General features: G+C 46.1%; 5 protein-coding genes and 1 long non-coding RNA gene across 31 annotated transcripts; 3 read left to right on the top strand and 3 right to left on the bottom strand.

Annotated features, from left to right (window-relative positions):
- Window positions 1–13,762: 13,762 nt before the first annotated feature.
- On the bottom strand, window positions 13,763–116,423 carry TANGO2 (transport and golgi organization 2 homolog). Of its 5 annotated transcripts, none has more exons than XM_028708991.2 (9): window positions 116,331–116,423; window positions 80,003–80,125; window positions 66,660–66,748; window positions 63,214–63,336; window positions 57,824–57,938; window positions 34,613–34,683; window positions 23,537–23,690; window positions 22,095–22,199; window positions 13,763–20,553 (listed from the first exon to the last, which is right to left on the bottom strand). In XM_028708991.2, the coding sequence occupies exons 1-9, from the start codon at window positions 116,420–116,422 to the stop codon at window positions 20,433–20,435; spliced, it is 993 nt and encodes a 330-aa protein (XP_028564824.2). In that variant the 5' UTR covers window position 116,423; the 3' UTR covers window positions 13,763–20,432. The 5 variants fall into 5 exon arrangements, with proteins under 5 accessions (XP_028564824.2, XP_028564825.2, XP_028564826.2 ...); XM_028708992.2 differs by having other exon boundaries at window positions 63,214–63,333; XM_028708993.2 differs by lacking the exon at window positions 116,331–116,423 and adding an exon at window positions 95,094–95,222.
- Window positions 44,418–54,580, bottom strand: LOC144325825 (uncharacterized). Its single transcript, XR_013391015.1, has 2 exons — window positions 54,516–54,580; window positions 44,418–53,884 (listed from the first exon to the last, which is right to left on the bottom strand). It is a non-coding gene; the product is annotated as an uncharacterized LOC144325825 (long non-coding RNA).
- A 10,640-nt stretch (window positions 116,424–127,063) lies between the features above and the next one.
- On the top strand, window positions 127,064–731,335 carry ARVCF (ARVCF delta catenin family member). Of its 13 annotated transcripts, XM_077920630.1 has the most exons (22): window positions 127,064–127,348; window positions 233,323–233,376; window positions 385,389–385,469; window positions 406,416–406,514; window positions 416,556–416,800; window positions 549,660–549,818; window positions 568,440–569,044; window positions 584,891–585,393; window positions 605,687–605,870; window positions 635,714–635,831; window positions 639,905–640,076; window positions 643,012–643,029; window positions 648,935–649,006; window positions 692,340–692,476; window positions 693,205–693,355; window positions 696,658–696,850; window positions 701,222–701,333; window positions 702,721–702,811; window positions 705,324–705,377; window positions 710,155–710,246; window positions 716,230–716,343; window positions 719,460–731,335. In XM_077920630.1, exons 5-21 carry the CDS (start codon window positions 416,585–416,587, stop codon window positions 716,329–716,331), a joined length of 2,979 nt encoding a protein of 992 aa, XP_077776756.1. In that variant the 5' UTR covers window positions 127,064–127,348; window positions 233,323–233,376; window positions 385,389–385,469; window positions 406,416–406,514; window positions 416,556–416,584; the 3' UTR covers window positions 716,332–716,343; window positions 719,460–731,335. The 13 variants fall into 13 exon arrangements, with proteins under 13 accessions (XP_077776756.1, XP_077776757.1, XP_077776762.1 ...); XM_077920631.1 differs by lacking the exon at window positions 406,416–406,514; XM_077920636.1 differs by lacking the exon at window positions 416,556–416,800 and having other exon boundaries at window positions 127,069–127,348.
- A 4,551-nt stretch (window positions 731,336–735,886) lies between these two features.
- COMT (catechol-O-methyltransferase) lies at window positions 735,887–782,073 on the bottom strand. 7 transcript variants are annotated; one of them, XM_077920673.1, is made up of 6 exons: window positions 781,884–782,073; window positions 749,584–749,636; window positions 747,459–747,747; window positions 742,866–743,059; window positions 738,579–738,710; window positions 735,887–737,379 (listed from the first exon to the last, which is right to left on the bottom strand). In XM_077920673.1, exons 3-6 carry the CDS (start codon window positions 747,745–747,747, stop codon window positions 737,200–737,202), a joined length of 795 nt encoding a protein of 264 aa, XP_077776799.1. In that variant the 5' UTR covers window positions 749,584–749,636; window positions 781,884–782,073; the 3' UTR covers window positions 735,887–737,199. The 7 variants fall into 7 exon arrangements, with proteins under 7 accessions (XP_077776799.1, XP_028565255.1, XP_028565256.1 ...); XM_028709422.2 differs by lacking the exon at window positions 781,884–782,073 and adding an exon at window positions 776,782–776,797; XM_028709423.2 differs by lacking the exon at window positions 781,884–782,073 and adding an exon at window positions 766,568–766,914.
- On the top strand, window positions 776,888–840,996 carry TXNRD2 (thioredoxin reductase 2). Its single transcript, XM_077920671.1, has 18 exons — window positions 776,888–777,022; window positions 784,012–784,077; window positions 787,275–787,331; window positions 788,748–788,892; window positions 792,480–792,554; window positions 792,779–792,854; window positions 793,026–793,088; window positions 793,910–793,980; window positions 804,723–804,742; window positions 805,889–805,980; window positions 808,107–808,281; window positions 817,513–817,649; window positions 821,071–821,166; window positions 823,223–823,315; window positions 824,005–824,076; window positions 827,727–827,824; window positions 833,229–833,447; window positions 840,565–840,996. The coding sequence occupies exons 1-17, from the start codon at window positions 776,944–776,946 to the stop codon at window positions 833,350–833,352; spliced, it is 1,539 nt and encodes a 512-aa protein (XP_077776797.1). The 5' UTR covers window positions 776,888–776,943; the 3' UTR covers window positions 833,353–833,447; window positions 840,565–840,996.
- A 43,781-nt stretch (window positions 840,997–884,777) lies between these two features.
- On the top strand, window positions 884,778–970,526 carry GNB1L (G protein subunit beta 1 like). 4 transcript variants are annotated; one of them, XM_028709882.2, is made up of 8 exons: window positions 884,778–884,889; window positions 887,141–887,220; window positions 934,323–934,463; window positions 936,134–936,262; window positions 941,227–941,389; window positions 949,797–949,895; window positions 957,833–958,048; window positions 969,717–970,526. In XM_028709882.2, the coding sequence occupies exons 3-8, from the start codon at window positions 934,348–934,350 to the stop codon at window positions 969,981–969,983; spliced, it is 990 nt and encodes a 329-aa protein (XP_028565715.2). In that variant the 5' UTR covers window positions 884,778–884,889; window positions 887,141–887,220; window positions 934,323–934,347; the 3' UTR covers window positions 969,984–970,526. The 4 variants fall into 4 exon arrangements, with proteins under 4 accessions (XP_028565715.2, XP_028565718.2, XP_028565717.2 ...); XM_028709883.2 differs by lacking the exon at window positions 884,778–884,889 and adding an exon at window positions 885,718–885,903; XM_028709885.2 differs by lacking the exon at window positions 949,797–949,895.
- Window positions 970,527–972,417: the final 1,891 nt, after the last annotated feature.

Below are 972,417 nucleotides of genomic sequence, written 5' to 3'. Positions count from 1 at the left end.
GCAGCAAACTCAGAAACTCAGAACCACCTAATCAGTTTGATTTTGAAGAGTAGCCAGTTTCCTCCAGAGGCAGTAGTTATTTTTCCTTCTTATTCTCAGAGCCTTTGCCCAAGCAGATTAATAACAGAGCCTAATACTCTGCTGTACTGGATGCAAAGGACACTAGATCCCATCATGTCCTATAGGCCAGCTGTATGTTGAACAGCAGTAAACAATCACTCGGTAGCAGCTATGTTCACAGGAGCAATCAGGCTTTGTAACTGCATTACAAAGCCAAGGGCAGGCTGTTTATTTTGTTGCATTAAAAAATGGCTCCGGCAATGGAAGGCCACATATAATGCCTCTCTGCAATGGTCTGTTTAGCACCCACTTAGGAATCAAAAACAGAGCCAAATAATCTCTAATTGTTAATAAGGTAGCAGAGGACAACATTCAGATTACAGGGGAAGAGGTAAGTAGCTCCTTAATAAAATCTACAAACCTACATAGTTCTGAAAATCTATAAAACTTGCAATGGGACAGTTTCTCCCCTTGAAGGGTGAAGTTCCCAGCATTTGTAGAACCAGAATGTAAGGATGATATTATTATTAATATTAACAATCATTATGAATCGCTTCCCATGAGGCTTCCTGAAGTAATTTCTAATACAATAGCATATATAAAACTGTCAAAACAAATCCATATTAAAAACGATTAGAAACATTATAAATATGAAACCAGTTTAAAAGAACAACAGGACCAACTGTACTAGATATTATAAGCAGCATCAACCGCCTTTAAGCAGTTGTGGCTTCCCCAAATAATCCTACGAACTGTAGTTTGTTAAAGGTGCCGAGAATTGTTAGAAGAGCCCTTTCCATCTTCACAGAGCTGCGGTTCTCAAAGTGGTTTAAAAATCAACCCTGCTATCCGGGGAGCTCTCAGAATTGTAGCTCTGTGAGAGGAGTAAAGGCCTCCAGTCCTAACAACTCTTAGCACCCTTAAACTATACCTCCTAGTATACACTGGGGGAAGCCACAATTCTTTAAAGTGGTATGATGCCACTTAAAATATATAGTGCAGACTGGGCCTAAGTAGCTGGGTCTCGTTCAGTCCATGACATAGCTGTCAACAATGAAATTTTGGAAGGGAAAAAGGCACCCGAATCGTGGAAAGAAGCTTTTATTTCACTTATACCGAAAACAGAGACTGAAAAGAACCAGGTTAAAAACTACCGCCCTATATCATTACTTAATGTGGATTACAAAATCTTTGCAGACATTTTAGCAAAAAGATTGAAGAGAGTGTTGGTAGAGGAGATTCACAAGGACCAAACAGGCTTTCTCCCAGGGAGACATATGTCGGACAATGTGAGGAACATTATAGACATTTTGGAGTTGTTGGAAGTGAACATTAATAGAAAGGTGGTGTTAATCTTTGTGGATGCGGAGAAAGCCTTTGATAACATTTGTTGGACCTTTATGAAGAAGAATCTTCAAGGGATGGGGGTAGGCCAAGGTTTTGAAAATGGTATAGGTGCTATATACTATAAGCAAAAAGCAAAGTTGATTGTGAACAATGTGGTTACGGAAGAAATACCTATAGAAAAAGGTACACGACAGGGATGCCCAATATCACCTTTACTTTTTATAACAGTCCTGGAGGTTTTGTTAAACATGATTAGAGGGGACCAATTGGTTAAAGGAGTTCAGGTCGGAGCCAGAAATTACAAACTAAGGGCATTTGCAGATGACCTAGTATTGACTTTGCAACAGCCAGATACTAGTACCAAAAGAGTATTAGAACTAATTGAGATATTTGGTCAAGTAGCAGGATTTAAACTGAACAAGCAAAAAACTAAAGTGTTGGAGAAAAATCTAACAATGGCAGAAAAAGAGAAGTTTCAGAGTGAAACAGGTTTAGTAATAACAAAAAAGGTGAAGTACCTGGGGGTGAACTTGACTTTTAAAAATGTGAATTTATTTAAAGACAATTATGACAAATGTTGGACAGAGGTGAAGAAAGATCTAGAAATATGGTCAAGGTTGAGACTTTCCTTGTTAGGCCGAATTGCTGTCATTAAGATGAATGTATTGCCTAGAATGTTGTTTTTATTCCAGACACTCCAGATCCTGGACAAAATGGACTGTTTCAAGAGGTGGCAAAAAGACATATCAAAATTTGTCTGGCAGGGCAAAAAGCCCAGAAAAAACTTTAAGATTTTAACTGATGCAAAAGACAGAGGGGGGTTTGCCCTGCCGGACCTGAGACTTTATTATGAATCGGCAGCGTTTTGCTGGCTCAAACAATGGCTGCTTCTTGAGAACACAGACATTTTGGATCTGGAAGGGTATGACAATAGATTTGGTTGGCATGCATATATATGGTATGACAAGGTAAAACTGCATAAAGGCTTTAAAAACCATATTGTTAGGAAAGCATTGTACAATGTTTGGATAAGATACAAGGATCTACTGGAAAGTAAAACTCCCAGGTGGCTATCACCAATGGAGGCTAAAGAGACAAAAAAACTTAATATGGAGTCCAAATGGCCAAAATATTGTGAAATTTTAGAACAAGATGGTGAAAGAGTTAAATTACAGAGTTATGACAAATTAAAGTCTAAAGTACGAGATTGGTTGCATTACCTTCAGATAAACGAGGTATTTAAACAGGACAGGAAAATAGGTTTTCAGATGGAGAGGTCGAAATTAGAAACAGAATTGTTAGAACCCAATACTAAGAACTTGTCAAGAATGTATAATTTGCTGCTGAAATGGAATACACAAGATGAAACAGTAAAATCAGCTATGATCAAATGGGCACAAGACATAGGTCATGACATTATGTTTGATGATTGGGAACAGTTATGGAACATAGGTGTTAAGTTTACGGCTTGTAATGCTTTGAGAGAAAACATAATGAAAATGATATATAGGTGGTACATGGCCCCAGTCAAACTTGCAAAAATTTATCATTTGCCCAATAATAAATGTTGGAAATGTAATGAGACTGAAGGTACCTTCTATCACCTTTGGTGGACCTGCCCGAGGATTAAGGCCTACTGGGAAATGATCTATAATGAAATTAAAAAGGTCCTCAAATGGACATTTCCTAAAAAACCAGAGGCTTTTCTCCTGGGCATGGTGGGCCAATTGGTGCCAAGGAAGGACAGAACTTTTTTCATGTATGCTACTACAGCGGCAAGAATTCTTCTGGCAAAGTATTGGAAGACGCAACAGCTACCCACTCTGGAAGAATGGCAAGTGAAGGTGATTGACTATATGGGAATGGCAGAGATGACCGGCAGAATCCGTGACCAGGGGAGTGAGACAGTGGAAGAAGATTGGAAGAAATTTAAAATATATCTTAAAAACTGTTGTAAAATTGATGAGTGCTGAGATGTTATGGTGTTAAGAAACAGAGAATTGCAGCTGTAAATCATAAGTTTAAGGAAATTATAACGAAAATGAGTTAATTAATTAAATGGAGGGTTGCTGAGAAAGGGTAAATATAAGGATGCAGAAAAAGGGAGGTATGGGGAAGTCCGGGAAGTAAGGTGAAAGAAAATAAGGTTAAGAAATTATATATGTTTATTTGTTTGTATGTTTTGTTTTGTTTTGTTTTATTGTTTGTTTTTATTATATGTTTGGAAAATTAATAAATTTTTTTGTTTTTTTTTTAAGACATAGCTGTCAACTTACAGATTTGGAAATAAGGGACCAGCAGCCTCGAAAATAAGGGCTCAGCAGCCAAAATAAGGGATTTTCGGAGCACAGGTATGTTCGACTTTTGAGCCCCTCCGAGCCAAAGGCAGAAAGCCCAGCCAGCAGCCAAACGAAGCCTCAAGCGGTGGTTCCCACAGCGCAGCAACCCGGCAAAGGGGATGCAGCAAGAAAACCACTATCACCTCTCCGCTGGGAAGCGCTGAGCAAAGGCGAGTCCCCAGGCAACGCGGCCGATTTGATCAGCACAAGGCATGCAAACTCCACCCCCCAGTCATTCTTAGACTCCTTATTGGGTGAGCAACACAGTCAGACAACACAGTTGGAGCCTCCCTCCTCCCTGGCTGGCAGAGAGGGAGGGAGGGAGAGGAGCTGCTTCCTTTGAAACCTGGGAAATTTAAGGGACATCATCACTAAGGGACAGCAGTGGGACAAGGCACTGAGTTAAGGGACTTTCCTGCCAAATAAGGGATGGTTGACAGCTATGGTCCATGATGGAGCTGTGCCTTTCCTTGCTCCTCTCCCCCTTTCATGCAGGCACCCTAAATGCTCAAAACATTTTGTTCCTTGTCCATAGATGCAGTTGCACTGGTGGGGGGGTTAATACATTAAAAAACAAAGAAAAATGAAGCTTCCTTAGTCACAGCAAGCATATCTCCACAGTGATGCAGCTGCCTGACATTGTAATCTGAACAGGTGCCAAGTTCAGGGTTATAAATTTCCCTGGAGCAGAGAATCCAAAGATTCTGTCAGTTCTGATTATTTCCCATTCCAGTCTAGCATCTCTCTCTGACACGAACGAGCCAACCTGAGCTCGCCCATGGAGTACCCTCGACGTCTTTCCACTGGGCATGGTGCTTTCATCCAGAAAGACCTCCTCGCTTCTCGAGGTCAGCTGAGGAGACAGTGCTTCAGGTGCCTTGTCACGGCTTTTTCTTTGAGAGAAAGATGATTTCAGCTTTGAAATTGCCCCATGCATTCTGTTGGCGTACGCATAAAACAGAACTGTACTTTTCTTGTGAGTTAATCTTTTACATGATTGGAGCAGCACCGTCATATTATGTGAGACAATGGAAGGTGCAGACATTTCCTCCGTTGTTTGAATGGAAAAGTGTTATAAGTATTATTATTATTAGCTTTTCTTATTGAATTTTCCACACAAAAAAAGAAACCATAAGAAATGCAGTCAAATGATAAAACTTAAATCATGAAAGATCAATGCAACATGTTCCATGTGCACAAGGGAGAGGGGGAAATTGTTGATTCCTTCTCCGTGATTGCAGTCATGGGATTGTTGTCTATCACATGACGGTGTATATTTTGACTCCACAGTGTGGGAAGTGATGGAGACAGGATGTTTGTGTTACTGTGTTCAGTGAAGTGGGACTATTGTCCTTTGTTCTTTATCTCTTTGCTGTCTGATGCTAGAGAGAGAGGGAGCCACGTTGCAGTGCTCCGTATGTGTTTATATGTAAATAAAGTAGATTAGCCAAAATGCTGAGTTGCTTAGGTCTGTCACGCACATGATGCGCAAGCTCTGCAGATCCCTAAGTGTGCCGGTTGGCATCGGTCGCTGTGATGTTCAGGCTGAAGAAAGCTTTTGAAGCTCCCAAACGGAAGACCAGGAGGGAGAGAACATGCCAGTCGGGCATGTGTCTCTGCCAGAGTCCTACTCGAGAGTTGGACGAGCTTGTGACAGAAATGGCTGCTCATCTGGACTAACCACTCCACTTTCATTAAGACACTGGAGGACCTTGAATGCTCAGGGAGGCTAACAAATCTGTTTGCACGCCTCTATCTGGTAACTGTACTGACCTTGAGCACTGGGATGGGGAGACACACACCAGCTGTTGTTTATTGCCCCCTCCTTTTTGTGTGCACCCATGTTTTTGCTCTGTGGCTACTGTGGTTAAGGAGTGGAAGTTCCTTGCTGTGGTGGGATGCTTGTGGGCAAAAATTCACTCCATGCAGAGTGATAGCCTGGATGCTTTGGAGAGCTGGGGTGCTGAAGGCTGTGAAGTTACTCAAAAGCCACAGAGTAGGGTCCTCTTTGTGTGAGAAGGGGAACTGTTGCGGTTGTTTAATCTGTTTCCATCTGCTTGACTGTTTTGCTGATTTTACACATGTATTTAGCTATTTAACTTTTGTTGATGTAGATTTGCTTGTATGTACCTTATGACTGAATTGTTAAGTTGCTGTCACAGAGCAAGTCAAATGACACCATTCAAAGTTGGAGCTCACTATTAGCAAAACCACAAGCTTCAGAGACTTGGCTGAGTGTCAGGCCTAATGAGCACAGCAGCTCATATCCTTAGTAGGTCTTGTCCCATGGATCAGTTGCCGAGACTGAAAGCCTCCCCACAGCCGTCTAAGTCCCCACCCTCTGCAAGGCTTTCTCCAAGCAATGAGAGATTACCCTGTCACTGCTGTTTCTTCCCTCTTCTGGGAGACAGGGGAGAGGGGAAACTTATCACAGCAGGAGGGGGGAGACATCTGCAACTCTTCACCAGCCTGACTCATCTTTGCCTTTTGGCTGCCCTCTTCCCATTCTCCTGCTTCAGCTTCTGAGTCTGAACTTCTCTCTGCCACAGACTCTCACAGCTCACCAAGCCCTGTTACCTCCTCAGCTTCTCCCGACACCTCCTCCTCCCTGTCTTCTCCCCCTTCTTCCTCTGATCTCTCATCGTCATCCCACCACCACTCCCCGGGCTCCGAGTCTTCTTTCCTTAGTGGCTCCCCAGCTGGTCCCTCTCACCATTCTGGATGCGGATGGCGCTGTGGTCTAAACCACTGAGTCTCTTAGGTTTGCTGATCGGAAGGTCAGCAGTTCATGCAGACAGTGGTGAGCTCCCATTGCTCTGTCCCAGTTTCTGCCAACCTAGCAGTTCGAAAGCACATCAGTGCAAGTAGACAAGTAGACAAATCCCGCTGTGGCGGAAGGTAAACGGCATTTCCGTGCGCTCTGGTTTCTGTAATGGTGTCCTGTTGAGCCAGAAGCGGTTTAGTCCTGCTGGCCACATGACCTGGAAAGCTGTCTGTGGACAAACGGTGTCCCCCTCGGCCTGAAAAGCAAGATGAGCGCTGCACCCCATAGTCGCCTTTGACTGGACTTAACTGTCCAGGGGTCCTTTACCTTACCCACCATTCCTCTGTGTCCAACGAGTCCACCACAGTTGCTAAATTGACCTGTAATTTCTGTGAATTCATTTTCCTCTGCTCATTTTTATTATTGTTCCCTGCTTTGGAATTTAACGCATTCAATGAATAGCTGGCTAGAAATTCTGTGCACCTGTAAATATTAAAGAAGCATCCTGAGGAAACACAACATGGTAGAATTTTTCATTTTCTTTTAGAGCCCATCTAGGAACTCCTGAAATTTGTCAGACGGGTAGCAGGGCTGGACTCTCTGCCCCTTGTTGGTGTCCAAACAATTGATCTTTCAGCACAAGAATGGCTTCCCCCAATTACTCCTTGGTTGTAGGATCTCTCTTGCCGCATATGAAAGAGCAGTTTTTGTTTGGTGGCACAAGGAAAAAATAATTCTGAGATCTGGGATTCCTGTTTAGAACTGTTCATGTGATCTGTTCACAACAGGGGTTTTGCCAGAGCCTCTTCCTTCCTTCTCCTTTCCCTTCCTGCTTCTCCTTCTAATTTTGTTCCTTATGTCTTTATTCCCCCCCGCCCAGCTTTGATTACATATGCCTGCTCTTCTTATTGGTGTTATGAACTGCCCCGCTGCTTTTAAAACATTATTGTATCTGTTCATTACTTACATTGTTACAAAAAAAAAACACCCCTATAAAAACCCACAATAAACTATGCATTAAAAAAAAGACCTATTGAGGAAGATGGCAAACATTTCCATCAACCTTCACAATGTGTGGCTGCCATTCCAGATTAAATGTGTCTCCTGCCCACAGCCTGTAATGCTCCTAGTAGCTGCTCACAACAGATATCACACCCTTGGCAATAATTTCAGACAGCATTGTAAACAGACAACAAATTCTAGCAGCAATAGCTAACCAGGGCACCATTACAACACACAGATGAAAAACACAACTTGCAGAAAAGGGAACTTTGCCTATCCGAGATGAACCAATGGTGGTGCTATTGCATAAGGAAGCTTCAGATGAAGTGGTCCAGACCATCACTGTTTTACCGTGAAACAGATTTTGATTCCAAGGTCCTGAAGGGAGGACGAAAGAAATCCAGGATATTATCCTACGAAAAATGGACAGATGCATAAAACTATTTTTATTTGGGGGTGGGGAGAGAAAACTCATGAATAAAGTACTGTAATATATATTTCAACCTTCCTTATTGGTAGATTCACACGTTCAGGCACTGTAACGCTCACACAACGCCTCTCACAATTTCCTAAGGATGATTTTGGAGCATCTGGATGACTCAAATGGGATCCAGGCCTGCACCCTCTCACACCACTTCTGGGACTAGCCATTTAGCAACTCCTCTCAATCAGCTGGCATCTATCAGGATGTCATTGGGACGAGGCTGTAGCTCAGTGGTAGAGCATCTGCCTTGCATGCAGAACACCCCATCTCTGGCATATCCAGGTAGGGCTGGAAGAGACAGCTGCCTAAAACCATGGAGAGCTGCTGCCAGTCACTGTAGACCAGTGATGGTGAACCTTTTAGAGACTGAGTGCCCAAGCTGCAACCCAAAACCCACTTAAAGGTAAAGGTAAAGGGACCTCTGACCGTTAGGTCCAGTCGTGGCCGACTCTGGGGTTGCGGCACTCATCTCACTTTACTGGCCGAGGGAGCCGCGTACAGCTTCTGGGTCACGTGGCCAGCATGACTAAGCCACTTCTGGTGAACCAGAGCAGCACACAGAAACACTGTTTACCTTCCTGCCAAAGTGGTACCTATTTATCTACTTGCACTTTGACGTGCTTTGGAACTGCTAGGTGGGCAGGAGCAGGGACCGAGCAACGGGAGCTCACACCGTCGCGGGGATTCGAACCGCCAACCTTCTGATCGGCAAGCCCTAGGTTCAGTGGTTTAACCCACAGCGCCACCCGCGTCCCCTCAAAACCCACTTATTTATCGCAAAGTGCCAACACGGCAATTTAACCCGAAGACTGAGGTTTTAGTTCAGAAAAAACAACTCGTACATTAACCTCTTTTGTCTTAAAAGAAAAACAGAATGCCAGAGCTTCAATGATACAAACAACTTTTTATTGAAAGGTAAAAGTTTGCATTAACTTTGTTTGGGAAATCATGAAAAGGGGAATTACTCCCAGACAACATGGCCGCTTTGATAATTTCCCTTCAAGGAGTTATTCTTTGGGAGATTTCAAAGCAGAAACTGAATGGCCATCTGCCATGGATGCTGTAGTTGAGATCCCTGCATCGCAGGGGGGTTCGACTTAGGTGACCCTCGGGTTCCCTTCCAACTCCCCACAATCCTATGGGGAAAACAAAAGAGTCTCCTTCGCCCTCTGCTGTGTGTCCCCTGGCAGGGAAGCTCGAAAGTTTGCTTCCTGGCCTGACCAAGCAGGTGAAAAGGAAAACCTGGAGTGAAGTCCAGATGCGCGCAGCGGTTCAGCGCTCCGCTGCAGTTGGTCGCAGCCTGGAAGGGAAGGAGCTCCAGCACAGAGTTCGTAGGGGCGCATGCGCAAGTAGCCCGTTTGCCGCCCATGAGCTACACCTGAAATGTGAACGTTCCATCCCACTGTCTTAAGGCACCTTGGTACAGAACTGCCAGTAAGCCCGGCGGCATTTTGCTCCCTTCCACAAGAGCAGGCTTTAGAAGTGCAGCCCGGCGGTCTAGCCATCAAATCATAGCATTGTGGGAAGGGGCGACAGCGTGCGTGCCCACAGAGAGGGCTCTGAGTTCCCCCTCTGGCACACGTGCCATAGGTTCGCCACCTCTGCTGTAGACAGACCATGGGTAGGCAAACTAAGGCCCGGGGGCTGGATCCGGCCCAATTGCCTACTTTTTTTTTGGGCAATTTTTTTTTTTTTTTGGAATTTCAACATAACAATTTATCAAAAACACATCATCCTCATCCCCCCCCCATTTTCCCCTCCCCAAGAAAGCCCCCCCCCCCGACTTCCCTCAGCTCCTCTCTCTGGTTTTTCAGCACGTTATTCTCTGCATATTATAAAATTGTAAAGATCCTTAATTTATCTATCTATAGGTTACCAATAAAAAAAATTATTCAAAACCTCAGAATGTTTGACCCCTCAGAATTACTCCTCCTCATAGAAATAAATGTTAAATTAACAAGTTACCTTTTTTTGTGTGTGTGTTCTTCACTCCCCTTCAAAACAGTGACCAGAGTACATGCCCCCTTTCAATGCAGTGACCAGCGTACATGCCCCTTACAATGTAGCGGGCGGGCGGGCGGGAAGGTGACGTCGGGATGGTGAGTGACTAACACACGCCCCCCCCCCCAATGCAGCGTCACAGCCAGTACAGCGCCCGCCACAGTGGGGAGTGTCCTCCTCCCCTCGCTAGTATTCGCCCCGGAGCCGCAGCAAAGGTGTAAAAGAGCCACATGCGGCTCCGGAGCCGCGGGTTGCAGACCCCTGGGCTAGATCATGGGTAGGCAAATTAAGGCCCAGGGGCCGGATGCAGTCCAATCGCCATCTAAATCCGGCCCACGAATGGTCCAGGAATCAGCGTGTTTTTCCTTGAGTAGAATGTGTGCTTTTATTTAAAATGCATCTCTGGGTTATTTGTGGGGCATAGGAATTCGTTCATTATTATTATTTTTCAAAATAGAGTCCAGCCCCCCACAAGGTCTGAGGGACAGTGGACCGGCCCCCTTCTGAAAAAGTTTGCTGACCCCTGGGCTAGATGCAGAGGAATGGTGGGAGCCACCGGTTGGGGAACCCCCAAAGAAAGATCAGAGCCCAGGGATAGGCGGTGTTATGACCATGAGCGGTTATAGCAAGCAGAGGGAGCAGACTGGGAGGACGTATCGGAAGCTGAAGAGGTACCAGGGTTGCTTTGGAATTTCTTTGTCGTGCAACATTAAAATTCACCAGTGCACCAGACTAGTGGATAGAGAATGCTGGATCTTCTAGTATTAATTTAAACCTGTTCCACCCCCTCATTCAATAGATGTTGATCTCTACCCTGGGCATTCCCTGCCCTGAATCCGCTCAGATGATGAGCTTTACGTTTTTTTAAAAAAAGGTTTTGCTGCCTTCCACTTGTGTGCCAACACTTCCCCCCTTGCTAATAGGGGTAAAAATCAATTATTAAATGCATCCAGCACAAACTGTGTGAAGCGAACTGGCACTGTAGGAATCTTCAGCTTTTAAATAAGGAGATGACACTGATCCCGGGCTAAGGCTGCAGAAGGCTGATTTTAATTTGATAAAAGTGGAAGTTGGTAAGGAATATAATAAAAAGAGGAAGACATGCATACCTCCTCCAGCGCGCAACTTCCATTAAAAAGAAGAAGAGGAAGAAAGATAGATCGCAGTATTTCACATTGGCTCCAACGGCAAGCCTTGCTTAATGGAATCCAGCTGCAGTCTCGCTCACTTTTTTGCAGTTTATGGGATGAAATGCTCTACATCATTGCCACTGGAGATAGAGGCCACTTCATGTTGAAATATTTTATTTATATGCTAGCTCCCAGACTATGCATTGCGAAGGACAAATGAACTACATATGCCTTCTTTGCAACTGTCAGGAGCCAAACTGAGCTGAGAAAGAACCAAACTGGGAATTCAGAAGCATCCAAGCACTCGGGCCACTTCAGTCTTATTTTTTGAGCTTGAGGCCGGAAATCTAAACTTATGCTGTGTACTGTCCCATCCTGCCAACCAATGCATCAACCATCGGTCAATACTACAAGTGTTAATTAATTTAGCAATGCTAAGATGTTATTTTATCACCATTTTTTGCTGTTGTAAATGGTCACTTGCAATGCAAATGGGGGCCATTATGATCTGGTGCTAGGGGCGATTGTTTTGATATATTGCTTCATTTATATCAGGGGTCAGCAAACTTTTTCAGTCCACTGTCCCTCAGACCTTGTGGGGGGCTGCACTATATTTTGAAGAAAAGAACAAATTCCTATACCCCACAAATAACCCTGAGATGCATTTTAAATAAAAGCAAACATTCTACTCATGTAAAAACACCAGGCAGCCACAAATAAACCCAGAGATGCATTTTAAATAAAAGGACACATTCTACTAGAGAGCCAGTGTGGTGTAGTGGTTAAGAGCGGTAGTCTTGTAATCTGGGGAACCGGGTTCGCGTCTCCGCTCCTCCACATGCAGCTGCTGGGTGACCTTGGGCTAGTCACACTTCTTTGAAGTCTCTCAGCCCCACTCACCTCACAGAGTGTTTGTTGTGGGGGAGGAAGGGAAAGGAGAATGTTAGCCGCTTTGAGACTCCTTAAAGGGAGTGAAAGGCGGGATATCAAATCCAAAACTCTCTTCTCTTCTACTCATGTAGATTCCCAGACCATCCGCGGGCCAGATTTAGAAGGCGATTGGGCCCGGGCCTTAGTTTGCCTACCCACGATTTATATCTTGGCTGTGTGTGAGTCCTGGAAGACCTTGCTCCCTGCCTTGCAGGAGTTTTCCCACTTGGCCTGGGAGGGCCATGACTGACTCCAGCTACAAAAGCTGAGGCTGCTGAACAGACTCTTGGGTTGGGGGAATTGTTTAGGGGGGAGATTGTTTGGGGAGGGGGCTGTTGCAGTCATGGATATTCATTTTTGTATCTTTATTTTAGATCTTGTTATGATTTATGTGGAAATTGATTTGGTTGTGTACTTTTTGATGTTTTATTTATTGCTTATGACTTTTGTTACGTTAGTAATTATGTATTTTTCATGTTCTAAGTTGCCTTGAGTGTGGTTTGAACTATGGAAAGGTGGTATACAAATAAAATTATGTATGTATGTATGTATGTATGTATGTATGTATGTAATGTTGACTCCAATCACAAGTTCCCAGGGCAGATTAGAGAGCAAAGAACAAAATACAGAATTAAAGTTCAATGTATTAATTAAAAGCATCAACAAAAAACCCCAATAAATCAAAGGATGAAAACTGCTTTTGTTAAGAGACAAGAGTACTTTTATCATGTATCAGTGTAACAAAACACAAGATAATGCTGAACCAGATATATGATTGGGAACGTGGTAAGAACATCATGCATAAATGTGCTTTTCTTTAATTCTAACATTCTGAACTTAAATAAGTTTGATATATATATTTTTTTATTGTGCAAATGCATTTTTAGATTGGCAATTTTTGTATTTAAACTAATAAACCATTTATGGCAGGAACAAATATAACACAGTAAACCATAAAATGCACCCTTAAACAATTAAAGCCCAGATTTCATTTTTTAAAAAATGCTAGCCATTTACCATATTTTTCGCTCTATTGGACGCAGTTTTTCCCCTCCAAAAATTGAGGGGAAATGTGTGTGCGTCCTATGGAGCGAATGCAGGCTTCTGCCATAGCTGCGCGCAACCCCTCCGGCAGGGAGAGGCTGCACAGGGCTATGGCTTCTTTAGCCCCATGCAGCCTCTCCCGGCAGGAAGAGGCTGCACGGGGCTAAAGAGGAAGCCAAAGCAGCGAACAGGATCCATCCCGCTCGCTACCTTGGCTTGTGCCATAGCCGTGCGCAACCCCTCCGGCAGGGAGAGGTTGTGTGCAGCCTGTACGCTGCTCTTTGGGGCTGGGGGGGCGGGAAAGATTTCCCCCCTTGATTCCCCCCCCCCCTAAAAACTGGGTGCGCCCTATGGTGCGAAAAATACGGTAAAAGGCCTGGGTAAACAGTAAGATCCTTTACCTGGTGTTGAAAAGACAATAAAGAACGTGTCTAGGGAAACTATTCCACAGCTGGGTGCCACCACCAAGAAGCCATGCACTCTACCTCTTAGAGGCCTTCTGTCACTTTTGAGCAAATTCCTTCTGACCCCATACATTCCTCACTACTCAATTTTATAACGTGCCAAATCAGCACAGGTCCACAAAGGATCGGGTCCTCATTAAGATCCACAGAATCCTGTTCTTTAAATGTCACACGGAGACAGTAATGCTACAACACAGTATTGGTCAAACAAGTTTATTGACTGCATTTGGACACAAGTGTAAGTGATAAAATATAAAACAATTTTTAAAAGAAAACAGAAATTATCTATTTATATTCTTTTCTTTTTTTAAAAAAAAAACCCACTCTACTTCAATGGACCAAACAACTTAATCACTTCAGCACACACAGAGTTATGGCTTTTACAAGATCATTCAAAGCCACACCAAACCGCAGCAAGCTTTATTCTTAAGTCTGCCTCTATTTATTTATTTTTAAATACATTACAAAAATAAAGAAATTATTTTTTCCTGCAAGTTTTGCCTTGTGACACATTTCTCATTTGCATTTTTTTTGGTGCACAGAAAGGAATAAAAATCTTGCATTGATCACACGTCACTTTGCCTCCATTTACTAGGCCCAAGTTCTAACTAAACCAGGTACAGCTGCAACTCCTGGTGGTGCAAACATCAAAGTTTTAATTGTGCCTCCTGCAAAAAAACTATTTGCACACTCAAAACCAGGTTTCCGGGGAAATATCCTTTGCTGCAGTCCTGTGTCTGGGCATCACATTTTGAGGGCATTATTAACAAGAATACACCCAGAGGAAGGCAACCTGGATGATGAGGTGGTCTGGAAACTAAGGTGATACCCGTAAGTGTCTGATACTCATAAGTGACCCACAGAAATCAATGCCAATAGCTACGAGGAATGGTCAAAAGAGCTGGGTATGTTCTGCCTGGTGAACCTTCACCAAGTTGAGGTGGGGGACACACAACAGCTGTCTTCAAATATCTGATGATTTGTCAAGAAGATGAAGCAGAGCTGAGTCCCATCTGTGTCGTATCATACCACTTTAAAGAGTCATGACTACCTCCCACAAATAATCATGGGAATTGTAGTTTGCCAGTGGCACTGAGAATTGTTAGGAGACCCTCCTATTCCCCTCACAGAGCTACAATTCCCAGTGTTTCCTGGGAAGTGGGTTAAACCACTCAAGACTGTAGCTCTGCTGGGGGGGGATAGAGGTCCCCTAACAACTCCCAGCGCCCTTAACAAACTACAGTTCCCAGGGTTCCTGATACAGGATTGCCTATACAGTGGTACCTCGGGTTAAGTACTTAATTCGTTCCGGAGGTCCGTTCTTAACCTGAAACTTTTCTTAACCTGAAGCACCACTTTAGCTAATGGGGCCTCATGCTGCTGCCGCGCCACCGCAGCATGATTTCTGTTCTCATCCTGAAGCAAAGTTCTTAACCTGAGGTAATATTTCTGGGTTAGCAGAGTCTGTAACCTGAAGCGTATGTAACCTGAAGCGTATGTAACCCGGGGTACCACTGTACAAGATTGCCTCCAGATGGCTTGGGGCGTCGTATAATTCCATACAGTGGTACCTCGGGTTCAGGTTACATATGCTTCAGGTTACAGACCCAGAAATAGTACCTCGGGTTAAGAACTTTGCTTCAGGATGAGAACAGAAATTGCGCGGCAGCGGGAGGCCCCATTAGCTAAAGTGGTGCTTCAGGTTAAGAACTGTTTCAGGTTAAGAACGGACCTCCGGAACGAATTAAGTACGTAACCAGAGGTACCACTTGTACCCTCCAACATCTCTCCAATGAAAATAGGGACGTCCTAAGGGAAAGCGGGACATTCCGGGATCATATCAGAAACCGGGATCTAAATCAGGGACGTCCCTGGAAAATAGGGACACTTGGAGGGTCTGTTATGGGATTATCCCAAATTACAAGAGGGGGAAGGAGAGGGGGAATCCTAGCCACACACTCCAAAACATGCCTATAAACCTCCATCATTAAGAACATGAGAAGAGCCTGCTGCTCTCAGTGGTCCATCTAGCCTAGTCCTGTTCTCACAGCGGCCAACCAGATCCCTGTGGGAGACCCACAAGCAAGACATAAGCACAGCAGCAGCATCCCTGCTTGCCATTTCCAGCAACTGGTACCCAGAAGCATTACTGCCCCTGATCTTGGAGGCATATAACAGCTGTCAGGGTTAGAAGCCATTGGCAGCCATCTCCTCCACGCTTTGGTCATGCCCCAGCCCAACGAAAAAGCCCCAAATTATTGAGCTGTACCTTCGCTAAATCTGTGTGTTCATCTGGAGTGCATTCAAGGCTCTATTCGTTCATGGTTTAAAAGCAGGTCACATCTCACGTCTTGCACACCTTCCTTCTCAGTACTGTGTGTTATCAGTAGGCCTCCTACCGACACTTAAGAAATAAAAAGAGCCAGCAGCGTCAAGTGCCAATACACAATATTGTACCAATACACCGAGTGATGTTTAAGGCGTGACGAAATACGGAGGTACTAAAGTGGAAACAGCAGCAGTAACTGACTGTGTCAGCATTTCCCATGCAACGGCAGGTGCATACCGGATTTAAAAATTCCAAAGTACATTCAGAAAGATAGCACATGCCTCACACATGGTATGTGTGTCCTTAAAACACACATACACACTGCATAACCAACAAGACCCACAAATTCACGAATAAGCTTAATATGTATTTAGTTCTTGTCTTTTCCTGGGAAGAAAAGGGGAACAGCCTGTTTGTGTCATAAAAAAATCCAATCTGCATTTGCAAGACTTTAGTCTCTTGACAAAAAGGAAATTGATCCATTAAATCAGTCCTTACCAACCAATGATGAACCAGAGGAACCACTTGGTTACACAAGAACGTTGTGAGAACCTTTCCCAAAGATGCCGTATTAATTGCGACGTATTTGAAAAATAATTAATAATCAAATTGGATCTGTAACTAGCTGTTTTATTATTATCATGTATTGTCCTGTTTGTAGTGTTTGTTAACTGAAGTATAAGACGTATAGCCATATATTTGTGGGTCTTCTTGTTTGGGCATGTTATATAGGGACTATTACTGCACACAGCACTGCATTTTTTAAACAAAAACACCACCGAGATGACCTCCATGTTGTGAAAAATGGGTTCACCGTCACTTTGCAAATGTGGAACTTTTTATTTCGGCAGAAGTAATGGCTTGTGAATGCTGGGCGTTTGCCACCCACTCTTCACACTGAGCCTGGATCCTGAAGGTCGGAGTTGCCAAACATCTGAAATCCCCTTATTAACAGTCGCGAGAAGGAAGCTGGAAAGTTAACACTTTTCCCCTAAAGTTCATGAAGATGCAAAGTCTCCAGGATCTGAAACACGCAAACTGTATGCATGATTATACACCTGAACTCTGTTTGGGGAGCACATTTGTGAGTCTACCTACACAATATGGCCCAGCTACAGACACCACTGAATATTCAGCATTCAACCCTTTTAACATTCCCAGATATTTAAGCAAAAGGGTTTGCTTTTATCTATCTATCTATCTATCTATCTATCTATCTATCTATCTATCTATCTATCTATCTATCTATCTCAGTTTGCTTTGCACATACCAGTACCCGCAAAGGAGGGAGACGCAACCCAAACCACATGCAAAGGCAACTGTAATGGAGGTGTAGATTTAGCAGGACAATGGGTCACAGCTCAGTGGTTCTGCTGTTTTGCATGCAGAAGGTCACGGGTTCAATCCCCCTCATCTCCAGACAGGGCTGGGAAATTCCTGCGTCTGAAACCCCTAAAGGGCCACTACTAATCACAGACATCACTGAGCTACTGGGAACAACGGTCTGACTCTGTATAAGGCAGCTTCCTATGTTTCGAACCCCCAGTCCATAAAGCTTGCTTGTTTCGAACCCCCAGTCCATAAAGCTTGCTTGCCAGTCCATAAAGCTTGCTGCAAGTCCAAAACTCCATGGCAGCTTCTTCTTCGCTTCCCCTGAAGTGCTTTTTGGGTTTGTAGGCCATCCAAGGCACACCGCTAGTGTTTGCCAAAGCGAGAATCTAACATACAGTCACCTCTGATGGGTGTGCGCATCTTTAAATGATAGTGTCCAGGCATCCCATGCTAGTATTTGAAGATGCAAGTGCGGTGGTCTTTAAGGATGTGCACACCCATGTGTGACATTCTCACATCACCTGTGCATTGTGGGAAATGATGGGGTAATATCAGTGTTCCCTATGGCAAGCTCCCTGCCTCCACCCCCAGACCAGCCCATCTCTTTTAGTCATCACCTTGCAACACAACCCATTCCCACGCATACTTCAGTGAGGATTCAGCTGCTGTAGCTCAGTGGAAGAGGATTTGCTTTGTATGTACGCATGCATGCAGAAGGCTCCAGGTTCAACCCATGGCATCTTCAGGCTGGGAATATCCCACGCCTGAAACCCTGAACAGCCACTGCTGGTCAGTATGGACAGAACTGAGTCCGATGGGCTGATGGTTTGCCTTGGGGTAAAGTCGCTTCCTGTGTTCCTATAACTGCTCCTGTCCCAATCTGGGAACTGCACCCTGCGATCCTGTCGCCATTCTCCTAACCACACATTTCCCAACGCATTACAGGCTATGCTGCAAGAAGCCTCACACCTGAAGTTGCTATTGAAGCCCTCGACACAGAGGCGAATCGGCTGATGAAATCTGCAGGACGTGTAAGAAAAGCTAAAACTTCAGTCCCTTATGCAGCTTGCGGAATACTAATGCAGAAATAATATGCTGTACAGAAGGGAAGAAGAAGAAGAAGAGTTTGGATTTGATATCCCGCTTTATCACTACCCTAAGGAGTTTCAAAGCGGCTCACATTCTCCTTTCCCTTCCTCCCCCACAACAAACACTCTGCGAGGTGAGTGAGGCTGAGAGACTTCAAAGAAGTGTGACTGGCCCAAGGTCACCCAGCAGCTGCATGTGGAGGAGCGGAGACACGAACCCGGTTCCCCAGATTGCAAGACTACCGCTCTTAACCACTACACCACACTGGCTCTCAGGGAGAAGGGGGGGGGGGGATGAATACAAATCCATTCTTACATATAATGCCTTGTCTGCTGATTTAAATGCAGAGAAAACTTAAGCGCAGACTTAAGACTCCTTCACTTAAGCGACTCCTCCAAACTCCCGGTACTGTCTAACTGAAAAGCAACCTAGCATTTGCTCTGGAGTTCAATGAGCTTCACTCCCTAGAAAGCTCACTCAGGATTGCAGTTTGCAGGATTACCATTGCCCATTGGGACTGGTAGGGTGGAAGGCAGGGAGGCTGACGGGAGGTGGACCCAAAAGCCAATGGCAGGTGCACCCAACTAATTCTGCTTTTGTCTCCATCGTAATTCTGGTATCGTCTCCATCCTTTCCCCTGCCGAGGTCTGCAAGGGGCAACACTGAGACTAAGGGGAGGAAGCTAACAGGTGGCGAGGGGGCTGGTTGTCAGCAGGAAGGCAGGCAGGTAGGGGCTGGCTGAGGTTGGTGGGGCATTGCCCCAGCCTCCCACTGAATCCTGTATACACTGACCAGTACTCCCAGTGCACATGATTGCACTGGAAAATATGCACAATTAACAGCACTTGAGTGTCTGCCTGGAGGAGACAAGGAGACTATGAAGTTGCAGAATTACGAATGGCAATCAAGAGTCCATTTTTTAAGGCCCTCCCCAGGACCCCGCAAAGCAGGCATTAGCAGTGCTGTGTATATGGCTCCATGGGGCTTGCTCCCAGCTAAATGGGTACACTAGAATTGCAGCCCAAGGCTCGACTTCCTGTGTTACATCACTCAGGTGTTAGATGCAAAGCAAAATTCACGTTAAAAAGAAAACCCAGTCTTAGCTTTGTTCTCTTGGAGAGCGTAAGATCGAGAGAGCAGTTGCCATTTTGCCTATAATCACACGTATTGCAACACTGAAACATACATATATTCAACACATCAAAGGCTGCAAAATTATACATTCAGTTATGATGAGAAAAGGGGATTCCAGTTCTCCCCACAACTCTTTTTTTTTTAATCTGCCTTAAAAAGCAGACAGGACAGAGCTTGGTTTCTTTTACAAAGACACGCTTAACTTAGAAGTGCTTGACAAAAGAGTTAAAATCAAAGTGTTTTGATTTTAACCTTTCTAGGCTAATTCATTGTAGCAGTCGGGGGGGGGGGGGCAGGGACTGGCTTACTGAAGAAGTTCCATCATGATGTCAACATATAGGTAGGGTTTGTGTGGGAGCAGAGACTATCCCATTCACTTCAATGTTAAGGCCAACTCTGAATGCCCAGTGGGAAAAGCACACACAGAATGAGAAAATGGGGAGTTCCTGCAAAAGTTGAGCTCTGCGTGGGCAGGAGTACTCCAGTGCCAGTGGACTGAAACTAGCAGGATATCACCAATTCTGAATTGTGCCCTTTTTTTCCTTTTACAGATTTGCATTTAAGTTTACCAACTCTGCCTCCCCCTTTGGCTGAGCAAACAGGAAATGCTGTCCATGATTATCCACAGTTCCTATTTATCCCCTTCCGCACACATGATTCTCAAGTTAAATACTTTCGCCACGTAACTGTGTTACCTAACAGCATCCCTTTCAAAAGTCAAACATGTACACTTGTGCAAAACGTGGTTTGCTTCTTAAATACAGCCCAGCTTTTCCTGTTCAGATTTTTCTGTTTTGGATTTTGTGCAAAATAAATAAATAAATGGTTTTGGTGGTCGCTAGGGCGTTCTACGCAGCATCAACAAGCCTTTGCTGTATGAAAGCTGCAGCCAAGGCCTTCCGCACCCCTACAGCTCAATAGACTGCACTTTGCCAACCTCCCCTTCTCCCCTTTTCGGTGTGACCCATTCACATGGAGAGCTGTCAAATCTGCAGTTTGAACTGGTAGGTGCTCGTTTTCCACTGGTTGACGTCCGCATTCAGCATGGTGCGCTCGGTGAAGGTGACGTGACCTGCCGCATCAATGAGAATAACTGTATTTGTCCTAAAGAGGAAGGAATAAGAACATCAAGAATGCTTCTAGGTAGATAGAGAAATAATACAATGTACTCTATAAAGAAGGCTGATCGCCGAAGAATTGATGCTTTTGAATTATGGTGCTGGAGAAGACTCTTGAGAGTCCCATGGACTGCAAGAAGATCAAACGCATCCATTCTTAAGGAAATCAGCCCTGAGTGCTCACTGGAAGGACAGATCGTGAAGCTGAGGCTCCAGTACTTTGGCCACCTCATGAGAAGAGAAGACTCCCTGGAGAAGACACTGATGCTGGGAAAGATGGAGGGCACAAGAAGGGGGCGACAGAGGACGAGATGGTTGGATAGTGTTTTCGAGGTAACCAGCATGAGTTTGACCAAACTGCGGGAGGTAGTGGAGGACAGAGGTGCCTGGCGTGCTCTGGTCCATGGGGTCAGGAAGAGTCGGACACGACTAAATGACTAAACAACAACAACAACAACACTCTATTAATTTTTATGTTTTTAGGTTTGATGTTACTGTATAAATATGTTATTAGTATTTTTTTTTCTTTTAGGAGGTAGCAAAGTGGGTGAAAGGTGAAACAAACCAGAAACAGAAGTTGGGGGAAGCCCAGGAGGGGAGGGAGGAAGGAATACATAGTAAATGTTATGGATATGAAATGTATGTAATGAATGAAAAAGAAAAATGAGTAACTTTTTTAAAAGAATGCTTCTAGGTAACCAGCTCCTGGGATTCTAATTCTTCGCTCTTGAAAAAATAAAAAAATCCCCACCTTGGACAGTAAACCAAGCAGCAAGTTGTTGGGGTCAAAAAGGAAGGAGCGAAACAAATTCAATTTTCTGTTGTCACATTGCTAAATTCAGGCTCTTTGCTTTTGCTGCACTGCTAAGCCCACCAATGGTAAAAGTAAAAGTAAATGACCCCTGGACGGTTAAGTCCAGTCAAAGGTGACAATGGGGTTGCGGCACTCGTTTCAGGCCAAGGGAGCCGTCGTTTGTCCACAGACAGCTTTCCAGGTCATGTGGCCAGCAGGACTAAACCGCTTCTGGCACAATGGAAAACCATGACGGAAACCAGAGCACATGGAAACACCATTTATCTTCCTGCTGGAGTGGTACCTATTTATCTACTTGCACTTTGACGTGCTTTCGAACTGCTAGGTTGGCAGAAGCTGGGACAGAGCAACGGGAGCTCACCCTGTCATGGGGATTCAAACCGCCGACCTTCCGATCGGCAAGCCCAAGAGGCTCAATGGTTTAGACCACAGCACCACCCATTCCCTGTAACACCTACCAATACAAAGTGATGGATAAGGAGAATATACCAACCCCCCCAAAACCCTAAAACAACTCCTTCCTCCCCCACCCCGTTTTGACATATTAAAGTTTGGGGCAGATTTGTATAAAAAGCGCCCCAAGTCTACAAATTCACTTGCTGTAGACTCAGTGACTCTATAGCACAACCAATTACTTCTAGAAGGAACCACTAAATCATTTAAACCAAATGTAACGGACGGCCACATTTTCTTGCGCAAGGGCTCTCCCTTACCTGGTTCCATAATCAGGGCAGCGGACGCATACAGCTGCATACTTGTTCAAGATGGGGAGGATGTAGTCCTTTCCTTGATCCTCAATTGCGGGATCTGGCAGCTGACTGGAGACAGAAAGCAAACCAAATGGAGGTGGCACAACTTCTGCTCCTTCCAGCACACGTTTCCCACCATAGATATCGAAACCTCGAGAGCACACAGTAACGTGATAAGCTGTCAAAATACCAGCAAGGACAGCCTTCCTGGGCTTGGTGCTCTACAGATGTTGATGGACTGCAACTCCCATCAGCTGCAAGCCATCATGGCCAATGGTCAGGGGTGATGAGCACCAAGTGGACAAAGGCCGGTCAAGGGCAAATTACAGGAGATGTCCACCAGGTTTACTGACTTTATTGCTTGACTTCTGTTTTATTTTGATGGTTCTCCAATATTAGATTTGTTGGTTCTTAATATATGAGGTTTTAACGGCTACCTAAGAGGTAGTCTTCTTCCCCTCTTACATACCCTACCAATCACTTTGTTCTGCAGGAGAGGGCATCCCGTCAGGAGGCCAGTTCTGCATGATGGACAGAATCAGGCCTTTAGTGTGGTAGCAACACTGATGCTTTAGAGCAGTGTTTCCCAACCTTGGGCCTCCAGTTGTTTTTGGACTCCCATCATCCCTAGCTAGCAAGACCAGTGGTCAGGGATGATGGATGGGAATTGTAGTTCAAAAACAGCTGGAGGCCCAAGGTTGGGAAACACTGCTTTAGAACTCCCACCCGTTACATATCAAAGAGGCACTTTTCCCATTTCCCCCCCTGCTTTTGCTAAAGACAACCCTCTTCCAACAAACCTTTATCCCAGCTAGTATCTATATTGAAGCTAAACTGATTTTATGCACGTGCTGCTGTTACTTTAAACTGTTTATCTCTCTCTCTCTCTCTATATATATATATAATGGTTTCAACTGCTTTTGTACATGTAATTGTTTTGTATATGTTTTTTCCTATACTATATATTGCTTTGGGATGCCTCATGGGAAGTAGATAATAAATTAAATAAATAAACGCATTGTGACTGCAACCTACTTTGGGAGTCTTTTCTGTAATGAAAAGCCGGCTGGAAATATTGCAAATAAATATTGCAAATAAATAAGTAAATATGCTTTTACACACACACAAAAAAACACCCATCCCTGGTGTGGAAGATAATGAGCCAGATGGAACAATTGCCTGGCACCATTCTCAGGAAGCTTCCTATTTTTCTCTCCGCTAATGCAAGCAACCGTGTACATAAGAAGGAATTTAGTTCAATACACTTAAGACTGAAAGCATTAAAAAGCACAAGACGAAAAACTGATCATTTTCCCACAAGCATTCTTATTTACAGGCAAAGCAAAGGCTTAGAGTTGCCGATCCCTAGGTAATGACTGTACGTTACAGCCAAGGCACAGACTTACGGGTCTTGGTTATTCATCACTTTAATGAGCTCCTGCACCAGATCTTCCTTCACAAGGTCCTGGCTGTGCCTGATGACATCCGTGAAAAGCTGCTTTCCATACTGAAGCTTCTTCCATGGTGTATCCAGCAAAGAATTGCTCAAGCCATATACCCCTGCATGGGAGGAAAGGTGATAAAAGCTTATGAAAGGTGAACTCTGTATTTGCAGTTGTAGCTCAGCAGTACAGCATCTGATCTAAGTGCAGGTGGTCCAGGTCTCGGGCATCTCCTGGTAGGGCAGAAAATGTCCCTTGTCTGAAATCCTGAGGAGCTGCTGCCAGTCACTGGGTTGATAAACCAAAGGTCTGACTTGGCATGTTCCATTTGACAATGAAATCAAGAGCTGACACACCATAGCAAACCACCCCAACTCTCATTGACAGTTATTATGCGAGCGGACTGTTCAAAACTTCTGCTTTTGATGACATGCTCTACACACGAAAGAAGGCCCACTCTTGAGCAGTACAGTGGTACCTTGGTTCTCAAACACCTTGGTATTCAAATGCCTAGGTTCCCAAATGCCGGAAACCCGGAAGTGTTCCAGTTTTTGAACGTTTTTAAGAAGCCGAACGTCCAATGCGGTTGTCTGCTATTGTTTCTGGGGCGCCTGCACCAATCAGAAGGTGCGCCTTGGTTTTCAAACATTTTGAAAGTCAAATGGACTTCTGGAATGGATTAAGTTCGGCGCTTTTGTTTTTGCTATTTATTTTGTATTTTTGTTTTTGAGGCTTTTTCAGTTAATTTGTTTTTGTGACTGTGTGGAACCCAGTTCAGCTACTGATTGATTGACTGATTGTGTGACTGTGGAAATGGATAAAAGCCCCCCATCCAAACAATGACTATCATCAGTGCAGGTAAGAAAATAATATTTTTTATCATCTGCAGTACTGTCTTTTTTATTTTATAGTACAGTACAGTGATTATTGCTTTCATTTTATGCATCAATGGTCTGGATAGATAGTAAAATTCATGTTAAATTGCTGTTTTAGGAGATGTTTTTAAAAGTTTGGAACAGATTAATTCACTTTGCATTACTTTCTATGGGAAAGCGCGCCTTGGTTCTGGAACACTTTGGTTTTGGAACGGACTTCCGAAACGGATTAAGTTTGAGAACCAAGGTACCACTGTGTGTCTGCATATATAAGGCCATCATGGAAGGACCGAGAGCATTGCACTTTTATGTTATACAGACAACTCCCCATTTATGCGCGTTCAAGGCATGCATGACCGTGCCATCAACCAGGAAGTGACACACAAAGGCGCCAAAACGGCCCTAAAAGAGCATGAAAACAGCCAAAATGGCACAAACACAACATCAAGCAACCCCACGAGACTTTGCAAGTGCAATCCCAGGAGTCTTGCACCAACCTTTGAGGCCTTTGGAGAGCCAGAGTTTGAGAAAGGAGGTTTGGAGAGAGCAACTGTGGTGGTTTGGTTAATTTGTTTTTTTTAAGGGTTTCCAGAGGTTTAGGAGGAGTTTAGAGGCGTTTTCAATGGTGTTCCCAATATTCACCTTGGGAACATAACCCCTGTGTAAATGGGGAGTTGCTTGTACTGCCCCTTATATGATGATTCCGGAGCTGGAGGCCTGTGGAAGTTCTTCAAGGAATTCCTCAATTTGGATTGTATCCAATGTTAGTTCAACTCAAGAGCAGACCCAATGAAGTTAACAGGCAAGGCTAACACAGGCGCCTTAGGTTCAGTGGGCTTATTCTGAGTAGATAGATTTTAGTTGGATACAACAGTTTGTTTAGATTTGCTTCCCTTTATAAAAATCAAGAGAGGTCCAGCACCTACAGAGTAGCTATATTTGCTATTATGGTTTGTAAGATCAAACCGGGACGCAGGTGGCGCTGTGGGTTAAACCACAGAGCCTAGGACTTGCTGATCAGAAAGTCGGCGGTTTGAATCCCCGCGACGGGGTGAGCTCCCATTGCTCGGTCCCTGCTCCTGCCAACCTAGCAGTTCAAAAGCACATCAAAAAGTGCAAGTAGATAAATAGGTACCGCTCCGGCGGGAAGGTAAACAGCATTTCCGTGTGCTGCTCTGGTTCGCCAGAAGCGGCTTAGTCATGCTGGTCACATGACTCGGAAGTTGTACGCCGGCTCCCTCCCTATAAAGCGAGATGAGCACAGCAACCCCAGTCGGTCACGACTGGACCTAATGGTCAGGGGTCCCTTTACCTTTAAGATCAAGCATAAGCTGGTGACAGCCAGTTGTCATCCAATCCAAATGTTATGCTTTAAACTAGTGAGTAGGAACATTTTGCTCCACCTCGTTCAGATTGTTCTAAATCATAATTTGTTTCATTGCACCTCTGTCCCACCTTTTTTTTTAAAAAAAAAAAACGTAGTGGCACTCAAATTGGTTCAAAGGTGGTCTCCCATCTAGGGAGACTGACCAGATCCAAACCTGCAAGGTCAGTGCATCACGTGCCATAGCAATGCAAGCAGCTTACTTGAACTTTGCAATGTGGTGTTCTTTTTCTCCTGTGTTATGACTTAAACAATAGAATTTGAACTCTGACCAAGTCAGTGTTTGCAACAGAATGCAAATCAAAACCAGGTTAATCTCAACCCAGAATTGTGTGATTACCTAGATTTGTTTTCTTTTAAATTTGCATTTCCCTGCCTTACAACCGTTGGCATTAAAGGGGAGGGGTAAAATTAACATATATATTAAATGTTTAATATACAAATATTAGCATATATACCCACCTGATAGCTCTCAGGGCTGTCTATATATGGCATAGGGCAGGTGGTTTTAAAATAGATTCTATATCTGGAAAATCTCATGTTTATTTCATTTGGCCTTTCCCTACCTCCAACCCAACAATGTAATTACCTATTTTATTTTAGCATTTGGAAGGGGTCCTTTTAAGACACTATGAGCCCACAAGGGAAAGAGGGAGATCCACCCTATCCCTCGACAGTAAAATAAATTGGAGCTGGGGAGGATAGGACGACTCGAGTGCATATTCTAGATACTTAGCACTGTATAACAAAAATCGTCACCATTTCTAAAAGCTCTGTATGTTTGAAACACTTGGTCGAACAAGGTGTGCATCAATACACAGCGTGCTTGCTAGACCAATAGACCTGCAGGCTTTTACCAGGGCACAATATTCCTATTTTATGGGCACATTTGTAGCTGCCTTACCAGGCACAGTATTCCTGAGCTGTGTTTTATTGGTTGTTTTCATAAAGGCTGCTGTGACGTGCCATGCCCTGAATCGATGGAAATACAGTGGGGTTGGAGAGCCATGTATTAAATAAAATGCAAACAAGAAAATGGACTTTGACCTGAAAGATGAAGGACCACCTCAGCCTCTACCATAGATGTATTCTTTTACACTGCTATGTAATGGTGAATGGGGCCCATTGGGTACTGGTCAGACAGAAGGCAGGCAGACCTATATTATTATTATTATTATTATTATTATTATTATTATTATTATTATTATTTGCATACCAGCCTATACCCATAGATCTAAGGGCAGTTCGCAATATAAAGTTACAATATAAAAAACACAAAGGTTGTTTTCTGCTGCTCCAGAGAAGCGGACACGGAGCAATGGATCCAAACTACAAGAAAGAAGATTCCACCTAAACATTAGGAAGAACTTCCTGACAGTAAGAGCTGTTCGACAGTGGAATTTGCTGCCAAGGAGTGTGGTGGAGTCTCCGTCTTTGGAGGTCTTTAAGCAGAGGCTTGACAACCATATGTCAGGAGTGCTCTGATAGTGTTTCCTGCTTGGCAGGGGGTTGGACTCGATGGCCCTTGTGGTCTCTTCCAACTCTATGATTCTATGGTAATAAAAACAAAGACAACCTGAAAATTGCCCCGTCCACAGCACATTTTAAAAGGGCATTAGATGTCATGTTAAAGAGGAATGTTTTTTCTTGGTGCTTAAAGGTGTATAATGAAGGTCCCAGATGAACCTCTCTGGGGAGAGCATTCCACAAAAAGGGAGCCACCGCAGAAAAGACAATGGCAGGTGGAGCCAAACCCAAGGACAGGTGGAACTTGAGCCAATGACAGGTGGATCCAATTACCTCTGATTTTGTCCCCATCCTCTCCCCTGCTGACCTCTACAAGGACAAAACAGAGAGTGAAGAGGAGGAAGCCGACAGGCAGCTGGTAATAAGTGAGACGGCAGGCAGGTGGGGGCTGGCTGGGGCACTGCCCCAGTTGCCTTAAGGCAGTGGTGGCCAAACTTGGCCCTCCAGCTGTTTTTGGTCTACAACTCCCATCATCCCTAGCCAACAGGACCAGTGGCCAGGAATGATGGGAACTGTAGTCCCAAAACAGCTGGAGGGCCAAGTTTAGCCACCACTGCCTTAATGGATCAGCCTCCACTGCTGATATGGCTCTGTGTATTTCTAGATATTAACCACACCTGGGCAGTTGTTGGGGATGGGGAATTAATATCGCAACTACCTCTCCACTGGCAAAACGAAAGCCCATTACAAGAGGGTCTTGCTGAAAGGGAGGGCAACAGTGTGCCAAGGGTCACTCTGTAAATTAGTTAAACCATGCCTAAAGAACACTCTAATGAAACTTGCAAAACACCCAACTGATTAGTCTCAATAACTGACTAAATAACTCATCACAGATCTTCTTTTCCTGCAGATTTCAACTGGATCAGTCCCTCGTGAGCCCTCTTCATTAATGAGTCCTCTTCAGTCATTATTAGCCTAAATCCTAAATCCGCAGACCCTTATTACCACCGTTCAATTAGCTAAAAGGCGATTTAAGCATCCTTTTATCTATGGGGAGATGTACATTAAACAGGATTCAAATGTCTCTTGCTCTGTAAAGAAGAATAAGAGGAGGGGGAGAAAAAAAGCCTTTCATAAGCTCGTCCTGGATTGTTCCACTGAATGACACCACAACTCTTAATTCTTCTTAGAGGGTCCTGAAGCCTTGGAATAGATCAAGGTTTCCCAAGCATGGGTCTCCAGCTATTTTTGGACTACAGCTCCCACCATCCATAGCTAGCAGGACCAGTGGTCAAGGATGATGGGAATTGTAGTCCACAAACATCTGGAGACCCATGCTTGGGAAACCCTGGTATAGACGGAGTAACCAAACCAATAAAGCTATTACTCCAGAACGTCCAATCATAGCTAGGAACTGGTTCAGATACTGGTAAAGAAGCAGCACCAAGAAACAGGAAATGTCCACGTGACGTCCAGAGGGTGGCAACACGAGAATGGGCCTTCTCTGAGGTTGGCTGGCAGCTTTGTTACATATCTTTAGGTGCCAGGCAAAACGTTCCTCTTCTGCCAGGCCTCTGGCTGATAAATATCCGATACACTTTTTAATGTGCTGTTGGGGGGGCATTGGTTTGTTTCTGTTTTTATTATGTATTTTGTGTTTTTAGTATATTGCGTTTTTATGTTGTGCAATGCCCAGGGTTCTACGGATGAAGGGTGGCATGCAAATTTACAGACAGTTGCCCATTTCTGCAGGGGGGTTACATTACGAGGAACTGCACGCATACGTGAAATCATGTATATTTGAAACACCATTTAAAAAGCCCCAAAACACCCTCTCCTGCCCCCGCCCCTTTTTATGGCATTTTTGGGTCACTTCCAGGTTTGGGCCAATGTGTGTATGCATGGTCACACACATATTGAACACGCGTAAATGGGGAGTTATCTGTAACAAATACCGTATTTTTCGCCCTATAGGACGCACTTTCCCCCCTCCAAAAATGAAGGGGAAATGTGTGTGCGTCCTATGGGGTGAATGCAGGCTTTCGCTGAAGCCTGGAGAGCAAGAGGGGTCGGTGCGCACTGACCCCTCTCGCTCTTCAGGCTTCAGGAAGCTATCTGCAAGCCTTCGGAACCCAGCGGGAGTTCCCGCTGGGCTCCCAAGGCTTGTGGACAGCAGCCTGCAGCCCGAAACCCAAAATAATAACAACAATAATCGTAAACTCCTCTGCAAGCTTTGCCATCGTGCCAAGTGAGCAAATTTAAGCTACACTCGCTCATTCTAAAATATCTCACAGGCCTGGCATGAAAAGTGGCTCGGGGGGAGGACAATCTATGTAGCCCTGAAGTGCGTACATGGAAGAACATTATATAATCAGCAGCATCGTAGTAATAATAAAGAGTATTATTTACAAGAAGAGTGAAGTGTATACATCTAGGGCATGGTAGTCAATGTGGTACCTTCCAGATGTTGTTGGATTCCAACTCCTACCCATCCCAGGCAGCAAGGCCAATAGTAGTCAAGGATGATAGGAATTGTGGTTCTGGAGGGCACCACGTTGGCTACCCTCAGTTTAGGGTAACATCAACGCTGTGGAAGGCGCAGGTTGGTTTTATGCCGCTGTAGTCATTCCCGTCAACATTTGTGGCAGTTTCTGCTCGTAACTTAAAGAAAAAAGCTTGCATCCAAAGCCAGTCCTACTCAAAGTAGACCCACAGAACCATAGAATTGTAGAGTTGGGACCACGATAGTCCAGCCCCCTGCAAAGCTGGAATCTTTTGCCCAGCTGAGATGAAGAGTCTCATGCTCCGCTGGAATTGATGGACATGGTTGATTTAGGTTCATTAATTTCAAAGGGCCTACTTTGAGCATAACTTGGTAGGATACAACTCCAAAGTTCCCTAACATTCTGGCTTCTCCCCAGGGATAGGATGCAGGACACCGGGAGAAAGCGGCATCTCAGTGGTAGATTGTGGATAGCAGAATGTCTCAGGTTCAATCTCTGGAGTCCTCCGGTAGGGCTTGGGAAGACTCCCTGTCCGAAACCATGGAAAGCCCCTGCTACTCAGTGTAATACAGAACTAGCAGACCTGTCAGTGTGACTTGGTTTAAGGCAGCTTCCTATGTTCTTACACAATGATGACAGCGGACTGGATCTCACTTTCTTCAGACGAAAGATTGCAAGGCATTGGCACGCCGAAAGAGCTGCCTATATGGCTTAATGAAAGGCACTTTATCCCCTTTTACACGCATACGGCACCTCTCTCAAATAGGGTCCTTAACGGTGCGCAGCAACACTGGCTGACAGCAGAGATCTCTCTCTCTCTCTCTGTCTCTCTCTCTCTAGAACTGCCCTACATTTGCTGGCCATAATCCAGAAGAATAAGCACTAGCTGTGTAATATAATGATCTATCCCGCAACCCTCCCACATCAGCTACTCTCCCCGTAGAGGCCACATTTAGCAGAGAATGAACTCGTCGTTGATGCAGAAAGATCAGGGATGTCAGCGGCAGTACCCAATTCTTGCATTACAGCTTTGTGGCACGGTGTGAATAAGTGATCACTGATCTCTTAATGTGGCATTAAGGCATGCAAAAACAAAGTCAGATGCGCTGAGAATTCTCAACATCCCCCTTTTAATTAAAGAGAAGAGACAGGGCTTGAATCCCCCTGCTCTCCCTGGATTTATTTTTAACTTGTGGACTTAAGTAGCCGCCTTGTACTGCGCCTCCTTCTCACACTGCTGGGGGCCCTCGCTGAGGTCTCAGGCTGATGCAGAGACTGAACCTGGGACCTTCCACATGAAAAGCACGTGCTCTGACACTGAGCTATGCGCAGCCTTTCAAGTCAACGACTAGGTTGCTTCCATTCTGAAAACTCATGCAGCAGCCTGGCTGGGAGGGGGTAGGGTTGGAACCACTGTACAACAGCTCCAAAATTAAGGTGGCTCTTCCTCTACCAAGAAAGTCACACAGTGGTCATGAATGTAGTTCTAAGTCAAAAATTACTACCTTAATAAGCCAGGATATGAGTGATGCCAGGGACACAGGTGGCGCTGTGGTCTAAACCACAGAGCCTAGGGCTTGCCAATCAGAAGGTCGGCAGTTCGAAACCCCGCGACGGGGTGAGCTCCTCTTGCTCGGTCCCTGCTCCTGCTAACCTAGCAGTTTGAAAACACGTCAAAGTGCAAGTAGATAAATAGGTACCACTCCGGCGGGAAGGTAAACAGTGTTTCTGTGTGGTGCTCTGGTTCGCCAGAAGCGGCTTAGTCATGCTGGCCACATGACCCAGAAGCTGTACACTGGCTCCCTCGGCTAGTAAAACGAGATGAGTGCCACAACCTCAGAGTCGGCTACGACTGGACCTAACGGTCAGGGGTCACTTTACCTTTACCTTAGGAGTGATGCCAGGTTCCTTTGTGATGCCAGGTACAGAGATGCCATGCCCCTTTGCAGCCTGTCCGTCCCTCCCTCCCTGTGATTATTGTTTTATTCTCAAATGGTGTATAAATGTAATGAAATAGTAAATGTCAAGCTTCAAAAGAAACCAGGATACAAAGCTATGCTTTGAAGCTGGCTTTACACTCTGGCTTGTTCCGAAGCCATTAACCATAGTTTCTGGACTTGCACGCAGTTAACTATGGTTAACTGCTGAGGAATGTGGCTGCAAATCAGCTGTGTGCCCCTGCATACAACTCATGAATATCCTGGCTTATTATGCCATGAATTTTTTTGGCTTTGCACTGCATGCAGGTGTGGCCAGTGTCCCCATTTTATTTGCCTACAAACTTTCTAATGCTCTGCTTATACTTTTATATCCCTGCCTGATCACTGAGGTCTTGGGGAGAGTCTCTCATAAGAGGTCCTTCATGGCACTGATGAACAGTTTGTATCCAGCAGGAGCTGTGCATTCAGTATTGTGAGCCCAAATTTGTGGAACTCTCTTCCTGATGAGGTCAAACAGCCCCATCCCTGTTGAACTTCTGCACCTACTGGAGGCTCCCCAATTCCAGCGGACATTTTCCATTCAAGTTTGGCTTTAATCCATTTTAACATTTTATGTATTACGTTTAGTTAAGTAGCATGCATTTTTATTTTTATTTTTTAAAAAACAGCTTTGTGCAATGCAAGTGAGGGATGGTGGGATATGAACATGCGGAACGAGCTTATAGGTTTGTTGCTTAGAAGATGGAGCAGACTTCATCTCTGTTGCTCCAGAGGGCAGGTCTAGAACCAAGGGGTGGAAATGGCAAGGAAGCAGATTCTGGCTGGGCAGGAGGAGAAATTTCCTAATAGTGAGAGCTGCTTGACAGATGGTCTTAAACCAGTGATGCCAAACTTGGCCCTCCACCTGTTTTGGGACCACAAGTCCCATCATCCCTAGCTAGCAGGACCAGTAGTCAGGGATGATGGGAACTGTAGTCCCAAAACAGCTGGAGGGCCAAGTTTGGCCATCACTGTCTTAAACGGTAGTTGGTACGCTTTTCTCTGGGGACCTTTAAACAAAGGCTGAATGGCCATCTGTCAGAGATGCTGGACTCTGCATCTTGCACTGTAGATTCTGCATGGAATGGGGTGGGGTATGGATGAGATCGTGTGGGATGCGGGTGGCGCTGTGGGTTAAACCTCAGCACCTAGGACTTGCCGATCGCATGGTCGGCGGTTCGAATCCCCGCGGCGGGGTGCGCTCCCGTTGCTCGGTCCCAGCGCCTGCCAACCTAGCAGTTCGAAAGCACCCCCGGGTGCAAGTAGATAAATAGGGACCACTTACTAGCGGGAAGGTAAACGGCGTTTCCGTGTGCGGCTCTGGCTCGCCAGAGTAGCTTCGTCACGCTGGCCACGTGACCTGGAAGTGTCTGCGGACAGCGCTGGCTCCCGGTCTCTAGAGTGAGATGAGCGCACAACCCCAGAGTCTGTCAAGACTGGCCCGTACGGGCAGGGGTACCTTTACCTTTTACCTTTATGGATGAGATCAGGGATGGGGAACCTTCTGGGCCAGATCTTTATCAGTTTCCACCCTGCAGGCCGGCCTTGACATGGTGACAAGAGTCAATCCCACCAGTCAACCAGACATAAAGCCCCAAGTCATGGATCATGGAATTGTAGAGTTGGAAGGGACCATGAGGATCATTTAGTCCAACCCCTGGCGATGCAGGAATATGCAGCTGTCCCATATGGGAATCGAGCTTGCAACCTTGGCATTATCGGCACCATGTTCCAACCAACTGAGCTATGGGAGGTCGATGCAAGGCAGTGAGGTTCTGCTTCACCAGCATGTTCCCTGCAAGGAATCAGCACCCAGCAGGACCAAACTCTCCAGCTCATCAGCTGATGGGAGGAAGGTTCAATCCTGCTCCCTGCAGCTTTGCCAGTGCCGAACCTGCCCCAGTGATGTTGCTGATTGACAGGTGGGTGTGGGTTTTTGCAGGCCAAACAGGTCCCCCCCCCCATCCTGAGCCAAGATTGGCCCATGGACTGGAGATTCCCCATCGCTTGACTAGATAAACGTCCAAGGTCCCTTCCAGCACTAAAAGTACAGTGGTGCCTCGCAAGACGAAAAGAATCCGTTCCGCGAGTCTCTTCGTCTTGCGTTTTTTTCGTCTTGCGAAGCAAGCCCATTAACGGCTTAGCGGATTAGCGCTATTAGTGGCTTAGCGGATCAGCTGATAAGCGGCTTAGCGGATCAGCTGTTAAGCGGCTTAGCGATCAGCTGTTAAGCGGCTTAGCGGCTTGGGAAAAGGGGGGGGGGGAAGCCCTGCAGGAACTCGCAAGACATTTTCGTCTTGCAAAGCAAGCCCATAGGAAATTCGTTTTGCGAAGCACCTCCAAAACGGAAAACCCTTTCGTCTAGCGGGTTTTCCGTCTTGCGAGGCATTCGTCTTGCGGGGCACCACTGTATCTAGTTCTAAGTTATGTTGAAAGAAGATCCTCCAAAATGATATACTACATCAGCAGTATGCCTCAGCACTGCCTGACTCCCGAATTCCCCTGCAAGCTGCTGTAGGCAAAGTAATTATTAGAACAAGCCCTCAGGCTACAGCCTTCCATGTTTTAGTTAAGCACCCTACTCATCGGTATTTAAAAAAAAAATATTATTTGAGATATTTATAAAGCCAGTTTACTCCACATGTAGCCAATGCACCTCCAAACAGAAATGCACAGTTGAATGAGGCTCCTCTTACAAAGATCCAGTAGCTCTCTTTCATGGGATTCCGCTTTTCAGGACAAAGACTGTGCAAGCACACACACAACACACATGAACACATCCCACTGCTATAACATAAACCAATATTCCAACAGTTTTTGATATAACCCACCGGGATTTAAGAAGACAGGTTCTGGGCCGCCTTTGTTTCCGTAATACCAAATTACATCTCCTTTGGTGGTGCTAAAAGATAAAAATAGGGTGGGGGGAAAGAGTTTTCCTTGCAAAATGGCAACTCATATCTTTGATTAAGTTTAAATTCCGTGCAACCCTCCCCACAGTGAGACATCCCTCCCCCCGCCCACCCTCAGTTCAGGGATCAGTCAGTTACTTATTTAAAATAACAATAATCAAGTCACTATTTAGAAGGCTGTTTAAAGAGGAAAATAAAAAGGAACACCCCCCACACACAAACTACAAAAAAGAAAAGAAAGGAATTTTTTTACAAGGTTAATAGGAGCTACAAAAGGAAAAAGGAAACAAAGGTATGTATCCAACAGGAGTTTTCATACTTCGCAACAGAGGAATGCAATGCAGCAGTTGCACTAGCAGAAACCCATTGCACAACCCATTGTGCATTCTATTGTGCAACAAAGTAACCAGCATGCTGCTTATGCATTCCCTTGCACATCAACAATCCGCTGGTGCAAAACACTTCACCAGCAGAACAAGCAACCTAGTAAGTTGCTTTTAATTGTCGCAACACTGGATACAACCCCTTGAGTTGTTCCAAAACAAAGCAAAAGCTTGTTATCTAAGGACGATACAGTGGTGCCCCGCAAGACGAATGCCTTGCAAGACGAAAAACCCGCTAGACGAAAGGGTTTTCTGTTTTTGAGTTGCTTCGCAAGATGATATTCCCTATGGGCTTGCTTTGCAAGACGAAAACGTCTTGCGATTTTTTTTCGCTCCCCCCCTTTTCTAACCGCTAAGCCGCTAATAGCCTTTTAGCCGCTAAGCCGCTAAGCCTTTAATAGCCGCTAAGCCGCTAAACCGCTAATAGCGCTAATCCGCTAATAGGGTTGCTTTGCAAGACGAAAAAACCGCTAGACAAAGAGACTCGCGGAAAGGATTATTTTCGTCTTGCGAGGCACCACTGTATTCAGAGAGCCACTGCTCATGTGTGGGGAGTGTGCCAATTTCTGCTGATTCTTTCCCCCAGAGGCATAAGGGGCTGCAGAACCAAGGCTGCAAGGAAGTCCTGCTATGTGCCTGCAAATTCTACTTGTGCTTCTGGATCCAAGTCTCCCTCTGTGTGTGTGCGTACACGCGTGCTTTCAAAAAAGGGAAATGCAATTGAGCTTTCCAGCACTTCCTCCCACATTTGATTCCATTCTGAACAACGCCACCCTGTCTTGGATGAGCACCTGGCGAGCTCAGATACGCACCTGAACCACAGCAGTCAGGACTTATGCTGACTCCACTCATGTCTGCCCTGATGAGTCAACAGCAATTTGAGATTGGTTTTCCCCTCTCTTTTTTTACTTCTTCATACACGTTTGTTTCAGCAACAAGCCACAGGACATTTCAAGAGTGAGCTCACATCTAGCCATCACAAAACCGCTCTCCCCGCACCCCACTTCATCTTAGTTATTTCCCATCCACACCATTGCTGCTTTTATTCTACCGGGAAAGTGGTACACAAAGCCAATTACGTTTTAAAAAATTTTCGCAGACGCTGAAAATATGAATCAAAGCGTGGAATGTAATGAAGCCCCCCAGGGTACAGCACAGTTCAGCATACACCTACGTGTTGAAGGCAAAACTCAATCTTCACGGCAACAGCACACCATCCAACACTACAATTGTGCATATGTACAAGTTCACAGCACAAAATATGCAACTTGTCGGTTCCCAATGAACAAAAGCTTAGTTCAGTTTGGGTTTTGTCCAACTTAAGTTCTGCCGTCGTGTTCTGGTCTGATGCAGAACCTGCCTGGAATGGGGCAAGATTGGAGGCATGGCTACTGGACCACTGATGGGTGCAAGTGAGCAACTTGCTCTGACAAAGACTGGGAGCAGCCTGGGCCTCTTGTGTCTGGAGACAGCCTCCTCTAGGCTCCATGCCCTTGAGTCCAAATAACTTCAGATTCTTAAAGAAGCAACCCTCTGGACTGAAGATGGACAAGTCTCCTTTGTTCCCATAGCCTCCCCTCCTGGTGGACTTCTAGCACTGCTGGGCCGGTGATGTGCAGTGAGAGACATTTGGTTCTTCAAGGGAAGTTGTTAATGAGGGTCCCGGGTCCCTATAAGGCCTTGATGGCCTGGGAGGTTCCTCTGGGAATTCTTGTCCAACTGTCTCAAGCCCAACAGCCTCCCTGTCTTCTGCAGTCAGCTCTGATACCTGACCCAGACTAGCTCCTCATCCAGTTCCCCTGCAGCCTTCAACTTTGTGTACAAATCACTCCTGGATCCAGGGGCCATGGCATTTACTCAGACTGTAATTAAAGGATCTAAGATAGTAATTTCCTTTCCTTTCAGTGCATCCACTCTGAAAATGACTAATGCTGTATACAACTCTAAATGTGCAGTACTTGGATATCAAAGAAAGCAGGCTATCAGTTTTCTAACACAAAAAGCCCAGTGTTGAGAAATCAAATTGCTCTCCAATATTTATTGAGCTCAATATGGTGGGGAAGACATGGACCCTACATCCCTCTAGATTTTGCCAGATAACAATTCACTGACCACTGGCGATGCTGGCTGGGACCGCAATGAGAAATGTTACACAACATGCAGGCCAGCAACCCCAAATAGCATTGACACACTGCTTGTTTCACCCTTTCCCCACCAGGAGGGGCAGGTGAACGCATGGCATGGCCTCATCTTGTGTTTCACTGCTGTATGTTATGAGCAGGGGACAGTAGAGAAGCCCCAAGCCAGGGCTACATCCTGTATCACGCAGGCACATCCCTGGTTAAAGGGGAAACAACAAGAGTTCTGCTCTTGCAAAAGAAAAAATGAAAAACAGTGCAAGAGTTAGAGGAGAGGAAAAGAACAGGAGAATGTTGGATTTTAAGCTGTCAATCCACAGCATGAACACTATGGGGAAATTGCAATATAGGTTAAGGACAGAAATGGGATGTAGCTTAGTAGGAGAGTTGATGCTTTGCATGCCAAAATCCATTAAGTTTTATTTATTTCCCAGGTAGGGCTGGGAAGAATTCTTGGGACCTGGAGACCCACTTCCTGTCAGATTAGACCACTCTTCCTCACCTGGTGCCTTTCATATGCTTTGGACTATAACTCCCATCAATTGCAGCCAGCATGACTATGTTGCCTGGTGCACATGGGAGTTGCAGTTGAAAACATCTGGAGGGCACCAGGCTTGAGGAAGGCTGGTGCAGACAAAACAGAGTGAGATGGACCAACTGGGGCTGAGACGGAGGAAGGCAGGGAGACCAAGCGCCAGAGCCAGAATGACCATTTGAATGCTTGTAATGAGGAAGGAGGGACGCGGGTGGTGCTGTGGGTTAAACCACAGAGCCTAGGGCTTGCCAGTCAGAAGGTCAGCGGTTCGAATCCCCGCGACGGGGTGAGCTCCCGTTGCTCAGTCTCTGCTCCTGCCAACCTAGCAGTTCGAAAGCACGTCAAAGTGCAAGTAGATAAATAGGTACCACTCCGGTGGAAAGGTAAACAGCATTTCTGTGCGCTGCTCTGATTCACCAGAAGCGGCTTAGTCATGCTGGCCACATGACCCGGAAGCTGTACGCCGGCCTCCTCGGCCAATAAAGCGAGATGAGCGCTGCAACCCCAGAGTTGGCCACGACTGGACCTAATGGTCAGGGGTCACTCTACCCTTTACCTTTAATGAGGAAAGAAGGAAGGGTTCAATGTTCCTAACTTTCTCCCAAATTTTATCCAAGACAATGGGACTGTGAAATTGACTCAACCAGATTACAAAGCAGCTGGCCTAAACAACTTTTCTCCCAAAAGTAGACTTGGCATAAGGCCAATAATGCCAAAAGGTGGATATACAGCAGGCATGAGTTAAACAAACAAACTAACCAACCAACCTACAAACCATTGAGGGAATGGGGCCAACTGAACTTAAGGTTGGGAAAATGAGAAACAAAGTTGACAAGATGCATCTATCTCTACCTCAAGGTCTGCGTGATTCACTTCCTTCAGCTGTTACCAGAATTGGTATGGGAGCAGCCACACCCTTGCTGCTAAGATATGAACTAACTTCCATGCAAGGTAGGCATTTATGGCATTTAGTTTCCTTTCTCGATGCGGAGTTTTAGAAATAAGTAGCAGAGATGCTGCTAGTAGCATGTCAAACTCGAGTGGACTGGGGAGGAAATTGGACAAGGCAACAGTTTTAAGGATGTCTCTCCCCCCCTCCACACCTTCCTCTTTTTCTTTTATGAAGTAGCAAAGGAAGAATTGCAGAGCTGCCATTAGATGGCTCACTCTCTACATCCTTCAGCCCTTCCTGCCAGCACAGAAAGGCAATTCCTCAAACTGCTCTGGGATTATTAGGCTGGACGTCAGGATGAGATCATATCAGGCAGTATTTCACTCAAGCGATTCACTTATTATTTACAATGGTGGTGGTGGAGAAGCAGTTCTCCAGCAACAAATGAAGTACATCTGTAGTCAAGATTTTAATTCTATCCAAGCTTTCAGAATTGTCTTGTCCCTTTTATGCAGGATTCTCTTCCCCCTGCTCTTTCCCATTTCAGATAAAAAATAACACACACACACACACACACACACACACACACACACACACACACTCAAGCACACAAATATATAATCATAGGATGGAGTGTTTGCACAGCAGATGAGCAACCATTTCCCAGCATTTCATTTTGTCCAAGAACAGGGGAGACACACCCACAGGCCCTTGCAAACCGAAAGCAGGCTGGGTACAACCTCATTAAAACTAAATGTAACACGTTGGGAATTTAAGCTGTCGGTGTATAAATTGGCATCTGGTACACAAAGTCTAACAAGCAGAAATTGTTCTTTATTCAGCTATTTATAACCTATCCTATACTTTGCAGCTATAACACAAACTGAGATGTGTTGCCCTCCCTTTTTAAAGCAGCCAAAGCTCTTAAAACACACTCGCACCCACCCCACAACAACAACAACTTTCTCCTTATGTAGGGCATCAACAACAGGGTGATTGAGATCAAAACAAGATAAAAAAAAGAAAATGAAAGAAACAGAAGCACTGGATTTACTCGACCTCTTGTGCTCTCCCTCTTTTCTACTTTCAAGGCATTCTTCAAAAGATGGCTCATGCTACACAGCTCATTGCTATTAGTTAAAAAGCTCCCCCGGAAAAGCAATTGTTAGCTTAGCTAATAGTAAAATGCTGCCTTGGCACAAGGGACAGATCCGATTCAGTTCATGCAATTTGTGCGTTCCAAAAACAGTGTGTGAACTGAAAAACAAGCTGCCACTTTAAAATTCGCACGGCTCCAAATTGTACGGTGCGGCTCTCTGGCACTCCCCTCAAAAACGTACAAAAATTGCTTGCGTTGAGGGAAACACCACAAAAATGAATGTGCTTGTGAAAGCAAATGAAAATGCAAAATATTTGGAGGAACTGCCTTGCAAAAAAAAAAAAAAAAAAAGTGTACATTAGGCAAAATTACATGCAAAAAATGTGTGCATGAGATTATTTATTTATTTCCCACCTTTCCTCCAGGGAGCTCTAGGTGATGTACATGGTTCTGGGGCTGACCTTGAGACTGACCCAGAAACTCCAGCGGGTGCAGAATGCCACGATGAGACTCCTTACGGGGTCCTCACTGCGGGATCACACTCACCCGGTGCTATACCAGCTGCACTGGCTCCCGGTAGAGTACAGGATCAGGTTTAAGGTGCTGGTTTTAACCTTTAAAGCCCTATACAGCCTAGGACCCTCGTACCTATAGGACTGCCTCTCCTGGTGTGCCCCACGGAGGACCTTACGGTCTTCAAACAAAAACATCTTGGAGGTCCCGGGCCACAGAGAGGTTAGGCTGGCCCTCAACCAGAGCCAGGGCTTTTTCGGCTGTGGCTCCAATCTGGTGGAACGCTCTGTCACAAGAGACTAGGGCCCTGCGGGACTTGACATTTTTCCACAGGGCCTGCAAGATAGAGCTGTTCCACCAGGCCTTTGGCCAGGGCACAGCCTGACCCCCTCCTCTGGCAATCCTCACAGAACTCTAGCCCAATGGTTGCCATAAATTTGATTTGAACTGATTTTATAATGAAATGATTTTAGAATGCTGTATCATTGTACTGTTGTTAGCCGCTCTGAGCCCGGCTTCGGCTGGGGAGGGCGGGATATAAATAAAATTTTATTATTATTATCTGTCATTTAATCCCCACAACAACCTTGTGAAGTAGGTTAGTGACCAGCCCAGTGAGCTTCGTGGCTGTGTGGGGATTTGAACCCTGCTCTTCTAAGTCCTAGTCCAACACTCTAACCACCACACTAAAAAAAATTATCATGAACTGATGTGGAAATATCCAAGGTGTTGTTTGGTTTGCCAATTGCATTCACTGTTGAGTATACATCTCTTCGTTGTCTCTCTTCCCTCGGCAATCACAGGAAAGCTTGGCCCACAGAGTGCATCTCCCATCCCACAATGGAGGAAAATCCACACTGTAAAATATCTGTGTTCAGTTATTTACAGCGCTTATATCGTAAGCTGGCAAACTTTGAGGCACAACCCATTCTTCACATTAGTGTTCTAATTTTATTTTCATTCACTCTTAGCCTTCACCACAAAGTAGACTGTAAATTCTAATCCACCTGAAAAATGCAACGAAGATTAACTGAATTCTCCGCATTTTCAACGTAGGTGCCGGCTGCCTCGTTGTCATTTTACCAGCGTTTCATATTAGTTATAACCACTACAGAGTTCAAGCCTCTGTGTTCCTAAGGTTCGGCACAATAATTACTCATGCTCTTGTCTTGGCTGATGTCTGTACTGCAAGAAAGCAAACGTATTTCTTCTCTCTCTGGCTATAGCGACCTTCCTTACCTCCTTATTTTGTTCAGGACCAAACTAATATGGCTCCCATCACAGGTTGAGCGTGAACCAGCTAGGCAGCCCAACTCCCTCATCTCAGAAGACTTCGGTGCAACCTGTTGCCTGGCAACTGCCAGCAAGGGAAGCCTTGCCTCCATCATGGACCACTGTGAAATCCAGTTGCTCAGCTTCACTCCCTTGGAATCAAGGATGGGAACATGAAACACTACCCTAATAAGCTTGATTCTACATGGACACCATGTCATTTCTGTTCCTCTCCCAGACCAGGGTCTGATCTTGGTTCGAGAACCTTTTGCACAACACTTTGAAGTTTTACATTTTTATTGTTTTTTAAAAATTGCACACTCTTTACATCAGAGGATTTTACAACCAAAATAAACCATAATACAAACAAGAACACGACTTTGCTTTTCATGTTAATCTCCTTCTTTTAACTCCTTGTTCTTAACCTCTTAAATCACATATATATCTAACAGTTTTCCAAATGGTGCCCTATACCTTCCTCCCCCTGTTCCCATTACTTCCCTTCACCCATGTGCAATCTTCTCAGCCTAATATGGTTTCTCGTTGTGTTAACAAAAGTTTGTATTTGTTGTTCCATATATGTATGTCATGATATCGTTTTGTACCCTTGCATTTTACCTATTCAGAGTCTCCTGTTGCTATAAAGCAGGACATAAATATTCTAAAACAAATAACTTAAAGAAAACAAAGTACATTGTATTAAATGCAGGGTCACATTTATGAGTGTGTGTTTCAAATAGTAGGCATGGGCTCCCCCAATCCAGACAGCAAGGGCTGGACTCGCCTGCCACAATCCTACTAAAATACCCACCCCAGGGCAAATAGCAGCTTGAGCTAGATTTTCAACCAGGCCCTGCGACACAGGGGGAAAGGGCATTACCCATTCTTTTCAATGGATCTACTCTGAGTAGAACTACTGTTGCATACAACCCTCTATACCAGGCATAGGCAAACTCCGACCCTCCAGATGTTTGGGACTACAATTCCCACCATCCCTGACCACTGGTCCTGTTAGCTAGGGATGATGGGAATTGTAGTCGCAAACATCTGGAGGGCCAGAGTTTGCCTATGCCTGCTCTATACTCTCCACTACTTCCCCCTAAAATAAGATTCATGCTACTAGTAACATTTGAGCCCTTCACTCGCCCATAAACTTTAAACACTTTCCCTGCTTTTAAAATCTGCTTATTTCTCATATACACAGCCTTTTTTAAAAGTCTTTTGAACAACAACAAAAAGAGGTTATCAGACAAGCGCAAGGCTGGCAAACAATGGAAGATAGAGAATGGGACTACATATCATAACCCCGTGGTTTTCAGTCTTCCTGCCTTTAGAGGGCCTTCCCACCTCCCCTTTGCCTAGGAATAAATGTGCATGCCAGAGGATTTCAGAGCATGTACTAGAGTATGCTCTCAGCTCAGAGGAGGCGACAGCCAACCCCCTTAGACGAAATAAATGTGCCCAACCATGCCTTGCAGCTGTGCATCGCAGGAAAAGATTGTCAACAAGGGATACCATCTGAGAAGAGAAGCTTGCCTTGCTGATCTTGCAGAGACACCTGATTCAACTGCGGAGGAGCTCCAGGATTTGGAAACCACTGTCTAAGGGTATCAGGGGGTTGCTCGAGAGCAATCAGGCAAATGCCTCCCTGGTCTGTTGTAAAGCCTTGTTATTGGTGCCAAAAAAACCTTCACCATGCAGAGTGCCACTATTCCGTGGCTGGCTCATTCACTGGCAGAATCTGAGAGTGGGCGGTCCTTAAACCTTCCCCAGCAGAATAGTTTCTTGACACCCAGCCTGTGCTTTCCCTCTCTGCGCGGAAGCCTACTGCGCAAGGAGGGTGTGGGTAACGGAGGACCTCTCTCCTCCCTGCTTTGCTCAGGCAAGGTGTCCTGGCACCGCCTCACCTCCCCCGAGCCCTGCAGCTCCTCTCCGCTGGAGGAGTGGTTACTCTCCTCTGCTGAGGAGGTGCTGCTTCCCATGATCTTTGGGGGCTCTCTGTAATTCATCCGGCTTTTCCCCTCTCGCCCCTGAGCCGATGGCAGTTTCCTGACACACTGCCTTAAGTCACCTTTCAAAAGGCAGCACCTGTTGAAACCAACTAGCTTCCTTTTGTGGAAACCTGTCTGGATGCTCAGATGACTCATCCCATGGGAGTCTGCCCCTGGCACTTCCGAGCTCTCTCCACTGCCAGCAATTAGGTGGGCGCTACTTTCTGTCATCACATAAAGAGTTTCGAAGCATGGTTGTCAACTGAATCGAGCGCACAAAAATATCTTCATCCGAATGTCATTCAAGTTTCAAAGTAACAGCTGGATGTGCAGTAAAGGGCCATCAATGAAAAGAAACCTCCAACATTTCCCTGTCAACAGAAGTTTGACCATCACAATCCCTATTAGTCGGAACACTGGGGCAGGCCTTCATTCTTTTCTCTCTTTATTAAACACAAAAATCAATTTTACACAGCAAATTAAACATGAATTAAACCACCGTCTGGTTTGAACGCAATGTTAAGCCATGCTAATTTTTAGCTTAATGCAAACAAGTGACGTATTGCTGTCCTTGCTTCGCTCTTGACTTTGTGTTACAATAGCAGACTAATATACTCCACCAGCTTTTTTACAACCTGGCACCATCCAGATGGATTGGGATGCAACTCCATCAGCCCCCCAATAGTCAGGGATGATCGTCAGTATGACCAACAACCAAAGATGATGAGAGCTGCAGTCCAATGCATCTGGGGTGGGGGGGCATACCAGGTTGCTGGAAGGCTGTACTAAGCACTGTGGGTTGTAACCAAAGCAGAACCAACAGAGTTTTACTTGCACAGCATCACATTTGTTTCCTCCACTGCCTCTTCGCACCCCCAAAGTCTTCTCGGGGGGGGGGGGGTCATCTTGACAAACTTGACATGAGCCAACAGTGTGATGCGGCAGCTAAAAAAGCCAATGCAATTCTGGGCTGCATCAATAGGAGTATAGCATCTAGATCAAGGGAAGTAATAGTGCCACTGTATTCTGCTCTGGTCAGACCTCACCTGGAGTACTGTGTCCAGTTCTGGGCACCACAGTTCAAGAAGGACACTGACAAACTGGAACGTGTCCAGAGGAGGGCAACCAAAATGGTCAAAGGCCTGGAAACGATGCCTTATGAGGAACGGCTAAGGGAGCTGGGCATGTTTAGCCTGGAGAAGAGGTGGTTAAGGGGTGATATGATAGCCATGTTCAAATATATAAAAGGATGTCATATAGAGGAGGGAGAAAGGTTGTTTTCTGCTGCTCCAGAGAAGCGGACACGGAGCAATGGATCCAAACTACAAGAAAGAAGATTCCACCTAAACATTAGGAAGAACTTCCTGACAGTAAGAGCTGTTCGACAGTGGAATTTGCTGCCAAGGAGTGTGGTGGAGTCTCCTTCTTTGGAGGTCTTTAAGCAGAGGCTTGACAACCATATGTCAGGAGTGCTCTGATGGTGTTTCCTGCTTGGCAGGGGGTTGGACTCGATGGTCCTTGTGGTCTATTCCAAATCTATGATTCTATGATTCTATCTGTGAACCTTCTGGAGCTGATTTTGAGGGTGCACAGGGGGCTGCAGGTGAGAGGAGAGGAGAGGAATGGCCTGTTCTGCTAGCGCAAGTCCCAATGGCTCTAATGCAGGGGTCAGCAAACATTTCAGCAGGGGGCTGGTCCACTGACCCTCAGACCTTGTGGAGGGCTGGACTATATGGGGGGGGGGATGAATGATTTTCACCCGCCCGCCAAGAGGCCTGAAGATGCTTCGCTTTACCTGTCCCTGTTGTCGTCCCATTAGCCGCAGTTGGGCTTCTCCAGCCAGCCAGGCGCCATGGCGGGGCAGGAGGCTGTGTTGGCCGGCGAAGACAGAAGCAGCAGCCCCGGCGGGGGAGCCGCGGACGGAGGTAGGGGAACTGGGGCTTCGCTGGAGCTTTAACCCACCACCTGCTGCTGCTGCTTCCTGAGAGGCACCACGGAGAAGAAGACAGAGCCACCCGCCAACCTGCAAGCTGCGGCCTCAGCTGCCGCAACCCGCCTGAACGCCATGGGAGAAATGAAGGAGGGAGGGAGGCAGGCAGTGAAGAAAGCATGCGAGGAACTGGCATGGAAAAGGGGTGTGGAGAAGGAAGGAAGGGGAGACTGAAAGAGGGAGGAGGCGCCGTAGGAAAACGCAGCAGCAGTCGGCAGCCAGCGTCACATGCCCACTTCACAGCGCCGCCCTGCTGAGGCGGGCAGGCGGGTGAGCCAACTCCCGCCGTCAACGGCAAGCGGCGTGGGACAAGATTGCTCTGTCCCTGAGGAGAAAAGTACTGCCGTGTGAGGGAGAGGGAGGGAGAGGGAAAGAACGTGTGTGCTGGCGATCCACGCAGCGATTCCTGGAACGTCCGCGTGCCAGATCTAGAAGGCAATTGGGCCTGATCTGGCCCACGGCCCTTAGTTTGCCGATCCATGCTCTAATGCCACACATGGAACAGGCAGTAAACAACTAAAGCAGCAGGGAATAGTTGTGCCAAACAAATCAACGTCTGTCATTAGAAATGAAGGATTTGCACACTTTTGCAACCATTTTGCGGCCCTCATAATTGCATGGCAAATATACACCTCTGATTTATCGCTTTATTTTCTAGGGAGGGAGCACCTTTACACTTGAAATATCTCCCCCTCCCACAAAAGAACCCCAAGTGGATGATGCATCGCCCATTAGTCATGTTGCTATGTTTCACCTTAGATCTTTATCCCCCACCCCTCTCAAAGACATACATTCCAGCAATTCCTTACAAAACCCAAGCTGGTCACGCATCGCTAAAAAGCCAAAGTTTTTTGTTTTAAGGAAAGAAAGCAAAATTCAGCAAAAAGAACGAACGTATCAGACTCGTTCCCAAGGCAAGTCAATCAGATGTTCTGCTCAATATAAATTCATCTCATGTACTATTCTACAACTCCTCCAGGATAAGAGTTTTGTAGTTTCTAGGCTTCTAGATTTTAACTATGTATTTTGCTGGTTTTTTTTAAAAGAGAGAGACGAGAGAGGAGAAATCTATTAATAAAGATTGTGGCAAGAACTTAACATATTTTCAAGCAACCAAGCAAGTTTCAAAGACTGCTATGGGCTTCCACAAATATTTCACGCATTTGCAGTAGTGCACAACAGTTTAATGGAATGTGTGCTAAAACACCAATGGTCATGTGCTTTCCATTTCACCCCCCCCCAAAAAAAGAAATAAAGCAAGAGTCATGTATGTAACACCCCAGATACTCATCACTGTCTGAATTGCCCTTGTAATTACTCATTGCTGAAGACTCTTCTAGGCTTTCTGCATGCTATGTTAATTTAATCTGCAACTGCCTTCCTTCCAAGCTATTATGGTGTTTGCTTTTTTCAGCTGAACACACTAGAAAACCACAACTACCTTACACAACTACCTCAACAATTCAAACTAAGCAGCAGCAGCAGCGGTATGTGAATGTGCAGGCTGTATAATGCAGTGTGTCACTGTGTCCATTCAAATGTGTTGACACTAGACACAATGCACCTACAACTTCAGCATTCTTCAACTCTGGTTCCCACACATTGCTGGACTGCAACTCCCATCAGCCCAAACCAGCTTAGCCAATGGTCAGGGATGATGGGAGTTGTGATCCCACAACATCTGGGGACCCAAAGCTGAAGAACACCAAGCTACTAGAGATCCCGGTAAGGCAGATGAACCCTAAAGAACAAGTCCTCTAGCAATTCACTTATGTTAAAATGTTTTTCAAGAATCCCCCCCAAAATGCAAAAATAAAGACCGTACCTGATTAGGCTCAGGTACCTGAAAACAAACAGGGATAGTTGCACGCTATACAAAATTCAGGATTTTTCTTAAGTGGAGATTTAGCTCCTTCTATTTTCAAGCTTCCCTAGGTGGATAATACCGTTGCAACAAGTGCACTGGATAGTTGGTTCCAGGACAGCGCTGGCTCTGGTTCCAGTACAGCATTCTAGCCACAAATAGCACCTGCCTAGGAAGTCTCTATAGAAAATGTCCCAACTTGACCATGTAGATCAACTCCTTGAAAGGCTATACACTCCTAAAGACATAAGCAAAAAGAGCTAAATATGTGGAAAACATCAAGCCTAGTTTGCTATCTGCAGAGTCAGACGTAATATAAACCAGCTTGCTTAAATTCAAACCCTCATTTTATAATCTGACTTCTGCCCCGTCGCAAACCAAAGTTTGTCAATTTAGAGTCATCAAACCACTTAGGCTCTGTAAACCATGATCTGACTGATGTTTGTGCCAAGCCTGTATGAAGTATATTAAAAAAGCTGTCTTTGTGTGAGTGAGGGGGCACCCCAGAAGCTAATCCTGAGCCAGTTCTTACATGTATCTATTAGCCAAGCATTGCTGAAAAAGACTATCTTGTGCTGATTTAAGTAGTCACCAGAGACTTCCCTTAGTAGCAGAACTTGAGTGTGAAAGCAACATTAATACTTCCCTTGAAGTTCTGGCTTGAGAATTTCAGCAGTTAAGATTCCTTGGAGTTTAGGGGTTTGGGGGCAGGACAATGGGAGATGGATCTGAAGCACAGCCTTGTTAATTCAGGACATCTGTAGCTTATTTCCCCAACATTCCACATTTTCCCAGAAGTACACTCTCTATTCCACATACCTCAAACCGTAACAGATTTGAATAGCAAATAGCTTCAGCAGCTAGAAAACACACACATATACAAGCTGGCACTCACACATTCCAGGAAGGGAATGTTATAACTAGCTCAGGAAAGAAGGGCCACATTCCGTCCTCTAAAACTGGGCTGGCAGGTCAGCTTTTTCCCAAAATACTGCCACCCGCTCTGATTTTTCATCGCTGTTGCCCATATTAGCAAGAGGGACGCGGGTGGCACTGTGGGTTAAACCACAGAGCCTAGGACTTGCCGATCAGAAGGTCAGTGGTTCGAATCCCCGTGACGGGGTGAGCTCCCGTTGCTCGGTCCCTGCTCCTGCCAACCTAGCAGTTTGAAAGCACTTCAAAGTGCAAGTAGATAAATAGATACCGCTCCAGTGGGAAGGTAAACGGCCTTTCTGTGCACTGCTCTGGTTCGCCAGAAGCGGCTTAGTCATGCTGGCCACATGACCCGGAAGTGGTACGCCGGCTCCCTTGGCCAATAAAGCGAGATGAGTGCCGCAACCCCAGAGTCGGTCACAACTAGACCTAATGGTCAGGGGTCCCTTTACCTTTACCGTATTAGCATGATCTTCAAAAATAAGATGCAGTGCCGGACTCAAACATGAGGAATGGGAGCTGCCACCCTCGTGACTGGAGGGGAGCATCCAAAGTTTGTTCTACTCAGAAAAGACCCATTAAAATCAATGGAGACTAATAATAATAATAATAATAATAATAATAATAATAATAATAATAATTTATTATTTATACCCTGCCCATCTGGCTGGGTTTCCCCAGCCACTCTGGGCAGCTCCCAACAGAATATTAAAAACATGATAAATTTGGCTCAATTGATTTCAGCTGGGTCTGCTCTTACCAAAAACAGTTGGACCCAACCCTATATTCCTGCAATAGCTATTATATTGTTGTTAGCTGCCTTGGATATCTTGCATGACAGAAAGGAAGGATATGCGTGCTTTTATTCATACGCATTTTATTTTAAAAGCAAGAGCTAGCACGAAAGACAAAGCATTTTTATTTATTTATTTAAGAGAGCTTTCCTTTCCTTTCCTTTCCTTTCCTTTCTTTTAATCCCGCCTTTTTAGAAGAATCTACTCTACTTGGATCCAGAGAGGCCCTTAGATGGAGAAGTTTTGGTGAGCAGCTACTGTTCCACTTTCTGCAAGGGGTAGTGTTGGCGGCAAGTTGTGTAATGCACAGGGGATTCTGCGATGCCTTGCACAAACAGAAGCCGACCTCTGGTTTCCCAGTCCTTTCTTTCTTGTGCAAGAATCTTGCGCTATGTCAGAAAGGGCCCTTCTGCTGCTCACGGGCAGCTCTGGATCCAGCCCAATATCAACCTGCAGAGAGCCTCTGAAAACAAGTGATGTTAACTTCGCCTCAGACAAACAGCAACATGAGCCAGCCACGGAAATTTATAGCTTCAGTGTAAACTGTTTGGAATTATGTTTCAAGATCAATCTTATTACCAAAGGGAATTCTGAGTGCCTTGTGGGCAACGTAGCCACTAGTATCAAAGCCTAAGGGCGAAATATCCACAAGACATCGCTGAAGGCTTTTGCAATTCAGAGATTATTGTATCCAATGTTGGCCGCAGTGAATACTGCATTTGGCATATAAGCCAACCACATTGCCTGGATTGTTTTACAGCCATCATAAAAAACACCCCCCCAAAAACACAAGGGCAATGGAAGGGAGCAGCGCTTTCAGAAGCTGCTCACATATTTCTACCCACTTTTGTCAAATGGTCACAAGCTAATCGGAACAGTCCCTTTACGTTGCGTTTTAAAAATATACCTACTTTGCTGTCTTTCCCTCTTCACAGAGCAGAGAAAACAGCTGGACATATAAGTGAAGCAAAGGAAAATCTGTGAGGACAGGGCCCATCTTGGGCTAGCTGAACCAAACTGGAGTTGGCACACTGCAGAATGGAAAAAGGTAAACTCAAGAAACCAGGAAAGCAAGACCTAACCATGTGCCTCCATGTAATGAGAACTCTACTTATCACTTGTTACAGTAGTGGGGGGAGAGAAAGTGCAGAATGGACTTCGGAACAGGAGCAAATTAAAAACAAGAAAGAAAAGAACATAAGCATTTGAAAGTGGGCAGAAATTTCCTATTTATGGGCGAACACAGATGTGGCTCAGCAGGAGAGCACATGGTTTGAATGAAGACTTCCCCAGGATTAATCCCCATCATCTTCCAGTTTGAAGGATGCCCATTGCCAGGGTGGAAGAAAGGTTTCTGCTCAAGGGAACTGTTGCCAGTTGGAGTAGACAGCATGGCGGGTAGATGGAGCAATGGTGTTGACTCCGCAAATGACAGTTTCAGGTACTCACTGATGTTGGGAAAGGCAGGGCGGTGGAAGGGAATTTTTAGAAGCTGTACTGTATTTTTTGAGGCTCTTTAAAAATGCTGCTCTGTTTTGCCATTCCTTTATAAGCCACCTCAAATATTCTTGAATCATAAAAAGGCAAGCTGTTAAAAAAAATCCAAAGAAAGAAAGAAGAAGAAGAAGAAAGAGGGACGAAGGAAGGCGAAAGAAAGAAAGAAAGAAAGAAAGAAAGAAAGAAAGAAAGAAAGAAAGAGGAAGGAAGGAAGGAAGGAAGGAAGGAAGGAAGGAAGGAAGGAAAGAGAAACAAAACTATTTATTACCCAGCCTTGTCCAACAGATTGTGCACAGAGCAGGTATTTGTGGCTTTGTCATTGAGAAGGGACGAGCAGGAGCTAATCGTACCAAGACCACAAAGATCTGGTCAGGGCTGGCTCTGAATTACTGCAACAGAGACAGGTCTAAACCGCCTGAACTTGTAGGGAGAGAAGGCTGCCCCCATTTGTGAACGGTGTCTGCCCTCCCTGCATGTCCTCCCCAGCCCCTGGTTCCAGGAGACTGTTCATCTTCATTACAGAGAGACCAAGGGCAAATTAGCAAATCACAAAGATGCCCTACAGTAGTTATGATTCCACTGGGATTTGAAGATCATCGCTCTAAGCAGGAGACACTAGGAAATGTTTTAAATGAAAGCTTCTGCCTGACCTACCACGACTTGCAGCAGTCTGCAGCTGAATTCTAATGGTCCACTTTACTTGGAGCAGGGAGGAAGATTCTACTACGGATTGTTCTGACCTTCAAGCTATGACATTTATAAAAAGCATTCTCTCAAACCCATGCTCATGATTAACATGGCTCCATCACAAGCCACAGGTCCAGACAACAGAGTAAGGTTGCCATACGGAAGAGATCGGCACTCCAGAACCAAGGGGGAGGGCATGCAGTGCTAGCCAAACAAACAAAGCCAAGTGCCTTCTGAATACAGTGGTACCTCGCAAGACGAATGCCTCGCAAGACGAAAAACGCGCAAGACGAAAGAGTTTTCCGTTTTTTGAGTCATTCCGCAAGACGAATTTCCCTATGGGCTTGCTTTGCAAGATGAAATGTCTTGCGAGTTCTTGCAAGTTTGTTTCCTTTTTCTTAAAGCCGCTAAGCCGTTAATAGCCGCTAAGCCGCTAAGCCGTTAATAGCCGCTAAGCCGCTAATAGCCGTGCTTCGCAAGAAGAAAAAACCACAAGACGAAGAGACTCGCAGAACGGATTAATTTCGTCTTGCGAGGCACCACTGTATCAAGCTACTACTGGGAAGATGAGGGAGAACAGGCACTCCCCACTCTGTCCAAAAGAATGAGTGACTGCTGCTTCCAAGGGGCAGAACCAGAGACCGTCCTTCTAAAGAAAAGAAAACGCACCTGAACTAAGCTACACTTCAAGCCAGGGCTGGCCAATGTGTTGCCATCTGAATGCTGTTGAACTACAGCTGCCACCTGTGATGAAAATGTTTTATAGATGGTATATTACACCCGTTAAACTTGCAGAAATGTATAAGGTAAGCAGTAAATGTTGGAAATGTAAAGAAAAAGAAGGAACATTTTACCATATGTGGTGGGAATGTAAAAAGGTTAAAAACTTCTGGGAAATGATATATAATGAAATGAGGAAAATGTTGAAATATACATTTATTTAAAAAACCAGAAGCATTTTTATTAGGCATTATAGGAACTGATATAAATAGAAGTGATTGTAAGTTGTTTTTGTATGCAATGACGGCAGCACGAACTTTATTGGCACAAAAATGGAAGCAAGAAGAATTACTGACGAAAGAAGAGTGGAGGATGAAATTGATGGACTATGCAGAACTGGACAAATTAACGGCAAGAATCCGAAACTGGAGGGACCAGAGATTCGCAGAAGATTGGCGTAAATTTACGGACTACATGAAAAGTAATTGTGATGATTCGATTACATTTGTAGGTTTGCAGGAAGTTTTGTAAGGGGAATAATTCGAATTATTGCCTTATTGAATGAAAGGGATGATATCGGTTATGAGGTTAAAGGTAATATAAATTTAAGAAATGCAGGAGAAATCTTAAAGATGGGAGATCATCAGAGGAGCTGACGGAAGTCCAAAAGATTGTATAAGAGCTGGAAATTTGTAAAATGTATGACAATATAAATGTGTTTAAAAAGAATAAAAAATTAAATATATATAAAAAAAGAACTACAGCTGCCACCAACTCCAGCCATCATGGCTAACAGTCAAGGATGATGGGAGTTGCAGTCCAAGAATGTCTGGTGCCACGTTGTCTAAGCCAAAGGTTCTCAAGCTGCGATGGTGCAAAAGCTCCATTATCTACAGTAAGGTTGTGGAGCAGTTAGAAATATCTGCACTTGGTCTTGCACTCAATTTATTTTTTCTGATGACAGAAATCAAAACCATTTTGAACAAGGGCCTGTGATTTTCACGCACTGGTGCAGTCTACTAATTTCCCCTTAAATGTTTAAAAAGGAGCCCTTCTCAGCAGCCTGGCCCAAGGCCCATGATTTTCATAATACAGTGATGATATTGATGTTGAAGAAAGAATAAGATCGTGGGTTTTTTGCCTTCTTCCATTGCATTATAAGGCACCTTGACGGCTATTCAAATATGAGTTACATATGTATTTTGATGTGTAGAATAAACAAACAAAAATGTTATTAAGTGGTCTGTCAAGACCCCCAGCATTTTTTAAGTTGTCCGGAGAAAACAAATTATTCTCCTTCCATTTATAAGCCTGGGATTCACTGGTCAGCTATCCCACGGCGGTTCACAACACATGCCCACCAACTAAATTTCACAAGTAACCTCTGTATAGTCAAAGCTCCGCTACACACAGGTGATGCTCAAATACCAACCTATTGATTACTAACAGCTGCAGTATGCATTTACAACACACTGGAACACAAATCATGTTTTATTCAAACATAGGCTCACCCTTGACTTGTGCATTGACTTGCTTTCACAAAACTAACACAGAGGTTAGACTATGCCTGGTCTTTACTATCTGTTCCAATTTGGTTGCGGGGCAGGGGTGTGTGTGTGTGTGTGTGTGTGTGTGTGTGTTATACGGTCATGAGCTCAGATCTTGATTTCATCCTGATTTGTTTGTACTGTTCATCGTTCATTCATCCAACACTTTTCAGAGGATTTTCCTAACCGCAAAACATCCATTAAAACACACACACAAAAAAGTGGGTTTGCCACACAAGGGCAACAGAACCTTTGAATCCACTGAAATTGCACAAGCCTGAAATTCTGGTATACACCTGAAATCCTACTGCAAAACACTGAGAGTCCAAAGGCTACCTATTTGAACAGCAGCAAGAATACTGATTGCAAAGTATTGGAAGACACAAGATTTACCCACACTGGAAGAGTGGCAGATGAAGGTGATGGATTGTATGGAATTGGCAGAAATGACTGGCAAAATCCGAGACCAGGGAGAAGAGTTGGTGGAAGAAGATTGGAAGAAATTTAAAGACTATTTGCAGAAATACTGTAAAATTAATGAATGTTAAAATGATGTTGGATTGAAAATAAGTGGTATTGGTAATAAGATTAACAAGAATATGCAAATACGGATCGATAATGGATGAAAATACATAGTTATAATAGGCTAAGATATAGAGTAAAGATAAATGAAAGAGGGTAAGGATTTGCTGAAATGATTTTCCAAACGGGAATACAAAAAGGGGAGGTGTGAGGAGGTCAAGGAAATAAGGAAACGAGCCTAAAGATATTGAAAAATGGATTTATTTTTAAATTTTTTCTTTTTAGCTATTAGTTTTTTCTTTGCATTTTGTATCTTTTTTCTTTTTCTTTCCTATGTGTGTTTTTTAGTTTGCTAATTTTTGTTTTAATTTCCTCTATTCTGTAAACCTATGTTTTTTGTAAAACCTTAATAAATATTTCATAAAAAACCAAAAACAAAGGCTACCTATTTGAGGGGAAGCACTCTTATAACTACTTCTGAGAAACCAGAGTGCTATTTTGGGGAGGGAGGACATGGTTTGTTTGGCATATTCTGAATACCCCCCTCTTTGGCTAGCAGCCATCCATCTTTGATACACTCTATTGAGCTGTCAAGAAATGGATATAGAAAGTAATTACTGCCCAGGGGAAGCTTCCTCTTCTTGTCAAAATACATATAGCGTATTTGAAGTAGTCGGCTATGCACTGTACACACATAAGAACGAACTGGCAAATGCACAACAGGGGAGCGACTTTTGGGGAGGGGGCGCGCATGCCAGCGGTGGGCAGGGCCAGAATCAAAAGCAAGCAGAGCAGCAAGCGGGACCTTTAACTTTGTACAGCGAAAGTTATACACCCATCACTCAATCAGCCATCCATGCAAGCAAGCCAGAGGCATTATCACAGTTCAAGAATGCATTCCTCGAATGCAAAAGCACTCAAGGAAGGTGAAAAGCAGGGGCAGGGTGTGGCCTGGGAAATGTCTTGAAGGCCAGACAGAAAGGCCTGGAGGGCTGCATTTGGGCCTTGGACTTGAGGTTCCTCATCCCAGATATACACCACAGAATCCTAACTATAGTGGTACCTTGGGTTACATACGCTTCAGCTTATATACGCTTCAGGTTACAGACTCCGCTAACCCAGAAATAGTGCTTCGGGTTAAGAACTTTGCTTCAGGATGAGAACAGAAATCGTGCAGCGGCGGCACAGCGGCAGCAGGAGGCCCCATTAGCTAAAGTGCCACTTCAGGTTAAGAAGAGTTTCAGGTTAAGAACGGACCTCCAGAACGGATTAAGTTCTTAACCTGAGGTACCACTGTATACCGTTAACAGACAATGCTTTGGTTCCTGAGGAGATCAGCATCTTTGGCATCTTGTTCAAGAAGCATTACAAAATACTGCAGAGGCCTACCTATCCTTCAATGGCATAAATGAATAAATAATAATAATAAATGAAATAAAGCCAGTTACTGCATTTGAAAGCTAATCAGAAGGCAGCTCGGCTGGGCTGAGGCAGCCCCAGTAGGCAACAGGAATGCTGAAAGCAGAGCTGAACTAAGGGTGGCTGAGCCCCAGAAATAATTGATTTACAGATCGGCAAAGGGCCAAAAGGATCGTCAAGTAGCACACACTTCAGCATCCACTCCCGTTTCTGTATTCCACCACAGGAAAACAAAATGATATGATTTATGTTGGCCTGCACTGTGGGGCAGGGTTGGCAAGCAAAATGAAAACAAAATTCACATAAATTTGAAGCTTGCAGCAGCGAAGTCTTAGCAACACCCTCCATTTGGTTCAGCGGCAGGTTAACCCAGTTAGCGGGGAATGACATTAATTATACCATTTTAGAGTTAGAATGAATCTTAGGGGCCGGATGTCAGGGAGCTGCCATCAGTGCCGGAGGGAGAGAGCAAGATCCAGAGGGATTCCAGAGAGCGTCCCGGGATTGGGAGAGGCAGCCCATCTTCTGGGGAAGAGAATCAGCGTAGCACCAGTGGAGAAGGGGGGCAGATGGGGGAAGCGGCGAGGAGGTCCCATGACTCCGTGCCGGGGACCAGCGGGGAGAGTAGGGGTCCTCCGCTGCCTATGCCCTCCTTGCGCAGAAGGCTTTCGCGCAGAGAGAGTAGGAGGAGACTAGGCGTCAAAGAGCTTCTTTGCTGGAAGAAATTTAAGAAACGCCCACTGACGGATTCTGCCAGCGATTGAGACAGCCACGGGTGAGTGGCTGTCCGGACAGAAAAGGTTCACTCAGGCAACCCAGCCAGGTGTTTGCACCGGCTTACGCACGAGCAACCCCTAGTGCTTGCTTCGGCAGCACATATACTAAAATTGGAACGATACAGAGAAGATTACGCACGAGCAACCCCTAGAACTATTACACCACCTAATGCAACCCCATCTGCTCAGTGCATGGTGCCGCCACAGCATCACTGATAGATGGTCATCCAGCCTCTGTTGACCCAAGATTTCTGCGCTCCAGCAAGGGATTCTTACATCCCTTTCAGGGCTACACAAACGCCTGGTGGATATCACAGTCCCACCACAACTCTGCACGATTAAGTGTGCCACAAAAGCGTACAGAACAAACAGGGTATATTGATAAGAGGTTTAAACACGTGCTTAGTTTGCTGGATCCAAAAAGCTAAGCAGCTGTACTGTTCGTAATATACATCCAAACAATGGGCGATTTCCTTCATTTCTATGATTTCACAGATTGGGGGGGACGGGGACGCTTTATGCCTCCTTCTAGAAAGGCTACTTCAAATCCAGGTTGAGGTCACCCTCTTGGGTTAATTAGAGCTCTGCCAGGTACTGCAGAGCTCACTAGCACTCTGCCTCTGCTTTCTCCCAGGACCGCATTCTATATTCATTAAGTGACTAATTCAGAAAGCCCCGCGAAGATCTACAGAACCATATGAAACGACACCTGAAGTGTGCTTGACTTCAGATCCACTCGGATTATTGGCAGGTCCCACTTGACACCTGGGATGTGCCATTTTACATTTCCAGGGAGCGACATCCTTGACTTCATCATTATCACCACATCTGTTTCTGCCTCTCGCTCCTTTCTCATTCAAGTTCTCCCTAGATGCCTGACCAGGTGAACAAAGCGAGCAGATTGCAGCCATTAGTTTGTAAAAACTGTGAGATGGCACCGCGCTTCCTTCCTTATCCATGTCTACTCCTTTTAGTCATCTATGCAGCTTGCCTGGCAATCCCATCTCCCTTCTCCACAACCGCACTGTAGCATGGCTAGGGAACCTCAAGCTCAGAGGGCAAATGTGGCCCTCCAGGCCTCCCTACCTGGCCCTCAGATCTCTCCCCAGGCCACACCTCCCACTGGCTCTGTTTCTAACCCCATAAGGTTTTTGCCTGGCTGGACTATGCCCTGATAATGCCTCTGGCTTGCCTGGATGAAGGTCAGAATGTGGTTTGTGAGGGCCTGTAGAAACTAGCCTACTGAATAGGGGTAAACTGTATATTCATTGCCCAGAGTAAACCCATTGAAAGCAAGACTGCCATGTCTACCAGTTTCAATGGGGCTGCTCTGAGTACAACTCAAGACTGCTACAACCCTAAATTCGTTCCTTAATAAAACAACCACAAGAACACCACAATTTCTTCATTAAAAAAAGGGGGGGGGGGACAGAATAGGCTTTGCTCTGACATATACCCATGCTACAAACATTTAGTGCTATCCATTATACGCACCCCATTGGCCCTTGCTTTTTCCTCCCCCTTTGCTGCCTTAGCTGTGAAGTTTTTATATACTTACTTCAAGTCTGCTGCTATTAAATTAAATCCATTGTAAAGGTGTCCTTCTAAGGCCACTTTCTTCAAGTAAGAGTAACTGTCCAGATCTGAAGTCAAAAAATTTGTCACGAGGGCACCTGAAAAGTGGGAGGAAAGGGGGGGGGGGTTTAGATGCTGGTAGAATGCTTTCCAGTGAGGAAAACGGACATTTCCCCCCTCACTGGGCTAGCTCAACCAAGTAGCAGAAATGAATAAGCTTTCTGACTCACTGCAGTCAAGGACATAGCATGGAAACGGATTAATGTACGTTTGATCAGTTGTGTACCAGGCTCACCGTTATTAAGCGACCTGTATATGATCAATTTTTTAAAAGGCTTTTCAAATGTTTTATGCCCCCCTCTGAGACAAATTTCACAAATAATACCAACCCCATCAAAGCATCCTTTTATTCTCCGCAAGTCAGTAATGCTACACAATTACGATCATTGCAAGTCTGCTGTAGCAGACCCACCACTTAATACCACCAATTAATAATGCGGTGGATCCTCTCCCGCTAACTGCCCTCAATTAAATATAGTGCACCCACCTCACAGTACACCAATTACATGAATTTCTACCATTTACCACAGATTATCTGGCGGGGGACTTGTGTGAGGGAAAACTTAATGATTTAGAGTCTGAGGCAGGAGCTGATCAAACAAACAAGAAACGTTTCATTAAACAACAACAACAACAACAACAATAATAATAATAATAATAATAATAATAATAATAATAATAATAATAATAATTTATTATTTGTACCCCGCCCATCTGGCTGGGTTTCCCCAGCCACTCTGGGCGGCTTCCATAAAAACCAAGATACAGTAAAATATCACAGATTAAAAACTTCCCTGAACACACAGGGAACACACAAAAAGAAGTTTATGAAACAAAGCGGGTCAGGAAACGTGTTCTTTCAGGTTGAAGTTAACTTATTTTATTTAATTCTGTCTCTGGCTTAATACTATAGGCACAACTCTTCTTCAGTTACTAAAAATGAGTTGTTACACTTCAGATGTTCAGGTTTCTAGAATAGAGGGTAAAATGCTCAACTCAGTTTCTCCCACTTAGATATTACAGTTAAATACTTTCAGCACCAAACAGATTCCTTCACAGCTTAATCCTTTGGTTCATGAGGTCTTCTAAATGGTATTACAGAGCCAGGGGATCCCCTCACCCCTTGTTACTGGTTTGGGAGTCTTCAGTACCTAGAAGAACTCTCCCCTCCTGACTCTACTGAGACCTAGGTAGCCCGTACAGTGGTACCTCGGGTTACATACGCTTCAGGTTACAGACTCTGCTAACCCAGAAATAGTACCTCGGGTTAAGAACTTTGCTTCAGGGTGAGAACAGAAATCGTACTCCGGCGGCACGGCAGCAGCGGGAGGCCCCATTAGCTAAAGTGGTGCTTCAGGTTAAGAACAGTTTCAGGTTAAGTACGGACCTCCGGAACGAATTAAGTACTTAACCTGAGGTACCACTGTATTCCCACAAGATCTACCTCTCCCGGCTCAGACTCAGCCCTCCCAGGACACTCCGGCCTATATACCTTCCCCAGACCCTCAACCCAGTCTCCCTATCCAAGCTGCAAGGCTCCATCCTCTTGCTATGGATAGTCCTCCTCAGTGTGAATGCTTAACTTCCCTCGGAACCAGTTCTCCTGAACTCACTCCCTAACTCCCAACTCCAACAAAGCCCTATTTCTTAACCTGAACCTTTGCCCCTTCTCAAAACCAAGCCCAGCCTCTCATCTTAAATCCAGCCTTGTCTACCCCTCTCCCTCAGAAACTGCTCCTTTTATATCCCCCCCCCAAAGTGCTGTTCCTCCCCACTCTGTGGCTAGCTGACTCCGTAGCCAAACAGAGAGAGGCTCCCGCCTACTCTGGAGGAAAGACTACATCACTAGACTGTGGTCTGGCTCTACTGTCCGTCAGACAGTATTTCAAGCAATGCTGGGAACGCATAGCTAAACCCAGCTCCCCAGGATGTGGGCAGGCATAATATATGCAGAAACGCTGAGAAACGCAATTTAGATATGCTCTATTCTCGGTACACATCACATTTTTAACGCGATCTTGCAAAAATTGCCACGGAGGACTGGTGGCTAGAGAAAAGACTTTCTCCCTTTCTCTTAAGAGTAGAACTGGGGGGCGTCTCATGGAGCTGGGTATTGGAAGATTCCGGACAACCAGGAGTGAGTACCCCTTTACACAGAGCATTGCTAAATGATTTAATTCTCTCCCACAAGATGTAGCGATGGCCACCAACATGGTTGGCTTTCAAAGATGGTTAGACACTGTCAGGGAACTGCCATCGGCTCAGAGGTAAGAGGTAGAGGGAAGTTGTGTTACAGGGAGCCACCGAAGATCTTGCGAAGCAGTTCCTCTTCCGGCGAGGAGGAAAGCCCCACCTCCAGTGGAGAAGAGGTGCAAGGACCAGAGGATGCTAGAGAGAGCCTTAACACCGCTCCTGGGCAAGCTGAACAGGAAGGAAACATGCCCTTGCCATCACCCATCCTGCGCAGTAGTAGAAGGTGCAAAGAGGGAAGGAGAAGGCTGGGGGTGACAAAACTTTTATGTTGGGGGAGGTACAAAAACAGACCACTCCTGGATTCTGCTAGCGATTGAGCCAGACATGAACTTATGAGGCTCTTCACTGTAAATAGTTTGCCCCAAAATAAAGCCTGTGAAAGACAGGTTGGAGTCCTGCCTGGTTACTCTCGAGCAACCGCAACAGCACCTGACAGACACATTCATGGAGGGCAAGCCTATCAGTTGCACTCAGGTCCTGCTTCCATTGGGGGCTGGTCACTGTGAGAACAGGTCAATGGACGAGATGGGCCTTTGGCCTGATCCAGCAGCCACTTCCGATGTTAGAAGCCAGAAGCCTTGGCATTCTCTAAGTCCTACCGCCATGGTTACATATGGCAGGAACATTGGAAGCCGGCTAATACTGATCAGTCTATGCGCCGAATTCAACTAAACAGTTGCACTAGTGGGAGCCAGCGCAACCAGACCCATTAATGCAATAGGGTTCCCTTCCCTCTTCCTCCTGAGCCGCCCCCCCCCCCAAATCAGTTTGGGTGTGTATATGTCAGAAGCACCCCCAGAACAGTGCTTGGAGAGAGGAGAGCGGAGATTGTTCCATCTAGGAAGCAGAAAGGTTTGCCCTGATGGAACCGTCACAGTCATGGGACATTGAATTCCATCCTGTCCAACTAAATCAGGGCAGCCTAACTTTTCATACCAAGCAACTTTGACACAGAATCTGTGGGCCATATACTGCCTTGTCACGTGGCGGAGTGAGGCCAAAATTTGGTCCACACCTTGTGCTGCCTTCCCAAAGCTGGCAAAGGGAGGCACCAGGCCTTGGGAAGGAGGCAAGAGGCTCTGGCCGGCTCCTGGAGCCTTGCCTCCACTTTCCTAAAGCTGGGAAACCACTAACCAGGCTTGGGAAAGGAGACAGAAGGGCTCTAGGACCCTGTCAAAGCTTCACACCTATTTCACAAAGTCCAGCACCTCGCTCACCCAGCTATGGGAAGGCAGAACAAGGGCTTGGAGGGGCGTCAAATGTTGTCGAGAGCTGCAAAAGAAGGTCTTGAGGGTTGCATGCAGTGCTTGGGGCATGCTTTGGACCACCCTGACCCAAATCCTACTATTCCCTATTTCTAACTGGCAGTGGTTCTCTAGGAGCTCAGGAAAATGCTTTCCCCCATTACCTGGTTTGTAACTGGAAATGCCAGATTCAGAACAGATTCAGTACCATTGAGTTATAGATCCTCCAGCAAAGAAGTGGTTTCTGCCTAGTTTCAAGACTTTTGAACAGGAAACAAAGGTGATGCCCACTATTCTACCTAAACTGAAGCTTCAATCCTGCTTAAGCTTTAGGTATCCAAACATAGGGATAACCCAGCTTTCCGGAGGCCACTGAATTATTCCAAAACAATGGGTTCCCAAGACAGTTAAATGCTATTAATTGTTCTACCAAAATCCTGGCTGGCTGGAACACTAGCATTATCATCAATAGAAGCAACCTAGCAATTACAAGCCCCATCACTTTAATATGTAACATAGCTAAGCATTTTCTGGCAACAGTTGGAAGCATAAGCCTATGGAAATAAAATTATTTTCAAAGTAGCAAGCAGGTTTTTAGAGCAGAATTTTTAAAGCAGTTGTGTGTTGTTGTTTTTGTTGTTGTTTTTAAGAGGAACAGCACCACTTTCAACTAACTTGATGTAACCTTGGGAGCTGATGCATGCCATTTCCAAACACTGCAAAGACTGAACAAAGGAAGATAGAATTAACTCTCCCAGCACACCAGGTCCGAGACAATAATGATTATGAAGGGCTACACATGTGAAATGGATTTTAAATTTTTAAGAAATAACCGAGGCACTGTTGGTAAGGAGGCAATGATGGTCGGCTGTAAGAATGGACAACAACAAGTGAAGGATGAAATAGATATTAATGAAGAGATGATGTGGCTACAGGAGGAAAAGATGGACATATGTTTGCAGAAGCGGAGAACCTGCTTTTTTTTTAAAAAAAAGAAATTGTATTAAATTAAAGTAATTCGGTTTGATTTGTAAAAAAAAATAGGGAAACTAATAAAAATAATTGGGGCGGGGGACAACCATAAAATGCAAGCTAAAAACGCATAAGAAAAACAACTTTTCACTGCCAGCTAGCCCATAATGCTTGTGGCAGCAATACTGCATGATTGCATCCCTATAATCAGTGATGGGAGTACCCCAAAAACAAGGGAAGATGGAGGGAAAGAAGAACTGAGTTTGAAGTGAGCATATGAACAGTGGTACAGAGCACATGGTCTGCATGCATCGGCTTCCAGGTGCAATTTCTGTCATCTGCAGTTAAGACACCCCTGGTAATGGAGACCTGGGAAAGATCTCCGCCCCAGACTCTGGAGAGTTGCTACCAACATTGACAGTGAGCAGGGCCAGCTAGACCAACAATCTGTCTCCATACAAAGAGATCTTCTGGATCTATACTGGAGGGGCAGGGGGTTGAAAGAGAAGATTCTGGTTTAGTAAGGGAGAGGGAACACAGGAAGCTGTCTTACACAGAATCCATTCAGCTCAATAGTGTGGACTCTGACTAGCAGCATCTCTCCAGGATTTCATTGGGGGCTCTCTCCCAGTCTAATCAGGAGATGCTGGGGATTGAACTTAGGACCTTCTGTGTGCAAAGCAGGTGTTCTACCACTAAGTCATGGCTGTTCTAGGTTTGGGAACACCGCAACAGAAGATATGACTGTAGTAAGGGCAGGATTTATAGCTGAAGAATCTGCATATTAAGGGAACTTCCAGGAATGTTCATGTAACCCAGTCCCCTCTCGTTTCCATATACATACCTCTTCCTTTTGCATTCTTGTCTATCTTTGGCTGCATGTAGTTCGTCAGGGCTGCCAATTTACCTTTCTTGCTGATTCCAAGCCACGTCCCGCCTTCTTTTCCTTCCTCCATATCCAAACCTGCTAAAAACATTTGTTTTGTTTAGACAAACCTACCCAAATACTTAGAATGGTTAATGTGTGTTTTAATCTGTTTTCAGTTTGCCGCTGGTTTTAATTTTTTGAATGCTTCAATTTACTGTTTTTCATTGCTTTTATTGAACATTTTATTGTTTCATCTTTTTTGTAGATCATATTGAGGTTTGCTTGTTTGTTTTCCATTCAAGCAGTGTGCAAATTTTATGAAATTTTAAAAATACACAGTAACAAAAGTAATAAAGTAAGCAGCATTTTTAAAATATCAAAAAGATGTCTTTGGTCTCTGTTCAAGAGCTTCATACTTTCATATCCTCCAACATTTCAGATGTGAAAACATGAGGGACATGCCCAGCTCCAGGGTTGAGAGTGTTCCTTGGAAGAATACTGCCTGATTTGGCTCTCAGTGGGTTTTAAAGTGTCCTGGGAGGTAGGTTAGGGCTGGAAGGTAGTGACTGGCCCAAGGTTACCTAGTGAAGAGTAATGGATGAGCAGAGATCTAAATTTGAGTTTTTGCCAGCCTTAGTCTGATACTCTAAGCCAGCCTTTCTCAACCTTGGATTCCCATATAGTGTTGGACTACAACTCCCTAGCTTCACTGCCCACTGGTTCTGCTAGCTACGGATGATGGGAGTTTTAGTCCAACAACATCTGGGGACCCAGGGTTGAGAAAGGCTGCTCTAATCCAAGGGTGAGGAACCCCAGGCCTGGGGGACAAATGCAGCCTTCAAGGCCTCTCTGTCTGGCCTTTGGAACCCTTCTTAGGCTACACCTCCCCCCCCCCAAGCTATACCCCTCACTGCGCCTGCTTTCAGCACTCCTTGAGTTCTGCCTTTTCGCAAGCATCTCCCATTATCCTAGACCATTGGTTATGCTGACTGGGGGTCAGGGGACACCAAGAGTTCTCTAGTCCAACCCCCTGCAATGCAGGAATCTCAACTAAAGCGTCAATGACAGATGGCCACCCAGCCTCTGATTAAAAACCTCCAATAAAAGAGAGCCCACCGCTTCTGGAAGGAGTTGGTTCCACTGTTGAACAGCTGTTATTGTCAGAAATTTCTTCCTGATGTTTAGTCGGAATCTCCTTTCTTGTAATTTGAATCCACTGGTTTGGGTCCTACCCTCTAGATATTTGAGAATAGCTATCGAAGGCTGATCACCGAAAAATTGATACTTTTGAATTATGGTGCTGGAGGAGACTCTTGAGAGTCCCATGGACTGCAAAAAGATCAAACCTATCTATTCTGAAGGAAATCAGCCCTGAGTGCTCACTGGAAGGACAGATCCTGAAGCTGAGGCTCCAATACTTTGGCCACCTCATGAGAAGAGAAGACTCCCTGGAAAAGACCCTGATGTTGGGAAAGATGGAGGGCACAAGGAGAAGGGGTCGACAGAGGACGAGATGGTTGGACAGTGTTCTCTAAGCTACCAGCATGAGTTTGACCAAGCTGCGGGAGGCGGTGGAGGACAGGAGTGCCTGGCGTGCTCTGGTCCATGGGGTCACAAAGAGTCACCACGACTAAACGACTAAACAACAACAACAAATCCTGTCTCCTCTCAGTCTCTTCTTTTCCAGGCTAAACATACCCCTGCTCCTTCAACCATTCCTCATAAGGTTTGATTTCCAGGCCCTTGATCATCTTAGCTGCCCTCCGCTGTACACATTCCAGATAGTCAATATCCATCTTAAACTGTTGCCCCCAGAAACAGCAACATCTGGACACCCAATGGTTTCCCATCCCAGTGGTAGAGGAAGGTCAGAATGATCTTCCCCTCTGCCCTCTACCAACCGGCTGCATTTCCATGCTGGTTGTGGAGGAAAGTGTGTTCCCCCATAGAATGATCCACTCTTCCTTCCTTCCTCTGCCAGCTCCGCTCATTCATCCGCATGGAGTTCCCTGTTGCCTATGGGCTACCAGGCAAGTAAATACAAGGCTGCATAAAGGCAAAAATGATGCAAAACCATTTTACTGCACTTATTTTTCACACCGGCCCCCCACCGGCCCAGTATGTCTGGTTTTATTTGAGACAAAAAAGGCAGGTGTTATTAATTCAAAGGGTGTTATTCACACAAGAAATGAAACCTAGACCACTAACACCCTTGAGAATATTTCAAGGCACTATTGCCTCAAAAATGAAGGAAAAAGAAAAATAGGCAGGGAAAAGCTTAAACAGGGACAACAACAACACATCAAAAAGTGGGTTCAGCACTTTGCTACAGCCTGGTGCCTGGTTAAAATTCAGATTTCAGCATCAAAGTGTACCACTCCACACACACACCCTTTGCATTTGTATAAAAACGGGGGTGGGGAAGTTTGCAGCATACCCTGCAAGAATTTGGAATGAGTGAGAGACTTTACGAAAGTAAAAGGAACTGCAGTGCAGAGAGAGTGATTTATCCGTACAATTCTTCCTGCCAATGACAACAACATCAAGCATAAGAGAAAAATCTTTGCACCGTCAAAAGATTTTAAAGCTATGCTTTTGCCTGCCTGTGTCTCATTTTTATTTATGTGCCTAGCGAGGCTTATGCTTCAGTCTGGCTAGGCAGAGAAAAGATGTTTTTGGTTTTCTTTCAAAGAGAGGCAGAGCATTAAGTGAACAAAAAGGTTGGTTAACTTTTTAAAAAGTCACCAGGTAGAAGGTTGGTAGAGTTGCTTTCAGTAAATTGCAAACTGACAAAAGGCAAAGAACAACACACTTTCTCTTTAACCCCAAGCTATTAAACTATTTTTGAAGACACTTGTCTCCTGGCCAAAACTGCAGGCTTGAAAAATGGGGTATCGGACCACATTTATGGGAGAGCAAAATGCATTTCTGTTACGATTTAACTATGGCTCAAATCACTCGATTTCAGGTGTCAAATTAAAACACTGCTGTGAAAGTTGCAAAAACAAAGACAAACCACCACAACCACCAGAAATAAAAGCAACATTTCAGAAGACCTCGCCTGTAATAAGAATGCAGGGGTCTTTGAGAGGCATCTGAAATATCACATCACAGCCCAACTTACAGATGACAGGTGCCCATTCCAAAACACACTTCACATAGATTTACAGTCAAAAGCAAAGAGAGAGAAAAATTAGCATCAGCATGGTTTAGGGATTAAAGTTTTGGACTAGAACCTGGGAGTCCTGGGTTCAAATCCCCCAGCTCAGCCTTGAAACTCACTGAGTGATCTTGGGACAGTCACCATCTCTTAGCTTTGCTTAGCCTATCTCACAGGGTTGCTGTGAGAATGAAAGGGGAGAGGGGAGACCATGTACATAAATGCAACATATGAATAATTACTCAAGGAGAGTGTTACGTACCGCTGAGGATCTCATTGCTGCCGTCCCAGAAGTCAGCTGATTTTGACGGTCTGTGATAAAATTCATCTCTGTTAGCTGCTAAGATAAGCCTGGAGGACAAGAACAGGAAAGCATGGTTGCCATGGATAATGTGAATAATGTTAGACATAGGAGCATTGTTGGCCCACCTAGAGGATCCTTCAACAATACAGTGGTACCTTGCTTCTCAAACGCCTTGGTACTCAAACAACCTGGACCCCAAACACTGCAAACCCAGAAGCAAGTGTTCCAGTTTGCGAACTTTCTTCGGAAGCCGAACATGGTCCGTTTTGAGTGTTACGCTTCCGATTTGAGTGTCACACTTCCGTTTTGAGTGTTATGCTGAGGTCTGTCTGTTTTCGCTATTTATTTTGCGTTTTTGTTTTTGCAGCTCTTTCTTTTGTTTTTGTGACTGTGTGGAACCCAGTTCAGCTACTGATTGATTGATTGTGGGACTGAAGTACATTGTTTATTGCTTTCGTTTTATGGATCCATGGTCTCGTTAGTAAAATTCATGTTGCACTGCTGTTTTAGGGGTTGTTTTTAAAAGTCTGGAACGGATTAATCCATTTTGCATTACCTTCTATGGGAAAACATGACTTGGTTTTGGAACGTCTTGGTTTTGGAACGGACTTCTGGAACTGATTAAGTTTGAGAACCAAGGTACCAATGTATGCAAAATAAACAACATTAAAACCCCACTGCATTTCCATCTAAAGACATTGCACATGGCAATGGTCCAACAGCTTCTTATAAGAGGGAAACACTGCTGACCCATAAAGTCAGTCTATTATGGAGGAAGGACAGGACAACATGGACTGCCTCACATGCAATGTTAACCATGGCTTTGTGCTATGCAGACAAGCCTTAGTGAGACCCAGCAAAGCAAACCGTAGGTTATGAAGCTGGCTTGCTCAATCAAACATGTTGTATGCCAGGATGCCTGGTTTGCACTAATGTTAAGCCCAGTTTCTTTGAAATGGCAAAGGAACTTGGTAGAAATTCTCCTCCTCCTGGGGAAGGGAGAGAACATACCTGATGCTTAGCTTGGGCTCAGTAAGGCTCATCCACAATACACTCAACTATGGCCTAGTGCTACATGTGAACTAGTCCTGTCCTTCCTGCTGGGTTCCTTAAGGTATGCTCACACAGTTTGCTCCATTGACAACTGGATGACCTGGATTGCAGGTAGTCTTTGCAAACAAAAGCCAAGCTATACTTGAACCCATGCAGCCTAGATGAAAGAGCTCTTACTGCTGCAAATCAACATTATCCAAAATCCTAAGAGTCATCAATCATGGACCACAGATATTTTGATGATGGAAACAGAGGCAACACTTGAGGAAGACGGCGTGGTGGGTGGGGAGAAGTTGCCCCTTGGCTTGTGTGTCAAGTTTCCAGGCAAAATACAAGTGGGTGTGTGCAGGGGGACGGAGCCAATTTTGCTTTGCACTTTACTGGTTTGATTATCAGATTTTGTTGTTGTTTAGTCGTTTCTTACTCTTTGTGACCCCCTGGACCAGAGCACGCCAGGCACTCCTGTCCTCCACTGCCTCCCGCAGTTTGGTCAAACTCATGCTGGTAGCTTCAAGAACACTGTCCAACCACCTCGTCCTCTGTCATCCCCTTCTCCTTGTGCCCTCCATCTTTCCCAACATCAGGGTCTTTTCCAGGGAGTCTTCTCTTCTCATGAGGCGGCCAAAGTATTGGAGCCTTAGCTTCAGGATCTGTCCTTCCAGTGAGCACTCATCAGATTTTACCACTTTTGAATTTTACAGGAAGAGCAATATACTATAAATAAGTTATTATTCTTTAGGAGCACCTTTATCATCCTCTGGTCCTACACAATGAATGATTATTCCTGTTAACAAATGAAATGGCCTGTGTTCAATGTGTAAGTACCAAAAGGCAGGTGCACACACACGCACACACAGAGACACAGACAGACAGACAGAGACAAGAGACAGACAGAGAAAAGATAGCATTTATTTGAAAGACAGGAATTCCAACTAGCTGCTTCAGGTGGGAAGAAGCAAAGCCATCTATTCAGCTGGGATCTGTTGCTATTTGGCTCCTCTCCTCCCAGAACAGCCACCTCCCCATGCTATTCTACTAGCTCATTATGGGCTTGTTCACACATTAACACGGAACACAGGGGCAAGCTCTCTCCACACATGTACACACGTGAAAGGTTGTGTGCACTGGTTGATTTGTACAAATGCTGAATGTTGCCTGTATACAGCCAAATGAGCATGCAGTTCAACTACCCACATACACAGATTGAACGCTTGCTGAATGTACCATATGAGCTCCCATTATGCAGTTTCCCTACAGAACAAGAAATGAAGCAAGAGAGGTATCGACAAGGGCAGTCTTCTCCAACATGGTGACCTCCAGATGTTCTTGGACTCCATCAGTCCTAGCCTGCATGACCACCCGGTGGTCCATGGATGATGGGAGCTCTGGCCCAACAGCATCTGGAGCACCATGGGTTCCCCATCTCTGCATTAGGGGATTGGAGGGTGTGACTTATAAGCAGGCACAACACTGCTCCTAAGCATTTGGTGAATAAAAGGAGGTCTTTTAATAGGAAGAGAGCCTGGGAGAGGTCGTGTGGCAATTCAATATGCAGCTGAACCCGTAAGACATCTAGAGTCAGGTAGCAGGGTCATTTCTCTTGAAGGCATACAGAAACACAATTTTTTGAATTCAGAAACCAAGGAAGAGGATAGCATAAGAGCAGTCGATATGGGCAGCAATCCTCCAAGGAGCACAGAATCCATATATTTCAGCTCTTTGAGCTCCAAGTTTCACTCAACTACTAAAGCAAAGAAGGATGCTTTGGGTATTTGCTTTTGGAGTTCATTCTAATGCCCACTGGAAGAGCAGTGAGCTTCTCACCGTTATTGATGGAGCAGATCTAAAAAGTTCAGGAAGCCACAAGCCACTCCTTTAAATAAAGGCACAAAACATAATAAAAAGTCCCTATAATCTCCTTTAAAGAGTTTTCAGAAGTCTCTCTCTCTCTCTCTCTCTCTCTGTGTGTGTGTGTGTGTGTGTTTGTGTTTGTGTAGTCTACCACCAAAATCTCAAAGCCCATCCACAGTGATTTTGCCTTGTATAAATATATACACATAAGCCTCAAGCATAATGGAAATATGTATCATGCTGCTCAATATTAGCAGTTAATCAGAACCAACCATCAAGGTCTTCTAAATATATTATGCACAAACAGATACAGCTTTGGCTTGTAGTTAGGGAACTGTTCTTAGCTATCAACATAATTCAGTGTGCCAGGAACGGCAGCAGCCTGATGACAGAAATAGTTTTCGTAATGTGCCATGAGGAGCATGTAGCTCATGGATTTACTTCCTGTGTATCATCTCCCAGTCTAGCCACAGCCATGCAAAGGCACCCATAGACCAGTCTTAGGAACACCCATGACCATAACTAGCAACACCACCTTCTGGTCTTTCTTCCCCAAATGGTCATTAGTCCTTGCTTGGAGCTGATGGCCAGGCCTATCAGAACCACAGAAGCTCCTACCAAGATGGAGGACTGGCCCTATCATTGGGCAAATTGGAACAGCCACCACATTCAACAGACGTGTGTGTTGGGTGGTGGTGGTGGCTGTACCAACAGCTCTCTCCCTCCTCCCCAAGGTCATTCTTTTTAAGTCTCCCCAACACAGACAGATCAGGCACCACAAGTACCGTATTTTTCGCACCATAGGACGCACTTTTTCCCTCCCAAAAAGCAAGGGAAAATGTGTGTGCGTCCTATGGAGCGAATGCAGGCTTTCGCTGAAGCCTGGAGAGTGAGAGGGGTCGGTGCGCACCGACCCCTCTCGCTCTCCAGGCTTCAGGAAGCTATCCGCTAGCCGTGGGAGACCCAGCTCTCCCACGGCTAGCGGACCGCTGCGCTAATCCAGAAGCTTGGGGCGTGCGGAGCACAGCGCGCCCCAAGCTTCTGGGTGCCGGCAAGGTCTCGCTAGCCCTGGGAGAGCCCCGCGACGTTGCGTGGCTCTCCCAGGGCTAGCGAAGCGCCGCGCTAATCCCGAAGCTTGGGGCGCGTGGAGCTCAGCGCGCCCCAAGCTTCTGGGTGCCGGCAAGGTCTCGCTAGCCCTGGGAGAGCCCCGCGACGTTGCGTGGCTCTCCCAGGGCTAGCGAAGCGCCGCGCTAATCCCGAAGCTTGGGGCGCGTGGAGCTCAGCGCGCCCCAAGCTTCTGGGTGCCGGCAAGGTCTCGCTAGCCCTGGGAGAGCCCCGCGACGTTGCGTGGCTCTCCCAGGGCTAGCGAAGCACCGCGCTAATCCCGGAGCTTGGGGCGCGTGGAGCTCAGCGCGCCCCAAGCTTCTGGGTGCCGGCAAGGTCTCGCTAGCCCTGGAAGAGCCCCGCGACGTTGCGTGGCTCTCCCAGGGCTAGCGAAGCGCCGCGCTAATCCCGAAGCTTGGGGCTTCGGGATTAGCGCTCCGCTCAGCCTGCTTCCCGGAGCGCCAGGCGCCCTGAAAGCAGAGCTCCAGGCGCTTCGGGAACACATCCGCAGCATGGGGAGCCTTGCAGGAATTCCCCACAGGGCTCCCCACGCTGCGGATAGCAGCCTGCTGCCTGGCGGGTGGGGCGCCCTGAAGCAGGGCGCCCCTCGCGCCAGGCATACATCCGCAGAGTGGGGAGCCTTGCAGGAGTTCCCGACAAGGCTCCCCACGCTGCGGATAGCAGCCTGCTGCCTGGCGGGTGGGGCGCCCTGAAGCAGAGCGCCCCTCGCGCCAGGCAGACATCCGCAGAGTGGGGAGGCTTGCAGGAGTTCCCGACAAGGCTCCCCACGCTGTGGATAGCAGCCTGCTGCCTGGCGGGTGGGGCGCCCTGAAGCAGAGCGCCCCTCGCGCCAGGCAGACATCCGCAGAGTGGGGAGGCTTGCAGGAGTTCCCGACAAGGCTCCCCACGCTGCGGATAGCAGCCTGCTGCCTGGCGGGTGGGGCGCCCTGAAGCAGAGCGCCCCTCGCGCCAGGCAGACATCCGCAGAGTGGGGAACCTTGCAGGAGTTCCTGACAAGGCTCCCCACGCTGCGGATAGCAGCCTGCTGCCTGGCAGGTGGGGCGCCCTGAAGCAGAGCGCCCCTCGCGCCAGGCAGACATCCGCAGAGTGGGGAGGCTTGCAGGAGTTCCCGACAAGACTCCCCACGCTGCGGATAGCAGCCTGCTGCCTGGCGGGTGGGGCGCCCTGAAGCAGAGCTCCCCGCCCACCAGACAGACATCGGCCAGCCCCACAAGCTTGGGGGACAGCAGGGAGGCGCAGCGCCACTATCCCGCTGTTCCTCGACCTGGTTCGGTTTCCCTGACCTGCTTTTGGGGGGGAAATAAAGGGGAAAATTTTTTCCTTTATTTCCCCCCCAAAAAACTAGGTGCGTCCTATGGTCCGGTGCGTCCAATCGTGCGAAAAATACGGTACTTACTCACAGGTAGATGCAGCCAAAAAAGCGGGGAAGAGTGGGTAAACCCAGAGGATGCACTATACCTTACAGGAAATAGTTATCTCTGCCCCGAGCTTGCGGGGCTGGCGGCGGGGAGAAGCAGGCTTCTCCCCGCCGCCAGCCTCCAAAGGACGTCGGGAGCTGGCGGCGGGGCTCTCCTTTTCAGCGAAAGCCTGCATTCGCCCCATAGGACGCACACACATTTCCCCTTCATTTTTGGAGGGGAAAAAGTGCATCCTATAGGGCGAAAAATACGGTATCTACTTGCACTGGCGTGCTTTCGAACTGCTAGGTTGGCAGGAGCTGGGACAGATCAACAGGAGCTCACACTGTCACGCAGATCAAACTGCTGAACCGCTTCTGATCGGCAAGCCCAAGAGGCTCAGTGGTTTAGACCACAGCACCACCCACGTCACGAGTCTGCTCCTTGGACAAGGCAGCATGGATTTTGCACTGCCAAAAACCAGAGGTGTAATGCAAGCACTGGGAACTGCATCTGACAACAAGAAGAAAAAAGTTCCTCACCCATCTTGCAAAGGTAACATAGTCTCTCATCCTCCCTAGGAAATTTACTTTAATTAGCGCCACCCATGTCCCAGTTTGTATCTAAGGTCCTTTGGGAAGAGAAGGCAGACTGCAAGGTAAGGAGGATTCTGTTTGCTCCATCTACTGATATGAAAATAAAAGCAGGGATAGGGAGCCTGCAGTCTTCCTGTTGGATTAGTTTTCATCTTTCCTCACTACTGACCATGCTGGCTGGGGCTGATGGAAGTTGGGAGTCCAACAGCCTCTGGTGGGTCTCAAGTTCCCCACTCCACCCCTTTTAAAGCCAATTCTGTGCATGTTCAGGGGGTACTATGCACCTTTTGCTGCTCTCCCTTAGGTAGCAAAGCATCTTGAGTCGGCCCTGTAAAGGTGGGAGGACTGCTTGGCTGAAAACCAGAGCACCATTCATGTAATTGGAGAAGTGGATAGCAGTTATTGCCCACTCCCAGTTTTACGACCAAGTGGTAACATTCATTTTTATTTTTTCAGTTAAATATGCAATATTTTATCCTGTGTAGGAAGGTTTCAGGATTGCAATTTTTCTGAAAGACACAGTAGGTTGTATCCAGATTACATTATCTGAAATGGATGGGACAAGTTAGGAATGACCGGGGCTTTCTCTGTGCCATGCATTTAAAACTCTACTATGCCACCAAAAATTGTTGCTTCCCTCCAAGTGTCCTGGGAACTTGTTTAGGGTCCTGTGAGTTGTTGGGAGACCCCCTATTCCCCTCACAGAGTGGTTAATCAAACAATCCCTCTTCCCACGGAACTATGGGAATTCTAGTTCCACAAGGGGAATAGGGGTGTCCTAACAACTCTCAGCATCTAAAGAGGATAAAATGGTATAGGTAAAGGGACCCCTGACCATTAGGTCCAGTCGTGGCCGACTCTGGGGTTGCGGCGCTCATCTCGCTTTATTGGCCGAGGGAGCCGGTGTACAGCTTCCGGGTCATGTGGCCAGCATGACTAAGCCGCTTCTGGCGAACCAGAGCAGTGCACGGAAACGCTGTTTACCTTCCCGTCGGAGTGGTACCTATTTATCTACTTGCACTTTGACGTGCTTTCGAACTGCTAGGTTGGCAGGAGCTGGGACAGAGCAACGGGAGCTCACCCCGTCATGGGGATTCGAACCGCCGACCTTCTGATCGGCAAGCCTTAGGCTCTGTGGTTTAACCCACAGTGCACCCGTATAGCGGTGCTTTAAATATATGGTGCGGATGTGGCCCAAGGGACTTCAATGGGGACTAACTTAAGTCTTTCTCCAATACGATGTTCCAAAGCAACACACCGGCTAGGTGCTAAATGAGAGGAAAGATCCTTCTTTCATCCACTTGAGCAATGAAGCATACATTAAAAAGGTATTCAGATTTAATGCAAGAAGTTAGTCAAGAAACACCAACATTTAAGGGTGACCTCTGAAGCAGTCTGCTTTCTTAAGCCAATTAGTTATAATATATTTGGTCATTATGAAGTAATTTTGATGATCTAGAAGGGACTATAAAAGCTGACATTAATTCATAGGAAGAGAGGGCTTTGGCTACAATGGCTACACACTTCTAATCAATGATCTAAACTAGTTTTACGTTCAGTGGAGTATCTTTAATCTCAATTACTGCTTGGTTTCATAATGCACACATCACAGACTCAAGGGCTACTGCAGTTTCGTATCCCCCAAGCATTACATCCAAAGGGAAATGTTTTTGGGGGGTTCTGACTGATGAGAGTTTGTCTTTCACTATGGAGAAAGGGAGAAACCTGCCCACAGGCACTGCTCACGAGCGGTCATTATAGAATTAGCAAGATTTGTCCACCTATGCTTTGGTGGAATGGAAAACTGCTTATGAAAGTGAAGCAAAATTCCAAGTACAGGCAACATGCACAAGATGTTTGCTGGTGCTTCAGACTGGCACTGAGATTTGCCAGTTTCATTACAACACTTCAATATACAGTTGTACCTTGGAAGCCGAATGCCTCGCCAGTTGAACGTTTTGGCTCCCAAACTCTGCAAACTCGGAAGTGAGTGTTCCGGTTTGCAAACGTTCTTTGAAACCTGAATGTTCGACGTGACTTCCACAGCTTCAGATTGGCTGCAGGACTTTCCTACAGCCAATCGGAAGTTGCGCCTTGGTTTCCAAATGTCTTGGAAGTCGAATGGACTTCCAGAATGGATTCCTTTTGACTTCTGAGATACTGCTGTACAAGGCCACACCTACCTTTGCATACTGGTGGGCGGACACCCTGCACTCTTTGGAATCACCTGAAATTCCACTTGTTTATTATATGTAATGGCACGGTTCAGGCATCAGGGCCAAGCCACGGTTTAGTTGCTATGAATAAGCTTTATGCTTGCATGTTCCTTCTCCTTCCTTCCCTCCTTTCATCCAGTTCACTCGCTTATTTCCTGGATTGAGCAAACCACAGTTTGTGGCAATGGCCAAATCGGACAAACTTTGGTTTGGGCAACCCTGAATTCGAATCCCATTTCAAACCGTGGCTTCCAATACTGGTTCAAAACCATACAGGACGTAAGTGAGCAAATTAAACTAGGCAAGGGAAGGGAACCCATGAGCCTGAAGCTCAAAGACCACAGTCAAAACAGGGCCGTTATATCTGCACTGGGACTGTGTTTAAGTCCTGAATGTCTGTTAGCCACAATGCAACCTAGAAACTAAACTTCTTAAACTGGGTGTGTGAATGCAAGGTTCTAAATTCATACTTTATTAGAATACCTTACTTCTTTCTTTCAAAGTCTCCATATTGGAGAACAGCAGCAGAAGTGCTCTTCTCCAAATAAATTATACAAGACCCTAAAAATAGCTACATAACCTCAACTGTGTTAAGATTTATGTAACTTCTTAATGTGGGGGCAGAGAGGGATGGAAGCATGAGAAATCATTCCATTGAAGCAATTTCCTGTGATATAATTCAGTTCCATAAAAAGATTATGAGATTATGGCTCTGAAAGCTAAAACCTGTATTTACAAAAGTAGCAATTTGTATCTCAAAAATGAGATTTATAAATCTTTATATGTATGTGAGAGTGAGAGAGAGAGATGTGTGTTTAAATGGAAAACATTTATACACAATACGGAAGAAGTATATTGGAAAAACCTGGTTTTGGAGGAATCTCATGCCTAAACCCTAGCTACAAGACATAGCCAGCTGTCCACTACCACAAACTCCAGCTATCTGCATGGTCACTCACTGCCCTGATTTTTGCCTTTTGGGTGGGGACTTCCTAATATTGCATTAGTATGAGATGCTGGCATGGTCATCGTAGAAACACAGGAGGTTATCATCAAAGAAACACAGGAAGTCAGACCACTGGTCTATGTAGCTCAGTAGCACCCCAGAGTTTCCAACAGGGGTCTTTTCCAGCCCTACCTGGTTTGCCAGAGACCAGAGACTTTTGGCATGCAAAGGTTATGTCCTACCACTGAGCCATATATATATACTGAGCCCTATGCCCAAATAAGATTCTGGCTCCAAAGGTTCAGTCTCACAGCAGGTTAGTACTTGCATCTGATTTCTATCACACGCAGCCTCTATAGATCCTGGCCGTAGTATACGGTCTTGCAAACCAGTTTGTTCTAAGATGATGTGCCAATACATTTTATCCCATAGGCTTGTTTTACAACTGAGCAGTAAGAGGAAGAAAAATTGTACTTTGTGCTCAGTGTCTATTTTTACAGGTGGTACACACTTTTTTGTGTGCAAGTTTTAGATCTAGTGAATATGATGATTAACCCAAGTAGAATAAAAAAACAAATAAATAAAGAGATGTTCACGTTACATGTTATTTTGCAAACTGTATTGTTCTGCCCCTTTGGTTTGTTCTCCCCCTGTGATTTACCATGCTGATGTAGCCTTGACCAAGTTTCTTTCTATTCTGCAAATTCAGGATTTGCTTGTACATTTGTCATTTTCCTTGCTGTCTCTGTTATTTAGTATTTATTATTCTCGTATGGTTCCCAAGTATTTCATCCTTCATTAATCTAACAAGTTTCGTTTACAATGCCAGTATCTTTTTTTTCCTTTCCTATGTGCATGACAAATTGATGAAGGATGCTGCTCAGTACTTTTATTTATTTATTTTAACAACAACAACAACAAAAATGCAGCTTAACATTAAAATACTAAGGCAGTGGGCAAAAAGGGGGTGGTGGAAATAATGTGGTTACTGGTGGGAGGTGGAGAGAATGGGGAGGACACTGTGGCTCAATGGGGCAGGGCATCTAGCTCCTCCTCCTTTGTGGGAAAGGAAGCCAACACAGGCTAATTTAATTTCATATATATGCTCACGGGGTTTGAACTGGTGGTGATGGACTAGGAACAAGACCTTGGCTTTGTAGCAGATGTTGACCCAGTGTGTTGAAGCAGTGGAAAAGGCAAAGTCCATGCTAGGGAGGATCATTAGGAAAGGAACCGGAAACGAAACTGCCAGTATCACAATGCTGTTATACAGATCTATGGTGCCAAAGCATCTAGGATACTGTTGACAGTCCTTGTCACGCTCACCTCAAAAAGAATATTGTAGAGTCAGGAAAGGGTTAAGAAAGGGGCAATGCTCAATGGGAAGGAGCAATTCCCCTATGAGGAAAGGTTGCAGTGTTTGGGACTTTTTCGTTTAGGGGAAAAATTCGGGTAAGAGGGGATGTGGAAATTTGTTGTTGTTTAGTCATTTAGTCGTGTCTGACTCTTCGTGACCCCCTGGACCAGAGCACGCCAGGCACTCCTGTCTTCCACTGCCTCCTGCAGTTTGGTCAGACTCATGTTTGTAGCTGTGAGAACACTGTCCAACCATCTTGTCCTCTGTCTTCCCCTTCTCCTTGTGCCCTCAATCTTTCCCAACATCAGGGTCTTTTCCAGGGAGTCTTCTCTTCTCATAAGGTGGCCAAAGTATTGGAGCCTCAGCTTCACAATGTGGAAATAGAGGGCTTTTAAAGAAGGTTGGACAAATTAATGGAAGGGAGGGTTCTATTGAAGGCTACTAGCCATGGGGGTGGCGCTGTGGGTTAAAGCATAGAGCCTAGGACTTGCCGATCAGAAGGTCAGCAGTTTGAATCCTCGTGACGGGGTGAGCTCCCGTTGCTCTGTCCCAGCTCCTGCCAACCTAGCAGTTTGAAAGCACATCAAAGTGCAAGTAGATAAATAGGTACCACTCCGGCGGGAAGGTAAACGGCATTTCCGTGTGCTGCTCTGGTTCGCCAGAAGTGGCTTAGTCATGCTGGCCACATGGCCCGGAAGTTGTATGCCGGCTCCCTCGGCCAGTAAAGTGAGATGAGCACCGCAACCCCAGAGTTGGCCATGACTGGACCTAATAATCAGGGGTCCCTTTACCTAGCCATGGGGGCTATGCTCTGCCTCCACCATTACAGGTAATAATGCTTCTGAATACCAGTTGCTGAAAAAACACAGGAAGAGTTTATTGGGTCCTGCTTGCGGGTTTCCCATAGGCATATGTTTGGCCACTATGAGAACAGGATGCTCGACTAGATGAGCCATTGGCCCAAACCAGCAGCTTTGCTTATGCAAGGAGGCAGCAGGATTGTGCCCACCCCCTCTAGGCCAGCTCCTCCTCTTGCATAAGGCTTACAGGGTACAGTACAACAGGCATGGCGCTGCGGGGGAAATGAGGATCGGATGGTGACAAACGATCCTATGACAGGAGCCCTAAATTCATTGGGCTTTGCAACCGCTACATGTGGCATTTGGCATGTGAAGGCTCAGGAGTAATCAGGCAGAGGTGGGTGGGTGCAATCCTGCTGACCCATGAAGCACTGAGCATATGCACGTTAAATTTGTGAAGAGGACTCAATCTCTACCTCCTAACTAGGTGTTAATGGAGAAATCCGAGGGCTCCCTTGGACAAAAAACAAGGACACCAGCCAGGAATATCAGAGCAAAACAGCAGCCAGTAGGCTTGGTCTTTATTGAAGACTGTCGCGACAGGACTCCCACCTGCCACAAGGTGAAACAAGATGGAAGCCCCGTACAAAAGAGAACCCAAACTTTTATTAGCTGCTAATCCCCATGTTACACCCCCCAAACTACATCACTAATACATCATGGTTACATCATGAAAGGAGAGGTCTGGTGGCATCCTGGACACTGCCCCATTCCTCCCCTTGCCCTCCAAAACACCCATCAAATGGAACAAAAGAGATATTTCCCTGTTTCCCAGCCAAGTTAATCACACACTTTTGTCTTCATCTGGGTTTGTTATTTCTGGAATGGCTACCTGTCTGGCACTCAGGTATCAGGAAGTCAGTGATTATTACTCAGGCAAAGGGGCTGCTGAGTAGCTGAGCTCACATGTCTATATGAATTTCTGAAGTTTTCCCAGTGAGCCAGTACATAGATACATTTATCAGTGAATTGTTACATTTGGTATTGTGCAGCAGAGGCCCTTTGAATACAGTCATAGCTTGGGTTACAGACACTTCGGGATGTGTGATTTCGGGTTGCGCACCGCGTCAAACCCAGAAGTACTGGAATGGGTTACTTCTGGGTTTCGGCACTTGTGCATGCACAGAAGTGCCGAATCGCGACCTGCACGTGCGCAGACGTGGCGCTGAGGGTTGCGGACGTGCTTCCCGCACGGATCATGTTCGCAACCTGAGCGTCCACTGTAGATAGGAAGAAACTGTGATGAAGTGTTTTGTGGGGACAAATCACAAAAGTCACAAAAGCGATTGTGTTGATTTTGGTAGTGGGATGCATGTGCATGATATCTGCTGGAGGGGCAAATACCCCAACCTATACAGTTGTACCTCGGGTTAAGTACTTAATTTGTTCCGGAGGTCCGTTCTTAACCTGAAACTGTTCTTAACCTGAAGCACCACTTTAGCTAATGGGGCCTCCTGCTGCTGTTGTGCCGCCGGAGCCCGATTTCTGTTCTTATCCTGAAGCAAAGTTCTTAACCTGAAGCACTATTTCTGGGTTAGCAGAGTGTGTAACCTGAAGCGTATGTAACCTGAAGCGTATGTAACTTGAGGTACCACTGTACATAAATTCCTGCAACAAAGGAAATATGTAAACAGGTGCAAACGACAATGCTCTGCCGATTCAATTCTACCTTTTCCTAGGCGCCAGAAAAAAAAGGGAGAGGGAGAGGTGGATGGAGGGGGTGTTTTCTTTACGGCATTGGTTTTCCATTTAGGAGACAAATAGGAGGTTAGATGAAGGTCACAAACAGCACAGCAAAGCCAGCACAGCGAGCAATCCCATGAATAGTGTTACATATCCCAGCAGCTATGGCAGCAAAACATTTAGATAAGAGACTAATATAACCAGAGTTGAAAATTACCTGTATGCATTTTTGGAAACAGGTCGCGGGTCAAACTTAAAGAACAGAATGCACATGAGTAACTGAAGGGGAGAAGTTGTGCTTCTTCCGGAGAGGGTCAGTGAAGGGTCATACTGCAGCAGCCTGCAAATGAAACATATGCAATGAAGGACCAATCCGACTTGGAAATTCACAAAGAGACAGTCCTCGGTTCTCAGCTGGAGTTCAGAGTTCCCACTGTTCTCATTAGCAGTGCTCCTTTCTGAAATTAAGAGGGCTGCGGAGGTGCGTATTTTCCCCCGTCTTGGTGACTCATGTATAAGCATGCCTCTGAAAAGACGGGTCTTTGGCACTGCCTAGGTTTTAAATGGGAATTTAAAGTTCAGAGGAGGAAAGCTTGCAGACGGTTACTATTTTGGGGTGGGATGCAATCGCAGACAGGCAAATTGCGGTCACACAATTGTAGTTGACTGGGAGGTCTGGTGCAGGGGTCTGCAACCCGTGGCTCCGGAGCCGCATGTGGCTCTTTTACACCTTTGCCGTGGCTCCGGGGCGGATAATAGAGAGGGGAGGAGGCGCATTGTGCACCCCGACACTCCCCACTGTGGTGGGCACTGTACTGGCTGTGACGTCGCATGGGGGCGGTGCGTGCGTTAGTCACGCACCGTCCCGACGTCACCTTCCCGCCTGCCCACCCGCTACATTGTAAGGGGCACGTACGCTGGTCACTGCATTGAAAGGGGGCATGTACGCTGGTTACTGCATTGTAAGGGGCATGTACGCTGGTCACTGCATTGAAAGGGGGCATGTACGCTGGTCACTGCATTGAAAGGGGGCATGTACGCTGGTTACTGCATTGTAAGGGGCATGTACGCTGGTCACTGCATTGAAAGGGGGCATGTACGCTGGTCACTGTTTTGAAGGGGAGTGAAGAACACACACACACACAAAAAAAGGTAACTTGTTAATTTAACGTTTATTTCTATGAGGAGGAGTAATTCTGAGGGGTCAAACAAAGAAATAATAAAAAAGTGACAAAAAAGTTATTTTTATAATGACGAGTTTTGCGGCTCCCAGTTTTTTTTCCTTCGGAAATGGGTCCAAGTGGCTCTTTTTGTCTTAAAGGTTGCAGACCCCTGGTCTGGTGCAACAAACCTCCTTCCCCCCCAAAATTGGGCTTTTTTAAATAAGTGAGGGCAGGGCAAAATGCACCCAGAAGTAAGGCTTGCTTTGGTGCGACACCATCTAACCTCCTCGCAAACCTATCAGAACAAATGCTCAATAGGCATCCGCAATGTACTGATACACCTAAAAGCAACTAGAGGCAAAGGCTTGGTTTAGACCAGATTTCTCTAACCTGGTGCCTTCTGGTTCTTTCCAAAAACAGTTCCCATCATTCCTGGCCGTTGGCCATGCTGGCCAGAGGCTGATGGGAGTCGCAAGTCCAAAGCACGGGGAAAGCACCAGAATTGTGGAAGGCTGGTTTAGTTAATCATCCAAGTCGTATTTTGGAACCTTGTGTTCACGCACTCTTTTGTCCACTGGCATGTTCCAAATCTCTCCCCCTTTTCTAATTTTGTTCAAGCCATAGTTTACTTCCAAACCAAAACGGAAAACTCAGATCAAGTCATGGTTTCCAATTCTGCCCTAGAGAAAAAGGACAGCCTGCCCGATTCAAGCGTCTTGACAAACTGTATCTCTTGAAACTATGAAGAATGGGAGCAAATCACCTTGTGCAAAGAGGAATGGGAGCCTGAGGTTCGTTCTGGCTCCTCCGAACCATGGAGGACCAGGCAGCTGTACCAGTTGGGTATGATGGGAGTTGTAGTCTAAAACCCCAGACTGTGGAATGCTCTCCCCCAGAGAGGCTTGTCTGGCACCATCACTACATGTTTTTAGACGCCAGGGTAAAACATTCCTCTACGACCTGTGAAAGTATGGGGGACTATTATGATGATGATTATTATTTTACTATTAGGCTGTCTGCCATTATGTTTTTTATTATGTTTCTCTCACTGATGTTCCGTAATGTGTTTTCTTAATGTTGTACAATGCCCAGGGATCTTCTGATAAAGAGTGGTATATAAATTGAATAAATAAACAAAACATGTGGATGACATCAGGTTGATGAAACATAGGGGTATGTGAGAGCACAAGAGGAGGAGGCCATAGCTCAGTGGTAAGGGACACGCTTTGCATACAGACAAACTATATAGGTTCAACACCTGGCATTTCCATTTTAAGAGGATAAGATATAAGACAGTGGTTGCCAATGTGCCATCTGGAGGCCCAATGATGCCCTTGAGGTCTTCCTCACCTGCGAAGCTTTTGTGCCCCTCCACCAACCTGTTACCTTTTTCTCCCTTGAGAAGCACACAGAATGACCCAGGACTAATAATAATAATAATAATAATAATAATAATAATAATAATATCTTTATTGTCATTGTACAACCTGTGTACAATGAAATTAAACGAGCCTCACTCCCCACCCCCAACACTCAATCTCTTATCAAACAACATACCACCTTGCAAGTCAATTTCGCTATGCTATTTTCCGTTCAACAGCCTAACAGCCCACGGACAGAAGCTATTTTTTAGCCTGTTGGTACAGCTGATTATACTTCTATATCTCCTGCCCGAGGGTAGAAGATTAAAGAGGTGATGGCCAGGGTGTGAGTCATCGCTGAGCATTTTTCTCACTCTCCTAAAGCAACAATCCCAAGGGACAGCCCATGATATCATGTGCTGTATTCACTACCCTCTGTAGAGACTTTCTGTCCATGGCTGTCAGGCCAGCATACCACACTGTGATACAATATGAAAGGACACTTTCTATTGTGGACTGGTAAAAGGTTGTTGTTTAACATTATTCTTTCGCAAGACCCTGAGGAAATGGAGTCTCTGTTGGGCCTTTCTGACCACCTGAGTTATGTGGAAAATGACTGTTGTTGGAAAAAAATTTCAAGATATGATATTGAGATGTACAAGTTTTGATGGACTTACTGAACGAAAGGTATTGTTCCTGTACTCAAGAGTCGATGCCAGGCCAAGACAGAAGGAAGAAGCCTCCGCCAAAGAAGAAGATTGGCAAAATAAACTTTTGAACTACACAGGATAAATTAGATAATTTGAAACCTAAGAAAGAAAGGACTTCGAATTTTAAAAAGGGGGTAAATTTTTAATGCATATCCTTTGAGCTTTGTGTACAGATTTTTACACTAGTATAACTTTTTAATGTCACTTGTATTAAGATGAAGAAGGTTTAAAATTGGATCATGAAGAATACGTATAAGGTTTTATGGACATGCATGAACAAGTATTAAACAATCAAACCAAGAGGGGGAGGGGAGGGAAGTCAAGCAAAATTTACTTATGATTTTTTCCCTGTTTTTTATTTTACTTCAATTTTTTATTTTTTATTCTTTTATGCAATTTTGGAAAATTAATAAATTGTTATCAAAAAAAGAAAAAGGAAAAAAAAGAAGCACACGGAATCAAAGGAGGAAGTTACAAGAGTGACACTCTTTCTCACTTCCTCTTTCAGCTCTATGTGCTTGTCAAGACTCAGATCCAATCTAACATTTACCCAGATCCCTTGGTGTGTGTGTGTGTGTGTGTGAGAGAGAGAGAGAGAGAGTATGTGTGCATGTGTGTTTCTGCACTCTTTCTCTCACTTTCTTGAGGGGAGGGGGCAGTTTGATGAAGAGGAGGAGGGAAGTGAGGTGGTGGTGTCCACAACGCTTGCTCAAAAATCCAGATGTGTCCATGGGTATAAAAAGCTTGCCGACCCCTGCAATAAGGTGACGGGGAAGATCATCTCCCCAAGACCATGAATAATAATAATAATAATAATAATAATAATAATAATTTATTATTTATACCCCGCCCATCTGGCTGAGTTTCCCCAGCCACTCTGGGCGGCTCCCAATCAGTGTTAAAAACAGTACAGCGTTACATATTAAAAACTTCCCTGAACAGGGCTGCCTTAAGATGTCTTCTGAATGTCAGGTAATTATTTATCTCTTTGACATCTGATGGGAGGGCGTTCCACAGGGCGGGCGCCACTACCGAGAAGGGCCTCTGCCTGGTTCCCTGTAACCTCACTTCCCGCAATGAGGGAACCGCCAGAAGGCCCTCGGTGTTGGATCTCAGTGTCCGGGCTGAACGATGGGGGTGGAGACGCTCCTTCAGGTATACAGGACCGAGGCCGTTTAGGGCTTTAAAGGTCAGCACCAACACTTTGAATCGTGCTCGGAAACGTACTGGGAGCCAATGCAGATCTCTCAGAACTGGTGTTATGTGGTCCTGGCGGCCACTCCCAGTCACCAGTCTAGCTGCCGCATTCTGGATTAATTGCAGTTTCCGGGTCACCTTCAAAGGTAGCCCCACGTAGAGCGTGTTGCAGTAGTCCAAGCGTGAGATAACTAGAGCATGCACCACTCTGGCGAGACAGTTCGCGGGCAGGTAGGGTCTTAGCCTGTGTACCAGGTGGAGCTGGTAGACAGCTGCCGTGCACACAGAGTTAACCTGCGCATCCATGGACAGCTGTGAGTCCAAAATGACTCCCAGGCTGCACACCTGGTCCTTCAGGGGCACAGTTACCCCATTCAAGACCAGGGAATCCCCCACACCAACCTGCTCCCTGTCCCCCAAAAACAGTACTTCTGTCTTGTCAGGATTCAACCTGCTGCAAGCAAGGGAAAGGAGACAAAGGGAAAAGAGACAGAAGAACTGCTGCTGCAAGGGAAAGGAGACAAAATATGGGGCTTAATGGACAAATCGTCTGACCTGGTTTAAGGCAGCATGGTACTTGCTTCGTGTGCATTTCCTAACACAAAATCCCTACATTTGCAGCCTGCTTAAAGATTTCAGTCACATTTGGATGGCTCGAAAAACATTCTTTTACCTTTTCAAATATTTTCTAGAAAGTCCCACTTTGGGGACCGTGTCTGGTAATGAAACCGCAATGTAGCCTTACTCCGTCCCCCCCACCCCGCACTGAAAACGGTGATTACAATGGCAGTAGCTGAACTCCCAAATGTTTCACTGCTACAGACAGCCTGCATGTATTAAGGGTTTTCCAGAATGTGGAGATGGCGGTACAGCAGAAAGGCAGATCAATACCTGAACTCTATAACGGCGCTGAATAATTAACTTAACCTTGCCCCAGTGAGTGATGACCAAGGGGTTTTTATTGAAAACAAATTAAATTATTTTTTATGAGCCCAGGAACATTGTTCAAGATAAAGTGATCTTTTCTCATTTCCACGCTACGCTCTGCTTCTAATTCAAGCCCTACATTTCACAGTACCTCGCCAAACCCTCCCACAATATCCCACATTCTTAATTCCAACAGAAGGAAGCCATTTTCTGCAGCATTTCACACTGGGTTTTTTCCTCCCTTCCTTTTTTGCTCTTTACCACTAAAAACAGAGTTGCATGTGCAGTGTTCATATGAAATCTTAAAACTAATTCAAGCCTGCCAAACCAGCCACAGATCAGCTCAATACTGACAGAAGTCCACTACCCACTGTCAAGGTTCCATAATGTTCAGTTGCCAAAAATTTGATTTTGTTCAACAATATTTAGGTAAAGGTAAAGGTACCCCTGCCCGTACGGGCCAGTCTTGACAGACTCTAGGGTTGTACGCCCATCTCACTCAAGAGGCCGGGGGCCAGCGCTGTCCGGAGACACTTGCGGGTCACGTGGCCAGCGTGACAACGCTGCTCTGGACAGCCAGAGCTGCACACGGAAACGCCGTTTACCTTCCCGCTAGTAAGCGGTCCCTATTTACCTACTTGCACCCGGGAGTACTTTCGAACTGCTAGGTTGGCAGGCGCTATGACCGAGCAACGGGAGCGCACCCCGCCGCGGGGATTCGAACCGCCGACCTTTTGATCAGCAAGCCCTAGGCGCTGAGGCTTTTACCCACAGCGCCACCCGCGTCCCCAACAATATTTACATACCGCTTAATCAAGAAAAACCTCTAAGGAGGTTTACATAAAACAAAACATTCGTTTGAAAAATGACAATACAGTCGTACCTTGAATCCTGAACGCCTTATGAGTTGAACATTTTGGCTCCCAAATGCTGCAAACCCGGAAGTGAGTGTTCCGGTTTGTGAATGTTCTTTGGAACCCGAACGGCCGACACAGCTTCTGATCGGCTGCAGGAGCTCCTGCAGCCAATTGTAAGCCACACCTTGGTTTCTGAACGTTTTGGAAGTCGAACGGACTTCCGGAACAGATTCCGTTCGACTTCCGAGTTACCACTGTACAGTGGTACCTCAGGTTACATACGCTTCAGGTTACAGACTCCGCTAACCCAGAAATAGTGCTTCAGGTTAAGAACTTTGCTTCAGGATGAGAACAGAAATCGGGCTGCGGCGGTGCGGCAGCAGCAGCAGCAGGAGGCCCCATTAGCTAAAGTGGTGCTTCAGGTTAAGAACAGTTTCAGGTTAAGTACGGACCTCTGGAACGAATTAAGTACTTAACCTGAGGTACCACTGTAAAACCAAACACTCAAAACAAAACATAAAAAATATATGCGGCGGCAGCAGGAGGCCCCATTAGCTAAAGTGGTGCTTCAGGTTAAGAACAGTTTCAGGTTAAGTACGGACCTCCGGAACGAATTAAGTACTTAACCTGAGGTACCACTGTAAAACCAAACACTGAAAACAAAACATAAAAAATATATGAAGTCAGCTGCCCTCTGCCATATTTCTAATTTAGTCATTATTGGGCCACCAAAATGATCAAGGGGATTGGAACAGCTCCTCTACGAGGAAAGGCTGCAACATTTGGGACTTTTAGGTTTACATAAAAGGTGAGCGAGAGGTGCTATGATGGAAGTTATAAAATTATGCACGGCGTGGGGGAAGAGAAAATATTTCTCCCTCTCTCATGAGACTGGTACTCAAGAAAAACATCCAATGGGGCTGAATGTTGGAAGATCCAGGACAGATAAAAGAAAGCACTTCTTCAGGCAGCAGATACTTAAAGTATGAAACTAAAGGACTGTAATGGCATCCAACTAGGATAGCTTTAGGGGAGGGTTAGACAAATTGATGAAGAATAAGGCTATCAAAAAATGAAGATCATGGCCACTGGTCCCATCACCTCCTGGCAAATAGAAGGGGAAGAAATGGAGGCAGTGAGAGATTTTACTTTCTTGGGCTCCATGATCACTGCAGATGGTGACAGCAGCCATGAAATTAAAAGACGCCTGCTTCTTGGGAGAAAAGCAATGACAAACCTAGACAGCATCTTAAAAAGCAGAGACATCACCTTGCCAACAAAGGTCCATATAGTTTAAGCTATGGTTTTCCCAGTTGTGATGTATGGAAGTGAGAGCTGGACCATAAAGAAGGCTGATTGCCAAAGAATTGGTGCTTTTGAATTATGGTGCTGGAGGAGACTCTTGAGAGTCCAATGGACTGCAAGAAGATCAACCCTATCCATTCTCAAGGAAATCAGCCCTGAGTGCTCACTGGAAGGACAGATCGTGAAGCTGAGGCTCCAATACTTTGGCCACCTCATGAGAAGAGAAGACTCCCTGGAAAAGACCCTGATGTTGGGAAAGATAGAGGGCACAAGAAGAAGGGGACGACAGAGGACGAGATGGTTGGACAGTGTTCTCGAAGCTACCAGCATGAGTTTGACCAAACTGCGGGAGGCAGTGGAAGACAGGAATGCCTGGCGTGCTCTGGTCCATGGGGTCACGAAGAGTCAGACACGACTAAACAACAACAACTCCCTGCTTCAGGTCCCAAGTTCTATCTATCCCCAGCAGCTCCAGGCATGGCTGGGAGATACCCTTGTCTGAAATCCTGGAAAGCAGCTGCCAGTCAGTGTAGACAATACTAGGTGGACCAACAGTCTGACTCTCTATAAGGCAGCTTTCAGTGCGGCTCGGCTACACCTTGAGATGCCATCATCCTTCCTTAATATTTAAGAGATGCTGCTATCTGTCCAAAGTAAAACATTTCATCGTACAAATCAAAAGTAACAAAGCAATCTTTTGGGGGGGAGGGCCTTCTTGGTAGTGGCGCCCGCCCTGTGGAACGCCCTCTCGTCAGATGTCAGGGAAATAAACAACTATCTGACTTTTAGAAGACATCTGAAGGCAGCCCTATTTTAGGGAAGTTTTTAATGTTTGAAGTTTTATTCTGATTTTAATGCTCTATTGAAAGCTGCCCAGAGTGGCTAGAGAAACCCAGCCAGATGGGCGGGGTATAAATAATAAACTATTTTTCTTCTTTGTCATCTTCTGTTGTGAACATTCTCCGCAGCACAACCTACCCAGGACTCATGGATGACAGTTCATGCATTTCTATTCTTCTGTTTAATCATCCAGTATATTGCTTCACTTTGCATTGCAACTTGTAAACAAATAATGAAATATTTTCTGCCATTAAAAATCATAAAACCATGAAGTCATTTGCTACAGAGGATGTGAGAAATCATTAATAATAATAATAATAATAATAATAATACAGTGGTGCCTCCCAAGACGAAATTAATTTGTTCCGCGAGTTTTTTCGTCTTGCGATTTTTTCGTCTTGCGAAGCACGGTTTCGGAAAAGTTTTGGAAAAGCTTCAAAAATCACCAAAGTCTTCAAAAACCTCAAAAAAGGCTACCACACCGCGTGCTATGAGTTGCTCCTCGAAGTCAAGTCGCAACTGTATTAACGGTTTTAAGAAAAAGGAAACAAACTTGCAAGACGTTTTCGTCTTGCGAAGCAACTCAAAAAACCAAAAACCCTTTTGTCTTGCGAGTTTTTTGTCTTGTGAGGCATTCGTCTTGCGAGGTACCACTGTAATAATAAACACAGGCTGGAAGTCTTGAGGCACTTTGCGAGAAAGTTCTCCTTTTTTGCCACTTTTAACAGCAAAAGGCACTTCTGGGCCTTGCTTCTGCCAAAATGCAGCAGATAACAAGCATCTGCAAACTACTGCCCTCTACTGTCAAGTGCCACAATTTCCTTTATCAAACGGCCTTTGAGAATACGCTGGGGAGCCATGAAGCAGAAATGCTCAACTGCTGGGTAAGGCGGTGTCAGTGTGAAAACTAAAGAGGACCTTGTTCTCTTGCTAATTGATATGTTCCAACGGAAGACAACAGTCAATGAAGCAGCCTGTTCTTTCCTACTAGAAACAAAAGAATCCTCATCAGAGGCGGATTTAGGGGAGAGCAACCAGTGTGGAGCTCTGGGGTGCCGAAAATATGATTTACAACGCAGCGTGAGAGGCGGAGGGGCACCGAATTTTGGCATCACACAGGGCACTGCTGAAATTTGAGCCCCCAATATCAGCCACTGTCCCCATTTACATGGGAGACTTGCTGGTCTCAAGGCAGAAACTGAGCCACATCATTGGTCCATTTAGTTCAGTATTTCTACACTGATTTGCAGCGGTTTTCCAGGATTTCGGGTAGGCAGCCTTTTCCAGCCCTACCTGGAAATATACTGGGAATTTAACCCAGGTATATCTAGATGAAAAGCAGGTGCTGTACCACTGAGCTATGGCCACATCAGACCTACAACTCAATGGCTGAAATGCTGGACCTGAAGCATTTACCCCCCCCCCCAAAGCACTTAACTTGATCTTAGCCAATAGCTATTATTTCACAAAAAGTATCAGCTGACTCTTTAATACAGTAGAGACTTGTACTAAAGTTGAACAGAAGCTCCTCGGGCAGTTCATAAAATCAGCATAAATATCACATCATAGTAATTGGATATAGCAAATTTAAAAAACAACTAAGGACAGACAGGTCAGGAACTGCTCAGCTACTGGTAAGTCTGAAATCTGAACATCAGCATTCTAATCGGCTGAAAGCCATCTTGGGGCAAGGGGGAAGGTATTTCTTTGCAAGTCTAAAAGCTGAGTTTCTTTGGGCAAGTGCCACTTGCGAGAAGGTGCTGGATCTCAGATTCACCTGCTGTGCCTTAAATGGAACAAGTTTCCCTTGAAAGATCTTAAGAGGCAAGAGAAGAGGCATTTTTTAAGTGAACACCAGAATCCTGAGGATGTTAGTTAGCGTTTTGCAAGTGACAGAGGCTGTGTACCCACAACCACTTAATCCGGCTTCATCATGCTCCCACCTCTGGTTTTAAGCTGAGGACACAACCCAGAGGAATCCTGTAGCTTCTTGAGAAATACTCCAGTCTGGTGCACTTTCCCTCAGATCAGCTTCCGTCTGATTTGAAAGAGCTGCAGTGAAGATGTGGCGTGTACACTGGACAGCCATTGGACATGCTCAGATGACAGCTTCGGTGAACTGGAGTTCGGCATGTGGAAACAAATCAGGTGATGGGCATTGTGTGAAGACATCTCTCTGGCCCCTCCCTGGTCCATGCAGCGATGGTAAGACTGCAATGTGCAACACAGCAGAGGGAAATGACCGTACAGTGGTACCCCACAAGACGAACGCCTCGCAAGACGGAAAACCCGCTAGACGAAAGGCAAAACGAATTTCCCTATGGGCTTGCTTCGCAAGACGAAAGCCCATAGGGAAATCTCCGGGACAGCGGGGAACTGCAGCGCGTCTTCCCCACTGTCCTCGGACCTCCTCCCGCCGCCCGGCTTTGGAACGAAGCTCCGAAGCCGGTTCGGAGCATCGTTCCGAAGCCGGGTGGGAACTCCTCCTCCCGCCGCCCGGCTTTGGAACGGGAACGCCTCCTCCCGCCGCCCGGCTTTGGAACGAAGTTCCGAAGCCGGGCGTCGGGGCGGGAACGCCTCCTCCCGCCGCCCGGCTTTGGAACGAAGCTATGAAGCCGGTTCGGAGCATCGTTCCGAAGCCGGGCGTCGGGGCGGGAACTCCTCCTCCCGCCACCCGGCTTTGGAACGATGCTCCGAAGCCGGGCGGCGGGCGGGGACACCTTCTCCCGCCGCCCGGCTTCGGATGGCTTTCCTGAAGACTTGGGGTGGGAGGAGGGTTTTCCTTCCCACCGCCAACATTCAGAATGCTGTTCTGAATGTTGGCGGTGGGGAGGAAAAACCCTCCTCCCACGCAAGCCCCGGGAACAGAGGGAAAGCGCTGCACGCCTTCCCCTCTGTTCACGTACCTGTCCTGAAGGCTTGCAGTGGGGAGAAAAGCCCTTCTCCGCACCGCCAGCCTGGCAAGCGGTTTCCCTAGGAACGCATTAATTGATTTTCAATGCATTCCTATGGGAAACCGTGCTTCGCAAGACGAAAAACTCGCAAGAAGAAAAAACTTGCGGAACGAATTAATTTCGTCTTGCGAGGCACCACTATATTTTTTGTTCTATAAGACTCACCTTTTCCCTCCTAAAAAGTAAGGGGAAATGTGTGTGCGTCTTATGGAGCGAATGCAGGCTGCGCGGCTATCCCAGAAGCCAGAACAGCAAGAGGGATTGCTGCTTTCACTGCTTTTGTTCTGGCTTTTGAGATTCAGAATATTTTTTTTCTTGTTTTCCTCCTCCAAAAACTAGGTGCGTCTTGTGGTCTGGTGCATCTTAATTAGCGAAAAATACGGTGCCTCGCCCTGTTTCAAGCCCCTAAATTGTAAATACTACACAAACAATACACACAGCACAGTATTAAATATCTGATGGTTTGCCGTGCTGAAAATGTGTTCATTGCATACCCCCAGCCGATGAATGACACAAGGCATGAAGCATTAAGAAAATATCTTAACAGAACGGCATTCTGCAATGTGAATACACATGGGTCTTGTTTTAGTGTTCCAAAATTAAGAACCATGGTTTCATCACTCTCACCCCTTGGAAGCCAGCCAAGGAAGCATCCATGACAAGTCATTCCCCCGCTTCTCTCCAAACTTCTATAAACATGCATCTCGAAAAGACATCAAAACAAAATTTACAATTCCAAAGCAAGTTACAGCCCTCTCTGGTTGAAGCATGGCATGCTGAGAGGTTAACATTTAACAGATTTCCAGAGAGATTAGCAACGTTGCAGCAAAAACAGCCAAAGAGTCTTGTGGCACCTTAAAGACAAATTTACTGTGGCACAAGTTTTTGCAGACTCAATTCCACTTAAAGAGACAAAATTTTCTTAATCATTCTACATATGTTAATTAGTTTACCAATGCCAGGCTACCTGTGATATCTATGACTGTTTCTTCAAAATGGTTCCTTGCCCCACTATAAATATTAGTAATACAATCATCTCAGCAATTATCACCCATCTGCTGATGTAAAGGTGGCTATTTAACACACATTTAAACTCTAATAATCACTGATTTCAGTATCTCCTGGCAATTCAACTTTCACCTTACAATTTTCTGCTGTGTATACCTGCCAACTAAGATTTGACCACATGCTTCTGTCAAAGGGGGGCTCGAGTCCACAAAAACTTACGCCACAACAAATTTGTTAGCCTACTTCCGTAAGACATCTTGATTAATTTTAGCAGGAAATTCCAGAGGCCTATATGGAACGCTCCCTCCCAACCCCAACCCCCCGCCCCAATCTCCCACCAAAGGAAGTGGATGTAACAAGTTTAAGGACAGATGTCAGATAACTATAAGCAGCAACAGCATTTCGTTGGGAACCCTGCCAGCAAATTAATTGGATTACTCAATCAAAAGAAACTGTTGACAGTTAATGGCTTGCAAAGACTCATGAGGGTTGCTTTACGGGAGATTTTCGTCTCCGTTTGCCGATTAAAATGCACTACTGAGTGGCGAAGTTTACTTCGGCAAGTAGAAGTTAATTTGGTTCCAGTATTAAAGCCAAAGCAGCTGTTTGCATCAAGCTGGTGCCTGCCGCAAGGCTCCGAGAAAAGCTGCTTGGCACAAACCGACCATCTCAAGAGCTCAAAACAAGAGCGAGACTCTTACTCCCTGCAAAGTTTGTACTGCTGGGATACCGGAGATTGCTTTTCAGCTTTTTGGTGCTGATGCTTTCATAACCACTGGTGGTGGATCATGCAAAAGATTCTCCTGGTGGGTGTTCTTAGACCTGGACAAACACCCTCCCCAACAACCGACGGCCCACTGGAGATCCTTTGGTGTTGGGGATCCTAGATAATTGCTAGCCAGGGTAAAAGCCAACCTTGTCAGGTAGCACTGTTTCCATCCCTACTATCCCCCAACCTGAGCTAGGGGAAAGTCAGATTGTTCTCTGGGTGTCCTTGGAGTTCACAAAGACAAGAGCCAAATAAACCACTCACTGTCTTTTGAGCCCCAAGTCGACGCTTTATTTGGCAGCACAGAACCAAGCAGCCAGGTATCAGATTCGGAGCCACACTTACTTCAAGAAGCCACACCAGGATAAATGCAACGCTTTAAGGAGGTTATAAATACAAGCATTTATAATAGAAGACAGTTAAGAAAAGGCTTAAAAGCATAGACATAGCTTTGGGAATTTGAGTGCGAAATAGAAAATAACAAAGCTAGCTTACCTCACCCTAATACAAACCATTAGAGTCGTGGACCCAGGGGCAGAGGCATCCTGTTTCACCACTCGAGGTGAAATAGGAAGTGCCATGCTGTCCTGCCGCTGCTTCTGCCACCACCGATCTGCTTCTGCCGCCACTGTGTGCCCTGCCATATCCACTGCTGGCAGAGAAGCTGTGCCACCCTTGGCGCCCATTTCAGGAAAGATTGTGCTGATTTGGGGGGGGGGAACTCTTGCACTCTGCAAAATCTGGTGCCAGCTTCTCTGTCAGAGGTGGCAGGGCATCCACGGGTGTGCCATCTGGGGCAGTGGCCTCACCCTGCCTAATGGCTGGATCAGCTCTGCACGGACCCCACCAACCCGCAAGCTACATACACCGGTGTATGTATACACCGGCTTTTTAAGTTTACCTTTTTTGCCCCCCCAAATCTTTCCCCCTTTCATTTAGTTAAATATTTGCACTGATTCAGTACTGTCCTGCCATATACAGACGCTGACCCCCCAGCAGCACGAAGGCTGCACCTGTGTGGTCCCGTTCACACACTATTCCATATCCTGACTAATACACACACACAAACACACACACAGCATATTCAAATAAGTCAGCAAAGCATCCAGCAGAAAATAGATCGCATGGTGTTTGGGCACTGGGGCATATAATGATGGTTTGGCACAGAGAATGATGAATGAGGCACAACCAGCAGCTAACCAGCACAGAAGAAAGCAGAGGAAAGCAGAGGGAAGGGGATGAAGTGGAGAGGTAGGTGAGAAATTGCTCTACCCAAAGGTGTGATTTGTAACTTTTATCAGGGTGATGCACTTGGAAAGAACAGGCAGATTTCAAGAGTGGTGTTGCACAAAGTGGAAGAAGAACCCAGAAGGGAAGATCAGGTTTGGGGTGGGGAACAGAATATAGGAAGTTATCTTATACCAAGTCAGACCATTTGGTCCATCTAACTCAGCATTGCCTACACATTTCCTGCCATACCTGGAGATGCTGGGGGTTGAAACCAGGCGCTCTGAGCACAAAGTGGATGCTCTAGCACTGAGCTACTTCTAATATGAAGCTGTCTTGCATCAAGCAACACCAACTTGCTTAGTAGTGCTGCTATGAGATGACCCTTCTGACTGCAGGTGCCAGGGATTGAACCTGGGGCCTTCTACGCACAAAGCAAATGATCAACCACTCACGGAGCTACAGCTATTCCGCCTCCACCTGCACAAGGCAACACAGTGCGGCAGGATCACCATAGGCTGATTACAAGAGCAGATGGTGAAAGGGTCACTGCAAGCACAACCAAGCTCATTTGCACTCCCACTACCGCTCTGTATCTTAATCTTAAATTTGTTCCATTCATGAAGTTGGTAGCTATAGGAAATCAAATGCAAAAATGCCTTGGTGCCTGAATGAAAACAACAACGACCCAAGTATATGGTGGATCTATAGGAAGAGGATGCAGCCCATAATTTTAGCTGCAGTTTTCAGCCAATCCACATCAAAGAGGAGGGGGAAAAACAGATTTCTGTTGCCTTTCACTACAGGACTTTTGATCTGGCAGTACTCTAGCCGTTGAAAACTCTGCCCGAAGGAATAGATGGTTTAAATATTTCAGATACGCAGATAGCAGTCCAACTGAGTTTTAATAGCTAGCGGGGACACATTTCACCACTTTTTTTTGTATGTATCCAAAATCATTCCAGCCACATCTCTCCTTTTTTCACTTACCAGTTGGGGATTCAGAAACCACAGGTCATTCGTACAGCCCTCAAGCAGTGACCCAGCCTGTTTGACTCCAAAGAGTGAAGAGAGACAGTTGCAGAGAGACAGTCAGACTCCTAGAAAGAGGAACCGGATGTCTTGTTCCCAAAGAAATCACAATTTTTGTTGACAAAAGAAAAAGCTGGCTCGAAGGATGGGGTGGGGAGAGAAAGGAAACTAGGTCAAAAGTACAAGCAGCTTTTTTACTTGTTTTGACGAATGCAGCTATTTTTTCATTCTTTATCTAAAGCAACGGAAGAAAGCATCAAAATACCAGTCTCTCTCTCTCTCTATGAAGGACCATGAACACAATGGCAGTTCATATGCTTCTTTATATGCAGAAGGATCCAACTTCAATCCCTGGTATTTTCAGGTAGGACTAGGAGGGTACCTCTGCCTGAGGCCCTGGAATGCTGCTGCGATTTAGGACAGGCGATACTAGGCTTAGATAGACCAATTGTCTTCTAGAGGGAAGATACAACAAAATACCAATCGAACAAAGATTATGTCCCTGTAACAGCAACGAAATCGAAACCATCGGGCATGTCATCTTATATTGCCCATTATATCGAGACTCAAGAAAAGAGCTGATCGAGCCGATTCTGAGGAAAATACCTCGTAGTACAGACGACACCTGTATCAGACACCTCTTAGCTGACAAAGAGCCCGAAATCAACAGGTCTGTGGCAAAGTACTGTTACATTGCAACAAGAATAAGACAAGCAATGATGTCAGCAACGGAGTTCAAATTGTAAACATCGAAGGAACGATAATAAACAGTAGTGACATTTGAATTGAATCCTTAAAACCTTAAAAGTCGAAACCTGGTCATAAACATAAGCACCAATTATGTGATTTGGCCATATTTCCACTGTTACCTCTAGCACAATATTACTTATAATGTCATATTTTATTTTATAAATTGCTTGCTGGTCATTGACCTTATTAAAGATATTTGATTTGACCAATTGTCTGGTTTGGTATAAGACAGCTTCCTATGTTCTTCTAACATCAAGCAGACTGGTGCCTGAGCAAAGGAAGTACAGGAGAATCTTAGGTCTACTGATAAACTGCACCACTCAACATAAGGAGGCCCTCTGCCTGGTTCCCTGTAGCTTCACTCCTTGCAGAGAGGGAACTGCCAGAAGGCCCTCAGCACTGGACCTCAGTGTCCGGGCTGAACGATGGGGGTGGAGACACTTTGAATTGTGCTCAGAAACCAACACTTTGAATTGTGCTCGGAAACGTACCAGGAGCCAACGTAGGTCTTTCAAGACTGGTGTGATAATGGTCCCTGCGGCTGCTCCCAGTCACCAGTCTAGCTGCCCCATTCTGGATTAGTAGTAGTTTCCGAGTCAACCTCATATGGGATGATGATAGTCGAAGTTCAAGATCACCTGGAGATCACCACGTTGATTACCCCTGCTCTAAAGCTTTGCATGAGAAAATGTGAAAATCCAGATGCAGTGTTCTGCTTGCAAGAGGGTGGGCATCCGAAGAGCACTACACAAAGTATCATGTTACTGCAAACAGCCCTTGCAGCTGTGATCCTTCTCTTCATGGTCCCTTGGACCCAATCCATAATTACAGTTATAAACTTGCAGCTTTCGAATTCTGGAGCTGCGGAGATGGCAATGGTGTACACAGTAACCATATTGCTCTCCAACATGTTTGCTCCCCAAGGAGCAAACGCGTTCTCCAGGGCGCAGTATTTTATGAAGGGCAAAAGCCAGGCCAGAAGCTCCACAATGGCTGGCACTTATATTCCACTGCGGTGCGCAAGGGTACCAGGCGGAATGATGGTAATAGGAAGCACTTGCCTTACAGCACTAAAATAATGGATTGAATTCTTCACAGGACAAATTGCAACTTATCAAGCCCAAGTCATTACACATTCCACCGCTTGTCTTCTTTAAGAATTCATGCTGCTTTATGCAAACATACATTTTTCATAAAGCCACCACCACAACTCGCACAAAGGAAGAAAACTGTAGTCTTTTCTCAACACCAAGAATCTGTGGTGAGTATCTTTTGTTAGTTAATAGTCTCAGCACAGGTCTTTAATGTGCTTTGAACAGAGAGAGCAGCAGCAGCCAAAGACTTAATGTTTAACCAATTAGGTTATTTGAAGGCTTTGTCATCACTGCAGGCAGGTCAAAAATGCACGCGCTAAGAAATAGAGCAGAATTCTGAGTAAAAACAGGCAGGCAAGAGTGAAAGCTGGCAGTCTATACAGTCGTACCTTGGAAGTTGAACGGAATCCATTCTGGAAGTCGTTCGACTTCCAAAACATTCGGAAACCAAGGCACATCTTCCAATTGGATGCAGGAAGCTCCTGGAGCCAATCAGAAGCCGTGGAACCCACGTCGGACGTTCCAGATCCAAAGAACGTTCGCAAACCGGAATACTCACTTCCGGGTTTGCGGCATTTGGGAGCCAAAACGTTTGACTCACAAGGTGTTCGACTTCTGAGGTACGGCTGCATATTTAAAAGTGAATTTTAAAACTCTTTTTTTTTTATAGTTTACATGTGCCATGTATAGGGATGGGTGTATCTGTCAAATCTGAGTTCTCTCAGTTTCTAGTTGTTCCTCTCTTAAATTCAGTTTCTGCATTAGCTTGTGAACTGTTTCCCCCCACCCTGTCCTCATAAAAATTCATCGGCATTTTAATCCGAATTTACCTTGATATACACAAGTTTATATGCAATTTTGCCTAATATACATTTCCCCGAATATAATGCATTTCTGTATATGACTTTCACTAATACATGCCTCTTCAAGTATACTTTACCTTAATATATGGATTTTTACACACATTACTTGGCTGGATGACTTCATTGCAAAATTTGGAGAAGTGCAAATTTCTAAAGATGCCAATGCCTATTGCTTCGGAAAGTGTGAAATAGGTATTTTCACCATTAAATGTGAGCTGAATATAATTTCTCCCCCCTCCCTAGTTATGTGTGTGCCATATTCAGCACACAGCAGCACACAAATGAGAAGGATGCAAACACATGGTCCTACTGTCACAGCTTATATCCAAAATGCACAGGCCCTGACAGGCCGTCAACAAGCTAGCCTTCAAGCAATTAGCTAAAGCCTTTTTGTGCATCTCCAACTGCAGCAGAGAAGCAAGCAATATCGATGCAGACTGACAACCTGTTACCAGGGTCAGGGGCCTGCAGTCCTGCAGGTGTCACTGGACTCCCATCACGTCAGGCAAGCATAGCCAACGGTCAGGGATGACTGGAGATGTAGTTCACAAACACCTGGAGGGCTCCGGGTTCCCCAACACTGTTCTATTAGTTTACCGGAGTGCCTAGATCCTGATCATTACTGCCTTTTACCCCCTTATAATTTGATATGGAACAGCATCATTTCACTCACCTCTGCAAGCCGCTGCAATTTGCTGAATATTACTACAAACCTCTAAAGTCATTATTAATGAAGCTCCCTCTACAGCAGTAGCTACAGAGAGACCAGAGTAGAATGAGATATAAATCATAAAGTGATGGGCACATTAAAGCTGACATTTCCAATATTTTGCCTGTCTCACATCGCTGCTTCTCGTTATCACCCTTTGTTCCATATTTTATTTATTCTATGTGATTAACTTTATATGGATCTGTTAAAAACATGACAGCTTAACATTGTTATAATAATTGAAATCTATTTCAGAGCCTTGATTTGCCAGTTTGTTGTTCAACAACAACAAATACTCACTTAGCGGCCTTTGAATAAAGAAGTGCATTGGTAAGCTTATGTAAAAGCAAAGAACAAGTTTGCATTTGATTTTTAAGATGCAACGAGAAAATAAAGGGGATGGGGAGGGATGCACACAACTGCGTTTTTACTAACACAACCAAAGGAAGGCAATGGAATATTTTTTAAAATATTTTGCTCCCCATACTTACTAAAATGAATACTTGAAACAAAGAAAACTACTTCAACTCTTTTGAGTATACCAGAGGGACATGGACCAAGGAGAGTTCATGTGATTAAAAGAACCATCCCACATAGCTCAGTTGTGCAAAATCAATATTGAAGAATCATTTATTGTTATGTGATGAATACAGTGGTACCTTGGGTTAAATACTTAATTCATTCCGGAGGTCCGTTCTTAACCTGAAACTGTTCTTAACCTGAAGCACCACTTTAGCTAATGGGGCCTCCTGCTGCTGCCGCACCGCCAGAGCACGATTTCTGTTCTCATCCTGAAGCAAAATTCTTAACCTGAGGTACTATTTCTGGCTTAGTGGAGTCTGTAACCTGAAGCGTATGTAACCTGAAGCGTTTGTAACCCGAGGTACCACTGTATGGTCAATTGAATGAGTTCCTACTTTAACAAGCACAGCTTGGATTTCCAGGTACCTTTGGGTTTTTACCTGAAACCTGTTTTCCCCATTCCTGGTAGTTTCTACTGCACAATTACAAAGATCAAATTTGTGTATACCTTTCCATGAACTGGTTTGTTGCAGTTCCTTATGTACATCCCAATAGAGAAATATGCTTTCTCCTTGAAAGAAATTATTTTCAATCATATTGAGGGCTGCAAAATTTGTTCTGGAAAGTAAGGAATTCTGATCTCAGCATTTAAGAGACACTGAGATGTTTTGATTTTGATAACTCACTTGATATGAAAAGCACAAGGCTGCAATCCTTAACCCCCACTTACCTGGGAGTAAGCTATACTGAATGCAGTAGGACTTACTTCTTAGTTGGTTTGCTCTGCCAGCAGTACACCTCAGTATGTCTATTTCTTGATTATTTGTGATCCCATCTTTTTTTTAGCCTGTAGGGTGGGTACTGTTGTGAATTGTTAAAACATGTTCCTATTTAAATAGTGCCATACTTATAGATTGTGGTGGCTTTTTATTATTATGCAATAACATACATATGTCTGCATTCTTGCACATAGTTCTGTAGTTTTACACCAGGGATGGCCCTTCAGATGCTGCTGTACTACAAAACCCATCACCCCTGACCATGCTATCTGGCATTGTTGGAAGCTGAGAGTCCAACAACTTCTGTAGGGCCAAATATGCAATGCAAGACCATGTTTCTGACTAATTTCCAGCATGCTGTGGGAGAAACTATCCCCAGTACATTACTACTGCTTCTAGAAATATCGTGCCTTGGTCCTCATCATTTCTTGACTTTATTTGATGTACATTCCTAAGAATTTGGGTTGGGGTCCAGGACAACTTTGTAAGCACATCAAGGGGTCAATGAACTTAAGAGGTTTGGGAAACTCTGCTTTAAATAGTTATTTCTGAACCTTATGTACACAACTGTGGCATGGAGCTCACACACTGGAGCACACAGGAATGCCTTTCACAAGCTATGATAAAGGGAGCTTGGGAAAAGAAGGCTATGGCAACAGTGAAATCTGTGGGATTGGGGAATCAAGGGCCATTTCCCTGTCTGTGGAGGTGGGTGGGTTGAGAGAGAAAGCGATGAATATATGGGCATGGAAAAAGAAAGTGTGCCAAAGACGGCCGAGAGACATACATTGAGGGAGATGTAATAGGGACAGGGGCTGAGGATCTTGGCAACACTTTTCATCCCCTTTGCCAGTCCCAAAAATTGGCTTCTAGTGTCATTCACGGCAATTAAAATGAGATACAAGGAACAATATAAAACACTGCTGGGGGGGTGGGGGTGGTTCTTGGCTATGTCCACACATGATGGAAGGGTGCCTGGACAAAGCCTCTGCTCCTTCTGACAGCCTCAGCGTCTGTGACAAACACTGCAGATGATCCAAAGAATACCACGAATTCTCAACATACCAATTGGTTCTGTGCAAACATTATAGGCAAGAAATTAAGATACAGCAAATCCAGAGCTGGGGAATCTAAGGGTCTCCAGCTGTCGCTGAACTACAACTCCCATCATCCATGACAACCGACTGTGCTGGTTAGGGCTGATGGGAGCTGGGAGCCTAACAATCTATGGAGGTGAGATACAACCTCATCCTTGCATTAAGCAAAGCAATAAGGTAAAGGTAAAGGTACCCCTGCCCGTACGGGCCAGTATTGACAGACTCTGGGGTTGTGCGCCCATCTCACTCTAGAGGCCGGGGGCCAGCACTGTCCGAAGACACTTCTGGGTCACGTGGCCAGCGTGACAAAGCTGCATCTGGCGAGCCAGCGCAGCACACGGAAACGCCGTTTACCTTCCCGCCAGTAAGCGGTCCCTATTTATCTACTTGCACCTGGGGGTGCTTTCGAACTGCTAGGTTGGCAGGCGCTGGGACAGAGCAACGGGAGCGCACCCCACCAATATCTAACTGCAAAACACGGTATGTATACAGCTATTAGGCATGGTCAGGATACGACATTTCTACACGATATGGAAGTGCTTGTGAACTCAATGCCACCACCCTCATCGTGGTGCTTCCCTTGCTGCCCTCTGCCTTGCTACATCCTCACCCCAGCACATGGCAGCAGTCCACCTAGTGCACTGTGACCGAGGTATGGACCTTCATAACATTGGTGTCCAACCCTCAGCCAAATCGTACAATACCCTATTGGTTAATTATTATTTTTTTAGAAGAGAAGGTGAAAAGGGGGAGAGCCCACAGCTTATTGGTAGAAGACATGCTCTGCGCGCAGAAATCCCAGGTTCACTTGGCATGTCCAGCTAAAAGCAGGGTTTCTCAAACTTGGGACTCCAGCTGTTTTTTTTGGCCTACAACTCCCATCATCCCTAGCTAGCAGGACCAGTGGTCAGGGATGATGGGGACTGTAGTCTAAAAACAGCTTGGGAGACAGGTTTGGGAAACCCTGAGCTAAAAGGATAGCATATGATGGAAACGACCTCTGCTCAAGACCCTGGAGAGCTACTGGCAGTCAGAGCAGACAATACTGAGCTTAGGTCCACCTTCCCAGCCTGGTATCTTCCAGATGTCTAGGTCTACTGCTCCCATCAACCCTGGTCAGCATGACTAATAGTCAGGGATGATAGGATGGGTAGTTGAAAACATCAGGAGGGCACCAGGTTGGGGAAGGCCATGCTTAAAGCAAAATTGGTCTAACTTGGTAGAAGGCAGCTTCCTGAGCTCTTATGCTTCTTATTAAACTGCAGGAAACACTTGGGAATGAATCTTTAATCTACTTCAGCATACAGTGGTACCTTGGGTTAAGTACTTAATTTGTTCTGGAGGTCTGTTCTTAACCTGAAACTGTTCTTAACCTGAAGCACCACTTTAGCTAATGGGGCCTCCTGCTGCTGCCGCACCGCCAGAGCACGATTTCTGTTCTCATCCTGAAGCAAAATTCTTAACCTGAGGTACTATTTCTGGCTTAGTGGAGTCTGTAACCTGAAGCATATGTAACCTGAAGCGTTTGTAACCCGAGGTACCACTGTATTCTCAAGACAGCAGTCCTCAAACTTGCAGTAAGACAGAAGTATTTGTAGAAGGGATCACAACTCAGCAGTGAGCACATGCTTCCCATACATTCGATGCCAGGATCAATCCCCGGTATTTCCAGTTGCAAGGACCCAAAGATTTCACCCCTCCCATATCCAAGAATCTGCTGATGAGTCTGGTGATTTTCCAGAGAGGAGGGGCGGTGTTCTGCTCTCTACTTATTCCACTCCAGCCGAACGTCAGTGTGTCGGAGAGAGAGAGACTGAGTGTTAGAGAGAGATCGTGTGTTTAGATAAGGTTGCTGATAAGACCAGCTGCAGACACTCAGTGCATGTCAGCATTCATTTTGCTTAGACCTCATATAGCTCTGTATATAGTTGTGTATTATAGTTGTAGATTGAATAAAGAAGATATTCTACAGAGCCGCTCTCCGAGTCGTTTATGCTCTGCTGTACTCTGCTGTGCGACGACTGTCTTCTTGTTGGAGTGAATCCGGTGCTCACAACTCTAAGCTGTGAGTCCACAGCACTTTGACCTGTTCCTGTGCAGAAGGTGGTCTCTGGAAGTGCTACCCAGCTCGCCTAGCCCAGTCGGGGCTGAAGTGGATGAGTCCAGTTGGTGACACTGGCTCAAGGGTGATGCTGACAGCAAGGACTCTACCGCTGAGCTGTGGTCCTTTCTTGGAAACGGGTCAAGTAGCTGCTGATAGTAAAGACCCCTACCTGAGACCCTGGTGAGGCAGTAGAAAATACAGAGGCAGAAGGGCAAATAGTCTGCTATAAGGGGGCTTCCTGTATCGCTAAGGAGACTGTAGGAATTAAGACCTTTTGTCTTTGAAAATAGTGGATCTCAATGTGACATGCTAGAATTGAAGACGGGCCCTATGTTTAATCAGGTTGAAGTCTACAGGTTTAAAGTATTCTATGCTACTCCAGAATTCAACTACAAATTAATTACAGTGGTACCTCGGGTTATGAACTTAAAGTCCGTTCTTAATCCGAAACCGTTCTTAACCTGAGGCGCGCTTTCACTAATGGCGCCTGCTGCTGCCGCCGCACCACCAGGCACGATTTTCGTTCTCATCCTGGGGCAAAGTTCTTAACCCGAGGTACTACTTCCAGGTTAGCGGAGTTTGTAACCCAAAGTGTTTGTAACCTGAGGTGTTTGTAACCCGAGGTACCACTGTACTACTGACAACTAGTCCTGCTTACATTTTAGTATATGGCATAACATTTCAATTCTCACCGAGTCATTAAAATGGTCAGCTTTTAAAGTGATTCTGAAAACACAAAAAATAGATATTTCAACAACAAAACTCAGTGGTGGTGTTTTTTGCACAATACCCCTGGTTGAGGAATGACCACATATGCTTTCTGTGTGGTATAAATATTGCACAATGGTTGGGGGGGGGGTGCTTAAGAGCAGCTTTATTATGCAATGCCAGAAACAGATGGCCAGAATAAGAGTTATGCCTGAGAATTGTGGAGGGGGTGGGGAATCATAGCAGCAGTCATGAGTATTTATCGCTTTTCACAGTTACCAGGTAAAACATTGATCAATTCTCTCAGCTGTTACCCAACAGCATTAATTTCTTGTTTCCCCCTCTTGCTTTTGTACTAAATAAGAAAGCCATTTATTAAGCCCTAAAGATGTGTAGCAATTCATTTACAACTCCAAATCCAGTCACACCTGTAAAGTACTGCTGCTTGGGAAACAAATTAAACTTTGGCACATACTTAAATTTTAACGTGCATTTGATTCACAACACTTGCTTGTTTTTATGGGCACACAACACGTGCACTTCCACTTGGCTTAAGCTTACCGCAAAATTCCTATCTTCTAAGTATACAACACATGGATTGAATAAATATAGGAGCCAGAGGAACTGGAATAATCTAATTTTGAATACTATCTGAGAAACACCTTGTCACAGTTCCCAGTCCAATTCACTGAAATAAACAGGGATTATGCCTTAGCCTAGTGCTGTTCTTTGACAATTCCCCTATATTTCAACTGAGATTAAAGATACTTCTGATGGGTTGTGCTATTTATGAAGGCTGGTGTGGTACAATACATTACACTGGGAACTACTATATTTAAACTACATCAACAAAATAAGTAATATAACATCTACAACAATGTAAGAGGATTCACTTATTTTTACTAGAATCCTAATACCATATAAAGCATATACATTCACTTCTAAAGTGATTTTCAATATCCACCCCGTTTCACTCAATGCCCAAGTGAGTTTACTTATAACAGATGTATCATGTAGTTTAATGTGCCATTTTCTTAATATACCGGTAGTCATTTGAAAATTCCTCAGGTATTGTTAAATCTTGGTGTTACAATGATGTAAAACATAATCCATTCTTTTACTTCCGGTACAGTCCATTTTAATATTTAAAATATTGAATACTTTTTAAGGTAGAAACTTAACTTTCCAAAAGCACATATTTGCCTTCAGAATCCTCTAGCACTGCCATAAGATCACAACAATGAACAAAGTCCCTTCCCTCTTGCCTACATTTCAGAAGTTTCCAATCATTTTTATATTATAATTAGCTCTTGATACCACTGCAATATCATTTTTTAAAATTATGTTCCTTTAATCATATTTGAGATTGTAATAGGGTAGCAATACCTTTGATATCATTTTAAAACTATTTTCATGTAATACAGAAGCTACTTTATTCATTTACTTCTTAATTACTGTGACATGTGTCATTACTACCAATTTTATTTATTACATTTATACCTCACCTCTTCTCCACAACAACCCTGTGTGGTAAAAGGTAAAGAACCTCTGGACGGCTAAGTCCAGTCAAAGGTAACTATGGGGTTGCAGCGCTCATCTTGCTTTCAGGCTGAGGGAGCCAGCGTTTGTCTGCAGACAGTTTTCTGGGTTATGTGGACTAAACCGCTTCTAGAGCAATGGAACACCATGACAGAAACCAGTGCACACAGAAATGCCGTATACCTTCCCACCACAGCGCTGCTTTCAAACTGCTAGATTGGCAGGAGCTAGGAAAGAGCAACGGGAGCTCACCCTGTCTCAGGGATTCGAACCGCCGGTTCTCATCAGCAAGCCCAAGAGTCTCAGTGGTTTAGACCACAGCGCCACCCGTATCCCGTGTGGTAGAGTAGCCTGAAAGACAGTGACTGACCCAAGGACCAAGTGGGGAACCCTGGTCTCCCAGGTCCCTACTCTGACACTTTTAACCACTACAGCACACTGGCTTTAAGGTGATTGTGATGGCACATGAAGTCCAATACAGCTTAGATCTCAGTTACTTAAAGGATCATCTGTCCCTTTATCAGCTTAAAGGTAAAGGGACCCCTGAACATTAGGTCCAGTCGTGGCCAACTCTGGGGTTGCGGCACTCATCTCGCTTTATTGGCCGAGGGAGCCAGCGTACAGCTTCCAGGTCATGTGGCCAGCATGGCGAACCAGAGCAGCACACAGAAACACCGTTTACCTTCCCGCCAGAGCAGTACCTATTTATCTACTTGCACTTTGACGTACTTTCGAACTGCTAGGTTGGCAGGAGCAGGGATCAAGCAACAGGAGCTCACCCCGTCACGGGGATTCGAACCACCAACATTCTGATTGGCAAGTCCTAGGCTCTGTGGTTTAATCCACAGCGCCACCCGCATCCCATACTTTATCAGCTTACCTGTCTGAAAACCCTTCTCTGCGCTACATGGCCTGGTGAGATTTGTTATGCTGAGACATGGGAGAGTGATTTCTCTGAGCTGGCACCCAATTTATGGAATGCCTTCCTCTCTATGATCTACCGGGAGCTGACTTTTTGCTTTCCAGTGGCAGCTAAAATCATGGTTGTTCACTCAGGTGTTGACAATGTGTTACTCCCTGGACTGGGTGCTAAAATGTAGTTGGCTGTGTCCTGTAGACCAGTGGTTCCCAATTGGTGCTCCGCGGACCCCTGGAGGTCCATGGCACCATTCATGTAACAAAAAACTACCATAGAGGTATCAAAAATTTCAAAAGTAGGGAGTCCATGACTTGGCTTTTGAAAAAGAGGGGGTCTGCAGTACTTAGTTAATTGGGAAACACGGGCTACAGACTGTTAAGAGGCTGATTTGCTTTATCTGTCCTCATTTTATTGTATAATTCTATATATTATTGTTGGTTGTGGGGGTTTTTTAATTGCTGATTGCATCCATCCCACCCACCCTGGGATGGATTACAATGAAAGGCATGTCACACATACTTTAAATAAATTAAAATATTATTGTCATTTAAGGGTCACAAACTCCACTTGGCCAAGAATACCGTATTTTTCGCCCTATAGGACGCACTTTTCGCCCTCCAAAAATGAAGGGGAAATGTGTGTGCGTCCTATGGGGCGAATGCAGGCTTTCGCGGGCTTGCAAGGCTTGTGGGCAGCAGCCTGCCGCCCCATAAGCTCGGGGCACAGCGGGGAGGCAGAGCGCCGCCATCCCGCTGTTCCCCGACCTGGTTTGGATTCCACTGGTTTTGGGGGGGGGGAATAAAGGGGGGGAATTTCCTTTATTTCCCCCACAAAAAACTAGGTGCGTCCTATGGGCCGGTGCACCCTATGGGACGAAAAATACGGTATACAAAGAGGCTGCAGCAAGAGTTAAACACTAGCCTCACAGTAAAGACTCTCCACTGGATGACACCAGCAGCTATTTGAATACACTTTACCAAGAATACCAGAAGGCTGGATGCTGCTGGAATATCTAGTCAGTTTTCACAACCAGCCAGCATCCGGGGGAGACCTCACCATAAAGTAGTGTGAAAATAGTTAGATGATAGATTCCAGATTTCCATGCCTCCGGTCTCCGTTTCCGTATGTCACAAAAAGGCTCGATGGGTCATTATTTTGCTTCAGAAGCAAAGTATCTCTTAAGGCCAGCTCTGACGGCATGTACAGTTGTATTGTCAGACGATGATCATCACAAGTACATCAGCAGAAAACCGCTACCTCTAAAGCTGTCGCACGCAGCACCCAAGGCTGACTGAAGACATTTATTCTTTAACTCTCACTGTAGTCAAAGGTTACTTCCAACCGGCAGATGGAAACTGACTTCAAAAGAGCTTTGAAGAATCAAGGTCAGAGAGAGCTAATGCCCTGAGGATTTATAGCAGTCACGAAAAGGCATTGGCACATACAACTAATTATACGTATTGGATGGTGGCTATTAGCTATGGCACCCATGTTCACATAGCCTAATATATAAAAAATATGTAGATACTTATTTATAAATGGCTAACAAAAAGTGGTATGCAACACGCTTAACAAAAAATGAAGGTCAAAATACAATCAATAGAGCAAAACAAGTAATAATCAAATATGTGCTGAGTAGCAAAAATGAGATACCAGGCCATATTGCTATTTCCCAAAGGTTTATTTAAAAATAAATGTTTCTAACATGTGTCAGAAACCACAGATAGACTCATGTTGAATGTCCACAGGGAGTGTGTTCCAGAGCGTAGGCACCATGATGGAAAATGATCTCTTCTGAGTAACTGCTCATGAACGTGCAACCGTACCAGGAGGGCCTCTTTGAATAACCATCATGACCAGGAACAATAAGGGAGAAGGTGGTCTCTCACATAAACATGTTCTATACTAAGGGAACTCTGGGAGAGGTGAGTGAGGGGAAGTTCTGTTGTGCAGCCAGCTAGGACTGCTCATGCTAGGAGAACTGTTTAGTTTCACATTGCCTGTTATTATTTTTGGAGAGGGTTGTTTGAGATAGTGTAGAATACTGCCTTCCAGTGTTTAAAAACTGTGCTCACAATGAGTTGCACTCAGCTAAGTCCTACTCATAAGGAAACCTATTAGCTTCAATGGGTCTACTCTGAGTAGGAGTAGCATACACTACCCATTAACAATATTTTATATGAAAAATAGTAAGAGAGGAACTAATATTGCAAACTAAGGGGGCAACTCTATATGCACTTATGTGGATAAACAACCACGTAGTAAATGAGATTTAACTTATTCTGAGTTGACATGCATAGGAATTAGATATGCACAGGAAGAAGTGGATAACTCAGTTGGTTAGAGCATAGTGCTGATATTGCCAAGGTTACAGGTTCAATCCCCAAACAGGACAGCTGCATATTCCTGCATTGCAGGCAGTTGGGTCCCGTCCAACTCTACAATTCTATGATGCTATGATTGACCTGTAGAACACTGGTGTCTGCTGTTAAAACCCTAACCAGGTTTTGAAGAGAAATTTCTTAACTTATCAGTGAAAAGGGAGGAGGGGGTCCAGGCAGATATGCCAAGGAAGAAGCTGCAAGGTTTTCTAATGAAGACTCTCTCACATATCCCAACCCACTTTTGCCTGAATAACTGTTAGAAGAGCATCTTCATCAGATCTTAGGGGACTGGCACTATGATACAAGATAGCCTGGACTTAAGGAATTTCGAGCTTTAAAGGTGACCACAAATATCTTGGATAGTGCCTGGAAACTAAACGGTAATGAACACTCCTGCAAGCATGGGAATCCACAGGAATGTTTTGGGGGAGGTGCTGAGAGGAGGTAACAGGTCAATTTCTTACAAAAAAGGAGTAGTATCTGTACATTTGGTCTCATATCCCAGGTTTTACAAATGGTAGAAATGCAATGTTCTTTTAATGAAAGCTGGGAATTATGGTTGGGGGAGGGCTTGCCCTACTGTGGACTCCCATGGCTGCAAGTATGCTTCCACCATGAACCTAGCTGCCACATTCTGGACCAACTACAGTTTCCAGAGACTTCTCAGAGGCTGCACCCATAACAGAGCATGTTACAAATCCAATCAAGGTAGGATTAGTCTAACCATTGCTAGAGGCATCCTGCTCAAAGATGCTAACTGGCTGTTATATCAATTAAGCTGGTACCTCTGTGAAATTCATCTGATTCCCCTTCTACCACTCACAAAACCAGATTACTCCAGTACCAGAAAAGAGAATTGTTGAAGGATTTTCAATTACCATCATTTACTTACAATGAAATAAAGCCATTTTGCATTTAGTAAATTAACATTTAAAAGCTTATTTCTGAATATAGTCAACACTGACCATTTTGCATTCACGGTAATGCTTTCCTCGGGAGTACTGTTGAGTATTGTACTTAACAGCTTTCAATTGCCTTCTGCAGGGTGAAATGGCCAGGTGCTAACATAGTTCTACACAGATTTAGCAAAAAGAAAACATTTTAGAATACCTGAACAGAAGTCCCCAAGGAAAAACACAAGCCTGTTCAAAAGAGTGCAGAATCTCCACTGGTTTGGTTTGCAGTACTAAAACACAACACCTTCAGTTAATTATATCCTAAAGGGCTGCTGATTTTGGCAAGAGCAGCAGGAAAGACAGCACTCTATCAATCACTGGTTTTGGAACAGACATGGTATCATAACCTATTCCACTACAATATTCTGAAATAGGGGAGAATGCAGGCAGCACAGATTTGCTCAAGGAACATGTGTGGAACCTGTGGCCCTCCAAATGTTGGATTACAGCTCCTATCATCCCTGACCATTGGCCATGATGGCTGGGGCTGATGGGAGTTGGAATCTAGCAACATCTGGAGGGCTACAGTTCCCCACCTCTGGCCTAAGGCATTTTAAAAATATGTGATAGTGTGTCAGAGCAATAAACTGAGCACTGTTTTCCTGCACAGACTTTTGAGGGAGATGCCACGCTAGAAACCTGGGTTCTAATACACTTGAATACCAAACTCTCATATGCACTTTTCAAAAGCAAGATACTTTTAGCATGTTATTGTAATGATTGTAATATTATAATACTGTAGGTTGATGACACAACATTTTACTATGGATACTTTGGAGCCACAGAATTTTTTCTACAAATAAACCTGATACTCTGGCCTTCGGAAAGAAGGGCCAAACATTTAATAGGGACCAAAGCAGCACAATGGTAGAGCACATACCTCACAGGTAGACTGCCACAGATTCATTTCCTGAAATCTACAATTAAAAGGATCAGACCTAAAGTGACTGAAAAGACTCCTCTATCCGAGATCCTGGAAAGCCACTGCCAATTGGAGGTGGTACGGAGCTAGATGGCCCAATGGCCTGATCAGGCACAAGGCAATTTCCTATGTTCCTATAAGCAATGATACTCTGCAATATGAAAGCCTCCTGTCATATAGGACAGTGACAACAGTATCAATGGACTTTAGTATACCTGTATTTACACAAACCAATGAAAAGTATGCTGAGCGATCCTGTAATAGTTAAGTTTCTATATGTGTTTGCACATACAGGAGCATGTACATTCACAAATGAATAGAGTGTAGTTTGATGCCTCATTTAACATCTTGGCAAATACCAAGATAAAGTAAGAGAAGGCTCAGCTGGCTTTGCAGCAGCCAGAGATACCAGTCCTTGGAGGTGTTATCAGATGATTAAAGGTAAAGGGACCCCTGACCGTTAAGTCCAGTTGCGGACGACTCTGGGGTTGTGGCACTCATCTCACTTTACTGGCCAAAGGACCTGGCGTTTGTCTGCAGACAGCTTCCAGGTCATGTTGCCAGCATGACTAAGCCACGTCTGGAGAACCAGAGCAGCACACGGAAACGCCATTTACCTTCCCGCCAGAGCGGTACCTATTTATCTACTTACACTTTGACATGCTTTCAAACTGCTAGGTTGGCAGGAGCTGGGACCAAGCAACGGGAGCTCACCCCGTCACGGGGATTCAAACTGCCAACCGTATGATTGGCAAGCCCTAGGCTCTGTAGTTTAGACCACAGCACCACCTGTGTCCCTATCAGCTGATTAGGCACTTCCAATTAAGGAGATCATGTCTGTAAGAGCAGCATTTCAGTGTCACTGCTGCAAAGCTTTCTAAGAGTAAGAAAAAAATTATTTTGGACCACAGAAGTGCAGAAATATTTTGAGGGGTGTGTATTAGCAACACAACGGGTAACAAAGGGGCATTCATCTATCCACCCTATGTTTGGTGGAAAGGGCAAGGGCAAATCATAATATAGAGCTTTCTCCTTTAAAAAAAATTGTCCTGGGGAAAATGAATTTTTTAAAAGGCAAGATAAAAAGGTATAACATACAAACAAATCAGTCCTTTGCTGACAGGTAGTCCCGAGTACAGAGCTTCCATCCACAGAGTTCCCACGCATATCATGAAAAGCTCACTCATTACAGAACTGTAAAGCGCTGGGGATAGTTTGGGGTTTTGGTGTGTAACACAACTTCATTTTCAGAACTTAAGTTTCTGAACCTCACAGTTGCAGAAAAATAAACACACAATGCTACAATGCACCGTGAAAAGTCATCTCACCAAATGTAAAAGAATAAAAAGGATTGCCGTTCCTTTCTTGCTTTTCTACACCAACCTTCCTCCTGTGAATTAATGTGCAGCTCAACATGGAAATAGTAGGTTAATCTTATACCAAAGTATAAGGTAAGCCCAATTGAACTAGGAGAGTATAAGGATTGTGATTAAGCTTCTCCCATTACTTTACCTCAAAGCAAGGAACAACTTCTCATGCCAGGCTTTGTCTTAAAGATGCAGGCCCAGTAAAGAATTAAAGAAAGGTTTGCAGCTGTGGTTGTGGTGGGGGTGGAGTGGGAATCCTAATCTCCTCTTCTCTTCTGCTTATTTGGTATGCAGAATCAGCAGGTGGACAGTTTCAAGGACTTGAAGACAAACACTATTACCTGATTGCTACTGACCAAATAGCTGCTAAAGGTGCTGCTATTCAAAATTCAAAAGTTGATTACACTCCTGACAGACTTAAAAGAAAATGTGTGGAGCTATCATCGTTCAAAGGTACTTGCCTGATCTCCAAGCCCACGTTGGAATCCACTCAGTTGTGCAAATTTAAGCACAGACTTTCCTTAGGGCCAACTGTATATTATGATGGAGATCCATGGTTACATTTTTAAAGAATAAATTGAAAGGGGTCTCCATAGAGGGGTTTCAGTTTGTCCACAATGGCAGCACTATTGTGGTGCTGTTTTGCTGATCAAAATTACTCCCCCAGCTGCTCTTTGCCCTGTGAAGGTCTTGAACTGAAATAAAGTGACAACTCCCTCCATCTTGCATTTTTCATTTTTCAAATAAATAAATAAACCACAAAATACAAGGACAGTTCTTCTACATCAGGCATCCCAAACTCAGCCCTCCAGCTGCTTTGGGACTACAATTCCCATCATCCCTGACCACTGGTCCTGTTAGCTAGAGATGATGGGAGTTGTAGTCCCAAAACAGCTGGAGGGCCAAGTTTGGGGATGCCTGTTCTACATAATGGCCCACACTAGTAGAGAAAGCCTAAGGTGTACTGCTTCAAGCTGAAGTCAAGAACTAAAAAAATATTTATGTAACGTCACTATCATATATTTCCCTACGGAATTCAAGGCAGCACACATGAAGCTCCCAGCAGAGGGTTATCATTAGCAAGGATCGCTGAACTTGTATCACTTTGTTACAACTGAAGTTCCCCCTTTCCTCCCAGGAAATCAAAGTTACATATGTGGCGTGTGGCCCTTCAGTTTTATCCTCACTACAACCCTGAGAGGTGGTTTGGGCTAAAAGACAGTGATTGGGCCAAAATTAGAGTGAACCGTACTAAGCAATGATTGACCCTGGTTCTTCCAAGTCATGTGACTTTCTAGCCCCAAAACAGAAAAACAGCATGACGTTTTTCCATACCTCAAGCAGCACTCCTGGGAATATACACCTGTGTTTCCAATGGTTGTTTTCAGAACTGTAGTTTACATTTTTTTTCTTCTTGCTTCCCCAACCCATATTTCTTGTTTGCCATGTCTTTTCAATTGTAAGGGTAAGAAATATCTTACTACAGGTTTTCATAAGCTGCTCTGAGCACCTTTTAACCAGCAGGGAACAAAAGTACTTCAAATCAATAAAACAATTTACGACTCTTTTTTTCAGTACAGAGAAAATACAAATTGAAGCAAGTCAATACACACAAGGGTGGGGGGAGAAGAACGCATGAGAGAGAGAGAGAGAAAGTACACAACTCTTTCCCCCAAAAAGGTTACTTTTCAACAGACAGGGGGATCTGTTACCTTTGTTTGATGCTGAACAAGACTCCCTCAGATGAGCCTCCATCTGCAATCTGTGAAGTCCAACACCTCACTGAGAACTAAGGATTGTTGTACACTATTCAACAAAGTGTAACATCCTTGCTATTTTGCTTTACTGTGTAAGTTGCTTTGAGGCACTTGAATGTAAAAATGAAACAAAAATAATAATAATTCTCAGAAAGGTGGTCTCATTGGCATAAATGGACCTAACCACCGGATAAGCTCAGTTGGTAGAGCATGAAATACTTGATCTCAGGGTTGGGCTAAAGTTTACTGCATTGTAGGAGGTTGGACTAAATGACCCTAGCGGTCCCATCCAGCTCTACAATCCTACAATTCCAATATAGTTGTGTCCATTCATTTCATTTTGCTCTGTAAGTTGCTTTGAGGCACTTGAGTGCAAGAGGGCACCTAACAAATAATGATGATATTCAAGAATTGGTCCCATTGGAATGGAGCAAGCTTGTTTTCTTCTGCTCCGGAGGGCAGGACTTCAACCAAGTTACAAGAACGGAGATTCTGACTGAACACATGGGGAAACCTTCTGATGTTAAGAGCTGTTCGGCAGTGGAACGGACTCCCTCAGGAAGTGGTGGACTCTCCTTCCTTGGAGGTTTTAAAGCAGAGGTTGGATGGCCATCTGTCAGTGGATGCTTTAGCTCCATGGTTCCCAGCGTGGGGCACATGCCCCACAGGGGGAGCAATTTGATTTTTAAGGGGGGCAATTTGAGAATGAGTTATTAACAGTTAATGGCCTTTTAGGCTTCCTCCACGGAGTTCACTTTCTGAATAATAAGAATTATATGTCACGTGGGGGGGGGGATCAGGATTTTAGAGATGCTTAGGTGGGGAAAGGGACGCGGGTGGCACTGTGGGTTAAACCACAGAGCCTAGGACTTGCCGATCAGAAGGTTGGCGGTTCAAATCCCCGTGGTGGGGTGAGCTCCCGTTGCTCGGTCTCTGCTCCTGTCAACCTAGCACAGTGGTGCCTCGCAAGACGAAATTAATCCGTTCTGCGAGTCTCTTCGTCTTGCGGTTTTTTCGTCTTGTGAAGCACGGCTATTAGCGGCTTAGTGGCTATTAACGGCTTAGCGGCTTTAAGAAAAAGGAAACAAACTCGCCTTGCGGAACGACTCAAAAAACGGAAAACCCTTTCGTCTAGCGAGGTTTTCGTCTTGCAAGGCACCACTGCAGTTCGAAAGCACATCAAAGTGCAAGTAGATACCTTCCGGCGTTTCCATGTGCTGCTCTGGTTCGCCAGAAGCAGCTTAGTCATGCTGGCTACATGATCCGGAAGCTGTACGCCGGCTCCCTCAGCCAGTAAAGCGAGATGAGCGCCGCAACCCCAGAGTCGGTCACGACTGGACCTAATGGTCAGGGGACCCTTTACCTTTAACCTTAGGTGGGCAAAAAAAGGGTTGGGAACCGCTGATCTTCAGCAAAAGGAAAGAGCCTCACAGCTTAGATAGGGAGACTGGGCTGAGGGTCTGCAGAAGGTACACAGGCAGGAATTAACTGGAAGCTTCGCCAAGGTGGGGAGGCAGTCGCTCCCTGCCCCCCCCAGCCAAGATTGGGGAACCACTGCTTTAGCCGAATATATCCTGCATTTCAGGGGGTTGGACTAGATGACCCTTTGTGCCCCTTCCAATCCTATGAATCTATATCTGAAGGAGCGTCTCCACTCCCATCGTTCTACCTGGACACTGAGGTCCAGCGCAGAGGGCGTCTAGCGGTTCCCTCACTGCGAGAAGCCAAGTTACAGGGAACCAGGCAGAGGGCCTTCTCAGTAGTGGTGCCCGCCCTGTGGAACGCCCTCCCATCAGATGTCAAAGAGAAAAACAACTACCAGACTTTTAGAAGACATTTGAAGGCAGCCCTGTTTAGGGAATCTTTTAATGTTTGATGCATTAAAGGTAAAGGGACCCCCAACTAGTTGATGGTGATGATGATCAGGGCTGGATTTAGGTTTGATGAGGCCCTAAGCTACTGAAGGTAAAGGGACCCCGAGTATTAGGTCCAGTCGTGGATGACTCTGGGGTTGTGGCGCTCATTTTGCTTTATTGGCCGAGGGAGCTGGTGTACAGCTTCCGGGTCATGTGGCCAGCATGACTAAGCCGCTTCTGGCAAACCAGAGCAGCGCATGGAAATGCCGTTCACCTTCCCGCCGGAGCAGTACCTATTTATCTACTTGCACTTTGACATGCTTTCAAACTGCTAGGTTGGCAGGAGCAGGAACCGAGCAACGGGAGCTCACCCCGTCGTGAGGATTTGAACCGCCAACCTTCTGATCAGCAAGTCCTTGGATCTGTGGTTTAACCCACTGAGCCACCCTTTTGTTTGATGCATTACTGTATTTTAGTATTTTGTTGGAAGCCGCCCAGAGTGGCTGGGGAAGCCCAGCCAAATGGACGGGGTATAAATAAATTATTGTTATTATTAATATTATTATGAATGAATGGACCCAGGTTTGTCACGCCCATTCATTCCAACGGGTCTGCTCCGAGTGCGGCCAACACTCCAAGGCAGCCCTAAGTCAAGAGCCCTCCATCCCTCCGCGGGGAAGGGAAGCCGCGCCCCACCCATCCAAACGTCAACAGCCGCTTCCCAGCTCTGGAAGCGGGAACTGAACGGAGGGAAGAGCCGCTTCTTTCCTCGCCCACAGCCGGCTCCTTGCGCCAGGGCGCCGCCCTCAGCCGCCCGGTTCCCCTCCCGGCGCCAACCCGCCCTCAGCCGCCTCTCCTCTCCCACTTACCCCCTCAGAAGGCTAAGCGCGCAAGAACCGCCGAGCTCCCTTCCACCCGCTTCCGGGAACACAGCCCACCTCGCAACAACGGCCGCGCTCATTCGCCTCTCGGGTCCGGCCACGCCCGCCACCCGCTCATTGGCCAGGTTTGAACGCACCTCGCGCCGGCCCCTCCCTCGCCCTCGCCCCCGCCTCCTCCTTCCTTTTTTGCTCCTCGCTGATTGGCTGGCTTCGCCAAGAGCAGCTGGAAGCCCCTCAGGCTTCAAGAAGAGGCGGGGCTTTTTCCTTTGGGCAACCTGCTTTAGGTAGGGAATGTTTTCCCTGGCTGTTCCCTCCTCCTGCTCGGCCCTCTCTCCCTTTCAAATAATTTTTATTTATTTATGCTTCTTTCTGTAAATGCCTTTTTTTTGGGGGGGGGGGAGAAAATATACACGGTATATATAAAGTTTTTGGTTTTACATGCACAGAAAATAGCGTTTTTGAAAAAAATATTATGCAAATATAAGAGGGAAATAAGTCATAAGTTTAATAGAAATAGATAAAAGCAGTACTTTTTTCTGGGGGGACTCAGGGGTATGCATACCCCTAAACATTTTGTGAATCTTTGTACTTTTGTCCATTTACTGTACGTATTTATTTTTCTCAATTTGAACTATAAAATGGTGATTTTCCTGAGTCAAAATGAGAGTACCCCTTAACATTATTTTTTTAGGGGGGAAAAGCTCTTGCCAAGCAGAAGGTCGCGGTTCGAATCTCCGCGACGGGGTGAGCTCCCGTTGCTTGGTCCCAGCTCCTGCCAACCTAGCAGTTCGAAAGCACGTCAAAGTGCAAGTAGATAAATAGGTACCACTGTGGCGGGAAGGTAAATGGCGTTTCCATGTGCTGCTCTGGTTCACCAGAAGTGGCTTTGTCATGCTGGCCACATGACCTGGAAGCTCCTCTACAGACAAACACCGGTTCCCTTGGCCAGTAAAGCAAGATGAGCGCCGCAACCCCAGAGTTATCCGTGACTGGACTTAATGGTCAGGGGTCCCTTTACCTTTATCTTTACAATAAGATAGGTAGTTGGTTGAAGACAATGGAATACAGAAGAGAATAAGAGGGAGGAGGAGACACACAACATAATTAGGTGTATATGATTGAATGCACCAAAATTCTGTTACATGCTGGATGCAGACTTAAGTTGTGTGCATATTTTATTTTTGCTTTTTATATCTTACCTTTCCTCCCAAGGCTCAGGCTGGTGCACAAAGCTCTTCCCTTCTCTATATTATTCACGTAACAACCTTGTGAAGTAGGTTAGGGCTGGGAGATGGTGACTTACGCAGTGAGCTTTGTGGTTTGCACTTTGGCATAGTGGGCAGTTTAGGTTTCTCTCCCTCTCTCTATTTTAAACCCAATACATTGTAGGTTTTTTTTTGGGGGGGAGCTGCTATTGCGACTCATGTATGTGAAATTGCATTTCAATAAATTCATGCATGCTATTACCGTTCACCAGTTGTGGATGCTGAGACAATGAAAATTAAGGCCCAGAAACAATTTTCTGGGGGTAAGCCCCACTGAATACAGTGGGACATACCTTCTGGGTATTACACACATATTTTTTAAGAATTATAAAGTCGTCGTCTCTCTCCCCCCCAAAAAAAGATCTAAATGCTTTACAGATATGAGGCTAGGTTTGCCATATTTCAAAAAGTAAAAACCAGGACACCCTGAAAGTTGTTGAGGGTTTTTTTCTGATTGACTTGCCTAAGATCCAGGGCAAAGTGCCACCTTTTGGAAATTTCTCCCTGAACATCAATTCCACCTTTGAAATCCCAATAATGTCTGCGGAAATCTGGACATATGGCAGTCCTATTGAGGCCATATCTCACAAAGAAAGCAGTGAGGCAAAGCTGGTCAAGGGACGCGGGTGGCGCTGTGGGTAAAAGCCTCAGTGCCTAGGGCTTGCCGATCGAAAGGTCGGCGGTTCGAATCCCCGCGGCAGGGTGCGCTCCCGTTGCTCGGTCCCAGCACCTGCCAACCTAGCAGTTCGAAAGCACCTCCGAGTGCAAGTAGATAAATAGGGACCGCTTACTAGCGGGAAGGTAAACGGCGTTTCCGTGTGCGGCTCTGGCTCGCCAGAGCAGCGATGTCACGCTGGCCACGTGACCCAGAAGTGTCTCCGGACAGCGCTGGCCCCCGACCTCTTGAGTGAGATGGGCGCACAACCCTAGAGTCTGTCAAGACTGGCCCGTACGGGCAGGGGTACCTTTACCTTTACCTTAAAGCTGGTCAAAGGTTGCAGACCATGGATAGCTCCAAGTGAACAACTTGTTCACATAAAGGTTGGGAGCATACTGAGGCCTTTGTTGGCTATATTCACACCATACTCTTAAAGCACCACTTTAAATGCTCATGGCTTCCTTCAATGAATTCTGGGAGCTGTAGTTTGTTAAATGTGCTGAGAGTCCTTAGGAGACCCTATTCCTCTCACAGAGCTACAGTTTCCTCATAAGAAGAACTGACCGTTAAACCACTCTGAGAATTGTAACTCTCTGAGGGTAATGAGGTGGGATGTCTCTCTCAGCACCCTTTACTAAAGGCTTACAAAATTATTTGGAGGTAGCCATGCCTGTTTAAAGTGGTATCTTAGTGCTTTAAATGATTTGTGCAAATGTGGTGTAACCCTTCATCTCCAGAATACCTCTCCAGGCTCCACCAGCTTGTAGAGACCTTCAGAATCTTAAAGGACCACTTCACTAGCTTAAATGCAGGACTGATGAATGCAGTGGTTCCTCAAGCTCAGTATAAGGCACCCATAAGGGTCCAGGCTCTGGTCCTGGCAGACTGTGAGGTTCTTGTCTAACAGCTTCAGTCACAATCAGTTCAAAGCCTTGAACTTGATCAGCCTCCTTAGCTGCTGCCTCAGATTCTGTGTCTGGTTTGCTTCTGCATTCAGGGGTCATGCCACAACCTGTGGTTCTCCAGATGTTGTGGAACTATGAGGTAAAGGTAAAGGGACCCCTGACCATTAGGTCCAGTCGTGACCGACTCTGGGGTTGCAGCGCTCATCTCGCTTTATTGGCCAAGGGAGCCGGCGTACAGCTTCCGGGTCATGTGGCCGCCATGACTAAGCCGCTTGTGGCGAACCAGAGCAGCGCAGGGAAACGCCGCTTACCTTCCCGCCAGAGTGGTACCTATTTATCTACTTGCACTTTGATGTGCTTTCGAACTGCTAGGTGGGCAGGAGCTGGGACCGAGCAACGGGAGCTCACCCCGCCACGGGGATTCGAACCGCCGACCTTCTGATTGGCAAGCCCTAGGCTCTGTGGTTTAACCCACAGCGCCACCCGCGTCCCTCTTGTGGAACTATAGCTCCCATTAAATAAAATTATCAAGTCTTTGAAGCTCTCCCAGAGGCATTGAATAGACTAAGTCTTCCATCATATTCCATGGAGAAAGAGGCAAGGCTCATTAGGAAATGCAGGACCATGGAGAGCTCCAAGTGAGCAACTTTCTCCACAAAGGTTTTCAGGCTCCACTGCACTCCTGTTTCAGAACCTCTCATTAGATGTGCTTCCTGCCCCACTGCATGCCTTCCATTCTATAGCCTCTCTCCTGGAGAGTTGCCTGTGCCCACGGGACTGGTGATTTGTGGGGGGAAGCATCTTGTTCCTCGGAGGAAGGCGCTTGAGAGAGTCTGGGTTCTGGCTCTACAGGCTCTGGTGGTCTAAGGGTTTCCTCTGGGAGCTTCTGTCCAACAGTCTTTGATGCAAGGACCTCCCTATCGTGGATTTTTTAAATAAAGGTGGTTTTTTGGGACTTTTGCAGAATCCTCTGATTCTGTGGATACCTCCCTCTTGTTCAAGTCAGTGCCATTTTGGGAACAAAACTGGGACATGTTATAGTGTATCTAAAGTCAGTATTGTTATTATTATTTAAGAAAATAAACTATTCACCAGCTATGGGTTCCCCCTCCTTAATGGGCTGACAGTTTGGCTAGCAAGATTAAATTAGTCTATTAAGCTCATGCAAATATTATGCAGATTGAGTGGGAAAATCCAAACCTGCTGGAGTTCTCCTTTGCATAATACATTCTAATTGTGACTGCAGAACAATTTACCTGCTCTGGGTTTTAAGGCTGTTTTGTTACTGTGGTTGGAAGAATTATATTGTTATGATGGCCTCTGTTGTACACATCACGCACCAATTGCAAAACAGTAGCCGGAATAAACACACAGGCAGCATTTCAGTGTGAAATTGGTTTCCAAGGTGCAACAGCTCTGATCAAGTCAAGCTGCAGTATCTATTAGTGCACACGGAGCTACAATTGATTATTTAATGTATGTGCAGTACTTTGAGGCAGAGAACACTCATCGTTTCCCAGGGATGACTCTGTAACTTACTATATTGAGACCAGCAGATAATTTTGATGTTAAGCAGAAGAGATTACGTTGGGAAGCAGTGCCTCAGAAAATGCTTTTGAATGGTTGATTAGAGTATAGCGAAACATGTCATAAGCTATCACTCAAGAGCCCAGCAAAATGAGGTTGTTTACTGCAGGTGGATTTGGATTAAAGGTGGTGTAGAATTGTTCTGAGATGGCTTAAGGTAGTCTCTTGGAATATTCAGATTTGCTTTACTGAGGCAGCCTTGGTGATAAATGCCAGTGAGTGGCGGGAGCAATTTGCTTAAAAAAATAATAATTCATGTTTTGCATCTGTCATCACAATTTTTGTTATGGGGAGGCGACTGCGCCTTTAATCAGAAAAAAATAGGAAAAAATAAGATGGTTTGCAACATAATCTGATTCATGTTTTTACTTGGAAAGTAAGCCTGGTTGTATTCAAGGAGATTACTCTCTGGTAAGAGAATACATAGAAGTGCAACCAGCTAACCTGTGCATGTTTACTTGGGACCCGGAAATTTGCAATGTTTATGGAAATTGTTTATGGTGGGATTCATATGTGGAGAGTGGAATCTTTCCAAAAACAGCCCAATGAGGACTGAGGATGCTTAGGAGCCACAATATACTGACAGACTGGACTGGAGTATCCTGGAGAAGGCACACCAGGGTGGAACAATGGACTCTGCACTGCAACTTTTTGTTGCAGGTCCTACTTGTAAGGACTGGATTATTGTGCTCCTAGCAGGAATTTAAAATAATATACTGTTTGTAGGATGTGTGTGTGCGCGCGCACGCACACACACACACAATTGTTATGTTGTGTTGTTGTTATTTGGATTTGATGCTAGTTTTATCTTGCCCAGGGCAACCCAATGTAATTTGCAAACGACCAAATGAACAGACAAAAACCCCACATAGATACATTAAAACGAAGAGGGAAAAGAAATACATTAAAAACATCCAAGTAATAGGCCACTAATAGTTACAACATCAAAGGTCTGGTTTTAGAAGAAAGTTTTGCCTGGCACCTTATGTATGCAAGGCCTTCTTTCTAGTGATGTCAGGAGAAAATTCAAGCACTTACTTGCCAAAATTATAATAACACAGGTATCTTCTTAGCATCAATTTGTCCAACTGACACACAATGAACATAATGGGAGCTTTTATTACCAAGGTTGAGGGCAAGTGAATGTGTTTTTATTGATAACCAAGGGTGTGGGGTGTGTCTATCTCCATGAGTGTGTGCTAATGTATGTGCATTTAGCTATTGAAAATGTATTAGCCAGAAAACACAGTTCACAACAGATCCATCAAAGTTTTGATTTGTTTCTTCACAAACTTTTAAGGCATTGGAGTTTAGTGCAGGAAACAGGGAGATGAGTTTACAACCCACATCAGCCATCAAAGTCTTATTTTATCTAGATGACTATGTGGAATCCATTACTTGATTTTAAACATGGTGAGTTGGTCCACCAGGAAAAAGGAGGGGTATGAATGAATGGAATCTTTATTGCTAAAAGCTATAAGCCGTCACAATTGGGAAAGGAGGGGTAGCATTTGTATATAGGTGATAACTCTGCTGGAATGGGATCGTGTCAGGTTTTGTTTTGCTGTCGAAGGAGGTACGAAGTCCACAGCCCACAAAGAACACAAATGGGTTCCTGAAGCGGTGTTGTTAGCAGAGGCAAAAGCCTCGCTGGCATTTGCAACTTTAGAAAAACAACTCAGTTTACTGTTGCCGCATGATTTGTGTTAACAGCAAGGATGCACCCATGACGTATGATGAAAGCTGTACTTTTTTAAAAAAAGTTACCTTAGCTATAATCATCCATCAGTGCTGGATTTTTGTATAAGCTAAACAAGCTATAGCTTAGGGCCCCACTCTCTTGGGGGCCCCCAGAAAATTTAAAGGAAAGAAACAACCTGGATGTACATTTCCAAAATATAAGATAAAAAAACAAATAAAATAAAACCTACATACAGCATCAGTGTTTTGTGTTTTGTAGGCTCCTATGTGGTAAGTAATGGGCCCTGCCTGCTAGCCTGCTCCCTAAAATATCACTGGTTTGCTCATTAATTGTATTTCAGTTCAACAATTACTTTGATAAAATACACATTTTGTTATGTGCAAATGGCTTTAGATACCTATTAGGTCCATAAATTACCATATAACATATATCCAACACAAAAAACAGTGACAATTTGTTGTTGTCAAAGGACAGCTGGACATATAAAGGGCCCCATATGAAGGGTGGTGCTGCGGGTTAAACCACAGAGCCTAGGGCTTGCCGATCAGAAGGTTGGCGGTTCAAATCCCCGCAACGGGGTGAGCTCCCGTTGCTTGGTCCCTGCTCCTGCCAGCCTAGCAGTTTGAAAGCACAAAGTGCAAGTAGATAGGTACCGCTCCGGCGGGAAGGTAAACGGCGTTTCTGTGCGCTGCTCTGGTTCGCCAGAAGCGGCTTAGTCATGCTGGCCACATGACCCGGAAGCTGTACGCCAGCTCCCTCAGCCAATAAAACAAGATGAGCGCCGCAACCCCAGAGTCGTCCGCGACTGGACCTAATGGTCGGGGTCCCTTTACCTTTAAGCATTTAGGTGAGGACTGTTTGTGCCGTGACAATTGCAGTGATCCCGACACATTTGTTGCCAGTATTGAAAATAACTTCTAGAAAGGGCTACATACATCGGATAGCCAGGCAGGCTTGAACAAATTGCACCATCAGCCTCGGTTGCTGAGCCGTACAATAGGAATAACGGTGCCCTCTCTCTCACAGTGTTGTTTTTGTGGCTGCCCCTTTTGAAAGCAGAGGGAGGGTGACAGCCCACATTACAAAGCTGTTTGAACCCACATCCTAGCTGAGTTTCTGATGCCATTCAAGGCATCACATGCCTACTCTGGATTTTTCCCTGGGAAGCCTGCAAATGTCAACAAACGGACTCTAGTACCTGCGAGGGTGAGAAGATTCATTGTTGTCTATTGAAATCCAATGACCCTTTCTGGAGAGGTTTAGTCAGGGGTTATTAGCTGTCCTTCCCATTTCCCATAATGGTGAGCTGTTCCAGTAGAGCTTCTGTAGCTGATGCGCAAACACAGGATAAAATGTGTCTGGGGAAGCCCATCCAGGGACCTAGAATACGGAGTTGTGGGGAGGAGATGGAGAGAAAGAATGAGCCACCGACTGACTGAAACTGCTTTGACAATCGGATTACCCAACACAAAGAGAGCAGAAGCCGCAAGGGTGTCCGGCAAGACAGATCCCACCAATCGGGTGGTGGTCGCTGGGTATCAGAGAACCAATCCATGGACACAGCTGTAAAAAGAGGATGGTGAGTGGGGAGTTTGTCTGCGGCTCCCTCTGCTTGAAGCCACTAATGCAAGTAAGAATAATTAAGAAGGAGCCCCATGGGGTTCAGTGGAGTGGGGGCTGTGAGCCTAACTTTTACTTAAAGTAAAGGTAAAGGGACCCCTGGAAGGGACACGGGTGGCGCTGTGGGTAAAAGCCTCAGCGCCTAGGGCTTGCCGATCGAAAGGTCAGCGGTTTGAATTCCCACGGCGGGGTGCGCTCCCGCTGCTCGGTCCCAGCGCCTGCCAACCTAGCAGTTCGAAAGCACCCCCGGGTGCAAGTAGATAAATAGGGACCGCTTACTAGCGGGAAGGTAAACAGTGTTCCATGTGCTGCGCTGGCTAGCCAGATGCAGCTTTGTCACGCTGGCCACATGACCCGGAAGTGTCTCCGGATAGCGCTGGCCCCCGGCCTCTTGAGTGAGATGGGCGCACAACCCTAGAGTCTGTCAAGACTGGCCCGTACGGGCAGGGGTACCTTTAAAGGGACCCCTGACCATTAGATCCAGTTGTGACCGACTCTGGGCTTGCGGCGCTCATCTCGCTTTATTGGCCTAGGGAGCCGGTGTACAGCTTCTGGGGCATGTGGCCAGCATGACTAAGCTGCTTCTGGCAAACCAGAGCAGCGTACGGAAATGCCGTTTACCTTCCTGCCGCAGTGGTACCTTTTTATCTACTTGCACTTTGACATGCTTTAGAACTGCTAGGTGGGCAGGAGCAGGGACCGAGCAACAGGAGCTCACCCCGTCATGGGGATTCGAACCGCCGACCTTCTGATCGGCAAGTCCTAGGCTCTGTGGTTTAACCCACAGAGCCACCTGTGTCCCAAAGAGTTTGGGCTCATACGGCATTTGAACCGGGACTTCTCGCACCCAAAGCGAGAATCATACCCCTAGATCAACGTAAACCCCCGTGGAATTCCATAGGACCAGGGCTGGATTTAGGTTTGATGAGGCCCTAAACTACTGAGGGTAATGGGGCCCTTTATATCTCCAGCTGTCCTTTGTCAACAACAAATTGTTGCTGTTTTTTTGTGTTGAATATATGCTCTATGGTAATTTATGGACCTAAAGGTAAAGGTAAAGGTACCCCTGCCCGTACGGGCCAGTCTTGCCAGACTCTAGGGTTGTGCGCTCATCTCACTCTATAGGCCGGGAGCCAGCGCTGTCCGCAGACACTTCTGGGTCACGTGGCCAGCGTGACGAAGCTAGTAAGCGGTCCCTATTTATCTACTTGCACCCGAGGGTGCTTTCGAACTGCTAGGTTGGCAGGCGCTAGGACCGAGCAACGGGAGCGCACCCCACCGCGGGGATTCGAACCGCCGACCATGCAATCGGCAAGTCCTAGGCGCTGAGGTTTTACCCACAGCGCCACCCGTGTCCTATTTATGGACCTAATAGGTATCTAAAGCCATTTGCACATGCAGAATGTAAAAAGCTAAAGGTAAAGGACCCCTGACAGTTAAGTCAGGTCACAAATGACTCTGGGGTTGCGGCGCTCATCTCACTTTACTGGCAGAGGGAGCCGATGTTTGTCCACAGACAGTTTTTCTGGGTCATGTGGCGAGCATGACTAAGCCGCTTCTGGCGAAACCAGATCAGTGTACGGAAACGCTGTTTACCTTCCCACCAGAGCGGTACCTATTTATCTACTTGCACTGGCGTGCTTTCAAACTGCTAGGTTGGCAGGGTTGGGACAGAGCAACAGGAGCTCACCCCGTCACGGGGATTCAAACTGCAGAGCTTCCGACTGGCAAGCCCTAGGCTCAGTGGTTTAGACCACTGTAGATAAATAGGTACTGCTCCGGCGGGAAGGTAAATGGCATTTCCATGCACTGATCTGGTTCTCCAGAAGTGGCTTAGTCATGCTGGCCACATGACCCAGAAGCTGTATGCCAGCTCCCTCATCCAATAAAGCGAGATGAGCGCCGCAACCAGAGTCGTCCGTGACTGGACCTTAACTTTAAGTCCATTGGAACAAATAGAAATTTGCTGGGATCAGACCGGGGCAGGGAACGAGGGAAGAAGGAAATGAAATAAAAAAGCATTGCTTGGCAGAATATTTATCTAGCTATAGCACGTTGACTCGTGCTCATTGGGGCTTACTCCCAGGTAAGCGTTCAGGGGATTGCAACTGGTTTAAAGCCAAACTAGTTTCAAATTGTACCCAGTTTGAAAACAAAGCCTTTTCGGTGTGGTGTTGCAGTCGTGGAGAGCCTGGCACCAGGGTTCAAATCGCCCCCTCCAAGCCACGAAGCTCATTGGGTGACCTTGGGCCGGGCAGTTTCTTAGCCTAACCAACCTCACAGGGTTGTTGTGTGAGGGTAAAATGAACAGGGGGGCGGGAGGAGAACCATGGACACCACCTCCAGCTCCTTCCTTGGAGGAAAGCCGGAATATCAACAAAATAATAATAATAATAATAATAATAATAATAATAATAATAATAATAATATAATGATGATGATGATGATGATAATAATAATAAAAAACCTTTTTATTGTGGGGAGGGGATCTTTTTGTTTGTGGCGAGTGGGGGAGGGGGGAGAAAAAAGTCGGGAGGACGAAAAGTAGGATCTGGTGCATCCCCGATCCTAAGCACGTGGCCTTGCAAGTAAGGCCCCGGCCACCTTCGCCCTAAAATGTACAGGGAATGGCAGTTCAGGCTTTTGGAAAAAAATAATAATTCAAACCTCCCCCCTTAATATAATGAAGATCTGTGCGTGGTGGCCTATTAAAATTATTTTTGGAGAAGAGATCCAGACTTTCCCTCCCTCTCCGCCCTGCTCGTGGGGTCGTCGGCGTGTTCCCATTTTGCTCCCTCTGCGGGCAGCGAGGCAATTGCGTGTGACTCCGATGCGCCCAGGCTGCTGGGCGAGACGAGGAAAGCTTTTGCAGGGCCGGGAGAGGGCAGCTGGGAACGGGAGGCAATTCGGCTCGTCCCTGATGCACCTCCTGCGCGTGTTGTGTGTCTGTTTTCTTCCTCCTCCTCCTCCTCTAAAGCCAGGCGAGAGAAATCTGCAAAGGGAGGAGGCACCTTTGCGGGCACGCTTGGCAGCTCCGGCAAGAGCGAGGGCGCAAAGCCGGAGAGCGAGATGCCGTGCGCGCGCGTGTGAAGCTTTGACCTTCTTGCTCTGCTGATCAATTGCTGAGTATTTGATTTGAAGGCGGCTCCTCCCCCTTCCTCCCTCCCAGCCCGCCTCCTCTGCGATCGTGTGAAGCGAGGAGGAATCTCTCCCATGACTATGATCATCCTCAAGCTGAAGGCGGAGACGCAGCAGAAGGCGGCGAGATGGTGAGCTGATCTGGGTCACTGGGGTGCTGATGGAGGGAGACCACGAGCACGCATCTTTTTGGGGGGTGGAGTGGGGGTGTGTGTGTATCCGATCTCGTGCAAAGAGAGAGCGCACCTTACAACCCCCCCCCCCGCCCTCCTTTCCACGCTAACCTTTGTTTTGCCCACAAAGGTTGCGGCTTCGTAGGCGCCTCCCCCTCCCCCATGTGGAAGGGTGGTTGGTTTTTTTTTTGGAGGGGGGGGGGAAAGAGAAGCTAATCATATTAAGGATAATCGCCCACGTTTCGTGTGCTCGCTCATTGTTTCGGAGCGGTGGGGGAGCAGCGCGTGTGCTGGATTGCTATGGGAATGGGTTAAAGGAAGAAAAAAACCGCATATGCAAAAAAGGCTAAACAAACCGGCATTGTGCCGTGTGGGAACGCTGCATTGCAAAAGGAAGCCTTTGCTCTGGTCAGGGTAGGAAATCGGCGCCTCCACCTCCCCCTTCTGCGTGGTTTGCATTGTGAACAGTCCATATCCAGGGCTTAAACCACGCTGCCCTTTCCCTCCCCAATAGGTAGATTGTGCACCCTATGTCCCCCCCCCCAAAAAAAAAACTAGCTTGCCCCTTAAACTTTCCTCTGTTGCCTGAAGAATTCTTTCCTGGGGCTGCAAAGAACTTGAGAGAACTCCTGCTTCTTCCTCCTCCTCCTCCTCCCTTTTCAAAATCAGTGCCACCATGGTGATGAAATTGGATAAATAGACTTGGCTGTCTGCAATGTGCTAATTCTCTGGGGAGAAAGCTGCAGCCCTGGGCAGGCTTCCCTGGGAGGAAGCCCCACCGAGCACAGTGGGGTTTACTTCTGAGTAAGCATGCCTACAGGAGTGCAGGGTTGCACATTCCTTTTAGCTGCTTTGGGTAGCATCGCAGTGGGTGCCACCCCCCCCTTTCCCCTTCACACTGCAGAGCCTCTCATAGTCTCTCCCCCCCCGTTGCCCCTCCCCCTGCTTTTGAGATATTTCCAGGCGCCACTTATATATGTCAAAGCAGCGACTTGCTTGCAGATAAATATGTATTTTCTTCCAGGGAGCGAGGATAAGGTTTATTGCTGTGCCGTTTTAAAGAGAGAGAGTTCTAGTCCCAAGTGACAGAATATTGACATCTGCTGATTGTATCTTAGCCAAGATGACATGCTGCAGTCTCGGCTTTAAGCGGGTTGCCAAGTTTGAGTTTCCAGAGAGATTGGAATGGATACTCCTAAAACTTACAAAATTGTAGGAACGGCGAAGCTGAGCGTTTGCTTTCCCACACAACCCTCAAGGGCACACAAATCAAGGGGGGAAGCAGTGTTGCTGTACCAAGCTCTTTGTGTGTGTGTGTGTGTGTGTGTGTGTGTGTGTGTGTGTGTGTGTATAAAAAGTATATCTAAAACAGCATATGGCAGGGTAGCAGGTACTTGCAAACTAGGAAGATTGGTTCCTTCTTAGATGAAAGCAGGTCTGTGCTGTGAGCCAGGGCATTGCTGGGTGTTTGTCCTCCACTCGCTGTTTCCGTAAATGTATGAAATGTTTAAATGATGTACTTCATTAGGCAAATTGTTTGCTTGTTTCTTCCTCAAACAAACTGGCTAAGTAAGGTTTAAGAATGCAAGAGAGTTCATGTTCTTTCAAGCATCCTGGCTTGGAAGATATTGGTGATTCCCCACCCCCCCTTTTGTTCTTTTCTTTGATTAAATTATTTTTTCATATGAAAAACACACACACACACACACACATAATCAACAGCATGGAAACCAAACCAATATAAATATACCAGCTGCTGTTTTTTGTTTTTTTAAAAATCTGTTTCCTATGTAATATATTTGGTTGGACAATTACTTGAGGCTAGTTACTAGGGATGGGTGAATCTGTCAGTTTCAGTTTCTCAGTTTTTGCCTCTTCAATTTAGTTCTCCATATTTCCATATAAGTTTGTGATTTATTTATTTTTAAATAAAGGGAAAGTCCTCATGAAAATTCACCCGCAGTTTGGTGCAAATTTCTCCTAATGCACACTTTTCTTTTCTTTCAAAGCAATTTCCTCATATTTAATGCACCTGTGCATGTTTCACAAAAGCATGCAATTTTATGCACATTAATGCACATTTTTGTGCCTATCGCTTGGCTTTGGAGAGCCGCCTTGCGAAACTGGCAGAAGTGTGGGTTTCTCAAAAGACTGCTTTGTTTCTGTTTGCTAATTGTTTCGGCAAGTGCGAATTAGGTGGGTTGGCCTTTAAATGCAAATTTAATCCTATTTCTCCCCCCTCCCTAATCTGAGTTCAAGGAAACATTCCAGCCAGGCAAAAGCAGTCAAGGGTAATGGAGCAGAGCTTGGGAGAGGAGATGTGGCCTGGGGAGAGTCCCAAGGGCTACAGTGAGAGGCCTGGAATACTGCATTTGGCCCACAAGGAGGTGTGATTTCCCAGCATGCCTCACTCCTCAGGCCAGCGCCCCTGTTCAGTGTCTTGAATTTAAGAATGGGCTGCCATATTGCACAGTTGGTCCCCAAGCCAGAGCTTTGCCGCCACTTGGCTCATGGAATCGGTTGACTGCTGAAGGTTACCTTGATAATGCAGGGGTTCCAAAATTGTGGTGGTCACCGGCATGCCCGTATTAAATATCCATAATTGGTTTCTTAATTGCATGTGTATTGCTTCTTCTGTTTCTGATGCATTGCAATCTGGAATCTACGGCGTTGCAATTTGCAATATACAATAAAATATAAGAAATAAAAACCGTGCAGCATCTAGCACAGTGCATTACAACTGCTACAACAGGCCATAAAAATTTTAAGTGGTTTGCCAAGACCATCAGCAATTTTCAAGTGGTTCATAGGGAGGGAAAGCTTAGGCTGTGTTTGCTTCGTGTATCATTTTGGAAGGTGTCAATTATAGTAGTACCTCTGGTTACAAACTTAATTTGTTCCGGAGCTCCGTTCTTAATCTGAAACCGCTCTTAACCCGAGGCACCACTTTAGCTAATGGGGCCTCCCGCTGCCGCTGTGCCGCCAGCGTGCAATTTCTGTTCTCATCCTGGGGCAAAGTTCTTAACCCGAGGTACTACTTCCGGGTTAGCGGAGTCTGTAACCTGAAGTGTTTGTAACCCAAGGTACTACTGTACTTAAGTTGATGGAATGTGAACTGAATCACTGAAAAGTGATCTGAGTCAGATTCCTCCCCCCAACCCTACTTGTTAACACCAATTCAAGACCCACCTGTTCCATGTCTTCAATAAATGCCTTGTCAAGTTGCCTGCCTTCTCTCACCTGTGCATTCTTAGTTGGCTTTACTATATGGGCTATCTCCCGGTCTGTTACTAGTCGATTAAAAATATATATACACAAGTTGCTATATAGGCAGTTGCCAGCAAGTATTTTACCAGTTTCATATCTACTGGTAAGGCGGACATATCCTTACATATGCAAAGAGTGGGACCAATGGATCTACAGTGGTACCTCAGGTTACATACGCTTCAGGTTATAGACGCTTCAGGTTACAGACTCTGCTAACCCAGAAATAGTACCTCGGGTTAAGAACATTGCTTCAGGATGAGAACAGAAATTGTGCTCCGGCGGCGTGGCAGCAGCAGGAGGCCCCATTAGCTAAAGTGGTGCTTCAGGTTAAGAACAGTTTCAGGTTAAGAACGGAAGTCTGGAACGAATTAAAGTACTTAACCCAAGGTACCACTGTATTAGCAAATCAATATCCTGTTGTTAGTTTTATCTCATTTTCCAAAATACTTCTATTTTGGGCCAGCACCAGAAAATAGCAAGCACAGCCGCATTTACTGGATACTGGTGAATTTATTATCAGTGTGTTCCTTTATCAAACAAAAAATTGGGTTTCTCTCCCAGTAAAAAAGGTAAAGGTACCCCTGCCCGTACGGGCCAGTCTTGACAGACTCTAGGGTTGTGCGCCCATCTCACTCAAGAGGCCGGGGGCCAGCGCTGTCCGGAGACACTTCCGGGTCACGTGGCCAGCGTGACAAAGCTGCATCTGGCGAGCCAGCGCAGCACACGGAAACGCCGTTTACCTTCCCACCAGTAAGCGGTCCCTATTTATCTACTTGCACCCGGGGGTGCTTTCGAACTGCTAGGTTGGCAGGCGCTGGGACCGAGCAACGGGAACGCACCCCGCTGCGGGGATTCGAACCGCCGACCTTTCGATCGGCAAGCCCTAGGCGCTGAGGCTTTTACCCACAGCACCACCCGCGTCCCTTTTCTCTCCCAGTAGTTGTTGGTAATATCAATAACTAGTTCTGTTATTGAGCCAAAAGTAGTGGCTGCTGTTGGCTTCCATTTGGTCGTTTGGGATTCCCTTGCAAAGGTTTCTAAAAATGCATTTGGCTCTTTGTTGGAAGGACTGGCACAAAGTTAGCAAAATGCGGTGCTGCTGTCTCTATGTCAGTGCACACACACAGAATAGCTTTGTATCAGCACCAGATTCTTCCCTTTTGCGTGTTGGTGAGAGCTACATACTCTGTCATAACTCTACTTAAAAAAACAATAATACACCTCTTGACATTTATCTAGGCCATCATGTGTATGCAGACATATCACAGTTATGGGAATCTGAGCTGGCGCATCTTATTTTCTTCAGTGCAATTTGCAAGAGCATTGCAAATGCCTCTGGAGGGTATATATAACTTCGGAAATGAGGGGAAAAAAATCTATCAGGAAACTCGTTAGAGCTGTTGTAACATCGGATCTATAATATGCTGCTCTTAATATTTTATTGTGTGGGTATAAATCATTGACATGGATGCTGTAAAGAAATCCCTTTTATAGCTATGGAGGGAAAAAAACCTGGGGTTTGTTTCTCCCTTTTGAACTGAAGTGTAGTGTGATAACACTTAGGCCATTGGTTATTGTAATCTCTTTTGCAATCAGTTACTGCCCCCCCCTCTGTCTAGTTTTCTATTTACTTGAGTCCCCCAGGTTGTTCCTTTCTGAGGCCCCTCCCACCAGCCATTTCTTTCTGTTGCCTCTTAGCCTTTACTAAGCTCCCTAATCTGGCTTGCTGCCTTGGGTGTTGTGCAGGATGCTGTTCCATTCACTAGTGTTGAAGTCAGATTCAGCTTCTACACATGGAATGAGGAGGGGCGCCATCTTGGTTCTTTGCCTTAAAAAAGGTAAAGGTACCCCTGCCTGTACGGGCCAGTCTTGACAGACTCTAGGGTTGTGCGCCCATCTCACTCAAGAGGCCGGGAGCCAGCGCTGTCCGCAGACACTTCCGGGTCACGTGGCCAGCGTGACAAAGCTGCATCTGGCAAGCCAGCGCAGCACACGGAAACGCCGTTTACCTTCCCACCAGAGCGGTCCCTATTTATCTACTTGCACCCGGGGGTGCTTTCGAACTGCTAGGTTGGCAGGCGCTGGGACCGAGCAACGGGAGCGCACCCCGCCGCGGGGATTCGAACCACCGACCTTTCGATCGGCAAGCCCTAGGCGCTGAGGCTTTTACCCACAGCGCCACCTGCGTCCCCTTAGGCACCAACATATCTTTGCCTTAGGCACCAACATATCTTGGGATAGCCCTGCATGAGCCCCAAATCCAGCAGCTGCTGATGATCATTGGGGCGGTTGGGGCAGTAGGCAGGGAGCCCAAAGAGCAGGTGGTGCTACACAGCCAGGTAAAAAGGTAACGGGACCCCTGACCATTAGGTCCAGTCGTGACCGACTCTGGGGTTGCGGCGCTCATCTCGCTTTATTGGCCGAGGGTGCCGGCGTACAGCTTCCGGGTCGTGTGGCCAGCATGACTAAGCCGCTTCTGGTGAACCAGAGCAGCGCACGGAAACGCCGTTTACCTTCCCGCCAGAGCGGTACCTATTTATCTACTTGTACTTCGACGTGCTTTCAAACTGCTACGTTGGCAGGAGTTGGGACAGAGCAACAGGAGCTCACCCCGTCACGGGGATTCGAAGCACTGACCTTCTGATCGGCAAGTCCTAGGCTCTGTGGTTTAATCCACAGCGCCACCCGGTCCCTTCAGAGCCACCTAATTCTGACCTTGTCCCCTTCTTCCTCTCTTCTGAGTCCTACAAGGGCAACACTAAGGCTAAGGAGAGGAAACTGATAGCCAGGACCAACTCTCTGGGATGGTTGTGAGTAAAAATGAGGCAAGTGGGGGCTGCTTGAGGACAGACTGAGGTTGGTAGGGCAGTGTCCGATTTGCCTTAATGCACCAGCTTCCACTACTCAGATGCCTGAGCTGTGTTTGGTTTGTGTATTGTTTCAGAAAGTGTGAATAGCTTAAGTTGACTGAATGTGAACCGAATCACTGAAAAGTTATTCAAATCAAATTTCTTCCCTGACGCCACTTACCGGTAACACAAATACATGACCCACCTGCTCCAGGTTTTCACTGAATGCACCCTCAAGTTGCCTGCTTTCGCTCGCCTGTGCATTATTAGTTAGTTTTACTATATGGGCTGTCTTCCAGGCTATCATTATCTGGTGTCCTGATGTGGAAGTGACCATTCCCATCCCCCAAAATTGCATATAACATGTCACATGGAGTGTAGGGTTTTATAAGAACCCAATAAGAGCTCTGCTGGATCATCATCATCATCATCATTTTATTTGTATATAGGTGTACCTTGGTTTTCGAACAGCTTAGTTCTCAAACGTTTTGGCTCCCAAACGCCGCAAACCTGGAGGTGAGTATTCTGGTTTGCGAACTATTTTTGGAAGCCAAACGTCTGACAGAGCTTCCTTGGCTTCTGATTGGCTGCAGGAGCTCCCTGCAGCCAATCAGAAGCCGCACTTTGGTTTCCGAATGTTTCGGAAGTCGAACGGACTTCCGGAACGGATTCCGTTCGACTTCTGAGGTATGACTGTGCTACCTTTCCAAGAAAAAGATTCCCTGCTCAAAGCGGCCTAGAACAACAACAGAAAAAAGGAGAACACCTCAAAACCTGTCGTTGCAAGGGCAATTTTGTAACAATGTGATGAACATAATATCAAATACAGCAATGAAAGAAAAAACAACATTTTGGTGCCATAAATATAACAAGGCTACATTATAGCATCACACCTCCTGGCAACAAGAGAAATAGCGAGGCAGCTGCATAATTTCACCTTGGCCCCAGGAACACCTGTCATGTAATGTTTGCTGACAGTCTCCTGCAGCAACTTGCAAGGCTTCCAAAGGCAGCGGGTGGGATCAGCCCCACGTCCCTTCTAGTCCAGCACCCTGTTTTCACAGTGGCCAACTGGAAGCATATGGGAATCTTGCAAGCAGGACCTGAATACAGTGGTACCTCAGGTTAAGTATTCAATTCATTCTGGAGGTCTGTTCTTAACGTGAAACTGTTCTTAACCTGAAGCACCACTTTAGCTAATGGGGCCTCCTGCTGCCGCCGTGCCGCTGGAGCACGATTTCTGTTCTCATCCTGAAGCAAAGTTCTTAAGCTGAAGCACTATTTCTGGGTTAGTGGAGTCTGTAACCTGAAGCGTATGTAACCTGAGGTATCACTGTATAACATCACTCTCCCCATTTGCAACGGGTATTCAGAGACTTCTTTGCCCCTAGGATTCAACAAAGCACTATCTTTTGCCTAATTTCTCTCTCACCTGCACTGTCAATTCTATTTCACCTATGCTTGACACCGACTGCTGAGAGTTATCAGTACCTGAAAAAAATATATAAACTTGCAAGTTTGCATTATTTATATTGCGCCCTGCTTTTCTTTCAAAACAGGAATTCAAAGTGGACCAAAGGATGGATAGATTAGTATCCATAGCAATTTCACAGATGCAGATGTCTGTTGAGCCTCATTAGCACATTAATCTGTGACTTTAAAAGCCAGTATGAAAAAATTGTTAGAATACGTATTTAAATATCCCGCTGTACATATTTCTAAAACATTTTATTCCTAAAATAATGTTTGTCGATGCATTGGGCTACAACGGCTTTTTTCTTTCCATGAGCCAAGGGCTGTGTCATGCAGAATTGGAAAGATAATTACATTCCAATTGTGAACTGGTCCAGGAGATGCGAATTAGATTAAAAAGTCTGCTTAAAAATGCAGACTTAACAAAAATCTTTTTCTGTCCTTGAGGACTAATTTATTCTTCTTTGCAAATTTAACCCTAGAGAGAAGGAAGCGATGCAAGGCCTGAACTTCGAGTAAAAATCGAAAGCCTCTGTTAGCTATGATTTTCAGTGAGGGCGGAGGTTTGTGGTTCTGGCCCCTGCATTTCTCTCATGAAAACTCTCTATACCTTGAATAGAAGTTAGAATGGGAGAACCAGTTCAGTTTTTTTAAAAAAATAATTTTTATTAACAAACCAATCAAATCACATTAGTACCAAATTACAAAACCGAATTTTAAATTTTTGTTGGGGGTACCCATGCTTCGAGCTCAGAAAGGGTCCAATCATCTCTTATTTCTGCTGCTTTGATGTTCACAGTTCTGTCCATTCATTTCTTTGTTGTTTTCCTTTACAAATCATCTTTCAATTTTCTTGTTATCGTATTTTTTTCCTTTCTTTTTAACCTCTGAAAGTCTCCACAAGTAAGTTGAAACGAACGTTGTTATAGTCCTGTGTGGATTTTCACATTAATCCAAAAGTCGTATTCAGACGGCAGACGCCATTTCGAAATTTCCATAAAATACAGTCTCAGCGTCTGCTCATTAGCTTTCTCAGCCCTGTTGCTCCGATATCAATCTTTTCAGGGGGTTCTGCCAGATCAAACGCGGAGTCAAATATGATAACAAAACCGTGGCTTCCTCCCCCTCTTGACCGTCAATCCTGCAACAGAGCCTGTCTTGACATGGCGGGAGAACCAGTTCAGTTTTAGGCTGGAAGTGCCAGTAAAGTCTCCAGCGGTGGATCTAGACTTTTTCTTTCTACGAAGATGAATGCCTTGTTCAAGTCTGCCTTCTACAAGGGGTGACCAGAAAGTTCGGTGAATGGTCACAGAAATCGGACAGCGAGAAATATTCGAACATACATACCTCACAGGCCTTCAAAGTAGGCCCCCTCTGATACAATCCACTATTGACAGTGTTCGTAGAACTGTTGGAAGCTTCTGGAGAAGTCCTCTTTTTGTACTGCTTTCAGTTCCCTCGTCACAGCAGCTTGGATGTGTGAAATGTTGGAAAATCTGTGCCCTTTCAGTGCAGAGTTCAGTTTTTGGGAGAAAAAAAGAAATCCAGTGGGGTCAGATTGGGAGAATATGGAGGGCAGGGCAGCTCAGTAACCTCAGAAAGTATTTCACATGGAATATCCAATTCTTCCGCCATCATTCAGATGGACAAATGCCGATCCCGCAGCAATAACTCACAAACTCTGTTGACGTTTGCCGCCGTTCTGCTCGTCAACGGTCTACCAGACGAGGGTCATCTTCGATGGTTTGCCATCCTTCACGGAAATGCTTAAACCACTCATACGCTGTCGTTTGAGTTACAGCTTCATCTCTGTACACAACTGTGAGCATTTCGTGGGTTTCTGATGCTGATTGTATGTCCAAATATTTATTGCTGTCCGATTTCTGTGACCATTCACCAAACTTTCCAGTCACACCTTGTATGTTTACCCTCTTTTGAATCTTACTTACTTTCCTTGTCACTTCCTACCTTTCTCTGTAGCTTTTTCAAATGTTCATTTCCTTCCGCATAAGCACCTCATCCATCTTTCTTTCTTTCTTTCTTTCTTTCTTTCTTTCTTTCTTTCTCCCCCCCCCCTCTGTGTGTGTGTGTGTGTGTGTAAACATTTTGTTTTTGCTATTGGGAACTGTGGCTGATGTGGGAGTGGTGGGCCTGCTGTAACAGGAGATAAATAAGAAATAGAAATATACCCACCATGTTATTGACTTGAGTACTTATTCGCTTCCAGGACTGAGCATGAGGTGAAATGGTTCTGCAGGTGATTGGCTATAATCCTCCCTTCTATGACATGCTACAAAGTGGGTTATGCTTTTAAATATGTAATAAAATGTAATATAAAAATAAGATGCCAAATGAGCAGATAAAACTCATGAACATTCATGCCGCAACTTTTTTAAAAAGCATAATCTTGTTGCTGTAATCCGCTCTGGGGATGAGGGAGGGCGGGCTGCAACTGTTGGCCAATCAGTGCTGTGTACAGGCAAAGCTGTAGCAAAACTTGTCAGAGGTTGCTCATTTCACCACACAAGCGGGGGGTTCGGGGAGAGAGATGAGGTCTAATATTTATGGAGGGACATGGGTGGCACTGTGGTCTAAACCACAGAGCCTAGGGCTTGCCGATCAGAAGGTTGGCGGTTCGAATCCCCGCGATGGGGTGAGCTCCCGTTGCTCGGTCCCTGCTCCTGCCAACCTAGCAGTTTGAAAGCACACCCAAAAGTGCAAGTAGTTAAATAGGTACCGCTCTGGCGGGAAGGCAAATGGTGTTTCCGTGTGCTGCTCTGGTTCGCCAGAAGTGGCTTAGTCATGCTGGCCACATGACCCGGAAGCTGTACGCCGGCTCCCTCGGCCAGTAAAGCGAGATGAGTGCCGCAACCCCAGAGTCGGCCACGACTGGACCTAATGGTCCCTTTACCTTTAATATTTACTGGTGCATAATGCAAGCATATTTGTACCAAGCTGATAATTAGTTAATTTGTACCAACTTGATAATTAAGGGGGAAACTGTTGTGTGCACATCCTTGGATATTGCAGCTCAGATCTACAATCATTGATTGCAAAACTTATGAGGCCTGGTTCAGTTGTAACAACCCTAGTTTATTAGAGAGAAAATAAGTGCTGTGAACATTATTTCCTGTTTCCTGCTTGGCAGGGGGTTGGACTCGATTGCCCTTGTGGTCTATTCCAACTCTATGATTCTATGAACATGGCAGCCTCCCTTCCCTTTAAGACTTCAGGGTTTTTGCTAAACCTTAGTTAAACCAAGAAACTCTGATTTGCTTTGCTTAGTAATGAAGATGTTGAACTAAGATCTGGCGGTGGTGTCATACCAGGTTTCTAGTGCTTTAAAAAACCTGGAAATAATTGAATTCCCACACAAAGAAGAGAGCAGAAATTGGAACAAGTGGGCACAACTCTTGGTTTATTTGGCTGACTGTTGTGTTTGAACTGAGCCAGAGAATAATCAGAAATAGTGACAATTAATACTACGGTATGCCAGGCAGTTATGGTGATGACTGAGTCTGGATGGGCAAGCTCTCAGCTCATCAGAAAAGGAAACAATGACAGGAAATACAATTTGGTATGTTCCATGCCTCTGAGAATAAATTATATTCCAACTCAGACTATGTTCATCCTTGGGAAGCGTGTCACAAGCATTCTCTGTTGCTGTCATGGGTAGCGGAGAACACCACGGTTTTCAGAAAATCAAAATACTTTTCGTGGGGGATTAAGGAAGTGATCTTGGAATGCTGGCTAACTGTTGAGAGGAAAGCCCTCCCCCTGGGAAAAAAAACTGGAGTGGAGGTGGGATGAAATAGAACGGGGGCCATGGCTGACTCCCGAAACAGCAGCACTCTATGCTGCAACATTTTGTTGCAGGCTCCACTAGAATGGGTTACAATTTCAAAATAAGAAGGCATCTTCGAGCCCTCTTAGTAATTAAATTATAATTATCTTGAGTTTTGGCAGTGGGGAAGTTGGTATGGAGAAAATGTAGTAATATAATCATACTGCTGTCATGGGGCGGGTACAAAACACCCCCAATCGCAATGGGCATGGTGAGGGGAGGAACTGTAGCTTAGTGATAGAGGCCATTTTTGTACGGAGAAGGTTGCAAGTTCAATCTCAGTACTGAGAACCAACTGGGTTGCCGGAGGCTAGGTGGGTGAAACAATCCGACCCAATATAAAACAGCTTTGTTTGCTGTTTTGAATGTTATTATTCTCATCCAGTGGTTGTTGCCCTCATGTGTGAGAGAAAACCAGTGGCTTTATGATTCTGTATGTTTATGTGTGTGGATCTCTTAAATCAGGCACGGGGAACCTGTGGTCTTCTAGATCTTGCTGAATCGTGATTCCAATGATCTCTAATTCTTGGCTATTCTTGCCTAGGCTGATGGCAGCTGCCATTCAGCAAAGTCAGGAGAGCCTAAGGCTCCTTAATTGAACCAAACATATGAGTACTACATATGCAGCTAGTATCCCCTCCTTCTTTAAAGGTCAGGACCTCAATACCTTAAGGACCGCCTCCAATCATACAAACCGACCTGGACCCTGCGTTTGTCATCCGAGGCCCTTCTCTGTGTCCCCTACCCCTGAGAGGTTTGGAGGGTGACAACAGGAGATTGGGCCTTTTCTGTGGTGGCTCCCTGTCTGTGGAATGCTCTCTCCAGAGAGACTCACCTGGTGCTTTCATTCTGTATCTTTAGGCACCAGGCAAAAACATTCCTCTGTACCTAGGCCTTTGGCCATTAAATAATATATGGCCTGTTAAAGCTGTGAGGGGCGGGAATGTTATTACAATTATTTTTTAAATTATGCTGATTATGATTATGCTTTTTATTATTTTTTTCCATAAAATGTGTTGTTCTTCCGGTATACAGTGGTGCCCCGCAAGACGAATGCCTCACAAGACGAAAAACTCGCTAGACGAAAGGGTTTTCCGTTTTTTGAGTCGTTCCGCAAGACGAATTTCCCTATGGGCTTGCTTCGCAAGACGAAATGTCTTGCGAGTTCTTGCGAGTTTGTTTCCTTTTTCTTAAAGCCGCTAAGCCATTAATAGCCGCTAAGCCGCTAAGCCGTTAATAGCCGCTAAGCCGTTAATAGCCGCTTAGCCGCTAAGCCGTTAATAGCCGCTAAGCCGCTAATAGCCGTGCTTCGCAAGACGAAAAAACTACAAGACGAAGAGACTCACGGAACGGATTAATTTCGTCTTGCGAGGCACCACTGTACCGCTCTGAGATCTTTTGATAATGGGTGGTATAATAATAATAATAATAATAATTAATAAGAATAATAAAGTTCAACAAGAGAATAATAAAATCTAGAATTGTAGCGTTGGAAGAGACTACAAGGGTCATCTAGCCCAACTTCCTACAATGCAGAAATGTTTTACCCAACATGGGGCTCGAACCTACAACCTTGAGATTAAGTGTCTCCTGCTTTACTGACTGAGCTATCTGTTCTTAGAATATTTCTGAGCAGTGGGGGACACAACCAGCCCCCCTATACTGTGCCTGAAGGCAAAGCCATTGATTTATGACACACATTTATATCCTTTCCTCCAAACAACCCAGGGTCCATGGCTCTCCCTCCCTTGCTTTTTCCTTGAAACAATCCTGTGAAGGGCTAAGATAGAGAGGGGTGACTCAAGGTTACCCTGGTGACCTTCATCATGGCAGAATGGGCATTTGAATCCTAGTCTCCGAGGTCCTGGTTCAGCAGCCTAGAACCACACCGCACCACACTTGCTTTCAAATGGTGTTTTCCCATCTACCTCTTTTAAAGGAAGAAATTTGGGGGGGGGGGGGTCTTATTCTTCTCTTGCAAACATCTTCGAATGCTCTTGGAGTATGGTAAGCGGAAAACACCGGAGAACCTGTTGCTCCCCAGATGTTGCTGAGCGCCAGCGCCCATCATTTCTTGCAGTGTGCTCCAAGGTCAGGAGTGATGGTGTTAACGGAAAAATCCGAGGGCTCCCTTGGACAAAAACAAAGACACCGACCAGGATTACTTGGAGCAAAACGGAAGCCTGTAGGCTTGGCCTTTATTGATCTGTTGCAACAGGGTGCTCCCCTCACCCGCAGGAGAGAGGAGGGACCCAGAAAAATGGCATGCAAGGCCTTATAAAGACTTTTGAAATTGCCACCCTGTAGATCAAGACCACCCCCAGAAACATCATACATACATCACAGGAGGGGTGTAACCTAAGACCACCCCTCAGATACATCACACCTACATCTGGTCTAAAACAGAAATTTGAATGTTGTTTTTCTCCTGTTGTTGTTTATCTCCTGTCTGGATTGCCTGGGGAGCCTGGCCATTCTTTTGTAGTGATAAATACTTAGTTCCTGGGCCAGGTCACAGGCTCACACCCTATTCAAATTACAGATAGGTAGCCGTGTTGGTCTGCCATAGTCAAAACAAAAAAAAATCCTTCCAGTAGCACCTTAAAGACCAACTAAGTTAGTTCTTGGTATGAGCTTTCGTGTGCATGCACACTTGTATCTGTGTATCTGAAGAAGTGTGCATGCACACGAAAGCTCATACCAAGAACTAACTTAGTTACCCTATTCAAACACAGACATATCCTTAAGACAGGATTTGTGAAGGAAAAGACAATGGGGAGGCTTTTCCAGTTTGACCTTGCGGAGAAAACATTTGCTCAGTTTAGGAATCAAAATGGTTCCAGGTTGGCCTTCCTATGCTGATCTATGTATGTGCTTGGTTGGTACACTTATGAACATTACCATATATCTAAGACCATAAAATTCCTATCACAATGGGAGGAGCCATGTACGGATGGCCACAGATTTCCTCTCCCTGCACCCATCAAGCTCACGCAAGCAGGTTTCGAAGATGATATTTCGCTATCCTTCCTCCGAACAACGGCCAGAGTTCCATTTGTAACTGTTGCAGCTTATGGCTTGTCAATGGACTTATCTCCGTGACTTTCCCCCCCTAATCCTTTTAAATAGAAAAGCTGTGTAAATGAAATCTGGCTTTCTCAATACTCCAGCAAAAAACTGTTTGTGTGCGGGTTGATTAGGGAGGCAGATGTTGTCCACACTTTAGCCTCTGAGCATTGCAAAAAAAGAGAAAAAGAAAAAAAGTTTTGTTTAAAAGAAGTGAGCATCTGTTAAGCTATTTTTAAGCATGAGGTTAATAGGGGGAAAAACTGATGCGGAGCGGTTGAGAGCGAGCTTGTAGTTCAAAGCGCGCACACACACTTCTGATCAAATCCATTGTGAGTCTCCTAATTGGACGGAGGCTCAGCTAGCCTTTCGGTTGTGGAAAGATCTCCCATGTTATATTCAGTTTTACCACAGCAGCGAATTAGGAGAGATTGAATGCCTTTTTTGAGAAAGGGGGAGAGGGGGAAAAAGGCCAGTATGAAGGATAATCCTTTGCCAAAAAGCAGCCCCGGGTTTAGTCTGGCAAAAGGGTAGTAAGGTCCTGGTGATTAATTTTGAAACCGTTTGATGAGGTTTACAGGGAGTACAAAAACACGTTCCTTCTTTCTCTCTTCACTATAAGGACACAATGAAAGCAGTTCTTTGTATGGGAAAGGGATGTGTGTGTGTGTGTGTGTGTGTGTGTGTGTGTGTGTGGAAAATGAAATATACATTCTCTTATCGCTGCAATAATACTGCTGTAATTTCATTTGTTTCGTTGTTGAACAAGTGAGCTAAACCCAGTGCCCCCCTGGCAAATCGCTGAATTATTTGTTTTAACACTTTGTTCGTCAGCTCTTATGCCAGTATAATTTTGGTCACACATGACTTGAGAGCATATCATTGTCACGCCTCCATTGCATTTTACTCATTATAGTTAAGCAAAACCTGTTTTCATCCAGGTTATGCAGTGATAAAGTGCCTGGCTCCCCCCGCGCACTGCCAATTTCTCCCCCCCCCCCGGCTTTCCATTTTATTTTGCTGTTTTGATCACTGAGGTTGGGTCCACGGAATTAATCTCATCCTAGACAGCACTAAAACAGCTCGTCTAGATTATAATTAGATTATCGTTATGGCGGGTGGACTTAAAACGCAGCGTGATTAAACAGCGGTGTCTGCTGCTGCCGGATAAATGGTGGCTTGTCACGCAGGTGAGCGTGTTCAGTTAGGGATGTTTTGAAAAGGCTCTTTGAGCATTCAGACTGATGGAACACTGGGTTGGAAGGGCTGGGAGAGTCGAGGAGCGGATTCGGTTTATCCTAGGCCAGTGGTGGCCAAACTTGGCCCTCCAGCTGTTTTGGGACTACAATTCCCATCATCCCTGACCACTGGTCCTGTTAGGTAAGGATGATGGGAGTTGTAGTCCCAAAACAGCTGGAGGGCCAAGTTTGGCCACCACTGCCCTAGGCTGTTTGGAGTCTACTAAGTTGACCTAGGGATGGTCAGTTCTGCCAATTTCAGTTTCTCTCTTTTTCTAGTCTTACGTTCAGTCTAGTTCAGTCTTATAGACAATGTCCACCTATATCATAATAAGATCTGAAAATAAAGATGCAAAAATCAATATCAACAACAATTCCCCCTAAGCGATTCCAACATCCTAAGCACACTAGAAGCCTTGCAGGTGAACCAAGCCGCTATATCAAGCAATGCTATAAAGTTCCATGAAGTCATCAAAGCCATACTGATGAATCTTGAATTTGGTTGCTTTTCCACACAGGGGAGCATGTTATTTTACGAAAGGTTGGGGGACCCGCAGTCCTCCAGATGCGCTGGGCTACACTTCCCACCATCTCATACCTGCCAAGTGTCCTGGGAAAAATGGAACATCTCATTTCTCTGTGCACGATCATGGCGGCCATCTTGGGTGCCATGTGACACCTCACCCTGGGTCACGTGACTCGTCTGGGAGCATGTCCTGAGTTTTGAAATGAAAAGGTTGGACAGTATGCCATCCTTTACTGTCGGCTGTGCTATCTGGGCCCAAAGTCCAGTTGTTGGCCACACTCGCTGTGCTTGGAGTGCAACAACATCTGGAGAACCGTAGATTCCCCATCCCTGAGTTACATCTGTGCTGTCCCATCAGCTGAGGACCAGAGGTCCAGATTCGCACTCTCAGCAGCTAGTTTGCCCATCTTACTGCTATGTATTGAGCCCAAATTTTTTTAGGCCTTGAAGGCGAAAGTGGGCTGACTCTACCCATCCTTGATATATTGTCATTGAATAGATTTGTTCTGTGCCACATTCTGCCGGTATGTCAGTAATATGCACACAGAGAGGTGTTAAAATAATTTTACTGTAGATAAGGGTCATAAATTTAAAAGCTTTCCGCTGTGTTTCAGTTGTAAGTCTTTCCCTCTGGCTGGATGAGTACAATATCTGACTTTATTTTCTCAGTGTAATGTCAAGTGGAGTATTGAAGATGAATCTTGCCTGAAACTGGCAGCGTTCTGCTTCCTGTCCTGTCATCGTGGCATAACTTCATTTTTTAGAAAAAACTCCTCTTCTACTTTAATACAGTGCGACAACACAAGAAGTGAGTTATTGACAGCGGCTGAGGTTGAGACTATTATAACCATAATCAATAACATGCCTGCCGGAATAATAACCACTACCAGGAATGCATTTTTTTTGGTGGTATTGATCTCAAAATTATGTCTCCTCTTCTCCCCCTCCCTCAAAAAAGATTGCTTTGTTACTTTTGATTTATACGATGAAATGTTTTACTTTGGACAGATAGCAGCGTCTCTTAAATATTAAGGAAGGATGATGGCATCTCAAGGTATAGCCGAGCCGCACTGAAAGCTGCCTTATAGAGAGTCAGACTGTTGGTCCACCTAGTATTGTCTACACTGACTGGCAGCTGCTTTCCAGGATTTCAGACAAGGGTATCTCCCAGCCTTGCCTGGAGCTGCTGGGGATAGATAGAACTTGGGACCTGAAGCAGGGAGTTGTTGTTGTTTAGTCGTTTAGTCGTGTCCGACTCTTCGTGACCCCATGGACCAGAGCACGCCAGGCACTCCTGTCTTCCACTGCCTCCCGCAGTTTGGTCAAACTCATGCTGGTAGCTTCAAGAACACTGTCCAACCATCTCGTCCTCTGTCGTCCCCTTCTCCTTGTGCCCTCCATCTTTCCCAACATCAGGGTCTTTTCCAGAGAGTCTTCTCTTCTCATGAGGTGGCCAAAGTATTGGAGCCTCAGCTTCAGGATCCGTCCTTCCAGTGAGCACTTGGCGCTGATTTCCTTAAGAATGGATCAGTTTGATCTTCTTGCAGTCCATGGGACTCTCAAGAGTCTTCTCCAGGACCATAATTCAAAAGCATCAATTCTTCGGCGATCAGCCGCCTTTATGGTCCAGCTCTCACTTCCATACATCACAACTGGGAAAACCATAGCTTTAACTATACGGACCTTTGTCGGCAAGGTGATGTCTCTGCTTTTTAAGATGCTGTCTAGGTTTGTCATTGCTTTTCTCCCAAGAAGCAGGCGTCTTTTAATTTCGTGGCTGCTGTCACCATCTGCAGTGATCATGGAGCCCAAGAAAGTAAAATCTCTCACTGCCTCCATTTCTTCCCCCTCTATTTGCCAGGAGGTGATGGGACCAGTGGCCATGATCTTCGTTTTTTTGATGTTGAGCTTCAGACCATATTTTGCGCTCTCCTCTTTCACCCTCATTAAAAGGTTCTTTAATTCCTCCTCACTATTGATGCCTTTTGTAAATCTAAATAAATTGAACACCCAGATCAAGGGAGGCATGGCGGTAGGAAGAGTCAGGGCGTTAAAATAAAATCTGATTTCCAAATTCTACTGTGTGTAGCCAGTGTATAATTTTAAGATTCTGTGTGCTGTCTACAGTTCTGGCTGCCTCACCTCGAAAAGGATATTGCAGAGTTAGAGAAGGTCAAGAAAAGGGCAACCGAAATTATCAAGGGGTTGGAGCAACTGCCCTATGAAAGAAGGTTGTAGTGTTTTGGACTTTTCAGCTTAGAAAAGCAGTGAGTTAGAGGTGCCAAGATAGTTTAGAAAATTCTGCATGGCATGAATAGAAAAGAAGTTTTTCTCCCTCTCTCATTGAAGTGGGTTCCCACGGGGCAAGACACAGCGATAACAGCAAGAACCTTTATTGAACTGACAGAACTGGACAACAGGGGCAAATCAACTACTTATATACATTTCTGAAGGCATGGGCCACTCCCACGCCCAACGTGATTGGCTGTCTAAACTCCCAAGCTGCGAATCATGACTCAGAGTTGAAGGGCCAGTGGCAGAGGCCCAAATCCTGAAATGTTCTGTGATTGGATATCATGTATTGAATGAATCAGAACACAGGGGCTTAGAATCCTTAGTCCAGACCAGGGGTAGGCAAACTAAGGCCCGGGGGCCAGATGCGGCCCAAACGCCTTCTCAATTCGGCCCACGGATGGTCCGGGAGTCAGCATGTTTTTACATGAGTAGAATGTGTCCTTTTATTTGAAATGCATCTCTGGGTTATTTGTAGGGCCTGCCTGGTGTTTTTACATGAGTGAATGTGTGCTTTTATTTAAAACGCATCTCTGGGTTATTTGTGGGGCATAGGAATTCATTCATTATTTTTCCTTTCAAAATATAGTCCGGCCCACCACATGGTCTGAGGGACGGTGGACCGGCCCACGGCTGAAAAAGGTTGCTGTCACCGGTCCAGACTCAAGCACAAGCAAACCCAGACCACTGAATACATAACACTTGAACTTGCAGACATGCAGTGAAGTTGAATGCTGGAATGCAGGCAAAAGGAAATAATTCTTCACACAGCGGATAGTTACATTATGGAACTTGCTTCTTCAGGAGGCGCCGATAGCCATCACCTTGGATGGCTCTAGAAGAGGATTAAACAAATTCACGGCAGGGAAGGCAACTGATGGCTGCTAGCTCTGATGGCTACGGTCTGCCTCTGCGCTTGGAGGCAGCAATGCTTTGCACAGGCATCTGGTTGGCCACTGTGAGAACAGGATGCTGGACTAGATGGGTCATTGGCCGGATCCAGCAAGCTCTTATGTACTACCTGAACACTGAAAATTCTCTTGTGAGTTGGTTTTTATAGTTCTCCCAGTAAATGCTGACAATTTCCCTTGTTTTCTTGGGTGGTGGGTGTTTTAAAAAAAATGCTCTATGTTGTATTTTATTGGTTTTCTAAAGACTGCTACATTAATATAATACAATCCAAATTTTGTTATATGGTCACAGACCCGTTAAGACTTCTGTATTAGGATGCACTTAGTTTGTGTGTTAGTACGCAGCCTTGAGCACTGATTTTTGGAAAGGCGGGACTGAAATACAGTGGTACCTCGCAAGACGAATGCCTCGCAAGACGGAAAACTCGCAAGACGAAAGGGTTTTTGGTTTTTTGAGTTGCTTCGCAAGACGTTTTTCCCTATGGGCTTGCTTCGCAAGACGGAAACGTCTTGCAAGTTCGTTTCCTTTTTCTTAAAACCGTTAATACAGTTGCGACTTGACTTCGAGGAGCAACTCATAGCATGCGGTGTGGTAGCCTTTTTTGAGGTTTTTGAAGACTTTGGTGATTTTTGAAGCTTTTCCAAAACTTTTCCGAAACCGTGCTTCGCAAGACGAAAAAATCGCAAGACGAAAAAACTCGCGGAACGAATTAATTTCGTCTTGCGAGGCACCACTGTATTATAAATCAATCAGTCAGTCAGTCAATCAGTCAATCAGTCAATCAATCAATCAATCAATCAATCAATCTCTATTAAAGGGAATCCCTGGTGCACCCATGTCCCAGGAAATATATTCTGGCTCAATTAGCTCTTTTGTAGCACCATTTAACTGGCATGGGGCTCAATGCAAGGTGTTATTTTTGACCTATAAAGCCTTAGGCAGCTCAGGACCCCAGTACCTCAAGGACCACCCCTCTCCTCATGAAATGACTTGAATCTGTGTGCCTCCTCCGTGGGAGGTTCAGAGGGTGGCAACGTGAAATCAGGAGATTTTCCAGTGTTATCCCCCTTTGTGGAATGATCTCCCTCGATGCCATTTTGATTTTTAATATTTTTTTCTTTATTTAGGATTTTGGCCCTTAGGTGACATTAGGTGACATTGGGCCTCCTCTTGGGAGGTGGGACCTGTAAATCCTGCTGTGCTTTTATATGTTTACTGGATATTCTTGAACGATTTTAACATAAGTCATTTTGGGTCCCGCTGTGAGAAAAGTTGTGAACAATAAAGAGAACAGTAATGTTCCTTTTGAACAGGGATGGGGAACCTCATGTCCAGGGGTCAATTGCAGCCTCTCTCTCAGGCACTCAGGACTCTCTTCAGGCCACGCCCCCTCTCCTCAGGCCACGCCCTTCGCTGGTCCTGGATTGGGGTGGGGGATTGCATACCCCAGAAGTGTCCTGGGCTGGGACATCCCATTTTTTTTATTGCGAGAGCATAACGGCCATTTTGGTTGTTGCCATGATCTCTTGCGATTTTGCGGTTCAATTCCCCTGCCCCCACAAAAGTGCTTTTTCGGGGCTTGATTTCGCGCAGTGCCTCTTCTGGGTGCTGTGTGTGAAAAAAAACAATTTTTGGGGGGAGGGGAGAAGCGCAGGGTGAAATTGCGTGTGATCACCAAAATGGCCGCCATGCTCTCATGACAAAAAACAGCTTGACAGAAAACATCCGGCAAGATGGCGCCCATGATTTTGGCTTCCAAGTATTGGAGGGTATGGGGGAGGGAGGGAGAGAGAGAGATTCAGGAAAATGGAAATACAGTGGTGCCTCGCAAGACGAAATTAATCCGTTCCGCAAGTCTCTTCGTCTTGCGGTTTTTTCGTCTTGCGAAGCACGGCTATTAGCGGCTTAGCGGCTATTAACGGCTTAGCGGCTTTAAGAAAAAGGAAACAAACTCGCAAGAACTCGCAAGACGTTTCGTCTTGCGAAGCAAGCCCATAGGGAAATTCGTCTTGCGGAATGACTCAAAAAACGGAAAACCCTTTCATCTAGCGAGTTTTTCGTCTTGCGAGGCATTCGTCTTGCGGGGCACCACTGTATAGGGCAAACTGTATTGAATCAATACAGGACGTAGCATTTTACACTGAAATATGGGACAATCCTGTGTTATACAGGACAGGTGGCAACCCTAGGCACAACCCACCACTGGCATCTGGTCCCTAGAAGGTTGTACAGTAGAGAATTTGGCCCTCAGCCTGAAAAAAATGCTTCCCATCCCCGCTTCAGAAGATAAACATAGTACAGCAAGCATCTTGGTTAAAGGCAGAGAATTTAAGTATAGGATTTACTGGAGTCTCTCCCTTTTCAGGCACTAATCTACCTGGTCAGGGAAGACCAGCCTTTCTTCCTAGTTGAAATTGAGGCTTTGGTCATGCTTCAAAGCAGAGGTTTATCCCTTTGGTGCTTCTCGTTGTCAGAGGCATGTTGCTTTGGTCTGAAATCTTATCCACCCTCACCTGGGAGTGCATCCCGATGGGCTCTGTAGGGCTTGTTTCTGAGCAGAAATGGATGGGCTTGCTCTGCAAATGTCATCAGATCGTCTAAAACAGCCTTTTCCACAGGTAGTACCCTCCAGATGTTTCAGACAATAACTTTAATCACCCTGATCACTGACCAAGCTGGCTGGGACCAATGGTGGTTAAACTGAAACTGAAATATTGAAATTGAAATACAGTGGTACCTCGGGTTACATACGCTTCAGGTTACAGACTCCACTAACCCAGAAATAGTATCTTGGGTTAAGAACTTTGCTTCAGGATGAGAACAGAAATTGTGCTCCGGCAGTGCGGCGGCAGCGGGACGCCCCATTAGCTAAAGTGGTGCTTCAGGTTCAGAACAGTTTCAGGTTAAGAACGGACCAATTAAGTTCTTAACCTGAGGTACCACTGTATACCATTGTCACTTGTACAACTTGTATACAGTGAGATTACACGAGAACCCCCCCACTCAGCTCTCTTAAGTCTTAATTCCCTATTAAATCCATAATTTTGTAATATTTTTATTTTATAATAATAATTTTATAATAATAAAAATAATTAAATTCCATAACATCTGGAGGGCACCAGGTTGGGGAAGACTGGTTCACTGAAATCCGGTGACAATGAAAACGGAAGCAAGAAAATATTGGAAAGGACAAAATTATGATTTGGAAAACTGGGGGAAGAGAGACTCGTTGAAAACAGTGAGAGGAACAGTGAGTATTGAAAGTGAAATTAGAGCTAGTTTATTTATTTTTTTAAACCAAACTTCCATAGCTCAGTTGGTTGGAGCGTGGTGCTGGCAACACCAAGGTTGCAAGTTTGATCCCCGTAAGGGACAGCTGCATATTGCTCCATTGCAGAGGGTTGGACTAGATGATCCTCAGGGTCCCTTCCAACTGTATTGATTCTTTGAGCACCAAAATATCTGGAGGACTGTCACATGGAAGAAGCAACAAGCTTGTTTTCCACTGGCTCCGAGGGTAGGACCCGAACCAGTGGATTCAAATTACAATAAAGGAGATTCCGACTAAACATTAGGAAGAGCTTTCCTGACAGTAAGAGTTGTTTGAAAGTGGAACAGACTAGATAAGCCTTTGGGTACCTTCCAAATACACAATCCCATGAACTCACAGCTGTACAGGGTGGATAAAAATCAATGATTTTTTAAAAATGATTAATTAATTAAATCAGATTTTTTTTATTTAAATCAGATTTTTTTTTTTATTTAAATGAATTTTTTTAAAAAATTTAAATTGGATGTTTTAAATAAAATGCTTTTGGAGGAAATAATCTTTCTAAATATAATTTTCTATTTAAGTTACGTTATAGTCCAAAGGCCATGAGGAAATAAGGATTTGTTTTAAGTTTTTCACTTGTGCTGAAACTCAGTCTTAGTTTTTTTTAAAAAATGTTTAATCACATCAGTTAACAAACATGGATACATATGCTATAATGTTACTGTTTTAGTTAAATAAATTGTTTAAATTGTTATTACGGAAATGATTATTTTTCTCATTCCAATAAAGGACAGCAGAAAAGTTGTCCAAATATAAACAGTTAACTTACAGTATTAAACCTCACAATAATTTAATAATTATCTGTCTATGTATTTCTAATAGTACAGTGGTACCTCGCTTTAAGAACAGTTCAGTTTACGAACGATTCGGTTTATGAAGTCCGCAAAACCGGAAGTTGTGTCCTGGTTTGCAAACTTTACCTTGGTCTAAGAATGGAAGTTGAACAGTGAAAGGGCACTGGTGGTGCGAGGCCTCATTAGGGAAAGCATGCCTCAGTTTAAGAACAGACTTCCGGAACGGATTAAGTTTGTAAACCGAGGTACCACTGTATAACCAAATCAGTAATTTCTGATATAACTGTAAAAACTACTCTGGAAATTTATTATTCCAAAAATGAAACCTTCAACTGGTTGTAAATATTAAGATTATACCAGCAGGAATACCTTTCTGTAAAAAAAAGAAGTTTTCAATCAAGCCTGAGTGACTAGTGATTTAAATCGATTTGATTTAAATCAAACCCACCCTGCAGCTGTAGGAATAGGGTGGGTTCCAAAACACACACGTTTCAGGTGTCAAAGGCCAGGCTAAACAGGTGCCTTTTCAGGAGGACCTGAAAGCTGTACAGGGAAGGTGCCAGGCACATCGCTATGGGGAGGGAATTCCATGGTTTAGGGGCTGACACAGGGAATGCCCACTCCTGGTCCAGCACCACTTGAATTTCTGGTGGCAGCAGACCTGCCAAGAAGGCTTCCACTGCTGATCTCAACACCCAAGAGGGTTTGCGGGGAAGGAGCTGGTCTCTTAGACATTTGGGGCCTAAGTCGTCCGCATGTCTTCCCATTAGTCATTTGTTCACCCCAGACATTTCAATGCATTTTGCTGTCACTTTCCAAAATGCAAAAAAAACCCACCATAGTTGTCAACTTACAGATTTGAAAATAAGGGACCAGCAGGCAAAATAAGGGACCTGCAGCCTCACCTGTTCCAGGCACTCCAGTCTTCCTGTAGTCTTGCAGTCTGGTCAAACTCATGCTGGTAGCTTCGAGAACACTGTCCAACCAACTTTGTAACCAGAGGTTCAACTGAATAGAATCTGAATCACATGCACCACAAGGCCTATGCAGCCTCAACTTAAGATGGCTCCCTGGCCTGGCTTTGCACTGCAAAGTTTGCAGCAGCACGTGCAACAAAATGGCGTCCAGCATTCAAAAACCCCCTCAGCTTGCATTAACTAGCCACACACAAGGCATGCAAGCTCCACCCCCCCACTCGTTCTTAGACTTCTTATTGGGTGAGCAACACAGCCAAGCAACACAGTTGGAGCCTCCCTCCTCCCTGGCCGGCAGGGAGGGAGGGAGAGGAGCTGCTTCCTTTGAAATTTAAGGGACATCCTTTAAGGGACATTTAAGGGACATCCATCAATAAGGGACAGCAGCGGGACATGGCGCTGGAATAAGGGACTGTCCCTTCAAATAAGGGACACTTGACAGGTATGACCCCCACCTTCATAGTGTGTTTGTGTGTTTTAAAAGTGTTGGTTTGTTGTGCTAGGGCGACAGAGCCCTTTAATCCACTTTAAATGTGCAGTTACGGCATGTGATTGAACGCAGACGGTTTGCAGGCGCCTGCAGCTTTTGGAAACTTTGAAAATGTGGTCCGTGGATGTTTCAGCAGCCGCTTAGTTGAAAGTTGTTTTCCGTTTAATAGATTTAACAATGCCGATGTCCCAGATAAAATGCTGTGCAAAGCTTTTTTTTATTTTTTTACACTATTTAATCCCTCCCTTTTGTCCTCGAAAGGCCTCTGCTTTTGTCAGTGTCAAATTAGTTTTTGTGGCCTCAGTATGGATAGGAAGTGGACTTGATGCTAACTGGGGCAGGAATCCTGACAAAATATTTTTTGTTTCTCTGGACTCTTTAAGTCTGTTTCTTTCTCTCTCTGTGACTGGTTTCTCAAAATCAAAGAATGCTTCCTTTCTGGGGGGTGGGGGTGGGTATGGGAGGCATTCAACCAGAAACTGGAAATGATCACACAATGATGAAGATTAGAAACACCTTCTTCTTCTTCTTCTTCTTCTTCTTCTTCTTCTTCTTCTTCTTCTCCTCCTTCTTCTTCTCCTCTCTCCTCCCCCTTCTCCTCCTCCATTGCTTATTATCAAAGTCTCCAAGAGATATACCTTTCAAAACATGAACATATTGCACCATTAAAATCCTTGTGAAGCATTAATGTTCTCATACAAACATACTGGGATACCTCAGTCAGTAGAGCAGGAGACTCTTAATCTCAGGGTTATGGGTTCGAGAGCGGCACATTGGGCAAAAGATTCCTACATTGCAGGGGGCTGGAGTAGATGACCCCAGTGGTGGTCCCTTCCAACTGTACAGTTCTATAAAACACCTTGAAATATACTCAGAGTCCTGTAGTGATTTCATGCTCTTTATTGCCGCTTGTAAAACAGTAATTGAATTGCCCCCCAAACCTCAGGTTTTTATATCCATTATTTACACAATGAGTCCCGTCTGATTGGCTGATTCTGCTTCCCTCCTGGAGCCTGATTGGTCTTTTCCTGCAAGCCAATCAATTGCTGCATTCTAGGTTCCTACCAGCCTAATAGGTTGATTAACTTCCTCCTGGAGCCTGATTAGTCTTTTCCTGCAAGCCAATCAGCTGTTGCACTCTAGGATCCTACTTGCCTATTGTTCTACGATCCAGGCTTAGTACGTAACACATCTACACATACAAATACACCCACATATCCCAGAGTGGTTCAGCAGTCGTTCCTCTCGACAGGGAACTCTGGAATTGTAGCTCTGTGAGGAAAATAGGGGTCTCCTAACAACCCTCCTAACAACAGCATCTTAAAAAGCAGAGACATCACCTTGCCAACAAAGGTCAGTATAATTAAAGTTATGGTTTTCCCTGTAGTGATGTGGAAGTGAGAGCTGGACCATAAAGAAGGCTGATGGCCGAAGAATTGATGCTTTTGAATTATGGTGCTGGAGGAGACTCTTGAGAGTCCCATGGACTGCAAGAAGATCAAACCTATCCATGCTGAAGGAAATCAGCCCTGAGTGCTCACTGGAAGGACAGATCCTGAAGCTGAGGCTCCAATACTCTGGCCACCTCATGAGAAGAGAAGACTCCCTGGAAAAGACCCTGATGTTGGGAAAGAGAGAGAAGGGGATGGCAGAGGATGAGATGGTTGGACAGGGTTCTCGAAGCTACCAGCATGAGTTTGACCAAACTGCGGGAGGCAGTGGAAGACAGGAGTGCCTGGCTTTCTCTGGTCCATGGTGTCACAAAGAGTCAGACACGACTAAATGACTAAACAACAACAACAACAACAACCCTCAACACCTTTAATTACAACTTCCAGAGTTCTTTGGGGGGAAGCCATTACAGTTTAAAGTGGTTTCATAGTGCTTTAAATGTATGGCACGGATATGGCCCACGTAGCTCAGTATGCTCCATACTGACTGGCAGTGGGTCTCCAGGGTTTTAGGCAGCCCCCAGCCCTGCCTGGAGATGCCAGTGATTGAACCTGGGACTTTGTGCATGCAAATAAATCTCCCACTTAATAATAATAATAATAATAATAATAATAATATCTTTATTGTCATTGCCCCCTCTCGGGGACAACGAAATTACTTGGCTGCTCCATCCACCCAGGTAGGGCACTCCACACAAAATCAAATCAACTATAAAAACACTAATTAAAACAATACAGTATAAAACAGCAAGGAAGATTAGATGACTTTCAAAGTCCAGGCTTCCCATTCAGGGCCGAGATCGCTCTGGAGAAGAAGCTGTTCTTAAGACGGCTTGTTCTTGTCTTCATCGTCCTGTATCTCCGTCCCGACGGCAGGAGCTCGAAGAGACAGTGACCAGGATGCGATGGATCTTTTACTATGTCCAGTGCCTTCCTATGGCACCTTGTGGCATAAATCTGCTCTAAGGTGGAGAGTGGGCAGCCAACAATGCTCTCTGCTGCCTTAACAACTCTGCACAACCCCAACCTGTCCCGGGTAGTACAGCTTCCATACCACACACATAAGCCGTAGGTGAGCACGCTCTCAATGGCACAGTGATAGAAGGCAAGCAGCAGTTTCTGCGGAAGATGGTTTTTCCTTAGAATTCTCAAAAAGTACAGTCTCTGCTGCGCCTTCTTCACAAGCCCCCTTGTGTTGACACTCCAGGACAGATCCTCTTGTAATTCAATGCCCAAAAATCTGAACGTTGTTACCCTCTCCACACAGACCCCATCAAGCAAAAGTGGCTGGACATTGCTCTTCTGTCTCCTGAAGTCCACCACAAGCTCCTTTGTCTTCCTTGTATTTATGAGCAAGTTGTTAGCTCTGCACCACTCTGTCAGCCGCTCCACCTCATCTCACTTCACCCCCTCCCTGGGCCAGATTTAGGTTTGAGGAGGCCCCTAAGCTACTGAAGGTAATGGGGCCCTTTATATGTCCAGCTTTCCTTTGTCAACAACAAATTGTCGCTGTTTTTTTGTGTTGAATATATGCTGTATGGTAATTTATGGACCTAATATCTAAAGCCATTTGCACGTAACAAAATATGTATTTTATCAAAGTGATTGATATAGAAATGAGCAAACCGGTGATATTTTAGGGAGGAGGCTAGCAGGCAGGGCCCAATACTTACATCATAGGAGACTACACATCACAAAACACTGATGCTGTATGTAGATGTTATTTTATTTGTTTTTTATCTTATATTTTGGAAATGTACATCCAGGTTTTTTCCCCTTCAATTTTTTGGGGGCCCCCATAAGAGAGTGGGGCCCTAAGCTATAGCTTGTTTAGCTTATACGTAAACCCAGCACTGCCCCCTCCTATAATGCAGCCCTCTGATTAATATGTTTCCACAGTGGTCCTCAAATCTGAATCATACGATTCCTCAATAACATGGTGACTTTCATAGATGCAGTTCCCTCCAATTTCCCTAAGCCTACATTATATTCCCCCCCCCCCTTTTAATTAGAAATCATCCTCCCCCTTTTAAGACCAGGTGCATTCTCTTTTATCCTCTTAGCTCAGATTAGGGGACGGACGGACATGCTCTTTGTTCTCTGGATTCCAGAAGGGCAATGCAGCTGTTTGAACGAAATATTCCACATCTTCTTGAACGGCGATGGTGAGTGATGGAAGCGATCAAACCTTCTGGGGTCAAGTTCAATTGATGTCACATACTTCCCATCATTCATATATACCAGACATATCCAACTCCCAAGAGACTGTGATATACTCCCAGTATAAAAAAAACAACAACTGGCAGTGATCTACCCAGAGCTGTTGAGCTTTTTGGGGGGAGCATTGCCAAGAGGAGTTGAGCTTTTTTTTTAGGGGGGAGTGCCAAGAGTTCTTTTTTTGGGGGGGATTGCAAAAAACCGCTCACCCAACTCATTCACTGCCCTCTGCCCCCAGCGGCGATGGGATCTAGCGCCAGGGGTGGCGACATTTCTTGCCCACTTTATTTAATCCCGCAATCAATTAGGATCACCCCGGCGATCTACCTGCCGATCGCGGTCAAACATGTCTGATACAGTCATACCTCGGGTTGAAGTCGCTTCAGGTTAAGCCTTTTTGGGTTGCACTCCGCGGCAACCCGGAGGTAATGGAGCGTGTTGCTTCCGGGTTTTGCCGCTTGCCCATGCGCAGACGCTCAAAATCACGTCACGCGCATGCACGGAAGCGGAGAATCGCGACCCGCGCATGCACAGTTGCATGGACGCGGGTTGCGTTCGCTTCAGGATGCAAACAGGGCTCCGGATCTGATCCCGTTCGCATCCAGAGGTACCACTGTATATACCTAGTGGATTCTTGTAAATAAAACAATTCTTAGAAGTCTGCGGAAAAGGTTCCTTAAAGGGCAACCAAGATGTTCAAGGGGCCAGAGCGATTCCCCGGTGTTGCAAACTTACAACATCAGGGGCCTTTTAAAATCAAGCAAGGGCCAGAGGGATGGACGGGACTTGATAGAGGTGTGTAAGATAATGCACGGGGTGGAGCAAGTGGATAGTAGAAGAAGAAGAGTTTGGATTTGATATCCCGCTTTATCACTACCCTAAGGAATCTGAAAGCGGCTAACAATCTCCTTTCCCTTCCTTCCCCACAACAAACACTCTTTGAGGTGAGTGAGGCTGAGAGACTTCAGAGAAGTGTGACTAGCCCAAGGTCACCCAGCAGCTGCATGTGGAGGAGCGGGGAAGCGAACCCGGTTCACCAGATTACGAGTCCACCACTCTTAACCACTACACTGCCTTCTCCCATAACAAAACTTGGGGGCGTCCAACAAAGCTGAATGTTGGCAGGTTCAGGACAAACAAACTGCACTGCTGTGGCTGAAATCCAGTGCAAGATGTTAGCAGGTTGATACAGCCACAGTCCCATAACACAGCAGTGTGAAAGGAACATTATAAAGCAGGGCAGAAGGATCCCGAATGCCTTTAGGGAGGTATTTTCATATGCAACGGCTGCAGCTCGGACTTTGGTGGCAAAGGGGTGGAAGGAAGAAGAAGTCCCGACAATAACGGTTTGGCATAACAAGCTACAAGAATTTGCTGAAATGGCGCAGTTGACAAATAGCCTGAGAGGCAATTCAAAACAAAAATTTATGGAAAAGTGGGATAGATATAAGATATATGTTCAAAAATACAGTAAAGGTTCGCTATCTATGCTAGCATTCGATTGACGTTGGAGAGAGGCTGAGTTGAGAAATAAGATCAACCGTACATATTGATATAGGAATGTATTAGATAAAATGTAAAGAAATATACAATAATAAGAGTACATTCATTTGTAAAAAAGGAATTTAGACAGGAAGTCCAAAGTGTTGGTACATATATGATTTTGGAATAGTTTTTTGTCCTTGTTTCCCCCCCCCCCCCTTTAGGTATATAAACTTTGTTTATAAACTTTGTATACATGCTGAAAATTATATTAGAATAAGCCTTGTGATGTAATATGATAATGGCTACCAATGTAACATAAGAACGTTAATAGCGTTTATTAATTTTCCAATAAAATCATCTAATTAACATATCAAATCAAATCCAATAAAAAAAACCCACTAAAATAAAAAAAGTCCAATTGTCTTCCAAATTGTAATAATTTTTGTTTTGGCTTCCCACGGTCTGAATTCCGAAGCACTTTCAACATCATAGCCCTGCCTCTCATCAGCATCAATGTTTTTCATAATTCCATATCCGATTTTTTCCCAGATTTGTCTGTATATTGTACTCTTTCAGCTGTTTTTGTTTTTTCATTGCACATAAGAACGTTAATAAATAAATAAAACTCAAAAAACAAAAAACAAACAAACACAAAAACAACCACCAGGGCAGAAGCATAACCAAGAAAGTTGGCAGGAGAATTGTAGAAACTGGGTGGGACCCTGTGGGGTCATCTAGCCCAACCCCCCCTGCAATGCAGGAATCTCAACTAAAGCATCCGTGTGCAGACAGCCGCCTGGGCTCTGCTTAAAAACCTCCGAGGAAGGGAGAGTCCACGACCTTCCAAGGTAGCGCGAAATTCTACTGTTGAACAGCTCTTACCGTCAGAAAGTTCTTCCTGAGGTTTAGTCGGAATCTGCTAATAATAATAATAATAATAATAATAATAATAATAATAATATATTTATACCCCGCCCATCTGGCTGAGTCTCCCCAGCCACTCTGGGTGGCTCCCAATCAAGTATTAAAAACAATACAGCGTTAAATATTAAAAGCTTCCCTGAACAGGGCTGCCTTTAGATGTCTTTTAAAGATACGATAGCTACTTATTTCCTTCACATCTGAAGGGAAGGTGTTCCACAGCGTGGGTGCCACTACCGAGAAAGCCCTCTGTCTGGTTCCCTGTAACCTCACTTCTTGCAATGAGGGAACCACCAGAAGGCCCTCGGAGCTGGATCTCAGTGTCCGGGCTGTAACTTGAAGCCATGTTTGAATGCACCGTCATTCTGTTTCTTGCAGAATTCCAAATAGCGGAAACGCTGCTATCCCTGCAGGAGGAGACCATGCCAGGCTTTTACCCTCTTTCTGCCACTTCCCAAGTTTGAATACTTAATTCAGTTCCGCCCCCTAGAAAAAAATTTAAGTGGCTTCCACAGGGGCTCAAAACGGCAGTGATTTCCCGCCTCTAAATACAATAATTGGCCAATTCGTCCCTTCCAATGAAATAATTCATTTCATGTCCATAAGAGAAGAAAGACCCATGTAATGTATGTATGTTCTTCTCCTCAGGAGGCTTTTGACATTTCCTTGCTTGTTACTTTTGCCCTTCTTGGAGCAAATGTCACTTGAGACCCTTTAACAACAGCCAAAAAGGAGAAAAAGAATTGTGTTTATTTTGGACCACTTGTGTCATTTCAGATGACATCAAGAGGCTGACTTACGGGAAGTCAAAATGTCATGTTCGTGGAGGCTCGCTTCTTCCCTTGTTATTATAACTTTCACGTTGTTCGTACAAGGAACCTCGGAGCCCAAAATCATATGTGGGGTTGCTTAAAAACGGTTGCATTAAAAAAACAAGAGGGAAAAGGTGCTGTCCTGTGAATGTCGTGACATAACCTGGCGTGGTCTGCAAGGTCCCAGCAGGAGTTCTACCACGGGGAATTCTACAGGAACGGAACGAGAGATAATTGTGTTGGTTTTCCTCATTATAATCCTAGCTCTTCGGTCCTGGTTTCTAACATTCCCTTGGCTTGTTGCGTTATGGAATTGTGGCTTTTTGATTGACATGCCGCCATGTTGCGCTGAATTTCATTCGTGCCGGTGTTTCTGGCTAGCTGGAACTTGTCCTTCAACTCTTACAATGCCTCTTCCTTTTCTGGAAGAAGGGTCAAGACTGTGTGTAGAAACTAGCCTTCTGTGGGAGGATAAAATTCACATACCGTATTTTCCCGTGTATAAGATGCCCCCTATTTTTGGGAACTCAAATTTAAGAAAATTGGGCGGAGATGGCCCAGAGTTGTTAAGTTTTTTGGGGGTAGGATTACCCAGAGGAGTTCTTTTTTTGTGGGAGGTGGATTGCCCAGGGTTGTTGAGCTTTTTTTGGGGGAGAATGCAGAAAATCACTAACCCGACTAACAAACGCTGACAATCTCTCCCTCCTGAGCTCTATCCTCCGTGTATAAGATGACCTGCCTTTTTAAACATTATTTTAAAGTAAAAAAAAAGCTCGTCTTATACACAGAAAAGTATGTGTGCTGGTCCCGGGGGAAGGTTACTGTTACCGTAGTCAAAGTTCAGTCCTGAGTCACTAGCCTGGAAATAGTTCACAAGGTGCGAGGCGAGGTCCGAAGCAGGGAGCCGGGCGGGGACAGGAACACTCGAAGATCAGAAGCAGGAAGCCAGGCGGGGAACAGGAACGCTGGAAGGTCAGAAGCAGGAAGCTGGGCGGGGAACAGGAACACTGGAGGAACAGGACTGGATGCTGGCCGAAACAGCTCTTCAATGACGACGTTGCTCCCGCAACCTGGGACCGGGCTGACTGGCCTTTATCTTCTCTGAGGCCAGGGGCGGTCCCGGCCCCCAGGAGCCCCGCCTCTCCTGGCCTTAAGGCGAGCACTCCTCCTGGGAGAAACCAGTTCCCTTCGCCTCTCTGCCCTAAGCCTCTGCAGTTCAGGAGAGGCTGAAGGGTTACTGGGCCCAGGGGGAGACTCACCTGTAGGCACTGAGTCTTCAACCACCTCTGGGGCCAGAATGGATTCACCTGGTGCCTGCTCCTGAGGATCCGGCACAGGTGCAGGCTCCTCAGAATCAAGGCCCTGCCCCAGTTCAGCCGGCCCTGGAGGCGGGGACTCCTGTGCAGGCTGGGATTCCTCCGATTCACTCTCTGAATCGGATTCCCAGGCCATCACAGTATGGCAAACTGTTCTGCCCACTGTTGCCTCTCGACCCGCCCACCACCGGCTTCCCACAAGTGGCCCTCTGGCTGGAAAAGTTTCACTTCCCCTGGGGCAGTATTATTATTTTTAAACCCCCATCAATTCATGGAGGTAATGGCTTTTTGCATGGCCACTACTAAGCATTAAGAAGAACTTTCTGATCGTAAGAGCTGCTTGATGGTGGAACGGACTACCTCAGAAATTGGTGGAGTCCCCTTCATTGGAGGATATTAAGCAGAGATTGGACGGCCTCTTTAGCTATAATAATAATAATAATAATAATAATAATAATAATAATAATAAATTATTATATATACCCCGCCCTTCTGGCTAGGCTTCCCCAGCCACTCTGGGCGGCTTCCAACAAAATATTAAAATACCATAATACATCAAACATTAAAAGCTTCCCTAAACAGGGCTGCCTTCAGATGTCTTCTAAAAGTCTGGTAGTTGTTCTTCTCTTTGACATCTGGTGGGAGGGTGTTCCACAGGGTGGGTGCCACCACCGAGAAGGCCCTCTGCCTGGTTCCCTGTAACTTGGCTTCTCGCAGTGAGGGAACCGCCAGAAGGCCCTTGGCGCTGGACCTCAGTGTCTGGGCTGAACGATGGGGGTGGAGACGCTCCTTCAGGTATACTGGACCGAGGCCGTTTAGAGCTTTAAAGGTCAGCACCAACACTTTGAATTGTGGTCGGAAACCTACTGGGAGCCAATGTAGGTCTTTCAAGACTGGTGTTATGTGGTCTCGGCAGCTGCTCCCAGTCACCAGCCTAGCTGCCGCATTCTGGATTGGTTGTAGTTTCTGGGTCACCTTCAAGGGTAGCCCCACATAGAGCGCATTGCAGTAGTCCAAGCGGGAGATAACCAGAGTATGCACCACTCTGGCGAGGCAGTCCACGGGTAGATAGGGTCTCAGCCTGCGTACCAGATGGAGCTGATAAACAGCTGCCCTGGACACAGCTATTATTGGTAAAACCTATTTGGAGTTTCGCAACCTTCTGACTAGTTGCAGGACCTTAGCCAGACCTAGCAGAGTACACGCAGAATCCACGGAAGCAATTGGCAACTTGGCTGCAGACAGGATAGACGAACCAGGAACCAGGAACTTGTTTATTATATGTGTTTATTATATACAGCAGACTATTTACAGGAACAGAACACGGATCTTTAGCTAGCTCTCTCTGACACGACTCACAACTCCTACACTGACACAGAACTCTGAACTCAAACACTGAACTAACACATTCCAGTTAGTAGGCCATTAATTACTACTCCTTTGAGAGAGCTTGACCAATCAGGGAGTGGTCTCCATGTCTCTGTCATCACCAGGCAGACTTACTCCTTCAGATTGCCTTCTGGCTGTCTGCCAAACCTTAATTGACTCTGTGTGAGTAGCTGCATGTACACAGTTTCCCAACAGCTATGATTCCTGCATTGCAGGGGGTTGGACCGAATGACCCTTGCGGGTACCTTCCAACCCTAAAATTGTTTTATTCTGCTAGCCAAAGTGGCTCTGCTCTGCTTCCATGGTTGCAGGCTGTATGCTTCTGAATACCCGTGGCTGGAAAATGCAGGAGGGGAGAGGGTTCTGGTACTCAGGCCCTGCTTGCAGCTTTTGTACAGGGTTTGGTTGACCACTGGTTGAGAGCAGGTTACTGGATTAGGTGGGCCATTGGCCTGATCCTGCAGGCTCTCCTTTTGTTCTTAAAGGTGTGCTTAGATTCTCTCCAAACATCACTAACGTTACATTTTGCTAATGAAACAACCTAGGTAAGCAATGTGCATCCTCATTTGGTATCTGCAGGAAGGAACTGCCCAATAATAATAATAATAATAATAAATATATATATATATATATATATATGTCAGGAAACTGACATCGGAACAGAGTGGAGAGGCTAGGCTCCCCAATGATGCCGGAGAGGGAACCAGTACAGGGGTAGAGAGGGCTTCCGCTGGGGAAGAAAGGCAAGGTGACACCAGGAAGAAGGAAGGGATTGAGAGCTCTTCGGAGGGAAGGCTCCGAGACTCTTCTAGTGAGGTCAGTGAGGAGAGTGGAGGACCACCGATAGGCACGCCCACTCTGCGCAGAAGGCTGCCGCACAGAGAGGCGAGAAGGAGGCTGTCCGTTAAGGAATTTTTATGTTGGAGGAAGTTTAGGAAACGCCCACTGACGGATTCTGCCAGCGACTGAAGCAGACGTGCCCAAGGGGGGCTGCTCAGCCGGGGAAAACGCAACCGCCTCACGCAGTTTGGAGCAGGTGGAAGTTACACACAAGCAACCCCAATTCCCATGATAATATATATAAAATACCCCGCCACCTCCGGCTAGAGCTGGGTTCAGGGCGGCTAAAACCAGTAAAATCACAATAAAAACATAATAGGGGAGGGGGAAAAAGAATTTAAAATACAGTGGTACCTCGGGTTAAGTACTTAATTCATTCCAGAGGTCCGTTCGTAACCTGAAACTGTTCTTAACCTGAAGCACCAGTTCAGCTAATGGGGCCTCATGCTGCTGCCGCGCCGCCAGAGCACGATTTCTGTTCGCATCCTGAAGCAAAGTTCTTAACCTGAAGCACTATTTCTGGGTTAGCAGAGTCTGTAACCTGAAGCGTCTGTAACCTGAAGCGTATGTAACCCGAGGTACCACTGTACAGGTTAAAATGCAATTTAAAACGCAGTGTCATTTTTAATAGTAACCCATAGATCAAAACCATAAGGGGAGGGAAACATAAGGGTCAGACTGAGTCCAAGGCCAGTCGGAAAAGCTCTGTCTTGCGGGCCCTGCAGAAAGACGTCAAGTCCCGCAGGGCCCTAGTCTCTTGTGACAGAGTGTTCCACCAAGTCGGGGCCAGTACTGAAAAGACCCTGGCCCTAGCTGAGACCAATCTAACCACCTTGTGACTTGGGACCTCCAACGTGTTGTCATTTGTGGACCTTAAGGTCCTCCGCAGGGCATAACAGGAGAGGCGGTCTCGTAGGTACGTGGGTCCTAGGCCGCACGAGTACCGATTAGATCTGTTGCCTCTGCACCAAACAGCTGCTTCCAGTCATGTCACTGGGTCCAGTCCTAATGGGAATCACAGAATGATAGAATTCTTGAGTTGGAAGGGACCATGGGGGTCATCTAGTCCAACCCCCTGGGATGCAGGAATCTTTTGCCCAACGTGGGGCTTGAACCCAAGATTATGAGATTAGGAATCTCATTCTACCGACTGAGCTACCTCAGGTGCAAGTTGTGCCTTTGTCATCCTACAGGGCTGCAGGGTGGAAGGAAAATTCCCCGCACTCTGCTGTTTTTTTTTTTTTTTTTTGGAGCTCTAAAAACAGAAAGAAAGGGAGGGCTTTTACTCTGGGGTGTGGTTGGAGGGGAGGGAGAAAGGTGTCACGGGAAACCCTTTTGCATATTTTAGAACTCATTAAGCAAATGCTCTCCGCTGCTCAAAGAATGTAACTCATTAGTCTGTGCTATAAATGCTGCGCTAGACATTTGTTAGAGCTTGTGATAGTCGATTAGATTAAGTGCTCTCCCCCCCATCATTAACGATGTTAAGCTATATTAGTTGTATATATGGCAAGTTAAAACTGCATTTCCCTTTTATGCTGCCGCTTGTAGTTTCTTGGGCATTGTACTTCGCTGGCCCTTTGGGAGCTAATGTTTGGCAGATGAAACATTCAGAGATAAAAATATGACATGCTGTGGCTCCCTCCCTTCGGCTGTGAGCATTATATATTTCCATAAACAAATTCTGATGCATGTGTTGGTTTTGATTTATTACATTTCTATCTCCCTGTTTCTATCTATGGGACGCGGGTGGCGCTGTGGGTTAAACCACAGAGACTAGGACTTGCCGATCAGAAGGTCGGCGGTTCAAATCCCCGCGACGGGGTGAGCTCCTGTTGCTCGGTCCCTGTTCCTGCCAGCCTAGCAGTTCGAAAGCACGCCTGTGCAAGTAGATAAATAGGTACCGCTCCGGCCGGAAGGTAAACGGAGTTTCTGTGTGCTGCTCTGGTTCGCCAGAAGCGGCTTAGTCATGCTGGCCACATGATACGGAAGCTGTACGCCGGCTCCCTCGGCCAATAAAGCGAGATGAGCGCTGCAACCCCAGAGTTGGCCATGACTGGACCTAATGGTCAGGGGTCCCTTTATCTTTTTATCTCCCTGTTCCTCCAAAGAGCCCAAGGGAGGAAACCTGGTTTTCCTCCTCCCTGTTTATATCTTCACAACAACCTCCAGAACGGACCTCCAGAATGAATTAAGTTCTTAACCCGAGGTACCACTGTATATATACACACACACATATATAATTTCCAAAAATCATATAACATATTTTCTTATCTTATACAATGTTTTGGACTTCCATCAACTACATCTGAAGATTTTTCAGTCTTTATCACTTAGTCCGCATTTCATTAATTCCACTATTACTTAATAGTTCTCCACTAATAATTCTCTTCATATTTTTTTTCTGCAACATTTCGCATAGTCCTCCTTACAAAACTTCTTGCAATCCTACTAGCGTAATCTGTTGATTACAATTGCTTTTCAGATAATTCACATATTTACTCCAGTCCTCTGAGAATCTCTGTTCCTGTCATCTTATCCAATTCTGCATAGTCATAGAATCATAGAATCATAGAGTTGGAATAGACCACAAGGGCCATCGAGTCCAACCCCCTGCCAAGCAGGAAACACCATCAGAGCACTCCTGACATATGGTTGTCAAGCCTCTGCTTAAAGGCCTCCAAAGACGGAGACTCCACCACACTCCTTGGCAGCAAATTCCACTGTCGAACAGCTCTTACTGTCAGGAAGTTCTTCCTAATGTTTAGTCCATTAATTTCATCTGCCTTTCTTCTTTCCTCAGTAGATCTTTTAGTTTCCATTTCTGTGCCAACAATACTCATGCTGCCATTGTTGCATATAAAAACAGTTTATTGTCCTGTCTATTAATACCCTCACCTACAATGCCAAGTAAAAATGCTTCTGGTTTTTTAAATAAATGTATATTTCAACATCTTTTTCATCTCATTATATATCACTTCCCAGAAGCTTTTCACTTTCTTGCATTCACACCACATCTGATAAAAAGAGCCTTCTTTTTCTTTACATTTCCAACATTTATTACTTGTTTTATACATTTTAGCTAATTGCACTGGTGTCATATACCATCTGTACATCATTTTCATCATATTTTCTTTCAGAGCATTGCATGATGTAAATTTTATTCCTTCTTTCCACAGTTTTTCGATCCTCAGGGTCCTTTCTAACTCTACAATTCTGTGATGCTGTGAAGTTACCTTGTTTAAAAAAATAGGAGACCAATATGTTTACTTTTATTATTAGGCTGATAAACTGTGACTGGCCCAGGGTCACCTAGTGAGCTTGATGACTGAGTGAGGATTTGAACCCTGGTCTCCCAGGCCCTAGTCCAACACTCTAACCACTACATTGGACTGTAATTTTTTTGCAATGTTTGGAATTACTTGCACAAGGACGTAACACATAGAAGCAGGTTTTGTCATTATCCGCAGATGTTCTAGAGTACATGCTTTGCAGGTATGATCTGTGGCATCTCTGTGTGGAGCTGGGAAAGATCCTAATGAGTCCCTGCCAATATTTGGTGCCCTCTAGGTGGTTTAATGTGATGTATGGAAGTGAGAGCTGGACCATAAGGAAGGCTGATGGCTGAAGAATGGATGCTTTTGAATTATGGTGCTGGAGGAGACTCTTGAGAGTCCCATGGACTGCAAGAAGATCAAACCTATCCATTCTGAAGGAAATCAGCTTAACAACTTTGCCTGGCAATGACAATGGGTAGATCACAGCAAGTATTTAAATACTGTGAGTAGATTGCAGTCTCTCTGGAGTTGGGCATGCCTGCGATATACTAATAAATCAAAATGTCTGAAATAAGGATGGAGCTATGTTGAGGCGTTGGCTGGCTGGCTTCACAGTTTCCCCCCACATTGTGATTTTTGCACCGCACACACACATATCATGATTCACAACACATTGCCAGGTCAAAAGCTATGAAACTGATACCACAATATGGTCTTCAAACCAGTTTTGGACGATATATCTTCCAGCCCTGGTCACCCCTGGCGGTGCACTCCATTTTCTCTTAAGACAGATGGATAAGAACTCCCAACTATACTTGGAAGACCATAGGTTTGCCCTACCTGCCTTAAGGCAAGTAAATCACATGGGTACCATGTTGTAACTGCCAACTTTTCACCTGGCAATTGATGGGCAGCCCAGCTGTTCACTATGCAAATTGGGCACAACAAGTGTGGCATCAGAGGGCTTATTGTGATGAGAACCTAATCGTGCTTCTATAGTTGTGTTTTGGTTTTTTGCTATTAAAACGCAATGAAGAAAGAGTATGCGGTGGAGAAAGATTGATGCCTAATTATTGTAATAGCCCCTCTATTATGTTACATGGCTGCTCCATTCTCCAGAGTGGAACAACGCTAACATGAATGATCTTTTCTGCAAAACAACTCGCCCCCTTATTCATTTTAAAGCATGCTTGCTGCTGGGTTGTTGTTTCTTTTTTTGCCAGTTCCAAAATTCCTGTCTCGCTCTCGAACGCGTATTTCTTGCAGCGGAAGGCAAGAAACACTGAGAAAACTCTGTCCTTAAGTGTGGGCAGAGCTCTTGAAATACGAATGGTCCGTAAAATACTGTGGATTGGAAGGAACCCTCATTGCAGGATAAGTCCTTCTTTGTATCCACCCACAGATTCTGTTCCAGGAGTCATCTCTTCTACGCAGAATGCTGCATAGAAGCTGACCTTTTGCGTTGAGCAGCTGACATTAACAAGTGTGATAATTAAACACTGCTACTGGCTTTATTATCTCTTGGCAACCTCAATACTGGGGGTGGGAGGTTTGATTCTGATGTAACCTACTTTCATCCATGGAATGCTTGCCCTTTCTTTTTTAAGTTATGCTGGAAAGGATAGGAGTCGATTGGATTTTGCTTGAAGAAAGAGTGGATGCAGATCTGGCCTCTGGCTTGTGAGTCTTTTCGGGAAAAGTGAACAAGACTTTGTATTCCAAATCTTAGGGTGCGCCCCAAAGTAGTGGAGGAGGAGGACAGGCCGAGGGATTTTGTGAGGACAGGTATGGGAGGTTTTATGGTTCCCTGGCCTATAGAGTGAGATGAGCGCACAACCCCAGAGTCGTTCGCGACTGGACTTAACGGTCAGGAGTCCCTTTACCTTTTACCCTTCTCAATGGGACGCGGGTGGCGCTGTGGTCTAAACCAGTAAGCCTCTTGGGCTTGCCGATCAGGAGGTCAGTGGTTCGAATACCCTCGATGGGGTGAGCTCCTGTTGCTCGGTCCCTGCTCCTGCCAACCTAGCAGTTTGAAAGCACACCAAAGAGTGCAAGTAGATAAATAGGTACCACTCTGGTGGGAAGGTAAACGGCGTTTCCGTGCGCTGCTCTGGTTCGCCAGAAGCGGCTTAGTCATGCTGGCCACATGACCCGGAAGCTGTACGCCGGCTCCCTCAGCCAATAAAGCAAGATGAGCGCCGCAACCCCAGGTCACGACTGGACCTAATGGTCAGGGGTCCCTTTACCTTTACCTTACAGAGCCCCAGACCTGGAGGACAAATGAAACAACTCAGTTGGTAGAGTGTAAGACTCTCTATCTTAGGGTCATGAGTTTGAGACCTGTGTTGGGCAAAAAGATTTCTGCATTTCAGGGGGTTGGCCTAGATGACCAGTCCCTTCCCACTTTACAATTCTATGATTTTATGTGGTTCTCCAGTCCTTATTATTATTACCATTATCCTCTGCATCATGGATTCAGCAATCACCTTCTAATCTCAAGGTGATTTATACCTAAAATAAAGATAACACACCAAATCCCTGGGCAGAGGGATTGAATTTTAAACCACTATGGAAATTGTAGCTCTGCGAGGGGAATAGGGGTCTATTTAACAATTCTTGGCACCCTTAAGAAATTACACTGCCCAGGATTCTTTGAGGGGACGTGGTTGTTTAAAGTGGCATGATACTGCTTTAAATATACACTCGTACCTTGGTTTTCAAACGGAATCCATTCCAGAAGTCCGTTCGACTTCCGAAAACGTTTGAAAACCAAAGCGTGGCCTCCGATTGGCTGCAGGAGCTTCCATTCGGCTTCCAAAAAAGTTTGCAAGCCGGAACACTTACAGTGGTGCCTCGCAAGACGAAATTAATTCGTTCCGCGAGTTTTGTCGTCTTGCGATTTTTTTCGTCTTGCGAAGCACGGTTTCGGAAAAACTTCAAAAATCACCAAAGTCTTCAAAAACCTCAAAAAAGGCTACCACACCGCGTGCTATGAGTTGCTCCTCGAAGTCAAGTCGCAACTGTATTAACGGTGTTAAGAAAAAGGAAACAAACTTGCAAGACGTTTCCGTCTTGCGAAGCAAGCCCATAGGGAAAATCGTCTTGCGAAGCAGCTCAAAAAACAAAAAACCCTTTCGTCTTGCGAGTTTTCCGTCTTGCGAGGCATTTGTCTTGCGAGGTACCACTGTACTTCCGGGTTCGCTGAGTTCAGGAGCCAAAATGCTCGAGTCACAAGGTGTTCGAGAACCGAGGTACGACTGTGCAGTGTAAATGGAGCCTTAGAAAAGTGAGTTTTCTGGAAAATGTTGAACTGTGGAATATTTTTTCCTGTGAATTAGGTTAATTTTGACACCCCCCCAATGTCCTAGAACAGAGGCAGGGTGCTTCTGTCTGGCTACTGAATGAGGCCAATCAGCTCTCCCCATTTATTCCACCCACCTGCTCTATACCGGATGCCAGGTAAGGGCAATTAGTATGGAGCCTGGCCAAAAGGGGATGATTGACAATGTCTGCAAAGACCCTTGTGCAGCCCTTCCCATGGCCTGATAATCAATTGTTTGTCAGACACTTTGGAAGCACTTTGCAAGTCCTTGGAACTCCCTCCTCCCAGCTCCATGGGCTAGCTTTGACAGCGTATTGATAACATCAGATGATTGACAGATATCACCTGTCAAAGTTGTCTCACAAGAGGGACTCTGCAAAAGATTCCCTTCTCCTCTCCTAGCAAACTTTTTCAGCAGGGGGCCAGTCCACTGTCCCTCAGACCTTGTGGGGGGTGGACTATATTTTGGGGGAAAAAATGAACGAATTATTATGCCCCATAAATAACCCAGAGGTGCACTTTGAATAAAAGCATACATTCTACTCATGTAAAAACTCCAGGCAGGTCCCACAAATAACCCAGAGGTGCATTTTAAATAAAAGGACACATTCTACTCATGTAAAAACATATTGGTACTGATTCCCGGACTGTCCGCGGGCAGGATTTAGAAGGCAGTTGGGACGGATCCGGACCCCAATGTTTGCCTACCCATGTTTTACGGGCATTAGGAAACAGAACTAAAAAAGAAAAAAAGAAGTATTTAGCCTGGAATATTTTAGAGGGGGAAATGAAACTGCACTTAATGCACTTTTAAACTTTATATTATTTAGGTATGTTTATTATGATATTATTATTATGGGTAAAACCTCAGCGCCTAGGACTTGCCGATCACATGGTCGGCGGTTCAAATCCCCGTGGCAGAGTGCGCTCCCGTCGTTCGGTCCCAGCGCCTGCCAACCTAGCAGTTCGAAAGCACCTCCGGGTGCAAGTAGATAAATAGGGACTGCTTACCAGCGGGAAGGTAAATGGCATTTCTGTGTGCGGCTCTGGCTCGCCAGAGCAGCTTTGTCACGCTGGCCACGTGACCCGGAAGTGTCTGCGGACAGCACTGGCTCCCGGCCTATAGAGTGAGATGAGCGCACAACCCTAGAGTCTGTCAAGACTGGCCCGTACGGGAAGGGGTACCTTTATTATGATCCTTGTAAACATTTATAGTTGTGTACTTCCTGTGCATTGTTTATTGTTTATTTTCTAAAAGCAGAGATGCTGGAAAGTGTTGACACGCTAATAGGTTTTAGCAGCCCAGTGAACTGTGCGTGATGCGCTGACTCACAGACTTCCTGGTGATAATCACCTGAAAGACATTAATTACAATGTTAAAACTGCCATGCTTGCCTAATACTGTATCCTTGCTACTAACGAACTTACGAAATTGCAACTTTTCTGTGGAAAACTAAAGCAGCAGAATTTTTTCCGTCCCACTTTCTGTTCACTCTGATTTTTAAGCCTTTTTTAAAATCGGTTCCTCCTGTTCTTGTTGTTTTTCTTCTCATTTTAATTGGTACTGATACTGTAAGACTGGTTTTTTGGCTGTATTATCATTGAATCCGTTTCCCTGTTTTTAGTGGTCTCAGTGGACCAGTTTAGAAAGACGGCTTGTAAATTTAAATAATAAATAATCTTGACAATGACCTTGTGAGGGAGGCTCAGTGAGGCATTACTGACTTGGGAGTGTGGTGTAGTGGTTAGAGTGTTAGGCTAGGTTGTGGGAAGCCGAGTTCAAATTCCCACACGGCCATGAAGGCTCACTGGGTGGTTTGGGGCACATTGCCTCTCTCAGCTTAGCCTATCTCACAGGCTTGTTATGAGGATAATACGGAGCAGGGAAGTTTTGGGAAATGATATACAATGAATTGAAAAAAATGTTTAATATGACATTTGTAAAAAAAAACCCAGAAGCATTTTTGTTAGGGATTCTAGGACAAGACCTGCCAAGAAAAACAAATAATCTATTTATGTATGTTACAACAGTGGCAAGAGTCTTGATAGCACAAGGATGGAAGAATGAAGAAATCCCAACAAAAGAACAGTGGCAAGAAAAATTGATGAGTTATGCAGAACTGGCTAAATTGACATACAAATTGCAGGACAAGGACAACTGTGACTTTAAGAATGGGAGCTTTTTACAAATTATCTAAAAAGACAACAAAGTGAACTGGACTCCTTGGCAGGTTTTTAATAAACATACACAAATTTATTGGTTGATAACATGATAGATAGACAATGCAAGGCTATGCATAATTTTATAACATGCAGAGAATTATATATGCAGAGAAATCAGAGAGAGGAGCTGAGGGAAGTCCCTGCTGGGTGGGGCGAGGGAGGGATGGAAGGGGGGGGGCGGAAAAAAAATAATGTATGTGATTTTATGATTTGATAATTTGTTATGTCAAAATTGCTTAATAAAAATATTTTTTAAAAAATATGGAGCAGGGAAGAATGATGTACACCACCTTAAGCTTCTTGGAGGAAAGGCGGGATATAAAATCATAGAATTGTAGAGTTGCAGAATTGTAGAGTTTGAAGAGACCACAAGGGTTATGTATTCAGTGGTCTATGTTTGCCTGAGCTTGAGGCTGGACTAAGGATTCTGAGCCTCTGTGTTCTAATTCAATACATGATATCCAATCACAGAACATTTCAGGATTTGGGCGTCTGCCATTGGCCCTTAAACTCTGAGTCATGATTTGCAGCTTGGGAGTTTAGACAGCCAATCACGTTGTTGGCCCAGAAATGGAAACAGGAAGAATTACCGATGAAAGAAGAATGGCAGAGGAAATTAATGGACTATGCAGAATTAGATAAGATGACAGGAAGGATTCGAAACCTGCGGGACCAGAGAGTCTCGGAAGACTGGAATAAATATGTGAACTATTTGAAAAGCCATTGTAATCAACAAATCACGCTAGTAGGACTAGAAGAAGTTTTGTAAGGAGGAATATATGAAATATTGCAAGGATGGTTATGAAGAGAGTTGTTAGTTAAGATAATTAAAAGTACAGTGGTACCTTGGGTTACAGACGCTTCAGGTTATAGACTTCGCTAACCCAGAAATAGTATCTCGGGTTAAGAACTTTGCTTCAGGATAAGAACAGAAATCGTGCGGCGGCAGCGGGAGGCCCCATTAGCTAAAGTGGTACCTCAGGTTAAGAACGGACCTCCAGAACAAATTAAGTTCTTAACCCGAGGTACCACTGTAATAGTGAAATTAAGAAATGTAAACTAAGTGAAAAAGATTAGAAAATTTTCAGATGTGATTGATGGAAGTCTAAAAATTGTATAAGATATGAAATTATGTTAAACAATTGTTGAAAATGATATGTTAAAAATTAATAATAAAAAAGGCAGCCAGTCACGTTGACAGTGGGAGTGGCCCAGTCCTTCAGAAATGTATATAAGTAGTTGCTTTGCCCCTGTTGTCCCGTTCTGTTAGTTCAGGCTTCCTCAACCTCGGCCCTCCAGATGTTTTGAAACTACAATTCCCATCATCCCTGACCACTGGTCCTGCTTGCTAGGGGTCATGGGAGTTGTAGGCCAAAAAACATCTGGAGGGCCGAGGTTGAGGAAGCCTGTGATAGTTCAATAAAGGTTCTTTGCTGTTATCTTTTTTAAAAAAAATATTTATTACTTTTCCAACAATTTAAACACTACAAAAAAGAAAAAACACACACAATACAATACAATACCAAAACACTACACAACACTTAACACATTAAACTAACAAATCAAAACAAAAAACACATCAAACAACATCGAACAACATCAAATCAACATCAAACAATTTCAATACCTTATCTTTCATTCACTTATTTCAACGACCTCCTCACGCCTCCCTTTTTGTATTCCACTTCTGTTAATTGTTTCAGCAATTCCTTTCCATCTTCCTCTGTTTTCTATCCTATAATTATCTTAACACATTCTAACCTTATTTTTTCCTTTAATACTCTATTAATTTTATACCTAGTTCCTTATAACATTTCTACTAAAGCCATATGACTTCATTCCAACATTCATTAATTTTACAATATTTCTGTAGATAGTCTTTAAACTTTTTCCAGTCTTCTTCCACCGACTCTTCTCCCTGGTCTCGGATTCTGCCAGTCATTTCCGCCAGTTCCATATAGTCCATCAGCTTCATCTGCCATTCTTCCCGGGTGGGTAATCTTGTGTCTTCCAATACTTCGCGATAAGTATTCTTGCTGCTGATGTTGCATACATAAAAAAAGTTCTATCCCTTTGCTGTTATCACTGTATCTTGCTTCATGGGAACCTACTCACACTTCAAGAGTCACCTAGTCCAACCCTCTGCCATGTGGGAATCTTTTGCCCAGCGTGGGCAAAATCAATCAATAATAGTGAATCAGTAGCAGTCACCCAGTGAGCTTTGTGGCTGATCAGGAATCTGAGCCCCAGTCCAATCCTTTGCATGCTGTACTGCAATCTCCGGATGAACGGTAGAATTTCTATGTTCCTATTACTGAGTTGGCTCCCTGTGATCTCGGGATACTATTTGCTCCTCTGTTAGACAGATTATGTGAGGCATGATAGTTTGCCTTAGTCCTATAAACTTTCCAACTCTACAATTATATGATTCTAAGAGTACAGTGGTAAATCAGGTTACATACGCTTCAGGTTACAGACTCCGCTAACCCAGAAATAGTGCTTCAGTGGCTGAAATGACTGGCAGAATCCGAGATTTGGGAGAGGAAACAATGGAAGAGGACTGGAAAAAATTTAAGGACTATTTGCAAAAACACTATAAGCTGTATGAATCTTAAGAATGTGCACGATTAGGAAACTTTAGCTTCAGCAACTTGATTTGGTGAACTGAAAATTAAGTTATAAAGAAAGACGAGGTGGAAACATGAAATAACTTTATTATGTTTATTTTAAGATATAAGCAACTGAGATACAGTACTTTGAATTTAGAAACATAATATTTGAAAGATACAGTAAGACATGAAACAAGGTAACAAATTGCTGACGTTTTTATTGCAAAGAACGCAGGGTTTGGAAGATGTGGGGAAGTCCAGTTGGATTGGTAAAAATATTTTGGGAAGTTGGTTTTTTTATATATTTCTCTTTTTCTCTTTGTTCTTTTCTTTTTTTCTTTATTCTGTATATTTCTGACTGTATGAAAGGAAACTTAATAAAAAATATTTATATATAAAAAAAAGAAATAGTGCTTCAGGTTAAGAACTTTGCTTCGGGATGAGAACAGAAATCGTGCGGCGGCAGCAGGAGGCCCCATTAGCTAAAGTGGTACCTCAGGTTAAGAACAATTTCAGGTTAAGAACAGACCTCCGGAACGAATTAAATACTTAACCCGAGGTACCACTGTATCTGTCATTACGATGGGGTTCTTCTCTGTTCCTTCTTCTAACAAAATGGAAGACGAAAATATTGCCATTACAGGCTCTTGACGTATGAGAGGCCTCATTAACATTGTCTCTCATAAAGCAATCATGTTCTAACATATGTGCTCCATTTCAGAGTAATTTAAACTACAGTGGTGCCTCGCAAGACGAAATTAATTCGTTCCCCGAGTTTTGTCGTCTTGCGATTTTTTTCGTCTTGCGAAGCACAGTGTCGGGAAAGCTTTGGAAAAGCTTCAAAAATCACCAGAGTCTTTAAAAACCTCAAAAAAGGCTACCATACCGCGTTCTATGAGTTGCTCCTCAAAGTCAAGTCACAACTGTATTAACGGTGTTAAGAAAAAGGAAACAAACTTGCAAGACGTTTCCGTCTTGCAAAGCAAGCCCATAGGGAAAATCGTCTTGCGAAGCAGCTCAAAAAACAAAAAACCCTTTCGTCTAGCGAGTTTTTTGTCTTGCGAGGCATTCGTCTTGCGAGGTACCACTGTATTGATCTTTCTTCCTACCCCTCCTTCCGTGCCCCTTCATTTCCCGTGAAGGAGGCAGTCTTGTTTTGAATTCTTCCTTGTCCCCTTTTATCTGACTGAGTTACTCATCTGCCCCCCCCCAAATTTGGGTTCCTGTAAGTGGTCTTTGCAACCACTTAGGAATCAAGAAGTCATTAAACGAAACAAACATCTGGTTTGGGAGTAACCTACCTTGTTCTGTAGAGAGCTTGAGTCTCAGGAGAAGTCCATCAGTGTCAATAGTCTTGAGTCAGGAATCCATGGCACCCGAAGCATTTTCAGGACCTTGGAGAGCTCCCAGAGTCCAGCTGAAGCAGTATTATAGACGGCTTTGCAAGCACCTGCCGTATTTTTTGCTCTATAAGACTCACTTTTCCCCTCCTAAAAAGTAAGGGGAAATGTGTGTGCATCTTATGGAGCGAATGCAGGCTGTGCAGCTATCCCAGAAGCCAGAACAGCAAGAGGGATTGCTGCTTTCACTGCGCAGTGATCCCTCTTGCTGTTCTGGCTTCTGAGATTCAGAATATTTTTTTTCTTGTTTTCCTCCTCCAAAAACTAGGTGCGTCTTGTGGTCTAGTGCGTCTTATAGAGCGAAAAACACGGTATCTCCAATTGAAGCCTTGTATCAAGGATGGGGGAGCTTATTTTAGCCAGTGGGCCAGATCTTTATCTCCCTAACCCCTAGAAGCCCAGATTTGAGAGCTGGGCCAAGTCACAATGATGCCAAGTGATGCTCCAACTCTTGGGACTTCAAAGCACAGTGAGGGGGCTTTTTTGAAAACGTTTGTGCAGAAAGCCCCAGGCTTATCTTTGCACCTCTGAAAACCAGAGAGGTAAAGAGCAGCATGGCGTTGTTTGCAAAAGGGCTTTCAAATAGCCCCACACTGTGCTGGGGGTTGAACCTGGAGTCTTCTGCATGCAGCGCAGGTGCTCTTCCACTGAGCTATGGCCCTTCCTTTTGGGAATTTGGCTTAGATCTTCGTATGTTATTGCTTGTATTTTTTTTAGAGATGTTTATGGGTTTATCTAGTTATGTGATGCCAACAGCAGATTTCTACCAGCTGGCCAACAGGGGGAAGAGTTGTTATTTCTTATCCACAAAGCAGGCAGACGTGAATTAGATGTGCAGACATGAATCCCGGACAGAGGTGCTGTCTTGCGCCCAAGATTGGAGGGGACAGACCCTGTTGCAGGCATGTGACATCATGCACCTGGCACTTGTTGCACATGTGTGACTGTGATGGCCTGGGATTCAGACTCGGAGGCTGAACCTGAGGAATCCCAGCCTGCACAGGAGTCCCTGCCTCCAGAACCAGCTGAGCCAGGGCTGGGGCTTGAGCCTGAAGGGTCCTTACCTGTGCTGGATCCTCAGGTGCAGGCACCAGCTGAGTCTGCTCTGGCTCCTGAGGAGATGGAGGACCCATTGCCTGCAGGTGCTCCACTCTCAGCCCCATCAGAGGAAGCTGAGGTTGCCTCTGGGTCCGGTAACTCTCCAGCCTCTCCTGAGCTGCAGAGGCTCAGGGCAGAGAGGCGGAGGGAACTAAGTTCCCGCAGGAGGAGTGCTCGCCTACCAGGCCAGGAGAGGCGAGTCACCTGTGGACTGGGGCTGCCCTATGCCTCAGGGCAGATAAAAGCCGGCCAGCCCCAGTCCCAAGTTGTGGGAGCAACGTTATTGGTACCCAGTTCCTGCTTGCACCTTGCCCTGCCGGATCTCCTGACCTCACCCGACTCCTTGCCTTAGACCCAGCTTCAGCTTTGACGGACGGCTTCAATACAGCACCCACGACCTCGGACTGGACTCGGACCTCGCCTCATGGTTAACCCACGGGACCAGCACAGTGACATCATGTGCATGCGATGTTGCATCATTTGGGAGGAGGCTGAGCATTGAGCTCAGTGCTGTGCATCTTCTTCTCTTGCTCTCAAGAGGAGCCAGCTACTGAACCACACCATGTTCGGCCTCCTCTGCCCCCTCAAGATTGTGGGGGGCCTGGCCCTGTGCCAGCAGATATTGAGAGGGCTGAATATACCTCCACCCCTAGGAGTTGGTGTGCCCGCTGCCTGAATGTAAAAGTTTCTATCGTAAGTCATTTAGAGCCTTCCTGACCTTTGCTGTTCCAAGATCTCTTAAAAGTTTCTTCTCCTTTTGACCAGAAGTTGTTCCCTGTTATACTGAGTTCAACTTTTGGAAATTACTTGTAGTGACCTTTTTTTGTCAAATAACAAGACAGATGAGTTTCAGTGGCAGGCTTGGAGTTCTGAACCAGCTTTCTGGGATTTAATCAAGAACACCGGAGAAAACAAATGCCTGGCTTGGAAAACTGTTGCTTGGGAGCTGTTTTCAGTTAAGTGTAGATTATTTATCTATTTTATTTGCATCCTCCCTCCCAAGAGGGTCAAGGAAGTGTGCACGGCCCTCTCGCCATTCATTTGCACAGCAACCCTGTGAGGTAGGCTAGGCTAGCAGCTGATGACAGGATCAAGGTTCATGGAAGATAAGTCTATCCTTGACTGCTGGGCCTGATGGTTATGTTCTGTGTCCCGTGTGAGAGGCAGTAATGCTGCTTTGGAAACCACAAGGAGGGGAGAGCGCTCCTGTGCTCAGGTCCTGTTTCTCAGTTTCCCAGAGGCATCTGGTTGGCCTCTCTGAGAATGGGATTCTCATCTAGATGGGACCGAATCCAGGAGGCCATTCTTGGCTTCTCATGGTATCTACCGAGCTTCATGGACAAGTGGGAATTTGAACCCAGGTTCAATACTCTAACCGCATTAGTCTGCTACTTTAGCCATTATATCACTGGGCTAGTAATTGAAATTGAAACTGAAATACTTTATTGTCACTTGTACAACTTGTATACAGCGAGATTACACAAGCACACCCCACTCAGCTCTCTTAGTCTTAATTCCCCTTGTTTACTGATGCACACCCACCAAACCCGAAAGTCAGTTGCCCTGTAGTTATCTTTTCATTCAGCAGCCTAACAGTCCACGGATAGAAGCTGTTCTTTACCCTGTTGGTGCAGACTAATCATGCTTCTATATCTTCTGCCTGAGGGCAGGAGATCAAGAAAGTGCCGGCCAGGGTGTGAACCACCCCTGAGAATTTTCCTCACTCTCCTGAGGCAACGTTCTTCCCCTATTTCATCCAGTGGATTCACGGGACAGCCCATAATATCTTGCGCTGTATTCACCCCCCTCTGTAGGCACTTCCTATCAGATGATGTCAAACCAGCATACCGCACCGTGATGCAGTATGAAAGGACACTTTCTATTGTGGACCGGTAGAAGGAGATAATCAAATGTTGATTGACATCGTTCTTCTGCAATACTCTGAGGAGATGGAGTCTCTGTTGGGCTTTCTTAACCACCTGGGTTGTATTTATTTTCCAAGTAAGGTCTTCACTGAGATAAACTCCTAGGAATTTAAAGGAAGAGACTCTCTCCACACAGCCCTCCCTGATGTAGTAGGGAGTAGGGAGGGAGCTGCCTTTGGTCTTTTTTCTTTTTAAACTAGAATCCCGATGTTACATCAAAGGTATTTGTAAGTCTTAAAGCAAGAAGATCTTTATAATGATCTTGGGAGAGTAGCTCAGTTGCACTGTAGATGCTTCAGTCAAATTGCTTCCCCTTACAGCTGCATGACCTCTGCTGGTCAATGGGGGATGCGGGTGGCGCTGTGGGTAAAAGCCTCAGCGCCTAGGGATTGCCGATCAAAAGGTCGGCGGTTCGAATCCCCGCGGCGGGGTGTGCTCCCGTCGTTCGGTCCCAGCGCCTGCCAACCTAGCAGTTCGAAAGCACCCCCGGTTGCTAGTAGATAAATAGGGACCGCTTACTAGCGGGAAGGTAAATGGCGTTTCCGTGTGCGGCTCTGGCTCGCCAGAGCAGCGATGTCACGCTGGCCACGTGACCCGGAAGTGTCTGCGGACAACGCTGGCCCCTGGCTTCTTAAGTGAGATGGGCGCACAACCCTAGAGTCTGTCAAGACTGGCCCGTACGGGCAGGGGTACCTTTACCTTTACCTACAGCTGCATGACCTCTGCTAGTCAATGTAGAGAGCACTGAGCTAAGTGCTTGGTGAGATAGACTTAAGTTGTGACCATAAGGGGCATTATAGGTAACCGTTTAGGGCATGATAAGCAGACTTGGGGATTACGGCGGGGTTTGTTTTTTGTTTTGCTCATGCTGGGAGTGCCTTTGGTCCCACGCATGGTGGTGGAGTCCAGGGTGTGCTTCTTTTCAGCTCCACCATTCTAGGGCACCTGTCAGTTGAAACAGAGTGTTCTTTCTGCCATGGCAGGAAGAAGCAAACGCCCTGCAGCAGCTTCTCCTTTGGCCAACGGGTGGAGCCAGCTTGATCTCCCCTCACCCCTGCCATGCTGTTTGCCCAAGGAGGCAGGCATGCGGTTCCTCCATGGCCATCTGAGTGCAGATCTCAAAAGAGGTTCCTACACAAGGAGGGAAATATTGAGTCGCGTTGGTCTTCAGGCAGTTGAGGGCTTTAAATGGCAAAGCCAACACCGAGGGTTGAGTCTGGAAATAAATTGGGAGCCAGTGTAGCTAGAATAGGAAAGATTCCATCAACGGTGTCTCCAAATTTTTTTACACATCACTTGGGAAGACAGACAAACTAATATCAGTGTACTGGAAGAAGCAAAGATGACCAGTAATGAAGCAATGATTCTTCAACATCAACTTCGTTGGACCGGTCATGTTGTGCGGATGCCTGATGATCGTCTTCCAAAGCAACTACTCTATTCCGAACTTAAAAATGGAAAGTGTAATGCTGGTGGTCAACAAAAGAGGTTTAAAGACTGTCTCAAGGCAAATCTTAAAAAATGTAGTATAAACACCGACAACTGGGAAACACTGGCCTGCGAGTGCTCCAATTGCAGAACAGCCCTTACCAAAGGTGTCATGGACTTTGAAGACGCTCAAACTCAGGACGCAAGGGAGAAATGTGCTAAGAGGAAGGCACGCCTGGCAAATCCACACCGTAATCAACTCCTGCCCGGAAACCAATGTCCCCACTGTGGAAGGACATGTGGATCCAGAAGAAGAAGAAGGCTGAAATGATCTGCCTGTCTTCAAGAATCTGAACTTTTTGGTCTTCTTGGACATTCCTTGAGGGCAGCCCTAGGTGGAGTGGGTTATAATAATCCAATGATTAAAACATGCCTATAAGTATTAGCACTACCTATTTGCAAGGCACAATATGTGATTTATATTTGTGAATATATGTGATTTATAATTTATATTTATAATTCACATATTCACAATATGTGAATTATATTATATTAGTATGAGATGCACCCCCCCAACGCACTGGATATATGAGGTGGGAGGGGCTTCAGCCCCCTTAATATTTTGAGGCGGGGAGCACTGCTGCCAACCAGTATTGAGGGGGCTGCCATCCCCCTCTACCCCAGGTGAGCGCTGGCACCCTTTGTGGCACCCACCGCAATCTCTTGAGTGCTAGGCTGGGCGGGAGACTTGGGAGATTTTCACTCCCTGCACTGCCCAGTGGGATCTCCAGAGTTCATCCCTGCAGGTGTAGCCAACATGGTGCCCTCAAGACGTTGTGGGACTCTTAACTCCCATCAGCTCCAGTCAGCATGGCCAGTGACCCGGGGTGATGGGAGTTGTAGTCCAGGAGCATGCCAGTCAGTAATTACACAGTTCAAGTTGGAGTTAACTCTTTATTAGCTAAAACATGATCTTCACAGACTTGGCTGAGTGTCAGGACTAATGAGCAGAGCAGTTCATTCCCGGTGGTCGTACCCCATGGAAAACAATTGCCAAGACTGAAAGTCTCCACATCCCCACAGCAGTCTAAGTCGCCTCCTTTCCAGGGCTTTCCCCAAGCAATCAGAGACTGTGCTTGCATGAAGCCTGCTGCAGCTCCACTCATTTCAGCCCTCTTCTGGTTCTGGGAGACGGGGAAAGAGGATCTTATTGCAGCAGGAGAGGGAGACACCTGTGACTCTTCTTTAGGCTGACTCATTTTTGCCTCTTGGCCTCCCTCCTCCCACTCTCCTGCTTCTGCCTCTGATTCTGGACTGATTCTGCCACAAGCTCTGTTACTTTTTCTGCTTCCAATACCTCTTCCCATTCTTCTCCTTCTGGCCACTCCTCCTTGTCCCACCACTTCCCCCCAGGTTTTGAACCTTCTTCCCTTGGTGATTCCCCAGCTGGTTCCTCACGCTATTCGTCTGTGTCCAACAAGTCCATGACATCCTGCAACACCTGGAGTCCGCTACCTTGGCTTCACCTGATTTATATGGTGCATTTAGGATCCAGTACAATACAGCTTTGAGAGTTGTCTTGAGTATGAGCAAAGAGTAGAACAAACACTTTGCCTGGGAGTGCTGATAAATAAATTCTTAATGTTCATTGTAATGTTTCTGAAGTGTTGTTGTCTTGGCAACAAGACCTCTCTCTTGTTAAAAAGAAATCTACCTCTTAGCCAGCTATATTTTCATTGCATTTTTAAACAACAAAGGTTCCAACTTATACGGATAAACTAATAACAATACAGCAAATTAGTGACACCGCAGGGTGTTCTACATTGCCATTAAACTTACTATCCCAGAACATTGCAAAAAATCCAGCCATCTCTCCATAAACGTGTTAGCTTGATTATTATCCTGTTTATCACCTGCTAATTGTACCTGGTTTTGGGTCACAGCTATCTTCTCAAGCTAGGACTTCAGATGATCTTTCGAGTATCTTTTGTGGATGATAAAAAGGTAAAGGGATCCCTGACCATTAGGTCCAGTCGTGGACGACTCTGGGGTTGCGGCGCTCATCTCGCTTTACTGGCCGAGGGAGCCGGCGTACAGCTTCCGGGTCATGTGGCCAGCATGACTAAGCTGCTTCTGGCAAACCAGAGCAGCGCACGGAAATGCCGTTTACCTTCCCGCCGGAGTGGTACCTATTTATCTACTTGCACTTTTTGGTGTGCTTTCAAACTGCTAGGTTGGCAGGAGCAGGGACCGAGCAACAGGAGCTCACCCCATCGAGGGGATTCGAACCACCGACCTTCTGATTGGCAAACCCTAGGTTAAACCACAGACCCACCTGCGTTCCTTTTGTGGATGGTACTCAGGTTTAATTTTTCATGCAGATAACCATGGTTTTAGAAGGCACATGCTAAAATGTGAATATGGAGCCGAGAATACCTCTTGTGAAAGAAGTGTGTTTGTGTGACTGGCTCCTTGAACCGTACAGTAGATGAGGCCAAGGAGTTATCATTTCCCCAAACTGGGTAATTGTTGCCCTCTGCAAAACAAAAGTTTTTGAATACTACTGAGATCTTGGGAGCAAGGCAGGAAGCTCAGCTGTTAGCAGTCTAAATTATAGGCTGCGGATGTGTTTGTGTCGCGAGACATCCTGTTATTGCTTTGCACTATCCCTCTGTACTTGGGGACTCGCTGGCTTTAATACACCGAAATAAAGAGCAGCGAAATTAGGATCATTACAAAATCTCTCCCCCAACCATCTCATATCCCAAGAGATTGCAGCTCGGGCTGTGTGATTTGCTTCTTTCAAGACTTAGATGTGCTCTATCCCTTTCTGCGAAATATGTGTCAGCTTTAATAAAGGCAGTGAAATGTTTTCTGAATGGCTGTGCTACCCGAGTTCATTGTGGGGCACTGCCTGCTGTGTTGGTGCCTCATCCATATTTTTTTTTTGCAAAATTTGGGCCTGGGTTGTGTTCCGGTCTAGAAAGAGCCTTTGTTTTAGAAAGGTGATTTTAAAGAGATTTGCTTTGCATTTCCCACAGGGGATTTGCCGGGTGGTGTGTGTGTGTGTGTGTGTGTGTGTGTTTGTGTGTGTTGTCTCTTTCTCTAGCAGCAGGTGGTAGAATTTGCATTGCATTGAGGTGGGTGTAGTAGCAAGGATTGCAAAAATAAAGATTGCATCTCTGCTTCTCAATAATATAACAAACAGTGCAATCCTACACACAAACACACACACACACACACACACACACACACACACACAGTTAGAAGCTCAGATATATAAGCTAAGCGCCAAATGGCTTCTTAAACCAAGGTTACAATTGCCAAAATTGAATGTCTAGTTGCCATTTGGAGTGAGATGGCTCTGAAGTCTTTGTTTTCAAATAATGGACTGACTGTTGGATTCACAGTTAAACATCTGGCTAGCTTTTTAAGGGACGCGGGTGGCGCTGTGGGTTAAACCACAGAGCCTAGGACTTGCCGATCAGAAGGTCGGTGGTTCGAATCCCCGCCATGGGGTAAGCTCCCGTTGCTCGGTCCCTGCTCCTGCCAGCCTAGCAGTTTGAAAGCACGTCAAAGTGCAAGTAGATAAATAGGTACCGCTCCGGCGGGAAGGTAAATGGCGTTTCCGTGCGCTGCTCTGGTTCTCCAGAAGCGGCTTAGTCATGCTGGCCACATGACCCGGAAGCTGTACGCTGGCTCCCTCGGCCAATAAAGCAAGATGAGCGCCGCAACCCCAGAGTCGTCCGCGACTGGACCGAATGGTCAGGGGTCTCTTTACCTTTAGTTCAGATGAAACTTTGAGCTCAGTTAAGAGTTTTGAGAACTTGAAGAAGAAAAGTCCCTTGATCCAGGGACCGTCCACATATATATTGGCCTCTTCCTACCTCCTTTTGTTAATGGTGAAACGTACCATTCGCAATGTAAGAATACTCTTCACAACTGTGAGCAGGGCAGTGGGGTGGGGTAAATGAAGACAAGCTACAACAATTAATTATAACATTGCTCACCGCTCCTGCTCAGGCTGCACAGAAGAAAAAAAAAATTGTTTCAGAAATTCATTCCAGTTGTTCAGATGAAATATAACTGATGGACGTCTACAAAATGCGGTAATAGTGTGTGAAAATGGTCCAGATCCAGAGATTCCCAGGCATGCACCTCCAGATGGTGGAGATGTCAGGTACCATCCTGGGGCCCAGACATCTTCACTTGGTCATAAGTGGTCGAAAGCAGACCCCCACCAGTCTTTCTTTGTTCATTGGGGCTTACTTCAAGCTCAGTATCTATAGGATTGCAGCCTAATAGTGCAAGTGCAGGCTCCCTGGGAGGGCATTCAGAGGGAAGAGCATGGATGGGGAACCTTATGCTCAGGGGCCAAATATGGCCCTCGAGACCTCTTTGACTGCATTTGGGACTCCCCCCAAGCCATACTCCCCCACAACCCCTCGATGGAGTAAAGGCAGTGGAGAGAGTGTACATAGTAACTGTAGGGACATGGGTGGCACTGTGGTCTAAACCACTGAGCCTCTTGGGCTTGCTGATCAGAAGGTCGGCGGTTCGAATCCCTGCGATGGGATGAGCTCCCATTGCTCTGTCCCAGCTCCAGCCAACCTAGTAGTTCAAAAGCACATCAAAGTGCAAGTAGATAAATAGGTACTGCTCCGACGGGAAGGTAAACAACATTTCCGTGTGCTGCTCTGGTTCACTAGAAGCGACTTAGTCATGCTGGCCACATGACCTGGAAGCTGTCTGCAGACAAACACCAGCTCCCTCAGCCTATAGAGCGAAATGAGCACGCAACCCCAGAGTTGTCTGTGAGTGGACCTAATGGTCAGGGGTCCTTTTACCTTTACCTTTACCTTTAGGCAAACTACAGCCCGGGGTCCGGATCCGGCCCAATCAGCTTCTAAATCCGGCCCATGGACGGTCCAGGAATTAGCATGTTTCTACATGAGTAGAATGTGTCCTTTTATTTAAAATGCATATCTCGGTTATTTGTGGGGTATAGGAATTCATTCAATTTTTTCCTTCAAAATATAGTCCGCCCCCCCACAAGGTCTGAGGGACAGTGGACCAGCCCCCTGATAGTGGCTGTTTTCTTTTCAATCCCTTTCTTAATAATCCATAACTTGGAATTCATTTTTTTCCACAGCCGGAAAATCCCCCCCCCCCCGCCAGTGTAGTGTTTTCAGCAGGCATAGGCAAACTCTGGCCCTCCAGATGTTTGGGACTACAATTCCCATCATCCCTAGCTAACAGTACCAGTGGTCAGGGATGATGGGAGTTGTAGTCCCAAACATCTGGAGGGCCAGAGTTTGCCTATGCCTGGTTTTGAGGAATCATTTATATTTTATACCAATTGGTTTAAGTTCTGGTTCACTTCTAACGAGGACCCCCTATATTGTTCATCTCTGATTTACTTTGCAAATGTGTGACTTGCAAATGTGTGAACATCTCTTTGTGTGAGTTTTACATCACTTTTAAACTTTAGGTGTGCGTTTTCAGATGGTGTTGGGTTCATTTTTCTGCCTTAGCTGTTTTAAGAGATATTCACATGTAGAAGAGAGTAAAAAGATATTTTAAAACACCATAAATAGTGGTGTGGGCAATTGTATGCGATAGGGCTTAGCCCAGGCTTCCTCAGACTCGGCCCTCCAGATGTTTTTGGCCTACAATTCCCATGATCCCTAGCTAGCAGGACCAGTGGTCAGGGGCGATGGGAATTGTAGTCTCAAAACATCTGGAGGGCTGAGTTTGAGGAAGCCTGACTTAGCCTCCTGAGAGTTTTGATATATGATCAGTGCTGGATTTATGTATAAGCTAAACAAGCTATAGCGTAGGGCCCCACTCTTGGGGGGGGGGGCAAAAATTTTCAAGGAAAAAAACCTGGATGTACATTTCCAAAATATAAGATAAAAAACCAATAAAATAAAACCTACATACAGCAACAGTGTTTTGTGTTGTGTTGGCTCCTGTGATGTAAGTAATGGGCCCCGCCTGCTAACCTGCTCTCTAAAATATCACTGGTTTGCTCATTTCTATATATAGGGTGCCCACATTCTGCATGGACTGGTTGCATGGGAACCTGTGCAAATGGCTTTAGATACCTATTGGGTCCATAAATTACCATATAGCATATATTCAACACAAAAAACAGCAACAATTTGTTCTTGGCAAAGGACAGCTGGACATATAAAGGGCCCCATTACCTTCAGTAGCTTAGGGCCTCATCAGACCTAAATCCCGCCCTGTATATGATATGCTTCCTGCCTCCTTTTGTCTCTGGCTGCACCCACCAATGTCATGTGGCCCCTGAAAGGTTGCGCAGACAGAAAAGTGGCCCCTGGGATGAAAAGCGTTCTCCAGGCCTAATCTATCAGAAGACGCAATGGAAATCAGAAGCAACAGAAATGCACAAAAAAGTTCTTTAATACTTAGACTTGTGTCGTGCTGGGATAAATATTTGCCCGGCTTTCTTTTTTCACCCCCTCCAGGAAGGAGCTGCTGGAGGGAAGACAGTTGGTCTGATGATTAATGTAAAAGTATGGAACTGTGAATGTCCACTCAACCGCTGTGTGTGTTGATAGGCGAGTGGAATATTCTTTTGGATTGAGAGCAGGGGGGACGTGATGGCGGGAGCAAAACCCAGGGAGTCTTGCCTCCCCTCTCTGAGGATTATTATCCTTGCAGTGTGCTGTATAATAATTTGTGCCAACATGGAGAGTGAAAGATTAGGGGGATTCTGCAAAGTGATTTGAATATTCTCCTAGTTTGAGAAGCCACTTTTCAACCTCAAAGTCCCTCAAAGTGCTGTAAAGGTAAAGGTAAAGGTACCCCTGCCCGTACGGGCCAGTCTTGCCAGACTCTAGGGTTGTGCGCCCATCTCACTCTATAGGCCGGGAGCCAGCGCTGTCCGCAGACACTTCCGGGTCACGTGGCCAGCGTGACAAGCTGCATCTGGCGAGCCAGCACAGCACACGGAACGCCGTTTACCTTCCCGCTAGTAAGCGGTCCCTATTTATCTGCTTGCACCCGGGGGTGCTTTCGAACTGCTAGGTTGGCAGGCGCTGGGACCGAGCGACGGGAGCGCACCCCGCCATGGGGATTCGAACCACCGACCTTCTGATCGGCAAGTCCTAGGCGCTGAGGCTTTTACCCACAGCGCCACCCACGTCCCCAAAGTGCTGTAAGTTAGGACAAATATGAAGGATAAGAAATGAGAAAGGCTTCTTTGTGTTGATGAGCAGGTGAGAGTTTGTTTGTCTCAAATCAGTCCTAATATAAATGCGCTCAAGCTCACACCTCTCATTGAGTCTGTATACGTTCTTAAGGTGCGTATGTAAGAGGTTCGTTTATAATTATATTTTGAGTATGATTCATGTTCTCATGTAGATGCATTGTTTTATACTTTCTGGGCTCTTTCCCTTGATCCTATTATAAAGTGGTTATGTTCTATGTTACTTTTCATTTCCCAGTGTATTTCTTATCAATAAAAAATTGGGCATGGCACGAGCAAGTTTTTAATTCTGAAAGTTTGAGAGCCACCGTTTAAATGTATAGTACTGGGGGAAGCCACGTGCTTTAATGGAAGAGGGTCCTCTACAGCTGTGAACTCTTAGGTGGAATCTACACACAAATAGAAAACCGTTCTGAAAATGCTGTTTTTAAAAAAGCATTTTTAAAAATACAGTGGTACCTCGGGTTACAGACGCTTCAGGTTACAGACGCTTCAGGTTACAGAAATTGTGCAGAAGCGGCGTGGCGGCAGTGGGAGGCCCCATTAGCTAAAGTGGTACCTCAGGTTAAGAATGGTTTCAGGTTAAGAACGAATTAAGTTTGGGTGATATGATAGCCATGTTCAAATATATAAAAGGATGTCACATAGAGGAGGGAGAAAGGTTGTTTTCTGCTGCTCCAGAGAAGCGGACACGGAGCAATGGATCCAAACTACAAGAAAGAAGATTCCACCCAAACATTAGGAAGAACTTCCTGACAGTAAGAGCTGTTCGACAGTGGAATTTGCTGCCAAGGAGTGTCGTGGAGTCTCCTTCTTTGGAGGTCTTTAAGCAGAGGCTTGACAACCATATGTCAGGAGTGCTCTGATGGTGTTTCCTGCTTGGCAGGGGGTTGGACTCGATGGCCCTTGTGGTCTATTCCAACTCTATGATTCTATGATTCTATGATTCTAAGTTCTTAACCCAAGGTACCACTGTACATTGAATTTTCCATAAGGCACACCATCTACTATCACATTGTATATTCCACTTGAAACATTTTATTTGCAGCTGTATAGCTGAGTCCTTAGAATCATAGAGTTGGAAGGGACTGTGAGGATCATCTAATCCAGGGCTTGGCAACTTAAGACCCATTTAACGAACCCATGGACCCCCATCGCCCACTTGGGGACCCCTGCCGCCCGCTTGGCTGGCTCCCAGCGCTGTGCTAAACTGGCGCAGAGCAGAGCAGGGACCGCCTTCCGTGATGCTTGCCAGCTTCCCATTGGCTGTAGGAAGCTCCTGCAGCCAATGGGAAGCTGCGCATGCCTCCTCTGCGCTGGAAGGAGAGCTGGAAATAGTTTTTGCACTGTGGCGTCTGCGGGACCGTGAACCGGCCCAAGCCACGGAAACTTTTCCAACCCTTGATCTAATCCAACCCCCCATACAATGTAGGAATATGCAGCTGTGCCATACAGAGATCAGACCTGCAACCTCGATGTTATCAGCAACATGCTATGGAACCTTTGCTCTGTTACTCCTCTAATGAATGACACCAGGGGAACAGTTCTCTTCAGTGGCAATGGCTTGCTTTTATGGGCAGACACCAAGGGACATGGGGGGCGCTGTGGTCTAAACCACAGAGCCTAGGGCTTGCCAATCAGACGGTCGGCGGCTCAAATTCCCGCCACGGGGTGAGCTCCGTTGCTCGGTCCCTGCTCCTGCCAACCTAGCAGTTCGAAAGCACGTCAAAGTGCAAGTAGATAAATATGTACCGCTCCAGCAGGAAGGTAAATGGCATTTCCGTGCGCTGCTCTGGTTCATCAGAAGCGGCTTAGTCATGCTGGCCACATGACCTGGAAGCTGTACGCCGGCTCCCTTGGCCAATAAAGCGAGATGAGCACTGCAACCCCAGAGTCGGTCACGACTGGACCTAATGGTCAGGACTTTCCTAAGGCTGCACACAGCTATGTTGCAATCAGCTGCGCCCCCAAGTCCAGGCTGCAGCAGAACTTAGTGTGTTTCCCAGAGACCAGCAAATGTGGCGGTCTTTCTCTCACGTCCGGTTTCTCAAGGGTTCTTGGGGAAATTGGTTGCTGCGTTCTCCCCCGTAGCTCTCCCTGACTCCCAGCGAGTTTCTCGAAAGGAGAGCCGGGCTTCATTAAGAACCTTGGCTCCACTGTTTCCTCTCCAGGGCGCGGGGGCTTTCAGCTGATTCTACAACATTGTTTTGGATGGCTGCCACCAACATTGGTATTGCTCAATTATTCATTTCCCGAGGATGCATTATTTATTGGCTCAAGCAGCGCCAGGGAGCCAGATCTGAAGCTCCGTTCGCCCTGTTAATGTTTTGGGGGGTCTACCTCACCAACGCTTGAGACAAAGGATGCTCTCACATGGTGAGGAAATCTGCCCAGCATCTTGAGACCATTTGTATAACTTGCAAAACAGTAGATAAATCTTAGATCAAAGCAGGGGCTTTATTCTGCCCCCCCCCCAATAACGATGCATAAGTGCTTTCCCTCTTGTGTTGTCAGTTTGTCCCCACTAGGGGGAGATGTGTGTGTCAACAGCTTGATTATACTCTTTTTTGAGGCAATGTGGTGTAGTGGTTAGAGCAGTGTTGTTCAAACTTGGGTCCCCCTGCTATTGTTGGACTACAACTCCCATCACCCCTAGCGAGCAGGACTGGTGGGTCAGGGATGATGGGAGTTATCATCATCATCATTTAGCAGACTCACCCCGCTAGGCTCTTTAAACAAATTTCTACAATTTACCACAGGCTATCAGGTGGGGGTCTTGTGCGAGGGAACAGTTAGTGATTTATTTATTTATTTTTTAATATTTATTAGTTTTTCCAGAAATTAATACAACACCAAAGTCACCCAATTACAAAAAAAAAAAAAATCCCCAACATGAGAAAAAGATACAAAAGAAAAAATAGGCAAACATACATACAAAAAGAAAAAAGACACAAAAACACATGTATAATTTCCTTCCCTTATGTTCGTAAAACTTACTTTCCCGACTTCCTCATACCTCCCCTAACTGCATTCTATTCTCTAATTCATCCTCTTCAACAAATCCTTCCCCCAATTCCTGTTTAAGTCTTTGTTTTTTCTTTTCATTTTTACATAATCATTACAGCAATCAACCACTTAATTTCAGAATCAAAATTGTCCTAACATTCCACAATTTTACAGTATTTCTTAAGATAGTCTTTAAATTTCTTCCAATCTTCTTCCGCTGTCTCTTTTCCCTGGTCTCGGATTCTGCCGGTCATTTCTGCCAATCCCATATAGTCTATCACTTTCATCTGCCATTCTTCCACGGTGGGTAGCTCTTCTGTCTTCCAATACTTCGCGATGGGTATTCTTGCTGCTGTTGTTGCATACATAAAAAAAGTTCTATCCTTCTTTCGCACCAATTGGCCGACTATACCCAGGAGAAAGGCCTCTGGTTTCTTCGAGAAGGTATATTTAAATACCTTTTTCATTTCATTATAAATCATCTCCCAGGGGGAGGGGAGGGGAGGGGAGAACAGTTAGTGATTTAAAGTCTCAGGCAGGAACTGATCAAACCAGACAAGCTTTATTTACAAAAGGAAAAAGTTTGTGAGACAAAGTTGGGTCAGGAAATGCGTTCTTTCAGGTAGAAGTTGACTTATTACTTAAACTTAATATAAAGATATCACAGTAGCATATGCACAACTTTCCTTAAACTTCACGTGCTAAAAATCAGTTGGTACACTTCAGGTGGATGTTAAGGTTTCTAGAATAGGTGGTAAAATGCTTTGCTCAGTTTCTGTTACTTCCCATTCATTCATTTGTTCCCTTACTTAGTTATTACAGTTAAATACTTTTAACACAGCACAGCTTCCTTCACTGTCTAATACAGAGGTGCCCAAACTTTTTTCAAAGAGGGCCGGATTTAATGAAGAGAACATGTGTGAGGGCCGACCAAAGTTGTTGACCTTTTTTTACAATTTTACCCAAAATTGTTGACCTTTTTAAAGATTTAAGTTGTTGAGCTTTTTGTACGATTTTGGACGCGGGTGGCTCTGTGGGTTAAACCACAGAGCCGAGGACTAGCTGATCAGAAGGTCGGTGGTTCAAATCCCCGTGACGGGGTGAGCTCCCGTTGTTCAGTCCCTGCTCCTGCCAACCTAGCAGTTCGAAAGCACATCAAAGTGCAAGTAGATAAATAGGTACCGCTCTGGCGGGAAGGTAAACGGTGTTTCCATGCACTGCTCTGGTTCGCCAGAAGCGGCTTAGTCATGCTGGCCACATGACCCGGAAGCTGTACGCCGGCTCCCTCGGCCAATAAGCGAGATGAGCGCCACAACCCCAGAGTCAGTCACAACTGGACCTAATGGTCAGGGATCCCTTTACCTTTACCTTTACCCCAGGAGATAGACTGCCACAGGTGCCAGATTAAGATTGGCGGGGCTGGATTAAGTCCCCAAAACGGATTTTGGACATGCCTGGTCTAACACTTTGGTTCATGAGCAAGGGGAACTTTTTGTCTGTTACCCATTCCCATAACAATCCCACTCCTGAGATATTCCGGTTAGTATAACAGACCCTCGCCCCTTGTTACTGGTTTAGGAGTCTTCTTCACTTAGAAGAGCTCTCCACTCCTGGCTAGAATGATTCCCAGGAAGTCTGTATTCCCACAGCTTCTTCCTCTCCTGGCTCAGACCCAGCCCTGGAGTTCATGGATGTAGCCAGGATTTTTTTTTGGTGGGGGGGGGGGCATCCAAATTTTTTTTTATAGGGGATCTGCCAGAATTGCTGAGCTTTTGGGGGGAGAGCATCACCTTAAGGTGTTGAGATTTTTTTTAAAAAAAATCATGGGTAAAAATACCCCCCCAGGACATTATGGGGGGGGAGGCTTTGGTTGGGGGGCAGGTTTCTGCTAGGTGGGGCAGAACCTCAGTTAATTGAATACTTTCAATGTTTTTCAATACTTGTTTTTGTTTTGTCTGAACCTTTGGGCCCCCTCAATGGAATATTTCTGGTCTTGGGCCTGTCTACCATTAGGCCATTGCTGCAGTTATCTCTATTATCTGCTATTTTATTGATTTAATGGTTATAGTTGTTTCTACTTTACATTATGGAAAGTTCTCTGTCTACTTGCCGTGCATTTGGTTACCTCTTAACCACGTTTTCCATGATGTTTCCTGAGATGAAGGAGCAGGTTTTTAATCAAGATATGGTGAGAGTTGGGTGCCATTTTGAATCAAGATGGCGGACTGAACCTTTTAAAACTGAACTGCTTTGAACCACTGATTTCAAAATTGCACTGATTTCTTTTTTGGGGTCTCTTCTAAAATTCCTGAGCAATACTTGGGTACGAGGCAGCGAGTGAATTTACTAAATACCTCTTAGAATGTTACCGGAAATAACAATTGCGGGTAAAATAAGAAGTTAGTTGGGTGGGGGGAGCAACAGCCTGCCTCTGAGGTAATAGCGACTACTATTGTGATGAACATTTGAACATTATGGTGTATGCCCTTCAGTTAAAGACTGGAATCTCAGTTAAGATAATTGAAATGCTTCCATTGTAGATTTATTTCTTAAGGGATACACACACACACAGGTCTTTTTCCTTCCTTTTATGGCTCGCAATAAAGAAAAAAACACCTCTAAGTTAATTACAGAATTGCTTCGAAAGGGTCAGCTCTTTTCCAGTAACATCTTTAATCAGTAAATTGTTAGGAAGAGTCAGGTTAAATGAGCTTGCCATTAATTCTTATTCTGCCCAGTGGAACTAGCTCTATTGTCTTTAATTTGGAGGAAGCGATAATCTTGAAATAGAATCCCTGCAGGTAAGGCTTGGACAGAGGAATATTGCAGCATTAATGACTATTGACACACATTCTCCCACTTTCCCAGTTGTAGTGGACAAGCTTGACTATTATCAAAGTGGGCCAACATTTAATGGTCAGAACCGCAGATGGCAATGGGAAGCTATGGTTGGCTCTCCTACTGGTAGCCTTTGGACATCACACTAAACCGTGGTTTATGGGGAATGAGCCTTGCCTTCTCTTGTCAGCGCACTTCTTTTCCTGTCTTAAAATAAAATATTGCATATATACACATCAAATATACAAAAAAAGAGAAAAAAGGAAACACGAACACATACATACATACCGAAAAAACAAAAACAAGAGAGAACCGGAAAAAAATATACAGTGAATAACCTTCAAGGCAAACATTTTCAAATACGCTTCTGCGTAGGGAGTACAAGCTGTCTTTTACAACTACTGGCTTGACTCCTTGATTTATAACATGGCTTCCCGCTACTCATGAACGTTACTTAATAATTCCTTTTTCTAAATATCTGTAATTGGTTGTTAAGTCTGTGGAGAAACAATCTAATTCTCCTTCTCCTGTCAGTGTGGCTGTGAGGAGCCATTTGTATGTTATTCATTTACCCTGGCTTATTGTGTTGTTTGAACAAGACAAACCACGGTTAATTGTTTGAAACAAGCCAACTTCAAGCAGTGGGTTGTGGGTTTGCACGTAACACCAAATTGTAGTGTAGAGAGCCAGTGTGGTGTAGTGGTTAAGAGCGGTAGACTTGTAATCTGGTGAACTGGGTTTGATTCCCTGCTCCTCCACATGCAGCTGCTGGGTGACCTTGGGCTAGTCACACTTCTCTGAAGTCTCTCAGCCCCACTCACCTCACAGAGTGTTTGTTGTGAGGGAGGAAGGGAAAGGAGAATGTTAGCTGCTTTGAGACTCCTTCGGGTAGTGATAAAGCGGGATATCAAATCCAAACTCTTCTTCTAGTTAATCTAAAGCAGAAGCTGCTTACCTTTTCTTCATGGTCAGGCAGGAGGAGGGGATAAGGGAAGCGTATCAGCTCAAGGACAGACTTAGTCCTGCTACATAAACCATGGCTAATTGTGATGTCTAAGTGAAATTTAAATGAAACTCAATAAAAAGAAATTTAAAAATAATAATAATAATTGTGATGTCTAAATGTAGCCAATCTCTTCTTTAAAAATTCCTCCACAATTTGGATAGGAACTTAATGTGGAGAGTTAATGCTTTCTCTCCCCTGCTCGAGATTATAAATACTTCAGTAAATAAATAACACATTTACTGTGGCATAAGGTTTCGTGAACTTGAATCCTTTTCATCAAGGGTTATCGTTAGTTGACTGATTTGTATGCAGTGGGTGTAAAGGAAATAAAAATGAAAGTGTTGTAAACAGGAGCTTTGGAATTATAGCAGTTAACCTTGATGAGTTGTATTCCTCTGAACATTCATAGAGGCTCCTTGCGTGCTCCTGCAATGTGGATGCAGGTCTCTGGATGTGATAAAGACACTTGAGACCTGAACAAAGAAACAATTCTTCACTATGGAAATGAGCCTGGGTTAGCCCAGCATTTACACACCTTCCTTTTCCTCCAGCATGACTGCAAGGAAGTGATTTGAAGATTTTATCCCCAATTTACTGCAGATACTTGTTTCTTCCAAACCATGAATCATAGTTAGTGTTGACTATGGTTTAGAGCAGGGTTCCCCAAACTTGGGCCTCTAGCTGTTTTTGGACTACAACTCCCATCAACTGTAGCTAGCAGGACCAGTGGTCAGGGATGATGGGAATTGTAGTCCGAAACCAGCTGGAGGCTGAAGTTTGGGAAACGCTGGCTTAGAGCTGTGATATGGACCTTGTGGCCCAACATATGTTGTGGGACTACAACTCCCATAATCCCTGACCATTGACCATGCTTGTGTGGCTGGTGGAAGTTGTAACCCAACAACATCTGGAAGTTGAAAGGTTCTCCATCCTTGGTTCAGGGAAACAAGCCACGGTTGTAGATCATGGTTTGAAGTTTGCTTGTTTCCCAAAACCAGCCTCTCACAACCTGGTATGCTCCAAATGTTGGATGTCAGCCCCCATTAGCCTGAGCCATTCTGCAGTCTGATGGTCAGGGATGATGAGAGCTGTAATCCAGCAACATCTGGAGGGCCACCAGCTCATTGTTGTTGTTGTTTAGTCGTTTAGTCGTGTTCGACTCTTCATGACCCCAGGGACCAGAGCATGCCAGGCACTCCTGTCTTCCACTGCCTCCCGCAGTTTGCTCAGACTCATGTTTGTAGCTTCAAGAACACTGTCCAACCATCTCGTCCTCTGTCGTCCCCTTCTCATTGTGCCCTCCATCTTTCCCAACATCAGGGTCTTTTCCAGGGAGTCTTCTCTTCTCATGAGGTGGCCAAAGTATTGGAGCCTCAGCTTCAGGATCTGTCCTTCCAGTGAGCACTCAGGGCTGATTTCCTGAAGAATGGAGAGGTTTGATCTTCTTGCAGTCCATGGGACTCTCAAGAGTCTCTTCCAGCACCATAATTCAAAAGCATCAATTCTTCGGCGATCAGCCTTCTTTATGGTCCAGCTCTCACTTCCATACATCACTACTGGGAAAACCATAGCTTTAACTATACGGACCTTTGTCGGCAAGGTGATGTCTCTGCTTTTTAAGATGCTGTCTAGGTTTGTCATTGCTTTCCTCCCTAGAAGCAGGCGTCTTTTAATTTTGTGGCTGCTGTCACCATCTGCAGTGATGCCCAAGAAAGTAAAATCTTTCACTGCCTCCATTTCTTCCCCTTCTATTTGCCAGGAGGTGATGGGACCAATGGCCATGATCTTCGTTTTTTTGATGTTGAGCTTCAGACCATATTTTGCTCTCTCCTCTTTCACCCTCAATAAAATGTTCTTTAATTCCTCCTCACTTTCTGCCATCAAGGTTGTGTCATCTGCATATCTGAGGTTGTTGATATTTCTTCCGGCAATCTTAATTCCTGCTAGGGATTCATCCAGCCCAGCCTTTCGCATGATGAATTCTGCATATAAGTTAAATAAGCAGGGATATATAAGTTAAACAACCAGCTCATTACCCCTGCACAAAACCACAGTTTACTGTTACATGTGAACCATGACCACTCTAGAACTGCAAGTCTTCTGAGCGGAGAGAGTGTTGCATCTGTGCTGCTGGTGCTAAAGCATGCAAGATGATGAAGAAGAAGAGAAGAAGAGTTTGGACTTGATATCCCGCCTTTCACTCCCCTTAAGGAGTCTCAAAGCGGATAATCTCCTTCCTCCCCCACAACAAACACTCTGTGAGGTGAGCGAGGCTGAGAAACTTCAGAGAAGTGGGACTAGCCCAAGGTCACCCACCAGCTGCATGTGGAGGAGTGGGGAAGCGAACCTGGTTCACCAGATTACGAGTCCACCGTTCTTAACCACTGCACCATGCTGGCTTAGCGCCATGGTGGTAAGGCAGGGGCAGCTTGAGAAGATATGTAGTAGGAAATCTGACTTCTCTGGCTATCTCAAATTTATTTCCCCACCATTTCAGCCAGTTGGATTCCGGCTTGCTCTACAAGGTTCGACTGCTGTGCCGCAATATGTAAGGCTCACGGTGGGGTGGAAAGCAGTAATTAACTCGCAGCAGGGCTGTGCGATGTTTTTGGGGAAGGAGGCAGTGAGTGCGTGCCAACTGGAAAGTGCAGCGAGAAAGCAATTTACCCGGAGTGGAATTTGTGAAACAATCCTTCTCTGGCAGGGCTCACCATTGGGATTATTGACGTTTACAAATGGTCATGAACTGCGATAGATGTTGGCAGACTAAGGCTTGTAGCATTTACTCTTGGGGTTAATGAGTTTCATGTAGAGCTGCAATTAATCGGTAGATGAATCAACCAAAGCTTGGGTTGATTACTTAGAGGAGGCTAATCGGAAGGTGGGTTTGATAGAAGGTCTGGTAAGGTAAATTTGTGAAATTGCAAACCATCTTGCACTTCCTTCTCTTCCTCAATAAGGCACCTACAGTATATTGAGGTTCTAGCAATAGCCACATTGATATGCTTGCTTTATAATTAGTGTGATTGCTTGCCTATGAACTTTGGAAGCTCTGCTTGGCTGTCAAATATTAGTTGCTGTGGCTTATGTAGCAAGAAGGTGACAGCAGCCACAAAATTAAAAGACGCCTGCTTCTTGGGAGAAAAGCAATGACAAACCTAGACAGCATCTTAAAAAGCAGAGACATCACCTTGCCAACAAAGGCCTGTATAGTAAAAGCTATGGGTTTCCCAGTAGTGATGTATGGAAGTGAGAGCTGGACCATAAAGAAGGCTGATCACCGAAGAATTGATGCTTTTGAATTATGGTGCTGGAGGAGACTCTTGAGAGTCCCATGGACTGCAAGAAGATCAAACCTAACCATTGTGAAGGAAATCGGCTGTGAGTGCTCACTGGAAGGACAGATCCTGAAGGTGAGGCTCCAATACTTTGGCCACCTCATGAGAAGAGAAGACTCCCTGGAAAAGACCCTGATGTCCTTTTCCAAGGAGAAGGGGACGACAGAGGACAAGATGGTTGGATCGTGTTCTTGAAGCTACCAGCATGAGTTTGACTAAACTGCGGGAGGCAATGGAAGACAGAAGTGCCTGGTGTGCTCTGGTCCATGGGATCACGAAGAGTCGGACACGACTAAACGACTAAACAACAACAACAAAATGTAGCAAGAAAAGGGCTATTGCCTTTGTGCCCCACTCAGGGGCTTTTCAGAGGCTTCTGAGTGGCCACACTGGAAATGGGTCGCTGGAATGGATGGACATTTAATACAGTTCAGACGTCCCCAACCTGCTGCCCTCCCAAACTGCGATAGGTAGGTGGAACCAGTCCTGAGGTTCTGTTGAATCCCGCCCATGGCCTATCATCCCAGCTGTGTTCATTGAAGCCAACAGGGCTACTCAGGAGCAAGCAGTTCACAGCTGGAAGGTCTGTCTGCACTGATAGGAACGTCTCGCTCTATAGGTGCAAGAAAGGATTTATCCCTCCCCCCCATTGTATGTGCCTCTTAAATGGAAGAAAGGTCATTTAAGGAAAGCAATTTTTAATGAGAATGAGCGAGGAAGCTGCTTGCTCCCTTCTTGTACTCCCTTTCTTCATGGATAACAATGTGCTCTGATTAATCCTCACCTTTATGTCCCAAAGCTAATCAAAATTTGTTATGTAAACACTCATGATTTCTGCATATTAGGCACTTTTGGGAACAGAAGAGGGTGGGGGAATCACGCCCCCCTTTGATGCTTCAAGGCGACGGGCATGTTGAGTTTGCCCTCCCTCCTTTAAATAGCTTTTTCAAGAAAGTTGCTCTGATATCGTGAATTTAAGGTTCAGCGGGATCAGAAGCTATCGGATAAAATGTGATAATGAAATATGATTGCAGCTTTTAGAGCTGCAAATAATTTTTTAAAAGTGTTTCAGTGTGATTTATTTTTTTTCAAAGAAGATGTACTATGCTTAAAGGCACACACTCAGCAATTATGTTTCTTTACCTTGTTCACTGAAGTTGGAAGCTTATTGGATTTTTTTATTAAAAAATGGGAGGGCAGTTATGTGTGTGATATATTTTTGCCTTCTGGTTTTTGCATCTGTCTGTGTGTTTGTGCACTGCTATGTTTTCAAAATACTTTGATTGGGTTCCTCAGAGAGGATAAATGTAAGGTTATCTTGTTAGACTAGAACAGTAGAATTTCATTGTCTTTGGTCTGTTCTAAACATGCAGAAGAAAAAAGGAGTCAGGAACCTTTTTCAGCTCAAAGGCACACCAGTCGCAAAAGTGGGCTACTGAACAAATGTGAATCTTCCCTGCGTATAGTAGGTTAAGTAAGTTTCTACACAAAGACACACACCCATCTCTATCCAGACAAACAAAGGGCGTTACCACCATTCAAGGACACATTCCAGCCAGGCAAAAACATTCAAGGTGTGATGAGGGGCCATTGTGAGGTATGGCTCCTGGAGAGTCCCAAGGATCAGATACAGAGACCTGGAGGGCCACATTTGGCCCCTGGGTTTGACATGCCTTAAAGGGACGCGGGTGGCGCTGTGGGTTAAACCACAGAGCCTAGGACTTGTCGATCAGAAGGTTGGCGGTTCGAATCAGAAGGTTGGCGGTTCGACACAGCAGCTAAAAAAGCCAATGCGGTTCTGGGCTGCATCAATAGGAGTATAGCATCTAGATCAAGGGAAGTAAAAGTGCCACTGTATTCTGCTCTGGTCAGACCTCACCTGGAGTACTGTGTCCAGTTCTGGGCACCACAGTTCAAGAAGGACACTGACAAACTGGAAAGTGTCCAGAGGAGGGCAACCAAAATGGTCAAAGGCCTGGAAATGATGCCTTATGAGGAACGGCTAAGGGAGCTGGGCATATTTAGCCTGGAGAAGAGGAGGTTAAGGGGTGATATGATAGCCATGTTCAAATATATAAAAGGATGTCACATAGAGGAGGGAGAAAGGTTGTTTTCTGCTGCTCCAGAGAAGCGGACACGGAGCAATGGATCCAAACTACAAGAAATAAGATTCCACCTAAACATTAGGAAGAACTTCCTGACAGTAAGAGCTGTTCGACAGTGGAATTTGCTGCCAAGGAGTGTGGTGGAGTCTCCTTCTTTGGAGGTCTTTAAGCAGAGGCTTGACAACCATATGTCAGGAGTGCTCTGATGGTGTTTCCTGCTTGGCAGGGGGTTGGACTCGATGGCCCTTGTGGTCTCTTCCAACTCTATGATTCTATGAATCCCCGTGACAGGGTGAGCTCCCGTTGCTCGGTCCCTGCTCCTGCCAACCTAGCAGTTTGAAAGCACGTCAAAGTGCAAGTAGATAAATAGGTACCACTCTGGAGGAAGGTAAACGGCGTTTCCATGCGCTGCTCTGGTTCGCCAGAAGTGGCTTAGTCATGCTGGCCACATGACCCGGAAGGTTTACGCCGGCTCCCTCGGCCAATAAAGCGAGATGAGCGCCGCAACCCCAGAGTCGGCCACAACTGGACCTAATGGTCAGGGGTCCCTTTACCTTTACCTTGCCCCTGCAGTAGAAAGAGTCAACAGAACAACCGATTCTAAATAAATTTGCTACAGGAAAGCTGACAGGAGCTGAGGAGCATCCAGTTTGAGACAAATACCCCCCCTGGCATGATTTATGGCTGTGGCGATCACACAGGGTCCCCGGACGTTTGACGGTCTATTGACCCCTGTGCCACCACTGCGATTGCTTCCTCGCTGCCACCAACCCGTTTCTCTCAGGTACACACGGAGTCCAGACAGTTGTTAACATTAATCCAAATAAACAAGTTTATTTGACAAGCTTTCACAAGTTTATGGTTTCAGATTATTTTTCTTGTCAGTTTCTTGATCTTAGTTTCTTTACCGGCCTATACCTTCCTAATAACGACTAACTGATTATCCCAACTGTCTATCTGACTCCTCTTAACAGACTCTCCCACTCTCTCACATCAAACTATACCAACCCACAGACTTATCCTCCCTCTCTCTTCTCTAACACCTGACTGACTCCCCAACAACTCCAACTCTAACTCCTCCCCTTGGGTTCCCACTGGCCAATCACTTCACACTCATTTAACCCTTTCCTTATGACCCAGCATGATGTCACCTAGGAGGGCAAACGCCACAATGGCCATCCAAATAGAGGAGGGGATAGAACTAAGGACCACATCCCGGCAGCAATGGAAAGTGGCCAAAGCACATCTGACATATTTGTAGAGAGATGCTGCTAGATGCTGCTGAGCCAAGATGGGCGAGCTGATGTTCTTGGTCTTAAAGGAAAGCACAGAAACAGTGGAGAAGAATGCAGAGCAGGTAGAATGGAGAGAACCAGTGGGATGCAGTTGCCTCTGGACACAAACTCTGTAACTCTAAGTCTGAAGCCAATACTGCTTGGGAACCCCACTGTTCAGTTGGTCCAAAGGCTCATCTCATCCAGCTTCCTATTTTCATGGTGGCCAACCAGATGCCCTTTATGGGAAGCTTCCAAGCGGGACCTGATGGCCACAGCAACTCTGCCCACTTGTAGTTTCCAGCAACTGGTATTCAGAAACATACTGCCTCTCACACTGGATGTAAAATAGGCAGCGTTTGAAATTCGCCAGGTGCAACCAAGTGAAGGTGGTTGGGTGCCAGGATGGCACCTGACATCTCCACCATCTGGAGGTGCATGCCTGGGAATCCTTGGATCTTGCCGTTTTCATTCTCTAACAGCACATCGAATTCTACCCATGATGTTTGATCTGCACGTTCAGAATGAATTTCAGGCTTAAGGGCTGCTGCACCATGTGACCTTCAAACCACATGACCTTCAAATTTATCAAAGTCGTGTGTGTGTAGGCGGTCCTATAGGAATCTGTGTGGGCTTGTTGTTTTCTGCAAAGTCATTTGCAAGGCTGAATCAATTTTCTTTTGGTTTTCTCTCTTCCCACACCCCAGGTTTGAAATATTAGAGATAGCCACAACCGTTAAAAACAAAGGGGGGGCGTGATTCATGGAGGACTTGCAATAGGAAGCAAGAGCTCTTGTTATCTTGGGAATCGATCTGGCTTTATTTGCTTGAATTTACAGCTTGGCTTGTCCCAAAGATGTGGAGCAAGGTTATTGATTAGAAAAAGAAGCCGCAAATATAAAATATCCCATTAAAATTCAATTAAAAGCTCATTAGGTTAAAAAAGTAACAGGTGCAGATTCGACTCCAGCGTCACCAGGATAAGGCACGCCTGCGTCAAAAATGGCAGCTTTTGGAGGGTTCCATTGAAGGACATCTAAATGATTGAGTAAACCCGTAGTCTTAAGCTTGCTTTGCTAGGAAGTAAGTCTCAATGAAGTCATTGTGATTTACTTCTGAAAAATTGCATGGGACAGGGATGCAAGCTGATTATATAGAGATGGTGGTGGGGAGAGGATTTTGTTCCTCAGGAGTGAAAAATATCTAGGCAAAATCCCAAAGTTTTTACTAGTTTAAACCACAGTAGACAAAAGTAGGTGGCACAATGGATGTGACTCTTTAATGATTTGGTTTTTTACATAATAAAGCTTATATACTGCTTGATTGTAAAACAAAACAACCACCATCAAAGCCCTTTACAGAACAATAAAATGAAGAAAAAAATTACAAAAATAGTTTTAAACTTGCAAAAGTTAAAATACTGAAACAGATTTAAATTACCTCGATTTTCTAAACATCTGTGTAAAGGTAAAGGTAAAGGTAAAGGGACCCCTGACCATTCGGTCCAGTCGTGACCGACTCTGGGGTTGCGGCGCTCATCTCGTTTTATTGGCCGAGGGAGCCGGCGTACAACTTCTGGGTCATTTGGCCAGCAGGACTAAGCCGCTTCTGGTGAACCAGAGCAGCGCACGGAAACGCCATTTACCTTCCTGCCAGAGCGGTACCTATTTATCTACTTGCACTTTGACATGCTTTCAAACTGCTAGGTGGGCAGGAGCAGGGACTGAGCAACGGGAGCTCACCCCGTCGCAGGGATTCGAACCACCGACCTTCTGATCAGCAAGTCCTAGGCCCTGTGGTTTAACCCACAGCGCCACCTGCATCCCTAAACATATGGGTAGGCTCGTCTAAACAAGAACGTTTTAAGCATGCACTGAAAGGAGTGCAGTGAAGGCGCCTCTTTGATCTTATTAGGCAGGGACTTCCAAATCGTAGGCATTGCCACACTAAATGATCAAGTTCTTCCAAATGCAGAACAGGTATTATGTGGTACCTATGGCAGTGCCAGCTCCATAAATCAAAGTGAAGTGGGCACATGCGTTTGTGCAGTAGGTGTATAATCCAGCCTTGCAAAAGTCAGGCGTTTCTTCCCAACCACCCCCTTCTCTCTGTCCTGGCAAGGGAGAGCCATTCTAGTAGTTCAAGGACATGTTCAAGCCAAGCTATAGCACCCAATGAGGGTACAGGATGGGCCCTGGGAAGAGTTTTGAGAGCCACACAGAGAGTCTTGGAGGAGCACAGTTGTTATTATTTTTCACACATTCGCTTTTTTACCAAGAATTGTGTTGAAGAAAGACACAAGGCTGTATTCTTATCCATGTATCAATCCAGAAGGTGTGAGTTAGGTGGACTGAACAATATTCTCTTCCATCCCGGGTTCTCCCCAGCAAGAATCGTTTTCCACTGTGGTGATTAGAGTAAGCCCTGTGAGGTCATTTTTTAACAGATTTGTGCAAGTTGGCTGCTGGTGGTTTACATTTTGAAATTTGCATCCATTTGCACGAATTGGCTCGTGGAAATGATAAGACTCCTATCATGTAAACTAGGGTTGTGGGCAATAAATATTTTGCAAACGCTGTGCTTGTCACTTAGTGGTTATGGAACTTGGGGTTGGCATTGAGGAACAGAGTTCAGAATCCAGTATAATCACCCCTTCATCCCCTCCTCATTACCATACAGTGATACGTGTTTAAAAACATATAAGAAAGACCCTACTGCTAATCTTCTTCCCCATGAATATCACTACAATGGGGAAATGCTGATGATCTCCTGTGACATATTTCATGCCCTGCTTTCCTTTCTCGCAAGGTTTAAAGAATTCTCCCCCTGCCAATCACCGTGGCCACATCTGCTCCAAACACTGAAAGTACAGTCGTACCTCGGAAGTCGAATGGAATCCGTTCTGGAAGTCTGTTCAACTTCCAAAACATTCAGAAAGCAAGGCGCAGCTTCCAATTAGCTGCAGGAAGCTCCTGCAGCCAATCAGAAGCTACGGAACGTGTGTCGGATGATCGGGTTCCAAAGAACGTTTGCAAACTGGAACATTCACTTCTGAGTTTGCAGCGTTTGGGAGCCAAAATGTTCGAGTCGCAAGGCGTTTGACTTCCAATGTACGACTGGACTGTGATACCTCTTTAAACAGCCTTGGCTTCTCCCCAAAGGATTCTGGGAACTGTAGTTTGTGAAGGGTGCCGAGAGTTGCTAGGAGACCCCTATTCCCTTCACAGAGTAGCAGTTCCCAGAGTGGTTTATCAATCAATCCCTCTTCCAAGTTAACTCTGGGTATTGTTGCTCTGTGAGTGGAATGGGTGGGGTCTCCTAACAATTCTCTCTCTTTTTAATATACATTTTATTATTTTCAACAATAAAAATAAAAATACAAGAAGCAAAAACATACATTCACAGAAATAAGAAAGATATTAAAAAACAAAATATATTTGTGGGATTCCTGAAATCCCTTGACTTCCCTCTAATCCCTTTCTTGGTTCTATTGTTTATCAACTTACTGCATGTCCATTGTTATATTTATATCATATTTGAATCACCTACTATCCATTCATGATAGAATTACAAGTAATCTTAAAAACCTACTAATGTATTAACCTGTGTACATTGCTTCTGTATGTATGCAATAAACATACAGTGGAAACTCTGGATATGAACTTAATTCTTTCTGGGGGTCCGTTCACACCTTGAAAATTATGTAAGTAGAGGTGCTTTTGTGCATGCAATTGAGCGCTTCTGCGCATGTGGATGCGGTGAAACCCGGAGGTTTACACTTCCGGGTTTGCCGTGGCCATAACCCAAAGATTCCATATCCAGAGGGATACGTAAGTAGAGGTACGACTGTATTCCATTCTTTCATGAATTCATTGTCGTCTCTCCCTCTCAGTTTCATCATCAGTTTTGCCATTTCAGCATATTCCATCAGTTTAACTTGCCAATCTTCTTTAGATGGGGCACCTTCTTCTTTCCAATGTTGTGCTAATAAAGTCCGCGTGGCCATTGTTGCAATTCTCAACACCCTTACGAAACCACTTTCCCCAGGATGCTCTGGGGGAAGCAATGGCTGTTAAGTGGTATCACAGTGCCATTCATGTTGGTCGCCATCACTGCCTCTTGTGGCCGTGAATGGTGCCCTGTTCAACTGATAAGAGTGTTTCCTTCTTTTTCTATCCCTGAATCTTCCAGCATTGGTTAGCTGCTGGACAACATAACACGGGCATGGCCAAACTTGGCCCTCCAGATGTTTTGGGACTACAACTCCCATCATCCCTAGCTAACAGGACCAGTGGTCAGGGATGATGGGAATTGTAATCCCAAGACATCTGGAGGGCCAAGTTTGACCATGCCTGACATAACTGAACAGGAGCCAAGGCCACCTGGTCCCCATTCCGGTAAGATGCAGTGGATTTCCGTTAACTTCTGTTAATTATTTCCATGTGTGCATCTATCGCCATAGAATATACACAGTCAAACACTTTTGTGCTTCTGTCGACAAACCTATCGAGCCAGGGAGCAGAGGGGTTGTGTGTGACGACTGTCGTTGAATGGTTGCTTTTCAAAATATTTCCACATACCTCTGAAGGTATAATTATAGCATTCGTTCTGCCGCAAGTGTAATTACTGCTCTCTGAATTGCACCCCACCCCCTCGAGTAATAAGAAGGAAGCAAAGGATTCATTTGCAACTGTTATACTGCCTTGTTTTGTGAAACGGTTGGCTGTTACAGTTCCTCTCTTTCTCTGGAGCAGCTTCCCTTTCGAAGGATAGAAACTCCCTATTTTATAAGCCACTGTGTAAGTTAGCTGACGCATGGCTTCTGGCAGGAGGACACAAGCGGTCAGATAATCTCCAATCAGCTGTTGCAATTATTTCCAAGCATCTGTAGTGTGTATTCTGTCCTGAGCCACTTAATGCTGGCTAGGCTCCATTATTCAGCAGCCTTGTCCAGAAACGCTGGCTTCTGGGACTGATTGCAGAGGAGAAAAATCAGGTGGCCATCGAAAATGGGGTTTTATGTTCCTGAAGATCTGGACCAGGGCTGCCTCTAGACCAGGCACAGGCAAACTCTGGCCCTCCAGATGTTTGGGACTACAATTCCCACCATCCCTGACCACTGGTCCTGTTAGCTAGGGATGATGGGAATTGTAGTCCCAAACATCTGGAGGGCTGGAGTTTGCCTATGCCTGCCCTAGACCTATAGGCCTCCAGCTGTTGCTGGATCGTGCCTCCCATCCAGTGTTCAAAATTCCCATTGTTCTAGGTGCATTTTGCGACGGGGAATTTCATTAATGCGAGCAGGTTCTGAGCTCTGGGATCAGTACTGCCCCTAAGATTTCAGATTAAAACTGCCACTGCTGGAACGAAATTTCACAAGTTTGTGAAAACAATGCGATTCAATATTTAGTATTTCTATGCATGCACGACCCTAGTACAGTGGTACCTCCAGTTGTGGATGGGATCCGTTCCGGAGCTCCGGTCGGATCCCGAGGTTTTCGCAACCAGAGGTGCCTGTTCTGCGCATGCGCACGTTGCGGTAGAGCACTCATGCACACAGCGCGGTAGAGGACTTCTGCGCATGCGTGCAGCGAAACCCAGAAAAATACTTCTGGGTTTGCTGCTTGTGTATCCCGAAGTATATGTAACCAGAGGTACCACTATATATGCGTTTTGTGCTTGCATTACTTGGCTAGACAACAGCATTGCATAATTTGGCAGAGTGTGAATTCCAAATGATAGCCGCCTTTTCTTTTTGCGTATTGATTCGGAAGGCGCACGGTTGGTGGCTCTCCTTTAAATGCGAACTGCATCGGATTTCCCCCCTCTGTCCTCGGATATGTGCAATGCTTTGCAACCTCGTCTCCTTTCCACAGCCTCCCCCCCTCCCGCCGTTCTTCTCTCTCCCACTCCTCTCTTCCTCTTCAGAAAAGGAACCAAAGATGCATTGGTGTGGCTGGCACACATCCTCCCGCTGCCTCCCCGTGTCCCCTGCAGTGCTGAGGATGCTTGTTTTTAATGCTGAGGACGAGGCAGCCCTGTTGCGCTCCATGCTCTGCAGCGGCACACTAGCTGCACACAGAACGAGGCAGAGCGGCAGGCTCTGGAGCTCCCGCGGGCATCTGTGCGCCGTTATTGGCTCCCTGCATGCTCCCGTCTGCCGAGAAGGAGGCTGAAGGGGAAGCAGGCAGAACGCATGCAGGGAACGGCAGTCTTGGGCCCACAGCTTTCCTCCCATTTCCCGCAGCGCCCGGCTGCTGTGAAAAGCCATCTTCCATCATCGTCAGCATTGATTAAATTTTGATCCATCCCGGGAGCGCTAGAGTCTCATTCGGCCGCATTGTCTCCGAGAGCCCAGCTCCTTGACCTGATTGCAGAGGAGAGAAACAGGGGGCAATTTCTGCAAATGGTTTCTTTGTACCGCTGGATCTGGAAAAACAAAGCCCTCCTCCCTCGGGTTGTGTGTGTGTGTGTTGGGTTGCGCTAGTGCAGCGTTGGGGTTCGTGAAATATTGCGCCCTTCTTCCTTTCTGCTATGGACTGGTTGGACACAGAGGAGTAAGATGGGAGAGTCTGGGGCAGAGAGAAGTCCAGAATCGGAGGTAGAAGCTGAAGCAGGCGAGTGAGATGAAGGAGGCAGAGATGAGATTGTTTAGTCGTATAGTCGTGTCCGACTCTTTGTGACCCCATGGACCAGCTGGTTCCCATTGAGATGGATGGGGCAGAAGGCAAGGGAGGCCAACAGTAGGGGGAGCTAGAACCAATGACAGAGCCGATGAATTCTAGTCTGGCCTACGTCCTCTTCCTCCCTGCTGAGTTGCATAAGGGCAACATCATGGAGATGAAAGAGGAAGCAGCAGACAGGCAGGGCTGCCCGTGGGCTGCTCGTAAGTAAGAAGACAGGCAGGTGGGAGATGGCTGAGGGCAGGTAGAGGTATGTGGAGCAGTGCCCCATTTGCCCTTCTGGAGCACCTTCCTGCCCACTGCGTCTTTCCACAGAGTTCCAGGCACACAGATTGCACAATAACCATCAGTTGCACAATTCCTTTCTTCCAGCAGTGGGTTGTTTTCTAAGAGAACACATGAGGGGGCTATCTCATTGTTGTTTAGTCGTTTAGTCGTGTCCGACTCTTCGTGACCCCCTGGACCAGAGCACGCCAGGCACTCCTGTCTTCCACTGCCTCCCGCAGTTTGGTCAAACTCATGCTGGTAGCTTCGACAACACTGTCCAACCATCTTGTCCTCTGTCGTCCCCTTCTCCTTGTGCCCCCCATCTTTCCCAACATCAGGGTCTTTTCCAGGGAGTCTTCTCTTCTCATGAGGTGGCCAAAGTATTGGAGCCTCAGCTACAGGATCTGTCCTTCCAGTGAGCACTCAGGGCTGATTTCCTTCAGAATGGAGAGGTTTGATCTTCTTGCAGTCCATGGGACTCTCAAGAGTCTCCTCCAGCACCATAATTCAAAAGCATCCATTCTTCGGCCATCAGCCTTCTTTATGGTCCAGCTCTCACTTCCATACATCAATACAACAACACTTCCATACATCAATACTGGGAAAACCATAGCTTTAACCATACGGACCTTTATTGGCAAGGTGATGTCTCTGATAGGCTGGTGCAAAGCCACGAGTGTCTCCCCCTCCTGCAACACACTTTCCTCTCCCCTGGTCTCCCAGAACCAGAAGAGGTATGAAGTGAGAGGAGCAAAGACAGGCACATAGTTGCAGTCTCTGATTGCTTGGGAAAAGCCCTTGAGAAAAGGAGATGTAGACGGCAGCAGTGGGGAGGCGGGGACCTTTAGTCTTGGCAACTGATCCACGAGGCAAGACAGGGTTGAGTTCCTGTGCTCATGAGGCCTGACACTCCATCAAGTATGTGCAGGTCATGTTCTTGCCAAGAAAGAGTTAACTTCGCCAAGACTCGGTATGGCAAAGGGACTAGATGGGGGAGGGGGAAAACTTTTCTTTCTTTCCTCTATGTGATTAAACAAGAACCCCCCCCCCTCACAAGTCAGAAATGCCGCTTTAATGACTTAAGCTGTGGATTTACGACTGTGTGGAGATAAAGTTTCTAACCAAAGCATGTTTTAAGAAGAGCGTGGAAAGTTTAAGAGCTCTGGAATGACGCAGTTAAAAATACCGTCGCCATATTGGAAAGCTCTGTCGGAGGACTTGAGTCTGGGAGGAGGAAAGAGCTGTTTTTATACTGTGGGTGAGACTCCTCAGTGGGACTTAAGAACGACAGACCCTGAGATTAATGATGGAAAGAGCGATGTTATTTATGAAAGTGATGATATATGGAAACCATCACGATATGAGGATTGGTCGAACGGAAAAATCCACACAGGATATAATTGGTGTTTATCTGCTTAAGGAGATTATCAGAAGAGAGCATAAAGGAAAAAGAAAAAATGTATGAACAAGATGAGATGTGGAAACAGCAAGATAAGACTGGATAGAATTATGAACTTTATCTGGACTGATTTGGATATGAACGCAGTAGCAAGAAGATGATCGGAATCCCCCTTCGAAACTTGAAATATGGGTCCCCTCAACAAAAATTTAATATTCGGCTTTGTAATTCGGAATTTATGTGATTTGATTTGATTTGATTCGTCGGTTAATAAAAATTATTTTTAAAAAAAGAGTTAACTTCAACGTGCACGGTGTGATTTACTGCTGGTTCGCTCCTGCAACTTTCTAACCCACTCCTCACTGCAAGATCTCCTTAGATCATCCTGTCACCCTTGGGGAAGGGCCGTAGCTCAGTGGTTAGAGCATTTGACCTGTGTGCTGAAGGTCTCAGGTTCCATCCTCAAAGATGTCTTCAGGTAGAGCTGAGAAAGAACTCAGGAGAGCTGCTGCCAGTCAGTGCAGGACTGAACTAGAGAGACGAATGGCTCTCCATGAAACACATTAACTCTTAAGTTTATCACTGTGTATGTAACTTTTAAGGGACGTGGGTGGTGCTGTGGGTTAAACCACAGAGCCTAGGACTTGCCGATCAGAAGGTCGGCGGTTCGAATCCCCGCGACGGGGTGAGCTCCCGTTGCTCAGTCCCAGCTCCTGCCCACCTAGCAGTTCGAAAGCACGTCAAAGTGCAAGTAGATAAATAGGTACCACTCTGGTGGGAAGGTAAACGGCGTTTCCGTGTGCTGCTCTGGTTTGCCAGAAGCGACTTAGTCATGCTGGCCACATGGCCCGGAAGCTGTACGCCAGCTCCCTCGGCCAGTAAAGCGAGATGAGCGCCGCAACCCCAGAGTTGGTTACGACTGGACCTAATGGTCAGGGGTCCCTTTATCTTTATGTAACTCTTAAATGCATTAATTTATTTATTTCATATAATTTATATACCGCTTGATTGTGAAAACAAAAACAAAAACCTGATAAAGCAGTAGAATTGGAAAAAAAATTACAACCCTACTGCAAAAGTTAAAATACTAAAACAGATTAAAATTGTAAGCATTTCTTTGGGTAGGCTTGTCTAAAGAAGAATGTGTTCAGCAGGCACCAAAAAGAGTACAGTGAAGGCACGTGCTTGAATTCAGCAGGCAAGGAGTTCCAAAGGTGCCGGTGCTGCCACACCAAACAATCAAGTTCTGGGATAAGGCTATCTTGTAGGTAAACTGGTCCCAAGTTGTTAAGGGCTTTTTATGCTGATAGTAACACCTTGAACTTGACCCGGTAACAAATTACCATGGCTGATCTCTGAACACAGGTGTTAATATGCTGACAAGGCTTCACTCCTGTCAGCAACCGTGCTGCAGCATAATAAAGAGGATTGACAAAAATCATCTCCCTTTTGTGTGTACGTCATGCCTTTGGCATGTCCCATGGACATGCAAGTCCCATGGACTGCAAGAAGATCAAACCTATCCATTCTTAAGGAAATCAGCCCTGAGTGCTCACTGGAAGGACAGATCCTGTAGCTGAGGCTCCAATACTTTGGCCACCTCATGAGAAGAGAAGACTCCCTGGAAAAGACCCTGATGTTGGGAAAGATGGGGGGCACAAGGAGAAGGGGACGACAGAGGACGAGATGGTTGGACAGTGTTCTCGAAGCTACCAGCATGAGTTTGACCAAACTGCGGGAGGCAGTGAAAGACAGGAGTGCCTGGCGTGCTCTGGTCCATGGGGTCACGAAGAGTTGGATACGACTAAATGACTAAACAACAACAACAACAACATGCTTTTGGGGACACCCCACCCCAGTTTAAGACACTGCACTGGTCGTTAGGACACCCCTTCATTTGCAGATTCTCTTATCAGGGTATTTTTCTTAACTAAGCCAGAAAGCCGTTTCCTACTCCCTGTGGTTTCCTCCTTCAGAGATGGTTCGGATGCTATTGCCTAGCAACCGCATCACTGCTTTCTGCCACATGCTAGATCCAAGATGGTCCTCCTCGGATGAAAAAATGCAAATGATCTTAAGAACTTGTGCGCACCTCCGGTTCAGAAAGGTCTGCTCTGATTCTGTACTGTTTGCGCTTCTTTTGTTCCTATTCGGTGGGCCCGATTTTCCTTTGCTCTCCTTTCCAGAGGAGGAATAGGTTGACTCCTTGTGAGTCAGCTAGCTCAATATACCATACTTTTCCATGTATAAGACTAGGGTTTGTTTGTTTTTTTACTTTAAAATAAGGTTAAAAATCTGGGGACGTCATACATGGATAGTGCATATGCCCATTTTCTAAATTTGGGGTCCCCAAAAGTAGGGAACGCCTTATACATGGGGGCGTCTTATACACAGGAAAATACAGGTAGTTAACCTTGTCTAGCAGCATCTCTGCAGGGATCCAAATCAAGTTTCTTTCCCAACTCTACCTGGAGATGCCGGCGATCAGATCTGAAACCTTCTGCATGTACCAGTGGTCTGGCTCTGCATAAAATAGCATTTCCTGTTCACTCGGGATCCTTGATTAGTTCTGGGGTTATGTAATTACACATTGTAGATCATCTTTATTGATGGAAATGTTATAGATTTGTTTCTTCGTTTTTATTATACGCGGCTGAATTTGTCCAATTATGTTCTTCAGAGGCCCTGCAGTGAATGCTGCTGTCATTTGGAATTTGCTGGGCTATTTTGGTTGTGCCCCCCCCCCCCCCGTATTTATAAATATTGTAAATGTATAGAGTCATAAGTTATAAATTTATATATTATATGCATGCGATATCATGCAAGCGTGCAATAACCCCGTGCAAATCAGGGGTTGCCTGTATACAGTGTGTATATTAAGAAGGCTTTGATCAAGATGTGACCCAGTTATTTATGGAATATCAGTTTTACATCTGAAGAAAACTGCTTTGCTGTTTTTAGAGTTCATTTGGATGCTTTTATTAGGGTTTCTGTTTTTTTTTTAAAGTGTGTGTTTTCCTTATTTATTTCACTTTTAGCATGTACAGTGGTACCTCGGGTTAAGTACTTAATTTGTTCCGGAGGTCCATTTTTAACCTGAAACTGTTCTTAACCTGAAGCACCACTTTAGCTAATGGGGCCTCCTTGCTGCCCCATTATGTGAAATGTGAGGAGGAGGAAGTTGTAAGTGGGATGCAGCCTAAGATGAATCAGTCTAAGCAACAAGGAGATACAGAAGTAAGCCAATAGGTTAAAAGTACAGTGGTACCTCGGGTTAAGTACTTAATTCGTTCCGGAGGTCCGTTCTTAACCTGAAACTGTTCTTAACCTGAAGCACCACTTTAGCTAATGGGGCCTCCTGCTGCCGCCATGCTGCCACTGCACGATTTCTGTTCTCATCCTGAAGCAGAGTTCTTAACCCGAGGTACTATTTCTGGGTTAGCGGAGTCTGTAACCTGAAGCGTATGTAACCCGAGGTACCACTGTATACTTTTCCCATGACTTTATGCTCCAAAGCAGTCTATAAATTTGAATAATAATAATAATTATTTATTTCATTTATTTCATAAAATTTATATAATACTTGATTGTAAAGAAACCCTCAAAATGGTTTACGAAAGGATAAAACAATAAAACTGAGACAAATTCACGACTGTACTTTAAAACATATAAAAGTTAAAATACTGAAACAGATTAAAAGAATAATGTAGCGCCATCTGTGTGCGTGGGGCTTTACAGTGTACAAGATGGCAGGCCCCTGCCCCAAAGAGTTTACAATCTGAAATTTAGCACAGAACAGACAACAGATGCAGGGGGGAGGCAGGAGGAAATAGCTGTATACCAATTGTTCTGGTATCTTTGCTTAGGTTGCATTCACACAGCAATTTATTCTATTTCAGCGATGTTTCCCTAACTGTTTATTTCTGCAATATATTTGAGCTTTCACCTAATGTGAAAGCCGCTTCCAAAAAAACCTAATGGAATATAGTGCATGTTCAGCGCTCATTTCCATGCTGTTCGATTCCAGAAAAAGATCCATTTGCAGTCCTCTTAACCTGGAAAACGGTCGGAGTCAAATGATGAAATTTGGAGTGTTGTCTACAACAGTGTTTCCCAACCTTTTTTTGGGCAAAGGCACACTTGTTTCATGAAAAAAATCTCGAGGCACACCACCATGCCAGATGGGGAAAGGTCACTTTTTACTTATGTAAAAAAAAAATAAAAAAATAGTAACAGCATAGAAGGTAATGGTTAGGTTAGCATCCCTCTTCCAAATATGCTAGGTTTTTATTTGCAGGGACTGTTCTACATGGGAAAGCATTCAGCACTGTCATTCTCCCATCTGCCATCTGAATTGGTACTATTCTGGGTCAACTTACTCTGCTGCATGTGTAGATGAAAATGGCACCAAGTGTGGGGGAGGGGGCAGAACAGGTTTCAGATACAGGATATTAAGCATACACGTACTTCAGATTGAACTGGTTGCTTGCTTTGCAAGTTTTCATTTCCCAAATGACTGCCTTGGCAAGCGCAATACCTACCAGGCTCAACGCCGGTCTCGCGCTGCCGCTTCCCGCGCTCTCAAGGACCCGGGAGGAGGAAGGCGTGAAGGGAATCCCGAAGGCGTGAAAACCTCGCGCATGCGCAGGCCTTCCGCCTGCGACAGCCCAGTAGGCTGGCCAAAGCGAGCGGCGATGGGATGTGGGAGGGAGCTTGCTCGCCGCCCCGCGTGTGCCTATGTGGGGCACGTTACAGCCCCGTGACGTCAGCGCCACGCAGGCAGCCAGGCAGGCAGACGGCGAGAGCCCCGCGCTGGGCGGCCTCTCCTCGCCGTCGCCGCCCCGCCTCTCGCCGCCCGACTTGCCCGCCTCCCTCCAGGCAACATCTCGCGGCACACCAGGCAACGTCTCGCGGCACACTAGTGTGCCGCGGAACACCAGTTGGGAAACACTGGTCTACAATTCCTTCCTGCTCTTTTCATGGGGATGTGCTGGGCCCGGAGGTAACCCATGAAACTCAGTCCAGGACCAGTCCAGAATCCAAAGGTTCCACTAGGATTCAGTCTGACAGGGCCAAGGCAGGAAACCAGGTAAGGCCAGGTACAGGATCTTAGGCAGGATCTAGCATATAGCAATGTTGCTCCCGCAACCTGGGGCGGGGTCTGACAGCCTTTTATCTTTGTCGGGGTAACGGCCGGTCCTGATCCCCCGGCGACTCACCTTCCTGTCTCGCCCGAAGGCAAGCACTCCTCCTGCGAGTACTCAGGTCTCTCCTCTCAGACCTTAGTCTCTGCAGCTCAGGAGAGGTTGGTGAGTTACTAGACCCAGGGGCCACCTCAGCCTCTCCTGATCCAACTGGTACTGGAGCAGCTGTAAGTGATGGCCCAGCTGAAGGCAATGAGGTAATCCCCGCATCTGGAGCCAGGGCAGGCTCAGGCCCCTGACTCGGCCCAGCTGGTGCTTGTTGCAGGGGAACCTGTGCAGACTGGGACTCTTCAGGATCAGGCCCCAAACTTGGTTCTGATGATGCCTGAGGCAAAGGATCCGGTGCAGACTGAGTCTCCTCTGGTTCCAGGTCCAAGCCCGAATCCCACGCCATCACAGGGGGGGACAGAAGCACACACGTGCAGAAAGGTTGGGGGAGCCGTGACGTTGCCCAGTAATGTTCACTGTTGTGTCACACCATTCCTGCTGGTGCGAATGAAATCAGCACAGTCAGTTTCCATAACACCACAGGAACAGCAGTGTGGAAGGAACACTGGAAAATGGGGTGGAAGCATAGCTCAGTTGGTTAGAGCATGGTGCTTGTAACACCAAGGTTGCAAGTTTGATCCCCGTATGGGATGGCTGCATAGTCTTGCATTGCTGGGGGCTGGACTAGATGACTCTTAGGGTCCCTTCCAACGCTACAATTCTATGCTTCCATCGGGAAAACTAGCACAGTATTCCCCTTGTCTGAATGCACCCTTAGTTATGGGCTGAATGACTATAGCCCAAGGATAGGACACCTCAGCCCCAGGAGCCAGATGTGGCCCTCTAGGGCTCTCTATCTGGCCCTTGGGTTATTCCCAGGCCACACCCCCTCACTGGCCCTTCATGCCCCCTCCCTGAGTGTTTTTGCCTTGCTGGCATGCAGCCTTGAACTCCAATAATGCCTCTTCCTTGCTTGGATGTGTGCACAGATTTTGTTGTTGTTGTTTAGTCGTTTAGTCATGTCTGACTCTTCGTGACCCCATGGACCAGAGCACGCCAGGCACTCCTGTCTTCCACTGCCTCCCACAGTTTGGTCAAACTCATGCTGGTAGCTTCGAGAACAGTGTCCAACCATCTCGTCCTCTGTCGTCCCCTTCTCCTTGTGCCCTCCATCTTTCCCAACATCAGGTTCTTTTCCAGGGAGTCTTCTCTTCTCATGAGGTGGCCAAAGTATTGGAGCCTCAGCTTCAGGATCTGTCCTTCCAGTGAGCACTCAGGGCTGATTTCCTTCAGAATGGATAGGTTTGATTTTCTTGCAGTCCATGGGACTCTCAAGAGTCTCCTCCAGCACCATAATTCAAAAGCAGCAATTCTTCGGCGATCAGCCTTCTTTATGGTCCAGCTCTCACTTCCATACATCAATACTGGGAAAACCATAGCTTTTACTATATGGACCTTTGTTGGCAAGGTGATGTCTCTGCTTTTTAATGGCATCCAGCCACTCACCTGCCTTTGCCTCTGGCCACACCCAACACTGGCATGTGGCCCTCAGAAGCTTGCCCAGAAGGGAATGTGGCCCTGGAGTCACAAAGCCTCCCTACCTATGAATTGGAAAATTGTAAAAAAATAAAATAAAGAATTGCAATGTGGGCAGAGCGCCTGGGAGCATTCCAGAGTTATGAAGTGCTTACAATTCTAGAATACACCTTTTGGGTTGGGATTTATCTCTAGCTTAATGGAGCTTATGCCCTTTACAGTTTTGTGCTAAGTCTTTTTATGTACTGAGGGGCTTTTTCTTTCTTTCTTTTTTCTTTTTCAAGAAAAAGAACCTGGCAGGTAGAGTGCTTTAAAATTATGAGGCTGGACTTTGAAGTGTACGGTTTCACATTACAGGTTTGATGTGCTCTGTGAGTCTTAAAACGTCTGCAAGGATGCCGCAGAGAATTGAGGAGGAAATGAATAGGGCATTTAAGGGAACCCTTTACCTGCCCAACCGGAATCTTGAGTTTTGCTTGACTGGTGGCTTGCCTTTTGCCTGGACGATCTGGATTTCATGCCAGAATGTCAACCGGAAATTTTTGTGCTTTCAGTCCCAAAGCAGCAGAATTCCGTCTCATTGGGTGGTTGCCTAATAAGCCTGGCAGAGACGACTTTTGAGTCTTTCCTTGCTGTGGATGCATGCAGTGGCGTAGCAAGGTCAGGTGGTACCCGGGGCAAAAAATTTCTTATCACCATCCCCATTGAAATTATTAAAAGAAGGAAAAATAAGATACAGTTGCAAGTGTTGTTTTCTGGTTTATTTACTTAACATTGTGGGCATAAGCACTTAAAACCTTCTTTTCATGATGGGAATTTCATAGGTGATACGTAAGTAAAACATCCTGTTTCCTCCTAGCTGGGACATACTTCCTTTGCTTGTGACTAAAGGTGGGCGTGACCTTACCTGTCCAGATAACAAAAAGTACAAGGCTCATAGCACCCTCAACTTCCTCCGTCGTTGGAGCAGCTTTTAGCTTTTAGCTTCCAGCCAACAGAGCACACTGGGATTATCCCCATATGGGATAGCTCCACTTGTATATACTTTGTAACTAAGTATGCCTTCAGGGATCCAACTGTGAACTGAATGTGAGTAAACTACTTTTATATACTTTACACAAGATTGTGGCGTGTCTTTTCTTTTAAGAGGGATATAAGGGAACTTAAAGGTAAAGGTAAAGGGACCTCTGACCATTAGGTCCAATCGCGGATGACTCTGGGGTTGCGGTGCTCATCTCGCTTTACTGGCCAAGGGAGATGGCATACAGCTTGACTAAGGCACTTCTGGTGAACCAGAGCAGCGCTCGGAAACACCGTTTACCTTCCCGCCGGAGCGGTACCTATTTAAGGGAACTTACCAGGAACCTAATAGTGAGACGCTTACACAAGCCTGCAAGCAGCTACCCACTGTGCGTTTTAAAGGGGAACGTGAAACTCTGCTAAGTAAAGGAACTTGCTAGCGCAAGTTAGGAAGGATATTACAGTCATACCTCATGTTACGTTTGCTTCAGGTTGTGCATTTTCAGGTTGTGTCCTGCAGCGACCCGGAAGTACCAGAAAGGGTTACTTCCGGGTTTTGCAGCTCACACATGCGCAGATGCGCAAAATGACATCACACGCATGTGCAGAAGCGGTGAATTGTGACCCGTGCGTGTGCAGACGTGCAGACGCAGGTTGCATTCTTTTCAGGTTGCGAATGGGCCTCCGGAATGGATCCTGTTCGCAACCAGTGGTACCACTGTAATAAACAATATATCCTCTCCTGCCTCCCTGAACATTCCCACATGTTTTACTTATGCGATTACAGCTTTGCGTGGGTGGGGAAAAATAAAGAAATGGCGAGTGGAGGAAAGCTATTCTACATTGATTTGTCCCCCCCTGACATCGGTGGAATGCTGTGATTGCTGACTTTATGCCTGTATGTGCTTACCTCTGCACGCCTGGAACCAAACCCTCATGTAAGCTGCAGGTTACCTGCAAGTGCTTTTTGAGAGGGGGAGTTTAAAAATGAGGTGCCAGTACTTCTGTCTTGCTAAAAGTGCTGTGGGTGCCAGCGCACAATGGATGCCATGGGCAATGAAAACAATGTGATGTTCCTCTGTACTACCGAAAGCTGTCACAAAAAGAAGCACTGATAATAATATATAAAAGGAGGTTCCAGTTGTGTTTCCCTCTGCTGCTACAGAGGTTTAGGTAGGGTGGCTTTGCATCCTGTTTTGCTGACAGTCAAACAGGGGACCTTTTATCTGAAGAGATGTCAGATTGACAGAAGGACTGTCTGGTCCAAATCCATTTTAAAGATGAAGAACCACAGAAAAGGGAGAGGAGGGGCACTGAAATTGTCCGTCAGCCATTAGCACCAGGTGAGGAGGTGCACAGGTGCTCTGTTCCCCACTGTGGCACGACACACTTGATTTCTATTTAAGTTCCAGCAGTTGCTACCGAATGTGTATACTAGGCACGTCCAACTCCCAAGAGACTGTGGTCTACTCCCAGTATAAAAAAACCTGGCAGTGATCTATCCATTGTCATTGGAGGGAGGAGGAGCGTGCATGGGGGGTGGGGGGGTGGAAGGAGAGGATTGCCCACAGTAGTTGAGCTCTTTTTGTGGGGGGGGGGAGTAGGCAAAAGTTGCCGAGCTTTTTTTTTAGGGTGCCGATTAGGATCCTGCAATTGACCGCAGTTACCCAGGGAACTACCTGTCAATCGCAGTCGACCGGTTGGACATCGCTGGTGTATACAAATTGGCGTATGCAAATCTGGGTAATCATTTGACCCCTTTTTTTGTTGATGATGAATTCCCTCCTTTTTGATGATTCGTAAGAGGCTACTCTAAGCCAGGGGTCAGCAAACTTTTTCAGCAGGGGGCCGGTCCACTGTCCCTCAGACTTTGTGGGGGGTGGACTATATTTTTTTTTGGGGGGGGGAATGAACGAATTCCTATGCCCCACAAATAACCCAGAGATGCATTTGAAATAAAAAGGACCCATTCTACTCATGTAAAAACACACTGATTTGCGGACCGTCTGCGGGCTGAAGGCGATTGGGCTGCATCCGGCACCCGGGCATTAGTTTGCCTACCGATGTTCTAGAAGCTTTCACAAGGCTGTCATTGCACCGCAGTTCACAGCGCCATCTGTTGGCAGCTGGCTGTACAAACTGCAGCGTGACGACAGCCTTAGGAAAATATACTATAGGAGAGAGGTAATTTATGTGGCTAGTAACCGTTGATTAGCTTATCTTCTGCAGATTTGTCCAATCCTCTCTTAAAGTAAGCAAACAACAACATTTTGGGGGCGGCGGTCTCAGGGCGGTCAACAACACGGTTCACAACACAAAGTTGCAACATAAATGCACAAGATACATAATAAAAATAATGAAAACAATTAACAATACTAATGTATAAAAACTAATAGAAAATACACTCCCCAGTAAAAGCCCCTAAACAACCCCCAGCCCACAAATCCAAATACAAAAATCCAAAGTAACAAATAGCATTTAAAAACAATTTATAACAACCCCACTCCTTAAATAAAACAGCACCCACCCAGGTTAAAACCCCATCCTTGTTAAAACAGTAATTTTATTTCCTGGGAATATTAGTCATTGCCACTGAAGTGACTTGCCTTAAAAATAGAAACATATTATGCCATAAAAGAAAGGCGAGAGGAGAAAAGTGATATGAAACTTGAATATTTTTTATAATTCAAAACAAACCTTCCTAACCTTGGAAGCATCTTGTAAAAAGCACAGATCAATTTATTGGTGGGACTCATCCTAAACAGCTTTTGTATATGATTAGAGAAAGGTGTTGCCCACAGTCATACCTCTGGTTACAGATGCTTTAGGTTGCGTTTTTTCAGGTTATGGACCGCTGAAACCTGGAAGTACTGGAATGGGTTACTTCTGGGTTTCGGCGGCTGCGCATGCTCAGAAGTGCTAAATTGCGCTTTGCGCATGCGCAGACGCGCTGAATTGCAACCCGCAAGTGCGCAGACGTGGGTTGTGAACGCTGCGGGTTGCGAATGTGCATCCCACACAGATCACATTTGCAACCTGAGCGTCCACTGTATTTCTGTTCATGTTATGACATGCAGCTTCCAGTGGGATTGGGAACCTCAAGCTGAGGGGCCAAATGTTGGCCTCCAGGCATCACCGACTGGCCCTCAGAACCCCTCCCTAGGGTGCAACTCACTTCCCAGGCCACACTCTTCATTGGTCCTGTTGTGTCTCCTCCTTGAGTGCTTTGCCTGGTCGGAAGCTATCCTTGAACTGAGATAATGCCTCTTACAAAACCTCTGGTTTTTGCATGGCTGGAATGTAGTCTACTATACAAAGCTCAGAGTTGCAGCTATTAACTTCGGCCCCTGACCCCATCCACCAATGGCATGTGGCCCTCACACTGCAAAAGGTTGGTGGCAGACAGGAGAGCCTCTCCTGATGTTGCTGGACTATAGCTCCCATCATCCCTGACCATTGACCATGCTCACTGGGGCTGATAGAATTGTAGTCCACCTGCAATATCTAGACCAGCATTTCCCAAACTTGGGTCTCCATCTGTTGTTGGACTACAACTCTTATCATCCCTAGCTAGCAGGACCAGTGGTCAGGGATGATGGGAATTGCAGTCCGAAAATAGCTGGAGACCCAAGTTTGGGAAACCCTAATCTATGAAGAAGAAGAAGAAGAAGAAGAAGAAGAAGAAGAAGAGGAAGAGTTTGGATTTGATATCCCGCTTTACCACTACCCGAAGGAGTCTCAAAGTGGCTCACAATCTTCTTTCCCTTCCTCCCCCGCAACAAACAGTCTGTGAGGTGAGTGGGGCTGAGAGACTTCAGAGAAGTGTGACTAGCCCAAGGTCACCCAGCAGCTGCATGTGGAGGAGCGGGGAATCAAACCCGGTTCCCCAGATTACAAGTCTACCACTCTTAACCACTACACCACACTGTCACAGTCCCCTGCTGCTGCAATCCACAAGGCCTAGCAACTTATGAGCTGGGCTTTTGGCATAGTCGCCGTGTGGCCGATGAATCTCAGGTGTGCTGATGTAGCACACCTGGTTGTTTTGGGAGGCCTACTGCCAGCAAAACAGAATCAGCAGAACGGGGTTATTTTTTTACGGAAATGCAGAGTCACCGTTTTATTAAGTAAAGAAATGCAAGATCGGAGGCACAAAAGTGCTGTCGCTGCAGCCATGCCTGTGAAGTTACAGCACACGCAGAAGGAGAGAAGCAAAACCTTGTTAGGTGTGCTTTCCTGGCCCAGTGTGGTCAGGAATTGCCCATTTTTAATTTAGAAACTTTTGGGTCTAAACCGACTGTAAGAGGTATAGGTTGGTTGCTCGAGAGCAATCAGGCGATATGCTTCAATAGTCTGTTTTAAAGCTTTCTTATCGGTGATAAAAACCTTTGGAATGCAGTGCGCCTCTATTCTGTGTCTTGCTCATTCACTGGCAGAATCTGAGGGTGGGCAGTCCTTAAACCTTCCCCAGCAGAGTAATTTCTTGACACCCAGTCTGCGCCTCCCCTCTCTACGCGGAAGCCTACTGCGCAAGGAAGGTGTGGGTAACGGAGGACCTCTCTCCTCCCTGCTTTGCTCAGGCAAGGTGTCCTGGCACCGCCTCGCCTCCTCTGAGCCCTGCATCTCCTCTCCACTAGAGGCGTGGCTACTCTCCTCCGCTGAGGAGGTGCTGCTTCCCATGATCTTTGGGGGCTCTCTGTAATCCATCCGGCTTTTCGCCTCTCGCCCCTGAGCCGATGGCTGTTCCCTGACACCGACAAATCATGAGAAAGGATAGTGTCTCATCCCTTATATACCCAATTGATCGCTGGGGTCTGCAGGAGAAGGCCTCCTGCAGGTACCATCTTCTCAGGAGGCCTGTTCCATACAGTATAGGAACTGAGCCTTTAGCTTGGCACCAGCCATCTTTTGGAATTCCCTCTCTTTACATCTTAGCCAGGTGCCATCTGTTGTCTTTTTGACACCTGGTGACAATCTCCTCCTCCTCCAGCAAGCTTTTTAAGCAGAGATTGTTCCCAGTCCGTGTCTGTGTTTTATCGTTTGTGTGTTTGACACCCCAGGCTCCTTTGGGAGGAGCAGCCTGACACAAATTCAATAATGGACTACCTCGGCAGGTTGTGAACTCTTGCTTCGCTGGAGGTTTTCAAGCAGAGGTTGGATGCAGTGTTTGAAATTCGCCAGGCACATTTTGCACCTGGCTATCAGCCACTTGTGACCAAGTGAAGATGCCCGGGTTCCAAGATGGTGCCTGACAGCTCCACCATCTGGAGGTACATGCATGGGGATCCTTGGATCTTGACTGTTTTCTCACATTGGCAACACATCCTATATTTCATCTGCACAATCCGAACGAATTTCAGGAACCAAGGAGTTGTATTGAAAATACAGTGGTACCTCAGGTAACATACGCTTCAGGTTACATACGCTTCAGGTTACAGACTCCACTAACCCAGAAATAGTGCTTCAGGTTAAGAACTTTGCTTCAGGATGAGAACTGAAATTGGGCTCTGGCGGCGCGGCGGCAGCAGGAAGCCCCATTAGCTAAAGTGGTGCTTCAGGTTAAGAACAGTTTCAGGTTAAGAACGGACCTCTGGAACGAATTAAGTACTTAACCCGAGGTATCACTGTATGGCTTTTGAGCAGTCTGGCCCCAAAATGGCCACTAGGCATTCCGTTTTGGCAACTGTAAACCCTGGTTTACCGTATTTTTCCATGTATAAGATTAGGTTTTTCCCCTAAAAAATAATGTCCAAAAATTGGGGGCATCTTATACACGGATAGATCTTCCCCCATTTTCTTAAATCAGAATCCCCCAAAATAGGGGGTGTCTTATAAATGGGGGGCATATTATAGATGGAAAAATACGGTAAGTAGCCATTTGATGCCTAGCTTATATATCTGAGTTTCTAACCCTGCTTGAATCGTCATCTGTCATGGATGCTTCTTTACTTGAGATTCCTGTATTGCTGGTGGGGTTGGACTAGATGACCCTCGGGGTCCCTTCCGACTCTACAGTTCTATGATTCTTTGAATAAAACGCACCCATCCATTTCTGTCCAACAAAAGAAGCTTTTCTCTCTCACACACAATACTTGAACCCAGTGAAGCTGAATCAGGACAGACAGAGGAAAGAGATCATCACACAGTCTGTTGTTCATTTGGTCCCACAAAATGTAGCATTGGCCACCAACTTAAGTGAGGATGAGAATGTCAGGAGTTCAGCCTACACTCGAGTAGGAATCTGGCAGAGACACATGCCCGACTGGCATGTTCTCTCCCTCCTGGTCTTCCGTTTGGGAGCTTCAAAAGCTTTCTTCAGCCTGAACATCACAGCGACTGATGCCAACCGACACCGGCACACTTAGGGATCCGCAGAGCTTGCGCATCATGTGCGTGACAGACCTCAGCAACTCAGCATTTTGGCTAATCTACTTTTTTTGCATATAAACACATACGGAGCACTGCAACATGGCTCCCTCTCTCTCTAGCATCAGACAGCAAAGAGAAAAAAACAAAGGACAATAGTCCCACTTAATGGAACACAGTAACACAAACATCCTGTCTCCGTCACTTCCCACTCTGTGGAGTCAAAACACACACCATCATGTGATAGACAACAATCCCATGACTGCAATCATGGAGCAGGAGTTCTAACAGAGAAAACCCTTATGGAGGACAAGGCTATCCATGGCTACTAGCAACAATGGCTGCGCCTCTAATGTCGGAGACCGTATGCTGGGAATCAGAAATGGGGAGAGTGTGGTTGCCCTCTCTGCTTTTTCCATACGGTGCATAATTTTATGTGCCTCCACCATCCCCTCCCCTCAGTTCCCACTTTTGTAAGCTGAAAAAGCTCCAAACGTACTCTTTCCACACATACCCCGATTCTCTTTAGCTACCCTTCCCCACCATACAGTCCATCCTTTGCAGTTCAGAACAACAAAGGCATTTAAGTACAGAATTCTGTATGATGTAGCTTGGCGCTGCTGTTTCTGCTGCATTAACTGCCCACCGGCTCCCTTATTCTTCCCATCTGCTGTTTGGGAGGAGGAGAAGAAGAAGAAGAAGAGTTTGGATTTGATATCCCGCCTTTCACTCCCTTTAAGGAGTCTCAAAACGGCTAACATTCTCCTTTCCCTTCCTCCCCCACAACAAACACTCTGTGAGGTGAGTGAGGCTGAGAGACTTCAAGGAAGCGTGACTGGCCCAAGGTCACCCAGCAGCTGCAAGTGGAGGAGCGGAGATGCGAACCCGGTTCCCCAGATTAGCAGACTACCGCTCTTAACCACTACACCACACTGGCTCTCTTCCTGCTTAGGTTGATAAGAGTCTCCTGTACATCTGTCGATGTCTGTTTCTGAAGGATAGCTCTAAGTGGCGGCCCCGATGACCACGTCTGGCAGCTCCGTCTTCAGGCCCTGATTATAAATACGTAAAGCTAATGTGAGAGTACATAAGTTCCATATTGCCAACATCAAGGGGGCAGGACTGTGTTTCCTCGCTTTGCTTGCAGAACGTGTCCAAGCGTCAGTTCCAAGGAGGAAGTGATGGAGAAAGCCTTGCTTGAGATGCTTTAGAGCAGGGTGTGATGGCCTGGGATTCGGACTCAGAGGCTGAACATGAGGAATCCCAGCCTGCACAGGATTCCCCGCCTCCAGAACCAGCTGAGCTGGGGCTGGGGCTTGAGCCTGAAGGGTCCTCACCTGTGCTGGATCTTCAGGTGCAGGCATCAGCTGAGTCTGCTCTGGCTCCTGAGGAGATGGAGGACCCATTGCCTGCAGGTGCTCCACTCTCAGCCCCGCTAGGGGAAGCTGAGGTTGCCTCTGGGTCTGGTAACCCTCCAGCCTCTCCTGAGCTGCAGAGGCTCAGGGCAAAGAGGCGGGGGGAACTAAGTTCCCGCAGGAGGAGTGCTTACCTCCAGGCCAGGAGAGGCGAGTCACCTGTGGACTGGGGCCGCCCTATGCCTCGGGGCAGATAAAAGCCAGCAAAGCCCCAGTCCCAAGCTGCGGGAGCAACGTTGTTGGTAGCCTGTTCCTGCCTGCCTCCTGTCCTGCCTCTCTGCCAGAGCTCCTGACCTCACCCAACTCCCTGCCTTGGACCCAGCTTCAGCATTGATGAACTGCCTCCCTACTGCACCCTCAATCTCGGACTAGACTCGGACCTCGCCTCATGGTTATCCCATGGGACCAGCACACAGGGTTTCCCAACTTGGGTCTCCAGCAGTTTTTGGACTACAACTCCCATCATCCCTAGCTAGCAAGACCAGTGGTCAGGGATGATGGGAACTGTAGTCCAAAAGCAGCTGGGGACCCAAGGCTGGGGAGAGCATCTGCTTTACTTGTAGAAGGTCCCAGGTCCAATATCTGGCATCTCCAGGTAGGGCTTGGAGAGGCCCCAGTCTGAACTTGTGGTACACCACAGCCAGTCAGTGTAGACAATTCCCAGTGCCAGATTTACGTATAAGCTAAACAAGCTGTAGCTTAGGGCCCCACTCTCTTGGGGCCCCCCAAAAAAAATTAAAGGAAAAAACCCCTGTATTTCCAAAATATAAGATAAAAAACAAATAAAATAAAGCCTACATACAGCAACTGTGTTTTGTGTTGTGTAGGCTCCTATGATGTAAGTAATGGGCCCTGCCTGCTAGCCTGCTCTCTAAAATATCACTGGTTTTGCTCATTTCTATTTATAGGGTCCCTTACATTCTGCACAGACTGGTTACAGTTCAACATGTGCAAATGGCTTTAGATACCTATTAGGTCTATAAATTACCATATAGAAGAAGAAGAGTTTGGATTTGATATCCCGCTTTATCACTACCCGAAGGAGTCTCAAAGCGGCTAACATTCTCCTTTCCCTTCCTCCCCCACAACAAACACTCTGTGAGGTGAGTGGGGCTGAGAGACTTCAGAGAAGTGTGACTGGCCCAAGGTCACCCAGCAGCTGCATGTGGAGGAGCGGGGAAGTGAAGCCGGTTCACCAGATTACGAGTCCACCGCTCTTAACCACTACACCACACTGGCTACAGCATATATTCAGCACAAAAAACAGTGGCCATTTGTTGTTGACAAAGGACAGCTGGACGTATAAAGGGCTCCATTGCCTTCAGTCGCTTAGGGCCTCATCAAACCTAAATCCAGCCCCGACAATGCCTGATCCAGTAGGGTTTTAAAAAAATGTTCTCAAGAGACCCTGGAGAGTAGCTGAAAATTTGGCTGGGTAGTCCAACTGGTCACCATCTCATATTGTGTTATGTCAGGCTTTCTGGTTTGCCGATCACAAAGATCTGGTTGGCCCCTGCTCCAGCTTTTTCTCCTTCCTTGTCACTGCATTGAATACAAACCAGGGGTTATGGTTTGTTTCTCCCCAACTAGCCATGGCTGCAAGGCAGCCTTGAAGCCATGGTTTGTGGTTGGCTACCTGATTGTGCTTTAAAAAGCAGAGACATCACCTTGCCAACAAAGGTCCGTATAGTTAAAGGCATGGTTTTCCCAGTAGTGATGCATGGAAGTGAGAGCTGGACCATAAAGAAGGCTGATCGCCGAAGAATTGATGCTTTTGAATTCTGGTGCTGGAGGAGACTCTTGAGAGTCCCATGGACTGCAAGAAGATCAAACCTCTCCATTCTTCAGGAAATCAGCCCTGAGTGCTCACTGGAAGGACAGATCGTGAAGCTGAGACTCCAATACTTTGGCCAGCTCATGGGAAGAGAAGACTCCCTGGAAAAGAGCCTGATGTTGGGAAAGATGGAGGGCACAAGGAGAAGGGGACAACAGAGGATGAGATGGTTGGACAGTGTTCTCGAAGCTACCAGCATGAGTTTGACCAAACTGTGGGAGGCAGTGGAAGACAGGAGTGCCTGGCGTGCTCTGGTCCAGGGGGTCATGAAGAGTCGGAAACGACTAAACAACAACAACAACCACCTGATTGTGGGTTTTAAAAAGCAACATGGTGCTTTAAATGTATGGCGTGAACATGGCTTGAGAGTCTGCAGAAGAGCACATGCTTTATCAGAATGAAAGGTCCTTCTGGTCCAGAATTCCATTCTCACTGCGGCCAACCAGATCCCCCTGGGAATCATCCAGACAGGCCGTGAGTGTAATGGGATGCTATCGCCAACCGCAGGAGATAATATTGGGCAAGACGGTGAAGCAGTCTGATCTCACATCTCATTGTTGCCATAGCTCTGAGCATCAAACATTACTTTAGCACTTAAGGGGGGGGGAGGGCAGGAAATAAGGCGCTCTCTGAAACTGTTCACGTTGTGCAAGAATGCTACACAGTAATTTGCAGCAACAGATAAAAAATAAAATAAAAGGGGGGGGTGGAGAGAGAAAGAAAAGGTAAACAAGCATTTTTAATCCTAAAATCCATGAAACGAACACATTAGGCATGTCGTTTTTTGTATACATAGATTTGTTTTGCTCTTGAACTGGTAAATGAGGGTTGTTTTGGTCCGAAGCCAAATAATATATTGAGGCAATTTCATGCCTCATGAATTATAGAAGAGAATGCTTGGTACGTGGAGCTCCAGTCTCGGCTCGGCTGGCTCTCCCCCCCGCCCCCCCGCATTTGGTTTAATCCCTTTGGGAATCTCGGTTTTGAACTGCCTTCCAGAGCCTGTGCGATGCTTCTGAAAGCCCGCAGACTGGTCCGACAGAATGGAAGGAATTCTAAATATGAGCCCCTTCCCCCCCCCCTTGACTGGAGCCTTCTCTCCCACCCCTTTTATTTTGCTAACTCCCAGATGGTAGCAAGAATGCTTTGATCTTATCATAATGGTCAGGGCTGCTTACAAAAGAAAAAACACTTTCCTGAACTCTGAGCTCTGATGCATTTTAAAATTCCTTCTGGGCTTTTTGGAAATAGAAAAAAATGTTGCTTGCATCTTCTTCTTTATTTTAAGCTGCACTTTGCTTTCTAGGAAGGAGGACTGAATTGTTTGGGCTTCCTCATTAAGGCGGAGCCGCTCACAATTTAGGCTCCTCTGTCTTGGAGTTGAGCAGTTTGCTCAGCGCCCAGAGCAGGAATAGATCACAGACCCCAGAGGGCTGCTCCTAATTTGCATTCGTTAGTTACAAGTCATTAACTGAACCCGCATGTTGTCTTTTTCCAGACTTGCTGGATGCGGAACACTGGCTGGTGGACGTGTTGCATGCATTTTGCAAATTTCTAAAGGAGCTGCTGTGTTAGGCTGTTGTGAGGGCAGTATGTGCCATGACAACATAGGGATTAATCAATTTCTAGTGGCATGCCATAGATCTGGAAGCAACCTCATTCTCTTGGGTATAACAGAGTGCATAACAGAACGTTAGATTTGTGCCATTGGGTTTGTGGCTGCTTGGGGCTGCCAACTTGTGACAGGGCCTTTTCCGTGGTGGCTCCCCAGTTGTGGAATGCCCTCCCTAGTGAAGCACACCTGTCTCCATCACTATTACCTTTCAGGAGGAATTGGAGTGGAAAATCCTATTTACCCAGGCATTTGGTAGCTGAAGAATATACTGTTCCTGGCAACCCCAAGAGCATTGGACGGAATAATGGTTTTAGCTGTAACTGGTTTTTGAAAACTTTTAAACTGTAACTGCTTTACAGTTTAAAACTGCTTTAAAACTGTAAATGTTTTAAACCGGCATTATTTTGTTTTTAAGTTGTAGGTCTGCTTACCACCCTGGGCTCCTTTGAGAGGAAAGGAGTGATATTAATTCAGTAAACAAATAGATAAATACAGTGGTACCCCGGGTTACAGACGCTTCAGGTTACAGACGCTTCAAGTTACATACTCTGCTAACCCAGAAATAGTACCTCAGTTAAGAACTTTGCTTCAGGATGAGAACAGAAATTGCGCCGAGGCAGCGGGAGGTCCCATTAGCTAAAGTGGTACCTCAGGTTAAGAACAGTTTCAGGTTAAGAACGGACCTCCATTTCTTAACCCGAGGTACCACTGTAGGTTAAAAGGCAAAGGACCCCTGGACGGTTAAGTTCAGGCAAAGGCAACTGTGGGCTTGAGGGGCTCATCTCGCTTTTCAGGCCGAGGGAGCCAGCCTTTGTCCACAGACATCTTTCCGGGTCGTGTGACCAGCATGACTAAACCGCTTCTGGTGCAACAGGACATCATAACGGAAACCAGAGCGCATGAAAATGCCATTTACCTTCCTGCCACAGTGGTACCTATTTATCTACTTGCACTGGCGTGCTTTCGAACTGCTAGGTTGACAGAAGTTGGGACTGAGCAACGGGAGCTCACTCCATCGCAGGGATTCGAACCGCCGACCTTCTGATCGGCAAGCCCAAGATGCTCAGTTGTTTATTTTTTTTTTAAATAATATTTATTAAAATTTTCAAAAGTACAGAAAGTAAAGATTAAAGTACATTCAAAGCCTTATTTTCATACATCTACTTTCCGGGACTCCCCCCTTCCCCCACCCCTACCATATTCCCCTTTCATATTGTTGGCTCCACAAGTTCTCAGTTCTAATTAAAACTTAATTTGTTTAAACCATTATTCAAATTCAAATTTAAATTTATACAATCCTCATATTGAAAGACAAAAGTTCTCTCCCCAAGGCCCACCCCATTTCCATTCCACAATTTCCCCCTTTTTTTTAATGATAAAAACACCCCACACGATAGAAATATAAGAAATAAGAAAATAAAAGGTATAGTAGATGAAAAGAAACCAATTCAGAAAAAAGTTGACAAGCCTTTGGATTCTAGTTCTCCCCCCGCTGTCCCCGATTTAATTTCCCTCTGATCACCAATCCATGTTATCTGCCTGGAATTGTTAAAATCCATAAATCCCATTTTTCCCCCAGCTCCTTGCTGGCTTTTCTTTTTATAATTATTCTTAAAGTTATTTTTAAACCATTTAGCTTCAAATCTTTAATAGGCCTCCCCCCATTGTTCTTTCCAAGTTGTAGTCCAGTTTCCTCTTGTTCTGCTTGTTTCCTCTTGTTCTGCTGCTAGTTTCCTCTTGTTCTGCTGCTAAAACGTTCTTGTTCAGAAATTTAGTAAGTCTGCAGGGATTATTGTTATTCAGGAACAAAAACTTGCGTTCAGTCCCTCTTCAATAGAAAGTTCTATTGTCCAAGATGCTCAGTTGTTTAGACCACAGTGCCACCCGCTTCTCTTAGTGAATAAATACAGTGGGTTTAAAGCACTCTGTCACCACAGTGCAACAAATCCACTTTTCAAAAAGAAGCAAACAAGTCCCAGACTTTTTACGGTTTGGAAAGTGATGGGGAAATACATTGAAATGTGTGGGGTGAATGGATGATTAATGGAAGGGGGTATAAACTCCCGAGGGATTACATAGAACCATAGGATGAATGTAGTTTGTATGCTTGCTGTTGCAGAACCTCCCCATCATTCAATAAATCAGAAGTCCGAACTTCTCAGTGAAGTCCAAACATAGTCCAACTACAGTGTAAGCTTTGTGCAAGCACATCGGGATGAATGATCAGTAAAACAGGACATCTGGAGGAGCCCTCAATCAAACTGGCATGTGTAGCTACACCTGTTGGATATGCACGACCCGATCAATGTCTCTGTGTTTTCTTTAAAGCAGCTGTGTGCATTGATGTAGGAATTTGACCAAAACCTGGTGAGGTCTGAGGCAACGAGTGTGGTTGAGGATGGGCAAGTACGGTAGTCAGGTTCTTGAGATGGGATAGGTAAAGGTAAAGGTACCCCTGCCCGTACGGGCCAGTCTTGACAGACTCTAGGGTTGTGTGCCCATCTCACTCAAGAGGCCGGGGGCCAGCGCTGTCCGGAGACACTTCCGGGTCACGTGGTCAGCGTGACAAAGCTGCATCTGGCGAGCCAGCGCAGCACACGGAAACGCCGTTTACCTTCCTGCCAGTAAGCGGTCCCTATTTATCTACTTGCACCCGGGGGTGCTTTCGAACTGCTAGGTTGGCAGGCGCTGGGACCGAGCAGCGGGAGCGCACCCCGCCGCGGGGATTCGAACCGCCGACCTTTCGATCGGCAAGCCCTAGGCACTGAGGCTTTTACCCACAGCGCCACCCGCGTCCCTGAGATGGGATACAAGGACCCAAAAGGCTGGAGGCCGATGGCATGGTCCAAGATGGGTCAGTGATCAAGTTCTAGGCAAGGCAAGGAAGGGGAGAGGGGCAAGGCGAGTCCATTCATCAGCTTCTCCCAAGAATGATACTAAAATCCGCAGTAGCACAATACCTTTATCAGGACCAACCAAAAAGTCACAAAATAGTGACCAAGTGCTTGAGTTTTCCAGAGCTCTTCTTCAGACTGGATGCTTAATTAAGCAATGCAGGAGAAAAGGGAATTTGAAAAATCCAGCTTGGTGTTAAAGCCAGGCAATATTTATTTTTATTTATTATTACATTTCTATCCTACTTTTTAGGATAGTGTGGTGTACATGGTTTTCCCTGTCTCCATTTAACCCTCACAAGAACCCTGTGAGGTAGGTTTGGCTAGAGATGATTGGTGACCCAAGGTCACTCAGTGAGCAGGGATTTGAACTTCGGTCTCCAAAGACCTGGCCTGACACTGTTCTCAATCCAAAAATGGAGACAAAGCCAACTTTTCTTCTTCCTCCACCTTAATTAACATCCAGTGTAATAAAAAAGACCTTTGGAGAACCCAAAAGCTTGCTTGCTGTTTTGTGTCAATTTTTGTTTGGTCGTTATAAAGGTATTGTACGTACTCTGGATTTTGGAAATTTTGTACTCTGGATTTTGGAATTTTTATTGGACAGGATGTTAATATCTGCCTTTTGCATTCTAAGGAAGAGCTGCTCAGGTAGAGGAACCAAACCTGGAGTAGCAGTTACACAGCGTCAGCCATGCCACCAGTCATTTCTTTAACAAACCTAGCCAGACTGGGCAGATAAGCTGCAGTACCCTTTTTGTCCATTTTTTAGCGTGGCACTGTGGTCCCCTGTCACATTGTAACTTCCCTGCATGTCACATTCCTCCACCCCCAACCCCCTTGCTGTTTAGCTCTGCAAAAAATAAAATATAATGCAGTTTAGTCATTGTAAAGATCATGTTTCTAAATCTTGCTTCCAGTCCCTGAGGACATTTCCTGGTACATTTTCAGATACTTTTTTTTGCATCCCTTGGGGACAAAAGCATGCTTGTTTTTTAAAAGTGAAATATTAGATTCTCTGAATTATAAGAAAAGCCTGCTTTGGTGTCACAAAAGTACTTTCATGGAAGTTATCAGTGTGGAACCTTTGACTCTCTAGACCAGCGGTTCTCAACCTGTGGGTCCCCAGATGTTGTTGGACTACAACTCCCATCATCCCTGAGCTCTGGCCTTGCTAGCTAGGGGTGATGGGAGTTGTAGTTCAACAACATCTGGGGACCCACAGGTTGAGAAAGGCTGCGCTAGACTTTGCTGAACTACAACTCCCTTCATTCCTAGCCATTGGCCATGCTCGCTGAGGCATATGGGAGTTGTAGTTCAGCAATACGGAGAGGGCCAAACATTTCCTACACCTGCTCTTCTGATTTTTCTTTAAAATTAAAAAAGAGAAAAGAAGAAGAGACTATAGTGTTAAAAAGTGACTCTCCTGCTCTAAAAAAACTGGATGAAGGAGATTTTAATTGTATTGATTGTGGAAGTAATTAAGGTACTGAAGTGTCCAGGCTAAGAGTGTGAACAAGGAAATCCCAGACTCAAAACTAACAGCAATCATGAACTTACCAGGTAGACAGATGCAGACTTCCTTTGATTTGCAATAATCAAAACAAAGCAAAAATGAGACTAAGTCATGCCAAAGTCACATTTTGTACCGTCATCAGTTCAAAATATTGGGAATTGTCATGCTGAGTTTGGTGATGTTCTGCTGAGAGGTGGCCAAATGTCTACCAAAAAATGAACCAAGTCTCGCCCACCATCTTGCTTCAAAATGGTGTCTGGTGTGGCATCCCAACATCAACAAAAACTGCTGCCCCCATATTTGGCATCCTTGTGCTGAGTTTAGCGATGATATCTCAGGAGGCATCCAAACCTCTTGGAGAACAAATGGATGAACCGCTTCCCAAAATTTACTGTAGATTGCTGTAACAGATTTCTTTTAACTCTGTCATTAGTTATATTGGCTGCCTATATTTTTCAAGAAGTGCAGGAGTGGGGGAAGAGACAAAGTGTGCCAAATTAAGGAATAATGATTGTGCTGCTGTGGTTTGAAACATAATGCATAAAATAGAAGAAAAAACCTGTTCGCTTTCTCTGTTTTAGGCTAATGGCGTTGGTTTTTTTTACCTTGTCATTCCAGAATTCTCCTCCTTCATCTCCTGTGGAGCCAGTCTCAAGTTAGAAATCTGATAAGGTAAGAACATTTAGTATGTTTCATTAACAGAAAGGGCCAGACAATGACTTTAAAGTGAATGGTGCCTTTGGGAGAGACCATAACTCAATGTCATGCTCTAAGAAGCGCCTTCATGGACTCAGTCCAAAGAAGGTAAAGTCTTTTACCAAAATACTTAGGCAAGAGTTGTGTAGTCTCAACAAGCCAAGGTCAAGCACAGAGAATCAATCTTGGTCCAAAACATAATCCAGAAGTTGAGGTCAAGAAACAGTTCAGCATCAATACCACAGGAAGAGCTCCTTGCCAGAAAAAGTGGTATATAAATGTAATATTAAAAGTAAAGGTACCCCTGCCCGTACGGGCCAGTCGTGACCGACTCTAGGGTTGCGCGCTCATCTCGCTCAAGAGGCCGGGAGCCGGCGCCGTCTGAAGACACTTCCGGGTCACGTGGCCAGCGTGACGAAGTTGCACTGGCGAGCCAGCACCAGTGCCGCACACGGAAACTCCGTTTACCTTCCCGCTATAAAGCGGTACCTATTTATCTACTTGCACTTAGGGGTGCTTTCGAACTGCTAGGTGGGCAGGAGCTGGGACCAAACGACGGGAGCTCACCCCGCCATGGGGATTCGAACCACCGACCTTACGGTCAGCAAGTCCTAGGCACTGAGGTTTTACCCACAGCGCCACCCGCGTCCCATATAAATGTAATAGCACAACACAAATAAATACAATAAAATAGTTTTTCAAGGACTCTGTGTCTGGAACCAAGTCAGGGCTAGTGTGATGCCCAACGCAGGGCATACATGTTGCCTTCAAAAGGATCATACGTTCATTCCCTGGTATTGGCAGTTAAAAGGATCAGGGAGTGTGTGATGGGAAACAACCTTTTACCTGCAGCCTTGGAGAGAGGTCGCCAGTTGCAGCAGATAATACTGAACTAGGCTGACTAGAGGGACACGGGTGGCGCTGTGGGTTAAACCACAGAGCCTAGGGCTTGCCGATCAGAAGGTTGGCGGTTCGAATCCCCGCGACGGGGTGAGCTCCCGTTGTTCAGTCCCTGCTCCTGCCCACCTAGCAGTTCGAAAACACATCAAAGTGCAAGTAGATAAATAGGTGGGAAGGTAAACGGCGTTTCCGTGCACTGCTCTGGTTTGCCAGAAGCGGCTTAGTCATGCTGGCCACATGACCTGGAAGCTGTACGCCGGCTCCCTCGGCCAATAAAGCGAGATGAGCGCCGCAACCCCAGAGTCGGCCACGACTGGACTTAATGGACCTTTACCTTTTAGGCTGACTAGAGTCCTGAGTTTAAGACAGTTTCTTATGAGTGGAGAAGGCCAGGCAGTGATGGGACATTTGTAGAGGAAGAGTCAGAGCTCAATGGCTGAAAACACACTTTGTATGTTGAGGGTCCCTGGGTCATTCCCCGTATCAGGTAGAAGATATTGACAATGGGCCAAGCAGAGCCACTATACTGTTTCAAAACGCCTGCTGGAAATGTTTCTGTTTTCACAAGCCTGCCCAGAAAACAATTTAGTTAACCTTTGTTTTAAATGTTCTATTGATTTTATCTTTGGGTTTAACGATGGGTTTATGTATATTTGGCTCGTATCTGATGCTTTTGTACTCGGAGGAGAAATTAATGCATCTAAGTTAATCAACCCTTTGCTTTTCATTGCTCTGTGCATTTTCGTTGTGTTTGATATATAATTGGACTTGTACACCGCTCAGAGATTTGTTTTGTGCAAATGGTTAATAAATGATATAAATGACTAATGTGAAAGACTTCCGCCTGCCAGTCAGATTAGACAAAGTGGGACTCGGTGGACCCAAGATCTCAGGGCAAGATGGCTGATTATGCTTCATCGGGGGTGAGCACTTTGCATCCGTGGAAGGACATTTGCTAGAGTTTATTACAAGGAAAGTTAAAACTACAGTGGTACCTTGGTTCTCAAACTTAATTCATTCCAGAAGTCCATTCCAAAACCAAAGCGTTCCAAAACCAAGGCTCGCTTTCCCATAGAAAGTAATGCAAAATGGATTAATCCCTCCCAGACTTTTAAAAATAACCCCTGAAACAGCAATTTAACATGAATTTTACTATCTTAACGAGACCATTGATCCATAAAATGAAAGCAATAATCAATGTACTGTACTATAAAATAAATAAGACAGTATTGTAGATGATAACTTTTTTTAAAAAATAAATAAATTCTTACCTGTACCAATGGTAGTTATTGTTTGGATGGGGGGCTTTTATCCATTTTTGCAGTCAATCAATCAGTCAGTCAGTCAGTCAGTCAGTCAGTCAGTCAATCAATCAATCAATCAATCAGTAGCTGAACTGGGTTCCACACAGTCACAAAACAAATTAACCAAAAAAGCCTCCAAAACAAAAGTGCAAAATAAATAAATAGCAATAACAAAAGCGCCAAACTTAATTTGTTCTGGAAGTCTATTTGACTTCTGAAATGTTCAAAAACCAAGGCGCAGCTTCTGAATGGTGCTGGTGCTCCAGAAACAATATCTGACAGCCACATTGGACGTTTGGCTTCCGAAAAGCGTTTGAAAACCAGAACGCTTACTTCTGGGTCTTTGGTGTTTCGGAACCAAGGCGTTTGAGAACCAAGGTACCACTGTATATCCAACAATGTTTTCCCACTGGCACACCAACTTATGCAAGTGGACATGCAATAATGGATATAGGGGTTGTAACCAATGTGGTGCTAAGTTGAAGTCCTTTAGTGGTATATTTGTTCCACTGGTGGAATGTTTCTATGCCAGGAGAGCATAGTTGCGCAGAGGAATGCATAAGCAGAATGCTGCTAAATTTGTTGCATAACAGATGGCACAGTCTGTTGAATGATGAGTTTCTGCTAGCACAACTATTGCGTTGGACTCCTCTGTTGTGCAGTATTACAGCTTGCCCACCTGATAGCGCAACAATCTTTGCGCCAGCAGACAAGAGAGTGTTGGATGCAGCCTGCAGAATCTACCTGTTACAAATAGTCAGAAATTGCCTGAGTCCTGTCCCTCAGTGTTCCAGCCAAAAAAAAAATAGGTTTGGAAATTCAAAGAGGGTAAAATGTGCTTGATTGTGTTTCAAGGCATAATTTAGCAGACGCAGAAGGAATTCAGCGTTGCAAAAGAAATAATGTAGACTTAAATAAGTTGTTGTTTAGTCGTTTAGTCGTGTCCGACTCTTTGTGACCCCATGGACCAGAGCACGCCAGGCACTCCTGTCTTCCACTGCCTCCCGCAGTTTGGTCAGACTCATGTTTGTAGCTTCGAGAACACTATTCACCCATCTCGTCCTCTGCGGTCCCCTTCTCCTTGTGCCCTCCATCTTTCCCAACATCCAGGGAGTCTTCTCTTCTCATGAGGTGGCCAAAGTCTTGGAGCCTCAGCTTCAGGATCTGTCCTTCCAGTGAGCACTCAGGGCAGATTTCCTTAAGAATAGATAGGTTTGATCTTCTTGCAGTCCATGGGACTCTCAAGAGTCTCCTCCAGCACCATAATTCAAAAGCATCCATTCTTTGGCGATCTGCCTTCTTTATGGTCCAGCTCTCACTTCCATACATCACTACTGGGAAAACCATGGCTTTAACTATATGGACCTTTGTCGGCAAGGTGATGTCTCTGCTTTTTAAGATGCTGTCTAGGTTTGCCATCGCCTTTCTCCCAAGGAGCAGGCATCTTTTAATTTTGTGACTGCTGTCACCATCTGCAGTGATCATGGAGCCCAAGAAAGTAAAAATAAGTAAAGAGCAAAAAAGAAAGTTAGCTGATGATAAAGTTCCAGGTGCTGAACTTGCTACATTCAAGGACTGGCTTCAGTGCAGTTCAGAAGGTAAGGGGTCTTCTCAGCAGGCTAGATGACTTACAGTTGGCTCTCTTGTCTCTCCTCCAGGGTTGGCAGCAATGCACCTTATGAATTGATGATATGTGTGCATGTTATGAATTGCTAATAAGCTGCATCTAACAGCTTGAGCCCTAAATGTATATTCCCACAAACTTGATGCAACTAGGGATGGAAGGATCTGTCAATTTTGGTTCTGGCTGTTTCTCATTTTGCAATTTCCACATTTTCTGTAGCAGTTTTCTTTAAAAATAAATCCTCATGGAAACCCTTCAGCATTTTAGTGCAAATTTCTCCCAATAATTTGTAGGCAGTTTTAACTAATGTAAACACCTTTCAGGCAATTTCTCCTGATATAATGCATATCTGTATGGCTGTTTTAACTAAACTGTTCATTTTTATCCACACTTTCCCCTAATAAGATGCATATTAGGACAGGTGTTGGGAGCAAGTCGGCAAGAACACACAATGTGTCAGTGAAGTTGACTCTTTATTCAAAGAAACCAAAGCAGTGCAGGCCTAGTGAGCACAGCAGCTCTTCCCAGTAGGTCTTGCCCCAATGAGGCAGTTGTGAGGACTGAAGGTCTCCGGCTTCCCACCACTCTCTAAGGCTCCTCTTCTCCTGATTCATTGCCAAGCAATCTGAGACTCTGATGCCTTGTCTGTCTCTGCTCATGCCTCTTCATGCCTCTTCTGGTTCTGGGAGACCAGGCTTGAGGGGAGCTGGTCACAGTAGGTGGGGGAGACCCCCCCCCGTCTTCTCAGCCGGCTTCCACTCTGCTTCTAGACCCCCCTCTGCTTCTGTCTTTGCTTCTGGGCTGCTCTCTGCCACAGCCTCTTCCTGCTCACTAAACCCTGTTCCCTCTTCAGCTTTTGACACCTCCTCCCCCTCCCAGTCTTCTCCGTCTTCTCCCTCTGATCACTCATCATCATCCCACCCATGGCCAGATTTAGGTTTGATGAGGCCCTAAGCTATTGAAGGTAATGGGGCCCTTTATATGTCCAGCTGTCCTTTGTCAACAACATATTTTCGCTGTTTTTGTGTGTTGAACATATGCTCTGTGGTAATTTATGGTCCTAATAGGTATCTAAAGCCATTTGCACATAACAAAATATGTATTTTATCAAAGTAAGTGTCGAACTGAAATACAATTAATGAGCAAACCAGTGATATTTTAGGGAGCAGGCTAGCAGGCGGGGCCCATTACTTACATCCTAGGAGCCTACACAACACAAAGCACTGTTACTGTATGTAGGTTTTACTTTACTTGTTTTTTTATCTCATATTTTGGAAATGTACATCCAGGTTTTTTCCCTTTAATTTTTTGGGGGTCCCCAAGAGAGTGGGGCCCTAAGCTATAGCTTGTTTGGTTTATACATAAATCCAGCACTGGTCCCACCACCACTCCCCTGGCTATGAGCTGTCTTCCCGGGGGGGGGGGGGTGGTGGCCCCTCCCACCACATTCAGCCAGTCCATGATAATGCATTTCTGTAAACATTGGTCGCAGAACCCTGATAAGGGCAGGTTTTGAAGGATGACTGTTTCTCACATTGTTTTTGGAAGGTGCAGACTTGGTTTTAAATAACATCCGAATCCAGTTTCTCCCAGGTCCCAAAACACAGCCTCTTTGTTTGCTTGGCCAGCGTGCAAAGTGGGGGCCCCTTCTCCGCCACAACGTAAAACTGTTGCAAACACACCACAGGCCAGTTGTTTCTTCTGACAGAAGCAATCCTTCAGCTGAGGTGGGCTGGGCTGCGGTTGCCTACATGTCTCCTTGCATCAACGACCCATCAGGAGAATTAAATCACTTTTATTGCTTTTATTGCATTATCTCAGGCCAGTATATGTCTTGCTAGCATTTATTGCCCTTAAAAGTGCAGCAGCTTCAAGGTATTTAGGTTAGGAGTCAGTCTGCCGGGGTTTCTTTGTTGCTAGGCTCAGTTGGAGGGATTCCATGTTAAATGGTAGCGATGGATTGTGAATTATGATTCATGGAGCAGCCTGTGACTTTATAGCTTTTAAGCTCGGAGCTCTTCTGTTGGTGATGGATTTGTTTGGGGCCTTTCCAGTCCCCGGTGTCATTTCAGCTCATCACATGCCTCCTATTTATTTTTTTAACCAAGGCTCCTTTCCTTGGCATATCAATTCCATTTGATTTCTGGTTTATCCACACTGCTTCTTTTGAAATCTGACTTCCTCTGCAATCTCCCCTTTGCCGTAAGAGCAGCCTCTGCCAGCCCTGATGCCTTCTAGTTGCTTTGGACAACCGCTTTGCCCGATATATGCACACTCGGCCACTTCGATCTGTGGAATCAGTGCTATTTTGGGTGCCACAGAACGCTCATTCTGCATTTGTAGGAAATTGTTCTTTAAGTGTGGCAGCACCTACACTTTGGAACTCCCTGCCTAGTGATGTCAGGCACGTCCCTTTGCTGTACTCTTTTCAATGCCTACTGTCAGGGAATTACCATCAGCTCAGAGGCGAGAGGAGGAAGGGCAGTTGGGTTACAGGGAGCCTCCAAAGATCATGAGAAGCAGCACTTCCTCCGCGGAGGAGGGAAGCCACGCCTCCAGTGGGGAAGGGGTGCAGGGCTCGGAAGATGCAAGGGAGAGCCAAGACACCATGCATGTGCAAAGCGGGGGGGAGGCAGGTCCCCCTTTGCCCACGCCCTCTCTGCACAGTCGGTTTACACGCAGAGAGGAGAGGCGTAGGATGGGGGTAAAAAGACTGCTGGGGAAAGTTTAAGGACCGCCCACTCCCAGATTCTGCTAGTGACTGAGCGAGACATGGAATTGAGACATCCTGCACTGTGAATGTTTTTGCACCGATAATAAAGCCTTGAAAAGTCAAGTGGGGGTCTTGCCTGCTGGCTCTTGTGCAACCACGCCGGCACACATAACACCTACTAAAAACATCTTTCTTTTAAGTTAGCCTTCCCAGATATGTAGAATGCCAATGTGTGTGTTTTCATATGATTTTTATCTCATCGTTGATTTTAATTATCTCTCTAATGCTTTAAAGAGTCGTTTTTACTGATAATGTCACCGTGCGTGTGTTTCTGGTAAATCCCTTCGAGTTCTTTTTAAAAACGATCAAGTCATATATAAATCTTGCGAAATGAACAACAGACTTGCAAAAGCTCTGGCATAACTCTAATCATGCCGTTTGGGGCCTGGGTCTGTAATCTCCAGTAATGGCAAAGAATTTCCCGTTCCTGCTGAAGCCAAGGGGCCCATGGCAGCCAGCGCCACAGAGATGGGCAGCTAGGGAGCAGGGATGGAAGGAGCTGTCAATTTCCTCTGATCCATAAAATGAGCTGTGCTGCTCTGATTGCTTCCGTGGATCTTAAAGCCAAGGCTGTCTCTGAAAGCGCCAGATGAGCAAGTTGCCGCCCTTTCCTCTTGATTGCGCATCATATAGCAGGCCACGGAGCATGTCCCATTGCACTCCGTTGCTTCTCCTCAAAAGGAGTACAGATGGGAACTGCTACATTCAGGCAATGAATTGACCAGATTATAATCGGTTTAAAGCAGTTTGAGCATATATTATTTTTTTTTTAGAAAATGTGCCCTGCATAATCAGGGATCATGGTTTCCAAATCAGTAATCTACCAGTAATCCAAACCCAGTAATCTGCTGGGATGTACATTTGTGTGCTGCCTTTCAATAGTTAAAATTAAATTAAAACAATCCCCACGTAAGTCATAACAAGTTATAACAATAAAGATGCAAAAACGTAATACCAATAACAGCAGAAGTTAAATATCACCAAAATTTAAAACTTCGCTCCGACAAGAAAGCTCCTAGGTGTCAGGATGCTGTCAGTGGCTCCCGGCTGGTTGCCCAGGAAAGTATAAAGACAAGGAAAAGTTTCTTATTGTCCTTTTTTTTATTTCAGTCTTTACAGAGAGAGAATATCCTTCTGGACCGTCTAGAGGGGCTGGGAGCTGGGGGCACTGTTATACAGTCGTTTCGCTCCTTCCTCCTGGACCGTGTTCAGAAAGTGGTGGTGGGGGATGAGTGTTCAGACCCCTGGGCCCTCACTTGTGGGGTGCCTCAGGGTTCTGTCCTCTCCCCCATGCTTTATAACATCTATATGAAGCTGCTGGGAGAGATCATCAGGGGGTTTGGACTGGGTGTCCATCAATATGCAGATGATACCCAGCTCTACCTCTCTTTTAAATCAGAACCAGTGAAGGCAGTGAAGGTCCTGTGTGAGTGCCTGGAGGCGGTTGGAGGATGGATGGCGGCTAATGGATTGAAGTTGAATCCTGACAAGACAGAAATACTGTTTTTGGGAGACAGGGGGCGGGCTCGTGTGGAGGACTCCCTGGTCCCGAATAGGGTAACTGTTCCCCTGAAGGACCAGGTGCGCAGCCTGGGAGTCATTTTGGACTCACAGCTGTCCATGGAGGTGCAGGTCAATTCTGTATCCAGGGCAGCTGTCTACCAACTCCACCTGGTATGCAGGCTGAGACCCTACCTGCCCGCGGACTGTCTCGCCAGAGTGGTGCATGCTCTAGTTATCTCCCGCTTGGACTACTGCAATGTGCTCTACGTGGGGCTACCTTTGATGGTGACTCGGAAACTACAACTAATCCAGAATGCGGCAGCTAGACTGGTGACTGGGGGCGGCCGCCGAGACCACATGACACCGGTCTTGAAAGACCTACATTGGCTCCCAGTACGTTTCCGAGCACAATTCAAAGTGCTGGTGTTGACCTTCAAAGCCCTAAACGGCCTTGGCCCAGTATACCTGAAGGAGCGTCTCCACCCCCATCGTTCTGCCCGGACGCTGAGGTCCAGCGCCGAGGGCCTTCTGGCGGTTCCCTCATTGCGAGAAGCAAAGCTACAGGGAACCAGGCAGAGGGCCTTCTCGGTAGTGGCGCCCGCCCTGTGGAACGCCCTCCCATCAGATGTCAAGGCGATGAATAACTACCTGACATTCAGAAGACATCTTAAGGCAGCCCTGTTCAGGGAAGTTTTTAATCTGTGATATTTTACTGTATCTTTGGTTTCTATGGAAGCCGCCCAGAGTGGCTGGGGAAACCCAGCCAGATGGGCGGGGTACAAATAATAAATAAATAAATAATTATTATTATTATTATTATTATTATTATTATTATTATTATTATTATTTATTATTAAACCTAGCCTCTTGGATAATGGCATCGTCCCGAGTGAATCTCCACCCCCCGTCTCTCCAACTTGCTCACTCATCTCCTCTACAGGTGCTGCTACCTGCCCTCTGTCTTTGAACTCTTTGCTCTCCTACTTTTCTCCCCCCAATTTTTTAATTCATTTTATAACACAAATAAACAACACAAACAGAAAAACAAACAATACAAACACATTCTTGTCTTATCGTTTTTTCTAAACATTGTTAGGTGAGCTTCCCCAAGTCCCCCCTATCTGATTTTCATTTTACCTCATCTTTAGCAGTTTACATATATCATAATTTCTAACCATTTTTAATCACACTTTTACCATAAAAATTCTCACGTTTTATCCCTTACAAATAATACTATTTTAAAATACGCTATCTTCTACTTCTAACCCTACAGCCTATATCCACTTCCAAAGCTATTCTAAGATTTAAATATTAACATATTTTTTCAAATAGTCTTTAAAGTTCTTCCAATCTTCTTCCACCGTCTCTTCTCTCTGGTCCTGGAGTCTCCAAGTCAACTCGGCAAGTTCCATCATCTTCATTAAACTCTTTGCTCTCCTACTTTTAAGGCTCGCCGGGTTCTGGGAGATGGAGGGTCTGGGATGCTTTCTAATGACAACATGTCAGCCAGGTGTTGCTCTGGCTCTCCCATAATTTCCCAGCTTTCCCCCTCATCTGCCTCTCATCTGCGACCTTCCTCAAACCCTTGTTGTAAATCTACACTGTCTTCTTCTTCTTCCTCCCTGGAAGGGTCAGGATTGGGGAGGCAGTCTCCACCATTCCCTCCTCCTCTGCTCAGTCCCTGACACTAGGCAATACCCCACGCCAAGAGCATCCTGAGCAGTAGGTTCCTGCAGGATTCACAGGTACAATGGTCTCTGGCCTCTTCATCAATGCTAGCAGATGCAGAGGGTGTCAGTCAGGACTCCACCTTCCCAGGACAGGTAGAAATAGGCTAGCAAAGCAGGTATGTGGACTTTTTAAACAACAACAAATTTATTATTCATATGCTACTCACTTGGTTGGGGTGTCCTAGTCACTCTGGGTGGCTCCCAACAAAGTATTAAAAATGCTATAAAGCATCAACCATTGAAAACTCCCCTGAACAGGGCTGCCTCCAAATGTCTTCTAAAAGTTAAATAGTTGTTTATCTCCTGATGGGAGGGCTTTTCACAGGCTGGGTGCCACTACCGAAAAGGCCCTATACCTGGTTCCCTATAGCTTCAAGTCTCACAGTGAGGAACCTCCAGAAGGCCCTCGGAGGTGGACCTCAGTGTTTATTATTAAAACGAGGATGTTGAAAGAATGGAGTGTGATCCTTGGGCCGAAAAAGCTTCCTCACCACTCCATTAGGGCAGCAGCCCTCTCCTGCTCCCGTTCCCTGTAGAGTTGCATTCAGAGGCATTACTGGTCTGATCCTGGAAGGCAGTGTTGCCATTCATAACTAGTAGCCATGGACAGCCTAGTCCTTTTAAGCCATCCAAGTTGGTGGCCCTCGCCACACCTCCTGGTAGCGATCCTTACATTTAAACTATGCACGGTGTGAAGAAGTACGGTATTTTTCGCTCTATAAGACGCACCAGACCACAAGACGCATCTAGTTTTTGGAGGAGGAAAACAAGGAAAAAAATATTCTGAATCTCAGAAGCCAGAACAGCAAGAGGGATCGCTGCGCAGTGAAAGCAGCAATCCCTCTTGCTGTTCTGGCTTCTGGGATAGCTGCGCAGCCTGCATTCGCTCCATAAGATGCACACAAATTTCCCCTTACTTTTTAGGAGGGAAAAAGTGAGTCTTATAGAGCAAAAAATACGGTATTTTGTCTCATCTGTTCCATTCAGCTTCATTTGGATGATCTGTAGATGAGAGTCCTTCAGACTCATGAACCTGGGTGTGTCCTCAGCCCCAAGCCCAAGACGGAGGCTGCAAGGTGGTCAGAACACCATTTGGATTCTCCCCACTCTGTCCCTAAAATGCTCGACATCTGGTACAAAGCGCCAGCACCACTTCCTTGCGAGGAAGGAATTATGGAGTGAGGTGGAATGGATAAAAGGCCACCTTCACCCAATCCTCAAGCCTGTTATATGTTCTCGATCAAGAGTCTGTGTTGCTTAACTACCCACTTTGCTGAATACTAATTTAGTTGTAGTGCCAAAAGTGAGTCGCCGGGCAGAGTAGAGCTGCTTTGCTAGCTCCCCAAAAGGTGGGTTGTGAAAGCAGCGGCAGTGTGGTGCAAAAGTAGCAGCAGAGCCAATCTGGTGTCCCCGCTGGTGCGTTTGCACCATGCCAGTCTCCCCTCTGCTCCCTCTGCCTCCTGAAAAGCCACAAGGTCCTGCCTGCTGGGCAGCTAGCACAGTAGTTCCACCCCAAAAGCCAGCATGCTACATCCAGCACGATATCTTCTGCCCATTGCCTTTGAAGACAGGGGACCCCTTCACATGGAATCTTGCCGTGTACACTGGGCTCAAGGAATTCTTTGTGTTAATTTTTCCCCCAAAGCAGACTTTTCATTCAGACTAATTTAGCATGACAGGACCAATCATTCCACACACACCCCTTTTAACCATACCTTCTCTTAATTAGCAAAAGAGACACATATATCAAGCTTTATATAGTACCCTGTGGTTCTTCTGCTAACTTTGATGATTTGGGAAAGTGCCTGGGTTTTTTTTTTTATCTTCTAATTGGGAAGCCACTGAATGTTGAAACTAGCCTATTATGCAGAGTACTAAATTTCTCAATGCTCTGAAATGTAAAATCGTTAAACGGACATTAAGAAGGGATGGGACAGAGGTCAGTTCCTCCCTTCCCTTTGACAAGGAGAGAGATTTAAGAGGGCTTCTCTAAACATTTTGCTCATAATGGCTAATAATGGTTCCCTCTAATAGCAAACTCAGGTGGCTGAGTGCCGACCAGTTTGGTGCCCACTCGCAAAGAAAGTAGTGGCACTTTGCATACTTAGGGTATATGCCCTTTGCATGCAGAACTAGCTAACTTTGTGAATTAAAAAGAGAGTTACATTTTAAAAACAACTGTCGACCAGAAACCTAATGATGTTAAGGGCAGTTTTTCTTGGCGCCTAAAGGTGGTGCTGTGGGTTAAATCACAGAGCCTAGGACTTGCTGATCGGAAGGTCGGCGGTTCGAATCCCCGTGACGGGGTGAGCTCCCATTGCTCAGTCCCTGCTCCTGCCAGCCTAGCAGTTCGAAAGCACGTCAAAGTGCAAGTAGATAAATAGGTACCGCTCTGGCGGGAAGGTAAACGGGATTTTCGTGCACTGCTCTGGTTCGCCAGAAGCAACTTAGTCATGCTAGCCACATGACCCGGAAGCTGTACGCCGGCTCCCTCGGCCAATAAAGTGAGATGAGCGCCACAACCCCAGAGTCGGCCACGACTGGACCTAATGGTCAGGGGTCCCTTTACCTTTTTAAAGGTGTATAATGAAGGTGTCAGGTGAACCACCCAGGGGAGAGCATTCCCCAAATGGGGAGCCGCTGCAGAAAAGTCCTGCTCTCGTGTTGCCACCTTCTGGAGAAGGAGGCATACAAAGAAGGATCTCAGAAGATGATCTCAGGATCTGGGTAGGTTCATGTGGAAAGAGGTGGTCTTCGACCAGGACCAGAGAGAGGACTGAGCTTCTTACCTTGTGGAACTCACTGCTGCTAGTGCACCGGCAACAACAAGTGTGCTCAGAACATTGCCATTACCTGCTTGCCACCACCTCTGCCTTTTGATTTGCTTAACACCTTTCTGTACAATGCTTCAATAAAAAGTGTCTGGGGCAGTTTACAGTAGCTCATAATAAGACACAATTAAAGCAGCAGCAACCAAGAAAATGGTTGGCTGCAGTAAAACCCAGTGCTGAGAACAACCACATAAGAAATAAGAATATACCAGAGGTTAGAAGCTTTGGAAAACCTCGGTCCAGTATACCTGAAGGAGCATCTCCACCTCCATCGTTCTGCCCGGATGCTGAGGTCCAGCTCCATCTGGTACACAGGCTGAGACCGTACCTGCCCACAGACTGTCTCGCCAGAGTGGTGCATACTCTAGTTATCTCCCGCTTGGACCACTGCAATGTGCTCTTTGTGGGGCTACCTTTGAAGGTGACCCGGAAACTACAACTAATCCAGAATGTGGCAGCTGGACTGGTGACTGGGGGCAGCCGCCGAGACCACACCAGTCTTAAAAGACCTACATTGGCTCCCAGTACGTTTCTGAGCACAATTCAAAGTGTTGACCTTTAAAGCCCTAAACGGCCTCGGCGCAGTATACCTGAAGGAGCGTCTCCACCTCCATTGTTCTGCCTGGACACTGAGGTCCAGCGCCGAGGGCCTTCTGGCAGTTCCCTCACTGTGAGAAGCAAAGTTACAGGGAACCAGGCAGAGGGCCTTCTTGGTAGTGGTGCCCGCCCTGTGGAACGTCCTCCCATCAGATGTCAAGGAAATAAACAACTACCTGACTTTTAGAAGACATCTGAAGGCAGCCCTGTTTAGGGAAGTTATTAATGTGTGATATTTTAATGTATTTAATAATAATAATAATAATAATTATATTGGGGGATGGATGTGGTCCTCTTAACCTCTCTGTTTGACTCCTGGGGAATCTCCCAAGGACATGCCCCCTCACCTGCTCTGCTCCAGGTCCTTAAAGGCTTTTGGCTGGCTGAACTTGCCTGATGGAAGATGGAGAGGTTGTGTGTGTATAGAATCTTTGGGCTTCTGCATTGCTGCAGTATAGACTCTCTCCCATTAACGCTCTACCTAATTTTGTCAGTGGCTCCATTTGCCTTTTTCTCTCTGACCTCACACATCGCTTTCATGTTGCCCCTGGAATGTGTCTGCCCCCCCCGAGTCTCCTGCAGGTTCCAGGGTCCTGTGAATCCTGCTTTTAAAACCCAAGAACCAATTTGCTGCATTGGAGGCTAATCAGCATTTAGCTTATAGTTATTAGGATAATTAGGCGGCTCCCCTCCGCCATGAAAATTTTTGGTTGTCAGTTTGGAACCAAGTGCTGATTAGTTTTATATTCTTTCCCCAGTGAAAGAATCCGGAGTAATGAATGGTTTATGAGGAAAGCATAAATTGTAAATGCTTGCGTCAGAATCATTTTACAACTTTGCTTCTCTTATTGCCGGCTGATGTAAACTCCATCCCCATCCCTTTGGATTACATTCCTTCCAGTCACCCCTGTTTTGGCCTAAAGTCCTCATTAGTTTAGTAGTCTTGCATCTCGGTATTTGCATAAAAGCAAACCATATAAATTGATGGGGGGGGGGGGAGAGGAGAGACAAATGTAGAAAATATCATGTTCTGAAATGAGCCCCTCCACAACCTTTGTAGCCTCCTACTGTTTGGAAATTAAAGTTGCAATTAAAGTGTCATATTTTTTCCCCAAGGGATCCTACTCCCAGTAATCTGTTTTGATTAATTTTTCAGCAAGGCCTTGCCTCTCCCTTTGCCCCCCCACCCCCCCACTCCTCCAAAAAGGCTCATTATATTCTGTAACTGACACAGGAATGTGATGCCTAAGAAAGGAGCTTTGCTCCTTTTTATTTGCAAAAAGTTGAGTAGTGCAATTTTCATATGCATCTGAAATACCACAAGTACATAAATTCAGCCAGGCGTTAGGCATAGCTTGACAATGATTTGTAGAAAGTAGCGTTTTGCAGAGAAGTACACAGGAACACGGGACGCGGATGGTGCTGTGGGTTAAACCACTTGCTGATCAGAAGGTCAGTTGTTCGAATCCCAGCGACAGGGTGAGCTCCCGTTGCTCGGTCCCTGCTCCTGCCAACCTAGCAGTTCAAAAGCACATCAAAGTGCAAGTAGATAAATAGGTACCGCTCTGGCGGGAAGGTAAACGGCGTATCTGTCCGCTGCATCCTGCACGGACCACGTTCGCAACCTGAGCGTTTACTGTATCTTGGTCAGCAAGGCAAGGCAGATCAGAACCCTGAACAGCTCCCATTGAGCCCTCCTGACCAAACCATCAAAGTTGTTGCTTCAATAGAGACCCAGAATCATATGAAGGTTGGGTTCCAGTGGGACTGCTTTCTGGGAGAGCTGTTTCCACAGCTGATTCTGAAGCCACGTGCTCCTGCATGGCTGTGGAGAAGGAGAAGCTACAGGGGAGTCAACCACAAGTCCAGGGATTATGGGAGAACCTTGGGCTGGGCCAGTGGGGCAGTGTAGAAGGGAATACTGAGGTTTCCACCTGAGTCAAATGACCTGTGAGTTGTCTGAATATGAGTCCTCCATGGAGTGACACTGGGGCCAGGATGCAAGCGTCACAACAGTTGCATCTTTGCCTTCTTGGTTGCCTGCAAGGTGAGAATTTCCACCTAAAACCTGAACGGATCTGGATTTTCTACCTTCGACGTTCTCCAAAGATCTTTTGACATTTGAAATATAAAGAGAGTATTATTCCAGAACTTTCTTCACTGCCCTGAAGCTTTGTTTATTTTTCAGGGGAAAGAAAAGGACCTTCTGTTTAAATCAAAATGTATGGAGATAAATACCTCTTCCAGAAAATGAAAGAGAACTGTTTTTATTTTTCCTTTTGCCTTGCTAGGAGTCAACAGCTCTATCTATATTATCTAGATTTACAGATCTTTGCCTGTTGCAAGCTGCTGAAAAAAAATAAAAAAAATTGGCTTGTTTGTCTTGGCTGATGATTTTCTAACCTTGTTGTGAAGGTCATACTGCAAGTTGGCAGGACAGTCTACCTGCAGTATTTAAGTTATGGCTCCAGCGTTTATTATATTACATGTTTTTGATGCATGATGGTATGATCGTCCACTAAGCTCACAAGGTGATTCATGGGACCAAATTTTATAGTGCTTGCACTGCTACCAGAGGCAGTATTATGGTCTTGGCATTATGTGTTATGACTCTACCTTAGAACACAATTCATTTTCATCTGAAACATCGTCGGGGTATCTCTCTGTCTGTGTAAGAAAAAGACTGGGCTTGGGTTTATGACAGAGCTATGCTTCAGCCTTCACTGATAGATTGGAAAAAGAAATGGAAAGGCAAGAAGCTTTCAGACCTGAGGAAAGATCTTAAGTTGCGTTATGAAGCTTCAGTATTCTTACATGTTACAACAGTACATTGCACAATCAATATCTGGGGAGTGAGGAGTCAGTTGTGACTGAAGGCTATGCCTTTCCAGGTCTGCTTATTTAGATCTGAGTCATGTGATCAGCTGTTGATCATGTGGTACAGCTGCTGTGGGCCCACCCTCCTTCTCAGTTCAGGTGGGTTCCTTTAGCTTGAGGAATTTCAAGAGCTGTCTGACAGTGGTTCGGAATGGACTATCTCAGAAGGTGGTGGAATCCCTTTCACTGAAGGTTTTTAAACAGAGGGTGGGTGGCCATCTGTCTGGGATTCTTCAGCTGTGATTCCTGCATTGCAGGAGGTTAGACTATATGATCCTTGGGGTACGGTCTAGGGCTGGGCGATATCTGGTTTTCAACATCGTGATATATCACCAGTTAAACATTGCAATGTACCAATTTATCACAATGTCTGAAATAAGGATGGAGTTATGTAGAGGCATTAGCTGGCTTCATGGTTTTCCCCACATTGTGATTTTTGTGTAGTGCGCACGCACGCACACATCATGTTTCACAATATATTACTAGGTAAAAAAATATGAAACTGATATCATGATATGAACTTCAATCTGGTTTGGGACTATCATGGGAATTGGGGTTGCTTGTGTGTAAACCTCCTCCTCCTGCAAACTGCTCGATGCGGTTGCTTTTCCCCCCGGCTGAGCAGCCCTCCCCCTGGGCACGTCTGCTTCAGTCGCTGGCAGAGTCCGTCAGTGGGCGTTTTCTAAATTTCCTCCAGCATAAAAATTCCTTAACGGACAGCCTCTTTCTAGCCTCTCTGCGCAGCAGCCTTCTGCGCAGAGTGGGCGTGCTTATCGGTGGTCCTCCACTCTCCTCACTCACCTCACTGGAAGAGTCTCGGAGCCTTCCCTCCGATAAGCTCTCCACCCCTTCTTTCTCCCTTGTGTCTCCTTGCTTTTCTTCCCCAGCGGACTTCCTCTCTATCCCTGTACTGGTTCCCTCTCCGGCATCATTTGGGAGCCTCGCCTCTCCACTCTGCTCCGATGTCAGTTTCCTGACAGAGACGATATATTGCCCAGACCTAACACACATCATGATTTGTGATATGTTGCCAGGTCAAAGATTATGAAACCGTTATCAGGATATGGTCTTCAAACCAGTTTTGAATAATATATCGATATATTGCCCAGCCCCAGTCCCTTCCAACCTGTTGCCAGTTCAAAGATTATGAAACTGTTATCAGGATATGGTCTTCAAACCAGTTTTGAATGATATATCGATATATTGCCCAGCCCCAGTCCCTTCCAACTCTACATTTCCGTCAGTACTTGTATGAAAGCTTTCTTTTGTGTAGGAAGCTAGCACGTCAGAATACCGTATTTTTCGCTCCATAAGATGCACCTAACCACAAGACTCACCTAGTTTTTAGAGGGGGAATGTAATATATATATATATATATATATATATTTAAGGGAGCACTGAGCAGAGCCTGTATGCATCCCAGGCTCTGCTCAGTGCTCCCTTTCATGAGCTGTGTGGAGCGTGTGTGCGGCGCTTGCAGGCTTTTCCCAAGGAGGGAGAAGAGATCCCAAGAGCCGCACACACGCTCCACGCGGCTCGTGAAAGGGAGTGCGGTTCTTGGGGGCTTTTGCGGGAGGTGGGGGAAGGGACTGAGGGGCTGCCCTCTTTCTCTTCCCCCACCTCCCGCAAAAGCCAGCAAGAGCCGCACACTCTTTAAAGGGAGCGTGGCTCTTGCGGGCTTTTTTACGAGGTGGGAAAACCCCCAAGAGCCGCGCGGAGTGTGTGCGCGGCTCTTGGGGGCTTTCCCCGCCTGCCTCCTGCCTGCATTCACTCCATAAGACGCACACACATTTCCCCTTACTTTTTAGGAGGGAAAAAGTATGTCTTATGGAGCGAAAAATACGATACCTTTTTTTAAACATTTGGCAGATCAAAATGGTTTCTGCAAGGTGAAAGCAATTCTACCCCAAAAATTCTCTGCAGGAGAGATAATTAGCAAGCTACATTTATACCAAGTAACCCCATTTCCCAGGTTGAAAGAAACAGCAAAGGAATCCAACACAATAGCTTCCCTAGCAGAAGCTTGCACAACAGCCGATTCTTCTTCTGTAATCAGTTGCACAGCTATCTTTGGTAATGGACTTGTGTTCCGCCAGTGCAAAAGGATATACTGCCAAGTGACGTTAACGTAGCGCTAAATTGGATATGACCTTATGGTTTTAAGTGTGTTTAGGGTTTCAGCTGCAGGCTATTGGAAGCCTGCCTCTGTTTTCATTCATGGAATGTTGCAGAGCATGGGACTGTTTTCATGAGGTCTAGTTGCATGTCCTACCAACATTTATTTGTTCGAGTTAGCTTCAAATTGTACAGGGAAATGCCTGGTAAATGCTGTGAGCCAAATCAGCTTACAATATAGCTTGGAAGGCTTCCATTGCACATAGCTCTGTGCAAGGGAGGTGCTTGTGTTTATATGAGGGCCCCAGACAATAGTTTGTATTGAATTCTCCAGCTCTTTCAATATGGTCTTGGCTTGCATGCATTTGTAATTTTTTTAAATATTTTTTTTTAATAGAAATTAGAAAGCTGTTCCTTGTTACCGCTGAAAACACTTAAACTGAGCGCATGGATTTGTGAAAAGCTGTGCTCCTCGCCCTTATGGTTCAGAATGTGGATTTAATTTGGAGCTGTGTTTGATTGCAGAACATCTTAATCTGTGAAAACAGGTAGAAGGCAGGAGTTGATGAGGCTTTGGCATCGGGTTCCGTTTGCCTGTCTAATGCAAACACGTCTGGCATCCTGTTAAGCTCTAATCCTTGGCCTGCTATTACTGGATGAGCTCCAGATCAGGAATTCCTCTGTAATCCCTTGTATTTAACTGCCACGCGCCATCGTGCGTGTGTAATATATGGCCTAATTATATGCTATTGGTCATTGTCTCGTGGTGCAAATTCAGTTTCCTATCCTGGTGATAATTAACGATCATAGGAAGATGCCTTATGCTGAATTAGACCATTGGTCCCACTGGCTCAGGACTCCCTCTGCACTGACTGACAATGGCTCTCCTCCCGGGTGTCAGACTGCAGATGTTTCCAGTCCTATCTGGAGATACTGGGGGTTGAACCCGTGACCTCCTGCATGCCAAACAGATAAGCAGATGCTCTACAGATGCAAATATAACATTTTAAGTGCATTATACAAATGTGACACTAGATGGCGATGGTGAGCTTATGGCAAATTCAATATATTTTTCAAAACACATTTTCACAGCGTTTTTTTTTTAAATATATATGTGTCTAGATTCCACCTTGGACTTGCATAAAAATTTACACACAGCAACAGAGGAGGAAGAAAAAACTAATGCTTCCAATGATTCCGTAGTCGGGGATGATGAGAGTTGTAGTCCAGCAATGTTTGGAAGACCACTGCTCTCCCCCCCCCCCAATTATAACACATAGAATATTGCAATGGAGCCCCCAGTATGCATTTTTGAAGTTAGTCTGGGAAGAGGAGCTGTCAGAAGCCGAAGAAGTAACAGGGCGTAGTGAGCTGGGAGAGTGTGTGGCAGAGAGGAGTCCAGAATCAGTAGCTGAAGCAGGCGAGTGGGAGGAGGGAGGCCAAGAGGCAGAGATGAGTCAGGCTGGGGCAGAGTGACAGGTGTCTCTCTTTCCTGCGCCGACAACATCTCTTCCCCCACCCGTCTCCCAGAACCCAAAGAGTGCTGAAACGGGCACAGCAGCCAAACTCGTATGGTTAAAGCAGTTTTGAAACATAAATCTAGGCTATTGCCTACTTTTGTCTCTAATTTCACCCACCACTGGCTGTCAGGAGCTTGGCCTACACTCGAGTAGGACCCTGGCAGAGACACATGCCCGACTGGCATGTTCCCTCCCTCCTGGTCAATCGTTCGGGAGCTTCAAAAGCTTTCTTCAGCCCGAACATCACAGCGACCGATGCCAACCGACACCGGCACACTTAGGGATCCACAGAGTTTGCGCGTCTTGCGTAACGGACCTCAGAAACTCAGCATTTTGGCTAATCTACTTTATTTACATATAAACACACTTGGAACACTGCAACATGGCTCCCTCTCTCTCTAGCATCAGATAGCAAAGAGAAAGAACAAGGACAATAGTCCCATTTCACGGAACACAGTGACACAAACATCCTGTCTCCGTCGCTTCCCATTCTGTGGAGTCAAAACATATACCATCATGCGATAGACAAAATTCCCATGACTACAATCAAGAAGCACTGGAGCAGGAATTCTAACACCGGCATGAGGGTGCTCGAAAGTTGTCCAAATGTGGTCCTCAGGCTGGAAAAAGGTTCCTCACCCTTGGTATGCATGAAATCTGTTTGCGTTTCAGTGGTGGTTTGGTGATGGGAATGGTTCGTTGGACTGGTCATGTCGTTCAGATGCCTGATTATCGTCTTCCAAAGCAACTACAGTGGTACCTCGGGATACAAACACCTCAGGTTACAAACCCTTCGGGTTACAAACTCCACTAACCTGGAAGTAGTACCTTGGGTTAAGAACTTTACCTCAGGATGAGAACAGAAATTGCGTGCTGGTGGCAGCGGGAGGCCTCATTAGCTAAAGTGGTACCTCAGGTTAAGAACGGTTTCAGGTTAAGAACGGACCTTCGGAACGAATTAACTTCATAACCCGAGGTACCACTGTACACTATTCCGAACTTAAAAATGGAAAGTGTAATGTTGGTGGTCAACAAAGACTCTCTCAAGGCAAATCTAAAAATATGTAGTATAAACACCGACAACTGGGAAACACTGGCCTGCGAGTGAGCGCTCCAATTGGAGATCAGCCTTTTCCTTTCTTTTTTCTTTTTTCTTTTTTTAGAAGAAGAGTTTGGATTTGATATCCTGCCTTTCACTCCCCTTCAGGAGTCTCAAAACGGGTTCCTCCCCCACAACAAACACTCTGAGAGTGTTCCCTTCCTCCCCCACAACAAACACTCTGAGAGGTGAGTGGGGCTGAGAGACTTCAGAGAAGTGTGACTGGCCCAAGGTCACCCAGCAGCTGCATGTGGAGGAGCGGAGACGCGAACCTGGTTCCCCAGATTACGAGACTACTGCTCTTAACCACTACACCACACTGGCTCTCGAGATCAGCCTTTCCCAAAGGTGTCGTGGACTTTGAAGACGCTTGAACTCAGGACGAAAGGGAGAAACGTGCTAAGAGGAAGGCACGCTTGGTAAACCCTCACCGTGATCAACTCCCGCCCAGAAACCTATGTCCCCACTGTGGAAGGACATGTGGATCCAGAATTGGCCTCCACACACACTTATGGACTCACTGTTTATGGAAGACAATCTTACTTCGCTACGAGTGATCGCCAAAGAAGAGGAAGGTGATAGGAATATCCTATTTGCAGATTGAGATGCATCACACCATCCTTTTTGTAAGAGTTGCATAAAAACACTGACAAATACCTGTGCTCCAAACTCACAATACTGATTGCATTCTGTTTATTTTTCTGTTTAACTATACATGGAGTGAAGAAGTTTCTTGGAATTTAATTTTCCCAGGAGCTGAGAATTACGTTTTCCTATGTGCCCTGAACTGAGTAGGGCATGTTGTTGTTTTTTTAAATAAAAAAGCTGTGATATGTTTTGTCAGAAAGCTTTTACATTTTAAAAATATATATTTTAAAAGCATGCTTCTTTTGCAAATGGTAGCAGGGGGATGCAACTGTGCAGATGAGTTTGCTTCTGTTACACACCTGGAGCTGCATTGACCTTACCTGTTTCTACCTAGAAAACTATCTTCAGCTGACAGCAGAGTTCAAGTTAGTTTTCATAATGGTGAACTGTTCAAAGCAATAATGCAGATAGGGAGGCTTTATGTGGAATGGATGCCTTTAGAAACAGAATTAAGGTAGCCGAGGAAGCTTGCTAGACTGTACATAGGGAAGGATTAAGACCGGAATTGGCAATGGGGAGTGGGGGGGCGAATAGGGACTCCATCTGGCCCATCTATTTATTTACCGGCTCACTTACTATATTGATATACACCACCTTTATGCCAAAGCAATTAAGAACATGAGAATATGGAACTGAGCCTTTCATTAAAGCAAAATGAAGTGCTTTAATGAAGAGGAAAGTTGGGTGCAGATTCTATACACCAATTTGTGTAACCCAGACTGGTCCATCTTCTGTGGGATATATCAGCAACTGTTTGCTGGACCAGGGGATCCTAGAAGATTAGAATTGTTTGATAAAGATAAGGAAAACAGGCCAATACAGCAGGAAGAGGAATATCGGATTCAGATGAAGCTCAACCGTTACTTAAGAAAATGTTCCTCTTCAACCAGGCCTTTGGCTGATTAACACCCTTTCCCCTTTTAAATTAGTTTGTGGGGGTGGGAGGGTTATTGTTTTGTTTTGCTTTATTATGCATTTGGTGTTTTTACCTTGTATTTGTATGCTGGGAGCTGCCCTGAGCTCTATGCATGAATGGCAGTGTACAAATGTGAATAATAATAATAATAATAATAATAATAATAATAATAATAATAATAGACTGCGCTTTGGGATAACGTCCATCATAGGAGCAGACTCCTAGGGGCTGTGGGGGCGCTTTGGCCCCCACAATAAAATGTGGCCCCCACAAAGTGGTTGGACATTCCCATTCAAATGGTGTATGCGCACTGCGTCAGCTTAATGCTCTGGCAATAACTCATACACAGATTCATACCCTATCAATTCCTACTAAGAATAAAGGTTCTACATAGGCTTACATGAGCCTGATATTTGCATATACTGCATATACAACTGCATGTACTGCATATACAATTGCATATACCATTCCTACTAACTCATACACAGACTCATACCCTATCAATTCCTACTAAGAATAAAGGTTCTACATAGGCTTACATGAGCCTGATATTTGCATATACTGATAGCACTGAGTGACCATGTGTCTCAATATTTGTGTAAAAGATAAAATCATGCCATATATGGGGGCGGGACCCCCAGTCATTCAGGGCCTGCCCTTTTGATACTTTCAGTTTGTGAAACATCTCCTCCTCCTTCTCTCTGCTGCATGTGAGTAAAGGGGCTCTTGTGTTAGTGCAAGCACGATTTGGGACCAAGAATCTATGGGCACCTTCAATCAGGGGCAGAAGAAGGGGGGTGCAGTGGGTGCGGACCACCCCGGGTGTGGTCCGCACCCACTGCGGGGTGACAAAATGCTGGGTGTCACTCACCACGGGGCCTGCAGCACACCAAAGCCACGTGTCTCTCCTGGGAGAGACACTGTGGCTTGGGCACATGCAGGCTCTGCGCTGCCCAAACGGTCTGTCTGCTGCCCCTCCCCAGTTGTAGGGTGGTTGAGTGTGAGGAGGCAGACAGACTCTGGAGGCCCTGTGGTGCACCCCACCCCTATGGGCAGCTCGCCCCGCCCCTGGGCACACCTTCCCAGGTGCCTGAGCGGCTTCCTCCGCCGCTGCCTTCAATCCCAACAAATCTATTGTTGCATAAGCTTTTCATAGGCACTGTAGCTTGTGCTACAGTAAACTTGCCAGTCTCCAGGAGGCCACCGGGCTCAGAGAACAGCGATGATAAAAAAAAGTTCTTATTGATTAGTATATTCTTGAGCAAGAGTCATGCATATTCCATGACGATTGGGCCATCCTTAAATTAAATCACAGTTGAAGAGTTCAGAAGCATCTTCCGCAACACTCCTAATTAGCTGCATCAATAGCAGCGGCTAAGTTCAGTGGTTGCCTAGGAAATGCCTCTGTTTCTTTCAACCAGCCGCTTCGGCACCTCTACCATAAGATAGGAGGTTTGCAGGAAGAGCTGGAATAATCACCCTTCGACAGAGAGCAAGATCTTGCCGACTGGATGCAGTATCCAATTTAAGCAAACTTTGATTGCAGCAGACAGTAGATCTTGGACCCTCGACAGAAGCTCCGAGCATCCTGCAAGCCTTTCTGCGAGTGAGGTCCCAAATGCCGTGCTGTAGGTCAGGCTGAAATCCGGAGGTCGCGGACCTTTAATATCAAACATAATATGAATATATGGCAAAGGCATATAAATCCAGTTTCGCCCTCCTCCACACTTCAGCTCTTGACCTAGAGAGATGCTTGGCAAACAGAACTGAACAGCTAAGAGGGATAACGAAACAACTGTGTGAAGGCTTCGTTTCCCTATTCAAAGGACAGGAGGAGAAGGAGAGGTGTTTCAAAAAGCCACTGGCCTGTCTTGAGGGATGATTGTGAGTGGCAGAGGTGTGGAGGTGCATAATAAGAAGAGGGCTTTGACAGATCTGTTGCTCTTTGGGGAGAGAAGTGGCTTAAAAGAGCTGTTTGCCTGGATTTAGGCTTGCGGAGCAGTGAAATCAGTTGAACAGAACTGCTGTTGCTGGACTCTTGTCTCTCATTCATTCATTCATTCATCCACTCATTGTTTCTCTCCAAGGTGATCAAGGTGGTGTACACCGTTCTCTCCCCTCCCCAATTTATTCCCACGCCAACCCTGCAATGTAGCTTAGGCTGAGGGGCAGTGACGGGCCCAAGGTCACCCAGTGAGTTTCATGGATGAGAAGGGTCCTGAACCCCGGTGACGTTTAAATTATATTTGGACCGGGCCAGGAGTGTGAAGGAGCAAAGCAGAGGAAGAAGATGAACGGCCGCTAATTAAATCTGGCAAGAGGCTGTGTTTGAGAAAATACTTTGTCTTTAGCTGTGTGCTGAGGAAGAACCCCAAAGTGGAATTTTAATGGCGCAGATTGGCCATGTTATCTGGGAGTTATTTATAGCCGCAGCCTGTACGTAAGGAAGGAATGGAATGCGAATTGACCTTGTAAACACTTCAGTGGACTGAACAAAGGAAGATAACTCTCCCAATACATCAGGTTTGAGAACACCATTTATGAAGGACTACACACGTGGAATGGATTTTATATTTATGAGAAATAACAGAGGTGCTGCATGGAAAGAACGAATAATGGCCAGCTGTGAGAATGGATTAACATCAAGTGAAGGATTAATTGGATATTAAAGAAGAGGTGAAGCGGCTACAGGAGGAACTGATGGACCTATGTTTGCAACAGGAGTGGGAAACCTGACTTTTTTAAAAAAAGAAACTGTATTAAATGAAAGTAATTTGGTCTGATCTGTACAGTGGTACCTCTGGTTGCGAACGGGATCCATTCTGGAGGCCCGTTTGTAACCTGAAAAGAACGCAACCCGCATCTGCACACACGTGGGTCACGATTTGCCGCTTCTGCGCATGCACGTGATGTCATTTGTGCGTCTGTGGCATGCGCGAGTGGTGAAACCCGGAAGTAGCTCATTCTGTTACTTCTGGGTTGCCGTGGGACGCAACCTAAAAACGTGCAACCTGAAGCAAACATAACATGAGGTAAGACTAATAATTTGGAAAACCAATAATATCTATATCTATATCTATATCTATATCTATATCTATATCTATATCTATATCATCTATATCATCTATATCATCTATATCTATATCTATCTATATCATCTATCTATCTGTCTGAACCCTGGTGACCTTCACAGCGAGTGAAGATTTGAACCTGGGTCTCCCTGGACCTTGCTTGAAATGACTGTATAGATATTAAATAGCACTGGAGGCAAGATGGTGCCTGGCAGTACCCCATAGCATAACCATAGCCAGGGGGTCAGGGAATATTCACCCAGTGCTAGCCTCTGGAACCAGTCCAGCTAATAGGAGCAGAACCACTGCAATAAGGTGCCCCCTACTCTGAACCCACCAAGTCGCTCCAGTAAGAGACTGTGGTTGATAGTGTCAAAAGCTGCTGAGACAGCGGGCAAGAGCAACCAGGGTCTCATGCCACAGATCCTTTTCTGGTTGAAGGAATGGGTTTCCCAAACCCAAAACTGACTGTGCAGGCAGTTTGAAACGGGCACCAAAATCCCTATTTTTCCTTCGCTAAAATCCATTAACTTGAGCTCTGAGTCAATGTATAAACAAAAACCCGGCTGTGCTCAAAGCTCTCTCCCTTATCAGTCCGTGACAGCAATGAGTGACCTTGCCAAGTTCCAGTAGAGCAGGGATGATGCGTCTGTGCCTTATCTTACGTCCTGACCACAAAAAACGCACAGACCCAATCTGGGAACAGCGCCAGAGGGTGTTCTTGGAGATGGTGACCTCTTGCTCCAAGATAAGAGTAGGAACAGGAAGAACCTTTTATGGTCAGTATGGGAAGGAAGGAATACCCTTTTATGGTTAAGAGTGCCAGAGCAGGAACATCTGTGATGTCAACCTGCGTGTATAAGCTGACGTGGCTGGATTCCTGGGGAAGGGGGAGAGGGTGCCTGGAGGATATATATACTGCATGAAATTTCTAATTTCTTTGGACTTGTTGTGGACTGACCACGCAAGTGTCTTCTGCTATCCAGAGAGCAGAATAAAAGAACTCTTTCTCTGAACCAACCCTCGGTGTCATTTGACTTCCTTCCTCCCGTCCGGGAGCAACGCAGAGCCCACCAATCGGTAAAGTCTAATAAGGCTACATGGTCACGATAATTTGTCAGGGTGACCAAGGCCAAACCAAGCCTAGAAGGTAATGCAGAAGCTTTCTGTGTAATATACAAGTTTCCTGCTGGCTTGCGGTCTCAGATCTTCCCTGAAGAAAATCTATAAATATATATATTCTGACCTAACATATTCCACATCTGTACCTCACCAGGGAGCATCCCAGGAGCCTCCTGTGGAGAGAACTGCTAATTTGGAAGAAGCTGTTTGCTTTCTTTCTGTTTTTGCCTCTCAAAAGGTTGTGTGTGTGTGTGTGTGTGTGTGTGTGTGTGTGTGTGTGTGTCTGCAGCTCATCATCTTGAGTATTCCTACGCAACAACAGTTGGTCCCATGGCAGGCATTGCGTCATCTCTCCTGCATTTCCATCTCCCAGGGTAATGGCATCCTGGAAACATCCCACCTTCACTGCAAACCGGCCCCCTCCCCCCCTCCCTGAGTTTATTAAAGAGCTTTTGATAAATCGCATTTGCATGAGCTGCCGCTCTTTGCATAGCGCCGGAGCTATTAATAGTTTATGTAGCATGAATAGGTAGAGAACAAAATATTATTACTAGAACAAAAATGTTTAGTGTGTTTATCATTTTGGCTTGATAGCTGACAGCCAACATAAATCAGAATAATTAAATAACACTTGGGAAGGAACGGCGGCTGCACTGACATTTCCTCCTGATTTGATTTGTGCCTTCTTGTAAGGAAGTGTGATAAAGAGTTTCAAACTGCTGCGCTGTAACCTTTCTGCAACTTTTATCTGCATCTCCTGATCCTGGAAAAGTAAATCCACTACCAATACCGCTAGCCTCCTTAATGGCGGTGGAACAATCTGATAGTGAAATCCAATACTGTTTTGCTGCACGGACTTGTGGGTGGCCAGCCCACACACACACACACACACACACACACACACACACACACAGAGATTGCTGCCACCGGTCTCCGTTTCAAGTGGTGTGGATGTTATACTGTGAGCTCAGCCAAATCTCCAAGAACTGGTTCTCCTCTTTAGCCCTCTGTTCTTTCTCCGAGGCGGTTCTCACTCAGTCAACCTACAGAATGACAGGTGTGCCCTGAGAAGTGGTTGTAGAGCAGGGGTAGGTGACCTAAGGCCCAGGGCCCGGATGCGGCCCAATTGCCTTCTCAATCCGGCCCACAGACGGCCCCGGAATCAGCGTGTTTTTACATGAGTAGAATGTGTCCTTTTATTTAAAATGCATCTCTGGGTTATTTGTGGGGCCTGCCTGGTGTTTTTGTTGTTTAGTCATTTAGTTGTGTCCGACTCTTCGTGACCCCCTGGACCAGAGCACGCCAGGCACTCCTGTCTTCCACTGCCTCCCGCAGTTTGGTCAAACTCATGCTGGTAGCTTCGAGAACACTGTCCAGCCATCTCGTCCTCTGTCGTCCCCTTCTCCTTGTGCCCTCAGTCTTTTCCAACATCAGGGTCTTTTCCAGGGAGTCTTCTCTTCTCATGAGGTAGTCAAATTATTGGAGCCTCAGCTTCACGATCTGTCCTTCCAGTGAGCACTCAGGGCTGATTTCCTTCAGAATGGATAGGTTTGATCTTCTTGCAGTCCATGGGACTCTGAAGAGTCTCCTTCAGCACCATAATTGAAAAGCATCAATTCTTTGGCAGTCAGCCTTCTTTATGGTCCAGCTCTCACTTCCATACATCACTACTTACATGAGTGGAATGTGTCCTTTTATTTAAAATGCATCTCTGGGTTATTTGTGGGGCATAGGAATTCATTCACCCCCCCAAAAAAGTATAGTCCAGGCCCCCACAAGGTCTGAGGGACAGTGGACTGGCCCCCTGCTGAAAAAGTTTGCTGACCTCTGGTTTAGCTGCCGCTAAAGAGATGTTGGCAGTACTCCAACGTATTATATGCCTGCATTGTGTTTTTACCTTTGCTTGATCACCTATGGCAGGCATGTCCAAAGTCCATTTCAGGGGTCCGCTGGTTGATTTAATCTGGCCCCTGTGGCAGTATATGTCCTGCAGTAAAATCCTAAAAAAAAGCTCAGCAACTGCAGTCCTAACGCATGTTCACTTCATCAAATCTGGCCCTCCTTGAAAAAGGTTTGGGTCCTATGGTGAGTAACAGTTGCCTCCAGGCAACCAGGCCTGTTATTGCTACTACAAGGATAGCAACCCCACACATGAAGCTATCACAGCACTGGCGCCGATCAACATAGGACTGTGCTATGGAGGCTAGGCATACATGGCTTGTTCACTATGGCTGGCTGAGGCTGATGGCAGTTGGAGTCCAGCAACATTTGGAGGGCTACCTGTTCCCTACCTCTGCACCAGAGCATCTGTTTCATAAGCTCAAAAGGAGGTTCAGCATCTGTCCTAGCACTGGCCTCTCTTTAACTTGCCAAGTTTAACTTGGCAGCGTTACAGATGCTGCATGCATGGCTGGCTCACGACGTGCTTACGGAACCAACACATACATAATGCACATCAGATGAGGGTGATTGTGTTTAATATTGTGTGTGTCTGTGTGACGGCTTTGCTTGCTCCTGTTTGTGTAAACATTTCGCCTCCTCAACGTGATATTAAATATGCCCGAGTCGATAGGGCTTGTTCATGAGCGTGTTTTAAGGACAGCGTTCTGGAAAGAGTCCCAGATGCTCAAGCTTTTACTCCATCCTCCTCCTTTTTTTGGAAGACACCTGTCCGGGTTAAACACTTCAAAAATTAAAACAAGGAAGTTCTGTAAAGAGGAAGAAGAAAAAACTTCATATTCTTGTGATGGTGGGGTTTTTTGGTTTTTTTTTAAGGCTCAACCTTCAAGTCAATATGAGTGGAACATAAAAGTGTGACTATTTAACATTTTAGATTTGATGTGACAGGTACCATATTTCAGGTACATATGTACAATGCCTTCAGAATCTAAAAGGTTTTATAAAAATGAAAAGGAACTATGATAGGAGGCAGACAGTATCTCCCTCCTGAGAGATTAAAGTCATTTAAATTGGATTATATTCCTCCACACGCCATCACTGACAAGGCAGCCCAATCCCCTTTGCTCCATTGTGTGCTGCAGAAACGCAAAAGAAGGTTGATGAAGTTTCACAAATATCGTTGAGCGAAGCTCCTAGCATACAAACTAGTATTTTCCACTTCCTCTCTCATTCAGGTTGACTGATGGTCCTGATCCGGAAAACATTAGCATCTCACACTTGAGTTATGAGTGGGAACCATGAGAGCATCACACTAATTTTATCTGGATTGGGACCATCAGCCAACCCACATGTGAAAGAAGGAGGTTGTCATACATATATTCACTAAGAATATAGCCTTATTCCCCATGAAGCCACACAAATTGGTGGCCATCACATCCTCATTTGAGGAAGAGGAATGGGACTCTGCAGAAACCTCCACCCTGACTGGGTGTGATGGCCTGGGATTCGGACTCGGATGCTGAACCTGAGGGATCTCAGCCTGCACAGGATTCTCCACCTCCAGAACCAGCTGAGCTGGGGCTGGGGCATGAGCCTGAAGGGTCCTCACCTGTGCTGGATCCTCAGGTGCAGGCATCAGCTGAGTCTTCTCTGGCTCCTGAGGTGTTAGAAGACGACGACGACGACGAAGAAGAAGAAGAAGAAGAAGAAGAAGAAGAAGAAGAGGAGGAGTTTGGATTTGATATCCTGCCTTCACTCCCCTTCAGGAGTCTCAAAGCGGCTAACAATCTCCTTTCCCTTCCTCCCCCACAACAAACACTCTGTGAGGTGAGTGGGGCTGAGAGACTTCAAAGAAGTGTGACTGGCCCAAGGTCACCCAGCAGCTGCATGTGGAGGAGCGGAGACGCGAACCCGGTTCCCCAGATTACGTGACTACCGCTCTTAACCACTACACCAGTGTTTCTCAACCGGTGTTCCGCGGCACACTAGTGTGCCGCGAGACGTTGCCTGGTGTGCCGCGAGATGTTGCCTGGAGGGAGGCGGGCGAGTCGGGCGGCGAGAGGCGGGGCGGCGGCGGCGAGGAGAGGCCGCCCAGCGTGGGGCTCTCGCCGTCTGCCTGCCTGGCTGCCTGCGTGGCGCTGACGTCACGGGGCTGTAACGTGCCCCACATAGGCACACGCGGGGCAGCGAGCGAGCTCCCTCCCACATCCCATCGCCGCTCGCTTCGGCCGGCCTACTGGGCTGTCGCAGGCGGAAGGCCTGCGCATGCGCGAGGTTTTCGCGCCTTCGGGATTCCCTTCACGCCTTCCTCCTCCCGGGTCCTTGAGAGCGCGGGAAGCGGCAGCGCGAGACCGGCATTGAGCCTGGTAGGTATTGCGCTTGCCAAGGCAGTCATTTGGGAAATGAAAACTTGCAAAGCAAGCAACCAGTTCAATCTGAAGTACGTGTATGCTTAATATCCTGTATCTGAAACCTGTTCTGCCCCCTCCCCCACACTTGGCGCCATTTTCATCTACACATGCAGCAGAGTAAGTTGACCCAGAATAGTACCAATTCAGATGGCAGATGGGAGAATGACAGTGCTGAATGCTTTCCCATGTAGAACAGTCCCTGCAAATAAAAACCTAGCATATTTGGAAGAGGGATGCTAGCCTAACCATTACCTTCTATGCTGTTACTATTTTTTTTTTTTTTTTTTTTTTTACATAAGTAAAAAGTGACCTTTCCCCATCTGGCATGGTGGTGTGCCTCAAGATTTTTTTCATGAAACAAGTGTGCCTTTGCCCAAAAAAGGTTGGGAAAGGGAAACACTGCACTACACCACACTGGCTCTCAGGCAATGGAGGACCCATTGCCTGCAGGTGCTCCACTCTCAGTCCCGGCAGAGGAAGCTGGGGTTGCCTCTGGGTCCAGTAACCCTCCAGCCTGAGCTGCAGAGGCTCAGGGCAGAGAGGCGGAGGGAACTAAGTTCCTGCAGGAGGAGTGCTCGCCTCCAGGCCAGGGGAGGTGAGTCACCAGAGGATCGGGGCTGCCCTATGCCTCGGGGCAGATAAAAGCCAGCCAGCCCCAGTCCTAAGTTGTGGGTTGCTAGTTCCTGCCTGAACCTTGTCCTGCTTTCCAGCCTGAGCTCCTGACCCGCCCTGGCTCCCTGCTTGCAAGCTTGTTCCTGACTTCACCCGGCTCCCTGCCCTGAACCCAGCTTCAGCTACTACGGACTGCCTCCACGTTGCACCTTTGACCACGGACCGGACTTGCCTCTCAGGTAACTCACGGGACCAGCACACTGGGTGACAGTCAAGCAACCCATGTTGCCCAGCCTCCCTCCCTTGATCCCGGACAGCACACCTGGATCCTCACTTTTGCACCAAACACTCTTCCTTCTCGCTCTCCCTGCCTATTGAGTTTCGGCACCAGTGAGTAGCCCAAAGCCAGCAGAGGAGCACTTGCTGAGAAGCCAGCAGGATTCACTACTCAGGAGGAGAGAGAAGCCAGAGAAGAACCAGATGTCCATTAGGACCCATTCCATTAGTGGTAGCCAACATGGTGCCCTCTAGGTGTTGTTGGTCTATAGCTTCTTCCATCCCAAAACAACCTGACCAATGGCGAAGAATGGTGGGATTGGCATTCCAGCACTGACTGAAGGGTCCCACATTGGCTACTCTTGCAGTAGATTATCTGGAAGGGGGAGAATCTGCCTGAGCTGATGTAACCTCTCATTCGGGTTCTTGTAGGCACCTTCAGTGCATCTGAGCTCCCAGCTCCAGGTCACCCCCTATCATGTATGGGGAAATACTGATGGGCAACAATACGGTCATACCTTGGATCCCGAACGCCCTGGAACTCGGACGTTTTGGCTCCTGAACACCACTAAACCGGAAGTGATTGTTCTGGTTTGTGAACGTTATTTTGGAATCCAAACATCTGGTGGGGCTTCCGCGGCTTCTGATTGGCTGCAGGAGCTTCCTGCAGCCAATCGGAAACCGTGATTTGGTTTTCAAACGTTTTGGAAGTTGAACGGATTTCCATAACGGATTCCATTCGACTTCCAAGACACGACTCTATATATCAACATTCACCCTCAGTCCCCGGATGGAGAACTAGGATATGTTGGCCAACTGCAAAGTTTTACTCTGTGCGCACACACAGACATTGCAGAAATGGATTTCACTGTTGTTGGATGTGGGTCAATGTTATCAGAGCCACAGAGGATCCAGAGCGAGAGACTAATTTGATCTGGCATGAATAGCCATCTGTCACAAGCTGGAACTTCATGCTTCAGTTAACAATCCTCCTTTAACGACTCCTGTAGCCAGAAAATAAACTGCATCAGTAGTGTGGTGTAGTGGCTAGAGCGTTTGGCTAGGACCTGGGAGACCGGGGCTCAAATCCTGACTTAGCTATGAAGCCCAGTGAGTGACCTTGAGCTTGTTGCTATCTCTGAGCCTAACCTGCCTCACAGGGTTATTGTGAAGATAAAATGGGGAGCGGCAGAGCCATGTACACCACCACCTTGAGCTTCTTGGAGGAAAGACTAGGATATCAATGCATGAGTAAAAAATAGACTTAGAAATGACTTCTGCGGACACGTGTGTGTGTGTGTGTGTGTGTGTGTGTGTGTGTGTGTGTAGCTTTCTGGTTCTTGTAATTGCAGAGATGACTTTGCAATTACAATATGTGTCAAACATTCAGCAGCGAGAGAATAACAGGGAATTCCATCTCGGCAGCTCTAAGAATAGCAATCCCGTGTGGCAGCTAATAGCCTTTTTAACAGCGAATCATGACATGTTTTGAGAACCTCAATCTCCATTTGATTTTATTGAAGAGCTGGAGGCTGTGTGGCTGCACTTTCCACAAGGAGGAAATCATTTTGAAAAATTTGGTGAAGGCTCTTGACGGTAGCCTACGTAGCATTAGAGTTGATCTACCCCTGTGCTGAGATGACAATGGGATGCACTGGTCCAGGCTGCGGATGGCATTGAATGCTGCTGTTCTGTAACTCCTTGCAAAAATGGCTGATGCAAGTGAAAAATAAGATGCTATAAATAGATCTGTATTTACCTGCTGGCAGCTGTGCTTACAACTAAGCCCCTTTTGCTCCGCGGGAAAATGAAGGCTGCCTCTTGGAATTGGGGCGGGGTGACGGGTGAGACTGAGGATTTGGCAGATCTCTTCTCCCCCTGGATTTCACCATTTTGCTCCTGTACGTGACAGGAGGCTCCAACTTATTATTCAAGCTTCAAGCTTAATGGCACCTTCAGTTAATGAAGCAAGACTGTTTTGACAGACTGCTCTGCCGAGTCAGCATCCCGGGTGTATTTGACCAGTCATTATGGGATAGATTAACTCTCCAGAGGGTAGTAAGATTGAATATTAAGCAGATGAAGTGACAATTAAAACTTTGGTGCCTAAAGCTGGAACGCTAGAAGGAGCTCACCTAGGTTTTTTTTTTTAAACTCTTCTTTGAGCTTGTTCAAATAAGGGGAGTGTGGCGGCTCTGACATCCACATCCCTGCTAGATTTTGAATCCATGAGAAATGGAATCCCTTCTATGCATCCATGTCCCAATTGTTCTTGTATCTTCCTGTCCCTTTGGCCTGTCTGCTTCTCTTCTCTTCTCATTAACAGTAAAAAGGTAAAGGGACCCCTGACCATTAGGTCCAGTCGTGACCAACTCTGGGCTTGCGGCGCTCATCTCGCTTTACTGGCCGAGGGAGCCGACGTACAGCTTCCGGATCATGTGGCCAGCATGACTAAGCCGCTTCTGGCGAACCAGAGCAGCGCACGGAAACGCCATTTACCTTCCTGCCGGAGCGGTATCTATTTATCTACTTGCACTTTGACGTGCTTCCGAACTGCTAGGTTGGCAGGAGTTGGGATCGAGCAACGGGAGATCACCCCGTTGCAGGGATTCAAACCACTGACCTTCTGATCAGCAAGTCCTAGGCTCTGTGGTTTAACCCACAGCGCCACCTGCGTCCCTTTTTCATTAACAGTAGACATCCCCTATTGCCCTTACCTCCTGCTTGAGGTGCCCCTCCAGCCTTTATCCTGTTCTGCTGGGTCTTGGGCAGGCTTCCTCAACCTCAGCCTTCCAGATGTTTTGAGACTACAATTCCCATCATCCCTGACCACTGGTCCTGCTAGCTAGGGATGATGGGAGTTGTAGGCCAAAACATCTGGAGGGCTGAGGTTGAGGAAGCCTGGTCTTAGGGCTTACAGGGGAAGTGGCAAAACAAAAAAAATTCCTTCCAGTAGCACCTTAAAGACCAACTAAGTTAGTTCTTGGTATGAGCTTTCGTGTGCATGCACACTTCTTCAGATACACTGAAACAGAAGTTGCCAGATCCTTCTATATAGTGAGAAGAGTCGTCAACAGGCTCATCACAGCTATCTGCCAATCACCCATTCCCACCACCCTTCTGAGTAATACCCCTCCCCACCTTCTCACTATATAGAAGGATCTGGCAACTTCTGTTTCAGTGTATCTGAAGAAGTGTGCATGCACACGAAAGTTCATACCAAGAACTAACTTAGTTGGTCTTTAAGGTGCTACTGGAAGGAATTTTTTTTGTTTTGACTATGGCAGACCAACACGGCTACCTATCTGTAAGGGGAAGTGGCAGTAATTTTCAGCATCTATTTCAGGACCCTGGACAGCTCCCAGTGGGCTTTCTGGTGGAGCAACGGAGGAGGTTGCCTCAGCAAAGGACTTAGACTTGGCCAAAGGCTCAAGAAGGCTGGCAGGGTCTTGTATTCCAGTGGCTCTGCGCCCCCCCCCCCCGGGGAGCTGCCTGTAGTTCTTAAAGGGACTGTTTTTGATTCTGCAGTTTCATGCTTCTGGATAGCTGTGGAGCAGGAGAAGTTACCAGGGAGTTGTTGTTTGAATCTCAGGATGATGGGAGACCATGCCTTCAGACCAGAACCGTGCAGAAAGTGGTGCCAAGGACTCCTTGAACCCCAAGCAAAATTTGTGTCCTCCTTGAGGAAACACTGGGACTCTGAAGCAGGAGACATGGCAGTCTTCTTTGTCCAACTTTTTTCTCCCTGCGCAGGTGTGGAGCCACAGAGCAACAGACATAGATGAGAGGAGGCTGATCAGGCACATGGTCAAGGTCGGGCAAATGGTGATGTTACAACAGGCAAAAGTACAAAGTATAGGCTCATGTATGACTACTGTAGGGATGAGCTGCTCAGACTGGGGAAGGAAGCCTGAAGCTACCGCTATTTAACCCTTGCTAGTCTTCTGTTGGCTCCCCAGATCACTTGGTTCTGTGGGGCTGATAACCTTGAAGCAGTCCCCAGGGACTAGAAGCGCAGACTTTTCTAACAAAAGTTTGGATTCCCAGAATGTCAACAAGATACTTTGGATTAAACCAGGGGTCCCCAGCCTGCGGCCCATGGGCCAGAAGCGTCCCACAGAGGCCATTTAACTGGCCCACGAGCCTCCCCTGAACTGAGCCAACCACTCAGCGAGTCCCCATGTGCCGTGCTAAACCAGCATAGCGTGGTGCGGGGACTCTCTTCCGTGGCTCCAGAAATTGCTTCTGCGCATGCCCAGATGCCGGAAATAGCGTCCATGAATGTCTGTGGTGCCGGAAATCACTTCTGTGCATCCCCAGATGCCGAAAATCACTTCTGCGCAGACACAATGCATAGATGCGATTTCCGGCATCACACTGTGCCGATCTGGCCCATGGGGGATCTCCGCGGGGGCCCATGTCTGGTAAGCCTTGCCAACCCCTGGATTGGACCAAAGGGGCTTGTGGTCATGTCTGTCTTGCCAAATCTGTGGAATGGCAGTGCTATGTTACTGTCAGCAATCACTAGGAATCTTTGCCTCTTCATGCAACTGTCATTTTGGAGCATCTTCTTGAGCAGTGAAGTATTTTTAGGTTCTAGAGCAGCCACACCCACTGAGGCTGGCCATTGTTTCCTTCCAAGCAGGAAGTGCTAGAAAGCACCCTTGCTGGGTTTCAAGGGACCTCCCAGGTAACAGTGTTACCATGGACGCAGACAGCAGCATCTTCCAAGACCAGTATGAGGTCCAATTCAGGCAAGCAGAGGTCCAAGGAAGGGCTCAGGCAGGAGGCAAGCTATGGGCGTTCTGGGGTCTAATTCCAGGCAAACAGAGAATCAGATGTAAGGCACAATGTTCATACAACGACATCGTTCCTGCCTGGTACTGACACTTTCGAGCTGAAGCGATGCCAGGGCTTCTGAGTCATCTTCTGATGAGGAATCCTCAGGATGAGACATTTCACAAAGGACTTCCTCTTTGGGCTGGGTCCTTTTCTGAGCAAACGTCTTTTCACCCCTATCTCTTCACCTTTGATTCGCTGTCAGGCCCCTGCCTCCTTCATGATAGTTACATAGCAAACTAGCAATGCAAAATTGTGCAAAAACAGTTTCTCAGATTGACTCATTAAGTTGGGGTGTGTGTGTGAAAGTTTGCCCTGCTCACATATTTGGTATTTCCCCCCTTTGCTACTGAAACTCTTATTAACAATGAAAGCCCGAAGCCTTAAATACAACCTTAGCATTGTCTGGGTAATAAGACGTATAAGTGCAGCCTCATAAAATGGAGTCGGCCTCGCAGCCATTACCACTGCGTGCATCTATTCTTGTGCCTCAGCAGATAATTTGCCTTTTAACTGGCTGTGAAGTGTATTTGCAAAGATTGCAAAGCTATAGGCCCTGATTATTTGGGTGAGTCTGTTGAGAGGAAGGGCAGATTTGGCAGACAAACAAGTTTTGAAGGGTCTGGCTGAAAACAGTCGCCTCTTATTTAATTACGTTGCACTAACATACCCAAGCAAAGCTGTAATATCAGAAATACCGGAGGGTGGGGAGGGGAGGTGGACTGTTTTGAAAATGACCACGGAGTGAGCTTTGCTGTATCATACGTTTCGTGAAAACTCTCTCAGTATTTTCTCCCTGTTAGCGACAGAACGTGCTATACAAAGTGTCTGGGGAGAGAAAAGTAAAGCCTGCCATTCTTGGACAGCTCTGGCTAAATACTGTGGTGAGAATAAAAGAGAGATGATCTTCAGGCTTGCAGGGGAAAGTATGTGATGGAGTTCTCTGGGACTGTACCACTTCGGAATGTGGAAGAGGGAGGGGTGCAGCTTTTGAAATATGTAGAGGTAGAAAACTGGAAGAGCAAGGAGTCTGGGCTAGGACTTTTCTCCCTAATGTAGACTTTTTTGTTTTGTTTTGTTTTTGTATACCTGAAGGAGCATCTCCACCCCCATCGTTCAGCCCGGACACTGAGATCCAGCACCAAGGCCCTTCTGGCGGTTCCCTCATTGCGAGAAGTGAGGTTACAGGGAACCAGGCAGAGGGCCTTCTCGGTAGTGGCACCCGCCTTATGGAAAACCCTCCCATCAGATGTCAAGGAAATTAGCAGCTATCCTATTTTTAAAAGACATCTGAAGGCAGCCCTGTTTAGAGAAGTTTTTACTATTTAATGCTGTATTGTTTTTAACACTCGATTGGGAGCCGCCCAGAGTGGCTGGGGGAAATTCAGCCAGATGGGCGGGGTATTATTATTATTAGGTTTGGGGTTTTTTTAGTTTTGTTTCGTTTGCTGGGAACCCTTTTTTCTGTTGAGGTCCATTCACCTTATTCCATTTATTTGTTTCCCAAAATGCATAACCCACTGATTGGGTACTGTGTGGCGGCTGTAACAGGTGCATGCAAATTTCACATTTGTGGCTGCTTCTGACATGTGGCACTCGGAAGGTTGACCAGAAGCAGGGGCATAGTGTGGAGAGGACCAGGTGGCCGTGGCTCTGGGAGCAGATTTTTGAAAGGGTATGAGGGGGCACAACCAGTGTGGCGTTTGCCCGTCTGTACAGGGAGAAAAGAAAGGGTTAAAAATGTAGACCAATAGGAAAGCTGGAGGCGGAGCCTCCATGTGTATAAAAGCTCGAGGTATGTTAGAGTTGTTGGTGGGTAAAGGTAAAGGTAAAGGGACCACTGACCATTAGGTCCAGTCGTGGCCGACTGGGGTTGTGGCGCTCATTTCGCTTTACTGGCCGAGGGAGCCGACGTACAGCTTCTGGGTCATGTGGCCAGCAGGACTAAGCTGCTTCTGGCGAACCAGAAGCATGGAAACACCGTTTACCTTCCCGCCGGAGCGGTACCTATTTATCTACTTGCACTTTGATGTGCTTTTAAACTGCTAGGTTGGCAGGAGCAGGGACCGAGCAATGGGAGCTCACCCTGTTGCGGGGAATCGAACCGCCGACCTTCTGATCGGTTTAACCCACAGCAGCACCCGCATCCCTTGTTGGTGGGTAGTTGGTTGGTTTTAGTGGGTTGGTTGGTTGGTTGGTTGGGAAAGGCAGTTGGAGAAGCAGTTGGCAGGCATTTGGAAACAGAGAGACAGTTAGGGCAGTGGGTTCTTGAGTGAGGGGATGTAGAAGAGTTAGAGAGAGGAAAATAAGACCAAGAAAGTAAAGAGTAACAACGTTTGGAATGCCGTAAAAGTTGGTTTGTGTCTGAAATAAAATACGCTCTTCTTTATTACCTTGAGAACCTGACTGAGACTGAAGTGATTTTACCGGAGAGGACCTGGTTGGTGGCAGCAGATTAGTGGTGTACGGGTCAATAGTCCGTGAGACGACCGGGGGCTCCATATGAACGCCACAACCAGGCACCCCCACAACAGGCTCACTCACTCACCAAGCCATGCCTGGGTTGGGCCTTCAGGGATGGGGCAACAGTGGTGTCTCCTTCTCCTGCTCATGCCCCGCCCCTGGGCAGGCTGAGAGGGAGGGAGAGGGCAAGAGGCTGTTGGCGCTACCTTCTCCTTTGCGAATGGGGCACCACAGCCTTCAGGTCTGCTCCTGGTGGCTTTGAGCCTCTTTCTCCCTTGCTTCATTCACTGCCAGCTCAGACTGCTGTGCCTGTGTTAGCGAGGAGGGCTTGGGCTGGCACGGCCACCCTCTGCTCCCTTCCCCCTGGCAGGCGCACCTGCGTCCCGGGCACCAAGAACCTGTGCTACGCCACTGCCCAGAAGGGCTGTAAAACCTTCCCAGCCCTGCCATACCTGGCAGTTTCAGCAAAGTGCTGCTGTTTTCAGAGGGTGCCTCTGGACGGCCACAGGTAGCATGTTGCTTAAAACGAAAATGGCAAATAGCCGAGTATGGCACGCAGATTTTCCACCTCGCCAGTGTGACGCTTATGCAGCGAGAAGCCGGCCTTATCAGTTTTAACAGATTGGACCATAGCCTCTGAGAGATGAGATTTTTATCTCAGGAATGAAAGGAAAGGGAGGTGGGAAGGATGAAAATGATGTGGATTTTCAGATCTAAAGCTGAGGGCAAACAATGTCTTTTCAGTTGCCAAAACAGTAACTACATGTTTTCCCCTTTACAAAGAGAGAGGAAGAAAATGTTAATTAGAAAAATGCACATTTCAAAGGAAGCCCTGTTGGTTTCATTATACAGCTCCCAATTTATTTTACTTCCCATTGATTTATAATTAGCTTGGGCCAGATTCTAGGCTACACTAATCAGTACTTCAGGAATCCTAAATTACTCATTTCTTTCTCTCAGTGGAAAGTTAATCACTGCTTCAGGTTCACTTTAACCGATTGCAAGGAACACCCGGTGTCAATTGCGAAAGTTTGAGACAATTCCCTGGTTCCCTATGGCCTTACGCCCCTCTTTGACCCCGATATGTCTGAATCCTCTTTTGCAGAAGTGCAGAAAGGTATGTGGCATTATGCCTGGAATAATTTTTGTGGGTCTCTTTTTGTTGGGAGGCGAGCACTGAACTTCATACATGCAAGGCAGGGTTAGTAAAAGAAAACAAGAAAACACCTCTTACTCATTGTAAGGATGAGCCTTTCAATGTGTTTGCGGGAGGGGGAAATTGGGTTTATTGTTGTTTTTGTTTTATTATGCATTTTCTGTCACCATTTCACATTTTTACATTGTTAACCGTCCTGTGATCTTGAGATAAAAGGGTAGTATATTTGTACCTTGGAAGCCGAACACCTTGCAAGTCAAACATTTTGGTTCCCAAGAACGTTTGGCGAACATTCTTTGGAAGTTGAACATCCGACACAGCTTCCACAGCTTCTGATTGGCTGCAGGAAGCTCCTGCAGCCAATCAGAAGCTGCGCCTTGGTTACTGAACGTTTTGGAAGTCGGATGGACTTCTGGAACTGTTTCCGTTCAGCTTCCAAGGTACGACTGTGTATCAATTTAATAAATGCTGATCCTGATGCTGATGTTGGGTGGTTTGGAGTGCTTCCCGTGCTCTGCCCTGGAAGGAAAGTTAAAAAGAAAAAGAAAAAGAAGAATTAAGTTCAGCAAAAGGGAGAGGGAGGATATAGGAGATTCAGAGGCTGGTGGAAAAGATCTGGGTTTCTACGTGCACACACAGAGAGACATACGCAGACACACCAGACCTCAGCAAGAGTCAAGCCCAGGTAGTCAGTTGAATGAAGTTCAAAAATCCAGAGATACTATACCAGAAAGTGAATTTTGGGGCAGAACTTTGAGTGATTTCTAGTACATCTTTGCGTGCACTAAAACCACCAACCCTGTTAGGAGGCCTGGATTCTTAGACCTCATTTCAAAAAAAGTAAGTCAAGCACTGGGAATATTAAATGGATTTCATCTTGGTGGTGGGGTGATTTCTTCCTTCCACATAGGGCCTCTATAGACAGGTGGTTGTGTGAACATATCTAGAGTTACTGGCTCATCTTAGCTTAGCTAAGAGAAATCAGGAATATTGTTATGAGGTGGCCCAAGTGTTCCAAGTCCAAGGGTTTTCCCACTAGGCCATGAATCCCCTCCCCTTCCTCCCCTTCAAAAACGTAAATTTTTTTTTTAAGCATTGCAACATTCCCTCTGAAAGTTGGCCTGAATTTGGAGCTATGCATATAAATGAGCTTCCGTAAATTTTATGCAAATCCAAAATATGGTCCTGCGTCCCGGATTTTTTTTAAATTAAAAAATAAATAAAAAATGGGTCTAGCAGCACCCCTAGGCAAAATAAACTGATGTTTGGGAAAGAGAAGGAGATGCGAACATCAGAAATCTATCTTGTAGGCTTAAGTTAGTTAGAGGGGACAGCAGGAAGGACAAGTTGCAGATATGTGGGGTGCTTTCTTGCATTATGTGGCTAGTCAGACAGGGGTATTAAAACCACTTTTTCAGAATTATATTTTTTTTTTGGTTCAATTTATTACTGAGATACCTCTGTTGCTATGCAATCCCTGATGGTCTTTGCTAAGTGAATGTATTCTGTTGCTTGTTCTCTTTTAACACATAGTAAACTGCCTTGTTGTTGCTATGGTTTTTGTTGCGATAATTTATTACCCACCTAAGGACCCAAGATGGGTTACCATATTAAAACACACACACAACATTAAAAACAGCTCAGAACAACTTACAACCACAGAAATAAGGTTTTGTAGAGTTCTTTTGTATAATTATGTACTGCATGGTGTTGTGATGTCATGGATTGGCAAAGAAATTTTTAAAAAGAAATTATCTAGGTTGTGCACATCGGTGGGAGTTGTGCAAAGGAAGTTCTGCTACTCAACAGACATTACAAAACTGGTTTGTTTGTTATGGATAAAATGAATAAATTCCTGATATATCAGTGGGAAATACTGTATTTTTCGCTCCATAAGACGCACCTAGTTTTTAGAGGAGGAAAACAAGGGAAAAAAAATATTCTGAACGAAACAGCGGATGTATGATTTTTCTGGTTCATGCTGTGGCCACAGACATGATATGTGATTTGACAGTGAGTTTGGGATAGCCCAATGCAAAAATTCTGAGAATCCATGTGGACCCGTGTTTTGTAATCATGTTTTTGCACCATTGCAGCCCCACAAAACAGTGGATGCGTGATTTTTTGGTGCAGGCTGTAGCCATGGACATGCTATGTGATCTGATGGTGAATTTGGCGTGACCCAATGCAAAAATCCTGAGGATCTATGTGCTTTTACCTCCCCGCTCCCAGGCAGCCTCCTTTATCGCTAGCGCCCCTTATCTCCCTCCCGATCGCTTGCCGATCATCTGCTCAGCAGCTTCGTTTCAACCCCCCTCCCTCTTTCTAAAAAAAATAAAATAAAATGATCTGCTTTTTGCCCCTGGGCAATTCGGTTTCAGGGACCACACATTCGTTCCATAAGGCGCACAGACATTTCCCCTTACTTTTTAGGAGGAAAAAAGTGCGTCTTATGGTGTGAAAAATACGGGTATCCCTTGTCATCCATAATCTATCATTGTCGTTTACACACAGAGGGAAAAGTAGCTCAGTGGTAGAGAATCTGCCTCACATACAGAAGGTCCCAAGTTCAATCCCTGGCATCTCCAGGTAGGGCTGGGAGAGAACCCTGTCTGGAACCCTGGAGAACCACCACCAGTCAGTGTAGACAGTGCTGAGCTAGGTGGACCAGTGATCTGACTCAGTATAAGGTAGCTGCCTATGTTCCTATTTTCAGGAGGAGCAGCTATAAAGAGGCTTAAAAAAAACAAAAGAGAGAGGAAAAGTCAATCGAACAGGCTGTTGGTTTGCACGAACCCTAATTGTGCCGCTCTCCTAGGTTTCATTATTCCTGAATGTCTTCAGTTCAGCGAATGACAAGAGGGCTGGGTGTGAAAGTGATGCCAGACCACATCCCTGATGAGGAGATTATTGCTGACACTAGCGATAGTTCATTGATTTTCGTGTAGGGGTAATGCGTAAACAAAAATGCATTCCATCAAGATTTAAGACTTTCTGTCGATACTTGTGAGATCCTAGTGAAGAAAATCTGCCTGGCTTTATTGTCTTCTCTATCATATTATCCTCTTCGGTGTTTGTGGGTTGTATCCAACTAAGTCCTACTTAGAGTAGGCCCACTCAAATTCATGGACCTTGGAGCAACCCCATAGTTTGTTTTAAAGCAATGTATACTATCGGGTGTTAGGCCTGGGTAAAGTTGGGATACATGCCATCTTGTAGCTACACCTGTGCTTCTCTGCTGGGTTCTGGGATCACATGGCTGAAAATTTAGGTAACCTTACATCAGGTATAGTCTCTTCTGGTAAGGTCATGTAGGCAAAATGTTAGTAAGGAAGGCCACACCACGTAAGGTCTCAGGAAGCTGGGTAAGGTAAGGTAACATCAGGTTCTGGATATGGTAGTATGATTGGGCCAGATATGTCTAGACTCAGGTAGTTCTTTCAAGTACCATGGACAGCTCATTGTGAGCTTTGCTGGTTGTAGTTGTCCCTTTGTTGTAGGTAATTGGGGGTGCTATCAAGGACCACAGAGAGCTGCCAGTGAGATCTGTGGGATGTGGCTCTCCCTCTGTTGTAGATAATGGAGGAAGTAATTACAGACCCTGCAGAGCTCCCAGTGAGCTTTGTGGGCTGCAGCTATCCCTCTATTGTAGCTAATGAGGGATGTTGTCTCAGTAAAGGCTGAGCCTTATGAAGGCTGCAGTTGGCCTCACATCATTGGGTGTCCTTATTAAAGGGCTCCTGTGCCACTCTGTAAGTGCTGGCTTTTACAAGGTGGAGCAGAGAGGGGGACTTTTCTTCAAAGTCTAAGAAAGGCAGAAGAGCCATGTTGCGGGAACATAGGAAACTGGCTGAGTCAGACGATGGGTCCACCTAGCTTAGTATTGTCCACACTTGCTGGCAATTGCTCTCCAGGGTCTGTGATGGCCTGGGATTCAGACTCGGAGGCTGAACCTGAGGAATCCCAGCCTGCACAGGAGTCCCCGCCTCCAGAAGCAGCTGAGCCGGGGCTTTGGGGTTTGAGCCTGAAGGGTCCTCACCTGTGCTGGATCCTCAGGTGCAGGCATCAGCTGAGCCTGCTCTGGCTCCTGAGGAGATGGAGGACCCATTGCCTGCAGGTGCTCCACTCCCAGCCCCGTCGGGGGAAGGTGAGGTGGCCTCTGGGTCCGGTAACCCTCCAGCCTCTCCTGAGCTGCAGAGGCTCAGGGCAGAGAGGTGGAGGGAACTAAGCTCCCGCAGGAGGAGTGCTCGCCTCCAGGACAGGAGAGGCAAGTCACCTGTGAACCGGGGCCACCCTATGCCTTGGGGCAGATAAAAGCCAGCCAGCCCAGTCGCAGGTTGCGGGAGCAACATTGTTGGAAGCCGGTTCCTGCCGGCACCCTGTCCTGCTCTTCTGCCAGAGTTCCTGACCTCACCCGACACCCTGCCTTGGACCTCGCTTCACCTTTGACGGACAGCCTCCATACCGCACCCTTGACCTTGGATTGGACTCGGACCTCGCCTTTCGGTTAGCCCCCGGGACCAGCACAGGGTCTCTTCCAGCCCTCCCTTGAGGGGCTGATGACTGACCCTTCTGCATGCAAAGCAGATGTGATAGCTCTATGCTACAACCCTCTCCCTTCCTTGGGTTCCTCCTCATTTTTCTTGGGGCGGTGCAGAGCACTGTAGCAGGATGGGTTCAGGTGTCATGAGAGTACCACAGTGGAGGTTGTAGTCGAGAGGAAGAATCAAGGGTGAACGGGACAAAGCAAGGCAGGGCAGAAAAGGCAATGAATGGCAGCAGGAGCATCCTGAAAGGAGAGGTGAAAATTAGGAAGTAAGGTCAGATCAGATTTCCTACCTTGTTGCCCAGGATGTAGGATTTGAGTTGTTGGAGAAGTGTAAGTTGCAACACCTGTAAGTATTGGCTGCCATGTGGTGCTGGTCACTCAGTACAAGTGGTGGTGCCCTGCTGGTAGAATGCCACTGCGGAGTGGTTGAGCACATGCTTTGAGTGCAGAAAGCCCCAGGTCCAATCCAGGGAAAAATTACTATTGACTTTTAACTATTTGTTAGTTAACTCTCTAGAGCAGACTTTCTCAGTCTTGGCTCTCCAGATGTTGTTGGACTAGGGATGATGGGGGCTGTAGTCCAACAGTATCTGGGGACCCAAGGTTGAGAAAGGCAACTCTAGGACCACCTCACTCGGAATGCCTTGCTCTGAGGGAGGACCCTCTTCCTTTGAGGGATTATCCCGTGAATCCGCTGGACGAAATAGCGGAAGAACGATGCCTCAGGAGAGTGAGGAAAATTCTCAGGGATGATTCACACCCTGGCCAGCACTTTCTTGATCTCCTGCCCTCAGGCAGAAGATACAGAAGCATGATTGGTCGCATCAACAGGGTAAAGAACAGCTTCTATCTGTGGGGTGTTAGGCTGCTGAAAGAAAAGATAACAACAGGGCAACTGACTTTCGGGTTTGGTGGGTGTGAGTCAGTAAACGAGGGAAATTAAGACTAAGAGAGCTGAGTGGGGGGGGGTGCTCGTGTAATCTCACTGTATACAAGTTGTACAAGTGACAATAAAGTATTTCAATTCAGTTTCAATTGCAAGAGAGCATTGGCACTGCTGATAAATCAACACCAGTAATTTTAAACCAGGGTAGCTGAGGAGAGGAAGACAAGAAGGAGTGGGGATACCAGCAGTGCTCCTCTTAGTTAGCACAGTGACCTGTTCTGGTCCTGTTCAGGGGGCCATGCTGATTAATCATGTGCTGGGGGCAGCCCTAGTGCTCCCCACCCCTGCCAAATGCTTCTGTAAGAAACACAATTCTCTCTGAATGTGTGGCATGACTCACAGGGGGTGTGGGTTTAGTTGCCCCAGATTGCCAACATACACTCCACCCCTGTGATTTTGCTACCCGTTTTGGTTCAGCCTGACCTTTACAATCAACTTTGAAGAGCTGCTGTCGATCAACCTAGACAAGGTGCAAGGAACCTAAACTGTGCAAGGACAGAGCCAAAAGTGTGTGCAGAACAACAGCTGTGATTCTTACCTTGACACCATAGGTCAGGGGTTGCCAACCTGTGGCGCATGGAGCACCAGTGTCCTGCAAGCATTCAGTAGCCATTGCGCTGAATAATAGTATTGATTTTTAATTGCATTTTTATTGCTGCTTTTATTTCTTACATTGCATTTTATCGTGTTACAGTTTGAATTCCGCGGAACACAATAAAATCCAACGTATAAAAATAAAATAAAAGAAGCAATAAAAATGCAATTAAAAATTATGCAGCATCTAGCACAGTGCGTTACAATTGCTGCGGTGGGCAGAAAAAATAACATTAAGCTGTCTGACTAGATCCTCAGCATTTTTCAGGCGGTCCGTGGGGGGGGGAGATGTTTGGGAAGTGCTGTTGTGGGTCACATTCTGGCTGTGCAAAAAAGCAGAGGCTTCTACACCCCCACAACACACTGAAATTTCACTATCCTCTATCGAGGCAACAAGAGGTACATTCCAGCCAAGCCAAGGCACTCAAGAGCAGACCCTGTGAGAGGCGTGTCCTGGCAGAGAGGAGGTGTGGCTTGTGGAGAGTCGAGAGTCCAGTGGGGGGGGGGGGAAGTGCAGGTTCCCCAACCCTAGTCTACTTCGTCTTGAGTTAGATGGGTCAGTGCTCTGACTCAGGCAGGATGTTCCTATGTAGCAAGAGCTCACTTGTAGGCATGTAGAGTTGATCGATATGCTATAGAGCAGTGGTTCTCAACCTGTGGGTCCCCAGATGCTGTTGGACTACAACTCCCATCACCCCTAGCTAGCAAGGCGAGAGCTCAGATGAGATAGCCCCCTCACGTGTTCTCTTAGAAAGGAACCCAACACAGCAGTTGTGCTGGAAGAAAGGAGTTGTGCAACCAATGGTTGTTGCACAATCTGTGCGTCTGGAACTCTATGGAAAGACGCAGTGGGCAGGAAGCTGGTCCAGAGGGGCAGATGGGGCACTGCTCCACATGCCTCCACCTGCCCTCAGCCATCTCCCACCTGCCTGTCTTCTTACTTACGAGTAGTCCAGGGGCAGCCCTGCCTGTCGGCTGCCTCCTTTTTTCATCTCCGTGTTGACCTTATGCAACTTAGCAGGGAGGAAGAGGATGTGGGCCAGACTAGAATTTGTCGGCTCTGTCATTGGTTTTGGCTCCCCCTACTGTTGGCCTCCCTTGCCTTCTGCCCCATCCATCTCAATGGGCACCAGCTGCCATTGGCACAATGGATGAATCTCTTGTCTAAACGTTTCCGCTTCAGCCGAAAAGCAGCACCCGCGAGTCAAAGGATTAAGCTTCGTTTCGCCACCGCTATCTGTAGAGTACAGCATTTGGGAAGCTTCAAAAGAAATGTGTCTGCGTTGCAAAGAATTAGATTTCAAATGGTGTGTTCTGCGCTCACCCCCCTTCAAAATAACCGCAGCAAACCCTGAGCGTCTGTAGTCTACAGTGAATTTTTGCATTCATTTTTAGTCAGGTTATCTCATTTGAACCGGTGGGGAGAATCTTTTCTCCTGAGAAGTTAAGCTCGTTGCTATAGCTACGGAGCTCTTTTCCCCTCCCAACTTTCGAACGTAAATGGTTAAATAGTACGGTTCTTATTGCCTGTAATATCTGGCATTGGGGCTACTTAGAGATGCTTCTCAGGTGCTAACGTGGGATTGCATGCATGTAGCCCATTTTACATTATCCACACAGGCGGGGCGGGCAACATTTAAATGCAAATTTGTAGATGAGCGAAAAACGCAAACTCTTAAACATGCATTAATTTTTTTAGAGGGCCATCGCAAAAAGCAGGCTTGGTCAAAGTCTAAACCAGGGGTCAGCAACCTTTTTCAGCAGGGGGCCGGTCCACTGTCCCTCAGACCTTGTGGGGGGCCGGAATATATTTTTTTGGGGGAAATGAATGAATCCCTATGCCCCACAAATAACCCAGAGATGCATTTTAAATAAAAGCATACATTCTGCTCATGTAAAAACATGCTCATTCATGGACCGTCTGAGGTCTGGATTGAGAAGGCAATTGGGCCGCATCCGGCCCCCGGGCCTTCGGTTGCCTACCCCTGGTCTAAACGGTTTCAGGATTTCTGCAGTGTGCAAGACTAGGTGGCGTTATTGGAGTATCAAAGGCCAGGTGTGAGTGTTACAACCCAGCAAGGGGCCAATTGCTGACCCTTTAGGATCCCTGGGTGCTGGCAGAAATGACTGGCAGAATCCGAGACCAGGGAAGAGAGACGGCGGAGGAAGATTGGAAGAAATTTAAGGACTATCTTAAGAAACATTGTAAAATTATTGAATGTTAGAACGATGTGGATTTAGAAATTAAGGGGTTTTCAGCTGTAATGATTATGAAATTAAGAAAAGGAGGGTCAAAAATTAAATAGAAATTAGGGGAGGGATTTGCTGAATTGAATTAATTTGAGATTGGAATACAGAAAGGGGAGGTACGAGGAGGTCGGGAAAGTAGGTTTTTACAAATATAAGGGTTTGAAATTATACATGTTGTTGTATGTGTTTTTTATGTTTGTATTTTTGCTTTTTTATGTTTTCTGTTTTTTCTATTTTATATAAATTCTTTAAAAAAACCTTAATAAATATCTTCTAAAAAATAAAATAAAATAGGATCCCTGTGTGCTGTGTACACTCTGAGCACAAAGACATTGGCAGGCAACAGCTATCAGGGGTTTAGGAAGGAGACTTTCACAGTCCTGCATGGAGATGTTGGGGATTCCACCAGAGACCTTCTGTATGCAAGGCAGTTGCTCTTCCGCTGAGCTATGGCCCTTACTACTGCTCCCCCTTCAACAGTAATAATCAATAATATTTATTTATGCCCCGCCCATCTGGCTGGGTTTCCCCAGCCACTCTGGGCGGCTCCCAACAGAATTAAAGCCACAATAAAACATCAAACATTAAAAACCTCCCTAAACAGGCCTGCCTTCCAATGTCTTCTAAACGTCAGATAGTTGATTATTCCTTGACATCTGATGGGAGGGTGTTCCACAGGGCAGGTGCCACCACCGAGAAGGCCCTCTGCCTGGTTCCCTGTAACCTCACTTCTCGCAGTGAGGGAACCACCAGAAGGCCCTCAGCGCTGGACCTCAGTGTCCGGGCTGAACGATGGGGGTGGAGACGCTCTTTCAGGTGTACTGGACCAAGGGGGTTGTTGCTTCAGTTCATTGTACACCACTTAGACATATTTTAAATATGTTAAGCGGTATAGAAATCAAATATATTTTAAAATATATTCATTAAAAATACTTGCAAAGTAACAAGAGCTGCTCTTCAGGGCCTCAGGTAGGGATGGGAGTGAAATTCATTTCCCTTTGCATTTCAAGGGAAACTTACCTAATTTAATAATAATAATAATAATAATAAATAAATTTTATTTATACCCCGCCCTCCCCAGCCAAGGCTGGGTTCAGGGCGGCTAACAAGCAATAATAAAAACAAGCTGAATGAATACATCTTAAAAACAAGTTTAAAATGCAACATTAAAACATTAATTTGCACTTTCTGGGAGGGAAACAAGCAAATAAAAAAATAGCCATCCTCGGAAGCGGTGTATACATTTTGTTACTAAATAAATACTGATCAAGATGGACAAATAGTCTGATCTGATAAGGCAGATTTCTCTATTCTGTTAGAAGTGTTCATCATGGCTGTTGCAGAGGCCACTCTGTGTCCAGACTGGTCTGGAATACTTTTATAGAGAGGGCTGTGTTAAAAGGACAAACAGTGATGTAGTAGTTTTGAAACTTTTTAAAGAAGCCTGCGTGTTACTTTATCAACAGCCCATATGTCTGGACAGATGGCTTCTGAGGAGAAGAAAGTAAGCAGTCTGGATCTTTTGGCCTTCATGTTTTTGACAAGAAATAACATGGGGGTCTTTTTTTTTTTAGACTTCACAAGCCATTAATCTTGTGGCTGTGCTGTTTCTTTCTCTCTCTCTTTTTGGAAACACAATCATTTTGTGTCATGAATATGATTTCAACGCTGTTCTGTTAAAAGACCATTGTGCAGTTCTGCAGCACATCTAAATGTGGTTCTCGGAGCCAAAAAAAAGTTTCTGTCAGAGCCTTCTGATAGACCTCTGCTCCCCAATTCAGACAGTGTGTCTAAATTCCTGCTCTGAAGCTTTGATTGGACAAACCACTAATCCTACAAATTATTTTTTAAAAGTTTTTTTTTGCCTAGGCCTTCTTGTATCTGGATTGTACTATTTCCATTTGCAGGCAGCGACTCGCATGACAGAATTCCTTTGCACTTAAAAAAAATAACCACCCTCCATGCACATAGAAAGTTAGCATGTCAGGGATAAGGTGAGGGCAGAACCTTTCCTCCTGATAGGCTGCTGTTCTGCATGCGTAGTATTTTAAGTAATTATATTTTAGTATTTTAAGTAGAGTATTATACAAGTTTTCCACCTCAGAACTTCATATCAGAATCCTATGTCTGCTTCAGAATATCTGGGCTAGGCGACTCTTGCCTTTACAGAGTAGGGCTGATTTCAAAATATGTTTTGGTCTTTAATGTGCATAATTGTCTTCATGTCTTAGAGACGTGGGTAGACTTTAAGCTTGTTGGATCTAGTTTGGGTTTTGTTTGTTTTTAACTAGAAATCAAAGCTCTACCAACCAGAGCCAAGCGCTAAGGGCATATAGTTTGAATTAGGCTGTGTACACATCATATGTTAAAAGTACATCGCTTCTCCCAAAGAGTCCTGGGAACTGTAGTTTGCCCCACACAGAGTTACAGTTCCTAGTGCCCTTAAAAAACTGCAGCACCCAGGATTCTTTGGGGGAAGTCATGTGATTTTGAAGTATGCTACATGAACAGCCTTAAAGAGTACATTGTGAGCCTAAGAATTGGTTTTCAGGACCAGAACTGCACAGAGCTCACTGTCTATTCACACAAAAGTCCACTCTTGGTTAACTTTCTTTATTTCAGCCACCCAGTTCTATAACAGTATAGGGGAAGAGGCATATAGTATAGTGGAACCCTGGTTTTCGAGCGTCTCGGAAGTCGAATGTTTGGAAGCCGAACGCCAAAAACCCGGAAGGAATTGCTTCCATTTTCAAGCGTGCCTCAGACATCGAATGGCTTCCACTGCATGTTTTTCTTTTTTTTCTCGACCGCTGACCGCCCATTGCTCCTCGGTTTTCGAATATTTCGGAAGTTGAATGGTCTTCCGGAATGGATTACGTTTGAAAACGAGGTTCCGCTGTATAGGACTAGGTTGTTGGCATCCGTCTGTCTCGAGAATCAATGGAGTGCGCCTCTCAGGGTGAAGTCAAACCGCTGTGTTAGCAGTGCTGAAGTGACCTCCTAAGGGTGCAAGCCTAGGCAGTGTGTATTGAGGTCCTGGGCTTCCCAAACAACAGCACCTCTCTCTTTGCCTTGCTGATGTGGTCCAAAGGAAAGCAAAACAGGAGTTGACAGAAGGAGTCATACAAGGGGCCATCCAACTGTTAGATTTCCTGCTCCATGACTGCAGTCATGGGATTGTTGTCTATCACATGACGGTGCATGTTTTGACTCCACAGAGTGGGAAGTGACGGAGACAGGATGTTACAGATAGGTAGCCGTGTTGGTCTGCCATAGTCAAAACAAAAAAAAAATCCTTCCAGTAGCACCTTAAAGACCAACTAAGTTAGTTCTTGGTATGAGCTTTCGTGTGCATGCACACTTCTTCAGATACGTATCTGAAGAAGTGTGCATGCACACGAAAGCTCATACCAAGAACTAACTTAGTTGGTCTTTAAGGTGCTACTGGAAGGATTTTTTTTGTGGAGACAGGATGTTTATGTTACTGTGTTCCGTGAAGTGGGACTATTGTCCTTTGTTCTTTTTCTCTTTGCTGTCTGATGCTAGAGAGAGAGGGAGCCATGTTGCAGTGCTCCGTGTGTGTTTATATGTAAATAAAGTAGATTAGCCAAAATGCTGAGTTGCTGAGGTCTGTCACGCGAAAGGTGCACAAACTCTGCGGATCCCTAAGTGTGCCGGTGTCGGATAGCATTGATCACTATGATGTTTGGGCTGAAGAAAGCTTTTGAAGCTCCCGAACGATCGACCAGGAGGAAGGGAACATGCCAGTTGGGCATGTGTCTCCGCCAGTGTCCTTTTCGAGTGTAGGCTGAACTCCTGACACCAACCGTCTTAGGGACTCCACTCTGAAATTGTGTAGGGTTTACTCCTTAGCGTTTTCTTCCTAGATGAGTCCTACCTTCCCTGGGCGACGAGCCCCATCTGCCCCTCGCTTCCCTCTATAGCATGTGCTTTCCTGAAGTCGCCAGTAATTTGCTAGCATTGATTTCAGGCCCCCCACTACTAACCCTTATCAATGTACGAAGCTGTCATTAACGTTCTTGTTCCGGCGCCAGGTTTTCACAACGAGCTCCACCCACGTGAAATGAGTTTCTTGGCTTGGATTGAGCTGGAGAGGGGAGGAAAGACCTTGGGAACTGATTGTAAAGCATGCTTAACAAGAGGATATTTTTACTGCTTAAGTTAATTGGTAGGAAACACACCCCAGAGGGAGTATGGTTCCACCTCCCTCCCCGGACGTGTCAGTGCTGAAATGACCCCCTATTGATTCCCTCTCTGCTTCATCTGGGAGACTTGTTGCAGCACAGGCTGAGCTATGGGAGGGGCAATTTAAAACAAAAACAGACAGGGACAAGGGTCTGGGTTTCACACTGTAGATTCATAAGATGTTTCTTTGCTAATCATAGAAAAGCTCTTCTTCTTAGATCTGACAGCCTGGCAGACTAGGATCGAGGCCAGTAGCAAAAATTATGTTTGACAAAATATGGAGAGGACAAACAATAGAAGTGTGGGTGGACAAGGCACGGAGATTTGCTTCAATGGCAAAAATCACTTTGTACTATAGAAGAATGAACTCAGGCTTGCTAGAGAGGTTAAAAGCAACAAAAAAGGTTTTTATGGGTATGTTCGTAGCAAAAGGAAGAACAAAGAAACCGTGGGGTCACTCAGAGGAGAAGATGGTGAAATGCAAACAGGGGACACAGAAAGGGCTGAACTCCTCAATGCCTTCTTTGCCTCAGTCTTCTCCGATAAAGAAAACAATGCCCGACCTGAAGAATTTGGAGCAAATGATTCAGCAGAGGAAACACAGCCCAGAATAACTAAGGAGATAGTACAAGAATACTTGGCTAGTCTAGATGTATTCAAGTCTCCAGGGCCAGATGAACTGCATCCAAGAGTATTAAAAGAACTGGCAGATGTGATTTCAGAACCACTGGCAGTCATCTTTGAGAATTCCTGGAGAACAGGCGAAGTCCCGGCAGACTGGAGGAGGGCAAATGTTGTCCCTATTTTCAAAAAGGGGAAAAGAGAGGACCCAAATAATTACCGCCCAGTCAGTCTGACATCAATACCAGGGAAGATTCTGGAGCAGATCATTAAGCAAACAGTCTGTGAGCACCTAGAAAGGAATGCTGTGATCACCAATAGTCAGCATGGATTTCTGAAAAATAAGTCATGTCAGACTAACCTGATCTCGTTTTTTGACAGAATTACAAGCCTGGTAGATGAAGGGAACGCAGTGGATGTAGTCTACCTTGATTTCAGCAAGGCATTTGACAAGGTGCCCCATGATATTCTTGTAAAGAAGCTGGTAAAATACGGTCTTGACTATGCTACCACTCAGTGGATTTGTAACTGGCTGACTGACCGAACCCAAAGGGTGCTCATCAATGGTTCCTCTTCATCCTGGAGAAGAGTGACTAGTGGGGTGCCACAGGGTTCTGTCTTGGGCCCGGTCTTATTCAACATCTTTATCAACGACTTGGATGATGGACTCAAGGGCATCCTGATCAAATTTGCAGATGACACCAAACTGGGAGGGGTGGCTAACACCCCAGAGGACAGGATCACACTTCAAAACGACCTTGACAGATTAGAGAACTGGGCCAAAACAAACAAGATGAATTTTAACAGGGAGAAATGTAAAGTATTGCACTTGGGCAAAAAAAATGAGAGGCACAAATACAAGATGGGTGACACCTGGCTTGAGAGCAGTACATGTGAAAAGGATCTAGGAGTCTTGGTTGACCACAAACTTGACATGAGCCAACAGTGTGACGCGGCAGCTAAAAAAGCCAATGCAATTCTGGGCCTCATCAATAGGAGTATAGCATCTAGATCAAGGGAAGTAATAGTGCCACTGTATTCTGCTCTGGTCAGACCTCACCTGGAGTACTGTGTCCAGTTCTGGGCACCACAGTTCAAGAAGGACACTGACAAACTGGAACGTGTCCAGAGGAGGGCAACCAAAATGGTCAAAGGCCTGGAAATGATGCCTTATGAGGAACGGCTAAGGGAGCTGGGCATGTTTAGCCTGGAGAAGAGGAGGTTAAGGGGTGATATGATAGCCATGTTCAAATATATAAAAGGATGTCACATAGAGGAGGGAGAAAGGCTGTTTTCTGCTGCTCCAGAGAAGCGAACACGGAGCAATGGATCCAAACTACAAGAAAGAAGATTCCACCTAAACATTAGGAAGAACTTCCTGACAGTAAGAGCTGTTCGACAGTGGAATTTGCTGCCAAGGAGTGTGGTGGAGTCTCCTTCTTTGGAGGTCTTTAAGCAGAGGCTTGACAACCATATGTCAGGAGTGCTCTGATGGTGTTTCCTGCTTGGCAGGGGGTTGGACTCGATGGCCCTTGTGGTCTCTTCCAACTCTATGATTCTATGATTCTATGATTCTATGATTCTAAGAAGAAGAATGACGCAACTTTATAATAAATTGAATTCTCTTTATTTGTTATTGCAGAAATAATTTGCTGCTTCCAAACCTCCCCTTTAAGAGAAAGTAGATTCTCAATCTTTTAAAATTCATTAATGGCTTGAGTTTGTTTTTCATTTCTTTTTTCTATTTGATAATGGTATATATTATTGTATTATTCACTGATATTAAGCTATTAACAGAGCTTATTTATTACACTGACTTGTTTTATTTCTACATGCAAATATTTATATTCCTTGCATGAAAGTGGCCTCCCAATTTTTCTCACAGGCCCATATAGGTTCAGCACAAACGGGCCTGGTGAGCATTTAAGGTCCCCAACCCTAATCTGTGTGTTGCCATCCGATTGGATTTTATTCTGATCCTGATCTGATTTGAGGATGTATTTTAATTGATTGTCTATTTTTATGTTAATGTATTATACATTTGATGTTAGCCGCTCTGAGCCCGGCTTTGGCTGGGGAGGGCGGGATATAAATAAAATTTATTATTATTATTATTATTATTATTATTATTATTATTATTCTCTTAGTTTTATTCATTTGCTAGCAGCCTCATACCTGCCGTTGCTCAGAAACTCTGAGAAACCGGTCCAGTTTTTATTATCAGCAGTTAAGATCAGTGAAGTTCTGAAAGGTTCAGTCTGCCATATTGATTTGAAATGGTGTCTAATTGTATCAAACATAGGTGAAAACAGAGGCTCCTTGATCTCAGGTACCATCATGCAAAAATTGGTTATTCTCTTTTAAGAGGTGTCTAAATGCATAGCAAACAAACGGATTTAGAAAGTATAGGGAAAATGGAAGTTGGTGGATTTGAACTCGGCACCAGACTCTTTTGTCTGGTCTGAAGAATATTGCTGTGTGGACAGGAAATTCTCCCAGAAGGCTGGTGGAAGGAAGGAATAGGACCCTGAATCTTCAGGACCAGCAGAGGGGATTTCTTCCTGTATGCATAAAAATGTAAGGTGTAGTCACGCTCTGTGGTGTGAGGTCAGGCAGCCCAGGTGAATTGTTTAATGGAGGAGGAGAGCTGGATTTAGGGCCAGGAAGGAATTTTATCCCACGGGGCTTTTGCCTCCATCAAAGCAATTGGCACCACTTTGTTGGTGGAAGAAGCACTGGGCTGGATCCTTAGCTCATTGGGAGCAGGCTTCCCTTAAGTGATTAGGAATGGCAGTGATTTCTGCCCAGAAGCGGCTACGCTGTGCATGGGCCCTTAGTTAGCACCACCAGGTAGAAACAACAACAAAACAACAACAACAACAACAACAACAACAACAACAACAACAACAACAACAACAACAACAACAACATATTTATACCCCTGCCCATCTGGCTGGGTTTCCCCAGCCACTCTGGGTGGCTTCCAACAAAAGATTAAAAATACATCAAAACATCAGTCATTAAAAACTTCCCTAAAGTTTTGCCTTCAGATGTCTTCTAAAAGTCAGATAGTTGTTTATTTCCTTGACATCTGATGGGAGGGCGTTCCACAGGGCGAGTGCCACTACTGAGAAGGCCCTCTGCCTGGTTCCCTGTAACCTCACTTCTCGCAGTGAGGGAACTGCCAGAAGGCCCTCGGAGCTGGACCTCAGTGTCCGGGCTGAACAAAGGGGGTGGAGACGCTCCTTCACGTTTACTGGGCCGAGGCCATTTAGGGCTTTAAAAGTCAGCACCAGCACTTTGAATTGTGCTCGGAAATGTACTGGGAGCCAATGTAGGTCTTTCAAGATCGGTGTTATGTTGTCTCGGCATCCACCCCCAGTCACCAGTCTAGCTGCCGCATTCTGGGTTAGTTGTAGTTTCTGGGTCACCTTCAAAGGTAGCCCCATATAGAGAGCATTGCAGTAGTCCAAGTGGGATCCTGACACAGCACAGCAGCACAGGAAGGGAGTGCCCTATTCCTTTTTGATAACTGCCTTCTCCCCTGGTTGAGTGCTGTTTTGATGCCTCTGCCATTCTTGGAGCTGTAGACTTTGAGTTTCGGGGACAGTTGACTTCCTCCAAAGGGACAGCTTAAATACCTCCATGTTCAAGGGAAAAGCTGTCCATGGGGACTCAGTTATTCCACCAAGTTTTTACGTTGCCCTGGGCCCTGAGTCCGTAGTGCAAACTTGATTCACCTTCCACGTCTCAGAGCTTCTTAAGTTTCCTTGTTTCGTTTAAGATACTCCTTAAATAGACTTAATAAGAGCTTCAGTTCCCATGACTGCCTCTTTGGCGATGTCGCCGAGTATCCCAGCTGTACGAGAAGTTCAGCGCAGCATTAATTATGCACTAAAAACATAACGAGAGCTCTTGACATTTTTCCCAGATCCGTATTGCATTGTCTTGTCGTGTTTTCGTTTCCATTGTCTCTATTGATTGGGGGGAGGGAGGGAGGGAGAGAGAATTTTGGAGCGCTACATTCTAATTTAATCCCAGGCTCGGGGTATTTCCCCTCCTCGGTACGATCTATTTTCTCATGTTCTGGCCCGTATGATACCATTGTTTAAATCAAGATCAGAGCGACCCAAACCCTGTGTGACTAATTATATATCTGGTAATTACTTATTTTGCCTCCCTATTGTCTTTGCCAATCTACAAGCTTGCAAATAACACATTTTTGTACCATTTAGGTTCGGTTTAGTTAATTGCTGATTGCGTCTGAGATGAGGCCAGTTAATTAATTAATTAATTAATTAATTAATTGTATTTAATAGAACCAGAGGGCTGAAAGGGACACTGAGGATCCTCAAGTCCAACCCCCCGCAATTCAGGGATATGCAGCTGTCCCTTACGGGGACCGAACCTGCAACCTTGGCGCTATCACCACCATTGTACAACACCACAATGTACAAAGGGTGCACGGGGCATTTTGATGGGTTATGAGAAAGGTCAATACGTTTTATTGCCTGATTCTGACACAGTGATTCTTACTAGGAATGTAGAAGGCACTGCATAACAAGAGAAGAAGAAGAAGAAGAAGAAGAAGAAGAAGAAGAAGAAGAAGAAGAAGAAGAAGAGTTTGGATTTGATATCCCGCCTTTCACTCCCTTTAAGGAGTCTCAAAGTGGCTAACATTCTCCTTTCCCTTCCTCCCCCACAACAAACACTCTGTGAGGTGAGTGGGGCTGAGAGACTTCAAAGAAGTGTGACTGGCCCAAGGTCACTCAGCAGCTGCATGTGGAGGAGCGGAGACGCGAACCCGGTTCCCCAGATTACGAGACTACCGCTCTTAACCACTACACCACACTGGCTCTAACTGTGGAGAGAGGTTCTCCACAGTTTCCCCATCAATGCCAACACAGATGTAGATTCTGACATTGAGAGTGACACTGAAAGCATCACTGAAAGTTCTAGTACAGATGACGCAGTCGTTGAGAGAAGTACAGAAGCAATGTCCAGGCCATCATCTGAGGCTGAACTGGAATTGCCAGAGCCACTGTTTACTGTCGGTCGTGGTTCTCCCAAAAGTCCCAAGGAAGAACCAGCCAGCAAAGAGGATCTGCACCTCATATGTAGATCTGAGAGAGTCACAAAAGGACTGCCACCCAAGAGGTGCTCTCAGGAGTTTGCTAACACGGCTGTTGCATGTATAGCTGTGGCTAGCGGCTCAAACCAGGTTTCAGACACTAAGGTCTTGAGTGAGGCACAAGGTTGGTCCACAGGAGGGACAAAGCCACACCTGAAGGTTGCAAGAGTCAGCACTGTTTCCTCAGACCAAGATAGAGGAAAAGCCCTAGTCCCATGGAAGACAGGTAACCAGAGGTTTGAACTGGTCAATCCAGTTGCAGGTAGTTCCAAAAGTGCAACTGGTACAGCAGGGGTATACTATGTGTATGACAACTGTTTGTTTATGTCTCTTGATGCTGCACTAGCTTTCGCAGCTAAAGGTAAAGGTAAAGGTAAAGGGAACCCTGACCGTTAGGTCCAGTCGTGGCCGACTCTGGGGTTGCGGCACTCACCTTGCTTTATTGGCTGAGGGAGCCGGCGTACAGCTTCCGGGTCATGTGGCCAGCATGACGAAGCCACTTTTGGCAAACCAGAGCAACGCACGGAAACGCCGTTTACCTTCCCGCTGGAGCGGTACCTATTTATCTACTTGCACTTTGACGTGCTTTTGAACTGCTAGGTTGGCAGGAGCAGGGACCGAGCACTGGGAGCTCACCCTGTCACGGGGATTCGAACCGCCGACCTTCTGATCGGCAAGTCCTAGGCTCTGTGGTTTAACTCACAGCACTACCTGCGTCCCATAGCTTTCGCAGCTAGGGTTACCTAAAAATGGGGGAGTGATGTTAGGATTTTTATTCACCCGTGCTGCTCAGCAAGTAGCGCTATGTTGTTTATATCATGTGAGTGTCTGAGAAACATGAGACAGGAAGTCTTAGCACTGTTGCAAGTTAGTTTCACTTCTGTGTGCTATGCTGTTCTGTTCTGATGCCGAGAGAGCACAGACATGGATTCTTTGTATATAGACTGTAAATAAAGTAGTTTTAGAGCTACTAATTGACTCTTTCTTCTGCTATGAGATGCCAGAAGACGAGCGTGCTCCTCTCAGGAGGGAAGGGTCGCTTATCACCGGCCTCTCTGGACTGAGGAAGATTTACAGCCAGAGAGTGACCACCGGAGAGACAAGCAGGTGTCTTGGCAGGTGTCCGGGCTTTTTTCCAACAGTTCTAACCAACTGAGCTACCCAGGCTGACGTGAGACCTCTTCATGGAACAAACTTTCTAGCTGTCATTCTGCGCTCCTCTCTCCTGTGCCTCCTTCTCCACCAAGTAAAAAGCAGAGAGTGTGTATTTTTGGTGTTATCATGTAGGCAAGAGCGAAGTATATTTGCTTTACGAGCTTTGGAGAGGGCAGGGGATGAGTGTCAATGCCCAGTGTGGTCAGAGGCAGCAACATCAGGGAAGGGCTGTAGCTCAGTGGTAGAGTGGTGGACACAGCGGCGGAGCAAGCCGATCGGGCGCCTGGTGCGGTGCTCTTGCCCTGCACCCAGGGGTGGGGCCAGCTGCCAGTGGGGCGGGGTGAGCCGGGGCAGGATGCTCCGCAGGGCCCAGAGGAGTCTGCCTACCTCCTCCCACTCAGCTGCCCTACAGCTGAAGGGGAGGTGGCGTGCGGACCATTTGGGGCAGTGTAGAGCTGGTGGGCACCCAAGGCACCGTGTCACTCCCAGGAGAGATGCTGTGCTGGTCCCGGGGGAAAGGTTACTGTTATCGTAGTCAAAGTACAGTCCTGAGTCACTAGCCTGGAAATAGTTCACAAGGTGCGAGGCGAGGTCCGAAGCAGGAAGCCGGGTTAGGACAGGAACACTCGAAGATCAGATGCAGGAGGCCGGGCGGGGAACAGGAACACTGGAAGATCAGGTCTGGGTCCGGGTAAGAACAGGTACTCCACAACGACGTTGCTCTCGCAACCTGGGACCGGGCTGCTTGGCCTTTATCTTCTCTAAGGCCAGGGGTGGCCCCGGCCCCCAGGAGCCCCGCCTCTCCTGGCCTTAAGGCGAGCACTCCTCCTGGGAGAAACCAGTTCCCTTCGCCTCTCTGCCCTGAGCCTCTGCAGTTCAGGAGAGGCAGAAGGGTTACTGGGCCCAGGGGGAGACTCACCTGTAGGCACTGAGTCCTCAACTACCTCTGGAGCCAGAATGGATTCACCTGGTGCCTGCTCCTGAGGATCCGGCACAGGTGCAGGCTCCTCAGAATCAAGGCCCTGCCCCAGTTCAGCCGGCACTGGAGGCGGGGACTCCTGTGCAGGCTGGGATTCCTCCGGTTCATCCTCTGAATCGGAATCCCAGGCCATCACAGATGCATGGCTTGGGCATGCAGGCCCTACGATGAGTGCTGCCTGCCATTTTGTCACCCCCCTCAGTGGTGACACCTGGGGCAGCCCGCCCCCCTTTCTCCACCCCTTGGTGGACTCTCCAATTTGGAGCACTGATTGGCTGAGGTTCGCCTCTTCTCCTCCAATTAAAAGAGTTGGATGGAACATGCTCTAGGAACCTGGAAAGTTCCCTTTACATCAGGAGTAGGCAACCTAAGGCCCGGGGGCCAGATGCGGCCCAATCGCCTTCTAAATGCGGCCCACGGACGGTCCGGGAATCAGCGTGTTTTTACATGAGTAGAATGTGTCCTTAATGCATCTCTGGGTTATTTGTGGGGCCTGCCTGGTGTTTTTACATGAGTAGAATGTGTGCTTTTATTTGAAATGCATCTCTGGGTTATTTGTGGGGCATAGGAATTCGTTCATCACCCCCCCCAAAATAAATATAGTCTGGCCCCCCACATGGTCTGAGGGACGGTGGACCAGCCCATGGTTAAAAAAGTTTGCTGATCCCTGTTATACATAGATAGCATTGGGCTAGAACAGTCTTTCTCAACCTGTGGGTCCCCAGATGTTGTTGAACTACAAGTCCCATCACCCCTAGCTAGCAAGGCCAGAGCTCAGGGATGATGGGAGTTGTAGTCCAACAACATCTGGGGACCCACAGGTTGAGAACCACTGGGCTAGGAGGACAATTTGTTGTACCTGCTATTGGTTGGCATTCTGTGCCCTCTTACAAATGTCACTTTCCTTCCTCCAACGTTTTATGAAGCCATCGTGCTTATATCACCAGCACCATTAATTGCCAATTAATTATTTGACAATTAATTGTGAAAGAAAGCTGGGAGGCGGATCAAATGCAAGTGGAGGGAATCCCAGTGGATTGGGACCCCCACCAGAGGCACAAGAGGAGAAGGAGGGAAATTTCAGCTGTGCAAGCAGAAATCCATGCACATACAAGCACAACCCTATTATCTATCTGTAGAAAAATAACAGCTCCCAACTCTTTTAGATAAGTTTCCTAAGCCAATCTTGATTTAAGCATGTGAAATTAGTGCTTTAAAGAGAAGCTTTTTCAGAAAGAAGAGGTGCAAATTAGGGCTCATGGGGGCTTTATGCCATTGCTACCTCTTATGAGGATTCATTATTTGTATTTATTTTGTAACAAAGAGCTTTGGAGTGGATAATTGGCCTCTAAAATGTTACTGCATTTGGGGACTAGCTGAACACTGCTAGGCGGCCAGCAATTGCCACTGTGATCATGCGGGATGTGAGAAAAAGGAAAAGTTGGCCGTGGGTAGGCGAAAACGCCAGGGATTGCATCCAGGCATGCTCATGCAAGCGTAATGCTCTCGCACATTGTTTTGAACTTCTCCATCTCGGATTCAATTCTGGCGCTCCAGGTAGCCAGGAGCTGAAAGAGAGACAGAACAGCAAGGGGCCCATGACATTGTTTGTCCCTGAAACAATTTTCCGATTTGCTAAAGAGAACCCTTAGCTGGCTCTGGTGGAATAACGTGCCCCTAATACGAGATGGGACGAGTCTCTTCAACCAAGCCTAGGCTTCCTTGAGCTTATGGGCCTCAGATCTGGGAGGACACGGGTGGCGCTGTGGGTTAAACCACAGACTTGCCGATCAGAGGGTCGGCGGTTCGAATCCCTGCGACAGGGTGAGCTCCCGTTGCTCGGTCCCTGCTCCTGCCAACCTAGCAGTTCGAAAGCACCTCAAAGTGCAAGTAGATAAATAGGTACCACTCTGGTGGGAAGGTAAACGGCGTTTCCGTGCCCTGCTCTGGTTCGCCAGAAGCAGCTTAGTCATGCTGGCCACATGACCCGGAAGCTGTACGCCGGCTCCCTCAGCCAATAAAGCGAGATGAGCGCCGCAACCCCAGAGTCGGTCACGACTGGACCTAATGGTCAGGGGTCGCTTTACCCTTTACCTTTAATACGGGATGGGACGAGTCTCTTCAACCAAGCCTAGGCTTCCTTGAGCTTATGGGCATCAGATCTCTTTTCAGGAGCCTCAAAGTTTGGGGCAGCCCTGGCTAGGAAAAGCTGCTTTCCTTGGAAGTCTGCATGAAGAGTTCAAGTCAGCGGGAACCAGAAACTAGGGAACAAGGACATTTCCCCCTCTTAAAGCTTCTGATATTCGCAGGTTTCCTTCCCAACCGTATGCAAGCGCTCTCTGGATCAGTGGTTCCCAAACTCCCACCCCTCCCCCCACGGACCGCTTGAAAATTGCTGAGCTTCTTGGCAGACCACTTAATATTTTCCCCAGCCTTTTGTAGTAATTGGAATGTGCTGTACTGGATGCTGTTTAATTTTTTAAAATTGCATTTTCATTTATTTCCCCCCCCCTCATATATTGAGATTTATTGTATTATAATAACAACAGCAGCAATTATTATTTGTACCCACCCATCTAGCTGGGTTGCCCCAGCTACTCTGGGCAGCTTCTAAGACGTGTAAAAATATCAAATATTAAAAACTTCCCCATAATTCTATGTATGCTATTATTATTATTATTTATTTACGATTTTCAATTTTATACATTTCAGTATTTTACAATCATTTTAACATTTCGAAACTCGACTTCCTTCCCCTTCTTTCTGTGGTTCCTTAAATATTTTTTTTAATATATATTTTCTGCATATTCCAAATTAACTTCACTTACTCATCTACTTTAAATATATAAAACTCTTATAAAACTGCAGGTTATTACAATAATCCTGCCAATGTTCTTATCTGTTTACAATTTATTTGTAAATATACAGTGACTACTTATGTTATTTAGTTTGTAAACCAATAAAGCATTTATAAAATAATAAAAAAACCCATTTCCATTCTTTTATTTGTTATCTTGATTTCTTATTTTCCCGGTAAGTTTCGCCATTTCTGCATATTCCGTAAGTTTTTGCATCCATTCTGTGTATTGGAATTTGCAACCCACCCAGTTCCAACTGTACTGCATTGCAACGTGAGAAATAAGAAGAATTTAAAACCAACACGAATGTTTAAGATGATGGATGCATAGTCTCCCTCCTTCAACTACAAATCTGCTGACCTGCTGCAGACCACCTGAATGACCCCTGGTGCTTTTGGAGCACAGTTTGGAAACCCCTGACCGAAAGGTTATTTTCAGAGATTTCATTTCTGTGTTGTGAAGGACTGCACCAAGCCTGGCTCTCTGGGAAAATGGAGGTCAGGATTTCCCCTTCCCTATTTGCCCAACGTAGGCCACGACGGGACATGGCAAAAACATTCCTCCCTCTCCCCACCTGCCCTGCAATTGGGAATTACTGGTAAATAGTGTGAGGTGCTACTGAAAACGTAGGTTATTGATCCTGATGTAATTCTTCTTGGCTCCCTCAAAGAAGCAGCCATATAGAAACACAAATACTTTTATTACTCATTTTCTGGCAGCAAAAAGAAAAAGAAAAAATATGAATTCTTGCCAGATATAGACAAGCTGCTGCTGTATCAAATGGCTTTAAAAGGCTTGCGACACCAGCCTCTGTGGGAACGCGGATAGCGATAAGACATGTAAGTGAGACTGGCAACAGAATTTGTTTATTTATTCATGGCATCTGTAAGTCACCCCATAATAAAAAGTTAACAGGGTGGCTTGCGGTCCATATAAAAGCACTTTTAATTTAAAGCGAAACCTAGAACCATGAGAATTTGCAGTGTGTGCTGGTCCCAAGGGTTAACTGTGAGGCGAGGTCCGAGTCCAGTCCGAGGTCGAGGGTGCGGTATGGAGGCAGTTCGTCAAAGCTGAAGCTGGGCCCAAGGCAGGGAGTCGGGTGAGGTCAGGAGCTCCGGCAGAGAGGCAGGACAGGGTGCAGGCAGGAACAGGCTACCAACAACGTTGCTCCCGCAACCTGGGTCTGGGCTGGCTGGCTTTTATCTGCCCTGAAGCATAGGGCGGCCCCAGTACACAGGTGACTCGCCTCTCCTGGCCTGGAGGCGAGCACTCCTCCTGCAGGAACTTAGTTCCCTCTGCCTCTCTGCCCTGAGCCGCTGCAGCTCAGGAGAGGCTGGAGGGTTACCAGACCCAGAGGCAACCTCAGCTTCACCTAGCGGGGCTGAGAGTGGAGCACCTGCAGGCAATGGGTCCTCCATCACCTCAGGAGCCAGAGCAGACTCAGCTGGTGCCTGCACCTGAGGATCCAGCACAGGTGAGGACCCTTCAGGCTCAAGCCCCAGCCCCGGCCCAGCTGGTTCTGGAGGTGGAGAATCCTGTGCAGGCTGGGATTCCTCAGGTTCAGCCTCCGAGTGCAAATCCCAGGCCATCACACAGTGTCTGCTGACCAGCCAGCCAGCCAGCCAGCCATAACCTCTTTCATTTTACTCCGGTCCAGTCACCTTCCCCGATTTTCCATTTAAGAGTATAAGAAGAATCCTCTGGGCAAGGCCAGTGGCTGATCTAGCCCAACATCCTGCTTTCATGAAAGCCTGAAAGCAGGGCCTGAGTGCAGCATCATCTCTCCACATTTGTAAATCTCAGCAATTCAGTATCCCAGAATACTGCCTCCAACATTTGAGGGCCCTAAGAGCCGCTGTGACTAGTTCTTTATATCAGGGTTGTCTTAAGCATATGCAGCTCCGGGGTGCAAAGATCCGCCCAGTGCCCCCCCAGATTGCCAACTCCCAGGCATGCAGGAAGGCGGAGCTGGCCGGCCGCCTCAGCGTCTCACTGGCTCGGTCGCCCCCAAACTCATGGCACAGAGCCACCTGCAGCAGAAGAGCCTGCTGCGGCGCTCCGACCGACGGGTGGGCTTTTCCCCGGACTCTCAGCCTGGCGCCCCTGAGTGCCCGGCACCCGGGTGCCCTGCACCCCTAGTGCCTATGGGTAAGACGGCCCTGCGTTATATATTGTTTCCCAAAATTCCCTGAATTTTTTGCAATTCCATGATCCACATTTGGATCACAGTGCCTTCCGCCTCCCTCCATCTCCAACAGATGTTTGATCTAGATTTGTACATTTTGGCCAGTTTTACAGGTGTTAAGTACCATCTGCAGAGCATTTTCATGAAATTCTCTTTCAGATTGGAGCACCCTACACAAATCCAGAGAGATGTCCCTAAGGTGGCTGGATGGCACCTTATACGCCTCCTTCCGGCAACTCCTGAATCCAAACTCGTGCCAAACGTATTGCTCTGCTTTACTTTGGTCCACATCAGCAAGGCTGTGTGTGTGTGTGTGTGTGTGTGTGTGTGTGTGTGTGTCTTGTCATCTCGGCAGCCCAGGAGCTCCATACACACTGCCCAGCCTTGCGCTTATGGAACTTGCTCATGTAACATTCAACTTTCATTTATAGATCCCTTTTCATAAACACACACAAAAGCAGTAATATAGTATTTACCTTGAGCTAGTTTTGCTTCAAGTTTCCCTTCAATACATATTGTTTCGTATTGAGCCATGCATATATATATATATATATATATATATATATATATCTATACACATTTTACTTTGGAAATTAGGTCAATGTTGCTAAGGCATATTTCCCAGGCACACACCCGAGCATGTTGCATTGTCCAATTTTCTGTACAAATCTGGGTGTAGGTCACATTTGCCTTGTCCCTTTTTTTCTGCATAAAGAGTTCGGTTGTCAGCCTGTGTATATTTATTATTTTGCTTGTTTATCAAATAGTTGCATACTGTCTTTCGCCCACAGAGCAGGAATCCAAGGCAGCTAACAGCATAACAATAAAACACCATGGAAACAGCAGCTAGAAAGAAAGAAAAATAACATGCAATTGTACAACTAACAGCAGTAGTTAATAAAGAAATAAAATTTATGCTCCCTCCTTGCTTTCCCAAGGGATTTAGATAAAAACTTGAGCCAGTAGAATTAATCTGAGCCTTGGAAAGCAAGTATAGTGAGGTAAAGGTAAAGGGACCCTTGACTGTCAGGTCCAGTCGCGGACGACTTTGGGGTTGCGGCGCTCTTCTTGCTTTACTGGCCGAGGGAGCCGGCGTACAGCTTCCGGGTCATGTGGCCAGCATGACTAAGCTGCTTCTAGCGAACCAGAGCAGTGCACGGAAACGCCGTTTACCTTCCCGCCAGAGCGGTACCTATTTATCTACTTGCACTTCGTGCTTTCGAACTGCTAGGTTGGAAGGAGCAGGGACCGAGCAACGGGAGCTCACCTCGTCGCAGGGATTCGAACCACCGATCTTCTGATGGGCAAGTACTAGGCTCTGTGGTTTAACCCACAGCGCCACCCGCGCTGAAAATGCCAATATATTTCAAATCTGGCAACCAAAGCATCCCTTTTATTTCAGATAGTACATGGGTAGATGAGTCTAAAAAGGCTGGAACACAAATTTTCATGACCCTCTGGCAGCTATGGCTGCTCAGTTACCAGAAGTCATGTATTTAGTGTTCAGTCTGGAAGTGTATGCTCAATTCTGACCAAGTTAAGCCTCCTAGAACAAAATATAGATAAGCTGTTTTAACATTCTATGGCCTTTCAAATGTGTCTGTGGGAGGGGCGTTATTGGTTCATTTTGCTTTTCTTTTATTATGTATTCTGCATTTTCATTTTTATGTTGTGAACCACCCTGTGATCTTCGGATGAGGGGTGGTATGCAGCTTTAATAAATAGTGTGTTGTGCTGCTTACTGTCTAATGAACAAAAGTAATGTGAGACCTGTTCTTGTTGCATCTCTTGGGAGCGCAGGGTGTCAGCCAGAGGGTGCATGGAGCAGTGGTGTCAGAAGTGGTGTAATGAGAGAAATGAGATACACGTGGTCAGTGGTTGCTAAGGAACTCCAGCCACAGACTGGAACTCAGTTAGGAACAGGGAGTTCCCTTTCGTCCTAGGTTAAGCTGTTTCTCTTGACCCCAGAAAAAAAATGCAGGGGGATGGAAGAGATGAGGTTGTGGGGATGTTGTTGTTGTTGTTGCTGTTGTTGTTGTTTAGTCGTGTCTGACTCTTCGTGACCCCATGGACCAGAGCACGGCAGGCACTCCTGTCTTCCACTGCCCCCCTCAGCTTGGTCAAACTCATGTTCGATAGCACTGTCCAGCCATCTCGTCCTCTGTCGTCTCCTTCTCCTTGTGCCCTCCATCTTTACCAACATCAGGGTCTTTTCCAGGGAGTCTTCTCTTCTCATGAGGTGGTCAAAGTGAAATCCTCAGCAGGCCCCACTCACTGAAATTGGCACTGCCCAGATATGAAATATGGGTTGTGAATCAGCTTTTTAGATGTTCAGAAGACATTTAGAGAACTGGACCATTTCCTTCACATTGTTGCTGGAGTAGATTTACAGGTTATCTTACCCATCTCTGCTTCTGAAATACTTGTGTGTTTGTGTGTGTGCATGTAAATGTTGAAAATATACTTAATTGTATTCAGAATTGCAGAACCTTAATAAAGATGCCTTTGAAAATACAGTTTCGGTGATAAGATATACCTAAAATTTATAGTTTCATGTATTATTTGTTGCTCCCCCCCCCCAGAAAGGCACCTTTAAAGTGGCTTAGAATATTGTTTCATAGTCCTAAACATCTGGAGGGCTCCAGATTAGAGAAGGCTATCCTGTTAAGCATTGTTATTGCCCTGTTGGAATTGGAAAAGAAATCCTTTCCAGTGTATTCCTTTTAGTTTAAAAAAACAAAATTGCAGCACTTTTAGCAAGACAAAATTATATTTTCTTCTTTAGAATCTTCTCAGGGCTGATGGCAGCCCACTAGAGAGTTCTCTGAACTTTCATGATTTTTAGCACCGTAATGCCCAAGAGGCCAAGTTTTCAAGTTTTACAGGCAACAATATTAGATTGCTGCTGTTGTTGTTTTTAGAAAAGCTCTGGAGAATAAGATAACCTCTCTGCATTACAGATTTAGGGAAGGGCCGTGGCTCAGTGGTAGAACATCTGCTCCGCATGCAGAAGGTTTCAGGTTCAATCCGCAGCATCTCCAGGTCAGGATGACGCAGGGGAGGAGGAAGTAAGTGAGACCCCGTGCTGCTGGAACAACAGCATCAGCGAGATGGATGGAGGAGGAAGAGGGTTACAGGCATTGCTATTTTTCTAGAAAAAGAGGTGACAGGACTCACCATCAACTCACTTTGTTGTCAGGCTTCGGGGAATTACCGTATTTTTTGCTCTATAAGACGCACTTTCCCCCCTCTTAAAAAGTAAGGGGAAATGTGTGTGCATCTTATGGAGCGAATGCAGGCTGCACAGCTTTCGCTGAAGCCAGGAGAGCGAGAGGGGTCGGTGCACACCGATCCCTCTTGCTCTCCTGGCTTCGCTTCGCTGGAGAGGCGCTTCGCTGGAGAGGGAAAGCTGCACAGCGCCCCTTCAGCGAAGCGGGAGGAGAAACGGACCCCCTTCCATTTCTCTTCCCGCTTTGATGGAGAGGCGCTGAGCAGAGAGGGAGAGAATATATTTTTTCTTGTTCTCCTCCTCTAAAACTAGGTGCGTCTTATGGTCAGGTGCGTCTTTTAGAGCGAAAAATACGGTAGATCCCTCCCACAGTGGCAGCCAAGAATAAGAGAAATGATAAACATTCTTATCAGGCAATTTATTCAGTAATTCACAGGCAAAGGAATGCAGCCTTCCCTAATAAAGGCAATGCTCCAAGTAAAGTCCCACTCCCTTTTCTCTCCCCTATTCTACGTCATTCCTGCGTCGACTAATATGAGGTTTCTCCCTCTGAGCTCTATGTTCTACTACCCTCAATGCCCGCCTGGTCCTGGGAGTGGGTGGCGGGTCAGGAATGCTTTCCAAGGTCACTGAGTCTGTCAGCTGTCTCTCCCCTCATGCTTTTTCTTCTTCCTGCTGTTCCTCTTCCAATATTTCCCAGCTTCTGCCCTCTGCAACCTCTGAACTGTGTCCTTCTGCAAACCACTGTTCTAAATCTATACTGTCCTCCTGTTCTTGGGAAGGTTCAGGAGAAGTGAGGGGCGGTGGTCTCCACCATTCCTCCTCAGTCCAGCCCCTGGCACTTGTTCCCTTAGAATGGCAATGGTGCCCACCTGAAAAAAAGCCCTGGTTATAGGCAGGACCAGCCCTAGACTTTTTGGCACCTGAGGCAAACTCCAAAATGGCACCTCCCTCCCCACCAGGAGAGAAGGGGTGAGTGAAGATCTATATAAGGGACAAGTGGGGGAGAAATATCAACCATCAGGGGTTCTGATGGCCCTGGGGATCCTGCCGCCTAAGGCAGTCACCTAGGGTCATGGGTGGGCCGGCCCTCATTATAGGTAAGCAGGTGTTCAGGAGGAGTCAGGCTCTTCCCTGCCTCAAATGAACATCTGAAGGAAAGAAGAACATGGGCTGATGAGTGGGTCTTAATTCTGATTGTATTTGAGGTGTGTATTTTGAGTCACTGAAGTTCACAGTTAGTTAGTTATTTTGTTTTTACATTTATATCCCACTATGCCTCCAAGGGGCATAGTCCCATCACCTCCTGGCAAATAGAAGGGGAAGAAATGGAGGCAGTGAGAGATTTTACTTTCTTGGGCTCCATGATCACTGCAGATGGTGACACAGTCACGAAATTAAAAGACGCCTGCTTCTTGGGAGAAAAGCAATGACCAACCTAGACAGCATCTTAAAAAGCAGAGTTACCACCTTGGCGACAAAGGTCCGTATAGTAAAAGCTATGGTTTTCCCAGTGGTGATGTATGGAAGTGAGAGCTGGACCATAAAGAAGGCTGATCGCTGAAGAATTGATGCTTTTGATGCTTTATGGTGCTGGAGGAGACTCTTGAGAGTCCCATGGACTGCAAGAAGATCAAATCTCTCCATTCTGAAGGAAATCAGCCCTGAGTGCTCACTGGAAGGACAGATCCTGAAGCTGAAGCTCCAATACTTTGGCCACCTCATGAGAAGAGAAGACTCCCTGGAAAAGACCCTGATGTTGGGAAAGATGGAGGGCACAAGGAGAAGGGGACGACAGAGGACGAGATGGTTGGACAGTGTTCTCGAAGCTACAAGCATGAGTTTGACCAAACTGCGGGAGGCAGTGGAAGACAGGAGTGCCTGGCGTGCTCTGGTCCATGGGGTCACGAAGAGTCGGACACGACTAAACGACTAAACAACAACATGCCTCCAAGGAGCTCAAGGTAGTACACTTAGTTCCCCATACTATCCCCTTCAACCCTGTGAGGTTGGTTAGGCTGAGAGCGAGTGACTGGCCCAAGGCCACCCAGCGAGCTCCATGGCTGAGTGGGCGTTTGTATCCTGATCTCCCAGGTCCTAGTCCAATATTCCAAGCACCACACCACACCCGCTTTCGACATTCTAAGTCCAATGGACCACAAAGTTTGGTGGAATCTCCTTATTTGCCACATTTGGATTTGATTTAATGGCCACCTCTCCCCTGTGCATTTTCTGTTTTGCTTGCCGTCTACCTTGTGCGAGCAAGATTGCACATCCTTTCCATGGAGAGCCCACTCTTTGAATTGAGTTTGTGCAACAATGCAAGAAAGGGAGTTAGTGTGTTAGACGGCGTTGATGACAGATGCTATTATTTATAAAAATATGATGTGTGAAAAGAGTGAGAGTGAGACAGAAACAGAAATAATTGGAGTTGAACAAGGGACCGTGGCTCAGTGCTAGAGTGCATCTTCTGCTCCAATTTAAGTATACAGCACCATTGAGCCTGTTACCTTTTCTCTAACTTAGGGGGTCAGTGGCAGACTCCCCCCCCCAAAAAAACCCACACCAAATATATCTCTTTTGGCAGCACAAATCATCTTGCAAAGGTGCAGGTGTGATATTTTGGTGCTTATTTTATTTACCTATAAAATATTTATATGCCTCTATATACTCGGATGAGATGAGTCATCTGTGCAAAACAAGTAAATGTCGGATTGATATTACCTTGATAAAAGTCTGTAAACAAGCATACGTTTGTAAGTGTCTCTGAGTCCTTTTGTTCGAGCAAAGTGATTAATAAAAATACTAAAGTGGCTTACAACAATGATATTTGCATACAGTGAAAAACCATGTGGAAAAAATTAAAACTGGAGATCATAAACTGTCACAGAAAGACATTTTCTTGATCGCCTGTATGAGTTTGGTGGCGTAGAAAAGTTTTCAGGAGGTGTTTAAAGGTGAAATAGAGAATTTGACAGGATGAGGCTGTTGATGTCAAATGGGTTCACCACTTTGGAGGGTGGCTGGCAATGCTCTTGCAGGTGATCTCAGTGATCGAGTTGGGATATAAGGGTTCAGGTGATCTTTAAGGTACTATGGTTACCAAAGGATAGGTGGGGCAAGAGCACGGATCACTTTAAAAGGGTTATAAGGGTTTGCTCATGCAGAAAGTTCTGTTGGGGAAGGGATTTAGCTGAGGGGGAGATCACCTGCCTTGCATGCAGAAGGTCTCAGGATCAATGGCAAGCAACTTCCAGCAGGCCTGGGATTGTGCTCTCTGTGAAATCCTGGAGAGCCACTGTCAGTGTAAACCAGGTATCTTCAATCTTTTCAAGCTGAGAACCCACTTTTAACCCAAACATACAATTGGGGAACCTTTTCTTTCAGACCCTCCAAGCGTCCCTATTTTCCAGGGAGAGCCCTGGATTTCTGACTTGACCTCAGAATGTCCCACTTTTCCTTAGGATGTCCCTATTTTTGTTGGAGAAATGTTGGATGGTATGGAGTCATGTGACTGCCCCCACCCCCCGGCCATGGAGATAAGTAGCTGTACAGCCTTTAGAAGACACCTGAAGGCAGCTCTGTATAGGGAAGTTGTTGTTCTTATAAAAAAAGTTTCATGTTTTACTATGTTTTTATATACGTTGGAAGCCACCCAGAGTGGGCCGAGTATACATAATAAAATTGCTGTTGTTATTATTATTATAGAATAGGATGTCCCTATTCTCATTGGAGAAATGTTCTTTGCGTGTTGCTGGTGTTCATATTTGCTACCCACCTTGGACCAGGCTGTGACCCACCAGTTGAAGGCTTGTGGTGTACAACATTGAGTTAGATGACTTCATGGTCTGACTTCCAGTGTTCCAGTTTCAATCCCTGATATCTCTAGGAAAACTCAAATGATCAGGCAGTATGTGGTGGATCAGGCCCTTCTCTCCTGAGAACCCAGAGAGCTGCTGCCTGTTCCAAGTAGACACCGAAGGAGCATCTCCACCTCCATTGCTCAGCCCCGACACTGAGGTCCTCCTCCAAGGGCCTTCTGGCGGTTCCCTCACTGTGAGAAGCCAAGTTACAGGGAACCAGGCAGAGGGCCTTCTCGGTAGTGGCACCCGCCCTGTGGAACGCCCCCCCCACTAGATGTCAAAGAGAAAAACAACTACCAGACTTTTAGAAGACATCCCTATTTAGGGAAGCTTTTAACGTTTAATAGACTACAGTAGTACCTTGGGTTACAGATGCTACAGGTTAGAGACACTTCAGACTTACACTTACAGACTCCACTAACCCAGAAATAGTACCTTGGGTTAAGAACTTTACCTCAGGATGAGAACAGAAATCGCACGCCGGTGGTGCGGTGGCAGCGGGAGGCCCCATTAGCTAAAGTGGTACCTCAGGTTAAGAACAGTTTCAGGTTAAGAATGGACCTCCAAAATGAATTAAGTTCTTAACCCAAGGTACCAATTTATTGTATTTTAAAATTCTGTTGGAAGCTGCCCAGAGTGGCTGGGGAAACCCAGCCAGATGGGCAGGGTATAAGTAAATAATAATAATAATAATAATAATAATAATAATAATAATAATAATAATAAATTATTATTATTATTATTATTATTATTATTATTATTATTATTATTATTATTATTATTATTATTGCTGCTGCTGCTGCTGCTGCTGCTGCTGGACCAGGTGGACCATTATTCTGTTCTGGTGTGAGGTGGCTTCCTTGCTTCCTACATTTCCCAACTCTGCTCCACCTGACGTCTGGCAAAATGTTCCTTCTTGCCAACTAAACACGTCCTCCTTCCTCGTAATCAGCTTGCTTACGGTGAGAATGAAGGGCACTCTTGCTGTAGCCCGGTGTTTCTGTGTCGCTCTTGTGAGGAATCAATCTCCCGCGCTCAATAGGTTGCCAGAAATAGATACAGTGCAGGGAGTTAGAGCAGCTGTGGGCTTATTTTTCTTCCACAAAGATATTGTTTCCTTTAACCTGGGCACGTCTTTAGTTGTGAATAATGAAGGGTTGGATAGCAGGGGGTTGTTTTGTTTTTGCAAAGGTGCTGGAGGCAAATTTAACGCAAAAGGCACCAGGACACGCCTGCGGTGTGTTTGGGTCAAAGTGAGAATCTTCCTTTCTTTTGCTGCTGTTTCACACAAATACCTGGCTGTTCTTTATTCAGCAGCAATACAGAAAAGTCTCTTGGCTACACTCGTACAGTTGTGTCTGTGATTTTGGGCGGCAAAGTGGACAGGAAGACATTTTTCTTTCTCGTAATGCAAGGACCTGGAACCACCTGAACGCTGCACAATTCAGGACAGACGAAATGAAGGCATTCTCCACACAGCACAACTATGACATTGGCTCCCACCAGATGTAGCGATAGCCACTGGTTGCATGGCTTTAAAAGAGAATTAGATGAATTAATGTAGGATAATGCTCAGTGGCTAATAGTCACAATGGCTATGCTTTCCCTTCACTATCAGAGGCAGTATGTCCTGAGTAGCTGTTGGGAATCACAGGTGGGCAGAATACATCTACATGTCAATTCTGTGTCTACCAGCTCCATCTGGTACGCTGGATGAGCCCCTATCTATCCACACACTGTCTTGCCAGAGTGGTACAATTCAGCATGTTGGTGCTGACCTTTAAAGCCCAGTAGACCTGAAGGAGCGTCTCCACCTTCATTGTTCAGCTCAGAAACTGAGGACCTCCTCCGAGGGCCTTTTGGTGGTTCCTTCACTGTGAGAAGTGAAGTTACAGGGAACCAGACAGAGGGCCTTCTCGGTAGTGGCACCCTTCCTGTGGAACGCCCTCCCTTCAGATGTCAAGGAGATAAAGAACCGCACAACTTTAGAAGATATCTGAAGGCAGCCCTGTTTAGGGAAGCTGTTAATGTCTGACGTTTTATGGATGCAGGTGGAGCTGTGGTGTAAACCACAGAGCCTAGGACTTGCCGATCAGAAGGTCGGCGGTTCAAATCCCTGCGATGGGGTGAGCTCCCGTTGCTCGGTCCCTGCACCTGCCAACCTAGCAGTTTGAAAGCATGTCAAAGTGCAAGTAGATAAATAGGTACCACTCTGGTGGGAAAGTAAACACCGTTTCCGTGCGCTGCTCTGGTTTCACCAGGCATCTGGTTGCCCACTGTGAGAACAGGATGCCGGACTATACAGGCCTTGGGCCTGATCCACCAGGGCTCTTATGTTTGGGTGTGTGAGGGGAGAAACTCCATCAGGCAAGGCCTCCTTCCACCTGCCTTGCTCCGTCCTCTAGTCTCTGCTTCTCAATTTGTATTTTTTGTACTCAATTTGTATTTTGTGTACTGTGGCTTGCCGTTGTTTTATTGTTTATAGTTTAGAAATTATTTATTGTAACTGTTGAGTGGATTTCTGTTTAACTTTTATATGTTATTATTATTCAATAATATCCTAATGATTGTTGAATGTTACTTTTTGATGTAGGTTGCCTATTTTAAAGTTATGTTTTATTATCACATTTTTGTATAAGATGTACATTTTTTGTTTCTTCAGCTTGTAAACCGCCTTGAGTATTGTCAGATAGAAAGACGGTATGCAAATTAAAAATGATGATGATTGTTAAGTTGTGGGTGAACATATCAAACGACACAGCGATTTTTCAAACAGCTCTTGCTTATTCACAGGCCAGAACAGAACTGAACTGAAGGGTTCAGTCAGCCTGCTTATATAGAGCTCCAGTACAACGTAACTGTAACAATTTTCTAAAACTATCCAATCACTGAACGTCACTTCCGATCCCTTATTTGCATAACTATCTACAGTATCCCCCTGCTGGCCCAGGGTGAGAACTTCAGTACATAACACCCCTCCCCACGGAGATAAGGCGTTAGTTGCAATCATAATGGTGATGATGATGATGATGATGATGATGATGATGATGTGTGTGTGTGTGTGTGAGAGAGAGAGAGAGAGAGAGAGAGAGAGAGATGCTGGAGGAGTCTTGAACAGGGGCTGCCAGCAGTCAAGCTCTGCCCCCTTTACCTCCATCATTGCCATTGCTCTTCCACAGCAACCCTCTCAGACCCAGGGAAGGCCATCATTCATTGCTCGAACACCTGCTTTGCATGCAGAAGGTTTCAGGTCCAACCCCTGGCCTCTCCAGATAGAGCTGAAAACACCCCCTGTCTCAGTATTGTTTACATTGACTGGAAGCAGCTCTTTGGGATTTCCGACAGGAGTCAATCCAAGCCCAGAGATGCAGGGGACTGAGCCTTGGGCCTTCCTTCTGCATGCCAAGCAGGTGCTCCACAGCCCTGAGCTTACAGCCCTTTGAGGTAAATGTTCGAAGCAGAAAACAGAGAGAAGGCTTTCTTCCTGCCGCAAGCTTTGCAGCCTGGGAATATCTAGACGCAGACGGGGTGAATGCGGGTTTCCACTTCCCACTGCTCAGCTCAGCTCCCCGCCCCCGTTGGTGCTTGACAGATGTAATGTAAGGATATGACTATTTCTCTGCCACTTTTCCAGCTCCGGTATCAACACTAAGGAATTAAAGGTGACAGGCGGAATTGGAAATATTCAAATAGAGTGGCACGTTTTTATTTTATTTTCCTGCAGTTCGTCTCTCTTTCTCTCCGTCTGGTATTATATAATGATGGTATAATGATGGAATTGATTTGTTTCTTGATCTCACCAATTGGTTCAGCCTAAATAACTTCTTCGCTCTCCTGTCTTTTCTTAGATTGCACCTGAGGGAATTTAAGCCGTGGGGTGTGTGTGTCAGGAAACCAAAGGTGGGATGCAAAGGCATTTGCTTCCTGGTGCTGTTTCTCAGTGTACATTCTCAGTGCAATCTCCTCCCTTCCGAAAGGAGTTAAGGCATGGGTAGGCAAACTAAGGCCTGGGGGCTGGATCCGGCCCAATCACCTTCTAAATGCGGCCCGCAGAATCAGTGTGTTTTTACATGAGTAGAATGTGTCCTTTTATTTAAAATGCATCTCTGGGTTTGGGGATGCGGGTGGCGCTGTGGGTTAAACCACAGAGCCTAGGACTTGCCGATCAGAAGGTTGGCGGTTCAAATCCCCACGACGGGGTGAGCTCCCGTTGCTCGGTCCCAGCTCCGGCCAACCTAGCAGTTCAAAAGCATGTCAAAGTGCAAGTAGATAAATAGGTACCACTCTGGCGGGAAGGTAAACGGCGTTTCCGTGCGCTGCTCTGGTTTGCCAGAAGTGGCTTAGTCATGCTGGCCACGTGACCCGGAAGCTGTACACCGGCTCCCTCAGCCAATAAAGCGAGATGAGCGCCGCAACCCCAGAGTCGTCCGCAACTGGACCTAATGGTCAGGGGTCCCTTTACCTTTACGTTATCTCTGGGTTATTTGTGGGGCCTGCCTGGTGTTTTTACCTGAGTAGAATGTGTGCTTTTATTTAAAATACATCTCTGGGTTATTTGTGGGGCATAGGAATTCGTTCATCTCCCCCCCCCCCCCATATAGTCCGGCTCCCCACAAGGTCTGAGGTACAGTGGACCTGCCCCCTGCTGAACAAGTTTGCTGACCCCTGAAAGGGTTCACAACAGTACAGGCAAGAGGGGCCTCTGTGTGGATTTCATCCCCTCCCCCTCCCGGTCATTCTTCCCTGTTCTCTGCTCTGAAATCCCACTGGGTTTGCCAGCTCAGCAGAGTTCCAACTCTTGAATATATAAACCACCAGGTGTGATGGGAACTGAATATTTTAAGCCAGGCAGAAAAAAAGAAGCGAGTGAGCAAATAAGGGAGAGAGAGAAAGAGAGATGATTGTGTCTCACAGATCTGTTAACCTGTGTGTGTGTGTGTGTGTGTGTGTGTACGCACAAGGTTGCACATTCAGCACACAAAACCCTGTTGCATTTTTTTTTTTGCGCAATAATTTGTTATTATATATTTGCGGTGTTTATATGTTGCGCTTTAGGGGGAAAATGGTTCTCAGAGCAGCTAACAAGAAAAAAATCTGTATTGAGTAGGTCTCTGCCTTCAGACTCGCAAACTTAAAAAGATACAACACACAAGTAACAACAACAATTATTTATTTGTACCCCACCCATCTGGTTGGGTTTCCCCAGCCACTCTGGGCGGCTCCCAACAGAATATTATAAACACAATAAAACATCAAACATTTAAAACTTCCCTAAACGGGACTGCCTTCAGATTTCTTCTAAAAGTTGTGTAGTTCTTTATCTTTTTGACATTTGGAGGGAGGGTGTTCCACAGGGCGGGTGCCACTACCGAGAAGGCCCTCTGCCTGGTTCCCTGTAACTTCGCTTCTCACAGTGAGGGAACCGGCCGAAGGCCCTTGGAGGAGGACCTCAGTGTTGGGGCTGAAGAATGGGGGTGGAGACACTCATTCAGGTATACAATGAAGAGGAAGGGAGAAAGCAAGTTCAAGCATAAGTTTGCAGTTTTAGCTGACTTCAGTGGTGGTTCTGGCTGCCTCGTCCTTGATGAAGGGCAGTCCCTTTCTTGAAAGGCTCTTCCACATAAACACACACACACACACAGTCAGATATCCAGGAGAAAAGCTGACATTGTCCAGGACAGGAGAAGAGGGCAGCTCCTGCCACAAAGTTCTTCTGTGTGCCTAAACCACTAACCTCTGTAGCATGTTGGGCATCTGTGTGTTTTGCTATGCTGTGGTTGAAGAATACAGTGGTACCTCGGGTTACATACACTTCAGGTTACATACGCTTCAGGTTACAGACTCCGCTATCCCAGAAATAGTACCTCGGGTTAAGAACTTTGCTTCAGGATGAGAACAGAAATCGTGCTCCAGCGGCGTGGCAGCAGCAGGAGTCCCCATTAGCTAAAGTGGTGCTTCAGGTTAAGAACAGTTTCAGGTTAAGAACGGACCTCCGGAACGAATTAAGTACTTAACCCGAGGTACCACTATATGGAAAAGTCTCCCTTGGAACATTTCTCCAGATTTGTTTACTAGAGTGATGAGCATTCATCCTGATTTACCGTATTTTTTGCTCTATAAGACTCACTTTTTCTCTCCTAAAAGGGGGAAATGTGTGTGCATCTTATGGAGCGAATGCAGGCTGCGCAGCTATCCCAGAAGCCAGAACAGCAAGAGGGGTTGCTGCTTTCACTGTGCAGCGATCCCTCTTGCTGTTCTGGCTCCTGAGATTCAGAATATTTTTTTTCTTGTTTTCCTCCTCCAAAAACTAGGTGCGTCTTGTGGTCTGGTGTGTCTTATAGAGCGAAAAATACGGTAGTTGCTCACTGGTTATGCATCTTCCCATTAACCATCCCATGCTTTGCAATGTCCACCCCCCCTTTTTATTTGCAAAAAGTCAGAGGTTTTTTTTTCTTTAAAAAAGAAGAAGTGGATTTGTTATGGCAGAGTGCTCTAACCCACTTGAATTGTGCAAGCCTACCTTTCCAGCATGGGCTTGAACCTGTCCCGCAAAATGACGAGGGTCTGAAGGTGGCCCAAGTCCAACTGTCCCGTTTGCAAAGCTGACCTCATCAATTAGGGTGAGATTGATTCATTTTTGGTTGGAGCCCAGTAATAGGAATGAGGACGGGGTAGTTTAATACAGTCGGCTGGTATGACGAATCCGTTAGATAAAGAATTCAGACTGCAGAATGGCTGAGCCTTCGTGCCTGATGGATGATCGCGGTAACCAAATGACTTATCACCCTTACTGGTAGCTTCCTCCACGCTACTAGAGGGAAGAGGTGTCCTGCCTTGTGCAATAGATTTACTTTGGACTGCACAGCGTTGGTCTCCCTTGCCTATCAGAAAAGGGAAAGAGAAATGAGGTCAAATTGGATGGTTCCCTGCATTCCTTCACAAAGGCGCTGCCCAGGGGTATGTGGATGAAGGCTTGTTTTTTGGTTTGTTCCTCCGTGCTTAGGGGAATGTAGAAGCTAATCTCCTAACAACCTCGGCCACCGAGTCTGTTTTGATAAATCAGCCAGAACAGAAGCAGAGTTAATAAATAGGGATGGTGGCACCTCTGTTCCAGACATCAGCGACACACTCGATCACTGAGCTGACGAATGGCACATAATGGAGCCATTAAGGACTGTGCTGAGCAATGGTGCAGAATTGCATCGTTGTAGGACAGTATAAGTCGGAACTGCAACAAAATGTTGCAGTCTGAAGTGCTGTTGTTGAGGACTCTGGCTACTCCATCCTTCCTCCTAGTCTCTCCTCCAAACCAAAATAATCAGTCAGTGTTCTATGGTCCCCGAGCATGCTCAGTCCTCATTGGGTTGGTTTTATTCTACCTTGAGTTATTTTCCTTTTGGTACTTTTTGTGGTTCTGTAAAACCTTGGGGTTTCCCAAATTCCCCGTTTTGCATGGGTGGTACCACATGAGTGATCACTTCTCCTACCTAGGCAGTTATCTTTCCACAAGGGTCAACATTGATGGCGGAATCCAGCACTGCCTGAGCTCTGCGAGTGCGGCTTTCTCCCAATTGAAGTGCAGAGTGTTTGGGGACCGGGACATTCGCAGGGAAACCAAAATGCTTGTTTACAAAGCTATTGTACTACCAACCTTACTGTATGCTTGTGAAACATGGGCCACTTACAAAGCCATCTCCAACTTCTCAAAAGATTCCATCGACGGGGTCTTCGAAAAATCTTACACATCACTTGGGAAGGCAGGTGAACTAATATCAGTGTACTGGATGAAGCAAAGATCACCAGTGTTGAAGCAATGATTCTTCAACATCAACTTCGTTGGACTGGTCATGTTCTGCGGATGCCTGATAGTCTTCCAAAGCAACTACTCTATTCCGAACTTAAAAATGGAAAGCGTAATGCTGGCGGTCAACAAAAGAGGTTTAAAGACTGTCTCAAGGCAAATCTTAAAAAATGTAGTATAAACACCGACAACTGGGAAACACTGGCCTGCGAGCGCTCCAATTGGAGAACAGCCTTTACCAAAGGTGTCATGGACTTTGAAGATGCTCAAACTCAGAATGCAAGGGAGAAACGTGCTAAGAGGAAGGCACACTTGGCAAATCCACACCGCGATCAAGTCCCACCCGGCAACCAATCTCCCCACTGTGGAAGGACGTGTGGATCCAGAATTGGACTCCACAGTCACTTATGAACTCACTGTTAAGACCATGTTCGTGGAAGACAATCTTACTTGGCTATGAGTGATCGCCAAAGAAGAAGAAGAAGAAGACCACATGAGCAATAGCACTCAGTTCTGGAACATTGGAAATTGAAGGTATGCAGCTGATAACATCTGAGCTGTGCTGTGGGAGTACATTGGAGTGTATTCATTTATTGATTGTTTACGTAAAATATGTTGGAAGTGCAACAGCAGGGATCATTCAGTTTGTAACTTAAGTTTTAATTCTGTTTTAAATAGGGTGGTAGTGGAGGAAGTGTTGCTTAGAAACCAGGCTGAGTGCCCTGGTGTTTACCTCTGTAGCGCTTGCTCTGATTGACTATGTAGTTGTGAGGGAGTTTTTCCTTTGTATGTTTAGTTGAATGTCTTTCTGCTGCATACATACAAAACTTGAAGTAACGAAGGCAGAAGCTCTCAAATTATACACTAGGTTTTCTCTCCAGATTTGCTCACTCTGGACTACATGTCTGCTATTTAAATGATTTTGATAATAATAATAATAATAATAATAATAATAATAATAATAATAATAATAATATTGTATTGTGCTGTTCAGCCCCTCGGGATCTTCAAGGTGCCAAAGAGCAATCCGAAACCACATCATAAAACAATTTTCACAACCATTTGCTCCTAAACTACTGTGGTACACTCCACAAGGAGAGATCCCATTTTCAAGTGGCCCTGGAGGAGGTTAAAAATTTAGAGCAATTGCCTGCCATCTTACAGAGCTTGGAAACCCTCCTATATGGAGCAGAGATTTTCAGCTTGCCTGGAGAATTGGGGCACCTCTAGATGACCTGTTCACTGAGCATTCATCCTGATTTGTTTGCACACAACGTGCGTGGAAGTTATGCTAAATCTCGTTTTTATTGGTCATCTGTTCTGATTTTTGTGTGTGGAGTGAGCAAAAACCACCCCACATTAATCTTTATTTGTTTGCAGATTGCGTGTCTTCTCGCTCGTCATTTGTTCACCCCACAATTTTCACTGCATTTCAACATCACTTTTCCAAATTGCAAAGAAGTCGATTTCATAGAATCATAGAATCATAGAATCATAGAGTTGGAAGAGACCACAAGGGCCATCGAGTCCAACCCCCTGCCAAGCAGGAAACACCATCAGAGCACTCCTGACATATGGTTGTCAAGCCTCTGCTTAAAGACCTCCAAAGAAGGAGACTCCACCACACTCCTTGGCAGCAAATTCCACTGTCGAACAGCTCTTACTGTCAGGAAGTTCTTCCTAATGATTTGCTGCACTGGAGTGCTCTGGAGGGTAAGACTCGAACCAATGGCTTCAAGCTTGCAAGAAATGAGATTCTGACCAAACCTATGGAAGAACTTTCTGACAATAAGAGCTGTTCAACAGTGGAAAAGTCTCCCTCCTTCCTTTGCAGTTTTTAACCAGAGATTGGATGGCCGTCTGTCATTGGATACTTTAGCTGAGTTTCCTGCATTGCAGGGGGTTGGACTAGATGACCCTTGGGTCCCAATTCTGCAATTCTATGATAGGAGCCTGGGTGCATCCACACCACAAACTTAAGAAACTTGTAAAGTACTTCTGCTCTCTTGGCTTGCCTTAAAGAACTTTGGGCATTGTTAAGTCCAGTCAAAGGCAACTATGGGGTTGCAGCGCTCATCTCGCTTTCAGGCTGAGGGAGCCGGCATTTGACCACAGGCAGCTTTCTGGGTTGTGTGGCCAGTATGACTAAACGCTTCTGGCACAATGGAACACTGTGACGGAAACCAGAGCGCACGGAAATGCTGTTTACCTTCCTGCCACAGCGGTACCTATTTATCTACTTGCACTTTTTGGCGTGCTTTCGAACTGCTAGGTTGGCAGGAGCTGGGACAGAGGAACAGGAGCTCATCCTGTCGCAGGGATTCAAACTGCCGACCTTCTGATCAGCAAGCCCAAGAGGCTCAGTGGTTTAGACCACAGTGCCACGTGCTCCGCCGATTAGGAAAGGAGCCCACCATGGCTGCTTTGAAGTGAGTGTCTAGGAGCTGAGAGATGAAACCCTAGATTTCCCTCATCATGTCTGTTTTGAGTTTACTTGCCTGCTTGCAGATAAAAGAAGTATGGAATTACAAAATTCACATGATGGAACATTTCCCCCATTGCACGATAACAAGTGATTGCTAGTCCAAGTATATGCATAGTGTATAGCAGGAAGGGAACCCAACCCCCCACCTTCCTCTCGTGGTTTCTCACCTCTAAATTATTCTTGTAGAGCTGGATCTGCTGGCATGTGTGTTGGAATGCGAATCTGCTCAGGGGTCTAGAAGCACACAAAGCACGCATGCATCTACTTGTGGAGGAAGTGTGACTGCAGAAGGATTGCAGCCTCGAGGCAATTTTTGTAGCAAATGCAGATTGGAAACTGACTCTCACTTTCTCCTTGCAGAGGCAGCATCTGCTGGAGAACTTGGAAGGCATTAAGAGCTGTGTGTATTGTGTCCATGATTGTGCATTTGGGTTGGGTAACTTCACCGGCTGTTTAACATTACCTATTAAGAGCAATAAAAGAGAAACCAATGTTGCAGCGAAGAGCACTTTCCAGGGGCTGCATTCCAGTGGTGGGCAGTGCCAAAGGCAAAAGTGGATGGAACAATGAATGTAGATTTGTCTTTGTCCAGTAGGCTAGTGTCTACACACATGCACCCATACAAGGACACATTCCAGCCAGGAAAAACACTTTGGGCCAGGGAGGAATGTCTAGCCTGGGGAAAACTCTGGGGGCCAGATAGAGAGGCAGGGAGGGCCACATTCTGCTCTCAGGACTTGCGGTTCCCCCTTCTGAGGTAGGTGGAGCATTGCACCATTTCACTCCCTGTTTAGAAGCAATTACCCGTTTCTTGCTTCCGTCTAGCATCTTGCAGTTTTGCAACTTAGGCATGTCTGGAAGACGGCTCTGAATGGTAAATTAGCTTAACCTGATACCTCTGTGATTGAGTTGGCCTTCTGGGGCTTATAGATCAAAACAATTGATATCTAGACTGTTTAAAGTTCAAGCACATCTGCGCTCTTGGCTCCGTTGAGCCGTCTCTGGCTGCGGAATTCTGCAGAAGCAGCAGGTAACAGATTTTCAACATGGCTGCCAGGATTGAAGAATCCCAGTGGCTTGGCAACGCAGTTTGGGCATTAGTCCGAGGGACAGAGATCACTTAAAATACAATATTAAGACAATGAAAGAGGTGAGGGGGAAATGCTTCCCAAGGTCACAAGCATTTAGTTAGACAGGAGAATCCTAACATGTAATAAAAAGTTAATAAGCCTGGGTTGGGAGTGGAACTCTATTTTGCTATTACAGTGGTACCTCGGGTTACATACGCTTCAGGTTACATACGCTTCAGGTTACAGACTCCGCTAACCCAGAAATAGTACCTCGGGTTAAGAACTTTGCTTCAGGATGAGAACAGAAATCATGCTCTGGCGGCATCTGCTTGAAGTCTGGGAAGGGTTAAGCACCAGTAGAGGGAGTCCTGCTGATGCACATCAACTAGGAACTTCCCCGGGGTCATCGCTCGGGGGCGTGCCTTGGGCCCTCACCTCCCTAGGCTTCGGACAGGGCCAGGCCCCGGAATCCTTTATCGAACTACCCTTCAATATGTGGGGCAGGTGATGGCGCTTCCTCCCCTCTTCCATCTACAAAACGATACCAATGCCTAACCGCCAATACCCAAGAAAGTTGTGACGATTTGCTACGAGGTAGGCGAAAACCAAGTGGCTGGTGCCAGTTTGCCAAGTGGAAAAATTCCTACCAGGCCCCTCAACGGCGACCAACCAAGGTCCATAGCAAGGTCAAGGAACGAAAACCTTTAAGGGTGGGAGGGTAGGAAACAGGAACAGCTGATATGCAGGAAAAGATGGAGATCCCTGGCCGCGCCTGCGTTTAAATCCGGCAGGCCACGCCCCCAAAGACAGCCGATTGGCTGGCCAGGGGGTGACACAGCAGGGGATTCCCCTAATCGTACAGGGGCTGGGGCCGTGACGCCTGCAATCCCACCTCCTCTGCAGGGTGGAAGTGGCTTTCACCCCTGGAGCACATTTCTTCGTTTCACGAGACAGACGGATGCCAACAGTTATCTGAAGCCTGTGCCGTGTGGTCTTTTTAATCCAGGATGGGGAAAACTCTGGCCTATGGGTTGGGAGAATCCCCAGAACAGCTTGGGGGGGATGGAGATGGAGTGGAGAGATTGATCCATCTGGCAAGCGGAAATGCTTGTGTTGATGGAGCGAAGGTCTTAGTGTTTATTTTATTGAGTTCATTTCTATACCGCTTTATATTTTTAAGAAAACCCTCCAAACGGTTTACACCATATTAAAACATCAACAAATCAATCAGGAATCAAACATTTCTGAAGGAAGTCCAATATAGTGTTTGCAGTCAAAGCAACATAATTAACAGAAAACTAAAATATTATCCTAAAGATTTCAATTGCAAAGGAGGTCAGCTACAGAATACATATTTAACATAAACAAAGTTAACGAAAAAAATCAAACATTTCAAAACAACAACAACCCCCCACCATTGCTAGGTGGAGTCAAATATAAAATGCACATTTAAAACAGCATAATTAACAAGAAAATAAAATAGGATAAACAAGACACGGCTGTTTGGCAGGTGCAAAAAGATGGGGCGAAAGAATCCAATAGTTAGGGTTTGTTGTCAGACATAGCGATGTCCCTCTGGTCTCACCAGGGGCCTCTTTGGTAGAGCTGGTGAGTGTGGGCCCCGCCACCTAGGCCAGGTGGAAAGGGCCTTGCAGGCAGCAGCGAAGCAAGCCAATTGGGTACCTGGGGCGGCGCACATGCCCTGTGCCCATGGGCGGGGCCAGCTGCCTGTGGGGTGGGGCCAGTCATCGTGGGGTGGGGCCAACTGGGTCAGGACGCTCCATGGGGCCTCCGAGGAGTCTGCATGCCTCCTCCCACTCAGCTACCCTACAGCTGAGGCATTTTGTCACCCCCCTCAGTGGTGACACCTGGGACGGCCCGCCCTCACGCACACCCTTCCTCCGCCCCTGCATACAGGGAGCAGCCTTCACGACTCTCAGCTGGGCGCTGGCATTTAATTCCACCCAAAGTGTCCTGTTCATTATAAATTACAAGGTAAATTACAATGTGGTATTTAAAATGTCTTGCCATGTACTTACTGTACCCCACCGTGGAATCCATTAGATGAAGGGTGGCTTGGAAATACTTTAAATAAAGTAATGCAATCAGTTCCTGTTGGTGGAGTAAGTGCTTGAGACCCAGTGGTTCTTTGGCCCAAGATGGTGTACAGTCATAACTTGGGTTGAAGTAGCTTCAGGTTAAGCATTTTCGGGTTGCGCTCCGCGGCAACCTGGAAGTAACAGAGTGCGTTACTTCCGAGTTTCGCCGCTCGCGCATGCGCAGACGCTCAAAATGATGTCATGCGCATGCGTGGTAGTGGCGAATCACGACCCATGCACGTGCAGACATGGGTTGCATTCGCTTCAGGATGCGAACGGGGCTCTGGAACGGATCCCGTTTGCATCCAGAGGTATACCACCGTATAACAATTTGTCATAATAACACTGCCTTACTACTTTTCACCTTCGTTGTTGGAGGACAGCAACATCCATTTGTATTCTATAACAAGGCCCAGAGGTTTCCCAAAGATTCATGATTTCCACCTTGCGCTTAACTTTCCGAAGTTCAAACACCCCCTTTGGAGATGGGGAATGCTAAGGGCACTGAAATGCCAGAGGCTGGCCTATGGGTAGAGTTTCAGTTTTGCAGCACACTTGGGGGTGGTGAAGGCACTTGGGGGGGGGGTGTCTATCCTTTGATGCTAGATGGCTCCGAGGAAAGGATCGGTCAAAATGGAACGACTAGGTCACGGATATTTAAGCTCCGTCCAGCATATGCTGTCGCTCCCAGATGGGCTTTATTGCTAAATGTCCACATCTGGCTAGTTTGAGAGGGTGCACACAGACCGGAATCTTATTACACTATTGCTGCAAATCTCAAACATGCTTATCAGATGGTAAATCCCATTGAACTTGACCCGTAACCAGACATTTTATGCTTGGGGTGCATAAGCGTTTGCTAGGTGTATGGGCATTCTATAAAAATTTAAATCGAAAGGAGACTTAATATACTGAGATGTGTTTAAATTATAAAATAATGGTTATATGATACTTTTAACGTGCGCGCGTGCATACACACACAGAATACTTTTATAGTTATAGTCTTTTTCTCAAGAAAGAGAAAGGAAAAGGGGAAAAATAAGAACAGGCTTAAACCATTATAAACCCATTACTTAGGATAGCCCTGCCAAACTTTTCAAGTTAAATATATAGCATTTTATTTGAATTGTTTCAAAACAAAATTACAGCTGCATTCACATGGCTCAGTCTTAAAAACCCCAAAGTGGTTTGCAGAATACTAAATATACATTAAGATTCTTGATTAAAACTCAGAGTTAAAAACAAGCTAACCTAAAAAAAAATCCAATGCAAATAAAACCAGCAGTTAGAAAATATAAAAATAAGATAAAACCACACATATAAAGCTGGCATGTGTTTTAATATCTGTAAACTTGCCTAAGCAGAAAAGATTTTATCATGCACCAAAAACAGCACAACTGCCTAATATCAATGGGCAGGAAGTTCCAGAGGGCAGGTTCTGCCATGCTAAAAGATTGATTCTTTACAAGTGCAGAATGAATTAATTATCTAAATAACTGTTTTGGGTCCACATTTATCAGGTGCCTAACCTGGGGATCATAGTCTAATCCTCCCCACATACCTATATATCAGGAGGGGGGAACCTTTATTCAGAGTGAGTGAGTGAGTAGCAGGTCAGCAAGAAAACACTTGGTGTCAGTGAAGTTATCTCTTTATTCAAAGAAACAAAAACAGCTCAGCCCTAGTGATCACGGTAGCTCTTCTCTTCCCAGTAGGTCTTGCCCCAACAAGGCAGTTGCAAGGACTGAAGGTCCCCAATTTCCCGTAGCTGACTAAGCCTCCCCCCCAACCCGGGTGTTTCCCAAGCAATCTGAGACTTCGTCTACATGTCTTTCTCTGCTCCCCCCTCTTCATGCCTCCATCAGGGATGCGGGTGGCACTGTGGTCTAAACCACTGAGCCTCTTGGGCTTGCCGATCAGAAGGTTGGTGGTTTGAATTCGCACAATGGGAAGAGCTCCCATTGCTCTGTCCCAGCTCCTACCAACCTAGCAGTTCGAAAGCACACCAGTGCAAGTAGATAAATAGGTGCCGCTGCGGCGGGAAGGTAAATGGCGTTTCCATGCGCTCTGGTTTCCGTCACAGTGTTCTGTTGTGCCAGAAGCAGTTTAGTCTGGCTGGCCACATGACCCAGAAAGCTGTCTTGAGGACAAACACCGGCTCCCTCGGCCTGAAAGCAAGATGAGTGCCACAACCCCATAGTCGCCTTTGACTGGGCTTAACCATCCAGGGGTCCTTTACCTTTACCTTTAACTCATGCCTCTAGCCTGCCTCACCTCTGTCTTCTGTCCCCCTCCTCTCTTGCCTCTGAATCTGTACCGCTTTCTGTACCACTTTCTGCCCTAGCCTCGTTCTGCTCACTGAACCCTGTTGCCTCTTCAGCTTTTGACACCTCTTCCTCCCATTCTGCACCTCCTTCTCCCTCTGACCACTCATCGTTGTCCCACCACCAATCCCCTGGGTCTGAGTCGTCTTCCCTTGGGGGCTCCCCAGCTGGTGGCCCCTCCCCCACACTTCTGCATCCAGCTAATCCATGACACTTGCCCAGCTGGATAAATGAATTTTTACCATGAGTATCCATTTTGTTAGGGTTTATTTTATTTTTTTTTAAAAAATATTTTATTAAGTTTTACATAACAAATTTAAATTCAAGCAAAACATCCACATCATTATTTAGGATTCCCCGACTCCTTCGACATCCCTCTGCCCTTCCATGGTTACCATTATCAATCTCTAACCCCCCTCACTTGCTTCCCTTATTTTTTCTATTTTTTAAGAAAAACAATCCATTTTTACTATAGTTTTTCGTACATTACAAGCATTACTCAAATCCTGCTGAAGTTTTAAGCTGTTTACAGTACAGTGTTCTCTTAAATGCATCATAAATTTTCCCCATTCCTTCTTAAAATTATTCTCTTCCTGGTTTCTGATTTTCCCAGTCAATTTTGCCATTTCGGTGTAGTCCATCATCTTCATCAGCCGTTCATCTCTGGTTGGAACTTTGTCTTCTTTCTATCTCAGGACCAGTAGTATCCGCATTGCTGTCTCAAATTTTGTTCTCGCCTTGTTTTAAATGTATTTGCTGCTTTCATGTTTTTAAATGTTTTTAATTGTCTAATGCCTCAAGATGGTTGTTTAGAAGGTGATCAATAAATCAAGGATGATTATGGTGATAATAATAATTATATTCTCAAAATTGCCATTAGGCAACTTACCTACAAACACACTTACACACATAACACCCCAACAGAGAAAGGATATGGATTGATTGAAAATGATCAATTTTTATCCAATTTACTAAATTCCAATTGATGCCAAACGAGATCCGTTTTCAGCCTGCTGTTGAATGTCTAGAATATTTTTAGCGATCCAGCCTCACCAGATTTTCTGTCTGGCAACCAGAAGAGCTGTCGGCCCCCAGTAATGGCCCTGGCCTGTCAGGCCCCTTATATAGTTAGCTGGAAGGCATCCAACTATAGCATTCAAAGGTTCAGAAAGACGAACTGTTCTCAAAATAAAATGGAAGTTTCTAGGCTCTGGTTGCCAAAATAGTTTCACTCCCACAACACATGAAGGAGAAACAAAATTTAGCATCCGACGGAGCTCAGCTGAATCCATCACATCCAACATCCTGTTTCTCACGGTCGTCATGCAGAGGCTCAGGGCTTGAGGGCAATCAGGGCCGGCCCACCCATGAGGCAAGGTGAGGAGTCTGCCCCAGGTGGCAGGATCCCCAGCGGCAGCATATTCGGTCCCCAACAAATGCATTGCCCACAAGAGTGGCTGTCTCTCCAATTTTGTGTTCTGCCCCTTCCCCCATGGCAGCTATTTTGTGACTGGTGCCCACAGCACACTCTCTAAATCAAAAACGTGCCTCCTGGTCTTATAAAGGTTATCGACCCCCCTGCTGGCAAGGTTGGAACCATGCTGTTTTTAAATTTTACCGGGATGTTCAGTGGAGCTTTTTTCTTTCCTCTGATAAAGCCGTACAGCATTTTGTATTATGCCATCACCTTTCCAATCTTCACCTCCTGCTCTCCTCCGTTAGCGTCTGCTCGTGCCGTCGCACTGAAAGCTGTAGAGCTGTCTTCAGATTGTCAGGGAGTGCCTTGGGCAATCTGCAAATTAGATGATGGAAAAGATGCCCTTACCGCGAAGAGGGAGAGATAGAGATGAACCCTATGGAACAGCTCCAGTGTTTAATTTGAAATATTAGAAACCAAGGCACTCACTTGTTATCTCCTGCGTCCTTGCTCCTCTGGTGGAGATGTAGCTAGTTCTGAATACCTGCAGAGACACCTAGCTTTCTCTGCTGGCTTATTTTCTTGGCTAGTGGTCTAGCATAGCTGTCAACTTACAGATTTGAAAATAAGGGACCAGCAGCCTCGAAAATAAGGGATCAGCAGCCAAAATAAGGGATTTTCCAAGCACAGGTATGTTCAACCTCTGAGCCCCTCCAAGCCAAAGGCAGAAAGCCCAGCCAGGAGCCAAACGAAGCCACAAGCGATGGTTCCCACAGCGCAGCAACCCGGCAAAGGGGATGCAGCAAGGAAAACCACCCTCACCTCTCCGCTAGGAAGCGCTGAGCAAAGGCGAGTCCCCAGAGAACACGGCTGATTTGATCAGCACAAGGCATGCAAGCTCCACCCCCCAGTCGTTCTTAAACTCCTTATTGGGTGAGCAACGCAGCCAAGCAACACAGTTGGAACCTCCCTCCTCCCTGGCCGGCAGGGAGGGAGGGAGGGAGAGGAGCTGCTTCCTTTGAAAGCCGGGAAATTTAAGGGACATCATCAATAAGGGACAGCAGCGGGAAACGGCACTGGGATAAGGGAGTTTCCCACCAAATAAGGGACGGTTGACAGCTATGGTGGTCTAGATCTGTTACAGTGACCTATCCCCATTTTTCTGGATTTTATTGCCTTTCTAGCATGCTACCGTTTGACCAGGATAATCAGTGTGGAGTCCACTAATACCTTCTGTGCCGTCAGCAAGAGGCTCAGTACAGGGATAGCCCATCCCGTTCCACACCTGAGATGAAATGTTAGTTTCTGTCTCCTCCCATGCCCCCCACGTCCACCCCACCCTACCCCACCCCAAGAACTCCTTGGCTCTCCACACCCGACAGCAGCTGGTGACCTTCCACAAATTGTTCCCTCTCAGTTTCTTCACCCCAGTAGCAGAGCCTCCTAGTGTCCTTGTTTTCCAGGGACAGTCCCGGATTTACAGTAGCCATCCCAGTTTCTGATTTGATCCCAGTATGCCCTGCTTTTCCTTAGGAAGCCCTATTTTCGTTGGAGAAACATTGGAAGGTATGGAGTTATCCAACCCCTGAGCAATTTGAAGGCAGCCCTATATATAGAAGGGTGGGTTTTTTTTTGTTTTTCAAAAAATGCTTAATGTTTTATTTTGTTTTTTATGTATGTTGGAAGTTGCCCAGAGTGGTTAAGAACGGACCTTCAGAACAAATTAAGTTTGTAACCTGAGGTACCACTGTATCTGATGTATGTCTCATGTGGGTGATGTTTGCCTCTGCATTCATTAGACTGAAGCAAGGCCAGGAATATGATATGACTCCAATGAAATATAGTGGTACCTCAAGTTACATATGCTTCAGGTTACAGACTCTGCTAACCCAGAAATAGTGCTTCAGGTTAAGAACTTTGCTTCAGGATGAGAACAGAAATCGTGCTCCAGCAGCACGGCGGCAGCAGGAGGCCCCATTAGCTAAAGTGGTGCTTCAGGTTAAGAACAGTTTCAGGTTAAGAACGGACCTCCAGAACGAATTAAGTACTTAACCTGAGGTACCACTGTAGCTCAGAGGGCTGTGGCCACGTTGACAAACAGAATGGCTACCGGATCAGTCAACTGCAATGGACGATCAACAACCTGTGGAAAGTAGGGAAACAAACAGAAACCTTTTGAGATAAGCTGCGAATGTTTTTTTCACTCCGCGTTGCGCTGGACACTTGCAGGTCTGTTTTGTGTAAGGTTAACAGCTCGGCGGGTCCACTGACATGAATAACTGATGCTTAATTGCGTGTTGTATTAAATTGCCAAAGTGGGAGGTAATAATAGGTCTCGACATTACCAATATTGTGCATCACATGGGGCAGGTAGCTTTAGTGAAGCGCCAGCGATGAAATGCCAATCTGTGTTGGTGGGTGTTGAGTAAGATTGACTATTTCCCCCACCCACTTGGTATAACCTGTAACTTGTTTTGACTGTTTGGACCCACTCACTGAAATGACATTAGGTTTGTGGGCAGAATAGTGGTGGCCGATTGTTGAGAGAAGGTAGCCAAGAAGGCTGCAGGGAGAAGAGTTTAATAATAATAATAATAATAATAATAATAATAATAATAATAATAATTGTACCCTGATCACCTGACTGGGTCGCCCCAGCAACATTAAACATTAACAGCTTCCCTAAACAGGGCTGTCTTCAGATGTCTTCTAATGGTCAGATAGTTGTTTACTTCCTTGACATCTGATGGGAGGGCGTTCCACAGGGCGGGCGCCACTACCAAGAAGGCTCTATGCCTGGTTCCCTGTAACATCACTTCTCGCAATGAGGGAACTGCCAGAAGGCCCTCAGTGCTGGACCTCAGTGTCCGGGCTGGATGATGGGGTGGAAACGCTCCTTCAGGACTAAGGACTAAGGAAATTGATGGAGTCCTGCAGTTAAAGCAGTGGCCAGCAAGTTTAAAAGGGGATGGGTCAACTTTACAGGGAAGAATCAGAGGCGGATTCCTTTGAATACCAGTTGCTGGAAAGCAACTACAAGAGAGCCAGCTATTGTTTCTGTGCCCACATTTATTTGTTTGTTTGTTTGCTTTAAAATTTACATCCCCCTCTTCCTCCCAAGGGGGATGCGGGTGGAACTGTGGGTTAAACCACAGAGCCTAGGACTTGCCGATCAGAAGGTCGGCGGTTCAAATCACCACGACAGAGTGAGCTCCCGTTGCTCGGTCCCTGTGCCTGCCAACCTAGCACGTCAAAGTGCAAGTAGATAAAATAGGTGCCACTCCAGCGGGAAGGTAAACGGCGTTTCCGTGCGCTGCTCTGGTTCGCAAGAAGCGGCTTAGTCATGCTGGCCACATGACCCGGAAGCTGTACTCCGGCTCCCTCAGCCAATAAAGCGAGATGAGCGCCGCAACCCTAGAGTCGGCCACGACTGGACCTAATGGTAAAGGGTCCCTTTACCTTTTACTTCCTCCCAAAGGAGCCCTTGGTGGGAAACATCTCAAGAATAAAATAATGGGTGGTTTCCAGCTAAGGTGTCCCGCCACTGCACGGATGTGCACTTCTGCAAACAGAGCTTCTACCCTTTTCTCGCACACCCTCTGCCCTCCCCAGAGGCTTAAGGGAACTCCTAGAACAGAGGGAGGGAGAGAGAGGAGGGAAACATCCATTTTACAAGCAGAAAACGTTGACCTGGTAAACACAATGTGTTTCAAAAGAATGGTGTGCAAATTGTGTATCCTGAAACTTCCAGGAAATCACGACTTGAGCCATTCTGAAATAAGATAGCGGAGCACTCCAAATTATTTGCCCATGTGGGTGCACAGAAAATACTAGATCTAGCATAAAGGCAGCACATCATTGCAAAGCATCCCTTGTTTTTATTACAGTGGTACCTCAGGTTAAGAACTTAATTCGTTCTGGAGGTCCATTCTTAACCTGAAACTCTTCTTAACCTGAAGCACCACTTTAGCTAATGGGGCCTCCCGCTGCCGCCACGCCGCCGGAGCACGATTTCTGTTCTCATCCTGAAGCAATGTTCTTAACCCAAGGTACTATTTCTGGGTTTGCGGAGTCTGTAACCTGAAGCGTCTGTAACCTGAAGCATCTGTAACCCGAGGTACCACTGTATTGTATAATTATATGACCATTATAATCTTAGAATGCTGCGTAATCTTAGAAGTGGGCATGACTGTCAATATCACAAAGGGACCCTGCACTTCTTGACTTGCCAGTACACAACTGCACCCAAGTAAATATCAAATTAGGAACACAGAAAGCTGCCTGATACTTCATCTGAGGCCATTGGTCCTTCTAGCACTATATTTGTCTGCACTGATTGGCAACAGCTCTCCAGGGTTTCATTCTGGGGATGTTCCCAGTCCTACGGGACCGCCTCTCCTGGTATGTCCCACGGAGGACCTTAAGGAGGTCTTCAAATAAAAACATCTTGGAGATCCTGGGCCACAGGGAGGTTAGGTTGGCCTCAACCAGAGCCAGGGCTTTTTCGGCTTTGGCCCCGATCTGGTGGAACGCTTTGTCACAAGAGACTAGGGCCCTGCGGGACTTGACATCTTTCCGCAGGGCCTGCAAGATGGAGCTGTTCCGCCAGGCCTTTCGCCAAGGCGCAGTCTGACCCCCTCATTCTGTAATCCTCATAGCACTCTAGCCCAATGGTTGCCATTAATTTGATTCTGAATTGATTTTAGAATGTATTTCAATGTGATTTTATGTAAATTGTGCTATTTTTACTGTTGTTAGCCACTCTGAGCCCAGCTTTGGCTGGGGAGGGAAGGATATAAAAATATTATTATTATTATTATTATTATTATTATTATTATTATTATTATTATTATTCCTGGAGATACTGGGGGAGCAAACTGTTAAGTTGTGGGTGAACATATCAGACGACACAGCGATTCTTCAAACAGCTCTTGTTTATTCACAGGCCAGAACAGAACTGAACTGAAGGGTTCAGTCAGCCTGCTTATATAGAGCTCCAGTACACATAATTGTAACAACTTTCTAAAACTATCCAATCACTGAATGTCACTTTCAATCCCTTATTTGCATAACTATCTACAGTATCCCCCTGCTGGCCCAGGGTGAGAACTTCAGTACATAACACAAACCTCGAGCATGGAAAGCAGCATCACTCAGTGACAGCCTTCCCAGTCCTTGCAGTTGGGACCGTGGTCTGCTAAGCGTTCATTGCTGCCATACTAAGGGAGCCCTCCTTTGCTTTCTGCTAGCTTGGCCCAAGATGCTAAGCCGTGTTCTCTGTTTACTGAAGTGTGGGGGACAGTTGGGTGATTAGTGAGTGACACGGTAGTGTATTCCTTGCGTTGCATCGGGGGGCTCTTTTCAGATTACGTTGTGGCTGTTCAGGGCTCTCCCTCCTCCTCCTTAAGCACCTGTGTTTCCTTTGCCTCATTACCTTTCAAGGTATGCTTAGAGAGCTGCAAGGGCCAATTTGTTTCCTGTGCTGGCCGATATCCAAAACACATTAATTTAAGTTGGTTCCAGGCAATCCATGCTTTGTCAAGAAAGCTCTCCTGAGTGTAAAAGAGGAAAGCCAACTGTTCTCGCAGATTGGAGGTACTGGGGGCATAGTAAAGCTCTGCTGTAAGTTCTCTTTAGGGTGCTGGAATGCCAACATGGGCACCTATGGGCACCGGCATGTCTGCCAGTACCTCTTACAGCACTTTGGAAAGGTTTCGATAGATAGTCCCTCAGAAATCCACAGTGCTCTTCCTGCTCCATTTTCCATTAAAATGGTTGCTCCCAGATCCCCCAATGGGGACTGCCATTTAAATTTCCCACAATGCTTCAGTGTAGTGCTATGTCAGAAGCATTGCGGGAAATCAAAAGGGAGCTGCCTTATAGTGAGTTAGTCCATTGGTCCATCTAGTTCAGTCATCTTCTTTGGTGATCACTTGTAGCCGAGTAAGATTGTCTTCCATGAACATGGTTTTAACTGTGAATCCGTAAGTGACTGTGGAGGCCAATTCTGGATCCACACATCCTTCCACAGTGGACATGGGTTTCCGGGCGGGAGTTGATCATGGTGAGGGTTTGCCAAGCGGGCCTTCACCTTAGCACCTTCCCTTTCGCCCTGAGTTCAAGTGTCTTCAAAACCCATAACACCTTTGGGAAAGGCTGTTCTCCAGTTGGAGTGCTCGCAGGCCAGTGTTTCCCAGTTGTCAGTGTTTATACTACATTTTAAAAGATTTGCCTTGAGATAGTCTTTAAGCCACTTTGGTTGACCACCAGCATTATGCTTTCCATTTTTAAAGTGGGAATTGAGTAGTTGCTTTGGAAGATGATAATCAGGCATCCACACAACATGACCAGTCCAACAAAGTTGATGTTTGACACTGGTGATGTTTGCTTCTTCCAGTACACTGGCATTAGTTCGCCTGTCTTCCCAAGTGATGTGTAATTTTTTTTTGGAGACACTGTTCATGGAAGCTTTCAAGAACCTTAAAGGGAACCCTGACCGTTAGGTCCAGTCGTGACCGACTCTGGGGTTGCGCGCTCATCTCGCTCTATAGGCTGAGGGAGCCGGCGTTTGTCCGCAGACAGCTTCTGGGTCATGTGGCCAGCATGACTAAGCCGCTTCTGGCGAACCAGAGCAGCGCATGGAAACGCCATTTACCTTCCCGCTGGTGTGGTACTTATTTATCTACTTGCACTTTGACGTGCTTTCGAACTGCTAGGTTGGCAGGAGCAGGGACCGAGCAATGGGAGCTCACCCCGTTTTGGGGATTCGAACCACTGACCTTCTGATCGGCAAGTCCTAGGTTCTGTGGTTTAACCCACAGCGCCACCCGCATCCCTCTTCAAGAACCTTACTACCTCATTATTGTCTACATTGACTAGCTCTCATGTTTCAGGCAAGGGTCTCCCCCAGCCCTACCTGGAGATGCTGGGGATTGAACCTAGCATTTTCTCCCCCCCCAATAATGTTTATTAGGTTTCTTACAAATATAACACATACTGAAAAACAAATAAAATAAAAATAAAAAGAGAAATAAAAGAAATAAAGCAAATAACAACAAACACATAAATACAATACAAATTAATAACTGATTAAACTTCCAACCTCATAAACATATTACTTGACTTCCTCTAGTCCCTCCCATCTGAATTTCCTTGTAACTAAGTGTAGCAGTTTTCCAATATCATTATTCAAAAACAATATTCCAATTATAGTCAAGTTTCTTAACTTTTCTTAACCTTCTAAATCTCATTTATTTAATTAAATCCTAATTCAATCCTAGGCCTAATTGATACTTTCAGGTAACTTCTAATTTTTAATGTTACAACATCTATTCAAATAGTCTTTAGATTTCTTCCAATCGTCTTGATATTCCTCTTCTTTCTGGTCGCGCATTCTTCCAGTGAGGTCAACTATGAACCAAGCACTTTCTGTGTGCTAGCAGATGCTCTACCACTGAGCTGCGGTCGTTCCCCATATCCCAGTGCTTAGCAATCACTAGAGTACAAGGGTAGGAAAGTGAGACAGAGCAGTAGTTTTATGATTTCTCCCAGTACTGTTGAGGGTGCATTTGACCCCACCTGTCCACAGTGGGTTAAACAGTGGGTTGTATCCAAAACTAGTCCTACTTGGAGTAGATCCATTGAAGTTAATGGAACTAAGTTAGTCCTGGTCCTTAATTTCAATGGGTCTACTCTGAATAGGACTAGCACTGGACACAACCTTGTACGAATCCACCATCCTACACTTTCGTTTCAGGAGGAAGACACTACCTGGTCCTACACATTTTTTTTCTCACTCTCACCTTTGGAATAAAATGTGTTTTGTGTGTGTGTGTGCCTAGTTATTAAAACTGTGATCTGCTACTCCAGTTAACACACATTTTGTGTCTTCCTTCTCTCTCTCTCCCCCCCCCCCCGGCTCTCTTGATTAGGAATGGTTTCCACAGTCTGATTTATTTGTTTATACACAGGGAGGGAAATCTAATTTCGGAAGAGAATCAGATTATGTGATTTTATTCATTTCTTTCGGTTTGAGAATCATACGAGCACACATATAAATCAGGAAATATATTTTATGCGCGCGGAGGAAATGGCTGAGTTGCACGGTATTCGGAAAATGGGACATCTCCGTCCTCGTGTAGTCCTTAAAATGCTAATGACTTTTAGCATTGCGCTGCAGCAAATTGAAAACACAGCGCACACATGTATATTTATCTGACAAAGTGTAGCACCCTGCTTGTGGTTAACGCTTAGCTGGAATGAAATATTCAACGCAGCAATAGAGAAATTAAAATAATTATTTATTTGTCAGACAAATAAATGAGAGGCACAGTGGTATATGGTTACCAAGCTCTGGCCTGGCCTCCTGCCATTATGGCCAGCACTTATATTCCCTTAATCCAGCCCCCTTTGCTCCTCCTTGGCTGCATCTGTCCAATCAGCCTGGTTGGATTTCCTATTGGCTGCCTGCTATATCCAATCACAAAAGATACACCCACATCCTCCTGTCCTTATATGGAGCACAAAGAGCTATATATTGTTACATCTATAAATGACAAATAAGTAGTAATATATCTTACATGTGTCTCAACAAGGAATATTAATTACCAGCTCACCTCTTGCCCTCTTCGCCCTATTGCCTTCTAAAACAAATGGTTAATCTTAAATTTTTATCTTAAACATATGTCAAGGATCTTGAGTTTCACATCAACATTGAAAGATCTCCTTCATTTTGAAGGTTTCTAAACAAATGTCTGACAACCATATATCAGGAGCGCCCAGATGGCGTCTTCCTGTCTAGCAGGGGGCTAGGCTGGTGACTGACTTAATTTCAGGATAAATACAACTCTTACAACTATATGAAATAAAAATCTAGCATTTCTTAAATCCTTTGCATAATTACATTTAAGCCAATATATTTAAGCTAATATATTTCATATATTATCATAGGTAACCTTTTAAAAGAATAAAGCTTCTCAAAATAGAAAGGAAGGAACTCAGTAAAAAAACAGGTTTTAAAAGGAACCCTTTCAGTTTACCCCCCCTTCAGCCATCTGCTCTCCTCTTTAGCTGTTCCCAATATTTATTGCTCTCTTAACTCTCTCAGTTTAAGAAAGAAACTGCCTTTAAAAAAGACTTCCCAGAAATGCTCTTTTTCTGCCAGCTAGATGCTTCTCCATTGCTCTTGGCCTTAGAAAATACAGCTCAAGGTTTAAGAGAGGCTCATGGTATCATTTTTACTCATTCCTAATTATGTTTATCTCTGCTTTTTTATCTTCTGTAACATGTAGGTCAATGTCCTGCTCTCAGTCTGTAATTCCAGCTTTTACGACTTTGAGAATTGTTTTCTGCTATCAATCAAGGGGCCCCTTGTCTAGGAAGAAAACACTGTCAGTGTTTTCTTAAGCAGCTAGCCTTCTTGCCTGGCGTGAAACTTTTAAAAATCTAAGCCCTCTTTAATATACAAGCCTTGATCAAACATTAATAAAATGCAGGCTTATGCCTGATGCCTCATTCCCCCCTTTCAAGCTCAAGGACCTTCGTCCCAAGTGTCCTTGATAGCTTGACCTTCATCATATTCCTGAGGTAAAGCTCTGTATAGGGCCATGATATGAGGTAGAGTTTCATTTGAAACCATCTTGCTAATTGTACTTCTAAAACATGAAATGATACATGGCATCATACATAAAACCATTACCACTACTGTCAAGAAAAACAAGCAAGACAATAGTATCCCTTTGAGTCCTGTGACATTAGGTAACCAATTGGTGAGCCATCCCATATCCCATCCTTCCCATGTTTGTACTGGGACATGTGCTATATTCTCCATCTTTGTAGCCAACACACGGATTGCCTCACCATTATCAGAAATGTTAAAGCAACAGGCATTCCCTGTCAAGTTCAAGACTCCACATAGGCCTCCCTGCTTGGCAAGTACATAATCCATTCCCATTTTCAGCTGCAAAATGGCGGCTCTACTTTCATCCAACTGTTGTGCAATAAGTCTCAAACTCTGGGCCGTTGCATTGGTTACAAGTTCCACTACTGCTTGCAATCGAATTATTCTGTTTAGATTATAGATAGGATCCCGTGCCCCTTGTATGAGCTCACCAGGATTCCAGGAGGCAGGATCATAATAGGCTATAATGCGCTCTGGTGGCCAATCATCAGTACCGCTCCAACTTTGGGTACTTCCTCCTGCTATATGAGAAATATCAGCGTTTCTTCGTGTACGCTTGGCCAAATTAGTAGGCATAATCCACATTGGTGGTAATACCCATCCCAGGAAACAAGTCCCACTCCATTTGGAAGGGAGTTTCTTGTATGCCCATTCTCCACATATCCACCACAACCATCGGGTCTGAGGTTTTTGGTACGTGGAGTACAGAAGGCGAAATATCAAAAGAGGTAGAGAGTTCACAGTGCAGTATGTTAGATTGCCTTTTTCTGTCACAGTTATGTTCCATACCACTTTCCATGCATGAATAAAAGGAGGTGCACAGGGCAAGGTATTCCGAGTTCGATAGGTAGTACCGTGTGCCCAGGTATGACTATTCTTAAAATAATCCCAAGTATAGTGACAATGAGAAGAGCCTATCATGATAGAATCAGCTGCATCTGATGATTTATGTACACAGAATTCCCCTTGTACAGGTATAACTCGTAATGGTTTAGTTGAGTTCCATCCGTGGAAATTCTGTAATTCTGTTTGGTGTGGTATTTCGCTTACCATACCAATGGCATCTAATGGTATCGGTAATAAGGGCATACCTCCCTCTGAATCATCTGGCCCAAGAGAGCAAACAAGGCAATTGGTCCTATTTGCAACATTGGCTACCATTTCAGCTAAGCCTACCCACATATTGTGGTCATGGCGGAATCCATATTTAGTCAATTTGGTCAGATTCAAGGACCCTTCCCCTTCCCAAGGGATCAGGATTAATAATAGAATCATGTTGATGTCTAGCATATGCATTCCTTCCACAGAAGAGTACCTTATTGTGATAGCAAATAAATATTAGTCCCAATATAATTCCCCCAGTGACAGGAATGGGGAACCACCAAGACCAAAACATATATCCCAAGGATCCCCAGTGAGTAATATCTCTGATAATTGTTCCACAAGGGGGGCAGTCAATCAATTGTATAAGAGAATCTTCCCGTTCACAGTCGCTGGTTCAGACGCTCCTCAAGCTTCAGGCGTGCGCAGGTCAGCCAGCTTCCAGGTTGTGGCTGCAGCAGGCCGGTCGTCTAATGTTGCCCGTGACCTAGCCCGTTCCCGGTAGGGCTAGATACAGGGGTTTTTGGAGAGAGTCAGTTTTAAAGGATTAGAGGGGTCACCTTTGCACGTCCAACTGCCTTCGGACTTCTTCAAACGAGAGTGATGAATCCAGGGGGTCACCTCAGCTACCTTCACCGCTGTTGGAGTAGAGAGCAAGACGGTGTAAGGTCCACGCCACTTAGGTGCGAGTGGATCACGTTTCCACTCTTTCACCCATACGCTATCGCCAGCCTGGAACTGATGAATCGGCTCGGCAATGCTGCACGGCGTGCGCTCGAGGACCCACCTGTTAAGAGAAACAAAAACACGGGAGAGAGATTGCACTTGTCCCTGTGTCACATAGTCTCCTATTTGTTTAAGATCAGCTGGAATATCCTGAACAAAGGAGGGCGGTCTCCCATACAGGAGCTCAAAAGGTGACAACTTAAGTCTTTTTGTGGGTGCACACCGAACACGAAACAGTGTTATGGGTAACACATCTACCCATCCCAATCCCGTTTCCTGGGTTAATTTTGCCAATTGGGTTTTCAGAGTCCGATTCATTCTTTCAGTTTTCCCTGAACTCTGAGGCCTATAGGCTGCATGCAGTCTCCATTTCACTTGTAGGACTCGACATACTTCTTGTACTACTTGATCAATGAACGCTGGCCCATTATCACTTCCAATGCATCTAGGTAATCCAAACCTCGGGATCAATTCAGTGAGGAGTCTCTTAGTTACCTCTCGTGCCTTTTCAGTTCGGGTGGGAAAGGCTTCAACCCATCCGGTAAGAGTGTCTACAAACACAAGGAGATACTTGAATCCCTTAGAAGGGACCAGCTCTGTGAAGTCCACAATTAGACTTTCCATGGGGACATATCCCACATGTTGGATTCCAGGAGGTTGTACCGGTCCCTGCCTGGGATTGTTTTTAGCACAAAGAACACATTTCTGTGAAATGCAAGTTGCTAATTGTGATAGGTTAATAATATACAACTTCCGACTGAGACTCTCTCTGGTTGCAGTACCGCCAAGGTGAGTAGATTCATGATAATTTCTTACAATTGTGCCTGCTAGATGATGAGGTACATAAATCCTATTGTCCGGCAGAATCATCCAACCGTCCTTCACAACTGCTCCTTCCTGTTCAGCCCACTTCCTCTCTTCTGGGGTATAGTGAGGTTTAACTTCTTCTGGAGCTACCTCTGGTATGAGGGCTGCTATAAATCCTCCCACAGGCTTTTGGGCTGCCTCTCGGGCTGCTTTGTCAGCCGCATGATTTCCTCTGGTTATTGGATCCCTTCCTCGTCCATGACCTTTGCAATGCATTACAGCAATCTGTTCTGGAGCCCATACTGCTTCTAACAGGATTTCTACTTCAGGTCCATATTTCAAGGCCTTCCCGTGGGCTCCTATTAGACCTCTTTCTTTCCATAGAGCTCCATGTGCATGCAGGGTTAAGAAGGCATATTTAGAATCAGTATAGATGTTTGCCTTACATCCGGCTGCCAATTGCAGAGCTCTAGTTAAACCTATAAGTTCAGCTTTTTGTGCTGAGGTGCCGGCAGGCAAAGCTTCAGCTTCCACAACTTCCTCATTGGTGACCACAGCATATCCTGCTCGTCTGGCACCTTCATGCAGGTAACTGCTACCATCAGTGTAATATACAACATCTGGATTTTTCAATGGTTCATCTTTCAGATCGGGTCTACTGGAATAAACTTCATCCATTACTTGGAGACAATCATGTGATTCCTCATCATCTACCTCTGGTAGGGGCAGCAAAGTCGCTGGATTGAGCATATTCACTACTCGTAGATGAATCCTGGGATTTTCACACAATAGGCCTTGGTACCTAGCCATCCTTGGGTTCGTTAGCCAATAACTACCCTTATATTCCATGAGTGTCAGAACAGCATGAGGTACATTCACATACATCGTCTGGCCGAAGGTAAATTTATCAGCTTCTTTGACAAGGCTTGCAGTGGCCGCTACTGCCCTTAGGCATGGAGGCCATCCTTTTGCTACTGAGTCCAATTGTTTTGACAAATAAGCTACTGGACGGTTCCAACTTCCTAATCTCTGGGTCAGGACTGCCGCTGCAATCCCATTCTGTTCATGTACATACAGCTGAAAGGGTTTTTCCGAATTAGGCAGTCCAAGGGCTGGGGCCTCCATAAGTCGTTGTTTGATAACTAAAAAGGCTTGTTGCTGCTCAGGTCCCCATACGAATGGGTCCTTCTCTGCACCTCGAGTGCTTTCATGTAAGGGCTTGGCCAGACTGCTGAAATCAGGTATCCATAGTCTACAAAACCCTGCTGTTCCCAGGAATCCTCTAAGTTGTTTCCTTGTGGTAGGTTCCTTGATAAGGCAAATAGCTTCTTTCCTCTCTGGTCTCAATGCTCGTTGTTGGTGTGAGATGTCAAAGCCCAAATATTTGACCTTTTCTAAACATAACTGTGCCTTTTTCTGGGAAACTCGGTAGCCAGCTTGCCAGAGCAAGTGGAGCAGTTCCTCTGTCCCTTTTTTACAGGTATCAAAATCCTTTGCTGCTAGTATAAGGTCATCTACATATTGCAGAACCACCTTTTCTCCAGGTATTGAGGGGTAACTTGTTAGATCCTTCGCCAAGGCAGTGCCAAACAAAGTTGGGGAATTTTTAAATCCCTGGGGCAATCTTGTCCAGGTTAGCTGGCCTTTTGTTCCTGTTAAAGGGTCTTCCCACTGGAAGGCAAATATAGGTTGGCTCTGTGGTGCCAGCCGGCAACAGAAGAATGCATCTTTCAAGTCCAATACAGTAAAAAATGTTGCTTCTGGTGGGATCAAACTCAGCAAGGTATATGGGTTTGGTACATTTGGGTGCAAGGTCTCGATAGCCTGGTTTACGAGCCTCAAGTCCTGCACTGGCCTGTATTCATCTGTCCCAGGTTTTCGAACAGGCAAAAGGGGTGTGTTCCATTCTGATTGGCAGGGCTTAAGCAGACCATATTTTAATAGGCGGTCCAAATGTTTCTGGATGCCCTCTGCTGCTCGCCGGGGTAAAGGATATTGCTTTACAGATACAGGGGTAGCCATAGGTTTTAAGGTTACTACAATTGGAGCTATATTCTTGGCCATTCCTGGTGGGCTATTTTCGGCCCATACTCCTGGTGGCACCTGTAGGGTTCGGAGGAGCTTGTTTAATTCTGTATCCAATGTGGGTTGGACTTGCAAGGCTGACATTAGGCGCCATGATTGTTCCTTAGGTACTGAAAGGGTAATTATTCCTGCTGCCTTTGATGGCAGTTTCATTTCTGGACCTCGAGGAGTGAAGGTGATTTGGGCCTGCAGTTTGGACAGCATATCTCTACCTAAGAGAGGTATTGGACACTCAGGTATATACAAAAACTGATGGGTTAAACGATGTCCCCCAATCTGGCATTCCAAAGGTTGGAGGAAAGACCTCTTAGCTGACTGACCAGTGGCACTTTTAATGACTACACTTTTGGATGCCTTTTTCTGCAATAGTTCTGGGAGTACTGAGTATTCAGCCCCAGTATCAATCATAAAGTCTATTAAATGGCTTCCTAATTGAATCGTGACCGTGGGCTCCTGGAAGCCTAACTTTATGGAGTCCGGTCGTTCCTAGTCTTGGGTAAAATCCTCCTCTGCCAGTCCAATGAAATTGTCTCTACTCTGTCCTTGTCCAGGTCTCTGATATCTTCCATTTCGGATCATTCCCCGTCCCCGTCCCTGGTTTCTTGGGCCGGAGCCTGGGCCTGGGCCTGGGCCTGGGCGTACTTCTTCCAACCTCAGGGGTTCAGGACACTCCCGCTTCCAATGACCCTCCTTCTTGCAATTCGCACATTGATTCCTTCCCAGTGGTGGATTCCTTCCCCGCCCTCTTCCTCCATTTAAGGGGCGGTAGTCTTGCTTCACTGCTGTGGCCAGCATTACCATCTTTTCCTTCTGCCACTTCTTCTTCTCTTGTTTCTCAGCCTCATCCCTATTCCGATAAACTCGGCGTGCAATGGCCATAATTTGGCTCATCAGCATCCCTTCCCATCCTTCTGATTTCTGAATTTTCTTACGAATGTCAGAAGCGCACTGGGCCACAAATGTAGCAGTAATCATTCTGCTGTTTTCAGGGGCTTCAGGGTCAAAAGGAGTCCATATACGATAGGCTTCTTGCAGCCTCTCTAAAAAGTCTCCTGGACTCTCATTTGGTTTCTGTTCTACTTCTGAGACTTTAGACATATTAGTTGGCTTCTGGCATGCCCTGCGGATACCTTGCACAAGCGTCTGGCGATAGGTGGTAAGCCTGGCCAGGTGAATTGCATTGTTTGGATCCCAATTAGGATCTTCCAAGGGAAAGTTGTCTTGGAGATGACGGTCAATATTAAAAATATTTCCCACTCTGGCCTGCTCACGCAAATATATCTGTGCCTTTTCAATTATGTCTCTTCTTTCCTCAGTGGTGAACAGAGTATTCAGAAGCTGGCGACAATCTGTCCAAGTAGGACTATGAGTATTTACTATTGAAGTCACCAAGTCCATCATAGCCTGAGGTTTTTCTGCAAAAGATGGGGTGTGTGTTTTCCAATTCATCAGATCCGTAGTTGTGAATGGAATGTACTGAAGGGTCGAAGTTCGAGGTGGCCTTGGTCCGAGTTGCCCGTTAACCAGCACAGGCTCCTCAAGTGCATCAAATACTCTTCTGAGAGGGGCTACTACGTGATCTTTCTCTTCGCTTTGCTCTAGGGGCCTCAAATCATAGGGGATGGTATTTGTCCCAAGGCGTTCTTTTAGCAGCTTAATACGCCTGGCTGTATTGCTTGCTGACCGATTAAGGTCTCCCTGTAACTTCTGTAATAATTCTCTAGGACTTGGATGTACAGGGGTTTGGGGTAGGCAATCAGTTGTTCCACTAAAAGAGACTGTAGATGGAGTTCTACTGGGACTCACAGATGGAATAACCACTTCTGCTTGGGCTTCATTATAGGACTCCAATGCCTCCTGAAGATATTTATCATAATCTATCAAGGAGTCAAGTTCTGTGTCTCTACCCCCATTATTCGTTCCACTTTCTTGCCTTGGGGTTACAACTGGTGGAGGGTTTGGATTATGCTCCCTTCGATGTGGAGCATAGGGTGGAGGTGGAAGCACCTCTTCCTCTGGTCCCTCAAAAATGGGTTTGAGTTTATTTGGCAAGATTCCTTTCCTAGCTTCGGCTTTTACAGCCAATAATTTGCATCGTTGGACTTTGCATTCCCTTATCCATGGAGGATTTTTATTTAATGTGCTCAGCCAGGAATCTATATATGAAAATTGTTCTGGGCACCCTCCAGTTTCTTTGGTGATGTTAGACCAAAGTTTGCTTACTAAATTTATATCAAAAGTTCCCTGAGATGGCCATCCAGTATTTTGTTTTGGCCATTCTAGTTCACATAACGTTCTCAAGCGCTCTGGCGTCATTTTGACTCCATATGCCCCTGAGAAGGCTTTCTTAAAATTATTTAACATACATTCAAGAGGTGTATTTCCCCCCTTTGAACCCCCAACTCCCATTGTATGGCCCTGTGAAGTATCCACTCAGTCACTCACACACACGCTTCGTGGGTTTCCTTGCCCAGATGGAGTCGCCTCACTGGGAACCGAAGTACTACCCACTCCACACTCAGGTCAGCTACAGATTGCTCTGTACTTTCTCACACATACAATGCGCAAGATACTTCACCACACTCTACCTCCCAACTTTCCTTTTCCCCCACCAGACCACCATCTGATATACCCAACCACCTAGCGTACTCAGTTCCCACTTACTGAGACGCAGAAGTTTGATCAAGACTTCTCTTCCTCCCAATTAATTGGAGGGCCAAAAATCCCTTTGTGCACTTACCCCTTGGTTGGTTCCGTTTCCCCCCGGTCCGTCGCTGCCAGTGAGCAGGGTATCAGACAGACGAGACTTCTGCGTTCCCCTGGAAAAATTTTTTCCATGCGCGCTGGGTAGGCAGTTTAGAGATCCTCTCTCTTGTACCCTGCTCAGTAGAGCGAAGGGGCTGCGTTCCAGCAGACCACTTATCCGAGTCACAGGAGCACCATAAAATGTAGCACCCTGCTTGTGGTTAACGCTTAGCTGGAATGAAATATTCAACGCAGCAATAGAGAAATTAAAATAATTATTTATTTGTCAGACAAATAAATGAGAGGCACAGTGGTATATGGTTACCAAGCTCTGGCCTGGCCTCCTGCCATTATGGCCAGCACTTATATTCCCTTAATCCAGCCCCCTTTGCTCCTCCTTGGCTGCATCTGTCCAATCAGCCTGGTTGGATTTCCTATTGGCTGCCTGCTATATCCAATCACAAAAGATACACCCACATCCTCCTGTCCTTATATGGAGCACAAAGAGCTATATATTGTTACATCTATAAATGACAAATAAGTAGTAATATATCTTACATGTGTCTCAACAAGGAATATTAATTACCAGCTCACCTCTTGCCCTCTTCGCCCTATTGCCTTCTAAAACAAATGGTTAATCTTAAATTTTTATCTTAAACATATGTCAAGGATCTTGAGTTTCACATCAACATTGAAAGATCTCCTTCATTTTGAAGGTTTCTAAACAAATGTCTGACAACCATATATCAGGAGCGCCCAGATGGCGTCTTCCTGTCTAGCAGGGGGCTAGGCTGGTGACTGACTTAATTTCAGGATAAATACAACTCTTACAACTATATGAAATAAAAATCTAGCATTTCTTAAATCCTTTGCATAATTACATTTAAGCCAATATATTTAAGCTAATATATTTCATATATTATCATAGGTAACCTTTTAAAAGAATAAAGCTTCTCAAAATAGAAAGGAAGGAACTCAGTAAAAAAACAGGTTTTAAAAGGAACCCTTTCAGTTTACCCCCCCTTCAGCCATCTGCTCTCCTCTTTAGCTGTTCCCAATATTTATTGCTCTCTTAACTCTCTCAGTTTAAGAAAGAAACTGCCTTTAAAAAAGACTTCCCAGAAATGCTCTTTTTCTGCCAGCTAGATGCTTCTCCATTGCTCTTGGCCTTAGAAAATACAGCTCAAGGTTTAAGAGAGGCTCATGGTATCATTTTTACTCATTCCTAATTATGTTTATCTCTGCTTTTTTATCTTCTGTAACATGTAGGTCAATGTCCTGCTCTCAGTCTGTAATTCCAGCTTTTACGACTTTGAGAATTGTTTTCTGCTATCAATCAAGGGGCCCCTTGTCTAGGAAGAAAACACTGTCAGTGTTTTCTTAAGCAGCTAGCCTTCTTGCCTGGCGTGAAACTTTTAAAAATCTAAGCCCTCTTTAATATACAAGCCTTGATCAAACATTAATAAAATGCAGGCTTATGCCTGATGCCTCAAAAGCTAATGCAAAATTATGCACTGCATAACTATTTTACTCGGATATAGTCGTAAAATTCAGGGAGATTGGCCGTTGCTTGTACCTCTTGAGTGCAGGCATATGGCGTACTCCATCAAAGATTAATCAGGCCTGGCTGCTGGGCCCAGGCTTTTCAGACGATCCTTTGAAATATCAACCAGAATCGCATGCCTGGGTTTTTTGGGTGGGTGTAAGAAGCCTTCATGGCTGATTCTATTTTGGCATGCACGCAACACTATCATTTATTAATTAAACAGCAAGCTTCAATATACATTTTGCTGATGCTTTCCCAACTCTTACTTTTGCACTAATATAAAGCATAGCTTTTAGGTGCTGGGCACTGCCAATATATGCCAGATTTCTTGGAAAGACTGGCAGTGATCCTTGCTTGTTGCAAATGGAGAAGCTGTTTAATGACCTACCCAGCAGTGGAAAGCAGAGTAGTGTGTGTGTGTGTGTGTGTGTGTGTGTGTGTAGATTACAGTGGTACCCCTGGTTACAAACTTAATTCATTCCAGAGGTCCGTTCTTAACCTGAAACCATTCTTAACCTGAGGTACTACTTTAGCTAATGAGGCCTCCCGTTGTCGCTGCTCGACTTCTGTTATCATCCTGAGGTAAAGTTCTTAACTCGAGGTACTACTTCCGGGTTAGCAGAATCTGTAACCCGAAGTGTTTGTAACCTGAGGTGTTTGTAACCTGAGGTAAAGGTAAAAGGTAAAGGGACCCCTGACCATTAGGTCCAGTCGTGACCGACTCTGGGGTTGCGGCGCTCATCTCGCTTTATTGACCGAGGGAGCCGGTGTACAGCTTCCGTTTCATGTGGCCAGCATGACTAAGCCACTTCTGGCGAACCAGAGCAGCACACGGAAACGCCGTTTACCTTCCCGCTGGAGCGGTACCTATTTATCTACTTGCACTTTGACGTGCTTTCAAACTGCTAGGTTGGCAGGAGCAGAGACTGAGCAACGGGAGCTCACCCTGTCGCGGGGATTCGAACCGCCAACCTTCTGATCGGCAAGCCCTAGGCTCTGTGGTTTAACCCATAGCGCCACCTGTGTCCCGAGGTACCACTGTATATTAATTTAGATTTCTTTGGTTGTATCTAGTCATTCACTTGTGACAGTCACAAATCAGCAGTTTAGCAGTATTCATTTTCTTATATCATTTATATCCCACCTATTTCTCCAAGGAGCTCAATGTAGGGTACATGGTTCCTTGCTCTGCATTAATCTTAACTACAGCCCTGTGAGGTAGGAAAAGCTCAAATCACCCGATGAGCTTCATGGCTGAGTGGGGATTTCAACTCTGGTCTCCCAAGTCCCAGTCCGACACTCTGACCACTACACCACACTGGCTCTGTGTGCAAGTAACATCAGTAGTTGCTAACTCAGACAGAAAGAAACTGCAACATAAACAAACTTAACATAGCAAATTTCCCTGGCACATCACAATACATCCCTTATATATATATATATATTAAAAAAGTGAACCACTGTTCCTCTTTTAACAAACACTAAAATGAAATATTGAAATAAAATAAGATGGGATGGGAGAAATTGAATTTATGCAAATCTGAATAAAATTATGTAAAACACACATGAATGAAAGCATAAAATAAATGTAAAATCCTGAACCTCATTGACAAGACTCTCCATTTTCTGTGTTGATAGGTGCCCGTTTATCTTGTCCTTCCAGTAGATAAATTATAGGCTCCCTGGTTGAACCTCCCCACCATCTCTCTCTAAAATTGTGTGTGTGTGTGTGTGTGTGTGTGTGTGTGTGTGTATGAGATAGATAGATAGATAGATAGATAGATAGATAGAGATTTGGCTGCTGCTGTTCTTTTTTAACCTCTTCTCCCATCAACAGACCCATGGTGTTCATATATTAATTCATTTCATTAACGCAACTCATGCATTTATATACTTCCTTCCTGCCCATTGCCGGCCCAGCAGGTTTTGCCGCTGCTTTTTAATTCCAAAAGTCTCCACACAGTATAGATTTAAAATATTTTAAAAGCAAGCAATGGATATAAGTGAATTAAGGTTAATTATAAAAACAGATATATGATATCAAGCAAAGTTCATTTGCTCTTCCCTTGTAATTTGGGGAAGTAGAGTAGAATATTCAAATGTGCCTAATTGGTATAACTCAGGTTGCAGAATGTGGATTCAGGTCTTGGATGAATCATACCCGAATTTGGCTTTCCATCTGGGGGCTATCCTTGATACCCTTTGGATCATAATTTGCTTATCCCTCAATCGGATGAATATTGTCCTGTGATGATGTCCGCACCAGGAGTGCCCTCAGTTTTCTGCCATGCAAGCAGATAACCCACTATGTGTGCATCCACAAAATGAATTTTCTGGCACTTCAAGGCTGATTGTTTAGCGTGAGCTGGAGGTCAGTCGTTAGATGCACGAAGCGTTATCATCTTCGCGGGGCAAATAGTCCTGTTCGGTGCCATAGAGAACCAAATTGTAAATGGTGGGAGGAAAAGGCGATGAAATGCAATAAGTACACTCCGAGTGACATTTTGTATGCAAAGCTGTAACGGACTAACACAGCTGTCTCTGTGGAATTTGTCATTGTATGGGAAGCGGCTTTGTGTTTTGAAAATGCTCTGAGATATGAACACCCCTTGCAGGAGTGATCGTGCGCTGGCTTGCAGTCTGCCAGTCAATTCACACCTAGGCCAAAAGCAGTTGGCTCTCCTAATGCCAATTGGCAACTTGCTAATGTTCCGAGCCTGACAACACGGAGGGGGTAATTAGCTGCCTGAGTTATTTGTCAGGCTCTCCCATCCAGCCCTGTGCAGGCGGCTGTCAGAAATCCAAGTGCTAAAAGGTGAATGCTGCCCTCTTTAATACAGTGGATGATACTGCTTTGTCACATGTTGGGTGTAGCAAATGTGCAGCCCTTGGTGAGAGATCTGTGCCATCTGCACTATATGTTTAAAGTGGTATCATGTAAAAAAGGTAAAGGACCTGTAATGGTTCAAGGGGTTGCTCGTGCGTAAGCCGGTGCCCACACCTGGCTGAGTTGCCTAAGTGAACCTTTTCTGTCCGGACAGCCACTCACCCGTGGCTGTCTCAATCGCTGGCAGAATCCGTCAGTGGGCGTTTCTTAAACTTCTTCCAGCAAAGAAGTTCTTTCACGCCCAGTCTCCTCCTACTTTCCCTGCGCGGAAGCCTTCTGCGCAAGGAAGGCGTAGGCAACAGAGGACCCTTCCTCCCCCCGCTGGTCCCCGGCAAGGAGTCATGTGACTCCCTCTCAGATTCCCCCATCTGCCCCCCTTCTCCACTGGAGCTGAGCTGATTCCCTTCCCCAGAAGATGGGCTGCCTCTCCCAATCCCGGGACGCTCTCCGGAATCCCTCTGGAGCCCTCTCTCTCTCCGGCACTGAGGGCAGTTCCCTGACAGGACCCCTGGACGGTTAAGTTCAGTCAAAGGCAACTGTGGGGTTGCGGCGCTCATTTTGCTTTCAGGCTGAGGGAGCTGGCGTTTGTCCACAGACGGCTTTCTGAGTCATGTGGCCAGCAGGACTAAACTGCTTCTAGCACAACGGGACACCATGATGGAAGCCAGAGCACGCAGAAACGACATTTACCTTCCTGCCGCAGTGGTACCTATTTATCTACTTGCACTGGCCTGCTTGGTTGGCAGGAGCTTGGACAGAGCAACAGGAGCTCACCCCACCACTTTAAACAGTCATGGCAACCCCGAAAGAATCCTGGGAATTGTCATTTGTTGCGGGTGCTGAAGTGTGTTAGGAGACCCCTTGCGGCAGAGCTACAATCCCCAGAGTTCCCTGGGTTGGTTGTTAAACCACTCTGGGAATTGTAGTTCCATGGGGGGGGGGGCTCTTCGCAAACTACAGTTCCCAGGATTCTTTAGAAGGAAGCCATGACTGTTTAATCGCACCATATCACAGTGCTCTAAATGTACAGTGTGGACGCAGCCAAATTTCTTTCTCTCTGTGTGTGCAAAAGCAAGGATGGTCTTTAGGGGTTAAATTTAAACTCTTGGCTAAGAAAAGGATCGAAACCTCCTCCAATTACTTGTTTGTATAGTGCTAAGGATAGCCCACTTGGCAAAGGCCGCTCATGCCACATCCTGGAGTATGTTTCTGTTTATTTTGTAATTTGGCTTGGAAGAGAAACTCTGCAGCAGATTGCACAGAGGGAGGCTTCCTAAAATAGCTAAGAGAAGATGGCTCCTCTTGCTGTTAGTGGAGGTGGAAAAGTTAGCCAGGGAAGAGATGATTCCTGAAGTAGGAGGTGTAGACAATCCTCACTGGAAGTGTGAGCTGTTCCTTGACCTCTCCTCCTGTGCATCACAGTCAGGCCACGATATCATCTTAGCCCTGCCTTTCTATCCCCTTGTCTTTCGGTAAAGGGTGGGGGTGATTCTCATTTTTCCAGGTGCAAGTTCGGTTCTCCACATTTCCACATCAGTCTGTGAATTTTTTTAAAGTCTTTGTGAAAATTCATCAACATTTTAGTGCAAATTTCTCCTAATAGGCACAATTCTTCTTAATGTGCACATTTTTGCAAAGCAGTTTTCCCATATATGATGAGTATTCTTACTTTCACACATATGTGCATTTTTATGCACACGTTACCTTAGTATATGTCCTTTTTTTTGATACACATTACTTGGCTGCAGAACTGCATTGCAAAAAGCAGAAAAGTGCAAATCTCGGAGGATGGCTCCATTTTTGTTCACATACTGTTTCAAGAAGGGAGAATTTGGTTAAGTTTGCCTTTAAATGTGAACTGAATTGAACCTCTCCTCCACCACTACTTCTGGGTCAGCAGGTTCTATGTTTCTTAAGGGACTGGGAAGCTTTTTTGAGTCTAAGAGTTGTGCAAAAGCAGGTGGAACAATGGATTCAACTCTTAGCCTTTTTACAGTAGCTTACATTCCAGCTACAGAGAGGTCAGAAGTTTCCTCCTCCTCCTCCTCCTCCTCCTCCTCCTCCTCCTTCTTCCTCCTCCTCCTTCTTCCTCCTCCTCCTCTTCCTCTTCCTCTTCTTCTCTCCCTCTCCATCCTCCACATGATCATAGTTCAAGAACGCATTCCAGCCTGGCAAAATCTCTCAAGGAAGTGTAGCTTGTGGGAGGATGTGTGGCCTGGAGAGAGTACTGAGGGCCACATAGAGAGGGCTGGAGGGACACATTTGGCCTCAGACCTGAGCTTCCCCATTCCCTGCCTAGTACTGAGTGCCAGGATATCTCTGGAGACTTTGAAGCAGGGGTGGTAAACTTCTGCTTCTCCAGATGCTACTGGACTACAATTCCTGTCTCCCCTTGCTTGTTGTTGTGTGTAAGTGCGTGTGCACATGTGATAATGGGAGTTGGAGTACAGGAATATTGGCCGGGCGTGGGCACAGGTTCCCCATCTCTGCCTGAAGCATCCTTTGTCTCCTAGTAAAGGTAAAGGTACCCCTGCCCATCAGGGCCAGTCGTGACCGACTCTAGGGTTGCGCGCTCATCTCGCTCAAGAGGCCGGGAGCCAGCGCTGTCCGAAGACACTTCCGGGTCACGTGGCCAGCATGACTAAGCTACATCTGGCGAGCCAGCACCAGCGCCGCACACAGAAACGCCGTTTACCTTCCCACTAGAAAGTGGTCCCTATTTATCTACTTGCACTTAGGGGTGCTTTCGAACTGCTAGGTAGGCAGGAGCTGGGACTGAACGACGGGAGCTCACCCCGCCGCGGGGATTCGAACCGCTGACCTTTCGATCGGCAGGTCCTAGGCTCTGTGGTTTAACCCACAGCACCACCCGCGTCCCCTAGTAGTCCCCTAGTCTACTAGTCTCCTAGTAGAGATGAGCAATTGCCTCCTTCTACCCTTGTGCTCCTGTCTAACACTTGACAAGTCTTAACGGGCTTCGCAGTTAACAGTATTTGTTCCAACTCTTGAAGATGCCCTGACAAACCAGCATTGCATAATATACCAACACTGGTCAGTGGAACAATTTACCATGGTCAACTGTTAAGGCCTCAAATGGATGTGGCCCTGTATACCTAAACTCCACCCGCCTTGTTTAGTCCAGACACTGAGGTCCAGCTTTTAAAAATTTTAAAAATGATTATTAGGACTGTGAAATCAAGAACAAGAATATAGGGCACAAAAATTTAAAAAAGGTAAGATTCAATTTTACTGTTTGCAAGTATAATGCAAATGCCCACTGTACATTTGCCCAGATGCTTCTAAAACACAACAGAGGCCATAATTACTGATTAATGGTTGCTCACTTGCCACCTTCAGCAAAGAGGGATGTCCAGTCTTCCAATCTTTGGGTGGAAGCGAGTCTTGGGCATTTTCTGGTTAGTCTGAGGCAGTGGCGAGGAATTGGATCTGGCTGCTGGGCTAGATTCGTAAATCCCCCACCACTTGCATCTCAGCTTTGGGCTAGCTTAGTGCAGATCCCTAAATGATCAGCAGTAGGCACAAGTGCATCTACCCATGAAATACCTGAATGATTCACCCACCTGAGAGAGGATGTATTTTGATAGCTGGCATTTGGGTTTCTGCAGACAGGATTCACTTTACTGCACTGGTAAAGTCAACAAAGACTGAATCATGAACCTCCAAAGTCTAGAATCACCTGGTTTCACTCATGGACAGCCAACGAACCTGAAAGTTAGAAAATTTAGGACAGGCAAAAGAAAGTTATTTTTTACATAGTGGATTGAAAACAATGGAATTCATTCCCAGAAGAGATAGCATACTGTTCAACTTTTCTCTGGTGCAAATAGGAATGTCCTATTCAATGATGATGATGATGATGATGAAGAAGATTTATACCCTACCCATCTGCCACCCTGGGCAGCTTCCAACATACAGTCATACCTTGGGTTACAGACACTTCAGGTTGGGTTTTTTCGGGTTACGGACTGCCGAAACCTGGAAGTACTGGAATGGATTACTTCCGGGTTTCGGAGGTCACGTATGTGCAGAAGCGCTAAATTGCACTTTGCGCATGCGCAGAAGTGCTGAATTGCAACCCGTGTGTGCGCAGATGTGCCGTTGCGGGTTGCGGATGCTGCGGGTTGCGAACATGCATCCCGCACGGATCACGTTCGCAGCCCAAGCGTCCACTGTATATAAAAACATAATAAAACGTTAAACGTTAAAAAAAACCTCCCCTATACAGGGCTGCCTTCAGATGTCTTCTAAAGGTTGTGCAGTTACTCAGGGGTTGGCTCAGGGGTTGCATAACTCCATACCCTCCAACATTTCTCTGATGAAAATAGGGGCATCCTAAGGAAAAGCGGGACATTCCGGGATCAATTCAGAAACCGGGATGACTTCTGTAAATCCGGGACTGGCTCTGGAATATAGAGACACTCGGAGCTTCTGAGATAGTGATGGCCACCAACTTGGATAACTTCAACAGAGGATTAGACAAAAACCATGGAGGATAAGGCTATCAGTGGCAAATGGTCAAAACGATTACAGTGGTACCTCGGGTTAAGTACTTAATTCATTCTGGAGGTCTGTTCTTAACCTGAAACTGTTCTTAACCTGAAGCACCACTTTAGCTAATGGGGCCTCCTGCTGCCGCCGCGCTGCCGAAGCACAATTTCTGTTCTCATCCTGAAGCAAAGTTCTTAACCTGAGGTAATATTTCTCGGTTAGCGGAGTCTGTAACCTGAAGCGTATGTAACCCGAGGTACCACTGTATGTCCTTCTTCCACTGTCAGAGGCAGTATGACTCTGAATGTTGGGAACTGCAAGAGGAGAAAGAGTTTATTCCCAAGTGTATCTGGCTGGCCTGTTGTCTTTGTCCATGGAGTTTTCTTGGCAGGGATACTGGAGTAGCTTGCCGGTTCCTGCTCCAGGTGGATCACATTTCATCAAAACTTTCCACTATGACCTGTCCATCTTCGGTGGCCATGCACGGCATAGCTCATAGCTTCTCTGAGTTATTCAAGCCCCTTTGCCACGGCAAGGCAGTGATCCATGAAAAATACCCTGATGCTGGGAAAGATGGAGGGCACAAGGAGAAGGGGACGACAGAGGACGAGATGGTTGGACAGTGTTGTCAAAGCTACCAACATGAGTTTGACCAAACTGCGGGAGGTCGTGGAAGACAGGAGTGCCTGGCGTGCTCTGGTCCATGGGGTCACGACTAAACGACTAAACAACAACATCTGTCTGGCCACTGTGAGATTGGGATGCTGGTCTTGATGGGTTTTGGCCTGAACCATCAGGCCTCTTATTATTAAACACCTGCCCTTCCCTTTTCTGCATTTTTCTCCCACTTTGTATTTTACACAGAACATTATTTTTGCTCTCATTTGGAATAAAAATATTATTGATCATTCTGACAAATGAGTCCCTATTGTGTAAATGCTCTCCATTTTTCGATAGCAATATTACTTCTCCTCCAGCGTGCGGCTTGTAGAAAATCCAATTAAATTTTGGAAGATGAATATTCATGCCCCTTTTTTCCGGGGTTCCTAGTTCTAAAGCATTGTGGTTGGGCCTGAAGAAGCCCTGCTGATGTTTCACATTTGCCCAGTGAAGTTCACGAGGTTTGTTATATCCCAGGGTAAAGATGGTCCTTTTGCACACACACAAAAATGACAACTCAAGATTGTCATGAAAATAGGGCACATCCTGCATCCTGCTAGCTAATGAAGAATGCTTATTCCTTTTTTTTAAAAGGAAGACTTTTCATATTTAAATCTTTTTTCCTCTTTTTTTTTTGAAGAAAATATCCTGGCAGAACACACTGCTTCAAGCAACAGGGCCATTAACTGTGATTTCATTCAGCTTAAATTATGCAAACTTGGCAGTTTTAATAAATTGCATGAGCTACGTTTGGTTTTCCTTCCCCGTAACCCCTTTTTGCAGCTGAAATCCTGAGTCGTTGGCATGATCCTGGGTTTCCATAGCAGCAGGGTTGGAACGGGATAGCAAGCAGAGATCTCCAGGACCCACTTGCTTTGCTTGCAGAAGGTTCCAGGTTCCCTCCGGGGAATTTTCAGTTAAAACAGGAAAAATTAGCAAGGGATGGGAAAGACCTTTCTGGGTTTGAGACCCGCAAAGGCTCTAGGGCCCATCCATGGAATCTCCTGATAGGGCTGAGAATGACCCACTTTCGGAAACTCAGTGTAGACTGCACTGTAGTTCAGTAGGTAGTTCTGAGCTAGATCTAGGTGAACTACAGTAGTACCTCTCGTTACAAACTTAATTCATTCTGGAGGTCCGTTCTTAACCTGAAACCGTTCTTAACCTGAGGTACCACTTTAGCTAATGGGGCCTCCCGCTGCCTCCATGCCGCCACCACACAATTTCTGTTCTCATCCTGAGGTAAAGTTCTTAACCTGCAGTACTACTTCCGGGTTAGCGGAGTAGTCCAGTCCATTAGGTCCAGTCATGGCTGACTCTGGGGTTGCGGCGCTCATCTCGCTTTATTGGCCCAGGGAGCCGGCGTAAAGCTTCCGGGTCATGTGGCCAGCATGACTAAGCCGCTTCTGGTGAACCAGAGCAGGACACGGAAACGGCATTTACCTTCCCGCTGGAGCGGTACCTATTTATCTACTTGCATTTTGACGTGCTTTCGAACTGCTAGGTGGGCAGGAGCAGGGACCGAGCAATGGGAGCTCACCCCGTCGCAGGGATTCAAACCACCGACCTTCTGATCGGCAAGTCCTAGGTTCTGTGGTTTAACCCACAGCGCCACCTGTGTCCCTCCTTCTTACTTACCTTTACTCTAAATTAAAAACTCTAATGGACTGACTTGGTGTACAGCAGCGCCCTATGTTTCTAGCCCAGTTCTTCCTATTTCCAGTTCAGCTATGTATTGGCTACATACATGCCCCGTCCCCCCGGACTCCATCCTTACATGCTGCCAAACCAAATTTCATTGTTTGCAAAGGAAGTGGATTGATTGCCAGAGAGAAGCTGAGAGCAAATAGTTTTATTCTGATAGCATGGGATTGTGTGTGTGTGTGTGTGTGTGTGTTTCTCTAAGCCACTCAAGCCCTGTCTGCCCACTCACGCAGGGGAGTGATTAACATTTATTTATTTATTTCGGAGGAGCAGGTTTTAAAACATAATTTGCAGGGATGATGGATGGCGAGTGCCCGCTGAGTAGATTTAGTGCTAGGGGAGCGGCTAAAGTTACCTGCCAACTTTTGCAAGCCTTTTCTTTCTTTGCAAACCTCATTAATGTGCCATGCTGATTGTAACGATATCCATTTCGCTCTGCGCTGTTTTATGCTGATAACAAGGGCAGCGAGCTCACTCTAGCCATCTGCAAATACTCCCTTTCCCCATTCCCTGTATGTTTTCTTTGTCGTTATTCATTCAAGAAGTGGTAGCACAGGCGATCCTGATACCACCCCACCCCTGGACTGAGGCGGTATCATCACCGTCAAGTTAAACTCATCCTGCTCTTCCTAAGCCCTATACGGCTTAAGTCCTCGAGAGCTCCAGAGGGTGGCAACACGAGAACAGGGCCTTCTCTGCAGTGGCTCCCTGCCTGTGGAATGATCTCCCCAGGGACGTTCGCCTGGCGCCTTCATTATACACCTTTAGGCACCAGGCAAAAACATTAACCAGGCCTTTGCCTGATCTGATTTACATCCTATGCCCTTTTAAAATGTTTTGTGTGTGTGTGGGAGCTATTGGCTTGTTGTTTTTGTTTTTATTATGTATTATGTAGTTTTATATCTTGATTTTATTCTGTGAACTGCCCCGAGACCCCCAGGTATAGTCCGGCATATAAATTCAATAAATAAATAATAATAATAAATAATAAGTCCAAGCTATCTAAAAGACCATATTCTCTCCTATGAGCCCGTATGGGTTTTGCTACCTTAAGGTGAGGCCCTTCTCTCAGTCCTGCCACCCTCATAGCCACACCTGGTGAGGATGCTGGACAGGGCCTTCTTGGTGGCTGCTCCTAGGTTCTGGAACTCCTTTCCTGGAGAAGCTAGGCTCCTTGTTGTCCTTCTGCCGGCAGGTGGAGACTTTCTTGTTCCAACTGGTTTTGGGGAACTAATGAAAGGGCTCATTCTGTTTTTATTCTAGTTACTTGTATGCTTTTTGTAGATTACAGGCAAGCCCCCATTTTCGTGACAGTTAGCTTCTGAGGCACCGCACGTGTGTGTCTGTTCAATTTTTAAAAAACGATTCTTTTCCCACCTATGTTTTTAGCTGTTCTTATTTATATTTGTAAGCTGCCTTGAATCCCTGTCAGAGACAAAGGCAGGAGATATATGGGCAATGCATTCCAAACAAGCGTGAGGTGGCACAAACAGAGATAGGTAAAGGTAAAGGGACCCCTGACTGTCAAGTCCAGTCGCAGACGACTCTGGGGTTGCGGCGCTCATCTCGCTTTACTGGCCAAGGCAGCCAGCATACAGCTTCCAGGTCATGTGGCCAGCATGACTAAGCCGCTTCTGGCGAACCAGAGCAGCGCACAAAAACGCTGTTTACCTTCCCACCAGAGCAGTACCTATTTATCAACTTGCACTTTGAGGTGCTTTTGAACTGGCAGGAGCAGGGACCGAGCAACGGGAGCTCGCCCTGTCGCTGGGATTTGAACCGCCGCCCTTCTGATCGGCAAGCCCTAGGCTCTGTGGTTTAGACCAGTGTTCCCCAACCTTGGGTCTCCAGCTGTTTTCGGACTACAATTCCCATCATCCTTGACCACTGGTCTTGCTAGTGAGGGATGATGGGAGTTGTAGTCCAAAAACAGCTGGAGACCCAAGGTTGGGGAACACTGGTTTAGACCACAGCGCCACCCGCGTCCCTACAAACAGAGATACAGAACAATAAAAATGGATTTAAAACAATTTTATTATCATTACCACCCAGTCACAAATACTCACTTTTTGGTTAAGTTGCTCATAGGGGGTGGGGCTCTTGCAGAAAACCTCTTATCTGGATCAGTTTCATTCTGGGTTTAGTCCCGGTGTTGGGGCTCACTCAGCCTCAGTTGGGTGATCTTTTATTGGAAGAAGAAATGGCTTCCCAGACTCTTCTCAGGTCGTCCCTTCACTGGCCTTCATTTTCCTCCTCCTTGAGCATTTTTGCCTGTCCTTGAGCTCTGACTGACAATGCCTCTTGCTTGTCTGAACTAGGGGCAGATGGGGCCGTGAAAAGGTGTGTAGAAACTAAGCGACAGTAGAAAGGTTTATATTTGTTGCTCTTCCCAGTTTTACCCTGGCCCTGCCCAGCTGCTGGCATGCGGCCCCCAGAACAATCGAATGTGGCCCTTGAGCTGAAAAAAACTTCCCCACCCTGGAAGCAAGAAGAATTACCGATGAAAGAAGAATGGCACATGAAATTAATGGACTATCCAGAATTAGATAAATTAACAGGAAGGATTCGAAACCTGCGGGATCAGAGGTTCTTAGAGGACTGGAGTAAATATTTGAATTATTTGAAAAGCAATTGTGATAAACAGATTACGCTAGTAGTTCTGTAAGGAGGACTTTGTGAAATATTGCAAGGGATACTTTGAAAAGAACGATTAGTTAAGGACAATTAAAAGTAATAGAATAATTAAGAAATGCAGAATAAGAGAATAAGTGATAAAGAACGGACAATCTTCAGAGGTTGTTGTCTAAAATATTGTAGAAGATAAGTTAAGTTAAATAATTGTTGGAACTTTTATGTCTCATATATATATATATATGAGACATGTAAGTTCCAACAATTATATATATATAAAATATATATAAAATTATATATATAAAATATATATAATTTTATATATATATATAAGTTTATTATATATATATAAAATTTTATATATATATATATATATATATATATATATATATATATATATATAATATATAAAATTGTTGGAACTTATATGTCTCATATATATAAAATATATATAAAAACTTCCCTACCCCCTCTCTCTTAGGTAGACTCTGGTATCTTGGTTCATGGGCCACCCTGGTATCCAAAGCAAGGTCCAAAGAGTGTTTTGTCCAGGGACTCCTAACTCCTGTATGGCTTTAGAACTTATTATCCTCTCCCTGCACGATTTCCTGTAACAGCTGCCTGAGACAGAGAAATGCCCTCGGAGGGATAAGAGCTGTGGTGAAATGATTCAGGGCCTTTTCTTGACACGGTTTCTGTTTTTAGCTCCAAATGCATGCTGGCACCTTCTTGCCTTGCCAGCTCTCACTTGGCACGGCTGCTTCTCCTTCAGAGTGAAAATGTGGGTCCCTTTAGGTTCGTTTCCTTGCCGGCTTTATTTTTGTTTTATTCGTTTTTATTTTGCTGCATCCTTCCTTCCTTCCTTCCTGCATTATGAATTTGTAGTCGACAGGTTTGAGGTGCACAGCCTTTTCTCGACTCCCCCCAAGTGCAGTGGTACCTCGGGTTACATACGCTTCAGGTTACAGACTCCACTAACCCAGAAATAGTACCTCGGGTTAAGAACTTTGCTTCAGGATGAGAACAGAAATCGCGCAGCGGGGGCACAGGTGCGGGAGGCCCCATTAGCTAAAGTGGTGCTTCAGGTTAAGAACAGTTTCAGGTTAAGAACAGACCTCCAGAACGAATTAAGTACTTAACCTGAGGTACCACTGTATCTCTTGTTTCTGCACAGAGCGGGTGCTAAGATGGCTGGGCCAGGAAAGTGTCATGACCCTGGGGTCAGATTTCCCCCTTTTTCAGAGAATGAGGTCAAAGACTGCAGAACTGAGCCCATCCTTCCTGAAGATGTCATCTTTCCTTCCTCGGATGCAGAGGACTCCACCGCAGAAGCCAAAGGACAACCAGAGTCCCCTTCAGGAGGGTCATGGATGATGGGAGTTGTAGTCTAGCAACACAAGAAAGTTGCATCCACCACCACTTGAACAGTATTGGCTCTCCCCCAAAATCCTGGGAACTATAGTTAATGGTGTGGCTGGTTATAGCTCTGTGAGGGTCTCCTAGCAAACTCTTTAACAGACTACAGTCCCCAGGAGGGAACCATGACCTTATATAAGAGTACTTTAAATGTACCGTATTTTTCGCCCTATAGGATGCACTTTCCCCCCTCCAAAAATGAAGGGGAAATGTGTGTGCATCCTATGGGGCGAATGCAGGCTTTCGCTGAAGCCTGGAGAGCGAGAGGGGTCGGTGCACACGGACCCCTCTCGCTCTCCAGGCTTCAGGAAGCTATCCGCAAGCATTGGGAGCCCGGTGCGACTTCCCGTCGGGCTCCCAAGGCTTGCGGATAGCAGCCTGCATCCCGAAGCCTGGGGAATGCTGCACAGCGTGCTCCGGGCTTCCTGCAGATATCGGGAAGCCCTACAAGCTCGGTGGACAGCGGGGAGGCGAAGCGCCGCCATCCCGTTATTCCCCGACCTGGTTTGGAGGCTGGTGGTGGGGAGAAGCGCGCTTCTCCCCACCGCCAGCCCCACAAGCTCGGGGGACAGCGGGGAGGCGGAGCGCCGCCATCCCGCTGTTCCCCGACCTGGTTTGCGGAGTTGCCTGCATCCTGAAGCGAGATGCCTGCATCCCGAAGCCTTCGGGCAGATATCCGGGCTCCCTAGGTTTGCGGATAGCAGCCTGTTCTGGGGGCTGGGGTCAGGGGAAGCTCGGGCTTTCCCCGCCCCAGCCCCACGCCTGGGGGGGGGGAATAATTTTTTTCTTTATTCCCCCCCCAAAAAACCTAGGTGTGCCCTATGGGCCGGTGCGCCCTATGGGACGAAAAATACGGTATAGGGTGGATGTGAACATAACTTCCTCATCCCCATAATAGACAGCAGAGATGCAGCTGTGAGGACAGGTGGTGCTTTGTCCTATTTTTCAGCAGTCTTTGTCACTTTTCTAGGGCTTATCCTGAGCATCTTTCAAGGTGAGAACTGCCCCCCACTACTGAACAGTCATACCTCGTGTTACATTTGCTTCATGTTACGTTCTTTCAGGTTATGTCCCACGGTGACCCGGAAGTACCGGAAAGGGTTCTTTCTGGGTTTTGCTGCTCGCGCCTGCGCAGAAGCACAAAAAGACGTCACGCGCATGCGCAGAAGCACCGAATTGCAACCCATGCGTGTGCAGGCATGCCACTCCGGGTTGCGCTCTTTTCATGTTGCTAAGGTGCCTCCAGAATGGATCCCGTTCACAACCAGAGGTACCACTGTACTGCTTACTACTTCCAAGGACACTCCATTGTTTATGATACTCTGCTGGGCTAAGGTAAACGTAAAGGGACCCCTGACCAGTAGGTCCAGTCGTGACCGACTCTGGGGTTGCAGCGCTCATCTCGCTTTATTGGCTGAGGGAGCCAGCGTACAGCTTCCAGGTCATGTGGCCAACATGACTAAGCCGCTTCTGGCGAACCAGAGCAGCGGAAGGAAACACTGTTTACCTTCCCACCTGAGTGGTACCTATTTATCTACTTGCCCTTTGACATGCTTTCAAACTGCTAGGTTGGCAGGAGCAGGGACTGAGCAACGGGAGCTCACCCTGTTGCAGGGATTCGAACCGGCGACCTTCTATTCGGCAAGCCCTAGGCTCTGTGGTTTAACCCACAGCGCCACCCACGTTCCTACTCTGCTGGGCTAGACATTCTTTTACAACTCTCATGGAAGTCACGGAAGTCTTCCTTATGGGGAGAGGGCTATTGTGTGCATACCCTGGTTGCAGGCTTTCCACAGACATCTAGTTAGCTACTGTGAGAACACAATGCTGGACTAGATGGGCCATTGGCCTGATTCAGCACACTTTTCTTAGCTCCTTAGCTATGCCCACTTAATCAACCTGAATCACTTAATCAACCCGAATCCCATTAACCCTAGCGCTTTGGTGGGCCAAGCCATTGTCTCAAGGTGGGAGCAAGATGACACCAGCCACCCTTGACTGACTTTGCTGCAGATTTTTCTCAAAATCTTATCCGTGCCGCAGAGCAGGGAACTTAGCGAGCGCTTCTGCTTTACAACTTAGTTTCCTGGGCCTCCCGATTCCTACTGTTTCTTCCCATATGGCGCAGAGCAACCCGTGGCTTTGATCTTTCAATTAGCAATTAGGGATTCTGTTTTTGTTTTTGGTGTTTAGAGGAAGCTGGCAACCTGACAGATGGGCTGCATTCTATAGCTAATGACCCTCCCAACCTGGAAATCTGTTTGGGGTTTTGCACAGCCTCTTTTCTCTGTCTATATCCTCCTTTCCTTTCCCCTTCTGCTAGCATGTAATATGGTTGTTCAATCGATATCAGATGATAGCGGGTGGTCTCAGGTGCAGTTATTTTCATGAGCTGGACATAACTGCATGCATTCAGGAGTTAATCGAATTTTGTTCTGCCACAGAGGTTATCATAGCTGTCAAGCGTCCCTTATTTGGCGGGACAGTCCCTTATCCCAGCGCCATGTCCTGCTGCTGTCCCTTATTGATGATGTCCCTTAAATTTCCTGGGTTTCAAAGGAAGCAGCTCCTCTCCCTCCCTCCCTGCCGGCCAGGGAGGAGGGAGGCTCCAACTGTGTTGCTTGGCTGTGTTGCTCACCCAATAAGAAGTCTAAGAACGACTGGGGGGTGGAGCTTGCATGCCTTGTGCGGATCAAATCGGCCGCGTTGCCTGGGGACTCGCCTTTGCTCAGCGCTTCCCAGCGGAGAGGTGAGGGTGGTTTTCCTTGCTGCATCCCCTTTGCTGGGTTGCTGCGCTATGGGAACCACCACTTGAGGCTTTGTTTGGCTGCTGGTTGACTAAAATCCCTTATTTTGGCTGCTGATCCCTTATTTTCGAGGCTGCTGGTCCCTTATTTTCAAATCTGTAAGTTGACAGCTATGGAGGTTATCCGTGCAGAGCTGGGTTTGCAACCAGGTTGTTTTGGGAACTGAGAGCCACTGAGAAGGTTTGTTCCTGGCAGTGGGTTCCTGGATGATGCAGATGTGTCTGGGATGTGGGTATTTCACTTTGCAATCCAGGGCTGTCCCAACCTTTAGACCAGGGATGGGGAACCGCTGACCTATGGGCCAAGTTGGCCTACCAGCCCTCCCCATTTGGTCATGAGGCCACTTTTATGAAACCACCCACACCTGCCTCATACATTGTGTCATATGTGTGGGATGTGATCCACGAGAGGCAGTCAAGTGCAACATTCCTTGTAATGCTAGAGAAGACATGCGAAGGGGATGTTTGGTCCAGCCAGCCGAAACTTCCTGTTCCTCCTGGCTGGAGCATCCTTCCTTTTGCATGTGATAGAAGGTGGGCGTGACCTAACCTAAGGTTAGCAGATTTTTTTAAATGAATCCGGGGACACTTTTGAACTTCCTACTATATAGATAGATTTTGTCAGGGGGCTGATTTGTAAATCCGGGGACTGTCCCCAGAAAATGGGGACTTCAGGTAACCTTAACCTAACCTAACCTGTCCAGGTAACAAAAAGATGAGTCACAGCACACTTCCCTCTTTTTGCCTTCCTTCTTTGTTTGACCAACGTTTAGCTAGGACTGCCCTTCTAGCTGTTAGGGAGCAGAGGCACTGGGATTATTCCCCCATATGGGGTAGATCCACATGTACAGATTTGTAACTAAGTCTGCCTTCAGGGACCCAACTGTGAACTGTTAGTAAGTAAACTTCTTTTATTGGCTTTGAATAAGACTGTGGCATCTTTATTCTTTTAAGAGGGACCCAAGGTTACTTATCACGAGCGTACAATTCAATCTTAACAGACTGAATTGTACAATAGTGAGAGGCTCACACGAGCCTGCAGCCAGCTATCTGCTGTGTATGTAAAAAGGGGAATGTAAAGTAAAGGAACTTGCTAGTGCAAGTTAGGAAGGATATTAATAAACAATATAACCTGTCCTGCCACCATTAACATTCCCACAATATTTGACTTCTGGTGTGGGACAGGTACAGTTGCAGCTGCAGAAATCAAGACTGAACCTTCACCCGGGCACCAGCTGATGCACAGGGAGTTCAGTTCTCCTCTGCTCAGGTACTCCAACCAGTTCATTCTGAGAATTGGCTGGCATGCCCTCACCCTGCACTAACCAGGAACGAACTCCCCTTATATCAGGTGTTCCACAGGCTGTTCGACCCTGTGCAGTAAGTATCTCCCCCTACCCCAGCAGACCAGGTTTGACAGAGCGGTGGGACAACCTATCTGTCAATCACCAGGTGTCAGTATTTATCCATTTTTAGGTATACATCTTAGGGTGATAGATATTTTTAGATATACATCTTGGGTGCTACAAGCATATGTGCATATATATTTATGCAGTTATGCATATTCATGCAGTTATGCAATTTTTATAGTCTACATTGGGACAAATGTCTCAATGCTTCGCGCACAGGAAACTTGTCAGTACCTCGGTTAATCCTAATTAAAGTCCAAATCTCAATAGTGCAACAAAGGAGAACCAGCAGAATCCGCTTGATTTGTTTCTCAGAGGCAAAAATGGAACAGCAGAATGTTTTACCTGTTTTACATATCCACAGAGGAACCTATATTGTGCGAAGAGAAATACGTTGTGAGTCAATGCAGTGTTATGGCTTGAGTGTTGAGATTTAGTGGATTTAGACAACTCCTTAGCCATGCAGCACAGGGGGTGATTTTAAGCAAATCTATTATTAACAAAGCCCACATAACAGGGCTGTTAGGAAGAACACACCAACCTGAGATCATTGGGGTAGAAGGACTGTTAGTCTTCAAGGTGCCTATATATATATATATATATATATGTAAAGGGACCCCTGACCATTAGGTCCAGTCGTGACTGACTCTGGGGTTGCGGTGCTCATCTCGCTTTATTGGCCGAGGGAGCCGGCATACAGCTTCCGGGTCATGTGGCCAGCATGACTAAGCCGCTTCTGGAGAACCAGAGCAGCGCACGGAAACGCCGTTTACCTTCCCGCCGGAGTGGTACCTATTTATCTACTTGTATTTTGACGTGCTTTCGAACTGCTAGGTGGGCAGGAGCAGGGACCGAGCAATGGGAGCTCACCCTGTCGTGGGGATTTGAACCGCCGACCTTCTGATCAGCAAGTCCTAGGCTCTGTGGTTTAACCCACAGCGCCACCCGCGCCTATATATATATATATATATATATATAATCTGGGTGCTTCCAGATGATCATTTGAGCATTCATCCTGATCAGTTTGCAGAGAGACTAGATGGCATCACCTATTTAATTCATTGATTCTGATTTGCTTGCAGGGAGATTGTGTCAATTCAAGTGTTTTCCTACTCTTTCCCAGTGCATTTCCCTTTCAGTCAACTATAATTGCAGAAACTGAATCTGCCGCTATGAGATCAAATCCCATCTGAAACTTTTGACGCTCTAAAAGGCCATTTCTTGTTTTTGGGAATGAGCGTGTGCCAATAATGGGCCAGATGAATCGCTTTTAAATAGTTATTACACCATCCTGAATGCAGATGCGATATTTAATGGTAATAACTGTTTCTTTCTGTCAGGGAAAATATCAGAGGCAAATGATGTATGATTGGGAAAGTCAGGCAATTTAAAATGTGTTCTTTGAATGAAAACACTGGTTCCGATTCCTGACTTGAGAACATTGGTGGCGGTTTTTTCATTGATCTTTATTGAAAGTTGCGTTGAACAGATTGTTTCACCGCTGAACCAAATGCACCGGACACTTTCTCAGGTGGCAACTCTGAGTTAATCCTAATTAAAAATCTATTATTATTGGTTGAATGCACTATGCTGCCTAACTGAGAACATGGAGAGTTAACAGGTAACTAATTAGTAGCAGTAGCCTAAATATACTTCCATTTTGAAGTGGGAGGCAGGAGGTGCAGAGCGACATGTCACAAAGAACACCTGATGAGCTATCCAACATCTGTTTTAAAAATCTCCAAGGAAGAAGAGTCCACCAGCTTCCCAGGCATACCATTCCACAGTTGAACAGCTCTTACCATTAGAAAGTTCTCCCTAATGTTTAGTTGGAACCTCTAGCCTTACAGTCTGAATCCATTGGTTTGGGGTCCTACCTTCTGGAGCAGCAGAAAACAAACTTGCTCCATTGTCCATGTAACAGCCCTTCAGATATTTGAAGTTCTCAAAGCCTGGGCAAGCTCTTTTAGGGAGATTTGGTCCTTCAGATAGCCTGGGCCCAAACCAAATAGGACTTCATAGGTCATAAACAGCACTATGAATTGTGCCCAGAAATGATCTGGCAGCCAGTGGATCTGTTGTAACAGGGAGTTTCTGTTCTCCCTGTGACCAGCAAAGGCAAGCCTTTTCTAGTATGAAAATCCAATTATGGGGAAAGTTTTACCTGTTGGCATACTGTTTGTCCACCCTCTAATTACTTGTGTGGGGACCCTGGTTTATTTTTGGACCTTATGCTTCAACGCAGCAACTTGCAATATTCCAAATGCTGTGAGATGGTGGGATGCAGAGGATAAACTTTTTTTCTTACAAACTAAATGATGATTCAAATGAATTTGGATTTTGAGAAAAGGGTGGACTCGAACTAGAGTTCCTTTTTTAAAATGAACTTTCCAAGCACTGTCTGTTCTCATAGGCAAGGGTTGTTCTCCTCATGTTGCAGATGTTGTGGGTGGTGAGGATGAGAGAGAGAGAGAGAGAGAGAGAGAGAGAGAGGATTGCCAAAAGGCCACCTGGAGAGTTCATAGCTGCTTCAGGGATCACATCGCATCTTTGCTAATGTCCTCCCATAAGCCATCATTTTGCTGAGTGTCCCTTTCTGTGCTTTCCCAATAAGGATTCCTAAATGTGGAGCGAACGCCGGTATAAATTATTAATTCTTTCTCACAAGTCTACCCAGTCAGCTTTCTCTCTCGTGTACCTGCAGGTTACAGCTTGGGTGATGCTATTTTTATCTCTCCCTCTCTCTTATCTCTGCAGTGATGCTCCTGCAACACCACCGCCCCAAGTCTGAACGCCACCACCTTTCGCCTTTAATTTTAACCTTTTCTCTCTTAGAGCATTTGTATTAAGCGATCTTAATCTATGCTAGTGCAATGCTGGTCTGCAGGTGTCTTAAGTGCGTGGCTGGGAGGGAGGAGCTCCTTATCTTCCGTCGTGTTTGAACTTCGCCGTTTGCTTTCACATCGATGCAGATAAATGCTGGTCTCTGGAATCCAGGTTATTTAGGGAGGTAGAGTTGACCCTGAGAAGCATTTTCTTTTCGCGGTGAATTCAGAGGCATCTTTGTGCCACACGCCATCTCCTTCCTTTTGCCTCTTCACATCTCTGCTAGGAATTCAAAAAGTCACGAAGAATATCATTCCTTCTAATATCGAGCTCAAGGGAAGCGGGTGGCTCTGTGGGTTAAACCACAGAGCCTAGGACTTGCCGATCAGAAGGTCGGTGGTTTGAATCCCCGCGACGGGGTGAGCTCCCGTTGCTCGGTCCCTGCTCCTGCCAACCTAGCAGTTCGAAAGCATGTCAAAGTACAAGTAGATAAATAGGTACCACTCTGGCAGGAAGGTAAATGGCGTTTCCGTGCGCTGCTCTGGTTTGCCAGAAGCGGCTTAGTCATGCTGGCCACATGACCCGGAAGCTGTACACCGGCTCCCTCGGCCAATAAAGCGAGATGAGCGCCGCAACCCCAGAGTCGGCCACGACTGGACCTAATAGTCAGGAGTCCCTTTACCTTTACCTTTAATATCGAGCTCAGGTGGACTGGAGCAAAAAAAGAAAGAAAGACAATTGAGATGCAATCAAGTTCCACCCACCAAGGCTTGTTTTCAGAAATCATCCATGTGGAAACTACATCTCGCAGCATCTCAGGCTGTGCTGCCCAAGGAGGATGGGAGTTGTAGTTCAGCAACAGCTGGAGGGTCAAAGAACCATTTTCTCTGCCCGCAGAAGAAACACACACACACACACACACACACACGGCCCTGGAATGCAACATATACATGGATTTTCTTTTAATCTGTGACATATTTTTAATCCTGAATTTTATTCTGTAAATCATGGATGAGGGACAGGTGTCTTTGCAGATGTTGTTGTGCTATGACTCCCATCATCCCTAGCCATTGACTGTGCCGGGTAAGAATGGTATCAGATGCTATCTCTGATTTAAATGGTTTCAGATAATAATTACAGCCCTAGAACAGCAGTTTTAAAATAGCTAAAATACAACATTATAAAATCAAGCTACGGTAATTATAAAAACAAACCAGAATAAGAGCAGGAAGACAAGTGTCTCTGACCGACAGGTTAAAACAACTAAAATATTAATTATTACTATTTCCTGTATGGTTGTGGTGAACAACTGAGAAAGAGGGAGAGAGAGAGATGAATAGTGGTATACACACATTTCTTTAGAAATAAAGGAAAGAAGAAATCCTCTAGATTGTGCACAAAGACCTTCATTTCTAACTGGGTCTCCTGGAAAACCCATTTCTCCAGAGAGCCTGCAGCTTTTTCCTGGGGGGGGGTCTTCCTCAAGGTCAGCAGATAGGCTAATAGCTGGGCAGTGTAGTGGTCAGAGGGTTGGACTAGGACCTGGAAGACCAGAGTTCAAATCCCTGCACAGCCATAGAACTCCCTGGGTCACCTTGGGTCGGTCACAGCCTCTCAGCCTCCCCTCCCTCACAGGTCCAAATGCAGATGAAGAGAACCATATACGCCACTGTGAGCTCCTTGCAGAGAAAAGTGGGGTATACAGTGGTACCTCGGGTTACAGGCGCTTCAGGTTACAGACACTTCAGGTTACAGACGTCGCTAACCCAGAAATAGTACCTCGGGTTAAGAACTTTGCTTCAGGATGAGACCAGAAATCGCACGCGGCGGTGCAGCAGCAGCGGGAGGCCCCATTAGCTAAAGTGGAACCTCAGGCTAAGAACGGACCTCCAGAATGAATTAAGTTCTTAACCCGAGGTACCACTGTAAATGCAATAAATAATAAGCTATCAGGCTCATTACATGGGGTATTGGCATCCAAAGTGCATTCTCAGAGCTTCCATTTAAAGAGACTCCAGAAGTCCTGTTCTAATCCGATGTTCCACCAGACCCCTTGGGGAGAAATCGCTCCTCTTAATTCTCTATATTCCTACAGACAGATCTTTTTGGTGAATTGCTTTTAATGGCCACTTGTTCTGTACTTTCTCAGTGTCCTTTGGGGGCACACCGATTCCTTAAACCCACAAAAGGGGGGCTTTTCATTGTACATATGTTAGGAAAGAAGCGATGCATTCAGCTCAATAACTAGTAGTTCCCTTCCTCTCCACCCCCCCCCCCGGCCTCTGTCTCTCTTGTTTTGTTTTTGGAGTTCGAGATCCTGCCAGCTTAATTGCTCAGCCGATGGATACTAGCTACTGGCAGCGTCCCATTGTCCTGCGTAATTAAAATTCGAGCAGAACGTCTGCTAAGCACGGAATCGTTTGACAGCGTCGGGTTGCAGAGTGCTTCTGGTTATTGCAATTATAACCAAATGGCTGCCGTTCTTGTTTGTGTGTGTTTTTATAGTGGTTAATCTCTGTGTTTGTAAGGAATACAATCGAGAATGTTTCTTGGGGGGGGGGGGAATAGCAGGCTCCTTTGTAAATTCACAAAGTGTTGGCGTTGGTTTGCTTTTTGGAGTTGTTGTGCCCCCCCCCCCCTTTTAAACTGCTAACAAAAGCAATTCAGATTGCTTTGAAGACTGCATGGCTGTGGCATAGGGCAAGTGTTGGATCCTTTGCCATTTTCTTCTTTGAAACCACTAAAGCATTGGGGAGGAGGAACGGGGGAACCAGTATATAATGGGATCAGCAACCAGTTCCTCTGGAGAGGTCCTGCTGAGCTCTGTTGAAAGGGAAGTGGCGGCTATAAGAGGCGACTTCCGGCCTTCCAGGATACGGATTGCTACTCGAGGCTTCAGGAGCACCCAAGTTTCAAGTCTCTCTGTATTCTCCTCCTGCTACCTGAGACCGAAAGCAAAGAAGGTTTCTGGAAACGCATTGCAGCAAGGACTCCTCCTTCAAGATATTTTCCTGGCACAGGCTAGCAGGCAGGCTGCTCAGGTTTATTGTGCAGTGTAAGGGAAATCAGCACTGCAGGTGGTGTAGCTTGGGCAGGTGCCTTCAAGATGTTACTGGACCTCCAACTCCCACCCAGCCAGCATGGCCAGTGTTCAGGGATGTGGTCCAACATCATTTAGAGGGTACCGTATTGGTTACCCCTGAGCTAGGGTGAGACCTTGTGCTGTTCCAAGCTTACTCCAACTGAGCTTTCATAAAGTATGAGCCAGCCTGGTCTTAGTATGGGAGGATGAGCTGTAGGCAGCTGTCAAGTGGGAGCCAGACTCGGGTCAGGGCAGAGGGGTTCAGTCCCAGGAACACACCAAGAGTTGGAAGAATCCAGAAAAGACGATTGTGGTGATCACACAGGGTCCCTGGACGTTTGATGGTCTATTGACCCTGTGCGACCACTGTAATTGCTTTCATCGCTGCCACCAACCCCTTTCTCATGGGTACACACGGAGTCCAGACAGTTGTTAACATTAACAAATAATCAAGTTTATTTTATAGGCACAAACAAGCTTATGGTTTCAGTTAATTTTTCTTGTCAGTTTCTTAATCTCAGTTCCTCTACTGTCCTATACGTTCCTAACAACTTCAAACTGATTATCCCAACTATTTGACTCCACCTAACAATTCCTCTCACAACATACTCAACCAACCCACAGACTTATCCTCCCTCTTTCTTATCCAACTCCCAACTCTCAACTGACTTTCCAACAACTCCAACTCTAACTCCTCCCCTTGGGTTCCCACTGGCCAATCACTTCACACTCATTTAACCCTTTCCTTATGACCCACCTAGGAGGCAAATGCCACAACGATCATTGCCAAAGTGAGATTCCAGTCCAAATCAGATAGAAGGGCCTTAGTTCAGCAATAGAACAGTGGGGTGTAGTGGTTAGAGCATTGGACCTGGGACACCAGGGTTCACATCCCCTCTCAGCCATGACGTTCAGAGATGCATTTTATACAAAAGCACACATTCTACTTATGTAAAAACACGCTGATTCCCGGACTGTCTGTGGGCCAGATTTAGAAGGCAATTGGGCCGGATCTGGCCCCCGGGCCTTAATTTGCCAACCCATGGACTAGAGCAGTAGGAGGCAACCTATGGCCAGATCCAGCCCAATCGCCTTCTCAATCCGGCCCATGGACAGTCTGGGAAGCAGCATGTTTTTACATGAGTAGAATGTGTCCTTTCATTTAAAATGCATCTCTGGGTTATTTGTGGGGCATAGGAATTCGTTCACCCTCCCAAAAAAATATAGTCAAGCCCATCACATGGTCTGAGGGACGGTGGACCGACCCACGGCTGAAAAAGGTTGCTGACCCCTGGGCTAGAGGAACAACTGCCATTTTGGCAAAGAGGAAAAAGAGGCTGCCACCGTCTGATGGCCTTCTAGGGAGCCGATTGTGCTATTCCTGGAAAAAACTAGAGTCTCTTAAACTTAATTCATAAGCTCTGTCCAATGTTTAATGTTGCGATGATATAAGGAGCAGGGTGGGTGTTAGGGTGAGGGATCCTGAAAACGAGATCTCCCTTCTCTCTGATTGCTCTGTAAAGAAAGGAAGAATTAAACTCTTGGCTTGGAGTCTGTTTAATGGACTGGGCAGCACAATTGGGTAATTCATCATCTAAAGGATATGAAACTCAATATTAGCATATAATGTAATAAACCCCTTTAAAAATTTGCATAAAAGGTGATTGCGTGTTGCATTTTAATTTAATTGGGTCCAATGAACCCTCGCACGTATTAGGTTTTTAAAAAATTAAATGATGGGATTTCGTATTGGTTTCATGGCAAAATAAATTCCAAGGAGAGGCTCTTCTGTTGGCAGACAGGAATTTTAGGTTTGCACATAATTATTTCTACCTGCCTATTAGCAAGTCGTTAATGTTCCATGGGCATAGTGCTTGTTTCCCTTCCACCCCCAGTTTCTACGTGTCTTTTATTTGTAATCGAAAAACGGTACAAAAGGTAATGATCTCAGCTTTTCCACAGCACCTTTGCACAAGAATTATGGTACATTAGCTTTAAGCAGTCAGCGATGTATAATTCATGGGGGCTCAGTGGGTTTTGCAAATCTCCCGGCTGTGTACAGCTGTTAATTTGCAGAGTTCGTTGGAAAACAAATTTCGGATGTGCTGCGGCTTGATGCCGAGTTTCCATTGTGATTGCAGCACAGTTGGAATTGAGAGATTTATTTAGTTTACATTTAAAGGTGAACTTACTTAATTTACACTTTTCGAAAAGCAACTCCGAAACACAGCCATCTTTCAAAATTTGCACTTCTCTGAATTTTGCAAGGACATTTTTTCCCCAGCCAAGTAACGTGTACCCAAAATGCATATGCTAGGGTAGTTTGCACAAAAGAACAAATATTAGTAAAACTAACACACATAAATGTATTGTATCAAATAGCTCTGTTTAGAGTAGGTAAAGTCTTGATAACATAAATGTTTTAAGTTTTTTGTATTAATCCAGTATATTTTCTTTTAATTTTTGAATGATTCTGTGTACATTGCGGCAGCCTTTGGCTATGTGCGATAAAACTGACTGACTGACTGTTACTGAAAAATGTTGACTTCGCAAAATGTTTCTATTAGGCAAAATCTCATACAATTGCATGTCTTAGGAGAAATTTGCACTAAAATGCTGATGAATTTTCGTGGGGATTTTTAAAGTATGAATCACAAACTTATGTGGGAAACTGAATGCTTTCTCTCTTGTTAACACCAGCTTTTCCTTCACTCCTCATAAGAAACCTTTTAAGTCTGAGCTAGTATCTGCCCTAGCTTTTCATAGATTCTACTTAAATAACCAACAAAAACCTCTGACAGTATCTTTGATATCCTGAATTAATTGAAATGATTACTTTCTGTTGAAATAAACTCAAAGCATGTGCCTCACATCTGCTGTGCAATAGCTTGAAGTAAGGTTCAAAAGTGTAGCCTTTTAATATATCTCTATATATCTCTATATAAAGAATAAGCGGGTGGGACTGTGGGTAAAAGCCTCAGCGCCTAGGACTTGCCGATCGAAAGGTCGGCAGTTCGAATCCCCGCGGCGGGCTGCGCTCCCATCGTTCGGTCCCAGTGCCTGCCAACCTAGCAGTTCGAAAGCACCTCTGGGTGCAAGTAGATAAATAGGGACCGCTTAGTAGTGGGAAGGTAAACGGCGTTCCGTGTGCTGCACTGGCTCACCAGATGCAGCTTGTCACGCTGGCCACGTGACCTGGAAGTGTCTGCGGACAGCGCTGGCCCCCGGCCTATAGAGTGAGATGAGCGCACAACCCTAGAGTCTGTCAAGACTGGCCCGTACGGGCAGGGGTACCTTTACCTTTTTAAAGAATAAGCAGTGTGCTAGCCACTGTCTTTATTTATTCTCTTTTATGTGAATTAATACTGGAGAACCTCTTGAGAATATCAGAAGCTGCTGGATCAAGCCAATGGCCCATCTAGTCCAGCATTTTGTACTCACGGGGACCAACCAAATACCTGCAGGAAACCCGCAAACAGAATTCGAACACAAGACCACTCTCCCCTCCCCAACCATGGTGGCAGTGCAGCTTCAATGGCTAGCGGCTGTTCCTTCTCCTCTTCCTTCTCCTGCCACCACAACCATCCAGGGCGCTGCTTTCCCCCTCCTTCCCCTCCGCGGTAGGAATTGGATGAGAACGAGCCAGCCACTGAAACTGTGCTTGGCCCTGATATTTTCAAATACTGGGGGGGGGGGGGCAAAAGGGTTGGGTCCCTAGTAGGCTGTGATAGTCCTCTCCTCCATATGGACCATTGGCCTGATCCAGTAGGCTCTTCTTATGCTCTTATTTATTTTTCTAAGGCTAGGGATGTCCCCTCCCTGATACCTGAGAGTGCAACATTTGCTTGTAGAGCCAAAAGTACCGTTACCGGGAAAGAGCGATATCTCAGTGCCTCCAGACGGCGCTGGGTTCAATGCCCACCATCTTCAAGTAAGGCAGGGGGAGATCCTTTCCTGAAACTTTGGAGAGTCATTGCCCATCAATGCAGATCATAGAGTTACCTGAATGCAACCGTCTGAAACCGTCAGGTAGTTTTCACTGTTCCTGTGTTCTACTTAGATGGAAATTACTACAGTTACACCTTGGATCTCAAACGCCTTGGCTCCCAAACAGATTGGCTCCTGAGCGATCGAAACCCGGAAGTGAGTGTTCCAGTTTTCAAATGTTTTTTGGAAGCTGAACGTCTGGCGGGCTTTGATTGACTCCCAAAGCCAATTGGAATCCATGCCTTGGTTTTTGAATGGTTATGGGAGTCGAACGGACTCCCGGAACACATTCTGTTCAAGAACCAATCACAACTGTAGATACACACACACACACACACACACACACACACACACACATATGTGTGTGTGTGTGTGTGTGTGTAGAGAGAGAGAGAGAAGATTTATACAGTGGTACCCCGCAAGACGAATGCCTCGCAAGACGGAAAACCCGCAAGACGAAAGGGTTTTCTGTTTCGGAGGTGCTTCGCAAGACGAATTTCCCTATGGGCTTGCTTCGCAAGACGAAAGCCCATAGGGAAATCTCCGGGGACCTGTTTTAAATTGCTGGTGGTCGGGAGCAAAGACTTTCGCCCACAGCCGGCCTTCAGAAGAGGTCCTGGACCTCTTCTGAAGGCCGGCGGGGGGCAAAAGTCTTTGCTCCCCCCCGCCTGCCTTCCCGGGACAGCGGAGACTTCTCCGCTGCCCCGGGCGATCTTAAAATGCGGGCGGGCGGGAGCGAAGCGTTTGCTGCCGACCCCCAGCATTTTAAAATCTCCCCGGGACAGCAGAGAAGTCCCGCCCCGCTCCAGATGGCCGCGCAAAGCTGCCTGCAGTCGCGGGACTGCAGGCAGATCTGCGCCACCATCCCGAGCGGGGCGCAAAGCTGCCTGCAGTCGCCGGACTGCAGGCAGATCTGCGCCACCATCCCGAGCGGGGTGCTAAGTCCCGCCCCGCTCGGGATGGCGGCGCAGAGCTGTCTGCCGTCCCGGGATCAGCGCAGCTCTGCGTGGCCATCGGGAGCCGGGGGCGAAGCCCGCCCCGCTCCAGATGGCCGCGCAAAGCTGCCTGCAGTCGCCGGACTGCAGGCAGATCTGCGCCACCATCCCGAGCGGGGCGCTAAGTCCCGCCACGCTCGGGATGGCGGCGCAGAGCTGTCTGCCGTCCCGGGATCAGCGCAGCTCTGCGCGGCCATCGGGAGCCGGGGGCGAAGCCCGCCCCGCTCCAGATGGCCGCGCAAAGCTGCCTGCAGTCGCCGGACTGCAGGCAGATCTGCGCCACCATCCCGAGCGGGGTGCTAAGTCCCGTCCCGCTCAGGATGGCGGCGCAGAGCTGTCTGCCGTCCCGGGATCAGCGCAGCTCTGCGCGGCCATCGGGAGCCGGGGGCGAAGCCCGCCCCGCTCCAGATGGCCGCGCAAAGCTGCCTGCAGTCGCCGGACTGCAGGCAGATCTGCGCCACCATCCCGAGCAGGGTGCTAAGTCCCGCCCCGCTCGGGATGGCGGCGCAGAGCTGTCTGCCGTCCCGGGATCAGCGCAGCTCTGCGCGGCCATCGGGAGCCGGGGGCGAAGCCCGCTCCGCTCCAGATGGCCGCGCAAAGCTGCCTGCAGTCCCGGGACTGCAGGCACATCTGCGCCGCCATCCCAAGCGGGGCGCTAAGTCCCGCCCCGCTCTGGATGCCAGCGCAGAGCTGTCTGCCGTCCCGGGACTGCAGGCAGATGTGTGCCGCCATCCCGAGTGGGGCGCTAAGTCCCGCCCCGCTCTGGATGCCAGCGCAGAGCTGTCTGCCGTCCCGGGACTGCAGGCAGATGTGTGCCGCCATCCCGAGCGGGGCGCTAAGTCCCGCCACGCTCGGGATGGCGGCGCAGAGCTGTCTGCCGTCCCGGGATCAGCGCAGCTCTGCGCGGCCATCGGGAGCCGGGGGCGAAGCCCGCCCCGCTCCAGATGGCCGCGCAAAGCTGCCTGCAGTCGCCGGACTGCAGGCAGATCTGCGCCACCATCCCGAGCGGGGTGCTAAGTCCCGTCCCGCTCAGGATGGCGGCGCAGAGCTGTCTGCCGTCCCGGGATCAGCGCAGCTCTGCGCGGCCATCGGGAGCCGGGGGCGAAGCCCGCCCCGCTCCAGATGGCCGCGCAAAGCTGCCTGCAGTCGCCGGACTGCAGGCAGATCTGCGCCACCATCCCGAGCAGGGTGCTAAGTCCCGCCCCGCTCGGGATGGCGGCGCAGAGCTGTCTGCCGTCCCGGGATCAGCGCAGCTCTGCGCGGCCATCGGGAGCCGGGGGCGAAGCCCGCTCCGCTCCAGATGGCCGCGCAAAGCTGCCTGCAGTCCCGGGACTGCAGGCACATCTGCGCCGCCATCCCAAGCGGGGCGCTAAGTCCCGCCCCGCTCTGGATGCCAGCGCAGAGCTGTCTGCCGTCCCGGGACTGCAGGCAGATGTGTGCCGCCATCCCGAGTGGGGCGCTAAGTCCCGCCCCGCTCTGGATGCCAGCGCAGAGCTGTCTGCCGTCCCGGGACTGCAGGCAGATGTGTGCCGCCATCCCGAGCGGGGCGCTAAGTCCCGCCCCGCTCTGGATGCCAGCGCAGAGCTGTCTGCCGTCCCGGGACTGCAGGCAGATGTGTGCCGCCATCCCGAGCGGGGCGCTAAGTCCCGCCCCGCTCTGGATGGCGGTGCAGATCTGCCTGCCGTCCCGGGATCAGCGAAGCGTTCGCTGCCGACCCCCAGCATTTTAAAATCTCCCCGTGTCCCGGTGAGATTTTAAAACGCTGGGGGTCGGCAGCGAAGCCCTTGTTCCCCCCCAGCCCCCCCAGCCTTCAGAAGCCCTTGTCCTCCCCCCCAGCCTTCAGAAGAGGTCGGGGGAGAGACTGTCCCCGGACCTGGTCTGAAGGCGGTTTCCCTTGGAACGCATTAATTGATTTTCAATGCATTCCTATGGGAAACCGTGCATCGCAAGACGAAAAACTCGCAAGAAGAAAAAACTTGCGGAACGAATTAATTTCGTCTTGCGAGGCACCACTGTATCCCACTTCATAATAGGAATAATACAAATCTATAGATAACAAAAATCCTTAGCATTTGCTTCTGAAGGAAACCAGCAAGCTCCCTTAGTCAGCGAATGAGTCACTGGCTTTCTGGTAATTTTTCTAGACTTTTTGCATCTACTGCATCTAATCGTTATTCTTTTTTTTAAGAAGCAAAATCATTTTTAATTTGCAGCAGTCTTCCCCCTCCCCAGTCACCATAGGGTGCTAAATGTACATTATCAGTTGCAAGCATACATTTATGGAAGGGGTTCAATTTAGAAAACGGTGCTTAATGTTTTGAAGCGATTCATTACGATCCAGTCTAAAATCCTGAGCAATAATTCACTCCTTAAGCACACAGCAAACCACTGGAGTTTGATGGATGGAAGTCAGTGGGGTGGCCATGCTCTGGGAATTGATCCAATGGGGGCAGAAGCGGCTGGCGACTTCTGAACAACCTCCGTTGGCATTGCTGCTGGAGGCAAATTCACAGTGTATGTGCTTTCAACTCCTGACATCTCCCTGGAGGCAGAACTATGAGGGGAGAGACTCCATCAGGCAAGGCCTTCTTCCACCTGCCTTGCCCCACCCTCCAGTCTCTGCTTCTCAATTTGTATTGTATTATTTCATGCACTGTGGCTTGCCGTTGTTTTATTGATTGTAGTTTCGAAATTATTTATTGTAATTGTTAAGAGTGGGTTCCTGTTTAATTTTTATATGCTGATATTATTCTATACTAGTCTAATGATTGTTGAATGTTACTTTATTTGATGTAGATTGCTTATTTTAAAGCTGTTTTATTATCACATTTTTGTATTGCATTAGATTGTTATGCAGAGATGCGGGTGGCGCTGTGGGTAAAAGCCTCAGTGCCTAGGGCTTGCCGATCGAAAGGTCGGTGGTTCGAATCCCCGCAGCGGGGTGCGCTCCCGTTGTTCGGTCCTAGCGCCTGCCAACCTAGCAGTTCGAAAGCACCCCTGGGTGAAAGTAGATAAATAGGGACTGCTTACTGGCGGGAAGGTAAACGGCGTTTCCGTGTGCGGCTCTGGCTTGCCAGAGCAGCGATGTCACGCTGGCCACGTGACCCGGAAGTGTCTCCAGACAGCGCTGGCCCCCGGCCTATAGAGTGAGATGGGCGCACAACCCTAGAGTCTGTCAAGACTGGCCCGTACGGGCAGGGGTACCTTTACCTTTACTAGATTGTTATAAGGTGTACATTCTTTGTTTCTTCAGCTTGTAAACAAAACCCAGCAGCGCAATGAGGTGGAAGCACTGCTGCGGCCGCATTTTGAGCGGCTAAACCCCGCCCCCAAGCATCACCCTGATTGGATGGCTGCCAGGGGATGAGATGCGGCAGGAGGGACAGCAGAGCAGGGGCCAGAACGACCCCTGCTAAAGGCGGGAAATGGCTCCCGCTCAGAACTCTTCCCCTCTGGGAGGAGGAGAGGCTTTGTAAAATAGAAAGGCAGTATACAAATTAAAAGTGATGATGATGATGATGAAGAAGGAGATACACTCGGGCAGCTGGCTCTACTCAGCCACAGAGGAGCAGCCATGAGAGGTTGGGGTGTCTCCTCAGCAACCATCCAGCTCCTTTGCTTCCCACTGCTTCTCGTCCTCCACTTCTGAGTTTGAAACGGTTTTGCAAGCGAGATGGACAGTGGTGGCGGCAGCAGAGCAGGATGGATGCTAAGGAGCTGCTCTGCCCTGGCTGTTCCTCCACAACTCCCCTGAGCTGTTGTTCATGAGCCCTGTTCAGTTGTCCTGGAAGGGATAGTCGGATCGGGAAGAAGGGGGAGAAGGTCCTGAAGAGCTAGACAGCAGAGATCTTGGGAAGGGTTTCAGCAGGTTCAGACAGGCTTCATCAGGTCCCTGAGATGTCTCAGTTTTGGCAGAGGGGGAGGTGGATCTGGATCCAGTGAAAAACTTCTGGGAAATGATATATAATGAGATGAAAAAGATGTTGAAATATACATTTATTAAGAAACCAGAAGCATTTTTACTTGGCATCGTAGGAGATGACATAAATAGACAGGACTGTAAGTTGTTCTTATATGCAATGACAGCAGCAGGAATATTATTGCCATAAAAATGGAAGCAAGAAGAATTACCGACGAAAGAAGAATGGAGGATGAAATTGATGGACTATGCAGAGTTAGATAAATTAACAGGAAGGATTCGAAACCTGCGGGACCAGAGATTCTCAGAAGACTGGAGTAAAATTATGAACTATTTGAAAAGCATTTGTGATGAACAGATTACGCTAGTAGGGTTGCAAGAAGTTTTGTAAGGTGAATTATTTGAAATATTGCAAGAAAGACTATGAGGAGAATTATTAGTTAAGGATAACTAAATGTAATATAGAAATTAAGAAATGCATAATAAGTGATAGAGAATGGAAAATCATCAGAGGTGTTGACGGAAGTCTAAAATATTGTATAAGATGAGAAGTTGTGTTGTGTGACTGTTGGAATTGATACGTTAAAAAATTAATAAAAATGTGTGTGTGTGTGTGTGTGTGTGTGTGTATAATCCTGGATCTGTATCCTGGGGAGGGGCTGTTAGAGAAATCAATGAAGTTTGGCTTCAGGATTAAGGATGACCGACTTTGCTCTGGTCAACAGTTGAAGTGTGGGTGTAACGAAGGATAGGGGGTGAGGGTGGCTCTAGTTTCATTCTGCTCTAGCTCCTGAAGATGTGCAAAGATGTTCTAACATGTTCAATAATCACAGGCTGTGAGCAGAGCAAAATCATTGCTAGACGAGCAGATTTTAAAAGGGCAAACCTATTTTAGTCAATTGTTGGAATCTTCTTGCAACTTTTGCCGTTTTTCACTTTTGCACATTCAAGGAAGCAGCTTGCGTGCTGGTTGTGTGTTGCCTGCCATGTAGACATTTTGCACTTTGTGCAATGTTCAGAGCCCCTCGTGGCACAGATGGGCAAGGTGACTTCTTCTGATGGGCATATCAGAAAAGGAAAGCTATGCTACTGGCCCTTGTTTCAGGTGATTATCTTGTAGTCTAAACATTGTGCCTGCCCCTCCTCAAGTGCAAGGTGTAGGGGAGGTGTCACTCATTGACTCAACATCTTAGCTTGCTTGGCCATTCACATGTACCATACTGACTTGAGCATTAAAGGTTGTGGCAGAAGCCGTAACTTGAGTCTGAGTTCTTCATCCCATGAGAGACCAGGGAAGCCACCCACTGCCTCCCACCTCTGCTGCTGCGATGGTCTAGAACAGGGGTCAGCAAACTTTTTCAGCAGGGGGCCGGTCCACTGCCCCTCAGACCTTGTGGGGGGCTGGACTATATTTTGAAATTAAAAATAAAAATGAATGAATTCCTATGCCCCACAAATAACCCAGAGATGCATTTTAAATAAAAGGACACATTCTACTCATGTAAAAACACACTGATTTCCGGACTGTCTGCGGGCCGGATTGAGAAGGTGATTGGGCTGGATCCGGCCCCCGGGCCTTAGTTTGCCTACCCATGGTCTAGAAGCTTTCACAAGGCTGTCATTGCACTGCAGTTCACAGTGCCATGCGTTGGCAGGTGGCTGTACAAACTGCAGCGTGACGACAGCCTTAGGAAAATATACTATAGGAGAGAGGTAATTTATGTGGCTAGTAACCGTTGATTAGCTTATCTTCTGCAGATTTGTCCAATCCTCTCTTAAAGTAAGCACAGTTTCGAGGCAGGAAATATAGATGTGGAATCTTCACTAGTATTTTTCAGTGGGTGTGAATAACTGATCTATGAAGAATGCAAGTGCCACTTATTCTGTATTCATTATAACACTCATTTAGTTCTTGGCTGCATTCCATTGTCCGGATAGTCTTTAGAATATGTTTCTATGCAATGTATTGTCCTGCGTGTGTGCATTTTCTGGATCAATAAAGTGTTTTTAGGGGATAGCTAATCTAATTCTGTGTGTGTGTGGCTCCGGCTTCTTACGAAGTAGGCCCAAAGCAAATAGACTTTTTCTTTTCTTTTTGTATTCGTAGTGCATTACATCTGCAATACATTGAAGAAAAATTGTACTTATGACAAACACTAAAAGCTCTATTTTAAAGATAAAAAGTACTTAGGATCATACTGATCTGGGAAATCACAGTACCAATAGCAAAGAAATTGTTTCCATGTCTTCTCAAGGACATTATGTATACCAGTAATTTCATACATTGCAATTTTTCCATTTAAAAATCTTCCTGTTAGGTTTTTAATATATAACAATATAGCCAACAATTACACAGCTCTCTCACTATCTCTCTAATGAAATCATATGTTTAATTTCACTGATGTCTTTTATGAATTGCAGTTTTCTGAGTTTCTGTAAACAGGGAAAAGTTGCAAAGGGAATGATTACATACTGTAGCTGTTACCTGGCAGAGGAAAACAAAATAATGGAAAACTACATACAGTATTCCAGTTTTCTATAGGCTTCTGATATTTATTGCAGCCTTTGATGGAGGCATTTAATGAGTGTTGAGAGATGTCTAGATGTGGGAGTCAGATGGGCAGGTGACCCTCTCGTTAACTTCTTCCTCCGAAGAAAAGTATTTTATTTTTAATTTCATTCATTGCCTCTTCTAAGGGGATACTCCTGATTTGTGTTTATGTGTGAGGGAGGAGATAATTAGCCAGTTGGGCTTGATTCAGAACTCTGCAGGAGTGAAGCATGCTATGACCCATATCCAGGTAGTTTTTGCATGGTAGTGAAATATGCTAGTTAAACTATTATAGTCTGTTCTCCATAAGTGCAGGAACAGCTCAAGGTAACTCCTTTGGATGGACATGCATAAGGAAAGGAAAATTGGGCATTTCCCATATCCCTATGAGCAGGAAACCAGCAAGGGTGGTGAACCTTTGGCCCTCCAGATGTTGCCAACTGCAACTCATATCATCCCTGTTGAGAGCCAGTGTGGTGTAGTGGTTGAGAGCGATGGACTCGTAATCTGGGGAACCGGGTTCGTGTCTCCGCTCCTCCACATGCAGCTGCTGGGTGACCTTGGGCTAGTCACACTTCTCTGAAGTCTCTCAGCCCCACTCACCTCGCAGAGTGTTTGTTGTGGGGGAGGAAGGGAAAGAAGAAGAAGAAGAAGAAGAAGAAGAAGAAGAAGAAGAGGAGGAGGAGGAGGAGGAGGAGGAGGAGGAGCTTGGATTTGATACCCCACTTTATCACTACCCAAAGGAGTAGCAAAGCGGCTAAAATTCTCCTTTCCCTTCGTCCCCCACAACAAACACTCTGTGAGGTGAGTGGGGCTGAGAGACTTCAGAGAAGTGTGACTGGCCCAAGGTCACCCAGCAGCTGCATGTGGAGGAGCGGAGACACGAACCCGGTCCCCCAGATTACGAGACTACCGCTCTTAACCACTACACCACACTGGCGTAGAATGGGAGGGTGTTCCACAGGGCGGGCGCCATTACCGAGAAGGCCCTCTGCCTGGTTCCCTGTAACTTGGCTTCTTGCAGCGAGGGAACCACCAGAAGGCCCTTGGCGCTGGACCTCATTCTGGATTAGTTGTAGTTTCCGGGTCACCTTCAAAGGTAGCCCCACGTAGAGCGCATTGCAGTAGTCCAAGCAGGAGATAACCAGAGCATGCACCCCTCTGGCGAGGCAGTCTAGACAACTGGCCTGATCCAGCAGGCTTTTCTTATGTTCTTGTTAGCTATGGTCTACATGACATATGTCATGTTCTGCACAAGATGGGGGCCTTCTTTTCTCATGAATTTTGGCTGTTTGAGTGATTTTGATCCAGTAAAATTTTATTGCCAGAAAATATTTCTTCACATTCGTTGCTAGAGATGGTTGTCACCAAGGATGGCTTAATTGTGCCTCTCCTTTTCATTTCTCTTAATCCTTGAAGGTATGCTTCAGTTGCCTGAGTGTTACAAAAGAAAGAGCCCCAGAAACTATACAGGAGTATGATTAGGGTAATTAGTTACAAGTGACAGAGAACAAGCAATTAGAAAAGCCATTACACTTCCCCCCCCAATCCTTTTTTCACATTCACCTTTTTCATCTGAGAGCTGTAAGATATTTGATTAAAACCCATGATAAAAATATATCATTGGAAAGTGAGCTATGTTTTACAATGAAGACATCACCTTGCCAACAAAGGTCCATATAGTTGAAGCCATGGTTTTCCCAGTAGTGATGTATGGAAGTGAGAGCTGGACCATAAAGAAGGCTGATTGCCGAAGAATTGATGCTTTTGAATTATGGTGCTGGAGGAGACTCTTGAGAGTCCCATGGACTGCAAGAACGATCAAACCTATCCATTCTTAAGGAAATCAGCCCTGAGTGCTCACTGGAAGGACAGATCGTGAAGCTGAGGCTTCAATACTTTGGCAGGACCTGGCGTGCTCTGGTCCATGGGGTCATGAAGAGTCGGACACGACTAAATGACTAAACAACAACAGTTTGGGTTTTATTACATGTTAGGCACACAGCATCTCCTCCCCTTTTCTATTTTGCTCTGGTTCAGGTCATCAAAATGGACAGCAGCCAGGAATGGAAAAAAAGGGCACAGTATAATCAGCTTCATGCAATGTGGGAATCTCAACCAAATCATACATGACAGATGGCCACCCAACTTCTGCTTAAAAACCTCCAAGGAAGGAGAGTCCGTCACTTCTCATTCGAGTTTGTTCCACTGCCAAACAGTAGATGTTCTTCCTGATGTTTACCCTGAATCTCCTTTCTTGAATCTATAGGTTTTGGAGGAGCAGAAAACAAACTTGCTCCATCTTCCTCGTGACAGCCCTTTAGATATTTGAAGACGGCTGGCCTCTCTCCTCTTAGTCTCCTCTTTTCCAGGCTAAACATACACAATTCCCTCAACCATTCCTCATAAGGTTTGGTTTCCAGATCCTTGTTCAACTTGGCTGCCCTCCTCTGCACACATTCCAGCTTGTCAATATCCTGCTTAAACTGTGACACCCAGACCTGGACACACTACTCTTGGTGTGGCCTGAGGAAGGCAGAATAGAGCAGTTCTATGACTTCCCTTGATTGGGACACTAGACTTCTGTTGATGCAGCCTATTATGGTGTAGTGGTTAAGAGCCAGTGTGGTGTAGTGGTTAAGAGCGGTAGTCTCATAATCTGGGGAACAGGGTTCGCGTCTTCGCTCCTCCACATGCAGCTGCTGGGTGACCTTGGGCCAGTCACACTTCTTTGAAGTCTCTCAGCCCCACTCACCTCACAGAGTGTTTGTTGTGGGGGAGGAAGGGAAAGGAGAATGTTAGCTGCTTTGAGACTCCTTAAAGGAAGTGAAAGGCGGGATATCAAATCCAAACTCCTCCTCCTCCTCTTCTTCTTCTTCTTCTTCTTCTTCTTCTTCTTCTTCTTCTTCTTCTAGCACTAGATTTTGATGCTGCATCACACTATTGACTCACTTACAGATAGGTAGCCGTGTTGGTCTGCCATAGTCAAAACAAAAAAAAAATTCCTTCCAGTAGCACCTTAAAGACCAACTAAGTTAGTTCTTGGTATGAGCTTTCGTGTGCATGCACACTTCTTCAGATACACTGAAACAGAAGTTGCCAGATCCTTCTATATAGTGAGAAGGTGGGGAGGGGTATTACTCAGAAGGGTGGTGGGAATGGGTGAATCGCAGATAGCTGTGATGAGCCTGTTGACGACTCTTAACGACTGCAATAGGTCTTACAGGAAAAAGCAAGGGGTCAGAAGGTGAAAAATTTTGACTCACGTTCAGCTCGTGGTCTACTAAGACCCCTAGATCCTTCTCACATGTACTACTGACAAGCCAGGTGTCCCCCAGCTTACATTTGTGCAGCTGGTTCTTCCTGTCTAAGTGTAGAACCTTACCTTTGACCCTGTTGAAATTCTTTTTGTTAGTTTTTGCCCAGTTCTCCAATCCCTTTAGGGTCATCTTGAATTTTGTCCTCAGCAGCATTGCCTGCCCCTCCCAGTTTGGCTAGCCTTCTCATTCGTGAATCTGTCTAATCCTCTCTTAAAGCCATTCAATTTGGTGAGCATCAGCACACCTTGCAGGGTGGTGAATTTTATAATTTAACTCTTACACCTTTTAACACTGTTGGAAATATCCTTTTTTGGGGGGGGGTCTGTCCTAAATCCCCCAACGTACAGCTTCATTGGATGTCACTGACTTCTTCTTATCCCCCCCCCCCATTTTAATATTCTTTATTGATTAAAAAGATTGCATGTCTATGCAAACATTATGTACTATCTCTTAACAGTTAGAAAAAAAATTATATAAAATAGAAAATTTATAAAGAAAGAAAAAAATAAAAAATAAAGAAGTAACAAAGAAATAAAAAAGACAAAGTTATTTACATAGTAAAAGTACTCATTGACACAATCCTTCCCATCCCCACTATACTGTTTGCTATAACATTCTTTTTTACACAGGTTTACATTATATATTGGGACGCGGGTGGCGCTGTGGGTAAAAGCCTCAGTGCCTAGGGCTTGCCGATTGAAAGGTTGGCGGTTCGAATCCCCGCGGTGGGGTGCGCTCCCGTCGTTCGGTCCCAGCGCCTGCCAACCTAGCAGTTCGAAAGCACTCCCAGGTGCAAGTAGATAAATAGGGACCGCTTACCAGCGGGAAGGTAAACGGCGTTTCCGTGTGCTGCGCTGGCTTGCCAGATGCAGCTTTGTCACGCTGGCCACGTGACCCGGAAGTGTCTGCGGACAGCGCTGGCCCCTGGCCTCTTGAGTGAGATGGGCGCACAACCCTAGAGTCTGTCAAGACTGGCCCGTACAGGCAGGGCTACCTTTACCTTACTTACATTATATATTATCATTTCTTTCTGCTTTGTATACATTCCTTTGATCTTTTTCTTTACAAATATCACTCAGTTTCTGCTAATATGGAGTTATTTGTACAATAACGTTTTACATAATTCTTCAATATTATCCATTCTCTAGTTGTTTTTTGTTTCGATATTCCTCTAGCTGATCCTGTCAGTTCTGCTAATTGTAGATATTCTAACATGAGTATCTGCCAATCTGTAATCTCTGAGAGCGTTTCATTTTTCCAATTCCTTGCTATAAGGGATGTCACTGACTTCTAATGTTAAGAGAGAAGACTATCAGTGTCTACTAGCGATGGTGGCCATGCTCTGCTTCCACAGTTGGAGGCAGTGATGCTTCTGAATATCAGTTGTTGGAAACCGCAGAAGGGGAAAGTGCTTCTTGTGCTCAGGTTCTGCTTGCATGTTTACCACAGGCATCTGGTGGGCAACTGTGAAAACAGAGGGTGCTGAAGTAGATGGGCCATTCTCAGCCTTCTCCTTTCCAGGCTAAACAAACCCAACTCCCTCCATCATCTCTAATACGGCTCGGTTTCCAAACACTTTAGCATCCCTTTATCTTTTCTTCTGCCATTTCAACCTTCTTTCTTTGGCGATCACTCATAGCCAAGTAATAATAATAATAATAATAATAATAATAATAATAATAATAATAATAATTTATTATTTATACCCCGCCCATCTGGCTGGGCCTCCCCAGCCACTCTGGGCAGCTTCCAACACAATATCAAATGCAGTAATGTATCAACCATTAAAAGCTTCCCTAAACAGGGCTGCCTTCAGATGTCTTCTAAAAATCTTTGACATCTGATGGGAGGGCGTTCCACAGGGCGGGCGTCACTACCGAGAAGACCCTCTGCCTGGTTCCCTGTAACCTCACTTCTCACAGTGAGGGAACCACCAGAAGGCCCGCGGTGCTGGACCTCAGTGTCCGGGTAGAACGATGGAGGTGGAGACGCTCCTTCAGGTATACTGCGCCGAGGCCGTTTAGGGCTTTAAAGGTCAACACTTTGAATTGTGCTCGGAAACGTACTGGGAGCCAATGTAGGTCTTTCAAGACCGGTGTTACATGGTCTCGGTGGCTGCTCCCAGTCACCAGTCTAGCTGCTGCATTCTGGATTAGTTGTAGTTTCCGGGTCACCTTCAAAGGTAGCCCCACATAGTAAGATCGTCTTCCATAAACACAGTTTTAACAGTGGGTCCGTAAGTGACTGTGGAGGCCATTCTGGATCCACACTTCCTTCCGAACTGAAAAATGGAAATGCTGGTGGTCGACAAAAGAGGTTTAAAGACTCTCTCAAGGCAAATCTTTACAAATGTAGTATAAACACTGACAACTGGGAAACAGTGGCCTGCGAGCACTCCAGTTGGCGAACAGCCTTTACCAAAGGTGTCATGGGCTTTGAAGATTCTTGAACTCAGGATGAAACGTGCTAAGAGGAAGGCACGCGTGGCAAACTCTCACTATGATCAACTCCCGCCTTGAAACCCATGTCCCCACTGTGCCATTTTGATTTCCCACCTTTGGCTGCAATGACATCATTACCACTTACAATTCCCTTTCTAGGGACCTTTTCGATAAACCTTTTGATATTGGTGAAACCACGAAGACTGCGGTTATAAAAAGCAAAGGTTGTGCGTATAGAAGGGAGAAGAGAGGGGAGAGGAAAGGAAGAATGCCCCCCATGATTCAGAGGCTGACTAGTGTATTAAACGTTGGTGTTTATATAGTGATTTTGAGAATACACACAGGCTGTTGCGATGGGTAGAAGGACCAGGAAGATGAACGGAATGAAAAGGAACATTAAGTGAATCTGAAGGCTAATGAGATTTCCCTCCAAACTTGTTCCAACATCAGAGAACTCCATTCTTTGCTGTAGAAGGAAATTATGCGGAGACATTTCAGAGAGGATCCTAGCAGAAGAGACAGTTTGATTGCTGGACATGTTCCTCAGCCAGGGCATCAAGATCGTTTAGCCTTTTCATTGGCAATATGTGTCAATTATACCTTTCCCTTAAATTCTGAGAAGGCTCTTTTTCACTTCGTTTGTCTGCTCCCCTCCGATGATGTGCTGGGAAGCTAGAGTAGTTCAGGGGGGAAGTTACACTCAGTGCTGACTGACAAAGGACTCATTACGGCTCTATTAGGCATTGCCCAAGGGTGGCTTGTGGCCTGGGCTTCTTCATTAAGAAACCGCCCCAGACTCTGCAACCTGAGCCAATGATGTAGACATGGCAAGGTGGATTGACTGAGCGAAGTGTTCTAACTTGAGATGGATTTGCAAGTGTTTTATGTTAGTTTTATTTTCCTGGATTTCCACCGGAATCAGCCTTGCCGAGGCCTGGCGATTATCGGTTTGCAGTGATGCGGAGGTAGGCTTTTTCACTGGTGTCGCTATTGTTATGGAAAGCTCTCCCTGCCGAAATACAAGAGAATGCACATCTGTATTGGCATTCTGCCAGCTTTTGAAAGCACACCTGCTTGTATGGGCATCCCCTTAATCTCTAGGCCTGAGCATCCTGTTTTAATTGCTGTGTTGTTCTAATTGACATGTTTCATTGCATTTTTTTTAAAAAAATTCTTTTTTATTAATTTTCGTTTAAATAACCAAAATTAAACAAATCAATAATACCATTTCATTGCATATTTCATTGCATATTTTAAATGACAGATGTTTACAGCCATACCTCAGAAGTCGAACAGAATCTGTTCCGGAAGTCCGTTTGACTTCCAAAACATTCGGAAACCAAGGCGCGGCTTCTGATTGGCTGCAGGAAGCTCCTGCAGCCAATAGGAAGCTGCGGAATCTGAGCCAGACATTTGGGTTCCAAAGAACGTTCACAAACTGGAACACTAACTTCCGGGTTTGTGGCTTTCAGGAGCCAAAACATTTGACTCATAAGGCATACCAGAACCAAGGTACGACTGTATTTTTTAATGCCTGTGTAACTGATTTTTATGGTTGTAAATAACTTAGAAGTCTATTTTGGAATTGGCCAGTATATATATATATATATATATATATATATATATATATATATATATATATATATATATGAAAGCAAATATATATATATAGAGAGAGAGAATGGCTAGTTTGTTTACATGCTCCACACACTCCTCTCCTGGGTAAGCAATGAACATTATCAGAAGGACACATTCTAGGCAGGCATAAATAGTCAAGGAACGTACCAAACAGGGCTGGTGAAAGGTGTGACCCCCGAGAGTCCAAAGGGTCAAATAGACAGACCTGGAGGGCAACATTTGGCCTCTGAGCCTGATTCTCCCTACCCTGGACCACATTGGTTCTTAACCTGTGAGAAATGTCCTCAGCATCCAGGCTGGGCACAATGAAAGAAATCCTTTGTTCTATCTCTCCCACGCAGCGTTGTGGTTTTGTTTTTCTGTGAAAGTTATGCTAAAAGCTTAGGATCTTCTATTGCGGAACTTTTGTAAACATATTCATTCCCTTTGCGTTGTTGCGTTATTGAAGGTGTCTTTCTTTTCCTTGACAGATTTCATCAAGCTAGGAATTCCCTGGGCGTAATATCAAGCAGGAGAATTCAGCTATAAGGAGCGGAGCCTTCAGAAAAGAGGTATTGAATTCCTGCACTTGATTCCATGCTCTGTTCCTCCTGTGATGCTCTGTTCCTTTGATATTACATAAAAAAACCTTTTTTTAATTCACAGACGTCCTTGCTGCTTCCTGTGTTCTGATTAATTCTTGCTGTAATTAATTGGATTCCCCATTTGCTGCTAATCATCAGCCTGAAGTGTGTGGTGTGTGTGGCTGCTGCTGATTCTCCATTGTGAATGGAAGGCTGGGATGGGCTGAGATGGGAGGGCAGAGCCTGAGAGCTTTGAGATATAATGTCAGAAACTTGACTTTTCCAGCAGGACTGGAAACTCGCTGCTAAGTCTGCTGGGTGGCTGTGAAATGGGAACAAGGCAAAACGAGCTTTTTGCTAGCAAAATTAGCATTCCAAAGTATTATTCCAGCTTCACTTTTCCGTGCCATTCGTGGGGAAGGGCTGTCTGTGGGGAAGGGCTGTGATAGAACGTCTACTGGAAACGCTGGAGAGTAATCATTTTCTCTCCTTGACTATCCCTCGTAGCTGAGTAAGATTGTCTTCCATAAACACAGTTTTTAAAGTAAGTCTGTAAGTGACTGTGGAGGCCAATTCTGGATCCACACGTCCTTCCACAGTGGGGACAGAGGTTTCCGGTTGGGAGTTGATCACAGTGAGGGTTTGCGAAGTGTGCCTTCCTCTTAGCACGTTTCTCCCTTGTGTCTTGAGTTCGAGTGTCTTCAAAGCCCATGACACCTTTGGTAAAGGCTTTTCTCCATTTGGAGCGCTCACAGGTCAGTGTTTCTCGGTTGTTGGTGTTTATACTACATTTTTAAAGATTTGCCTTGAGAGAGTCTTTGAACCTCTTTCATTGACCACCAGCATCGCGCTTTCCATTTTTAAGTTTAGAATAGTTGCTTTGGAAGATGATAATCAGGCATCTAACACTGGTGATCTTTGCTTCTTCTAGTACACTGGCATTAGTTCGCCTGTCTTCCCAGGTGATGTGTAATATTTTTCTGAGAAACCGTTGATGGAATCTTTCGAGGAGTTGGAGATGGCGTTTATAAGTGGTCCACGTTTCGCAAGCATACAATAGTACAATAGCTTTGTAGACAAGCATTTTGGTTTCCCTGCGAATGTCCCGGTCCTCAAACACTCAGACAATGTTGAGCTGGGTGGACCATTGATTTGACCCAGCGTAATGAAGCTTCCCATATGTTCACCTGTCTACACCATCCCTTGCAGGGCTGGCCCACTCATGAGGCCTCTCCCCATATGGATCAACCCAGACCCTGTGGTCATCCTCTAAGGCCCTTTGTTGTGTGCCCCTTCCACAAGAGGTCTGGATGGTGGCAACACGAGAACAGGCCTTTTCTGTGGTGGCTCCCTACTTGTAGAATGTTCTCTCCAGGGAGGCTTGCCTGGCGCCTTCATTACATATCTTCAGGCACCAGGCAAAAACATCCCGCTTCTTCCAGGCCTTTGGCTAATTAAACAATCTATGACCTGTGGGTTAAACCACAGAGCCTAAGACTTGCTGATCAGAAGGTCAGCAGTTCGAATCCCTGCGACGGGGTGAGCTCCCGTTGCTCGGTCCCTGCTCCTGCCAACTTAGCAGTTCGAAAGCACGTCAAAGTGCAAGTAGATAAATAGGTACCACTCCGGCAGGAAGGTAAACAGCGTTTCCGTGCACTGCTCTGGTTCACTAGAAGCGACTTAGTCATGCTGGCCACATGACCCGGAAGCTGTACGCCGGCTCCCTTGGCCAGTAAAGCCAGATGAGCGCCGCAACCCCAGAGTCGGCCACGACTGGACCTAATGGTCAGGGGTCCCTTTACCTTTATGACCTTTTAAGCTGCTTTTGGGGGAGGGGTTATTGTTTTCGTTTGTTATTATGGTATGCATTTTTGTGTTTTTTGTATTGTAAACCCCCCTGTGATCTGAAGGGCAGTATAAAAATTTAATAAATCATAATACTGAATTAAATGTGCTCAATCTGCTTTTGACAAGGGACACAGTGGCTGAATAGTGACTCTTTTTTTTAAAGCCCTTGCAGAGAATCTAATGCAAAGCTAGTTCTTATTTGTTTCCTTAAAAGAGAGAGAGAGAGAAAGAAAGAAAGAAAGAAAGAAAGAAAGAAAGAGAGAGAGTCTTGCTCTCTGCATCACATTTCGTGTGCAGGTGGATTTAGTCCTTATTTCAGCAGCTTTCAGTCATTTATTTCTGATTTCCGGAAATAGTTCCTTTTGCTTCTCAAAACAACCCAAATCAAATTTTGTACATCAGTGCTACTAAGCTCTTCCCATTGTTGCCACTGAATGTCTCCTATTTGGCACCAAAGTTGGCAAGGACCTGCCATCTACACAAATGTTTATTTTAAATTAGACTTTGCCTGTCCTCATCCTTGGAATTCTGCCTTGCAAAGTTTCTTCATATTTTGCCCCTTCCTACTCTCCTCCCTCTCCAATCCTTTAATCTCATTTCATTTCTTTGTTGCTTTGCTTTAATGGACAATTCTGTTCTGATAAATAGAAATGTTCAATGGTATTCTGCTGCAATTCAATACAGTTGTGTTTTTTGACTGGAGAGTTTTTTATCAAAAGGTTGGGTACTGCTTTATGCTGCTCCTGCATAGGATAAAGGGATGGAGTTCATTTTGTCCTCAGCGCTTTGATCCTGTTGTGTACAACTTTCTGGTTTATGTAGACTTCTGTTTAAAGAAAAAACAAGTTTTTCATTATGGCTAAAAGCTATTCATGTTTTGAACAGTCCGGGATCTGGGGTTTAAGAGTGAGAGATATTTATTTTTAAATGTTTTATGAGGTTAGATATTAAAAAAATACTATAAAATCTTGCTTTTCCTGTTTCTAAGCAATAAGCAACAACAGAGTAGTTGTCTCTGGTTAAAAAAAGAAAAGGGTAAAGGACCCCTGGACGATTAAGTCCAGTCAAAGGTGACTGTGGGGTTGTGGCACTGATCTTGCTTTCAGGCCAAGGGAGCCGGAGTTTGTCCACAGACAGCTTTCCAGGTCATGTGGCCAGCAGGACTAAACACCTTATGGTGTAACGGAACACCATGATGGAAACCAGAGCGCACGGAAACGCCGTTTACCTTCCTGCCACAGTGGTACCTATTTATCTACTTGCATTGGCGTGCTTTCGAACTGCTAGGTTGGCAGGAGCTGGGACAGAGCAACGGGAGCTCACTCTGTTACGGGGATTTGAACCGCTGACCTTCAGATCGGCAAGACCAAGAGGCTCAGTGGTTTAGACCACAGCACCACCTGCCTCCCAGTAGTTGTCTCTGGTAACAAAGGGGGGAATGTGGAAACCAGTCTTCCTAGACAATCTATAGTAGCTTTCATCAACCTGGTACCCTCTGGATGTTTAGGACTATAACATACCTGTCAAGTGCCCTGGGGAAAAACAGAACAACCCATTTTTTGTGTGAGAGTATAGCAGCCATTTTGGGTGCTTTCTTCTCTCGCGATTTTAGGCTGAGATCTCATACAAAAAGGTGTTTTTTCCAGGTCCACGATCTCACACAGTGCCCCAAAATGTGTGTTTTTGGGTGCCATAACCCCCAAGAAACATTTTTCCCAGATCTGTGATCTCATGTGGGTCACAGGACTCATGCAGGATTTCAGATCTAGAAGATGGTGTCTCAGATTTGGGCTGAATAATGTTGGAGGATATGCTACAACTGCCATTACACCCTGTCTGGAAAAGAAATAGCAAAAAAGGCATATGTATTTAGAGACAATATGCATAGTCCCTGGAGAATGTCCATATTGCCCAGAGAATGTACAAAATGCTATTAGGGCCTGTTGAGGATAATGCATATTGAGTGGGAAATGTGCACAGTTCCTTCTTCGTGGAAGGATAATGTGCACAGTTTCTATGCGGCCTGGTGAATGTGCATAATGACTTGTTATTATGCACATTAACCACTCAGCTTGCATGCCTTTCAAAGAGAAGTTGTGCAAACCTGTTTAGAAAGTAGCCTACAGTACAAAAGCAACGTTTGCATTGTGGTGCACACTGTTGCTTTTGGCCCTCCTAACCACTGGAATGTGGCCCCCGAATGGTTACCCAGAAGGAAATGCAGCCCCTGAGCTGGAAAAGTTTCCCAAAAATCTTGGACTAGAGAAAAGGTGGTGCTCTCTCGATATTGGCGGACTCCAGCTCCCACCAGCCCCAGTGAGCTTGGCCAATGGTCAGGGATGATGGGAGTTGTGGTCCAGCAGCCTTTGGCGGCACAGCCTATATCTTGTGCTCCCTGCTCACTTCCGGAGCTGCAGGTGAATGCTGACTGCACCAACCCCGAAATAGAGCTCGTTTGTATGCATGGAGCCTCATAAAGCCTTTTTCTGGCTGCACAAATGTCTCCGGCGTAACAGGCGTAGGCTGCAAAGCTATTTTGGGCTTCTCTTGAGCACCTGCTGTGCTTTGCTTCACGGCAGGTGTGGGGCATTTTCCTAGCCTGGGAGAGAGTCGTCATAGCCTGTTGTCTCAGTCAGCCTGGTTCTTTGGACCAGAATTGCAATGATCCGCTCTGAGTTCAGAGGTGTTTTCCATGTACCTTGGAAATGTAGGAAGCTGCGCCTTATATTGAGTCAGACCATTCAGGGTCAGAGGAAGAGGGGTGCAGTGGGTGCGGTCTGCCCTGGGTGTCACCGCTGAGTGGGGTGGGGTGACAAAATGCTGGGCGGTACTCACCTTAGGGCCTGCAGCGTGCCCGAGCCATGCGTCTCTCCTGGGAGAGACATGGTGGCTTGGACACACGTTGGCTCTGCGCTGCCCAAACAGTCCACCCACTGCCTCTCCCCCAGCTGTAGGGCAGCTGAGTGGGAGGAGGCAGGCAGACTCTGGAGGCCCCGTGGTGTGCCCACCCTATGGGCGGCTCGCCCCACCCCAGGCGCCCGAGCAGCTTCCTCTGCCACTGAGACTATGGGGCCCATCAAACTTAGTGTTTCCAATTCTGACATTCCCCAGTGAAAATAGGGACATCCTAGTCCATAATAGAGAGACATCACCTTGCCAGCAAAGGTCCGTATAGTTAAAGCTATGGTTTTCCCAGTAGTGATGTATGGAAGTGAGAGCTGGACCATAAAAAAGGCTGATTGCTGAAGAATTGATGCTTTTGAATTATGGTGCTGGAGGAGACTCTTGAGAGGCCCATGGACTGCAAGAAGATCAAACCTATCCATTCTGAAGGAAATCAGCCCTGAGTGCTCACTGGAAGGACAGATCCTGAAGCTGAGGCTCCAATACTTTGGCCACCTCATGAGAAGAGAAGACTCCTTGGAAAAGACCCTGATGTTGGGAAAGATTGAGGGCACAGGGAGAAGGGGACGACAGAGGACGAGATGGTTGGACAGTGTTCTCGAAGCTACCAGCATGAGTTTGACCAAACTGCGGGAGGCAGTGGAAGACAGGAGTGCCTGGCGTGCTCTGGTCCATGGGGTCACGAAGAGTCGGACACGACTAGACGACTAAACAACAACAACATTCAATAATAATAATAATAATAATAATAATAATAATAATAATAATAATAATACTGTTTATACCCCACCCATCTGGCTGGGTTGCCCCAGCCAGTCTGGGCGGCTTCCAACATATATAAAAACATAATAAAACATTAAACATTTTAAAAAACCTTCCCTATACAGGGCTACCTTCCGATGTCTTCTAAAGGTTGTATAATTACTTAACTAATTGGCTCGGGGGTCGCATAACTCCATACCCTCTGGCATTTCTCAGGTGAAAATTGGGCTGTCCTAAGGAAAAGTGGAACATTCTGGGATGAAACAGAAACTGCTATGGCTTCTGTAAATCTGGGACTAAAACAGGGACACTCAGAGGGTTTCAAGCAGGGAATCTCTCCCAGTCCTACCTGAAGATGCTGGGGATTGAACTTGGGCCCTTCTGCATACCAAGCAGATACCCTACCGCTGAGCTACTTCCCTCCCTCAGGGGCTGTAGCTTTGTTGTTGTTGTTTAGTCGTTTAGTCGTGTCCGGCTCTTCTGGACCCCCTGGACCAGAGCATGCCAGGCACTCCTGTCTTCCACTGCCTCCCGCAGTTTGGTCAGACTCATGTTTGTAGCTTCGAAAACACTGTCCAACCATCTTGTCCTCTGTCGCCCCCTTCTTCTTGTGCCCTCAATCTTCCCCAACATCAGGGTCTTTTCCAGGGAGTCTTCTCTTCACATGAGGTGGCCAAAGTATTGGAGCCTCAGCTTCAGGATCTGTCCTTCCAGTGAGCACTCAGGGCTGATTTCCTTGAGAATAGAGAGGTTTGATCTTCTTGCAGTCCATGGGACTCTCCAGAGTCTCCTCCAGCACCATAATTCAAAAGCATCCATTCTCCGGCGATCAGCCTTCTTTATGGTCCAGCTCTCACTTCCATACATCACTCCTGAGAAAACCATAGCTTTAACTATACGGACCTTTGTCACCAAGGTGATGTCTCTGCTTCTTAAGATGCTGTCTAGGTTTGCCATTGCTTTTCTCCCAAGAAGCAGGCATCTTTTCATTTCGTGGCTGCTGTCACGGCTGTAGCTTTAGCTTCACTTAAATACCTGCCCTGCCATAAGGAGGCAGCAGAATGCTGGGCTGGGCTTGGAAGAGCGCATGATGAGCCTAAGCCAAGACTGCTTGGTTTCTCCCACCCCAGAGTCGCGAAGTTAATTGGCGGCTCTCGAGATTCCGCTGCCGATGCTCCTAGTCAGGCGGCGACGCTCTGAAGCAGGAGGCAACAAAGACAGTTCTGTTTGGCAGCCTTGCCCGAGACATTTCCGTGCCAGAATCCATCACTTGGGACGATGGGCCTCTGTGAGAGTCGTCATTAAAATGTATCTGTTTTCCCTTGCCTTTGAATGAAGAGACTGATTATTCCCGACATCCAGCGAGACCCGGTGCATTTGCTTCTCGCAGATATTGCTTATTTGTGCTCTGAGATGGGTTGCCTTGCTTTTTCTTGCATTAGAGAGGACTTTTCCTCCGGAGGAGTTTCTCCCCGCTCCAAGGGCAGGAGACTGATATTCAAAGTCTGAGGCTAGAATTGATGGATTTCAGTCGATATGGAAGTGAACCTTCTTGAGCTTTGTGCATAATGTTTCCAGGTGGGAACAGGAAGGGGAGGAGGAAGAATAAAGTCCCATTTTCAATGGCTGCGTTTGGATTATCATATAATGCAGAGATGAGGAACCTCCAGTCAGGGGGTGGGGGACAAACACAGCACTCGAGACTGCTTTTTCTGGCCCTTGAGGCTCTCCTCAGGCCACACCCATCACTAGTCCTGTTTGATGGCCCACTTTGCTGTTTTTGCCTGGCTGGAATGTGCCGTTGAACTCTAATACAGTCATACCTCATGTTACGTCCGATTCATGTTATGTTCTTTCAGGTTACGTCCCACGGTGACCTGGAAGTACTGGAAAGGGTTACTTCCAGGTTTCACCGCATGCGCAGAAGTGCAAAATGACGTCACACGCATGCACAGAAGCAGCGAATCGCAACCCACGAGTGTGCAGGCGCACCACTGTGGGTTGCGCTCTTTTCATGTTGCGAACGGGCCTCCGGAACGGATCCCATTCACAACCAGAGGTACCATTGTAATGCCTCTTTCTTGCCTGAATGAAGGACAAAGGTTTGTGTTTGTGTTTATGTGTGTGGAAACTACCCTACTGAACAAATTGGGGGGGGGGGTTTGCTCTGTCCACATTTGCTGTTCTGTCCACTTTGGCCCCCTTTGGTATCTGGCCCCCAGAATTCTGCCTAGGAATTTATGTGGCCCTTGAGCTGGTTTCCTCACACCAATATATTGGTTTAATAAGCTGAGATACAAATGAGCCTTTCCTCTTGTGTGTGAACTGGGAAGCGTTGGATAATGACTGGACATCCATGGCTTCAAAATCTCACCTGGCTTGGTCCAATGGATCAGCCATTAAGGGAAACCATAGTGAACTGAAGACTTCCTGGCATGATCCTCTTCTGACAGCTGTACTTTCCTAGTTCAGACTCCACTGACCGTGGGTCATCTGGAAGGGAGATGAATGGGGCCCTTGGATTCAGGACACAGCATCTTCTGGAAGCTGTAGGGGGCCACAGTGTCTGTCCTCCAGCTCGCAAGGTACCATTTTAAATTCCACCAGTTTCCTCCATGCCTGAGGGCACTGTGGGAAATGATGGTTCGCAGCTGCCTGCCATCACTACCTGGTATGCCAGGGGACAAGTCCACCAATGTAGGAGGACTCCTGCTAGAATTAATTCTGCAAAGGGGCTCTTCAAACCTGGAGCCAATCCCTGCCTGGCCTGTTACCCAATATCTGATCCCGTTGCAATTTGGTGGGGAAAGTAGCTGTTCCTCAGGGTTGTAGGGCTCCAGAACAGGGTTTCCCAAACGGGTCTCCAGCTGACTGTTGGTCCTGCTAGCTAGGCATGATGGGAGTTGTAGTCCAACAACAGCTGGGGATCCAAGTTTGGGAAACTCTGATCTAGAAAGAAAGAACTGAATGTTGAAACTGGACATTGGGAAGATTCAGGATGGATGAAAGTGGGTCTTCTTCACACAGTGCATGGTTAACCTATGACATTTGCTGCTACAAGAAGTAGTGATGGCCGCCAGCTTGGATGACTTTAGAAGAGGATCAGATAGTGTATGGGTATCAGGGTTGCTGGAGAGCAATCAGGCAAATGCCTCCCTGGTCAGCTGTAAAGCCTTGTTATTGGTGCCAAAGAAACCTTCACCATGCACAGTGCCACTATTACGTGGCTCGCTCATTCACTGGCAGAATCTGAGAGTGGGCGGTCCTTAAACCTTCCCCAGCAGAGTAGTTTCTTGAAGCCCAGTCTGCGCTTCCCCTCTCTGCACGGAAGCCTACTGCACAAGGAGGGCATGGGTAACAGAGGACCTCTCTCCTCCCCTCTTTGCTCAGGCAAGGTGTCCTGGCACCGCCTCACCTCCCCCGAGCCCTGCAGCTCCTCTCCGCTGGAGGCATGGTTACTCTCCTCCGCTGAGGAGGTGCTGCTTCCCACAACCTTTGGGGGCTCTCTGTAATCCATCCGGCTTTTCCCCTCTCGCCCCGAGTCAATGGCAGTTCCCTGACAGATAGATTCATGGAGGACAAGGCTCTCAGTGGCTACTACCCTTGACAGCTGCCATTTATGATTACAGTCGTACTCAGAAGTCGAATGCCTTGCGAGTTGAACGTTTTGGCTCCCAAACGCTCCAAATCCGGAAGTGATTCTTCCGGTTTGTGAATGTTCTTTGGATGTACATCGTGGCTTCCGATTGGCTTCAGGAGCTTCCTTGGTTCCTGAATGCTTTGAAAGTTGAACGGACTTCCGGAATGGATTCCATTCGACTTCCGAAGTACGACTGTTTTTATTTCAACAATTTGCATCACGCTTAATCACAGCCATCTCTAAGTGGTGTGCATGCGACCCAATACAATAAGACTAAAAATGAGTTGAAATTATAAAATCAGAATTCAGTTAAGAAGCCTGTTGGAAGAAAAGTCTTCAGGAAATGTCAGACATTCAACAGCGAAGGGGCCTGTTTGGCTTCAACTGGGAGGAAGTTGCACAAACTGGATCCACAGGACTGCAAACACTTGGAATAGAAGCCGTGAATTCCAAGCCATGGGGGGGAGGGGACCACTAACAATGATTCCCCCAAAGACATCAGGGATCAGAATGTAAATAATCAAGCCATCCCTGAGTTATCCTGGACCCAAGCTGTGAAAGGCTTTGTAAATTAATACAGTGGTGCCTCGCAAGACGAAATTAATTCGTTCCGCGAGTTTTGTCGTCTTGCGATTTTTTTCGTCTTGCGAAGCACGGTGTCGGGAAAGTTTTGGAAAAGCTTCAAAAACCTCAAAAAGCTTTAAAAACCTCAAAAAAGGCTACCACACCGCATTCTATGAGTTGCTCCTCAAAGTCAAGTCGCAACTGTATTAACAATGTTAAGAAAAAGGAAACAAACTTGCAAGACGTTTTTGTCTTGTGAAGCAAGCCCATAGGGCAAATCGTCTTGCGAAGCAGCTCAAAAAACAACAAACCCTTTCGTCTAGCGAGTTTTTTGTCTTGCGAGGCATTCGTCTTGCGAGGTACCACTGTACAAGAATTTCGAACCTGGCCTGGTAGCATATGCACAGCCAGTGCAAGCATTTGAATAAATTCTACCTCCAGTCGTAGATGCAGGAAGCCTCTGAATACCAGTTGCTGTGAATCACCAGTGGGCAGATTGCTGTTGCACCCAGGTCCTGCTGGTGGGCTTTCAAGAAGCAACTTGTTGGCCACTGTAAGAACAGGATGTTGGACCAGATGGGCCACAGGCCTGATCCAGCAGGGTTCCTCTCTGGTTCTCATAAGAGCAGGCAGTTGGAGGATGGATGGCGGCTAACAGATTGAGGCTGAATCCTGACAAGACAGAAGTACTGTTTTGGGGGACAGGAGGCGGGCAGGTGTGGAGGATTCCCTGGTCCTGAATGGGGTAACTGTGCCCCTGAAGGACCAGGTATGCAGCCTGGGAGTCATTTTGGACTCACAGCTGTCCATGGAGGCTCAGGTCAAATCTGTGTCCAGGGCAGCTGTTTACCAGCTCCATCTGGTACGCAGGCTGAGACCCTACCTGCCTGTAGACTGTCTCGCCAGAGTGGTGCATGCTCTAGTTATCTCCCACTTGGACTACTGCAATGCGCTCTATGTGCTACCTTTGAAGGTGACCTGGAAACTACAACTAATCCAGAATGTGGCAGCTAGACTGGTGACTGGGAGCGGCCGCCGAGACCACATAACACCGGTCTTGAAAGACCTACATTAGCTCCCAGTACGTTTCCGAGCACAATTCAAAGTGTTGGTGCTGACCTTTAAAGCCCTAAACGGCCTCGGTTCAGTATATCTGAAAGAGCGCCTCCACCCCCATCGTTCTACCCGGACACTGAGGTCCAGCACCGAGGGCCTTCTGGCGGTACCCTCACTGCGAGAAGCCAAGTTACAGGGAACCAGGCAGAGGGCCTTCTCGGTAGTGGCGCCCTCCCTGTGGAATGCCCTCCCACCAGATGTCAAAGAGAACAAACAACTACCAGACTTTTAGAAGACATCTGAAGGCAGCCCTGTTTAGGGAAGCTTTTAATGTTTGATATATTACAGTATTTTAAATTTTTTTTTGGAAGCTGCCCAGAGTGGCTGGGGAAACCCAGCCAGATGGGCGGGGTTTAAATAAATTATTATTATTATTATTATTATTATTATTATTATTATTATTATTATTATTGGAGAGTTTGCAGAGATCAGGAACTGCATGAACAATGTGTGCATTTCTCTCCAAGCCCTTGAGAAATCCCATGCAATAAGCTTGTTTTGAACTCCATACAATACTTTATTCTTTCTCTCTCGCAGTAAGAATTTGTTCACAGCAGAAAGGGAGAAACACAACCCCAAACCAATAACCCACCACATGACAGATATTAATTGTTTGATTCAGGCATATCCATTTTGCTTTAATGCGTTTATTCGTGTTACTCCCTCAAAGCGGGAATGAACGTTGTTCTCATAAATCCAGAGAGACAGAAAGAGAAAAAAACATGCCCCGAAGCCGTACAAACATTTTTTGGGGTTGCAGAAATGGAGCTACACAGTGTTGTGTTTGCATGTGTCTATTATTTTTTTAAAAAAACCACCTGAAAATGAAATAAAGAGACCCGCAGAAGCTTTCTTCCACACTCCAATCTCTAGACCTAATTAGCTCTCTGCAATATGGCACCTTCTTCCCAAACATAAAGGCAGAGAATTCTCCCAATAGCCTGAAATCAAATTATTTGACTGGGCTAATTGACATGTAAAACAACCAATCCCTCTGCCTCTTTTTGCTCATCCAGCCAGCGGCAGATCTTCCCCATGAATTCAAATCCATGTCAGTGATTAATCACATGGCTAGACGGTGCGTTTTAGATCGGAGCATTAAGTCGCTCTGTGTTCTCAGTGTCTGTGCAATACTATTTATAGCATCAATTAACTCCTCATCTTTGGAATATGCCGTTTGACACATCTGTTACAGAGCCCACACAGATACTCGGCTGTGTGCACAAACTCCCTATTGTTCCCATCAGGGCTTTGTTACGGCCGGGACCCACCCAGCCATTGACACTGGGATTGTTTTCTTTCCTCTCATGAAGCCTCAGGGCTCAATTCTATAATCGGAGTACAAAGAATCAAGAAATCATTGCCATAGCCTTCTAACTTGCCATCAAGGCCCAAACCGATAATCTCCGAAGTTAATCCAAAATCACTCATTCATAACTACAGTGGTACCTCAGGTTACATACGCTTCAGGTTACAGACTCCGCTAACCCAGAAATAGTGCTTCAGGTTAAGAACTTTGCTTCAGGATAAGAACAGAAATCGGGCTTCGGTGGCGCGGCGGCAGCAGGAGGCCCCATGAGCTAAAGTGGTGTTTCAGGTTAAGAACAGTTTCAGGTTAAGAACGGACCTCCAGAACGAATTAAGTACTTAACCCGAGGTACCACTGTACATTGGATTGCTTTGCTTGGGCTCCTGGTTCTGGGTGTCACATTGAGGAAGGACTTTGGGGTTCTCCAGACAAGCATTTGTCTTCTTTTGCTTGCACGAGGCTTAAATTGAGGTTAGACTGTGTTGGGGGTATCACTGAGCACCTGTTTTGATTCGTTTGTGGAGTGGTTAGACGCCAATGAGCATTCATCCTGTACCCGTCCCTATTTGCTTGCACTGTGTTTCTTTGTTCTTCCACGAGTCATTTGTTCACCTCACACTTTTCACTGCATTTTGCTGTCACTTTCCAAACTGCGTTAAATAAATTGGAGTTCTTGTTATTAAATAAACCAAGAAAAATAGCACACCAAGAACTCAGGCCAATATAAGTTTCAGTAGTGGGAGTGGTCCCTACTGGCAAATCAATAGTCTATTGTAACAAAAACTAATCCATTCAAAAGAACTTACAGTGATACCTCGGTTTACATGCGCTTCAGGTTACATACGCTTCAGGTTGCATACGCTTCAGGTTACAGACTCCGCTAACCAAGAAATAGTACCTCGGGTTAAGAACTTTGCTTCAGGATGAGAACAGAAATCGTGCTCCGGCAGCACGGCGGCAGCAGGAGGCCCCATTAGCTAAAGTGGTGCTTCAGGTTAAGAACAGTTTCACGTTAAGAACGGACCTCTGGAACGAATTAAGTACTTAACCCGAGGTAACACTGTACTGATTTCTGATCCATAATTGGATATACATATCCTTATGAGTTTGAGTTTGTAATCTTTGTTTGAGTTTGTAATCTCTATTTGAGTCTGTTATCCTTGTCAGAATACATGCTTTTGAATGGATTAGTTTTTGTTACAATTGACTATTGATTTGCGAGTAGGGACCACTCCCACTTTCCAAACTGCGACATGTCTTCTTCTTTGTGGCTCTAGGGCAGGCATCCCCAAACTCGACCCTCCAGCTGTTTTGGGACTACAATTCCCATCATCCCTGACACCTGGTCCTGTTAGCTAGGGATGATGGGAGTTGTAGTCCCAAAACAGCTGGAGGGCCAGGTTTGGGGATGCCTGCTCTAGGGTCGCAAGAGCACTTTAATGCACTTTACTTGTGCAGGCCTAAATCTGCAGGTTGTGCTTGAATCGCTCCATCAAAAGAATGACAGCTCAGAGGCACCCGTTGACAAACTGCTGTCTGTCTATCGGAGAGCCATCTGGGTGGTGAGACGTCTGGATGCTATGAGCTATGGGGGATGGCTGGAAGAGTTGAGTATGCCTAACCTGGGGAAGAAAAGGTGAAAGGGAGACACAGCAGCTGCCTTCAGCTGTCTTTTGGGGACTTTAGTTTTAAGAAAAGTTGAGTAAGAGGCGACACGATGGAAGCTTATGAAATTATGCATTGCCTGGAGGAAGTAGATGGAGAAAAGTTTTTCTCCCTCTCTTATCTCACTAGAACTTGTGAACCTTCAATGAAGCTGAACGTTAGGAGATTTAGAGCAGGTGAAAGAAAGGACAATGGGATGATGGGAGCTGTAGTTGAACAACATAGAGAGATGCAAAGGTTCCCTAGCCCTGATCTAGACTGAGAGAAAGAGTTATGTATAACTCAACAGCTTCCACACTTACATTTTTAAAATAAAAATGGCCAAGCTAATAAAAGTGTGGTGTTATTGACCCTAAACGTTGTACCCTAAGACTGAAGAGGCAGGATCCAGTTTGGATGGACACTATAACCAAAGCATGCCTATTCTAAAATTCATGTTAGTTTGTGTGTGAAGAATCCGTATAACAAAGGGGGAACGATGCAATGTAGGAATCAACTTGCTAAATAAGAGCCGTGAGAGGTCAGAGTAAAAAAGTGAAGCCTGTTTCTGTATGGTTCTGTTTTGTGGAATACAGTCGTACCTTGGAAGTCGAACAGAATCTATTCTGGAAGTCCGTTTGACTTCCAAAATGTACGGAAACCGAAGCGCGCTTCTGATTGGCTGCAGGAAGCTTCTGTAGCCAATCAGAAGCCGCGCAAGCCCCGTTGGACATTCGGCTTCCAAAAAATATTTCACAAACCGGAACACTAACTTCCGGGTTTGTGGCGTCCGGGAGCCAAAACGTTCGAGAACTAAGCTGTTCGAAAACCAAGGTACTCTACTGCCCTCTTATAAATGTCTCTAGTTGGCTTAAAGGTTTCCTCACTTTGTTACAGTGGTACCTCAGGTTACATATGCATCAGGTTACATACGCTTCAGGTTACAGACTCCACTAACCCAGAAATAGTGCTTCAGGTTAAGAACTTTGCTTCAGGATGAGAACAGAAATTGTGCTCTGGCGGCGTGGCAGCAGCAGGAGGCCCCATTAGCTAAAGCAGTGCTTCAGGTTAAGAACAGTTTCAGGTTAAGTACGGACCTCCAGAACGAATTAAGTACTTAACCCGAGGTACCACTGTATTTAGTTTCAATATTAACAAAGTGGGCATATCTCCCGGTTCCAGTGAAGACATATTTTTTTGTTAGATGAGGAGGATATGATTTATATAATTGTTTTCGATTCTGATTCCAACTTTAAGTTATGCACCGATCTTCCGATCCAGTTATTTGTACTAATTTAGCTCTGTTTTCTTTTACAATATGCTTTGGGTTTATGTTGATTAATAAAATAAAACTTTTTTTAAAAAAAAAGGAATGCGCTTTCCCAGAAAATAATAGACCACTGAGCAGTAATAATAATGATGGTGACGAACAAACAGCACTGAATTAGCTTAATTGTGTTCTGTTTGCTTAATAGAGAATGACAAAATTAGGGAACAAATGCATTTTCGCAGATGTGGAGTGCCTTCAATTTTCAGCAGAGCCCTTGAAACGTTGTCTTCAGCCTTATTTCAAAATAAGAAGAAAAAATAATAATTACATTTGGATTAGGCGAGAGCCCCAGCACCCTGACTGAGAGAGCTGGTCTGGTGACTATGAAGCGAAGGATATTGGCATGTTGACAGCGCTGAGAGGATTAATGGGGAGCTGGGCCTGATTTATACTTATTTCATGCAGCTCAGAAATGGAGACAAGGAAAACTAGTGAATTTTTTTGGTCTTTTCTTTCGCTGGGGGCAGGAGGGAAAGTCTCTCAATGGTGTGGTGTTGTAAATACCAGTGACTTCAAAATACAGTGGTACCTCTGGTTACGAACTTAATTTGTTCTGGAGGTCCGTTCTTAACCCGAACCCGTTTTTAACCTGAGGTACCACTTTACCTAATGGGGCCTCCCACTGCTGCCGTGCCGCCGCTGTACGATTTCTGTTCTCATCCTGAGGTAAAGTTCTTAACCTGAGGTACTACTTTCGGGTTAGCAGAGTCTGTAACCTGAAGTGTTTGTAACCTGAGGTACCACTGTACGATGCTGGAGGTTACAGCCTTCTTAGAAAGTGGCCTTTGTTAGCCTCGTGGCGCCCCCCTCCCCACGTTTTGGCTGCAGATTTCATCAGTCTGAGGCAAAATGGGCACCAGGTTGGCAAAGGGGGGGAATTGGAGGGTTCCAAACCAGAAAGGGAAGGGTGTGCAGGATGAAACCCAGAAGTGTGGCTGCCCTAGAGGAACCTGTGGGGCCAATGTCACCTTGCCTGCGCACGTGCCCGCCCCCGCCAGATGATGTGGCAATGCTATCCTCAGACTCGGAGGACGCAGTGCGGCAAGAAACCCCCCTCACTTCATCTCAGCAGGAGACAAATCCTTTCCTCCTCAGCAGGAGGAAAGAATTGTCTATCCTCTGCTTGATGATATTCCTCATTTGCTGACTTCTTCTGTGCTAATCTGTCAAAATTTGTAAGCCTCCTTATCACTTCATTCACTTGCTAGAGCAAGGGGGGGTCCGTCAGTTCCTCAGAGCACCGTGACATCACTTCCGCCTGAAAAAGACAACCCTGGGCTTAGATTGTCTTTGTAAACCTCCACAACCCTGCTGGCTTTTCATACATGTATAAAACTGCGACACCCGTCAGATTTGTGGAAGAGATGCAAGCACATGCCTGAAATTTAGGTTTGCCGAACTGAAGTGAATCGAACCACTCTGCTTTGTTTGATTTGACTGGGAATCTGGTTTGATTTCCAATGCTGATGTTGCTGGTCTGCAAGTGCAGATAAGTATCTCAGGGCCCCCCTTAGGCTTAAATCAGATACAATTGATTTCTGTCAAGTGGGGGCAGGGCATAATGGTGTCTGGGTCCAGAAATGCTTGCGCACGCTGATTGGATGTATCTGTCTATTGTTGTTGTTGTTGTTTAGTCATTCAGTTGTGTCCGACTCTTTGTGACCCCATGGACCAGAGCACGCCAGGCACTCCTGTCTTCCACTGCCTCCCGCAGTTTGGTCAAACTCATGCTGGTAGCTTCGAGAACACTGTCCAACCATCTCGTCCTCTGTCATCCCCTTCTCCTTGTGCCCTCAATCTTTCCCAACACCAGGGTCTTTTCCAGGGAGTCTTCTCTTCCCATGAGGTGGCCAAAGTATTTGAGCCTCGGCTTCAGGATCTGCCCTTCCAGTGAGCATTCAGGGCTGATTTCCTTCAGAATGGAGAGGTTTGATCTTCTTGCAGTCCAGGGGACTCTCAAGAGTCTCCTCCAGCACCATAATTCAAAAGCATAATTCAAAATCTGTCTATATCTGCATGCAATTTAATGTGTAAATGTGCATGAAGTTCAGCGAGGGAGAGGAGTTTGTGGACAGTTCCTTGGACCTGAACAAAGAATCTAAAGAATGTGGGAGTTTTGGGGGTATATTTATATTGTGAACCGCCCCTGTGATCTTTGCATGACAGCCGATATAGACATTTAATAAATCATAATAATGGTGTCAGGCTTTCTCCTCATTTCTGCAGCAAGTCTGAGGAAGTTCCATATGCTTGTCAGTTTCACCCGCACAGTGAAGATGCTTCTCTTAGGAAAGAGGGTGTCAGTTTCACCACTGTTATTGGTAGCCATTGTGCAAGGAATAATAAATGATGCACAATCAGTGCAGAAAATGAGAGTGATACAGCAAGCTTCCAGCATTACTGTGCACGAAGTACATAGGATGACGGCAACATGGAGTTCTCTGGGTAGAGCAATTGATTGTTCAACCGCTCTGGGAATTGTAGCTCTGTGAGAGCGGTGGTGGTCTCCTAACAACTCTCAGCGCCCTTAACAAACTGCAGATCCTAGGTTTCTTTGGTGGAAGCTGTGACTATTCAAAGTAGGTAAGGTAAGGTAAAGGACTCCTGGACAGTTAAATCCAGTCAAAGGCGACTATGGGGTTGTGGTGTTCATCTCACTTTCAGGCCGAGGGAACCAACGTTTGTCCACAGACAGCTCTCCTGGTCATGTGGCCAGCATGACTAAACCGCTTCTGGCACAATGGGACACTGTGATGGAAACCAGAGCGCACAGAAAAGCTGTTTACCTTCCCGTCGCAGCAGTACCTATTTATCTACTTGCACTGGCGTGCTGTCAAACTGCTAGGTTGGCAGGAGCTGGGACAGAGGAATGGGAGCTCATCACGGGGATTTGAACCGCCAACCTTCTGATCAGCAAGCCCAAGAGGCTCAGTAGTTTAGACCACAGCGCCACCAGCGTCCTTATTCAAAGTAGGATCATAGCGCTATAAGTGTTGTGGCCAAAGAAATTTCCTTCTATTGGAGAATTCCCAACAACAATGGAACCATCCACACCTCCAGAAAGGGGGTGTTCCAAACTGGGACAGCACCATCACTATGCTAAAGCCCCTTGGGTCTTCCTTTTCTCCATCTTGGGCTCCCTAGATTGACACTCTGTTAAGGTTCTTTCCATCTCATAGTCAGATTGCTTACACTCAGCTGAAAGCCACAAGACAAGAGGTCTTGGACCCTTGCCAGGCACCAGATTAACTGTACCTGGGGAGGCAGGAGGGGAAACAGTGTGAAGAGGAAAGGAGCTAAGGCAGGGGACATTCTACTCCCTTGTAGGGTCTGGGTGGAGCTGGGATGAAGAGACTGGGGATGCTATATACTGTCTGGGGCTGAATGTTATGACACCAAACCACCTGCATCTTTTCTGGAGAATGTCTGAAGAATGCAGACTGGAAATGGGGGTGACTTAGTGGATATGTTGGAAGATTCAGCAGGGATGAAAGAAAGCAGCTTATAGATGAACGATGAAACTCGCTCCCACTTGCAGGCAGTGATTCCCACCAACCTAAAAAGGTAAAGGACCCCTGACAGTTAAGTCCAGTCGTGAACGACTCTGGGGTTGCAGCGCTCATTTTGCTTTACTGGCCGAGGGAGCCGATGTTTGTCCGCAGACAGTTTTTCCGGGTCATGTGGCCAGTATGACTAAGCTGCTTCTGGCGAAGCCAGAGCAGTGCACAGAAACACCGTTTACCTTCCCGCCGGAGTGGTACCTATTTATCTACTTGCACTTTGACGTGCTTTTGAACTGCTAGGTTGGCAGGAGCAGGGACCGAACAACGGGAGCGCACCCTGTCACGGGGATTTGAACCGCCAAACTTCCGATCGGCAAGCCCAAAGCTCAGTGGTTTAGACCACAGCGCCACCCGTGTCGCAGATGCCCACCAACCTAGATGGCTTTAAAAGAGGATCAGACAAATTCATGGAGGAGAATGGCTACTAGTCACAATGGCTATGCTCTGCCTTCACAGTTGAAAGCAGCAATGCTTCTGAATACCATTTGCCGGAAACTACAGGAGGGGAGAGTGCTCTAGTGCTCAAATCCCACTTGTGGGATTGCCACAAGCATCTGGTTGGGCATTGTGAGAAGGGGGTGTTGGTCGAGAGGGACCATTGGCCTGATTCAGTGGGTCTCCCCTTGTGTTCTGCATAAGAGAGGCATGCTTTGCACATCTCCATATTGCCAGTTTGTTTGGCATATGTGACTTTTTGTGAATTATCACTTTGCTATTTTGTTCTTGGAACGTGAGTTTTATTAAGCTAATTGTTAATTTAAAAACACTGTGGGACTCCCAGTTTTCTTAGCATTGTGAATATTAAATTCCAGCTCATGGAATCACCGAGGGCTTGGTCGAGGCTGCCTAATTTCTAAAATCAGCAGTTGTAATCTCACGTTGAAGTGTTATTCTTTCCTGTCCTTTTTTCTCCCCCTGCTGAGGCACAACTTTCATTGACCTACCCGTACAGTTGAAGCTTTAAATAATTCCAGAATTCCTTCTGAAAGGAATGTCTAGTTAGGGAGCTTTTCTTTTTCTGGATGGCATTTCCTTTTGCTCTCATTTCCTCCTTGGCTGAGCTCTTTGTTTCACAGGTTGCTTTTCTTTTTCTTTGTGCTGAACAAAACCTCCTAACCAGCCCTATTTTTGTTTCCTCTGACACCAGCACGCTGTGCCTGCCTCTCTTGTGCTTACATTGAAATCACCATCTTTGTGGGTTGCTTTTCGTTGGCATGGGATGGTGGACAATGAGCCAGATTGGAAGTTGGCCAACCAGAGCTTGGGTAGTTGTGTGGAGGAAGCATCCTGCTCGGGTGAAACGAGGCAAGGCAGATCTCAGGCAGGGTGTATGGTGGGCTGCCAGACTCAGAGCTCTGATGTTGCATCAGCAAGGAACAAACTGACTCTCAGTCCTGTATAGCAGCAGCAACATGTGCAACCTAATTGTCAGCTGAGAAAGGTCCCCCATGCCATGATCCACAGGGATGCCCACTATCAAAGAGAGAATTCACCCAAGGGGAGGGCAGAAGTTCCTGGTTCTCTAGGCAGGACAGCAAGGCACCGTCAGTCAAGACAAAAGTCAGCACTTTGGAGGAAATAATGGTGTGGTTTCAGGACCATGGACAGTGGTCCAGCAGTTGAGACTGAGCATTCAAGTTGTTTCAGCAAGGTCCAGGAGCACCTGGCTGAGTTTTATAGCAGAATTAGGTAGTTACTGACTGGAAGTATGTCTCTAGTCCACATAGTTGTAAGAAAAAAAACTTAGGTGTAGCTAGGGATGGATGAATCTGATAATCTTACTTTCTCTTGGTTTCTCATTTTTCCACTCTTTAAGTTCAGTTCTCCACATTTTCTTATCAGTTCATGATTATTTTTTAAAGTCCTCATAAAAACTCACAAGCATTTTAGTGTGAATTTCTCCTAATACACACATCTTTGTATGTAGTTGTGCCTAACATACACACTTTTGCAAAGCAGCTTTCGCTAATACTTTTTGGATCTTAATTTTCCTAATACATGCATTTTAATGTGTGCATTTTTGTATCATGCTATGTGGCTGGAGAACTGCATTGCAAAATTTTGGATCTGTGAATTTTGAAGGATAGTTTTGTGATGGTTCACGCATTTTGGAAAGTGCAAATCAGGTAGGTCCACCTTTTAAATACAATTGGATTTAATTTCTCCCCATCACTGTGTCTGTCAAAGGAGGATACTCCAGTTACTAACCCCTCTAGAACTAACTTTTCTTCTCTCCTCCTCTCTTCTCTTGCAGTTGATTCGGCTTGAGGCCTTCTATGGGTTTACTTTCCTCTAACTTTTAAAGTGCGATGCCCCAGCTTCATTGACACAGAGACGTTCCTAATCTTATTGGGTGTGTATTGCCTGGTTTTCAGTGCATGCCTTCCAAATCTGCATGAGAAATCACATGCCCTTGAATGACGTTTGATTACTGTGCCATCACATCTAACCTGCTCCATGAGCTGTCAATTTCATTGCAAAGAGGATACCGTTTTTGGTCCTGTCGTCTTCAAGACACTCTTCAAGTGCACAACTCTACACCCTGCAAAAATATTCTAGGGGTTATACTCAATGCTAGACCTTCTCAGAGTAGACCCATTGAAGTTAATCATCAATTTAAGAAGGGTATTGACAAGCTGGAAAGTGTACAGAGGAGGGCAGCCAAGATGAGAAAGGGCCTGGAAACCAAGCCTTGTGAGTAACAGTTGAAAGAATTGGGTATGTTTAGCCTGGAGAAGGGAGGACTGAGAGGTGATATGGGAATCACCTTCAAATATCTGAAGGGATGTCACATGGTGGGTGGAGCAAGCTTGTTTTCAGCTGCTCCACAGGGCAGGACCCTCAGCAATGGATTCAAATTAGAAGAAAGGAGATTCTGAATAAATGTTAGGAACACCGTTCTAATGGCAATAGCCTTCAACAGTGGAATGGGCTACCTGGGAAGGTAGAGGACATTCCTTCATTGGAAGTTTTTAAGCTGAGCTTCAATGATCATTTTTTTAGGGAATCTTTAGCTATGATTTCTGTATTGCAGGGAGTTGGACTAGTTGACTCTCGGGCTGTCTTTCAACTCAACAATTCTATGACTAACTCAGGCCCTTTAATTTCAGTGGGTATACTCTAAGTAGAACTTAGTTGGATACCACCGCCTGGTCTATTTTCTTGCATTTGTGCAAAGCACGGAATAATTGTTAATTTGCTATTCAAATTAAGTCTCTGGCCCTCGTTGTTGACTGACCAAAAGTGCTTCACTAAAATGCTCCTCTCCCAGAGGCTCTCAGGAGGGTTGCATCCTGTAGTGATGGGTAGGGAATAAAAATTATGCAAGATCTGGCTCGTGCATAATCTTTTGGCTTTCTGTGGCAAGTGTTCATCTGTCACCAGTTTTGTTTATGGGTGGTGTTTTCAATCCAGTTCCATTTTTACTGCAAACGATGGCAAATTTGAAATGGCATCTCATTTTAACTTCATGAATTGGCACTATAGCTGGATAAAAATTTGGAGATTCAGTTAACTGAGGCTGTAAGGAAGGAATAAGGAGCGCAGTTTGTCCTCGACCCCAACAATTTGTCTCCAACACACACTTTCGCTTTCTCTCACAACTGTCCAGCCCAGGACAACAGATGCTCTCACTTGAGAGTAATAAGGAAGAGATCTTTAATGAGACAGAGAAGACATACACGCACAACGACAGGTGATACACTCCAGCCAAGCGACAGAAAAGGCGAGACGAAGCAACAGTCCAAGTCTTAAGTAATCCAAGATCAGGGCAAGAAGATCAGAACTGCACAGAAGCAATGGAGTTGTCCCAGTTGGGGTGGCATGCCCACCTGGCAGGCTGTTAAAGACAGGGCTTCGGCAGTGGGTAAGGTGAAGCCGAGAGCAGACTCAAGCCTCTTCCCCTTCTCCCCCACGCGCACGACAGCTGCCGGGGGATGATCGGGGAAGAGTTATTCTCGCTCTGCTGGAACCTTAGGGTCCCCACTCTTCCATGGGGGCTTTTTTGGGGGTGCGCCAAGCCCTGGTGGCACCCTCAACCCTTAAATTGCCAGACTTGTGTCGTCTTTTACTCCAACGACACAAAGCCCGCCACCATAACCTCTGCAGCAGACCGGAAGTCTCCACTCGCAAGACTCTTGTGCCTTGCAAGACTGCTGAGCATGCAGACATTCACTGCATCTGTTCCCAGAGATGGGAGTGCTGCCAGTTCTTGGCCACCAGGCTGCACCCTCCACTTCTGACTCTGCTTCCTCCACCGCCAGTAATGGGCTGACACCCTCTTTTTCCTTTCCCCAGGAGGGAAGAAGGCAGAAGGGATTCCTTCATCCAGATCTCTGTTCCCCGGCTCCAGCCTAGCCCCAGGTCACCCACCTGTTTCCCCCTCTTTGATCACATGGAGCATGTTCACACATGTGACCACACTGGAAATGAGTGGGGTGTAGGTTTAGAGTGTTGGACTAGGACTTAGGAGACGAGGGTTCAAATACCCACTCAACCATGGAGCTCACAAGCTGACCTTGGGCCAGTCACTGCCTCTCAACCCAGCCTACCTTACAGAGTTGTTGTGGGGTTTAATTGAGTAGCGGGAGAAGCATGCATGTCACCTTGAGCTCCTGGGAGAGAAAAGGTGGGATATAAAAGCAATCAATCAATCAATCAATCAATCAATCAATCAATCAATGAATCAAATATCAAGTATCTTTGGAGCAAGTGGAAGGATGCTTCTGTGCTGCAAAGCAATGTGCCTTTTTTTGCAGAACATGGAGAGATAAGCTCCCCCCTCAGACAAACACATAAGGCCTCCCTCCTCCATGCTCATCTTGGCTAGGATTGAATGATGAGCAATCCAAGGGAAAGACCCCCGTTCCAGAATGGAATCCTACGACCCCCTTTTTTGTATTGCCCATCACGCTATTGTCTAGACACCCTAGCTTTAATCTCTGCTTTTTCAATCTCCTCTTAAGACTCGGGCATTGGACAGCACAAAAGACACAGCAACAAAACAAAAGGCCTTGCGGTGCTCCTTGAAAATGAGAATTCTTGGAGTTCCTTTAATGGGTGCCTTAATTTGCAAGGAACCGTAAGTGGCATCTGAAACAGGCCTCGGTGGTTCCTGAATTCTTCATGAGCACTTAAGGGGTCCTGAGTGGGGAGGTGGCTATTCCCCACCAACACCCGTCTCTGTTCTTAGCCCCTGCTTACAATTGGGAGCTGCCATAGTGCGTTTAATACGCTCGGATGCTCGAAGATAGTGGAGCCTGTGGGCTTAGCCTCCCATTGGCCCTGGAAGAAGCCTGGGGGTGGGGGTTGGTAGCAGAGAGAGAGACAGACAGGGAGAGAGAGAGAGAGAGAGAGACCCTGTACAGCTCCAGTCTTTTAAATGGGCAATGGAGCAGAAATATCCGGGATTCCTCCTGGATAGCCAGCCATAACCCAAGTCTCTCCATGCCTCACGGCTACAGAGCTATGCAGGCTTCAAAAAAGCACCCAGCAGTGTAGAATCTATAAAGCAGCATCAAGGGCCCTATTGTAAGATGCTGGAAAAGAGGGAGGGGAGCCACATAAGCTTATGTTGATGGGGAGTGGAAGGAGAGAGGTTTCCCTGCTCTGCCTCCAGTAGACAGAAGAGAGATTTCTGGAAGGGGAGGGGTGTCATTCCTCCCTAAAGACCTTTTCTGTCTGCATACTGCAAAAGGATCTGGGGTTGCTACTTAGTCGGCCAGCATTAGAGCCCGAAAGGTCTTCTCCTTTCTCCTTTTTGTGATGGAGGACAAAAGGAGCTGCAGGTCAAAGGCTCGGACAGGTAAGCATCCTCTGATTCCGATGCCAGCCTAGAAATAGAAGAGAGGTTGTTGTGGCTGTTCAAGTCAGCACCGAGACCCTGTGAGGACAGGTGGTAGGAAGTGAATGGAGCCCCTAGATAACACTAGATAGCAGCATTTTGAGCAGAGGTGTAACACTGGTGATAGATGCAGCACAAATGGGCTTTTGCCAGGTGTCTCTGCATCCTAATTCTAGTCTGTGGACCAGCAAAGCTGTAGCTCACTGGTGGAGCACATCCTTTGCTAGGAGATTTGCTGCCAGTCAGAGTAGGCATTGCTGGGCTTAGATCAGCCTTCTCCATCCTGGTTCCCTCTAGATGTCTTGGAGCTCAGAGCATCTGCTTTGCATGTAGAAGGTCCCGGGTTCAATCCCTGGCATTGGCTGGGTTACAGGAAGGGAGTCTTTCCCATCCCTACCTAGAGATGTTGGGGATTGAACCTATGACCTTCTGGATGTTAGGCCCATTGACCTCTGCTTAGCTTCAGGAGGGTAATTGAATTGCAGTGGGAATGTTGAAATTCTCCTCCACCCCACCAAGATCCCAATGCAGATAACATCCCCACCTTTTATTTTAAAAATATGTGCAAATCAGTAATTTGGTGCAGAAAGTCCATGGCCCTAAACCTGCAACTGTAATGTCCTTTTAACCTTCATCACAAAAAAATGCATGGAAGCAATAACAATTGAAAAAGCCCCCCCCCCCCCCCGTTTTGACTGGGCTCCCTTTAATCCACAAATGCAATTGTAACATTTCTGGCTGGGGATTGTGAGATGAGCAATGGGACACAACATGCAGGTGTTAAAAACAGGAGGGAAATCTAGAAGTTGTCTTAGTAGTGTTTCCTCTTCTTCATGCAACCACATGCACTAGAGACTTGATGGATTTTAAAGCAGAAGAGTACTGATAACGTAAAAGAACTCCCAAATCTTTTGTCATAAAAGAAGCTCCGGAATTTTTTGTCGATAGTTTTTGAGACTCCCAGAACATGAAGCTGTCAGGCATGCACAGAGCACGCAGGCCACAAAAGTGGTCCAACCACACCAGGAAGCCCAGTTCATCCCAGAAGTCATATACAAGATGCTCATGTTGCCTTTTCCTGTACAGTGGTACCTCAGGTTACATACGGTTCAAGTTATAGACGCTTCAGATTACAGATTCCGCTAATCCATAAATATTACCTCGGGTTAGGAACTTTGCTTCAGGATGAGAACAGAAGTTGCGTGGCGGTGGTGGGGCAGCAGCGGGACGCCCCATTACGTAAAGTGATGCTTCAGGTTAAAAACAGTTTCAGGTTAAGAACGGACCTCCAGAACGAATTACCGTATTTTTCGCTCTATAAGAAGCACCAGATCACAAGACACACCTAGTTTTTGGAGGAGGAAAACAAGAAAAAAATATTCTGAATCTCAGAAGCCAGAACAGCAAGAGGGATCGCTGCGCAGTGAAAGCAGCAATCCCTCTTGCTGTTCTGGCTTCTGGGATAGGTGCGCAGCCTGCATTCGCTCCATAACACACACACACATTTCCCCTTACTTTTTAGGAGAGAAAAAGTGAGTCTTATAGAGCAAAAAATAGGGTAAGTTCTTAACCAGAGGTACCACTGTACTCTGAGTGATGACTTTGCTCTGTTTGACTTTGCTGTCCGTATTCTGAGTGAAGCTCCGCACTCTTCAGTGGCGCTCCATATTCTTCCATGTGTGTGTGAAGCTCCCGTGTTTCTTCCGTGTATACCATCAACTTCTGCCAAAGCTACAGGATCCCATTCTCCCCCCCCCCCTTTTGCAACTTCAGAGAAAAGAGTCTCAGTTAAAGCGCCCGGCCATCTCTGCACAGAAATAGTACCATTTTGCAGGAGCCATTTCACTTTGCAGCAACCAAGCGCCCTTGCCAGGTCAACGCAAAGTTAATTTTCACCCTGTGCCTCTGCGCAGGTGAGGATTATGCACCAATCCTTTCTGTGGTTCCGCTGACATTCCTTTGAAGAGGGATCAGAAATATATTCCTTTGTGTGGCTCCTTGCTTTCTTCCAAATCATTTGATATACTCAGCAGCCCCTACACTTCCTTTGCGGGAGGCGATGGCCACAGTGTCCTCTGCTTAACCATGTTTCAAAGCACGCTGCTGCATGAATTGCCTCTTCCAGCTTGTGACAATCCTTGCTGATTAGCTTGTGCATGCAGACGATCTGCTAATGAGATGTGAAAGAGCGTGCCAAGATCCTGCCTGTCTCCAGCAAGCTTACCTTGTCATCCTGCTCCCCAGATTTCTCTCTGCCTTAAGGAAACCCACAAGAGGGTCACCACCGGAATTCACCTCCCTCTAATCATAAGAGACCGTTGCTGGGCTTTGTGACCTCCATGAAATATTCAGGCACACATCAATTTTGAGATTTTATGCTGCTGGGATGTGGAAAGGAGTTGAGGATTGGCTCTGAAGGCCATCCCTCTGGCAGCTGAAAATCTATTCAGCACTTCCTCTGCTTCTGAGATTTGCAGCAGGCATTGCATGCAACCATTTAAGCATTGTATGTGTGTGTTCATAATGGCTAGAATTTTTTTTTTTAAGCAGAAGCTGAGATTCTTCAGAAGGTGAATTGTATACCTTACATTTGTGCAGAATTTCAACTCCTGCACCCCATCCAAAAATAGTCTTGATGACTGGAATGGCCGTATCTTTCTCTTTTACTATCGCCTTTTGATGTCAGGGTTTGTGTGCATGTAAGCATGCTTAGCCTCTCTGCAATATGTCAATTGTCTTATTTACAACACCTGTCACACTTTGCAGTGTACATTGTGCTGTTACCCTCTCAATAAGGGCTAGTGAGCTAGTGGCTCCCCGTGTAAATGCTGTAGCATGTGAATATTTTCAAATGCATTTGTAGATTTTTTTGCTAAGAAAGAAAGAAAGAAAGAAAGAGAAAGAAAGAAAGAACGAGAAAGAAATAAAGAAAGTCAGTCTGCCATGCTACAAGACAAAACACCACACCTTGAATTTAGGAGGAACCCTACTTTGGGCTGCCTCAAACCTGGAGCTGGCCCCTACCAGGCAGACAGCACAAGAAGGAATTTATCAAAAATTTGGTCGACCACCACACATTGCTAGCAAGCTGCATTTGACCCTGTTCATGAGCATCTATCCCTCCTGGGTTATGTGAATGAGCAGATTTTACCTTTGGGCTCGCACACCCCCACCTTCCCTATTTTCTGCCATGACTTCAGGAAAGCTATCAGAAGCATCCTTTTGCCCCTTTTAGCTAACAGCAGCTTCTTGTTAAGTCTGAATTGGAGGAAACTCTGGTTTGTTGATGCTTTATTGAAGCGTGCCAGGATGAAGCTATGGCTAATCTAAAGAACTTAAGACGACCTCCATCTAGTGCTGCAGCCAGATGCCTAGGGGGAAGTTTAAACCATAGTTTAAACCAGGCACCCCCAAACTCGGCCCTCCAGATGTTTTGAGACTACAACTCCCATCATCCCTGACCACTGGTCCTGCTAGCTAGGGATCATGGGAGTTATAGGCCAAAAGCATCTGGAGGGCTGAGGTTGAGGAAGCCTGTAGCAGCCCATCAACCCTCTGCCAAAATAGGGCGCCTCTTCTTAGCTTGCAATAGCAGGTCTTCTCCCTCTGCTGTGTGACCATTTCCACAACGACTCGGAGAAGCAGAAATCAGGAAGGACAGTGGGGCCTGCCTTCCTGTTTCCTTCTTTTCTTTTTATTAATCTAGATTTCTGAACTCCTGAATTCCAAAGCTGTCTTGCAATAGCACCACACCAGACTGAGAAGAAGGAAGGGGAACGCTTTCTTTCCCATTGCAGTGCTGGGCTAGGCAGAGAGAAAAGTCTCCTCTCTTCCCAGTGCTGCACTGGGGGGGGGGGCAGGGCAAACACACCCCTCTGTTTATTGGCAGAAGAGTCTGTGTGGGGTTGCCTTGAATACGTGCGCATGTCTATACCCGCCTGTCAATCAGTTCAACTTAGTGTATACAGTGGTACCTCGGGTTGCAGACGCTTCAGGTTACAGATGCTTCAGGTTACAGACTCCGCTAACCCAGAAATTGTACCTCGGGTTAAGAACTTTGCTTCAGGTTGAGAACAGAAATCGTGCGGCGGCGGCAGCAGGAGGCCCCATTAGCTAAAGTGGTACCTCAGGTTAAGAACTGTTTCAGGTTAAGAATAGACCTCCAGAACGAATTAAATTCTTAACCCGAGGTACCACTGTATAGCCAAAGGCTTTCACAGAAAGCAAGACATTCCTCTAAAATCAAACAACACACAAGTCTGTAACTTACAGCATAAAAATTTAAAACCGCAACGCATCACCACAAGCTTCTTAGCTGCCAGAGAAAATTTGGCTACCAAATGTGTCATTTGTATTGGCTAAGAGTTCAGCTGTCACTTTCCTGGGAGAACCAATAGAAAATTGGAGATAATCTATTCTCCCCGTCCCCCTCGGGGCACTGTATATAAAGGGCAAACCTGCCTGTCGGTAGGTACACCTGCATGCCTGTGTTAGTGCCTCTTTGCATGTTCATTTGCCTGCCCAGGGCTGGCTTAGGATGTTTTGCCACTCCAGGCAAAACTGGGGGGGGGGGACTGGAAAAAGGCTGCCCACCCCCATAGCAACCCTAGCCTCCTCTTCCTCCTCTGCAAACCTCCAACAATTGGGAGAGGTGGCCCTGGCAGTGGGCTGATGAGGGACAACTGGCTGGCATCTGAGTGGGCAGGGACTGCAGCTGCACTGCCCCTCCTAGCTGTCCAGAGCCTACTGACCTGAGGCAACCTCCTCACCATGCCTTACGGATGTGCTGGCCCTTCCTGCCTGTGTCCTGTGCACACAAGGCAATGCTTATTGGTCACTTTGGCCACACCCACGTCCGTGGCCCTTGTAGGGTTGGCCAACCCTCAGGCCAGATCTCAAGACATATGGAGAGAAGATCCACTCCCAGTTTGGTGCAATGCCCAAGCCTTACATGCTTGTGCAAATATAACATGCACCGATCTGTAGGTGGACATGATGCTTTTTGGTTCTTTTTGCATGGGGAAGCTTCCGTTGAAAGAACCCCCATTGTAAACATATAGGGAAACATGTGTTAGAGCAGCTCAGCCTTGGGAACTCCTCTCCCATCTGTTTTGCGAAGTCACAGCAAGTCTCAGTCAACCTTGAAGTTTCATCTTGCCGCTAGCAGTCTTCTGGTGTGGTGCTTTTGCAGCTTAAAAGAGTTAATTCTGGTCCATCTATTAAAAGCAAAGGCATCAGATGTGAATGAAAGTTATAGAAATAATTGGTCGGTCGGGAGGTGGTGGTGGGGAAGGGGGAAAGAGAAGAAAATGGGAAGCTAATATATTCTTAAAAGTACATTATTGTTTGCATAGTGAAATTACTTTCATGAAAAGTGTGAGAATCGCTTGTCAGACAGAAAGCTTGGGGCGGGGGGCGGGGGGAACAGTGCCTGTTGAGATAAATCTAAATTCTGTTCAAGGTGTACACAGTCTTTAAAAATAAAAGATTTGGTGCAATGCCATTAAGTAAGTGTCTGGAAATTAAACCTTTTCTAAACGGTATGAACAAAACAACCACCACCTTGGGTTTGTATCCAGTGCTAATCAGAGAAGACACATCGAAATCATTGGACATGACTAAGGACCATGTTCACATCATATGTTTAAAGCATTATGATGCTACTTTAAACACTAGGTAACGTCTGGCCCCATGGTTCATTTTACATATCATAAATCCCTGCATATTTTACAGAAACTATACTGTTCAGTATTCCATTATTACATCTATCATAACTTTTTTACACTTTTGAATTTATCTTAATGCTGCCAGTGTTTTCAGCTGTACGCAATTATTTCCCACATATTCAGTAAACGTTTTCCAATCTTCTGTAAACGTATGTTCTTCTTGTTCTCTTATTCTATGTGTTAAGTCTGCAAGCTGCGCAGATTCCGTCAACTTAAGTTGCCATTCTTCTTTGGTTGAGACCTCGCTCGTTTTCCATTTTGGGGCTAACAAAACACGGGCCGCAGTAGTGGTGTACATAAATAACCTTTCCCGACACCTGGGAATTTCAGTCTGAATTATCCCCAACAGAAAGGACTGTGGTTTTTTTTTGGAAAGTACTTTTAAACATTTCCCCCCAATTCATTATGGATCATTTCCTAATACCCTTTTACAAGTCCGCCACATATGCAACTGAGAACTGTAGCTTGTCAAGGAAATCTGGGAATCACAGCTCCATGAAGTTAATAGGGGTCTCCTAGCAGCTCTCAACACCCTTAAGAAACTACAGCTCCCAGAATTCTCTGGGATATGCCATGGCAGTTTAAAGTGGTACTGCAGTGCTTTCAGCGTATGGTGTGAATGTTTCCTAAGCTAAGCCCATGAATTTCAACGCGTCTGTTCTGATTAGAACTTAGCTGGATCCAGCCCTTTTGCTTTTGAGCATAAACATGATGTCGTGGACTAATTAACCTGTGCCGTTTTCCTTTTCCTTTTCATTCCTGACCTCTGACCTGTGTCTCCTTTCCCCCCACCCTTTCCCTGACCTTTGTCATTGGCCCATATCAGTGAACAGGCAAGACAGTCTGAGCCCAGTCATGGAAGACTATGATATCAGGTCTGCTGCCAGCATTTTGGCATCCGTTAAGGAGCAAGAGGCTCGTTTTGAGCGCCTCACCCGGGCCCTTGAAGAGGAGCGGCGCAATGTCTCCTTGCAACTCGAACGCGCCAATCAGCCCTCCGACCGAGTGACCATGTGCAACATTGGCAGTGCTCAGCCCCTGGCAACCGCCTGGCAGCAGCTGGTCCTGCAGGTAAACTGCCTGCTCTTATTGCTTGTCCCCTCTGCGTTGTGCATCATCCCTACCCGTCTCCATCACCAACATCCATTTACCGTATTTTTCACTCTATAGGACGCACCTTTTCCCCTCCCAAAATTAAGGGGAAATGTGTGTGCATCCTATGGAGCGAATGCAGGCTCCTTGGCTTCAGCGATAGCAATGTGAAGCCTCCGAAGCACAAAGGGAGCGCTCCCTCCGTGCTCCGGAAGCTTCACGTTGCTTTCGCTGAAGCCTGGAGAGCGAGAGGGGTTGGTGCTCACTGACCCTTCTCGCTCTCCAGGCTTCAGGGATAGCCGCCTGAAGCCTTTGGAGCGCAGTGCGAGTTCCCGTTGCGCTCCGCAGGCTTCAGGTTTCTTTCGCTGAAGCCGGGATAGCAAGACTCTCCTGGCTTCAGCAGAGAGGGAGAGCTGCGCAGCGCCCCTTCAGCTAAGCGGGAGGAGAAATGGAAGGGGGTCCGTTTCTCCTGCCGCTTCGATGAAGGGGCACTGAGCAGAGAGGGGGAGAGTTTTTTTCTCTTGTTCCCCCCCTCTAAAACAAGGTGTGTCCTATAGAGCGAAAAATACGGTAAATATGAAAGACATTTATTCGTGGGTCATGTTTTGTATACCAGCCACCTTTTCCATTTTCCATTTTGTCGGGAGTTTCCCGAACCAGTGGGGGGCAGTAGATGGAAAGGCAACCTCTTCTTCCCTCGCCGATTCCTTCTTGATTAACTTCCTGTAGATGGTTCTCTCTCTCAGGCTTTATTCCTTCCTGCTGCTTCTTCGGTGTTAGTGTTGGACCTGCCTTTTTTCGTTAACCTCATTACTCCGTGGTGGCCAGGTGTAAGCCTGTACTCAAGATGGCTTTGTTTGCTAGGAGGAATAAACCTTAAGTTTCTCTGGAGCATGTTCAGTAAATGGTCAAACCACCTGCAATCTCAGGTAATGCAGTCTGTTCTGATACCTCTTATTGCTGCATGTATAGGCTACACCTTGGGGTAGCCTGGGCTTTTAGTCAGCCTTTTATTGTATAGCATGGTGGGTGTCCTCTGCACCTTGTTACCCAGGGTTCCTGGGCTCCTTCATACTCCAGCAGTACACTCCAGACCGACTCTTATATGCAGTACTATTGTAAATTGGAGCACTTCTTGGTGTTGAGATTTGGTTTTTCGTTTGCATTCTGTTCCCCGAGAACATAATTTGAGTAAAATCAACAAAATGGGAGTGGCGGATAGGTTTGTGTCAACTTCTCCAAGGTCCAGATTTTGTTTTGGGGGGCACCAAGTGCTCTGGGTACTGGCTGAATTGAAATGGGTGTCCAAGTCTTTTCCGCAGAGCAGAAATGAAGGCTTTGTTTCTCTTTGTGAATATCTTGTGTTGTGATATTTGCAATTGGCCTCATGTTGATTTGGGTACAGTGTTATGTTGGGGTCCAGTGCTGGAAGCCCATAGAGAAGGAGGCAAGGTTGCTGAGGGATTACAGGACCACGGATAGCTCCAAGCGAGAGACGGTTGAACCTCTGAAAAAGGGTGGTCCAACTTTTCATTCTAAGTGGGCCACAAAAGCATAGTACTTCAATATGGAACCTGTGGGGCACACACTGCCTTGCATGGGTGGGGGGAGCGAGGCCAAAATTTGACCCTCCCAGCCCTAACTGGTTACACCCTGTTTTACAATGTCCTCCTCCTGGTTCTATTTCGTACCTCAAGATTACATGTCCTCTTTATTTATCTTCTGATGGAGTAAAGGAGCAGGCATGGGTGCCTCATTTTTCTCTAGACAGACCAGAACTAGAAACTTTTCTACCCAGGCTATGTGTTTTCTACAACAACCAACTTCATTGTGTGTGGTTTTGCAAGTATTTTCAGACCTCTGTGTGGGGTTAACAATGTCAAGGGTTCCATCACGGGTGCAGAGAGAGTCACTTGGTCCTGCAGTAATCAAGTGCCAAGCATACATGTATGAACTAGGCTTTAGTTTCAAAGGCAGACCCAGAACTGCTACTGAGCGTGTGAAAAAGGCCCTGGTTGTGTTAGGTGACAGAAACTGGGGAAAAAAGCTACTTGGGTTTATCTACTTTGGGGATTAAGGAGTTTCTGAGAATTCTGCTTTGGGACTAGGACTGTTCCTGTTGGAGAACTTTATCCATTTTCTGCAACAGTAGTTCGGAAGGACCATAGCTCTGTCTGTCTCCAAATCAGTCTCTTAAGCATAAGCCAAGAAAGATTGAATACCAATACACATATCAAGACTTTGAGATTAGACAAATGAAGAAGCCCGGAAAACTATCTTGGGAGTGTCCTACCTGCCACAGTTAAAGGGCCTCATCAGGGGCGAACAGCGGCCTTTTGATTACTTGGACTGGCAGGGCGAAACAGGTGCAAAACGCCGGCACCCTGTTGTCTACAACTTCATTGTCTACAACTTTATTAACATCTATCTACAACTCTACTAGGGACGCAGGTGGCGCTGTGGGTTAAATGACAGAGCCTAGGACTTGCTGATCAGAAGGTCGGCGGTTCGAATCCCTGTGACGGGGTGAGCTCCCATTGCTCGGCCCCTGCTGCTGCCAACCTAGCAGTTCGAAAGCACATCAAAGTGCAAGTAGATAAATAGGTACCACTCTGGTGGGAAGGTAAACGGCGTTTCCATGTTCTGGTCCGCCAGAAGCGGCTTAGTCATGCTGGCCACATGACCCGGAAGCTGTACGCCGGCTCCCTCGGCCAATAAAGCGAGATGAGCGCCGCAACCCCAGAGTCGGTCACGACTGGACCTAATGGTCAGGGGTCCCTTTACCTTTACCTTTACAACTCTACTAGCATCTCTCGGTATTGTGAATATCACCAAACTTACCTTTTGTTGCTATCTTCATGAAGTTATCTAAAAGACTGAGTTAAACATTTGAAAAAAATCTATTGAAACCAGACATTGTAAGTTCATTTTAGGCTGGGTAGTTCGCAAGTCTTTGTGGCTTTGTATTTTTATCAGAAGGTTGATAAAGTATGTATAATTATTGTTCTGTGTATATTAATTGCCAGCGTGTTGCATGAGTAGCACTACTGTCTCCAGGTGGGGTTGGGAGAGCCAGCCTTGCCTGAAACCCTGGAGAGCGTCTGATAGAATCATCAGAATTGTGAAGCTGGAAAGGACCGTGAAGGTCATCTAGTTCAACCTCCTGTATTGCAGGAATCTTTTGCCCAGTGTGGGGCTCAAACCCATGGCTTTGAAGTTAAGAGTCTCATGTTCTATGGACTGAGCTATCCCAGCAACCAGTACGTAATGCGGAGCTAGGTAGGTCCAATGATCTGACTCAGTATATGGCTGTTCGTATGATCCTGCTGAAGCCAGCCCTTTGTTCAGAACCATGAGGACTATAATCCTACAATGTTTTAGAGCAGGGGCCGTAGTGTAGTGGTAGAGCAGACGTCCTGTGTGCTGAAGGTCCCAGGTTCAATCCCTGGTATCTCCAGGTAGATCTGGGAGAGACTTCTGTCAAAAATCTTGGACAGCTGGTGCTGGCCAGAGTAAACAGTGCTGAATTAGGCAGACCAAAGATCTGACTCAGGAGAAGGCAAGATTCCTATGTTATAAATTTATCTTTTCCGCTTTTTGTTTATACAAGGACCAACCTCCAAGGGAATCTGACCTTGCAACTCTTCCCCCCACCCCAAATTTCCCATTGCTTTTGGGGAATGGGGAATTAAATAATAAGTTTATTTCTGTTCCAGTGGCCAGTCTTTTCCCTAAGGAAACCCGTGACCTGAATATTTCAGCTGTGCTGGCTCCTTCCTTTGGCAAAATGTAGATTCTCCGTTTCTCACACCTAGCAGGTCAAAGGGGGTAGCGGCAGATCAATCAGTCTGCCGAGGTTCATGATCTTCTGTGGACTCCGTAGGTGTCAGTACTGTTATAATGATTTCCCTTTTCCTTTTGAGCTGTGAACCTCTTGCATTTGAGATCACACCCTGTGATAGACCTTGTTGTGATTCTTAGGAAGAGTTGCTGTGCCCTTTAAGATGAAAGGACCAGGCGATATGTCGAAGTGTCCTTGCAAACAAAAACAAATGATCTGCAATCCTCTGCACACTTTCCTGGAGCAAAGGCACATTGGACAGTTTGGTCTGAGTAGACCTGTGGATGATTAGACTCCACATTTGCTATGATAAAGCACCTCTAAGTGACTTCAAGGAGAATCACATCATATTCATAGACTTTATTAGGATTTTGGAAAGCATCGGGGTTGTGATAGAGCTTAAGTCAGAGAGACAGAGAGACAGAGAGAGAGAGAGAGAGAGAGAGAGAGAGAGAGGCACCCATCTGCACTAGACATTTCAAACAGTATCATATCCCTTTAAACCAGCGGTTCTCAACCTGTGGGTCCCCAGATGTTGTTGGACTACAACTCCCATCATCCCTGAGCTCTGGCCTTGCTAGCTAGGGATGATGGGAGTTGTAGTCCAACAACATCTGAGGACCAACAGGTTGAGAAAGGCTGCTTTAAACAGTTATGGGTGCTGGGAGTTGGTAGGAGACCTAAAGTTCTGAGTAGTTTAATAATCAATCCCTCTTCCCATGAAAATCTGGGAATTGTAGCTTTCTGAGGGGAATAGTGGAGTGGTCTCCTAACAACTCCCAGCACCCGTAACAAACTACAGCTCCCAGAATCCATGACTATTTAAAGTGGTATGATACTGTTAGATGTTCCGTGAATATGGGGCCAGTGAGAGAGAGAGAGAGAGAGAGAGAGAGGGTGATGTTACCTAGAGCAGTGGCTTCCAAACCCAACTGTACCACTATAAAATTTATAATGGTCTTGGAAGACCACTTGATTATTTTTCTACCTGTTGCCTATGGACCCAGGTGCAGTTGTGCAGTGGTTGTGCAGAGCAGGTGGCACATGAAGACCAGGAGGACCAATCACCAGATCACACCATAATTAGCAGCTGTTTGGAAGGTTGTATTGCACTACATGTGTGTGCATGGTGAAGGTTGTTAATGGTTCATGCGTGGCATATGTCCACAGCTTCTAGTAGTGATGGAAACCCTTGATTTTGAGCCATCTTTGCTGGACCACTGGAAAGCTTAAGACAGAGGATCTTGTTGTGGGTTTGTGGAGTGGAGTAGTTTACAGCAGTGTTCCCCAACCTTGGGCCTACAGCTGTTTTTGGACTACAACTCCCATCATCCCTCGCTAGCAAGACCAGTGGTCAAGGATGATGGGAATTGTAGTCCAAAAACAGCTGGAGGCCCAAGGTTGGGGAACACTGGTTTACAGGACAGGATGGCACTGGAGAGAGAGAGAGAGAGAGAGAGAGAGAGAGAGAGAGATTAAACAGGAAATCAGAAGCATTGCCTAATGGAGCGACAATAGATTGTTAAATGTTTTTCAAGGATGTGGGAGAAGCTATTTGTGACCGTCAAGTCAAGGGGCAAGGAGGCAGACAATTTATTGAGCCAGCTTGAGGGTGTGGGTTGGTGAATCCAGTGCTGGCAGGTAGGGTGGGGAAGAGATTAGACCTTTTATATTTTTTCATCTTGAATTTCTGAGAAAGGAAGAGCTAGTCCTCTCCTTTCCTTGTGCCAGCCTAATGTGAAGAGAAACGGGAGCTTCAAAAACATGGTCAGCGGTTGGGAAGGAAAAGCAGATCTAAAAAATGTAGCAAGATGTCTAGTACAGTAGTGTCTACATAGACTGGTAGCAGCTCTTGAGGGGCCTTTCTCAGCCTGATGTGGAGATGCAAAGGATTTAATTTGGAGCTTTTTGTGTTCTGTACCACCAAGCTATGGGCCATGTCCTTAAGAGTTGTATTGGTTGTTGCATTAAACTGACCTGGATCATAAGTCATAAGAAGGTAAGAAGAGAGTTGCTAGGTAAGATCAGTGGCCCATCTAGTCCATGGGTAGGCAAACTAAGGCCCGGGGGCTGGATCTGGTCCAATCACCTTCTAAATCCTGCCCGCAGATTTTTTAGATCTGCTTTTCCTTCCCAGCACTGACCATGTTTTTGAAGCTCCCGTTTCTCTTCACATTAGGCTGGCACAAGGAAAGGAGAGGACTAGCTCTTCCCTTCTCAGAAATTCAAGATGAAAAAATATATAATCAGCATGTTTTTACATGAGTAGAATGTGTCCTTTTTATTTAAAATGCCACTCTGGGTTATTTGTGGGGCATAGGAATTCATTCATATATATTTTTTTTCAAAATATAGTCCGACCCCCAGAAGGTCTGAGGGACAGTGGACCAGCCCCCTGCTGAAAAAGTTTGCTGACCCCTGTCCTAGATGTATTCACAGGGCCTTGCTAACACAAGAACGGACCTTCTTGGTGGTGGCTCCCCATTTGTAGAATGCTCTCCCCTGTGAGGCATGCCTAGTCCCATCCCTATCTGTTTTTAGACAACTGGCAACAGAATCTGAGTGCAAGAGCAATCACTCTACCTATCTGTCCGTGATTTTAGCCAAGTACGTTCCCAGCCTTACCTGAAGATGCTGGGGGGTCTTTTGGCATGTCAAATATGTTCCCCGCCACTGATCAGCAAGGGCCAGTCGTGAGTTAAGCACGAGCCCCATGGCTGCCTGGTCTTCATTTCCCCCGTGACACTTCCTTGCTCCCCTTCCTTCTGTGAATTTCTTCCCCTGCCTGTGTGAATTTATTCCCTTCGCTGTCTATTTTAAGATACCATTTGCGAATTCGTGTCTAGGTGGAAATGTCTCTTCTAGCTAAGCACCCATCATATTGCTACAGCTTGAAAAGAATATCTGAGCAGCTGAGATTTGTTTTATTTTCAATGAATTAAAAGCACAGGGTCTTTTCTGCAAGATGTTTGTAGTTGCAAACAGACTATTGTGGGATGGAGAGGGGGAGAATTGACACACACACACCCCGGTCTTTATTATGCTGCTTAGTTTTCTGGTGGTAGAACACAGAATAGTCCAGATGCAACCTCTGAGAGAGTTTTATTTGAAAGCGAGAAGTCGGGATGAATGGTCTGGAAATGCTTCCTTCCTCCCTGAGATTCTTGTCATTTGATTGATGCAACCAGCACGTGATTACTCCAAACAGTGGAAGCATTTTCTAGGAGAAGCTGAGGGTGGGGGGAGCATAGGAGATGCTGGAAATGGGAGGAGGCAGAGAAAGAGAGAGAGAAGGATGAAAGAAGGGAGCTTTGCAGTGTGAAAATGCCTTCTCTAAAAATAAACAGCAACCTATGTGACCTGACTTCCGGATTTGGCTTTTTCTGTTGTTGACGGCTGTGCATCTCTCTCCCGCTTGGCAAGGGAGAGTGTGGGCCTTTTGGACCCCTTAGCTAGGCTCACACAAGTCTTCAGGATTCAGGACATTTGCACCCCACTCTTCCTCTGAGGAGCATGCGTGGGATTGTTCCATTTTCTCCCAGCACCAGCCCCCATGAGGTAGATTAGACTGAGACTGTGTGACTTTTGACCCAAGCCAGCCCATGAGTGCTGTGGATGACAGGAGGGAGACCTGAGTTGGAACTCCCAAAATTCTGGCTTCCAGTTGGAGAAGGGGAGAAATTTGACTCAGTTCATGTTCAAAGGTAAACCTAATTCGCACTTTCTCAAACATTCTGAGAACTGAAAAGGAGCCATCCTTTAAAATCCTCCCTTCTCTGAATTTTGCAATGCAGCTTTTCAGCCACGTAATATAGAGACAAGTGGATATATTGGGCTACATCACATTCCACCTTAGTGGAAAAACACACATAGAGAGAAATGGATTCCTTTTGGGGAAATCGCTTTGCAGAAATGAGCATATTGGGTGAAATGGCATACAAATATGTGTTTATTTGTGGGCGGGGAATCACAACTATTTTAGGGCCTTGTGAATTTTCACAAGGCCCTAAAAGCATTACAGACAGATGCAGAAATGTACAAGACTAAACGTAAGATGGGGAATAATGAGAATTGAAATACTGAAATTGAAATACTTTATTGTCACTTGTACAACTTGTATACAGTGAGATTACACAAACACCCCCCACTCAGCTCTCTTAGTCTTAATTCCCCTCGTTTAAGTCTTAAGCTCTCTTAGTCTTAATTCCCCTTAAGTCAGTTGCCCTGTTGTTATATTTTCATTCAGCAGCCTAACAGCCCATGGATAGAAGCTGTTCTTTACCCTGTTGGTGCGACTAATCATGCTTCTATATCTTCTGCCTGAGGGCAGGAGATCAAGAAAGTGCCGGCCAGGGTGTGAATCACCCCTGAGAATTTTCCTCCCTCTCCTGAGGCAACGTTCAAAAAGAAAGGCCATTTGCCAAGTCTTCAAATATCAATAATCCCGATTATTGAGATCACAAGTCTTCAAAAACCTTTAAAAAAATAAATCAATATTTTATTAAAAGAGTTTCATTTATGAAAATAAAGTGGGAAGGGGGGAAAAAGAAAGAGAAAAAAATACAAGGGGTCAAGGTCTTCAAAAGCTTGACAATTATGGGGCAGGCCACTGTCAAACTAATCACACCCACACCCACACACCCCTTCTTGCATTTCTTCTTTCTGTACCTGCCTGTTGTTATTAAAACTCAATAAAAATATTTAGGGAAAATGTACTTTAAAAGCTTTAATCCAGAATGATTACATCTGAGGGCAGGGCCACCACACGAGGGCAGGAAGAGCCAACAGTCCACATCTCTTGCCTCAGTTCTTTGGACTCCCTGCCTGAGAAAGTTAATTTAGGCTTTATCTACTCTACATCTTCAGCTGGGAAGATGCAAATAATCCTCTTCTTTTCCTCCTTTAGCGCAATGTTGACTTCCTTGTTGTCCAAAGCTCCAACCGTCTCCTTAGCCAACTTCCTGCTTATAATGTATTTAAAGATTTTGTTTGTTCGTTTAAAGGTGAAAGGGTTATCTGAGCTGAAAGCAACCTAGAGCAGTGGTTCCCAATTAGCTACCGTATTTTTTGCTCTATAAGACTCATTTTTTCCCTCCTAAAAAGTAAGGGGAAATGTGTGTGCGTCTTATGGAGCGAATGCAGGCTGCGCAGCTATCCCAGAAGCCAGAACAGCAAGCTTTCACTGCGTAGCGATCCCTCTTGCTGTTCTGGCTTCTGAGATTCAGAATATTTTTTTTCTTGTTTTCCTCCTCCAAAAACTAGGTGTGTCTTGTGGTCTGGTGTGTCTTATAGAGCAAAAAATACGGCAATTGCTGATGACCCCCTATTTTTCAAAAGCCAAGCCATGGAACCCCTACTTTTGAAAATTTTGATAACTCTATTGTAGCTACGTACTTGTGCAAAGCATTTTTTTGGGAAGAAAATGTGGGATAACCCCTAATAAGCAAAGAATTTTAGGTATACTAAAAAACAGACCATAAAAGTTGTTACCACATATTGCCTATCCCCAGACAGTAGGAAAAACTTATCTTCATTGCTCTACTACAACTGAATAATAAACAAAGCAACTAATTGTGTCCCTAACTTGCGGGTGTTCTATATGCAGAAGATGTTTTCATATTCAAACATGCTATTCCTTACTTGTAATCTGAGATGGTACATTTTACCAAAACTTTGCAGCATATGGTTCTGCTGGCTGAGGGATCTCGCACCTTTCAAGACATAGGTGAAGGGCTTGATAAAGTATTGGTGAAGACTGAGTAGAAAACAGCTGTAATAGCAGCAGCAGCAGTAACAACAACAACAACAACAGCAAATTTAGTCCTCCTGTGTCCGTATCATCCCTGGTTTAAAGAGATTAATGAGTTAAATACAGTACTTATTTGGAGTGAGTTTTTTTTATTCTTGCTGATTACCCAGTAGGAACAACCAGCTTTTTAATTTAGTAGGATTCTGCTGTCCATCTCTTTTGAAATACTGCAATGATTGTGAAATTATTGAAATGTATAAAACTGAATATGGGGCATGGGTGGCGCTGTGGGTTAAACCACAGAGCCTAGGACTTGCTGATCGGAAGGTCAGCGGTTCAAATCCCCGCGACGGGGTGAGCTCCCGTTGCTCGGTCCCTGCTCCTGCCAACCTAGCAGTTCAAAAGCACGTCAAAGTGCAAGTAGATAAATAGGTACCACTCCAGCGGTAAGGTAAACGGTGTTTCCGTGCACTGCTCTGGTTCGCCAGAAGCGGCTTAGTCATGCTGGCCACATGACCCGGAAGCTGTACGCCGGCTCCCTCAGCCAGTAAAGCGAGATGAGCGCCGCAACCCCAGAGTCGGTCATGACTGGACCTAATGGTCAGGGGTCCCTTTACCTTTTTTATAAAACTGAAAATCATAAATCAGAATAAAAAGTAGAGAGCAAGAGGTAAGGATCCCTTACATTTTAAAAAAAATGATAAGCATTTCAACCTGCCTCATGGAGCAAGTTGTTTGCACTCCCCCCCGCCCCCTCCAACTGCAAGAGCCCTAAGAAACTGACAGAGGTTTGTGCCCAATCCCAACTCACTTGCCATCCAGCAACTCTTTCCTAAGTTTTCCCCTGCCAGCAAGAAGGCGCTGGTCGCGAGCAGAGGCTGGATGATCCATGGAAGGCTTTCACTGTGCAATTAACAAGTGAGTCTCTGGCAGGGGATGGTGCTGTGGACCCCCAGGGGTCTCCGGACCCCAAATTAGGAACCACTGATCTAGAGTATAAAGGAGCGTCTCCACCCCCATCGTTCTGCCCGGACACTGAGGTCCAGTGCCGAGTCTTTTTGGACTCACAGCTGTCCATGGAGGCACAGGTCAAATCCGTGTCCGGGGCAGCTGTTTACCAGCTCCATCTGGTACGCAGGCTGAGACCCTACCTCACCAGAGTGGTGCATGCTCTGGTTATCTCCCGCTTGGACTACTGCAATGCGCTCTACGTGGGGCTACCTTTGAAGGTGACCCAGAAACTACAACTAATCCAGAATGTGGCAGCCAGACTGGTGACTGGGAGCAGCCGCCGGGACCACATAACACCGGTCTTGAAAGACCTACATTGGCTCCAAGTATGTTTCTGAGCACAATTCAAAGTGTTGGTGCTGACCTTTAAAACCCTAAACGGCCTTGGTCCAGTATATCTGAAGGAGCGTCTCCACCCCCATCGTTCTACCCAGACACTGAGGTCCAGCACCGAGGGCCTTCTGGCGGTTCCCTCGCTGTGAGAAGCCAAGTTACAGGGAACCAGGTAGAGGGCCTTCTCGGTAGTGGCACCCGCCCTGTGGAACACCCTCCCACCAGATGTCAAAGAGAAAAACAACTACCAAACTTTTAGAAGACATCTGAAGGCAGCCCTGTTTAGGGAAGCTTTTCATGTTTAATAGGTTATTGTATTTTAGTGTTCTGTTGGAAGCCGCCCAGAGTGGCTGGGGAAACCCAGCCAGATGGGCGGGGTATAAATAACAAATTATTATATTATTATTATATATTTTATTGAGTCTTCATAATGCAATCCTGATTTCAGGACTCTTTGAACCTGAATTTTTTGGGATAGCTATCCTGCTTCTTTTCCAATTGCGTTGGTTGGCACTGATTCATGGCAGGGCCTCCTCAGTGGTGGTTCCCCATTTGCGGAATACCCTCCCTGGTGTGGTGCATCTGTCTCCCTCATTACTGACTGTCAGGAGGGATTTGAAAATGTTTCACTTTAGCCAGGCATTTGGTGGCTGACAGAAACTTTCCCCGGCAACCCTGGAATCATTGGCGGAGAGAACGTGACTATTTTTAGACGATATTGTTGTATGTCCTTGGCTCCTTTGAGCGAAAGAGTGATAAATAAATTGAATAAATAAATAAATGTTGTGCAGGAGCACCCTTCAAGGTGGCAATAACACCAAGGAAGCATCATAAAGTGGAATGATTTGTGGAAGGGACTGTAAAAATTTAGTGTTGTGACCCTATCAGTGCGCTCCTAGATTTCTCCCCCCCCCCACTTTTTTATCTGTTATTGTCTGCTTGCATTTCTTTAGAAGCCAAATGTTCATCGACACTTCCATCTCGGACACTTTAGCCACCCCACTGCATAGGTGTTCAGTATGAATTAGGAGAATTCTGAAGGCTGGCAAACAAATCTGAGCAAATATATTATGCAGTGGTACCTCGGTTCCCGAATGCCTGTGTTGTCGAACGTTTCAGTTCTCGAACGCCAAAAAAATGGAAGTTAATGCTTCTGTTTTTGAACATTTTTCAGAACTCAAACATGCGACGCAGCTTCCGCTGAGTGCAAGAAACTCTTGCAACCAATGGGAAGCCACGCCTTGGTTTTCGAATGTTTTGGAAGCCAAACAGTCTTCTGGAACAGATTACATTCGAGAACCGAGGTACCACTGTAACCTCATCCAGAAGTGGGTGGCTAGCAGATCCACCCTCTGGCACTCAGATCCTCTTTGACTGTGATGAGATTTTGTTTCATTTTGTTTACAGGGAGAGCATTTCCGTGTTTCAGGGGCGAGAGTTGCGTGCACTGCATGTGTGACATCGCATGATGTCACCGCACACACGCCGCATGTATTTTCCTGAAATACATGCAAGAAGACAGTGATAGATGCTCTTCATGGGTGACTTTGTAGGTGTACCCAGTACGGAAATTAACAGTCGAAGCTTTGGGTGTTGTTTGGAAGTCTCCGAAAGAGGATAAATGCGCCAGAAGAGGTCGCAGAGGAGGCAGGTGTGCGGCACCTGTTGCTGGTGTTGCACCCGGTGCTTCCCCTTGCCTTTCAAACCGGCATGTTCTCAACTCCTTTCAAAAGAGAGTGAAATTTGCTTGTTTGGCTTGGGTCGATGCTGTCAGTGGGGTCTGCTGTGTGAGCCGACCGTGCCTCTCTGGAGCGGCTGGCTGGCTGGCTGGGTGTGGCCAGAGGCTGCTGTAGTGGAGCTTCCAGCTGTGACTGTCAGTTTCCGCCCCCTGAAGCGGACGGGGAGAGTTTGCACAAGCCACAGCTTTGCTGTGAAGACCGGCACTCTCCAGGAGCAGCAGCACAGGAAGGACATCAGTTTGGGGCTTTTCGCCGCCCTCCCCTGCTCCCCCTCCTCCCCCAGGAATGGAGAAAGGCGGGAGGGAGTGAAATCAAAAGCATGTGAAGAAGACCTTCCCCCTCCTTCCTTTCATTCAGAGCAGGTTTGATTGGGGGGCCGGCCGTTTTCCTCCTTTCCCGATTGGTTCTGCTTCCCGTCTGGATCGATTTGAGGGACTCTCCAAATACTAGAGAGGGAGGGAGGGGGAGGAAAAGAGTCCATTGCCTGCCAGATTGTCAAGGCAGGAGGGACGGATCTCTTCCCTAAAACACCTCGCCTGCAAGCCGGATTGATTTGGGACTTCATGTATTTTTTTCCAATTATAAATATCTATTTTTTCAAAATATTTTTTGCCCGGTGGGAACTACAAAACTGATTCCTTGCATAAATGCCTGCAGAACTCAGACAGGTTAGTAGATTCACTTGACACCTGCTTTTCTTCTCTGCCTGCCTTTTCAGGTTCCTTGGGTGTGTGTGTGGAGAAGGTGTTTGATGTTGATGGCGCCTAATTTTATGTGTGTGCATGTAGTGTTTTCCTGTGTGAGAGAGGGAGAGAGCTGGAGAAAGGGCGAGCTGTTTTTCTTCTTCTCCACAGAGAGAGAGAGAGAGAAGCAAAGAAAGCAGTTTTAAGTCTCCTCACCTAAACCAGCTTTTCGGAGAGAGAGGGAGAGAGATTTTGCTTTTTGTCTTTTGCTGTGCTAGGGAGAAACCGGCTATTGTTTCCTTTGACCTTCCAGCTCTGCTCAGTAAATCCAGGGAAACTCTTTTGAGACCTGAAAAGCTGGGAATGAGGATCTGCCCTGCCAAGTTGGGGAGGGTGAGGAGAGGTCTGTTGGTCCTGCTGTTGCTGCTCTGGCTTTTGCTAGGATGTGTAGAAATGGAAAAATGTTGGAGGGGATGAAAGCAAAAGTTTTAGGCCAGGGGAGACCCCCTGCTCCTCCTTTGAGGAGGAGACGACCCTATTCAATATCATGAAACACTAGGTGCTATGGAGGTGCTGGAATACATTTCTGCCTTAACCTGGTAGTGAATTTATGCAGGTCCTGTTAAGAATAAATAAACGGAAAATTGTGCTCTTCTGCAATGAATGTTTGCTCACTTACCTTTGCAGATGGAAGAAACTCTGATGGAAAAGAACAGAATCTAGTCCGCTGTGAAATGTGAAACCCCTGTGTTTTTTCTTCTGTTTTTAAACCAGGCTGTGTGGCTTTCAATCTTTGCACCCCGAAAAGGGTAAATTCCAGTGCGGCAGGGGTAGTAAAAGTTACTTGCTGGTGCTTTGAGTTGTGCATGCATCTTTTAATTGGATGGTGGCGGGGAGAGGATTGCCTGCCTTGCTTTGATCTTTAAGGGCTCGCTGTATACCTTGGCAGCAAAAAGTTGAACAAGGCTTTGAGACCCGGGTCGCTTCGATCCGGTTTAAGAGACGGGGTGCCTTGAGTGTGGTTTCTGTTCCTTGAATCGGTTGGCCCCCTCCATAAACTGGGTCACGGGTGAGCTAAGATGTTAGGCATGGACGCTGATGCATGAAGGTCTTGTCTCGGGGGCCAAAGGAGTGATTGGGTGACCTTCAGCTCTGTTGCAAAGCTTGCCGTTCATCTGTTAGGAATGCACCCCTGTCTGCCACAATGCATGGTCTGTCTTTTGCGGGAATGATGAGTTGGGGTCCTTCCAGTGGGTTAGTAGAGTTCTTAAGCGGCGGCTTTGACCCTGACATCATATATGCATTCTTCTCCTCGCTAAGTGCTTTCTCGTGTTTGCATTCCTTGAGGAGTGTGTGTAACACCTGTGGATGTTGTAAGAAGTGAAAGTCTTTCTTATTGCCTATTGTGCCGCCTGACCCAAAACTATTGCAGCTGTCTCCTTCCATGCAGTCAGCTGCTGATGTACACAAAATTAGGAACAGAAATCTGTCTCTTTGAATATTTTCGACTGGGAAGGGAGAGGGGGGGAAAGGGGAGACCCCAGATACATGCAATAACCTTAGAGGTAAGGAGGAGAATGTTAACAAGGATTGCCAGGAGTAATGTTAACATTCTAAGGGGGGAGTCATTGACAAAGGAATGTGTGTGTATTCTGGAGAATGATTATTGTCTTAACAGTGTTGGAAATAAATTTCCCCATGCCACCCTTAATTTTTCAGGCTCAGGCAGAGAGAGAGCTAAGTGTTATGGTTTCGGTTTTCAATGGACTGTCAGGCATTTAGGAGAAGACAGATGTCTGTTTTGCTTCCTGTGCTCTTCTTGGGGGGGGGGGGCGATGGCACACGGGACTAGATTAATTGAGGCTATTTTTCTAAAGTCTGAATTCCTCATGTGTCCCTGGACTGTTGATGAGTGCAAGAGGGGCCTTCCTTATAAGGACAATGGTGGCTCCTCAACTCCATGCTGTCAAAGGAATTTATTTTACCGACAGCAGAAGTTTCACAGACTGGCGGGGGGGGGGGGGAGGGAGAACACTTGTAAATCTCCCCCCTTCCTCCAATCACCTCACAATGGCTGATAGCATAAAATTGGCAGAGAAGAAGGGACCCTTTGAAACATTAGCCATTTCGGTTGGACACCTCAAAACGTGAAGCCTGAAGGCCAAAATGGATATGGAGTGGGAGATTTTTGATTGGTTCTCCTGGAGGGGGTGTTTAACCCTTTCTTCTTGCACCATTTCCCTGATTGAAATCGCACCCCCTCCCCTTCCCGGAGCTGCTTTTAGTCTCGCCGAGGGTAATAGACAGAAGACAATAACGGAAGCATCAAGCAGGTCTGTGATGGGCACCATGCAGTCCTCAGCCTAATTTCATGGGGTGGGGGCAGGTTAAGAAGGGAAAGAACAGGGTTGAAATGGGGTCGTCGAAAGAGGGAGAGGAAAAAAGTCCCTCCCCATTCTGGGATCTGGTCCCATCTGCTGCTGGTTCTGCTCCTGCCAACCTCTTAGTGAATGTGCCCCCCCCCCATGGCTTAACGGTTCCTCAACCCTTGGGGTAGGTGGTTTCACTTTTGTTCAGGAAAAATTGTACAGGGAGGGAAGGCAGAACTATCTCTGGTGTCGCTGCCCTACTCAAAACTGAAAACTCCCCCCACAAGTAAATAAATAGAAAGGAGATCTAATCATGGACCTCCTGTGGTCACGCCTGTTAGAACTTCCAGGTTCTGAATGTTTAATTTGTTTCCATTTATTTATTAAAGACCTTCATGTCCTGGTTTTTATATGCCGTATTTTTCGCTCCATAAGATGCACCTGACCATAAGACGCACCTAGTTTTTAGAGGAGGAAAACAAGAAAAAAAAGTATTCTGAATGAAACAGTGGATGTATGATTTTTGTGGTTCATGCTGTGGCCACAGACATGTGATCTGACAGTGAGTTTGGAGTAGCCCAATGCAAAAATCCTGAGGATCCATGTGGATCCGTGCTTTGTAACCACGTTTTTCCACCATTGCGGCCCCACACAACAGTGGATGTGTGTGATTTTTGGTGCAGGCTGTAGCCATGGACATGCTATGTGATCTGATGGTGAATTTGGGGTATCCCAATGCAAAAATCCTGAGGATCCATGTGGATCTGTGCTTCGTAACCACATTTTTTGCGCCATTGCGGCCCCACACAACAGTGGATGTGTGATTATATGAAATAATCAAAGTACTATAAACTTCACTGTATTTATTTTTTATTGCATTTTTTACCCTGCTTTTCTTCCACCATGAAATACAAGGCAGTCTACACATCCTTTCATGCAGGCACTGACCAGACCTGTTTGCCTTCAGCAAGGGCTTCCTACCCAAAGTTCATTCAGACTATGCCCTGGGACCAACCCAAGCATTCAGTTGCCTTTCAGTTAAAATTCCCGTGAGCATGGATGGGGAACTAGTGGCCTAGATGTAGGTGGACTGCAACTCCCATCAGTCCCTGGCCATTGACCACACTGGCTGAGGCTGATGGGAGCTGAAGTCCGACAGCATTTAGGGAGAAGAAAACATTCCCCATCCCTGCCTTAGACAGAACCCTGCTGGATCAGCCCAATGGCTCATCTCTTCCAGTATCCTGTTCTCATAGTGGCCAACCCACCACTTAACCCACACCTTTTCTTTTTTACCATATATTTCTCACAGGCATTTGGTTGGCCACTGTGAGAACGGGTTGCTAGAACAGATGAGCCACTGGCCTGATCCCTGCAGGGCTCTTCTTATGCTACTGTTGTAAAGGTAAAAGGTAAGGGACCCCTGGACGGTTAAGTCCAGTCAAAGGCGACTATGGGGTTGCGGCGCTCATCTCGCTTTCAGGCCGAGGGAGCCGGCGTTTGTCCACAGACAGCTTTCCGGGTCATGTGGCCAGCAGGACTAAACCGCTTCTGGCACAACAGAACACTGACAGAAACCAGAGTGCATGGAAACGCCGTTTGCCTTCCCACCGGAGCGGTACCTATTTATCTACTTGCACTGGCATGCTTTCGAACTGCTAGGTTAGCAGGAGCTGGAACAGAGCAATGGGAGCTCACCCCGTTGTGGGGATTCGAACCACCACCTTCTGATCGGCAAGTCCAAGAGGCTCAATGGTTTAGACCACAGCACCATGCGTGTCGCTGCTGTTGTGACCCACCTTGGATCAGATTACAACTCGGTGGTAGATCCCAACCTACCAGTTAAATACCAGTGCCTTGCAGCATTTAAAGGGTCTTGATCTGTATTGTAAACAAAATCTTCCCTTCTTCCCTTATGGGGTATCCAAGAGCCCGTATAGAATCCTTACGTGGGTTCCCTTTTGGTAGGAGAAAATAACAGAGGCCAACCAGAGAATATTGAGAAGCAAAGCAGCTAGTAAGCCTGATCTTTATTAAAGCTGTTGCAACAGGGTGCTCCCCTCACACACAGCAGGAAAGAGGAGGACCCAGAACAAAGGTGTGCCTGCCCTTATATAGACATTTTAAATTCCCTGCCCTGGAGCTCAAGACCACCCCTCCATACATCATACATACATCACAGAAGGGGTGTAACCCAAGACCACCCCCTACAAACATCATACCTACATCACAGAAAAGGTGGTCTACAACAGAAATTTGAATGTTGTTGTTTTTCCTGTCTGCCAGGTTATCTGATATGCCCATTCCTTTGAAATGGTGGTTACCCAATTCCTGTAACAAGGAAGGTTTTTTCACCTCCTCCCTCCTTGCAGAGAAACATTTGGTCAGGCTGGGAGTCAAAATGGTTTCAGGTCAGTCTTCCTGTGCTGATCTATGTACGTGCTTGGTTGGTACATTTATGAACATTTGTCATATATGCATATGACCTTAAATTTTATTATTACACCTGGCTCCTCAATGGCACTGATTCTGTGCCTCATGAAAGCTTGCTGAGTTACCACCGGCCACCAGGTCACCATCAATGAGTCACCACAAAGGTCCTTCCTCCATCTGCCTCTCACCCAACCTCCCAAATAGAACTTGAAAATCCAGTACATTGCTATGGGAGAAGGGTTCCTTCAGATTCTGAGCTCCGCAAACACTTAAACTGTTATCCTTGAAGAGCTCTTCATTTCCTCCATGCCGTATCACTTCTGGCCTTGACACTGCTGCTTTCAGGTGGGTTCACAGCAGCAGCACTTTTGCAGCTCAGCCACTGTGGCTGTTCAACCTGGACTTGTCATCCTATTTTGGCTGATAGCAGCAACGCTCACAAAGCTCCTTTTGTGAGGACAGAACAACAGTCTTTTTGCTGGAGCCTGAGAATACAGTGGTGCCTCACAAGACGAAAAGAATCCGTTCCGCGATTCTCTTCATCTAGCGTTTTTTTCGTCTTGCGAAGCAAGCCTATTGACAGCTTAGTGGATTAGCGCTACAGCAGTCTAGCGGCTTTTCGCGATCAGCTGTTAAGCGGGTTATCAGCGGAACAGCTGATAGGCGGCTTAGCGGCTTAGGAAAAGGGGGGGAAAAGCGGGGGGGAAACCGCGGGGATGCGCAAGATTTTTTCGTCTTGCGAAGCAACCCCATAGGGAAATTCGTTTTGCGAAGCGCCTCCAAAACCGAAAACCCTTTCGTCTAGCGGGTTTTCCGTCTTGCGAGGCGTTCGTCTTGCGGGGCACCACTGTACGGGCCAGCAGAACATGGATGTGAGGTTGTGTGTGCATGTGTGCGTGTGTTTGTGTTTTAGGAGTCCAAACTTCAAATGAAGGAGAGCAGGACCAGGCAAGGGCCGGGGAAGCTTTTGCTACGGTTGTAATGAAACCCCACACCTTAGCAGCTTGTACGCTTCTCACCAAATCATGCCTGGCTTGTGGGGCTGAATCTCTTGTTCCAAAAGAATAAAGGCAGCTCTATAGAGTTCGCATGCAATTAGTGGTGGGTGTCTGTTCTTCCCTAAAAGGGTAAGGAAAGGTGCACCCACCTGGCTAATCTGTTTATTTGCAAGCATACCTGGATCAAAGAAAACGTTCTGTTTGCTTTTCATGGCCTTTTGTGTAAGCTGGTCTTTACAGTGGGTGCTGTAACTCAATACCCTGGGAAGTACATATTAAAGTCAGGTGATTCCTCAGGGCTTCATTCATACACACCTCCTTTAAAACATATAATATCACAGCTTTTTTATTGAGCTACTGCACTGGACAATTCTATTCAGGGAGGGCTGACTCATTAGGGCAAATAAAGGTAAAGGGACCCCGACCATTAGGTCCAGTCGTGACCGACTCTGGGATTGCGGCGCTCATCTCGCTTTATTGGACGAGGGAGCCGGCGTACAGCTTCCAGGTCATGTGGCCAGCATGACTAAGCCGCTTCTGGCGAACCAGAGCAGCGCACGGAAACGCCGTTTACCTTCCCGCCAGAGTGGTACCTATTTATCTACTTGCACTTTGACGTGATTTCGAACTGCTAGGTGGGCAGGAGCAGGGACCGAGCAATGGGAGCTCACCCCGTCACAGGGATTCGAACCGCGGGCCTTCTGATCAGCAAGTCCTAGGCTCAGTGGTTTAACCCACAGCGCCACCTGCGTCCTTATTAGGGCAAGTGGGGAACTGCTATTCTACCTGACCTGCCTGCCTTCATATTTAAAATCCAGGAGGTGGCCCTGGCTGGCAGCTCCCTCAGTGTTGCCCTACTAAAATTAGGGTTGGCTCTGGGTGTCACTGGCTCTGGCACCACCTACTGTTGGCTTCCCTGCTTTCTGCCCTACCAGTCCCAAGGGGACTCTGCGGCCACTGATTCTATCCCATGTCAGGTTTGTAATACAAGTTGCCCAACAGTCTGGTTTTTACCAAGTTTGTAAAATACACCCATGCATTTGATGTCTCCAAAAGCAAACAAGGTCTTTATGGCAGAAAAGCAGAATTCTTTGACGACCGTATTGAGAACAGCAGCGTGAAGCTGAATGTTGGAAGATTTGGGACCGAGAAAAGGAAGGACTTCCTCTTCTGGCATGTGCTTAAACTTATGGGATTTTCTCTCGGAAGAAGTAGTGATGGCCACCAACTTGGGATGGCTTTAAAAGAGGATTAGACAAACTTATGGAGGAGAAGGCTATCAGCCCCGACGGCTGGATTCAACTTCACTGTCAGAGGCAGTATGTCTCTGGGTACCAGTTGCTCAGAACCACAAGTGGACAGGTTGTCTTTGCTCTGTGGAATGCCCTCCCACCAGATGTCAAAGAGAAGAATAACTACCAGACTTTTAGAAGACATCTGAAGGCAACCCTGTTTAGGGAAGCTTTTAATGTTTAACAGACCACTGTATTTTAATACTTTGTTGGAAGCTGCCCAGAGTGGCTGGGGAAACCCAGCTAGATGGGCGAGGTATAAATAATAAATTATTATTATTATTATTATTATTATTATTATTAATCTTAGGTCATGCTTGCAGGCTTCCCATAGATGTCAGGGTACATACTTGACCATTGGACCCACTCTTGGTCTCGTCCACTCAGTCCTCCAGATCCTGTCTTCGCATGCAGGTGAACCAATTCGCCTTGGCTTATTAGAGAGAACCAAACCTTGACCTCTGGCTTGGATGTAGCACTGAGCTTGTTTGTTTGCCTGTTTGCAAAAGGCGAGGAGCAGAGATTTCAGGCTGTGTGCACCAGCAGGAGGCCTGTGCACAGTGTGGTTCGTCCAGCCAAAGATTCTTGGCTCACTGTTATGTGCGAACGTAGTCAATCAAACGGATTGACAGTGGATTCAGGAGGAACAAAAGAGAGCCTGCTTTCGCACAACGTGGAATTATTTTACAGAATTTGCTGTTGCAAGATTGATGAGGCTGTGAAGGGAGATTAGAAAAAATTGTGGAAGATAAATCTAATCAAAGGCTACTGGCCAAAACAACAGAATGGAACCTCTTGGGTTCAGAGGTATATAATTCTGAAGACCAGCTTCTGGGTGGGGTGGGAATAGCAGCCTCCGTTCCTTGATGTGGGGAGGAAGGGCTCTTCCCACTGTGCAAAACAGGAAGCTGAGCTTAATCGACCTTCATTTTGATGCAGCACTGCTCTCCTAGCACCAGTGCATCTCTTAGATACTACAAGGATACTACAAGATGCCATGATAGCAGTCTAGCAAAACAACAACAACCAAACTTATGGCCACGTAAAGTATACTCAATAAACACACGAGACATAACCGGCTGTGTTCTTAGATAAATAAGGTATACTATTCATAGTATCAAATTGTAAATTTCAATGGAAGTAACTCATAAAGTTCAACAAACGAACAAAGCAGAAGACCCAGTGGATCAGATCATTCTTTAGTCAGAATGATCTGTAGACCGTGGAACTCTCTCCCACAGGAGCCAGTGGTGGCCATGAACACTGCTTCTCACAACAGATCCTTATTTGAACACAGAAAGGATTAGTTCTCTGTGGGCTGCAGTGCTTTGAAAAGTAATTATAGTTCGGGTGTTGCAAGGGGTTGAACTTGATGACTTTTCCAACTCTGTCTCTCTCTCTCTCTATATATATATATATATGTATATGGCTTCAGCAGCCATCTGGCTACCACCTTCTGAAATTCCTTTGTTATAATTTTGATCTTGTATATTCTGTATTCCCTCAGCAGCCCTGCAAAAACCTGAGTGCAAGCTTCCGGTCGTGAGTGAGGGCTGCCTCAGCGGCCTTCCCATGGCTCCATAATCTCTTTATGAACAATGATTTGATTATCTCCCGACTTCCTTATTACATCAACCCTTTTGCAGATAACCCATGAATATCCTTACTACGAACACAGCATTTTTAATAAAGGGGTCGGGAAAGCAGTAAATATTCACCAGACTGGCCTTTTTGTCACCTAAATATTTCTGTGAAGAACGGGTTTCTGTGGGTGTATGAAAACACTCGTTGTTGATAAATCCAACCTTTTTGCCAAGTTTTAAACAAACTTAGATCTCTGTATTGTTATTTTTTTTAAAAAAAAACACCTGTAATATATTATGTCAGTCCATTGACTCATTTAGTTCAGTATGACCAGTGATTGGGGGGTGGGGTGGAGAATGGGGCTTGAAACTGGTCCTTGGAGATGGATCACAGTGCTGAGCCAGATTTGTATTCAAGGTAGGGATGAGGTGGGGGAGGGAATTGGGTTCATTTCCCACTATTATGTAGATGTACCTAGTTGCCAGGGATGCGGGTGGCGCTGTGGGTTAAACCACACAGAGCCTAGGACTTGCCGATCAAAAGGTTGGAGGGTTCGAATCCCCGCGATGGGGTGAGCTCCCGTTGCTTGGTCCCTGCTCCTGCCAACCTAGCAGTTCGAAAGCACGTCAAAGTGCAAGTAGATAAATAGGTACCGCTCTGGCAAGAAGGTAAACGACGTTTCCGTGCGCTGCTCTGGTTCGCCAGAAGTGGCTTAGTTATGCTGGCTACATGACCCAGAAGCTGTACGCCGGCTCTCTCGGCCAGTAAAGCGAGATGAGCGCCGCAACCCCAGAGCTGGCTTACCTAGTTGCCATTTGCCAGAAGAATATGTTTTTAGAAATGCAGCAATCTTCCAAAATTCACCCTCTGCTGAATTTTGCAACACAGTTTTCCAGCCAAGTATTGTGTGCAGAAATGCATGCATCAGGGTAAAGTGTGCATAAAACACATATATCTGTATGAAAATAGAAATAGACCTGTTAGGAATAAGCATGGACCAATGGTACCAAATAGTATGGGAAACAGACCTGCTAGAAAAATTAACCAATATACTGAAACTGACACGGGGACAAACAGAAGAAGACACCTTTACCCCGGTATGGCTCCCCTTTATCACATACACAGCCCAACAAGACAATGACAATAATCCACCAACAGCACACAAATCAATATGACTAACCTGATCCAAAACACCCACCCGCCCCACTCATACACGAAAACAAAGATCACCACAGCCAATCACAAACAAACAACCACGCCCTAGGCCAACCCCAACCTCTCTCCCCACCAAAGAAACACAAGTGAACAGCACAAGCAACGCTGACACCAAACCCTACATACATTAAGCATAATAGAAACATCGCCACCCGCCCCCCCATCTTCCCCCCTCTCCCCTTCCCCCCCATGTTTCAATAAATGAAACTGATTTATAAAAATGTTACATGGAAAAAATACGAGAGACATTACACATACTTCTGTAAAACAAGAAAATCTTTAATAAAAAAATAAAAATATCCGTATGAAAATAACATACAAAAATGCAACGCTTTTTTTTTGGGGGGGGGTGTATATTAGCCCATGCAGAAATGTGCATGTTGGATGAAATTCACAGTAAAATTGCTTACGAATTTTCACAAGGACTTTTTCCAAGCAAAATTTGCCAACAGGGGTGGGAATGCGGAGAACATGGGGAGCCCGGAAGCAGGACACAAGCACAACAGCTCTTGTGGTTTCCAGCAACTACTGACCATAGAGGCAGAACGTGGCCATCACGGCTAGTAGCCACAATTTGTCCATCTCTACACACATGCAATGGTTGTATTTGCTGGGGGAGAAGTATTGCCTCCCAGAAACTGAATTCAGTGACATGAGTACAGGTGAATGACAATTCCCTGACAATTCCTGCCCTAGCTGGGAGGCTCAGGGCACTTAGAAAAGGATAGTGTTTTTGAGGGGTCCACCCTAAAAGTTGGGTATAAAATAAAATCTTACATCACATTCACTGCATACATTTAAAGCACTATGATACCACTGTGTGTGTGTGTGTAGTGTGGTGTAGTGGTTAAGAGTGGTGGACTCGTAATCTGGGGAACCGGGTTCGCTTCCCCGCTCCTCCACATGCAGCTGTTGGGTGACCTTGGGCCAGTCACACTTCTCTGAAGTCTCTCAGCCTCACTCGCCTCACAAGAGTCTTTGTTGTGGGGGAGGAAGGGAAAGGAGATTGTTAGCCGGTTTGAGACTCCTTAGGGTAGTGATAAAGCGGGATATCAAATCCAAACTCTTCTTCTTCTACTACTTTAAATAGTCATGGATTCCCCCTAAGGATTCTGGGAGCTGTGATTTGTTTCGGGTGCTAAGAGTTATTATGAGGCCCCTATTCCCCTGTTTACATTCCTACAATTCCCAGAGTTCCCTGGGACAGACGGATTGACAGTTAAACCATTATGAGAATTGCAGCTCAGGTGGTGGAGGAAATCGTGGTCTCCTAAGAACTTTAAGCACCCTTAATGAATTACAACTCCCAGAATTATTTGGCTGCTTGAAGTCATATCATACTGCTTCTGTTTTTCATAATTCCTTAATAAAAAGACCATGTGATTGTGTTTCTTTTGGGGGATGGGTGGACTTTGGAAGAATGAATCACCTCTATTCTGTGTTGATTGGTTTGTGTCAAGACTTGGCTGTTTCCTTTCGAGTTGATAATATTCCACAATGCTGACATTCAGCCAAAGAAATACATTATCCGAGACTTGCTTATCACCTTCACTCCCCCCGCACCACACACCCTGCTTATTTTATTGCTGCCTCATTTTATACAGCAGCACTGTAAATCAGTCTTTGCGAAGAAAAGGCTTCTGTATCTCACAAAATTGTGTAGGGTCCAGAATATTAGTGGAAGAGAGAGAATTGGACTGAATGGGGAAGATAATATTTCTCCTTAACGTGTGCTAGCTTTTCAATAACCCGGCAAGGTAAACCGGACAGAGAACAATTGGCTCAATGTTATAAAGACCATAGTGTGGTCAGAGGCACTAGAACTGCTTGCAGGTGCAACTGAATGAAGATTATCACTAGCTATGAGACTGTGATATGCACAGTTTCATAGCTAGTGCCTGTAAATGAAATTTTGGGAAGAGGTCTGTTTTGCATGAGAGCACAGCACAAGAAGGAAATTGTTGAATCTTTTGTGGTAGATCTTGCAACACACCACTAGGCATGTTGGCAAAGAAGTAAATTAAGCTTACTCCCAAGTAAGGATGTTGGAGTATACTGAAATGGAAACAGGAGCAGAAATTGCTGGTATTCACTTATTTGTCCCATGTTGAGTGGATATCAGTCCAGTGATTACAATTTGAAATCCTTGTTGTTGTTGTTGTTGTTGTTGTTGTTGTTGTTGTTGTTTTCAGTCCGCAAATGGTAAGTAAGTGATAGATCATCCTCTCTGGTTTGCATTGCATCTCCTTTGTTTCGAAATGAATGGTGTGGATTAAATACATAAAGATCTGCCACATTGTGGAATAACATAGTTTTCGTTGGAAATCGATCTGCAGCAGAACAGAAACAGCACGGCATGGGTCAAAATGGAAACTGATGTCTCTCTACATCTCTGCTCCCGAGTAAGTGTGCATAGAATTGCAGCTAAACAGTGCTACTTAGCTGTAAGCCCTCCACTGTCCAGAGGCTTACGCCCTACAAAGTCTGTTGAGGATTGCAGCCTTAAGGCTATTAAAACAGATATGCAGTTTTATAAGACTCGCAGGCGCACTTATCAGGAATTAGCTGCAATTAGCTATCAGGGATTCAGAAGTTAAAATATACGGAATATTTCAATTTGAATGGCACAGGAAACAGTTGGAACAAATCTGCAAAAAGATACACAAATGATTATCTATGTTGAGGAAGCACAACAAAGATTGAGGCACTACCTTTTGGCAGACCTACCATATGTGTAACTCAACTTTGCAAAAGTTTGCAAGGCTGACCCCAGAAAGAAAAAATCTGCATGGTGCAAAAAAAAAACCCTAAAAACTAAAAGCAAACAAACTGGAAAAGTCTATGGCATCAGAGCAGGAGCCTTTTTCTTGAAAGTCTGTAAGCGGCATCAGTAGCTAGAGCAGGGTCAACCCATGGGGTGGGGAGAGACGACCTCCAGATGTTGTGGACTACAACTCCCATCACCCCTAGCCACTGACCACAGTGTCTGGGACTGATGGGAGTTGTAGTCCACAACATCTGGAGAGTACCTCATTGGCTACCCCAATCTAGAGGCTGGAAAATTGCTCTAAACTTAAACGGAACTGTGTTAAGATCTGCACGTGTGGCTGGATTTTAGCTATCATAGGATGGTGCACATTTGGGCAAGGAAATAAGTATGCAGCTGAGTGCCACATTTTGGAGGAAGAATGCAAAGAAGAAATGCAGATATTTTCTACTTGCTCTCCTGCTACCCACAACAAAATATTTTAGAAGAGCTATACTTCCTATGGCTTCGAGACATAATTAGGATTTATTTATTTTTGCTTAATGCTGTCTAATGTCATCACAGTGATTTTGCAAATTTAAATATAGTAGATGTTTTTTGGATGCACTTCAAAAGAGATCACATAAGCATATAAGAAAAAGCTTGTCTTGGGTTAGAAGCTTCCCCCCCTCCCTTTCTTCTGAAAAATTCAACACTCTTGCCAGGTAGCTTGGTGGATAGTTATTTGCAAGCAACATTGCATCTCAACCCATACTGTGAATCTTTTTAAATGTGTTCCTGTGCAGGAATGTAAGAGAAATCTCAGATGCAAAGTCAAAACAAAACAAAACAAAACCTTCCTGGACTAAAGGTCGATTTTCACAGCCATCCAAATGCCTTAGCATATATCCAAGGAACTCGCCTACCGTGTGCCTCCTTGTCTGTAAAGGAAATAAAATAATACAGTTTGGCAAAAAGGAAAGTCTTTTGTGGTCTGCCCTTTTCATTTGTGGTCATTCCCCACCCCCCACCCCCAGGAAAGGCTATTTGCCATACCCTTGAGGACCAGTGCACTGTATCAGTCTGATCTAATGTCTTCCAAGATGCCAGGATTCTTTGGCAGAAAACAGTATTATACCAGGAATGTTGTTGTTGTTTAGTCGTGTCCGACTCTTTGTGACCCCATGGACCAGAGCACGCCAGGCACTCCTGTCTTCCACTGCCTCCCGCAGTTTGGTCAAACTCATGCTGGTCGCTTCGAGAACACTGTCCAACCATCTCGTCCTCTGTCATCCCCTTCTCCTTGTGCCCTCCATCTTTCACAACATCAGGGTCTTTTCCAGGGAGTCTTCTCTTCTCATGAGGTGGCCAAAGTATTGGAGCCTCAGCTTCACAGTCTGTCCTTCCAGTGAGCACTCAAGGCTGATTTCCTTAAGAATGGATAGGTTTGATCTTCTTGCAGTCCATGGGACTCTCAAGAGTCTCCTCCAGCACCATAATTCAAAAGCATCCATTCTTTAGTGATCAGCCTTCTTTATGGTCCAGCTCTCACTTCCATACATCACTACTGGGAAAACCATAGCTTTAACTATTCGGACCTTTGTTGGCAAGGTGATGTCTCTGCTTTTTAAGATGCTGTCTTTTGTGGCAATGACAAACCTAGACAGAACCAGGAATGTTAAGATGGCATAATACAGTGTTAAATGTAAGGTGCAGAGACATATCTGAGGAGCCTGATTGCATCCACTTCTTGCCCTTAACAGTGTGATCTTATCACAGCCCCCACCTCGTTGGTCTCCTGCATTTATGATACATCCCACGAAACCAAGGTACCTATCGTGTGTTTTGCGATGTGATCTTGTCTCAGTGTTCTTTCCTGCTCAAATTTTCGTCCATCAATTACAAGTCCAAACACCAGCCAATGGCACACCAATGTTGAGGTTGTGTGTGAAGTGGAGCTTCTAGGCATTTATTTTATTTTTTTAAAGAATTGTGCCTTGTTTTCAAGGTACAACATTTTCCCCAGCAGGTTATTTCTGGAGGGGGGGGGAACCATTTGAAATCGCTCTGGAAGTGCTCAACACATCCATCATCTCCCTTCTCTGCTTCCTCCTCCGAAGGGGGAGCGTGTGGCTAAAAAGAGGCGTGCAGATGGCGCAGATGAAGAAAATAAGAGGTGACATTTGACAGTCCTCCTCTCTTTATTGTAAGATTAAAAGGAGGCAGAAGGCAATACAGTTTCTATTATTTATTAAGTGTCAGGAATGACCTTCACATCTGGAGTTGCAACATCCCTGGCGCAGAATCTCATTATTTTAATAGCCATCAACATTATTTACTGTGTTTCAGCACCTTGCTAAAACAGGAGGGTGATGTCTTACATCTGTGTTGGTCATCTCGTACCTGAAGACACCACAGTGCCTTTAGTAGGCAGTGACAGAAGTAGAATTATTTCCTTCTCCTCTCCCCCACCCAGCCTAGCCAGTTTCGTTGTATTCAGATGAGTTTGGGTTCTGCTGTCTTCAAATTACTCTCCTGGCTTTTAAAAAATGTCCGTATTCCATTTGGCTGTTATCCACCATGCAAACTGGAGAATTTGACACTGCTAACAATTTCCTCTTTCATAAGAATCCCATTCCTTGTAACTGGATTGAATGCATTTTAAAAATAGGGACGTCTTTGTTTCAGATGGAGAAAGAGGTTGGGTAACGTTATCTCTACCTCTCCTCAGCAATTCAGCGTCTCCCCTCCCCTCCCCACCATTCCATATTCCTTATGTAGTGGGGAAAGACTTTGTAAAGTGTTGCAGAAGAAGCTTTGTAGAAAATTTAAGGCAACCAGATTTCTGCGGCTGCTTCATTTTTGTGTGTGGAAGGCGCTTGGATCAACTGTTGGAGTTGCAACGGCAATTGGCAACTTAAGGGTTAATTCCATTGTCAGGTGCTGATGTGGTTGCTCGAGAGCAAACAGGCAAGACTCCAACCTGTCTTTTCCAGGCTTTATTATCTGTACAAACTATTTACAGTGCAGAGCGTTGCAAGTCCATGTCTGCTCAGTTGCTCGCAGAATCTGGGAGTGGGCGGTCTTTATACCTTTTCCAGCATAACAGTCGTGTGACCCCCATCCTTCTCCTCCTCTCTCTGCGCACAAACCTACTGTGCAACGTGGGCGCTGGCAAAGGGAGACTTGCCTCCCCTCCCCTTTGCTCAGGCTCGGTGTTGAGGCTCTCCTAGCATCTTCTGATCCCTGCGCCCCTTCCCCACTGGAGGCGGGGCTTCCCTCCTCGCCAGAGGAAGAACTGCTTCGCAAGATCTTCGGAGGCTCCCTGTAACACAACTGCCCTTCCACCTCTTGCCTCTGAGCTGATGGCAGTTCCCTAACATCTGTTGTCACTGTTTATGGGGTGTTAGGAGTGGGGGGTACCTCTGGTGGGAGATGCATCATGCTCCTCCTGGGGTAGTTGTCCTCATTTGGTCCTCACCCTGCACTTGGCTCTCAGCTGTGGCTCCTGGAAACTGTCATCATGTGACAGCAGCCACACTCTAGGAACAGCTTTGGCTGGCTGGGCTTAACCAGGTGAGGGTAACCGGCGCATCTCAAATCTTCAATGAGTTAGGGATTTCCCTGCCATGCAAAGACAGGCTCCAGCAGATTGAGTGGATAAGATCAATAGCAGATCCAACAGTCAAGAAGGTGGTTTCATGTGCTGTAGAAGGAAGTGAGGGGCAGACGGGGCTCGCCAACCTGGTAAGGTAGCCCGTCTTGAAGGAAAACTCTGTTCCTAAACCTCCACCACCTTTGGGAGGAAAAAAGGGCTACACAATTCCAGATTGGAGTCCCTGGCAATTGGTTTGTACCTTGCCTCCTTCCTCCTGCAGCCAAGCTGGTGGCAGACATATTGCTCTGCTTTCCTTTGGACCACATCAGCCAGGCCGAGAGGATGGTCTTGGCATCATAAACACTGCCCAAGCTTATGCCCCAGGGAGGTCACTTGAGTGCTGCAGCAATTTGACTTCACCCCTGGAGGCACACTCCATTGTCTCTCGAGACAGATGGATGCCGACAAATTAAAGTCAGCAATCCAGGGACGTGGTGGAGGTATTACTTGGCAACCAGCCATTGGCTGAGACAGGAAGTGCTCTGATTGGCTGTGCTGCTGTGAGGGAGTTTTCTGGTGAATGTTAAGTTGGACCTAACCCTGCCCCCGATGAGACCTGCCCCTCTCTGTTTCTTTATCCTCAAACTATACATTTTTGGGGGGTTCAGTTTCCTCTGTAAAATGTCATCAGGATTTCTTTTGTCTCCAGGCTCCTGTGTTATGTAAGTGACTTTGCTAACACCAACAACCGCAGTGTAGTCGTAGCAGAGTCACTTATTCCAGGTGAAACAGGGCAAGGATGAAGTGTAAACTCTTGGCTCCTATGTTTGTGTAACCCCGTGTACACATTCTGTAGATCTGTAGTCATATCCCATTTCTTTTTTATCTTAAAAACTGATAAACCACTTTTCAGATGCACATTTATGAATCTCAGAGTGGTTCATGATACACATAAAACATTCAGAACCATAAATAACAATAGTTTAAATGTCCAGATGGGACAGGCAGCCCTGTATCAGGAAGTTTTTAATGCTTGGTGTTTTATTATGTTTTTATATGTGCTCTAAGCCGCCCAGAGTGACTGGGGAAACCCAGCCAGATGGGCGGGGTATAAATAATAAAAATATTCTTATAATTATACACTTTCAGCAACTACAGCAGCCAGAACTACAATAAAAAGGAATCAGTTCAATAGTCAGGAAGTACCAGAGTAACTCCAGAGGTCTCTAACTGTCTGCAAAATAACCCCATCATCACTGATTGCCTTATTGTTTCACCTCTTATGTATTTGCCGCCTTGTTCTCCTTTGGGAGGAAGGTCGGGAGATGATTTTAATTAATAAACACACTTATTTCCTCTGCATAGTCTAATCTGAGTTTGGGCCTGGTAGTTGTCAGGAGCGAGCCAGCAGTAAATCACACGGAGTAGTTGACGTTAACTCTTTATTAGAAAACAGGATCTGCAAAGGAGTGCTAAGCCTACTGAGCACATAAACTCTTCTTCGGTAGAGACAATTGTGAAGACTGAAAGTCCCTGCCTTCCCACAGCTGCCTAAGGTTTTCTCCAAGCAATCTGAGACTGCTCCTGCCACTTCATGCCTTTTCTGGTTCTGGGAGAACATCAGGGAGGGGAGCTTGTCGCAGCAGGCAGGGGAGACACCTGGGACTCTGCACCAGCCCAACTCATCTCTGTCTCTTGGCCTTCCTCATCCCACTATCCTGTTTCAGCTTCTGCCTCTGAGTCTGGAATGCTCTCTGTCACAGACTCTCCCTCCTCACTAAGCCCTGTTATCTCTTTAGCTTCCGGCACCTCATCTTCCCAGACTTCTCCCTCTGACTACTCATTGTTGTCCCACCACCAAACTCCAGGCTCTAAGTCTTCTTCCCTTGGGGGTCCCCTAGTTGGTTCCTCCTACCATTCCCCTGCGTCCAACCAGTCTGTGACGGTAGTTGTGAATCATTTCACCTTTAATCAGGAGGGTGGACTAGGCAATCTTCGGTTGTTTCTATATCTTTCATTTTCTGCTACTCTGAAGAACTGGCTGCTTTAGAAATCTAGTCCTGAGCCACTTCAAAGGTGCTGATAAATGCCTTTGATCTGCCAGGTTGGGATTGGAGGATCCTAATCTCCCTAACCAACATGGTATTACTTATATTTTTCTTTTCTCCTGTGACTTCGCATTTTCTCCCTTGCTTGTTTAATATAGCCGAATTCAAAAAAAGGGGGAAGGGAAACCACCTTCGGTTAAAAGCCAAAAAAAGCCAAAGACCCAAAGAAAACTCTCCTTCAGTCTTTGCTCCCCGCCCCCCCATCAGTCTGTACCAGAAGCTGAGCAAATACCAAATTAACCCCCCTCCTCCAAGATACTGGCTGGTGCCCAAAACTCTTCCAGAAAAGGAAACATTGATAAAATCAGCATCTGCCTTGTACAACAAGATAGCTGAAGAAAGGCTTGTGCCTTTGGTGGTTTGGCTGTTTGAGTCTGTGTATAATCCATGTTGTATTTTGAGCTGCGGGTGCCTATCCACAATTACAGCTCTCTCGCTGCTCAAGAAACCTGGCCAAAGTACATTGTGCCGTGATCGTTTTTGCACAGCAAAGGATTCCTGCCAATGAAAAAAGTCTTTAACTTCTCTCTCTCCTTCCTGTTTTGATAAGAAAATAATATAACAAGAGTCGAGTTCCTTCTTTACAAGGATGAGAGCCAAGACTTTTTGTTGTTGATTTAAGGAAAAGGACTCAGCATTAGGTTTCCAGTGGGAATAAACAGCGTATAATTTGAGATCTGAACTGACTCCCTTGCTAAGATGTATTTTGGGACACGTGGAATAATAAAACTCGCCTCTTGTTCTATATTTGAACTTCAGTGGTATCCAAGGTTTTTGTTTCATCTCCAGGCCAAGTCCAGCTCTTTGGGGGCCTTTAGTCAGCTTGGCCGGGGTGGGGGTGATGGCTTGACATATCTGGGGGGTAGGGCTAAGTAGAGGCACAGCCTGGTGTAAGGAGGCAGTCGTTTCCATCCTGTCCTGTGTTCATGGCAATCAAAGCTGTTTCCGTTCTACTACAGTTCAGCTTCTGCTAAAACCTACCATGCTCTATCCTCTACAGCCATAATAGATGTGATTTACTACAGAAAAATCAGCAAGGCATTTAAATGGAAGGGAAATGTTAAGAAAATAATGTTATTATTTATGTAACATTCGTGGACACAAACATATTAGCCAATACCGCTCAAATTCGCTTGCATATTTGCACTTGGGCATCCTAGAATGTATTTTGTTAGACTGGTAAAGTTGTGATTCCTGCATTTTCGGGATTGGCCCTTCCAACTCTACAACTTGATGATTCTATAAGAAACCTTACTTTGCTCCTGAGAATTAGCCTGATGAAGCCAAGTGACTAATGCACATTGCAACAATGCAGCATGTACTGAGAACTGGTCATTTGAATTGAGACCATTATGCATGCGATATACCAATGGCAGAGGAACAAACAGGCTCTGACCAATACCAATGGAGGACATTGGTTACAGGATTGGTGTGGGGCTCTTTCTGCATTTCTTGATTGCTGAGCACCAGACCTCATGGCCAAGTGCCAGATCAGACCAAAAACCTATCAGCCTTGCCCAATCAGAAGGCTCTCAAATCAGCATGCTTTTTCCCATAGAGACGGACCATTGTGGCCATCTTTTCGTATATGTGAGTTTGAGTTAGTTAATTCAGATAAACTGCGTACCATAAAGGGTTCCTTTGCGCCAATTAAACTGTGAGAGAAGCAGTTGTGCACCAGAGGATTAATGGCGATCTCAGAATGAAGAAATACAGTAGTAGTAATGTTTGTGGTTGGCTGGGATCCTGAACAGGATCCCACCTTTTGTTGCAGATTTCGGTTGTCTCTCTAAATGCATCACTCTTATGTCTGAACTGTGAGCTTTCCAGAGGCATGCGGTTTCTTAAAAACAATTCACTGAAGTGGTTAGATGGAAAGGTCCATATAGTTTCCCAGTAGTGATGTATGGAAGTGAGAGCTGGACCATAAAGAAGGCTGATCGCTGAAGAATTGATGCTTTTGAATTATGGTGCTGGAGGAGACTCTTAAGAGTCCCATGGACTGCAAGAAGATCAAACCTATCCATTCTTAAGGAAATCGGCTGTGAGTGCTCACTGGAAGGACAGATCCTGAAGCTGAGGCTCCAATACTTTGGCTACCTCATGAGAAGAGAAGACTCCCTGGAAAAGACCCTGATGTTGGGAAAGATGGAGGGCACAAGGAGAAGGAGACGACAGAAGACGAGATGGTTGGACAGTGTTCTCGAAGCTACCAGCATGAGTTTGACCAAACTGCAGAAGGCAGTGGAAGACAGGAGTGCCTGGTGTGCTCTGGTCCATGGGGTCACGAAGAGTCGGACACGACTGAATGACTTGTTGTTGTTTAGTCGTTTAGTCGTGTCTGACTCTTCGTGACCCCATGGACCAGAGCACGCCAGGCACTTCTGTCTTTGACTGAACGACTAAACAACAACAACAACATGCAGATTCCAATCGCCTTCTCTCATCCCACCCCAGCTTTTTTTTACTCCTCTGAAAAAGCACTGGTCTGAGCTGCATGTGAGCAATTTCTGTGCAGTAAATCCACAGCCTGTCTTTGGGCTTCCAGAAGCATTAGTTGAATTGTTTGAATCAAGGGCACAGTGGAGACTGTTCCATTCAGTGCCCATGTGTTCATCCTGATAGCGCTTTGTTCCAAGAGTTGGAGGGCTGCAAATTTTTGCTGATGAAAGTGCAAAAACAGCTGGGGTTTTTTGTTTTTTTTAAGCAGCTCTCTAAGATCAAGCTACTGTTTGTAGACCTCGGCAGACAATTGGAATGCATCCTCTGTTCGCTGGTTTTCCACAATGCAAGCTTGTGACCTCTGCCTCTGGCTGCTGGGGATCTGAAAGCGTTGACGTAGAAGACTTGGGCCTGTGCAAAAGTTTAATTATGTTGAGTGGATGTGGATGACAGAACTGACCGAATGCTTCTCTGGAAATGCTTCCAGACATTTATCACAGAAGCTGTGGCATCCTAAATTGAGTTGTTCCAGATGGTCGCCATGTATTGTAAGCAGGGAGCTATGGGACAAAAAAAACAACAACCCCTGGTGTGCCAATTCTAGACCTTCACCATCCATGACCTACCAAATTGGTTGTGTTTAGGGCAACGTGCTTCCCAGTTTGTGTCTTCAAAAGTGTAACCGTTGCATTTATTTAATGGGAGCCCTTCTGAGATCGTATTGCAATCTCCCCCAATCCAGTTGCTATGCAGAAACCCTGTTCAGCAAACTGGTTAAAGTCTTTAGTATGCATAGAACAAGTTGTACATACCCTGAACAAGGGTCATTATTTTTTAAAAATCGTTCCGGAAGGGCATAACATCCACTTCATACTGTCCTGGCCCTCGGTGCCAGATCAAGAACTTGTTCTCCCAGTCCAGTTTCTGCCAAAGGCTTTAATGCAGAAATCAGATTGGAACATAGCCAAGGCATGGGTAACAAGGTGCAGCTGGCACAAAAGGGATGCATGACCATGTGGAAGCTAAGATATTGATCCAACACGCCCCGTACACTTTCCTTTTGAAGAGTGGGGCAGACACAGCCTTAGTGCAGTAAGCAGCCTGAGTTCTGGGACCAGGTAAGCATACAGGTGCTCCTTTGAGGTGCTTGGGTTTGTGAGGTCCGTTTGCTCCTGCGCTGGTGTCTCCATGTCCTTGGAGATGGGGGTGGTGTTGACACTGACTGGCATCTGATTTAGTCGCCTCTCCAAAAGAGAGAGGCTTTTCACTGATACAGCACAGCTCCACAGCAGGAGGTGGCTAAAGGTAAAGGGACCCCTGGCCATTAGGTCCAGTCGTGACCGACTCTGGGGTTGCGGCGCTCATCTCGCTTTATTGGCCGAGGGAGCCGGCGTACAGCTTCCGGGTCATGTGGCCAGCATGACTAAGCCGCTTCTGGCAAACCAGAGCAGCGCACGGAAACGCCATTTACCTTCCTGCCGGAGCAGTACCTATTTATCTACTTGCACTTTGATGTGCTTTTGAACTGCTAGGTTGGCAGGAGCAGGGACTGAGCAACAGGAGCTCACCCCGTCACGGAGATTCGAACCACTGACCTTCTGATTGGCAAGCCCTAGGCTCAGTGGTTTAACCCACAGCACCACCCGCGTCCCAGGAGGTGGCTAAGGGTGTTTGATATTCTAGGGGTGGAACAATCCTTTGCCAACCCACTTCAGCCCTCCATCCTCATGACTGATGGCCTCCCTGAACTCAGACACTTCTTGGGATCTTGGTTTCACCCCTCCCACCCTCCTAGGACCCTCCTAGGACGCTTCCCAAGGGCATAAAGGTAAAGGGACTCCTGACTGTTAGGTCCAGTCGCAGACGACTCTGGGGTTGCGGCGCTCATCTCACTTTAGTGGCCGAGGGAGCCGGCGTACAGCTTCCGGGTCATGTGGCCAGCATGACTAAGCCGCTTCTGGCGAACCAGAGCAGCGCACGGAAACGCCGTTTACCTTCCCGCCAGAGCAGTACCTATTTATCTACTTGGACGTGCTTTCAAACTGCTAGGTTGGCAGGAGCAGGGACCGAGCAACGGGAGCTCACCCCGTCACGGGGATTCAAACCGCCAACCTTCTGATTGGCAAGTCATAGGCTCTGTGGTTTAGACCACAGCGCCACCCGCGTCCCTCCCAAGGGCATACAACTCCCCAAGTTCCTCCCATTCCTCCTCAGGATTCGGACATCCCTTCCAAGACATCTCCATGGGGTTTATGGCACACACAGAGAGATTTCTGCATTCTGGGAGCTGCAAGCTATCTTGGTGATGTTCAATATTTTCCCGACACAGAGATACCCTTGTAATGTTGTTGCTTTTCTTAATTTTCATAGTTGAATATAGACAATTACCAGCTGAGATATCTGTGTAAGGTTGGTTGGTCTAATTGATTTTCCCCCACTCAGAGGCATCCATGCACACTATAGGTATTTGGTGCTCCGAATGCTGCATTAATGGGCATTTAATGTACATTGCAGCCGGGAGACTGACATTTAGGAATCAGGGAGGTAAAATACAGTTATCTCATTGTACTGTTGCCAAATCGCTCTTGAGGGAGAAACACAAATCTGTGTTATAAAAAAAGCTTCTTGAAAATACAGTGGTACCTCAGGTTACATATGCTTCAGGTTACATACGCTTCAGGTTACAGACTCTGCTAACCCAGAAATAGTGCTTCAGGTTAAGAACGTTGCTTCAGGATGAGAACAGAAATTGGGCTCCGGTGGCGTGGCAGCAGCAGGAGGCCCCATAGGCTAAAGTGGTGCTTCAGGTTAAGAACAGATTCAGGTTAAGTACGGACCTCCAGAACGAATTAAGTACTTAACCTGAGGTACCACTGTACTTGATTGTGCCTGTCCCTTGATAGTAGTCTGGGGTCTCTCAGGCTCTCTTTTTTTGGGGTGAGGCTACACACAGAGGTGTTGGAGAATTCTGACCGAATAAAATATGGCAATAGAAACTGCTGGTGTTCACGTATTTATCCCATGTCCAGAATGGAATCAATCCAGGGAATAAGAACAGTATTTGTTGTGGTTCCTTTCAGTCCGCAGATTATATGTTATTGATTTCATCCCGCTATTTGCCTTGTGTTTCCTTTGCATTGAAATAAACGGGTTTAGTAAAAACCATAATGACAATGCACTTTACGTAAGAATTGTGTGATTTATTTAACATCTAATTTCACCACAGAGGACAGTGAGAAAAATAGTGTCGTTTTTGGCAGAATCTGAACTGCAGCAGAACAGAAACGGTGCTGCGTGCGATGAATACAATGCGGAATAGGAGATGGGAAACATAACATTCTGGTGCCACATAGCTTAGTGAGAGCTAGCTTGGTCATAGACTGCTTTTTAAAGAGGTATTATCCATCCTATTCTTTTAAACAAATAGAACCGAGAAAGCAGGTCCTTCCTCTCTCTTTATATCCCTTTGGTTGCAGTTATGTATGTCTTACTCCAGATAGCAACTAGTTAAAAGTTTTCTTGAGATAATGTACAGTCTGCCAGAGAAGTGAGAAACTGAAATCTCAAGGCAAAAGCTGCTTCTCTTCCTCCTTCTTTTCTGCCTGGAGACAAAATCTTGAGGTCACTGTTTATTGGCCACGGTCATCAAAGTCTGCTTGGCCGGCTATAAATATGGGACGCTGAGGCAGAACAAGCTGTTCCATTAGTTAGTAGGCAATGACCTGCCACCGTCCAAATTAGGGGAATAATTCTATCTTTAGAGAGCTCAGCTAGATGAGGTGGCTACCCACCAATTACTTCACAGCCTTAGAACGTCCGATGTTGTGGTTTATTCATTTATCTCTGAGTATTCTAAGCACTGTTCTTATTCATGATTGTGTGCTATTAAAAGTTCTCTTTTTTATAAAGATTATTTATTACAATTTACAAAGAACATAAACACAACAAAAAACGACATAAACAGACCATAGACACTGACTAACAACACCTCATTTGACATTACATACCCTTTAACTTCCGATTCACCTCATGGTGGTTTTTATACCTTATTAGTTTATACGCATTTCATTTTTATTATTCTTTTCAGGTAATTATCGGGGGGGGGGGGAATTACTTTATAATTTCCTTAAACTTCAAGATTCAATCCAAATCTGTCAGGAGATTTGTGCTATTACAGTACTTTTTAAGATATTCTTTGAACATTGTCCAATCTTTACTAAATTTCTGGTTAGAATTTCCTCTTATTCTCCCAGTCATCCTTGCAAGTTCTGAATATTGTATCATCTTTGCTCGCCAATCAGTTTTTGTGGGGATTACATCACCTTTCCAGTTTTTTGCTATTAAAATCCTCGCTGCTGTGGTTGCATATGTGAAGAGGGTTCTGTGATTTTTTTTTTTGTATATCAATGGACATAATGCCTAACAAAAAGGATTCAGGTTTTTTTAACAAATGAGAATTTAAAGATATTTTTGAGTCCATTGTATATTATACCCCAAAATTCTCTTATCTTTGCACAGTCCCACCACATGTGCATAAAGGCACCAACCCCTTTTTTGCATCTAAAGCAGACGTCAGAGCTTTTCTTGTACATCTTGGCCAGTTTGGCTGGGGTCAGATACCAGCTATTAAAAGTTCTCTTAAGGCCGTATTCAGTGTTCTCCATCCATTAGCACAAGGGGTCTTGCGCTAAAGGATGGGTGAGTTTCAGTGTCGTGCAAGTGAGGAATCCAGCGCTACAGTTGTACAGGCGGAAATGTCTTGCACAACAGATTGCTCAATATGTTGTGGAACAAAATTAACAGAGGCTGCTTATGCATTGTCTTGCACAACAATGTCTCACTGGCACAAAACAGTTCACCGGGAGAACCATTATGCTGCTAATTGACTTTAACTTAGAGCCACATTGGCTAAAACCCTCAATCTGTAGCGACGACAGATACACTGCTGAATCTTACCTGTTATGATAGGAGGTACATGCTACCGTGCATAAAAGCAATAATCTGTTTGTGACCCCATTTTAAGATTCAGGCTTATGAGGTAATGTCTCAATCAGGCTCAGATCTCCAATCCCTGAAAGGGGGGCTTGCGGGAGATTGTCACCACAGTGTTGTACCTTTCCCCCTGTTAACCTTAGATGGCAATCCACACATATTATAAGCTGCCCAGCTCCCTGATGGAAAGAACTAATATCCTTGGATTTCTGGCACTTTGAAGCGGGAGGTTAAATATTTACCCAATTTGGTTATTTCAAGCAGGTCATTAAATGAAATCCAGGGTGGGGAGTAGAAAGCCTTGCATCTCTGGAGACAGGATTGATAAACAAAATAACATATTTAAACCCTCACATTTTACCTTTGTGTTGCTTAAAAATGGAGTCAACATTCAATTCATTTTGCCCATGTATTATTCTGAGATCACATGCAACCCAAGACACAGCCATCCTTCAGAATTCACATTTGTTTGAATATTGCAATGCAATTCTCCAGCCAAGTAATGTGTACAAAAATTAATATACTAGGCTGAAGTGTGCATATAAATGTATATGTTTGTGAAAATAACATCTGAAAATGCATTATATTTGGGAACATTGCTTTGCCCCAAAAATGTGTCCATTAGGTAAAATTGCATACAAAAATGTGTATATTAGGAAAAATTCACACTAGGTAAAATTGCATACAAAAATGTGTATATTAGGAAAAATTCACACTAAAATGCTGATGAATTCTGATGAGGACTTTATTTATTTATTTATTTATTTATTTATTTATTTATTTAAAAAACATTTTTGCAAACTGAGGTGGAAACATGGAGAATTAAATGGGGGCCATTAGTGGACTAATTGTTGAATTATCATTCTTATATGAAATCCTGTACAGGATTTGAGATACGAGCAATGGAAGAATGTAGCGAATGGCTATTTGGGGCTTAGAAAATAAATGTAGATGTGATTTAATGCAGCTGCTAAGGGGGAATAAAAAAACATCAGGGAAGGAGGGATGGGAAATCAAGAAGAAAATGTGTAAAAAAAAAAAGATACATATGATTGGAATATTTAATAAAAACCATTGTAAAGAAATAAATAAATGTGGAGAACCGTAATTAAGATTGTTTTTAAAAAACAAAATAACCAAACAAAACAAGAAACTGAAATGGTCAGATTCACATGTCAGTAGTTGTGGCTCAAGATTCCCCACCCCCCCACACACACACATAGAGAGACACATGAAGGACACTTACAAATTTTCACTTCAGTTTGTTGCAAATAAATTGGCTATCTTTACCTGCGCTCTCTGTTAAGGAGGAAAAAGCCTCTTCTTGAAGGAGGTTGTCAGTGAGAAAATAATAGAAGGTGAAGAGCCCTGAGGGAAAAGGGATCAGTTTGACAAAACTACTGAAGGGCAAGGTGCTTGTGTAAAAGGAGGATATGGCAAGCAAGTAACAGCTTGAGGAAGCGGTACATGGACTGCTTTTGGGTGGCACAAATTGCATCACAAATCTGAAGAAGAAGAAGAAGAAGAAGAAGAAGAAGAGGGGTTTGCAAAAGCTGAGGGTGAAAGAGCATCACCTCAGGCAGATGGGGGTCAAGAGTGAGGTGATAAAACGAAGAACTCAAACTGACTGATTCACAGAGGTGAACGACCGGGTCAAGGAGCTGAAGGCACAGAATTCTCATTTGGAGAAGGCACTGATGGCAAAAGGCAGCTCTGGGAAGAGCTTTAGCGCAGCTCAGGCGAGGGTGTCAAGGTGTGTGTGCAGGAGCCAGGCCCCGTGACCAATAGGACTCTGCAGGACTGGGGCCTTCCTAAGTTTGTTCTGAAGAGGCAAGGTGAGGCTGCACAGGTGAGGCTGATTGGTAACACACAGCACCTGGTGGCAAGAGCTGGGAAGGGATATAAGGTCAGCATTTTCCTTTCAGCTCTTTGCCACAGCAACACGTTCCCTGCCTTACTACCCTTGACTCCTTGATCCTCGGACCCCTGACTTCGTGACTCCTTGCTCCTTGATCCTCGGACCCCTGACTTCGTGACTCCTTGCTTCCTGGCCCCTGGGACCCTTGGATTCTTGACTCCCGGCTCTCTGACCCTCGGACTCTTGGCTTCCTGGCTTCCAGGCCCCCATTCCTGCTCCCACCCCGCCATTTTGACCCCGGTCCTGACATCCCCAGCCGGGACTTTGATTGCCCATGAACCAGACCGTGACAGAGGGAGGTGAAATGTGAGGTGTCTCAACAGCCCACACCCTGGCAGAAGAAGAACCCTGGGGATCAAACCAGAGGCCCATTCTCTTCTCACAAGGGCCTCTGGGAAGCCCACAAGAAGAACCCCAGTGCAAATTTATTTCCTTGCTTGGGATTCCCAGCAACTTGCATTCAGAGAAACACTTGCTTTTGACAAGAATGAGAGAGACAGGCTGAGGGGAAGAAAGGGAAGTAAAAGACTGCCCAGCCTCCAAGAAGCTACTCTGTCATTGGGGGAAAATTGCTTGGAGCCAAGGCCCAGAAGGATAAACAACAACAAAATGGCGTCAGCTGAAGGCATACCTGCCTGGTATCCATAGGTACTTCCACCCTGAAAAATCTATTCTTCCAAATGCAGAAGGGATATTATGTGGCAGTGTCAATCCCTCAGACTGAAGTGCTGGATTGGACCTGTGTGGGGTAAGGCAATCTTGCGAGTAAACTGTTCCCAAACTGTTAAAGGCTTTATGTACTAATAGTAACACCTTGAACACGAGTCATCAGTGAGTCTCGCCGTATTGACTTACGAATTGTGGTATAATGGCATGGTTGGAAAAGTGTGCTGGGGATATATATATATATATATATATATGCAGGTTTTGGTGTCCTCGGGTGTCTTCCCGTGTAAAAGTTGGGGTGTCTAGGCGACGTTTCGACGAGGTCTCACTCGTCATCTTCAGGCTGGTGCTTTCGGCTTCTTGTTACTGGAACAGAGCAGGATCTCAGTGTTTGAGTTCCTATAAATACTGTTGAGGGGTGTGGTGTATAGCCTCCAATGTTCTGGGCAGAGAGGAAGTTCCCAGGCTAGTGTGCCTTTTCTTCTTTTGTTCCTTAATTGCTTGAGGGATATCTTGAGTGATTTCTTGAGTGATATCCTGAGTACCACTTAGGTGGGTCATTAGGTATGTATTAGTTGCTAAAGCCTTTGTGTCTTGACCTCTTGAACTTTGTGAAGAGTTTTTCTGAGAAGATGGCTGTACTGCATTTAGTTGTGCTCTGGCTTGGCTTCGTGTATAGGGGCGAGCTGTGGTTTTGTGGCCTGTGCCAGCCAGATCTGTGTAGGGATTGCAGGGGGGTGCAGCATCCGGAGGTGCCACCATGGTTTGGCTACTGGATGGTGTCTGTAATTTATCTGTGGAGAGGGTCTGGGTTTGGGTCTGGTGTGGTTGATTGGTGATGGCGTTCTGTGTGCCTCTGGATCTGGTGTCAGTTTTTGTGGGGAGGGCTAATTTCCAGATGTCTGGCAAGCGGGATGTGTCGTCACGCTTGTTCATGTTGTGAGGGTGTTTCACAACATGAACAAGCGTGACGACACATCCCGCTTGCCAGACATCTGGAAATTAGCCCTCCCCACAAAAACTGACACCAGATCCAGAGGCACACAGAACGCCATCACCAATCAACCACACCAGACCCAAACCCAGACCCTCTCCACAGATAAATTACAGACACCATCCAGTAGCCAAACCATGGTGGCACCTCCGGATGCTGCACCCCCCTGCAATCCCTACACAGATCTGGCTGGCACAGGCCACAAAACCACAGCTCGCCCCTATACACGAAGCCAAGCCAGAGCACAACTAAATGCAGTACAGCCATCTTCTCAGAAAAACTCTTCACAAAGTTCAAGAGGTCAAGACACAAAGGCTTTAGCAACTAATACATACCTAATGACCCACCTAAGTGGTACTCAGGATATCACTCAAGAAATCACTCAAGATATCCCTCAAGCAATTAAGGAACAAAAGAAGAAAAGGCACACTAGCCTGGGAACTTCCTCTCTGCCCAGAACATTGGAGGCTATACACCACACCCCTCAACAGTATTTATAGGAACTCAAACACTGAGATCCTGCTCTGTTCCAGTAACAAGAAGCCGAAAGCACCAGCCTGAAGATGACGAGTGAGACCTCGTCGAAACGTCGCCTAGACACCCCAACTTTTACACGGGAAGACACCCGAGGACACCAAAACCTGCATTCCTATACCCGTGAAAATCTACGAAAGCATATATATATATATATATATATATATATATATATATATATATATCCAGGTTTAGTTTGCGGTTCCAAACAGAGTTTCTCGCTTTGGAGCCTTCGGTGCCTTACACTCTACTGGATCCTTTCTGTCATTTTGCATTGCCAGTTGCTGGTCCAAATACAGACACCAATCCTCTTCTAATCTTGTCCTCCACTCCCTGCTGTTACTCTTCTGAGCTGCTCCTGTTAAACCCTGGTGTGTTTCTTCTGACAGTACAATGGCTTCCTTTCCCACAGTGTCATAAATCTTACATTATAATCTTTATGATCTTTAATGATTGAATAATAACATTTCCTTGATGGTAACCTGCATCTCCTTTCTCTTTGATAACCAAAGCAACATGTGGTGTTTTTTTGTTTTGTTTTTAACTAACACTGCTTTAATGATAAAGAAGAATCACTTTCATCTTTAAATCACATCAATTTACTTGCCTGATAGTATAGCCCACGTATGCCTAATCCTCTCTCCCACCTCCCTTTAATCTTGGCCTGATTTACAATTTATCTTAGGCCTTTCGCTGTTTCGTGTAAAAACTCAATTGCTTCCTTTTAATCTTTTAGTAGATTATCTCATATTAGCAAAGGTATATTCTGGAATGAGTAAAAAACAACTCTTGGCATTAGATTAATTCATATTGTGTTTACTCATCCAATAGGAGGAGGCTTTGAGTTGAAATGAGACTTGTACATTTTTTGGTAACCTTTGAGAACCGCTTTGCCTTACAGAAGGTCTTGCGCAGGTATAAGGAACCTAAAGTCTTCCAGATCATGCTGCACTACAGTCTCCACGATTCCTGGCCATTGGCCAGGCTTGCTGGAACTGATGGGAACTGTAGTTGAGAATCACTTGGAGGTTCCTCACACCTGGTCTTGGATCTGTATCAACTGTGTGTGTGTGTGTGTGTGTGTGTGTGTGTGTGTGTGTAATTTTTACTATACCAATTGTGAGCCACTGCTCTTTATAAGGTAAAGGGTAAAGGGACCCCTGACCATTAGGTCCAGTCGTGGCTGACTCTGGGGTTGCGGCGCTCATCTCACTTTATTGACCTTCCAGAAATTGGTTTGGCCTTTTCTTTACATGTTGCTGTTAAATGTTGCCCAGGTCACAGCAGCGCCATGCATTTCTTCCTATACACATAGAAATGTAAGGCTGTCGTCACGCAGTCCCCATGGGAGGTTTGTAGTGCTGCACACCACAATCCCGGGTTTGTCCAGAGTCAGAGCGCAGCCCCCATTGGAGAATTCACAGTGCCCATTCAGAATCCTGTATTTGCATGAAGCCATAGCAGGAGAAGAGAGAGAAATGAATGCAGGTTTTAAAATGGCAGTTTTGCGTCTGCTGGATCAGGCCAAAGGTCCATCTAGACTGGTATCCTGTTATCACAGTGGCTGATCAGTTGCTTGTGAAAACTATCATCTGGGTTCTTTAGGAGAAATCATATTCTCTAAATGTGTTTTAAACATATGGGGCAGATGTGACCATTATTTTTCAGCACTGTTTTGCAGTTGTAATAGTTGGTACATTTCTAATGACCATTTGGCCTTATTTCGGTGTCGTGCTTGCAATGATAAGCTGCCCTGCAGCCTTTTTAAAATGGATAGATTTAAAATAAATAAATAGGTTTGGGGGATGTGAACTGCCTGTTCACCTTTTCTCCCGCTCACTGGTTTTCTTCTGCAAATCTCTCGCTGCCCCCCAGCTGTTTTTTAGCCTCTTTTTCCCTGGCCAGCCTGAAAGGCAAGGTTAACCTGGCTGAGGAAGAATGGCTTTTGGGATAAGGAGTTCATTTTACCTTGAGCAAATGGTGATTAATGAAGAAAACATTTGCTGAGGGAGCATGCAATTGTCAACACCTTGATTATTTCAGGTCCAGCAGAATTTTCTGACTTTCTTAAAAACAAAAACAGAACCCAAAATGTTTGCCAATTTAGGAATAAGTATTTGCTGAGGTGACGTCATAATTATCTCTCAGATTATTTCGGGCATAGCTGAAATGTATGACTTTGAAGCAAAAGAGAAAACTGCTTTTTATAAAACATTTTTATGTTGATTTAGGAATAGACATTTGCTGAGGAAACGCCTAACTGTTAGCTCCCTGGTTACTTCAGGGCTAGATGAATTTGTTTTTTAAAAACAAAAACAAAAGCAGTGCTTTAAATAAAACAAAATAAAACTATGTGGCTAATCATCTATGTATTTTAAATTATATATGTCAGTTATTAGGTAATAAAGATGGGGGTTGGGAATGAATTTTGAAAGGAAAAGGTGGTCCTTTGTTTACTCCTCAGTGTAATTCTTAAATTGAATGGTCCGGAAAGAATGTTTATTTTATTTATCTGTAGCCTATTGTTCAGGAATACCACAGTTAAAGTTAATGGAGAAAACACAAGTTTTCCTAAATTGTTTGTTCTGGCTAGCAGAGCAACGCTCCAAATCTCCCAGCACATGGAGCTAATTCATATACGTATCCAATTCCCAAGCTGCTGTTGCTACTGTTTATCTAAACAGGATGGACCAGCAACAAAATGTTGCAGCGTGAAGTGTTTCAACAAGTGACCTGGGGTCTATTTCCAGGATGCCCCATACCCCTGCTGCCCTGATTTTTGTCCAATAGGCCCCAAATCACTATAGTTTTAAGTCAGTATTATAGCACATTAAATGACAATGGCCTCTCCCAAAGAATCCTGGGAACTGTAGTATGTTAAGGGTGCTGAGAGTTGCTAGGAGACCATTATTCCCTTACCAGATCAGTTTAATAATCCCTCTTCCCTGAGAACTCTGGGAATTGTAGCTATGAGAAGGGGAAATGGGTCTCCTAAGAAGTCTCAGCCCCCTTAACAAACTACAGTTCCCAGGATTCCTTGGGGAAAGCCACAAGTGCTTAAAGTGGTATGATACTGCTTTAAATATATAGCACATATGGGGACTTAGCCACAGAATAGGCTTACTCATCACTGGGGATTTTGCCTCCTTATGTTCCACCCCTTCCAGGCCCCCCCCCCCCCAGCACACCTGCAAATATTTGAGTTTCCTGAAGCAGGCTGATATCTGGCTCCTTTCTGGGAGTGGTGGTGCCATTTTGGCTACTTAAGAATCCACAGATTGAGAGGTGAAAAAGTTTAAGTATCTCTTGGCCCGTCCACAGAATATGGGCTGGGCCATACACTTTGCTCTGGTGGGTCTCATGAAGTCTGTGTCACTACATTGGGTTGGCAGGGAAACCTACAGGATGAGAACATGTTGTGTTCTGATCCAGTGACAGATCCCACAGGAAAAGAAGTGAGGTTGCAGGACCACGGATAGCTCCGACCGAGACACTTGCTCTGACAAAGGTTGGGAGCAGCCAAGAAGCCATTTCAGTTTCTGTCTCCAGAACACCACCTCTAGGCTGCACCCCCTGGCACTCCTCTGTTCCATTGCCTCCCTCCTGGTGGGCTTTCTCTGCTGCTGGAACATTGATGTGTGTTGGGAGGCATCCGGTTCTTCAGGTTCAGGGAAAGGTATCCATGAGGTCCAGCCTCTGGCCCTACAAAACCCTGGTGGTCCAGGGTGTTCTTCTGGGGCTTCAGGTCTCTTCCAGCAGTCAGCTCAGAGCTATGAACTTGTTCTGGTAGCCATCTTCAAATATCTAAAGGGCGGCTCCAGAGAGTGTGACTTGAACCAATAGGTTCAAGAAACGAGATTCCAAATAAACATTAGGAAGAACTTTCTGAAGGTAAGAGCTGTTCAACAGTGGAACTGAGTACCTCAGTAAGTGGTGGACCTTCACTGGAGGTTTTTAAACCGAGTTTGGATGGCCATTCATCAGAGATTCTTTAGTTGTGATTCCTGCATTGCAGGGAGTTGGACTAGATGACCCTTGATGTCCATCTTAGCACTATAATTCAAGAATCCATAGCTCCTTAGTTGGTGCCTCTGCAACCTCCAGCTCTGGGTTGTTTTTTGGATTATGGGTCCTGACAGAAAGACCCAGTTCATTTGGCTACTAGGAACTGGATTAGAATTCCTTTGCAGTTGATTTTTATTGATGAAGGTCTCAGTGATACAAACAGAGAGCTATACAGACTCAATGTGGTTCCTGCTCTTTGTTTATTGGGTGATGATGAAGAGTACGGGTATCCCAGGAACATTGGGTAATATCAGAGGAGAATTAAGGTGAGGCTAGAATGACTCATTGGGACGCGGGTGGCGCTGTGGTCTAATCTAAACCACAGAGCCTAGGGCTTGCCGATCAGAAGGTCGGCGGTTCGAATCCCCGTGACAGGGTGAGCTCCTGTTGCTCGGTCCCTGCTCCTGCCAACCTAGCAGTTCGAAAGTGCATCAAAGTGCAAGTAGATAAATAGGTACCGCTCTGGCGGGAAGGTAAACGGTGTTTCTGTGCGCTGCTCTGGTTTTGCCAGAAGTGGCTTAGTCTTCTGGCCACATGACCTGGAAAAACTGTCTGCGGACAAACATCGGCTCCCTCGGCAGTAAAGCGAAATGAACGCCACAACCCCAGAGTCATTTGTGACTGGACTTAACTGTCAGGGGTCCTTTAGCTTTTTTACGAGTGACTCATTGTATTGAACATGCAGGCTTTGAGAATTGCTGCATATTATTTTGCATTATAGCAGCTTGGTCATATCTTGGCTGCGAAAGGTTCCAGTGTTGGCCATTGTGTGGCTATCACAGTCATTGCCTTTGCTATTTTATGCTCCCATTGTCCGCTTTATCTTTGATGTGTGATAAGGCTGATAGCCAAATTTCCAAGAAAAGAAACTGAACCGGATCTGCTGAAAGTTTTTGGCAAATGGAGTAGGCCGTTCCCACTTAGAAAACAGCAGAGCTGGCCTGGCCATGAGACAGGGAGAGGCGACCCACTTTAAGGAGCAGATTTTGGTGTATAATTAACACGGAGCAAATAGTCTATTGTTTAGTTTATTAGAATGCCTTTACCGCCATGTGGGTGCAATTTGGATTTTTCTCTTGCAAGAAGCAGAATGATATTGGACTGTAGCTGGGCAGCAAGCATGGCAGACGTGGCAGCACTATCAGCAATTGTACCCCTGTTCTCTCTTCTTTTTTGACATGATGACTGCTCTTACGACTGGCTGCTTGCCGTTCCCTGTCTCATTTCACGTTTTGACCATTTCCTGGTGAGCTATTGATCTGAAAGTATGAAGACGCTAAATGCATTTGGTACACACCTCTTTGTACCTGCTCCCTATATTAGTTGCTGATAATCCCAGCTGGGGGAGAGTTTCTGTTGAAGTCAGGTCTTACTGTAGGCATCTACAGTGGTACCTCGGGTTAAGTACTTAATTCGTTCCGGAGGTCCATTCTTAACCTGAAACTGTTCTTAACCTGAAGCACCACTTTAGCTAATGGGGCCTCCTGCTGCCGCCGTGCCACCGGAGCACAATTTCTGTTCTCATCCTGAAGCAAAGTTCTTAACCTGAAGCACTATTTCTGGGTTAATGGAGTGTGTAACCTGAAGCGTATGTAACCTGAAGTGTATGTAACCTGAGGTACCACTGTAGTTGGCTACTGGGAGAACAGGATACTGGACCAGTCTGATCTTTTCGTCTGATTCTAGAGAGTTCTTTTTATGTCCTCACATTTCCACAAATGTTAACCACGTAGCCTGAAGAATTTGAGCTATAGTAGGGGCTGCTACCTCTTGTTTGCTAACCCCATCTCTCCCTTTGCCAACCGGCCCTCCATTTACACCTCAACTTCACCCATCCCCACACAGCCCAGCCCACCTTTCCCCCCAAACAAGTGTGTAAACCTCAGCATGATGCCAGCCTTACATTTTTATGTATATAGGTAAAGGTAAAGGTACCCCTGCCCGTACAGGCCAGTCTTGCCAGACTCTAGGGTTGTGCGCCCATCTCACTCAAGAGGCCGGGGGCCAGTGCTGTCCGGAGACACTTCCGGGTCACGTGGCCAGCGTGACATCGCTGCTCTGGCGAGCCAGAGCCACACACGGAAATGCCGTTTACCTTCCCACTTGTAAGCGGTCCCTATTTATCTACTTGCACCCGGGGGTGCTTTCGAACTGCTAGGTTGGCAGGCGCTGGGACCAAGCAATGGGAACGCACCCCGCCGCGGGGATTCGAACCGCCGACCTTTCGTTCGGCAAGTCCTAGGCGCTGAGGCTTTAACCCACAGTGCCACCCGCGTCCCTTTTACGTATATAGAAAGAGATAAATTGAATTTCTGTAGGCATGTAAGGTTAAGGGTAAAGGGACCCCTGACCGTTAAGTCCAGTTGTGGACGACTCTGGGGTTGTGGCACTTATCTTGCTTTATTGGCCGAGGGAGCTGGCGTACAGCTTTTGGGTGATGTGGCCAGCATAACTAAGCCGCTTTTGGCGAAACCAGAGCAGTGCACGGAAACGCTGTTTACCTTCTCACTGGACGGTACCTATTTATCTACTTGCACTTTGACGTGCTTTCGAACTGCTAGGTTGGCAGGAGCAGGGACCGAGCAACGGGAGCTCACCCCATCACAGGGACAAGCCTTAGGCTCAGTGGTTTAACCCACAGCACCACCCATGTCCCTAATGGAGGCATGTAGTTGCACATATAAACTTTTATATAGCCATTTGCGGTCTGCTGAAAGGGCAATGCTCCCTTGGCCTTAACCTCTGAACATCTCTCTGGAAACAAATCAAATTAAAATCTCCTTTCAAGGTGCAACTTGGCTCTGTGCGCAGCGCCACACCCAGGCTCATTAGAGCTGATTAGTTCCTGAAAATTGCAGTGTGATATTCTAATCAACCAACTGCAGACTTTGACACAATTCTATGTCCAGCCAGGGTAGACGGAAGATATGTTTCTGCATCAATCTCCTCTTGTCCTTCCCCATTTAAAAATGTGTGTATTATCTTCGGTCAGTGCACATTCCTTTCAAGAACAGGCTTGTAAATAAGGTTGCTTTCCTTGGCGAAGAGAGAATGCTTTGAAGGCAACTCAAAGGAGTCCTTTGAGACTGGGAGGGTGAGGAGCTCTGGGTAAATTTCCTACTTCTGACCCCTTCTTGCTTCTTTTGTTTCGGAATATGTTTGCACTTTCTACCTCTCAGGGGGACCTTTGAAGCACTTACAAATGCAGGCAAAACACAACTCAAAAGAGGGAAGTGCCCAATACCTTATGAGGGAATTTGCTTTCTAGGGTTTCCTGTGTTTAGAACATGCTTGGCAGCCCATTCAATGTGGGGAGAGGGGCAGTATATTAGAATTATGGCCTGAGTCAGAAGGCAGTATGTGGATACTTGCAAGATGGGGCTGTGGGCAGCAGCAGGGGATTTCTGGTAACCCTGTCAGAAGGTAAAGGCAAATGTGAGGTGAGAGAATAGCCTACAAGCTGGGGATGGGGCAGGGGGATGGGAGGGAGAGGCACAACTCAGGAAAACAGGAGAAGCAGGTGGTTAGGAGGCAAACAGGCAAATTTGTCTTGAGTAGTTCAAAAGACTTACTGGCTTATCAGCCTGAAATTGCTAGAGTGCTCTTGCACTCAGGGCCTGCTTCCAGCTTCCAGTAAGCATCTGATTGACTACTGTAAGATAGGTAAAGGTAAAAGGTAAAGGACCCCTGGACAATTGTCCAGTCAAAGGCGACTATGGGGTTGCGGCGCTCATCTCGCTTTCAGGCCGAGGGAGCTGGCATTTGTCCACAGATAGCTTTCCGGGTCATGTGGCCAGCATGACTAAACTGCTTCTGGCACGACGGAACACCATGACTGAAACCAGAGCGCACGGAACCGCCATTTACCTTCCCGCTGGAGCAGTACCTATTTATCTACCTGCACTGGCGTGCTTTCGAACTGCTAGGTTGGCAGGAGCTGGAACAGAGCAACAGGAGCTCAGTCTGTCACGGGGATTCGAACTACCAACCTTCTGATCGGCAAGCCCAAGAGGCTCAGAGGTTTAGACCACAGTCCCCTGTACTGTGAGAACAGGATGCTAGACTAGGTGGGCCACTAACCTGATGCAGCAACTCTTCTTATGTACATATCTAGGTGGATGTTGAGGCTAACAAGATAATATGCGGAATGAAATTAAACCAGAGTTCCCTCTTTTTTCAAAAATGTTTTCTGTGCCCCTTGTCAAAGCAGTCAGGGCATGGAAAGGCATTTGTGGAACGTGTCATCTTCCTGTCTTTCCATCAAAGCCTGGGAGCAGTGGGTGGTGGAGGTTTTCTTAGGGCTGCTTGCTAATCTTGTTGATACTATTCTTGTCACCGGTGCAGATGAGCTTCTGAGGCTGAGGGAAAATATTTGAAAAATTCCTCCCCTTTCCCCATAGAGAACCACAGAAATTGACCCTTCCTGGGAGGTCTGGAGAAAGGACGGTGCACTTTCTGCCTCTCTTCTTTAGAGCTGTTTGTAGTAAAAGAGCCCCCCCTCCTTACTCATATATAACTCATACATTACTCACAGAGCTGTTCTTCCCAGGGAGACTGGAAAAGGAACAAGAACAATGCAATGGATGTGGGAGATTTCACATTCTGTTTGCATGACAGATAGCTTTTGCTTTGTGTGTGAATGCAGCCGGATGAGGGTAGGAAGTTACCTGCTGATAGGGATGGATTCAGTATGCATTTGAAGCCAAATCTTTCAAATAATGCACTTTCCAAAACAATACATGAACCAAAACATAGCTATCCATTGAAATTTGTGATGCAGGTCTACAACCAACCAGTGTTTCCCAAAATGCATAGATTAGGGAAATGTGTGCATAAGAAGGAAGCTGTACAAACTGAATCTAGTCCCTCACCATCCCTAATTGAGATATGGACGCTTCCTCCTTGCTAAGACGCCATCTGCACTAAACATTAAATCAGTATCATGCCACCCCTCTTCCCAGGGAATTCTGGGAATTGTAGCTCTGTGGCGCTGTGGTCTGAACCACTGAGCCTAGGGCTTGCCAATCAGAAGGTCGGTGGTTTGAATCCCCGCGACGGAGTGAGCTCCAGTTGTTCGGTCCCTGCTCCTGCCAACCTACCAGTTCGAAAGCACGTCAAAGTGCAAGTAGATAAATAGGTACCGCTCCGGCGGGAAGGTAAACGGCATTCCTGTGCGCTGCTCTGGTTCGCTAGAAGCAACTTAGTCATGCTGGCCACATGACCCGGAATCTGTCTGCGGACAAACGGCAGCTCCCTCGGCTAGTAAAGCGAGATGAGCGCCGCAACCCCAGAGTCGTCCGCAACTGGACTTAACTGTCAAGGTCCCTTTACCTTTAAACAACTCTCAGAGCCCTTAACAAGCGACGGTTCCCAAGATACTTTGGGGGAAACTATGATAATTTAACGTGGCAGGATACTGTTTTAAACGTATAATGCAGGTGGAGCCTAAGATGCATATTACAGTGGTGCCCCGCAAGACGAACGCCTCGCAAGACGGAAAACCCGCTAGACGAAAGGGTTTTCCGTTTTGGAGGCGCTTCGCAAAACGAATTTCCCTATGGGCTTGCTTCGCAAGACGACAGCCCATAGGGAAATCTCCGGGACAGCGGGGAAGCGCAGCGCGTCTTCCCCACTGTCCTCGGACCTCCTCTGAAGCCTGGCGGCAGGGTGGGAACACCTCCTCCCGCCGCCGCCGGGCTTCGGAAGGCTCCTCCGAAGCCGGGCGGTGGGGCGGGAACACCTCCACCCACCGCCGGGCTTCGGAAGGCTCCTCCGAAGCCGGGCGGCGGGGAGGGAACACCTCCCCCCACCGCCCGGCTTCGGAAGGCTCCTCAGCAGCGCGTTTCTCCGCTGTCCCGGACGGCTTTTGAAGGCAGGCGGGGGGGAGCAAAGACCTTCGCCCCCCGCCCGCCTTCAGAAGAGGTCCTGGACCTCTTCTGAAGGCGGGCAGGGGGCAAAAGTCTTTGTCCCCGCTGCCTGCCTTCCCAGGGGCTTTTAAATCGCCCCGGACAGCGGAGAAGTCCTCCGCTGTCCCGGGGCGATTTTAAAATGCCGCCCGCCAGCATTTTAAGATCGCCCCGGACAGCGGAGAAGTCCTCCGCTGTCCCGGGGTTTTTTAAAATGCTGGGGGTGGGAAGAAAAGCCCTTGTCCCCCCCCCAGCCTTCAGAAGAGGTCGGGGGACAGACTGTCCCCGGACCTGGTCTGAAGGCGGTTTCCATAGGAACGCATTAATTGATTTTCAATGCATTCCTATGGGAAACCGTGCATCGCAAGACGAAAAACTCGCAAGACGAAGAGACTTGCGGAACGAATTAATTTCGTCTTGCGAGGCACCACTGTATATTCCATAATACCCAATGAGCATAGAGTTGCAGGGAATTATGGGAAAAGAGCAAGACACTCTGCATTTCCTGTTGCGACTTCAGGTGCTTCACCAGATGTGCCCTGTGGCACTGAGAAACAGCTGGGAGTATTCCAGCCTTCTGTTCTGCTTGACGTTCTCACAATTAAAATCTGGTGCTTCAATTTTTTTGAAATTTTCCCATGCTCAGCTGGTGAGTCCCAAGTCCATCCAGTGGCACATTGGGCTGTGAATAGACTTGAACATGAGACAGTGCCCACATCCAGCGCGCCATCTATTGATCCTCACTGGCCAGATGCTTGTGTTGTGGTATAATTGGCACGATTTCAGAGCCCGTACAAAGGCTTATTTTTCCCGGTGTCCTAATGTGTCTCTTGCAGGAGAAGAGCCCACTGTTTAATGCACAGTTCTTTCCTTGAAGAGACTAAATGAAACAAGGCCAGTTTTCAAAGGGGGGGAAAGTGTATCAAGATTTATTGAGAGATGAAACAAGGATGCATGAAGTAGCTGAGATCTGAAGTAGCTGAAATTGGAGGAGGGGCGGCGGTTGCTTAGTATGAAATTGCAATTCACATATTTTTTACCTTTGCTAGGTTTGTTGGCTTTTTTTACAGATTATTTGGATACGCTTCTGTGAAGTGAGAACAAAGATATGGTTGAATTTTTAAAACACTCTTTTTTTATTTTACAATATTTATACCTTGCCTGATAACAAAGGTTCTTTGGGCAGCTAACAGCAAATAATCAAAATGTCATATTGCTAGATGAAAGTCAGCTCTGCAGAGACGAAAGGAAACTATATGTCCCCAGAGCTCAGTAACAAAGAAGCCTCGGTTGAGGTTTTTGAACTGTGGCTGGGGGCCAAACCTCACTTTGCAATCTGTGATGGGATCTTCCAATGTATTTCCCTTTGCTTTAAAGCAACTTCAGAGTAGGAGGGAGGCAGATAGGACTGTGGCAGGCATGTTAGAGGAAGATTCCCTGCCCATCAAAACATCATTTCCCTGGCACAATGTTCCTGATTAAAATAACCTCCTTCACCTGAACTGTTGGAGAGAGAGGTTTGAAAGAAAGATCCTTACTCTCTCATAGCAGAGTTACCACAGTGGTGATTGCTCCAAGCACATTAAACCTTGGTTAGATTTACATCTGCCTTAACCCACCTTTGAACAAATGTTCTCCACAAAAATACTTAGGCTAGAATAAATCACAGACACTTATCTTTGCAAATAAGTGGAGATTTTACTCAGTTACAGCAAACAGGTTTCCATCCATGGGCAGTAAAATAAAGAAGAAAAGGGTTCCAAACAACTTAATAAAGAAAATAATGTAGTTTCCTTAGAAAAGAATCATCCAATCTTCGCAATAGGAAAGAAGCAGGCTGTAAAAATCCCCTTTTGGAGAGATTAATTAACTTGCAGCCAGCTTCTTCAAGGAAGCAGAGCCTGCTGGGAGCCTGCTGAGCTCCTTCCACTGGTTACTTGAGCTCAGGGCTCAGATTAACCCTTTCATGCATGCAAATGTGAGTCAGTAACTATATATTACAACAATCCCTTCTGGGGGTGAGTGGAAGGGGACTGGTATCAGTAATGGGGGTAGATGAGGTATCATTTTATTCTTAGGATCACATCCACTGTGTGCATTTGAAGAAATCTTGTACCATTTTAGCTGTCATGGCCTCCTCCAAAGAAACCTGGGAATTGTCTTTTGTTAAGTGTGCTGGAAATGGGAGCTCTGTACAGGGGACGGGGTGTCTCCTAGTAACTTAAGATTCCTGTTATAGGAAAAATTTAATTGTATGGTGTAGATGTGACCAAAATATGTGTATTGAGTGGCTTGCTGAAATACGTGTGCACTTTTATTGTTTATTATAACTGCATTGCGCATTATTACATATGCTTTTTTGCAAGATTTTTGAGATATCATAAGCTCCCTTGGGAAAATAATTGCATTTTGTGTTGTATCTTGAAAGGCAGCCAACACATTTATTAAAGAAAAGCATTGACATTGTACCCTTCATTTTCCCTGCTGCTTTAGCATATTTGTGGAATTTGTTTTTTATTTATTTTTACAATTTATATGCTGCTTAATTACAGTCGCCTCTAAACAGTGTATAATAAGCTTAATAAATACAATACAATTGGTTGTAAGCTATGAGATCCGAAATGCTGAAATAAAAAAATATTCACTGGGTGCCCGAAGTTCAACAGGGAGGGTTGCCTAGTCTCAGCTAGAAGGGAGTTCCATTAAATTGGACCCACAATTCTGAGCGGCTGATGGAGATGAGCCATGCAGCTGAACCACAGGGAATCACTAACAGTGTGACTCCCCTGAATTTCAATTGGAAAACTCCTGGGAAAGAGTAAACATCATATCCACTCCAGCACATTTCAGCAATCAGATCAGCAGCCTTCAACGACTTCTTTGGTGTAAAGGAAAACATTGGGTACAGTTGCCAGGTCAGGGGCATCCCAGACCCTGGGATTTCAGGGCCCAAATCTGAGAAAACTGGGGCAGCCCCTGGTGGTATCATTTGGGGGGTGGGGGTGGGCTGGAGACGGAAGTTAATTGGGAGACAGGAGCAGAGAAGGACAGACCTCCCATCCCCCTGAGTGTCTATGTTCCTTCTGGGCTGAAACTTGCATGCACAATTGTATATATTACAGTGCTGTTTCTAGAAAAAGAGGTGCCAGAACTCTCCACGAACACCTCCCTTGTTCTCTTAGAAAATGGCAATGGTGCCTACCTGAGAGGTGCCAGAACTGAGTGTCAGCACATTCTGGCTGGAATAAAGTGGTGTGTGTGTGTGTGTGTGTGTGTGTGTGTGTGTGTGTGTGTATGTGGTGCTCTTCCCCACCTGGCGAGATTAACCCCTCCACCTCCCACCTAGAGGGGGGGGGGGTCCAGGCAGACCTGGAGACTTCAGGTCAGACCTGGAGATCTGGGAACCCCAACTTGGGCAGCTTCTATCATGCACATCTGAAACTGACCCTCAGCTTGTGACTTGCGGAGGGTCCACAGAGTGTTATGTCTTCTCGGTAGTGGCGCCCGCCCTGTGGAACACCCTCCCTTCAGATGTCAAAGAAATTAACAGCTATCTGACTTTTAGAGGACATCTCTAAAGGCAGCCCTGTTTAGCGAACCTTTTAATATCTCATGAATTATTGTATTTTAATATTTTGTTGGAAGCCGCCCTGAGTGGCTGGGGAAACCCGGCCTGATGGGCGGGGTATAAAAAATAAATTATCATCATCATCATCATCATCATCTAGCCTCTGATCTGCTTCTCTCTTTATTAACTCATCTGACCTTCCTGTGGGGGGGAAAAAGATACTGTTTTGGGATTTCATTTCAAACCTCACATCCTTTTAGTCATAGTTAAGTGCTTTACAATCATGGTTAAGTGCCAGAAACGGAGAGTTCAGAACCAGTGAAGATGTACCCCTTTCATACAATGTGTCTATCTTAAGAAACACACAGTTCCCTTTGAAATGACATCAGAATTGGCCCTTGAACTCAGCTTGATTCACGCCTACAACATTTTCAAGTGTTACTCACTGCTGTTTCCCACTGATCAATCTGTCTGACTAGCCCATTTACTGTTTTTCCATGGGACACTCTTTTTGTTCTTGAGCAGGAAAATGCAATCTGACTTAATTGGTACTAAGGCGGTAGCTAGGTTACTATTCCGTGTTTCTTTTCTTTCTGCATATACCCAGTTCGTTAATTTTTTAATTTCCTGAAGCAATGGGTAGGGATTCTGCTCGTGGCTGTTGGTTTGAAAATATCACGTGAAGTCCCATTAGTGCCCTGGGTTTCTCAAAGTGGTTTGGGGAAGCTGGCGGCGAGGGAGAAAAGCAAAAGATGTATGGAAAGAAAAGTATAGGAGGGTGTTATCCCCGGTGGTCAGAATAAGCTATTGCAGAATTGGGAAAATGCAGGTGTTATATTTTTCTGGATGTGAGTTTTATGGGTGTGTGAAATTGCTTTCTAGTCCAGCAGAGGAAGAAATGGACACTAATCATCTCAGAGCAGCGGCATTTTGGACTGACTTAGAAACATGTGTGAATGAATGAAAATGAAATATGTAGACATCCTACCATATTCTTCATGCTTTATCTAGAGTGGCAAATAAAATAGCTCCAATGACTTGATGAGGAGTCTGCTTTGTTGCTTACCTCATACCTTAATCATTTTAATCACCTGAATTCTCTTTTTCTCCCCCTCTCCTCTCCTCCTTTTTTCTTAAGTCAAAACTACTCACTGTTCTAACAGAAAGCAACAGTTGGGTGTCATTCTAGAGTGAATATTTGGAATACTTTATTTTATGTAACTGGCAGACAGAAGCTTGGAAGTCCTTTTTATTTTTCCTCTTTTCTCTCTCTTTTTGCGTATGTTTGTTTTCTTTTGGTGTTTTTTTTCTTTTTCTTTTTCTTTAGATAAGTTCCTTTTCCTTATTGTATTATGAATAAGCTTTAATAAAATCTTATTTATTTATTAAAAAACACACTATTCACTGTTCCTTTGGCAGTACCAAAAACTGTTTTCCTATTTTATTTTATTTTAGTACTTCTTGTGGAGATATTTGCTTTTTTATTTACACTGCCTTTTCTTGCCCTCGCTTGCTCCCTCCGCTGACTTCACTTGGCCTTGCTGATATTGTGGGTGATGATATACTGTACAGTAATGTTCTTGTTAAGTTCAGAATAATTCTAAAACATTTCCAAACAATGCAATCATAGGTAATTTACCAAGACTGCACAATCATAGAATTGGAAGGGATCCTGATGGTTCAACTAGTCCAAAATCTTGCAGTGAAGGGGTGTTTATTTTTTTTGGGGGGGGGATATTTATTTTTAGATTTCCACCCCACCTTTCTTCCAAGTAAAGGTCTATACATGGTCCTCTTCCTCGCAGTCACACTGTCAAGTAGATTAAGCTGAGATATAGTGACTGGCTTATTGTTGTCAATATCACCTGGTGAGCTTCTAGTGACCCAGGAGGGATTTGAACCCTGGGTCTCCAAGACTCTAACCACTACATCATGCTGGCTCTATGAGTCAGTAATTAAGGAAATGATAAGATAGTAGCTACATGTCTTTGCACATACAGAAGCACATTTTGCATCTGCTGTATTCAGGGAGAGAAAAGGCGATGGACTGGTTAATATGTTACACCAGATTATGGCCTGATTGTCTTTGCATTTCCATGCACCCACAACACGAAGGTGTCAGTGATTTTTGAGTCACATTTTGCATGTCAAGACCCTGTAACCAGCCCCTCGTTGATGAGTAAAACACCAGGACACAGATATTAGGTTAATGTAATTGGGCAAATTTTGGCCACAACTTTATTGGTTACAGAATGTGAGCAGTATTGGCTTAGGCATTGGATTGACCTGACTATATCTGACTCCTGCCTGTCATGCAGGGAGTCCGGTAAGGGTAAACCACTGGAAGGGGGAGCCCTGTCGATGCAAACCAACTTGAGCACCCCCCCTGGGTTCCCAGTGGGGTTGTGGCATGGCCCTAGCCCTGCCTCGGGCTTCGGACCAGATCCACACCCCCGGATTGCTTTAACGGAATACCCTTAAGCTTGGAGGGGCAGGTGATGGCCACACCTCCCCTCCCCCACCATAAGATCACCCAGTGCCTAACTGCAAAACCTTACAAGTTGTGACAATTGCTACAAGGTAGGTGAAAACCAAATGGCCCATGCCAATTTGCCGGGTGGAAAAATTCCTACCAGGCCCCTCAATAGCGACCAACCAAGGTCCATAGCAAGGCCAGGCGCCTCCATTTAAATGGGTCTTGGCCATGCCTCTCCAGCCAGCGGATTGGCTGGCTGGTCGATGACGTGGCCAGGATCCTCCAGGCAACACGGGACTCCACCCCCGGAGGGGAGTGTGTAGCCACATGGTCCACCACAACTCCTCCCCACATTTAAGTGGAGCAGATCTTTCAATCAATGATTTATGGATTGCCAGGAACAATATCTTTCAGGAATCAAATGCCTGAGTAAACAGGAATGTTTAGTTTTCAACTGAGGGCCAATAATGAGAAGACACACTTCGCCAGGAAGAGCATTCCACAAACGGGGAACCGCCACCGAGAAGGCCCTGTCATGGATCAACATATTAACCAGATACGTTGTCACAGGGTGGCTCCTTCTACAACAGTACACAATCGCGACAAGGCCTAAAATAAGAGGCTGTGGTGGTGGCGGCTAATCTTGCCATTATATTTCCAAGTGTATCTTCTTTCACACGGTGAAATCCAGAGAGTCAGTGGTGAAACTTAAGTTCTGAGCTGAATGCATCCATCATGGATCTGAATGGCACACAAGAACCATCAATGGAGTAAGCCACCAGTTAGTCAAATGCAGGCTGTGGGGTGCACATCCTTGTTTTATAGCCTGTAGCCTGCCTTGCTGCTTAAGCATTCCCTATATTTCACGAGCCATCAAATCGTGAGCTTTTAACAGCCACTCTTGAGCTGTTATGTCCCATAGGGTCACTGTGGATTCTTTCGATAGCGAGGTCAGTTGGAGTTCAGCCTTGAACTCCTCTACAAACCCGTAATTTGTCCTGAATTGCAGTGCTCTTCCCATCTTAATTCAATTTGAAATTCATAGAACTGAATTAACCAAGAGAAAGGATTGCTTCAGAACAGAAATGGGCTATCTAGAGTGATTTTTTAATTTTATTTTTTGTTACTCTGCTTCTTGTGTTATTCCTATTTTTTAAGGGCAGTGATGGTCAGTATCTGCCACATCTGGTTCCCCATGACCAGGTGTGTGTTTTATTTAAATTCAGTTATGGCAAACAGTTCACCCACAGTTTTACATGTTAGCAAAAAGACGCAGCGAATTTCTGTGTGTATATGACACAGAAATGTCATTGTATTGCTATCTTCTGCACATTCAGGAATAGCAAAGGGGTCACTTTCAAACTGCATTCTAAGGGGATCTTTCAAGGCAAATATTTATCTGCCTCCCACCTTATCAGATACAGACTCTCCTCCCTGCAAGAGAGGGGAGTGGTTGTGGCTGGGAGCCGGACTCCGCCTCAAGCAGGGGGCGTTTGCCCCCTGCCTCCCACTCACCTGGCTGGCGCCCACGCCCTCGGTCAGGCACCCAACCAGGTGCCTTCAAGGGGGCGTGTACAGCAGCCTGAATTGCTGCGGCGCCAGCCTCCAGCCCTCACTTTTGTCGTCCCGTCGCGAGTCACCCACCCTCCACTCCCTTAGAGCAGGGTTTCCAGTTTTCTTTTGGCCTTGCTATGGACCTTAGGTTGGTCGCCCTGGTTGTCCGGGGGGCCTGGTAGGAATTTTTCCATTTGGATTAGGCTTTTTGGTTTTTTCGCCTACCTCGTAGCAATCGTCACAACTTTCGTGGTATTGGTGGGTAGGTTAGGCATTGGAATAATGTGTTGTGGTGTCGAAGGGCTAGGTGTGGCCATCGCCTGCGCCTTCAATTTTTGGGTATTCCGTTAAAGGAATCCGGCGGTCGTGTATTCTGTCCGATGCCTGCGTGGCGGGAGGCCATGGCACGACCCTCAGTGACATCAGGGGAGAGCTTATAGTTGGATTAGCATCAACAGACTCCACCTACTGGTGAATAAACCCCCCTTGTTTTTTAGACTCACCCCTCTCCGAGTGGGTGGAGTCAGCTGACGTAATCCAATGCCTAAGCCAATACCTTTTCACTTGCTGTAATCAATAAAGTTGTGGCCTTTTCTTGCCCATTAACCTTATATCAGGTGTCCTTGTGTTTCATTCCACTGCGGGGGTACGGGTCCTCGAACCACAACTCACATTTGCCATGTGGATGGCTTCAAAGTTGTGAAGCACTTATGGCTAGGGGGTGATTTCAGTTGAAGTTGACTGCTAAGGAACTAAAGCCCCATCCGGACTTTACATTTAACACAGTATCATACTGTAGCTGTGGCTTCCCCCCAATGAATTCTGGGAAGTGCCATTTGTTATGGGTGCTGAGAGTTGTTAGAGACCCCTATTTCCCCTCCCAGGGCTACAATTTCCAGAGTGGTTTAACACTCAGCCCCCCTTTTCCAGGGAACTCTGGGGATTTTAGCTCTGTGAAGGTCTCCTAACATCTCTTGCCAGCCATAACAAATGGCACTTCCCAGGATTTTGGGGGGGTGGGAGTGGGGGGAAGTCATGACTGTTTAAAATTGAAGGACAATAAATATATAGTGGGATGCGGGTGGTGCTGTAGTCTAAACCACTGAGCTTGCCATCGGGCTTGCCGATCGGAAGGTTGGTGGTTCGAATCCCTGCGACGGGGTGAGCTCCTGTTGCTCAGTCCCTGCTCTTGCCCACCTAGCAGTTCGAAAGCATGTCAAAGTGCAAGTAGATAAATAGGTACCACTCTGGCGGGAAGGTAGATGGCATTTCTGTGCACTGCTCTGGTTCACCAGAAGCGGCTTAGTCATGCTGGCCACATGACCTGGAAAAACTGACTGTGGACAAACATTGGCTCTCTCGGCCAGTAAAGCGAGATGAGCACTGCAACCCCAGAGTCGTTCGTGACTGGACTTAACTGTCAGGGGTCCTTTACCTTTTTTTTTATTTTTTTATAATATTTTTTATTGGATTTTTTTGAGAAAAGAAAATAGCCAAACATATATCAAACACAACAGACATAACTAACAACTATATATAAAAAGAGAGAAGAAAAGATCACAATTTTTCATACATATTTTCCATAACCATCTGGACTTCCTCAGATTTCCCTTTCCTGCGTTTTCGATAGAAAAGTTATGTTCAGCAATTTATTACCTTCTTTCAGATCTTATGTTCTAATTCTGATATGTTATGCCTCTAGTTTTAAATGTTTCCATCGAATATCTAACTGCTTAATTTAGGCATAACTTTACTTCAAATCCCATCTTTATATTTCAACTTATTCTCATACATATCTCATCTAGGCTGCTGATACCATAATCTTTCCTTTCATGCACCTTCTTAACATTCATACAATTTATAAAATTTTTGTAAATAGTCTTTAAACTTCTTCCAGTCCTCTTCCACCTCCTCTTTTCCCAGGTCTCGAATTCTGCCAGTCATCTCGGCCAGCTCCATGTAGTCTATCAGTTGCGTTTGCCATTCTTCCAGTGTGGGCAAATCTTGTGTCTTCCAATGTTTTGCGATAAGTATTCTTGCTGCTGTTGTTGCATACATACCTTTTTTAAAATATATAGTGCAGATGGGATTGAACTGTAGCCTGCTAGCTGAGGGCAGCACAGTGTCCTGTGACTTTGCTTCCAGATACAGAAATTGGTTCTCTCTGGTTGAGCTTAGTCTGAATGGGCTGCAGCTCAAGATGTATATTAAAAGTCCCTGAAAAGTGATCTAATATGAAGCTTGTAAGTCGCTGCAGATATATTAAGTGTTTATAAGCACATCTATTCCTGCATTTAACAACAGCCCATTGGGCAATTTGCGTACATTTTAATATCTAGCAATCAGCAGGTCATCATTTTTATTTTATTTTTACTCTAATTGTTGCCTCCTCAGCAATTTTATCCTGACATTTTATTACTCAATTCTTGAAATAGCCCTGAATGGGCTATTAGATTCTCCTTGAGTTTGCGGTGGCAAAGGAGCGTCTAAGAAGTTTGTTAAATGTGCAAGGTTGGGTATTAGCTTCTGTGACCAGGCCTTCACTGAGTAAGGCTTCGGTGTGGGGGCAAGCAATATTGACTAAGGGTGCATTCAAATGTTCAAATTAGTTTTACTGATTTGGGAAAAGGCATGACTGTTAAAGTAGTATCTTTAACAGTTATGGCTTCGCCCAAAGAATCCCAGAATGGAATGTATTTTAAAATATGTATTCCACCACCTTTGGTTGAATGTATTTTAAAAGCAACTCTAGAGAGATTTTGAGGTTGAAAGCTGACAAAGAGTCAAAGCATGGATAATGTGTGTGTGTGTGTGTGTGTGTGTGTGTGTGTGTGTGTGTGTGTGTTTTCAACACATCCTCTGCCCTGAAAACAAACAGGTAGGAGAATGTTTATGAGCACACCTGAGAAATAGGGGTTAGGACAAAATGGCCTCTCTCATTCGCCTCCCCTCTCTGACAGAACAGAGAAGTTGGAAGTTTGAGCAGTGTTGGTTTGATACAGCAACATGCTCTGCAGAAGCAAAGGCAGGTGAGAATTGAGCTGTATGATTACAGGACTTTTAGGGTTGCCATATTTTGAAGAGCAAAAAAAGAGGACATTTCCTTTTAAAATGTTTTTTGGTATTGGGTTGCTGTTTTTATTTTCATTAGGTATTTTGTGGTTTTATATATTGATTTCATTCTGTGAATCGCCCTAAGACCCCCAGGTATAGGGCAGTACAGTGGTACCTCGGGTTAAGTACTTAATTCGTTCCGGAGGTCCGCACTTAACCTGAAACTGTTCTTAACCAGAAGCACCACTTTAGCTAATGGGGCCTCCCGCTGCCACCGTGGCGCCAAAGCCCGATTTCTGTTCTTATCCTGAAGCAAAGTTCTTAACCTGAAGCACTATTTCTGGGTTAGCGGAGTCTGTAACCTGAAGCGTATGTAACCCGAGGTACCACTGTATATAAATTCAATAAATAATAATGAAATAATAAATTTGCCAGCTACTACTTCTAACTATGGATCGCTATGACGACCCTACCCAGGAGGACATATGGCAACCCTAGCTGGGGTGCGTGGACCCCTGTTTTGATGTGCTGGGAGGCATGAGCTATTTCATGCTGTCAGGCCTGGTGTATCAAGAAAGCAGGGCAAGGGAATCTGCACAGAATCTGGCAAATGGGTTAGAAGCAAATGCATCTGCTGATCTCTGTATGCGTCCTTGCACCCTTCCTTCCCAGCACACCAGATTGAGTCTTGCAAAGTGTCCCCCAGCCCCTTAGAAATGATCCTCCTCTTGTCGTCCCTGTTGTAAACAAAAATGGCCCTTTTCCCTTATGGGGTATTCAAGAGCCCACATAGAGTCCTTACATAGATTCCCTATTGGTAGGAGAGAATAACAGAGGCCAACCAGAGAATATTGAGAAGCAAAGCAGCTAGTAAGCTTGATCTTTATTGATCTGTTGCAACAGGGTGCTCTCCTCACCCGCAGGAGAGTGGAGGGACCCAGAAAAATGGCATGCAAGGCCTTATAAAGACTTTTGAAATTCCCATCCTGTAGATCAAGACCACCCCAGAAACATCATACATACATCACAGAAGGGGTGTAACCTAAGACCACCCCTCAGATACATCACACCTACATCACAGAAAAGGCGGTCTAAAACAGAAATTTGAATATTGTTTTTTCTTCTGTTGTTGTTTATCTCCTGTCTGGCAGGTTATTTGATTGGATTGCCTGGGGGGCCTGGCCATTCTTTTGTAGTGATAAATACTTAGTTCCTGGGCCAGGTCACAGGCTCACACCCTATTCATATCTTAAATGTGTCCTTAAGACAGGATTTGTGAGGAAAGAGACAATGGGGAGGTTTCCCACTTTGACCTTGCAGAGAAAACATTTGCTCAGTTTAGGAATCAAAATGGTTCCAGGTTGGCCTTCCTGTGCTGATCTATGTATGTGCTTGGTTGGTACACTTATGAACATTACCCTAAATCTAAGACCCATAATATTCCTATCACATCCCCAAGTTAACAAAATGGCAAACACCACTCATCCATAGAGAACTTTCTGAGTCTTGTTTGTCTAGTTCTCCTTAGATCTTTTAGGATGAGCCATGGAACTCCCTCTGACATGAGTGGGAGACTTAAATTGATTTGTAATGTGCAAAATCAACTCTGAGCACTGTGTAATCTTGTTCCAGAGTCTCTTAATGCAGCTTGTGAAAGTGTTCCAGCTCTCTTGAGCTCTGCCAATGGATGAATGTGAAAGGGAGAAGAGAAAAGAGGCCTGTAAGATGTTTTGGAGAGGGAGTGGCTGGGTGGTAATTGCAGAACAAAGGCTTTTGATAGTTCAAGAGGGCGAGGGAGCACTTGCCAGCGTTTGAACTGTGGTGGGCAGATCCTGCTAATATTTCCAGATGCTCTGGGGATGGCCAGGGTAATTGTTAGGCCAAATTTAGAAGAATCGTGGTTGGAGGCGGAGTGTGTGTGTTTGGGGGGGAACAACTGCCCTTCCCCTCTAGATTTCTTAAATTGAAAAGAGCACCCTGAGACAGAGGCCTTTTCATGTGGAACATGCTGCCAAAATGCTCGTTTCTATTCCAGGGACTGATGTGAGTTTTCCATGGAACTGCCTTTGGAACAATACATATTCTGTGTGCTCCTTCTGATGATCTGTGCAGCTTCTGGTTCATAACCTATGATAGGTTCAGAGTTCCACATCCTGCCAGCTACATCCATCACCAGGATTCTCTAAGCTCCTGGGGGCTGAGTCAGGGCAATTCCATCTTCTTTATGTGCTCTCACAAGAGGTGGGCATTGTACAAATGGTGATCCACCACCGAAAAGGCCCTGTCATGGGTCAATGCCAATGTTCCCACACCCAACTGTGGCACCACCACCAAGGCCTCACTGACTGATGTAGGGTCCAAAATGGTTGATATTGGAGAAGACACTTTTTAAAGTCCTTGGGTTCTGAGCCATTTATGGCTTTATGTGCTCATACTAAGACCTTGATTTGGGTCCGGTAGCTCACTGGCGGCCAGTGCAGTGCTTTCAGGGATGGTGACACATGGTCCCATAATATAGTTCTACTTACTATCCTAGCAGCTACTTTCTGCCATACTTGTAGTCTCCAAACTGTTGTCAAGGGCAGCTCCACCTTACAGCACCTTACAGTAGTCCAGATGGGAGACCACCAGAGCATGAAAAACTGAGGTCTGGCTATCCCAGTCTTGGGATATCACAGAGCAAATGCTACCATTTGAAATTCATGAGCTTTTAGCCTCATTTTTTACATTTATTCCCCCCCCCCCCCGTGTGTGTGTGTGTTTATGTCAGTGTTTCCCAAATGTGGGTCCCAAGATGTTGTTGGACTACAACTCCCATCACCCTCTGAACACTGGTCCTGCTAGCTAAGAATGATGGAAGTTGTAGTCCAATGCTAGTTTATGTGACTCAGACACACACACTGATTTTCTAACTGAGCATAACACTTCGTGCATCTCATATCATAGCATCTAGCCCATTAAAACCTTTACCACAATAAATTCTAGGGGCTCTGAGACATCATTTCTTTGCACCAGCAAAACATGACTACAGTGGTAAGGGAAGGGAAAACCAAGCCTGAAGTGACTCACCGCTGAACTTTTCAAATGTCCTCCTTCCTCCCTTCTATTCTATTGTGCGGATTAGGATGAAAGCTAGTTTCTTTTTAATGGACTTCTGTCAGGGTTTGTCACTGGCTGAGACTTCATTCTGTGCTTTACAGTGAAAGAGGTGGAGAATCATTATTTCCGTCCTGGCGAGTGAAACCAAAGAGCACCTGAACCGAGAACCTTTCTCTTATTTGCCCTGCTGGGATGGAATGAGTTTGTAATGGCTCATCGTAACGGAGGATCAAACGATTGGGAAAGCGGGCCAGTGTGGGCAGAGCAAATGGTGCGTCCAAGCAACTTGGCATTGGGTCTGAAGGACTGTCAGATTTTCCACAGCTGTTCCCAAAGCTGCCAGGGGCATCAGATGCCCACAACATGCGAGGGAAGTTGTGGGCAGTAAAAAATCCAGTGACCCATCTAACTAAAGCAGGCTTCATGCAGTAAGCAAATTTCGCCCACAGGCTGCAGCTGTTGACAGGCTTAGAAGACATGGAGATTGTGCCACATCCATGAGTGGTGGGTGGCGTCAGCCTTTTTACACCTGAAATTAAAGAAAAGCAAAACAACAACTCCTTTCAGAGATTAAGGATACCGTATTTTTCGCTCCATAAGGCGCACCTACTTTTTTGGGGGGGGGGGGTTGAAGGAAAAAAACCATTATTTAAAGGGAGCTCTGAGCAGAGGAGGGAGAAGGGCAGCCTGGCAGCTTCTCCCTCCTTGGGGAAAAGCCCCCAAGAGCCACCGCACAGCTCTTTAAAGGGAGTGCGGCTCTTGGGGGCTTTTGCGGGAGGTGGGGGAAGTGGCAAAAGCCAGGGATAGCTGCATGAAGCCTCCCCAGGGCAGCGGGATGAATGCCTTCCTGCTGCTCCCAGAGCTTGTGGGGCTGGCTGTGGGGGAAGCCGGGCTCACCCCAGCCCCAGGGACCACACATTCGCTCCATAAGACGCACAGACATTTCCCCTTAGATTTTAAGAGGGAAAAAGTGCATCTTACAGAGCGAAAAATACGGTAATGCTGGACCAGATGTTGTGGGTGAACATTTTCTCTGCACAAACGAAGGCCTAAAGAAATGAAAAGGGAGGAAAAAACACATTTCAACCCATATCTTTTAAAAACTGATTATTATAATTTGTTTCCTTGTGCTTTTGGGTTTGTAAATATATTTGATTTAATTTCATAAAATGTATATACCAATTGAGTGGTTGTTTGTTTGTTTTTAAAGAAAACTCAGAGCTGTTTACAAAAAAACCCCCCACACACAGACACTGAAAAGTTGAGAAGTTAAATCGGTTGAAAGGAACACTTTCAAACCCCTGGAAAATAATGAAAATCAATGATAGGTGAAAAACCAGATTGAAATGTATGTCAACATCGTACATGTGTATTACGCTGCTTCTTAGCAGCTATGTGACCCAGCCAATCAGGGATCACGCAGCCACAACACCACCAGACTTGGCAGCATGACAATGCCAATTCAGTGTAAGGGACAATGTTTCCTGCCCTGGTTTGGAATGAATGGAACTGCTTCAGGTTCCTTTGCGATAAATCCAGCTATTGAATGTAAAAGGTATTCACGGTATTCCCTCCCTCCCCACAGTCTTCACTGCAAGCTGCAAAAACAAGGGATTCTCAGACTTCTGATAGACCACCTTTTTTTTTTTTAATGGGCTGCATGCCTAATTGTTCAGGGCTGGTACGGAGGTTTCCTGTTAACACAACATTACCTGCAGTGGATGACTAACTAGGGGAAATACTGTCATTCTGACTCATAATAAGGACCCTGCTAGAGAAGAACAAAGGTCCGTCTATTCCATCATTCCTGCTTTGTCCAGTGGCCAATCAGATGCCTCCAGGATGCACACAGTCAGCGCATGGGATGCAACAAACTTAGCTGGCTTTAAAAGGAAATCAGACAAATTCATGCAGGATTGCTAAGACTGCGTCTGTTTTATGTGCATTTGAAAGTGCATTCGAAGCTCATGTCTTCCCCCAAAGAATCCTGGGAGCTGTAGTTTGTTGGGGGTGAGGGGGAAACTGCAGTTCCCAGAAATCTTTGAAAGAAGCTGTGTGCTTTAACGTGTGTGGCGTGTGTGCAGGTCATAGCTATCCTGCTCAAATTTGCCTTTTCAGTTCGGCTAAGCCTTCACCACACCTAATGCCAGCAAATTCCATACCGGTGTTTCTATTCTGGTAGTGTTTTTAAGAAAGACGTATCCAAAATGTGTTAGGTCTTGCAACATGTACAACTTTTTGTACGTGTGAGAAACGTCTCGCTGGCACTGCCTAAGAGGTGTGTATAACAAAGCTCCTTTTGTGTCTGGCTCGTTCTCACACATTATCTGTGTGATTACAAATAATTTCTGTCTCTCGCATGTGCCTTGAAGCTTGATGCATGATTATCATGTTGTAGACCGGGCTTTTCTTTTCCCTTCCCAATGCTGGAAATTTGTGTGGGACTCAGCTGGCAGAAATGAGTTTGGGGTTTAAATAAATAGTGCAAGGGACCGCCAGATTCCCAAGCAATCCCTGCACCAGCTATTTATTTATCTATCTATTTCATGAAATTTATACCCTTCTTGAATGTTAAAAACAAAAACAGAAAACCCTCAAAGCAGTTTACAGAAGATAAAACAGTAAAATGAATTAAAAAATCACAACCATTGTTTAAAAACATACAAAAGTCGAACTTCTAAAACAGATTAAAAGTAACTCAACTTTCTAAGCATTTGGATGGCAGAGAGTACAGTCGTACATTGGACCTCGAACGCCTTGGCTACCGAACAAATCGGCTCCCGAACGATCTAAACCCAGAAATAAGTGTTCCGGTTTTTGAATGATTTTCGGAAGCCGAACATCTGGTGCAGCTTCTGCAGCTTCCGATTGGCTGCAGGAGTTTCCTGCAGCCAATCAGAAGCCGTACTTTGGTTTCTGAAGGTTTTGGAAGTTGAACGGACTTCTGGAACAGATTCTGTTCAACTTCCAAGGTACAATGAAGGCACCTGCTTGATCTTCATGGGCTGCTGACCTCCCCATCCTTTAAAGTTTGGACTGATGCAGCTTAGGTTGCATTTTGTTTACAGCTTCCATTTTCTCTGCACCTCGAGGCACAAGGTCATCTTGCGTGTATCTTCTGGAAACAAAGGGGCAAGCATGACTACTGCAATGCGCTCTATGTGGGGCTACCTTTGAAGGTGACTCGGAAACTGCAATTAATCCAGAATGCGGCAGCTAGACTGGTGACTGGAAGCAGCCGCTGAGACCATATAACACCGGTCCTGAAAGATCTTCATTGGCTCCCAGTATGTTTCCGAGCACACTTCAAAGTGTTGGTGCTGACCTTGAAAGCCCTATACAGCCTCGGTCCTGTATACCAGAAGGAGCGTCTCCACCCCCATCATTCAGCCCAGACACTGAGGTCCACCTCCAAGGGCTTTCTGGCGGTTCTCTCACTGTGAGAAGTGAGGTTACGGGGAACCAGGCAGAGGGTCTTCTCGGTAGTGGCGCCTGCCCTGTGGAACGCCCTCCCAGCAGATGTCAAGGCAATATACAACTATTTTACTTTTAAAAGGCAGCTCTGTTCAGGGATGTTTTTAATGTCTGATGCTGTATTGTTTTTAATATTTGGTTGGAAGCCACCCAGAGTAGCTGGGGAAACCCAGCCAGACGGTGGGGTATAAATAACAAATTATTATTATTATTATTATTATTATTATTATTATTATTATTATTTAGTTTCTTCAGGTAGTTAGTTAGTTAGGACTATAGGACTCCTTCCTATCAAGAATGCACTTCCCTTAATGAAGCTTTCTCAAGTCTCAGTCGGAACACCTTACAATTATGCTCCAAGCAGGGATTCAATTTGCTAAAGTTAATCTCCGCTGTTGCATATAAACTCTATATGTCATGCAAGCTCCAGCGATCTCCAGCACCCTTGGTTTTTTTTTCCAGCTTGGTGCAATTGTAACACTTCCTGTCAATTTCATGCCTGGCAGTCGGCAGGGAGCAGATAAGCTTGGGAGGGCGAGGACTGAATCTTTGCCTGCAAAATCTGGTAGGAGTCGATTCGTTCTCCCTCGGCGCTGCTGGGAAAGATCCCATCAACAGGCCTATCTGTGGCGAATGGAAAACATTGCTTACAAGCCCTTTCCTCCTTGTGGAGCCTTATTCGCTAACATGATGCTGAATGCCTAGTAACTTTCTGTTCCCACCCCAGACTTTCTCAGATGATAATTTCCTCCCAGTGCTCTCTGCCTTGATTAGGTTAGAAATGTGGCCTGCATATTGTGTGGCGGTGGTGTTTCCCTCCCGCCTCCGTGTAATAAACTTCATTGATTGTTTGAAATTGATTAGCCAGGGGTGCTATTCCCGTATAATAGAATTTGGCTTACTACACATTCTAGCGCTCTTGGCGGAGGCTGAATGGGAGTTACTCAGCTGTGAATTTCCCAATGACATACAGGATTGAGACCTGGCATTGTGTGTCTTGTTTGTTAGAATGAAGGGGATTTACTGGAATATGGCAAAGCGACAAACCTTCCTGGCAGAGGAAGGCGAGAGAGCTTTGATTCTTCCCCCATTCTCTCACACAGTGTTTTATTAATAGGAGGCATGCCTTTCCCATTAATAGACGCTTAGGTAAGCATTTTCAGATAGTTGTAGAATCGTGTTATCACCAATGAGCAACATGAGGGAGAAAAAGGTCATTTTAGGGAGTTAGCAGGCTGCCCTACATTGAGTCAGACAACCATTGATCCATCTAGCATTGTCTGCTAGGGATGAACAAGTCTGTCCATTTTTTATTTCCAAGTTTCTCTCTCTACCCGCCCCCTCCAATTTTCAGTTTCCTACATTTCTGCAAAACTTTTGTGATTCTTTTTTTTTAATGAAATATTTATTAAGGTTTTTTGAAAATTTATATAAAATAGAAAAAACAGAAAAAACAGAAAAAACAAAAATACATACAGACAAAATACATACTACAACAAGTATAATTTCCATCCCTTATATTCATAAAACCTATTTTCCCGACCTCCTCATACCTCCCCTTCCTATATTCTAATCTCTAATTAATTCAAATTAGCAAATCCCTCCCCTGTTTTCTATTTAATTTTTAACCTTTCTTTTCTTATTTATCTAATCGTTACAGCTGAAAACCACTTAATTTCTAAATCAACATCGTTCTAACATTCCATAATTTTACAATATTTCTTAAGATAGTCCTTAAATTTCTTCCAATCTTCTTCCGCCGTCTCTTTTCCCTGGTCTCGGATTCTGCCGGTCATTTCTGCCAGTCCCATATAGTCTATAACCTTCATTGAAGATGAAACTTTTGTGATTCTTCATGAAAATTCACATTGCATTTTTCATGCTAATATCTTGTAGTAAACCTATTTTTGTATGCAGTTTCGACGAATGTACACATTTTTTCCAGGAAGTCTCCTCTAATACAACACAGTTTTGTATGCTATTTTTACTAACATATACATTGTAATGCATAATTTACCCCAATATATTCATTGGCTCCCAGTATGTTTCTGAGCACAGTTCAAAGTGTTGGTGTTGACCTTTAAAGCCCTAAATGGCCTCAGCCCAGTATACCTGAAGGAGCGTCTCCACCCCCATCATTCTGCCCAGATATTAAAATACAATAATTAATCAAATATTGAAAGCTTCCCTAAACAGGGCTGCCTTCAGGTGTCTTCTAAAAGTCAGGTAGTTGTTTATTTCCTTGACATCTCGGAGGGCATTCCACAGGGCGGGTGCCACTACCGAGAAGGCCCTCTGCCTGGTTCCCTGTAATTTTGCTTCTTGCAGTGGGGGAACTGCCAAAAGGCCCTTGGCGCTGGACCTCAGTGTCCAGGCAGAACGATGGGGGTGGAGACGCTCCTTCAGGTATACTGAGCCAAGGCCGTGGATGATAGTCATGCAAGTCAGTATAAACTAGGGATGGGGAATGGCCCTCCAGATGTGGCTGGACTACAGTTCCCATCATCCCCACCCATTGGCCAGGCAAGCTGGGGCTGATGGGATTTGGAGTCCGACAACAGCCAGAGTACCATAGGCTGCCCACTCCAATTCAACTCGGTATGGTGCAGCTTCTTATGTGTGGCAGGGCTGAGAATCAGAGGCTCCTTCTTTTTCAGAAGAGGGTAGAAGCCCAACTTGGAGGGTTTTCAAAATAAAAAAATGGGGGGCCTAACCCAACCACACAATGTTGGCTGTGTGGTTTTTGTTGTTGTTTTTTGGCTTATTGCTGTTTAGGAGACTAATTTTCTGCTATGGCAGTGGACTTGCTGAACGTTTACCGCGTATCCCTTGGTCCACGAGTTTAAGACCTTGACATGAGCCAACAGTGTGATGCGGCAGCTAAAAAAGCCAATGCAATTCTGGGCTGCATCAATAGGAGTATAGCATCTAGATCAAGGGAAGTAATAGTGCCACTGTATTCTGCTCTGGTCAGACCTCACCTGGAGTACTGTGTCCAGTTCTGGGCACCACAGTTCAAGAAGGACACTGACAAACTGGAACGTGTCCAGAGGAGGGCAACCAAAATGGTCAAAGGTCTGGAAACGATGCCTTATGAGGAACGGCTAAGGGAGCTGGGCATGTTTAGCCTGGAGAAGAGGAGGTTAAGGGGTGATATGATAGCCATGTTCAAATATATAAAAGGATGCCACATAGAGGAGGGAGAAAGGTTGTTTTCTGCTGCTCCAGAGAAGCGGACACGGAGCAATGGATCCAAACTACAAGAAAGAAGATTCCACCTAAACATTAGGAAGAACTTCCTGACAGTAAGAGCTGTTCGACAGTGGAATTTGCTGCCAAGGAGTGTGGTGGAGTCTCCTTCTTTGGAGGTCTTTAGGCAGAGGCTTGACAACCATATGTCAGGAGTGCTCTGATGGTGTTTCCTGCTTGGCAGGGGGTTGGACTCGATGGCCCTTGTGGTCTCTTCCAACTCTATGATTCTAAGACCTCTAAGACTTGGGATGCGGGTGGCGCTGTGGGTTAAACCACAGAGCCTAGGACTTGCCGATCAGAAGGTCGGTGGTTCGAATCCCCGCGATGGGGTGAGCTCCCATTGCTCGGTCCCTGCTCCTGCCAACCTAGCAGTTCAAAAGCACGTCAAAGTGCAAGTAGATAAATAGGTACAATTCTGGTGGGAAGGTAAACAGCGTTTCCGTGCGCTGCTCTGGTTCGCCAGAAGCAGCTTAGTCATGACCTGGGAGCTGTACGCCGGCTCCCTCGGCCAATAAAGCGAGATGAGCGCCGCAACCCCAGAGTCGGTCACGACTGGACCTAATGGTCAGGGGTCCCTTTACCTTTTAGACTACATTGCATCCGCAGTTCCTTTGAACCGCATCCTGAACCTCTTCTCCCATTGGTCATTTCACCGTCTTTAAGCAACGAGACTGCTGCGCATCTTCTGCAACATGGAAGCTAATTCACCCAGTTTATTGGGTGACCTTGTTCTCCTAACATCTTAACCCATTTCTAAGGGAAGTGTGTCCTATTTTCAAAGTCTCTCTTCACCCACTTCTAAGTGGAGCTATTTATGTCTGGGAAAAGGGCCTTCATATGCAGCGTTCTGTTCCAAGACTCTTGATTAATAACTGATATAAATTTAGGAAAGGTTGTTGACCTTAGTGCAGATTACTTGGGCTTTGATGCGTTTTAGTTTGATACACCATTCTCTCTCTCTCTCCCCCCCCCCCCTTTTCCCTTAATGTTATTTTTCTTGCGTGGCTTAATTAGGTTAATTTCCAAGCTCCTTGACATGCTGATTTATGCCTTTTCCTTCTCCCACCCCTCAAAGCTCTGATTGCTGAGGGTTGGCATGAATGAGATCAGAGAATCCCCTGTGGTGTCTTGGCATTCTGCCAGCAAGATTCCTTTCTTGGATGAGGGTCTCTGTAAAATGGGGACTTCATAGATCTATTCAAATGCCGCTGCTGCTTTTTCTTTGGCAACATCCAAGTCCCAAGGCAGCTTGAATCTGGACTCTGGCTTGCAATTATTAAAACAATAATACTGGTTGTTGGTGCTTTCCCCCCCCCTTTTTTACCATGAATTTAAAAGTTAGGCATTGGGCTACTGTATTCCTTTGTGGCTGTCCACAAAACAGGCCAAACAAAAAGGAAGGAAATCCCAACAAGCCAAGAGAGGGGATTACAAATTCCTCTCTATCGGAGGGAAAAAATTCAGCTAGGGATATAATAACTTGATATTTTGGAGCAGCAGAACCCACACTTCGGAACTCCCTGCCTATTGATAGCAGGCAGGTGTAATGATCTCTGGCAGGCAAGCGAGCCCTGATAAGAAGTCATGACTCTCTGGCAGTTTTATGTACGTTTATTTTCAACAAAACACATCCAGAGCACGGCTTCTCGCCTGCTCGCATTGACGATAGTTGGTCAGTCTGAATCTTTGCCCCTCCCACAGCAGGAAGGAAGCCAAAGTTCCGCCTTTCCCCTCTTGCCCTTCCGTTGCCCTCTGATATTATCCAGTCTCCTAGAACGAGGACTGAGAGGCTGGCCTTCACCCTCCCCACTTCTACTTGATACAGTCTCAGACCTCTGCTTATCTGCTGATTGCCTAGCAACGCTCTGGCTACCATCCAACTCTTCCTCTTTTTGAGAGCTAACAGTGTATTCCTCGAGAGGGGGGGGGTCGAACTGCCCTTTCTCGACTCTTGTGAGCCAGTTCTCATCTGCAGAGTCGGTGCATCCTTCACTTACCTCAAATTCTGAGTCTGACTCTCCCCTGCGTTCTGGTGAGCCACGTTCCTGAAAGCAGGCCCCTTCCCTGTACTTTCTTCAGTCCCCGCTAAACACAGTTTTGTTTAGACAAGTTCAGAAGGTAGATGTGAGTTTTCATCTGTTTTTAGTCTATTGTTATTTTATGTTTTTGAAAGCTTGATAACGTTACGGTTTTATCAAATGGCTTATACATTTTTATTGAAATAAATAAATGAAATAAATGTCAAAGAATTCCAGCAGAAACGGACTGGGAATTGCTACAATTCACATGGTCTTCATCCAAGGTCAGGAACAGAAAGGATGCAAACGGCATTGGCTGTCTCTCCCCCCCCCCCCCTTTTTTCCCTTTTAGTCTATCCATATTTATGTTAGTTTCAGCCATCACAGATGGCGAGATGAATAATGTAAGCCATGGCAGAAACTGAACTGTAGCGGAATAGAAACATCACTGGTTGCAACCAACGAAGAACGGGGAAGAATTCATTGCCTGCTCGTGTCCCTTGTATCAACCTCATGGCTTTTTTCCAACTGTATTTTGAATGTTTCTGACTTATGGGTCTGTCATGGCGAGGGGCCTCCTCTAATGACTCACCATTTAGTAAGAATTAGCATTATTGTTTGGAAGCAGGGAACTGTCCGCCATATTGGGTATACTTCATTTTGTTTTATTGAGTCATGTTATGTTTTGTTGGTTTATAATTGTTTGATCATATAATTGTAGAGTTGGAAGGGACCCCAAGGGGTTTCTAGTCCAACCCCCTGCAATGCAGTAAACTCAACTAGATCATACGTGACAAATGCCCATCCAATCTCTGCTTCAAAACCTCCTTACTAATTTAGTTTGTAGGTGCAGGTCATGTTCTGTTCATAATCACCTTCCTTGGTGGTCATTCCACGTAAGTGGCAATGACAGTGTTTATCTGGAACTATCTCTTTGGATCTCCATCGTTCAGCCCGGACACTGAGGTCCAGCACCGAGGGCCTTCTGGCGGTTCCCTCGCTGCGAGAAGCCAAGTTACAGAGAACCAGGCAGAGGGCCTTCTCGGTAGTGGCACCCGCCCTGTGGAACGCCCTCCCACCGGATGTCAAAGAGAAAAACAACTACCAGACTTTTAGAAGACATCTGAAGACAGCCCTGTTTAGGGAAGCTTTTAATGTTTAATAGGTTATTGTATTTTGGTGTTCTGTTGGAAGTCGCCCAGAGTGGCTGGGGAAACCCAGCCAGATGGGCGGGGAAGGAAGGAAGGAAGGAAGGAAGGAAGGAAGGAAGGAAGGAAGGAATAAATAATCTTAAGAAGCTGCAGACCATTGGTTCATTTAGCTCATCATTCCCTACCCCGAATAGCAATGGCTTTCAAGAGTTTTAGAAGAAGAAGAAGAGTTTGGATTTGATATCCCGCCTTTCACTCCCTTTAAGGAGTCTCAAAGCGGCTAACAATCTCCTTTCCCTTCCTCCCCCACAACAAACACTCTGTGAGGTGAGTGGGGCTGAGAGACTTCAGAGAAGTGTGACTAGCCCAAGGTCACCCAGCAGCTGCATGTGGAGGAGCGGGGAAGCGAACCTGGTTCCCCAGATTACGAGTCTATCGCTCTTAACCACTACACCACAGTGGATACAGTAAGGGTCTCACCCTGTACTACTTGTAGATGCCAAAGATTGAAACTGGGACCTTCTGCATGCAAAGCGGATGCTCTAGCACTGAGCCACAGCCCTTCCTCTTAAGTAGCAGCTGGAAGTGATACCCAGGAGTTCTCAAGACAAGGCCATAGCTGCTGTTACCAAGTTCCATATAGCTCTGTGGCTTTAAAACATTTCTGTTCATTCTTTTGGCTTTCTCCCAGGGGGTGGTCGTGGTGCAACGTGAAACAACAGTAGCTTTTCAGAGAACGATTCAACTGTTTGCCTGTAGTAGCGGCAGACAGAGGACAACCCATCTAATAAATCAGCCGAAGCAAGAAAGCTCCATAAAAACGTTCAACTAACCTTTCTCTGAACCTGCCAGCTTCAATTCTTTCTCAGTTTTATTTTTTTCCCATTGATTTGCATATTTTCTCCGTTGTCTAGCTTGACAAAGAATCCTGAACCTGGTCTCCTAATCACAGGAACATCTCCTGCCTCAAAAGCAACTGTTGCTTCTAGGGAATGCTGGATACATTTTTGTCTGTTGGGGGGGGGGGGTAGGACCAGTTACTGGCTGCTGGTGCCCCTGCCTTGTTGTGTTGTATGTTTTCTGAATTCCCTTTGATGTTAACCTTGGGCTGTTGCTTGACTTTGGATCATGTTTGGATCTGGACTGCTTCTCCACGCTTGACCTTGGTTCATTTGGATTGTGCTGCATCTGCAACCCTGGGCTCCTTGTTGAGTTCTTTAGTGAAGGCCTGTATCTCCTGTAACTGGGAGCCTGGGGGGCATCCCCCAGAGTGGGACATACCGCTTGACAGTTGTCTGTATTGGGGAATGTACATAACAGGATGGAAACCCAAGACTCCAGGGCCAGTAACTGAAGGCAAAGCATAGAATCATAGAACGGTAGAGTTGGATGGGACCTCAAGAGTAATCTAGTCCAACCCCCTGCAATGCAGGAATCAAAGCTAGGTGGCCACCTGATCTGTTTAAGTCTCCAATGAAGGCAAGCACACCACCTTCTGAGATTCAGTTAGGACCTAGATCAGATTACAGAGATGCTTGGTCCTGAGCAGAAGACATCTTAGACCAGAGCTGGTGAAGAAGAGGAGGAGTTTGGATTTGATATCCCGCTTTATTACTACCCTGAGGAGTCTCAAAGTGGCTAACATTCTCCCGGGAAGCGAACCCAGTTCACCAGATTATGAGTCCACCGCTCTTAACCACTACATCATGCTGGCTCTTGTTTGGCTTTGGGAAGAAGACAGGAGGACTCTAGGACCCTGCCAGAGCCGTAACACCTCATTCCCAAAGCTGGTAAGCGCTTCCCGGGCTTTGAGAAAGGACCCTCCTTGGCTGCATGGCCAGTGTCCCTGCACAGCTGAGGTTGCCCTAAATCCCCCTCTGGTTGAAAGCAAGAAGGCAGGGAAGGCAAGGGCTGGTTGAAGTTGGTGGGACAGTTTCCCATTCACCCTAATGGAGCAGCCACAACTACATATATGGGTGGGTTTTTTAAAGTATATTGTACATGGCCAAGGGGCATATTGGCAACTCTTAGGAATACAGAGGTGAGGAGGGAGAGCTTTGCACGATGCTGGCTGGGGCAGATGGATGTTGGAGCTCAACAACATCTGAAGGGTCATTCACCAGTGTAGTGTAGTGGTTAGGAGCGGTGGACTCGTAATCTGGTGCACCGGGTTCGCGTCTCTGCTCCTCCACATGCAGCTGCTGGGTGACCTTGGGCTAGTCACACTTCTCTGAAATCTCAGCCTCACTCACCTCACAGAGTGTTTGTTGTGGGGGAGGAAGGGAAAGGAGAATGTTAGCCGCTTTGAGACGCCTGAGGGTAGTAATAGGACGTGGGTGGCGTTGTGGGTTAAATCACAGAGCCTAGGGCTTGCCGATCAAAAGGTCGGTGGTTCAAATCCCCGTCCCCGTCGGCGGTTCAAGTTCCCGTTGCTCAGTCCCTGCTCCTGCCAACCTAGCAGTTCGAAAGCACCTCAAAGTACAAGTAGATAAATAGGTACCACTCCGGCGGGAAGGTAAACAGTGTTTCCGTGTGCTGCTCTGGTTCGCCAGAAGAGACTTAGTCACGCTGGCCACATGACCCGGAAGCTGTGCTCCGGCTCCCTCGGCCAATAAAGCGAGATGAGCACCGCAACCCCAGAGTAGGCCATGACTGGACCTAATGGTCAGGGGTCCCTTTAGGGTAGTGATAAAGTGGGGTATCAAAACCAAACTCTTCTTCAGGAAGGAGCAGGAGGGTGCCCACTTCTCCAAACCTGGTGACTCACTTAGCTGGCTTTGGGAAGGCAGTGCAAGGACTGGGGGCGTCATATGTTGGCCTTGCACAGGGTGGCATATTACCAAGGTCAGCCCCTGTTACAACCAGTCAGGGGGGAGCTTTACCTGTCATTGGCTCTGACTCCACTTACTGCTGGTCTCCCAGCTTTCTGCCCTACCCGTCCCAATGTGCACCAGCCACCACGGCTGCATTCACCCCAGTTTCTTTGTCCCTTTGTATATAGGTTGGCTACTATAGGAAGCACCCCTGTGAATTGCATCAAGTGCCATGTTGAACCTGGAGGTTGGGGAAGACAGCTCCTCTTTCTGTACTGGTGAAAGCAGGAGACGGATTGCAGTCACGGGACTCTTCAGTACTCCACTTATTATCGGAAGGGATGAGGTTCCAGTGTTGGTAAAAGCAGGGGGTGGATTGCAGAAGCAGGATGCTAGCTTTCAGTTGCCAGGTCTGGAAGAGCTGAAGGCAAGGATGTTCTGGAAGCGCTTCAAGGGATAACAGCTGAAGCGGTGCTAAAATGGTAATATGTGATCACGTTGAGGATTTCAGGAACGAGAGATCAAGCTACAATCCAGGACAGCTTTTGCCTGCAGGAAAAGGATAGAGTAGGTGGGAAACGACAAGGAAAGGAGAAGAAAAACCCTGGGCAGGATTACCCTGCTGATAAACCAAGGAAAAGTTTTGGAAAGCAGGGCAGGGACCTAAGAGATGCTCTCGCTGCATATGGATATGTAGAAGAGCTGGTGGAACAGCGGCCATGTAAATCAAGGCTGGGTTTCCACCTCTTCTTCCTCTGCTAAAGGGAATTGTGGAGAGTGTTAATCAATTTTGCATGTAAATCCCTGCACATCTAATCCCTCCGATACGGAAAAAGCTGAGCAAAATGTTTGCATTTCAACAAAGGGCGTCTAAAAGTGATAGGCAACATCTGCATTCAGCATTTCTGAAATTGCTTACAAATGAGTTCCAGCGGGATGCTGCTCTAATTCTTTCCTCCTTCCCTGTTCTGGCATTTTCTTTATCTTTAAAAATTTCACAGGACACCAAATCCTGGCAACCCCGTTCCCCCACAAAAACTGTTCTTCCCCTGTCCCACTTTATAGCCATGGGGTTGTAGCCATGGTGTATCAGGGGCGGGTGACAGGAGCAAGTCATGAAAAACTCACATACATGTGAGTTCAAAATACACGTGGACTCAAAATTAAAGGTTAGTTGGCTCTGAGACAGAAACAAGGCGAACGAGGGAAACATTTTGGAATCGGTGCTGAGAGTTGTCAGGAGATTCCTGATCCCATCATCCCTTTCTGGCTAAGGAATAAAAGTATTTGAGAGTGGAACCAGCACCTGGCAAGGACCAGGTTGGCTACCTCTGCCCCAGGGTAGTTAGCAGAGCAGTGTTTCTCAAACTTGGGTCCTCAGCTGTTGTTGGACTACAACTCCCATTGTTCCTGACTACTGGTCCTGTCATCTCAGGATGATGGGAGTTGTAGTCCAACAACAGCTGGGGACCCAAGTTTACGAAACACTGCTGTAGAGTCATCCTCTGCATAACATACTTCCTTGGTATGAGTTGGTATATTCCACATCCTAAATACAATAATTTGAAGGGGTCTTACAGTACGCTTCATGTCAGGAGCTGGAAACCCGATTTCCTCATTGTGAACCTTTTGGGGGTCACACGCCAGTGGTGCATGGGGTCCGAGGCAAAAATTGGGGTAGCAATGGCCATGGTTATTGCCTGTGTAAGGTCCTTATAGTTAAAGCCATGGTTTCCCCAGTAGTGATGTATGGAAGTGAGAGCTGGACCATAAAGAAGCAATTGATGCTTTTGAATTATGGTGCTGGAGGAGACTCTTGAGAGTCCCATGGACTGCAAGAAGATCAAACCTATCCATTCTGAAGGAAATCAGCCCTGAGTGCTCACTGGAAGGACAGATCCTGAAGCTGAGGCTCCAATACTTTGGCCACCTCATGAGAAGAGAAGACTCCCTGGAAAAGACCCTGATGTTGGGAAAGATGGAGGGCACAAGGAGAAGGGGACAACAGAGGACGAGATGGTTGGACAGTGTTCTCGAAGCTACCAGCATGAGTTTGACCAAACTGCGGGAGGCAGTGGAAGACAGGAGTGCCTGGCGTGCTCTGGTCCCTGGGGTCACGAAGAGTAGGACACGACTAAACGACTAAACAACAACAATTGCCTGTGTCCCATAGGCCACGTTTAAAATGGAGGTGTCGATACACACCTCACATCTTTCCATGCTCCATCCGGCAGGATAGACCTACCCTCACATTTCCAGGGTTTATTCCAAATGAGTTAAAGTTCTCAGAGACGGTGGAGTGAAGGTGAAGCCTACGGTTCGCGCTTCCCTGTTACATAAGCTTTCTGCCGCTCCCACTCTTGCTTGCTCATTTGGTCCTCTCGCTGTGCTTTCCCAGCTTTACTGCTTCACATCTGACATTGTAGTTTATTTGGCGGGGGTGGGAGAGCTTATCTCAATTTCATTATGGATGCAGCATGAGAAGAGGGAGAAAGCGAGCTAAGCTTTCTCTCTCTCTCCCCCCCCTTTCTTTCCCTCCAGCGCTGTCACCTTTTTCCTGCAACAAATGGATCAGAGGATGAGATGGTGGGAAGCTCATGACTGTGAACTGCCCACACTATTGTTAGACATTCAAAATAGCCACGGGAGGGGGGCACAGACCAACTCTACCCCTGCAACCTAAATTGCCCCAAAGCTCCTGTTTCCTTTTCAGGGGGGTGGGTTGCATAAAGGAGTCCCACCGTCCTCATCTCTGCTGAAATATTCAGGATGGAGTATTTCTTCAAGCAGTGCATGGCCAAATTTTGGAATTTGCTTCCCCAGCAGGTGTCAGGATGCTGTCAGCGGCACCCAGCTGGTTGCCCAGGAAAGTATAAAGACAAGGGAAAGTTTCTTGCCGTCCTTTTTATTTCAATCTTTACAGAGAGAGGCTATAGAACCCAGCCTCTTGGCATTGTCCCGAGTGAATCTCCACCACCCGTCTCTCCCTCTTCCTCATTTGTCTCTTCTACAGGTGCTGCTACCTGCCCTCTGTCTTTGAGCTCTTTGCTCTCCTACTTTTAAGGCTCGCCGGGTTCTGGGAGATAGAGGGTCTGGAATGCTTTCTAATGACAACGTGTCAGCCGGGTGTTGTTCCGGCTGTCCTATGATTTCCCAACTTTCCCCCTCATCTGCCTCTCAGCTGGGACCTCCCTCAAACCCCTGTTGTAAATCTATACTGTCTTCCTCTTCCTCCTCCATGGAAGGGTCAGGATAGGGAGGCAGTCTCCACCATTCCTCCTCTGCCCAGTTCCTGACATCAGGCAGTGATGAGCACTGACTTGGATGACTTTGAAACAGGATTAGAAAAATTCATGGAGGAGAGGGCTATTGATGCCTACTAGCCAAGATGGCTATGCTCTGCCTCCACAGTTTGAGGCCTTTTCATTGGTGGCCCCCTAACCTCTCAAATGCTTCGTTCAGGAGGATGCACTTGGCACCTTCCTTGTCAGGGTTTAGGTACCAAGCTAATGTGTCCTTTGGCAATTAAGCCACCTCCTACAGCTCAGTTGGTAGAGCATGGGTAGGCAAACTAAGGCCCGGGGGCCGGATCCGGCCCAATCGCCTTCTAAATCCGGCCCGTGGACGGTCCGGGAATCAGCCTGTTTTTACATGAGTAGAATGTGTCCTTTTATTTAAAATGCATCTCTAGGTTATTTGTGGGGCATAGGAATTTGTTGATTTTCTCTCTCTTCAAAATATAGTCCAGCACCCCCACAAGGTCTGAGGGACAGTGGACCAGCCCCCTGCTGAAAAAGTTTGCTGACCCCTGTGGTAGAGCATGAGACTCTTAATCCTGCACTGCAAGGGGGTTGGACTAGATGGCCCTCGTGGTCCCTTCCAACTCTACAATTCTGTGATTTCTAATAATCATTCTATGGTGGCATTCATCTTTTTGTGGAGTGGGTAGAACTTGTCCTTTATTAATTTGTTGCTGGAGGAACATTTTTTTTGTATTGTCCGTTGGGTTAGGTTTTTGTTTTGTTTTGTTTTGGATTGCTTGTATCTGTTGCGTTTAATCTTGCCAAGTTGCTTTGAGACTTTTCCCTTTCTGTAAACTGACTGATAAACGTTGATGATGTTGATAACAATTGTTCTGGTTATGATGTAGCATATTAAGAGGTGGAGTTGGGGAAGGAAAGCTCAGTTCTCTCCCCCCCCCTCAAATCTTGCAATTCATAAGGCGGTTTCTTCCCCTGAGCTTGTTGACACAGCCATACCTGGGAGCCTTTATTGCCTGTCCGCAGCTATCTCTATCAACCACTCTGAGCTACTTGTTTCAGGATTGGTAGAGAGGCAACAGAACAAGCTGCCCCATGGGGTTGCCAGGTGAGGAACATCACAGGCCCTGAGAAAAACCCCACCCCACCCTCCCACTATATATAAGGGTCTGGTGACTTCTGTTTCAGTGTATGCTTATACCAAGAGCAATATATATCAACTGTGTCAGACCAACACGGCTACCTACCTGAATAGAAATTTAAGGTACTCTTGCCCACTTGGAGATTCAAGCCCTGCCACTGCCAGGCAAACCTGGAGATTTCAAGGCTGTCCTGGAGGCCTATATTGCCCAAGACTCTGTTGGGCCTCCAGAACAAGATTGCAGCTTCTGTGCCATTCAGATTCTTCTTGGTTACACAACTGTATGGCTACATAAGCTGCTTGCTGCAGAGCCACTACAGCAGTTTCCCTGAAGGCTGGTCATTGTTGCTTGCCAGGAGGGGGCAAGGAGGTTGGCACAATGCATGTTTCCCCAACAGGAGTGCCATATCAGCTGCACTGGGCCATTTACACCAGGTCACCTTCCCTACCAATATCCCCTCTTTCTCTCTTGGGGAGCAATCAGATGTTAGGAAAGTTGTGTTGGCTTTCATGGTTATAATGCTGGCGTTTCTGTCCTGCTTTCTAATGTTCCTTTCTAATGTTGAGAGCCAGTGTGGTGTAGTGGTTAAGAGCGGTAGACTCGTAGTCTGGTGAACTGGGTTCGATTCCCTGCTCCTCCACATGCAGCTGCTGGGTGACCTTGGGCTAGTCACACTTCTTTGAAGTCTCTCAGCCCCACTCACCTCACAGAGTGTTTGTTGTGAGGGAAAAAGGGAAAGGAGATTGTTAGCAGCTTTGAGACTCCTTTGGGTTGTGATAAAGCGGGATATCAAATCCAAACTCCTCTTCTTCTTTCACATTGCAGTACCTGTTGTGTTACAGAACTGTGGCTTTTTTGTTTTATTACCGAGACACCAGGGTGTCAGGCTAAATTCACTCACACCAGCGAATGCGGTGTTACTGGATAACATCTCTACACCCCGATGTTTCCTGCACACATGTGCTTCTGTTCCCCTGTGATTCTCCAATTTAGATACAAGGCAATAGCTGGATGATGCCAGTATACCGCTCCAAGTTTCATCACTTCACTCCCACGGTTTTCCAGATTAAGAGGGCTGCAAACGGATTGTTTCTGGAATCAAATAACGTGGAAATGAGCGCTGAACATACACTATAGCCCATTAGATTCCCAGAAGTGGTTTTTGCATCATATGAAAGCTCAGCTATAATGGGGAAATTACCCTTTTCGGAAAACATCAGAGCGATGGAATAAACCACCCTGTGAAACTGCATCCTTGCCTGTTGGCTTCCATCTTTCTCAGGAGACGGTGGAGGAGTGTGCCTTTGGGGGTGAAGTCAAACCATAGAGGGGAGGAGACTGATAGACATGTGTAATTGCAGCTGGGAGAGATGGGGGAGTCTGGTTTTGCTGCTACAAGGACACCATGGTGCTTCTTTCCCCTGTGCTCCTCCCAGCAGTTGCTGCTGTGGCTATGTGGCCTATCTGTCTCCAGGCACTGTGATTGTCTGCAAGGGATTTCCACACAGTGGACTTAATGTTGCCAGCCTTCAGGAAGCTGGTGCAAGAGCTCTGCTGCTACCCAGGAGGACTCCCCTGCTCAGCGCCTGAGGGCCCCAGTCCTACCACTCACCACCTGGCCTAGGGTGGGGCCTGACGGGCTCCATAAATGACTGCTGCCGCTGCTGCTGGGCAGAGAGGGCTCCATTTTTGTTTTCATTTTGTGTGTGTGTGTGTGTTAATTGCTATTGCTATTTATTTAAATGGTTATTTTTTTACCTATGTCATTTTAAACTGTGATATTAATGCTGTATTCTTAGTTTCAGATTTTGATTGATGTGGAAATTGTTTTCCATTTGGTTGTGTGTGTGTTTTGATGTGGTTTATTTATTGTTTAGGATGTTTGTGATTATGTAAGTCGTGTTATGTAGAAATTGCTGATCTCCGCCAGCAATTTCGAAATCAACTCTGCAACCCCAAATGTAAACCAGAGTTAGAGGTCATACATTCTCTATTACTGGGGAATGATCAGGAGCTCACCAAGTTTGTGGCTAAATATCTCTGTTTGGCTTTTTGCCGTCGAAATACACTGCAGACGCCTGATCTCCCTGGAGACCTAGAGATGTGACGATAGACTGCTCTGCCACCTTTCTTTTAGCAAATGTTTTGTGCCGCTGGGGAAGTGGTAATTCTGTATTGATTTGGTTTGGATGTGACGCCAATAAAAGGTTTGATGATGATGAGCATCAAGCCACCTTGAGCATTGTTTTTAACTGTGAAGTCGGCATATAAATAAAACAATGTTGTTGTTGTTGATGATGATAGTCAGCCACCTATAGTTTCTGGGCACTTTGGCATAGCCCTGCAAGTCTTGGGGTGGCTCCTTAATGACCTCTGTGCTGAGCGGTGGCTGCAAGTGCTGTAGGAAATTGCAACGGGTCCTATCTTGTCTCGGGTGGCAAAACGGCTTGGGCCTGCTCTTCAGATCAGCCTGCAACCAGGGCCCTAGGTAACAGGTGCTGCCTCAGGGAGAGTGTGGTTGAGCCAGGCTGGCTCCAGATGTACCGTATTTTTCGCTCTATAACACGCACCCGACCATAACACGCACGTAGTTTTTAGAGGAGGAAAATCCGTAGGCATGCCACCCGTAGGCATTCCCTCCATAACACACACAGACATTTCCCCTTACTTTCTAGGAGGAAAAAAGTGAGCGTTATGGTGCAAAAAATACGGTACTTAAAACCGAGGCTGCATATCATCAGCTGAACCTTTGATGAGAATCAAGCATTTTTCCACTTAAAAGGAAGAGGATTATATATTAAAGAGAAGCACTTCATAACGTAAACTCATCCAACCCAAGAAGCAGGGCCAAGCGTTTCCTCTTTGAAATGCGGAGCGTGACAGTGTCATAGCTTGGGGGTGTTTTAATATTCGAGGCAGTGTGTACTCGATAGCAAGGCTGAGCCGTGTGGTGGGTTTAAGCCAATCAAAAAAAAATTCTCCCTCCCCCACTCCTGATGAGTTTTTACCCCCACATTACCGAATTCTGTGATATGCCTCCAGGGTGAGCAAGCTTCTGTTGTTTTTCATACAGTTAGATTCTGGACTCTGAATTTTAGGAGGGGAAAAGTTTGCGTCACTTGCTAATGTCGGGCCGCAAAGTTCACATCTGGGCAAACTTGGGATCTGAGAATTTCTATACAGTGGTACCTCGGGTTACAAACGCTTTGGGTTACAAACTCCGCTAACCTGGAAGTAGTTGCTCTGGGTTGCGAACTTTGCCCCAGGATGAGAACGGAAATTGCGCGGCGGTGGCAGCGGGAGGCCCCATTAGCGAAGCGCACCTTGGGTTAAGAACGGTTTTGGGTTAAGAATGGACCTCTGGAACGAATTAAGTTCATAACCCGAAGTACACTGCACATCTTTACGGTCCCATCTACACTATACATCTAAAGCAATATCATAGGGCTTTTTTTTCAGCCGGAACTTGCCGGAACTCAGTTCTGGCACCTCTCAGGTGGGCGCCATTGCCATTCAAAGAGAATAGGGCATTCATAGCGCTGGTTATCCTACTTTAAGCAGTCATGGCTTCCCCAAAGAATCATGGGAAGCGCAGTTGGTTAAGGGTGCCCAAAGTTGTTAGGAGACCCCTCACAGAGCTACAATTCCCAGAATTCCCTGGGAAGAGGGATTGTTAAACCGCTGTGGGAATTGTCGCTCTCTGAGGGGAATAGCAGTTTCCTAACAGCTCTCAGCATTCTTAGGAAACTACTCTTCCAACCCAGAGTTGTAAAGAAGAACACTGGACAAGGCAGCTCCAACCACCACCTTCTTCCTTACCGCATGTTCATTTTTTCTGCTTTTTAAAAAAATCACTTGCTTTACAAAGAAGGAGTTGGATGAGGCAGCTATAGCTGCTGCTATTATCTTCCTTATTCCCAGTGGCTCTGGGCATCACCTAGTATGCATTGGGGAGTCCTGCCAGGGGGGTCTTGTGGAGCCCCCAGAGAGCATGTTATCCTGGGCCCCATCATACCTGGCATCAGTCTTTGGGGTACAGGATTAGGAGGGCCGGGCCTGTGCCATCAAATGACCTTCATGTAAATGACATGCATTGTCTGTTTCCAGGAGCCTGGAACTCATTCCCTGGCAAGGGAAGATGCTCGACCAAGATCTGTAACAGCTTGCCTCCATCTTTCTATGCTCCATGGAAGGTTTCTGGACCTTGGGGCAGGGAGTGATGGATTGCTTTGAGAAGCCCCTGCAAGGATTTGAATCAGATGTTTGGCTTAGCCCTCTTAGGGAGAGCAGTGGGATGCCTGAACACCTCAGTTGTCTTGCAGTTTTAGCCCTTTGATGGGTTTTGGATGGAATGGTAGTTTGATTTGTTGCAAAGTCAGCATGGACCTTGGGGAAAATTTGATTTAGCTACCTCCCAGAGATGATCCGAGGCCTCCTTGTATTTTGCTAAGAAACATAGTGCCCTTTTGTCTGATCTGAGGAAATTGTTAATGTGTTTGTGAAAGAGAGAAGAGGCAGTAGGAGGAAGAAGTCTCCTGGTGAATTTGTAGGGGACAGACAATTGCCACCATACGTTCTTTAAATCTCCCCTAAAATGTTGTTGTTCCTTTGCAAATACCTTCTCCAATAGCCAAGCAGGTCACTTAGCTGTTTCTTCCATTACAGTTATAGCTTCCCTTCTCCTTTCTCATAAATACTGGCATTAACATCCTTTGTGCCTGTAGGAGGTAACGATCCGCATCGTCTCAGGTGTTCGATAAAGTGCCAGGAGTAAATTGTTCTCCGTAGTAAATGTGGAGGATTTAAAGCAAACATCATTGCTCTCGTAATGTTGTAGTTGATTACGGAGAGAGGAAGCTTTTATTTATCCGATGTAAAGAAGGAAAAGTTACATGTGTTTTCCTTTATTGGTATTGGTAATTACATTGTTCTGGATGCAAATTTGCTAGATGCTCACTGCAGATCTCTCCTACATAGTCACTGGTTTGGTGACTGCTGCAGATGGAGGAGTGAATATCTTCCTACAATGTTTTAACTCTGCCGTAGTTCATTCCCAGTGCTGAAAAGCATAGCGAAACAGTTGAATCCTTTGTCTTCAGGAACGATTTTAACCAGGATGGGCAACAGTTTATCCTGAATTCAGCACTTCTCCATGACTATTGCTATTGCAAGCATAGTCGAATATTGCAACTGTCATGGATGCACTGTGGGAAATGGTTTGGTGAGAGTTAGGAGCCAGGATTGAAGAGTAGTCCAGGATCCCATAGCCAGGACCAAAGAACAAACCGAGAGTCTGGAAGAGGAGCAATGGGGATGCAGAACCGAAGCCAAGAGTCAGAATTGAGAGCCAAACTAGAAATGAAAGATTCGGTTAGGTAGACTTGCTTGCTGAAGTTAGGCACTCATCATGTGAAGCAGCGATCAGCTGTTCTTGAGTAGGGATGGGATGAGAACTATGTTTCAGTTTATATTTAAAGTTGGGCATCCTAATGTACACTGCCTGAAACAATACATGAAATGAAAGATTGTTTGTTGCTGTTTAGTCGTTTAGTCGTGTCTGACTCTTCGTGACCCCCTGGACCAGAGCACGCCAGGCACTCCTGTCTTCCACTGGTCAAACTCATGCTGGTAGCTTTGAGAACACCATCCAACCATCTCGTCCTCTGTCTTCCCCTTCTCCTTGTGCCCTCCATCTCCCCAACATCAGGGTCTTTTCCAGGGAGTCTTCTCTTCTCATGAGGTGGCCAAAGTATTGGAGTCTCAGCTTCAGGATCTGTCCTTCCAGTGAGCACTCAGGGCTGATTTCCTTCAGAATGGAGAGATTTGATCTTCTTGCAGTCCATGGGACTCTCAAGAGTCTCCTCCAGCACCATAATTCAAAATCATCAATTCTTCGGCGATCAGCCTTCTTTATGGTCCAGCTCTCACTTCCATACATCACTACTGGGAAAACCATAGCTTTAACAATACGGACCTTTGTTGGCAAGGTGATGTCTCTACTTTTTAAGATGCTGTCTAGGTTTGTCATTGCTTTTCTCCCAAGAAGCAGGCGTCTTCTAATTTCGTGGCTTACCTTTCTTCAAAATTCACAGTTCTCTGAGGTTTGTGATGCGGTCCTCCAGTCAGGTACAAAAATGCACATACCTGGGTAAATGTGTATAAAAAGCATATATTGGTGAAAGCAGCATATTTGGGTAAATCCCAGCACTATGGTTCCCAGATTTCCCCTAGAAGAGGGTTTGATAGTGGGGATTTTAATTCTGTGAGGGGAATGAGGGGGCGTCTCCTAACAGCTCTCAGCACCCTTAACTGGCTAAAGTTTTCAATATTCCATGACTAAACATGGTGCTTTCCATTCTGATGATTGCAGAGAGAGGTAAATAGAATGCTGTATTACGTGCTTAAAAAAAAAACACCAGAATATTTCAGAAGTGGTGCCGCATGTCTTCCAATTGTAGTTTGACATCTGTCGTGTTTAGAAAAATGATAGGCAATTGTGCTAATTACATGCAAATAGCAGCCGCTTTCTAGCTCACGGTAACCAATCTGAAGTAGCCCCCGCAGTGCTGAAGAAGCTTGCCTCCCCTGCTGAAAAATATGAGTGTACATTTCTCATCTAGGCAGCGCACTGAAAGTTGTTTTGAAAACAGTGAATGATCTTGGCTGCAAGAACAAATGGAAAGGAAGTGTGGTTCCCTTTGAAGAGCCCCAGTCTCCTAACATTGATTTTCATTACGGAGCTGATGAATGCATTCGTTAAAGGCAACTTCATCAAATGGCCAAGAACCCCTCTTCTCTTCCCCGCTCCCTCCACACTGAGGTTACCAGATGTCCCTGTTTCCCAGGGGACAGTCCCCGGATTTACAAATCAGTCCCCATAGAAAATCCACTGAAGTTGAAAAGTGTCCCCATATTCATTGAAAAAAATGTGGTAACCTTACTCCACACGGCTATGCTTGGCATGTTTTTGGTTCATTTTTCATATATTTAGATATGGTTCATATATTTAGATATTTAGATAGTGATGTATGGAAGTGAGAGCTGGGCCATAAAGAAGGCTGATCGCTGAAGAATTGATGCTTTTGAATTATGGTGCTGGAGAAGACTCTTGAGAGTCCCATGGACTGCAAGAAGATCAAACGCATCCATTCTGAAGGAAATCAGCCCTGAGTGCTCACTGGAAGGACAGATCCTGAAGCTGAGGCTCCAATACTTTGGCCACCTCATGAGAAGAGAAGACTCCCTGGAAAAGACCCTATGTTGGGAAAGATGGAGGGCACAAGGAGAAGGGGACGACAGAGGATGAGATGGTTTGATAGTGTTCTCGAAGCTACCAGCATGTGTTTGACCAAACTGCGGGAGGCAGTGGAAGACAGGAGTGCCTGGCGTGCTCTGGTCCAGGGGGTCACGAAGAGTCGGACACGACTAAACGACTAAACAACAACAACAACAATGTGTGCATTTATGAATATTTATTCTATATTTGAGACCTTAAAATTCTTATAACAGCAGCCAACATGGTGACCTCCAAGTGTTGTGAACTGCAACTGCCACCAGCTCCAGCCAGCATGCCCAATGGTCAGGGGCGATGGGAATTGTAGCCTACAGTTTCTGGAAGAAACCACATTAGCCATCCCTAGCTTACGTCATAAGAAACTGGGTAGTCTTTCGGTTGCCACAAACCTCTTGGTTGTTTTTTGTTTAAATAGATCTGATTACAGGCGGGGCAAGACAGGTTATTTCCCCCCATTGTTCTCTAAAAGGCGTCAAGGTTCAGGCTTGGAGCTGCAAAAGAATCTTTCACTTGTGAGTCTGATGAGGCATTTGCTATGTCTGTAAATCAAAACAATCCTTTGTGTTCTGCATTATAACCTTGGAGAGTCAAGAGATTGCGCTGGAAATGGAAATGAAAAATGCCCCGAGATTTTGCTCCCATGGTTCTAACTCTTCAGGTGAAATTAGAGTCCCTTCTGCATTTTCCTTGACTTTAATAAAAGAGGGTGGGGGGAGGATCCTTTGTAGGTGTTTGTGGCATCTGTGCATCCCTTTCTACAGATGAAACCATTATTGTTATTATATTTCAACCTGTATTCTACTTTGCCAAACCAATGAGCCACCCCAAACAGCTCAAAAACCCCACCATTAAAACTCCGACCAGTAATATAATATATAAATTAATACATTAGAATTAGAGTAAATTATAAACTTAAAAGGTTTATATTTTTTCTAATTTTCTAATTTAAGAAAAACCACAATAACCAGCCTAATATCACCAAGTCGCAAGAGCACTCCATTCCCTCCAGGGCGTCTGACCCTGAACACATCAATCTCCAGGCCTCCGGCCAAGTGTGCATTGCAGCTGTAAGCTCTAACATTGGCTTGCAGCGGCATTGAAAAGGTGTGACTTGTTGCAACAATCCTTCTGCTCAGTTTCCAGCGCTGGCATTCCCTCCTGCTGTTTCCACTAACAGAGCCATGGCTTGCCTTGAGACTGTCAGTGTTTCCTTGGACGGATGGCAGCGAATTCTGGAAATTTAGGTTTGCACGATTAAAGCCACTTCCACCACCCTGGTGTGCAGGCATAGGCAAACTCCGGCCCTCCAGATTTTTGGGACTACAATTCCCATCATCCCTAGCTAACAGGACCAGTGGTCAGGGATGGTGGGAATTGTAGTCTCAAACATCTGGAGGGTCGGAGTTTGCCTATGCCTGCCCTGGTGCAACAAATCCACTTTAAAAAAGCACAAAACTTCTGGACTTTTTGTGATTAGGAATGGGATTTTAGACCTGACCTGAAGAGTTGCACTTAGCTATCGACATGAGAGATTTGCTCCTCTTTGGCAAGACAAAATGCCAGGTTGGGTCAGTGGTGGACTTTGGGCTTTAAAAATTTCAGCGCCACCCTGTGCACCGCCAAAATTTGGTGCCCCCATCTTGCCTTCAGTTGTTTGCCATTGTTGCTGCACTCCCTGAGCTGCCCTCTCAGCTCAGCGCCCAGTGAGGGCCAACCAATCGCAATCCCCTAAATCTGCCTCTGATCAGGATTCATAAAGTAGTGAACTATTGAGAGCAAGTTAGGCTGAGAGACTGTGACTGGATAATAATAATAATAATAATAATAATAATAATAATAATAATAATAATAATTTATTTATACCCCGCCCATCTGGTGGCTTCCAACAAAACACTAAAATACAATAACCTATTAAACATTAAAAGCTTCCCTAAAGAGGGCTGCCTTCAGATGTCTTCTAAAAGTTTGGTAGTTATTTTTCTCTTTGATATCTGGCGGGAGGGTGTTCCACAGGGCGGGCGCCACTACCGAGAAGGCCCTCTGCCTAGTTCCCTGTAACATGGCTTCTCACAGCGAGGGAACTGCCAGAAGGCCCTTGGTGCTGGACCTCAGTGTCTGGGCACAACAATGGAGGTGGAGACGCTCTTTCAGATATACTGGACCGAGGCCGTTTAGGGCTTTTAAGATCAGCACCAACACTTTGAATTGTGCTCAGAAACGTACTGGGAGCCAGTGTAGGTCTTTCAAGACCGGTGTTATATGGTCTCGGCGGCCACTCCCAGTCACCAGTCTAGCTGCTGCATTCTGGATTAGTTGTAGTTTCCGGGTCACCTTCAAACCACATAGAGCGCATTGCAGTAGTCTACTGCAGTAGAGTAGCATTGCAAGTAGCGAGGTTGATCAAGGTTAAGTTTCACAGCTGTGCCAGGGATTTGAACCCCCTCTCTCCCAGCTTCTAGACCAGCCTTTCTCAACCTGTGAGTCCCCAGATGTTGTTGAACTACAACTCCCATCACCCCTAGCTAGCAAGGCCAGAGCTCAGGGATGATGGGAGTTGTAGTCCAACAACATCTGGGGACCCACAGGTTGAGAACTGCTGTTCTAGACCAACCCTCCAGCCGCTACACCACACTTCACTGGTACTCTTTGCAGGTGACGTGTTCTACAAATCTTTCCTTCTCACCCACACCCTGAGCCAAATGACTATCTTTCTTTTAAATTAAACCTGTTGTGCAGAAAGGAGCCATCGTGATTAGGTTAAAAAGAGAGAGAGTTTTGACTTGAAAATGCAAAATCGAGCCTCTTCTTTGACCTCCTTCATTTCTGGTGAGTCCGTGACCTGCTGTGCTTCTCTCGGTAGGGGAGCTTGTTTCAAGCACGTTACATAATACATACATTTATTTTTGGAGCACTTCAACCTGATCGCCTGCAGCAAAAACCCCTCTTGGAGGATCAGAGGCTTGAGGTGCATCTGATATGATGATCCTTCAAAGAGAGAGAGAGAGAGAGGTTTTGTTCCATTCAAATCCAAGAGCCTGGCTGATCTCGGTCCCACTGTCAAATTAAAAATAAAATAAAAATGCTGCAGTTTCTTGCTGAATCCATAAATATGAAAAGTTCAGAGGAGCACCTGGAAGAAGTTTCAGGGAGGTGGAGAGGTTCGTTGTTAAAAGAAAGCAAGGTGGCATTTTTTTGATGAATAGGAGAAAGATCAGGAGGACAAGCACCAGGAAACTGGGACGGCATTTGAGAAGTTGCCTTAGACCAGGGGTCTGCAACCTTTAAGACAAAAAGAGCCACTTGGACCCGTTTCCGAAGGGAAAAAAACTGGGAGCCGCAAAACCATTGCAACATTTAAAACAAATATAACATTGCATATATTGTTTCTTACCTTAATGTCCGATCTGACAGCGGGCGGGAAGGTGATGTTGGGACGGTGCGTGACTAACGCACGCACCGCCCCATGCGACGTCACAGCTAGTACAGCACCCGCCACAGTGGGGAGTGTCGGGGCACACAATGCGCCTCCACCCCTCGCTAGTATCCGCCCCGGAGCCGCGGCAAAGGTGTAAAAGAGCCACATGCGGCTCCGGAGCCACGGGTTGCAGACCCCTGCCTTAGACCAAGTAGCTCAGCATTGTCAGCACCATAAAGACATAAGAACAACCCCGCTGGATCAAGCCAATGGCCCATCTAGTCCAGCATCCTATTCTCACAGCTGCCTGTGGGACAAGAGCAGTCTCTCTTCCTGTGGTTTCCAGACCAGGGAGGAGGGGAGCTTGTTGCAGCAGGAGAAGGTACCTCTGACTCTTCACCAGTCTGGCCCATCTCTGCCTCTTGCCTCTCCCCTCCTCTCCTGCTCCAGCTTCTGGACTGCTCTCTGCCACTGACTCTCCCGGCTCACTAAGCCCTGTTACCTCTTCAGCTCCCAACACCACCTCCTCCCAGTCTGCTCCCGCTTCTCCTTCTGAACACTCGTCGTCCCACCACCACTCCCCGGGCTCCCTTGGTGGTTCCCCAGCTGGTTCCTCTGCATCCAACCAGTCCATGTACACTTCCACAGAGTAATGGTAGCACCTCTGGCTTTTGGCACTTGAGGTGCCTATTGTAAAGGCCCACCTCATTTTTGCAAATTGATGTGGTTTAAAACTGCTTTTAATATTGTGTTTTGAGATGAATGCTGTGTTTCAGTTGTTGTAATCTACCCTGTGCCCTTAGGGTCAAGGGCAGGAAATTACCGTATTTTTCACTCCATAAGGCACACATGACCATAAGACGCACCTAGTTTTTAGAGGAAGAAACGAGGAAAGCCCCGTTTTTTTTTGGGGGGGGGAATCAGCTCACAGTTTTGCAGCTTCTTTTGCAAAAGGGAAAAGCCCCCTTTTTTAGGATCAGCTCAAAGTTGTTGAGCTTACTTTGCAAAGGGAAAAAAGCCTGTTTTTATGGGGTTCAACTCACAGTTCTGCAGCTTCTTTAGGAAAGGAAAGGGAGCCGTTTCTACAGTTTCCAGACGGATAATCTAATCAGCCAGTCACATGTCGCTGGGGAAACAAACAGCCTCCGTCCTCAGAACATTCAACAATGGAAGCCTGCCACTTTCCACCACTGGGCCAGAAAGGGAGCCTGCGAACGACCACACATTCGCTTCATAAGACGCACAGACATTTCCCCTTACTTTTTATAATAATGACTGCTCTTTGTCCTGGACCTTAGAGAGGCCAATCGAAAAGTCGTGGTTTTTTGGCTCAGCAACTTTCAGGGTGTCCTGGTTTTTACTTTTTGAAATATGGTAACCAATAATAATAATGAGGAGGAGGCGGAGGAAGTGGCCGTGTTCAGTTTTAGAGCGTTTCCTTTGCTTTAGCAAAAGGTCCCAGGTTTCGAGTTGGACTTCTGCTGAGGTTGAAGGAGGGAGACAGTTGGAAATTTAAAGACTATTTACAGAAATATTGCAAAATTAATGAATGTTAGAATGATGTTGGATTGAAGTTAAGTGGTTTTCAGCAGTAATGTTATAAAGATGTGCAAAAATGGATTGTCAACAGGTGATAATTTAAAGTTATAATATATTAAGTTTAAAGATTAGAATAAAAACAAAGAGGGAAAGGATTTGCTGAACCAACTAATTGAACTGGATACAAAAAAGGGAGGTGTGAGGAGGTCTGGGGAACAGGCAAATGAAAGATAAGATACGGAAATATTGAATTGTTTTTAACTGTTTTTACTTTGTATTTTTTCTTTTTCTTTTTTCTTTTTGTAACATTTTGAAAACTTTAATAAAAATCTTTTTTTTAAAAAAAAAAAGAAGAAGGAGGGAGACAGTTGGGACCTCCCAACTTATATTTGACGGGATCTCTTCCTTTGCCAGCTTCTGCTATTTTTGCTCTTGCTGTTAGGAAGCAAAAGACCCCGCAGCCAGGGATGAGGCCAGGCGGATAAGAAATCATGTAGGTAGAAGAACCTCCAACTCGTCACAGATGAAAATAGGAACATGCTTGCAACGCTCTCCTCCTCATACCAAAGTCTACAGCCTCCCACCACTATGACTCTGCCTGCTGAATGCAACAATTATTTATTTAGAAAATGTTTGAACTGCTTGCTCAGAAAAAAAGAGAAACACACGAGCCAATTGAAAACAAATAGGCATAAGACCATAATTAAAAAGAAGCATAAAGCACTTAAGAGGAATGTAACTAAAGCATGTGTTTGGTTTTCAGCAGGCGTCTAAAACAGGACAACAAAGATGTCTGCCAATATCAATAGGCAAGGAGTTCCGCAGGATAGGTGTTAAACTACAATGTTAAACATGAAATTACAAGTATTATTCTAATCCTACTAATATTTTAATTGTTTACAATGATTTTGAGGTAACATATATATTTTCCCCATTCCTTATTAAAGTTTTGGTCTTTCTGATTTCTGATTCTTCCGGTCATTTTTGCCCTTTCGGCATAGTCCATCAACTTAATCTGCAATGCATCTCCGGGCTAGTAACATCCGAGCAGCAGTGGTCACGTAGATAAATAGTCTTTTCTAGAGTGATCTAACAATCAATACCTCTTTACAATACCAGGCAGAGAGCCTTCTCGGTAGTGGCACCCACCCTGTGGAACGCCCTCCCATCAGATGTCAAAGAAATAAACAACCATATGACATTTAGAAGACATCTGAAGGCAGCCCTGTTTACGAAAATTACTGATGTTTTAATGTATTTTTAATCTTTTGTTGGAAGCCGCCCAGAGTGGCTGGGGAAACCCAGCCAGACGGTCGGGGTAGAAATAATAAATTATTATTATTACTATTACTACTACTACTACTACTACTACTACTACTACAACAGGGAACTCTGGGAACTGTAGCTCTGGGAGGGGAATAGGTATCACCTAACAATTCTCAGCACCCTTCACAAACTGGAGCTCTCAGAATTTTGGTGTGGGCAGTAGCCATGACTGTTTACCGTATTTTTTGCTCTGTAAGACTCACTTTTTCCCTCCTAAAAAGTAAGGGGAAATGTGTGTGCGTCTTATGGAGCGAATGCAGGCTGCGCAGCTATCCCAGAAGCCAGAACAGCAAGAGGGATTGCTTGTTTTCACTGCGCAGCGATCCCTCTTGTTGTTCTGGCTTCTGAGATTCAGAATATTTTTTTTCTTGTTTTCCTCCTCCAAAAACTAGGTGCGTCTTGTGGTCTGGTGCGTCTTATAGAGCAAAAAATATGGTTGTTTGCATGAGTTTAACGTGGTGTGGTGTTTCAAATGTACTTTGTGAATGTGGCCTGACTTAGGGCTCTACAGTGGAGTCTTTTTCATACCCCTTGACCTTGATGTATGGGTGTAATAGCCTGCTTTCTTTAAAAACATCCTCCCACTGAAAATGCAATAAGAGGCGAGAACTGCATTCTGGGGTTGTTGGTTTTTTTGCTCCTCTCCTGCTCAAGCGCAGGCACATAGCCACCTTAGCAGTGGTCAAACATCTGCTCCTTGGCCAGAACAGCTTGCTTTTGACAGCATGTTATTACGCCAGTAAAAACGGTAGCAAAAAAAGCTTGGAAAGTGATATGCTTCCTTAGCGAGGGAATAATTCCCTGCCCCCTGGAATGCCAACATTAAAATAGATACGGGAGGAAATTAGAGGGGAGTTAGAGGGAGAGGCTGACCATCGTCCTCGTTTATGGAGACTGCGAAGTTTCAGACCTGCCAGCTCAGCCACTCTGGATTAGTGAAGCCTCAGTCAGACGGAGTGATTTGCACTTGTAGCCAAACGAGTCACATATCAAGAGATGCTGGAGCAAGAATCAGCAACCTCAGGCGTTGTGCAGAGCTTCACTGTGTGGTAAGCCACCAGTCGCACATGTTGGATCGTTTCCTAGTTTTCCCAGCTGCTGGAAGGGAGGGAAGCGTTCTGCTTGAGTCCTCCTTGCGGATTTCCAACAGCCTTCTGGTTGGCCACGGTGAGAAGAGACTGCTAGGCTGGATGGGCCATTGGCTTGGTCCAGCAGGCTTCCTTGTGTTCTCAAGTGCTCGTTGCTTCTGCCCACTTAATCAACCTGCATCACTTAATCAACCTGAATCCCAGGTCAGCTGAGCCCAGTGCCCCAAACTGGAAGCCAGGTGGCACCATCCCTCCTTGATGGACTTTGGTGCAGATTTCTCTCAAAGCCTCTCCTTATATTCCAGTTAAGGGTTTGTTTGTTTTAAAAAATAACAAGTTTAACAAGAAGAGAGGAAGAAAAACAAGGCAAAAATAAAAAAGTGAATATTGACTCACATTTAAAATACAACGACTAACAATATATCCATCTCAGTTTGAGCATAAAAGTCGATTTATGCCATCCACAGTCACTTTAGAATCATAAGAGCTGGAAGGGACCACAAGGGTCATCTAGTTCAATGTAGGAACCCATGACCCAGAGATGGGTTCGTGGCCATCTCTTTGTTTGAGGCAGTAGTGATTCTGAATATCGGTTGCTGGAAACTCTAGGAGGAGAGAGTGTTGTGGTTTTCCACAGGCATTTCGTTGGCCACTGTGAGAACAGGCTGCTAGACTAGACAGACCATTGCCCTAGTCCAGCAGGCTTCCTTATGTTCTTAAAGGCTCATTGTTCCTGATTTTATGCCCACTTAATCAACTTGCATCACTTGAATCCCATGTCTTACGTTTTTAAGGTATAAGAAGGTGCCAGCATATGCTCCAGCTGTGCCTAATTACCCCTCTTTCCAAACCTGCTGATGGCTGAATTTAGCCAGAGTTAACAACACGTTCTGCCCCTTCCACAGACAAGGTTGCTCTATCAAAGCAGGTACGACGAGATCCATGCAGCTCTAGGTCATAGAACTTAATTTAGTTAAGATCCCTAATTTCAAGCTTCCCGCACCCTGCGTCAGTCACACCCTTTCCTTTGGCGTGACAAAGAGGAGATAATTATGTCATGTTCCAGTTGGTGCCCTTGGCGGATAGGATCCCAATGCAGGGGTGCTGCATGAGTCCTACTCAAAACTCGCACCAATAAGGGCTGGGATGAAAGTGCAGGACTGTCCAAATCAAGCCAAGGCCAAGCACAGATAATCAGTCCAGGTGCCAAAACAATCCAGCCCTACCTTGAGATGCCAGGAATCAAAACTGGCACCTTCTGCCTGCAAAGCACATGTTCTACCACTGAGCTAAGGACTGATGGGAGCCGTACTCCAAAACTTCTAGAGAGCACTAGGATGGGGAATGCTGAACGAAGCACAATATTGTCGACTCTGACTGTCAGCGACTCTCCAGAGGGTCAGGTAGCAGGTCTCCTATCATCAGCAAACTGATTCTATTTTAACTAGAAATGCCAGGAATAATAACAACAGTATTCCAATTCATAATTCACCTTTCACCCCAAGGCCCCATTGAAGCACAACATTAAAAACAGTTTTAAACAACGTAATATTACAAAAACAAGGTGGGACCTAAAATTAGGTGGGACCTTGAGTGCCAAAAAGCCAGAGTGAAGATGTGCTTCTTCAGTATTTGCCCAAAAGCTGTATAATAAGGATGAAAGGTTCTTGTAGCCTTTCTACAAGCACAGCAGCTGTTCTGCTACTGAATTCCAGTGCCTCCCGAAATCACTGTTTCACAAATATCATCTGCATTAAACCGTTGCCAGAAAGGAGAGGAGAGGCAAAACTCTTATTTTTTTACAAAACAGAGCAATTGGCAGCCCTAGGACTCTTGCTGTTCCTTCGCACAACAGCAGCAACCCACGAAGTGTTGATCTGTTTGGATTTATCCTCGCATCTCTTCGCTCTTTGAGACAATCCTCGGAGCCACAGAGGAAGAATTAAAAAACCCAGAAAAGAAAGCTGAAACCTGCAGCCCAAGCAAAGTATTAGGCAAGACCCCCGAGCCCGCAGGCGGTAGATGAATCCCACCCATGTTTTATGTTTTTAATTTGCGAGCAACATTTCCAGGGAGTGAGGGGAGAGGGTGAGTGGTGGAAGTTAGCTCCAGCCAGTCAGCAATTCTCTCAGCCCCCCGCCTGGCCTGACGCAGCACGATCGATGAAGGGAAGCTCCTGCTTCGGGAAATGAAAGGAGCCTTGGAGGCTGCCAGCTGACGTGATGAATGTCTGGTGACTATAGAGGCATCCCCTGAATGAGATGGATGGTTCTGGAAGTGATGTCACAGGCTGTTCTGCTGCCACGTGCTACAGCAGACCAAAAATACTCCTTTTGGCTTACACACCAGCGACTGGGGAGGGTGGCTGGGAGTTTGAGAATGCATAGAATTCAGAGTTTAATAAGGTGCAAAGGGGGTGGGGGGGCTGAGGCAAAATGCTGCAGTGTTCAGGGTTCCTGTTTAGGATGCCAGCCAGCCATGCTCTTTTCCAGGATACTCCATTCCGTTCCTCTTTCCCAGTAGCCAAGTCAGCAGTAAAGGTAAAGTCAGGCCACATTCACAATGAACATTTGAAACACCACAACACCACTTTAAAGATAAAGGTAAAGGGACCCCTGACCATTAGGTCCAGTTGTGGCCGACTCTGGGGTTGCGGCACTCATCTTGCTTTATTGGCCGAGGGAGCCGGCGTGCAGCTTCCGGGTCATGTGGCCAGCATGACTAAGCTGCTTCTGGCGAACCAGAGCAGCGCACGGAAACACCGTTTACCTTCCCGCCAGAGTGGTACCTATTTATCTACTTGCACTTTGACATGCTTTTGAAGTGCTAGGTTGGCAGGAGCAGGGACCAAGCAACAGGAGCTCACCCCGTTGCGGGGATTTGAACCGCCGACCTTCTGATCGGCAAGTCCTAGGCTCTGTGGTTTAACCCACAGCGCCACCCGCATCCCTAAGTCAGCATTAGGGATGGGCTAATCTGTTGGTTCTCCACATTTCCACATGTGTCTGCGAGCTTTTTAAAAATGATTTTTTAAAGAGGCCCCGTGAAAATTCGCCAGCCTTTTAGTGTGGATCTCTGCATGTTTTGCACACAGGTTAGCCTAACGTACACACTTTTGCAATGCAGTTTCCCCTGAAATAAGGCTCTTTCTTTTTGCATGCATTTTTCATGCACACTTTACCCTAGTAAAATGCATGCTTGCTTGGGTGGAGAATTGCACTTCAAAGTTTGGAGAAGAGTGAATTTCAAGGATGGCTCTGTTTTGGTTCATGTATTGCTTTAGAAAGGGCAAATTGGGTAGGTTTGCTTTTAAATGCAAACTCAATAGAATCTCGGGGAAAGCGTATTCTTCCTTTACCTGCTATCAGATCCTTTCAACTGAGAATTAAACCTGGAACTTTCTGCATACCAGTCATGTAGACCACAGGAGTGTGATGAAGCAGCAACAAAAACTAATGCAATTCTGGGCTGCTTCAATAGAAGTATAGTGTTGATGAAGGGAAGTCATCGTCTTGCTCTATTCTGCACTGGTCAGACCACACCTGGAGTCCTGCGTCTAGTTCTGGGCACCACAATTTAAGAAGGATATTGACAAACTGGAACGTGTGCAGAGGAGGGCAACCAAGATGATCAAGGGTCTGGAAACCAAGCCTTATGAGGAACAGTTGAGGGAGTTGGGTATGTTTAGCTTGGAGAAGAGAAGCACTGATATGATAACCATCTTCAAATATCTGAAGGGCTGCCACATAGAAGATGGAGCCAGCTTCCAGAGGATAGGATCTGAATCAGTGGATTCAGATTACTAAAAAGGAGATTCCAGCTAAACATCAGGAGGAACTTTCTGATGGTAGGAGCTGTTCACCGGTGAAACAGACTTCTTCAGGAGTTGATCAACTCTCCTTCCTTGGAGGTTTTTAAGCAGAGGTTGGATGGCCACTTGCCATGTACACTTTAGTTAAGATTCCTGCATTGCAGAGTGTTGGACTAGATGTGTTAGAATTCCTGCTCCATGATTGCAGTCATTGGATTTTTGTCTATCACAGGACGGTATATGTTTTGACTCCACAGAGTGGGATGTGACAGAGACAGGATGTTTGTGTTACTGTGTTCCGTGAAGTGGGACTATTTTTCTTTCTTCTTTTTCTTTGCTGTCAGATGCTTGAAAGAGAGGGAGCCATGTTGCAGTGCTCCGTGTGTGTTTATATGTAAATAAAGTAGATTAGCCAAAATGCTGAGTTGCTGAGGTTTGTTATGCAAGCTGCAAAGACTCTGTGGATCCCTAAGTGTGCCGATGTCTGTTGGCATTGATCACTGTAATATTCAGGCTGAAGAAAGCTTTTGAAGCTCCTGAACAATCGACCAGGAGGGAGAGAACATGCCAGTCGGGCATGTGTCTCTGCCAGGGTCCTACTCGAGTGTAGGACGAGCTCCTTACAAGATGACCCTTGGGGACACTTCCAACTTGACAATTTTATGACCCTATTTCCTGTATCACCGAGCGGTGTCCCCTCCCTGTCAAAGAGGTGCCTGGTGTCAGTTCTTCTCTGTGCTTAATTCAGTTTCGGTGGTGCCATACATGAAAAAGTAGACAGCACCTAGGAGTAACAGCGAATTAATCACCATTTCAGTCGTTTCCGCTGCTGTCTCTCAGCAAGAAACTGATTCTGATGACAGGAAGGATAATCAACCTACTTCTGAATTCTGTTTTGCAGTGTTTGACAGTGCAGATCAGGGAAATGTTTTACCGCCTATTCTTCAAAGTTAATTGCTTTTTTCCTTGCTTAAAAAAAAAAGGTCTTCTCTGTAATAATCATACACAAGTGGATTATGAAGCCTATTTTGTAAATAGCCATTGGTGAATTTTTAACCCAATGGATTGGAACAGGAAAAAAAAGTCTAGGCTGTGTTCAATGCTTTTCAGTAAAACGAAAAAGAATTTGTGCAGCCCATTTGTGGTGGATTTCTGGGTTGCAGCCAAGTTTTCCCCCACCTGACACAAGACACACCAGCCACTATTGTAATATGCAAGCTCCTTGGTTCTTGTTTATCATATTTCCTGATGGGGCCAAGATAACAAGGCGAGTGTGGGAATGCTAATAGGCCTTGGTGTTGCGATATCACTTTCAGCCTATATTTGCATTTTTGCTCTCTTCCGTTCCCAAGGGGACTTGTCCCTCAGTACCACTACAGGCACAGCAGATTATGGATGGAAAGCAGATGAGATATCTCAAACATGGGCCATTAGAATATCTTGCCAAATTAAGCTTTGGATTTCAGTCGAGGGTCGTGGGATTCTCACACAAACAACATTATCACGAATAGGGTCCTCTTCAGGCGTCAGTTACTCAGAGCTGATCTAGATGGGCTGGTCTTGGTGGTGTCTCCAAGTTTAATGATTTTCAGAAGCCATGGAAAGGCACACCTTTTGGAAGTAACCTTATTGTTGTTCATCTGTTAATGGATTTATTGCTGTAATGTTGTTACAGTGATTCGTTTATTGAGCTATAACTCTCCGGGGCCTTTGCAGACCTTCCAAGTATCCCGCTTTTCCAGGGACAATACCGCATTCCTAGAACCTGTCCCTGTTTCTGATTTGATCCCAGAATGTCCCGCATTTCTTAAGGATGTTCCTATTTTCATGGGAGATATGTTGAAAGGTATATGACTCCAGAGCCATCTGAAGGCAGCCCTGTATAGGGAAGTGGGTTTTTTTTAATGCTTAATGTTTTATTATGTTTTTAAATATGTTGGAAGCTACTCAGAGTTGGCTGGGACAACTCAGTCAGATGGACAGGGGTATAAGTAGTCAAATTATTATTATGGGATTGTTGTTGTTTAATCATGTCTGACTCTTTGTGACCCCCCATGGACCAGGCACTCCTGTCTTCCACTGCCTCCCGCAGTTTGGTCAAACTCATGTTGGTAGCTTCAAGAACACTGTCCAACCAGCTCGTCCTCTGTCGTCCCCTTCTCCTTGTGCCCTCCATCTTTCCCAACATCAGGGTCTTTTCCAGGGAGTCTTCTCTTCTCATGAGGTGGCCAAAGTATTGGAGCCTCAGCTTTAGGATCTGTCCTTCCAGTGAGCACTCAGGGCTGATTTCCTTCAGAATGGATAGGTTTGATCTTCTTGCAGTCCATGGGACTCTCAAGAGTCTCCTCCAGCACCATAATTCAAAAGCATCAATTCTTTGGCAATCAGCTTTCTTTATGGTCCCGCTCTCACTTCCATACATCACTACTGGGAAAACCATAGGATGTCCATATTTTCATCAGAGAAATGTCGGAGGGTATGCCTTTGGTGAAGGGTAGGAAATGTATGTACCAAATAAATAAACAGCCTAGCGCAGGGGTGTGGGAACTTTCGACCTGGTTCCAGTGTGGCTCACAAGACTGTTTTCCCAAAACCATGTCCACCTGCCCCACAGCTGATGTCATACATGATGTGTGGCAGGTTGAGATGCCGCTGGATTGGCACATTGGGAAACTTGGCCACGCAGCTGAATCCTGAAGAAAATAGCTTTGCCACTCCTATGCTTGGGCAGTGGTGAAGCTCTTTTTTTTTATTATAAGATATTTATTAGAGTTTTCAATTTTATACAAACAAAAAGAAAAAAGAAAAAATATTAAAAACACATAAAGTTCACAACTTGTTTTTCAGTAACATATTTCCCTGACCTCCTCATACCTCCCCTTCTTGTATTCTAGTTCAAATTATTTGTTCAGCAAATCCTTTAGCTCTTGCCCTATGGTTCCGAAATGTTTGACAACTAGTTGGCTTTCCGGTGCTTGGGAAACACTGCACAAGGGATTTTGACAGGTGGTTGGGGCAGCCCACATGTCAGTCACTTGATGTCATAATGATGACAGGTGGGTTGTACCATCCACTAGTCAAAGTCTTCCCCTTTCCTAGCTTAGCAGTTTTTAAGCGTATTATAAGCACTGAGCTCAAGGTCCTGAATTCAAATGCTAGCTCACTCCAGAACCCACTAAATCACCACCCCAGTCTCCTTCCCACCCCCATCAGCAATATGAGATTTTCATATGAGCTTTGTAAAAAAAAATTACTGAGTGTTGAAACGTTTTGAGCCATCAGGGAAATGGCAATTGTTGTTTAGTCGTTTAGTCGTGTCCGACTCTTCGTGACCCCATGGACCAGAGCACGCCAGGCACCTCTGTCCTCCACTACTTCCCGCAGTTTGGTCAAACTCATGCTGGTAACCTCGAAAACACTATCCAACCATCTCGTCCTCTGTCGCCCCCTTCTCCTTGTGCCCTCCATCTTTCCCAGCATCAGTGTCTTCTCCAGGGAGTCTTCTCTTCTCATGAGGTGGCCAAAGTATTGGAGCCTCAGCTTCACGATCTGTCCTTCCAGTGAGCACTCAGGGCTGATTTCCTTAAGAATGGATACGTTTGATCTTCTTGCAGTCCATGGGACTCTCAAGAGTCTCCTCCAGCACCATAATTCAAAAGCATCAATTCTTCGGCGATCAGCCTTCTTTATGGTCCAGCTCTCACTTCCATACATCACTACTGGGAAAACCATGGCTTTAACTATACGGACCTTTGTTGGCAAGGTGACGTCTCTACTTCTCAAGATGCTGTCTAGGCCTGTCATTGCCCTTCTCCCAAGAAGGAGGCGTCTTTTAATTTCGTGGCTGCTGTCACCATCTGCAGTGATCATGGAGCCCAAGAAAGTAAAATCTCTCACTGCCTCCATTTCTTCCCCTTCTATTTGCCAGAAATGGCAATATATAAATATTTAACAGTTATTACTGTTATTGTTTCCCAGACAGTTCTGACACATTGCATGCATCCGTGCTTCTGTTACTGTAAGATCTCCTGTTTAACTGAAAAGATATTTACAAGCATTTATGTATTTAGAATGTTTCATATGCTGTTTTTCAACAAAAGTTTCTCAAAAGTAAGATGCAGGGTGGGGGAAAATGGGCTACCATTAAAACATTCTGGAAAAATACTAATCCTGGGTTGTATCCAGTAGAGTAGACCCACTGGAATTAATGAGTGTGCTTCACTTAGATCCATTCATTCCAGTGGGTCTACTCGGTGTGTAGAATTCAGGTGGCTACAACCCAATTTAGTATGCTCACATTGTAAAGATACCATTTCTTTTGTGTGTGATCTGTATGTGATATCCAATGGATATAATTCAGTGTCGATATCCAACGGACTTAATCTGTTGATTTCAATGGAATCCAGCTTCCCGCGGGCTATCACTCTTTCTCTGTGAAATCTGCATGCAGACTGTGCACTGAAATGTTTGCTAAGCTGCAGTTACAGGTTTATTATATCCCTACATCCGGGAGCACCTTAACTGTGGAAATTATTAGTTGCCCAACGATAGCTGTTGAAATGATTTCATAAAGTCAGCAAAAAGGGGCTTTTCGTCCAGCCAACAGACCAAGCAGGTTTAACGCACTTGGACAAACTGCAGCACTCTGCAAAATATTATGGATCCAGAGAGAGAAAGAGGGAGAGAATGTGTACAAATTAAATATGCCCATGAGGTTTGACGTGTCTTGAAAGATAATAACAGATAAAGAATGACAGTGCTAGATTGTGGAGAGCAGGTTTGCCCTGCTACAGCAGAAGCAGGTCTCTGTTTCTATAATGCTCACAATGGATCTGTTTCAAGGTTCTTGTTCGTAATCTTAAACAGAATGACCAGTTACCCTTTCGGATTTCCTTATGGGCTGCATAGTTTTGAGATGGGGGTTCTGTGCTCCCAAAGGATGCTTCCAAATAATCTGTGTATTCATCATTCGTCCAAATTTGCTTGCAAAGAGATCAGACGGCGTTGGCTATCCGTCGAGCACTCATCCTAATCTGTTTGCAGGGAGATTAGATGAGGTCGACTTGTTTACTGAGCACCCGCCCTAATTTGTTTGTAGGGATATTAGATGACGTTGGCTATTTTGGGAGCTTTCCTTCTTATTTCTTTGCAGGGAGGTCAGATGATGATGTGTCAAATTAAGCCTTATACCATACTTCCAGGGACACGGGTGGCGCTGTGTGTTAAAACACAGAGCCTAGGGCTTGCCGATCAGAAGGTTGGCGGTTTGAATCCCCGCCACAGGGTGAGTTCCCACTGCTCGGTCCCTGCTCCTGCCAACCTAGCAGTTCAAAAGCACGTCAAAGTGCAAGTAGATAAATAGGTACCACTCCAGTGAGAAGGTAAACGGTGTTTCCATGCGCTGCTCTGGTTCGCCAGAAGCGGCTTAGTCATGCTGGCCACATGACCTGGAAGCTGTACACTGGCTCCCTCGGCCAATAAAGCGAGATGAGTGCCACAACCCCAGAGTTGGCCACGACTGGACCTAATGGTCAGGGGTCCCTTTACCTTTACCTTTTTACCATATTTCCCACTGCATTTTCCAGTCACTTTCCATTGCAAAAAGTTCTCAATGTGGGTTTGTGTGTATACACAGGTTCAGGACCTTGCGATCAACTGCAATTGTTCCACCTGGATTTCCCAGTATGTGAATGAACCCCACCTGAAAACCATGGCAATCTGAAAGCCCTTTGAGTCTCATAGTCTTCCTCTGGCAACCCTACCAGGAAACACACGCATGTTTAACGTATTCTTTTCTCCTTTGCAGCCCCCCCCCCCGGCAATCCTGGCTTTTGTAATCCCATCCAACTCATATCTATGCAATTTTGTTTCACCTGGGAAAAAACCAAAACCCAAAAACCCACTGCTTGTTTTCTCTTCCTTGTTCTGTCCCAACCTGTTGATGATTCACCCCAACTTAAGGGGCTGCGTATCTGGGCTTGACTGCCGCTCTGCTTTGATAACCAGCCCCTTCTTAAAAGGAAAGGTGAAAGGCCACAGGCCCTTAGTGAAAGAATTTGAGCCCCAGATAACACGCTGCGATGCTAACTTACATGCTCGGTGAAGGAAGTTTACAGAAGCGGCAACGGAGGGTGTGTGTGTGTGGGGGGACATCTCAGAGAAGGTCAAGCTTGTTTATGTTGAAGCTCCCGTTCAGACAAGTCTAGCCTCAGGGAAGGAGATGTAGCTCAGTGGTAGAACATCAGCTTTGCATGCAGAGAGGGCCGGATTTAGGTTTGATGAGGCCCTAAGATACTGAAGGTAATGGGGCCCTTTATATGTCCAGCTGTCCTTTGTCAACAGCAAATTGTCGCTGTTTTTTGTGTCGAATAGATGCTCTATGGTAATTCATGGACCTAACAGGTATCTAAAGCCATTTTCATATGCAGAATGTAAAGGTAACGGTAAAAGGACCCCTGACCATTAGGTCCAGTCGTGGCCGACTCTGGGGTTGCGGCGCTCATCTCACTTTATTGGCCGAGGGAGCCGATGTACAGCTTCCGGGTCATGTGGCCAGCATGACTCAGCCGCTTCTGGCGAACCAGAGCAGCGCACGGAAATGCCGTTTACCTTCCTGCCGGAGCGGTACCTATTTATCTACTTGCACTTTGATGTGCTTTTGAACTGCTAGGTTGGCAGGAGCAGGGACCGAGCAATGGGAGCTCACCCTGGCGCGGGGATTCGAACCATCGACCTTCTGATCGGCAAGTCCTAGGCTCTGTGGTTTAACCCACAGCCCCACCCGTGTCCCATGCAGAATGTAGGCGCCCAATATATAGAAATGAGCAGACCAGTGATATTTTAGGGAGCAGGCTAGCAGGCAGGGCCCATTATTTACATCATAGGAACCTACACAACACAAAACACTGTTGCTGTATGTATGTTTTATTTTATTTGTTTTTTATCTTATATTTTGGAAATGTACATCCAGGTTTATTCCCCTTTACATTTTTGGGGGGTCCCCAAGAGAGTGGGGCCCTAAGCTATAACTTGTTTAGCTTATACGTAAATCTGGCACTGTATGCGGTGGGTGTCGGGATCAATATGTAGGGCTGGGAGGGAGCCTTGCTTGAAACGCTGGAGGGCTGCTGCCAATCAGTGTACTGCAAGATAGAGCCAGGTGGACCAAGCACCTCACATACTATAAAGCAGCATGTCAGTTCTAGCACAGGAAGTCTGGAATGCAAGTGTGAAAGAAGCGTGAACGGCTTGGGCTGTGCTGCCGTACTCCGAGCTAATGGTGGAAGTGATGGGGAAACTTTGGTTCAGCATGCATTTTTATGGAATCCTACCTAGTGTGTTCTTCCTGAAACGATGTCTGAATGGAAACGCAGCTGTCCTTCGAAATGCACACTCTTTCACATTTTTTACAACCCCAAAATGTGTGCATCTGGGGGAAGTGTGTGCAAAAATGGATATCTGTGGAAATAATCTTCAGAGTTGCATAGGAAAGGGTCGTGGCTGAGGGATAGATCATCTGAGGTCCAGCGCCGAGGGCCTTCTGGCAGTTTCCTCACTGCAAGAAGCCAAGTTACAGGGAACCAGGCAGAGGGCCTTCTCGGGCGCCCGCCCTGTGGAACACCCTCCCATCAGATGTGAAGGGAATAAACAACTATCCAACTTTTAGAAGACATCTGAAGGCAGCCCTGTTTAGGGAAGCTTTTAATATTTGATGAATTATTGTATTTTAATATTTTGCTGGAAGCCACATATTATTATGTGGGGCTGTAAGTGAGCCCTGCCTGAAACTTTGGAGAGTTGCTGCCAGTCAGTGAGATGCAATACTGAGCTAGATGGACCGTGGCTCTGACTCAGTATAAAGCAGCTTCTTCTGTTCCTATGTTAGCTAAAGTCTGGGCTTTTTCCCAGCAGGAACTCACTGGAACTCAGTTCTGGCACTGGAACTCAGGTGGGCACCATTGCTGTTCCAAGAGAATGAGGAGGGACATTCATGTTAAGTTCCAGCACCTCTTTCTCTAGAAATTTTTGTTGTCGTTTGTTGTGTCCGACTCTTCGTGACCCCATGGACCAGAGCATGCCAGGCACTCCTGTCTTCCACTGCTTCCCGCAGTTTGGTCAAAGTCATGTTGGTAGCTTCGAGAACACTGTCCAACCATCTTGTCCTCTGTTGTCCCCTTCTCCTTGTGCCCTCAATCTTTCCCAGCATCAGGGTCTTTTCCAGGGAGTCTTCTCTTCTCATGAGGTGGCCAAAGTATTGGAGCCTCAGCTTCAGGATCTGTCCTTCCAGTGAGCACTCAGGGCTGATTTCCTTCAGAATGGATAGGCTTGATCTTCTTGCAGTCCATGGGACTCTCAAGAGTCTCCTCCAGCGCCATAATTCAACAGCATCAATTCTTTGGCGATCAGCCTTCTTTATGGTCCAGCTCTCACTTCCATACATCACTACTGGGAAAACCATAGCTTTAACTTTAACTACACGAACCTTTGGAAAATCATACTTTTAACTGTACGGACCTTTGTCTAGAAAAATAGCACTGGCTAAAGTGAGTTGTGTATTTCCAACATTCAGGCTGCGAATGCTGTTGCTCGTTTAGTTGAAACTGCACCATCCACAGGAGGGAATTGTTGCCAGACTTGTGGGACGGGGTGGGGAGGGGAGAAAATTCATTTCAGTTTTTATAAGTGAACCTCCCCAATTCACACTTTCGGAAACAGGGTGCGAGCAGAAATGCAGCCGTCCTTTGACATTTACACTTCTCCGAATTTCACAGTGAGGTTCCCCAGCCAAGTAACATGCAGCGTTGCCTTATAGCAGGGTAAAGTGTGCATGCAAATCCATCTCACTAGGGGGAATTGCTTTGCAAAACTTGTGTATTGCACGCAAACGTGAATATCCTATGCTAAAGTTGCAGGTGAATTTTCGCGAGGATTTTATAAATGAATTGAATTGCTAACTGATGTGGAAATGTGGGGGGGTTAAACGTAAAGCTGGGGAAAATGAGAAACTAAGAGACACTGGAATTGGCAGATGTGCCTGTTATCTGTGGAGTGGAGTTTGAAGAAGTACAAAAGCACTTTAGAGAACGAAACTCTCGGAAGCACACACACCTCCCCATGGTTCAATGAAGACTTCACAGAGCATGCTTAGTGGGAATAGAATGCTTATTGTTGAGGGGGTGTAAAACTGGGGGGGTAGGAGAAGGGCCACATTCCCTTGTGGGCAACCTTGTGAAGGCCTCATGCCGTTGGTGGATGGAGCCATGAATGTAATTGCCGTATTTTTCGCTCTATAAGACGCACCAGACCACAAGACGCACCTAGTTTTTGGAGGAGGAAGCCAGAACAGCAAGAGGGATTGCTGCACAGTGAAAGCAGCAATCCCTCTTGCTGTTCTGGCTTCTGGGATAGTTGCGCAGCCTGCATTCGCTCCATAATAATAATAATAATAATAATAATAATAATAATAATAATAATAATTTTTATTTATACCCCGCCCTCCCCAGCCAAGGCCAGGCTCAGAGCGGCTTACAAGCAATAATAAAAACAAATTGAATGATTACAACTTAAAAACAAAATTAAAATACATTAAAATATTAAAATATTAAAATGTAGCCTCATCGCAGGAGGAGAAGGAAAGGAAAAAAGAAAGAGAGGGAGGGAATCAAACTGGCTCCAAGCCAAAGGCCAGGTGGAACAACTCTGTCTTACAGGCCCTGCGGAAAGAAATCAGATCCTGCAGGGCTCTGGTCTCATGAGGCAGAGCGTTCCACCAGGCCGGAGCCAGAGTTGAAAAGGCCCTGGCTCTGGTTGAAGCCAATCTAACTTCCTTAGGGCCCGGGACCACTAGGGTGTTGCTATTTATGGACCTTGAGGCTCTCCGTGGGGCATACCGGGAGAGGCGGTCCTGTAGGTACAAGGGTCCTAGGCCGTGAAGGGCTTTAAAGGTTAAAACCAGCACCTTAAATCTGACCCTGTACTCCACCGGGAGCCAGTGCAGCTTGAAAAGCACTGGGTGAATATACTCCCATGGCAGGGACCCCGTGAGGAGCCTCGCTGCAGCATTCTGTACCCGCTGGAGTTTCTGGGTCAGCTTCAAGGGCAGCCCCGCGTAGAGCGAATTGCAGTAGTCAAGCCTGGAGGTGACCGTCGCATGGATCACTGTGGCCAGGTCGGATTCAATCCCATAAGACGCACACACATTCCCCTTACTTTTTAGGAGGGAAAAAGTGAGTCTTATAGAGCAAAAAATACGGTATTTGCCTTTGTGGAGTCATCTAGCTTCAACACACCCCTCTCTGCCCTCCATCCAGGCAAGCGAGGGGCATGATCACAGTTAAGGACACATTCCAGGCTGGGGGGGCACTTGGGGTGTGGCCTAGGGATAATTTCAAGGGCCAGGTAGAGAGACCTGGGGGGCCACATCTATGATCTCCCCACCCCTCCAGCTCTGAGGTTTCTCACTCCATGATTTTAAAATTCCTGCAGTGCCTCTTTGATAAGACTTTAGTTTATTCTCGAATGAAAAGCATTCTTGCCTCGATCTGGCTTTCCAGCTTAGCTTGGAATACAACTGCATCTCTCTCTCTCTCTCTCTCACTCACACACACACACACACACACACACGGATGAAACAAACACTGATCCAATTGAGAGGAGCATGATTTCCACTCTAGCAACCTGAGCGAACACTTGGTGATGGATTTCTTGACTCCCAGCTCCTAATTTCCTCCTTTTCTAGGGAGGCTTGTTGCTGTTATCTTTTACTGTCCGGTTTAATACTGAAAGAACATATTGAGTGACCCAGCGCAGCTCTTGGAGACGAGAATTTAGATTGGTTCCTTAGGCACAAGCACAGGCCTGTTCTTAACCTTATCTGTCAAACTCTTGTTATCTGGGGCCAAAAACGTAACTTGAGCGCTGCAGAAGCAATGAAGTTCAGAACAAGCTACTCAGGGCTAAACTGCACACGAGGCAGGGGATCTGTGCTGGCTGGCTGAAAGCAAAAAGGCGGTTGGGTAGAGATTTAGATCAGAGGTAGGCTCCGGTGGATTGGGTGTCAATCCTACCCAACCCTGCTCCATCCCCCTGGTTTAAGAGGAGAGGAGGAAAAACCACACCCAGGACCCCGTATTGTGTCTCTTAGGCTTTCCTCTCTGCTGCTGATAGCAGCTGTGGTGGAGGGGCAAATTGAGCAGGAGGAACTGTGCAGGGGGAAAGCATACATTGGCTCCTGGTACATTTCCAAGCACCATTCAAAGTGTTGGTGATTACCTTTAAAGCCCTAAACAGCTTCAGCCCAGTATACCTGAAGGAGCGTCTCCACCCCTGTCATTCAGCCCGGACACTGAAGTCCAGCTCTGAGGTCCTTCTGGCAGTTCCCTCACTGCGAGAAGTGAGGTTGCAGGGAACCAGGCAGAGGGCCTTCTCAGTGTTGGCGCCCGCTCTGTGGAACGCCCACCCATCAGATGTCAAAGACATCAACAACTATCTGACTTTTAGAAGATATCTGAAAGCAGCCCTGTTTAGGGAAGTTTTAAATGTTTGATTCTATTTTTAATATTCCGTTGGGAGCTGCCCAGAGTGGCTGGGGAAACCCAGCAGGATGGGCGGGTATAATTTAATAATAATAATAATAATAATAATAATAATAATAATAATAATTACCCTGCATTCTGGAGGCCTCAGAATGTGGATTTCAGAATCTGCAAGAGTGTGTGCTGGACGCTGGGTCATAGAGCCACCCTCACATCGGCTTCACTTTGATTCCTAGACTAGACTGGGCAAAGGGTGAAACATGACTGACAAAGGAAAGAATTTGCAAACGATTCATTTGGTAGGGTGTGCTTTTTTTTGTTTTTTGTTTTTACACATGTCTGTTGGCAGGCATGATGTCAGCGGCAGGTGGAGAAAGGTAGGGGAAAATTCCCTGTTAGGAGATTGTAGTCGTCACCGGCATTTCGTAATCCCAACCAGTCTCTTGCGGCGTCTCTTGCTCATATGTTCCGAAGGTGCTTTGGGAAAAGCGAAAGCTCCTTGAGGTGTCTCTGGAATGCCACGAGCGGCAGGTAAGGAGGGTCTTAAATGCGTCTCAAATGCGAGGTGTGTTTTATTTCCAAAGTTTCTGTTGATCCAGAGAGACTCGGGGCATTTGCTCCAGCAATGCTGAGCACTGCATTTTGAATCTTATGTCATTAACGCAGGAAAGGAAGCAAAAAAAGGGAGTCTTGTTTTTCTTCCCGGATCAAGGTTGCATTCTAAATTATCATCAGCACAGCTCCTTAATTCAGCTTACAGATTTAGGAGGCAAGGTAGCAGTTAAGTCTGTATCCTTCTTCCCGCCCACCCCCCAGCTGCTGCCAAATGAGGGGTTTAAGTTCTAAGTAAACAATTTTTAAAAAATTAAATATTTTATTGATTTTGCCAAGAAGTGCAAGCACAACAAAAAGAGAGAAAACTACGGATAAAAAGAATGTAGAGTGTCACAGCCTGGAAGGATGAAAGTACAAAGGAGTGACTCCGCTCCAAAGGAATAATAAAGTATTGACTCATACAAATATTCCCTTTGCGAAATAACAAAGATATGTAGAAATGAAAGTCTTCTCCACCTGCGAGTTCCATCCATTATTGAGAATAAAGGTTCTGCAAAGTCTTAGATGAGCCAGGCATTTGCATATCCTGGTGGCGCTGAGCAACAGTGTGCCTCCATATTCATATAAGAAATAAAATCATGTCATATAGGGGAAAAATGTATATCTATCATTAGGGCTCTGTCCTTTAGATACTTCTAGCTTATGAGATCCGTGTTCCAGGAAGGCAATAACAAAACAAACTGCTGTGATAGGGGCTGTGCTTGTTTAGATCCTTAACCTAGCATAGACCAAGGGAAGGTACAATGGTACCTCGGGTTACAGACGCTTCAGGTTACAGACTCTGCTAACCCAGAAATAGTACCTTGGGTTAAGAACTTTGCTTCAGGATGAGAACAGAAATTGCGTGGCGGCGTTGCAGTGGCAGCGGGAAGCCCCATTAGCTAAAGTGGTACCTCAGGTTAATAGTTTCAGGTTAAGAACAGACGTCCAGAACGAATTTCTTAACCCGAGGTACCACAGTAAAAGCAGGGGTCAGCAAGGTTTATCTTTCCTGGGTGGGATCGGTCCTGCGTGTCTGTGCCCGAGATTTCCGGCACTGAGGAAGTGAATCCCTGCGCCAGTTTAGCGCATTGTGCGAGCGGGCAACTGAGTTCGGGGGCAGCTCGTGGGCCGGTCAAACTAACTCAGCAGGCTGCTTCTGGCCCATGGGCCTTAGGTTGCTGACCCCTGGTAAAAGGGATACGGGTGGCGCTATGGTTTAAACCACTGAGCCTCTTGGGCTTGTGAATCGGAAAGTCGGCGGTTTGAATCCCCACGACGGGGTGAACTCCTGTTGCTCTGTCCCAGCTCCTACCAACCTTGCACATCAAAGTGAAATTAAATAAATAGGTACCACTGCAGTGGGAAGGTAAACAACGTTTCTGTGCACTGTGGTTTCCGTCATGGTGTTTCGTTGCACCAGAAGTGGTTTATTCATGCTAGGCACATGACCTGGAAAGCTGTCTGTGGACAAACGCCGGCTCCCTCAGCCTGAAAGCAAGATGAGCGCTGCAACCCCATAGTCGCCTTTGACTGGACTTAACTATGTGTCCAGTTCTGGGCACCACAGTTCAAGAAGGACACTGACAAACTGGAACGTGTCCAGAGGAGGGCAACCAAAATGGTCAAAGGCCTGGAAACGATGCCTTATGAGGAACGGCTAAGGGAGCTGGGCATGTTTAGCTGGAGAAGAGGAGGTTAAGGGGTGATATGATAGCCATGTTCAAATATATAAAAGGATGTCACATAGAGGAGGGAGAAAGGTTGTTTTCTGCTGCTCCAGAGAAGCGGACATGGAGCAATGGATCCAAACTACAAGAAAGAAGATTCCACCTAAACATTAGGAAGAACTTCCTGACAGTAAGAGCTGTTCGACAGTGGAATTTGCTGCCAAGGAGTGTGGTGGAGTCTCCTTCTTTGGAGGTCTTTAAGCACAGGCTTGACAACCATATGTCAGGAGTGCTCTGATGGTGTTTCCTGCTTGGCAGGGGGTTGGACTCGATGGCCCTTGTGGTCTATTCCAACTCTATGATTCTATGATTCTATGATCCAGGGGTCCTTTACCTTTTTACCTAGACCAAGGGAGCAATCCTATGCCAAGAAACTGCCCTAAAGCAGGCCTGTGTAAATTAAACTGGTGTGAAGTGACGTTAGAGCCAGACCCCATCAAGCAGTGGTGTGCAGCTTTACCTAACCACAACAGAGGGGAAACGAGCCTGTAAAACAGTTGTGTTGCCAGGTCATGTGTCTGAGCTGAACTGACTTTAGATCTAGGCTAAGTCAGCCCTCACCATGCCTTCAAAATAGCCCTTTTGGGGGACTTATACTAACCCCAGCTTGCTGAGCATGTTGCAATGTGGTAGCTCCAGCTGAGCTGGGTTTGGAGACTTAATGCTAGTTGAGCCAGAGATCCGCTGCCCCTGAGCTGCTCATCCTGCTGCAGCTCATCACAGACTTGCCCCCTAAGTATATCCTCTTCAGAGATATAGAGTAGAATAAGTATGTTTCTCTTTATTTATTTCCTTGTTTGGTATTACCATTGGTAACAGAAGCACCACTAAGTTCTCGGGCTCGGCTCTTGTTTGCACGCTTCCCGTGGGAATCTGGTGATGATGATGATGATGATGATGATGATGATGATAATAATAATAATAATAATAATAATAATAATTTATTCATACCCCACCCATCTGGGCAGCTCCCAATCAAGTGTTAAAAACAATACAGCATTAAATATAAAAAACTTCCCTAAACAGGGCTGCCTTCAGATGTACAGTGGTACCTCGGGTTACATACGCTTCAGGTTACAGACTCCGCTAACCCAGAAATAGTGCTTCAGGTTAAAAACTTTGCTTCAGGATGAGAACAGAAATTGTGCTCCAGCAGCGCGACAGCAGCAGGAGGCCCCATTAGCTAAAGTGGTGCTTCAGGTTAAGAACAGTTTCAGGTTAAGTACGGACTTCTGAAATGAATTAAGTACTTAACCCGAGGTGCCACTGTATTTTAAAGATAAGATAGCTGCTTATTTCCTTCACATCTGAAGGTGCCACTACTGAGAAGGCCCTCTGCCTGGTTCCCTGTAACCTCACTTCTCGTGGTGAGGGAACTGCCAGAAGGCCCTCGGCGCTGGACCTCAGTGTCCGGGCTGAACGATGGGGGTGGAGACGCTCCTTCAGGTATACAGGACCGAGGCTGTTTAGGTCAGCACCAACACTTTGAACTGTGCTTGAAAACGTACTGGTTGGCCACTGTGGGAACAGGATGCTGGACTCGATGGGCCACTGGCCTGATCCTGCGGGCTCTGCTTGTATTCTTATCCCCCGAGATAAATGCATACATACTTTGCTTTGATGCTTCATTGTGATTGAGCGTTTGAGCTCATTCCTTTTGCACCCTGTCTGTCTAGCCAGAGCACAAGGAGAGAAAAACAAACTCTTAAGTGAGCCGAGGTGCTGAAGGAGCCCCGAGAGACATATTTCTTGTCAAAATGACAAACTGCTCTTTCCGATCCTCGGGGGCGGTTTGTGTGGCAAAAACGCGCAAGGCATTAGCCTTCCTGTAATGGAGAAGGAAAGAGGGAGCATCAGGTTATTTCCACCTCCTCCTTGATTATTATTTTCGTCATTTTTCTTAAAACTACCCTTCCTTTTCAAAAGCAGCTTTCCAAAAGGTGACACTCGACTCCTCCTTCACTTTCCCCCCGTTGCGTTCTCTGCTCTGTGCTGCAATTCCCAGAGAGGAACCTATGACCTCTTGCTGCCCTCTGGGTTTTGTGGGGAATGAGTTCAGCAGGTCGGCTGCATCCATCATTCCAGTCCATCAGAAACAGTTGAGCGCCAATTGCACCGCTCTTCCATTAGCGGAGACGCTGTAGATTGTTAAAATGGCGTAAAAGCCCTCTTCGCTGAATTGGTCAGTTGGTGTTGATTTCCGTGTTCTTGTGAGGGGTTAATACACGGCTGAACGCAGCCCTTGTGCTTCTCTCAGAGCAGCTTTGAGAAATATCCCCTTGGCCTTTCCTTCCTTCTAATAAATAGCCCTCGGATAGGGTTGCCTGACATCCTGCATAATACAGGATTGTCCCGTATTTCAGTGTAAAAATGCTACATATGCAAGTAGGACAGGTGTGGGGAATCTGTGGTTCCCCAGAAGTTGCTGAACTACAACTCCCACAATCCCCGGCCATTGATTATGTTTGCTGGGACTGATGGGAGCTGTTGCCGAGCAACATCTAGAGCAGGGGTCTGCAACCTAAGGCCCACGGGCCACAAGAGGTCCATGGGGGTCGTTTTACCGGCCCACAAGCCACTCCCAAACCAAGCCACCCACTCAGTGAGTTCCCGCTCGCTGCACTAAACTGGTGCAGCGTAGGGCGGGGACTCGCTTCGCGGCACTGAAAGTCGCATCTGCCGCCGGCGGAAATCGTGGGCACGCATGTTCACGCATGCCCGTGATCTGGCCCACAGAGGGGATTCCATGGCAGTGAACCCGCCCAGGCAAGGTAAGCCTTGCCGGCCCCTGATCTAGAGGGTTGAAAGTGAGTGGGGTTTCCCCCTTTTCCTGGTCTGTTTTTCCACAATTGACAACCCATTGCATACACACCGCTGATATTTCCTTTCTGCCCCCAGCAGGTGCCTAGGAGAAATATCCACCTAAGAACTTGTGTTGATTTAGCCGACTCTAATTTGACAATGTGTCTCCAATATCCCTGAGTTATTCCCCTGGGATCTCTCCTCCAATTTATCTCTGGACTAAAGATCCAGCTCCCGAGAGTCCCTGGGGGAATCTGAACATACAACACAGGAGGGTTATTCTCTCTCTCTCCTTCGTTATAGCTGCAAAGCATAAAAAAGAGCTGTGCTCAGGTACCAGCAAGAAAACAAACCTTTCCAGCTGTGCTTGTCTTTTAAAATGGATGGACAAGCCAAAGGCTATGAGAGCTGAATCCTGCCCATACTTCAACCAAAAATAAACAAGGGTGAGACCTGCAACAAAACGTTGCATGTGGAGTACGCCTGCTCAGATTGCCACCAAGCCAGCCATGCCCATTTCCGGACTACTCCATTCCAACCCCCTTCCTCCAGTTTCCCATTTTTTCTTATCTGTCCAGCACTCAGAAGGGACGTGGGTGATGCTGTGGGTTAAACCACAGAGCCTAGGACTTGCCGATCAGAAGGTCGGCAGTTTGAATCCCCATGACGGGGTGAGCTCCCGTTGCTCGGTCCCTGCTCCTGCCAACCTAGCAGTTGGAAAGCACGTCAAAGTGCAAGTAGATAAATAGGTACCGCTCCGGTGGGAAGGTAAACGGCGTTTCCGTGCACTGCTCTGGTTCGCCAGAAGTGGCTTAGTCATGCTGGTCACATGACCCGGAAGCTGTACGCCGGCTCCCTTGGCCAATAAAGCGAGATGAGTGCTGCAACCCCAGAGTCGGCCACGACTGGACCTAATGGTCAGGGGTCCCTTTACCTTTACTACCAGCACTCAAAATTCTGCAGCCACCAACCCTTGCTCAATGCTCATTGAGTTGTTTGCCACCCTTCTCCCGCCCCAAAGTTTTTCTGTAGTTCAGTGAACCTTGGTATTACCTTCCCACTGTGTTCACCCTTCCTGAAGCCTCTTTCATTTACATGGGCATTGCCATTTTAGATTTAAGTGTCGGCATGCAGGGAACTGAATTCATGATTGGTACATTCAGGGGAATGATTGTAATTTCACAAACCTAGAAGCGTAGTAAGAAGCAAAACATGGAAAATCAATTATCCCCCCCACACAGACACACTTTCAGTCCAACTTACTTACACCCTAGATGTTGACAAAGAGTAGCCTTCTGTACTTGAGGTTATAAATAATTTTCTGCTTTGAGGGTTTTTCCCTAGGTATCGGCTTCCACGGAGATTTTTCTAGGCAAAATACTGGGCTGGGTACGGGGAGAGCATTCCAATGTCTCACAAAAATTGAGAATACAGTGGTACCTCGGCTTACATATGCTTTAGGTTACATACACTTCAGGTTACAGACTCCGCTAACCCAGAAATAGTACCTCAGGTTAAGAACTTTGCTTCAGGATGAGAACAGAAATCACACGGCGGCAACAGCAGCGGCGGCAGCGGGAGGCCCCATTAGCTAATGTGGTGCTTCAGGTTAAGAACAGTTTCAGGTTAAGAACGGACCTCCGGAACAAATTAAGTACTTAACCCGAGGTACCACTGTAATAGTGTCTACATTTCCCTCATATCCCAAGTTCTACAAATGCAGCAAAGCAATAAAAACCTGTTTTAAAATGCTGGAAATTTACTATCACTCTCTCTCTTTTTGTAAAGGAAAGCTAGGGATTTTTGATTTCCCTAGACATCCAAATGCTTAGATTTGAGGTTGGGAACAGTTGAGCTATCTGTGTCCCACCACTGGAATTTATGGAATTCCAAAAATCCCCTCAGCCTGATATGTTCTCCCTGATCTCTCTCTCTTATCTTAACTCCATCTCTTTTACACTGGAGGTTTCCAGCAGATTCTGTCCCTGGCGATTCTAGACTTGGATAAGCCATAACTTACATGCCCTTGACAAGATAGGCATTTGGCCAAGTGACTGGCAAACAAAGAGTCTTTTCAGTCTACGCCCATGTCACTGAACTCTAACTTGGGAGACCAGCATTGTGTGGACTGGCTCCAGAACCAGGGCCAGATTTAGGTTTGATGAGGCCCTAAGCTACTGAAGGTAATGAAGCCCTTTGTATGTCCAGCTGTCCTTTGTCAACAACAAATTGTTGCTGTTTTTTGTGTTGTGTTGTGATACCATATGCTATATGGTAATTTATGGACCTAATAGGTATCTAAAGCCATAACAAAATATGTATTTTATCAAATACATTTTTGCACATAACAAATATTTTGCACATAACAAAATATGTATTTTATCAAAGTAACTGTTGAACTGAAATACAGTTAAGAAGAAGTATATTAATAGTGAAATACAATTAAGAGGAAGTATATTAATAGTGAAATAATTATTAAGCTCTCACTGTATGTAGGTTTTGTTTTATTTGGTTTTTTTATCTTATATTTTGGAAATGTACATCCAGTATTTTTTTCCTTTAAATTTTTTTGGGGCCCCCCAGAAGGTGGGGCCCTAAGCTATAGCTTGTTTAGCTTATACATGAATCCGGCACCGTCCAGAACATAAACAGAGCGCAGATGAAAACATTTACAAACAATACAGTCGTACCTTGGAAGTTGAACGGAATCCGTTCCGGATGTCCTTTCGACTTCCAAAACATTCGGAAACCAAAGCATGGCTTCTGATTGGCTGCAGGAAGCTCCTGAAGTGTTTCAATTAAACACATTATAAACACATACAGTGGTACCTCGAGTTACAAACACCTCGGTTACAAACATTTCAGGTTACAGACTCCGCTAACCCAGAAATAGTACCTCGAGTTAAGTACTTTACCTCAGGATGAGAACAGAAATCGTGTCAGCGGCAGCGGGAGGCCCCATTAGCTAAATTGGTACCTGAGGTTAAGAACGGTTTCAGGTTAAGAACGGACCTCTGGAATGAATTAAGTTTGTAACCAGAGGTACCACTGTACAGGGAAATCCGGTGGGGAAAGATGGGACTCCACAGCGCCACCTGGTGTCACAGTGTTATATCACACATATAAAACACTTCTTCTTTACCAATCTAGCTGAGTCCTGATTTTCTCATTTTCCCTGTTTTAAACTCAGTTCTGCAGATTTTCCACATCCATATGCAATTTTTAAAAAACTCCTCATGAAAACTAACCAGCCTTTCCATTTCTCCTAATTTTTCATATTATTATTATTATTATTAACCCACTCTTCTACCTAAAGTCCCACACAATATTAAACACAATATTTAAAATGGTTTAAAAGAATTTAAAATCACAGAAATAAAGTGGGTCCTAAAGATATACATTTCAAGTGTCAAAAGCAAGGGTATATAGGTGCTTTTACAGCATTTCACAAGAAAACACACATTTCTGCATGCAATTCTGCCTAATATGCACACTCTAATATTTACATTTTCCCTAATATATTGCATTTTTGTTTCCTATTCTTCCTAACATGTGCATTTTACATGGAATCATAAAATTGCAGAGTAGGAAGGTACCTGTGGGCTACCTAGTCCAATCCCCATTCAATGCAGGAATCTGCTCACAGCTCTCCCTGTTTGGGCTCGAACCACCAACCTTGTGGTTAACAGCCAGACACACTTACACATTGTGCAACTGTTGGCTAATCTACACTTTGCATTTCTTGCAAATTTATGTACACTTTTCTCACCCTGAATTGCAAGGTTTGCTAGACGTGTGAATTTGGAAGGATAGCTGTGTTTCGTTTCGTATATTGTTTTAAAAAGCATGAACGGGGTAGATTCACCTCTAAACATTGAACGGAATCCAATTTCTCCCCAGTCCCAAACTCCCTCACTGTTCTGTTCAAAACAAACAAACAAAACCCCATAAAGATCTTTTGCCACATCACAGTCCAAACTCAGCCATGAACAGACTCTTGAGTGGCAACAGTTCATTAATTAACACGTCCTGCGATTCAAATAACTGGGCTTGGCTCCTATTTTGGATACCAAAGCAGATCTCGTTGGAGTGACTCCTCTCCAACTTCCTGGGTAAGAAGCCAGTTGAACCTTGCAAGCGGAGAACATGTTGTGGAGTTTAAATCTAAGCCGCTCTGGTATCAGAGATGATTCCCCTGTCCCCAAATCCATCTTGTGCCACAATGAAATTCTCTGGCCAGCGAAAAATTATCTTTGTCCTTCAAATAAGAGGCAACTAAAGAGGAAGGGAGAAGAAACTGCTCTGCCGCCACATGCCTGCCGAAAAGAATTGCTCAAGAACAGCAAGCCTTGCAGGAGTTATGTGGTCATGTCAAGGCAGTAGCATAGTTGGGGTGGGGTGGGGCATGGCCCCGGGTGCAAATTTATGAGGGGGTGCAACCAGGTGCCCCCACAACAGGCCTCTTCATTGATGGTGGATATTCTATTCCAGGCACTTCCAGCTTCCAAGAGACTGCAATCTACTCCCACTATATAAAAACCTGGCAGTGATCTACCCCATTGGATTGACCAGAGTTGTTGAGCTTTCTGGGGGGAAGATTCATCAAATTTGTTGAGCTTTTTTTGGGGGGGGGGGTCAGGGCCCCACAATCAACCAGTAGATTGTGATCGACCTGTTGGACATCCCTGTTCTATTATCATTATCTATCATTATTTTATTTATACCCCACCCATCTAGCTAGGTTGCCCCAGCTACTCTGGGCAGCTTCCAACATATATTAAAACATTAAATATTAAAAACTTCCCTGTACAGGGCTGCTTTCACATGTCTTCTAAAGCTTGTATAGTTGCTTACTTCCTTGGCTCAGTGGGTCACATGACTCCATACCCTCCAACGCTTCTCCAATGAAAATCGGGACATCCTAAGGAAAAGTGGGACATTCCGGGATCAAATCGGAAACCGGGATGGCTTCTGTAAATCTGGGACTGTCCCTGGAAATTAGGGACACTTGGAGGGCCTGCAGTTTTCAGAGTCTTCAGGGAAGAGGGATTGATTGATTGTTGTTGTTGTTTAGTCATGTCTGACTCTTCGTGACCCCCTGGACCAGAGCACGCCAGGCACTCCTGTCTTCCACTGCCTCCCGCAGTTTGGTCAAACTCATGCTGGTACCTTCGAGAACACTGTCCAACCATCTCGTCCTCTGCCGTCCCCTTCTCCTTGTGCCCTCCATCTTTCCCAACATCAGGGTCTTTTCCAGGGAGTCTTCTCTTCTCATGAGGTGGCCAAAGTATTGGAGCCTCAGCTTCAGGATCTGTCCTTCCAGTGAGCACTTTGAAAGTTGTGTTTCTGCCAGGCAAACAGGGGTCTCCTAACAACTTCCATTGCACCTTAACAATCTACGGCTCCCGTCGCTGCTTGAAATCGTATGAAACTGATTCAAATGTATGGTGCAGATATGGCCTAAGGCAGGATATTCTGGTTACCTCAAATAGCAGTAAGATAGCAGTGCCATCCCAACTCCGCCTGGAAATTTGCTCTTGAAACTGACATCTGCATAGCGAGCCAAGCAGGAATTTAATCTTCCATTTTTTTATTTTTTTTGACGGGAGACCATCTCTTCCAACGGATAGTGAGCTACTTTAGGAATGCAGATCCGTCCCCAAAAAGCTCTCGGGACTCACATTTCCAAGGCAGTCGCTGGATAAAACACTAGCTCACCAGCGCTCATTTAAAACCAGCATGCTCCAGTTTTGCAGGATGCTTATGTCTAAGTGCCAGGCTTTAAAGATTTGCTTTGCCCACAGGCAAGCCTGAATACAAAGTGTGAATTTTATTTTCATTCTAAACACGGTGGATTTTCTTTTGGGGGTGGGGTGGGGAGTGGAGAGAGAGAGAGAGAGAGCCACAAAAAAGTGCATGAAAAGAGCAGAAAAATATTCCTTTCCCTCCTGTTATTCTCTCTGGGTTTATTGTCACAAAACAGTTTTACTGCAGAGGGATTTAGAGCAAAGGATGAAAAGATTCCCAGTCTAGTACGCCCCAGAATGGACCCTGATTTGGAAAACATTAGCATCTCTAATATAATGAGATACCCAGAGCGCTCGTATTCCAGAAAATTGGGAGGATGTCTCGTGGTGGTGTCAGCAAGACATGAAATTTTGGGACGTGAAATGCATTGGAGAGGCTGTGTGGTGTAATGGTTAAAGTGTTGGGCTAGGACCTGGGGGACCAGGGTTCAAATCCTCACTCGGCCATGACTGGGTGACCTTGGGCCAGTGACTATCTCTCAGCCTAACCTACCTCACAGGGTTGATGTGGGGATTAAAGGAGAACCAATGTATGCCACCCTGAGCTCCATGGCGGGAGGAAAATGGTGGAATATAAACGGAATAAGTAACTAAAAAATATAGTGGCCACTTTCAGATTGCTTGTTTCTTGGGCACTCGTCCTGATTTGTTTGCACAAAGTTTTGAAGGGAGGAAGATAGGAAAGCGTCCTTATAGAGCCATCTAGCTCAGCTCTGCTCACACAGTGTCATGAATGAGCCAGCTCCAAGAGAAGGTTTGCAGCCAACTGCAGAAAGCAGCCTCTCGTAACAGGGAGGCTTTGATGTTAGTCAGACAGGGGAAAGCTGGCAGCTGCAGACTGCAGCTCCTCCTGACCTTGATGGACTGGCTGATAAGGCTGTAGCTGAGAGCAGGCTTGAACACAGCCAAAGCTCACCGGAAGCACACACAGGAGCGAATAACAGCCTCTTGGAGCAGGAAGAGCTTGGGGCTGTCCCACTAAGTCTGAGGAGTCGGCGAATGGGAGGGCTGATAGATAGGAAGCAAAACCAGAGATATAAGGGTTGTAAGTTCAATTTCTTCTGTCGATGCTGGAAGGACTCTTAAGAAGGGTCATCTTGAGTAATGATGCTTTGTTAGCGCCGTCTGGAGCTATTTGGTTGTTTTTGCAATAAATCCTCCTTTTTAATTATCTACGCTTACTGTGTTATCAAGCTGGGAACTTGGACTCCTGACACACAAACTAGTAGCGGATCTCAGGATTTCAGACATTCCCAACTGTACCTGGAGATTCCAGGGATTGAAATTGGGACCTTCTCCATGAGGAGCACCTCCTCCTCCACTGAGCCACAGCCCTTCCAGAGATTAGAGGATGCCTGCAGGGACGTTTGCTGGGAAGTTAGGCACCATTGCATCAAGTGAATATTGAGAGTAGAACCCTATTCTCCACACAGAGCAACTGTCAAGTGTGTCTGCAGGAGCCAGGCCCTGTGACCAATAGAACTTTGCAGGACTAGGGACTTCCTAAGTTTGTTCTGGAGAGGCAAGGTGTGGCCGCACAGGTGAGGCCGATTGGTAACTCACAGCACCTGGTGGCAAGAGCTGGGAAGGGATATAAGGTCAGCATTTCCCTTCGGCTCTCTGCCACAACAACATGCTTCCTGCCTTGCTGTGTTTGGCTTCTTGTTTCCTGATCCTTGAACCTCGGCTTCTTGACTCCCTGCTTCTTGATCCTCCCTTGACTTCGTGATTCCTTGTTTCTTGATCCTCGGACCCTTGACTTTGTGACTCCCGGCTCTCTGACCCTCAGACTCTTGGTGTGCCGGTTCCGTGGGTTAACTGTGAGGCAAGGTCCGAGTCCAGCCCGAGGTCGAGGGCGCAGTATGGAGGCAGTCCATCAAAGCTGAAGCTGGGTGCAAGGCAGGGAGTCAGGTGAGGTCAGGAGCTCCAGCAGGAAAGCAGGACAGGGTGCAGGCAGGAACTGGCTACCAACAATGTTGCTCCTGCAACTTGGGACTGGGGCTGGCTGGCTTTTATCTGCCCCGAGGCATAGGGCGGCCCCGATCCTCAGGTGACTCGCCTCTTTTGGCCTGGAGGCGAGCACTCCTCCTGCGGGAACTTAGTTCCCTCCGCCTCTCTGCCCTGAGCCTCTGCAGCTCAGGAGAGGCTGGAGGGTTACCGGACCCAAAGGCAACCTCCTCTTCCCCTGACGGGGCTGAGAGTGGAGCACCTGCAGGCAATGGGTCCTCCATCACTTCAGGAGCCAGAGAAGACTCAGCTGGAGCCTACACCAGAGGATCCAGCACAGGTGAGGACCCTTCAGGCTCAAGCCCCAGCCCTGGCTCAGCTGGTTCTGGAGGCGGGGAATCCTGTGCAGGCTGGGATTCCTCAGGTTCAGCATCCGAGTCCAAATCCCAGGCCATCACACCTGGCTTCCTGACTCCTGGCTTCTGGACCCCCGTTCCTGCTCCCACCCCGCCATCTTGCCCCCGGTCCTGACATCCCCTGCCAGGACTTCGATCACCCGTGAACCAGACTGTGACAGCAACAATTCCCAGAATTTCCCCGGGGGAAGGGATTGGCCACTGAACCACTCTGGGTACTGTAGCTGGGTACAGTACTGTAAGGGGAATAATGGGGGTTCTATGAACAGCTCTCAGCATCCTTAACAAGCTATACATCCCAGGATTCTTTGCGGGCGAGCCAGGACTGTGCTTTAGGAAAGAAAGAGACCGGATGTGGGAGCTGGGGAGCAGTGGCGGAGCAAGCTGATTGGGCACCTGGGGCGGCAGGCGGGGCCAGCTGGCCACAGGGGCGGGGTGAGCTGGGGCAGGATTCTGCCGGGGCCTCTGAGGAGTCTGCCTGCCTCCTCCCTCTCAGGCGCCCTACAGCTGAGGGGGAGGCAGTGGACGGACTGTTTGGGGCAGCGTGGAGCCTTCAGGCACCCAAGCCACCACGTCACTCCCAGGAGAGACGCATGGCTCAGGCATGCTGCAGGCCCTGCGGTGAGTGCCAACTGACATTTTGTCACCCCCCTCAGTGGTGACACCTGCCCCACTGCACCCCCCTTCCTCCACCCCTGGTGGGGAGGCAGGAAATAATAAAAAATATGCAATAGTTGCTGTGCACGAAGAGAAACCTTTTTTTAAAAAAATTGTAAAGTGAGCACAACAGATACAAAGCAAATACGATTTTCAGAAATGAATTCTGAAAAGGAGTGCTGGGTTCAAATAACAAAAATGAACGGAGCAGTGAAATGGTTGTGGGGGCGAAATCCCATTTTTCAGTCAGAAAGAGTTGTGTGAGCAGCATAGCTGAACAAACAGGATCTTCTTCCTTTCCTGGTTGGAATCTGGAACTGACAGGTGTTCAGGTCCGTTCGTCCCCGTTCGCATTTGCGGATTCTTTTGGTGACATTTTTTAGGCGCCACTGTCTTCAGCTAAGACAGTGGCGTGCCAAGATTTGACGACGAAGAAGCCACATTTTAACGGATTGTTATTTTCCTTCCTGTCCAATTTCCGATTCCAGGGGGCGGGTAAGGAGACAGAACAGGCCTCATTAAAAGAAGGGATGACTTTGTGTGTGTCCCGGTTTAAACAGGGCAGCGCCTATTGAAGAAGGTTGGGAAGGCTTTGTGACTGGGCTTATTGTTTGAGCTGACTGGGAGCTAAAACTGCCTGCAGGGTTAAACTCCAAAGCCCTTAATTGCGACACTCAGTATTCTTCCAAAATGTCAGTCTGTAGCTGTAAATAAAACTGTCCAGAACAAGGGCACCTTAGCCGGTTTTGTCTCAAAGGAGTTTTGGAAAACCACGTGAGGATTAAGAAGAGCATTTTCTTCCCATGTGCTTTAACAAAGAGCATTCAAAGCTGTTCGGCTGCGCAAAAAGACAACTTTGTTGTTGTTGCTGCTGCACAACAATGGATAGGCCTTACCTCTTAACCCTGCAGGGCTGCAAAATGAGGGACGAGGTGGGGATCCGTCAGGGAATATAACGGCAAAGCACCGAGGAATGAAGGACGTTATCAAACACTCGTGAAGGTTATCAAGAAGACGATATCTAGTGAAGAGAACGTCTGCTTTGAATGCAGGACCCAGGTTCCCTTGCATCTCCAGAAAAACCTTCTCTGAAGTCATGGAGAGCTTCCTGTCAGTGTAGCCAATACTGGTCTAGATGAACGCGGGTGAAGCTCTGGTCTAAACCACTGAGCCTTGACTCATACAAAGATTCCCTTTGCGAAATAACAAAGATATGTAAAAATAAAAGTTTTCTCCACCTGCGAGTTCCATCCATTATTGAGAATAAAGGTTCTGCAAAGTCTTAGATGATCCAGGCTTTTGCATATTCTGGTGGCGCTGAGCAACCATGTGCCTCCATATTCATATAAGAAATAAAATCATGTCATATAGGGGGAAAATAGATATCTATCATTAGAGCGCTGTCCTTTAGATACTTTTAGCTTATGAGATACCTGTTCCAGGAAGGCAATAACACAACAAATTTCAGTGATAGGGTCTGTCCTTGTTTAGATCCTTAACCTAGCACAGGATAGACCAAGGGAAGGTAAAAGGGACGTGGGTGGCGCTGTGGTCTAAACCTCTGAGCTTGCCAATCAGAAGGTTGGTGGTTCGAGTCCCCATGAAGGAGTGAGTTTCCGTTGCTCTGTCCCAGCTCCTGCCAACCTAGCAGTTTGAAAGCACGCCAGTGCAAGTAGATCAGTAGGTACTGCTACAACGGGAAGGTAAATGGTGTTTCCGTGCGCTCTGGTTTCCATCACGGTTTTCCATTGCGCCAGAAGCGGTTTAGTCCTGCTGGCCACATGACCCGGAAAGCTTTCTGTGGACAAACGCTGGCTCCCTCAGCCTGAAAGCGAGATGGGCGCCGCAACCCCATACTTGTCTTTGACTGGATTCAACTGTCCAGGGGTCTTTTACTTTTAATTTACCTAGATGAACCAGTATAAGACAATGTGACCCTTCATTGTTTGGAGAAGGGCTGTAAGTCAGTACAGTGGTGCCTTGGGTTACGGACGCTTCAAGTTACAGACACTTCAGGTTACAGACTCCGCTAACCCAGAAATAGTACCTCGGGTTAAGAACTTTGCTTCAGGATGAGAACAGAAATCGTGCAATGGCGACGCGGCGGCAGCGGGAGGCCCCATTAGCTAAAGTGGTACCTCAGGTTAAGAACAGTTTCAGGTTAAGAACAGACCTCCAGAACGAATTAAGTTCTTAACCTGAGGTACCACTGTATTAGATCATCTGCCTTTTATGCAGAAGGTCCCAGATTCAATTTCTCACGTCTGGGAGTGACTCCTACCTCATACCCTAGAAAGACAATGCCAGTCGTAGACAATACTGAGAGAGACGGATCCAGTGTCCTGGCTTGGAGTTGACCGGCAGCTCTTTCCTCACTGAACCACTAGGACAGCTGAGCTAGTGGACTCTGGTGCCTTCATTTTTTTAAATGTAGCTTGCATTTTTGGCTGCAAAGCTTGGTTAGCCACATAGTAGCTCAGCGTATACCTGGACAAGCTCCTTCAGATCTCAATTTCTGCCCTTTGGGTTTGTCAAGGCACATCAGTTGTGGAGGACTGACCCCACCAAGCAACTTTCAAGGCAGCCCATTCCTTACTTACAGACGCTTTAAATAAGAACTGGTCGGCTTCTTGTGAGCAGCAAATAGCTTTTTAATATGTAGAAATGGCCTTTTGTAAATAGGTAATAAATGACACCTTTGAATGAACTCCACTTACCGGCGTTATTTAGAGCATCTGCCGGGTGGCCTCTGCAGGCAAGCTGACCCTCTTTTCTGTTCAGTTCAGTTCCTTTCCTCCCCACCGTCTTAACTATAATGTATAGTGATTTACATTTACAATCAAGTGCTACAAAAGAAAGTAAAGCTATTGCCATAATTAAGCGAACAAAATTAAACCAGCCCATTGCAATTAATTTTTAAGTGAATCGGAATTATGCCTAGTTTTTATTCTTCCTGCTCTGTGCATCTATGCGACCGATAGTGGAGTCAGTCTCCCTGTGATGTGTCTTTTCTGTAGATTTAAAAGCCATGTACCTGTAAGTCTGCTCATGTTTTCTGGTGGGCGCCGTTGCAACCGGGCATTGGGCCCTGCAGTAATCTGGCTGGGGGCGCAGATCGACCCCCGCCTCGCCACTGCCCAGCCGAGTCACTGGCACTGGTTGGGGCCCTGCCCAGGGGAGGCCCTGTGGTCCAATCAGCACTGATGGGAGCCATGGCCACTGGAAATTTAAACCATGGCATGGCCAGGGGCCATCCTCTCTCGTCCTTCGCCAGATCCTGTAGGTGCACCCCTGATTTAATTGTTGGGTTGTGATGGCACAAACTCCATACTGAAGATGCAGCACGAGTTTGCCTTGTGAGCAGAATGCCTTCCTTGCTAGGGGAGACACAACATGTCTAATTCTTTTTATATATATATGTATATAATTTTATTAGAAATTTAAACAAAACATATTATCTTAAAACATACCATCCTTAATCCCCCCCATTTTTCTCCCTCCCATAAAACAACCCCCTCCCCACCCCCCACCCCCGACTTCCCTCAGTTCCAATCTCTGCTGTTCTCTGCATGTTACAAAATTGTATAAATCCTTAATTTATCTAGCTGGTTATTATCAATAAAAAGTTTGTGAGTGTTTATTCAAAACCTGCCAAGGAGTCCAATTCACTTTGTTGTGTCTTTAAATACTTTGTAAAAGGTTCCCATTCATCTATAAAGTCAGTTATCCTTTTTCCCGTGGCTTATGTGTCAATTTTGCCAGTTCTGCATAGTCCATCAGTTTTTCTTGCCATAGTTCTTTAGTTGGGATTTCCTCAGTCTTCTATCTTTGTGCTATTAAGACTCTCGCAGCCATTGTCGCATACACAACATGCCTAATTCAATACAGGAGCTAAGGCCTGGTGATCGGATGCCTGGGATTGAGCATTTATCACTTCTCCTAATTGATCAGGAGGGTCCACAGAGGTTGGTGCTGAATCGGTGTGAACGTGGGGAGCACAAAAGGAGTCTTTGAAGGTCAAGGAGGCACCTGAGTCTTACCTGCATGTGGGTGGTGTTTCTGTGCAGTTGTGATATCCAGTTCTGTCCCAGCATTTTTTTAAAAAAAATATTTTTATTAATAATTTCAATATAACAAATTATAACATATCATCTTCATCATTCCCCCCCAATTTTCCCCCTCCCCCAAAAAGAACCCTCCTTCCCCCCCAAGACTTCCCTCAGTTCCTCTCTCTGATTTTTCAGCACATGTTGTTCTCTGCATATTGTCAAATTGTAAAGATCCTTAAATTGTCTATCTATTATATTGTCAATAAATTTGTGTATGTTTATTCAAAACCTGCCAAGGAGTCCAGTTCATTTTGTTGTTTTTTTAAGTAGTTTGTAAAAAGTTCCCATCCTTCTTTGAAGTCACAGTTGTCCTTGTCTCACAGTTTGTATGTCAATTTCGCCAGTTCTGCATAATCCATCAATTTCTCTTGCCATTGTTCTTTCGTCGGGGTTTCCTCATTCTTCCATCCTTGTGATATTAAGACTCTTGCCGCCGTTGTTGCATACATAAATAAATTCTTTATTTTCCTTGGCAGGTCTTTTCCTACAATCCCTAACAATCTGGTGGTTTTTTTACAAATGTTAATTCAAACATTTTCTTCAACTCATTATATATCATTTCCCAGATTTTTTTAATTTCTCCACATTCCCACCACATATGGTAAAATGACCCTTCTTTTTCTTTACACTTCCAACATAGATTTGACCCAGTTCTGTCCCAGCATTGACACAATCTGTCCTTTATTCTCTAGGAGCAAAGCCCCAGCAACCAGACGTCAATAGCAATGATGCAGGAGCCCCAGGAAATGGTAGAAGAGACTGTAACTGTGGAGGAAGACCCTGGAACCCCGACGTCCCACGTTTCCATTGTGACTTCAGAAGACGGGACCACGAGGAGAACCGAGACCAAGGTAGGAACCATCAGCTTTGGCCTTTTCTCTGCCAAGACCTCTCAACAGGATGTGGGGAGGTGAAAGGAGCGCAGTTTTATCTAGGGTTTATTGTGGTTTGATTTAAATACTTCATTGTCACTTGTACAACTTGCATACAGTGAGATTACATGAGCACCCCCACTCAGTTCTCTTAGTCTTAATCCCCCTCGTTTACTGACGCACACCCACCAAACCCAAAAGTCATTTGCCCTGTTGTTATCTTTTCATTCAGCAGCCTAACAGCCCACGGATAGAAGCTGTTCTTTACCCTGTTGGTGTGACTAATCATGCTTCTATATCTTCTGCCTGAGGCCAGGAGATCAAGAAAGTGCCGACCAGGGTGTTAATCATCCCTGAGAATTTTTCTCACTCTCCTAAGGCAACGTTCTTCTGCTATTTCATCCAGCGGATTCATGGGACAACCCATAATATCTTGTTCTGTATTCACCACCCTCTGTTGGCACTTCCTATCAGATGATGTCAACCCAGCGTACCACACCGTGATGCAGTATGAAAGGACACTTTCTATTGTTGACCGGTAGAAGGAGATCATCAGATGTTGATTGACATTGTTCTTCTGCAATACTCTGAGGAGATGGAGTCTCTGTTGGGTTTTCTTAACCACCTGGGTTGTATTGATTTTCCAAGTAAGGTCTTCACTGAGATAAACTCCTAGGAATTTAAAGGAAGAGTTCCTCTCCACACAGCCCTCCCCAATGTACAGTGGGGCTAGTTCCCATCTCTTCCTCCGAAAGTCCAACACCATCTCCTTTGTCTTGCGGATATTAAGGTGCAAATTGTTCCCTATGCACCTTGTAGATATATTGATCTGAAGCTTCCGGAATGTAGGCATTGAAGAGCTGCAGATCTGCATGGGGGGGGGGGGTAGGAGAAAATGCAGCCCTCCAGGTCTCTTCATCTGACCCTTGGAGCTCTCCCCAGGTGACACCCTTCCCCAGCACTCCTTGGCATTCTGAACATCTATGCCTGGCTGGAAGGTGTTGATGGACCCTGAGAACGCCTCCAGCTTCCCTAGTTGTGCAACAGAAAGGGGTGTTCTAGTTACAGGTAGGTAGCCGTATAGGTCTGCCGTAGTCAAAACAAAATAAAAAAAATCCTTCCAGTAGCACCTTAGAGACCAACTAAGCTTGTTATCTGAAGAAGTGTGCATGCACAGGAAAGCTCATACCAATAAGGTCTCCAAGGTGCTACTGGAAGGAATTTTTTTATTTTGTTTTGAGAGAGGATGTGCAAGGGTATGTAGAAGCTGGCCGGCTGTACGACGGTGAACTGCTACATGCATTCACCGCATGCTTTGGCCTCTGGCCCTGGCCGTCACTGGCGTGTGGCCCTGGGAAGGTTGCCCAGATGGGACTGCGGCCCTTGAGGTGGAGAAAAGGTTCCCTGCCCCTGGATTTAATAAGCCAAAAAAGGCAAAATGCAGACAGCTCAGGCAGGTGACCGGGGGGGGGGGGGGGCGGGACAGAAATGTTCCTGTTCTGAAAACAGAACAGAAACCTCCACATAACTAGGCTCTCCTTGCTCTCGAGCGCTTGAGAATTCACTTTTACTTGGGCATTTGTGACCCGCCTGCCTGGGATGCCACTGGGTGCTGGGCTGGTTCCCAGAGCCTGTCAAAAGCTGAAGGTAAATCATGTATATAATCACCAAGCGTCCATTGGATAGTTATCGGAGAAACTATAGTTTGGTGGAGTGCATAGGTTGCTGGTACAAGGGGCCCGGTTCCATCCTCTGCATCTGCCGTTAAAAGGAACAGGTAGCAGATGATCAGAGGAACCTACCCCTGCTGCCAGTCAGAGTAGACAGCACTAGACTAACTGAACTACCGTATTTTTCACTCTATAAGACGCACCAGAACACAAGACGCACCTAGTTTTTGGAGGAGGAAAACAAGAAAAAAAATATTCTGAATCTCAGAAGCCAGAACAGCAAGAGGGATGGCTGTGCAGTGAAAGCAGCAATCCCTCTTGCTGTTCTGGCTTCTGGGATAGGTGCGCAGCCTGCATTCGCTCCATAAGACGCACACACATTTCCCCTTACTTTTTAGGAAGGAAAAAGTGAGTCTTATAGAGCAAAAAATACAGTAATAACCTTGCCTAACTGAACTAATAACCTTGCACAGCTGTGGGTCTGACAAACCTTTTCTGACTATTTCAAACATACCATATTTTTCGCTCTATAAGACGCACCTTTTCCCTTCTAAAAAGTAAGGGGAAATGTGTGTGCATCTTATGGAGCGAATGCAGGCTGCGCAGTTAACCATGAAGCCAGAACAACAAGAGGGATTGGTGCGCAGCAATCCCTCTTGCTGTTCTGGCTTCAGGGATAGCCACGCAAAGCCTCTCCTACAGCATTTGATTCAGAATATTTTTTTCTTGTTTTCCTCCTCTAAAAACGAGGTGTGTCTTATGGTTGGGTGTGTCTTATAGAGCGAAAAATACGGTATTTTATTTTGCAGGGAGAGGGGGAATTAGATGTGTGAATCATAGCAGAGATTAGACTTGGTGAGGCAGACGGGGGGCAGCTGGTGCCCCATTGCAGCCCCAGTGGTAGGTGCTGCCAGAGCCAATGGCAGGCGAGCCACCTAACTGCTTTTGTCCCCATCCTCCTCCCTCTTGGGTTGTACAATGGCAACAAGGAGACTCAGGAGGAGGAAGCTGGCAGCCAGTGTAACCTCCTGGACTCCTTGCAGGTAGGAAAGCAGGCAGGTAGAGGTTGGCGGGGCAACACTCTATTTGCCCTAATGCATCAGCCCCCGCCAGCTCCTCCTTAGAAAGCGAAAAGGAGAGAGGGAGGCTCAGATCCGAGGTGCCGTGTTTGACGAGGCTGCAACATAAGCCTTGCAGGGAGATAAGATGGAGGATTGGACTTTAATGGGCATTGTGCTTCATGGAACTAGCAGGGGCCTCTGCCGCACGCTAACTGTTAGATAAAGAAAGACAGACACACGGATGACAGAGTTTGCCCAGAATAGTCATACCACTGATAAGAAACATATTTGCGGTTGGAAGCGAAATGTATATGATACCTGGTATCTTTTTCCCAGCAAGGGAGCAGAGAAATCATTTAAAACAAAGGCGAGCATCCTATTCTGGAGGGGTCCAGAGCTCAGTGGTGGAGCACACATGCATTGCAGGTTCAATCCTTGGCAAAGGAAGATGCCCAGTGGAGACTCTGCAGAGTTGCTGCCTCTGAGCGTAGGCCAAGGATGGGGAGCCTGTGACCCTCCAGTTTCCATCAGCTGCAGCCAGCCTGGCCCATTGGTTAGAGGCGAGGGGAGTTTTCGCCCAGAAACATCCTTGCATTAAAGGCTGCACACTCAACAGCCACATTGGACTGTTTTTCAAAGACTCCTGTTGGAGTTTATCTCCTCTTCCTACCTGCAGATGATGGGCGTTGAACCTGGGACCTTCTGCATGCACAAATTGGTTCTCTGTCGCTGAGAACTGGCCCTTCCCTTAAGACAGCCTTTCTCAACCTGTGAGTCCCCAGATGTTGTGGAACTACAACTCCCATCACCCCTAGCTAGCAAGGCCAGAGCTCAGGGATGATGGGAGTTGTAGTCCAACAACATCTGGGGACCCACAGGTTGAGAACCGCTGCCTTAAGACATAGGAAGCTGCCTTCTACTGAGTCAGACCATTGGTCCACCTAGTTCTGTATTGCCTTGCACTGACTGGCAGCAGCTCTTTAGGGTTTTGGGTAGGGGAACCTCTCCCAGCCCTTGCTGGAGGTGCTGGAGATTGAATTTGCGGGCATCTGCATGCGAGGTGAGTACCCTAACACTGAGCCATGCCCCTTTTGCAATGGGCACTATCCACCACTGCCTTAATCCTGTTTCGAAACCTGGCAAATGTCATTGAGTTGCAAGCACAGGCACACACACACACACACACACACGAGAGAGAGAGAGAGAGAGAGAGAGAGAGAGAGAGAGAGAGCGCTTCTGTGAATAATTGCTTTTCCAAGCTCCTGTTTTGCTCCTTTCATCTAACCTACCTCGCCAGCTAGGACCCTGCGTAAGTATCATTCAAAGCACAAAGGACTCTTTCAGAGGTACCACTCGCAAATCTTCGCAATCGCTCTTGAAAGCCAAACATTTTAGCATGTTAAAACAATGAAGGTCACCTTGGACAGGGAAGGCACAAACCGTTTACCTTCCCCGCCTCCCTTCCGCAGACTAATACTGTGGCTGATTAAAAGGAGCCCGTGGTTGGTTGGCTGGCTGGTTGTTTTTAAGGGCTGGGGAATCTCTGCATAAAAAGGTGTCTGATGAAATCTGCTCTTTCTGAAATATGTCTCTTACACTCTCTCACTCTTCTATATCTTTATCATGATCTGCCTTTGCTGCAGTGAACATAATTAATCTCTCCCCCTCCTGGGCCTGTTCTTTCTCAAATGCATGCAAGGTATTTGTGCTCAGCCTTTGGCCAGAGGTCTACTCAGAGGAGGAGCAAAGGAGTCAGGACCCTCGCCCCCCCCCATCTGATTTCTAGACTTCCAGTGGCTTCATAGTGCCGTTCAGTCTGGACAGGCTTGCCCTAAGACTGGGAATCCTTACCTGGGCTCATGGCTGGCTATCAGATCACACACCTCACCTCCTCCAGGGCCAGAGGAGCAAAGGATTCAGTGAGCCAGGCAAGAGCTTCAGGGCTACTGCAAAAGTGCACAGCTACCTGCATGTGAGGCAACTCAGGAGGAGAAGGAAGCACCTGGAAGCACCTGCCCCGGTCAGGTCGTGGCTGAGGTCACATCCATTTGAAGCACCTATTGATTCCCCCCAAAAATACTGTGAACAAGTCAGGTCTGCGAAGCAGATCTCAGAATGTGTGAGGGCTAATGGAGTGCAAGCAATCCCTTCAAATATACGGAGTCTTCCCTCAAGACTTGCACCGATCTGTCAGGTGTGCATGCAGGAGCCAGGCCCTGTGACCAATAGGACTCTGCAGGACTGGGGCCTTCCTAAGTTTGTTCTGAAGAGGCAAGGCGCAGCCATGCAGGTGAGGCCGATTGGTAACTCACAGCACCTGGTGGCAAGAGTTGGGAAGGGATATAAGGCGAGCATTTTCCCTTCAGCTCTTTGCCACAGCAACACGTTCCCTGCCTTGCTGCCCTTGACTCCTTGCTTCCTGACCCTCGGACCCCTGACTCCTTGACTCCTTGCTTCTTGATCCTCGGGCCCCTGACTTCGTGACTCCTTGCTTCCTGACTCTCGGACCCCTGACTCCTTGACTCCTTGCTTCTTGATCCTTGGACCCCTAACTTCGTGACTCCTTGCTTCCTGACCCTTGGACCCCTGACTTCGTGACTCCTTGCTTCCTGACCCTCGGACCCCTGACTTCCTGACTCCTTGCTTCTTGATCCTTGGACCCCTGACTTCGTGACTCCTTGCTTCCTGACCCTCAGACCCTTGGCTTCTTGACTCCCAGCTCTCTGACCCTCGGACTCTTGGCTTTCTGACTCCTGGCTTCTGGACTCCCGTTCCTGCTCCCACCCCGCCATCTTGCCCCTGGTCCTGACGTCCCGAGCCGGGACTTCGATCTCCCGTGAACCGGACCGCGACACAATCTTACACGGGGATTAGATTATCCCTGGTCTTTATCGAATCTTCATCTCAAATTTGCTTGCAGGCTGTTTACACACCTTCCGGTTAGTTCATCCAGCACTTTTTAGTCCAATTTCTGAACACTTTTCATTCTTCAAAGTGTATTAAAGTTGTTGGACAGCTTTATTTGCACAAAGCTATATTTCCGGTGGGACGCGGGTGGCGCTGTGGGTTAAACCACTGAGCCTAGGGCTTGCCGATCAGAAGGTCGGCGGTTCGAATCCCCGCCACGGGGTGAGCTCCCGTTGCTCGGTCCCTGCTCCGCCAACCTAGCAGTTCGAAAGCACGTCAAAGTGCAAGTAGATAAATAGGTACCGCTCTGGCGGGAAGGTAAACGGCGTTTCTGTGCACTGCTCTGGTTTGCCAGAAGCAGCTTAGTCATGCTGGCCACATGACCTGGAAGCTGTCTTGGCTCCCTTGGCCAGTAAAGCGAGATGAGCGCCGCAACCCCAGAGTCGGTCACGACTGGACCTAATGGTCAGGGGTCTCTTTACTTTTACCTTTACTATATTTCCGGTATGCTCCTGAATTCCACCTGCAAAATACTGGTGGTCTGGAGGAACCATGATTCATCCACCCACCTTCTGATCAGGCCACTAATCTTGGTGAAGGCAAGCAGTGGTGCTCGCCTCAAACCACAGTTGCCCACCTCATTCAGATTTCCGTGGGAAGCAGCCTTCCTTGGCCTCTCTCAGAAAAGCACCACCACTTTCAGCGTAAGAGGACATTTGGGAGAGAAGCTTGACCTCCCCATTTCATAGTCTTCTAAAGGGTATGTTCTTTCATAGCCTCCTGTTAACAAGGTAATGGCTTGTACCTTTTCGGCCTGGTAATTTTACAGTCTATATGTCAAAAGTAAGCTCTTGGAAATGTCAAAATGCTTTTATACTTGAGTGCTTTCTCCTTACTTATTTTCTGTTTTATGACACAATTTGGGGTGGAGAGAGAGAGAGAGAGAGAGAGAGAGAGAGAGAGAGAGAAACTTGTTCCAGTTTTGGAAGTTTCTATAAATTATTTAAGTCATCTCAAGATTTAAAAGGAGTGGGGGGGACGCCACCCGTCTTTCTTACCCAACCATACATCCTACTTAGAGTCTGATGGCTTCATTTGAGCAGAGAAGAAACTGGTTCAGTCTTGTTTGGCATTCATGTTTGTGTTCCATGCACTTGAAGAAATGAAGGTTGAGTAATAATAATCATAATAATAATAATAATAATAATAATAATAATTTATTATTTATACCCCGCCCATCTGGCTGGGTTTCCCCAGCCCCTCTGCGCTGCTCCCAAAAAAATTAAAACCACAATAAAGCATCAAAATTAAAAACCTCCCTAAACAGAGCTGCCTTCAGATGTCTTCTAAAAGTCAGATAGTTGTTTATTTCCTTGACATCTGATGGGAGGGCATTCCACAGGATGGGCACCACTACCAATAAGGCCCTCTGCCTGTTTCCCAGCAACCTCACTTGTCGCAGTGAAGGAACCACCAGAAGACCCTTGGAGCTGGACCTGAGCTGGAGCTGAGCCAGTGTGGTGTAGTGGTTAAGGGGTGGACTGGTGAGCCGGGTTCGCTTCCCCACTCCTCCACATGCAGCTTGGCCCTCCAGATGTTTTGAGACTACAATTCCCATCATCCCTGATCACTGGTTCTGCTAGCTAGGAATCAAGGGAGTTGTAGTCCGAAAACATCTGGAGGGCTTGGTTTATATTATCTGTTTATTGCAGGGGTGGGGAACCTTTTGCACCCCAAGAATCGCCTTCCCTTCTGGGTGCCAGATGCGAGGGGTTAGAGAGAGGCCCTGTCCATTTTGGCCTTCAAAACAGCTTTGAAGATGTTTCAAAAAGCTTTAATTGAGATTATCTTACAGAATATGTTTTCATTATGGTGGCTCGAACTGTATTTTTCAATGGTTTATTGTCAATTGGTTAGTTGTTGGTGACATTTCGAACGTTTTTAATTTGTGGTTTGAAACTGTGCTATATTATTCCGTTACTTCCGGGTCGCCGCGGAGCGCAACCCGAAAGCGCTCAACCTGAAGCAACTTCAACCCGAAGAATGACTGTACATGAAAGAATATTGTAAACATCTGAAAACGTTTGTAGCTTTGAGTTGAAATGTTTTGTAATGACAGTATAAGGAACTGATTATATTTAATAAGGGGAAATATAAAAATAAGAGAGAAGGTAAAAAAGTGGTTATAGAAATCCTAAGAATAAAGTAAATATGTATGGAAGTCAGGAGGAGGTTGATGCTCGGTTAGAGCGATGTTTGAGCTTATTGATTTATGTATGGATATTGTGATTACAAAAAATTGAAAATGTAATAAAAATTACTTTTTAAAAAACAACAAACACACAAACACACACACACCAGCATTTGGGGGCTGCAGCATTTTATAATCATCCCAAATATTTCAGTTGCTTGACCACACAGTTTGTTGCTGCGGTTGTTTGCCAAGCAAGCAAAAATATTAAAGCAAACCCTTTTTTAAAAAAATTATTAGATGAGTTTCATCCAGGAAAGTCCCCACAAAATGCACCTTGTGAGATTCCAGGGATGTTGTTGAAATGGATTTATTAACCAGCCCGGCATTTTGCAGAATATCATTGTGCAGGAGGGTTCTGTCTCCTAGGAAGGAGAAACAGCCTTTTCTTGCGAGGGAAAGTTAACAAAGCACTGGAGCCCCAATGAGGGATGGTTCTGGGATGCGATTTGACTGGTAGCAACTGTTTCCAGGGCATTTCATGGTGAACAGCTGGTGTGGGCACAGTCTGCCCGCTCCAGGAGGCCATCTGTATGCCGAGCAAATGATGAAAAGCCCGTCAAAGAACTGGACCGGTTACTCCTCTGCAATGGTAGAGCTCTCGCCCCCTTTGAGCTATTTTCCTGCGTTTGTTTCCTGCCTTTCCACCATCGTGGAACCTGAGATGAAGAGAATATGTAGTTCTGAATACCATACTTTTCGCTCTATAAAATGCACTTTCCCCCTCCTAAAAAGTAAGGGGAAATGTGTGTGTGTCTTATGGAGCAAATGCTGGCTGCACGGCTATCCCTGAAGCCTCTTCAGGGCAATGGGAGGAACACTCCCTCTGCCCTAAAGAGGCTTGGCATGGTGTGGTGTTTGCCTCCTAGGTGGGTCATAAGGAAAGGGTTAAATGAGTGTGATGTGATTGGCCAGTGGGAATGCAAGGGATGAGTAAAAGTTAGAGTGGGAGGTTTTGAAAGTCAGTTGAGGTTTGGGAATTGGAGAAGGAAGAGGGAGGAATAGGCAGTGGGTTGATCGAGTTGTATTGTGAGAGAGTGAAAGGAATTGTCAGGTGGAGTCAGATAGAAAGTTGGAATAATCAGTTTAAAGTTGTTAAGAACAGATAGGTCAGTAAGAAACTAAGATTAAGAAACTGTCAAGAAAAACTAACTGAAACCATAAGCTTGTTCCGGCATTTAAAAATAAACTTGATTATTTGTTAATGTTAACAACTGACTGGACTCCGTGTGTCCCTGTGAGATACGGGCTGGTGGCAGCGGAAAAAGCAATTGCAGTGGTGGCACAGGGTCAATAGACCGTCAAACGTTCAGGGGCCCTGTGTGATCGCCACACATGGCAACCCCAGAAGCCAGAACAGCAAGAGGGATCGCTGCTTTCACTGCGCAGCAATCCCTCTTGCTGTTCTGACTTTGCTTCGCTGGAGAGGCGTGGCGCAGAGAGGGAAAGCTGTGCAAGCGCCACTTCAGCGAAGCAGTAGGAGAAACAGAGCCCCTTCCATTTCTCCTCCCGCTTTGCTGGAGAGGCACTGTGCAGAGAGGGAGAGAATATTGTTTTTCTTGTTCTCCTCCTCTAAAACTAGGTGCGTCTTATGGTCGGGGCGTCTTATAGAGCGAAAAATATGGTATATCACTCATCTAAGCCCAGACCAGGAGCAGGGAGGAAGACGTGTTGCTTACTGGTTGGAGCATCCACTTTGCATGCAGAAGGTGCTAGCTGTCAATCCACAGCATCCCCAGACAGGGCTGGGGAAAATCTCCTTGTCTGAAACTCTTGAGCACTGCTGCCTTTCCACCCTTGTGCGCTTCTGCCCCTCCATGATTCACCCATGAAAACAGCAGGAGAGAATTATATGTCAATACACCTCCCCAGTTTTCGTTGTTTTACTCCTGCGATTTTCCAGGTCAAGGAGGCTGCAAACGGTTCTTTTCCTGGAATAAAAATCTATGTACTTATTTATTTAATTGCATAAAATTTATACGCCGCCTGGAAGAAAAACCCTCATAGTGGTTTGCAAAGAGAATAAAAACCATAAAATTATCAGCAACAAGAGTTGAAAACAGCTACAGTGGTACCTTGGCTTTCGAACAGAATGCGTTCCGGGAGTCCGTTCGACTCCCAGAACAGTACAGAAACCAAAGCACAGTACTACTACTCCCGCAGCCAAGTGGAAGCTGCACCAAACATTTGGCTTCCGAAAATTGTTCGAAAACCAGAACATTCACTTCTGGATTTCAATCATTTTGGAGCCAATTTGTTTGGGAGTGAAGGCGTTCAGCTTCCAAGGTACGACTGTATTTAAAACATTTTTTAAAACCTTAAAATCAGCGAGAAACTAAAAAAAAAGACATGTCCACATGCTACATATCTGGGTTGTCTCACCAAAAATGTTTTTTGAAGGCACCAAAAAGAGTACAGGGAAGGTACTCTTGCCTGATGGTCAATAGGCAGGGAGTTCCAAAGCGTAGACGCTACCACACTGAAAGATGGATTGGGTATTAAGTGGCGCTTGTAACTGAGCCAGTTTCACAGATCAAAGTGGTCGAGTGGGAATATATGGGATAAGGCGATTCAACAGGTAACAACGTGGAAATGAGTGCGAAACCTGTGCAGTATTCCGTTTGGTTTCTGGAAGTGTGCATCTTGTGAAAGCTCAACTACAATGCAGGAATTAACAGCCAGGGAAATGGAATGCAGAGGCCAGGGTTCCGCAAACATTTTCAGCAGGGGCCGGTCCACTGTCCCTCAGACCTTGTAGGCCGGACTATATTTTTTGGGAGGAAATGAACAAATTCATATGCCCCACAAATAACCCAGAGATGTGTTTTAAATAAAAGCACACATTCTACACATGTAAAAACACACTGGTTCCCAGACCGTCCGCGGGCCGGATTTAGAAGGCGATTGAGCCGGATCCGGCCGCTGGGCCTTAGTTTGCCTACCCATGTTGTTGTTGTTTAGTCGTTTAGTCGTGTCCGACTCTTCGTGACCCCATGGACCAGAGCACGCCAGGCACTCCTGTCTTCCACTGCCTCCCGCAGTTTGGTCAAACTCATGCTGGTAGCTTCGAGAACACTATCCAACCATCTCATCCTCTGTCGTCCCCTTCTCCTTGTGCCCTCCATCTTTCCCAACATCAGGGTCTTTTCCAGGGAGTCTTCTCTTCTCATGAGGTGGCCAAAGTATTGGAGCCTCAGCTTCAGGATCTGTCCTTCCAGTGAGCACTCAGGGCTGATTTCCTTCAGAATGGAGAGGTTTGATCTTCTTGCAGTCCATGGGACTCCCAAGAGTCTCCTCCAGCACCATAATTCAAAAGCATCAATTCTTCGGCGATCAGCCTTCTTTATGGTCCAGCTCTCACTTCCATACATCACTATTGGGAAAACCATAGCTTTAACTATATGGACCTTTGTCGGCAAGGTGATGTCTCTGCTTTTTAAGATGCTGTCTAGGTTTGTCATTGCTTTTCTCCCAAGAAGCAGGCGTCTTTTAATTTAGTGGCTGCTGTCACCCATGCCTACCCATGGCATAGGCCTTTCCTCCCAACCCACAACCTGTTCTCTTTCTTGACCTCATTGCTGACCTAAAAATGCTACGTTTGAAATGTGACCAACATTCCAGATCCGTGAATCTGCCACGGCTGTCCTAGGTGTGGCTCTCGCTCCTCGGTATAAACTATCCCGAAACAGTTAAAAGAAAAGGCAGACTGGCGCTGCCGAGGAAAGCATAATTGCTGACGAAACCCCCTTGGGGCACAGCGAGTCCTTTGTAGATCTTAGGGTAGTGGAGTCACTGTTGGTGCTGGTGCAACGAGAGCTTGGCTCACGGAGTGGCTTAATTATTCCTCCGGCGGGGGATCTTGACTTGCAGCTTTTTATGGACTTTGCGGGACCTCATTAGGCAGAAGTATCATTTGCTTGCACATGTCTCTTGGAAAAAGATGCTCGCTGCTTGGAGCGGCTTGTTCCTCTGTCAACACAATACGGGAGCCGAGGACATATGTTTTGTAGCTTGCTCTAAAAACAGCACGCTCTAATTATTTCATGTTTTTAATTTTTTTTTTCATTCGGCCGCGACTTGGCTAATCTGTTGCCTGATCGATATTTTTTTAATCAGTTGCTTTAGGTCACAAATGCCTCTCCCACCCTCCCCTTCGCTTTCAACTTCCGAACCACTGAGCACACCATGCGCAGATTTACCAGCTGAGCACTGATCTTAAGATGCGGACTGCAGATGGACCGACGCTCGTTGCGTTTTCAAATGCATGTTGATTTGTAAAGCTGTCGTTTGTCAAAGGGAGGGGGTGCAAGTTCATAAAAGAGCATTTAATCTCCTTTTTCAAGATTGTTGGCTTCTTCTCGGCTCGTGGAAGCTAGTATAATCCCTCGAATGGAGAAGAAATTAAAATAGCTGTGTTTTGCTCCTTTTATGGACAAACCTCCAGCATGGATAGTGGCTAAGTATTGTGCGGTAAAAAAATAAAAATAAAAAAGTATTTGTTATTGCTACTGTAAAGCCCTGCGGAATTTTCTACTCCCACCCTGGGTGGGACAATGAAACGTTTTGTAGTTGAGGAGTAAAAAAAGCTACTTTGAGACTCAAGCCAAGAAAACTGAATGTTGGACGCTTCGGGACATGCGAGAGAAATTGCTTCTTCACACAGCACATATTTGAACTATGGAATTTGCTCCCACGAGAAGTACTGGTGTCCACCAACTTGGACGAAATTGTGAAGGATTAGGTCATCCATGGCTACTAGCCATGATGGTTATTGAAATATACTCAGAGTCGAGTGTGGATTTCATGCTCTTTATTCAGCTCATAGTAGTGAGGAATGGGGGATACGGGTGGCGCTGTGGGTAAAACCTCAGCGCCTAGGGCTTGCCGATCAGAAGGTCGGTGGTTCGAATCCCCGTGGCGGGGTGAGCTCCCGTCTTTCGGTCCCAGCTCCTGCCCACCTAGCAGTTCGAAAGCACCCCTAAATGCAAGTAGATAAATAGGTACCGCTTTATAGCGGGAAGGTAAATGGCGTTTCCGTGTGCTGCGCTGGTGCTGGCTCGCCAGAGCAGCTTCGTCACGCTGGCCACGTGACCTGGAAGCTGTACGCTGGCTCCCTTGGCCAGTAAAGCGAGATAAGCGCCGCAACCCCAGAGTTGGCCACTGTTGCAGGAGATATGCTTCCAATTGCCACTTTCTAGGGATACCAAAAGGGACACGGGTGGAGCTGTGGGTTAAACCACAGAGCCTAGGACTTGCTGATCAGAAGGTCGGCGGTTCGAATCCCCGCGACGGGGTGAGCTCCCGTTGCTCGGTCCCTACTCCTTCCAACCTAGCAGTTCGAAAGCACATCAAGTGCAAGTAGATAAATAGGTACTGCTCCAGCGGGAAGTTAAACGGTGGTTCGCCAGAAGCGGCTTAGTCATGCTGGCCACATGACCCGGAAGCTGTACGCCGGCTCCCTCGGCCAATAAAGCGAGATAAGCGCCGCAACCCCAGAGTCGGTCACGACTGGACCTAATGGTCAGGGGTCCCTTTACCTTTACTTAGGGATACCAAATGGGGAGAATTCCTGTTGCTCTTAGACCCTGCTTGCAGCTTCTCATAGGTATCTGGTTGGTCACCATAAGATCAGGATCCTGGACTAGATGGACCATTGGCCTCATCCAGTAGGGTTTGTCTTGTGTTCTAAGCCAATCTCTACTGAAGACATGAAGGCAGGAGACACAAAAGATTGCCCTTGGGATAGATCAGCTTTTATAATTATGTCTGCTGCTGCTTGTCTCCAAACAGGTAGTCTCAATTGAGTCATAACTAGGGCTGGGGAAGAAAGTTGGTTCAGTTCACAATGAAGGGTTCCCTAAACAATACATGAACGGAGACACAGCCATCCTGTGAAATTTGCACTGCTCTGAATTTTGTAATGCGATTCTCCAGTCCAGTAACATGTGCTGAAAGAAATGTTTTGTTTGTTTGTTTGTTTGTTTGTTTGTTTATACATACCCCGCCTATCTGGCTGGGTTTCCCCAGCCACTCTGGGCAGCTTCCAACAGAATATTAAAGTACAATAATCTATTAAACATTAAAAGCTTCCCTAAACAGGGCTGCCTTCAGATGTCTTCTAAAAAGTCTGGTAGTTGTTTTTCTCTTTGACATCTGGCGGGAGGGCATTCCACAGGGTGGGTGCCACTACCGAGAAGGCCCTCTGCCTGGTTCCCTGTAACTTGACTTCTCACAGTGAGAAAAGAGCATACTAGGATGAATTGTGCATGAAATGCATGTCATTATTACCTTTAATTACTGAAAATAACCTGCATTGCATTAGAGGAATTTGCTTGCAAAAGTCGCATTATATTAGTGATGCAAGGAAGTGACGTAACATTGCTCTCCACCATCTGATAACCAATATGGACAAGGCACTGGGGATCTGGGATTGGCTCTCCCATTGCTTTGAACACCAGCCCAGAGAATGTGGCAGGGAGAGAAACCATTGCCTTGGGGCAGATGGCTGGCATCTACAGAAGGGTTGCAGCTCAATGGTAGAGTATCTACCTCGCATGCAAAAGTCCCAGGTTTGATTCCCAGTATCTCCAGGTAGGCTGGGAGAAAACCCAGTCTAAAAACCTGTATAACTGCTGCCAGTCAGTGTCAAGAAGGCAGAGGTAGGTGGAACAGTGGCCTGAATTTGTTGTGTTCTTACATTGTTGTTCCTTTAGGTGGGGGAGAATCTTTCTCCCTCCAGTTTTCTCCTTCTCCAGTTGCTCTTCGTTCCAGTAAGAAAAGCTTATCGTGCACCTTTAAGTTTATCCTTTGGAGAGTAACTCTCTCAATGGCCACCTGTCCTGGTGGTTATATGGTGCCTCCAGCTCCAGAGGTAGTTTGCGGGTGGCGCTGTTGTCTAAACCGCCAAGCCTCTTGGGCTTGCCGATCAGAAGGTTGGCGGTTCGAATCCCTGCAACAGAGTGAGCTCCCATTGCTGTGTCCCAGCTCCTGCCAACCTAGCAGTTCGAAAGCATGCCAGCACAAGTAGATAAATAAGTACCACTGTGGCAGGAAGGTAAACAGCGTTTCCGTGTGCTCTGTTTTCTGTCACGGTGTCCCGTTGTGCCAGAAGCGATTTAGTCCTACTGGCCATATGACCTGGAAAGCTGTCTGTGGACAAACGCTGGCTCCCTCAGCCTGAAAGCAAGATGAGCGCCGCAACCTCATAGTCGCCTTTGACTGGCCTTAACTGTCCAGGGGTCCTTTACCTTTTTTACCTGCTAGGCTGCTGCTTTCATTTTCTGTTTGTGGGTTTCCAAGTGGCTTCTATCTGGTGGGCGACTGTGGAATAATGGAAGCTGGATAGACCTTTGTCCATAGGGCCTGTATGTTCTTATAGACACAGGGAGCTGCTCTTTACCAAGTCAGACCATTACATCAAGCTCAGTACAGTGGTACCTCGGGTTACAGATGCTTCAGGTTACAGACTCCGCTAACCCAGAAATAGTACCTCGGGTTAAGAACTTTGCTTCAGGATGAGAACAGAAATCGCAGCGCCACAGCAGCGGGAGGCCCCTTTAGCTAAAGTGGTGCTTCTGGTTAAGAACAGTTTCAGGTTAAGAACGGACCTCCAGAACGAATTAAGTTCTTAACCCGAGGTACCACTGTATTGTCTACAACAGGCATAGGCAAACTCAGCCCTCCAGATGTTTTGGGACTACAACTCCCATGATCCCTAGCTAACAGGACCACTGATCAGGGATGATGGGAATTGTAGTCCCAAAAACATCTGGAGGGCCGAGTTTGCCTATGCCTGGTCTACAAGGACTGGCAGAGGCTCTCCAGGGTTCCTGGAAGGGGACATTCTCAGCTACACCTGGAGATGCCTTTGACTGAATGTGGGACCTTCTGCATGCAGACCTTCCAGGTGTCCCTATTTTCCAGGGATGTCCCTGTCTCTGTTTCTGATCCTGGAATGCCCCACTTTTCCTTAGGATTTCCCTGTTTTCATTGGAGAAATGTTGGAGGGTATGGAGTTATCTGACCCCCGAGCCGTCTGAAGGCAATCCTATACAGTGGTACCTTGTGTTACAGATGCTTCAGGTTACAGACTCTGCTAACCCAGAAATATTACCTTGGGTTGATAACGTTGCTTCAGGATGAGAACAGAAATTGTGCTCTGGCGGTGTGGCGGCAGCGGGAGGCCCCATTAGATAAAGTGGTGCTTCAGGTTAAGAACAGTTTCAGGTTAAGAACGGACCTCCGGAACGAATTAAGTTCTTAACCCGAGGTAGCACTGTACAGGCAAGGTTTTTTTTAAAAAAAAAATAAATGTTTTATTATGTTTTATATCTGTTGGAAGCTGCCCAGAGTGGCTGGGGCAACCCAGTCAGATGTGTGGGGTATAAACAGTAAAGTTATCGTTATGGAATGGGGCGTCCCCATTTTCATCGGTTAAATGTTTGAGGGTATGTTCATGCAAGGCAGATACTCTGCATGTATCTCTGCACCCGGCTGTTGTTTATGCATGCATGTTAGTCTCTGTTTGAGCAAAGGTCTCCAACCCCGACACAGAGACAGAACGATAGACTGCCATCTTCATTAGGTGACTGCCCATGTCATTGGTGTGCGTGGACTGTACCGAATATTCTGCTGTGAACCACCTTTGCCATCCTTGATAAATTTGCTAACAGGCCTGTTTAAAAATAAATAAAAGAGATGGGTCTTGAACTCCGGTGCATGAAATCAACAAATTTGACTCACGGCGACTACAGAAATTGCTTTTGGCAGTAAATAGGACGCGGCCGTGGCGTGCCCTGGAAGCAAATTATCTGCACCAATATTAAAGTCCGTTCCTCCCTGCCCTGCTATATTACACCACTGTGAAATGGTTGAGCCTTAAGGGGGCATTGGGTGAGTAATAGATGTCCACAGGAAAATGTTACATTATGTGATTCCTGGTGGCCTTCGCTTTTAGGTGCTCCGGTGATCTTAAAAAGTGGGGGGAGTTTTGTTGATGGCTTTGCTACGGTTTACTTAGATGTTGCTTTTCCACAATGAGCTGCTTAGAGCAAACATTCAAAACATCAGAATACAAATATAGCAATTTTCAGAGCGTGTCAGCAAATTCAACAAATTAACAAACGCAGAATAAATTCAACATTACAGACAAAAAACCATGACAATCTAGGTTTAAATGCATGAATACAAAGCAAAGTAAGAGTTAGGTTTCTGGCTGTCCTGCACCCAAAGGAGCCTGGCTTAAATACAGTTCAGAAAGGAAGGGTGCTGTCACCAGTATAGATGACATACAGCTGACTCCTTACTCCAGAGGAAAAGAAAGAATGTGAGTGTTCTAAATGGGAGGACCTAGGGGGCCTATGAATGGAGCAAAATGGTGATGCTCAGGGGGTTTCATTCACTTGAAACGAACTAGTTCAATGAAGACCACGGAATTCATTCTAAACCATTTGACCTACCCCTGAAAGTAATTCCCATAACAGCCAGGTGAACTTTGCATGAATTTATTTCATTTTGGGGCAAACTTTGAATGATTTCGAGTTCGTCTACAACAGGCTTCCTCAACCTCGTCCCTCCAGATGTTTTTGGCCTACAACTCCCATGATCCCTAGCTAGCAGGACCAGTGGTCAGGGATGATGGGAATTGTAGTCTCAAAACATTTGGAGGGCCGAGTCTGAGGAAGCCTGGTCTACAAGTTCATTCCCTTACATGTGGTGTGTGTTTCTTTTCATTTATTATTTAGACTCTCTGGGTGTTTAAGCTTAAGAATCATAATTTTCTGGGGGAAATCAAGAATTCACATTCCAGTATAAATGTGTTGGTGTTTTCTTAGTCTTCTTAAGTACTTTTTATACTTAAGTATATTTTATACAGGGACGCGGGTGGCGCTGTGGGTTAAACCACAGAGCCTAGGGCTTGCCGATCAGAAGGTCGGCGGTTCGAATCCCCGCGACGGGTTGAGCTCCTGTTGCTCTGTCCCAGCTCCTGCCAAACCTGCAGTTTAAAAGCACATCAAAGTGCAAGTAGATAAATAGGTACTGCTCAGGCGGGAAGGTAAATGGCGTTTCCGTGTGCTGCTCTGGTTCGCCAGAAGTGGCTTAGTCATGCTGGCCACATGACCCGGAAGCTGTACGCTGGCTCCCTCGGCCAATAAAGCAAGATGAGCGCCGCAACCCCAGAGTCGGTCACGACTGGACCTAATGGTCAGGGGTCCCTTTACCTTATATTTTATACTGGCACAGCAGCTTGTAACATTCTGGATGCTGGGTAGGGAATTGCTGAAGATCATTTGGATGAATTTAAATCAAACTGTGAACTGGACAAACTGGTTTTTGATGGGGATGTAGGAAGCTATCTTATACAGAGTCACACCATCTAGCTGAGGATCGTCTACACAGAATCATAAAATTGTAGAGTTGGAAGGGACCGTGTGGGCTATCTAGTCTAACCCCATTCATTGCAGGAATCTTTCCCCCAATGTGGGGCTCAAATTCACAACCCCGAGATAGAGGTGCAGCCTCGTGCTCTACCCACTGAGCTATATCTACCTCTGAGCTATGGCCCCTCCAATAAGATGGAGGGTTACCTGCAGCTGCCAGGTGGATGTGCTTTGTGTCATTTGATGCACTGTGAAAATGATTTCAAAAGTGGGCCCAATCGATGGTGTTCGGGAAAATGCTCATGGCTCTATTTTTCCTCTCTGTTTCTCAGGTGACGAAAATGGTCAAAACGGTCACAACCAGAACTGTCCGGCAGGTCCCTGTTGGGCCTGATGGGCTCCCCGTGATGGATGGATCATCTCCCATGGGCAGCTACACTGACTCCATAGACAGGAGACACATGAAGAATGGGGAGCGGTACATCACGCCGCAAGCTTCTTCCACCTTGACCCGCTCTTACAACAGCTATGACTCCTATCCCGATGGTCACGACAGCCAGTACCGCCCGTTCATGGGTCACGACGGTTATGGGGAGCTGCCTGATAACTACGGTAGCTTGTCCCGGGGCGTCAATTACCGCCCACGCTACGGCTACGTCCCCGGAAACAGTTATCGGCCGGAGGACGGTAGCTTCACATTGCCAAGCAGAAGGGATAACTACGGTCCACTACCCCAGCCCCAGGTCCCGACAGGGAGCAACGCAGACCTGAACCGCTCCCAGCCAGAACGATTCCAGCCGGAGCCATACGGGCTCGAGGATGATAACCGCAGCCTCGGGGTTGACGACGAGGGGTACGAGCTGGATCCGGAGTATTCGACGGTGAACCGTCGGACATCGGCCGGGATGCCTGAGAGAGGAAGACCTCACAAGACGAGGTAAAGGGATTGGGTTGCATATTTGCTTTTCCCTACCTATCTACTCTTACAGGTTGTGAAAACAGGTACCTACCGGGGCGGACTTTAGTTATATGAAGCCCTGAGCAAAGGTAAACTTTGGCACTCCCCTCCCAAAATATTTCTCATATATTTACTATTTATTCTTTTTTACTTTAATTCAATGTTACATATATATTTGTATGTGTGTGTGTTACAGTGAATTAAAGGGAAGAAGAAGAAGAAAAAGGGGGAAAATATAAAACATTTTTAAAAGTAGAGGAAAACAGAACAACCCTAAAATATTATTAAGTTTGCAAAACTATGTACAGTGGTACCTCTGGTTGCGAACGGGATCCGTTCCGGAGGCCCGTTCGCAACATGAATAGAACGCAACCCTCAGTGGCGAGTCTGCACACGCGCAGGTCACGATTCGCCGCTTCTGCGCATACGCATGACATAATTTTGCGTGTCTGCACATGCGCAAGTGGTGAAACCCAGAAGTAACCCTTTCCGGTACTTCCGGGTCGTCACGGGACGCAACCTGAAAAAAGTATCAACGTAACATGAGGTATGACTGTAGTATATATGCAAGTAGATAAACTTACTATTTCCCTCGAGTATACATTGGTTTGTGGGTCACTATGGTTTCGATAAATACGTCCCAAATATAATTAAATTCGTCCATCCATAATCTTCGCCTGTAAACAGTCCGTTCATGGGTTGCAAGAGTTGTCATATCATCCATCCATCTATCAAAGGGGGCCACGTTTTTGTCCTTCCAATGTATCAGTATCAATCAATTCCTGCAGATTTAAGGGCAAATGATTTTCACAAGATTGCCTTTTGGTACAGTCGCCATTTTATGGATCCTCTCAGGAGGTGCCCATATAAATATAGCTATTACCATTATTATTTTGCCCCCTCTGGCTCATCGCCCTGTGCAAGGGAACCGCCTACATTGTCCTAAATCAGGCACTGAACCCAGAGCAGGAGAGCAGTTCTGGCTTGCTGGCATCTGCTGAATGGCTGGCTATCCTGGAGGAATAGTATACATGCAGGGCTCCCAGTACACTGTACAGCTGCCAGCATCAGAGGAACTGTGCTTCTGGGCAGCAGATGATGGGGAGCCACTGCAGCAAAGGCCCTGCTTGTGGGTTTCCCAGAGGCATCTTGTTGGCCTCTTTGAGAACAGGTTGTTAGATTAGATGGGCTCCCCTCAGGTCCCCGGCTGATACTGCATCCTTGTAAGAAATGGATGGCAACTTTTCAGAATTACGTGACAATTAAACAACTTGAGTCTCCTAGTACCTATGCAATTGCATCTTTTAAGAATCGTAGGCATCTCTTTCTGGCCCATTATTCTTTCGCAACTTGCTCACGAGGGTTCCCCTCCCCCCCTACACACTTTGCATTTCTTCTGGTGGTTTTTTTCCATATTTAAATACGACCGAGGAACTTTTGACAAGCAATTTAATTTGACTGCAGCTTGTAGAAGCATAAAGAGGCACGTGCCAGGGCTCCTCTATAAGGCAGCGTTGCCTGTTGGCTTAAAAAAAGGAAAAAAATATTCAAAGCCATTTTTGCACAAATAAATTAGCCTTTGCCTTTCATTTCCCAGGAGCCTTTGACAATAAATAATGCCTTCTGTTTAATGATGAAACCCCACGGTAATTAGCCTTTGATTGTGGGCTGGCCTTTGTTTTGTTTCTGTTTCGCTCCTGAGCTTTTCTCCCTTAAAAACAGATTTGGCATTCAGTTAAAGGCAGTAGGTTTGATGACACTTGAAACCAATGGAAGAAATATGACTGTCGATACACTTCAGGTGTCTTACTCCATTGCAGCCTCCCCTTCCTCTTCTGCCAGTGGCAGATGCGCTCCTTTTCAGGATATGCCATTTGCCACTAAACTCCAGTTCAGAATGCTTCTCTGAGCTTTTGAATTGGTGTGATTCAGTAGTTAGAGCTACCTGCCCTTGGCTTAGTTCCTTGCAGGGGGGGGGGGGCACATGGAAAGAGAGGAAGATGGGAAATACAACAGCCTTTGGGAAAGGTTATTCATTTATGCATTTATTGAAATATTTGTAGACTGCAGTTTCATAGTAATACAGCAAGGCAGTTGGCAGTGTGCAAAATCGCAGTAAGATAAATAAAACATCAATCAATAAAGAAATTCACATTGCAAACTCCTTTCTGAGTAACAGAGCTCTTAAAGGTAAAGGTAAAGGGACCCCTGACCATTAGGTCCAGTCGTGGCCGACTCTGGGTTTGCGGCGCTCATCTCACTTTATTGGCTGAGGGAGCCTGCATACAGCTTCCGGGTCATGTGGCCAGCATGACTAAGCCGCTTCTGGCGAACCAGAGCAGCGCACGGAAACTCCGTTTACCTTCCCGCCGGAGCGGTACCAATTTATCTACTTGCACTTTGATGTGCTTTTGAACTGCTAGGTGGGCAGGAGCAGGGACCGAGCAACGGGAGCTCACCCGTCACGGGGATTCGAACCGCCGACCTTCTGATCGGCAAGTCCTAGGCTCTGTGGTTTAACCCACAGTGCCACCTGTGTCCCAACAGAGCTCTTAGGGGACAGCTAAAAGAAAGCAGGGATGATTCCTCCCAAAATTCTGCTAGCAGGGAGTTCCACCTGACAGCACCTGTCACACTAAATACTCAGTCCTTAGTAAAGATCAGCCAAACCTTAGGGGAACGAGTTAGGCTGAGAAGCCATAACTGGCCCCCAAATCACCTAGCAAGCTTAATGGCTGAGTGGACCCTTCGACTCTTAGACTTATTGACTAAATGCTAGCCCACACTTTCTCTCAGCTTCTAAATTTCTCAGAGTACAGTGACTCATTTGTTGTCCCTACATGAGATGGATGGCTTACGGATCCCAATGAGAAACGGGAGCCTGCGGCAGCTTTTGCAACTGATCACGATGAGAAATCTCATTGATAGCATATTCAAAAATTCAGTGCAGGGTCCCTTTATGATAGTTACAGCTGCGCCCCTTGTAAGATGATAAAACCTCCTAAGTTTAGTGTGCAGTAATCTTTTTTAAAAATACAAAAATGATTAGGAAAACGTGGAGATCTACTGTTTTCTGTGCACCTAACACGGGCAAATGATCTGGAGCACTCCTCCTTTCAGAGGGGCAAGTTCCTTGAAATTCCATTGTATGTAATAGAATTTGCACCCCATTCTCTTGAAACGGAAGCAGCCAATGTTTTCAGTGTTTCCCACTCCCAGTTTTCCATGATGCTTTTCCCAACAGGCATTCTATAATGTCTTCTTCTTCTTCTTCGATCACTCATAGCTGAGTAAGGTTGTCTTCCATGAACAGGGTCTTAACAGTGAGTCTGGGAGGCCAAGTCTGGATCCACACGTCCTTCCACAGTGAGGACATAACTTTCCGGGCAGGAGTTGAGGAGTTGATCACAGTGAGGGTTTCCCAAGTGTGCCTTCCTCTTAGCATGTTTCTCCCTTTCATTCTGAGTTTGAGTGTCTTCAAAGCCCATGACACCTTCAGTAAAGGCTGTTCTCCAACTGGGGTGCTCGCAGGCCATAATGTAATGTAACCACTCGTTATTATGAGAGCCAGTGTGGTGTAGTGGTTAAGAGCGGTGGACTCGTAATCTGGTGAACTGGGTTTGCTTCCCCGCTCCTCCCCATGCAGCTGCTGGGTGACCTTGGGCCAGTCACACTACTCTGAAGTCTGTCAGCCCCACTCACCTCACAGAGTGTTTGTTGTGGGGGAGGAAGGGAAAGGAGAATGTGAGCCGCTTTGAGACTCCTTTAGGTAGTGATAAAGCGGGATATCAAATCCAAACTCGTTGGCTGCTGAGGGACATCCCTCCCTTAGCAGGGATGGATTTCAGTCTTTGGCAAGGCCAACGTTCAGCATGCCCTGCCCCTCACCTTCTATCCTGTGCATGCACTATGGCAAAGCTGGGGCAACCCCCTTGGCCTGGTACCCAGTACAGTGGTACCTCGGGTTACAGACGCTTCAGGTTACAGACTCCGCTAACCCAGAAATAGTACCTCGGGTTAAGAACTTAGCTTCAGGATGAGAACTGAAAGGAGGCCCCATTAGCTAAAGTGGTGCTTCAGGTTAAGAACAGTTTCAGGTTAAGAATGGATCTCCAGAACGAATTAAGTACGTAACCAGAGGTACCACTGTATAACTTCCCCATTTCCGTTGGAGAAATGTTGGAGGGCATGATGTTAATAGTGGCTAGAGTGCTGAACTAGAATTTGGGAGCTTAAAGACCCTATCGGAAGATGGGAAACGTTGGATACAGCCCATTATATCTGTTCTGTATGACAACACTTGAATTCGGAACTTCATATAGAAGTTGGCATGGCAGCCGCACAGCGGCAGAGGCTGCCCAGGCCATTGTGAAATAACCGTGTCATGCAAGTGTGGCTAAAAGTCCAGTTCCTGCAGAGGAACACTCAGCAGCTTGGTTGGTTTCTGAAAGTGGCAATAATATCTGCTTTAGCCGCCTGTTGCCAGTTGCATTGTTTGTCCATTGGCCGAGTTTCATTTATCGCCAGAATTATTAACCTTTCAAGACTTATTGAAAATCGATTCCTGCACTCATTTCTAAGTGGGAAGGAAGCCGCCAGGCTCTCTTTTCATGTCCGATCTCTGAGGGATAGTTGTTTACACCAGGATGGGAGAGTGGGGGGGGGGGGGTTAGTGGGAAGCAACAATAAATCAGCGCAACATGTCACTAAGTGGAGAAATAGTTGGCCGGGGGGGGGGGCGCTGAGCTGCAGAAATGTGGCCAAGCAAGTGGTGTCTTAAGACCTGGAGCCTTTCTAAAGGGTACTTTCAAAAGTCAATGGAAAAGTAATAATCATCATTCCGGTTGGGTCCCAAGTTGCAGGTTGAGTTGAAAGATGAGTCTCAGGTTCGGTATACCCATCCCATAAATTTCCAGTGTTTGGATGTCGGTGCCATTAGTTTTGTAGTCAGAACAGAATCGCCCATGCACAAGGTGGAGGCATTGAGAGGGGCAGATTTTGGGAAAGTGACCAGTTCCCCTGTACAGTGGTACCTCGGGTTAAGAACTTAATTCGTTCCGGAGGTCCGTTCTTAACCTGAAACTGTTCTTAACCTGAAGCACCACTTTAGCTAATGGGGCCTCCGGCTGCCGCCGTGCCGCCAGAGCACGAATTCTGTTCTCATCCTGAAGCAAAGTTCTTAACCCGAGGTACCATTTCTGGGTTAGCGGAGTCTGTAACCTGAAGCGTATGTAACCTGAGGTACCACTGTATTACAGTCGTACCTCAGCTCCCGAAAGTCTTGGGAGACGAACGTTCTGGCTCCCGAACAATCAAAAATCAGAAGTGAGTGTTCCGGTTTCCGAACATTTTTTGGGAGACTGAACGTCCAATGTTGCTTCCGCTATTGTTTCTGGTGCGCCAGCGCAATCAGGAACCAAACAGAAGCCACGCCTTGGTTTCCGAACTTTTTGGAAGTCGAACAGACTTCCAAAACAGATTCCTTTTGACTTCCGAGGTACGTCTGTATTATTATATTCATTCATTCATTCATTTAAATGTATACCCTGCCCATCTGACTAGGTTGACACAGCCACTCTGGGTGGCTTCCAAAATGTATAAAAACATAATAAACTTTAAGCATTAAAAAGCTTCCCTATATAGGGCTGCCTTCAGATGTCTTCTAAAGGTTGTATAGTTACTTATTTCCTTGGCTCAGGGGTTGCATAACTCCATACCCTCCAACATTTCTCTGAAGAAAATAAGGATGTCCTAAGGAAAAGCAGCAGGGGGCGCGGGTGGCGCTGTGGGTTAAACCACAGAGCCTAGGACTTGCCGATCAGAAGGTCGGCGGTTCGAATCCCCGCGACGGGGTGAGCTCCCGTTGCTCTGTCCCTGCTCCTGCCAACCTAGCAGTTCGAAAGTACGTCAAAGTGCAAGTAGATAAATAGGTCCCGCTCCGGCGGGAAACAGCGTTTCCGTGCACTGCTCTGGTTCGCCATGACCCGGAAGCTGTACACTGGTTCCCTCGGCCAATAAAGCGAGATGAGTGCCGCAACCCCAGAGTCGGTCATGACTGGAACTGATGGTCAGGGGTCCCATGATCCACCTGGAGAAGGAACTGGCAAACCACTCCAGTATTTTGCCAAGAAAACTCCATGGACATAAAAAAGGAGAAGCTTTGAGAAGAAAGTGAGAGTTTCCAAGGCATGCTCTGGTTCATGGGATCACGGAAAGTCAAACACGACTAAGAGGACTAAACAACAAAGGAAAAGCGGACACTCTGGGATCAAATCAGAAACTGAACGGCTCCTGTAAACTCAGGACTGTCCCTGGAAAATAGGGACATTTGGGGGGGGGGGGTCTGTGGCATGTTCATGTTGACTTATAAGAGCTGTAACAACAAGTTTAGAAACCAGAGCTCAAAAAAGAGGAGGGAGGCTGATTTCCTGATGGCTCCTTGTAGCAATCGGCCTAGTGCCGCTTTTTCTCCGCGTACCTGCCGGCGATTCCAGCAGATGGGTTAAACCTGTAATCCCTTTGCTAATTGTCAGTTGCCTGGTTCCTTGCATATCTGATTGGACAGGTAGCTGGCTATTTGCTCCTCTCTCTCTCTCTCTCTCTCTCTCTCTCCCTCCCTCTCTCCTCTCACTGCTGACCCAATTTCAGAACACTCGCATTTGAATATAGATTGGAAAGCGGGGTGGCGGCGGAACGGAACGGCTTCTTCCGAGAGCGCCTTCAAATGCACAAGAAGCAGATTTTCCGTCTGTCTGCACACCAATGTGCGTCCATACGTCCTGTGCTAATTTTTGTCAAGCCGTAACAGCAGATGATGATAAGAGCCCTGCTCAGCCAGACGAAAGGCCTGCCGAGTCCGGTATCCTGTTTTTCCGGGGCACGGCATGGAGAAAGTGAATAGGGGGAGTCTTTCTCTCTCTCATAGCACTAGAACTTGTGGAAATCCAATGGCGCCGAATGTTGGAAGATGCAACACAGGCAAAAGGAAGCACTTCTTCAAGCAGAGTATTGTTAAACTATGGAACTCACTGCCACAGGATCATCGCAGGGATGGCCATCTACTGGGGTGGCGTCAAAAGAGGACTGGGCAAATTTGAGGGGGATAAGGCTATTGAACATCTTCCAAGACAACGACACACACTCACATTAATAATAATAATAATAATAATAATAATAATAATAATAATAATAATAATAAATTATTTGTATCCCGCCCTCCCCAGCCAAAGCCGGGCTCAGAGCAGCTAACATCATATAAATCAGACAATATGCATAATACAATATACAATATGCAAATAAAATAGCAGTCAACATTCATTAAAATAATATAGAATATTAAATATGGCAAGTCAAAATGGAGGATTTTGCAACACTGAACAAGATATATTTGATTTTATGGGTAAAGCAAGAAGAAAAAAGTTTTAAAGGTTTCGAGCAAGAATGAACTTCCTTTTTAAGAAAAGGAATGAAAAATAATGGGAGATCATTTATAATGTTAATCATTTTTGGGGTCTCTAAGAATTGTAATTTAGAAAAATAGCAAAAATAAATAAAATCATTCTGTCCCATGACAGTTCTCATCTTGTGAGTTCTTTTCCTTCTTTCTTTCTTTCTTTCTTTCTTTCTTTCTTTCTTTCTTTCTTTCTGTGTTTTAATCTTACAAAGAACTCATAAGCCACCTCGTCACGGGGATTCAAACCATTGACCTTCTGATCGGCAAGCCCTAGGCTCTGTGGTTTAGACCACAGCGCCACCCGCGTCCCTTCAGTTATGGACTAGGACATCCCTATTTTCATCCGAGAAATGTTGGAGGGTTTGCTATGTTGGTCTACCCACTTTGGCCTGTGGCGCCACCCATGACTGCCATGCGGCCCCTAGAAGGTTGTGCAGAAGAGAATGTGGCCCTGGGCTCATGTGGCCCCCCATCCCTGGACCAGGGAGGATGCCATCACCTTTCCCCCTAGACTTTGCACTTTCCTCTCCATGTTTTCTCCTGTTTCCTTCTCCATCAGTCAGCGACGCCTCTCCCTCCCTCCTGCCTTCTGTCAAACTCACTCTGCGCTTTTATAGGGATGTCTTTCCTGTGGTCATATTTCTTAGATCTTTCTGCTAGCTTTGCCAGGAATCCTTCATCCTCTCCCTCACTCCTACCTTCCCAAGAATGCCCATTTGTTCAGCCTTGTGACCCATCCATCTCGCTCTGAATATTCCTCATCTTCCACCCACAGAGCTAAAAATAAACAAGCCATCCCTCTTTTCATTTGTCTTGAGTGAATAGCTGCTGTTTGGGCTTCTCCCCACTCTGCCCTCCTCCTGTGGTGATATTTTCATTTGTTTCTTTTTTCGATTCCCATTCTCTCTCTCCTCCCACCCTCCATTTCCATCATTAATCTACCTTTCCTTCTAACAACGGCAAAGGCACTGAATCATCTTCATTTGTTTACTTCTGGAATTGCCCACCTGAGCCAACAAATTCAAGATATTTGTTCTGTGCCCCCTTCGTAACTTTGATCGCGGGAGCTTTCTCAATCTGCATTTTCATCAGGAATCCTGAAGGCCACCAATCACAGCAATTCCTCAGGATGCTCCAGAGACACATTAAACTGTATTCGATTTGGAGCTCCAAGCGCCATAACATTAGGCCTCCTTTATAGCATAAACCTACCTTCTTATATGGGTTATATATGGGTTATATGGGTTATGGGTTATAGCATAAACCCACTACGTGAGTGGCGCTGTGGTCTAAACCACAGAGCCTAGGGCTTGCCGATCAGAAGGTTGGCGGTTCGAATCCCTGCGACAGGGTGAGCTCCCGTTGCTCAGTCCCTGCTCCTGCCAACCTAGCAGTTCGAAAGCATGTAATGTGCAAGTAGATAAATAGGTACCGCTCCGGCGGGAAGGTAAACGGCGTTTCCGTGTGCTGCTCTGGTTCGCCAGAAGTGGCTTAGTCATGCTGGCCACATGACCCGGAAGTTGTCTGCAGACAAACGCTGGCTCCCTCAGCCTACAGAGTGAGATGAGCGCCGCAACCCCAGAGTCATCCGTAACTGAACTTAATGGTCAGGGGTCCCTTTACCTTTAGCACCAAAATTATGATGGATTTTCATGAGTACTTCTTTTTTCAAGGGCGAGTTGACAGGGAAATGGGTAACTGTGGGAAACTGAACTCATCCCTGAAAGATTCAAGCATCCCACCCCACCCCTGCCCCACTTGGATGCTACAGGAGCTCTGGGGATGCTGGAAAATATAGGCCTTAGCATGGACACCCTGGAAGCCACAAGGACTCCTTGCCACTCCAGGAGACTCTTGTCACTTTCTACGGAAATTGGGTGTGTGATAGGAATTTTGTTGTTTAGTCGTTTAGTCATGTCCACATGGACCAGAGCACGCCAGGCACTTAGTCTTAGATATATGGTAATGTTCATAAGTGTACCAACCATGCACATACATAGATCAGCACAGGAAGGCCAACCTGGAACCATTTTGATTCCTAAACTGAGCAAATGTTTTCTCTGCAAGGTCAAAGTGGGAAACCTCCCCATTGTCTCTCTCCTCACAAATCCTGTCTTAAGGGCACATTTAAGATATGAATAGGGTGTGAGCCTGTGACCTGGCCCAGGAACTAAGTATTTATCATTACAAAAGACTGGCCAGGCTCCCCAGGAAATCCAATCAAGTAACCTACTAAACAGGCAATAAACAACGACAGGAGAAAAACAACATTCAAATTTCTGTTTTAGACCGCCTTTTCTGTGATGTAGGTATGATGTATCTGAGGGGTGGTCTTAGGTTACACCCCTTCTGTGATGTATGTATGATGTTTCTGGGGGTGGTCTTGAACTACAGGGTGGCAATTTCAAAAGTCTTTATAAGGCCTTGCGCGCCATTGTTCTGGGTCCTCCTCCTTTCCTGCGTGTGAGGGGAGCACCTTGTTGCAACAGATCAATAAAGATCAAGCTTACTAGCTGCTTTGCTTCTCAATATTCTCTGGTTGGCCTCTGTTATTTTCTCCTACCAATAGGGAACCTATGTAAGGACTCTATATAGGCTCTTGGATACCCCATAAGGGAAAAGGGCAAGTTATGTTTACAACAGGTGCCTTGGGGGAATGCATTTCCTTGTGTCCCTGCAACCTAGGATTCTGCTGCTGTGGCCTTCGTGAGGCACCAAGCTAGAAAGGGGCTCTCAGGTGGAAAGATGCACACTTTGTAAAGCATGCAAGCATTATGCAAGCGGAAGGGAAGTTTGCATACTGAACCAGCATCATTGCTACTTAGATCAAACCAAAAGAAATGCAAGAAAGCGCTACCACAGGAAGCAGCGGGCGAGGGTTGTTGCCTGCTTATAACCCATCCATCTGTTACCCCTGATAAAGGTAAAGGTAAAGGTACCCCTGCCCGTACGGGCCAGTCTTGCCAGACTCTAGGGTTGCGTGCTCATCTCACTCTATAAGCCGGGAGCCAGTGCTGTCCGCAGACATTTCCGGGTCACGTGGCCAGCGTGACAAGCTGCATCTGGCGAGCCAGCGCAGCACACGGAACGCCGTTTACCTTCCCGCTGGAAAGCGGTCCCTATTTATCTACTTGCACCCGGGGGTGCTTTCGAACTGCTAGGTTGGCAGGCACTGGGACCGAACGACGGGAGCGCACCCCGCCGCGGGGATTCGAACTGCCAACCATGCGATCGGCAAGTCCTAGGCGCTGCGGTTTTACCCACAGCGCCACCCGCGTCCCGTTACCCCTGATAAATGCACATTAAAAGCATCTGGCCCCTTTCCATGTGGGCCACACTCTATTTGTGCACCTGGAAAGGGGAAGCTGTTCGAAGCAGAGAGCATCCTTATGGGTTGCTCCTTGTGTGCTGTAGCTTCCTGGGAAAGGCTTCCAAAGTGTTAATCTTGTTGTGAAGGCTAGTGGCTGTAAGAGCTAATGGGATGGCGGCAGGGTCTGTAATCCTGTTTGTTTTGCAATAATGGGCTCATTGACGGAGGCTTTGGTTGGAAAGGGACAAAGTCCGAACAAAGAAGGCCTTAGACACAGTTTAATAGTGGTGGGGTGAGTTATAGGAACTCCAAGCCAGTGTCCCTCTGACTCCAAAGACTATGGTTTCTCTTGTCAATATGCTGCTTCTCTTTTGACAATGACAACCAACCTGCGAGCTTATCGGATTCCTCCAGGCTGTGTCTGGATAGGCAAAAGAAGATATCGGTAGGTATAAAAACAGGGGTTAGAGAGAATGTGTGTGTGTGTGTGTGTGTGTTGTTTGTTTGTTTGTTTGTTTTCCATAGAACTGTAGAAAAGGCACTTCTACAAGTGCCACATAATGTTCCTTCTGCACTTGCAAGAAAGCGATCCTTTAGTATAAAAGCACCTATGTTTTGGAAATCTCTGCCCATTGATATTAGGCAGGTACCTATTGTTTTTAGCACCCTGCTTTAAAAAAAAAATTGTTTTGTTCTGGCAACCCTACCTAGGCATGTCATTTTAGCTTGTAGGGTTGTTGGTTTTTTTGACATCTGTCTTCAAATTACTGATTGTATTTTAACTTATTTTTATGTCACTTGTTTTTAGCGTTTTGGGTTTTTTATTTGCAGCTTTGATTAATCTTTTGGACTGGCTATTGCAAACTGCTTAGAGGTCTTTTGTTCTAGGGAGCAGCATATACATTTCGTAGAAGAAATGAAGTGGAATGGGAACTCCCACAGAGCCCCAGAATCATTCTCTGAACACCAAGGATTCTGAAAGATGTGAACAAATAGGCAGTGCCTCTGAGCATGTGAAGAGTGCCTTAACCTCAGCATTGAGTAATGTGCTGAACCTTGAATGTGACGTCTCATCAGACTTTAGTTTGGGTGCCTCCCAGGTTCAGAAGTTAACCAGAGGATGGGAAAGCAGTGTAGCTCATAGTTTGCATGTAGGGAAGTGAGAGAAATTTGATTTGGTTTGCACTGAAAGGCGAGTCTTACCCAGTTCCTTGAAACAATACACACAGACATCCTTCAAAATTCACATTTCTCCAAATTTTGCAACGCTGTTCTCCAGCCATTTAATGTGGACTGAAAGGCATACATTAGGGGGAATTGTGCAGATGTTCCCTGCCTGGAATGTCACAGCCAGAGCAGCCGTCTTGCATGGGGAAGTCTCCATGCTCATTCCCTGCAATCTCTATTTAGGGCTGCCCTGCAGATTCCCAACGCCTGAAACCCCGGAGAGCTATTTAGGTGCCCAGGCACCACAGAGCCCACCGCCCCGCACAGTATACGAGATCCAGGAACCACTCGCAATGAAATTATTTTGGTTCAAATTAAGCCACGACTTTATTGATTATAACCGTAAGGGGTTTGGGCTTAGGTCTTGGGCAGACAGTGGTACCTCGGGATGCCAACGGGATCCGTTCCAGAGCCCCGATCACATCCTGAAGCGAACGTAAGACGTGACTGTGCGTCTGCGCGGGTCGCGTTTTGCCACTTCCGCGCATGCGCGTGACATCATTTTGAGCGTCTGCGCATGCACGAGCGGCGAAACCCAAAAGTAACACGTTCCGTTACTTCCGGGTCGCTGCGGAGCGCAACCCAAAAATATTTAAGCTGAAGCGTATTCATCCCGAGGTATGACTGCAGCCTGCATTGGAGGGATGCGGGTGGTGCTGTGGTCTAAACCACTGAGCCTCTTGGGCTTGCTGATCAGAAGGTTGGCGGTTCAAATCCCCGCCGTTGCTCTGTCCCAGCTCCTGCCAACCTAGCACTTCAAAACCACGCCAGTATAAGTAGATGTGGCAGGAAGGTAAATCACGTTTTCATGCGCTCTGGCTTCCGTCACAGTGTCCCGTTGTCCCGTTGTGCCAGAAGTGGTTTAGTCCTGCTGGCCACATGACCTGGAAAGCTGTCTGTGAACAAATGCCGGCTCCCTCTGCCTGAAAGCGAGCTGAGCGCCGCAACCCCATAGTCGCCTTTGACAGGACTTAACCATCCAGGGGTCCTTTGCCTTTTTACCTTATAGCCTGCATCAAGTGGCCCGCCTGCTGGTTGATTCACTAAGGGGCTCAAACCAGTGGCATACCCTGCAAGTGTCCTGATTTTCCCGGGACAGTCCTGGAATTACAAAAGCCATCCTGGCATCTGAACTGATCCGGCAATGTCCCTATTTCCCCTACCAGTGCCGCTGCTGCTGAGCTCGGGGAGGAGAATGAGCCGGTGCTTCTCCCAAGTGACAGCGGCAGCTGCGAAGGAGCATCCTGTTGCCTCCCCATGGCCTCTCCCTGGCCACCGCTGCCAGCCTCCTCCCTTGGGCGGCTTGTAGCAAGTGCTGGAGTGCAGGCAAGGCCGAGGACTCAGATAGGGTGTCTGGAGAGCCACCTTTGAAAAAGAAAACAGGGGGCCTACAGGTCTCCATCCCAGTTTGGGGGGTCATCAGGACAGAAGCTCTGGCTGTTCTGGTTCCTTCTGCCTGGGGCAACAGCATCGGGAGCGAGTGCGAAACACCTGTTCGCACCATGCACAGAGAGGGTGAAGGGAAACCCCCGCACCTGTGAGTGGCGTTTAGGCGCTCATTATCCCTGCTTCTTACAAGGAAAAATATTGATGTGAATGTAACATTATTATCTTCCTTTATGCTGCAGAATGGAAACAGCTCTCCTGCATAAAAGCAGACATAATGGCTGTTGAGACAGTGTAAATTGCAGCCCTAAAAACTAATGAATTATACATATTCCATTAAGTGCGTCAATAAAAGGGCCTCTTGGTTTTTTTCCTCCCCCCTTTTTTTTCTTTTTTGGCTTTCCCATGCTTACCCAAATTCTTCAGGCTATTTCTGTTTATTGATTTCTCCAGCAGCTGAATATAATCGTACGGTGGAAGTGTTTGATAACACAAGCATTAATTGTGGCATCGAAAAAGGCTAATTTGGAGGATTAGTCACCCTGAGAGTCTAACCTCTTAATTTGGTTCAGTCCCTGATTGGATTATATGACCCAGGGGTTAATTAGGGGGTTAGGCCACCCAGGCGTTCTTGAACTACAAGTCCCATCATTCCTTACCATTCATCATGCTTGGTGGGGCTGATGGGACTTGTAGTTCAACAACACCCAGAAGTCCGCTGGAACAGGCCAATGGCCCATCTAGTCCAGCACCCTGTTCTCACAGTGACCCAACCAGATGCCCCAATGGGAGGCATGTAAGCAGGAAACAAACACAAGAGCCCTCTCCCCTCCCATGGTTTCCACCAATTCCGCCAATCTCCACTGTCAATAATTTACCGTATTTTTCGCTCCATAAGGCGCACCGGACCATAGGGCGCACCTAGTTTTTAGAGGGGGAAATCAAGAGAAAAAAATCTTATTTCCCCCCCAGCCCCGAAGAGCAATGTACAGGCTGCGCACAACCTCTCCCTGCCGGAGGGGTTGCGGGCGGCTATGGCACAAGCCAAGACAGCGAGCGGGATGGATCCCGCTCCCTGTCTTGGCTTGTGCCATAGCCGCCCGCAACCCCTCTGGCAGGGAGAGGCTGCATGGGGCTAAAGAAGCCATAGGGGGCTGCGCGCGGCTATCCCTGAAGCCTGGAGAGCAAGAGAGGTCGGTGCGCACCAGGCTTCAGCGAAAGCAAAGCGTAGCCTCCAGAGCGTGGAGGGAGCGCTCCTTCTGCACTTCGGAGGCTTCACGTTGCTATTGCTGAAGCCAAGGAGCCTGCATTCGCTCCATAGGACGCACACACATTTCCCCTTAATTTTTGGAGGGGGGAAAGTGTTTCCTATAGAGCGAAAAATACGGAAAAAATAACAAGAGAAATTAAACATAAACAACTAACACTTCCATGGCTGGCCTTGCTTCTCGTTGTTCACAGGCTTCAGCCTTCCTGTCCTGTAAAATATGAATATTAATGGGTCGTCTTTAAACAAGTCTTTGTTGAACTCTGCTGGCCAGTTTTAGAATGTTGTGCTTAAATCTCTGATCTGTAGTAACTCAGATGTAACAACAACAACAATTTATTATTTATACCCCACTCATCTGGCTGGGTTTCCCCAGTCACTCTGGGCGACTTCCAACAGAATATTAAAAACACGATAAAACATCAAACATTAAAAACTTCCCTAAATAGGCCTGCCTTCAGATGTTTATCTGTTTGACATCCGATGGGAGGGTGCCACTACTGAGAAGGCCCTCTGCCTGGTGCCTTGCAACCTCACTTCTCGCAGGGAGGGAAGAGCCAGAAGGCCCTCGGAGCTGGACCTCAGTGTCCGGGCAGAATGATGGGAGTGGAGACGCTCCTTGAGGGACACTGGGCCGAGGCCATTTAGTGATTTAAAGGTCAGCGCCAACACTTTGAATTGTGCTCGGAAACGTACTGGGAGCCAATGTAGGTCTTTCAGGACCGGTGTTATATGGTCTCGGCAGCCACTCCCAGTCACCAGTCTAGCTGCTGCATTCTGGATTAGTTGTAGTTTCTGGGTCACCTTCAAAGGTAGCCCCACGTAGAGCGTGTTGCAGTAGTCCATGCGGGAGATAACTAGAGCATGAGCCACTCTTGCAAGACAGTCTACGGTTAGGTAGGGTCTCTCTAATACAGTGGTTCTCAACCTATGGGTCCCCAGATGTTGTTGGACTACAACTCACATCATCCCTGAGCTCTGTCCTTGCTAGCTAGGGGTGATGGGAGTTGTAGTTCAACAGCATCTGGGGACCCACAGGTTGAGAGAGGCTGCTCTAATATATGGATGGGGTGGGGTCTAGCTTAGCATTCCTGGATGACGCGCCCAACATATCCTGTTTAAAGGCACGGTTCTTGTTTTAAAATCAGAACACCTTCTAATATCTCCCCCTCTTTCTCTTAGCAGGGGTTACGATGACCCGATTGAGACCGAGATGGTCGACGAGAGGATCCCGTATCTGCATGGCAGCTATGCGGCGCCCTTGGCGCAGCCCGAACGGGGGAGCATGGCCAGCATTGACCGCCTGGGCAAGCGCTCGCCTTCCATTGACAGCATCCGCAAAGACCCTCGCTGGCGGGACCCGGACCTCCCAGAAGTCATTGCGATGCTCAGCCACCCCATCGACCCGGTCAAGTCCAACGCGGCAGCGTATCTGCAGCACTTGTGCTACGAGAACGACAAAATCAAGAAGGACGTGAGGCACCTCAAAGGCATTCCCATTTTGGTGGGCCTCTTGGACCACCCCAAGCCCGAGGTGCACCGCAAAGCTTGTGGGGCGCTCAGAAACATATCCTACGGGAAGGATAATGAGAACAAGGTGGCGATAAAGAACTGCGATGGGATCCCGGCTTTGATCCGGTTGCTGCGGAAGACGAATGACATGGAAGTTCGGGAGCTCATTACAGGTCAGCACCTCTGTTTGTACCTATGGGGATATGTTTGTTTTTATGGAAAGCTTTTGCTTGCTTCAGCATCAGTCTGCAGAGTTTGCCGCGGAAGTAGGGGCCGTGATCTGCCAACAACTTGGTCTGAATTTATTCCTTGATTTATTAATCGTTTAGGTAAGGTAAAAAGGTAAAGGATCGCTGGGCGGTTAAGTCAAGTCAAAGGAGACTATGGGGTTGTGGCGCTCATCTCGCTTTCAGGCCTTTGTTTGCAGACAGTTTTCCAGGTCATGTGACCAGCAGGACTAAACCGCTTCTGGCGTAATGGAACACCGTGACAGAAACCAGAGCGCACGGAAACACCGTTTACCTTCCCACCACAGTGGTACCTATTTATCTTTTTTTTTTTAATTGATACAGCAAGAAAAGAAAAAAGAGAAAACACAAATACCAAATTACACACAGGAATAACCATAGACACATAATTTTCTTAACAAACGATAAAACATAAATTGGTCTTAACACTAAAGACCCAACCTCCCATCTATTCCATATTTTGATTTCATATTATTTATTGCCAATACACACTTTTATCGTAATTAAACTTTTTCTTAATATATCTTAATTCTTATATCTCTCTTGCAACTACTACTGAAGTTCCTCCAATGCTGCTTGAAAGAGTTTAAACTGCTATATTTATATTTCAAATATTCTTTGAAAACCTCCCATTTTGAAACAAATTCCTGTTTTGATTTATTCTTTATTTTTTCTGATGGTACCTACTTATCTACTTGCACTGGCGTGCTTTCGAACTGCTAGGTTGGCATATTTGCTTGTTGTTGTTGATGTTGGCATCCGTCTGTCTCAGGAAACAACAGAGGAGTGCGCCTTTGAGGCGTGAGATCAAGCTGTTGGGACACTCGCAGTGCCTGCGGTGGCTGTAGAGAGCGATGTGGGAGAGACATTGATGTATATCTCACCCTTCCACCCAAAGGAGCCTAAACACACACAGAGAGAGGGAGAGAGAGAGTGCAAAAAATATCTAAAAACTATCAGCAATGAAAACGCTTCCAGCACAGTTTTGGGCTGAGGCAAGGGTCTCTACTTAAAAAGCATGTTTATTTGTTCGTTTGCTATTACATTTCTATCCCACCTTTCTTCCAAGGAGCTCAAGATGGTCTCAGCTCTTGTTTGCAGGTTTCCCATAGGCATCGGGTTCATAGCTGTCAACTTTTCCCTTTTCTTGCGAGGAATCCTATTCGGAATAAGGGAATTTCCCTTTAAAAAAGGGAAAAGTTGACAGCTATGATCAGGTTGGTCCCTTTGAGAGCAGGGATGCTGGACTGAAGGGGTCGTTGGCCTGGATCCAGCCGGCTCTTTTTATATTTTATTTCACCAAATTTATATACCACTTTATGGTACAAAACGGGATGCGGGTGGCGCTGTGGGTAAAAGCCTCAGCGCCTAGAGCTTGCCGATCGAAAGGTCGGCGGTTCGAATCCCCGCGGCGGGGTGCGCTCCCGCTGCTCGGTCCCAGCGCCTGCCAACTTAGCAGTTCGAAAGCACCCCCGGGTGCAAGTAGATAAATAGGGACCGCTTACTGGCGGGCAGGTAAACGGCGTTTCCGTGTGCTGCGCTGGCTCGCCAGATGCAGCTTTGTCACGCTGGCCACATGACCCGGAAGTGTCTGCGGACAGCGCTGGCCCCCGGCCTCTTAAGTGAGATGGGCACACAACCCCAGAGTCTGTCAAGACTGGCCCGTACGGGCAGGGGTACCTTTACCTTTACCTTTACCTTTATGGTACAAAACAAAACAAACAAACCGTCATAGCAGTTTGCAAACTGTGTCTTAGGTTCTTAGCACTCCTTCTAAGGCAGCCAGACCCTCTCCTATGCCTCTTCCCTGCCTGCCCCCACATTATTCACCCAACATTTGACGGTCATTGGGCATGCTCAGTGCTTTTAGATTTCTGCTGCCCCCCCCCCAGTTCCATCCCCCCGCCCCAAGTTATTTTTGTTTCCCCAGGTGTGCTGGTGCCTCCCTCTTGGTGATATTTTGGCTGCATCAGGACCAGCGCTCAGAGGACTGAGTTTGCATTTAGTATATAAGATGTTCTTTTAACTTGAATGGATTGATTGCTTCAGGTCCTGGATTATTTTGCAGACTTTTCTTTAAAAAGGTTCATCCTTTTTTAAAAAAGAAGAAGAAGAAGAGTGAAATCCATTTATTTTTCAGTAGTAATTTGTCAGAGAAGCTAATTTCCCAGAAATATGCACATTTCCTTCCTCGCCCCCCTTTTTTTAAGATTCAGAAATGGAAAAGCTGGCCCATAATTTGACCTGCATGGATAATATTTTAATGTTAAATGGTTATCAGGCTGCTCTGCAGTGACAGAATCACGTCTGGGTTTGCCCTTTCCCCTGTTGAAAGGGGTGGCTGCAGCAGCTTTGAATCTTGATTAATGAATTCATTTTGTGCTCTGAACATGTTCTGTCGGGATTGGGGCCAAACGAACGAAGACACTAGACATGCTGTCAGGAAAGGCATTAATGGCTGCTTAAAAAGTAAACAGCAGATCTGGAGAAGGGTGCCATATTTTGCACCAAGCGCATAAGACCACATGAGCTGGATCAGGCCCATGGCCCATCAAGTCCATGATGGCTATTTGTGTGATTCATGCAGAGTGATACAGCTGTTTCACCCTCAAAGTAGACTCCATACACAAGACTTTGAAGATGACTCTTTACTTGCAGGGTGGCAACTATTAACCAGCAGTATTATCCTAGGTAAAGGTCAAGGGACCCCAGACCATTAGGTCCAGTCGTGGCCGACTCTGGGGTTGCGGCGCTCATCTCGCTTTATTGGCCGAGGGAGCCGGAGTACAGCTTCCGGGTCATGTGACCAGCATGACTAAGCCGCTTCTGGCGAACCAGAGCAGCGCACGGAAATGCTGTTTACCTTCCCACCGGAGCGGTACCTATTTATCTACTTGCACTTTGACGTGCTTTCAAACTGCTAGGTTGGCAGGAGCTGGGACCAAGCAATGGGAGCTCACCCCATCGCAGAGATTCAAACCGCTGACCTTCTGATCGGCAAGTCCTAGGCTCTGTGGTTTAACCCACAGCGCCACCTGCGTCCCCCATATCATCCTAAGAGCAGCGCAATTCATTTTACTCTCTTGAGCCCAAGAGAGGGTTCTTTTTCCTTCAAAAACTCCTTTGAAGCAGTCCCTAAATTATACCTTTGTCTGTCCACACCAACTCCTCCGGGTAGCGTGTTCTTGGAGCCTCCACGCTCAACAAAACAATGGCAAAACAACCATCCAAACACCAACCTCCACCCCTCCTTATCTAACACACACACACAAACACAAACACACACACACACACACACACACACACACACACACCTATTAACAGAGCAATGGTTCAGCATTTCTGTGACCTTAATTGGAGCCACAAAATTTTGCAGCTGTTGCATTACATTATGTTGGTTTTCTTTTCCCCAATGCACTTTATGCTTTGTAAAATGCATTTTCTAACAAATACAGTACGAATACTAACTGTTATGTACTGAGTTGAATAGGATCCAAAAAGCAGCAGTCTGATTGGTCCTAGAACAATAGGCTCCAGAATGCAGCAGTCTGATTGATCCACAGGAGCCACCCAATCCAGCTCCAGGTGGAAGCGAATCCACGACCTAATTGGCCTACAGGAGAATCCCAGAATTGGCCAATCACGTAGGGCCCATTGTATAAATAATGTATATAAAGCAGACATTCTGGGGGAACTTCCATTCCTCCTCACCACTATGAGCTGAATAAAGAGCATGAAATCCACTCTTGACTCCAAGTATATTTCACTAACAGTCCAGCATCCTCTTCTCACAGTGGCCAAGCAGAGCCTGAGCTCTTTCCCCTCCTGTGACCTCCAGCAACTGAAAGCCTTTCTGCCTCTGACCATGGAGGCAGAAGATTGCCATCATGGCTAGTAGCCATTGATAGCCCCATCCTCCATGAATTTGTCCAATCCTCTTTTAAAGCAATCCAAATTGGTGGCCATCACTGCCTTGTGGGAGTGAGTTCCGCAGTTGTTGTTGTTGTTGTTGTTTAGTCGTGTCCGACTCTCCGTGACCCCCTGGACCAGAGCACGCCAGGCACTCCTGTCTTCAACTGCCTCCCGCAGCTTGGTCAGACTCATGCTGGTACCTTCAAGAACATTGTCCAACCATATCGTCCTCTGTCGTCCCCTTCTCTTTGTGCCCTCCATCTTTCCCAGCATCAGGGTCTTTTGCAGGGAGTCTTCTCTTCTCATGAGGTGGCCAAAGTATTGGAGCCTCAGCCTCAGGATCTGTCCTTCCAGTGAGCACTCAGGGCTGATTTCCTTCAGAATGGATCGGTTTGATCTTCTTGCCGTCCATGGGACTCTCAAGAGTCTCCTCCAGCACCATAATTCAAAAGCATCAATTCTTCGGCGATCAGCCTTCTTTTATGGTCCAGCTCTCACTTCCATACATCACTACTGGGAAAACCATAGCTTTAACTATTCGGTCCGTTGTTGGCAAAGTTCCGCGGTATAACTGCATAAAGAACTTGCCCCGAATCTGCCCTAAATCTGGCAGCATTGAGCTTCATTGCTTTCTGCCCCCAAATCTAGAGTTGTTGTAGGAGCTGCCTTGGCTTTAGCAATCTCACAGTATTTATTTAGGCACATCTTGAAACTGAGCTGCAAGCAGCAGCAATCTGTTTTCTTCTTATTATTTTACTGTGCTTTCTCCCCTGCTCTCCCCGCCCCCCTCCCCAATACTGTGACTTGCATGTGATCTCTTGGGACTCGGGGGGGGGGCAACGTTATTTCAGCAGACCATTCTCTCATCCTCAGTGCGGAGAAGAATGAGGGCAGGTCTGATAAGGGAAGTAATACGTTGTGATTCGGCAAGGCAGCGAAAGGTCTTATTTTATCATGAGCGATAAGGCTGGGCGCAGAACGAATGTTCCCCATCAGAGATACAGGATGTGCGGCTTCTATTATGTGGCTCGGACAGGCAAGCCGAAGTTAGCGGCTTTTAACGAGCTTTTCCGTCATTGGGTACTTACCGCAATGTAATTTGTGTGGATTATTTGAAAATGCTGCAGTACTGTGGCCACGGGGTCTGGTATTCTCTGCCAGACAAATCCCTAATCCTGTAGGCCAGAAACTCCATTTCTGCAAAGAATTGATTCCAGCTCGCCTTACCTGCAGAGCAGGGTTTACACAGCATATATATATTTTTAACAACTGGGCTTTGTGTCTTTAGTTTCCAAAGAGGCTACTGTATTGGGAGCAGATTTCTTGCCTGACCTCTTGCAACTTGGGATGTGTGAGCTTCCACTGGAGGTGGTGAGGAAGATTCCTGTATTTTATATTTCCTCCCACCTCACCCCCAAGGAATGGCTGCATGACCAACTTGCTGTCAGAGTTAGGCAACATTCACACCATTCATTTAAAGCACTATGATACCACTCAGCTCTATCTCTCCTTTAAATCAGAACCAGTGAAGGTGGTGAAGGTCCTGTGTGAGTGCCTGGAAGCGGTTGGAGGATGGATGGCGGCCAACAGATTGAGGTTGAATCCTGACAAGACAGAAGTACTGTTTTGGGGGGACAGGGAGCGGGTGGGTGTGGGGGATTCCCTGGTCCTGAATGGGGTAACTGTGCCCCTGAAGGACCAGGTGCGCAGCCTGGGAGTTATTTTGGACTCACAGCTGTCCATGGAGGCGCAGGTTAACTCTGTGTCCAGGGCGGCTGTCTACCAGCTCCACCTGGTACGCAGGCTGAGACCCTACCGGCCCGCAGAGTGTCTCGCCAGAGTGATGCATGCTCTAGTTATCTCCTGCTTGGACTACTGCAACACACTCTACGTGGGGCTACCTTTGAAGGTGACCCGGAAACTGCAATTAATCCAGAATGCGGCAGCTAGACTGGTGACTGGGAGTGGCCGCCGGTACCACATAACACCGGTTCTGAGAGATCTGCATTGGCTCCCAGTACGTTTCTGAGCACAATTCAAAGTGTTGGTGCTGACCTTTAAAGCCCTAAACGGCCTCGGTCCTGTATATCTGAAGGAGCGTCTCCACCCCCATCCTTCAGCCCGGACACCGAGATCCAGCGCCAAGGGCTTTCTGGCGGTTCCCTCACTGCGAGAAGTGGGGCTACAGGGAACCAGGCAGAGGGCCTTCTCGGTAGTGGCGCCTGCCCTGTGTAACGCCCTCCCATCAGATGTCAAAGAGATAAACAACTACCTGATGTTCAGAAGACATCTTAAGGCAGCCCTGTTCAGGGAAGTTTTTAATATGTAACGCTGTACTGTTTTTAACACTTGATTGGGAGCAGCCCAGAGTGGCTGGGGAAACTCAGCCAGATGGACGGGGTACAAATAAATTATTATTATTATTATTATTATTATTATTATTATTATTACTACTACTACTACTCAGGGCCGGCTGGCCTATGAGGTGGACTGAGGAGGCTGCCTTGGGCTGCGAAATCTCATGAGGGTGGCACCCTTGAAGGTGCTTCACCCACCCTACTGCCACCAGAGAAGCGAGGAGAAGCGGTGGCTTCTGGTGAGATCTCACGAGAACTTGCAGAACTCTCGTGAGATCTCACAAAGATTGTGAGGTCTCACCACTGCCATCACTTCTCCTCACTTCTCCCGCCACTGCCGCCAGAGAAGCAAGGAAGAGAGGCTGTGGCTTCAGGCGAGATCTTGTGGACCTCTTGCAAGAACTCACCAGAACCTGGAAGCCACAGCTGCATGATCCCAGTTCATACCCTCCAACATTTCTCTAATGAAAACTGAGACATCCCATTCCATAATGATAAATTTTACTATTTGTATCCCATACATCTTGGTGGGTTGCCCCAGCAGTCTGGGCAGCTTCCAACAGTTATAACAGCGATCGGGAGGGAGATAAGGGACTCTAGAGATAAAGGAGGCTGCCTGGGAGGGTGGAGGTAATAGCACATGGATCCTCAGGATTTTTGCACTGGGTCACGCCAAATTCACCATCAGATCACATAGGTAAAGGTAAAGGGACCCCTGACCATTAGGTCCGGTCGTGGCCGACTCTGGGGTTGCGGTGCTCATCTCGCTTTATTGGCCGAGGGAGCCGGCGTACAGCTTCCGGGTCATGTGGCCAGCATGACTAAGTCGCTTCTGGTGAACCAGAGGAGCGCACAGAAACGCCGTTTAACCTCCTGCCGGAGTGGTACCTATTTATCTACTCGCACTTGGACATGCTTTCAAACTGCTAGGTTGGCAGGAGCAGGGACCGAGCAACGGGAACTCACCCCGTCACGGGGATTTGAACCGCCGACCTTCTGATCGGCAAGTTCTAGGCTCTGTGGTTTAACCGACAGCGCCACCCTCACATAGCATGCACCAAAAAACCACATGCATCCACTGTTTCGTGGGGCCACAATGGCACAAAAACATGGTTACAAAGCACGGATCCACATGGATCCTCAGGATTTTTGAATTGGGCATTTGCCTCCTCTAAAAACTAGGTGTGTCTTATGGTCAGGTGCGTCTTATGGAGCGAAAAATACGGCATGTAGAAACATAATAAAACATTAAATGGTTTTTTAAAAAACACCCTTCCCTACATAGGATTACCTTCAGATGGCTTGGGGGTTGGATCACTCCATACCCTCCAACATTTCTTCAGTGAAAATAGGGACCTCCTAAGGAAAAGTGGGACATTCCGGGATCAAATCAGAAATCTCTAAATCAAGGACATCCCTGGATAATAGGGACACTTGGGGGGTCTGCCAGTATGCATGACCTTGGTGGAGGGCTGGCGTTGGGGTGGCAAAAGCTTCCCCTTTTGCCTTAGTTGGCAAAAGAGGATAGGCCACCCCAGATAGCACCTTAACAGTCCTGACAGTCCTAGGAACAGTCATTTTTTAAGCTTGCTGAGAATTGTTAGGAGGCCCCTACAGTGGTACCTCGGGTTACAGACGCTTCAAGTTACAGACTCCGCTAACCCAGAAATAGTACCTCAGGTTAAGAACTTTGCTTCAGGATGAGAACAGAAATTGTGCTCTGGCGGCGCGGCGGCAGCAGGAGGCCCCATTAGCTAAAGTGGTACCTCAGGTTAAGAACAGTTTCAGGTTAAGTACAGACCTCCAGAACAAATTAAGTTCTTATCCCGAGGTACCACTGTATTCTCCTCCCAGACCTACAATTCTCAGAGTTCCATGTGAAGAGGAATCGACTGTTAAACCACTCTAGGAACTGTAGCTGTAGGAGAGGAACAAGTGTTCTCTTAACAACTCTCAGCACCCTTCACAAACTAGGTCCCCCTCCCCAAAGAAAATGGCAAAGGTTCTCCTGTATCCATTTCCACATAATACATTTAAAATACTATAATACCATTTTATAAGCAGCCATGGCTTCCCCAAAAGAATCCTGGGAGGTGTCAAGTTATCCTCCAGGGAGGGGAAATTAATCCAGGTTAGATTTCAAAAAATAAGTGGTTGTCATTGTTCTGAGCCCCCAGCCCATTTTTTTTATTTATTAAAAAAGCTCCAAACCTTGGAAATGAATTCTGCAAACAAGCCCCTGGCCACGGGGCCTGCAAATTTAATTGTTTGCACACAGAGAACTTAATACGGCGTCTCCTCCTTTCTCAACCATGCAGAGTAACCGTAATCTTCTTTGAAAAGAATAAACCTTATTACAGAAGCCAGTGTTTCATGTTTACAATAGCTGATTTGAAAATGTGTCGAGCTGGAAATCTTCTGCCAACTGGGACGGCAAGTTTGCGAAGAAATCAAAAGAAGATGTCCTGAATGGTGTGCAAAAAATAAAAAAAAGGAAAGTGTGTGTGAGGGGGAAAGCCCTTTGGCACATCTCTGCAAAAACTAATATGTACGATCAAGATAATGTTTAAGCAGGGTAGGAAAATGCCTCCTCTGCAAGGCACAGACAAGAGAACATTCCACCAGAAGAGCCCTCTTTTCTGTAGAGGGGAAATGTCGGTGGATGAAATTATTTCAGCAGGGATGTTGCATGGGGTTTGCTTTTAGGGTGCGTTGCAGGTTTTTTTGTTTTTGCAGCCCCCCCCCCCACCCCAGTGGCAAGGGGATGATGGAGCAACCCCCTCTATGAGGACAGGGTTTCAACATTTGTGACTTATTAGTTTAGTGCAGGGTTCCCCAAACCCCGGCCCTCCAGCTGCTTTGGGACTACAGTTCCCATCATCCCTGACCACTGGTCCTGCTAGCTAGGGATGATGGGAGTTGTAGTCCAAAAGCAGCTGGAGACCCAAGTTTGGGAAATCCTGGTTTAGAGAAAAGGAGAATAAGAGTTGACGTGGTAGAAGTATTTAAAATTATGCATGGCATGGAAAGTGAAAGTGAAAAGTTTGTCTCCCTCTCTCATAACACTAAAACCCATTCCTAACTGGTGAGATGGTATTTTTGTGAAGCATCCTAGAATCGCAAGCTTGTGTTTCATTCATCATCATCATCATCATCATCATCATCATCATCATCATCATTTTATTTGTATGCCGCCTCTCCACAGTTAAAAACACTGCTCAAGGCGGCTTACAACATGACAAGATTTGTGTTAAGTTGTGGGTGAACATATCAGCCGACACAGCGATTCTTCAAACAGCTCTTGTTTATTCACAGGCCAGAACAGAACTGAACTGAAGGGCTCAGCCAGCCTGCTTATATAGAGCTCCAGTACAATGTAACTGTAACAATTTTCAAAAAATATCCAATCACTGAACGTCACGTTCGATCCCTTATTTGCATAACTATCTACAGTATCCCCCTGCTGGCCCAGGGTGAGAACTTCGGTACATAACAATTTGCATAATTACAAAAGTCATAAACAATAAATAAACCATATCAAAACAACGCACAACCAAACGGAAAACAATTTCCACATAAATCGAAATCTAAAACTCAGAATACAGCATTAATATCACAATTTAAAACGACATACGTAAAAAATAACAGCAATTTTTTTGAATATATTTTTTATTGAACAATTTTAGCAAACAAATTATCAATCAACATAACCATTTACATTCCCCCCTTTTTTTTTCTTCCCTCCCTCCCTCTCCTCCCCCCCCCCGGACTTCCCTCAGCTCCCCTCCCTGGTTTCTTTGCACATATTATCCTCTGCATATTATAAGATTGTACATATCGTTGCCTTATCTATCATATATTCAACTGATAACTTTGTGGATGTTTATTCAAAACCTGCCAGGGAGTCCAAGTCGTTTTGTTGTCTTCTTAGATAATTTGTAAAAAGGTTCCGTTCTTCCTTGAAGTCACAACTGTCCTTATTATGCAATTTGTATGTCAACTTAGCCAATTCTGCTTAGCTCATCAATTTTCTTGCCTTTTGTTGGTTTGTTTTTTTAAAAAAATTCCTGTTCTTCTTAGAACTGAAAAATAACAGCATTTAAAAAAAACAAAAACAAACAAACACTCCAAAAAAGGAGCCCTCTCTGCCCAGCAGCAGCGGCAGCAGTCTTTTATGGAGCCCGTTAGGCCCCGCCCTGGTGGGAGAGGCTGAGATGGTGCAGAGGTCATTGTGGTGCAAGTGCCCTGGTTAGATCAGCTCCCCAAGTGTGTTTGCCCTGCCCTGCCCTCCCCAACGCTTCGCCCCTCTACCATGTGGCAAGTAACAGTGACCCATCTGCCAGGATGCTACCATAGCAGCTCCATCTCCACTGCTTATGTATGATGAGCTGCTTATTCACGCTGGTCCCTCCCCTCTCTTTAGCATAAAGGTAAAGGGACCCCTGACCGTTAGGTTCAGTCATGGACGACTCTGGGGTTGCGGCGCTCATCTTGCTTTATTGGCCGAGGGAGCCGGCATACAGCTTCCGGGTCATGTGGCCAGCATGACTAAGTCGCTTCTGGTGAACCAGAGCAGCGCATGGAAACGCCGTTTACCTTCCCGCCAGAGCGGTACCTATTTATCTACTTGCACTTTGACATGCTTTCGAACTGCTAGGTTGGCAGGAGCAGGGACCGAGCAACGGGAGCTCAACCCGTCACGGGGATTTGAACCGCCGACCTTCTGATCGTCAAGTCCTAGGCTCTGTGGTTTAATCCACAACGCCACCCGCGTCCCTCTGGAAGAAGGTACAGGGTTATAAAGACTAGGACTAGCCGCCTGAGAAACAGTTTTTATCCAAATGCGATTTTTGTTTTAAACGCAGTGCAAGGTAGTCTCTGTGGGAGCATATTGAATTTAATCATGGGGTATCAGAGTTTTTAGGGGGTTAACCAGGCTTGGATAGCAGGCTTGTTGGTTTTTGAATGTCTGACGTAGATTTTTTCAATTTCGTTTTTCTGTATGGGACAATGACAATAAAGATTATCGTATCATACAAAAAGCAGCCCATTGAGGACAGAGGGTGCTCAGCAGCTGCAGGATGTTGAATGTTGGCCGGGTTTGAGCCCCACGTTGGGCATTGCAGGGGGTTGAACTAGAAGGTTCCTTCCAACTCTACCATTCTATGATCCCATGAAAGGAAAACAGGCTGGGCTAGTGCAGGGATAGAGTACCTCTGGTCCGCAGGCCAAATTTGGACCAGCGCAGATCCCAATTTGGCCCATGACATGGTTTCACCCAAATGATACCTGCCCTGCACCGTATGTGATGTCAGCTGAGGGGCAGATAAAGGCGTGTCTGGATCAGCCGCATGACCGAGTTCCCTAGGGAGAGATCTCCCTTGTGCAGCTGATCCCTTTCGAAAGCAGGCTGGAAGTCACTGCTTATCAGCTGATGAGAGATAACTTCAGGCCTGCTGATCAGCGTGCTTCAAAGCAGCATGTTTCAGAACAGTGTTGGACTGCGATCACCTGCTGCATCAAACCCCCCAGGAAATACCGAGTGGGACAATGAATACCCCAGCAGAGAGTGTGGAATTAACCACTGCAGCATGCTGCCAAGGGACAAGTCACTCTACCTCACTTAAATCCTGACATCTCCATTCTGCAAAGGTGAAAAGGAAGGACCTTTAAGAGGGTCTGTGATACAGGCTACCCAGATAGGTATCAAGCAAGTCACAAGGGCAAGAGAGCACCTCGCCTTTGGCTTCATATCCTGGCTCTGAGAGCAGCTTATTCCTTTCCTTCTCTTCTCCTCTTCCTCCTCCCTCCCTTCCTCCTTCTTCTCTGAAGTCCTATTGTACATGGAAGCCAACCTTGCTTCCACAAAGAACAAAATTTACAAAGGACCAACCCCCCAACCCCACCTGCCTGTCCCGCACACCTTTCTCTGCTTGCTACCAGCTTAGCTATGGACTATTTTCCTAGCGAACTGCTTTTTAGATTCAGCACAGACCCGGGTGCCGCGCTCGCTCAGAGGCCTTAGGCTTGGCTCAGCAGGAGGAGACACTCTTTCGATGACTTGCTAAATGGCACTAACCTTTGAGCAAGACAAATGTGAAGTCTGTTGTGAATATTGTACATGCGAAAGGCCTCAGCATAGGCAAGGCCGTCTGCAAGTCGTGTGTGGTACTTTGAAGTCCTGATGGTATTACCTGAGGACGAGGGAAGATAGAGATCTGGCCAGATCAGTTTCCCTACTCCTGGAAACCCAACAGGAAGGATGCCCTGCAACATTTTATTGCAGACCCGCTTGTTCCTGGTGCTTGAGGGCCTTTGACAAGATTTCTCATGCTCAAACTCACAACTCCCTTGGCGGACAGATTGAGGATCTTCTAGTTTTAAAGGAATTGGCCTTACATTTTGTTTGGCCGCTATATAAATAAATGCTTCACAGCAAAAAATAGCACGTTCTGTGAAAATACCCAAAATATCGGCTCGTTGACTGGGATCGCTGTGCTTAGGGAAAAACAAAACAAAACCCTTCGGCTTGTAATGGATTCTGGATTAATTACTCATTTTCTTGTTCTCAATGGCTAGCCGTCAGGAGCTAATTTATTCCTTTTTATTTCTATTATATTAATTTGTTTAAATGCTAAAGTGACTTGCTTTTTTTTTAAAAAAATATCCATATTACTATAATTACTGCTGTGCCTTGTGTGGACATAAGCTGCAGTGTAGTGTGAAGTGATTCAAGGAAATAAATACAGTGATTAACGTCCCTGCTGGCAGTAAGTAGCAAAAGACTCTTGGCAGCAGGTTAAAGCAACGCAGAGGAAAAGGCAGGTTACAACTGATTATTGGAGTCAGGAAGTTTAGATTATTGGAGCCAGGAAGCAGGGTATTTGTGTGTCCCACTTGGCAAAAGGCTGCCCTCTATTTGCAACTTTTTAATTTAGAGGAAAAGCGACCGCGGCCACATTTGCACCATACATTTCAAGCATTATGGTATCACGTGAAGCAGCTTCCCCTCCAAGGAATTCTGGGAGTTGTAGTTTGTTACGGGTGGTGACAGTTGCTAGGAGAACCCTGTTCCTACCCACCCACCCAAAGCTACCCAGAGTGGTTTAACATTAAGTCCCTCTTCCCAGGAAACTCTACATGCCGTGAGCGGTGTGGTTACGGCTGCTGGCAAATTCACCCATTTGAACCCTTATGAATCCCACTGCCCCCCCAAATCGCCAAAATGCTCCCCTCAGATTCTCACCAGGGATCCAGTCGCATACTGGCAGATCCAGGTTCTGCGATTAAGGTTGATCTGGAAGTCTCGCTCAGCAAACCCATCTGTTGGATGCCATTGGAGCCAGTGTGGTGTAGTGGTTAAGAGTGGTAGACTCGTAATCTGGTGAACTGGGTTTGCTTCCCCGCTCCTCCACATGCAGCTGCTGGGTGACCTTGGGCTAGTCACACTTCTTTGAAGTCTCTCAGTCCCACTCACCTCACAGAGTGTTTGTTGTGGGGGAGGAAGAGAAGGGAGAATGTTAGCCGCTTTGAGACTCCTTTGGGTAGAGATATCAAATCCAAACTCCTCTTCTTCTTCTTCTTCTTCTTCTTCTTCTTCTTCTTCATCTGTTCAGCTGGGATTCCTATGGTTCCACAATTCCTACAATTCTATGATTCTGTGAACCCGCTTCCTCCAAATATTGGGCTCTTTGCAACAAGGAAAGTGATTGGGCAATACACTACAACGTGAGGGATAACTATTCCTTTGACATGTCGTCTAACCTCTCTTCAAATGTGTAAGAGCGAATGTTCATAAAATAGCCAGTGTCATTGAACCACCCTGCAGACAAATTGGAGTGAATGTTCAATAAACAGGGCATCTAGAACCACGTAAAGCCAGAGTAGGGAACGTTTGGGCCTCCAGGTGTTGCTGAACTAGAACTCCCATCATCCTTAGCAAGCATGGCTAATGGGCAGGAATGATGGGAGTTGTAGTTCAACAACCTCCAGAGGGCCATGGGTTCCCCACACCCGGACTATAATGTCCGGCTAAGGAGGAGGCAAGTTCAGCACCAATCCTGCTTATCCTTTTCCCACTAGCCACTCTCAGCCACCCTATGTGGCTTTCAAGATGTGCACTGAGCAGAGCTAATGTGCAGCAAACTGCCCCCCTGGAAATGTACACCTAGACACTGTAGCCTATACCCCAAAGCAGGTAAAGGGATGTGGGTGGCACTCTGGTCTAAACCACTGAGCCTCTGGGCTTGCTGATCAGAAGGTCGGCGGTTCAAATCCACGTGACAATGGTGAGCTCCTGTTGCTCTGTTCCAGCTCCTGCCAGCCTAGCAGTTTGAAAGCATACCTGTGCAAGTAGATAAATAGGTACCACTCTGGCGGGAAGGTAAACTGCATTTCCATGCACTCTGGTTTCCATCACGGTGTTCTGTTGTGCCAGAAGCAGTTTAGTCCTGCTGGCCACATGACTTGAAAAGCTGTCTGTGGACAAACGCCAGCTCCCTTGGTCTGAAGAGTGAGAAGAGCCCCGCAACCCCATAGTCGCATTTGACTTGACTTAACCATCCAGGGGTCCTTTACCTTTTTCTTACCCCAAAGCAGGGCGCAAGCAAAATCCCAACCTGGTTGCGCCAAAGTTGTTTGGTTCAGCTAAATTTAAAGGAGCCCCTTTCAGAGGTCACTTTGCAGTGAGGAGTGTTTTATATCACCAAAGATCTGTTAGTCATCTGGGTCTGTTAGGCTATAGCTGAAGTGCCACTTAAGCGCTGGGGAGCTGGGAGATAAAATTCCTGCTGGCACATGCTGCCTACCTAAGAATGGCCCTAAAAGGATTGCAGCCTAAAAGCAGATGCCCTTGGGACGTGTGTGAAGCCACAGACAAGTAGCGACAAGGGCACCGGCTATAGATTCCAGGGAACCTTTGGCCCAGCAAATGATGTTGGAGTCTCAGCTCCCATCGTCCCTGAATTGCTGGAGTCCAGCAACATCTGGAGGGCTGGAGGTCCCCGACCCTTGACATAAGTGTCAGCTTGTCCAACCAGTTTTCTTTCCCAACTGGTTCAGGCAGGTTGTAGGGTTGACTGGTTTCCTGGCATACCAATCCCAACATTGCATAATCTGTCGTAATTATTTCTGGTGTCCTCACAGAATATTGATCCTTAAAATAGGCCTGCCATATTCACATTGAGGCATAGAATCATAGAACTGTAGAATTGGAAGGGACCACAAGGCCAGGAAACTTTTGCCCCTGGTAGAGCTCAAACCCAAGACCCTGAGATTAAGAGTCTCATGGATTACAAGCAGCTAGCTATGGCGAAACCACTGAGCCTAGGGCTTGCTGATCAGAAGGTTGGCGGTTTGAATCCCCGTGACGGGGTGAGCTCCCCTTGCTCGGTCCCTGCTCCTGCCAACCTAGCAGTTCGAAAGCATGTCAAAGTGCAAGTAGATAAATAGGTACCGCTCTGGTGGGAAGGTAAATGGCATTTCTGTGTGCTGCTCTGGTTCACCAGAAGCGGCTTAGTCATGCTGGCCACATGATCCAGAAGCTGTACGCCGGCTCCCTTGGCCAATAAATAAGATGAGCGCCGCAACCCCAGAGTCGTCCGCAACTGGACTTAACGGTCAGGGGTCCCTTTACCTTTACCTTTGGCTATGGTGCATTTAATCGAAAGTGTCAGCACTCACGCACTGGAACTCCCTGCCTGTTGACATCAGGCAGGTGCTTTCTCTATAGACTTTTTTGGTGCCAGCTTAAAGCATTTGCCTTTAGGCAAGCCTATCCAAATATGTAGAATGCTGGCGTGTGTTTAGGTCTGCTTTTTCAACTGGCGACAACTATTATTATTTTGTGAAGGTTTTCAGTACAGTGGTACCTCAGTTTTCGATCGTAATCCGTTCCAGAAGACCATTTGAGTTCTGAAAAACTCGAAATCTGAGGCGGTCTGAAAATTCAGTAGAGAAAATTGAAAAAATAGCGGAAGCTATTCGACTTATGAGGCGCATTTGAAAATGGAAGCATTTACTTCCAGGTTTTTGGTGTTCGAAAACCGAAACATTTGGCTTCCGAGACATTCGAAAACCGAGGTACCACTGTAGTTGATTTTAACTGTAGTAGGCAAAAATCGTGAGAATTGCTATTTTGAAAATTGAAAATACCTGGCAAGTAATGACTTGATATTAGCTTTGGGGAAATGTGAGGCCTTTTGGAAAGGTTACTTTCTGCCTGGCCTGCCCCTAGGAAATTTTAAGCTGGCATCTTCGATTAAATTTCCAGTTGGCCATTTAGGTCTCAGGTACATAATTCTGCTGAGAGCTTGCTCACTTTTTTTGCAGGTTGTGGGTGTCCCTGCAGCATGCTAAGTAAAGAAAAGAGGGATTTCAAAATGGAGAGTTTTCACTTGGGATGCTCATGGGTCTTGCTTAGCATTTATATAGCAATTTTGTTGGAGGGGTGGCGTTATTACTTTGCCATCTCTCCCTCCTCCATCCTGACAGTAACTCTGGGAAGTAGATTATTATTATTGTGCTGTTTTACTGGGGTGGAACCAAGCCTGAGAGAGTGTGACTCTCGCAAGCATCTAATTCTCTTGCTTTCCCTCCCTACTCCAATCTCACTGGAGGCAGTGCGTTTAAAGCGTTTACATTTGCAATATCGATTCCAAGCAACAACAAAGAATTAAATGGAGATCTGGGAGCAAAGTATAGCCCAGGATCTGCAACGAGAAATGTAGATTAGTTGTGTATTTATTTATGCATTTAATAAGGGGTTGGGAGCCAGTTCTGGCCAGTGGGCCAGATCCTTTCTTCTCTACCACTCATGAGTCAAAGGTGACAGGTGGGTGGGGCTAACTTTCAGTCACCTGATGCCGCAATGACATCAGGTGATGATCGTCTTCAAAGCACCACATAGGGCTAGTGAATTGCCCTGAGCTGTGCTCTGAAGCACCGTTGATGTCCTGGAATGAAGAACTTGAACTCAGTTGGTGGTTTCTGGCCAAATCTTTAATGCTCAGAGCAATGTTATGCACAGGCAAAACACTCTTCAGAGGCAAAGTGTTGGTCTACGCTTGGGTTGCGAACGTGATCCATGCAGAATGCACGTTCACAACCAGCGCATTTGCAACCCGCAGCGGCGCATCTGTGCACACGCGGGTTGCAATTCGCCGCTTCTGCGCATGCGCAAAGCTCAATTTAGCGCTTCTGCACATGCGCGACCACGGGTACTTCCGGGTTTCTGCGGTCCGTAACCCGAAAAAACACAACCTGAAGCATCTGTAACCCGAGGTATGACTGTACACAGAGACAGGCCTACCCAAAGTTGGTGTGCATTACAGCTTCTTGATATTTACACCTTTCAGTCCTCCTATAAGCTTAGAGAAAACTGATGGGCATTTCTATGCTTATATACAGCAGGAATAAACACAGATTTACAGACCTATGCATTCAAATTTATTGCCTTATATGACTGGGATAAATCACACATGCAGATTGAGCATCCCAGTCGTGGAATGAGATGCAAATAAACAGGAAGGTCATCAAAAACCGAAGAAGGGAACATCGGAAGCTGCCTTATCCCAAGTCAGTCCATTGCGGCCTACCTAGTTCAGTATTGTCTACACTGATTGGCAGCAGCCCTCCGATGTCTCTCCCTGCCTTACCTGGAAGTGCCAGAACTTGAACCTGTGATCTTCTTAGATGTTGCACCATTAAGAAATGGTCCTTCCCCATAACATTTGGAAGAGGGCGAGGGGAGAGGGAATGAGAGGGGTGAGGATGAATTTCAGAACTCACTACAGTGGTACCTCCATTGGGATCCATTGGGATCCATTCCGGAGGCCCGTTCGCAACCTGAAAAGAACGCAACCCGCGTCTGCGCATGCACGGGTCGCAATTCGCCGCTTCTGCGCATGCACGTGACGTCATTTTGCGCGTCTGCGCATGCGCGAGCGGAGAAAAACGGAAGTAACCCATTCCGTTACTTCCGGGTCACCGTGGGACACAACTTGAAAACGCACAACTTGAAGCAAACGTAACGTGAGGTATGACTGTAGTTCTAAGCACCTTCAACCCAGACTTCAGTTTACTGTAGATTTGTTTTCATTGTTTCGTGACTTGCCAGCTCTTACGTACATCCCTGTTTAAGAGCATGGGTAGGGAATCTTGGCTCTGGGGCCCAATGCAGCCTTCTATGCCTTTCAGTGTGGCCCTTGGAATTCTCCCCAGGCCACAATACTCACCAACACGGCTTTGTAGCCCTCCTGGAGCGGGTTGCTGTTGCTTTGGCCTGCCTGGAAATTGTCCTTTCACTCCAATAATGCCTCTTGCTTGCCCAGATAGAGGACAGAGAAGATTGTGTGCAGAAGCTAGCCTATTTTATAAAGGCAACGTTTACATGTGTTGCTCCGCCTACTTTTGCTCTTGGCGCTGCCATAATACTAATAATCCATTCATAGCTCCTTCTGCGCTTTAGAGTGGAGACAGGATACCTGATAGACTCCAATTCCCATCAGCCTCACCTAGCGGTCAGGGATGATGGGAGCTGGAGTCCAACAGCATCTGGAGGGCCCAGAGGTTCCACATCTCTGGTTCAAAGGGAGAAGCTGGAAACCTGGGCTGTGATACTAACTGCCAGTGACCATAAAACAACGCCATACGTGTCTCTTCCTTTCGTAACTATTTACGAGCCAGTGTGGTGTGGTGGTTAAGAGCGGTGGACTCGTAATCTGGTGAACCGGGTTTGATTCCCCGCTCCTCCACAGGCAGCTGCTGGGTGACCTTGGGCCACTCTGAACTCTCTCAGCCTCACTCACATCACAGAGTGTTTGTTGTGGAGGAGGAAGGGAAAGGAGAATGTTAGCCGCTTTGAGATTCCTTAGGGTAGTGATAAAGCGGGATATCAAATCCAAACTACTACACTGTCACGATTGCCCACAATGGAATGCAGCCTTCAGTATGAAAAAGGTTCTCCACCTCTGCTCAAGGGACTGAACGATATATCAATATATTGTGCAAAACTGGTTTGAAGTTCATATCGTGGTATCAGTTTCATCATTTTTGACCTGGCAATATATCACTAATCATGATGTGTGTGTGTGTGCTATGCAAAAATCACAATGTGGGGCAAACTGTGACGTCAGTTAGCCAATGACTCTACATCCTTATTTCAGACATTGTGATACAGTGGCACCTTGGTTCTCAAACATAATCCGTTCTGGAAGTCCGTTCCAAAACCAAAGCGTTTCAAAACCGAGGTGTGCTTTCCCATAGAAAGTAATGCAAAACGGATTAATCTGTTCCAGACTTTTTAAAACAACCCCTAAAAGCAATTTAACATGAATTTGACTATCTAACAAGACCATTGCCCATAAAATGAAAGCAATAAGCAATGTACTGCTGTCACACAATCAATCAATCAATCAATCAATCAATCAATCAGTAGGTGAACTGGGTTCCTCACACTCACAAAAAAAAGCTGCAAAAACAGACAGACCTCAGCATTCACTCAAAATGGAGTACGTTTGGCTTCTGAGAAAAGTTCGCAAACCGAAATACTTACTTCCAGGTTTGCAGTGTTTGGGTTCCGAGTTGTTTGAGTACCAAGGCATTTGAGAAACAAGGTACCACTGTATATCATTATATTGCAATGTTTAGCTAGTGGTATATTGCAATGTTGAAAGCCAGGTATCTGCCAGCTCTACTGAACACCTGCGTGGATACTCACACTTATGCAGTGTTGTTAGCACAGGTAAGACGGCCGCAAACCAATGGTTAAAAGATCAGAAAGGCAGCAGTCCCAAGAAACCATGGTTTGCTGTTACAAACCATAGTCAGTTGAAACACAGTTTTGGTTTCGCTGTAATGCTTGAACCAGATTGCACTTGAACAATATTCTCCACAGCCACTTAGCAACACAGGTTCCCATTACTCTCCGCTGCCATTTTCTCTTCTTCAAGGCACCCTCTGGAACCTGTCCTCCTACGAGCCCCTCAAAATGGTGATCATTAACCACGGTCTACAGACCCTGACCAACGAAGTGATCATCCCCCATTCCGGTTGGGAGAACGAGCCAAATGAAGACTCGAAGCCTCGAGACGCCGAGTGGACAACCGTCTTCAAGAACACGTCAGGATGTCTGAGGTGAGATTGGTGCGGGGCGATTGTGGCAATTGGGGTGGGGTGAAGAAAGCAGGAAGGGGGGAATGGTTAGAGTTTCACATTTTGCCCAAAATCTGCATAGGAGCAAAAGGAGTTGGTAACGAAACATTTAAAAAAGTCTTGGCTCCTGTTACACCTCAAGTTTTCCATTCTACGTGTTCAGAAATGTTGTGTTGATAATCATAGCTGTCAACTTACAGATTTGAAAATAAGGGACCAGCAGCCTTGAAAATGAGGGATCAGCAGCCAAAATAAGGGATTTTGCTTAGCTTATGCACGTCGGGGCTGCCGTCGTCCTGGCGCGAGGAGTTCCATCGGCCCTTTCCCGCCCGAGAGAGAGGGAGGGAGGAAGAGAGACTCTCACCCGCGAGCCCGGCATGAAGCGGTTGCGGCGCCGCGGTGGCCGCTGAAGCGCTGCCCTTCTGCTTCCCTCCCCATCCCCTCCTCTTCCTCCTCCCTCATGCCGCCTCCTCAGCCGCCTCCGGCTTCCCCTGGCAGCGCAGCAGAAGTCTCACAAGAGAGGGGCTGCCTGCCCGCCCGCCGCCACCAGTCTCCTCACGACGCACCTCTGAGGCGGAAAAGGGAGAGACGGAGACGCGGCAGCTCATGCGCGCGCACTCTCTCGCGGCGGATGACCCCAAGCCTCTGCTTGCCTCCCGAGCCGGACGAGCATGAAACCTGGGAAATTTAAGGAACATCATCAATCCAGGGACAGCAGCGGGACACGGTGCTGGGATAAGGGAGTTTCCCGCCAAATAAGGGACGGTTGACAGCTATGGTTGATAATAGGGAGTCCTGAACAACCTGGATCCAGGTTTCCCTGTAGCAGCTGCCTGATCCTTGATACCCCAGCTTGATCACTAAGGTCACCCGAATCTCAAGACTTCCCTCCTCCCCTCCATGGGTTCTTTAAGTAACTTTTTAAACTACGTATTATAAGTCCATCCAATTTCCAGTCCTCCATTGTATCCAAAGTCTGTGTAACATTGCAAGAGTTATTTAAAGCCTGCCAAAGAGTTCAAATGTTTACAGTGGTCTTTCAATAATAATGTAAATTTGTCCCATTCTTTGATACTCCTGGATCCTGAAGGCCTGGCAGGTCTTTGCAGCTGTTTCAGACTTCCTTGATTGGCCAGTCATTGTTTCGGACGGCTTTTAAACGTCTTTTACTGTGTGCACATTGCCCTGCACTGCCCTGATAATTTTAGATAAATAGAAGCATCGTCTCCACCCCCCACTTATAGGGGCTTACATTCTGGGCTCCCGCGCACATAATTGAAATCACGTAAAGTGAGGAGCATGCTCTGAAAAGCCTCCACCCACCCTTTCTCTCCATCTCTCTCTCTCTCCTACTCTATCCCCAATCCAGATCAAAATATCTATCCCCAATCAAAATCAAAATGGAGGACGTGGCTGCACTTGTCTGTGCATCAGCTGTTACCTGAGGAGGCTGAGCAGCTGAAACAAAGCGCCACTGCACCTCCGGTTTCTTAGGGGCTTCCTCTGCCCTCACTGATGTCCTCTTTGGGTCTCCTCACAAGTCACAGGGACTCTCCAGCTCTCTCCCGCCATTTCCGGGTTTGAATGAAATTATTTGCTTATTTCCCGGCACTGCCCGTGTACGCAGTCATGTGTGAGTGGTGGTGGTAGTGGGAATGCCTGTACTTTTACAAATAAAAGCAGTACATTATTAGATTTCTACCCCTGCCTTCCAGAGAAGCCCAGACGGAATGTATGCAAAACATTTACCTGCGTTTTTGAACTCCTGTCTCTCCATATGTGCCGTTTTTAGCTTAGGCCAGTTTTTATGAATGATGTGTCAGGAGCTGCTCGTGCAGTGGGGCAGAGCAGAACAGAGTGGACTTCAGTGGCTAGCTAAGGGCATTTTATTTAATTGGTTACTGCATTTATATCCCAATTTCTTCCCTCCAAGGAGCTCAAGGTGAACTATTATTATTCAAGTTACAGGGAACCAGGCAGAGGGCCTTCTTGGTAGTGGCACCCGCCCTGTGGAACACCCTCCCACTAGATGTCAAAGAGAACAACAACTACCAAACTTTTAGAAGACATCTGAAGGCAGACCTGTTTAAGGAAGCTTTTAATATTTGATGCATTACTGTATTTTAATATTGTGTTGGAAGCCACCCAGAGTGGCTGGAGAAGCCCAGCCAGATGGGTGGGGTATAAATAATAAATTATTATAACATTATTATTACCTGGTTCTCTCTTTCCTCCTTTAATCTCCACAACAACCCTGTGAGGTAGGTTAGGCCAGGCGCTGACTAGCCAAAGGTTGTGGCCTTGTGGCCAAGTGGAGATTTGAATCCTGGATCAGGATGTTTCATACAGGAATTCACAAAATTCAAATTCCGCAAGCATCAGGAAACAGACCTGTCTTTTCCTTATCTGTAGCATTTCTCTGCACATGCCAGGATCGTGTCTCAGCAAAAAGAGTAAATATTGGCCGACCTTATTTCCAGACTCCCCTTGTGTTTTTTTAAATTTTGCCGTCCTGACCAAAAAGCATCCAATGTGATTCTTTTGTGCTCCCAGAACTCAAATTTAAAGGTAAAGGTAAAGGTACCCCTGCCCGTACGGGCCAGTCTTGACAGACTCTAGGGTTGTGCGCCCATCTCACTTAAGAGGCCGGGAGCCAGCGCTGTCCGGAGACACTTCTGGGTCACGTGGCCAGCGTGACGAAGCTGCAACTGGCGAGCCAGTGCAGCACATGGAAACGCTGTTTACCTTCCCGCTATAAAGCGGTACCTATTTATCTACTTGCACTTAGGGGTGCTTTCGAACTGCTAGGTAGGCAGGAGCTGGAACCGAAAGACGGGAGCGCACCCCGCCGCGTGGATTCGAACCGCCGACCTTTCGATTGGCAAGCCCTAGGCGCTGAGGCTTTTACCCACAGCGCCACCCGCGTCCCTAATTTAGGCGTCTTCTAATAACAGAGACTTCTAAAGGCTGCCAGAGCAGTGGTAAATTTGTGATCCACGCAAGGGGGGAAAAAGATGAATGTTTATTTTTAGACTTCCTCGACTGGAGATAAGTTTCTGAAAAACACACTTACATCAGCTCAAACTTAATCACGACAGCTGAGGATCACCTCGTGGGTCTTAGGATGGGGCTGAGGCCAGTAGGCTGATGCTGTCTCCTCCATGCCAAATTTATATTTTGATTAATAATGCATTTATTCCTTTTGAATGAAACGCTCGGTGTGGCTTACAACAAATATTAAAGGGAAACAACACGCAAGGGAATAAGGCTTCAATCGCAGCCCCCTTACTTGAGAGTAGACCCTGTTGGATCCATTTGGACTTCCTTCTAAGCACACGTGGTGAAAAAGTTGGAACGGCAGATAAAAACTTGTTCTCTGATGTGTCCCTTCTCTTATATCAGGAATAGGGGACCTCTGGCCCTCCCAATGTTCTTGAACTAAAATTCCCATTATTCCTGGTCATTGGCCATGCTGGCTGAGACTGATGGGAGTTGGGCTCCATCCACACTATAAATTTAAAGCAGTATCATACCACTTTAACAGCTGTGGTTTCCCCAAAAGAATCCTGTTAAGGGTGCTGAGAGTTGTTTGGAGATGCCTCTTCCCCTCACAGAACTACAGTTCCCAGAGTTCCTTGTGAAGAGGAATCTATTGTTAAACCACTCTGGGAATTGTAGCAGTAGGAGAGGGAACAAGAGGTCTCCTCACTTACAGCACCCTTAACAAACTACAGCTTCCCAAAACCCCTCTTCCCAGGGAACATTGGGAGCTGTAGCCCCAGGAGGGGAACAGCGCCCTTACCAAACTACCGTTCCCGAGATTCTTTGGGGAAGCCGTGCCTGTTTAAAGTGGTATGATACTGTTTGAAATGGCTGTTTGGAGTCCAAGACCATCTGAAGGGTCTGTGTCTTAAGTATTCTGTAGGCAGCCTTGAAGATGGAACATTTAGCAAGTTAGGAGAAGAGTAATTTTTGGCCCCATGTGGAATAATAATAATAATAATAACAACAACATTTATTATTATTATTATTATTATTTATTATTATTATTATTAATACCCCACCCATCTGGCTGGGTTTCCTCAGGCACTCTGGGTGACTCCCAACAGAATATTAATAATAATTTTAAAAGCGATAAAACATCAAACATTAAAAACTTCCCTAAACAGGGCTGCCTTCAGATGTCTTCTAAAAGTCAGATAGTTGTTTATTTCCTTGACATCTGATGGAAGGGTGTTGCACAAGGCGGGTGTCACTACCAAGAAGGCCCTTTGCCTAGTTCCCTGTAACCTCACTTCTCGCAGGGAGGGAACCGCCAGAAGGCCCTCAGAGCTGGACCTCAGTTCTGAACGATGGGGGTGGAGACGCTCCTTCAGGTATACTGGGCCGAGGCCGTTTAGGGCTTTAAAGGTCAGCACCAACACGTTGAACTGTGCTTGGAAACGTACTAGGAGCCAATGTAGGTCTTTTAGGACCGGTGTTATATGGTCTCGGCAGCCACTCCCAGTCACCAGTCTAGCTGGAAGCTTTCTCATTGTTGCTTGATGCCCATTGGGACTCAGAGAGCAGAAGCCTGGAAGACCAACAGTAGGTGGCGCAAGAGCCAATGAGCAACATTCCACTATCCACTGATTGATTGTAAAGGAAAAGGCAGGCAGGTGGATATTGGCTGAGGACAGGCTGAGGTAGGTGGGGCACTGCTTCAGCTGGACCACGATGGTCCAGCCTCCACTCAGTTTTCTAATGCAGATATGGCAATGGGCTGTCAACGCTTTTGTGATGTCAAGGATCGGTGCCTGCGAGGCTCTAAATGCCTCCCTTAATACTAGCTAAAAGGAACTTGCATTGCCAACAAAGTGTCCTATTTGGTAATATAAGATAAATGGCAGAAAACCATGGCTAAAAAAGCCACCTCTATTGGTCTGTCTCCCCCCAACTGTATTACCTGGGTTATGAAGGCACCCAAAAGATGTTAAAGCAAAGATAATGCACACAGTGACTTGCGATCTCGATCACACACAGTCTGTAGTCTGCTGGCAGTAGGAGTACAATATGGGCATGTCTTTAAGTTAACATCTTACATTAAAAACCTGACAGCACCAAACTATTGAAGGCTTTTCACCAAAGCCAGACTAAATGCCTTTCCTTCTGCAGTGTTGGATGGCAGGTTGAGAGGAGTTCCCTACCAGGACAGACTTTGCTCATCGATTCCATAAAACATATTTTGTTGCATTGTGCAAAATATGAGCAAGCCAGGGCTGAACTGATAATACCCTTGCTAGTACCTTTCCCGGGAAAATCAGAGGCTCACTATGTCAGGTTCCTACTGGAAGACAGGACAAATGCTTGAACACTAGCAGTGGCAAAGTTTTTATAGGTGGTTGCAAGAACAAATGAGCCCTATGTTCTAAACAAAATGCTTGTTTAAACTGGAGGTAGGCTGTATGAATTGTGTATTGCTTTGTAATGATTTGTTGGGTCTCTGGACCGTAATAAAGATTGATGATTGATGATGATGATGATGATAAATAGAAAATCCTTGGAAGTAACAAATAGGCTTAGGGGTAGAATAAGGATACGTGGTAGTAAATATTAAGGATTAGAATATTAATAAAGGAGAAGGGGTTAGTAAATGAAAGAAGTTAATATTATTAGAAATATGAACTTGGAGAACTGTTATAAAGGTGATATAATGAAATTCAGTTAGAGGGGTTTCAAGGAAGTCAGTCATCAATGAGATGAAAGTTGGATATTTGAAGAGCTATTCTTTTCTTCTTGTGTGTTTAGTTTATTGTAGTGTGGAGTTTTTGTTGTTGTGTATTTTATGTTATGTTTGTGATAAATGTTGAAAAGCAATAAATTTGGTGGGGGGGGGAAATAACATCAACAGCAACAACAAAGTGTCCTATTTGGGGCATCGTATCACTGCAGGTCATACCTTCCTAAACAGAGAAGTTGCTAACACAGCAAGTCTTTTTTGAGATTTAGAGTTTGTGCATCCATGATATCATGGGCGCATCACTCCAAGGCAAAGCAATGTTAGCCCGGAGACAGCTCGGAGGCTTGCTGGTACCTCGCGATGATTTATGCAGCAGCTATTTCTTGCTACAGCACATAAATAGAACAGCATCATTCGCCTGCAAGCCAGCTGCTTCTTGCATCCATTGGCAGTTTGTTTGAATGGGTGGGTTAACAGTAGAGCCAGCCCTGGGAGATGGTGTCTTGTTGGGAATGTCCACAGGTGAGCAAGATTTCTCCAAGCAGCTGGTGAGATCTGGGAGAATTAGGTTTTTAGCTTTTCCGGGGCCTGGGAAGCTTTCGCCATAAAGCAAAAGTCCATAAAAAGGCAAAGTGTTGTCGGTTGTTGCTGTTGTTTCTGGTCGTGCTTTGAAATCGTTCGGTTTTTACGGCGAGGGCGAATAAGTTCGTTCAAAGCTAATAAAAGGAGCTGTGTTGCGCTTGCAGAGCGCTGGAGTGCTCTTCAGACCCGTCGCCGCTGATGAATGCGGACCTCCAGAATGTTTCCTTCATTTCCATTCCTTGGGCTTGCGGTCTCTGCATTGCACTCTGCTGTTCCCCGGAGAGCCACTTTCTAAATGCAGAAAGTAATGAGAAGTGGTGTGAGGTGCCTCGTTACTGAAATGATCATTGGTCCCAGAAGAGAGACGGGGCCTTTTGAGTAGGATCCAGGCGCGGCCATTTATTTATATATTTATTTTATTAACATTCCCCCCTCCTTCCCTTATCACCACAGTGCAAGACCTTATTAGATGTGTCAGGGCAAAAAGGTTTATGGGAATGGAAACTAGATTCCCCCGGATGCTGCAGAAATATTAAGCTGATCATTAATAGGTTGGCTTAATCTACGCTGTGGTGTTTCTTTCCCTGCCCTCCTGTCAACAGGGTACCTCAGAGGTTATGGTCTAAGCAAAGAATTTCCCTTGTGCGGCAAGCAATCTTTGGCTTTCTTTTCGGAAGACCACCCACCCCCAGCCCAAGACACAAAAGGGATGTTCAGCGGAATTTCCTCTTCTGTTAACGTGGGGCTTTGGATGTTGCAACCACAGAGGTCTTTGGTTTCTTGAGTTTGATGTGAAGGTCTAGTGTGAGGAATAACACGTTGCTTTCAAATACACGTGCTTGGCGCTGAATAAAGGTAAAGGGACCCCTGACCATTAGGCCCAGTCGCGGACGACTCTGGGGTTGCGGTGCTCATCTTTCTTTATTGGCCGAGGGAGCCGGCGTACAGCTTCCGGGTCATGTGGCTAGCATGACTAAGCCGCTTCTGTTGAATCATAGCAGTGCACGGAAAGGCCATTTACCTTCCCGCCAGAGCGGTACCTATTTATCTCCTTGCACTTTGACGTGCTTTCGAACTGCTAGGTTGGCAGGAGCAGGGACCGAGCAACGGGAGCTCACCCTGTCGCAGGGATTCGAACTGCTGACCTTCTGATCGGCAAGTCCTAGGCTCTGTGGTTTAACCCACAGCGCCGCCCACGTCCCGCTTGGCGCTGAATGTGGAGCTGCAAATCTAGGCAGGTTTGCATGTTGTCTCTTAAGGATTGGAAAGAAGCCTCGTGTTTGTCCGGAGAATGAATTGGGCCATTTGAATATTCCAGGGGTGAGAGACTTCAAGGCCTTGGGCCGAATGCAGACCTCCAGACCTCTCTCCGTGGCCCTCAGGCTGCCACACCTTCACCAGCTCTGCTCTGTGGCTTTGTAGGTTCACTCACAGCAGTAGGCAAGGTGTGATGGAGCATCTCCACTCCCATTGTTCTTCCCGGACACCGAAGTCCAGCTCCGAGGGCCTTCTGGCAGTTCCCTTACTGCAAGAAGTGAGGTTACAAGGAACCAGGCAGAGGGCCTTCTCGGTGGTGGCACCCACCCTGTGGAAGGCCCTCCCGTCAGATGTCAAGGAAACAAACAACTATCTGACTTTTAGAAGACATCTGAAGGGAAGTTTTTTAATGTTTGATGTTTTATCATGTCTTTGATATTCTGTTGGGAGCCGCCCAGAGTGTCTGGGGCGGTGTATAAATAAATGATGATGATGATGATGACGACACAACAATGAATGTCATTGGACAACGTTGCTTCTCCTCCACCCTTTCTGCAAATGCACCATTCTGTTCCCCTATGATTCCCCCATAAAAACAGCAGAAAGAGCTGCACGCTCATATACCGCCCCAAAATTCATCGCTTCCCTCCCACAATTTTCTGAGTTAAGAGAGCTGAAAATGGATTACCCCACCCCACCCCCTGAAATCAAATAACACAGAAATGAGCACTAAACAGATTTGATTACTTTTCTGGAAGTGGCTTTCACTTTGCATGAAAGCTCAGATACGATGTGGAAATGAACCGTTAGGGAAATGTTGGAGAAATGGAATAAAGTGCTACGCGAATGCAGCCATTGTTCCTATGAGTGAATGGGCTGGGATTTTGGGTTCACCTGAATTCTGTTGGCTGGGCCTCATTCCACCTTTCTGCAAAATGGGAACAGTTTCTCCATTGCCTCATGCTTTGGTTTGCAAACACAGGCTGCTGTTGCCTGCGAGGGCTTGAGATTATTAAGTATGTTGATGCTGATGGCGGCCTGGTGCGATAAATAAACCGCTCTGTCTGCTGTGCGACACAAAGCCTGCCACCAGCATGGCGAACACCAACAGAGAATAAATTTTGCAGCCATCTGTCTGGCTGGCTTGTGTGTTAAGTTTCCCTTTTTACCATTTCTGGCATGGAGCGTAGACCCAGGAATCCAATCTTTGATGAATGACACTAACTTCAAATTACAGAGCGTGCTCCACCTTTTTTTAAAAAAAACACCAATAACCTGACATGTTTTGATTTGTTCCTTTTCTCCTCCTTGATTTCTCCCCCACTGGAAGGATGCAATCTCAATGGAGAGGGGCTGCATTAATTTCATTGCACCAGGGAAGGTGTTTGGAGGGGAAGGGAGAGAGAAGAATAGGTCTGATTGTTCAGAATTGCGGAATTTTAAAATAACTTGGATCTCGGCAGTGCCAGCTCTCAGCACGTCTGTTCCACAATCACAGATACTTTTCATTTCAAATTATTATTATTTTATTTCAGTTGCAATGTTAACGAATTTTGCCCAACAAGTCGTGGCACGAGGCAGGGGCTGTCAAACTCCTTGCAGCGCTGTGCAAATTAGCTGGATGTGCGCGCTCTCTCTCTCTCTCTCTCTCTCTCTCTCTCTTAGCTAGGGCAAAAGGACCCAAGCACACAGGATCTTAAATGTATGAATACATTTCTTTTTCTGATCCCGGTCAGAGCAGTGTCACAAAGGGAGGCGGTTTAAAACTGCAGTCCTAACATAAACGGCGGGTGTTTGCCCCGGAAGGGAATCTCCCACTCGCTTTGTATTCATTTATTGCAGCCTTTCTCAACCTGTGGGTCCCCAGATGTTGTTAGACTACAACTCCCATCACCCCTAGCTAGCAAGGCCAGAGATCAGGGATGATGGGAGTTGCAGTCCAAGAACAACTGGGGACCCACAGGTTGAGAACCGCTGATTTATTGTCTTGGGCCCCATGTGTGCTTTGATACTCTGGGAAGAAGGATTGTGATTGTTAAACCACTCTAGGAATTGTAGTTCTGTGAGGGGAATAGGGGGTCTCCTAACAACTCGCAGCACCCTTAACAAACTACACTTCCCAGGATTCTTTGCAGGTGGCCCACAACTGTTTGGAAGTTGTATCATAGTGCTTTAAATATATAGAGAATTCCAGTTCGCTCCTTATTTTCGAGTCAGCCTCCTCATTTCACACCCTCTTGGATACATGAATGGATCAGAATGCTGATATATGGATTAAGCTGCATAATCAATTGAGAAAAGTGCACATGGATCTGTACTTATAAGGAGGTCTAAGGGCTGCCTCTTTCTTTTCTTTTCTTTTCTTTTCTTTTCTTTTCTTTTCTTTTCTTTTCTTTCTTCCTTCCTTCCTTCCTTCCATCTTTCTTTCTTTCTTTCTTTCTTTCTTTCTTTCTTTCTTTCTTTCTTTCTCCTTTTAAACTTTGTAATTTGCCTAGAGCAGCTTTATGGCTGTGTGACCAAAAATCCCTTTTTAAATGCTTCCAGGAAGTGACTGTAGATAACAACATCATGTGGTCTCTTCCTGGGGAATTGTATGGAGGGGCGAGTGGAATGCCCCCACACCCATATCCTTATGGGGATTCCTTTAAAAGTTCCAAGAATTCTTTGGGGGAAGCCATGACTTGTTAAAGTCGTATCGCTGAGCTTTAAATGTATTGTGTGGATGTGGCCTAAAGCGTATGTTTTTTATGTTTGAGGGCAGAAGTCCTCTCAGTGTAAAACCAGACACAGCATCCTTAATAAAAGCCAGTAAAATTAAAAGATGCAACCAACCCAAAACAGAATTACCTGAACACAGGTTTAAAACACCCATGACTGGACTCATCTCTGCCTCTTGGCCTCCCTCATCCCACTATCCTGTTTCAGCTTCTTCCTCTGATTCTGAACCGCTCTCTGCCACACATTCTCCCAGCTCACTAAGCCCTTTTGCCACTTCAGCTTCTGACATCTTGGCCCAGGCTTCCAGACCCTCCAAGTATCCCTATTTTCCAGGGATGTCCCTGATTTAGAGAAGCCACCCCAGTTTCTGATTTGATCCTAGAATGTCTCACTTTCCCTTAAAGGTAAAGGTAAAGGTACCCCAGCCCGTACGGGCCAGTCTTGACAGACTCTGGGGTTGTGCGCCCATCTCACTCAAGAGGCCGGGGGCCAGCGCTGTCCGCAGACACTTCTGGGTCACGTGGCCAGCGTGACGAAGCTGCATCTGGCAAGCCAGCGCAGCACACGGAACGCTGTTTACCTTCCCGACAGTAAGCGGTCCCTATTTATCTACTTGCACCCGGGGGTGCTTTCGAACTGCTAGGTTGGCAGGCGCTGGGACCGAGCAGCGGGAGCGCACCCCGCCGCGGGGATTCGAACCGCTGACCTTTCGATCGGCAAGCCCTAGGCGCTGAGGCTTTTACCCACAGCGCCACCCGCGTCCCCACTTTCCCTTAGGATGTCCCTATTTTCATTGGAGAAATGTTGGAGGGTATGGCAAGATATCCCTGTCTTCATTGGAGAAATGTTGGGGAGTATGGAGTTATCTGACCGCCGAGCCGTCTGAAGGCAACCCTGTATAGGGAAGTTTTATGTTTAATGTTTTATTATGTTTTTATATCTGTTGGAAGCTGCCCAGAGTGACTGGGGCAACCCAGTAAGATGTGAGAGATAAAATTATCATTATGGAATGGGGTGCCCCTATTTTCATCAGAGAAATGATGGAGGGTTAGGCTCCTCTCCATTTTCTGCCTTTGACCTGAGCCTTCTCCCCTTAGTGGTTCCCCAGTTGGTTTGTCCCACCATTCTTCTGCATCGAACCAGTCCGTGGCACCTACCTGGAGATGCTGGGGCCTGAGCCTGGGGCCTTCTGCATGCAAAGCAGGTGTTCTTCCACTGAGCGATGGCACTCTCTGGCAGAAGGCTTCTGTACCGACCTGAGACAACAGCTCCCATTGTGTTCTTCTGTGCCTTTATCAGACATAACTTTGCCCTACCAGCAAGTGCCTCTGTTGCGGTCAGCTTCATCCGTGTGCCTCAGGCTATGTGCCAGGACAGAGAACGTGCTTTGCCTGCTAGGGTCCCGGGTTCGATCCTTGCCATGTCAAGGATCTCAAGTAGCAGGACTTGAGGGGAGGGATTCACCCTCAGAGCACGGAGCACCACTGCTGGTCAGAGGAAACTGTGATAATGTCTCGGTGTCAGTGCTGAAGCAGAAGGTGGGAGTCTAGAGGGATGGGGTGGAATATAACTGTGTCAAAATGAGCGAGCCACGGTCCCTGCTTGCCTATTAATCATGATTAATGTACAGCATTTCTCCAAAGAAAAGTGTTTGGGAATTAGAGCCTTCAGAATGAATTACTCTGTAAGCTTTCTCCCTCTCTCTTCCCCCATCTTTCAGGCGTGATAATAGCACACGGTAACAGCCGCAACATATATCCTCTGCCGCCTCCTCCTTTGCAAATCCTCCCCCTGGTGCGAGGCAGGGGCTGGTCTCCAGACTGACAGGGGGAGGACGGGAGTGAAGCAATAAATCTTCAATTTTGAGGAAGGGAGCTGGCTGGGTGAGCTGGCTCCCGATTTAGCTTGTCTGGTGAAGAGAAAAGGCATAGCCTGTGTGTTTGTGTGTTTCTTCAAACTTTGCCAGGAGAAATCGCGGGTTTATATTCCTGCTTCAAAGCAAAGGCAGATCAGGGAGAAAAGTCCTCCGAGTGCCGAGGGCTTTATTTAAATGGCATGAAAATTTAAACAGGTTAAAATGAAGGGTGTGCAGAAGCATTTTTCAGCCAGGGGCCGCATTCCTTGCTGAGGGCCGCATAGTAGGTCATGAGCTGCTCAGATCCCGGCCAAATTTCAGGGCCAAAATCTGAGACTTGGAGGCAGTTCCTGATGATGTCACAGAGGGGAGGCCCAAATGATGTCATTATTATGATATCATTATGTTTTAATATGTGTAGGAAGCTCCCCAGAGCGGCTGGGGCAACCCAGCCAGATGGGTGGAGTATTATTATTATTATTATTATTATTATTATTATTATTATTATTCACAACACATGAAACATTAGCCACAGCCTCTGAGAGTATGTCATTCAAATGAAAAAGATGACATCTAACAAATGAGCAAATGTGTCACTAGCTGGAAATTAAGGTAGAAACTTTAGCTAAAGGGCGTGTTTCCAGGTCCACCTGAAATGAAGGGATCATCAGTGGTGGACCTATGTTTTGGGAGGTCTGAAGCCTGAACTGTTATGAAGAGCCAGCAATGAGGTCTGTGGGACCACTGTTATCTTCTTCAATGGAGTTGTTTACAACAACCTTTACAACATCTGTGCTGTTGTTGTTTAGTCGTTTAGTCGTGTCCGACTCTTCGTGACCCCATGGACCAGAGCATGCCAGGCACTTCTGTCTTCCACTGCCTCCTGCAGTTTGGTCAAACTCATGCTGGTAGCTTTGATAACCATCTGTCGTCCCCTTCTCCTTCTGCCCTCCATCTTTCCCATCTGTGCTATTGACTCTCAAACTTTGGGATTGTTGAAATACTTACAACAAAATATTAATCAATGTGAGTCATGCAACTCAGATTGTGTCTGCTAGATCCATTTTTAAGAATCGATGTGGGCTAAAGTCGCTTTGGGGGCCCCTCTGGTATTAGGAGCCCTGAAGCTTAAGCTTCATTAGTTTCATAGCAGACCGGCCCCTTGGGATCCTTCCTTCTCATCCGTTTAGGGAGCCTGGGTAGGGAAGGTGCTCTTGCCCACCTGGAGATTCAAGCGCTCTCCGTTGCCAGCTGGGGTGTTGTGTGGCAGACAAACATGCAGACCTCAGGTCAACCTTGAGGGTCTGACAACCAGGCTGGGAAACCTCGGGTTCGGGGGCAGATAGAATCATGGAATCATAAAATTATAGTCTTGGAAGGATCAATTCTGTGTCTAGGGCAGCTGTCTACCAGCTCCCTCCAGTGTGCAGGCTGAGACCTTACCTGCCCTCAAACTGTCTCGCCAGAGTGGTGCATGCCTTGGTTATCTCCTGCTTGGCTACTGCAATGCACTCTATGTGGGGCTACCTTTGAAGGTGACCCGGAAACTGCAACTAATCCAGAATGCGGCAGCTAGACTGGTGACTGGGGGCGGCCACCGAGACCACATAACACCGGTCCTGAAAGACCTGCATTGGCTCCCAGGACACTCCGAGCACAATTCTAAGTGTTGGTCTGAACTTTAAAGACCTAAATGGCCTTGGCCCAGTATACCTGAAGGAACGTCTCCATCCCCATTGTTCAGCCTGGACCCTGAGGTCCAGCTCCGAGAGTCTTCTGGCTGTTTCCTCCCTGTGAGAAGTGAGGCTACAGGGAACCAGGCAGGGCCTTCTTGGTAGTGACACCCATCCTGTGGAACCCCCTCCCATCAGATCTAAAGGAAATAAGCAACTATCTGACTTTTAGAAGGCATCTGAAGGCAGCCCTGTTTAGGGAAGTTTTAAATGTTTGATGTTTTAATATTCTGTTGGGAGCCGCCCGCCCAGAGTGTTTGGGGAGACCCAGCCAAATGGGCAGGGTATAAATAAATTGTTGTTGTTATGTAGTGCAACCAATACGCAGTTGTCCCATACGGGGATCAAACTTGCAGCCTTGGCATTATCAACACCATGCTCTAACCAACTGAGCTATGTGGGCCTCTCTATTTAGCCCTTGGGGCCCTTCCCTAAGCCTCACCTCTCACTGATCCTGCTCCTTGTGTGCTTTCTTATAAGTGTCCTAAGAGGGCCACCTCTTTTTTGATGGAGAGTTGTTGTGCATGGGAGCCTCTTGACGGAATGTAGCCTGCTGGCCAAAGACAAGTTCCCCATCTGCCGCTCTGCCTCCTTTTGCCTCTGGCTGCACCATCCCTGACACGCACACCAGAAAGATTGTCCCATGAGAGGATATGTGCTTTGCAGGAGAAAACATATATATCCCCCAAGCCTGCAGCAGAGGATGGCGGTGGGGAGGGGTGTGTTTTCCCCCATCAAGCAACACAGGTTGAATTAACTGGTGCTTCTCAGGAGCCGCAATAAAGGAGTCTGAGCTGGAAGAGATTCTTAATTAGCTCCCCAATCCTGGATGGGATCAGGGCATATGGCTTTCCCCAGGCTTATATCATGAGCAAGGGAGTGTAATTCCTGCCACCGTTGGAATCGTTCAAGTTCAGGCTGACGGCGCCTGATGTTTAGCTTGTAATAGCGATGCATTATGCATTGCCTTTTTTTAACTGCAGAGTCACAGCCTGAGCCCACGTCCCCCTTTTATGCTGCACAACCTGACTCCAAAATGCAGATTAAAAAGCCGCCCTGCAGCTCGTCACCTTCTGGCGTCCCCTCGGAAGCGAAGGCGAGCCCCTTACCTCTTGATCTCCAGATGCAAATGGCCCGCTGGCAAGGGCCTCTGCCCCAGGATTTCATTAAAAAAAAACCCTACCCTGAATGGTGTCCTTCATTGCTACCCAGTTGTCTCACCTCTGGCAAAGGACCGTATCTTTAACCCTTTTATCTGCTTCCATGTTTGCATGTGCCGATTCAGTATAGAGCTTGTGCACCTCAGTGCCCTTCATGGCGTAAGTATAGCAATGCCACAGTTTATGGAAAGCACAAGAGGGGAGAAGGCTCTTGCACTCGAGTTTCCCACAGGTATCTGGTGGACTCAGTCCAGTATACCTGAAGGAGTGTCTCCATCCCCATCATTCAGCCCGGACACTGAGGTGCAGTGCCGAGGGCCTTCTGGCTGTTACCTCCCTGCGAGAAGTGAGGCTACGGGGAACCAGGCAGAGGGCCTTCTTGGTAGTGACAGCCGCCCTGTAGAATGCCCTCCCGTCCGATGTCAAGGAAATAAACAACTATCTGACTTTTAGAAGACATCTGAAGGCAGCCCTCTTTAGGGAAGCTTTTGATGTTTAACAGACTACTGTATTTTAATACTTTGTTGGAAGCCGCCCAGACTAATAATAATAATAATAATAATAATAATAATAATAATAATAATATTTGTACCCCGCCCATCTGGCTGGGTTTCCCCAGCCGCTCTGGGCGGCTTCCAACAAAGATTAAAAATGTTAAGTTGTGGGTGAACATATCAGACAACACAGCGATTCTTCAAACAGCTCTTGTTTATTCACAGGCCAGGACAGAACTGAACTGAAGGGTTCAGTCAGCTTGCTTATATAGAGCTCCAGTACAATGTAACTGTAACAATTTCTAAAACTATCCAATCACTGAACGTCTCTTTCGATCCCTTATTTGCATAACTATCTACAGTATCCCCCTGCTGGCCCAGGGTGAGAACTTCAGTACATAACAAAAAATACATTAAAATGTCACACATTAAAAACTTCCCTGAACAGGGCTGCCTTCAGATGTCTTCTAAATGTCAGGTAGTTGTTGATCTCTCTGACATCTGATGGGAGGGCGTTCCACAGGGCGGGCGCCACTACCGAGAAGGCCCTCTGCCCTAGATCCTCTTCACATGTACTACTGGCAAGCCAGGTGCCCCAAGACATTTTGGGACCTCAAAAAGGTACCACCCCACCAGAGAAGGAGGGGTGAGTGAAGATGTACATTGGGAACAAGGATGGAGGAGACCAGCAGCCCCTCCGATTCACCAAGACGGGCGATGAGTGGAGTGTGCTGAGGGGGCAACAGATCTAACCTCCAAGGAGTACACTACTGTGGCCATCACTGCTTACTGTGGCAGCTGTAGCAGTAGACAAAGTATTCCTTGTAGGCTGTGTTAAGTTGTGGGTGAACATATCAGACAACACAGCGATTCTTCAAACAGCTCTTGTTTATTCACAGGCCAGAACAGAACTGAACTGAAGGGTTCAGCCAGCCTGCATATATAGAGCTCCAGAACAACGTAACTGTAACAATTTTCTAAAACTATCCAATCACTGAACGTCACTTTCGATCCCTTATTTGCATAACTATCTACAGTATCCCCCTGCTGGCCCAGGGTGAGAACTTCAGTACATAACAGGCTAGATCTGCTGCAGCTATAGATTCTGCCACCTGAGGCAGATGCCTCACCTTGCCTCATGGTGAGGGCTGTGCCTCTCCCTCAGACGTACCTGGAGATGCGGGAGATTGAACCTGAGGCCTTCTGCATTCAAAGCAGATGTTCTTCCACTGAGCTACGGCCCTTGCAGTGCTAGATAGAGTTTGTGGATCTGTCTGTCTGTCTATTTCTCTAGCTCTCTGTCTTGGCAGCTGTGCCCATGTTCCACCAGACAACTCAAAATTTCTGCAGCTTCTCTTCACATTGTTTCAAATGCACTCAGCATCTCAAGCTGCCTCTCTGCATAGAATAATAATTTTAAAGTTGAGCAGGCGCCAGCTCTCTCTCCCTTGCACAGCAGGCCTCTGAAGCGCTCAGCATGACAGTAGCGAGAAGCAAAACTCCTGCAGAAAGGTCGCCTTTAAGGTGACCTGCAAATGTCTTTAAAACTTTTTTTTTAAAGTAGCTGCATGCAGTTTTATCTGCTGAATTGTCTCCAATGACAGGGAGGCAGCTGCAAGTCAGCTTAGCAAGTCTGCAGAGCATGGGTGTGTGTGTGTCTTTGCAAGGGGAGGCCTGTATCTGTGTGCAGAAAAATTTGAGGATTTGGAGGGTGTGAAATTCATTTTCTTTAGGCCGTGGAAGGTGCTTTTTCATTCCTATCTCCTTTTCTTTTGCCCGAGCACGTTGTTATCCTCCCCTTGTAAAGGTAAAGTAAAGGACCCCTGACCGTTAAGTCCAGTCATGACCGACTCTGGGGTTGCGGCGCTCATCTCGCTTTATGGGCCGAGGGTACAGCTTCCGGGTCATGTGGCCAGCATGACTAAGCCACTTCTGGCAAACCAGAGCAGCACATGGAAACGCCGTTTACCTTCCCGCTGGAGCGGTACCTATTTATCTACTTGCACTTTGACATGCTTTCGAACTGCTAGGTTGGCAGGAGCAGGGACTGAGCAACAGGAGCTCACCCCGTAGCAGGGATTCGAACCACCAACCTTCTGATCGGCAAGTCCTAGGCTCTGTGGTTTAACCCACAGCGCCACCCGCGCCCCTTTCATCCCCTTGTAAAGATGGGCTAATCTTTCTATTTCGGTTTCTCTCAAATCCTTGTTTTTCCATTCTTACATTTCATTCCTCATGTTTCCACGCTGCTCCATGCTTTAAACCAGGCATGGTCAAACTTGGCCCTCCAGCTGTTTTGAGACTACAACTCCCATCACCCCTAGCTAACAGGACCAGTGGTCGGGGATGATGGGGATTGTAGTCCCGAAACAGCTGGAGGACCAAGTTTCGCCACTCCTGCTTTAAATCAATCAGCCATCATGAAAATTCATGAGCCTTTCAGTGCAGAATTCTAATAAATTTAAGTCACATTATCCACCCGCTCACTATCTGAAAATTCACTTATCTGCATGTAAAGAATTCTGCCCAAACCTCATTATATGCTCCACAGATTCACTTATCCAAACAGCCAACTTCCTTGTCAGTTTGTGCTCTGCTGGTCAGTGGCGGCCATTTTCAGGCAGATAGGTGGAGGGGGCGATATCTGACAAATCAGGGAGCAGGAGAGATCAGTGTTTCCCCTTATCCTTCTTTTGCTGATTGGTTGCGGCCATTTCAGGAAGAAACCATTGAAAAGGAGGGGGGAAGATTGGACAAATCCCACATTAGAAATATTTCCATAGGGGAAAATGGAAACACTAGACTCATTATGTGAACAAAAGGTTTCCATGGAACACTTTGTGTTTGGTAGGCAGGACCTGCGTACATACACATTTTTGCATGCCGTTCAGCCTGACATCTCTCCCAATATAATTCATTCCTCATGCCTACATTACCTTGGTGTGTGGATTTTTGCATGTGTTATTTGACTTACTCGGCTGGAGAACTGCACTGCAAAATTAGGAGAAATGCGAATTTCGAAGGACGACTCTTAGCGGTTGACGTATTGATTCAGAAAGTGTGGATTCGGTGTATCAACCTTTCAATGCAAACTGAATTTGATTTCTTCCTCCCCCACATTCCATTGTGGCTGTCTAATGTCCTTTGCACACCCAGAGTTCCCTGGGAAAAGGGATTGATTGTTATACCACTCTGGGAATTGTAGCTCTGTGAGGGGAATGGGTGTCTCCTAACAACTCAGAGCACAATCAGCAGACTATAGTTCCCAGGATTCTTGGGGGCGGGGAGCCATGACTGTTTAAAATTGTATAACATCTGCTCTAAATGTATGGCACCTATGTGGCCTAGACCAGTGTTCCCCAACCTTGGGCCTCCAGCTGTTTTTGGACTACAATTCCCATCATCCTTGACCACTGGTCTTGCTAGCGAGGGATGACGGGAGTTGTAGTCCAAAAACAGCTGGAGGCCCAAGGTTGGGGAACGCTGGCCTAGACCACTGGCTTCACTTCCCATCCTTTGAGATGGTCTGACCTAATGCCAGAGCCCCCTCTGCTGTTGACCTGCACTCTGCTGCCTTCTCTTTTATTATTATTATTAAACAAACATCACATACAAAAAAACAAAACAGAAAACAAACTAATCTTACATTGGATATTTCTAGACTTAAGATAGTTATTACAATATACATAATCAAATTGTCAAGAGATCTGGAATAAATGTGTATTATATAAAAGAAATAAAGAGAGAGAGAGAGAAAAGAAGAAAAGAAAAAGGGAAATGCACGACGACAAAACCTGAAAAATTAACGAAACTAAAACAAAAGCAGTATTTAGTTAATTCAAACCGGTACCAGGGTATTCTGCTCACAAAGTCCCTGGTGCTGGATTGAATCCCATTTTTTAATTTGTTGGTTTGTGGCCTTTCCATCTACTCTTCAATTCAGCCATTTCTGTTTTTTGATCTGTACTTAATTATTTGTCTCCATCTTGTGATACCTCTGCCTGCGAAATTAGTCTAAACACAGCCAAGCGTTATTATTGGAACCATAATTATTCAAGTAATTTTTAAAGCATTCCCGTTCTTTCTTAACCTTATCTATCGATTGATTTCTTATTAAGTGCCTTCTCACTGAACCTCCTGCACTCCCATTCTGCTTTCTTCCAGACTCCTTTCCCCCCATTGCCCAGACACCTTCTTGCTCCCCTGCCTGCTATTTCTCTATCTGCTTCCTCCGTGTCAGAATTCAGACTGCTTTGCTATTCAGCGAAAACGCCTTCCTTCTCCCTCTCCGCTAGCATTAAAGGGAGAAGGCTTTTTCGTTTAAATCGAGTTAATGCGCAGATGGTGGCGCTCACCGGCGGGGGGTCTTTTGCCACATCATGGAAATGCCCCAAATAAAATTCAGACCATGCCTGGTGATGTTCTTTAATGTTTATGGGTCACCTTGGGCAGGCTTCAAGTCGGCAACTTTAATAAGAAGAGACTGCAGGGCTGCAGCTGAGGATTTTAGCAAATGCGCCAGGGCAGGAGGTAGAGTTAATAGAAGCATACTGAGAATCTTCTTTGCAGAGGACACTCAACAACTCACTGTGTTTTCCGCAGTCAAATGAAAGGAGTCCATAGCAATAGATTTTTAATGATGGTGATGGGCCCAATTGATTAGGCTCATCTAAGGACTTTTGATCGTCTGGATCAAAGCGGAAGGGTTCAATTTTTGGTATCTCCCTTTCCCCCCGAAATAATTTTTCTTTGATTTTACAAGTGTAAATTTATAAGAATACCAAATATACATCCATATTTAGAGATTTCTCTGAATCTCCAGACTTCCCACCATCTCCTCCATGGGTCCTGTTGTCAACATTTTCAACTGCATATTATTTCATTGTCCATATTTTATATTTCTCCATGTAAATTTTGCCAAATTACAAGAGTTATTGAAATCCTGCTAATGTTTTCATCTGTTTACAGTGGTCTCCTAGATAAATTACAGTTTTTTTGCCATTCTTTGTTGAAGTTTTGGTCTTCTTGGTTCCTGAGCTTTCCAATCAGTTTTGCCATTTTGGCATAGTTCATTTGGCATAGTCCATAGTCCAATAATTTGCCATTCCTCTCTGGTAGGGACTTTGTCTTCTTTCCATCTCTGGGCTAGTAACATCTGCACGGCTATTGTCGCATCGATGGAAAGTCTTTACTGCTCCTTTGAAATGTCGGTACCTAGAATTCCTAATAAAAAAGCTTCTACTGTTTTTGTTCTTTTTACAAAAGTTATTTTAAACATTTTTTTTCCAATTCATTGTATATCATTTCCCTAAGTGAAATCCTGGAGATCTGCTGCCCCTCAGGGTAAATCAGGATGGGGAGCTCCCAGGGAAGGGTTGCAGCCAACTGAAGAAAGCAGCCAGGAACAGAGAGGGTTAACTGCCTGCCCCTTGGAATGCCGGTTGATAAGGGAATGGCTGAGAGCAGGCTTCAAAGCTTGCCAGAAGCACAAACAGGCGGGAAAGAGTTAAGAGACAGCCTCTCAGAGAATGGGGAACAGGCGGGGGCTGACCCACTCAGTCTGAGGTCTTGGCGAATGGGAGGGCTGCAAGATAGGAAGCAAAACAGAAGATGTATGAAGCGAAAGTTTAGTTGCTTCTGGTCATGCCGGAACCAGTCCTCAGAAGGGTCATCTTGATTGATGATGGCGGAAGCTCTGCTAAAGCTGCCCAGAGTTATCTGTTTGTTTTGACAATAAAGCATCCATTTTAATTAACTACGCTCACTGTGTTATCAAGCCGGGGACTTGACTCCTGGCACCTGGTCAGAATCCCTGGTGTGGACAATGCTGAGCTGGATGAATCGGTGTAAGAAAACTTACTAAGTTCCTAGCTTGCTGGAGCAATGGCAGCTGTGATGAAAAGGTGGGTTACTCACTGAGGCAGATGCGGTACTCATAGCATCTTTCCACAAACTCCCTCCAAACCTGGACCAGGTGTGAGTGCTCACTACATCTTGTCCTGCTCTCCTTAATAGTGCCCCAACTCTGTTGCCCCTAGTGGTATGCTCTAGCCCTACCGGGAGATGCTAGGAATTGAACCCAGGACCTTAGATGCTCTACCACTGAAATACGTACGGCCCTTCCATAAGTATTACTTATGGTTGATGGTTGGTCCTGAACGCCTTTCCGGATGCCTTTGCCTCCGTACGTGAAATCAAGAAGAGATTCCTAACATCTCTTCCACCACTCTCCCTCCCCGCAATGCTAACAGAACACATTCCCCGTCGGATGGGTTTCTCCAACGATCGGAATTTACTTTCCTTTTAACATTTACTCATGGCTCCTCCATTTTGTTTTCCTAAGGAAAGCAGAGATTTCAACAGCCAGACAAATCCTCTTTACATCATTTCTGCCTCCAGGTTGGCAAGGTGGTTGAAACTCAAGGGGTGAACAGAGGTCATTCTTTCTCTGTTCCGCAGCGATGGTGGTGCGTTTGCCTTCAAAATGAGTGTGCAATTTTTTTTATACGTGTGTAAGCATACAATAGTGACGCGGGTGGCGCTGTGGGTAAAACCTCAGCGCCTAGGACTTGTCGATCACATGGTCGGCGGTTCAAATCCCCGTGGCGGGGTGCGCTCCCGTTGCTCGGTCCCAGCGCCTGCCAACCTAGCAGTTCAAAAGCACCCCCGGGTGCAAGTAGATAAATAGGGACCGCTTACTAGCGGGAAGGTAAACGGCGTTACCGTGTGCTGCTCTGGTGCCGGTTCGCCGGAGCAGCTTCGTCATGCTGGCCATGTGACCCGGAAGTGTCTGCGGACAGCGCTGGCTCCCGGCCTATAGAGTGAGATGAGCGCACAACCCTAGAGTCTGTCAAGACTGGCCCGTACGGGCAGGGGTACCTTTACCTTTACCTTTACCTTTAAAAATACAATACAGCTGTGCACTCGTACAATTGCTTGTGTGTAGCATTCCGCGAGGATGTACACTGTAGCTGAGCTGTGCAAATCAACAAGTGTACATGCTTTCACACAAACAGGTTTTTTGAGATGCTCTGTTGAGTGTAACATCTGAATAAGCCCATTGTTGTTGTTTAGTTGTTTAGTCGTGTCCAACTCTTCGTGACCCCATGGACCAGAGCACGCCAGGCACTCCTGTCTTCCACTGCCTCCCGCAGTTTGGTCAGACTCATGTTTGTAGCTTCGAGAACACTGTCCAACCATCTCGTCCTTTGTCGTCCCCTTCTTCTTGTGCCCTCAATCTTTCGAATAAGCCCATAGTGTTGGGCTTAGACTTTGGAGCGGTGCATTTGAAAACAGGGACATTCTTCTGTACTGCTACCATACCAAATATCACCTCCTGAGCTTTGGAGCTTTTTCTCGCCACACCACACCACTGTCCTCCGCTTCTGACATCTTGCAAAAGGCTGTTTCCTACATTCTGAGTGACGCATCCATTTACTTTCTGGTAGCATATCCTGCATAGAAATGGCCTCTGAAGCAGCTGTTTTAGTAAACCGATCATAATCCCACTTTGAAAAAATATAACCTCAAAAATCCTTCAGAGAACGTTTAATCTCACAATGGATCTGGTTTTACTTATTCCACAAATAGTTTACGTGAAATCAAATTCATCTAGCACCAGATGCAATTTGGATAAGCAGTTATGGAGTGTGTGTGTAAGAATAGCTAGTTCTTATACAATCTCAACCGACCTTCTTGGGTGTTAAGAGCTGCAGAGGGGCACTGTTGATAGTTCTGCCACCCTCAGAAGTGTGATGAACAGCTGCCCAGGAGAGGACCTTATCTGTGGCAGCTCCTAAACTGAAGAATTCTCTTCTACACCAAGGTGCTGTAGCACAGGGCAGGCCAAATTTTCACACAAAATGGGCCATAAGAATACTTTGACGGAGAACCCACAGGCTGCACACTGCATTGGTGAGCAGACTGGGGATCAAGGCCAAAATGTGATGCCCCCTCCCCCAGCCCTCATGCTGCCTTCCCAAAATCGGGTAAGCGAGACGCTATCAGCAGGTTGTACCATGTTTTGAGTCTAGGGATGGTCAGGTCTCTCAGTTGCACTTTCTAATTTTTCCCATCTTAGGTTCTGCTCTCTACATTTCCACATCAGCTTGCAATTATTTATTTATTGAAAACATGCTCTCGAAAATTCGCTGGTCCTTTAGTGCAATTTTCTCCTGACGTACGTAGTTTTGAAAACCATGCTTTCTAGTACGGTGATTTCTTGCATGTTATGTTTCACATGCATGCAAGTGTTACTCTGGTTATACTCACTTTTGTCCACGTGACGTGGCTGGAGAACTCCCCTGCGAAATTCTTAGAAGTGTGAATTTCGAAACGACGGCTGTCTTTTGGTTCACGTATCATTTCAGAAAGGGCAAATGAGGTGGATTAGACTTAAAATGCAAACTGGATCTAATATCTCCCCCAATAAGAACACAATAAAGGCCTTTGGGAATTGGAGCAATGGCAAACCAGAAGGAAACTTGGAAGCAGGACATGAATTTGCCCAATCCTATTTTAAAGCCACCCTAGTAAGTGGCCATCACTGCCTCTTGTGACAGAGAGTTCCATAGTTTATGTGCTGCATGAGCAAGTGCTTTCTTTTATTGGTCCTGAATCTCCCAATATTCATATTCATTGGATGTCCAGGGGTTCTAATGTTATGAGGGAGAGAAGCTTTTATCTACCCACTCTCACTATGTCATGCAGAATTTTATACAGTTCTATCACAATTGCACTCATTTCACACGCTAGCAAAGTTATGCTTAAAATTCTACAAAGCAGGCTTAAGCAGTATGTGGACCGAGAACTCCCAGATGTGCAAGCTGGATTTCGAAGGGGCAGAGGAACCAGATACCAAATTGCAAACATGCGCTGGATTATGGAGAAAGCTAGAGAGTTCCAGAAAGACATCTACTTCTGCTTCATTGACTATGCAAAAGCCTTTGACTGTGTCGACCACAGCAAACTATGGCAAGTTCTTAAAGAAATGGGAGTGCCTGATCACCTCATCTGTCTCCTGAGAAATCTCTATGTGGGACAAGAAGCTACAGTTAGAACTGGATATGGAACAACTGATTGGTTCAAAATTAGGAAAGGAGTATGACAAGGCTGTATATTGTCTCCCTGCTTATTTCACTTATATGAAGAATTCATCATGCGAAAGGCTGGACTGGATTGAATCCCAAAGTGGAATTAAGATTGCTGGAAGAAATATCAACAACCTCAGATATGCAGATGATGCAACTTTGATGACAGAAAGTGAGGAGGAATTAAAGAACCTCTTAATGAGGGTGAAAGAGGAGGGTGCAAAATACGGTCTGAACCTCAACATTAAAAAAAAAAGAAAAAGATCATGGCTACTGGTCCCATCACCTCCTGGCAAATAGAAGGGGAAGAAATGGAGGCAGTGAGAGATTTTACTTTCTTGGGCTCCATGATCACTGCAGATGGTGACAGCAGCCACGAAATTAAAAGACACCTGCTTGGGAGAAAAACGATGACAAACCTAGACAGCATCTTAAAAAGTAGAGATCACTTTGCTGACAAAGGTCCGTATAGTAAAAGCTCTGGTTTTCCCACTAGTGATGTATGGAAGTGAGAGCTGGACCATAAAGAAGGCTGATCGCTGAAGAATTGATGCTTTTGAATTATGGTACTGGAGGAGACTCTTGAGAGTCCCATGGACTGCAAGAAGATCAAACCTCTCCATTCTGAAGGAAATCAGCCCTGGGTGCTCCCTGGAAGGACAGATCCTGAAGCTGAGGCTCCAATACTTTGGCCACCTCATGAGAAGAGAAGACTCCCTGGAAAAGACCCTGATGTTGGGAAAGATGGAGGGCACAAGGAGAAGGGGACGACAGAGGACAAGATGGTTGGACAGTGTTCTCGAAGCTACTAACATGAGTTTGACCAAACTGCGGGAGGCAGTGGAAGACAGGCGTGCCTGGCGTGCTCTGGTCCATGGGGTCACGAAGAGTTGGACACGACTAAATGACTAAACAACAACAAATCATGTTGTCTCGTGCTCACCTATTCTCTAAACTGAAAAGTCCCATGCCCTACAACCTTTCTTCATCCCAGAACAAAATAAATCAACTTAGATTACCGCTTGCACCATCCACTCCAACTCTGGACAAAGTCCGTTTGTGTCCGGCATAAAATGTGAGCGGTGCATCATTGCCATATTTTGCTAGTCTGATCTCTGTGTTCTTCCTTGTCATCCAATCAGAAAGTACATTAATGCTAATGCTTACTAATGTAAGAAAATAAAAAGAACAGCGTCATCTTTGCCTTCTCGGAGCATTAATATACCTGCAAAATGGACACTGTTAGAAGTGTAGTTGCCCTAAATGAGCCACTTAAAATTCTGTTCGGAATAGGTGGCAGGAAATTGGCGAGGCGGGAATTGTCTTTGGGAAATAATCTGATCATTTCTTCATTAAAATTCTGCCCAGTTTCCCTTAAATGAAGGGCGCTTCAGAATGAAAGAGAATTAAAATGTATAATAAAAGGGGTTTATTTTTTTAATAAAAAAAAATTACATGTTGCTCCAGGTGGTTCATTTTCATTGCAGTGGTGTCGCCCTGTGAGCTTTAACTAAAAAAGAAACAAAAAACCCTCCTGTTTTTACTTAAAGGTACTTGAAGGTGGATCTCCAACTGTTATTACTGCAATAGCTTCAAGGTGTCATCAGGGTATTCGGGTCCCTAATTTCCATTTCATAAAGGGCTCAACTTTTTTTTAAATTGATTGCTTGGCCTGGTTCCCTATTTTAGTGTAGCTCTCTGGTAGCCAGCACAGCTTCCTTCAAAAGTTGTTGGACTACACCTCCCATCATCCTTGACCATTGGCCATGCTGGCTGGGACTGATGGGAGTTGGAGTCTGGCAACATCTGGAGAGTGCCATGTTGGATAGTACATAGTTGTTTTTAAACGCACTCCACTCGATTAGCTAATGAAGGCTGCCTTGATCGACTCCGTCTGGTTCACAGCATCCTCTTGGTCTCCTCCACAAGGCAAGGTCAGCAGCAGGCAATAGTCGCTCCCCACCACCATCCTGCGCGCCACGCCCTCCAACTGCGACGCTTCCAGCCTCATGCACTGAACAATCCTCAGGGGAGGTCCCCCTTCTGGGGCTGGCAGGGAGCGGTGTGTCAGGACGTTATTGCCGGAGACGAAGTGCGGCTGGACGGCCGCCGTGTCATTCTTCAAGGCCAGGAGCCCCTGCCAGACAATGGGGTATTTGGTCAGCAGCTGGACCATGTCCATTGGTCTCTGGGAAACAGGATGAGGTGCAAGGTCTTGCTTGAGCACCGACTCAATTAGAAATGGCTAGCTGAGACTGTATTGGAGAGATGAATTAACCACTGTGCCCCAACACCCTTTATTTGCCAGGAATCTGTGCACTGTTAACGTTGTTGTAAGTTGAACTGGCTTGGTTGGTGTGAAGGATTTGGACCAAAGACTGCCCATGTGTTCCCCCTGCAAAGAGAGTGTCGGTTGCTGGAAGACTGTGTTTCTAGTTTCGAAATGGGCGAGGTGTGTGTACAGTCATACCTCGGGTTAAATGTGCTTCAGGTTGAGCGTTTTCGAGTTACGCTCCGCAGCGACCCGGAAGTCACGTCCTCCATTACTTCTGGGTTTTGCCGCTTGCGCATGCCCAGACACTCAAAATGATGTCATGCGCGGAAGCGGCAAAACGCGGCACACACAGACACGCAGTTGCATCTTACGTTCTACTCAGGATGCGAATGGGGCTTCGGAACGGATCCCATTCGCATCCAGAGGTACCACTGTACAGTGAATGGATGTGTGGATAGGAAAGGTTTTTGCTCCCTCTCGCATAACATTTAGATCAGGCATAGGCAAACTCTGGCCCTCCAGATGTTTGGGACTACAATTCCCATCATCTCTAGCTAACAGGCCCAGTGGTCAGGGGTGATGGGAATTGTAGTCCCAAACATCTGGAGGGCCAGAGTTTGCCTATGCCTGGTTTAGAGCCCAGGATCGTCCACTGAAATTGAGCGTTGAAGCAAGTACGTCTTTATGCAGTGCGTTTTTCAACTGTGGCATTCGCTCCCGGAAAATGTGGGAATAAGCTAGAGCAGGGCTAGCCAGCCCCAGTCTGCATGGCTATTTCATGATCAGGGATGATGGGATTTGTAGTCCCCCGACACTGAGTGGGGCTGGATCAGTTGTGTGGAGTTTGCTCCAAACAAACTTTGGATTTCACTTGTCGGAAGTAAGGAGGAGGATGGCCCTGGGATATGGCCACTCTACGGCTGATATCTCCATCTTGTGGTTCTGTTTTTGAGGATTGGCACTCCAAAAGTGAGCTTGCAAGCACATACCCCTGCCCTAGATGTAACAGCATGTCCCTCCTGATCTTTTCAGGAATCTTCCAGCACTTGCTAAGGCCCTTGTGCGGCACAGTGTGACTTTCTACATGCCGTGCCGGAAGATTAAAGAGAAATATAAAGCAGCGCTGCGGTTTATTTCCTTTGATCTACATATCTAGAAGACATTTCCATATCAGTCTCTGTGTTGTTTGGCACAGGAACTAGGGAGCTCCCTGAAGATGTGTTAAAAATAAATGGAAACAAGGCTCTTCACACACACACACACACACACACACACACACACACACACACCACGCTGCCCCAGCTTTCTCAAACAAGTCGGCAGAACCTCAAAGTTGCACAGGTGCTGCTGTTCAGTTGTGCAGCTGGCTTCTGAGAGGGCCTCTCCCCTTCCCAGGGGGAGGGGTGTCGCAGGCAGGACAGGTGCTCTCCCCATGCTCAGCAGGGGGCGTGGCAATGCCGCCCGCATCACAGGGAGTCTCAGCCATGTCACGCCCCTGGCCGACCAATCCGGTCGACCGGGGGACATGGCTTGCAGTATTTAAAGAGCTGTGCGGCCGGGGCTGTGTGGTCCTGTTAGCTAGGGATTATGGGAATTGTAGTCCCAAAACATCTGGAGGGCCGGAGTTTGCCTATGCCTGCTTAGACTCAATGGTACATAAGTGTGCTTAACTATGTGGTGGATTTCTGTTGATTATTGATGATGGATTTCCACCATCTATTTCAGGCTATGGTTTATAATCCAAACTATAGATTCCTTTTCGAAACGAGTGAAACAAGATGGCTATTTCTTTTGAAAAAAGGTTATCTGCTAATGTATTTGTTCCCAAGCTGGTGCCATCCAGACAGTTTGGACTACAACTTCCATCTAGCACAGCTAGCAAAGCATTGGTGCTTCAGGACGATAGCCATTGTATTCCAACCCACCTGAAGGTCACCTGCTAGGGAAGGCTGTGCCAATATATAGAGGGTCTTTTGCCTTTAACATTGCGACAACCACCTGTTAAATACTTTTGCTATTATACTTATTTTGACAGGTAGGGAACTCTGGAATTTTACAGGGAGAGAACATAGGAAGCTGCGTCTTATCCAATAAATATTCATGGCTTTCAGCCACAGGCCATTGCAAATACAAGAAAACGCTTGTTGGCAGAGACATAAAACATGGATTAAAAATATACTCCCATTTAAAATGCAGCCGAAAAGAAAACAAATCCGAAAGCTTCCTGGGGTTACTCTTAGATTTAGCTTGCTCAAGTCAGTGAGTCACTTTTACCGAACCACCACTGACATTCAGTTCAAGATTCTCTCTTGGGTTTTCTTTGAGAAGGGGAGTAATAAAGATACACGTCAGGGAAAAGGAGGGAGTGAAGATCTACACCAGGAGGCCGGATCTGTTACCCCTGCAGTTTCTGTGGTGCAGTGGTTAAGAGCGGTAGTCTCGTAATCTGGTGAACTGGGTTCGCTTCCCTGCTCCTCCACATGCAGCTGCTGGGTGAGCTTGGGCCAGTCACACTTCTCTGAAGTCTCTCAGCCCCACTCACCTCACAGAGTGTTTGTTGTGGGGGAGAAAGGGAAAGGAGAATGTTAGCCGCTTTGAGACTCCTTCGGGTAGTGATAAAGCGGGATATCAAATCCAAACTCTTCTTCTTCTTCTTCTTCTGCCCAAGGCAGTTTCCTCACCTTGTCTCACGGGTGGGCCAGCCCTGCCAAGAACTCCTGGGTGTGGTGCAGAGCTGCAAGCTGAAGCTCTGCTTATCATGCAATACAGAAGCTGGTGGTTCCCTGTTGGTTCGCAAGATGATCTTTTGTGTGCGTCTTGGTTAATTCAAGATCATTAGGTTCTTAATGTCTGTAATTGACGCAGGAGGGTGCGGGGGGGCTCGGCTTAATTTTGCTATGTGGAGATTATGGCTTGTAACGTGTGCCTACCTCTCGTTTGCAGGAATGTCAGTTCGGATGGAGCGGAAGCGCGCAGGAGGCTCCGGGAATGCGACGGCTTGGTAGACGCCCTCCTTCATGCCCTGCAGTCTGCGGTGGGCAAGAAAGACACGGATAACAAGGTGATTCTGCTCTCTGGTGCTGGTGTGAATAGACACTCACTGTGGCTTAAGCAAATGTGGGTTTCTTGATGTGGGGGAAGTACAGGATGCATTGAAGGTGAGGGGGCGAGGTCTAGCTAGGAACATCTGCTGGCTTGAAAGATGCTTGTGTTCACAGATGCTTAAAAGGCAGCCAGGCCTACTAGAGGAAAGCTTTTATCTCAGTGCAAGCTGGTCCATTAGGAGGAATCGGGGCCACTGACCCACCTAGCTTGGTCTGCCTGCATCCAGCCCCCACATACTGGCTTCCTCCATACTGAAGGAGTGTCTCCACCCGCATCGTTCAGCCCTGACACTGAGGTCCAGCTCTGAGGGCCTTCTGGAGGTTCCCTCACTGCGAGAAGTGAGGTAACAGGAAACCAGGCAAGAGGGCCTTCTCGGTGGTGGCGCCCGCCCTGTGGAATGCCCTCCCATCAGATGTCAAAGAGAACAACAACTATCTGACTTTTAGAAGACATCTGAAAGCAGCCCTGTTTAGGGAAGTTTTTCATAGAATCATAGAGTTGGAAGAGACCACAAGGGCCATCGAGTCCAACCCCCTGCCAAGCAGGAAACACCATCAGAGCACTCCTGACATATGGTTGTCAAGCCTCTGCTTAAAGACCTCCAAAGAAGGAGACTCCACCACACTCCTTGGCAGCAAATCCCACTGTCGAACAGCTCTTACTGTCAGGAAGTTCTTCCTAATGTTTAGGTGGAATCTTCTTTCTTGTAGTTTGGATCCATTGCTCCGTGTCCGCTTCTCTGGAGCAGCAGAAAACAACCTTTCTCCCTCCTCTATGTGACATCCCTTTATATATTTGAACATGGCTATCATATCACCCCTTAACCTCCTCTTCTCCAGGCTAAACATGCCCAGCTCCCTTAGCCGTTCCTCATAAGGCATCGTTTCCAGGCCTTTGACCATTTTGGTTGCCCTCCTCTGGACCCGTTCCAGTTTGTCAGTGTCCTTCTTGAACTGTGGTGCCCAGAACTGGACACAGTACTCCAGGTGAGGTCTGACCAGAGCAGAATACAGTGGCACTATTACTTCCCTTGATCTAGATGCTATACTCCTATTGATGCAGCCCAGAATTGCATTGGCTTTTTTAGCTGCTGCGTCACACTGTTGGCTCATGGTCACACTGTTTTTAATGTGTGATGTTTTATTGTGTTTTTAATATTCTGGTGGGAGCCACCCAGAGTGGCTGGGGTATAAATATTACTACTACTACTACAACCAGTCCAGGGTGTGTGCTGGCGATCAGCTTCCCCTCTCCTACTCCATAGGGTAGGACCCGATCCAGTAGATTCAAATCACAAGAAAGGAGATTCTGAGTAAGCATTAGGAAGAGATTTCTGACGTCAAGAGCCTGTTTGACGGCGAAACAGGCTATTTTGGAAGGTGGTAGGTTCTCTAAGCAGAGAATTCTCTGTCATGGATTCTTGAGCTGGGATTCCTGCATTGCAGAGAGATAGACTAAACAGCCCTTGGGGTCCCTTCCAGCACTACAATTCTGTGATTCTATGATGATTCCTCCTCCTTAGTCTCCATGTTGCCCTTGTAGAGGAACAGGGAGACATTACAGATGCTTCAATTGAGATTCCTCCATTGCAAGACTAGATGACTCTCAGCTCTACAGTTCTATGAAAACTAGAAAGAGTTGGCTCTGCCTGTCATGGGTTCTGACTCAATCTACTGTAGGGCTCCCTGCTTTCCACCCCACCCATCCCAATGGACACCAGCCACCACCGATTAATACTGGACTGCTGTTATCGACAGGCATAAATGTATTTTCTTCCCAAACAGTGGAGTTTGGGAGGTGCTTCCACCCAGGGCCAGATTTAGGTTTGGTGAGGCCCTAAGCTACTGAAGGTAATGGGGCCCTTTATACAGTGGTACCTCGGGTTACAGATGCTTCAGGTTACAGACGCTTCAGGTTACAGACTCCGCTAACCCAGAAGTAGTACCTCGGGTTAAGAACTTTGCTTCAGGATGAGAACAGAAATTGTGCTCCGGTGGCACACCAGCAGTGGGAGGCCCCATTAGCTAAAGTGGTACCTCAGGTTAAGAATAGTTTCAGGATAAGAACGGACCTCCAGAACAAATTAAGTTCTTAACCTGAGGTACCACTGTATTGTCCAGCTGTCCTTTGTCAACAGCAACTTGTCACTGTTTTTTGTGTTGAATATATGCGATATGGTCATTTATGGACCTAATAGGTATCTAAAGCAATTTGCGCATGTTGCCGTGCAACCAATCCATGCAGAATGTAAGGCACCCTATATATATAAATGAGCAAACCAGTGATATTTTAGGGAGCAGGCTAGAAGGCGGGGCCCATTACTTACATCATAGGAGCCTACACAACAGAAAACACTGTTGCTATATGTAGGTTTTAATTTATTTGTTTTTTATATATTGGAAATATACATCCAGTTTTTTCCCTTTAGACCTTTTTTTGGGGGCCCCAAGAGAGTGGGGCCCTAAGCTATAGCTTGTTTAACTTACACGTAAATCCGGCACTGCTTCTACCTACCCCACCCCTCCACCCTGGTAACAGCTTTCCGCAGTATCATACAGAGGTCTTTCCCAGCCCTGCTTAGCAATGCTGGGGGATTAGAATCACAGAACCACAGAAATGTACGAGACCCTGGCCCAACCCCACCCCTGCAATGCAGAAATATGCAGCTGCCCCACGCGGGGATTGAACTTACAACCTCTGCATCATATGCACCATGCTCTAACCAACGGAGCTATGCAGGCTGAAGCTGGGACCATCTGCATGCATAGCAGATGTTGTGCCACAGTCCCAACCCCGGCTGTTGTTGGTCATTGGCCTCTATGCTGAAGGAACAAGACTCATAACATGCTGAGTCTCTCTTTTTCCCAGCTAGGGCATTCAGCGGAGATTTGCTTGCATGGGGCGGGTGGGTGGAGGGGCCCGTTTCCGGGTGTGGGGGGGTACCCTATGGGATTTTGATGCTCTTTTTGTTCTTCCTTGACTCCTGCCAAGCCCCTGATGAATGACCCCGCTCTGGAGGCTGAGGCAGTGGCCTTTTTGCCCCCCGAGAGACTCATTAGCTGCAGACTGAACCTAGGGGGCCTCTTGCATAAAATGTGTGTTTTCCATCACTGAGCTGCAGCAAAAAAAAAAAAAAAAAGGGTGCTTAAAAATTTGCAAGTGACTTCCCTTGATGAGGTTTTGTTCATTAGGGGAAGGAACAGAACTCGGTTGTAGTCAAGCTGCTTTTCACGCAGAAGGTCCCGGGTTCATTTTACGGCACCCCTGCAAAAAAGAAAAAGGAAAAAAGATTTAATAATAATAATAATAATAATAATAATAATAATAATAATAATAATTTATTATTTGTACCCCGCCCATCTGGCTGGGTTTCCCCAGCCACTCTGGGCGGCTTCCACAGAGACCAGAAATACACTAAAATATCACACATTAAAAACTTCCCTGAACAGGGCTGCCTTAAGATGTCTTCTGAATGCCAGGTAGTTGTTTATCGCTTTGACATCTGATGGGAGGGCGTTCCAGAGGGCGGGCGCCACTACCGAGAAGGCCCTCTGCCTGGTTCCCTGTAGCTTTGCTTCTCGCAATGAGGGAACCACCAGAAGGCCCTCGGCGCTGGACCTCAGCATCCGGGCAGAACGATGGGGGTGGAGACGCTCCTTCAGGTATACTGGACCGAGGCCGTTTAGGGCTTGAAAGGATGGGAATGACTCCATTTCTCCCTGAGAGCCACTGACTGTGTCATGCTGGCACAGCCCCCTCCAACCTGGTGCCCTATCGATGTTTTGGACTACAACTCCCATCAGCCCCTTCCTCATTTGCTGTGGTTGATGGGAATTGCAGTCCAAAAACCGCTGGATGGTACCAGGTTGGAAGATGGCTGGTGTACGCCATACTGAGCAAATAGTCTCACCTGGTTTAAGCAATTTCCTGTGTCTGCTTGTTTTTGGCATCTTCAGTGGTGTAAAATAATTGCTTACCAGTGATGGTTTTTCCTTCCTCCTCCCTTTTTGGGCAACCGCCTTGACGCAGTCTGTGGAGAACTGTGTGTGCATCATGAGGAACCTCTCTTACCACGTCCACAAAGAAGTCCCAGGAGCGGACAAATTCCAGGAGCTAGAAGCAAATCAACTTGGAGGCCTGGGAGGAACTCAGAAGAAGAAGAAGGATGACGCGGGCTGCTTTGGAGGAAAGAAGGCCAAAGGTTTGTGTTGCCACAACCCTAAAGCAATGGAGTCTGCTCCATTGGGGCAAACAGGGCACATCCCCACCAATTGATTTCTCCAATCCCACCTGCCTTCTTGTTTATGAGTCAAGGAGGGGCACTTACTTGCCATCTTCTTCCTCCTCCTTCCTTCTCAATGTTGCCCTTTCAGAACTCAGCAGGAAGGAGACCGTGTGCAAAACGAGAATTGGTTGGCTCAGCCTCTCAATGGCTCTGGCGCCACCTGCTGTTCGCCTCCTTGCCTCCTGCCCTACCAGTGCCCTACCAGCCATAACTGAAAGCCAGAAGCAAAATGCTTGTGTTCACATCATACAACCCAGCTTGTCCAAGGGCCAGCCTTTTGCACTTGGATCCTGGTGTGTGTGTGTGTGTGTGTGTGTGTGTGTGTGTGTGTGTGTGTAGCTGCCCCTTGCCCTGCCCTCTTTGAAGAGACACTTCTGTCTCTTTCTTCTGAACCTTCCAACAGTAGGCTTCATGGGACAACCCGTGAATCTTATTCACCTCTATCATGCCCCCGCTTACTTGCCTTTTTTCTAAACTAAAAAGTCCCAGGTATCATAACCTTTCCTCCTAAGGGAGTCGCCCCAATCCCTTGATCATCTTGGTTTTCCTTTTCTGAACCTTTCCTTCAGTAACTGTTTGGAAGCAAGGTGACCAGACGTGTATCCTGTATTCCGAGTGCGTTTGGCCATAGATTAGTGTAACAGCATTATGATATGGGCGGTTTAATGAATAATGGCATAGAAGATGATGAACTAGAGGCTGGGGAGTGAGGCTCATGCAAGCCCCAGTAACCCAACACTCAGGAATCTCTGCGCACCTGTTGGACCAGGTTGGCCCAGCATATTAAATGAAAGAGAAAAGGCACAATGGGAGGTGTGGCTTGCATTACACATCTAAATCAGGGTCAGTCTCTGGTACGTCACAAGCTTTTAACCTAATCTGTGCTGAACAGGCCTGGTGGCTACCGAATGTTAAGAATGTTATACAATAAAGATCCATTGGTATGTAACACCCAGGCATTTCCATCCCTCCGTCACCCTGACCTTTGTAAACAGCTGTTTCGTATCTCTGATCCATGGGCCTTTTAACCCACTGATTCTGTTTCTGTTGTGTGAGAGTATATTGGCCCTGAGTGTGTCTGTACGTTTGAGCACAGTTGTGTTAAAGGGTGAGAGGGAAGCTGCTGGAGAAGATTTGAAGGCAGGAATACAGGATCAGAAGCAGCAGATTGCACTTGGGAGCTCACACAGAGCCTAGAGTTGTATCCAATATAGCACTAGGTTTATGATTTGATTTCTTTATTTAATTTATTGATATACACTTTAGGCAGTCCCATTAAGCAGGCTGCAGAATAGCAAAATAAAATATATACAACAACAGAACTGAGAAACTAGGATAGAATGCAATGCATCGGAATATTAAATAAAACTGTGATCGAAACTATACATTCCTAAAAACTGACAACAGAGCAGAGCATTTTGAAACGTCTTTAGAGTCACGGATCCCTTCCTGCTTCAGCCTCCATCTTGGCAAAGCACATTGTGGCTCACGAAACGCTACACGTCACCCCCAAATTCTGCCTTACATCTACTGAAATTGTACAGTGCTTACAACTCATTCCATTCCCACTCTTCCTATTCTACTCTCACACCTCACATGCACCCACCAGTATGCACAAATGCAGTGGCGCTGTGGTCTAAACCACTGAGCCTCTTGGGCTTGCTGATCGGAAGATTGGCAGTTCAAATCCCCACGACGGAGTGAGCTCCCGTTGCTCTGTCCCAGCTCCTGGCAACCTAGCAGTTCAAAAGCACGCCAGTGCAAGTAGATAAATAGGTCCTGCTATGGCAGGAAGGTAAACGGTGTTTCTGTGCGCTCTGGCTTCCGTCACGGTGTCCCATTGCGCCAGAAGCAGTTTATTCCTGCTGGTCACATGACCCGGAAAGCTGTCTGTGGACAAACGCCGGCTCCCTTGACCTGAAAGCGAGATGAGTGGCGCAACCCCATAGTGGCTGGACTTAACCATCCAGGGGTCCTTTATCTTTACCTTTTACCTTTTTACAAACACACCATTCATGCAACCACTCCAGAATCTCCAATTCTCGGCCACTAACCACTATCACAAGTCTCTCCTTTGACTCAACGAAACAATTCACTGCAAAAACGGAGAGGAGAGGACAGGAGAGGGTTAAAGTCACTTAGTGATATATTTGTTCTTGTTCTGCTGCTGGGGCCCTCCAGAACTTGCTGCACCACAACTCCTGTCAGTCCTGATTGTTGGGTCATACTTGCTAGTGCTGTTGGGAACTGTAGCACAATCACATCCAGGGTGCACCATGCTGGCTTTCCTTGGCATAGGAGCTTAGCCTACTTCAACCCCACCCCACCCAAGCTCTTTTTGATGTTTGTAGAAGAAGAAGAAGAGTTTGGATTTAATATCTTGCTTTATCACTACCCGAAGGAGTCTCAAAGAGGCTAACATTCTCCTTTCCCTTCCTCCCCCACAACAAACACTCTGTGAAGTGAGTGGGGCTGAGAGACTTCAGAGAAGTGTGACTGGCCCAAGGTCACCCAGCAGCTGCATGTGGAGGAGCGGGGAATTGAACCCAGTTCACAAGATTACGAGTCCACCGCTCTTAACCACTACACCGCACTGGCTCTCAAAATCAAACAGAGAAAAGTGGACTCTCCTTTTTTGCAAGTAACGAGTGTGGTATACACCATGGGGGCAAGTGTGTGTGTTTTTTCCCTCTTCGGGAATTCAGAGTTGCTATTTACCTGTAGCTCTCGGGTTTTGAACCTGTTCTGTGAAAATCCTGCAACTGATTGTTCATCTGTTTCCCCCCTCTCGCTTTCCTCTTGAAAACTTTTGTTTCTTTTTTTCTTCTTGGGCTGCTTTTGTGGTTATTAGAGGAGTGGTTCAATCAAGGTGAGTCTTTTCTACATTTCTTCTCTGACGTCGCTGTCCTTCCCCCTTTCCTCTTCCCGTATATGCAGAGGCGGAAACTGGGAGCAGAGGTTGGCTCCGCCCTGCCGCCCCTCCCCGGTTCCCAAGGTGTGTTGCTGCTATGATGCCCCATATCCCACTTGTTTGCTGTAGATTGCAAATTCCTGTGATGAATTCAGACTGCTCTGAGTTACTCTTCTTCTAGTGTGATATGGAGGAGAGCTACTCTTAGAAGACCTTCCCATGGCCAGTCCATTAGGGCAAGTGGGGCTCTGCTTCCCCCAAGCAGTAGTGTAGTGGCAAATCCAGAAATGCAGGGTCCCTCCAGGATGGTCTCATCCATACCCCCTCAATAATCTTCTAATTCTCCAATAATAATAGCTGGGAATGCATTGCAATGATCATTACAGATCTCCCAACCCCATGCCCTGTGCCAGGAGTGGAAAGCTGCCTTTCAGCTAGATTTTCTGTGCACGTACATGGGCAAATGATTTGGAGTGCTCCAATATCTTATTTCAGAGTGACTTAAGATGTGTTTTCCTTGAATTTCCATTGTACATAGCAACTAGCATGCCATTCTCTTGAAACTGAAGTGCCTTGTGTTTTCAGTGTTCCTATAAATGCTTAGTTTTGGAGCATTCGGCACAAGTCCTCCTTGAGATTCTTCCGACACAGCTTCTCCAGAGTAACCCTAGGAGCCAATCCTCAATGGTTAGCTCACTTCATTTTTTGCTGATGGACTCCGATCAACACCAAGTGTGGCAATACTTCTTCTCAGTGGCTAAAAAGCTCCCCTTTCATGCTGATTGGATGGCTCTAGGACGCTGGAGACAAAAGAAACTACGGCAGAAATAGTCATTGGTCTGGGCCACTACACCTCTGCCTCCAAACCCATCTGACTTGTTACTTAGATCCAGTCCAGAAGCTGGCCTTGGCTGTCAGTGCCCTGGGACAGGTATGGAGGCCCGGAGGGCACATTTGGCCTAGCCCAAAGCTTCCCAGCCCTGGCATAGGGAAGCACAAGATAGGAAATGGCCCCAGTATCCTTTAGCATGCATGCCCTCCCAAAACCTGAACCCACACTCCACATAGTTCCCCACCACCAGTGGGGTGGGGTGTTTTACTGCCAGTACCAGCTGTTGTGAAATGCTAGCATGGGAGTGTTCCATTTGCTAGGCAGAATCCATACAGTGGTGCCTCGCAAGACGAAATTAATTCGTTCCGCGAGTTTTGTCGTCTTGCAATTTTTTTCGTCTTGCGAAGCACGGTGTCGGAAAAGTTTTGGAAAAGCTTCAAAAATCACCAAAGTCTTCAAAAACCTCAAAAAAGGCTACCACACTGTGTGCTATGAGTTGCTCCTCGAAGTCAAGTCGCAACTGTATTAACGGTGTTAAGAAAAAGGAAACAAACTTGCAAGACGTTTCCGTCTTGCGAAGCAAGCCCATAGGGAAAATCGTCTTGCGAAGCAGCTCAAAAAACAAAAAACCCTTTCGTCTTGCGAGTTTTCCGTCTTGCGAGGCATTCGTCTTGCGAGGTACCACTGTACTTTGAACAGCGTTTATGAATGCTCTTGTCCTCAGCTCCTGGTTGCATGCTTCCTGTGGGCATCTGACTGGTCACTGTGAGATGGGCCACTGGACTGATGAAGCCACAGTCTCCTTGTGTTCTTGGTGCCATCCATTGGTTTGGGATGCACCCAGATGTTGAAGCCATTCCTCCAGCTTCTGTGTGTTGGTCACCATGTCATCCTGTTAGAGTCCGGTGATGTGACCCTCCAGATGTTGTGGGACTCCAGTTCCCATCAGCCACAGCTAGCGTGGTCAGTGGTCAGTAGTTTTTACAACATCTTGAGGGCCACAGGTTTCTCCGTGAGCATGTAGATCTCAATGCGAAAATCAGAGCTACTGCCTTTTTCTGGATTTCTTGGTTGAAAAGGTTTTGTTTTACTACTGAAAGGTTAGAACTTTATTTGTAAATTCAGCCTTTCTCGTCTTTCCTCAGTGGCCAGAGCAGGGGATAATGAAAGTATGGCGATTGTTTATATGCTGGGAATCAGATGCACTTGACAGCGCCCTGTTTCAGAAAATATGGCGTTCAAGAAGCTTTTAATTTCACGGCTTGAGAGATTGCAAATCGTTTATTATACAAGCAAGTTTCCTGTCAGGCAGCCCTTCCTGTCCCCAAGGTCTTTGCCAGCTCTGATAGCCAACTCCCATAAAGCAGGCCTGTCAGCTGCCATCTTAAAAGCTGTCTTTCTTCTGCTGAGGGCTTGAGCAGCGCTTCTCGTCTGAAAATATACCTCTGTCCCCTTTGGGACGGGGCCCCTGGGTGTTGTCAGACGCCACTTGATGGTGGGGAGAACGAGAGGAGCGAAGAGGAGGGAGAGGATACACTGTAAAGACAAATCTGATGTGCCAGAACTCCTGACAGCTGCTGAGTGCCACATAGGTTATAGGCCTGGCATTGCTGAACTCTGAGGTAAACCCAGGGCAGGGGCAGAGAGAACAGCCCTGGATTTCCCTAAACTTTTACTCGGGAATTTAAAAGCCTCTAAGGCTGCTGGGACGCGGGTGGCGCTGTGGGTAAAACCTCAGTGCCTAGGACTTGCCAATCGTCAGGTCGGCGGTTCGAATCTCCGCGGCGGGGTGAGCTCCCGTTGCTCGGTCCCAGCGCCTGCCAACCTAGCAGTTCGAAAGCAACCCCGGGTGCAAGTAGATAAATAGGGACCGCTTACTAGCGGGAAGGTAAACGGCGTTTCCGTGTGCGGCTCTGGCTCGCCAGAGTAGCTTCGTCACGCTGGCCACGTGACCTGGAAGTGTCTGCGGACAGCGCTGGCTCCCAGCCAATAGAGTGAGATGAGCGCACAACCCTAGAGTCTGTCAAGACTGGCCCGTATGGGCAGGGGTACCTTTACCTTTACCTTTTAAGGCTGCTGATATGTTGGTCTTCTTCCAAAATACTACATCCTGAGGTGCAGTTAGGTCAGGGGTGAGGAGCCTTTATCTTGCTGAGGGCCTTATTCCCTTATGGACAACTTTCCAGGGGTGGGTGGGGCCTGAGGGAAACATGGATGGTGCAATGGGTGTGAACCTTCCTTTTGTACATTAGGCTAGATTTCAACCACGCAAAAGTCACTACGTTCTACACACAGTGGCATAGCGTGGTTTGCCAGTGCCCGGGGCCACACAGAGTAGTGGTTGGGAAACGGATGAAGCACGCATGCGCATTCAACTGCCTAACGGCCTCCTCATCACCCAGGACAGAGATAAGAAAGAAGAGGCATTCTATTGTCTGGAGAGGTCATTTCCTAGTTCACATGGAGAAGTCATTTTCAACGGAAGTGTGCCATGGTATTGAGGCAGCACCAGCTGTTGAAATTTTGCACACTTAGCCATTTTGCGCCCGGGGGGCAACCGGCCCTCTGCCCCCCATGCTACACCACTGCACACACACTGCCTCAGCACAGCTGCACAAGAGGCAATATTCCCATTCCAGAAGGGATTCCCTACAGGCAAAAATACTCACAGAGGGGTGGTAAGGGGCGTGGCTTATGGTGAAACTCAAGCGTCAGGTATAGAGACCTGGAGGGGCGCATTTGGCCCATGGGCCTGAGGTTCCCTACCCCCGAGTTAGGTAATTTTAAATTCTGGATCGAATGGTCTTATGGGGTGGTGGTCTTCACTTACTTCAAATTGTCTTCTCTTCTCCATGTCCCCCCTCCCTTAGTAACATGTACCGTTTTGCTTGCTTCACTATGTGGTGAGCAAGCCCAGTTGCCTTTGGGTGACCCTTCTGCTCATTCTGCTGAGTGGGGGTCCTGGACCTCTGCCCCACATCATCACTTATTGCCTGCACCTCCATTCCAGCTATGTTGCTCTGCCCTCCAGCTGCTGGGATCAGGCCCCAGCTGAAGACCAAGACTGCATGGGACATTAAGCCCATCCAAGAGTTGCTGTACATTTACCAGCAGTAGAGCACAAGGAAGGGATATCTGTGGTCTTCCAAGTGTTGCTTGACTTGCAGTACCCATCAGCCTTCATGGCCAAAGGCCAGGGGTGGTGGCAACATCTGGCGTCCCACAGATTCTCCACCCGCAGCAATTAACTATGTAAAATTCCACCCAAGTGGACAGCGTAGCTTTTGCTGGAAGCCAAATGCAGCAGAACAGAAACAGCACTGCATGCAATCAACATGGGTTGGAATGGAAATCAATGCTTCCTCATCATGCACAGCCTTAACAGGGAGCAAAGGTGTTGAAGCAAGAGAAAAAGGGCGTAGGTATCTGCAGGGCAGTAAGACCAGGCAGTGTTTTGTGGAGAAAACAGAGTGTGTGCTTCAGGGGGAGTGTGATGTTCTCCACTTTTGCATTCTACGTTCTCCCTTTCCTTCTCTCTTTCCCTCTCTTGCCTTCTGCCATAAATTCTTGTCATTTCCGAAGTGACAAGTTAAGAGTCCTCTTCTTAGAGAAGCATATGGGCTTAGCTGTCATCAGGAAAAAAATAAAATAGTGGCGTTCTGTCCCAACAGCTGACATCTTGCCTCTTGGCTGTGCTGTTGTCTCCCAAAGCAGGGTGCTGCTGTCTTGTTTTGAGTGGTCTAAAAGAAACAAAAACAAATAAGAATGAAGGATCTGGGAATCTTCTTCAGATTGCTATCATTGACCCTAGCCAAGTTTTTGTCAAAAAGCGAATAAGAGAGGCCATTTGGGTGGGGATGCGACTTTGGTTTTGACATTGAGCCTGTTCTGTCGACAGACACAAACAAACTCTGTTAGCCAAGTTGCCTGGTTAAAAAAGTGATGGTTGGATTTAACGGGTCTTGAAACCCGGCAGCTAAAGTGTATGAAATATTGAAAAACTGTGATCAGACCTCCTGTTTCCATGGCAGAAAAAAAGGCAGGATATCAATGCAATAAACTATTAATAATCATGAAAATATATCAGGGACATCATGAAAGCAGGAAGATGAACCCCATTCTCCCCATGAACGTCCCCCACATTAGATGTTTAACATTGGGCCATGAGATATTTTGGTCAAAGACCAGAATTCTCCCCAAAGCATGTCCTTCCCATGTATTGGAGGCAACGACAACTGAGCCAGTTTGAAGCCAGCTTATGTTTGTAGTGTAAACATGCCCTTGAATCTGATCAGACCTGCACATTGACATTTGTCAGTTTCAGATTTAAAACTTTGCTCTTGCGAATAAAGAGTATACCAATGCACATTTTAAAACACTTGACCTATACTCTGGGAATGTTTTGGGGAAACTGGTTGCATTTTTCTGTATGTATCATGTTATTTAAGCGGAATTAGAGGTAATGTTTAGTTTTTTCTTCTGGTAGCAAAAATATTTGGGGAAGGCCCCCTTAGAAGATGTGGGTTCCCCCCACTAACTCTTTGAGGCCCAGATAATGGCCACTGATTCTCTGAATGGTTGTTTTGTTTTGTTTTGTTTTTCACTGTGGCCTTCTGTTTTTAGATGTTTTTATTGTTTTGTTGATGGTGTGTTTGCCACCTGGGTTCCTTTTTGGAAGGAAGAGCAGGGTTTTTTAAAAAAAGAGAGAGAGAAAAGGACGAATAAATAGCTTTAAAAATAAATAAAGAGTGAAACAAATTTAGGAGTAGGCCCGGTGGTTGACATTGCAGCAAGTCTCACTAACCTAGTACATAAAAATATGTGTTTATTACCTTGGAATGTGAAGCCATGACAAATTTTTCCTTGCATGCCTGGAACTCTCCTGCAAATGGTGCACGCATGTGATGATGTTGTGTAATGTTGGGCTTTGTGCCCCATTTGTCCTCTTCTCTGGACGCAACAGTGACTGATTCAGGTTTATTCGTGTGCTGCTGATTCCTTTCATTGCTCATTCTTCTGTGTCGTGCACAGGGAAGAAGAACGGAGATGTGGACAGAAACTTTGATACACTGGATTTACCTAAGCGGTCTGAGTCAGCAAAAGGTAATGTGCTCGCGGGCGTGCTTTTTCAAAGATCAGCAAGGGGCGAGGGAAGAAGCATGCTCTTGAGGGGTCTTGCAGAGGGATTGAAAAACGCCACATTTATTCGTATCTTTCATGCTTCTTTAATTTCACTATTAAATGAGCGTTCAACGGCCGGTTCTGTTCCCATCTATTATTTTGCTTTCTGATTGAATTGGTTTGGAGAAGACATAACGAGAGCTGAAGTCTTCTTTTGCAAACAATGTGCATTTTCCACTTAAAGGATTTTCCATTTAAAGGATTCTAACAATATTGCCTAACGTGTGTGTGTGTGTGTGTGTGTGTGTGTGTGTGTGTGTTGTGTTACAAATTTCATGCATATCTAATAATTAAATTTAATATTGAGGAGACGCCGTCACCCAAGGGGAGCTCCAGGGGTGGGTGCTGTTTGTGTACCACTGTTACCTTGGCACCGCTTTTCTTCTGTCACCCATCGTGGTCAATGTGTGGCTTGAGCTGTACGCTCTTCCTTCTGTTGGGGTTTGACAGGTTGAAAAGATAACAAAACTTAAGGTTTGTTATCGTGGCAAACAAAGCCATTCTGAGTACAGGCTTTACACGTGGCCAAAATGGAATCACAAGTGCCTGCGAAAACATACCGTACTTTTCCGTGTATAAGACTAGGTTTTTTATTCAAAAACCATGTTGAAAATTGGGGGTCATCTTATACGTGGATAGTGCATTGTGGGGACGTGGGATTGGTTGTTGCTGCAAGTTGGAGATAGTTATTGGTGGCAAGGGCTGGTGTTGATTGGCTGCCGCTGTGGCAATTGGTGGGCGATTTGCTGTTTTTGTTGATGAGGGAACAGAGGATAGGTGGTTTTCGCGACATATGCGAGCGGAATTTTTAGTGTGGTGGGTGAGCAATTTTCGGCCATCCCCCGCTAAAAAAAAGCTCAACAGCTATGGGCAATCCTCCCCCCAAAAAAGCTCAACAACTTGGGGGACCCCCCCCCCCGTTTTCTAAATTTTGAGTCCCCCAAAATAGGGGGTGTCTTATACACGGAAAAATACGGTACTGTTTTTTTCTTCCTAAGGAGGTGATTTGAGATGGGTTGCAAAAGCTGCAAAATGTTGAGGCTCCCCCCCCCCAAGAGTGGGGCAAACCTCTCTGGAGGGGAGTACAGGTGCCAGCCAGTGGAGGCAGCTATTTTCTTCCTTGACAAGAAGGTGTTTTGGGACTCAGCTACATTAGTTAAAAAAAACCAACCCAATGTTTTGAATGTGTTACAAACATGCAACACCAGATGGGTCTGGAATGTAATAATAATAATAATAATGATGATGATGATGATGATGATGATGTAATTTTTCTATGGCGATTTTTTCTTTTGTTATAATGATTTAATTTCTGACTTATTTATAGCGTGTGTGTTTTCCCCCTGTGTGTAGATGCACCCTTGGTAAGGCAGAGAAACAGAATGCCAGCCTTTGTGTCAGGGTTTGGTGAACAGACAGCTGCATTTCTTGATGCCTGTTTTAAAAGTTGTGGCGACTGGTGCCCCACGGAGCTTCTGGGGTAGAAGGCAGGAAGGCCAACAGTAGTGGGAGCTGGAGCGAATGATGAGCAGAGCCAACGAATTCTGGCTCTGTGCCTGTTCTTCTCCTTGATGGGTTCTAAGAGGGCGACCCTGAGACTAAGGAGGGGGGAGCTGACAGCTAGGGTCACCCCCTGGATTAGCTGTAAGTGGGAAGGCAAGCAGGTAGGGGCCAGCTGAGGTTGGTGGAGTAGCTGCCCGTTCAAAACTATGGTACAGTCTCCACTGCAGGGAGCCCAAAGCATTCATCCAATTCCATCCAATTTTATTGTTGTTAGCAGCTCTGAGCCTAGCTTCAGCTGGGGAGGGCAGGATATAAATAAAATTTTATTATTATTTATTATTATTGCGTGGCGAGTTCCCACCTCCCCCCAAGAAATGAAGACACGGGACACAAGAATTCGAGTTAATGTGTCAAATTAGGCCACAACTTTATTGATTACAGGAATTGAGCGATATTGGCCTTAGGCATTGGTCCTAACAACTAACCGGCTTCAGCCTGCATGGTTGATGGCCGGTGAGGGTTAACCACCAGTGGGAGGAGTCCTGCTGAGGCACGTCAACTAGGACCTCCCCCCGGGGTCACTGCGTGGGGGCGTGCCGTGGGCCCACACCTCCATAGGCTTAGGACGAGGCCACGCCCCCCCGGAACCCTTTACCAGACTACCCTTTTGTTCGGGGGAAGTTGATGGCGCTCCTCCCCCCCTCATCTGCATAACAATAGAACAGTGCCCCCACCAATGCCTAACCGCCAATGCCGTGGAGTTGTGATGGTTTGCTACGAGGTTGGCGAAAACCAATTGGCTGGTGCCAATCTGCCAGTTGGAAAAATTCCTACCAGGCCCCGTGACGGCGACCAACCAAAGCCCATAGCAACGTCAAAGAACCTAGCCTGAAGGGTGGGAGGGGAGGGGAAACCGGGTCAGCTGCGGCGTGGGAAAAAGGGAGACCTTCGGCCGCACCAGACCTAAGTAGGCGATTGGCTGGCTGGGGTATGGGATTGGCTGGGGTATGACGTGTCCGAGGATTCCCTGTTATCGCGTGGGGCTGGAGCCAGCCCCGCGATTGTGGGGAGGGGTGTGAAGCCCGCAACCCCACCTCCTCCCTATCTCGGAAGTGGCTTTATCCCCCCCATAGAGAAAATATACAAAGGTTAATATTAAATATCCAATATCCAATATATTTTAATCAAAGATAGAAGAAACTAATCTAAATAAAAGTGCAAACACAAAGGAGAGCAGGGAACAGGGGAAGATAAAAAGGAGAGCTTCTGATCCTTCTTCTGTCAGCTATATAGAGAAAATAGATCAAAGCATCTACTTCAAGATAACACCCAACATTTCACTTTCTACAAACCAATATATTCTTCAATCCTCAAACCCAGATATCATAAGTTAATTTTCTTCTTCACGCAAAAAGCCTATAAGGGGTTTCCAATCTTTAGCAGATATCAACAAAGTGTGTTCTTCATGGAGAGCATGTGTTGCGGTGGGGGCCGCCAGGGCACTCCAAAGTTGGGGGCGGGCTAATTGATCGTTGGCCACTGATGCGATTGGGGCTTCCCTTGTTGTTGGGAAGAAGTTAATGTTGCCATTTGTTGATTGACAGCCAGAAATGCTAAAACTCCTTGCACGAGGCTAGGGCTTCCTCTTTTAGCCCGTGCATCAGATTGCCCGTTCCCGCCTCCCTAGAATTAGGATTGTTCGCTTTGACATTGCTATGCCTGTCATGGGGTCATCTGCTCTTGGAGCGGGGGCCCGGTAGGAATTTTGTCCATCTGGCTGATTGGCTGGGGCCATTTGGGTTTTGCCTACTGCGTAGCAAATCGTCACAACTTGTAAGATTGCGGTTAGGCATCGGTTTATGGTTTGGTTGGTTGAGGGGCATGGATTGGCTGTGCTTGCCCCTCTAATGCTGCTGCTGCAAGGGATTCCGTTAAAGGAATTGGGGGCTAACTATTGCTTGTCCACTCTGTCAAGGGGGCTCGGGCCATAGCAATGAGCTCCTGGTTGCATTTGGGGTGAGGGCAGGTTCCCTGCTCTGTTGCTACCCCAAAGTGTATTCCCCTATTCTGACTTTCGCATTGTGCAGAATGTCAGTCTGTCCCCCATGGTGGGGGCAGATAGTCACAACCAATGCCTAAGCAACCACTCACAAATTTGTATTTTAATAAAGTTGTGGCCAAAATTATGCCAAAAATCTTAAACAAAAAATTCTGTGTGATGTGTGAGTTATTGGGGTGGCCCTAGGGACCTCAACACACAATGGTTTTTCTCTGATTAAACACGTCAACTTTGCCATCTCTGCTAAGTCAAAAAATTGTAACTACCATTCCTCCAAGGTAGGAAATGACAACTCTTTCCATCTTTGTGCATATAAAAATCTTGCCACTGTGATTAGGTATTGAAATAATGTTCCATAGTCAGTTTCTAATTGTATATCCAACTGTCTTTCCTAGCAGGAAAATTTCTGCTTTCACTTGAATGGTCACATTTAAAATCTTCTGCATCGATGTTTGTATTTGTTTCTGACATTTCTTAGCTTTTTCCACCAAGCATGATAAAATGTCCCTTTATATTTTTCACACATCCAGCAAACATCTGAAACACCTTTATAATGTATAATGTATGAACAATTTCCAGTAAGGCTTTAGTGTCTATGATCATAATTGGAAGCTCTTCTGATTAGAAGTTGGATACAGATTGGTGCTGATAACACAAAGGTCGCAGGTTCGATTCCCGTACAGGGCCCCCTATAAAATATTTGAGGAATACATGAAAAAAGTCGGTGCTGGAGCTTAAAAATTAATATGCAAAAGTTTAAAAGGCGCAAGGAGATAGGATAATATTATACTAAGGATGGAATAACAAATAAAGTGAGTAACGCAACAATATCAAAAATAATAGTAGGCAAAGAAGATCGCACACAGGTAGAGGGAAGTACTGGGTTGTGGGGGAGGGAGGTGAAGGGATTAATTGAAATTGTTAAATATTGGTATAGGATTTAAGAGATTTAAATTTCCGTAAAGATTCTATAAGGAAAGCAGAAAGAAATATGAGGTAAAGGTATCGGAGAGGACATCAGTGTAAATGAAAACATGAGACGTATGGTTTTGCTATCAATGATTTTATTTTGGAGTTGTCTGTTGTAAAGAATGTATATTATGTGAATAAAATAACAAAGATGGGGAAAAAATATTTGAGGCCAATGTGAGCATTGTGTCATGTGATTGATCATGCGGGGTGGGGCTTACCAGCCTGCCCGCCCCCCAAAATTTTATTCAAGTTGGCACCCCTGATGGTATCTCCTCTGAGAGAGGTGCTATGGGAGATTTCAGTAATGACTCCCTGTTTGTGGAATGCTCTCCCCAGGGAAGTAGCCCTTGTACTATCATGGACAGCCTTTAGGCACCAGGTTAAGACACTTTTGCTTACCTTTGGGCTGCTAAATTGCATTGTACAGAGATATGACTTCTGACCTATTTTATGGTGTTGATCTAAGATCCACTGTTTTTATGGTTATAGATGGGTGAGCGTGTTGGGGGTATTTTGTTCCATTGTTTTATATACTTGGTTTTAATGCTTGTTATGCTGTGCCTGTTTTATGAATAGAGCTCTGCTGGGCTAGATTATAAACAAAATAGGGCTGTGCAAGTGGGAGGAATGGCTGGTGTTAGAACCCTGGATGGAGTCAATATTTAATTACAGTCTTAAACTGGGGAGTAAGGGGAGGTAGCTAACATTCAATTGAGGCTCCAATTAGTTGCTTTGCATACTTCGTGTTGCAGATAAGACTGATGGGAAGGACGTACATACAGTAGACCTTCGGCTTACGTTACCCTCGGGTTTGACCAAAAGTGGCAAACTCAGAAGTATTCTTCTGGGTTTTGCTGCTCGCGCATGCACAGAAGTGACACCTCCAGTTGCGGAAACTTCAGGATACGGCCAGACCTCTGGAACGGATCCTGTCCGTAACCGGAGATACCACTGTATTATGCTTGGTTCCCCCTTTTTTGGGGTGTGTGTGGTGGAAATCCATCTGTTAAAATCCATCCATTCTTATGAGTAAGACACATGTTTTTGTTTGTTTACCAATTAGCCTGATGGACAGTTCTGGAGAATAGCAATCAAGGTCTAATAAAGGAATTGCCCTAATGTGGATTTTGGATTTTAGCTAGCTCTCCAGTTCCTTTTCTCCTTCAAAGCAGGTATCTGGCCAAAGCAGCCGGCACACATAGTTACTTAACGTTATAATGAGAGTGCAGCAATTTGGAATTATTAGGTGAGATAAGCAGAAGCAGAACGGCCATTTTCAAAGTCTTTGCCTCAAAGGTCAGATCCGTGGCACGGAGCTTTAATTGGTTCTGATGAGATCAGCTGCCAAGACCAAAAAGGTCTTAATAATCACATGAATTTGATTTGAGTGATGTAAGGTAGGGTTTTTCCTTTTTAAAAAATGAATAATTATAGATTGATCTCTTTCAAATGAAAGCACATTTTAGGTTCTGCATTTTTATTTTTATTTAGCAAATGGCACTGCAGGCGCCGTCAGAACGGCTCATGCAAAGCTTAAGATGATTCTGCCCTTGATTCCATCCACCATTTAAGATTGCTGGGCTTTCCACATTTATAAGAGGTACAGCAGATTAGAACACAAGGCAGGGCCTTCTTTGTAGCTGCCCCTTCTGATCTTGTATGTTTCAGCTTCTGTTTGTTGATCTCTATTCATCGACTGCTTAATTGAATCATGGCAAAGGACCATGTCCCAGGACCTTGATGCTCTACTGAAGTGTTGTTGTTGTTGTTGTTGTTGTTGTTGTTGTTGTTAAGAAATCTACACAAACACCTTCATTTAAATATGGGTTTGCAATTTCTTTTTGAGCAAAATGTGCATTTCTAAATGTCCACCCTCCATCCAAGTTGTTGTTTTTGTTTAGTCATTTAGTCGTGTCCGACTCTTCGTGACCCCAGGGACCAGAGCACGCCAGGCACTCCTGTCTTCCACTGCCTCCCGCAGTTTGGTCAAACTCATGTTAGCAGCTTCGAGAACACTATCCAACCATCTCGTCCTCTGTCGTCCCCTTCTCCTTGTGCCCTCCATCTTTCCCAACATCAGGGTCTTTTCCAGGGAGTCTTCTCTTCTCATGAGGTGGCCAAAGTATTGGAGCCTCAGCTTCAGGATCTGACCTTCGAGTGAGCACTCAGGACTAATTTCCTTCAGAATGGAGAGGTTTGATCTTCTTACAGTCCATGGGACTCTCAAGAGTCTCCTCCAGCACCATAATTCAAAAGCATCAATTCTTCGGCGATCAGCCTTCTTTATGGTCCAGCTCTCACTTCCGTACATCACTACTGGGAAAACCATAGCTTTAACTATATGGACCTTTGTTGGCAAGGTGATGTTTCTGCTTTTTAAGATGCTGTCCATCCAAGTACACATGTCAAAACATGCATTTTCGTATGGATTTTGCTTTGCTTTTGAGCTAAGACCTCCCTCACAAAATTTGGAGAAGGGTGAAACCTGGAGCTAAGTGCCCTCCTGTGGCACAACGGGTCAGTGCGTCTGGCTATTAACCAAAGGGTTGGACTTTCAAGCCCACCCAGGGATGGCTGTGGGTAGGATTCCTGCATTTTGGGGGGTTGGACTAAATAACCTCAGGATCCCCTCCAACTCTGCAATTCTTTGATTATATGGTAAGAATAACTTTGTCCTGATCTGTGCATTAGCCTGGGAGGTGCAAATCAGGTCTGTTATTTTTTGAAACTAGCGAAGAATAAATTCCTCAAGCATTCCTAGTCCCTAGCTGTTAAAATGGTCCCCTTGATCAGTCCCAGGAAGTCTGTTTTGAATGCCAAGATTTCAAACCCTAGAATGCGAGAAAGAATACAACACAGGAGAGTGCTTCTGAGCATGCGCAGAATCCCTGGCTCTCTCTCGCCACTAAACTGCATCACATCTGAGGAGTGTAGAAGTTCCCATTTGCGACTTGCGCACCGATTAAAGAACGGCCCATATCTTTGCCGGGACTGACAGCTGCTAATTACACAGCAGCCAGGCTGAGCAATGCAAAATCGTCCCAGGCAATTTGAACCTGGCCTGTGGGAACCTCAATTAAGATACAGTTTGATTAAGCTTAACTGCTCTACATTGAGCTGCCCTTGAAAAGCATTTGTAGGCTACAATCAATTCAGAATGCAGTGACCAGGTTGTTAAGCAGAATGCGCTCCCCTCTAGTGATGAAAGAACTGCACCAGCTTTCAGTTTGCAAAAAATACAACTCAGCTGCTGCCATTTACTGCTGCTACTCCTCCTCCTCCTCCTCCTCATTATTATTATTATTATTATTATTATTATTATTATTATTATTTATTATTTATTATTATTATTATTATTACAACCTACATCTCAAACTTCTGAGGGCTAAAAAACTACCCTTTCTGCTGATCTTCACACCCAAGACAGTCTGTAGGGAAGGAGGCAGCCTTTAAGATACAGTGGTGCCTCGCAAGATGAAATTAATCCGTTCCGCGAGTCTCTTCATCTTGCGGTTTTTTCGTCTTGCGAAGCACGGCTATTAGCGGCTTAGCGGCTTAGCAGCTATTAACGGCTTAGCGGCTTAGCGGCTTTAAGAAAAAGGAAACAAACTTGCAAGAACTCGCAAGACGTTTCGTCTTGCAAAGCAAGCCCATAGGGAATTCGTCTTGCGGAACGACTCAAAAAACGGAAAACCCTTTCGTCTAGCGAGTTTTTCGTCTTGCGAGGTATTCGTCTTGCGGGGCACCACTGTACAGTGGTACCTCGGGTTACATATGCTTCAGGTTACATACGCTTCAGGTTACACACTCCGCTAACCCAGAAATAGTGCTTCAGGTTAAGAACTTTGCTTCAGGATAATAACAGAAATCGTGCTCCGGCGGCGCAGCAGCAGCAGGAGACCCCATTAGCTAAAGTGGTCTTCAGGTTAAGAACCGTTTCAGGTTAAGAACAGACCTCAGGAACGAATTAAGTACTTAACCCGAGGTGCCACTGTATCTGAGATGTAAGAGAATGCCTTTTCATCTTGAATTCAGCTTGGAAATGAACTGGCAACTAAAGATCTCAACCTATGCATTTCTAAAACTATTTAATCCTAAAATATGCATTTGTTAAGCCCTTAAAATATTATTCCTGATCTGAGGACTGTATCGCAAGCTGAGAACTATGTTGCAAAATTTGAAAAAGCATGAAACTGGAATGTTTCCCCTCAAGATGAGCTTGCCCTCAACCTACCTATCTGTCTTCTTCTTTAGTTACAACCAATCCAGGGGCTTTGTCCTGTCCATCACCTTTCTCCTCCTTTATCTCAGTGTTTCCATTGGAGAACTCAGTAGGGAGAAGGATGAGGACAGAACTAGAATTAGCTGGCTCTGCCTGTCATTGGCTCTGGCGCCCCCTAGTGTTAGCCTCCTGCCTTACATTCCCCCACTCCCAATGAACACCAACCATCTCCACTGAAAGGATGCTATGGTCTTTCCCTTCTCTCTCTGAATGGCTCCTTCAGAGACGTCATGTCTTGGCAGGTATGCAAGTAGTAGGGCCTGTGAAAACCCACCTCCGTTTGAACCTGGAGTACTGTGTCCAGTTCTGGGCACCACAGTTTAAGAAGGACACTGACAAACTGGAACGTGTCCAGAGGAGGGCAACCAAAATGGTCAAAGGCCTGGAAACGATGCCTTATGAGGAACGGCTAAGGGAGCTGGGCATGTTTAGCCTGGAGAAGAGGAGGTTAAGGGGTGGTATGATAGCCATGTTCAAATATATAAAAGGATGTCATATAGAGGAGGGAGAAAGGTTGTTTTCTGCTGCTCCAGAGAAGCGGACATGGAGCAATGGATCCAAACTACAAAAAAGAGGATTCCACCTAAACATTAGGAAGAACTTCCTGACAGTAAGAGCTGTTCGACAGTGGAATTTGCTGCCAAGGAGTGTGGTGGAGTCTCCTTCTTTGGAGGTCTTTAAGCAGAGGCTTGACAACCATATGTCAGGAATGCTCTGATGGTGTTTCCTGCTTGGCAGGGGGTTGGACTCGATGGCCCTTGTGGTCTATTCCAACTCTATGATTCTATGATTCTATGAACCGCCTTCTCTTATTAAAGCTGCACTCTTTGAGCTGAAAAGCTTCGATCTGGTCATGATCCTCTTGTAAAGTCCTCAAATAAAAGAGGTAGTTAAGTTGAGCCGATCTAATGTTCATGACGACCTTGGGGAACTGGAATCGGCGCACGTCCTTTTCTCGCTCCGGAAAGTCAAACTGTTCTCCACGGGACTTTAATCACAAGGGTCTTTTGTCTAATAGGCAGTGATATGTGCCGTTTAAACAATTCTGGGTTTAAAGCACCATTCGTTCCGAGCACTGAGTTTGAAACAAACCGAAAGATGAACTTTTGTCTCTCTTTCGCGAGACACAAAGGGAAGGAAGATCTGGATTGCTGCCTGGCAATCTCAAAGCATGTAGTGCTCCAGGATATTTTAAATGGTACTATAGCCACGAGAGAGCTGTTGTGATGCAGAATGAGCCTGAGCTGCGGAGGCTCCCGCTATTATATATTTACTCTCATGGGGAGAAAAACAGCTGGGGGTGATTTTTGAGTAGGAAAGTAGCCTGAGAGGAAGGAACGATGCAGGCCATTCTCTCCCCATTCCCACCACTCTGGAGTGTAGTCTTGTGACACCACCACCCCAAAAAACCTCCATTTAAAGCAGGCATAGGCAAACTCGGCCCTCCAGATGCTTTGGGACTACAACTCCCATCATCCCTGACCATTGGTCCTGTTAGCTAGGGATGATGGGAGTTGTAGTCCCAAAACCATCTGGAGGGCCGAGTTTGCCTATGCCTGATTTAAAGCAATGACATCCCACTTTAAGCAGCCAGGGCTTCACCCCCAAGGAATCCTGGGTAGTTGGTTAAGGATGCTGAGAGTTGTTCAGAGAGACACTTGTTCCCCTCACAGAGCTACAATTCTCAGAGTAAATTGACAATTAATCTCTTTTCCAAGTGGGAATTGGCGTTCTGTTGGGCTTTCCCAACAATTCTCACTTCCCAGGATTCCTTGGGTGGGAGCCATGACTGTTCTAGGATAATGCTCTAAATCAGCGGTTCTCAACCTGTGGGTTCCCAGATGTGGTTGGACTACAACTCCCATCAGCTCTGAGCTTTGGCCTTGCTAGCTAGGGGTGATGGGAGTTGTAGTTCAACAACATCTGGGGACCCACAGGTTGAGAAAGGCTGCTCCAAATGCATTGTGCAGATGGGGCCCCGTGTTTCATCAGCAACGATTTCGTCACACGTTTAGGATGCTGCCCCTCAGAACCTGACCCAGTTTAACAGCCAGCCATTTTCTCGCCGGCAGCTTCTGCTTCGGCGACGTCTGACCTGCGTTCGCAACCCGCCAGTTCCAGCCGCTGGTTCCCCTGGCAAGATCTGTCACGTCTCTTTGAGGAGAACGCAGGGCTGCTCCCTCAGACGTTTCCCGCCATGACAGGAACATTCTAGACCCTGTCAGAGGGGATTGTTTTCTTTTTATGTGGGTCAGCTCCTGAAGACAAGGTGTCGCTTAAACCACGGCAAGCGCATGACTAAGCAGCCTCCGTATTGGAAGCGGTTTGTGCTTAACTTATAAAGAAAGAAATATGCCAGCACTGACATCCGCCAGAAAGACTCACTCTCTGTGCTGGAAGTCTTGGTCACATTGACATCACACATTTTTAAATTTTTATTTTAAATCACTCTTTGTTGTTGTTTAGTCGTTTAGTCGTGTCCGACTCTTTGTGACCCCATGGACCAGAGCACGCCAGGCACTCCTGTCCTCCACTGCTTCCCGCAGTTTGGTCAAACTCATGCTGGTAGCTTCGAGAACACTTTCCAACCATCTCATCCTCCATCTCCCCCTTCTCCTTGTGCCCTCCATCTTTCCCAACATCAGGGTCTTTTCCAGGGAGTCTTCTCTTCTCATGAGGTGGCCAAAATATTGGAGCCTCAGCTTCACGATCTGTCCTTCCAGTGAGCACTCAGGGCTGATTTCCTTCAGAATGGAGAGGTTTGTTCTTCTTGCAGTCCATGGGACTCTCAAGAGTCTCCTCCAGCACCATAATTCAAAAGCATCAATTCTTTGGCGACCAGCCTTCTTTATGGTCCAGCTCTCACTTCCATACATAGCACAAATGGCACACAGGTCAGCAAGGAGCCACCAACAGTAAGGCCCTGTCTTGCATGCAGGATGTCCCAGTCTCAATCTCTAGGTAGGGCTGGGAACGTCACTTGCCTGAAATCCTGAACATTGTACTGGGCTAGATGGACCAATGGTCTAACATGGTATAAGGCAACTTCTTATTAGGGGAAGGGCCATAGTTCACTGCTCGGACCGTGGGGGCCCTGTCTGAAATGTCAGGGAGATGCTGCCAGTCAGTGTTGACAATATTGAGCTAGATGGATCATCAGTTGTGACTCAGGATAAGACCTATGTTAGAAAGACTAACAGGGCAGGGAGGGCCAGGAAGGAGTTCCCTGCCACCTTGAACCCTAGCAAAAAAACCTAGGGGGCCTGATCCCCCCCTCCTCACAAAGACCATGAAAAGCATTAATTTCATTTCTAAGTAAATTATCAAGGAGGGGGGAAAGCGGAACACGGTGGAACAAGAAGCCAACGCTTCTATTCCAGCTGAAGCTGAGAAGCAGCCAGCTGGTACCCAGAGTCTACATTTGTGATGGATGAGGAGAGGTGAGAATTTAATGTACTGAGCGGAGGGCGGGTGGGGGGGGGAGTTTGCCACATGAAAAGATCCGCGAGGGAAAAATCTCCTATCCAAGGTAATAAAGTTCTGCCGACACGAGACACTGCAAGACAGATGAGCAATCCTGAGCTCCTTTGTAAATTATGACCGCCACAGGGGATTGTGATGAGCAATGTACTTAGCACAAACCATTGAAATATGAGAATTCTCACCATTGCATACCAAATGGTTAGTGGGTGTTAATGCAGTAACATGTGCTTTTGATTTTTTTGTTGTTGATGTTGTTGTTGTCTTGGGAGAACATCTTGCAATGGCCATTACAGAGCAGGAGAGGCGTGACCGGCACTGTTAGCCTGTTAAGGGGTACACGGAGGTGTATTGGGGTATGAAGAACAGGTGCTGTTTCTGAAACATGGTCCCAGCTTTGAGCCGATCAGAGTGAAAGGAGATAGATCCGTCACTGGAGATAAATCCGTCACTTAGGCTAGAGGCTGGTTAGAGCTGAGAGTCACAGTGTGAGCACAGACTCAGAGAAGCATCTGAGGTTGCCCCTGGTCCCAGTCCTGTTGGCTCTCCTCCCCCTCTGACACCCCAATAGAGGAAAGTCCTGTTGAGCAACGGGCCAGACAGGTCCAGAGGAGGGGGTCACCCCCTTGACACAGCCTTTGTCTGCTTGGGAGGGATCCAGAGAGGATAGAGGGGGAAGGGTGATCAGTTTCAGCAACTTCTCAACTGGATTAAGACGAACCAGAGGACTCCACTGTGCTGCTATTTTCTGTTAATAAAGAGCTACAGTGGTACCTCTGGATACGAACGGGGATCCGTTCCGGAGCCCCGTTCGCACCCAGAAGCGAACGAACCCGCGACTGTGCGTCTATGGATGTCGCGATTCACCACTTCCACGCATGCGCGTGACATCATTTTGACCGCCTGCGCATGTGCGAGCGACGAAACCCGGAAGTAACGTGTTCCATTACTTCTGGGTCGTCGCGGAGCGCAACCCGAAAGCACTCAACCTGAAGCACATTTAACCCGAGGTATGACTGTAATGGGGACACGGGTGGTGCTGTGGGTTAAACCACAGAGCCTGGGACTTGCCGATCAGAAGGTCGGTGGTTCGAATCCCCGCGACAGGGTGAGCTCCCGTTGTTCGGTCCCAGCTCCTGCCAACCTAGCAGTTCGAAAGCACGTCAAAGTGCAAGTAGATAAATAGGCACCACTCCGGCGGGAAGGTAAACGGTGTTTCCGTGCGCTGCTCTGGTTCGCCAGAAGCGGCTTAGTCATGCTGGCCACATGACCCAGAAGCTGTACGCCGGCTCCCTCGGCCAATAAAGCGAGATGAGCGCCGCAACCCCAGAGTCGGCCACGACTGGACCTAATGGTCAGGGGTCCCTTTACCTTTACTTTATGGCTGTAATCGCATTCTGTGTCTTCTGTGCTTACCTACCCTGTGCTTGACCTGGGCTCGCTTGGCAGCTTCTTGACAGATGCAGAAAGTGTCATGAGACAAAGGTTCTTGAGAGCAGAAGCAGCAAGGCCTACAAGGCTTACACAATCATTCAGCCCTAAGCCGCAACCCCAGAGTCGGTTACGACTGGACCTAATGGTCAGGGGTCTTTTTACCTTTAATATTATGGTATAATCTTAGAAAGGGGTGTGGCTGTGGAGGGAGTGGCAATGAGTATAATGATGGGATCCTGCACTTCTGAATCTGTCACTATTACACTACTGGGAGCGTATACCTAGGTTTGGAAGACCTACCTCATGAACAGCGATAGAATCGTCCAGGGGTGTCCTAATGTTAAAAAAACAAAAAACCTCAGAATTCTGACAGGTAAAAGCACCAATAGTACCACCGTATCAATCCTTTCTTCAGCCAAGTGTTCCTGGGAACTGTAGCTTGTTAAATGTGTTGAGATCGTCCATTTCTCTACCATGGCTACAATTTTCAGACTGGTTTTAACAAGCAACCCCTCTTCCTAGGGAATGCTGTGAATTGCAGCCCTGAGAGTGGAATAGGAGTCTCAGTACCCTTGGCAAACTACACTTCCCAGAATTCTTTGGGGGGGGAGAACAGTGTTCTAAATGTATGGTGTCATCCACAACCCAAAGCGGCTTTTCCAGAAGGAGCAGGCGTTAATAATAATAATAATAATAATAATAATAATAATAATAATAATAATAATTCATTATTTCTACCCCGCCCATCTGGCCAGTCCTCCCCAGCCACTCTGGGCGGCTCCCAACAGAATATTAAAAACATGATAAAACATCAAACATTAAAAACTTCCTTAAACAGGGCTGCCTTCAGATGTCTTCTAAAAGTCAGATAGCTGTTTATTTCCTTGACATCTGACAGGAGGGCGTTCCACAGGGCAGGGGCCACTACCGAGAAGGCCCTCTGCCTGGTTCCCTGTAACCTCACTTCTCGCAGTGAAGGCCCTCTAGAGCTGCACATCAGTGTCAGGGCTGAACGATGGAGGTGGCGACGCAGTTGGGACTCAACTGCACACGTCTGTGTGTTTCATACAGCTGGACCATTAACCAGAAAGGTCTGCGGATGACTTTTCAGCAGGGTGTGCATTCTCCGAAGCTCTTTTCCTCCACGGGAGGAGAGCCTCGTTGCTCCACAGATGTTGAATAAAAGAAAATCATTAGCCCAGCTCTTAGACGCAAAGCTGCTCCCCTGTCACTTTCATTCACAGAATACACGCTGAATAGTTTGACCTTTGGAGCACATGTGACCCCAGGGTGACCCCCGTTTTTTCCCCGTTAGCAGACGAGGCTGCAATGCTAGCTGCGTATTTGAGCACCCGTCAAAGATAATATGGAGCTTTATTTGAAATAACTATTGCATGGCGTGAAAACAGCAGCTTTCAACCCTGGGAAGGAAAAGCAGTTTGAGGACACAGGAACATGGGAACCTGACTTATAACAGGTAGACCATTGGTTCATCTTACCCGGTATTGTCCACACGGACAGGCAGCAGCTCTCCAAGGTTTCAGGCAGGAGATTTCCCCCACCCTTGCCTGGAGATGCTGGAAATTGAATCTGGGCTGCCATATTTTGAAGAGCAAAAAAGAGGACACATTTGCTGACTTCTATTTTTAACTACGGATCGCTATGACGGCTCTCATTTTCCATACCCATGAAAAAGAGTGTGTGTCCTGGAAAAAGAGGACATATGGCAACCCTAAGATTCTGAGGCCTTCTCAAGCCAAGCAGATGCTCTAAGCATGGAAGCTGCCCCTTAATGAGTCAGGCGATTGGTTATTCCAGCTCAGTATTGCCAACACTGACTTGATTCATAGAATTGTGGAGTTGGAAAGGGCCAGTAGGAACATCTAGTCCAGGCTTCCTCAAACTCGGCCCTCCAAATGTTTTGAGACTCCAATTCCCATCATCCCTGACCACTGGTCCTGATAGCTAGGGATCATGGGAGTTGTACGCCAAAACATCTGGAGGACCGAGTTTGAGGATGCCTGATCTAGTCAAACCGCCTGCAATGCAAGAATTTCCCCCCAATGTGGGGCTTGAGGGATCTGGGGGAGCTTTCGCCGTGAGATTTGGAGGCTTCCTATGCTGGTGCTCTTAGCTCTTGCAAAATAAAATGGATGGGTTTTTAAACACCTATCTATCTGCCTGTCTAATTAAGGAGTTGGCAGCCTGAAAATAGATGTTCCTCCTGCCTCTGCTCATTCTATGACCAGTGGCTTTCCTGAGGCTATGAAATATTTTAGTTTCCTAGGCAGAGCTGAAATCTGTTGTGCCTGAGGGATGACACCCGAGAATGCAATTAGGCAAGGACTGTAGCTAAGTGGTAGAGCATCTGCTCTGCATGCAAAAGGTCCCAGGTTCAAACTGTGGCATCTCTAGGTAGGGCTGGGAGACACCTCTGCCTGAAACCTTGCAGCACCGCTGCCAGTCGGTATAAAATATACTGAACTAGAAAGAACAGTGGTCTGACTTGATGTAAATCCGCTTTTTATGCTCCTGTGATCTTTCTTGCTAAACAATGGCATTTTTGCAAAGTATGGATCCTGGGTAGCAAATTGCCCTCCCCTTTCCTTCCAGAACTTCTGTTAAATGTTATGTGCCTGCATTCCAAATACATGCAAAAGTAAATGCATTAACCGTTTCCTACTCTTCTGTAACCTCCAGTCCCAGAGCCTGATCAGGGGCACAGCCACAGAGCGTCCGTTGTGTGGTGGTGGTGGTGTTGCTGCTGTTAACTTTATTGTATAATCATGTAATTAAACTGTTTATATAGTAGGCCTCTCTGGCGCAATGTCCAAGGCGGCTTGGGGCAGGAGCTGAAACAGCAATATCATCCAAACACAACAGTTGCAAAATGATATTGAAAATAAGCACTGAATTGAGGTGTTTGGGCTTTTTTAAGCAGTTAAACTGAAAACAGCAGTGAGATTTTAAGACAAGATAAATCCTACCAAAAGCCTGGATGAGCAATACCACCCTCAAGCTGATGCCTTGATTTGAAAGGATCACGGAAAGTTGCCCTTATATCAAGGCAGATTATTTCTCCATCTAACTTGGCATCATCTACTCTGATTGGCCACCTGCTACTAGATCCCTGTCTGTTTACATTCCAGCACAGCTTGCTGGGAACTTCCATTTGTGTATTGCTTTTGCTTTGTGCTTCCTGCTGCTGCTTGGACACGAAAGGGAGCAGACATGTTTTCTTTGTCTATGAACTACGCTGAATAAAATGCTTGTAAATACACTTTACATATGCCTCTGCCCACCACTTCCGTTGTGAAGAGGTATTCAGTCTGCTGATTAGAGCGTGCTCAAGTTTCTGAAGGCTTCTGAAGTTAGGAGTCGCTGATTGATGCTGTTGCAAGCGAGACCGGAGTTCGCCCGGCTGCCGGCCGGTGGGCTGGAGGCAGCTGGGGGACTGCGCATTGTCCCTGTTCCCTGGACGCTTCCCAACAGAAAGATGCTGCTGGATAAGGTCCATTGAATACAGCATCCTTTTCTCAGAGGCACCAACGAGATTTCAGCAGGAAGCCCTCAAGTAGGACCAGAGTGCAAGAGCACTCTCTCCTTCTGTGGTTTCCAACAACTGGTATTCAGAAGCATGAGGCAGAATATAACCATGAGGCTTAGTAGCCACTGATAGCCCTATCATCCATGCACTTGTCTAAAGACAAATGGGCATCAGAAGGGAGTTCCATACGTATCCCTAGTGGCCACTCTCCTCACCTCAAATGGTGGGTTCTGAGTTCTGAGCAGGGCCTCTGATGAAGATCGGAACAGCTTCAGCAATACTGCAACATCAGATGTTCCCAGACTGCCCTAGGAGAAAGGGGGGGGGGAACCCACAGCATTTTTTAAAATAAAACCCACAGCATTTTTAAAAATGCAATTTTCAAAGAGAACATCGTCGGATTCGAACAGCGCAAACCCACTTGTGTAATAAAACAGCCTGCGAGAAACTGCACGGCAGGCTTTTTCCAGCTGTGCTGAATTATTAGAGGAAGCCGAGAGATCTGGGGGAGCTTTTGCAATGGGCTTTGGAGGTTTCCTATGCCGGTCCTCTTAGCTATTGCATCGCTGAGTGTGTCCACGGGCAGATTACCTAACCGGGAGAAGCGGCACCTACGCTGAGCTTGACGGATGCCCCCGCTGTTGCTGTTTCGCTGGCAAAGTTGGTTGCTGGCATGTTTCTGTGGCCATGCCTTCTAACCCTGTTCCAAGCAAACCAAGGCAGCAGGATAGGAAGCCAAGGAAGTGTTGCCAGCTCCGTGTTTTCGACTGGAGCAGCTTTTGCACGGTTGGGGAATCTTAATAAAACACCCCCTGACCAACAGCCCAGGTGCTGTGCATCGCAGCTGACGCCGCTCTGAGTTTCCAGGGGGTGTTGTTGAGAATTGATTAAGCTGTTCCGTGCTTACCTAGGCTGCTTTGATAGTGTTGAGTGTTATTCTTCTATAAGCACTTTGTACAGATATATTTTTAATAGGGCAAGTGTCAAACCGTTTCCCTTCTAAATCTTCATAGATAGGGCCCTGTGCTTTGTTATTTATGAGCCTCTCCATTAAATATACATCTGCACCACATTGGGAGCCTCTAAATAAAAATTATAGATCTGCTGGGGAGATTGGGCTGTCTGGGTAGAATGCTGAATCTTTGCTCACCCACGAGGGAACGGCGCGGCAATTTCTGTGCAGCTAATGGCATTTAAAAGGGACACGGGTGGCGCTGTGGGTAAAACCTCAGCGCCTAGGACTTGCCGATCGCATGGTCGGCGGTTCGAATCCCCGTGGCGGGGTGCGCTCCCGCTGCTCGGTCCCAGCGCCTGCCAACCTAGCAGTTCGAAAGCACCCCCAGGTGCAAGTAGATAAATAGGGACTGCTTACCGGCGGGAAGGTAAACGGCGTTTCCGTGTGCGGCTCTGGCTTGCCAGAGTAGCTTCATCACGCTGGCCACGTGACCCGGAAGTGTCTGCGGACAGCGCTGGCTCCCGGCCTCTAGAGTGAGATGAGCGCACAACCCTAGAGTCTGTCAAGACTGGCTCGTACAGGCAGGGGTACCTTTACCTTTACCTTTAATGGCATTTTGAAAGGATGAGCCACTGATGGCTGTTTTATATTTTGCTTTTTGCTAAAGAAGGACTGAAATATCTGAGTCCCCATTTTCTGATAATAAAGAATGATCAAATAGGTAACGCTTGGAAATGACAGCTGCCAATTTGCCAGCTCTGGTGTTTTCCCCATTGTTCTCTTGCTCTGAATGTAGGAGGATTTTAGGAGTGCTGTTGTTGCTGTTGCTGTTGCTGTTGTAGTTGTAGTTGTGCGTGGGCATGCACACTTCTGTTCCTTTTCTCACTGTTGCTGTTGTTTTCAATTTGTCTTTTTTTAAATTTTCAAGATTTTCTTCCTGCCTTTTCGGCTCAAGGAATTTCCAAGATGCCTTACGGACAATCAGTCAGTTCAAGGCAACATGATAGAGTACAACAGGCTACAGGCATGTCAAACATTTAGAACAGCAGGAGCAGGATAGAAATAGCAGCAGGGACAGGGTTAATAACAAGCAACATTTTTGAAAGACCCAGGTAAATGGGAAGGTGTTCTCCTGATACTTAAAATGAGTGCACTGTAGCCAGCATTCTCTGTCCACTAGTGAAAAGGCTCCAGCAAGGAATCTTGCACTAGTGAATGGGTGAGTTTTAATATTGCACAGCAGAGGAATCTAGCACAACAGTAGCAGCAGAAGAAACTCGTGCAACAGACTGTGCAATCTGTTTATGCAGCTCAGGCCCTATCTGCACAATACGTTTAAAGCAGTATCATGCCACTTTAAAAAGACATGGCTTCCCCCAAAAAATCCTTTTAAAAAAAGGCTGAGTCCTGTTCTCTTACCACCAAAAAAGAGGCAAAGTATTTTGACCCCACCATCCTTAAAATTAAAACCCCCATTTTGGAGGTGGGGGGATTTTATCCCTCCGATTTCAGATGAGATTAGGGAAGGGTTTGTGTGTCTGTATTCATGCGTTTGCATGATCCCTTTAGAATTTACATTCCCCGAGCAATTGTGTCAATGCCTCTGGGCCTCATCAATAGGAGTATAGCATCTAGATCAAGGGAAGTAATAGTGCCACTGTATTCTGCTCTGGTCAGACCTCACCTGGAGTACTGTGTCCAGTTCTGGGCACCACAGTTCAAGAAGGACACTGACAAACTGGAACGTGTCCAGAGGAGGGCAACCAAAATGGTCAAAGGCCTGGAAATGATGCCTTATGAGGAACGGCTAAGGGAGCTGGGCATGTTTAGCCTGGAGAAGAGGAGGTTAAGGGGTGATATGATAGCCATGTTCAAATATATAAAAGGATGTCACATAGAGGAGGGAGAAAGGCTGTTTTCTGCTGCTCCAGAGAAGCGGACACGGAGCAATGGATCCAAACTACAAGAAAGAAGATTCCACCTAAACATTAGGAAGAACTTCCTGACAGTAAGAGCTGTTCGACAGTGGAATTTGCTGCCAAGGAGTGTGGTGGAGTCTCCTTCTTTGGAGGTCTTTAAGCAGAGGCTTGACAACCATATGTCAGGAGTGCTCTGATGGTGTTTCCTGCTTGGCAGGGGGTTGGACTCGATGGCCCTTGTGGTCTCTTCCAACTCTATGATTCTATGATTCTATGATTCTATGATTCTGTGTGTGCTCTTTTAAAAAAGAAAAGAACTGCCTGCCTTATGGAGCCTAGTTCATTACCGAACTGCAGTTGCAGAGCGCATTTGTCAAATGAGCACGTGCCAAGCCAGGCAAATCTGCCAGGGATGAGAAGCAGGAGTTGGAGTGGGACGTGGTTTTTCCACTTCGCTGCGGCTGGCTCAGTCTTGGGATTTCAGACGGGAGACGCCAAAACAGGTCTGCCCATCCACCCAGAACTGTTGGATTGGAGCTTTTCCCCTGCTATTCCAGCTAAACAACATCACCTCCAACAGCAGCAGCAGCAACAGAATCAACTCTCCATGGAAGGCCCTTCAAGCCAGCACAGATTTCAAATAGGTATACACATCCTCTAATGCACACACACACACACAACAAAGGAAGTGGAAGAACTTCAATTCAGCTTGCGTTTAAAGACAAAGCTACAGTGGAAGCTCAGTTGCCAGACGTAATCTGTTCCGGAAGACCATTCGACTTCTGAAACGTTCAACAACTGAGGCGCAATTGCTGGTCAGCAAAATCCATTGACGCAGGTGGCGCTGGGGGTAAAAGCCTCAGCGCCTAGGGCTTGCCGATCGAAAGGTTGGTGGTTCGAATCCCCGTGGCGGGGTGCGCTCCCGTTGTTCGGTCCCAGCACCTGCCAACCTAGCAGTTCGAAAGCACCCCTAAGTACAAGTAGATAAATAGGTACCGCTTACTAGCGGGAAGGTAAACGGCGTTTCTGTGTGCGGCTCTGGCTCGCCAGAGCAGCGATGTCACGCTGGCCACATGACCCGGAAGTGTCTGCGGACAGCGCTGGCTCCCAGCCTCTAGAGTGAGATGGGCGCACAACCCTAGAGTCTGGCAAGACTGGCCCGTACGGGCAGGGGTACCTTTACCTTTACCTTAAAATCCATTGAAAAAATGGAGAAATGCACTTCAGAAACTGTTCAACTTTTGAGGGTCGTTCGAAAACAGAAGCATTCGCTTCCGGGTTGTCGGTGTTCGAAAACCAAAACGTTAGACTTCCAAAGCATTCGGCAGCCAGGTTCCATTGTGCCTGATTTGCAGCCACGAGAGCATCATGTGAACCAAAAGGCAGCTATCCTTCAAAATTCACACTTCTCCAAATTTTGCAATGCAGTTCTCCAACCAAGAAACGTACACAAAATGCATAGATTAATGCATGTTGTTGCGGATTATTATATGCATGCATAATTAAATGGTAAAGGACCTGTAACAGTTAAGTCCAGTCGTGAACGACTCAGGAGTTGCGGCGCTTATCTCGCTTTACTGGCCGAGGGAGCCGACGTTTGTCCGCAGACAGTTTTTCCGGGTCATGTGGTCAGCATGACTAAGCCGCTTCTGGTGAAACCAGAGCAGCACATGGAAACGCTGTTTACCTTCCCGCCGGAGCGGTACCTATTTATCTACTTGCACTTTGACGTGCTTTCGAACTGCTAGGTGGGCAGGAGCTGGGACAGAGCAACGGGAGCTCACCCCGTCACGGGGATTCAAACTGCCGACCTTCCAACCGGCAAGCCCAAGGCTCAATGGTTTACACCACAGCGCCACCCGCGTCCCATGATTAGTGAAAAAAATAATAGGTTGGAGTTCATGATTCATGATGGACAAGCAGCCTGAGTGAGGAGAAGAAAGCAGGTTCCTTTGCTCTTGTGGACGTATTCAAATCCAACTTCCATTTGTTGATACCAACCAGCTTCTGAATACCCTACATCTGGATCAGGGACCTGGCATTTTCTTTGCTGTCCGTAATGATTTTGTGGATGGTATTCAGGGCTGCAACCACTGTCTTCCTTCTCCAGGGTTTTTAGTATTTTTGAAGACCTCTGTTGCCTGCTAGGTACATTTCTTACCGGCTTCCCCATGGCATAACTACCTAAAGAACAGAGCGCATTCTCAATAGTTCAATCCAATAATTCAGTTCAAGGGAAAGAATAGAGTCGTAACTCACAGTGGAGTTCACGCTTCGTGTGTGTAAAGGTCCCAGATTCATTCTCCAGCTTTTCCAGCTTCAAAGGATTGAGATGGCGGGGAGATTTAATTCAGTTTGCATTTAAAGGCTAACCTTCTAAACCTTTCAAAATGATAGGAGAACTCAAACACAGCCTTTCCTCTGAATTTTCACTGCTCCAAATTTTGCAATGTCCAGTCAAATAATGTGTACCAAAAAAAAAAAAGTATTAGGGGAATGTGTGCCTAAAAATGTGTACATATATCACTCAAAATAACATACGAAAGTTTATTAAATTAGAGGAAAAAATGTATATTAGGCAAGATTGCATAGCAATGGGTATATCAGGAGTTATTTGCACGAAGACACTGATGAATTCTTACGAGGGCTTGTGCAGAGGGTGTGAAGAAGAATCACAAGCTGCTGTGGAAATGTGGAGAACTGAACTTTAGAAAATGAGAGGCTGCAAGAAACCGATATTGACAGATTTGCCCATTCCTAGTGCTTTGCGCTGAGGCCAAAGTCAATTACACACACACACACACACACACACACACACACAGAGAGAGAGAGAGAGAGAGAGACTTTGCTGCACAAAATTAGGGGTGCCTTGGCTGTCCATCAAAATCACTGCAGCACACTGTTTTGCTGACACAGAGGACAAGTTTGGAGAACGGCAAAATTTCCCAGGATTGGCTGAGGCAGAACAAGTGACACGAGATAGTTCCCTTAGGTCAAGTGCTTCATTGTTGAAAACTTCCCGCAGTTGAAGCCCTTTTATAAGTCTGGAAGAGGTGCCAGTGGTTACTTGTATCCTTCTGTTCCTGCGGTCAAGGCTTTCTAAGAGAGGGGCATACTTAATGATTCCCCAGGAAATCAGAAATACGTTTGCTATGTTGGCTATTTGCAGTATAGTAGCGCTGCAGAGAGCTTGCTGGGGAGACCATGCATTAAAAAGGGACTCAAAAAGTACTTAAAGAAGGTTTTAATAAGAAAAACAATAACTCCATTTACACTAAATACATCAACAACCATGACCCAACCACCAACCCATCCCCCAGGGTAATGGGAGAGCTAGGTGCTGCTCCTTATATACTACTACTACTACTAATAATAATAATAATAATAATAATAATAATAATAAATTTCATTTATATCCCGCCCTCCCCAGCCGAAGCCGGGCTCAGGGCGGCTAACAACAATAAAACAGTACAAAAGTACAGCATAAACAACATTCTAAAATCATTCATTATAAAAATTAATTAATTCAAGCCACTGGCAACCATTGGGCCAGAGCTCCGCAAAGATTGCCGAGGGAGGGAGTCAGGCTGTGCCCTTGCCAAAGGCCTGGTGGAACAGCTCTGTCTTGCAGGCCCTGCGGAAAGATGTCAAGTCCCGCAGGGCCCTGGTCTCTTGTGACAGAGTGTTCCACCAGATCGGAGCCACAGCCGAAAAAGCCCTGGCTCTAGTTGAGGCCAGCCTAACTTCTCTGTGGCCTGGGACCTTCAAGATGTTTTTATTTGAAGACCATAAGTTTCTCTGTGGGGCATACCAGGAGAGGCGGTCCCGTAGGTACTACACCCAATTGCTGACACAGCTTAATCAATGCAACTCAGCAGCACCTGCTATGTTTCACAGCTGTAAAGCTGGGTCTCATTATTTTGCTCTGGCCCCTTAAAGACATACACATCGGGTGGAACAATGATGAACCTTTACATTTAAAGAAACCATTCAACATGTTAGTCCTTATCCACAGGCCAAGGCCGTACTGCAACCACTATTACACTCTTTTGTTGAAGGCTCTGAATGTAAGAATACAAGAATAGCTCAGGCAGCCAAAGGAGAACTATCTAGTCCAGCTGGCTCTTCTCATTGTGGTCCACCGGGTGCCTATAGAACACCTCCAAGCATCATTCGAGCGGAAGAGCACGCTCGCCTCCTGCACTTTCCAGGAACGAGCATTCAGCAGCGCGACCTCCGACCAGTAGCCAGTAGCCAGCAGAAGTTGATAGGCCTCTCCTCTGTGAATCTGTCTAATCCTCTTTTAAAGTCATCTAGGTTGCGACCTGCTTTTGAATTATGGTGCTGGAGGAGACTCTTCAGAGTCCCATGGACTGCAAGATGATCAAACCTCTCCATTCTTAAGGAAATCAGCCCTGAGTGCTCACTGGAAGGACAGATCGTGAAGCTGAGACTCCAATACTTTGGCCACCTCATGAGAAGAGAAGACTCCCTGGAAAAGACCCTGATGCTGGGAAAGATGGAGGGCCCAAGGAGAAGGGGACAACAGAGGACGAGATGGTTGGACAGTGTTCTCGAAGCTACCAGCATGAGTTTGACCAAGCTGCGGGAGGCAGTGGAAGACAGGAGTGGCTGGCGTGCTCTGGTCCATGGGGTCACGAAGAGTTGGACACAACTAAACAACAACAACAACAAGGTTGTGACCATCACTGCCTGCTGTGGAAGCGAGTTTCATAGTTTAATGATGGGCTGCGTCCTGAATTACTTCATTTTATCTTCCTACGTTCAGCTTCATTGGAATCCCACGAGTTCCGGTGTGTTATGAGAGAGGGAGAAGAGCTTTTCTGTACCCACTTTCTCAATGCCATGCCTAATTCTGTCCATTTCTCTAATAGCATCTCTTACTTGCCTTGGCTTTTTCCGTAAACTGAAAAGGCCCAAATGCTCAACCTTTCTTCATAGGGGAGTTGCTCCTTGGTCATTAATTGGGTTGCCCTTTTATGGACGTTTTCCAGCTTACAATATCCTTTTTGAGGTGCATATAAGGGCACAAGAATAGCATCGCTGAATGGAGCCAAAGGGGAACCACGCTCAGGCAGCAATTTTTATTAAACCCTCAGAAACGCAGTTGCATGTGTTATTCTGCTCCAGTTCTGCAGAGCATGCGCTGCTCTCCCACCATAGTTGCTTGATCTAAGTCTTGCAAGCAAGTCCGCAAAAATCGCTAGCCCATGGAAAATGTTAGTAGCCCAGTCTGCCCCATCCTACCTGTTTGAATCGCTTGTGGCACATGGATGGCCTGAAAGGAAGAAAAGGGGACATGACCAACTCTTACTTGCTTTTTTCCAAAGATGTCTTTGCCTATAGAAGACCTCCACAGACAACCAGAGGGCACAGGTTATTTTGTGAACCACCCTGAGACCCCCAGGTATAGGGTGGTATATAAACAACAACAACAAGCCTAGCATCCTGTTCTCATATTGGCCCCAATGGGAAGGGATAGATAGATAGATAGATAGATAGATAGATAGATAGATAGATGATAGATAGATGATAGATAGATAGATAGATAGATAGATAGATAGATAGATGATAGATAGATGATAGATAGATAGATAGATAGATAGATAGATAGATAGATGATAGATAGATAGATAGATAGATAGATAGATAGATAGATAGATGATAGATAGATGATAGATAGATAGATAGATAGATAGATAGATAGATAGATAGATAGATGATAGATAGATAGATAGATGATAGATAGATAGATAGATAGATAGATGATAGATAGATAGATAGATGATAGATGATAGATAGATAGATAGATAGATAGATAGATAGATAGATAGATAGATAGATAGATAGATAGATGATAGATAGAACTTTATTCACCTTAGCCAATGGCCATAGCAACAGTAAAACAGTATGTGCAGAAATGGGAATTGCAAATTCCATTGGTTCACCTTGAAATGCAAACTGAATCAAACTAATGCTGACAGGGAACATCTCATGTAGCAAATTCCAATCTGGAAGTGCCTTGAAATCACAAGCTTCAAAGCAGTGATATCAATTGAGCATATAATTACGACAGTGGCCTGCCAAGATCTTTAAAATGGAGGATGAAGGGGAAAGCTTCTCTAATGGCCTTTTGCCTTGTGATAATTTCTGAGGTGAATTTTTATTTAAAAGGAATATGGAATGGATCAGAGGATAGGGACATACATGGTTTAGATCGGGGTCACCAGTCTTTTTGAACCGATACATACATTCGAAACTTTGAAAGTTTTGGGGTTGCCTGCCGTGGGGGATATGACGTAATACAAATGGCTGCAGTGGGGCATGGCATAACTCAAAAAGGCTGCCATGGGGATCTTGGCATCATATAAAATTAGAGAGATCACACACACACACACTGCAGGAAGTTGGCTACTTCCTGCTTGTCCTGATTGTGGAGATCACATAGTGTTTCTCTCTCTCTCTCTCTCACTCTCTCTGTCTCTCAAACACACACACACACACCACACTCACCACACACATACACCCCAGTACCAGGAGAAATATACAAGGTGGTCACATAACACTCACTCCCATTTCACAGTTTGACCCATAACTTTCTTTCTTAAAAGGCTGGAGACTTACTTTTTAAATAATAATAATTATAATACAGTAGCACTTCGGCTTATGAAGGTAAACTTCGGGTTGCAAAAGTGGCAAACCCAGAAGTGTTTTGCTGCGTGTGCATGCACAGAAGCGCCCTACCGCACCGTGCACATGTGCAGAAGCGCTCTGTCACACCCCACGCATGCGCAGAAGCAGTCTGCCGCCGTGCACACATGCGCAGAAGCGGTCCCTCCAGTTGCAGAAACCTCAGGATCCGACCGGAGCTCCGGAATGGATCCCATCCGCAACCGGAGGTACCACTGCAATAATATCTCAGAGTTTGGTGCACCTGGCCAGAGACACCTATGAAAATCTTTGTGGGTGCCATGATTTCCATCAAGCTCAGGGATTGCAGCCTTTAGACTTCCCTGCAGTGGGGGCTTCCTCTTGCCATCTTTTAGATACTGCACGCTTTGTGTGTACCCGGAGGATATTGCAGGAGCAGCTGCAGAGGCTTACAGGGTGTGTGTGTGTTCAAGGAAAGCAGCGAGCAGATGCTCAAAGCCAAGATGAGTACCAGGGAAGGGTGTGAGGTTTGCATGCTCAAGCAACAACCCCAGGCCGTGTTTTTGCAAGCAAAAAGGGTATATTAAGAGCATGCAAACTAATCAGCCATGCTCAATTAAATCCTGTCCAATCCAGGAAGGGAGCGTTCTCCTTTGGGATGCAGCTGGTAAATAAAAGTTTAACAGAGGTGGATGCACATGATTAGAAGATCTGAACAAGATCATTCGCGGCTCTGGGCGCCTTTCCGCCGTCCACCGCATTCTTAATTTCATTAAGTTCTCCGCAGACAGAAACAGACTGCGAGACTTTTGTTCTCCATAGGAAGAACATAAGAAGAGCTTGCTGGATTAGGCCAATGGCCCACCTATTATTATTTTTTTATTGATTTATTATGCAAATACAAAACAAAGGCAAAGCATACATACATCTGACAAAAATTAAGACAAAAGAAAAGAAAAGAAAAGAAACTCACACACACCTACATACAAACAAAAACAAAACAGGTACAAAAATAAATATGAAATGGAAATGGAACAAATTCAAAGAATATAAAAGCAAAGTAAATAATTAGGAAAGACATCCCAGGATGCCATTTCTCTGCTGAGGTACTGGCTTTTCTGGGATGGATTCCATTTGCTTATTTTTTGGTTTTGGTTTTGATTTCCGTCAATCACACAGCAGTTCATTTCCTGTGGCTAAGACAGATTCTCTGCATTTCATTATATTCCTCATCTTGGTAAGAGGAGTCATAGCCTCACTTACTGGTTTATTCTAAACACAGCCAAATCCTGGTTGTTGAGCCTTGATTCAATAAATAAGTATTTAGGCATTGCGTGGCGAGTTCCCGCACAGGACACCAATGAATAAGGTTAATGGGCTTAAATTGGCCACAACTTTATTGGTTACAGGTAAGAGTGGTATTGGCTTAGGCATTGGTCCTATCTGACTATCCGGCTTCAGCCTATTTGCTTGAAGACTGGGAAGGGTTAACACCAGCAGGGGGAGCCCTGCTGATGCATGTCAACTAGGTACTCCCCCGGGGTCACCGTTCGGGGGCGCGCTTTAGGCCCTGGCCTCCATAGGCTTCGGACGAGGCCACGCCCCCCCCGGAATCCTTTAACAGACCACCCTTCAATATTTGGGGGGAGGTGATGGTGCTCCCCCCCCAACACATCTAAATAACAATACCCCTACCAATGCCTAACCGCCAAGACCAAAGAAGTTGTGACGATTTGCTACGAGGTAGGCGAAAAACCAAATGGCTGGTGCCAATTTGCCAAATGGAAAAAAATTCCTACCAGGCTCCTCAACGGTGACCATCCGAGGTCCATAGCAAGGTCAGAAGGAAGCCTGAAACGGAAGAAAAAAGGAGTGGGCGGGTGGGAAACACGAACAGCTGCGCCATTTGGCGGGCTCGGGGGATGACGTGGCCCGAGGATTCCCTGATCGCAGGGGGGTGGAAGCCAGCCCCTGTGCTTGGGTTGGGGGCGTGAAGCCCGCAACCCCACCTCATCCTGATAGTCGGAAGTGGCTTTCCCATTCCTTCTGGATAGTTTTGTTAGACTTATTCCTTAAGGCTTCGGTTAGCTTAGCAAGTTCCAAGTAATCACTCAGGTCAATGGCCCATCTACTTCGGCATCCTGCCCTCACAGGGACCAACTCGATGCCTGTGGGAAGTACGCAAGCAAGATTTGTGCACAAGCGCACTCTCTGGCGATTTCTTGCTACTGGTGTTCAGAAGCATTACTGCCTGCAACCGTGGAGGGAGAGCGTGGTCATCGTGGCTAATAGCCACTGATAGCCTCGTCCTTCCATTAATCTGTCTGGTCCTCTTTTAAAGCCACCCAAATTGGTGGCCTCCTGCTGGAGAGAGTTCCATAGATTACCGTATTTTTCGCTCTATAAGATGCACCCGTCCATAAGACGTACCTAGTTTTTAGAGGAAAGCAAGAAAAGCCAGCAAGTGCCGCAGATACGCTCGCTCTTTAAAGACAGAGCGGCTCTTGCTGGCTTTTGCAGGAGGTGGGAGAAGGGACTGACGGGCTGCCCTCCTCCCTTCTCCCACCTCCCTGAAAAGCCAGAGAAAGCTGCGGTGCTCTGCGATAGCTGTGCAACGGCTCTTGCTCTGCTGGCTTCCCAGCGAAACAGGATGAGGGACGGAAGGGCTACCTTCCATTCCTCCTCCCGCTTTGCTGGAAAGCCAGCAGAACAAAAGGCGCTGCGCAGCTCTTGCTCTGCTGGCTTCAGCGATAGCTGCGCAGCCTGCACTTCTTCCATAAGACGCACAAACATTTCCCCTTACTTTCTAGGAGGAAAAAAGTGCGTCTTATGGAGCCAAAAATGCGGTGACTATGCTTCGCGTGAAGAAGTGCTTTCTATTACCTGGCTTGGTCCTTCCTTCACAGGACGTCCGTGACTTCTGGTGCTGTGAGAGAAGGAGAAAAAACTTGTCGATTTAAGCACCTAGACATGTCGAAGACAGTATGCCTCTGAGCACACCGGTTGCTGGGAATCACAGCCCTGGAGAGCATTTCCACCAGCAGGGTTCATTGGGTGAATTTTGCCCATTTATATTTTTTTTGCCCGGCCCCTCCTGTCAGTATCCTGTATCCCCTGAGCATCCTTAGTCCACATTGTTTTGTAGAAACTAGCCTACTGTACAAGGCTTGCTCCGTTTTCCATGGGACAGCCCATTAGAGTTGTTGAGCCAAATGTCCTCTGAACAGAATGGCTGAACCTTAATTTGAAGTGCTTTGAACTCTCAAAAGCACCATGCAGATGTTGTCATTACTACTACTGATACTACTACTACTACTACTACTACTACTACTACTACTACTACTACTATATCAGAATTACAGGTGATACCCAGGCACCTTTCTTAAACCCCGTGCCAAACTTCGGAGAAGCAATAAGCACGAATCTTTCACGGCAGGGAAGGCTGGATTGTGGACACATTAAGCAAGTGCTTTCATCATTCACCTGGAGATGAGAGGACTTATCTCTGCAAAGACTCCTTCCCTCCATAAGCCCTTCTCTTTGCTTCCATCGCAGAGGCTTTCTCTTTGATCTGCATCCTTTGAAGGAGGAGGGAGCTGGAGACACCTGTTGCGCTCAGAGAGCCTGACAAGCAGCTTGTATTCTCCCTTCTTTGGCGCTGACCTGACAACAAATTCGAGAGGATCAGGAGAGGGTGGTTTTTTTATTTTTAAAAAATACTTTCTTTTTTTTTTTGCTTCTGTTATTTCAGAGCTGTATGAATAGTTTCCCTGACAGCATTGCGGCGGATGCAGCCAAGAGGGATTTAGAAGTCCTTGTGCTTCCGTCGAAGACAGGCGACAGCTTTTCGCGAGCTGGGAAGAGCCCAGAAAGGAAGCTTTGACTTTGGGAAGAGAGTTGGGGTGGAGATTCTGGCTAATTAGCAGTGTCAAGTAGCAAGGGTGGAGGGTATTCTAAGTCATGTGTACATAGCTGTCAACTTACAGATTTGAAAATAAGGGACCAGCAGCCTCGAAAATAAGGGACCAGCAGCCTCGAAAATAAGGGACCAGCAGCCAAAATAAGGGATTTTCTGGACACAGGTATGTTCAACTTCTGAGCCCCTCTGAGCCAAAGGCAGAAAGCCCAGCCAGCAGCCAAACAAAGCCTCAAGCGGTGGTTCCCACAGCGCAGCAACCCGGCAAAGGGGATGCAGCAAGGAAAACCACCATCACCTCTCTGCTGGGAAGCGCTGAGCAAAGGCGAGTCCCCAGGCAACGCAGCCGATTTGATTGGCACAAGGCATGCAAGCTCCACCCCCCAGTTGTTCTTAGACTCCTTATTGGGTGAGCAACGCAGCCAAGCAACACAGTTGGAGCCTCCCTCCTCCCTGGCCGGCAGGGAGGGAGAGGAGTTGCTTCCTTTGAAACCCGGGAAATTTAAGGGACATAATCAATAAGGGACAGCAGCGGGACATGGCACTGGGATAAGGGACTTTCCCACCAAATAAGGGACGGTTGACAGCTATGCGTGTAGTAAGACAGGGGAAACTCCTGTATTCCTTTCTTCCTGCAAGCAGAACCAGGGGTCTCCCACAACCCAGTGCTTGAAAAAGAATTAAAAACAGCAGGATTTCTGCCGGTCTCCTGGCATCCTGGCCATTTCAGTTTATGTTTTCTTGCTAAAAATGATTATTTATTTATTTATTTATTTATTTATTTATTTATTTATTTATTTTTGTATACTTGAGCTGAAAAGGAGGGGGTAAGCTTTGTGAAACAATTTGCCTTCCATTAAATTTGCTTCCTTCCACCTCCCAGGATGGAGTTATGGACTGAGATAAAAACATCCACCTATTCAGAGGGAGGGCAAGAAGCATTGCCTTCGCTCTGAGTTAGCTTAGCGCTCTCTCGTAAGGAGATGGCCATTAGCACTTTACCCCCTGCCTGGTCTTCAGAAAGCAGAGCAGCTATGGGGCCTATTTTGCAGAGACCATTCTGCTACTTCTAGAAGTGCATAGGCCAAGAAGAGGGAACCTTTAGCCTGTAGGCCAAATTTGACCAGAGGTAGAGGCAGTTTTAGGGTAGCGTGACCAGTTCGGCCACACTGGAAGCAGGTTCTGCTGCAGGGGCACCACAAGAATGATCTAAAATGGAGCGAAAGAGGTGGGGTGCGTCGAATTTTAGTGTCGCACAGGGCAACACTGAAATTTGAGAGCCCCAAGTCCGCACTGCCAGAGGTCATAAGTTTTGTCGGCCAAGGATGTTGCGAGGCTGGTTTTCCTCCAGTGAGAGCCAGTGTGGTGTAGTGGTTAAGAGCGGTAGACTCGTAATCTGGTGAACCGGGTTCACTTCCCCACTCCTCCACATGCAGCTGCTGGGTGACCTTGGACTAGTCACACTTCTCTGAAGTTTCTCAGCCCCGTTCACCTCGCAGAGTGTTTGTTGTGGAGGAGGAAAGGAAAGGAGAATGTTAGCCGCTTTGAGACTCCTTCGGGTAGAGATAAAGCAGGATATCAAATCCAAACTCCTCCTCCTCCTCCTCCTCCTCTTCTTCTTCTTCTTCTTCTTCTTCTTCTTCTTCTTCTTCTCCAGCCATGCCCACCTTCCTCCCACTGTTGGGATTGGTTCCACTCAGGAGCTCCCAACTAGAGTTGGCAGTCAATGTGATAGAGGGTTTGGAGTGTTGGACTAGGAACTGGGAGGAACCCGAATTCAAATCCACATTCAGCCATGACTCCCATTGGGTGTCCTTGAGCTAGTCACTTCTTCTCACCCTAACCTCCCTCACGATGCTGTGAGGATAAAATGGGGAGGAGGCAATCTATGTAAGACTCCTTGGGCTATTCGCAGGAGCGGTGTGATACAAATGGTAGTAGTAATAATAAAAATAATGATAATGATGATGATGTTCCTAATTTGAGTGAGTTCTTGCAGGAAGAGGCGCTTGCTATTAAATTTGGCGCCAAATGCAAGTACGGATCAGGTCAGTTTGTATTGAGAGTTCGTAAAGCTCTACTGCTATTTTGTATTGCTATTGTTCTTTAATTGGCTGAGAATTCACATGGCTAAGAATGGCTTCCAAGGTACAGTCGTACCTCGGCTCCGGAACGCCTTGGGAGTCAAACGTTCTGACTCCTGAACGATCGAAAACCAGAAATGAGTGTTCCGGTTTTCAAACATTCTTTTGGAAGCCGAACATCCGACAGGCTTCCTCAGCTTCCGATTGGCTGCAGGAGCTTCCTGCAGCCAATCAGAAGCCACACTTTGGAAGTCAAATGTTTCGAAAGTCGAACGGTCTTCTGGAGCAGACTCTGTTCAACTTTCGAGTTACGACTGTACTGGACCACTTAAAAACTCTGACCCTCTGGTGTACCTTTCAAGCTTCATGGTTGCCATTGTTGGTTTTTAAAAGGAAATGCGCCCGGGAATTTTGTGTCTGGCCTGTCCGCTTCTTCCTCTGTCCCACCAGCCTCCTCCTTCATCTAGCTTTGAAGTGGAATAATTTGTCACTGCAGCTGAATAAGTAAAATGTTTTAGGAGCTGGGAACGCCAGCGTGCGGGAACCGATTAACATCTCCTCTGCAGTACTTGAAGGAATCCAAGGACAGAGACAAATATTGGGGGCCTAGTAGAAGGAAACGTCTGTTTTCTTGTGAGTTGCCATACAACAGCTGGGGTGGACTTTTGGGGGTGGGGGAGGAGCTAATATAGCCTGTTCCTTGATTTTTTATCTTTTTTAATTGAAAATGTTATTAGACAAACATTCTTAAAATACATGGAATACCAACAAAATAACATTCACTATGTTATAAAGATTATAGAGAATATAAATATAAAAAGAAAAGAAAGGAAAAGAACAGAACAGAACAGAAGAAAGAAAAAACAAAGAGAAAGAAGAATGAAAGTGTGAATAAAGGCAAAGGCATAAAGATATCCACTGTTTGAATCAGCAAAGAAAAGAAACTTCTGACTATACCCATTTATTATCACAGTACCCTTTGAGATATTCCTTAATTATTGACCATTCCTTGTTTACTTCTTGTGTTGAATTTCCTGTGTTGAATTTACTTACAATTAGCAAGGAGAACGGGGGCAGTGAAATTCAACACAGGAAATTCAACACAACATAGCCTGTTCCTTGAAAGAGGTCTCTGCTTAACTTTTCTTTGTGATTTTCTGTGTTCTAACTAAGTCACTTTTCCTATCCATCGTTCTGAGCTCTTTGCTACTGGGTCTGCCTACCGCCAACTAACTTGAAAAAATAAAATAAAAATCTCTGCTCACTTTCGTGAAGACCCACCCCCTCACGTCCCCAAAATTCAGTTTTATCTTGACATTCTGATTGCTGGCAAACAAGGTGCAGAAGTCCAGGATACTGACCAGGAGTAGCAAGGTTGTTGTTAAGGTAAAGGTAAAGGTACCCCTGCCCGTACGGGCCAGTCTTGACAGACTCTGGGGTTGTGCGCCCATCTCACTCAAGAGGCCGGGAGCCAGCGCTGTCCGCAGACACTTCCGGGTCACGTGGCCAGCATGACAAAGCTGCATCTGGCGAGCCAGCGCAGCACACGGAAACGCCGTTTACCTTCCCGCCAGTAAGCGGTCCCTATTTATCTACTTGCACCCGAGGGTGCTTTCGAACTGCTAGGTTGGCAGGCGCTAGGACCGAGCAACGGGAGCGCACCCCGCCGCGGGGATTCGAACCGCCGACCTTTCGATCGGCAAGCCCTAGGCGCTGAGGCTTTTACCCACAGTTAGTTTTGTATTAAAGGTGTCTTGCGCTAGCAGGCTGGGCTCTTAAAGGGCAAATCTGCACGTCTTTTATCAGGCAGGGAGAAGCTTTCTTGACATTTGCATCTTAGGAAAGGGTCCAGCTCCTTAAAACACTTTCTATTACAGTCGTACCTTCGAAGTCGAACGGAATCCGTTCCGGAAGTCCGTTTGACTTCCAAAACGTTCGGAAACCAAAACGCGGCTTCTGATTGGCTGCAGCAAGTTCTTGCAGCCAATCGGAAGCTTTGTCGGACGTCCGGCTTCCAAAAATAGTTCGCAAACCGGAACAGTCACTTCCAGGTTTGCAGCGTTCAGGAGCCAAAACGTTCGAAAACGAAGCTGTTGGAAAACCAAGGTACAGCTGTATTATTATTATTTATTAAAATTATATATTGCCTTCCATTCAAAGATCACAGGGGAATTTACAACATAGAAACTCAAAATACATAGCACAATAACCAAAAGAACAAACCAATAATCCTCCCATGAACACTAGTTTACATCTCTTTCCAGTTTGCAGAATAGTGAACTATATCCCCCTTTGCAAGTGAAGTTGCTAGTTAGTGCTTCATCTGGGGAAAAACAAGAGTCCAAAATCGGCTAAGTTTTCCTTCATGTTTGTGGTTTTTGTTGATGGTGTTTTTAATAAAATGGGAACTTTTTTTTGCTTTTCAACTCACGTTTTTCTAGTTGCTTAGGGTTTGTCTTCTCTTAGGGCTGCCGTGTGTCTAGAATTTTCCAGACATTCGTCTGTTGCAAATGGTGTCAGGGCAGAATTTTTGAAAAGCGGCTATAATGTCTGGGGAAATCCAGGCGTATGGAAGCCCATATTGGAAGTGTCAATTTTTTGGTGATTTCCCTTAAAAAATGGGTTTTTTAAAACTTCCCCCTTTTTGTGTGTGGAGATTTTGCAAAAAAAAAAAAAAAAAAAAAAGCAACACCCAAAACTTTGGACACCCCCCCCCAAAAAAAAAATTCTTTTTGAAATATGGCAACCGTACCTTCTCTTCGCAAAACATGCTAGTCTTTAAATATATATGTGACCTTGCAGAAAGAACAGGCATCTCTGCTTTTGGATTCCCTGACTGCCATCTGGTGGTCGTCCTTTGGTATCTATTCAGTCCGAGTTTGAACTATAAACCTCAATAATAAAACAAACAGACATTCTTTATTACGGTCCAAAGACCCGCAAAACAATTTCGGAAGCAAAGTAGAGCAAAAATGTGGAAGAGACATTACTAGGCAGACACAGTGTTTTTATAAAAATGGATAATCATCAAGCTGCGAAACTTCGGGGCATGTTGCCGTTAACCATTTCAGACCTGAGGCTACCTCAGTGGGGCCCACTTTTATTTATTTTTACTTTTTTACTAAATTGCCCATTCCTCGTTTTCATTTTTTCTCCTTTGTCCAGCCTTCATTTATCTCTTAAAGGCTTAGGAGGCCTTCTTGGGAAAAACAAAAAAAAGGGTGACTTTTCAGGAGTTCAGCCATGGCAAAGCTGGGCCCATTAGATTAGCCCCATAACCTGATCAGTTGGGTGTTTACCGTTCTTATAAGAATCCAAAATCAATTGGGCTGATCATGTACGCTTAAAATTAGTGGTAAGCCAGATCCTCACTCACTACCACCACTCACCACCACCACCCCCAATCTCTGCCAGCACAGGGCAAGACGTCAGTAATCCACCTTGAAGGGAAAATGGGATAGAAATTCAATAAAAGATAATAATAATAATAATAATAATAATAATAATAATAATAATAATGCATAGTGTTCTCAATATCTTGGGTGCTTTATTATTATTATCATTATCATTATTATCATTATTTATTAAATTTATATACCACCCTTCATCCGAGGATAACAAGGCGGTTTACAACAGTGTAAAAGGTAAAGGTAAAGGTACCCCTGCCCGTACGGGCTAGTCTTGACAGACTCTAGGGTTGTGCGCTCATCTCACTCAAGAGGCCGGGGGCCAGCGCTGTCCGGAGACACTTCCAGGTCACGTGGCCAGCGTGACATCGCTGCTCTGGCGAGCCAGCGCAGCACACGGAACGCCGTTTGCCTTCCCGCTGGTAAGCGGTCCCTATTTATCTACTTGCACCCAGAGGTGCTTTCGAACTGCTAGGTTGGCAGGCGCTGGGGCCAAACGACGGGAGCGCACCCCACCGCGGGGATTCGAACCGCCAACCATGCGATCGGCAAGTCCTAGGCGCTGAGGTTTTATCCACAGCGCCACCCGCGTCCCCTTTACAACAGTGTAGTAGCAGGTTATTAGTAGTAGTACTAGCATTCAAGATATTTATATATCACTTACAATTAGCATTTCTGTTTCTGCTCATAATTCTAGTAGCCAATTTATTATTATTATTATTATTATTAGCCCTAGCACTTATGTTTGCTAGACTTGTGTCCTGTGAGATACTTTACATGCGCCAGACCTGCCTGCGTTTTAATTGCCGCAGCCGCTGTTTGAAAAAAGAGCAGGCAACAGAGCAATTAACATTTTGTTGATTTCTTTTTTTCTTTCTTTTTTGTCTCATTGGCTCATTAGCGGCATTGATTGACCTTTTTGTCTCTTCAAAATTCCATGGCGCGTTTTTAAAAAAAGAAAAGACACGAAACAGAAAACGGCGACAGACAATTAGCCATATATTACGCAAAAAGTAGCGAGTACGGCAGGGGGGGAAATAATTAAGATGATTTTGAAATTAAGAAAATGGGTTTAAGGAGTGAAGCAGGTGCTTAATGGGAGCCAGAACAGCTGTGCTTTGCAAGGATCTGCTGCTGAAGGTACTTCAAGGAAGGGTTTGACGGCGCCACACACAGCTGGAAGAACCATTGCAATAATGAAATAAAAATCCCTTCCGCAAATGGGGCAGCTGGATTGATGGTGCCTAAGAAGTCGGTGTATGTATGCGCCCACGTCTTTGGTTCGGTTTGGGATCTGTTGCGATATGTCCAAAAGGAGTATTTGAATCAGCACGTCTACTGGTATAGCGCATAGCTGTCAACCGTCCCTTATTTGGTGGGAAACTCCCTTATCCCAGCGCCATGTCCCACTGCTGTCCCTTATTAATGATATCCCTTAAATTTCCCGGGTTTCAAAGGAAGCAGCTCCTCTCCCTCCCTCCCTCCCTGCCGGCCAGGGAGGAGGGAGGCTCCAACTGTGTTGCTTGGCTGTGTTGCTCACCCAATAAGGAGTCTAAGAACGACTGGGGGGTGGAGCTTGCATGCCTTGTGCCAATCAAATCGGCCGCGTTGCCTGGGGACTCGCCTTTGCTCAGTGCTTCCCAGCAGAGAGGTGATGGTGGTTTTCCTTGCTGCATCCCCTTTGCCAGGTTGCTGCGCTGTAGGAACCACCGCTTGAGGCTTCGTTTGGCTGCTGGTTGACTAAAATCCCTTATTTTGGCTGCTGATCCCTTATTTTTGAGGCTGCTGGTCCCTTTTTTTTAAACTGTAAGTTGACAGCTATGGTATAGCGTCAGCAGGAAATTGCTCTTTCAGTGCTGGAATAGGGACTGGGGTAGATGGTTGCTGGTCATGTTCTTCTCCCACACGATCCTTTTCATTGGGGCAGTATGTCAGTTTGCATTTCTTAGTGCAGAAAGCATTGATCTGATGTGTTGAGTTCTTTCCTATTCTAATTAATTCCAGAGGGTTCCGGAAGCTTCTGGAAGCTTCTCTGTGTAAAAGAAACAAGCAGAAGGTTCATGATGTTTGGGTTATTCGCAGTGCCAGATTTACGTATAAGCTAAACAAGCTGTTATCTGAGGTTCTCACCCTGGGCCAGCAGGGGGATACTGTAGATAGTTATGTAAATAAGGGATCGAAAGTGACGTTCAGTGATTGGATAGTTTTAGAAAGTTGATACAGTTACGTTGTACTGGAGCTCTATATAAGCAGGCTGACTGAACCCTTCAGTTCAGTTCTGTCCTGGCCTGTGAATAAACAAGAGCTGTTTGAAGAATCACTGTGTCATCTGATATGTTCACCCACAACTTAACACAAGCTATAGCCTAGGGCCCCGCAGCAAAACTTTGGCACCAGTTTTGAGGGGGTCTCAGATGTGGGGGTTTGTCGTTAATGAAGCTTGCCCATGTTAAGCCTGTAAGCAAGGACTAAGGGCAACAGCACACTCGCCACTTGTTCCCACAGCAACTGGCATTCAGAGGCATGTCAGTGGTCTTGCCGGTCCTCCTCCCTGCTGTTTGGATGGCAATTCAGGAGTTGCCAACATGGTGCCCGTGGTCACTTCTTCACCCACAGAGGCCTTTCCTGGAATGCACAGGCTTCTCTCCCCAGCTGGCCATGAGAAATTCACCTGAAAACATCCTTCTCTTGCAGCCAGTATGATAGGTTGTGGTGTATGTCAACAGTTTTGCCAGCTTGTGTATGCGCCTATGAGCCCATGAAATGTTAGCACCCCCTGTAGGCAATATGTATTGTTGTTGTTGTTGTTGTTGTTTAGTCGTTTAGTTGTGTCCGACTCCTCATGACCCCATGGACCAGAGCACGCCAGGCACTCCTGTCTTCCACTGCCTCCCACAGTTTGGTCAAACTCATGCTGGTAGCTTCGAGAACACTGTCCAACCATCTCGTCCTCTGTCGTCCCCTTCTCCTTGTGCCCTCCATCTTTCCCAAGGGTCTTTTCCAGGGAGTCTTCTCTTCTCATGAGGTGGCCAAAGTATTGGAGCCTCAGCTTCAGGATCTGTCCTTCCAGTGAGCACTCAGGGCTGATTTCCTTCAGAATGGATAGGTTTGATCTTCTTGCAGTCCATGGGCCTCTCATGTGTCTCCTCCAGCACCGTAATTCAAAAGCATCAATTCTTTGGCGATCAGCCTTCTTTATGGTCCAGCTCTCACTTCCATACGTGAGAACCAGTACAGTAATATGTATCACAGCAATATGTATTACTTTGACTTCCAAGGTATGACTGTATTTTGAAGTAAACAGAATCCGTTCCGGAAGTCCATTCAACTTCCAAAACGTTTGGAAACCAAAGTGAAGTGCGGCATCCTATTGGCTGCAGGAACCTCCCTCAGCCAATCAGAAGCCGCTGAAGCCCAGTCGGACGTTCAGCTTCCAAAAGAACGCTCAAAAACCAGAACACTCACTTCCGGGTTTCAATCGTTTGGGAGCCAATTTGTTTGGGAGCCAAGGCGTTTGAGATCCAAGATACAACTGTATGGCAAGCCAGTCCTCCTGATCCTAATTGTCAGGGGACTGCCATCGGAACAGGGGAGGGAGGCCGGGGGGCCGTTGGGATACAGAGAGCCTCCGAAACTCCTGAGGAGCAGCTCCTCTTCCAACGGTGAGAAAAGCCACACCTCCAGTGGAGAAGAGAGGGAAGGGGCCAACCAAACGAGGAAAGGCTTGAAGATGCTGCTGAGAGCCCCAGCGCCTCACCTAGCCAGGCTGGCCAGGAGGGACGCATGCCACTTCTGTCGCCCAGCTTGCCCATAGGGGTGAAACGCAAGGAGGGGAGGAGGAGGCTTGGGGTGCCAATGTTCTTATGTTGGGGGAGAAGCCGGAAGGGGCCACTCCCGAATTCTGCAAGTGACTGAGACAGACATGAACTTTGTAGATCTGCACTGTAAATACAGTGGTGCCTCGCAAGACGAAATTAATTCGTTCCGCAAGTTTTTTCTTCTTGCGAGTTTTCGTCTTGCGAAGCACGGTTTCCCATAGGAATGCATTGAAAATCAATCAATGCGTTCCTATGGAGACCGTCCGGGGACAGAGGGGAAGCGCCGCGCGCCTTCCCCTCTGTCCCCGGACCTGTTTTAAAGCAAGGGAAGGGGCAGCGGGGAGAATTGCTTCTCCCCGTTGCCGCCCCTTGGTTCAAAAGGGGTCCGGGGAGAGAGGGGAAGCGCAGCGCGTTTTGCGTTTTGCGAAGCAAGCCCATAGGGAAATGCGTCTTGCGAAGCGGCTAAGAAAACGAAAAACTCCTTCGTCTAGCGAGTTTTTTTGTCTTCCGAGGCGTTCGTCTTGCAGGGTACCACTGTAGTTTGCACAATAAAACCAGTAAAAGACAGGTCGGAGTCCTCATAAGCAACCACCACCAGCATCTGACACTAATGATGAGCCAAGGGGCCAAGGACATCTGCCCTGAAGTCCTTCTCTGGTGTTGCCACTGCTCCTTAAGAACCCCTCCCTTCCTTTAGATTTGCATGGAGCAACCACATGACTGATGCCTGCGCTGGGTCTACTTTATCCTGCGGGGTATTAATTCAGCGGCTTCCTCACTCTGCTTCTTACAAGTGTCTCTGTCTATTTAGACTGCGAGCCTGCAGGCCCAGTACCCTTGTTTGTATGCCATGCTCTTTTTTTAAAGTGTTTTGTCATGCCCACCCCACCCCACCCCCCCACCCCGCACTTCATTCAACACCTTGTTGGTGTCGCCGGCTGGTTTGTTTTCTGCACCTCCCTCGGGCACCGAAGAAACAATAAACGTTGCTATCAAAATCTTACACCGCAGAAATCTAGCAAAGTGTGCCTAAAAACATCGTTATATTGTTTAGGCAAGCCGACCCAGACATGGAATTTTAATATGGGATTTTATTATGTCTGTCTGTTTTACGACGCCTGACTTTATCCTTTTTTCGATGAATGTTTTAAGTCCCTTTGCTTTTAAGGTTTGATTTTTATCGGGATTATTAAAATGAATATTTTGTGCTGTCTTACAGAAACCACTTAGAACCGGGGGGGGGGGGGGGGCATCTCAGACCCTCAGGTCTATCTAGCCCCACCAGTCCTCCCTATTTATACTGTGGGGCCATTTGGGGCAAGTTAGAGTCACCTGCCCTGCACCCAGACTCCCCAAGTGCCTCTATTTTCCAAGGACATCCGTGATTTGGAGAAGCCGTCCCAGGTTTCTTATTTGATCCTGGAATGTCCCGCTTTACCTTAGGATGGCCCTATTTTCATTGGAGAAATGTTGGAGGTTATGGAGTTATCCGCCGGGACGCGGGTGGCGCTGTGGGTAAAAGCCTCAGCGCCTAGGGCTTACCGATCGAAAGGTCGGCGGTTCGAATCCCCGTGGCGGGGTGCGCTCCCATTGCTCGGTCCCAGCGCTTGCCAACCTAGCAGTTCGAAAGCACCTCCGAGTGCAAGTAGATAAATAGGGACTGCTTACTAGTGGGAAGGTAAACGGCGTTTCCGTGTGCGGCTCTGGCTCGCCAGAGCAGCGATGTCACGCTGGCCACGTGACCCGGAAGTGTCTCCGGACAGCGCTGGCCCCCGGACACTTGAGTGAGATGGGCGCACAACCCTAGAGTCTGTCAAGACTGGCCCGTACGGGCAGGGGTACCTTTACCTTTACCTTTACCTTTATGGAGTAATCTGACCCTCCGAGCCGTCTGAAGGCAATCCTGTATAGGGAAGTTTTTTTAAAATGTTTAATATTTTATTATGTTTTTATATATGTTGGAAGCTGCCCAGGGTGGCTGGGGCAACCCACTAAGATGTGTGGGGTATAAATAGTAAAAATATCATTATGGAATGGGATGTCCCTATTTTCATGAATCATGGGTAGGCAAGCTAAGGCCCAGTGTCCAGATGCGGCCCAATCGCCTTCTAAATCCGGCCCGCGGACGGTCCAGGAATCAGCGTGTTTTTACATGAGTAGAATGTGTCCTTTGGTAATCCTCATAGAACTCTAGCCCAATGGTTGCCATTAATTTGAATGGATTTTAGAATACTGTGTTACTTTTATTGTTGTTAGCTGCTCTGAGCCCAGCTTCGGCTGGGGAGGGTGGGATATAATTATTATTATTATTATTATTATTATTATTATTATCATCATCATCATCATCATTATTAAAATGCATCTCTGGGTTATTTGTGGGGCCTGCCTGGTGTTTTTACATAAGTAGAATATGTTCTTTTATTTAAAATGCATCTCTGGGTTATTTGTGGGGCATAGGAATTCGTTCATTTCTTCCCAAAAAATATAGTCCAGCCCCCCCCCCCCAAGGTCTGAGGGAAAGTAGCCCGCCCCCCTGCTGAAAAAGTTTGCTGACCCCTGATTATTAGGAAAAAGTAATAATAATACATTTGTTAGCCTTTCAGATACTAGACAGTCACATCCACATCACATACTTAAATCATATAAAAGAATTGTTGGAACTGTGGCTTATTAAGGGTCCTGGGAATTGTTTTTCTGTCAGGGGTGAACTACAGTTCCCAGGAATCTTTGGGGCTTCACATGTGCTTAAAACATCTGGTGTGGATTTGACACAAAACCCTTTTGTTGTCTTCGAGGAAACTGGCCTCCCTCTCTTTAAGGTAAAGGGACCCCTGACTGTTAGGTCCAGTCATGGACGACTGGGGTTGCGGTGCTCATCTCGCTTTATTGGCCGAGGGAGCCGGCATACAGCTTCCGGGTCATGTGCCCAGCATGACTAAGCTGCTTCTGGCGAACCAGAGCAGCGCACCGAAACGCCGTTTACCTTCCCGCTGGAGCCGTACCTATTTATCTACTTGCACTTTGACGTGCTTTTGAACTGCTAGGTTGGCAGGAGCAGGGACTGAGCAATGGGAGCTCACCCCGTCGTGGGGATTCGAACCGCCGACCTTCTGATCAGCAAGTCCTAGGCTCTGTGGTTTAACCCATCCCTCGCTTTAGCAGCCTTACAAATCTAAATGTGGGTTTTTCCGCCTTCTCTGCTTTTAGGTTTTGAGTTGCTCTACCAGCCCGAAGTGGTGAGGCTTTATCTGTCGATTCTCACCGAAAGCCAGAACTTCAACACTCTGGAAGCGGCAGCGGGAGCGTTGCAGAACCTCAGTGCCGGAAACTGGACAGTGAGTGATGTGTGTTCTTCTTCTACCCTTACTGCCATTTAAGTATTTTACGGTGAGAGGCATTATACCCGCTTAGGTTTCATCTTGTTGCCCAAGTTTGCTTTGGAAAGATGATCTGGCCTCCCCCCCCCCCCCACCTCCAGGTTTCCTGTGAGGCTCATTTATGCCTCAAGTGGAGAACCTTTTTGACAGTGATCAATATTCACGGTTGTTGTTTTTCAGTCTGCAACTGATACATAATTGATTACTGTCTCCCCCACCCCCCTTTAAATGATGTTTCTTTTGCACTGAAATGAATGGAGTGTAAATAATTATGTCATTAATTCAGTTAAATCAATTAACTTACATAAATCATGTGCATAGTTATGTAAATTACATGAAATAGAGGACAAATGGCATAGTATTTGATGGAAACCGAAATGCAGTGCAATTAAAACAGCGCTGATTATGACGAAGCCAGGCTGGAATGGATCCATCCAGTGTTTCTCAGACTTGGCTGTTGTTGGACTACAACTCCCATCATCCCTGATCACTGGTCCTTCTAGCTAGGGGTGATGGGAGTTGTAGTCCAACAACAGCCAGAGACCCAGGTTTGAGAAACACTGCATTAGATTGACCTTCTTATAATGCAAAATCTAATTTTTTTTATTAAAAAATGTCTATAGAAACATGGGTCTTTGACTTGAAGCCCCTCTAAATTTTTTGAGTGTCCCCTTGCCCCATTTCTTCCTGGTCAGTGGTCCACGTATATCCGGGCGACAGTGCGGAAGGAGAGAGGCCTTCCGGTTCTCGTGGAGCTCCTCCAGTCCGATTCTGACAAAGTGGTGAGAGCCGTGTCCATCGCTCTGAGGAACCTCTCCATGGATCGCCGCAATAAGGATCTCATAGGTATGTTCCAAATGCTTCCTAATAATAATAATAATAATTTTTATTTATACCCCGCCCTCCCCAGCCAAGGCCAGGCTCAGGGGGGCTAACAAGCAATAATAAGAACAAATTGAATGAATACAACTTAAAAACAAGATTAAAATACAACATTAAAATCTTGAAACATTAAAATATTAAAATGCAGCCTCATCGCAGGAGAAGGAAAGGAAAAAAGAAAGACGGGGAGGGAATCAAATTGGCTCCAAGCCAAAGACTAGGCGGAACAACTCTAACTCCCCAAGCTGCGAATGTCTGCCCCGCGCGAGGGGCGCTCTGCTTAAGAGCGCCCCTTGCGCGGGGCAGCATGCTGCTATCCGCAGCCTAGGCAGCCCTCCAGGAACTCTTCTGAAGGCTGGCGGGGGAGAAGGGCTTTTCTTCCCACCGCCAGCCTTCAGAACAGCCTTCTGAATGTTGGCGGTGGGGAGGAAAACCTTCCTCCCACCGCAAGTCTTCAAAACAGGTCCGGGAACAGAGGAGAAGGTGCGCTGCGCTTCCCCGCTGTCCCAGGAGATTTCCCTATGGGCTTTCGTCTTGCGAAGCAAGACCATAGGGAAATTCGTCTTGCGAAGCCTCTAAAAATCGGAAAACCCTTTCGTCTTGCGGGTTTTTCGTTTAGCGAGGCATTCGTCTTGCGGGGCACCACTGTATTACGATAAACTGCTGTTTGCCCATTCCCACTTCTTACTGAATGCATTACATCCATTAACACCAACAGTCCAGTAATTTTATATCCACGGCCTCAAGTAGTAAAACTGAGAAGCAGCTTAGGCAGCCTTTCTCAACCTGTGGGTCCCCAGATGTTGTTGAACTACAACTCCCATCACCCTAGCTAGCAAGGCCAGAGCTGAAGGATGATGGGAGTTGTAGTCCAACAACATCTGGGGAGCCACAGGTTGAGAACCGCTGGCTTAGAGCATGGGTAGGCAACCTAAGGCCCGAGGACCGGATCCGGCCCAATCGCCTTCTCAATCCGGCCCGTGGACGGTCTGGGAATCAGTGTGTTTTTACATGAGTAGAATGTGTCCTTTTATTTAAAATGCATCTCTGGGTTATTTGTGGGGCATAGGAATTCATTCACACACCCCCAAAAAATAGTCTGGCCCCGCACAAGGTCTGAGAGACAGTGGACCGGCCCCCTGCTGAAAAAGTTTGCTGACCCCTGGCTTAGAGTTTCATCCTGCTGAACGGCAAAAGAATCGCATTGGGGGATACTAAGCCTTAGTCTCCTGAAAGCATTCGCAATACTATTAACATGAAGGATATGCACACCTTGTTCGGGGGTTGAGCTGAGAATATGCAAGGCAGCGCTCTTGGTGACCCTGTGGGTCTCTTCCGAGGACATCTTGAGAGTAAACTGTTTATATATTGGCATTAAAGCACGGCCTAAGCAACTGTTCCCCTGTGCCCGTATGATGAAAGCTGCAAAGGGTAATATATGATAGCAATGAAATCTGCAGCGAAGGATGCAAACCCCTGTGCTTTTTCCTGATGACCACAACTTTTCTTTTGCAGAATGTGCTCGCTTTGGGCAATGAGTCTTCAGAAAACTTTCGAGCAAGGATCTGAAACTTGTAGAAAGGCTCACAAAGATCTATTGATAGCCCCAAATTACAAAGAGGAGCCTTAGGGCTAATCAGAAATGGCATTAATGTTTATTTAATCTCTTGTCTTCCTCGTTTGTAAATAGTGTGGATAAAAATAAATGATTTTTTTTAATTAGATTTTTTAATTTAAATAAAAACAATTATTTAAATCATTTTTTTAATTTGAATCAGATTTTTTAAATGAAATGCTTTTGGAGGAAAAATATTTCTAAAGATAGTTTTCTATTTAAGTTAAATTATAGTCCAAAGGCTATTCATCAGGAAATAAGGATTTGTTTTAAGTTTTTCATGTGTGTTAAAACTCACTCTGTGGTTTTTTTTAATCGTTTAACCACATCAGCTAACAAACATGGATACATATGCTATAATGCTATTGTTGTAGTTAAATAAATTGTTTAAATTGTTATTAAGGAAATGATAATTTTTCTCCTTCCAATAAAGTACAGCAGAAAAGTTGTCCAAATATAAACAATAATTTCATAATTATCTGTCTATGTATTTCTAATAGTATAACCAAATCAGTAATTTTTGATATAACTGTAAAAACTACTCTGAAAACTTATTATTCCAAAAATGAAACCTTCATCTGGTTGTAAATATTAAGATTATACTAGCAAGAATGAGTCTTTCTATACTGACTAGTGATTTAAATTGATTTGATTTAAATCAAATCCACCCTGTTTGTAAATATATGGTCTAATTTTATATCGAAAGAGGAATGTGTGTTCCCACAGGAGCATAGAGAGCTGTCCTGTACTGATCCAGACCATCTTGCTCAGGCAGAGGCAAACTCCGGCCCTCCAGATGTTTGGGACTACAATTCCCATCATCCCCAGCTAACAGAACCGGTGGTCAAGGATAATGGGAATTGTAGTCCCAAACATCTGGAGGGCCGGAGTTTGCCTATGCCTGATCTAGCTCATAAAATCATAGAATTGTGGAGCTGGAAGGAACTCAGAAGGTCATCTAAAACATTTAGATGCTAAAAGCATTTTTTGTTTCGACAAGTCTACCCAGATACGTGTTTTCTTTAATCTGTTTATTTCTGGTTTTCATCTTTTTTGGGGTGGTTTTCAATAGCTGCTTTTAACTGTTTATATAGATAACTTGTGGGGACGCAGGTGGCGCTGTGGGTTAAAGCCTCAGCACCTAGGACTTGCCGATCGAAAGGTCGGCGGTTCGAATCCCTGCGGCGGGGTGCGCTCCCGTTGCTTGGTCCCAGCGCCTGCCAACCTAGCAGTTCGAAAGCACCTTCGGGTGCAAGTAGATAAATAGGGACCGCTTACTAGCGGGAAGGTAAATGGCGTTCCGTGTGCTGCGCTGGCTCGCCAGATGCAGCTTGTCACGCTGGCCACGTGACCCGGAAGTGTCTCCGGACAGCGCTGGCCCTCGGCCTCTTGAGTGAGATGGGCGCACAACCCTAGAGTCTGTCAAGACTGGCCCGTACGGGCAGGGGTACCTTTACCTTTTTATAGATAACTTGTATTGTTTTATTGATTTTTGTGACAAGACCTTATACAATCAAGCACTGCATATGTTTTATAAAACAAAATAGACGGAATAATACAAAGCATGAACTCCCGGCTGAGTCGTAACCCTGTTCTTTTCCTTGAATTGAACGATCGAGTTGAACTAACGAGAGCCCTTTCTGTTCCTCAGGTAGTTATGCCATGGGGGAGCTAGTGAGAAATTTACCCAGCAAGCAACAGAGGTCTTCGAAAAACCTGGAGGAGGACACCGTGGTTGCAGTCCTGAATACCATCCATGAAATCATTACCGACAGCGTGGAAAATGCCAGGTCCCTGATCCAAACGCAAGGCATTCAGAAGCTGGTCGCTATCAGCAAATCGAGGTTAGTTTTTCTCTGGATCATTTCAAAGGATCCTTCCTGTCGCCTGCTACCTTGCTCCTTTTCATCTGGCAGCGCCGGGTTTGGAACATGCATGCAAACAGGAGAGGGTAGCTCAGTTTGGAAAGAGGCCCTCAGATAATGAGTATTTATAATAATAAATAATAATAATTTTTTATTTATACCCCGCCCTTCCCACTTCAGAAAACCAGGCTCAAAGCAGCTAACAACAAATTTAAAACACTTAATTGATGCAACAAAAAACAGCATAAAATACAGTATAAAACGTGAATAACAATAAATTCAGAATTAAAAAATCAATTTAGGGGGGAAATCCATCCCATAAACATTAGATGATCACCAGGGCTAGCTGGCTAAATTAGTCCTATTTGGGCCAGTGAGGAGACCAGGGGAGAATTAGCTGTGGGATCCCAGAGCGGGTAATCTTCATAAAAAGGGGAGGGGGAGGGAAGGAAGGAAGGGGAATAAAAGATCAAGCTAAGTTCAAATTGAAAGCTAGGCGGAATAGCTCTGTCTTACAGACCCTGCGGAAGGAAGTTAAATCCTGCAGGGCCCTGGTCTCATGGGACGGAGCATTCTACCAGGTCGAAGCCATCACTGAGAAGGCCCTAGCCTTGGTGGAAGATATTCTGACTTCCTTAGGGCCCAGGACCGCTAAACTATGATTATTCATGGACCTTAAGGTCCTCTGCGGGGCATACCAGGAGAGGCAGTCCCGTAAATACGAGGGCCCTAAGCCACAAAGGGTTTAGCGAGTTCAAATAGAGAATAATGGGAGTGCAAATCCTGTTTTTCCTCCCCAAGAATTCCAAATTCCTGATTGAAATAGAGTGCTGTGTCAGCTCCTGATTTCAGAGGGCCTTGGGTAAATAATAATAATAATAATAATAATAATAATAATAATAATAATAATAATCTATTATACCCCGCCCATCTGGCTGAGTTCCCTCAGCCACCCTGGGCGGCTCCCAACAGAATACCAACAACAATAATAAAAAAGCGATAAAATATCAAACATTTAAAACTTCCCTAAACAGGGCTGCCTTCAGATGTCTTCTAAAAGTCAGATAGTTGCTTATTTCCTTGACATCTGATGGGACAGCGTTCCACAGCGCAGGTGCCACTACTGAGAAGGGCCTCTACCTGGTTCCCTGTAACTTCACTTCTTGCAGGGAGGGAACCGCCAGAAGGCCCTTGGCTCTGGACCTCAGTGTCCGGGCTGAACGATGGGGGTGGAGACGCTCCTTCAGGCATACTGGGCCGAAACCTAGGAATCTGTCTTATACCAAGTCTGATCAATCTTTTATCTAGCTCATTCTTGTCTACATTGACTCGCTGGAGCTCTCCAGGGTTCAGAGAGGCGTTCCTTGCTGCTGTCCCTGGAGATGTTGCAGAGAGACCTCAAGGCCTTTTGCTTTCCAAGCAGATGTTCCACGTCCCTGCCTCTTGGCCCCCACCCCACGCCTGTTGCTACTGCCTGTTGGCTTCCTTCCACTTTGAACCCAGCCAACACCACCAATCAAAGAAAAAGAGGACAAGGCGGCACAGAGAGGTTATTTGCTCCTTGTCCTTGTGTTATTCTCTCCTCTGACGCCAGCTGTGCTGGAGACACCCGACATTTCACTTCTTTGGTCCATGTCCTGGGCATTGACGTTAGCTCAGACAGCATTTGCATTGAACATAGCTGTCAAGTGTCCCTTATTTGGCGGGACAGTCCCTTATCCCGGGGCCATGTCCTGCTGCTGTCCCTTATTGATGATGTCCCTTAAATAAGCTACTGAAGGTAATGGGGCCCTTTCTATGTCCAGCTGTGCTTTGTCAACAACAAATTGTTGCTGATTTTTTGTGTTGAATATATGCTATATGGTAATTTATGGACCTAATAGGTATCCAAAGCCATTTGCACGCAACAAAATATGTATTTTATCAAAGTAATTGTTGATCCCTTATTTTGGTTGCTGATCCCTTATTTTCGAGGCTGCTGGTCCCTTATTTTCAAATATGTAAGTTCACAGCTATGGCGTTGAACAAGGAGCATACTGGAGGACGTCTTTTGTGACTGTGTGTGTCTCTTGTCCTAGGATAAGCTAAAGAGGTCATGAAAAGCACAGGTCAAGTGGATAGGTTGCTAAGTCTGGGCTGATACTCTGGGCTGTTTGGGTTAGCGCACTGCTCAACCCCCCAAGACTCAGGAGCACCACTGGACTTGCCCAGGTGCCTGTTTGCTGAGCTAAGCATCAGCACTAATTGGTGTACAGTCGTACCTCATGTTACGTTTGCTTCAGGTTGCGCGTTTTCAGGTTGTGTCCCGCGGCGACCCGGAAGTATCGGAAAGGGTTACTTCCGGGTTTCGTGCTCGCGCATGCGCAGACCCATAAAATGACATCATGCACATGCACAGAAACGGCGAATCACGACCCGCAGACACGGGTTGCGTCCTTTTCATGTTGCGAACGGGCCTCCAGAACAGATTCCGTTCACAACCAGAGGTACCACTGTATTGGACTTAAATATATATTTGAGCTTTAAAGAACACTCCCTGTGCATCTGCAGGAACTGATTTTCTTTTCCAAGCCAGAGAAGGATTTTTCAGGGCTCTGATGCTCACCTCCTCTACAAGGGAAGAGTTAGGAGCATCATGCTGACCATCATATTCCTAAAGCAGGAAATGAAATAACTCTGGGACATCTGCGGCTTCCAACTTTTGCGTTTCATCTTTTGGTTGCGCAGCTGGAGCGCTTAATGCACATGCCGTAACTGCTTATCGTAAATCACCGCCCTTAATAGGTTGAGTTGACTTCAGAGACAAGATCAATAGAACGAAACGATCCGTCATCTCGGGACAGATTCCCTTGTTGCCTGCTCTATTCCTCGGCATCAGGCATGCATTTATCAGGCATCATCATTTAAGGAAATCCAGACATTTATTGGCAGAGTGGGAGACGTTTGTCCTTTCACAACATTCCATTATATGGATGGCAATGATAAGGCTGTTAACAATTGGATGTTCCAATGTGGAACGATCGTAAGGAGATGGGCAATAATCTCAAATAGCTCTCATTTGCACCACAACAGTGCTGGAGAGAAGCTGCCTCTTGATGGCGGGGCGGAAATATTTTTATTTTTGCATAGGCAAACTCGGCCCTCCATATGTTTTGGGACTACAACTCCCATCATCCCTAGCTAACAGGACAGGGGTGGTGGGAGTTGTAGTCCCAAAACGTCTGGAGAGCTGAACTTCCCTATGCTTGCAGTCTAACCTCTTTCATGCATTGTGGGTTTTTTGAGGGGGCATTTACTGAGACCTTTCACAGGTGCCATAGGAGGTCCTGGTGCAACTACACTTATTTGTCTTGAGTGGAACTGCCACCACCACCTTTCCCTTTTTGAGGCAGCTGGAAGGGAAGCACAATTAAGTATCGCAATGAAATAATTACTGTGAGTTTAAGCGTTTGGTCTGTTATTTTGGCCCCGAGACCATTCAGCTCCTCAAATTACTCCATAGGAGCACCTTGGTAGTGCATGGCCAACTTACAAAATGCAGAAAACCTCAAGCAAAAAACAAACAAGCAGATATATAATGACTAATTCAATACAGGAAGCAGAAATATAGGGACAGAGTTAAAGTATTAAGAAATAATGCCTGAAGTGTTAGCTTTGTCTTAGGCTATGTATTATCGGAAGCCAGGATCCTTAAAGATTATTTGCAGAAGCCACGATCCTTAAAACTTATTTGCAGAAATGTTGGTCAGAAGCTGCTTTCTCCTGGCTCACAATTCCAAGGCATGGCATGGATGCAAATATTTCTCAAACTCATCACAGGCAGACGCGAGTCAAAAAGGGCAAAGCCACATTCCAGAGCCTTAGCAAGGAAGACAAGTGAACTGTTAAATGGGAGAAGTTAAATTTATATTTAGGGTTTCATGAAAATCCAGGGGTTCAGGTGGGCGAAGCTGTTGCTACCTCTTCCTTACACCCCAGTTCCATCCAATCACGTTTGAGGCATTGCTAGTCATACAGTACCCCAGTTTTTTTTGCAGGCACCAGCAGTGTTGAAAGCAGGGCTGTGTGTGACCATCCTTAAAAGCGTCCCAAGCACAAATAATCATGCCTGAGCAATAAAAAGGATATTTGCAGGAACCCTAAGATAAATGTTCCATGTCATAAATATGGTCATGAGAACTGGCCCTTTGTAATAGTTTCAGCTTCAAGAGAACGGCTGACCGGTCCCTCCAGATGCTTGCATGCTTGCATTTGTTAATGACTTAAATTGTCAACAGGCTTCAATATCTGAATTTCTCTGACTTACGACGTTTGCTTCTTTGCCTGCCTTCTTCTCCCCTCCAAAACCAGCCAGTCTTCCAGGGAAACGAAAGCAGCCTCTCACGTCCTACAGATGACCTGGAGTTACAAAGAGCTACGGAGCGTTTTGCAGAAGGAAGGCTGGAACAAATCCCATTTCCAGGTGAAGGCGACCGCAGAGGTCTGCTCGAGAGCTGTTGGTGCAAATGTGGTTGGGAGGCGAAAAGCGAGCTTACTGGTTTGGGAAGGGAAAGCTCTATGGGATTAATGTGGGGGTAGTTAGAGGTTGCGAGTGGAGCAAGCAGGAACACAGCTCTAATAAATAACATTTGTGAAAGCAATGTGCTAGCCAAATAAAGCACCACACCGCTGCAAATTAAATGTTGTCATGGAATTCCACTCAATATTGATCCGGAGCAAAACTCCAATGTGTAGTTAGCAGAGTAAAAACTTAAACACGTTTCAGGATTCCCCCAAAAAACAGACTAGAGGCAATTAATATTTCATCCAGCAGAGCTTTACTGCTACTGAAGTACAAATGAGCATAGTGGTCACAAATCCAATTCAGGATTGGCACTGTCCATAAGAAATCCAGTTGCTCAGACTTAAATTTACAATAATTGACAATAAGACTTGGGACGCAGGTGGCGCTGTGGGTTAAACCATAGAACCTAGGACTTGCCAATCAGAAGGTCGGCGGTTCGAATCCCCGCGACGGGGTGAGCTCCCGTTGCTCGGTCCCTGCTCCTGCCAACCTAGCAGTTCGAAAGCACGTCAAAGTGCAAGTAGATAAATAGGTATCGCTCCGGCAGGAAGGTAAACGGCGTTTCCGTGCGCTGCTCTGGTTCGCCAGAAGCGGCTTAGTCATGCTGGCCACATGACCCGGAAGCTGTACGCCGGCTCCCTCGGCCAATAAAGCGAGATGAGCGCCGCAACCCCAGAGTCGGTCACGGTAGGACCTAATGGTCAGGGTCCTTTTACCTTTACCTTTACAATAAGATTTAACCAGGCGACTGACAAAAGTCATTGCAAGGCCATAGTTAAACCATGCAAGAAACGGGGTGGGTGGGCTGGGAGATCCCGCGAAATGGAGGCAAACAAGGAGGATGCTTCCCCGGCCGTGCCACGATTTAAACAGGTGTAGCCACCCCCCGGGCAAACCCGATTGGCTGGCCTGGGGCGTGAAACGTCCGGGGATCATGAAGACATGGGCAGAACTGCTCCAGGTTTGCTGCAAGGACCTGGATTCCCACCTGCAAAGCAGCCCCTCCTAAAGGGGGGAGCTGACTTCACCTGCTAGGAAAGTAATAGAGCAGCGTTGTCACACTTCCGTCCCCCCCATCCCAGTAAGACCATAAAGCACACAAGCTGGAAAAATGAGCTCTCAGCATGCCAACTTATTGCTGACTACCGCCGTACCAAAAATAGGAAGTAGGACGCAGATTGGTTTTGTTGCAATGAGCGTTTCATGATAACTTTCTGAAGCGGGTTTTGCTTTCCGCTCTGTTCCCTCCGAAGCTGCTGACTCTGGCGTTTTCTTTTCTTTCCAGTCTGCGTCTGCGACTCCTAAGGGATCCAAAGGCACCTCGTGCAAGTCTGGCTATGACGACAGCACCCTTCCTCTCGTGGATAAAAGTCAAGGTCTGTGCTCGTCCCAGAGGGGTCCGTCTTGAGCTCTTCTAAGCAGTCGTGTGAAAATGAGAAGATACTGGGGGTCAGGCTGGACGCGATGCCAAACATTCATTCTAACGTGTTTATTCAATCAATATATATTCCACCTTTCCTCCCAAGGAGCTCGAGCTGGCACAACGACCCTGCGGAGTAGGTTAGGCTGAGAGACTGGCCTCACTTAAACCAATAACATGCCACTTTAAACAGTCACGGCTCACCGCAAAGAATCCTGGGAATTTTGCCTGGCTCCTTCATTATACACCTTTAGGCACCAGGCAAAAATGTTCCTTTTTAGCCAAGCCTTTGGTTGATTTGATTGACATCGTATGTATGCCATTTTAAAATGTGGGGGGGGGGTTGGGGGGGTTATTGTGTTGCTGTTTTTATTTTGATTCTATATTTTGATTTTGTTCTGTGAACCGCCCTGAGACCTTCGGGTTTAGGGCAGTATGTAAATTCATTATTATTATTATTATTATTATTAGCCTCACGGAGCTACAATTTTCAGAGTGGTTTAATGGTCAGTCCCTCACCCCAGGGAACTCTGTGAGGAGACTGGGGCGGGGTGGGGGAGCTCCTAACTACTCTCAGGACCTCTAACAAACTATATGAAGTTATTTGCGGAATCCGTGACAGTTTAAAGAGTATGATAGTGCTTTAAGTGTAAATAGTGCTGAGAATTGCTAAGAAGCCCTTGTTCTCCTCGCAGAGCTACAATTCCCAGAATTCCCTGGGAAGAGGGATTGGTGGTTAAACCGCTCTGAGAGGGGAATAGGCATCTCCTAACACAGTGTTTCCCAACCTTTTTTGGGCAAAGGCACACTTGTTTCATGAAAAAAATCTCGAGGCACACCACCATTAGAAAATGTTTAAAAAATTAACTCTGTGCCTATATTGACTATATATAAACTTTTACTTATGTAAAAAAAAATAAAAAAATAGTAACAGCATAGAAGGTAATGGTTAGGCCCTCTTCCAAATATGCTGGGTTTTTATTTGCAAGGACTGTTCTACATGGGAAAGCATTCAGCACTGTCATTCTCCCATCTGCCATCTGAATTGGTACTATTCTGGGTCAACTTACTCTGCTGCATGTGTAGATGAAAATGGCACCAAGTGTGGGGGAGGGGGCAGAACAGGTTTCAGATACAGGATATTAAGCATACACGTACTTCAGATTGAACTGGTTGCTTGCTTTGCAAGTTTTCATTTCCCAAATGACTGCCTTGGCAAGCGCAATACCTACCAGGCTCAAGGCCGGTCTCGCGCTGCCGCTTCCCGCGCTCTCAAGGACCCGGGAGGAGGAAGGCGTGAAGGGAATCCCGAAGGCGCGAAAACCTCACGCATGCGCAGGCCTTCCGCCTGCGACAGCCCAGTAGGCCGGCCGAAGCGAGCGGCGATGGGATGTGGGAGGGAGCTCGCTCGCCGCCCCGCATGTGCCTATGTGGGGCACGTTACAGCCCCGTGACGTCAGCGCCACGCAGGCAGCCAGGCAGGCAGCCGGCGAGAGCCCCGCGCTGGGCGGCCTCTCCTCGCCGCCGCCGCCCCGCCTCTCGCCGCCCGACTCGCCCGACTCCCTCCCACGGCACACCAGGCAACGTCTCGCGGCACACTAGTGTGCCGCGGAACACCGGTTGGGAAACACTGTCCTAACAAACTACAGCTCCCAGGATTCTTTGGGAGAAGGCATGGCTTTTTAAAGTGGTATCTTGGTGCTGCCTCGCCAGAGTGGTGCATGCTCTGGTTATCTCCCACTTGGACTACTGCAATGTGCTCCATGTGGGGCTACCTTTGAAGGTGACCCGGAAAAAACAACTAATCCAGAATGTGGCAGCTAGACTGGTGACTGGGAGTGACCGCCAGGACCATATAACACCAGTCCTGAAAGACCTCCATTGGCTCCCAGGATGCTTCTGAGCACAATTCAAACTGTTGGTGCTGACCTTTAAAGCCCTAAATGGCCTCAGCCCAGTATACCTGAAGGAGCGTCTCCACCCCCATCGTTCTGCCTGGACACTGAGGTCCAGCTCTGAGGGCCTTCTGGCGGTTCCCTCACTATGAGAAGTGAGGTTACAGGAAACCAGGCAGAGGGCCTTCTCGGTAGTGGCACTCGCCCTGTGGAACGCCCTCCCATCAGCTGTCAAGGAAATGAACCACTATCTGACTTTTAGAAAACATCTGAAGGCAGCCCTGTTTAGGGGAGGTTTTTAATGTTTGATGTTTTATCACTTTTTTCTTCTTATTAATACTCTGTTGGGAGCCGCCCAGAGTGGCTGGGGAAACCACATGGGCGGGGTATAAATAATAAATCATTATTATTATTACTTTAAGTGGGTTGGAAATCACCAGCCTGTAAACATTTGCTTTTACAACACGCTCCCTCCACTCAGAAAATTCTTGCCTCCTTCCCTCTCCCTGCAGAATGTGAGGCCTGATCTGCCTCTCCAATAGACCAACTAGTTTCTATTTTTCTCTCCTGTAGATAACGAGAAGACTGGAAGTCGGGATATGATTCCTATGGATGAACTTGGGCCAGGTAAACACAGTTACGAATCAACCTCTTCTGCCTTTTTTCCATAGCGAAGCCTTTCCCTCACAAGGGAGATCAGCTTTTCAAGAATAAGTGCTTTCAGGCGTCTGAACTTGACATTTAGAGCTGATTTTTTTCCTTTCCAAAATATCAATAGCATTTTTAAGCGTGTGTGTTTGTAAAAATGTAAAGAGGCAGGTAGAAATATAGATATGTAGGTGTGGGCAGCTACTCTGATTTTATGTGGCTTTTAAGATAGGGATGGGTGAACCTGACAGTCATGGTTTCTCTCAGTTTCTCAGTTTACTAGTTTGTGATTTTGTTTTCTTTAAAGAGAGTCAGCCCTTCAGTGCGAAGTTCTCCTGATATGCGAATTACTGCGTGCATTTTTGTCTAATAAACATATTTTTTGCAAGCAATTTCCCATAAGATACTTTTTTTGTATGTTGTTTTCACTAACGTATGCAATTTTGTACACACTTTACTTAGTGTATGAATTACCGTATTTTTTGCTCTATAAGACTCACTTTTTCCCTCCTAAAAAGTAAGGGGAAATGTGTGTGCATCTTATGGAGCGAATGCAGGCTGCGCAGCTATCCCAGAAGCCAGAACAGCAAGAGGGGTTGCTGCTTTCACTGCACAGTGATCCCTCTTGCTGTTCTGGCTTCTGAGATTCAGAATATTTTTTTTCTTGTTTTCCTCCTCCAAAAAGACTTGTTGTCTGGTGCGTCTTATAGAGCGAAAAATATGGTACTTGGTTGGAGAACTGCATGGCAAAATTTGGAGAAGCGTGCATTTCAAAGGAGGACTGCGTTTCAGTTTGCATATTGTTTCAGGAAGTGCAAATTAGGTAGATTTGCCTTTCAGTGCAACTGAATTTGAATGGAATACAATTTCTCCTCCATCCCTACCCTTGGCCTAACTTCAGAAATGGCCCAGAAGCAAACTATCCTTTCCTTAGCTGCCCACTGGGGTTGGGATGAAGAGTGAGACAAAGGGCTATCAGACAAAGTGTGTATGAGAAATGGGGACAGGGATGTCAGAAAGAGAAAGAGGCGTTAGAGGGGCAGAAGGAGAAGGAAGAAGATTTTGGGTACTGCCACTTTGGGGTCCTGCTCCAATCACCGCTGGCTTCAGCCCCACCCATAATTGGCAAGTGAAAACGGCCCTCCACAGGAAAAAGAAACCTCTACTTGTCAAAATTAAAAAATAGTCCAGTAGCACCTTAGAGACCAACTAAGTTTAGGTATAAGCTTTCGTGTCCATGCACACTTCTTCAGACTGTTTTTTAATTTTTAAGACCAACACAGCTACCTACCTGAATCAACTTGTCAGTAAAGCATGATTATTTAATTGCATTTTTTGGTAATCTGCTCTTATGATCTCTCTCTTGTGGAGAATCACAAGTTTGAAAGATCTCAATGATACAGCATCATTCTAGAGGCATTTTGGGAATTGCTGGGGTGGGGGCATTGAGAAGGAAACAGGGTTGTACAGGAATCCTACAAAAAAAATAAAAAGATGAAAAAATGAGTTAAGGGGCTATTGTGGGGGCTGCTTTCACATGTAATTCGGAGGGTTTTTTAAAAAATAATAATATTATATTAATAAACAAAATTAGCCAAAGAAAAAGAGCATAAAGAAAAACACTTTTACAGCAGATTGAAATCAGCATATGGTTGGACATCATCACTGAGTAGTTTGCAGATTTTTGAACTAATTCAGGGAACTTGGTTAAGTTCCCTGAATTAGTTCATTCCAAACAATGTTCATTTCAAATGATGCCCGCTGATGTTTACTGTAGATAACGCTACACTAAAGGGTATGGCTCCATTTACAGCTGGTTGCTATGTTTTAAGTCTGCGCTGATAAAAGCCAACATCTAAGAGTTTCGGATTTGCATCTGGAATAAAAAGCATTTAAAAAATAAATAAACAAATGTTAGATCCAGCTTTCTCATCTATGAGAAGGAAGGTTGCATGCGTTTTTAAAAACCAAGTACAGCTCCTCTTGAAACCTAAAACTGTAACAACAGGAAGGAAAAAGATTCTGTTGTGATGCTTTTCATACACCTCACTTCAAACCTTCCAGCCAGCATGAATAAGCTGTGAATATGTTCCTTGCTTAAGGGAAAGCTCTGATATACATCCTCTTGGTGGGAAGAGATTCACTTCAAATGAGAGCGCACTGCAGGGTGACCATGTATTAGCCAGCCTGGCAGTGTAAAGCTGAGGATCAGAAGCTACTTTGTTGGAACACATTAGTTATGTACCCAGAGAAAAAAGGGTTTTCCAACAATCGGCATGCATTGTGAATTTAAAAAAGACTTACGGGGGTGTCGAGGGAAACTGGATCTCAAATGCAGGCAACGGCAGATGGTAGGATTAAGAACGCCATCATAGACCTATTAGATGAGGCTGATGGACCAAGTTAATGGCCCATCCTGTTCAGCATCCCATTCTCACAGTGGCCAACCAAATACCTGTGGAAAAGCCTGCAAGCTGTGGGAATGTTCAGGGATGCAGGAGAGGATATATTGTCTGATAAGAGCCTTTCCAACTTGTGTTAACAAGTTCACAATTTAGCAGAGTAACATTCCCCTTTTTAAACTTGGAGCGGATGCATTTGCTGAGGCTCGCTAAAGCCTCTATAATAACTGTTCTGGTATTTCCCCCTTATTCCCTCATAAAAGATAAGACACGACACAGTCTTCTATAAAAGTATAAAAAGGTTTACTCACACATCATTCTGTTCACAATAGGATCCCAGAAGGCAGACTTAGCTTAGAAAAGTAACATATACCTAGAAACTATCTCATAAGAAGACAGTCCCTTTGTCCTCTCTTGGCTGGAAGTCAAGAGGGCATCTTTGGCTAAGCAGATGTTGCTTCTTCGATGCATGTAGTCAAAAGAGAGAGATGGCTGCCCTGCCCTGTGCTTTTGTCGTTACCTGCACTGGTGAGGCCACACCCACCTCTAGTCACATGCAGAGGAAGTCCGTCCCAGCCCAGAAGGAAACAGGAAGTTTACCTGCTGGCTGGACAAACATTCCTCCCAGTGTGTAAACATGTTCACTCTAGGAATGTTGTACTTGACTGCTCTTGTGTTTCACAACCCACACAAGCTGGGCATGAGGGCAACAGCACTCTGCCTGTCTGCAATTCGCAGCAACTGGTATCCAGAAGCACTATGCTTCTGACAGTGGAGGGGGTACATAGTCTACATTGACAGCCTAGTCCTCCGTGAAATTGTCTAAACTTCTTCTAAAGCCACCCATGTTGGTGGCAGCCACTGCCTCTATCGAGCTTGAGGTGGCATATGTGGTTTTCCATCTCCCCATTTTATCCTCTCCTCCCTGAGCAGAGGAACAACTCCCTCCTCACCTACATCTTCCTTAGGGTAGTGTGAGGGGTTGTGACAGGTATTTGTGGAGGTGGTCCTTCAGGAGAGGGGCTAGAGACACGTTTCCTAGGAGGCCTTCACCTCTGAAAGTTTGGGGTGCCTGAAGCAGGGCTGCCAGTGGACATCTGAATAGCCTGGCAGGTTTGTGGAGCAACAGGGAATCCTCCATTATGCCCAAGTGCTCAGATAGCATAAGAGCATAAGGATGGCAATGGCTACCCTTTGAAAAGACCTTACAGGTGCTCACCTGACATCATGGGATCAAATAATAATAATAATAATATATTATTTATACCCCGCCCATCTGGCTGAGTTACCCAACCACTCTGGGTGGCTCCCAATTGAGTGTTAAAAACAATACAGCATTAAATATTAAAACCTTCCCTAGACAGGGCTGCCTTCAGATGTCTTTTAAAGATAGGATAGCTGCTTATGACTCCCAGGCTGCACACCTGGTCCTTCAGAGGACACAGTTACCCCATTCAGGACCAGGGAATCCCCACACCCGCCCGCCCCCTGTCCCCCAAAAACAGTACTTCTGCCTTGCCGGGATTCAACCTCAATCTGTTAGCCGCCATCCATCCTCCAACCACCTCCAGACAGTCACACAGGACCTTCACTGCCTTCACTGGTTCTGATTTAAAAGAGAGGTAGAGCTGGGTGTTACCTGCATACTGATGAACACCCAGCCCAAACCCCCTGATGATCTCTCCCAGCGGCTTCATATAAGGATTAAAAAGCATGGGGGAGAGGACGGATCCCTGAGGCACCCCACAAGTGAGAGCCCAGGGGTCTGAACACTCATCCAGCAGAACTAGGAAACAGCTCCTAAGGGTGTGGCAGCACTTTTAAATGATAAATTTGCACATAAATTAAGAATAGCAGGAGGAACCAGACAGATACACATTTGTGGGGTAATGATGGAATTCTAGTTAGTTTGTGAATAATCTAGATAACAAAAGACAGGTCCTTGAAGTCTACTCTTAATATACAGACATTATGATATTTTAGTTTCATTGGACAGTACATTTCTGCAATCCAGGGAGAAGATTTTCTTTTCAGCTAAGGCAAAGTACCTTGTCGATTCATTATGGGTTTTATGTTTTTACTCTATAATTTTGCTGCATTGTTTGGGGCAATTTGTTCTAATGTATCTAGAGAAACAATTATATATATTTTTTTAAAGGAAAATACCTACAGATGCTAGCAGGGGAACGACGTCTTTGCATGTGTGTGTGACCATGTGTGCTAGTTTTGGGATGGGGTGAAGGTTTCTGCCCACTGCGATGCTCTTTTTGAAACAGTGGAACGGGCACCCATTTAATGCCATGCTGCCATTGATGCCGCAGATTCCTTTATGGCCTCCTGTCATTCCTCTGCAGATGGCTACTCGACCATCGATCACCGGGAGAAAGAGCGAAAATACAAAGCCAACGACAACATGGGGGACGCGTCAGAGAAAGAACCACTAAAAGTAAGCTGTGTTCTTCCGAGTTGCACATCAGGCATGAGTTGCACCCCACCTTTTAATGGAGTTTTGTGGGCCAATGTAAGGCAAAATTAATTTGAATTGTTCTATATAGGGGTACAGACCTCCCCTTTGAATATCCCCAGCTGTCATGGCTCTGATAATACCATTTGCTCATCTACAAAGGAGAAGATACTAGGCCTCACCTCCTTGCCTTTAGCCTCCATGTTGCTGCCGCTGGTGCCTACGGTTTTCAGTAGCACTGAAGATCAAGGAACCTGTTGTATTCATTAGCAGTGAAGATCAGAGAATCTACTGTATTTGTTGGTAGTGAAGATCAGAGAATCTGTTCTTCCCCTCTGTGGTGTTCCCAACCCTCGTACAAGACACCGTGCTTCCTAGAAGCTGGATTTTCTGCTGTGGAAATTTTGATATAAAGAATGGGCATAAAATGAAACCTTAGGTTGACACCTCAGTGTTGGCCCACCCTCCACACCACCTGCCCAGCCCGTTGGGATGGCAAGGGGAATTCCTGTGGGCCACTGTCTCCCAAGGACCTCTGCTTCCCTTTACTCTCTTAGAATGACCCTTCATCCTTGCGGTTCTAAGAAGAAGGGAGTGTGTCCCCTCGCTCCACGTCCCGAGGCCATTTCCTTCACAGGAAGTTTGAGTGGAGGAGGAAGAGCTCTTGGGGCAAGGCATTTCTGTGGAAAGCTAAGGCCGAGACTCGGGGTGAGAGCAGCAGCCATGTTTGATGGGGTCCTGGGCAAAGTGTGTCCTAGCAAGCCCCCTTCCTCTTTTGATTTTGCCTGGCATCATTAGTTGCTAGGACTGGGTGGCAGACGGACATTCTTTTAATGTCCCTGGGAGACATTTCCTCCACATGATGCTGCGTCAAGAGGCATTGTGTGGAGTTAAAATGGCAGCTGGACTCGGCCACCTGGTTCTGCTCAGACCACTGAGTTGGTGAATAAAAGCAAAGGGTGGACCTCAGTGGTGGGCCCTGCCAGGATTTTTGGAGCCAGTGGTGCCATCGAGGCAGGAATTTGGGGACTAATGAGCCAAATGAGCAGGAGAATCCCTCAGATGAAGCGCTGCATGAAGTAACACATTTGACCGTCTGTAGAGAGCTGAGGATACCCCTAAGACAAGGGTGGGAGACCTCAGGTCCCAGGGGCCAAATGTGGTCCTCCACACCTCTCTGTTTGGCCTTCAAAACTCTCCTCAGAACACATCCCCCAGGCCACACCCCTCACTGATCCCCCACCCAAGTGTTTTTTCCTGACTGGAAGGCAATGTCTCTTGCATGTCTGGACAGAGGACAGAGAGGAATGTGGGTAGAAACTAGCCCATTGCATAAAGAGAAAATTTACATTTGTTGCTCCTCCCACTTTTGCCTCTGGCTCCACCCACCACCGACTGACATGCAGCCCTCAGAGGTTTGCCCAGAACGGAATGCAGTCATTGGGCTGAAAAATGTGATATTTACATTCATTGCTCCACCCAGTAAGAGTCCTGAGATCCAGATAGAAATACATGGAGGGCCGCATTGAGCTCCAGGGCCTGAGATTCCCTGCCCCTGATTTAGCAGCTCCTTACATATAAGGCACCCATGTTTTGCTTTTGTTCTTTGTTCTGTTGCTTTCAGTTCCTCCATTTGGAAACCAACCCCAACCTTAAAGTCTATAGCTGTGCAGGAGACTTTGTCCTGAGAATAGTCACTACCAGCACCTCTGCTCCCTTGTGGTTTCCGTGGTGAGAAGAACTGGAAATGCGTGCGAGTGTCTGTGCAAAACTAGGCGAGGTTGACTCCGCAGGCTTGTGCTCAGATATAATCTGGTTTCCCATCCATCCAATTTACTGGTGGACATGGAACATGGAACCATCACGTGCTGTGGATTCCACAACGCTTATTCCCTATGTTATGGGTTCCAGTGTCCCTGGGAAGTGATAGAGCATCTTTGCTACCAGAGAAGCCAGGGACTGCGCCCGGGGCCTTCTGCATGCTGAGCAGGTGTCCCTAACACTGACCAGCAACAAATCAATATGGCTTCTGCCTTAGGAAATCTCCCTTTATCTGGGCCTTCGGTCCTCTCCCAATATGTCAAGCTGCGCTCGTCACCTTCTCTCTTTTTTTGTCCTTACGGTTTTGCAATTAGCATCCTGTCCTGGGGAACTTTGTATCATTCAAGTTGCAAGGATTGTTTCAGCTCAGCAATTTTGTCAGGGACTTCTTAATTTTCATCCACCCACCTCGTTAGGGTAATCCCTCGTCTTCCCAGCCACACTCTCAGTGGCAACTCCAATAAGCTGCATGCTTTATTTAGCTGTGCTCGAGAGCCTTAAAGCTGTGGTGTGATCGCAAGACCCACTGCCCTCTTGACCCGCTGCTCTGCTTTCCGTATGAAGTTCCACCGGGCAGCACTGTTAGTGGGTGAAGATTACAGCTGTGCGTGGATTAAGAGACCTCAGTGACCCTTAGAGCTGGTACTGCCCCAACGACACCATTGTTGTTGATACCCATTTGGCCTGACTGCGATTTTCTCCTAAGCCTGTGCTTGGCCAGGAAAGGGGATTTACCGTATTTTTCGCTCTATAAGATGCACCAGACCACAAGACGCACCTAGTTTTTAGAGGAGGAAAACAAGAAAAAAAATATTCTGACTCCCAGAAGCCAGAACAGCAAGAGGGATCGCTGCGCAGTGAAAGCCACAATCCCTCTTGCTGTTCTGGCTTCTGGGATAGCTGCGCAGCCTGCATTCGCTCCATAAGACGCACACACATTTCCCCTTACATTTTAGGAGGGAAAAAGTGAGTCTTACAGAGCAAAAAATACAGTACTAGCTATCGCCTTTTGGCCCAGGTGAGCAGCACACAGATTGCACCTGACTTTTGTGTCAGGAGCACAAAAGATAGGAGAGGAGAGGATTTTTTCGCAGAGCTTTCTCACCTCATGCCATTGAGTGAGGGTGGTGTCTTGCCTGAGCTGTAAGCAGCAACCTGCGGCAAACCAAGAGAGCCAGGAAGCAAAGCAAGGACTCAGGTCTGAAGAGTGAGTCAGAACTACAGGACAAACCAAGAGGCAAGGTTCCAAGCTGCAAGTGAGAAGTCAGGACACCAGAGGAGCTTGCAAATGACTTCTCATTCTCCAACCTGCTTGTGGGTAGAGGAATCAGGAAGGTGTAACCACTTGACTAAATTTCTCGAGGGGAAGGAAAAGTTCTCCGACATTTTCTCAAAGAGGTGGAGCTCACTATTAGCAGTAGCACAGGTTCCTGCTCTCTGTCAACATGCAGAGGGCCAGGAGGCCAGCTGATAAGCCCCAGCTGTGCCGTCTCCTTCCATCGGCCCGTGCTCCGACGTACATCCGCGACCCAAGCTTCAAAAGCCAGGACACGCTATTAGCAGAGTGTACTGCGCACACAGAATAGGCATGAGGCTTGTGAAGTCATGCTACAGATTTATTAATCATAAATCAGAACAAAGAAACGTGTCGTCTCTCTCTCATGTCGTCTCAGAGAGAACAGCAAAAGCCAAAGCTGTACATACACAAATGGAAGTTCCCAGCATACTGTGCTGGAATGCAACAATTCCACACGTCTGTTCCTTAAGGTGGAACGGAATTCTCAACACTCTCCTCCCCCCTACAGGTATGTGTGTGTTAGTGCCACATTGGGTCAAGATGCACAAGTGTTTATTCTGTAGAAAGGTGAGAGATAGGCCTCATTGCTCCATGGGCTGTATACTGTAGAACAGGCATGCCCAACAGGTAGATCTCTGGACGTCTGCGGTAGATCATTGGCTCCCCCCAAAGAAGCTGAACAACTGCGGCTCCTCTAAAAAAAGCTCAACATTTCACCTCCTCCCTGAAAAAACTCAACAACTTTGACCTGAACCCCAAAAAAGGGGTTAGATCACTTCCAGTTTTTAACTCTGTGAGTAGATCGCAGTCTCTTGGGAGTTGGCCATCCCTGCTGTAGAACAAGAAGAAGGCACTTAATTCTAACAATGCAGTCCTAGGCATGTCTACCGATTGAGTTTAATGGGGCTTAACTTCCAGCTAAGTGTGTGTGGCTAGTCCTGTCTACTGTCTGCTGAGCAGCAGCCATTGGGTACCACAAATCAATTCACACAGAGTCATCCTCTGAGCTAAACTGGGCGTGATGCAGGATATCGATGGAATGGCCTGTTGTTTTTACTTTGAATGCAGCTGTGGGTATTCTGAATTTTGTCAGAGTAGTAGCCACGGGGTGGTTAATCCTTCCTTTGTGGGCTATCTTTCCAATCAAAATCTCCTCCTTTCTCTTCCCTGCAAGTGCTTTCTCAACTACAAGGGGAAAGATACTGGTTCTAGGCATATTTCTCCCTGAAAGGAGAAAAGATGCTCAGGAGAGGAGCAGCCGGCAGCTGAAGGATTAAGCATTTCTGCTCTAATCAAATTCAGAGCCTCCACAACTGCTATATAAAAAATAATAATTTCAAAAAATAAAAAAAACCAGCAGCAAGTGTCACTGCTTTGTTTTATCTATTTATGCAAAAAGAAATTGATTTTCTAACAACGAGTACAATCATAAAACAATAGAAAGCAGTAGAAGTTTGAAAGCTCCCCAATCTTATTCCTGCAAATTAAGTATCCAAATGTTGCAGGTGCTGAAATGTCTCTGCCTTTGTGGAGGTTGAAATATGTAAGCCAGTGCTTCATCTTGGGCTGCTGGGCATGTGCCTTGTGCCATTTAGGTGCTTGGTTGCTTGATGTCTTAAGCTAATAAGGCATTAGACTTCTGGTAGGTCTTGTATTTTCTCTAAGGAAGCCGTTCTTCACCCCAAAATGTCAAGGAGCCCAGCTGGTTCGTAGGGGTGCTGGGTGAGGTCCTTCTGCTGCACACCAGTCAGCAAGTTCTGCTTTGTATTCTTCAAAAGTGTTTGCCGAAGATGTGAAGTTCCGTTCATATTAGCAAAGCAAAATGAGGTCATATACACAAGCTGGATATTTTGGCTTCCCTGCTCTCTCTCTCTCAGTTCAAGTCCATGCTTTTACTTTTTGATCTCAGGCTCAAACATGAATCAACACAAAACATGGATCAAGGAAGGAGAATGAAGTTTTCTTCTAATGCCTTTCCCAAGTTCACCTTATTTCTTATCTGTTCCCTGACTCAGCCTTCCTATAGAAAGGTTCATTCCCACCCCCCTTTCTAGGTAATGTGGACAGGCTGTGTTACTTTGCCACACTCTGAGCAAGCCAGTAGCTGTTGGAATGCAAAGCAATACATCATTGGGGAGGACCTGTGGCCCAGAGGTAGATTGGTCCACGAGGCAGAACCGCAACACTAGCTCCTGGATAGCAGAGTTGTTGTTGCTTACCGGGAAGAGAAGGAGGCAAAGCAGTGGGGAGGTTGGCGCAGTGTTTACACACTGGCAGGATTGGCTCTGCTGATGTGCTTGCACTGCGTTAACCTCCCTGCCACTTTGCCACAACTCCCCTGCTAGGAAGCTAACACTCTGTCGTAATCCTGCCCTGGGCAAGTCACTTCCACGGGGTAGCCCTCCAGATGTTGTTGTACTCCAACTCCCATCAGCTCCAGCCAGCATGGAGTGATGGGAGTTGTTGCCCAGCCATTTCTTACGGGGCAGGGTGCAGATTCCCTACCCCTGCAATGCAATATCCTCCTCTCCTCCAAAGGCAAGGTGTGTGTTGATCTCCAGTGCTTGCAGTTGATTGGCTCCGCTGCTGGGAGAGCCACTTGTCGTGAGCTGCAATTACATTGATGCATCCAGCACTGTCTGCCTAGTGCTCACGGCTGTTGTTACTGGAGTTTGGAATGAAGCATGCTTTTTACTGATTCTGTCTCTCTCCCTGTTTCTCTGTCTCTCTCCTTTTCTTTTCTGCACTAATGCTACCTTGCAAACCTTTTGAACTGGCAAGTTTGTTTGTCTGTTTGATTAATCTGCTCTGTTTTGCCTTTTTAACGCCTCACCCTGTCTGCTGCAGAATGACACAAATAGGAAAACCATTAACAGGAGTAACAGGGCTTCGGTGACTCTGGTGGATGCCCGTGACCCTAAACCCCAGCCTGTTGACTCCTGGGTCTAATTTGCATGCATGGTAGGTCCTTTTCACAGTAATTGGTGCTCGTGATTAACTTTTCTTGTTTGCGCATGGTGTTGCATCGCTGTGTGTTCTCTCTGCCCGCCTGGCTCCTTTGCAGGCAGAAGCAGACAGGAAATTGCTTTCAGTGTGTTCTGTTTAATATATATTTCACTCATCACTGTTTGATAAAAAGCTGCAATGCACTGCTGGTGGAGTCCATTGTAACCCATACGAAACGTACGTGAAGCTAAGCAACTGGTCGCAAAACTCCCAGCCGTCCTCTTATGAAACGGAAATACCTGATAAAATTTTCCTGGAAAGGAGGTGAATCAGTGTTCTCATTTGTGGAGCCAGAATGCTTCCATTCCTCAGTGTATTTTCACTTTTATTAGCAGCCCGATGTTGAGGGTCTTCTTCGGTGCCTTCAAGGATTTGCTGATCAATCCACTACCACAAAACTGAGAGGGGAGAGGTGGCCATGTAACAGCTGAGATCAAAATGGATCCCCATGTCCCATGGACAGAACAGGCAGCCCTTAGTATCCCGAGCCAAAATTGCAGGAGCTCTGCTTACCATACCCTGAGTGAAGCTCAAAACCACTCCCATATCAACAAGCTTGATCCAAGGCAATCTGGAACAAGTGGACTGACTCCTAGCCCTTTAGACGAGACTACAATTCCCATCATCCCTTACCACTGGTCCTGCTAGCTAGGGATCATGGGAGTTGTAGTCCCAAAACATCTGGAGGGCCGAGTTTGAGGAAGCCTGCTTTAGACAATGGCTCATTGTGTTCTTGCCTGATCTGGTTACTGGCCAGTCCAACCACAGATCAACAGTTCCATTTCTTGCTGCAGTCCCAACCTGATAGGCTCACTTTTTCTTCCACACTTGCTTGCTTTCTTCTTCCACGTTGATTTCTCACAGATATTCTCTCTCAGCTGCTCTAGCCGCAGCTGGTCTGTGGTACAGTCAGACCCTTGACCCAAGTTTGGCTTCCATTTTAGAATTTGCAATGGTTTGTCAGCTATGGCATTGTGTGTAAGCAGTGTGAACCTCACTGTTCCGACTGTTGAGCAATGAAACTGTGCTTTGCAGCCCTGGTGGCCAGCACAACATGGGTCTTCCTGTCTCCAAGGTCTCAATAGGCAAGAACCTAAGCTCTGTTCCAGTGGTTGGAGAAGCATCTGTCAGGACACAAGGGGATACTGTAGCATCATGGCAGCTGGCTTCACCCCTCCATGTTGTTGTTGTTGATGATGGTGATGATAATACGAACCAGGAAATCCCTTGTTTGAATCTCACCACTTCCAAGCTCGCTAGACGGCCTTAGGCCAGCCACTCTTTCTCACCTACTTTACAGGGTTGTCAAGTAAAAGAAAAAAAATATTGACCTGCTTTACAGGGTTGCAGTATAGATCACAGCAAGTGAGTGGATGTGCCGTTCTTTGAACGCTGCATTAAAGCACAACTTAAATGCTAAATATTATTAATGTTGCTGTGATTTATCCCCCTTGCCTCGTTCATTCTCTAAAGAAGGTTCCTTCCAGACATTGCTGGTCTGCAGCCCCCATCTTCCCTGACTGCTGGCCATGCTGGTTGAGGCTGGTGGGATTTAGAACAATTGAGGGCACCATGTTGGCAACCTTTGTTCTAAAGAAAGCACCTGTTTCAAACCCCAAAGTGAGTTATAGCTGGGATTATTTAAGGACTTTTGCAGAGGGGCTGCTCTACGCAGTTCTGCTCCAACTATGTAGATTACCCTGGGACAGAGTTTTGCCTATTCCTTCCTCTCTTCTGTTCCTTTAGAATACAGTGGAACCTCAGGTTACGTTACCCTTGGGTAATATAAACTTCAGGTTGCAAAAGCGGCAAACTGGGAAGTGTTTCACCGCTTGCGCATGCGCAGAAGCGGTCTCTCCGGTTGCGAAAACTTCGGGATACGGCCGGACCTCCGGAACAGATCCCGTTCGCAACCGGAGGTACCACTGTAATTTGTTACCTTCCAGGTAGGGTTGGGTGGTCTCCTTTCTGTTCACCTCAATAGGAGCGGAGACTTTTCAAGTTTCCCAGTCAAGATTGCCAAAGAAAAAGCCCCTGTAGTTCCCACCATCTCATCTGTCACAAACTCCCTACCCTGACTCAGGGCTGGCCCAAGACATTTTGCAGCCTGAGGCGAACCACAAAATGGTTCCAAGGAAGGACGTGTGAGCGAAGCTCTACACCAGGAACAAGGGCGGAATGAAGATCTACATTGGGAACAGGGGTGGGAGTCATATCTACCTTACCTAATGATTGAAGTGGGAATCAAAGGCCGTCACAGGAGCGAAAGGGCCTCGCTCTGAATGATGCTAAGTGGGTGCAGAGCCCAGGAGACCCCAGAGGGAAGCCCCTTGCCATTTCCTCCCTAGTGGTGGGGAGGAGACCAGCAGCGCCTCTTCTTCACCAAGAGGCCATTGTAGAGGTGGCATAGCAGGGTGGGTGGGGGCGGCAGATCTACGTGGCAGATCTGCCACACACCCACCCCCTTGGTGGATCCTTGGTGGCAGATCCATCCTCCAAGGAGTGCACCACAACTGTAGCAGCAGCAGCAGATGTGTTCCTTGGAGGCCAGACCTGCTGCCCTTGTGGATTCTGCCGCCTGAGGCGCTTTTCTCACCTTGCCTCTTGCATGGGCTGGCCCTGACGCTGAGCACCCCCCCCAAAAAAAAAAAAAACTTGAAAGAGAGGTAGCAGCAAGCACTTCCCTCAGGGAGAAGCCCCTGTGCCAATACAGTCAAACCTCGGTTATTGAACGTAATCCGTTCCAGAAGACCGTTCGACTTCCAAAACATTCGACAACCGGAAACTGAAAGCAGAAGCCTCGATACAATAGGGAATCTCAAGACGGAAGCCGCGTAGCACAATCAGCTTCCGAAAATCGTTCAAAAACCGGAGCAGTTAATTCCAGGTTTCCGGCATCTGGGAATTGAAATGTTCGACTACAGAGGCGTTTGAGAACCGAGGTTTGACTGTACCTTGTTTTAATTTTCTTCCTTAATTTCAGCTGCTCTTAGAATAAAACCTATTTGGAGTTTGTGGCGCCTCCCTGCCCCATTACCCCTATTAATTAACTCTTGCTTTTCTTTTTTTAGGGCTAAAGTCCCGCCGCTTGTTTTGTTATTGTTATTATTATTTTTCCTCAACTAAAAAAGAAGAAGAAGAAGACGACGACTCAACAAACAGGATCTCATTAATTAACCATCACTGCCATTCAGATATGGAAAAGCCTTGGCGCTTGCGTCGGTGGAACCAACCAACCAGGCTGCAGGTTCTCTATGGGGCAGGGACGGGGCGACAGACCATCAGCCAATCCCAGAGCAGCATGCCTTACAGCAGGGACCGTTCTGCTTTTTAAGAACCAATCACATTCCCGCCCAACATCTCCCTGCCCTTTCAAACTTCCGCACAGAAAGGCGCAAGACAATTCTTACAAGCTTATGTCGGACAGGTTTGGTTCTTAGCTGACTCTTCTATGTGGATGGTGCCAAGTTATGAGTTGAAGGTCATGAGATGGGTAAGGAGAAGAAGAATGAGAAGTTTTAAAAAAAGAGAAAGAATTCACATGTGGAAAGAAAAAGTGCAGAATATTCGGAGTATATCTTAGGTATAGTCATAAAAAAAAAACTTAGCACTTTTTCCTTTCTTTTCGAACTGTGATTTTTTTAAAGCAAGTTTTTTTTTGTGGCCTGTTGTTGAGGTTTTTATTCTTTGATCCAATGGAAATGCAGAATTGTGGAGCTGAGTTGGGTGGATTTTGACGAAAGGAGAGAAGGAGTTGGGGAAAATCTTGGTGGACTGGCTTGGAAAGGTGGAAGCTGGAATTGACGTGGGCTGTATACTTTGCTTTTGAAGTAAATGATATCACACTGTGCTGCCTATATTATCATTAGTGTTTCATTTCATCTGCCTTTCGACTTCTGTAATGGCTCTGTTTATACTTTCCAAACATATAAATGATTCATTCGAGGTTTTTGCTGTCCTCCTTCAGGGGGAAAAAAAGAGTGATAACGACATCCCCTGACCACACAGACATGGTGGACTTTTTCTTGTTGCTGATGAGTGCTTCTTAATTTGCCAGCCTGCTGGTGTTGAGTTGACGGCAACATGATGTCAGCATCGCGCTCCCCCCTCCCCAATAGATAGTATTTAAAACTTTTGGAAAAAGTGGAATCTTCCTTGCAAGGAAGATGTTTCAAATGCATCATAAACTTCATATGTCTCTTCTCTTTTTTGCTGGTAAAATGTTAATAATCGCCACCCCACTGCTGGATCTCATGTATGATTTTGGCTAAGCTATTAACAGAGTGCTTCAAAGGGAACTATAATACGTTTCGAGCCACCCATGTGTGGATAGATTAGTTTGTAATTAATTAGGGTTGTACACTCGAGGAATGACGACATCCTATTTATGTGCAAAGCCTTATTACCTAGGATCGCTGTTGTTATGGGTCTTTGGCGATTTGTTTGCCATTGGTGCATATAACCATATCCCTCGTCCCGTGCATTGTGTACAATGATGCTTTGTGCTTTAACCACATTAATTTCTTTCGGGTTTGGTCTGTTGTAGAGAGAAAATGGAAGCAGAACCTTTAACCGTGCAGTGCTATGCACCCCCCCCCCATAAAAGTAAGTCCCATTGAGGTCAATGTGTCTTACTCCTCAGAAATCAGGCATAGGATTGCAGTCTGAATCTTCAATTCCACTTACTGCTGCCTTCTTTCTCTCTCTCCCTTGTTGCTAAAATGAGTTGGTTGCCATATTCACTTAAATGATGTGATTGGAAAGCACTTTTTGTTTTTTAAAAAAATAATAATCCAGCAAATTTCATTGGGGGGGGTGTCCTGCTGTTTCCTTTGTAATTTAAAATGAGGTTTGGGGTGGGGTGGGGAGGGCAGGGGAGAGAATAAAATAAAAAAATGCTGTATTAGTTAAACATCTAACTTTTTGTAAAAAAAATATTAATAATAGTAATAATAATAATAAAAATCCATAAAAAAGAAAGAAAGAAAGAAAAAGCAAGCATCAATAGCTTTGTATCTTCTGAAATATAAAGAAAATAAAATTTGACATGAATTACATATATAAATATATATCTCTATCTATATATTGTGCAGGAAATAGGTTGCCAAAACCGCGTGACATTTGTAGCAGGAAAGCATTTTGCAACAATTCAGGGAAAAGACTGGTGTCAGAAGCTATTTGGCAATTTGGCTGGTGCAGACACAAGCATGTACCTGCCCCCTCTCTGCCCCCAGTCTCTCGCCCCCTAACCCATCACAGTCACGCAACTGGGGTTACCTCTGAGTCTCTTCATGGAAGCAGAGGCACATGGTGCCAGTGACCTATAGGAGGGAGGCCCATGCTGGCCCAAGATCTCTTTATTGGCCAAAGAACACATGACAGGTGGATCCCACTTTGGATTCTAACTGGAGACCTCTTTGCCTCCGTGACCTAAACAGTGAAGAGTGGAACAGGATCAATATCTTTCTTGCTTCTAACAATGGTGCTCTTTTCATACTTCTACTCTTGATAAGTGAAGACCCTTTTAAGCGGGCTGTACATTTTTATATCATCTATATACGAATCGTATGTAATTCCTTTTTCTTTTCTTTTTTTGTATACAAAGGGTTTTTTTTTTTGGTTTGGTGTGTTTTTTTAAAAAGAAAAGCTCGTCTGCAAGTTGTAACTAATTGAGTCTGCTGCTCTGTAGTTTTATTAGACCCCCCCTGCAAGTGAATCGTCTCAGTCACCCTGGCTTCAGTCTATGCTCTGGTCCTTCCTTTTATTTACCAAAGGAAATGGGAGTCAAATTGCTACTTGGGTGCGTGGGGGGGGGGTATAAATCTCCCCCATTTGTTCACTGGCATTTCTGACGATCATGCAGCTGCCCTTTTCCTGCTGACCGTCCCAAAGATCTCTTGAGCCTTCCAGGAACATAGGAAACTGCCTTCTACTGAGTCAGACCCACTGGTCCATCCAACTCAGTACTGTCGACACGGACAGGCAGCAGCTCTCTGAGGTTTCAGAGAAGGAGCCCCCTCCTAGCCCTACCTGGAGATGCTGGAGAATGGATCTGGGGCCTTCTGCATGCAAAGCAGGTGTTCTACCACTAAGCTATGCCTCTTCAAATATTATGAGGCAGAGAGATCCATAATCCGGAAGGTCTAATTTCCACTGGGAGGTTAATATAGGCAGGAAGAAATGGCCAGGGAGGGGAAGGGGAAGATGACCGGCAACAGAGACGCCTGGAATGCGGAAGCAAGCAATGGATTGCGGAATGGAATGCAGAAGCAAGCAATTGGCACAAGCTTTCCCAGGGCTATGTGCTCAGTGGGTGAAATGGGGGGGAAAGCAGAGCTACTAAGTTTTCATTAGCCAGAGGGAAAGCTTCATTCTTCTGCTCAGTCATGGTAGCTCATTTGCAATATGGATTGCAAAACCACAAAAAAATGGTACGATGCAAGCAAATATTTACATCCTTAAACTGCAGAATTGATTTTGGCTGCCACATTCGGCTCTGTTCGCTCTATGTGTGTGTGTGTGTGCATCTAATCACATATACCCTGCCTAGACATTTAATCCTTCTCAAGTGCTCTGGAGAGTTTCACTTCTGCAAGGCACTGGGAGGATTGATAGCCTAGTTTTTGGAACCGTGATAAACTGCTTATACAGAATCAGACCAATGGTCAGCCTGAATTGTCTTGTGAATATTCGAGCAGGAGGCGCTCACTCACGATTGCAGGCAGGGTCAATTTGAGCATAGCTCAGTTTGTGGCCAGCGGTAGTCTCAACCCTGCAAGCTGCCACCATCCCCTTCTACTTTGAACAAGGCAGTGCAGTGGACATTCTCAGATTAAAATTCTGGCAAGGGATTGACCCGTTTTCAAGGGTGATAAGAATGCTCAGTCAACTGTATTGTTGAATCTTGTTGTCAGTGGCTCTCCAGGGTTTCAGGCTGGGATGTTTCTTGGTCCTGCTAGCCAACCTGGAGGTGCTAGGGACCAGTCTTGGAACTTTCAGCTTTCAACACATGTGTTCTACCTGTGAGTAAGGGCCCCTCTCCAAAAGGCATTCTCCAACCCAAAGACCATTCAGGCAGTTTCAGGATTCCCTTGAGTCAAATTGCAAGCCATATGACTCATTTGAAACCTAGTTACAGGTAGGTAGCCGTGTTGGTCTGGCATAGTCGAAACAAAATAATTTTTCCCCCTTCCAGTAGCACCTTAGAGACCAACTAATTTAGTTATTGGTATGAGCTTTCGTGTGCATGTGGCACTGTGGGTTAAACCACAGAGCCTAGGGCTTGCCGATCAGAAGGTCGGCGGTTCGAATCCCCGCGACGGGGTGAGCTCCTGTTGCTCGGTCCCTCCTCCTGCCAACCTAGCAGTTCGAAAGCACGAAGTGCAAGTAGAAAAATAGGTACCACTCCGGACTGGAAGGTAAACGGCGTTTCCTTGCACTGCTCTGGTTCACCAGAAGCGGCTTAGTCATGCTGGCCACATGACCCGGAAGCTGTACGCCAGCTCCCCCAGGCAATAAAGCGAGATGAGCGCCGCAACCCCAGAGTCAGCCACAACTGGACCTAATGGTCAGGGGTCCCTTTACCTTTACCTTTACCTAAGGTGCTACTGGAAGGGGAAAAAATTATTCTGTTTCATTTGAATCCTGTAAAGATGGTGCTCTTAAGCATCATAAACCTAGCCTTGCCATTTCTCATGAAAATTCCTGACATGTCCTGGTTTTCGGGTGTAAAAATGGTGTCAGGGAAAACCTGGGGGGTGGAGCTCAACAATTTGGGGGTCTTCCTAAAAATCTCAACAGGTGTCAGGAATTTTTGAAATATGGCAACCCTACCTAAACCAGATCCAAAACATCAGTGTTGGGGAACCTTTGGCCTTCCAGATATTTCTGAACTACAACTCCCCTCGCCCCTTGCAAGCAAGGCCAATGGCCAGGGATCATGGGAGTTGTAGTTCAGTAACATCTGGAAGGCCAAAGGTTTCCCACACCTCCTCTGCACAAAACATATCACTGATGTTGTAGTCTGAGCCAGGACGAACACTTAGCAATGCCATTGGGCCAGCAGTGTCTATAAGGACCCAAATGAAAGGACATTTGAAAAGTCAGGTGGTGATCCAAAAGGATTCGTCTATCATTCAGGAGACCTTGCCAGGGAGCAAACTGGCTGCTAGGATCACTTGCTCCTCACCCACGGGGCCTGTTTCTTAGTATTTGTATTGGCTTTCTGTCCCTTTAGTACGCCAGAGCTTCTTGTTGCTGATCCTCACCGATATTAGCTGTCCATGAGATGTAAAACTGACAGAGAGAACCTTGGCAATGTGTGCCAGGGCTGTCAGTAGGCGTCTAGGTGGCTCCTCCTTTCGTGTTCTGTCTAGTGGCAATTTTTACTCTGCTTGTACGTAGCAATAAGTAGGCATTTAATAGGTCAGTTGTAGGAATCTCAGCACTGCTACCTTTCCATGGGCAGTGACAAAAAAAACACAATCTCCACCCCTTTTGTTAACCCTTCTATTGTGAATGCCACCACCTGCTGGCTTTGAATGCTCAAAATAGAGCCTCCTAATTCAGGAGCAGTATTCGGTTCTTATTTCTAGATGCATTGTGGCCAGTTAGAGGGCGTAGGGAGAAGGAACTATCTGTGGCCCTCCAGATATAGTTGAAAATGGACAAATCGTTTCAGTTTCGATTTCTCTCCATTTCTCCTTTCCCCACACTTTAAGTTCAGCTCTTCACATTTCCACATCAGTTTGTATTTTTTTAAAAAGTTACCATCCTCATGTTACTGCAAATTTCTCCCAGTGTACTCATTTTTGTATGCAATTTTGCCTAACACACTCATTTTTTTGCAAGACAGTTCCCCCTAATGCCATGCCCTTTTGTATGTTATTTTCACGGTACATGCTTTTTTTATGCACACTATGCCCTAATATATGCATCTTTGTACACGTGACTTGGCTTATACTTGGCTGGAGAACTGCATTGCAAAATTCAGAGCTGCGCAGATTTCAAAGGATGGCTGTTTGCATATTGTTTTGGAAAGCGTGAGTTAGGTAGGTTCGCCTTTAAATGCAAACCGGATTCAATTTCTCCCCCTAGATATGATTGAACTACAATTCCCATTATCCATGGCTGTTTGGGTATGCTGGCTGGTGCTGATGGGAGTTGAAGTCTCTTGCCCTTAGGTAAAGCTATGTCTGTTGTGGCCTGTACATCCCCAGGGCAGTTTGCTGTGGGGCCAGATTAATATTGGTTCTTGTTTATCAGTTCTCCGTGGTCCCTTCTTCATTGCTCCTGCCTGCATTGTGGGCATCCTCTCTGATCCATGGCAGAATGTGCTACAAATCTCCTTTGAAGTGAAGGCCCAAGACAGGTGTTGATCATCATGTGAGCTGCGCACAGGTGGTCTGAAGCGAGCTGCTGCCAGTCCTGTGGAGCCTCCTTTTATTGAGACAAATATGCAAGCCAGGCAAATACATTTTTGGGCTGTGACCTTTACACATCTTCCATCCTGAGATAGTGGGGTGGTACAAAGTTATTTTGGCACCTGTTCCACAGCGTCATTTTCCCCTTGCACAGTGTATGACGAAGGAGACAAAAGGTCTTAGAGACAAAGGTTACAGACAGGACACCGCTGACTGCTGAGACCGCAAAAGGTCAGACATAGGGAACCATGTTCCAGACAGCTGTGGCTTGTCTGGGGGGGGGGGTTGCCCTGCACCCCAGGGTCACACATGCAGGCAGACAGTGGCTGCCTGCTGGTGGGGAAGTGTGCTCCCTCCGGACCCCACTCCCCACTCCGCGATATCCCTACACTCCTTGGTTCCCCTACCCCCTGGATAGCAAAGGCAAGATAAATTACACCACTTGTGCAAATATATGAAAGGGTGCGTATGTCATATGCTGTGCGGAGCTGACCTAATACTATTTTCTTGGCGCAGCATTGTTTTGACTCAGCCCTACCTGTGGCGCGTTCTTTGGCTGTTGTGTTATGCTGCTGTTTCACACAATTGCCAGTGCAGTAGCGTCAAGGCAAGAGCCTTCCTTGTTTACCCAGGCAGGCAGCAGTAGGTCAGGGTTCTCCTAGCCTCATTGCCCTATATATGGGCTTTTATGTAGGGATTTGATTGGCCACTGTAGGAAATGGGGTGCTGGTGTAGCTCAAGAGTAGCCAGAAGTTGCTGGACCACAGTTCTCACCATCCCTGACTATTAGCCATGCAGGCTGTGATGGAGCGGAAATCTCATCCAGAAATATCTGCAGAACCCATTGGACTAGATGGGTATGCCTCTGGATGCTATTTGCTGGGAATCACAAGCAAGGAGAATGCTGTTATGTTCATCTCCTGCCTTCAGGCTTCCCATAAGTTTCTATGAGAATAGGATGTTGGAGGAGATGGACCACTAGCCTGGTACTGCAGAGCTACTGCTGCTGTTGTTCTTAGGATCTTTGGTCTAACTCAACAAGGTTCTTCTTAAGTTCTTAACGGTCATGGCTCAGTTTTGGCACTGTGGGGCTCTCATTCTATTGGCCTTCATTCACAAGAGACAGTCCAGGGTTGAATTTATTGTGCCAAATTTCCAGATTAAGCCAACCTGCTCCATCAGTCTGAGCCGCCATCCCTGTTCTGTTAGTGATGGATGGAGTTGGTGGGATACTGCTCTGGACCAATAACAGAACAGGAAAGGAGAACCTGTGGTCCTCTAGATGTGGCTGGACTATAGCTACCATCCTCCCTGAACATTGGTCATGGTGACTGGGACTGATGGGAGTTTGAGTCCAACAGCACCTGGAGGGCGATAGGTTTCCCATCTCTGGTTTAAAGGTGGCACAGAACACAACGGTCCGATGCTTGACCCATGAGATCACGGCGTACTAATGCTGATGGAATATGAGCTGCTCGTGGATATCAGGCATAGCCTTTTCATCTCATTCAAGCAAAGCGTCTGCACCTGAGACCACTAGGATGCTCATGCAACCCTTTGTCACTCCTTGGCTCCATTTGGGCAGTATCAGATAAGACTAAAGATACCAAAGAAGAGGCAGGTGTATTGGTAATACCTGTGCGGAATAAGCTGGGGCAATGGGATGTGGAATATGTGGCCCAACCATGATAGTGTGTGTGTGTATACTCAGTTTGGCCCAACTACTGCATTTGGGCAGAGGATGCTGTCTGTGTTCCCAGAACTCTTGTAGGTAGTTTTGGACAAGGATACCTCAGAAATCTATAAGCAGGTAGATGGTTCCCAGACGGTTTGAGTGAGACAGTGGTTAATGGAACGAACTGTTATGGTTTCACGAGGCAGCCACATCACGGCGTCTCTAAAGATCATACCTGGAAGATTATCAATGCTAAAGCTGACCCCAAAGGACCTTTCAACTTTTGACTTGAAAGTGAATTGAGGAGGGAGAGAAAGTTTCAGTGACACCCACCCAATTCACCTTTTTGTTGTTGCCATCACCTGTTTCATCGCCTTGGCGTTGATGGAGTCTCTGCTGCTGGTGGGCATTAAAAAAAAAAAAATCACTCACAAGGCTATGGAGTGAGAGGTCAGGAAACGTTTGTCCTTGCTCTGATTGGCCTTTGTGACAATCCCAGGTCCTTAAGTACAGAGGTGGAGCTTTAAGCTCCGGCGGGGGGGGGGGGTGGAGAGCAGGCAGGGGCGTGGCTGGCACACATCCCGGGGGGCATGGCACGGCACGGCGCACATCCTGGGGGCATGGCATGCTGCCTGCAGGGGTGTGGCATGCGTCCTGGGGCCGTGGTGCCCAGTGCAGGGGGCAGCCGCAATGGCACCCCACTGGGATCGTGCCACCGGGGGCAATGCGCTCCCCCCCACACTCCTGTTCCTCTGCCAGTGCTTAAGTAGCAGCAACATGAAGTAATCTGAGTGAGGGCATTGCTTCATTTCCTGATTGGTGCATTGTGGGTCAAGGATAGGACTCCCCCTCCGGCAGCTGGGGATACTATCAACACTGCTGGTGACCCACACACTTTTGACCCCTGCTCATGGCTCCTCAAAATCAGTGAAACCTCCTCCAAAGAACAAAACAAAAAAACTTTACAGCCTGAAAACAGGGTGGCAAACTTACTTTGGGGCATTTGAGTTCACTAACACCCATAAACCACAATGTGTGTTTTCATTTGCCTGGTTTGGGACTATTGTATATTACATTACGCTCAGGGCAGACTTCCTTGGCTTGGTGCCCTCCAGCTGTTGCTGGACTCCAGCTCCCATCATCCCCAGTCAGAAATGGTCAGAAATGATGGGAGCTGTAGTCCAGCAACATCTGGGCGGCATCAGTGTGGGAAAGGCCGTGGCATATGAGAAGGTTTAGCAGCACCCCAACTCTGTTGGAGGCAGTAATGCCTTTGAACAGCAGTTGCTGGAAACCACTGGAAGGGAGAGTGCTCTTGTGCTGGGCTGCTGCTTGCAGATTTCTCACAAGCATCTAGTTGGCTTCTGTGGGAACATGATGCTGGACCAGTTGCACCACTGGCCTGATCCAGAAGGCTCTTCTTGTGTTTTTACGTTCTCAAGATGAGTGCATTCTGTTCCTGTTACCTTGTTAAATCAGAACCAGTGTGCAGACACACCTGGTGATTGTTGCCTCTCGTTCTTCACATGAAGATCTCTGCTAAGCCTCTGTTGAAAAGCATTGTGTCGCAAGGCAGAAGGAGACCTCTGCCTGTTGCATATGACGTATTGTGGCTCTTTCATCTCAACAAACAGTGCAACCCCAACCATACCAGCTCAGAAATGCCCCCACCTCCTGCAAAAGCCAGCAAGAGCCACACACTCTTTAAAGGGAGTGTGGCTCTTGCGGGGTTTTCCCACCTGCATTCGCTCCATAAGACGCACACACATTTCCCCTTACTTTTTAGGAGGGAAAAAGTGTGTCTTATGGAGCGAAAAATACAGTACGTCCTATTGACAATGGGGCTTACTGCTAGGTAAAAACTGCACCCTTTGCTACTCTCGGATCTCTTGTACTCCCAGAGTTCCGGCAGCAAAATAAGGTGGTAGAATCTCTGAGCAAAGAGCGGACAGGACCACCTCAAACTGTAGTCACTGCTATTTTGTTGAAATGCTGGTGCTTGAATAAGTGGATCACATGGATTTGCCACGTAAGCAGAAATCGAGGACATCCGGTGGAAAGATTGAGGCCCGAGTTACCGTATTTTTCGCTCTATAAGACGCACCAGACCATAAGAAGCAACTAGTTTTTGGAGGAGGAAAACAAGAAAAACAAAATTCTGAATCTCAGAAGCCAGAACAGCAAGAGGATTCGCTGCGCAGTGAAAGCCGCAATCCCTCTTGCTGTTCTGGCTTCTGGGATAGCTGCGCAGCCTGCATTCGCTCCATAAGACGCACACACATTTCCCCTTACTTTTTAGGAGGGAAAAAGTGTGTCTTATAGAGCAAAAAATACGGTAACTGTTCCAAGGAAACCCAAGCATTTCAACCCAAAAAGGTTATAAGGGCAAGCAAAACAATGAAAACAAATGCTTGCATGTGTAGATATGGGAGGTCATTTAGCCCAGAGTTCTTCAACATCTAGGCCCCCAGATGGTGCTGAACTCCAGCTCCCTTCATCCCTGACCTATGGCTAAGCTAGCTGGGGGTGGTGGGAGTTGTAGTAAAAAAACCACATCTGTGGACTCCAGATGTCAAAGAACACTGATCCATTCCAAACTTCAGCTCATGCACGGAATTTATGGCTCCAGCACCAGAGGTGGATTTACGGCAGGACAACCGGTTCTGTCGCACTGGGTGCCAAGCCTGGGGGGCGTTTCAAGGCGTCACAGCTATGATGTAGTGAATTGAGCAGAACGGAAGACCAGAGACATGTTTGTGTGTGCCAAATTGTGGCCTTGCACGGGGTACCGCTGACATTTGAAAGACCCAGGGCCACCTCTGCCAGCATCTCTGATAGGTAGAGTTCCAGCCTCTTCTTCCAGCAAAGGTAGAAAGATTCTGGCCCAACCTGCTCACTCGTTTCTTACTCGCAGGAAGTGTGTTTGTTTGACACAGACGAACGTCGGCAACGTTGCATGGGCACTTCCGGCCCATTCTTCCTTGTCTGGGGTAGCCATGTTGAGGGACTGCAGTGCCCATCGTCCCTGACCATGCTACATGCAGCGAGTTGTGAAGCAATGAGCGCATCGGTGCATGTGTGTGTCAACTGGACCTTAGTGGCGTGCCTCAGCAATGTCCCTCTGCGGCCACCACCTTTGCGATCCAATTCACGCCTCTGAGGGGCTTCTGCCACCATAACCCCCCACACAGGGGGATCTCTTTAAATCGCCACCCGGCTGTTTGGGCTTTTGTGTCTTTGGAACGTAAGATGAGGGGTGCGCTGAGCACTTTTGGGGTTAGGCAGCTGTGGCCCCAGACTTTTAAGTGGATGTAAGATCGCCGTGTCGCAGGGGGGCAGGAGCGTGTGGATCCCACAAATCTAGCAGAGGCCGCTTTCAACCCCAGCAAGTTCCTGGCAAATTAGTAGCCAATGTGTTTGTAAACAATCATGTGCCTTAAAATTTTCTCACGGTGGGGTGGGGTGGGAAGGAAATAACCCAAACCCTTAAAAAGAGTGGAATTTAAAGAGAGAGAAAGAAAAGACAATTAAAACCAACAATGTGTGCTTCTGTACAACGTGGTCGCTCTGGTTTAGACTGGGGGAGGGCGGTCGCAGGGCTGGGGCTGGGGAGTCCTTTTGCATTGTATTTAAACTGTACTATAAACAGACTGGTTTGGTTTTCAGATTCAAGAAAGGGAGGGGTGGGGGGGTGGATTATACGCTTTACAGAACCAATGTTTAACATAACCCGAATGTATTAATATTATTCTAGGAACTTTCCGTAACACAGACAAGTAGAATGCTTGTTGGAAGCAGGTGTGTAGGTTAACAATTTGGTGTGTTTTCAATAAACAATGCCTGGAACGAATTCCTGTGTTCTCCGTTATTTTGCTTTCGGTCTGTGCGAAATCTTTGGCCTCAGATGCCTGCAGTGATTGGTGGGACAGCATCTCTTCCAGTGCTCCTAGCTAAGCAATTGGCACATCTGTCCATTCCAGTTTCTCCAGTCTTAAGCACAGTTCTCCACATTAACACATCTGTTTGTGTTTTCTTTTTAAAGCCCTCATGAAAATTCATCAGCATTTTAGTGCGAATTTCTCCTCAAAGAGACTTTTTTTTTTAATGCAACTTTGCCTAACATAAAAAATAATAACCATAGTATTTTTTGTATGTTACGCTCACAGATATATGCATTGCTATGTACACTGCTGTAACCCCTTCATTCATTTGTTCCATTGTTTATTTCCTACAAGTTCCTGCCTGTTTGCTTTTCTTTTTACCCTACCCAGTTTGAAAGAACATGACCTTAGTGAGAAGTGACTAACTAGCTGTCTTGTATGTTTCCCGAATCATGAGTTTACCTTTGGAAGAAGATTATATGATGTGTACAAACACCATTCTTTCATACCAGATATTATTATATAAATTAAATAAAATAATATTTGCTGGTGGGACAGGATTAGTGTGCTGGTATTTACATTAAGTATTAGGTCGTGAGAACTTTTATTCATCCCTTCCAGGTTACGTTTAAGATAAAGACCAAGACCAAGGTCAAAATTGTTCCATGTTGCGGAGTCTTTTTTTATACCAAGTTATGCCATGATCCACAGAAATAAGCCATAGAAAAAGTTCAGATTGGCACATAATGTTACGCTTGCTGAACATCTTCAATGTTCTGCTCCAATGGAGGGTTTTTTCCAGGGTTTCCCCCCTCTTCCCAGGTGGACTAAAATGCCCATAAGCCATAGATGCTGCCTGAGAGCTACGGAAGTGAAATAAATTGCAGTATTTCTGCATCTTGACCTTTTCCAGCTGTCAGAACTGCTTCATTCGGAGCCCATCACAGCCTGAGCATATTGGAGAATGGAGTCTCAAAGGTCAAAGGTTATCCTGGGAATCGCGAGCATGAAATATAAGGGTCCTAACTTTATATTAGGGGTGGGGATCTAACAGAATCAGCCGTGTGCTCCAGAAGTAGTCACTGGAGTAGCTTTGGTTTCTCTTGTGAAGGGAAAACTTTTGTATTTCAGAATTGTGTCTGAGTCGCGGCTTGCGTTTCCTTTCATGATTTGTTTCAATTTGGTGACAACAGCACTACGGATTTAGAACACTGAGGTGCCACTTGGAAGAGTCATGGCTTCTCCCAAAGAACCTTGGGACCTCTAGTTTGTAAAGGGTGCTGAGGGTCGCTAGAAGACCCCCTACCATTGCTGTCAACTTACAGATTTGAAAATAAGGGACCAGCAGCCTCGAAAATAAGGGATCAGCAGCCAAAATAAGGGATTTTAGTCAACCAGCTCGTTTCCTTTTCCCCATAACAGTCAATCAAAGGAGCCTCCAAAACAAATCCAAAAGCTCCCCCTCCCACGAGATCGCCGCCCGCCATTGTACTCAACCAGCTCCTTTCCTTTCGTCCACCATGTGCCCCCACTCCAGACAGACCTTTTCCCCAGCAAGGGTGAGTGGGCCGTCGGTGACGTATCCATCCGATTCCGAGCACAGGTATGTTCAACTTCTGAGCCCCTCCGAGCCAAAGGCAGAAAGCCCAGCCAGCAGCCAAACGAAGCCTCAAGCGGTGGTTCCCACAGCGCAGCAACCCGGCAAAGGGGATGCAGCAAGGAAAACCACCATCACCTCTCTGCTGGGAAGCGCTGAGCAAAGGCGAGTCCCCAGGCAAAGCGGCTGGGCACAAGGCATGCAAGCTCCCAGTCGTTCTTAGACTCCTTATTGGGTGAGCAACACAGCTAAGCCACATAGTTGGAGCCTCCCTCCTCCCTGGCCGGCAGGGAGGGAGGGAGAGGAGCTGCTTCCTTTGAAACCCAGGAAATTTAAGGGACATCATCAATAAGGGACAGCAGCAGGACACGGCGCTGGGATAAGGGAGTTTCCCACCAAATAAGGGACGGTTGACAGCTATGCCCCCTACTACACCCCCTCACAGAGCTACAATACCCAGAGTGGCTCAACAATCAACCGTTCTTCCTAGGGAACTCTGGGAATTGTAGGTCCTCATGACACTTGGTGCGCCTTTAACAAACTATGACTCCCTAGATGCTTTAGGAAAGGGAATGGCTGTTTAAAGTGATATGGAACTGTTTTAAATGTAGAGTACAAATGGGGGGGGTGTCTTTGACTGCGTTCCTCTTGTTACTGTGCAGCAATTTGAATAAATGCAGTTGGCAGATGTAAAAACCGAGGTGGTTAGCAGACAACAGGAACGGAGCTTTAAAAGATATAGAGGTGGTGACCATGTCATGCAGGGGTTCCGTTACGCCATGCCCCCATTCCACCCTGTTGTGCCCTCTTCTGGATCGCGCGTCCACTGGGAGTGCCGAAAATGGTCGCCACCTGTATTCCAATATGCAACTGCTGAATCAGAATTCATCAGGAAGTTTGATTCTATCCATCTGGGCAATGCCTGGATTGAACACTGGGAAAACATCAGCTAACTGGATGCTACTTTGTATTGAACGTTGGACTATTATGAGGAACTCTTGCAGGCCCAACTTACAGATGGGATAGTTGGAAGGCACTGTTACTTATCTCTTTCTTTCTTTCTTTCTTTCTTTCTTTCTTTCTTTCTTTCTTTCTTTCTCTCTCTCTCTCTGCTTGTTTGCTTTCTTTGTTTTCATTCTTTCTTTCTTCGTGTCGTTTCTGTTTTTTATTGTCCGTTGAAAAGTTTCAATAATAATAATAATAATAATAATAATTTATTATTTATACCACGCCCATCTGGCTGGGTCCCCTCAGCCACTCTGGGCGGCTTCCAACAAAACACTAAAATACAATAACCTATTAAACATTAAAAGCTTCCCTAAACAGGGCTGCCTTTAGATGTCTTCTAAAAGTTTGGTAGTTATTTTTCTCTTTGACATCTGGTGGGAGGGCATTCCACAGGGTGGGTGCCACTACTGAGAAGGCCCTCTGCCTGGTTCCCTGCAACATCACTTCTCGCAGCGAGGGAACTGCCAGAAGGCCCTCGGTGCTGGACCTCAGTGTCCGGGCAGAACGATAAAATATAAAACTATTAGGAGGAAAAATCACTCTAGCCCGAGCATCAGAAATAGGAGGACATCTGATTACAGTGGCTAGTTTGGTTCTGAAAGACTGAAGAGTTTGGAAGGCTGTTTGCTTTTGTTCTTCTTTTGTAATTATTGACTGAGAACAGTGTCTGGCTCCGTCTCCTTCCTCCTGATGTTTCCTGATGCAGCTTATTAAAAACCACATCTCGAATAAATGAGAAGTAGGCAAGAAAATGAATGTGTTAGCAGATCATTAGCTACTGGGCCCAGCCAATATATCTTGTTTGGCTAATTGATCTTAATTAGGCCTAATTGTTTGAAATCAACTTGTCTGAAACACACACAGAGCTCCCTTTGGTGTGGGGTAGGGTGTTATTTTGACCTTGTTTTCAATCCATCAAAGGTGCTCTGCTTATTGACATCTTTCCCTCAAAAGAATCGAAAACAGATCCATAACTCCTGAGCTATAGAAATCATACTGTGGGTTGTCAGCTCAGAGAAAAGTACTAACCTGTATGCTTAGAAATTGCCTTCGCCTTTCAGGTGGCATTAAATATATAGCTGCAATGCATCGTCAAATAGCTGAAGAGCTGCCGCTACGAAGAGGGCAAAGGTTTGTTCTCTGCTGCCCCAAAGCGCAGGGCTGACAGCCAAAACCCTGAAGTACTTCCAGGTTTCGGCGGGTGCATAACCCGAAAAAACGCAACCTGAAGCAGCTGTAACCCAAGGTATGACCGTATCTGATTTTGCCGGATGCCTGGATTGGACACCCACTCTTCCTCCTGTTCGGAACAGGAGGAGCAAAGAGCTTTTCAGCGTAAGCAAATGCCGCCATATGCTGATGTACTGTAGGTGTGTCTTGTCTACACTAGTGGAGGTGTGTTTTGTGGTCCTCTTTTTCGGCTCCTTTAAATATGGCAGCCATTTTGTCTTATGCCACACACCTGACAGAAGCCGTTATGTAGTTATGCCACACCCCCATGGCAGCCATCTTGTGAGCAGCGACCCCAGCATCTTCTCAAAATTCCTCGTTTGCCCACAGGCCCCGAAAGGCTGGCAACTCCTGTTCTGATAATCGTTGGAGGCCCTCTTGGTTGATAGCACCCCATCTAGGGAATTCTTCCCCCGAGGAAAGCTCACCTGGTCCCACCTGCTATCTTTTCAGTGATTGGCAAATACTTAAAAAAATAATAATTTCCTTGGGGTTTTAATTCTTAACCAATTATGGGGTTCCCTCCCCGCTCAGTGGCTGTTCTTCTTCTTGCTTATAAATTTGAGTCCGTTTATGATTGTTATATTATGTACCGATCATTACTACTGTGTGTGTATATATACCCTCAGGGATACATGCATCTTTAAAGGCAGCGCGGAAAGAAATGAAGCAAGTGTGTGATACATAAGAGAGTCTGTTATAACGTCGAGAATTTATAAAAGAGTACAGGCATGAGTGATGCAAGAATGGCAAATTACACAAATGGTTCTCTTTGGGTGGGTGGGTAAATCTATTTTTTATTTATAAATCTGAATTATATACGCCCTTTGGGACCTGCAAGAGGGAGTACGCAGCCAGGGGATTTATTGAAAGCTTTGAGGAGAGACAAAATCACTCTCTCTGCGTTGGTCCCTCTCACCTTGGGAAGTGAGGAAATCGCTCAGCAATTTTACAGTGCAGAACACAAACGACAGCTCAACCAATGGGAGCACGACTATCAACTGCAGCAACATGAATTTCCCACGGATCATTCCGGAAGGATTCCCTTGGTTTACAAGCAATGCCCAAAGAGATAAAAGTGAAGAACAGCTACACCTCCATCAGGGTCTTTGTCACCTGCACATTCTGGGCCTTTAGTAGAAAGAAGCGGCTTCTCTTTCTGCAACTACTACAACGTTGTAAGAATTCATAGAATCAAAGGGAGTTGGAAGGGACCCTGAAGGTCATCGTCAATCAGTTCGGATGAAGGACCCACCATAAATCCAAGCATTTCTCCCCCCCCCCTATTTAATCTGTTTACAAGGCAGCAGTATAACCTCTCCCCAGGTGTCACTGGGCTGCAACTCCCATCTTCCTTGACCATGAGCTGGGAGGTCCCGACACCGTTTGGAAGACCACCAGTTCCCCCATCCATGCACTAATGGGAACACAGGGGAGGTAATTTTGTCCAAATTCCCTCAAAAATCTGTTCATTGCTTTCCCCCATATTTTCCCCCCAGAAATGCCCCTTTTATGTCTGTCTCCAAAGGCAATTTGGTCTTGTTTGGCTGAGAAACACAAAGCGAGCCACTGGGCTTTGGCATTGTTGGGTAAAAAGCAGAAAATCCAATAGGTGCAGTCCATCAATGAAAATGGTCATTCGCTAAAATGGAAATGTAACAAAATTGCCCATCATCTCCAGACGGATCCTTAGCTGCCTAGCCTATTTATACACAAGGGGTTGTATCCTGCTAGGGTCTACTCTGGGTATACCCACCGAAATCAATGAACCTAGGTTGGCCATGTTCATTCATTTCAGTGGGTCTCAGTTGACCATAACAGAAGCTCCCTTGTTCTCCTGCTGACTTGCCTTCTTTGCAACCTGTTCTACTGTGACAAATTCGCTTTAACCACAAGCCCAAAACTACAGAAAGCTAACGCCGACCCACAGACAGGACTACGCTGTGTGTTCACACATACAAACAGTGGCTCGACACTAAGGTTTTAATACTCTCGCTCTCATCCCATGTAAACGGCCTTTTCCATTGCGTCCTCCACTTTCATGTACTCCAGGTGAGAGGGGTAGTTAGTGCAGTCAAAGCTTTTGTGGCTACGGATGTACTTGACGAAATCTGGAGCCCCCGGGTAGACGATGTTGTCCGCCAGAAGGATGGAGCCCTTCTTTAGGTAGCCACATTCCTGAGAAAAGACACAGGAGATGGACGATTAGCTCTCTCTTGAGAGTGGTCCTACCACTCTAAGGGAGGTCTTTACTTCATTTTGAACAATCCCAGAAGTTCTTCAAGGAGATGTTCGGAAGATCTACCACATAAAAACGAGATTCCAAGGAATCTCTTGGACTTCCCTCCTCCCCTTTGTGGGTCCTATTGTTAATCATTTCCTCCCGCATCTTTTATAATAACCCAAATCTTTTACCTCTCCATTGTGTCCAAAATTCACCATTAAACTACAAGCAATATTCCAATCCTACTAATGAATTTAACTGTTTGCAATGGTCTTTAAGATAAGTTATAAATTTTCCCCATTCATTATTAAGATTTTGGTCTTCCTGACTTTTGATTCTTTCCGTCATTTCTGCCATTTCGGCATAATCCATCAACTTGATCTGCCATTCTTCTCTAGGAGGGGCTTCATCTTCTTTCCATCTCTTATCTAATAAGGTTAGAAGTGGAAATGTGGAAGTTTGGAAGTGGGCTGGGCGAGTTTGTTTTGTTTCTACACTGACTTGAACTGTACTGGTTCCATTATTTCCATATGTTGCTTACTTTATGGCTTGAATGGGAGACCTGGCCAGACTTCTGCTGCCTCTAACTTCTGTGTTTTCTAGCCATTCTGCGATGACACCACCCTCCCTTGGCTGGGTGCAGGCAGGGTCCCCATTTTGCAGACCCCATTTTCAGCTCCGTCAGTTTTACTGTTCTCCCACATCCTCCACCCCCGGTGGCTTTCTAAAATATTGCTGTGCCCTTTTACACCTGCTTCAAACTCTTTCACTGTTTTCATCCCCGTAGAAACCAATGAAAAACAAAGGTAATTTTCATTTGGAACTCGTTCATTTGAATTCCCATTTGTTTTCATAGCTAAAACAAATAGGACTATTTAAAAAATGAATGCAAGGCCCCTAGCTAGCAAGCTGATAGCTTCTCCCTCTCAAAGGACACAAGGCAGGCTAACTCAGCCCTCCCCAAGCTGCTGACGTCCAGATGTTTTTGACTCCAGGTGTTCTGAACTCCCATCACCTTTGGTCTTTCGGAAGACCAAAATGAAAGACAAAATCTAGCAGGTTCTAAGCCATATTAGAATTCAGACCGCTGCGTGTGGTCCACACCAGGAATATGGAATCTCTTAATTTCCAGAGAGGCACCGCTCCAACTTACTTCGAGGAGGATGGTGTCGGGACAGTATCTTTCTTTCCAGTGGTCCAGAAAGACAAAATCGACCTTGTCCACCTGATATTTTTCCCTCAGCTGTGGGATGATGTCCTGAGAATGGCCCTCGATGATTGTGATCTGAAAGCAAAGAAGAGCTGTGTTACAGAAAGGTTCGGCGTCAGTATCCGCCTTCCTTGAGCAGCTTTTGGGGTCTCAGTGCACTTGGGTGGGGGGCATAGCTGATGTCTCTTCTGGAGCCCCCTTTAATCCCTAATCCCTGACCTAGTACTGTGAACAGCATCTAGTGGCTGGGTCCAGCGGCCATTTTAAATTTTCCACAGTGCCCCTAGGCCTGGCTTCCTCAAACTCAGCCCTCCAGATGTTTTGAGACTACAATTCCCATCATCCCTGACCACTGGTCCTGCTAGCTAGGGATCATGGGAGTTGTAGGCCAAAAACATCTGGAGGGCCGAGTTTGAGGAAGCCTGCCCTAGGCAGTGTCACTCTGGGCAATATTAGACATCAAAAGGGCAGCTAAAAAGGTAAAGGGCCGACTCTGGGGTTGCAGTGCTCATCTCGCTTTATTGGCCGAGGGAGCCAGCGTACACCTTCCGGGTCATGTGGCCAGCATGACTAAGCCGCTTCTGGAGAACTAGAGCAGCGCATGGAAACAGCGTTTACCTTCCCGCCAGAGCAGTACCTATTTATCTACTTGCACCTTGACGTGCTTTCGAACTGCTAGGTTGGCAGGAGCAGGGACCGAGCAACGGGAGCTCACCCCGTCATTGGGATTTGAACCGCCGACCTTCTGATCGGCAAGCCCCGCTTCGTCCCGCAAAAAGGGCAGCTAGTGCGAGTTAAAATGGTGCCGCTGTCTCTCGCCAACGCCAGGTAAGCCAGCCAGGTCCCATCAACAGAAGAGGAGGCTCACAAGAACGCACTTTGCCCCAGGCCCCAGAGCCAGCCCCAGATACAGAACCAAGATTGTATGCTATGGATAGACTGCCTAATGCTCTCCCTAAGGCGGACTCACCTGGGTCCTCCTTTTATCTATTTTTAGACACCAAGCAAAAACTCTTCTTTTAGCTCATAACTGGAAGGGTTTTGAGCACTTGTGGTTGTTTTTAGAGGGGTCGGTTATGAAAGACCTGCCTTTTATTGGCATACTTTTTAAACATTTCAGTGGCTCGTTTGAGTCACTTGTCGTCAGCAAAGCAACTAAGAAATTATTACAATAATAGCAATAGTCAGCTCCTCGTTTGAAGAGTTTCAAGTACTTGTGGTTGATTTGCATAGAGTAACCATTTTAGTGGCTTGTTTGAGTCACTTTCTGAAGTAAATCAACTAATAAATTAATAATGATGATGATGATGATGATATGCTTTAGACGTTGAAAGCAGGAGGGCCATGGTTCCCAACGTGGGTGGTCCACAGCTGAAAATTAAACTAAATCATTTTAATTGGACCTTGAATAAATGTGCAATTGATTGCTACTGTTTTGAATCTTACTGTGCTATTATCTTCCATAGCGGATTGTGCAAACCGCTGTTCTGAAGAATGCTTTTTATGGGGAACAACAACAACAACAATTTATTACTTATACCCCGCCCATCTGGCCAGGCCTCCCCAGCCACTCTGAGTGGCTTCCAACAGGATATTAAAAACACAATAAAACATCAAACATTAAAAGCATCCCTAAACAGGGCTGCCTTCAGATGTCTTCTAAAAGTCAGATAGTTGCTTATTTCCTTGACATCTGAGGGGAGGGCATTCCACAGGGCGGGTGCCATTACCGAGAAGGCCCTCGCTTCTCGCAGTGAGGGAACTGCCAGAAGGCCCTTGGAGCTGGACCTCAGTGTCCAGGCAGAACGAGGGGGTGGAGACGCTCCTTCAGGGGGCATTGGGGATGAGTTTATGAAGCCAAAGGGCAGTGGCCTGAGAAAGTTTGGAAACCACTGCAGTAGAGGCTGGTTTATTAGGGGGCACTGCCCTCAACCAGCCCCCATGCACCTGCCTCCTTATGTACAACAAATCCAAGAGGCCTGTCAGCTTCTTCCTCCTTCGTCTCAGTGTGACCCCTTGCAGAACTCAGCAGGGACAAAACTAGAATTGGTTGGCTCTGCTTGTCATTGCCTGCAGCGCCACCTACTGTTGGTCTCCCTGCCTTCTGCCCTATTAGTCCCAGTGTGCACCAGCCACCAAAGCAGATGAATTGCCCTGCTGTAAACACCAAAAAATGCTTTGGTCAAATACGACTTGGGGGGGGTCACTTGGGTTTTGTGTGTGCGTAATAAACTGGCTGGGACGCAGGTGGCGCTGTGGGCTAAAGCCTCAGCACCTAGGACTTGCCGATCGAAAGGTCGGCGGTTCGAATCCCTGTGGCGGGGTGCGCTCCTGTCGTTCGGTCCCAGCGCCTGCCAACCTAGCAGTTCGAAAGCACCTTCGGGTGCAAGTAGATAAATAGGGACCGCTTACTAGCGGGAAGGTAAACGGTGTTCCGTGTGCTGCGCTGGCTTGCCAGAGCAGCGATGTCACGCTGGCCACGTGACCCGGAAGTGTCTGCGGACAGCACTGGCTCCCGGCCTATAGAGTGAGATGAGCGCACAACCCTAGAGTCTGGCAAGACTGGCCCGTATGGGCAGGGGTACCTTTACCTTTACCTTTAATAAACTGGCTTGGTTATTTCTTCCCCAAACATTTTCTCTCTGTGTAGTTATAAAGTAGATGACCTTTGCTCCTGGTCAAGGGGATGTTAACACTTCTGCCAGTGGCGAAGGAAGTCTCTGGTGGGAACTAGTGATTCGCTTGGCTTATGATCCGGGAAAGTTTATGAGGCTGCAATTGTTTCTTCTGTAAGGGCAAAATAATAAAGAGCAAGGCCTTTCCCAACAACTCAGCTCGGCCAAGGGTCACTCAGGGCCAAACTACCCCATAGTCAAACCCAGATCTGCCCCAATCATCTGCAGGGATGGGGAACTTGTGGCTCTTCAGAAGTGGTGGACTACAACTCCCATCAGCCCTGGCCAGCATGGCCAATGGCCAGGAACGATGGGAGCCATAGTCCACCAAAGATCTGGAGAGCTACAGTTTCGCCATCCTTGATCACAAAACAGGGTGTGCGCTCAATTTCAGCAGCAAAACAAACGTGTAGTCTAAGATAGGATTACCAGACGTCCCCGGTTCCCGGGGACAGTCCCTGGATTTGCAAATCTGTCCCCGGGAAACGTGGCAGCCTCAGCAGCCCGGAGCCAGCCAACTACACTACCAGGCTGGCCCCTCCTGGGCAACAGCTGCCCGCCTGTGACTCCCAAGCCTCCCCCATCTGTCAAAACAAAGGGGGAAGGAGATCAGGGAAGGCTCAGGAGTCACAGGCAGGCTCCGCGCCATTGCCCCAGTTTTTTAAAAAACTGTGCATTTATGTTTCACAGGGTGCAAAAGAAGGGCTTTGCACCTTTATACAATATGCATGTGTGCTTGGGCCCAGGGTCTTTTGCCTCAACATCCCCCTATTGACTCCCTGTTGCTACTCAGCTTAAAAAAAAAAAAGTGTCCCCGGATTCATTGAAAAAAATCTGGTAACCGTAGTCTAAGAGTGCAGAAGTCGTGCTTTAAATGTGTGTCGGACGTGTTTCAAATGTATAGTTTGCATCTTCCCTTTCCTACCTCATTCTGGCCTGGCATCCACCCACATCCTTAGGCAGGGCTACCAGGACTGATGGACAGATCCCAGAGCCTGTCCTGTGCCCTCCTGTGCCCTGATTTCCAATCCAATGAGCACTGGGCCTGACATTTTAATTTCCAGCAGCACACCTGGTGTGGCGGTCTGCCATCTAAATTTCCCACAATACCCCAGAAGAAGAAGAAGAAGAGTTTGGATTTGATAACCTGCTTTATCACTACCCGAAGGAGTCTCAAAGCGGCTCACAATCTCCTTTCCCTTCCTCCCCCACAACAAACACTCTGTGAGGTGAGCGAGGCTGAGAGACTTCAGAGAAGTGAGACTAGCCCAAGGTCACCCAGCAGCTGCATGTGGAGGAGCGGTGACGCGAACCCAGTTCCCCAGATTACAAGACTACCGCTCTTAACCTCTACACCACACTGGCTCACTGGCAGTGCCACCTATCAGGGATGCTGTGGGAGCCTTGGGAGGGACTTGGACCAGATGATCTTTGATGCCCCATCCCCAAAACTCTACAATTCTACAAAATTAAAAACGACTCTCTCAGAGAGTGTTGGCAACCATCCATTTGCTGCTGACAAACATTTTGGAGCTCTCTGTACGCCGGACGGTACCTTCTCGCTGAGTCCAGCAATTTCGATGATCTCTCTGGCAATGGAGGCAAACTCGGGATTGAATTCGATGGTAAGAAGACGGGCGTTTGGTTTCAAAAGGCGAGCGATCCTGATGGCCGAGTAGCCTACGTACGTTCCAAATTCCAAAGCGATGGTAGGATCCGCCTCCTCGACGACCTTATCTAGGATCACACCTGGAAAAGGAGGGTGTTTACTTTAGCAGGGCTCGATTAATAGGCCTGGAGACCTGATTAGTTGACAGAAGAGCCTTAAAAACTGCATTTTTTCATTTTTCTAAATTACAGTAGAGGTGTCTGAGACAGGGTAACCTGGGAGCAAGATCATATGTATAGATTCACCACTGAATAGCTATTGAGAATTTGGGACGTGGTATACCCAGTGAAATTGACTAAGACAGTGAGAGACTGAGAGAGGGGGGAAACAGACAGTGCTTCTGTTTGAAAATGGAGGCACTGGGATGAGAAATGGACAGGACAATGTACAACTTTATGCTTTATTAACAAGTGTTTAATATTGTTTAAGAACAGAATGGATTGGAGTTTTTGTTGTCGGTTGTTATATCTGTTTGATTTGTCTGAGTTTGACTTGTGGACGTTTAGAACAGAAATGCCATATCCTAAACATTTTAGGTTACATTATGATTGAAATTCTCAATCTGCAATGACCATAGCGCTAGGCTGAATTGTGCACATCTTACCAGGAGGCAAGGCAGGTAATACAGAACTGTTCTGGGTACTGAGAAGGAGAATATTTTCCTTGCCATGAGCCAAATCCTGCCATGTATCCTCTTGAAAGGGCTGTTTAGGGATGCATGCAGTTGGTAAAGGTAAAGGGACCCCTGACCATTAGGTCTAGTCGTGGCCGACTCTGGGGTTGCGGCGCTCATCTCGCTTTATTGGCTGCGGGAGCCGGCGTACAGCTTCCGGGTCATGTGACCAGCATGACTCAGCCGCTTCTGGTGAACCAGAGCAGCGCACGGAAATGCCGTTTACCTTCCCACCAGAGTGGTACCTATTTATCTACTTGCACTTTGATGTGCTTTGAACTGCTAGGTGGGCAGGAGCAGGGACCGAGCAACGGGAGCTCACCCTGTTGCGGGGATTCGAACCGCCGACCTTCTGATCGCCAAGTCCTAGGCTCTGTGGTTTAACCCACAGCCAAAGTCACTCCTCCCCTCTCTTTGTCTTTCCTACCACAACAACACTTGTCAGCCCCATAACCTTTTCGGAGAGGAGCCGCTTTGGTTCTGGAAAGGAAAGACTCCATTGCAGAGAAGAGGCCCGGTGTGCGCTGTAGTCCCATTTGGGTCTGACGCTTTGGGGGAATTCTTTCTTTCTTTCTTTCTTTCTTTCTTTCTTTCTTTCTTTCTTTCTCTCTCTCTCTCTCTCTCTCTCTCTCTCTCTCTCTCTCCGGCTGTTCCTCGGGAAGCAGAAACACCTGCACATGTTTGCTGGTAGCAAACCGTGAGCAGAAAGGAACAAAGCCTGCCGAGTCTACCACCGTCTCCTGCCGAGAATGCTCGGTAGGAATTATTAGCCAACCCGGACATCATTTTCTGTGTCCAGTCGCCCCCGCTCTCTTTCCCTTTCTGTTTACACCTCTGCAGCAAGGAGTGATGCAGAACACCTGCTGGTAGGCAATGGGTACGATCCATGCTCTTTTAAACCGCATTGATCTCCCCCTCTCTTCTTATCAGAATGTCATACATTTAATAAAAACACCTTCCCAGTCTTGGGAACCTTAGTTTACACCTTAGAATCTCCAGTACCCTTAACAAACTGCAGTGATTACTTTTGTGTGTTGGGTGTGTGTGTGCTTTAAATGTATGGTGTGTAAGCAACTTGATCTCTCCCAGGGGAATCTAGGCGATTTCCAATGAACTTGGCTTTGCCTGGATCTTGCCCAGCCTTTTTAGATCAAGGATTTTTCCTTTCCTGGGAGGAGATTTTTTAGTAACTGGTCTAGAAGTTATGTAGCAGTGTCAGAAAGAGAATACCCACCCCCTTTTAAACTTCCACAAAAGAACACTCTGTTTACTTACTTTACTTGGCAGTAGTTAAGTTTAAATAATATTTGACTCTGGACTTCACAGTCCTGCGGTGACTCTATAGATTCGTGTTTGGGGACCCCCCTGCTCATTCTTCTGAACTGGTCCCTGGACTTCTGCCCCCAAAGTTCTACCTGGATGGCACAGTTTATAATTGTTGATCGTGTTAGAAGAACTCTTTTAACTAATACATAAACATGAATTTCCTCCCCCAGGCACGACAGAAGTTGCTTAGTGTTGTTCCTGTCGCTTTGAGTGTTTGCTCAGAAGTAAACCTCGCTGTAGGAAAACGTAAATGTACACAGTTGTTCACCAGCTTCTTTTATCCATGCCCAGGGGCACAGCTATGTACTCAAAATGAACTGGGGCTCCCCTTCCCCTGTAAAGGTAAAGGGTAAAGGGACCCCTGACCATTAGGTCCAGTCGTGACTGACTCTGGGGTTGCGGCGCTCATCTCGCTTTATTGGCCGAGGGAGCCGGCGTACAGCTTCCAGGTCATGTGGCCAGCATGACTAAGCCGCTTCTGGTGAACCAGAGCAGCGCACGGAAACACCGTTTACCTTCCCGCTGGAGCGGTACCTATTTATCTACTTGCACTTTGACGTGCTTTCGAACTGCTAGGTTGGCAGGAGCAGGGACAGAGCAACGGGAGCTCACCCCGTTGTGGGGATTCGAACCACCAACCTTCTGATCGGCAAGTTCTGATCAGTGGTTTAGACCACAGCACCACCCGTGTCCCACCAGCACCAAAACGCAGCAGGCTGACAATGGGATAATGAAGAGAATCGTCTTTTTTTCCACCAGGTGTCTCAATGACCTACATGGAATTGTAAGGATGTGCCTGCATGGAATTCCTGGCTGGCTGTGGCTACCAGGCACGTTGTTAAATGCAAGGCTGTCCGGAGGCAGGTTGCCTCCACTGGCGGAAGCAGAATGCCTCTGAAGGCCAGTTGCTGGGAATCACAAGGACGGCTAGTGGTATGCTCTCTCTATGGTATGCCTCTCCCGGTATGCCCCACGGAGGACCTTAAGGTCCATAAATAGCAACACCCTAGAGGTCCCGGGCCCTAAGGAAGTTAGATTAGCCTCAACCAGAGCCAGGGCCTTCTCAACACTGGCTCCGGCCTGGTGGAACGCTCTGTCTCATGAGACCAGGGACCTGCGGGATCTGATTTCTTTCCACAGGGCTTGTAAGACAGAGTTGTTCCACCTGGCCTTTGGCTTAGAATCAGTTTGATTCCCTCCCTCTCTTTCTTTTTCCTTTCTCCTCCTGTGAAGAGGCTGCATCCTAATGTTTTAACGTTGTATTTTAATCTTGTTTTTTAAATTGTATTTTAATCAACTTGTTTTTATTATTGGTTGTTAGCCGCCCTGAGCCCGGTCTTGGCTGGGGAGGGCGGGGTATAAATAAAATTTATTATTATTATTATTATTATTATTATTATTATTATTAGTGTTGTTCTGCTGGCTCCTTCCCATGAGACTCTGGATGGATATTGATGCTGGACTAGATGGGCCCTTGGCCTGATCCAGCAAGGCTTTCTTTATATTCTAAAGAGAAGCCATCTCCACATCTCTTGGTGGCAACCAAAGACCAACTTTTAAGGAGCTCCACTCCATTGTCAAAGAGCAAACTGACAGTAGATCACACTGCTCAAAGTTGGAGTTGACTCTTTTGAAGCAAAAGCACAATCATCACTTGGCTGAGTGTCAGGACTAAGGAGCACAGCACCTCATCTCTGGGAGGTCTTACGCATCAGTTGCCAAGACTGAAAGTCTCCATCTCCCCACAGCCCTCCTCTCCAGGGATTCTCCCAAGCAATCAGAGACTGTGTCTGCATGAAGCCAACCTCTCCTCCACTCTTTTCACACCGCCGGGAGACCAGGGAGAAGGGAGCTGGCATCTCGTGACTCTGCACCACAGACTCTGCATCCCAGCTCACTAAGCCCTGTTACCTCTTCATCCTTTGACACCGCCTCTTCCCAGTCTTCTCCATCTTCTCCCTTTGACCACTCATTGTCGCCCCGCCACCACTCCCCGGGATCCGAGCCTCCTTCCCTTGGGGGTTCCCCAGCTGGTTCTTCCCACCCTTCCTCTGCGTCCAATAGCAATTTAATAATAATAATTTATTATTTGTTCCCCAGCCACTCTGGGCAGCTTCCAGAGAGACCAAAAACACACTAAAATGTCACACATTAAAAGCTTCCCTGAACAGGGCTGCCTTAAGATGTCTTCTGAATGTCAGGTAGTAGTTTATCGCTTTGACATCTGATGGGAGGGCGTTCCACAGGGCGGGCACCACTACCGAGAAGGCCTTCTGCCTGGTTCCCTGTAGCTTTGCTTCTCGCAATGAGGGAACCGGAAGAAGGCCCTCGGCGCTGGACCTCAGCGTCCAGGCAGAACGATGGGGGTGGAGACGCTCCTTCAGGTATACTGGGCCGAGGCCGTTTAGGGCTTTAAAGGTCAACACCAACACTTTGAATTGTGCTCAAAAACGTCCAACTCGTCCATGACACCGGTTTACCTTTCTCATCGCCCACGTTCATGGCCCACTCTTTCTGGGAGCAGTAGTTGTCGATGCAGTCCAAGACGCTCTCGGGATCCCCTTTGACGGCATTGTAGGACACAGAGTTCAAGATCCGCTGCTCTTTGCTCTGATCCATGACGAAGTTGGTGATTTTCTCTAGCACGATTTCATTCCAGAACATAGTAGCATGGATGTTGTTTCTGAGGAGGATCACCAGCGCCACCATGAACAGGAGGGAGCCGACACCGACAGATACCAGGATGGTCAATATCCAACCTTCCAGCATCTGAAAGACATAGGTAGGCAACCAGTTAGGGATGGGGGAGAAATCCATTTCAGAACACATTGAAAGCTGGATTTATCACCAGAGGCCTTTCTTCTTGGAATAATAGGTTTGGAACTGCCCAAGAAAGATGTTAAATTATTTTTGTGTACCACAACGGCTGCTCGAATATTACTTGCTAAAAATTGGAAAACACAAGCACTACCGACAGTGGAAGATTGGCAGATGAAGATGATGGACTTTTTGGAGCTAGCTGACCTGACTGGAAGAATCCGCGACCAGAAAGAAGAGGAGTTTCAGGAAGATTGGAGGAAATTTAAGGACTATTTGAATAAATATTGTAATATAGAAAATTAAAAACTACTTGAAAGTACCAAATAGGCCTAGGATTAGAATAGGATATAAATAAATAAATGGGATTTAGACTATTAAGAAAAGTGAATAAGATGAACTTAATTGGAGTAATTTTTAGTTTAATAATGATATTGGAAAGCTGTTACATTCAATTATAAGGAAATTCAGAAGGGAGGGACTAGAAGTCAATTAAGAGGTGTAAAAAGGTGGGATTTTCAAAGAATTAAGTTTGTTGTTATTATTTGTTTATTTATTTGTTTATTTATGTCTTTGTGTGTTATTTTGCTTTGTGGTTTTTGTTACAATTGTGGAAAATCTAATAATTTTTTTTTTAAAGAAAGCTGGATTTATCACATGTGTGCTCTCCGAAACAACATGTGAACCGAAACATTGCATCCTTCAAAATTTGCACTCATCTGAATTTTGCAGTGCTGTCGAAACAATGATTACAAAACATACATATATTAAGGTATGCATAAAAATGAGGATATTAGTGAAAACGACATACAAAAAGTGCATACTAGGGAAACTGCATATAAAAAGGTGTCTATTAGGAGAAAGTGCTGATGAATTTTCATGACGTTTGTTGTTTTTTAAAAGATGGCAATTGCTGCAAAATGTAGATAACTGAATTTAAGGCTGGAGTGAGAAACTGAGCTAATCGGGGTTGACAGTTCCTGCAAACACTTATGATCACCATGTGACTTGCACTGGAAAGATAATCACCCACAATCTACAACCAGGCAATGGTCCGAGGACCTTACTACCCTTGCGTTATAAATGTCTATTTCATGTGGATATGTCTCAAGGTGGCTGGCATATTTCGGCTTGTATGTTTAAGCTGAGACGGGTGTATTGACGGCCCCTGGCCTCGTTGATGTGAGCTGGTGCGCTAAACTTGGTATAATTTTTTTTTTTTTTTAAGATGGAACATTTATTTTATTGAAAGATTAATACATCAGTCAATGAGCTCTCCAGGCAGAGTACATCATAAAACTGAGGATAAAACCACAGCTAAAATCCATAAGACGCATTAAAACCAACTATACAATCATGAAAACACAGATTAAAAAACACTAAACATTTTAAAAAGGTCTCAGCAAAGCTGCTAAGGCAAAGGAGCGCAAAGAAAGCCACCACTTTTGTCACCACCCAAGTTTATTGTTGTTGAATTCAAATTCAAATCTTTATTACACGCGTAGACCAGGATAAGTAGGATGGGGTACAATCATTCAAAATCTGTAAAACATTTTGGAAAGCTAAAAAGTATTGAAACAGAAGGCATATATAAAAGTCTATAAGATCTAATTAAAATGTGTGTGGAAGAGCATAAAGGGTTAGTATATTAAAAACTATGGCTCTCAATTTACAGAGCACTCCGATACGAGTTTTCATCCAATCTGGTTTGTGACACAGGTGATTGCTGTTGTTATTCTGCAAGCCCTCCAAAAAAGGATGATTCCCAAACTGCTAGCATTCAATTACCTTTTCTTATTGAAAGAAACTTCAGGAGAAGGAGAGCCTCTGGTACAGCCCAGCTATCGAAGACAAAGAGAAGGGAATGAAAGGTCCACTCTATCATAGGCAAGGTTTTGTAACTAGCTAGTCATCTAAGGAGACTGAGGCTACTGCTTCTATGACAGGCATAGGCAAACTCGGCCCTCCAGCTGTTTTGGGAATACAACTCCCATCATCCCTAGCTAACAGGACCAGTGGTCAAGGATGATGGGAATTGTAGTCCCAAAACAGCTGGAAGGCCCAGTTTGCCTTTGCCTGTTCCATGAAACCTAAGCCAAGATTCTATGTATGCCTATTTTAGCTATTTTACAGAGCAATCCTACCAGGTATGGTCGAATCGACCACTTTCGGTTTCCCATTCCCATACTCAGAAAAGGGCTTTATTAGGATGATAATCATCATCATCATCACCATCATCTATTCAATTTATATACCACCCTTTATCAAAAGATCCTGGAGTGGAAAACATTTTAATCTATTTAAGAGACCACTGCAAGCAGATGAAAACATTAGCAGGATTTTAATCTCACTTGTAATGTGACAAATACTATGGACAATATGGATTGATATAAAATATAGAACAGAATAATATGTAGTTGTGAATGCTTACAATAGGACCCATGAAGGGGGTGGGGGTGGGGAGTCCTGAGATTCAGAGTATTTGGATTGTTATAATTCTATATTTGTAAAATCAAATAAACATGATTTCATAAAAACAAAAAACAAAAGATCCCAGGGTGGTGTGCAACGTTAGGAGGACATTACAAAACATCAACGATAAAAATGTAATAAAGACATAGTAAAAAGCATACTGACTGACAGCCTAATAGTAAAATAACCATAATAATAACAGTCTCCCCCCCCCACACACACACACTTTCACAGGCCATAGATTATAATTTAACAGCCATAAGCCTGGGTAAAGAGGAATGTTTTCCGCATGGCGTCTAAAGACATGTAAGGATGGCGCGAAGCAAGTCTCTCCAGGGAAAGCATTCCACAATCGGAATGCACAATTTTACATCTGCTTAGATGCGACATGATTCGTGGTGCACCAGCGAGGAAGGATCACAATTTCACTACCTAAGCTAACAGGTGAGTCATGATCTCAGGTGAATGATCGGACACAGGCCGCAAACACGGCGAAAAGGTGTCACCAAATGATGCCACTGTAACGGCAGTAGAAGTGATGGACATGGTCTCTGCACAAATTGCTGAGTTGCATGCCGACGTGGCAGCAAAGCTGTAAAACTTTGGAGGACAAAAATTGCACCTTTGCTACCTGAGTGTCAGGCTTCAGTGAATCCTATCCCTCCCACAGTGGCAGCCAAGGAGCAGATAAAATAAGAAGAGTTCTTACCGATTATTTATTCAATATTCACAGAGAGAGACGGAAGAATGCAATCTCCGCAAAATAATGGTGCTGTTCTGAATAAGTCCCATCCCCGTCATCTCTCCTATCCTACATCATCCCTGCGATGGCTAAGCTGAGCTTTCTGCCTCTGAGCTTTCTGTTCTACTACTCTCAATGCTCACCTGGGATGCAAACTGGTCCTGGGAGGGGGGGGGGGTCAGGAATACTTTCTAAAGACACTGTCAGCTGTCTCTCCCTTGGTTCTTCTTCTTCCTGCTGCTCTTCTCCCAATATTTCCCAGCTACTCGCCTCTGAACTATGCCCTTCTGCAAACCACTTTTCTAAATCTATGCTGTCTGTTTCTTCTCTGGGAAGTGTAGGAGAAGGGAGGGGGTCCTCCACCATTCCTCCTCCGTCCCCTGACACTGAGTGGTTGATGGCTGAAGACCTAGAGGTAAGTGCCTGACATTCAGACAGGATTCAATGCTCAGTGATGAATCCAAGAGACATACAGTCGTACCTCTACTTATATATCCCTCTGGATATGGAATCTTCGGGTTACGGCCACGGCAAACCTGGAAGTGTATACTTCTGGGTTTCACCGTGCGCGCATGTGCAGAAGCACTCAATTGTGCCGCACATGTGCGCAGAAGCACGCCTCTATTTATGTAATTTTCGGGGTGCAAACGGACCCCTAGAACGAATTAAGTTTGTATCCGGAAGGTCCACTGTACAGGTAAAACCAGAGGACCAGAGAAATTGGGGACACCACCAGCATGTTCAATTTTAAGGCCTGAAGGTGGCCAATGGAGACCTTGTTGGGGTTTTTTACTTAACTAGCAGAGTGAGATTATCCCGGAGGTAGAGATTGTTCGTATAGACCCTGAAACAGTTTCTACCCAAATGCAATTTTGGTTTAAAACGTGGTATAAGGAGTCTCTATGGGAGTATATTGTACTTAAAAATGGGGTATCAGAGTTTTTAGGGGGGCAACCAGGTTGGGATAGCTGGGATAGCAGGCTTGTTGTTTTGAAAGTTTTATGTAGATTTTTCAGTTTCGTTGTTCTGTATCGGACAGTGACAATAAATGATAATAAAGATTATTGTATCGTAAAAGAGCTCACAGAAGCCTGGGGGCCTGTTTGTAAGAAAAACTCCCTGCTGCAGGATATTATCATTGGCTTTGCTAGTTTGGAACCAGGGACTGTCTAACCCCAAATGCTGGCACCGCACAGGGCTGACATCTTGCTTAAACAGGGATGGTAGCAGCTACACATGCCCTGATAGCTTACTCTCTCCAGTCGGTTTTGCTGGGGAAGCAAGTGGGAGAGATGTCCCTCCTCCTCCCTTTAAACTTCTTATCATTATGCAGGACGCAGATTGAAGTCAGAAAAATAATTACGTTGCCATGGAGACCCCCTCCGCTCACAGTGCAGTTGGTCTTTGTTCACCCATCTACTTATCTCGGCTGCGCGAGGAGCGTTATCCGTTTCAAAGTCTTGCAAATGGCCTCTTTTTCTCCTCCGCAAAACTTTGTAATGCATTTTCTCTGCCTTGCAAAGGCTGAAACTTCAAACTGCCCTTTTATATTGCTTTGTTTTGTTTTTGTGCACAGGAGCAGTTTGTAGAAAACCGGAACCGTAGCAGAGTGGTAAGCGAAGGCAGACCAGGCTCAGGTTCAAATTCTGATCGGGGGAAATATAAGAAATATGAACCTCTAAGTCTAATGCATTTCCAACAGAGTTTTTCCCCAAGGCAGTCTTGAACGACACAAGGTGTATCTGGATCTCTTCATACAGTTGCAAGGTAATTCAGAATTATCTTGAGACAAGGTGAGGAGGCCACAGGTACAGAAGAAGCTGCCTACACCATATCAGATCCACTCGGCCATCTAACTCAGTGTTGCCGACACAGACTGGCAACAACTCGCTCAAGGTTTCAGGCAGAAGCAATTGCAAACCCTACCTGAAGATGCTGTGGACCAGTCCTGGGACCTTATTCGTGTAAGACAGACGTTCTACCTGAGCACCAGCCCCTCTGAGAGGAAAAGTCAGGACTGAAAAGTGGAAGAACTCCATTTCCACATAGGATGCTGTCAGGGGTTCAGGGAGAGAGGCGCAGATGAGGGAGGAGACTGAGAGCGAGGGGGAAGGATCCCAGGGCGACGAGGAAGAAGATGACAATGAGTCAAGGGGTTCCATGAGTCTCTCCAGTGAATCGGAGGATTCCCAAAAGGGAGCGCCCCTGGTCAGGCCAAGGGGAGTCACAGGGGGGAGTAGTCAGGAGCAGGGCAGCAGCAGGGGAACCCCCAGTGGGAGTTGGAGATCGGGACCGGCTTCTCCGCCGGAACGGAGTGAAGGGGGTGGAGTTCCCAGTGTGTCAGACGGAGCAGAGCAGGAAGCAGAGAGGGGAAGGAGATCGGGGCAAGACGTCCTGCCGGAAGGGGCGGAGAGTAGTACCGAGAGCAGTGTAACTGTCAAAAGGAAGGTCAGAAGCAGCGTACGCGCGCCAAGTTCAAATGTGGAGGCGCGCGGAAGTGAGGAGAGCCCGGAGGAGGAGCCTGGTCCCAAAGCACGGAGGAGGGGGGAGCAGGCGTCAGAGGATTCAGCCTCTGGGGAATCCCGGAGGGAGGGAACCCAGGGGGGCAGGAAGACCCTGCGGAAAAGGAAGGAGAGGAAGAGGTGGTCCAGCGCAAGCCTCTTAAACTGGTGTAGAGGCGGGACTGATTCAGAAGGGACTTCAGCGGTCTAAGCCTAACAGACGTGGGGTCACGCGCCTCGGATGTGGAGCTAACAATGTTCTTCAATAAAAGCTTTTGTACATAAGCTGGACTTGGCGTTGGTCTCTTGTGAGCTGGGACCTTGGGTGGCCCTGACAGATGCTATGGAGTCAGACCATTGATGCGTCTAGCTCACAGCGTTAGAAACTGAGATATAAAAGATGGGAGCTAAATGGCACCTTAAGCCTAGGTTATGGGTGGAACAACAGGGTGTCTAGGTGCACTTTTTAATAACAAGAATACAAAGCTGAAGGGATGCGGTTGGCACTGTGGGTTAAACCACAGAGCCTAGGACTTGCCAATCAGAAGGTTGGCGGTTCGAATCCCCATGATGGGGAGAGCTCCCGTTGCTCAGTCCCTGCTCCTGCCAACCTAGCAGTTCAAAAGCATGTCAAAGTGCAAGTAGATAAATAGGTACCGCTCCAGCAGGAAGGTAAACGGTGTTTCCCCGCTGCTCTGGTTCGCCAGAAGCGGCTTAGTCATGCTGGCTACATGACCCGGAAGCTGTACGCTGGCTCCCTTGGCCAATAAAGCGAGATGAGCGCCACAACCCCAGAGTCCTAATGGTCAGGGGTCCCTTTACCTTTTTACAAAGCTGAAAATGAATGAACTGCAGCTAAAGTACTATGTTCATTTTTCGCATGGTCTAGTCCTTCCCCTGCCCACCCCCCTAATATTCTTAAGAGGGTCTCTTCTCCAGTCTTCAGACTAGTTGGAAGCGGGGAGGCAGAAAAAGCTCCTCCTTTCCTTCCACTCTGCAGTTTGAAGCTGAAATCTTAAGCGCAGTACTGCACCCAGAGCTCAGAAGCTGTTCACACTAATGAAATTCCTTGTTGCAAAATGAGCTATAACAATGGAAGTTTCAAACACAGCTAGCTCAGTATAGTCCACTGGCAGCCGTTCTCCAGGGTTTCAGGCAAGGGACTCTCCCGGCCCTACCTGGAGATGATGGGGATTGAACCTGGGACCTTCTGCATGCCAAGCAGGTGCCCTACCAATGAAAGATGGCCTTTCCCCTTCCTACGCTTTCACCCTGTGATGCGTATTTGTTCTTTTTTTCTCCTTGCTTCCTTCCTTGCTTCTTTTCAGAGAAGATGCCACACTTCCTTCTATTTCCAGCGTTCGAATTGAGAGTGCTTGTGTAGTCCAAGCATTGGCACCCACATATAAGAGGGAAACAGTAGTAGGTTTGCAGGAACCCCAAGGTATGAAGAAGGATGCACAAACACACACACACACAGATCTAGTGTGTGTGTGTGTGTGTGTGTGTGTGTGTGTGTGTGTAAGAAGCCCCCAGAATGTTCAATGAGGACTGGATCTGTTTTATAGCCACTGTGCACCTTAAGTGCTACTGTGAATGACTACCAACCATATGCCCTCCTTGTGCTCCAGACAGATGGCTGCATCCCACATGCACAAATGTGACAATGTCCTGTAGCACCCAGCCTGATGTTTCATATGTGCACAGGGGTGTGCCTTACACGAAACCAGACCTTCTCCTCCAACGTGGTCTACTGGGATTGCTTCTGATCCCAGTGGGGTTTGCCAGCAATACAGCGCGGCCATCATGAGTTAGCAAGATGGGGTTGTGGCCAACAAAGTTTCACTCCGGCCAGACCCAATTCAATGACCCTACATTAATTTCAGTGGATCTGCGCTGAGTACGAGCAGCACTGGATACAGCTCCTGTTCAGCCTGCTTTCTTTCCCCTGTGTACCGTTCTTGCTGTTTTGTGCTGCCAGATTAATCTGTTTGTTGTTGTTTTGGTTGAAGCACTGGCAGCTGGTGCCACGAAAGACAACTAGAACAAGCCAGCACCTTCCTTCCTTATCCCCAGGGTGCACACAGCAGGGGCAGAGGAAGGACTTTGCTGTTGCAACTGTTGCTCCACAACATGCGGGAAAAGAGGGATCATTTTGCTGCCAGCGGGTTTATGCAGGTGGTGGTGGTGGTGGTGGTGGTTGTTGATGATTGATTAATTAATTAATTAATTAATTAATACCCTGCCCATCTGGCTGGGCCTCCCCAGCCACTCTGGCGGCTTCCACCAGAATATTAAAATACAATGATTCATCAAATATTAAAAGCTTCCCTGATCCATTGCCATTTCCACCAGAGACAAGAGGTGATGGCCAAAGCAAGATGGAGACCAGCAGGTCAAGGGATCTGCAGCTGGTTATGAACTAAGGCCGCGGAGGTGTTGATGCAAAGTTCATGACATTCAGCACCACGGTTAGCAACCCTGCAGCTGAGCCAAAGATGCAAGTTGTTTCAGCCCCAGCTTGGAACAACTGCCAGAACTTTTATCTTCTGGGCCATACAATGGCTATGCTCTGCCTCTGAAGTCAAAGGTAGCAATGTTTCTGAGTACTAGTTGCTGGAAATCACAGGTGGGGAGAGTGCTCTTGCGCACAGGCATTTGGGCAGCCACTGTGAGAACAGGATGTAGGTCTAGATGGGCCATTGGCTTGATCCAGCAGGCTCTTCTTACATTCAAAGTCAAGATTAAAAATTCATCCCCCAAGTGCTACATCTGGCCATGTAAAGGATGAGCATCTTTTAATGCGGTCATTAGCTTCCTCTAGACAGTGGGTTTTCAAGCTGTGGGAGAAGCTCCTCATATCTTTCTTGATCTTCCAAGTTATCTGGTTTATTCACAGGAGTCCCGTGGCAGAGCTACTTCCATGGGGTACGGGGGGACAAGGTCACAGTGGCTCCTAAGGTGTGGAGCCATCTCCTTCCCAGGGTGGAGGTTATAAGAGGACACTGGAAATGGGTATTCCTATTCTACAGCCTAGACAATTCATGCATCTTGCTGATTAATCATTCAGCAAGTTTCACAGCAATTGTAGTTAATGTCAAGAATGTTAATCATGTGGCTGACACAGCTCCTCACACCAGCAGAGGACAATAAGATCTGGGTTGAAGATTAAGCCCAAGTGGATTTGACCCACCAACAATTGGTGATGAATTGGGAAAAGATAATTACTTTCCGCTCGCCTGAACTCAAGTCTGAAAATCAAACTCGGCAGCTTCACACTGGAGTTTTCTTTTGAAAAGTTATTGTTGTTGAGAAGTGGCAACTTTCAAGTCAGTTAAAAGAGTGTTCAGGGAGACTAAAATATTCCCCGCTGGTTTCTGTGCGTGACAATTTTTTAAATAAAAAATGTCTCTTTTATTCTCTTGCATAGAAACAGTCTCCGTTTAGCCTCTGGGAATGGCAGGGAGCCAACATGGTGTGCAGAGGCTGACAATCTTTTTGCTCCTTGTTCTCCGGACAGAAGGGGTATGTGTGCGCGCGCGTGGACACATGTGCAATATGTGCACCTCAAAACTCCTGAAGGCGCAGTAAAACTGTTCTACTTTGCCAAATACTGTATTCACAACACACAGATAATTTCAGAAGCTCGCAGAAAACCTGGCATAATCATGCCATTTCTGGTAACATGTCTCACAGCAACTCAGTGGGGAAATGGCAAGCAATCCTGAATAATGGAATTATGCCCGTGAAGCAGTTGGCTTGGACGAAGAGAGTGTGTTTTGCTCCCTCTTTCTACTTTACTGGAGTTCTGCTGCCAGTCAGTGCAGCAGTAGTGAGTTGGATGCCCCAATGGTCTGACTTGGGGAAGAGGCACCTCCTTATGTTCCCAATATTGTCTCAGCCATGTGCTGAGGCCATCTGGGGTCTTATACAGGCTGGCCCAGCCGCCTTGAGCAATTGGCTTGTGTGATAGGAATTTTGAGGTCTTGATATATGATAATGCTCATAAGTGTACCAACCAAGCACGTACGTAGATCAGCACAGGAAGACCAACCTGGAACCATTTTGATTCCCAAACTGACCAAATGTTTTCCCTGCAAGGAGGGAGTGGGGGTCAGGGAGCCTTCCCATTGTCTCAGGAATTGAGTAATCAGCATTTTAATGGGTGACAGACTATCAGGAAAGGCAATCAGATAATTTGGCAAGCAGGAAAACCACATTCAAATTTCTTTTGTAGACCGCCTTTTCTGTGATGTAGGTATGATGTACCTGAGGGGTGGTCTTAGGTTACACCCCTTCTGTGATGTATGTATGATGTTTCTGGGGGTGGTCTTGATCTACAGGGTGGCAATTTCAAAAGTCTTTATAAGGCCTTGTGCGCCATTCTTCTGGGTTCCTCCTCCTCTTCTACGGGCGAAGGGAGCACTCTGTTGCAACAGATCAATAAAGATCAAGCTTACTAGCTGCTTTGCTTCTCAATATTCTCTGGTTGGCCTCTGTTATTTTCTCCTACCAATAGGGAACCTACGTAAGGACTCTTGGATACCCCATAAGGGGAAAGGGCAGATTTTGTTTACAACCCTTGCTGGCCTAAAGAGTCCTTGATCAATTCTGTTGGCACCGACATCCACACTACGGAGTGGATGAGGATCCCACGACGGGTCCATCCTCAGAGACTGAAGAAGGCAGGAAAACTACGTCCTCAGGACAGGACGGCCCGGTTACTAAGGGGCAAACAGCAAGGCAGCACTATTGCCAACCAAGTTCTGCTTGCGGCTTCCTGGAGCCATCTGATCTGCCAGTGGTCAAACAGGATGCTGGACTCAATGGGTCCCCAATAGAGGGCATTTCTCTATTGCACCCACCCCCATTAAAATGGGGCGTTTCTCAACGGGCCTATGGCTTGTGGAAGAGTTGTAGCTTGGTGCACAGACTTTCACATACAGGTTCGGTCCATGAACCTTCAGCTCGGGCTGGGAAAGGCTTCCGTTTGAAACCTCAAAGAGCCGGTATTATAGGCCAAGACATTAATAGGCAAGATGTCAAACTGTTCTTATATGCAACAACAGCGGCAAGAGTATTGTTTGCCCAGAAATGGAAGCAAGAAGAAATTCTGACGAAAGAAGAATGGCAGACGAAATTAATGGACTATACAGAATTGGACAAAATGACAGGAAGGATTCGAAACCTGCGAGACCAGAGATTTACAGAAGATTGGAAGAAGTATATGAATTATTTGAAGAGCAATTGTAATCAACAAATTACACTAGTAGGACTACAAGAAGTTTTGTAAGGAGAAATATATTAAGTGTTACAAAGTAGAAAAAGATATTGGTTATGAGTTTGAAATGTAACAGGGAAAATAAGAAATGCATACTGAGAGATTAGATTGGAAAATTTTCAGACAGGACTGATGGAAGTCAAAAAAATTGAATAAGATGTAAAAGTATGTTTAATTACTGTTGAAAATGATATGTTAAAAAACTAATAAAAATGTATATATATACAGTGGTATCTCGGGTTAAGTACTTAATTCGTTCCGGAGGTCTGTTCTTAACCTGAAACTGTTCTTAACCTGAAGCACCACTTTAGCTAATGGGGCCTCCTGCTGCTGCTGCGCCGCCGGAGCACGATTTCTGTTCTCATCCTGAAGCAAAGTTCTTAACCTGAAGCACTATTTCTGGGTTAGCGGAGTCTGTAATCTGAAGCGTATGTAACCCGAGGTACCACTGTATAAAAAATGAAACCTCAAAGAGCCTCTGCAAGTTGGCATAGACAAGGGATAGAGAACAAAATGCCCTCCATGTTCCCTCCATGTTGGCTGGAGCTGAGTTCAACATCTGCCCTTCTATAATGTGTTGGGGAGGTGGGTTATTGGGTTGTTCTTGTTCTATTTTGATTATGTACTTTATGTTTTCATAGTGTGATTTTATCTTCTGAACAGCCCTGAGACCTGTGGGTATCGGGCAGTGTACAAATTTTAATCATCACCATCATCATCAACATAAAGGTAAAGGTACCCCTGCCCGTACGGGCCAGTCTTGACAGACTCTAGGGTTGTGCGCTCATCTCACTCAATAGGCCGGGAGCCAGCGCTGTCCGCAGACACTTCCGGGTCACGTGGCCAGCATGACATCGCTGCTCTGGCGAGCCAGAGCCGCACACGGAAACGCCATTTACCTTCCCGCTAGTAAGCGGTCCCTATTTATCTACTTGCATCCGGGGGTGCTTTCGAACTGCTAGGTTGGCAGGCGCTGGGACCGAGCAACGGGAGTGCACCCCGCCGCGGGGATTCGAACCGCCGACCTTTCGATCGGCAAGCCCTAGGAGCTGAGGCTTTTACCCACAGCGCCACCCGCGTCCCTATCATCAACATAGAATCATAGAATTGTAAAGATGGAGGGTCATCTAGTCCAAGCCCCCGCAATCCAGGAATATGCAGCTGTCCCATACGGGGATTGAACCTGCAAACTTATCAGCACCATGCTCTAAACAACTGAGCTCTCCAGGGATAATCTGGAAGGCAACATGTCGGCTACCCCAGGCTGTATGTAGTGGGGATACTCTTGAGATTTTCTGCCTCAGGTGTCAATATAGCATTGCCCGTCCCTGTGGAGTGGGTGGCACTGTGGTCTAAACCACTGAGCCTCTTGGGCTTGCCGATTGGAAGGTCGGCAGTTCGAATCTGTGTGACGGTGGTGAGCTCCCGTTTCTCTGTCCCAGCTTCTGCCAACCTAGCAGTTTGAAAGCACGGCAGTGCAAGTAGATAAATAGGTACCGCTCCGGCGGGAAAGTAAACGGTGTTTCCGTCTCAGTGTCCCGTTGTGCCTGAACCAGTTTAGTCCTGCTGGCCACGTGGCCCAGAAAGCTGTCTGTGAACAAACGCCGGCTCCCTCAGCCTGAAAGCGAGATGAGTGCCACACTCCACTGTTGCCTTTGACTGGATTTAACTGTCCAGGGGTCTTTTACCTGTTGCCTGTCCCTGTATTTTTCAAGCCACTGATCATTTATCTCTAGGACCAGAAGGTAACAATGCTACATCCAATTGCAGCATTAGTTTTCAAATTCCTTCCAGGAGCATGATTAGCCTCTCAAGGTTTATTACAGGGTTTTGAGGTTTGTGCGGCGGAATTCAGACACACAAGAGTTTACAATCCAGTCTAGATGTTATTAGCTCACTCTGGCCGAAGGAGTGCTTAGGAAATCCAGTCCACTTTTCCACAAAAATGAGCTCTCCAGCAGCCTGGTGGCGCTGATGGTAGCCGACGCAAACTTTAATGGCACAGTGCCTGGGGGAGAGCAGTCCTGATCTCATTGCAGAGGTGTTACCACTGATAACCGGAGTCCTCCCCAGCAAGAGAGTAATGATACTTTGCAATTACACAGTGGGTTTATTTTCCAAAATGGCAAAGCAAAATTAATTAGCTCTTTCAGCGAGTTGCTATAGCCAAAGGCCATTGTAAAACTGACATGTACAAATTAAAACTCTCTCTCCCTCTCTCTCTCTCTTTCTCCAGAAATGATACGGCGAAAAATGCAGCAGTCTAGAAATTGTAGTCAAAAGAACCGGCCCAGTTCTTCGTCCTAGAAATTCATTTATCTGTGGTGGTTGTTTTTGTGATCAATGCAGGATTAATCACGATGAGTTTCAAAAGATGTTGAGAACCAAAGTGTTCATGCATTTTTTTGTTGGTTTGTTTGGGGGCCAGCAAATGTTATGACACAAAAATAAGGAATGGAATAGATTTGATGTGGGAGATAAAGGACCAGGGTGAAGGGGTGGGGAGAGGATGAAACAGAGGGAAAGGTTGTTGATGGAAAGGCCATAAAAAAGGGGCCAGGGTGGTCCTATTACAACTCTAACTATATCACATCTAACTTCTCTCTCCATTAGTCAAAAGAAGCTGCCTTAGTCAGATCTTTGTGTCACCTAGCACAGTATTGTCCACACCGAGAAGCAGACTGAAGTTTCTCCCAGACCTTCCTGTGAGCCTGAACTATGTGGCTGTTTCCTGAATAAAGCTATAGATACCCCTTGCCTGAGAATCTGCACAAGCCACTTGTCACCGATTAACTCATAGCATTTATTGTTATTTATTTACACCCTGCCCATCTGACTGGGTTCTCCAGCCACTCTGTGTGGCTTCCAAAAAACTATAAAACCACAGTAAAACATCAAACAAACAAAAATGTCAATACATAGGACTGCCTTCTGATGTCTTCTAAACGTCAGATAGTTGTTTATTCCTTGACATCTGATGGGAGGGCGTTCCACAGGGCGGGCGCCACTACCAAGAAGGCCCTCTGCCTGGTTCCCTGTAACCTCACTTCTCGCAGTGAGGGAACCACCAGAAGGCCCTCAGAGCTGGACCTCAGTGTCCAGGCTGAACGATGGGGACAGAGATGTTCCTTCAGGTATACAGAGCCAAAGCCGTTTAGGGCTTTGAAGGTCAGCACCAATAATGTGAAGTGCGCTCTACAATGTATAATGCAGTGTATTTCAATTTTAGAACTGGATCAAGGCCGAGTGATACTGATTAGCCCAAATTGAACCAAAGGCTTCATGGGCTGGTTCAGACTAGTTCTCCCAAGTCCGACACTCTTAACAACAGAACCCTCATGCTTTTGTGGATGGCGAAACTGATTTTTCCGAAGATATGGTCGCCAGACATATATTCACAGAAAAGCTGTGGAGGAGAGGGTGGTGCTCAGGTATGCGTAAAATCCCTTACACTCTCATTTTCCTGGCTAAAGGATCTGAAGCAGCTGGAGTTGTTTGTCTAGTGGATATTTTAATTCTACCTACAACACGTGCCCAGCATGTGTCACACGAGCAATTCCACTGTTAATATTATGTTGCTGTGGCAATTCCCATTAAAACATGAGATGGGTTGTTAGGGAATGTTAAGGAATATTCTTACCTTATATAAAAGGTTTATTTGGTCATAAAACAAAATTAATATTTTTTTCTCTGCTGACTAAGAAGACCGACTTTGCTCCAAATTTCAGCAACTATGAGGAATAAGTTTTCTCTTCAATATCCTGAATTTTAAATACCAATTCCCCCCCCCCCCATATGGAGAACTTCATCATAGTCAATGTGAAACCAGCAGTGCAACCTATTCATGCCAACTCAGAAGTTCATTAGACCGTTTCCCAGGTATACGTGGGAATAGGATTGCGGCATAAATTGTTTTCTTTGCCCATTTACCAAATTTTATAATTTAAAACTTCATTACAATGAAAACAGAAATGAGTACATTAAAAAAGCAAAAACCTAGTGTTCCGATTTCATATTTGGCTTTTAAAAATCCCACTTATTTAGAAGTTAATATTCCCTTCTCAGAAGATGTCTAAAATTGGCCACACAGCATGTTTCAGAAAGTGAAGACCACATCTCACAAAGAAAGATTGAATATGTTGAGATTGTTTTGTTGGGAGGCGATGTGACAGCTATCTTCAAAAACCTAAAAACCTGTGAGTCACGTAGATGATGGAGCAAATGTGTTTTTTCGTTCCAGAAGATAAGCCCTGAATAAATGGGCTCAAACGATAAAATTTTGAATAAATATTAGGAAGAAGTTCCTGGTGGTGTAACAGCAGAACAAGACTGCTTTGGAAGGTGGCAAGCTCTTCCTCACGAGAGGTTTCTAAGGATTTGTTTATTTAACAAAGTTTATATACCGCTTGGTTGTAATGCAACCTCTGTGTGGTACGCAAGAAATATTAAAATCATAAATAAAAACATTTAAAGATAATTAAAATTAACAATAAAAAAACAGTATATGTAAACATGGATTGTTGTTGTTGTTGTTTAGTCGTTTAGTCGTGTCCGACTCTTCGTGACCCCATGGACCAGAGCACGCCAGGCACTCCTGTCTTCCACTGCCTCCCGCAGTTTGGTCAAACTCATGCTGGTAGCCTCGAAAACACTATCCAACCATCTCGTTCTCTGTCGCCCCCTTCTCCTTGTGCCCTCCATCTTTCCCAGCATCAGTGTCTTCTCCAGGGAGTCTTCATCATAGTCAATGTGAAACCAGCAGTGAAACCTATTCATGGATAGGCTTGCCCAAACCAAACTTTTTTCAGACAGTACAACAAAGTGTCAACCGGCAGGGAGTTCCAAAGATTGATTTCTCACAAGTACGGCATGAGAAGGTAACAGTGCCTAGATTGAAGTGGTTGAGTGAGAACATATGGGGCAAGGTGATCCTGCAAGCAAACCGGTCTCAGGCTGTTGAGGGCTTTATGCACCAATAGTAGCACCTTGAACTTTGGGCTGGCAACAAGGCTGTTTACAAGGCTGAAAACCGCCCTGTGGTCCTCGGTTAAAGGGCGGTATATAAATTTAATAAGTAAGTAAGTAAGTAAGTAAGTAAGTAAGTAAGCAACCAGAGCAGATCTCTGAGCTGAGCTGTTGAATGATGACAGGGTCTCCTGCCAGCAATTGTGCTGCATGGGTAGATAGCCGTCACTGACCACGAAGGGCAGGCCAGAGGGCCACCCTACGTACCAGAGTAGGTCTCCTGCATTAGGGTTTATAGGAATATCTTAGATCAGGGGTAGGCAACCTAAGACCCGGGGGCCGGATGCAGCCCAATCGCCTTCTCAATCTGGCCTGCGGATGGTCCAGGAATCAGCGTCTTTTAACATGAGTAGAATGTGTGCTTTTATTTTAAATGCATCTCTGGATTATTTGTAGGGCATAGGAATTCATTCATATTTTTTTTCAGAATATAGTCCAGCCCCCCACAAGGTCTGAGGGATGGTGGACTGGCCCACAGTTGAAAAAGGTTGCCGCCCCCTGGTTTAGTCAATGCAAATGTATTCACAGGGCCTTGCTAACACAAGAACGGACCTTCTCGGTGGTGGCTCCCCATTTGCAGAATGCTCTCCCCTATGAGGCATGCCTAGTACCATCACTATCTGTTTTTAGACACCAGGCTTCTGGACCATAATTTCCTGCTTTTTAAAATAGTGGATCGGATTTTTGGTACATATTAGCATGTTAGGCTTTTAAAAACTCTCTTGCTTTTACTCACTTTTAATGCTGCTTTGAGTTCATCTTGCCAAAAAAATAAAGCAACTACCAAATATTAATAATAGTTATAAATAATATATTTAAGCTAAAGCAAATGGCCCTAAACATCAAAATTGCATTTCAAGGGCCGAGAACAAATGCAATGTTGGGGGCTGAGTAGGGTGATTCAAGTAACCTGAGTGCTCAAAGCACCCTGTCTCTTCATAATCGCATCCCTTTTGCCAAAGAAGTTCAAAATGAAACAGTCGTGAAAGAGGCAGCCAGAGGGTTGGATCCAGACCATCAGCACAATCTTAGGCGCGTTGACTTAAAAATTAAATTCCACTAAGGGGTGTCTGCCAAGGTAACCAGGAGATTATCATATCCTGAGCTGGTTGCACTTAACTCCCATTGAAATCAATGGGGCTTAAAGACCCACCTGACTTATCCCCTAGTCTTCAATGAGATTTAACTGCCGCTCAGCCTGGATCTCAGAACCAGATATGCAAATTGCAGTAAACACCACTTCATTTGCAAACTCCCTTTCGTTTTTTTTAGCTTCTTCAGAATCTGAGGGTGGGAGTGGAGATTTGCTTCGGAATTCTAGGCAAATTGGCGTTATCTCTAGCTAAGTGCCACTCAAGAGTAGATCCGCTGAAATTAGGGGACCTAAGTTAGTCATGTCCATTGATTTCAATGGGTCTGTGCCAAGTAGAGTTTAGTTGGCTACAGCGCCCCCCGTTTCTGAACTCATTGATAAATTAAATGTCCTCGAAAAGCAATGTCTTTAGAAATTGTTTCCGAAACAGCAGAACCCAGCAATCTTACAATTCCACGTATGGACAAGAGTCAGCAAGGTTGGTGCTAAGCAACCACTCAAAATCTGTCGCTTGCATAAGAAATGCGGCTTGCTGCCCTGAATTTTACAGACATTTGCTGTGTTGCTTTTTTGCAGTGGCGGGGTGGTGGTGGGGAGGTCTAAAGGTAAATATTTTCTTGCTGCTCTTGTTTAGCAGCTCGGCTCTCAGCAGAAGGTTGTCTGAGGCCAGACGGCAGCTGGACCGACAAAAATCTTACAGGCCCCAGAGACGCCAGCGGTGTTCTGACATTCAGGCAACGGAGTGGTATAACGGACAGCATCAACTGCTCGTGTCGGACTGGCATTTAGAAACTTGCAAAAGGAACACCCGATAAGACGGCAATAAAATAAAACGCACTGGACAAAAGCAGCCTTTCTGCACCTCAACGATTCAACACCAACGCTAAGCAGGATCTGGAAGGTTTACAGCGCAAATCAAGCTATCTGTTTTCCAAAAACAAACCCATAAGCATTTGGGCAGGGAAATAAATTTTGGTAGTATAGTCATTGCTACTTCCCAGAAAGCAAGTACAGAGACAGAATGGAAATGAAGAAATCAGCTTTTAAAAATGATTTCAGGGGTTGGGGTGGGGGATAGATAAGTTGTTCTCACAAGCAAGGAAACAAACAACCACTTTCTTCAAAATCAGGTTCCCCTGTTGGGCATACAAGTGGCAACAGGAAATGATTGCCTGCTTTTCCATTTCAGAAAAAAGGGGGAGGGAGAAAGATTATAACAGAAGCTCTTTAAGGTGAAACACAGGAGTTAACATAACTTGGCAGCCGACTCTATTTAAAGTATCAGCCAACCCCCACTTCTGCTGTTCTGACATTTCTTGAACAAAATCCTTTCTGTACACATACTATAGGTTCCACTGCAGGTAGTTATCCAGCCGTTACGCTTTCAGTTAAAACAACAGCAACACCACAAAGCTATCTTGTTTCACCCCTTTGAAGTGCCACTGTTCCACACTGGATGCAATAAAAATAAAACGTTCTTTCCCCCGCACAGATTAGCTTCACGAAAGCTTGTGCAAGCGAGAAGCAAAGTGGAATTAAGAGAGACAAGGAAGGCTCCCCCTCAAATTTCTCCTCCTGACCTGGCTCCTTAAATCATGGCATTAAAACGCAACAAAGATAGACGTCTGCAGAAAAACAGGAAAAATATAAACGGGTACCTTTCCGACAAGGATGGGAGCAGTTTGCAGTGATCTTTCTCTGGGTTGGAGGGATGTGGATCTTACAGATATCTTGGAGGCTGCAGTATTCTCTTTGGTCACAATTGATCACATTACGACAAGGGCTTAGGGATTCCGAGAGCAAGAGCTTCTTCTAAAAGGGGCAGCGTCCTCCCTTCTCGTCCTCCTTCCCTGCTGCTCCCAAACCTCACTCAGCTTGCAGGAGCTGTTTCTTAATGCTGACCTCAGAAAGCACCTCGGGATGCGCGCATTTTCTTGCGACACGCCCCCTGTTACTTGGTTACTGACACATAGCTGACATGGCCAAGAGCCCAGGTAAGGAGCCAATTCACCCCTGAGCTGAACTCCTCTGAAATAAAGTGCTCTTGCCCAGGAAATACCATCTGGCTTGCCGGTTGGAGAGATTTTCAGGCAAGTGCTTTGCAGGCAAAAGGTCCCACTAAAGGAGCTGGGAGCTGGAGAAAGCCTCTGCCTGAAACCTTGGCAACTTGGCACCCATTCACACTTTGGGGCATGTGCTTCGTTTTCTCAGCATTGCTGTGTTTTTATTTTCCACCTGTGTGTTTCGTTCTGCCAGCAACAGGAAAAGATGCTTCGAAAGGGGGAAGAGGGACTGCTGTGTGACTGAGGTCACAAAAGAATTAGGTGCAAGGAGGACATGAAGGCACACGCTTGATCCTTTGCTACATTGAGCCTGTAGATTTCACCCGTTTACTTTCACATCTTTTGTTTCCCTGTACTTTGGCTAGAACCATCCCCATTCTGCATCGATTCTTAAAGTCAAATTCTGCACTAAGAGCAGCTGGATTCTGCAACTTGAATAAATTATGCAAGCAAAACTCATTTATACAATTTCTTCTGCATGGCGTGGGGCCGTGCTGTTTTTACTGAAATTATTGGTATGGTTTTAATAGATTTTATAGAAGTATATAGTTTTAATCTTATCCATGCTTGACTGTTTTTAGTGACTGTTTTTAGGGGTTCTTATTTTTGTCTGTAAGCTGCCTAGAGTCCCAAGAGGGGGGGAAACAGGGTATAAATAAATATATTATAATAATAATTAATGCAGACCGGCCTTTCCCAACCTGGTGCCCTCCTGATCTTTTGGACTACAATTCCCATCAGCTCCTCAGAGGCTTAACAAACTGAAGGACATCGTCCTCTTTCTGCGCTCCTCCCGATGGAAACATGCAGATGGGGACAGATATGCCCCTGCTTTCAGTCATTTACATACTGTCTTCTCTTGTGTATTATTTACTACAGAGTTTGATGACTAAGCTCTTTAGTAACAAAACGTCTGATTACTGGAACGACGTCCAAGCACTGAACCACTGGTATACCACAAGAGGACTCTTTACTGAGTTTGCAATTCTTCAAGATAAAATCTATTTTGGAAAGAGAATAAATGAACACTGAACCACTGATAAATTACAAGTGAACTATTTATTTACTGTGTTTGCAATTGTTTAAGATAAAAAACTACAGTGGTACCTTGGGTTAAGAACTTAATTCGTTCTGGAGGTCCGTTCTTAACCTGAAACTGTTCTTAACCTGAGGTACCACTTTAGCTAATGGGGCCTCCCGCTGCTGCCATGCCGCCAGAGCACAATTTCTGTTCTCATCCTGAAGCAAAGTTCTTAACTCAAGGTAATATTTCTGGGTTAGCAGAGTCTGTAACCTGAAGCGTCTGTAACCCGAGGTACCACTGTATTTGGGAAAGAAACTACTTTTGCCATACTTATGGACATTTATTGTTTGTTTACAGATAGTTGTCTTGGTGATATTATCTTGCGTCAATTGCAGTAGTCATTGTACAGTGGAACCTTGGTTTTCAAACGTAATCCATCCTGGAAGACCGTTTGACTTCCAAAACATTCAAAAACCGAGAAGCAATGGGCAGTCGGCAAAAAAAGAAAAACATGCAGCGGAGGCCGTTCGGCTTCCGAGATGCTCGAAAACCGAGGTTCCACTGTACCACCACCCTGTTCATTGTTTTATTGTCAGAGCATCACATGCCAGGACAGGGTTTCAAAGAATGATGTGCTCTTCCAAGTCCACATTCCCAGCATGTTTGCACTCCTGAGCCAGCAACGGCTACCCTGGCTTTGTCACAGATGCAAAATGGCAGGATCCCCAAAGACAGGGAACTGGCTTCAGGCACCAGGCCCATTGGCAGACCAACTCTGTGTTACAAAGATGTACCGTATTTTTCGCCCTATAGGACGCACTTTTTTGGGGGGGGAATAAAGGGGGGGAATTGTTCCCCCCCCCAGCCCCGCTCGCTGTCCTGGCTTCATTTTTAGCCTCAGGGCTGGGGGTCCGGGAGCGAAGGCGAGGTTGCGCAACTTCGCCATCGCTCTCGGAGCTTGCGGGGCTGGGGGCGGGGGAAGCCGGAGCTTCCCCCAACCCCAGCCCCCAGAACGGGGAAGCTCCAGGAGCTTGCCGGGCTGGGGGGATAGCTTCCTGAAGCCTGCATTCGCCCCATAGGACGCACACACATTTCCCCTTCATTTTTGGAGGGGGGAAAGTGCATCCTATAAGGCGAAAAATACGGTATATGACCCAAAGGCTGGCAATGTCAACTGTTATGTACTGAAGTTCTCACCCTGGGCCAGCAGGGGGATACTGTAGATAGTTTTCACTCAGGTCCACATATGCAAATAAGGGATTGAAAGTGACGTTCAGTGATTGGATAGTTACAGAAAATGGTTACTGTTGCGTTCTAGTGGAGCTATATATAAGCAGGCTGGCTGAACTCTTCAGCTCAGTTCTGTTCTGGCCTGTGAATAAACAAGAGCTGTTTGAAGAATCACTGTGTCGTCTGATATGTTCACCCACAACTAAACATCAACCCCGCTGTAAGGGAATCCCCTGCAGACGACCGCAGTGGCTGGAGACAGAAAGTCAAGTCATGTATCCACAGCAGTGACCAGAGGAGGAATGACTGCTCGGAGGAGCGCAGAGAGGAGAAATGCCATGGTGCATCTGCCGCAGCACAACCGGATGCTTTCATCTGCCCCAGCTGCAACAAAACATGTCTCGCCTGCATTTTTTCTCTACAGCCACAGCAGGCGCTGCAACTGTCCGACAGTTTGACTTCACCCCCAAAGCTGCACTCCTCCATTGTCCCCGAGACAGACGGATGCCAAACGACAACAATAAGATGCTCAAAGGCAGCACGCTTGGTTCCTGAGCATTTTTATCTATACAACAACCCTGTGAGGTAGGCTGGGTTAACAGGTACTGAAAAAGCACCCACTGAGCTTCATGGCTAAATACTGGGCTAAAAGGACCAATATTTTGACTTATCCATAAGGCAGCTTAATACAGTGGTGCCCCGCAAGATGAATGCCTCGCAAGATGGAAAACCCGCTAGACGAAAGGGTTTTCCGTTTTTGAGTTGCTTCGCAAGACGAATTTCCCTATGGGCTTGCTTCGCAAGACGAAAACGTCTTGCAAGTCTTGCGATTTTTTCCCCGCTTCCCCCCCCCCTTTTTCTAAGCCGCTAAGCCGCTAATAGCCTTTTAGCAGCTAAGCCGCTAAGCCTTTAATAGCAGCTAAGCCGCTAAACCGCTAATAGCGCTAATCCGCTAAGCCACTAATAGGGTTGCTTCGCAAGACGAAAAAACTGCTAGACGAAGAGAATCGCGGAACGGATTCTTTTCGTCTTGCGAGGCACCACTGTATGTTTATATGGTACAGTGGGGTGGCCTAGGGTAGGACAACTGAGATAGCAAGACCCTGGCAACCGGCGTCATTTCATGATGATGATGATGATGATGATGATAATGATAATAATAATAATAATTTATTATTTGTACCCCGCCCATCTGCCTGGGTTTCCCCAGCCACTCCGGGCAGCTTCCACAGAGACCAAAAATACACTAAAATATCACACATTAAAAACTTCCCTGAACAGGGCTGCCTTAAGATGTCTTCTGAATGTCAGGTAGTTGTTTATCGCTTTGACATCTGATGGGAGGGCGTTCCACAGGGAGGGCGCCACTACCGAGAAGGCCCTCTGCCTGGTTCCCTGTAGCTTTGCTTCTCGCAATGAGGGAACCGCCAGAAGGCCCTCGGCGCTGGACCTCAGCGTCCGGGCAGAATGATGGGGGTGGAGACGCTCCTTCAGATATACTGGACCGAGGCCTGATTCTGCTCAGGATCTCCCATAGCTGCACACATTAATTGCTTCCACATGTTAATGTCACATCTAATTTTTCCACCCCAACTTCCTGAAGTGGAAATAACAGCTATGATCGTGCATGATCAAGCTTAGCATTTTAACCTGAGAGGTTTAACGTGTATTATTTAACATGATTTGTTGAGTCTCCTGCTAAACAAGAGCTAGGGCAATAGACTTTTTCTGCAGGGTAGCAAAAGTATCCATACTCAGCAACCTGTTGAGCACAGCCCACATTTTCCAAGCATAATTGTAAGGGCTAGCAGCTTGCCTTGTTGTCGTCGTTTTTTAAAAAATAAAAACTCAAGAAGCCAGGCTCAAGAAGCCAGGCAAACGCTGCCCTCGCAATTTCCCAAGCATCTTAAATGGGCTGGAAACTTGCCTAGTTTTTGTTCTTCAAAGGAGAGGTTTCCGAAAAGCTGGATCCCATGCTCAGGATCACATTCTGTGCTTGCAGCACAAAGTGCAAGGACCTCCCCCCCCCCCCCGCCCACCTCTCGGTATTTCCACACGCAGGTGTCCAGCTTCTCGTTCTCAGACCGTAACCTGACTTACCAGATAGCAAACTCCACTGAGTTCAAGACAACTCACGTCTGTGTAAACATGGTGCAGACTGTGCTGCGAGTCTGTTGAGACCAACTCCAGAAATTCCTGTGGCGCAATTAATGCTGCCTGGAATGCTGAGTGGGCGCTATTGCTTTCCCACTGTGTGCTGTTCCAAAGGTCAGGGCTGATGTGGCAAGCATAGATGCAGCTGGAGGGCAGCACAGAGCCTGCAAAAATGCAAGCCGCCGTCAACAAACTTTGGTAGGGCTAGCTGTGAGAGGGCATTGTTACAATTATTATTATTATTTATTATCATGGCAACTTTTAATCAATTAATCCATTGCATTTAAAAACAACAACAATGCACATTTGTATTGACTAAACCAGGGGTCAGCAACCTTTTTCAGCCTGGGCCTCCTGGGGATCATTTGTGCAGGTTCACATCTGCTCAACATGTAATTATTGCACCATCTCTAGGGAAGCCGAAATGCTGATGTGCTAAATCTGCAAACAGCAAACATGTCTTAGTAAACAGGAGCCATCCCCATCAGCACCAGATCTGTAGGATCAAGGGCTTAGGACAAATTCCCGGATTACTGTATTTTTCGCTCCATAAGACACACCTGACCATAAGGCGCACCTAGTTTTTAGAGGAGGAAAACAAGAAAAAAAATATTCTGAACGAAACAGTGGATGTATGATTTTTGTGGTTCATGCTGTGGCCACAGACATGATATGTGATTTGACAGTGAGTAACCACGTTTTTGCGCCATTGCCGCCCCATGAAACAATGGATGCGTGATTTTTTGGTGCAGTCTATAGCCATGGACATGCTATGTCATCTGATGGTGAATTTGGGATGACCCAATGCAAAAATCCTGAGGATCCATGTGGATCCGTGCTTTGTATCCACGTTTTTGCGCCAATGCTGGAGCAGTTTTTTGCTCCTCCTTTTCTTCTAATTTCTCTCCTCTTTGCTTGTTTTAGTATTCCTGTCTCCTCTCCTTGCAAGTTCATTGTCTTTACCTCCCCCCCACCCGGCAGCCTACTTTATCGCCAGAGCCCCTTATCTCCCTCCCGATTACTTGCTGCTCAGCTGCTCAGCGGCTTTGTTTCAACACCCCCTTCCCTCTTTCTTTCTTTTTTTTAAAAAGCACAATCTACTTTTTGCCCCTGGGCAATTTGGTTCCAGGGACCACGCATTTGCTCCCTAAGACGCACAGAAATTTCCCCTTACTTTTTAGGAGGAAAAAAGTGTGTCTTATAGAGTGAAAAATACGGTAATAGGATGCATCCAAACACCCAGAATTAAATTAGTGCTGGAACTGATCCTGTAACAACATCTGCATTAACAATTTCACTTCTGCCCCACTTGCAACAATGGCAGAAGCGGCTGATGGCCACGAAACAACAGCCCCATGGACCAGTGGTTGAAAGTGCCATTATGACAACAATGTGAGTGGTAGAGGCCTTTGTGAGAAAGCCATCAGCCCCTTATTCGTGACTCTCCTGATTTGAGGACGCAACCCTGCCGCCATCCTCTGGTTTGATCCTGTTTCCTTTTGAGCTGTTTTAAGATATATATTTTTTAAACTTTGCTGTGTTAAATGTGCATTCTGCACTTGACCTCCTTTGTAATGTTTCATTTTGAAACATTTAATATAATATTTTAGTTTCCTGTTAATTAAAGGTAAAGGGACCCCTGACCATTAGGTCCAGTCGTGACCGACTCTGGGGTTCCGGCACTCATCTCGCTTTATTGGCCGAGGGAGTCAGCGTACAGCTTCCGGGTCATGTGGCCAGCATGACTAAGCCGCTTCTGGAGAACCAGAGCAGCGCACAGAAACGCCATTTACCTTCCTGCCAGAGCGGTACCTATTTATCTACTTGCACTTTGACGTGCTTTCGAACTGCTAGGTGGGCAGGAGCAGGGACCGAGCAACGGGAGCTCACCCCGTCGCGGGGATTCGAACTGCCGACCCTCTGATCGGCAAGCCCTAGGCTCTGTGGTTTAACCACCCGCGTCCCTTTTCCTGTTAATTACCTTGCTTTAAATGGATACTTTATATCTGACTTTCTTCAGCAATGTTCTGTTCTGGATTGTATTGTTTGCTGTTTTAATGCAGGCTGTAAACCGCTTTGAGATTGTTTCCCCCCTTAAAAATATGAAGTGGTACAGAGATTAAAGGAACAGCAATACAACAATTCTATGAACTGGTAAGTCTGCATAACTCTGCAAAGGAGTGGAACAACAATTCCATCAAAGGGGCAAAACGATCCACCCCTCTCTGTTTTTTAGACGTGCACAGTGTACATTTCACAACACGGCGTCTATGCTGACACATTGCTTCAACAAATGTTTTGATAGATAGCAATGTGTTGAATCCATGACTAAGCAAAGCCGCTGGGCTTTCAACATGCAAAGACCAATGCTGGAAGAGACTAAGGTTTTTGGATCAAGTTACACCAACATTTCCCTTCCTTTATAATCAACCTTTTATATGTTTATACGGCCAGGTATTGGCATTGAAAAGAGGAGCCAGAGGTGAAATTAAATCCCGTCTGTGCCCACAAAGCTTCTAATGTCTTTAACGTCACCTTGATGCACAGGAAGTTGGGCCAACAAAGAACTGCTCTTGGACATGAATGGATGGAAGGAATTTATTCCGCTCTCTGTGGAGGTGAAGTTCTTTCATACGAAATTGCACTTGCCGTATCAGTACCAGGCGAGTAATTACCTCCAAGATAACTGTCTTCAAGGTGATTACTTGCGTGGCAAATACAATTTCATATGAAAAGACTCGCGCTGTTTTGAAATTAATTTTTATTAAAGATTTTCTGCGTTACAAAGCAAACAAATAAACAAGGAAAAGTACATACAGCGTCTCCACTTTCAATTAATCAAGTCTTTTTCACAGTTCGTTTACATTCGGTGTGGGACTTTATTGTTATTGATATTGGGGGGAAAGCGAGGGGAGAGAGCAGGGCAGGATTTAGGTCTGATGAGGCCCTAAGCTACTGAAGGTAATGGGGCCCTTTATTTGTCCAGCTGTCCTTTGTCAACAACAAATTGTGCCTGGTTTTTTTGCGTTGAATATACGGTATGCTATGGTAATTTATGGACCTAATAGGCATCTAAAGCCATTTGCACATAACAAAATATGTATTTTATCAAAGTAATTGTTGAACTGAAATACAATTATATTAATAGTGAAATACAATTAAGAAGAAATATATTAATAGTGAAATAATTATTAAGCTGTAAATTAAAATGATTTTTTATTCATAACAAGCTTAATAATGCAATCACACTGGCATTTGGCAATAACAAAAGTTCCTTTAGAAACACAGTTTACAAAGACTCACCCTAGGCACCCTATATATAGAAATGAGCAAACCAGTGATATTTTACGGAGCAGGCTAGCAGGCGGGGCCCATTACATACATCACAGGAGCCTACACAACACAAAACACTGTTGCTGTGTGTAGGTTTTATTCTATTTGTTTTTTATCTTATATTTTGGAAATGTACATCCAGGTTTTTTTTCCTTTAATTTTTTGGGGGGCCCCCAAGAGAGTGGGGCCCTAAGCTATAGCTTGTTTAGCTTATACGAAAATCCGGCACCGGGAGAGAGAGCGATGGCAGAGGATGGGGTAGGGATAATGATATTTCTTTCTATTGCGTATAAGGACGCGGGTGGCACTGTGATCTAAACCACAGAGCCTAGGGCTTGCCGACCAGAAGGTCAGCGGTTCGAATCCCCGTGACGGGGTGAGCTCCCGTTGCTCGGTCCCTGCTCCTGCCAACCTAGCAGTTCGAAAGCACGTCAAAGTGCAAGTAGATAAATAGGTACTGCTCTGGCAGGAAGGTAAAGGGCGTTTCCGTGCGCTGCTCTGGTTCACCAGAAGCGGCTTAGTCATGCTGGCCACATGACCTGGAAGCTGTACGCCGGCTCCCTCAGCCAATAAAACAATATGAACACTGCAACCCCAGAGTCGGCCACGACTGGACCTAATGGTCAGGGGTCCTTTTGCCTTTTTTTGTATTGCATAGTGTTTGTGCAGGGTTTTTGTGTCAAGTTGCAGCGATAGGGAATGCTGGGAGTAACCCAGGCAGCCTGCAAGGATTTGATTTGAGGTTCCATTTTGGTAGAGCATGTTTTCAAATGCACTATTCTATACAGGGCTGGCTGCCCTCAGGTTGGGTTGTCTGTCAGTTCATATATCAGGATGGGGGAACCTGGGACCTTTGTCTAGAATTCAGGGCGGCCCAACACATGGCCTGAGGGCTGTATGTGGCCCTCAAAGGCTTTTTGGTGGCCCTCGGCAACCTTTGACGTCCCCGCAGCCCTCACGCTGCCTTCCTAAAGCTGGGTAAGGAGGCACTGGGCTCTGGGAAGGAGGCATGGGGGATCTGACAAAGTCACAGAGCTACAGTTCATCAACATCTTTGGACAGGCATAGGCAAACTCGGCCCTCCAGATGTTTTGGGACTACAACTCCCATCATCCCTAGCTAGCAGGACCAGTAGTCTGGGATGATGGGAATTGTAGTCTCAAAACATCTGGAGGGCCGAGTTTGCCTATGCGTGTCTTTGGTTGCACAGACATCATTTCCTTCCTGTTCCTCTTGTGATGTGCTCTGACTAAACAGCAACAAGTCCGTCTTAGTAAGCAGAATCACACAAACAATGCAGCATAAACAAAAACAACCACCTTCCAGCCATTCCCAACCTACTATCTGCGCAAAGGAATGCTGCACCTGTTGAATGCCTTCCTTGCCAAGCTATGCTTTACCTGTTGGACCTCTGCCAGGGTAGAAAAGAGGGGTCCCACCCAAGTGCCTGGAATGCTCCACCTAATGAACGCCTGCTATTGCCAAGCTGTGCTTTACCAGTTGGACCTCTGCCAGAGTAGGGAAGAGGGCTCCAAATGAAGTGCCTGGAATGCTCCACCTGTTGAATGCCTGCCTTTGCCAAGCAGTGCTTTACCAGTTGGACCTCTGCTAGGGTAGAGAAGAGAGCCCCAAACCAAGTGCCTGGATTGCTCCACCTGTTTTGCCAAGCCCTACTCTACCGACCTGTGCCAGGGTAGAGAAGGGGGTCCCACCCAAGTGCCTGGAATGCTCCACCTGTTGAATGCCTGCCTTGCCAAGCCATGCTCCACCAGTTGTACCTTTGCCAGGGTAGAGAAGAGGGGTCCCACCCAAGTGCCTGGAATGCTCCACCTGTTGAATGCCTGCCTTGACAATTATAGGCAGGGTGTTTCAGAGCACGTATCTTAGATGGGTGCATTGTACTGCCTGTAGCGCTCCACCTGTTGAATGCCTGCCTTTGCCAAGCCGTGCTCTACCAGTTGAACCTCTGCCAGGACAGAGGAGAGGTGGCTGGCCCCTCCCTCTCCGGCCCCACCCATTGGGCTGGGCCCTTCCCACCGCGGACTCCTCCCCCGCGAGTCTCACCTACCCGGCACCGAAGGCGACCCTTCTCCGCGCCGCCCGCCTGGCTCCTCCTCCCTCGGCGACGGGGCGTCTGAGGCGGCGCGAGCAGGCAGCCAGGCACTCGCGCGGGCAGCCCCTGATCCGAGGCCGGGGTCCTCGTGGGGAAGCTGGGCTGCCGTACAGCAGCATGGCGGCGCTGTGCCGAGCGAGCCCGCGCTTCCTACGCAAGCCCGGGCTCTGCCGTACAGCGCGGGCCCTGTCTTCAGGTACGGGGATCCCCCATGGTCGGCGGGGGTCGCAGGCGGGCGGAGACGGAGCAGGCGCCTCTGCAAAGCTGGGCTGGAGAGGAGAGGACCCTGGCAGGCAGGAATCCAACCGGGGAAGCCTTCCCAGCCTGGGGTTCCGCCTTTGCATTCTCCCCTATTTGGGGGAGGCTTTGCCTGTTGAATTCCTGCCTGCTACACCACCGGTTTAAGCCACGACAGTAGGAGGCAGGGAAGAAAAAGAGCAGCCAGCAATGGTCATTATTACGCTTAGAAAATCTGCGCAGCTTTAGTCTATTTTATTGTGGTCTTAACTTTCTGTATGTTTTTAATTGGTCCTATTTTTTTAAGGGATACTTTTATTGCTTTATCATTTTGGGGCGGGGGGACCTGCTTTGTGTTTTTCCCTACACTTAAGCAGGGTGTGTGTTTATCTAGATATATATCTCATAGCTGTCAACGTTTCCCCTTTTTTAAGGGAAATCCCCTTATTCTGAATTGGATTCCTCGCAAGAAAAGGGAAAAGTTGACAGCTATGTGAGATATATATATATATACATATATACCAGTTGGACTTCTGCTAGGTTAGAGAAGAGGGGTTCCCACCTAAGTGCCTGGAATGCTCCGCCCGTTGAATGCCTGCCTTGCCATGCCATGCTCTATCAGTTAGACTTCTGCCAGGGTAGAGAAGAGGGGTCCAAACCAAGTGCCTGGAATGCTCCACCTGTTGAATGCCTGCCTTGCCAATTATAGGCAGGGTGTTTCAGAGCACATATCTTAGGTGGGTGACCTGTACTTCCTGCCTTGGCGCCTAAGTTATCAAGAAATTAGAAATAACACACAAAAATGGTGAGTGGGTACCAAGATGGTTATTTACATTTTTGGATCTGCCAGTCCTCAGGTTAATTTAGCAGTGCGAAGGGAAGAGTTTTATTTGTTGGCCAAAGTATTTCTGTACCACCAGAAATACGAAATATCAAGGCGGTGTACGGTGTTGAACCCTAAAACACAATTTAAAAGATAAAATAAAAATGCACAGGGGTGTAGTGGCTATTCAAAAATAAAAGTTAAACTTCTACAAAGGCATAAAAAGGTTTTTAAGAGACACTTGAAAGTCAAAAGCGAGAGTGCCTGTCGCATCTCTGCCGGAAGAATGTTCCACAACCTAAAATGCCCAAATTCTATTTGAGGCCGTTTAGGCCTCTATAACATAAAAGATGGCTATCTGTGCTGAATGATATCAGTGACTGAGCTGGGATAAAAGGTCTGAGGTCCTCCTTAAAGTATGCTAGGCCCAAATCCTTCAGGTTTTGTCAAGCGGGAGGATTATGTCAACAAAGCACCCATTTGTAAATACAAATAATTGATTTCTGTCAACAGCTGATGGCCTGCCATCTACATAGACCTGCAAATCATAGGGTTCCAAGCTATGAAATAAAATGCAAGAATCCAGTGACATCTTAAAAGACCAACCAGTGTTTTGTGCTCTGTCCAGAATAGGATATGTTGCAATTGGTTTGTGTGCTTGCTTCCACAGCACTCCACGCCAAACCATGGTTTAGTGTGAACATGTGGGCTCCCGGTTTGTTCTGGGTTTTACAGGTTGTGATTAGTCTGGAGAAAAGTAAACCGCAAGCCTGGATTTCAGTAACACAAAGGCCAGGTAATCTCTTTCCTGTCTTCACACTAAACCATGGTTTGACTTGCGTGTGCAAAACAGGCCTATATGCAAGTCTCCACAAGGGCTTTTCTCTTGCTGTAGTAGCTTAAAAAGTGTCAGCTATGAAATAATTGCGTTGCCTGGATGGTACCTTCTTGCACAATTACATTCTTTCTCTGAAAGGTGCTTCTGTGAGGGGCCTTGTCACAAAGTCCACCAGTGTTATCACATCTTCACTCACCTGCCCCTGTACCTTTCTTTGGCTACTTAAAATCTACCAACTGCAATTAGGCTCTTTGCTTGATTCCCTGGCTGTGATTCGCACTCGCTCCAGCTGACTAGGCAAAGAGGTTGTTCCAAGCTTACTGTTTACTTTATCCGGGTGGCAAGGCCTAGTTCTTACTCTAGGGATCAACTTGTTTCTGACTTGTAGCTCTTCAAACTGCAGGTGTTTATTTACATGACTAGATGCACTATTACAAATAAATCTTCCTGCGTTAGATGTCAGGGAGAACTATTGCAGACTTGCCTTTTACCTGATACAAAATCATAGAATTGTAGAGTCGGAAGCGACCCCAAGGGTCATCTAGTCCAACCCTCTGCAATGAAGGAATCTCAGCTTGTTTAAAACACGACAGATGTCCATCCAACCTCTGCTTAAAAACATCCAAGGAAGGAGAGTCCGCCATTTCTTGTGGGAGTCTGTTCCACTGTCTAATGGTGCTTACTATGCTATGCTTATGGGGAGATTTGTTGTTTTGGTTGGCACATTCATATACAGTCATACCTTACAGACGCTTCAGGTTGTGTTTTTTCGGGTTACGGACCCGCCGAAACCCGGAAGTACCGGAATGGGTTACTTCTGGGTTTCAGCGGTCGCACATGTGCAGAAGCGCTAAATTGCACTTTGCGCATGCGCTGAATCGCAACCCGCACATGCACAGACGTGGTGCTGCGGGTTGCGCACGCTGTGGGTTGCAAACGTGCCTCCCGCACGGATCACATTCGCAACCTGAGCGCCCACTGTACAGCCCAATTAACCACGGTCTCTGAGCAATTCACAACTTTAATCTTTAATCGATCGAGTACAAAAGTAATGAAACTGAACAATCTAGTTTAAAAAACCTGTTATATTCAGGAAAGCTTTTGGGGGGGAGGGGGGTTTCCTTGATGTGAGCACCCATCCAGTCACTGTGGTGGTACAACATTCAAAATACAGTTAGACCCATTTTTAAAAGATCGTAGCAATTTGAATACTGTATTTATTAACATTGCTAATTTGGCGGGGAGGTCCTTCGAACCACAGCAGGATCTGCTTCTGAGCTGACTCACCTGACTCACCCCAAAGGATCTAGTTTGTTAAGGCTGTTGGGAACTATAGCTCTGTGAGGGTGAACTACAGTTCCCAGCATTCTTTGGGGAAAGCCATATGCGTTTTTCCTCTTTCCCTCTTTAGGGACGCGGGTGGCGCTGTGGGTAAAAGCCTCAGCGTCTAGGACTTGCCGATCGAAAGGTCGGCGGTTCGAATCCCCGCAGCGGGGTGCGCTCCCGCTGCTCGGTCCCAGCGCCTGCCAACCTAGCAGTTCGAAAGCACCTTCGGGTGCAAGTAGATAAATAGGGACCGCTTACCAGCGGGAAGGTAAACGACGTTCTGTGTGCTGCGCTGGCTTGCCAGATGCAGCTTGTCACGCTGGCCACGTGACCCGGAAGTGTCTCCGGACAGCGCTGGCTCCCGGCCTCTTGAGTGAGATGAGCGCACAACCCTAGAGTCTGTCAAGACTGGCCCGTACGGGCAGGGGTACCTTTACCTTTATATGCGTTAAGTGTAATGTGTGTACACAGTCTGAGTCTGTGTTTATAGAGATCAGCCTTGCAAGGGAAGATTCTCTTGCACCCCCTGCAATGCGGTATATTCTTTTGACTGCCAACTGTCTTAACCGATTTTAATCTTGCATTTTTATATATTTTTTATCTTATATTTTTGCATTGTTTTCACCTCCCCTGGGACCTTGTGGTGAAGGATAGGTAAGGAATCTAATAGACGGTTATTCTGATAATACTAAGTACATAGGAACAGAGTTAGACCATTGGTCTATCCGACTCAATATTGTCTTATACACTGACCAACTTCAGCTCTCCAGGGTTTCAGACAAGGGGGTCTCACCCAGCCCCACCTGAAGATTTCGGGGATTTGAACCCAGGACCTTCCGCAATGTGAACCAGGTGCTCCACCACTAAGCTGCAGCCCTCCCCTAAAATAATAATAATACAGTGGTACCTCGGGTTACATACACTTCAGGTTACATACGCTTCAGGTTACAGACTCCGCTAACCCAGAAATAGTACCTCAGGTTAAGAACTTTGCTTCAGGATAAGAACAGAAATCGTGCTCCGGCAGCAGCAGGAGGCCCCATTAGCTAAAGTGGTGCTTCAGGTTAAGAACAGTTAACCTGAGGTACCACTGTAACAACAACAACAACAACAGCATTTTTTTATTATTATTTATACCCTGCCCATCTATCTGGGTTTCCCCAGCCACTCTGGGCTGCCTCCAACAGAATATTAAAATACAATACAGCGGTACCTCGGGTTAAGTACCGTATTTTTTGCTCTATAAGACTCACTTTTTCCGTCCTAAAAAGTAAGGGGAAATGTGTGTGCGTCTTATGGAGCGAATGCAGGCTGCGCAGCTATCCCAGAAGCCAGAACAGCAAGAGGGATTGCTGCTTTCACTGCGCAGCGATCCCTCTTGCTGTTCTGGCTTCTGAGATTCAGAATATTTTTTTTCTTGTTTTCCTCCTCCAAAAACTAGATGCGTCTTGTGGTCTGGTGCGCCTTATAGAGCGAAAAATACGGTACTTAATTCATTCTGGAGGTCCGTTCTTAACCTGAAACTGTTCTTAACCTGAAGCACCACTTTAGCTAATGGGGCCTCCCGCTGCCCCTGCGCCGCCGGAGCATGATTTCTGTTCTCATCCTGAAGCAAAGTTCTTAACCCAATCCTATTTCTGGGTCAGTGCTGTCTGTAACCTGAAGCGTCTGTAACCCAAGGTTACCACTGTAATCTATTAAACATTAAAAAGCTTCCCTAAACTAAAATGGGAACTGCAAACAGAATCACAACCTAAATAAACACCTTGTTACTGAGCTGCCGCACCCCATAACCTAGGGAATGTCCAACCTATTATCAGTCCTCCTACTTACCTTTTTTCCTCTTCCCTCTTTTGCCTGCGGGGAAGATGCTAAAGGTGTGAGAGACAGGCAGTAGAGAAACCAGTCTGCTTTGGAAGCCAGGAGTTGAAGCAGCCGGCTGTCACATTAGCTTGGGTTTGATGGCCTGTAAACGTTCCCTCCATCCTCTGATTCTATGATATTTGCTTTGTTGTTATGCAATCTGGCCAATTTTGGGGGCCGTCTGAGGCGACTCGGGGAGGGCTGGCTCGATTCGGATACTGTCTGTGCTTCTCAGCAAAACTTCAGCAATCTGATGGTTGATAGGGTTTTTTTCGTTTTGTTTTTTTGGCTAAATCTCATTTCCTCCCTTGTGCACCCAGCGATGATAATGTTCCAGATTTAAAAATAATCACTTCTTTGTTGTTTGTTTGTTTTTTGCACAACGGCCTATCTGGCAAATAAACCTCAAGAAAAAAAACACCTTTCCCCTCTCAAACAATTCCCAAGGCTTTCTTAAAGAGCGCAGACCACAAAGCTGTTTTCGCCCCTCCCTCGTAACCATTTGTGACACTGAAACATGTGACAGGCAGGGTTAGTCTGTCTCTCCCCAGCACAAATAAACAGATGGAAATTTGGGGACACTTTTGACCCAACTCCTGTCATAAGAGTCTCACTGTGTTTCATGATGACTTATCCTCCGAGAATGCAATTAAAAACATGTCTTTTCTGCACTGTTTTCCAAACTCAGCATGCTCGATTCGGAAATTTCTAGATTCTCAGTGCCAGGTTATGAGATGTCCTTGCTTAGAGCTGTTTTGTACTTTCCCTGCATGCTCCTGCCTAGAATGGGTGGGGAAAGCTGAGGTAATATTTTCTACTGTTGCAACAGCCTTGCAAGAGCACAAACAGGCTCATTGCAAAGAAATTTCTGTGTGATTCTCTCTGTTTTTGTCTGTCATTCTGAAGCTCAGCAAAAAAAAAAAAAGGGGGGGGAGAGATTTGTGATACACTTCACAGCATCTACAATTTAACAGCTGAAAATAGGAGCATTCTTGGGGGGATGACCCTCCAAATACTGATACCATAGATTACTGCGATGAAAACAACCCTCGTAATAGTAAATAAACCATAGTTAAGCCAAGGGGGTGGTTCAGACAATCGACTTTAACTATGATTAAACTAAACCATGGTTAACTGTTATATGTGAACCAGGGCATTCCTGAAAGTTCTATTCCAGGTGTGTGAAACATTGGGCCCTCCAGATGTTGCCGAACTACACCTCCCATCATCCCTGGCCATTGGCCACGCTTGCTATGGATGCTGGGAGTTGTAGTTCGGCAACATCTGAAGAACAAAAGGTTCCCAGCACCTGTTCAACTCCATGTACCACTGGGCGAGCAACCTGTAACCACCCCCTGCCAAGATAATAATAATAGTAATAGTAATAATAATAATAAATTTTTATTTATACCCTGCCCTTCCCTGTTCAGAAAACCGGGCTCAAAGCAGCTAACAACAAATTTAAAACACAATTGTGATACAACAAAAAACAGCATAAAATACAGTATAAAAGCATGAATAACAATAAATTCAAAGTTCAAAAATCAATTTAGGGGAAAATCCATCGAATAAACATTAGATGATCACCAGGGCTAGCTGGCTAAATTAGTCCTATTTGGGCCAGCGAGGTGAACAGGGGAGAATTAGCTGTGGGATCCCAGAGCGGGTAATCTTCATAAAAAGGGTAGGGGGAGGGAAGGAAGGGGAATACAAGATCAGGCTAAATTCAAATTGAAAGTCAGGCAGAATAGCTCTGTCTTACAGGTCCAATGGAAGGAGGTTAAATCCTGCAGGGCCCTGGTCTCATGGGACAGAGCATTCCACCAGGTCGGAGCCATCACTGAGAAGGCCCTGGCCCTGGTGGAGGATAATCTGACTTCCTTAGGGCCCAGGACCGCTAAACTATGATTATTCATGGACCTTAAGGTCCTCTGCGGGGCATACCAGGAGAGGCGGTCCCATAAGTGTAAGGGCCCTAAGCTGGATAACAAAATAGACCAACCAAATATCAGGCTGCCTCTTCAGATACTTAGCATCATCTCTTCTGGATTGTGCTATTAAAATAAATAAAAAATCTCCTCTCCTTTCTCTCTTTCAGAGAAGCACGAGTATGATCTCCTAGTCGTCGGGGGAGGATCTGGCGGCCTTGCTTGTGCGAAAGAAGGTAATTCATGGCATCATGCACAGTTGTGAGGCAACCTAACTTTGCTAGGGACAATTGAGAAAGGGGTCGAGTATAAAACTGTCAATATCATAGCACTGTTCTATAAATCGATGGAATACGAATACTGTGGGAGAGCAGTGGGTAGAGGAGGAAGACTCTGTGTAGACGAGGGAGAATTAAAGGAGGAAGAAGGGGCTTACAATTCACATTAAGCCCAAAGGCCTTGTCCTCACTTCCACTTGTGGCCTGAACTGTTTCCCGCTCGAACCACACTTTTCTAGGCATGGGTCAAAGTGATTCCGCCTTTCCCCTTCCGCTTCCCCTTGGAAAACCTGCTCTTTAGCTCTGAGATCAGAACAAATGACAATCCGCAGAAAACCCGATTGCTGTTTGTTCTGGTTGAGCACTAAAGATCAGGTTTTCCTGAGGGAAGGAGGCAGGGCATACAGAGATGTGGATAGTCTATCAGTGGCTATTCACCACAATGGCTATGCTCTGTCTCCACTGTCGGGGGCACTATGCCTCTAAATATCTGTTTTGCTAGGAATTTCAGGTGGGCAGAGCACTGTGGCGCCCAGGTCCTCCTTTTGAGCTTCCAGTGGGCATCTGGTTGGCTCTTTTGAGAACAAGGTGCTGGATTTTGGCCCGAATTATTAGCAGGGCTCTCCTTGGGTTGAGTTATCTCAACATTATCTCTGCCTGGCCTTTCGCCCAAAAGGGGTAATGAAATTCACCATGCTGTAGCAAGGTCTGCATCTGTAAATCATTATTGCAATGTGTTAGTTGGCAGCTCATCTGAGGGTGATCCTCCCAGTTGCTTTTGTTGCTCTAAAGGTAAAGGGACCCTTGACCATTAGGTCCAGTTGTGGCCAACTGGGGTTGCAGCGCTCATCTTGCTTTATTGGCCGAGGGAGCCGGTGTACAGCTTCCAGGTCATGTGGCCATCTGGCGAACCAGAGCAGCGCACGGAAACACTGTTTACCTTCCCACCAGAGCGGTACCTATTTATCTACTTGCACTTTGACGTGCTTTGGAACTGCTAGGCTGGCAGGAGCAGGGATCGAGCAACGGGAGCTCACCCCGTCACAGGGATTCGAACCGCCACCCTTCTGATTGGCAAGTCCTAGGCTCTGTGGTTTAACCCACAGCGACACCCGCATCCTTTTGTTGCTCTAGCTCAGGGTTATTAGCCAGTCTGTTTCTCCCATATGTTTTTGGACTCCCAACTGCAATCAGCTCTGGCCAGCATGACCAATGGTCAGGAACAATGGGAGTTGTGGTCCAGCAGAACCTAGGTCGCCTTTCCTTTGTGGGGCTGCAGACGGCTGGTGGTCCGGATTGCTTTTAATGGAGGGCTTGTGATTCCCACTACCCTGACTGGCTTGGGGCTGGGGCGGCAGGTGTTGTCAAGATGAGGAAGAAGGGCAGGAAGACATGGATGGTGCCATAGGCAAAGAGCAGCTTGAGAGGGAGGACGGAGGCCCTTTGCACCTCTGCTGCATCCCAGAGGTTGCAATTAAGAGTCAAGCAACAATAGTGTTTAATGTAGATCACAGTAGCCAAAGTGTTCCCTCTTGGTTTTGTTGGACCACAATTCCAATCATCCCTAACCATTGGCTATGCTGGCTGGGACTGATGGAAATTATATATCCAGAGAGTGATTACCGTACTTTTCTGTGTATAACAGGCCCACTTGGATAACACACCCCTTATTTTGGGGACTCCAAAATGGCCCAAAGTTGTTGCTTTTGGGGGGAGGATTGAGAAGAGTTGTTGAGTTTTTTTTGGGGGGGATGCAGTAAATCACTAGCCCGATGATTGCGATCACTCGCACCGCTTGCTAACCATCGCTCGCATCTGCTACAAGCGTCTACCCGATCGCCGACAGTGGAAGTAAATAGCAGCTCTTGACGCAGCAACCAATCACACACCCATTTCCCACAGCCAATACAAAGCGACCCTTCGCTGCAGCCACCAATCACATTGCAGTTCGCCAGTGACAATCTGCAGCTCGCGGTTGCAACCAATCACCCGTCACCCCTACCCACTACCCATGTATAAGACGCCCCCAGTTTTTAAACCTTGTTTTTAAGTAGAAAACAAACCTAGTCTTATACACAGAAAAGTACGGTATATTGGCTACCTCTGGCCTGATTTATTGTGGAACATCATAATTTGACAGCAAAGTTACCGTCATTGAAATTCGGAATGAAAATAAAGGAACAGCGTCTTGGCCAGCTCTTGGTTATTTAATTTATTGTGTAATACTGTATTCTAAATTTAAGTTATTGTGTACTCTAATGGGCTATTGGATATTACTTTATTGTTCATTTTATAGCTATGCTTCTATGCTTCTTTGTATTGGATCAAAGTTTATTGCGCAACAGGTTCAAGGCGAGATTGAACAGCGAGAAAGGGGTGACATGAACTTTTGAAACTTCCCTCCATGTCCCAGAATACAGTGCAAAATACATCCCAGTTACATCATGAATACATTAAGAAGAGGTTGGGTTACATGGATTACATCATGAATACATTAAGAAGAGGTTGGGTTACACAGGAGTAACATATGGAGGAGGGAGGGGGAATATGCAGAGCTGGAGATATGCGCAGATAAGCACATCCTGAGTACCGGTGATGAGAAGACAATGGTGCATGTATGCATGGTCTGCCACCTGGCATTGCCCGGAGGAAAGGCTTGGCAGAGTGATTTGACAGGATTAGGGTCTTGACACCTTGCTTAAGGGATTATGGAGGACAGGGGAGGTGTCATGGAGTCCTAGAGAAATTGAGCAAATTGGCACGTTGATTTTCTATGAATTTTATAGATTTTAGTCCCTTTTGACATTGACAATTGGAAATAAATGGATATATTGTAGCGAAGAAGAAGACATGCCCCCCCCTTCCGTATCACCTTCATTGTATTTTCTGTTTATTTGTTTGTTTCTTCAGCTTATAGACTGCCTTATTCATAGTAATATAGAAAGGCGATATACAAATTAAAAGTGAGAATGAAGTGAAATGAAATTAAATGCACTGTGATTACAGTAAGGTGCTGTGGATGTTGGGTACAGGCAGTGGCAAAACATAACTCACCAAAGCAACAAACCTCCCCCCCCCCCAAACATTGGCACCCTAATGGTGATGCCTTACTCTTTCCTTTAAAATAACTCTATGATTTCTTTTTATTTCTGAAGCTTCCCAATTTGGAAAGAAGGTAGCTGTGTTAGATTATGTGGAACCATCTCCGAAAGGTAAGAAACAATTCGGTCATCATCACCCTCATCATGTAATATATTGTTATGGATCTGTGGTTGCTAAATGCTTGGGTTTAATCATTGTTTAGAATTTAATTCGAACTGGTACGTTATGACTGGCAATAGCCAGACTCCTGCATATTTAAGAGAGGGGTTAGCCGCGGTCAACCCCCTGGAATTAGCATATGTGAAGAGCTAACCCAGGAACGGCTTCATGAGTTGTGCCTTGGACATTGCAATCCTAGCAAAATCAAGAAGTGTTAATGGAGTCAGACAGACTTCTTTGTGAGGTGAACGCCTGAGGGGGATAAACAATTAGGGAGTTCAGAGCATCAAAGGATTAGGCATTAACCCAACACAGGATCAAAGGAAATAGGCGTGAGAATGCAGGTGTGAGGCCTCTTCCTGAGGTAGAAATGGAAAGCTGGGAAGCTATAGGGTTGGGGTCAAAAGGGATGTAACCAGGAAGCAGAGAAAAGAATAGTTAATCTAGGTTGTGCCCTGCAGTACAGGATAGGCTGCAGAGAAAGGATGGTGCTGGGTTTTCGTTGCTGCTGCTATGAAATAAGCTGTCACATCATGGGGTGCTGCTGCTACGAGCACCTCCATAAGTAGGCTCAGGTTGGGCGCAAGATTCCTCCATTGCAGGGGGTTGGACTAGATGACCCTTGTGGCCCCTTCCAACTCTACAATTTTATGATTTTATAAATGTGTAAATAAGCCTTATATGATCAATACACTATAGCCGTCATTGTGCCTCATTGCCAAAGGTACGCCTGCACCGACTCAAATCTCGTGTAGCGGCTCCGCGAAGATTGGAGTGGCACTTAACAATATGAATCAAAATACAGATTGGTTTTAGGAAGTTTTCACTGTTTTCGGATAGTGTTGTATTTGCTTTAAGTTGTGTATCTCTTTGCTGCCCTGGGCTCCTTGGGGAGGAAAGGTAAGGGTAAAGGGACCCCTGACCATTAGGTCGAGTCGTGACCGACTCTGGGGTTGTGGCGCTCATCTCGCTTTATTGGCCGAGGGAACCGGCGTACAGCTTCTGGGTCATGTGGCCAGCATGACGAAGCCGCTTCTGGCGAACCAGAGCAGCACACGGAAACGCCGTTTACCTTCCCGCCGGAGCCGTACCTATTTATCTGCTTGCACTTTGATGTGCTTTCGAACTGCTAGGTTGGCAGGAGCTGGAACCGAGCAACGGGAGCTCACCCTGTCGTGGGGATTCAAACTGCCGACCTTCTGATCGGCAAGTCCTAGGCTCTGTGGTTTAACCCACAGCGCCACCCGCGTCCCTTGGGGAGGAAAGGTGGGGCCTAAATTCAAATAATAACAATATTTATATATGTCGTTTTAAGGCCAGGCTGGGGCACTGAAAACATGTGTCCGTTTTTTTCTGTTTTTCCGCAGGAACCAAATGGGGTCTTGGTGGAACCTGTGTGAACGTTGGTTGCATTCCTAAGAAGCTGATGCACCAAGCAGCTCTTCTGGGAAGTTCTCTCAAAGACGCCCAGCGCTATGGCTGGAATGTATCCTATCCTGTGAACCATGACTGGTAAAATGAATCCCATTTATCTCCTTTACTGAAGGGACGGGGGAATTTATAGTTGTTTCTAAACTACGACTCCCATCACCTCTGACCAGTGGCCTTGCCAGCTGGAAGTGGTGGAATTTGGAGTCTTAACAACATCTGGAGGCCTACAGATCCCCCATTCCTACTTTATGGTGTTCCACATATATGTGATGGAGGGAACACCACATTTCTTCTGGAATAACTAAGAACTGTGACCATTTGTTTTGGGATAACAAACCTGGACGCAATCTGTCCAGTACACATAATACTCTGCCCCGATGCCTCGCATCTTGTTCTGGGGAGGCCTGGAGTTCATGGGGATAGGGTGTGGGGAGCAGTCCTAGACTTAACTTAAGCCACATCTGCATTGTACATTTAAAATACAGTGAACGCTCGGGTTGCGAACATGATCCACATGGGAGGCACGTTCGCAACCTGCAGTGCCGCGTCTGGGCACACACGGGTCGCGATTCGGCGCTTCTGCGCATGTGCAAAGCGTGATTTAGTGCTTCTGTGCGAGCGCCGAAACCCGGAACTAACCCGTTCCGGTACTTCCAGGTTCGGCGCGGTGCACAACCCGAAAACGCACAACCTGAAGCATCTGTAACCTGAGGTATGACTGTACTACCATATCGTTTTAAACAGGGCTTCCACAAAAGCATCCTACGAATTGTCGTTTCTTAAGGACACTGCAGGTTGTTAGGAGACCCCTGTTCTCCTCACAGAGTTACAGTGCCTGAATTCCCTGGTTTTTAAACCACTCTGGGAGTTGTAGCTCTACAGGGGGAAATACAGTTCCTGGCAATCTTTCTGGGGGAGTTGGTGACTGTCCAAGTAGTATAATAGTGCTTTAAATGCATGCTGCAGATGTGGCCTGAATTGAGCGAAAGCTTATCAGGCAGACGCATCGGGCAAATTCACAGCAGGAGGAGTCGAATCAGATCAAGTCAGGTGTACGAAGAGAGAGGCCAGGAAAGTTGGGTTCAGGAAAAAACAGCACAAGTTCAGCACCATGGAAAGCTCCTAGTGGGTTAGTAGTGCAAGGCAGGGAAACCTCACGACTGGGGCTGAATGTGGCCCTCCGGGAGTTTCTCTCTGGCCCTCGATTAGAGCCACGCCCCTTGCTAGCTGTACTTATCATCCAATAAGAAAGCACTGCATGAGCAGAGGCTTGGTGGCATTCTCCATCTGGGGCCCACACTTGTGCCTTCAGGGCAAACGGACTCAGATATTTGCATGGAAATTCCGGGTTCTTCTCCTGTTCCGTTTCCAGCCTGGCGTCCCTGCCCAGAAGGTGCCTTTATTTATGGTCTTGATTTGCAATCATTCCCTAAGTAATAGCTCACAGTGCTTGCAGATAAATCAAATTGAAAGCTGGTTACTGTGCAGCATGGTAAAATAAACAGCAGGATTCTAACGCCGCCTTGTATTATTCAGAGCGCTAAAGAATTCGGCTGGAGCTTCGGAAGGGGAGGAGGGGGAATGGAACCGGGGGAGGCACGGAAATCAGCAGTGGGGTGGTGGGGAAGCTCCGGGTTCAATTTCTGAAAAGACAGTGGAGGCTGGTGCCAACTAGGACCAGTGCAGCAGGAAGGAGACAAAGTCCAGCACAAGACAGGGACAGGTGGAGACAGCGCTAATGACGGACAGAGCCCACTAATTCTGGTTTTGCTTCCTGCCTGCTCGCTGTTGAGTTCTACAAAGGCAGTACTGAGACTTAGGAGGAGGAAGAGCAGCCAGCGCCTCTCGCTGGACTGCTTATAAATTAGGAGGCCCTACTGCTTCTGACTCCATTCTGAAGGAAATCAGCCCTGAGTGCTCACTGGAAGGACAGATCGTGAAGCTGAGGCACCAATACTTTGGCCACCTCATGAGAAGAGAAGAGTCCCTGGAAAAGACCCTGATGTTGGGAAAGATGGAGGGCACAAGGAGAAGGGGACAACAGAGGACGAGATGGTTGGACAGTGTTCTCGAAGCTACGAACATGAGTCTGACCAAACTGCGGGAGGCAGTGGAAGACAGGAGTGCCTGGCGTGCTCTGGTCCATGGGGTCATGAGGAGTCGGACACGACTAAACGACTAAACAACAACAACTGCTGCTTCTGACATTGTTGGGGAGAGGCCAGGCTTTTGGATGGAGAATGTCTCGGTGTCTATTATCTAGCATCTGCAGTTGAGATGGATCAGGTGGCAAAGGATGGAAAAGACCCTTCTGGCTAAGGCCCTGGTGAACTGCAAATAAGATGCAAGCCAAGAGGGACAAAAAGTATTATGCAACCTCATATGGAAACACGTGGCACTTGAACTAGGCCCAGTTTCCACGTTTCCATATGAGGTTGCATAATACTTTTTTGTCCCTCTTGGCTACACTTGCAAGCACCCGCTCTCTGAAACTCCCTGCCCATTGATATTAAGGAAAGCGTCTTGGTGGAATGATTTTTTGGCACTGGCTAAAAAGCTTTTTTGTTTAGGCAAGGCTACCCAGCCGTGCAATTACGACATGCAATTTGAACAAGTACAGTGGTACCTCAGGTTACAGATGCTTCAGGTTACAGACTCCGCTAACCCAGAAATAGTACCTTAGGTTAAGAACTTGACCTCAGGATAAGATCAGAAATCGTGTGGTGGTGGCGCGGTGGCAGTGGGAGGCCCCATTAGCTAAAGTGGTACCTCAGGTTAAGAACAGTTTCAGGTTAAGACCTCCAGAACGAATTCAGTTCTTAATTCGAGGTACCACTGTAGGTTTATTATGTGTATTTGTTTTTAGAACTGTTGGTTTTATTTGTACTTTGATAAATTTATATGCCAATTTGTTTTTAATGAATTAATTTTATGAGAGAGTTCTTAAATGAATATTTTAGATGGTTTTATGTAAAGTGCATGGTTGTTGTTGTTGTTTAAAAATCAATTCAGCGATAGATGAATCTATTCAAATAAAAAATAAATAAGCAGCATATATTCCTGGGCCAGCTCAACACTCTGCTGGGCAGTCCATGAGGTGACTATGCTCTGGTTCTTGCACGCGCAGTGTCATGTAACTTGACCATGACTTCAGGTGGCGCTTTTGCACATATTGTGGCCTCCACACTGCCTTTTCCACATGCGGTTATGGGAAACTGCAGCCTCATACCTGGTGTTGCTTGGAAACCAAACAAAAGTCAGGGCCATTTTGAAATCGGTTATCAGAAGCAGTGCAAAAGCTTTGAAAGCCTTTGCCTGCCATCTTCCATTTTGAAATCGGTTATCAAAACATAGGCAAAAACCATCATGCCAAATTTGCTTATGATTTGCTTAAGAGATGTTTGGATACATAGAGAACAGACAGGTGAACGTCTTCTACAAAATATCTAGCAGATGTGCCTTTTCTCTCATTATTCTCTTAAAACAAGGGATAGTTCAGTGGGCAGAGCCTGAGACTCTTAATCTCGTGGGTTCAATCCCCACGTTGGGTGAAAGATTCCTACATTCCTGGGCTAGATGATCCTCGTGTTCCAGCTCTAGTATTCTGTGATTCTTCATGGCCTGTTTTGTTTTAAATCAAATATAACATTCCTCTTCTTTCTTCCCAGGTCTGCAATGTCAAAAGCTGTTCAAAACCACGTCAAATCCTTGAACTGGGGCCACAGGGTACAGCTGCAGGATAAGTAAATGCAATTCTTCTTTCTCACGCAGTCAAACTGTTTTTACTTAATAAGTATCAACCATTGTGTTACCAATAGACGTAATTAGGTCAGGACGTGCACCAGATCCAGCTGAATCCCAGATCAAGGCGATTCGGATCTACCCAGGAATCGGCTGGATCAGTTTGAGGATCGTGCTGCAAATAGAGTAGCATCGAAGCTACTGTTTTCTTTTTTCATTATAATAGGAAAGTGAAATACTTAAACCTGAAAGGGAGTTTTGTGGATCCACACACAATTCGTGGGCTGATGAAAGGCAAAGAGGTAAGTTGCTTGGCTATATTTCCTTTGTTTTTAAATAAAATAAAATGTAGTTTTAATAGTTTTGCAAATACAGTAAAGGATCCTTTTGAATAGTGTACACATGCTCAGGCTTGATGGCAGCTCTTTCCTTTAAACTCTCCTTCTTGATTTATTTTCATTTTTTATCCCCAGGCATTGCTCACAGCAGAAAACATAGTCCTTGCCACAGGCGGAAGGCCTAAATATCCCACAAACGTAAGTTTTTCTGGCTGGTGTCAACCATGGTTAGCGGCAGTACAACTGTCAAACCATGGTGAAGGGAGCGGGAGATTTGCAACAAGGAGGGGAGAGAAAGCCATCACACCTATACCCAGGCATGGATCCTGATTTGCAAGCTACGGCAAGTGGTAAACACTCTCAGCCCAAGGGCCACGTGGTCTTCTGGGCAACCTTGTGAGGGCCACATTCCAGTGGTTGTTGTTGTTTAGTCACGTCCGACTCTTCATGACCCCGTGGACCAGAGCACGCCAGGCACTCCTGTCTTCCACTGCCTCCCGCAGTTTGGTCAAGCTCATGCTGGTAGCTTCGAGAACACTATCCAACCATCTCGTCCTCTGTCGTCCCCTTCTCCTAGTGCCCTCCATCTTTCCCAACATCAGGGTCTTTTCCAGGGAGTCTTCTCTTCTCATGAGGTGGCCAAACTATTGGAGCCTCAGCTTTAGGATCTGTCCTTCCAGTGAGCACTCAGGGCTGATTTCCTTCAGAATGGATAGGTTTGATCTTCTTGCAGTCCATGGGCCTCTCAAGAGTCTCCACTAGCACCATAATTCAAAAGCATCAATTCTTTGGCGATTCTGGTGATAGGCAGGGGCAAATTATGGCAGTGTGCCTCTCGGCACCAGTTTCCAGGAATTGGGGGTGGAAAATACCCAGGAGCTGCTGGAGAGCTTCCTTTAGGCATTTGTTTGGCCACTGTAAGAGCAGGGCATTGGGCTAGATGGGCCTTTGGCCTGACCCAGCAGGCCTGCTCTTGTCTGCTTCTGATGGTTGCACCTTTCTTTTGTTCTTTCTCTTAGATCGCAGGAGCACGGGAGTATGGGATTACGAGTGACGATCTCTTCTGGCTGAAAAGGTCTCCTGGGAAAACGTAAGTGTCGCAGATCGAGGTCTCCCATGTGAGTGATAACATTTCTTCCCCAGAGCATGGGACGTTTGCGGTGGTTTCTTGTCTTGAATATCCCAGGGGCAAGAAGGAACGTACAGTGGTACCTTGGTTCTCAAACCTAATCCATTCCGGGAGTCCGGTAGACTTCCGAAACTGTTCGAAAACCAAGGTGCGGCTTCCGATTGGCTACAGGAACTTCCTGCACTCAAGCAGAAATCACGTTGGACATTCAGCTTCCGAAAAACGTCCGCAAACCGGAACACATACTTCCAGGTTTGTGGCATTCGGGAGCCGATTTGTTTGTCAACTACAGTGGTACCTCAGGTTAAGAACTTAATTCGTTCTGGAGGTCCATTCTTAACCTGACACTGTTCTTAACCTGAAGCACCACTTTAGCTAATGGGACCTCCCGCTGCCACTGCTGCGCGATTTCTGTTCTTATCCTGAAGCAAAGTTCTTAACCCAAGGTACTATTTCTGGGTTAGCAGAGTCTGTAACCTGAAGTATATGTAACCTGAGGTACCACTGTAAGCCATTCGAGAACCAAGGTACCACTGTACAGTGGACCCTCTAGTTATGTACCGCTTTGGATATGTAAACTTTCGGGTTACAAACACGGCAAACCTGGAAGTGTATACTTCTGGGTTTCGTTGCATGCTCAGATGCGCTCTGTGTGCCGTGCGCATGCGCAGAAGCGGCGCCTCTGCCTACGGACTTTTCGGGTTGTGGACACCTCCGGAATCAATTTAATTTGTATCCGGAGGGTCCACTGTATAACGTTTTGCTGGCTCAGTCTGCTGGGGCACTTGCTTGTCTATGTCAGGATATTAGTAAGGGGATAGATTCAGGAAAAGTGTGCGAGAAAACTCCATTTCCTTCCTCATCAGCAAGGCTTAAAGATAAATCTTTTAGATTGGTTCATGGGTGATCTCTGGCTCTGAGATGGATATTTCAGTGCCACCCCAAATTTTGGGAGGGTGGGAGACTAGGTCCATGTTGCCATATGCAGTGGACATACGTGGTAGACAGTGATTGAAAAGTTTTAGAAGAAGCGCCAATAAAGATGCTTTATCAGAGTTTATCAGTTTCCTTTTCTGTTAGGGCAGAAGCCCAAAATTGGAAACCGGTAACAGCTAATTTGACGGAGGAGCGGTATTTTCAGGGTGGTAGCTGTAGCTATTAATGGGAAAACCTGTTAGTTGAGAGAACGTCAACATCCAAGGAGAATATATAGAGAGAGAGAGAAAAAGAGAGAGAGAGAGTGAAATGGTTCTGTTTTATTAAATACGTTTTGGTCAAATGGCATGATTGAGTGAACCAGTGTGGTACAACAGTTAAAGGTGTCAGGCTAGGATTTGGGAGACCCGAGTTCAAATCCTCCCACTCTGACATGAAGCTCATTGGGTGATCTTGAGCCAGTCACAGCCTCTCAGGCTAACTTACCTCACAGGGCTGTTATGAGGATAAATGGGGAGGGATGAACCATAGACACTACCTTGAGCTCCTGGGAGAGAAAAGCGGTGGGATATCGATGCAGTAGTTAAACTCAGAATGTAAGTTAGCAGAGGCCATGTAAGAACGGTGACTTCTAGACTGTAAAGCCCCACTGTAGATTTCAATCAGTGTTGATGGTGTGCAATAAGCAGAAGGGACGACGATAAATATCTTAAGCGAGTCATACATTCCCCATTTTATTGATTTCTCTTTTGCTGGTCTCTTGCCACAAGAGGGCAGCAAGCGCTTTAAGATGGAGACTCGATCACCTATTTTGGTTTATGTAATTCTAGAGTCTCTCTTTTTTTAAAAAAAATAATAATATTTATTACTTTTCCAACAATTTAAACACTACAAAAAAAAAAGAACAATACAATACAGAGACACTACATAACACTAACACATTAAACTAACAAAACAAAACAAAAACAGTTTAAAACACATCAAACAATTTCAATATCTTATCTTTCATTCACTTATTTCCACGACCTCCTCACACCTCCCTTTTTGGATTCCACTTCTGTTAATTGTTTCAGCAATTCCTTTCCATTATGTAATTCTAGAGTCTCTTCTCCATACATCTGTTGTGTCTTCCATCGGAGTTGATGGCAGAGGAGGAGGGGAAGAATACAATTTGCTTTGTTGCTAACATTGATAACCTGGCAGAGTTCAAAGGGCTTGAAAACCACTGAAGTTCGAAGCGCAGGGTGGTGGTGGTGGAAGGAATTATCGTTATCAGTGCTTTTTTCCTGGTGGGACCCCCTAAACATTTTGTGAATCTTTGTACAGTCGTACCTTGGTTTTCGAACAGCCTAGTTCTCGAAGGTTTTGGTTCCCGAACAATCAAAACCCAGAAGTGAGTGTTCCAGTTTTCGAACGTTCTTTCGGAAGCCGATCGTCTGACGTGGCTTCCGATTGGCTCAGGAGCTTCCTGCAGCCAATCGGAAGCCGCGCTTTGGTTTTTGAACGTTTTGGAAGTTGAATGGACTTCCGGAACGGATTCCGTTCGACTTTCGAGGTACGACTGCACTTTTATCAATTTGCTGTATTTATTTTCCCCGATTTGACCTATTTTGTTGTTGTTGTTGTTTAGTCATTTAGTCGTGTCCGACTCTTCATGACCAGAGCACGCCAGGCATTCCTGTCTTCCACTGCCTCCCACAGTTTGGTCAAACTCATGTTAGTAGCTTCGAGAACACTGTCCAACCATCTTGTCCTCTGTCGTCCCCTTCTCCTTGTGCCCTCCATCTTTCCCAACATCAGGGTCTTTTCCAGGGAGTCTTCTCTTCTCATGAGGTGGCCAAAGTATTGGAGCCTCAGCTTCAGGATCTGTCCTTCCAGTGAGCACTCAGGGCTGATTTCCTTCAGAATGGATAGGTTTCTTCTTCTTGCAGTCCATGGGACTCTCAAGAGTCTCCTCCAGCACCATAATTCAAAAGCATCAATTCTTCGGTGATCAGCCTTCTTTATGGTCTTTATGATTTGAACTATAAAATGGTGATTTTCTTGAGTCAAAATGAGAGTACCCCTAAACATTTTTTTTTGGGGGGGGGGGGGGAGAAGCACTGATCGTTATCCTAGAATTGTAGAGTTGGAAGGGACCCTGAAGACCATCTAGTTCAGCCTCGTGCAATGCAGGAACCGGCAGCTGTCCCATATGGGGATCAAACTTGCAACCTTGGCATGATCAATACCATGCTCTAACCAACTGAGCTATCCAGTTGGTTGGATTCAGTTGATTTCACCAGCAGCTGATCAGACCTTATTCTCTATCTATTCCATTTTTATCCTTCCTTTCCCGCCCATGAGCTCAAGGTGTTAAACATGGTTCTCTTTCTCCTTACTTAATTCCCACAACAGCCCTGCTGTGCTCAGTCACCTTTACTGGTTTCCAGTTGCTATTAGTATACAGTGGTACCTTGGGTTACATACGCTTCAGGTTACAGAAGCTTCAGGTTACAGACTCCACTAACCCAGAAATATTACCTCGGGTTAAGAACTTTGCTTCAGGATGAGAACAGAAATTGTGCTCCAGCAGCGCGGCAGCAGCGGGAGGCCTCATTAGCTGAAGTGGTGCTTCAGGTTAAGAACAGTTTCAGGTTAAGAACGGACCTCCAGAACGAATTAAGTACTTAACCCGAGGTACCACCGTACGAAGCCCTCAATAAGTTGAGACTCATTCGCTCGTGAGATTGTCTTACTCCATATATCCCAACTTGACCACTTCGATCTGTGGAATTGGCACTGTTACAAGTGCCACACCAATATCTGTTCCATATTTGTAAGAAAACTTACCTTTCAGGGTGGCAGCACCTTGACTTTGGAACTCCCTGAATCTTGGCATCAGGCAGGTGCCTTCGCTGTACTCTTTTTGGTGTCTGCAAAAAACATTTCGGACAAGCCTCCCCAAATATGCAGAATGCTGGTGTATGTTTTAATCTTCTTCTTGTTGTTGTTTATCACTGGTTTTGTTTTTTAATTAAATAGTTGTTTTTAACTGTTTTTACTGATAATTTAATTCTTCTTTTGTACAGTCAGACCTCGTGTTAAATACACTTCAAGTTGAGCGCGTTCGAGTTGCACTCCGCGGCAACCCGGAAGTAATGGAGTGCGTTACTTCCGGGTTTCGCCGCTTGCGCATGCGCAGACGCTCAAAATGATGTCATGCGCAGAAGCGCCGAAAAGTGATGCGTGCGTGCGCAGACGTGCCATCGCTAGATATGTTTACCTCTAGATGCGAACGAGGCTCCGGAACGGATCCTGTTCGTATCTAGAGGTACCACTGTAAACCCCTTTTAGGTTTTTGGGGTTGTCGTTTTTACAATCAGCATATAAATTTCTCAAAAAAAAAATTGAAAAGAAGGGACATGGGCTAGCAGAGATCCATTGATTTCGATGGGTCTACTCAGAGTTGAACGTAATTGGATGCCCCCTTTTTGCATTGGTTCTGTTCATCCTCGCCCAGGTAAACAGGGTGGTGGCCTTTTGATAGTGCTGAAAGCGAGATAAACGGAACCTGCAGTTGCTTGCAGTATATCAGTCACCTCTTGGATTTTGCGAGCGTGATTTATGTGAGGAAATTGTGTGTGTGTGTGTGTTTTAAAAAAAGAAGAAGCCAAAGAAAGCTAAACACGAGATTTATCCCTGTGAGATATTTCTCTGTAAATGTGGCTTTTGTCCAGTGCAAGTTGTAACAGTGTAATGCGGGAGTCCTGTGTTTATACGTTGCATTCCTAAGCTTTAGTCAAAATAAGCCTTGAGGCCTACAGTAGCACTTCTGTACTTTATCAGACTGTGTTACGGCAGACGGAGAGCGAGAGCCGGTGCATTCAGCAACAATTTGTTTCTGTCAAACGAATTTCCCGTAGAAATGTTCCCATGATTCAGTTTAATGCCTTGACATTTGAAAACAATAATAATCGCCCAACTTTGCTTTGCATCTATGTGCTCTGCCTCTGTTTTACCTCTGTACATATATATATATAAAACTATATATGAGCTACACAGTCAGCAACACAGGGGAGCCTTTGCCAAGCTGCCGCCTTCCATGTTGTTTTTGTTATTATTTAATATATTTATATACTCCCCTTTCTCCCAAGTGGGGGGTTCAAGGCAGCTTACAGCATTTAAAAACAACATTGTAAAATACAGAGTAATAAAAACAAACAAGTTAGTTTAGAGCAGCCTTTCTCAAGCTGTGGGTCCCCTGATGTTGTCGGACTACAACTCCCATCAGCCCTAGCTAGCAAGGCCAGAGCTCAGGGATGATGGGAGTTGTAGTCCAACATCTGGGGACCCACAGGTTGAGAACTGCTGGTTTAGAGCATGAGACTCTTAATCCCAAAGTAGTGGGTTCAAGCCCCATGTTGGGCAAAAAGTTTCCTGCATTTAATAATAATAATGATAATAATAATAATAATTTATTATTTATACCCCACCCATCTGGCTGGGTTGCCCCAGCCACTCAGGGCTGCTTCCAACATACCCAAAAATAATAAAACATCAAACAGTAATACTAACAATCAGATCCTATGTTTAAAAAGTCACAAGAACTTTAAAATAAACAACTTCTATCAAATAAAGCAATATTCAATAATCCATTCGAATCCCATAGTAAACAATAAAATTAAACACCAGCAAATAATAATTTAAACAGTTTACAGTTACAATAAAAGATTACTAATCTATAATCAATAAAATGGCAGCAAATCACAGTGCATAAAATACCACAAAACGTACAAAACCATGTAAAAGGATCAAACAGAAAAACAAGGACACACAGCTTATTTTAAAAAAAACTATCGCTGAACTCCTCTCTTCCCAGCTGCTTCTGCAGGTTGCAGCATTTGGGACTTTTTAGTTTAGAGAAAAAGTGAGTACCATGTATAAGACTTGGATTTTTTCTTTAAAAATTATGCTAAAAAGTTGGGGTCATCTTATACATGGATAGTGCATAGGGTGGACGTTTGATAGGTTGCTGCCATGGCTGTCAGTGGCTATTGGGCGTGTTTTTGGTTGTTGCGTCAAGGGCTGGTGTTGATTGGCTGACGCTGCAGCAGTTGGGCGGGCGATTGGCAACTTCTGCCGGCGAGGGGACAGGCGAGAGGCAGATTTTTCGCCGCATGCGGGTGAGCGATTTTCGGCAATCTCCCCCTAAAAAAAGCTCAATGACCCTGTCTCCCCCCATTTTCTTAATTTTGAGTCCCCAAAATAGGGGGTGTCTTATACATGGGGGCGTCTTATACACAGAAAAGTACGGTAACAGGCGGCAAGATAGAATTTTGTAAAATTACTCATGGTGCTCAGAAAGTGGGCAAAGAAAATGTTTATCTCCCTCACGCCTAACTCTAGAACTCGTGGAACCACTGAAGGATTCAGGGAAGGGAAGAGGAACGACTTCTTCACAAAGTGCATTGTTAAACTGCGGAACTCACTCCCACAAGAGGCAGTCCCAACTGGGACGGCTTTAAAAAGAGGATTAGACAAATTCATGAGGGGAAAGGCCACCAGTGATGACTACTGCTGCTATTACTATTATTTATTAAAGTTCTATACCACCCTTTATCCCAAGATCACATGGCAATTTGCAATAAAAAACATAAAAATGCATATCATAATAAGAAACGAAAACAGCAGCAACACCCCCAACACAGTTTAAAAGGCTATTGATGGTTTAATGAGCCAGAGATCTTGGAGAAGAGGAATGTTGTCTTTTTCATTTTTTTAAATTAATTTTCCAAATTTATTACAAATACAACACAACACACAAAAAACAAAACATATACAAAAAAATAAAAAAACAACAAACAAAAAGCAAACATACATCTTCCAATCAAAGATCCAAATTAAATTCCATTGTTAAATGACTTCCTCAAATCCTTCCTAGCCGATTTTCATTAAATCTCATTTTAGCAATTTTCCAATATCCACTTTCTAATAAAATTAACTTGTTCAAATTACTAACTTTTTTTCCTTTTCATAATATTCTGAGAAGAGGAATGTTTCTGCCAGGTGCCTAAAGATTATGTGACAAAGACTATGCCCTGCCTCTACAGCTGGAGGCAGCAGTGCGTCTGAATACTGCAGGGGGTGGAAAGGGCTCTTGTGCCCAAATCCTGCTTACATCTGGTTGGCTGCTGTGAGAACAGGATGCTGGACTAGGTGGGCCATTGGCCTGATCCAGCAGGCTCTCTTTACATGGATAGAAATCCGCCCCGTTTCCCACGTGCAAACGGGCACACCCTTAACATTAAGTAACGTTTGACGTTTATGACTTGCAAGAGAGCAGAAAAAGTGTCACGCTTCTTCATTTTGAATAGTTGGCTGCCACCCCTGCTTGCTCCACTCGCCAACCCCGCCTGCCCCTTTGCCAACCGCCCTTCCTGCACAGCTGACCAACCCCCTTCCTTTTACACCTCACAGACCCGCCCCACGCATGCCTGTTGGCAGTCAGGCAAACTGAAGCGTGACGACAGCCTTACGTTTTTATGTATATAGGAAGATATGCTCTTATAACAGAGGTGGAAGAAACATCATCAGCAGATGTTAACAGTAAAAGCATCCTGATTTAAGAATACAAATGAACGTAAGCAATCCGTATGTCCCATTAGGTTTCCAAATGAGATTGGATTTAGCTATGCGTTCCGATGTAGGAGGGGCAGTGAGAACTTCCTCTCAATGAATCGCAGGTGGTGGCTGTTTCTCCTCCCACCCTTCCTGGACCTTGACAACCACAAGGGACTCGCAGGGTCCCACTTGCTCATCTGTTCGCCCCCCACCCCCAGGAATACCATTTTAAGAGCGCCTGAACATCCGCAAAGTGTCACGCTCTTGTCTGTCTCCATTGTGGAAGCCAAATCTCAGGTCTGATCCTCCTGAGCCCCAACTATTCTCAGAAGCCGAATCGTGGTTTTCGAGAGCCGGACAGTTGCAAGCCTGCCCTGTCTGTGCGGGAGCCGTAAGATAATATCTCTAGGCGCATTCCTGTCACTCCACCCCTCGTGGCGCGGCGGAGGGTGGGTGATTCTCGTCGGGGCACCCGCAGCGTTATTTGAAGAGCCTGCCTTTTTTGGTTTCTTTCTGAGGTGGAATTATATTATTAGTACCTCTTGGGGATTAGCTTTGACATGGCTATTATGTGATCTAGCTTTGCCTTATCCTTTTGAAAGGGCCAATGCGCAGGGCCACCCACACGTTAGTTTGCCTTGCTGAGGAGTTGCTGTCTTAATGTACAATATTTGCACATTCTTTCCATCTCTACCTCTCTCCCCGAGTTAAAATCTGCCTGCAGATTATCCCCATTAATTTCCCCCTCCTCCTCCCTTTAAGTTTTTCTCTTTCCTGCCGTCGGGGCAGCCTTTTCGCAAACAGCTCAGTTTTTCAGAAGGAGCCCCTCCCACATCACAACCAAAAACCCCAAAACCACTGTCTTCCCCTCTATCATTTTTTTTTTTTAATGGTTTTGTAGTGAATGTTTGGATGTTTTTCTGTTATGAAGTGTGGGGAAACCTGGCCGGCAAACTGTTTTATTTCCACTTTGATTGAGGGGGCAGAAAGGATTCTTGGGTACAGCATCAACCTTCGTCTGACTGGCCAGTTGGATGAATTGTTTAAGAAGGAACATAGAAGAAAGATAGGAAACTGTGTTATACCGAGTCAGACCATTGTAAGAGACCAAATGTGCCTGGTATCACGTTATGCACACACATAAAGTAGTACCTCGGGTTAAGAACTTAATTCGTTCTGGAGGTCCGTTCTTAACCTGAATCTGTTTTTAACCTGAGGTACCGCTTTAGCTAATGGGGCCTCCTGCTGCCACCGCTGCGCGATTTCTGTTCTCATGCTGAAGCAAAGTTCTTAACCCGAGGTACTATTTCTGGGTTCGTGGAGTCTGTAACCTGAAGCATCTGTAACCTGAAGCGTTCGTAACCCGAGGTACCACTGTATTGAAAAGGAACAAAAAACTGCCTCCACCCCATCCAGCTTTCTGCCCTGGCCAGTCCAAACTGACATGGCTTGGAATGTGTTGGAGTACATCTGCCAATCCGCTCCTACCCAGAATTGCTGTGCCCTCCCTGTGGAAATCTGATACAGTTTGAAGGTGTGGTTCTCTATCTCTGTCCTTGGACCAAGTCCCATTAAGTTCCATGACCCTTTCATCCCAGTTCAGTGTCTGTAATGTTGCACCCATGATTGTCTAATGGTTTTAGTAATCAACTTAGGTAAAGGTAAAGGGACCCCTGACCATTAGGTCCAGTCGTGACCGACTCTGGGGTTGCGGCGCTCATCTCGCTTTATTGGCCGAGGGAGCCGGCGTACAGCTTCCGGGTCATGTGGCCAGCATGACTAAGCTGTTTCTGGCGAACCAGAGCAGCGCACGGAAACGGCGTTTACCTTCCCGCCGGAGCGGTACCTATTTTTCTACTTGCACTTTGACATGCTTTCGAACTGCTAGGTGGGCAGGAGCAGGGACCGAGCAACGGGAGCTCACCCAATTGCAGGGATTCGAACTGCTAACCTTCTGATTGGCAAGTCCAAGGCTCTGTGGTTTAACCCACAGCGCCACCCGCGTCCCACAAATAATCAACTTAAGACTCCTTTAATTGTCTGCAAGCTAAACAAGCTATAGCTTAGGGCCCCACTCTCTTGGGGCCCCCCAAAAAAACATTAAAGGGAAAAAACCTGGATGTACATTTCCAAAATATAAGATAAAAACAAATACAATAAAACCTACATACAGCAACAGTGTTTTGTGTTGTGTTGGCTCCTATGATATAAGCAATAGGCCCAGCCTGCTAGCCAGCTCCCTAAAATATCACTGGTTTGCTAATTTCTATATATAGGGTGCCTACATTCTGCATAGACTTTGCATTCTGCATGGACTTTTCAACAATTACTTTGATAAAATACATATTTTGTTATGTGCAAATGGCTTTAGATACCTATTAGGTCCATGAATTACCATATAGCATATATTCAACACAAAAAACAGCGGCAATTTGTTGTTGACAAAGGACAGCTGGACATAGAAAGGGCCCCATTACCTTCAGCAGCTTAGGGCCTCGTCATACCTTAATCCGGCCCTGATCGGGTGACATCTTAGCAAGGGTTGATGTAGAGGTAGATCTTAACCCTTGTCTCACACAGAAGGAAGTGGATCCTCCCAATGCTCACTTGGGCGTTTGCTTTCTGGGATTTCTTTTGAACCCACGTTGCTGAGAAATCTCGTCTGAATCACTTTCTCACATAGAACGTCAGTGCTGTTGATGGCCTATTGCAAAATACAACAACAAAAATCTTTGCCAGTCTGAAGGGGCTGTAGGCGTGCTTAGGATTGCAGCCTGGCTGTGCAATTCTGTGCATATTTACTTAGAAGCCAGTCCCACTGTGTTGCAGCTTACTTCTCAAGAAGTGCTTTTTTGGGTTTGCAGCCTCAACGTTTTTCGATCACTGGAGGTGCCTTGGGAGCGACATGTAATTTCTAGCTGTTTTAACTTTTCAAAACGGGCACTCCAGTTGTTAAGCTCTGTGTATGTTTTGTTTTTGAAAAGCTGTTTTTTCTCTATCCTTGTCCACCTGTGAAACCTGACACATGTCAAGGACCGCGTCTTTCTGCGCAATTTACCTGTTATCGTGCCGCACTGTGCTCCAGAAAATAATTTGTTTTGTCTACAGCAATGTTCCCCATCTCATTCCTCTTCTCTTTTCTTCCCCTTCTTCTCATTGAACAGGTTGGTTGTTGGAGCCAGCTGTATCTTTTGTAAACGCTGTAACGATTTATTATATCACGTGACCGATTTACATTTCCTGTGAAGGTTCAATAGCCTCCAGTGTTGAAATCCATGGTTAAAATAAACCCATGGTTTAATTGTCACGGGGGGCCCTTAGCAGCCAGCAACCATGGTCTGGTTAACCACTTTTATCTTATTCATTGAGTTTGTTCCACGGCAGATCACCACACCTTTACAACATTTGTGCTACTAACTCTCAAACTTTGGAGTTGTTGAACTATAGACAACAAATCGGGTCTACTAGACCCAACATTTTAAATCCATGGAGGCTAAAGTTTTTCCTGGGGCTCCTCCAGGATTAGGGACAATGAAACATAATGTTCATTACTTTCATAGCCACAATGCCCATCAGCTGTCGGGTGGAGAGTTCAACCCTCATGAGTTAACAGTGCTGCTGAGACTAGTGACTGGGAGTGGACACTGGGACCATATAGGTCCTAAAGGATCTGCACTGGCTTCCATTATGTTTTCAAGCACAATTCAAAGTGTTGGTGCTGACTTTTAAAGCCCTAAATGGCCTTGGCCCAGTATACCTGAAGGAGCGTCTCCACCCCCATTGTTCAGCCCAGACACTGAGGTCCAGCCCCAAGGGCCTTCTGGAGGTTCCCTCACTGCAAGAAGTGAAGTTTCAGGGAACCAGGCAGAGGGCCTTCTTGGCGGTGGCATCCTCCCTGTGGAATGTCCTCCCACCAGATGTCAAGGAAATAAACAACTATCAGACTTTTAGAAGACATCTGAAGGCAGCCCTGTTCAGGGAAGTTTTTAATGTTTGATGTTTTATTATGTGTTGGAAGCTGCCCAGAGTGTCTGGGGAAACCCAGCCAGATGGGCAAGGTATAAATAATAAAATTATTATTATGAGTACATACACCACGGCCACCTCTGCTCCACAGAAAGAAGCCTCGCCAGCCCTGTGCTTTGCCTGGCCCTTTGCCCTGCGGTTCTCAGACACCCAGCAACCAGCTGGATGATAGGTGCTTAAGAAGCATCACACTGGGTTGGACCAAAGGACAAAACATGGCTGCCCTACGTCTTGCTGTTGCAGTTCTTGTCCATTTGCCCTCTCAAAATACTCGAGCTGTTTTCCTTAAGCCGCAACCCTCCAGATGTTTCCCTCGAATGTGCTGGCTTTCTCACTGGCCTCGGACTGAACGCGACAGTTATGATGAGGAGCATCCCGCTCCGAGGATTTGACCAGGTAAGTTGTTTGCTGTTTTTCGGGCGCCCGACTCTGGCTTCTAGGTTTTGCCGGCAGGTGGTTTCCAAGCTCCTTCACTACTTTCTGCCTGTGTGTACACGGTGTGGGGCTTGGCTGTCAGATATCAGAAGAGGTCTCCTGCTCATGTAAAGGTAAAAAGGTCAAGGACCCCTGGACAGCTAAGTCCAGTCAAAGGTGACTATGGGGTTGCGGTGCTCATCTCGCTTTAAGGCCAAGAGAGCCAGTGTTTTTCCACAGACAGCTTTCCAGGTCATGTGGCCAGCATGATTAAACTGCTTCTGGTGCAACGGAATACAGTGACGGAAGCCAGAGTGCATGAAAATGCCGTTTACTTTCCTGCCGCAGTGGTACCTATTTATCTACTTGCACTGGTGTGCTTTCAAACTGCTAGGGTGGCAGGAGCTGGGACCGAGCAACAGGGGCTCACTCTGTTGCAGGGATTCGAACCGCCGACCTTCGGCAAGCCCAAGAGGCTCTGTGGTTTAGACCACAGCGCCACCCGTGTCCCTGTTCACGGTTCATCAAGCCCAATCCTGTCATTCCGGACAGATCATCACCCTTAGGCAGCAATCTTTCTCAAGGGCCCCCAGCAGACCCCCCCCCCCCCAGGTGAGGGGTCGGGTCCCTTCTGAGACGAAATAGGTGTGGGGACTCAAGTTGGCACAGGCTGAAAGGGAAACACAGGAGTGTCAAGTTTCAGAAGAGAACAAACATCTTGCCCCCCACTTTTTTTTGGCCAGTTGCAACTGAGAGCATGAGTGTAAAATGTATTTTTTAATTTATTTTAAAAAAGCCAAACACCAGCACTTAAATTCTCCTGTGTGGGCGTTTTGTGATATTTCCTTTACACGACTACCAGACTCATCCTTTGACGGATGACAGTTTTGACTTATCGCCATCAACAGCTGTGGCATCTTTTTTGAACAAAGTTGTCAGTAGGAGCGTTTAGAGCCTGACAGCAGCATGGCATTGGTTCAAACATTTGGAGATGTCTTCTGCAAAGGCATCTTTTCCATCTGTAAAACGAGCCCTCCAGGATACCTTAACGAGTCGTCTATATTGACGAGGCATCTGACAGGTGCCGTGGGGAGGGGGTAAAACCCTTTGTGTTCTCTGGGCTAGGTATGAAGTACGGGGTTCAAACAACCTGGTTCCTTTGGGTGCCCAGGCACAGTTTGGGAACCAGCTTTCTGCTAATCCCTCGTCTACACTGGGTTTTGGGGACAAACTCAACTCACTTCCTATTTAAAAGTGAAGCTTCCAGATTTGCACACTCCAACACAATTCGCGAATCGAAGCGCTTCCATCTTTTGAAATTCACACTTCTCTGAATTTTGCAATGCACTTCTCCAGCTAAGCAATGTGCGCATTATACTGGGATAACTTGTGCATAGATATGCTTATGTTTATGAAGGTAACGTGCAAAAATGCACTACGTCGGGAGAAATTGCTTTGCGAAAATGTATATTGGGAGAAAATTGCACTGGAATCGCATTTGTGGAATGCTTTGCCCCAGGAAGACTCGCCTGGTGTCTTTGTTGTATATCTTTAGGCACTAGCCAAAAATGTTTCTTTTTCACCAGGCCTTTGGCTGATTAACATTCTATGTCCTTTTAAATATGCTCATGTGAAGGGGGTTATTGGTTTGTTGTTACTTTTGTTCTTGTTTTTATTGTGTATTTTGTGTTCTTGTTTTGTATTTTTATTTTGTGATCTTCAGATTAAGGGTGGTATACAAATTTTAATAATAATAATAATAATAATAATAATAATAATAATAATAATATGCTGATGAATTTTCATGAGGGCTTTAGAAAAAGCAAACTGATAACTAAATTTAAAATTGGGGAAATGAGAAACTGAGAGAAACCAAAATCGATAGATTTAGCCATTCCCACAGCCAGCCAATAGCACTATTAATTTCTGTTGTCAGGCGGTAGTTGCTTATTATATACCACAGGAATGGAAACCCCTTTTCCAACTGAGGACCACATTGCCTTCTGGCAGCATCCTTCAGGCCACATGCCTTGTAGTAAGTAAATGATATATAAAAGTAAAAATAAAAAATGCAGTTTGCTTGTTCTTTTTTATCATCACCTTTATAGCAAATGGCTACTCTTGTGGCAGATCACATGGAAGGCCACGGGACGAGATTCCTGAAGAAATGTAGCCCAACGAAAGTGAAGAAGGCGGAGAACGGCCGGCTGCGCGTGACGTGGAAATACCTCGATTCTGGCAAAGAAAAGTCAGACGAATTTGACACGGTGATGTGGGCAGTAGGTAAAAAGAAACGGTGTTTTGAAATACCTCTGGCACTCCTTTTCCTTTTGTTCCCTCTCGTGGTGTTTTTTTAAAAAAATGCAGCACAGGAAATGTTGGGGGAAGGAAAGCGCATGGGTTGGGGGAAGGAAAGTGCATGGGATCCTTCAGAATGGATAGGTTTGATCTTCTTGCACTCCATGGGACTCTCAAGAGTCTCCTCCAGCACCAGAATTCAAAAGCATCAATTCTTTGGCGATCAGCCTTCTTTATGGTCCAGCTCTCACTTCCATACATCACTACTGGGAAAGCCATAGCTTGAACTATACGGACCTTTGTTGGCAAGGTGATGTCTCTGCTTTTTAAGATGCTTCTAGGTTTGTCATCGCTTTTCTCCCAAGAAGCAGGCATCGTTGAATTTCATGGCTGCTGTCACCATCTGCAGTGATCATGGAGCGCAAGAAAGTAAAATCTCTCACTGCCTCCATTTCTTCCCCTTCTATTTGCCAGGAGGTGATGGGACCAGTGGCCATGATCTTAGTTTTTTTGATGTTGAGCTTCAGACCATATTTTGCACTCTCCTCTTTCACCCTCATTAAGAGGTTGTTTAATTCCTCCTCACTTTCTGCCATCAAGGTTGTGTCATCTGTATATCTGAGGTTGTTGATATTTCTTCTGGCAAACTTAATTCCGGCTAGGGATTCATCCAGCCCAGCCCTAGGCCTGTTTTGCACACAACCATGGATTGACTTATGTGTGCAAAACACGCCTATATGCAAGTCTCCACAAGGGCTTTTCTCTTGCTGTAGTGGCTTAAAACGTGTCAGCTATGAAATAATTGTGTTGCCTGGATGGTACCTTCTTGCACGATTACATTCTTTCTCTGAAAGATGCTTCTGTGAGGGGCCTTGTCACAAAGTCCACCTGTGTTATCACATCTTCACTCACCTGCCCCTGTCCCTTTCTTTGGTTACCTAAAATCTACCAACTGCAATTAGGCTCTTTGCTTGATTCCCTGGCTGTGATTCGCACTCGCTCCAGCTGTCTAGGCAAAGAGGTTGTTCCAAGCTTACTGTTTACTTTATCCGGGTGGCAAGGCCTAGTTCTTACTCTAGGGATCAACCTGTTTCTGTCTTGTAGCTCTTCAAACTGCAGGTGTTCACTTCCATGACTAGATGCACTATTACAAATAAATCTTCCTGCGTTAGATGTCAGGGAGAACTATTGTAGACATGCCTTTTACCTGATACAAAATCACAGAATTGTAGAGTCGGAAGGGACCCCAAGGGTCATCTAGTCCAACCCTCTGCAATGAAGGAATCTCAGCTTGTTTAAAACACGACAGATGTCCATCCAACCTCTGTTTAAAAACATCCAAGGAAGGAGAGTCCGCCATTTCTTGTGGGAGTCTGTTCCACTGTCTAATGGCGCTTACTATGCTATGCTTATGGGGAGATTTGTTGTTTTGGTTGGCACATTCATATATAGTCATACCTCGGGTTACAGACGCTTCGGGTTGTGTTTTTTCGGGTTACGGACCCGCCGAAACCCGGAAGTACCGGAATGGGTTACTTCCGGGTTTCAGCGCATGCGCAGAAGCGCTAAATCACGCTTTGCGCATGCGCAGTCGCAACGCAGGAATATGCAACTTTCCCATAAGGGGATCAGATTTGCCACTCCTGGCATTCCCAGCGCCATACTCTTAACCAGCTGAGCTATTGCTACTTGTTTGTAGGTGAGAGTGGGGAGGAGATTCCGGGGAGGGGAAAAATAACAAAGCCAGATCGAAAGGTATCTTTCCATCTGCCTTGTCAAGGGGTGTCGCCTGACAGTTGTGATGCATATCAAGAAAAGTTAAGGAAAGGTTCGTTCTGCATATCTGAGGGTGTTTCCCCTCTGCGCTCTTCCCCGAGCGGCTTATCTGATTTGCCTCAAACGCCTGGAATGGCGCCAAGCCCAACGCTTGATTTAGGAGCCATATGTCGAAGAAGACTCCAGGTGTACTTGGCGTAACGTTCAGCCGTGTTTGGAACTGCCGCTACGGAAGGGAAAGTGGCCACGGAGCGCGATTGTCGGGATGTTTAGCATACTTGCTTGGAAAAGGTGGAGCTCCCAAGAGCCACAGGGACAGGAGCCAAGGCTGCCTACGTGGTCCTGTGCCTATGGAAAAACAACACCTAGGTTGCCAGCAAGAGGTGCATTGAGTTCCTATGGGGTTACATAGGTTGGGGTGTAAGGAGGTGGCAATTTCCGTCCTGATTTTCTTTTGCATTTCCATATCGCCGCACTTTGGCTTCCAGGATTGTTGATATCATGGCTTATTAAAGCAAGATGAGGGTGGCGCTGTGGTCTAAACCACTGAGCCTTTTCGGCTTGCCTATCAGAAGGTCTGCGGTTTGAATCCGCGCGACGGAGTGAGCTCCCATTTCTCTGTCCCAGCTCCTGACAACCTAGCAGTTCGAAAGCACACCAGTGCAAGTAGATAAATATGTACCACTGTGGCGGGAAGGTAAACGGCATTTCCGTGCGCTCTGGCTTCCGTCATGGTGTCCAGTTGCGCCAGAAATGGTTAAGTCATGCAGGCCACATGACCCGGAAAGCTGCCTGTGGACAAATGCTGTCTCCCTCGGCCTGAAAGCGAGATGAGCACCACAACCCCATAGTCGCCTTTGACTGAACTTAACCGTCCAGGGGTCCTTGACCTTTATTAATCAGAAGCATTGCTGCCTCCAACCGCGAAGGCAGGGCAGAGCCGTCTTGGCTAGCAGTCATCAATATTCCTCTTAGCCATGAATTTACCCAATTCTCTTCCAAAGCCATCTAAACTTGGAGGCAATGACTGCCTCCTGAAAGAGTGAGTTCTGCAGATTAATTCCATCGGACATTAACTACCAGACTTTTAGAAGACATCTGAAGGCAGTCCTGTTTAGGGAAGTTTTTAACATTTGGTGGATTACTGAATTTTAATATTTTGTTGGAAGCCGCCCAGAGTGGCTGGGGAAGCCCAGCCAGATGGGCGAGGTATAAATAATAAATTATTACTATTATTATTATTATTATTATTATTATTATTATTATTATTATTACCTTTCCCTTTAAGAATGCTGGATGCGGGAGCAGATAAGCCAATGGCCTGATCCAGCAACCTCTTTTTATGACCCCCAAGTTAACCTTGCAAGGTGAGGAAGAGGAACCATTCCAGGCAACGGTCAGCTCAGTCACAAGATCGTCACGCCAGGCCAGGATGGGGTCAGGATCCAGAAACAGAAATCTAAATCAGAAATTTTCCCTCTGACTTTTTTATTTTTTAAGCCTTTTAAGAGGCTTATATTAGGAAAACAGAATAAAAGCATTCTCTCCCTCCCTCCCTCTCTTCGCTGGGAGAGGGAACACCGTTCCAACGTTTGATGTGAACTTGAGAGTCTCCTCTGAAGCCCGGATGGGAAATGTGTTTGCGTTCCGAAAACAAGGGCTGAGCGGAGGAAAACACTTAAGGGCCTTTGATGTGGAGGGAGGGAAATTATTAAACAAAAGGGAAGCCCGGCCCCTGCATTGGAGATCTGATTATAAATAAACATATGATTCACTGTATTATCCGCCTGCCTTGAAAGCCAGGGTCCTCCCCGCTCTTCCAGTCCAAACAATGCTGAATCTGAACGGCTCTGAGACGGGGAGGTTGGGGCGGCTCCAGCAGATTCATTTCAGCTGGCGAAACTGACACTTCCTCTGGGATCGGCGAGTGGAGCTGTCGGCACTCGAGCTATCTGTCTGCCTTCCTTCAGCCTTCCCTGTGGGACGCCGGATCCCTGCCGTCCCTCTCTTGGCCCTCTGGTCCCCGAGCTCCGATGCTATCAGGCACCAAAAATAATAACAACGACAATACTTTTAAAGAAAACACAACCGAGACCTTATCTCGGGCTCGGATGTGAAACAACTTCCTCCTATTTCTTTTGTGCGCCGAGAATAAAACGTCTGGGGAGGCCTGCAAGCCGGCAGCTTAATGGGGGCTTTTCCAGTTTCCCCGTTTTCCGGCTCAGGCAGAGCTTAGAGGAACAAGTTAGCACGCAATATGCTAACTTTTAAGAGAGAGAGAAAAACAAACAGAGAGAAGTGGGAGGGCGGAGAAGGAGAGAGAGAGAAACAGCCACACAAATTTCTCATCCCAACAACCTGCCGAGACATTAGGAAGGGGCAAATCTGCCCATTTTGATTTCCACCATTTTCTGTCAGACCCGGGAAATGGGCGAATTAAAGCTTTCGTTTTAATGCACCACCTTGCAACCACAACTAGGGGTACCTTCGGTTAAGTACTTAATTCGTTCCAGAGGTCCGTTCTTAACCTGAAACTGTTCTTAACCTGAAGCACCACTTTAGCTAATGGGGCCTCCTGCTGCTGCCTCACCCTGAAGCAAAGTTCTTAACCTGAGGTACTATTTCTGGGTTAGCGGAGTCTGTAACCTGAAGCGTATGTAACCCGAGGTACCACTGTACAGTCAGTTTAGGTTTCTCTCAGTTTCTCATTTTTCCAATCTTGAGTTGAGTTTTCCACATCAGTCTGATTTTTTTGTAAGTCCTCATGAAAATTCACCAGCATTTTAGTATGAATTTCTCCTGCTTTGCACATTTTTGTATCCGATTTTTCCAAATTCACATTTTTTATTTTTGTTTGCATAGCAGTTTCTCCACATGCAATGCATTTGTGCATGCTACTTTCACAAATATATACCCACTTCCATGCACAGTTTCCTCTACTGTTTCGGTATTTGTACAGGTTAGCCGAAGGGAGGGTAGCATTGCAAAATTCAGAGAAGTGCAAATTTCGAAGGATCGCTGTCTTCTGATGTGCAAATTGTTACAGAAAGTGCAGATTAGATAAGTGTGCATTTAAAGGGGAACTGAACTGAATATCTCCCCCCTCCCTAAAACAGACTGACTTTTTTTTTTTTTTGGCTGTAACAAAAACAACAGCTGAGATGATCAAATCTGCAGGGCAATGTTTAATTTCTCTCGGTTCCAATCTCCCGACATCTGAATAGCTCAGCATTAAGAACGAAAAGGAAGAAAGCGAAATGCATTTGGCCGACCCAAAGCGAAACCTCATCCTCTTTCCCACATGTGTCCCATGCGGAATCCTAAAAGCAGCGACAAAAATGTTAAAACTTAACGTTGAAATTTTATTGGCTGGAAGCCATGCCCAGCTCTGGTTTCCAAGCCGAAGAATCTATTCAATACCCTCCATTAAGATCAAATGGGCGAAAGTATTTTGGTTTGGGGAAATGCTTTAGTTGCGTCTAGAGGCTTAGCTAGCTCCAATTCCAAATTTTGAAGCCCCCCCAAGGTGTTCTTAATCTCCAGCTGTTTCTAGACTACCATTCCCATCATCCCTGACCGCTGGCCCTGCTAGCTAGGGATGATGGGAGTTGTAGTCCAAAAACAGCTGGAGACCCAAGTGTGGGAAACATTGGTGTAAAAAGAGGCCCTACTGGATCTGGCCATTGGCCCCTGTAGCCCAGCACCCTGTTCTCATAGTAATAGTAGTAGTAGTAGTAGTTGTAATAGTAATAATAATAATAATAATAATAATAATAATAATAATAATAATAATAATAATAATAATAATTTATTTATACCCCAACCATCTGGCTGGGTTTCCCCAGCCACTCTGGGCGGCTTCCAGCAAAATATTAAAATACAATAATTCATCAAATATTGAAAGCTTCCCTAAACAGGGCTGCCTTCAGATGTCTTCTAAAAGTCAGATGTCTTCTAAAAGTCATAGTGGCCAACCAGATCTGCCAATGGGAAGACAAGACCTGAGCGCTTTTCCTCCTTGCAAGTCCAGACACTGGCGTTCAGAGCCTAATGCTGGCTTTCTTCAGATGCTTAGACCATTGAGAACAGGAGGTGAAGGTGGCACACTGAACACACCAAGTGGTAAGGGGTACTTAGGAATGCAGGAATCTGCCTGACAAAAGTCAAGTGGGTTGATCCAACACCATGTCCAATGTGGCCTACCCCATCCGAGATCCTAGACCAGGGCTGGTCCTTCCAGATACTTCTGAACTACAGTTCCTACCAGTCCCTCAGCAAACAGGGCCAAATTGTAGGTGGGAGGCTGCTTCTCACACAGCTACGATTCCCAGAGTTCCCTATGAAGAGGGGTTGGCTGTTAGACCATTCTGGGAACTGTAGCTCTGTGAGGTGAACAACAACTCTCAGCATCCTTGACAGATCATTTTCTTGTTGTTTAGTTGTTTAGTCGTGTCCGACTCTTCGTGACCCCAGGCACTCCTGTCTTCCACTGCCTCCCGCAGTTTGGTCAAACTCATGCTAGTAGCTTCGAGAACACTGTCCAACCATCTCGTCCTCTGTCATCCCCTTCTCCTTGTGCCCTCCATCTTTCCCAACATCAGGGTCTTTTCCAGAGAGTCTTCTCTTCTCATGAGGTGGCCAAAGTATTGGAGCCTCAGCTTCAGGATCTGTCCTTCCAGTGAGCACTCAGGGCTGATTTCCTTCAGAATGGAGAGGTTTGATCTTCTTGCAGTCCATGGGACTCTCAAGAGTCTCTTCCAGCACCATAATTCAAAAGCATAAATTCTGCGGCTATCAGCCTTCATTATGGTCCAGCTCTCACTTCCATACATCTCCACTGGGGAAACCATAGCTTTAACTTTACGGACCTTTGTTGGCAAGGTGCTTTTTAAGATGCTGTCTAGGTTTGTCATTGACAGACCATAGCTCCCAGAATTCTTTTGGGAAAGCCATGACTGTTTAAAGCGGTATCACAGCGCTCTAAACACATGATGCAACTGTGGACAGTTGGTTGACGCAATAATAGTACAACAGTGGTGGATTTATACCGGACTGTGCATGCATTGTTCTGTTACACTGTTTGCTCTTTGGTCGCACTATTGCCGCCCGGAGGAACGCTCTTGCACTATATATGTGGGTCCTGCTATCCAAATACAAAAATTCACTTATCCAAACATGAGGAATTAGGACCCAAATCTTGCTACACACACACACACTGCAGATTCAGATATCCAAACAGCTGGACCTGCTTGTAGTACTGTAGACAAACAAGCAGCCTTAAACAAACCTTACTTTTTTGTGTATTTTCCTGGTTTTTGACAGACATTTCACCAGAAACCATGGTGGGAAGGACGGAGGGGGTTGGACAAATAAGAGAACATTTTTTCCTTTCTTGTATGCCTTTTGTAAGGTTTCAGAAGCTTTTTCTGGGTTTTTGTTGTTGTCATTTTGGAGGTCAAAATTCTGCGGTTGGGAACGCATTAGAAATTTCCCCATAGGAATCAATGGAAATGGTTGGCTCATTTTGTGAACACTGGCAAACTATTTCCTGAGAATGCCTTGTGTGTGAATACCAAGACTTGCACATAAAATGCCAAAAGTGGGGCAAAACAAAGAAACCTGGAACACAGAATCATAAGGTTGGAAGGAACCCTAAGGGCCAACATTTCCAATTCCTGGAAGTATGGGAATCACAGCTAAAGAATCACTGACAGATGACCATCCAACCTCTGTTTAAAAAAATCAAATGAGGCAATATAATTTTTTTTACAGGATTTCACTAGGAAGCTATCAGAAATGCATAGATTAGACATAAAAAATTTTCCCAAAATTTTGCAGGCACAAACAGTATTTAAAGTGAGGTCATAATAACCCTACCCCCCTCCAAATAATAATGAATGCACAATAAAAAGAACATCTGGATAGGCCCATAGAACCAAAATACCAATGGATCTTAGTTTAGGGTTCAAGGCAGTTCCTCCTTAAGGTTCAGCCAAAATCTGTCCACCTGTAAATTAAGGGGTTTCTAGGATAACAGTGGCCTGGTTGGGGGGGGGACGACGACGAATCTCTGTCACGTGATAAGAGGAAAAGCCTCTTGAGTCCAAGGAGATGTTTGGACCTCATTAAAAATCCCCGACAAGAGAACCGGCTGGCAAATTCCAAGCTGTTCCCCCCACCCTACCCCCAGCACGCCCCTTGGGAAGGATTGAATCCGCAAAGCTGGAGGAAAATGAACAGCTGGGATTCGTCCTTGTAGAAATCAGTCAAGGCCTTTGCTTTTCACATTAATGAGTTGGCTAAATTGGTCTGCGTCTGCCCCAAAACTGCATGGACCTTTCTCAAAACAATCTGGAGAGCTTTCTGCAGAAGGAGACATTTGTCTGTGAGCAGGGGGAGTTGATTCGTAAGTTGGCAACGGCTGATCAAGGCATCCTCTGCAGGGGTGTGCAGGATCCCAATAGGGTCTTGAAAACTCTGGTACCTATTTATCTACTTGCACTGGCGTGCTTTCGAGCTGCTAGATTGGCAGGAGTTGGGAGAGAGCAACGGGAGCTCACACCATCGTGGGGATTCAAACCACCAACCTTCCGATCAGCAAGCCCAAGAGGCTCAGTGGTTTAGACCGCAGTGCCACCCGCATCCCTGCTTCTGAGTACCAGTCGATGGGAACCACAGGAAGGGAGAGTGTTGTTGTTTAGTCGTTTAGTCATGTCCGGCTCTTCATGACCCCATGGACCAGGCACTCCTGTCTTCCACTGCCTCCCGCAGTTTGGTCAAACTCATGCTGGTAGCTTCGAGAACACTGTCCAACCATCTCGTCCTCTGTCGTCCCCTTCTCCTTGTGCCCTCCATCTTCCCCAACATCAGGGTCTTTTCCAGGGAGTCTTCTCTTCTCATGAGGTGGCCAAAGTATTGGAGCCTCAGCTTCAGGATCTGTCCTTCCAGTGACCACTCAGGGCTGATTTCCTTAAGAATGGAGAGGTTTGATCTTCTTGCAGTCCATGGGACTCTCAAGAGTCTCCTCCAGCACCATAATTCAAAAGCATCAATTCTTCGGCGATCAGCCTTCTTTATGGTCCAGCTCTCACTTCCATACATCACTACTGGGAAAACCATAGCTTTAACTTTACGGACCTTTGTTGGCAAGGTGATGTCTCTGCTTTTTAAGATGCTGTCTAGGAGGGGAGAGTACAATTGCACAAAGGTCCTGCTTACAGCTTTCCCACGGGCATCTAATTGAAATAGGATTCTGGACTAAATGGGCCACTAGCCTCATCTAGGAGGCTCTTCCTATGTCCTTACATTGTTGGGGATTTTAAAATTTATTTTGGTAAGCATTAAAACTGCTAAAATCTTTTTTAAATGTTTCTATTAATTTTTATTGTTTTCTAAAAAACAAACAAACCTGTATGCACTCTCTTACTCTTTCTTTCCCAGGCCGAGCCCCTGACACCCAAACTCTCAACTTGGAGATGGCTGGAGTGAAAACAAATCCCGCGACGGGGAAAATCATTGTTGATGCAAGAGAAACCACTTCTGTTCCTCACATTTATGCAATTGGAGACATAACAGAGGTAGACGTCTACGTAAACTCCTTGACAATGACAGGAAAACTTACTTTGTTCTTGATTAATAACTGCTGCCCATTTGTCGTCAAGCCTATATCAGCGTGTTAAAGCCCCGCTTTTCATTTTCATTTGGAGTGTTTACGCCAGCAACACAGAACAGTAATTTCCTCCACGCAGAACACCTCTGCATTAGAGATTATTACTGATGCTTATCAGGTGAAAAGCATTATGTGGCAACAGCTGGCAAGAAGGCTTTGTTATCTCTCCTATATCAATTCTGCCTCTGAAATAAATAGGTTTTGCTGCCTGCGGAAGGCAAAAAAAAAAAAGGAGTACAGCTTTTTTTAAAAAAAAAAAGGCTGAAGGTGTTAGTCATTTGACTGCGAAATCAAACTGATTGACAATTAAGTTCACACGGTTTTTGCAAAAACATTTCTTACTTGCTCTCTCTCTCTCTGAAAGAAATGCATCATGCTGTCTTGCTGGCAGCAACTCACAACTTCTAACCATTCTTGCAAGAGAGGCAAAATGTTTTGGGGCAGAGAAAGTTTCCCCTCCATCTCTAATATACACTAGAACTTGAGGGCACCCAGCAAGGCCAAATGCCGGAAGATTCGGGATGGACAAAAAAAGAAGTAGCTTCTCCACACAGCCCTATTTAAACTATAGAATTTGCTCCCACAATGTAATGATGGCCACCAACGGGAATGACATGTACATATAATTAAATTTTCTAATTTACACTTCAAAATACGCATTTACACTCTAGTTCAATGCAGGAATCTCAGCTTGATATGGATGGCCAGCCAATGTCTGCTTAAAAACCTCCATAGAAGGAGGGTCCACCAGCTGTCAGGGGGGTCTGTTCCACTGTCAAACAGCTCTTTCTGTCAGAAACCTTATTCTTGATGTTTAGTTGGAATCACCATTCTTGTAACTTGAATTCATTGCTTTGGGTCCTCGGATTTTTATTTATTTTCTGCTGAGCTCCTAATGGAATTTATGTGTGGTTTGTTGGTTTCTGAGGCCTGTACCACCATTCCTAGCTACTTATAATTTTTATTTATTTTATTTTATTCTTTATTTTATTTTTTTAATATAATTTTTATTTATTTTTCATTTAATATTATGCATTCACATCATCTTTATCCACTATACCTCCTTGGCTCTTAGAGCCTATCAACTTCCTTCCCTCCTGCCTCATGGATTTCAAAATTCACCTTTTATATCATTGCAATTTATACGTTTTCCAATTCTAATTACACTCATTACAGAATATCTCGGAAATTTAAATAAATATAGAAAGATAGAAAATTTCTCATTAGAAGTCTTCAGACAACCCTGCTAGTGGTGTTAATTGTTTACAATGATCTTTCAGATATCGTATGAATTTACTCCAGTCTTTTTGGAATACTTGGATCTTGCTGGTTTCGGATTTTTCCTGTCAGCTTCGCCAGTTTTTCAAAGTCCATCATCTTCATCTGCTCCTCCTCTTTCGTTGGTATTTCTTGTTGTTTCCATTTTGGGGCTAAAATAATTCTTGCCACAGTTGTTGCATACATAAACAGGCTTTTTTCTTCTTTTGATATCTCTTCACCCACTATACCCAAGAGAAAGGCTTCCGGTTTTTTAACAAAAGTATTTTTAAACACCAGCGTCTTAAAAAGTAGAGACATCACCTTGCCCACAAAGGTCCGTATAGTTAAAGCTATGGTTTTCCCAGTAGTGATGTATGGAAGTGAGAGCTGGACCATAAAGAAGGCTGATCGCCGAAGAATTGATGCTTTTGAATTCTGGTGCTGGAGGAGACTCTTGAGAGTCCCATGGACTGCAAGAAGATCAAACCTCTCCATTCTGAAGGAAATTAGCCCTGAGTGCTCACTGGAAGGACAGATCCTGAAGCTGAGGCTCCAATACTTTGGCCACCTCATGAGAAGAGAAGACTCCCTGGAAAAGACCCTGATGTTGGGAAAGATGGAGGGTACAAGGAGAAGGGGACGACAGAGGAAGAGATGGTTGGACAGTGTTCTCGAAGCTACCAGCATGAGTCTGACCAAACTGCGGGAGGCAGCGGAAGACAGGAGTGCCTGGCGTGCTCTGGTCCAGGGGGTCACGAAGAGTCGGACACGACTAAACAACAACAACAACAACAACATTTCTTGCCGCAGTTGTTGCATACATAAACAGGCTTTTATCCTCCCTTGGTATTTCTTCACCCACTATACCCAAGAGAAAGGCTTCCTGTTTTTTAACAAAAGTATTTTTTAAACACCTTCTTTAACTCATTATATACCATTTCCCAGAAAGCCTTTACGAGTCCTAGAATTTTTATTCCCCACAATCTGACATAGTCCCACGCATGGGTGCAAGGAGAGCATTTGTGTCGACTTGTTTACTCAGTGACGTCTTAAGCCATTGTTTTTTCATACGCACAGAGGGAAAAAAATACCCTGCGCATATGTCTGCAGGGATGTTTTAGTAATTAGCTTGGGTGTTCCTCGTGCTTTTTTTTAAAGGAATGTATGCCAGAGGCTTTCCTCCCCCACCCTCCAGGTTTTATCTCTTTCTCTGATCTCTGGAACGCCAAAATAACATCTGTATTTCCTGCCACAGAAATGATTGGCAGCTGCATTTCAGGCGGTTTGCGGGGGGGGGGGGGAGAGGGAAACGGCAACGTTGACAAATCACATTGACAGACGATCTTGAAAGCCAAAACGTTAGTTCGGAAAAAGAGATAACACGTACATTTGCCTAAACCTTGGGATTAATCCCAAACTGCAACTTGGGACTTGCTTCCGTTCTTTTTAATTATCATTAAATGTATAACAAACAAGGCGAACAGATTATATGATCTGCTGTTTATGACTTATCTTGAGGTGTTGTCGTATTGCCTCTTTTGTACAGTGGTACCTCAGGTTACATATGTTTTAGGTTACAGACTCCGCTAACCCAGAAATAGTGCTTCAGGTTAAGAACTTTGCTTCAGGATGAGAACAGAAATCGCGCAGTGGCAGCAGCAGGAGGCCCCATTAGCTAAAGTGGTGCTTCAGGTTAAGAACAGTTTCAGGTTAAGAACGGACCTCCAGAACGAATTAAGTACTTAACCCGAGGTACCACTGTACAATTCTTCCAATGTTTTTCTTTATATCTTTGGTCTCCTTTCCTTATACCTGACTGTTCTCAATTGTATCCCACCACCCTTTTGTTGATTTTGGAAATACTCTGTTAGTCTTGTTTGTTCTCTCTCTCTCACACACATACACACATAGATGTATTATAATTATAATGTCAATGGAGCCCAGCTAAGAGCTGCCAGACTTGAGTTCTGGTGAGTTCTGACTGAACAGATAGATAACTTAGTCCAGGTCATGGGTTCAAGTCTCACATTGACATTTGAACCTCTCCTAATTCCGTTGTCTTGTCTTAGGGTCGCCCCGAGCTAACGCCTACGGCCATTGCTGCAGGGAAGCTGGTTGCTCAGAGGCTATTTGGCCAGTCGGCAGAACTCATGGATTACGACAACGTGAGTAGTTTGCGAGTTTTTTTCTTCCCTGGGGGTTCGAAAATGAACGATTTGTTGCAAAGCAATCACATACCTCTGGGCATGAATAAGTGTTTCGTTGTGGTTGTTATTTAACATCTGTAGTACAGTGGTACCTCGGTTTTTGGACGTCTCGGAAGCCGAACGTTTCAGTTTTTGAACGCCGAAAACTCGGAAGTAAATGCTTCCGTTTTCAAATGTGCCTCAGAAGTCAAACAACTTCCGCTGCATGTATCTGTTGTTTTCCACAATTTTCTCTATTGAATTTGCAGACTGCCCTTTGCGCCTCGGTTTTTGAACTTTTTGGAAGTCAGGCAGTCTTCCGGAACGGATTACGTTCAAAACCCGAGGTACCACTGATTAAAGGTAAAGGGACCCCTGACCATTAGGTCCAGTTGTGGACGACTCTGAGGTTGCGGTGCTCATCTCGCTTAACTGGCCGAGGGAACTGGCATTTGTCCACAGACAGTTTTTCCAGGTCATGTGGGCAGCATGACTAAGCCGCTTCTGGCGAACCAGAGCAGCGCATGGAAACGCCGTTTACCTTCCCGCCGGAGCAGTACCTATTTATCTACTTGCACTGTGACGTGCTTTTGAACTGCTAGGTTGGCAGGAGCAGGGACCGAGCAACGGGAGCTCACCCCATCGCGGGGATTCGAACCACCAACCTTATGATCGGCAAGCCCTAGGCTCTGTGGTTTAACCAACAGCGCCACCCTCATCCCTGCGCCAGTGTATTAGTATTAATTAATTAATTAATTAATTAACCACTGTATTAGTATTAATTAAATTGATATACCCCTTAGTTGCCAACATGGCTTCAAAGCAGTTTACAAATTGCAAAACGTGGATAATTCAAGTAAACAACAAAACAATGCTAGGGTCATGGTGGATCAACGACTTGTTAGTATTATTTCTGTAGCAGAGTCCTTGTCTATAGCATCTTAGAACTACCCAATCAGCATGAAAGGGGAGCTTTTGGCCAATGAGAATAAGCCTTCTTGCTCTGTGTGTTGATGGGAGCCAATCAGAGTGCAAAGAGGCGAGTCAGCCACTGAGGATTTGCTCCCGGAGTCACTCTGGAGAAGGGGTGAGGGATGAACACCAAGAAGGAGTTGATCTAGGGGAAAGGCAATATACGGAGGATCTCCACTGATCATTTGCAATATATCCCAAATTATAACTTGTATAATTATAAAGTTATTGTATAATCTAAGGGGGGGGACACACATGGCTGTGAGTCGCCCTGGTTGTCACTATTATGAAGGGGTCCTGCATCAACCCTTCCTAGTGGTGCAGCAATGAAACCGCTAGCACATTTGTGAAGCTAAGCAGGGTCCGGTATGGTTTGAAATTGGATGGGGGACCGCATGTTGAGATTCCTGCATTGTTGGGGGTTGGCCTAGATGGCTTTTCCCACTACACTACTACTGTGTGTCACTAAGTTTTGGGAGATAGGGAGAAGCATTGGGCTCTTGATCTATTGGCTTAAGAGTAACAGGGTGGCCGCGAAGAATTGGAAGAAACAAGATCTACCAACTATCGAAGAATGGCAGATGAAGATGGTGGACTATATGGAACTTGCCGAACTGACCGGGAGACTCCGAGACCAGAGAGAAGAGACGGTGGAAGAAGATTGGAAGAAGTTTAAGCAATATTTGAAAAAATAATGTTAATATTTAAGCCTTAGAATAGCTTTGGAAGTGGATATAGGCTGTTGGGTTAGAAGTAGAAGACAGGGTATTTTAAAGTAGTATTATTTGTAAGTGATAAAATGTGAAGTTATTTTAAGTGTGATTAAAAAAAAGATGGTTAGAAATTATGATATATGTAAACTGCTAAAAATGAAGTAAAATGAAAATCAGATAGGTGGGACTTGGGGAAGCCCACTTAACAATGTTTAGAAAAAGAAGGATATGACAAGAATTTGTTCGTTTTGTTTGTCTTTTCTGTTTGTGTTTTTTATTTGTGTTATAAAATGAGTAAAAAATTTTGAGGGGGCAAAAAGAGAGTAACAGGATGGCCATCTATCGCCTAGGTGCCTACCACTGTCTTCACTCCCCTGGAGTATGGCTGTGTAGGACTCTCGGAAGAAGAAGCTGCTGGACGGTTTGGAGCAGATCATATAGAGGTATGCTGGGCTCCTGACAGGCATGGCTGCTGGCCACCAGTGTTGAGTAGCCAGCTTCCTCTGCCACTGTGTGTCAGGGACCGTGCTGAGGAGGGCTGCACTGAGGAAGAATGGTGGGAGCCATTCCAATCTGATCCTGATCCTGAATCTTCCCAGGAGCAGGAGGACAGTATAGATTTGGAACAGTGGTTTGCAGAGGGGCACAGTTCAGAAGGCAGAAGCTGGGAAATACTGGATGGGGGAGCAGCTAGCAGAAAAAACACTAGAAGAGAGAGTGTTAACAGATTCACAGTCTCTGGACAGCATTCACCCCCCCCCCCCCATTTCCAAAGTCACAGAGAGCTCAGAAAGTGTTAGAACAGAAAGCACAGAGATTACAAGACGTAGCAGCGATGTAGATTAATAGGGACGTAGGGGGTAACCCTTAATTGGGAGCACCGCCATTCTGGGAGATGTGTTCTTTGTTCTCTCGCTGTGATTATTAAAGATTCTAACTGGTAAGGTGTTCCTTTTGTTTGATCTTCTTATCTACTGCCACGGGGGGAACGGGGCCGGTTCACTGAAGCCTACTATTTAACAAAGGTTATGTACAGATTTCTCTTATCAGAAATGATAAAAATGTAAAATGAAGCAATGATGTGAGGCAGGCGCTGGCTCTGATTGCATCTTCCGATATTCCTTTCTGTTAGGTGTACCATGCGTTTTATAAGCCGTTGGAGTTTACCGTGGCCGAAAGAGATGCAGCTCAATGTTACATAAAAGTAAGTCCGCGCTCCTGCGTTTTGACCTCCACTTCCAGCAAGGAGGCTCTGCATCCTTGGCTTTGCTGGAAAGATGGTGGTGGCAAAGGTGGCTTGTAGAATGTGTGTTTGTTGTTGTTTAGTCGTGTCCAACTCTTCGTGATTCCATGGACCAGAGCACGCCAGACACTCCTGTCTTCCACTGCCTCCCGCAGTTTGGTCAAACTCATGCTGGTAGCTTTGAGAACACTGTCCAACCATCTCGTCCTCTGTCGTCCCCTTCTCCTTGTGCCCTCCATCTTTCCCAACATCAGGGTCTTTTCCAGGGAGTCTTCTCTTCTCATGAGGTGGCCAAAGTATTGGAGTCTCAGCTTCAGGATCTGTCCTTCCAGTGAGCACTCAGGACTGATTTCCTTCAGAATGGATAGGTTTGATCTTCTTGCAGTCCATGGCCCTTGCTATAATCACTTACCTGGGGAGGCTGGCATGGGGCAAGTGCACTGTCGGAGCCTATCCAGCCTCCTTGCTGCTGCGTTTGCACTGCACCAACCTCCCCCTCTGCCGGGAAACTGCCATAGCAGTTCTGCCCTACCTGGTGATTCGGTAGGGTGCCAAAAAACTGCCACCCCAGTCTTCCCAGTGCCAGGGTGCTCTGCTCTTGTCCAGGCTCACATTTGCCTCTGCTGTTGGCAGCCCCCCCCCCCCCAAGGTTGTGTATGTTTTGTGGTATTTTATTCATTGTGACTTGCCATTATTTTTATTGATTATAGTTCTTCACTTCAATTGCTAAGTGTGAACTGCTTAATTATTATTTGCTGGTATTTAATTTTATTGTTTACTATTATATTCCAATGGATTGTTGAATACAGTGGTAGCTTGGTTCTCAAACTTAATCCGTTCTGGAAGTCCGTTCTAAAACCAAAGCGTTCCAAAACCAAGGTGCTCTTTCCCATTGAAAGTAATGCAAAACGGATTAATCCTTTCCAGACTTTTAAAAACAACTTCTGAAACAGCAATTTAACATGAATTTTGCTATCTAACGAGACCATTGATCCATAAAATAAAAGCAATAATCTATGTACTGTACTATAAAACAGTATTGTAGATGATAAAAATTAAAATTATTTTTTGTTTCTTACCTGCACTGATGATAGTCATTGTTTGGATGGGGGGCTTTTATCCATTTCCGCAGTCACACAATCAATCAGTCAGTAGCTGAACTGGGTTCCACACAGTCACAAAAACAAATTAACCAAAAAAGCCTCAAAAACAAAAACGCAAAATAAATAGCAAAAACAAAAGCACCTAACTTAATCTGTTCCAGAAGTCCGTTTGACTTCTGAAATGTTAGAAAACCAAGGCGCAGCTTCTGATTAGTGCAGGCGCCCCAGAAACAGCCAACGTTTGGCTTCCGAAAAGCATTCAAAAACCAGAACACTTACTTCTGGGTTTTTGGTGTTTGGGAACCAAGGCATTTGAGTACCAAGGTGTTTGAGAACCAAGGTACCACTGTATTGCTTTATTTGCTGCAAGTTGTTTATTTTAAAGTTATCTTTTTATTATGACTTTTTTTTGTATTGAATCAGGTTGTTATTGGGCGCTGTGCCCTTTGCTGTCTATTTTGTTGTTTCTTCAGCTTGCAAACCGCCTTGTGTATCGTATTGTAGAAAGGCGTATACAAATCAAAAGGGAAATGAAAATGTCTGAAATCCTGGAGAACGGCTGCCTGTCAGTGTAGGCAGTACAGTGGTACCCCGCAAGACGAACGCCTCGCAAGACAGAAAACCCGCTAGACGAAAGGGTTTTCCGTTTTGGAGGCGCTTCGCAAAACGAATTTCCCTATGGGCTTGCTTCACAAGACGACAGCCCATAGGGAAATCTCCGGGACAGCGGGGAAGCGCAGCGCGTCTTCCCCACTGTCCTCGGACCTCCTCCCGCCGCCCGGCATCGGAACGAAGCTCCGATGCCGGGCGGCGGGGCGGGAACGCCTCCTCCCGCCGCCCGGCATCGGAACGAAGCTCCGATGCCGGGCGGGGGGGGGGAACACCTCCTCCCGCCGCCCGGCATCGGAACGAAGCTCCGATGCCGGGGGGGGGGGGAGAACGCCTCCTCCCGCCGCCCGGCATCGGATGGCTTTCCTGAAGACTTGGGGTGGGAGGAGGGTTTTCCTTCCCACCGCCAACATTCAGAATGCTGTTCTGAATGTTGGCGGTGGGGAGGAAAAACCCTCCTCCCACGCAAGCCCCGGGAACCAAGGGAAAGCGCTGCGCGCCTTCCCCTCTGTTCCCGTACCTGTCCTGAAGGCTTGCGGTGGGGAGAAAAGCCCTTCTCCGCACCGCCAGCCTGGCAAGCGGTTTCCCTAGGAACGCATTAATTGATTTTCAATGCATTCCTATGGGAAACCGTGCTTCGCAAGACGAAAAACTCGCAAGAAGAAAAAACTTGCGGAACGAATTAATTTCGTCTTGCAAGGCACCACTGTACTGAGTTAGATGGACGAATAGTCCTCCTCCAAATAAGCCAGCTTCCTATATTCTAAGCAAAATGTGTAGTTTGGTGGTAGAGGAGATGATTTGCATGCAGAATGCTCCCAGGTTGAAAAGGACTTTCTCTGCCCTGAAAACCTTGGAGAGCCACTGCCAGTCAGAGCAGACAGTATAGGGCTAGGTGGACAAACAGTCTTGCCTGTCCCAGTCTCAGTTCCCGGCATCTCCAGGCAGGCCTGCGGGTGTCCCCTGCCTGAAACCATGGAGAAGTTGCTGGCAGTCATAGAATAGAATCATAGAATCATAGAGTTGGAATAGACCACAAGGGCCATCAAGTCCAACCCCCTGCCAAGCAGGAAACACCATCAGAGCACTCCTGACATATGGTTGTCAAGCCTCTGCTTAAAGACCTCCAAAGAAGGAGACTCCACCACACTCCTTGGCAGCAAATTCCACTGTCAAACAGCTCTTACTGTCAGGAAGTTCTTCCTAATGTTTAGGTGGAATCTTCTTTCTTGTAGTTTGGATCCATTGCTCCGTGTCCGCTTCTCTGGAGCAGCAGAAAACAACCTTTCTCCCTCCTCTATAGGACATCCTTTTATATATTTGAACATGGCTATCATATCACCCCTTAACCTCCTCTTCTCCAGGCTAAACATGCCCAGCTCCCTTAGCCGTTCCTCATAAGGCATCGTTTCCAGGCCTTTGACCATTTTGGTTGCCCTCCTCTGGACACGTTCCAGTTTGTCAGTGTCCTTCTTGAACTGTGGTGCCCAGAACTGGACACAGTACTCCAGGTGAGGTCTGACCAGAGCAGAATACAGTGGCACTATTACTTCCCTTGATCTAGATGCTATACTCCTATTGATGCAGCCCAGAATTGCTATACTCCTATTGATGCAGCCCAGTCAGTGCGTTCAACACTGCACTAGATGGACTGATGGTATGACGCGCTAGATAGTCAGCTATCCTCTGATAGTGACAGAGCATCCACCTTGCAGAAGGCCCCAGATTCAGTCCCTGGCGTCTCCCGGTCAGGCTGGGAAGGTCCCATGTCTGAAACCCTGGCGAAGGCACTGCCAGCCAGTGCAGACAGAACTGATCTCAATGGACCAGTGTTCAGCAGAAGGCAGTTTCTTGTGTCTTCTTCTGACAGTCTCCTGCTGTTCCCCGTTTTGCTTTCAGATGGTGTGCTTACGCCAGCAAGAAGAGCGAATCCTCGGCCTTCATTTCATTGGCCCAAACGCCGGCGAAGTTATTCAAGGATTTGCCCTTGGAATCAAGTAAGTGGGATCAAGAATTCTGCCCTCCACCCCATCCGCTCCCTTCCTGGAGTTTTCCGAAAGCCTTCTCTTTTAAGTCACCGTAAGATTATGAAAGATAGCGGTTTAGCTTTTGGCAGTGCTCAAAAAAAAGCCCATGTTTCCATTTACTTTTATGTCTCGTTTCCTAGATTTTCGTTTTTTAAAAAAAATATGGCCTTTCTTTATTAATAAAATGTTGGGCTTAGTGACGGATGTACCAGGTTTTTTGCATTTATGTTTATGAAATATGTTTCTTGGCAAACCGTACAGCCCTCCTCCAAAAAAAAAAAAAAAATCCATTTCACTACCCAGCTGTTAACTCTTCAAAGTGCAGCAAAGGGGAAAGCTTTATGTTTTCAGGATAATAAATGATCGCTGAAATATGCAGAAGCCTTTCTTTTAAAAGAGATTTGGGGGGGAATCTAAAAGCTTTTTTTGATTACGTTTCGTGGGGAGGCTTGCAGGAAGAAGCATCAAAGCTTTGGAGGGGATGGTCATATTTTCTTTTAAATCTGCACCGTGGTGGGGGGGTAGTTTTCACTAAACCAGAGGTGTGGAACCTGCAGCCCTCCAGATGTTGTTCAACTTCCAGCAGGTCCAATAGGCAGAGTTGGCGAGGATTGCAGTCCGGCAACATCAGAACTGAGGGGTCCCACCTCCTGGAAAGTGTGGGGTTACCTAAAAGTTAAAGGGACCCCTGACCATTAGGTCCAGTCGTGGCCGACTCTGGGGCTGCGGCACTCATCTCGCTTTATTGGCCGAGGGAGCCGGCGTACAGCTTCCGGGTCGTGTGGCCAGCATGACTAAGCCGCTTCTGGCGAACCAGAGCAGCGCACGGAAACGCCATTTACCTTCCCACCGGAGCGGTACCTATTTATCTACTTGCACTTTGACGTGCTTTCGAACTGCTAGGTTGGCAGGAGCAGGAACCGAGCAACAGGAGCTCACCCCGTTGCAGGGATTCGAACCGCCAACCTTCTGATTGGCAAGTCCTAGGCTCTCTGGTTTAAGCCACAGCGCCACCCGCATCCGTGGGGTTACCTAGCAGGGTGCTAAGAGACAAGGATGCAGCAGTAGGGCACTGGCAGAATAAATGATTATCAGACTGGATCAGATTCATCAGTTTTGTTGCATTAATTAAACTAAATAGTTCTGGATTTTGAATAAGCGTGCAATTAATTGTTACTGTTTTGAATTCGGTCTTGTTAGTGCTTCATGCAACCCTATTATGAATAATATTTTTTTATAGGGTTAGGGGGCACAGGGGATGAGGGTGGCACTGTGGTCTAAACTACTGAGTCTCTTAGGCTTGCCGATCAGAAGGTCGGTGGTTCAAATCCCCACAATGGAGTGAGCTCCTGTTGCTCGATTCCAGCTCCTGCCAACCTAGCAGTTCGAAAGCACACCAGCACAAGTAGATAAATAGGTACCGCTGCGGCGGGAAGGTAAGCGGGGTTTCCGTGCACTCTAGTTTCCGTCACGGTGTTCCATTGCGCCAGAAGCGGTTTAGTCCTGCTGGCCACATGACCTGGAAAGCTGTCTGTGGACAAACGCTGGCTCCCTTGGCCTGAAAGCGAGATGAGTGCCACAACCTCATAGTAGCCTTTGACTGGACTTAACTGTCCAGGGGTCCTTTACCTTTTACCCCAGGGGGCACAGGAGGGAGGTTTATGGAACCAAGTGTGCTGTACCCCAAAATAGCTGATCACAGGCTGGGATAGCGGAGGAGTTTGGTTGGCGCGTCTCGAAAACAGTACTCAGACTGAAACATGCGGCTTCAGAATTCACACGTCTCCATATGTCACGATGTGTTTCTCTGTCCAAAATACCGTATGAAAGGAATATATATTTTGGGGAAAACATACCTCAAAATATACCCCAGAAAACTTACTTAAAAATAACAGTTCCTTAAAATGAAATAAAAACTGAATTGTGGCATCTTTTGATTTCATTAAAGTGCATTCCTGTGCATACTTTCCTGGGAGTCTGTCCCACTGAGTAGACATTGCATTGTAAGAAGTGGCTTTAAAATAAAATAAAAGTAACGTTTAAACCTTGCAGATTTGCTCTACCCACCCTCTGAGTTTCTCAAATTCAGCCTCCCCCAACCAGATGTTGCTGGAGAATCCACCCCCCATAAGCACCGGCCAGCATGGCCAGTCATCAGGGAGTTGTAGTTCACCACATCTGGAGTGAACTACAAGTTAGGGGGCCACGCGGGTGGCGCTGTGGGTTAAACCACAGAGCCTAGAACTTGCCAATCAGAAGGTCGGTGGTTTGAATCCCCGCGACGGGGTGAGCTCCCGTGGCTCGGTCCCTGCTCCTGCCAATCTAGCAGCTCGAAAGCACGTCAAAGTGCAAGTAGATAAATAGGTACCGCTCCGGCGGGAAGGTAAACGGGGTTTCTGTGCGCTGCTCTGGTTCGCCAGAAGCGGCTTAGTCATGCTGGCCACATGACCTGGAAGCTGTACGCCGGCTCCCTCAGCCAGTAAAGCGAGATGAGTGCCATAACCCCAGAGTCGGCCACGACTGGACCTAATGGTCAGGGGTCCCTTTACCTTTACCTACAAGTTAGGGGAGGCTGTTCTAATTACTTTAAACTGTTGCTAAAAGAGGACCGCAGTGCTCTTTGCGGACAGTGGGAGAAGGCGCTCCTGCAGATAAGCAATTTTGGTAAATTTCCATTCCGGAGAAACTTTGCTCTTCAAAAAATCCCAGGGCTGGTTGGGTGCTTTTGCAGCATTTGGGAAATCTCCCTGTGCCTGGGGCCAGGTTCCTTTTCCTTGTCACTGCTGCTCTCTAGCGTCTGAAAGGAGTAAGGTCTAAGAAAGGAAGCTGAGTTTCTGCATGGGATGATAGCAGCGCCGGATTTATGTATAAACTGAACAAGCTATGGTTTAGGGCCCCCAAAAAATGTAAAGGAAAAAAAACCTAGATGTACATTTTCAATAGATAAGATAAAAAACAAATAAAATAAAACCTACATACAGCAACAATGTTTTGTGTTGTGTTGGCTCATATGATGTAAGGAATGCCAGCCTGCTCCCCAAAATATCACTGGTTTGCTCATTTCAATATATAGGGTGCCTACATTCTGCATAGACTTTGCATTCTGCATGGACTTTTCAACAATGACTTTGATAAAATACATATTTTGTTATGTGCAAATGGCTTTAGATACCTATTAGGTCCATAAATTACCATATAGCATATATTCAACACGAAAAAACAGTGACAATTTGTTGTTGACAAAGGACAACTGGACATATAAAGGGCCCCATTACCTTCAGTAGCTGTGGGCCTCATCAAACCTAAATCTCGTCCCGGATGATAGGAAATGAAGATTTGTTTCTGTTGTTTTGCAAAGGATCTGCTTTAACAAGACAAGTTATTGCAGATTGCGTGTTGTGGAGAGTACAGTGGTACCTCGGGTTAAGTACTTAATTCGTTCCGGAGGTCCGTTCTTAACCTGAGACTGTTCTTAACCTGAAGCACCACTTTAGCTAATGGGGCCTCCTGCTGCCGCCGCACCACCGGAGCACGATTTCTGTTCTCATCCTGAAGCAAAGTTCTTAACCTGAAGCACTATTTCTGGGTTAGCAGAGTCTGTAACCTGAAGCGTATGTAACCTGAAGCGTATGTAACCCGAGGTACCACTGTAGTTACACTTTGCTTTGAGGGGAATTCACCTAAGACCCAGTGTGGATGAGTGAGGGCTGGACTCGGGTCTAAAAATGGTCCGAATCATGGAATCGTAGCATTGGAAGGGACCCTGGGGGTCATCCAATCCAACCCCCTGCAAGGCTGGAATATGCAGCTGTCCCATGCGGGGATCGAACCTGCAACCCTGGCATTATCAACATCATGCTCTATCCAACTGAGCTATCCAGGCCCTCTCAGTTTAACCGCTGCCTCAGGCCGGTCCATAACCTGTGGGCCAGCATCATTGGGAAAGATATCATGCTGACACAGGAACAGATCTTCCCAAGTTAGGGCCCTTTCGCGAGGCCTTTCTCTTCCACAGTCAACTGGACATGGAATTTAAACCTCCATTTCTGGGTCACAGTCACCCCATGCATTCAGACCACCGATATACCACTGTTAACAGCCGTGGCTTCCCCCAAAGCATTCTGGGAGCTGTCGTTGGTTCAATATGGCAAGAGTTCTTAGGAGACACAGAGCTAAAGTTCCCAGCATTCTCCGGGGGACGTGATAGAGCAGTGCTTTAAAATGTATTGTATGGATGTCAGTAAACCACTGTGTTTCCCCATCGCAACCCCACAACCAGCACAGTCCCATTCAGTTCAATGGGACTTGATTCCTAGAAAGCGTGCATAAGATTGCGACCTTGAAATGGATTTTGGTGCCTCTTAATAATAATAACATAGGGACGCAGGTGGCGCTGTGGGTAAAAGCCTCAGCGCCTAGGGCTTGCCGATCGAAAGGTCGGCGGTTCGAATCCCTGCGGCGGGGTGCGCTACCGTCATTCGGTCCCAGCGCCTGCCAACCTAGCAGTTCGAAAGCACCCCCGGGTGCAAGTAGATAAATAGGGACCGCTTACAAGCGGGAAGGTAAACGCCGTTTCCGTGTGCGGCTCTGGCTCGCCAGAGCAGCGATGTCACGCTGGCCACGTGACCCGGAAGTGTCTGCGGACAGCGCTGGCTCCCGGCCTCTTGAGTGAGATGGGCGCACAACCCTAGAGTCTGTCAAGACTGGCCCGTACGGGCAGGGGTACCTTTACCTTTACCTTTTAATAATAATAACTTAAAGTTGCTGACGATCCTCTGCTCCTGACCCTTTAAAATAAAGTGGTACCTCGGGTTCCAGATGCTTCAGGTTATACGCTTCAGCTTACAGACTCTGCTAACCCAGAAATAGTACCTTGGGTTAAGAACTTTGCTTCAGGATGAGAACAGAAATCGTGCTCCGGCGGTGCAGCGGCAGCAGGAGGCCCCATTAGCTAAAGTGGTGCTTCAGATTAAGAACAGTTTCAGGTTAAGAACGGACCTCCAGAACGAATTAAGTACTTAACCCAAGGTACCACTGTAGCTGCTTCTTGTTCACTCAGCCTTTGACATTACTGGATCACCCCTTTACTAAGTCATTTCCTTGCCTGTGGAACCTTTAAAAAAAATTTCCCCCTTTGCAGCCCAAACAGTTCCTTGCATACTTGTTTGTTTTGTTCTTGCAGTTGCAGTAAAAGAAGAAATAAACACTAGCGATCAGTTGCTCTGGCTCCTAGGAGGAAACGTGTCATTAAAGCTCTCCTGCCCAAGCAGGGGTAAATTACTGGTTTAAAGGCTGATTCAGTAATCCTGTAGCAGGAAAGATTCAATAGGGCTTTCGCTGTCCACGCAGTTTTATCCCTTTTCCTTCTTTGTAGATGTGGCGCTACCTATTCCCAAATGGCGAAGACGGTTGGGATCCACCCGACCTCTGCAGAGGAAGTTGCCAAACTGCACATCACCAAGCGGTCGGGGGCCGATCCTACCGTCACCGGCTGCTGAGGTTAGCTGCCATCCCTGGGTAGCAACCGAAAGAGCACCCGGCGTCAGGAATCTGAAGAAAAGTAGAGAACAGCTGGAAGACTGAGAAATGACAGGTTGGTTTCTTTAGCCTTATTTTGCCAGCCTTCAGCCTAGTCTCACTTGGGTCCAAGGAGAACGTGTTTCGGGATGCTTAAACTGTGGAACTCCCTGCCACATGGAATGGTGACAGCCACTAGCTTAGACAGCAGTAAAACAGGGTGGGGGGGTGACCTTTCTCAGCTCAAAGGCCACATTCCCTTCTGAGCAAGTGACACGCCTGCTGTTGGGCGAGGCATTGCAGGGGTTGGACTAGATGACCCTTGGAACCCAACTTTACAACTCTGTGATTCTGTGAAATGTTTCCGTAGCGCAGTAGGCTAGCTTTTGCGTGCAATAGACACCTTTATCCTCCATCCAGACAAGCAAAAGGCATTGTTCCAATGACTCATTCCAGTCAGACACAAACAGTGAGGGGTGTGTCTTGGGGGGGAGAGTTGTTGTTGTTATTTATTGAATTTGTATACCGCCCTATACCCAGAGGTCTCAAGGCAGTTCACATAAAAGATCACAATATATAAAATCAAAGTAAAAACAATAACCCCCCTCAAAGCCCCCTTCAAAAAGAGCCACATTTTAAAAGAGTTCAGGGTGTCAACCAAAGGCCTGGTTAAAAAGGGACATTTTTGCCTAGCGCCTGAAAGTATAATGAAGGCGCCAGGCGAACTTCCCTGGGGAGAGCATTCCACAGACGGGGAGCCACTGCAGAGAAGGCCCTGTTCTTGTGTTGCCACCCTCCGCACCTCTCGAGTCCTGAGATCCAGCTCCAAGGCCCCAGCACCTCTTTGAAAGAATATGAGACAAATGGATGGAGGGCAAGACTGCTAGACATGTTGCCTGTGTGCTACTCCAGGTGACAGGCTCGAGCCAGCAGTAAACCACACTGAGCAAGATGGAGTTAACTCTTTATTAGCAAAAACAGGATCGGCAGTGTCAGGCCTAATGAGCGCAGCACCCATCTCTGGCAGGTCTTGCCTCTGTGACGCAGTTGCTGAGGTCGAGAGTCCCAGCCTCCCCACAGCTGCCTAAATCGTCTCCTCTCCAGGGTTTTCCCCAAGCAATCTGAGGCTGCGCCAGCATGAAGCTAACCTCTCCTCCACTCTCTGCATGCCTCTCTTGATTCTGGGAGACCAGGGGGAAAGAGTTTGTCACTCCTATCTCATGGCAGGGCAGAGCCTCCGAAAAAGACATGCTCCCCTAATTCCCCACATCCCCAGCATGTTTACACCCCTGTCTCAGCGACCCCTGTTGTTCGGAGCTCAGTCTACACTCGAGTAGGACCCTTGCAGAGACACACGCCTGACTGGCATGTTCTCTCCCTCCTGGTCTTTTGTTCGGGAGCTTCAAAAGCTTTCTTCAGCCCAAACATCACAGCGACTGATGCCAACCGACACCAGCACACTTAGGGATCCACAGAGTTTGCGCATCATGCGTAACGGACCCCAGCAACTCAGCATTTGGGCTAATTACTTTATTTACATATAAACATACACGGAGCCTGGGACGCTGGTGGTGGTGTGGGTTAAACCACAGAGCCTAGGACTTGCCAATCAGAAGGTCAGCGGTTTGAATCCCTGTGACGGGGTGAGCTCCCGTTGCTCAGTCCCTGCTCCTGCCAACCTAGCAGTTCGAAAGCACGTCAAAGTGCAAGTAGATAAATAGGTACCGCTCCGGCAGGAAGATAAATGGCATTTCCGTGCCCTCCTCTGGTTCGCCAGAAGCGGCTTAGTCATGCTGGCCACATGACCCGGAAGCTGTACACCAGCTCCCTCGGCCAATAAAGCGAGATGAGCACCACAACCCCAGAGTCGGCCACGACTGGACCTAATGGTCAGGGGTCCCTTTACCTTTACCTTTATACACGGAGCACTGCAACATGGCTCCCTCTCTCTCTAGTATCAGACAGCAAAGAGAAAAAGAACAAAGGACAATAGTCCCACTTCACGGAACACAGTACCACAAACATCCTGTCTCTGTCACTTCCCACTCAGTGGAGTCAAAACATACACCGTCATGTGAAAGACAACAATGCCATGACTGCAGTCATGGAGCAGGAATTCTAACACCCCAGCACGTTTACACCCCTGTCTCAGCAATGTCTACGCTGTCCTGGCCATGCATACAGAATGGAAGGTGGCAGGATCCGCAAGGACGTACGCTACGGGGAGCTGGCTCCTGGCACCAGGCCTGTTGGCAGACTGGCTCTGTGTTACAAAAATGTCTGCAAACAGACATTCATGTCGGCTGGCGACGTCCCCGCCGCCATGTGGGAATCCCTTGCAGATGACCGCAGGCAGTCAGGTCGTGTCCAGAGCAGGAATGGCTGCTGGGAGGAGCACAATGAGAAGAAATAATAATAATAATAATAATAATTTTATTATTTATACCCCGCCCATCTGGCTGGGCTTCCCCAGCCACTCTGGGCGGCATCCAAAAAAATATTAAAATACTGTACTACATCAAACATTAAAAGCTTCCCTAAACAGGGCTGCCTTCAGATGTCTTCTAAAAGTCTGGTAGTTGTTGTTCTCTTTGACGTCTGGTGGGATGGTGTTCCACAGGGCGGGTGCCACTACTGAGAAGGCCCTCTGCCTGGTTCCCTGTAGCTTTGCTTCTCGAAGGGAGGGAACAGCCAGAAGGTCCTCAGCGCTGGACCTCAGCGTCCGGGCAGAACAATGGGGGTGGAGACACTCCTTCAGATATACTGGACCGAGGCTGTTTAGGGCTTTAAAGGTCAGCACCAACACATTGAATTGTGCTCGGAAACGTACTGGGAGCCAATGTAGGTCTTTCAAGAAACGCCATTGAGCATCTGAAGCAGCCAGACGCCATCATCTGCCCCAGTTGCAGCAAAACATGTCTCTCCCTTATCGGATTCTACAGCTGCAGCAAACCCTCCAGTGGTTTGACTTCAACCCCGAAGGCTCACTCTGATGCCAACAATTTTTGGTCATGCTTGGCAGTTGGAATCCGAGAACATCTGGAGGGTTACATCTTTCCCATTCCTGTTGTAAATATTACTGAGCTGAGATGGCTCAGTGGCCTGATTCTGTGCCAGACAGCTTCTACATCCCTATTTCTAGGCCTGAAAGATCTTAAACAAACTCGGCAGCTCAAGGTTACTGCTGGTGGAGCCCGGCTGCCTTTTATGAAACGCGACCCTTTTTCATTTTCATTTTTTTAGCGTGGCATAATTTTAATTCCATTGATAAGGAAGCCTTTGTTCTCTCAGAGGGGTTGTGAAAGGGAGGGCGGAGCAGCATTCTGCTAAAATCAAGGCTTCGTGGCTGGGATCGAAAGAGCAGATAGGGTAAAGTAAACATCCTGATTTTGCTCCGCTGCGGAAGAGGCAAGCCGTAGAATCAGGAAATGAAACTTCAGCCAGCTCCGTGGCTCTTTTGCTCGCCGCATCCTGGTTTCTGCGTGGGGGCTGTGTCTCATCAAGCCGAATATCGCATCCTGTGTGCCAAGAGCAGTTGCGTTCTCTAATTTGGATCCAGAACAACACCATCCGTGCACAAAACAGGGAGGTATCTCCACCCTTGGGGGAGCCACAAAGTTGGAGCAATCCCCTGCATTCGGGACTTTTTAATTCTGCGAGTCGGAAGTGGGGGATAGGCATTTATACAATTGTGCATGTTGTGGAAGCAAGTGGCTGGAGAATGGTTTCTCTCCTTCTCACGTAACACTGGAGCTCATGAACATCCGGCGAAGGCGAATGTTGGAAGTTCCAGGCTAGATAACAGAAATCACTTCTTCGTGCAGTGCGTAGGTAGACTGTGGAACTCACTGCCACCGGAGGCAGGAATGGCCACCAATTTAGATGGATTTTTAAAAAAGATTAGACAAATCCATGAAGGAAAAGGCTATCAGTGGCTAGTAGTCATGATGGTTATGCTCTGCCTCTCTGGTCAGAGGCCCACAGCTGTCCAACATCCTGTTCTCATAGTGGCCCAGTATATCTGAAGGAGCGTCTCCACCCTCATTGTTCAGCCCAGACACTGAGGTCCTCCTCCAAAGGCTTCTGCTTGTTCCTCACTGTGAGAAGTGAAATTACAGGGAACCAGGCAGAGGGCCTTCTTGGTGGTGGTGCCCTCCATGAGGAACACCTTCCCTTCAGATGTCAAGGAAATAAACAGCTATCTGACTTTTAGAAGACATCTGAAGGCAGTCCTGTATTGGGAAGTTTTTAATCTTTGGTGCTTTATTATGTTTTATATATTCTGTAAGCTGCCCAAAGTGGCTGGGGAAACCCAGCCAGATGGGTAGGGTAAAAGGTACCCCTGCCCGTACGAGCCAGTCTTGCCAGACTCTAGGGTTGTGCGCTCATCTCACTCTAGTGGCCGGGAGCCAGCGCTGTCCACAGACACTTCCGGGTCACGTGGCCAGCGTGACAAGCTGCATCTGGCGAGCCAGCGCAGCACACGGAACGCCGTTTACCTTCCCGCTAGTAAGCGGTCCCTATTTATCTACTTGCACCCGGGGGTGCTTTCGAACTGCTAGGGTGGCAGGCGCTGGGACCGAACGGCGGGAGCGCACCCCGCCGTGGGGATTCGAACCGCTGACCATGTGATCGGCAAGTCCTAGGCGCTGAGGTTTTACCCACAGCGCCACCAATAAAAATAAAAATTCAGATGCCTCTGGGAAGCCTGCGAGCAGGACTGCAGTGCAACAGTGCTCTCCCTATTTGTGATTCCAATCAACTGGTCTACAGAGGCACGCTGCCTCGGACAGTGAAGGGAGAACACAGCCAGCGTGGCTGATAGAAGAAGAAGAAGAGAAGAAGAAGAAGAAGAAGAAGAAGAAGAAGAAGAAGAAGAAGAAGAAGAAGTTGTTGTTGTTGTTGTTGTTGTTGTTGTTTGGATTTGATATTCCGCTTTATCACTACCCGAAGGAGTCTCAAAGCGGCTACCATTCTCCTTTCCCTTCCTTCCCCACAACAAACACTCTGTGAGGTGAGTGAGGCTGAGAGACTTCACAGAAGTGTGACTGGCCCAAGGTCACCCAGCAGTTGCATGTAGAGGAGCGGGGAAGCGAACCCGGTTCACCAGATTACGAGTCATAGCCACTGATCCTCCATTAATTTGTTTGATCGGCTTTTAAAGCCATGCATTGCTCACCATGGAAGATAATACCTGACTGAATGGACCTTGGTCTGACAGGTTCATTGGGCCGTCTGTTGTTGACAACAGCTGGAAAACAAGGGAAGCAGTCTGCAGCGTGATGTTGCAGCACAGAGCCCTCCTGGTCAGGGTGCCAGCTGGCCAGTTGCCCATGCTTCCCTTCCCTCCCCCTCCCTCCTGGTTTTCTTACTCATTCACCCTGATATTCAGAGGCATACAGCCATAGCCAAGGCACAGGGCCTTCTTGGTAGTGGCACCCGCCCTGTGGAATGCCCTCCCACCAGATGTCAAGTAAATAAATAACTTTTAGAAGACATCTGAAGGCAGCCCTCTTCAGGGAAGTTTTTAATGTTTGATGTTTCACTGTGCTTAATGTTTTAATTTGTTGGAAACTGCCCAGATTGGCTGGGGCAGACCAGTCAGATGGGCAGAACAACAACAACAACGGTTGCAGCTCCTACTTATTCCTTAAGCAAAACGGCCCTTCTAAGTTTTTGCCTCATTCCTTTCCTAATTCCTTTCTTATTTCCGTCTTGGCCAGCAGGGGGAGATGTTCCCTAAGATGAATCAAGGCAGATGCCTAGTTGGTCGGTTTGTCTGCTTAGCAGAAAATAATTAACTGAGCCGTGATGGCAAAATCCAAATCAAATTTTTTTTTTTTTAAAAAAAGCTCCTCTTGCTTGACTTTCTGCAAAGGCAACTCTTGCCAGCGATTTGATCGGAAGATCCGGCTGCGAACTTCCAGCAGAAGTCTAACCCTGTCTACTCAGAAGTCAGTCGTGTTGAACTCAATGGGGCTTACTCCCAATTACACGGGAACACAGGATTCTCCCATGAGGGCCGTAGCTCAGTGGCAAAGCCCCTGCTCTGCTTGCAGAAGGTCCCAGACAGGGGAAAGAACCCTGGAGGGCTGCTGCCGGTCAGTGTCAGCAATACTGAGCTATATGGACCAATGGTCTGACTCAGTACAGTGCAAATTTATTTGTACTCCATTGGAGTACAAAACCTCCATTGCCTGGTAGGTTTTGTCCATGGAAAAAGAGGGTGCTCCCAGGCACCCCTGTATTCAGATGGGGTTCAGTCACATCCCAGCAAACTCAGGTCATGTGCAGTTACAGCCTTGCACAACCAGCCTGCTTCCCGAGACTTTCTTGCCATAAGGAAAAAGATGGGAAGATGCCCTGGAAAAGAGTGAGCCTTGCTTTGACGCAACACCGTCTTAATTTCCTGGCAAGCAAATCAGGACGAACGCTCAATAAACAGGTAATCCGGAAGCTCCTAAATGCGATATTAAAATGATAAGTCGGGCATCTGTTTCCCAGTAGCACCAGTCTGAAGCTTCACCTTTTCTGGTTTGGTCTGGTTTTGGGAGGTTGGCACAGAACGCCTCGTTGCCGCAGCGTGGCCTCGGCACTCCTGATTCCTCCTGCCCTGCATTCAGCCTCTGATGAAGAGACCTTTTGCATTATTTTAGCTAAAGATTCCACCCTGTTCCACGACATTTTGGCACCGGAGGCGCATCACAAAATGGTTTCCCCCTTCCCCGCTAGGAGATAAAGGGCGAGTGAAGATCTGTGTCAGAAACAGGGGGGAATAAAGATCTACAATGGCATCGGCTGCCCCTTGGATTGTGACACCTGAGGCAGTCACCTCACTTTGCCTCATGGGTGGGCCAGCCCTATCCAGTTGTTTGTATACTTGTGGGCCTTGGAGATAAATCGATTTCCCTCTCCTGTCGTGAGACCACCAAAGGACGCTTTGCTGCAGCCAAACCGGAGGGGCGGGGGGAACCATACACAGTTACACGCAGGGTACGAAGCTAATCCTCACCATCTCTATCCAAAGCTCCTTCCTTTAATTGATCCCTTTATGTTGCAAGTCTTTTATTTCTGTTGTTTTAGCATCATGATACTGAGGCCTCCTAGAGGGCTTCTCAGAAACCGAACTCGAATCTTCGGTGTTGTTGTTCGTCGGCTATTTCTCCCCTTCTTTTTTTCTTTTCTTTCCATAGACGTCAATCTGGATTTATGCTGACGGGATGGAACTGACGGCAAGGCAGGACGGATGGAAACAAAAAGGGATTTGCTCCTTTCCTGATGGATTCCGCCTCGTGGTCTCCAGGGATGGCCTCATTGTAACAATATCGGCCAGGCTAACGTTGACTTGAATGGCCTGATGGATGATTCGGATTATTTCCTGTGTGTGTGTGCAGAACTGAAAAATGTGTGTGCGAGTTCACCAAACAAATAAATGCTGTCTGGCCAGCTGCCCCCCACCCCTTTCCCCGGATACCAGCTAATGACAGCTTGTGTATTAAACCACACATTGGACTGCACAAGTCTTGATGATCTGCTGGGACCCTCCTCAACACAACAGATCCCGTTATATTTATGGTGCATATCCTTATGGAAAAATAAACATACTCTCTTACCTGCCAAGCAAATGTGGTTAATATTTGTAGTAACTGCCCCCCCCCCCCGAATATGTCAGCAGCATAGTGCCATTTTCTACTCTACTAGGTAAAGGTAAAGGTACCCCTGCCCGTACGGGCCAGTCTTGACAGACTCTAGGGTTGTGCGCTCATCTCACTCTATAGGCCGGGAGCCAGCGCTGTCCGCAGACACTTCCGGGTCACGTGGCCAGCGTGACAAGCTGCATCTGGCAAGCCAGCGCAGCACACGGAAAGCCGTTTACCTTCCCGCTAGTAAGCGGTCCCTATTTATCTACTTGCACCCGGGGGTGCTTTCGAACTGCTAGGTTGGCAGGCGCTGGGAGTGAGCAACGGGAGCACACCCCGCCGCGGGGATTCGAACCGCCGACCTTTTGATCGGCAAGCCCTAGGCGCTGAGGCTTTAACCCACAGCGCCACCCGTGTCCCTACTTCTACTCTACTATCTTGGATGTAATCTTGTTTTTCCTCTAAGTCAGGCATCCCCAAACTCGGCCCTCCAGCTGTTTTGGGACTACAACTCCCATCATCCCTAGCTAACAGGACCAGTGGTCTGGGATGATGGGAATTGTAGTCCCAAAACATCTGGAGGGCCGAGTTTGGGGATGCCTGTTCTAAGTAGATGTTGCTTCCATCATTCTGCCTTAGTTTTTTTCAGGGGGGTGATAAAACAAAGGGTGTAGCCTGGCATTTGACCCCAAAGTTGGGGAAATGGGCAGAAAGACGTTGGGTGGCTTTAGAAGAAAATTAGGCAACTCCATGGAAGATCATGCTATCCGGGACTGCTAGCCACAACAGCATCTCTGTCCAAGACCCCTTGATCCTTTTCGTGTGTTCCATCTTATATTTCTGCAGCTGGTTATTCCTGCCCAAGTGCGGAACCTTACCTTAGTCCCTCCTGAAATTCACTTTGTTAGTTTTGGCCCAATTCTCCAGTCTATTGAATCCCAGTTCTGTCTTCTGCGTGATTAGCGAGGTTTGGGGTCATCTGCAAATTGGATGAGCATCCCCTCAACTCCTTCGTCCAAGATCATTCATAACCCGTTGTGTTACAGAACCGTGGCCTTCTGGTCAATCTGCCACTTTGTCACATTACGTTTCAAGTGGTGGCAAAGAACTCCACACCAAAATTCCTCCCCAGATTTTGCCGCATGAAATCACACGTGGAAATTACCAGGTAAGGAAGCTGGAATCAGGAAAATGGAATGAAGTGCTGCCTGAATACAGCCCAAGTCTTTCAAGGACACAAAAGGTTCTGTCCCGATTCAACTCTTGCCTTCAAATCTGCCCTTCTTCCTACGATCTTGAAACGGTTGGACTTAATCCGTCATTTCGGGAATGATTTTTCTGCTGGCTGATCCCAGAAATGCAAAGTCAAAATGTGTGCCCTGCATTCAGAAGAGGTCAGTGGTGGGCTTGTGCCTTGAAAACCTTTAAGACAGGTCTGCAAAAGCTGTGGCCCTGCAGATGTTGCTGCAAAGCAAGTCCCATCAGCCTCAGCCAGCATGGGGTGATGGGACTTGAAGTCCTGCCACATCTGGAGGGCCAACGTTTCCCCACGCCTGGTTTAAGATGGGGAGGGGAGGAGGAACAACAACTGCTTTTCCAATGAAGGGCCTTTGCCCCACGGGAAAAGTCAGTCCAGAGCTGCAGGTGATGAGTAGGCAGAAACAAAAGGAGTTTGCAGCCTTAAGAATACGGTCTGCAAACAACAACATTCTGAAGATCCCGGGCCACAGGGAAATTAGACTGGCCTCGACCAGAGCCAGGGCCTTTTCGGCCGTGGCCCCAGCTTGGTGGAATGCTCTCCTACAAGAGACTAGGGCCCTGCAGGATTTGACATCTTTCCACAGGTCCTGCAAGACAGAGCTGTTCCACCAGGCCTTTGGCCAGGGGACCATCTGACCTATTTTCCTTTGTATAAGAACAAGCATGAAGTATAAGAACCATCCTGTTCACAGGTCCTTATATAATCAGTGAAAACAGTTGGTCCTGGCAAGTATTAAACGCTTTGTCTTAACCTGGTAACTGCCATTTGTCCAAATTTTAATTTGTCTGAATTAATTTTAAGATGTATTTTAATTAATTGATGCCTGTTTTTATGTATACTGTGTTATTTGTATGACGTTAACCGCGTCTTAAGGGGACGCGGGTGGCGCTGTGGGTTAAAGCCTCAGCGCCTAGGACTTGCCGATCGAAAGGTCGGCGGTTTGAATCCCCGCGGCGGGGTGCGCTCCCATTGCTCGGTCCCAGCGCCTGCCAACCTAGCAGTTCAAAAGCACCCCCGGGTGCAAGTAGATAAATAGGGACCGCTTACCAGCGGGAAGGTAAACGGCGTTCCGTGTGCTGCGCTGGCTCACCAGATGCAGCTTTGTCACGCTGGACACGTGACCCGGAAGTGTCTGCGGACAGCGCTGGCCCCCGGCCTATAGAGTGAGATGGGCGCACAACCCTAGAGTCTGTCAAGACTGGCCCGTACGGGCAGGGGTACCTTTACCTTTACCTTTTAACCGCTCTGAGCCTGACTTCGGCTGGGGAGGGAGGGGTACAAATAAAAATTATTACAGTGGATGCTTGGGTTGCAAACGTGCTCTGTGCGGGATGAACGTTCGCAACTCGCAGCATTCGCAAACCGCAGCGGTGCGTGTGCGCATGTGCCGGTTTTGATTTGGCGCTTCTGTGCATACGCGACCCCCGAAACCCGGAAGTAACCTGTTCCGGTACTTCCAGGTTTCGTGGGTCCGTAACCCGAAAAAACATGACCTGAAGCGTCTGTAACCCGAGGTATGACTGTATTATTATTATTATTATTATTATTATTATTATTATTATTATTATTATTATTATTATTATTACTGGAAGATGCTGTGTTGGACCATTGGTCCATTTAGCTTGGTATTGTCTACACTGACTGGCAGCTGCTCTCTGGGACTCCAGGCAGGAGTTCCTTTCAACCCTACCTGGAGATGCCGGGGATTGAACCTGGGACCTTCTGCATGCCAAGCAGGTGCTCTGCCACAGCACTGCAAGAATGTAGAATTCACATTGTTTCAGATGTTTGCGTGCCCAGCCGCAGGTCCCCCGCCCCTCCAGGAGACCATTGAAGAGCAATGAATTGCACACGACAACGTACTTTGGGATTTGAAATGGCCACAGCTTTATTAACCATTTCAGATGTAGGAAACCTTGGCTTAGGCATTTGGCGTGTATCCCTCTCAGTCCCCCAGCCGGGGCCCTGAGGCGCAGCAGGGTTAATCGGATCACAGGGGGCACTGCAAAACACGTGTTTACACAGCCAGCCAGCTCCCCTCTGGGCAACTTAGGGGAGTTCACCAACTGCCTTTCAGCGTTTGGCCAGTGACTCCCCTCACACAACCCCCTTTAACAGGGAACCTTGAAAACGCCGTCACAGGGGCAGGTGAGTCACCACTTCACGCCCTCCTTATTTGAAGGATAGAGTAAAGGATTCTACCCAAGGCCTGAAACTGCCACCCAAGACCACAAAATTGCAGTCTTGCCGCCAAGGCTACCTATGTAGGAATACAGTGGTACCTCTGGTTAAGTACTTAATTCATTCCGGAGGTCCGATCTTAACCTGAAACTGTTCTTAACCTGAAGCACCACTTTAGCTAATGGGGCCTCCTGCTGCCGCCGCGCCGCTGGAGCACGATTTCTGTTCTTATCCTGAAGCAAAGTTCTTAACCTGAAGCACTATTTCTGGGTTAGCGGAGTCTGTAACCTGAAGCGTATGTAACCTGAGGTACCACTGTAACAAAGACGATGGGAGGTTGAATGGCAAGCATGCTCCAAAACAAGCTGCCGACTAGCTCTACAGAGGCTCCTTTTATTAGCAGAAGCCGACAATTGGAAACAGTAGTGAAACCACTCTGAACAGGACGTATTTCCATCTAAGCACATTTCCAGCATTAGCAAATACACGTGTCAGCTGGTGTGTCCCTAAAATGTTTTCTCTGATACTTGAATACGTCTGCGTCCCCGGTCATGCTCCAGCCAAGCGTTATGTCTAGTAACCAAATCTGTGAGAGGACAAACAGTCAGGGGGAAAACCCTGTTTGCTAGCCAAGAAGGAAAAAGGTCAGTGAGTGTGGGCGCAACGCTCCTTGGCACACTGTTGCATGCGTGGTGCGGGGTTTGCCTCAGCACAAGCGGAGCGTCATCTCCACATACCTACACCACCAGCAACTTGCCAACCATTCCTTCAGGCAATGCCTGACATCGCCCAACCAGTCTCCATTCCCTAAAGTGGTCAGCTGCCCCCTGCCAGGTCTGAAAAATTCCACCCTATTGGGTTTAATGTCCGTATGGTTTAACCCTTGGCTGCCGTGACCTGGGACCTTCTACATTCAAAACAGATGCTCTACCACAGCACTGCAAGAATGTAGAACTCCCGTTGTTTCAAATATTCAGGAGATGTCTAAATGGGACATGAAATCCCAAGTATACAATATTAAAACCAATGAAAATTGGAACGTAATTCTTTGCTCCATCTCATCTCCCTCTCCCGCACCTTTCCTGCTTTCCCCCTGTGCAACCCATCTCTGCGAACCACTTGAAGTTAAGCAGAAAACTACTTTTCAACCAAAGCTTCACCCCTGCATTAAGGGACACCCAAATTAACTACAAAGGGTGGCGCTGTGGGTTAAACCACAGAGCCTAGGACTTGTTGATCAGAAGGTCGGTGGTTCGAATCCCCGCAACGGGGTGAGCTCCCGTTGCTCAATCCCTGCTCCTGCCAACCTAGCAGTTTGAAAGCACCTCAAAGTGCAAGTAGATAAATAGGTACCACTCCAGCGGGAAGGTAAACGGCTTTTCCGTGCACTGCTCTGGTTGGCCAGAAGCGGCTTAGTCATGCTGGCCACATGACCCAGAAGCTGTACGCCGGCTCCCTCGGCCAATAAAGCAAGATGAGCACCGCAAACCCGGAGTCGGCCATGACTGGACCTAATGGTCAGGGGTCCCTTTACCTTTAAATTAACTACACTGAGGATGGGAAACACTCTTCTGCTCAAAGGCTAAATTCTCTGCCTCTGGCTAGTGGTGAAAAGGGCTAAAGTGGTAACCAAAATTAGTTTCTACGCATACATGCACAAATACTTCTTCATCCTTCCTTTGGACAAGAGACATGTTCAGAGTTCACAGAATATTTCAGCTGGGCAAAGGGCCTCAAGGAGGGTGTCACAGCCAGTGAAGGGAGAGGTGGCCTTGGGACAAGGTGGCATGGCTTTCAGAGCATTCTGGGGGCCGAAAGGAAAGGCCCGGAGGGCCACATTTGACTCCCAGGCCCGAGATGCCCCACCCCTGCGCTACAAGACGATAGTGTGAATTTGTACGTGTTAAGCAAAGCAGAACCCCCTTGGGCCCTTTAGCTTAGGCAATGATTCAAACGCTTGCCTGTTTATCCCAACTAATGAGGACTATCAGATCCACTTATGATAAATGCACGTTGGCAATGCTTCCTGGAAGAGGCGTGCCAGGGAGGGAACTCCCTTAAAAAAACACAGTGGCAGCCGAGGAGGATTACAGGAGAACGTTTGTTTCCAGTGCCAGGCTGCATCGCAGAAATGAAACTGATTCCCGAGATAACGCTTGGCTCCTCCCCCTGCCAAACAAAAATCCAGCTACCGGATGAGTATCAGGTATGACTGAGACAGAAATGGGATCCGGTCTGCGTTTAAAGGGGAACCTACCTAATTCGAAAAACAACACACAACCCAAAGCGGAACCCTCCTTTGAGATTTGTGCGGCTTCGAATTTTGCAATGCAGTTCTGCAGCCTGGTAATTATTATTATTATTATTATTATTATTATTATTATTATTATTATTAATACCCCGCCCATCTGGCTGTGTTTCCCCAGACACTCTGGGAGGCTTCCAATAAAACACTAAAATACAATAACCTATTAAACATTAAAAGCTTCCCTAAAGAGGGCTGCCTTCAGATGTCTTCTAAAAGTTTGGTAGTTATTTTTCTCTTTGACATCTGGTTGTAGGGCGTTCCACAGGGCGGGTGCCACTACTGAGAAGGCCCTCTGCCTGGTTACCTGTAACTTGGCTTCTCGCAGTGAGGGAACCGCCAGAAGGCCCTCGGCGCTGGACCTCAGTGTCCGGGCAGAACGATGGGGGTGGAGACACTCCTTCAGGTATACTGGACCGAGGCTGTTTAGGGCTTTAAAGGTCAGCATCAACACTTTGAATTGTGCTCAGAAACGTACTGGGAGCCAGTGTAGTTCTTTCAAGACCGGTAAGAATATGAGACGAGCCAGGTCAATGGCCCGCCTAGTCCAGCATCCTATTCCCACAGCTGCCGTTCAGATGCCAGTAGAAAACTTGCAAGCGGGACCCAGACACAAGAGCACTCTCCCTGCAGTTTCCAGCATTTGGGTGCATGGCTGCCTATGATTGTGGAGGCAGAACACAATGAAATTATTCGCGACGACATGCTGATTCTGGTGCTATCAATAGGCAGAATAAGCAATATGTAGGAAAATGCACCTACTAGGGTAAAGTGTGGGACGCGGGTGGCGCTGTGGGTTAAACCACAGAGCCTAGGACTTGCTGATCAGAAGGTCGGCGGTTCGAATCTCCGCGACGGGGTGAGCTCCCGTTGCTCGGTCCCTGCTCCTGCCAACCTAGCAGTTCGAAAGCACATCAAAGTGCAAGTAGATAAATAGGTACCGCTCCGGTGGGAAGGTAAATGGTGTTTCCTTGTGCTGCTCTGGTTCGCCAGAAGCGGCTTAGTCATGCTGGCCACATGACCCGGAAGCTGTACGCTGGCTCCCTCAGCCAATAAAGCGAGATGAGCGCCGCAACCCCAGAGTCGGCCACGACTGGACCTAATGGTCAGGGGTCCCTTTACCTTTAGGGTAAAGTGTGACTTAAAAATCTGTATGTTACTGAATATAACACACATTATATTAAGCAAAACTGTTTTGCCCAGAGTGCATATTCAGCGGCGTAGCGTGGGTTGTCAGCACCCGGGGCAAGGCAAGTAATTTGTGCCCCCTAACCCATGGATTTGCGCCCCCTAACCTGTGGATTTGCACCCCCTAACCCGTGGATTTGCCCTAACCCAAGATGTTGCGGCCGGTGCGGCCGGCCCCCCCTGCACCGCCCACGCTACGCCACTGTGCATATTAAGCCAAAGACGTACAGAAACATGTATATTTTCTCTGTGCATATCCTTTCAAGTTTGCAGTATTGCCAAAAAAAAAAAAGTTTGCAGTATTGCAATGCAGCCGTCCAACCAAAACCTATGTGCAAAAATGTGTTGGTGGAAAGTATGCATTAAAAAGGAAAGAAAAAACCCACCTACATTAGCGAAGGCAGTGTATGAATGTGTTCTATCGTGGTCGGCGTTTACAAAGATTGCACAGCAAAGAAAGGTGTACATTCCGAGAAACGCACACTAAAATGGTGGTGAATTTAACGAGGGCGTTCAAAAGAAAGGAATAATCTGCAGACTGATGTGGAAATGCGAGGACCGGGATTTAAGGCTGGGGAAAAGAGAAACTGAAAGATGCCGAAATTGCCAGAGTCACCCAGCCCTCGTGGCTGAAAGCTTCTACACTGAGAAGAAGGTTTTATTTTGTCTCCCAAGCCCCTTGCAACACTGCAGCTCTGCGATCCTCAAAGAACAAGGCCTGATAATTTAGAACTCCAAATCCAGGGTGAAATTCAGAGAGGTGAAAACTTCTGGAAGTCTCCCTGCCCTTGGCATGACTTGCATACCTCCGTGAGGCTAAACCCCACATTTGACGAACAGAGATGGATGGAGGTTCACGCTCTGCTGAACGGAGACTTGTACCGTCATCCAAAAATGCGGGGAAAGGAGAGGAGACAGCGACAACCAGATCCACCCACCTCGGCTTAATGGAGGCAGTTGCCGCGTTTGAAATGTGACGCTTTCTCTCCAGTGCTTACTTTACAGTTATCCGCGTTATTTGTACAGAAACACTTTCCCTGGCTTTGATCTTCCTTTCAAAACCCTGCCACGGAAAGGCATACAAGCCGGGCTCTCTGCTTCGCAGGCAGACTTGCCACCTGTCAAGGCCGGGCCTGGTTTCTCCTCAAGCGTGAAAAGGCGGAGGCGGGAGAAAGTCTGCGCAATGGAGAACGTCTCGAATCCTATCAAATATAAAGCTCTTTTTTTAAAAAAAAAAATCCTTGGAGTGAGACCACATCACTCAAATTACCCAGGGTTTCTCTTGACTGAGTACAGCTTTTTAGCCTAGAAACAAAGCCGAAAAAAAACCCCTTTTTCGGCAAGGCTGGCTCTACTATAAGGCACCTGCCTCAGGCGGCAGATTCTTGAGGGTGGCAGTCAGCAGTAAAGATGTCGGAGAAGTAAAAACTGCTGATTCACCTCAAGCCAAGAATGGAAACCAATCCAGCTAATACAATCAGTTTTACAAGTGCCACATAATAATACAGTGGTACCTCAGATTAAGAACTTAATTCGTTCTGGAGGTCTGTTCTTAACCTGAAACTGTTCTTAAGGATCTGCTTTAACAAGACAAGTTATTGCAGATTGCGTGTTGTGGAGAGTACAGTGGTACCTCGGGTTAAGTACTTAATTCGTTCTGGAGGTCCGTTCTTAACCTGAAACTGTTCTTAACCTGAAGCACCACTTTAGCTAAATGGGGCCTCCTGCTGATGCCGCGCCGCTGGAGCACGATTTCTTTTCTCATCCTGAAGCAAAGTTCTTAACCCGAGGTACTATTTCTGGGTTAGCGGAGTATGTAACCTGAAGCGTCTGTAACCCGAGGTACCACTGTACCCACAACTGCATCTGTAAGAACTCTGTCATTTAATGTGGCAGCACTGGCACTATGGAACTCCCTGCCTATTGATATCAACCAGGCTCCTTCACTATATTATTTTCGGTGCCTGCAAAACGCATTCTTATTTAGACAAGCCTACCCAGATGTTATGGGTGACGCTGTGGTCTAACCACAGAGCCTAAGACTTGCCGATCAGAAGGTCGGCGGTTCCAATCCCCGTAATGGGGTGAGCTCCCGTTGCTCAGTCCCTGTTCCTGCCAACCTAGCAGTTTGAAAGCACATCAAAGTGCAAGTAGATAAATAGGTACCGCTCTGGCAGGAAGGTAAACAGTGTTTCTGTGCGCTGCTATGGTTCGTCAGAAGCAGCTTAGTCATGCTGGCCACATGACCTGGAAGCTGTATGCCGGCTCCCTCGGCCAATAAAGCGAGATGAGCGCCGCAACCCCAGAGTCGTCTGCGACTGGACCTAACAGTCGGGGGTCCCTTTACCTTTTACCCAAATTTTTAGAAAGTTTGTAGAAGTTTTAATTTGTTTTGGTCTATTTTACTGCAGTTAAACCTTCTGTATGTTTTCAAATAAACGGTTGTAAATCTTTTAGTGATTATTTCATTGTTTTTATCGTTTTTGTAAACCACTCTGAGGTTTTTCTAAAAGCAAGTGGTGTATAAATTTTATAAAAGAAATGGACAAATATTCGCTGCTGTTGTAGCCCACAAACGATACATTTAACGCTTATCGATAATTCTATTGTTTTATTCTTTTGGTAAACCACTTTGAGGTTTTCTTTTTAACAATCAGAGTACAGTGGTACCTCGGGTTAAGAACTTAATTCATTCCGGAGGTCCGTTCTTAACCTGAAGCACCACTTTAGCTAATGGGGCCTCCCACTGCCGCCACGCTGATGACACTTGATTTCTGTTCTCATCCTGAAGCAAAGTTCTTAACCTGAGGTACTATTTCAGGGTTACCAGAGTCTGTAACCTGAAGCGTCTGTAACCTGAAGCATGTGTAAACCGAGGTGCCCCTGTATAAAATGTTTGAAATAAATACAAAACTTACACATTTAACTTAAAATGTATGTACTGGTGACTCTCACCTTCAGATTGTGTTCTGATGATCACAGGGTGGTAGCTACTATTAGTCTTATGGATACACCATTTTTATTGTCTTTTTAAAGTTAGATTTGCAAATTAAATTTAAAACAACAACAACAAGGAAATGGAGGGGAGGAGCTTGTATCCAATGCTGGTCCTACTCAGAGTAGACCTATTGACCATAAATAGACATGCCTAACTGGGAGCCACTAAATCCCAATGGGTCTACTCTGAACTCAGCAGGATCCAACCCGTATCAACCATTAGAAGTGGGGTGGGGAGCCAGCCAGGGAAGATGTTGATGTAATTACTTGAGCAGCCATAGAAACCTTGAGTCTTTCTGTCCGCCAAACGTCAAGCTGCTAATTATGTCTCCATTGTGCCACTCTGAGTCAATATTGTCAGCTATTCTTAGGTCTAATCCCCTAACATCGAGGTTTGATGGGGCGCGCGAGACATCCCCTTCAGCGCCTTTCTCGAAACTCGTGTCGCTGGGTTTTGCCGCGGAGAACACGCAAACTACAAAGGGCCGGGCCATGTTGTGGTATTAGGCATCCAACAGAACAGCTTTTAATCTCGTGTACACCTTAAGAAAACATCGGCTCAGCCTACCGGTGCTCTGCTAGACACGGATGGGACCCTGCATGTTGGGGGAACAAAAGAACATGAGCTCCTCTCTGATGAGTCTGACAGGGAACCCTTAAGACATGTCAGGGAGACGGCAACGCAGAGCTACATTAGGGAAGAGGCAGCTATGATGCACACACACACACACACACACACACACACACACAGAGAGAGAGAGCAATGAGGAGCTGGCATAAATGCATATCGTTCGGCTCCCTCCGGTCACCAAGTTTTCCAGCAGGTGGCTGTAAGGGCACTTCCATACCCTGCGATGGGGAAGGAAATCAATTTGGTTCACCCTTTCCAAAAATGATGCACAAATTTATTGTTATTGTTATTATTACAGTGGCACCTCGGAAGTCAAACGGAATCCGTTCCAGAAGTCCGTTCGACTTCCAGAACGTTCGGAAACCAAGGCGCGGCTTCCGATTGGCTGCAGGAAGCTCCAATACTTTGGCCACCTCATGAGAAAAGATGACTATTCGTGACCCCATGGACCAGAGCATGCCAGGCACTCCTGTCTTCCACTGCCTCCCGCAGTTTGGTCAAACTCAAGCTGGTAGCTTTGAGAACACTGTCCAACCATCTCATCCTCTGTCGTCCCCTTCTCCTTGTGCCCTCCATCTTTCCCAACATCAGGGTCTTTTCCAGGGAGTCTTCTCTTCTCATGAGGTGGCCAAAGTATTGGAGCCTCAGCTTCAGGATCTGTCCTTCCAGTGAGCACTCAGGGCTGAGTTCCTTCAGAATGGATAGGTTTGTTCTTCTTGCAGTCCATGGGACTCTCAAGAGTCTCCTCCAGCACCATAACTCAAAAGCAGCAGCGAAAAAGCCAGGCTTCCCCAGCCCTGTCCCAAACAAACGTACAGTGGTACCTCAGGTTAAGTACTTAATGCATTCCGGAGGTCCATTCTTAACCTGAAACTGTTCTTAACCTGAAGCACCACTTTAACTAATGGGGCCTCCTGCTGCTGCCGCACCACGATTTCTGTTCTCATCCTGAAGCAAAGTTCTTAACCCGAGGTACTATTTCTGGGTTAGCGGAGTCTGTAACCTGAAGCATATGTAACCCGAGGTACCACTGTATCCGTGGTTTCAAGATCCTTGGCTGAGGCATAAAACGTTTTATTTGCCCGAACCAGAATGGTTGGCCAGGTATCCTCTTTCATTTCCCTGCCTTCGTTGTCAATCAGGATCCTCGCTGTGGGGATGTTGTTGTTTTGCGCATGCAAAGAGGGCCGTCGGAATCCCACAGGCGCTGCCAGGCCTGCTTCCGACAGACAAGATCCAGCACATGCCAGCATCTGTCGGCCTCCGTGTGGAAAATCAAACCTCATTCCCGAGAGGGCTGGCTGGGACGGAGGTTGCAGGAGGCAGTTTTCCAGAATTTGATTGCATCAGTCGGAATTGAGAGAGGGTGGGGGAGATCTTCCCTCGGGGAGGAGTGGAAAGGGAGACTGGTCTTGTTCAAACAGGGCGCTCCGCATTGTTCACTGGGTAGATACAGGTAGATTGCAGCTTGCCAAAAGCAGCATCCAGGAGGAAAACGCCTGTTCCAATGAAAGGTCTCTCAGCAGTTCCTTCTGTGAGCCCAATGTGCTTGGATCTGCCAGAAAAGCTCTTCCGTCAAAGAAGGGGTGAGGAACCCCAGCCCTGAGGGCCAAATGTGGCCCTCTAGACCTCTCTATGTGGCCCTTGGGACTTCTCCCACACCCCCTCTATAAAACTGACACTTGCTCTTCTGCTCACTTTCGCCTCTGGCCCCGTCCTCCAATTAGTTACAGGGAACCAGGCAGAGGGCCTTCTCGGTAGTGGCCCCCCCTCCTGTGGAACGCCCTCCCACCAGATGTCAAAGAGAACAACAACTACCAGACTTTTTGAAGACATCTGAAGATGTTCCCTGTTTAGGGAAGCTTTTAATGTTTGATGTATTACGGTATTTTAATATTTTTTTGGAAACCGCCCAGAGTGGCTGGGGAAGCCCAGCCAGATGGGTAGGGTATAAATAATAAAGTATTAATAAATTCTTATTCTTATTATGGCATGTGGCCCTCAGAAGGCTGGCCATATGAGAATTTGGCCCTCGGGCTGAACAGAGCAGAGGCAACAGGCCGGGGGAATTCCTGGCTACTGCTTCTTGTGTCAGGTGGCTTCGGTGAGATCGTGGCCTGATCCATAGCTTTTCCCTTTTATTGCGAGGAATCCTATTCGGAATAAGGGAATTTCCCTTAGAAAAGGGGAAAGTTGACAGCTATGAATCAGGCCCCAGTGGCAAGGAGTTCCAGGGGCACATCTACTCTGGCAGAACTTTGCCCCAGCGCCTCAGGGGGTTCATGAAGTGCCTGTTGATGTTCCACTTGCGCAAACATCCAAGAGAGTGTTGCTTCTGATGAAACCTCAGTTGGCTTTCTGTTAACTTTCAAATTGGTCTCTTTAAGTGATATTTTTTAAAATATATATATTTATAATAAGAAAAATAGGTGTTGCCAACGGGGGTAAAGCAGTCCGGCCTCAGCCTTGAAAGCAGCTCTTCCTAATGACTCTTGTTAATGTATTTGCTCCAAAAGGAGAAAGGAAGTGTATCTTTTCCCCCTTCCAACCTCACGCTAAGGGAAACTGCGTAACCACAGCTGAGAATGTCAGGAAACCCAGGCCTTTTCCTTAGAGAGGTTGGTAATAATTCCCGTATGCTGTTGGCAGAGGAGCTTTCGAGATAATCCGGAAGGCATTGCTCTTAAATGCAGTGGTTTTGGGAATCTCACCAGACTTACTTCATTCTTTCTATCACTGTTGCGTTTTTCAGGCACCAGACGGATGGTGTGTGAAAGGCAGGGAGGTGGAATTGACTGAGAAAAGAGCAGGAAACCATTCATTGAGACAATGGGGCAACCAAAGGCCATCTCTCATAGAATCATAGAGTTGGAAGAGACCACAAGGGCCATCGAGTCCAACCCCCTGCCAAGCAGGAAACACCACCAGAGCACTCCTGACATATGGTTGTCAAGCCTCTGCTTAAAGACCTCCAAAGAAGGAGACTCCACCACACTCCTTGGCAGCAAATTCCACTGTCGAACAGCTCTTACTGTCAGGAAGTTCTTCCTAATGTTTAGGTGGAATCTTCTTTCTTGTAGTTTGGATCCATTGCTCCGTGTCCGCTTCTCTGGAGCAGCAGAAAACAACCTTTCTCCCTCCTCTATATGACATCCTTTTATATATTTGAGCATGGCTATCATATCACCCCTTAACCTCCTCTTCTCCAGGTCCCTTAGCCGTTCCTCATAAGGCATCGTTTCCAGGCCTTTGACCATTTTGGTTGCCCTCCTCTGGACACATTCCAGTTTGGAACGTGTCATTTTCTTACAATGCCATTGACACCTGTTTGGACTCCCTCCCCCCCCCCCATTGTGTTGGGGGAGGCTGCTGTTTTACATTCATGGTGGGATAGATAGATAGATGATAGATGATAGATAGATGATAGATAGATAGATAGATAGATAGATAGATAGATAGATAGATAGATGATAGGCATAGCTGTCAACTTTTCCCTTTTTTAAAGGGAAGTTCCCTTATTCCGAATAGGATTCCTCACAAGAAAAGGGAAAAGTTGACAGCTATGTAGATAGGTGAGGGATGCAGGTGGCGCTGTGGGTTAAACCACAGAGCCTAGGGCTTACCGATCAGTAGGTTGGTGGTTTGAATCCCCGCGATGGGGTGAGCTCCCGTTGCTCGGTCCCTGCTCCTGCCAACCTAGCAGTTCGAAAGCACGTCAAAGTGCAAGTAGATAAATAGGTACCGCTCCGCCGGGAAGGTAAACGGCGTTTCCGTGCGCTGCTCTGGTTCGCCAGAAGGGGCTTAGTCATGCTGGCCACATGACCCGGAAGCTGTACACCGGCTCCCTCGGCCAATAAAGTGAGATGAGCGGTTCAGCGCCAGAGCTGGCCACGACTGGACCAAAACACCAGAATGGGTTACTTCCAGGTTTTGGTGGTCGCGCATGTGCAGAAGCGCAGGATGCTGCGGGTTGCGAACATGCATCCTGCACGGATCACGTTCGCAACCAGAGCGTCCACTGTATTCTCTGGTTGGCCTCTCTTATTTTCTCCTCCTGATAGGGGACCTACTTGAGGACTCTATACGGGCTCTTGGACACTCTATAAGGGAAAAGAAGCAGTTTTTCCTTATAACACTGGGAACAGGGCCGACCCACCCAGGAGGCATGGTGAAGCAACTGCCTCGTGTCTCAGGATCCACACTGACAACAGAAGGAATGCATCGCCAGCTGCTGCTGCTGCTGCTGCGGTAGCAGCGATTGCTCTGGCAAAAGCTTTGGAGTCCAGATCTGCCATCTCCTCAGCAGCAGCACCCCCCCCAATGCCTCTACAGTCATTTCTCACCCTAGGGAGGGAGGAAATGGTGGGTGTTCCCTCTGGGGTCTCCTGGGGTCTGCATGCGCCCAGTGAGATTCAGAGTGCACCCCTTTCCCCTCCGCCCCGGCCTTTGATTCCCACTTCAACCATCAGGTAAAGTTTATCTGACCCTCCCACCCCCAGTTTCCAATGTAGATCTTCCTTCGCCCCTTCCCTGGTGGTGGTGGTGGGTGTTATGTACCTAAGTTCTCACCCTGGGCCAGCAGGGGGATACTGTAGATAGTTTTCATTCAGGTCCGCATATGCAAATAAGGAATTGAGAGTGACATTCAGTGATTGGATAGTTACAGAAAGTTGTTACTGTTGCTTTGTAGTTGAGCTCTATATAAGCAGGCTGACTGAACCCTTCAGTTCAGTTCTGTTCTGGCCTGTGAATAAACAAGAGCTGTCTGAAGAATCGCTGTGTCGTCTGATATGTTCACCCACAACTTAACAGTAGGGGTGCCATTTTGTGGTCCGCCTCAGGTGCCAAAATGTCTCCGGATCGCCAAAATGTCTGGGAATTGTAACTTTGTGAGGGGGGAGGGGTCTCCTTACAACTCTCAGCGCCCTTAATGAACTACAGTTCCCAGAATTCTCTGCTTTAAATGCACAGTGAAGATGAGATCTGAACCATCAAAGTCATTGTAATGGGGAGAAGCCAGACCCTTGTGTTGTCGAACAATTGTTTTTCTCGTTATTTACAACCAATGTACATTGTTGTTGTTTTCCTGCCAGAGCGCTAGAGGCAATTTAGGTTTGATGAGAATGACTTGATAGTCATCTCAGGCTGATTCTGCACAAGCATCCTGAAACATAACGTCACAAGCAAATATTCAGTTTGCAAAAAAAGATTAACACGTGGTTGCCCATGATTAAAGAATCAACACCAGCCTTCCTGAACCACACTGACACAACAGTGTGGTGTAGTGGTTAGGACAATGGTTCCCAGTAGCCCCCCTTGGGGTGGGTAGAATTACCTTGGGGGCACTAAGAGGCAAGGGGGGTGCTGGAGGTGTAAATGGCTCTCCATTAGAAAAGCTGGTACAGTGGTACCTCGGGTTACATACGCTTCAGGTTACAGACTCCGCTAACCCAGAAATAGTGCTTCAGGTTAAGAACTTTGCTTCAGGATAAGAACAGAAATCAGGCTCCGGCGCTGCAGCAGCAGCAGGAGGCCCCATTAGCTAAAGCGGTGCTTCAGGTTAAGAACAGTTTCAGGTTAAGAACGGACCTCTGGAACGAATTAAGTACTTAACCCGAGGTACCAATGTATCAGTTTTTATAAAGAGTTTTGTTTAATTCATTAGACTCAATTGTTTTAACTGGATTTTGAATAAAGGTGCAATTCATGGTTACAATTTTGAATTTTATTGGCTTGTCTCCTTTGGCGGGCCTTGCAAGCTGCTATTCTGAATAATGCTTTTTAAGTAGCCTTGAAATCTGAACGTTTCTCTCGTTCCACTCCTCTGGGTCTCCTCCGTCGCAGGGTGGACGGCAAGTCTCCCTTTTGTGATAAAGAAAAAGCCCCCATTGCCGTGCCTGTGAAAACATTTGCCGCTATCTCGCCATACTGAAAACAAGCCCTCCTTTTTAAAAATAAAAATTGTGAACTGAGGACAAGGTGCTCCGGATCAGCAGAGGCAATGCGAGTGTCACGGCAGCAATAAATCCTCGCAAGGACAAACTTCAAAAATAATAATGAAGTCTTTAGTGGTCTTTTGAAGCAAGTTACCATGGTCAAAGGAAATGCGTGGGGTAGAACTAACAGCATTGGGTGGAAACTGCAGTAGGAAAGAAATATTAGGAGAGGGGTATAGAATAATAGATTCTCAGCTAAAGCATCCATGACAGATGGCCATCCACTCTCTGCTTAGGTAAAGGTAAAGGGACCCCTGACCATTAGGTCCAGTCGTGGCCGACTCTGGGGTTGCGGCGCTCATTTCGCTTTCTTGGCCGAGGGAGCCGGCGTACAGCTTCTGGCTCATGTGGCCAGCATGACTAAGCCGCGTCTGGCAAACCAGAGCAGCGCACGGAAACGCCGTTTACCTTCCCGCCGGAGCGGTACCTATTTATCTACTTGCACTTTGACATGCTTTCGAACTGCTAGGTTGGCAGGAGCAGGGACCGAGCAACGGGAGCTCACCCCGTCGCGGGGATTCGAGCCGCCGACCTTCTGATCTGCAAGTCCTAGGCTCTGTGGTGTAACCCACAGCGCCCCCCGCGTCCCAACCTCTGCCTAAAGACCTCCAAATGAAGCAGAGTCTACCACCTTCTGAGGGAGTCCATTCCTCTGCCGATCACCTCTTACCATCAGAAACACATTACTGGTACTTGGTTGGAATCTCCTTTGAATCCATTGGTTTGGGTTCAAGCTTCCTCCATCTTCCATGGGACAACCCTTTAGGTATTTGAAGAAAGCTGTTGTGTCACCTGTGGAACTCAGGGCCTGAGTTTTGGGAGGTTGGGGACAGTTAAAAGGAAGCACTTCACACAAGTTTAGAATCTCTTTTTTAGATTTGGAAGGGACCAGCAGGGTCATCTAGTCCAACCCCCTGTCAGGCAGGAATCTTTTGCCCAAAGCGTGACTCGAACCCACAACCATGAGCTTAAGAGCCTCATGCTCCATGAACCGCGCTATTCTTGCCTAAAGAGGGAATGAGTTGTGTGTAGAAACCTGCCTACTGTGCAAAAATAAAATTTGCATGAGCTGCTCCACCCATTTTTTGTATCTGAGCCCACTACCATTTGTAGAGCTGTCATTCCCATTGGGTTTACTTGCGTGTTGCGCCAGGGCGCTGGCCTCTCGGGGGCACCCCAGTGAGTGGGGGAGCTGTGCAGCTTTGCCAGTGGCCTCCCCTTTCCCTCCTGCACGCCCGCCAGCTGCGCCCCATCAAACATATGGCTGGCGGGCGAGCAGCTTGCCTCCGAAGCCCCAGCGGGAGGAGAGCGATCCCTGCAGAGGCTTGAGAAAAGGTCGACAGGTGACTGGGAGCGGCCGCCAAGACCACATAACACCGGTCTTGAAAGATCTACATTGGCTCCCAGCACGTTTCCGAGCACAATTCAAAGTGTTGGTGCTGACCTTTAAAGCCCTAAACGGCCTCGGCCCAGTATACCTGAAGAAGTGTCTCCACTCCCATCATTCAGCCCAGACACTGAGATCCAGTGCCAAGGGCCTTCTGGCGGTTCCCTCACTGCGAGAAGCCAAGTTACAGGGAACCAGGCAGAGGGCCTTCTCGGTAGTGGCACCTGCCCTGTGGAACACCCTCCCACCAGACGTCAAAGAGAAGAACAACTACCAGACTTTTAGAAGACACCTGAAGGCAGCCCTGTTTAGGGAAGCTTTTAATGTTTAACAGACCACTGTATTTTAATACTTTGTTGGAAGCTGCCCAGAGTGGGCGGGGCATGCATAAATAAATAAATAAATAAATAAATAAATAAATAAATTACTCTGGGAAACTGGGGGTGGGGTGCTGGAGGGATCTTTGCACCACAGCACCGGATATCCTTAAAACGGCCCTGGCCACTTGTATGTGGCCCCAAGGGAGCACGGTTCTCAGGCCCCCCCAGGGCCCCTGCCCTACAGCTTTGCAGAAGGACGCTGCAGCTTTCCAAAACTGTCTCTCCTCAGATTCTTCTAAACTTCCCGCAGTGCCAAATGAGACTGAAAGAACCAGAGAATTCCTTGTCATCACAGCATCGGCCGTGTTGCACATCGGTGCGTGAGCGATTTTCTAACACCGCCTGAATCACCCTTTTTCAAACGATGCCACTGTAATCTGAAAGAACATGTTTTTATGGCACAACGGTGCGTCATTCGTGTGTCAGGATCAAACCTGCTCTAGAGGAAGACATCATAATTACTGTTTTGTGGGGTGAGGGCGGAGTAGAAAAGGGTTGAGTTGGGCTTCAGAGATTGTTTGGACTTGGGTGGGGAGGAACAGGAGATCTCTGCTGCGACATGAATTGTCATTTCCTTTAATGGATCTTGCTTGTATCTAGGTTAATTTGATGAAGAAAGGACTTTGCAGGCTGGGCTCTAGCGAGACCTGAGGCTGGCGGTGTGTTATAGCTCAGCACATGAAAAGCACAGCCAGATCTGTACAATGAAGGGAGCTGCCATGTACTGAGTTGAATAGGATCCAAAATGCAGCAGTCTGATTAGTTCTAGAACAATAGGATTCCGAATGCAGCAGTCTGATTGGTCCTAGAACAATAGGATTCCGAATGCAGCAGTCTGATTGGTCCTAGAACAATAGGATCCAGAATGCAGCAGTCTGATTGGTCCACAAGAGCCACCCAATCCAGCTCCAGGTGGAAGTGAATCCCCAACCTGATTGGCCTACAGGAGAATCCCGGAATTAGCCAATCACGTGGGGCCCATTGTGTAAATAATGTATATAAAGCAGACATTCTGAGGGAACTTCCATTCCTCCTCACTACTATGAGCTGAATAAAGAGCATGAAATCCACTCTCGACTCCCAGTATATTTCAGGAGCCAATCTTTCTGGCTACAGACTCCTGCATTGAGGTTGAGGGTTGGCACCAATGTAGCCAGGGCCAGATTTAGGTTTGATGAGGCCCTAGGCTACTGAGGCAAGGGTCAGCAAACCTTTTCAGGAGGGGGCCGGTCCACTGTCCCTCAGACCTTGTGGGGGGCCAGACTATATTTGGGGTGGGGGGGAAATGAACGAATTCCTATGCCCCACATATAACCCAGAAATGCATTTTACATAAAAGCACACATTCTACTCATGTAAAAGCACCAGGCAGGCCCCACAAATAACCCAGAGATGCATTTTAAATAAAAGCACACATTCTACTCATGTAAAAACACACTGATTCCCAGACGGTCTGCGGGCCGGATTTAGAAGGCGATTGGCCGGATCCAGCCCCCAGGCCTTAGTTTGCCTACCCATGTACTGAAGGTAATGGGGTCCTATATATGTCCAGCTGTCCTTTGTCAACACCAAATTGTTGCTGTTTTTGTGTGTTAAATATATGTGATATGGTAATTTATGGACCTAATGGGTATCTAAAGCCATTTGCACACGTGGCCATGCAACCAGTCCATGCAGAATGTGGGCACCCTATATATAGAAATGAGCAAACCAGTGATATTTTAGGGAGCAGGCTAGCAGGCGGGGCCCATTACTTACATCATAGGAGCCAACACAACACAAAACACTGTTGCTATATGTAGGTTTTATTTTATTTGTTTTTTGTCTTATATTTTGGAAATGTACATTCAGGTGTTTTTTTCCTTTAATTTTTTGGGAGGCTCTCAAGAGAGTAGGGCCCTAAGCTATAGCTTGTTTAGCTTATACGTGAATCCGGCACTGAATGTAGCTCACAGCCAGGCCTCTCAGAGGCATAACTTATTCCTTGGCAATTGCCAAGAGACAAGAGCGAAGGTGAAAAATTTTCCCCGTCACATCTTCAACTCTTTTGGTTGGGATCCAGTCTGAGAGGAAATGCTGAATATTGACTCAGAAGCATTTTCAGACCTGTTTGTGTCCACCTACCTTTATTCATTTGTGGAAGAATTGTTAATGACTGTCACACAGCGATGAAATTCAGTAGAAAAGGGGGGAAAGGCACAGCTTCTTACAAAGATTAATGACAGACACACACAGAGACACATATACAGTGGTACCTCGGGTTACATATGCTTCAGGTTACACACGCTTCAGGTTACAGAATCTGCTAACTCAGAAATAGTGCTTCAGGTTAAGAACTTTGCTTCAGAATGAGAACAGAAATCGTGCTCTGGCGGAGCGGCGGCAGCAGGAGGCCCCATTAGCTAAAGTGGTGCTTCAGGTTAAGAACAGTTTCAGGTTAAGAATGGACCCCTGGAACGAATTAAGTACTTAACCCGAGGTACCACTGTAGTATGTATTTTTATTTTTTATTTTAAATCATCCTACCCCACCGCAGGAGACATGAATCTGGATTACTCTCAGGAGATAAATCTCACAACATCATGCTTCCTGTTGTGTGAAAACATTGGCTGCAGCATACAATCCTACCAGCTAAAAAGTTATGTAATGTGAGGGGGACCGACCATTCTCCCCTACTGCTGTGTACGTAATAAAGGGGTACCAGTCTACTGAAAATGTGTCTTTTGTTTTCATTTCCTTTGGTATTTTTCTTTTATTGGTTAGCTTTTCTGTTAATGCTAGTGGCCAATATTTCTTGGAACACGAAGTCAGTGTGGCACCCTGCAATGCTTCCAGAATCCAGCTATCATGGGTCTTGCTGCTAGCAATAATGGTTCATGTTATGTACTGAAGTTCTCACCCTGGGCCAGCAGGGGGATACTGTAGATAGTTATGCAAATAAGGGATCGAAAGTGACGTTCAGTGATTGGATAGTTTTAGAAAATTGTTACAGTTACGTTGTAGTGGAGCTCTATATAAGCAGGCTGACTGAACCCTTCAGCTCAGTTCTGTTCTGGCCTGTGAATAAACAAGAGCTGTTTAAAGAATCGCTGTGTCATCTGATATGTTCACTCACAATTTAACAGTTCAAAACAGGATTTAGAGTGCAGATCTGCATTATCTCCCAAAGAAAGGTCAAGGAATGCCAACTCTGGACACCTGGTGACATTTTGCCTCATTATTGCTTCGATTTCCCTGAACATCTCCTCCTCAAACTTTTGTGTAGATGCAACCCTAGCGATATACATCCCTTTCAATAGGTCGGACGGCAGGCAGAACCAATGCAAGCCAAGTGGGAAAAGTTTCTTTTTCTGTTCTTCTGGAGGTGGCAGCCATTTTGTGCTAGGCCACACCCATTGTGGCAGCCATTTTGTGACTGGTGCCCTTTCTCAACATTCAAAATGTGTTGCCAAATGTAAAAAAAAAAGGTTGCTGGCCCTTTGTATGCCCTGGTTGGATTTCCAGTTGGCTTCTGAGGTCTTTTAAGATCGCCGCAGTCGAGCTGTGTGTTTCCCATTTAGCATTTTGGAGGGTGCCCAAATTCATCTTGGGCTGCAGCTTAAGCCGGGCATCAGCCTCACAGATGTGGAAACCACAATCCCATTTAATATGAGCTTAGATGAGAAATGCAAAAAATAACCCTTATAAATAAAGAACAGACCTGTGGGATATTTGTTTCTAGTTGGGTTTTTTTAAAAAAAACACCCACGACCTGTATAATAGACCCCATTCAATATGCTTGTTTTATTTGGTTTGGTGACTGACGTAAGTATTTTAATGCCTCCAGTAAAAAAAGTTGAATCCGAAAGCAATACCCCAAATTTGTTTAGGCAGGAGGAGGGTTGTAATTCTATAAAGCGTTCAAGTTCTTTATAGGAATCAGTTACCATTTGGTTGCAATCTGACCCTAGTTTTTTATTTTATTTTAAAGAATGCTAAAGATTAACGGAATTCCTGAAATACTGGGCCAAATTCAACCTAAGATTAGCAGCATAAATGCAATTAAGGCATAGCGGGTTGGCGTAGCATTTCAGGATGGGGGAAAACAGAGGATGCTTGAGATAGAAATACTATCAATCAATAAATAAATACCAAAGTGATCAACACTGGAAGCTGTCTTTTACTGAGTCAGACTAGTCCATCTAGCTCAGTATTGTCTAGTGATTGGCAGTGAGTTCTTTGTCATCCCTACCTGGAAACGCCAGGAATTGGACATGACACCTTCTGCATGTCAAGTGGGATGCTCTATGACTGAGCTTCAGTTATCTCTCCAGATAACTACGACGACCTCATTCCAAAGGAAAGCAAACACAGGTACAGTCGTGCCTTGGTCCTCAAACTTAATCGGTTCCAGAAGTCCATTCGACTCCCCAAACCATTCGAAAACCAAGGCGTGGCTTCCGACTGGCTGCAGGAGCTGCGTCGGACGTTCGGCTTCCAAAATACGTTCGCAAACCAGAACACTTACTTCCAGGTTTGCAGCGTTTGGGAGCCAAAACGTACAAGTACCAAGGTGTTTGAGAAGCAAGGTACGGCTGTAAGCCCTTCTGCACCCTGGGTTGTCCTCAATATTTGGAGAACTGGGAAAAGCACAATGACCCATTTAAAATCAGGGGTCGGCAACACGCTGCCAATGGGTGCAATGGCGTCCCCTATGTTCACAAAGCCTCTGAGACCCCACTTACTTCCCCCTTGGGCATGATTTGCCTTTTTCTCCCTTGAAAAGAGCATAGAGCTGAAGGAGGAAGCTGGAAAAAGTGACACTCTCTCCCACTTCCTCTTCCAGCTCTATGTGCTCTTCAAGGCTCTGGTTCAATCTACCAGACCCTCCAAGTGTCCCTATTTTCCAGGGACGTCCGTATTTTACAGAAGGCATCCCGGTTTCTTATTTGATCCCAAGATGTCCCACCTTTCTTTAGCATGTCCCAATTTTTATTGGAGAAATGGTGGAGGGTATGGTTGTTGTTGAGATGCGACTGAGCTATGGCCATTCTTTGCTGTTGTTGTTTAGTCATTTAGTCGTGTCCGACTCTTTGTGACCCCCTGGACCAGAGCACGCCAGGCACTCCTGTCTTCCACTGCCTCCCGCAGTTTGGTCAAACTCATGCTGGTAGCTTCGAGAACACTGTCCAACCATCTCATCCTCTGTTGTCCCCTTCTCCTTGTGCCCTCAATCTTTCCCAACATCAGGGTCTTTTCCAGGGAGTCTTCTCTTCTCATGAGGTGGCCAAAGTATTGGAGCCTCAGCTTCACGATCTGTCCTTCCAGTGAGCACTCAGGGCTGAGTTCCTTCAGAATGGAGAGGTTTTATCTTCTTGCAGTCACAGGACTCTCAAGAGTTTGCCAGGAGGTGATGGGCTCAGTGGCCATGATCTTCGTTTTTTTTTTGATGTTGCGCTTCAGACCATATTTTGTGCTCTCCTCTTTCACCCTCATTAAAAGGTTAATTCCTCCTCACTTTCTGCCATCAAGGTTGTGTCATCTGCATATCTGAGGTTGTTGATATTTCTTCCGGCAATCTTAATTCCGGCTAGGGATTCATCCAGCCCAGCCTTTCACATGATGAATTCTGCATATAAGTTAAATAAGCAGGGAGACAATATACAGCCTTGCCGTACTCCTTTCCCAATTTTGAACCAATCAGTTGTTCCATATCCAGTTCTAACTGTAGCTTCTTGTCCCACATAGAGATTTCTCAGGAGACAGATGAGGTGATCAGACACATGCGCCATCCTAGCCTGAGAATATCTCTTGGAGTATGTGAGTGTGTGTTTCAACTAGCCTATTATACAAAGGTGAAATTTTGCATTCATTCTTCCATCCCCTTTTGTCCTGGGACCCAGTCGCTTTTGCATGCGGCCCCTGAAAACTTGCCAAGCAGGGAATGTGGCCCTTGGGCTGAAAAGGTTTCCCCCACCTCTGGCCTAAATGGTTTCCAGAGCAAGGATAATAAGTGCAGGAGGGTAAAAGTGCAAGAAACATTCTCTTCCTTCTCTAATGGCAATAAAATAAAATAAAATCAGACAGGGATAGCCTTCTCCCACTTTGTTAGCACAGGAAGAAAAATAAGGAGAGTTTGGTTCCATTTCGGTATCCAAGTTTTGTTTCCCTTCCACTTCTCAGGAATCTTTTCTTCCCCTGTCAGCTGTTTGCATGAAGGAACTGACTGCACAAGCGAAAACATTTCCATGGCCCTGACATTTCATTGTTCAAAAGGCAAGAGGGTCACTCAAAGCAAACTCCCTCCAGAGCTAGACCAAGAGTTTCTGAACGCTATCCTGTGTGGAATATAGGAAGGTAATATATACACTGTTGAGACCTGCTGTTACTCATACGGAAGGATCATGGCTCAATGGTACAGCCCAGGTTTGATCCCTGGCGTCTCCAGCAGACAATCCCTGCCCAAAACCCTGGAGAACTTCTGCCAGTGTCAACAAAACACTGTGAAACACTGGCCTGCGAGCGAGTGCTCCAATTGGAGAACAGCCTTTACCAAAGGTGTCGTGGGCTTCGAAGACGCTCAAACTCAGGACGCAAGAGAGAAACGTGCAAAGAGGAAGGCACGCTTGGCAAACCCTCACCGTGATCAACTCCCACCCAGAAACCTACATACCCACTGTGGAAGGACATGTGGATCCAGAATTGGCCTCCACAGTCCCTTACGGACTCACTGTTAAAACCGTGTTCGTGGAAGACAATCTTACTCGGCTACGAGTGATCGCCAAAGAAGAAGAAGATGGACAAATGGTGTTGTCTCCACCAGGGGCAGCAAACATGGCACCCTCCAGATGTTGGACTACAACTCCCATCATTCCTGACCATCGACTATGTGGCTGATGGGTCCTGTAGTCCAGCAACATCTGGAGAGACCATGTAGGACACCCATGGTCTACATCTGGTTCTCAAAGGGTGTGTGGCACATCACATTGGTGTGGCAGGAAAGGTGATTCAAGGACAATCAAAGAAACATTTAAGCATTCAGTGTTGTGTAGCATACTATAGTATCTATATCTATCTATCATCTATCTATCTATCATCTATCTATCATCTATCTATCTATCATCTATCTATCTATCTATCTATCTATCTATCATCTATCTATCATCTATCTATCTATCTATCTATCTATCTATCTATCTATCTATCTATCTATATCTATCTATCTATCTATCTATCATCTATCTAATCTATCATCTATCTATATCTATCTATCTATATCTATCTATCTATCTATCTATCTATCTATCTATCTATCTATATCTATCTATTTATCTCTATCATCTATCTAATTTGCAGAATATGGATAGATTCCCCCCCCCCAAAAAAAAAAATGAGAGCAAGAGCATCAGGTGATAACGAGGTCAATGCAGAATCGCCGTTCGGATAAAGGGCTAGGGAAGATTCATTTATTAATTATATTTTGGGAATAATTCCTGCTGTTATGCAGCTGCATTGTTTTATACTTTCCATGCGTCCTGAGATATAATAATAATAATAATAATAATAATAATAATAATAATAATTTATACTCCGCCCATCTGGCTGAGTTTCCCCAGCCACTCTGGGCGGCTCCCAATCGAGTGTTAAAAACAATACAGCATTAAATATTAAAAACTTCCCTAAACAGGGCTGCCTTCAGATGTCTTTTAAAGATAAGATAGCTGCTTATTTCCTTGACATCTGAAGGGAGGGCGTTCCACAGGGCGGGCGCCACTACCGAGAAGGCCCTCTGTCTGGTTCCCTGTAACCTCACGTCTCGCAATGAGGGAACCGCCAGAAGGCCCTCGGCGCTGGATCTCAGTGTCCGGGCTGAAAAATGGGAGTGGAGACACTATTATAAAGTGGTTGTGTTCTGTGTTATAAATCAAGCACTGTTAGGCATTGTTTATTTTTGTTTTCCAATGCATTTTCTTATCAATAAAAAATTTGGTGTGGTGAGAGCAAATTCTTATTCTAAACATGGGGCTCTGAGGAAAAAGTTAGAGTGCCACTGGTCTACACACACACTGACTAGCTAAAATGCTGTGTTTTTCATGGGGACTCTTTTTTTAATAATTAAAAACTGATGTGGATATACGGAGAACTCAGCTTAAAGTTGGAAAAATGAGAAACTGAAATTGAGCATGCATATCTCCATAGTTACTATCTAGCTGGGGGTGATGGGTGTTGTAATCTAACAATTCCTGGAGACCGGAGGTTGAAGCACACTGTTTTAGAACTCTTCTGTTAGCTTGCATGAAACCTAAGCAAGACATAGGTGAGCACTCAAAAGTAAACACTTTGATTCTATTTCCTAGCCAATCAAAGCCCCCCCCCCCCCCAGGGAAAGGGTGTCTGATTTTGGCAACTGTTTTGAAGCCCAAAGCAGGTTTTTAATTGTTACATCAGAAAACGTGCCAAATAATAAAGAATGTTGCTTTTTTTAAGAGAGAGAGAGAGAGAGAAGGGGAGGCAAAAACAGCCCTTGGTTCTACAGAACTTCTCAACAACTTGACTAATACAATAATTGCTGCACTGATATTGCACTGCCTGGTGGCAATGGGTGTGTGTGTGTGTGTGTGTGTGTGTGTGTGTGTGTGTGTGTGTGTATCTTTCATTAAGAGCATTTGTTCTCTCTACAAAATTAACACTGAAAACCAACTTTCCATTTTTTAATCGTTATTACCAGCCATCAGCAGCAAGGAAGGCGATCGACAACATCTAGACAGAGCAAATGAAGCACATTATTATTTACTTTTCCCTACGACAAAGATCTACGTAACTAGGGGCTGTTAATCTTTATTTTAAGATTAAAAATAAGATGAGAGATATACTAGGTTTAAGTTCAGTTCAGAGACGCTGCTGAACATTTTGCTTAGATTTTGCTGATCTTGGCTAAATTTTAATAGTACTGTTTATTGGCCGATGGCCAAAGTATTTGTGTGCTTATATCATATGTTGGCAGCGATTTTAACAGGCTGCAATTATGAAGGCTTTGTGTTACCTGCACCGGGACAAAATCTGGCAACTGGTGCCAAATTAGTCACCCTGAGAACACCAGCGTGTTCTTTCATTCTATATCGAAATCGGCTTCCTAGTTCTCATGGTTGTTAACAAAATCTGGATGTGTTGGGGCAATTGCTCAGATCCAGGGAACCCTCATCAAAGGCAGTGTGTTGCAATGGTTAGAATTTGGGAACTAAGGCTGCGTACACACTGCCAGTTGTTTTCCTCCCCTCTCAGTTTGGATTCAAGCTGGTTTGGGGCAAACGGCATCAAAACACGGAAAACAACAAATTGTGATTAACTAGCAGTGGGTGTGAACTCAAAGCGTGTTCTCCCTCATGGAGAGTGTTATATACTGAAGTTCTCACCCTGGGCCAGCAGGGGGATACTGTAGATAGTTTTCACTCAGGTCCACGTCAGTTATTTTAGGCGGGAAGCCCTGGGTTGTTGTTGCTACAATGTTGACAGCCGGCTGCCTATAAAAGCAGGCCGGCTGAGCTGTTTGCTGTTCAGTTTCTGTTCCAGCTTACAAAACAAAGAGCTGCTTTGGAGAAATCGCTGTGTCGTCTGCCATGTCTACCCACAATTTAACAGAGAGCACGTGTTGCGGTGGGGGCTGACGAGACACCTCATTGTTGCTAGGCAAAAGGTTTGGCCATCTTTTAAGCAGGGGTGGGCTGTTACTGGGGAAAGCTATATGCTGCCATTTAGTGATTGACAGCCCTATTTGTTAAATACATTGCACACAGCGACGAACTTCCTTGTGCTTCGGATCACCCGCCCTCCCTTCCCTAATGTTAGGGTGGTTGCTTGACCTTGCTATGCCTGTCATGGGGTCGTCTGCTCTTGGGACAGGGGCCCGGTAGGAATTTTGTCCATTTGGCTGATTGGCTGGTGCCATTTGGTTTTTGCCTACTGCGTAACAAATCGTCACAACTTGTAAGGTTGCGGTTAGGCAATGGTTTAGGAATTGGTTGGTGGAGGGGTATGGATTTGTGCCTGCCCCTCCAAAATGCTGCTGCTGCTGCTGCAAGGGTTTTCCATTAAAGGAACCTAGGGGCTCACCATGCTTTTGTCCTGAAATATACTCAGAGTCGCAAAGTGATTTCATGCTCTTTATTCAGCTCATAGTGGTGAGGAGGAATGAATGAATGTCCCCTCAAGTATCTGCTTTATATACATTATTTACACAATGAGCTGCACACGATTGGCTAATTCCGGAATTCTACTGTAAGCCAATCATGTTGTGGATTCACTTCTATCTGGAGCATGATTGGGTGGTTCCTGCCAACCAATCATAGTGCTGCATTGTTCTAGGACCAATCAGACTGCTGCATTCTGAATCCTATTGTTCTAGGACCAATCAGACTGCTGCCTTTTGGATCCTATTGTTCTAGGACCAATCAGACTGCTGCAGTTTGGATCCTATTCAACTCAGTACATAACATGTCCGAACCCCCTGGCAAGGGGCTAGGGCCACGCAAGAGCCCCTGGGAGCATTCTGGGGAGAGGTGAGGCATGGTTCCCAGTCCCATCTCTCTCCCCAGCTGACTTACCCTTGCTGACTTCGCGGGGGGTGCGAATGTCAGAGCTGTCCCCATGCGGGGTCAGTTAGTGCTACCAATGCCTAAGCAACCACTCACATTGCTGTAATTTTAATAAAGTTGTGGCCAAAATTATGCCAAAAACCTTAAACAAAAATTAAGTGTCATTGTGTTTTTATTTGGGGTGTCTTGGGGACCTTGACGCACAAATGGGAGTGTGTACATGATCTAAGAAGCTTGACATGAAGCTGGATGAAGATTCAAGTCACACAGAAGGTGCACAGTACATAGTTAAATTCCCACAAGACTATGTACTAGTTGTACATAGTTAAATTCCCACAAGACTTCGGCTTCCAAAGCCTTTCTTTTAGGAATTTTAGGTGCCAAAATCCCAAGGGAGCAGAAAAGGCTATTTATGTACACAACCACTGCTGTGTTTTTGGCCCCAAGATGGAAAGAAGATAAAGTCCCGACCAGAGAAAATTGGCAGATGAAGTTGATCGACTATGCCCAAGTGGCAAAAATGACTGGAAGAATAAGAAAGGAGGAAGACCAAAATTTTAATAAGGAATGGGGGAAATTTACAATTTGTCTTAAAAACCATTGTAAACAGTTAAAACCGTTAGTGGGATTGGAATAACACTTGCACACTCTGGATGTTGAAGTAGCTTCGGGTTGAGCGTTTTCGGGTTGCGCTCCGCAGCGACCTGGAAGTAACAGAACGTGTTACTTCCGGGTTTCACCACTCGCGCATATGATGTTTCCTTTGTGACCTTGCCCCAATCACAATCTCTTAGTACAGGCAAGGGGAGCCACTTCCAGCTACCACAGATAATACCAAGCAATATGAAACACTGCCTTCCCTTAATAATAATTATTATTTGTGATTTTCAATTTTATACATTTCAATAATTTTATCGACTTCCTTTCCCCCTCTTTCTGTGGTTCCTTAAATTTATTTTTAACATTTTCTGCATATCCAAATTAACTTAATTTGCTCATTTATTCATCTACTTTAAATATATACTCTTCTAAAACTGCAGGTTATTACAATAACCCTGCCAATGTTCTTATCTGTTTACGGTTTATTCATAAATATTCAATAAACCATTTTCATTTTTTTAATAAAAAGTTTGTTATCCTGATTTCTTATTTTTCCGGTAACATTCACCATTTCTGCATATTCCATGAGTTTTTGTATCTATTATTCTTTTGCTGGGACTTCTTTCCATTTTGGGGCAAGTAAGTTCTGTCCCTACAATTCCCAAAAGCAAAGCTTCTGGGTTTTTTGTTTACAAAGGTTATAATGAAATGCTGCCTTCTTTTCACATTTACATTTCTCTGAATTTTGCCATCCAGTTCTTCAGCCAAGTCATATTTATTTTTAAAAAATGCAGAGATGGGAATCAGCCAGGCAAATTTGCTGGGGTAAAGTGTGCATTAAAAATGCATATATTACTAAATATAACAGAAAAACACATGGCAACAGCATGGAAAGGTACGTCAGGGTAAGGAAAATGGCTTAGCAAAAACGTGCATACTAGGCAAGATCGAATAATACAAACAGTTGTGTATTGGGATAAATTTTCCCTTAAAAGCTGATGAATTTTCATGGGGACTTTCTTAAACCGCAGGGGAAATGTGTACAACTGAATTGACAAGTGACGAAGAAATGAGAAATGGAGAAAAACCAAAATGAACAGATCATCTGTCCCTTTCCTTCAATAAGGTTGCAGCCCATCCGTTGAAGACCCAGAATACAAAAACTAATAATTGTACATAATGAGCCATCTGCTCTCTGTTCTGAGACTGAACTTTTAGAGACCTTGAGAAGGGACTCAGAAAAATGATGTCAAGAAATTTGCACTCAGCACTTTTAAAAAATGACATCCCCACAAGGGCACAGCGATTCACAAGGGGCAGGCATGGTTATACAGAACACCTGTGTATAAATACACTAAAATAAATACCGTATTTTTCGCTCCATAAGACGCACTTTTCCCCTCCTAAAAAGTAAGGGGAAATGTGTGTGCGTCTTGCGGAGCGAATGCAGGGGGGAGGCAGGCAGGAAAAGCCCCCAAGAGCCGCACACAAGCTCCGCACAGCTCCTGTGGGCTTTTCCCCAGGAGTGAGAAGGGACTGACACCGCCAGTCAGGCCCTTCTCCCTCCTTGTAGAAAAGCCCGCAGGAGCTGGACGCTCCTTAAAGGGTGCACGGCTCCTGTGGGCTTTTGCGAGAGGTGGGGGAATTGCCATAGTCGTGCGCAGCCTCTCCCGGCTGGAGAGGCTGCGTGTGGCTAAAGAAGCCAAGACAGCAAGCAGGATCCATCCCAGAAGCTCTGGGAGAAGCGGATAGGCTTTTTTTTCCTTGATTTCCCCCTCTAAAAACTAGGTGCGCCTGTGATGGCCTGGGATTCCGATTCAGAGGATGAACCGGAGGAATCCCAGCCTGCACAGGAGTCCCCGCCTCCAGGGCCGGCTGAACTGGGGCAGGGCCTTGATTCTGAGGAGCCTGCACCTGTGCCGGATCCTCAGGAGCAGGCACCAGGTGAATCCATTCTGGCTCCAGAGGTAGTTGAGGACTCAGTGCCTACAGGTGAGTCTCCCCCTGGGCCCAGTAACCCTTCAGCCTCTCCTGAACTGCAGAGGCTCAGGGCAGAGAGGCGAAGGGAACTGGTTTCTCCCAGGAGGAGTGCTCGCCTTAAGGCCAGGAGAGGCGGGTCTCCTGGGGGCCGCGACCGCCCCTGGCCTCAAAGATAAAGGCCAGTCAGCCCGGTCCCAGGTTGCGGGAGCAACGTCATCGTTGAGTACCTGCTCCTGTCCGGACCCAGACCTGACCCTCCAGTGTTCCTGTCCCCACTCGGCTTCCTGCTTCGGACCTCGCCCCGCTCCTTGTGAACTGTTTTCAGGCCAGTGACCCAGGACCGGACTTCGACTACGTCAACGGTAACCTTCCCCCCCGGGACCAGCACAGCGCCTTATGGTCCAGTGCACCTTATGGAGCGAAAAATACGGTAAATTCTCTTGGTTTTTAGGCACGCAAACAACTCTCTGAGCCTTGAGAAGCTTTCTCATTCTGCCTCGTCCGGTGTTCTTGAAGAAAAGGGACTCTCGCCTGCCTGTTGGGAACTGTTTTGGGAACAAATAAATAGGCGAGAGGTACAGGAGCGTTAACAAAATTTCTCAGAGGGTTGTGTTGCAGAACTTAATGATGCTTACTCAAGTCACATGTAAAGATTTTATGAGACCGTTAAATGGCATTAAGTTAAAAAAAAATGAGACTTCGCTATAACGACTGCAACAGCCTGTGCTGAGAAAATATATGCTTCTTTGATACAGATCCTGCTTTTTGGAACCTGAGGTTGCAATTCAATATACTTTTATCCCGGGGAGCAAGCGTCCTTAGAAACAATGAAGCTTAATTCTGGTTAAGCATGTGTAGCAGGAGTGGCCCTCGAAAAGTTACTGGACTCCAACTGCCATCAACCTCCATTAGCTCGGTCAATGGGCAGGGATGATATGAGCTGTGCTCCTGCAACAACTGGAGGTCCCCTATCCTTGATTTATAGGCTCTCTAGAAAGCTTGTCTAGGGAAGCGGGTGGCGCTGTGGGTTAAACCACAGAGACTAGGACTTGCCGATCAGAAGGTCGGCAGTTCGAATCCCCGCGACGGGTTGAGCTCCCGTTGCTCGGACCCTGCTCCTGCCAACCTAGCAGTTCGAAAGCACGTTAAAGTGCAAGTACAGTGGTACCTCGGGTTACATATGCTTCAGGTTACATACATTTCAGGTTACAGACTCCGCTAACCCAGAAATAGTACCTCGGGTTAAGAACTTTGTTTCAGGATGAGAACAGAAATCGTGCTCCGGTGGCGCAGCAGCAGCAGGAGGCCCCATTGACTTAAGTGGTGCTTCCGGTTAAGAACAGTTTCAGGTTAAGAAGTCACCTCCGGAACAAATTAAGTACTTAACCCGAGGCACCACTGTAGATAAATAGGTACCGCTCCAGCAAGAAGGAAAACGGCATTTTCGTGCGCCGCTCTGGTTCGCCAGAAGCGGCTTAGTCATGCTGGCCACATGACCCGGAAGCTGTACGCCGGCTCCCTCGGCCAATAAAGCGAGATGAGCGCCGCAACCCCAGAGTCTGTCACGACTGGACCTAATGGTCAGGGGTCCCTTTACCTTTTTAGAAAGCTTGTCTACACCACCACCAGTGCCTTTGGCGATAGCAGTCATATTCCCCAGAGTAAGCAGACTCTGCTGGACTTGCTAACTTTGGGGTGATTGGAAGTCTGCCTTTATTCAACTTCTTGGAGTAATCGTAAACTGTGGTTTCATTAAACGGGGACCTTAAGTGCTAACAAAGGTAGGAGGCAAGGGGTGGAGTGGGGAGGGAGTGTGAAAATAAGGAGAACCTTGTCGGATCAGGCCAGAGGAGTTCCTCTAGCACTCCATTCTTACAGTGGCCAGCTGGGTGACTATAGGACGCCCACAACAGTGCTCTCCTCGCCTGTGATTATCAGCAACTAGTACAGTGGTACCTCGGGTTACAGACGCTTCAGGTTACTGACGCTTCAGGTTACAGACTCCACTAACCCAGAAATAGTACCTCGGGTTAAGAACTTTGCTTCAGGGTGAGAACAGAAATCGTGTGGCGGCGGCGTGGTGGCAGCAGGAGGCCCCATTAGCTAAAGTGGTGCTTCAGGTTAAGAACAGTTTCAGGTTAAGAATGGACCTCCAGAACGAATTAAGTTCTTAACCCGAGGTACCATTGTATTATGAGGCAGACTGCCTCCAACAGTGGAGGAAGAAAAAAACCACATCATGGACTTTCATAGCCTTATCACCTACAGATTTGTCTGACGGACCTGCTTTTAAAACCATCCAACCTGGCTTCCATCACTACCACGTGTGGGAGTGAATCCCATAACAACAACAACAACAACAACAACAATTTATACCCCACCCACAACAACAACAACAACAACAATAATAATTTATACCCCACCCACAACAACAACAACAACAACAACAATAATTTATACCCCACCCATCTGGCTGGGATTCCCCAGCCACTCTAGGCGACTTCCAACAACATATTAAAATACAATACAGTGGTGCCTCGCAAGACGAAAATAATCCGTTCCGCGAGTCTCTTCGTCTAGCGGTTTTTTCGTCTTGCGAAGCAACCCTATTAGCGGCTTAGTGGATTAGCGCTATTAGCGGTTTAGCGGCTTAGCGGCTATTAAAGGGTTAGCGGCTTAGCAGCTAAAAGGCTATTAGCGGCTTAGTGGCTATTAAAGGCTTAGCGGCTTAGCGGCTAAAAGGCTAAAAAGGTTTAGCGGCTTAGAAAAAGGGGGGGGGAGCGGAAAAAAATCGCAAGACGTTTCCGTCTTGTGAAGCAAGCCCATAGGGAAAATCGTCTTGCGAAGCGCATCGAAAAACGGAAAACCCTTTCGTCTAGCGGGTTTTTCGTCTTGCGAGGCATTTGTCTTGCGGGGCACCACTGTAATGCATCAAACATTAAAAGCTTCCCTAAACAGGGCTGACTTCAGATGTCTTCTAAAAGTCTGGTAGTTGTTGTTCTCTTTGACATCTGGTGGGAGGGCGTTCCACAGGGCGGGCGCCACTACCGAGAAGGCCCTCTGCCTGGTTCCTTGTAACTTGGCTTCTCGCAGTGAGGGAACCGCCACTAGGCCCTCAGTGCTGGACCTCAGTGTCCAGGTAGAATGATGGGGGTGGAGACGCTCCTTCAGATATACTGGACCGAGGCTGTTTAGGGCTTTAAAGGTCAGCACCAACACTTTGAATTGTGCTCGGAAACGTGCTGGGAGCCAATGTAGGTCTTTCAAGATGTAGGTTATCAGTGGAAAAGCTCACCTCTGCCACAAGTTGATTTTCAGTAGGTTGTGGCAAGACTAACCAGGTCTCATTTGATGATCTTAATGGCCATACTGAGCAATATACTGACATGATTTTCAACTGTCATTCCAGCTGAATAACGTATGTGGCATGGAGGGAACTAGAATAGTGTCCGCCATAAGCAGCAAAAAGTCTTTGGCTGGCCTTGAGGTTAGCAAACTGAGCAGCGAGTGTGGAAACCAAGCCACTGGCTCCATTTGCAGGCTGGCCTCATATTAGGTTGGAGGCGTATCTGTTGATGGATTTGCTCTTTAAGCTCCACCATTTAATTTCCAGTTCAGAGTGCCTGTTCTGTTTTCTTTTCATAAGCAGAACAGTCATGTATGAAAGAAAACTCCCACTTAGGCTCTCAAATATTTCCATCCTTTTATGATGATGGCCTTGACTGGGGAGCTGATAGCATTGTCTGTGTTTTTCTTTACCCGCTAAGGGAGTAGGAAAATCCTCCTCTCCTTTTCCTTTAACCATTTGGAGAAGTTCCACTATAATGTCAAGTCACTTGCATCTCCTATGCTATAAATCAACTGTACTCGAGTTATCATATCTTGTAGTGTCCTTCTAATAGATCCTCCTAGCTCACATATTAAGGTTTTTTTAAAAAAAGATCCTACTAATACATTTCAGCTGGCAACAGTGATTGATTCCCCTCTCGTCCCCACTGCCATACTCTTCTGCAAGGCCTAATTTTGCAGCTGCCCCTTACTTAACTAACATCACTAACGAAGCTTATAGATGGGCTTTCTCTAGAGCCCGCTTTGAGACAATGCCCTCAGCAGTGCTGTACGGCAAATTCACGCGGGTACCAATGCATGCGCGTCTCTGCCCCTGTATGTCTAATAAGGTAGAATCTGTCACACACATCCTTCTATTTTGCGAATTTTATAGTGAAGAACGAGTTCAACTTATTTTGCCGCTTTTATCAAAATTTATACCCCTACAACATTATTTGGAATCCTCCCCCGAAATTCTACGAAAATACCTTCTGGAAGATTCCTCAAGCTCAATATCATATGAGGTGGCCAAATTTTGCACTTTAGTAATCAGGAAGCGTAAATCTCCTCTGTTGAATGGCTCACTGCGAAGTTCCCTTGTGTAATCCTTCCCCACCCCCCCTGATGTTGTTGATTTCTTTTTGTTTGATCTTGTGGTGTTTAGTGTCACTGGCTTTTGCCGCAATAAAACTTGGAAACTTGGACTCTTCTGCAAGATTTCCCACCAGTTCTTCTTTTTTAAAGCATTGTATTATTAAATTATTGGGACGCGGGTGGCGCTGTGGGTTAAACCACAGAGCCTAGGACTTGCCGATCAGAAGGTCGGCGGTTCGAATCCCCGCAATGGGGTGAGCTCCTGTTGCTCGGTCCCTGCTCCTGCCAACCTAGCAGTTCGAAAGCACGTCAAAGTGCAAGTAGGTAAATAGGTACAGCTACAGCGGGAAGGTAAACGGCGTTTCTGTGCGCTGCTCTGGTTCGCCAGAAGCGGCTTAGTCATGCTGGCCACATGACCTGGAAGCTGTAGCCGGCTCCCTTGGCCAATAAAGCGAGACGAGCGCCACAACCCCAGAGTCGGTCACGACTGGACCTAATGGTCAGGGGTCCCTTTACCTTTTATTATTGAATTAATCAGCCATGTAATGCAGGGAAGGGGAACCTGTGCCCCCCAGATGTTGGACTCCCATCAGCCAATGGTCAGGGGTGATGGGAGGCGCATATTTCAGCAACATCTGGAGGGCCAGTTTCCCCACTCCATAGCGGTCTCATCCACATATCACAGTAAACCAGGCATGGCCAAACTTGGCCCTCCAGATGTTTGGGGACTACAACTCCCATCATCCCCTAGCTAACAGGACAAGTGGTCAGGGATGATGGGAATTGTAGTCCCAAAAACAGTTGGAGAGCCAAGTTTGGCCATGCCTGCAGTGAACCATAAACGTGCTGGTCTTGGCCATGATTCCTGGCTTAGCGTTAGGTCCAAACCCAGGGTCATGGCTTATTTCATTCCAAACAAACAATGATCTGTAGCTAAGGATTCCGTTCACGTTTAAAGATGGAAATACCCAATTTGCTCTTTCCGAAACAGTATGCAAACTGGAATACAGCCACAGTTCAAAATCTGCACTTCTCCCAATTTTGCAATGCCATCCTCCAGCTGGGGAATATGTCAGTTCCAAAAGTCAGTTTGGTTTATTGTGTTTAGCAAGCATTGGAGGAGTTTTGGAGGAGGAGTTTGGATTTGATATCCCGCCTTTCACTGCCTTTAAGGAGTCTCAAAGCGGCTAACATTCTCCCTTTCCCTTCCTCCCCCACAACAAACACTCTGTGAGGTGAGTGGGGCTGAGAGACTTCAAAGAAGTGTGACTGGCACAAGGTCACCCAGCAGCTGCATGTGGAGGAGCAGAGACACGAACCCGGTTCCCCAGATTACGAGACTACCGCTCTTAACCACTACACCACACTGGCTCTTTGTTTACACAAACAACAATTTTACACAAACAACAATAACAGGAATACTGCTACTAATAATGGTTTACATTTCCACTTGCTGAGCCCTAGTGGATGAATTACCGTATTTTTCTGTGTATAAGACAACCCCTATTTTTTGGGCCCCAAATCAAGAAATAAATAATTGCAACATTCCGTGTATAAGACGACCCCCAATTTTAAACTTAAAAAATTTGGGGGGGAAACATAGACTTATACATGGAAAAATACAGTATTTTCCGACCCCACCTCAAGTTTTGCTACATCAATCTGTAAAGCCTTAACAAGAAATTTAGATTTCTAAATCTAAAGCCTCTCTCAATTTATTTATTTGGTTTTTCAAATCAAAGTTTTACAATCATATATCCAACATACATCATAAAAACAAGATTCTAAAGAATCTCCTGGACTTCCCTCCTCCCCTTTTTTTAATCATTTCCTCCTGCATCTTTTATAACAATCCAAATCTTTTACATCTCCATTATATCCAAAATTCACCATGAAACTACAAGTGCAGGATATATATCTCTCAACATCGGACAGCAAAAGACAGGTCTTTGCAAGAGACGACCTTCCCTCCTGCGATCTTAGCAATGGGTGGATGTGATTGTTTCTGAGATTGTCACAAAAAGGGCACTGAAGGAGTACATGAATTATGTCTTCTACTGATAACAGAGTTGCAACTGCAAACTCTATCATTCGTAGGAATTCCTTTATGTCGGCCCGTCCAGTCTGCGGATGGAAGGACGTTTAGTCTTGCCTGTGTAAAGGCTATCATCATTTTAACGTTTGGTAAATCTATCAGATATCTTGGCAGGGAATGGATACAACGGGATAAAAGAAACATACAATTTATTAGATTGACAGGTCTTGATCTCAGCCACCTGTGATGGCATCTTGGCATCTTGGCGACTCTCAGTGTGTAACGTGTACAAAAAAGGCATATATTAGGGACGCGGGTGGCGCTGTGGCCTAAACCACTGAGCCTAGGGCTTGCCAATCAGAAGGTTGGCGGTTCGAATCCCCGCAATGGGGTGAGCTCCCGTTGCTGGGTCCCTGCTCCTGCCAACCTAGCAGTTCAAAAGCACGTCAAAGTGCAAGTAGATAAATAGGTACCGCTCCAGCGAGAAGGTAAACGGCATTTCTGTGCGCTGCTCTGGTTCTCCAGAAGCGGCTTAGTCATGCTGGCCACATGACCCAGAAGCTGTACGCCGGCTCCCTCGGCCAATAAAGCAAGATGAGCACCAGAACCTCAGAGTTGTCTGCGATTGGACCTAATGGTCAGGGGTCCCTTTAACTAGGGTAAAGACTGGCCACCATAAATTGAGCAATGCTAAATTCACACCATACATTTAAAGCACTATGATACTCCTTTAAAGAGTTGTGCCTTCCCCCCAAAGAATTCTGGGAGCTGTAGTTTGTTGAGCGTGCTAAGAGTTGCTAGGAGGACACTAGCCAGAGCTACAATTCCCAGTATACCCTATGAAGAGGAACTGATTGTTAAACCACTCTGGGAACTGTAGTTCTGGGAGGGGAACGGGGGTTCAAACAAATCTCAGCATCCTTAAACCCACTATAAACCCACCACTAATGTGCTATTAGGGATGCGGGTGGCGCTGTGGGTTAAACCACAGAGCCTAGGACTTGCCAATCCGAAGGTCGGCGGTTCGAATCCCCGCGACGGGGTGAGCTCCCGTTGCTCGGTCCCAGCTCCTGCCAACCTAGCAGTTCGAAAGCATGTCAAAGTGCAAGTAGATAAATAGGTACTGCTCCGACGGGAAGGTAAACGGCGTTTCCGTGTGCTGCTCTGGTTCGCCACAAGCGGCTTAGTCATGCTGGCCACATAACCCGGAAACTGTACGCCAGCTCCCTCGGCCAATAAAGCGAGATGAGCGCCGCAACCCCAGAGTCAATTACGACTGGGCCTAATGGTCAGGGGTCCCTTTACCTTTTAATGTGCTATTGTTGTGTTGAATACCTGCAGAATACCTGCAAAAAAAACCCAAACCCACCCATCAGCGTGCCTGCAGAACTCTCAGAAGCCTCCTTTCCCTGCAAAGTTCTAACCCAACCTTATTTTTTTAAACACATTAAATTGCCTGTCAGCAGGGGTCCTCCTTTACTATTCTGCAAAACAATAGGTCCATATTGCCAATTACCAGCCAAATTGTGCTTCAATCTGCTGCTCTTAGGGCAAGCTGCCAGGAGCTGCCTTTCTGATTGTTTAGTAGCCCTCGTATTTAGCATTATGAGGAATCAGGCTTAAAGGCTCAAATGTGGCATTTTGGACAGTTTGAACGATCTATAAAATAAGAAACCAGCTCAGGGTGGTTGTTTTTGAGGGGTTTTTTTTTTTTTTTGTAAGCTTGCAATGTCTAGACATGCTCCTTCTTTCGTTTTCTTCGACATGCCCAACCACCACACAGCGATATTACCACTTTTTCTTTCTTCTCTCGCTCTCCCCCCACTCACCCACCCACCCAAGCAATCAGACACGGCATAATAAACCGTCAGAGAGACCCCCACCCTGCTGTCTGCAAAATAAACATTCTTATTGTGGCCGCGGCCAAGCTCCTTAGGGAGAGCTTTAAGTCTGAAAATCCAAAAGACACACTGTGTCCCTTCTAATAATTTAATAGTCGAGTGCCCCTTTATTTGCTCATTCTGTGGTGTCATGGAAGTTTTCAAAGATGCTGGCTTAGGTTTCGGGATTAGGTGAAACCAGAGCGCTTTAAACCTCTTTAGGGGGCTGGGATTAGGCCTACATCAGCCTTTTCTGTGCAAAGCTAAATTAAACAGCAAGAATATTTGTTGCACTCTTCGCTGCACAGGTGTTTGGCAGCTTCCCAGAAAGGCTAAAAGAACCACTGGGGGGAGCAAGGGAAGGGAAGGGGGTGGGAGGGTGCCGTCGAAACCTGAGCGTTAGCTAAGTACTGCCGTATCGCTTGCAAACCGGGGGTCCCTTCTCCTTGCCCCCGAAGAGCTTCTGAGTGGTTTAAAGCACGGGTATCGTTTTTATGACTCTCCCCCATCCCCCCGCCCTCAACACGAACGCGAGTAAATTGAATATCTACGGCACAAGCAGACCAAGGGCTCGGTGTAGTGTGTGGGTAAAAACCACGGATTGCTTCGCAGCAAATGAATACGCACCGGTTGGCCAAACAGCTGCACCGTGCTGCGAGAACACAAGTGGGACCAATGTGACAAAAAAAGAAGAGCAAAATGTGGCAGTAGGGAATACTCTTGATCAGAATCTGCCAGCCAGCCCTGCCCATTTCTGGGACACTCCGTTCCATCCCGATTTTCTGTGGATGGTGTCACACTAGGACAGGGATCGGCAGCCTAAGGCCCATGTGCTGCCCACTCGGCGAGTCCCCACATGCCATGCCAAACCAGCGCAGCACATCGACTCACTTCCGCGGTGCCGGAAATCGCATCTGCGCAGATGGAGCAATGGGAGTTCACTCCATCGTGGGGATTTGAACCGCCAACCTTCTGATAGGCAAGCCCAAGAGGCTCAGTGGACCCAAGTACCTAACCATCTCAGGCCCTCTGGTTGGCAGGGGAGGCCCCGTTACTGATGCCACTTCTGGCTGTTCTTACAGGGTCATCATGGTGGTGGCTCCTCATCTGTGGAAAGCCCTCCCTAGTGAGGCTCATCTCTCCCTCTCTCATGATGGACTTTCAGCAGAAATTTTAAAACATTCCCATTTACCCAGGCATTTGATGGCTGAAAGACCCTAGTCATAGCAACGATTAGTAACAGTGAGTTATTGGATTGCTTTTAAATGCTTTAAAATGTTTTTGTTTGTTTATTTGTTTTGTGTTTTTTAATGGTAGTTTTGCCATTTTGATGTTTGCTGCCCTGGGCTCCTTTGGGAGGAAGGGTGGGATAGAGATAATTAATAACAATAACAATAAGATTACTGGGCACAGATCCGTGCACCTCAGAAAGTGTATTGTACGCCTAGAAAAGGTCAACCAAAAGAATCAAAGAACTGGAGCAACTTCCCTATGAGGAAAGGTTACAACATTTTGGGGGGGGGGGTTTAGCTTTAGGAAAAAAGAGTAATGGGATAGATAGGTGATAGAGGTATGCAAAATGATGTACAGTGTGGAGAAAGTTGTTCAAGAGAACTCAGGGCCATCCAATGAAGCTGAATATAGAAGATTCAGAAAATGCAAAAGGGCAGTCCTTCACATAGTTCACAGTGCGAAATTTGTGACTACAGTATGTTGTGACGGTCGCTAACTTAAGATGGCTTGAAGGGGTTTAGACAACTTCAAACCCACCTACACTATACATTTAAAGCAGTATTGTGCCACTTTAAACAGTCACAGCTTCCCCCAAAGAATCCTGGGAAGCGGTTTGTTAAAAGTGGTTAGGAGACCCCCTTTTCCCCTCTTGAAGCTTTGTAAGGGGCATTGTGGGAAATTAAATGGGCTCCCAACCACCAAGGGCCACTGCCTGGTGAACCCACAAACCTGGGGGGGGGGGCAGGGGGCAGGCCTTCAGTAGCTACCTTAGGGTAACCAAGGGCTCTGTACAGTGGTACCTCGGGTTACAGACGCTTCAGGTTACAGACTCCGCTAACCCAGAAATAGTACCTCGGGTTAAGAACTTTGCTTCAGAATGAGAACAGAAATCGTGCTCCGGCGGCGCAGCAGCAGCAGGAGGCCCCATTAGCCAAAGTGGTGCTTCAGGTTAAGAACAGTTTCAGGTTAAGAACGGACCTCTGGAATGAATTAAGTACTTAACCCGAGGTACCACTGTTGACATTTTTGTTTTGCAGGTCAGACACCCAGAGCTCCTTGGAGGAAAGGTGGAATGGAAACGTAATCAATCAAATCAATCATTCGACCTTTTCTATGGCCTTTGACCTGATCCAACAGGGCTCTTCTTAGATCTAACTATGGTCCATCCAATGGCAATGACAGGCCTAGACAGCATCTAGAGAAGTAGAGACATCAGCTTGCCAACAAAGGTCCGTATAGTTAAAGCCATGGTTTTCCCAGTAGTGATGTATGGAAGTGAGAGCTGGACCATCAAGAAGGCTGATCGCCGAAGAATTGATGCTTTTGAATTATGGTGCTGGAGAAGACTCTTGAGAGTCCCATGAACTGCAAGAAGATCAAACCTATCCATTCTTAAGGAAATCAGCCCTGAGTGCTCACTGGAAGGACAGATTGTGAAGCTGAGGCTCCAGTACTTTGGCCACCTCATGAGAAGAGAAGACTCCCTGGAGAAGACACTGATGCTGGGAAAGATGGAGGGCACAAGGAGAAGGGGGCGACAGAGGATGAGATGGTTGGATAGTGTTTTCGAGGTTACCAGCATGAGTTTGACCAAACTGCGGGAAGTAGTGGAGGACAGAGGTGCCTGGCGTGCTCTGGTCCATGGGGTCATGAAGAGTCGGACACGACTAAACGACTAAACAACAACATGGTCCATCCCTTTATGGTCCATCCCCTTATGACATTAGTCATTAGATCCACTGAAGTCAATGGATGTGACTTAAGTCTTAATGTCAATGAATCTACGCAGGACTTAGCTGGATACAACCCCATGATTCCAGTCCTCTTCGTTTTTGCCAAAAGGGCTGATTCACATAGGAAGCTCTCTTCTACAGTGTTAGACCAGTGGTCTCTATCTAGCTGAGAAATGTACTGCAAACTGGAAGCGACGCTCTGAGTTTGAGACTTAAAAGAGTTTCACTGGAAGAATGAACATTGAGCCTTTTTTGTGCAAAGTAGGAGCTCTGGGACATGGGTGGCGCTGTGGGTTAAACCACAGAGCCTAGGAATTGCCGATCAGAAGGTTGGCGGTTCGAATCCCTGCGACACAGGAAGGTAAACAGCGTTTCCGTGAGCTGCTCTGGTTCGCCAGAAGCGGCTTAGTCATGCTGGCCACATGACCCGGAAGCTGTAAAGCGAGATGAGCGCCGCAACCCCAGAGTCGGTCACGACTGGACCTAATGGTCAGGGGTCCATTTACCTTTAGGAGCTCTACCTTTTAGCGTGCAAAAGAATGCAAAGGCTACTGGACCTTTAACGATTGTGAGGAACAGTGAGGAGAAGAGGGAGATTCTACAGGTGCAGGCAGCTTGTCCTCCAATCTACACCTGGTGATTGATTGATTGATTGGTTGCTTGATCGATCGATCTAACACAACTATTAAAGCGCAGTGTGTCCCCCTTTTCCTTTTGCAACCGGCCACCTCCAACTACCGCTAAATGCCATAGCTGCCAATTAAATACCCCCCTCCCACACGCACCCCTTTGCTAGCGCCCCCATTAACACCTGCCCTCCCTCCCTCCAAAACTCCAGATTTGCAACATTCCTCAACGTTCCACCGCGCCGGGCTGCAGCCCAGCCGAGGAATCAAGCCCGCGCATGCGCCGCGGAGCAGGGAAAGCCTTGCCGCAGAGGCGGTCGAGCCGCCGCGGAGTCCCTGTCACGTGACGGTGTTGTCGGCGCGCGCTCTCTCTCTCTCTTTCTCTGTGCTCCATGCCTAGCCCTGCGCCCTGCGTGCTGTGCAGCCGGGCAGGCATCGCCTGCAGATCGCCGATCGATCGTCTTCCTCATGGGTGAGGGGGGATATTTGTGGGGAGGGGCGAATGGGGGCTCTTGTGCTTCAGTTAATGTGGGGGGGGGGAGAGGCCTGTTGGAGAGGAGGCCACTCCCCTATCCAGTAAGGCCTTCTTTGCATTCCCCCCACGCTCCGTAGTTATGGTTTTAACAGCTGCAGAGCAGGCTGAAATTCAACCGGTCTAGCCTTGCCTGTGGTGAGGGGGGTGGGCTTTGACGCCTCCAATAATGCGGCCCTCTTTGGATACTCCTCCCCCCTCTGGCAGGCCTAAGTTAGCAGCTGTGAGGCAGGCAGGAACCCAACAGGTCAATAATAATAATAATAATAATAATAATTTTTATTTATACCCTGCCCTCCCCAGCCAAAGCCAGGCTCAGGGCGGCTAACAAGCAATAATAAAAACAAGTTGAATGAATATGACTTAAAAACAAGATTAAAATGCAACATTAAAATATTGTCAAGCCTTTAACCTTACCTGGTGAGGCATGCTTTGGGTTGCATGGTGGTCTTCTGCTCAGCCCACCCACCCTCATTTGGTGTGGCCTTTATTTATTTTTTATTTTTAAAATGATTTTTATTAATTTTCCATTTAAACATATATAATCACATCGTTATTATCCATTTCTTTGGCTCTTTAGAGCCTGTCGACTTCCTTCCCTCCCACCTCTTGGCTTTCAAAACTAACCTTTATATCACAGCATTATATATATATATATTTTCCAATTCTAATATAACTCATTACTAAATACCTCAAAATTTAAATAAATATAGAAAGGTAAAAAACACTTCTCATCACAAGTCTTCAGATAACCCTATTAGGGTTGTTAATTGCTTACAACGATCTTTCAAATGTTGTATAAATTTTCTCCAGCCTTTTTGGAATACTTGACCGTGCTGGTTTCGGATTTTTCCTGGCAGTTCCGCAAAGTCCATCATTTTCACCTGCCGCTCTTCTTCCGTTGGTACTTTGGCATGGCCTTCAACAGTTGGAATGCAGGGAGAAATTCAACAGGTGCAATTTCCTATAGAAAGGTTGCAGTATTATAGGGTGGAAGGGGGCTTGACGCAGGGAATTCAACAGGTGTTGCCTTGCCTGCAGGGACAAGAGCTATTTTGTTTGGTAAGGGGCGTTCTTTGGATTCCTGCTGGCAGAGCTGAGTCTCTTGCAGCCGTGGAGCAGGAATCCAACAGGTGGAGCTGGCATTTTTACTGTATATGGCACAGCGCTCTTTCGACTGCATGCTGCCCCCTTCCTGCCTGCCCAGTGATGCAGAATGTGAATACCAGGGCAGGGAATGGAATGGAATAGAAAAGGAAATAAAAGCAGCTAAGCAACTCATAACATAAGCAAAAACACAACACACCATCAAACAAACAGGACAGCTAAAAACAACAGAGCGGGCTGAACAATGACCAGCTTAGAAAACTTAAAATGCCTGCGCAGATAAATATGTCTTAGCCTGGCATTGGAAAGCTAACAATGGTGGCGCCAGACGTACCTGAAATGGGAGGGGTGTTCAACAGATGGGACACCACAGTGGCTTTAACAAGAGGTTAAAAACCCAACAGGAATTACTTCCCTTCTAGATATTCTGGGTGAGGGCTTTCCAGCATAAAATGAGAAGGATTCCTCCATCTAAGTAAAATAACATTAATACAATGATAAAGAAGCTTAAACCCAATAGTGAACTGGTGGTAACCTTCTGCACATTGATGCTTGTGACTCGCATGCTTTCAAAGTGTCAGACAAAAGCCTCTTCATTTTCCCAGGCTTTTTAAAATGTTAGATCATTTGTTGCATTGACCATGTTTATTATTTTTCTATTATTTGTTTTATTGCTGTTGTGTGTGTGTGTGTAAAAACTAAGCTGATATGGTGGGTGGGGAATAATTTTCTTAAATAACCAAATAAAGATGCACCCTTTGAAGGTGAAGCTGTGTTTCTAACATGAGTGAGCAAGGCAGGAATCCGAAAGGTGTGGTCTTTCCTTGTGAATACAGGGTATGAGGCAGGATTTGTTGCTGAACCTGTCCCTCCTCCCTAGCATTTTCCCCTTGCCTTTCCAACCGAACGCTGGGCAAAAATCCTACAGGTGTCATCTTCTTCATTGACATACAGTGAATTTCTGCCTGTCCCTTGATGCTAGTTAAGAAACAGGAACACTTGCAGAAAGTGAATCTGGCAATCAGAAATGATAGAGATGATACTGAATGGTTCAATAGCTAATAGATAACTTTCCTTCTTTTAGACATTGCATGTTTTTTCAAGTGTGTGTGAGAGAAGGGAGGTTGCCTCTTCAAGGACTAGTACCTGCCAGCTACAGTTTCTGTAAGTATCTGGGTTTAAAATAATGAACCTTTTTGCGATTTTTAAAATATCTGCTCGTCCATAAGAACACAAGAGCCTGTTGACGCTGGCGGAGGAAGAGGCGTGCGGGGGGAGCGCATTGCCCCCGGGATGCAAGCCAGCCCCGCCCCCACCTGCTCTCCACCCCCGCCGCCCCCCATGCCAGAGCATGAAGCTCCGCCAATGCCTGCTGAATGAGGCCAGGGGCCCGTATAGTTCATCACCCTGTTCTCACGGGGGCCAAGTAGATGCTTCTGGGAAATTCTCAAGCTGGACCCAGGCACAAGAGCCCTCTTCCCTCCTGTAGTTTCCAGCAATAGGTATTCAGAACCATTACAGTGGTACCTTGGGTTACATACGCTTCAGGTTACATACACGTCAGGTTACAGACTCTGCTAACCCAGAAATATTACCTCGGGTCAAGAACTTTGCTTCAGGATGAGAACAGAAATCACATGGCGGCGGCATGGCAGCAGCAGGAGGCCCCATTAGCTAAAGTGGTGCTTCAGGTTAAGAACAGTTTCAGGTTAAGAACGGACCTCCGGAACGAATTAAGTACTTAACCTGAGGTACCACTGTACTGCCTCCAACCGTGGAGGCAGAGCATAGCCAATGTTAGCCTTGTCCCTCATGAATTTGTCTATTCTTCTGTTAAAGTCATTAAATTGGTGGTCTTGTTTTAGGCCATTAAGAGATGGATTGATTCAAAATATTGTTTATTTATAAAAAAAATATTTATAGATTGCTATTTCATAAACTATGTGAAAGCAGTGTACAGCAAAAATACGTAAGACCATACAATAAAAACCACATAAGAAAGTTAAAAACAGGCATCACTTAACCATTCTGTGAAGATGTATTATTAATTTCTTGCGTAGGCCTGGCAGGACGGAATTTTTTTCAGCAGGTGTAGAAAGAGAAGGTGCCGTACCAGTCTTCATCAATATGATCAAGGAGCAATAAAAATATATTTAAATTATGTCAAATTCCATCTACAGTGGTGCCCCGCAAGACGAATGCCTCGCAAGACGAAAAACTCGCTAGACGAAAGGGTTTTCCGTTTTTTGAGTCGTTCCGCAAGATGAATTTCCCTATGGGCTTGCTTTGCAAGACGAAATGTCTTGCGAGTTCTTGCGAGTTTGTTTCCTTTTTCTTAAAGCCGCTAAGCCGTTAATAGCCGCTAAGCCGTTAATAGCCGCTAATAGCCGTGCTTCGCAAGACGAAAAAACCGCAAGACGTAGAGACTTGCGGAACGGATTAATTTTGTATTGCGAGGCACCACTGTATAGCAGCCACTTAAATTATAACCTTAAACTCGGTATTAATAACCAACAAATACCGTATTTTTTGCACCATAACACTCACTTTTTTCCTCCTAGAAAGTAAGGGGAAATGTCTGTGCGTGTTATGGAGGAAATGCCTACGGGTGGCATGCCTACAGATTTTCCTCCTCTAAAAACTATGTGCGTGTTATGGTTAGGTGCGTGTTATAGAGTGCATGAGCAAATAAGTCCTGCTTGGGCACAAGTGAGGGGCCACCACTAAAACGGCCTGTCTTTGTGTCGCAACCATATGCAGCTGCATCAGAGGGGGACACACAGAGAAGGGGTTCAGATGAATGCAGGTTCTGTGTTCTCTCTGATATACTACATGCACTTCCCTGCCTGGTCATGTAAAGATGATTTCTTACTTGCTCCAGGCGAGTGGTTGTTTTCAAGCTTACAAGTAGGGATGCAATAATATTCCTGTAGTTTTATCTGTTCATCAATTCTTGTAGTAGGCTTGGGGGGGGGGGGAATGCAAATTGCCCATGACCTGGAGCATTTCCTTTTTAGGTCAATCAGTTTGCTGATTTTTTGCCTCACTTACCTGAGCTTATAATATTGCTCGGCGCACCTCATTTTAGGCAGCGAGCCAAGATAATAAGCGCATCCAAATGTGTAATTTTGCACAAAGCAGCCTCTGGTGCCTTTGGGTCCTTTGCAAATAAGCAGGAACAATTTTTAAGGGATGTTTGGACATGCTGGAGACCAGCAAGGTAACTTAAATCAGGAGCAGTACATCAGAATAGGTGTGCACACATGTGATCAGTAGTGGCTGGGGCCCATTTGGACAGGCAGGGAACCCAGACAGTAGGTGGAGCCAGAGGCAATGGCAGGCAGAGCCAACAAATTCTACTTTCATCGCCACCCTCTTCCCTCCTGAGTTCTAGAAGGGCAACGCTGAGACTCAGGAGGTGAAAGCTGTCAGGCAGGGCCACCCCAAAGACCTTTTTGCAAGTAAGAAGGCAGGCAGGTGGGGCATTCACCTTAATGGACCCAGCCTCCACTGGGTGCAATGAAGAGTTTCGTTTCAGGCAGCATTCTCGTTCCAGTTCGGAATTATCATCTTAAGAGCACTCCAAACCCCTGTGCAGAAGGTCAGGGGAAGAAGGGAAAAAAACCTTCCTCTTTTACTATGCCAGCTTTCAGGTTGAAACACCCTTTTCAGGGATTTCTGGTATCGCCATTGACAATGCAGCTGGCTTCTGGGCGGGTGCATTGATCAACTCCCTCACTGGTTGAGGCAGCACACTGCAGAGGGACCCCTCCACCTCAACTAAACATCCCCCAGCCTGTCCTAGGCTACGATCCTAAACGCATGTGCTAGGAAGATCCTCTGAACTCTGTATTTCTATGCAAGCATGCATGGGACGCGGCTGCTAATGTCACTTATTTCACAGTAGGAGAGTTTGGGCAATTGTGTCTTGACTGGTTTGTTCACTTGCACTGCGAAGGGAGGAACAAAGAGTTTACTTGGGCAGGCAAAAGGCTCATTCATATTTCTGCTTATTAAGCCGAGATAAGGATCACTCGGATGTAGTTAACAGGTTACACTGATGCAGGCATTTTGTGCTAAGGAAAAAACAACAACAGTGTTTTGGAGGGTAGTAGTGTAAGCAGGTACAGGGGTTTTTTTTTGGGGGGGGGGTTAGCAGAGCCCAGTCGTATGTCCATTTTAGTTGGAGGTAAGTCCCACTGGGTTCAATGAGGCCTCATCCTCCGTAAGATGTACCACTGCACTTGCACTGTGCAAATATCCTATGCATGTTTTTAAATGTTTTGCTCAATACAGTTTACTCCCTAGTCAATGTACTTGGGTTTTAGTTTAAATATCTTTTGATCAATAGGGTCAAAAGCCTATGAAATGCTGATGGATATGCAAACCAGTTTTATTCCTGATTAAAACAGCTGCTTTGGACTATTACAAATGCAGTTTTTGGAGACGTCTTGAACTGGCATCATTAGGGCTCCAGAGGGCAACATGCTCTGCTAGCAACTGGTGCTTGGGATCTTTGTACCATGAGATCATATCAAACCACCTCCCAGATATTTAATCTCAGTGACCTGTAAATGCCCAAACAAGTGACCCACACCTTATAATTTTGTGCAATTTGAATTTGATGGTCTCTCTCTCTCTTTTATGACTCTTGAATGCTAACCGCCAACCCTGTGGTTCAAGACCTTGCTGAAAAGGGTGGAGTTAAAGAGCAGTATTACCATCCAGGCAAGCCCTTCTAAATTCCATTGATCTCAATGGGAGGATTAAATATGGGTTTAGATTGCTCCCTTTGAGATCAGTGGGACTTGAAAGGCTTGGTTCTCAGTATGTGTTTTCATGGTGAAATGGTCAAATCACCGCTTAGAGAGTATTGTAGTTTAGGAGGAGATGAGAACTAGAGTATAGCTGCTGTAGTAAGCAATTAATTTATTGGTGATTTAGAGAACAACCTTCAGATTATGTTTTTGAACCTAAGAAGAGCCTGCTGGATCAGACCAATGGTCCATGTAATCCAGTGGTCAGCAACCTAAGGCCGATGGGCCGGAAGCGGCCCATGAGGGTTTCTTAACCGACCCATGAGCCGCCCCTGAACCTAGCCGCCCGCTTGGCGAGTCCCCATGCGCTGTGCTAAACTGGCGCAGCACGGCATGGGGACTCTCTTCTGCGGCTCCAGAAATTGCTTCTGCGCATGCCCAGATGCCGGAAATCGCGTCTGCGCATGTCTGCGGCTCTGGAAATCACTTCTGTGCATGCCCAGACATGGGAAATCACTTCTGTGCAGGCGTGATTTTTGGCATCTGGGCATGCGCACCAGTGATTTCTGGCGCCGCAGACATAACCAGATGCGATTTCCAGCATCACACTGCGCCGGCCCGGCCCACAGAGGATCTCCATGGGAGTGATCTGGCCCATGCATGGGAAGCCTTGCTGACCCCGATGTAGTCTAAGATCCTGTTCCCAGATGCCCGTGGGAAGCCTGCAAGCCGGACATGCATGCAGCAGCACTCTGCCCACCTGTTATTCCCGGGAACTGACATTCAGAGGCGTGCTGCCTCTGACAGTCCAGGTGGGACATTGCTTCCCATTGACAGGAGACCACCTGCTGCTGGTTTGAGCTGCTGAGAACTATAGGCCAAAACATCTGAAAGGCACCGGATTGTGGGATCTAACTCTGAGTAGACTTGTCTAGGATAGTGCTGTAAACACTGCAGCCTGCCTTTGTGATTTGGTGCCCAAAAATGTGTAGGCTGGCCATAGCTCATAAGGTAAAGGTAAAGGTACCCCTGCCCGTACGGGCCAGTCTTGCCAGACTCTAGGGTTGTGTGCTCATCTCACTCTATAGGCCGGGAGCCAGCGCTGTCCGGAGACATTTCCGGGTCACATGGCCAGCGTGACAAGCTGCATCTGGCGAGCCAGCGCAGCACATGGAACGCCGTTTACCTTCTCGCTGGTAAGCGGTCTCTATTTATCTACTTGCACCCGGGGGTGCTTTCGAACTGCTAGGCTGGCAGGCGCTGGGACCGAGCGACGGGAGCTCACCCCGCCGCGGGGATTCGAACCGCCGACCTGACGATTGGCAAGTCCTAGGTGCTGAGGCTTTAACCCACAGCGCCACCCGCATCCCTCAATTACTTATGAGCTTTGGATAATCTCTCTTTTTTGTATCTTTTAATATTTGGGGTTAAGCAATGAAAACAGTAGTTGAATGGGGTGCTGATCATACAGAAAGACTCTGTTTATTATCTAGGAACATACCGTACTTTTCCATGTATAAGACTATGTTTTTTCCTTTAAAAATCATGCCAAAACGTGGGGCTCTCCTTGACTGCTTGCTGCCACGGCTGTCAGCGGCTATTGTGCGTGTTATTGGTTGCTGCGTCAATGGGTGGTGTTGACTGGCTAATGCTCTGGCAGTTGGGCGGGCGATTGGCAGCTTCTGCTGGCGATGGGGAAAATGGGAGGCGGATTTTGCGACGCGGGCAGGCGAGCGATTTTCGGCAATCCCCCCTGAAGAAAGCTCAACAACTCTGTGCCATCTCCCCCCATTTTCTTAAATTTGAGTTCCGCCAAAATAGGGGGTGTCCTATACATGGAGGCGTCTTATAGATGGAAAAGTATGGTATATACTGAGTCAGATTGCTGCTTCGTCTTGCTCAGTATTGCCTATCTGTCAGGGAACTGCCATCAGTGCCGGAGGGAGAGAGCAAAATCCAGAGGGATTCCAGAGAGCATCCTGGGAGTGGGAGAGGCAGCCCATCTTCTGGGGAAGAGAATCAGCGTAGTACCAGTGGAGAAGGGGGGCGGATGGGGGAAGTGGCGAGGCGGTCCCATGACTCCTTGCCGGGGACCAGCGGGGAGAGTAGAGGTCCTCCGCTGCCTACACCCTCCTTGCGCAGAAGGCTTTCGCGCAGAGAGAGTAGGAGGAGACTGGGTGTCAAAGAGCTTCTTTGCTGGAAGAAGTTTAAGAAACGCCCACTGACGGATTCTGCCAGCGATTGAGACAGCCACGGGTGAGTGGCTGTCCGGACAGGAAAGGTTCACTCAGGCAACCCAGCCAGGTGTTTGCACCGGCTTACGCACGAGCAACCCCTAGAACCATTACACTATCTAAATTAACTAGGATTTTTGGCAGGGGTTGCTTCCAGTCTTACCTGAAGATGCCTGGGACTTAACCTGGGACCTTTTGCATTCAAGGCAGAGGCTCTCCCATTGAACTATGGCCCCTTCCCTACAAAGTCTACAAAGTTATTGTACTCCACACACTCGTGCTTAGCATATGAGGGCATTTGTCTGAACACAGCTTATTTCTTTATTTAAATGCAACGGCATTATTCAGTCACTGCAATCTTTTCTTCATAACCTTAAATCATCGTCCCTCACATGTTGTTAAGGTTCCTAGCCAGACATTTTCCTGTTCTTTCTGTACAAACCATGAATTGCAGACACTATTGTATTGCGTATTCTCGTGTCTTTTTATAGAATTTCTTTTTTGTCCCTCAGGGTGAAGATTTTCCATAAGCTTATCCATAAAAAACACACATAGATCTGTTTCACTGGCAGCCTAAAAACTGTGAACCAGTCAGCTGTAACGAGTTGGCTTTTGTCAAGAAAAAACAACTACCGTATTTTTCGCTCTATAAGACGCACCAGACCACAAGACACACCTAGCTTTTGGAGGAGGAAAACAAGAAAAAAAATATTCTGAATCTCAGAAGCCAGAACAGCAAGAGGGATCGCTGTGCGGTGAAAGCAGCAACCCCTCTTGCTGTTCTGGCTTCTGGGATAGCTGCGCAGCCTGCACTCACTCCATAAGACGCACACACATTTCCCCTTACTTTGTAGGAGGGAAAAAGTGAGTCTTATAGAGCAAAAAATACGGTAATTCTCAGGATTCCCTTTTCCAAGATAGATGAATGTGCTCTGCCCCTATTGGAGGAGGAGTAAGTTCTGAGCGGTGAAAAAGTCAACACTCAAACTTTCCCCCTTTCTCTCTCTTTTGCTTATATATATATATATAAAAGTCACCATCAAGTGGAAATTTGCCTAAATGTCCAATCTAACCCAAGTGGTTTTTTGGTGTGTTTTTTGGTGTGTGTCTGTGTGTGTATAGGATCTGAAAAGGAAGGAATATTACTTTGATCCACACACCCAGATGGATGGATTTACTGCTTCTTTAATATTAAAATGTCGACGTATGAAAAAAGTGAGGTTGGCAGGATGAGTCGAGGGTTTCGAATTAACACAGGCTCAACATCCATTGTTTAAACTCCTGAGCCGTTTCAAAATTATGAGCCTCTGTGGAGCAGTTAAAGTGATCCCCCTAAAAATGAGAATAAAATGAACCTATGAAAACACTTTTTAGCTCTCAATCTTCCTGAGACTTGAGGACAAATTTCTCTCCCAGGAACTTTGTTTAAACGTGGACAAAAGTGGGTTCTGAGGGCTTTGGTTTGGCCATACACAGTGGCTGCATTTTGATGGGTCTTATGCTGGCTCTGTTAGTATTGATGTTGCGGAGGTAGTTGGGGAATGTTCCTCAGGGGCAGATGGGTTGGTGCACCCATAGCTCCCCCATAGGTGTTAGAGGGAAGCACCCAGCTCAGTGGGAGAGCACAGATAGTGGGCCCAGAGGCAAAAGTGGATGGCACAACATGTGCAGTTCTTAGCTGCTGTATTTCAGATACAAAAAAATCTGCCAGATGTTTATATGACATTGTCTCCCATCTCTCCATTCTCATCCAGTCAAGCAAGAGATGTCATCACAGTTCAAGGACACGCTCAAGCCTGGCAAAAGCACTTAAGGCAAGCTTCCTTAACCTCGGCCCTTCAGATGTTTTTGGCCTACAACGCCCATGATCCCTAGCTAGCAGGACCAGTGGTCAGGGATGAATTGTAGTCTCAAAACATCTGGAGGGCCGAGGTTGAGGAAGCCTGACTACTAGTGGACCTAGGACTACTGGTGGACCTGGGACTGGGCATAAAGATCTCTGGATGAATCACATGATGATGTTTGAATGGGTGGTGTTTATGGGCTGTCAGTCATTCCCTGTCTCCTCCAGAAGGGTGAATTACCCAGCCTCTGCTGGCACCTTTCCAGACATCCGGCCCCACCAAAGTCAGGCAGCCCTGACCTGACTGCCTTCTTTCTTAGAACTAGTCTAGAAGGTGGCATTTGGCTATCAACTTACTGCTGCTTAGTCTCAGTGTTAAATAACTCAGCAGGGAGGAAGGTGGCTACAGAACTAGAATTGACTCTGCCTGTCATTTGTTATGGCTGCCCCTGTTGTTGGCCTTATACCCAACCAGTCCCAATGAACGCCAACAACCACGGGTCTCAGGTTTACTGTCCCAGGCCAAATGTTTTCTGCGAGGATTGAGCACCCTCCCTGTTGCATCTTGTTCGGTACTTCAAGAGAAAGATACTGCCTTTAAAAATTAGGCAAGACTTTCCAAACCCACACAGCTGCAGCAGTTTCCCCAGGGAAGCAGTCTGTTCTGCAAGGCTGATAGTAGAAAGAGTAACCAGAGTATTAAGTGGAAGGCCAAACTTTGGCTCTGTGTTGATTAGAAAGAAAATCCTGGTTGTAAAAATAAATGAGTTTGATGCATTATATTCCTAAATATTCTTTCCCCCAACCTGGGCCATAAATCTATTTTATGGTTCGCATGAGAGAGGGTGGAGAAACTCCTTTTTTATGTAATCTTCCCAGAAATTGAAAGGCACATGAGTTGGAATGCTCATCCAAAAATGCACAGCCAGATTAGGCTTTTCATTATTTTCCTTAGCCCAACAATATTTCACTTCATTTAGCCACTGGCTGACAAAGCTTGAGCTTGCTCCATGTTTTTCAGTATCACAGTTGGGGGACCCATAAGCCTTCCAGATGTTGTCGGCCTCCATCTCTCATCAGCCGGGGGCCTCCAAATGCAGTTGGACTTCATCTGTTCCGGTCCAGCATGGTTGGGGATGTGGGGAGTTTCAGTCCCGCAACATCTGGAGATGTTCTCCATCCTTGGTCTTCCATTGATTCTCAGCTAGTGGGTCACAAGCTACACTGGGGTTGCATGCTGATTTAAAGTGACTGACCAGTGGAACTCGCTCCCACAGGAAACAGTAATGCCCACCAGCCTGGGTGACTTTAAAAGAGGATTAGACGAATTCATGGAGGAAAAGGCTTTCAATGGCTACTAGCCATGATGGAGGCAACATCTTTTCTGAATACCAGTTGCTGGAAACTGCAGACAGGGAGGGTGCTCTTGTGCCCAGGTCCAGCTTGTGGGTTTTTCCTAGGTATCTGGTTGGCCTTTGTGAAAACAGGATCCTGGACTACATGGGCCATTGGTCTGACCAAGCGGGGTCTTCTTACATTATGTAACCTTAGATATTTTATTTCTTAAATAATTTTTGATGGTGATGAGGAGACAGTAAGAGATGGGACATGCTTAAATGCTTAAAAGGGGATCCCATGATGAAGATGGACCCCTGGTCTTAGAAAGTCAAAAGCTATTCATCCAAACTTGTTGCTTTCAAAGTCTGAAGTCACTGCTCGATGGAAACACGAGGCCTTTCCTAATCGCTCTTTGAATGTGTGCATTCATTAATACAGTGGTACCTCAGGTTACATACACTTCAGGTTACAGACTCCGCTAACCCAGAAATAGTACCTTGGGTTAAGAACTTTGCTTCAGGATGAGAACAGAAATTGTGCAGCAACGGCACAGCGGCAGCAGGAGGCCCCATTAGTTAAAGTGGTGCTTCAAGTTAAGAACAGTTTCAGGTTAAGAACAGACCTCCAGAACGAATTAAGTTCTTAACCCGAGGTACCACTGTACAAGTGTTTCCTTGTCCTAATGAATCATCCTGACGCTGTGTGTTGTGATGGATTGTCTTGGGACAATTTGCCTACTTCTTAATATTATAGGTGTTTCGTTACACTTTGGGCCCAAGTGACTGCCAGTTTTCACACCTGGGCAAGGGTGTTGCCAGCTGAGCGGTTCATCCTTGTCATGCCGTTAATTATCCTTGGAGAAGCTCAGGAGCAGGGGTCAGCAAACTTTTTCAGCAGGGGGTCGATCCACTGTCCCTCAGACCTTGGGGGGGGGCAGACTATATTTTTTGGGGGGGAGGTGAACAAATTCCTATGGCCCACAAATAACCCAGAGGTGCATTTTAAATAAAAGGACACTTTCTACTCATGTAAAAACACGCTGATTCCCGGACTGTCTGTGGGCCGGATTTAGAAGGTGATTGGGCCGGATCCGGCCCCCAGGCCTTAGTTTGCCTACCCATGCTCAGGAGTGTGTTTCTCCCCTCACCCTTTTCACTTCGGGAACTTTTTTGGGGACAACCTTTGAGAAGCCGGGCTCATAGCTCTTTCTCAGGTGTCTCTGTTTGCTTTATAAGACGTTCAGAAATCAGAAACCCAACCAGAGAATTGACACTGCCAGCATAAGGTGACTGAGCATAGAGGTGACGAGGCCTAAAAAGACTTCTGATATGACCGGTGTTTGGAACAACTTTTGTAACTACAGTGGCACCTTGCAAGACGAATGCCTCGCAAGACAAAAAACTTGCTAGACGAAAGGGTTTTTTGTTTTTTGAGCTGCTTCGCAAGACGATTTTCCCTATGGGCTTGCTTCGCAAGATGGAAACGTCTTGCAAGTTTGTTTCCTTTTTCTTAACACCGTTAATACAGTTGCGACTTGACTTCGAGGAGCAACTCATAGAACGCGGTGTGGTAGCCTTTTTTGAGGTTTTTAAAGACTTTGGTGATTTTTGAAGCTTTTCCAAAACTTTCCCGACACCGTGCTTCACAAGACGGAAAAAATCGCAAGACGACAAAACTTGCGGAACGAATTAATTTTGTCTTGCGAGGCACCACTGTACAGTGGTACCTCGGGTTAAGTACTTAATTCGTTCTGGAGGTCCGTACTTAACCTGAAACTGTTCTTAACCTGAAGCACCACTTTAGCTAATGGGGCCTGCTGCTGCTGCTGCTGCTGTGCCGCCAGAACCCGATTTCTGTTCTCATCCTGAAGCAAAGTTCTTAACCTGAGGTACTATTTCTGGGTTAGCAGAGTCTGTAACTTGAAGCATCTGTAACCTGAAGCGTATGTAACCCAAGGTACCACTGTACTCTGAAGTAACTGAGTAGTTTCAGCTACATACGTCACCTTGAGCACATTGGTGGCAGGCTGGCTTAAACTAATGAATAAAGCACATGTTACGAGGCAAACACAGGGTTCCTTATGTAAGGGCCTGGGAAGGCTGGGCCAAGAGATTTTGCTGTCTGAGGCAGAAGAACAAATGTCACAACTCCCCGCAAAAGTTCATAGTAAGTCCCCAAGTTTTGGCACCTGAGGCCACCTACCCCTACCCTCAGAAGTAAAAATATAGTGGTAATAAATTTGCCCTTTCATGATGCCAAAAACCAGTTGTCCAAGGCGGCCTCCTGACTCTGTCTAATAGTTGGGCCGGCTCAGGCCAAGGCATTTGAAAGAGATAATTGGTAGGGAGGAAGAGGATATTTAGTCTTCTCCCACCCCTAGCCACCAAGTCTACCCGGCAGATTTGCTCTCCCACCCTTGCCCATTTTAGCCCATTCTTCCTGTGGCGGCTTGGCGATCAGAAGTAAGCCCAGCTGAGGGGAAAGTGTGTTTGAGGCTGGAGCATATGTGCAGATATGGTTGATGTGGTGGTGCGGGGGAGGGTTAAGCACCGCCCGCCCACCAGTTCTCACTGACAAATGCCCCGCCCCCACGTGGGCGCTCCCTTGGCAAGCGCAGGTTTGGGAATGCAAGCCGTTCCGCCTGAAGAGCTTAAGCCAAAGGCTTATTACATGCATATTTCCTGAGATCATCCTTTCAGATACTTGAAGCAATTTATTTTTATGAGTCAAGAGATGTGATGATGAGGGATCCGGTCTCTGCATAGGACAAACCTTCCAACATCTTGAATGCCTTCCAAACAACTTCAGATGGAGGCATTTCAGAATCCCTTTTGTTTTTTAAAAAATGTACCGTATTTTTTGCACTATAACACTCACTTTTTTCTTCCTAGAAAGTAAGGGGAAATGTCTGTGCGTGTTATGGAGGAAATGCCTACGGGTGGCATGCCTACGGATTTTCCTCCTCTAAAAACGACGTGCGTGTTATGGTTGGGTGCGTGTTATAGAGCGAAAAATACGGTATATGATACCCGTCAAGTAGTACAGTTAATGGAAATCGAAAGCAATGGACCAATAACAAAACAGAGTTGTAAGGTGGTGATATGTTTGCCATCTCCAAATATCGGAAGGGCTGTCACATGGAAGATGGGGAAAACTTGGGTATTTTTGTCGCTTCAGAGCAGGGGTCAGCAAACTTTTTCAGCAGGGGGCCGGTCCACTGTCCCTCAGACCTTGTGGGGGGCTGGACTATATTTTGGAGGGGGTGGAGAACGAATTGCCCCACAAATAACCCAGAGATGCATTTTAAATAAAAGCACACATTCTACTCATGTAAAAGCACCAGGCAGGCCCCACAAATAACCCAGAGATGCATTTTAAATAAAAGGGCACATTCTACTCATGTAAAAACATGCTGATTCCCCGGACCGTCCATGGGCCGGATTGAGAAGGCGAATGGGCCAGATCTGGCCCCCGGGCCTTAGTTTGAGCCTACCCATGCTTCAGAGGATAGGAACTATAACAATGGATTCTTATTACAAGAAAGGAGATTCCGACTTAACATTAGGAAGACAATACTGACTGTGAGAGCTGTTTGACAGTGGGACAGTTTACCTTGGAAGGTGGTGGGCTTTCCTTCATGGAGGTTTTTAAACAGAGGTTGGAAGGCCATCTGCCAGGGATTCTTAAGCTGTGATTCCTGCATAGCAGATGGTTAGGCTAGACTCCTAATCCTTCAGTTATATGAGTCTTTAAATATAGTTATTATATATACTGCTAGAAAACAGAGTTTAGATGTCAGAGTGGAGAAATATCTCCTGCCAGCAAGGTAAAGCATGTAACGGATCGATAAATCATCAATCGACACCCAAGCATCCATCCTGCCTGCGGAACTGAATGAAGCGAGGAAGAATGGAAAACTTGGGCAGAATGCAAATGTGGACATACACGAGCATTTGAAATCTTCTTTCTCCCAACTAGTTTTTGGTGCTGTTCCATAGCGGGTGGAGGCGGAATTAATTGTTCTTTAATTGCAGTGGGGTGATAGGGCTTGGCTTCTTATGCACACCCTGCCATGCTTATCCCGCGGCTAACCTCTCTGAAGATTGAAGATAAGCTTCCAAGTTTGTTCCTAAGAAAGGGTGAGACTGTCACATATGCAAGGCCTGTGCCACAAAGCAGTCAATCTGGACTAGTTGGATTTGGCCCTGCTCTGCTGCCTCCGGTGGAGGGCCTAATGTGTCCTAGTTTTCCAGGGCCTAATGTGTCCTAGTTTTGCATTCAAATCCATCTTTGTTCCATCCTGGCACTCAATCTTTGATGGCGCAGGAACATAGGACATTACCATTTCCCAGGTCAGATGGGCCATCTAGCCCTAGCAGAGTTGACCCTGGATGGCAGGGTTTCTGGCAAAAGCCTTTCCCATTTCCTGCTACTGGGTCTTCCTTTTTATTTTTTAAACTGTAGAAGACTGTAATGAACCTGGGACTTTCTTCCTGCTTCTCGCCACATAGAGCCAAGATCTGTTGGCTCCTAGCAATCTTCTCCTTTTTGTTTTCATTTAAGAAGTGTTGGATAGGATGAAAGCATTCTCTGCAAATCCAAGCGAATCCCTTAGACACATTTTATTTTCACATGGCCGTATAACAAGCTTCCCAGGATAACAAATCATTTTGTTTTTAAGTGAGCAAAATAATCCTTTTTTGAAAAAGAGAGGGAGAGAGGGAATCCAGGAATTGGCATGTATATGGAACATCCAGGTTGACTGTTCATCCGAGATTAAAAGGAAACGGCTGGAGTTGTTATCTCAGAAGGCTTTCATTCATCCTTCTAATTGTCTTCCTCCTTGGCATATGACACCTCCTTCGCTCTTGCGCTTGGCAGTGAGTTCATGGATTTGGACTGTAAAACCTCAAAATGTCTGGGGCATTGTGGAAAAAGTGGCCTACCTCGGAGCGATTTGTGTTTTTCTTTTCTACGTGTTCTGTTCTCTGTTTTCGTTTTTTTATAAAGTTGACATTGGAGAAGCCTCTTTTCTCAATTTAACAATTAAAGGACTCGGTTGTTTCCTCTTCCATTCATGGAAGAAAAGCTTTTTATAGCAAGTTTTTCCATTTGCGATCGCACTTCCTTGCGAGACCTCCATCCTCCCCAAACAAAACGATCGGAAACTTTCTCTCGCATTCCTAAATGTTGGGTCCGCTCATAAAAATGACTCCCTTTCCAGCTTGGAGACTTATCTTCTGGTGTGTTACTTGTTGCTTATTTCCCTGTATCTGATTTTTTTTTCAATGCAGAGGTTTAATGAGTTTACAGATTGGAATGGGTAGACTTGTACAAACCCATGCTCGGTTGATCTTCTGAATATCCAAGATTTATTAGCTGGGTGGGTGGGTGTGAAAATTAATTGGTTTGCCTTTTTTTAAAAAAATGTATTTGTCTTACATAACCCCATTAAATTTACTGTAATTAGTAATTATTAAAATTAGTTGATAGGTTAATTAGGATTCTCCCTGTAGGGATGAACAGCTAGGCACATTGCCTTGACACCCATGAGCGAGTTCAGTTAAAAGGCAGCACTTAAATCACATAATTTGTAGGCTCTTCTCCCATCTGTGAACCAGGGAAGTGCCAGATGCCACAAGGCAGGTATAGGCAAACTCAGCCCTCCAGATGTTGTGGGACTCCAGCTCCCATCAGCCTCAGCCAACATTGCCAATGGTCAGGGATGATGGGTTCTGTAGTCCAGGAACATTTGGAGTAGGGTCTCTAGCTGGTTTTTGGACAGCAGTGCCCATCATCACGAGCTAGCAGGACCAGTGGTCAGGGATGATGGGAATTGTAGTCTGAAAACAGCTGGAGACCCCAGTTTAGGAAACCCTGATCTAGAGGGCAACAGGTTGTATGAGTGAGAAGTCAGGGCCTGGCTCTATACATGTAGCAGAATGAGGTGTGGCATGCATTGCACCATGGCAAGTGAGAGACCTTGAGGACTTCCTGATCCCTGATGTCCCTGCCCAATCCCTGATAAATAAGAGCAAAGCATTTTTCCACTTGCATAATGGAGATGTTTTCTGCTGAGGCTCCATAAAACCGCTGTTGGGAAGGTTATTTAGGTAGTGTCCTTAATTGCAAGTAGCAAAACTGCGGTGGAAACTTTGAATCTATCATTAAGAGTTTAATGACGCTTCCTCATGCTCCAGATCCAGGAGATCAAATGTTTACATCTTCATCTGTCAGCCAGCTGCATGGCGAGTTATTGCAGCATGTTTCTTAAGTGTCACTTTCTATTAAGTAACGTTTCAGTTTGGTTCACCAGTTGTTTGTAGCTCTGGCGTAGTTATGTGATGGGTGTGGAACCTTTAACACAGCCTAGGTTGAAATTCTGTGTTTCTGCATAGAGGGGTGTTGGCAGGATTTCTGGCAAAGGGAGCTAGCCGTCTAATCTGTGCTGCAGTGCCCCCTCCCAGGGTGGCCAGAAGTGGTACTGCAGCTCATCTCTCTTGACTCAACTCCCCTTGTTTGCCTGATCACCAGCTGCCAGTCTGCCTTTGCGCTAGGGTGGCCACTAAACTCATTGCCCCCCAAAGAGGAGAAAAGCAGGTGCAGATTTGCATAATCTAATTTTTATATGCAGGTGCAAACTAAGAAGCTTCAAAAGAGAACTGAGAAGTTAAAGAAATCTCACCATAATGGGAAAAGACCGTGACTGGGTGAGCCACATGCTTGCTTAGTCTGTTGCTCACTGTTGACGAAAAACTTTATTTATTAAATTTAAATACAACACATAAAAAGTGCTTTTGAAAGAAAGTGAAGAAAGAAGGGGGGGGGAGGAATTTTTTTTGATAAAGACCCCTGCTCTCCCTTCGTAGAGTTCTTCATCTTTAAGCCAAAGGAGACAGCTCTTCATTTCTTGCCTGGCTTCCCAACACGGACGTTGCTGCCAGCAACCGAGAAGGGCAGGCTGGGCAAGAGTGTCCGATTGGCTTTGCCACTGCACTAGTGCCATTCTAGCCTCGCCACTGCCTCGCCCCCTCTCTCTTGGTTACCAGCCACAACCTCCATATTGGGAAACCAGCTAAACAACACTCTCCCCCCCCCCCCGCCCTACTAATGACCAAAATTCTGCTTTGACCATGTCACTGTCTCCGATCCTGCTATGTCCTCCGTGTTGGGTCTGCACCAGTGCCGGATTTACGTGTAAGGTAAACAAGCTATAGCAGGGGTGTCCAACCAGTAGATCGTGATCTAACGGTAGATCCCCAGCTGATCCTGGTAGATTGCGGGATCCTTATCGTGAACAAAAAGTTATGGGGGAAAGCTAAAAAACTGTGCAATCCTCCCCCCCAGAAAGCTCAACAACTCTGGGCAATCCACTCACCCCATGCACACTCCTCCTCCCCCAATGACAATGGGTAGATCACTGCCAGTTTTTTAATACTGCAAGTAGATTGCAGACTTTTGGGAGTTGGACATGCCTCAGCTATAACTTAGGGCACCACTCTCTTGGGCCCCCCAAAAAAATTTCAAGAAAAAAATAATCTGGATATAAATTTCCAAAATATAAGATAAAAATAAAACAAAACCTACATTCAGCAACAGTGTTTTGTGTTGTGTAGGCTCCTATGATGTAAGTAATGGGCCCCGTCTGCTAGCCTGCTCCCTAAAATATCACTGGTTTGCTTGTTTCTATATACTGTACAGTGGTACCTCTGGATACGAATGGGATCCGTTCCAGAGCCCCGTTCGCATCCTGAAGTAAACGTAAGACGCGTCTGCACGAGTCACGTTTCACCGCTTCCATGCATGCGCGTGATGTCATTTTGAGTGTCTGCGCATGCGTGAGTGGCGAAACCCGGAAGTAATGCGCTCCGTTACTTCCGGGTCACCGTGGAGTGCAACCCAAAAATATTCATTCCGAAGCTACTTCAGCCTGAGGGAGCTTACATTCTGCATGTGCAAATGGCTTTAGATACCCATTAGGTCCATAAATTACCTGATAGCATATATTCAACACAGAAAAGCAGCAACAATTTGTTGTTGACAAAGGACAGTTGGACATTTAAGGGCCCCATTGCCATCGGTAGCTTAGGGCCTCATCAAACCTAAATCCAGCCCTGGTCTGCACGGCCATTCCTTTTCCCCCTCCCAGAGTAACAGCTAAACAAGTGATTGCTAGACTTTTCTTTATGGATTGACTAGTCAAGGCACTAGTATGGGACGCGGGTGGCATTGTGGGTAAAAGCCTCAGTGCCTAGGGCTTGCCGATTGAAAGGTCAGCGGTTCGAATCCCCGTGGCGGGGTGCGCTCCCGTCGCATGGTCCCAGCGCCTGCCAACCTAGCAGTTCGAAAGCACCCCTGGGTGCAAGTAGATAAATAGGGACCGCTTACTAGCGGGAAGGTAAACGGCGTTTCCGTGTGCGGCTCTGGCTCGCCAGAGCAGCAATGTCACGCTGGCCACGTGACCTGGAAATGTCTCTGGACAGCGCTGGCCCCTGGCCTCTTGAGTGAGATGGGCGCACAACCCCAGAGTCTGTCAAGACTGGCCCGTACGGGCAGGGGTACCTTTACCTTTAGTCAAGGCACATTTTGTGGCTTCCGCATTTGGACCTTTTTCCAGAGCTCTGTGCAGCTGCATGCTGCCACATTGCCCCTCTACGCCTTAAAGTCTTGATCCAGGCCAGGGGTCAGCAAACATTTTCAGCAGGGGGCCGGTCCACTGTCCCTCAGACCTTGTGGGGGGCCATACTATATTTGGGGGGAAGGAAATGAACAAATTCCTATGCCCCACAAATAACCCAGAGATGCATTTTAAATAAAAGGACACATTCTACTCATGTAAAAACACGCGGTCTGGATTCCCAGACCGTCCGCAGGCTGGATTTAGAAGGTGATTGGGCCAGATCCGGCCCCGGGCCTTAGTTTGCCTACCCATGATCTAGGCCAATCACGAATATTTCAGAGAAAATCTTGCTTGCTGACGATCGTTACTTTTTAATGAAGTTTAATAGGGCATTTAGAAGGGCCTTCTCAGCAGTGGCGCCCTCCCTGTGGAACGCCCATCAGATATCAACGAGATAAATGAACTACAAACTTTTAGAAGACATCTGTATCTGTATTTAGAAGACAACCTGTATCGGGAGGTTTTTAATGTTTGACATTTTATTATGTTTTTATATGTGCTGGAAGCTGCTCAGAGTGGCTGGGGAAACCCAGCCACATAGGCGGGGGTATTATTATTATTATTATTATTATTATTATTATTATTATTATTTCCTGTTGCTCGGCCCATTGCCTCTTGTAGCAGTTTCAGGAAACGGTGTTTTCACAAACAGAGGGTGGCATAATTGTTGCTTCTTTGTATGCAAAGGAGCTTGCAATTAATGAGCTTGAAGTTGGTTTGCCTGTCGCCGAAATGTTTTTGGTACCACCGCGGCTTAATGAATTACGGGGAATGTTTCATTTTTCTTTTATTGTGCCAAAAAAGCATAACAAATCCAAAAGCCCCAAATGCATCTATGAGCACTAGCTGCAAACCTTGGGGTGTTTGAGTAGGTGTAATAAGATCACACAGACACATTCCATACCAAGGCCCTCCAGGGAATTGCAAATGTAGCAGAACTAGCAAAATACCTAAAAAGTTCAGCCCCCATAAACCAGCCAAGTTCCATAAAGATTATATAAATGTGTGTGTGTGTGTGTGTGTGTGTGTGTGTGTGTAATGGTGGCTTCTACAAAGGCAATTAAATGCATAGTTTATAGCTAATGCCCAAAATATCCAATTTACTTTTAAAAAGGAGTCGTGTTGCCAAATCATAAATGCAGACCAATAAGCAAACAAAGCCAAAGTTTGCTTTATCTCTAATCATCCCCCCAAACCCTATAAGACAGAGAGGTCTAAAGAAGAAACCTATAGGGCAGGAGTGGGGGAACCTGTGGCCCTCCAGATGTTCTGCAGGAGAATATTCAGACTGATGATTGTGAGCGCCAGCATGCGCTGCAGCAGCCTTCCTCAATGTGGTGCCCTCTAGAGGTTGTTGAATGATAAATCCCTTCATCCCTGATCATTGGCCATGCTGTCTGGGACTGGTAGGAGTTTGGTACCCTGTCCACAGGGTACCAAATTGGGGGGAAACTGATGTAGAAGAGCACTTTGGACTAGGGCATGGCAGGCTTGGGTTCTGCACTCAACCAGGAAATGCAATGAGAGTTGCCTTAGGCCAATCACGCACGCACGCGCGCGCACACACACACACACACACACACACACAGCCTAATCTGCCGCACAGGGTTGTTGTGAGAATAAAATAGGGTGAATGAAGCTTAGGATATACAGCCGTACCTCGTAAGTCGAACAGAATCCGTTCCAGAAGTCCGTTCGACTTCCAAAATGTTCAGAAACCAAAGCGCGGCTTCTGATTGGCTGCAGGAAGCTCCTGCAGCCAATCGGAAGCTGTGGAAGACCCATCAGACGTTTGGCTTCCAAAAATAGTTTGCAAACAGTCACTTCAGGGTTTGCAGCGTTTGGGAGCCAAAAGGTTCAAGAACTAAGCTGTTTGAATACCAAGGTACGACTGTAAATGCAGACAATAAAGAAATATAGGTAAAAATAAGTAAATAACCCCTGGACAGTTAAGTCCATTCAAAGGCAACTATGGGGTTGCGACGCTCATCTCGCTTTCAGGCCGAGGGAACCAGCATTTGTCCACAGACAGCTTTTCCAGGTCGTGTTGTCAGCAGGACTAAACTGCTTCTGGTGCAATGGAACACTGTGACGGAAACCAGAGCACACGGAAACGCCGTTTCCCTTCCCGCCACAGCGGTACCTGTTTATCTACTTGCACTGGTGTGCTTTCAAACTGCTAGGTTAGCAGGAGCTGGGACAGAGCAAGGGAGCTCATCCTGTTGCGGGGATTTGAACCGCCGACCTTTTGATCAGCAAGCCCAAGAGGCTCAGTGGTTAGACCACAGCGCCACCCACGTCCATAAATTACCTATAAATAAATATAGCCTGCACTGTCAGGTTTTCCGTTTCATTCATTAGTCTGGTCAGGTTAAAAGCAAATATTTGCCTAATTATTAGTTTCAGGGGATTATCTGCACATCTGTGTCTTTACCTGTGCACTTTGCTGGTAAAATTATTGAGCATTATTTTTTTTGGGGGGGGGGGGAATCTCTTTTTTTTTTAATAAGTTTTTATTGTTAAAATAGTTCATCATTAATACACATATACAAGCATACAAACATACATTTCATACAATCCTTAAAAGTGTTCAAATATACTTACACTCAATCCCACAAATAATTCCTTTCCCCATCACCATCCACCACCCCTCACCCCACCTTTGTGTTTGACTTCCAATCTACTAAATTACAATTTCTTTCCACTTCTATTACTTTCTTTCACACACCTTTAGCCTAATTTCATACTTCTTTTTCTATTACACATTGTTATCCATCTTATTTGATATTTCAGTATTTGAAACGGAACTTGTTTATTCTAATAGGAGTTCTGATTTTTCGATATGATTTTGCAAGTATCTTTTAAACACCTTCCAGTCCCTATCTATCTTTTCTTTTGAAATCCTTCCAATTTCTTCCATTGTTTTGGATATATTGTAGTACTCCAATAATTTGGGGGAATCTCTATCATTGTTAAATGCATTTGTGTTTCAGAATTATTATTATTCATCCTCCCTTCATCCTAAGATCACAGGGCAGGTTACAACCTAAGAACACAATATTAAATTATGTCTCATGTCATTTAATGGGAACATATAGTTTTGGAGCAAGACCAGGTAAATGAGCATAGGGTTGCAGCCTCAGATCTCATTGAAAAATCAGCGAGGCTTAGCTTTTTTGCACTGATTTGAAATGGCAAGAAAGCATAAGTAACTTAGACGGAGTTCAGTCCGTTCATGGGGGGGGGGGGGAGCAGTTTGCAAGCATAAACTCCATACATTGATGTGGGGAGAAAACTTCCCTAACCTCACTCAGAAAGAATGTATTACAAGATCTAATGTGCTTGGCACAAAGTACAACTATAAACCCTTTACATAAGGAATTTACATGTCCATAAGATTTTGCAATAGAGCTCCAGTTATTCAGTATGTAATTATTTGTCTCAAGACTTTTTTATATTTGAGGGCACAACACAATAAGCATTTTTTAAAAGGGCCTCTCCTGCAAAACACATGAATAACTTAATCACACATAGTTCTAGTTCAGGAGTCCATTTATGCACTGTTTTACCTATGAGGAAATAGCTGTTATGTAGAAAAATTCACAGGTCATAATGTAAGAAGGGTGGTCTTGTTCTGTGAACGAGCTTTGAGCTCATCCCCTCTGCCCTCCCCTCTCTTCCTCTGTTGCAGCTTTGCGGAGGAGATTGAAGGCTTTTGCTTCTGTTTTAAACCAACTAGTTTGGTGTGATGTCTGAACCCAGACAAACTGCGGGTCAGGCTTTGTTAAGATTTACTGTAACAAACCAACTTCAAACCTGAGTTGGTTAGGCTGGTTTGTTTCAGTAAAACTATACAGTCATACCTTGGTTTTCAAACAGCTTAGTTCTCGAACGTTTTGGCTCCCGAACGCCGCAAACTAGAACTGACTGTTCCAGTTTGCAAACTATTTTTGGAAGCCGAACGTCTGACGGGGCTTCCGACTGGCTGCAGGAGCTTCCTGCAACCAATCAGAAGCTGCGCTTTGGTTTCCAAACGTTTTGGAAGTCGAACGGACTTCTGGAACGGATTCTGTTTGACTTCCGAGGTACGACTGTAGTTGAGTTCAATCATAATTTAGGGTGTGAGCATAACAGTAAACTATGGTTGATCAGTGAAAACCTCCAATCCCCTCGACACTCGTATGGAGTAGGGAGTTTGTGAATTAGAGACTCATTCATTTAATGATATTTTATTCTTATGTTTGAATGCAGCCAGTGGTGGACTAATCCATGGGCGTGGGGCAGAAGGAAAACAAACCCAGAAAACACTTCCTCCTAGACAGGAAGAGCCATAAAGAGTTTCCTGTTTGTTCCTTGGGCAAACATCCCATCGCAGGGTGGTACTCATGGCTCTGGTATGTTTCACTGTGTGCATCAGCTCTGACTCCTGGCTTCGTTTCTTGAATTGAACCTTCCCCCACCCCCTGGAATAGCTTCTGGATTTTGACACCCTTGACTGATGCCTACAGCTCAGTTTGGTTTGACCCAAATCTCCTGCCTAAGAGCCTGGCTCTCCACTGCCAGTCAGATTGGACAATACTGGGCTGGGTGGACAAATTATCTAACTTTTGTAAGGCAACTGTGCTGTAGGGGTCGGATTCTGCACAAGATTCGTCATGCCTCTTGCTGTCAAAAGGCTCCTTTGCTCATCCAGCTGGTTTCTCTCATCTAGAGCAGAGCAGGGTCTTTCAAGGAAGTTCCAGTCTTGCCGACTCTAGGGGAGTTCTGCAAACTTTTTTGTAATGGACCTCGTCGGAAGGACAGAAAGATAGGCAGGGGGAAAGGACAGAAATATCACTGGAGAAGGGACACATCAGAAGAGGGTTTTCTCATACAGTGGTACCTCGGGTTACAGACGCTTCAGGTTACAGACTCCACTAACCCAGAAATATTACCTCGGGTTAATAACTTTGCTTCAGGATGAGAACAGAAATCGTGCAGTGGCAGTGGAAGGCCCCATTAGCTAAAGTGATACATCAGGTTAAGAACAGTTTCAGGTTAAGAACGGACCTCCAGAACGAATTAAGTACTTAACCCAAGGTACCACTGTATCTTCCATGGCTCCACACCTGGCTTTAGGCGGGTAAAAGAAGGCAGTGGTTCACTTCTGGCCTGCTGCAATTTGGCTTTATTAACGAAGACAACATTAAAATGTGTTATGAAAAATTGTTCTGCAAAAGCAGGCACGTTAGGCAAATTTGAGTACCAAATGTATATATCAGGAGAAATGCACATTGAAAAGAGGGCTTTTTTAAAAAAAGAAAGCAAAGAGGCATTGAAATGCATAGAACTGAACTTAAGATTTGCAGAATGAGAAACTGGGAGAAACTTGACAGACGAGCCCATTCCCAGTAATCATGCTACTTACTGCCTTTTGAAGGACACATTTTTTATTTTTTTTATTTGCCAGCAGTTGACATGGAGTTTGTTTATTTATTTTATTGCCTTTAGATCCTGTCTTTTATCCAAGGAGCTCAATATAGTTCTCCCCGCTCCTCATTTAATCCCCACAACAGCCCTGTGAGGTAAGTAAGGCTGAGAGGCAGGGACCACAGCCGAAGGTCACCCAGTGAGCTGCATAGCTGAGTCGGGATTCGAATCCTGATCTCCCAGGCCATGGTCCAAGACTTTAGCCCCTGCGCCACACTGGGTGTGATGGAGTTGCAATTTACTTCTATTTTGTAGTTAAAATATTGGCTACGATCCAGCATGCAGTTAAGCACGCTTTAGCTTATTGATTTAAATAGGCTGAAGAACACCTAACTTCTTGCTGAATTGTGGTTCTCACACTGCCTTAAAGTTTTCGTCTGCGTGGGTTGTGAACGTGATCCGTGCGGGAGGCACGTTCGCAACCCACAGCACCGCGTCTGTGCATGCGCGGGTGGCAATTCAGCGCTTCTGCGCATGCACGAGCACCGAAATCCAGAAGTAACCCATTCCGGTACTTCCGGGTTCGACGCGGCCCGCAACCCGAAAACACGCAACCTGAAGCGTCTGTAACCCAAGGTATGACTGTCTTTTGATTAAGTGTGTATCATACAATAACCACAGCAAAAATTCTTCTCGGTTGTTCTTTTTAAAAAAACCTTCAGCCTCTTTGCCAGCTTCTAATCAGTTGTCTGATCATCTCTTCCTGCGCATGAATGTCTAATTTACATGAGATGGTGAAATATGAAAGACAAAAGTTCTAAGAGCTACAAAGCCACCTTTATGCATTCTAAGAAGACACATCCAGGCCCCTTCTTAAGAAAGGAAGAGGGCTGTGTTGGGGGGGGGGGAGTTGGAGGAGAAAGGAAACAGGACTCTGGTTGTATTATAAATGCAGCATCATAAAAAAAGAAAGATTAAATTTCTGGCCTTCCATTGTCTTCAGCCATAGCTTCCCTGCTGATGGTTATTCTGATGGGAATATTTGAACCCCCACGAAAAAAAAATGCCTCTTGCACAAAATGAAGGGTGTGGGTTGTGTGTTTCTGGACAGAGCACAATGCAAAGGTCAGTTTGTGGTGGTTTTTGCCTCTCCTTTTCGCATGAAGTTTGTGTGTACATGAATGCGTCCCTGGAATTTCACCGTGGGATCTGCCATCTTTTGAAGCCGCTGCTAAAATTACGGCCTCGCTTCTTCCAAAGGCGGATACTGATAGAAGATTCAATGAAATCGAAGGCCGCTGGTCTGGGCAGTGTTGAAAGATACCTGGCTATGATACTATTTCTGATTTAATAATGCGGACGAGAGGCTAGCCCTTTGTAATAATTAGGACTAATTACTGAAGAGGTGTTGACAGATGGGCTAAGAGGAAACAAACTGCCTTTATCCAGTAGCTTAGAGTCGGATTACTAGGCTTGTGTTATCTGTTTCTCAGAAAGTAGACGCTTCAATCATTCACTAAGTCTTCAGAGGGAGGCAAAAAGGGATCCTAACAATATACAGGATTTGGGGCGAAGCTATGAAATAAGTCTTTGATTCAGAAATGGCTAAATTAATCCCCTTTCCGTAAATTGTCGCGGGGTTTGTTTGTTTTTTCAAGTTTGAATTACAGATGGAGAATCTGATTCGGAGTACTTGGAATGAAGTCAACCAAGTATCAATGGCTTGTCTTGGTAGCAACTGTGGCAGTTTGTGGATTAAGCAGGGGCTCCCCCCCCCTCTTTCCTGTTATGGTGACAATAGCAATTTTCTCTCCCCTCTTTCCCCCCCAAGTCCTGCTCACTGTCCCCTTTGAAAAATCAAAGCTACTTTTAGAATTTCCGGCTCTTCCTTTGGCATTTTGGCAAGTAACAGTTTGGGTGTTGAGAATGGTAACTGGCAAAGAAATAAGGAAAGTGTCCAAAAGGGACACACACCAAAATAAACAGTTTAGAAAGAAGGGGGGAAATGTGATCCCAGTGCAGAGAGAATAAATTTTAGCAATAATGATAATTATTATTTATTAAATTTATATTTAATAAATAGCAACAACAAAGTGGTAAGACATTACTATTGTTGTTGTTGTTTTGTTGTTGTTGTTGTTGTTGTTATTAATTACAGCCCGCTCATCTGATTGGGTTGCCCCAGCCACTCTGGGCGGCGTCCAGCATATACAGAAACATAATAAAACAACAAGTGCCCTCCCATCTGATGTCAGGGACATAATAAACTTTTAGAAGACATCTGAAGGCAGCCCTGTATCATGAAGTTTTTTATGTTTGACATTTTATTATGTTTTGGAAGCCACCCAGAGTGGCTGGGGCAACCCAGCTACATGGGTGGGGTATAATAATAATAATAATAATAATAATAATAATAATAATAAACAACTTCCTTAAACAGGGCTGCCTTCAGATGTCTTTCAAAGGTTGCATAGTTACTTATCTCCTTGACATCTGATAAACATAAAATAAAAACGTTACCACCAAACATTTAAAAACATTAGACAGCCTGGGCACTGATCTTTCAGATCTGGGAGCCATATGGTTTATTTCACAATCCTATGTTAAGGCTGGGGGAATTCTGACCTGGAGATACCATGATCACAAAAAAGCGGTTTTCCTAGGGTGAGACTCATCCATTGTATTCCAGGTGTGCTGACCTTTGCGATTTCCCCAAATGCAGGAAACTCGAATGCATAGTTTATCATAGTTGCTGGACTACAACTCCCATCATTCCTGGCTGTTCTCCATGTTGGCTGGAGCTGATGGGAGTTGGAGTCCAACAGCACCTGGAGGGCCACCAGAGCCGCATTATGGCTATGTGTGTTTACTTGGAAAAGTACCTCCAGATTGCTTCTGGACCACTCAAGTCACACGGCTTTTGTCCCACCTTCTCAGTATTTGTACATAGAACATATAATCATATAGAAAATAGTTCAGTAAGATACCTACAGGTGGTACCAGGTGACAGAAGGAACGCAAACTTTTCCACGTCTTATTTCAGACAAATGTCTTGGGCTACAATTCTACGCCCACTTACCTAAGAGTAACCCCCTTAGAACTCAAAAGTCATGTATAAATTAAGCAGCTCTCCAGGATTTCAAACGATGACCCTCTTAACAGATGCCATTTTCCAGCCGCTAACCAATCTTGACCCTGTTAGCTGCAGATAAATCCCATCATGTTGGATATTAGAGACGTAGATTTCAATTATTAATACCTTGCAACAATGGAGGCATTTAAACTAGCGTTTTAAACATTTATAACGGTTTCATTGTGCGGTAAACTTGGTCATACTTTGATCTAGACGTTTTGGTTTGAGCTAATAGTGCTGGTAAAAGTCCTTAATAAATTTGGTTGGAACACAACATGATCTGATTATCTGATGAAAGATTGACAGTGCAGTTCCTGCCAGCTTGACAGTGCAGCACAATAAGGGGGCTATTCAGAATGCATTTGGAGGCTGTTGGTTCAAGTTCAGGTACCGGAGGAGGATTTGAAATTCAGGCGATGCAAACACTTTTAATTTCACAGTGACTTTTTGTACCCGGTGTAGAAATAACATTTCCCAGTCGCTTAACGATGGTTTGGAGAACTCTGGAACTTACAGGCTTCCTCCCTCTCCTCCCCTCCTTTCCAATGCAAACGTTTCTGTTAAGTTGTGAGTGAACATACCAGACGACACAGTGATTCTTCAAACAGCTCTTGTTTATTCACAAGCCAGAACTGAACTGAACTGAAGGGTTCAGCCAGCCTGCTTATATAGAGCTCCAGTACAACGCAACTGTAACAACTTTCTGTAACTATCCAATCACTGAACGTCACTTTCAATACCTTATTTGCATATGTGGACCTGAGTGAAAACTATCTACAGTATCCCCCTGCTGGCCCAGGGTGAGAACTTCAGTACATAACAGTTTCCCATCCCTTTCAAACTCAACCATGGTGCAGCGATTGCTCTCTGCCTTGGTGTCTCAGTCAGTAGACCAGGAGACTCTTAATCTTAGGGTTGTGGGTTCGAGCCCCGTGTTGAGCAAAAGATTCCTGCATTGCAGGGGGTTGGACCAGAAGACCTTTGTATTCCCATCCAACTCTATGGTTCTATTAAAGGTAAAGGTACCCCTGCCCGTACGGGCCAGTCTTGCCAGACTCTGGGGTTGTGCGCCCATCTCACTTAAGAGGCCGGGGGCCAGCGCTGTCCGGAGACACTTCCGGGTCACGTGGCCAGCGTGACAAGCTGCATCTGGCAAGCCAGAACTGCACACGGAAACGCCGTTTACCTTCCCGCTAGTAAGCGGTCCCTATTTATCTACTTGCACTTTGACGTGCTTTCGAACTGCTAGGTTGGCAGGCGCTGGGACTGAGCAACGGGAGCGCACCCCGCCGCGGGGATTCGAACCGCTGACCTTTTGATCGGCAAGCCCTAGGCGCTGAGGCTTTTACCCACAGCGCCTCCCGCGTCCCCCCATAGTTCTATTATTCTAATGCTAAACATGGTTCACTTGAAACCAGGGTCATAACCCACTGATGAAAACAGGTCTTCCTGGTAATTTTGTTTTGCCTTGGTTTTCTCATATCCACATCCTTCTATATACCATCAGTTGAAGGTGGATACCCCTCTCTGTTGCAATAGTGTGCACTGGAAGCAAGATGCGTTTAGTAAACATACCAAGACAGGAGGTGTTTTTTAAAAAACCAATCCTTTTTTTGTGGATGGGGGGAGATGTTCATTAAATTTCTGAGCTAATACCTTTGACGGATCTCAAGGCACTTTAAAAAAAATTGTGTGCGTATGTGTATTTGTGTTGGTGTTTACACACAGAGAGAATAATTCCTTAAAGGAAAGACAGAAAAAGTGAAAAGTGTGTAGCCTATCAATATCTCAGCAAACTGCAGGAAGCTTCCTTGTACAAAATCAGAACCCTGGTCCATCTAACAGTATGGCCCACTCTGACTGGTAGCTGCAGTCCAAGATTTCTGGCAGGAGCTTTTCCCTTGCCCTACCTGCAGATGCCAAAGATTGAACCTATGTATTCAAAGATTTGTGGATGACACAACTTTGATGGCAGAAAGTGAGGAGGAATTAAAGAACTTCTTAATGAGGGTGAAAGAGGAGAGAGCAAAATATGAAGCTCAACATCAAAAAAACTAAGATCATGGCCACTGGTCCCATCACTTCCTGGCAAATATAAGGGGAAGAAATGGAGGCAGTGAGAGATTTTACTTTCTTGGGCTCCATGATCACTGCAGATGGTGACAGCAGCCACAAAATAAAAAGACGCCTGCTTCTTGGGAGAAAAGCAATGACAAACCTAGACAGCATCTTAAAAAGCAGAGACATCACCTTGCCGACAAAGGTCTGTATAGTTAAAGCTATGGTTTTCCCAGTAGTGATGTATGGAAGTGAGAGCTGGACCACCAAGAAGGCTGATCACCGAATAATTGATGCTTTTCAATTATGGTGCTGGAGGAGACTCTTGAGAGTCCCATGGACTGCAAGAAGATCAAACCTCTCCATTCTGAAGGAAATCAGCCCTGAGTGCTCACTGGAAGGACAGATCGTGAAACTGAAACTCCAATACTTTGGCCACCTCCTGAAAAGAGAAGACTCCCTGGAAAAGACCCCGATGTTGGGAAAGATGGAGGGCAAAAGGAGAAGGGGACGACAGAGGACGAGATGGTTAGACAGTGTTCTCGAAGCTACCAGCATGAGTTTGACCAAACTGCGGGAGGCAGTGGAAGACAGGAGTGCCTAGCGTGCTCTGGTCCATGGGGTCACGAAGAGTCGGACACAACTAAATGACTAAACAACAACAACAAAGACTGGCCATAGCTCAGTCGCATCTCAATTTTATCGTGTATGCAGAAGGTCCCATGTATCTAGGGACTATCCCCTCTTTGCTGGAGTTTAGATAATACTAAGCGAGATGGCCCCAGTGGTCTGCCTCTGTGTGAGGCAAAGTTCCTATGTACCTTATCAATCCTTACGTTCCTAAGGAAGGTTTTGTGTGGTATTTTTGGCAAAGACACAGTTGCATTGAAACGTTGCAAACAAGCAGTGTAAGGTCTTCATGCCTGAACCTCCTGTCTCATAAAAAGTGGAAGAGGACAGGACAAGGTCAGTCACAGTAAAATGTACGGCACTGTGTGCCTTTGGGAATAAACGAGAAGTGTTCAAAGCCTAACCTTTATTTATCTTAAGTGCAAAATCATTCCCCCACCCCACCCTACCTGCTTGCCTCTCCTACTGGCCTTCCTGCCTCTCCCCAGCTGCCATGGCTCAGACGTGCTCAGAAATGTTGCAGAAAACCAGGAGCCGAGGTGGGAAAAGAGGGTGGAACCAGTGGTGTGTGGTGCAGTTTTTCGTAAGGGAACAGTTAGGGTCCGAGGCACCAGCTTGCGAGGGCGATTCCGGGGGAGGACGTCCTGTTGTCCCTTTCATGATCATTGCGCCTCCCTCCCTAAGCTGGGCAGAGGCTTCCCAGGCTTTGAGAAGGAGGCCACCATGCTTTAATACGCTTAAGTTGCCAGGAACATTTAGGGGACTAGCCCAGTCCACTGACCCCACACCACTGGGCGGCACCCTGCTGGAGGGGAGACAGCTGCCCAAGGGAGGGAGGGAGGCACCAATTTGCAGAAAATGTTGGGAGTGGCCTTCCTAAATATTTTATTGGGAGGCCAAAGGGGCCAGCACCCCAATAGAGTTTGGTGCCTGTGATTGGTTATGTTCAGCATTATTCACATCAACCAGGCATAGGCAAACTCCGGCCCTCCAGATGTTTGGGACTACAAATTCCATCATCCCTGACCAATGGTCCTGTTAGCTAGGGATGGTGGGAATTGTAGTCCCAAACATCTGGAGGGCCGGAGTTTGCCTATGCCTGGCGTAAACAATAGACTCATGCTAAGCAGAAAGCAGTTTCTCCTTGCTTTTTGGACCTTTAGAGATTCTAAAACCTTTCCCTGTTTATAAGAAAATGTGGCCCACATATTTGCTTGAGCACTAGTAAGTCCCATTAAGTACCTATCAAAAGGATTTGTTTTGTTTTTTCCTGCCTGGGTTGCAAAGAGGCAGCTTGGGTAAGTGGTGTGCATTCTTAAAGGAGTTAGGATTTTGGTACGGGGCCCATTGTTCTCCTTCAGGTTAGAAATGTGTTTTCTTTCTTTAAGGACGTGCTTCGCCGTTTGGAGAGGAAGAGAGTGGTGCGAGGTTGTCTATCATGCCTCATGTTCTTATGCCCCGTGGGTGGGAAAGCAAAGTAACAGAACAGACAAATAAATAAATGGGGTGTTGAAAGTGGCGCTCCGTGAGTCGAGGGGGGGTTGCGCAACCACATTGCAATCAGCTTAACGTCTTCCACTGGGGAAGTGCCAAAAGTTACGATAATGTTATACCAAGGCTGGATTAATTAAAAGGTAATTAGAAGGGAATAAATCGGGCGCTCGTAAAAAAAAGTTTGTCATGGGAAAAATATTTGTCTAGGATTAATTAGGTTGCAAACGAAGTGTAGCTTCAAATTGCTGAAAATTATAGCGTCCTTAATTGCAGTGCGGGCTCGATTAATTTCAGATATTGTAACAACATGATATACTACTCTTGCTGTCATTTCCCCCTCTTTTTATTGTTTTTCATTGTGTGTGTGTTTTTAAAAAAGCCTGCTCTTTCAAAGTGAGATTATTTCAGGAAACGTCTGCTAAAATGACTGGAAGGTGTTTAATTAAATCTGTGCTGTCTAAGGACGTTCTTAGCTAGATCTTGCTGTTGGATACACGAGGCTTTGTGCTCGCTGCTGCTGCACCCCTAATTAAGGGGGCCGGGCCGACTGATCTCTAGCTGACAGATGACTCTGCGTGGCTGAACGGGAAAGCCTCTCGAAAATAACCTTTGCAGTGGTCCTTGGCTTATCAATTTTCTGCTAGATTGCCATGGTTTATCAAGTGTGCAGGGCCCGAATGCACTTCTAAGCTGTGAACGCCAAGGGACAGATCCACCCTCAACCCTCCCCCCCCCCACTTAACATTGCACATTTTTGCATTCTTTTAATTTTCCAAGGAGATGGGCCATTCTCCTGTGAACTTCTTTTAGCTCCCATCCACACGGTTCTCATTTAAGGGATTAGATGTGCTTGTTTGGGGCTGATCTGGTCCCCACAAGCACCAATGGTGCTAGGTTGGTTCTGTGAATGAGTGGGGATTGTGGGGGAGGCATCCTCTTCTATTATTATTAGTAGTAGTTGTAGTATTCATAGCTTTTTTTAAAAAAACCGAATTTTCCAAAAAGAAGCAAAACCAAAAAATTTTATTGTCATTATTTATTATTTGTATCCTGCCTATCTGACGGGGTTGCCCCACTTGTGGGAGTATAGACTCCCAAGGGCTCCAAAATGGCACACAGGAGCTCTCATTGCTGCCACGCTACCCCACTCAACAGCTGTTGGGTGGGAAGCTGCGGGCTCCCTATGTAAGTGCATTTCACTCATGCGCGCGGGGGCCTGGAACATAAAACCCATGTAATTGAGGCGTCGCCTGTATAAAAATACAAGGAATCTAAAATATAGCCAAAACAATACATTCTGTGCATACATTTAAGGGGAGGAAAAAACTGGAGGTCAAGACCAGACCAGCGCTCAAACATTCAGCCAAATAAATCTGCATATGGAGTCCACATATCTGAGAACTTCCCATCTTCCTTATGTTTAAGGACATCTGCCATCTCATAAGCTGCCAGCTGAGTTTTGCCTTCTGTCCATTGTACATTGCGTGGGGAGGAGTGGGGCAGACCTCTCCTTCCAGCATTAAGGTGCTTGAGTGTCCTTAATAAGCAGTTAAATTGCCCCACTCTCAGGCTCCAGAGGAACAGTGCATAATGCAGTAGTACAGTGCAGAGGGCACCCTTTTGTCTATGGGGTTTACTTGCCTGGTTTTATATCCCATGCTAAAGCTTAGAGGCACCAAGCATGAAATCAGCTGAGAAGACAGAAGCTAATTTCAACGGGGAAAGTATTTTTAAAAAATACCCACAAAAAGCAATCAAATGTCCTTGAGGACTCATGGAACTGGGACAGATTTTGCCAAGTGCCTGAAAAAAGACTGAAGGTTCCAGGTGGAGTTCCACCCTTTAGGTTAGGAGTCAGAAGTGAGGGGAGCCTGTAGCCTTCAAAATGATCCTGGACCGCGGCTGCCACCATCCCAGGCCATCGGCGATGCTGCCAGAAGCTGATGGGAGTCGGGAGTCGAGCAACATCTGGAGGTCCAGAGGTTCTCCAGCTTTGCTTTGGGGGACTACCTCATCATGGTGGTTCCATAATGAACGTGATGTAGACTTCTCCATGAATTTTGTCTAGTTTGCTTTGAGCCATGCAAGCTAGTGGCCGGTCCCTCTTCTTTACAGGCACTTTGTGAAAAAGTACCGTATTTTCCGGCGTATAAGACAACTGGGCGTATAAGACGATCCCCCAACTTTTTTCCAGTTAAAATATAGAGTTTGGGATATACTCGTCGTATAAGACTACCCCTCTTCCAACACACACCAAATAAAAATTAAAAAACCAGTCTCCAGTCCGGCTTGGAAATCCGCTCCATTTTCCAGTGGCCGGGGGCTTCTGGGGCCAATTTTCAAGCGTTTTTCTGCTTCATCTAGAGAGCTTGGTGTCTTCTGATTTAATTTGCTGTCGTTTTATCCTTTGGTGGGGAGTTGCTGCAGGAGCTGCTGCTGTAGCCGGCGTATACAACGATCCCCGACTTTCGAGAAGATTTTCCTAGGTTAAAAAGTAGTCTTATATGCCAGAAAATACAGTACATTTCCCCTCCACCTCCTCTGAACCTCCCACCAGTCAATTTCATGGAGAACCCCAACTTCTCAGAGAGGGGAAACCATCCAATTGCAGCTCAGGACCCAGCGGCTAATGCATTGTTCTTCTGCCTTGCCTGTGTTTGACTCCTGCTGCTGGACCATTTCCCAGCTGCGGCTTGCGGAGCTATGCCTTTACATGCGTTAACATTCACATTAAATAGAGATCCATCCTTGGGAAGAAAGTGGTGCAAAAGCAAGGCCTGTGCCTTTCGGAATTAAATTATTGTGGGGTTTGTTTTAGTCTTTCTTCAATTTCATCCTTGCATTTTATCAGGGAATTTATGGCTTCGTAAAACAGAACAGCTGCATTTCTCTCTCTCTTTCTCTCTCTCTCTCTCCTTCCCTCACCCCCCCCCACCAAAAATAAGCTAATCTACAAAGTTGAACCTGTGTAGGAAAAATAAAGTCTCCTTAACTTCAGCTGTTTTTCATGCTGCATTTTAATGTTACATATTTCAAAGCATACGCTAAATGTGAAGCTCAGCTATGTTTCAATCTCTCCCTTCTCCCCACTCACCCCCCCACCACAGTTTTTTGGGGGGACATTTTCATCTTGCCGTGCTATTTGGCTGTCTTAGAAGACTTTGCTTTCAGTGCCCAAAATGTTTTACTGTGTTCGGAAAGGTCAACCAGCTGATAGCTGAAGGCAAATGTGTCAGAATGAAAGACTGAAAAAAAATTATCACTGTGACACACCGGGAGTATTAGAATGATGAATGTTTATGTTAATATATGGGCTGTACATATTGATTAATAGCACTTTTTTGTTTCACTGACTAAAATATATAAATGGCAATGAGATCCATATGCTAACTCGGTGTCCTAAAAATAATTACCATCACTCTTAGTTTTGCTCCCATGCTGAATACGTGTTTTCATATGGAAAATAGTTATAGTTGAAATTTCACAACACACAGATGGAAGCATTTGGAAGTGATCCTCAAGGCACCAGCTCAGATTCCAATTTTTCTGAAAGTCACATTTGATACAGCGTGATTTTCGTTATAGGACATTAGTTACCCAAAGTAAAATACTCTATTTTTTATTTTATTTTATTTTTATTTGCCTGTTTGTGGTCAGTGAGAGAGGTGACTGAAAAAAAGTAACTTGGTCTCATATCTTGCTGTTTTAAACTCATAGTTTATTTGATTCAATCAGATGTCTTAGATTAACACAGACAATCCTCTAAACCATGGTTTAGAGGAGGCTTCCTTCAGATGTTTTGGATTACAGCTCCCATCATGCCTGACTGTTACCCATGCTGCCTGAGGCTGACGGAAACATCTGCAAGGCACCAAGTGAAGTAGGATCAGGCATGTGATATAGGTTCATATACATCCTATAGTATGTCGATTTCTTGTTTCCTTTAACCATAGTTTGCTGTGGCATACTAATTGGCAAGCAATGGTTAACACTCAGCATGGTTAGGAAGCAATGCTAGGCGGTGCTAACCATGGTTTCCCCAGACTGGCCCTGGTTAAGTGGAGTGTGGCTTTAACTTTTACTCTGGTTTGCATAAATGTGTTTAATTGCTTCCTGCCCCTGGTCTTCCATATAGGGTGGAGCTGCTGATAGATGTTTAAATGAACAGAAGATATGGTCATTACAGCCTGTCTAGTGTCTTGTTTTAAAATGCAGGGTGCTGGCAGCATTTATTGTTTCCAGGCTGTTTAAAAAAATACATTTGGTCAATCAAGACGGAGGTGATGACAAGTACAGAGTAGCAGCTATTATCGTACAGACGGATGATAAAAATCGGCAATCTCTTGATGACATTCTTAATGTCTACTTAAAACTTCCAAAGGCAACAGTGTCATGTCATTTCATATGACTCTTGAACCAAGACTAGTAGTGTTTATAAAACAAAGTAATCCTTATCGCAACGTGTTTTCCAATTACAGACCTTTAAATTTTTTAATGGGCTAAGGTAACTTCACTGAGTCTCGTTTGTATGCCTAATAGGCATCATTACCTGCAAAGGAGACAGGTGTTGGGTTAGAACAAGGGTGGGTGAACATCTGTGACCCTCTGCAAGTTATTGGACTCCAACTCCCATCAGCCCCTGTCAGCATGGGGCAACAGTCAAGGGTGATGGGAACTGGAGTCCAACAACATCCAGATGCCCACAGGTTTCCCAGCCCTGGGCTAAAACATAGACAATATATTTGATGCTGCAAACTTTCTGGAACTTAAGGAGATCTGAGTTGTGTCTGTGCCTGGAAGGAGAGACCTCCTTGCAACACTCATGTGTGCCGGAAATGTAAGGCATAACTGTAATGCACAGAAGCTCACAAACAAGTTCCACTGCTGTAAATAATGGTTTTTAAGAATACACGTCGTTTTTGGAATGTGTGTGTGTGTCTCCTTAGCAGATGAATCATTCCCACTGTACTGTGCCATCAGAATTGTGTGTGTGTGTTTGTCAGGCTTACCGTAAGTTAAGAATACCATTTCCGCAGTGAGACTAATGTGGCCAACGTCCTCTGCTTATGCCAAATGCAATTTGCAAACAGTTTTCACATCTTTCTGGAGTGTGTGTGTGCGTTTGTGGGGGGGGGAGAATACAAGTTAGAATTTGAATTAAAAGAAGCTTGGTCAGCAGAATTCAAAGCAGAAATGTCTACAGTAGGTGTATGGTAGGATTTCTGTATTGATCATTGAAAAGCTGTCTGTGGACAAACACTTCCTCTCTCGGCCTGAAAACAGAGATGAGCACTGCACCCCTTACTGAATTCAACTGGACTTAACCATCCAGGGGTCCTTTACCTTATTTTAAAATACCTTCAGAAAAATTTAGTTTGCAGACATTTTTAAAATGCAATGCATTTTATGAATGATGTGGCAGATTAAAATGATGTGGCGTCATTCTTTTTTTAAAAAAACAGTTCAGTAATTTTAAAACATTAATCATTTTTATCCTGCCTCTCAATTTACCAATATACTTGTCAGGGAACTGCCATCAGTGCTGGAGGGAGAGAGCAAAATCCAGAGGGATTCCAGAGAGCGTCCAGGGATCGGGAGAAGCAGCCCATCTTCTGGGGAAGAGAATCAGCGTAGCACCAGTGGAGAAGGGGGGCAGGTGGGGGAAGCGGCGAGGCGGTCCCATGACTCCTTGCCGGGGACCAGCGGTGAGAGGAAGGGTCCTCTGCTGCCCACGCCCTCCTTGCGCAGAAGGCTTTCGCGCAGAGAGGGTAGGAGGAGACTAGGCGTCAAAGAGCTTCTTTGCTGGAAGAAGTTTAAGAAATGCCCACTGACGGATTCTGCCAGCGATTGAGTCAGCCACGAGTGAGTGGCTGTCCGGACAGAAAAGGTTCACTTAGGCAACCTAGCCAGGTGTTTGCATCCAGCCGGGAAAATAAGCACCGGCTTACGCACGAGCAACCCCTAGAACCATTACAATACTGAATACTAGGTTACGGGTACATGCAAAAAGATGGAGGCCATAACTTCAACACTCTCTGGCCGCTCTTGAGTGAAGGTTGCCGGACTTGGTGGTGTCTGCATTTATTTGAAAGGGTTGGCCATGTTTAGCCTGGAGAAGGGACTTTCACGGGGAGATGGGACAGAAGCCTTTGAATATCTGGATGCCTGTAGTGCAGAAGGTGGAGCAGACTTCACCTGGGTTGCTGCACTAGAGCCAGTAGGTGGAAATTTCAGTTTCCTAATCTTTAGATTTCAAATAAAGATTACAAGGAGCTTCCTTATGGGAAGAGCTGTTTTGACAATGGAATATGCTGCCTTGAAAGGCTTTCCCACGCTGGAGATCTTTAAATTCATTGTGAATGGCCACCTGTTTGGGGATGCTGTGGATCCTAAATCCTGCATTGAGCAGTAGGTTGTAGATGACCTCCAGGATCCTGTCCAACTCAGATTAAATGGGTTGTGTACAGTTATATCCTAGTTAGAGTAGACCCACTGGAATTAAGGAACCTAAGCTAGTCATAGCCATTAACCAGTGGGTGTAAATATACTGGTACCTTGGTTCTCAAACTTAATCCGTTCTGGAACTCTGTTCCAAAACCAAAGTGTTCCAAAACCAAGACTCGCTTTCCCATAGAAACTTACGCATTAATCCATTTCAGACTTTTAAAAACAACCCCTAAAACAGCAATTTAACATGAATTTTACTATCTAACGAGGCCATTGATCCATAAAATGAAAGCAATAATCAATGTACTGTACTATAAAATAAGACAGTTTTGTAGATGATAAAAATTAATTTTTTTCTTCTCACCTGCACCAATGATTGTCATTGTTTGGATTTCCACCGTCACACCCACTCAATCGATCGATCAATCAATCAATCAATCAATCAGTAGCTGAACTGTGTTCCACACAGTCACAAAAACAAATTAAACTAAAAAGCCTCAAAAAAACAAAAAAAACAAACAAAAATAAATAGCAAAAGCAGAAGCTCGAAACTTAATCTGTTTCGGAAGTCCATTTGACTTCCGAAATGTTCAAAAACCAAGGCACAGTTACTGATTGGTGCAGGGGGCCCAGAAACAATAGCCGACAGCCGCATCAGATGTTTGGCTTCCAAAAAAATTCGAAAACCAGAACACTTCCGGGTTTTCGGTGTTTGAGAATCAAGACGTTTGAGAACCAAGGTACCACTATAGAGCCATTGGAGACACCCCTATGATTCATTTGTAGCCCACCTTCCATCATGGGATACCAGGTTTAGGGTTCTCAGGCACCCATCCAGCCACTAGCCGGATCTGGACCTGCTGACTATTCAGCAAAGCTGCTGTACCATATGCCTTCAGATTGTGGCAAGGAGCTCTCTCTCTCCCCCCCCCCCCCCATTAGATGGCTAAGAGGAAAATGGATTCCACCTGGTTAAAATCAGGTGTGTCATGGAGCTCACTGGGTGGCCTTGGGCCACTCTCAGCCTCTGAGGCCCCTATCTTACAGGGTCATTGTAAGGAGAAGGTGGGAAGAAAGGAAGTCATGCATCTCACCTTGAGTTCCTTGGAGGAAAGGCGAGATACAAATGTAATCGATAAATAAATGCCCCTCTGGAATTTTGAAAGCAGGCACATTTTTGCATCCAGTAACACAAGTTGGAGCAGGGAAGAAAAAAAATCTAATTGCCATACCTTGGTTGCTGTTCTTTAAATCCCAGACCAACCCAGAAACTACCATTTGTTATTGTATTTATGGAATTCCAAAGCTGTCATTTCGCCATGCAATCACAAAAGAAGTTTCCTAATTCATATATATATATATATATATATATATATGCAAATGTTAGCAAGATTATCTTTGGGCGGGTGGGGGTCAGACCAGAAAAAATAACAACTTAAAAAAACCCCACCACATTAACTGTTTCCCACAGGAAAAATTCCAGCAGAATTCAGCAACTCTCCTGCTCCCACTCCTGTCACTTGCATTTCCATCGCACATTCAAGCAAAAACAAAATTGCTGGTAAAATATCATGCGATCCCCTCCGTCTTGGCTGCTTCCAGCCCAATAATCCCGACATCTAGAGCCAAGACCCAAAAGTATGATTTTTCTAATCACTTTTAGAATAGTCATGAGATGGTGCCCAAGGAAAAACAAAACAAACCGATTGTCAGGTATACCAGAAATAAATCTCTCCAAGGTACATCTGGCAAACCAATTGGGGGGACTCAAACCAGCAGGTGTGCAGCCATAATTATGGCCGCAAAAGTATTTGAAACATCCAGGTGTGCTACTGATCAAATATATGAAATCCCTGTTATTCTCTGGAAATTCCAAGCCCACCAGGTGCCCCTCCTTACAAAGGAAAGCAAGATTAAAGAATTAGCAGGCTGATCTTCAAAGTGCTGGCACAACACACACACACACACAATCTTTGCTTCCCTCTCTTTTATAGTGCAATCCTATACCCATCTGGGACGCGGGTGGCGCTGTGGGTAAAAGCCTCAGCGCCTAGGGCTTGCCGATCGAAAGGTCGGCGGTTCGAATCCCCGCGGCGGAGTGTGCTCCCGTTGTTCGGTCCCAGCGCCTGCCAACCTAGCAGTTCGAAAGCACCCTTAAGTGCAAGTAGATAAATAGGGACCGCTTACTAGCGGGAAGGTAAACGGCGTTTCCGTGTGCGGCTCTGGCTCGCCAGAGCAGTGATGTCACGCTGGCCACGTGACCCGGAAGTGTCTCCGGACAGCGCTGGCCCCCGGCCTCTTGAGTGAGATGGGCGCACAACCCTAGAGTCTGTCAAGACTGGCCCGTACGGGCAGGGGTACCTTTACTTTTACTATACCCATCTACTCAAAAGTAAGACCCACTGAGTTCAATAGGGCTTACTGCCAGGTTAAGTGGACACAGGATTGTGTATAAACATGGGTGTTTCTTGACAGATATGGAATGGATTGTCTCAAGGAATCCACAAAAGTGGGTGGAGAAGGGAGGAGAACGACAGCTCCCGATCTCTCCAGCCTTCTGGAGCAAGTCTTATTAAACCTAACCTCACTTCTGTTCAGGTCTTTGCGCTCTCTGAACGGTCCTTATCTTTGAATTTCTCTTCCTCCTGAAATTGGTTCCGCTGGTATGCAGACCGTTTCTGAAGACTCTTCGCTTAGACTCTTCTTTTCCTTTCCGTTGATCTTGGAAGAGCTTTTTAAAGTAAATATCCACATCCCTATGCATTTTAGACTTTGGCATGGCTTGATTGCCATTCTGATCCACGTACAGTGGTACCTCGGGTTACATACGCTTCAGGTTACATATGCTTCAGGTTACAGACTCCGCTAACCCAGAAATAGTGCTTCAGGTTAAGAACTTTGCTTCAGGATGAGAACAGAAATCGTGCTCTGGTGGCACGGTGGCAGCAGGAGGCCCCATTAGCTAAAGTGGTGCTTCAGGTTAAGAACAGTTTCAGGTTAAGTACGGACCTCCGGAACGAATTAAGTACTTAACCCGAGGTACCACTGTACTCCTAAGTATGTGTGTGTGTAGGTTTTTAGCCTAAAGCACCTATTCCCCCCCCACACACCTCACCCAACTCCCCTGCTTTTTTGCCATTTTTCAAGTTACGCAAACCATTCTAGCAGAATGGGAATGAAGAATGGGCCGTTTCGAGGCACAGATGTTGAGCATTAAGGAGAACAGTCATTAAACAGCACCAGTGTGACATTTGAGGTTCTTGGTTTCGCAATAATCCTTTTCTGTGCAAATGTCGGGTGTTTAGTTAGCCCATTATCTTAAAAAAAAGGGGGGGGGAGGTTTTAGCTTACTTTCAAGTCTGCCTGACGGAGAGGTTCAGTGCCACCAGAAAAATGACGTGTTCCTACGCTATCAGAGGCTTAAGAAGCTACTCAGTACGTAGTGCTTTGCTGGTTTTGTATATCCAGGGCTTGCATGACTCTTTAAAGAAGATGGAGGGCCATTTACTGGCTGGGTCTCGCTTAAAAGACAGGAGGATTGTGGGAAGCTAGATTTCTTGCAGTAGGACTTTCCTATATTTTGTGGGAACATTCTGCATTAGAACAGGGAGGTGTTCCTTACGCAGGCCTGGGGCCACCCTTGTTGCATTTCCTGAAGGATGCAACTTCTGCAGAAACTGCTGCTTGCCTTCTATCACTGTGCCATTGAGAGCGTGCTCACTTATGGCTTATGTGTGTGGTACGGAAGCTGCACTACCCAGGACAGGATGGGGTTGTGCAGAGTTGTTAAGGCAGCAGAGAGCATTGTTGGCTGCCCACTCTCCACCTTAGAGCAGATTTATGCCACAAGGTGCCATAGGAAGGCACTGGACATAGTAAAAGATCCATCGCATCCTGGTCACTGTCTCTTCGAGCTCCTACCGTCGGGACGGAGATACAGGACGATGAAGACAAGAACGAGCCGTCTTAAGAACAGCTTCTTCTCCAGAGCGATCTCGGCCCTGAATGGGAAGCCTGGACTTTGAAAGTCATCTAATCTTCCTTGCTGTACTATACTGTATTGTTTTAATTAGGGTTTTTATGGAGCAGTCAAGTAATTTCGTTGTCCCCGAGAGGGGGTAATGACAATAAAGATATTATTATCATTATTATCATTATTATTATTATTATTATTATTATTATTATTATTATTATTATTATTATTAACTACAATCATAAAAACAAGCTGCGTCCTGAAAATATGCACCTCAAGTGTTAAAAGCCAGGCTACAGAGCTACACCTTCAGCATTCACCAGAAGCTGTATACCAGGGATGTCCAACCAGCAGATGCCCAGCTGATCCTGCTAGATCGCGGGATCCTTATCGTGTACAAAAATTTACGGGGGGGGGGGCTAAAAACTGGGCAAGCCAACTCTGGGCAATCCACCCACCCCACGCACGCACCTCCTCCCTCCAATGACAATGGGTAGATCACTGCTAGTTTTTTTATACTGGGAGTATACATGCCTAGGGATGCGGGTGGCGCTGTGGGTTAAACCACAGAGCCTAGGACTTGCCGATCAGAAGGTCAGCGGTTCGAATCCCCGCGACAGGGTGAGCTCCCATTGCTCAGTCCCTGCTCCTGCCAACCTAGCAGTTTTAAAGCATGTCAAAGTGCAAGTAGATAAATAGGTACCCCTGCAGCAGGAAGGTAAACGGTGTTTCGCCAGAAGCGGCTTAGTCATGCTGGCCACATGACCCAGAAGCTGTACGCCGGCTCCCTCGGCCAATAAAGCGAGATGAGTGCTGCAACCCCAGAGTCGGCCATGATTGGACCTAATGGTCAGGGGTCCCTTTGCCTTTATACATGCCAGCCGTATACTGAAGGTGCCAGATACAAATATGTGGGGAGCAGAGACTCCAAGTTGCATGCAACATTGGGAGGGAGGCTTGTTGCATGCGTTTGTTGGGAGGAGGGACCTCTGCTGGCGTGGGTAGTCTTGACAGAGCCCGGCCCCTCAAGATTACAGGGGCTCTGCCTCATCCCTACATACGCTGTGGGGGCTGAGCTGTCCTCAACCCGATAGAGTTGGTGCCAATGGCAGGGAGGGAGTTCAACAGCTATGGGGCTGCCGCAGAAAAATAACTAAATAGAAATTCAGTCCATCTCATCACAGTGAGGAAGTCTGTGGCCAGTTGACCTGTTGATGGGAAACTTTGATGCCTCTGCTGCCTTTCTCGGCTTACCTTTATCTTTAAACCAAACTTGGCGAGACAGCACATCACGTTGAGGGCTTCTTCCAGCAAAGGCTGTCATCTGTGAGTTAAAGCACATGGCGCCCAGAATTCAGTTGCCCAGAGCCTAATCCTGCCAAGGCTTGAAATGTACACCATTTCCTGGTGCGTATATGGTGTGTGCCCTATTTTGCGTAGGGGCAGAGACTGGCTTCTGAACAACAATGGGAAGGCTATAAAACAATGAAAAACAAGGCTTTCACAGCACACCTTAGCTCATTGCATCAGTAAGAGCTCTCTGGCGAGAAAAAGGAAATTCAGCTTTATTTATGAATGGATTTGGCGTATGTTTGAGATTAACTCCCCTCTCCCTCCCTTCCCTGGTGCTGTGTGTCTAAGAATCTTCCATGATGCTCTCCGTGTAGGGACATGCAATTGGAGTTCCAGCTTCATGCCAGCTTAATAACCCTCCCCAGATTCACACACACAAACCTTCCTTCTGTCAGCAAAACACTTGTGTGTCGGTAATTAGAAGTGTGAAAAAGAAAAAGAAGAACCTGGTATTAAATCCTTCCTCGTAATTCCAGATAGCCTCTGGGGTGACTCTCTTCTCCATTCTGCCTCCGTCTTCCTCCTGTAAAACTTCAGAGCTGTGCGTTTTTGGCTTCAAGGACAACACCCTTTTGGGTGTGTTTTTGCAAAGTTTCCGTCTTTCGAATCATGCACGTGCCCCTGTTTTGAAGGTGTTCGCGAGGGTATTGACGCAACTGTGGAAGATAAAAGGACTTTAAATCACAACGTGGTTCTTTTTGCAAAGGCATCATAATAAAGAGAAAGTTTGCTATAGGCATTGAGGGAAGCAACTTTGTTCATACGGTGTTGTTTTGTGCAGGTCGTTTCGGACCTGGAAGAGGGAGTAATGGTCACTTCACCAACGCACGTGGAGGCCAGGAGTGAAATCCCCACACAAAATGGTCGCCGCCTATATATAAAAATAATACAATACAGTGGTACCTTGGTTCTCAAACTTAATCCGTTCCTTCCAGTAGCACCTTAGAGACCAACTAAGTTTGTTATTGGTATGAGCTTTTGTGTGCATGTACACTTCTTCGAAGCTCATACCAGTAACAAACTTAGTTGGTCTCTAAGGTGCTACTGGAAGGAATTTTTAAATTTTGTTTCAACTAACTCGGCTACCTACCTGTAACTTAATCCATTCCAGAAGTGTGTTCCAAAACCAAGGCACGCTTTTCCATAGAAAGTAATGCAAAGCGGATTAATCTGTTCCAGCCTTTTAAAAACAACCCCTAAAAACAGCAGTTTAATATGAATTTTACTATTGATCCATAAAATGAAAGCAATAAACAATGTACTGTACTATAAAATAAATAAAACAGTATTGTAGATGAAAAAAAATAATATTTTTTTTCTTACCTGTACTAATGATAGTCATTGTTTGGATGAGGGGCTTTTATCCATTTCTGCAGTCACACAATCAGTCAATCAGTAGCTGAACTGGGATCCACACAGTCACAAAAACAAATTAAGCAAAAAAGCCTCAAAACAATAAATAGCAAAAACAAAAGCACCAAATATAAACTCCAAATATCACCTCAGAACACTGCAATCGGAAACGGAAGGCATGAATTACAATGGGGGCACACAAATTAACAATGCAACAGGAAACACAAAACGGAGCATGTTCGGCTTCTGAAAAATGTTCGAAAACCGGAACACCTATGTCCAGTTTTGCAGTGTTCGGGTTCCAAGTTGTTCGTGAACTAAGCTGTTCGAAATCCAAGGTACCACTGTACAGATTCCGCATCCCAAACTAAACTGCTACTACTAAAAACAGCAACAATAATTCCACATTTTAAGTGACCTAATGGAGCGACAATAAATATCTCAGAGCAATGTACCGAAGTAAAATAAATAAGAAACCACAAAAGCAAATAATTCTGTGATTCTATGAAAACTTACACGAAACGCGTCAAGATACAGCATCAAGCTGCCAGGTTTTATGCCGCATAAAAACCCCTGACAGAAATCGATCTTTCCCTTCAAACGTAACTCAATGCAGCAATGAAACGACGAAAGAAAGAGAGAGAAAAATCCAAACTCTAAACAAGGATTTGGGATGAAAATCACCTTAATTTCCCATGACACACTAAAGTCGTGATCCTAAGCATGCTTATCTTCAAATAAATCCTGCCGCAATCAGTGAGACTTGCCTCTCGGTTGACATGTTTCTGTTGGGTTGAAAGTTTCGTCGGTGCGATATCGTTCTTTTTGGGGATACTTGATTGCAACTGGCAGAGAGAGAAAAGGATCCCTTTGCCGCTTTCTTCTTTTTTAAAAGAAGTCTCCATCTCAGGAAACATTAAAAACAAACTCTTTTGACAGATTCGTAGTAGTTGACATCCATCATGATGATATCTCCTACCTTTTTTTTTTTTTTAGGAAAGCAGTATACAGGAAATAAAACACGTGATGCTATGGGGTTTGTTTGTTTTCCTACGAAAAGCAGTAAAAAAAACCCTTGAGAATGCTCAGAAAATATAATTTTGAAATACCCAGGGGGAAAAACCATCCCAGATCAAATCATGTCTGTATCTGGACATCTGCGAAAGGCTTTCCTTTTAAGGATATATTGATTTATATATTGATTTTAAATGAAACGTACTCCGCAGCAAAACCTTAGACATGTCTTCTCAAAAGTCAGGCCCACTGAGGCTTGAGGGCAGAGGACTCCTACTGGTGGGTTGTGGGGATCCAAAACAAGGGTGCCAATTTTAATAAAATATGGGGGGGGGGGAGGTGACCTCCGCCCCATATAACTGATCACATGGTGTTTTGCACACTTACCATTTGAATGGCAATGCCCAATATCTTTGGGGAGCCAAGCCCCCTCAAATATATTTTTTTTGGGGGGGGGGGAGCAAAGGCACCTCAGTCCCTTGGAATTGGCTCTTATGATCTGAAATTTCGAAAACTCTTCTGGGCAAACATGGCGAAAAATAAGGGAGTGGCCTTTCCCCAATCCCTTGAGGGGGGGCACTTTTTAAACTTCATATTTCCTTCCCATTGTCCCTCCCTTATAAAGAACAGAAAGGCTTTGGCATTGGAAAGATGTTGGGCCCTTTGTTCAAAGCCTACACCCAGTCAGCCCCAGGCATACCTCTTTTTTTGCCTCTACAGTGGTACCTCGGGTTAAGTACTTAATTCGTCCCGGAGCTCCATTCTTAACCTGAAACTGTTCTTAACTTGAAGCACCACTTTAGCTAATGGGGCCTCCTGCTGCCGCTGTGCCGCCGGAGCACGATTTCTGTTCTCATCCTGAAGCAAAGTTCTTAACCTGAGGTAATATTTCTGGGTTAGCGGAACCTGTAACCTGAAGCGTATGTAACCTGAAGCGTATGTAACCTGAGGTACCACTGTATTAATATTGGAGCTCCAATGTCGGTAAACTAAGACCAGTGGAGGGTTCTGCAAGAAGCGTTCTGTGGTCAGATCTCTGGAATATATAAAATGCAGTCAGATAAGCCTAAAACTGGCCTATATAAGCTTCTCCTTAAGCTGCAAAGGGGTGGCACTCTGCTGAACTCACAATCGTGAGGAAGGAAGCATAATGTCTAATAAATATATCCTCTCCCAGTACAATTCACATTCCAACAAGATTTCCCCCTCCAAGGTCAGACCTGTCTCTCTGCCCTCCATGAAGGAGATCGAAAACACCCTGCGACCTCTGGGATGCCGTACGATTGTACCCTTAATTATTCTCGCAAAGATCTAGTTGGCCTGTGTTTTAAATATACAGTGGTTTGTGTGCTATGGTTTGACAATTTTCTCTTGAAATGGTGCTGTACCGACAGCGAGCCCTGGAAGCATTGTGGTGGTGGAGTGTTTTGACATTTAGCAATAGGTGTTGGGGCACAATTTGGCTAGGACAGGCATGTCCAAAGTCCGTTTTGGGGCCTAATCCAGCTGGCTTGCTGGTTTAATCTAGCCCCTGTGGCAGTGTGTTTATTTCCCCTATTTAATCTAGCCCCTGTGTTTATTTCCTGGGGTAAAATCCTAACAACTTCAATCCTAAAAGAAGCTCAATAACTTTGGTTGGCCCTTTGGTCAGCCCCCACGGCCCTTCACTTCATCAAATTTGGCCCTCTTTGAAAAAAGTTTGGACACCACTTGGCTTTGTTGTTTAGTCATTTAGTCGTGTCTGACTCTTCGTGACCCCATGGACCAGAGCACGCCAGGCCCTCCTGTCTTCCACTGCCTCCCGCAGTTTGGTCAAACTCATGCTGGTAGCTTCAAGAACACTGTCCAACCATCTTGTCCTCTGCCATCCCCTTCTCCTAGTGCCCACCATCTTTCCCAACATCAGGGTCTTTTCCAGGGAGTCTTCTCTTTTCATGAGGTAGCCAAAGTATTGGAGCATCAGCTTCACGATCTGCCCCGACATCTGGGGCAGGTAGAAACCCGTGTGCGAATGCCCGTGTGAGAACCGCTGCTTTAAAGCACCTCTGGTGCCCATCAGTTGAGAGCCAAAGCCTGCTTTCCCATGCAAATCAGGAGAACCCTGCATTCGCACATGGGTTTCTACCTGCCCCAGATGTCGGGATGTGGGGCAGGTGGACGTAGCTTGTGAGAAAAGGCCTCGCAGACCGAATTTGAACCCCTGAGCCATCTTGCCCATGTGCCAGAGGTCCCCCACCCTTGCCATAGATGGAAAACTAGGATACTCATATACAGCCCATACTTTGACTACTTCCCCAAAGCTTTGGTGAATTCAAACACCTTGATTTAACAGAAGTAATAAACCGAGACTGATATTTGGGCTCGGGGATAGGAGAATGAACGCTCCTAGCCCAGTGGACCATAAAGAAGGCTGATTGTTTCTCCATTCAGTTACACTCTCTCTCTCTCTCTCTCTCTCTCTCTCTCTCTCTCTCTCTCTCTCTCTCTCTCTGTGTGTGTGTGTGTGTGTGCTTTTGTGCTTCCCATTGACATTTTTCTTTTCTCTTACAGGAGCTTCTAATACATTATTGCCGTAATGGCTCTGCCTTCCCCGGATCCGCAGTACGTTCTGCGGGGAACAACTGATGCAGTCAATGCTCTGTGCTTTCATTGTTCAGATCCAGAACCGGAAATTCCCATTCTTTTCTCTGGGTGAGTATGGGGGTGTCAGGATCAGAGATCAAATTATATTAGAAAAAAAGTCTTAAACAAGCATAGTCTTACGATCTGCTCAGCAGTTTGCTTTTAATGTACCGTACTTTTTCGTATATAAGGCTAGGTTTTTTTGCTTTAAAATTATGTGGGAAAACTCTGGGTTGTCTTATACATGGGGAAATCTCCCTCCTACTTTCTTAAATTGGAGTTCCTAAAAATAGGGGGTGTCATATACATGGGGGCATCTTATACACGGAAAAATATGATATTTTATGTGCCATGAATGTATGCATTGAACTCTGTCTGTTGGGTCTTTGGACCGCAATGAAGAATTGAATTGAAATTGGATGTTTGGTATTAACCTTTGTATTCTTTTTCAAACTTTTTTTTTAAAAAAAATTGGTTAAAATTTCAGATATACATTTTCCACCATTAAATATACAACAGTGCTTACGACGACTTCCCTTCTTCTCCTTTCATGGTTCCTTGTACTTCCAAAATTAGCTGCATATTTTATTCCCGTGGAATGGAATAAAGTTTCCCCCTTTCCATTATATCTTAATCAGGCGGAGGGCCTTCTCGGTAGTGGCACCCGCCCTGTGGAATGCCCTCCCACCAGGTGTCAAAGAAATAAAACAACTATCTGATTTTTAGAAGACATCTGAAGGCAGCCCTGTTTAGGGAAGTTTTTAATGTCTGGTGTTTTATCGTTTTTATTACCATTATTATCATTAATTCTGTTGAGAGCCACCCAGAGTGGCTGTGGAAACCTAGCCAGATGGGCAGGGTATAAAATAATAATAATAATAATAATAATGATAATGATAATGATGTTGAATTTACAATAATCCTGTTAGCGTTTTCATTTGCTTGCAATTGTTTTCCAGTAACTCCACAGATATTTTCCATTCCTCTTTATATACCCAGTCTTCTTGTTCTCTTACTATGCTAGACTTGATAGCTCTACGTATTCCATTATTTTCAGCTGCCATTCCTCCTTCTTTGAAACCTGTTTTCTTTTTCTAACTTTAATAACTTTAATAAAAAGAAAACCGAAAGGTGTGTGACTGTGTAAGACAAACAAAGCAAGCATATTCAAATTCTCTTTGTAGGCAGTTTTTTGTTTTTGTTTTGGAGTGCGATGACTTAGGCATCCCTGCCATAAAATTTACCGAATTTTTCGCTCTATAAGACGCACCAGACCACAAGGCGCACCTAGTTTTTGGAGGAGGAAAACAAGAAAAACAAAATTCTGAATCTCAGAAGCCAGAACAGCAAGAGGGATCGCTGCGCAGTGAAAGCAGCAATCCCTCTTGCTGTTCTAGCTTCTGGGATAGCTGCGCAGCCTGCATTCGCTCCATAAGATGCACACACATTTCCCCTTACTTTTTAGGAGGGAAAAAGTGAGTCTTATAGAGCAAAAAATACTGTAACTTTCAAGGAACATCCTGACATTTTACTGATTTGTCCCTCCCCCCAAAGGGAAAGTAATGATCAAATCAGCAAGCTGGTAGTGATTTTTTTAAAAAAAACATCTCTGCAGTGTAGAAAGTCTGTAGGCAGCTTAGATAAGTTTGGAAGGACCACTAGATTGCTCATGCTTTGAAACGGTTGCTGATGAAATTAGCATTTGTCTCCCTCCCACCCTTTTTTCTTTTCTTGTTTAGATCTTCTAATGGGCTGGTCCATATCTGGAATCTGAAAACACACAGGGTGGATAGGACACTGGATGGGCATGGCGGGAAATCAGTGCACTGGGTGAAAACTTTACGCAACAGAAGAAATGCACTTCTTAGGTGAGTGATGCAATTCAGAAGGCGCACACTTAGAAGATTGCGGAATTAACGATGACTCTAGAAAAGGGCATCAGATTGAAAAGCTGGAGCAGTGGAGAGGGGAATTCTTTTACAGCCCAGGAGCCCACATTCCCTTCTGGGCAACCCTTTGGGGGAAACATGGTAGCGGTGGGCGGAGCCAGAGGTCAAAGTGGGCGGAGCAACAGATTGCACGGCTCCTTTCTATGGTAGGCAAGTCTCTGCAACATCTGGAGGGTGACACGGGCTCCACATCTCTGGATTTCATTGACTGGGAGCAGCTCTGCAGGGTTTGAGCCAGGAGTCTTTCCCAGCTGCAACCTGGAGGTGCCGCCAAGAATTACAGTGGGGCCCCGCAAGACGAATGCCTCGCAAGAGGAAAAACTCGGTAGACGAAAGGGTTTTCCGTTTTTTGAGTCGTTCCGCAAGACGAATTTCCCTATGGGTTTGCTTCGCAAGACGAAACGTCTTGCGAGTTCTTGCGAGTTTGTTTCCTTTTTTTAAAGCCGCTAAGCCGTTAATAGCCGCTAAGCCGTTAATAGCCGCTAAGCCATTAATAGCTGCTAAGCCGCTAATAGCCGCTAAGCTGCTAAGCCGCTAGATGAAAAAACCGCAAGACGAAGAGACTCGCGGAACGGATTAATTTCGTCTTGCAAGGCACCACTGCACCGTATTTTTCACTCTATAAGACGCACCCGGCCATAAAACGCACCTAGTTTTTAGGGGAGGAAAACAAGAAATAAGAAGCCTCCTGAGCGAAGAGGGAGCGCAGGGCCCTGGTCTCATGAGACAGAGCGTTCCACCAGGCCGGAGCCAGTGTTGAAAAGGCCCTGGCTCGGGTTGAGGCTAATCTAACTTCCTTAGGGCCCGGGACCACTAGGTTGTTGCTATTTATGGACCTTAAGGTCCTCCGTGGGGCATACCACATAGGATTGTGAAGGATTGTTACAAGACCGCTGTTCCCTTCACAGAACTACAATTCCCAGAGTTCTTTAACAAGCAATCCCTCTGCTGGGGAATTCTGGGAACTGAAGTCCTGTGAAGGGAATAGGGGTCTCCTAACAACTCTCACTATCCTTAACATACTACAGTTCCCAAGATACTTTTTTGGGTGGGAGGAAGCCATGCCTTTTAAAAGCGGTATGATACTGGTGTAAATGTATAGTGCGGATGGGGCCTTGGTATGATTAATGTTGGATAAAGGTAAAGGTACCCCTGCCCGTATGGGCCAGTCGTGTCCGACTCTAGGGTTGTGCGCCCATCTCACTTAAGAGGCCGGGGGCCAGTGCTGTCCGGAGACACTTCCGAGTCACGTGGCCAGCGTGACAAAGCTGCTCTGGCGAACCAGCACCAGCGCAGCACACGGAAACACCGTTTACCTTCCCGCTATAAAGCGGTACCTATTTATCTTTCGGCTGGGACTGAAAGACAGGAGCTCACCCCGCCGCGGGGAATCGAACTGCCGACCATGCGATCAGCAAGTCCTAGGCACTGAGGTTTTACCCACAGCGCCACCCGCGTCCCCTTGTTGGATACAGGCCATTTAATGCACACACGCAGAATCAGCTGAAGGTAACTTTTCCTGCGTCTGGATGAACAGGCTGTCGTCCACACAAGCTTCTGCCACAATAAATCTGCTAGGTGCCACAAGGCCTTCGGTTGTTTTGACTGACAGAACGCTCCACCTTCCTCTGGAGCGGATTGCCAAAGCGTCAGGGTAATTTGGAGATGTTTTGACATGTTTATCAAGAAAAGACATCTTCCGTAGCAGACCTTATTAGCATTTATATTTGTTGTCGTCTGCATAACCACAATTAACAACCCAGAATTAAATCTGGGTTGTTAACATAATTACATGGTTTTCATTTCGCATGCACTCTGTGCTCAGAAGCATTGACACAGAAATCTTTCAGGACTACAGTTATTTCTGGGTAGTGTTCCTTAATTTTCAATCTCCATAAGAGAATGTCTGTATAGGTTGGTCTCTGCACTTAGCTGGGGTTGGCTGAATAAGCAATTCGGTCAGGATACCAAGAGAAACCTCACTTGTGTTGATGGACTTCTGAGTCCATCTTAACACCCACATTTCAAAGTGTCTATTACTGTGCTTCGTATGAGGTTTGGTTCTCATAATTTTAAGTATCTCATCTGTCTTCTGTAATGTTAATTGTACTGCAGATCAATAAGTTTTGTTTATTTTCAAATTACATTGCAGCAACACAATGCAAATGTTTTGTTTGTTGCAGTTATTAATGCTGTCTTTGTCTGTGGCGTGTTGTTGTTTACTAGCAGCCTCATACCTGATGTGGCTCTGGAATTCTAAGAAACAAAAAAATCAGTGCTATTGTGAAAGGTTTAGTCCGCCATTTTGATGCAAAACAGTGTCCAGTTGTATCCAGACATGGTCAAAAACGTGCTTGTTGATCTCAGATATCTTCGTGCAAAACCTAGTTGCAATATCTTAAGAGGTCATAGAATCATAGAATCATAGAATTGGAATAGACCACAAGGGCCATCGAGTCCAACCCCCTGCCAAGCAGGAAACACCATCAGAGCACTCCTGACATATGGTTGTCAAGCTTCTGCTTAAAGACCTCCAAAGAAGGAGACTCCACCACACTCCTTGGCAGCAAATTCCACTGTCGAACAGCTCTTACTGTCAGGAAGTTCTTCCTAATGTTTAGGTGGAATCTTCTTTCTTGTAGTTTGGATCCATTGCTCCGTGTCCGCTTCTCTGGAGCAGCAGAAAACAACCTTTCTCCCTCCTCTATATGACATCCTTTTATATATTTGAACATGGCTATCATATCACCCCTTAACCTCCTCTTCTCCAGGCTAAACATGCCCAGCTCCCTTAGCCGTTCCTCATAAGGCATCGTTTCCAGGCCTTTGACCATTTAGGTGCCCCAATGCACAGCAAATAACTTGTTCTTTGGCAATGTTCTTTTGGAACAGGGAAAGCCATCCGGACTTCTTGCAAACTTGTTTCCCCTGTGGCCTGAAGCAGGGGCGGCTTGTCCCGTTTCAAAGCTTGAGGCAAAATGGAAAGTGCCGCCCTCTCTGCCGCTGCTGCACTTCCCACCCCGCGGCTGCTGGCATCCGTGCCAATTTCTGGCAAGATCTCACCAAAATCTCACGAGATTTCGTGTACTCTACGATATCTCACAAGATTTCAGCGATTCTCACTGGAAATGGGCACCGATGCTTCGGCTGCTTCATTGTGGATGGGCTGGGCCAGGCCTGAGGTAAATTTAGCAGCCGCCTTGTTGAAGCTAAGCAGGTCTAGGTGTGGTAAGTGCTTGGAGCCACATGTGCACCACATTGTGTTCCACAATGGAAGAAAGGCGGGATATATATGTAATAGAACAAAAGCTCTTACCTGTTTTGGAAAGTTGCTTGTTCCCTATGCATCTTGAGGTGTCGTAATCAATTTGTTCTGAGAAACAAGGAGCAGGTTCCCATCTTTGTTTGGATACAGTTGGGTGCCATTTTGAATCAAAATGGCAGGCTGACTTTTTGAAAGCTGCACTGATTTTAACTACAGTGGACGCTCGGGTTGCAAACGTGATCCGTGCGGGAAGCACGTTTGCAACCCGCAGCGTCTGCAACCCGCAGCGCCACGTCTGCACATGTGCAGGTTGCGATTCTGCACATGCGCAAGGACCAAAACCCGGATGTAACCCATTCCAGTACTTCCGGGATCGGCGCACTGCACAACCCATAATCACGCAACCCGAAGCGTCTGTAACCCGAGGTATGACTGTACTGATTTCCATGTCACCATGTGTTGGCAGTTCATCCCATTCCAACATTAGTCTGCAGTAAACAACAACAACAAAATTAAGCACACAGGTGATGCTGGAGGATGTGGATTGGTACCTCTCAGCCCACTGGGCCCCTTCCCAGAATCCAGTTCTTCCAGTTCCCCATTCTCACTCCATTCCTCTTCCTACTCTGGCAATTCCCACCATGATTTCTTCTTAGAGCTAAACCCAAGGATGTTTGGTGCCTTCTATATCTGAAGGGCCTGTACTGCAGATTAGATATTTGATGAGTGCTATCACGTTCGTTGCCATCCCAGCCAGGTCTCCCCTTCTCCAGACCGAACATACCCAACTGCTTCAACCTTTCCTTTAACATTAGACTAGTTAGACCGATAGCCCGATTCAGGATACATTCATGGCTCCTGAGCCTGGAGGCTTGAGTTCAAAACACGCAAGATTTGTTCTTGTCGTTTAGTCGTGTCTGCCTCTTCGTGACCCCCTGGACCAGAGCACGCCAGGCACTCCTGTCTTCCACCGCCTCCCTCAGTTTGGTCAAACTCATGCTGGTAGCTTCGAGAACACTGTCCAACCATCTCGTCCTCTGTCGTCCCCTTCTCCTTGTGCCCAGCATCAGGGTCTTTTCCAGGGAGTCTTCTCTTCTCATGAGGTGGCCAAAGTATTGGAGCCTCAGCTTCACAATCATTCAACAATGATATTAATGTGACATGTGTTGTTTTCTTTAATTTGACTGGCAAATACAGTGGTACCTCGTGTTACAGATGCTTCAGGTTACAGACTCTGCTAACCAGAAATAGTACCTCAGGTTAAGAACTTTGCTTCAGGATGAGAACAGAAATCGTGCTCCGGCGGCAGCTGGAGGCCCCATTAGCTAAATTGGTACCTCAGGTTAAGAACGGTTTCAGGTTAAGAACAGACCTCCAGAACGAATTAAGTTCTTAACCCGAGGTACCACTATAAAGGAAACAGAGACCAGCTTCCCTCCTCTTGGTAGCCAGGAAGTTGACAGCTCAGGGTGGCTTATGCGAGGGCTGGGTATACAGGAATGTTAGATACATATTGGCATGGAGCTCTGTTGAGGATCCATGATGAAGCTGCTTGGCAAGAGACGCTCAGAATCTGCAAATTCTGCTGTATGACAAAGAATGTTTCTGATTGTAAAAGCCAGGGCCGTGACCAAAACATCTGCCTGTGGGACTTGGCCGAAGGAAGGAGTGTTGTCACAGACTCTGTTTCCACGGAGAATATTGGGTTCTGCAAATGCTCCCTCTTGGAGGTTGAAGAGAGACGGTGGCTACTAGCCATGCCATGGAAAGGCCTGGAAGAGGTAGGTAATGTATGTTTGACACCCTCTGTAATGGGAATTGGGGGTTGCTCGTGCGTAAGTTGCCGCCACTCTTGGCGAGGTTGCCTGGATAAACCTTTCCCTGGCTGGACAGCCCTGATTCTGCAGCTGTCTTAGTCACTGGCAGAATCCGTCAGTGGGCATTTCCTGAACTTCTTCCAACATAAAAGTTCTTTGACGGATAGTCTCCGCCTAGCCTCCCTGCGCGGAAGTCTTCTGCGCAGGGTGGGTGTGGGCAGCAGAGGACCTGTGCTCTCCCCGCTGGTCTCTGGCGAAAAGTCCTGGAGCCATCTCTCCGAAGCCCGCCCCTGCCCTCCTTTCTCCCTGGTGTAACGCTGATTTCCTTCCCCGGCCGATGAGTCCCCTCTCTCCCTGCTGGGCCCCTCTCCGGCATCGCTTGGGAGCCCTTCCTCCACTCCTGGCTGCGATGGCAGTTCCCTGACACCCTCCATCATAAGGTTCTGGAACAGATCACCATAATATAAAACAACATTAAAATCCATTAAAAGACTTCAGAATAGACCCTAAAAAATATACATCCTGGCTGGGAAAGGCCAATGGCAGCGTCCATGGAGTGAAGGAGCCAGTTGCATCTCTCTGGGGAGGGACTTCCTCATCGTAGAGACCACCCAGACCATCTCCCACTAAAATGTCCAAGGCCAGCAGAAGAATCGAGAGTGCTCCCTTGGTTTATCTTAACACCCAAGAGAGTCTGTAGGGAAGGAGGTGGTCTTTGAGATGCTAGGTGGAGCATGAACAATATTTGGCATGCTCTAGATTTTCCATGAGTTGGATGATCCAAAATGAGGAAATGTTCATTATCTTTGTAAAATAACTTTTCTCGGAAGGAGGCGCAATGAATTCTTTGTGTTGGCTAATGAGATCTACCAAGAACACAATGGCCGCTAATGGAATATTCCAAGCCTGGCTTTAGCTGATGTTTGAAAATGTGTGGCTGATGACTTTCTTCATGTGTGCTCTGTGGGATCTGGGATGGTGACCCTGACTGGCAGTAAATTCCCCTCATTCTCAGGAAGAATCCTTCTATCTGGAAATGCCAAGGCCACCTTCTACATTCAAAGCAGTTGTTCTGTTTTGAGCTATAATCCGTTCCCCCAGAGGGTGGGCTTGGCTTTGCTGTTTGCAGTCACGGTCTTGCCAGATTATTTTTTTAAGTGCCCAAGTCAAAAATTCCACAAAATTCATGTGTAAGCTCTCTCTCTCTCTCTCTCTCTCTCTATATATATATATATATTCTATCCTCAAACAGGTAACACCATGAGCCAAAGTACTTTTGAAGCTTATGATTAACATGAAGACTTAATATGTGTTTATGCTTGGCCGGGACCCAAAGAGGGTAATTTTGTCTTGAAGCAGATTCCGTCTATGAATAATAAGACTTGAACAGACATTTATTTGTTCCTGATTGCATTTAAATCACCAATTATGAGTTACATGCACTTCTCTTGCCAATTTGCCAGAAACATGCTAAAAAGCATTATAAATGTGCAAAAGGAGAAGGGTGTGTTTTCTTGTGGCCACCTATAGCCACCCAGGAACACTATTAGCCTCAGGCAAAGACAAAACTCCCCTAGTAAGCACAAAAACGACGGAGAGAAGATCAGCACGGAACATCTTCTGGTTTCAGCTAGTCGACAAAATACATGAGACCCGGGATTTATTTCTGAGGCTCGGTGGCAACCATTGCAGGCTGCTTCTTGAGTCTTCCATTCTAGCAGATGTAACCCTTTTGCATGCTGCAGGGAGTGCCCCAAACTCGCTGCCTTTGGGTCTTCAGCAATAGCAGCCAACAACCCTCAGGTCTTGCCTTCTCTTTCCTGAGCCGCAATGAATGCAACAGATACTAAGCTGCAGAAATATTTCCTTCCCTGCCTAGATCGCGGATGGGGAAGCATGTGGCTAACCATAAGTTGTTGGGCTCTCAGTCCCTTCAGCTCTAACCACCATGGACAATGGGCAGAGGTGAGGGCAGTTGGAGCTCAACAGGATCTGGAAGATTCACCATCCATGATCTAGGCCAGGGGTCAGCAAACATTTTCAGCAGGGGGCCGGTCCACTGTCCCTCAGACCTTGTGGGGGGCCGGACTATATTTTTTGGGGGGGAATGAATGAATTCCTATGCCCCAGAGATGCATATTAAATAAAAACACATATTCTACTCATGTACAAACACCAGGCAGGACCCACAAATAACCCAGAGATGCATTTTAAGTAAAAGGACACATTCTACTCATGTAAAAACACGCTGATTCCCGAACCGTCCGCAGGCCAGATTTAGAAGGCGATTGGGCCAGATCCGGCCCCCAGGCTTTAGTTTGCCTACCCATGTTCTAAGCTTTTCCACTTCTTTGCAGATTTAGTGACAAAGTAGACCTGATGAGGGTGATCTGATCACAGGTTTCCTCTTTTTTTAAAAAAAAAGGCAGTGATGGAGTTGAAGTGGGAAAAGTGTGAACTGGGGGGAGGTTAACACACCATTTAAATTGCCCTCCTGAATCTGCTCCATGCCTCATGGGGAGGAAACCTGCAGGCACCATACTGGGCAAGTTGCACTTTTGGAAGCATGTGCTTTTGAGTCGGGGGGGGGGGGGGAGGGCCATTGCCCCAATCCAAATTATCTCAGATACACACACACATGTCTGTAGCTGTTTTTAACTGAAGGAAGTTGGGAAACCTGACGGCGGCTCTTTCACAACTTGTTTAAGCTTGGCACTGGGACTGCAAACCTGAACACACTTGCTTGTGAGCAAGGCCTGTGGAACTCAGAGGGACTTCCTCCTGAGTAAATGTGCATGGTTCTGCTCTATGCTGAGAAATGCAAAGAATCCTTAGGAACGCAAGCGCTCCTAGCCCTTTAAAATGAGAAAGGAGGCTCAGGCTGCTTTCTTCCGCACACTTTCCTGGGAAACTACCATGGCAGGCGATAAGAGCAAATAGCAAACTTGTGGCCTCCTAGGTGAGACACAAGACAGGGCCTTCTTGGTGGCTGCTCCCAGATAATGGTATATATTCCCACTCAAGGCTCGCCTGATCCCCCACTCTGCTTTTCTTTTGCTAGCAGGCAAAGAGATGTTTTTGTTCCAACAGTCACTGGCTGTTATGATGGTTTAAAGTGATTTCAATGCTATTTTAAACAAGGTTACTTATTTAACGGGGGCAAAGAGTGAATTTTTAGTTGCGTTGGTTTGTGTTGTGAGATGCATTGAGTTCTTCACAAAGGTGGTATATAAAATGAATAACTAAATAAAGACATAGACAGTGCTGGCCTATAGAGACCAATTACTCAGCATAAGGCTGCTTTGTGTGCAATGAATAACAACAACAACAACAACAACAACAACAACAACAATAATTTTTATTTATATCCCGCCCTCCCCAGCCAAAGCCGGGCTCAGGGTGGCTAACAACAATAAAATAGTACAAAATTCTAAAATCATTCATTATAAAATTAATTCAAATCAAATTGATGGCAACCATTGGGCTAGAGATTCTGTGAAGATTGCCAAAGGAGGGAGTCAGGCTGTGCCCTGGCCAAAGGCCTGGTGGAACAGCTCTGTCTTACAGGCCCTGCGGAAAGATGTCAAGTCCCGCAGGGCTCTGGTCTCTTGTGACAGAGGGTTCCACCAGATTGGAGCCACAGCTGAAAAAGCCCTGGCTGTAGTTGAGGCCAGCCTAACCTCTCTGTGGCCTGGGACCTTCAAGATGTTTTTATTTGAAGACCATAAGTTCCTCTGTGGGACATACCAGGAGGAAGGAACCAAAGGTCAGCTGTAAAGCATGTGTTTTGCCTGCAGAAGCTGTCCAGCATGGCCAAAGCCAACATATGGAGGACCACAGGTTCCCCACCCCTTTTGAGGATGATGCTGAGCTCAATGGACTGAGTATGAGGCACCTCCCTACATTTCTTGGTGGGATTGACTTCCAAGTCAATGTGAATAGGATTCGGCAGCAATTTAGACAGCTGGCTTCCCCTAGTCAGAGCACTAGCAGTACCTTCTCCTCCCTCCGCAAATGCCCTGATTTTCTCAGTGCTATGTACGCTCCTGAGATGGTTTAATAAATTGGAGGCACACTTCGTTGGGAACCCTATTGAAATTGTGGGCGCCCTAGCAAGAGCTTTGAGCAAGCCCTGTTCATTTCAGTGGAACTTGGCGAGCTGAGCTTCCTCCTGGTTCGCAGGGGCGAAACTAGGCTTCGTTTCACCTGGGTCAGGCCCAGTTTGGCACACACCCCAACGCGCATTTGTGTACAAATGAATCATAGAATCATAGAGTTGGAATAGACCACAAGGGCCATCGAGTCCAACCCTCTGCCAAGCAGGAAACACCATCAGAGCACTCCTGACATATGGTTGTCAAGCCTCTGCTTAAAGACCTCCAAAGACGGAGACTCCACCACACTCCTTGGCAGCAAATTCCACTGTCGAACAGCTCTTACTGTCAGGAAGTTCTTCCTAATGTTTAGGTGGAATCTTCTTTCTTGTAGTTTGGATCCATTGCTCCGCTTCTCTGGAGCAGCAGAAAACAACCTTTCTCCCTCCTCTATGTGACATCCTTTTCTATATTTGAACATGGCTATCATATCACCCCTTAACCTCCTCTTCTCCAGGCTAAACATGCCCAGCTCCCTTAGCCGTTCCTCATAAGGCATCGTTTCCAGGCCTTTGACCATTTTGGTTGCCCTCCTCTGGACACGACAGTCTGGGAGCCTCAGTGGTGCCCCTCGGGAGGTTTCGCCTGGGGCAAAAAAAACCCTGGTAGCTACGGCTCTTCTGGATTGTGCCCTTCAAACCCTCCACTCTCTCTCTCTCTTTCTCGTCCATCTGCAGTAAAGCATTGATGTCGTTGTGCCTTCCACCTCTTGGGCTCTTGCGATTTAAACCACAGACTGCTCAAAGCAGAGCATGTGCTCTCAAAGCAGCTTGATTTTTCCTCCCAGGTCTAAAGCAGGTTTTCAGCCCGAGAGTGCCAGTAAATTGTAAGTGTTGTGTACTGAATGCAACTCGTCGTGCTGGTAAGGCTGCCTTCTGGCCCTTCTGAATGCCGAGAGTCTTAATGTGCCCTGAATGAGTTTCATGCAAATGGTTTGCCATGGAAATGATTCATACAGGAAGAGGGAAGAAGATCAAGGGGAGAGAAGGGGTAGGAGGAACATCTAAAGTAGTTGGCTCCACGGAGCACTGCATGCTCTAGGGGCTCCTGCTATTGGCCCAGGATGCTACAGAGAAAGCTGCCTTATACCATTGCTCCATCTAACTTGGTGCTTCCCACACCAGGGATAGTCTACCATGGAGTCCTCTAGATCTGGTTGGACTGCATCAGCCCAAGCCAACATGGCCAGCAGTCAAGGATGAAGGGATTTGTAATCCAGAAACATCTAGAGGGCACTGCATTGACTGTTTTGTTCTACACCGGACAGTAGGTCACTGGGATATCAGGACAGTGAACTTTCCCCAGTCTTAGCTGGAAAGCTGGGACTTCCTGCATGCAATTCCTGTGCTCCACTACTGAGCTTTGATCTCTTCTCTTTTGCCATTGGGGAAATCCGACTAGCGTGGGCTCTATTGCTGGATTGTGGTGGAGGCTACAATCCCATGTCCTGCCTTTGGGAGTCATCCCCACTGAACAGAGCGAGAATTGTTTCTGCACTGCACGCCCATGGGACCAGGCTGCTCTGCTCTTAATTTTGACACAGCTATTACTGCAAAAGGGGAATGCAAGCAGGTGCAAAACTGTACAGATCTAAATTGACATAGGGCAGCAGTTCCGTTGGCTAGAGCGTGGTGCTGATAATGCCAGGGTTGCAAGTTCGATTCCCGTATGGGACGGCTGCATAGTCCTTTTTTATTATTTTTGTTTTTATTCACTTTTAATTTTAACAGTTAGCTTCACATATAAGTTATACACATAGGATTCTCTGAACCCCTGGACTTCCCTCCATCCCTCCATGGTTTCCATAATTATTCTTTTCCAACTGCATCCTATAATATTCTCCATATTTTCTTAACATTCAATTCTCACCATAGTTCTCGTTACATTGCAAGTGTGTGTGTTTTTATTAAAAAAATCCTGCCAATGTTTTTACTTGTTTACAGTGTTCTTTTAAGTAACTTACACATTTTCTCCATTCTTTATTAAATTTGTTATCTTCTTGATCTCTCATCTTCCTGGTTGTTTTCGCCATTTCGCCATAGCCCATCATCTTTATCAGCCATTCTAGCGGGATGGCTGCATATTCCTGCAATTCTAAGAATCTATGATTCAGTAATAGTAATAATAATAATAATAATAATAATAATAATAATAATTTATTATTTATACCCTGCCCTTCTGGCTGGGCTTCCCCAGCCACTCTGGGCGGCTTCCAAAAGAATATTAAAATACTATAATACATCAAACATTAAAAGCTTCCCGAAACAGGGCTGCCTTCAGAAGTCTTCTAAAAGCCTGGTAGTTGTTGTTCTCTTTGACATCTGGTGCGAGGGTGTTCCACAGGGAAGGCGCCACTACTGAGAAGGCCCTCTGCCTGGTTCCCTGTAACTTGGATTCTCGCAGTGAGGGAACCGCCAGAAGGCCCTCGGTGCTGGACCTCAGTGTCCGGGTGGAACGATGGGGGTGGAGACGTTCCTTCAGTTATACTGGACCGAGGCCGTTTAGGGCTTTAAAGGTCAGCACCAACACTTTGAATGAAAACAATGAAAACTCAGATACCTTTCCCTGAGGTTCAGAGAAAACTTTTCATCCAAGTACCTGACAGCCAATAACTTTTCAAACCAGTGAAGAAAAGACAGTCACGGAACCAAGAAATTACACAAAACAAAAGAATTGCAGTGAAAATCCCTGAAACGAGAAGTAATCGACTATAGAATTGAATTAAATAAGAAAAATTTAAAAAAATAAGGAAAAATTAACCTAGAATTAAACAAAGACTTATTGAGATGCCGGCTACAAAACTCGTTTCACTGAACTAATCAGTTTCCTCAGAAGGAAATAAATACATTTATAAACCTTAAATGATTTTAAGTGCTATCAAACAAACTCCGGAGCAGGGCTGAGACGCTTCCTTGAGTTTACAAAAAAGGTATAAAAACCTCAATCACAAGTTTTAAACATAGCCCTATTTAAGAGAACATTATAAACCTTAAATGATTTTAAATAATTTCCAGCAAACTCAAGAGCAGGGCTGAAACGCTTCCCTGAGTTTACAAAAAAGGTATGAAAGACTCAATGACAAGTTTTAAACATAGCCCTATTTAAGAGAACCAAGCAGTAGTAATAAGAAATTGAGGACTCGGTTGTAAAAACTCTAGTATTGCCTTTACAAAAAGGTTTTAAGTAAAACTTACAAAGGAATACAAGATAAGCTGTTTAGGTTTCAAACAAACTCAAAAACAGGGCAGAAACTCAAAAACAGGGCTGAAGCGCTCCTGGTGCCCTGTTTTTGAGTTTGTTTGAAACCTAAACAACTTATCTTGTGCATGTGCTCTGAATGTAGAAGGACCCAGGTTGGACACCCCCCACGTCTCCTGGAACCCTGGAGAACTTCTGCCAGCCAGTGGTGGAGGAAGGGGGAAGGGGGTACGGTCCGCCCTGGGTGTCATCACTGAGGGGGGTGGGGTGACAAAATTAGTTTTTTAATTAACAAAATTGGGCTCACAAAACTTTTTAGGAGTGATGTGGTAGCTTAGGCGCCTGCAGATTCCATGTTGCCTGAAATGGCAGCGTGGAAGTAGTGTCTGCCTACCGCCTCCCCCTTAGCCCCCCCACAGCTGAGGGGGCGTCAATGGAGAGGCTGTAAGCTTCGGAGAGGCTCACCCCGCCCCCACGGGCACGGATCGCACCACCCCTGGCTGCAGGACATGCCCCCGCACCAGGCACCCAAGCGGCTAGCTATGCCACTGCTGTCAGCCCGTGTAGACAGTACAGTGGTACCTCAGGTTAAGTACTTAATTCGTTCCGGAGGTCCGTTCTTAACCTGAAACTGTTCTTAACCTGAAGCACCACTTTGGCTAATGGGGTCTCCCGCTGCTGCCACGCCACCGGAGTACGATTTTTGTTCTCATCCTGAAACAAAGTTCTTAACCCGAGGTACTATTTCTGGGTTAGTGGAGTCTGTAACCTGAAGCGTATGTAACCCGAGGTACCACTGTACTGAACTAGATGGACCGATATTCTGACTCAGTATAAGGTAGCTTCCTTTGGCCTTTCTTAGCAGTTATGATTTCTGGGGCTTCCTCCGGGTTGATTTGTTTTCTCCCACCATCCCTGAGCAACAAAAGAGCTTGCACCACCTTTTTTTGCAAATCACCTTAGGAGACTCATCCTTGTGCCTGGCGCCAGGCCAACTAAACTTGTTTTCCTGATGTCAGGTTCGGGTTTTGGAGCTGCCATCCAAGATTTCAGTCTGTACCTTGAAGCCAGAGGCCGATGCCAAGTTGGGCATGCCCATGTGTCTGAAGATGTGGCAGGTAAGCCAACGGGAGCTTGCTAATTACAAAGCGCTTCCCTCGCTGTGATTCATTTCTCTATATACGGAGCCCATGAATCATTCTTCACTCTGAGGTTTTTATATTTATTTATTTTTGATTGATTGTCAAAAGCAATCAACTAATTATGCTATTAAGGGTGGGAGGGAAACAGGAACATCCTTCACATAACCGCTGGAGCTTTCCACACTTCACCAGATGGTGTGGGTTGCGAGTTTTGTAAATACTCCCTGAAAAGTTTAGCCCGGGTAGTTTGGTTTTTTGAAGTATCCAGGGGGGGAAATAACGATCATGGAACTTGGATTTGGCAAGGCATTTGGTAGCCTGGCATTAATAAAACACTTGAGCTTTAATCAACATGACTGTATTTTGATTTGCTTGTCTCTAGTCTGGTGTGAACCAACCATGTTACCACCTACCTTGCCTCTTCAGATTTGGAGAGGTTAAACATATTTATTTATGTATAATGCTTACATTATCCTGTACTAGCAGCCTCATACTCAGCATTGCTTGGGGATTCTGAGAAACAACGATGACAAAATCGGTGTGGTTTTTAAATCGGTGGTTCAAATCGGTTTTGAACCATATTGATTCAAAATGGTGTCCAGTACCCAAACACAAGATGAAAACCTGCTCTTGGATCTTGGGGACCATCACGCAAAACTTGGCTGAAATCACGACGTTTTGAAAGGTTCCGCGCGCCATCTTGACTCAAAGTGGCATCTGGCATCCAAAACCTAGACAAAATGGATCCACACATGGAAGGAAACATGTTCATTGGTCTTGGGAAACATCATGCAAAATGTAGTTGCAATATGTCAAGAGGTGTCCAAATGCATAGCAAATAACTTTCCGAAATATATGTTAATATATGTTTGGAATGGACTTTCGTCTTTGGAATTAAAGAAAGGCTGAAGGCTGGATAGCCATCTGTGTTGGGCGCTCTTCAGCCCCTGCACTAAGCAAGTGGGGTAGGCACCCATCAACACTGATTTTGAGGGTTCAAATGTAATTATACCGCTGGGCCTTATTTAGAGAAGTCTTAAGGTTCCCTCAGCCAATAAAGTGAGATGAGCGCCGCAACCCCAGAGTCATCCATGACTGGACCTAACGGTTAGGGGTCCCTTTACCTTTAAGGTTCACATGCTTTGTCATATAAACAGAAGACATGAGGGCCCAGTTCATACTTTTAGCGTAGCACCTATATTTAATGGAGGATTTACTTGGGTGGCTCAGCTGATGGTTGTCTAAACTAATAGTTTAGATCAGTGGTTCTCAACCTGTGGGTCCCCAGATGTTGTTGGACTACAACTCCCATCATCCCTGAGCTCTGGCCTTGCTAGCTAGGGGTGATAGGAGTTGTAGTTCAACAACATCTGGAGACCCACAGGTTGAGAAAAGCTGGTTTAGATGATTGGGAATTATTTGCAGAGGGCTTTGTCTCCTCCTTTGCACACAAGAGGAGGAGAGTGAAACCTTCATGCTTTCCGTTTTGCCTCAACCGTAGTGCCCTGGTGGTTTACAAACTTGAGGAACTGTGGTTCCTTCTATCGCTCTCTGATTTAATAAACCAGAATATCAAAATACAGATGGACCCTGCTTTAACCAACTAGCTTTAGCGGGGGCGGGTTCCTCTGACCGCAGTTTGGTCAAAAATGAAAGTGGGAGTGGGCCTTCAAGATTTTCATAGAATCAAAGAATTGTAAAGTTGGAAGGTACCCCTTTCATCTAGTCCAACCCCTTGCAATGCAGGAATAATAAAAAATTTCTAGATTCCCAACTCCCAGCAGCTCCAGTTAGCATGACCTTTGGTCAAGGATGATAGAAGTTGCAGTCCAACAACATCTGGAAGACCACAGATTCCCTGTCCATGTTTCACTTGCTTCCCCAAGTGCTCCAGAGAAGAGTGGTAGGGAAGCCTATAACATTTAGTCTTCTAGAGAGACAGAAACGTTCACACAACAGAAGAGTTGTCAAAGCTTTTGTATAGCACTTCATACAGCCTTGTCCTAGATCCTGGTAGAATACAGGTAATCACAAAAATCGTAAATGAATTACAGTGACTTAACAAAATAGATTGTTTATTTGATAGAAAAGCATTTCAGCTTCTGCCTTCATCGACTGCTCGGATGTGAATCAAAAGGTGCTGTAGTCAAGGTGGTAGTTGTAGCACATTAGAATATTCATAAGTGTTACACTTAACTGCAGAGACAGACAGACAGAGGTTTATTGCTATTTCATTTGGAAGCCTGTCCAGGAAGGAAGGAAGCAAGCAAGCAAAGGAGAATCACTGTCAACATGTCAAGAATATGCATTAATGGAGTTTATATAATAAAGTACTTACTGCATTTCCAGTTTCTACATGCATTCTTGTTAGTTTTTTGTTGTTTTTTTAAATGCTCACCATTGCACAACGTAGCACCTTTCCTGCTGGGAAAATTAAGGGAAGACAATCCTTGCGTTTGCAGATTCAACCCTTTCCAGTTGGCTATGATTTGCAGGAGCCCAGTGGATACGCATCGGATTATAAGACATATTCCTTCAAAGGAGTGAGGAATGTTCCATCCGACCTCAAGCTGCTGTTTGGACCTTCCTTTCTCCTCTTCCAAAGATAGCAGCGCTTTTAATTTAGAAAACATACGGCTCACATTCTCCGTTAAAAATAAATATGGCACCCAAGTTGCTGTACAATTCATCAACCATCATGAAAAGACAGCGAAACAGACCGCTAAATAGCGGTCAAAAAACCAACAATCCAATAATGGCACATAAATTAAAATAGGCCAGGGAATGCCTTCCAAAACAAGCTAACCAGTATACTTATGAATACCCATCACTGGGGAACAGCAGGAGAGAACTGTTGCTGTCATGGGCTACCTGTGAGATTCCCACAGGTATCTGGTTGGAATACAGGGTTCTAGATCAGGCAGGCCTTTGGTCTGATCAGGGACCACCCTCCCCATATGAACCAGCCAAGATCCTACAGTTTTCGGCAGATGCCCAGCCAAGGGAGATGCAGAGGGTGGCCACATAAGAACAGGCCTTTTCAGTGGTGGTTCCCCATCTATGGAATGCTCTCCCCGGCGATGATGATGATGATGATAATAATAAATTTATTTATACCCTGCCCTTCCCGGTTCAAAAACCGGGCTCAGGGCGGCTAACAACAAATTTAAAACACTTTAAAACACTTAATTATAAAAGCAGCATAAAATACAGTATAAAAACATGAATAACAATAAAAATCAAAAATCAATTAAATAACCCCCAGGGCTAGCTGGCTGAATTGGTCCTACTTGGGCCAGCGAGGAGGCCATGGGGAGAATTAGCTGTGGGGTCTCAGAGCGGGTGATCTTCATAAAAGGGGAGGGGGAGGGAAGAGAAGGGAAATAAAAGATCAGGCTGAATTTAAATTAAAGGCCAGGTGGAATAGCTCTGTCTTACAGGCCTGACGGAAGGAGGTTAACCCCTGAAGGGCCCTAGTCTCATGGGACAGAGCATTCCACCAGGTCGGAGCCATCACTGAAAAGGCCCTGGCCCTGGTGGAGGATAATCTGACCTCCTTAGGGCCCGGGATCTTTGAACTATGGTTACTCAGGGACCTTAAGGTCCTCTGTGGGGCATATCAGGAGAGGCGGTCCCATAGATACGAGGGTCCTAAGCCACAAAGGGCTTTAAAGGTCAAGACCAGCACCTTGAACCTGACCCTATACTCCACCTGGAGCCAGTGCAACTGGTAAAGCACTGGGTGAATATGGTCCCATGGCAGGGACCCCGTGAGGAGCCTCGCTGCAGCATTCTGCACCTGCTGGAGTTTGTGGAACAATTTCAAGGGCAGCCCCGCGTAGAGCAAATTACAGTGGTCAAGCCGGGAGGTGACCGTCGCATGGATCACTGGCCCCCTCAGTCTTTAGGCACCAGGCGAAGACCTTTTCCTTTACTCAGGCCTTTGATAAGGAAGTTGCCTCCATCAGTGGAGCTCATTGTTTCGTGGGGCAGGTTAGGACCTTAGTCATACCTTTTATCTATTTTGTATTGCCCCTTCCTTTAATTCTTTTTCTGGCTCTGAATTCCTTTCATTCAGTGCATTTTAATCTTGTCAAGTCACCGCGAAACTTTTTTCCTCTGTACAAAGCGACGGACAAATGTAACTCATGACCTTCGTCATTATCATCCAACCAGGATTCTTACGGCATTCTTAAAAATCTTCCCCTTACGACGAAGAGAGCAAGCTTTAACAGGAAGGACTGCTCCGAGGCTATTTTCACCAGCAGAATCATCCATTGTAGCTAGCCTAGAGATTCTTAAAACAATTTTAGTACAGTGGTACCTCGGATTAAGTACTTAATTTGTTCCGGAGGTCCATTCTTAACCTGAAACTGTTCTTAACCTGAAGCACCACTTTAGCTAATGGGGCCTCCTGCTGCCGCCGCGCCGCTGGAGCACAATTTCTGTTATCCTGAAGCAAAGTTCTTAACCCGAAGCACTATTTCTGGGTTAGCGGAGTCTGTAACCTGAAGCGTCTGTAACCTGAAGCGTATGTAACCCGAGGTACCACTGTATTGTAACACGGGTCTTGATACCAGTCTAAAGGAGTAATGGGAGAGGGAGAGGGTCAATGCACGGTTGTCTTGAGCATTTAATTCTTCAAAAGCTACATCTAATTAATTAATTAATTAACATAAAGATCTGGCAAGAGGTCAGATCTGAAAGTGGGGCATCTTTGCGTTCTGTCGGAAAGTATTTGGGCCTTTGTGCGGGTGTGTTTTCTCCTTTAAAATCTATAGCTGGCGTTAACAGGCAATTGTTTTTTAAAAATTTGCTTTGATTACGACTTTTGAACCTTTTGCTCACATGGTGAGTCTTCCGATTTGCAGGGGCCATCCGTCAACCGGCCGGTGCAATGATGAATATTTTCCTTAAGTGTGACACGTAATCCAGTAACGTTCCTTTCTTTGAGTTATTTCAGAGACTTAAATAAATTGGGTGGCTGGCCAGGGTGCCATGCCCTTTGGCCTGTGACATCATTAATCAAAATATCTCTCAATTGGTTACAGCGGGATTCAGACCTGTTAACTCTTTGGGTTCAGGAGATTTTTTGTTTTTTCGTTTTGGGGGAGAGGGAGAGAAAGAAAATAGTTTCCCTTGATATTGGAGATAGTATCCATGGACAGCACTTTACTTGAGCTTTTAAAAAAACCCACACACATACATATTCTTTATTCCGCACTTATACAAACTCATATATGAAAATATGAACAAATTTAATATTAAGCAGCCATGTTCTTTGCTCTTTTTCCAAGGCCTGCTCAAAACTCTGGTGTTTATTTATTTTTTACGAAACTGTTGATTTTATATATATTGAAGATTTTATTACATCTGCTTGCTTGTTTGTTTTAATATGTTTAAATAATATAACAGGAAAATAAGAATGCCAGCTCATATTAGCAGTTTGAACAATCCATCCTAATTCAGACGTATCTATTATTATGAAACCATTCATATGTCCAAATAGATATCCAAATGAGATTGTCCTACCTATATAATCTATACGTTCAAAGGTTGAAAGGGCAGTGGATCTTGCAGAGCCCTTATGGTGGCCAAGAGACTTATAGGTTCAAGGTTGGAAGGATATAAACACCCGCCATCCATTACACAGTGTTCTGAAATGTCTACTTGTTTTTAAAGTCTGTTACCAGTGTGAAAATTTTACGCTATTTTGTGTAAACACCTTAGAATGATTTTTCAGAAATCTATGAGGCGGTATGTAAATCGGGTTACATCACAATGCAAACACTGTAGTTTATATGTTCTGTTGCAAGAGCGAAACAGACTTCCACTTGGGCAATCGGACTCTCTGTCTCCCTAACATACCCTCAAAATCTGCACAGGACCTTCCAGGTAAAACTTTTGAGCTACATGGGGTGAGGGCTGCAGGTAGAAGAAGAGGACAGCAAGCTGGGTTGGCTATCATCATAAATACATACCGTACTTTTCCATGTATAAGACGAGGTTTTTTTCTTAAGAAATTATATTAAAAATTGGGGGTCGTCTTATACACTGATAGTGCATAGGGGGAACGTGGGATTGGTTGCTGCTGTGAGCCGGAGATTGTCCTCAGCTATTGGGCGTGTTATTCGTGGCTGCGGCAAGGGCTGGTGTTGATTGGCTGTCGCTGTGGCAAGTGGGCGGGCAATTGGCTGTTTCTGCCAGTGAGGGGACAGATGATAGTTGGCAATGTGTGAGTGGCAGTGTAGGCCATGCGGGTGAGCAATTTTCGGCAATCCCCCTTAAAAATGCTCAACAACTCTTGGCCACCTCCCACCAAAAGCTCAGCAACTCTGGGCAATCTCCCCCCATTTTCTTAATTTGGAGTCCTCAAAAATAGGGGGCGTCTTATACACGGGAGCGTGTTATACATGGAAAAATATGGTACCTAAAGGACGCAGGTGGCGCTGTGGTCTAAACCACTGAGCCTAGGGCTTGCCGATCAGAAGGTCGCTGGTTCGAATCCCCGCGACGGGCTGAGCTCCCGTTGCTCGGTCCCTGCTGCTGCCAACCTAGCAGTTTGAAAGCACGTCAAAGTGCAAGTAGATAAATAGGTACCACTCCGGCGGGAAGGTAAAAGGCATTTCTGTGCGCTGCTCTGGTTTTCCAGAAGCGGCTTAGTCATGCTGGCCACATGACCCAGAAGCTGTCTGCGGACAGACGCCGGCTCCCTCAGCCTAAAGAGCGAGATGAGCGCCGCAACCCCAGAGTCATCCATGACTGGACCTAACGGTCAGGGGTACCTTTACCTTTAAAGAACCTCAGATTAGCTCACAACACATTCTTTAATTGTTCCTTAAATTAACCCAACCCTAAAACAGACTCCTTCCCAGGATTCCAAGGGAAAATATGTTTTGACATTTTAACGCCTTTTTCTTCACTCTCCCTTATTCTTCTTCCAACATTATAGTTTTAACAGCTTTAAATTAAAGGCCTAGCATTTGAGTTCCCTGTCCATCATTCCTGCTACTTTGCCTGCTTTTCTGTTGTTTTGTACTAACGCCCCGGTTGCCATCGATGAATAATGTCATAAATGCTTTATCTGAGTCAGGTCCAATTCTTTCCGTATACGACCAATAAAATTCAAATTATAAGGAGCTTTTCGTTGGGGGAGGGACCACCAACAGAACTTGCTGTGAATTGAGTGGGAAATAATTGGGGTCCATACGGAACGCAGGTGTCGCTAGAAGCGTTTTGGGGTGATGAAGTGTTGAGAGGATGTTTGACATCACACTTCGGCAAGAGGAGAGAGGAATTTGGCTCTGCCAATTTGCATTCCAACCAGGCTTTTTTTATTAGGGCCCAACCCAAGATTAAACTAAATCATCATATTAAGCTTTTGAAATAATCGGCATTATGAGATTTTAATTAAGGGTAGGGATAACTGTGTTCCAATTGCCCTTCCCCTCTTTTAAAAAATCAGTTGCCTACACATGCCAAGTTATGATAGTTAGTCTCAGTGGGTATTCAAAGTTTAGGGTATTGTAGCTTGTTTTAACAGTGCCTTTTGGAGTTCTCTGCCCAGCTTGTATTTACCGTATTTTTCGCTCTATAAGACGCACCAGACCATAAGACATACCTAGTTTTTGGAGGAGGAAAACAAGAAAGAAAAAATTCTGAATCTCAGAAGCCAGAACAACAAGAGGGATCGCTGAGCAGCGAAAGCAGCGATCCCTCTTGCTGTTCTGGCTTCTGGGATAACTGCGCAGCCTGCATTCGCTCCATAACACACACACATTTCCCCTTACTTTTTAGGAGGGAAAAAGTGAGTCTTATAGAGCAAAAAATACGGTACTCGTCGGGTTTGGGTCTAATAACTGGTGGGGAGTTGGCCAGGCCACTTCACTCATCTGTTCTGTGTTTCCTATCAGCCCAAGGTCAGTTCGCATCCTTCCCTTCTGGTCGGCTATGAGGATGGATCAGTGGTTCTGTGGAATTTGTCAATGGGGAGAATGCAGAGCCGGCTCGCATGTCATCAGGAGCCAATCATGGGCCTTGACTTTGACTCTGAGAAGGCCAAGGGGGTCTCAGCCTCGTCTGAGAAGATGCTTTGCTGCTGGAGCTGCAATGAGCAGCAGAGCCTAGAGGTCAGTGCCTTTGCCCTCGCCGCGCCATTTGTTCTGTTTTTTCGCTAACGGCTTGATAGACTGAAAAAATATTTAGTCATGAAGTGGGGCTGTTGCCAATCCCTAGCTAATTAATCACAGGCTGGTTATGATCTGGGGGGAAAGCTGGGTGAAGATGGAGACGCCTCTTCAACTTCCGATAATTCGTTGGCTCTTCTCTGTCCTTTTCATTTTTATGCAGGCCCCACGAAGGTCTTAACACAAGTGTGGGGGAACTTTTTTAGCCCGGGGGCCACATTCCTTTCTGGACAGCATTTTGGGGGCCACGTGTCGATGGTGGGCGGGGCCTGAGGCAAAGCAGTTGAAGCTATTAATGTAATGTTGTTTAGTCGTTTAGTCGTGTCTGACTCTTCGTGACCCCATGGACCAGAGCATGCCAGGCCCTCCTGTCTTCCACTGCCTCCCGCAGTTTGGTCAAACTTATGCTGGTAGCTTCGAGAACACTATCCAACCATCTCGTCCTCTATTGCCCCCTTCTCCTTGTGCCCTCCATCTTTCCCAACATCAGGGTCTTTTCCAGGGAGTCTTCTCTTCTCATGAGGTGGCCAAAGTATTGGAGCCTCAGCTTCACGATCTGTCCTTCCAGTGAGCACTACTGGGGAAACCATAGCTTTAAGTATACGGGCCTTTGTTGGCAGGGTGATGTCTCTGCTTTTTAAGATGCTGTCTAGGTTTGTCATTGCTTTTCTCCCAAGAAGCAGGCGTATGGCTGCTGTCACCATCTGCAGTAATCATGGAGCCCAAGAAAGTAAAATCTCTCACTGCCTCCATTTCTTCCCCTTCTATTTGCCAGGAGGTGATGGGCCCAGTGGCCATGATCTTCGTTTAATTAATGTAATAGCACAATTCAAAGGGATGGTGCTGACCTTTAAAGCCCTTAATGGCCTCAGTCCTGTATACCTGAAGGAGCGTCTCCACCCCCTTTGTTCAGCCCAGACACTGAGGTCCACTTCCGAGGGCCTTCTGGTGGTTCCTTCACTGAGAGAAGCCAAGTTACAGGGAACCAGGCAGAGGGCCTTCTTGGTAGTGGCGCCCGCCCTGTGGAATGCCCTCCCACCAGATGTCAAATAAATAAACAACTATATGACATTTAGAAGACATCTGAAGGCAGCCCTGTTTAGGGAAGTTTTTAATGACTGATGTTTTGATGTATTTTTAACCTGCTGTTGGAAGCCGCCTAGAGTGGCTGGGGAAACCCAGCCAGATGGGAGGGGTAGAAATAATAATAAATTAATAATAATCATATTTACTCTGGTGAAGTAAGATGGCTCCATTGCACACACGTCCCCTTCTCTATCCACCACCTAGACCAGCGCTTCCCAAACTTGTGTCTCCAGCTGTTTTGGGACTACAATTCCCATCATCCCTGACCACTGGTCCTGTTAGCTAGGGATGGTGGGAGTTGTAGTCCGAAAACAGCTGGAGACCCAAGTTTGGGAAATGCTGGCCTAGACCAAGAAAGAGGCATTGTCAGAGGACACGTTACAGGCATAAAACGCTCTAGATGTGGAGCAGGTGGGTAGTGAGGGGAGCGGCCATGGGAAAGTGGGTGTGGCCTGAAAGGGGTTCTCAAGGCCACATTCTGCCCACAGAACTGAAGTTCCTCACCCTTGGTCTTCTCAGGCTGATTTCACAACCTCGCAGGGAACTCTGGGGATTTTAGCCTTGGGAATCAGGGAAGAGAGGCCTTCTAACAAATCTCAGCGCCCTTAACAGACTCCACTTCCCATGGTTCTTTGGGAGAAGCCATGACTTTTTAGAGTGGTATGAGATTTTACTTTCTTGGGCTCCATGATCACTGCAGATGATGACAGCAGCCACGAAATTAAAAGACACCTGCTTCTTGGGAGAAAAGCAATGACAAACCTACACAGCATCTTAAAAAGTAGAGACATCACCTTGCCAACAAAGGTCCGTAAAGTTAAAGCTATGGTTTTCCCAGTAGTGGTGTATGGAAGTGAGAGCTGGACCATAAAGAAGGCTGATCGCCGAAGAATTGATGGTTTTGAATTATGGTGCTGGAGGAGACTCTTGAGAGTCCCGTGGACTGCAAGAAGATCAAACCTCTCCATTCTGAAGGAAATCAGCCCTGAGTGCTCACTGGAAGGACAGATCCTGAAGCTGAGGCTCCAATACTTTGGCCACCTCATGAGAAGAGAAGACTCCCTGGAAAAGACCCTAATGTTGGGAAAGATTGAGGGCACAAGAAGAAGGGGACGACAGAGGACGAAATGGTTGGACAGTGTTCTCGAAGCTACTAATATGAGTTTGACCAAACTGCAGGAGGCAGTGGAAGACAGGAGTGCCTGGCGTGCTCTGGTCCAGGGGGTCACGAAGAGTCGGACACGACTAAACGACTAAACAACAACAATACTTCCAAGGTGTAGTCCAGACAAGACCTTATATGCTTTCTGCCACCAGCTGAGGCTGATTTGGGCCGGGGAGCATTTACTTGGGGTAAGCAAGATGTTGCTCAAGGTGCTGATGTGTTGCTCATTTATAGCTTTCTATTCTTTAAAGTGTAAGGTTTATTGCATTTTTAAAAAAGTATTCATTATTACTTTCTTAGGTTTTTATTACTTGAGAGTTGCCTCTGGCTAGAATGGCAACTAAAAAGAGTTATAAATAAAATGCAGAACATATGCGCAATGCTACATTCATGCACATGAGTAATCTGTTTGTTTTTCAAGGTAGAATTTCCTTCTGCACTTAATAGGATGGAATGGGCATTGAATATCTTCCCCAAGCTCTCTCATTCTCTGCTTCTCTCTGTCCCTGGGTCCCACATCCCAAAAATCTGCCACAGGTATCAAGAGGCCATTGGTCTCCCATCGATGGAACATTAGTGTTCTGCTTTAGAAAATATACCTCCAATCAGCTTAACAAAGAAAGAAAGAAAAAGGTCCACAACTGTGATATTACATTGCATTGTAAACTTATTGACAGCAATTGAGCATTCATCCTAACCCACCTTGTTGTCCCTTTAGATATTTGAAGATGGCTGTCATATCTCCTTTTAGTCTCCTGCTTACCAGGCTGTTGTTGTTTAGTCGTGTCCGACTCTTCGTGATCCCTTGGACCAGAGCACACCAGGCGCTCCTGTCTTCCACTGCCTCCGGCAGTTTGGTCAAACTCATGTTAGTAGCTTCGAGAACACTGTCCAACCATCTCGTCCTCTGTCGTCCCCTTCTCCTTGTGCCCTCCATCTTTCCCAACATCAGGGTCTTTTCCAGGGAGTCTTCTCTTCTCATGAGGTGGCCAAAGTATTGGAGCCTCAGCTTCAGGATCTGACCTTTCAGTGAGCACTCAGGGCTGATTTCCATCAGAATGGATAGATTTGATCTTCTTGCAGTCCATGGGACTCTCAAGAGTCTCCTCCAGCACCATAATTCAAAAGCATCAATTCTCCGGCGATCAGCCTTCTATATGGTCCAGCTCTCACATCCATACATCACTACTGGGAAAACCATAGCTTTAACTATACGGACCTTTGTCGGCAAGGTGATGTCTCTGCTTTTTAAGATGCTGTCTAGGTTTGTCATTGCTTTTCTCCCAAGAAGCAGGCGTCTTAATTTCGTGACTGCTGTCACCATCTATAGTGATCATGGAGCCCAAGAAAGTAAAACATACCCAATTCCCTCAACCATTTCTCATAAGACCCTTCCGGACCCTTGATCATCTGGGTGACCCTGCAGCTGGTCAACATCCTTCTTAAATTGTGGTGCCCAGAATCGGACACAGTATTCCAGGTGTGATCTGGCCAAGGCAGAATAGAGTCATACTATTACTTCCCTTGATTTGGACACTATACAGTGGTACCTCGGGTTAAGTACCTAATTCATTCCGGAGGTCCGTTCGTAACCTGAAACTGTTCTTAACCTGAAGCACCGCTTTAGCTAATGGGGCCTCCTCTGCCGCCGCGCCGCCGGAGCACAATTTCTGTTCTCATCCTGAAGCAAAGTTCTTAACCCGAGGTACTATTTCTGGGTTAGCAGAGTCTGTAACCTGAAGTGTATGTAACCTGAAGTGTATGTAACCCGAGGTACCACTGTACTTCTGTTGATGCAGCCTAGAATAGCATGAGCCTTTTTTGTTGCTGCATCGCCCAATTGAGTCATGTTAGGCTTGTGGTCTACTAAGACCCCTAGATCCTTCTCACATGCATTGCTGGCAATCCAGCTGGTTCTTCCTGTCTAAGTGCAGAACCTAACCTTTGTCCCCATTGAAACTCATCTTGTTAGTTTTGGCCCAGTTCTTCAACCTGTTAAGGTCATCTTGAATCCCAATTCTGTCCTTTGAGGCATTGGCTCCTCCTCCCAGTTTGGTGCCATTTGCAAATTTGATGGGTTTGTCAGAAGTTGTGATAAACAGAGCCTTGAGGGGTCCTTCCGCCCTTGTGCTGTGACTGATAGTGCAGCCGCTAGCAAGTGGATGATTGAAGATTTGCTATGAAGGTCTAATAGGATTTTGATCGTAGCGTTCTGAAATTAAGTCTCTGTTCTTTGGACATTCCAGTCTATAATGGGAAAGGGAGTTTATTATTACAGAAGGGCAGGGTGTACAGTGTTCCACTCCAACAAAGCAGCTGCCTTCATTAAAGACATCTCCCGGAGTAGCCAAGGTCGCCTAATGACAGCAAATGGTAATGGCCACAGAGTAATCTGTACATTGACAAAAGAGCCGGTCAATGCCAAGAGGTTAAGTCGTACTTAATTAGGGGCAGTTCTCTCAAGCCTCCTGTTGCTGGATGGCCCAGATGCTTAGAACATGTGAAAAGCTGGGATGAGTCATTTGCATAGTAGGCAGAGTCCTCAGAGTTATCTCTGTTGTTGGTTTTAATCCAAATTAAGTTCTAATCCTCCACATTAAGGGATCAGTTTCCACTGATGTTCAGCGGCCTCAGACCTCATTTAACCCTTTAAAAAATGCAGATGCGGGGGGGGGGGATTGTGCCTGCCATGTGATGCCTCCCTCAAGTGGAAAGATAGCATACAGAAAGCCTGATCCTTTGCCCATTTAAAATGTGGGTTGTTTTTTGGGGTGGTGTTATTGGGTTGTTGTTTTTATTTTGATTATATATTTTGTGGTTTTATATTTTGATTTTGTTCTGTGACCCACCCTGGACCTCTGGGTATAGGCGGTATATTAAAAATAATAATGGGTATAGGCAGTATATTAATAATAATAATAATAATAATAATAATAATAATAATAATAATAACAACAACAACAACAACAACAACAACAACAACAACAATAATAATAATAATGTGCTCGCTTCCCACATGCAAAGCTTTTTGAGGCAGAGTTAACATTTGAATATTCGGTTCTCCTCCCATGCATGCACACATACATACACAGCCATTCTGTGATGGGGCAGTCCATTGTTTCTCAAGGTTGGGCCTCCAGCTGTTGTTGGACTACAACTCCCATCACCCCAACCACTGGTCCTGCTAGCTAGGGATGATGGGAGTTGTAGTCCAACAACAGCTGAAGACCCAGTCGGCGTAGACAGTGCTAAGCCAATGGTCTGATGCAGGAATCAAGATTTATTATGGTCAAAGACCAGACCACAGAAATTGCAATAATAACACGTATATCTACACAGCATAAGGCAGATGTCTCTGACTTCTTATTGCAGGCCCCACTAGTCACACGGCATCAGCAACTATAGAATGGGCTTGTTGTCATCAGTACAGTTGTACTTCAGGTTAAGTACTGAATTCGTTCCAGAGGTCTGTTCTTAACCTGAAACTGTTCTTAACCTGAAGCACCACTTTAGCTAATGGGGCCTCCTGCTACCACCGCACTGCCGAAGCACGATTTCTGTTCTCATCCTGAAGCAAAGTTCTTAACCCGAGGTACTATTTCTGGGTTAGCGGAGTCTGTAACCTGAAGCGTCTGTAACCTGAAGCATATGTAACCTGAAGCGTATGCAACCCGAGGTACCACTGTATTATAACAGAATTAGTTATTGTTACTTGGAGCAAACTCTGAGCTCTGGGTGTTTTTGCCAAGGTTGGTTGTGAAACATTCCCCACTTAGACTGAGGGACAGCTCAGTCAGTAGAGCATGTGACTCTTAATCTTAGGGTTGTGGGTTCCAGCCCCCACGTTGGGCAAAATATTCCTGCCATGGCAGGGGGTTGGGCTGGATAACCCTCGCTGTCCCTTCCACCTCTACGATTCTACGATTCATTGATTCAAGGCCGTTCCCCCATCTTTACTTGCTGTCTCTCCAACGAAATCATTAAGAGCTTCACATCAGGTTATTTCCACCTATCCCCTCCCCCCTCTCTCTCTCTCTTTCCTCTTGGATTAATAATACGAACCAGATGGGTTTTTTCCCCCTCGACATTCCACGTCCCTGAGGTAATGGTGGTGATTGGAAAGCCACTCAGTGGCACGTTATTTTTACTCCCGATACATTTTGGCGACTCCTCGCTCGGTAACCGGCTGTCCGAAGGCGTGACGCAAGAGCGGCCCCGTTTGGGATGGCACCGGTCCAGTGTGTTGGTGAAGAGTTGGTGAAACGAGGCTCTCTTGTCTCCAGGAGGCTGTCCAGAGTCTGTGCCGGGCAGCATGGTGGGAAGGCCGCAAAGGAAAGTGGTTAGGCTGAGATAGTGTAACGAAGGGATAATGGGTTTGAGGCTGTTCTTTTCTTGTGGGGAGGAATCTCCGAGGCTTCCTCAGAAGGCCAAGCATGGACCTGGAGGAGAAAACCGATTCATTTCACATCTGAAGGCGAACCTTGCCTCTGATCTGCAGCTTCCGAAATAATGCGCAAACGCGAAATTCGGCCCTCCTTTGAAATTTGCACTTCTCCAAATTGTGCAAAGCAGATCTCCAGCCAAGTTACGTGTAGGAAACTTTGCATATGCTCGGTTAAAGCGCATTATATTGGAGAAAACCGCTTTGCAAACATGTGTCTGCTAGGGCAGATTCGCTCTGATACGCCGACAAGTTTTCACGATGGCATTGTTACTTGTAGAAAAATTGCAAACTGATGTGGAAATGTGGAGAGCTGAATTTAAGAGTGGAAAAATCGAGAAACTGAAAGGTCCATCTATCCCTAGCCAAACATCATAGCTCATAATAAACTAGGGGCACGGAAGGTAGTGCATATGACCTAATACCCTGAAATTTAGCATTTTAAAACAGTACATCTGTTTCTGTTATTTATTCACTTTTTTACTGCATGTATGTCTGGTTATTTTAGACTTTATATTATTATGCATTGACACTATACATATACTGTATGTATATAAACATATTTAGACCTCTTTTAAAAAGTACCAAAACTCTATTTACATAACCAAACCTATGAAAGATCAGAATTGCCTTATCCACCAGATAAATTGACATTAAATTAAATGCCAGATAAGTAAAAACCAACACCCCTAATAATAGGGCATTTAAATAATGCTTTAAATATCTAAGTTTTTCATATTCAATTCATTAGTCTCTTGCTATGTAAAGAGTCTCTAAGCAACTTACAGCATTTTTAAAAACTTTAAGGCATAACATAAAATTGAGGGAACAGTGCATTGCAATAAAAACTATACAAAAATCTATACCAAACAGCCCCAGTAATACATCAGCCCCCCCAAAAAAAAACCTTAGCAGCAAAACGTATCATCATAATCCGTCCAGTGCCTGGGGAAAGAGAGAGGTTTTTACCTGCCACCAAAAATGCATTAGCAATAGCACCACGTGGACCTATGAACTTACCTTATGTCCTTCCTCAGCTTATAATCCATTAACTTTTGATTGAATGAAATTATCCCAAATTTTCTGATGGAGGAGGAGAGACATATCCCGCCTCCCACCCCAAGAAAATGGAGTGGATGTTGTAGCTGCTATCAAAAAATAAGTGTGTGGTAAAGCTAAAGGGACCCCTGACCATTAGGTCCATTCGCGGAAGACTCTGGGGTTGTGGCGCTCATCTCGTTTTATTGGCCAAGGGAGCCGGCGTACAGCTTCCGGGTCATGTGGCCAGCATGACTAAGCCGCTTCTGGCGAACCGGAGCAGCGCATGGAAACGCCATTTACCTTCCCGCCAGAGCGGTACCTATTTATCTACTTGCACTTCGTGCTTTCGAACTGCTAGGTTGACAGAAGCAGGGACCAAGCAACGGGAGCTCACCCCGTCATGGGGATTCGAACCGCCGACCTTCTGATCAGCAAGCCCTAGGCTCTGTGGTTTAACCCACAGTGCCACCCGCGTCCCTATAAGTGTGTGGAACCTGTAACAAAACATTGCAGCATGTTCCTCTTCAAGGCTCCCACCAGCTAGTCGTACCTTCTTTGAATGTCGTGGGACTTAATTCTGATTTAACATATCTGCTGGTAATAAAGTACCTGTATTGGATCTTAAATAGAATTCCAGTTCATGGTGATATTTCAGAGTAGCCAGTCATTGACCAAAATCATCCTGTTCTTTTTATTTGTTAAAGTGTCATGAAAAGGTTTGGGGCAAGTAGCTACTATAAACAAACAAACAAACAAACAAACAAACGTTGCATTACATTGCTTTGTAACAATTTGTTGGGTCTCTGGACCATAATAAAGATTGAATGAACAAACAAACAAACAAGCAAGCAAACACCTTAAGGGTACCTACAGGCTCTTAACACTTTTGCACAAGGGATTCAAGTACCTTTAAAAAAAAAAAGATTTGTGCAACCGAAGCAGATTAAAGCACCACAAACTCAATCTGCAAAATGGAGGGCTTTGTGGTTAGGAGACTGATGAGGAAACGCATTGAAAGTGTGGCAGGGTCAAATGACTAACAGGAAGACATAGAAGGCACCCTGCAAGCAAATCAAGATGACCGCACATTGTCACAAAACCACCCTGCAAGCAAATCCAAATGTTTGGTCCAACCTTATGCCTGGTCCAACCTCTGCATAAGCTTTGCACCAGTAAATCAGGACAAACGCTCAAGAAGCAGGTCGTCCGCGGAGCAGGTAGAGCTGAGCAGCTGCGGCTTCCTTTTTTCAAATAATCGCCGCACATGTTAAGCCTTCCAGCTCATCCCCTCGTAGGCCAAATCATCTCCCATCGTTTTTGTAACGCTTCAACCTGTCAGGCCGGACGTGACTGCCGTGGTTTGCGGAGTTTGAATTACTTTCCCATCTGTGCAGAAATGGAAGCGAAAAGGGTGTTTCTCTCTTCCTTCTCTAGGGGGGTCCAATAGGTCATTGGTCTTCAACTGGCCAACTCACTTCTGGACTGTGGCAGCAACACTATCGCCCTGCTCTTTTTCAGCTTTTTCTTGGTATCTGTCTGTCTCGAGAGGCAATGGAGTGTGCCTCAGAGGGTGAAGTCAAACGATAACAATACGATAATCTTTATTGTCATTGTCCCATGCAGAACAACGAAATTGAAAAATCTACATCAGACATTCAAAAACCAACAAGCCTGCTATCCCAACTATCCCAACCTGGTTAGCCCCTAAAAACTCTGATACCCCATAATTGAATACAATATACTCACATAGAGACTACCTTAAAGGTAAAGGTAAAGGGACCCCTGACCATTAGGTCCAGTCGTGACTGACTCTGGGGTTGCGGTGCTCATCTCGCTTTATTGGCTGAGGGAGCCGGCGTACAGCTTACAGGTCATGTGGCCAGCATGACTAAGCCGCTTCTGGCGAACCAGAGCAGCGCACGGAAACGCCGTTTACCTTCCCACCGGAGCGGGACCTATTTATCTACTTGCACTTTGACATGCTTTCAAACTGCTAGGTTGGCAGGAGCAGGGACCGAGCAACAGGAGCTCACCCCGTCGCGGGGATTCGAACCGCCAACCTTCTTTACTCCTTAGCCTTTTCAACTATGCTAAAAATTCACCTGACAGGATAAATCCAATGTTAGCCATACAGGTGTGGAGAACCTTTGGCTCTCCTTGGTCATTGGCCATGCTTGCTGGGGCTGATGGGAGTTGTAGTTCAGCAACACCTGGAGGTGCCAAAGGTCTCCTATGCCAGGTACATACAGAGAATTGGAGTAACATTTGGGAGCTGCATAATTTAAGGTTACCAGACATCCCCGCTTCCTGGGGACAGTCCCCAGATTTACAAATAAGCCCACATACAAAATCAATTGAAGTTGAAGTGTGTCCCCGGATTCATTAAAAAAAAATCTGGTAACCTTAGTTTAATTATGACAAAGTTACCAGCTTATCGGAAGGCCAGTAGCAAAGGAAGAGGAAAAGGTAGATAACATGGACTCCTCTTGTCATTTATACGTCCAGAATTTCTGTAGCCTTATGTACTGATTTCATTTAGTTTTCCTTACGATGTTTTAATGATACCGTTTTATGTATTTTAAAAGAAAAATGTCACACTAAGTTCTCAACCTTCACTGGCTCCCGATTTTGGGCTGCAGGGGAATAGCCTCCAAAATAGCAATTACGTTCCGTTTTTTATTTATGTAAGCGTTTTCACCCCACCTATTTTAAATTCACAAAGAATTTATGATGAAGTATTAAGTTACAGCAGTAAGACGATCGTCAAGCCACACTAAAAAAATACTCAATAAACAGCAGGACACAACAAAATGGAGCGTTGGGGAGAAAAGTGAAAGTTACAGGCAGCAGAACTAAATTCTCCAAATTCCAGTTCATGGATAGCATGAGCTGGGAGGGAAACCTTGTGTGTAAGCTTGCGGGGCGTACCCCACAAGGTTTGCAGGGCTGATTTCCTTAAGAATGGATACGTTTGATCTTCTTGCAGTCCATGGGACTCTCAAGAGTCTCCTCCAGCACCATAATTCAAAAGCATCAATTCTTCGGCCATCAGCCTTCTTTATGGTCCAGCTCTCACTTCCATACATCACTACTGGGAAAACTATAGCTTTAACTATATGGACCTTTGTCGGCAAGGTGATACGATCTTCAAATATCTCAAGAGCTGTCGCTTGGAAGAGGGAGCAAGCTTGTTTTCTGCTGCACCGGAGGGTAGGACCTGAACCAATGGCTTCGAGTTACGAGGAAGTAGGAAGAATTTCCTAGCAGTAAGAGCTGTTTGACAGTGGAATGGACCATCTTGGAAGGTGGTAGACTCTCCTTCCTCGGAGTCTTTTAAATAGGCTGGGTGGCCATTTGTCAGGGATTCTTCATCTGTGATTCCTGCATGGTAGGAGGTTGTAGAAGACCCTTAGGGTCCCTTTCAACCCTACAGTTCTATGGTACTTTGAGTGCAGTAATAAATCATTCTACAGGGTCCTCAGCTTTGGTTTGGAATCAATTTGATTCCCTGCCCCCTCTTTCTTTTTTCCTTTCTCCTTCTCTGTTGGAACTCCTATTTGGGGACTTCCCTGGCTTTTTTCTGGCCCATGTAGGACCAGACTGGGTAGTTAGCCTTGGTGAAGACTTGACGTTTTTATCCCCCGAAAAGTTTTTGATTGACTTTCCACTGAAATGAGGTTGCATATTAATGTTTTAATGTTGTATTTTAATCTTGTTTTTTAAGCTGTATTTCAATCCATTGTTTTTATATTTGGCGTTAGCCGCCCTGAGCCCAGTCTTGGCTGGGGAGGGTATAAATAATAATAATAATAATAATTATTATTATTATTATTATTATTATTATTATTATTATTATTATTTCCCCCTTCTTTTCTCAGCTCCGACAAACGTATGAACTCACCAATCCCGGAATCGCCGAGGTGACCCTCCGCCAAGACAAAAAAATCCTGGCAACTGCTGGCTGGGATCACCGCATCCGCCTCTTCGGCTGGAAGAAGTTGAAGCCCTTGGCCGTCCTGGACTACCACACGGCAGCAGTCCACTGCGTAGCCTTTTCGGACCACAGCCAGCCCCAGGAGAGACTGATGGCGGCTGGCTCCAAAGATCACCGCATCAGCGTCTGGTCGATATATAATCAAACATGAAACAGGATAGGAGCCGAAGAAGGAAGTCAGGGCAGGAGTTTGCAATTTAGAGTTAAAGGGCAAGTCAGGGCAAGGCGAGAGGAAGAATAGAGGGTACCCATCTCAGCAGGACTTCAGGGCACACAATCCCACTTAGCAGAAGGAGGCAACAGGGTTGCTTTCAGGGTGGATAAAAAAAATGGATTTGTATTTGTTTAAATCAGATTTTTTTGATTTGAATCTATTTTTTTGATTTAAATTGGATTTTTAAAATAAAATGCTTTTGGAGGAAAAAATATTTCTAAAGATAGTTTTCTGTTTAAGTTACATGATAGTCCAAAGGCTATTCATCAGGAAATAAGGATTTGTTTTAAGTTTTTCATGTGTGCTGAAACTCTTAAGTCTAAGTTGTGTGGTGTTTTGAGAATCCTTGGGCAATATGTCCTAACTCCTCCTCCTCCTCGCTGCTTTCCCCGCCACTTGGGTAGAATCTAAACACTTATTAAAAAAAATGTGAAAGTGCTTTTTTTAAAATGTTTTGAAAAATATATTGAATTTGCCATAGCTCACCATCACCATCTGGTGTCACCTTTGTATAATGCACTTTACAACAACACGCTTAAAACGTTTTATTTGCAGCTGAGTCCTTGCTCTCTGCTGCTATAGGACAAGCCGAGCTGGTGCCTGTTGCTCCTTCTACTCTAGAGCAGGGGCCAGTAGTGGAGGGGCCTCAGCAGGGGCCCAACGTTACCAGGTTCCATGCCGGCCAGCCTACATTCCTGTGAGTAAGCCCCATTGATCAAAATGGGGGCTTCTCTCTGAATAAGCATGTGCTGAGAACCAGGAAAGGGAGGTTCTTGCCATAGTTTGTGATTGTTCTGCCCACCTGCACCGATATATAGCAGTTTTAAGGAGTGAGGGACTGCAGGCAATGTCTTAGAAGGTGGGAGGTAGATAGATAGATAGAGGGCCGGATTTAGGTTTGATGAGGCCCTAAGCTACTGAAGGTAATGGGGCCCTTTATATGTCCAGCTGTCCTTTGTCAACAACAAATTGCTGCTGTTTTTGTGTTGAATATATGCTATATGGTAATTTGTGGACCTAATGGGTATCTAGAGCCATTTGCACATAACAAATAGGAGCCTACACAACACAAAACACTGTTGCTGTATGTAGCTTTTATTTTATTTGGGTTTTTTATCTTATATTTTGGAAATGTACATCCAATTTTTTCCCCCTTTAAATTTTTTGGGGGCCCCAAAGAGAGTAGCTTGTTTAGCTTATATGTCAATCCGGCGCTGGATAGATAGATAGATAGATAGATAGATAGATAGATAGATAGATAGATATAGATACAGTGGTACGTCAGGTTACATACGCTTCAGGTTACATACGCTTCAGGTTACAGACTCTGCTAACCCAGAAATAGTACCTCGGGTTAAGAACTTTGCTTCAGGATGAGAACAGAAATCGTGCGGTGGCAGCAGGAGGCCCCATTAGCTAAAGTGGTGCTTCAGGTTAAGAACAGTTTCAGGTTAAGAACGGACCTCCAGAACAAATTAAGTACCGGTACTTAACCCGAGGTACCACTGTAGATAGATAGATAGATTAGATATGGATGTATTATATAATAGAAATATGTGGGGCAAGACCCAACCCAATGGATTCAAATTACAGGAAAGGAGATTCCAGTGAAGCATTGGGAAGATCTTTGTGATGGTAAGAGCTGTTCAAAGGTGAAACGGACTCCCTCGGATGGCAGTGGGAGGTGTTTCGGCATCTGTGGCCACCTGTCAGGGATTCTCTAGGCCTGATTTCTGCATTGCACAGGGTTGGACTAGATGACCCTTGGGGTCCCTCGCAGCTCTACAACTCTATGATTCTCTCTCTCTCTGCAGAATGTCCTTTTGCAACATTTACTCCCCGCGACACTTATGATACCCCTCTCTTTCCCCCCTTTCGCCTCTCCCTTTACAGTATTATTAGGGCCGCCTTTAATATGTTCACACTCCTGTCAGGTTTTCAAACTTTTAAATCGGCCAAGAATGTGGCAAGGGACAGCCTCTGGCATTTGTGGATTGCATGGTCTCCTGTCACCCTGAGCTTTGCAATTAATCAAGAGAAGGGAGAGAAAGAGAGAGAGAGAGAGAGAGAGAGAGAGAGAGAGAGAGGTAGGTTTTTGCCCAGGCCACAGTCTCTGCTTGCAAAGCTGTGTTTAAGAACCGTTTCAGAGCCGCTGTTAAATCCTTCCCCCTGTAGACCAGCTCTAGCAGCAGGATTTAACTTGCCAATCCAATTAATGCCTTTCTCCTTGGAGACTTTGGCATACTTTTTCAGTGTGGAGAATCAGGCAAGTTTGGGGCGCATAATTCCCATTCCGCGATCACGGAAGCAAGAAGAAAAGATCCTCCTGCCAGTCTGACCTGGGGCAGCCAACCCCCCAGTTTCAGTTTCT

This window comes from Podarcis muralis, chromosome 16 (assembly GCF_964188315.1).
Source record: "Podarcis muralis chromosome 16, rPodMur119.hap1.1, whole genome shotgun sequence".
Lineage (NCBI taxonomy): Eukaryota > Metazoa > Chordata > Lepidosauria > Squamata > Lacertidae > Podarcis > Podarcis muralis.
Note: the sequence above shows the minus strand (reverse complement) of the source record. Positions and strands in the feature narration are given on the sequence as shown.

Coding starts and splice junctions, on each gene's coding strand:
- TANGO2 (XM_028708991.2), bottom strand. CDS start 116,422: ATGAGCGCGGCCGTTGTTGCGAGGTGGGCTGTGTTCCCGGAAGCGGGT. Junction 66,749..80,002: donor GTTTCCAAAAATGCATACAG/GTAATTTTCAAC, acceptor CTTGTCCTCCAG/GCTTATCTTAGCAGCTAACA. Junction 23,691..34,612: donor ACCTGTCTTCTTAAATCCCG/GTGGGTTATATC, acceptor CCTCCCATGCAG/GGGTATATGGCTTGAGCAAT.
- ARVCF (XM_077920631.1), top strand. CDS start 416,585: ATGGAAGACTATGATATCAGGTCTGCTGCCAGCATTTTGGCATCCGTT. Junction 696,851..701,221: donor GTCGCTATCAGCAAATCGAG/GTTAGTTTTTCT, acceptor CTCCAAAACCAG/CCAGTCTTCCAGGGAAACGA. Junction 710,247..716,229: donor CAGAGAAAGAACCACTAAAA/GTAAGCTGTGTT, acceptor TGTCTGCTGCAG/AATGACACAAATAGGAAAAC.
- COMT (XM_077920673.1), bottom strand. CDS start 747,747: ATGCTGGAAGGTTGGATATTGACCATCCTGGTATCTGTCGGTGTCGGC. Junction 743,060..747,458: donor GAACGTGGGCGATGAGAAAG/GTAAACCGGTGT, acceptor CTCCTTTTCCAG/GTGTGATCCTAGATAAGGTC. Junction 737,380..738,578: donor CCGACACCATCCTCCTCGAA/GTAAGTTGGAGC, acceptor GTCTTTTCTCAG/GAATGTGGCTACCTAAAGAA.
- TXNRD2 (XM_077920671.1), top strand. CDS start 776,944: ATGGCGGCGCTGTGCCGAGCGAGCCCGCGCTTCCTACGCAAGCCCGGG. Junction 777,023..784,011: donor AGCGCGGGCCCTGTCTTCAG/GTACGGGGATCC, acceptor TCTCTCTTTCAG/AGAAGCACGAGTATGATCTC. Junction 808,282..817,512: donor CACGGTGATGTGGGCAGTAG/GTAAAAAGAAAC, acceptor TTTCTTTCCCAG/GCCGAGCCCCTGACACCCAA.
- GNB1L (XM_028709882.2), top strand. CDS start 934,348: ATGGCTCTGCCTTCCCCGGATCCGCAGTACGTTCTGCGGGGAACAACT. Junction 934,464..936,133: donor ATTCCCATTCTTTTCTCTGG/GTGAGTATGGGG, acceptor TTTCTTGTTTAG/ATCTTCTAATGGGCTGGTCC. Junction 958,049..969,716: donor ATGAGCAGCAGAGCCTAGAG/GTCAGTGCCTTT, acceptor TTCTTTTCTCAG/CTCCGACAAACGTATGAACT.